The sequence below is a fragment of the Acromyrmex echinatior genome, chromosome 4 (genome assembly GCF_024713525.1).
Source record: "Acromyrmex echinatior isolate Ae372 chromosome 4, ASM2471352v2, whole genome shotgun sequence".
NCBI classification, from domain to species: domain Eukaryota; kingdom Metazoa; phylum Arthropoda; class Insecta; order Hymenoptera; family Formicidae; genus Acromyrmex; species Acromyrmex echinatior.
The window spans coordinates 6,864,633-7,875,969 of NC_141855.1; the positions used below are offsets into that span (position 1 = coordinate 6,864,633).

Below are 1,011,337 nucleotides of genomic sequence, written 5' to 3' on the forward strand. Positions count from 1 at the left end.
CCTATCTTCTCATCCTCGACCTATCTCGTTAACTCCGTAACAATTCGTCACTTTCTGTTCCTCGCTAAATGAAGCCGAACGGCCGTCATTGTTGGCCGCGGCGGCAAGCAGACTTCACGGTGGATCGCGTCAATCGCCATCGTCGGAACGTAGGACTTTGAAGATTCTTTGTTGGAGATCTCCAGAGCATGGTAACCCCGCGCGAAAATATATACGGTACGATACCTTCGTTCATGCATGTACGATGTATATGTTCCGCGAGAGTGGAACAAGGAACGCGAAGCCGAAGACGGGAAGATAATCTCGTGTTACGCTTGAAAGTCCCGTGTAAGATCCGAATCGGTTGATAAACGCGTATTCATCATCCGTCGCCTCGCGACACTATAAAAAAATATATCAAACCATATTCATATCCTTCATTATACTAATATGGCTATGCGTCGCTGGAATTTATTAAAGTGGACGAAGTAAACACAGTTACATCGTTTCTCTTTTCGATCGATATTGTTGAAGATAGTCTTAAAAACAAAGAAAATAATTTTTTTATTATTTCAGCTTTTGCCAAGAAGGACTTGTTTACAATTTCTATACACATTTATATCTTCTAATTAGTAACTGTCTAAGTATTGCTATTCTCTAAATTATACCTAAATTTATATTTATTTAGAGCCGATGATATCAGTATAAAATGTATGGAGCTTTCCGTATACACACCTACTTGTAATATCCAAGGTGTGGAACTTCACATCTTGTCAAACGTTAAAGTGTTACTTAGATTAAAATTTTTAGGAAAATTAAATTCACAGCCTCAATTAAATTCACAAAAATGTGATATTTAATTGAGGTTTTTTTTTGTTAACAAATGACACTGCATTGCTTCAAGGATATAATACTATTTTTATAAAACAATCCCAAGATCTCGTATCTAAGTACATAATTCGCGTTCTTTTACACGTTTGAATAGAACGATCTCTGTGTTGTCTTTGAATAAAAAAATCATTTTTTTAATCTAAAACCTAAGATGTTTAAAATGTTATTTTTGATCAACAATACTTTAAAAACGCTTAAATGTTCACCAAGACATTGTCGAGAATTTAAATACGAAAGAGTTCATTAATAATTTTATTTAAAAAATAATATTAGAGTAGCTATTTTTGCCATGTAGAAATTAAAAGAACATGATTCAAGGGATTGAGAAAAAGGTTGAGCAATTTAATTAGGTAATATATAAGGGTAACTTTAGTTGGTTTATTCTCTTGTCTATTTTACTCTATATATATTATATATTATGTAAAGGTTTGTGCTTCGCCCTTAATTTTGATAATCGTGAGTGATAATCGTAGAATCACTGTCCAGAGGATTAATTGCTAATTCTTCAATGTACAGGATTTTTATTTACAATATTAGATTAATTAGTATTCTGTTTTTCCCGTAATTCTATTCGAGGAATATTCTTATATCTATAATTAACTCTTAGTATACACAATTGGGTCATTCATGTTTTTCACATTTCTTTTCTTCGAAAAACTAAGAGCATCAAGTAATTAGTTATAATATATATTATATTTATATACAATTTTTTAAATACACAACCTTATAAATATTTTTTAAAGATGTATATGTAAATATATGTAAGAATTATTTAATAATTTTCTCATTTAATTTATATATGTTAAAGAGATGAAAATTAATCCGGAACACAAATGACTTATTGTATATTATAGTATAAAGGATAAGAAAATCGTGTGTATTAAGGATTAAAAATAAATAATTGTAGGGCAGAAGATATTTCGTGTTCGCAAACAGCACGATCGACAACATCGATATCTTATTCGTGTTCTTCAGCTGTACGCGGCTTGTACTTTAAATTACGACTAGGAAGATGGTCGCCGCATTCTCTTCGTCCGTTTTCTCTCTCCTCTATCTAAATCCTTTGTTTCAGATCCCGGCTCTCGTCCTTTCCTAGACGCGACACGTGCGTTTCTCCCTTCCTTCGCCAGACTGGAAATGAGAACATCGAAGGCGAGGCTTGTTTCGCCGTCTTTAGACGAATGGAAAACGTAAGGATCGAAGGAATTCGGTTGAGTAATTGAGGTAGGCCATTGCTTGCTTTTAAGAAAGAATAGAGGATACTCGAGCGAAAGAATCCAAACGCTAATGAACTCTTTTATATATCAAAAGTGATGATAAAAGAAATTAGGAAATGTCAAATCTCAAGTAAATAATTTTCTTTATCGTCTCATACGTATAAACCTAGATATATTTTGTCACATAATGTATTCATTATTTCCTATATTGAGAAAAAAATTGTTTTGTTTGACTAAATTAATTCAGTTTGTCTTTATTTTTTTTTTATGAAGAATGTATATATTTAAGTCAAACATATTATATGACTTTCATACAGTCTCTCCAACGAAAGAAATAGACACTAAATTAATTTAGTCGAATGAACAATTGTTTTTCTCAGTGTAAGTATGCTAATAATGTGCTGATAATTGCTAAGTATTGCTAAGAAACATTGACGTTAGCAATAGATCACGCCATGGCGATAACCCGCAAATTCTTTGGCACCTCTGAAGAAAAATACCAGTGAAAGCCTTAAAAGTATTATTAAGTATGCTTAACAATATGATTTTTTTTTACATATTATTTTAAAGCATAATTCTTTAAGCTGAGAGAATTTAATTAAAATTTTATCATCAAAGAATTTTCTTGTATTCAAGGACACTATCTAATAGTCTGATGTGTTAATTGCGTGCTAATGAGTAAGTTTAAAATATGCTGGAGTATTATTATATTATTTTTTTGAGAATATAAAAAAATTAATTGATAACAATTACGTATTGATGAATTTGAAAAATCTACTAAATTGATTAAACCAAGATATAAAAAATCTCAACGGTATTTCAATTATTATTCTAAAATGAAGTGATAAAATTAAAGAATGGCGCAATATTATGTATTTGAAATCACAATGAAAAAAATAGAATTTATTTTAGTCTTCCTAATCATATTCATCTTTACGTTTCTTTTTATCGAATTATTCTTGCTGACCCATCACAGGTCTCGTTCACAGTTCAATACGTGTTGAATATATTTAGCATTCCAAGCACTTGCTCTCGTCACACCTCGCATTTTGATTTCGAGAAAAAATAGGTGCTGTAACGAGTGCCGGTCTATGGCAGACTACGCAGTTTGCATAACGATTTGCCATGTGCGCTTTGTTTTCGAAACTGAAACTTTCTACCGATTTTGTATTTACGCGACGAATACGCGCGTTCGCCGGACCACCACGAAAAATTTCACTAGATCCGATAAGAAGAAAGAAGAGCACAAACGAAAGTGATCTTTCAACTTCCGTTGGCGATCCCTTATTCCTATTCCCATCGCGTTGCTCGACGAAAGCGATACTGTAAACACATTCTCCGTTTCTCGGCAAGCGGTCGCAGAATTTGCTTATTCACGAAGTAACAGTCATGCAACGGATGACCTTATCACTTTTCACTAAAAAAAACCCATGATGTAATCCACGGTGACATAGAAAGTGCCGAAAAGTATCTCAATTCTCTAAATTTTCTGAAGTGAAATCTCATACTAACGAGTGAACATTATTGAATCAATCTTGAAAAGGAGCGACTCAATGTTCAAACTTCAAGATTAATATTTCATTCTTCAGAGAGATTTACTCTAAAAGTTTAAGAGAAGACGCATGATTCCGTTTTACCGTCCTCGCGATCTTTGTGCATCTCGTGGAACATTCACTGCATCACGCAGAGGAGATCTGCAGCTGAGGTTTAAATTGCAAAAACAAGGTATTGTGCAGAGTAACGATCATGCATGGGCGTTTACGAGCACAATGCCGTAATAACGTCTCCCGTGTGCGCCCCTTCTCGCCTACTAATCCAAATCTCGAAACGCGACATTCTCGGATGAGTTCCACCTGCGTTGATGTATGCGCGCGATGGATTAGTCACGCGGCCTCCGAGAGTGCGAGTCGAAATAGAACGCTTAGTCAGACGTCACCAGGAACTGCATCGGGGGAGTCACCGGCCCACTGCGGCCGCAGCCGCCTAAGCCTTACTTTGTTACGCTTTATGTGCCCGATGCTATTCGGCATCTCGCAGTGATCTACAGCAGTGATCTGCACTGGGGAAAATGTCTGGTTGGATTAATTTTAATTCTGCTTGAAAATAGATGAATCAGAACTTTTTTATTAACTCTACTAGAATTCTGTTTGACTGAGGAATTTTAACTGCTGTTTTAAGATGCTTTCCAGCAAGAGACATAGATAACAGTATAACACTGTGAATCATTCCATCTTTATTGTTTGCCAATGTTAAATAAAGATGAAATGATCACTATATTACATTGTGTCTTTTGTTGGAAAATATCATTTATCTATTAGAATCTGGTTCGTCCATTTTCAATTAGATACTTTTCTCATTGTACTGATATGTTCGTGAGGTTGATTGTAGATTGAATAATCGTCAAAATGTTTTAATATTATGAAATATTTTTTTAATAAAAAATACTTTTTGATTATATCGCGTTGAGGAAAATGCTTATTCAATATTTTAACGATTTATAGTAATAGGCCTGTTCTTTTTAGCTGAACTTTTGTACCAGTTCATCTTTCTCCCTTTTTTCTTCAGGAGAAAAGAAGAAGAAGAAAAAAGATGTACTGATGCAAAAGTTCAGCCAAAAAGAACAGGCCTCATGATCTACTTATGAAATTGAGATTGCATAGAGTACAGTGGAAAAAATGTCTTGTAACATTGGAATTTTGGTAGAATTTAATTAGAAGAAAAATACAAATCAGACACTTAGAGTTAAATCTATCAAATCTAATCAAGATAACCACAAATTCAATTACGATAACCAGAATTCTGATTTATATAATTAGAATTCGTTTTGTAGTTTATGTGTTGTACAGAATATTTTTCTCAATGTATTAGGTGTTGGAATTAATTCGTAGCGTTTTTTAATGAAAGAATGTTATTTATTTCACATGAGCATTAAAAAATACATTAATGAAAGTACTTCCCATCACTTGTAAAACGCTACGAATTAATTCCAACACCTAATAGTTATCGGAAAAGTTTCAATTTTATATGAAGTGCTTTTATACTCTTTTTTTTTTTATAATTTATTTTTACAATTTATATCTGAGGGAACTGACATAATTCTTTCTTCTTTAAAATTATATATTAGCTGTTTCAAAATATTTTGAAACAGCAGGATGTTACAATAATAAAGAATATAAAAAGAATTAGAAAATTTTTGAAACATTAATTTACATTGAGGATATATTATAATATTATAGAAAACAACTTATATAAATTTTATATTTAATAAATATTTTTTAATTTATATTATAATATATTTATTAAGGCTTCCACTAAATTTAAAATTCTTTTATGGGATTGACTGTTACAATTCGTTATATATATTTTCTGTAATATTTGATGTGCGCATATTTAATTGCAATTCGATGTAATTTCTTCTGAAATGAATTTAATAATAGATTTTTTTTAAAGAAAATTGCTTTTCCACAAAAATTTTTAAAGGTATAGTACGTCATTTCACGGTGTTGTTGGTGTTAACGATGTGGCAGCAGCCGCATGCCACGATAGCTGGCGTGTATGTATAGGAGCTAGTTTCAGATCCCAGATCTTAAAAGGGAAGCGCACCTGGATCGCTCGAGATGTTTATTTGTACCCGTGAAGCGGCTCTGATCGCGCAGCGCCGATCTCGGCACTCAATGCACGCTTTAAGCTTCAACCGACTTTATAACAAGTTATTGCTATAGACACTTTCAATGCAAATCGCAGAATCTAAAGCCCAAAGACTTAAAGTATCAATTAGACGACGTGCGAAACTGACACAGCGATATAGATATCATAATTGTTAAATAATAGTAAAATTTACTAAAAGAAAATGGTTACAATTATTATAATTTAACTATAATTTATAATCGTTTTTTATGCAAATATTTTTTTGGTAGAACTATATATGCAAATGTAATTATTATTACTAACATTATAGAAATAATTACAAAAATAGAGCTCTTTTAATCATAATTATATAATTAAAGTCACAAAATATTAAATACTTTTTTCTCAGTAATAATGAATAATAATGATAATAAATGATATAAAGTAAATACGATAGATACGTACATATTATTTAGCTAGTTTCATTGTTATTCATCGAGTGTTCCTATCTAACATTTGAATCTACTTTTCGATTCAATATTCGAATCAGACGAAGTAATCGACGAGTCCTTGAATAACGCGTGGGTGGATAGATTATTGACGAAGGAAGTTCTTCGTACCAGCGGAGGAAACCTTCTCACTATGAACGCGTACGAACATACGTATACGTTCGTTCGTCTGCTGCTCGCATGTGTAAAAGTGCACCTTTACGAGCCACTGTCGCTCGTACGCATTCAATCGCGTTGATATTCCGCCTTAGAAAACTAGATGCGATGAGCGAGTGCCGTGAATTCACGCGCCTTGTAAGCCAGTCGCTATTGTTACGGTGATGATTGCACGCGTCCGCTCGCGTGATGCCGGCCATTCGCTTTCTCTCTATTTTACCTCTTTTCATTTCTATTTACGTATGATTTATGCGACATCAAGATGTTGCATGACAACACCGTGTCGTTCGCATACCAAAAAATAACTTTGTACTTCCACATATGCATATAAACGTATCGGTATCAACATCGCGCGCAATCAGATTTACTATAAATCGGACGATCCCGCGTAGAACACGTGAATAAAGTGTAGGAAAATGTCATCCAAGTCGATATCCAACCAAATTGATTTATCATTACTTAACCAGATTGCAACCGGTTAATCGATAATTAACGGGAGAAAGTATATTCAAGAAATTCGTTTACGTATAATCGAACGAAGTAAGCAGAAAATGCCAGTTACGTGAGCGCCCAACAGCCGGTTTTATCAACGTTGGTTAACTTTAATTGTAACTTGTGTTCTTCGTCTACCGCTAATTCTAGTTCTGGGAAGAAGCGAGGATTCAGTAAAAATTACGTTTACAGTTAACCAACATTGGTGTGTTTAAGAAAAGGAGAAGGACGAGGCACTGATCGGACTCTGCGGCGGGCACGACACCCACCGAATTTATGTCTGTGAACTCCAGTGAACTCCTGAACTCTCGTCGTCCTTCTCGGAGCGACAATGACGAAAGAATGGCATCTCCGGTCGTTTGCACTTCGATGTCGCGCACACGCGTGCATGTACACGTGGAACGATCGCTAACGGGGTTACGGGACTTTAGAACATAGCTATTGCACCGCTCCTCTTTAATTTTGAATTTCAAAGTCACAGCCGCAATATTATGCAACGTGAAATATTTACGTGTCAAACAAACATATCGCATCACCGCAAGAAAAGTGAGACTATACTAAATAGTATGAAATTGTTCAGGAGAGAGAAAAAAAATTGTGTATTTTTAAATTAATTATTGACGGCAATATTAAACATAATTAGTTAAATAGCTAATAATAATAATTGCTTGTTTTAAATCTAGAAGTAATATAAATATTAATTTTGTTATCATGTTTGATTCCTAAAAACTATCCATATTTTGATTTGTGTCATATGATTTATGTTTTTTGATTGTTTTCAATTCTTTTCAGTTTCTATTTAAATTCAACTTGTATCACTTTTCTTAATCGAAGGCTGATGTACTTAGAATACAATCTGCACATAATATGAAATTCGAAAAATTTCGACTCGTATCACTTTTCTTCTGGGAATGTAAACTCTGCAGTACATCAAAATAGTCTAGTTTGAAAAATCTTTAACATATAATAAATGTTAACTAAGATTTTCTCTATATTTTTTAAGTCTAATACGAATCATTTTACGTTATTTAGATTCTCAGATTAAAAATTTTTTTGTAAGCACTTTTAAAAAAAAAATTAGCAGAGCGTGGTTTCGATCCACGGACCTCTGGGTTATGGGCCCAGCACGCTTCCACTGCGCCACTCTGCTTCTTGAGTACGCTTCTGCAAAGGGTGAATAAGTTGAAGGGTAGTTTTAAACTGATAGGTGGGGTAGTGTAGGTATTGATTAACTACGTTGCAATTGGATGTAAACCATTCATAGAGGACGTTTGCCAGCAGGGACACAGTTGGTGTTTTCCAGCAAGAAGCACAGTGTAATACAGTGATCATTTTATCTTTGTTTAACAGTGATAAACAAAAATGTATTTATTGTTCAGGAGAGAGAAAAAAAATTGTGTATTTTAAAATTAATTATTGACGGCAATATTAAACATAATTAATTAAATAGCTAATAATAATAATTGCTTGTTTCAAATCTAGAAGTAATATAAATATTAATTTTGTTATCATGTTTGATTCCTAAAAACTATCCATATTTTGATTTGTGTCATATTTCATCTGTATCTCTTGCTGGAAAGCATCCACAACAGCAATCCAGTACAACATAGGGAATCATTTCATCCTTATTGTATGTCAACATTAAACAAGGATGAAATAATTGACTATTACACCAAAGAGAAACCTAAGAATGACCATTACGACCTTTTCATGTATTAAACTTAGTAGGGTAATATCTATGTTTTTTTAGTTCTCTTCCATGCTCTTACGTAGGTTGGACAAAGATGAATAATCAAAGTTGAAATAGCATAGAAGAGAATCCATAAAAACGATGTTACTCTACGAGATTTGGTATATGAAAAAAATCGGGATTGCTCGCAGGTTTATCTCTGGTTACACTATTTACGTTCTTGTTGGAAAATGTTATAGTCAATACTTGAAGTCACAACATTGGAAAACTCTAGGCATCGGGCGCTGTAAATGACTATATCCAATCATAATAGGATCCTTCCGAAGATAATCATAGGCATTCTAAGCATAATTTTCGTAAATATTTTATACCTTTGACAACAATGAAATTTTTTAATAACTCTTTGTATTTTTTAGTTCACTATTTGTCTTACTTATTATTCAATATTTTATATATGTCGTAATGAAAATTCTGATTTATGTTTTAAGGTATTATTTATTATTAGAATATTTATATATTAAAACATTTTTTTCTTGAGTTACGTTTTATAATAATTAATGATAATTGAAAATTAAAATGAAAAAATGTATTATTAAAAATCTTTTACTGAAAAAGAAAGATAAAAATATTGCCTAGAACTTTTAAAGTTTATTATTTTTATATTCCTCTGTCTCATAAGATATAACAAATATAAATTTATAATATAAATTTATAATATATATTAATAAAAGTATAACTATAAAAGAAAAATTTTTTGGAATATGTTCTGCACTCTACTTACTTGATTATTTTTAAAATTTTTGACTATTTATCTACTTAAAAGTTAATTATTAGCTGAATTATTTTATCGGAAAAAAATTAAATTTTTTTTTTTAAATAGTTGCAATATCTGATACAACAACGATATTCACAATTAATATTGAAAATAAATAACTTTTCTTATTTTTTAATAGATCCTTTATAAGTATATAAAGGAACTCTTGAGTGTATCTTTCAACACCATTCTACAGACAGCAGAGTGGCGCAGTGGAAGCGTGCTGGGCCCATAACCCAGAGGTCCGTGGATCGAAACCACGCTCTGCTATTTTTTTTTCTTTTTTATTAGATAAATGTTTGCAGAGAAACTTAATGCACTATTATAAAAAAAAAATCCATTATTAATTAAAATAATAATTTACCATTTTGTTTTTTTAATCTTATAATCATAATTCCACAGAGATTATTTATAATCTGAAGATCTATTTATGTTAACATCTTTATTATATTTATACTACCGAGGTTTCGTAACTTTACACTGTATGTTTATTCAATTAAAGTAATTTTTTATTCTAATCTAAAATCTCACTCGTGCTTCTTCGTTTATAAGGGCGCGTACGTATTAATGAAATTATGTACAGACATCGGAATTAAAGATTAGTTAGATCACTTTTGTGACATGTTATATAGGGACATTTTCTAATATTAGAGAAATATATGTACACAATTCGGCGACGATGTTGAGACTAACGTTACAGAATTATGCGTGCGGATTTGTGCTCTCGATTCCGCGACTTTGAAGTCGTTCGAATGACAAGACAACTGAGGATATCACGCTTCTTTATTGGCGGCATTTGAGATGAAACAAGTATCGTTTAGCGGGTAGTTGACTTTCATCCCATGATGTTAAGTTAAACTCTTACTTATTAATATACCGGCACATCGCTATCATCTTGAATGCCAAAAAAAATCGATAAACTATGTGTAGCTTTGACATTTAATGCTTTGGTGAAATGTATCAGTAATAATTCTGATGCCGAATTACACCGTGCTATCTACAAGAATTGTCAGAAACACTTATAATCTAAACATCGCGAAAAATTGACTGAAAGGCATTTGAAGGAATGTCTGAAGGACGTTCGAAAGAATGGAATTCTTTTCAGACGTTTACTTTGTGAAGTACGCTATTTCCATCATACTTTATTTGCACATGTTTTTTTTCTGTTCGGTAAGGTATTTTAAATTGCAGGTTTAAAAGCTTTCAGCTTCATCTTTTTTTTTAATTTTGAAAGTTGTTTTGTTAATTTTTTTAAATTAAAAATTAAACGCTTATATTTAAAATATTATTCTTCATTTTATAATAATATTGTTATAAAATATTATTATAAAAATTAATATAAATTTTATATTAACTTTTATAGTAATTGATAAAAAATTAAGTAAAATTAAATCTGTATGATTTATGTATTGATAAAAATACACAGAATTTTCATAATAACTAAATATTTATCTATTATAGAGTTTGCTATCTAGGAATTTATATTGTAGTTACAAAAATTGTTTTTTTATTTACAAATGCATAAGTTAAATTAAAATAACAATGTCATTTATTCTTATATCAAAGACATACATATCTTACATATAAAATGCTTTACGCAAATTAAGTTTTACGGATAAAAATAAACAGTGAATTTCTTATTTAATTTAAAATAGATTTTATTTTAATTTTATTTGAAAGTATTAATATATTTTGTATCTTGAAAATTAAAAGATTGTTAAAGAAGTAGCAGTTATTTGAACTTTCTCTACAAGTAGTGATTTTAAATTTCTTAAGGAATTTATAACAAAGTAGACATGTAACAAAGTAGAAAGTAGACGACTTTTGATGTGCACTGTGTTTTATACCGACAATCACCCACTATTTACTGGCGTCGTTTGCTGAAAGTTACACCCGCACGTGTTTTGCGGTTAGTAATGGCAACTTACAATACGTCCGGAATGTGTGGTCGAGGACATTGTATTACCAAGAAGGCTACTCACAGGCTTATTAACATTCCACGGGGTCGACATATCGGTAATTTTGTCATTGCACGATCTTTCCGGCACGTTTATCGTGCGATCAAGTTTTATCAATTGGCATCTTGTTGCGTAATTTTTTAGGAATTTTTTGGAAAAGATTGAAATCAAGATTACGTACCAAAATATATTTAAAATTTCGACAATAAATTGAACAAATTCTTTATAATATTATATATATATATATATATATATATAATTTATATTTTATATTTTATATTTTATATTTTGTTTTGTATTCCTGTGTTTAGCATAAAATATTACATCTGATTCTTAGTCTAAATAAATATGTAATCTTTAGGTAAGATAAATGATATTTTATTAGAATCTCATACAGTCATGTTTAAACGTGACGTACGAATTAGTATCTTTACAAGATCTTTATCTGATCTATTGTTCCATGAATGCTTATCAATGCGTAAAGTGCAAAATGCGATCTCTATATCTATAAGATAACAGCTGAGGTTGACGTAAGAGTTGAAAATCGAGTGTACCGAGCTGCGAGAGATTATCTTCGAGAAGGCAGTACGAACTAAAACTAATTTCCTGTCGCAGTATCGTGACGTGTCGCCAACTTGTGGCGACCGTTATATAAACTTTACTCAGAGTTACATAAGAACATAACGTTGCACATTTTTTTCAAGCTCAACGTATAACTTTGATCGATACAGTCAAATATACGGCATTTCGATCTAACCAAACAAGTATAGATGCGTGCTATAATCGTCTGCATGCATGATTACGTAAAGGTGGTAAGACGTTTTTCGGACGTGATATTTACCTTATGACTACTTGAAATTGCGTGCAAGAAAGTGGAATCCAGTTTTAGTCGCGTGATATGGTTATCAAATGTTCGATTTGATTTACTCATTAAATTATTGCTAAAACGACTAAAGCAACACTTCTTAAAGGTTGAAAGCGAAATGAGTAATAAGTAATAAGTATAACTAATAATAATTGATGTTTAACTTTCTGTTTAGTTGCATAGTTATTATTTTAAACGATAATTTAACGTTAATCTAGTAAATTATAATAGAGTATTAACTTAATCACTTGCATGTAAAGATTAATATACGATAAAAGAGACGAACAAATACAAGTTGATTATGGTAACTGAAGATGCACCGCAATCTCCGGGTTTCTGCGTCAAGGTTGCTTACTGTAAGTAATCAACACCGTTCGTCCGCGATGATCTATTTTCTACAGCTCATCGATCAGCATTTATTTTATCATACCCACGGAACAGCGGATCCTGATATCGAACCGTTATAGATACATTTTAATAGCGGTTAGCATATGTGGTTTCATATAAAATATTTCTTGTTGGATTATGCGAACTTCTGTTACTTACTACCTACTTATGCATTCCAATCAATCGTAAAATGAAAGACGTCATGCATACAAATGTGTACAACTATAGTAAAAAATATAATATATGAAATCCAGAATGTACAAAAAAAAATTGACGTTACTTCAGCTTTGGTCAGAAGTACAAAACATTCGCACAAATTAACGTAAACGTGTCTAAAAATAAATTAAAAATAATTTTAATAAAAAATTAATATTTGATTACTTTTCTTTTTATTTTTATTATCTCTTTTTCAGAAAGAAAATGCAATAATTGAAAGTGCTTTATTCCTACCAAGGTAATATATCACGTGATAAAAAAAAACGTTTTTTTTTTTTAAATAAGTGTTGATGACAACATTAGTAACAACATAATAACATTGAGTTCTTTGCGTTGTTGGGGCGGACACGCAAACTCGACGAATTAGTCGATAGAGTGGGTAGCGACGTAATGATCACCGGCACATAAATTTAGCAAAGAGACGAGGCGAGAGACGAAATGCCGGGCGAATAATCCAAATGTGATGAATGCTGGTCAGCTTTACTTTGGAACGGATCCACGCGAGCGCGAGCTCGGCGCTCCGACACCGAAGATTACGAGCCTCTCGGATCTCCGGAGGCTCGTAGTCGACACGCAACGTCAAGCTCGCGGACGAAATTCTCTAACGCTTTTCGACGTTTGACATATTCGCCCACACGCACCTGCTGACTCTCCCTCAAATCTCTGAACCGCACGCCTCGTTTCCGCTTCGTTGCGTGGCATCCGTCCCCGCCCGTTTTTAATTCCTCCTTAGGCTCTCGTTGATAAATGTACATTTGCCTTGCTTAAGATCGCCAGATAGCACATGGACTTCTAAATAACATTTAATATTTAATCGCTTAGTATCAGTACTCGACATTTAATAAACCACATCGTTTTGTCATTTTACGTTAGTTAATTTCATTTTGATACATGTACATTTTGATTAACGTATGCACGTACCTTAACTTATATGCACGCGCTATCATTTTTTTATATACTTATCGTGCAACATCCCTTCTCATCCGTTATCTTTACCGTTAGTATGAGACAGTTGTGTTAAACGACAGATACGTAAGAGATTTTCATCGCATTGACTGGCAATTGAACATTTTTAATACGTATGCGCCTTCAGGCGGACAGGTATATTTTACCTTCTTCTCGATGCCAGGCGTTTGACCAATAAAATTATAACTTCTCAGCGTAGGATCCGTAGAACAAAGGAGCTTTGAAGTCCATCAACCGATCGTTTGTGCGCAAATGCACCTTTAAGTATTTATAGCATGTGACGTGTGCATCTGACCGCGACGGAAGGATTTATCGCGCTGCCGAAAGCAGCGTCAACTATTTCGTTGAGATAAACAGACTCGTTGTTTCCCCCGATCTTTTCCAGTGAAAATACAAGCTAGGAGTTGAATAGGGAACGCCGCCGCGGCGGTGCGGGCCTGCCGGAATTATTAGCTTGTCAAGAAATTAATGTTACCCCCGAGAAATTGCCACGCACCGCTTTCACTTATGCGCACCATACAGCATGCCGGTTCTGGAATGCCGAGGATAAATAATTCCTGTGATTTTCTGCGTGTTCATTGTGATGCTAAAAGTAGGTGTTGCACCTGACAGTAGATCAGCCATTCTCCCATTTTCATGATACAAAACGAACTACGCGTTTCTCCACTTGAGCCAACGGTATTTATCAATTGCTAAATTGATACTGTAGGATATTCCATCGGGAATATAATTGGATCTTTCTCATCATCAATTCTTTCGCTGCCTCTGCTAAAGATAATTTTCGTATTCTAACTAAGTCTAGAGTACAGCCTATACGTTTTACTTGGATTTTAATTTTGAGGTAGAGAAAAAGTTAATTAGAGATAGCTTGGGTCAAGCGTAATTGAGTCGGGTTTTCAATCCTAATTGGATCTTCCTTAAATTTTAATCTCAAATGTATAATTTTCGTTGTCATTCTATATATCACTCTAATATTTATACATTTCAAAACATAAAGCAAAATGAAGGACAACGAAGATGGTTTATTTTAGATTACAAAGCGAAGAAGCAATTATTATTTTAATAGAAATTTTGGATAAAACTGAAGAAAATTAGAGCTGGATTATTCGATTTTTCTACTACTACTACTACTATTATCTTTAGATGGATTTTCATGTGCATGCATTTGATTATACAAATTGTTCGTTAATGTCCTATAATTCTGTGATTGCAAGGGATACATTCTCGGCCGACTTGTGCCGCCGCTTTTATGTTACTTTCTGCAATGCGCCGCATCAGTCTCCCATAATACATGAGAAAGAAATAGAATGCTTTCGTAAGCGTCGTTTCCATAAATATTAGTTAAGGCTAACGGATTTTAATCTACTCGTCGACTTTTTTTCGAGACAGAACTGGAAAGAGACGGGAGGTCGGTTAAGCTCCAGTTAACTTTAACAAATCTTTATGGGAATGGCCCTACGGGATGATTGCAGGAGGGATGATGGTTGGCACTAGAAACTAGCCCTGCGGAGATCGTGCAATAAATTCTTGCTCACAGGCATTGCGCGAGCATGCGAGAAAGGGGGAAAGAAAGAAAAAAGGAGAGAAAGAACCGGCACGCTTACTTACTTCGCAGCCCGCATTTTCCGAGACATCGGGTGGCGAACCGGATAGAAACGGTCATAAAATCTCCACCACTCTAACGATTAAGGCGCGTCTCAGTGACTCTCTGGGCATCCCAGAGATTATTAGCCTGTACCAGCACCGATCATGCCTGACGTGGTACAAACCGCCTTCATCGCTATATCGCGACTATATTTCTTTCTCTCAACGAGCGGTGCCGCGCGGATGCCCGCTATTTGGAGTCGCTATTTGGAGTCGCTATTCGGAGGCGCCCAATATGTCGTACCAGCACGAGAATTGGTCGCCATTCGGCCGGTTATTTGGGGACAGAGAGAGGTACTATCACGAATATAAACATCCAACGACCGCGATCCTTATGGTGGTACGGAGTTAGCAGGCAACTCCGCCCGGTTGCCAAGAATCTCACGTCCCTACAGCATCCGCCTTGCCGCAGTGCCAAGAGAACGTATTCTGTTTCTTCGTCTTGCTCCCTCCGTCTCTCTTTCTCTCTCTCTCTTTCTCTCCTTCTCTTTCTCTTTCTCTCTTTCTCCTTTTGCAGTCTTGCGTTTTGCTCTCCATCTCGCTCTCTTTCTCTTGGTAGAAGAGGTTCCATCTTGACCTGGACTAGAGCATGCTGGTAACCATTTTTCTTCGGACGCTTGCTTCGCTCGATCGGTGATCCCTAGGCCAGAAAACATGGAACGAGAGATTAGTACAGCACGCAGCTGATACACCTTCTCTGTCTATCTACCTCTCTGCCTCGCCGTTCGCTCTCGCGCAGAAAATACGTGCGGTAGGATAGGGAGAGAGGTGAGACGACCAGCGACAACGCCGTCGGTACGGCGTGTCCATTCTCAATGATAGAATGGCGTGATGTATCAACATGATATTCGAAATTGTCGCAATTCGTATCGCCTAATAGCGCTCACCTCTACTGGTTATTTTCGTCAGCGCTTGAGTGATGAATCGATGTCAACCGATATTGTGCTCCTCGAAATGTTTCTCTCGTTAGCTGTAGTCTAATGAAGTCCCTACACTCGTACATTAAGAAAAAATGTTTATGTAATAAAAATAATTAATGTAATTCTCAATTGAATGCGTGGCATGTAATTTTATATAAAAAATAACTTTGCGTTACTTCAAAGTTACTTATTAGAGTTATTCTCACCAAACATGTTTGATTTAAATTTATTTTAATATAAAAATAATCTATTTAAAGCGATTCTCTCAAATTAAGGCGTTAGTCAAATTCACGAAATCTGGTAAATTGTGTTTTCGATACTCTGATCTTCAGAACGGTGAAATAGAGATATGTTGCATCAAGAAAGGAAAATTATTTTTAAGTTTATTTTCCCAAGTTTCTTTGGCACAAAATGATTCCAATTAACAGCGTGGATTATTTGAATAATTGAAATATTTTGATAGAAATATTTTGATGCGGCACGATCGAATAGATTGGCAAACGTAATCGATTCGTCGTATTGTTCGAAAGCATTCCGTGTTCGCGCAATTTTGCCGCAAGGTCCGCGGTATCTCCTTGTAAATCTAGTTTAAGTATCTACTTTACATAATTAGAGTTGTTTGAATACCGCGCGATTTTCCTTTTACAATACACATGCGATTCCATCGCGGATATTATGAACGTTGATTGGAGCCACTTCGAACGATTTGGTTTACGTGAGGAAAAGACCGGCTATTAAATTTATTATTGGTCGTCACGAAGACATGTAGCGCGAAAAAGGTGTAATAAAGTCTACGTATGTTCGCAAAATGTCTAGGCACAGCCAACCAAATTAAAAATTCATAAGCTACAGCTACAAGTTTATAAATCTATTTTCACGCTTGTATAATTTATATTGCACCCATAACTAAATATATAACGGTAAACGCGCGTTAAAGAAAAAAAAAAACATTTATTTTAATGAAGTACTTTCTCTTCGCTTATGTATCTTCTTCTGTAATAAATTCTGGGCTAATTTTAGGAATTCCTCAAAGCGTAATGACTATTATGGCACGCAAATACAACGCAATCTTTATCACAGAACGTGACTCGTCAACATGATTAAATAATGCAGTTAAATAATATATAATACATTAAATAAATGTTTCAACAACACAATGGTACTTCCGCAGCTAGTTCCATACGGCACGCTTGCTTACATGCAAATTGCCCTTTAATTTGTTCGATAGAGCTATTATACTCATTTTTTTCTTTTCCTACAATAATTCGTATTTGATTAATAGTCAATAATTCACGGTATAGATGTGGTGATTCGCGCTGATTATGCATTCCTCGTAAGGGCATACGAGGCCACAAATGTGCGCTGTTGCAGCTAACGCAATCGCGTCGTAATTGAACCATTACGAGTGTCAGGGAAAATGTAAGACTCGGATCGTGCCGCCTCTACGAATCAGTGATCGATGCTTTACGATCCAATTGATCTACGATCGAATGCTCAGTCCTATTTTGGCTGGAAAATTGCGCGATAGTTTATGATCGATGATATACCCTTGTATTATAATACAATGTTGTGTGTATTATTATATAATACAAGGATGTATTATAATGCAGTTTTATTTATTCTTTTACAGAATATAATGGATAAAATCAATTGATGAAATCTATTTTTTTATACGATATATCAACGCACTTGTAAATATATTTTGCAAAAGCTATCAAAAAATCTAAAATTTCGTCTTATTTTTAAAATTCTGGAGATGAAAGTGTTAGAAATGTATATTTAACAAGTTTCGTATGTGTGTTCAGCTATCACATTAAATTTAAACGCTTTAAGAGTTGGTTGTTCAATTTTTGGACAAACTATGATAATTTATTTAATGAATAAACAAAAGAATAAAAAAGATAAGAGATGGAATAAGAAAATAAGAAGAAGAGAAAAAGAAGAGAGATCAGAAAGAGAGTAGGAAAGTAAGAGAACTACAGTTAAGAGAGCTACAGTTTATCGAAAAATGGAACGACTCAGCCTAACTGTTTATTTTTATATCGATATAAAAATTTAAACTTGATAAATTCGGCAAAGATTGGTAACTATAGAAACGGCGCAATACCATGAATATTTTACGGTTTGAACAGAAAGTTTCGTTCGAAATGAAACTTTATCGTTCGTTTTCTTTTTTTGGGGAAATTATCTTTCTGATTGAAGAAGACTATCAGCGTTTTTTGCACGCAATTTAACAGAACGAGACCGCGATACGACGCGTGAAGTAAAAGTATTTATAGGTTGAAGCTTCTTGAACGGAATCTGGAGCAGACTCGTTCGTCCGAGACGAACGATCGAACGCCCGATACTTATCATATTGTTTTATTCATTCAACGATTATCATCCTTCTCGTTTTACAAGCATCACGCAGCAAGCGCTGCGTAAAACTACGGGGAGAGAGAAAGGTCGGGGCGCGGTCGTCTCTGAATGAGGCAAATCGATCTGTATAAATTGGTGAAATATTACCAAACGGAATTTATTCATCGAATATGCAAATTTTATAAGTAAAAATATTGCAGAATATTTATTATTCTACAAAAAAAGTATTTAAAAAAAATTTTTTGGTTTACCGTCTTTTTAATTAATGTTTATAATTATAAACTTTTATTTTTTTTATCACACTTTTCACACAGTTTGCAATAGCATCTTGTATATTAAAAATTGTAACAAAACCGTCCTTCTCTTTTTTTGTATGTAATCAGATACAATTTTTGTGTGTTATCAGTTTATATTATATTGAGTTAGTAATGTGTTATAATCAACTTAAGAACATGATTTTAAGTATTAAGTATTAAGATATATTGGATAAATATTTGTATCGTAGATGTTTATTTGTAAAAATTCTTTATCTGAGCGATGCAAATTATTCATTGATCGGAAACTTTTGGCAACTATTGTACAGGTAACATTTTTTTGATGACACTTCTCAAAATGTAAATTATCGCGCTCCTATCGTACAATAAATTTCGCACTATATGATTAATATTTCATCCAACTGACAAACGACAGAGCTATTACCAGTGTGCCAACTAGATCTCATTTATAACGATGACTACTGTGTCCATTCGTTGTTTCGCAATCATTCTCTAATCATCGGCCGGTTCAGGTGTTTGGAATGTAGAATGGATTATTGCCAATATAGATACAGGCAAGAGTTCTTGTGGAAGACACGCAAATGGTACATTGTGTTCCATAGTGAAATCGTAGACATGTATACGAGTATTACAGTCCGTTACTATAACGTCCATGCCTAAGCCCGAAACGCTACTAAACAATCGCCGTCCTACGCCATTCCTCGAGATCCTCCATAGAGGCAGGAACTAGTTTTGCAAATCAGCCAAGGCCTCGATCACTGCTGTCGATGTCATGGCAATTCGTGTTTGTATATTATCAATGACATTCACATCGACATGAATGACCTCGGCTGTTAGTTTGAAGATTAATCTTGTACAAAATCCCTGTAATATTATATTTACATGAATAATAATAATAATAATATCTTACATGAATATTTTAACACTTGACAAAGTAAATGTATGATAATGAGACAAAGAGAAATGATTACACATTTTTTAATTTTATTTATTGCAAAGCTTGTAAAACATTATTTGCCAAAATTAGTAATATTTTTTATCAGTATCTGTCTTTTATCAGATTGAAAATAGAATGTTTGCTATATTTTATTAAGAAATTTATTCTTCGCGAGATTCTGGTCTCAAAATTCTTATCATAAAATGTCAAAGCCTCCTTCAGGATTAGTCGGAATCTTATAAAAATATATACTTTGCACACTTATTAATGGAGTTTGATTAGAAATTCAATTTTTTTTTATACGTTTTGTTTCTCTTCTAAGAGAATCTGATTAATATAATATCCACACGGTCGAATAGCGACCATTGATCCGTGCGCTTATATGATACGTTTTCGTAACGTTTAAGAACTTGAATCGAGTACCGGTTTATAGATATATATTTACTTAGCTGTAAAAGTGTCTACCAGATGGTTAAATATTTAAATTCTTGACGATTAATGATGGATGGAAAACTGGAGCATCGCTGGTTGCTTAGTTGTATCTGTAATTGCTGTATTAATGTTTATATCTTATCTTGTATTTATTACCTACTCATATTTCTGATCTTTGTTTATATCATATTTCCATGTTATACTTGCATGTAGCTTATCACATACAGTGAGTGCAAAAAATATTCGTACAGGAGAAAATTTCATAAAAAAAAGCCTTATAGAGAATAAATAAATTAATAATTTTATATAATGAGTACATTTTATCTTAATATAAACGATTCATGTTTATGCGATTTCTTAGAAATTAAATAGACTGTATGTATACTTTTTGCGCGCCTAAATTCTAGATAACAAAATAAAACTTTTCATTTATTTTTAAGAGATTTTCACTTATTTTTAAGATAATTAATATATTTTTTTAATTATTACACATTTTTTATGTACAATTATTTTGAGAAATAAGCAATTTATTTTATTTTTTATTAATAAATTGTTAATTAATGTTTACTTTTTAGAAGCAAAGTTTTTTTTAAAGATATCTCTCCTCTGAATGCTTTTTGCATTCACTGTTTGATAAATGATATATTTTATATAAATAATGTTAATAATAAATTGATAAGTTTAAATGTTATCAATAATTTTGATATATATATAAATATTAATGATTATTAACTTATATATCAAAGAATAGAATAGTAAATAGGACTTTTATAGTAACTGAAGTGAAAACGTCGGTTACAATTCCAGTACAAGTCAATATTTAATACATATTAGAATTATAGTGTTTTTTTTATAAATGTTAATTAGATTCAGCGTAAAGATTTCAGACTGATCAGTAAGAAGACTTGTAGTGAGCGAATATGATAATTTTACGATAAATCCATAAAATGTGACAACATAATATAATTCTGTTTAATCTCTTGCGATCTCAAAATTAATTCAGACAAGGAAATTTTTGCAGAAATTCATCTGTGCATCAAGATATTTGCAGTAAATTGTCTATACGAGATTAAGATAAATTTGATCCACACGTGGATAACCGTAGAATACACCTACGTTCAGTAAGCTAACAGCTATATCGAGCATATCGATGGTCTTGACTGGTTTGGTTGGTCACCTACTTTCTGTATCTTAATCTCCATTCGCGCGACACGGTACCGATTAGGTTTAACTGAGACCGAAGTGTTTTTACTCATTGCAATAAGATACTGATGAAGCCTATTTGACGGCTTTTTCTCTTTATTTTCTTTTAAGATAACGCCAACAATATCTTTGTGTCGTCTCTTTTCCGTTTTATCATTACGAGAAAATATACCGAAAAATATCATATTGAAAATATATAATATATTTCAGTAACTTTGGTAACTATGTAGAATGAGGAAATGCACTCGTCGCGGATCTATTACGCGACGATCATATCTCGACGATTTAACATCATTTATGTTCGGAATGTGTATATTACCGCGTGCGTTAATTTCATATAATACCGTAGTAAACAAGTTCTGTGGTTGTATTCATTTACTTCGTGATTTGATATTTTTATATAAATGAAGGGGAGATGTCATACTTATTGCACATTTTCGCGCGATTCTAATAGTCTTCAAAATATATGTAATCCTTAAACGTAAACGTTGTCTTGCATATTGGACATTTTATGTGCACGTTCCGGTAACATGTGTATAGGAATCGTCACTAAACATTTTCCTGAAAAGAAAAAATATTATATCTCAGCATTTCAAATTTCTATCATATTTCATATTTCTACCTTCTCCTTCGAGTTCCAACCTCGATTTGATTAAATAACGAAAAGAGACGTACCTATTTGCAAGAGAATATTGGAAACTTTCCATGCTGCAAGAGTTAAAGGAACAAAGATAGAACCAGGATGGAAGACGATGTCGTGTAGTACCATAACGTGTACTCATTTAGATAGATCATGGCTATCATGAGATATCCAAACGGCGGTCCGCGAAAAAGCGGCGCGCATCGCTCGCTGAGCAACATCGCTCGTAAATTTACGCGGACGAGCGAGACGGCGTTAACGCAAGGTTTACCGTCAACGGCGTGAAATATTCTCGGTAACTTGCGGCATAATTTACGCCGGTAATTGCGGGATAAGGCGAGGCGAGTTATGCCTGCATTGCGAGGGATACGTTGCGCCAGGTTTTTCCGTCCGGATGGAAACCAACACGTCGTTGCATTGCGGAAGTTTCCCCGCGAAGAAAAGCAGTTATGATAATACGCGGAAACTTAAACTTCTTTGTTGGGATTCGAGAGTGTTGATTGCGCGTTGATTTAAAATACTAGAGGAAACTTCTCTCTTAAGATCGCCATAAAATTTCTGGATTTTGTTAAGTAATAAAACTTACCTAATAATGAAACGTTATCTTGTGAGACATAATTTAAAATCTGATTTATAAAATCTGAAGTATCTAAAAATATAAAATATGTATTTTGTCTTATAATTAAAATAGTTCGTATTTAACATTTATCTAATCGCAAAATATATATATTTAATTATCCTTTTGGAATTCGCTAATATTCAGTAATTAACGTTATGAAAAACGTGCCTGTACATTTTAATTTTTCCGCTTGTCTTTCATTCAATGGTAGAACATACGTGTTACGTCAATTGGTGAAACAATGATTACATTAGCTTTCACTTCCTTCAAAGTAGTTAAATGAACAAGTAGATCACTAGTCTTTATAATGCTATAACCTTTCAAATTGGCGAATTCTTATACGAAATTATTCGCATCTTTCAGTTTTTAACGATAGTTTTTAACAATATATGTATAGAAAATAATATTCTTATTTTTTTTGAAAAATTTAATTTTGATAAATTATCTCATCAATATTTAATAGATATTATTATTAAATTAAGTATATAAAATTTTAATACTTTTACTTTAATATCAAAAATAATTATAAAAAAATTTTTTTTTAATAATACAATTTCTCTTTAAATTACTTTTTTATACATCATAAATATTTTTCGCATAATAAGGTATTGTTTGAAATGAAAGTGAACATTGCGCAGTCTATCTCGTTACCGTATCGCAATGACAATAATCGATCGGGCTGACAATGGGGAAAGTGCACGGATAAAGGAACCGAGTTCAGGCTAAGCATTGCTTACAATGAGAGAAACAGTTAATTCATTGGCTGTTTTTTTAAGACATTCTCAAAATTATGGTAAACTATTACAGTAATAGTCGGTTTCACTAACATCCGCTTTCGTCGGTTTATTATACTTTAACTCTAGTTCGAGTAACTCCTTATCTTGTTTAAGAACTAGAAATTTGACAATAAACTAACGGATTGCGACATGTTTTAATTGGTCTATTTCTTGGCAGATTTCTCTAACATATCATTTCTAATAATATTTCATTGGCTATTTGCCCTTGTTTTGTGCGTCAAAGAAGTTATCCGATAACGTAATTACTCTTAGCAACGTGCAACTTAATTAGAGAAAAGTTTAGCCACATTTTATGTCGCGATGACACTTACACTGTGATTTAAAAGTATCAACCGAGATTACGACTTATAATTTGAACTGAGAATAAAAATAAAACAGCGGTGAAATCTGAAGGGAATTAGACTTACTCGGCGATCGGTGGGAGGTCGTCGACCGTTCGCAATATCGCATGATCACATTCTAACTAGAAATGCAATATATAGATATATATCGCGTGCTTACACTGACAAGAGCTGTATAGAAATCATAAAATAGCTAGCATCACTCTATAATTACACGTGTATGCGAAAAATTGTACACGCAATTCTAACGCAATTCTAATGCAATTCTAACACAAGTGCACTTGATTGCGACAATTCGAAAATTAAAGTGTATATGGCTTAGAATGTATGCGTTATATAGTATTTACTCTTTTATATTATGATACATAGAAACGATGGAACATATGTATGCGTATAGATGTAAAATAGAAACTTTAAAAAAATAGAAAAAATAGCTCATTCTGTGTATCATTATAACTAAATTTATACATTACATTAAATCTATTTTCGATTTTGTAATAAATCTATATCTCACATATCTAATAACATTCTAAGTCATACATTTTAATTTTCAAATTGTCGCAATAAAATTTACACTTGCGTTAGAATCACGTTATAATTGAGTGAATAATGTTGTAATTTTGTATTCAACAATGTAAACATCAACAATGTAGTTACATCAACAATGTAACTATTATGTAACATCATTTTATATTACAACATACATTTTATATTGTTGAATGCGAAATTATAACATAGATATTACTTTTAATTGATGTCGACTGGAAGTTTTCATGTACAATATGTGAGATATGTTTAGATCTATTACAGGATCAAAAACAGATTCGATGTAATGTACAAATTTAGTTATAATTACATATGGGTACGTTGCATTGACTTTTTTATTTTTTTTTTTAAAGAAATCCTAACTTTACATCTGTACGCATTTTGTTTACCATAATGTAAAAAAGTAAATATAGATTAAAATTTTTAGATGAAGAGATGTAGAGAAAATCATATGAAACGATACTATTGTGTGTCTTTTGTATGATATACGCAAACGCGACTTCATGTTGATTCTCAAATTAAGAGAAAGTTAAGAAAGCTGATTGATATACATAAGGTTGATGTACATAAGTCTGTCGGCTGAAGGCATTTTACTTTCGTTAGAATTAAAACAACACATGCAACGTCTCGCGTCGCTTCTTCTCGCGGCTCGTATATTAACCATGACTATATCCGGCTACGATTACAAACGCGATGACCAAACGCAACAGTCATTGTTCGATAATAATGACGCGATGATTATTGCGTTACTTATTGATTTAATTCATCATTATTTGTGGCAGTTTACACTCTGATATAAGATATATAGCCTATTGCAAGATATTTGCGTCATGTATCATATAAAAGGATATATTTATAGAATGATTTATGAGACGTGTGTCTTAGTTCTTCCTGGATTGATAATATATAGAAGTTAAAGAACTTCCCGAGGGCACATTTGCATTCACGTTGGAGGAACGCGTCGCGTCATGTATTCGCGCCGGCGATAAATCGTGAATCCGTACGCATTGCAAATTTGTCACTCGCGTATTACATTAAAACGTCAACCGGAGCAAGGTGGGAGCTGGTTAGCCGCAAGATCGATTTTGGATAACGTCCTAACGTCCTGTGCGCGTAGCACGGTGCAACGCGCGAGACTCGATTCCCGGACGCCTGACATCCGGACGTTAATGGATTAACTTGGCAAAAGCGCGATTGCTCCACGATAGAATCACCGCGGGACATTACCAGCTGCATTCAATGTTACATCCATCGCCATTCTGTTAGTCCGACATGGGATGCATCGCGGATAGCCACGTGGATTGATAAATGCGTAACGCGCACGCATAAGATCACAAAGCGTCGATTTATGGTTCCGCGCCGTCGCCATTCGCCGTCGCGACGATTCTATTTATAATTGCGCGGAAACCGAAGGAACTCCCTCGGCTGGATGAGGGACGACGCTGCTAGATGGACTATCGTCTTTCGATTTCATAGAGGAGCCGCGAAACTCCTCGGCAGTCGAGCGTGTTTAGCAATGGCCAAAATCTCTGTCCATTAATTATACTTATTAATTATGTCAGAATCAAATCTATTAACATATTAAGATTATTTGTATATAAACAAAGGAGAGTGACTGCGATATTGTGATATTATAGAAATACAATTCAGTGATGAGAAACGTTGTAAAAATTATAAAAAGCTATATTTAATCTTAATTTGTATTATTAATCTAATATTAAGTCTCATGGCTAGATTAGCAAGGACTTAGCAAAAAACGATTAAAAATGAGAGCATGAAAAAACATTTCTGACATAAAAAGTATGTTACAAAAATTGAGTTTGCAACTAATTGTTATATTATTAAGAGCATGAAGGTTTTTTTTCTTAAAGTTTCTTTAGAGAACGGGATCCGTTTAAAAAATCCTATATAATCCCCTTCTTCTTGGGTACGATTTGTTATAATTATTCATTATTTTATTGTATTTCTTGCCTTAAAATATGATACTACTTCAACATCATTATAGTGACTTTTCATTATAAAGATTAAATGTTGATTGTAGAAGAAAATTAGTTATGCCAATCAATTCTGCGAGAAAAGTTACAAAAGAAACAGGTATATATTCTTCTCATATCGCTTTCCATTTACGCAAAACGATATTATTTGAATTATTAAAACTTGTTCTTGTTTATAGCTAAACTAATAAGATTAGCAAAAAAAATAACAATTACAAAAAGTTATACGTATTTCTTTTATAACTTTTCTCACAGAATGACGGCATGATAAGTTTTCCTCTGCTGTAAACATTTAATAATTTGTTTATAATAATTAGTTGATGTTTGTAATGTGTTTTTATGTTAGAAATCTTTTCTCGTGTTCCAGTCTTATTTCTAATTGTTATTTTTTTTTGTAACTCTGCTAATCTAGCCACGGACTTTCATAACATAAAAAGTTACGATATATCAATTAGTAGAAAATATTACAATCTTGCCTTGAAAAAAGCAGCTAGAATGTTTCAATTTTTTTTCTTTTTATCAATATAAAATATGTATATCGGTCGTTTTTATGTGTTTACATAACTGGAAGAGAGAATAGTAATGAAGTCGTTTTAATTTTCTATTTTATTGGCTCTTTTTTTCCGTATTAAAAATGGCATTTCGTATTTGAGTTCCAGTTTATCCTATAAACTGAAAGAAAAAAAAAGATATTAACTCAAAACATTTGAATCGTAAGTTTACTTTGTTTTCGTGATTTCTCTTGCGAAAGATATATTTTTGATATTGACAAATGGATGTAAAATTCAAATAAGCTACTGTAGAAAGAATAAACTGATGTTTTTTCTCAACGCGGATGAGTATTTTTGCGATTTATTGTCGAGGTTTTTATTCTAGTAGATAGAGATAATAGCGAAATCGTTAAATCCAACGTATTTTTAATGGCCACGAGCGGCATCAAGTATCGCAGTAAAATTTAGAAGCTGTGATGAATCGTAAATTTATAGAGGCATACCTTTCGGCTTTTCGCTCTCGAAAACCATTCGCAGCGGTCGACTGCGTTTCAACTACGGACGTTTTGTCAGAAGGAAAAGTCTGCAAACTTCTTCATTTTTTCGCATTTTTTCCCATCTAGTGGTTCTCGCGATTTCCTAATGCGGTTGATACAATTGATACAATGTGGCTGTAACGAGAAATACTGGGAACAGTGAGCAAGATAATGCATCGCAAAGTATCTGGGATTTTTCTATAAGAGGAACGTTCGTTTCTTCATACAGTATATTGCGTTGTTACTAATAGCTAATATAAAGTTATTAATAGCTAATTCGATTGAAGACACTGACTAGAGTGTACATTAAAGCAGTGGTAGACAAATCGATAATGCATGTTTAACATAAAAATACATGTTTAATATAAATATATATTAAACATGCGAAATATTTGCATTTTACTTTTATACTAAAATTAGATTAAGTCAAGTCGTTGTATACTGATCTAATCTAAATGTAAAAGTAAAATTATAATATGCAAATATTTCAAATGATAAAATGATCAATACATATTTCGTAAAATCAATAAAGTATTGAGGATTTTGCGATTTAATACATGGTGCATACACCCAGACAGCACACAATTTATAAAATATTTACAAAATTTTGTAACTATTTATAAAACTAATTTTAAATATTTTGTAAATATTTTTGTGGTCTTAGATTGCACAGATCATAAACATTTATTACAAATATTATAAAATATTTGTTGTAATTGTTACAGTAAATACTATGAAAATATTTAATGAGACATTATAATCCAGTAAAAAATACTTATTAGAAATATTTATTTATATCTATTATAAATACATAAAATATTTAATTTATATTTTAATAATAGATATTTCGAATGAAACTTTATATTAAATATTTATAACATCTCAAAAAATGATTAGTAATAAATATTTATCATATAAATATTCTGTGCTGTCTGGATAATATGCACCAGTGCGCATTACATCCAATTGAATTCATTATAAGAGAAGCATTTGGGATTGCTGAATTACTTTCTAAAAGACTTGCCCGGGTTTAGTACGCTTGGATTTCGCGTCTGATTTTTACGACGAATTATTATGCAAGAGCTTAATTAAAAGTGCGCGATTAAAATTAAAATCACGTGTATGCCACGCGTTTTATCAAATACGAAGCATCGTACGGCATATAAATTCTGCGAGGCGCGATCGTTACTTCAACAGGGCGCGGTCGAATAAACTCGTTTTGCTCGTATGCGTCGCTTTTGACTCCTCCACGTCGCGCCGCTTCTCGTATTTCTGTCTCATATGGTCACGTCTAAGTGCTGGAGTCCGCTGGTACTTTGTATCAATGATCGCGTTCAGGAAATATAATAGTGCAGTTGCGAACCCTGTCAGTCGCGGCGATTGAGTATGATTGGTTGTATCTATCAGTATGCATCAATCATCAAACTCAATTTGCTATCGTAGCTCCTTGCAACAGTTTAATTTCCCGAACGGAAAACACCAATTATGGAAATTACCGAATCCAATTTGCTTTCGGATTGCCCTTAGATGGCCGTCTAATAAGATTGATCCTCGTATTCCGCTTTCATCGGGAGAAAGGTAGGACAGTAAAAAGTGGATAAATTTCAGAAATAAGGATATTCAACTGTATGTTAAATATAATCAGTAATTCGATGTGGTGTTAATGGATTTCATTCTCTCGTGAGTCGTGTTAATGGAACGGGACGACAGTCATCCGCTAAAATGTGCTTTTTCCTTCGGTATTTTATTACCGAATTTTAATTACGGCGTGGTCCATTCTGAAATCTACTATATGAAAAGTACGAAATGAGAAAAAGTGGACGCTGTTATATATATAGAGTATAGTTGATCCAAAAACCAGTTTTTTGCGATCTTTTTGGAGCAACATTGCAGGATAAAATTCCGTTATATCTAGAGTAGCTGCTGGATATCACATTTCATTTCAAATACGCTCTCAGAGAATAATATATTAGATTTTCTTTTCTTCTAATCAATCAGGCAAAATTTTGCAACGCAGACCCAGAAATTCCAAAGATAATAATTGCTTCCACATTGCACGTGTAATCTTTCAATGTCTGCATATTACTTTGCGAAATATGATCGCGTTTCTCAAAGCGGCAACGTCACTTCCGGGACTATCGCGTGCGGGAGAGAAAGAGAGAGCCAACAATCAATCCTCCAATTCATCTCGACGTTATTTTTTTTTTTGTCGCGGCATCGTTAGAACCCTATGAAATTCAATTCGCGCCCCGTCATTCCCGTGTATCATTTCTGGATCCGCGTTACGCAAGTACCTTTCACTGGCACGCTAGCTGTCACCTTCTTCTGCGGCGAGCCACATTGTCCGCGTCTAGGCGACTCGGCGCGATGTGGTGCAGCGTCGCGACGCGACGCGACGCGTCACGTCGCGTCGTGCCATACGGCTGCACGGCATGCGGACCGATGGTATTCTCGATGCGATGCGCGGCCCCTCTATTTTCGTCTGGCACTGGAATCCGCGTCGAATTCTATCATCCGCGTCCCCAAACGTCCCCCGTGAGCGATCTCGGAGTTCGCGCGAATATGAATATGTACGCGCGATGTAGTTAAGATAGTCCCGAGTATTAAGTCTGTAGAACAATAGTATTTTTTATTTTCTCAGTCAGATAATCGTGCTTACGACTTTCGCGCGACTTACACTTTGCATAAGAAAGAAGTACTTTCAGTAATTTCTTCAATGAATCTTAACGCGAATCTTAATGCGTATATATACACGGTTTTGATTAAAAATATTAGATACCTAATTGATTATTGTTTAAAGTTTTAACTTAAAAATTAATTTATGGCGTTTGCTGTGAATTATCTTTTGTTTCAAGAAAACAATAAAACTTTAAACTTATAATGCCCATAACCAATTTAATTGTAAGTAAAAGGATTCCAGATAAATGAAAAAATATAGGTGTCTAATATTTTGACCAAGACTGTATATATTTTATATATATATATATATATATATATATATATTAGGTGTTGGAATTAATTCGTAGCGTTTTTTAATGAAAGAATGTTATTTATTTCACATGAGCATTAAAAAATACATTAATGAAAGTACTTTTAAAACTTATAAATACTTTGTAAAACGCTACGAATTAATTCCAATACCTAATATATATATATATATGTATGTATGTCTAAATATGCACATATAAAATATAATAATATATATATTTATATAACATAATAATAATGTAAATTATGTTTGTTTCAAGAATCTTTTAAACTATTAGGTGTTGGAATTAATTCGTAGCGTTTTTTAAATGAAAGAATGTTATTTATTTCACATGAGCATTAAAAAATACATTAATGAAAGTACTTTTAAAACTTATAAATACTTTGTAAAACGCTACGAATTAATTCCAACACCTAATATAATACTGGTAATTTCTAGGTCACTATGTAGATAAAAGAATTTTAGATAAATGGAAAAAATATAGGTGCCTAGAAATATTATATTTTCACCAAAAATGTATATATATATATATATATATTATATTTATAAAATATAATAATATAAATATCATTGTAAAAATTCAGTGTCTAATAAGAATGATTGACGAACGATTGGAAATAATATAATAAAATTCTCAATACGATTTACCTAAGCGTTACGATTTTTATTAAGTTTAATGAGTCCAATATTGAAAACTAGTAGTCAGATTCAAAATAGGAAACATTTCCGAACGTTAATTGAAAATATGAGACATTTCTAATATTTACATGGGTGTAGCAAAGATTTAACTATTCATGTAACTGCCCATAAGCAGTAAGTAGGTTATTGGATACAATTGCCTTACTCGAAAATAATTTAAACGACATTTTATGACAAGAAACATCTGTATAAAATAAGAAATGGTTAAATTCGATTTAAGATATATTTTTAAACTTAGCGAATTGAATTTGATATTAAGTAAGAATCGATAACTGTTAGATAACTGTATCTTACGAGATAACAAGGTACGATTGCTGGAACGAATATTACTAGAATAATTTATGTCTCGAGGAAAGTAGAAGCGAGCTTCTGTCACCTATCTCTTTCCCCTTTAATCCCTCCCACCGATGGTTCATATCCTTTCTCATCTTTATGCGCATATTGTGCTTCGTTACATCTTCACGAGAGTGTTCAACTACTTCGACGTTACGCATCTCCCGATTGCATAATGCACAGCGCACCGTTATTTCCCATAAACACAGCTGGTAGCCGCGGCCAATCTCTTATAATAAATCACTTTCCTTAACAACACGATTAGCTTCGGTCGGACGAAGAAAAATGGATATCTTAAGGGAGACAGAAAGAAAGTAAGTTCTACGCTTATTCTATGAAGAAATCTCGTTCTATGATTAGAAGTTCGGTTGTTTAACGTTAGTTTTTTGACGGTACCTCGTTAAGAGTCATTAATCATTAGATATAACAAGCTGCTAACGATTGCAGAGGAACGGAGTACGGAGTGCACGAATTAATTTCGAATTAGTAAGAATTAATCTTGGGAATCGAGATGATAATAAATTAAACGTTAGAATGGATTATCTCACTAGGGGCGAGATAAGTTATTAAGTGGTCCACGAGGATATGGATCATTTGTATTTTACGCACTATTTCGTTCCAAAGATTCTCTTCCTCAAACTTGCTCCATGTAAGGAGATACCTCGAGAAATAAAGCAGTAACGCGTTAACTGTTGGCGGTAGTGCGTTTACATTATTGGTATGACAAAGACTAATACATCCGAGAAATGAAATTAACAAAACTTGGGCCAATGTGTCACGGCCTTAATTCCCTTAGGGAATAACTTAGGCGTGTCGTATCTTTCGTGAACGTTGACAGGTGATTGTCGTGAATTCATCGGCGTGAAGCCCGAAGAAAGCCGCGTGGGCTTTCTTCTCGCAAAATTAACATCTCTATTAATATTATACGAGTCACGAAATTGGGCGTGACTTACCGACTCTGAAACTACAACACACGATAGGGTATGATTTAATAAACCAAATGAATTTTAGCCGCGTTGCTTGATTGAGGCCGTAAAAAATTGAATTTAAGGGCGAGACTATATGTAACTGTCGCGAATGACTAACAAATCGTTGTAACTGAGTCGTGTGGCGGATTAAACATGGCTATTATCGAATAATTTAAACACAGTAGTCGCAGAAACACACAGCATGCACTAAACATCTCGCAACGCGATGACATGTGCGCGAGCATCATTTATTGTTCTATTTTAATATGTTCCTCCCTTATTTCACCCAAAGCGAAGAAATTCTCTAAAGATGCTTGAACTTTGAAAATACATAGTAATTTAGATCGAATAATATATAATTGATAAAGTTTTGAGCTCAATTTCTTTTGCATATTTATATTCCTAAAAGAAACATATTGAGAATAAAAAATTGAATTTAATATATTGTATTTACAATAGTAACAAATATTATAATATATATTTGCTAGATGATTTTTAAGAAGAAATAGTTATAGAAAAATGCATTTTGAAAAATATATACGAATAATGATATGTAAGAGAATTCTTTGCAACTCATATAGAGATAAATAAATGAAGCAATTCATAATTTATCTACTAGAAACAAGAGATATTGGCGTGGTACACTCTAATGGTAATCTAGCATTCCAAACTTACTCATGCCAGATGGTGAAAGTACTGCGGCAACCTTTAGCCACTTTGCCCGTCAGCGTTTCTTCCGTTTACGTACTTGAGAGGAGACCTGGGAACAGTCATGGAGAAATGTGATTGACCCTTCTAGCCCCTGAACCTCCAAGGGTCTTAATGGAATTACTTTAGAACAATCTTTCTATCCTTCTGTAATTTTCTGTAAATTTTTGTTATTGTGTTGTCTGCATGTATTTTTCTGTTTAAGATACACATTTACATTTTAATTCAATTGACAATTAATATAATAATTTTGTCCAAGATTAAAATATTGTTGAAGTAACAATTAACAGAATCCATTTATGTGTCTTGTTACATTTTTTATATATATTATTATTTTCTCTTACGTCTCACATCCTATAATAACGGAAATTATTTTTATGAGATTAAATAGTGGTGAAACTGCTTTGCAAAAATTTTCATCATCTCTCTTGATGAATGTAAGGGCACTGTGACTAGAGATTTACTCGAAACGAGTTTGACTGCGAAAGCACTGCCGCTGGAACAATGCCATGATCTGTCCTTTAGGAGATACCGTTAAGTCACTAAGAAAGCCTCGTTCGCGTCTCGTTTGACTCTGTGTGAGACTAAAAGTGAGAAACTACAAGAGCATTACGAATTTAGATGCGTGAAGATCACGATATCTCAAAGTTTAACTGATAAGCGCATCTCAATGAAGGTTGAGCTTTTGCTAATTTGACGATACTGAATAAAGAAGAACAAAGTCAATAGCACCATAAATTATCTGCACGTGATTTAAGGTTTCTGTATAATTATCTAAATTTTTGAAATTTAAGATAAACTATGAGAACGTAATTAAGGAAGGCTCTAATTAATTAGCTTCCTCTCGCTAACTACAAGTCTATTAAATCAGATATGAAATGAACAATCTTGAACGAGTAGCGATTCGCGTTTCTTTCTTTGTAATCAATCAACATACTAAATAAGTTGAATTTATCTCTGACTTATAAAGTGTATATCAATTAATCCTAAATTTGACATGTCAATGATCGATCAATTTAGAATTATGAAATTCTACGAAATGATCTCTCCATTCTTTTTCTTACTAATCACGGATGAAGAAACTATGAATCTTCGTCGTGAACGTCTGCGTTTTCGTAGTTATTTCCCGGTAGTTTTTCTCGAGCCCGTCAAGAGAGGCCGACAGTACGTATATTTATAACGCCAGTCGCTGCTGGTCGGGAGATTAATTCACTGCGGGGCTTTTTTTTACAAGGATGCAATTTACGTGAGTTAAGTAAGTGGGTAAGTGAGAGCATAGAGAACGGAGCGGCCGGCCGGCTGGGGATGATTAGGGCGGCGGGCGCCATGAAAAGTACATGCGCGTTGCATCGCCGACCAACTGCATTTTCTGCGACGGCCACTGCAAGTGGCCGAGTACGCATGCCATCGGGACTTACGTCGTCGGATGCAAATAATACATAAGTGCGCGTAAGGCGGGGTGGGAGCGGGTAGGTGACTACGAGAGTATGAGCTAATGACCGAAAGAGTATGAGGCCGCGTCCTCGAGTTTCCACGACGTGAGAAAAGAGATCGTGCACGACTCACCGCGTTCCTTCGCAAACTTACGTCCACGTATCGGTTGAACTTTACGGTCCACCTGCGTTATTATTTCACCATTGCCATAAGCGGTATGCACGGATAAACATGCGAGGATTGTCCAATCCTTTTTCCTTCACGGATTCTGAGACTAGGAATCGATTTGTTTTCTCTTTGATCGAAGGTTCCCCTGATTCATAAGTCGAAATCAAGTTAATTGATTTTTCGGACTGTTTGATTTGATATCGACTATATTTTCTATTGATCTTCGAAGAAGATTAATAGAACATCTAGTAGATATCAAATCAAACGGTCCTAAAAATCAATCGATTTCAAATCGACTTATGAACTCGGGCCGTCTTTGTCGCAACTATTATCTTCAATGATGTCTTGATGATTAAATATTAAACTTCCTCCTACAAGAGAAAGTTCGATTAATATTCGAACAAGAATTATCTTCTTATATCATGAAGAGTTTATCATCACGATAACTTTCCAGTTTGAATGTTAAATAATTGCATAATCATCAATATTTTCCGATTGAAGATTTGAAAGCAAGAATGCTGCAAGTCGAGATTAAAATTTTATCGTACCATTTCTGTATTTATGTAATTTCTGTTGTAATTTATGAGGAAATTTATAAGGCTTAAATTCTCGATATCATCTTTTCTTTTGACTACGGCGGTGATCGTTTATTTAAACACTTCCGTTGGAAAAATGCAATTGAGACGCTACACTGTGCTGTTTTTTGCCTTTCAACTTTACGCGCCAGCATCGGCGCCCGACTAATTATCCGCAGTGGCAGATAGTTTCGCTGCATTTCGCACCGGCGCGCGTTAATTTCCATCCGCCTGGATGTTTATGCGAGTCTCCGCCTTCTGCTTTCGTGTCGGTGACCGCGACACGAATGCCGAAGCGCGACTCGAGCGTTGCTTTTAATTAATAGTCATAAGCTGTGTTGATAGGAGAACGTCGGTATCAAGGATACCGACCTGCTCATGCATTCCGTCCTGCAATGATTTGACACTGATTTCTTCACTTATCGAGTTTATGTCGCGTTCTTTTATATTTCGCAATTAAGATAAAAACTTATTTACGTAATAATTTATGTGGAATATATTTAAAGTGAAATTATGCTACACTGGACAAAAAGAATCTTGTATTAATTGGAATTTTGGTTGAAAGTGGACAAATTAGAATTTTCTGGTTAAATCTATTAGAATTCTGGTTGAGACAATCGGAATTCTAATAGATTTTCGAATAATATAATTAGAATCTTTTGGTTCGTTTATTTTAAATACGATTATCCGGGTATCTATATTGAATTTTCTTAGTTTTTTTTCAAAATTTTTGGATTAATTGGAATTCTAGTTTAAAATGAACGAATTAGAATTTTTTAATCTGTTAGAATTCTGATTGAGACAACCGGAATCCTGAATGATATAGTTAGAATCTTCTGGTTTGTTCATTTTTCTCAATGTTTATATTTTTATACGAATTTCGTTATGAGGTCTCAAAAATCCAACCCTTCGAACAAAAAAAAGTTTACACAGATTTATTTAGTTTTCATATTTTTATCAGAAATCTTGTGAAACATGATAATTAAAAAATTATGCACAGAAAAATTAAAATAGAAATACAATAAAAAATAATAAATTTGCTGATTAAAACATTTAAATTCCCTATTATTTTATGATCAGTTCACTTCATATTATTACATTTTTATTTTATACGTGATATGTCTAGCAAAAATTCAAATAAACACCCGTTTTTATATATCGCTGTTTAATCACGGACGTGTACACCACGAGATTTTTGTAGCACGCGAGTCGATGACCGTGATATGTTGCTCGGTCCAGGCAGCCGACCGCAGGAACGGTTTTGTAATTGACAGATATAGCAATGTGATATCGTGATGTGATGCCACACGATACACTCGACTCGGATGCATCCCTCGTGCAGAACATTCCAGCGGTTTGCGTCTTCGCTCTTCTTTAAGAGCGCTGGACCATCCAGGACTCGACCTGGTTTTATATCATTGTGCAACTTATCACGGTGTACAAAACGCAATGAGATAATTGTTAGACAAGACGTGTCAAAATTTCTACTGAAATTCAAGCTCGCGCTTTGCCTTTTATTTATCGATTTTTAACGCAAACACTATTAATTTTATTTTAATTATGAGAAACATTCCTCTTGATATTTTCAATATTACAGTTATCTACATAGTACATTCTATCCGAGAGACATTACATGGATGTCAAGATAATATACGACGTCGTATAGATATCGTGACATCTACGCGACGTTTTTCGGATGAGGTGTGGCTGAGTGTGGATTATGTTATATTGTAGAATTCAAAGAAAGAAAATTAAGACTTTGAAAAATATTGAAATTTCTCAGAACAGAAGAATCGTGCAGCAATTCACTGAACGATTCAGGGAGGTTGCATAAAGTTAATAATTTGCGAGCAACGAGATGAAAGAAGTGCCAGGCGTAGCGGTGCCGCGTATTCTGCAGCTGTTGTGTTATTTAATATGTCGGCGAGCGTGTCAAGCAATGCTTTTTGACACCCTTTCATTTCAGCTTCTCTTTTGTCTTCCTATTTCCAACGCCTTTCACTGTTCACTCATGTGCGTGCGTTCGCACGCGACACCAGAATAAATTTCGACCATTTTAATGGATTTCATTTCACAAAAACGATGTCGAGTGTTTGGAATTTTTAGCTTTCTTTTGTGTATTTTGCAATATCGTGTCTACTGAGTTAATTGTCCTTTTATTTCTTTGATGTTTTATTTATTTTTTATTCATTAATAAAAATTAACAAAATGTTTAATATTTGGTAAAATTTGCAAAACTTGGTATTTTCAGGGAATCCTTTTTACCTTAAAAATTAGGAATTTTATTGATACTCAAATTGGTACTGGAAATTTTTGGAATTTTACTTTTAAATTTAAATTTTATCTCTTTTTAAAAACATTATTTTTTTGAGTGATAGTTTCTTGATAATGCAAAATGTCAAGAATAAATATGTGAGCATCCGCGTACATTGTATGTCTCATGAATTTTTATAAAAAGTCAGAGACATTTGACAGCAGAAAATAATATACAGAAGAGAATAGCTTACTGTGATACTACATTGTATATGTATATTGTAGTGAGCCTTCTTTATTCTATGTTATTTCGCGGTAATTGTAGAAAAGAATATAGAATAGGTATAGTCTTGTAGAAAATCATTGTCTTCTATTTTGCAAGATAACTTGTTCGCATTACTTACATTCCAATATATTTTAAAATAGCATTAAAAACAACTTTTTAATTTTTTTCTAAAATTTTAAATAAAAATCTTCAAAGAGAAAAAAGTCTGAGAATTCGCAGGGAATTTTTCTACAAGATTTCAATAAACATTCTGGTTAAAATATGAGTTTTTCAATACGAGAAAATTGATATGCATAAATGTAATGAATAACAATATCAATGTAAAATTATTATAATATTATTGTTGTCCATAAATAATTTATGACCGTGTTCTTCTAGGGAATATTATCGCGACCTAATTATTTGCGACTTATTATATTATTATACATATATGATTATTACATATTGATGATCGGTAATAGTATTATCATCTATTTCCCGTCAATCTCACCTGCCATCATTCGCGTCGACTATCGCCAGGCGTAATGAACGTAATTTATGTAATAGAATGTAATAGGTGAACGCGTTGGTCTCATCACTATTGCTGTGATCTTGAACGATTCTTTGTACAATATCCAAGGATATGATCGACAGGAGTATCGTCGATCGACGATCACCACGAGAGTTCATTAGAGTACGCTTCCGGCACGTATTTATAAATCGACAGAATATTCTGTGAGAAATCGAGGGATATTACGAATGCATGTAGAGGAATAGATGAATGAATAAATTCGTAATCTATTATCTTAACGTTTCTTTCTTTTTATGCAGCATAAAATGCATCATATTGATAATAGAATTTCAAAGCTTTGAAATTTATTGATATAATTAAATGAGAAGGTGGAACTTAATAATATACAACGAATTATTGATCGAGTTATTGATAGTTTGTTTGATTTATGTGTTTTCTTGCAGTGTACTATATTTATATATTTCATTGCAATGTATTTCCAATGTATTTTAATGTTAAGTATTGTAAAATATTTATGATCATACGGTATTGGGCGTGCATGTAACATATTACGCAATGTAATCACGGTGAACTACGATGAAAGAAAGAATTCTACATTCGGCTTTCACTATTGCATAGCGTCATCGATGATCGCATTGGAGCGTAAATATTATAGTCGTGTTAACTGATCATTCTTTGATATCTTAAACGCAGCACTATCTTACATTTTCTTATCGCGGGAAGCTGTATATCCGAGATTCTCCACGTTGTAAAAATTCGAACCAGCGCCAATTACTGCCTCGCACGTAAATCTTCTTCTTCCCGTGGACCGAATGCAGCCTTTGCTCGCGTGACTGAAATCCGAAAGAATTTTTATACCCTATAATTGTGGGAAGGAAGATCCGTGGCGCGGGCGGCTCTTTCGCATCGATTTCGCGCCGGAGATCGTCTGATGGCCGTCTTTAACTCTTTGCGAATCGCGCCGGCCAATTTCGTAGATTGGCGAGCGATCTGTTCGAGACTTTATTAACGTTTTCAAGATCTTTCCATTGTTGGAGCCCATGAACAGACGTATGCCTTTGATCAACTTTTAAGAGTCCATCGATTCCACTTGGAAATTAATGAAGTTGTATAATTACTTAAGAAATATATTTATTTAATGTTTTTCTTGAATTATCATGTTCCCAGTATTTTGATTCTGTAATTCTTAATGACAATGGCATTGTTATATTGTCGTTGTGAAGGTCCTATTCAAATAGGACACACAATCATAATAAAATCAAGATGACATAAAGTCATTTTAGAAATAATAATTTTTGTGACGAGAGAGGGAGAGAGAGGGGGGGGGGAGAGAGAATTTTTCACATAATAATTTTTAAGTAGTTTTTTTAGTTCAAAGTAGTTTTTTTGTTTGAATTTGATATTGTCACGAATTTATCATAAAATTATGGTAAAAAATGTATCGAATTGTATCATTAAGATTTTTCTTAAAATGACTTTATCTTGATTATTTTGTGCTCTATCTGAATAGGACGTCTGTAGATGAAAGTTTGAAACAATTGTCAAAAACGTGTAGAAGATTAAAAAAGCTAAAATAAAATAAAACTTTCTTTATTATTTTTTAGGCTCTGATAATGTAAAGAAATAATATATATTTTATTTAAAAAGTAACTATGTATTTCCTTACATCAACTCACTTCTCTCTTTATTTTGTGTGTAAAAATGTATGATTATTAATAAATTAATAATTTACGAAATATTTTATATTCCATGTTAAATTATGTTAATTTCTGAATCATTACTGTAATATTTTGGATTGTTTTAAGATTATTTTAAAAAGACTATTCTTCAATACTTTTATGATACTGCAACAAATATAATATTTCATTTATAAATAAAAACATAAGATAATTTTAATATAACGTTATAAAATTCAGAAAATAAATTTTTTTTTGCTTTGTCAGATTCTATTTAAAAAATAATAAAGCAAGTGTATTTTTTTGTATCTCCTACGGTTTAACACTTAAGTCAAATGTGTGTCTCAAGATAAATATGAATTCAATCACCATGAATTTGATAAAAAAAAAATACGCAACGATAATATAACAATATTATCAACACTATCGTTAAAAGTGACAGAATAGGAGTTTACTTGACAAGAATTAAGATCTCATACGAATAAAATAAAAAATAGATGTATATCTCATTTGAGCTGCTTAGTTTCATTGAGCAAAAATCATTAGATTGATATTTATATCGTTGTACTTTTATCACTTCTAAATTATGATTGCACGGTGTTTTTCTGCATTCTATATTACTGACAGGTACTTACCTGGAGCAATTCTCGAGAAGGCCTTCGCGGAAGGTTACGATCTTGTTCGCTTTCGCTTTGTGAAGCGTGTGCGTGCATGCGTGCAAAATATTCTTTCCTATTGCCAAGAGCTATAACAATTCGTGCTATGTGACACTGTATGTATACATTGTACGTTCATTGGAAATTCCTTCACGTCCCCTACTTTCCGGTCGGTACCCCAGCGCTGTTATCGTGTCTTAGAAAATTCTCTTTGTCATGTATATTAAATAATATAATGTCGTTGTAATTAAAATACAAATGCGAGAACTAATTTAAAAAATATAAAAAAAAAATATAAGAAATATTAATATAAGAAATTTTTCAATTATTTCTGAAAATATATGATAACTTCATCAATATTATTAACAAAAGCCTTATTATATTAATTTTATTTGATCAAATAAAATTAATAATCAGTTATTATTAGAAACATTTAATATGAACTTTTGATTGTGTTTCTCTAAAGAAAAATATATCTACTTTATTTATTTTATATAATTTTTGTAAGAAACTTGTAATTTATAAAAAAAGTTTGAGAAGTAGAAATCTTTTGTCTTCTTTTTCACTCTTCAGGTAAGAAAGGCTCTTGAATATCTTCGATGAAACACCAGCTTTTGTTTAGAGCATGACTCAATAATTCAATAATATTTGCACCAATACGTCACACCGTTTGCCTACCAACCTACCCACATCATTGTAGCGAGATGTTGCCTCTCTTTTTTATTCCAAGATGATTTCGTGGACAATCGTATAACGCATATCCGCCCACGTGGCGTAATTGTATTGTAGCCGAAGAAATCTTAGCAGCTTAAGGCGGAAGAAAAGTCAGTCCTAAAAGGCGGTCTGTCTCGAGCGAAGTATCGAGGCCCCTTAACGGGACCTTACCATTGGCCATCCGCCATAAATTACACATTATATCGCGTAAGAGCCAACCCACGTGCCGGTAGATCGTAGAGTGCTCGCGAGATGCATTTTTCTTGGCCGTTCGCATGATTTACGGCCGACTGTAACCCTCCGAAAGTTGGAAGTCGGATATCGTTGCATCTCTTGCTGTTTATATCTCTACGCGTTTTAATGGATTATTGAAGAGGTCACTCGTAAACGAATAAGCCTGTTAATTATTCTATTTTATTTCTACTTTTCATATTTTTTAATTTTTTTTTCTTGAAAGTATTTTTTCAAATTACCTCGGCATGTCTTCCTGTTTAATAATATTATTCATTATAAGTCTTCTTTTTTTATAGAAAGAACATTACGATTATATCCTATAAATTTAATAAATAATAATAATAATACATTATACTGTATTATTTAAGAAAATTTCTTTTCTGTTTGATTGTTATAAATCATTATTTTGATTAGAAGACTGTTAATTTTATCAATTTGAAATTCTATACGAATTTTCTTATAACTATGATAATTTAATGTACGATAACGAAGATGACAAGAACAACACGCGTATTCTTACAAAGATGTGAATTAATTGTCAGTGATTCCTAGCTTTCTTCATGTTTGTCATTTATTATCGCTTCATAAGTCATCTCAAGGGATGGCCACGCCGACCGATGGTTTTACATCGACTAATCGAGTATATTTGAGTGATGTAGTATCCATTTTAGAACGTACAACGGTGGAGCCGTTAAAAAGTCACGCCCGTGTTCGAAGATAAATTTCTCATCTCGCAATAATAATACGGAACAAGTGGCGCTGACCCGGCATAACGGTGCCACATCGGCGGAACATGATTTGCTGGTACATCAGAATCGATGTCGTAAATTTTTCGGAGCACGTTTCGCGTTTCCGACTTCGTCGGAAAATAATTTATGTACATTTTCGAGCACGATCTCTCTACTCGTGGGTGGATACTCCGTCGGGGGCCATCAGAGTTTGTACAATTGAAATATCCGCATACCGGGATTTCACCCATGCGCGAAACAATACATTCAGAAATAAAGCGTATTCTGGCTACTTTTATTATGGAACTAATCTCTGAGAAAACGAGAATAAGAGCATAAGAGATATCTAAGTTAAACTTCTTGTCAAGTTGCTGCTAGTAAAATAGATTGGTAAAGCTGAAGAAATATGAGAGAGATACACATATATTTTTAAACAATGGCATTATTTTATAAGACGGATTTTCTAAAAAATGAATGAATATCTTTCGCGGCAATCAATAAAGCAGTAAATAATTATTCTCTGTAGTATGTTACAGAAACTTCCACGAGCGTGATGTAATTCATTGAGTTCAATTAAAATTACATAATATTAGGTGTTGGAATTAATTCGTAGCGTTTTACAAGTGATGGGAAGTACTTTCATTAATGTATTTTTTAATGCTCATGTGAAATAAATAACATTCTTTCATTAAAAAACGCTACGAATTAATTCCAACACCTAATAATTTTTCAATTCGTAAAGATTTCCTTCTTCAAAGATGATAAATAATAGAATTTTACTATCGTCAGGTCTAAGCTGATTGTCTATATTATCTATGTTAGATGAAGATAGATCATTTATATAATTATAACCTATTAGCTTTGCAATGCACGAATATTGGCGCTAGTAATTTATATAACATTTAATATAGAAGCGTAATATAATTAATTAAAAAAATGACTAACTTTCAGCCTTGTCTCTAATTAGATCAAGATTTTTCATCATCAAAGTCAAGCAGAGGCGGTGTCTTCCTTTTATCATCATCGTATTTGTTCCAGATAGGCTGTACTATGTTTCTATTAGTAACTGTTTTATTGATAGTAGCTGATGCCTGCAAATCTGTAACAAAAACAATAAACGTTTTATAAATATAGAGTTTAAATAGTTACTCGCATCAGAACACAAACCTTGTCTGGAATGTTTCCTCGACATGTAACTGTATACTTTTCCAAACCAACCCTCGTTGAGTCTTTCGCGAAATTTCGGTGTGGTAAAAGTATACAACAGCGGATTAACCGCACTATTCACTGGCAGAATAAAAATCACTATCCAAGCGTGCAAATCAGCTATAAATTTTATCCATTTATTAATATTTAATTTTTATTAAATGTCTGAATTTATATTAATATTTTTATCGTAGATTTTATATATACTATTTTAATATAAATATATTCATATATATGTATTCTGTTTTACACTACCCTAAGACTAATTTTACAATGTGCTCTTTGTTTCTTGTTTCTTGTTGTTTGTCTCTGTTTGTCTCTTGCCTTTTTGGTCAATAAGACAAGAAACAAACAGCAAGAAACAGAAAACAAAAAGCACATTGTAGAATTAGCCTTGAAAGTATTTGCCTATTTTGTTTTCCTTAATTACTTAGAAGAAGAATAAATTTTTCAATGTTCTTTCTATTCTTCTAGATGTTATACGTAATTCATACGTAATAATAATGTTTGATGATTCTAAATTTTGCATTCTATATATATATATATATATATATATATATATATATATATATATAAAATATAATATAATAGAATTATTGCGGAATTTAGGCAAATAAAAGAGATACATACAAAAATCGGGAGAGGCAAATACTTTTGAACGGTAGTGTATGTAACTTTAACAATTTTAATTCGAGATTAGACTGATGAGAATAAATTAAGAAAGAGAAATCCTATTTTCGGCCAAAGCAGATCTTAGTGTTTAAATAAGTACTAAAATCCGCTTAGTACTAAAATAGGACTTAATTTTCTTAATTTGATTTATTTTTACCGAAATATTCAAGCGCTTTAAGATCCGCTTTGATCAAAAGTAGGATATACGTCTCTTTGAAACATGATATTTTTTTTATTAGTTATTGGTTATTGCCTCTGTGGTTGAAATGAGAAGACGCCCACTTATAAAAATACAGGACTTGGAAATACAAGAGATCCGGGTTCGATAATTTCCCGGCTAAGATAATTTCCGTAATAAAATTATTTCCAGTAAGAATCTTTATTAATCAAATTATTAATATTTTTATAAAATGTTTATTAGTATAAAATATGATTATTTAACGTATCAATTTAATATGTGATACTATTATTCTAGATAATTAATATGTGACACACCATTAATCTAGTTCTGTCCATGATTGGTTTCAAAATTGTAAAAGATTTCGGCGCGCGGTTTGCAGAATTGGATATGTACATACGTATGTATATAAGTCACACCGAATATTGAAGCTAAGATTTGCTTTGACTAAAAATAGGATTTCTCTTTCTTAATTTAATGTAACAATTTTAATTGTTTAATTAATTTTTCACGAATGAAACAATAGAGAAAATATTTCATTCGTTTGTATTTCTTACGATAAATGTAAAGTTGTTGAAAGATGAAGCTTAAAGACTTGCGTGCATATTTATCGAGCAAAGATTGTAACGGAGATACTGTAATGGAGTCGATGGGAACGTGAAAACTCTCATTAGCGTTTCTGCTTACGTGGCACAGGATATTTCATCATGGCGAGGATTTTCAATGCTATAATCGGTACCCAACATGCCGCGTCTGTCAACACGATTAAGAAGAACCTGAGGGCAAACTCAGAATCGCCGACTGACAATGGCGTGGCACGGCGCGTTCTCCAGATGCTGGTGAACATTGCAATGTAAACGTAACCGATAATCATCAATCTGCAAATGAATGCAATGATAGCCTTGAAAGGCTTTCTTTCTTCCGAAGCAATATTATGGCAATCACGAAATGAGAATCGATCAAGCTCGTGGCATGTTGATTAAAATTTTTTTAACGAATGTTATACCGTTGATAATTGAACTTATTCGAAAATTCTGGTACTACAATAATTAGATACAATTACACATTGTAGACTTAATTCCAAAAATTAGCTATTTGAATACAATTTTTTAAAATAAATTTTAGAAATTTTGTTGTGATATATCAGAAAATCAAAGAGAAAGTCTCAATAAATTATAATACAGTCTTAAAAATGACAGCTGGTATTCCATATAGCATAATTTAATCTGTGATTTAATTACAAGTCTCTTATAATAATACATTGTTTACCCGATGAGATTAAGTCCCAGAAAGATAAAAGCCGAGTATTCCCAGCCTATTAGATATGGATCGTCTATATGTAGAGGAAAACACATTCCATTGACACCATAGAATCTTGTACTGCTTCTCCAATGGATAACTTTTGAGGAAACAATCAATTCATAGATAATGATTATGGAAAATTTTTATTATTTTCTGTTGAAAAAATCTTCAGATTTATTAAAATGATGTGTGTAATTATAATGACATATAAATATTTGAAATATGAAAAAAATTGAGATGTTTATATTTTGTGCTATGTTGTATAGAACTGTAGGATATAATTAGTGTATATATATATATATTAGGTGTTGGAATTAATTCGTAGCGTTTTTTAATGAAAGAATGTTATTTATTTCACATGAGCATTAAAAAATACATTAATGAAAGTACTTCCCATCACTTGTAAAACGCTACGAATTAATTCCAACATCTAATATATATATATATAAAATTTTATAATAAATAATAGATAAAATCAAAGAAAAATTAATTAAAAAGAAATTTAAAAAATGAAATAAAGTCATTCTTTCGCGTAAACGAACCTGGCGCAAGAGCAATAATAAGTCCAACGATCCAGATGACGATCATCGATGAGGCTGCAGCTTGAGATGTCATGGCGCGATGACACTTCAAAGGTGCTGCGATCAGAATAAATCGCTCCACGGACATAAATGACAGGATAAGCATGGAAACCTTACCGAACAATTTATAATCATCTATTTTAATTTTGATATTTTTAAAAATATTCTCTATACAATATCAATTTATGTCTAACTGTAATTTATATCTAACTATTAAAAAAATTAGAAATGTATGAAAAGGCAATTATATTTAAATCTATTGAATTTGTTTCAAGAAATATATAGTCTGCGTATCGATATGTATTTGAATGATGATTGCGATTTAAATCGCAAATGCTTACAGTTAATTACGTAAAATTAAATATATTATTATACATATTGCTAACATATGTCGACTTTGTCCAGATTTTGCTGAACGGTAGCATAAGCGGTCATTATAAATAGTACCGTTAAATAGCAATTGTACGTTGCGAATTGAAAATTATGGGATTCAGCAAGGTGTTAATGTGCATACCTCGGATGATGTCATCGCTAATGCTCCTAAGAGTATGCAGGGCCATGAGGACATCCATATACTTGCTACCTCTTTGTAGTTATCGCGAAACCTCGCATCTTCTATGGCGATTATGAAGAGGTATATTCCCATCAACATGTCGGACACTATAAAGGATTACGTGACTTTACCATCTTGTAATTTATAGTGAGCCTAACATTAATATGCTCGATCGATCATCATGTTGCGCTTTATTGTGAATCGCAAACTATGATAACTCGCGTGCACTTCGTGATTCGGTACATACCATGAATCATTTGAATATAGAGATTTATATTATCGTTATTTCGTGTCTGTCTATGTCTGACTATGCGAGACAACGGCAGCGAGCAGTTATTGAAAATTTCGAGTTTTTAAAAATTTTACTCTACATTTTTTTCATTTATTATCAAAAGAGTGATATTTAGGATAATAAAATTAGAAAATTATTTTTACCTTAGCCCCATTTTATATAATTATTGTATAATGCGATATTTAAAAACTATTTTGTTTTTTCCAATTTTCCGAATGTTTGAATTTGGTGATAATTTGTTATCAATTTACTTATTTTAGTAGTTTTTTTTTTAAGAATACAAGAAGAGTTCTTCACACAGAAATTGCATAAATATCTCGCTAGGAATACGTGCACAATTACCTGCGAGATTTCGGATAATGATACTCAAAACACGATTCTCATCTTTAGCGGTGAATCTTCCCCACAGAACGAGGCTATTACCGAGACAAGTGAGACAAGATATGGTCCAAACAGCAGCCCTCAATAGAGGCTTGTCCAGTAAATGAGACATCGATGACATACCTTCAGAAAAAAAAGAGAAAAAGAGGAAAAGAGAGAAAGCACTGAATCATCTTCCTTGACATATATCTTGTTGCGTTTGATTCAATATTGAATTAATGAGTCGTTATTGCAATTTAAGTAGTTTTTATCTAATCGCGATGTATGCCTTACCATCGCTAGTTGGTCTACATTTCTGCACCTTCGGCGCGTAAGTCATGCAGTAGTGAAATTTCTTGAAATATCTGAAAAATTTGATATCTTATGTTATTGATTATAATTAAATTATCAGACAGAAATCTTAAAGTAGTTTTAAAATTTAATGAATTTAGAAATTATAAATATATATATATATAATTTCTAAATTCATTAAAATATATATATATATATCTCTTTAATTTTATTTTCTATTTTTCAAGTCTAAAGTAGATTTTGAATCTAATTAATTAACAGAAAAATATATTGAAATATCAAAGATTTTGCAGAAATTACGTTATGATTGAAAGAAAGCAAAGATCACTGCTTCTTAGTTATCTTAAAAATAAAAAATCCTTTTGTTTATAAAAAAGAACGCTATTGTATGAGTTACATAATTACAAAAAAAAACATACATAAAATCAAGCCTTGGAAACACATCGAATGCGTTTTTATCCATATTATCCATGTTTATATCTTCGACACTTCTGAAATGTTTTATAATGAAAAAGTTAATTACTTATTCTATTAATTTGTACTGATATAAATTAATAAAGAACAGATTTATTCATAAAATGAATATAAAAAGTTTGTGCTACTATAGTATATTATTATTATTATTATTAAGTCGAAAAAATCGCGTGCGCGACGCGCTCGCATAGCTTGAAACTTACAGAGAGCGAAGATTATTCAAAGGATTAAAAAGCATCATTGATAACTCGACGACAGGATTGTAACCGATTAATCTGGAAGAAGATGAGATTATATCATGACTAGTACTGCTAGAGTAATGGATTTTATTTTCAAACAGATTCCAGTTTACACATACAAGCTTAAATTATAATTAAAACCGGTTACGCTCACGAGTACGTGACGTTTCCATAGTACTTTCGCGAACAGATCTTTAGCGTTAAGTATCAGCGAATAGAGCTCAAGCACGTATGTAGCTTAAACATTTAGTAGTAAGGCTGATTATCACGCTGGTTGATAATATAGCACGGATATTTATACTTACAGCTTCGACAGATTATTCACGGACTGGAACACGTTTGACGGTATCATGACTATCCTGTTGTATGCCAAGTTACTGAAACAAGGCTGTATTTTAATTGTGTTCGATCGTTGATATCTGATTTATAGTCAATCCATTAGATGCAGTAGAGTTTGCCATTAATAACGGTCGAGATAAAATGTAGTTTCCAACTTGTAACTGTATCTGCGTCATCGTCTGTTGTACGGTAATAAATCTTCAATACTTCAACTTTGAACAGATGCGAATTACAAATATATAAAGAAACAGACAATAAAAAATTAAACACTGCGTATAATTATATTTGTATTGCGATTAGAGTAAAAAAAAAACCCGGAAAGTTATTTTGAAAGATAATCGATTGCGCAACTTGACACGATAATATTGAATCGACGATTTGAATGACACGAGATTTTATTCTTCAGTTACAATAACGTTAGTACCGTTAACTTGAAACCGAGTCACATTAACATTTATGCACTTACAGCTCAACAAGTTGTTGCAAATTCCGAAACGCGTTCTCGTCGATGCTGCTTATGCTATTGTCCTCCATACTCCTGAATCATCGTTGAGCCGTTAGCTCGCATGAATCTTATTAACAATGACAGTAATCGCTTCCGTAATCTACTTCGTACGTACAGTGATTTTAAAGCGGGGCATCCGGCAAAGAGATCTTCCGTTATTGACTCGAAATGGTTTCCGTCCAATATTCTAAAACGCGATTTCGAAAAATTAAAAGTACATGTACACATTTTTTATTTTTATTTATTTTTATTTATTTTTATTTTTATTTTATATATATATATATATATATATATATATATATATATGAATAAAAATAGAAAAAATATATATACATATAAGCTCACATTTCTGTCAGCTCCGATAACCGTGGCAGCTTTAAAGCGGATGTTGTTAACATGTTCTTACTCAGGTTTCTATTTGTAAATAAAAAAGAGCAGGTCAACGTGTTATTAATGATAAACTTATCAATCAACATCATATGATTATGGACGATGCGATCCTACTAAGTTACATTGGTTAATTATACTAATTATTAATAGTGAATCTTACAACTAAAAAAACGTACTATGACATGTGGAAAATTAATTTTTTTTGAATGAAATGACGCTGATAAATTTCCACAATTAACTATATACTTTTGTTGCAATTTACCTCAATCTCTGGTTCCATTGCATGGAATTTGCATATTAGTCGTTTTCTATTCAAACTATCGCAAAATTATCGCACGCATCAAGGAAATAATCTACAAACAGATCTACATTTTCGTAACGATGCGCTCTAGACTGACGCACTGATTATATACAGTAAATAACAAGCGCGTTTATCATATATAGATTAGATTTCTCGGAAATTAGCAGCTGATTTCAAACTTTATTTTGTATGAATCACATACCTCTGAAAGTTATGAACAATACTAATAGTACAAATAGAGAAGGAGATTTAAAATAACAATGTTAAAGTATGCATAGCATACATTAAGTAAAAAGAAATGCGTTAAATATATAACCCAAGTATTTATTTTACAATATAGAAAGCAAGTATTTATTTCACAATAAATGATAGAAAGTTAAGGCTGAGATCGTCCATAATTTTTTATAATTTAACACAGTAGAGTTATATATAAAATGGTTTTATATAAATGATATATAAAACTGAGACAGTTTACATCAAATATGTAGTAGTGCTGTCTTCTAGGTCAGAAAAATCTGCCGTCACAATTTTATTTTGATCCAGTAGCAGAGTTTCTAATTTATCTAGTCCCGTTAGATGTCCCGGTAGTATTTCGCTGATGCTATTATTTGTGAGAATTCTGTACAGATAAACGAGTTTCATTTGTAGATACTTTTCAAAGTGTTATTAATCATTTGATTTGTACTCACAACCAAAACAACTTAGATTGATGAAGGAAGACTCCTTTGTCTAATTTGATTATATTATTATTATCGAGATATCTGAAATTACAGACTGTAAGATTTTATGCGGAGTTTTCTATATTCTTCATCTCAATGCAAAAACATTGTACAGCAAGTACAACTTACAACAAACGTATCTCTGGATATCTTGATAACGCATCGTGAGATAAGTGTGTGAGCAAGTTGTCAGTTAGAAAACTGCAGAAGTTGTACATCCATGTGAGTAATTAATAGTGTCATTCAGAGAATATATATTTAATTGATTTAATCCATCCATAACCATGTAAATCAATCACTTTGAATCGTTAATACTATTAGTTACCAAACGTGTAACAAGTTTTGCTGTATGAAAAGATTTGTCACAATAATAATATTTTCTGTGAAACGTACATTGCCGTTACATCCGATGACAAGTTTTTAGGGACATCGGTAAAATTCGTACAAGTTGCACGACACGCATCGTAGGTGCAATTAACTGGAGCGTCAAATGTATCTGCGACGAGAAGTAAAGAAATTGTTATACATAGCAAATATTGCGTATCTGTCGTGTATTTTATTATGATATTACCGCAATTGTTTGAGTTTCCCCAGTTTCTTTCTTTCATAAACCAGTCCCAGTTTCCGTGCATGTCAACTGCGCAGCAAATTTATAAATTAGCGCGAAATCTGTCTACAATTAGAAAATTAGGATAATCTTTTTGCTTCGTGCAAATGAAAGTTACGATAGATGAAAGTTATAGCGAATTCGATTGGACGCACTCAGTACGCACTGATGCGTATATACATTGATGTAAAGATATGTACTTAATATAATAAATATAATAACAGATTAAACCGTAAAATCCTTTACATATTTTATTGTACTGTTAAGTAAAAAACTATCTTTTATAATTCGATATATTTACATTTCATTTTACGTTCAGATTAATTAGTATATGATTTTAACATGCATCAGTGCGCACTAATGCATCTAATCAAATTCGCTATTAAAATGCTACTAAGATTTGTTTTCACAATATGTGGTTATCTCAAGATTAAAGAATTTATTAAAAAATTTATGAATGAATTTTATTGAAAAATTGTTTAGTAATCTCTTTAATCTTTAGGTAATTATATGTATATTGTAAAAACAAGTCAAAATATATGTTATTAAGATGTTTATGGAGTAACAAATAATCAAATCTTCATGAAATAATCAAATTTGTGTTACCATTTGAGTTGAAATTAAAATAGGTCTAACAAGAACTGTGGTTAAGTAATTAATGTAGATATGATTTGAAACATACAACAATTTTCTGTGGATTCATCGTCGCTATGTGGACAATCCGGGACGCCATTGCACCAGCTACGTTGCGGCATGCATGTGGTGCTGTTGAGACACTGAAAGGTACCGATGGGACATTTATCTGAAATATAAAATTTAGCGAAAATATGTCAGAGTTTTTGTGGTTAGATTCGTAATTACATTTTCGTAGTAAATTGTATCATAAAATTGCGAGAATCGTTCTTCTGCGAAAATGTTTATCACGTATGTAGACGATTATTTAACATGTTATTGTTTTTATTTGTGTTAACAATGTAATCTTCAGTCTCCTGCTGTATTTCGAGGATGTATTTTTATCTTATAAAAAAACGGCGAGTACGTGCTAAGGAATAGAAAATAGTTATTAAGTAGTTGAACGTTGATAATGTTTATTCACTTATGATCTGCTACACCATGAAAAAAAAAGATATTTAGGTAAATACAAATAATAAATAAAGATTTTATATGACAAAAGGTCATATAAATTTTTTTTTTACAATATTTACCGTATAAACAAATTTTTCCAAAATACGCAATGGATACTCTTTATAAATAGGAAAATAATAAATTTCTATTTTCAGGTGCTTTAATCAGAACTGTCAACAATATTTACAATTTATGAAATTTAATTATAATGTTATATAATAATATTATAATATATATATTTATTTTTCTCTTCAAAGCTATTAATCTTTGTTAAAATATCTTATAGAAGTAAATTTAAAGTATATAAAATCACATCTTGAAAAATTATTTGGATGAACAAAAGTTAATAATGAGATCTGTTTAAATAAATCCATTTGTACATTGTTAGAAATGTTTTCTTTACATATAAATGAAGCTCGTGAACGAAATTAAAAGTAATGAATGATTTAACTGAAAAACTAAGCTGCAGTAGTTACTTAAATATAATAAACGTGTATATATTAAATTTCATAAAGTTCCATGAATAATTAAATTTCATGTACATGTACACAAATATACTTTTCAGTTATAAATACATTAAATTTAATGTAATATCATAAAATTAAATTGAAATTGTATAATTTAAAAGTACATTAAATTTCATGAAATTTTTAACAGTGTAGGTCTAAACCATACCTTGATTTAAATAATACATAAGTCCAGAAAGCAAGCAGAGTATTGTAATCAGTGATGCACCGACGAGTACGATATGTTTGTATCTCATAATTTTTTAATATATTTGCTTCCTTTAGTTTTAGAAATTTAATTTAATTTTTTAAGATTAATTATATTTTTTTAATTTATTCGGGGATTAAGAAACACTGTCTAATACTATTTTGCAACACGAATGTTAATAATTATTTCTGACGTATTTTTACTGAACATAAATTCGTTAACAAAATTTGATTAACATGCCACAATTTTGAAAAAAATAGCATCAATGGAAAAAACGGTAATTTTGATGGTTTTTATAATATAGCATAATGTAGCACCGATACTAATTTTTTTTTATATTTTATTAATGCCATATGAAAAAATTAAATTTTAGCTTTGAAATGCATTTTGTTTGTAGCTGTATGATTTTTCATTTTTGAGATATATTAATTTAAAAATTTACATGTAATACATCTAGGTATCTATATATATGTTTATATATGTATATATTACAAATATAAAAAATTAAATGTCGATATTTTCGCGTGACATTAATGAAACTTAAAAAAAATTTGAAATAAAAATATTATAATATTATAAAAAACTGTCAAAAATGTCATTTCTTGCTTTTGCTATTTTTTTTTTAAATTGTAGTGTGATAGCCAAATTTTAAAAACGGATTCCTCTTCAACAAGTAAAAGTATATCGAAATTGACTGTTTATACTCGTGAAAAAAAAGTTAAATTTTGTTGGATAATAATTTTTGTACTTAGATCACTATATACTGGATTTTTTATGAGTGCCGTGTAACTGGTTGGCTTTCAGAACGCTAACTGCATGACGCTAGTTGCATCCGTCTGCTCGTGATGTAAGCTCCAACATATTGCACACGCGCTCTTCGTCGACCCTGAAAGAGCTTTTGCTTATGTATTTCTTCCAATCTTTCAAACAGTCATTTCCTTTACCCATAAGCATAGTAACGTGCGTTAATAAGACTTACCGCAGAGATTGCAAAATTCTTAATTTCTTGCAGTCTTATATCGCGAATGTCACATCCCATTATTAGGATAACATAATGTAAAATTTCGTAAAGAATTATGACTCAATCACTGTAGTGATAAATAAATAAATATACATTATTGTCGTAAAAACAGAAATATAATTTTTTTAATTATTTAAGAAAATGATTTTGTCTTACAATTAACGAATTGTAAGTTCTAAAGACAATATTTAATAGTTTAAATATTTTTAAAATAATCCTTTTAATATGTTTTTAAAAATAAAGTAAACAAAATAGAAATATTTTAATTGTATGCAATAATTAACGTTGAATTGATTAGTCTTAAGAAGGATGTATTTTTAGAAATAAAGCTATTAAAAAGAATCGCTATTTGCTGAAGAATTTGTCATTAAAATTGCTTGCATGTTCGATTCGCGAGTGAATTCTGTTAACATTTCATCGATATTTCACACGATCGAGAACCACCATGGAATTAGGGATTAGTAAAAAAGTAATATCAATTTTAGACTCATTACAATATATGAAGTTTCCCGCGAACGAGAAATTTAGCTATTTTCTAAGAAAATTATTCTTGTGCTTCGATATATTTAAATTTTTAATCATTATCGTTTCTCAGAAAAGTTTTGCGCATTTGTATGTGCAGTTTGGAATTATTCAAGCGAAAAGAATCATTAATGAAAATATAGACGCATTCAGCAATTTTTGTTAATCGTTTTTACGAAGTTGAGAAAAGAGGAAAACATTTGGTTTCACTAATCGACTCTCGGAACTTCTCGCAATTCCGATCATTTGAAACTTCAGGTTCGATGAAAGATTATGCAATAGAGTTATTTTATGACGAGCATATAACATAGAACAAGTTGTTACTTTCGATATCTGATTTGTGGAAAATAACAACGTCTAATTTTTTTTTACATCATGTAAATCACAAGCTGTATATTTTTGTTCACTATAAATTTAGTAAAAAATATATATAATATCAACAAGATGCTAAGATAATTTCTGTCTTACTGACAACATTAATCGTATGGAAAAAACGTAATGTTCTGATGGAAAAGAGATCAACTGTGGCTTTTGCAGGTAATGATGAGGAGAAACGTGAGGGAAGATAATAATTCTACAAGGAAAGTAAGATGATTTGATGCAATATAGCATCAATATTATTCGTTACGTCAGTAATATCAATGTTTCTTGTGCCTATACTTACTGTTTTAGAAACTACATTCTTCAACTGCATTATATTCAGTAAATATTATAAAAATTTTATTTCAACAATAATTTAGCTCTTTCAAGCAACCTTTATTTAATCGTGTTGAAGATTTTTTAGAAATATCAGATATAAAATTGCTGTTACTTAAACAAATAAAGTATAATACTTATTTGCTAACTAATTTCTACAATATCCTCGATGCCATGCATTAAAATTTCCAGTGACTTGAAATTATCCTGTAAATAACGGAGAATTCTATAACATTTTCGGCAGGTTCCGACAATTGTACTCTTCCGTACGAGCTACATATCAATTCACATGACATATCAGAGACATCATTTTACGCTCTATTAAATATTTTTTTGTTTTATAATTTTGGCGTTATTCATTCCAAAAGAAAAAAATTGATTTTTAGAAGAAAATAATTATTATAAAATAATAAAAATAGGGCTATGAACCGAGCAAGGACTGTGCTAAAATATTAAAAACAATAAATAAAGTTGATTAAAATATACAAAGTTTCGATTTCCAGAGTCATTCTCAATATTAAAAATTAACCAATTTAAATTTAAATGGTATATACTAATTGTCATCATTCTAAATAATTAACAATGTTAAAATAACGAACTTTATCTTATAAACTAATTGCAACTTAATTGCAGTTGTCAACGAATCTTATCGATTAGGCTTGGGTTAATGTATAGGACGAAGTTTTCGTAACAATAAAGTCTAAAAATTATGATATAAAATTAAATCTTGAGTCTTTGCAATTCATCATAACAATAGAAATCACAATGGAGCTATTCTATAATAAAGGAACTTAGAAACTCAGTCATGAAACGTTACGCTACTGAAAAAAAACGCGTCACAAAGTTAATAATGAAATCATGTAATTAAGACAAGTAAATTACATAACGAATTGTTCCAAATCAGTATGTATATTTTTTAAAATCACGTTATTTGAAAAATTATTTTATTTTACCGTATAAAATGACAATCGAGTCAGTACGTCTTCTAATGCTATGCATTGCTCGATTGTGAAAGCCGTTATACTTAATGGCCGGAAAGTTTTACATCTTTTCTCTGGAAAAGACGTTCGGCACGGTAATTCTGATAATCTCTTCGCGAATGTTTCCAACAGGATAATTATGGATATCTGAAGCGCGACCGCTTTGTGTTTCTGGTTCATTTAATTTATCTATAAATAAACTGCAAGGAGAATTAAACGGTATGATGCAGCTGTGCTCCATTGCAGATGGTAAAGGCGACTTCGAGAACCATCACATAGTTCAAAAATTTCAAACTGAGAATACATTATTAGTGATTCGAAAGGATGCACAAAATCCTTGTTTATTTTTTTTGCAAATAAATGCTTATTTAAAAATATTGATATTAATATAACTTTATTACGTATACGACGTGTTAATACTATCTTTAGCGCTTTATAGTTTATACATAATACATACATACCTGTTTCTGCAATTTATCACTTGTTGGTGATGATTATGTTATATAAATCTTGTAGAATTACAATATTTTTTAAAATTAATCTAATTATATCTTTAAAATGCTGTGCAGTAAATTATGCAGTACTTACGACAACTCGATTGATAATTATTGTATTGATGATTAATAACAAGGAAAACTGTAATTTGTCATTCAAACGGAAAATGAAACGTCAAAGGTTGTACCACAATTGACTGCACATAGACCACAATATTAAGAATAGTTATAATATCTGAGATGATGGATAGGGCCGTATTTATAAAATCTGTCAATCATGGCAAGACGGAACGACCACAGGTAATTTAAAACAATTTATCAATGTCGCTCAAATCGTTCCGCCTTAACACGATTGACATTTCGTTTTTTGGCTGAAGGAGTTGAAAGAAAAATTTATTTGTGTTTATTCAGGAGAGATACAGAGTGTACAATGTTCACAAGTTACAAATTATGGATGCCCTTGCTCAATTTTTCATTTGTGCTATTGCCGATTGGTTGCGCAACAGATCGATGATCATTATCGCGGACGTGCATACAGTATTCACGATCTATGCGCGGGTGATGCACACTCGGTCGACGCATTCGAATTTTCATGAGAATACTCGGAAAACAAAAATAGCATTTGCAAGAGAAAGAGAGATGGAAAAAGCGTTATCTCGCAGCTCTGTATCATAAAGTCGGTATATGCGATTGCTCACAGAAGTGCATCACGTACGAGCACGTACGGTCAATGTGCACGTAACAAATATAATTTATTTTACAGTAACTCATCGGTTTCTCGAGAATTGCGACTGTACACGTATAAATTCATGAAGGTTTCCGCGTACGGTGTTTCGTATGATTTCGGTAATCAAACGCATCACACCTTGTATTGAAAAAAAAAAAGAGCTTTAATCGCGACACAAGACGTGAGATCCTAAGAATGATTCGTACAACATCCGCGCGATAAAATCATATGCATCGATTCCGCATTTCCCGCGACATAAATCCTCGCGACTTCGTTCTTTTATCCTCCTTCAGCGTATTTCCTATTTCTGTCTCGTTTCCTCTCCCTTTTTTTTCTATACATAATAAAAGATACGACTGTGGATGAGAGAGACGTAGCATTTCCCTTCCTGTTACCCCCTTGCCGCACTATTGAAATTGCAAGATGCCCACGTCGGCCAACGGTGGTGGTTTTCAGGAGAGGGAGAGGCTACTAATGTGGGAATTGAGAATGTGCTACAGACATGTCTAGCTATCTCCGAGATAGAGAGAAAGAGAGAGAAAGAGAGAGAAAGAGGAGAAAAAGAGGTACGAATCGGGTGCGTGATAGCCGCGAATCGGTGAAGGAGATAAGATTTGGCATACAAGGATAACATTGATGTTCACTAGTCGCGATCCTCGGCCTCCATTCGCCGATAGGTACCTCATCTGTCCGCTAGCGATCGTGATAACGGTCCACATTCTTATCGTACGCCTAAATTCTCGTTCAAGCTCTGTGCAAAGTATAATACAATCCCTGAACCTAAAGAATTTAGGAGATAGGTGATAAATATCCGGAATATACGGACAATTACTCGATGAGTTTAATGTATTGAGACAATGAGTGCTGCAATGGATGATCGGGGATTAGTGCAATAAGATTCGATAGTACGGAAAATTAATGTGATAAAAGAGATTTATGCGACAGATTTAAATGCCATTTATGATTGAGAATTCTCTGATGATGCGTGCGCGTGCGCATTTCTTGAATTGCATACAATTTGTTTTGTGAAAAGAAACAATAATAATAGAAGCTTTACGTAGATAATATCAAATGATGATGATAATAACTTGAGTGCGACACGCAGCGACATAGGAGAAATATTAATAAATTAAACAAAAAAATTTATTTCGAAAGATACTCGAAAGAAAAACTGTATTATTCCAAACGGAGAATTTTTATAAATTTTAGTACGTTCATTCACATAAATCATCATGAGATTCTTAACTGTCCCGTTTATTCAGAACTACATACAATATAATAATTATGTTTTATGTGAGAAATAAGTATAGATTAAAAAAACTGGAAAATTTTGAAAATTATTCGATGAAGTGCCTATACAATACATTATTGATGAAAACGTTAGCATCTTTGTCATATTTTATTGCATGATGCCATTTGAGATGTGAATTCGCGAAGTTCTTCGATTAATCGATATTATTTTCTAACTAAAAAAAATGGCTCTGCATAAGAAAAAAAAACGTATTGCACCGTAATATTCTTTGCGGAACTTAATTGTTCCATGCTACATGGAAAACATAATTTTACAAGTATCTAAGAATTTAGATATAGATCTAAAAATAAATTGGATTATTAATATAATTATGCTGAGTATGATACTCAAATGATGTTGGAAAAAGTTTTGATATTCTAGTAATCAAATTTATTTCTATATAATTATTTTGATGAATTATTATGGATCAACTAAATTATTTTTAAATTTATATCTAATTAAATTTTTAGATACTTCAGCAAAATCATTTTTCCGTGTAAAAATACACATTACGTGTCTCCGCAAATTGAACTTTCGTTATAATTATATGCGTGCGCGTGTATATGTGCATGTGCGTATATTCACTAGAGTTGGCAAAAAATGTTTTTTTAAAAAGAATAAAATATTATGCTTTTATTATGTATTATATTTTTAAAAATATGCTTTTAATGCTTCGTATATATTTTCATTATTACAAATATTTTAAAAACATCGATTAATTTTCAACATTATTACAAATATTTTAAAAACATCGATTAAGCATATTTTGAACAATTTAAAATGATTTTTACCAACTCTGACATTCACACATCTACATATCGTTAAATGTTAATAAATTACATGACGAAATGAATGAATGTCCAATTTGTTGGAGACAATTGCTGGATTCACACTGGATCCGACGTACGTCGTACGACATTCTACAATCAATCAGAAAGCAGAATTTTATTTCGTGTCGATGATACGAAGTAAAATTCTGTTTTTTTATTGATTGCAGAGCGTCGTACGACGCATGTCGGATCCAGTGTGAATCCAGCAATTCATTGCGACACGTTCCTTTTGTCGCCAAATAGAGATCCTAAGTGTATCAACTGTATAGACTTAAAGAACTTTATATTTATACAAGAGAGAAAGACATTAATAACAAAAATAGAAATGTATGCATAAACAAAATGTTTTTTCCAATGGTGCGTAAAAATTCTATTTATTAAAATATTTGAGCTTCGCACAAAGCACATCTTGGATTTAGCAAAGTAAGATTAGGCAAGCAATTTAAGAAAATATAAGAGCTACAAATATTTTTGTTTAGAGAGAAGTATAAAATAAATTTGTTTGCAGAACAAAAGATGTTCGATATTTTAATGATATGTCGATGAATGAACAAGTCTCATAATATATTAAAATTTTTTCATACAACATAATCACAAAGAATTTTTAGAGATATTTACGGACAGACATAACAAATGAACTATTTAATCATTACTGTATTCAGTATCGCTGTACGTTATGCATATATTTATGTATCGATTAAAAAAATGAGTAAACTTGAGTGACTTTATGAGGAGATTCTGCAATTAATAAAGTTTGAAAAGCGATATTTTAAAGAAATAAAAATAAATGAAGCGATTATTTATTAATTTCAAAACAAATCTGTCCGACCTCATCTGTGCGTTATGAATCAAATAATTTCTAAATCATGAATGATTATTAAAAATAAAATCTAGGAAAAAATATAGCGAAAAAGATCCTCTCTTTTCGTGGAATCTATACAGGAGAGCAATTACGATGTTAAACTCATAAAATAAATCCATGACTATTCCACAGTACCGTATGATCATTAATAATGAATTTGATGGATACACTGATGTATCTAAACAAATTCGTTATAATTTCTTATATGCTAACTTCTTTAAAGAGAGGGTCATGTTTTTAATTATATATCACACACAATATGTGTGAAAAGCAAAAGGTTTATGATCAAACCAACTGGCCTAGTCTTCTTTGTACGGTACTGTAATATACCTCAATCCCAGATTCAAGTATAGAATTAGCGTGAATTCATGAAAAAGTGAAGAAATAAGATAGCTCTATTACTGTTTCTTAGTACACAGGAAAACGCGTATTCCGATCAATAAATAAAATGACTCGTCGAGACAAGCTTTGAAAGAGTGAAACCTCATCATCTCAGGCGCATCTACGAATATATGTACACAATAACGGAATGATTCCTAATCACTAAACATTGAATCATGACACTTGCAAAGCGTTATAATCAACATTTTCATGTTATACTTAAAATTTAATTAGTAATTACCGTTAAATTGTTTATATTGCATTAATAAAAATTCCAACGTAATAACTGAGTTGCCAGCGGTGTCGATTATGAAAGAGAAGTGATATTTCTTTTTATATTTCTCAATACTAATACGAATTGCGTCTGAAATCTTTTTAACTTGTCAAATATTACTCTGCAAGTATTTGATTTTTACGTATACTGCGGTATTCGCAAGTTTCGTTTACAAGTACCAAAGAATGAACATCAAATACCTTGTAGCATACGATTAGTGGACATGCCTTTAACACATGAATCGAGGACTGTAATAGGCGAGAAGATAATTGGAATCAGGATCAAGGATCAGAGTCGTAGACTGGGAGCGAAGGTAGTTGAACACCTGAAAAAACTCACCGATTGGTGACAGGTGGTTTCAATCATCCAAGTGTCAGCCCAATTCTAATTCGTTAAAGCTATAACTTTGTTTCTGAGCAAAAACTAAAAGGCGGCTCCATACGAAACTGTTTCACGCAATATAATCATCAATAAGATAGTCAATGGCCTATTTGGGATGTTTCATTTACAAGTTTCTATTCTTATCTTCCTAAAGTGACTATTATCTACTCTGTAAATGAAACATCCTCGGGTTTATGCCAGTGTCGGTGATTCTTGTAATGCAATTACATTATCGATTGCATTACAGTAGCGAAAAATAATGAAGAAAACTATCTTTAACCAGCGTCTTTCTTTACGTGCACAATGGTAAGCTTCGGGAGCAAATATTCTATACTGCAACTTGCATGGAATATCTAATTCTTATAAATAATAGCAACATTAAGTATCGCGTAAATAATAGTTCATACTTAGTACAGCGTATTAAAACGCTACAGTATAGTACTGTTTGCAAGTCCCTAAATAGGTAGATCACGGCACGTAACTTGCATACGAGTAATAAAGTATATCAGAGTTACTTACAACTAAATCATATGCATTTTTAAAGCATATTCCGCAGTGCATTACAAAAATGCACTTTATATAAGAATATATTTTATATTTTGTGTTTTTTTTCTAACATGCGGAAACACTCGCAAAAATACGGAAATTTCCATACATGTAATTTTCTCGATCAAACTATTTTTGCTCGTCATATAAATTATGTAAAATTATGTTACATCAAGTTATTATCAAATCTTAAGTTCTTTGTTCAAGTGTTTATCGATAAAAAAAAAGAGTAATGTAAATGATATGTACAAAAAGGAAATATAAAAAGTATGATTACTATTGTTTCCAAGCGAAATAGATTTAACCTTCATGGTAGCAAATTTCTTTCAACTATGCGTCTCAAAACTATTACTCCAGTGATATAGATGACATCACAGACACTGGCACAATCGCTTAAGCTTTCAGCGTAATTGTTCCCATTGACTGTCGATGTTTTTTTTATAATACTATTAATTATGGTGTCTCACATAAACACATAAATCGTCATCAATTGATTGATTCCACCTGGACAGCTTCCTCCATTGCGCTGTTTTGCTTTTACGAAACGAAGGACTTACAGTGGGCAGTGGATGGTTGCATGAGAAATGTTTACAGTCTAGATGACCCAGAGGAGCATCTGTAGATTGATGTGAGATAATAATTCCACGATGATCAAGTGCATACGAATCCTTCCTGCGCTACTGAAGTTGTACTAGTAGGTCCTTCCTAAACAACAAATATACATCAAGGAAGAATAAATTATATTATTAATTGTCGTGAATAAAAAATTAAGTTTATCTTAATACATTTCCATTTGATGAAATATAAATTTTGCGATTGAGTGCCTTCATGAAATAAAGAAGAAATTATTTAATTTGTTATAGCATATAAATTTTCCTATTTCTTAGCTTTAAGATATTTTTTAGAATCACGAAATATGTAGGTAAATATGTAGGTAAATATTATAGGTAAATTGTTATTGATGTTTACATTTCTAGCAGCACATCTAGAATTCTGTGTCAAGCAAAAGAAAATATATCAATAGATGAATATAATGTAAAAAAAGCAGATAATTAAATCTGTTACATGTTATCATGCGTCTATTCTTTTTTACTTCTTACCTAGCAATAAGATGGAGAGAACAAAATTTTGTAATAAATTAAAATTTTTCACTTACTATGTTTTATTTTTATGTTTAAATTAATCTTATCCTGTTATAAAGATTATTATTCATTATGTATATCTTACGTCCTTATTAGTTGATAGAGTCGGTTTATATTCATCCATACTGAAGCCAGAATTACTATCTTCTCCACAAGATTGAACGACTAACGTTGTGTTCTCCGCCTAGAATATAAACATTTATAAAAAGATTAGACGATTCAAGTGATGCATATAAATGTAAAGAATTACATTTAATGATTAATGTTGTATTCTCCATCTAGAATAAGATAAACGTCTATAAAAGGATTAAATCAATTCAATCAAAATGATGTGTACAAGATGTCCGATCATAATCGAATTACTTCCCATGAGTACATAGAGTAGATTAAGCTGTATCGAAATCCTATAAAATTTTGCAATTTTTGCAATAGTTAACGAGATATTAATTAGAAATTGAATGAGATCGCCAAATGAGTGTATACGCTCGGCCTATCGATAATATCTAATTAATTTTTGTTACTATTGCAAAAATTACAAAATAGTACATTTTTTTCATTTAATTTCGTCCGCTCTACTTACCCATGAAAGATGATCTGATTATTACTGAATATTCTGTATAAACGTAATATCCATTACATTTAATTCTATATCTAGATGAAATTAAAAATATTTTCTTTTTCCTTCAACTGTATTTTATAGCATATATGTTACCCACTTGTTCTTCCGCCTCATTGATTCGCCGCTTTTTTCCACACGCATCAAGCGTCTGATCTGATAATCTCTTCCTGCTACTTGTATCGCCTTGACTCCGCGGTGATACACTACCGCTGTTTCCATTTCCAGCAATGTTGCCGTTCCGATGCATACTGCTAGAAACCTGCAAAAATTGTATAGTATATAATTGGATATTTTAAATTTCAATTTCTAGTGAGTAAAATATAATTGAACTGCTTATAAAATATAGATCTATATTCTCTTGTATAATATGTACGCAAACATTCTGTAAACAACATAAAATTATTAATGTTAAAAAAATAAAATTCAAGTATTAAAATATATTTCCCAAACCTTCCTTTCCTTTTTCAGTAAACTTGGCGATACATAAGTGTGCAAGTCCTTTCTTTTTACATGTTTAGCTTCAATCCACATTCCTTCTTTGAACATATTTATTTGTTCTGCTTGCCTTTCAACTATAAGAAATAAATAAATAAATAAATAAATAAATAAATATATATATATATATATATATATAGAGTTGTATATTCCAAATGTGTATAATTCATAAGCTATCGATTAAGTGTACTTAAAACTCTCTTAGTGTCTTAGTGCCGAGACATTATCGTGTCTCCAGATAGTAAAAAAACTTACCTGTATCCACAAAGGATTTGATATCGTATGTGAGGTCAACGTTGATATTCTCGCCTTTTTCACTTTTTTCGCTCTTTTCGCACTTAGAAAAAGCCAGGCCGATGAACCACATAGAACAATGTTTTCCCGATTCAGGATTTAATGGTGGAAACGCCTCCGGATTAACGTGTGCCAAAGTAATATGAGGATTCCTTTCCAACATACCTGTGGGAATGATTATGATTTTGCCAATTTGGCACCCGCAAATTATTAGTATCGTAATATATGTATTTACACACACACACACACACACACGCACGCACGCACACGCACACACACACCATACACACACACGCGCACACACGCACACACGCACGCACGCACACACGCACGCACGCACACAATAAATATGTATAAATAATTTTACTATTACGAGACATAGATTAAAAACTAATAACTGTTTAGTTTTTCTGAAAAATTTTATATTTTATTTTAGTTGTTACATAATATATATTTTTGCTGATTTATATTCAATAGTGTTATCTATGATAACAAAATAAAACAAGATATAAGAATAAAAAAGCAATAAATATAGAATGTTAAATAATTAGAATCTCATTATTTCTTAAGGAATCAATTTAAATAAGTTTCAGACATCAATGTTATATTAATCTATTGTCTCATGTAGTGTATATTAAATTAACTACAGATTTATTTCGGTTTTCACAATAAGTTAATTTGTATTCCAAATGTTGAGTAAAAATTTCAAATGATAAGAAATAAATTTTATAGGAGAAACAATAATACACATTCCTTGTAAATGTATCATCATATTCGATCTGTTACCTATTAAATGTCGAATTTTTGACTCGACAAGGCCGCACCATTCAAGTTGATCTTCCGCGCTTAAACTTTTGGCTAACAATACAATATAATGTTTGTATTTGCCAAAAAAGTTTGGCGGCTCGAACAACTTGTCCCACGTTGCTTTACCCATGATAATTTCTTCTGTTATGGCCAGTCCGTTCTCAAACGCTTCTTGCATGATGGTTCTGGTCGATACAGACACGTTGAAAGTAGAATTTTGTTGAGGATATGCTGGTGTAATTATTGGCATTAGATGATATCTGTCTGCTACATTTACCTTAAAAAGTAAAAAAGTACAGTGTTTAAGACAAAAATAATACATTATACGCAAAAATTTCATTATAATGTTATCTTCTTGATATTATGCATTATTTAAAATATTTATTTACATATAAAATATAAAAACTATAATTCTTACTCTTGGATCCCAAACTGGATAACCCAAATTGACATTATCAGGTTGTTTTAAAAGTACTGGTTGTGGCCACTTCCATTGAGAGAATACGAGGAAAAATTTTTCTATTAAAGTTGCAGCCACGGCGTTGGGATAAAGTTGACACGTCCGAGCGACTAGCATTGCCCAAGATACACCACCAAGGTAACCTAAGACATTACTATATATGCCATGTCCTAAAAATAAAAAAATAACGAACATTATGTATTAGTTATTATAAAACAATATTAAATAAAGTGTTACATCTTACGTTTTGCCCATAATTTTATAGCTCTCAGAGCCAATCTGAAATTTTCTATATTAGGTACTAAACGTAGTATTTCATCCGTCACTCTGCAACCATTGAGACTTCTGACACACTTCTGATCAAGATTTTTTAATAACATATCATCCCTGAGATCCTATATTTATAAAAATTTATTGTAAGACATAACATTCATAGAATCCTTTTTTGTGTAAATATAAAATATTACTAACCATTGAATCTGGAATTTCCTTAAGAGTTAACTTCGCAAATAGCATGTCAATTTCTATGCCGTCAAAGTTCATTTTTATAACTGGTACAAAGGCTTCTTCTACCGCCTACAATATGATAAATATTACACAAATATTAAATCAGTATTAAATATATATTAAAAGATTATTGTATGCAAATATATTTTTTAATTTTCCAATCTTTTATATTAGGTGTTGGAATTAATTCGTAGCGTTTTTTAATGAAAGAATGTTATTTATTTCACATGAGCATTAAAAAATACATTAATGAAAGTACTTCCCATCACTTGTAAAACGCTACGAATTAATTCCAACACCTAATAAATAAACATACATATTTTCTTTTACCATACAAACGCATTTTTATAGAATATTAATATATTAATAATTCAAATATGTATGTAATAAGATAATATGATTTATAAAAGATTTAATTATATAAATTAAATAATACGATACCACACACATACAAGAGCTTCTTCTGAAGAAACAAATATATTTAATATAAGGTGTGCAGTAGTATTACATATATTATTTTTTTTTGCATTACATACCCTTAAATCTGTAACTTCTTCCTGCATTTTCAATAAGTCGAAAAAGGACGTAAAATAATCTTGTCTATATATATGACGCGGTACAACACATAATGCGTCAATGTCGGCGCCTTTGTGATGTACCCCTAACCTATATGAACCGAACGTGTATATTTTACCACCCACTTGTTCGGCCACATTAGGTGGCATATTTCTAGCTATACTCGTATCTCTTATCCACTGTTTAACCAATGCGTTCAGTTTACTACAAGAATAATAAAGTTTCAATAGTTGATAGTCATACTTTAATTATCAATAAAATATTAACTGTTATCAAAATATTATAACTATATATTATGTAAACAATTATAGAAAATTTGTTAGATATACCTTAAAATCTCCATCCTATGATTCAATTCTTCTTCAGATTCAAAAACATTATAGGGTTTCAGGGCCTCCTTCAATTCGTTAGTTCTGGAGATATCCATGGGTTTAGGTTCAGCTACGCTGATGGCTGATGTCATCCCCAGAGTACGTAAATTATTTTTTTCATTTGACGCAGAGTTCGGATTAGAATTATTATTACTTTGTGCTGACCACATTTTGATATCTTTTCAATTAAGTATGCACCTGTAAACAGATATCACATTGTAATAAAAATCTGTATCAATAGTATAATCTTTCATCATTTTTACATGCTTCTAGAACAAATAGCAGACATGTGAAAAATATAGCGAACATTATCTATAAAAAATATCAATAACAGAATCTTAAGATAAGAGCGATCTTTGTGTTTCAATGCGTATATAAGCCACGTGCTTGGTTTCAAGGCACTTAGGTCAGTGAATTCCTTGTGATGATAAAGATTCTATCTAAACAATGGATGGCGCGTCGCGTGTCGCTAAAGCCAAGCAAGAAACGAAAACGAGACAAAGAGTCGGACGACGCACGCACGTGACCGAGGACTTACCGCTTGATAATATTTCGTCAAAGATGCAACCGCATGATAAATGTGAGACGCACAGGATAAAGTAATCCGCTTGTGTTGTCAGGTTATAAAACACGGTACAAGTGCACGCGTTTAGCGTGGCATAACGTGGTGCGTCGAATTGCGCTGCGGTCGCTGACGAAGTGGCGACGACGACGACGTACGTCGCGTTCCTGAAAATCCGCGCGCCACGCGGATCACCGCGCGGCTTACGACGGCGCGGGCCTACCCGTAAACAACCTCCGCAGGAACGAGGGTTGCATCTGCGAGTCGTGAATGCGTCCAAGATCTCGCGGTCACCCTCGTTGCGTGCGCGGCTACAGCGATAGGATCACCGCGCGATGTTTCGCCGTTCACTGCACTCCTCGTCGCGCCAGATCAGCGACACGCGGATCGGTCCCTGTGCCCTGCACTGCGTCGCGACGCTACGTAAATAAACGGCCGAGCATTAAGGTACTGCACGCGAGAAAAAATAAGCGAGACAACACATATACCCGCACACCCCGCGCCACGCACACCACCTACAACGCTGACTGCAACACAAACATGGCGTACCCCGACCACTCGTCGTTGGCCGTAACAGTCGGGGAATAGATGAATTACAAAGAGTGCACTTTGTATGATGAACTCTATGATGAACTCGACGACAGTGACATCTGGCCTGGATGCGTCTAATTGCGCGATCGCGAACGAAGGATCTATAGATAATGCAGAATCTCGGACATATTTTTAATAATTTATTATTGATTTTTTTAGACCTGATTGAAACAATGCTTTATTAACGTGCTAGGCCAATGTTACATACATCATTTTTTATCGTACAACTAATTTCAAACCTGTTATAATTTTTCAAACCTGTTGATTGGTTATAGAATAAAGAGGTTTAAGATCCTCTCTGTCTTGCAGTCAATTAACGCTTGAAAAATTCGTCGTACGATAAAAAACGGATATATGTATTATAATATTGACCTTAGTCTTCTAATGCGCTAGAAAATTTGCAACTAAAAAAACAATTTTATAAATATAATTTTATAAGTTTTATGAATTATATTTTTTTAACTGCTAATTTTCTAATGAAAAATTTACAGAATTATATTTTTATTATTAATTTAATTATTAGTTTCTTCAGTTTGGCAGAAGACTAGCTAAGATGTTAATAATTAATAAAAAAACTGTGAATTAGAGTGATTTTGATCAATTTAATCGGATTAATTTTATTAAGTAATATGAAAAAAACTATTAAATTAATCAATTACGTTTAATATATCAAAAAAAATTGAACAATGAATTATATATTAAATATTTCTTTAAAAGATTCTTGTCTATCAATTTCTATCAATGTAGATATTAATTTTTATTAACTTTTTATCTTTAATTTTCTCTAATTCTAATAATTAGAAAAAGATAAAGAGTAAATTAAATCGAGATTAAAGTTTGCTAAAAACGGATTTCTCGAGTTAACAGTCAATTGAATTAACCGCCGATTAAATTAATCGAGTTTGGTTGAAATCGTCTTGAAGCTTTCGTACGTTACAATCCTATTGGACTTTTCATTTAGTGACACAAGTATCATTCTATCTTTTTTGACATTCAGAGAGTAATAAAGATAAGACGACGCTTGCGTCAATTTGTATCAACTTGTATCACCAAATAAAAAGCGTTGAGTGTTTTATGCATCTATGCAACGCCAAGTAAATTATCGGGTCAAACGCATATAATTCTGACGAATGTCTGGACAAAAATAAAAGAAGAAAAAATATCTGACTTGGAAATACATAAAGAAGTGAAGGATATTAATTAGTATTGGCAAATTTTTATATATTTCTAAAAATTGTGTGAAATCGACACGTACATACACATACAGACAACTTAATTTAATTAAAAAATTTAGATTCTATTTATTACAAATTTTCAATATCTGCAATTGCTTATTCTATAATTATTATAAATTTTCAATATTAATAAAGTTTAATTTTCTATAAAGTGTTAATTAAAATCGATATCACCTATACATTTATTTAATTAATTAATAGTTTTAAAATAAGCCTTTTTGTTAGAAACAATGGTCTCTCTCGATAACATTGACAATTTATTAAATCATTATTAAACTTTAAAAATTAAAAAATTATTGTTAGCTATGTACATTATCGAAAAGCTTGATGAAACTATTAAGCAGAAATTATTTTATAAAATCATAATATAAAATAAAATTTTGTTATTAAGATTCATTTTATATTATCTCTGAAAAATAAAATCTTGAATCCGTTCCTCCCCCTGTATACAAAACCCCGTATAAAAAATTAATAAAACTTTTGATAAATTTTTATATTATAATAAAAAATATTTTGCAAAGAGTATTCACTCATGGAGAAATTAATTTTCTAAGTTTGTTAAAAAACAGAATTCTTCTTATTTATTGATTAATCTTCTTTTTTTCTAAGCTGTTGCAACAGAAGCGCAGCTGGCACCATTGCGCGCCACGCCGGATCGTCGCGGAAGTGGCATAATTCTGTTGGAAATTTTGTTACGTTGGCTCCAACCATTTTTTTTTGTGTTTCCAAGGTGAGAAGGATGTTGACAGAAGGAGAGGTAGAAAACGTGCTAACTATGGAGCAGAGTTTCATTTGCGACTCTAGGCGCAACTTACCCGAGAGGACACTTTAGCCGGAGCATTTGCTACCTACCGCTAAATTAGCGCTGGAATTAATCTCCATCTACTCTCGCGCTTCGCGTGATCTCTGACGGACCGTACGACTTCGACAAATATCGTATCATTTACGCGCTATGGCGCAGCAATAATATATCCAACCAAGGGCTTTGTCACATAGTAATCGATAGTAGAAAAATTTGATATAATTAAGGCTATGGTCAAAGTCTCGTTACAAATGCTTTGAAGCATTTGATGGACCAATTAGAAGAAAAAATTTTACAAACTGACCAATTAAAAAACGTTTCAAAGCGTTTGCAGCATCGCGTTGACCTAAGCAGTTTTATTCGATGATTCGATCAGTTTTATACGATTATTTCTGATGTATATAAAAACGAGGATTTTTTTATTCATATTATAAATGTAAACACATTTATAAATGAGAAATTTTTATTCATTAAAAAAAAATGATTATTACTTTTTGAATCATTAAGGTTTTCTTTTAAGAATATTACTTATTACTTGTATAATTTCTGCAGTTTGAAATTTAAAATGTGTTAATATTTATATAAAAATGAATATTAACTATATAGATATGAAGCAATTGTGTGGATTTTTATAATTTACTTACATATTTGTTATAAACTTAAAAAATAATAACAAAATATTTATTTTTATTTATCTTATTTATCTTATAATTTTTGTATAAATATTTTAAATAATCAAAATTATTTATGTAAAGTTTCATTTCAATATAGAGATTGTTGTTTAAATAATCAAAATTATTTCTATAAAGTTTTATTTCAATATAGAGATTGTTGTTTTAAATAAATGAAATTTATTTGTTTGTTTATAAATTAATCTCAGTATCGCAATGAAACTTTGAATATAATTTCAGATTTTAGAATGTTATACGATATAAATAATAAATGTTTCCTTTATCATGAGGCTGTTAATTCACGAAATAGTTTGGGAATTTTATAATCGGATATTTTGGCAATTCTTTACATAACTTGGCGGTCGTGACATTACTATTGGATTTAGTTTCTCGGATGCAACGGCATGATTTTATCAAAGAAGCAACAAGGAATTTAAGTCAACGGTAAATGCATGACTCGCAGCATTATTTGTTCTTTGAACCTAAATTCTATGACAAAGATGCTATTTGTGTTTCCTCGTATTTGATTATATCTGGTTGATTGGCACTGATTTTCTGTGCAATTTTTCCGTTGTCAGAAAATCAGCATAACGGGAACGGGTAAAATTAAATGTCTTTGAGCACTCTGTACGTTTCAGGTTCGCGAAACACGATTGGATTTTGGCGTAACTGTTCATTCTAAATGATTTAATGAATCTCCACATTCTAGATCACATTTTACATTTTACATCAAAATCAAGACGCCGACTTGATAATGAACAAATCGATTTTGAGTGTAAAGATTTGTCGAGAATATTTCATAGGAATTCAGACCGTACCGTTGTTTATATATTGCTTAAATATAATTTAGTTTATTATAGATCATTTATTATTCGTGATAATGATTGACAAATGATATAAATTGTGTGATAATTAACTGTTTGATAGTAAAAGCAGATCGAAATAGATGCATATTTAGTGAAAAAAAAATTGAGTTTTTATGATTTAAAATCGTCGTTGAAAATTTGTCGTTGAAAAGTTGTTCCAAGGAATAGAGCTAATTATGAAATTATATGTATACATATATAGAAAAAGCAGGTTTTATAAAATATTTAAAAATTTAGCTAGAGAGAGATTTGAAAATAATTTTATTAAACCATTAAAATAATTATGTAAAAACAATTGAACGCTGATAACAATATTTTAAAAAGTTTAAATATTTTAACAGTTTAAGCTACTTAATTTGGTCTGAACAAAATTATTTTAAAATCTGTATCAAGTTAAATTTTTAGATACTTCAGCAAAACCGTTCTTTCCGTGCAGTTATACTGCATATAATTATAAAATTATTGAGCATATTTTTAACAAGTTTAATTTTGCTCTTATTTATGTTTTAAAATATATACTTTATAAGAGAATCTGTTTGATCTCGGCATAAAATCATGGATTTAATATTCACGTGATGCAGATGATTGCTTTTTGCGTCAACAAGAAATTATTAGCAAAGGCACTGTACTGGACTTTTTTCGACCTCTCTCCATTTCTGCGTGTGAATACTGCGCGCTTTGCGTGCTTCGTAAATAACCAGAATTTGATTGTGCACTACTGCGTAATTCAATAGCGTATCGAGCTGTGAATAAATATGCTTTTCACGATTGCAAAAAGCGCCAATGAAATGCGACAAGATTCAATAATTTCAAATTGGATATTATAGATTGCAACTTGCGCCTCGCATCCCATTCGGAAAAAAGCACCATATTCAGCATGAAAAATTCAATTTTGAAGATCAGATCAGCTTTGTTGTTAAATACATCTCTCACGCACAGAATATGTATTATTATCGTACTTTTCCTTAATCATTTGTTTATTTATGCCAACCATAACGCGCTTAATTGATCGCATTATCTTTACATATTAATCTCAATTAGTCCCAACGGTTTAAGTATAAAAAGGCATGGCGAAAAGCCTTTAAAAATAAAAACGAGGGAAATGTAAATAGAAGGTAAATAGAAGGTAAATAGAATAAAAATAAAGGTATATTATTCTCTCCTAAATTTCTTTTTCTTCGGATAATCTTTCTTTTAACTTTGCTTAATTTAGCTTCTTTATTATTTAAATAATCCGCTTAAAAATACGATGAAGTTGCGTAATATTTCTTGTATAATATATTGTGTGCTAAAAACTTCCGAAATTCTTCAGAGTAAGTTTCGTGTGTCAAAAACAGTTTTAAACATAGTCGTTTTAATATCGTTACAATACGTTTCCGCTCGGTTGTAGCAACCAGTGTGAGAAAAGATGGAACAGAGTCGAAATCGAATCGGAGTTTCCAACCAATTCGTGTCTTCGCCTTCGTTCTTCTCTCTCACCGCTCTGACCTCACCTCACAGATGGGGTAGTCAACTTTTTTCTTAACACGGTATATTGGGATGGGTAACAGATAGTTGGATTCAGTTAAGACTCTATTTTTCAATTTCCTTCTTCAGCGTTTTCTGGTACGACTCACCACCGGAATGAATCCTTCGATTACTGTGGGATTGTTAAATGATGGCATAAACCGTCGTCTCTTATAAATGTTTTCGCACGTATCTCGCACGACAGAATGCTACGTGTGATTTTTCAAACTCGGAGAAAAGTTTTCACAGTGCCAATTGCCATAAGCTTCTTATCACGGCTATGAGGATTATCCTTTCTGGTCAACTTTCAGGTAAAATATATCTTAAATAAAATTCTGTATAACTTTAATTCCAATTCAATGCCGTTTTAATACAATGTCATAAATTACGATTCTCTCCTTCCTAGCTACAGAGGATCAAAAGATTACAAACATGAATACATTTACGCATTGCAGTTATTTAGAAGAACCCAGTTATTTATGTTATAGTTGCGATGATGTGTTACATTTTGTTATAAAAATTTTTCTCCTTTGTAATTATTTCCATTTATTTCTCAAATACAGGCAAGGACTTTAGTAGACGTTCAGTATCTTTTATTTCCAACACAGTTAATTATTACATAAGAAAAAAGTTGTTTAATAAAATTAACAAATGTGATAGAAAAATATAGAGAGATAAAAAAACAGTGATAAAAATATATCAAAATTCATTGCTAACAAAATACATTTTTATGAAATGTAAAAATAATATTAACAAACTACGGACTTTTGTCAGAGAATTAAATTAAATTTGCTTACAGTTATGTTGCGCAATATTTTTATGATTATGTTACAAAACATTTCAACAAACTGATGCCGCTCATGTTTTAGACGAAATATTTGAAACAAATAATTGCGTCTGGACGCGACGCGAGCCATTTGCACCCATACAAATCACAGCGCGCGATATTTCTCGGGCTTTTATTGCGGAAAACACGTAGCAGGCCGCGTAGTGCCGTGAACACTCTCAAATCACGTTACATTTCGCCATTTACCTCCACCGAGCTCGCAGATAAGTACGTCGTACGCGCAAGCGGACGCGAGTTGGAAGCACGCGCTCGCTCATCCGTTAATCATATTTCGCACTTGGAACTTTTCCGCGCCCCCGCAATTTACCCGACGGCGAAATGAGTTTTCCTATTTTTCAGCCACCGCGCGATCTGGTCAACGCACGTATCATTTTCTGTATACTGGCCGTCATTCATCTTCGTTAGCCACTAGTGTTCGTTTCTTTCGTTGAGATACTCAGGGCGCTAAGAAACATTTTGTGAACAATATTTTTTATCGGTTAAATCACTTAATTGACGGTTTTTTGATAGGACAAGATAACGTGACAATAGTGATAGAAAGAAACAGCAATACAATTTAGTTTTTTAAATTTTTCGCAATGTTCAGCATAATAAAAATTGTTTTATATCTGCAGAACTATATTTAAATTACAGAATATTTGTGAAAGTAAATAATTACGAATGCAGGTAAATCTTCGATATCGCAATTCGGTACTGTTTGAGCAAGCGTGTTTTTCAGAGCGGATTCATTCAAGTCAAATGCTGAAAATATTGGAAGAGACTCTAATTGATATTTAAAAGATACACATATGATATATAATTTTTATACAATTTTCATATACTATTTTGTATGTACTTAACTTACTCTAAAAAAATTTAATAATATCAAGGAATTATATTTATGAATTATCTTCGCGTCTTGATCGTTACATGCCAATGTTTCGTGAATATTGCAGTTCACTTCAGCAAGAGGAGAAGCAACCTGATACTGAGTCGTCTCTCTGGAGAATTCTCTTTATATATGCTGTTCAAATATGGGAGAAAGAAACCAAGAAATGTTGAGACTATGGTAGATTATTTTTGACTGATCAATTTTCCAAAAATCGGAAAGATGGTTTTCCATATGTTACTTATATTGTATTGTTTTTGTTTAGATCATAGGAATATTTCTATATTTTTACAATTTCTCTGTATTTCCATGAAAATATGAAATAGTTCAGTATTTTGATGTTTTGTTAGCAAATGTTAGAAGCTACGCACAATCAAAGAATAGGAAAAGAGAATAAGAATTTCAACCTATCAGAAACTGTGTACTCTATATAGTGCATTTCTGATTGATTAAAACTTTTATTCTCTGTTTCTACTCTGTATTCTAATTCCTTCATTGTGCGCAGCCCCTTATATTCAAATAATGCTTATTATGCATGTTTTAATCTAAAAATCACATCAATGTTTTTTCAAACGTAGATTGACCATTCTCTCTATTTTCCCAATGTAGGGTAAGACCGCACGAGAGTACTCATCGCTCAAGAGTACAGTCATGGATAGAACGTTGCACTTTTTCTTTCAATGGGTTTTGAAATGCAATCTGCTCACCGAGCAATTGCTTCTTACTTATAGATCCATAATAAAAATAAAAACTGACAGGATGGTCTAAAAGTACACACTTGAAAATTTGATTCACACTGTGAACAATAGTGAGCCTGTAGATGACAATGATACAGTTTACATATTTTATAACGATCTGTATTTGAATTCTAAAGTGCCTATTCTGTAACTGTTAACAATTGTAACTGTAGCGTATATAGGTTTTGTAAAAAAGCTGCACAATATGATACTACAACGCTACAGTTACAATCGTTATAGAATAGACTTCTAAATCTGATGAAAATTGTATTCAGTATCAAAACTGTTAGATCTAGGCCCATATTGATTGCGCTGGGATTGATTGTTGGTTAAAAACTTACTTACATGAACTCTGCATGTAAAAGATATTTCAAGTATTTATAAAGATTTATATTCAATAAAAAATAAATGTTTTTTTATCTTAATCAACTTAGTTTTTATAATAAGCGATACTTTTTTATGCATATTCTTGAGAAGTCCAAAAGTATGCATTTTTATCTTTTTAATAAAATTTTTTCTGTAATAAAGAATGTTTGTATTAAATTGATACTTGACAAACTTTTAGTTCAAACTCTAAGAAATAGCTTAAACAGCATTTTACTGTTCAAACTTAAATTCTTGTACAAGTTATATAGCATGAAAGAAAAAATGGAATCCTTGGGCGATCTTACCCTACATTTTTCTGAACATTTTTAAAAGCATGTTTTGTACATTCCTGCTTAGAATATTTACACAAAACTTGTGTTTTTTTTGGAAGGCTTAAAGACAATTTGGATGTTGTATTTATTTAGTATTCTATACTGTTAGAAACGTTCTTAAATTTTATTAACTTTTAAGTTACACAATTTGAATTTAATTTCATGACATTACATTATAAATTTAATGTATTTATAACTAAAAAGTATATTTGTGTACATCTACATAAAATTTAATATATTTTTCATGAAAATTTATGAAATTTAATGTACACGTTCATTTCATTTAACTACTGTAACTTTTCAGTTAAATCATTCATTACTTTTAATTTCGTTTATAACCACGAGCTTCATTTACATGTAAAAGAAGCTTGTGTTTACATTTCTAATGGTGTATCAATACAGTCTGTTGTTCTTTTTACATTCCAGACAACACACAATATCTATAGAAGACATTTTTATGATGTCTTTTAAATATCTTTTAGACTTATATGTTCCAAAAGATGTCTTTATGATGTTGCTTTTGAAACTTCCATGAGTACTTTCTATATAGAAGCTATGCATTTTGCAGGTTATTTCCATGTCCATTATTACAACATCTTAGATGAAACGTCTTTATGACATCTTTTAAACATGTCTGTCTCTTTTATACATGTCTGAAATATGGGAGATAAATAAGATGCTCTGTCTCGTTGTGCGATTATTATATGTTAGAATTTGTTGCTTTGTTTATCTGTTTATTGATTATTTTATTTAAATTCTTTTGTCATATCCCCGTTTTGTTGTAAAACTTGTTTCAAGTAATTGAGTTTTATCTGTATGTGTTTTTTGTCTAACATGATAAATACTCTATCAGGAGACACGGTAGTATCTCGAATGTCAACTACACATTTTACATTTTTTTAAATGTTTTATTATGGATGACTCAAACCCGCACAAGTGGCAGTATCAGGTTGCTTTTCGTAATAAAATGAACTACAATGTTTATGAAACGTTGTTTACGAACGAATTTTTTAGTGATGTATCAAGACACAAAGATAACTCGTAACCCGCATAATTTCTTTAAAGAAAATACCTGTGGAAGCAAAACTATTAATTTAATAATAATATATAGTTTTTCCCATTTCAGTAAGGATAATATTAGCAGCGAGATCAAGAATATATTTTTTTGATAAATAAAGAATATTTAAGCAATAATATTTATTACAGTTAACAAAACATGGCTGAAGAAATTCTTATTTATGCATTAAATAAATATACGAATTAAGAACGGGGCGTTTAATTCTTGTTAGTTAAAATACTTGCGATTATATAGCAAATCAGGATAACAACAAGTATTTCTGTTTTATATGTTTCTTTTAGGAAGTGTGTGCACATTTTACTCTCCATTCTTCGTGCAACGTCTGTTCGGTACTGGCTTATCCATAAGTGTATGGGGTGAATACGTTTCGGAGTGAATGCGAAAGCTCAAGACTCGGATTTGCACTTAGGTCTCCGGCGCGTGTCGCTCGCCGACGTTATTTGCAAGTGCGATATTACGGATCTGCAAAATCTAACTTAATACCGAGCGCAACAGATGTCGTAGTGTTATTGTGCAATATCTGAGAGGCGTTAATCACAAGATGCCTTGCATGCTCCGAGCAGGATGTCCGTTTCCTAGTTTCTCCAATTCGGACCAGAAACTGGCTACATATTATACGTATCAAGAGAGTCGCGGAGAGAGAGAGAGAGAATTACTAAATCTCTCTTTCAACTATAAATTTCGTGATAAATTTTGCGTAGACTTTCATCGAATGCATTAATTCTCGATCTCAATGCGCGATTGTGTTATTGGACGTTGATCGAATAAATAAAAGAGGGTAAAGAGTTTGAGAGGCGAATATTATTATTTATGGCTATATGACGGAGTCGTGCGCACACACACCTTTGTGATCTTTGTGAGATGACCAGAACAATATTAAAATTCCCTCGACAATATTCTCGCGAATAGTATATTCACAATCATCCTCCGACAACTCTGCAAAATTCATGCCACGCCGTTTAATTATCTCTCACGGACGGAGCGTCAATGGATATCGCAATCTGAATTTCCTCAACGCTCCATCGAGTGTCACTATCGATATTCAGAAAGGCTGAATTTACCTTCAAAGGATCATTATTGCGGGGCTCGCGAGCTTTTGGGATAAAAGGCGGCGAATACGAGCGGCGGACGGTTACGATGAAGGTGCCATTCGGAAAAATTGAATATCGTCGAGCGCTATAACTTAGGAAATGACGACGAGCCGGGCAGTTCCGCGGCGTAGGATTTAAAAGTAAAATGCAATCTCAGCTATGCAAATCCCGCATAAATCGGTCGGAATATGCGAGTGGGCTGCCCACTCGTGTGCCAAGGATCAAGAATTTTCCTTGAGTTAGGAGTTCAAAAATAAATTCGATAAATTGCGCTAAGACCCTCTTTTCGCAAATAGTAATAATACAGAATAATCAATTTCAAGTGCATAGCACAGAATGTCTTCAAGGTTTGGCTCTGACTCCGAGTGCTTTGGAAACTTGCGAATGAAGAAGTTAAAGATTTTAGGATTCTTGGCTTCAAATTGAAAGCTATTTGAAATTAAATTTTGATAAGATTGAGATTTTGTAGAATTCAATATCAATTTTTCCAAGAAGAATACTATAAAATAATCTTAAAAAGCTTGTAATATAATATTATTAAACATAATATTATTAGAAAGATAATATTTCAAATATCATTTTCTTAGATATAAATTTTTTCGGTAATAATAAGAGCACAGTTAGTGGTGCGTAATTACATTCAGAAATCAATCGGGAAGTTCCGGTTCGCTTACGCTCCGATTTTTCTCGTTTAATTGCCAATCAAAAATTTCCTCTTAGTAGGATTGCTTAGGGAGTAATTACATGGAATCTCAAAAAATTTCCTCTTGGGAGTTTGCTTAAATGATAATTAGATAGAATCTGAAATTAGAGATTACATTATTTTTAAATGTTAAAAAAGTAGAAAATGTCGACGATAAATTATCATCGTTAGACCGATTTCTAAAAAAAAATAATATCACGCACCCCAATACTTTTATTTTTTTATTAGCCTATTATTACTATCAGATGATTATATATCGGAAAAGATCTTTTTTCTCTCATAAGTTTTATACTTTTTTTTACTTTTATACATATAGATAAAATGGTTTTTATAAAAAAAATACATTAATACATATTACAATTTCTTTTACAACAAGAAAGATTCATAACTTGAACAAATGATTCATAACTTTTATTTATTCTTTTTTTCCTCCCTCTTCTTTCTTCTTATCTAAATCCAGGGAAAATGATTCAAATAATTGTTTTTAAATCTTTATTTCCTTCTACTTAAAAGAATAACAGCCAACATAAATGTCGATTGATTACGCAGGATATCATCTGCACTCAATGAAACATCTACTCCGTTCTAATTATAGCTAATAAAAACATTTTGGACCTTCGCCAAACCATCGTGGCTGCGAATGGCATTCGAGTGGTGGTGTGAAAGGTCGGGACATGTGGAGAAAAAGCGCTGACACAAAGCGTTCTACCTCTGAAATACCTGATGTATACCGGATACTCACTCGATGCAGCACACCGAAACGCGCGGTATGTGCATGTTACTTCCCGATATACGATTAAATCCATTGTCGCGGCAATCGGGGTGAAATGTTTCCGATGCATTAATAACGCATAAATGTCAATCGGGGATAGTTTCTGGAGTTCGGCCAGTGCGTTTGCTCGCTCGCGCTTCGAGCTTCCTCTATTTAGGAAATCCATCATTCTCTCGGGTCAGCCGTCGTTCGAAGCTTCGGTTACTGGCCAGCAAAGTACGCGCCATCCCGCAGAGATGCGCGTTAACTTCGACCACGGCTGTTCCGGTGAACACGAGAAATCCGATTACGAGCCTGTGGACACGAAACGAGATTGCTTTCGTCGCAGCTCACGCGCGCCTCCCGACTCGTTTTCTCGGGACAATGAATCGAATTTCTTCAGTCTTCCGACGTAATAGCAACTCCGCTGTTATAACTCCGACGTTAATGGGTTGTGTGATATCCCGTTATCGGATAAATTTTCCCAGCGAAAATTTTCGCTGTTAAATCGTATACCGCTTCAGAAAGAATTAATATTGTAGCGTTGTGTGAGAGATTAATAATTTAAAAAAAAAAACAAAGAAATATAAAGATATTTAGAGAAAAATGGTATTCTCTAATTATCGAATTTGGATTAAAATCTATTTAAGCATGGATACGTTTAAAGTTATTACTTATCGTTATCAATATCATATATGTATATATTATGTTATTTATTATTCACATGGCAAGAAATGTAAGAATAAGAAAATTTTGTTTTACACATTATTAAATAGGCCTGCAAAATTATGATTAGGTATTTCCCGAGATTACATCCCAAGCCCGCTTAAGCGGATTTTGCTGAAATGTAAGCTTGTCATTATATATGATAGAGCGGTTTGGATAAAGTAGATATTACAAGTTGTTCTCTCGGAAACTATTATGATAGAGACAACTATTAGGCCAATGATAAAATTCTTCTTGCAATTTAAGAATTTATTGAAACACTCCATTAAAAGTATTCTTGTGAAAGATATTTTCCATTACATTTTCTGACTGTATTTCTCTTCGGACACGGTAAAATATTTCAGATAAGGATTATCTGCTTTTAAAAAAGCTATAAAGCATGGAAAAGTTCGTGCATCATTCTACAAAAAAATGAAAGTGTGCTCTTCTGCCTTTCTAAGGAGCCTGGCAATGGTAACTTATTTGCTTTACAAAGAGCTTTAACGGAGTTTAACTTCTTAAAAAAAGAAGTTGTCGTTAATAGTTTCTAAGAAAGTAGCTTGTAGTATTTTATATGGATCTATCTTATATTTCTCGGTAGAGTATACTCTGATGCAAACTGCTTAATTCTTGCAAATTAATTGCGCTTCGTAATGAGTTCCGATGCGAGACGGTCAATATCATTGATGTCCAAAGAACAAACTTTCTCGTGCTGTCTCCTCCTCAGACTCCTTTGACGAATTAACGATTCTGATACGCGGCAGTGCACTTGACGTCGTACTAATCGTCAATCGATCAGCGAACGATTATTATTCTCTCTGCTGCAGAGAAAATTCCACACCACAATTAATGTCGCAATATTTTTAATTTCGAATTTAACAACGATATTTTCATTTTCGGGTTCGACACGATGAATTATACGTCATCAGAGTTAAAAAAAATCATAGAGATTTTTTTTTAGAGATATGTCGAAATAAATGAATTTTTACGCACATTGCCACTCGTGCTTGTGAAATATGTTCTGATTGAAATATAATTCCTTTTACGGTTGCCTCTTCATTAATAAATAATTGTATGTTATTTTAAACGCACGTGTTGTGCGTTTTCGAAAAAAAAAAAATGAATTTTATAACGGCTAAATTTAACCCGAATATTTATTAAAATCCAAATCAATAAGTATCGCTTTACATTCGCAATTCTATTTTATCACTAAATCGCACGCGGAAATGAAACTCAATTTCAATCACGAGAAAGCATTACTCCTAAAGTGCGATGCATCATGAACGCTTTCAAGATTTTCGAATTTTCACTCTTAGCTAAGTGTATGCTATGTAATGTAGACACGTTCGTGCGGTTTGCAAGCTAAGACCTTTCCCGAATTTAATCGTATGCTTTGTGTTCGGTATTATACATAATAAGCGCGCTATTCGACGCTGTCGGGCGTCTGATTGCAACATCAACAGCCACTGCACAATTAACTGTGCTCTAGCGGTTGCGCGCAAAAAATTTTAATTAGACTCACCCGGGTGCACGACATTGACGTGTTTACTCGCGTTACCGGCGACTTTGCATCGCTTTAATGTTCGTAACATAGGTTAATACGTAAATATGCCGCTGTAAAAGTTTTCATTATTGGATTATTAAATATAGCAGTACCATTTAATTATTTCTGACGACCCGGCAGATTATTTCGTTTACGCATATTGCAAAATCTATTTAATGTTTTAGGAAGAAGAGATTTAATAACAATTGTATTAATATACAATGTTTTAATTAAATAATTGTATATAAAAGTATAAAGATATAACAAATTATTTTATCTTTACTATTATATTTTATAATTGTGTAATAATTTATGTTATATCTTTATAATTTTATATATTGAATAATAACATAATTAAAGCATTTTTAATGCAATTGTTATTAAATCTCTTTTTCCTACGTAAATATTAAACGGATTTTGTAATATACGCAAACAAAATAATCTGCTGAGCTGTCAGAAATAATTAAATGGTACTGCTGTATTTAATAATCCAATAATGAAAACTTTTACCGTGGCAAATTTACTATATATTCCGTTATTGCATATTATTATATTACACATAAAATATAGTAAAAATAAATAATTTATGCTACACCTGTACGTAAAACTACTAATTGTGACATTACCGAGGGTATTCACTGTATCGGACATTGTCTGTACGCATTTGGATTATACATAGGCGATCATTTACCGTATTCTCCCTCGGGTACAGCGATAAATAAATCTGTTTCATTCGTGGAAACTATTCTGGATAATGAAATGTCAATGTGGGGAGGCATATGCCTGCGCAACTAATTAACGACAATGTGCACAAATGCATAATTACGAGAATTCAAATCCCTCACTGCATGACCTATTTTGATGTAATTACTAATTTATGATCAGATAATCAGAGAATTCCTTGGAATAGATGCCTCCAAAAATCATGAAGCTGGAACAAAGTGAAGGATAGATTATAGGGTCTCTAAAACAAATGTGGATTAATATAAAATAAGACATAGTCCAATATCTTGCAAATTTCAATTATTAATGTGTAGCTTTAGATACTCATAGTCCTCGTATATTTTTCTTTCAGCAATATAAAAAAGAAATTTCAAAATGTGCGTAGTCGATAAAGCTGAACGCTATCTCAAGACTTCAGGAACAGTGTAATGCGAATTTAACGACAATTTAGTATCTATAAAAAATTCGATATAATTTACGAGCAACGAGCATTTCTTTAACAGAGTAAACGTATATAGCAATCGGTTACCATGGATATTCACGCAAATCTATTCAGCTCACGTCTATCCCCCCAGATTTATTCTATCTGCTGTTTTATCAGAATGTCTTCAACGCGGTGTTCTTTTTTTACTTGTTTTGTTACCGTATAAAGAGCTGAGAGTGATCTCGACATAAATAGTCGATCGTAAAGTTTCTTAGAAGCGAAGCACATCGGTCGCAAATGTGGAAGAACGAAATACACAGCGAGTACTTAGTCCAGTAATCCCAGCTGATAGGAGGCTTTCAAGTCAAAGCGGCAACAAACGCCGCGCAGGATAGGTAGATAAAGGTAAATGTGTTGACGAGCAAAGAGCGACGGCGGAGAAGCTGGAACTATTAAGAGAAGGCCTTCATGCCGAGATATAAAGCCACCGTTCCAATTTACTAGATCGCGTCAAACGCTATCATGAAGTTGAACGTGTTCTTTTACTAGGATAAATTTAATATGTGTCGCCTCAGAGAGAAATGTTGGCTTATTGTTCACGTACAAGTCTGTATATAAGAAAAATGATGGTATCGCTTAGGTATCAATTTTAGTATTTAATTATTTTTAGCGGACAAAATTTTAAATCTTTCTCCTTAACGGAACAATAATATAAGAAAAGACTTCTACAATATTCCGTCTTCTATTATTTATTTATGTACACTAATATGTAATATTTACATAAGAATTTTTACGTTTAAAAATCATGTTTGTAAAACGATTATTCAAAAGCATTTGCCCGTCCTAATTTTTATATGTATCTTTTTTTATACTTAAATTTCATTCTAATTCTACTATATTCTTTTTACATATTGCTTTCTTACATAAAAAAAATGATAAAACTAAAAAAAAGAAGATTTTGGATGAATTATCATGATTGAAATAAGTAAATATTACAATATAAATGATCAAAAATGAATTAACTTCATAAAAAAATAGGTAAAATTGTCATGCTTTAAAAACAATGATTTTTTTTTTAAAGAACTGTGAAATACGAAATGATAAAAATGATAAAAATGATTTTGATCGTAACACAAGTTTCAATTTCCCTTGAGATTTAATTCCCTACGGTTTTGTTTCCGCTTTTTTTTTAGTGAGATTATTTATAAGCGGCCACTAGATGTTGTTAGTCATCGTCAAGCGTAAATCTGAATATTTTAAAAATATTACATTTTAAAAATATCAATAATATTTTCATATTTTTAAACAAGTATTATAAAGAAAATTTTCCAATTATTTTTATTCATCATCGGTGCAAATTTAGCAATTGTTACTGTTCTCGTGTGAAGTTATACAGAGCAACGTAACCAGATAAGCGATGATTCGGATTAAAAAGGCATTACAGATAGTTATTTCCTCTCGATCGATTTCAACCACCGACCAGGGCGGTTTCATATACCACCGTTGTAAATTCATTGAAGTATAACTTTCCAGTTATTCCCCGACTGGTAACTTTCGGAACATCTGCATTACGGGCGTATCAACTATAATAAAGCCGGCGAAACGTATAGCTTATGCAAAATTATTGGCCGATTCTAACTTTCCCCAAATACATTTATCCTCGCACTACCGTTAATGTCTATCCACTCGCGGTTGCAACCATGTTAATGGCTTTGTCGTTCCGTAATGACGACGAGCCGAACTTCTGATTAACGTTGCATTGTTAGACCGTGCAGCAGTGCAATTATAGAATAATCACTGAAACAAATGTAGACATTGAGTTGTCAGTGACAGATTATCTTCAATAATAAAAGTCATTATCACATTTTATCGCTAATATATTTAGTATATTTATGTTTTATCGTTTTTTCTTATTTTTTTTCTTATTTTTTTAGACCGAAATTTTTGATTTGAATTTAAGAAAATTTAAAAAGTAACTAATACAGAATATATAAAGTATATCTTAATAATGTAGGAAAATGTTTAAAAAGTTAGTCAAAATATTTCTCAGGTAAGTAAATATATTCATATGTTAAAACATAAGAGTTTCCTTGAAATTCATGAAAGCATCATGTCACAGTAAACCATGTAATTATTATAAGCAGATAACTTGTGTATTATTTTGCACGATTTGACCAATGCCGTTTAAGCCTATGTGAATACATTTAACACGATACATGGCGTTTGCACTGTGCAGTACGAAGTTATTGGCTGAATAATGCATATTAGTCGATTCGCCAGAAACTAGTTCCAATTTCCCTCGAGATTCAATTCCCTATGGTATCGTTCCCATCTTTTTTTACGGGACTATTCATAAACGGCCGTTGGATACTGTTTGTCATCGTCAAGCATAAGTTTAAATATTTTTAGAATGTTATATTTAAAAAATATAAAAATATTTTTATATATGTAATATATATTGCATATTCATATATATATATAGTATTTAAACACACTAATAAAAATAAGCTAATAAATCTATTTTAATCTTGTATTCTTTATAACAGAAAAGCTTATATTATTTTGGACAAATACATTTGTGACAAGTTGCTTGTTGAAAATTGCTCGTTTAAATAATAAATCATTAACTGTGTAAAATCAAATTTTCTAGAGACTTGCGATCGTCTCTATTAAGATACTCAGTTTACATTTTTTCTACACTAAAAAAATAATTTCTTAAATATAAGTAATATTTTCTTGAAGAGTATTAAGTAAACATTTCTTTATTGCGTATAAATATTTATTTAAAAAAAGAAAGTAATACTCAAATAATACATGTTTACGTTTAGTAAATTATTTATTTGTAATCAAGATATGTACTTATTCAAGGAAATATTATTTAAATTTAGGAAAGTTTTTTTCAGTGTAATCCGGAATCAACATTCAATTTGTTATTCAATTTAATGGAGTGCTATTACGATCCGAGTCTCAGTTCCATATAGGTACATTTGCCATATACATTTGCTCAAACTACATGTAATAATTTTAACTAAAACTTCTGTCACGTAGAAAACACCTGTTCCATGTAGTTAGATGTTTCGAAATGTTGCGATTGCGAGATAACAGCATGACATTTAAAGCAAAATTGTACACGTCCGCATACGTTTCGTGGAACGTTATGCAAGGAACCTTGCTTACAAGAATCTGTTGGAATAAAAAACGCAGCTAGATATATAAAGTGTTTCGTGAAAATTTGCTGATGCTTTTGTATTGTACTTACATATTAAATTGACTGCATTACATAAATAATAAATATATGTTTTTATATGTATTATGTATATCAGTATAACTATAATTATAAGACATACTATAATGTACGTTGTTTAACTTTTATCTTGTGTCTCATTAACTAATATGTACTTAGAATCTTGTTTCCAGAAAGTCGTATTCTCTTACTTAAACAAAACGACACGGAAGTTGTAAAAATAATTTATTTAAAGTCGCGAGAGAATGAAGTTTCAGCGCTAGCAACAGCGCCTAGCTCAACCACGGAAATGTATGCAACGAATAAAATTTCGCTTCGCAATTACCATCTTCATTGCGATCACTTGGCGCTGCGAAACATCTTCTTGTTTCAATTGCGATAAATTATGCATCAGCTAGGCGGTATCTTCTTCTCTTTCTCTTTGTCGTTTTCGGTCTCTTTGTCTTCTTTACTCTTTACGTGAGTGCGTTTCATTCTTTCTAAGTTTGGTAAAAGTTTTTCGTTCCGAGCATCGAACAAGTAGATTACAAATTGTTACGAGACTTTTATAAATATTTAAGTTACATATCTAATTGTCTATGTGTTAATTACATAAGTAGTAATTAAGGAGGCTTGTTAATTAAAAGAGCTTGGAGCTACACAGAATCCATTACTTTTGTATAAAAATGCGTAAATATAATCATGAGATATGATTCTGGTACAAATTATTATAAGATGTAAATGTAAAAATATCGAAATATCGAAATTTTATGATAAAAATATTGCAATATTATATTATTCGATAGTAAGATATCTATCTATTATCAGTTTTATATTTATATATTTGTAAAATGCACATTAAAAGAATTTCTAAGCAATGCTTCCTTATATCAATTTATATAATATATATTTAATTTTAAAATTATGTGTAAAGATATAAAAAAATGCAAACTTCAAATTTTATTAAGAAATATTTCAGAAGAAAAAAATAAAGTAATACGATTAAATTAACAATTTTTTATTACATTAAAAAATTGAATTTTATTTCACATAAGTAACAAAGTAAACCGAATACGTAAATATCTTGTTTCAATTTTCATTATAGATTAAGATTTGCTTTGAGCGCTCACGCACTTTAAAAATCGCAATAAAAAATTAAAATAGAAAATTAATATTTAAAAAGAATGTCAGAATTTTATTTATCACAATTTACTTTAGCCTTTTGCTTCTTTATATCAATTTTTTTACTAATCCAGTAATAAATTAAAAATTAAATATTATAACATACTAAAAATTTTTGATAAATGATTGTTAGCGATATTATTAATATGTTATACTATATAATATTCTCAATTATGTATCCTAAAAATTTTAATTATTCTTAATGATGGATGATTTTGTTATGTTATTGAGAAATAACTTTAATAGCCATTGTGTTATCAAATTTGAGGACTAACGATTAATGGATTATACATTATTTTCATCAAATTAAAATTTTACAAAAAAATAATGTTTAAGGTTCTAATTAATTGTTTAATTAAGAACTATCTAATCATCTACAATTTAATTTGTCCGCTATTCCTGGATTCTTTAACGGGTAACTAAGTAACTGCAATTAGTAAATGTTTAGTGAATTTGTAATTGTCTGTGAATAAAATATATAGTTTTAGATGTTTTACATATTCAAATTATATATCAATCAGAGGCAATAACGTAAGCACACAAATAATTTTTGTATCTAATTAGACCATGGCATTCTTATATAATATTTTCATGTTCTAAAATCAACTGATGTTCAAATTGTTCCATCATTATAATTTTTTCACCGGAAAATACCAGCTTGGATATATTAACTTTATAAGCTTGCATATTATCGTTAAACTTACTTTCTCTCTTTTTTCTCAGCTCGCATATTAAAAATCCGACCCTAAAAATGACTCCAGCTCTAAAAATACTAAAAATCAAGCTATTCTCCGTCGATAAAAAAATTATGACGTGATAGAGATATTTAAATCTCGATTTCAGAGTGTTAAAACACATAAGAATACTATACTGTTATCTATAATATCAAATTTAATCTAATTTAAGTCCTCTCTACTCCTACTCAATATATATCATTATTTTATACTAAAACAATGGTTAAATTTGAAATTATATAGAGTCAAATTTAATCATTGTTTTAGTATAAAATAATGATATATTGAAGCAATGGTTAAATTTGAAATTATATAGAGTCAAATTTAATCATTGTTTTAGTATAAAATAACGATATATATAGTAGAAGCAGCGGCGACTTAAATTAGATTAAATTTGACACTATAGATCTAATCTCCGGATTAAACATTAAATTTCGTTTTGTATGCCTGTGATTATTAAGCGCTTAATGATTATTGTTTCTAATTAGTATATTCTTCTGAATCAAACCAGACTATCAAGTATTTATAAAAGAATACTTCAGTCGTAAACGATTATATTTCAACAGTTGCAAAATTACTTTTTTTTTGTTATGTTTCAAATTAATTAATGTTTCAAAACCAAATAATAATTATTTACAATAATTGTAATGTTAATCGTTTAAACCGACCGACAATTAGTTAAGTTATTTTTTAAGAGCATTATAGTAAATTACCAGCAACTGTTCATGTAATTGTTTAAATAACCGTTACTCTGAATTAACGCTTTTGTTATAACCGTTTAGTAAAAATAATACTTTAATCTACTAATTGTTTTTGATTGAATTTGTGTACACTTATCAACTAAAAGGTTGAGAATACTTTTTTTCAACAGATTTCGGAACTCAGCCTTGCTCTCAGAACGATTGGACGTAAATAGTTAGATCCATAAGAATAAAAACCAATCGTTCGATAAGTAGGCTATGTTCCAAATCTATGTAGGTTCCAAAATCTATCGAAAAAAAAGTGTTGTGACCTTTTAGCTGATGAGTGTACAAGGAATTGGGTTATATATCAATTTCAAGATTAATATCTTTAATAATCCTGGAGAAAGGGAGAGAATTCTTCATCCCTTTTAGATACATAGATCTCTATGAAATGTTCTATTTATCTATATTTTTACTTCTATGTTACATTGCAATTGTTATATATTGTATTTGTGACGGCGATCTCACAATCGGCAGCTGCGCAGCGTTTCGATTCCACGAATTGTCGATGTGAATAACTTTTCGGTAGTTGGAATGGTAACGGTAATTACTCAATAACAAAACAGAATGGTAGTTATGCACCAGGCAATTGTGCCACTTTAATAAGGGAACACTAATAAATTAAGACAAAACCAAAGTCAAGAAATATAACGGTAAATCTGGTAATTTAATTCACGGAATTGTTAGAAAAGACGGTTCGTCGTGTGTGTGTGTGTGTGTGTGTGTGTGTGTGATTGTGTGCAAGCTAAAATTGAAAGGCGAAAAAGAAATCAAAAATATTATAGGCTAATTTTAACAATTAAATACTATTAAATGTCAATATACTTCAATATTAGTGGCAGGTCGGTAGTCACGCAAAATCCTGCGGATGATGATAGTAAGATTTCTACGGTTTCAGTACGTGTATAAATAATACGAGTTCACATTTGACTATAACCTGAGACAAATGTGACTGAAGCATAGTCGATGGAAATGCAATACAGCAGAAATGTGAAGACATTGGATATAACCGATAGCGCAATAGGTAAATGATACGATATCTAGAACGTGAGAATGTTGCAAACGAAATAAACGAAACGAGAATACTATAAACAAAACGAGAATACAATAAACGAAACGAGAATACAATGTGATTATACTGTGGCGACAGTTGCGGAAGAGAAAATCGCACTCTAAACTTTTCGAATAGGATAGAGTTGCACGGTCGCTGATCTCGTTAAAATCTACAATTTCGGTAGTATGCGTTATGCTACGTTAATTAGTGATGTAAGTGGAATTGGCTTTATATGGAATCGTTTTACCAACTTTGCAGAGTGGATCTAACAACTTCGAATGTTCGTTTCTACGCCCTCATCAGTGAATTCAACAATCGTCTAGTTCAATGTTATTCGAGAATCCCATAGATCGTTGATTTCTATCAGGATCCCGCAAAAGACGCAGATTGCTCTTAATTATATTAATAGATATCGCTTTTACATTGATTAATGCTTTTCCTTTGAATAATATAAAATTGCATTCATACGTAATCGTGTTCTCACGCAGAAAATTCAAGTTCCTGAAAACGTTTTTCGTGACAAGTTGTGAGTTTTTTCTTAAATTTTTTCCATGCTTTGTACTACCGATTCCCTTCTTCCTCGAGAGCGTGCGGTATCCGTGCTCGAATCCAATACCGGATCTCGATCAAGGGTTTTCCTCGGGGTCTCCTATGTAATTCGTGCAGAGAATGGTGTTTTCTTCTTTGTTGCTCTTAACTCCTCGCTTGCTCTTCGTACACTGAGAGAAAAGTGTTTGGTATTTGTGATAATTGCATGATGAAATAATTATATCATTAGGAGCTCCATTTCTATAATTATTATACTGCCATAATGTTAGTAATAATCATAATAATTTATAGTTCTATAAAAAAAAATTTGTAGTTAACATCGAAATTATAAATTATAGTTAAATTATGATAATTGTAATCATTTTTTCTCTTAATGTATTTGGCAGCGTTTTCCCAGAAATATATATTTTAATAATATAATCACAAGATAATCCATAAAACGGTAGCTTAATAATGAATTAAAACCGAAAAATATTATGTATTGTACATAATTACTTATACATTATTATATAACAACTTCAAAATCTGTATCTGACTTTTATTTAATTGGTTAATTTACATTTATTTTGCATATATGACATACTGAAGATGGTTTGATCATGGCCGAAATGTTTATGAATGTTTTATAATATTAACATAAGAATTTCAGATACGCGACTTTTCGCTGAACATGCGTGTGGCTGTACATTCCTTTTATTTATTATTTATATTTTAATGTTAAATAATATTATATGTAATAATATTGTTGTGTGTAATTTTAAAATTCATTAAAATTAGTATCCATTAAAATAAATACAGTAATTGACTCGCATTGTAATTATTGTTGTCATTCATTGTATCACAAATTTTCTCCTCCTCTCAGATTCACTCATTGCTCTCGCAATATAACAATCATGAAAATCCGGTTAAAAATGTAAAAACATGATTGCACGTTCTAATTGCCGGACTAAAATAATCGTACGGCACTTTACATACATGGCACTCCTGACGTTAAGCGCACGCGATTATCGTGATGAGATCTCATCGAAACATGATGTTAAAAATAACACGAAAAAAATACAAAATAATTCTTCGAATCTTGCAAATTAGAATAATGAAAGTAAAGTGTTAAATAACAAAAGGTTTTAATAAATAATGATGTTATTCTAAATATTATGCCAATTGTTAAATACCAAAATAAGAACTTAATTACGATAGTATTAATTAATTGTAATGTTATACCGATATATAGAATAATTAATATGTAAATATTAATTAATTGCAATGCTACGTTATACTATACTCCGATATGTAATACAATAAATTCAATAAAGCACAATTAAAAAATTTTCAATATTTTTTGAATATGTAAATCAAACAAGATAAATTATTAAATAGTTAATTTATCATTTTCTATTACTTAAAAATAATTTGATTTAACAATTTATGTATTACTGCGCGTTTTCAAATCGAAAATAATAAATTCTTATGTACGTACATAGATCAGTGAAAAATTCAAAGCACGGAATACATTCGAATCCACAATCATTAAAGAAATTATATTTTGTATAAATATTATAATACAATAATTCCTGTTTGCTATCATTTTGATTACGTGGGATAAATAAATTGCATGAGATACTTATTAAATAATCGTATTTATTACCGTTTATCGCGAAAGTTAATTAATCGCACGCGCCAATTAATAACTAATTGTTTGTAGATATAATTATGTTTAATATATGAGGTAACACTTGATGAGTTTGCTTTTCAATATAATAAGGTGATACATGAAGTGCCACTACCTGCCGACTTAAGTTACATCGCGCGTGACATTTTGGTACGCAGGCTTGTACACCAAAATAAATATCTACCAAGATTGTATCATAAACCGCTCTCATTGATACAAATTATTCCTATGAATAACTGTACTGAAATAATGAGTAATTTTATTTAATTGGATGTTTTGAAAAGAAAATATTACCCTTTAAATATTAATTGACATAAGAATTTATTTCGATCAATTTGACATGTATAAATAAAAATATATTGCTAATCAATTGTTACATAAACTATTTAATTTTTAAAATATTATTAAAATTATTACTCGAAGATTGAAATTTATTTCTATTTTATTTAAAAAACAATTTTAATGCTTTTGAAACCTATTGAACTTTAAATAAGATTTATTATACAAGTAATTGTTCACTTTTTAAGTGACTGAAAAATTTTTTTATATTAATATGCATATATATATATATATATATATATATATATATATATGTGTGTGTGTGTATGAATTTCTATTAAAAATCGATTATTGAAGAAAAGAAACAATATTCACAGATTATATTTCACAACTTATCTGACAATCTAATCGAGGTTGCAAATATGATGTAGCATATTAAATAGAATATTAAATAGATTTTCAAAATCTATTATTAAATTTATCATATTTTAAGATTGATTCCAATAAAATCAATTTTTCTTTTTTAACCAATAAAACGGGACTACAAATATAAGACAAGAAATAAATATGGGACTATAAATCTCGTTTTATTGAAATATCATTTTGATGTTGCGATCTGTTTGACAATGAAAGACGAGCGATACATTGTTGAAATGGGAGTTTTTGAATAAATGTTTACGCCGTTTTTAAATTCATTAAATTTTAATAAATGTCATAAATGCGGAGCATTATTGTTCTCAAATATAAGTCTGGACTTCTTTATAAGAATTAATTTTATGCTTTTTTAATCCTTTTATTAGAATCGCTTTAGTTTTCGCCTTTAGGCAAAAGAACATAGTGGAACTGTGAAGTTTATATTGCACTAACTAGTGATGCAGTTGTGAGCGTTCTTTTGCAGTTTTTCATTATTTTCTAAATATTTTTTTATCGACATATACTTATTATTGTTCTATTTACTTTCCTATTATTGTTTACATTTTCTTTCATACGTGAATTAATTTAATCAGTAATGCTATAGATTTCGTGTAGCTCTGAATCATTCAACAGAAATTCAATAAGAAAAACAATGTGATCATTATTCTTACAATTAGTTGTAATAAATATTATATAACAATATATATATGTTTTAGATAAAATAATAATAACTGTTATTTAAAAATATTAATTATTAATCTGAGTATAAAATTATTAATATGAGTATTACTTAATTGAATGAAAATGAAATTTATAATCCTGTATTTATAATATCGCTTTTGTCGAAGAATAAAAAAATAACGCAAATTACTTCTTTTGAATAAAATAAATGAGTGCAGTACGTTCCATGGGAAGGGGGAGGGGTGTTGAGATAACTAGTTTCAAAAGTACAGAAGAGTATTTTTCGGGGCTTTGCGTCGAGTGGCTTGTCGTTCGGTGCGATGACGATCTAACGATCTGTAGATCCGAGTTTAATTCCATTTGCGTCACATATACGCGATTTTTCGCGTTTAAGGAGTCGAAAATGGCTTCATTTGATGATTAAGAGAAGATCTTTGATCACCAGCGCCATTCAAATCCGACGTTAAACTATAGCTTCCCTATATCAGTGGTAAATTCAACAAATATATGTACACATGCATGGCAAAAATGTGGTGTTTTAATGCTAAATTCTTTCGTTCCAAAGATCATGTATAATAGAAAAAGGTTGAAAGAGGCCGATATCCAATAATGGATGAAATCAGGCTGATGTAGTAGTAATATATTAGGTGTTGGAATTAATTCGTAGCGTTTTACAAGTGATGGGAAGTACTTTCATTAATGTATTTTTTAATGCTCATGTGAAATAAATAACATTCTTTCATTAAAAACGCTACGAATTAATTCCAACACCTAATATATTTAGTGTTAAAGGACCCCGCACAAATCATGGAAGTGCTTTTGATATCATTATCGACTCCTAAAGCTTTATTTCTATATATCTCTAGTATATATGAGTTAAATAGTTATAATGATAATAATTACAATATATGACATATATATATATATAATAATTATTATAATATATATAATGATAATTATAATAAATATATAATTAAAATTATAATTACGATCATAATTATAATTATATTAGATGTTGGAATTAATTCGTAGCGTTTTACAAGTGATGGGAAGTACTTTCATTAATGTATTTTTTAATGCTCATGTGAAATAAATAACATTCTTTCATTAAAAACGCTACGAATTAATTCCAACACCTAATATATTTTTTTAAAATCACGCTGTATTAATCTGAAAGCTCATAGTAATATGATTCGGGAAGGTAAGATGTGAAAATCATATATATTTTCCTCTCAGCATTACTCAGAATCAACAACTTACACATAGCAGGTTATCTGATCTTATACGTGTGTACGTGCGTGTGCACGTATGTGCACGTGACTAAAGTCGACAATACTTTTCAGTTTTTCCGCTTTTGTCAATCTCTCATAAGATCTTCAATCGATTAATTAAGATATGTTGAATGTATCAAAAATAATAAAAGAAGTGCTAGGTACACTGAAAGAAATGATTAGCTGCCGCAGCAAATTAGATAAAATATGGCATAACATTTTTAATTGGCTGCTGCAATCAATTAAAAATATTATGCCATATTCAGCCAATTTTTTTCTTTCAGTGTAATTTTTTAGGGAAACATTTTTGACCTATGTTTATAGGAAACTTTTTGTTCAGAATAAAATTTTCTATAAAAAATCTCAAAGTATGGCCACTGAACGTTCGGGGCTATCCTGTATATATTTTTATAATTATGTATCCTTCTACTTTAATTACTTATTTTTCGTTTTATAATGATAATTAATTTTTATTGTGTAATTAATTTAAATTAAAATGTTCGTTCCCTGCCAATTAAATATTAATATGCAGTTCATAAATGGATATCAAAACATTTTTGAATTTTTCCGGTCGTACGAAGCCAATCCTATAAACATATGTGTTATGCTGGCTCGTAAAGTCCAAAAATATCATGTTGCATTGAAATGTGATCGCGTTGAGTAAAGTATTGTCAAAAAATAAATTGAAGGCAGTTTGAAATTTTCTATGAAATGATATACAAAAAATTCTCTTGCATTCTCACAATTCTTATATATTCGATAAAAATAAAAACAAGAGAAATTTTCAGATTTTTTCTAGTTTCCGCAATTGTATAAATTTAAATAGAATGGATTGTAAATATTATGATCTAATATTTATTTACGTATCGATACTTTTTATACGTACATATCGATATGTACGAAAATATATTGAATGACGATTTTTTAATTTTCTAATCAAATATTTATAATACAATTTTCAGTTCTTCATATATAAAAAATTCAGTTCTTCATATAATGACTCTCTTGTAAGATTAGATCAATCATTTATAGCTTTTGAATTCTAATATTTTATTTGTTAATTTTATTTCAATGTGATATTTCTGTAAAGTAAAGAGAGACACGCAAAACTTCAGGCTTCTGCATTTGACGTTCTTTTTCCGCCAACATTTTCTTCAAGTTGGCATATCTGCTTTGAGAAACTCTCCCATTTCCGCCCTAGTTAGAAATGTAAAATCGTAATACAACGATTACAAAAGGAAGTAAGAGCGTACAGAATACCGGACATTCGTGAATAATTCCACCTTCACTTAAGTACTAGCCTTTAGAAACAAGAGACATATCGCAGATTATATACACGCAATATACATATATACATGTATTATCATGACAAACTGCAAGACTTTTCATTTTAAGATTAATTGTAGAATGAAAGATAATAAAGTATATGAGTATATATGTAAATAAAAAGAAATTAGCTTTTTCTGAAACAGATAATGGAGATATATTTAAATATCAACAAGCAATATGGCGAATATATAGGTACATAATATTTAAATTAAGTTGTCATTTTATAAAATTTCGCATAACCCTTTCCATTCGATTACAATAGGTTCTCGTCGCTTTCAGAGGATTCATCGGACACTTTCCAAGTTTTCATTCTTCCAACGAGAACCGGGAGAAAGAAGGATCCCTCGGAGGACATTAAGAATTAGACGCGAAGATTTTCCATTAAATGGAACATTGATTGATTGCTGTGGATAAAGTTCTACGAGGCGGCCGCGTGATAAATGGATATTTCGAAGTACTCCGGTAATTGTTTCCTTGTCGGTGTTCTATCACATTGAACGGTATTTTCCTTCTGCATGGAAAAGACTACACGAGAGTAATAATTTGTACAATATCATGAAAGAACAAGAATGACAGTCAATAATCGTATCGCTTTTAAATTTTACATCTGTTTCTTATTGAAATCATAATTACTTTCTCCATTTGCAAATTTTTATGTTGTAAATAAATAATATAATTAATAAAAGTAAGTAAGTAATGAAAGACATATTTTTTCTGAACATATTTCCATGAAATTTCCATGATATTTTTAATGCAATACTGATTGATTTCAACATGCGATTTCTAAAAATTATTCTGTCTAGAAAATTTTGCTATTTATAATGCGTATGCTGTTTCAATTTTTACAAGTTTGCTTCGTACAGTTACATGGTGTCTCTTGAAACAGGAAACTTTTCTCGTCTCCAACTTACCGGACCGTGATATTATTTCCCCCTAATAATGGCCTATTACTCGGCGAGTTACAAAGAGAAATGAACTACTGGAAAGAAGATAGGAAAGCGGAAACCAGTGAATACGAGTCTCGTTGCAAAGAAGTAGTAGACAATTTAAACTACAATTTTTGACAAGTTTTACATTTTTCTTATATTATGGTGAAAATAATGTTCATATTGATTAAACGAGCAACTCTTTTAATTACAATAATCTAAAAAGCATTTACATATCAACAAATTGTAAATTGAAAATGTTTTTAGTATTAAATTTCTAGTTTATACCCTTTTTTGAGATGACTATATTTAAATTCATAATTTATAAAATATAATTTGAAAGTTATACGAGTATTATACAATTAAATGAAATATTGAGAATGAATTTCTTTAATATAAAATTTATATCGCTTCTTTACTTTTTCAATAAAGAAAACTAAGTTTCTCAGAAAAAGGAAAGAAGTATTTTTCAACTTGGCAGAACATTATTGATTAATCAAATAATATCGGCAAAAGGAATTCTAAATTCTTAATACAATTAAATGTTACTTTTGTCATTTCATAACTTTTAAGAAATCATCCCCTTTAAGTAGTAACATTTTGACAATTTTTTATACAGTTAAATTAGTTTAGATTTTGTTTGATTAGTAGAGAAATGTTTAACTCATGCATCATAACAGATCAAAAATAATTTTTTTACATATATCATTTTTGATGTGAAGAAGTGATATAAGAAGAGCTACATTATACATTAAACAATTATAATTTGAACTATAAAACTATTGTATATTAAATATTTATTTTTAAAATATTAATATTCCAAATAAATAAAATATAAATACATACTCTAAAATAATTTGTATCAAAATTTTTATTTTGCCTATACGATATTTATTTCAGCAGATTAATAGGTAACATCAAAAATTTTAACTACTGTCATTTAATAGATCTTTTTCAGTGCGAAAAAGCTGTTATTCTTCTCCTTGTCCTGAATCGTTTTAGTAGATGGACAGCTCGTAATGAGATCGCAACGTTGAGAATGTATCTTTTTGTTGCTCTTCATTACATCTCACGTGCTCGAAATACATTTCCGACTTCTATCATATAATCCGGTCACGCCAAATTTTGCATTCGTAATAAAGCGCACTGCAGATATTAACGAAGCATTCTCATGCTTTTATATTTTCTGTGATTTTTTGTTCGGACGACAAAAATGGTAGTTAATGATATTACCATTAAATGTATTCGAATACGTAATTAATCATTACATAAATTAAAAATGTAAAATCTTTTTTCAAAATTGTGCGTTAGAGGTCAATTTAAATATTTAAATATTACATGAGCATTATTTTAGAACTTTAACAATTAAATCAATAATTAACAAGCATATGTTAGAAATTTATACATCTTTTTCTTTTATTAAAGTAAAGAGATTGACGAATCTCACACAATATTAAATAGACTGGACATATACAGAGAAAATAGAAAATAGTTTATATTGTAAAACGGACATTTATAAACTATTTGTTTAGAAATTAATTAATATTTTATATTTGACATTTTAATGTAATTGAAAGCGGTATATTTTATAGTTTATGCTAAAAATTATATCAGCGAGCAAAGAAATATTACATTAGAAAACAGGCAGGATCTGCAGGCTGTGCGGTATCTGTGCATGAAACCGCGCTTCTTTCGGCGTCTCTAATAAATCAGTGAGATAAAATTTATCGGGCTGGCATTCCGCAGAAATCGAGAATCGGCACATTATCCCCTTCTCGCGCTGTCGCGCGCAATCTCTAAGCGCGGAGAATATCGTCGATGCTGCCCCACGTCGCATCGCTTATTCAAGCATGAAATTGAGTCTTACAATACCCCACCTGCGGTGGTGGAGCAGTTTTTCCTTTTCGACGCTTCATCTCTTGCTGCAGTCTGCCTATCCCGATCATTTCTCAATTGCGTACTGAGCCTTGCGGAACCCCCAAATACCTCCTTTTGAAGGGTCAAAGGGTGGACGTGGAAATTCCCCTGTTAGTGCTTCACGTCGCTGCGTTTGATCGATCACAAACGCGTGCAAGATGTACACACGGTTGAATACATCCATCATGTTTATTGCTGCTGTCTTGTCATGATTGCGCAAATACTCCGTTTTTATCGATATGCAATTTTCAGTTTTGTTTGCAAATATTTTTACAATATGTCTATAAATTTTAACTTAATTTAATGGAAAATGTATTACATAAAATGGTTTCTTAAAAATATTAATAAATAAAAAGTTAATTTTGGAATACAATTTATCCATCAATTTAACAAAATAATTAAACACATAAAAGTTTTTTTTAGATATATTAAAGTTTATACATTATTCTCAGATGTCAGCTGCTTCTAAGATCCTATTTTTATCATGTAAAATTGAAGAAAATTAATTTTTCTTACAGTGCATCCTAGCAGGTGCAAAGCAGTTCAATTTGACAGTAAAGATCACTTTAAAAGATGGAATATATGTTGATCTTATAAATTTAAATTGCATTAATTTCCGTTCTCTTCATTTAAGAAGACGGAAAAATATTTTTCATAAAATATTCTCGAAAAGAATCACATTATAAAACAATTTCTTATTTGAAAATTTATGAATGTTGCAAAAATTACTTTAATTTAATAAACAAATGTTTCAAATTAAACAGATTATGATTATTTCATGTTTCTAATAATTAATTGAACTAATGTCGGTCGATCAATGTAACGTCGAAGTCACGCAATAAATTCGTTTTGATGACGACGCTCAAAGAAAGTTACGATGATACAGGCCAAGCTGCCACACCATCGTAAATCGTCTACTCCGGTCATGCGCTGGCCAGATTTATCGGTTCTTCCATGCGGGCAGATAAGGAGAAATTAATTTTCCGTAGACACCAATTTTTCACAAGTTCATGTCGACGGCTCTAATAGCGTTTCTAAACTTTTAACCTACCTCCCCAACAACGTGTGCGTTATCTTCGTCGATTGCCACCAATTTAGATAATGTGAATTTATTAAATAAGCTAAAATTAAATCTACATGTATTTTACGAAGGCGGGTTATATAATTATCGATTATAATAAATCAATATTAACGTAGATCTTGTCAGCGCTAATTTTAAATGATTTTAATGCCACGTACAGAAGACCTTTTGTCTTATACTTCATTGTAGAACAAGAAAAAATTTACGCATCTTTGTGAAATCAAAATATGAATTTGAGAAAATTTCTTTCACTGTAAGTTGTAATTATTTTTGCATTACATTATAATAGCGGCTTCTATAAAAATATTAATATTATAAATTTTGAGTATGTGTAGAGAGAATTCTGTCATTTTTTATATTATAAAGTATTGTTATTGCATTTTTATTATAAAAATAAACACGATATCAATAATTATTATTATGAACTTGTTAGAAATAAGATTAAAAATTTTTGTTATTATAAATATTTATCGTAGTTTTCTTTTTAGCAATAATTGAAATCCGATACTTTCATTTTCAAATCAATTCCGCAATTAGTCGCAGCACCGTTCTACAAAAGCTCATAAAATTCAGCGACTGTTAATGGAGGGGTCACGCTATAAACAGCCTTTAAAGTCTGTGTATTAATGTGCATGAGAGGGTGCATAGCACTTTTGATTGAACGTTCCTAAGGAAAATAAAATGGTCAACTATATCCATCAATTTTTTAATTTATTTATGGGCTACATATTTACTATTTTAGCATTAACGATCGCTGCTCGCAGCCATCATACAGAATATTATGGAATTTTAATTGTGTTAGTTTGTTAAGCTAAAATGTTACGGATCGTTGTAAATATTTAATCGAAACTAATATCGGAATATTTCATGTTATATGCTCTACGAAATTTCATGCAAAGTGCTAGATGTATAAAGTATTAAAGATCTTGATTTGCCAACCGTTTTAATATAAGCAGAACATTATTGCAATGTTTCATGAATGAGAAGCGATAAAAGGCACGCAAACGTTTATAACAAAATTGTAATAAGTGTTTACATGTAGCAAGAGAAGTCGCTCAACTGGGAAGAAAGATATGTACCTGATGCAATGATAAAACGTGGTATTAACGTGAACGTGCCATATCTTGAGAAGTCTTGATGTTAATTAGCGATATACTAGTTTTAACAGGTTCAGTTTAATCTGCACTGGTGTTTCTCAAGCAGCCTAAATTAATTTCTATTAATTCAAAAGAACGTCGAACGAAAAATTATTTTAGATAGAATAAATTACTCTCTGTTATAAAACGAGACAAAACATTAATTAAAAGTATAAAATACTTTTACATTTAGAGATTAAGTTAAATTCTAGATACTCAATTTTTTATATTATTTTCACTATGTTATTTTACGCTATTTTCTCGCAATTCATTGACTGAGATTAAAAGATTTTTCTCATTTACTGCTTGTATTATGTTACTGTAACTGAAATATGCAATATTCTCTCGACCTAAAAATACATCCATTTATAAATTAAATAATACGTTACTGCTTTAACACAAATGTTTTAATAGATTTTTGGAGGAAATTTATTTTCCTGTGTTATGCGTATTTATTTATAATATTGTGTAAAATATTGTATGTAGGAGAACATATATATAGCATTTTTATTATTCAATCATATTTATCATGATCTTCTTTTAAAAGTATAAAAGTTACTTTTTATAAATTTTGTTCATTAATTATTTATAAAATATATTAAAAAAATATATTTAAAAAATTTTTTTAATAATCAATTTAAGTAATGGTAGATTTGTGGAGAGATTTATTTACAAAAATAAAACTGTTGACAAAAATAAGATTAGTGGTAAATAGATGATAAAGTTAAAAATAAAATCAACTTGAAAATAAATAAGTATCTCTCTTTCAGGTCTTACATCGTTGTCTGTTTCGCTCAAGTAAGTTTCCATCGCGTGACACGGAAACTCGCGAGAGGAACACGTTTCTCAAATCCTCTACGGATTTCCTAGCGAAAGGACTTAACAAGGATTAGCCATTGCATCTACGTGACAAGTATTTGACGTGGATCCAACACTTGCCACGTGTTTCGACCAAGAAAGACTTCCTTCGCGATTTTGCGTCATACGAATGTATAAGATAAAATAACATCCGCGTAAGTTTTAATGCAACTGCTTATAAAGCACTGTCATGAATAAAACCGGAATTTCGCAGTGTATCGGACGGTATGTAACTAACAAAATAAATTTAGTTGCAATGCAAAGCTTCCGAGATGTCGCGGTTACATTGTCGAGACGCGTGCACCTCTATAATTCATTCGGCGACCGCAAATAATAACCGTTGAAGCGAGCAGCAGATGCAGCATTGCTCATATGTTCTTCTTCCTACAGATGCGATTCCAGCTCGTTAGTCTGGTTCCTAGATCTTCCAGTCAGAAAATGGCTCTTACAGTCAAGCACAAAATCGTGTCATAATGATTTTTAGACGACATGTGAAAAATATATTCCTAGATTTAATTTTTCTGTATGTTATACTATAACGAACGTATGGATTTAGCGTAAAACTGACTGCATCAATAAAGATATAAAAAAAATGGTTTTGTTGAAATATCTAAAAATTTAGCAAAATACATATTTGAAAAGAATTTTGTTTAGACTATCAAAATAAATTATGTAGAATATTCAAATTAGAATGTTAAATTTTTTTGCAGTATTGTCATCAACACTTGTCTCACATAATTATTTTGATAGTTCAATAAAATTATTTTCAATATCTAGTTAAATTTTCAGAAACTTCAGCGAAACGTTCTTTCCGTGTAAATTTGCATTAAAGAGGAGTATTTTATTTTTAGATCATCTGACATCGAGAGATTAAGAAGGAATATCAAACGAATATATCGTAGAGCAGCTAATAAATCGATCTTTCAAATATTAATATAATTACAATTAGTTACTATATATATTTGTACCATATCTGTTTGTTTAATTCGGTTTTAATTAATTCATCATAGTCATATATTGTTTAGTTATTGATTGCGTCGATCGTATGAGAACGAAATTAGAACTGACACTTTCTCTGATTGACTTATCTTGGCGTTTCATTATGTAAGTTTAATTTATCTATTATAATTTATTTATTATATTTAATTATTATATATATTTTATTATATATATTTATTATATATATCTGTTTAATTCGGTTTAATAATTTGATCTGGTTAACTTGGAAATTGTAATGAAAATACGCTTGGATCATAATTTTCGATTATAACATTAGACACGGCCACATGTTGTTTAATTCGATTTTTAATTTCAATTTTTAAGTATATGACCTATCAATTTTTTGTATTGTAATTGAATATTATTGTGATATTATTGAATATTATTGAGAAGGATCCGCAGTAGGATTAAAAAGTCTATTGTGTATTATATATTAATTGAATAAATTTTTTACACGCGGATATCCAGTGTTTGGATTTCATAGGCATTATCATTGTTTGATTAGTTACTATACGCTTTAAGATATTATTATGTCTATTTTATCTCGCGCATTCAATATATATGATATTAAAAAAAGATATAACATTTGGAATCGGTGAGTAATAGCGAAGTGGTCGGTAAAGTCAGTGGCGGGATATAATACTCAAAGCTTATCGTCGAGTGGATCGGGAATATGCAAAATGTCGCGGAAAGTACTTGCGGCGGTGTGCTACCGGCAAGCAAATAGACGTATATCCAACGGAAAAACGGAGATTTCCAGGCTGGAAGCCTCTCGCATACGAACATATACATATGCACGGCATACGAATCCTCGAAACATTCATGATTCTTCACTGAGAAAATGGTGCTTCACCCCCATCGAGTGTGCAATTGTAAAATGACGTAAGCGTCCGGATACATATTTAAAAGTGAAACGTAAGTATTGATATTTTTTTTATTTACGTTCTCACGAACAATTTGTATTCCAGCAATATTTTTTTCCTACAAAAGGATGTCGCTCTGATACCGTCCAACTATTCATTCGTCGAGCAAAACCGATGATCGCAAATTAAAAATTATCTTGGAAAAGTACTTGGTAAACGCGCAAATCATCGGTTACTTCAGTGGAAACGGATATTTTTCATGGTGTTGATTACTTTCTTTCGGAAGAAAAATTGCTCGAACTTAAATCTATTTCATCCTTGAGAAAAAGTTTTATCTACCCTTACAGTTCTACATTACCGTTCTACATAATATATTCTTTTGATGGTAATAAAATAATTTTTAAGAAGACGTTACTTACTTAAATATTTATTTACGCAAATGTTATAAATGTTAAAATATTTTTTTATTCGTATAAAATCATATAAAATCGTACTTTAAATTCGTATAAAATATCTCTTTTGAGAGATATTTTATCTAAGGCGTCGTCATTTCGTATTTGACAATCATAGAAAAGATAAATACGTAATAAGTATAATAAGAAAATAACATTTTATTTATTGTTTCCAGTATTTTTTTTCTTGTCCGAAAAATGAAATAATTGATTCTGTTTGTATTATAGATTCGGCTTGGCTTCTTTTATACATCGCTCGTAAAATCTCCCTCGTCTTATAGATTCGTGCTATTACCTGAAAGTGAGAAACGGACTTTGAGGAGGAAACTATTTCGAATTATCGCTGTATCCCGTATTCCTTGCTATCTTTCGTCGTACGCGAAATGTTTTCGCTATCTCTTTTTACGGACATCTATACCGTGCTTGCGATCAGCTGCTGTGCTTTAGACGGTTTATCCTACCACGTTTTTTCTCGGTTAACTGACAGTGATCAATAGCGATACGCGTCAATATATACAAAATGTATCACTTTAATCTGCACAGGAAAATATTACGAAAAAATAATCGAACATAGATCTTTCTTTATAATGGATTTTTTACAAAAAATTTTTTAATATATTATAAAAATAATATATTATAAAAAAGAAATAAATAAAATAAAAATGTAGTTCTAAATATCTGTAATAATAGATTTAATTTTGAATCTATCATGTCAGTGTTTTCCGTTATGTTCTGCTTATCATAAATGCAATGTTACAATGCATTAAAACTGTGATGCATTATCTAACACTTTAATTTTATCTTTCAAGGAGTTCCGGTATAAGATTACACTGTCGCAAATGTCGAGGACCGACGGAAGAGTGGACGTTCTCTTTTTCTCAGCTTTCCGGGATACCATCCTGGAAAGAAGATCCTCTTTGCTATAATTGATGCGAATCACGTTGAAATTTCAAACCGAGCTGCGTATTTTCAAATTATACGACCTATCCCTATGTTGTTTCTCTCTCATTTTCAATGACAGGAGAATATTGCATTACCTTTGAAAAATTTCGCATAAAATATTACCGTGGTATGGAAACGATAAAAACTAGAAAAATATGAAATATGATTATAATTCTTAAAGCCTTTGTGAAAGAGAGTCATCCAATTGAATGATTAAATTTATATTAATAAATGATTAAATTTATTAATGAAATATCCGATGACATAAAGTATTCCTAATTTTACAGTGAGGGATTGTTGAACTCGGTACACGTTTTCACCGTACTGATTTTGTGCAGAATCTAATTCGTTGAATTCGAAATAAATTTCGTCAGCTCGATACAAAATTTTTCTCGCGGTACCAATTCACTAGTTGTTTGTTACATTCCGGTACAATTCAATTTTGGGCGCAAATTCGTTCTGAGTCTGCCGGCTATTTTATGCTTCTAGCTAGAAGACGTTCGATGCAATTTTGCTTCAAAGTCGACACAACATATGATGCAGTTCTTTTTATTCAAATATCACATAAAACTGCTGTAAATTTTTATAAATTTTTGATAGCAAATTAATATTTTTTACTTTTATATTAATTTTGCGATATAATTCTTATAGCATGTAAATTACAATATAATACTGTTGTGTCAAATCTATTTAATGCCTAATATCGGTTTAATTTAAATTTTATCTTTTTCTAATTCTTAGAACTAAAAAAAAGATAAAAAGTTAAATCAAAATTAAAATTAATCTATATTAATAAAAATGGATATAACATGATAGTTTGATTAAGACAATTGTATAAAGAATTAAAACAATTGTATAAAAAATAATATAATAGATTATTTGTATAAAAAGCTTAATTTATAAATAGAATTGTATTTATCTTTGTGCAGCAATAGAAAAGTCATTAAACATCAACCTTGTATTTTAATTTGCATCAGATAAAAATTATTAAAACAATATTAAAGGGAAATTATTATAAATAATTTAATTATGTATTATATATTCAAACTGCCTACTCTCTCCCTCCCTCTCTCCCCCCCTCTCTCTCTCTCTCTCTCTGTTTTTCTCTCTCTTTCTCGCTCTTGTCTTTTTTAATTTATTATAAGTATATTAATTTAAAAAGGAACAGATAAAATAATTTAAATCAAAAATACTTTTAAATAATAATAAATAAAATTTTCCATGAAAATTTTACATGCGTAAATACGGTTTTAATAGAAAGCTTCGCTGAACAACAATAATAATATTAATAAATGGCTTTATTAATATGAATTTCCTGCTGTGCGATAAGCATATATTGCATCTAGTGGGAAAAATGATACAACATTATGATTAGGTAAACAAGAATATTTGAAGAAAGGCGATTGTGTAATTGATATTTCGAGAAGGTTAACGGGGTAACGCACACATTTCAAAATAACCAGCCTAGTTCTGCATACATATAATGGAAATTATTGAAGCACGATGCAACCAGCTTTTCCCAGAATCGATCGCGTCTATGGTATTACTTGAGCTCGATAGCAGATCCAATCGATGGTTGCTGGCGATTCAAGTGAATGGGTATTGCGGCTTGGAGGAGGAAATTTATTCATCCCTCCGCTTTTCCATCAGATTATACTAATAATAAGATATATAGCGCATAGTAGATATAATCAAGTAATTATTTTTTATTTTTGCTCGCAAAATCGTTGTTATAATATAATTGATGTTAATATCCTTGTAGATTAAAAAATAACATATTAATCGCATACACACGAGAGGTTATCTCTCTTTTTTTCTGTGATAAATTTCATCAATTAAATGAATAGTAGATAAATCTATGTATAATTAAATTATTCTTTTTAGTAATTCTCTTTCAATATCTTAAGCAAACTAAAGTGCTAACATTTATCGATAGTTATTGATTGTTTTATTGTTTTGTAGAAAGAAAGATAAGTATACTCTAGAAGTATACTCTAAAAAAGAACAATATTTTCATTTGTAGACTCAACTTTAAGTAAGCTATCATTTTTTAGCACTTTCAAGACTTTTATTTCTGATGGAAAAATGTAACAAATTTATTAATTATTAAACAACTTCAATAGAAAATTTCGACAGTTGCGTTTTATACATTCGATTCGCGATAGCATTTATATTATTATATTATTCAAAACAATTATTCAAAGTAATATAAATTCAAAGTAATAATCACGTTTGTAGAAACAAAATAATTATTTTTTTGTTATAAAACATGTTATTACATTTTATATCGTACTCTTTTCATTTTTTTTATTGAGGAATAAACGATACAGAGGTATGTGCACGCCCTCGAGAGCTTTAGCTTTTAATTATCTAGCTCTTTACAAACACAACCATTAGTCTTTTGCTATTATACATACTAAGGATGTAATACAAAAATCAAAATCTTAAATGCGATGTTTATTTAATTACCTTACCTACTACCTTTTTCTGATGTTTGAGATTAACGCGTATTCTTTCTTTATAATATGTAATGAAATAGCGCGCCATCATGTTGCCATGATGTTGCAGATGAAATAGCGATTAGGTCAAGGATCTAAATCCTTGTCGGTGCGAACGGTGAGCGAATTTAATCATGGCGTACGACAAGCCATACGGCATAGTATGGCATGCCGACACTATGCGAAGATAATTACGTCTCGCACACTAAGTACTTACGACGCTCTTGCTGTTTACATGAACATCTACACGAAAAGGAATGATTTTGCTAAAGTTTCTAAAAATTTAGATAAATTTGAAAATAATTTTGTTAGAGTATTAAAACAATTACGTGAAAAGTTCAAATATGTATGTGTGTGTGATCAACAATGCAAAAAGATTTGATGTTCTAGCCATTGGCTTGAACGCTCTACATAATTATTTTGACGATAACAAAATTTTCAAATCTATGTCTGGCTAAAGTTTTAGATATTTCAGCAAAACCGTTTTGTTCGTGTGTTACAGAATGTCATAGAAGAACCTTATAAGAGGTAAATAAAAGAAACCACGCGGTTTTTTTTTTAGAAAAATTCAGTTGGTCAATTTCTTTTTTTGTTTTTTCCATTACAACGTTATTGAAAAAAAATAATTATTTTAATATTTAAAGTAATCTAGCGCTAAAGACTAGCCACTTAAGAAGAATTTTTGTTTGTATGTACACGAAGATTGTGTTTGATGCTGATACCACACAAGTATCGAACAAACATATATACCGTTAAATGTGGAGCAAGAATATCGGTCATAGAGCCTTAGCCAAGTTCATTATTACCAAGTTTCAACGATGGAACGTGCCATTCTGTACTCTCATGTATCGTATCAGCACACCAGACACGTCCTCGCGCGCCAGTTAAATGCGGAGTAAATCCAATGATTTAGCGGAAAGTTTACGGGCAATGTAGAACAGCGATGGTAGTAAACATCTATTATATTTTTGTTGTAACAAAACGATTTATAACGACGGGTAACATGTCATCGATCATCGATTGGCGTTTCGATATGATTTAAAAGTTTTATACGTTGCATGAAATATGCGCTAACGAGTCTATAATAAATATAAACTTCTATTTCATAATGTGGATCCTATTACATAATGCAATGTCTTGAATAATATGTTTATTTTACTATGCCGTTTAATATTATTAAGTTGCAAACTCAATTTCGACTAATTAATTACAGAATCTCTAGTATCTCAGCACGCATCACGTATTCTGAAGTAAACAATGCTAAATTCAATTTTTGTGTAATATTTTTCTCTTTTAACTTTTTAAACAAAGAATATTTATAATTATTTATATTTGTCATTTATAATTATTTTATTTTATAATTATTTTTTGTAATTTAACAAGCTTACTTTAATGTTATATTAAAATTATGTTGCATTAAATGATCAAAGTTAACAAAACTGAAAACTGTAGTTCTTGTTTTCTACTTATATACAAAATGTAACAGAAAATTAATAGTAAAAAATGTAAGCATGCAATCGGTCATAGTATCATATTTACATTTTCATATTTTATGGAAATTAAAAGTGTAAATTTTAAAATATCTAGAATCACTGGTTTTTAATTATTATTTATAATATTTTGGTTTTGCATATACATATATATGTATATATATGTATATATATATAAAATAAACATAAAGAACTCGGATAGTAGCCGAGAAAGCTTTATAATAGCTTCTTTTATATGGATTCAAAACCATGTATTTTTGTAGCGTAATACTTGCTTGATTATATTATATAATTTTCATTTTATCCACGTTCCCGTCATTTGTGTAATAAAATTCAGTATGAAACGAAGAACAGTCGTTTTTATAGTAAATCGACCGCTTTTTACTGTCCTCATAAATCTGACTGGCGTCATCTCGCCGAAGGGACTTCGTCATGTCGGATCGTAAAAAAAGGTGCGATTTTTGTAAAATAAAAAACTTCTGCGGCCGATTGAAAATCGATATAGACGTCATCCACTCTCTTCCCGAGTGTAAATCGGTTTATAGTCATTAACGCTGCGTTCCTGATTTCTCTAATTCCGATTTTCCTTTTCACAAGCTTGCTGACTATACCGCTAAAGGCAGTGATTTAGCAGTCACCATACTTGATTAATTAAATGATACCATCATTACAAAGGTGCTCATCAGCTTCCCACATACGACAAAGCGGGTTTTGCTGCACTATCGTATATTATTCATTACATGACACGGGGTGTTCTGTCAACATTTTAATGAATTCACTCGACTGAGAAAGCCTTCCTTGAGTGGAAATGCTGTACGTAGTTCGTAAGTCATATATAATGTATCTTAAGTACAATGTGCTTCTCTATTAATTTTCTACGAACAAAAGTACGAATAGTCGAAAGTAAGAAATAATGAATTAAGGATTTAGAATGTAAAACAATATTTTTCTATAGAATATAATTTTATAAGAAAATAATAAATAATTTTAAAAGTTAAATAAAATAATATCATTATTTTTATTAGTTAATGCTTTTTGTTCATGTTTTTTGTTTTAAATTTCAGTAAAATTTATGTATTTCAGTAAAATAATATTTATAATTTAATATAATTATAAAGCTTAATATAATTATAAAGTAAATAATATTTATAAAGCTTTTATTTTTTTGTTTCAAAAATATTTGTAATTATGTATTATATTAACTTTTATATTGTCTATCTTCTACTTTCTCTTGTAATAAATTTATATTTTGAGGCTACTGTTACCGAAAAAATTTAGATCTAGGCAAAGAAAAGAGGAGAGAGAGAGAGAGAGAGAGAGAGAGGGGGGGGGAAAGAGAGAGAGAAATATAATAAAATACATGAGTATAAAATTGGCGATGGAAGACCATAGGTCAGCCTTTCGCAGCTACAAATATCTGCACTGATAGAAGGAGATTAGTCCTGTCATTCGCGACAAAAGAACAGCTTCCTCTAGTCTCTCTTTCGACACAATGGTCAGCTTGCTGACACGCACAAAGGCTTTCTAATCTCCTTCGACCGGGTTTGTCATTGTCAACCGTACATCCCAAGCTATTGATCGTCCCAAATCTATCGTTCGCCATCGATGAATTCATCGATCGATTTTATAGATTGATAAATGTCCGTCCTGAGCAGATGACTACCAGAAACGATATCAATCATTGAGATGGACAATCTTTTTGAAAAAGTAAAATAAATTATATGTAGATAATAATATGTATTATAAATTATTCAGTAATTACATAAAATAAAAGTATTTTTAAATGTACGCGTATTATACTAGCGTGTCAGTATTACGTTGTTGTGTTATTTTGAAACTCAATTGAGAGTTTGATGATGGATATCTATAATATCTTTCGATTTTAAAACGATGTGAAGTGAATGAATCAATAATACTTCGAATTTTAACATACAAATTTTATTATTAATAATATTAATATTTTTGAAAATTTTAAATTACTTTTTTAAATTACTTTTTCAATCTTTATTATAATTTTCTGTATAATTAAACGTGTACGTGCAGTTGCGAACTAAATAACTATGACCAACAACGTCCAAAATAATAATATACATTGCAAAATAAGTTTCGCGAGTAATGGACGTTTCGACTAAAAACGAACGCAGTCGTTGGACGATGTATAGAATAGTCGCGAGATTTACTGCAATCCTCCGAATTAATTAAAGCGATGGAAGCGGGTTCGGTGTTCCGAGGTGCTTTGTTCATGCGTCATGATTACAGACGATAGAATTTTGCTTGCTAACCACTAGTACTTGGCATATAATAAATGTAACATCGTAAGAGCGCCTACTGAGCTGGCTATTTGCGATATGCATTAATTTATTTACGTTGATGCACTGATCGCTGAGAGAGTTTCTAACGCACACTGAGAATGCAATGTGTATGTACATTGGATATTTTCACACTGGATTTCACAGAGCAAAATATGTTATCAACAATCTTTTTATATGTTTTACTAAAATTGTATGATACATATCTCTTCTCCCTCTTTTCATTTTTTAAATTTTTTATTTGTGTAATGTTTTAAAAATGCTCATTAATTGTCATTATTTTAATAAAACATATTAAATTAAATTATATTATATTATGACTCTAATGCTAATTAAAAGTTAATATATAAAATTAATATAAAGGCATGTATAAAGGAAAATTTTATAACGCTGATATATGATTTTTGTAATGCAAAATGTAATCGAATATCTGATCACGGGTGTCGAGAGTTACATACGCTAATTATGCGAAACCTAAACTATGCTAACGAATACTAATACGTACGTTATCGCATTATTGTATACCTATACATTTGTAATGCATTGTGATATACCAACGTTCGATGCAAATACAATGTAAACATTTTGTTGTTACGAACGCTAGCAATCAGTAATATTGCAACTTCTAATTAATGTGTGTGCATGTGTACATTTATATAAATAATAAATATTTACAGATTTATTTGTGAGCAATATCACTTTAGAAAACGTTTGAATAGCAGTTGACATATTAATTGGAAAAAATGTAGAAAAGATTCAAGCCGTTCAATACCGTTTATTGAAACGTTAATTAAAAAAGGTTTGCAAACAAAATAGTGAAAAACAGATGAAAAGATTTACTCCAACTTATGAGGGAATTCTGATCTAATTTTACAGAATTTTAAAAGATTTATTAGTTGTCAGAGCAATTCGGCATTATTACGGCAAAGTGTTCATAATTTAGGAAAATCTGGCTAACGCCACTTCATCCGCGGATATATTCTGAATAATGGTTTTTAATAATCCAAAGTGGAATCCATAATTCATGTGCTTCTAACGCTGATTCCATTCGCATTTTTGGCTCACTGATATTCGCTACGCATCACTGCTTTTATGTTTCTTCTCCTCAAAATGCTGGCTATACTGTTGTCGCCTAAGAAATTGGCTCGTAGTCTACGTTTTACGTGGGTAGGAAATAAAGCTGCGCGAAAGATTATGGTCGCTTCTGATTTATAGGTCGCGGCAATATTAAATTTCACAGCCGGAAAGAACGGTACAAAATGCAGAGATGCATGTGTGGTAATAAGTGTATTTGAATAGGACGATTATCCTTGAAGAATATTTCTTATGAGAAACGAGATTTATCTTTTCTTTAGCAAAATTTAGTCTCTCCTATAATTGTCTCTTCCATAATTTTTATTTTTAAAGTAATATTAAAAATTTTAACAATTCAATTAAACTTTTAATGTTAAATCTGCAAATTTTAATAAGTTAAAGTAATCAAAATGAAAAACAGAATTTTATTGTTATTCGCATATTTGAAGTTTAATTCGCGCAAAACGTATATAATTTTTTATTAGAGTAAAAAATGCTTTAATTCTAATTAATATATATTTTTAGAAATTTCAAATATAGCATAATAAGAATAATATTTGCTAAATAAATATTAGGAAATTGAGTTATTATCAAGGCGTGATTGTGCCGCATTGTTATTATTATGCCATGTAAAATTATCCTTTATCGTATTGATGTTACGATGCGGTTCTGAATAACCTTTGTGATTTCAAAGCTGTTTAGGTTCTACGAATATTGTCGTATTTTCCATTTGATAGAATATACCTTTGTGCAACCCATTGAGTAAATTAAATTTTCCAATGCGTGCTGTTAGCCGATGCGCGACAGGATTAAATCTAGTTTAGGTATTTAGTTTAATTAGCAATTTTAAAGAATGTGTGGTTTTATATTGTATTATTAGATAAGTCTTTCTATGTATTAATAAAAATCATAGAAGCAATCTGTTATTATTAAATTTATAAATAACGAAACTTTAGCCTTCGTATATTTATTTCCGAAAAGCGGATTAAAGTTATGTTTGAAGAAAAATATTATCAGGCGATTGTGTGTGCGTAAGATAACATTTTGTTCGAATATAGGCCGTATGTTTTGAATCAGTATTCTTCTAGAAAAGCACACCATATTTCGCAATATCTCCCGCTAGGGCAGGCCAGCAGAAAGTAAAGCTAGATTCGCAATATAAATCGAATATCTCGAGACCAACGAGAATGAAACGAAGCAAATCGGTTTCAGGCAATCCTGAAGAATCGAAATTGAAGTCATATATTTTCTTGAAAATATGATCATCCGGTATTGTTGGGAGAATACCAGAACACATGAGAGATGCGTACAAAACTGGCGCTAGAAAAATTCTGCCGAAACTACTTTGGGGTTTATAATAGATATTTGCACTGCGGGTAGACAGCTCGGACATTTCTCTGTATTTTTGCAGCATTTTCGCACAACAGTGTGTTTAACTATTTTTCTATCAGTTTGGTGTTTACTTAAACAAAAAATTTAATCTATAAACTAAAATTTAACTGCATTAAAAATTAAATAAACAAATTCGAAAAATTCAAATATTGATTTACAATAAATTAAAAAAATTTAAAGAGATCTTAGTTTTTTAAAATTAATTTTGGCAGATATTACTGAAAATAAATATTTCTGTAATAACGTATGTATTTATCTTCAAAAAATTTTATAAATTCATATATGTCACGAACAATTAATGGCTGCATGTAGCAGGAAAAGTAGCTTTTGTGCAACCATTGTAAGAATTTATATATTTAGATTCAGAAACTAAGGGCAAGAATCAATCATATTATAAAGAATCTTATAATAGTTGCAAGGCTGTTTTTTCTGCTAAACGCAGCCAATACACATGGTCAAATCAAAAAGCTTGTCACACAGTGGTTATAATAACCATAATACGCAATATAAATAGCTTTCCGTTTTTTTCTGATGCTGTAGCGTAGGAAGTGAGACACAGTTTCTTATGTTTTCCGTATTGATACGTGCCTTTTATGGCAGAATGAAAAACGCGAACGGAAGCGTATAGAGCGAGTTCGACTGTTCGGTGCTGAACAATGAGAAGAACCATACAATAATAGCCGTAGGCTCTGTATGTTGAATCATATCGCTGTCTGGGAGTCTTCTTTATGTATTTCTCTTCCCTGAACGATCCCTGTCGTGTGTATTGCGTTCGCCGTAATAATGGGGTTATCAGAATGTTTTGCTCCGCATTACAAGTCGGCAGATGCACGAAATATAAGCACGCACTTTTCATCCCTGAATACATACGATTTTACAGAGAGATATCGTGTGATGCTTTTCACTCCACAGTTTCAATCACTGTTGCTACTGTGGAAATCCTATTAGTGAAAATCGTATTTTAATGTAAGCCAGGAAACTCTGTTAATTGGAGACGAATTTTTGCGTTTCTATGTAATTCGTTTACAAAAATAATCCCCTTGACATTCTGTGTTATCTATGAAATTTCATTAGTTGTTTAATACTATGTTCAATATAATCATATTGAAGTAAGATTATATTCAAGTAAGATTTGTTGTTGATTTTTTTTTCAGCAAATATAATTATCTCTTTTCTTTGTATAATTTAATTTTAATTATCTGATATTTAATTCATTACAAAATTATTTAATTTACAACATTTAAAGATGTAGTTGTCATTTAATTGTGATGAATTCCTGATTTAATGAATCATGTAATTACATGTACTTTATATATCTGCAATTATAAAAGAATATTAAATATATGTGTCGTTACAAATAAAATTTAAGTTATAAAATAAATGTGCATAATATATTGATCAAATTTTTCTTAAAAGTACATTTTCTGTTAGTGAGAGCATGAATCAGCGCAATCACATCTTGCAATATACAATCCCAGGAATATATGCTTCCACCAAGTGATGTGCTTCATTCAACAATTCATCTTACTTAACAGTTTCCTTTGCCACGACATGCAAACTTTATTTGAGCCGTTGAGCGGAATAGTGATATAACTCAAATAATATTAAGAGATTCACATATTTTAAAGTTATTATACTTAATTACATCGGCTAGATATAAAATAAAAACTTTTCTCTTTTTATTTGTTTCTTTTAGTAAAAAATTAAGATAATTTAATTTTATATAAAGTAAAAATTGTCACGGATTCTTTTATTTTAAAAAATGAAGAGACATGGGGAAAATATCATTTATTCTTCTCAGCGACTCGTTTATACGTTTAATGTATTTATCTATTTTGATTTTCCAATTCAGAATTATACATAATGGCTATACTTTAACATGAGAAAATCTGAAGAGATTTAGACAGTCGATGCACTAACCGCAAAAAGATAAATTTTACTCGTGATTGTAAAGTTCTATCTTCTTATATTCTTTTCGCTCCTATGTGTTCCATGTAGAAGGTCTTAATGATGAACATTAACCCACTTCTAAAGCTCTTTTTTTTCTTTACGGGTAATTCAAGCTCGTGAAAACTTTAAATCGTTGGCGGTCGCTCGCTGACGGATCTAATCGTGAATGGTGCAAGATTTCATTTTGACTCTTTAACGATCAGGGTCAGCTAATTACTTACCCGACGCCATTTGTCATTGGGAACGTCGTTATTAACCGAGTTTTGCTAAAATGCTTTTGCTGTACCTAATCATCACAAATATGCATTTGAAATCTTCTATCTTTTTATAATTCAATGAACAGATTAATAACGTAAATCGCAAATAAAAAATTCCTTATTCGTTCTTGATCAAATATTAAAGAAAAGAATCGACAGAGCTTTTTGACAGAATCACTATTGTTGCTCAGAAGAATAAAGAATCAAGAAATGGCAGATATAAAAGAGATAGAAATGAAATAAATATATATAGCAGAGATATTAAAGTTCTTTAGAATTGCTGCAATTTTTTTCATGAATTTTTCATTACTAATCGATCAATCGAATAAATGCCTTAAACGGATTTTTTTAAATATATAAGTATTTATTATAATTTCGCAAAATGCTTACGATTATAAGGATCTCTTATATAAGTCAACAAAGTTTTAGTTAAGTCTGATCTTCGACGAACTAGAAAAGCTAGGAAGTGCTAGATCTATCCTTGTCTCAAGTTCGTTCACGAGTGCTTATATCCCAGGGGTACGTGTCTACACGATTTCTCGATGAGTTACCAAAGCTCAATCTGCGTAAGTTTTTGAACTTCATGCCTGTAAACTATGTTTCCAACAACTTCTGCAAGAGACGTTTGCAGATTGACGTATAGGCGCAGTGTTTAATTTGCTTTGTATAAGGTGCTGCATCTACTAGTATCAGTATTGTTTGCATTTATTATAATAAAAATAAATGTCTAAATCTTGTTTATGTAGAAATATATAATCTGTATCCCTTATTGAGCAATGGAAACTTCATAAACTATAATTTGTTTCACATTTCCGAAAATGGTGTATCGAGAAAAGCACCCTTAGAGCACCGGATATTCGCGTCATCGGAAAAAAGACTCTACCGTCTTCTGGCGGAGAATGTACTCGTCTGATGCGGAAGCGATGGGATGATGGAAAGTTTCGGCGAAACTGGAAGGGTCTTACTACATTTCATTCAACGAGCATCGCTAGCAATATCCTGCGTATCATCGCAAACTCGTTTCTCGCGTGGTTCCCTTCTTCCCTTCGCGCCGATGGACTGTCAAGACTGAAGACTCCAATCCCTTGCAAACTTTCGAAGTCGCGCTCGTAAACATGTTTCTTCACGTGACCGAAAGAGGGAGTCCGAGAAGGCCGACAAAATGAGTAGATGAAATTTCGTTAGGCAAGCATGCGCCGAGAAAATTCGCGATTTAAAAACGTTTTTTTTTTTCTTAGAAATTAAAATTAATATAATTTCGGTAAGTTCGAATTTAAAAATATGCAAAGAAAATCAATTAATAAAAATAATTCTATTTTCGTTCAGAGCGGATCTTAATGCTTAACAATACTAAATGCAAATTTTTTCCAAATATATTATTTCAGTTTTATAAATTGCGCGCCGATACGGTTTGTCGTACTTAAAATGCAACCTCAAACTGAAATTAATACTTTAAATTAAATTGATTGTGAATTTTATAGTGATGTTAATAAGCATCTAAAAATCTGTGAATAATTTATTGCAAAAAATATTGCCAGAATAAATGGACACTGAAAGAAAGGATTTTATTAATTTTTTATTAATTTATTAATAAAAAAAAAGTTTTTATTAATTTATTAACAAGCGATCAGTACCTTTAATAAGATATCTGTATGTGACAACAAATTGATTCGTTATAATGGCTGTTAGTCTGCTATACACACACACACACACACACACACACACACACACACACACACACACACCAATCAATTACACAGCCCCACAAAAAAGTACCCTACGCTGGAGACAGCTATTTTTATGTATTTTGAGTCGATGAATACAAATATGACATCAATATAAGATCATTCTGGATAAATTTTCATCTAGAACGAAAAAATGAACGACTCATTTTTCCCATTTTTGATCCATTTTTTCGCTCTAGATTGAAAATTTGCTCTTGGTTCTATTTTTATGTTAGATATGTATTTATGTATTTATTATGTATTACATATTTATATTTAGCGACTTAAAATATATAAGAATAGCTAGATTTCTACCCCAGCACAGGATATTTTTGTATAGGCTTGTGTTATTATAGTAATAGAAGCAAACTATATTGAATCTATAGTTCTGTCTTTTGGATAGACTTTAGGATCGTTTACATAGAAATTATAGATGAGTGGGTCTTAAGTAGGAAACTGATTGAACTGATTAAGTAGGAAACTGTGATAATCACAGTTAGATATAGGGAGAATATTTGATTAGAATTGGTCAATTTCTTATGATTTGAGATCCTACGATCGTCTACGATTTCTATATATATGCCTTTTATTTGTTAGCGATACTATTAATTATTTGTTATTATACATTAACAAATGAGAAATGATTAATTTGCGATAGTAACTATTGATCGTTTTCTTAACAAATATCACATTTGTTTCCCCTTGATTTGTTCCTATAACAAAATCATTTTTCTCAATGGACGGTCAATTATCTAAGATATTAATTTCAGCTTTAATCTGCGATTTCGTTTTAAATCTATATTCGAACTATATTGGCGCGCAGTTTAAAAACTGAAATAATAATTGCAAAAAATTTGCATTTAATATTATTATAAGCACTAAGACCCGCTTTGACCAAAAATAGAATTATTTTTATTAGTTGATTTATTCTCATTGGTCGAGAATAAATCATTTCGATTTATAATTATTTATACAGAGAAAAGTTTCTGTATTTTTCGTGACAAAAATAAAATGCGACAATTGGCCTATGAATGACAATTGTCTACAAGACAAATTAACTGTATATACAATACAATGTAAATTAAGTAAGATCCTTTCCTATTATTTTTTTGAATCTCGATAAAATGCGTTCTGATAATTTTCTGTTGAGCAAAATCATACGAAATTGTTGACAATACAATTAGCATTTTTTCTAGGTATGTCAAGATATTTGTCGACTTATCTCGCAATTGGACAGCTTCATCCTCTTGGGCATGACTCGACTTCCACTTAGGGAAGTAGTTTTAAATTGCTTTGCCGCGGCGTAAAAGTTTGCGCTAATTCTGCGGATCCACCAAACTTCTGCTCGCTATTTCGTAAAAATTCATGTCTGTCCACAATATAGTGCCATGGACACTGTCTTAAAATAATATTAATTATATAAATATCATATTTATTTATAAATAAATGTAGTTCGTCATTTTGTGGATAACGGATAAAGAAAAATTCTACATAATATAAACAATGTTCTTATCATTATATGCATATTAATATTTAAAAGAAAATTATTTTTGTGTTTATAATAATACACACTGTTAGATACTAAAGGAGCAATAGAATTAAATCCTTTAAATTAAATAACATATGTTTTGTTACTTTTAACTTCCAAGTTTATCAAAATGTAAATCAATCCATTTCTGTTAAATTGCTTAGTTTATAAACAACGTTATAAACAACGTCATATTAACGTGTACACTTAATATTATATATAATAAATTAAATTTGAGTAAAATTTACTATATATCTTAAGTTAAATTATTTAACTTTATTGCTTTAGTTATTATAAATTAAGTAGGAGACGTATATATTGAGTAGAAGCAGTGGCGACCTATTGAAATAATTAAAAATAATTCAAATTGGATTTTCGACATTATGAATAATGTAGCGTAAATAAATATAATTCGCAATTTCAAAATTAAACTTCAAAATTTTTATTTTCATGATAAATTTAAGACTCTAATTGTAAAAGCAAAATTTTTCAGTGTAATTCAATGGCATTTTTTGTCTAACAAAGTCGGATTAAAAATGCGGATATCCTAAGTATGGATTTAATATAATCTTGTAAGATATAATAAATGGAACAAATCGATCAATAAATTGTTGAAATGAAATTAATCCTACTTGTAAGCTTCGATAAAATGTCTATTGGGAGTTAAGATTAAAGCCGATGCTTCATCAATCGTTATATTTGTCGGGAAATGAGGATTTCGGTGATTTCCATCGCATTCGTTAATGAATAGAATGTATAATTGCAATATACTGAACAATGTTATTAATGATGGATTATAATAAAATAATTATGATACAGAATAATAAATATTATATATTCAAATATTATTTGTATTTGTCTAAAATAATTGTAAATTGTATTTATTGTGTATAATATAATAGTGGATGCTTCTTCAAATATCAACATTACTAAAATTTAACTAAAAAAATTTCTCTTTCGTATCTATATAAGAATTTTCAAGATTAAAGATTATAATAGATATATGAGTAAATTAAAAAATGTTGCTTCTTATTTTTTAATTCCAAGTATTGCGGATTTCATATTTATCGGAAGAAGTTGCAATATTAATTAGAAAATGCGTTTTTAACGTATAATAATATGTAATTTATATTTTTTTTAACGTATAATAATATATAATATCTAAAAATATAATATCTTAAAAACTAAGAGAGAGAGAAAGAGAGAGAGAGATTCGATACTCTTTTGTGTAGAATATGAATTAATTTTATAAACGATAACAAGATATAAATGCTTATTTCATAAATGCAGTATCATCCTAAACAAACGTGGAAGCGTTTAAACTTATTCTCTGCTGGTAAAGTGTATAATATAAGTGACTATAATGGATGGAAATTAATGCAACGAATTAGCATTTTAATTCGCTATCACCGGTGCAGCGAAGGGCATCGCTTTTTTTCTTCTTCAACGCGAGCAGCCGACGTGAATAGAATCACTGCAAACATCGCCTCTATATATATATATATATATGTGTGTGTGTTTGTGTGTGTGTGTGTTTGTGTGTGTTTGTGTGTGTGTATATATATATATATATATATATATATATATTCTTTTAGCGACGTAAATATTTTAACGGCCGAATCAAGTGGTGAAGTGCCTTTTCGTTTCTTTAGCAATTCACTGCAATATTTCAAACCTTAATACACGTTTTCAGAGAAGATACACTTTTAATCAAATACAATCAAATATTTGTTTATTATTCCATTTATGTTTGAATTGTAATTAGTCCTTTGAATTACGTACAAATTTTCTTTCCAATATTTAAGTCAATTTTGAAAAGATAGTACGTAATATTAAAATATATTTTTAAATACATAAAATAACGCTAAAACTATCAAAGTTTATACAATAAGACTCTAACATGAGATACATTTAACAGTCACATATTAAAATAATTGCATTTTTAATCAGAAAAAATTTAATAGTATTTAATTAGTTAATACTCTCCATCTAATAATTTGTGGATTGTACAAACAACAAATAAATTCAATTTTCTTTTTTTAATCGAATATTCCTCCATTTCTAAATTGACTGTCTATATACTGTATGGAATACAGATGGAATGTTAGAACAGTTTCAAATTATGCAATTTCGTTAATTAAAATAATAAGAAATTATATTGCTGCGCAAGACAAAATTTTATATACAGAAAGCTAAGACTCTTATTTTCTATCATATTTATGAAAAAATTAACGGATGCATTATTCTAGCATTATTATTCAGCAAAATTTTAAATTAGTAAAAAGAAGAGAATCCAATAATTTATGCTATCCTATAATGGTTTAAATTAGTGAATTAAATTGTTCATTGATAATAGAATTCTTTGATTCTTGCAAAAAATTCTTAATAATTAAAGAATCTCTAAAGTTAGAGAATATAAAGATTAAATAAAACAGTAAAAAATTACAGTTTTTCACATCTTATAAGTTTAAAAGAAAAATAATATATAAATTTAAATTAAAAATTTATTTTTACACGTCTGTATTTTATCTTAGATAATGACAAATTTTATTTAGATATGTTGCTAGATAGCAGAAAGCTTTCAAATATATTCCAACATCTTATCATGCCTTTTATGTTTGCTTTTATACAAATATATTTTGTAATAAATTATAAAATCAATTTCAACGTCTTGTTTGTCAGTTCAACATCGTCTTATTTTATTTCACCACGATACTAAAGCAATAAATCACGAAAATGTTTTAAACTTGGTGAACAATACGTAGTTTAATAGGTAGTGTATTTTTATGATTGCTTACTTTTCTACTTCACGAAATATCGCGACATCCAAGTATTCCAAAGTGATAAAATAAAATCTGTGAGATAAATCGTGTCACGCTGTCGCTTTTGCGATGCGAAGTCAGGAAATTACAATTCACGACAAGTACAGACGTACCGCGTGCACATGCACAGCTAAACTTGTAAAGAGTGCGAATTTCGCGTAGCCGAGAGTTGCCGAAGAGAGGCGAGAGAAAGGAGAAACAATGAGAATTCGATCGTGGAGCCGTCGAGACTGGAATAGAGCAAATACAAGAAGCAAGGGGCAACAGTCGCATTAATATTTATTCTACCTATGTCGTCGTTCGTATTTTCAACCCTGTAGATCTTGCCGCCTTGGCGGTAGCCCACACACTCTCAGCGATGAAAACTTTTGCCAAGGGAGAAGACCATACTTCTTCTCCGTGCTTTGAGTTCGCGTATTTTGTCATTTTTCTGTTTCATTATTCTTTTTGCAAAAATCTTTAAACAACAAACAGCATTCTGATATAAGCAAGCACATTTTTGTATTATATATGATGAACATGATTTTGCGTAGAGAAATGTATCTGAAGTTTACTTGTACTGAAAAAAGAATTATGTGCAATTATAATTGGTATTTATTAGGATTTATTATGTAATAATTTACGAAAATAATTATGTTCTTAAAAATGTAGATAAATACTGTATAATTAAATTCAAAATAGATTATTTTCAACGTTTACAAGAAAGTTAAAGAAAGAAATAATGTGACACAACTTTGTTCATGTACTCATATATGCATAGCTATCGTATATGGTAACTACGTTAAACTTTTGATAATACGATAGGTACTACAAATTAATTGAAAAGTAAATTTTACTACTTTTATCTCTTTGCTTAAATGTTAAGTATCTTAATTAATAAAGTTTCGATTCAATTTCTATTAAGAAAACATTCATTGTTAATTACGCTAAGCGCCGTTTTATTTTTTACTTTTAAACTTGATTGAACGACATGTAACTGTCTTCTGGAAATTTGTTTGAGAGATAAAATCTGTTTTGGATCTTTTAGATCTTTATTATGACATTGACATGCTAAGATAAAGATTGAATGAATGTTCAATGAGCCTGAAAGTTCTTGCTACGCACTTCCTGTTACGTTGAAGGACGCCATATCGTGTCTCTAATGTGATTAAATCCTCGTTATGGCCGCGGCTTGTTTGCTGTCGAAATTCGCCTCTAATAGCGTCACGATACGGCGTGTTTCGCGAGAGCGTTTGCTGCGCATGCAACGAAGAGCCGCTTACCTCACGAACACGAAAGCACATCAAGGAACTTCCTGGAGGGTTGCAGAGAGAGACCCATCTGTTCTGGAAACTTCGCTTCAGAGCGTTTAAATCCGTAAACTATAGGCAGGAGGATAACACCCGCGAACATAACGAGCGAAACCATGTATTGGCGTCATTGATGATGACAATATTGTATGCAATATGAAAGGTTAAACGTGTTTTACTTATTGTTAAAAATTTTCATTTATAAAAGAGATATCGTACATTTATTCCATTGCAATTTATAAGAATAAAATTAAATTGTATAAAAATTAAAAGATTCTCAATATGTAAATAATATTTTCGATTTTTAAAATTAAAAGTAGAATTTCCTAATTATAATTAATAGTTTTTTGTATTTTAAAAAAATTTAACAAAATAACTATTTAAAATATGTAATATGTGTATATAAATGTATGTGGACATATCTTTGAATTTTTTGAAATAAGATTTAAGCTTCATTTGCATTATTCAATAAGCCAGACAGATTAAGATCTAAATCGCAATTTTGCTTCGTTAGCATATGAAGCCTAACTACTCGAGCATGTACGTTATTAAGGTAACGTCGTTAATTGATTCCTCGTTTGAGATCTGCACTTATGCATCTAACCAACAGAGATCACGTACGTTAGCTCGCAGCTACTAGTAATGTATTAATGGTATTGAAACAGCTGGCTTTGTCTCTATCATATAATTAGGATAATCACATAAAGGAATTGTTAAACTTCGATTTTTAGTAATGTTAATTCTGAATTATCATAATCCCGTAGAATTAAAGCCAACGTAAAGTAATTTATTTTGTCGTGTTACACACTTCAGTTAGAAATATTAAAGTAGAATACAAAATATCTCATGAATTATGCAGACTCCATCTTGAGAAATTTTGCTCTCCAATATTGGCATTTTCTTGAAATTTTTCATGATTTACATTCTTTCTGGATTTTATTATAATACCATGTAATATTAAAAAAATGTGCTTCCTTTTTCCATTTATTAATAAGGAAAGTATACTAATCCAACAATCACAGTATTGGCTTTTCTGGTACGATTTTTTTATTCTAACTTATTTCTGTTCTCTTAATGTGTTAATTTGTGTATGTATTTGTATATATATTATATATATATATATATATATATATGTATGTATGTATTTAAATTGTTTCTTTAATTGTTAATATAAATGATAAAAAATACGACAATATAGTAAATATAGAATAATCATTTGAAATTCATGTAAATTTTATTTAAATCAACTTTGCTTTTAAATAATTTATCGTGCTGACTTCCTACAGCTTAATGTTGATTCTTGTTTTCTTATTTTATACATACACACAGAATATAAAAAATATCTATTTGTAATATTATATATGCTATATGTATACATTGAGTTGTGTTTCCCTTTTGGTTAATTAATGTTTTGCGAAATTATCTTCATATGTTCTTTGGCTTCTGTGGTTTTATTATTTGTATGTAGCACGAGTTAATTTTTTACGGGCATACAAATGAAGGGAATTTAATTTTATAAGTTCAACGATTCATAGTAAAAAGAATAATGCAGAGTGAGCGCGTATGCGAACGTACGTGTGCAAAAGTGTATTTGCCTGACGCACAGCTTTCCACGTGAAATTATTTATCTGAGAGCGTGCGCGTTCTCGAGTCCCATGAGAAATCTCCAGATTCGCGTTAGCTAGCTGGACGGTAATTTCTGGACGATAATAAAAACGTCTGCCCAGACCACGCCTTATCATGGCTTAACAATTCGTGCAATTACAATGAATGCATGAAGCATGTTTTTTTTAGGCACTTATAATCTCGAAGAGGAACAAACGCATAGAATATGCATGCAAAATAATTTTTACAAAACCCAATGTATATTTAATATTATATACATATATATAAGTACTATATACATATAAAACAAAAAGTAAATAAATAGTGTAAAATATGAAAATAATAATAAAGCATATGTAAAAGCTTTATAATTTGAAATGTATATGTGAATGATTTATATCTGAAATGTAATGATGTATAATGTGTAATATATCATTGTCCTCCAAGATAATCGAATTTATTCTAATAGAATAGTGCGATTTCAAAGTAATTTACGTCTAGGAAATTGCGAAACATTGATTTCTATTATTAATTATAAATAATAAATATTTCTAGCATTTAAAGTTTATACATGTTCAAGTACAATACTTAATGAAATTAACGCGTGAAACAGTACTCACTTTGTATCGATTACTAAAATTTTCTTGGAGTTTAATTTGAGATCACGTTGCATCGGGGACACGTCGATTTTCTTGGGGACGGCCATATGCTAGGCATGTGATGGTTGATCGAGCAGATGCAAATATAATGCAGACTGCATAATGCAATTCGAGCATGCGCCCGGAGAAACATGTCCTTCTATGTAACACGAAATCCAATCTCCAGTTTGGACATAGCCAATCCTTTCGATCGAATATTTTGTCAGGCGCGCATTATGGACAGACAAAATACGCGAAATAAAATGCATCAGTATTTGAAAACCGTATATTTATTTTGAGCAAGTATTTTTTACTGTAAGCACGTTCCACATTCTGATCATCATCATATAATGTAAATTTATCCAATTTTTTGAATGAAATTATCATTAATATTTTAAGTTTTTCATTATATTATTTATGTATTGCATATTGCAGATAATTGTTTGAGTCTTTAGTTAAACTCGACAGATAACTTTTACATTTCAACTTTTACATTTATTTTTTTACTATTGACGACACTATTATTTATATTTTAACTATTAAGCGACGTTTTAATTACACATTTTAATTTCACGAATGAATTTTTCAAACCTATATTGAAGATGAATAATAAGGGTCGAAACGTCTATAATTATATTTCGAATATATGGTATTTTTACACACCAACAATCTGTATTGGCTCAAATTGGCTTTCTATTTTTCTACGATTTATTTCTTATAATTTATTTTAGAATAACTATAATAAAAAACGGAATAAATACTTTATATCCTATAATTAAAAGAAATCATAATGCATCTTTTTTAAAAAATCCATAATAAAAGGAATGCTAAGATTACATCTAAACATTTCCGAAAAAACATTCAATAATGCTGTAATTGTGTAATTCAATATTTAATAAAGAGAATAAATTGTATAAAAGGAGAGTAAAATGTGTTAATAATCAAATAATTACTTCTTCCAAATACAAATAAAGAACATCTTTATCAATTTTTATTTATAGATTTGCATATTAGATAATATAGAAATTTTAGAAAAATCTGTTTTGGATATACGATTTTTTTACCCCCAAAGTATTTATAGATATTTCACTCTGTGACGCGCAAAGTCGGTGAAGTAGCTCCAATCCATTAGCGCATATAATTAATAGCGAGAACCAATGTTTCGCAATTTCCTAGACGCAAATTACTTCGAAACCGCATGTCCCTTAGGATAAAGTATTCGTCTGTCTTGGTATACATTGGTATACAACGGGCACAGCGGTTAAAGCGGGTTAAACACGACCAGTTTAATTTCTTGAACTAAGTAACCAAATCCAAGTGATGCTTAATCATCTAACCGTCTTCCTACTATCACGATTTACAGATTAATAATCTACGTATCAACAACTAGTAAATCATAGATATTACTAAATAAATTTTCATTTCCATGCAAGTAATAAACGATAGTAAAATAGATACCTGTTACAGTGCCGTAATGGCTTTTAGTACACAGTCGCAAATGTAATTTCATCTGTTCAGTATATCTTCATTTTTGTTGTTAAACAGCAAGGTGGTGTTTTGATATCTTCACACGTGAATGAGTTCAAGACTTAAAGATTGAGTACCAGCCTTCTATCTCCGTATATATTTTTTTGTAGAATACTACTATACAGTCGATTAACTATTGATAAAGATGGAAGATGTACAGCGGAACTGGCTGACGAGCAATATTGACGACCTAACTGATGTATCGACAAGCTATGTCATCGTTGTTCAGTTATCGGATTGTAACTTGCAGCAAAGGAAATAACATGTAATATATAGACTATATTATTGCAGACACAAATGAAGAAGCGTACAATTAAAGATATTCCATTATTATTTTTATACCTTCGATTTTAAACAAAATTTTAATAAAAAATTATGCTATCATGCTTGCTAAATTGATAATTAATTTTGCAATTGTGTACCCGTCTCTTTTTTTATTTTCACTTATCTATCGTTCATTTACTATCATGATGAAACGCGTCACGATACGTCTCAATCGGTGAGAAAATATATTCCCCGATTTTGCCTGATAAATCCGCTTGCGACCTCACCTCGCTTCATCATTCGCGGGTGGGTGCGCCATAGCGATCGATTTAATCTTTATTGTTGGAGGCGAATGATTAAGGTGGTCGTCTCAAACGTAACGAAAGTCGATTCGTCATCCATTTCTACAGCTGAATCAGCTCGTTGCGCACATCAATAATTTCGGCGGTACGTGAATCGATACCGATAGCACGTTCAACTACGTTCAACTACGTGCTGGTACAGGTGCAGTCTCCAGAATATCGAAAAAAGTAGTATCTAATGTAACATATTGCAATTTGTGAGTTTTCCGGAAGGAAGCTCGTATATTGACTTTCCAATTTAACCATCAAAACGAGAATTTTTATATAAAAAGAACTCTTTTAATAGTAAATAAATGATTCGTTTGACTTGGAATTTAATCTAAGAAAAGTAAAAAAGTATTTTATAAGTTAAAATGTATACACTATATATGTATATACTATTAAATTCATAATGTCCAATTATATCCAGTTTATGAGTTAGTTCTTATTTCTATAAGTCGTCAAAAAATGCTTCTATAATTCAATATCGTTAATTTAAATAGAGCAATAAAATTAAACAATTTAACTGAAGAAATATGTTAAATTTGACTTAAATTTAATTTATTATTTACTAAATGTATATGTCGATATTAATGTTGTTTATTTTGAAACCAAAATATTCAGCCACAGACTGATTTACATTTTAATATACATGAAAACTAAAAATAATAAAATATTATTTAATTCAAGAAATTTCTTTATATATAACCATTATTTTTTTCTTTGATATTTAACAATTCATATACATATGTAATGGACAATAGTTTCTTAACAACAAAGTTACTTGAATTTCAATTATTATGATATTATATAATACATAAAAGAAGAAACAAACTATAGCAGTGTGTTACTTTTATGAATATTATTCATATTAAAAAAAGAGAATAATATTTTAAAATTTCGCTGTTAATCCGCGTATAAAAATAAATATATTATACAATATTTAATGATACTTAAACTGTAACATATTATATAAGTTGTAAACACTACTAAGTAATAATAGTGCTGGTCGTTACTAAGTTGAATACTAAATACATATTCAACTTAGTAAAGAAAGAGTAAGTAAGAGAAAAATGCAAGATTATTCAAGGCTATAAAGAGTTTGTTCTTATAATAACAAAACCTAAGGCAAAAATATAAAGGCAACGGGTTGTTATACGGTACAGTTACAGCCGACATAATAAGCTCAAGTAATTCCACTCCATGGAGTCACTATCGTCTTTACCAGCTGCTCGATAACTGGAGCTGCTAGTCGCTGGACATAAGTAATGAAAGGAGGAAACCGAGTTTCCCGAATGCTTCTCTCGTCTGGCGGATATAGAAGGCAATGACTCTCGTGTAAAAATGGCGTAGGAGGTGAAAAGAAAAGGGACACACAAAATGCTGCTTGGAAGTGATCCAGCGTTTGTCCCCCGTTCGACGATGTGTTTTACATAAGTTATAATAATTCTATAAAACTTTATATAATCAGATATTTAATAAATGAGAGATCGATATAAAACGTTCTTATTATATTGCTTTAAAAAGTCGTTATATTGCTTTAAAAAATACTCGAATTAAAATAAATATGAGCGTTTTCGATTTAATTCTGATTTTGTGAAATGAGATATGTGATCTTTGAAACAAAGAATTAATTAAAGAAGTTTTATCTTCTACATCTCTAATTTTAATACATTAACTATAATTGAATATTGAATCTGAAATAAAAAAGAATATAATTTAATATATTTTAATACTGATTGTGAGTAAAGAATTTATTTCATAAAAAAAATTTGATTGTTCTCGCATAAATAAAAATGAACATTTAAAATTAAAAAATTATTAAAAAGATATTTAGAAGTGAAAAGATATTTAGAAGTAAAAAGATTATCAAAAGTGTTTTTGACAGTAAATTGGGAAGTCAGTTTTTTGCATATCAGAAATTAGAAATATATATTTATAAGAAAAATAATTTTTAAGCAAGATAATTTTTATATACTTTTTTAATTCATACATTTTTCTCAGAATTTTTTCTATTGCATTTATATTTTTATTATTACTCTCTTTTTATTAGCAACCATTAATAAAAACTTTTAAAAACATGCAATTATTTTCTAGAATTTATCTGCTTTTACTATACACAAATTAATAAAAAAAGGAATGGTGTTTTCGACTATTAAAAGATACACTTTTTTATTATCGGAGGCTGGTAAGTGTCTCGTAAATCCCGTTCGTAAAAGCCGAACTTTAAGTCTTTCATTATCTTTTCCTTAACGTGCTACAATGGCTATGGCTTTTATCTTGAATTTGAAACTTTCTTATGTCCATAATAATATCTGCACTTTTTATTATAAATTCAATTCTTTAAGAAGATATAACTCTTCGCGAGAAGGAGTAAAAGAAAACATTTTTTGACAATTCCAAAAGCTTGGATATTAAGAATTATTAATATTAAACTCTCGTCGCCAGTAAATAATTCACACGATACGAAAATGCATACGCGCACATAAGAATTACGATTATACTTCTTATCTCTTATTGCACCTTATATATATGCTCACGTAACTGTATTCCACGCGCGCGTTGCAGTAATGTTTGCGAATATAAATATTAAGATACAAATATTATGTTGCAATGCATGCATAATCTTTGTAAGGCGATCATAACTCTTGCATCTAATATATACATAACATTTGTATATTCGCATGGGATATCCTATTTTTACTACAATCATGGCCTTAAACAGACGCCGATTAACTCGGAAAAATCGGGAGATTTATTACGAGTAAAGTTACACTGATTCGTTGATTTTAAGGCGTCATACATGCTGAAAACCGTATGAAATCGTTAGGAATGTGTTAGGACGGCATTGTGAAACAGAGGCGTACGTTCAACGTAAATGTTTTATTCATGCCACGCGGGGGCGGACCACAGCCACGACGGGTATAGAGCACCGTGCCCTCGAAAAGGATAAGATCCCGTGAAATTGCCGCGGATGATAAATTTCAGTTTAAACGCGAGAGCGCACGGTTTAAGGCGTTGCACGTTGTTTCTGAGAATGAAGGCGACGTTGTCTAGCCGTAAGCGGCGAACATGGAATAGGATACATAAGAGCTCATAGTACATGAAATAACAAGTTGCTCCATTTTTTTAGATAAAAGTCCCGCAAAGGGATAGCTAAATCTGGGAGAATTAACATGTAAAACGAATTAATCTTTTTTTTTAAACAGAAATTAGTTTCATTACCTTCAGACAAAGTAGTAACATCTCGGAGTCGTCTGTTTTATCGACAAAAACACTATTTTGTTGAGATGTACTTAGTATTGCTTTCAGAGAATTAAAATTCCTTTCTCACGATTAAAATGTACACACTAATGTCTCTGGTCTAGTTCGTGTCAAAACCAGAAAAAAGATCTTTAAGACGTTTTCCTTATTGACTTTCAATATGATGAAACCAAAGTTGTTAATTCACCGAAATATTTACTTCATAAGAAGATTATGCAGATCATTTGTGTAAAATAAAAGCAAAGTTATATATAAAATGAATGCTAATAGTAGATTATTAGAATAAAATTTAGAAGTCTAATTTAAAAGATTACTTCTTTGATAAATATGTATTTGTATACGTATAATTAATGTAATAATATATAGTAATGTTTCGTGAATTGTATATGTATTTGTATTGTAAATCGTACGTACTTAACTCGCATTTAATTAGTAAAATAGCGATCCCATCAGAGTTCTTTATGTCAGCATCCCTCTAATGGTATCTTCAATATTTTATTGTTATTCCCCTCGTATAGATTATATTTTGTGGCTTACGAATATGAGCAAAATTGAGCGTGATTAATCATTACTTAGCTTTAATAATTCGTATATATTGTCGCGGCTTAATTTGAAAATTTTGCAACGTGCAGCAATTATCTCAGAATGACATATGTCCAAGATGGAGACTCGTATTAGGTTTCAGCTTGTAATCCGTCTTTCATCGAGCTGTAGTTTCACGCCGCAATATGTTCGCATAGAATATTGAAGCTTCGCAACGCTCAACGATTCTCGGATACCGTGCAACCGATTATCGTCTTGTCTATTACTTAACATGAATCGAATGTGACTTTGAGATATGGTAGTACATCGGCACTGACAGACGATAATTCGTGAAGTAAATATATATATCACGATTAACTGGATTCTCGGGATAGATACAACTGTCTCTGAATTTCTCTCTCTCTCTCTCTCTTTCTCTCTCTCTCTCTTTCTCAGCGTTGATTGCTAGTTATTTACTAGTATCGTGATAGTTCCTTCCTAAAGATTTATTATCGGTAACACAACGATCGTAGCTTTAATTTCCTAATGATGGATTTTTGTTTTTCAGAAAACTGTTTAAATGGAAAATAAATTTCTCATTCGACAATTTCAAAAATTACAATTGTATAAATAAGCTTTAATCTATTAAAGTTTATTGTATTTGTTGAAAATCTTTTTGTTGACATTTTTTCGATAATAATTATTAGAAAGAATAGGTATCTATAATAATATAAATAATCGAGAGCAATAAAAATACAATACAGCAATTAAAATTAATGATCCGAATATTGTGGAAAAAAGAATGTTATGGACGTTAAAAATGGATAGCGAATTTTCCAGAAAATTCCTAAAACTTTCCAGATGTGCATATGATCGAAAGCTAAGAGAGAATAAAGCTGAGATTAACTTAATCGATGAATACGACTGGACAAAGTATCTTTTGAATATAGTTTTGAAGTTACTATCATAAAAAATTTCAGTTTTCAACTTATTAAATGGAGCATAAGAATATGGTACTCTTATGGATATGATGTCACATTTGTCATATTTGTTATGCTATAACAATATGAAACGTGTTTCAAAATTAATTACTTATAAAATCACTCACAATTTAAAAATGCATGATTTACATATGCATATATAAAAAGTAGGGATGCACCGAATCGTAACATTACCAGATACCGGATATCCGGTATCACATTTTTTTCGGATATCCGATATCTGGTTAGATATCTGAAACAAAGCATAAAAAATACAAGAGAAAAATAGTGATAATAATGTTTTTTATCTTCCTAACGTGAAAAAAAAGAGAAAAGATGAACTGTGCAAGAAGTTCAACTAAAAAGAATAAAATTCTACATTAATGACGCAAACTTTCAATATAAAATTTCAATCGGATATATATATATATATATATACATACACATATACAGGGTGTCTAATAATTGTTCTGACAGAATTGTCATGTAGAGCACTAAATTGAGACAGAAAGTCCGCTATCAATTTTGCAATTTTCGCAATACTTCACAAGATATTAATTGTTAAAAATTGCCCAAAATTGGTCTTCATAATTTTTTACAGAAAAATTGCAAGAGACAAAAATTGTTTATTTTCTTCTCATAGAACTCTACAAATTTTTTCAGAATTTTTTATCAACTCTTAGTACTGCATTTTCTCATTTTTAATAATAAGAGAAAATACGATATTAAAAAATTCTGAAAAAATTCTAAAAAAATTCTAAAAAAATTCTAGAGCTCTATGAGAAGAAAATAAACAATTTTCGTCTCTTGCAGTTTTTCTGTAAAGTTGATAGTATTTGAATAAAAAATTATTGAAGACTAATTTTCAGTAATTTTTAGCACTTAATATCTTGTTAACTATTCCGAAAATTGCAAAATGGTAGAAGACTTTCCGTCTCAGTTTAGTCCGCTCTACATGTCCATGAACTCTGTCAGAACAATTATCAGACACCCTGTATACACACACACACACACACACACACACACACACAAAATATTACTGAATCCTAATGATATCCGGCTATCCAACCGGATAGTAAAAAAGTGTCAGGTAATACCGGATACTGGATATTTTCCAGATATCATGTCTAATGAAAAATATAATAAATGTAAGAAATTAAATGTACTCGTAACCTCTAACAGATACATATATTTTTTTTATATCAAAAGAACATTTGGATTCTTAGAATCCACTGAAGTTATTAGTTTTCTTCTTTCAAGTTTAAAATTGTGAAAAATAAGATTGCAAAAGATAAAATTTTTCTAAAACATTAATATTTAAAAATCAAAAAAAATTTGAAGATTATCAGGGTCTATAAGCATGTTTCAGTTATGGTTTCTTTTATTCTATTTGAATATTTGCAGAGTACCCTATATCTGTCGCTATAAGTGAGACATTTGACAGACCGCGACACGAAAATGGGAAAATACGCGTACCTTCAAAGTGAGATCTATCGTCGCTCGGTTTATCAATTTGTGCAGACGAAAACGGAGGCTCCGTTCGCTCTGCCGCACGAGAAAGAGCGCCTTCATCAATCACGTTACCGAGAATCTGGAAATTCCGCCCTCGGAACGCGCTAAACGCTTTCACGTGTCCCAATTTCCGATGGCAGTCGGCCGTGCACGTACGTCGCGTCGGCGCGCGGCGTGCCGCGAGTGTAGTCAATTTGTTGGAATATTTTCGTCGGTTCTCGGTCGCTGCACTACGCGCTGTGACTCGTTCTACGGATGCTCTAATTGTCGACTTGACCCAGAACATCTATTTTCTACGCCCTGTTTGCCACCCCTGATCTTTTCCTTCAGAAATCACAGCTTGCCTCGAGGAAGTGCAACCTCACGTTGTTGGTTATATATAGTTCGATATATGTGAGCTGCATATAGAGTATTTTTTTCTTTGCTACCGCGATGCAACGAGATGCAACAAAATCGTGCACCGTAAACAGATAATCGGTTTTAAAATTCTAAGAACAAACTTGAAATACAGAGATACGGCTGTTGTTTTTTAATGTAAAATATATAAATTAATAAATATTTCGTCGCATACTAAAATGTGTAGCAAAAAGTTTTATATATGTAAAAAAATAAATTTATTAGTTAATTATATATAAATTAATTTCTTAATAATTAATTGAAAAATTGGAGATATAAAAAAATTGGAGATTAAAAAAGACATTCCAGTCTTTTATCACTATAACTGTATCAATTCAAGAATAATGCATATTTTTGCAGCAGGGAAAATAATTGTAGCTTTTACTCAATAAAAACTGCCAGTACTGAAAATAAATTATAGCACTCTTAGACCGGGCGAGAAGATAGTTCAGTTTTAAAAATTCTATCGTGTAATGCAAAATATTATGCAAATTACTTTTACAACGACAAACCACACGGCTCATTTTGCATTTCTTAGTGCACAATCTCGGCAGAGCTGCAGAGATTATAACTGGATCTGCGTAGGGAAATAAATTTGATTTCAACGCGCGAAAAAGTTTTATACTCGGTAACGTTTTTTAATGCTGCGTTACTCTTCTATTTAGAAATGCTTCTGCTTTTTCCCACTTGTAGACTCTCGTCTTCCTCCAAATGATACATGAGAATGCAAAAGAACATTTGAGCGGCAGAAGGTTTCATAGAAGCACTGATTGCGGAAATATGAGATTTATATCCTTCCATGAAGTATAATTAATTCTGTGCCATATGCATTATTGACATAACCGCAAGGGAAATCATGATAAAAGTTCAAGTATTAATAATACTGAGAGATTATTTATAGTAATATAATTATAATATTACAATTGTATAAGAATGTCAAGTTTCTAATAGAAAGTATGAGAGAGAGAGAGAGAGAGAGAGAGAGAAAGAGAGAGAGGGGGGGAGGAGAGAAAATATACACAAAGGAAAAATTCATCTTTACTAAATGTATACTATAAAAAAAATATTCTTGTCTTGTTATAATTAATTAATTCATTCATTAGAAAAGCTCTCTTTGTTCTAAGTGTGCTCTTAATATATTTTGCTAGCATAATACGTTCAGAAAACTTGGTTATAAACCACAAGCTAACCGTAAAGAAATGATTAGATACGCGCGAAATATGCGTTGAATTATTTACTGTGACAGTGATAAAACCGAGGGCAATAATTACGTTTGCGCAGTTTAAATTGCATTCCATACTGTAATCCGCTCATCCGTGGTCCCAGCCGCGTTATTACCTTCTCTTATACATTTCAGCCATCCTTTTCGCCTTCACGGTACATCTTGGCGCTTTGTTCACGAAGGCGTGCATGAGAAAAAGTATCAGTGGCAGAATCTCTCGGTTTTATCAAATAGCGCACGTGCGCCATTCTTGCTTTCTGTAGAATGAATCGAAAGAATTCGCACGTTTGTATTCGAGATCCGCTTACAAAAGGGATGTAGCGAAAGATACACAAAGTAATGCAAACTATAAAAAATAATAAATGCATTCAGTTCATTTATTTATCCGTTTCAAAACGCAATAAATACGTATTGATTTTATCAAAAAATAAAATAAAATAAGGATTTTCATTTTTCTAAAAATCGTTGTAAACTGTTATCTTCGTAAAAAGTTATTTTGAGAATTTAGGAAGTAATAACAATGTCTGTGATAAGTTCAGTAAAAATGGATTAAGTATATTCGATATACTAGATGTATACTAAATATCTTTAGAAAATCGCTTTATTGTTTAAAAAAAATGACGTTTATACCTTATTATTGCAGGCAAATTAAATTATAAATCTCTTTTACGGAAAAAGTAATTTCACGCGTATTAAATTTAGGTTGGTGCATTTTCGCAAAAATAAAACGTTGCCCATGTTATATGTAATTTTTCGAGAAACTTTGATAAAATTAATTGGCTTCAATTTTGAAAAAATAAAGAAATTAATTTAATAGATTTTGTGTAAGTTATATTTTTAATTATTATATCCTGAATATGTGATTTTTTTTACTCATTTATATATTTTTTTAATTTCCGCAAAAAATATTTAAAAAAATTGATGAATTAAAAAAATCGCGATGTATTGAATTAATAATTCAAACTTTATTATATGAATTTTCGATAAATAGTATTTTGAAAACAAATAAAAATAGTAGTTAAATCGGAGTTGTGATGCTTTATGGTGCTGCAGAGTTATAGTTTGCAGAGAACAGTTTTATTAGGTTACTAGTTGACCATACTAAGACCTACCGCATTGTGAGGAAGATATATCGTCTTTTGTAAGACTAGACGCCGACTCTTGGCCTAACTATAATTAAGAAGAGCATTCTACTGGATCTACCTAACGATGGTTGATATTTTGGTCGACCAGCGAACGAAATATCATTCTTTTTGTTAATTATAATCGGTGAGTTTTATTTCTTGTACATATATAAAATTCAAATGAATTTTTTCCCTTCAAAGATAGAAATATATTATTGAAACAAATACAAAATAGAAGAACAATCTCAACCTCTTTTTAGAGAACCAATTAACACAGATCGACAGAACTATTGAAACTATATTGACAATTACATGATACGTACAACTCGTGCATGAATCAACTTGTGTATGAATCACTGAGGGATCTTACCACAGTTAACCGATAAACTAACGTACCGTTTGACGATGTACATCCACTCTCCGTTTCTGGATAACAGCGCGGAACATATCCGCACGTATACACTCGTGATGCACGTAACAATACCGGCTGTGCACATATGTATGCGTTCCCGTACGTGCTATGTACGTACAATGCGGTATGCGTACACATCCGCCTACGAGTTGGTATAACGGAAGTGTTTCGAATTCGTGGAGATAACGATACTAACCGTTGGGTTAAGAGCGTATCAATGACATTTTCGTTCGCGGATCGATGCGATAATCTCTTTGAATACGTGTTTGTAATTTGCGACAAATTTAAACATGGAAAACACATGCAGAAAGCATCTGGAATATTAACGCATCTATCATTTTATATAAATTCAAATATAATTTGTATTACGTAATATGTGTGTTCTTATGTTTAAATTTTGTCACGAATTCATGTGTATCTCGGACGAGAATTTCGTAGAACTCAGGAAATGGATTTGCAAGGTGCTTTACGAACCGTGCATCATACTGGCGAATTCGCTTCGATTCTCGGGTTTCAGAGTAGGCGCGAAACACACATTGACGAAATTCACAGTGATCCTGACCGGAAATGGAAACGTGAGACGTACGAGGTTAAGAGTCTCGGAAGATCGATGTCATGAACGGGTAAAATGGTACCTAAATCCTTAAAGAACAGGGTCAGTATACAGCTGTATCATGCTTTTAAAGTGCTTAATAAATTTCCTCGTAGCGACGTAATAGAGTTAGAAGTTATTCGAGTAGGGGCTAAATTTTATTCACGTTTATGCTATTCAAGCTTTAAAACTTCATTTGAAATAATGAAAAACGTATTCAAAATGATAATTCATTAAAAGAGTTTATAATTAACGTTGTATTAGTTAATCGAATAAGAGAATATGTAATTATGATATGTAAAAATAAGACTAACAAGCAAATTAAAATAATGTTTAATTTAAAAATATAAAAATCTTTATTAATGAAAATGGTAACATCTTATATGTTTTTATTGTGCAAAATCTTTATCAGGATTAAAACATTTGTAAAAAATTATACGAGTATATGTAAGTATTAAAATAAATTATTATAGCGGAATATGATACGCTGAAAAACGATGAAATATATCATATTTCGCTGTAATAATTTATTTTAATATCTATTTATGTAATTTTTTAATTATTATTTTAATGCTGATGAAGACTTAATGCAGTTAAAATTGTACAGAATCGTTAATAAAGATTATTATGTTTATAAATTAAACTTGCTTGTTGTTGATCTTGTTTTTAGATTGCTTTGCATATTCAAGCCATATTTAACCCTTCGTGAACCAGATGGGATGTGACAACACTCCAGCAAGATGAATTTCTATAACTTCTTAAAAAATATCAAGCGTATGTTGTCGGTTTCGTACAACTGGAGAATACGTTATTATCTATTATACTATATTATAGTATATTTATGATGAAATACAGCATGGAGTATGAGATATATTCATATATGATCCATATTGATTTTCCACCTAATTCGCGAAAGATTAATATCTACTTATTTCTTATGTAACTATATATTATAATATATACGCAAGCATTATAGCACAATATTATGGTAAAATTTTTCTTACAATGTTAATAAAATAATAAAGAAATAAAAATAACTAATAATAAGTGTGGCAGTAAATATATTGTCTTGTGCCAACTTTTATTAATATTATTCGAAAGTATTATAATTAGTCGGACGTAATAAAATATCGTATTTTTTATGAAAGTCAGTTTTGTGTTATATATTCTGCGGTTTATATTTAATACTCGCACTGATAATTTTAATTTTGATCATGTCTTTGGAAGTTTGTAAATACGACAGTCTGTTTATTACATATTGGGTGTTATTATTACAAATAACAGCTTTTTCATAATATTTCTCGTTTATAATATTTCATAATATTTTCATAATATTTCTTATATATAATATAACTGTATTTAAACAATTTATTTGTATTTAAATAAATTTAACTAACAAACTGAATATAAAATTAAAAATAAAAATCTTTCTTTGTAAATTTTCATAGCATTTTTTATTTACTCGAGACAAGATTAAAATTTTGGGAGTAATTTTCTTAAAAAAAGTAATTTTAAATACCTGAATAATTAACTAACTAATAATAAGCGAGTAGGTATTATAAAGTTAGAAAATTTTATTTCACATTTTTAAAACGGTAAGACAGATAGTTAAAATGATTAGATTAGAAGATTACAAGATACGTTATAAAGTCGTGATAAGGGATGCATTGTTGTAATATTGTGTAATAGCGGCCTATTCACGAACGCTGATACTTGCAACAGAACTAACGTTGTTCCTGAAAGGACATGGCGGCTAATAAACTCGTATGTGTCTTGGGCTAACGAGATTCTGAATTTTGCATGTACAAGGTTTAAAGAGAAATACTTTGCGACAATTGGAATCACGGAACAACTGAGACGTGCAAAAGGCTGTGTCACCTTTCAAATTTTCAGAAGAAAAAAAAATTTTCTGGAAAATTATCACTTTAAAAACTCTACAAAAAAAATACCATAATAACTAAAAGTATGAGCAATATCAATATCTAAAAATTTTTAATAAAGTAATCCTAATTTTTTAAAAACGTGTTAAGGTCGTTTAAAATTTTAAAACATTGTAAATAAAAACATAAGTCAAAACGTGTAAATTCAAAATAAAATAAGTAAAAATTAGATTCGGGTTTTTAATTACGTTTGCACAAGAATAATTGTGCTTGACTCGTACGCTGACTTCGCTACTTTCTTTCCATTTTTTAAAATTATGTCCCGAGTCTTATTTTAGTTTTATCAAATAAAAATCAGTCAGTTGCACAATGGATTTACAACATTTTGAGTTATATTATAATATTTTTTTCGTAACAACATTTTCCATATTAAATATTAGTAGGATAATGAGGTAAAATTTCGAACATGATATAATTCTAAACGAAATAAGATTTGAATCCCATTTTGGAGATTTAAGTTTAATTTTCTTTTGTTTGAAATTTAATACTCTTTACACGATGAGATCAAGGTTATCAAACTTGAATTCAAATCTTATTTTGTTCAGAATTGTACCATTTGAAATTCTACAGGCTTACTTTACTCTACATGATAAAACAGCGCTTATAACATTAAATTTTCCATTCATATACACTAAAACATATTTTTACAATTTTGATACAATATTTTGCTGCACATCTCAATTGTTACTATTAACATTGTTTACTGTTAACAAATTAGTTTAATTGATGACCATTTCCAGACAATCATTTTACTACTTAGATTCTTCGGTTATTTGTAAAAGTATTAATAATCCGATTTGTATGCTACTTGCAAAAACTTAAATGTATAAGACTTTAACTATGGAGAGATCGTCCTTTTCAGTATTGAGAGTGTAAGGACTGTTTCAGTTAGTATAAGAATCTTAAATAGATATAATAAATACTATTTTCTACATATAATGTTATATCTAATTCTGACAAATCGATGATGCAGTTTATATAAGAGGACATTATCAATATTAAATTCTACTTGGGAAATAGAATTTAAAATTAAAACATTTACGTGTATAATATTAGAATTCATATAAGTTTTCTTTTTGGAATAAATTTTAATAAATCTATTTTGTACAACAAGTTTTCTGACACGCAATCTGCATTTATCTGCAAATTTGCACATTTCGAAACGTCGAAAATTCAATTGACCGCACCCAATAATCTAAAAGTCTTCGGAGACTTTATACGTCCATTCCGTATATATCCCGATGGTATTGTCCGACAGCTCGTATATACATACGTTGTGTTCACATCTAAAACTGCACAACAGTCTTCGCAATCTTTTATACAGATGCGCCTTCGTACTTTGTTATACCATGGTCACTAGGAAAAAGGTAATTTACTTTACGTGCAATCACGTTGTATCGAATAATTCAACAAGACCCCGTTTTAAAGTGGCTCTTTCGTAGCCTCATTCGTGTACTCATTGCATGCGAGTCTAAGCGAATTAACGACTAATGTAGTCAGAATTTTTCTAGAATGTATATTTTTTTAATTTTAGAAGAAATTTTTAAAAATATGCGTGCGTACTACACAGCGTAGTAATAAAATGATAATTACGTGCGTCATATGTATACATGTAGGAGAAAAATAAAAGTTTCAGATTGTTAAATTTAATTATTTTACAACGAGTTTGTATATACAAATTGTTCATAATAATTAATATTTTTTCCACATTGTGTACGCTAGAATTTCAATTTAATGTGAAAATGTTTCGAGTTGCGAAGGGAAAAATTCATTTTGAAATAAAAGCTCTTTTTTAGCATTTTTCAAATATTTTTAACTTTTCAAACGCAGGTCACAATTAATTTATTGCTATACTACAATACTACTTTGTGTCAATAATGTTTAAGAAGAAAAATATGAATTTAGCGTATTATTATATATATGAAATAAAGCGGACGTCCAATATATCAGATGTATAATGTCATATTGGGGTCATTCAGAGCAGAAGCGTGAATGTGTGTGATCTGAATAATTAGACGGGTCGCTTAATTTATGGTACGCTTAATGTCGGACTTCGAATGTTGAAGTTATCTCCTATGAGTAGTGACAGCGAGGATGGTTAATTAAAGAGATGGGAAGTGGAGAGGTGAGTTCTTTCACGTCCTCTTCAAAAGAGACAGGTATGCTATCTCGTTTACAAGAAAAAAAAAAAAAAGAAATCCCTCGTCACTCGCGATGTGCGAGAGAGAAAAAAAATCTCTTTATTTTTCGCTCATGTAACTTTACATTCTACTTTCGCTTTTTCGTGTCTCCTTTATCGCAAAATCGTTTTCTTTACTTTGTCACCTGTATTCTGTTTGCAAGTACATTTTAGATGTATAATATCTTTTTAATAAGTGACAATGGATTTATATATTTTTCTCCAACATAAGTAATAATTGAGAGATAATTCTTTGTACCAACAAATATACTCCATAACAAATAGAAATATTTAGTAACACAATGTACTAGAAAATATTTATTTATTTAATTCTTAAATTCTCAAAACGTAATATCAATTTATGGAATCATTAACTGTAACATAAAAATATTCGTTATTTTTTTTCTATTTAAATCAATGATTTGTGCTTCTTAAATAATATTTTATAATTATATTCTATTTACATCATATAAATATACTTTTTTCAAATAATTTGTAATTTATGTCAAAAATGTTAAATGTTTTTCTAGAAATAATACTTAGTAAAATTGATTCTTTGATACATTATCATATCATGCTCTTAATATATGATTCTATGATCAATTTTGATATCGACTAAGTTAGGAAGTTAGAATCTTATGTTGATCTTAGAATTTCTGTATTGTTTCTTATGTTGATTTTAGAGTTTCTATTGTTACAAAGATATATATCTCAGTATCTAGATAACTTGATTTTATTATGTTATGTTTTATCACTTTTTTTGCCAAGATAATTTCGGCGTTGAAATTGAAAGATTTACTATACTAATTTAAAATTACTTTATTATGTGATTTCTTAATATTCTAATATATAATTTAAACAATGTTTCTTTAATGTTTTAAATACTTAGTAAATTTTCTTTCATTCTTAATTGAGTAAATAAAGTCATACCCATAAATAAATAGTAGTTTAACCAATAATAAATAATAATTTTATGCATCATCTATACATGAATAACATGGCATTCAAAATGTTAAACAAATGTAGAATACTAAGTTTCATGAATTCTCTAATACTTCAAGTCCGCGTTTTTTACTTTTTTTATAAATATTTTTCTTTGATATCTATAATAAATATTTAAATAAAAATTTCATGAAAATAACTAAAATAAGATATTTTTTTTAAATATGATAATATAACTTTACAACAAATTTTATGCAAATAAAAAATTTGATTTCTTGAAGTCTGAATAAATAATAATTACACTTAACTGTTTTCTTGTTAAGTGTCTTTTTTGCATGATAATTACTGTATTAAAACATAATATAAAGACTGCATATTATATAATAATAAACAACTCTAATCAATACATCTTACACTTATTATTATCCATTTTCAAATACATTAAAATAAGTTTATATGGATAAACATTTAATAAAATTAGAGATTACATTTGGCAAAAGATTAAATAGATATCTATATTGAGTAAGGTTTTCATCAATTTTACTTTTAATTTTAGAAACTTAAAAGCTTAATGCAATTATATCATTGCTTTATTTTTCATTGAAATATATATAAATCGCATTGCGCGTGAAAAGCACAACTAATAGCATATCAGTGTTGAATGTCGAAACGTGATCAGGACCGATTGCACCAGAGAAAAAGTGCGAAGAAAAGAGCCGCTTTGCAACAGTAAGGCGTAATCAAATTACCATTTCTTGCTTCAGCATCGCGTATATATTCATTCTGTTCTGTAGAGTCTCTCGGTCGTTGTCGCCGTCGTTGTCGCCGTCGTTGTCGTCGTTGTCGTCGTTGTTGTCGTTCGAACATTGCTTCAACCATCCATCCGCCGACATGCTGTTCGTCTTATCACGTTTTGTATTGGGCTACATCAGTGCCGCATCCGTGATGTACACGCGATGCGCATACAATTTCTCACTTTCCAGACATTGCGAAAGATCGTGGATTTATTTCTTAGGTAAAGATTTTTGCCAGATTACGATTTGTTTCTTTTTATTTCGATTTAAGCATATTAGGTTTCCATACAAGCGACCGTTTCTTATAAGAAATGATAGCATAGAAGAATAGCACAAAATTAATAACGAACCTATTCAGTCGACGATATAATTTTTCTAAAAGTCGATAACGACCTATTGTTTCTTTAACATTTTTAAATCGCTCGTGAAATTTTGTTACTATAGAAAACCATGAATAGCAATAATGAATATCCAATATCTTAGAATAATCCAAAAAATAAAAACCGTATTTTTATTGAACTTGATGGAAATGGTATAATTAATTATATATTTTTTAATAAAAGCTAAATCTCCGTAATATATAACTGTATAAAAATTTTAAGCAAATAAAGTTAATACCAATTTCACAATAGGCATGTTCTTAATATTTTTTTGCTTGAATTTAAACTTGAATTTTTAGAATAAATAAAATTATTAAGAATAATTCCTATGTAAATTGTTTTATTTAATCAATAAATGCACACATTGAGTGTTCAATATATTTAAAAGATTAATTCCCATTTCTCTTTTTCATAAAAGTTGTTACATTTGTTGTATAAATAAAAAATTTTCACATAAAGGATAGATATTTTTCATGGTTAACTGAAATTTTTTAAAATAAAATTATAGATCTTTTTCCCCTCTCTTTTTTCCTCTTTATTATTCACACTTTTTCCTATGTCATCTAAGGGCGTCTACACTTTATTGTTACATCACTGCTTATTCTATTATTCCGCAGCTCCTGCATAATATAAAGTCATGACTGCAGAACCAACGAATATCTCTGCATATCGGAGAGTTTTTTTCTCGTGGTTTTGTCCTCACGCCTATGCATTTTCCAAGTGCATTATCTCGTTATATCTCTTGGAAATATCTCATCGGCAGTTAGAGATTGTGACTGAATAACTCATCGTCTCTGCTTTGTATGTATAATAGCATGATACATCGAAGAACAGTTTGAAAGAGTTTTAAAGAGTTTTGATCATAAACATTGACGGAGAGCATTGTGCTTATCTTCACTTATTATATTAACCTATCTTGTCTTCTTACAACGGAATTTATAGCAAGAAGTTGATTTTTATTCAATACGACGATGCGACGTTCCGCTTTAATTAACGAATTCACTTCCGTTTTCCGTTTCTTCGGAGGGAAGCGATGTCTTTTCTAATTCAAACTACACCAGCTGGTCTAGCCTCAGGGGAAGCCGAGATTCGATCTGCCCTATTTTTATCCGGCCAAGTCACTCGGATGTGTGATTTGGGGTCCCATAGATAACTCCAGCGCATAGGCGAGATTTTCCGTTAACCGACAGATATATGATAAACATGGTATTTTTAAAAAAATTGAAATTAATGTTATCGACGTAAAACACTCATTACTTTTTAAATACTTATAAAAAGTTAACAACAATATGAATAAGAAATAATCCACAATTAAAACAAAATTTTCTCAAGCAAATTTTTTTTTAATAATAAGTAAATTCTGTATATAAATATTAAAAAATATTAGCTTCAGTATATTATTTTTTATATAAAAAAATTTAATTAATTAATCAACATTTAATTGTGTTACAATTAATGGTTAATTTAGTAAATATTCCGCGATAATATAACAAACTACTGTACTTAGGGTAATTCTGATATAGGTATATGTCGCAACTATCGAAAATTAATTTATCAAGTCGTTTACATGTCATGTTGTGAACATATTATACCAATCAAAAAACTTTACATGGTCTCCTACTATAAAATAATAGGCTATAAAGTTATTTAGGGTGGAATGTACGACTCTTGAAAAATTTGACAAATAATGCTTACAAATAAGATATGAAATAACACAATAACTTATAAAATATGTTTATCAAGGTTTTATCAAGGAATAAGAATGAAAAATATATGTATATACGCAGTAATAATTCTAATTTTTTGCATATATTACAAGTGTTGCGACGTGAGGTACATATGTCACGTAATGCATTTATTGCATTTAATGCACTGAATCCTACATACTTTGTGTGCTTTCAGTATAAATTCCGCGCTAAAAGTGCTGTATATTTCAAACAGAGATATACAAAACATTAAGCTGAACAAAGAATATAAGAACTAAGCACTTGTATTTTGCTATACCACATTCTTTATTATTCCTCTATCTGTATCACCAAACTTACGTATTATCAAATAACCATTAAGCCTTTTGTGCTTCCTATGGTAATCATTTTATGTTACGAGACACGGTTGCACTACTTATTATATTGATAAATTGATTCAGCTGATAATGATTTCATTAATATTAATAGTAAAAAATTAAAATCATAATACTAATATGACATAAAAGCATAATAGAGTAGTTGCATGCAAATTTATTATCAGCTCACACCTATTTTTTCTGATTTCGGCGACGTAAATTCTCGCGCGCAGTAAATATCGGAGTTATCCTATATACACACACACGCGTGCGCGCGCGCGTGTGTGTGTGAATTATTTATTAATTTTGATGTATGATCTCCGTAACACTCGTCAAATCAAGAGTATTAAATCAATCGATTAAGATGATATACACGAGTATTAATCGCAATAAAACAATCTTATTAAAACTGACTACTTGTATGTTGCACAGTTTATATACGTATCCATTATTCACATACCAATCGCTGGTATTAATCTATGTTTACACAGAAAGAGCAAAAATTGAAACAAATGTATACTTTCTGTAGCGGTTACGAACACGATCACGTCTATCGTTTGTTCCGCATCGAACATCGTTGCGCGTCGAATTCGACATAGTATTTTGATCTATTTTCTGGCACCTGTTTCAAAGCGCTTCCGATTTCGTAAATGTCGCATGCATCTTCGAGGGTTTGATCTGTCAATGCCGTGTAAACGGAGCATTGGGTGTAAACGTGAACCTGAGATACATGTGGCAGTTAAAGAAATAGATTTTCTGTAGTTAAAAGAAATAAATTTTCGGTTGAAAAAAACAGCTTCAGTGTAATATATATTAATTCTGTTTCATAATTTGTATATATATATATATATATATATATATATATATATATATATATATATATATATATATATACAAATATCGCGAAATATGACTAACTGAGTAATGTAATATTGAAACGTAGGTCAATATAATAAAAAACATGACTGGATAGAATAAAGTTTATCAAAGCAAAATTTAAAATAAATTATCCATATATTTTTTTCCTGTGACACATATTTTAAATGTTAACTATTATATCGATTACATTTGGATAAAAAAATTTCCCTGAAGCAACGTATATATGTGAGAAAGCTGGATCTTGCACAATGTTATTTTTTACTTTGCTTTTAATGAATTTTTAATGAAATTTTAATTTAAAATTTAGTTACAAAAATAAAATTTAGTTATAATAAAAGTATATCTGTGCGTTTATTTAAAAATGTTCTTTTTATAAAAAAATTGATTCATAAAATATTATTTTTAGATTATTATTTTTAAACAATTTACTTAGTAGTCAGATTAATTGATAAGTTTTTAAAACAATATTTTTAGATGTATGAAATGTTATTGCTTCTTTTTTACATGTTATTTTACAAAAAAGTATGATAGTAAAAGGTTATTTATAAAATACATTTGTTAAGTTCTTAGCCGATTTGAATATATAAAGGTTCTTTACGTAAGATATTTCAGAGGTGTCGGGCTTTCTTTTTGCATTTCAGTACTATGCCGACAAGTGGTGTCTTATGTCGACAAAGCGGTTGCTTTAAAAGTAAACGTTACATAAAGATGACAAGTTAACGAGCGAGTCTTTTCTCGCTTTTGTGATGAAGACATTAACGAACACAGATGCATAATTTCTTAGACTCTGTTTGGAATGCCAGCATATGCAAAAACATTACCATCGAGGTCACTTGCATCCTATTTCGTTGAGGAAATTGGTGCTATTTTAATTCGAGTTTATGAAGTTAGGATAATATCATTATGTTTATTGCAATCGATTTTTTAATCTCTTTATTGGTCGCATCCGTGTAAGAGATAGCTTCTGTATATGTGTGTTTTTATGCGACTTTGGAATATTTGTCATGACTATGACTAGATATCATAACTTCGCAGAAAATCGCGAAACGAATGAGTTTAGAAAAGTAAATTTTTCAGTGTGGCAAGTTACGAATGAGATTTTCTATAGAAATACTTTTGCAGGAAAGTTATTAACTTGTGTCGATCTCGTCTGTTTGTCTCTTTCAAGCGAGATACACACAACTCGAAAAATAATCTCACATGTCCCGTAACAGTGGTTTTCTATCATCTCGCCAACTTTTTAATACCGTTAATCGGACTAAAAAGCTCATTTCGAAAATGCTTTACACTAAATTTTGCACATGCATATACTTACACAGTCAACTATGTTTCTTTGTTGCGGATTTTAACACGCAAATATATCATTTTGAATAAAAGACAATAACGCGATATTATGAATGAACGATACAAAGAAAATGTACTCTCTCTTGTATCATAATTAAATATAAAATTTAATATTGCAGTAGAATTTATAATATATAATTGTAAAGAAAGTATGAGGCTTTTGAATAATTTCAGAAAATAACCGATATATGTTTTGCATTTCTTTTATCTCATACATATTATAATATTCTTTTTCTAAATTAATATATCAACGTAATATTTAATATAATATTAAATTATGCAAATTGTATATTTCAAAAAAAAGTCAAAATAGAAGTATTATTTTTATAAACGTTTCATACCAAATTAGATTAAAAATAATTTTTTATTACAATCTGTTTGTGTTACGAAGATCATTCTGTGATTTTTAATATGTGAAGAAAAGATAAATGAATTTATGTACGTATTTGTTACAAGTAAAACATTTGACAAATAGAATATCTTTTCTGCGATCTCGTAAGTTCATGCTGCGATGTTCTAAATTAAACCTTGATCACAATTGCGGTATCTATTCTGAAACAAACTCTCCAAACTTCGCCTCGTAAGGCGTAAGGCGTTTCAGGATTCGTCATTCACTGAGATGGCTATTTTCACTGTTTCGGAATTGCGAGCATCTTTCTTAGAGAGAGATTTTTTTGGGCGAGCAACTGCGACAATCATCTTACTGAACAACTAAGTCAATCGTACGACTAGATTTACGAAGTGCTCGTTTGAATGCTTGGTCATGTTTGTTTCGCGATTGCTGATCCGTTTCGGACGTACGATACGAACCTTTCACCAATTGATTTCGATTTCGAGCCACGCTGCCACCATTTCATTTCGAAAAGCGGACACGACTTGAGAAGTAACTAGGAACAGAGTTAACAAAGTCGATAGTTCGAAGTATAATCGATAGTTGTTCAAGTTTCGCTATTGAGTCAGTAGGAATATTTAGATTCTATGATTATTCCTGAAACTGTGCATGTGACAACGAATTGTAACTCGGTAGCTTGAATGATTTGTAGCATTAAATACCTTTCAATATCGTATTAATGTAGATATAGCCTCTTTATGAAACAATATAAATAATACGTATAAAATAAGTTAAATAAATAATAAGTATTTAATTTTGTTTTGGTAATCCTATTTGATAAATCTTTTTAATTTAATTTAATTTAAGTCGCTATTACTTCTACTAAATATATCGTTATTTTATATTAAAACGATAAATTTGATACTATATAGTGTCAAATTGACACTGTACTAGGTGGGGTGAAAAGTAACCTCCTTGGGAATGAAAAAAATTTTTTTCTTATGCAAAATCTCGCCCAAAATATGGCGTGTTCACTCAGTACTAATCTTTGTAGCATCTGCTAGCTCGCGCACCTTCACTTTCCGGTCAGCCAACACCATTTCATGTATTTTTTTGACATTTTCCTCGGTAACCGCATCGGAGGGCCTGCCGCTGCGGACTTCATCGGTAGTGGAGTTGCGGCCACCACGAAACTCTCGAAACCAATATTTGACGGTGTAATCTGACGGAGTATTAGCCACATAATATTTATCCAACTTTTCTTTTGTTTCCTTCGCCGTTTTGCCTCTCAAAAAATAATGTTTTATGAGAGAACGAAAATCGTTTTCGCAAACACGTCAACAACAATCAGCTCTCAAAACAAAACTAAGGGCAGTATCGCACTGCCACTTGGCATGTCTGCCTAAATATGAACGGACTACAAGGCACCATAAACTTTTTTGCAGTAGTGGCGCATTCTGGCGGTCAAGGAGGTTACTTTTCACCCCATCTAGTATAGTGTCAGATATAACTACTGTTTTAGTTTAAACTAACGAAAAAATTGAAAGTAGAAGCAGTGGTGACTTACATTAGGTTAAATTTGACACTATATAGATTTAACAATAGTGTATATATGTGTATATAATAAATAAAATAATAAATAAGATAATAAATGTGCACAAAAGGATCTAAAGTAAGAACGAAAAGTTATAAAATTGAATTGAAATAACAACGTGCAATGATTTATTCTTATAATAATATTATAAGTTTACGAGACTCTTCTCGGCGAATGAATGTTTAGCGCGGTGTATTGAATTGATTCCATAGAAATGACAAGCATCGATTAGAAGTCATTCATTGTGATGGTCCGTTATATAACTCCTCGATGAATTAATAAGCAATCGCGGGATGCGCGCGTGCGCACGAGACGTACATTAACACCGTGATTTTATTTATAGCTATAAAATATTTATAGCGCAGGGTCGTTATAAATCAATAACGTAGAAGCGTTAGTGCGTAACACAATAGTATGATAATACAACATGAATTATCAAAATATCTACGAAATATTTATTATGTAGATTACGTATTTATTATGTAATTCCGTATTTGCTCTTTTATGATATAATCACACTGTTAAATCTATAATGTCGAATTTAACTTAATATGAGTTGCCACTGCTTTTACTCAATCATATCGTTATTTTATATTAAAACAATGGTTACATTTGACACTATACAGTGTCAATTTGACACTATATAATATCAAAATGACACGATATAGTATCAAATCTAATTATCGTTTTAGTAAAAAAATAATGATATGATTGAGTAGGAGCAGTGGCGACTTACATTAAGTTAAATTTGACACTATAGATTTAACAGTGTAGAGAAAAAACGATTTAATTAATAAAAAATAATAAATGCGTATTATATGTATGCTGCTAATTTTAATTTATGCATTATATATAAGTTTAATAAATTGACAGTACACAATATGAATGTTTAAATGCATGAATGATTAACCCAGTTAATAATTTTTCTAAATTAATATATGTGTGTATATACACTGAGAGAAAGAATTCTGTTAATTTAACAAGCCACCAGTATCTTTAACAAGTGATCGGTAAATATGTGATAATAAATTTGGTTTGTTGTGATTGCTATTAATCTGCTATACCAACCAATTACTAATAGAAGCAAACTATATAGAATCTAATCTCTATCTTTTGGATAAACTTTAGGTTCGTTTACATAAAAATCGCAGATAATCGTGGAGTCTTAAGTCATAGGAAACTGATTAATTACAGTCAAATATAAGGAGAATATTTGACTAGAATCGGTCAATTTTTTACGATTTGAGACCCTGCAATCGTCTATGACTTTTATGTATATATGAGCCTCTTACTTACAAGCTATGGCTTGTAAATAACATGATAAATAACATAATACAAGTTATGACTTGGTCATACAAGCTATTTACAACTATTGTTTGTTACATTGACGAATAAGAAATAATTAATTTGCAATAGTAACTAATTAACCGTTTTTTAAAGAAATATCATTTGTTTTCCCTTGGTTTATTTCTATAACAAAATCATTTCTTTCAGTGTATGTAGTTTAAAATTGTGAAAGAAATCATATATGACAAACTTTTGTCGAACCTAATATATAAAATCGTAGAGGATTTTTCTTAACTTAACATTGGATAACTTTGTAAAATATCACCCAAATACAATTATAATACAATTATATAAAAAATTATTTCATAAATAAAATGCCACACGTCAAACAAAATAATGTAAAGTCTGTTTTTTATCGATAAACTTTCTGAACTGGTTTTGCTTTAATTTATTGTACACCAGTGCAATAAGTTAAAGTAAAACAAATATCATTTATTTTACTTCAACTTATTGCACCGTATATACTTGTTCAAAGAGTTCTTTGATAAAGAACAGACTTATAGAATAAAACATAAAATTGTTAGTTTAATAGCTGACAAGTTCAATGAGATCATTATAAATCATCAGATTATAAACAAGTAATCTGTTTTTTTAGCTATAGTGCATTCCACGTATTTTATAAAAACTTATATTTGTTATAAATGCAAATGTTATTATAAAACATAATTTCGAGAAATATAATATTATAAAAATTAAAGTATAAAAATACAAGTAATAAAATATATTTAATAAAATTTGTATATAAAAATACATGAGGTAATAAAAAAGATATTAAATATAAAGTAACTAAATTATTTTATTTCAAATGCAAATAATTAATATTAATTTTTTTCTTTTAGAGTACTACTTGATAATATAAAAAATAATGAGAATAATATTATATTAATAACAAGAAAATATATGAAAAGTGTAGCTAAAAGAGCAGATTTATTATAATTGAAATTTAATACTCATCGTTTCACGATGCCCTTCGACGTCCACCGATGCATCTTCTGTAATTACATTGTAGACATATCTCGAAGTGTTTCAATAGCTTTTTTGCGTTATCCCAAGTCAATTATGTTTCAATTCATTATATATACTGATGAAATTCATGAAGATTACAATTTTAATTTGATTTAATTTAATTCATAAATTTTATCAGTGGGTATTTATCGTAAAATAAAATGTACGAAATTATGCATTTCGCGGATTATCTCCGTGTTCAAATCCATTCTTAGAATGCCAACGTTTCGTGAACATTGTAGTTCATTTTATGATGAATAACAGGATGCTCCTCGTGAAACGCATAATTTCTGTATAGAAAGTGCCGTGGAAGCCTCAAGAGTATTATAAAATGTACGAATTTAATCTAAAAGTTTAACATATGTCTTGTGTAACTTTCTTTATATTACTTAGCTTTACGTGATGTTTGAGACATAATTTATCTTGTATATTTATTTAAGAAATATTTATAATAAATGTTTAGGGAGAAAACGAATTTTTGATTGTTTTCAATGACAATTCATCACAAAATATGTATAAATAAAATATTAAATATATTATGCAACAAGATTTGAGAATTTGTATACAAATTTAATTTGCGTTTATTATTTCATAATATTTTTGCGAAGATTATTTTGCTTCGCAATGCTTTTGTAAAAACTGTCGTTGCAATATAAAAATCGCTTTGTCTCGTAATGTGCTTGTCACTGTAAAGTGCAATTTTGTAACTTTTTTGCAAGCGTCATTTAATGTAAATTGTAATCTCGAGATATACATATAAAAAATTGTAGTATAAAATTGCGAAGTAATTTGCAAACAATAATCGATTTATACCGTTGTCCCGCTCGACTTTTTATGCAAAAGATCTGCATGTAATTTACACATAAATAAGTTGCACTAATTGCAGAAATACCGATTTCGGCAAAGAAAAATATCATCTATACCATAAATTCTACTTACCAACGACTCAAAACCATACCACCAACTCAAAATCAACCACATCCTGCATTTAGAACTGAAACAAAATATAATTATCAATCGGACTTGGGTCAAACAAATAAATATAAATTTTTTTCTTATAAAAATCAAAATATCATGTTAATATTTGCAAAAATTTATAAAATAAAGTTTGTATACTAAATTTCATTTAACCTTTTGAGAACTGAAGCTTTCTAACAAAGTCTTATAAAAGCTCTTGCTTTCTAAGGGTTTCTAAAATTCAAACTTCAAAAATAATCCGATTGACGTAAAACTCATTTCCTTTATCGATAATGATCTAAATTATTTTAAATACATTATCGCTTATTATTATTCAAACGACAGATATTTTATATTTTACTCTAATTTTAAAAGGTAAATAAATATTATAATAGCCCATACTGTTGTTAACACAGATAATACTTTGTTAGCATAATTGTTACTGTTTTATTATGTATATTGATTGTAATTATACGTATTCTAAATTTTAATTATTAAAGCAAAATCCCAATAATTAAATCGATTCGAGAATAGTTGGAGATAAATAAACGTCGTTCATTAATTAATATTTTAGAATATGTATAGTTACAATAAATATACTAACAAGAGCGACGTCAATTATTAATAAAGTATTATTTATGTTAACAATAGTATGCAACACTTACATTTTGAAAATCAAAATAATATAATTGAAAATATATAACATCGTCCGAATAATTATAAATAGCAGTATATATATATATATATATATATATATATTCATTATTGTCAGTTAATCATTATACTATATTTTGATTTTTATAATTATCTTTTTACAGAAATCTTTTTAATGAATGTAAAAACTGAATTCTAGAACAATTGTACAGCGTCAAAATGCTCCGAAAAAAAAAACACGTCCGAGTAAAAAACTTCCAGGGATCAAAGAAAAGATGCTTTCTATCGTTTATTATTCAAAGTTTTTAGTTTTTTTTTACCATTTCTACTTCGTATCTATTTTATAAATTGCATTTTATTAAAATATCAGTCAAGCATTATAATTATAATGTATATTGTAATGTATTACAATAGTATAATAATAAAATATTTACTATTTTATTCCGTTATAATTAAGTTATAATATATAAATTGAATAATTTAAGAATGTATCAGATGTATAATCTCTGCAAAAAGTAATTGGAAATTTAATAGATTTTCATATAAAAATGAATGTTATATATACATGTAAAACTGTCCGATAAGATTTATATTTATATTTAATAATACAATTTTACAATTTTAATGAAAACTTCCTCATTTTATCTTCATAATTTTTAAAAATCATGTCTATTTCTTATTAAAACAATTTTTGATAAATAGTTCTAAATAGTTTTAAATAGTACTAAAACCGTCTAATTTTCTATTTGATTTTCAAATACAATCAATAAAAAAATCTGTAATTTATTTGTAATTTTATCATTTTGATAAAAAATACGTTTAATACATTCTTAACCATATAATACTATTTCGATTAAGAAGTGGTATTATAAGAAATTGTTTTGTTGAGTATTTCGTTAAATGCACAAGCACGTTTTATTGCTGTTACATGTCCGCTTTTGACATTTAGCGTTACGATACGATGTATTCAACCTTGACGTGACTTTGACCAAATACGCACATGCAATGCTCTACAGTACCGAAGAGCGTTCTACATTTGGCCGAGTCGAAATGGATGGATGGTTATGATCTGCGCACTTCTTTTATACGAATCTTCCTCCTTACAAACTCGCGATAAAAAAATAGAAAACAAATGTACGTAATAAATTTGGAACCAATTTATTAATTTATTATAGGAAATACTAAATTTGTTTTATAGGAAAATTTATTAAATGTATACATAAATAGAAATTAAGTACAAAAAGTGCAAAAATTTATTGTTATAAAAATTTACTAAAAAGAGACGTGTTTACATATATACAAATAAATATAGCTTAACATAGAATTTACAAAAAGTGTAAAGATTTAAATATTTATAAATCATCATTGAATCGTTTCACGAATCAAATATATTTTAATAATTATATATAACTTTTGAAAAAGAGAGAAAATTATAAATAAAGATTGCAATCAGAAATATAGTTACATTTAAACTTAATAACGATCACGAATACCAGTCTCTTAGCCTAGTTCCACCGCTATAAGATTAACTTTAATCTCAGTTCAATTTACTTTTTATCTTTTTCTAATTTTAAGAATTAGAAAAAGATAAACAGTAAGTTAAACTGAGATTAAAGTTAATTTTAATTTTACAATATTGGAACCAGGCTTATTCTTGCTTTCATTAATGGTTATCGGGTACACGAGTTTCGAATATGCCTTTGTCTAACGGATTGTATGGCAATGTCCGTATCATGAGAGAGACAGTCGTACAGCGAATTGCTTGCAATAATGTCAGATACACTCGTCTAACTTCTCGATACGTCGAATTCTGCCAACCCTTGGGAGACGTTTGAGAACCCGATACGCTCAACCTATCTGCTCGATTAAAGAAATCGATTCCTTATCCCTTGGCGTTGCTGAAAAGACCATATGAGGATAGGAATGGCAAAGTCAGTTTCAAAGTTTTACTCTTTTCACGTATTTCAATCACTACCGTTTGTAAAAAGTTTAACGTGAAATGATAATGTTCAGAACTGTTCTTACATTAGAAAGTAGATGTAAAATAGATGTTAATAATAGATATTAATAATTACTGAATTTATTATAAAATTGATAATAAAATAGAGGTAATAAAATAGAATTATAATATAAAACATAAAAAAAATTTAAAAACTTTACCAAGATTTTTAATTAAAATATTAATATTATTTTTAAAGTATACATTTTTTATTATATAATATATTTCATTTTTTAATTGTATTGACAGATTAAACTAATTTAAAGTATAGTCTGTTTGCAAAAATAAAATAGGAATCAAAATACAGAGAAAGAGAGAATACTTATTTTTGTGATATTTATTAAGATTACATTTTGAAAAACCACTACTAAAATACGTTTGAATACTGATTATCGAGATATAGAAACGATGAGATATGTATCCAAATACATTGCTGTCTTTAAACTATCTCAGAATTCCGCGAGAGCAATCCGCGATGGCCGCTTGAAAATATCTGTTTTCCAATAATCTTCCAGTAACATAACCGCGTTTACCTTCTATCGCTTTTACGAGTGCCAGTTTTTCGTAGAGACTTCTCATGCTGTCACAGAAAAGAAATCGGCGCTTTTCGTGCTTATCGCGTGTGTGCACACACTTCAATGCACTACACGCAGAAAAGAAATCTGTACGATTCACGTATACTAGAAACAAGATATAATTGTTCCTTTTGTACTTGTTTTCTAAAAATTCGAACTTTGAAATTTTCCTTTCTTTCTCTATCTCTCTTTTCCTTTCTTTCAATATTTTTCATAGTTGAAAATTTCTAAAAATTAAATTAACTTCAATATTCCATCTTTGGATTTTATGTCATGATCAGTTATGGGTTAATAAGCGGACTTAATTAATAAATCTAATATGTAAATTCATACCTAGACTGATAATAACATCGTTTATATAACGATAATTTTATTTATAGATAACGATCTTCCAGCATATGATCCGTGAGCATTATTCATTGTCAACCGGTCAGTTATCTCGCGTATCATGTGCGAATTGATTAGTTGGATAATGTGCTCTTATCGTGTATCATCTTAACCTCTCAGGGTGTGGTATGTTTCTGTGCAGATGAAATTACGTGCAAACATTAATCATCTAGCAGCCGGACATTTCTGTGATAGTATTCTGAGGTCGGCACTTGTCACGAGCTCATTGTCATCACAGAAAACAGTCAATAATATCATTGATTTCCTATCTGTTAGTATTAAGACTAAAAATATATCATAAAGAATAACAATTTGTGAGACAGACTATTACTTTGATAGACACGTAGTCTGCTAAATGTGTTCCAATATAATTTGAAGTTTCTGTCTTCCGTTAATCTTCTCACACTTTAATCCTTTCAATGTCGACCCACTTTCCTTTTGCAACTCAGCTTCTTTTTGCATATCCAACTTCCTTTTACAACTCAACTTCTTTTTGCAGAGCTTATAGTTTTATAATATAAGTTATTTACAGATTTTATGGTTATTTAATTGTATTAATTTTCCGAGCTAATGTATTATAAATTTTATATTCACAACAATTATTCAATATTATATATATTATTACATTTATATGAAATAATACTTAATTACTTAATTATTTTTATTAATTGCAGATTTTCAAGATTATTACATATTAAGACAATATACGATACATAAAATTGTAAAAATAATTTAAAGTCATCAAAGCGTAAAGTTATATTGTGCGAAAAGTCTTTCGTAATTTTGACGTATTATCAAAAAAAGTTTATATAGAGTTTTTTAAGCGCCGAACTTTTGTCGTCGGTCTCTCTAAATCGTTAGCTTGCTTATGGGTTTCCTCCTCCCGGTCGCATTACTTTACTTGGTTAGCATAAATTTGCATTCTTGAACGAAGCAGGCACGGACTCGGGGCGGTCGAACGTCATTCATGTCAAGCCACGACGTAAATGTTGGAAAGTTTGGAGGAAAAGGTTAAATACACTTTTCCTATACACATACACACACACACACACACACACACACACACACACACACACACACACACACACACACACACACATATGCACTTGAGAGGAATCTAGAAAAAACTATACAAATGCACTCAAAATATTAACAGGATTAATCAGATTTAGTTAATCAAATTTAGAGCGTGTCCGAAATCTTAAATATGTGTTTAAAAGTCTCCTCTCTCTTTCTCTCTCTCTTTCTCTCTCTCCCTCCTTTCCTCCTTTTTTTCTATTTTCATGTATCCATCTAATCCATTAATAATAATCATTTAATAAACATTCTATACTAATTTTATTGAACATATTTATTGATCATATTTCATTAAATTATGTAAATTGATATGAAACAATGGTTATTTAAGATAAACATCCCAGTGACCGGATATGTTCGGACACGCACAGAATTTATTATTATTAATTTTAAATTTTATTATAATATTTTATTGTAATATTATAATTTATTATCTATAATTTTATATTAAATTTTATTATAATATTATAATTTAACTGTATTTAAAAAGATTACAATTAAATTATAATATTACATTTAAACAGTATTTGAGATTAATAATAACATAAACAAAAGTTTTTTTTGTGTAAATGTCCAAACATATAGGTACATGTTCGTTCACTCTCTCTCTCTCTCTCCCTCCCTCCCCCCTCTTTCTCTCTCTCTCTCTCTCTCTCTCTCTCTTTAGGATGTTATCTTATATCCTGTAATACACATATCACACACACGCACACGCACACGTGATAATTTTTTAGTTGTATTTAATATTCTATTAACGTAACACACGTCGTTTAGAATTTGTAGCTTATATAATTATCGGTATTGCTCGAATTATCTTCCAAACCATAACTAGAGACGAATGGAAACGTTTCAGAATACGCTAGAAGATTACATTGAAGAAGCAAACGTGTCTCGACGAACAAACTATCTTCCGTAAACCGTAAGTACTCACTTTGCGGCATCAACCCGTCCGCTCGGCCTGGTTGCAGCTCACACTGTGGTTCTAGCACTCAAAAGTAATAGAATCTCCAGTTTCCCTTTGCGCAGATACAAGGAGAAACGTTTCGTATTTGGTGTAGTAAACGGAAGGAATTTATTGCTGCAACGCGGAGGAAACACGTTTTAATGCTTTCGCGTTGCTAGTGTCAAGTAAAAAAATGATTTTAAGATTTCATGGATTGGAAATTCGTTAATAAAATAATCATTAAAATTATTTAAGTAGATACTATAGTTAATCAGACAGATTCTTTTTAAGTCCAGTATCATGATAGAAACAAATTCATTTTATAATTAAAGTTCAATATAATTAAATTATATTGTATATATCAAATTATTCATAATTATTTAAACTTTTTCATTGACTTCTGTTATAGCACTTATCTCTTATGTTTTTAATTAATTACATTTTTTTGAAATTTAACGAATTAAAAAGATATTAACCTCAGGCAGAATTATAATATTCTGTTCAAAACTATATGGAACATATATGTGTATATATATATATATATATATATATATATGTATGTATACGCGAATTTTAATATAAAGGCTTGTAACCTGATAATAATACATTATTATCTCACGAAAGCTACGCTATTGTGCGTTTATGTATATTCGTGTTGCTTTCACGAATCGAAAAGATAGGATGAGATGGAGCTCGAAAGGTAACAATAAGAATAAAAACAGCACAAGTTGCGCATTTTACATTTATTTCAAATGTATTCTCCCGAAGAACTTCGAGGAAGGAAGAAATCGCGATAGAAAAAAGTAATAAAAAATTAAGAAAAAGGACACAGTTTTAGTTTAATATAGTTTTGAAAAAACACATCATTCGTCTTACGAATAATATAATTTAAAGGCGTCTTCGAAATAAATCACATTTTGATAAATAATCGTACATGATTGCGGCAAGCTGTTTCACGCGACAAATTTAAATGCCATGCATTAACGGCGTTCTTCAGGGTAGTAGTAAAAATCGAGAGAATACGAAGTATGTTCGAAGTATCGACAGACGGTGGGGACATATGACCTTATGAATAGAGCTTTACCCTGGGCAAGGTGCGAACGCGTACAACGGAGTGCAGTGACGTGTCAAAAGTCGCACGTGAGATTGATGAGGGTTTCCCGCTGCGCGCTATGGTTTCTCGTCTAGAAAGTCGCACGTATTCGAGTCTTTACGATCGTTACGTGCATGGTACATGTCATCCAACGGGTGTTTGTTTCAAAATACGCGGTCGAGCGTGGACCGAAGTTCGACATTAGACACGAGTTTATCGAGACAGGAGAGGGTATATGCGCGTTTTACGCCTCGGGCTTCGTCGCGGTGACGATGTTGCTTCGTTAATTACAAACTCTCGGATAGGAGGTCACGCACACGAAGGAAGAGAATATTCTGTCGCTCGCATCGAAGTTTCCGTAGGCACGCCTGGCTGACCGGATTGGCGGGTTCAGCTGGGCGCGGACACTCTGTAAATTCTGCCCTAAAGCAGATTTCGTCGATTATCCAGGATGTGCTTCGAGAGGAAGTATGGGGTGCAACAAGTTTTACTACCCTGGCCGACAAGTGTTACCACGGCTTGACAAATTGAGCATAGTATTTCACATTTTATACCATATAAGAAGTGATATCGTAGAAATGAATGAGGTAATTTAACATTGTTATAGCGGGTAATACCGTAATCCTATGCCTTTAATTAAAGTTTAGAGGAGATGATAGGAATACGAGATGGGGGGGGATAACAGAACTTTCTGACCTCGAGATATGTAAATTTGATTTTTTTTTCAAAAAAATATAGATTTAAAGTACGCGAGTAATATATACAAACTATATTTGACTAGCATCAACTAAATAAAGTGAGCATAATGGATGGAATTCAATGATTCATAAAAGATGGACATAATGGATGAAATTTATAAAATTGTAAGTTTAAGTTTATAGGTCAAGAAAACAATGAGTATCTTATATTTTTATCCTCTTTTCTACGATCGTCTACAGTTTCTCTTTGTAACTAAAATATAAATGTGCAGAAGTCATGAATTATCCTTGTGTATCAACAGAATTTATTTCGTTCCGTGTTCTATTCGAATGAAAGAAAGGTACAAGCTATAATTTTTCCATCTTTATAAATAAAGATTTGCAGAAATACTTAACACAAAAATCGGTTACTTTGTCATAACATTTTTGTTATATATTTTCTCCGTATATTTGTAATTGTAAATAAACAATGTAAAAAAAAAACGTAAAATTTTGGCAAAAATATTCCTGATGTTTTCTAAAACATTATTATAGCTTCTGAAACGTTATTACCGATATAAACCGCTCTTCCGTTCGCATATTCTTGCCACAGCTTATTTCTAAATCTAAACACGCTTGCGAGTAAAGTGCTCTCCGTCGCAGTCAGGAGATAAGTCGATGGTAGCCAATATTCAAATCAGTTGGCAACCATTTCCCGATCTAATCCCAATGTCGAGGATGGTACAGTACGAGCGCGGGATCACGAAAACGCACCTGGCAATAACCAACCGGCCGTGCGGCAGGTTCGATTTATCGGTTTTGGATAACCTGGTGACATTTACCAACGCGAGTTGTAAATCATACCGTCGCGCGGCTTGACGTATTCGCCGATATACAGAAAAGGGAGGACGATACCGGCATCCTCGCGATGCCATTGAGCTAGTAGATTAAAGGGTTCGCCGATTTCGAATGGATTCGTCTTCTATCCTCTCCTTTGCGGAGAGTGCTTTAAGTCGTCGTAAAATATCGCACGATTTATTCGAAGCAAGCGTGCTTCTGACTGCCGCGGATGCGCGAAATACGCGATGTGAAATCGATGATTATTGACACTTCGCGGGGAAGAACGTTTCTTTATGAAAATGCGTTAAAAATATGGATTATCGATTTGCATGAATTTATTCCTAATGCATGTGATGAATATGCAAGTTTGAATTTTTTTTGTTAAAATATGGATGTACCTACATTAGCTTTTTCAAAAATGATTCCGATTTCGAAAGTAAAAGAAATTCTTTGATTGTGTGGAAAACAAAGAAATTGGTGGGGAAATTGTTACGTATATCTCTATATATATTTACATATAAAAAAAGGATTAATTACAATTTTTACAGTTATCAATATGACATCATTATAGGGTTGAGTAAGTTAATGTTTTCTTTAAACTATTGTAAATTAAGTTAAAGTTAATGGCTTATAAAATTAATAAAATTAAGTTGAAAGTTGAAGGAATAAAGCATTAACTTAATAAAAGTTAAGTTAAAAATTTTAAATTTACTTAAGTTTAAAAAAAAGTTAATTTTGAAAAAAATTATTTTTGAGATCAGAATATCCTAATTTTTCTTAAAATGAGATTACTTTAAATAACCTTTACAAATATAGATTATTAGGCAAATTTAATTTTATATCCACATGTAAGTTACTTATATATTGTATAATAAAAATCACACCATAAGGTGTTTTTGTCAAAATTTTCCAAGAGAGAAGGGTATATGTTTGCATTGTTTCTCTTTTTTAACCTTTAAAATCTAATTAACTTCTGAAATGATTGTTCACGACTTGCATGTTTATGGCTACATCAACTAGATATTTGTTGTACAAAAAATATACGTAAAAATTTAGAAAATGGGTGGATGTGCAACTGTATTCTACAACAATTCTTCATCTAAGACTCATTTCATATTTATATGCTGAAATATAATGTTTGTGATACCTAAAATTAGTGTGATTCAAATATAAGCGGGAATTGACAAAATCTAGCGACTCAATAAAAACTGGCTACTGTATGGTGTGACTTTTATTATAGAGTCTCTCATCATAAAATTATTGAACTTTTTCTAATTAATTCTCTAATGTTTAAGACTTTATAGAAAAAAAATATTACGAAAGATAGAAAAATTTTTAATTTAAAAAAGTTAATAAATTAAAGTTTAAAAGTAATTAAATTAAGTTACAAATTAATGCATTAAAATCAACTAAGTTAAAAGTTATTAACTTTTTAACTTTTTTTTTACTTTTAATGTTTCAATTAGTTACTAACCAACCCTGATTATATATATATATATTAGGTGCGCAACTAAGTTCTCGCTGTTATTTTAATGGCATTTTCATCAAAATAACAGCGAGAACTTAGTTGCGCACCTAATATCATGATGTATTTTGGTAGAATTATAATACAGCATTATTCAAATGTGAATAGATATTATGTAGTTTATGGATTATCTTCATTTGATACATCGTTAAATGCCAACGTTTCGTGAACATTACAGTTTACTTCATTAGGACGAGAAGCAACATGATACTGTGTTATCTGTATATGAGTATCTTTTGCTTGTATGTGAATCATGAGGTTGCTTCTTGCTATGATGAAGTAAATTTCAATATTCACTAAACGTTGGTATTTAACGATGTATCAAGAAATAGAGATAACTCGTAAACCGTGTAACTTTCTTGAAGAAAGTACTCTTGAAAGTCTCAGAAGTATTCGTGAATAAATATGTCTGCCACGTATCTTCTTAGTACAATTTCTTTTTAATATCGACCTACTTATGAGGCTTTTCGTATTCAAACACGTTCGCCTATTTGCAACTTATCTACAAAGTTACGAATTCTGAACCTTCTGCGTGAAGTTCTCGAAATTGCTAAGCTCAAATGCTTATCGATTGGCGGACATAGGTTGAAAATGGAAACCATAATAACGCGCAACAGCTTGAAACCCAAAAATAAAATTATACACATGTCCATTTCTGATACCAATAAAATCAATGACAAATTGCAATTTCTATTTTTGCATTGGGTCCTTAGCTTAATTTAATTTCGGTAAGATAATAATAATTATATTAAATAATTCTACTCGATCATTAATTATTTTCATGTAAAAAGTAAATTTAAGTCTAAAGGATTATATTTATTCTGAGAAAAAATATATACTCATACATTATCGATAAATGCACATATTTGCATCACTATTTTTCATTTTACAATTTATTTTTAGTAAAACATCTATTTTATTTGATCGTGTATGATGTAGGCGTAATGTAAAATGGAAACTGAACGATTCAAAGACGACGAATAGAATGCACAATCTTTTCTTAAGAACGCGCAGAGTTCCTTCTGCGTGACATGCATTTATGTCAGTCACCGCGCAAAAGATTTATTTTCAGCTTTCCACCGAGAGTCGTTCCGCTAACTTCACCGAAGAGTGGCTACCATTTTTCGAATATTTTGAAAGCGTTTGTTTTGGAACGCATGCATGTACGACATAATTCGTCATTGCAAATCAATCGTGCGTATTTTTACAGTTCGTTATTTCTAAATATTGCATGTTAAATATGAATTACACAAGCTGGAAATTTTTGATATTCCTATTTATATTTTTGTAAAATAATGTGTTAATGTTTTATTTTCAAGATTTCACATTAATATTTTTGGATATGCCGATTTTAATTGTACAAAGTTATATATATTTAGTGTGTACTATGCGTATAATATATTATATTGCATTATATATTATATTATTACATACAGTGACTGTATTAAAATTGTGTCTAAATTAAATGTTATTACTTCGCAATAAGTAAACTGAATAAAATAAATGAAATATCATTTTGTAAGGGAAATTTGTCAATTTCATTTGAGCCGTTGTACAAGTCAATTTATGAGTGCAGCATAAACGTATTAACCAACATCGAAGGAAAAGAATTAAAAAAAAATTATTTTGAAAGAAATTATTTTTAAAAAAGTATTATTAACGTGAATAAATAAAGAGAATTTTATTAGAAAACTTTTGTAATTGGTACTTTTATAATTGGCACTTTTTGAGGTTCCCTTAAGAGTGTATTTTTAGAAACTCTTTTTAGATGTATATATATATATATATATATATATATTATATATACTGCGACATACGTCTCTATATAATTTTTGCTTCTACTGTAGAAGCACTCAGTAAGAAATATCTTTCTTTCGATAGTTAATGCGTTGGCTGACATTTATAAACTAGCTTGTACAATGCTCAAATTAAATTGACAAGTTTCCCTTGCAAAATGACGTTTCATTTGTTTTGCTCAATTTTATGTTGCGAAGTCATAACTTTTAAGTTTAGACACAATCTTAACGGTCACTCTCTCTGTACATATAACTATATAATATAATGTAATATATTACGTAAAATAAAGAATACAACATAAAATTGTAATTTTTATAGTTTCCGAATTTCTTTTAAATATTTGCGCTTTTTATATTCTAAGAAATGTTAAAATTTACATGACAAAAATATGCACTTCATCGGTTATGGTTTCAATGTGCCGGTTTTGGGAGAGCCGGATGCTTTATACGATAGCGGTTTTACTGAATATGAGTTTAGTCGAGCTGACACTGTATCTCTGGACAATGTCAAAGGGCCTTGTAACATTTTTGAACGGCGCAGCCTATGTCGCGATTAAAAAAGCGTCTCTTGTTCGGGCGCGGCTCTGGTAACCGAGATAACCGAAGTCACTAACGAGAGCTGTTGCTTTTATGGAAATCTTAAGGGTTGCCGATCTTGTTAGTCTAAATTCTGACATCTCATATGACGCAGAAATCTCTCTCTCTTTCTCTCTCCGTTTTTTTTATATGATCCGCAAGATGATCCGCTGTTTTATGGGTTGACAAGATAAATTGATACGTCAGCCTGAATGTTTCTCTTCGAACACTTGTAACGTTCGCTGGTTGTTTTTAACGCTTGTCGCGCTTCAAAGCGAGACGAAACGCCGAAGATGAAGATTCTCTGTGTCTCATAAAGCGATCATTACAGCTGTTAGTGGACAGAATAAACATCAGACATTTCATTCGCGAGCTCCTTAGTTTAAGTACACTGGCCCTAGAAGCAGTGCGACGCGGAATTATTGATCGGAGGTATTTTGATCCTCGTTACCATGCAGGAATGCTCTCGCCTTCTCACCATCTCCTGTCTCTCCGCGTCAGAATACTTGTGAATAATTCGCAACGCTGGAAGAGAGAAAGAGAAAGCGAGAGAGGCAGAGAGAGAGAGAGAGAGAGAGAGAGAGAGAGAGAGAGAGAGAAGGGAGAAGCGACGTCTCCTCTGCAGTTGGTAACCGAGATTAAACCGCATCCGCGGTAACCGCGAAACGAATCCTCGCGAGAATCGCGGCCTTTCAAATTGGAATGCATGCTGTCGCGTTCGATGCAAACGTAATACTCGCTCGCATCACCGATGGTAACTAGAATACCCAATACATCGTCACTGCTGCTGTCACTGCCGTCGACTATCGTTAAAGTGACCTTGTTAAACTCAAATTAAATTCGTTAATTTTTTATTTCTTGTGCATTTCTCGCCCGGGATTACAGAGCGCCCGTTTAACTTATCATTTAACCGTATCTCGTATTCTGCAGCCCGCCTTCGTCCCATGAATACTTCGACTCAGAAATATCGATTCTATTGATTGTACGATTTATTATGTAATTAAATTGGCAACTATTTGATATCATTATTAGTTTCATATATTAGTTTCATGATAAGCAATTTGAATTGAATTATATTGATGAAATTATACGTGGTTTATATTTAATAACATACATCCAATTCCTGCAATCATTTTAACGTTGGATTATTCAAACAATCGATCTTGCTATTACATACGTATTTACATCGAAATAATTTGTATTACGAGTGAAGATCGATCACAAATGTATATAATTGCATATAAAATTTTGAAGTAGTGAATTTATTTTAAATATAATATAAAAGAAAATAAAATGTTATTAATGAAATTATTATTATAAAAAACAGAGAGACAGGAAAGAGAAATTTTTTATCACAAAAGAAATTCTCAAAATAAAAATACTTATTTATTTCTTTTTAACATTGCAATTTTTCTTAATTTGTAAAGTGTAAAAAAGGCAATTCATGTAAAAATAAAAACTCTATATGTGCAAAAACTAAAAATTCTAAAATAAATACAAATGACAATAGCTGTTACAATAGTTGTATTTATGGAGGAATATTTCTGTTCAATAGAATAAAGGAAACAAATATTCTTTCTATTTTTTCACAAATAAATAAATATAAAAAAAAACGTAACTTAGCCATGCTGTATAATTTTTTATTTTTGATATTTACGAGGATTTGTGCGAATTCTTTAAAAGTTTCGCAAGCCTTGGACAGTACGAAGCTGTTACCGCAGAATAATCTTTGTACGTCGAAGCAGCGAGATATATACGAATCTGCTACATATGTCGCGAGTAGCGCGCTTCAGTAAATACGGCTTACACTTCCCTCGAGACGCGGGCGTTTCCTACCGTTTCTTTTACTTTTCCTTCGCCACCCCGACTCGACGCAATCTGACAAACAAATATATTTCAAACCACCGTCCGCGCGAGGAAGCGGAATGGAGAATTCGATTATACGACGTAGAGGCTGGTGAGAGAGCTGAACAAAAATCGTGTATCGTTCAAGAAATATGTAGAAAACTTCTTCGGCGAAAAGAAAACTTTACGGAGCCGCGATACTAATTTATTTATAAATTCGTTTATGTACAAACCATAGTTTTGCAGCTGCAACTAATTATTTTCTCTCTTTTCCTGCCAGCCCATTTTATATGACGTTGAGATTAGCAACGTGAGATGTTTATTGATCGCTTAACTTTTAAATAGTATGTGCTCTCATTTTCTCGCTCAACCGGCATTACAAATTTTTAAATTCTGCTAGACCTTTTGGTTAATAAAAAAAAGAGGAACGTTTATTCTGTTAACAATTCTTGTAAGTTATTTAATATAAAATGTAATTATTTTATCTATAAAGTAAGAGATAAAATACAATTTGATCATTCATTCTGCAGATAAAACAATATGTAGGTGAGAGTGGGAACTAGATCCGATGCCACCGCATATAGTTAAGCGTTAATTTAATTTCTCGCATTTCTATGAGCGCCGTGCATTATGCATTCGATATAAATCTGGATTGAGAGGATTAACAGTTCCGAAAAGGATTGTTTTATAATTCTGCGGAGGCCACAACGGGCACATGTGTTTCCTATGTGTCGAACGGTTCTTACTGGTACACCCTTTCAGAAATCGATCCACACAAACGCGCACACAAGCCCAACAAACGTTCCCGCGCGGCAGTAATATATCACTCTTTAAGACCTCGCTTCGGGAGGAACCGTGAAATACGACGCACCAGCAACCGCGGCGAGTGTTGCAAGAGGCATTACACGTAGCGACGTCAGGAAAATCTTGACTGGGCTCCCGAGAGAAAATATTTTACTTAGAGCATCCAAGAGGTGCGCCGAGAGCACGCTGCGCGCGTGGAATTTATCGTTCATATTATTACGCATCGGCGCGTCGCGTTGGACATTCTATTCGTGAAAAATTGTATTTTGCTTCAATTTTCAAACTTGTTCGCACATCGATGAGCTGCGAGCCGAATAATAATTACTGTTTGTTTTAATTTTTTCCTGTTTGCGTAAAATTCACACGCACCCGAATAGTTGTGTAATTAAATGCAATTATCACGAATTCTTCATGTCACTGTCGACATGTCGATGAAAATTGTGTATTGCATTGTTTATAATGTTTGTATTCAGTTTACTAGTTCTATAAACAACGCAACAACTCTCCAAAATAATTGCCACTCTCATGGGTAACTCTCGTATTCGCGATTATCGATCGGATACTCACGCGAAAGTATTCAAGTATCAGCGGGTTCTCGAAATTCTCGCCAGTGGTTCACCGCACGGGTCGCAATTCGCACGAGCATTCTCGTTAAGGATGTCCTCTCGACACTTTATACACCGATACGTCCCTCAAAACCACCCACTTTCCTTCCGCTCTACTTTTCGCGAGAGTGCGCACGTGGATTCGCATCCCGCGGAAAACAGCCGTCGAGGCACCCGATGCATCGTAACTAGCAGCCGTCGTTGTAGCTAGACAAGAATAATTGGCACTTTATGCGCACGACTGCAATTTAATCGCGCATCTCTTGCATTTCGTACGAATTTACAGTGGTATCGTGTGTATCCGTTAATTTAAAAAATTTCAATGACGTTTCGAAAATCATATTTGTATGGAAATCGGAAACTCGGATCAAGTGAGTGATCAACAATTGTTTATTTGCCGATTCTTCGAACAATTCAAAAGAACCACCCCAAAAATACGTTTTTAACTTATATGTATTTTGAGACCCTTGAATTTTGGATCGAATTGTATGTTAAATAATGATATATGAGACTAAAAAAGAATTTAATTAAGTTAAACACAGAAATAGCTTTGCAGGGAAGTCAAAATGATTTAATTACTATTTCCAATATTGTTTAAACTCTACGTAGATACAAAAAGGAAGTTAATATTTCTTTAATAACAATGGGATTTTTTATTAGAATCAGTCAGAATGGTTTTTTAATATCTCCTGTTACTTAATTTTTTAAAGAGGTAAACAGTCTTCGCTGAATTTCGCGAAAATGAATGCAGATACGAAAAAATGTTTAGGATGTTGTTTGCCTTGAAATTTTATAAAAGAATTAGTAATTTGACCATTTTGAAATAAAAAAATATACTAATATGAAAAATATACATTGACTATTTTGATTCGTAAAATCATTGCTATGCTCAACTTAAATTTTTTCTAAAATTAATATTACATCATATAGCATTGTTTAGTTTACAGTTCGATTCGAAGACCGCAAAATAAATTTGCAATCACTCTTTGTATAAAACTTTTTACTGTTTAAATTACTAATTAATTTTGAAATGTTTTAATTATTTATCTAAGATTACAAATTTATTGATATAAAATAATGTTAGTAGATTTTTGCAACATAAAAACATTAAAGATTCAATTAATCCAATTTCAAATAATCAAATAAACAATTACTTGTTTGATTATACGAACAACTCAACTTTCAAAGCTATTTTGCTAATTAATCGGACAATAAGCGTAATATGATTAAAGTTTACATTGTTCAAATTGACAATGTTTCCAGGAAGAAAAGATTCATGCTTCAATAAAAAGTTATATTTAGATTAAAGACTAAAGAATAAGTAAAGAAAGAAAAAAAAGAAATTTCTATTAATACAGTTTGCGAACAAGACGCAATAATTGTTCCTTTCTAGCTTTCACGTTTTGTTTGCGAGAAAAACAGAAGATGTAAATATGATTTAAAGAGCGCAAATTTTTCTACCGGCACATCTTGTTTTTCTCATCTCTTTTTTTCCTTTCAATTCTGCAATTTTCCCATCTTTTGACTTTGCAGTCCATTCTCTTCGATGTCATGCCGTGTAAACTAACCGAGGCGCTGAAAGAACAGACGACGTAGAAGCGAGCGTTTTCCTTATTTATGGGCTTCTTGGAATTTTCCCGCGGACTTTAATGCCACCGTCACCTGTCTAATTTATGAAAAATTCTCAGGGCCGAATTTACGGAGCGTGAAAACGTAGATCTCCGTACGCGCGGTAAAGAGAACGACAAAGATGGACGCTTGGTCTCCTTTATTATGATTTAATTCTACTGTCGGTTTACTTATCGGTAGAAGTAAAATTGTATTTGTGTCGATAAAATCACTAATATATTCGCAAAATCAATTGCGTTATTCTATATCATCCTAAGTCGCGATTAAAAAATTCAACAGGTCTATATGTTAGCATATGCAATAATAAATTTTACTCGACTTAGAAATAAATTCTTTATCTATAAGTACACATCGTAATCTCATAACGATAATACGAAGAAATTTAGCCAATTCGGTAATATCGTCTTAACATCTTCGATTATATTTAAAGATGTATCGTATAAGACTAGCTACTATAAGGAAATTAAATATTTAAAAGAGGATGACATTCTAGATATTAATAATAATTATGAACTTTATATAGTTTAAATATTACAATTTTTCTCGGATTATATATAAATATTTATATGAAACAAAATATGGAAATTAGAAAATACTAAAAGATATGAAATCATATATTTATTTAATTTTTGTTTTTCTTAAAATATTTAGAGCGTGCTTAAATTTAGACACATAAATAATAAAAACACCGGAAAGTCACAAATATGCAAATTTCTCAAGAGATATTTTCAGTCTAATTTTATTTTGCTACATTTTCAATGTTTTTTTATAGTTTATTGTAATTGTTCTTATTTACGGACCGCTATATTTTTTTCTATTCATCTGACTTTGTTTATTCTTGATTTAAAAAGCTCAAAGAAATCTCTCTTTTGTTATAAGTATAACAAAAAAAAATGATTGAATAGTAATTAAACGCTTCAAAAATGTTACAAGAAATTTTTGCTATTAACAATAATGAATTTTGCAAATATGCTTTTTCGTATAAAAGTGATGTAAAGTGTTTCAACTTCAAAGCTCATCGATCTTCAGGTCACGAAGTTTTCATACATCGCGCGTTTTCTTGTTTTACATATGCAGCTTTGCCATACCATGTTGCCTTTGATGGGTCGACTTATTCAAAGGAAGAAAAGAGAGAGAGAGAGAGAGAGAGAGAGAGAGAGAGAGAGAGGGGGGGGAGCATCTTTATATGTACAAAACATAATCTTTCTATACAATACGATGTTCTTTTCTTCCATTAACATAATAATTGATGCTTAATGAATCGATTAAAAAAATAGAAGATAAATAAGTGATAGAAAATTATTTATAATGTAAACTTTGTGAGGACAAAAAATAATTCAATATTCTGATACAAGAAAAAATGTTTAATGACAGAAAGAAAGTGATGAAATTGTGTTCGCGAGTTTTTACCGCGTTATTTTGGGAAGAGAGTCTATCAGCCTTGTATTTCCTGCAATTCAACGGTTCGTGCATACCCTCGGGATCATAAAAAGCTTTCTTTCAAGCCGTTGGTGTATTTGGAAACGGTAGCCAATATTCGATGTGTGTCGGATTAACGTGTAATGCTAAAACGAATGGAGAGTATTTTTTTTCTCGCGTTTTTTATTCGTGAATGCGGCATCACGAGAGAGTTTAGTCGTAACGATGATTTACGTGTCTCGTTTGCTTTTCGTAATTGACATATTGAGTCAAATGGTTGCACTGTCGACGGTTTTGCAAACGAAGAGATTTTACGAATAATCAACGAAAATTCCACGGAGCACATTTTACAAAAATAATATGTTGGGATTATAACAAGCAAAACACGATAAGAGGAAAAATATTTATAACATTTTCTATCGATTTTTGTATCGCATTTAAATATAAATTAATTTAATTTCACGGATAGTAAGTTTCAAATATAATTTATTTAGTTGATAAGTCTCGTATGTCATCCATAAAAGACTCTTTTTTAAAAAATTGACAAACGTAAAACAGTGCATTTACAAAATAATTTAATCTGATATTTTGCATATGCAGTAAATAAATAATAAATATCTATAAAACCAATAAGAGACATAAAACTGTGCATGTATCAATATACAGCTTTGATTGCAGTAACTTTCAGCATATTGAATTGCCGTAAATAATTACTCATAATATCGTGATTTTAACGAAAATACATATAATAAAATTTATTTATTACTTTATTTCTCGTTTAAGTTATGTATGTTTAATCTTTTTTTTAATGTTTAAAAAAATTATTATATTTTTTATATTCACAAATTATGTTTTTTTTTATATTTTTGAATATGCTTTTAAATAATATATTTAATTTGAATTTCTCAGGTTAATATATTTATAATTAAATTATATTTTTTTATTATTTTCTACTTTCAAACGCTATAGGAATATTTAATTATTTATTCGTTTATAATAGTAATTTCGCAAAAGCTTTATGGATTGTGATTCATGAGTTTCAATCCAAATTCACACAAACACACACATTGATAGTTCAGCTTTGTAGTTCAATAGGATAGCATTACATTAAAGTGGCTGAACATTGATTCTCATAAGCCTTTGGAGGGAAGCAAACTCAATCAATGAACACGTTGTCTGTCGAGAGAGATACGTTTGTCGTCCTGTTCTGATAACAAGCTATGACTAAGTAGAATATCGTTTTGGGAGCACGGTAAATATTTCACGAGTTTATTTTCTCGTTCTTATTTAGAAGAAGAAACTTTGATATGCACGCTGAGGTTGCATCATTATCCAACTCACAATATTCTTCGAAGCTTCGATAAATTTTTGCAAACTCATGCGATATCGTTATTTAAAAAAAAAAACACGCAGAAAAATTATGCCTTGCATTTTGAAAACTGTAAATCAACCAAAAAAACGAGATCAATAGAAAACGATGTTTACCTTTACAATGCATAAAATGTATTTTTGTAGAAGAGATGATATTATGGTCAGTGTAGATATAATGGCTTCTCTTAATATATTTGCTATTAGATGGCAAATTCTAGTGATTATTTATGGAATTATTTGCTCAGTAACTCGCCATTACACCATGACGCTAATATGCCAATACACTAATGATCAGCATTTATTATAACGCATTTTCACTTGAAAGTATTTATTTAAAAATATTTTATAGTACATTTTAATATTTAATTACATATATCTCATACAGCACAGATGATGCAGCAACATTGCAACGTTCCAGAAATATTGCAGTAATATTAATGTGTAATGTTAATGTGTTGCAATATTAATGTAAGCTTCTGTGCTGTGTGGGATATTTGCTTATTCTTCTTAAACTTGAGCGTATTATCACATGAATATTTGAGTGTGTTATTTATTAGTTAATATTTTATTTGGCTGTATATATTTCGTGTAAAGTTAAATAATAATATAGCATTTTGCTAATATGATCTTCTAAGCTGATTGCTGACGGCTAATGTAAATGAAGTACTATAATTACCATTTCAAATTATGATTTCTTTAATAATATTGTACAGTTATTAATGTATGTGTGTGTATGAGAGAAAGAAAAAAAGAGAGGGAGAGAGAGAGAAGGGGGAGGGTGGGAGAGTAGAGAATGTGTGCGTGTGTGCGTGTGTATGTGTGTGTGTAATATAAGATAATAATTTAATATAATTTTTTATAAAATGTTGAATTTGGATAATATATACCTATTGACACCTATTATTGATTCAAATAAATATCTGTAAATTGTTATATAATTACGTAAAAACTATATAACAGTTTTCATTTATATGTAGTCATAAAATAATAAAATCAATTTTATAAAATAAATTTGCGGAACTCGTATAAAACTATAGATCTCTGTCTATCTTTGCGCTATATATTATTTTAGTAATTTAGATGTAACATTCCCGAAAGAACGGAGAAGTAATAAGCTAAAATATCGAACCAAGCTGGATAAAATAATAAATATAGAAAGTGCTCAGAGTGTTCAGAATACACTTTATGAGGTTGCTATAGTAATGTTTTTAGTAAAACTAATATAATATCGTGAATAACATTTTGAAGTTTTACGAATTAATAATGTTATCTTCGTTGTTCCACTTTGTAAGATATCGTTTTAAATCTTAAATATGTGTATTACATGCACGTTTTCATATATTTTGAATCCGCAAGATTATGGAAACAATATTCAAATTCAGAAAACATATACCAGAGATATTTTTTAATCTAAAGAATAACATTTGTACGTACTTGTGTGGGCGAAATTTTAAATTTTACAACGAGAGAATTTTAAAATTCATAATTTATCTCTATAAATAGTTAATGCTTGTGTTTGTCGTTATGCATTTATTAGAATTTTTAGGATTGATAAAAAAAGAAGTAAAAAGAAACAAATTATTTGGTTAACAAATGTACTATCTAAATCTTTTTTCAATAAAAAAAATTATAATCGAAACATGTTCGATAAAATTTCCTAAAGAAGTTGCAACGGTAAACTTATAAGAATGCATTTTTCACGTACGAAGTTAGTCTTGTGTTCTTCTATATTATCTACTTTGTCTTCATACTTTGTTATGTCTGCATCCTTCGAACGTTGCCAAACAATTTTCTCAAAAATGCTTGCTTACTACTTCTTGCTGTATGATTTCTAATACTGGCGACTTCTATTTCATGTCATTTACGGAATTGCACAGCTAATATTATGATGGCAATATTAGTTACAAACAGCAAAATTTATTAGTAATAGTGAAAATAACATTTGATTTATTGCGAAAGTAAAAAATTTTTACTATAATAAATATATATTCTTTCATAAATCATTAATCGGTAATTTATAGAAACTCTCACTAGAGAGAGGTATGAGTATTATTTTAGAAAACATATCTACAACTATCTAGTCTTATGTTCTCGTAATATTTATTTGTTATTTTCAACTTCAACAGATATATGCACGTGTCGATTACATGAAGTTTGAACAAGAAACAATATGGAACGAAGTAATTTACGCAATTACCTAACATGCATGGACGAATCTGTAAGTATAATTAACATAATATTTTAGGAATAAGTAGAATCTATCATTTCTATTCAGAATCGCGTTCTTGAATTTCTTTCTGTGACAGAATTTGAGAGTTTCTTTACAATATCTATTCTTTCTGATGTTGTGTCTTTAGATAGCTAGATGAATAAGATTAAACCCAACGCGCGTCGAGCAGACATTTCCTGCGTATACTTAGATTGTTCTTGCGCGTTGTACTTCGACGCACATGGCCCCTACACTTAAGCTACTAATGCTGTTTGTTATCTTTATCATGGCGCGATACATTCAGAAGAAAGTCTGTTCTTACATTTTCATTGCGTGTAATTGATCTCTACAGCACAAATATATATTTCATAAAACGCAGATTGAGTTTAATTGAATCCAAAATTGATTTTAGCGTTTTGTTTGAGATATTCAGATTCTCTCTTTTGATAAAAAATTATTTTGAAAGATGCCTTACAAAAAAAATATTTGAGAGATGCTTAAAAAAAAATTAGAATTAGTACATAAAGAGAATGATTTTACTGAATTATTTAAAAATTTAGCTGGATATAGATCTGAAATAATTTTGTTGAATCATTAAAATAATTATGTAGGAATTCAAAGCATGACGAGCAATGCTGCAAAAAAATGTTTTGATATTCTACAATCAATTTGGGTGTCCTACATAACACTGATCGATACCATTTTGGCCTTAAAGTAAACGAAGTTATTTTTTGTAGATTTTGATACGTTGATGTGATAAGAATTTTTGGGGCCACATTCGTAATCAGCGCATTCAAAAGATTTTTGACTTGTTACTAGAAATAGCTTCATGTACTTTAAGATCAAAAAGAGATTGAATTTTTGTCGACCAGTGATTATTTTGATGGTCAAACATAATTATTTTCAGATTTGTATTTAGCTAAATTTTTAGATACTTCAGCGAAATCGTCCGTTTCAATACAATAATAAAAACTAACAGCAATAATGTAGTAACAGCATATAATAACATAAGATTGTTTTTATTACTTTTTATAACAAGAAAGGTAATGAAATTACTCCATAACAGTGTTTTCGCAGTTTTAATCTCAAACGTAAATGATATCCGTTTCGTTATTCATCTCGTGTATTGCAACGTGAAAGTAATACAGAAGTTGATAAAGAGAATTATACGTTTAGATTAAAATCTACAACGAAGGAACACGTTAAACGAACTAAAGAAAAAAAAAGAACCTTAGAGAGTAACGATGGAAAAAGCTAATTTGTGCAGCTTATCTCTCAGCAGAACGACTGTTTGCGCGTTTCCATCGTCCGGAAGAAAGAGTAATGAAAGGTAGATTGCAAATCTATTTGCACCTTCTAAGTTGCAGGAGAGAATTACATATCGATAAAATCCGCAATGCGATCTAACATAGAGTAATGGAGCTGTGCGTCAGAATGTCATTTATCTGCCGCACGATCGTGTCAGCTGCAAATCGCCCTCGTACTTAACGTCTCAGTATGTGACCACAGGCTCCGAGATTCGGAATGCAGTATGTGAATCATATCCTGAAGCACGCATGTCTAATAACGGATGTAGGTAGATAGATAGGTAAGGTTTGGACCTTTAGGTCATGTTTTCGAAGAAGTCCATCACGTATTCCCTTCGCATGCAGTATATGCTGTCGACAGTATATGCTAGTTCTACTTCAAACTTTGCTCTCATATTGCATATTACATCAATTCCTCAAAATTTAGTATTTATTAAAACTTAAAAAAACCCCCCCAAAAAACCAATTGATGTTTTATTCAAAGATATTTGGAACTTAACTTGTAAATTTACATTCCTTCGATGAAAATATCGAGGCAATGGTTTTTAAATTATAAAACAATTGATAAGCGCTATTCTCATAAATCACAAGTTTCAGAAATACAGTTTCACTAAATAATCTTGTTAATTAATTTTAAACAACCTTTACTTTGTGAGAGTTTTAATTTAGAATTTTTGCTCACAAAAATATCAGATACGAAAAATAAACAGAACTTTTTTGCTAAAAAACTCATTTCAAATTGATTAAAGAATCTATAATTGAAATATTACTCAATAATTTTGAGATATGATCTATTAGTTAATAAACATAATGCTGTATTTATTGCAAATTTCGTTCAATAATATCGTTAAATATTTAAATTGGGATTGTTATTCAATGTAAAACATTATAATATGCATTACATGTACATATAATTATTATATATTATATTAAAACAATATATTGATATTAATTCATTATGATATATTTTATTAGGTAGAGATAGCAAGTAACGTGTTATTTATAACGGTGCTATCTTTACTTTTTTATAATAATGATTGGTAATGATATTACAACTTTCTATGACGATAATAATAACGTTTTGGAACAATCACTTTTGAAAATAATTCATTATTATTAAGCGTTCTTTTTAAAAATAATCCAATCCTAATATTATTATTATCTTCATAAAAAATTATAATGTCTTTATCAAATTATTATAAAAAAGTAACAGTAACGATAATGACATTACAAATAATAAACTCTTTGCCATCTCTGATATTATGTACTATAAATAAATTACATTATAATTATAGGTACATCCCAATTATTATTATTATTATTATTATTATTATTATATATTCCAATTATTCTGTTATAATTATGAAATATTTCACTTATGTAATTTTAAACAGTATTATGAGAGTTAAGAAATATTGGTTTCCGATGAATGCACATCGGAAAAGTGTATCGGATTACTCTGTTACAGTGTATCAGATTAGCTTGTGTTAAGCTTTTTTTTATAGAACACCATGTTTCAAATGTCGATTTCGTAGTTAAAATCGTAAAAATGTTGATATCGTTTTTTATTTCTATCTTTCCAATTTTTTAAATGTTATTAACTTTAAATATAAAGTTACATATAGAGAATGACATTTAGATAAATAATGAAAATTATGAGATTCCCCACAAGATTCATAACAATTATTTATAATAATTCATAACAATTATTCATAACAATTAATTATAATTCGTAAAAAATAAAATCTATAGAATAAGAAATATAATATTTGAAAAATTAATATTTTTTAATCATATGTATGTATTCTCAAAGAAAATTGCAATTATATTTATTATTTTTCTATTATATCTTTTTTTCTTTTTATTCGTACCATTAGCCTTTAAGTGAGTAAGTAGAATATACGAAAAAAAAAACGATTTTATCAAAGCATTTAAAAATTTAGTTATACATATATATTTGTAAAAAATTTGGTTAGATTATGAAAATAATTATTTAGAATACTCAAGCTGATTGTAAAAATTTTTTTAGCATTATGCTTGAGTTTTCTACATAAATATTCTAATTGTCCAATAATATTATTTTCAAATTTGTATCTAGTTAAATATTTAAGATATAATATTTTAGTATAATTATTTTTTCCATGTGGCTACAGTATCTGAGATATAATTTTCTTTAAAATCTTTTAGAAAAGGAAAGTATAAAGTGTTCAAAAAATTGATCGGAAATCTTAAAGTTCATTATTTTTACATTTTTCTCATAAAGATGTAATTAATGTAAATTTAACTGTAACATAATATACTAGTAAAAAATATAATTATAAAATTAAAATGTTTCAGGGAGCTCTGAACATCTATCAATTTGCAACAAATATTAAAATACCTATCAATTTGCAACAAATATTAAAATAACCTTAAATCGCCTATCTACATAAAGATTAATTACATTGAAAATTACCATCTCTACGATGCCGTTCGTCAAACGTAATCACGCGTATGACGTAGCATCAAGTTATTATTAACAAAATTAACGAATTAATACAGTAAATGGATTTACTTACCAAGCGATGTGAACGACACGTCGACATTGCCTCACTCTTAACCGTTTCAGACACTCACTCGCGTGGATGCAGATCGATTGAACAGGCGATTATAATCGTGACTCCGCGGTTTTAATTAACGCGTCATGGTAATCGTTCGTCGCGTCGTTACTCCCGACGACAGTGCGACATACATATCTGAAGCGTAAACAACACAACGGCACGGTGATCGTAGGGCGCGATGTCTCGCTCCATTACATTCGTTCGCGTCGCGTACTGCGTATACACTCAACGGAAAAATTCGAAATGCGCAGCAACTTCACACTGTTCCGCGCGAGCGGGCGGTACGGCGCGGGGCGGTGCGGCGCGGCGCGGCAGCCTCTCGCGAGACCGCAACAGTCGTGAATCAAGAGATGTTCTAATTGCTGTCGTGTATCCATTAATCCGAACGACGGGTCGTTTTTGATTCGGTACTCCCGGCAGACGTAAACGCAATGAAGGTGGAAAGCCGAGACGTGAACGCGAAGCGTACAGTGAAACGAGACGCCGTGAAATTGGTGTGAGGGAACCGCCACTAGTCAAATCAAAACAAGCGAGCGTTCACTGCGTCATATAACTGATGCCAATATCATAACAAACCACTGTTACATGTCGGAAATTACGAGGAAGTCGAGGAAGTATATACACATATGCTTTGTACGAGATAATTTGCTTAATTTGCTTCCATTCTCTGTACCAACAGAAAAGACAGCTTTTCACTTTGCGATCGTCGTAAAATTTTTTAATTTGATTAATTTTGCTCTTATCTAGTTGCTGGATCTAAATGTATAATCACATTAAACAAATTTTTTAAAATTTAGAATCTTTATTAAAGAATCTTACGACATACGCTAAGCTGCTTTTTCTGCTGAATGCAGTTATTGATTCTTGTTATACGGGATGTCTGATAGTTATTTACACAAATAGAATGGATTAAATTGCATAAACTAAATTGAAAAAATTGAATAAATCCTGTGTCATTTTATGATTCGCAATAGTTAACGAAAAATTAATTAATAAAAATCGAATCTGCTAATTAGTATGCGTCCATGCGATTCGGTGACAAAAGAGAGCTTAGTGTTCACGATTTCTATACAGAATGCTTTCCATTCGGTGATACAAATCGATACAAGTGTTATTTTGTTATTTATTAAAATATCAAGGAAGATATATAAAACGATGTTTGTGTTACTAAATGGAAAGCATTTACAATAAACGCGAGACTTGGTAGTGTAAAGAGGTGTACTATAAAAAAACAATCGTTATTGATGTACGATCGACACGTTGTTGTTTACAGAGAAAGCTCTTCTTACTGCCACGTCACGCATCTAGGAAACGTTGGATTATTTTTTGTCATTGAATCGTGCAGACGAACGTTAAATTCGAAAATTTTTGTCGTTTGCCGACAATGTTGAACTTTAAAGGCACAGTCGATTCGTTGATTGTGAAATGTAGAAGATAAATTTAAATCTATAAAAAAAAAATTTTAATCTATAAAAAATAAATAAAATATAATCTAATTTCTGTGATAGTAACAATTCGTTGTTAGCTTTTACAAATATGTAAAAATTCTTTCAGATTTTTATGCAGCTCGGAACAATATAAAAATCTGCACTAAAGTTTAAAAACTGAGGACAAAGCATGAAAATTTTGGACATTGTTAATGGAGAGTTAACTTTCCGTTAATTACTGCGAAAATCGTAAAGTGGTTCACAAGATTATTTCATTCGGTTTATTAGTCTATTCTATTTCCACGAGCGTTGGGTCAATAATTACATTAACTTGCGAATTTATACTTTTGAATCATCTGAATGAACTTCCTGTAATATTTTAAGTGCTAAACACGAATCCGTTTTCCAAATTTGATTATCACAATTTTGAGAAAATTTTGTACGCAACAATTATAAGACAAATGATCAAAAGCTGTGATTTTGAGAGTTTTCGTGATATTGTAACATCAGTAAATTTTCTTTCTGAATTTTGTTAATGCCAAAGTATTGTATTAACTTTTAGTTTTAACTTTCATAAGCCTACTGACTTTTCAATTTCAATTTTTATAAAATATAGATTTTAATATTTAAATTAAATAATTTTTTGACAATATAGCACAGAGAGCAGCGATGTTAAAAAATAATTTTGAATTTTTAAAAATTTTTTGAAAGCCTAGAACAATAAAAAAATTTACACTGAACAAAAAAGATCCTGAGTGCCTACGAAGTAAAAAAAAAATGTATGTCTATAAAAAGTTAAAATGCATTTTACTTCGTTTTAGTACAATTTTTCTTTTTCGAGATATAACAATTTGAAACAAATAAACCGACGTTATATGTACACTATCATCACTTTCTTTAAAAAAGAAGCTCCAAATTTACAGCGATTAGTCGGAGATTCTTTTCATGATTTCTCTGTCGGAGAATCGGAAATCAATTCAAAAAGTTTTCGTTTTCGAAAACCGGAGAGACATGTGAAAACAGCCGTGGTCATTACGTTCAATCGGAAGTTAAATCTCGTGTTCGTATCGTTTACCAAACCCGGCTATGCGTATGCGTACGTACGTATTTATGTTTTTAACAGGGATACAACACATCGCGCGCGAGGTCACACTCATCTCAGGCGTGTCGAAAATTCGGCTGATACGGCCCGCGGGGAAGGGAGCGGCCGTGAGCGAAGAGGGGCGAACAAGCGAACTGCGAAGCAGTTACGCGCATGCGCACGAGTCGTGTGACGTAGCGCGCCGCGCTACCCCACTTTCAAAAGTACCAACCTCCCGCTTCAGTCGCGCGCCGATCACCGAATAATGTGTATGTCTTTTCGTTAAGAGCTCTCGCGCGTGACAGTGTCATTCCGGCCCCTCGATCTTCGTATACGGGAGTGTCTCCTTCTTCAGAGTAAAATCTTGTATTTCCGATTCCGGAGATTCGGCAGCGAGCGGAACAAACGAGGAACGATGTGAAATTAGCCGATACCCCGTATACTCCGTGACGAAGTGCCGCATGAACGTTGCTTCGAATCACCGGGACGCCGAGGCGTTCGATGCCGGTTTGTCGGAACAGTTGCACATCACGGGATTAGTAGTCGAGTCGCGTCGTGTGGTCTTAGTGGTTTCAATAATTTCGCAGCATGGATGACATCTGCGCTCGAATTGTACCTCATGAGAAGGATCGAAGCGAGACGTTAGTTGCGTCGCACGATTTGACGATCTTAAGTGACGGTCAGTGAGATTCGGATTCGAGATTCGTGATCGTCCACGCAGACACGGTGCGCGAGTGTAAGAATCGAACGTCGCGGACTTTTTGAAAAAGAGAGAGAAAGAGATAGAGAACCATGATTCGTCGCGACGCAAATCGGTGCCGCTAAGCTTAATCGAAACGGACTGGCCGGAAATGATCGATTCGAGTTCGACGACTTCGCGGCGGGTAACTCCTCGTTGAACGCTCGCGGAGATATATCACGATCCGGTAGTGTTCGATGACCAAAGTGCGGGTGATGTGACATGTTGGTGACGTATGGTGTTGATATAAGAGACTGACTGATCAGTGCAACGATGATGTTAACCAGTGACGCAACCGGGAAAGTCATGATCTTGCTGGCGGTGTGTATGCTGCTTCTTCGGGCTCATCGGGTGGCGGGCACCGATCATTTGGGTGAGTCATTTTTCCGTACATGGCAGTTGAAGGTCGACTATACATGGAAAGTACGATTTTGCTGAAATCTTCACAAATTTAACTGGATACAGAGGATCTAAAAATAATTTTGTTGTACTATTAAAATTAATTTTAGTAAGAATCTCAAGCATGATGTATTGCGAAGAGATTTTATATTTTAGCAACCAGGTTGGGTGTCCTACATAATTATTTTGATGGTCTAACAAAATTATTACAGATTTGTATCTAGTTGAATTTTTTAATACAGCAAGACCGTCCTTTCTCTGTGCAATTTTGATAAAGAACTCCAAACTAAAACTCATTTAAAAAAGTGATTTTAGTTACATCGGTTCAAATTGGAAGTGATTTCAGTTAAACTGAAACTGTGATATTTTATTTTGTAGTCTATGAGATATTGATCAAAAGTTTTCATTTCGGTCTTCATAAACAGCCATCGAAAATAGAGGTTTTGCTGTAACACCATTTTGAAAATTACTATTTTGGGTCTGATCGAAATACTGATAAGCATCTTTATCTACAGGACACAGTTTGTTATTTAACTGAATAAGCATTTATACAGAACCATGGGTATTCATAGTATTATGTAACTTTACCTTTACCTTTACTTCTCGTCATTTTTTGTTTCTATGAGCTATGAGGTCATTCGCGTTTTTACGCTTGTATTAAAGGATTATATCGTAATTTTCCATCGTAATTTTACTTAGTTTCAACTTTCTGGTATATGATTAAAAAAGGGAAATGGCAATAATAATTGATGAAACTATCTAATTTTGGCACGTACTTTATCGGCGTACTCGACGAGTGAAATTTTGCTCCGATACAGATGACCTGATAAGATGAAATAAAGAGTAATAATGTCAGATATATTATAATGATATCAAAATAGCCATCGACATAAATGTTCACATATTAATACATGTATATATATATATATATATATATATATATATATATATATCTGTATATATATATACATGTATTCAACACGAATAGTTCACTGAGCAAAAGATGGCAAAAAAAAATTAATATATATTTTTTTAATTATAATATTTATAATGCAGAATTATCTCATAAACTTTAATATTATATTTTTTACTTACTGTTTATTATTTCTCTAAAGTTGTGTGGCGCTCAGTAAGCGATATGAACGATAATAAAATCATGCTCACATCGCTCTCTGAACGCTCACGTTCTCACGGCTTTAGAGAAATAATAAACAATAAATAAGAAATGTAATATTAAAGATTATCTATAATAGATAAGTTATTCTATTATGAATATTATAATAAATAAGCATATTAATCCCTTTTTTGTCAATTTTTACTCAATGAGCGCTCAGTAAGCGGTTTGTCTCAAACATACCCATTGCATTTAGAAACTTCATCCAGATGTGTTTACTCAGATATCATTTTATCCCTGTGGTTCACCATGTTAACGTTAAACAAGTATATGATCCCTGGCCGCACCCGGATGAAATTTCTGAACCAGTCATAAGTATACCATCCTTTCCTCCTTGCGCATACACATTCACACACACATACGCACGCACGCATACAGAGAGAGAAAGAGAGAGAGAGAGAGAGAGAGAAACAGAAAGCTACTTAATAATAAATATATGTATGTTTAAGGGACTGCTTACAATGAAAGAAATATTAGGAAAAGGAATATATTAATATTTTAATAGTATTAACATTTCAGCAAGCATTAAAATTTCAGAATCGATTACTCCGGATTTCTGATAGATTAAAATTCTAATATTTATATATTTCCTCTATTTCTAATATTTTATATATTCCTATTTCTAATAATTGTATAAATATTTAAACAGTTAAAATTTGAATATGATAGATCCAAAATTAGACTCAAAATAGCAGCTTTCAGATGGTGCTATAGTAAAATCTGTCCGATTTTAAATGTTTTGTGCCTGTAAAAACTTTTGATCAGCATAAGCTACAAAATATCACAGTTTCAATTAATTTTATTGAACTTTTTCCACATATGATTAGTGCCGAATCTTTTCAGTTTTTCAATGCCGATGAAATGTTTGATTTATGACCGAAGTTATAGCCTTGACTATAAGTACAAAGCATTCTTACAAATTGACGTGAATTTATATCTAATGGAAAATAATTATTTTAAAAAAATTTTATTGAAAAATAATACTTATTTTTTTTACAACAATTTTAATATTTTGTTTTTCCTTTGGTTTTTCTTACCTCCTTTCTCAAGAATATGTAATAAATGGAGGATGCTATGTACTTCTGGCAAAGACTATACGAATATTTTATATAATTTTAATAATTGTAAATTAATGCATACACAATTGCGTGAGTTTTTCGTTTTTGTAATTATAATTTATTCAGATGCATTTATTTTTATATGGATCATACATATTTAATTGAAAAAATATATTATCATGTCAAAAAATATATTTATATATTAGGTCATTTAAAAAGTATCCGCGGTTTTTTGTTCAATTTTTGAATGAAAAAACCGCGGATACTTTTTAAATGACCCAATAGTATATTATTATATAATCATACGATATGTATTTAAAATTGACATAAATATTTTTTTGAATTTATTGGAATGTATTTTGAACTTGTTAAAATATATTTCAAATTTATTAGAAAATATCAAAAATTATATCAGTTTTAATTTTTATTTTGCAAATTATCAAAGGATGATTATTAAATGATTCACAAACTTATATTGAATACCAAAAGATTTTATAAAAGCATTCATACATAATCTTAAACATGGAAACATGTAATTTTTAAAGATTTATAATCTTTATATATTCTGAAAAATAAAATAATTTAATTTTATGTTGATAAATATTTTATTTGGAGAGACATATTGAATTTTCTGTGATTTTGATTATTTGCTTTTCAATTCATACGCTAACGGAGAAGTGTACCATAAAATTATAATATTTAATATTACCTCCCTGAAGATTGAATGTGGAAAGTTAAAATTGGCCATGTTGGTGATTATGTCTTTGCTTATTTTGGATAGAGGCAGCTGCTATGTAGAGTAGCAACTTCATATGCATATAATTAAGAGATTAGAGAGCAAATTGAGGAAATTGCCGGGAGATGTTATATGTTGTTCACGTTTGGCCTCCCTATTTCGTGATGCCTAAGGCATTGCGCGTAGTCCTGCAATAATTAGCGTAATTAAACTTAACCACATTAAAGTCGATATCCCGTCTCGTGACAACTCGACGGGTCGGTATATTCGGTGTCTACGATCATTTTGATTCATGGAGTGAATTCCGGACTCGATGCATCATAAATCAAGGATCATTGTGACGCGTGAATTAGTTGCAACCTAGCCGTTCGTATAATTAATAATCTAGCACGTAAAATCGTTTACATATAGATAACAGTTGTCAGCCACGTTTTATGCCTGCGCGCGCGTGCGCTCTGGTTTACGATTGAACGAATATATCGTAGGATTTGTAAGAACCGTCCGGTTATACCGGTGTGATAATTTACGACGGTACGTACGTATCGCAATTGCCGATTTGTTGGGGATTTAGTGCACTCGTTAATAATTAATGGAAAGGCGAAAAACGAATCGACTTTCGTAAACGTATTATGTCTTAAAAAATTTTTGAATTGTTTTCCAAACCGACGTGAAATATAACGGGCTTAAGAGGCCGGTTGAATTTTACCGTTGGAATGTTAGAATTGAATCTAAATCTACCGTGGAATTTTAGTATACAAAGTCGAGAAATTACGGGTCGAGAGTTAAAATTATTAGCAGAAATTTCAGAACGCGAGTTAATGGATGTAACATTACTTAGGTTAACGTAATTCCGCAATGGATAATAATTAAAAGTTGATTAATCCAATTTAAATTTTCTGAAGCGAGAAAATTACTTGTAACGAATTGCGCATGAATATATTACAGAAAGAACTTGAAATTTTCACAAGAATTATTTAACAATGTATTTTCTTTTTATTTAATAATGTAATTCTTATTTACATTATAAGATTTAAGAACGACTGTATATATGAATACATCAAATACGATAAAGAAAGCCATGATCGATCAAAGTTAGTTGTTTTCGAATAATACATTATATATTCTTGTTATTAAAAATTAATTTATTTCAAATATGACTGCGCACCGATAACTTTCGGACTTTCAACACAGTCAGTCTGAAACGCTAATAACTCTCCCCTAAATTAGATTAGAAAGAAAGGTGCGCAGTCATATCTGAAATAAATTGATTGAATAAAAAGAATATATAGTATATTATTCTAAAATATCTATGACTTTCTTTATCGTATTTAATGTAATTCTTATTTTATTTAATAATGTATTTCTGTGAATATATACTCTGTATTATTATCATCAGTACTTAGATGCTACTAAAGTTAGTATACAAATTTTTGGTCCGCGGTACACCTCTCCATTATCATTTTCTGTGCTCCGCTAATGCACTTGGGTTGCATTTTGATCGTAATAGGAGTACGCTGAAGTAATAGGAGTGCTCGGTGGTTATGTATGTTCAAATACTAGATGACGTCGATAGATCAGTGGTGCGATCGTAAAGTTAGTGGGTGCTAACGTGTGCGAAAAGAAGGAGAGGAAAAAGAATAAGATGAATAAAGGTGGGAGAAGAGAATGGACAGTGCATTTGCGCGGAGTGGTGGAATAGCCGCAGGAAGAAAGCGCGTAATTACCCTCGTAAATCTATCGGATGTTTTCGAGAAGGAAGGAAAGAGATCGGACGTCTCCGGCGATGGCACTTTATCGATAGTCAGCGCGGTCGCTTAGTCTCGCTCGTAAATTCTTATTATAATTGGCGCGATTGCAGCAACGCGCGCTCGGAAATCGCGATCGGCGACAATCCGCCGTTGCAGCAGCCTTGATAGTTTGAAAAGTTGCCACCATCTCTATAAATTGCACGAAACGATGGACGCCCGCGGGCTTTACAGTTGAAGTTTTACACGATTCACGTAAGTTGCAAAAAAAAGCTCGGAGGAACCAGTATAGGAGGTAGAACTTTACTTTGTAATGAGAACGATTTTGCTTTAAACGGCTCGACGTTACGATCTGTAGAAAAAGTTGCCACAGTCGATAGATGTTCGGAAATGGTATATATAGGTCGTCTTTCAAGGATTATTTCGATTAGTTGCGCATCGCCACGAGGAATGTCATTGCGCCGGATTGAGGATAATCGTTCGCAGGAAACGATTCATCGTGTAACTGGCGCAAGATTTCCGCACGGGAATGTCTTATATAACATAATCTTGATTATCTTGCTCGGATATCTTTGCTGTCTTCTGCTATAAATTGTACAAAATCTGTGCGAAATGAGGTCACGGACTGCAGGAGGAAAATGCACACCTATCTGCATTTCGCCGGGAACAATTCTTCCGTGGCTATAATTCAGCGCTGCCACCGAAAAAAAGAACGGACAAGTCGTAATTTTCACTCTTTCGCGAAATAGATTCGAATATTTGAAAATTAATGCAAGATATTTTATATTCGCAACCGTCGCCACGCGATGAAATACGGGTCGACCGGCTTGTGCACTTCGTATCGAAAGCGGTGCGCGTGCAGTTTGCAAAATTTCTGCATGTTTTTTCATTTCGTTTCGATAATAATTCGATATCGTTATTCGTTGCGATATGCGCCATATTGTATATTGTGGTATAAATATTGCATGAATTATAGATAATTGATGCTTATATGTATATAAATAATATTTAGGATGCAAATAATTTTCATGACATTTAAATAATGCAGCAAATTGTCCTGAAATCGTTTGCAATCGATTATATTAATTTATGTATAGTTATGTAGTACTTATGTAACTATACGAAGTAAAACAATAATAGATCTTTCATACTCATAATTCACTTTCCTAGAACAACTTCGGAAATACAATTAAAGGCTTTTCTGTTTTAGCTTCCATTTTCGTCTTTATCGACATTTCGATTGTCCTCTGTCGTTCACTTTAACTCAATAGTTGCAGTCTTTTTAAAATAAATTGACAATTTTTAACGTTTTGTACATTCAAAATCATTGTTCAGAGAATTCAGCGATTTTTATTAAGACATTTTTTAACTCTCTATCTAGGTCTTTTTTGGCACAAACAAAATTTTACGCGAAATAAAAAAACAGAACAGAGAAAATAAAAGAACAGAGTCTGGTTTTCTTTCTCCCAAAATATTTTATTAAAAACTATGTAATAATGTAATAAAGACGTTGCAAAAAGCAACTCTGAATTTTTTTTCCACATTTTTTAAAAATCCAAAACAATAAAAAACGTAGGCTGGACAGAGGGAGTAAAAATATGATTGCAGACGGAGGATTAAAATATAAAATAACTACGTATTTTATATAATAAATTTTTAATTTTATTTATTGCGTTTCACAACTTTTTGTTTGACTTCCGTTAATAATATTTTGTCCGTATACATACCGCAGGGTGGTTTCATGATTGATACGATAAGCGTTCTTGTGTTATGAACACCTTCCCTATCGACACCCTCTCTTTCTCTCACATTCAATCTCGCACATTCTTTTCAGGATAAAAGTTTCGACGGGAGAGCACTTCGTTTTCAAGCTTTTCCCATTTCCGTTTCTACTCCGACCGCCTTACGGTCGCCGCCGCAACAGAAACGCCTATTTCTCGACTCCTGATTCACCAAGTCGCATAGAATAGGTAGCTGTTCAACTACGGTTTAGTAGCGGTCTACATTTCGTGGAAGTGCATTTACCTATTGTTCGGCTGGCTCGTCTTTCTTTTCCGAGTTGAAAGCTTGCCCAATCTACATATCTGGCTCTCCCGCGTGTGTAAATATCCGGAGTTGCACGCATGCTGCCGCTCGCCGTTTCTGCATCCGTTATTTGTAATGTTGAGGTTACTTTCGTAATATCGACAGTTGTGATTTCAACGCGTAGAGTCGCTGTGAGATTGTATCCGTATTTTTATTTAGAGGCGAGTCTTTCACGAGTAACGATTCGCGTTACTTTTGGAACGAGCTTGTAGAGTACGTACTGACATATATCGACTTGATCATTTCTCTTTTAGATAGGAGTGCACTCAAGTTATATAGGTAGCTACACACTAACACAACATTTTCTTTTCCATACTGATTTAAGTACGATCAGCTGTACATGCTGTTAGTTCTGATTTTGTTAAAAATTCTTCCTTTTTCTGTAATAAAAATTCTTGAAAACAATAGGTACAGCCAAAAGTTGGTTGCTTTGAAATTGTGATCTTGGCGAGATAAGCCGCATGTTTTAAACATTAGGTTGCAAGAGATTCAAAGTTCGGCTGTTGCAACGAGTGTTGTGTTTACGACAAAGTCGCCGTAACTAGATTCGTGATTTTGAGATGATCGAAATCCGCCTTGTTGTGCACAAAAACATGGCGGATTTTCCCTTTCGCTTTGCTTCGTTCGTATTTCGCAAAATACCATTGGATGAGAGAGACGCGAGATTTTCGGAGCATGCGAGAATTCGTTTGACCAGTCTGTCACGCTTGTATGTCACATAGGCAAATTAGCGTAATTTTGGTCGATCGGAATTTATGCCAAACTAACCAGATATAAACGATATTTGTTTACGTATTTAGCGGTGTGCAGTAACACCTACAATAGATAGATATAATCCGCGACGCGTGTAATTAATGTGAAATTATTCGAGCCACGACGATTCGATTTACGCGGTATTTCTCGTCGCGTTTATCCCTTACAATTGATGAGGTGGCGTTCGTAACATACGGATAACTTTGCGAATGGAGCATGTATCGGGGATGTGCCTGCGAGATAATTATTAGCCGCTAATTTGCAATCGTCGCCATCTGCTTAATGGCTATCGTATATGTATGCACGTAGCATACTTGATAATTTATTAACAATGCATGCATAAGTACGCGTGATACTCTCGTCAACAGAATTCGACGAATAAATTCTGTAAATTTTGTCTCGCAATTACGCAATTATTGGAAAATCATGATTTCTGCGAAATAATCTCGAGGTGCTTCCATTAATATCTGTATTTTATACATTGCTTCTCTCTTGTTTTTAACTATTTTTATATAATGATAAATAACAATTTAATGGTTTCGGTGTAATGTAGAGAAAGAAGGAGAAAATAAGAATTTATTATATGTACAATATAAATACCCATTTCATCTATTATATATTTAGTTAAATTTGATATTAATTAGATAAATGTTTAATTAATTAGACACAATATTTTAAATATGTATGATACGATGAAGAGTAATCTATGCATTTTAATATAATCTCTGGCTTACAACTTAGATCGCTGTTAATTGAAGAAGTTGACACCGACATGCGGTTTCTAGGGATCCAAATTCCGTAACTTTTGTTAAATAGCTCAGCTCAGTGACGCTGCAGCGAATTCCTCAATTAGGACTTCCAACTTAGAGATAGCTAAAAAGATTACGTGGTTTCTGATGTTTTAGCTGAAACTGTTTATCACTTTCAGCTGAAAAATTCAGTATTATGCCGAATTGCTTTATTTTAACATACTGCTGTTACATCTGCAATCATTTAAGTACAAGTAAAAGTGTAATGACAAATTTTGTTATTTTTGAAATAAAACATTTGTATTATTATACCACTAACTATTATATTTTATGTCATATTTTTTGTTATTTGCATTATATTTCAATGCATTATTTCGTAATTTCCAATAATGCGATTGTAACACGCTATGGAAGCTCACTGTATTGAATTCACGTGATACAGTTTTAAAAGCTGCATTATCACGTTTAATGCTCATTTGTTCCACGGCATTGGTAGAAATTGAAATCTGAAGCTGCTGGAATATCCTTTCGCAGGACAAATTAACCAACGCCAATCGTTTTATAAATTGAAGCGCACTAGATAACCGCGTATCGCCATTTCATGTCCATTTTACTGTAAGCTATATGCGAATTTATTGCCACTATAGATCTCGACAAGCTTTTCACGTAGACATACCACACATTTACTCCGCTGCTATTTATTGCCATATCGTATCTGTTTAATCAGTTTCATTCTAATGGCCAAAAGTATCCAACATCAATAATAATTATCTCAAAAATGCAGTTTACAGATAAAAAGCGTTTCACGCGTAACACAGATTTTTACTATGTGAGTTATATGGATCGGCTTTTTATCGGCTTTCGTCATCCGTCAATATGTTATATTGGAAACTTTTACGCTACGATTTTATAAAATATAATACTTATTATATATATTTTATACATTGCATTTTAATGCAAGATTTTCATATTTTCTTATTAATAGTTTGACGATGCATTAATAATGTGACAGCATCTAAAGAATAAATTATAAATATATTCTAAATAGCTTTATTATTGAGCATCGATAGAAATTATCAATGTGATAAAATTTTCAATTTAAATACTTGTTTAATGTCAGATTGTTACATATATATGAGTTACTTAGATATCGTCATTTTTATGAGGAAGATTTTGTACAAAGAATTAGGTGCAGCATGCGGGTGGGAATCGGGGCAGCAACTTTCCGAAAATCGAGAAGAGCAGGATGGCGCAATGTTGCCGCTGGTGCAACGCTGAATCACGGCTGCATCTGTCGTATATTAGTTTCCATTTCAGTTTCCAGCTATATGGAACTTCCGAATTTTCCTCTTTCGTCTCGTGCACCTCCACACTTTGCTTCATCGCGAAAGCGGCGATGAGGATATTTCGTGGCGTCATTACGTAACTACTTGCAAAAAATATCCTACGCTGCAACTGCTTAATTAGAGATACTAGTGGTCTAATTATGCTCAGAGAGGATCTGCAGAAAGTAGGTAATTTTGTGTACGCACAGAGAGAGAGAGAGAGAGAGAGAGAGAGAGGGGGGGGGAGGGGATGGAGTTCCGCAAAATTTCATCTGGTTTTTTCCGCTACTTACCAATAGCGACTAATTTTTGGGCGCAATTTTGCGGAAATATGGTATAATTTACGTTCCTCTATTATTATACGAACAAAATCGACTGTTACTTAGCGTGGACAGCAATAATTTCAACTGTGGAAAAAATTCGAGAAACTTTTGTTACAATAAAGAACACTTATTATAATAGGAAGAAATTAATCTATTTAAAAAATTTTTTTATCTACTTTTTCATCTACTTGTTATTTATTTACAATAAATATGCAGCAGATATATTAATAAAAGATCAGCTATTTATTAGATGCCAGGTATTTATTTTATATATAAATATTTTCAACAAAATTTTGTTGGAAAATAAAGTTGGAAGTTAAAGTCCTTTCTTTCTTGATCAATTTGAATTTTTTTCCCAAGACTTATCGAAAGTTTCTTTCTTTAGATGGAATTTTCGTGTTGATGGTTTCATGTATATTTTCCACATTTACACATATACACTGGCGTATGTATGTATATACTATCTGTCACCCGCCAACAATCCCATAAAAACTTTAGATATTACAATAGATAAGTACCTAAGGATTAATATTGTTGTTTCTGAATGCCTTTAATAGTTATCGTTGCGACATCTTCGTAACGAAAGGTTCACATGATGATATTTCTATGAAAGGGAAGTCAAGATAAAAAGCATTATAAAGGACTCTTGCAAGATAGCACGTGATAAGAAACAGAGATAAGTTCTTATTGTATGGAGTGGATATGAAATATGTTTAAGTTGAAAATATCTATGATACTAATTTTTAGAAAATTATTTAATTTTTACAATAAAGAACATGTACTGAGTTCAAGATAACTAAAACAAAATTATTTTATCAAAATTATAAGATTTGTTTAATGAGATGTTGAGAATGACATAATAGACGATATAAATTTCGCTGAATAGTTCCACGATCAAGCACGTTCTAGATTTTTCCTATCGAGAGACGTTTGAAATAAAATTACGTGTTCCACCTATGACTTCTCGACGTTCTCAGCAAAGAATAACGCGTATTTTATTTCGCAGCATCAGGTACGTTCAATGGCGTCATACATGTAGATTCAATGACAACGTACATTGCATGAATGTGAATGAGAAAAAGGTAGTAGAGGCACAGAATTTCTTTGAAGAGTACTTCCAAGTCCGATGAAAATGAAATTAAGAAACTAGGAGATTGGACTATCATATTACACTTTCTCATGAGAAAATGTACATTGTCTTAGAGTCTCGGTTTGCGCCTGCGAAGTATATTTTAATAACTGCATAAAAGAATGTTCTTACAGTTCGCGAATTTACATTACTGTATGTTGTAAGAATTTAAGGAATTAAAATTTATTTCACATATTAATCCTTATATTATTAACTTTAATAAGAAAATAAACGGGCAATTAAGAATCGTGCTGTAAGTATTGTATACTTAAATAATATGTGTATATTTAAATAATTGACAGACATTAATATCTAAAAAATCGTATATATTTACATATCACGAATATTTTGACTAAATTCTAGCCATCTTCAGCGCTGAAAGTTTATGTTTACAAGAGTTTAGCTGAAACATTCGTGACATATGTAAGTATAATTTTTTGGACATTGATGTGTATCAGTTATTTAAGCGTAATACTTACAGCGTCGATTCCTAATTACTCGTTTACTTTTTTATTTGATTTTCTATTGTTGACTTAAGGAATTTTTTTTAACTCTTTATTATTATAAATTTTTATTTTTTTTATCTCGACAGTAACTCTTTTTTTTCAAAATTAGATAAATTTTAAAAATTTACATGTAGTTTTAAGTGTTGATGTGTACAAACTTATGAATAAATAACCAGGTGGTTTACATGACACATTTTGCAAAAAAAGACAGTTTGTTTGTTCTTACCTAATATTTTTTGGCTTTTAGAACAAAACTATAAATAATTTTCATTGAGTTATATTGCTTTTGCATACACACGAGAATGTAAAAGAATATGGATAATAAAAATCAATAACCATGTTGAAATTGATACCAATTAAATTATAAATAAAATGGAATAGGAAAAAATAGTAAAACCTTTGCAGATTCAGTGGTTAGTTTGATTAATTAGTTCGCGTTATTTTTGTTATTTTTATTGAATAAAATTTTTGGAGCAAAGATATAATATTGCTGTTAGATATATAGGTGGCATTCAGCTCATTTGCCAATACTTCGATTTCACGCTTCACGAGATAAAAGAATGTACATTGTATGGTAGTGCTTGTATTCTGATTTTTATATTCTCTTCTTATCTATAAACAATGTCTTATAACAAATACATTTTCCAATCGATGTTACTCCTAATAAGACAATTATAACAATCTTAAACAGATTCTATATTTTCATAAAATGAAAATGAAAATTATTATAAATAGCTAATTTTGTTTTTTATATATTTTTTAATAAAATATGCATAAATATATTTTAATATTTTACATATTTGCAAATTGATAAATGCTTTTTGACAATATAACATTTAAATGTTTTAAAATTAATTTCGAAGTAATTTAATAATATATGATATACATTACATATGCCATACATGTTTTTTTCATTTGCTGTAATGATACATAATTACTGCTAATTATGGAAATGTTTGTAAGCGTGACACGAAACATTCAGGAATTATAGTAATTATGAATAAATGGTATGTGCCGATATATCTTCGTGAATACCACACAAATTATTTAGATGAAAAGCATCAGTGAAAATATCATGAACGTTTTGGTCCTTGTTAAGCATTATTTAATATTGTTAGTATCTCGGTTGGTATAATATACCAGATGTTTGTAATTTGGGAAATGTAAAAACATGAAACGTATTTGTTACATTCCATTGCTACGATATACAATTCTATAGCGTTTTACAGAACAGAATAAATTAAAGTTGACATAAATATATTTCGTTATAAAAGAAAAGGTTTCATTTTATTTAAATAAATTTACAATTGTTTTAGATGAATTAAATTTGAAGTAAAATTAATATAACTTCAATTTTTACTATTAGATGTTATATTAAAACAATAATTTTAATTACATTACATTTTCTGTATAACATAATATTTCAATTAATTGAAATAATTCTATTTTTGATCAAAGAGGATCTTATTGCTTTATTAATACTAAAAGTTTTATAAACTATCGCGCCGATAAAGTTTGTCGGACTTGAAATGCAATTGCAAACTGAAATTAATATCAAATTAGATTGATCGTCCATTTTAACAGCGAAGTTAATAAGTATTTTAAAACTTGTAAATAATTTATTGAGAAGAAAAATATAACCTCAGCTAGGATTTAAATCAGGAATAAACTCTCAACTTTCCATAAGGATAGGCGTACCAATTTGACTATCTAGGCATGTAGAAATATTTATCGCAGTAACTTAATATTTGTTATAACTATTTAATATTTGTTGCATAAGATCAGTAAATAATTTGTTTGAATTTTTTCTGTAATTTTACCTTATATTTATCTTTTGAAGTTTGTCGAAATAGTAAGAAATGATAGATTCTCGTTTTGGCTATGTGCCATGTGCGGACAAACGGCATGGGAAAAGTGGAAAGTCACTGAACAGACAGAGTATTTCGTTATATCTCTAAATTCTGAATTAGTGGAAATTCTTAACTGTACAACATATTGGAATTAGTGAAAATACATGATTGTAAAACATATTGAAACTTGTTTCAATCTTTTATCTTTTTTATTATTTCTCGATGGATTTTAACTTTATTTTTTTTGTTAACCTTTTACGAGATTGTTGTTTTTAGAGATTTTTCTCATTTCTTGAACGTCTATCAGTATTGTATATCAATTTACAAATCGTATAATATTGGTACTTTTAAAGATAATTTTTTAAAGATAAATGGCAACAGTGTTTTATCTTAGTTTTAAAAATACTTTAGTAATGATGACTATTACTTGAAACTAGAAAATTTAATAACGCGTGAGCTATTTTTATGATAAAAATAATATCAAATCGAATGGTATTACCTTTTTTTTATATTCCTCTGTCAGATTGTAATTGGAAGGTCTGCTGACTGATTAAACCGTTATATCAAATATTTTACGTGATAGGAAACTCAAAATGTGTGAGTCACTCCACCACATGTAAAGGGAAATTGGTCTGAATGCGGGTGGAAAAAGCGTGTCTGCGTTATAAATCAACCTTTTTCCTAATGGAGTGGTACTCAGCTAAAATTTGCCATCTGAATGCCCTTTCGATGCAAGATAGTTCGTTATCTTACTTTCATTTATGGTGGGAAATAAGATCTATGGGGTACACAGTGCGTCTCGAAAACATCAAAATATGAAGTCTCTTCAGCACTTCGAATTTTTTCTCGAGCAGAAATTATTTACCATAAATGTAACAGAAAATTTATAATCTTTGTTTTAAATATAATTTTTGTACATTGGGATAAATTACACCATAGGAAATAATTCTGATAATAAACGAAAGCAACTGAATTTATTAAGAATTTTATAGATTAGTTTAAAAAATCAGAAATGTGCTTATATCTTAATTAGCTTATATATCTATTTTCAATGTTTCTTAATATTTGCTATTCATTTATGCAAACAGAGGAAGAAGATTTGCGAAAATGGTATCAATTTCCTAAACATTTAGTTTAATTCCCTCTTTATTATTCCGCGTTTTAACTTTGGGAGAGTGTCCTGTTTTCTTTTAAATGTGGAATATCTTTAGGACGAGGCCTGAGATCATGAAATAGCGTAGCGTTTCAGCAGTTATCCGCGGGATAAGGATTTCTACGAGAGTAACTCGCGCGCGCTAGTGGCTCTAGCTTATTCGTAATCCGTGAATAATGAGCTCCGCACTCGGGATTCTTAATCCCATATTGTGCGTCTCCATGGGTCGCGTAAGATCATCTCATTTGAGTATCATACTGGATTATACTAGATATATGTACACATGATGATCCGCGTAAAAATACGGAAATACAAATGGTTTATTCGATATAAACGTACAATGTGAATATATACTTGCATATTTATATTTCTGTAAATTGCTATCTCATATAAAGATGAAAGTTTTCTAGAAAATAAATGTACCTCGATTTTTCTCTCTATGCTGTATAGATATTCTTTTCTTGAATTTAAAATTACTTTTGGGCTCTCTTTATGTTTGATCTTAGTTCGTATTACGCTGTAAATTATATCAGAGAATTTTGATAGTGTGGATCTGAGGGGAATATATACTTCACCTTTGAAACACATCGAAAGAACGTTTTTGCTCGCAAATCGGATTCGAGCGCTTTAATATCGCGTCCATACTTAATCCAAAAGTAGCAAACTCCATCTCGACGACGACGCTTCTTAATCCTTGCATTATCCTGCGTGTCTACGGGTCAGGCAGGCACGTCCTTTCAGCTCTTATCCCGGTACTCGCGGAGGGGGGGGGCGGAGCATTTCATAAATCCTGGCGCAAAAGATAAGTGGGCCTTGTCTCTCGTCCCACTTTCTTGGCAGCGGTTCATGACCCACCAGAATCTTCCTGACATTTTGGAACGATAAACGAAGCGAGAGCTGCGATCCCAAGTCGCTCCAATTTGAAATTAAAATCTCGATTAGCATCGAATTCTATCCAGCACGTATGATGCTCGATACCATTCGTTGCTGAAAATGTTGATTTGTATGATATTGTGTTAACTTCAATGGAATAAGTATTTTCTTAAAAGTTTGTATTTTATAATACTTTGTGTATTTAAATTTAGAGGTAGAGCTTTAACAACTTTATTTCAACTTGACATTAATTTGTTTTTGTTATAAATTACTGAAAACTAAATTTATGTGATAATCTTGTTTTAATGAAATATTCGAGACAATAATTTTCTACTGTTTACAATTTTACTTTACTGTAAGTGATGTACGAGACGATATCAATTTTTTAAAATAAATGGGTATATATTTAAAATTAGGTTGCGGTCCGATCCGCACTTACAACGCTCGTGAGCATTATTTGTTCTTTAACACTGATAAACAATAAGAATTAAATGATTCCAAGAGCATTGTAAGTGTAAATTAATTGGATCGCAGCTTTAAATTAGTTTTCGAGACGGAGTGAAACAGAAGAAAAAGTATTATAGAAAAGTGTAATCAATATAACTAACAGATTTAGTTTATAGATTTTCGTGATAAATATTAGGTTTATTAAATATTAAATTTAAGAGTGACAGGGCAGAAAATAGAGAATGACGTTCATAAGAAGAGTCGGATTGTCCATTGGTCAGTAGAATATCGGTTCATAATTGTCCACACGATATGAAGCCATAAAGGCGATAAAGAGCCGGATGTGCTTCAACCATACGGAGGCGAAACACGAAGCGTCGACGTAATCATAGGCATCGATCCAGTTTCTGGAGCACCGTAAAGTTACCGAGTATCTCTGATGTCCTGACACTCGCCACCCTCGAGGCTCCGTAAATGTTCAGCCTGCAATTTGCGAGACATTCGTCGTTATCTCGTTGAGCGCTTTGCATACAAACGATCATACCCGCATTGCCCGCCGGACGATTAACTGATCATCTATTTGTTTTGAAAATTTCAACATTGTTCTGAGAGATTTACGAGATTCTTGAAATTTGCAGTGTTCTACTTTTGAATTAAATTTGACGGATCAGCTCTGTTAAAAAAAACTTAACTGTCTATTGTCTCCTATGGTGTTTTAAAAATATTATTCGAGAATTGAAATAATTATTACGTTATTTTTTAAGTATTAGATAATATATTTTTATTAAAAATTCAGTAATACTTACGATTATAGTAATACTTTTGATTGAGAATAATATTCTCGGGTATGTCTATAGTTCAAAAATATCTCAATAATTCTTTCATAATAGCTGCTAATTCCGACTGATCTTTTATGTAAGCTTTAAATTAAACGATTTCTTATTAATCCTGGTAATATTTCAATTGCGAAATTTATCAAAAGCTTATACTCTTTAATATGCTTTGGTTAAAATCTTTAAAATTTCTTAAATAAATGCGACGATTAAATAAATATTTTTAATTATCAGGAAAAGTTTATCAGAATTTTTTTTTAATAATGTCGAAAGATATTATCAAATTAATTTTATTTATTATATTATAAAGTATTTATTATATCAGTAAGCCTTCTAGTTATAGTAATTACTTTTTTACTAAACCTACACTGAAAGAAAAGATTGGTTGCTGCAGCCATATAAAAATGCTATGCCATATTTTATTATGTAAATTGTTGCAGCAACTAATCTTTTTTTTTCAGTGTACAGGTCTATAAGCTATATAGATAGCAACGAGTTTCAGTAATTCATAATGTTTTTTTCTATTATTTTTTTCCATAAACAGAGACAATTAGAAAAAAATTATATGTATTTCTTTGTCATTTTTTTCTTAGAATTGATTGGTGCAATCAATCATTTCTCTTTCTACAGTTAATATTTAATTATTTGTTTATTAACAATTATTTTGAATATTTATTTTGATTATTTTTTATGTAAAAAATATTTTTCATGCTTCGGTTCTATTTTTAATTGTTGGTTTTTTTTTTTGCTAGTTTTGCTGGTTTCTTTAATTATGGGTTTAATAGGTTAAAAAAGATATTGAATAAAGAAATTTGTAATAATTTGTAATTAATTTTTAATATCATGATTTGTATCAGCTTTTATTTTTTTAATTTTTGACTTTTAACATGTATAATTGTACATATATGTATTGTTCCTTCTTGCGAACAAAAAAAAAGAAGTGAAAAAGCAAAATCTTTTCATAAAACATTATATTGCTAGATTTTTCTGTTTCCGTAGAATATGTGTCCACATCTTATTAAATGAAAGGAAAGAGTCTGATGGAAGAAAACGCGAGGGATTTGCAAGTACTCAGGATAGGATAATGTAGAAAACTTTGAGAATACCTAATACAGTTGATACAAGCACAACACAAATGAGAAGGACAAAGTTAGCGCGAAAGTTACAATCACGCTAAGACTTTGTTCCAAAAGTAATAGTTATATCGTCTTGCTCGTTGTTAAACAAATTCCAAGAGCCGGCGGCGTTCCATACGTTGGCGACGGTTACAACGATGTGCAACTTTAATTCTACTTACGCTTTACCACGCAACGATAGACACAAAGTGCAGTCGGTACAAAATTATACATAGCTTGGACTCTAATTATGTTATACGTGGTGTGTAATAGCGAGGCCACGTGACACAAGTGCATTTTATCTTGCTAAAACTCTATAATGCCGATGCGCATAGAATGAACTGTGGAATTTTCACTATGCGATCATAAATCCGTTTATTAACGTTTGCTGTGCTTACAGTGTTCGTTACTTTTATTTCAGCATTAAAACTCGCAATATTATTTATCATCCTTTTTTTTGTTTGCTTTTAAAATGACTTTTACGCATGGCTTTACTCCATACAGTAGTTACAGTTACTTTCTCTAACTTCTCAATTAATTCTCAACGTGTCCAGCAAATACTATTCCTATTTAGTTTTTAATTTATTCTCTTTTCATGTGGTATTAAGGTTGTTAAGACTTCATATCGTATCGTTATTAAATATTTATATTATGTAAAATACCTATATTAAAAATAATCATATATCTGTTAGGAAATATAATCATGAAAATTGTGGGGACTATTAAATTATATAAAATTAAGTTATAAATTAAATTGATAAAGAAAATATTGCATTAATATCGCGTGACATACCAATTAAGTTATATGACACAAAAATTATATGCATGCTATCATATAATTTTTGTGCTATCATATAATTTAATTGGTTTACATATAGTATAAGAGCAGAGTATGGATCTCATATCGTCATGCATTTATATGATTATTTTCGCACACGTAGCTTCATTTGCGTTATCAAATTTTCTGGACAAAGCGTATGTCGTAGTTTCACCAATGAAATCAACCAAGTGCAAGTTTGCTAATCTCGTTGTAAGCCGGAAAATCGCCTTGAGGCCCACAAACCTCGTAGGATTAACACGCACGGAGTAAGGAAATCCCGACAACGGGAGCTTCGCGAATTTACATCTACAAAAATTCAAGTGATCCTGTACTTGAAATTGAATAATACTTGTAAAAAATATAGATAGGAAGGTAAATGTACGTATAATGATATATACGCATGTAAATAAGATAAAGAATATAACTCTTCGTTGATAGCACACAAAGATATGATGTTTATTAGAATTTTCTGACATTATAGAGACATTATATTGACAGATATTACCGATCGAATAGACTTTTCAAATTAACAAATTACTTTAACTATTTATGTGTATGAGGATGGGCTTGGTCAGTGGTGTTGCAAGCATCCTTGTGGCTTGACCATCCTTGATGCGGTATGGGGTCGACGGCAATATCCGTTCAACGTTGTTAAGTTGGGTTGGAGACTGCCCCGATTGCAGGCATTAAAGTGCAGAGCGGCGAAGCGGTTTACGGCTTTACTAAATCAAATTTAAACTCATGATAAAGTATGGGACGCGAGGACGCGTTTAATGTATAAATCCTGCGCTTGATTTTGCTTATTCCAATTTTCAATTTCTCCATTATTGGTAATTGATTTATAATCAATAAAAAAATAATACTTTTTTCCAAATTCTTTTCCAAACAATAGTAAATTCCCGAAGATTTTTTCGCGCTAAACAATGCTATCGGTAGAATTGACGTAGCACATCAAAATTTTGAATAAATTGAGATGCAATGGACTAAAATTGACATTTCCTGATTATTTTCAACATTTTTATAACAAAACTAAAGCTTGTTTTTAAATAAAATTTACAGCATCTCAAAGTACAATTCAAAAACTTTTAAATATTAGGTGTTGGAATTAATTCGTAGCGTTTTACAAGTGATGGGAAGTACTTTCATTAATGTATTTTTTAATGCTCATGTGAAATAAATAACATTCTTTCATTAAAAAACGCTACGAATTAATTCCAACACCTAATAGATTTTAGTTTACGATCGTAAATTCAAATAATTTATTTTCATCAAGTTATGGTTATTTGAATTTTAAATTTTCTGCATAATCATACAGTTTATCTAAAAATCACTTTTTTTTTTCAAAGTGCCACAATACATATCCCAAAAATTTTTTGCGCTGAATACGATACCGTTGTCAGAAATTACATAACATTCAGAATATTTAGTAAATTGAGGTGTTTTTGGTCCATTTTATTCTATTTTATTAAAAATTGTGATATGCCACGTAAATTCTGACAACGTTATCGCGTTTAGCGCGAAAAAATCTTCATGGTATTTAAAAAAAAAGTGAAAATATATTATACAAAAAGTTCAAATAACATAACTTGATGATTTGATGAAAATAAAGCGTATAAAAAATAACATGTTAAAATTCATTTAAAAACTCTTGAATTGTACTTTTAGATGCTGCAGACTTTCTTTAGGAACAAGGTTTTGTTTTGCCATAAAAAATGCCATTGAAAGTAGCAAAAAAATGTCAATTTTGACCTATTCATCTCAATATATTCAAAATCTGTGACGTACTATGACAATTCTACATGATGTTCAATGCAAAACAATTTTCGAAAAATGTACTTTGGAAAGAAAAAAATACTTTTTTGTCAAATAATGTAATTGATGTAATTTCATGTTTTCTATTGTAGAAAGGACTTTGATATAACATTGTTCTTTTATATATATGTATATAATACAGCTTTAATACTAAGATTAGAAAAACAAGACTGCTTACATGAATATATTAATTAAGAGAAGTGCCAGTTACGATCAAAGTTAAATGTTAGAATAATACATTTATATGTATTTTAAATAAATTTATCTCAGATGTATAACTGTCGATTATTTTCAGACTTGTAACTTGTAACACAAACTAAAATAATAATTTTCCCCTCTTTAATTAAATTAAATCTTCAATTTGATGCTACTGACATTTTAAAACCTGTAAAAAGAACTTATTGGGAAAAATATAGTTCTAGTATTTTATTTATTATAAATATCTTGTAAATAAATTACAGCTTAGAGAAACATTTATATTTTTTCAAGTGATAGTATAACATCTCAGTTCTCTCTTTTTGTTATTTGCAAAGCTACTTGCGAACATAAATGAGGATTTGAAATTTAAGTATACTACAATGTAGTAAAAACACTCACGACTTTTAAAGACTAACAAATGAATGACAGACAAAAACTGGAGGGAACTGAGTTTTATTGCAGGATTTAGAAGCGCGCTCCTCATTTGTAGTATACACGTTCACGCAATTAAACTACTTCTCCACTTCTCCGGGCTGCCGCTTTGGAACAATATCAATCGTACCGTAGCAAAAAAGATCTCCGTGGCCGCGAGGCGAATGGAAAAGTTTATCGGTCGGCTGGATAGAGCCATCCGAGGGCAGATGGTGTGAGAAGAAGTCCACCATTAGTCTTCTCGACGTTTCCATCGTGAGCGACCAATCGTTTTCTGAAAGATGCTTCGACTCTTTTAAAACGATCGATTCGTGTACGATGATTATTATCGTTCATGGTATTGTCGTTATTACTACAATCATTATCGTCATAATAATTTTTTCTCACTTTTCTGAGTAATATAACGATTGCCACCAGCGTAGCGACACATTCACGAGAGTTGCCCGCTTTGTGAGATTTAAAGGGATGCTTAGCCCGAATCGAATGTTACTCGGACGTAAACTCGCCGAGGAAACTTTCGTAAGTGGGTAGTTTTCCTGAGAAATTACTTGCATCAGTCAGTCGTAATCACTATACTGCACGGCTCGCTAGAAATGTAAACGCATCTACTAACTCACCACCTGCAATATTTCCCGTAACACAATAGCTTACTGTTGTCCGACAATGTTCCGCAGTTACAAAGTTTTATATTTTTAAAGATTTGCAATGATTTCGCGAGAAGAATTTATGGTTGGCTCCGATATCTACGTTTCAAAGTTACAAAATAATATCGAAAATAAAATCTGTTGTTTTGTTTGCTTTACATTTTGTGTTTATACTCGTTTTATATTTATACGTTAAAAGAACTTGTTGAAATAGGAATGAATTCGTTTGCCATCGGAAAAAAATTGAACTGCATTGATCACATGTTGGATGTATGTTTCGAGCATTTTGATATTTTTCGATCATGGCCGTCTGAGTTTGCACTTACCGTTTAACATGTAAATAACAAGGGGATAAAAAAGCGATTCGAGAGCGAATCTAAGAGTACAAGCAGGATTTTGATAAAAAGGCACGAAGGGGTTAAACGTATAGAGACATGAGAGAGAAGATGGATTGGAGATAAAAATAAGAGCAGAATGAAAAAATTGTCGGGTAGAGAACAGCATCAGAGGGATGGAGGATGAGGGCAGGACGCAAAAGATATTATGCATAATGCATGCACGTGTATGTCGTACACATAAGTAATACGTTATCTGGCATTAGCGAGGTCATAATCGTAAGCCGCGATTACATTGGCGGGCATTGCATAACTCATACCATGCCGTAGCGTGCCAAAGATTCGATCCTGTGCGATCATTCCTGATCGGTATTCCTATTACGTGAAGCAAATATCCGGCGAGGAGCAATTTACTTCTGAAATATCCTATGCAAAATACGACGCGAATTGCCGGGGGGTAGATTATTATATTTTCAATATTAATAAACCGCCGCTTGTACGATGCTTTATTAATCGTAGTGACTTTTTTGCCATGTACGCATTCGCGATTGAAATTATATCTTGCATGCAATGTGTATCAGTTAAATGATGATACATTAAATTTAAATATATTTAGATTGATTATTATTACTTATTTTTCATCTTCAAATTTCCAGTATGACATTTAAAATGTAATTTAATCGGTTCATTAATTAAAACTCTACTTTTTGTAAAATATGTAATTAAAAAATATTAAATTGTGAATAAAATAATTTTGTTGTACAGTATATTTATTTTTCATAAAATAATTCGACAAATGGTGCTAGTATTTTTCTTGTTACGATTGCTAGTATTTGCATTTACAGAATCTTCAATATTTACTGATAATTCATTACGATAAAGATTAATTAAAATTCTGAATTAAACAAAAAGTCGATAAATATCAAGTATATTCTTCATAAATTGACTAAATAAATGGGCGAATCTTTGACGAATTGTAAATTAACTGAGAGAAAAATGTAAATGTCTCGATTTATCGAGAAACCTTTTGTATTCACTATGAGATATGTTAAGCTGTTTTCAATTGTGGGCTCGCTGGTTGGAAACCATGCGCACTTTCATTTAGTTGCTCATTCATTCGAGCAGCCAAGAGCGAAAGGTTACACAACGCGGAATGAGTTCAATGTAGCAGATCGGTGGTAGGATAAAGGGATTCGATCAGTTACCCCTGACATCCGCCCATTTTCCATTTACCTTCGTGCGACGGGAAACGTCATTACTTTCGGCAAACAAGTGGCCGAACTCGCGGCGGGAAACCTCGCGTCACTCTGAAATATTTATGGCGTAGTCTTTTACGTCAAGCGCATAAAAGAGCTTCACTACAAAAATTACTCTCGTCAACGTCGTCTGCCTTTACGGTTACTGTTACCGTTACTATCTTGCTCGGATTGGTTCTTAGGCCTTTCACGTGCGTGGAATATATTTTAGTATCACAATTATCTTGATTGACTCTGGGCACAAACTTCATCGTAAAATGGTCTAGGTATACCATTTAGTCCACATATCATTCCACACAATGGATAATTTATGGGATCAATGTGACATTATATTGTCGATAATATAATGTCAACATGTTGACAATGTAAATCAGCGGCAATCAGGTATTTCTCTTGCCGTCACAATTATGCAGTTGTATAATTATTACGCACGAAGTAATTTTGACATAGATGATCGATTGGCGGTAGTAGCGAAAGATCGATTCGTTGATCTGCCAATGAGAAGCGTATCGTAACACGCTCGGCGTAATAGGACCATAAATCGTACTGGATTAACCGGGATGCCAGAATTTAAATGTCGGCGCTTGGTGTCCCCGAGGGCTCAGAGAACATACGCGACAACTGACTGTGTATACACGTGGATGTTAGCCTTCTTTGATCGATGAGGCTGCAGAACAACAGCGTTAGGATAATTCCGAATGCTTTTGCTACACCATAGGTTCCATCAAGAGCAAAATTAGATTAGTTTATTTTCTATAGGAAAGAAAAGAAAATTTTTTGCAAATAGATAGAAAGAGAGAGAGAGAAGGAAAAAAGAAGCCAAATTTATATATATGTGTGTGTGTGTGTGTGTGTGTGTGTGTGTGTGTGTGTGTATGTATAAATTTTGAACAAACCTTAATATTAAAAATGAACTTTTATTTGTTTTATACATAACTACACACATTACTATATTGTCTGTAATCACGTATTATTATATAAATATCTGTTTCTTATAATGAGATTATAACTTAACTATATGTATAAATTTGAAATTAAAGTACACTTGTATCAGTGTTATAATTAATTTTGTTATATATCTGAAAAGATTCAATTATCTTGAAATATATTGGATAAAAATATTGTTAAATTTATAGACAAATAAAAGTTAATATTATTAAGATAGTGTTCGATTTCAGTAAAAATAAACGTTTGTTTATTGGAAATCGCGGTGTGACGAAAATCGTAATTTTTTATGGTAAATGAAAGCGTCATAGTAAAAATAGTGTATAAAGAATAGCAGCTCTTTTCTCTTGCGACGTGAAAGATGAGAATTCAAAAATAAAAAGAAATTAAATTCCTTAATTAGTGTTTGATTACATAAAAATAACATTCTTTCGCGTCAAATAGTGCGTATGAGTTACAATATTCTTTATTTGCCACGTATAATATTTTTATAATCAATTCACAGGTTCATAATATAATTTTTCTTATATTAAGGTACTTTGAACTACATGTTCTTGTTAGAACAATTTCCAACTATAATTTTCAACTACCGTTGCGTTTTTTTTTACCGGAGTAAATTACTTCAAACAAACAGGTTTTTATAGAGAAATTATGTCGCAATAAGAGACTGAGGGTATTTTCATTACAAAAGTAGTGTGGTGTAAGTGGATTCACAAATAATTGTCGTAGGATGATAAAAAGTAACGTGACTATTTAATGGATGATAAAAAAGTCATATAACTCATTATTTATCTACGGGACAGTAAAAGAGAGTGGCATGGAAGATTCTTTACGACATTTGAGGGATTTTAATATTAATTATGTTATGAATATTAATTAAAATAGTTTCTCTTTCAAATAACTGTCATTAATGTCTTATTAGTTATTAGTATTTATTAGTATTAATTATACTAAGTATACTAAGAGTTGAATGTACACATTTCTTTATGTATCTAAACTGTAATTATATTTATCTCTTCCTTCTTCGACGAGAGAACGAAAGTTATCTTCATTACATCAAAAGATTACGTGGCTTCCCTACTGTTATATAACTATGATTAATAGGTACTTATACTGGGTATATATGGGTATGCATGAAATGGGGAAATCTCAGAGTCCCGGTCGGCTTGAAAGGCGTGGTGTTTATAAGATCTACATCGTATGAAAAATGAAGCTCCCGCTTCCTTTTAAAATATAATATTAATGCCTATAATAACATTGTACAATAATAAGATGATGAAATCTATATGAAGTCTTGATTAGTCTAAATAATAAATAATGTAACTGATTTATATAATATATAATATATATATATATATATATACATATATGAAAAGAAATTTCCATACTTAGGATTACAAAATAATCTCGTCTGCCAGTTATACATCTTAGATTTCTTTCTCTTTTCTCTTAAATAACCATTATTAAATCATATCGTCGGCAGGCAGCATTGTGCTCCGGCATACGCATACTGCACACGTGACCTAATGCTCGCATGCGGCACAATAGCGGTCTATACACTATTTAACGGATGACTTTGTCATAGGAAACGGAACGAACGTTGCGAAAGTTCGGCGGATGGGCATTCACGGACCCAGGGGCGGACTTTTGTTTTAAGACTTTTGTCACGCCGCGGACGAGGTCGACAAGGGGTGCCCCGTCGGCGAACTTCTCGGCTTCCAGACGCTATTGTCTCTGCGAGCACGTATGGCGCGCATGCATGGTGCATTTTCACGCTCCCCGTGAGCTCGCATGTCCACGTGTGAGCCCTTGCGGAATTTACTTACTTGCGTCCGTGTGTAAAACTTTACGCCAAGATACTTTACTTTCGTAAAATTTATTTTATGAATGTGTGACTTGCGACACTTGTGTGTACACAATAATATTTGTATTTATCTCAATACTCTGTATAAACACAATTTAAATAAGCTGTAAAGAGATAAAGAGGAAAGTTTTTAGAAATATGTATAAAAGTTTTGAAAAGGTGATAATTATTTATTTAAATTGTGTTTATATTATTAAAATAAATACAAATATTATGTACATAAGTTACGCATTCATAAAATATATATATATGTATAATTTTTACGTATTTTATATTTTATCACATGTAAAAATAAGTTCTGGCAACCGTCATATGCATATTTATCTTTTACAAAATAATTTTCCGTATGTGAAAATAAAATTTTTCGGAAACAATATGATGAAACCTTGAGGATATACTTATGATGCTCATGTTTGTGCTATGTAATGTTCTATTCAAGAACACCTTTTATTTCACACTCATGAAATACTCATCGTGAAATAAAACGTCGACCAGAAAACAGAATATGAAAAAGGTACGATTGACCACGACGGAGTATTACAGTTTTATTTGTAAATCGATAATTTTTTATTTATGATATAGATAAAGTAATATTACGTTTTAGTCGAGTTTAATCCTCAACTACAATTTTTTCTTAAAAGGATTCTCTAAGCTTTGTATTATTGATTCAATAAGAATTACACACATACGATTTATGTATCATTGATGTATCACTACATACTACTACATCAATATTACACGCACATATATGTATAAATTTTCCAATTAATTAATCTTTTATATTAGATGTCTAAGCCTAATTTTAAGAACATAATATTGTTTGTTTATGTAATCTTTAGTTCAAACTAAGATCGTTTTATACATACAAAATATAAAACTTATAAATAAAGCAAATATTGTTGCATGTCAGTGTCACAAGCCGATAACAAAACTGTAATTTTCCTTTTTTTATTTTTGATATAAAGTCTATTGATTTGAATTATATTGTCGTTCAAAGTTTAATTGTGGAGAATGATTTTTAAATCTGTATAAGATTTAAAGACAGAAAAATACTTATTTAAAAAATAATTGATAAGATAGATGATTGTAGGGTCTTCTTAAAAGCATTTTTATTTTAGATATATTTTAGATGTTAAAAATTATATCTAAAGATGTAAGTAAGAATTTTATAGAAAAATGCGAAAATACTTTGTTCTAAAAGTCATATCTTTACGAGGAAAAACAAAGAACAAAAATAAATATCACTTTAGGAAGAAGTGAATTTTAAGAGAAAAAATACTTTAATTATTTCAGTAAAGAAAATTATGATATTTTTTGAGACACTGAAAAAGTATGGGGAAAAACGTTATAAATAGAATTAAAAAAAATGCGTTTTCTATAAATAAAATTTTTTATTAGAATATTTAATTTCGAATATTCGTGAAAAACTAAACTGAATCTACAACTTCCAGGTCCAAATGACCCAATTCAGATTTCAAAAGTGTCCTATTTACAGAATCAACTGACTAAAACTTTTTGGGTCCAAAAGATCCATTACTAGAGTCGAAGGTTAACCTTTAGAAGGTGGGTGGGTCTAGTTTTTAAAAGTTAGTTTTTTTCTTTAATAAGATATATTATAATTCATTGTGTTGTATTTCTTATCTCAAAACCTGACACTGTTTCATGCTATGGTGATTTCCCGTTCCGTTAAAACCGTTAATGCTAATATCGAAATATATATATAAAGAAAAATCTACTAAAGATTTATTTATTTTTAAATATTGGCATTATGTTAATACAGAGTTTTTAGGTTTACTGAATTAAAATTGGATACTGGAAATTTGAAATTTAAAATGGTGGCTTGACAATCGAGGAAATCGTGAAACTTAATTAGAATGTTTTTAACATTGAAAAGTAATAATTGAAAAGTATGTATAAAGGTTTGAGAACTTATGGAATAAAACAATGAATTGAATAAAACACTACAATACACACTATTAAATTCATAATATCAAATTACACTCAATTTGAGTTATTTCTAATCATTTCTATAGGTTATTGTTTTCCACTCAATATGTTGTTAATTTAACTAAAACAATGGAATTTAATAATGTAACTCAAGAAAATATATTAAACTCACTTATATTTGACTCACTCAAATTTATTACTTACTAAGTGTTAATATGAACGTTGTTTATTTTGAAACTAATTACAAAAACGAGTTGATTTACATTTTGATGTAGAATGTAGAAGTTAAAAATAACGAAATTACTTGACTCTCAAGGGATTGGGTCCTCCTTTAACGCAGAAATGCTGAAACGCGAATACGGCTTATCAGTATAAAGATGGAATAAAAGTTTTTATTTGCTTATATGCATGTAGTTACTGGTAACTATCTAACGGTTATTTTTAGTATTAGAAGTTTGTTAATTTTAACAGTATGAGCAAGCATAGAAATTACAACATGAAAACAATAGCGTCATTATAGTGGCGCTTCTATTCTCTAAAAAAAGTTAATAATCTTTGTTTGATTTAAAAAATTCTGTAATAAGTTTATTTTAACAAACCTCTGTCCGTCGGAACATGTTTTATAGTTTGATTATTTTTTCTCTTTTATCGTAAAAATGGAAAAATACGCGTTTTCACGAGAAATGCCTTATAGGAAAGAACATACTTGCGCGCCATTATATGCGATTTATGTATACGTGAGGAATAATATAAAACGGAAATCACCATTAAAGTAGAATGAATCTTTGAACGAACGTCTCATCCGGAAAAATTCTTATGTCTACTTCAATTAGGTCTTCCTATCGACTCAGTATTTGCCTTAAGGATATAAGCATGGTTACTAATCGTGGACGCGCACGTAATCATCGTGTTCGGTGAGTACGTCGTAAGGAATAATAAATTAATCGCTATAATCCCATCGTCATTATCTACCATGGGTCTTCTTCTTATTCATCTCTTCAATCTTCCCGTCTCGTACTTGAGATATCCTCATTAAACGTCTATAGCTACAGCGTTCAACGCCATTAAAAAAAATTTGCTGATCGTGATTTGCTGTACCTACCACTTTTTTAAAAGAATAATATTATTTCATAATTGCATATTTGATAAACAAAATTTTTTTTATTTTGCATTAATTGTGCAATGCATTGCTTGTAAAAGTAGATTTAATTATCTGTCCTAAATTATGTGGTATATTTTTAATTTGTGCTCTTGCATCATTTACGTGATTTTAAGACAAGTAAATTGATAGCCGTGAGTCTCTTCGGTTGAAAAACTGAAAGCGATGACTGTTTCCCGGTCATGATTTCCCGGAAGAGATTCAACGTGTAGGCAAGGAGGAATAGCTTGGCTAAGACAAACAACGCTGCAGTTGTAACACGTTAAAGGGATCTGGAATCTCATTGCTCCCTTCACAATTTTTTTTAACTTCTTCTGCAAATAGCTTATCTTAATGCTTCTCTTCTTAACGCCAAGAAAATATCTTTTTATCTTTATAATCCTATATTTGTATAATAATGATCTGAACTTTAATTCTAAAGTGCACAGAAAGAATCTTGAAATAACCTGTATTTAACATTTTTAATATAGTATTTTTAATATAGTATTTTTTATAAAGAACACGTGAAATGAATATATTTTCGATCAAATTTGTTCTCCTTTAATTTTAAACATGAAACTTTTAATTTATTAATAAGATTAATATAAGTCTCCATGAGATAAGTTGAATTTCAGAAATAGAAATTTACAGCAAAATTTTTATAACATTTCATCAAAAATAATGTATATCTTATTTCCATATGTTTTGCATTCTATATTGCATTACATTATGCAAATTTAAAAAAGTAATGTTAGTATATCGTATGTATGTATGTATATATTTATATATATATATTAGGTGTTGGAATTAATTCGTAGCGTTTTTAATGAAAGAATGTTATTTATTTCACATGAGCATTAAAAAATACATTAATGAAAGTACTTCCCATCACTTGTAAAACGCTACGAATTAATTCCAACACCTAATATATATATATATATAGAATATATTATAATGAAATTAACTATTATTCTCTTGCAGTTGAATTACTTTTTACAAAATATTTGAATTAAATTTCTCGAAACTGTTTTATCTACTGTAACTTCTGCTGATCTTTTTTGTAAAATTGAACGTACATACATCTAGGATTAACAAAAAATTATTTTATAAAAAAAAGGATATGAAAGAGAAAAAGGAAGTGATTTTTGTTCATCAATTTTTATATTCCGAAAAAAATATATCCGTGAAAAAAGTACGCTTTTGTCGACTATAAAGTATGTTCCTCATACATAAGTGTGTGGGGATGATATTCTTTGTCATCATTGCCGGCGGTCTTCGCAGTTAACACGTCGTTATCTTCGTAACGGTCTGCCGGCTCGTTATCGTCAAAGATCCCACGTGAATGGGAAATCGTTTATACTCGCCCTCTTTGCAGCTGAAGAAGCTCTTTCATGATTCTACCGATATCCTCATCGGTAATCAGTTATTCTTCCATTTGTTACCATCATCTTTTGACATTAAATGCCATCACATATCATTTTTAATATCTGTTGAATATTAAATGGAAGTCAAGACCAAATAATGAAGGAAATTAAGATCAAATTGATTTTATATAAAATATTTTAGAAATGATATATATAACTTAATTTTTTATTTTATATTACAACAATCGTTAATTGAGATAAATGAATGTTAGGAACATCGCACGTACTTATATCTAGAGAAAATGATTTTCAGACAGAGAGATGAAGACAGAGTTATGATAGGTAGTAGATACATATACATGAGTAACTTTAAACATTACGAAAACGGTCGCGCAGCCTATCCTGTTTTTGTCCGATTCGTATAGTTCGCGGAATCATGGGATTCCGAGAATAAACTGCCTGCCTGTCCCAAAGAACCCTGAAAAAAGCGATGGGGCCCGTTGTTCCGTGTGCGTTCTCATGATTCCGGGATACGTGCGGGAACGTATGTGGGTCCGCTCCTTCGAGCGGTTAAGGCGAGGAGATATAAACCTGTCTTCGCTTACCATCGAAAGGCATAACGGCCGGACAAGATTCCTACTGCAGTATAGTTGCGTTCCCTGGGGTCTTCTTGCGCTTCACCATGGAATGAAGAGGGGTTGTGAAAGGCGAGAGAGGTTACGGCCGAAAGGGACCGACAAATATAGAGTGCTCCGTAGCTGACTGCATTCGCTTGCGGCTGCATAATTCAGAGCTGTACCAGAGCTATACGAAGTTCATGATAATGCACTGGTGCAACCAGCATTCGTACGTTCGAGACCGCTGCCATCGGTCGAATGAACCGAAATCGCGTATGAGGCTACTTATCGATTAGATTATTGGAAGAAACCTGCGATCTAAGATCTTCATTCTCGAATGTAATCCCTTTGCATCATATTACTTGAGTGACTCAACGTAATCATTAAATAAAATAACGCTATCACCTTTTATCCTCTTTAGGATAAAGGAATTATAAGATGAATAATTCTGAAATGTTACAGAGTATTAATTAAACCCATCATATTTTAAGTATTTGTGAACAGTGCTTTGAATGATCTATAAAAGGAAGGTCAGCGTTTTTGGCCTTGGTGAAGAAACAAACCAACCTGGTTAAAAAATTTATGCTGACCGCATTTCGATACCGGGAAGATCCGGCTTGACCACATAGAAATGATATTACCAAATATGCGAGTGAACTTCTCCATGTGAGACGATAATAGCGCAGATATAAGAACGTAGAAAATTACGAAATAAGTTTATGAGTTTGCGCGATCAGAAATGTATATATTCTAATAAAATAATTTACACTTGAAAACGGGTATTAACTTCATATGTTAAATTTAATGTACGAAAGAATTATTAACATAACTTTCAAAATCAATAACTTAAGAACGATGTACATAAGAATGAGTGAAAACTCTTTATAATTTCATATAATAAATTAACAATACATTTAAACAAAGCAATTAGAAGTCAACACCGAAATTTAAGTTGCGCTATGTATTGTATTAAGTGTGTCACAATAATCTAATGTAACAAGAAATATTCTATTCTAATAATCTATGTCATAATTTTTTAAATGTTGAGATATGAGAGTAAAATTTACTAGACATATTTATTAGAAATTCGTAGATTTATATACTCATTTGCAAAAATATGAACCACTATATTGATTAGTCCATATTTTTTACAGGTGAGTGTATATAAATTTTGAGGCGATTATTATATACGGACTATTACAATTTAAGCGTACAAATTAGAAATTTTTTTATGTCTCTGCTTGATTTAGCAAAACTTATCTTTATAACAGAAATCATTTTTTTTTAAACAAAATATTTATTTTTTTCAAAAATTGGAACGAGAAATACTTTTATGATTTTATCTATTGCAAAGGAATTAATAATTTAATTCTAATCACTTTACTTCATTTTGTCACTATTCGATCGTTCTATAGACCCATTGAGAACGCGTAATTACCACGTTGAGACCGCGGCAATTATTTCTCCGAGCGGAAGTAGAGCGTCGATGGTTTCCACCATCGACGCCAAGGAAACCGATTGCGCGGCTAAGTCACGTGCCAAGGGAACAATTACGATACGCCGAGCGCACCTTTTATTCACCTCGCTATACTACGCCTTAATCTCGTCGCGGCGTCGCTCGTCGACTCACTCTTTATTCCTCAATGTCTGCGAAACGAGACTGAGCGTCGGACAAAAGGATGTGCCGACATTTTAAGTTTCCGTACGACAAGGACCGCTTTTAATTATCCGTGGGTGAAAGGACGTTGTGCCAAAGGAGACGCATCTTTCACCTCAGTTTTCTCTTTAGAATTTTGTTCCTAAATGAATTTGTTTCAGCGATTAATCAATTGTAATACTACAGTGCGATATGAATCGTCAGCGATTCAAATTTAATTAATTTTTGGGATTTTATAGTATGATAGAAGCAACAAAAAAAGGATCAAATTCTGTTTGAAAGAGCACAAGATATTTTTTCACTGTGAATATAATTTTCTAATAAGAAAAATTTATATTAAATAGTTAATCTAGTTAAATATTTATTTAACTTAATAACATTTATATTCAATATTTGGTTAAGATAATATTATTTAATATAACTATAAATTTATCTTAAATATTTGAAGTTAAATATTTATAAACACTTTGCTAACTGCCCAAATTACGTCTAAATTAAATGCCCAAAATTAGACACATTTTTCATGCGTCGTGTTTTTGTCTGCTTACATTAAATGCGTAATGTAGCGTGACCCAAAAAAGTAGATCTACCTGCTCGATTGTTCAACGATGCGTCACAAAACGGATAGATTTATCGGTCAGTTAGCAGTGAATTGAAATGGTACAGAAAATATAATATATGATGTAATAATAAAATAACATTTTTATTTATCATTTCTTTGTTATATATTAACAAAAGGATTAAATAATTGTGGATTAAATAAAATTATCATGTCAAATTAAATAAAATATACTATATTGCAAAATTTAAATGATGAATATCTGTATGTAGGAATTGAAAATGTCACGTTCGCCAACGACCTGATTTCTTGTACATTAGGGAATGTTCTCTTGATCACGTACTTGTTATTGTAACAAAAACTTTCCTCTGAAGAAGATGCAAGTCTTGTATCGTTTTCTTCTTCGAAATAACGACGTCATGGATTACGAAAAGTTTCGTGATAAAAGTTATGCAGTGTCATTTTGTAGTCCAAGTCGTTATTGGATAATTATTGTGATAATTAAATGTGATGCAATTTGATGTAATAACGTAAATGTTTTTTGCAACTTGATGATCTAGATACTTTATAGTTTAATATAATTAATGTTATGTTATTTATGTTAATTAAAAATTTAATCTTAAAATTGTATAAAAAGATGTTCTTAATATTTGTATCACGACTTATACCTAATATGATATTGGATAATCTATGCATTTAAAATATCTTGGATAGATAATGAATAATCGATTACTAATAAATTTTGATTATTAGATTTAGTTTGGAATCAATGATACTGAATAAGGATCATTTAAAGATGTCGAAAATAATTTTAATAAAATCAGAAATTTTGTTTTAATTGTATAAAAGCGGTAAAGCTGTTACACGCTTTCAAAATCATAAAAATTCAGATATTGCAAAGAAGTTTATTTTCATTATCACTTTTAGGTAAAAATGAAATAAAGATTTGTTAATTAGTAGTAATAATAATAACAACAATAATAACTTTATTGATGTATAACAAATAAAAATAAGGACATGCAACACAAAAACTTAATAAAATAGAAAACGCACGCAATCAATGGGCGAAGCATCAGCAAAATCTTACCCGAAAGCTTAGACCCAATACTAAGGGTGATAAAATTAAAAACTAAAATACAAATTTAATAACTGATAAATAAGCAGAGTAAGAAGAATAACATTAAGACATGAGCGATAGCTGAAATATGAGATATATAAAATATATAAGTATTTAGGGACCTTCAATTTTTATACTATAATACGATAGTTAAAATATAGATACAAATTCACCAATATATAATATTATAATGTAATATTAATAATAACTTATTATTAAATGTCATATTTGTAATAAAATACAATTATAGATATTAAATATGACAAATAACAAAATAATACATAATAGATGTATACGGATAATATCTCATCAATCTTTACATCGATTTACATATTCTCGTTATTTACTCAGTTTTTGTCAAGCCATTGTCTACTTGATATTGATATATAGATATTGATTATTCACGGAGTGACATTTTGTAATTTATCAAAGCAGGTTATCAATATACGCCAAAACGGAATATAATGCCATGTGACATTAAACGCGAATCTCGGTTAATTATGTTTACCGGCGATATGTATATCGCTTATTGTTATGTTGCTTATTTGTGAAAATTAATAACGTATGTTCTATTCAAATTGTATCATACAATATTATGTAATTTTCGTGATTCGATAGTTTCGAAAATGATTGTATTTTTACATTGTTCGGAACGTGAGCACGAGATCTTATCCTTATAAAATAACGCATGTCACTTTTTCCGAAACGTATTTCTCACGAGACAGGATCTAAAGTCGTGGATTTATATTTCATTATTCGAGTGTCAACGATCGTAAATCCAAGTGTGTCGTATATAAATTGTCATCCACAGTTGTGCCATCTTCATTCGACATTACAAGAAAACGTCAAAGAGGATTTTATATGTCAATCTTTTCCTTCGGGGGATTTTCCCTCTAGTTCGCATGATTCCTTAATTTGCCACCATTCTGATAGGAATAATAACCATTCGAACACAATTCATAATTTTATTTTTAATTTTCAACTATAAACAGTTTTTATGTATGCATTATCTTGCATTCAGTATAAACAAAAAATTATTAATGTTTTATTATCTAGAGATAATTGCGATGTAAATTAATACTATTTTGTTAATAATAATATTTTATACATGAATATCATGCGTTTAATAATGTAAATGATATTGTAATATATGTATATGAAATATTTATCAGCAAGGACGATCGCGCAAAACATTAAGCTCATAGCTTGTGGCGCTTACAGACAGTCGAGCAATTATCTTTATTACTTCCGAAAGTTCGAAGAATTAGTACTATAGAGTACTAATTCTTAAAGAAGAAACAACTAAACTTCAATCGCGGGAAGATGGAGGAATTTTACGAGCCGGCGAATAACACAGCAATAAAGCATGCAAAAGGGGTTTGATGACCGCGGTCGGTGCACTTTTTCACACCAACGCAATACTAACGATCGTCGTAACGAGTCGCAAGGGAATGAAAATCACGATATATCGATGTGGCACGCGAACTTGCACGTTGCTGGGATACTTTCCCTCCCATTAAGCAAATGACGACCAAGCCTTTTTATTGCGTTTTGTCATAGATTACATTGTGCATGTAAGGAAGACGTGATGGTACCGTGGAATAAATTGGCACATTATATAGTCAAAAATTTTATTCCGTTTTTCGCCTCTCCATAGAATTTTTCTTAGGAAAAATTCATAAGTATTCTAACAGAAATTCTTTAAGAATGTACTTGAATTTATCTCTCTCGAGAGATTTTCTTTATTTTAGAATAATGACTGTAAAATAATCTTTACCTTAATTTTACTTACGAAATAGTAAAATTTGAATTTAGATTTTCAGTTCAGTTTACTTCTCTAATCTCTTAAAGAGAGAGAGATATTGAGGATGCAATCTGTTTCTCTCGTGACAACTGCAGTACTAACGTTTCGTTTTCGACGAGATTCATGATTGCATTGTGTAGTTTCTTGTCTCTTTGTTTATCTCTCACGAGCTTTTAATTCGTTCTCGATCTTTTCTACCGTTGGAAAGTTCTGTTATTCAACCAGGGTAACGCACGTCTCATATATTTTGGTCAGAGCTAATATATTTTGAGTATGCCTGTGCAGGTGCATATGTACATGAACCTTCGAATTTATGCACGCTTATGAATACGAGGGCAATGTATAACGGACGCAGGTGGAGCGAGGGAAGGGATGAGTGGATGTATAACCGCGATGCCGTCAAGAATGAATCATCCGCCATCAACATTTTCTTTCAAGGATTTATGCAAACTACCGTTCCTTATATATCTAAGAGCTGCGAGATTTTTTTGCTTAAATTATCTTAGAAAGTATTTCACCAAAATGGACTTTTTTGCAAGAACTCCTTTTTGTTTTTTTAATTCATAATTTAAATATTTGCAAAATATGCAATAAAAAATTGTAAAATAGCGAGGACAGTAATATTACGTTTTTAATATTATTACTGTTCTTGCTATTTGTCTATTGTAACCAAGAACTATAAGTATTCGTAAAATTACCCGACTCATATTTGATAAAGTAATTATTTCTCTTTCATATGATAGCCATAACTAATTAGAACTAACAAGATCCGTTATACATTTATGCACACAGAATATATGGACGTTTAGTTTTTGAGAAAACAAGCAAATTCGCGAGAGTTAGCAGCGTATAAATTGTTATAGATAGTGTTGATTTATTTCTCAAGCTGATGCATGTCTTAATGTTTGGCATATTAGAATTTTCATTGCATACTAGAACACCTGTATTTGTCTTGCCTATATTTCCATGGAAATAATCATAAGCAAGAGATATTGACATTTCTCAGTTGCAGTGATATAGTTCCTTTTAGTTGTCTAGTGTTTAGCTGACTAGTCCTCGGAGTTTGAAAGTGCTTTGCACAAATTGCAAAGCGTTCATTCGCTAGAACAAAAGGGACAATCGTAGCCGTTACGTATTTCCCACCGTATAGCGGTCGTTAAATTTCTACAAACGATTTCGTGTCAACAGACGAACGACGGCGACTCGTATAGACACAGAATTCGGAAAAGGCGTGGAAATGCTCGAAACGCAGTGAATGATGGAATTATTCCGATCAACGAATCTCATGTGGTGAGGAACGACCAGCCTTTCGAAATTGACCCTTTTTTCACTTTTCTATACGCGTAATTTGATAGTAAAAGAATGTGAGTGTGTGCTCAAGTGCTTCGTCGATCGCTTTTCTTTGTTCGCGAAAATGCTGAGTGGTATAGTCAAAATGCATCGCTTGCCGTTTTCTAGTGGCTCGTTAGTTCTATCGTTTATTCAGATTTCTATCGTCAAATTATGCAGCTTGTTTTATGAAAATTTGGGTGGGAAGTAAGCAACAAATTAAAGTTGTTATTATTCAATTGCGCTGATTCGACAATAAACTATAAGTATTTGTATTTTGTATTAGTACGAAGGAGAAAATTGCTCCCCTTACGAAATAATATGTAATTAATAAAGAAACAGAAACAATGATTTAATTTGAATATTTTAGAAGTTAAAATGAAACTTTTCTTGTTTCAGGTATGTGTTGCAACAATTTCCACATCATTTCCATTCATTACTCTGTAATTCTTTTCCTCCTTCATTATACAAATAAGTGAGTACGTCAATAATTTTAAATGTTTATGAGCGACAAATTATTGTCTGAATATTACATTATCATGATGGAACATTTTTCTTTCACGATCAATCTTGCGATATTTTTTTTACGTATTTTAAAAACACTACAGCGTCCGAATAGCGTTTACTTTTTCAATTGTATATACAAACTCAATGACAACTTGAATATTTAACAAACGAAGAAAACTTAATTTATTAATAATAATTTAATTATAGCACTAAGCATTATAAATATTCTGAAAATACTATACTATATATTATATTATATATTATCCTATTTCTGATAATTCTTCAATTTATGATAATTTTTCAACGCGATTTAATTAAATTATTCATTTATTATTACATCTGAGAGCAATTTTTCACTGTTCTTGTAATTGTATCTTGGTGAAAATGAAACCCGCGAGCAATTCAAAGTTCACTGGCTAAATTGTACACGAATAAAAACGCGTGGTTAAACGACGAGATGAGGAAAAAGCGAAAAAGTTATATTACAAAGCGCGAATTGATATTCGCTCTCGAATTACTTGATTGCGGCAATACGTTTGAAACGGATGTTTTCATTAATCATTTCTCGATGCCGTTCAAGTTTCGTTCTAGACAGATTAATTTTTGACGCAAGTGCAATTTGCGCTTAATAGTTAGCAATTTTAATTAACATTTGCTTTTTCATAAATTTTATCAAAATTAGGTATACGTGTTAAAAACTTGTATCCAATCTTCATAGTTTTGAAAGAAAACTTATAATTGTAAGTAAATGAATTGTAGATTAATTATAGGGTTTGCAGAGACAATGCATTATAGTAAGTTATGTCGATGATTATACTTTTCAGATAAATATTAATAGTTATAGCTATAAAACATCTGCATCTCACGTGTTCTGTGATTTTATATTAAATATTAATTTATATTATGTTTTCTGCTTTTGCGAAGAGTATCTTCATTGACATTTTTTGTTTTAAAAATAGTTCTTTGTTTAAAGTTCTTACATTTGAGATGTTTACTTAAAATTAAAGCAGTTGTTACAATGTGAAAGTCCGCTGGATAACGATCGTTGCTATTTAATTTTCATTCATTTAACATTTTCATCTCGGATCCAACTTTAATTTGTTGAGGTAACCATTTCATATTCAGACTATACAGACGTCATCGTAGCCGACAAATTGACTTTGCAGTTTCCTGGCTGGATGTTAACGGAAAAATATAAAGTTGAAAAAAAGTTTATAAATGCCGCAAAAGCTCACCTGCTCGATGTGTGGAAAATTTTATTTCCTGTCGTCGTATCACCTGAAGCAGCTGGGACTTTCCAATTTACAAGTTTTAAATGCTACCGTTTCACGTGAGAACTCAATACTTTTCAAGGTAATTAATGTCACAAAGTGAAAATTACTCTTTATTCCTGGCTGTATTGTTGACGATTGAATCGGTCATATAAATTAACGGAATAAGGAATGAAACGAACGGATTGTTAATTCTAGAAAAGGTCATTTTACATTCAAAATTAAATGATAACAAGGAAATTTTTTTCATTTCTAAAAAGCCTTTCTTTTTATGACACACGTACACTTTCTGCAGTTTAACATGGTGGTCGTGTTTAATTTCCCGAAACTGGTTAAATTATCGAAACTCATCAAATCTCATTCAATGCGAGAATGGGTAACTTTAAAAGCGTCTGTGGTAATCCGCGATTTAGAATTGAAGCTCCACTGCTTGCCAAAACGCGGAAATGAAGCCGATATGTTTCTCGTTTCGCGCGGCCGTGGTTGAAGCCATCGTTCGTATAATCGCGTACTTATTTCCTTGAGAATGTGGCCAGCGCTTAATTATTCGCTACGTAGAACACGCAGTAGGTACATTTTCCGATTACATGTGCGTTTAATTTCGTGTCTGTATTCAGCAGCGTTTCAATTGCAGCGTATTACAGGCGGAGGAACGTGCAGAATCCGTTGATAACGTTCTTTCGGAAAAATATTGGAACGAGCCACGCTCAATCCTTTTTTTGTCAAACAATCAGGAAATAAAAATTGACCGTTTCCAATTTGCTCTCTCTTCCTTTTGCGAAAAAGTGACGGTGGATGGGTATTTGTGGGTACAAATATCCACAGAAATCGATCTCTCTCTCTGGTTTGTCCAAACAATGAAATTTGGTCGAGATATCGCTGATATGCGGTTAGATTTGTCGTATAATTTTTTTACAACGCATATTGCAACAAACGCAATATAAAAATGCACTTCAGTGAATAACCATTGCATGTACTTGATTTTGCTCGCAGTGTTCACGAACTTTGAATATTTGAGACTTTCATTTTTATACGGTGTGCGTTAATATTATACCAATTAATAATAGTCTGTGTTTTAATTTCTTATAATAACTTAATTTTTTAATATTATTGTAACTTTTTATTATTATTTTAATTGTTAAAAATGGCAGATTGCACAATCATCTAATTTGATAACGCAAAGATACTGAAAATTGTCCATGTCGCAAAACACAAGCGGTCGTTTGTCCATCGATATCAATTTGTGATATCATCGACGTGCTGATCGACATCGCGAATCTGACACTAGACGTTTGACCTGTCAACCAATTTGGCTGTTCGCGCGGAAAATTGACGAAAATCGTTTAATCCATTTTCGAATGTAGTATGAACACGTTATACCGCGTAACTACACGGAACTCCTGGGAAACGATTGTTAATACAATTTATTGTATTTACAGATTTGACGATTGTAGGTGATTTTACAAAAAAAAAATTAGATTTTATATTATCTAACAGTAACTTTTAACGTACGCTATAAAAAATTTTATTTGAAGTTCCTCGAAACGATCGTAAACAAAAAGATTGATGACAGTCTTGGAGCATTCTGTATACAGTTCTAATAGCGAAAGGATTAGCATCCTTACAGGTTTTGAATGCTAACAGCATAACGCGGCGATTAACTTCGTCGAACGTTTACGAACGACAAGAGAGCACGTATCGACACACGTGTGACTGAATCGATATCTTGAAACTCGGTCGAGTGTGCACTTCCGTCTCAGGAGAATAGGACAAAGTCGTCGGATATATCGACTGTAGTTCGCCCATAAAGTATAAGGGAGTTGCAAGGGGTGAAAGTGTGTATATAGAATGCGTAAACTTTTGAAACTCTAAAATTATTAGGTTCAAAATTATCTACTTTTTAAAAAAAAAAGTTGGATGATTAATATGTAACAAGCGAATCGTTCTAAGAAAGGATAAATTATGTGGCAACTGATTATTACTTTTACTGTTCCATCAATGTCTCTTTTTTATGCGCATGCATAAAATTATTATTATTTTTAAAGATTTATGCATAGAAATGTTGCTAATTATTGACGTTCAATTTCTGGATCTGATATATCACGTATACTGTTGTATACTCATATATATGCTCAAGTGAGTGCCAAGCAGCAGCAGCACGTTTGTGTACAGACCTAAACGAAGCCTGCACGTTCTAATCAAACTTTTGCCGCAGTCTCTCTTTCACGCGATAACGATTCAGTAAACAGTTACAATGTAGGTAGTCGCTATCTCAGTTCTTCCTTTAGTTTCTTCTTCAATTTCTTACGAGATTGAACATATCAGGAAAGGAGTTGGAACTTTTTCGCAGTTTATTAATACGCGAAATGACGTTTTATGTTTTTCTTGATAATTAAAAGTGGAATTCGATAGTATTTCATGGAACTAATAATTTGATCTACTTAAATTTGCACTTTTTTCAAAATAGATTAGAAATTGAAAAATTTAGATACAAATTTTGATAAATGAATACCGATTTCGCTTTTGATTACAAACGTAAGGGACAAAATCACATGATTTTGTTTTATTACAGATTATGAATATCTGAATAATATGTATTGCAGGGTTACATAATTAATTGTAAAATTCTATTTTTTTTAAAGATAAAAATTATTATTAGCTATAATTTAATTAACTGTTATAAGTTATTCGTTTTTCATTCGTTTAACTAATTTTTTTACGTTAAAATTCTTTATTTTTGTTTGCAGAAAACGAATGAAAATCATGTTTAAAGAAAGAAAGAAAATACATTCCGATTTTATCTTTTAAAGTTGACTTTAGTTATCCACTCAGTTTGAATTCCTATACGTATTTTTACGGGTTCCATTTCGAACTTTTTACGAGCTTTTACGTCGCGCGCGCGAATTACTAGGAGCCAGCTTTGATAGCGAAGTTTTTCTTGTTTCCTATCATGTGCACATAATAAAATGAAAGTAATGAAAAGAAGAAAACAAGATGGAGACGTGCATAATAGACTGGGGTGCATGTTATGACATGCATCGTAGTATTCGTAGTTTATACCAGCATTTCTAGAAACGTTAAATTGTTATTAAATGTGAAAGAATAAACAAGTAAATTTTTTTATTATCATTTATTATTCAGATTTGTGCGCACGTAAAATAAAATAAATTATATTTTGTAACAATAATAAGTTATCTTGTTTGAATAAGTTATTTTGTTTGATAGAGAAAAGTTATTAAGAGCCTCTTCTTTTTCTAAAATAATAATTATAAATTATTAAGATAAATTTATTGTTATGTTATAATAATAATAATCAAATTTGTATTATTATAATATTAATTATTATAATATAATAATTTACAACTAGCAATTTTTTAAAATAAGATCTTTCCATAATTGTGAGATATATAAAGCATGGAATTATTTATATCAAATTATTAATACAGTAATTGAAATAATAATAATTGATTTAATTAACTTAATTCATTATAGTTTAATATTTATTATAGTTTATGTTATCATATTTGTTATATATAATACAATATAATTGATATACATATATCAATTTTAACAAATATTATTGATATTCTTTCCACGATTTTAATATTTTATGATATTGCAAGAAAATGTTAAAAATGCAAAAATAATTTACCTACATTTATTAAATGTTATACTATTTGTTTATAGTTTTGTAATATGTCTATCTTTTTTTTAAATTCTTTAATACATTTTCATTCTACATTTATATTTATATACTTTATCTATTATTTTAAATATTTTGTATTTTTGTTAATTCTAATATGTTTTAGTATTATTGACCGCGACTATAATTATTCAATTTTACCTTTAATTATTCATCGTTGGAGGATATAGGAAACGGTGTTCTTCTCATGTGTCGATAACGATCTTGCAGAATGTACGTTGAACCGTAAATTACGGTCTTGCAATTGTTTAATGCGATCGCGGTGTGAGTTGCGGAGTTTGCGAGCGACACGAATAAGGGTGTGCCGCGGATTTATGGCAATTAGTTGATGGATTGGGTGTGGTAAGGTAGATGGGATTTTTTGTGTAGAAGTGTTGAACACAGTAGTAGCGTACTAATGGTTCGAAAAAAATGAAAGAGAAAAAAAGAGATAGGATAAGGCAATGAACCGCTGCTTTGTGTGTACCGTATAAGATTGCCACGAACAGATTCGGCGGTATACGCGATGTATACGCGATGATTACCAATCGTTTACTGTTGACGTGACTTCCGACGGATAGTGTAGAAAGAGTCAATCAATAGAAAGGTATATAAAATATTTTCTTTGTCAACATATTAGTATTTTACTCTGAAATAATATTTAATAAATAAATTAATATCTATAGGTATATCTATTTGTGTGTGTGTGTGTGTGTGTGTATACACACATTTGCGCTTATATATATATATATATACATACACATTTGCGCTTTTATATATATATATATATATATATATATATATATATATATATATATATGAGCTTAAATTTACGTCTGAATCTATATATATAGATTTAGAGAGTTATAAAAAAGTAAATAAGGCCAGATAATTTCGGAAATATTAATTAAAGAAAATTTAAGATGTACATATAGTATATGTATAATGATTGAGACATATTCTTATAATTTAGATAGATTTTAGTAGATAAGGATTAATTGTAGGCAGTATATAGGGTAAATTTGTGTGAGATCACCATCTTTAAAATGCAAAAAGTATACTTTAATTTTTGTTATTTTTAATAGTGTTATGTTGGTACAGTTTTTTGTATGATGGAAAAGCTATATAATATTAAAAATAATTTTTATGCATAGGATTTATATTACGGATTTCTTATTGATTGCGAATACTTGAGATGATATTAAAATATGAAGGTGTATAAAATTAATTTTATATAAAAGATTGTATACATGTATATATACATATATGCATATATACACATTTTTTTAACATAAAAATATTGAAATCTGACAAGAATAATATTTCAGAAGAGAGGAATTTAAATGAAGTGTGAGTGATTTGATATTCAATACTATCAGTATTATTAATGAGAGGCAGCATTGGAATATATTTGATAAGAAAGTTTATTTAATCGTGTTCCTGACGTCAATTAGTTGCCTTTCCGGATCGGAAAGTCACAAATTTGAACGTCGAGTGTCGGATAATTATTGGATGAATATTTAATCACTTTAACTGCGACGAATCCGCGAAACGTTCAAATATATTCTATATTTAAGACAAAAATTCTCTAAACTGATTCGCGTGTTAAGTTTCTATGACATTAATGAGATTTCCATTCCTATTTCAAGTGTGAAGATATCAAGATGACGAATACAATCGTATTCCAAGGTCTTTCACCTTTTAACCGAGAGGTGAATATTCTCTGGAAAATATTCTTTTTCGGGATTATCGAAGTAAAATGCTTGTTCAGGGTTTTATATCTAAAATTATATGACTATGAAATGTGAGATAGTAATATTTTAAAATATACGTATGTATATATATATATATATATATATATATATATATATATATATATATATATATATAACTTTCGAAAAATGATATGAATGGATTAAACAACTCAATATGAAATATATTTGAAATATAATGCACAACAAATGCAAATATTATAACGATGTTTAATAAATTACGAATGTAAATATCGAAGACATAATAATTTAAACGTGTGTCGTGTGTATGTGTGTGTGTGTGTGTGAACGAGATTTTGAGAATGTGGTTTGGAAATGTTTTTAAACGACCGCATGAATCGGAAATACGAAATTGATAGAAGGAAATCGATTTTCATATTCCCTCGCGTCGTCATTCGAATGCTGATATTTGCATGCTGAGTTGAATATGGCAGACTTGTTTTGGATATTCCTCATATGAAAATCTACTTCGCATACACAATGTCGTCGCATTCTTCCATTACATTTCTTCCCAGTTGCGCGTATATACATGTTTGTACTTCCGTAATACATACACTGAAAAAAAAAATTTGTTCAACGAACTAAACATATTTAGTCGTTTGCAGATTTGTTTAATGTAACAAATTTTATTCAATTGAATTTAACCGCAGTCTGCTCAACAAACTGTTTAATATTGATTAACGGAAATGATTCAATTATTTTATTTGGTTAACGAAACTATTATCATTTAGTAGTCTTAAAAATAAATTAATTACCAGCATCGTTATGTTTATTTGGATAGTCTTACGAAGTCAACTAATTATGTTTATATAAGACATATATATATTTTATTATATATTTTAAATGCGAGGATCTGTTTGAATGAAACTATATCTTTATTATATGAAACGTTTTTATAAATTATATATATTTATGATAATTAAATGTTTTGTTAAATAATATGTATATATTCTACATTGTATAGACGAATTTTTAAGTAAGACTAACCCAATCCATTATTAATTGAAGTATATGAGAGGCTCAAATATTTAGTTACTTTAACTGTGCATAAATTTTAAAGAAACATTTTTCACAAAATACAATTTAATTGTTTGTTGGAAAATAAGGCCGTTAATATGTTGGATCAACAGTTTTAGATTGATAATACATAAATAATATTAACAATGTCAAATTTTGTCACAATAAACATTTTAACTTTCCAAAACCGCTAAGTAATTTTGACTATAAATAGTGTTGATTGAACTCTAACTTATACTCAAAATAAAACTAACTCTGGCATGACGTACGATATTCAGTCATTTGAAAAAATATATATAGTCAGAATTACTTAGTGATTTTGGAAAGTTAAATAGTTTACTGTGATTAAATAAATTAATTTGACACATTGTTAATACGTTATTCACGCATTAATCCAAAATTGTTGACCCAACATATTAACAACCTTACTTTCCAATAAATGATTGTTGTTTTTTCTGAAAAATATTTCTTCCAAAATTTATGTACAGTTAAAGTAATTAAATATTTAAGCCTCTCATATACTTCAATTAATGGTGAATTAATGATGAATCAGTCTTACTTAATATATTTATATGTTTGATATATAAACGATTAATAATGGATTAGTCTTACTTAAGAATTCATCTACACCAATGTAGAACATATATTTATTTGACAAAATATTTGGTTGCCTTAAATATATATGATTTAAAATCGTTATTTCATATAATAAAGGTATAGTTTCATTTCAAACAAATCCTCGCATTTAAAACAATAAAAAAAAATATATATATATATATGTCTCATATAAACGCATTTAATTGATTCCGTGAGACTATCCAAATATATGATGCTGTTAACTGATTTTTCTTGAAAGATATTAGGTGTTGGAATTAATTCGTAGCGTTTTACAAGTGATGGGAAGTACTTTCATTAATGTATTTTTTAATGCTCATGTGAAATAAATAACATTCTTTCATTAAAAACGCTACGAATTAATTCCAACACCTAATAGTAAAATATGACATGGCATTTTTAATTGGTTGCTACAGCCATTAAAAATGCTATACCATATTTAACCATCTAATTTGTTGCAGCAACCAATCTTTTCTTTTAATGTATATAATAGTTGATATTGATTAAAAGTTGACAAGATCAAAAGACTTTTTATGTTACATTAACTATAATGACTTTCAAGTGAAACAAATATTTTGCCAAACTAAGGCGTCTTCACATTCAATATACTTGAACGAGAAAGATAGTTTATTCAATTAAATTGTTACGAGATAATCAAAAAATTTTACTTCAAAAAAAGAATATTGTGTCACATCAAATAAATACAAAATTTGATCTACTGTCTATTTGTCACAAGGACTATTATGTTTAGTCAAATAAAACAGTCAAAAACATACATTGAATTTTACGATAATATTGCGTATACAAATTTCAAAAGAAGTTGAACGTAAACAATATGTGATTATTTTAAACATAAATTTGGTTATTTTATTAAATATTTTGTTTGATACACACATCTTTTTGTTGTCTCAATTAATGCTATTTAATGATCAAAATGAATTCCTATTCAATTAAATATATTCTAAAATCAAATAAATATTTTGCCTGCAATAACTCAATTTAGTTGATCTAAATTTAAAATCATCATAGTAATTAAAAAATATTTTGTTCTTATTACATTGATATTTATTTGCACGTATTCGATCGCAGCATTTTGTTGAGTCAAATAATTTTTTTTTCGTTGAACAAATTTTTTTTTCAGTGTAATCATAAACGGTGCTCGTGTTCGACAAGGAGGGAAAAATATTTCTAATACCAGTTTTCCGAATCTCATGGGAATAGTCTGCAAGGTTGTAAGAAAGTTGATATTTTCTACTCGGTTTACTTCGAAGTAATATTGAACTACTTGTCCGCGGTAAATGTATTGCATCAAATTATGTATTAATTAATATTTACGTATAATGTTTATAGTACGTTTATGTGCAATACTTAAACGTCTTATAATTATAAAAATATAAGAGATTAAAAAACCATTATGAACAAGTTTAATTTCCGAGATATTAAGATATATTTTTTTAAAGATTGTATCTCGTGTATGTGTAAATAACGATATTTTTCAATTTTCTTTCTTTAACATTTCCTTTCTCCCAGATGGCGTCTCTCTTATTTGCAAACTGCGTAACAAAAAATACGATGGTTTGATTGCCCTGGTGGGATCGAAAACGAAATATAACATGACAAATTTCTCATACATTCAATTTACCTGACCGCCTTTATGGACTGGAACCCACGGGAAATATACGTTTAGAATTTCTTTTAGAACGGGAGATTTTTACGCTAGTTTTACGGCCGTTTATTTCTACCATCTCGAATATGGCTGTTCATCATTGTAATGATAAAAAGTTCGAGAAAAGAGCAGTTGCACGATGGCACGTTTGGGAAACTGCGATACGGAATTTGTCCCTCGCGTCACGTTCGAAATCATGTTTTAACGTAAGTCTTTTTTTGTATAGCTTTAACATATGTGAAATTAGTTTTGCTATTGTGAACATTAGTATAAAAGTTGAGATGTCAACTCATTCGATCTCGATTTTTTTCAAAGATAGTACAAAATTTTTGAATACATAAAACTATGGTTACTGGCATGTATGTTTTTTATTCCCAAATGATAAGAGTTACGTCGGTGAAACCTATTTGTTTAAAATAATGTCTTATTTTTGGTCTTTTTCAAATGTATGCAAAATATTTGCAAAATTTACATTTATTGCAACGATTATTGGAGAATCTTTTGACTGAAAAGCCGATGCAGTCTTTTTTTCCGAGAAACGAGCATCTCGCCTTACAATGCACAGATGTAATTGCGTTCAATTCGACGTCGCGTCGCCGTGTCGGGACGATTCAGGAATTTCCATGAATTTTGCTTTTCTCTCACCTCTGGATGGGATGTACTTACATTTTCCTAAATTTGAGCGAATTTTCGTCTCCTCTCTCTTATTAAAGGATTTTGTGCCTTATTTTACAGTCGTGTTACAAGAATGTTCCATAGAGCATATTTCATGATGCCAAAGTTTTACAGCTGCTCACGATTATGTGGGAGCAATTTGGAAAAGCATATATTTTTTCGTATAGCGTGAATTAATTATTGCAGTCTCGAATTGTAGGTATTGCTTGAAACATCCGCGTTACTAAGATGATAGTACTTGGATCTAATTGATGTTTCTAGATGAGAAATGATTTTTCTACAACATTTGTTTACCGAATGAAAGAGGATAAAGAAAAAAAAGTGGTTGTTCGAGTTTCATATAGTCCAATATCGCGCAATTTCAGGGCGCTTTTCTTCATGATGAAGATATCCGTGCCCGGCAATTCTTGGCAAATGGAACAGAAGTTGCCCGAATTTCGTTGCAGCTGCAAGTACCGAAATGTCGCATTAAACTCCCATTCCGGTATGAAGTTCTCGTCTTCTCGCGGTAGTTCGGCATCCTGTGAACGTCAATTTTCCTAGATTCGATTAAATTTCTCCAGCTTTCTCCGCAACTTATAAAGAACAAATTTTGCATCGAGTATAACTTCGACAACTCTGTGCATATTTTAAACCATGCTTCGTAAATATGTCTCGCTAAAACGATCCGACGCTTTTTAGTAATGTTTAAAATATTAACGAATTTATGTTGCTAACGAAAAAAATATATCTTGAAATTCATGAGAAATATCTTGATATAATTGAAAATCGATATACTTAATTACTTGCAATCGATACAGTTCAGTAAACTGAAATTTATGCAAATATTGCATAAAATGCAATATTTGTATAAATTTTAGTTTTGCTAAACTATCAGTATTATTTTAGAAGATAATAACCTAATATTGCGACATTAAGCTGATATAAATATTGACGCATCATTTTGAAAACATTATCTTAATATTTATCATAGTAATTTTTAATGAAGTTAAAATATTGATATTGTGTTAATATAAATTTAGATGTAAACATTCTCATCTTCAAAAGCAGCGTATATAGCAGTGATTTCTATTCGAAATTCGCTAGGTTGCATTGATAGCACTTCGATATCGATTCGATACTGTATCAATTCCTAATATAACACGGTTCTAGTTTTCGTATCTCCAGTATTGGTGCATTAGTACTAATACTATGGAACTTTAGCGTTATAATAATATTATGAAACAATATTAATTCGATATCTTGTTACGAATTATTGTTATTATTTTAGTTGGTTCATGATGGTTGTATTGATATCAATATAGAACATATATTCAAATATTGATTACGTTTGTAACTTAACATTACGTGATGATAATTGTTTTTTTATTTGAGAGAATATTTTTTTATTCTCTCAAGAAAGTACACACATTTTAATGTTCTCAGAAAAAACTCTATTATTAAAATGCAAAGTTCACAAGAAATCTTTCCTTTTTTGTTTCTGAAGTTAGCCAATTAGTTTAATCCGAGTACTTAAATTGGCGGAATATCAGCGAAATATAATAGCGTCATCGTATTTTTCCTACGAAGTACATTTGGTTGCATCTCGAGGAAACTGTCTCTTTCCAGAAGTTCACGAAAAAAACGAAATCTGCAACGTAGGGAAAATATTTGATTCTACTGTAAGTTTTAGTATAACGTAATTTTAACAAGATAAGAAAGTAATGAACGATTTTTATATTTGACTTAAAAAATCAATCTTATACTTTTTTCTCCCTTATACTTGTAGGGAATATTTTAATTTGCACTGAAAATGGGATATTCATTTTAATATGATCTGTGGTTTGTTTTGAAATAATTTTATTGTTTTCCTCTTTTCTCATATTTGATGATAGAAAAATTAAAAATAGCCAATGAATTATATGCAAAACCTGTCTTATTGCTATCAGGATTTTATATATTATCTCTGATATCGTCAATATCTGTCAGCCACGAAGAAACCGTCATATACAAAAAAAATTTGAGATCGATAAGGGAAAGAGGGAGTGAAGGATGGATAATGCATGAGAATTCGGAACGCACGTATTGGGAGGTAGCGGAGGATGACCGAATTACTACTCGACAGCCAGAAGTGTTGTTAACTGGAAAATCATTAAAATCACTTGAGTATCACGCTAAATTATTCCACTTGATCGTCGATAGGTTGTCATCATTCACTGACGTGCAAGTGAAGTGTCTTTTGATGATATATTTATCGTGATATAAATGCATACTACATATATTCCTACAGAATTTATAAAAGCATTTTATATATTTTTCCACCAATTTTCATGCACATTGAAGAACATTTATTTATTTGCCTACTAATCGGCATTTGCGTATTATTGTTGTATAAGTATTTATATCAATTTTTAGCGAAGTATTTTGTGTGTGTGTGTGTGTGTGTGTGTGTGTGTGTGTGTGTGAATCTTAATTAACGAGTCTATTCTGTAACTCTTAATGATAAAAAATGACTGTAATTGTAGCGTTATATTGTTGTTGCGCAGGTTTATATGGTAAAAAAGCTACGCAATGACACAGTAATACTACAGTTACAATCGTTAAGAATTACTAAATCTGTAATTTTTGTAATTTTTATGTTTATCTAATTCATCACGTACAATTTCCTCAATTTCCGCAATTTTTATAATATTTATTTGATTTGTCACATACAGTTTTACATGCAAAATAGATATTTTATAATAAGTATTTTATAATAGATAGTATTTTATAATAGAAATATTTTAATAATAGGTATTTTAATAATAGATAATTACTTATTTATTATAAGCCTACGTACTTATATTTGCAATAATGAAGAATCACATGATATTTAATTATTGATGATATTAATTGCATGATTTTAATTGCAGGTAAAATTAATTTTATGTAAATTTTAACGATGCAATAAAATATTTACAATCTTTGACAGTTTTTGGAAGATTTAAAACATTTTTTTATCTTTAAACATTTAAATGTTCAGTTTTATTAAATATATTAAAATTTAGATTCTAAAATAACAAGATTAAAATAATCAAATATCTTACATTCTTTTATCTTCTTGGGTTTTTAGATAATAAATGTAGATCTGCAACACACATTTTAAGGATCTTATAATTACTTGAAAAACTTAATTACGGACAAAACTTTTCTAATAACTTATTATGAAATCTTTCCAAGATTTAAAAATTCATTTTTTAATCCATTGAAATCCTCTTACATCGTAATAGCCATCATGCATACTGATATTCTCGTACTTTCTTTGTACTTAAGCATTCTGCTCGTGTGATTTCAATGGTGGTATATTTCTGATAGCAAAACTTTTATATAATATCGAATGTGTTTCATTGTAACAAGGATACACCAAAATTTTATGTAGTGGCCACAAAATTTCGTGTACAATGTCGGCAATTCACGATCGCGTGTACACGCGCAGAGGTTTAGTTCAATTTGTTGCAAGGAAGGAAGCCTCGCGCAACCTCGAGTTCCTTCCTGCTCGTTAAAGGAAGTTCCTGGCCAAGTCGAAGGAAAACTCGGCCTCGGAATGCAACTAACACATTTGCATGGTCGTTCCTGAAACTCCTAACCACTTTGCCCGCAACTTGGGCAAGATTCTGGCTGGGACATCGTAGGGGGCTCCAACTTGGTCTTGGAAGGATTAAGTCACTACCAGATATCGTAGTGCAATATATATATATATATATATATATGTATACCCGTGGATATTATCTAAATGCTAATTTTGTTGGCGTCAATATATAATGTTCATTGAAAGCTTCTATATTTGGAAGCACATCTGGTAACGATACTTTAGAATTTCAAAGAACGTCTTGTAGGCATGAAAATTACTATGTATCTGCATTTATTAGAAAGCGAAAAGTTTAAAAAGTTCTACCTGATTTTCTAAAGTAACTTTTTGTTACGCACTGTTACAGTAATCTTAGTTTTACTTTTATTATAGTTTATTTTTTGAGAGTACAAACAAATTTTTTTGTAAACTTGTTCTAATAAACATAAAGAGATATTTAAATTTTCACATACAAAAGTAATGGTAAACGTACATGTTTTTTTTTTAAAGTGCTTTATTGGAAAACAATGGATTATCGGTTTTATATTTAAATAAGTAAAAAATGAAACCGTTGAACTTAATCAGTTTTATATATAATACATTCGAGATAAAGACCATCAGTTTTTACTGTGCAGTTTAGTTAAAAAATTCAACGTAATCACTGTTGGTTTAGCATGCAATAGGGTTTGACACATAATCCGTATATAGGTTCGTAAATAGATCTGTAATCATAATAGCTCTTTCGTGATCATACTTGAGCTGATAAAAAATACAAAACTAACAGTGCACGTCCGCTTCCTATAATCATGCGATGCATTACGAGCCAAATAATGCATTGGCGTATGGTAGTAATGGCAGTAATGGCGCTAATGGTTAATGACATCGTTGATAAGTACTTGGTATGACCGTTTAAATATTCGCCGTTAATTTACAGGCTAAAATTCTCCAGTTGCGAAATATACGACGCATGTCGGGATTTAAAATCGTGTATTTCAATGATGTCGCATACGCCGTATGTAGTAACATTTTTCAACATTTTCGCTCATTAACGAGTACGCATTTTGTACGTGCGAATGGTTACAATTCTCAGAATCAGAAATATATATGCATGAAAAGCGAATAAAACACAACGGAGGTCGCGACTAGCTGCATTAAAATATATAAAATCTCGGAGGAAAAATACTGACAATTTCACCGAGTAAATAATCGTTCGATTTATATTCATTCTGCTGGTTACATCGTACGCTCGGCTACTCATAATTACACGACGAGGGAGTATTCTTGTTATGGTTGGGATAACATTCGCTGGGAATTGGAACCTGCAATATCAGCCCGCCGATGAATGCGAATAATGAGATTTACAATTGAAAAGAGTCTGCGTGCGCGAGATTGTAATTCAACACGCGCGTGCGTGTAAAGCGAAAACGGGAGATACGTTGAATAGTTACATCCAAATAGGTAATATGTATTGTAATTTGGTATGACGAGCCTTTGGTGTAAGTTCCATTTGCACCGCAAACATTTGGCGAGCGTTGCATTTATTTCGATGTACATACATATCTACGTTATTCCGAACTCTCAGCGAGATGCATTGACATACATGTCAACAAAGCTTTGACAATATAGATAGCCTTGTTGTGACATACAAGAAAAATGAATGAAGATTTTGTTGATATATTGCACGATAAAGCTGCACGTAAATCATCTCAACGATGTGGTGAATCTCACGTCGGTGTTTCCGCCTCGTCACTTCGGATTTATGTAAATTACATTGATTGACTCTCGTCGTTCATCCGTCGCAAAATCCGACGCCTTGCAATTCGTCGTCATAGTCGATGCGGCAACTTAGCTCTAATTTTTACAAGTGTTGGAACTGTTTTTCGTTGGAGACGATGTCTCCATCATTAAAAGGACTTTTCTGATAGGTTCCGAAAAAAGATTTGATAGAGACTTTGAGTTGAAAATAATGATTCACTAAAGTATTCTACATTCTAAAAGATATTAGCATTTTAACATATGCTTTAATGCAGTGTTTATATAATTCTCACATTAATATTAACAACTAACACGATGAGAATTATATGGATACCGCATGTTCTGTTAAATCCACATCAATATTTTTTAAAGTGGAATTTCATGTTCGTTTTTCTTGTTGGAATGTGTTATTCAATCACGTTGATCAGGAAGACCGAGAGGTTTATAAATAAATTTTCGGATGACTCCTTTTTTTAGCTTCGTGTGAGAGTGAGCTAAAGAAAATGTGTAAATATAAATCTGCTCCCTTCTTTTTTCTTCTCTTAAAATAATTTATCGATCGCGTTCTTTTTTTATATTTTATTTTGTATATCTAAAATGTTTTAAAATGCAAAAATTAAACAGCAGTTTAATTTTCTTACTGAAATTGCGGCTGCTCGAATATTTCTGAATAAACGGAATTTTGAAAACACATATTTGAAAAGCAAAAGTTTTTAAATAGACGAGGCAAACTTTGTGTGCAAAGATTCTTTCTTTCGTAAATTAAAAATAGCAGCTTGAAAGAGTCCCAGTTTTTTGTTTACATATTTAAAAAAATTTTCTTTATTATAATCAGCTCAGTCATTAAAATTCTTGGAAAAATACTTGCGCAATACATTACGGTGCAATTGTTCAATTGTTAAATTAGATGTTTATAATAAGAGAATTTCATATGATTCGGTTGTGGAAATATGAGCTATTACATTTCGTTTGTTCGTAATAAAATGATCCACTTATTGATTGAATTTGGCTCAAGTACCAGCAAATGATACCATCCGTTTCAGATACGCTTCATTATTGTTCATCATTAATCAGTACCGAAAAGGACTCTCTGACTGCGTCCATTAGCAATTATGAAGATCTAATTGTTCATTAATGCAATCTACTAATATGCTGAATCGAACGCCGAAATAATGTATAATGTTGAGGTCACACCGAGCACTATGTACATTATATTTGCTACGTTTTCAAAAAATAGTTTTCTTTACGTAACTGGCCACACTAAACTACGTACGCTATGTTCGCTACATTCGCTACGTTTGCTATGTTCGACATTCCGATGCGATCACGAAGTGTTTGATTCTTGTCTATTTTTATAAAACATCGCTATATATGGACATGCACGGTAGAATCGAAAAAATAAATGTTTTATACCGTCATGTTTAATTGCTGTATAGCAAATTATTAGATGAACTTCCGAAAACGCCCGATTTTCATGAAATTTGGTAGAAATACTTCAAATGACATGCTCAAATGAATGCTCTTAAATGGATTTTCACCGACAAAAAGGTTTAATGTCAAAAATGTTTAAGTAAAGTTATATACCACCTAAATGCATTACTGTTACATAGCTCGCTGTAATAGGGCCTAAAGGGGGAAAGAAAGGTGAGAGTCGAAGGTGATAGTCATGCACCCCTGAAGCAGGGGGGAGAGGGGGTGAGAGTCGAAGACGAGAGTCGTGCGTTCCTGAAGCAAGGGGAGAAGAGGGGGATGAGAGTCGAAGGTGAGAGTCGAAGGGGAGGAGGGGGGAGGGAAGTTGCTTCACGCCCTTACAGCGAACTATGTAACTGTAATGCATTTAGGTGATATATAGCTTTACTTAAACATTTTTGATATTAAATCTTTTTGTGAAAAAGGTGAAAATCCATTTAAGGACATTCATTTAACATTATTTGGAGTATTTCTACCAAATTTCATGATAATTAGGCGTTGGACGTTTTCGGAAATTTATCCAAATTATTAGTAAAATATCATATAAATAAAGAAAATCTTATTGAAGAAGTCAGAAAAAATAAATGTATTTGGCAGAAATCAATTGAAGAATATCGAAACCAGCAAATGAAAGTCAATACATTGGAGAAAATTAACAAAACTTTAAATAAATTAGGTAAATATATTTTTTAATTTACTTATTATAAAAACTGTGTACACATAAACTACAGAAAATTCTTTTTGTAACATGTCTTGTATGTAATATTTTGTAAGAATTACACTATTTTATGCATGTATTTCTTTTTATTTTGTAATTATACATATATATCAGGCAGAAATCTGTAAGTATTTATCAATAAAAACGTTTATTTAAAACATAGCTTTTGATGTGGCTACTCATTGTAGCAAACGTAGCGTACATATAGCGCACATAGCATACATAGCATAGGGCTCTGTGTGGTCTCAGCATAGTACTATATATATAGCATCGTTCCACAGTAGCACGATTAATCATAAAAATGTGAAGGAATCGAACCGTTAATTAATAATATGGATAAAGGCATTATTTTGATAAGTTTGACGTGTTCGATTGAATAGTTTCTGGTGGGTTCCTACACTGAAAGAGCAATTTTGCTGAAGAATCCAAAAATTTAGCTAGAGATCCAGATCGGATACAAATCTAGAAAATAATTTTGTTGGGCATCAAAACAATTAGGTAGGACGACAAAATTGATTGCTAGAATATCAAAACATTTTGCAGCATTGCTCAATTAAAATTATTTTAATGGTGTCCAATAAAATTATTTTTAGATCTGTATCTAACCAAATTAGATTTTTCAGCAAAATTGTTCTTCCACTATACTGTAATTTATGATTTTTTCAAAAGGTTCAATTTATTTGGCTTAGCTAGAAAGATAAGGGTGAATTTCTGAAAACGGCCTGATTATTATGAAATTTGATAAAAATACTCCAAATGACGTTAAATGAATGCCCTTAAATAGATTTTCATCGACAAAAAAATTTAATGTCAAAAATGTTTAAATAAAGTTATATACCACCTAAATGCATTACCGTTACATAGCTCGCTGTAATAGGGCGTGAAGCAACTTCTGTCCCCCCTTACCCCCTTCGATTCTCACTTTCGTCCCTCTTACCCTCTTTGACTCTCACCTTCCGTCCCCCCTGCAAAGGAGCGCACGACTCTCACCTCCAACTCCCCTGCAAAGGGACGCACGACTCTCATCCCCGATTCTCATCCTTCTTTTCCTCTGCTTCAGGCCCTATTACATCGAGCTATGTAACGCTAATACATTTAGGTGGTATATAACTTTATTTAAACACATTTTTGATATTAAACCTTTTTGTCGGTGAAAATCTATTTAAGGGCATTTATTTGACGTCATTTAGAGTATTTCTGCCAAATTTCATGATAATCGGACGTTGGACATTTTCGGAAGTTTATCCGAAAGTAATAATCGAACACATTCGATTATGATAAATAACATAAGTAAGAATCGAGAACAATCCGTTTATCATATTATCTTTATATAAGTACTTAGATAATTTTATTGCTAAAGATATTGTGTGTGCTATAAATTACATTTTATTATACTATTAAAGTCACCCTCCTCTTTTATTTATTTAATTTATAGTCTATCCTTAGTATATATGTACACACACACACACACACACGCACACACACACGCACACACACACACACATAGCAGTAAAGACAGATAAAGACAGATAAATTAAATAAATAAAAAGATTTTATTTGTTGGTATTAAAATTTTTTATTTTATTTTTGTATATTAAATTGATGACTAGATTTTATACTATTTGTTATATAATTCGTGTATGTGAATCTGATCTCTCATTCAGCTTCGCTTTTCACTCAGAGCACTAGTGATTTGATTACACGGTGGCATAGATCGAGCATACTGGTTGCAAGTTTGTCTCAAAGATCTGTAAGCTCATTCAATGTGATGACAACTTCGACCGTTCTCTTAATGACAATTTCAATCGCTTAATGAATGGTTCACTTGATCTTCCGAATCACAAAGACGCTGGCAAGTCGAATACACATGTCTACTCAAGGAAGACGAAGCTCGAGAAGCTTGCATTTGTCGTCCACGTCTGTTCCAAGTAGTTGTCAAGGAATAGTGGAGGGAGAAATAGGGAAAAGGAGAGATATCAGGCGGAAGAGAGGATATGCAGCCAAGAGGAAGGATGGGTGGGGGGAGAGGGAGAAAGAGAGAGAGAGAGAGAGAGGCGGGAGAGAGGAACTGAGACTGTGAGAGGACAGTTGTCGCCTCGTGATTAGAGCTTCAATAGTCCAGCGTCGTAATTACGGGGGGCCGTAGGTGTGCAAGGATGAATGTGGCAATTTGCATGAGAGTAAGGAAGAGGGAGAAAGGGAGAGAGAGTGAGCGAAACTGGAGACGGGGAGAAGTTTGATGCAATTTTGGTGCAACCGCAGGGTCACTAGCGCGTGTTGGACGATAGAAGTGGTTTCGATACTTGAGACGGCCGAACAGCGCTTAACGTCGATCTTGGGGATAACTCCTTCTGACGAGGTCGGCTATTATTCTCGGAGGAAACCTATCCATCTCGATACGGGCTCATTCCTTCCAGCTTCAAGCTCGTTGTTCTCTCTAGACAGCGCTCGCAGAGAACATACAAAAACGAATAGTGCTGAATATCGAAGTAGGGCAGTTGAGTCACATCCAAATTGAATAAATAGAAATCGTTCGTTTGAATGAAATACCATGAACTGAACAAGCACAGTATGTTATTTTTTTGTTCATTAGACTTTTGATTCGAAATTTAAATATAGTATGCATTAAAATATATTCAAATAATGGAAAATATAAGAGAAAAATATAGATATTAGCAATATATAAAGCGAAGTAATTAAAAAACGATCAAAGGTCCGATATAATAATATTTTGATGACGATAAAATATTTTGCAAGTATTTTTATTAATTATCAATTCTATATTTGACAAATACGTTATTTGTTTTTATTCATTTAATTCTCTGATTGATTTATTTGAATTGTTAAGTTTATTCTCGTATTATCTTGATTTATATATTTGATTCCGATTTGCTTTGTTTCTGATGTAGCTTAAGCAAAATAAGCTTTCAGTAAAATAAATAGAAGATTAAGATGAAGATCTTAAGATGATGGGTTTTTTAATTGATGGTAACACGAATCATTTATCGTAAAAGAGCGGATTTCCTCTGATTAAAAGATTCTTTTCTGCTTCGGAAAAAATTTTATTCTTTTTGAAAATTCGCATTTATGAAAATATTTAATTATTAACACTTATAATTCAAAAATTGTTAAAGCATCTTAAATAATAAAAATTTTCTTTATGATTGCATCAAATATCTGTGTTTCATGAGATGTGATCTATCTCTGTCTCTCCTTCCTTCCTTCCCTAGAGAGCTGTTAAGTTCTTTGAACCACAAACGAAGGGGAGTTAGTATCTTGCACTCTTTGGAGTTCACTGTAACTTAACGCTTGAGTCACGGAGCCATCTGTTACCGTTTGTTGGACTACGCTATGAAAGGTTATATTTATTTGTTGGCATAAGCAAATCTTATATTTTTATGATGAGATAATTAAAAATTTACATTGTATTAATAGTTCTTTGATTATTTCTAAAGTGTTTCTATAAAACATTTTTAATCTTTGTAAGTAAATTTACTATTTTACTTTATAAATACATTTACTATTTTATTATTATATTATTTAGGATTTTTTAAGGAATATACCTTGCATTTTGTTTTATTTATGGATTTTTTATCAACTGATAGATTCTTTAATAAAAATTTGTTTCAATCCATTTAAAAAATTTTTTATTATTTAATTTTCATAATAATTTTGTGTATTATTAATTCTTATTTATTACTTTCTACTGCGTATGCACGATATTCTATTTTAATTTATCTTACAAAACTTTTTCATTTTTGATTGTAGAAAAAATGTTTTGGATAAAAATATGGTTTGACGATTTACAAATAATGACAAAATTAATTTTTGAAAAAATTGAGTTTTTGTGATCGTATAAAAATTATTTTTGAAATTTTACTAATCTTATAAAGGTATTAAAGTAGAGATATTAAAAAATTAATAGTTCGTTTACTAAATACGTTTAAGAAAAAAAAAATTTATGAAAGATTTTATATTTTATGTCAAAAAGTGCCAAAATAAAGTATGAAATATCTCGTAAAATATTATCGAATTTTTGACAATTTTATCTTAATGCTTTCATATGCAGATAATTAGAGAAGTATATATATATATATATATATATATATATATATATATATATATATATATACACACACACACACATATATAAAATGTAATAAATATTTTGTAAGAAAAAGTCATATAATTCAATTTTTTTAAATGTTCATGACTTTTATATCACTAAAAATTAATTTTTACGAAAATTAAGTTTATCATTATTTATACCTTGTCAAACTCTACATAACTTTTCTAAAGCATTATTCTGCAATTGAAAATAAAAAATTTTTAACGGTAAATTAAGTGGGACACCCTGCATAAGTCTAGCAACATATCTGTCGATTTAAATATTTCGTTCTTATCAAAAATTGATAATCGCATATTATGGATATGATCAATTTTTACTCAAACTATTTTTTATTTACAATATCAATTAAAGACGTACAAATTATATATAAAAATATCGTTATTACTTCATAAAAATCATAAACGTTTTTTATTAGTTCTAATGTTTGATTTCTGCAAGTGACGCAACATAAACTTTTTTTATATTAAAAAGGTAATGAAAAAAATGCGCGACATAATTTAATTTTGCCTTTGTATAAATTTTACTTTATTGTTTTTCCTTTTTTAATTATTTTGTTAATAATATCGCTGATGGTTTACAATTATATGAAAAACTTCTCAATGATCTATTTTTATATGTTTTTATTTTGCGTTTTTATATTTTTTGGGATACATAAAAAACACATAAATTGTAATTTTCTATGTCATATTTTATTTAATAAATTTTTATACAATTTTTTATAAAAGAATTTTTACAGCTCCTACACATTGTTTAAAGCAGAAATAAATTTTCCATGTTTCTGAATTATTAAATTCTTCGTTGATTAACATTGATAGTTTTGTATTTATTATGTACTTATGCCAGGGTTGAATATAAGAATTAGCGTAAATTAAAATTAGATAAATAAGTAATTTATCATACTATTAAATCCAGTGCGAACAATTTTTTTGGTTAAAGTGGTCCTAACGAATATACCGAATAATATATTAGGTGTTGGAATTAATTCGTAGCGTTTTACAAGTGATGGGAAGTACTTTCATTAATGTATTTTTTAATGCTCATGTGAAATAAATAACATTCTTTCATTAAAAAACGCTACGAATTAATTCCAACACCTAATATTTCTTTGGAATAGTAAGACGATATTGCATCGGTTAAATATCTTTCGTAGCTGCAAAGGAATGAATTTTACATGATCCACCGTCTTCACAAAATGCTCACTCATGTTTGCAGTCGTACGTGGTTGGACTACGTTATACTTGCAATGCTAAAAACTAATCATGCGTAAAACGGCACGACTTGCAACCGCAAATGTGTTAGCTCGTTTACGTGCTTATATTATCATCAAGAATAATCTCAATTGTTTCGTATATTATTATGAAACATTGTATTTAATTTTGTTTTATACTAAAGAAAAAATTTTAGACATTATCTTATAATGAAGAAAACATTTAATAGTTATGAGACATGGGAATCTCGCGAAATGTTAAATTTTAATTTTAATAAAACTGTATATACATATAAGTTATGCATAAATAGATGAATTTAAAAAATGTCAGTTGCTACTCAAAAGCTGTTTTAAGAGGTAGAATCACTTCTCATGTGTAAAACGATGATTTTCAGTTTTTTTCGTTATATCTCAAAAACTAGTCAAGATTTAAAAAAATATTTTATACAAAACTTTTACAATGAAATTATCTCTTTATCCACGTCATTATTTTTAAAAAATAATTTCTTTTTAAATTTTCAAAAAATTTTTTAGTAATTATTTATCTGGAATGTCATTGACGTAGATGAATAGAGGTTATTGTAAAATTTTTATTGTAAATTTTTATTGTAAATTTTTATTATAAGAATTTTATTGTAAAACTTTTGTATAAAACATTTTTATTTTGAATCATTTTTTAGATATATCGGAAAAAGTCGAAATTCGTTTTACATACGAAGGATGATTTTAACCGTTTTTAGGTAGCAACTGTCATGTTTTTAAAATTCTGTTTATATAAGCTATATGTATACAAAGTTTCATTAAAATCAGAATTTGACGCAAAGTGAGTTTTTATAAACATATTTAAAATTAAAAATCATATTATAACTTTTTTGAAATCTTCTTTATATTAATTAGATTCTTTATATTAATCTAAAAGTTTTTACATGGAAAGAACAGTTTTACTGAAATATTTAAAAATTTATATACCTATGTATAAATGTGAAAATAATTTTTTGTTGGATTATCAAAATAATTATGTAGAACTCTGAAGTATAATGAATAGCTTGAACGTCTTATTTAATTATTGTGATGATTTAACGAAATTATTTTCAGATCTAGTTAAATTTTTTAATATTTTAACGAAACCTTCTTTCCGTGTATCTATTTTTGAATGAAGAAACTTCATGTCAGCATGATTATACAATGAAGCTTTGAGAGAATATGAAGCTTTACGCGTGTATTGATTATCCGATAGAGTTATGAACTACTTTTTCGAGAGACGCCCATCATAGAATATATGTATAGAAAAGTCAAGGTTTGAATCCTGATTGAGTTTTTTTGCAATAAATTTTTTACAATTTTTTTAAGACTACTGATGTTCATTAACATTAGTATTATTAAATTATTTGTCAATTTAACATTAGTATTATTAATAATTTGTGATAATACGCATTCTAACTTTAGCTTAAGACTGTGTTTCAAGACCGACAAATAATAATCGACATGCCGGGTGGTTGAACTGGAAAATGTAAAATTTACACAAAAATATTATTAGACCCTCTTTGACCGAATATAGTCTTCTTCGCTTATAATTGTGTTGAATTACTTTTTCATTAGTTCAGCAGGACATGCACAAATATTCGTTGCATACTTGAGGGAGTAGAGAGTACACAAAAATTAACGTGAAAAGGAGCTCTTTAGTCGATGGCTCGAAATCTCCTACTCTAAAGCACGAAATTCGATTAGAACTTGAGATTCGATTATACAGTAAGATCTTTGCCCTCCTCTCGCCGTTTCTCATATATATTTGTGCGTTGATCGATTTCACTTGCGCAGAAGTGTTAGAAACCATTCCGCTGCATTTCTCGAGTAAGATACGTGGTCTTGCGAAGAGACACGCGCACATGGCATGACACGTTAATGCGATTCCCGCTTGTTTCTGTCAGGTCATGTCACGTCACGGCTTTCGCGATCTTCGAATCGAGTGGTCCGCGAATGACGTATGTCCTACAAGCGACACGCATCGCATGGAGTGTAAAGGACGTGTCAGACGCGTGTTCGTTTCCATCGACGGCATGATTGTCCTTTTGACACGATTCCAATTTTTTTCGCGACCATTATCAACGATCCTTGTGAATTGAACGGACTTCCCGGTAAAGGGAAAAAAAGAAACAATAGAGACATCTCTTACTGTTGATAAAACATAACCGCTCGAATAAGCCCAAATGCTCGAATTCTCCAAGCGGTTTACCGCGATGTAATATTATCGTATTTGATTGATAAAAATTTTCTACATACAATTTTGACTAAAATTATTAAATACCTATATTTTTTGTATTTATTTGGAATTCTTTTACCTATATTGTTTTCTATTGATTATCGATATTACACATAAGTAAAGAGCTTCTAGTATCTACAGAAATGAAAGATAATTCAAAGCAAATATTATAAATCAATTTGAGCTATAAAACGTCGAATAATGGTTAATCTTCAGATAGATTTATTTTTCAAATCTTATAGCTTTTCCTTAAGCAAGATTTATTATAATTCATTGATTTCTTATTGCTTTAAAACTAATAATACTTCAGGCTAATTCTACAATGTGCTCTTTGTTTCCTGTTTCTTGCTGTTTGTCTTTGTTTGTCTCTTGTCTTTTTTGGTCAATAAGTAAGAAACAGAAAACAAAAAGCACATTGTAGAATTAGCCTAAGAGTCAGTGGTTTCCCATACGCTATAGTAATGCGTAATATTTAAAAATGAACATATCTACTAAAGATAATGAATTTTTGAGTTCGTTGAATTAAAATTTTTTATCTGAAGAAATGCGAAATTCAAAATGGAAGATTCATATAACGATTTGTCAATTGAAAAAAATCAATTTTTAGATTTGTCCGCGTTGCTTGCTCCAATATGATCTTACCACAGTTCCTACTCTAACATATTCATTGGAGTGAATAGGAGTTATGATAAGAGCATATTGGAGCATATTGGAGCATGTGATGTGAACAAATCTTTTGTGAAGCTATAAGGCGTCATTTTACGTCGAGAAGTAATAATCAAAAAGAATGTATAATGCTATGAGAAAATATGGAATAAAATAATAATTTGAATAAGATGTACGCTACAATATACGAATGAAGAAACGCGAGTAAGGTTTAATATATAAGGATGAGGCGAAAGATTTTATTTGCGAATATACAATGTAGTCATTGCTAATCATTTAACGATTAATTTTAACATTAGTGGTTCGACAGAACAAGTATTAACGATAAGAACAAGCATAAAAATTATAACATGAAAAATAATACAGCACTACTGTATAGTGATACTTCCATATTGCAAAGAGATATTCAAGTAAGATTAGTTAATCATTTAGGCAACTTTTGATTGGTCTGCCATTTTTAAGACGGTAGAATGAGATGCATTATAGATATCTCATTTTATCTTATGTATATCATTTTATTCTTATGCATTTTAATCTATTATACTGTATACTGCATTCTTAAGCATCGTCCTAAATATGGCGGATGATGGCCAATATCTTACTTGATGTTTAAACATTAATAAGGTGCTTCATACTTTTGATCAGGGCTGTATACTTTATATTATACTTCAGATTTCTTTAGTTTACATCGCATTTCTTTTTGCTGTAAGACGCAAATAATTTCGAACGTTTTCATAAATCAAATACATAAAAATGACTCAGCGGTTTAAGAACGCAAACTTGAAAATCGATTGTCTTTCTTCTCTTCGAAGGAACCGTGGTCTATATTTATCGACCAGCGCAAATATTTATGCGATTACTCGGGGACATGCTCTATTGGGAATCTTTATTATTTCAGAGGGTATCAAACTCTTCCCACATGGAATGACCTCCATTGTTTCTCTCTTCTTTCCTGTTCCATTTCCTTTGCCATTGATATCTCATCTTTCGGATCTTATAACGGTATGTTGACTAGCCAAACAGAGAATGCTGCTGGTAATTTACGATCGATACTGATGAAGTTTTGATTGAACTTCTAAACGCGTAGGATGCCTGTGTGCTACAGCAGACTGAAGCTAAGATTAGCGATGGTTGATTGACAGCTTGCTATCTAATATTATTGTTCTCGCTGATCAGGTCTCTTGTGAGTAATTCGCAATCTAGACGTGTCCTTACAATAAATTTACACTGAAAGAAAAGATTGGCTGAATATGGCATAACATTTTTAATTGGTTACAGCAGCCAATTTTTGATTGCGTTATCGAAATCCTATTCCTTGCTGACATGACGGATAGGTTAACGTAACCAAAAACTGGCTGCTACAATCAAAAATTGGCTGCTGCAGCCAATTAAAAATGCTATGCCATATTTTACCATTTAGTTTGCTGCAGCAGCCAATCTTTTCTTTCAGTGTTTGATAGGAAGGGATTGATAGGTATTGATCAATACCTCAATACGTCAAGATTCAAAATTTATATGACATTGATTTAATTTTGATATTTGTGTCTAGATGATGTTCAAAGATACGCACATAGTAATACAAATAATATATAGAATGGGGAAATATGATAACTCGTGCACATAATACGATATAGATATGTATTTGAATCTGCTGAAATGATCAGTTCTCTCACATTTGACATCTGCTAATTGTTATCATTAAAATTTGGAAAGTAATAAGTTGATTTGATATTATATTGTTAAAGACTTCACGTTTGATTGAAGAATTGGAACGTTAATTTACACACACATACATTTGGAATACATTTGTTAATACATTTGTTAATACGTAACTGCTAAGACTAATTACACGATGATTGTTTTTATTCCAATTCATTATATAGAAATTACGATGCATAAATTGACGGAAATTATTAATATACCAAAATAAAATGAAATGGAGACAAAAGGGTGGAATAATTTCGTGGCGAGAATTTATCGGACGAGCAAAAACAAGTCACAATGCGATATCCGAAAATGATCTGTCGTCGACGTTGATTTGTCGAAGAGGGGAAACGATTCGCGTTATCGATTATGTTCCACGAATATCTGACACGTCCATCTTCATTGCACGATGCGATGAATATCTAGGATTTCAAACGAAATAATAGGAACGTCGATACAAGGATCGCGTTTCATTTATGTCAATTCCTAGTATGTCGCGAATGGAACGTTCTATTAATGCTTACGCTAAAATAATGTCTTAGCTAGATATCGTTTCTTGTGATCTATATAAAGTGTATTTTTCAAATTGTTTTATGCTTTTTTTTTACGAAATTGAAGACACTAAATTACAGTATAATAATTTATTATGCCAATGAGATTACGCGGTTTGCGGATTATCTCTGTGTCTTGATATATCGTTAAATGTCAACGTTTCGTGAAATGTTTCGTGAATATTGCAGTTTAATGATGTATCAAGATACGGAGAGAACTCCTAAATTGCATAGGTTTTTTAAAGAAAATATTTCTGTTGAAGCTTCAGTTTTAAGCCTCAAAAGTTTTAATGCGTTATCCATTTAATTAATAAAGAGTAAGTAAAAAACAATTAAATACATTTATTATATATTATTTCTTTCATTTGTCTATATAAAAATATTAAATATTTTTGATATTTCGCTCTCGTATCAGAAATCATAATCGAAATTTAAGAGACAAATACATTTGGCCGCATACTTGACTGCGTAAACGTCACAATCAAATATCTCCGAAACGTAATTAAATTATGAAAGCGATGTGGGACGCAGAAATTTGCAAGGTAGCAGCAACATGTGACATTTAATTAATCATTGCACACATTGACACTGTGAAAATCCATCGTAGTCGCAAAGACGAATGAAATTACGAATATCGCACGTCTCTCGATAATTGTATTTTAACTGTGTACTGTGCGTTTTGGCAGAAAAAAAATTGAACGAAAAAAAATGACAACGCAAACTTGATTACATAGAAACGAAACTTTTGATCAGTGATACGAGGAAAAAACCAATCACACTGCGCGTGTTTCGCGTTGAAGAAAGACGAGTTATATCATAAATTGCATTTATCGCATAACGTAAAACAAAGCGTTGATCGCATGTCGCTATTTCTCTCCTTTCCCCCCTTCTCCTATTACGATATTCATCAAGGTGCATCGATGAATTACTATTTGTAATGCAGATCGCACTGTACGCGGTGCAATCTGGCGTAGAAACATTCCCGGCGTCTGCTTCGCATTAATGAGATGCTGCGGTTAAACTTTCCTTCTCTCTCTCTCTCTCTCTTTCTTCTCTCTCGATGCATGCACCTTGCTCCTCTTTTTGGCGAGACATTAATATCATGCGGTTGATCGTCCGCGGCTCTCCGAGCTGGAGCTTTGTCAGTGTTCTGGACTGCAGCTATTCCTCGCCTTTCGGCATTTCAACGCGCGTTGTCTATTTTCGCCCGCTGCTATTCTCGCAACACGTACCCCTTTCTCTCGGCGTATACATCGCGATGTAGTGTGCTACGCGTTTCTCGCTGTTACCATGCACCTGTACCCTCAGGCAGCATCAAAATTCTGTATGACTCACATCTCTCGTGAAAAAAATAGCTTCTCTGATGTTTGCCCGTGTTTGTCGAAATGGGCAAGCACGCTCGCGATCAATAAACTATTTTCATGCGTATCGAATGCAGATAGTGCAGTCGGATTTTATTTATCGGTGTCGAGCAAAGTTGATGGATTCCTACTATTTATATTCACCATAGTCATCCACGTGTTCGAGTAATCTAAAATTCTTGTTAAAAATCTAATTATTCGCATGTTCCGCCTATTTCTTTATTCACTTCTCCATTGTTGAATGAAATTAATAATTTACAGTTACTATCATTTATTTGACCTAATTAATAATTAATTTAAACATCAGCATTGAAATTATGCAGATTGTATAATACATTTAATTACCGTAATGTATTGTAATTACTATTACGCTTACATGAAATTCGTACATCTGCGTGCTCCATATAATTTTGGATCTCAATAGTCTCTGTCGAAATGTCGAAAATGTTCAAAGTTATTAAATCTCTCGAAGTAAATAATACCAGTCTTTCAAAAATTCCGGAAATGAAGTTTGATTCGGTCGTTGCTTTACACTGACATCGTGTACGCTCAATGTAGCTGAGAAGTAAAGATCAAGGTTGGAGTAAAGACAAGGAAGAAGAAAACGAAATCGAAAAATGCTTATAGAGGGATGAATACTGCACCCTGGCAATCATTTGAAATGACGGAAAAGGGCCTGTGTACCATCACGCTTGATTTCTTTGATATTTTATCCTTGCCAATTGTCGATTCGATGTTCTATAGGTTTCCGAATAACGTTCTGGTTTATTGAAAGGAGCATATATTTGGAAGACGAAAGAATCGTCAATGATTATATAAGTGATATTTGAAATTTTGCGGCATTCTTCTGGTGTACATTACCTACAATTGCTACATAGCGTACAAATATTTATACAGTGCTTCGTCGATTAAAAAAGAAGATTATTCTCGAGTGTTTCTCACGTCCGAAAGTCTGAACTTTTGTTGTTTAACATTTGATTGTATCAAAAGCATAGTTGCTCTATCCGTGAAATTGATTGACAAAAATAAAAAAGATAGGGCGTGAAAACAGTCTCTTATCTCTTTCAACCAATCACAATATATTTTAAAAAGAGAGGCTGTCATCACGCTATTTTTCTCTTCTTTTTTGTTGACCACATTTGATATACAGTATTTAGATACGGACGTATATTTTTTATCGTTAGTAATTTCAGCGAATCAACGAAATAACACATTGTGTGTCATGTTAACCGTACATTTGACGTACTGGTTAAATAAATTCTCAAATAGTAGATTGTTGTTCTCTATCTGCGGTTATTATTTAACTTTTTGTGCAATTTGAATTTTCTTTGGCATAAGCGAAATTTTACTTTCAAATTTTTTTTTTATTTTTGCTCAAATTTTAATTTAAAATGTTTGATATTTGAGTTAAAAACTTTTCGGTAATGTAACAAAGATATTGAAAAGTAATCTTGAATTTTTTCACATTTCTAGAAAATTTAGAAAAAAATTTGGATAATAAAAGATTCGGATTATAGATGGAGAATTGATAGTTTGGATAAGTGGTCGTTACGTTAACAGAATATATACCTAATTAAGTTAATTTATGTTGCTAATATCATACATTCATAATTTTATAGAACATTGTAAATTTATTTACATTTTATTTACGAATGTTTTGATCAATTTTGTTCTTTTTTTTTATTTATGAATATTTTAATCAATCTTGAGTTTTTTAATAAAAAAATTCTATTAGGGCATTTTATTGCTTAAATGACATTTTTCAATAATATTTTAATATTTAATATTAAATATTTTTTAAAATGAAGCCTAAAACCTTCCATTAAATTCCATATTAAATTAAATGCAAGAATATATGTGAATCTGTTTATCGATTTAATAAACCTTTTTTAATCACCTAACATAAAGAGTAGTTTGACAGAAAATTCAATACCATATTTATAAAAGATTCATATCTGAAAGGACGTAATATACAGGGCGTACTATAAATTTTTTTCACAGATTCAAATAACCAATAAATGCAAAGACATATTGGTTGAAATGTAGGTCGCGTGCAAATAAGCAAAAATATTCAGTAACTTGATATATTTGTGTCATGCGAAAAAACTTATAAATTGTGTAAAAATATATTTTTATTTCTCGAATTATTCTTATGGGTAGTTTAAATAATTAATTTATGTCAGAATACCATTATGAAGGGTTAAAGCGTAGAAAGTTAATAAATGGAACGGATCATCCATTTCTTCATATCCGTAACGCTCACAGCTTTATCCGGAAACAAGAAACATCTCTACCTCACTAAGTTCCCAAGAAGAAGCATTGCAAAATCTTCCTAAAAGCTAGATCGCTTCATAAGTTTCAAGAGTGAGACAAATCGTCGCATTTACGCTCGCGTCTATCTCCTCATCGTACACGTCGAGAACCAAAATGGCTCCCTTTGGCGTTCTCCTGCTGGAGCATAAAGAGAAGAGAGCGCGGAGCCGGCAGGAATCAAATGAGAACGCCAGATAATTAAGCGGATTTAGGCACTCAGACATGGCCACTCCTACCTTCCTCACGTTTCTCTCTTTCTACGTCAGTTAAACCGCAAGGCGTGAGAGCACATGGCGATTAATTACGAAAGATTACATCTCGTGATGAGCTCGTCCGTTTTGCCTCTACCTTTGCTTCGTCCCCAGTGAGTCTCTAACTTTTTTTGTCACCGTATTGTCCCCGGCGAATAATTAATCGATTTTCAAGAGTCCATTTTATGCCATTATGTTTGTCGAACATACGATGCATATATTCGAATGCATAACGAGAAGATCTTGTTTTATTATTTGAACTGTCCATTTTGAATAAAATGTTACTTTCGTAACTTGGGGTGCATCTGTCTATGTTACATAGATAAAGTGATATACGAAGTGTTATGTATATATGCGTTGAATAATATTTAACCGATCCAAACTTACTTTTGGCAAGATACCATTTGTTACAACTTTCCAAAATTCAATTTTATTATACTTATATCTTGTGCTAACTCTAAAATCTTAAATTAAAATTATGCTAAAATTTAATCCGCTTTATATTAAACGTCAAATGTTCTATTATTCATTTGCGTTTGTAAAACTCAATTTGCGAAATCTTTTCATTTTTAACCGATAAAATATTGCTTAATGAATTTGAAAGATTTTGATAATAATTTTCATAATAATTCTGAACATGCTCGGATATCTTTCTTTTTTTTTTGGATGAAGGTATTTGATGTCAAAATACTATAAAATAAATCTGTTGAATTATGCAAATTCGAATCATCGAGAGAGGAAGTTTTAGGGGTTTTCATGAAAACTTATAAAAGATCTACCTATAGTATTCTCGTGCACAATATCTCGCGAAAAGTTGCAGAAGCTCAAGCAGCCATTTTGGAATACGATCGCTTCGGAACCAATCCGACTATGCGCGGAATTCGATGGGAATTAAATTTACGCGCCGATACGGGATTCAAATCGAGTTTTATCATGCCGGACTTATGGCAGTGTAAAATTTCATTTCCGTGTAAGATTCGACAGCACCTCATTGGCATCTCATTGGCATCTCATTGCCTTGGAGAATTAAGAAATGGTCTCAGATAATTGCATACTTGGCAAAATTATTTTTAGGAAATCATTAATTTTTTTCAATAACATGTAGGATTAATTTACATATAAAAAATATAATATATAAAGTTGACATTTGATGACTACAATCAGATTTATTAACACATGAATTATTATTATAATTATTATAAATTACAATTGTACATACATACATATGCACGTTTATTTTTTTCTTTAACAAAAGGAGAAGAGATAGCAACATGAAATATTTATTACAATATATTTCTCAATCATAAATTGTACTAAATTTTATAAATGCTTTTAAGATTTAGTTGGCATGAGATATAAGAATATTATAATTTATATTTTAAATTTTTATATAGATTCTAATACAAACAACATGTATCATTAAAAATTAATAATTTTTAATTCTTTCTCAGAGAAAGGTAAATTTTAAAACATTTTGATGATTTAAATTTCCGTTTTTCCTTATTGTTAGGAATACTAGATAAACTCTCGAAATTTAATCAAACGAAATTCTGGACAATAATAGATCTTGCTAAATAATGCCTAATATCCCGTTTTCCTGAATAGCACGTATGGTATACATTGCACCGGTTGCTATTCCATTAGCATGATCTTGGGCAGTCTTGATAAGGCGCGTGACAATGTATTGATTCGGTACGCATTAATTAGCACATCGGGAAGGAATCCATCGGATTGAACGTCATACTAATTTCCTTAGTCTTCGGATCACTAATATCGTAACATACAAGGAACAATACGTGACTAGAATCACGGTCTGCGAATTATTTACAGTATTACTGTTGAGTTGTAACGCACAGCAGCCGTTTCTGATAAAGACATTTGTCATCACATAGCTTTCATGTTCGATTATCGATACGTCCGGGTCGATAGACGACACGCTGCTGATGGCCAATGGGTATTTATGGTCGATCGTTTCCTACTTCCGGTGGAATGGCTTGCGCACACGCATATCGTTATTTGATACAATCCAGAATTTAAATACTTTGAAAATCGAGCTTTGCGTAGGGATAATAAGAAGATTATGGGATTACTTTGATGCATCTAAAAACAATGAATTTTTGACGTTGTCAATGAATCTGTCTTTTTACTAATTTTCATGTAAAAGTGTAGAAAAGAGATGTATAATTCTGATAAAATTTCATATTGGAACATTCTATTAAATTTCAGAGGGAAATCCAATTTTTATTAAACCAGAGATAGAAAAAGAGAGCAAATTGTCTGGTTATCTTACATGAACATTCCTGTAAATCTTACGCAGTAATTAAAGTAGTTACATAATTCACGAGTCAGATAATATTTGACTTGATGGTGAAGGAGTACGAAAATTTAATGAGATAATATAATATCTAAATGAAAAGAAAGAATACTGATATTTATAATTCCATTAGGATATTAAGATATTAATATTAGAATTTTCGAGCAGAGTTTCGTGAAAATATAAAACGCTAAAACGTTTCAACAAATACTCCAACAACATTTCGAAAGATTGTTCAGTTTGCAACGACGTCACCAGTGTCTCCGCGGATTTGGCTTTTCCCATTATCCTTTGGTCAGAAGGGAAACATTCGTTTCTGAACGCCATTGTTTTCAACGCGTCGCATCATTCATGCAAGTATCTTTTCGGTATGCTACATACAAACATACGTTTTTGGCTTCCCCAATATATCGTCTGCGTTTTTCCTACAACTGTGACCGGCTTTTTTCTTTGTGGCACCAATTAAATTTGTATTGGTGTCACATGTCACTCGGATGACAATTCACAAATGTAACAAAAAGGTAGATTTGTATGTTGTTTTTATTCGTCTACTCGCAGGTGCAAGCACGTATGAATGCAAATAAAAGTATTGTCTCGTCGGAAATTTTTGTTTTGTAGGTTAAACGCTATTAAAAATGCATCGTCAAATTTACGAACAAGCGATTTTTTAACAATTTTAAACATCGTGGAAAGATTAACGAGGTGTCTTGTCGACAGTTTATAATTTCGTTCTTTATCTACACTTTCATTTTTTACATTTTATGTATATATATCTCAGTAAATTTGACGATGCATTTATATATATGTATATATATATATATATATATATATCATCAGTTTTAATTTCAATTTATACGATGTAACAAATACATACTGAAAAGTTTTAGGAGAAAGTTGAGAAAAAATTACACATCATTTGTTCGCTCATATTTTGATTTATAATTTTTGCAAAGTTTTAGAAATATTTTAACATCCAACCACAAAAACGTTCTACTTAGTTACAAAGATGTTCTGAATACTTATTATTCAAACTATGAATAAAGTTGCTCCTCCTTTTACATTCCTTCTTGTTATTCGCAAGTCATGAAAGCAGAGAAGCTATCGGTGATGAATTCATTGTGTTCAGAAGTAACTCTCACGAACGTACTTCGTCTATGGTATACGCTGGGATTACGTTTTCCATTTATCAAATTCTTCGTTCTTACTGGCTTTACTATATTACATGCTTACCACGATGTTTTTATTCCTGCCATTAGAGTCCTCCTGTAACGCCGACGTCAGCGAATGGATAAATAGTATTTGCTTACCGGCGCGTAAGATTTTAGTCTACACGTTGCGTATATTGAATTAAATTTTTTGAATTTATTTATGACAATATATTTTAATGTTGTATATGTATTAATTCTAATCGCTGCATTGAAAGTATAATTTTTTTTTCAATATATAAAAAAAAGTTAAGAGTTCAAATCCAAATTAAAACTTTGAGACTGTCATCTTTTACATCGTTAATATTAATTAATTAAAAGATTATATAATACAAGTTTTTCCATTGATTATAAAGTATTTAAATGATCATCTCTGTCGTTCTAGCGTTAAGTTGAGAACATCTGAGAACAATTTCTCTTAATTATCAATTTTGAATTTTGATTCTGTAAGAAAAAAATTATAATTAACGTATTTTGTATTAGGCCAATACATGTAAAACAGGTTATTAAAGCTAATATAGATATGTATATTTTATGATCTATTAAGAGCTTAATGCGGCCAACATGATATGTTAATTAAAATATTTTGTATCGTTATTGATTTATCCAGATTAACGCGTTTCATTGGAAAATGTGTAGGGAATTGTTGGATGTAATATAATTTTCATTTGTGTTGATACGATAGCAGTCATATGTAAATGCAACTATGACAAAAGTGTAACGATGACAAAATACCTTTGCGCCACAATTCATGTAAATGTCTAACGTGTTGACCAATATATATTATTACACTCGCAATACATGTCTCCATATGTCATTAATGAATAATGGAACGTGAAAAATAAGCTCGCGGATGCAACAGTCGTTTAGAAAGCTCTGCTTGACGTAGGCTAATAGATCGTGAAATTGTTGACAACCAAGATTAATGAACCATGGTTCAGTGCGGCGCGCGGCATCCATAATTTGCAAATGCGTGTCGTTGCAGTTTATTTGCTTCCTACCGATATCATCCGCGAAGCGGCATTATTCGTTGTGTAACCTATTTCGGTTGTTGGCGAAAAACTACATTCTGCAGTCGATATAAATCAGCGGATATCATCGTTGATGCACATCGATGACTTTCGTGGTGCAATAACTTTTGTACGAGTTCGATCACCGTACTTCCCACCCGCGAGCGTCGATAAATTCTGCGATAAATATATACGATATCATATTTCGTACTCAATATGTTGAATATCAAGTCATAGACTTCCTTTGTGTTTGTTATAATAATTACCTTATAATTTACCTTACTTGTATTATTAATTATATATTATTAATATGGCTGACTAAATAAAAAACAAACATAGCAAAAAATTTCACTGATTTGTGCATGTACAATTTGTTTAAACTGAATAGATATTTATTTATAAAATATTTTTTAGAATTTATACATATATGAATTTATTTTTAGCATTTGAATAACTAGTACAAAAGTTAATCTAAATAATTGGAATATCATAGAATATTTAAAAATTCAATAACTATTCGAAGTATATAATGTTCATTTAATTAATATATAACATGATTCAGCAAAAAATCACTTTTTTCTTCAAAGTGCCATATTACATACCCCGAAGATTTTTTCGCGTTGAACACGATGGTGGTAGAATTTACGTCAGGATTTTAAGTAAATTGAGATAAAAGAGACCAAAAAATGGCATTTTGGCCATTTTCAACATTTTTTATTAAAGTCTTTTTTCTAAATAATATCTATATTGAGAAAAAATGTATACTAAATTTTAATAAATAATTTCTTTGAATGATGCCAGTTGAATATTTACTAAATGAAAAAACATATATTTATTTGGCAAGAATTATTAATTTGATTTAACTATTATTTTTTATTATTTTTTAACAAATATTTCTTTTCCGTAAATAAATGTTTAGTACTATTCAAATAAATAAATTAAAAAGATATGTCAAGAACGAGCAGAAGATTGTAACATCAATTTATTATGACATAAGAATTATTGATACTTAAACAATATCAAATATAAGAAACGTATCGACTTGACTTAGTCTTCCTCAGCCATTCAAGAATCACAAATAGAAAATAATAAAAAGTAATTTAAAACAATAATTGGAAAGATATTCAAACTATTCACTATTCAAATAATTAAAATTTACATTTTTTTTCTCATCGTACGACATCTAAAAGTATTTATACAAAAATTTTTAAATAAAATTTAGTTCTTTATTATGCAACCTATTTTCCTCAAGTTATAGTTGTTCAAATTTAAGTATAATTTTGTATAATTATACAGTTCAGTAAAAAATCATGTTTTTCTCTTCGAAATACTATGGTACATATGAAGATTGTTTATTTTGTGTGCTGAATACGATGCTGTCGTAAAATTTGCTTGGTATACCAGAATTTTTAGTAAAGATGAGGTGATTTTTGATCGTTTTACCCACATATTATATTCAGATGCCGTAGATAAAATGCGCAGATAAAATGTGCCAAAAACCAAATCTTGCTACGCAAATTTTGACGTCATATTTCGCGCAAAAAAATCCTCAAGATTTTTATGGCACTTCGAAAAAAAATAATTTTTTAAATTAAACTGTGTGATTATATACTGAAAATACAAATAGCCATAAAACAACTTGATAAAGGTAAGTCGTACGATTATGAACTAAAATTTATTTGAAAGCTTTTGAATTATATTTTTAGATACTTTTTAGATTTTATTTAAAAACGAAATTTTTTTATACAAAAAATCCCGTACTTTTGCACTTTGGAGAGAATTTGAATGTTGAACAGTGTAATTATTAAAAAATAATTATATAGTAAATTGAATGATGATGATTTACCGTGACATTTATAATACAATTGCGTTTATATATATTTCAATTACTTTTGCGTCTTGTTTTTAATTAAATCTACAATTTTAGAACAATTCGCGTTTTAATGCGTATTGAGAATATTACTGCGGGTCATTGTCCGAAAACTGTCGCCCCACAGTCTCACTGGACCCGCCAATGGCGATTTATTTTATCGAATTTGGTCAAAAGAAACTTTCCTCGCGAAAGCCAAAGAAAAGGAAGCGAAAGATCTGGAGCGAATCGGGACGTTCAGAATATCCTGCACTGTAAGTCGCTGGTCGAAAAACTTCCGGCGGGATCGTATTAATCTTATCCTGCGGCTTTCTGTCGCAACTGACTCACGTGAGTTCATAGGTCATGCGACTACCAATCGATCTTCTAATACAAGTTACGATATCGGAAACATCTTTTTCAAGTGGTTTTATCCGAATGAATTTAAAATCGATTATACGGAACCGTATTGATATTGTCTAATGGCATCAGCTATGGAATTTTATTTATTTCAATTTTTTATGTATTTATCATGTTGCGTGCCTTTCTTTCTTCTTTACATTTTTTAAATGTAAATTTGATTGAACTTAAACTAAGCATATTATTCCTATAATTTGTATTTTCTATAATAAGGCATCGTTGAAACCAGCCAAATCCAATTAATTCAAATAAGGGAAGCCAAATGAATCTACCTAGTTACAAAATCAGTTTACTGATACCGACGAGAAACGATATAGAAAATCGATAAACTGCTTGTGTAATGAAAAACATTAAAAAGTTCACCTGAAAACTAAAGTGACATACAAGGTGACATAATTATAAATTATTACTTGAAATGAGAAAAGAGAATGGAGATATATAAGATATTAAACATCAAGATTTATCATGATAATATATATTTTTATTTTTCTCTGTGCAAGATCTTAAGAATTATCGGAATAAAATATTTGAAAATTTTTTTTTAAGTTGAAAAAAACGACAATGTCGTTTTATTTGGCATTTTTCAATTGATAAATTCATAAAAAATGTATAACACAAAAGACACAATGTAGAATTTTGAAATCATTTAATTTTCATTACGCATTTGCATGACCATATAAAAAGACTCGCACTTTTAAGGAAAGAAATGCCCCACGTATTATTATCATCTAGAAAGTTACATTACAGTGTCGCTGTAACTCTTTATTATTCTAAAAATTATTTGCCGCACGGCCGGCATCCCGAAAGCACTCCGGTAGTTTCATACAGTGTTCTCGCACGACCCGACATGATTAAGTTCTTTCTCTCAAGGAAGAAAAATACTTTTGCTCTGTGATCAGAAAACCCATATCATTGGATGGTGCCGGAAGTTATTATTAGAAGAAAGATTATTCGATGTGCGCTCCTATGTATGTTGAATACGAATTTATTTTTCAAAATTGTTCTCGCCAAAGTTTACTCAATAAATCAGTCTGAATCTCGCTCCAATATTTGTGAAAGAGAGCAAGAGTAACTAGAATATTTTATCATCATTTTATATAACTGGATATATCCAAGCTTTACAAAAAAGCTTTGTATATTTTTATTAATCTTGTGACAAATTATGATACTTATAATTTAAATATTTTAATCTAAATATTTTATAATTATTTTACATAATTTTTGTAAATCTTATATCTTATGTATAATTTTAAAAAATGACGCACAAAATTATTATGTTTATTTAAAAAAATATAAAATTTTTAGTTATATCAATATGTTGCCATTTGATATGGCAATGTGTATATTATTAAAATATTTAAATTATTCATTATTAAAATATTACTGTTGACATATAAATATTGACTTTTGAATACGTCACTTGAAAAAAAGCGATGATGATTTCTTTCTCTTTGCGCGCACTTTCTCTCTCTCTCTCTCTCTCTCTCTCTGTCTCTGTCTTTCTCATATTTAAAATGTTTTAAGCCTTTTTATATTACAATATTTCTTTTTTTTTTTAATTGCAGGTTTACACACGATAACATACAAACACGCTACGTTGCCTTCTTCTAATCAGGTCATATCCTACTTTCAATATATATATACAGTATTTATGAAGACAAGAATGACGTAAATTATGAGATTAATAAAATATGCATCGTAAGAATGTGCATATATCTGTCTCATCATAGTCATTAATTGATAATTAATCTACTATACAGAATATATGTTATATTATATGCATCTCGAAATCACATAACAAAACTTTTTCGATAGATAATCATTTTTATTAAATTTCTTTGAATCCATATGTCTTGTGTAAGCAATTAAGATCAAATACCTGTATTGTTAAGAAAATTAAAATTTTATTTATGATAATCACTACTTTATAGGATTGTTAAAGTTCTGATTTTTATATTTCTAAGATATAGGTTTTTCTTTGAATTTTTTATATGTTAATAAAACGTCTCTGAATTTATAAAATGATTAAAATATACACATTATGCTTCATGAAACGTAAATATTTAACAAACAATCCACGCAGCATTTTTATAAAATTAAATTATAAAAAGTACTTGTAGCTACAATACTCGCATTAAACGTGCCGTAAAGTTGAAGTATTTTAATAAAGCTAAAATATTTACTAGCTGAATTTAATGTGTCTCGTATATTATATTATGTAATAAGAGCGAAACTCTTATTTCAAACTTTGTGTTTTTTGTTATGGAAATTCTTAATTAGCTCATTATGACGAGCAAAAATAGAATTCACATTATATCGTGACGTGGAAAATATTTTAATAAAAAGTTTTAAATTTTTTATAACATTTTTTAAAAGTTAATTTTTAAATAACGGATACAGACATTTTACATTATTAACTTTTAATATATTATGCGAATTAAGTTATGTCGTTATTCTATAATCGTAATTCTCACGAGAGTTTACAATACTTATTGCACAGAGTTCAAAGCATGTACAGCTTCGTCAGCTATGTCAAGCTATCAATCGTTTTAATTTTATTTCAAAAAATTTATTTTTGTAAAAAATTTCAATCATGCCATCGTGCCATCGTGCCATCGTGCTGCTAGGTTAAGCCGTATTACGAGGAAAAGCTTAAAGAGTCAAAGGTGGAACCGAGCGCTGAGCATGGAAAATCTTCCCTACCTGCTTCTCTTCGTTCCACTCTAACTGGGAACGAGTAAAAATCAAAGAGAAGGAGGAAAAGGAGCAACGTACCACCTGGTACTTCGCATCTTCGACGTTCCAGCACAGCGTTGCACAGTGTTCTTTTCTGCATTCCCTCGTGCCATCTTTCGAGTCTGCTCTTTTACTACCTATCTTCTCTCTGTTACACTCTTCGAAGTCGTTTTTAGTCGTACAGAAATAATCTTCGGCGTACTGCAGTATCGTATTATAGCGACAGTAAGCGGACTATCTGAAGTCTTTACACTGTGAATTAAACTTCAAAGTAATTCCTGCTGAGTCTGATAATGTAGTAGCATTATGATACTGTTCGTGTGTATAAGTGTTGCTGATTTTCCGAAAACATCTCTCTCTCTTCTACAATTCTTATTATATCTATTTAACTTATTATATCTATTTAACTTATTACATCTATTTAACCGTTGACTTCGCCGCGCTGTGCTTGTACAGATAATGGTATTAATTGTTGTATACATAAATTGCAATTATTCTACTAGTAAATTATTCTAACTATTTTATGAAAGTATGATTTAACGTTATTTATTTTACGTTGGACTTGATTACGAATATCTCATATATTGTTTATAATATATAATTAAAAGATTGAAACATTTTCTCTCTTCAATTTAATGATTTCATTTTAATGACTTGAAATTTTTCTTTTTAAAAGAAACTTTCTCTTTAAATATTTAAAGATTTAATGAAATTTTCTTTTAAGAAGTTTCAAGTCATGTTTTTACTGAAGCAAAATACATAAAGATCTGCTTAAATACCACTCAAAAACAATTTTTGAACTGTGTTATTTTTATATGATTTTTTTTTAATATTCAAGACGAAAAAAATAGAACCAAAAAAATAGAAGAGAACCTAAAGAATCTTAATCCACTACTGAATGCACATGGTCGCGCGAAAACATCTTCGCTTTCTCTCATTCGTTAGTCGTGCGTGTCTTATTGTCTTTATGCTATTTTGGAGTAACTCTGTGCATACCTACGAAATTAAATTCTGTTGGTATATCTTGAATATTATTATCTCTTTGACATATATTTACTGTGAAATAGTATATATCATTTTATTAGGATTAAAAATTGTTTCATTTTATTTCTTCTCTCTCATCTGCAGATTTTCACTGCGTAGAGAAATATGACACGTATTGATTTGCGCGAAATAATTACTTTCCTGACGAGAATAAACTCTTGAGAGAATTTCCTGTATCCTTTTTTCCAAAATAATTTAACCTAGATTCTTCCCTTCTATAATAGGATTGTACCATCTTGAATCAAAGACTTTGGATTTAACGGAAATTCTTCAGTCTTAGAATTCTCAATAAATTTCTTCAAGTTGCCGATATATAGGTAGAAAGCGCACTTAACTGATAAACATAACATTAAACCTTAGAATGTAATTTATTTCTGTATTAACGGTATTGAAGTCGTGAAATATTAATATTAATTGAATTATTACATTTTCTTTTCTTTTTAATGTGCGAATTAAAAACTTGTAGTACTTGAAATTGTAAGATAATAATAAAATTAATTAAAATTTTAATAATAAGAATGCTGTTTTGTTACGGTTTTGATATTAAAAAGACGGATTTTTTACGAAATATGATAATAATTTTCATAAATTTAGAGATCGGAAGTTAAATGTTAATTTAACACGGTACATGCTGCCCAATCTAAAACCATGTATAGCATCTAGTAATATATTGTTTAGAGAATAATAATAAATTGTGCAGGCGTGTGTATTTATAGTTTAAAATCTTAAGAAGCATGCTGCAATTTATTGCTCATTTTATAGCTGACGGTAATTTGTGCAGTTTATTCTTTTTCCGGTATATAGTTAGCGCGCGCTCGAAAAATGGAAAGAATCCGCCGTCTACTGCATTTTTAGCGAAGCGAACGAGCGTAATCCGCTGCAATTTCCATTACGTGATACGCTTTATAGAATTTTCCGATCATGAATGTAAATGTTATCTATAACGAGAGTTTTATGAGCACGCGCGAAGTCAGCCGACTGCAATCGACGCAAATTTTTATCGAGCGTCGTTTCGATAACGGTACATCCATTGAGTAAACTCTGGCACGCGAAACTCTACCCCCGCACTATCTCGGACGGCATTCGGATTTCCGTTTCAATTTTTGGAGCTCGCGCAATGAAGTGTTACTAACTTCTCAATTGTGTATCGAACGAAAAATGATGGTGCTTCTGCTCGTAGTACCAACACCAATCGCTATTGTACCTGCGGTACACAAAATTTTTCACAGGAATAAATTCGTAATTGAAAAATACTTCTTGTTAATTTTAACGATTTTAATTTAGAGATGCTGCAAATAAGATACACATGAGTACCTACATGAGTAAAAACGAAATCAAATTTTCTGAGGATCAAATCGTTACAAAGATTTTTTGTTAGTTGCACTAACAATGGTGACACGACTGATCGATGAAACTTCTCTAGACTTTAAAATACAAGTCGTGAAATAATAATTGGGTCATAAAAATATAAAAAATATATTCTGCATAAAAAAGTAAACTCAACATTTTTTTTACGAGAAACATATTAAGGTTGTAACAACGTCACACTTTAAGATTTTTCTTATAGGTTTTATAAAACAGGGAATACAAATTCTTAATTATTGCATGGAAGCACGTTTAAGAATACAGTGATTATATCGCCTCGTTAAAAATGACGTAGTTGAGTTTAAAATAAATCTTTATTCTATTAGCGGGCGTATTCTACGATCAGAAACTTTCACTGAACCGGTCATCGTTTAAGATATTAATAAAATTGTTATATCTTTCGGGCTATTTATGAACGTGAGAAATTTTACATAATACTTTTATATGAAAAAGTACATACTTTGTCGAGATATAAACTGTAAGATACGGTTCCTGCGTTTATGAAACACAGATTATAGCAATACTATTATAAATTATATAGTCATAAGATTTTGTAAAGTTTGTTAGTAAATGTATATTATTAATATAAGCAGCAACTTTATCCCAAGTTATTTTCATCTTGAAGGAAATGGAAGCAACTTTTTGAGCATCTTCAGTGAGTATCTATCTTGCGAATGTACGTGAATGCCACTTCCTTCTCTAAAGTAGGGACAAAATTGTGTTTTCAGGACAATGCTCCAGAGGATTTTCATTTCTCGCCAGAAAATTACTCTCATATGTTATGTCCTTACTATTCATCAGTATTATGTCAAAAATTCATGTTATCATCTTTTGATGCTTTCGTTCTCAAGTTCGAAGGATGAAGATAGTAGACGCAATTCGTTTCACTCGTTTCACAAAACAAATTGACGATATTTAAGAGTTAATATTTCAACGGCGTATATGTGTGCTATGTACTGCGCATTTTGCAAAGAAATAATCATATATCCGCGAGTTCATAAAGCCGACACGATAAATTTGCTATAGCAATTCCTTGCCGACGGCGAGGCGGTAATTCGCGTCGGAGTGGGATCAGACGTGCGCCGTATGACACGGTGCTATGCATACAGCCGCATATTATACTTGGTGCAGCATGATACGAGAAATGTCCTGGTGGAGCCAGTCTCGTGGTGCTATAGAGAGAGGATAGCACGACGGGTTAGGGTGAAACGACGCAAGGGACGAGTGCGCGTGACTAGTGCACGTCTTTGGGAGTAGGAGCAATGGCACATATAGATCTCGCATGAACTTACACGTCGCTTGTTCCCCGAGTTTCTGGATAAACCATATGTCCTGGAACTGATAATAATTAGACAAGCGCAGTCTTGAATGAACAATATGACGACGTAGACCGCGATTAACCGTTTCCTTTGAGAGCGATGAGCCTTCGCTGCCGAGGATCTCTCGATGTCAGTCAACAGAGAACATTCAAACATTTAGCATCAAGAAGCTTGATATTATATCAAGTGTTTCGATCGTTTCACGAAACTTTCGACGAACAATGTCGCATTGAAACGGTTTTCTAGGGGGGAGTATTTGTGCAATTATTATACATATTTGTTTGTTTATTTTTTTGTTGTCAGCATTAGGATTATATAACTCTTAATGATAGTATTGTTATATTATCGTTGCAGGTATTATACGTATATGATAAGTATAACAATATCGTCATCAAGATTCGAGTGCAGAGCACGTATTATAAAACTGTTTGGAAAGGATTTTTTCGATTGAAATTATTCTATCTTCCCCAAGAGGTAAACCGTTCCTGATTTATAAACTAAAGCTGATATCGATTGATTTTTCGGATCGTTTGATTTGATATCGACTACATTTTCTGTTGATCTTTGAAGAAGCTTGATATTTTATTAACGCTGCGTTGATCCAATATCGATCTTCCTTTGATGATTAATAGAAAATCTAGTAGGTGTCAGATTAAACGATCTTAAAAATCAATCGACTTGTGACTAAAGTTGTATTGACTAAAGTTGTATATATCAATGTCCCAATAATGTCCAAGTAATGCTCAATTTTTATGCCCACTAATACCTTATAATGCCTGTTAATGTCCTAGTAATGCATTATCTCATGTTTTATTATAATACACAATTCTCTTAATACCCAGTAATACCCTAGCTGCAGTAATGCTCCAAATATACATTGTAATGCTCTCGGCGGTTTACCCCTTGGTTTTCCTTAAAAAAATACATTAAAAATCTAAGGAATAATTGAATAATTCTTATCGAAATTAATTCCAAACAGTTTCGTAATATGAATCCTGAGTACATCATACTTTTAGATAAACTGAAAAAAAAAACGCACGATAAGATGATAATTGTCAACGATAACTTTAATTTTAAATTACATTGTTAGCTTGTTTTATGAAATAAGGTAGAGAAGTCTTATTAATATTTATATACAAGTTTTTAATATTTTGCGTACGTATCTTAAAGATATACATCTGTAGACAATGGTTTATCTATTTTGTCAGAGCAGTGATTTTCCCGAGCTTGCGAAATGGAACAAAATTAATTCAGTTTTTCCCCAGATAAACTCCGAAGATAGGCGCTGATCTTGCGCCAGATATATTGGCTTCCATTGTCGTAGACTAAGCATCCCGACGTTCTGTAATGGGAACGCGAGGAGTGAGGAGTATACTGACTGACAGCGATGGCGCTACTACATCGGCGATCGCGATGGCCGGCGATCGCCGTGCACATAAATTCCCCGAGACGTGTGACACCGAGACACCTAATCTATTTAATCTCACGATGAAAAATCGTCCCTTCGCGACGCCCGTTTCGCTTATCGTATTATTATTCTCCTTACCGCTGGGGTGTATGTGTCCCTTTCCGCCCACCTGGAAAGGATCCAAAGTCTCATCGGTACGATGACTTATGATCATATTCTTGATCTTTTTACATCTATTCATTATTCCTTTTCCTCTGTTCGTTTGCAGATCAGCAACCGCGTGGAAAAGAGGAGTAAAATACTGGAATTTTTAACTAGTAGAGTTATTTCTGTTCCATGAACTCACTTTACAAAAGTAGCCGCGATTTGTTCTGGAGTAATGTCGTACGGTAACATGGAAAAACGATTAAAACTGGAAAATTTACTCTTTAGCATCCAATATAACGGATTGTTAGAAATCTTTAATCTACAGATAAACGCTTGATACAGTGGCTTAAAGAAGCTTTCTTCATCAAGTGGGAGCGTTCTTTATCAAGTCTATTATTGATCTATCAGAAATTTTTTTATTAAACGTTAATTTTATTATTATTGAACAGTATTCTTGTTGTAGAGTTTAACTTATAGTAAGTTTTAATACTTTTATACTTTATATCATAATCATTTCATACTTTATTTTTGTATGTCTCGAAAGCTTGATACATAAAGCGAATAAAAAATTTATGTTTTTGAATTTTATTAAAGATAATTCAAAAAAAGGGTTAAACTGTTTATCATTGTAATTTCTCGTATTTTTTTTATTGTAAATTCTCGTATCGAGCTTAAAAAAAAAGAACAATTTTAAGCTCGATACAAGAAATTACAATAGTAAACAGTTTAACCCTTTTTTGGGTTATCATTATTTGTATATATCAGCTTTATAAAGCTTAATAAATTCTTAACCTAATTGCAAATGTAATTATATGAAGAGTATACATATATATAATATACCTATATGTATGGTACCTAGAGTATATAAAATTGTCAGTGTATAAACGTCAAAGGGATGGCGTTTATCGAAGCGATTCGCGACAGGCGAAATTCTTGTACCACATTGTACAAGACGCGTCTCTAGTGACTTTTGACCTAGGCACGCAGCATTCATGAGAATGGGATTATCTTGCAAGAGTCGTTTAATCTCGTAAATGCGATCGTAGGTAGGTTAAGCACGCCTCTACTGCAGTAGACTTTGAAACACGTGTAAAACACGAAATTTCGCATTTTCAGATAGTGTTTAAAAATCACAATATTAAATGGGGAATTCTAATTAGATTGTTTAATGCCGAACTCAACGCGCGTTTAATCAATCAAATTACTATTATATTTTTTAACAAATAATCTATATTAATTAATTGCTCTTATTTTATACCAGCATTGTGTTGAAAAGTATGGAAAAGCATTTGTTAGAGATATTAAATAAATTCAATGAAATAATAACGTAATAATCGTATTTTCCCTTTTGACAGTGATTTATGAAAGCATAATGTAAACGTTACTTTAAACATTATATTATTATTACGTAATATATTAATTACCAAACCATTATAGTATATTTTATATAGGTATATACAAATGAAAAGAATAAATTGAAAAACGTATATTACTTAGCAATTCTTATGATTGATGAATTAATGAGTTATTACTAACATTTCAGTATAAATTTAAATATTTGATATTAAATAATTTTTCAATACAATAATTTGAATTTATGGAAGTCGTGTGTGTGTGTGTGTGTGTGTGTGTGTATGTGTGTGTGTGTGTGTGTATGTGTGTGTGTGTGTGTGAGGGCAAGTGATATTTTATTAAAAATTACTTATATTAAATTAAATTAAATTTTAATTGAAAGTTCGATGAAGAATTACATAACCTAGTTAAAATTGCATTGGGATTGGCAGTCACTTAGTAGGTGAGTCACGTAAAGTTCTCGGATAGGCACGTAATTAAGTGTCCCGGAAGGGTGCTGCGGCTTATCATTTACGATCGTATAAGAGCCAGCAGAGAGGATCATGAATCATTATATCCTTTCATGTTCTTAATAGCAGAGATCAGAGAACCGCGAGTTCCGGTGATCCCGGAGGTTAATTAATCAGTTCGAAAGATCATACGAAGGTTCGCTAAAACACGCCACCTTTGAAACAATTTAATTAAATCTCCGTAACGAGTACGCCTTTCGTTAAGTTTCCTTCCTGCTCCTGTCTCATTCTTTTTGTGCCTTTTCCAATGTCTCTTCCGAAGACAGGAATCCTAAAATAGATGTAATTCATGTCCACCCTTCACTGTAGCGACGCAAATGACTGCCTCGAAATTTATTTAACGTCCACCAACGTCTCCGAGATAGACGAGCGTCATCATTCTTCTCATATAAGTATGTATATAAGTTTCTTTTACAAGTAAGTAATTTAAATTACTTGTATAATGTTTTACATATAAAAGAAAATTAACCTCTAAACATTCAGTGAATTTCATCACGTTTAATGAAACGGATTCCAATTTTCAACTAGCGAACTTGTGAAAATTGAAAATAATAACATTACGAATTTTTGAATACATTTTATTTCTGTAATGATGCGATATGCTTTATTAATGCAGTTGCGGAAATAGTATATTGTTATATATATATATGGCAATGGAAAAGCTGCAACATTAAGTAATGCAACAATTTGTGAAGTATTAAATTGTGAAGTAATTCTCTTTCCCTTCTCCCTCTTCTCTCTCTCTCTCTCTCTCTCTCTTTCCCTTCTCCCTCTTCTCTCTCTCTCTCTCTCTCTCTCTCTCCCTCTTTCTCGCGGCATATCAAACACCTTGAACAGGTGCGGTAGAAATTAATTTCCTTCGCCTCATGGCGGTAGCAGCACGGGCGTTGGAATCTGTTTAATCAGTACCAGTAACCTCGCTTGATAAGGCATTAAGGGCTGTAGACCAAATTAAGCTATTATGTTTGTTAATTAAGGATACCGCTGTCTTAAGAGACTTCGGAAAATGTCGAGACTCCCAGATACTATCGGCTTCCATTACAGCTGGGAATTACTTCCATTTACAGCGTCAAATATTTTCAATAATTTCTATCTTCTTTATTCTTTAATGCAATTTTTTAATGCTATTTTTAATTCTTAAAGATCAATATATAATTAATAATAAATAACTAGTCGATTCAAACAGGAAAAAATCGTGATGGCTGAGATATGTAGGTGCGATAGGTTTTATCAAAAAATTCGACGGAATTTCAAATTTCAGCTTATAAGTAATGCGGAGTGACACTAAATTTATTATTCATGTATTTTTTTATTCAATGGACATGGTTGAATCGTGCAGATAAATTAAAATCGGACACTTTTCTGCCATCGAGATTAAATGAAGGCACGTGAGATTTATACGTATACACTTCACGTAACAGGGGATATTTTTTTGTATTATAACATGCCTTTCTTTCCGCTATATATCCAAAAGAATCTTTGGAATGAAACACGATCCGAGAAATATCTCTCATATAAAAATTCATTGTCTTGTAGTCGTCGTAGAAACGGTCTAAGTAACGAGGTCGGATCCTGAGTAACGTGTACAGTCGGTGATAGAAGTCGAAGGGTATAATTTCTTACCTTCGGAATTACCAACAAAAAGAGAAAAAGTATAGAACATGAATTTATGTATATACTCAGCTCGCAGCTCAAGAAAGAGTTTTCTCCATTCAGACACTACTTTTTGTTTGTTCTCGAACTTCTTCATTCGCTTTATTACACTTAGTAAATACTTGTTAAATATATGGCTTCAACTTTTGTCCGTGTAGCATTTCTTCCCTGTAAAGCAGATGAATAATAATTACATTAATAACTTAGCTTAGCACAATAATGTAACATTGTTTATCGGAAATATAAAATCATTCAAGATGTTTAAAACAGCAAATAAGAATAAATATTATCGAAGTAAAATTTGAAGAATTTTAATGTTATTATAAGAAAGTATAGGTACATAACATTACTTAAGTAAAGCAAATTTCATTTATCATTTTTGAATATTATTATTATGTGATACACATTTAAATAAAGTAAAAGAATTTGTTTTCCAGTTTTAAAACATGAAACAAAATGAATTTACAATAGAAATATGCGATATAGATTACACAATATTTTTATATATAAAATAAATTTACATATTTATTTTTATAAATTTATTTTTATTTATTTTTATTTTATATATAAAATTACAATAAAAAAGATTCTGTTAAAATTTATATAATTTGTAATATATTTATAAATATAAAGTATAAAATTTAAACATAAATATTTCAAGATAAAGACTGCTTCTTTCTCTGTTATTTTCCAAAATTCATAGTGATGTAGAATTTTTATGTTTGCATATTTATCACTTCACATTTTTCTTTCAATCATATTTGTTTTGACGTTTCTACGTTCTGTAAAACGCAACAGCCCTTTGTCATTGCATTGTACATTCAACTTAAATTTATCAGCAAAGGCAACCATCGAGACGTACTATCAACTATTCTGTCTGCTGTGTACGTTAATATCACCCCGTGCAATTTCTCATAATTTCGTTTTGGTACAACCCTTCACACTAGCACGCCTTACATCCATTTTAATGTAAAATACAATGAAGATAGACAATCTCTCGTTACTTAGTGCAAAGAGTTATTCTTTGTTGACGACCGCATCAAACGTCTGGAGTATAAACCTAGATACATATTTCGTTGGATATAATTTCGGCGTAACTTGGTCGATTACGACGACGTTAATATTGAAGAGATCTTGAGAAAGTTTAAATCGCGGTTACGTTTGCATGCGTGTGTATTAAATATTAACGATTCGTATTTCAACGACGCAAATTGTTTAGCTTCGTCGCAAATGATACTTCTCAGAGAACATAAACGTAACCGTTTCTTAAACAAAAGGCGGATAACTGTATGTTTTTCATTATGCTCCTTATTGAAGCAGAACAGTTATATTTGTTTATGACTTCGATTGTTTGCTATTTATATTCGGAGTGAAACATGTATATATGAATAAATAAGTGTATGAATAATGTCGATACAATTTTATATAAAATGCAATTATTTTAATTCTTAACATTATTGTAATATCATAATGAAACGTGACTGTTTATTTATATTTATTGTATATGGAAGATATATGTGATATGCTGTAATATCATCGTATAATCGATATTTACATCGTATGAGAAATCACCGGCGGAGCTCGCCAGATATTCGATTTCAGTTTTACTAGACTGCAGTAAAACATTCGTCGGCCTCTTCGTTCGCGAGTCGTTTCACGTTCTATGCACGATTTCGCGTTGAGGAGAAATCGTAAATTGTTCGTGCGCAATACAAAACGATCGATTTTTCCGCGCGATCGATCCAAATTCAAGAGCGCGCGATAATTCAGTTTCTATCGGCTGGAGATCGAGCACTTCGCCGATCTATTCCTACGTGTAAAAATGGAGAAGGCAAAAAGATCCAGCTTGAACGCGCTCAACCGAGGCGACCGTGCCGAAAACTCTGTAGCGTAATAATCGAACGCCGATAGCGATCTACGGATCGTTTCCGAGCTTCGCGAAAATTTCCGCGCATCGTTCCGGATGTGAGCGCTTCTGGGTTGGTTGGCTGCCATTAAGTCGAGCACATGCGGCTCCCGGCCCGGAAACTGACCCGGACAATGCGCCAGAAAGTCGACGACTGCAAATATTGTACGTTGTTCGTTCTCGATTCCTGCGTCACGTATTACGATCAAATCATTTGTTCGCCAATGACGTATATCCGACGGCAGTCGTTACCATCGTAACTTATACAATTCTTTTCTTTTCTTACCTGTCGATAAAACACAAGTAATAAGATACAAATTTATTTCAAAATAAATATTAATAATGGGAAAAAGGCAACTGAGAGCACAACGCAGTTGGTAATACCGTATATAAATTACAATAATATTTCAAAATATATTCACTTCATATCTCTTACAACTTTGCGTTACATTTCTTCTTCTTATTAAAATACGTTCGAACATCATTTCGATCTCATTTTATTTTATGATGTTTAGATCATCTTGTAAACAATTGTATTGTAACGAAGTTATTTATCTTATCGTTAATATCGCGTGTAAATATATAAAAAATCATAATCATCGATTAAGATATTCTGTTGCTTGAATTTGAAGCAAAATCTGCTTTTAGCAGATTTTATCGGTAATTTTCAAAGCGCATTTTAACAGTCTTTTGTGAATTCTTCTCAAAGATAAAGCTTCAAAAGGGATTTGCTAATTTCTAAAAGCTTTCTACGGTGCACGACGTAAGCCTGATCAAAGCTTTTACGATTTTGAGTTCTCCGACATTTTAGTGTCGTGGTTGCTCGATGCACCGTCGCATGAATATTTTAGGGCTCCCTTCGATCTACGGTAAACTAAAGTAAACTAAGTATATAGTAAACGTTCACGTTGCTGTGTTGGAAGTTTGATTAACGTGATCGTATAATATTGCTTAAGCCAGATTAATACCTACAATCATGATTTGAATGTGCGAAACACTTAACGATTTATCGAAAACTTCGTATCTTTGTAATTTTTAATTAATTTATTATTATTTATCACTTAATAATTTGATTTTGATTTTGATTATGAAATTTATAATATTGTTACAACTATTATCTTATAAGATACAGAATTAAATTATGTAAATCAATCAGTTATATACCTAACTAAATAGTTGAAAATAATGTTATCTGTTGTATTCCTAACTTAAAATGATATAATTATTTTTTTTATATGAAATAATTATTTTATAAAATTATATTATTATATAATTTTCAGTAATTTCTTACAGGTTCTTTAAAATAAAATTTATTAGTATATACATCAAATTACTGAAACACATACAATATATTTTTACTGCAAGATAACAATATTTATTGTATTAAGTAATTATTTTATTATGTAATTATTAACTATTTTTTTATACTTTGTATTAATTATTATTTTCATTTTAAAATTTCATCAAATTATGTCCTATCTAATAATTACATGAAAATTTAATATTAATACGCAAAGAAGTAATAGATCAATGTGTAAAATGCGCGAAAACGTAATGGTCGTATTTTCATGAAAGTAATCGCGCGTGCCGAGAAAAATAACCTTTTCCGTTTACCCTTCACGATCTGAGTTTGCAGTTTTTCAACATCCCCATTTCCGTTTTCCAGGCTTGGTTACGTTCCCACCGACCATGCAAACTATTACAGTTAGTTGGTCTGACAAAGAACCTGATGGATTGTGCGTAATTAGAATTACAGCAATTATTCAGAAAAGAGAAAATTAGATAGAAGGGCGTGATTAGTCCTTCTATCTAACTCGTAGTATTTTGAAAAATCATCTGCTTAAAGTTGACTAGTGCAGAATTTCGAATATTTTTTTTAGTTCTGTTTATTTTATCTCTTCTTTTCACATTTTTCCACTCTTTTTCATTTTTTGCTGTTTCATTTTGAATTTTAATGTTTAATATACTGAACAGATTATGAAGCATAAAAGAAACGGAAGCGATTGAAAAGTAAAAGGAATCTAATATTTAATTTAAATAATATTTCAATGTCCATAAGCAATTATTTGTAAACACAATGTATAAAAATGAACTCGAAAAAAAAAACGTTCAATTGAGAACACATTGATTATTATAACACATTGGTCTTTGCGTAAATTTTTCATCCTATCTGCTATGTAAATTTCCTCGAGTTTGTTATCGCGAGACGTCCGACTTTGCGTCCATTCCCTCGTCGGTTTTCCCCACTTTCCGTCACTTCGATTTCTCTTTTCTTTTCATTTTACAGAGTTTGAGCTTTTAATGTACCAGGCGACCCGAATAGATGGCATACGAAGCCACTTCGTCGTAAATACAGCGAGCGACGTAGTTTCCATGAGAACGACCGGCAGTGCTTCTCGCTTTAACAATCGTGGCAGCACTTTGTCTCAAGTGCCGCAGAAAACTACATACGGGTACACACGATTCGAAACAATTCGACTTTGACCTCCGTCGAATTGCAAGTTGCAAGCTTATCGAAAAGAATAAACTGCCAGTGAAGATGCGTTAAAGAATAGTCGCGATTAACGATAAAGTTAAAGCTGCAATAGTGTCAAAGGGCTAATTAAAGAGACCTTACCAAGTATTTTGTTTTTTACACTGCCTTGGAAAGAGTAAACCATTGAAGAATTTTAGCACACAAACTCGATATAGTGAGAATTAACGGGTGTTACTGGAACAGGATATTACGTAGTGTGATAACTCTCATTTAAGTATAATGTTTGTTAATCTTCTACTTAACGGTTTACCCATGAAACTTTGCAAACGCCTAGATTTAAGTGAAAATTTCTTTGATTAATTTACCTACGAATAATGTAACACGTTATCTAAAATTATTACGAATATTATTAATAATTTAATAATAATATATTAATGTTTGTGTTGAACTATGTGCATACGTATTTACATTCAAGTAACAATATATAGTTTTAGTTTATTGTATGCATAATAAATATAGATATTACATGTGTACGCAATATGCGTTCCACAGTTTGATTATTATTGATTATAAATGTTACGAAATTAATATAGAAATTTTTAATAAGTGATTTACGTCTTGGCTTTTTTGTCTCAGCCGGTTAAGAATTTGTTACAGTTTAACATTCATTCCAAAAATTGCATCTTATTGCTACGAATATAATTTATTTTGGATCGAGAATCCATACACTTGTGATAATATTATCTCAGGTTTCGTACTCCGAAATTATTATTAATGACTCCGTAGGCTTCGTGAGGCGTTTTTTACATACCACGAAGAGCGAAAATAGCGCAAGAGAGCAATATCCGTAGTATTTGTGTGTGCCATGCTCGTGCACATTTTAATGAGCTTATATGATAAAAAAAAGGCCACAATATATATATATATATATATATATATATATAATATATACATCGAATCATTGAGAAAAACTGAAGGTTCATTTTATTTTCAATTCTCTCGAGAAGCTCTAAAAGCCTTTTTGTTTCCGATGAATAATTGATCATACATTGATCGTCGTTAAGAGGGGTATTAGAAAAACGAATGCAAAGTGAATGAAAGACATGGAACAGCTTACACGAGTCCATTCAGAATGCGTCAAAAAGAATAAACCTTGTACCGACCAGAAAGTAAAGCGACGCTCTTATGTCGAAGCGTATTTCTCTTTGTAAGTGGACGGAAAGTGCCTTCTGCAGCGGACTCTCTTCGTGCGAATCGTTTCTTCTTGTCGCTGAGAAATACTGTGCATCGTAATACTCAGAAAGCCGCGTTCCATCGTGAGAATGTTATTTCAAATCGAAAATGTCAACGCCATATCGGTCGCGCCGATTCTTACGCTTCTTGTACCAGATAGAGTAGGAAGATTTCTGCAGAGTTCTTCTTAGTGTCACGGCTGTACATTTTTCCGCACAAAGAGATACACTTTTATCTACTGGAAGCATATATGTAAATAAGTCCACGTGTCTCCCATTTTATGCTTTTTCCCCACTATATCTTTGAGACATAAAATTGGACATTTTAGTAATGATGTTTATATTTATATATGCTTTGGATTTATACACACACACACACACACACACACACACACATTTCTTTAACAAAATATATATAATATAAAAATTGTATACACAAGAATTTTTATATATTCTTAATGAAATTAAGAATATTAATTTCTCAATATAAAAACATTATATATATATAATTTCTTAAATTTCTATTATATCTTACATCTCTGTATCTTTCCTTCTTATATTCATTGTTGAATACGTTTTCGTAATATAATTTTTTTATATTATATTCAAATAGTACAATTTTTTATTATTAAAAATTATAATAATTATTAAAAATACTACTTGAACACGTTCAAGTAATATAATTTTTTTTAATATTTACTAAACTTATTGGTATGAAAAAATCCAATCTCTATTATAAAGCACGCTCGATTTAAAAAATTGGATGCGATTATTCGAGATTTTTCCTGTTTACCATTTTATACAGATGTTCGTATATTATATTGTATATAAAGCATAGTATAAAGAAAATTACCATTTTATCTTCTTAATGTTCTGAAGTGTTATACAAGCTATAACAAATTCTCTTTGATATTTTTTTCTTTTAAAAAAGTGAAAAGATTTTGATAGAGCTGTAAGCATCTTTTTCCGTATACGTCTCCGCAAAACATATTTACCTTTTCCGATATGATGCTTTCAGCGAAATGCGTCTAATGTCAGTCGCAGACGCATTACTTGGGTAATATGTTGTTGAGATGAATCAGCGCGCGATTTTCAAATAAACTAAATAAAAAGATATTACATACTTCAGCTTTAGTTTAGAACTGTGTTTTAACCTACAAATAATCGACTCGCAGTTTGCTTGAACTGGAAATTGTAAAAGTCACACAAAAAATATTACACACCAAGACCGTTTTGACCAAATATGGCCTTTCGCTTTATTTTCAAATAAAATGAAATTAAATGGAAATTTTTATACCGTTGAATTCTGTGAAATATAACTTCTTTTTTTACTGAAGTATAAATATCTCAAGTATAATTTATCTATTAATAACTGTAATAGAATAAAAATGATATAATAGAATTTTTAAATATTTATTTTTACTGCTATGTTTTTGGAAAGGCCCTTCTATATAATAAATATTTACTTTTCTAAGTATTAGAGTAACTTTTATAACAATTTCCGTTATGTACAGGTGTTTCCTATCATCTCTGTGGAAGTCTTTTCTTTCATCAATTCTCATTCACTTTGAACTTTGCATATTTTCACAATTTTTTTCTTTCTTTTCAAAATTTTATTATATTTGTTATATTCGCAATCAAAAATGCATAAAGGAAAAAGAAATATATATAACAAGAATTAATCTTATAAATACGAGCGTGAATTCGTCTTTTAAGTTACTGAAAAATAGAAAGCATAATTTAGAAGATTTAACGATGCATTTTCATGTGACAGTGTTCCGCATTGTTGCGCATTGCGTTTTTTTGACATGTTTCGCGTTTCTGGACGCGATGAAACATGGTGCAATGCTCGTACCTCTGTTTAATCCATCCGGACGGCATGCTTTCTCTCGCGCGTAGGAAAATTGAGCCACGCGCGAGGGGAAATCATTGACGTGAACGTCGAGAGAAATTACTTCCGTGCCGCCAACGCGTGAAATGACGAAGGAAACGAGTTCGCTGATCGACGCTTCGCGTCGCGGTTGCCAATAAAAATAGAATGCTGCTTTTTGCTGCGTTTAAGCGCGATTAATAACGGTCACACACGCACTCAACGTATAGACCTGATTAAACCCGTTGGGAAAAATATCGTTAGCTGGCGGATAATAAGCGATAACAATTTGCACAGGTCGAGTCTATCAATTTTAAATGCGGTCTGCTGCTGACGAGAGAATGGCCGTGCCGACAATTGCGCAGCAATTAATTAATCTTCAGACAGATATGTGAATAATGGGTCATATCGAATGTATAATTCGCGATTAGAATCTGGTAAAATATATCGATAACTGGTTTTCCTGTAGATTAATTCAGTAAATTGATAATAGTTGATTTTACATATGTTGGTATACGTGATAGACCGCGTTTAGACAACATTTTGTTCTAGTATATATAGCATTACACATATGGAACGCTAGATATATATATATATATATATATATTAGGAAGCAACTTGTTTAAAGCAATAGTTGTATTGCAAATAAGCAAAAACAAAATTATTTACAATCTAATAGTCGCATTTTTATTAACAGAATTTCATTGAAATTTTGATTCTAACATTAAAATTATTTTAATTATTTATATACTAAGAAACAACATGAAATCCTGTAATAATTTATGAATTTAACTTGTTCTATGAGCTAAAAAAAAATACGTGATTGAATAAACGTATAATTTTTAAAAGAGTTTTCTAGTATTATATGAAATTCTATATTTATCTAAAATTACATTTATGAATTTAATATTTTGTAAACATGATGAATTTCTTTATGAGAAAAATGTGTCATTAATTTTTTATTATACATTAAATTAATATTTAAACTTGCAATGTTAGTTTCCTGCAGTAATATTATAATAAGAGAAATTAAATTAACGGCCTGATATCCGAGCGCACTCATATCCCTCGATGCGTTATTATGCTCGGCTGGAAAATATCTATTAACCCCGGCTATAGATAATGATCAATAACAATTTATACGCGCGTTGTCCCGACGTATCAGCTTAAAACTCACGCTGTCGATAAAGTGCGTTTATATATAGACGTCTATTTTCAATTAGTTCGCAAATTTACGCGCGCTCACGTCTCTCTTCCGTGCGATCGGCTTACTATTTTTCCGTTAGTGTCGCAGTCATTTAATGGAATATCGCGTTACAGATATGCGTTGCAACATAAATGCACTTGTCCATTGAAAATACAAAAGTACAGATTGGCGGGAATACATAAGTATCGTCGGGAATGTTATCAATGCTGGCTCGGTCGAACATTACGTTTTCATCGAGAATATTCATTAATTCCTGACAACGTATGGACGATAATCAGTAATCATATGCACGTATGTTCTCTCCGGCAATTTGAATTCAGTAATGCGTCATCTTGCATTTTAAGTACCTCGCATACAGACACGCGTAAAACGCTTCGGCAAAATCCATTAATACATTTTTTTTTACTTGATTATTACATGGGCAAAACGGAACGTCTAGTTGCCATGAATATTAATTATTCTCTAGTGATATCAGATTTCCAAGCAGAACATTGCAGTATAATACATACTTATTATTAATTGTGCAAGAATTATGATCCCAGACAACAAAAAGTGTCAAATCGGATCATAAAACATTTCTTGAGTCTAAAAGACGACTTAAAAGCGTCCTGTGTCGTAATTTTAGACTTTGTGTCTGAAATGTATGAGATATCTGAAAATAATTGAACTTGAATATAATTGAACAAAATTGTAGCAAACACTTAATATTTTTGTCCTGAACGTATAAAAAAGAACTATGCTTTTAGCGAAGTCAAAGAATTTTATTACGATAGTTTTCTAACGTAAATTTTCTTTTGGCTACGCAGAGAGAAAAGTTTAGTTTTATTAAACGTTATATTGTACAAATCTTAGTGGAACGAGTATTTACAAAATCGAGATTCGTCACCTTTTAAATTTAATGGGCAAAACAGTAGAGAACATCGGTAACAAGTCATACGTGTATTTTAGATGTACAATTACTTGACATAATAAACAATTATCCATTTTCCTGTTTGTGATTATGCAAAAAAATTGCCATGAATCTCAATTTTACACTAAATAAAACTGTTAAAACCGTTTTCTTTGTATCTTGGATTTCTCGAATGGTTGAAATTGCTTAATTATTTACACATGAAAAGACTATTAACTGCATAATTGTGCAGTTTGATCTCTTCAGGTATAAGCTTTTTTGAATCGCATTTCAAAATTCAATTCGTTTTCTATTCACGTCCTAGTAAAGCCACTCATGGCTGTTGTTTAATGCAAAAAGCACAAAAAGTTAAAAGTCTGAGTGGTCGCACTTATATAATAACAAAAAGAAATAGAAAGGGAAAGACAGGAAATGACTACAATGCTCTAGATGGTTGAGTTCTGAAAAGTTGGCATCATTTCCAGATTTTAGTTGTTCCACAGAAACGAACGGTTCTACAATACGAGGCGTTTTATACAAGTTACTTCGTAAGCAGTTCAGACTTCCGATTTTCGTAACGATGAAAGCATCGGAACGGACATCGAATCTAGCTACAAATCTCAACTAGCAATTGGCTCTCTTATAATCTTTATTTATCGGTACAGTTATTATTGACAGTTCAGTTTAAGTTTATTTATACGGAAGTATTAGGTGTTGGAATTAATTCGTAGCGTTTTTTAATGAAAGAATGTTATTTATTTCACATGAGCATTAAAAAATACATTAATGAAAGTACTTCCCATCACTTGTAAAACGCTACGAATTAATTCCAACACCTAATATTATTGTATAATTTTGTTAAATGAAATTATTTATGATGTATACATATATAGTATGTCAAGATGAATTTTACATTAATGTCGAAATTTTTTGGCTTGTAGTATGTATTTCATATACATTTTTTCGATGATTTACATAAAGAATTTACAAACAAAAAGTATAATGGAAATTATATTTTTTGAAGTTTTATGAAATATTATAATCAAAAGAGTTTATTATTTTGTAATTCGATAGTATAATTGAGGCGCAATTTATATATATGTAAACTGAAAGGTATTAAAAATTTATATATATATATATATATATTAGGTGTTGGAATTAATTCGTAGCGTTTTACAAGTGATGGGAAGTACTTTCATTAATGTATTTTTTAATGCTCATGTGAAATAAATAACATTCTTTCATTAAAAAACGCTACGAATTAATTCCAACACCTAATATATATGCACAATATATATACTGTTAGACACTAAGAGAGTTCGTCTAATCTTTTATATTAATTCTTCTTTATTTATTTAACTTATTTATTATTTTGTATTACGCTAAAAGCAAAATATATAATGCTAATAAATAGGAACTGTTCTATTTATTAATTTATTATATTTATTAACAAGTTTAAATATACAGTTGTATATTTGATATTTAGATTGTATAATTAACCTTTGCAGACGAGTATCTGCGATACATGTTTGCTGCAGTCCTTTGTTAATTTGATGTGAAATTAATCTTAAACGTCATGAATGTTGTATTTTATATGGTTTCGTAAACGCACATTAACGTACAATTAGATTCAAGAGAAGTTGTAGCGAGTGAGTAGCTGCAAAACGTAACCGTTGGCGTATGTCGTGCAAGTTATAATTTAATTAGTACAACAATCAAAATCGAAATGGATGTTATTGTAATAATGGTTACAACGGAACAGTAAAACGAGATATTCCTGGAAATACTATTTACAATTAATAATCATAAAGACGTTTCATGTTACGCTCTTCTCTTAAAACATTTCATAATTTTTAACGCTACAGCTTGGTAATCTTAATATATACTCTTATTACATTAATATTTATTCATATTTGTTTATTTAAATTATTTGCATATTATTATTTATTAATGTTTTCAAAAGATGTATAAGAAGAAAAATATAAAAAAGTTCTTCATTTTTTTTAGTGAAAATAAATTAGTTTTTAACATATTTCATTATCTTATATTTTAGCAAGACTTTAACCACAGTTTTTATAATGGTACGCGATTGTTGCGAAACTAGTACGTTCATTATTCTCAAACTTCCTTACTGGACTCCTATGTTTACATTGTATCCATAGTATCCGTTCGGATCAACGATACTTTAATCCTCTAGTAAGCTTCGTTTCAAGGAACCTTAAACCTTGGATTAACCGGACGAATTAAGTCGAAATATCTCTACGTGCACGTTCGATTTGGGTTAATCTTTCATTGCGAAATATTTTACAGTTGCAGTTAAAATAAGAACTTATCGCATCAAAACTTCTGTACTCTCTTTACAATGAGAGATGTAGCATCATTACATATTTAACTTTAATCTAGAGTTAAATATGTGATGATGCTACATCTCTCATTGTAAAGAGAGTACAGAAAATATCGTAAAAATTATGATCTTAAAATAAAAAATTCTTAAAAATCGACAGTTTACCGCACTCGAGTGCTCTTCCTCGCATAATATTAACATTAATATTGCACATAATGTTAACGTTTGGTTGTGTTCCTTAATTGTTTCAATTATTTTTTTAAACTGTTCTTTCAAAGTGTAATTGTTCCAAAGATTTGTCAATAAAAATATTATTTCTTTAAGTTACACAGGGGTTTTTTTAGTAATAAATTTTACGAAAGTTTCGTAATAACATAATTCACAATGATTATTGTAATCTAGAATTAATGTATCGAGTAAAACAAAATAGCTCTATTATTTTCATTATATTATATTTAAATTCAATTCGAAAATGTAGGCAATTTTGTAATTATACATTACTATTTATATTTACGTTACTTATTTATAGTAATGTACAATAATAAACAGTAATATAACATAATTTACATTTATAGTAACGTATAATAATAACATATATAATGTACTGATTAATTAGATATACATGTGAAACAATAATCACAAGATTGGAAAGGCAATAGGAATCATATGGTAAAACGACATGCCTAAAGTGAGAACGGACATGCCATTCATGTCAAACTGTATATTTACAAGCTGTTTTCCAGCTTTTGTTCTCTTGTCTTTTCGATTCGATACACGATATACGATCCACCCGATAAATGGACCTTTTAAATAATGTGTCCCCCGCGGAAGTCGCGCTCGTAAGGTAGCGACTGAATAAACATTCGAATTCACAGTCCTACTTCCGCTTTCATGTTCATCCGTTACCAGAACAACAATTTACTTCCGCAGCTGTGAGTTATTTTACAGCTTGTCGCCATAAAAGTGTGAGCACGATGTCCGTGTAAAGTGGAAGACAGGATAAGAGCGAAATTGAACGCTTTGAGAAAGAACATTCGATAAAAAGAAAGAATCGTCTTAAGCACAGCTGCTGTTTTTTTAAAGTGAATAAAAAAAGAAGTGTCTTTATTAAAAGTTTGCAATAATTGCAAAATAATTTTTTATTATCATATAAATCATATTATCTATTTTCATAAAGTCTTTTTTTAGGTGATATTTAAATAATTTTAATTATTCAAGATAGAAGAAATTAATAACACCTAATTATAATTAAATTTTTGAGTTGATGAGTAATTTGTTATTATTAAGATTTTATATATTATCTATTGAAATTGTCTATTAAAATGTAATAAATTCTATGATATACAGATATTGTTAGCAGACAATATTTTCATGCTTTATAATGAAGGTACAGATTATTAATTGCAAAATATTATGTATAAAGAGCACGTTTTGCTGAAGAAATCTAAAATTTTAGCTAGATGCAAATCTAAAAATAATTTTGTTTGAACAATCAAAATAATTATATAGGATACTCAAACTAATTATTAAAACTTTTAACAGCATTGTCATCAAAATTATAGCTACATAATTATTTTGATGATCTAAAATTATTTTTAGATTTATATTCAGCTAAATTTTTATATACTTAAGTAAAACTGTTTTTTCCAGAGATTGCACTTGGGATATGTGCATAGCAGGATACAATAAATTTGCATTTTGTGTATGTGTGTGTATGTGTGATACAACACAATATATATATATATTTTTGTTTTCAAATATTAATTCTATTTTATAATACGTAAGTTTTTTTTTATCAATGATCTGGCTATTTATAAAATATTATATGTAAAATATGTTAATTTGCAATATTTTTAATGTTGATGTGTTGACATGCGTGTTTATCGTATCATTCGTATCTAAAATGCAATAATAATACGCAAATGTCATTAAGCTTGATTAATCCGCGATATCCCGTGTTTAATTCTCTCGTACGAGCTCTCATAATTATTATAAAAGATACATCAGAATACGGTGTTGTTCGAGACTGTCGTTAACCTAGTTTTGGTAATAAGAGTATGTTTCGCGTAGAATTTTTATAAACCTCTTTTTTAGTCGTCTACCAGCATGTACATGCGCAGCAATGAATAGACGTTGATTGAGTGTAGAATAACGAGTGGCTGAGAAAATAGAGTATCCGAAAATAGTATGATATTCCCGGTTCTTGAAATAAAGAAGAATGACATGATAAAAGTGGAATAAAATCTTTCTTTATATTACATATAACTATCGCTATTTATATTGATAGTAATAATTCCAGATTTTAAACGAATAGAATAATATAAATAATTTATAAACGCAAAATATGTAAAATATATACTGAAAATATAGACTGTGCATTTTTAAAATCAGGAACATAAATACAACATATTTTTTGGATCTTTGTGACGTGAAAAATGTATTTTTTATAACGATTTAACGATTTGACGTGAAAAAATGTTTTTTATAACGATTTAAAGGCTAAATATAATAACTAAAAAGTGTGATGTAAACTATACAAATAAATACCATAAGAGAACTGTTGCAAAATTATTTCAAAATTTTGCAACTTTGCGTATTATTATCCAATATTTCTCAAAGTTATGTTCTTTTTGCAATGGCGACATGCACAGATGGCAACAAAGTGATTATTTCAATAGATACAGGAACGGAAGAGAGTATCGATATTCCTCATACATAAGAATGAGAAGAATAAAAGGGATAGAGAGAGATAGGGAAATAGAGAAAGAGATCACGCAGAGAAGTTACTCGATTAAATCTAATCGAATTGCGATACGCGAAATTTTACACATTCTTTACCAGTGAATTGTGTATACGCATTCTTCACCTTTAGAGATCAAGGGGCATATCGAATTGCTTGGTCATTCCAATCACGTAGTCGAGTTACAGCGGTTCCCCGAAGATCCCAAGTAGCTGCTAGTGCAGTTCAGCGCTTTACAGTTTGCATGCTCGCAGTCGTTGATTTACGAACGTGCGCGAGGAGGGCCATGGAATGTAATAGCGGACCTAGGTTTGTTATTGCCGCTGCAACAATCGTTTGTATGCATTACTCTTTGTGCTCGGCTTTATGCATATAATCTAGAACCTAGGACGAAGACGGTCGTTATCAAGACAATGTAGCGACCATGTCGAGAAGCACTCTGCTTCTCAACGTTGCTATGTCACGACATTATTGCGAATCTTGTCGATGGAAAAAGCAACGAATTAGTTCAGAATTACACAATGTCACAGGGTATATAGTATATTACTGGTGGACATAATTTAAATATATTTTATACGATTACAACAATGATTTAATAATCGTATATTTTATTTTTTCACAGCTTATGTATGCGTTATATTATAATAATGAACAGTTCAAGAAATATGTAGTATAATATTCAATTTTGTATGTAAGATAATTATTTTAATATTTTAGATAGTATTATAATATTAATTTTATTTTTTGATATTTTAAATTTAGTTTCTATAAAATTTATATTTAAAATATTTTCGAATAATTACATTTAATATACCATTTATATGCTTGAACAATTTAATCTTAAGAATAAGGAATAATTTTATTTTAAAATAAAACAAGGAATACCGTTTATGATGAGAAAGAATACAAGATAAAGTATACATAATGTAGCAATAAAATTCGCTGAATGTTATGAGAAAAACATCATTTAATGAATATATAATACAAATAACATCATTTAATGAATATATAATACAAATGACTTTCATTGTCCTTCAAAGTAATTCTTCCTTCGAGGCAATACACTTCCGACTGTTCGTACAGTTCATACAGTGCGGAAATTTTGTGAAAGGGCGTTTTTTAATATCGCCTTAAATCTTGTTATCACATTGTCCTGAATGTCCGAAATATTTGTAAGTTGAGTTTATTGCCTTCTCTAGGGAAGAAAAAGAAATCTGTTGGAACAAGATCGGGGGGAGTAGGGAGAATGCAAATAACTCAAAATGGTAATGCAACGCTGACTCAAAAATTGCTGTACACGCTTTGAACCAGAATCGATGAACGTGAATATAACAATAAGACTTAATTTCCGCAAGCTGATATGTGAGATAGTATTTACAGATAATGGTATATTGCCTCTAGAGGAGATTACTTTAAGGGATAATGATGATCATTGGTATAATATATTAATTAAATAGTGTAGTTTAATGATATTTTCTTACAACATTCACCGAACTTTATTGTCACATTATGTATATTTAAAAGATACCGTTGAAATATCGTGTCTTATGCAAAATCTTCAAGAGTATTTAATATTTGCGAAAGACAGCGCAACAGTACTCGTAATATAATTGCGGGCGTATTCGAATAATCAACATGATTTCGATCTTCTTTGGTTCTACAAATTTACTCAATAAAATTGGAAAGCGTATCTCCTATGCTTTACCGCCGCGCTACCACGAGCGCTTCGTCGCAGGAGAAACGACCAATATCGAGTCAGACAGATGTTCCTTCGTCGCCGCGTGAATTATCGACTTCGTTCCTTCGTGCGCAATTCCTTCTACCGGAGTTAGGAAATATTGAAAAATTTGCATATTCTGCATCTCGTACGTGACTGCTCACGACATAACTAACAAGCTTCTCATCTGTTTTATTTTTCATATTTCTCATCGGGACGATGCAACGACGGCCTGCACTCATCCATGTTGTGGATTGTTGGCTGTTTGGTGGCGGTGGTGACAACACTCTACTACGGTGATGGTGACATATTAACATATTGGTGATGGTGACACATACATTGACATATTTACTTAATTTATTTTGCGCTTGCTTGAAAATTTTGCATTTGTGCATTAAAAATATCGCATCTATATATTGAAAATGCTATATATGTCGTTTGTTGGCACTATATTATCTGTTATTATCTTATTATTTATTCACACATGTTCTAACGCTTGAATTAATAAATTTATAATGAAATGGATATTGCCACATTTCATCACGCATTATCTCACATTGTCTATTAACATATGTGTGTGCGTGCGTGCATGTGTGTGTGTGTGTGTGTGTGTGTGTGTGTGTGTGTGTGTGTGTGTGTGTGTGTGTGTGTGTGTGTGGGGTGTGATATCTATATATATATATATATATATATGTTGTTACATACAATCGCTTCACTATTTCCTCGAAAACTTCTACGATCGTACCGCCCTTTATTGGATGCCACTCGCGAAATTATCGCGCGAATCTGCATTTACACGCTGGTACCGTCTGCGGTTCCGTCCGCAAACTCCATCGTCACGAACGATCTCCACGTTAAATTCCGCAAATGTCGACTGCTTCCCGCTATGTTGAACCGCGTATCGTGTGTAAACGAAACGACGTCGCTTTCGCGGGCGAATTTGTGCCATTGATACATCCGTTCCCACTCCATCGAACCAATCCCGGCTGATCGACTCGTTAATTACTCTCAATCCCTTTAAATTGATCACTGTTGTGGTGGCGATGCCATTACGGCTCATCGATCGATCTTCAATATGCGACCGCTTACATTTCTTCTTTTGTTCTTCTATAATTTACGTGTGGCTTGAACCTCTTTTATCTACTTCTCATATTGCACCTTCCTATCTTTATTTCGTTTTTTATCCGTTTATATTGATTATTGTCGATTATAACATAAATATAATTTTATTTTATCTACTTGATTTTTATAACATTATCGATTGATTCGTTAATCTTATTTTATGTCGCTTACGTCGTGCGGTTTTTCTATTTTAACTGATAGCCCTGTTGTCAGGCACCCTGAAGACCTATCAACGTGCGGCTTGCGACGAGGAAACAATGACGTTAAAATGTCCACCTGGTACAACCATCCTTGTCGAACACGCTCAATATGGAAGAACGGGAATGCACGGTATCAGCAAATGCAACTCGTCCGTTCCTCTGATGATCACGGGGGACAAACCAACGAATCACACATGCATCTGGCCGCAATCAGTGCAGGTATGTGCCAATGAAATTTTCCTATTTTGAACAGGTAAATACCGATTGAGCTGAGCGGCAGCATATGTGGTTTTCAAGTTTATTGCAAATTGTTGTTGTGTGGATATATTGATCGATTTAATTGATTTAGAAACTAATTGATGTAAAAATCAAATACAACATTTTATGAATTAAAGTTTATTAGAAAGTTAAACATTTTTTGAAAATATTTTTTATTATTACTGCCAAACGATTAATTTTTCTTTCTCGTCAAAAATCTTTTTTTTGTTTCTTAAAAATAATTAAAATCTTTTGATGCTGATTGGTAATAGCACAGTATGGCACGCTAATAAGATATTATAGTTTTTTTTTAAATAATAATTAGAAATTTTATATATTAGTAGTAATATTGAATTTTATCATATATAAGTTGATATTGAATTATGCCAAGGATGAAGTGCGACGAACGCTTTTAATGCGATATTCTTTTTATCATAAGTTAAAAGGCTGATCACATAAGTATTTCTAGTGTAATGGCATAGCGCACGAACTTCACAAATTTGCTAAACTTAGTAAGACATGATTCCATTTTCTTGTGAAAGTTTAATATTTGGACGTACTTTAAATTCCGATTATCTTCCGATTCTGCTTCTTCAGCTCCTGACAGGAAGTTGGCGAGTACAAACTCCGTTCAATCTGAGCAGCCTAAATTCGTGAGTTCTGAATTCGAACGTCGATCAAATGTAGGATGTGTCATCTCCGATTCATAACATCTATGACATCACATTTCATAATATCACGATTGCTCGATCTAACCTGATACATACGAAAAGAATGATTTTCTGAAGTATTTAAATATTTAGTTAAATACAAATCTGAAAATAATTTTGTTAAAATCAGCAAAATAATTATGTAGGACTTTCAAACTGGTTATTTGGGTGTCAAAACTTTTTGCAACATTGCAAAAACTCATCATGCTTGAGTTTCCTAAAATCTACATTATTTTGATAGATAATAAAATTATTTTTATATCCTATTTAAATTTTTAGATACTTCCAAATTGTTCTTTTGTATATCTGTGTAATTGTGAGAGAGATTTTACGTCGTCATTCACACCTGCTCCATTTCTGACAACACTTTCATTTCTCTATCTCTCCACTTCGAAACTTTATTCAATGGTTTACATTTATTAGCTCTTCGCTCCTCAATTCTAATCTGAAACAGGACGTGGATGATATATTCATCCCACTTTCATCTTCTTCTAGTTCTATCCCGTATGAGTACCGAACTGGAAAGAATCGTAAAGTGAACCCCACCTCTTTTAGAGTTAACCTTCGTTCGCTTCAAGCATCGTAAACCTCGCTCAAATGCATGAACTCGTACCTGAATCAGAGTTCTTGTCTATTGGATGTATGTTACACATGCACGAAGTCGAGATTGTCACAATACTCACAATTCTTTTTATCATGATCATTTTTGTCATTTTTTTTCATTTACACGGAAAAAAAAAGAGTAAAGAATGTCTCTACATTAATATCAAATTATATGGAAAGAACAATTTTGTAAAATATCTAAAAATTTAACTAAATACAAATCTGGAAATAATTTTTTTGGATCATTAAAATAATTTTGAAATTATTTTTAAGCATAATGAGCCTTGTTATTATAGAAAAAGTTTTAATATTTTAGCAATCAATTTGAGTGCCCATCATAATTATTTTGATGGTACATAATAAATGATACTAACAAAATTATTTTTAGATCTGTATAGCTAACATTTTAGTTATTTCAGCAAAACTGTTCCTTCCGTGTGAATATTTAAAAACTATACCATTCCGAATTCTCGCCTTTGACATTATTTTTCGTTTCTTGTGATTTTTCGAAATTGTCGAGTGAGTTCGATTTAAACAAGCTAAAAGAAGAAGCTTCGTCAAAGGCGACGCAAACAGATGTACTCAGATGTAACTGTAAATATCATCAAAGGAGCTTTCGCAAAGTTTTCGCGAGAATGGTAATCGAGCAAGTCAAGAAGTTGAGAGAAAAGCATCAGTGTGTACGATTTATTCTCTCAACAGGAATGCAACAGCGGGAAGAAACTCCGCGAGAAAATTCCGCGGAGAATGCACCCGCACGAAAACTTGTTTTCTTTGAACTTAATTCACTGGCAATTATGGATCTCGCGCGGGAGCGGGTAAAGGGATACATCCTGCGTTGGTCTAAAATCTTAGTTGGCGAAATAATGGTAACTGACCTGAAAACGGCACCTCTGTGTTTCGTGAAGCATGCAACTGACAAATTCGTTTGAGGTCGCGCGAGCTAAAGAGAAGAGCAGAAAATGGCACGATGATGTAACGAGATTGTGACGAAATGATGACGAATATAAAGGTTTTCTTAAAATATACGTTTTTAGTCTCCTTTTTTCGATATTAAATTATTTATTTATGAAAGTTATGATTTAAATGTATAAAAACGGAAATCGAATACAAGATTAGTAACAATCTTTTACGTTATAAATTTTTTACGGTACTGTCTTATTCATTTTAACTGAAACTTGCTCTTTATAATGAAATTTGGTATTAAATATACATATACACGCGAAAAAAACTGCATTGCTGAACTAAAAATTTAACTAGATACATATTTGAAAATAATTTTATTGTGCCCTTAAAAAGTAGAACTAAGTAGAACTCTCAAGTATGATTAATGTTACAAAAAGTTTTGACATTCTAGCAGTCAGCTTGAGTTTTATATAATTACTTTGATAGTCAAACGAAATTATTTTTAGATCTGTATCTAGCTGAATTTTAAGTATTTTAACGAAATTGTTCTTTCCGTGTATAATCAAACAAGTTTTAGATTTATGTTAACGTCACTGAACAATGCGGTCTTCTGAAAGATCAAGTGTCTCTTGGTAATTCAGAATGGTCTCCGGTTCTATTCTCTCGAAAAAAGCGGTGTTATTCGCACGATATTGCAATATAATAACTTACCTTTGGTATACAATAAAAATCTTCGCTGGTATCCATCCGGTTTGTGGTTTTCGCGAGAGTCCGCGTATCGATTTCATATTTCATATTCTACCGACCGAGGAAGGAACCATTGTACGTATGATCCCACTAGAATGCGAAAATGGAGTAACTCTTTTATTTCGTCGACGATCTTATCCTCTTCTGCAGATCTTGCTTTTCACAAGATTTACGCTTTCTCTTGCACATTGCGCGATATTTTTTAGCCACTGGATATACGATTCGCTCGACGACGTTTACTTTCCTTAACATATAAATTTTATAAAATGCTAAAATTTGCCGTCTTCCTTATACGTACAAATGTACGTGTGATATATTATTACCGGAAGTGTGCTAAGAAATAAAATCTTTGTTAATTCTTTTACAAAAGATCGAACCATAAAACAGTGATTGGTATAGTTTTACGACGTACACGATAATCCGCCTTACCTCAATGACTATCCGTAATGTTTTCTACGGAATTTATAGCGCTTTTGGATCTTTTCTACAAGCAGATTGTAACATATACTACAGAGGAAACCAATGATGGTCGATAGTTCAACGGGCCAAACACCATGGAAGAATTTTCTTCCTGAACGATTTATTTGGTCTTTCAACAAAAGGTCGTCGACTCATAAAACAAGTCCATAGTGAAGTGTGCTTATAATCTATTTACTATGTTTTCATGTTGGATCAACTTACGATTAACTCTGGAACAATTTATGGAGTTTTAAAATACTTTCATTATTTATACTGCTTTTGATTCTAGAAAGTTGTAAAATTTAAATATATTCATAGAACATAAAATTTATTAAATAAAAATTCAAACGATTGCAAATTATGAAAACTATGTACGCATATATTTAAAATAAATACTAAAATAATACATCTATTGACACAAAATCTACTGATGTATTATTTCGTTAATAGAACGCTCCCCTTTAAATGTTATAAAGGGAAATCAATAGTGATAAAAAATTTTTCTATATAATAGAAGAAGTAATTGAAGTATATTTTCAAATTGTGACTTTTTGTTTGTATCGACTTTTCTATTTCATCTAAAATGTTGGATGTAAAAAAATGAGAATATTCCATAATATACTTTTAGTTCTTGTTAGTCTATATTCCGATATATACTTACCATAAAAGAATTGACAGTATGATTGGTTCGCGATCATTCACGAGAAAGCGATCGCTTGAGCTATTGGCTTCCAACACGCGAGAAATTTCTGGTCACCCTGATGACGCTTCTGTTTTCACGACAGAATCATTTCCGGTATGATTTCACGTGAACGAATCAGCGCGGAGCGGCGGTACTTTTCTCGGGTGCAAGTTGCATGGGAATTTTCGACTGGAAAGCCGTATTCCTGAATGAAGGCGTATTCCCTGTAGAACCATAAGGAGAGTTCGACTCGAAAGTGGCTCCGTGCCTCGCCAAGCGATTCGAATCTCGCGAAAGGGCTTTTCCGCGCGAGTGCTTACCCTCTGCGCAACTTCTCAGCGACATACGTCGCTGCTTCCATAAAGAGGTAGGAATTTAAAGTCGCGGCTTGCCGGAATAAAAGCGACGGGTGCGCTCGTGTGCATCCGTAGACGCGTTCTTCGCGTGGAACGTATGTAAATCACGAACTGAAAGGAAGATTGAGACTGAAGTGGATGTACAAATATCGATAACGAGGATTTGCGGAAATATTTACGCATAAACGAGCGGATATTATAAAATGAGTAAACTTAAACGAATTTAATTGAATAAAGGGAGATAGATCGAGATTGGTTGAGGGATTAAGGGAACTAGAACCAGTCGTTTTACAGCTTTGTTAGGAAGTCGAGCGTCTGTGTATCTACAAAAGATTGAGATCCGATATACTGATCCTTCAGTTTATAGCTCGATTTTATCGTCCAAGGATTTACGTTAGTTTCGTGGCACTTTGTATATTTAGTTCACTTTACTTTGAGCCGAAGCTCTTATTCTTGTCGCGCACCAACATATAAGTAATATCCAAGATGCGCGAATAACGAGCGAGAGTATCTCCTGAAATACATTGAGGGCTTCCTATATTGCTAATCATGTTGCTTTACGGCAAATTGAAGTAGCTCAACTAATATCAAAGCGATGGTCCTACTTGTGCTGAGAGTGGTTTGTTAGTTTACGATATCGGGTCCTGATACAACAGCAAGAGAAACGTAGTGGTTTAAGGGAATTACGCGTCCTGACTTTGGCCCCTGGGGCGAAGTCGCTCGATGGAACAGTAAACGTTTACTTATAGTGACGGACGACATGGAAACGGTCAGAATGTATCGACGCACGCGGAAAATCGATTTCTCCCACGGGAACCTTCGCCACATGCACGTGAAATGCAGGAGAATGGCCCAAGACGGAAACTCCGAGAGCCGATAATTAGATGGATATCGTATATACGCGAAAACACATACGTGATCGAGTCGCGTACGAGAATTTCAATGTGAATGTATTGGTAGCAGCTTGAAACCTGAGAATGTATTAGGTGTTGGAATTAATTCGTAGCGTTTTTTAATGAAAGAATGTTATTTATTTCACATGAGCATTAAAAAATACATTAATGAAAGTACTTCCCATCACTTGTAAAACGCTACGAATTAATTCCAACACCTAATAATTTCCACATTTCCCACGCTAGGTCTTCTGTTTTCCTTCACTTTCCCACGAGATATTATAACTATTACAATGAAGATCTTTTTCCACATTTTTATGAGTGAATTCATCGATTTTTAATTATTACATATGTGATACGAGATGCAGGGTGAATTTAATCAGGAATAAAAAATATATTGAAATGCAGTAGAAATATCTTTTATTAACATATCTTTTATTAAATTTGAAATTAAAAACGTGAAAAGAAATAATTAATCGATTTGACTAAGATTTCTTAAAATCTCCTCACTAAAATCTCCTCAAAGTCAATTTGCGATTTATATTCTTATTTTCGCCTTTTATTTGACATGAACTGTTATTGACATTACGCGTTGTTCCGACTAAAATTACTACTCAGTTCATTAAGATGCTTCTCATGTAACGCGATTAAATTGCATTTAACGTAATCAAGGCAATGTAACTCGAGCCTTTGCATGTAATTAGCCGATTGAAAATGGAATCCTTGGAATTCTCAGCGATGTGCGGATATCACCAGGCGTTATCGGATAACCAATGACTCCTCAGGAACGTGAAACTCGAAAGGATGATTTCCCGTGATGATGTTACTCGCTTTCGACAGCTAATGCTTTTATACTATTCAAGTGGAAATTTTCTTAATTAAAAAATCGTATATCTTTTTTCGCTTTACGCGCTCGCTCACCATTTTATCTCTTCCGATCTATCTTCCGCGGAATCCAATCGTTGCAGTTCTGGATAACGTTGAAAACGCATTTCCGTGAAAGTTGGAACATGGTTTTTACTTCACTTTTTGTCAAAAGGTTGTAACCGCTTATTACAACTTTAACTCTTACGTAACCTTCATTTTGATATTTTACGAATGTTTGCGATTTATCTTTTATAATATAATGTTTATGAAATGAATTAAAAATTTAATAATTAAAGATTCTTAATATTGTAAAAATTTAATCTTAAAAATTTAAACCATAATAAATGACATTAGAGCGATATATAAATAAGTAGAAATCTAAGTAGAATTATAGTAAATCATCTAAGTAAAATACCTTATTCGCTATGAGCTAGATTATTTAATAATATTTCGGTAGGAATTTATATCACTAATTTGGTAAATTGCATATCGATTTAATTTTTAATTTTGAAATGCATCTTAAACTGAAACTGAGATAGTAATATTAAATCAATATTAATAACTCATATTAAATCAACAGGCAATTTAAGAACATTGATGCTAATCAGCATTTTCTTAAATCATCATTATTCTTAAATTACTGTAAAGGATTTATTGCGAAAATATAAGCGAAAAATGTCATTTCAAAGTTTAAATCTGGATTTCTCATTCCATGATAAGCATTTTTATTACACTAATTCGATCACTGTGGCATATGGTAATATTTAAAAATGTAAACGTTTTTATTTATATCTTTATGAACAGCTCATTGTTCATCTTATTGATTTATTCTTGCAAATATTGGCACATGGCATACGATTTTGTTATGCAGGTCGACCTCAACGAGTTTTACTTTGTCCGACAGCTTTTCATGAAAAAAGCAAAAATAATCTCATTTCAAAGTCAAACTCGTCGGTGAAAACGTTTGGCTGCAAAATTATGTCTTTATTTCATGCAAAAGCTAACTGGTTTAGTTTGAAGTTGTCACAGTTTGTCTACCGTCTTTGATATGCTTTTTTTATCCAGATGAATACTTTTTATATTAATTGCAATAATCGCGGCAAAAGATTTCTCTGTAATTTTAGTCTTCAAAGCAGCATCGAACTAGATTGTTCTATTGTATTGCAGTTTGTTCATATTAATTTTTATCATATTAATTTTTATCGGATTTCCTCTTTTTTGCTTCAATGATCGATGCATAATTGCTTAATGATTTTGAGATATATTTGTATTATATATTTTTAAAAATTCTAAAAGATAACTTTTAATTAATAACTTTTGCTTTTTCCACATATTTTATTGATGATTTTAATAAATAATCCAACACAGAGTTTGATATGAAATGATATAATATTTGTTATGATATATTAGTGTCACCTTTGCGATTTATCTTTAAAAGATAATTTTCTTTATTTTATTGCCTGATATACATATTTTTTTGCCTGACAGTTAAATTAAAAAAATATACGTAGGATATTATTTTTGTAATGTATTATAATACATTAGAAGGTAAAATTGCAATATTTCTTAACAGCACGAATTGATGCTCGAAAGAAATGAGAAAAGATATAAAGGGATACCGTTTGTAATTCTTATCGATTCTGATCGCAAAGTGAACGGATCTTCTCATTGACGCGTTAGCACTCACTGTTGCAGATGGTGGTTGGAGTCTGTCAAAAAAAGCGGCAGTGCAAGTTCAACACTGATCCGAAGACTTTCCAAGGTGATCCCTGTCCTGGATTACGGAAGTACATCGAGGTCGCCTACAAATGCCGTCCCTGTAAGTACCCTCATCCATATACATGCAGATACACTCACACGTACGTCCGCACGGATGCATGCGCGAACGTGCGCGAGCGGAGTGAGATCGAGCTGCACCTTCGAGAGACAGAAAAGGAATCGTTTTTCTCCGAGACATCCGATTCCTTTTTATGCGAACATCGAGCGTTAGGTCGGTTCGCCGCTCGCATAAGAACCGGTGATATCGATGAAATTCCTTGCGCAACACGCACGACGGCGGGAGGCTTGCGGAGAAATTCCCAGGTGCGACGTGATCCGACAAATTCCGACCGATTCCGGTGGCTGCGGGAATATTTACTGCGGGTGAAAACGTAATTTTACGATTATTCTGAGACCAAAGATGAATTGAAATCGAAGTTTAGCTATAAATAATATAATTTGCTATTAGGATTTTATTTTGTTAACGAATGCCTTAATTTTATGCCGAATGGAAAGCTTTAAATAAGATCAACGATTAATTATTTATCAATTAATACAAGTCTTTATTTTAAAAAATATTCAATTATTTGACTTTAAACTACAATAATTAACATTCATATGTTATCAATATAAATTGTAATTAACAAAATAAATTATAGTTAAACAAAAAATAAAATCTTCTTGCTGTACGGAATTCGCTGCAATATGGGGTAACCCCACTAGAATTTGTCAGGTTAATCTTATATGTTATAAGGATCTGATTTGGTTGACATAAGGTAATCCTAAATAAAGTACACTTAACAAGATTCTCATCAGGTTTGAGTGATGATCTTTGTAAAGTTGTATGTTTATGACTTTATTTCATTATCAGGTGATATGCTGATAAGGATCTGATAAGGACTTTATCAGGTTCTGATAAGGACCTTATTAGGTCCTCATCAGGACCCGATGCGGCTATCCGGATGAGGATTCAACTACTCTGCTGCGTTACATGACTGATCAGGTCCCGATGAACTTACCTTATTAGGACTTGATAACGAAATAAAGTCAACCTGATTAGGACCTGCTAAATTCCTTGGATAAATTTCTAGTCGGGAATGTCGAATAGCTTTTATTTTTTATTTAAAAATGAAAATTATGATTTAGATTAATATATAAATGTTAATTATTGTAGTTTAAAGCCAATCTTCTTTGAATAAAGCTTCTATAATTAATAAATAATTATCGCTTTAATCGCTCAGGACTATAGTTTCTCGCTTAATAAATTACAATTATATGCACGAGGAAAAAAGATGCGGAATATTTGTAATTATGGTATTATTAAAAATTCTAATATAATGGCAAATACAGAGCCGAAATATTTGTTTGATGTTTAAATAATTTGTTGCGCGGCTTAAGATTTATGTCATTAAATTAAACAATTATTTTCATTGAATTTGCGCATTGATTTCTGCGCTGATTTCCATTGCCTCATTACTATTTATTATTTGTTCGGTTTTATTTAATTTTTCCCATATAGGTATTCACAATTCTCTCATTCTCTTTTACATCAAAATTATTGAAAACATATTAATGATATTTATTTTAAATAGCATATGCGATTTATGGTCACATGTTATAGTGTGACATTAAGCATATATCAATGGTTTGCGAGAAATGCGAGGTTATTACTATTACAATATACTGTAATATTGTTCGCATTTACTCTGTGTTCGCAATTCCGTCATTCTCCCCTACTCTTATTATTTTACATAATTAAATAGATAATTAAATAGATATTAAGAATATAAAGTATTAAAAAATAGGAATATTTAATTTTAAATGAATTAGCGATAATTTAAGTAAGTCAAAACAGAACTCTCAATATTAAAATAATATGAAATAATATAAAATTATGTGACATCAAAGTAAGTAGGAGTCTACGAGTAAGATTACTTAAACATAAAACTAAAAAGTGAGTATAATATAATAAAAAAAATATTAATTGTTAATAGACTAAGACAATATTTAATCAAATCGTATTACATTCGGCTACAAGTTCGAGTCCTCCTCAGATGTAAAGAATACAACAAAAAAATATACAATAAAAATATATACTGTGTGAGATGAAACGCTAATGAAAAACAGAAAATAATGTTATTGTATTCTTTACATCTGAAGAAGTCTCGAACTGTAGCCGAAACATGTAATGCGATTGGATTAAATATTGTCTTAGTCTCTTAATAGTTATTAATTTTTTATTATGTTACTCACTTTTTATAATGTTTGCGTAATCTTATTCGTGAACTTCTATTTGCCTTGATGTCACACAATTTTATTATTTTAGCAATAATTTATTTGTTTCTTTTGAAGAAAAAATTTTAATACTTTTGTTTAAACATCAAAGTTTATAAATTTTTCCTTTGTATTGCATGGAATTTTACTATGCTAAGCTTAGCATGAGTAACAAAACCATGCGTTTAAACAGTGATATCAGAGATCTATACATACGCATTCACGTAGAGCAATGAAGACAACCTGTTGCAGTAACAAGCTTCAAGTAATTTTTGCTACGGAGTATAGCAAATACTCCATCGCGGCGCGTTTTACATTCTGTAAGTCCGCACTGGTTCCTGTAGCTCGTGCTCAAGCCACAGTCATCTCATTGTTTACTGCGCACACGGTAAATCCAAGTGCTTTTTCGGGGCATTGCTGGCAGCGTTAAATCACTCTCTGGAACAAAGGTATGTCAGTTTCGCGCGTTGATAAAGGTTACCAGCAGAACATAAGCGCAAGAAACCTAGTTTTGTGACCAGTTTGTTTTAGTTCGATCATACGATATAGGAATGTTGAATAACAAAGGCATAAAATGCTTTTATTTCTTTCATTTTTTTCACAGTTTCAAATATAAGACATTTGACTATAATATATAGAAAATATTAATCATTATCTACAGCTGAAAATTACATCTATATTCTAAATTGTTCTGTTTGAAATACAAATGAATCTCCGCCTTATGGCGATCGGTATAGAAAGGAGTTTAGATTTTTTTTTCTTACAACTTAAAGTTTAAAGTTTTCTTTCTTACAATTTAGAATTTTATAATATCAATCATACTAGTCATCTAAAATTTTTGTTTTAAGTTTAAGTGACCTGTTATTGTAATTGAAAGTTAAACATATTGTAGGTATTATTGAAATTTATTTTTTTAACTGAATGGAAAGCAATATACAATTTTTACATACCAGTTCGATTATTTATATACAGTCTATAGATTTGTGCTTTAAATTGTGAATATATCACGTTGCATGCTACACTTTTAAAAATATTACGCATGCTTTTTTATGCCATTTGCACCAGAACACATCTGATAACATTGAAGTATTAAATGCATTATTTTCTATATTTTGTTTCTATGTAACCATATATGAATATTTTTAACAAGACATGATATAAAAGTTATTTCAAAAAATGTGATATTTTGCACGCCTTTTAAAATGAATATTTTTTATCTACAAGTATTGCTAAAAATCGTAAAATAAAATTTGTTATATTTTATACAAAAAACATGTGATAGTTGAATTTTTAAAGTAATTTGTGTGTAGCATTTTTCATGACTATCAACAAGCTTTTTAATTTACAATCAAGAAAAGAAAAAATAGATTAATATATATTTAAATGTGCAGTAAAAATAGTATTCAATAGATAAAATAAAAAATACTACACTTGATCCATTTAATTGTAGAGTAACTTACAAGACAATTTTTGCTTAACAAGCTTCGCAATCATCCTGCGAGATCGTCTTCAAAAGAACAGTAAGCATAGAACTTGAACAGATACGAAGAAAAGTTCGGGAAACGAGAGTACATATTATGGCGAGCTAGGCTGAGAAGTTTTCCTGGCGCATTTGCGCCGTGTAATATAGAAGACAATGGCTTTGAATACCATCTCGGAAGTTCTTGCCTCAAGATCTTCTAGAATAATCTTTAATGTCTATAAAAAGATTGTGATTCAATGCAAGAAGCACTTCAAAATTAATTTCTTTATTAGAAATGATCTATGCAAAAGGAAAAAGTCAAAATTAAGAACAAACAATGTATTTTAGACTAATTGAGATATAATATATACTTTAGTTAATTAAAAATTCTTAAAAAAAAACACATAAAAATACTTTAAATATTTAACATTACGTAAAATTATATTAATAATAAATTGTTTATATTAATAATAAATTGTTATATGTTATATATTAATTATATTAATGCATATTTTATATTTATTATTATGTAATATGGCACATAAATATAATATTTTGAGTAGCGCCGCAATAATAAAATTATTTGTAAAAGCAGACAAGTAGTATAGATCAATAATATATTTGGCATAATTTGTAGATACGCATATAGCCAGCCATATAGTAAATAGATGATTTTTTGAAAAAGGTATTTTAAAAACAGAGACTTCAAATAAATTTGTTTATTAAAGAAGCATTTTATTATTTAGTATATGTATTTAACAGTCGTGTAAAAATTCTCATATTAAGTTATTATTAATCTTGCAGCGTAATGATGTAAAATATTACTTACGTAATAAACGGTGTATAAAGAGTATATATAATAGTGTAAAGTATAATAATATAAACATCTGATTAATTTTTATTTCATGAAAAATATGAAAAAGGATGAATTTATAATGCTATTTTAATACATAAAACCTTGAAGACAGATTGTATAATGCAAGTTATTTCATGCATCGTTTTACATACTGATAATTCTGTTGAAAGTGCGGCTTAATGCATAATTTTCTGGACGCGAAATGACGAGTGTAGGAAACTATAAGCGAGAATCCGATGTGTCCAGTAAAATGTTATCATATTCATATCGTATTCATTTTATAAAACTTTTACTTTAATTTCCTTCTTTTTTTTTAGAATATATATAGTGTCGCATGTAACGATGAAATAAAAACTACAAGCAGTCATTTAGAAAGCATACGGTTGCACTTTGCAGTTCACTAACAGACACGTACGAAATATGACGATAATGGCGACGCTTTAGACAAAAGTTTATTCTTGCCGCAGTTTTTATTATCTGGAACAACATATGCGTGTTCACTCCAAACGCGGCGTACGCAACTTTGTTACCATAACGTACATAATACTTTTATTGTGTAAATTCGTTGTGTAACACATTGAATGCAAATTGCACAATTTCATATTTCTATAATTTTATTTTAATTATAATGACATTTTCAGACAAACTGTTTTCTCATTATTCTCTAACAATACGATGCATCCATAAATTAATAAATGTTATGTCAAATTAAATTTTTGAAATTCTGCTTATATCATATGTAGATGTAGATACATTTATACATTCGATGATTTTACTCTATATTTTTATCGAAATAGAGAGAAGAAGAGAAGAATCCATTATTCCTGAAAGTTCTATTCGCGTATCCATTAAAATGTATATTCGCGTTTCGCGTATTTACATCCGTCACTTCGTCCAAAAATGAAACGTGAATACAGGGATGACGCTTGTACGTGGCTAACGCGGTTGTCCTCTGTAATACATCAACGGGGCGATTACATATTACAGGTGTCGCGTTACGTGCCAAAGCCAGCCGACACCTCACGCGTCGCCCGCAAATCTATCCGGCGACAACACGTGCCACTTATTGCACTGATGTATGTACACGCACAATAAGCCGCTTATACAAACGTGTTTAATCTGTCTAATCAATTTTTGCTCTGTTTATGCAACCGATGATCAATGTAGTGAGGAATAAATGAGGTTGCTTCATGTTTTGCAACGCGTATAATGATCAGATTGGATATCTGGAGCGTGCCTGAACGCGATTAATGAATATAAGCATTTTAAGAACCTGATTTCTCGATCCGTGGATGCAATCTTACTTTGAAAATTAAAAACTTTGAAAGTGATTTTTTATTGCTTGAAATATATTATTGCATTAATTAGAATAATGAAATTGTTTATCGTACGTTTGACTTAATAATATTGATCGACAAAATTTTACTTTTTTTATGTTAATTTGATCTGATAAAGTATTTTTTATGGTATTTTTTGTATTGTTTTCAAGTCTGTTTGTTAAATGTGTGAGGACAGAATTTTTGAATAACATGCATTAAAAAATTATTCTATTTATCTCTTTTGATTCTTAATTTATTGTTTCTTAATTTTAATTAAGAAAATGATTCCATACAACGAGTTATTGTTAGCAAAATATAAATTTCTAGAAAGAATTACATTGATTATAAAAAATTGAAATCGTAGGATAAATTCTAATCTCATTTCCAAAATCTGCATAAAAGATACAATAAAAATCAAAATTATTCATTTAACAAAATCATTGTCAGCCAGTGTAATTCTCAGCGTGTAATTGTGCCAGTCCATTTGTTTTTATTACATTTCGTTTTTTTAAATCTATTTTTTAATTCCAATCTTTTTACAGAGGTAATTATTACACACAACGTGCGATTCACCCATCTCAGGATTTAATAGACCATCTTTATCAGCTCCTTGGCTTTGTCGATCACCCTCGACACGTATTCTTTCTCCGCGTCCACACCGCACCGAAGTAGAGTTCGAAAAAGGCCGGACGTACCTTGAAAAGAATTCCATTCGGCGTACATGGGCCGTTCCGGGTACCGACGTGCCCTGTCGGAAAGAGAAGGGCACGTATTCGTTCGCGTTTACCTCCTTTCTCACCCTCGCTCCATGCACACGTACATACGTGGAAACTAGAGATTCCATCGATGTCAGGAAAAGTAGGTCGATCGAAGCCCCGGCCTTTTGCTGAAAAAGCGAGGAGCCGGCTCCATTGTCGCTTCGAGTAGTCCGCCGTCGAGGGAATTACCTCTCTCTCCTTTCAACCCTCTTTCCACCACTCTTCTTCGCCATGGCGGTGCTTCCTCTTTTTTGCCAATTAAAACCCCAGACTGGACATTTCTCTCTCTTTCTCTTCCCTCTTCTCTCTCTCTCTCTCTCTCTCTCTCTCTCTCTCTCTCTCTCTCTCTCTCTCTCTCTCTCTCTCTCTCTCTCCTTTTCTCTTGTTCTATGGAGCTCTACGGAGTATCCCTCGGCAATAAGGCAGTTTCGCGATCTCTCTCGCGTATACCATGAATTCGCTCTTTCGGGTGAAATTTCACGGGCCATTGACGGTCCCGTTCTTTGATATGTCCGTTGGATAGCGCCGGCCACTTTTACGTGGATACGAAACCTCGAGAGAGTTCCGGCAGGTATGGCGCGGCGATTTTTAGTTTGCATGTAACGTGGTCGTAACAGCGCGGATGGTATCTTCCGTAAGAAAATCTTAGGAACGCGTGAACCGACATAATCTTATGCGCCGTGGATAATATGGAAGATTGTATGTATTAACAAGAGTAGACCATCTCCGCGTTTTAAAGTTGATCTTTATAGTATTATGGTATCACGATGGCATTATCTTTTATTTTACGGCCAGGAATATTTAATTCAGGTTAGTTTAACTTTCGTATGCTATAGATGTAGACTGAAGAATTAATAGGTACGTACTTTACGCTAATTTCGGGGGATTTCAAGTGTCATGACTGAAATATACAGAAAACAATACAAACTTTTATCATTACTGTTATAGAACAGAGAATTTTTTGCTTTAATAAAATAATAATAACATATCTGTTCATTAAAAAGTTTAGATTAAATGTACTTACTAGCCGTATATGGGACAGTGTAAATGGAAAATATATAGATTTAGGAAAAAATACAATTTATCAAGATTGGAATTAAAAATACCACAGTACAATGTTGAAAATATAAATGATATGAATAGAAAATATTAAAATATGATATTGAAAGTAGGCCAATTGAATTTTATATTGATAAAATTCTATAAAGAAGAAGAATATGCATATGTTGAAGGAAATAAACGAGAGTGATATTTATTTCATTATATTAAAATTAAATTTACAGAGTTTTAGAGCTACAATTTACAGTTTTAATTTTTCTGTCCTTTAATACAGAAATTGGTAATTCTGGCCATAACAAAACTGTATCAGCACAATGTACTGTCCTTGTTAGTTAAAGGTCGGTGCAGATTGTATACACGCTTAGAGAGAAAACGAAAAATATGTATGAATCCAGAAAAACGCGATATTTTTGTCAGAGGAGCGAAAATATGGGATAGAAAAAAATGAAACTAGATGTAGGTCAGCCAATGTTTATGGTAGTACGAAGTAAAGACAAAACTGGCTGATATAGCGGATTGGGAGGATTAGCTGATATCATTTATTGGTTTTGGCACGCTGATGAAGCTATCGCGTCAAACAATGTATGCATGGTCTCACGCTGCACGTAATTTCGCCTTAAATCGCGGTGGTAGCCATTGGCCTCGGTTCACCGGTGGAACAAGTTCGAAAGCTGGCGATGGCAACCGCCGTAAATTGCCAACTCAATAAAGCAGGGCATAACACTTTATCTCAAGCATAAGTGCACCCGCCGACTTCCGTGCGTGGCTAAGAAACATGAAAAGATGTTGCCCGGCGTGTGGGATCGCTGGGTTATGGTCAAACTTGTTCTTCCGCAACAAAACCGCGATACATCTACGAGTTACCACGATGTTTCGCTGCACTCGAATACGGGTGGATGCACCGGACAACATCCGGAATTTTTATTGCCTATTGCTGCGACAGGATCGCGTTTAATAATACGTTTAATTGTTAGTTTACGAGGGCAAGAGAGATAATAAAATAAAACTTTTTAAGTTTTCAAGAGAATGGGGCCGTTTTAAAAAAGAGAGCTAACATTATGATTTTTATCAGCGAAAAATATAAAATCTGTGGAAATTGATCCATCAAATATGAATATTTTGTCGATTTTTTTTAAATTGCATTTTCGGAAAGTTGACAATCTTGAAAATATGTTGCTAAAACCATTCATAGAAATATGTAGAATAACGAAATTATTCACGATTTATTAAAATGGTGCATAGGTAAAAATTAGGCGCGTTTGAGTTTCGATCCGCCATGCCATGCCGTACGGCTGTTATTTCTTTGAAACATTTCATGAAGTTTCATTAAGAGGATTAATCTTTTTATGGCCCCGAAATCGCTGAATAAAAAACTTATTGCAAGTATTAAAAAAACAGAAGTATTCTAATTCAAAAACTTTGAATGCACTTTTCTCGAAACGTGTTTTTTCAAATTTGCTGACATTGTAAAGAGAAAACGGCTCAACGCACTGATGTACGCTTTTTACACGTTACAACTATTTTCTCCATACGGTAAACCTGAAAAAAGTAATAAATTTTTCGAAACAATAATAGTTTTTTGACAATGGGAAAAATAATGGTCTTTATAAAAAAAGAACTTTTTTTTTATAAAGAAGAATTTTAACAAATCGCGATTTTTATAATTTTGTTAGGTTTACTGTACACATTTAACATCATTAATTACAAATCAGTTTGATTTTTTTGTTTTTAGATGACTAGTTGTGGTTAATAATGTCAGCAATTTGATAAAATCTTATTTGGATCACGTTTGCTGCCATTGTTACCTCTCAGACATTTTTAATATATTTTGTTTCATAAAAATTTATACATATTGTACAAAGTACAAATAAAATATAGGTCTAAACTTAAAATTGATAGTTGTAACCGGTTTTCTAAATAATTCACAAAAAATCGTTGATTTTTTGATTCTCCAAACCACTCGACTTCTTTCGCATTTTGTGATCGATTTTCATAAGATTAAGGGGACGCTAAGAGTGACCAAATTATCGATATTACAGTCATATAAAGTCTCCGAATTGAGTGAACAGAATAAAAAATTCTTTTATAGGATTAAAGTAGATGTAAAATTAAGAGGTGGTGTAGTGGACTTTATACCAAAATCTAATTTTGCGTCTACTTTAATCCTGTAATTCAGAGAATCAATTCAGAGAGTCATTTCAGAGAATTTTATACAACAGTAATATCGATAATTTGGATCATCTCCTTAACTTGCAAATAACTTATTCATAATTTTTTGTTAGTATTAATTGATGTACATATCACTCCCTTACTTCAAAAGCGACACAATTTAAAAACTTAAGTTTCACAAAAAAGGGAAAAAACTCTTTTTGAATTTGATAGACAATTATTGACTAATCAAATAATATTGGCATTTCTGTCATTTTCGTTATACAACTCTTAAAAATTACTCTTTTTGAATTGTGATGTTGTGACAATTTTTCATGAAGCTAATACTTTTGATGATTAATAGAATAATGTTTATTTAATTATCATTTATGGTAACAACTCGAAAATCATGTTTTTTTTAATTGTATTATTTTTCGGGGCATGTAAAATTAGCACTCCAATTTTCTCGAAAGTTCGGATTATAGAGTTTTATTAGCTTTTTTTTGAAGAATATAGGAGTAAGTAATAATTGTTTTTTAAAGAGTTCCGGCAACATTATTAATAGCATTTTTGAAATAAAGGAGCAACATTTGCGATGAAATTTTTGTTTAGCAAAAATATTTAAAATACGAGAATATTTAAGAATTGACAAAAATCGCGATTTACCTTGTATATCAAATATTCACGATTATATATCGACGCAAGATCAAGCGTCAGCAAGCTCGCAAAATGCGTCCATCGCAAGAAACTTCCCAACGCGACGCGATCTCTGCACCCCGCAGGGAGAGAAATGCAAAAACGTACTATCGGCAGCTGCAAGCCATTCCGGTTCATTGAAATTCGCGAATGCAACGTTACGGTCGTAACGAGACGAGTAGACAACGTTTGTCCTTTCACCCCAAGGGAACGCCCGTTCGTAAGAAAGCGATCGTGTTTCTTATGGAGGTTCATTCCCGGAACTCACGATTCGGCGCAATTTCCGACAAAATAGGAAGTTTTTCTCTACCTTTTTTTAACCCTTGTTGCGAAAACAATGAGATACAAACATTATGGTTGCTCGCTAATAAGGTATATTCATAAACCGGCGTCGCGTCGCGAACATAATTGCGTTTTGCACAGCGGCGACAACGGCGGCGATATGGTCGCTTTATTAAAAGCTGGTTTTGTGGTTTTAGATGAGTTCAGGAGTAAGGTGGCTTGCGAGAACGAAGTCGTCAATCTCGTTTGCCATCCCGGCCAGAGGGTGGCGATTTTCAGTGCTGCCTTTGGTAGAACGCAATACGAGTCCCTGCAGTGTCCGCAGCCACTGGGCGTACAAGAAGAAAGTAAGTACCGTCATTAATTAACAACACCTTGCGTCTCTCCATTAATTATAATTTACAATTTATTATAACTCGTTTTTTTAATTCTTTCTTTTTTATTATGTGACATTTGTGATATGCGTATTTAACGTTGTATTTATTATAACTTGTTATTAAAGCAATACATAATCGAACATAAAACTGTGAACTTTAACGTGTACTCTTCACGTTTCGATATCGTCTTGGTTTTATGTTGCATCGTTATGTACGTCATTTGCTTCGTAAGAAAAGTTAGTGACCACATTTTCCGAGATTACAACTGATGTTAAGTATTTATATCGTTACTTTAATAACACGCAGATAAATTCCACGTGTTATTGAAGTAATGATATCCGTTATACTTACATTGTGTACAAATACTAAAGTGAAATTTTGCACGACAAAACACGCGGAAAGAACGATTTTGCTACACACTGAGAAAAATTTCTGGTTGAAAATGGATAAACCAGAAGATTTTGATCAATTAGAATTCTGGTTATCTTAACCAAAATCAACCAAAAAGTTCTAACTATCTTCAGTGTGAAATCAGACTCTAGTTTGAAATATCTAAAGATTTAGATGTTTTGTTAAATCATGTAAATAGTTATGTACAAAATTCATGAGATTAATGTTGCAATCAAAGTGCTGTTGTTCTTGTTTTTTAAATAACACGCTTTCATATCAATATTGTTCTTATCGTATCATCAATCATTTTGTTAATTTTTCCATTTACGCTAAACAGAAAGATCTAGTAAAGATTATTTATATTAATATATAAAACTGTACGGAAAAACCGATTTTGCTAAAGTATCTAAAACTTCAATTAGATACACAGATCTGAGATTTTGTTGGACCATTAAAATAATTTTCTAAGAAACATGATGTATGTTACGAAAAGTTTTGACATTCTAGCGACCAGTCTGAGCGTCCTACATATTTATTTTGATAGTTCAACAAAATTTATTTTCAGATCTATATCTATAAATTAAATTTTTAGATACTTCAGCAAAACCGTTCCTTTTGTGTAGAATTTTTTCGAACGCTTAGTTTCTAGTGATATAACGAGGATCGATCAATAATCTTCTGTCGTTCATTTCTTCTATTTGTCGATGAGTTTTTCTGCAGAAAAGCCTTCGAGTCGATGTTTGTCCTAGTTTATTGTCATACTTGGCGACGAGATTGCGACTCTTTCTTCCATGGCTGCCGAAGTTTCGGATGAGGTTCGAGTGATGTGGGAAGAGAAAATTAAAGTGACTTTTCCCGCAGGGTATTCTTTAAAAAAAGAAATCGAGTATTTTCCAAATGGAGCGAGATAATTCAATGACCGACAGATGCATTTGGGCGCTAAATGTGACGTTCGATATCGGGAAAGCTTATTATTCACGTTCGCGCGTCGTGAGAGAGGCTTACGCCGCTTACTTTTAATTCAGGAAGAATGAAGGAGCTGCCTGCCTCTCATTCCCAAGACGTGGTTTTATTTAACTTTTCGAAGTAAATTCTTTTAACTCGCGAATGAATGCTCTGGTCGACCGCTTGCGTTCCCATGACGACTTTTTGTCCTGTCCAATCAATCGATTCCTAGCGCACGAAGAGAACACCGAACGAGAGAACATAAACGAGAACGGTGAAGACCACACTACTGATTTTTAATGATACCATTTACTTTTGAAACATTGAAATTGTTGTTCGCTTATACATTTAAGGATGTTCTTATTCATTTAATCGGTCTTTGCTATTCCTTTATTTTTAATTTTATGTCTTAATCTTTTGATAATAATTCCATTATTTTAATTATTAAGATAATAACATTAGTTTTAAAAAATATTTTTTTAAAATTATTTTAAACCAGAAAAAATGTTTTTTATATCTTTTTGAATGTTAAAAACGATACCGCAATAGTTAAAAAAGCCATTTTTGAAAATTAAATCTCAATTATTTTGGAATCTGACGTGCTGGAATTTTTTAGCTTGCGGCACTATTTTTAGTATTAAAAATCTATATGAAACATTTAGTCCGATTTAAAGTAATTTTTTGTTGTAAACTAGTGTAATCCGCGTATATACAACAATAGAATTATTCGTACGATCTCATTAATTATAGCTAACTAATTTTGGAGACAAAATTAGATAAAGAAAAAATTAGTTACTCTTAACTTTACAAGAAGAGACTTTATTTATTTGTTCCTTTTACTCTTCTTAAAGGAAAATATCATTTCCGTTCCTTTTGTAGGCAAAAGAAATTCTGGTTTTACAGTTGTATGAATAGCTCGGCTCTGTCCACGATGATCCAATAAATCTCTCTATCCTGCACAATTCCTTGGTCCACTTGTCCGGTCATCATCCGCCAACTCGTAGAGCTACCTTTTAACGCGAAGGGTTGAAAGGTTGCTTGCCGCTTGAGTGCAACAATAAGGAACAAAATCTATGAAATGGTGCCGCGTTATAATAGTGCTTTTTCGTGCTCTTTTGCCATGAATGGCTTGTGGTCGCCTTGATATGCCTTCACGAGATACGTTTCGTCGTCACGTCTTAGGTCGACGTGAGCGATACGTACATTTTCTTGCACAAAAGAGTATCGGAAACTCCGAAGACTTCCTGCTCTTCCTTGGATTCCGCCTTTTCTGTCATTCTACGTGAAGTAGTCGGATCGATAAATTCTTATTCCTTCTTTGACGTGGATGTGCATTTTGTCGACCGGCTTTTCTTATCAATCTTATTCAATAACGGAAACAATACCTTACATTTTAAATCATAAACGATGTAAGCAAAATCTCATATTTTATAAAATATATTTTATAAATGTATAATATTGTATAAATGTTTGAACGTAAGTTCGAAACAGCAAATCCTCCCTCTATCCTGTCTCAGATTAAAGACACATGGAAGTAGTATAATGTTTACGTTATATAATCTTTATGTGACTTTTACTCTAACTAAGCAAAGATGGATTTATACATGTGAAACTATCTTTAATTTTTGTAAATTTGTGTACATAGAATGAACCAATTAGCCCTCTCATTTTATCTTTATGGAGTCATATTATTGCGAAATATACAAACTTTGTTATTTCTTTCACAATTTCGTGTAAAGTGCTTTGTGAAGAAAAAGAAATATCAATAATACAAAATTTTTTTCAATTTTATTTCCTTATATAATGCATCTTTTGTTGTTGTTATTATTATTATACTGTTACTGTTACAGCTTGCATGATGGACTTTACAACGGAAACTGTAATGCAATTATGCCATGGTAAACGACGATGCACAGTAGTAGCTAATAGCACAACATTTGGCAGACCAGATCCTTGCAGCCCAGACAGCAAAACGTATCTTAAAGTCGTGTACACCTGCGGTGAGTAAATGAAATTCTTTTCAATTTTACTATCATGAAATGTGTCTTGTAATAGCTAATAATTTTTAAAGTTAAACTTTGTTTAAATGTAGTTAGCCCTTTATTGATTACGTGAAATTTTGCATCTTCCATCAACAATCTGGGTCTTTAAACTTCAGTGTAGATTTTTATATTGCTCCAAACTGTATGAAAATTTAAAAAATTATTGCATACTTGTGCTGAAAGCTTTAATAAGTTTTTACGATGATAGTAGTCGGATTATATTTTATTTATTTTTTGCAGATTTAAATTTATTTATCAAAATATTGATTTACAATCAAAATATTGATTGACTTTGTTTAAAATCTCACTTGACCGGTGAAGTCAATGGTATATTTATCTCTTATACGAACAGTATAAATGTCATTATAAATACATTACTGATTTTTTTTTTGTAAGAAATATAATAGCTTGGATTACAATTTTAAATATGATTATTCAGTTTAATTTAATTTTTTTGATTAAATATTAAGAGATACATTGCACATTCTGACGTTCCCGGCAAATAGAACAAGTTGATGGTTGAGTTACAATAATATAATATTATGAAAAAAGAGTGGTAAGGGTTATAGTATCTAGTCGTGCAGAGAGAAAAGTAATTACTTATTTAAATGGTAAAATTGTACGAGCATTTACCCGAGAAAGTGTAGCTGGCGGCGATTCACCGTTGCAATCCTTGAAAAGAATAGTGAGAAAAACTGATATTACGGACCGTGCAATAACGTGTTTGGTAGAAGATCTATCCGGAGCTTGCTGCACAATAGCGTGTAATGAGCGTAGAACGTTCTTCTCTGAGAAGAAGTTATTTTATTTTGCGAGGTTCGAAGTGACTCAGTAGCAACGAGTCAGCGACAGCTTTAAACAAAATGACGTCGTCGCAGGGTCTTTCCTTCTGCCCAGAACGGGATTCGTACTGAATTTCGTTCTCAACATTTTTAATGGGCACTCTCTTCGGGAACGGTGCGTCACGAAGAATAGCGAAAGAAACTGTTGTGAAAACTGTCGACGGCAACTAACGAGCGACATCACTGTAGCGTATTTCGAGCATGACGTCGCAGGACGTTTATCCTTCTGAGAATGAAAACTAGAATTCCCGGTCACCGCCGTGATACAAGACGTAATTTCATCCTGTATGTTTACCTGTTCGTTTACATTCGATGAAATGTAATAATAATTTTATGCGAGTGTCGATTACGCTGGTCCGCCACATTGTTGAAAAAGTAATCAAGAATTCGTTGCAATTTAAAAAAAAATAAAAAAAAACATTGTGTAGAACGAGTTGTGTAGAATGCAAATGTGTCTGGCCGCAATATTTGCACCGTCGTTGAATTTTTGAGCGTGAGTACACACGCTCGTGTACAAACTCTTTCCGCGAAAATCTTCGAATCTTTTCAGCGGTGCCGCAATGCCGCAATAATATTCTTTGCGAAAAGTTGCATGCGAATTGGGAGATGTTAACAGGCGAAGTTTTATATTATTTGCTACATGCTTATGCCGCTCTCGCGCAGATGAAAAAGTAACGCATGGTCGGTCATCGTGGTGTTACTCCATGCTCCAATCTTTTTTACTCCAGCGAAATTACACATACGTGTACATTTTGTTAGCAAATAGCGCTCTTATAACCGAGTATTACTTTGTTGCGGAATACCTCGTTTACATTAATCGTAACCATCTTTTACCTCCTTAACAAAGAAAGGAAAGTGTGGAAAAGAAGGTACCGTGTTATAAAAATACGATGTAATTTTTCTTGAAACGTGTATAATTTATTCCTACTGTGGAAACTGGCTTGTGAATTTTTTACTATAAAACTTACTTTAAGAATTGAAAAAAAAAAGAAATCGAACGAAAAGAAGAAGGAGGAGGAGGATTGAAAAATGGTTCAGATATCAAGATAGCATTACGCTTAATGAATAATATTATTTTCTAACTTAATATTCTTCTTTAAAGTATCTATACTTCTTTAAAGTATCTCTACTAAAATATTTCCTTTTGATCTTAACTTGAAATTTCATGTGATAATCATTATAAATTTCTGATACAGCAATTGTGAAATGCATCTTCTTCATATTTTATTGATATGATAAGGAAATGAAATTTTTTCGATTAAAAAGATTTTAGCTGAAATTCAGTCGCGATTAAAATGGTAAGTGCCTCTTGACAGTGAAAGGATAAGGGAGTCTTGCTGGCCCTTTCGTGGCGTGTCGCACGTCAAATTACCGGCCGTAAACGGCCGTGCGGGGATTATAATTCGCGCGACGTAGCCGAGAACGCATTTGCATGTGCCCGTGAGTGCCCGATGCGAGCTCATTAGTCAATGTCACTTCGGTTCCTGTAACCGACCGGCAACGTTTGTGAAAGAAAGAAAAAAAGAATCGTCGCTCGGTATTCTAATTTGGCGGTGAGTCATGCATAGTTCTTCGTGGCACGCGGCTGTCCTGGTAGCCGCGAGCAAAAATATGCGCATTCGTTGATACGTGAAAAAATTCGTGAAATAATAAACGTCCGTCGATCCGAGTCGGTCGCATCTCTTCGTGATTGAACGTTTTGAAATATCATAAAACCACATTGTACAACAACTTTTACTGTATTTTATAACAATACATGACTGTACAAACGTAATCTGTAGACACAATGTTAATAAATATAAATATTTTATGTTCGATTTATTGAGCTTTTTTTCTCTTAGAAGAACGATGCGTTACTTTTTTCAAATTGGGATTGTTTTTTGCGTATAATATAAAAAAAATTATACGCAATTTTAAATTTCTTGTAAATTCTTATTAAATATTATAAAATTTATTCGTTAAACTACGTTCAAAGTAATTCGAGGTATTCTAAGGAGAATCTAAGGTAATATCAAACCTTCCTTCTTATCCATGCATATATGCGCACACGCTGCCAAGAGAACATGCTCGAGGAATAATAAACTGGCATGATAAGAAAGTAAGGCTTGTTGTGAATCAAATTTTTTCTCGTAGATTGCTAGTTTAAAATAGCAAGTAGCATAAAATTCATGTCAAAATTATTTTATTCATTACAGTGCTTTTCATAAAGTTTATACTAAACGAAGAGATAAAAGCAAAATTTCATAAAGTTGATACTAAACGAATAGATAAAAGCAAAATTATTATTATTATAGCAATATTATTATTATATTCGTTATATTTTATAAATCTTATATTGGAATTTTATATGCATTTTGAACTTTAATTGAATATAAATTCAAATTCTACAGAATATTGCATATCAAAAATATTAATATTTGAATGTAAACAAAACAAAATTATATTATAATAGTTTTAATTTACATGTTATACAGAACATTTATAATTTTTTATTTATATTTTTAAAGATATAGTAAACTATGTAGGTATAAACATTTAATAAGATTTGCAATTAAAAGTTGACAAAACGGACGTTATAGATATCTTTTCGGTAAAATTAATACATAGCAAACGGCAATGTCGGAAACATTCTTTCCATTGAACTTGGATTTGATCGGGGATGACGATATTCCGAATGAAATCAATCGTACTTCCCAACTATTCATACTATTTCTGTAAAGCGTGCTTCCCATACTATTCATACTATTTCTGTAAAGCGTGCTCGCTGTCTTCTTTGTTAAGTTCTCCTAGGGTATTTACTTGGAACAATTACCGAGCGATTTCAAAGTGTAATTGGATCCGCATGAATTATCAGTGTACATCAAAGTCCCACCTCCTTCTCTTTGATCCAACATGAGCGTAGATCGTCAATCACGCTCGTAGAGCTGGAAGTAAAGCCCTGGAAATCCGTGTTTCATGAGATATCATCCTAATCAGTTATTAACATCGGAAATGTCCTAATTAGTTTCGATATGTTTAGAATATAGTTGTTATTATTATACAACAAAATTGTCAGACAAAAAAATTCATTATAGATATTATAATTCTGATTTGTCAAGTTAGATGTTTAGTATTTTACGTGCAAAATTTAATAATACGAACTTAAATTATCGCCACGTCTACGAAATATTTTATTTTTCAGCGAAAAATTTTTTCAATCTCCTATTCTATTCTATACGTTTCTGTTCTTTTTTATATTAAAAATAATATAAAAGCGCTCCCAGAGAATTACTCGGACATTATGAGAATATAAAGTTACGAATAAAATGTTCTTCTCGTGATATAGCATAAAATTTTTAATCGTCATAAATTAGTCTCCAGTCGTGTTAAACATACATTTTTCTACGAGGTAATATTCGCGAATAAAAATCTCTCTTTCAAGTAGAACTTATTTACAGTAAAAGCTATTAAAGAACGGTAGGGATGAGAGGAGGATAAACTTCAAGAAGGAAAATATTCAAAATATATTTTTTTCTGATGTATGCGAACTTTTATGAATTATAAGAGGCAGAACACGGTAGCATCTATGAAGATGTATAAAGCAATAATTCTGATTGCAACGATTTCTGATTGCATTTATCAACTCTATTTAAGCAGTACTTCGTGAATCACAAATTTATTTCATCACTGCCTTTTACACTTAGTTCAACGTTGCAACTATTTTAGCTTGTGTAATTAGTTTCCCATGGTTAAAATTTTCAGGATTTCCCCTGAAAGGAGATACTGAAAACAAAGTTTACTTTTTTAACTGATACTTATATAGAAATCAATTAAAAAATTCTTTAACTTAAATTATTTCTTGTTCTCAAAGTTACATAACAAATACTGCATTGTTTACTTTACAAACTAATAAAATTAATTTTTTATTTGTGTCGATTCTTTTCTTTATTTCAGTTGGGCGGTTTAATAACTCAGCAAAGTTCAGATACGAATCGTTAAATATTACATAGCTAAACTTTCTCAGATATATTGCTTGATTAATCATGATAATGATTTATTAGCTGACGTTACGTATGACAAGAATGAGCAACTTGAGAATTCTCTCCTCTATTATATTATGTCTGTTACATTAATTATCTCTCTAACGATAGAAGCAAAATTCGTTGAATTCACCATCCATTTCTCTGAAACAGTACAAACTGAATCACTCGTTGATTTCACACATGGGATCTCGTTGACAGAATGAACGTACATACGTATCCTATGTCCAAAGCCAAATCAGTCGACGCTTAACGACGTATGAATGCATTGCTTAATTTCACGATACGAATACGTCGGTTGATATCAATCAATCGAAAAAATTGATTAAACTCATGGTTTATTTTCGTCTCGTCGCGCATACGATCGCGGTTAATTATTGCTTGTTTTTCACAAAAGAATTACCAATTTTCACTGATAGCACTCCACTGATTTTGCCATATTATACACATACATCGTCTGTCAATATAAAATCATTTATGGAAATATATCTTTTAACTACATTCACAAGACTATTCAATTCAGTTTAATGCATTTAAATAATTTCCTAGGAGACGTTAATTGAGCAATTTTGTTGAAAGTCATCTTTAAAACTTTTATTGAATTCACTTTACATTTTTCAAAGCTTTTAAACATTTTTAAAAATTTTTAAGTTATCAAAACTTTTCTCATTATGATTTCATCCCTTTTTGCTTTTTGTAGACATATTTTCCTGATCTAAGATTTTTCGAAATACTTCAATGAAATAGTTAGAACTGTTGCTTCACCGCTTTTACATAATAGCTGTTTAATTTACAATAATAGGAATCATTGATATGTTCCATGTTGTTTAACGAATCGCCGATGCATCACGGCAATTCGTCTCAATTGAATTTTGACATGTAGCTGAAGAGCCTTGTCAATCAACGATAGAAAATCAAGCGTTCGCGAAGCCACGAAGCTAATTAGGGATCGAAGTGCCAACTCGATGGCGCGTATGACTATATAGCTACTTTACATTATAGCATTCATCGCGAGGTAATGACCCCTCGAATTTCAGCCATTAATCCGAGCTATGCTGCTAATGAAAAATATCCTTCATGCAACGAATAATCAATTTAATCTGTGCGGAACGGAGTCGTTTATTCGATATTGACTGATAATTTACATTTAAACGATGTTTCACGTACAGCTTTGTTACAGTTTACTAATTCTTTGTTAATTCTCTCTCTCTCTCTCTCTCTCTCAAGTTCCATTATTTTCATTATCAACGAAAACGCATTTGGTATTTATCGCATTATGTAACTGCAATATATTTTCATTAGAAATGCGGCGAGCTAATATATCATAATCTACGGTTACAGAGACGTATTTTAATTAATAAATAACGAATGTATGAAGTTATGTATATTAACGATGGATGATATTTCAAAAATATATGCGGTATTTCTAAACTGCTGTCACAAAATATTTGCAAGAGCAGAAAGATCTATGTTATTGATGATTTTTTGTCCAAAGAAAAAGCAAATGTTGACAAGTTGACAAGTGCCACTATAGGTATAGTCTGTCATACGTACACCAGAAAATCGAAGAGACAGAGGAAAAAACACTGATTTTTTTAACGTTTATTGTTCAATGTCAATAACGATACATTTTATGATATGAGATACAGGAGATGCCTTTCTCTCGACGATAACCAATACTTTTGATGAAAATAGCGCATGTAATTATAAAATTACACTTAAAAGATCAAGCAAATGTGAGTTTTGAATTTAAATGAAACTTTTTCTGCTATTTTTTGCCATATAAATATAGGTATTTGAATAAATAAAATTATAAATTGTAATTAATAAATCAAATTCTCTTGACACATTTCATTAATATTGTATTGTATATTGTTCTTATAATATGCAATATATATATATATATATATATATTGCATATATGTCATTAATACCAATTTTGCGTGCATTTTGACGTTCGTAATTATTAAATTAGGTTCGCCAAAAATTTGGAAATATAATTAATTAGTTATTGTTGATATTAATTAACGCTGATACTATAAATTTAAATAATTAAAAAAAATAAAAGCATCCATTTTATAAGTAAAAACTTTACTTCCTTTAAAATTTAAAGCGCTAAATGAGAATATCAAGTTGCGAGCAAAACTATCTTTTAGATATGCTAACAGACGTGTTGTCAAGATCTTTTACGAGGAATTTCTCTCGATTTCCATTTTAAAGAGTGAATTACAACATGGTGGTGCTTCATGGAAGATTAATGAACTAATCTTTCAGAGCTGACTCCCTCCCATTTCGATTTTCAACCTTGGATGTTTTCGAAAAAAAAAAAAAAAAAAAAAACTAGTCGCTACATGTACACACAGCCATTGGTACAGTTAATTGAAGAATTGTGAAACAAAAGCATCGCGTACGGGTGTGAGTGAATTTATTAAACGCCACGTTCCTCCCGGCGGCTTTCTTCATTTCCTTGTTTCGCTACAATTTCAATTCTCAACTTTGAGTGGCAGTTGCCGATTCTCTTTAGTTTCCACGACAGTTGTGTTCATAATAACAATTCTCGATTTGTCTGCAGAATAGTGTGTAGCCAGAAGCGCTTTTAACCATTACGCACGCGTTATGCGTGAGAATTGTATGCTGTTTCTAGATTCAGACGAGTATAATTCGTCTTTCTACGTCGATATGCGCTAATTTGCACATGGTACACCGTCGACGCTTGAATTATACGATTTATGTTTAACAATTCATGCCGACGCCGATCAATTGCAATCGTTTTCGACATTTAGTGACGATGTCGTACGATACATCCATATTAATAAATGCTTTAATATACGCATTTGATTATTCATGAGAAGCATATGTAAATGATGATATTGCAAAGATATCAGAGTCTGAGATATTTGTATTCTGTTATTTATAAACGTATAAAATAAATCGTTAAGTTCGAGGTAATAAAATCTTGATTGCATCCGAGATTGAAATCAATCTCTGATTTGCTTTAATGATAACTTATAAATTACAGTAACTAATAACAATTAATGAACTATACATTGTAATTATTAACGTAAACAGATAAACATATATTAATATATTCTTTAAATAATTGTTATTAATCAAGTTTGAGAGTAGTAATAATTAAAGACCTTCAAGTAACTGATCACTCTCAACTACTTCGTGACAGGGTAATCATGGAACATGGTGAAACATTACAACTAGGCATTTTTATATAAGATAAACTGATAAAAATTTTTTTGCCGTGTTTTACCGGACGAGATATTTTGATATTTTGAACTTGAACGGAAAATAGCTTGTAAATATTTTATAGTTGCACTCAATTTATTTACATTCGCAATAACGAAATATTACCGTTATATTTGTTTTGAATAATTAGATTCTTATTTGAGATCTCCAATAATATAATAAATTAGCATATTATTATATTTACAATAAATAATGTAAATGAAAAGGATGAACTTTTTAAGTTCTTATATTTATGAAAATTAGAAATAAAAAGTAGATTAATAGATGGGATAAATAAATGCACGAATAAATAGGCATATTGATTTCGAAGTTTAAGCATAATATTATTGTCCTGTGTTTTTAAATTATTCTATATTTTTCTGTATAATGATAAGATTTTAATTTTTCCTTTCCGATATTAATTTCAGTCTTTTGCTTTTTTTATTGCGGGCGAAATTACGCAAAATTTATTCTCTGCTATTGAAGGAGAGAACAAGCCGACCGTTGAATATTTTAGTATTGGGAAACGCATGGTGGGGTCGTGCAAGCAGCCTCGTTGATTGTGACTGCATATTTTAGATCGTAAACTCGTTAAAACTCACTAACCCTGCTGCCGGACAGAACATTTGCCGATGTCTTTCAGAATTGAAGACATCGAGAATTGTTCAAGACCCAAACGCTTTATTCTTATCGTTCCTCTTATTTAGTGTCCCCAGATTTGTTTGAGATCGTATACTATTCTATTGCAATTTCTCTCGTGTCTGGAATTTGTCGTCTTTGCAATCTTCAACAAGTGTCTGTGCTATCAGTTTTCTCCGTACAGTATCTACTGATTTTTAAAAAATTCTATCACATTTATAATAGAAGTTCGATACAATATAGATTTTTACTATGATTTCAATAAAATTCAATATTGCTTCAGAAAGAAGCTAAAGAGAAAATTTTCTATTTTTTTTTTTAAATATCTTTAGAAAGTAAAAGAAGCTTTAGCATTTTTGTGTATAATGTGCCGTTTGGATTTCTAATAAATACTCCTTAAAGACATAATGAAATAATATTCTTTGCTATATTGACATCTGACGCAAATTTTTAAATAAATGAATTGATATGAAGTTTTACTTTGAATACATTATTCAATCATTTTTCTCTTTTGATTTTACTAAATACCACCAGACGCAATATTGTAATTGCAACGGCATTTACAAATCATCGCGAGATCGTCAAGTTTTTAACAAGTGGTCGAGTCTTGATGAAATGTCTACTTCAGGTGCTAAATATTACGCGTAACGCCAAGCTGAATGTTTAGCAACCAACTGCCGGTTGCAGTCAGGTTTACGTTGATATACAACATGAATAATTAAATCCTCGAGCTATATATATAAATGCGACGTACTAATCTCTTGCACCAATCTTTTCTGTAAAATAGTTTGATCGACATTTATCTGTTTGACATATATTCGTTTTATAGCTTGAAAATTATTGAGCAGTATTTTGAAAACACATATTGAGCATTAAGACGGACGGATAACGATGCACATGTTACATTTCTACAATAGTTACTACGCATCGTTCGCACCAATTGTTTCAGTTACACCCGTTTTTATCAATATAGCCCTTACATGGCCTATCTAAATTTTTCGATTAAAAAAATTTTTTTTTGCTGAGCCAACATTGAAAACCGATGGTCCAATTCAAAAGAGGAACCATTTCTGAACATTAAAAAAAATATGTTTTCAAATTTTTACATAGACGTAGTGAAAATTTGGAGAAAAAATGATGTTTAGATCATATTGAGTACATGTTACATTTCTGCAATAGTTACTACGCATCGTTCGCACCAATTGTTTCAGTTACACTCGTTTTTATCAATATAGTCCTTACATGGCCTATCTAAATTTTTCGATTAAAAAAATTTTTTTTTGCTGAGCCATTTTCCTCTTTTTTATAAAAAAATATTAGAAAAATGAAAAATAAAGTAATTAAATGTTTTTACAAGATAATAAATTATATTGATATGTTTATTGACAAGAATACCCAAAGAACTATTTTCCAAATAATTGACTTATTTATTTATATGTATTCATCTTTACGATGTTTAACAAGTAAATTCGAATCCATGATTTGAAATAATAAAAGTAGCGAAAAAACATTACAGCGATATGTGCTCACTCAGTGTACCTAATAGATTAATCATACTGATTCTATCTTACAAAGTTTTTTTGTTATATAATAAACAAAACGTTGACAAAAATATAAACTAAATACAGTTGTACGGTTGTAAAGTATAAATACGAAGCACAATAAAATGAAAACTGGAAATTGATAACCATCTTGTAGTTGTTATAAAAGGCAATTACTTATCTGTGAAATATTACATCACAACCACGATGTTTCTATATTTTGCCTTACTGACAGTAACAGAATGAACAAACTGAGCAATAAACTAATGCAATCGAGTCAGACAGACAGCCTGCTGCAGACTTACTGTGCTATCTGTGTTGAATTCACGGTACAGTTCTACAAACAGCGAATAGGTCATATTGAGTATTAGAGTTACCTTATAAAGTTACTTTAGATTAACTTTAATTTAGATTAACTTTCGATTTAATTTACTTTCTAGTTTTTCTAAACATTTTCTAAAAATTAGAAAAAGATGAAGAGTAAATTGGACCGAGATTAAAATTAATCTACATTGATAAAAATGAACATTTATCTTTATTTAAACTACAGTGATTAAAAAAGGATTAATATAATACATAATTTATCTCGATATTTATACATGTTTCCTTTCTCGTACCAATATTTTTTTTTTCTTTTTGTCACGTTTTATCCATTAATTCATATAAAATCGCTGCTTTTTTTAAACCGACTGTAATGTAAATTATATTTGGAACAGTTTATATTTTACTGGATGTTGTAAAAAAGAGTTTATTACTTACAGAGATTCATTCTTTTATTTATCAAGCAATTATAAATGAACATACACACAATGATTAAATATGCAGATTTCCTTCTGGGACTTGTTATTTCAGAAAAAAGAGAAATAAGATGTATACTTGCACTAAAGAGAAACAGAAGAAAAGCATCTCGTTTATTCTAGTCTGCGAAAAAGCGATACTTAATTATCGAGAGTACGCTATTTATTAGAGAATAAGTATTTTTTTCTTTCATTGAAGTCCGAGGTGAGAAAGGAGATATACTACGCTAATTTGTTGCTTACGCAGGAAACAACTCGTTTAGTAAATTAAGAGTGTTTTCTTCAAACTGAAATATTTTTATATACGAATGGCAAACTTTCAAATATTTTTATATTACGCATTATAATATAATTTAATATTTTGTCAGGCTAGCATATAACATTAATTTTCATTGAAAAGATTAATTAGAATCTATTAGAATTTAGTTTTGATTATATAAATGAAATAGGTATTTCTCTGTAAAACTCTGCAATTGCGATAATATATTACTACCTCTTTTTCAGTACAGATAAACTGATCTCTATTTTCAAAGAGCAATCCCATACATTTTTCAACTTAGTTACTATCTTTTTTTAAAGTTTTTATTCTACGAAATCCACTGCTAGGTCAGTAAGCAATGATAAAGTAAAAACTAGCAAAAGCTCGCTTTTTGAAACGTTTTGTCTCTCTTGACATTAAAATTTTTTATGAAAATTAGTTTATTTTCTAACTTATTCTTTTTAAGCATCGAGAAATATACATATGGATCTCAACTCTGATGGAACAAGTTCTATCGCTTTTTCTCGACATTCTTCGCATGCGATTCTTAAGATGGTACTCGCTGAAAAATGACTTTCTCGCATCAAACGTTCAGTGGGAACAGGAAGCGTGTATATGCGAATAGATGCAACAAGGTGCAGTCTCGTAGCAACAAATTCACTAGTAACTCGAGGGGAAAGTTTTGTATTCGTACATTTCCTCTAAACCTCTCGCAGGTCCTCGCTTTATCCGTGCTACGATAAATTCGCTTCTGTTGACGTGGGAATTGAATTCCCTATAGCATAGCCGAGGGCTGCGAACACAGAACCATCGAACTTTTTCGTTCGCATACAGCCTTCGAGCTAACCATCGAGATCTTATGATCGAATAAGATGGGAACTGCCGTGATTATCGCGTTTACCGAGCGATCGAATTCGTGAAATTCGGTCATCGGTTAACTGGTTTTGAATTTTCTACAATAAGACCGCCCGTTACAATTATAATTGCGTTGCCAAGCTTGGAATGCTACCGCATTTGTGCCGATGCATCGCATTACCAATGCTACTTTGACCCGAGATAACGAGATACTCTAGCCGAGATAGATCGTCTCGTTTTAATATCGGATTTCAGGATTATGTACGAATTGTGGTGACGAACATGCACAATAGATGCTTCAATTTGATTCAAACCGTTGCTCTCTCTCTCGCGCTTCTAGAAATTGTATATATTATGTATATATATATATATATTTATATGTATATACATGTGTATGTTGTGTGTAGATATAGCGCGCGCGTGTGTGTGTGTGTGTGTGTGTGTGTATATACTATTTTTTAATCTTCTGGAAGCTCTTAAAGCGATAAAATTCAATGCAAATTCTTTCTCACGAATCATAGGATATTCCGCGAAAACGTAAAAAGTAAATCGTTGAAATGTCATTGAAACGTATAATTGAATAAGAAATAATGATATTATTGAGAGAGAGAGAGAGAGAGAGAGAGAGAGAGAGAGAGAGAGAGAAGGAGATAATGTATAAGTATTGAATATAGGAGATAACATATAAGTATTGAATGAGAGATATAAGAAATAAATTTTAATTAAATTTAAATTATTATTAATTAATTATTACATAAGTATACATTAAAAGTAGAATTAAATTATTATAAGTATACATTAATGCACCGAATTATTAATATTCAAATTATTTAACGTATGCAAATTCGACAATATAGTTTTGTAATTCAACGAATGTATGACGTGATGGCGCAATCAACTATTTTTCGGGTTGTGCTTATGAGCTTAATGAAAATTACAGCGTCGAATACAGTGTCGAACAAGTCGATGTGTATGTAGCGGCGTACCGGTAGTTGAACCATGCGGGCACGCAACCTAGGCAGCACTTTGATCAAGGGATGTGGATGTCTCGTACCGCGCCGCTGCATTGCTCAACCGTGCGCGTACAATGCACGCAGACACATCCTACGCGCGAATATTGAGACATATGCACGCTCGATTTACGCACTCCTCTCCGTGCACTCAATCACAGGCGACCGCCGATTGGGAAGTGCACCCGGGCGAAATTAATGAAGCCCCTTCGCAAATGAATTCATGGGCGGTTCCCCCGTTCGCTCGGCTATGGCTATGGTTACGGCTTCTAACATATACGCAGAGAGAGAGAGAGAGAGAGAGAGAGGGGGGGGGGGGAGAAAAAAATGAGAAAGAATAGTTATATTTCTATGATTTCAGCACAAATAAATATAAGTTTAGGATGAAGAACGACTATTTTTAAAAAACGTATAAAACAATAATTAACTCTAGCTATTTCTGAATTAATTAAGTAACATTGTTTCATTTGCTTTATGTGGATCTAACGCACTCTTTGAAGTTTTTGTAGATTTCTTGATGCACAAGAGAGGAACCTTTTTTTGTTGTAAAAGCAATTAATTTTTAAAAACTAACAGTATTTAAAATGAATTACAAAGAAGGATATTTAACAGGCGTAAGCGTACATTTTTATATGTATATTTTATATATACATTTTACACAGTGTTTTCTTTCTAATTTATTTTATTAACTAAAGCTCGCAAGTCAATTACATTGAAATTAATGAAAATGTCCAGACAATATAACAATGTCTGAAAATTTATTTTACATTTTTATCCCGTAAAATTTATCGTTCAAAGAGATACATTCAGAATGTAATTGATATATAATGGATACCTATGTATTATGTGCTGTTATTTACGAGAGCGATGAGTATATAGAGTCATGCATACTTTTAGCTAGGGTGAAAATTCCGTGGCTTATTAAAAATTCGAGTTTTCCCTCCCTTTGAGCGCTAAATGAATGCATCTAGTCCGACGATGGCGGCTGACGTGTGTGTATCGCTTGCCACCCTCACCAGCTACGTGAAGTGGGATGGAAAGGCTCATTGGTTCGTGTAGGACTTTACAGTGCGGAACCGTTAAGTAGTTGAAGTGAAGCGAAAAATTATTCGTTCGCATTCTCTGTCAGTTGCAACATCTTTAATGCATTTTTGCATACAGATATTATTGCATTGCATGTTCTCGATGAAAATTTGCATAATCCCTAATTTATGTGTCGCTAAATTATATACAAACATGAGTACTGTAATATTATGTAGGAATAAAAACTTATGAATTTAAGTAATTTGTAAGTATGGAATTGATGAATGATTGAAAATGATGTATGAAAATTTAATTTCATTCACGTCAATCCATTAGAAAGTATTCAAATAATTGTTTTATATTTTTTATATTTCTAGCATTTAAAAATAAAATAAAAAAAAAATTAAATTAAATTAAATCAAAAATTTTGAAATGCATACATTATAATGTAACTATCATTTTTCCACTAATTCAAATGTATCTAGAATAATATTGTTTTACGTGTACAGATATCATGGAACATTTCGAGTTTATGGACAATATTTTCAATTGAGTCACTACCTATGCATACACGCATCTGTACGCGTATGTACAGATATATATATATATATATATATATATATATATATATATATTGATATCTGATTTAATTCAGTGATTTGAAATATGAGACTTTATATCTATCTGAGGACATTTGAGAGATACATTCGTTCACGTATCGTTGTTTTGTTTTATACATTTTATACATTTTTTAAATACTGTTATATCTCTGCTTTTTGAAAACAATTATATAATTTACAGTTTCTCATAGCTAATCTTATAGCTTGTGTTTGGAAATATTATTTATATTTTAAATATATTAAAATTATTAATTGCTTATAAATGATTTTTACGAAATATTTTTATATAATTTATAAGATCATATATTATAAAGTTAAAATTTCTGTAAATAAAAATTGCATGAAGCATGTAATGTCGCAAATAAAAAATTGTGTCGTATAATGAGAGATTTATATGCTTTATGTGATGGAATTCGCGTAGATAACACGAATAATCGATGATAGCAGTACGTTTGAACAAGTAATCCTGGTTCACTTTGTGTCTTCGTGACGACAATTACAAAGTTATTGCACATAACGCATCCCGTGCAATAACTGCCTTCGACCAAGCAATTGCGTTCTACTTTCTCGTATATTCTCTCTATTGAATTTCGAGCGGATCGTGCAGGACGTAGCAATATATATGTGGCGGTAGTAATTGTACGATAAAGTGAACCTGAGGAATGAATATGCAAACAACAATATGCAAACATCAACGAACCGGATGTGAGGAGAAAATAGAAGGAATGTTTTTTAAAAAGAAAAGAAAAAGATAGAGAAATCAGCCAATATTTGGAAACATGCTGAGAACAGCAGCAGAGGAATAATCTTTATCTGTCTTTAAGTTAATTTTTATGAACATGAAATCTATTCTCAGGAAAGTACATTATTGCGTACAGTAGATATAGTAAAAAAATGAAAAATTGCAAGTTTGGCCAATTCTAAATGTTGATTAAAAAGTCATTCCTCGAAGTGTTCGAACAGTGTACGAAGTGTTGAACATCTAATACTATTGCACGCACGTAGACGAACGACTTTTTAATTAATGTTTAGGATTGGCCAAACTTTAAACATTTATACTAAAAAACTTTACTTTGCGGAAAGAATGGAATGCACTTTCATTACTTAATTTTTCACGAAGTTTTACGCTGTAATAATATTGTCCTCGAATTTCGGGACACCCTGTATATACGTTTATTATTATTCCGAAATAGAAACTTATATAATTATTGATCAATAAGAAATGAATTAAAATATATTAAATAATTCTATATTAATTATATATATTATAATTAATTATATATATTATTAATTATATATATTATATAATATATTAAATAACTAAATAACTAAAATGCTCTAATTTAGCAATGTATTTAACGATATATCAAGAAATAAATCGTAAATCGTAGTTTCTTTGAAGAAAATACTTATAGAAGCTTCAGAAGTATCAGCTCTAATTGATATTTCTTAATTTTTTTTAAAAGATTACTTAACATCAAATTTTAATATCGTCGTAATTTTATTTAGCTCAGTTTTTTATTTTCAATATATTATCAACACAATAGAGACAGTTAATGCAAGTAGTATACCTCCGTACCTTCTCGGACACAACCTAGCCTTGGCCTATGTATAGCCAGCCGCGAACATATTTGCATACTCGTTCAAACTACATATGTATGTAATACATTCTGCGACCGGATTCAACCTGCAACCTGGTTTTTACTCAATATTGTCGCTCGCACGTGGCCTTTGTGTAAAAATTGCAATTCAAGCTTTTGGTTATTTTACACTCTTTTCCACTGCCCCTCAGGGTATCTCTAAATCAATGCGCGCACCAGAATGTTTGTATTACTACTTCAAAAAACTAACAAATAAATACCAGAGCCGTTTCGAGCCATTTTTAATCTTTATAAATCCATCTTTAATCTATTTTTATAAATCCGAGAAACAATTACGGGTCTAATCTTCAATATATAGGAGAGTTTTTTTTTAATTCATCGTATTGATCAATCGCATTATGCACAAATACACCTTTTATGGAGCAAAGCTGCATTTACATATAATACGATTAATCAATTGATAAATTAAAAACTAGCCTTATTTTTCAAATATAAGATAAAACAAACGGACGTGCTTTATGAAAACATATTGATCGTATAATCCTGTTTGTGGAAATAGAAAAAGTATCTATAGAATTTTTATAAAGGAGAAAGAATTCTATTTCAGATATATGTATGCATAAAATAAGAAAAGCCGTGTATGATTGAAAATGGATTTTAAAGATTTTGTTTATTTTTTGTTTTGTGAAATGGTGGAAAAAATTTGTTGAATACAGCGACCGTTGTATAATTTTCTAAAGAGCTTTAAGGGAAAAAAAATAAGAAAGCGCTGACCATCAAACATTTAATAAATGTTTTTTAAGTCGTTAAAATAACTAAAGATAAATGAGAAGCATTCCGTATTTTTAAGATCTAGCATGATACCGGGCTTATATGCTGAAGCGAAACAAAAATACTTTTACCTCGTCGCAAAGGGTTTATTTCGTGCACCGAAAAGAAAAAAGTAAGGGAAACGACATATAATACTGAAAAAGAATAAAATATAAATGAAATGACAAATTATATACGCCAGTGTGAAATGCTTATGTATGAAAAGAGTTCATGTACGTGATCTTTTCTGTGTAGACATATTTCGCATCTAATCGATATACCTGTCTTACATAATTACACTATTGTTATGCGAAATAAATGAAGATAGATGATTAACTTGATTAATATAAGATAGGAACGGTCATTAGATTCTTAAAGGAATTCTGTAGGAATTTAATACCTCTTAAAGCAGATATGTGAAGAATTTGATAATGAATTATGATATGTATTCTTCCAAAGAGAAAGAGAGAGAAGGAGCGCGTTCTATTCGAATTCACTGGAAACTTTTATGATGATCCTGTGGGAGAGCTTTTGAAAAAAGGTGAACGTCGTGCTTTTAATCTCCGTCCATAATTTACATTAACTTTTCTTTATCCTTTCTCTGTTCATACTCAATCGATGCTTTATTCTTATCGCTTCACGCAAAGCGTGTAATTAATAACCGCGACTGGTACGCGTTCGTCCTTTGACGATCCGGGCCAGCGATCCATCGTTCATCATTAATCATCTTCACGCTTACACGGCTGGCAACCGTATCTGTGCTCTATATATCCTTCTCTCTCCCCTTCTGCCTCTTTCCCTCTTCCTCTTTTGTATTTCCGGGTAAATATCATTTGCGAGGGTGGATGGCAGCGAGGGTGAAAGATCGCTCGATAAAACGGCGGTCACCATTGTCAACTGGTTAGCACTTTTTCGCGTGACAAAACGATTTTGCATTTCCTGCAGTCAACGCTCCTATTTCGGCAACACGACTGGTCTGACAGAACAGAACGGGGGGGAACAACAAGAGCGAGGGGTTGTTTGGGATTAAAAAAACGACAAGCGTGAAATTTTCGATAGCGACGGATAAACGACCGCCGAGGCGCGTGTTCCCCGCGTAGCGTCGGGATTTACATACTACATTTTCGATTACGGCGTTTAACTTTTTCGTTTGTCAGTCTTGGGGGAGATTTATTGCACGCGCCCGCTCGCGATCGCTTCCGAAGGCGCGATTCCATTTTATCGGATATGTCATTCAGACTCTTCTCTCACATCACGAAGCGCCTCACCAGTCGTGAATTTCTATTCACGTTTTTGGATGCAATTAAAAAACACGACAGTCGAGCATTGTGCCAGTCTGATGGATTTTTAGCTGACAATCTAGGCCAACTGTGTGTTTAAATTTGCCACGAAAAATGAATTTGCAACGAGAAATGAAATTTAGTAAATCCATTATGAAAGTACGCTGCAACGTCAGTGATATCTTCTTGACAAGTATATATATATTTTTTTATCAATGTACACCGTTACATATCAAAGGAGCAATATCAATCCCTTGAGTTAAAAGGATTTTATTACTTTTAACTTTCATGTATTAAAATGTAAATTAATCTATTCCTAGTTAGTTTCAAAATAAACAAAATCATATTAACGCACTTAATAAATAATAAACTAAATTTGAGTCAAATTTAATATATTTTCGTGAGTTAAATTATTTAACTAAAACGTAGTTAAATTAATGACATATTGAGTAAAACAGTGGCTATAGAAATGATTGAAAACAATTCAAATTGGGTATAATTTGACGTTATGAATTTATTAGTTGTATGTATGTTATTTAAATCTATTTAATATTACTAGGAATATTATGAAATCTCGTCTTCGTCTCCATAAATAACACATTTTGCAGAGAAACTCTCAGTATATTTCCGTCACGCTGTAAATTGGAAGATACGTGTTTCCAGCAAAGTTTCAAATATTTATTAAAGTGATCGTTTTGTGTTTGCATCGTTGCTGACAGTGAAACGGATGATAAAGGTACGAAGTGTGCGAAGCGACGTGCCTATGCAATATCTGACTGGAAACTATAACATTGATGCAAGCGAAGCATCCTTTCCGTACATACGCTCCTAATTTCAGAGGCGTAGTGAGTTCAAACTCAGTCTGCTGCCCATTTGAAATCATCTACGTGCTTGACGTTACCAGGCGTCGCTCGTCTCTGATTCGATTTTGCTGAATATGTTTGGTATCCATAACAAATATGTACGCGAACAACGGAGAATACCTTGAGGGGCTTTGTTGCAATAATGAATGTGTGGCATTTACCGCTTATAAAAAAAAAAAAACCACAGAATACATTTGCAAAGCGATCATTATATGAATATCCGCGCAATTTCCTGTTCTAGAAAATGTGAACATTTTAAAATAGAAAAAAAATACAAAAAATGATGTGTTTTTATTTTGTTATTCATATAATTGTGCCGTAATACTTTAATGCATACATCATTTTAACGATAGTAGATTTTTTTAACTTTGGTGTTTTATTTTTCTGTTAAGGAAAATGTTATCATTGTCTTAATTAGCAAGTTATTTAAGTTTTAGTGGAAAGCAAGCTTAGCTTCCAATTATACTGTAGTGGATTTTAATTTGAGAAAATTTTAATTAAAACTGTAATTGGTGAGATATTTACTCTCAAGATTTTATAAAATATTTCAAGTACTTCGATGTGTGGTTTGGAATTCAAGTTCTATAAAAATCTGGCATAGATCTGGCTTAACAAGTCGTATATCATAACATATCACTTTCAGTTTGCGATAAAATTTTTTTCGATAGCAACGCCATTGTGCTTCATTCTAATATATCTATATTGAATGCATTGACTTTCATACGTAAAAATAGATTCAATAAAAACTAGAAATTCTAACAAAAATATTCAATATTTTAAAAAAAAAAGTCTTTCTTGCTGTGTTTCTATATTTATAAAAATTGGTTTTTCCGTTTAATTTTACTCTCTTGTTCGGCATTATTAGCGCAATCAAACGTCTTTGATATAATATAAGTGTACTCGATTTGTTGAGCGCTTAGTTTGTTCCATGATTAAATTTACTGTAGTTTCGGTAAAGTTTTCAACACTTTATTTGAAAAGAGGAATAGTTGGTGATCTCTCTTGTACAGTACTCAGCCATCGAAAATGAAAAGTCGTTCAGATGGAAGACATTTCCATGTAAATCCGCGTCTTACTGCCACTTGTACCACTTTTGGCTTCTGTGTCGACGAGTAGCTCGTAGCGGGACTTAAACTGATCTCAAAATTCCTTTCATCGTTCCGTCGACTTACATAAGCTCCTGCGTCAAGCAAGATTGAGAGAACTCCTCTTGCAATACAAAAGTCTTATTAGCGCGACGTAGAGACTCGTAAAATTTAGGATGTCTTCAGTTCACCAAGGTCTGCACGATATATCTCACTGATGGGACTTGGGAAACAATTATTGCTATCTTGGTCTTTTCTGCTGTTATTCTAGTCTTTTACACGATGAATTCATTGAAGACTTTCGCTGCGGCATTCGCTGCGACTTCTGACTTGAAAAGAACGTAATCTTTGATAAGGCGAAATGATACTCGGAAGCAATACACGTGTCAATACACTGATTACCGACAACTTTTTCCAAATCTTGTTTTTTGAATAACATATGGGCTGTAGATTTTTTTATTCAATAGTTTTTTGCAAAATTAAGATTAAGAATTAATCAAAACGTTACTATTTTCGGTTTCGCGATCAATTTCGAAATAATGTTAAGAAAAAAAAAATATATATATATACATATGTTCATTAACTTAAAGTTGCACAGTTTTTCATAAAAAATATTACGTTACTTGATGGAATTGTAATACAAGCAGCAGAATTGAGATACGGCGCGGAGTTTCACAAGCGTAATATTAAATACTCGCGGTTAATTTATATTTGCCCATGTACACGTTAACATTTTACTATGCGAGCGGTACAATCTATGTACACAAGTGTGACAATTCCAGGATAATAAATTAATGCTCCCTCAAGAGAGCAGCGAAGTGGTAAAAGCCTCGCGCGTCGCAAATTGCTGGTTCTCATTATTATTGCTGCTGACCATGGCTAACATCCTCTATCCTGTATCCCGAACGTGGCAGAGCGTTATTATGATGACCTGCGTTAAGCTAATGATAACTATACTATATGCGCTAACGAGCTTTAGTGTTCCCAAACCTAACTCGGCTATCAAGACGACTGATATCTGTTAATCACACTAATAAGTTTAATTTTCGTAGACACGACATAAACTTGTAAAACAACGCCAATAATTGTCGACACAAAATTAGACGATTACGATAAGTAATTATTGCATCAATTTGTGTATCCTTGCAATGGCGTATCTTCTTGGAGTATTTCCTTTGTTATATTATTCTCGCTTGTGTTGTGGTGTTCTAATATATCCACGCAGATTAAAGCTTCGGTGTACCGACTCAAAGTAAATTTAACCCGCATTTACGGCAAGCTGTACCGCGAAATTGGCGTTAAATTACTGTAATTAATTGCCACGAGTAAGCTACACCTTAGTCGTAATGCGTCATTACTGTTTCTATACCTAGAAAACTCCGTTTCTTTATAAATTAATGATGTAAGTAATAGTACTGAATTCGAGTTGGAATCAAGTTAAAATCGCGTGATACGATTAATTAATATTATTAGTTCTTGAACTTCCTTGCATGAGAAAATTGATTTATCTTAAAAAGTTTTGAACTCTTCCTGCGACAAACCAATAAAAGTCGTAAAATACAGTTTACGTAAATGTACATTATCGTCCTTCAATTCTCTAAAATTTTTATATTGATTAAACATTTGTAAAGAAATATTGGCTGCGTTTAATAGAGAAAGCAGCTATCCAACTCTTGTAAAATTTTTTAACATGATTGATTTATGCATTTAGATCCAATGAAAAATTAGGACAAGACCAATCATGTTAAAGAATTGTACAACAATGGCAAAGCTGCTTTTTCTACTGAATACAATACATATGCAGAATTAGAAACGTTAGTTCATAATATTAACAAGTTACTTTTTACAAAAAATAACGGTAATACGTTACCGTTATTTTTTTGTCATATTAAAGTATGATATTAAATTTAAAAATTACATTATTTAATAATCAATATTAATATATAGTGAAAATCACTATTAAAATGTAAAATTCTAAGTTAGTTTATATATAGCTTTTCTTTGTATTAAACTTTTATATCTAATAAATCTTCGATAATTCTTTATATTAATATTTTTATTTTTTAATATATGCTTATCTTTAATAAGAAACTTCGATAATTTACAAATGCAGATTTTATTAAAAATTTTATTAAACGTTATTTTTAAACATTAATATCGTTATTTAGAATAGTCCATTCTTATATTCACTGTCAATATAAAAATTTATAGTTTACATTATATATACACTACAGATTTTCAGTATTGGCAGTGACTACAGAATACAGCTTAAGATATAAAGTACAAAACGTTTTTTGATATTTAAATTTCTATTACAAAATATTTTCATTAAAGAGAGAGAGAGAGAGAGAGAGAGAGAGAGAGAGAGAGAGAGAGAGAGAGAGAGAGAGAGAGAGAGAGAGAGAGAGAGAGAGAGAGAGAGAGAGAGAGAGAGAGAGAGAGAGAGAGAGAGAGAGAGATCTATTGAATAATTATAAAGATAATAAGGGATTGAAGTAATAAAAGTAATGACTGAATTTGTTATCTTAATATGCAATGACGTTACTGTTACAGACAGAAAAAAGTGATGATCATTAAAAAGTAAAATGATAATAGATTACAGTTACGCATTTACTTCTTAATGTATGTATGAGCTGATATGTATAACAGAATAAATTCAGCAGCCATAAAAATTGATACTCATGTTACTAAATTTACTCATTTGTATTGTGGTAATTTTAAAATTACTTCCTATTTGAATGCCATTGTTAATGCCGAATGTAACATTTTAATACTTTTTGCGTTAGGGAAAATGATATTTTTCCGCAATACTTCGCGTTTAATGTCGCACCAGCGGCAATAGCGATAGAAGCTCACAACAGCATCTTCTCCGTCCCCCACATTTTCTCCGTTCCATTATACGTGGACGCGGGTCATAATGTATTCGCTTGGTTTAAAGCATCATGAGCGTTCCGTGCGCACGAACGCGCCGGTCGCCAGGCGCCAATGCCAAGACCGGGTATAACCCGTTGCAGCATGTATTGTACTGCCACAGAATTGGTGTTAAATTACAATTATTAATTGCAGTAAACAAGCTACATCGCAGCCCACCACTTCGCTCGCTTATATAGTCGCGTCATTTACCTTTAATTCGGTGAACGAGCCGGTGCTATGCGCGCTTCTAGATTATTATACGGAAATTTTCCGACGAAATGACGGAAATTATTTTAAAGTGGGGACTAGCAAGAGTTCACGAGATGTTCACCGTGTTTTCCTCGCGCAGAGTGTCTCAGTAAATATCCTACAGTTAATTTACTAACTGACGTTCTTAGAACAGTATTGATCAGCATGAAGAAATTTTTCTGGGATCTTAGAACTCTCTTAAGTCCTGGACTCTCTTAAAAGCTTTAGGCTTTTTTAAGAAAGAAAGTATAAAGATATACAAGACTGAGTAAAAATAAAAAATGCTGATGCTTTTAACTCTTTTTTCAAAAAAATTGAAAAATATTAGTTGAGTATGGTTAAACGTAATTTACATATCTCTCTCTCTTTCTCTCTATCTCTCTTTGCCGCTGAGGTATAATACCATATTTATAGAATTTTACAAGTTTATTATAAAAGCTTTTAAAGTTAAAAGTATAATAAATATTTCCTATTTTTAACATTTTATATTTTAAAATTATAAACACATTCATGGGAATTCAATATACTGTAATTATTAAGATTGTATCTAAACTAAATGGTTATTATTGTATTTTGCAACGGATAGGTTGAACAAAATAAATGAAACGTCATATTGTAGAGAAAATTTTATTTAAACCATTTACAAGTTAATTTATAAATGCACAAACCAGTTTATAAGTGTCAACATGTACACATTAATTATCGAAGGAAAAGGATTCAAAATTTAACAATTTACTTTTACAAAATTGCATTTTATTAATTTTGTTCGGCGTAAAATATAACCGTAACTTGCAAAATATAACCGTTTAATTTAGACGTAATCCTAATCTAGATCACTTTGCACATTTAGATTTTTGATTGGAAAAAAATATAATCAAAAACTATATATCGTGACTTTTAGGCATATAATAGACTTATAGACGATTGCACGATTTTATATGATTTACGATTGCCGCTCGTAAAATTGTCAATTGATTGATGTCACTTCTCAAAATATCATGTATATCTCCATTTTACCTCGAAACGTATTTCGTGCTCGCCCCGCGCAACGAAACTATTTTATGTCGCGAATTCACGAGTATACTCCTAGCAGTGCATGAGGTTTATTGCAAGCGCGGCGACGCACGTTCAATGAAAAATGGGCAGTACCGTGTAAGCACGATAACGATTACGTATCACTTACAACGATCGGTAGCATTTCATTCCGATTCGATACACAACGTGCGCAAATGCAATGTTATTACTGGTAGATATTAACCACTGCGCTCGCACACATCTTGAAGCGGATTTATTTGCCATCACACATAACGTTTATGTATACGTTTTGATCCGATCGACGCTTATCCATGCTCTTACGTACATTTAGAACGGGTGCTCTGGAAGCCATTGCATAAATTCGTACGAACTTAGCCTGAATGCAATGCGCGTAGAATGCACGGAATAGGATGCCACGAGAATTCTTGAAGGGTAAAATGCATCGAAGGATCGAATGATTTCGCATTTTCCGCATTTATGCATTCGTAAATGAGCCGTTGAATATATAATAAAATCTAGTCTGCTCGTTGCAGCATTTTTCCGTAATTTCATATAAAAGCATGCGAAACTTACTTATACTTGATATCATTAAATAATCATGCGAAACTTACGCTTGATATTATCAACTAATTATAAGTTGGACCTATAGTTGGATAAGTTCAGATTTTACTTTTTTTTTAATATAATTTTTTGCTCATGAAACATGCATGACTCTCCGTCTCAAATTTCAGTCAATCGCAGGCTTTTAACGGAAACCAATACCGACGTGGAAATGATTTTATCGCGACTCTCGTCGTCGAAGAATTCTTTCCTTATATCGGCAATCTTGTACAAAACGGCGTACTTCTATGTATATTTGATGTGTCGTTGATGGAGTCCATTACACAGCGAACAGACTTTGAAATCTCTTTTTCCGTTCCAGTTCCGAGGTCGGTGTTACGGGAGCAATTTGAGGGCGGTATCGAACCGGACGAGGCAGTGATGCAAGAGTTCGAGGAAGGATTCGACAGGGCGGACTTCAGGGCTGAATTCAGTCCCAGTCCAAATCTCGAAGGACCGCAGCCGCCACCACGCGACAACGTCTCTAGAAATTTTACAACCGTTAGCTCATCTCCACCTCGCGCACGGACCAACAACGACGGTGAGTTCTATCTAGCGCTTTGCTTCTTCGTTTTATTTAAGATAAGTGCATATGGTATTACATCAAATTCTACTGCATGTATTATATGTATGTATATATATATATATATATATATATATATATATATATGTATGTATATATATTTCTAACGCTTTATATTCCACGAGAGCAAGATAATAATAATAAGTCAGTGATACTAAATCATACATTTTAATACTTAAATAGGTTTTAAATATTTTTTTATATAATTTTATTGTTGTACATGGAGGAAAATTCTTTTTACAAATTTGTTTCTTTTTTCAAAATGGGAGAAATGTAATAATATATTTCTACATTAATATAGAGAATATATAGTTGTAGGGCCAATACAAAAAGTACTCCCACAAATTCACGTGAATGTTCTATTTTATCTAATAAAAAGTAAAAAGTAAATTAAAAACAGATTTATTGAAAAATAATATTTATTTTTATAATAATTTTTTATAATATTTCATGTTAGTCCTGTTTTTTTATTATCTCCTTTTTGAAAGAAAATGTAATAAATTCAGAGTGTTTTATATCTATGCTGTATATGTATATGTATATATACGTACATATGTCCTGTTACATTATTTTATTCCTGAAAATGTAGCAGAGTTATTTTTGCGCATGCAAAATTTTTTAACAAGCAAACTTGAAAATAATATCTATTTTCCATCTATTCCGCAATAAATATATTCTCTTTATTCCAAGATATTTTAATTTGTGAATAGCATACGAAATTTTTGTATATATTATATGCAAATATTATTATATCTCTGCATGTTCGTATTTTTGCATGCTTGTTTTTGCTCGTGATCGATCTGCCTTTGACTCATCAACTGACGTGCGTATATATTAGACATTATCAGACGGAAGTTGCATTCAGGTAATACGCGTGAGTGCTAACGGCGATTAGCTGGCTTCCGTGTCAGGATTATGAAAATTTATTTCGGCAAGTTCTCCGCTCCAGAGCTTTATCCGAGCAGTTGATTAATTCTGCTCATTTATAAATAACCGCGTAATTGTATAATTACAAGCGGGTGACGAGGTAAATTATTATTTCCATGACTAATTAATCCCGACGCGAGCGCCAGAACATCAACGTGAGGATCCATTTATACTTTACATTTCACTATGTCTACAACTGCGTTATCACGACGTATAACGCATTTTTACATAATAAAATTATCTTCTCATGAATGTGCGTGGAAAAGGAAATAATGGAAAGGTGAAGCGAAAAGCAAATGCTTATAACGCTCGGAACAATAGTACGAACAATAATATAATATTTAATATGTAATATAATAAATTATACTTAAATGACATTTTAACAATTGAACATTCAAATGGAAATTGTAGCTTGAATTTTTTTGTTTTTCTGAGCTGTGCATTAATTTTTTTTTTTATTGCGACGTTGATGAGCGGCACGATGAAGAGGCATATTAAAGTCCATTTTTACGCTTCCATTCTTTTCACAGCAGTCAAGAGACATTTCGACGCAAGAAACACTTTTCTGCTTTTTTTTTCTTCTACTCTCCTTGCATTGCGTGCTGCATAAAACGCGGAAGCAAAGCGTTCGTCTTAGAGTCACTCTCGCTACCGGAAGTATCCGGATGTACGTAACTTTATATCCTGTATAGTAATGCTCACAATGAAATTACTTACCAACCCGATGAAATGCACGTCCGGGCAGAACAGTAGTATTCAGCCACTTTATATTCACTTCGCCTACAAACGTTTTCTCTTCTGCTTTTATTTTTCACATGAATTTGCCAGGAATGTTATATATATATATGTATATATACAAGACTGGCGTTATTAGAATCACATGCAACGAATGCACTTTTATGATCACTTATTAACATTCCCCTCATTAATACTTTTAACTCCGCATAATTTTTTTGTTCGATATTTAAGCCGTGGCGTGTCGCGCCAGTGATGCAGCTCGATACTCGGCCCGCCACGCATCAGTGACGCGGCTCAGTATTTAGGCCAATGCACTCGAATGAGTCATCTCGATATTTATAGTCGGACGTATCTCGAGACGCATTTAAACATTTTCAATTTGCCATGACAGAATTTTTTCGCTTTTGTCGTTACACCTAACTCTGTGAAATACCAGAGTTTTGCAGTTATCCATTAGATATTGGATTTCATTGCTAAGACCAACTAATGAAATAAACGGGCCGTTTCATTGGTCGGAAGGGTGAAACCAACTCATTAAAGCTCGGCGAAATTAGGTAAGTCGATCGGTTCAGAAGTTCGGCTTCAAAGATCGCCTGACCGAGCACGGTCCTGTAATTGGATATGCATTCACTTGAACACTCCTTGCTGACACCTTTGCTTCGTGGTCCGTTGAATCATTCGTTATTGCCTTCGGCTATTCACTTCGATAGCTTTAGCAAAGTGAAAAGCAATACAGAAAGATATGCATTGGAATAGTATAAAGGAAAGGTGCAAAGATAAATAGAGTCTAAGAGAATTCATGAAACATCCGTTATTCTATTCTTTGAATGGAACATTCAGAATCTGACATTTAATTTTATTGGGTTGCATTTTCACTGACATAAATTATATATGTTAAAAATTTTTATACCTTACCGAGAGAAAGTCAAAATACCTACTTCGGTATCTCTAGAATCTTTACGTAATATTCTTATCTACGTATTTATAGACTAGCTAAAATAGAAATTCAGAAGCACTTCCGAAGATAAAAATACCGATAAAGCTAAATTAATTCGAAAACAGATTAAATGTACCTAATATATCGATAATCTATTGTATTAAATTCACGTGTAATATAGATATATGATGATAATAAAATATCTTAGCGTACATGATATATTGTATATACATATATAATACATTGTTATCACATTTTGGTAAATATGTGTTCGGGCAAACGAGAAATTCAATCTCAGGACACAATATTGCAGTTCGGATATTTATATCCTCGAACAATACAATTTGAGATGTTAAAATATTAATTAAAGGCGCTGAAGCTTGCGTGGAAATAATGAAAAAAATGCGTGTGAATGAAAAAATATAATAGGATAAAAATATTAAAAATAAAAAAACTTTTATAGATTAGATAGTTTTAAACATATGACAGAGAAAGGGGGGGAGGGGTAAGGCGACTCACTATATTAATAAAAAAAATGATATATCTGCTTTTTAAAAGAGTTACTGCATTATAGAGTCCACACGCGACCTTTTTCAGTTAATATCCTAGTAGCTATCAATAACTTTATAAATATCTTCCTTTCTCTAACGTGTTGTTGTTAACCCTTGAGAGCATTCTTTTAATTATAGAAAATGCTAGCACACGCGTATCCACATGTCACTTAACTACGTACTAGGTAATTATTCAGAAAAAAGAAAAATAAATAAATTTAGATTAAATAGATTTAATAATAAGCATTTGTCAAATATTGATTAATCTTTTGCTTGCAATCTGGATTTTTTTTGACATAAGCGAATTTCATTCTCAAATTTTTTCTTCATTTTTGCACAAATTCCAATTTTTATTAAGTAAAGGTTTTAACATTTGAGTTAAAAAACTATTTGGTAATGTAATGGAGATGTTGAAAAGTAACCCTGAATTTTTCCATATATTTTTAAATCCTAGAATAGTAAAAAATGGGTTGAATAAGAAAGATCCAAAAGGAAGGAATAAAAATATGATTGTAAATAGGTTTATATAATATTTTAAATTGGATTATTAAAATATAGTCTTAGTGATGAGAAAATTTAATGGGAGAAAGAAAAATTATTGACAAATTATTCATTATTAACAAATTATTCTTATAATTGTATTAATGACATAAAATGTGTTGCTAAATTGCACAGTTCACGATAATATAGATAGGTATACACTAACTGACTGCAAATTCTAAACGATATTCCTAAGCGAGAAAGAGAAGGCTCATCGTGCTTCCCCCTTGAGTTTTCGAAGGGTTATTCCAGGTTCCAGTTACGTGGCGCGGTCGGTGGTTTTAATGAGTTCGTCGACGAAGCGTGCATAATGCGATGCGCTAAAAGACCCTCATCTCTCATTGTCTTCACGCGGAGACGCCAACGTGTAATGACTGCGCCGCGTGCGTCGCTTTGATGCCCGCCATAGATTATTGAAATTGCATTATCGTCTAACGAAATGAACTTAGGTATGTGAACGACATAATTGATTTAACGAGGAAAATATAATGATTTGTATCATTAGTGCAGAATGTTAATTATTACGTTTTGACTTGATAGCACAGTTCCAGTTTGTTTCTGTATTTCTAAAAATGTGATAAACATCATAAACATTATAATCGTATATTATAATAAAATTTTTAATCCTCTGCGGATTATTCTAAACCATTTCACCATTTATGTCCGTTTCTATTAATATAGATTAATTTTAATCTCGATTTAATTTATTCTTCATTTTTTTCTAATTCTTAGAACCAGAAAAAGATGAAGAGTTAGTTAATTGAGATTAAAATTAAACTAATTAAATTACAATTAACTAAACTGTATTGACAGAACGGGCATTTCATTAAATCATCTAAGTTGCTAAGGAACGGTTGCATTTTTCAAAGAGTTTTTAGGCTTTAAAAAATCTGAAAGAATGCTGGTATACTCTTTTAATATTTTTAAGGAATATAATTATACAATTATATAATTCGGAATGTTTTTTTATATTTCTTTGTGCATGTCGAATTTTTGTAAAAGCGACAAAATATTCAAAGTAAAAAATTTGTATCTGGATCTTTTCAATTTTCCTTGTGGTCTGCAGAGGATTAAAACCGGTTGTTTGATCATTAGACAAACTAAGTGATTATATATTTAACAAAATAAAATGAACAAAGAAGAAGAAGAATAAAAGAGAGTGAAAGACGTAAACTGAGGTTTATCGAAAGATTTTAATATACATTTTAAATTACACAATTTGAATTTAATTTTATGACGTTACATTAAATTTAATGTATTTATAGCTGTAAAGTATATTTATGTAATGAAATTTAATGTACTTTTCATAAAATTTTATGAAATTTAATGTACACATTTATTACATTTAAGTAACTACTGTAACTTAATTTTTAATTAAATCATTCATTACTTTTAATTTTGTTCATAATGCTTCATTTATATGTAAACGAAGCATTTCTAACAGTGTATAGTTAATTAAAAGAAATATAGTTTGATTTAGAATTGTTGAAATGCAGCGAAAAATATTTAAAACTGTGATTTTATTTGTGATAACGAAGCGTAAACTATCAGTTTGCAAGATTAATTTCTCGTTAACGTTGATGGGACAGAAAACAAGAATGTAAAAATTCGAATAAAGGGAAATTGATAAAGTTAATTTAGTTTCTAGAGGAAGATAGGCTTAGGGTTATCTCATGGATTATCTCAAGAAGAAGATAAATTTGTTCGAAATATGGTATAAAAGACGAAGGGTCCTTACCAACCTCATCGTCCTTGATCAAGGTCCACACGTTCTTCGGTCTTCATCTCCTTCGTTCTCGAGGGAATCTTGGTCACGTATAAACGCAATCAGACAGCGAGAAGACGATGTTACATATATAAAACTTACATATATAAAACTTAATACTCAGTTCGTTCGTTTAGCGTTTTTATTGATCTGTATAAATTGGAGAGACAGCAAAGATGTCCTAAGGTAAAAAATGAGATCAGAACAGAGAGATGAATATACTGTATTGAAGTTTACTATGAAATTTATTATACGTTACGTGAAAGATTCGTGCAATCTGTTTATTAAATAAATATACGGACATATATTGAAAATTGCAAGTAGTAATACGATATCTGAACAATAAAGATGAAACGGTTCGTGAAATGGGTTAATTGATGTCACGCGAATTCTTTATACATTTTGTAAGTCGAATAACGTATATAATATAATATGCGAACGTAATTTACAACGCACAAATCATTTTCAGTTATCTCTTTTATTAATCCTTATATTACTACGCCAATTTTAACTCAGAAATTTTCCAATAATGGTTTTACTTGTTACTAAATATTCCGAAACTAGGTTACTTAATTTTCTAGCAAAATATTGATATGCTTCAATTATATTATTGAAGCATATCAATATTTTTCCCTGGTTAATATATTTTATTTTTATTCAAGTAGAATAGGTCAGCTAAAACCGCACACAATAGAAGTGTGAAATTTGCAACCTTCACTTACTCGAGGTATGAACATTCACCGAATTTTCGGCGTTACGAGATGACATTGGAACTGGCCGATTACACACGAGGTTCCCTACTACAAGACCTCTGAATAGAGTACGTGTCGCCATCAGTGCAATATAATTCAGACTTCTAATTAAAAGAGCGCTCGCACCTGCTCTTTGCTCTCGGCTCTAGTCCGAAATCGTATATAATTTCTCAGCCGTACACGTGAATGTGCGGCGTTCGTTATATTTGGATTCTGAATTGCAACTCCGTTCGAGTACAAAAGAAATCTCGCTTTTATAATGGTGACTTTGTGTGTTCAGTTCCTGAAAACTATCACTGGTGCAGAAAGCAATGTCGACATCGCTTGCCACCGAGAGGCAATAAGCCCACGCATTCCCGAACCTTATCCAATTCCGTAAGGTCGACAGTCTCGCTCGTCTCTCTTCTCGATTTTTCTTATATACTTTGTCTCCTAGAAAGTTTCGCCTTATACTTTCGAAATCAATGAATAACTAAACTTGATGTCTTCTCATATAAAAACTTTGATATATTTTATGTGTACCTAATATAACAAGTTGTAACCCAATATATCATTACATCTTTAACTTAATTTCGAAATACTATAACTCGACCTATGTTCTTCAAAGGTTACCGGTACTCATTCATGCGTGTCAATTTTTATCGACATTAATTGTCATTTTTAATATAAAAAATTTATTTTTTATTATTTTTCTTTATAATTCTATTAAATCGATATTCATAATGTTATGATTATTATTGTAACACTATTTATCTTATATTAGTCTTTGACTATTACTGAGTGATTATTTTAATTGTTTATATAAGGATTACTTTACTTTTACATTTGTAAATTGTCGATCTTGAATGGAAAGTATGTTCACTGTATTGATTATCGAACAATTTCTATTCCTGTGACTTCTTCTTATAAAAGGAATTTTCTGCTTCTTAGTCGACAGCACAATGGACATCTCTGTATATTTCATTTGTGATTATCCAAAGATGGCTTGAAAAGTAAGCCGTTATTATATTGAATTTTTATATTAAGGTAAATCATTGTATTAAATTATTGCGTTTCCACAATCATTCGGTCCATTTGTCTTTTTTTACACATTAATTGTTATTTATTTTTGAATAACAATATAAAGAATTTGTTTTATTGTCGTTATTTTTATATCTTAGTAACAATGTTTATAAAATTTAAACTTGAAAAGGTAAATATTTAAATAATGTTAAAATGGAACATTCCGTACATTTCGTTCACATTTATCGATACGATGTGTAAAAACGTGTCGCTGCATTTTGTGATGATCTGTATTGGCATTTAAAACTTCCGTCAGGATCAGTTTTTCCTTTGATCAAGATTTCGTCAGGGTCTTTCTACTCGCCATCTACGCAAAAAGGGTTGAAATGGTGATCGTCCATGGGGAAAAGGTTGCGCATCGCGCAGGCGGTGCGGAATATCGGACGCGCCGGATGTGCACCGACCGAGATTAAAGGTGAAAGGGGACGTCGAACTATCGGGGGAAAAAATCTCAGATAAAGTTAATGCCACCTGATAGGCTACGATATGTGAACGATGAAAAACCTGTGAACCTGACTTTGCGTCTGGCGAAGTAATATCTCTCTCTCTCTCTCTCTCTCTTTTTCTCATTAGGTCAATTTCAACATGGATCGCCGGCGACGACACGTTTTACTTCGACGGCTTTGCAAACTTTATCAAAGACAGCGTGAATTCTATCGTACCGTTAATTAAAGATAATGACCTCTCCTCCTAAGGTATAACTGTATCCTTTTACCGTTTGTATCTTTGTCAAATTAAAACAAAATTAAACTTTGAATAAATCATTGTATAAATCATTACTGCACTTACATCATATAGGATAAAGAGAGAAACATTATTTCTCTTGCAGGAATGATGGAAATACGGATGCGCTGAATGATGAAATAATCAATATCCTGTTTATACACTTACAAAAATAGAAACATCAATTGAGACTGAATATCGCAAGCACTTGCCCATATTACAAAAAACAAGCGTTTTAAAAATATTACAAAACTATATCGCGAATATCTGTCTGCAGACAGATGTACAGAATGTAATGAAAAGAATTTGAAGATGCATTGGGTGTGCATGGAACTATTGGTGAGAAGATTATATAAATCGTGGTCTGATGTCGAAAAGAAAAATCAATTCGAACTTTCTTGCGTCTTATTTTCTTCAGAATGCTGACTAAATTTGACACATTCGATTCCAACTTACCGATTCAGGTGGAACAAAATATTTGTAAAGTTCTTAAGCGCAGACGAAAGCACGTCTCGTAATCTCTCACGGTCGATTAGATCAATGGATTTAATAATTGAGCTTCCCCGTCTAGGCAGAGATAGTGATTAGTAATATCGCGCGAAGAACTGTTCGATATTAAAAATGGAGTTAAATTGACCCGCCGGTAATCGGTATAAGCGGATCGGATTCTTTGATGCACTTTCGCAACTAGAGTCGGAAAATGCAAATTGCATCTCAAATCCTATTAGATGGTAGAAAAGTCAATGCTTACGGAACCGTGTAAGCATTTTAATAGCCACAAAAGAAGATTTATACTTGAATTTTTTTATTGTAATTTTCAATTTTAATATATTTGTACCGACTAGTAATTTATTGTGATCAAAGTAGTCAAGGAAATATTTAAATATCATAAATCACTTTGTTTTATTGATGTGATAGAAACAAAACGGATAAACTTGATGTTTTTAACACAAACATTCTGGATTACGCGCGTAGTAGTTTGATAAAACACGTTGAAAATTTTATTTAATTTAACAGCAAATTAGAATAATAAATAGATTTAAATAACTTTCTCTAATTTTTTTGGGAAATTTAATTTCGCACAGAAACTGTTTTCACGTGTTTATATTAAATTTATACACGCGGATGTATATTTAAATTTGTGAATTTACACATAGTTTTCGTCGCACCTAATTCTATGTCTAATTACGCAATAATCCAACAATCAGGCTATTGTTAATTGCTCGAGAATGCTCACTTATATCAACATTGACTTTTTGCTAATGACTTTTTGCTCATTTAAATTTCACTGTTATACGTAACTGCGTAGCGTGATAAACGGATATTGTGTAAATGTGATGTTACATTTTAAGTGACAACAAAGAAACCGTCAGAATTGTGCTGCCGACGCAGACAAATGAGGATCGGCGCATATTTCGTCGTTAGTAAAGATAAGAAACGGCACGTTAGGGCAGCAGCTATTCCCGTACATTAACCAGCAAACAATGATAGAACTTAATGTTGAAATTGGATGGCTTTAATCGAGTGGAATGTCTGAGGACAATCTTAAGTTATCGTGTTTCGTCGTTGCCTTGACGTAACTAATTAAACTGAATCGTGTTAGCTCATCGTAGGATGGTGTACCCTTGTTTCTCAAGCGCATAATCTACAATTCTATACTCAATTCTTCATATTTTAACTGTAATACGGAAAATGTGAGAAGGGAGCACAAATAACGAGTCATGTCTTAAATTAGAAATGTAAAGTTACATTGTAATTTTTAGTATCATCAAGCGAAATATATCGAGTAGATTTTCAGAGAAATTAGAAAGGGGAAGCAGAAGAAAAAGGAGGAAGAAGAAAAGATAGAAAGAGATAGACATAGGAAACAAGTAAAACGATAATTCTTGCTAAAATCAATGAGACTGAAGAAAGTAGGTTACTGTGGCTCATTAAATATCGTTTGTAAGCTCGCATTGGCAAGCTGTACAGCATGAGTATAATACGGCGCCAGGTAGAACAAAATCGCTTAAGTAAAAGTTACACAGCTTGATGAGAGCTTTCAGGGCACGTAAAACTTTACTTTCCCTTCTATTTACATTTTTAACTTGCTAGCCGACTCAGCGGACTCTATGCCGTGGCCTTTTAACTCTGGCTCTCTAAGATAAAGATCCTCTCTTACCGTCAAAACGGAATAAAATTTGGTTTTATCCTCAGTTCTTTTCTCTTTGTCATTGCAAAATTTTTCCCACTAATTTTTGCCATTGTAAAATTTATTCTACGAAAGACTTATCTAGAATTATTTTTACAATAATGTAAAAGAGAAGATATTCAATTTTATAATGTGACTTTTCAATTTTAATTACAGTTGTATTGTAATTCGAATACATTTATATTGTATTTCGATAAGTTATATAACCTCGATAGTTTTAATTATGATAGACACAGTCAATAACAGGATATTTAAAAAATTAATAATTATGTAAAGAATGATTGCAATTTTTTTCAAAGATTTCTATCTCATCTTTTCGAAATTTTTTAAAAACACATTTTTTTCGAGAAGAAGAAACTTTTTCAGATGCTTTTATTCGTAAACATCATATATCCGATAATAACTAATTTTCTAGCCGTTAAACGAGTTTAACGGAGCAATCGTCAACAACGAAGTCAATGTCAATCAGTTATAATAAAGTCGTACATAGTATTTAGTAAGTTTGGTGACTGTTCTCTCTCACCTCCAAACTAGGTGGAAAGCTGTCGATGCAAAAGCAATTATCGAACAGCTGTCACGACATCAATACCTACCGCGTGAACTATTTTGAAGTGAAACTTTTAAGTTCGTAAAGGGAAATTGTTGATCCTCGTATCGAGTTCTTATCACAAACTTAGCAAACTAACTTAAGCGATGAAATTGATTAGAATCTTAACTACTTATGTCAACTACAATAATTTCTTCTTTCTTTGTATTAGGTGTTGGAATTAATTCGTAGCGTTTTTTAATGAAAGAATGTTATTTATTTCACATGAGCATTAAAAAATACATTAATGAAAGTACTTCCCATCACTTGTAAAACGCTACGAATTAATTCCAACACCTAATAATTGTGACGATTGTTGTACTTAATGTAATATTGTGCATCTATTAAAAAATTATTTGTTTATTGTTGTATATTATTGCCTTTCTAGCGATTAAAAAAATAAAAAAAAATGAATAAATGATTCAATTAAAAATTACACACAGTTATAAAATAATAGTAACTTTAGTTATTTTATTAATTGAAAAATCGGTCAACAGGAAATAACTTATGATAACTTTAAGACACAAATGGCAGATTTCCAGTTGAAATTTCGTTGTAGTAAAGTAAGATATTGAGTACGAGAGATACGAATAGACAAGAGTGATAAGAACATTTACAGACTTAGCCAATTTGAAGAGCGAAATATCTTGCAATTGATCTCTCGCGAACACGAAGTGTCCTTCTCTAGTCTCTACGCAAACTTTGAGGCACGATTAATAGCTGCTGTTAGTGATTGATGTTGACATTAGTATACCAGGGCTGAGAGCGATATGACTATTTCGTTAAGGGTCGCTCCGCCAATGATCGATTCACAGTCAATATACTAACACCAGGATGAGCCATCGAATGTCGATTAGGTGGCAGTTCCCTCGAATTTTAGTTAACTCGCAGTGTAACAGAGATCGAGCTCTCGCTTTACGAGCTTAACATCGTACGATGCTTTATTGCCTCTAAGCGTCGTTGTCCAGTGCGTTTTAGTAGTGGATTTACACCCAGGTTTTCTATCAACGCAGATTTATGAGGCGCTCGTTTGATTACTTAGTAATGAAATGCTAAATCTTTTTCCCGAAATTGCAATTAATCAAGAAAGCTACGTATGTGTATTGAATGTATGAATCTCATTAAACGGAATCTTGCAAATCTTGTAAAATAAATATTAATTCGCGAGTAATGATCTTTTATTTATTGTTAAATTGATGAAATAATTGTTATATAATCAAGACATCAATATTTTTTGTTTTTCTTTTAACAATTAAATTAAACAATTCTTTAATGACAGTTGAATATTTAATACTGATTTCTTAATCTTTTTTTAAATATCTAAATATATACATATACATTATTGAAACATTAGGACATTAGATACATAATGTTGTATTTTTATGCATTATAAAACGTATGTTAAGTTATTCAAACATTTTGCATAACAGTGTAAAAAAAAGATAAGAATTTTATTAATATTCTTTTAATTTTCTTTTTTAATTATTCTTTGAAAAATTGGAAAATATGTATGTATATTATATTTTTTATCTTCCCTTTAATACTGCTCAGAAAAATTGCGAGCGAAGTTTTCTGCTCTATTCGTCACGACTTTTTTTTACGAAGAAATGGTAGTGTAGAAATGACGGCAATAAGAATTTTTATGAATCTTATTGGCGGTGCACGCCAATCAAATGAAAAAATAGCAGTCGACTGAAGTTTTCTTCAGTTTTGAAAAGAAATATGCAACAGGCTTAAAAATTTCATTGCTTTTTAGAGAAAATAACAGACTATTGTGTCAAATATTTCCACCGTTTCTTCTTCCTTTTGAAAATCGACTTGTCTGAAAGTGGCTTTACGTGATCGTAAAGCTTTAACCTCGAGATTGTACATAATATATTAATACGTGTACATACATCACAGCTGTCGTAAAGTGTACATTTCTCGCATGTGAACAGGTGGCAGCTCTAGTCATATGATTCTTTCGATCACAGTGCACGTAGCTCGCGCGACTCGCGGACGTGCAATACAGAAATGTAGTTCGTGTGTGGCTCGCATTAACGACAGTGTATAACGTTTTTACAGCGAGACTGACGAGAAATTATTTTGCCATGGAATAAAAATATTTGTGCAATAAAAGCAACGGCATCCGTTCCTATTTTATCTGTGATAACTTTTCGGCTTTGTTCACGTCTCATTCGCCGATGCGCGAAAACACGCTCAGCCACGTCGCGGAATTTTATATAAAACGCTTTCCTCTTTTTTTCAAATGATAGACACATGCTTATCGTTTTGCGCTGCGAATATATGGAATATATAATTTTTCGTACAAAACGAAATTACGTATTGCCAATTCGAGGGATTATTTATAACGAGAATAATTGAATATTACTTTTATATCTTTTGGTACGTGATTTGCGCTTGCAAGTTTAATCTAATACACTTTCACAATTTGAGACACGTTGTTACAATAATTTTCAATCCTATTGCAATAAACAAATTAATTCCCGATAATACGTGTTTTTCCATGTATACAGATTACGTTTAACATCACAATGTCATTCTGTGATATCGATTAATATTAATGTATTGTCAAAAATAAATCAATTTTTAATCGCCATATTGCGCGCAACGAAGATTATTTTTGGTGATAAATCGTAAGTAGTTTATGTATATCTATTTAATTAAAAACGATAGCTCCATTTTTTTAATGTAATATGATGTTATATTAAAAACAGCCGAAAAAACGCCAAACTGCGAGTGTAGCTTTGCGTGCATTGCATACTTTATGAAGAATAAAATATGAAATGCGGGGTACTGCGATTAAACTTTCATAGACAATCGATTGCCATCTCGAGCGAAAGGCACGGATTTCGCGCGAATATTACTCGTAATTCTCAACAAAATGTTTAAAATTAGTCTGCTACCATATTCTCTTTTACTCGTATATTTTTTATCTCGTTTTACATTTATTGTCGCTATTTTGATGCTCGATATCCTTTATGAAATTCATTTAATTTCCTCATCACGGTTTTTAGAAAAATTATTACTTTAATATCAATTACATGTTATAATCAATCATCGTACAGTTTTATTAGATCGTTTAATGCGTAAAAGCAGTCACGATATTACTTTTTCAAAATTCGAAATAATTATATAGTGGAGAAACAGTTTCATTAAATTCAGTATGAATTATGAATCAAAGAGGCCGAATCACAGTCCGTTAGCTCAAATATATTCATAATGCTGAATATACTGTACTCGTAGTTAATTTCCTTTGGCGAAATAATTAACCGACTTAGACTGAAATTATATATCCGTGTTACTTACTATGAGACACAAATATAATTACATAACTCTGTGTATGTTTGAAGACTCACGTCAGACACAGCTATTATCTAGTCGACTAAGTAAATTCGTCTGAAGACATAGAAACATAATTTTCAGTGTAATAATTACGCTGTACTACGTACATATCTTCTGCAAAATACTTCTGATAAGATAAAAAATATCAGAAGATCAAGTTACATTCCTATTTTTGTTCTTATAATTTGACATAATTTAAAAGTCGTAATTTACGTCTTGTATAAATTATATACAGTCCATTACGTTTCATCTTTGCATTTCTTATCTTTGCTTATCATATTAAGAACGCTAATAAAAGTACCATCAACATTATTCCAGAAGATCAACACTATTCGAATTCAGTCATTAAGCAATTAAAAGTATAGTACGCCATTAAAAATATGCCTGTAAAAACAGCTTCTAAAACAAATCTTTATATTCTTCAAAGTAGAATTTCTATGTAATACGCGTCATGATCATATTATGCCAACATATGCACTGAAAAAGAGTCTGGTTTCATTAATTGGAATTCTGATTAAAAATGGACAAATTAGAATTTTCTGAATTATAATATTATTATTATATTTCTATTATAATTCTGGTTAAAATATAATCAGAATTCTGATTGATACGATTAGAATTTTTTGGTTCGTTCTCTTATTTTTATTTACGAGAAATCTTTATACGGAAAGAACTGTTTTGCTGAATTTTGATCTAAAAATTTAGTTAGATACAGATCTGAAAAAATAATTTGATTTATCAAAAAATTATGTAGAACGTTCAAATTATTAGAACGTCAAAATTTTACAACATTCATTATGCTTTCTACGTAATTATTTTAAAGAAATCCAATAAAATTAATCCATTTACTTAAATTTTTACTTCAATGAAATCATTCTTTCCGCATGTAATTATCATAAAAGTACTATAATTCTTTAAATCAAATTCGTTATGTAAATTTTATAACTAAATGCGATTTGAGACCTTAAATAGTGAAAACTCGCGAGACGGGATAGCAATGGCATTTCCGCGACGTCGTCAGCTAATTGTAAGCATTCCCAAGTCGCTAATTAGAAAACTAGAAACTGCGAACGTTATCTCGCAAGGGAGAGATAGTAAGCTTGGCGGAACAACGCGGCCGGAAGAACTAGAACCATATTGTTTGAATTATAATGTAAATAACTCAAAGCTAAGACATTACTGAGCCCTGCGGAAACTTTCCAATGAACATACTGATTCTGAGCTATTTCGTATACAGTGTTAACGACATAAATGTACTGAGAAAATATTCCATTAAATTATGTAATGGAATGTGAAAAATTTTATTAAATCTATATTTTTCGAATAAAGAACAATAAATCACGAAGCGTTAGGAGTCGGCTAGAATATAATAAATATATACAATAATATACATAAATTTAATCGATTCTGAACATTTTTATATTTTTCATTTCTTAAAATTCGAATTTTGAAAGAGAATTAATCGTACAATCTCAAAATATAATTGATCATGAGAAATGCATAACTTTGATAAGTGTGTCTCAACATTACGATGTGCTGATTCTTTCCTTGGTTTTATCACGTCAGCGAAACTGCTTCGCGAGACTCGTCGTGTCCGCGTAATTCGTTATCTTTAAGTCTGTTGGATCAGTTACTTCTATAACGAAGTATATCATGATGCTTGCTGTGTACAGAACAGAACGAAATAGTGTAGTAAGAAACTGCGAACGCGATTATCTCACTTGGAAGAAATAGTAAACTTATCTATATAATTAATTATACAATTTATTTTTCTTTAGAATTCGAATTTTATAAAGTAAAAATATAGATTGAATAAAATTATCTTTTACATTTCATTAAACTATGAAATATTTTCAGTATCTGAAATCAAAACTTCTTTTTTTAAATAACTTAAATAAAAGTTCTATAATTATTTATAAGCAGCACCAATGTTTAGCAGCTGTATAGTGCTTTCAAAGAATTCTGTTTTTGTTTGTTATAAAGTTTTAGAATTTGAGTCACACTGCAATATACGTATAATAAAAATTAAAATTTACAACGAATTGAAATAAGCGGCGTATTGCATAACGTACGATTCTTATTACATATAATATTCCGTCGGTGTACAATGACAAAGCGTGGACTATATATATTTATCTCTATTTTATATATTTTATTCCGCTCTTTCATTTCCATTGACGTTTGGAGATGCCATGTGGTTATTTCCTGAAAAATAACTCGGGCGAAAAGTGAGTCAGAAGACCGTGAAGCATTACAAAAGTACAATGTGTCATTTAAGTTTTACGATCCGTGGAAAGACACAGGATAGAACGACTTATTGTAGGAAATTCTCCATTTTATATCTCGAATTTTGTTCAGTAAGCACAAAAAAATTCGGATGATAATTGAATGACGAATAATTGAGTAATCTTGTTCTTTAAATTGTAATTGTTATGAAAATAATGGTATTCAGGGTGACGAGAGCTGCACCGAACAGCTCCCATGATTCATTCGGTAGGAGACTATTAGAGGTGTTATGATATAATCAATCATTCACGCTGTGGAAGTTTGCTGGAAAAACATATTTGCATTATGCACACATATGCAGATATACATATATCGGGTCGCGCAACGTACATTTACTAAAACTTAATGAAGCATTACGAAAAAGTTATTACATTCTTCATTACTAGTCTAAATTGCAAATTGATATTTGCATCATATTATTTATTCCGTAAACTTTAATTAATGACATGTTAATCTTATTTAAAACATGTAATAATAATATAATATTTGCAAATTAATAGACCTGTGCAAAGTATAATAATTTAGATGTTATTAGATTTGTAGAAAAATAAAATTTAAATTTTACTTTGAAGTTGTAAACGAAAAATTTTCATACACATCAGAGATCCATTTTGATTATAATCACAGAATATTATGCAATGTTTGTTTAATATATTATTTATAGTATTTTTGACATAAATAGACACAGCTGTACGTTGCTTCTATCTTGCATTAAATGCTGTGAAAAAACATCGCATTTGATGGAAAATATCGATCATATTTTTTGTTGCAAATAACACAGTGACTAATTATTATTTCATCGCTGATATTTTTTGTCTTGTACATTATAATTATGTAATTAACATATTTTAAATTATAGTACGAAAAATTGTGTGTTCTGTACTACGATAATCTATTTTTTTTTTGTACAAAATTTCCAAACACGCTCTGAAATTTCCTTAATACGAAAACACGTTTGAAATGTTACTAATATGCACAATATTCTATTTCTTGTGAAATATTTTCCTACGATCTATCGCCACTGTGAAATTGCTATATAATTTATGTAACGTCTAACGCTTTCTTTTTTTCGTTCAAATTCCAATCTTAAAATCAATATAATTTCGGTGAATTCTTGCTTTTATTGGAGACGCACGAAAACACTCTTACAAGGAACTTGTCACAACTTCAGAACATCGATTCGATTCTTCTTGAAATATGTTGTATTAATCACAAAAATCTAAGAGACACGTATTTTTTTATATTGATCTCTAATTTCAAATTTAAGGCTAAAATTCTTAAAATAAATGGAGATAGGGTTTTTTTTAATTTTAGATTTTTGAAAAATAATACAAAAAAATACGTGTCTTTGAAATTTTTGCGTGTTTAACATATTTCAACGAGAATTGAATCGCTTCCGGAGAGTTGTAAACGTCCCTTGTTAGTTTCTTTCTTTGTGAACAGTGATAATAATAATAACAATAATAATAATAATAGTAAACAGTAGTTTCTTCTATATCAGTACTTAGCATCGAAAATTAGATTCACCAAAATTATAACAGTCTCAAAACCCAAGCTTGGGCTCTTACGCAATTGGTGCAAACTGCCATTCCCTCACGTTTGTTTCTCGCGTGCACAGTGAACGCGCGGTTGAACATGTTAAAGTCGCTCAGTATCGGAGCGAAAGATTTACCCTTACCGCCTTTACCACCCACGGTTATCCAGGCGAGCTCAATGGCGAGCGACAACGGGATTGGTAATGCCATATCCACGAGTGCCAGCGCATCCGGAAATTGCACTACCGTCGTCTACGCGTTTCCGGAAGAGGATCACATAGTGGTGGGATATCTGAATGAATGGATCAATGCCTACTCCTTCATAACGAGTAAGTACACCATCGGTCGCTCGTTATTTTCAGCTGGTAAAACATCAGCTGGTAAAGAGCTGTTTCTATCGATCCTGACGACTCTTGCCAGGATTGGATACGATAGGGTAGTTTACCCCACGAGGGCAAACGTTGACGAAAGATATTTATTTATCCTTGTAGTTGCCTGAGCATCTTGTGATATATGCACGTAAAGAAATCTTAATTCTTGATGAATTAAGATTGAGTGGCTCAATTTTGGATATTGAAATATACTTTATTTTTTTATTATTGCATCTTAGTTATTACGTTGATCTTATTTATGACATCCAAAATCGGACTAATCGAAACTTATATTTCGAATGTCTCTCGACATTCGAAAACATTGAAATGATGGATCCGGAAAATGATACATGCAAATGATACATGCTAATTAATTGCAACTAGTAAATGTGAGCATTGTGTGTTTGACGTTGTATTGTTTCTAGTAGTAATAATTAGAACTGCATGTTGATTGGTTTTTCTTTTTGTTTCATAGTTTCTGAATGTTATTCGACTGTCATGTTGGATACGTATACACGGATAATTATTTACATAAATAATATAGATTTACAACTGTAGGACAAAAGCAGATTGTTAAACGAATAAAAACGAATTAAAAAAGAAATAATGTGCTTTTCTTTTATATATTATTAATAATGCTTGAATCTGCTGTTGTCGATATTTTACAGAGGAAAGAAAGAAAGTTTAAAGTGTTTATTTAACATGATTTCTGTAGACAACCAAGAAAAGTTCTACCTCTACATTATTGTATCGGTCAGTGCCGGTATTCTGCTCTTTCTGGGATTGGTTATTGGCCGCTTATTAATCAGCCGGCATCGCGCCAAGAGGGATGCAAAATTCCATGCGAATAATGAGGCTCTCCCTAATGGATTCACTGACGATATTTCCGAGATTGATGCCGACATCGATCTCACTACACCGGTTGCAGTGCCAATGCAAGACGCAAGGTAAATCTCTCTTTTTGACTTTCAATAAGAAAAATATTAACTCCCTTCTGTTATGTGAATTAATAAAATTGTTTTAATATAAGTTTTTTCTATCTTATTTAAATCTAAAGTAATTATTTTGGATATCGCTCATTTGTTACAATAACGATGTAATTTAAAAACAAAGTTTTTCAGAAAATGAGTTTATAGATGTTTCTAAGTTAAAATTTGGACATGCAATTTTAATGTAATAACTGATTGTAGAAGAATAAAAATATGCCTTTTCTTTTTTTCTTTGTTTCTTTGTTTCTGTTTTTTTTTAAATAATTGAAAAAATGATAATTAGAGACGACAATAAAAAGTGTTTACTCGAAATTTAAATATATTATAGAAGTAGAAATTTGTAAACAATTTTAATCTTAAATACTTTTTGTCCTTCTACTTTACTTTTCATAATAGAAGGGACTTGGAAATTTTACTATAATTTTATCTTTCTGCGGAATTATTAATTATGTATTCTAATTATATTCCTTATATTGTAGATTGCCCGAAACGCAGTTAGCCGAGAGACTTCATGGCGAACGTTATTATGCCGACACGAGGATACCTTTATCGCCGACAAGCATTCACGCCACGTCGGTATCTCACGCGACCAACACGGGGATGCGCGTTGATCTTGGGAACCACATGGTTGGCACAGATAATCTTCACACGATCCTCCGCACAGAAAATCCTCGAAACCTCAACAGCAAAAACTATTACTATGGCTGACAAGAGGAAGGGGTTGTCCCGCGCGAGGGACGACCCCCGTCCTTGAGCCCGGTACCGGAAGTTAGCACCCGAAAATATTGCTTTTAATTGACAAAACGGTACGGCAGAGACGGACACGCTGTGCCAAACCGCTGTAAATTACGTTGAAGATGTTGAACTAATTATTATTTGTTGCGCCGAATTGTGGTACATATTGTGACAATGCGATCTCAAATTTGTCAGTCGTTAGACGCCAATAATAAGCGTCTGTCGATGTTTGTTAAAATAGACTTGTATATCTGTAAACGTGTCGTCCATTCTGGGAATTTGAAAAATTCTCGAAATTAGAAGGATAATCCTAATCATCGACAAGATAGTATGGAAAGGAGCAAGCATAATATATGTATAGTTAACATTGCCTTGTTGCAATACTGCAACGAGAACAATATGGATTGATTTGTAAATGTGTATAAGAAGGCTCGAGTGGTTTATTTGAATAGGATTGGAATACCTTTATTTAAGGACCACCGCAAGCATTTACGTTGAACTGTACATTTAAGCGACAGTCAGAAAGAATAAAGTGCATGATGCAATCAGACGTGACAGTATTCATCGAATGTTGTCACATTTTCGAATACAAAATGGTATCGGAAAGTAGATATATGATGAGAATATTTTATTTCTTGGATTATTAAACTGTAAAATCGATGGATTGAGTTTTATTGTTTAATAGGTAGACATATCTTATGGAAACTGTGTTATCGACCTCGTCGACTCACGATTAACTCATTGTATACCTTATACTCACTGTATACTCAACTGTATACCCACGGAAGAAACTCACCAAGTGAGTTTCATGGAGCATATCGATAATCTGTCGGTAACATTTGCTGGTAACAAACTTCTGGGACTTATTCACAACTGGTTTGTAGCGATCTGTGCTATATCAGTGGAAGAAATCAACAGATCCAACATTCGTTTCGAGAACGTCGACATGTGTGAAAAACAACTTAAAACATTGAACTGTTTATGAGTAATATTTTGTATAATTTCCTTGGTATTGAAATTTAAGCAGGCCAATTTCCGTGAAATCTGCGAGGCAATTGTGTTAGAAAAAATCACCCGACGTGTTTTAATCGACGCTGCTTGTGCGCCAGTTGAAAATTATTGACCACCACTGAAGATGCAGCGGCCAAACACGATCACGCCCACACTCAAGAAAAATCTCTCAACGAACTTACAGCGGTTTTGTATATCGAAACTGTCATAATTGCTGCCATAGCCGAGACGATTTTTATAGAAATTGATATGTATGTACATCACACTGTAAATAGGGATATGTAATGTACAGATAAGTAAGCAAGAAAGAAAGAAGGGGAAGCGCGTAACGAGACTTAAATCGGAAATGGTCGGAGATTGTAGCTGGAGGGTTGTCCTTCGTGCCATAGAATCGATTTTGCAATTGTGCGGGAAAACGGGAGAGCGCGCGTCTGTCGAGCCAGCGAAAACTCTCCCTCGTGGGTGATCGCAAGGATTAGTACGTAATAAACAGAGCTCGGATTTTTCTTCCTTCTAAAGCGCATAAAACGAGTACGCTTTATCTCGCCGGTGATGCGCAATCTTGTTTATCACATGTGCTTTCTTAATTGGCTATTGATCGCAAAAATTATAACAAGAGCAATGATAGGGTCGCACCGCTGTTCAGAACAATCGGAACGTCACGAGAAAATTGGTATATCTGAAAGTAATCTGACGAAATAAAACTGATTGAAATGTCTAATTCCGAATTTAATTACATTTGGAATCCGGTGATTAAATGGGACTTAAATATATGGATGTATTTTCTTTTTTAGAAAGCTTTAATTTTTCTTTAGAGAAAGCTTAATTTTATTTTTCTAAAAAAATATAGAATTTTATTTTTTACATTTCTTACATAATTATATTTCTTACATAATTTTGTAATTTTTGTAATTATATTGCAATAAATATTACGTTTTAGAAAAACGCTCGCACGGAATACAGGAATATGCAGGTTTGAATACCGATTGAGATAATATTATTCGCAATGAAATGATTTATTGGTTATCAAATTTATTAGCATAAGATTATTAATATCCTTCTATATATCTATGAATATTAATATTATTTTTGTGTCAATTTATTTATGATATTATTCCAGTTCTATTAAAATTGCATTTTAAGACTGAAAATTAAATTCAGTAGATTGGATATAAATTCACATCGAATTATTTGGGTACTAAAAATCTAGCACGGTCTTAAAAATTATTTTATTTAATATTTTTTATTATTATACAATATTTTTCTTATGTATATAATTTTATGTTTCTTCAGAATATTTTCTGATTTTGAACACAATAATATATTTATCTACTTAGAGATAGAAAATGAATCAAGATTCCATTTGACATAATGAAAAATTACGATAGATTGCGTATCACGCATTAATGTAATTTCGCTCAACTGCTCACAGTGTATGATAAATCCGAGCTCCGTTTTCGTTGTTTGTTTGTACGTCGTTCGGTAAATCGTAATCCCTTGAACTCACACACAGTGTCGTTATGACGAATCGATCTCGCGAGCATCCGGCGACGCGAAGTCGCATTTTCGACACATCAGTGAGATCGTTAACGCAATAACGCCCGCACTGGTCGTTATCTTTAAGGACTAGACTATCAGTTAGGTAATACGTCGAAGTCGTCGGAACATCGTCAATGACATAATTTGATACGATCTCACGCGAGATCGCGATCATCAGGGACATATATCATTCTCGCGAATTGATTTTTCGTCGCTGTCCGCCGAGACGAAAAGTATATGCGAACCTTAATGTAACTCGTGCGAGAAGATACACGCTTATAGAAACACATACACACATACACATATTAAACATATTTTTTTATATAAACATTAATATTTCTTTCATGTACCTGTGTATATTTTCGCATGAGGATTATAATTGATACAGTCGATGTTTCATTTCCATATCTTTGAAAGAAAAATTAAAACCTTTTGGGAGAAGGAAATTTCGTTGGATCAGCGTACGTGTCTCTTTACCTCTGATATATATTTCTCATTAATAATTTCATGAGATATCTTTTTATTCAGCCATCCATCTTTTTTTTAATCTTCTCATTCTCTTGTACAAATGATTATGGCAAACGAATCGATTACTCTGGCGAGAGAATATCGGTCACTGAAAAGAATTATTTTTTCTTCTACTAATCTATTAATTCTACATTTCACAATTATTTGTTTATTTGTTCTATTAAAATCAAGCCTCGATTATTAAACTATGATAATGGTCTGAATTGGATGCAGATTAGTCAATTTATTTGAATAAGTTTAATAATTAATGTATGTTTTTAATTTATTACCTTTATACTTGTTTTTAGTACATCTCGCATAAAGAAATACTGAATTTAAAGACTCGAAATATCACCAGAACAATATCACGAAGAACATCGATAGAAGGGCAACTCGATTTCCGCGAATCGATGATTCGAATAGTAACTGTATAACCGAACGTGTAATCGAGTACCGATAGTAAATACAATTCCCAAAAGATATCATCACACGGCTACACTCAGCGAGATTCAAAAAACGGAAAACGAGTTCCTTCGCGGTCGAGATACAATTACGTAGCTTTGCGGGGGTGTACGGTTTTTTTTTTAATTGGTCCGCACGTTAATTAAGGTTTACATAACGCAAAGCTGTGGAGAGGCCACCATCCGGAAGAAAATCCTCTCATCACCGAGAATGATTCTTTTTTCATTATTATTCTTCCACTTCCTGCAACGAGGTGGCTGCCTCGTGAGCCCCTCGGTTTTCTTTTGTGCGGTAACCCCCGCGGAATTTCAGGCGACGGCGTCTTGTATTTATGCAAAATAATGTCATGTAACATTCATGCGCTCTCGAGGCGCTGGAAACTCGGAAACACTCGCCACTCTCACTTTTATTTTAATGTTTTCCTTATTCATACGCCGTTATTTTCATCCTTTTATTCTCGTTAAGAGAGACATACTAATAATTGATCCTTAATTTGTCCGAAGTTCTTCGTTTTGCCAGAGATGGTACCAAAATACACACATGCTCCATTAATAATATATCGCGTGTTATGCATAAAGATACCACCGATATATTTCAGCGGCAGAGCGATCGATGTCGCTTTAAAGTTTGTTCCGCTCTAGGGACGCGTTATAGTTGTATACCGCCGTGTGTTGCATTTAATATTTCGTTGAACGTGCTGCGAAACCAGAAAAATAATTTTACTCGAGGAATTATTCCGCGTTTCTTCTTAACATTGGCGGATCCAGAACTTTTTAAGGAGGGCCTAATTGGTTTGCCGCAAGCGAAATTTTTTTTAAGGTCAAATGTAGAAGGACAGAATATTAAATTATTATTTAAATTATTACATTGGAAAAGTACTATTTAAATGTATAATTCATAAAACGTTTGATTTAAAATGAATATGAAAGAAGAAATATAATGGAAAAGAAGAATATAATGGAATCTATAATTTTTTTCTATCTAGGAGTTTCTTAAATTAAAAAATATGTTTAAAATATTAAAATTAATCATTTTAGAGAAATATTAAAAATATATTACATTTTGTTATAAATTCTTTTAAAGAGTGAGACTCCAAAAAGAAAGGCATGACCCGTGAGTCTGCCAATGCTGCTTAATGGCAAGATGACGGTGGTCTGATAACATTCGCGCTTATCCATCAGTATTTACTTGACAAGATGCAAATCGCACAAGCATCGCCGTCGCTAAAATGCAAATTAGACTTGTGTAAATATGTTATAAGAAGTGCCGCTTATAGCAGTTTTTCACGCTTGCCTCGCGTCTGTCTATTTTCCGAACTGTACGATCGCGCGTGCCGATTTTCTTTCGCCTGCTGAATTCGTCGACGATCTATCTTTTTACGCGTAGAACGCCGCGCTACCGCAAACTTCCTCATTATCATATCGCGGTCGTAGCGACGCTCGCGTTTTATTTATCCTCGTACTCCATCGCGTTCGTCTAGCGGGATGAATGATTTATACCAAAGACGCTTCATTAAGGGCGATCGATCGATCAGTGGTTGAAAAGCCGACGAGTAAAGCGGCGGATATACACGGTCCTTTTCCATTGCGAATTGACTGGCATCTGTAGAAAGCAGGCAAGCAATATTTCGTTAGAGACAAGATTTATTCATGTATAAATGTGTGTTATATAAAATGTGCATAATACTGTGATGGTACATTACTGACAAAATGTTAAAATAGTGCGGATGGAACAAGTGTTTATCGTAAATATTCGTAACAAACATTTGTTCCATGCTATCGCTACTCTTTATTATTTTGTGTTATCTCTGTTAATGTCATTATGCATAAAAAAATTTTGCATGTACCGACAACGCAGTGTTTGCCAAGTAATAGACGAGATTGTATTTTAATTTTCGAAATGGAATGAAATTTCGAAGGACTTAGGTTTCTTGTTCTTTGGTTTTTCAAAGGTATTGCTTTTAATTGAGGAACGAAGTCATGAAAGCACTAGGAAATCCGCGAACTTCACTGAACGGTCTTGCAAAATTTTGTCGTGCGTTCTTATCGCGCCCCTTTACCTCGTTCGGTATTAATTAGTCTATTCTCGTTGAAGCAACTTGTTCGGAGTGCCTGATATTACGAGAAGCGTCCGTAAATACCGTACGTACTCGAAATCCTGTCGTTATGCTAACTCGCGTATTATACACAATCCTTCGCGACAGATTTGCGTGCAGAATTGTCGGTTTAATAGCGCACATGAGTTTAAATTAATTTGTGTGAATGTTGATTTAAATTTTTTTTAAATCAGATAATCCATGACAGTGTAAAGAAATTATCTCATCACGAGTAAAGAAATCGCTATGTAGAGTATATTATTTCAAAGATCTTCCGATTCGCCATTCGAAACGTTTTGCATTTCAAATTGCTACTTGATACACATTTATATACAATTGTATTTCACGCGCTCTTATTTTAGGCGACAAAGTGGCTCGTGTACGTACCGTAACGTTGCTTCGCGTTAAATAACGTAAAATGTTTTGTATGTATACGGATGGGAACGATATGGTGACAGTATGCGTGTAATTAAAACAGGAAGGGATAGAGAGAAAGAGACAGAGAGAATGTTGTCATATTAAAACGTTTTTATTGTAAGTATAATTTGTAAGCACACCTGTAAATATCACTGTACTATAAATAATCGTGTACCCGTCGGTTCGATTCTTTTCCGACTGCGAATCGCACGTTTTTACATTAATCGAGGAACACGCGTTGATTTGAGCGGCGACTTATTAAATTGTTACTATAAAAATGATAGACACGATGCGCACGCGCACATGTAAGTGTGAGTTAATATTTTGTTATAAAATACAAGCGAACGGAGCCTCCCGTTCGCGTATATGGATTGTCGCCGCAGAGGAAGTTTAGGCCACGCATCATCTGTTAACGTCTGGAGCGACTCCGGTTCTTGAAGGTACGATTAATGTTTTCAATTTGTGTAACTGTCCCTTGGATATAATTTACAATTATAATAAATAATTTATGGAAAACGCAGCCCGCAATATATTTATTAACTCGATTTGGTTATTTTATCTCCAGGAGGAATTTCCACATTTTTTAGTGAGTTTTATATTTCCGAGATAATGAAAGTTGAACGAAAAAGCGTGGCACGCAAGGGAGAACGATAAATGGGACTAAGAAATAAGTTTTATCGGTTTGGCCTTTATTATACATATATTTGCCTCGTATTTTGCGAGCTATCTTACCTAATGGAATCTTATTATGCTAAGAAAGTTACAAGAAAGGAGTTTCTTCAGTTCTATTTCAAAGAATTATAATTTTTTGGGTGAAAATTATATTGTTATTTGCTTTAAGTTTTACTATCTTTTTGAAAAAGAATTGAATAATTTGAATATTTATATGTCCTTTGAATATAAAATAATATTTTTTTAATGCACATTTGTAGTAAAATAATTACGTTTAAATGTAATTCATAAATTTTCTTTTATTCAATCATTTCTTTTACACAATCTGTCTAGATTTTCTATAAATATATATAATATATACAATAATTTAATATAATAAATCAAGAATTAAAAAATATATAGGCAAAATGGATAATTTTTTAAACAACTTTGTTTTAATTGATTTATCTTATTATTCTATTTATAAAAATATATCATACAGGTACCATTATAAAAAAAGTTAATAATTTACGAGACATTTAATATTTCATGTCAATATGTGCCAGAATAAAATATAAAAATATCTTGTAAACTATTCTTTAACATATTTTAATACTTTGTAGAATAATTAGAGGAATCATATTATATAAAAAGATCATGTGAAGAGCAGACTTCCAAAATGCGTTTTGTTCAAAATTTAATTTTTTTTTTTTTTTAGTTAGAAATGACGTAGCGTTTGTGTTGGAAGTCTCATATTATAAGCTACCCTGAGATATTCAGAAAGCATTTTTTCATTGTTAATTTATATGCTAAAAAAACATAGACATTTGAAAATATATTATGTTTTTTAACTAGAGACAAACAAAATTTGTTTAACATTTTTAACTATTGTTTAGCAATTTTGTCTAATATTTCACATTCTACTGATTGGCATATTGTTATTTTTGTAAAGTACGTAATTTTCTTGCGTAGTTTTTTTCTTTCTTGTTTTCTAAAAATTACAAATTTTGAACAAATGCACTTTGAAAGTCTGCTCCACATATAATTCCATTTAAAAAGTGGAGATGACTTTCATATCTTTTTGGCGCTTCCACCTAGAAAATAAACACGACCATAAAACGTCTCTCTCTCGAAACCGTGCCACTTTTGTCTGTGAAACGTTTTTCCATATCTTTCATATTTTTTAAATTAAATTAATTTGTCACACTTTATGTGGATCACTCGTACATCTTCTTTTACTTACAATTTGTAGTCTAGATTTTCTCGAAATAAGCGCGTTCCAAATTCTTGACTGATATATGTTTAAATGTAAAGTGATACAATATGCATAGCGATAACAACACATGGTGCAGCTTAATGCAGTTACGAGTAACATACAACCTCAGTTACATACAATTAAATTAGCATCTAAATAACCACGTGCGCGTACATATTATTGATTAAGGATTTAGCACATTTAATTACGGGCGATACGTCGTAGCGATCCGTGCTCTTTAATTGCCTCCGCGAAACATGGATTAGCAACCATAATCGTAATAACGTGCGAGGCGGGATGATAACGGGTGAACGCGTTGCACGTGGAGTTAGACTGCCCTTGCGGGAATACTGCCACATGATAATAAACTGGTAGCTTGAGCTTTGAACTTGTTTCGATATTACACATTAATTACATTAATTACTTACAAATTGTCAGATAATTACGTGTGAAAGTTACCATTGCGTTTCGTTAAAACATCTGCCATTAAAATTTCTGCAGGTTTGCGAGGCACGTTTTTTTTCTTCCTCGTTTCACGCTGCGTTAGATCGCGAGGTAGATTTAATTGCGTCGGAAAATTTAATTGATCGAGTATTTGTATGCTCCGTTTAATTCTTTGTTCCTTTAAAATTTCCCAATGAATCAATGTGAATTTTGTTACGCATATCTGTGTAAGGAATGTTTTATTTGAATTGTTTTATTTGATTTTTTTCGCCTAACGAATCTGAAAACGTTTGCTTTTATCGTTGTTTCTTGTTACTTTAGATAGCTCGATTGTATATTATTGCTGTGGCCAGTTTATTGGATTATTGAACTATAGTAATGATATTTTTATTGATTAGCGTAATAGATAGTGTGAAAAAAGCATTTATTTCTGTAGTTTCTGGTAATTAATATCCCAATTATATAATTAGTGGTGGTATTTTTTGCGGATTGATCGCATCAAATATTTGTTCCCTGTGTGACTGGTAATGAAGTTTCAACAATGAAACATTTGTATGAATTAATTAGCGACATGATAAGTTGGCCTGCCAACGCCAATTTTCATGCAGCTGAAAAGTTAATTAAAGGTTAACGCACATTTCTCTTTGATCAAAACGTACAATAATGTTTGTATTCAATGTGAGCCATTCAAAATTTGAAAATAATAATTAGAAAACAGATCACTTTTTAAATAGAAATATAATTTATATTACACTAAATATTAATTAAAATGTATAGAGATGCGTTCTCTATTTTTCTCAATTTTCTCATTGAAATTTGTTGACGTTGCGGTCAGAGCTTAATCGTTTTCCATTTATTTTGCAGCAAATACGTATCAATAAAAATTTAGGACACAAAAAACCGCAAGAGAGAAAAAATTCTTAACTGCAGTGCCATTTTTTTTTTTTAAACGTGACGTGAAATGTAATGTGATTGATGCCGTCACGCATGACAATGCTCTCTCGCGCACGAAGCCGTAAAACGTGGAATATAACGCAATTATGCTCTAGATAGTTGCTCTAGGTTGCAGATATAAAAAATGCACGTGTAGTCGCTATATTACGTTTACAGGTTCGTAAATGCATATCTGCACACGACACAACAATTGAGGGCTCAAAGCACATACAGTTTGACAAGTTGCACGTGATTCCGCATTATTTTTACGGAGAAAAAATACGTATTACGGTGCGTGTATATAATTTGAATTAAAAATTTTTTTTAATCCGATAAATATTTATATCGGTATTATATATAAATATAATACTAAAAAATAAATATATTTATTTTATTTTATACGTGTAATTTGTTTATCAAGTCTGAGATACAGAGATCGATTTAAACTCTGTGTTGATGCATATTTTATTGATAATCAAACATAGCGTGAATAAAGCTTTTATAAAAATAAATACGACAAAACAGAATATATATCTGATGTACTAGTAATTTTTTCTGGCGTCATATAGTCTGATGCAGACAAAACGATCATTATGTTATCTCGAAATCGAGCAACTTCCTCGACAGCCACGTGTCGCACATTCAATATCAGTTTATTATCACAACGATGAAGAAAAGTTGTAAATTTTTTTGTTTTTCTTCAAATTTTTAATTTAATATCACTGAGGTTTCGATATCTTTGCAAATATACGAAGTTTCGAGAGACAATTATAAAAGTATTTCTCTATATTTCTCAAAAATATTTTTTTATTTTAAAATAAAGATGAATTGAAAGGGAAAATGCATATATATGTTTGTAAAAATATTTTTAAATTATCTCTGGTAAAGTTATAAAATTTCAATATACGCAGAAAAGTAATGGGATTTATGGAGTATAGAAATGACAGATTACGGTGATGTCAAATAAAGTAATAGATGTACATAACAATTATAAATTAAATGACTCGGGATAGAGAACTTTTCAACATGATAAATCTTTTCTCGTGGGCGAATGATGGATCACGCTATACTCGATGAATTAATTTTAGAAACGTTATCAACGCGTCCATTTTGAATTAATTAAAAAGCTAGACTGCAATCGTGATCCCGTCGCGAGATCAAAGATGTAATTTCGATGAAAAGTGATACGAAATCGGCGAGCGTTCCATGATGAATGATTCAGGAGCGCCGGGGTGCGGCGCACAGCAGTTGCAGACTCTCAATGTACGACAATTTTTCTCTCTTCGTTTCCCGTTGATTGCTTTTCCGTTTATATAGGTAGCGACTGCCTCATTCCAGCTCTTCGTGTCAGTTGTAAGAAACGGCAAAACGTCGTGAAGCTCCTTTTCTCACGACAGGACTCGCCTGCCGTCGTTCGACTGCGATCTACGTGACGACGACAGCTTTCCTACGGTTGCAATAGAAATATCACCAGAGTGGCATTCAGCGACGGTGCAATAACGCGAGCCACGTAAGTATATATTTGCCGACGCGGGCACAATAAATAATTTAAAATCGTCGAATCAGTGACCTACATTTCACATGAGTTCTACAGTGCGATTAAATCGCGCGTATACGACCCGTATGACGTATAAAATGATATCGCGCTTGTCCTAACAATCGCATGTGTCGATAATGTGCGTTCATTCTCGCATAAATGATAAAGCTGAAAAGAATGATAAAACGTTCCATCGTGTAACCGATTAGGATAAGAAAAATAGAATAAATCAGAGAAATCGAAACTCGACATGCATTTTCGATCTAAAGCATCGCTTATATCCCGAATAATTCGATAGGGTGACTGGAGAGGAATTGCGATAACACGGTAAATGCGAGAACAGTACTATTGCAGTATATTAAAGTTATAATGATAACTTCTCATTTCTTGCATTTGGTGACAGTCTGATATACGCTTAGTATTGCATTATAACGTACGTGACTATAGAACGCACACGTCGTTTATGTAAAGTAAATATCATTACATGTTTTCGATGATTTTGATACACCTCGAAATAAATGATTTCTTTTTTGCTGAAGTATCTCAAAATTTAGCTGGATTCAGATATGAAAATAATTTTATTTGGACTATCAAAATAATTAGGACGCTTAAACTGGTTGCTAGAATGTTAAACTGTTTGCAGTAGTTATCAAACGTTTAAGCATTCTGCATAATTATTTTAATAGCTCAATAAAATTATTTTCAGATTTGTATTTAGATAAATTTGTAAATACTTTAGCAAATCTATTTTTCCGTGTAGGAGAGAATGAAGGTAATTGCGGATACTTATAAACAAAAATGTTAAATAAAGTCGATTATTTATCAATTATAGCAATTTTTATTCAGAAGATATTCTAAAATTTAAATTACAATAATTAACCTTTATATATTATTAATATAAATAATTTTAAATAAAAAATCAATTTTGCGGCGAATATTTCCAAACGGCAAGAGAGAGTTTTGTTTTTAATTTAAAATTATACTTTACATTGTTTCTATATTATATAATAATGGTATAATAAATGATATAAATGTTAATTAATGATATAATAAATGATATAAATGTTAATTATTGTAATTTAAAGCTAAATAACTGGAGTATCTCCACTGAATAAAGACTTCTATTAATCGCAATTTTCTCATTCTCTCCTAATTATTTGCATTTATGCTTGGAAATAATTATACAGGGGGATTATTTTGCAATGAGAAGAACTCAGTCTGTATTTTGCAATGAGGAGAACTTGGGCTATGAGAACGTTTCAAATATTATTCGTATCGGGCATTCAGGCAAGTGCAGAGTTAGCGTAATATTTTATGAAACACTTGACCTCCGTGCTCCATTCCGTTGCATCGTCTACATTCCATTTAATTCCACTTAAATTTCTGTTATATTATATTTAATAACTTTTTATTAAATATTCGTGTCAAATAGCTTAGAAAATTTTACTTAGATTTTATCAGCACATAAAAGCTATCTGCTGAGATATATGCAAAGATAAAATAATCTCATATGATAAAAAAATATATAACTTATGCGTCAAATTTTCTATTTTATTTACTATGACGTCAGTTTACTCTACGAGTAGCACTTTTTCACTAACTGACGATTTAAACCTCGCCGATCCAATTTTAAACGAAATTTCCGTTGGTCAAAGTTGCGAGGCGATAAAACTTCCAATGGCTCTCGAATGAAATTTCACTCGTTGCGTTAGATTGGTTAAACATTCAAAGATTTTATTTTATCTACGGACTCTCTGCAGGATCAAACAGGACGAAGTTCTTGAGTTAAACCGAAAGCTATGGTGCGCACCTGGCATGTCCCACTTGCAAAGTTTACATGGACTGAAAAGCAGATGTTTTCATAACTCAGCAAAAAGACGATGTGCAGCAATGAATAATGAAAACAGTATAAGACAAATTTGAAGAGTATACGAAGTGTTTTAATTAAAATCAAATTTAGTATATGAGAAAGTATATGAGAAACATATAGTATAGTAAAAATTGATGCATGAGAATATATATGAGAATATATATGAGAATATATATATATAATACCAGATACTTTACGCTTCGAGTAACCTAAGATACGATACGACAAATCGTCAAAATCGCACTATTCCGCTTGCTATATTTGCAAGAGGGTGGATAAGGGGACAAAGCAGAAAAGATATTGAGGAAGGCTGAAGATACCATTTGCATGAAATTACATTCAACTTGAGGTACGTCAAAAGTGTAAGTGGACCACCACCAATAGTATTCTCGGAAGTTTGCAATAGAAGAGAAACATATAAGAAAAGACGTCTATATTTGTGCACACACACACCCACATACATACGCGCGCGCGCGTGCACAGTCGACAGATTACATCGGATTACATATGCTATCGGTAGTGATGGGAGTGATACGCCCACAGCAATCGATAAAGAATTTAAGAATATAAGACTATTAGTATGAATTACGGATGGATACCACAGAACGAATATGTAGATAGCTTAGCAGTCACGTGTTAAGCATTATTTCATATATACACGAAAAAGATTTTACTGAAATATTTAAAAATTTACCTGCACTTCAAAAATGTACTAAATTTTAATAAATATTTATTTCAATATAGTATCAACTAATATTTATTAAATATTTATTAAATGTAAACATATATTTATTTAATACAAAAACAGTTATTGTAATTTAATTTAATTGTCGTTTTTCATTTTGTTTTGAGTAAATATTTATTAAGAAGTAAAAAATGTTTAATTAGCATTATTGAAAAAAATATGTATTAAGATTACTAACGATTTAGTGATTTTTTGTCACAATTAATGTAGATATAAATCTGAAAATAGTTTTGTTTGAACCGTCAAACTAATTATGTAGGACATTCAAGCTAGTTGTTAAAATGTCAAAACTTTTTGCTACATACTTATTAAACTTGAGTTCCCTATATAATTATTTTAATTTTTTGTCCAACAAAATTATTTTCAGATCTGCATCTAATTAAATTTTTAAATACTTCAACAAAATCTTTCTTTCCATTTACTTCTATTAGAAAGGGAATTTACATTTAGAAAATATTAAATTTATATTATCACACATTTTCTTCCCGCAATACATATTTTAATATAATCTCACCAGAGAGAGCGCACATGCCGCACGTAAATTTACGCGCGTTCTCTATAATTAATGCAATTATCCTTCTGTGGTTTTGCGCAACAGCCTCGTCTAAAATACACCGGTGACATTAAATTTGATGACCGACAGTTGAACGTTCATTGTTTGTTAGGAAGATTACAACTATCGACTCTTGCACCCGTTACTGCGCGTAGGTCGATACACCAAAGTCTACAAGATGCTTCTGTCAGCCCGTCACCTATTTATTCCCTTCATTCTCGATCACTTTCGCATCAACATTCACGTGTCCGGAGCTCATGCGTAAAGGATAGTAAACAGAGTGCGTAGGCGTGTTTCATGCTTGGCGCGTCAATATGCCAAGGCGTGTAAATACGCTGCCGCATCTGTCACGATGCGAAAAGGTGGATGTAATCAGATTTTCTCTCAGTCTCTTCGCTTTTTCCTCCATTTCCCGCTGCATCATGCCTACGGGATTACAATGTAAGAGCGTCACGTCCCACGGTGTCCTACGGTGTGCTATGAATATGCAATCGTACGGAGCGCATAAGAGTAATCCTCACGCCGTATGTAATTCTCCTGACACGTAACGTATAACATTAGCGATGCGCAATATTACGTGGGAAAGAGTATCATCGAGCGATTTAAAAGTCGCATGGAATGACGAGGTTGCAATTTGCTATCTTGTGATGCGCGATATCGATAAATTCTTCACGTCGGATGTGCCAACAGAATTCAGAAACTTTTTTTGTTCGTATTCTAAACTATAGTCTGCAAGCTATCGGAAAACTACGGAATAGGCTTCCTGTTTCTGTCACGAGCTTTTGAAAGTTTTGTCCGTGTTTTTTTGAAAGCGCGTTTCGACAATTAACGATCGTGGAAAGTGCAAATACAATGACACCGCCTTTTACAGGTTACACAGAGAATCTATATCAGGCTACACATACCACTCTTTTTTCTCGAAAACGGATAGTGTCCGAAGTTTCAAAAAAATTGTCATTACTAAATCCTATATATCTAAACTATCATCTCTGGCGGTGCCATTTCGGTTTTCGCAAAACTATCGGAAATAGAATAAATTTGGGTCAAGTTTGGAATTTTAAATAGGAACATAGATCGAATAGAATATCGTTGGATAGGTCTTTTAAAATCAACTTTTGTTTAAACTTTTTTTTTATATCACTTATGGCTTACGAAAGTGATTTAGAAAAATAAAGAAAATAAATGGTTTAGAAAAATTGTATAGAAAAATAAAGAAATATCATAAATTACGAGTCATCCATTTATCCAGACATTAAAAGTTTGCGGGTTTAAATTAAAATTTTTTAAATTTAATAGAATGAATCGAATGATATTTGTGTTTTTATGAATAAAGTGAGAAGTGGAGAAAACAAATCTTCAAATTTTTAATTGAAAATAGATGAGTCATATTTTTGGATAGGTTTATACATTGAAAAGAAATATTTATAAATTGAAAAGTTTTTAATATTTTTTATCACATAAGATTTGATTTTAAAAATGCTAATTTAAACCCAAACAACTTTTGAGAGATGTTTGGACAAATAGATAATTCATAATCTGCGACATTATTTTTCTCAAAAGTAATAAAAAAAAGAGTTTAAGCAAAAGTTGTTTGTCTCTAGAAGATCTATTCGACGATATTCTACTTGACTTATGTTTCTATTTAAAATTTCAGACTAAATTCATGTTTACCTTTTGATAGTTAATGGAAAATCAGAATGCCACCGTTAGATAGTTCAGATAGGCTTTTATAATGAAAATTTTTTGATTATATCCATTTTGAATATATCTAATTTTTTATCTATATCCATTTTGGAGGGAAAAGGATAATATGAATAATCTGATACACCCTGTATATGCGCGCACGTATTTGTATGTAACTATTGGGATCGTGAACAAAACGAAGCATCGTTACGGGCAGTTTAAAATGTCTCCCATTTTTAATAAAATGTGACCGTAGAGAAAGAGAGAGAAACGTAGCCAAAGCATAGTGAGAAAGCGGAAAGATAATCGCGCTGAATGTTACGCGGTGTTATTTCATTAAATACGGTGATTCTGTTGCCATGTCAGTTATATATGATGTTTCACCCAGGCCGTTATAATAGTTTCAAAATATCAACGAGCGGTGAATTTGAATTTCAGACATTAGGCAATCCTTAATTGTGTAGAATAAATGGAAGCATGATATTCTTCACTTAGGAAATGCTCACAAAAGGTGTTATAGGCATTATAGTTGCAGCAGACAGCGATATAAATCATACCTTTCTCTGTTGTGAAAAACAAAACGCTTTTTGTGAAGGTGCTTAATGTAAATCTTACTGCATTATTGCGGTACGTTTTGTCGGAGAATAAAACGTAAAACTTTTTATATTCTGTGAAGATAACGCAAAAGTTTTATATCTTTTCATCTGTCTTCACGAGTTATATCGTTATTTTATCGTCTGACGACTCAAATATATATTTTCAATTTCAGTACAATATATATATATATATTTTTAACCGCAATGACAATTATATGTATACTTAACTTGCACACCCTTTGTGAAAATAAATTATTGATCGCAAACCTTCTATCTATGCTAAATAAAATATTTTATTTATAACTGTAGATAAAAGCTTTTTATATTTTGCGATCCTATTAAATCTATTCAAGTAAGTCTTGATACTTTATAATTCTTCTAGCTTTTGTTTCAATCTCAGTCCCCTACTTCAAAAGTAACAACTTTAAAAAAAATGTGATTTTTTTAAATTTCCATCACGAATGTGAGTTAGGTAAGTATTACTCTATCAATATATAATTATTAAATGTAAACTTCTTCATAAAAATATCATTAAAATGTCTCAACTCAAAAAGGGCGATTTAAAGAACTCATCAAAATCGTCGTAACTTAAATAGAAAATATTTTTAAATAAAATATTAGTAAGAAAACAAATTATATGAGTTAAATAGATCCGAATAGATCAGCAGGATTATTTCATTGATTAATCAATCATTTTTTGCCAAGTTGAAAAATCGTTTTTCCATTTTCTGGGAAACTTAATTTTTTTTAATTGTGTCACTTTGAAGAAAGCGATATGATTTGTTTATATTGTTTGAAATTCTCAAAAATTGCTCCTAAATAATAAATACTTATATACAAGCTATTCGGATGTTGAAGATAAGAAAAGTGAAAATTCCAAGTGTAAAAAATGCAAGCAGGACGAACAGACCTTCCTTTTGTTTTTCTATTTTCGTTTGCCTTATGCAACCGACTATCATTCAATATTACGAAATATTACTGACAGTCATGCGACAACATTTAGAGCGGATATGCATTTTCCGCTTTCAGCCGTGGTGCTCCTGGCTTGCTTCGTCAGCACGAATACGGATTTCCGTCAACGTCGCACAAAGGAACGGTCGAGTATCCTCCAGCTACGGGGATAGCGAAGAGTTGTTCGATATGCGTCTTTGTCTCGCGCTTTCACTCCGTGACAAATTGTCTGGTCCGAGGACTTTTCCGTACCAGTTACGTTCGTAATGTGCATTACTACAGTTTCCGTGTCCGCGAGCGGATCCGAAACGAGATCCGCTAACTTCCGAGTACAGTACCTTCTGTGGATGCGTCCTTAAATTTTTCCAAGTACAAATACGCTTATATTCGTTCCGAGAGAAAAACTTTATGGAATAAATACAGAAAAGAACTTGTTCCTCTTAGTTTTCTGGATTACAAAGCTCATTATATCAAATCAGTCAGAGAATCTAATATGCATTTGCACGCTTTTTATGATATATTTATGATTTTAAAATATAAGAGCGATAGAAAGAAATGTAAGTACAGCATTTATGAGTACTGCATATAAATGATAACTTAATAATATTTCACATTTTGTAGCTGGTATATTAAATATTTTAAGATAAATCTCTGCAAAACAGGTAAAGTTTTTCTACTTTGTTATTAGACAATGAGAATGTTTGAGCTTTATCGAAAATACTTTTTATAATATTTTTCCGATAACGTGAATGATAATCGCGGCGTGCCGATCAGAAAAATCTCATGTTTCAATTTGTTTCATAGCGCAACAGACCAATGCATAGAGTTCTTCGTGTAATTTCCCGCTTTATGGAGGTATCCGATAAAAATCTCATCGTGTGATTCCGCGCGGTTCCCTCGTAAGCTCGCTCCGAGACTATCGATTTCTCATTTGCCGCCCTTGCACAGGTATTCTATGAAACTGTTTTTATTAGCTACGAAAAGTGCGCTGTCATAATCAAATTTTACAACTAGAACTCCCTTACTAGTGAATACCGATCTTAAACTCTGTCCTTTCAAGCACGAAATTGATTTAAAAAATGGAAATTTTAGAATGACATTGCTTCATGTTACAATAGATTACAATGCTAAGCGACATTATTATTCCGTAATATATTTTGCATCATGCAGTTAACGAAAGAAACATTTTACAATTACAACAATATTTTTAATTCAACTACATTACATATAATATCGTTACGTGATATCAGTCATCTAACAATTAGAGTATATTGATTATGTATATTTTTTGAAAGCGTGGCTATCATTATGATAAATAAATAGAATTAATTTTTTTTATGAAAAGAAAATATGCACATCTTTTTACAAAGAATCCCGTACAAATCTTATAGAAAATGGATGGTCAAATTGCTTTAAATTTTAATATTTTGCAGCTCATGTCAAGATTAAAGTTCTTCATGGATACAAACCTCCAAATATTATTTGTCTTATTGTTAGTTTTTGTTCTAGGAATGTCTTTATATTTTATAAAAAAACGGAAACTTGAAATAAATTTTTACTTATCCTTGTATCAATGGTATGTTTATGATTTTAGTTTTGCGCCCATTTTCAGAATTACTCGAAACGAATGATGTGAATATAATGAACGTCTCATTCTTTTGAGATGCTTGATTACATGAGTTCACTTGCTTCTCACAAACATTGGATTTTCGTGAGTCTTCTTGTCATTTTACAAATCCTAATATGCTTCTTAGAATTAAAAAATAAGATAAAGCTTTTTTCCAAGATGTTTTACTGTAATAATATTTTTTGAAATATTAAAAAAATATGATACTTTTTTTCTTGATATTATATCCGATATTTTTTTCCATGAGTAGACAATATATATTCATGATGTATTATACATAATTAATGTTGATAAAAAAATTTATTTGAACTATTTTTTCGTATAAGATGTAATGATCTTCCGAAAATCCTGCAACAAAAATTAAAGCATTTGAAGGTATCAGTGAAGATTTTTTTAATTTCAGTTTGATAAAATATTAAAATTTGAAACAATTTGACCAAAACTCATTTCCCAAAAGATTTGTGCGGGGTTTTTTAAATTGCAAGCATAAAAAACTGCGATGTAAATACGTACTCTTACCACTCTTAGATCAGTTATTGTTTTCCATAACAAAATTTAGCAGTATAGAATTAACGTACTTATATCAAACACTTCAATTTCGACTCACTCACGTCTATATGATCGATGGTTTTGCCGCTGTTCTGCAGCCAAAAGCTCTGAAGATCTTCTTTCCGTTCTCCGTTTAGAGACGATCACGAAAAATACATCCGATTGAACGGCATTCTAGGCGGGAATTGCAGTAAGAACAACAACATTGTTTACAGTACAGCTGCTGCAACAATACAGAAGTCACTGTCAGCAACTTGGCTATTATAAAAGAAAACTTATAAACAAGAGTTATACCTTTTAGTTTAGAGTTTACTTTAGAGTTTCAAACAAAATGACAAAATCTCTCGTTTAATTTGTTTGAAGAAACAATTTTATAAAATAGATGTAATGAGGAGATCATGTATAATTTATGATCATTTACGTTATAATTGTATTTATAAAAAATTTATACATATATAAAGTTATTTTATAAATGATACCGATAGAATGCAGAGCATACGTTCGCTGCCTTCGGGCAGTAAGTAAAATTTATCGAAGTAGATAGTATGGAATGCGATAAACGGCTCGATTTCCTGCAAATCGATTCACTTATCGTACGGATAGCGTACCTGAACCAAGCGGCACTGCATGCTTCAAAGGCCGGCTTCTTCGGCGGTCGTTATTACGCTGCATGATTTATGAATCAGACACGACAAATCCAGTTTATGCAAATATTATTGCAGCTGAATTGGTTTGGCAGCAAGCCCGATTGCGCGTATTGCTGAATCTTCCAATGTCCATTGGGGATGTCTTCAAACGTCGCCAGCGTCGCTGCATCGTTTTTCCCTTGGGAAGATCCATTCGAATTCTGATCTGTGTGGCTACTAGGTATTTCAGAAAATAATTAGGCCGAACACATTTGGCATACATCCACCAAAACAGTTTCGCTAATTGTGAAAAATTAAATATGGATTTAAGGCATGTTCGCAATTGAGTAAATGGCCACCGATGATTTACGGAGCTTTTACCTCTCATGTGAAAACATCGGCAAATACTGTATGCACTGCTAATAACATATGCGCAATCGTTAATTTCTTTTTTAATTAATTTTTGAAATTTTATAGAAGTATAAATAATTAATTAATTTTATTAATTTTTATGGAAAAATATAAAGAATATTCTATCATTCCTTTGAGATAGAAAGATAACGCAAAAAACTAATTTATTTAAACATATAGTTACCGCTGCCAGACGTATGGCCGTGAATTAACCGAAATGTTTCGAAAGAATAATTCAACAAGCTCATCTGAAAAAGTTTCAGAGCATAATCGTTTGCAGTAATACAATCGCCGTCACGTAACTTGATCAAAAGCGTATGGCGACATGGAAAAAGAATAATGAAAAGGTTGGAACGTGGAAAATCACTTTGCCTGGAGAGATTATCGGCTGACAATGTCGAGATAAAACGTTGAAGGTTCGCGAGATGTGGAGCAACCGCGCCGTTTTGTAAAAATTTATGACGTCGTTCTCGATTCGTGACGAATATTAAATTAGAGAATTCCATCCAATATTTCCAACGATATTTCGCTTTAGGAAAAAAATTTTTAAATTACACTTACTCGCGCGCAAAAGAGAGAGGGAGCCGTAATATTTGTAGTATCTCTAAATGACATATACATTTCGCAACTCCAATTGCGATTCTGAGCATGGGATACTTTTGACATTTCCTATTACAAAAATCAGCTAATGAGCCATTTTATCAATACGTATTAGCTTATATGCTGACATACTAATGATATTTAATTATGTGAGATTACCAACAAAAAATCACTGTTATGACACACGATGTAATATTAATTTAATTAATTTATAATTCATCATTTGATATATAATAAAATAAATTATAAAATAATTTCATAGAATTTAGAAAGATACGGAGCCAATTTTGTATACAAAGCAATTGCTAATTATGACCTTCTACTGCAATACTTCGAACCTAATTTACTTTATGCGCACGTAATGATATCGCGCTTTTCAGGTCAGTAAAGCATTAACTCAAAATCTGAACTAAATAGTCCACGTTTCATGTTATATTTTACAGTTACGTGCTATTTCAGAATTTAATTTCTAATCTATCATTAAATAATTACACTGTAAAAAATTACATGTAAAATTGCAACAATTATATAGTAAGTAATTTTCGAATGCACTATTAAAGGTGTATACTTACATACATAAAGTCACAACTTTCAAATAAAATTATTCTTCTTCATAATAACTACAATTTGAAAAAATAATTTATAATTGAAATTAAGTTTAGAAATATTTACATATTAATTCGTTAATAAATTATGTATAATTATTTTTCTTATGTTATATTATTAATATGTATGAACATAAAAATGTGAATAATATGTGTAATACATTATCTTACATAATATTATTACAAAAATTTGTAAATTTATATATAAACTATCAAATAATACTATTATTATTTTTCGTTTAACATACGATGTAAATATTTACATCACTAGAATTTTTTAAAATAATAATTTTTTTGTAAAAATACATAATTTTATATATTTCCATTATAAATTATGTAATTTTTGCATGTATTATTTATGTAATTTTACACACTTTTTTACAGTTAGGTGTAATGGGATAATAAAAGTACTGTTTTTTTTTTAGGTACGAAATACGATAATAATCCATAATTATGTCATTAGATAGTATACAAGATATCAAACGGGAGGATATTAATGAAATAATTATAATTGAAGTAAGATTTTAAGTCCGTTGCATATTCAAACACACCACATATTTTTTTTAATTTCCTAACGATCGATAATTCATGCATATCGATTGATGGTTCTGGATAGTCCTTTGAAAAAGTAGGGCGACATCGAAGTTACGCGACATGAAATCTAAAATCGATATTTGATGCCCCCGCACGTTCGGGCGAATGACAATCTTCGTGTCGATCTCGCATAAGCACCACTTCAGAGAGAAACAAAGAGTCCCGATACCAACGAAGCGCAGAGTTTGTATGATTTCCGCGACCGCAGGTTCCTTCCGTCGCGAATAATTTCCTTTGTTCCAATGCATACCGAATATTACCATTGTCAAACGTGAAAACAAGTGCCGTGTACAAATAATTTCTCAAATATCTTGATAGCTCAGAAGATAAAGAGGTAAAATAAAAATTTATAAGATACAATTTTTTTATCTTCCTCCTGGAAAATGTAAAAATATATATTGAAAATGCTCTCTCTATAGTGTTTATATAATTTGTGTTTACATCACTGAAAATTTTATAATTTAAAAAATATACCCAAGCAGAACAACAAGTCATTATGATATCAAAATAATGTCAAAATAATTCCAAAATGATCACTAAAAGTCATTTTTTCAATTATTTCAGATTCATTTTAATGTCATTTTGACGTTATCGTGACTTATTGTTCTGCTTGGGTATATTATGAAAACAGTTATGAGATTAAATATTTTTAGTTCAAAAAGATAATGAATATCTTATCTATATTACTGTAGAAAATACTGATATGAATCATGTTTTTATGCTAATAAAGAAAAGAAAAATCATACTATGCTCCTTGATATTAAACAAACTCTCGCGTTTTCACACGAACGCATCGGAACGGAATCGGCATGTTATACCTGATGATATGTAGGTCAACGGCTGTATAATTTGCGGTGCAGGTTGCATGATTAAGTGAATAGTAGATGTACACTAGCCTCGAGAAGAGAGAGAGAGAGAGAGAGAGAGAGAGAGAGAGCCCTGAGTCGGTCCGACGAAAAGGGACAGCTGGACGATATATACATTACCTTGACTTTAAAAACATGACCGACTTGTAGCATTACGTGATCGATTTATTTATACTGGGGACCAGCGTTCCATCAGCCATCCGCGAGGATTAATCCCACGCAATCTACGGATCTATATGGATTTATTGACGACGACGACAATGGGGGGAGGAGATCGCCGACGTGCATAACGCGTGCGGCTCTATCGCGGATTACGGGACGCGTTGATGCATATACGTAGGGTCGCGTCGGTGGTTGCGGGGTGCACGACATAGGGCGCAGACACTGCAGTGCAAACTGACGGCGTGCAAACTTACGATATGAAGGGGTTGAAGAGGGAGTGAGAGGGGTGTCAGCGGCTAGTAGTTATGCACAGTGAATGCCGGCGATCCAGGTCAAAGTTGTTCTCATCATGCCTGTAAACTATAAAGCTGATCGGCTAATGCGACTCCATCTCCTTTTGTCACCTTTTTATGCCACGAATGACCTGCTTAAAAATCCGATTGGTAAACAATGGCTTTCACGCTTTTGAATTCTTTATTATCCTTGATTTAAAGCAAAAAGATATGAATCGTTGAGTGAGACAGTGATGTAAGGCACTTTTCTTTTCTCATTAAAGAAAATAAGTTTGCGAAAGTGTCGTTGCCATAAACGTTATTTAAAATTAACTGAAGAGAGTTAAAGTGACTCTTGAATTAAACATCGTTTGACTTTAATAGGCTATGTAAGATAGTCATAACGTGCAATGTAACTTTTTTCTTATATATATATATATATATATATATATATATATATATATATATGTATATATATGTATATAATATATCTTTCCGTAATATCTTTTTAATAGTTCCATAAAGTGCAAACATTAAAGTTTTATTTCGCGTTGTGAATTAGTTATACCAATGAAATTAACACATTAAAATAACGTCTAGTCTAATGCATGTCAATCCCAGGAAATATTCCTATGATATAAACAAGAAAATCGAAGGGGAAGGAAATAATATGTGTTCTCATATTATGTAATGAAGCTGTTCTGTGTTTTTCTATTTTTTGTATGGAATTATTTTAATACGCTAACCTTAATGTATAAACCTACCGATCTGATCCAAACTACGGCGCGCGTATATCGAGGTAGGGGCTTCCGGTACTTTCGAACTATCGATTACTGAAAAGTATACGTACCGAGTAGCCGAGCCGCAATACGCCGCGAAGTTCGGGATATAATGAACTTGGCGAACTTTCGATATTCCGCAGCCTCGAAAGGTCGCAACTACTTATAGCTGTTGAACAGCTGCCTTTGAGAATCCATCGAATTCTCGAATATTTAGAGAAAAGGCCTCTCCCTCCCCCTCTCTCGTTCTCTCCCCTCCCCCCTCTCTTCTTCACTCTTTTATATTGTACCGCAAAAAGCCAGTAAATCCAGATAACTCTTAATGAGACCTGCGTGTCACCGTGGAGTATCATCGTGACTATGAGAAAAACCGACCTTCTATCTGAGAGAGAATGTTCTCCTTTGTTTTCCTTATGTGTCTGTCCCTCGACTCGTGACAGAAAGATTGGAGCGGTCGTCGTAATCTTCGTGAAAGGTGAAACCAGGTCGATTTTTTTTTCATGTTCTTTTTAAATCCCACCGATGAATTATTTCTTCAAGCTACTTACTCTTGCTTCGGTTTATTTTCCGAAGCTTTGAAGTTCTAATGTATCGAAGCTCTTGTAAGAATCCCATCCCTCGTCTTCTCGCAAGCGCAAAATCCATCTTCTGGATTATAATTTTCCTCTCTCGATATCATTTTTCTCGGATATTAAGAGACTCTTGCACGAATCCAGCTTATTAACTGTGCCATGCGCCTTAAATTTGAGTCAAAATGGATAATATCGCAAATATTCTTAATATTCTAAATATGAGAAACATCTTAATTGTGTGTGTGTGTGTTTTGTCAAACAGAAAATTAAATCGCGCGTTTATGTATAACTAAAAGATATAAAGATTCTACTACACTCTAAATTTCTTGCAGTGAAATCTCATTCCAAGAAAGTGAAAATACAACCACCCTTGAAAAAAAAGTGAAAATATTTCACTTCTTGACAATTTTCACTCTTTTTAGAGTAAATTTTTATTTTAAAAGAGTAAAATCTCATTCTAAAGAAAAGTGAGATTTTATTCTTTTTAGAAATCTCACTGAAAATTCACTTTAAAAATAGTGAAAATTGTCTTTTTTTTTCAAGGGTGGTTGTATTTTCACTTTCTTGAAGTAAGATTTTACTGTAAGAAATTTAGAGTGTAAGATTTGTGTCAAACTTCGACTAGAATTTTTTCGTCAAAACTCTCGGATATTGAAGGAAAGATTATATCTATGTTTTGTGCCGCAAAAAAATTCGTTTTCATTACTGAGTATAATCTGAACAGAAACGTATATGTATATATATATATATGCGGCAATCTCGTGCATGTTTAACAAACACTAATTTACATAAAGATCGCTACGCTGGAGGGCGAAGTTAAGGGTGTTCATTCAAGTTCTCACCGCGCCCAGAAACTCAATGGGCCGATGGAACGTACATCGGGTGCCACACCCTTGCAAATAGGCATCGTTCCTCAAGAATGACGCACGCCTCCTCGATTAGGTAGGATCAGGAACGGAAGAGGGTCGCGTGATAGGTGTCGATCGACGGATGGATGGAAGAAAAGGGTGGCACACAATCAATGACTGGGTGGAATAAAAACGCTCGATTATAGAAGATCGACTGGGTACCGTCACTACGCCACTAACATCCGGGATTTAAACTGGCGACGTGTATGCAATTTCAAATACGGTCGCTATTAACGGGACGTGAATGGAAGGCAGAACGTTCGCGATCGAAGAATTCCATTTTTAAGCAAGCCACCGTGCCAAATTTGCGTGTTACGATATAATTAAGATATGATATTTCAGTTTATAGCAATTTTCATTATTAATTAGGGTGGAACGGTAAGAAACATGTAAGTAAAATTTCTAATTTCGTGATTGACCCTAAAAGAGCACCAAGTTTAAAAGACTTGACTGGGGTATTAATTAACATTTATCACAAAAAAAAAACCGAAAAGACCGTCATTTCCGGACAATTGTAATCGATTCAAGAAATAATAGTCAGTAGAAAACTCAAATACTCGTTTTACGCTTTATAGAACCTCTGGGATTCGTCCTAAACTGTAGAACATTATGAGATTTACAATAGTGCTTCCGCAAAACCAACAGTCCTTCTCCGGAAAATTCGTGTGATACGTGTAGATTTACTGCTCGTAACATACATAATACTGGCCATGAAGACTGTAAGAAACACGGAAATACAAAGGAGATTGCATATGTGACTGTCATGAATAGAGATTAGGATTTTAGTAGCCCGTAAACAGGGCGATTTTATACATTAAATAAAATATTGCGACTCTGCGATATCAGCACATACCTAACTAAATACAAAATAAAATTAGAATGCATTGACTACTGTTTTTAACATTTGACATTTAAATAAAATTTAAAAAAATTTTTTTTAATTATTTATTTTTATTCAATTAAGGGCAAACTTTTGCTTTTTCTTAAATAAACCACTTGGAACATCCTTCTGAAATAAATCATTTAAATCTCTGCAGCATAGGTTTATAACCGAGCACTGAAGTGTTAAACGTGTGTTTTCTATTTTATATAACGTATCGCTTAAAAGCTTGATAAATATTTCTGAACAGCATTACTCATCTGGATCTTTTGACAGTTGAAGGCTTGTAGTTTACCCTTTTCTTTACCAGAAATACCAGAGATACCAGAGATTTTTATATCATTTAAAAATGGCATTTTCTTGCCGTACTTGTGAATCTCGATTTAATTTTTTTTTTATCTTATACATTTAAGTCCAAGAAAACCTGAGAGAAACAAAATTAAAAATTATTTACTTGGAATTGAAATTTTATAATCAAATATACAATTTTAGAATAATGAATTATTTCTTAGGAAAGAGAAATTAAATTTCGTCTTCATTCGTTTTCACATTGTATACAACAGTTTCGCATCTGTATACAATGAAAGAATGATTTTAAATCAAAATAAAATGAAATTCGAGCGAAAGGTCAGTTTAGGTACAGCACCCTGGAGCCGCATGCTGCCAAAGAATCCCCAAGACATTTTACTGCTTTTCCCGAGAAACTTCCGTAGTAGTTACAAACCTGCTGTGCGCGTCAGAAAATTTTCTAGTGGCTATGACGTAAAGAAGATGAAAGACGTGTGGTAGGTCAGGCATATATCGGGTAAGAAACAGTTGCTCTTCGGAAACGGGATAGCTTTTATAAAACCTCATATATATCACTTTTATTATTCTAGATGTAACATGTTTTGCTGCTTTTACAAAATCAGGACTTGTACATCGTATATAACATTCTCGTTGCGGCAATTAGCAATCCGTCGACGGGTTTTTTTCGAAGTTTCCTGTGAGGAAACGCGATTGACTATGCGGCAGTTTATATGCGGCAACGACGAATTATCACGTAATTGTATTTATTTTCATCGTGAAACAAAATCAAGGAGAGCACCTCTTTAATGGTGATAGAAATTTTTTGTAATTTGAAACACGATGTCCAGCAATTGAGAGAGAGAGAGAGAGAGCGATCACGAATTTAAAATTTGATATAAAAGAACTGGAACTAACAAAATCTAAAGTTTAATAAAAACTCCTTTTTTAAATAATATACTTTAACTAAAAAAAAATTATAAAACTTTTCTTAATATATTTCCTGTATTTATAAATATTCATATAAATTATACCCCTTTTCTATATCGTCTTTGAATTTTAAATAAAATGTTGATAGTACATCATGATCTGATATATAGAAAACAATTTTTCTTGGGACAACCGAGAAGTATACGTAAACCATAAAATTAAGTTAAAAATGAAAATAAAAACTTGATGAATTGACAAGTTCTGTCAATGAAAACGTACATTTCTGATGTAATCGAAGAGCAGGTGTCCTGATGATACGAGAAGATTTTTCGATGGCGCGAAATGTGTTGCTGACACCTGTCCAATCGCTATCTGTGGGCGAGATTTTCAGGAAAGTTTCAGTGAGAGGAAATGATATCTCGTCGAATGCGGATGATCGATGCGAGGCGGGTCACCAGAAGCATACATTGCTGGTTATTGAGCCATCTAACCGCGTTGTGCGCTATCGCCCAGGTAAACACATCGACACAAGCCGACAGGAAACAATATCGCGCTCTGGAAACATTAATACTGAATATTACATTTCGTTCGATTGCAAACGAGCGTAAAAAATTTTATGAGCGTTTTACAAATTATTTGAACGATTTAATCGAGTATATGTGATAATGTTAATTTGCAAATTTTCGTGCGATTAATTTTGCATTTATGTCGGCGATATTTTTGCATCCGATCTTTTTGCTGTGTTTTTGTTTTTTTATTATTTCTTCAAGACAGAGTTTGTTTTAAACATAAGCGAAGATAAAAATAAAGAAATAAACCAATTATATATTTCATTAATTAATAATTTGCTGCTACAAAAAAGAAATAATATCTGTAATATTATTGATTCTGGGATAATGACATTATCCTCCGTGACCAAACGTAATTACTTGAGCCATTATCATAGTGACACGATTTGCTGACAATTTCAAAAATTGGCAATTGCGATTATATCGGTTAATAATGATTTTGTTAAATGAATGATTTTTATTGATTCTTATGTATTTTTATGCTGATTCTGAAAAAGTTAAAATTTATTCTAATAACTCTAATTTTTTGTGACCGACGTATCTTTTTTTTTAAAAACTTACATATTTTGCTAACACTTGTTGTATAAGATCTTTTATTTAATTAAAATTTATTTTTTATTTGAAGGCTTTTATAACGAATACAAAATCATGTCAAATTTAGCTGTTTTTTTATAAATGATTTTTGTAGATCTCTAAGCAGAAAAGATAAATAGAGGAATTTTTAAACCTATGTTATATTACAAAATCCTGCCTTTATAAAATTGTCAAACAGATTTGAAATCAACGCAAAAGATACTGTAAACAACACATTATCAGATCAATTTAACATAAAAGAGGTAAAATTTTGTCGATTGATGAATTATCGAAAAACATCGATTTATAAGATTTTTGAATGCATGTCACTTACAAAAATTCTCTTTATGAATTTAGCAAACAAATTTAAAATCAGTTATGCAAAAATGCATAAAACACTCTCTATCAGATCAATTTAACAATTTAACAAAAAAAGTAAAATTTTGTCGACTAGTGTTATTGTAGGAAATTCCAAGTAGAGAGAGGCAGCAGTGGAATATTGAAAACTCGCAACAAGACCGGGTGATCCGCGAGGCTTAATGACAAAGCAGGAGAGCCTTATCTGAGATTGTTCATTCGTCGGAATTGCCTCCGACTTCTATAATCTAGGTTAGCCTACAATTAAGGTCAAACCGACAAGGAGAGATCCGCGACGAGAAAGGACGATAGAACAAATTGCATTCGCGAAGGGCATCATGCATTCAACTCTGATGGGACGATTTGCACCCTGAGTCGATCTCGAAACTCGGACGCGGAACTTGCCAGACATCTGCCATTAATATGCATGTGTTTCATTAAGGATAAGTAATTGCTTCTTAATTCATTTCCAGCACGGAGTTCAGATGGTAAACCAGAGGAGAGACGAATCTTTCTCAGATGAAATTATATCTCAGTAAATTATGCAAATTTTGACGCACTCTCCTTTTTCTTGAGATTTTTTTTTTAATTAGAGGAACGAAAGTTCTTGCTTTGATCTCCTTATACGTTCGTTATATATCCACGCATTAATGATTCTGAAACGTTATTACACATTCATTTCGCCGTTCGCCACGTGATAATCGCCAAATGGGATCGATCGGATTGCTATCGCGCACATACGTGAACACACACCTTACAAACGTCTCGGTAGAAATGTCGATTTTCAAATACGATTTCCCGACATTATAGCCTACGCATATGTATAATAATAAAGTATCTCACAATCGATTAAACTCAACAGTACTATGATTAGTAGAAACGAACCCTCTGCGATTTAGACCAGCTAAATGCCAACATCGGGCGGCTATTTAATGTCCTTAATTAAGTCACGAGTGATACCATGCCGCATCGTCCTTATCCGCGAGCTCCCATTCAACGAATTCGAGCCCTTTGATTAGCCTAAAGCTCGTCTAGTTTACATTGCGCACACTTATTCGTATGTATGCGACACGCGTGTGGGTAAATGTGTGTTTTACATGTGTGAATATGAGTCCGTGTGTCTGCGAGTATGTGTTAATCAATTTGTGTTAGTTCAAAACGCTACTAATTACAAGTATAATTTATTAGCTCTGTAAGTTTTTTTTCTCCTACCACGTGACATTCCGCCGCGGACTACGGAGGTCCATCGATCGTGCCAGACGAAAACGATTCATAATTGATCGTCGATGATTGCCTCGATCACGCGATATAACAGCATTGGCATTGGCTCGTCCTCCTAATTTCGTGCGGTGTCAAGACGCAAGCATCGCGTGTCGTGTACGAGGAAAGAAGTATTCTCTGTGATACACTCCGTCAGCGACCTTCACGACCATCCGGGTCGCTCGCGAAGTCAACGTACAAAATCCTTAACGACGTTTCGGCTCGTTTATTTCTTTAGACATATTTAGGACAACGGTCATTAATTCTTATTAGATGCCTTATTTCGCCTTCCCCGCTTCTTCCCCTTTTCCCGCTCGTCTCTTTATTATTATTAGTATTTTTATTTTTATTTTTATTTTTATTTTTTTTTGGTTCATTAAGCTCGTGACCTTATTAATGCGGTCTTCATCGTGGCTTGGTCAGAGCTCTCTCGCGGCATCAATATGCAGGCTGTCTCCGAAAAGTGCCGATCGAACATGCATTAACGATAAACGTGCTCTTGCAATCTGCGTAGGTCGGCTTGATTAAATGCAAGGCACAGGCTTGTCCTCGATCTGCATAAATTTGCAGAAACTGCTGGGCATTTTTCCGAGACAACCTGTATAATATAGGAAAATCGCCATGGTGCTCGATTTAAGATTCCGCTTAACGTGTACGTTTTATTCTTATCGAACGAACCGCGGCTCGATTTGATTAAGGGTCTTTGATTAGCCGTGCCGGTGTACTTTTTGATTAAACTTTTGCAAGTCTGGCAGTGCCCATATAATTAATTAAACGCATCATTTCGAGGAAGGCACGCGCCAAGATCGCCATCGCTTGATCCTTCCAAATGTTCGTTCTATCAGTTTCCGATCGGACATCAATTAAGTAGACGCGTGCCTCCATTGTCACTTTATCGAGTGACTCGAATCTATCTATATATTTTAAGCTAGTTTTCTCCTATAGAATACGCGAGTTGAGAGAAAAACAGCAAGTAACGACAATCGTTCATTGCTACATATTTTATATCTGTTCACATCGCGTCATCGTCTATAAGCGGCTTTTGAATTGTCACGAATTGTTTCACTGTAATGGTTTCACATTTTCGAATAATCGACGACCGAATTTTATAATCTTGAAAGAACAAAAAATTTCGTTTAATACAAGCATGAGCACAAAATACGGAACATAACGTAATAACATTGTTAAAGCTATTGTAGTAATTAGTTTGTGTAATTAGAAGTTAAATGAACTGATATTTTAATATGATATTTCCATGCATAACATTGATATTAGTGTTGATAATAGTACAAGTAATATAATTTTATTGCAACAACATGTAGGTCGCTATCCATTTAGTTCCACTTCACTTATACTAATCACATCATGATTAGTATAATGTATCCGTACATAACAAAAATAGATATAATTGTACAATAGAAAATTCAATCGAAATACCGCGAGAATATCAGCTGGAAATTACCAACCACGTGCGCGTGTTCGCAACGTACAATTTTTATAGTTTTATTTTTTATTTTTATTTTTATTGCTTGCATCGTATCGTGACTTTATACTGTTCCACGGTTGTATTGCGTTTTAAAAAGGTACACGGGTACAACGGTAGTAGTGAGCGAGATGCATTTGCATTAATGTATTGTCATGTCGACAAGTGCAACAGATGGGCACCGATTAAAAAACGAGCCATCGATTACTATTCTTTTTTTTCCTTTGTCACGCGGACGTTCGTACGTCGTGACGATTATTTCCGGGTACAGCTTTCTGCAACGTGGTCCTTAAGGAGCACCTTGGCATGTCATTATGCCGATACCAAACATTGTGACACAATGCCATGTGGAAGTGGAACGGGTTTGTAACGAAACGAATGCGACTTTACGATGTATGTTTACGTCCATGTAACGCTCCACCGCTGTCGTTAATTGATTTTTCTCTCTTTCTCTCTCTTTCTCTCTTTCTCTCTCTTTCTCCCTCACGCGACACAAACATCCGATTGCCCCAGATTCTCGTTCAAGATACGTGATTTGTGAAAACGAGCCATCTGGAGCGCTTGCTGCGCTGTCGGTGTCTACAATCAGATACCTTCGAAAGGGTTGCGACTGCAAAATAACGTTATCGAAGCGCGATGTACCGGAACAAAGCGGTATAGATCAAAGCGCAGCGCTGTCGCTTCGCGATTAATAAATAATTAAATGTAATAAATAAATAATTGAGTGTAATTAGTAAATAATTGAGTGTAATTAATAACGGAGCTGCTGAGCGGAGTGATATAAGTTATGAGAATAAAAACGAAATGAGAGTAAAAATGAAATATTCATTTTTGCACGCAACTATTTTAATAAATTTGTTCTTTTTAAAATTGCATGAAAAATAATACAATTAACAAAGTATTCGATTGTTGTATTTTAACGAACGTATACAAATTACACATATAATTATATATACTACTAAATTATATATTATACATATAAATGTTAAATTATTTTTTAAATAATAAGAATTAAAAGAATTGCTTTTTAAATAATGAAAATTTTGTGCGCACTGTTTATTCCGCTTAATGGCTTGACCGATCAGCAGCAAAAGGCGGAAGAAGAAAACGAATTGTCCCTTGCAATCCTTGAAAGTCTCAAACGATAGAAGCTCTTTTCGGTGGCTTCTTTCTGTACTTTCAAATTCGTATAAAGAGTAGAAGATTCATATCAATCGCGTGGAATATTTTGCAGCCGTGCATGCTGGAGTTTTTGGTATAGAAGATTTTCCGATTATAATTCTCACATGGATTTAATGATAAAATCTCTTATACGGTTTCTTTAGAATTATCAATTTATTGTTTAGCGTGAGTTGTGTGTGTTGTGAGCGAATAATTATTTTCGTGAATTCCGAAGGTCTAATAACTTCCGATCGAAAATTTCGTTACTTTACGTCAATCACTGCGGTATTTATATACTATATATCGTTAGTGTGCGACAACGTAATGCAGCGTTCGATCTTCCGGTTCCGCATAATTTCACCGTGCACGCTGCATGCCTGCCGACAACTTGTGTCATAAATTTTGCATTCCGCCGATAATTAAGCACAGACACTGCATGACTCAGCCAGAAATCTAAAATTCGCGAATCTGCCAACTGATATTATAGCGTGACGCGCATTACAAAGGAGTTAACAATATTTTCAGTTTAATATTAATTTTTTTTTAATTACTAAACTGTATCAAAATAAAATTGAATAATATTTTGTTGTGATGCCAATTGATTTTACAACGTGATATACGTTGCGTATAGAAATTCATATCGCGATTAACGGCATTACACTGGAAAGCCATCCAAACACGGAGCTTACACAAATTATTTTTTTACTTAAGAGATCATATCGTACACGTAGCCATGTGTATCCGTGCAAATTTCAAGTGAACTCGCAAGCGCAAATCGCGTTGCATGCCGCGGCAAATTTCAGACTCTAAAAACCGCTGCTTCGTAAGCAGAAAGAAGCACGCGAACGCCCATGAAACTTTATGTATAAATATCAGCAAGAATGGAAAAAGAATGAAAACCACAGTGTGGCACGAGCGCTTGATTATCGTATCGAAATACATCTGAGACTCTTTGCGTTTAACAACGCAAAGTAATTTTGTTATTTGCGCTTAAATCGATCTTAAATTGCCCTTAGTTTATACTTAGGTTTTCAATACGGAAAGTCTTCAAGGTTGAAAAAAAAAGTGAAATTATTTAGCGTACAGGACGTACATTCCATCGCGATTATTGTCGACGATTTCGTCGATTACCTTTAAGCGTTCATAAATTACTGCATAATTTAGTATTATTAGCATTCAATGAAAAGATTTAAAAAATTATATGGAATTAATTACGTCGTTACAAATAAAATTGCGAAATAAATCGGTTTCCCTGGAGTCATGAGAATGTAAAGCAATATTAACCGCGCGTAGACGTTCCGAAATAATTAAATTTGGTACAGGCAATTGTACCCACTCCCTACGGGCGGTAATTGATAATTTATTAGGAAATCGTTACACTCTCTTGATTTTGCATATTAATATCGCGTGAATCGACAAACAGATAATTACGGTCAAAAACCAGAAACGAATCCGATGATAATAAAATGCGACCTGCAGATCTTGGTTTTCGCTTCAAATCGGAACACCAGTATGGATATTTTACCGAGATGAATGCGTTTCTCGCGAGCGCGTACAATGTAATACTTAACTCGGCGCGAGATGCATCTGCTGCCTCTCGTACATTAATCACCGTCGACCCGCCATGGCACGGCGCGCTGCTTCCATTACGCGACTCTACGTACAAATGAACTGCCTCCGAGTGTGTAGTGTAGACGTTAGCTACCCGAGAAATTGATATCGTTTATCGAGTACCAATTCGACTGTAGGAAACGGAAGGCATATAAACCCCAATATTCGCGCGGAAGTCGCTCGGACGTTTAATTTTTTAAAAAACCGGAGAAAGGAGGGCTGCCATTAATATGAGAATGCAATTTGCATCGAAATCTGACAATGGCCGAAGCAAATTCATCGCCGTTAATATTCACGGACCACGGTTAATATCTACGCGTCCGTGTCCTTCGTGAATTGTCGCTCTCGCCGCACTTGTTTCATTAACGGTGCCTCGCGCATGAATTTACATGTAAATTAAGAACACGAAACCCCGGAAAGTTTCCGATCTCTCGTGAAAAATGTAGTTGTCGTGCAGTTTCTTTGCGTGAGGATCAATGCGAGACGCTTCTCCTGTTCGAGATCAAAATCTACCCGCGGTATAAAAACCGCGGACCGAGTGCCGCTGCTTTATCGATCTTTCCTGTAAGTTCCCAATGTTCAATGGGCTGACTTGAGTTTCCAAAGGAGAAAATAAAACGCACGCTAGAAAATATCTGCGGACTGTAGGTCGAATTACAGAAAATTTAATGGATTTCATAATTTGCTCGATAATGAAACGAGGTAATCGATGTCTTTGATAACTTTGATTTTTTTTTTATTTTTGCTTTAATTTTTGTCTTTTCTTGATACCGAGAAAACGAGGATACCTATTTCGTCTTCGCGAATACGATACTTCATTCCTCTTTCTCGCTTTCTCTCTTTCTGCTTTCTCATTTCAGCGTTTTCTAAAGAATAACGACTTTCTAGTGGCAGTAAAATAAATTGGCTATCGCGAAGCCTACAGTCGCGCCTGTCGATTTCGCAGATTGATTTTAGATAAGTTCATTTATTTTTCAGCAAACAAAGATTTTTCACGAGACTTGCTTCTTATGTGTGAGAAAAAAAGTTTGCGTGCATGATAGAGTTGCGGAAGATAAGAAAAGAAATGAAATATCTTTTTTTAGATAAAGAAAGCATATAGTTTATTACTTTATGATAAAAAAATTAATTATATAATAAATTAAAAGCATCATTTAATATAATTTAAAAAATTTTTTGTTATTACATACAGAGCCATATATTTAATTAATATTATATATGACATAAAGTAATAGAAATCAATAGAATTAAATAAAATGTATAAATTTGATTTAAATATATACATATAAAAAAATTTAAAAATAACATAAAATACATAAAGGAAAGATAATATTATTTGCGTAATATTATTTATTATATAGTTATTCTTTTATTTTATTAAAACGTAAGCACTTAGTTTTAGCATGCTTGATATTTTGGTGATTTAATCGCGATTATGGTACTGAAATTTGGAAGGGCTTGCACGTGATCCTCGTCTAATTTTGCAAACGTAGACTTTTCCGACCACGTACGGAACCAATTGGGACGCATTGACTTCTCCATACGTGGCAGGAAACTTTCAATAAACGTGTGAGTACGATTGGTTGTACAATCAGTACGTTGCATTTACGTTCATTCGGCATTTTCGAAAATTTCGTATATGTAACAGGAGCATAGTTTTGTTTGCGGCAACGCATGAATTCTTATTTACCAAAAACATTTGCGAGGCATTATACGCTTTAGCGTTTCATAAATTTCGTTGATGTTTGCACTTTGCGTCGTGCAGACTGGCAAATATTGATTGCTGAATTGAATTTCTGCATATAACGTCCAGAGAATTTAAAGCGTGCAGTATTGTCAAACGGAACTAATTAGTGTCCACATAGGCCAATAGTAATTATTTATAATATAAAGCTTAAAAGTCATAAAATATTTTATAATTTTAAGGGACCACGGTTTCTCCTTTCCTTTTGAGTTAATTGGACAGTTGGTTATCGTATTTTGTCTCATAGCACTGCTCGAGTTCCAATTGTTAACAAAGTATACCTTACTCTTGTCACACTCATTATACAAAAAGAAGAATAATTTCCAAGAAAGAAACTCGTACTCTTCTCTACTGCATGCTTAAGAAGGCATCTTTTATAACGTTGCGAAAAAATATGTTTAGAACATTATTAATAGTTACAAAACGTCACAAAACACATGATGCCATAATAATATATAACATCATAAATTTTGATGCTAAATTATTCTCATCCTGTACACCTGATAACCAATTTGTACGTACCTTTTTTTTAAATCGCACGTTACAATCATGCACGATATGTTTTCGTCGTGCATACTTTTTATAATCGCACAATTGCACCGCTCAATTACCATCAAGCTCGTGTAGTAGCCGGTAATTACTAGCTGCGAACCACCCTTGTACCAATTAACCACGCGGTAACCATGTGCTAACAGCGCAGTAACCGTTCAGCAGGGGCCTCTACTCTTTATAGTCGGCGGACGAGTCCTCGAGAGGATCGAAGGATCATTTTCTTGTTCCTGCACCTGTGTCCATATGTTTGTGTGTGCCTGCGTGTAAACGCGAATGCTTGTATGTACACGTGTGAGGGTGTCGAGTGAGGACGGTCGGAAGTGCAACCGGAAAACATACGGAATTCAACGAGGGAGAATTGTAGTCGAGGGATTGGAAGGACGGTCGAGGGTAGGAAGAGTGAATGAGACCTAGAAGTCGGATTGCGACGTGGCCAGGGCACTCTCGGCCGTCTCCTCGCGTCGTCATAAGGGCTTCGTCACTTCGCCACACTCGCAATGCATCGGATGTCCACGACGGTCCACGCGGTTGCTGATTGAGTGGTCGCTGCAACAAAAAGGATGAATGAAATTATTAACGCAAGAAGAAGAAAGACATCATCAGAAGAAAGACAGAGTAGATTCAATCGATTGTCATCAAGATCAAGAAAAGCTTCTTACATTGTCTTTATAAATAGAAAAATATGATAGATTGAAGACAAGAGTTCCTACCCGGTATAACCAATTAAAAGTAACATAATGTTATATTATAATTTTGCACTCAACAATGTAATTGTTGTGTAACATCATGTGTTACATTATATTTATATTGTTCGACAGAATTATAATACTAATGTTATGTTACTTTTAGTTGATATTGACTTAAACACCAACTAAAGACTTTAGTTGGTATTTAAGTTATAATGTAGTGTAGATATCACAAAATAATGTGATATTTCTTTTATAATATTAATCGAAGTTGGTGTTAGTAATTAGCTGTGCACAAGTGAAGAAAAGAGAGAAGTGGAGAGAGAAAGTTTCTCGAGTGGCAAGCGTCGAGCACAACATAAGACAGATATAATGCAAGTTATATAGATATCATTTCTTATAGAACCTTTCTGTTTGATTCTCTTAATAAAATAGAAGATATCGGAGGAAATTTTCCATTAAATTATGGAAAAACGGTTGCTGTTTCTTCCAACAAGAAGGACCGTAAGTTTAATAAACTCTATTAAAACAGTTTAATGTCCGTGGATTGCAAGTTGATGAAATTGCAAAATGCATTTAAATTATATTGAATTTATGGTATGCGCCAAGTGCATTTAATTTATTTTGCTGTTAACCCTTCCGGATGGAAAACTTCTATTGCATTACGGTTTTCTTATTAACACTTCATTAAATCAGTCAAGATGAGATTCTTAGAAATGCAATTTGTTAGAATGTGTAACTTTAGTGCTTCCTATTTCCTCTTTACCGTAATAAATTTATGTAGCGAAATATCTCTCATGATAACGATAAAAGCAAAAAGAATAATAAAAATTCTATTTCTTGCTTTTACATTTCAATAATATTTTTTTTTTGCTATCGTTTGAGTGTTTTCTTTATGAATAACAAATATATTAATTTAAAGCACAAAGGTATGGAGTAAGAAAAGACTTTTAATTTGAAGTTTCACTGTCAACATTTTTCTATATTTTCTCTTTAATAAATAATATAGTTTCAAAAATTGATGAAAGAAACGCGCGCGTAATGAAACGATTGAAAACAATAAAGTATACAACACAGCATGGAATGCTTGATTGCACAACGAGGAACTTGCTGTTAACGAGTGTATAATCGAGTCGTTCCGCCTCATCGTTTCTTCATATATATACAAATAGCGATAGAATGATTCGCAATATGAAAGATTTTTTCATTTGTTAAAGCAAAAATGCATTTCAGTAATTTTAGAAATATACGTTATCCCGATGAAATAATTAGAATGAAATAAAATTGAGAGATCATGAGAGCATTTCCAAGTTCTACTCTTCTTTCTCTCTTGAAATTTGTAAGCCGCTGCTGTTCATCCCTTATGTGACTCTGCGTGGGCTATACAATTATGATTAAATGTGCAACTCGTATGAATGTGTATGAATGAGATATGACGTCAATGAAGCGATATATGCCAACAATATTCGCACGATGGTTTTCAATGTTATGTAACAATTATACACTTTTTTTCTGTTAGAAGCATGTTGATGCCTTTTCCAATGTTTTTCTATCTCTTGCAGTGGCTTGTAATAATTAAAAAGAACTTTTATCACTTTTATTTTTACTTTAGAAATGTGAGATAAAACAGAATGGTTTAATATGTACATACACATATTAAATCATATTACGAAGCACCAAATTATCTGCATGTTCCTAGATAAGATTACTTTTTAACATTATGGCAAAATATTCTCGCTGAGAATTCCACTCCTTCTTTGCTTAAATATGCTATCATAAAACGCAATAACTCTTTTATGATGACAATATATATCACTGACACACACCTAGTAAAATGATTAAAATGCTACAACGAAGGGCCGAGAAATGAAAGCGCTGCGATGTATGGCCATGCCTTAATCTTTTACGACTTCATTGAATTTTTGCCACAATACAGCTTGCAACCTACATGAGAGTTGTTACATTTTGATTCGCTTTGACGTTTTCTCCTTTGGTATCCTATTGCTGCCGCTAGTTTCTACAGAAACCATTTCAACCCGAATTCCGCGGATTGCCTCTTCTGATTATGTGCCGCAAAGAATAGAGGATAGCCAAACCTTGGTTACAAAAGGTTCTATTGTTAAATTGAAGACTGCCGACATTCGCTCGTGCTTTAACAATCAGGCTAAAGCTTAAGAATATTGCATATTCATACGGGCTTTTCTCGCACAATAGAATGACACCGTCATCATAAAAAATATTATCGGACATCTTAGAATTAAGTAGATGGCTTATAATAAGCATTTATCAAGTAATTTAAAGCCTTAACATTGTCTTAAAAAATTAATTAAACACCAATGATTTTACAAATAAGTTCAAGTGCAGAAGAAATTAATCAAGCAAAATATTATTAAATTTTTAATATTAAGGATTAAGAAATTCCGTTGAAAAGAATAATTTATTGTTAGGAAAAAGTCGGTTTGAAAGTTTTTAAAATACGTTGTTATAATCGGATCAGCTTCAATATCTCGTAGCGTAAAAACGTTAATAAAAAGCAATAAAGCACAGGAAAAGTGTAAAATAATTTTTGTGAAAGATTAAAACTATCCACGGCAATGTAGACCTGACATAAAGGGTTTATAAGAGAAATAACGAAGATTAGCACGTCGAGTTAGCGGAAGAGCAGACCGAGATGACAGGGATGGGAGGAGGCGGGATAGCAAATCGCCGTGGGTGATGAGAAAAAAAAAAGAATTCTGAACGCGATATCACCATGACCTACATCGTTCCGCTGAAAAAGAGCGGTGAATACTGAGAATACTATTGTCAGGCGCAGTAGTACACCGATGGTATCGGACAACGTCGCTCACGTAGTGAGCTACGTTACTACTCAATAATGGCTCCGACAACGCTTAGGTCAGATCGCGTGCTGATCGCGATCCGGCAAGTAGTAAGCAAGAATTTTTTAATTATTTACCTCTTCTGTCACCTTTTCATGTTCAAACCTGTTTACGTCACTTGTCGATTCCCATAACGACATCATTTGCTTGGCGTGGAGCTTTCCATTTATATGAGCTTTACTTTGCGGTGTATTACGATAATAGCAATTCAAATGGAGTGTGTACAGATGAAGAAAAAAATAGAACGAGAAAAACCATATTGGGGTAAAATCGAAAAACTGAGTAACTGAGTAAGTTGTAACGATTTACTTGACATTTATATAATGAATTCTAGAGACTTTTGAATTAAACATTAAAAGGAGAAAAATAAGGAAACCGGATAAAAGTGATATCCAACTACGATAGTCTAAATCGTTCTATGACGTGACTGTCATACCAGAAGGAAATCGATAGCAGGTGAAGTACTTGTTACGTTTACGAGCGTGCAACAACGGGACTTCGATAAGATCGTCATAAAGTTCATCGCAGGCTTTAGCGCCTTATTAATTCAAACTTTCATTGTAACCAATAAAGTTACAAGTCCCTATGCGACCAGAAGTGATTTCTACATCATGCTCGAACATGGCGAGTTTAAAGTTTGAAGTTGTACAAATTGAGCGACACAATTCGATAACTGTTTATGAATTAATGTCCTGTTTTAATTTTTCAACATTTCGCAAAGTGTATAATCCTCAAATAAAAATTATATAGAGATAGAGTGATTCCAATAAAATTAATCGATAAAAATTATTTGAGTATGTATATGATTATTATTTTATATAAAATATATATATATGTATATTTCTCTTTTGATTGTATCCACAAAATTTTTGTTAAAAAATTTATTTAATTTTCACCTTTTCTCTTACAAATTTTTTAATTCGTTAATATAAAATATATTTATAACAAAACTCATATTCTCAAGTTCATTCTTCTTTATAGAAATATTTTACTTTGAAATTAATACTTTTGAAATTAATACACGAAATTAATTTGAAAAATTTTATAATAATGGCATATATAACTACAGAGTTAATGTATTAAAAAATTTTTTCACTTTTATTGGGCTGATTACTTGATGTAAAACGAATTTTAAAATACATAGAAACTTGAGTTGGGATAAGCGACATTCACTTTTCACTTTAGTGTTAAAAATTTCTTCGATAGGTAATGCCGCTCGGCCCGCAGGGCTGCATTTTAGATGCAGTTAACTCAATTCTCGCTCTCTCTCTCTTTCTCTCTTTCTCGTACCCGTCCATCAGCATATACAGCACCCAACCGTGCCCAACTAGTATGACCTTTTCAGAATGTCAACGAATGTTACAAGTACTTGCGTGACAGCAGAAGAGGTGGCGGATACGCGTCCTTATCCACGCTCGCACAACTCCCACGAGACGCAAAGTTATGATTACGAGAGCTCGCAATATACTCAAGGGACGTAAATTTTAGGGCCGCTTCGGCTGACATGCTCGATTGAAGTTCGAAATTGGAGTCGCCGACTGCACGGCGTTTAATAAGGACTTCGCCGTCAGCGATCAACAGGGGACTTAGAGCGGGTACCTGGAGCTGACAAGGTCGAGGACGACGTCTCTTCGGGATACGTCCGACGACATTGTACGTGCTTGCTTTTAGGCGAACTAATTCTTAACCGTCGTTATGGGAGAATGGGAGTTGAGATAATTGTACCGTGTTGGCTGGCACAATGGTATTACACAGTGAGTCATGCATATTATAAAGAGCACGTTGTCCAATCATTTACCTTGATCTTTACAGCTATAAAATAGTACTACAATATAACTGAACTTCTCTCTATTTCTTAAAATAAACATTTAAATATAACAACTAAATTGTTGCTACATTAGTTGCTTAATTGATCATTAATTGATTAAGATTTTTGTATCTTTGAATAATCTATTTTTGAAAAATTTTTATCTAAAGAGAAGATATATGATGAATATATTATTAAATGGAAATCTAAATAGGTACGTTCTTACACCACTTCGTTGTTATCATCACTAATCCCCGACCTGCAAGCTCGTAGGAACCGCCGCTTTAAGCTATAAATATGGATTCCATTAGATTAAACGACCGCTCTTTCAGAAGCTTTGCCAAAAATCCAATAGATTAAGATAAGCTGGATATATAGTTTTGATCGCCATAACTGCAGTATAGTTTATAATTTTGTCCAATACAGTTTAATCGATGAGTTAAATTGTACTATTCATAGCAGCGTTAAATTGCATTCAATGCAATAACAGATGTTGCAGTTACGGTTTGACATGCGCATATGATTTATACCATTATTTATTGTAATTTAATAATGCTTACGTATTATTTATTACAATTTAACAAACAATCGCAATTATATCAAATAGGAATGTATCGGCGACCTTCGTAAATGTAATCATGGCAATCGAGGCACGTATGTGATAATCAAGAGTGTTCGGTGTAAAGCTTTCAGCCCCGACGTAAATTCGTTAGTGTCACGCTAACCGGAGTACGCATGAACGCATGCATATACAGTGTTCAGAAACACACGAAATTCGTGAGAACAGGTACATTAAGTCATGTTGTTCTCATTGTATTATATTTATCGACAACGGAAAAATGCCACATATGAAGGAAACTTTTACGATAGCATACAAAGATTACTATTTTATTCTTATTATTGATTATATTTATAAATTTACTTTTATTTTTCTTTACAAATGCTCTGCTATCTTTTTATAGGAGCTTTATCCTAATTTCCATTCTTATCTTGAATTTTATTGCAGGTGACTTTTTTTATGTTAAAGTGAATATTCCTGTATCCTTTTAAATCTTGATTTGGTTTTATATTCGTTTAAATTATGTAAAAAAAATTACTTTTGTTACAAACACAGTAAAATACATGACCCTGTCATAAATTTGGATTAAGTTTGATCACATAATCGGCAAGAGAGCTCAAGATTTATAACGCATAATCAGAGCTAAAAATAATCCTAACGGCGTCGTGTGCCTTACTCATGTCTCGTTTCGATCCATCTTCGCACGTGACACCGTCCGTTGGCGTCAACTCCTTAGTCAAAGAATTATGAGACGGGGACTCGGGATCTCACGTTGCAATATAGCCAGCTGTTTTATTCCGCGTGCGTGGGACGTTGCTGATGGCGATCTTTAAGATGTGCTCCCAATTTTTTACACGAACTATTCGTAAATATTCAACGGGGCGCAAGTACGTACCGCTACCTACGCAAAGCTTTACCGCCTACTATCGCTGTTATGCGTTCCTTTTTACTACATGTAAAATTACGTTAATGCAATATCATAAAAGGCGCTCCCGGGCGATCTTCTTTTCCGTTAAAAAAGTAAAACTACGAGGAAAGTCAGCGCCAGAAATTCAATGCACCTAATTTTTAAATTCACAAAAGAAATGTTTCAAGCGTTTATACCTACAATTTGCTTTTTACAGTTATATATTATTTTTATAGTTATAGATATATATTTTTATATATATAATTATATATATTTTTATAATTATATAGTTATATATATATTTTAAATATATCTGAAAGAGTATTAAATCTGACCGAGGCGTCATTCACTGAAATGATAAGGACGCAATTCAAATGATAAAAACACGATAAATCTCACGCACAAAAAGAGAGACAATGCATGTTTTGCATTTCTACCTTTCAATTGTCAACTCAACCATGATATCGTATGTAGTAAAGCAACATTCGTTCCAGTGAATGCCAAAGTGGCTTTTGACATACTGGGTGTAGAAGAGCGATAACAAATGTACGAAGAACCGAATTCTTTGAGCACATTCGCCGAAATCACGTACAAAGTCGTCGTATCTATTCGCCATCGTTCGAAGGCGTGGCTTCAAATTTTCAAAGGAAGTAATCTCGAGTAAACTCGAACAGAATTTTTATGTTTGCTCGCAGACAGGAATAGACGGTAAGTCTTTTGACCTAAAAATAATCATTTGTGCAAACTTTTATAGCGTATGACTAAACCAAAAAATATTATAGACACTGTACAGAATCTGTTATATACATATATATATATAGAATCTATTATATACAATTAAAAGAATACTATGTAGTTTTAAAAAATTGATGTTTTTATAAAAAATTTATTTATCGAACACAAAATAATAGTACCAATATTAATTTAAAAAGAAAATTTAAAAAAGAAACATTGCTATGTGATGAATATATAGATTATCAATTATGAATTATTGCTAAGTAATTGCAATATTTTTATACATATTAAACATTAAATTTTAGAAAATAATTTTATATAAATTATGCACTTGTTCTCTATTTTACTAGAGAATAACAAGTACTGGAAAGAGTACTGAGTTATTCGTGAAGCCTCTTGTGACCAAAACGGAAAGTTTAAGCTTCATTAGTTTCCGTATAGATTTGTCGCTACCGCAGCATAAATAGGGTCAATTCTAAATCCGTTCAGGAAAGGTCCCCGAGCTTAATGTAATGTAATGTGCTGGAAAGATTGTGCGCGGTCAAAGATTGTCAGCTGCATTGTATGTGTTGGAAAATGGTTGAACATAGTGGAAGCACATGGTGGTCGGTGATACCGTGCTTATAACCTGAAAAAAAGTTGGAGATGAAAGTTCCCTTTTTCCTTTCTTTTTCGATATATTAATACCCTTTAAAGAAAAACTGGAACAGTCCTGACATAGCCCGGATATTTCTTTGACAGATTGTCCGCGGAGATTTCATAAAATTGATAACAAGCCCTCCGAAATGTCTTTCAACAACGGATTTAATTTAGATTTATATATGTTGCTTGTAATATTATGTACAGTCACATCTTATTCTGCTTCTTCTTTACTTTTAAAAGCACTTTGTCAACAAGATTATCTATTTTATTCTAAGCACGTATGTCGGTCTCTGTGAGCTCGCTTCTTTTTCGAAATTTATTTTTATTTACTGCTTTTATTCTACCGCCTTTGTTGAAATTCATAATACCGATTATTAGACCGTTACTGTATAATGATTTGTCAGATGTGACAATTCTATAGAAAGTAGGAACTTTAAGGAAAGCTATCGATCACTAATTGTTTTTCGCGAACACGAGGTCAAAAAATTAGTGGTGAATTAATCGACTGCCACAGGCATCAGCTGCCAGGTTATCAGTTTAACACACGATTAAAAAATTGCGAGCGACGTTGCACTAGTTGATGAAGTATTTTGCATAAAATGTCGTCCCAACGGCGTTCTAGAATAAATTTTATAAAGCAATATGAAATTATGTAAATACACAATTTCGCTCGTGTAAAGATTTGAATGTCTATTTCTTCGAGCGATTTTCAGAAAGACAATAATATTACAAGCAGCAACTAACAGGATGCAAATAAAAATTAGTGAAACTAGAAATACCAATGAAAAGAACTCTTAACAATATTTTATTATGCAGGAATAATTTTATCAAATAAAAAGAACTTTTAATAACTACATTTTTTAATTTATTTATATTTTAACATCTTTATTTAAACAGTAATAAAGTGAACGTTTATATTTATGTAAAATTCCGCTCGTGTAATTATCATTTTCAATTCTTAAATGTTGATTTCTACTATTCATGCTAAAAATGCGCGGTATCTTCCACAGCCTCATATTTTCACGAACACGTTAGCAGTAAAAAAAAAATGGTGCTACGTTGACATTTAATGTTGAGTGTAAACTTTAAGATTTGCACGTTAATTAACTTTAGTGCATCGTCACGAGGTTTTCGCAGCGGCCGCTGAGCTCTCTAATCACATTTCCAATTATTCGCGGTGAAAAAATTCTGCCGTTCCGTTCCTCAGGTACTCATAACCGAATCGTTTTGCTTCGTTCTGGATGGATGTTGGCCGTTACAAAATTCAGGTTAAACGCTGATATAGAACACCGTCGAAGCATTCACGTACAGAATCTCACGAATCCCTGACCTATATCCCTTAAAACATCGTATCGCCATTACGTGTGCCTCTCACTCGCGTCCTCCGTGCACACGAATATAACATACGTATAAATATACATATATGAGACCACATATGTAATATCGTTGTGCAGGACGTTCTCTTCGAGATAGGGAGTGACCGTGGAAATCATAGCATGTGCTCTTATTCGTAAAGGTACCCTGTTTCCTTTATGGATAAGCCACTTCCGCGACGGAAGCTTGTTTCTTCCAACAGCGCGACGTTGGAACCCGACAAAATTTCGGTCCGGGAAATTCGTCCGTTTCATCAGCACATGAAAAAGATCGCAAAGAAACGTAAACTTATTTTACGAGTGATGTTGCAAAGGTGTGCCATTAAAAGATTCTATCAGGAAAATATACGTTCATGATAGGGGAAAAATTTCGTCCGTGCTCTGTAAATACAATTACCAACTTCCTTACAGATAATATCATTCTCTTACAAAACTATTTCGCGAATATTATGGCGGATTTAACCTTGGTATATAACGCAAATTATAACAGAACTGGGGTACGCTTTTATCATCATCAAATAATATAGAATAATAAATGCTATAAAAATATTTCTTTATGATGTCACGACACTTTTCTCCGAATGCCAGGTTATTAATACAAGACTCTAAGTCGTTTAATTTAATTATATACACATTTTTAAATATGTTACAATCAATATAATAAATACATCAATAAATTATTTTCCTTGTGATTAATATACTTATTTATTTTTTATTTAATATTTTTTTAAAACGTCATTAATTTCTTCAATATTTTTTTCAAGACTTCTTCAAAGAAATATGGAATTCTTCTCATATGGAATTTAGAAATTAACTCGTTACATTGCGAAAACGAATTTTCTGGAAAGCTTTCGACAAAGAATTTTTCTGCTAGAATTCCGTGTCACAATTCTATTAAGTATGTACTCTATGTGGACCATCTTCAAGAATGACAGCAAGAACATACATCGGTGGCGTCTATATCGTGATTACGTAATGGAATAGAAGTTTCCCAAGGAAGTTCTAAGTCGCTTAGTTTCAGACTCAGTTTAGTTTACTACGAATGTAGAAGTGGTTACAAGACGAGCCTGTACTAGGAGCGCTGCGGGTGAAACTTTGGATCCGATTATAGGGTTTCAAGCTCGATTTTCGTATCGGTCGTATTTCGCGAATTTGCAGGGCAGTGTTGCGCAAGTTAATTACTTATAACGCATCCTCAGACATGAACGCCAATATGCAACAGCATGTATGAGCGCACATTAACTTAATACAAATACTGTACAAACATCATTACTCTCGGTTTATATCTATATAGTCATCAAAGGGTGATTTATAATGTAATTTTATATTTATGAAATAATTGCACAATTATAAAATCAATTGTTCTATTATTGACCAATCTCTTTTTAGAGATAAAATAATTCGAAACAATTTGCGGAATGATACATTAATAATAAAGCTACTAAAATCAGCAGCTGTTTTTTCAATTATTAAAATATCTTAATAGCTCATGCTAATTGTCTCAGAAAAGTTTAATCTGTTGCAATAAAAGTTTAATTAGCTGAAGCTCTGTAATCTTTCGTGTTACATAAATAATAAAATATCCGTTGGAGCTCGTTTTATGAAGTAGCTTGATGTGAATGAAGTACAAAATTACAAACAAAAGTGTTAAAAATCTCCCGCGAAATAAAATATTGAATAAAAAAAGCTACAAGAAAAAAGTTACAAGAAACGTATCTTTTGTAATCCTTTGTCAAACATAAGCTACGATTATAAAGCAAGATTCATTTTGACAAAGATTTAATTTCCAATTTAATCAGATTTTATTATAAAATTTAGATTTATTTTCACATAAAAAGAGGATATCGCAATCTCCATTTTATAAATCACCAAGGCAATCTACATTAGTCCCACTAATAGGGAAAAAAAGTAGAGGCAATCATTACTTCGTAAGAGTGGCTCATGACCGATTTCAGAAATATAGCAAGAAATTGGCGATCAAATGAGGCTGATTCCGAGTTGGAGTGCGTCCAGGAACTTTTAGCTAATAACAACCGATAGAGAGAGACGTTCAGTTGCTGATCCAAGTTTATTTCGCCGAGATCAATCTTCATCTCAGGATACACTCGACGTCCGTTAAATTCTCACCTTTTGTCAGACATCACCGTTAAGCGACGTGAAATCGTTGTTATCTCACGTTCGACGAGACAGATAATCGTTGATTGTTCATAGCTATTCTCACAGATCTATAGAACCGTGAGAATCTTGCAAGTCCGATTACAACTGATGGCGGTACGTAATTTGAAAATAGTCTATTAACGAAGAAGTTCCTTCTTGAAATTTCGTAGAGTAATTGCACACGTGCAAGTATCCTCAGCAAACTTTATCAATTTTTCCATAACTCTATTTACCATGTCAAACACACATTTAGCTTTCATCACTATAGTGATACATCATTGTACGGAAATCAATTCGTAGACTCGCACGCAGCGATACACCGTCAACTCTATTTGCGGTAAATTTTAAAGTGTGCTAGGTCCGATCCGACAGAAATAATTAAACACATCGGGAAAACTGACGATAGGGAGAATTAATTATAATTTAAAGCAGACCGCTTTCGACGAGCGCGTTCGTTTATGTGATGGGAATTTAATATTACTTATAAAAGCATCATATAAAAATTAATTATTGCACCGTGCAATATCGCGCATGTATAAGCGGGTCCGATAATTAAATTATGAATAAACAGAATGTTATATTAATTTGAAATAATGTAGGCTCTCGCCTTAATTCGACGAAATTATACAGAATACTTAATCAAGGCGGCAACCAATGGAAGCAGTGGCGAATATTTGCAATAGATTCCTCACAGACGAGACTACTTCGATCGCAATGTATGCAATTCACGTATTGAACAACTTATGGTTGCTCTATGATGGGACTATGCACAGTGCGGGCTATATTGACGTTCGCTTCGTTGCAACTTACAAACGCAGCTGTACAAACGTAAGCTGAAGTTCTTGCATTAACCAACAACCAGCGAAAAATCGAAGATGCGTAGTTCATTCTATGTCAATGGAAAGAAACAGTTGGAAAGTATTTCCGGAAAGCGACCTCCGCGTGAGTGAATCACTTTTGATCGAAGTTTATACGGATATAAATACACATTTGCAGTCTATATCGAACGAGTCGCTAACTTTTGCTTGCGTAAACGTTTTTCCGGGTCGGTGCTGCGAACAACATGCTCGTAAAAGTAATCTAATCATTTTCTGCAAAGAGTTCATCCAAATGAAAAGACGAATAGAAATTAGAAAATACACAAATCTTACAATTTTGTTTTACATCTTTTGAATGAAATTGAAAAGTTACATATATAAAAGATGATACTCTGTAAAAAAAAGTGCAGAATTAATGTATTATCACTAAATTCAGTGCTACACTTGTAACTGTAATATCGAATATTTACTCAGAAATAATACAGTTTCTCAGAAATAATATACACACTGATTTATTTTTAGAAGTTATGGTTTCTACAGATTGAATCTGCAGAAAATCATAATCTCTAAAAGTAATACAGTAGATTATAACTGAAAAACAGAAAACTTATAAATGAAAAAATTCACTGATAATTACATCAGTTATAAGTGTAGCACTGAAGTCAGTAATAATACACTGATTCACTTTTACAGAGTAAATAAATGATTTTAATCGATTATTGTGCATATTGGGCATACCGATGTTGAGGATCGTAATGCGGATCATGATGCCATGAGATTAATTTGCGATGGACGTTAATAAATGAGTCCCGCGATGGACGTTAATAAATGAGCCTTTAGATCGGGGCCAAATACCTGTCCTACCAAATCAGTGTCCTGTCAGTGTCGCGTATTCAACCGACTGGTGGCATTCAGAAGATATAGACTCGAGTTTCAGTTAGTAGCTTTTAAGCTCCAATTTGCTGCGTATGTCAACCCAAATTCTGCTGGAATACTTGCATATAATTTCACCGTTACGAAGATGAGAGACGATGCACATTAATATGTCCAGGAATTCAATATAAACGTATGGTGCAATTTGACTGAGTGGCATGTGAGCTTCGAGGAGCGACGCAATTCATAAAATGACACCAATAATAGGGTAATATGTTATAAAACACGGTACAAAAGAGTAATAAAATAAAATAAAATAATTGGTTTACACGCTGTGCAACTTTATAAATGAATACGTATTTGTTTATCGGGTAAAATAATGTATGTATATAACTAATTTAATATAGAAATATAAGAAACAAATTAATGTCGATGCTATTGTTTGTGCAATATTCTCTTTTGACATAATACTTTCAATAAAACCTACGGAACGAATTGCGATTATGTATCGATATAATGTCGCTTGCAGATTTGCAACAATTATTCCCAATTATCTGTATTTGTCGAGTGAAATGTTCGAGTGAAAAGCGACATGATGTTCCACGCCGGCGAGTGCGGCATACTGTCGGAAGCGTGATCAAAAATTGATAGCGCGAGGTGCAGTGCCAACGACGGTGAAATCATTGATGATCCGATGGAAACTAGTTTCCCGTTTAGCCTGAGGCAATTGCTGAATTTCTCATTTTCTTCAAGTTCTGAAACTGTTCTTCATTCTCTTTAAACGTACATCTACTTCAGATTAGAGAAATTTCGATAAATCAAATTAAAAATTAAATCAAATTAACATATTAAATGTTACAAAGTTCTATCTCCTTTTATATTTTAAAAAAACGTAAATTAATTAATTGTTCATATAATATAAGAAAAAAAAACACGGATAAAATATATCTTGAATCTTGAAATTATCTCATTGAGATTTATACTTAAAAAATAGAAAAATTTTGACGTCATTTATACAATGGCCTTTAAACTGGAATGCATGGAAGTTGGAATCTTTAGAAAAATGAATAGCAGACACAGTTAAAAGATTATTTATTTGAAATAGTCTCTCTTTGGTAAAATTTTCTTGCTTTTTTTAATATTAAAAAAAATTTATTTTGTCCATATAGACTTACACTTCCATATACTTTTATACACATTGAAATATCTGATCTAAAATGCATATATGAATTTTTCAGTATTTTCCCTAGAAAAAGGTCAAATACATTTTCCGAAAATTGATAGTGAGAGTACCAAGAGATTCTCTACCATACGTTTCTAGTTTTTTTCTTTTTTCCTCATAATTTAATACTATAAGCTGTTCCGCGCCCGAAATACAATATATATTGATAGCTAGGACAAAACCGGACAAAACCGAAATAGCGTATTCTAAAGTGCTTTCAGTTTTTTATTAAATGGAAACCACACTCTTCTTTAAATCCCGCTGCGTCAAATCGACGTAAAGCCATCGTTCCGCCTGGCACACATAACTCATACTATTACAATCGTAAAAACAAACCAAGAAATTTAATTTCACCGTGGCTTAAGCGGCAATTCTCTTGGAAAACATGATGAGTTTCGCTAGACCGCAGCATTGGTTTGCACCTTGGAGTCGGCAGCGGAGATATAATTGCGGAATTTTAGTTTAATTAACCGAATTCAAAGATATGAGATACTAAATATGACACTAAATGCGATACCACTTTCTTTTCATTAGTTGGCAACTGGAATCTCATTTTCTTCACCTCGCGAAAAAGGAATCTTTGAATTAAAGTGCTGGCACGTCACATTGTCCGTTTTTTGTTACATACCCAAGACAGCTTTTCCGAGAAGCACAACAAGTCGCTTGTGTCCAACAATCTGGACGCGCAAATTTTCCAGCAACAACTTGTGGCTGTCAAGCAAGTATATTTCTAACACTCCACGAAAGAGAAAAAAAAATAGCCGCGGCAATGGTGTGACTCGTTATAAGAAACTGTTTCCCGCTGTGAAAAGTGTGGAAATGTTGTGGTGAAGTGTCTCCGTAGAAAACAGATTTTGAGAAATTTTACAAAACGCTAAATGAATATTCATTAGTTTATGTAAACTTTATTTCAAAGATAGCTCAGCCTGTTAAGTAACAGATCTTTTATTTTCACGGACGCGACAAACGTACGAGTATCAGTAGAAAATCAATTTTTTTATATTTATTTTACCGTTTGTCTTTGTAGTCCATTCAGGAGAATTTTCAATAAAATAAAATAAACAACTGATTGATAATCCATTGCGGAATAAATATATAATAAAAATAAACGTGATAAGATGGCAAAACAGTGAGTATCGGCCAATGCCGAGAACGAATAGAGCGGAGTGCATTTTCTTCGCCCACGCCGTCCTTCGAACCGAAGAATGGCGACGAAAGAAATGCCGCAAGAAACTTACGATCTCTCTTTTTATTATACCACCACCAATGTCCTTGCCGAGCTGCATTCCTCTCGACCGACCACCTTGCATCGGTCACGGATTTTTCTCGCCCCGTTTGCAAGCCCTCGCAGTGTTTAACGGCTTTTTTTCTGTTGTCCTTCTCGCAGCGAAACGCAGCGGATCAATATAATTTTCTTAAGTGACCTATTACGACATGTATTATACATACAATATGTATTATACGTACAATACACCTATATTCACCTGAAGCAATTGTGAAAATTAAATATGATTTTATATTTCATTGGAAATATTGGCAATTTGCAGATGATAAAATAAATAAATATAAACCGCATAAATACAATAAACAGATAAATCAAACATTTCATATTAACAACTAGAGAAAGGAAATAAAGAATTGCATTCTAGAATAAAGAATTGCATTGAGTTTATATCATTGTAGTTATAGTTATAATCTACAATTTCAGACGAAGAATACTTTGCGTAAGTTCTTCCGTTGATCCATATCCGTATTTCCAGAGACACATAATTTCGAAGATTCAACAGAAATTCGCTTGTGAAGCCGAGCTAGAGTTCTCTGAAACGATTTCGCTGGAATTGCTTCATTCGATTTCCAGGGAGACCGACTCTACTTTGGTTCGTATATTTCATTCAAGTATATACTTGCATCAACTTCTTACTTGAGAAAATCTAATTTACCACACTTACGTGTTGCAAAATTTAAGACATAAGCTGTAAAAAGCCATATTTCCGAAATTACTCATCGAAAATACTCATCGAATTATTATATACTTTTATTATTAAAAGATAATTTTAAAATAAAGTTTATAATTCTTGCTACAAAGTGATAAGCTCTGAAAAGCAAACAAAATAAATAAATATAAAAAATGAATGAGGAAATCTTTATTCTTAAAAAGTTATCAATAGTTATCAATCTGTCTTGTATATTTTCCTTCGATACCGATTAAATTAAATTTAAATCTGAGATTATTCTCTTGAATTAAAAAAAGAATATTATATCGTAACCGTTTTTAGCATATTAATTGTTATATTCTCGATATTTCTATCCTTTTATTTTTATATATAACTTTTATATATAATACATCAATATTAAAATTCAACATGCATTCTAGTCACACATATTTCATGTATGATTCGTATATGAATTATATAATTTACATAACAATATCATCATTTTATTCGAAATGTACAATAGACATTAAAGCGTAAATTCTGCATGGAAAAACTAATTTTACTGAGATATCAAAAAATTTAGCTACATACAGTTCTAAAAATAGTTTTGTTGGATCATTAAAAACATTATGTAGAAAACTCAAATAAAACGAGCAATGCTGCAAAAACATAATGCTCCGTAGTGCTTGAAATTTTTGCGATGATCTTTTTCTGATTAAACTGTAAATATAAATTATTATATCGGTATTAATATATGTTTAGTTCGAATTAACATCATTAATCAGAATAATTGATTACGTATATGAATACTATATGTCATATACTTAAATAAATTAAATTTACAATGATAATCAATGTTCTGTTTCTCATTTATATGCTGAATACAATAAAAATCGCAACGTTTACTCCATATTTTATTAAAATGTAACACTATATAAGAACATTCACAATCATTTCAAATGAGAATAAAGTTTTTCTTAACATAACGTTGCTGAAATATTAAAAAATTTTAAAAATTAAGTAAATACAGTACTGAAGATAATTTTGTTGGATAAAATAATTATAAAGGAAATTCTCTCTCAAGCATGATTATACTGCAAATATAATATACTGCAAAAAATGCTAATATTCTAACAATCTGCCTAACGTTTATCATAATTATTTTGATAGTCCGATAAAATTATTTTTAGACTTATATTTAGCTAAATTTTTAGATACTTCAGCAAAACCGTTTTTCTGTGTGCGCTCTGCGAGCGCATAAAAAAAAAAATAAATTACCAAATCAAAATAGTTTGTGATATCGGCGAAGTGAAGAAAGTACGAACTTATCCAGATGAATGCATGAATCTCATATTTGAAATACTTTTCGCCGTATCGTGACTACCCTTCACTGGAAACTGGCAGCAAGACGACAAGGGACACGATCGATGAGTGGTGTTTCGCCATCTGTTCCCGCGCGGACCGCTTGGGAACTCGATTCAGCGCTCTACACCTCGTGCATAACTTATCCAAAGGGACGTGCTAAACGTATTAGGATCGTTTTTACACTCGACCAATGGGCAAAGATTTACCGACTCGCAGGCGAGCTCGATACCTATCTAACGTGCCATGAATAAGTATTGACCGTGTCAATCATCGCACGTCCCGTTGCAGATGCGGACCGACCAATTTAGGAATCGTTTTACCGCGATCCGATAGAGTTGTCATCGACTGATATAAATTGAACATTATCACAGCTACACGAGCGCGAGCGTTGCGTAATAATGCTACAATTTATAGGAACGCGTGGGACCTGAAGCCACAGGGTATCGACGGTGCTCGAATTGGAAAACTCAACGGTCCTCTAAAATTCCGTTTTCGGATTTTCGAACACGTTTCGAATGTTATTCATATATATACAACTCACGTTGTATATCTGCAAAATATAGAACAGAAGTTATCAATGTAAAAGGAATGTAATGGAATTGAAGCAGTTCGATTGAAATCAAAACTCTTTAGTATGGTAGCTCTTCATAGAAATGTCAATCGATGGTGATTAACGTCAACATCGTCGGTGAATAACTGCAGTTTAAATGGAGATAGCAGTATTCACAGAATACGCCGTCAATAATTGTTACATGTGTTACGCATGGTTTCGTTGCCTAGTTAAATTACTATGTATCGATTTCAGTTGCATTGACAGAAAATCGCACTATCGATTGCATTGTTGTTCTGTGCACCCTGTTGTGAACATAGTTCACGCTTTTTTAAATTTATTTTCATCTCGGACAAGCTTTGTATGATTATACCATAAATAATGGTCAAAGTACAGATAATTAAATCAAATTCTTTGCGTGAAAAGTTTAGTTTGTTCAATGAAGGTATACATGAAATGCACTCCAAGGAGGCGCGCCATGACCTGCATTTCAGTCTTCATATTGTTTCTAACATAGCGACTTTTCCTCATTGCGCGTCAGACGGCAGCAAACTTTCAGTGCGACATCGCGGAGCGGTAAACAACAACAACAACGTTGGCACCGTTTCGAATAATATGAAGGAAATTGATGCGGAAGTTTCAATAGATAATTTTTCAGAGCTGCTAAGTTATGAATTCCCAAAATTTCTTAAGAGGTATTATCAAGGAATAATCTAAGATCTCTCAACTTGTTCCTTAACTTTAGATCTTTGGTTACTGCGGTGTGCAATACGAAATTCCCACAAAATTTTTGATGATTCCTTCCTGAAGAAGAAATAACTTCTGTTCAAATAATAATTCTGTTCACATAAATGTTGCAATAAAATGCAATTTGTCTTTTACGTTAATTACCAAACTTTATGAAAGGGGATTGTCACGACGGTCATAAAAATATTTTTAACTTTGCTCATCAGTTTAAGACACTAATCTTACTTCAACTTTCATCTCCTCCTTTAACTCTTTTAATCATAATTAAAAGCGCAAAATCTCGTAAAAGCCTTTGATATTTCTTGTGATTCCGTTCGCGCTGGTGCCGTGGAGATTTGACTTTACTTTTATAAAAGGACTGGAGTGGCTTCACGGTCGGAACGTACGTCAAAAGCAATTAAACTACAATCGTGCCTAATGGCAAGCTAGATAACCACTTCTGCACCGATCGTACCGAGCAGTGGCGCCTGCCACTACATAGTAGATGTGTGCGATATCGTAAGATCGTGTGGCGTACACGCGTATGAGCATGTAAAAGATGTACTTGTATGTGTAACGCGCGACCTCGACGCGTTGAACTGATTTAGTTTGATCGAAACCATAATTCCGTGAGATGGGAATAAATGGACGTGTCGAGCACGAACATAAGATTGAATAAATAGTCAATAATGTAGGAATCCCGAATGGATCCATTGTGAGGACAGCGAATAGTGCATGAGATACTGTTGCAATATTCCTTGGAAGCATACAATTCCTTAGAAAGTTCTACCTGACGAAAAGGCTCTTGCGGGTAACTCGTTTGATTAACAAAATATTAGTACAGACAACAATGTGGAGGAAAGTAGAAATACAGAATACTCCATTATGTTGACCTTAACAAAACAAACGTGTGAAAATGGAAATCTATTTTATGTTATATTCTGGAGAAATTTGTACATATATATTAAGATATTTATATATTTTCTTCTTATAATGTAAAAGTCTTTTTTATATATGGTGATGTCTCAAGGGTTTGCTCCATTTAAGAATCTTGTTTTTTTCTTCTACCACTCCATTATGTTGATCCTAGTAGAACAAACTGGTGATACTCGAGGTATGAATTTTATATTACATTCCAATGATGTAAAAGCGATTTGTTTTTATAGACATTAAGGCCAATAGTTCATAATCGATTTTTATATTTGAGACTGTCTTAAGGACAGTTTTAAGATGTCATAAACCGATCAGAGAACTGCATTAGCGTCTTAAGACATTTAAGACAATTTTAAAATATGAATGGATTGTAAATATCACTTTAAGATATTTATGTTTTCTCTTTATATAGTTAAAGAATCTTTTTTATATATGATGACATATCAAATTTTTATTTCATTTTTATTTCATCAAGATTCTGTTTTTTCTTCAAATTCTCGAGAGGATGATCCCTTTAATCCCTTTAATCACATTTAATTTGTAATTAGAACGTAAATAAGAATACTATTCAATTCTTTGATATCTATTTTAAAGTGATAATTCTTAAAGAACACTATTCTAAAAGTTAACATTACGTTTATTTACGAATTCTAACGGCATCAGAAATGTCTCAGAATTAATATCCCTTTCAGTTTCCGTTATCTTTCTCCGTCAGGTAAACCCGTTGCACGCTAAGCTCCATAGAGTTAATCTTCCTTCGATGTATCGCCGTTACCGCAAACGCCTCCACGTTTTGGAGGCAGAGGCAGTTATATGCCGTGTGCACGAAGCAATTAAGCACTGGTATTGCAACTGTATTTTGCGTGTGCGTTGGTAAAGTCAGGCTCCCTTAAGCTCTGTCTGATCGTACACTGGCTGTAAAATCATGTGTACCATGCAATTTTACAGATGAATTACGCGCCGTACATGCGTTTATAACCGATTGCCCAAGAAATTATGTAGCGCACAAATAATTATGACAATGTAAAGCAGCAGAATACTGTTTTTATAAGAAGAAAACGATAAATGAAACTTGCACACAAGTATCGAAACAAAAAGATGCAATAATTGTGATATATCGAAATGCGGTTTGCAAAGAACACTTTATGTTTCTGATGAATGCACAAGATAAAAGTTCTCTGTCTTTTCACAATTTAAATTATTATAACCAGATTAAATCGTTCGCGTGGTTAATGTTATAAAAGAAAGATTATTTTCCACGAGTGTGTTTTTGCGCACAATAAAAATTATATTAAATTTATATTTTTCGATGTTATCATTATGAGTTATTCTTTAGACACGTCAACGCTCAAAGTTATCATGCGTACACGCGATGATCGTAAACAATTGTTACCAGCTATTCGAATTAAATAAATATTTAATTATAAAGCTAACGGCACGTGCCTTTCACGAAATGCAGAACGAATGCAATTGCAGGTAATTGCATTGCGTGAGACAGTGAACGATCTACCTCTACTCCATTTATTTATCGTCTCTCGATCACTGCCAATTTTTTTGCGACAGTTCGCTCAGTCGCTTTGCGAAGTAAATCAGCCGTAACTTCATGCGTCCGAAACATACCGAGCGGCATTGCTCAAACGTCAAATTAACCACCACGCGTCGGTAGAAGCCATGCAATTTGCCCATAATTGGAAATTCCAACGTTTATTCTTCCTATATCCTGAGTACGCTCTTATAGAATAATCAGAATAAGAATGAAGTTACGACTTTTCAAACTAATTGGCGCGAATGTTGATCCAATTATAAGTGTTACGGAATGAGGGAAATGTAAAACAATGTGCTTTAATTCATTATTTTGCTAAATGTATTATTTATATTTTACACGTAAAATGTTTGCAAAACATTATCACATGATCATATTAAGAATTTAAGCGCAAAATATAATTCAGAATAAATACATAAAAGTAATCGATTTGTATTTTTTTCTGAAACTTTCTTAGAAATTTTTATTCAATACATTTCTGACATCAATTATATCTTTCGTCATCACGTCAGAAACATTCCAGTTGAATAAATCATTCGTGCATAAAAATTGAATACTGAAAGGTAGTGATTAATTATTTATTTTAAATATTATAATAAAAGCATCGCTATTCAGTGTTTTTAATACACAAAATAAGTAATTTTTAATATTAAATTGGATTTCTGTAAGAAAAATATATTTAAAAATAAGAAATGACAATTTTAAACAGTTTCACGTAAAAGGTAAAAATACCTTTAGAATTTTTCAAACAGTTGGATGTAGTAGTTACTTATAAATTAACCCGTCAGCAAAAGTATATAAGTATATCCTTTTGTAAGTTTTTGGCCAAGATCCAACTGTGGGAGGAGGCCAGCCATAAATGTCATTGAGTAAAGAAAGATACAAATGACGTTAACTTTTGCGCGACATTCTTCTCGACTAACTATCCTCAGTATGTTCAAAGAGGCTACCTCCGATGTGCCAGTTTAAAATCTCATTCATTTTCGCGCTAATAGCCACGGAAACTTCAGCCGCGACGTAAAACGAATTTCCGGGACATTCTCTTATTCACGTGTTGACACGAAGCTACGGCTCTTTCGGAGCTCTGTTTCAATTAAAAGTTCGAGAGGTTTTTTTTTTATCTCTTCCATCCGCTTATGTACGATGTCATCTCGCCGTGGTCGCAAGTTAATGAGTACGCTTAAGCTATACCTACTACTCTTCCATTCTCTCCAGAAGCTCGATTCTCTGTGATTCTCAGCGATTCTCAGAAAAACAGATCGTCAAATATACCGATTATTTTACAAGATGTACTTTGCGTGACATAAATTTGAGAGAGCTAACTCTTCTTCTTCTTCTTCTTCTTCTTTCTCTTTTTTCGCGGAAGCAACTCCTTTTCACGGGAAATGGAAGTGTTCCTTATCGCGATTACGAGTCCATTTATCTCGCATAATATATATACGATGAAGCGAGAGCGAAAAGTTTGCTGTAATCGTTAACATGATAATAGCACTGCGCGAACTATATCTGAGTGAATTTTTCGCATTTAAGAAGAATTTCTCGTATTTCATAGTACGATCGGCTTATCCGTCTGTCTCGTGGAAATTCTGAGGAAGAAGGATACGATAACGGAATTTACCGTACTTCATCTTTACTCTCCTTTGATACGAAACGTGATCTCTAGTAACAGTAACACGACAGCGGTATCGTGTATCACGTCTTTTCTCTAGCGTGCACGACAAATTTCGAGGGTATCGTTGAACGGAGATCAAACAGCGTGACATGCAAAATCGTCGATTTAATAGATCGTTTCAGATCGGTCTTATAAATATCCCATGGAATGCAGGAATACCATACGACTTGAAAATTTTTCACAACATTTTATTTCGTACTTTTTTCTCTTTTCAATCTTTATAATCTTTATATAAATTCCATGATGATCTTATCTTTACTTGTACTACTTAACGAGAATCGACGGTGACAATTGCATTAAAAGTCGTTGTCAAAATACGAAAGTTTGAATGCATGAACTGCAGGGAAATGATACACGCCAGTTTTATTCAGATAGAATGCGATTACCGAGATAATCCTAAAATCCAGTGTTCGGGCAAACATAATTACATATTACGGATTACAACGATTTGTGCGACAACTCTCGTGGCTTGGCGAGATAAAAGCGAAAAATCCTGACAACGGAAATACCGTTTGCGGTAGAAATGCACACGATACGTTCGGTAGCACACAACTTTTGCGAAGAAAAGTGAAAAAGAAGAGATATAAAAAGAGGAGAAACGAAGAGAGAGAGAGAGAGAGAGAGAGAGAGAGAGAGAGAGAGAGAAAGGGAGAGAGAGAGAGAGAGAGAGAGAAATAGAAGAAAGAGAGAAATATAACACGGCCAGGGTCGCCGGTTATTCCAAATCTGATGTATGACAGCCGAGGCTGCCATTTGCTAGCTGTCATCCTTGCCACCCCCGATCCTCCTCTTCTAATACCATCGTCGTGGAAATGACAAACGGTCGAAAGTAGAAAGATAACAAGGTAGCTTTTGGAGAGGGAATGAGCTCTCGAGACGCGCGTCTCGTTGAATCGCGATGCTTTCACAGTAGAAATGATTTTTGGCTACAATCGCACATCAACTTCTTACATTTGCCGTTACTTGGATGTGGATTTAATATCTTACCCTCGTAGAGTCGTAGCGCAAAACTCGATAAGTCCATTTCCAACGATTCTTCGGTGTGTACAAAGTACGCATGAGAGATGACAATACATTTAGAAATAACAATACATATAATTTTTTCCGTTCTTGCTGCCGTACGGGCTGTTATTATAATACATTAGCTTCTTGATGACACGTGATTTTTTGGTTCAACAGTCTGGTCCCTTTTATTTCTCTTAACATAGCATTGATCTGTGCAAGGGGCATGCGATAGCGAAAATTCAGCAGTTGAGCGAAATAGTGATCGACAGATTCGATAAGTCAATAATTGTAAGTCGTATATTTTAGGCAGTATGACAGTCGATAATTCTGATGTGATTCTAAATTTTTAGTATTTTTATTTCAAGTTGTTTTATTGAGATATTCTATTCAAGTACTTTAGGCAGTCCTGTTCATCTAGAAAAATTGCTATAATACATTAACAGGATTTTACATGAGGCACTTTTACAAAACCTCTTACTTTAATGAGAAAAATGTAACTTACTTAATATATATGACTCGTTTCGCTCAACGACTTAATTGAGAAGAAAAATTAAGGGGAGAGGAGAAAAGACATTCGGAAGAATTGGCAGATTACGCGAGTTACACGAGTTACGCGCTGCTCAATACTTGTTCACGCAACATATCAATGTTCGTGAGAGAGAGAGAGAGCTGTCGATTATACTCCGAGTGCACGGAATTACTTACGGCATCCGATCGACAATTAGAGATCTCTTTTTACATGTTCATTGCGTTGCACGGAGAGCGCCGTCACGGCTTTTGGCAGCGCACTCGTTTAATGAGATGAATACGCCTTTTGGAGCTAATTAGCGGAGATTACAAGAGAGAGATGATGAATCGATATCCGATTTCCGTTTCTGCAATTCGCTCTTTTCTGTAATAATATGATAAATGTGTATTTCTATTCCTAAAGCAGCGCTCCGTGTTCCGTCGTGTATCAAAAAGCACTAGTATTTGCGGCAAAGCGTTTTACATGTAAATTATAGTGAGTCAGAAGAAACGTTGGTCTATATCATTTTACAGTGAAGTATTATGAATTGCATGCAGTAACAAGCTTTCTCGGAAAATGTCAGCAACGTAAGTCAATATAAATATCTAAATTAAATGACGATACTGCGAAAGCGAAGAAGCGTCAAAGCGGATTTAAAAATTTTCTCGATAAACAATTGTCCTAATTGTTATACAAAAATCGTAATCTCTACTTTGCTTTCGCGTTCCAACGACTCAACCGAATATTAATTTTTACAAAATGATTTCCAAAGAAAAACTCTTCTGTGTATTAATTGGAGTCTAATTTTGAATATTGCAAATTTTAATGAAACCGGTCTCGACAGTGAAGATGACTACGAGAACATTTTCATAAAATTTTTGATATTATGTAACGCAAATTTAAAAAAAGTTATTTTGCCATTTTCTTAAGTATATAAATAGAATGAAGAAAAGATTGTTTAGTCTGATAACACGATCATATAAATAAATATTTATGCACAACGGAACACGAAGATTGATAAGATTACACCAATCAATTCTTGAAAAATGATCTTTGAGATACCTTCTAAGGCAGTATTTGCAGCCAAAAGAGTTTAGCATCGTTTCACGACGACAGTAAGTACGGTGGTAGTAACATCATTGTTAAGTCATCTTTGTCTTATGTACAGTTTAGAAAGTTTATTTGCCTCGTCAAATACACCTTCTAAATCGGATGACTTCTGGCACACTTCTAACTCGTTATCGATTTTTTATACTCATGCAGCAGCTGTAATATTACAATAATAATTGCTGTATTAACACCAATTTACCAGCTTTGTGTGTGACTTGTCATTATTATGAATATTGTTAACTCCATATTGTTAACTCCATTAATATCAGTGCGCGCGGATTTTCGACGTGTTTGTTAGGGCGATTGAACAATTATTTACAATAACAAAACACTTTTATTCCATGTGACAACTCTACTCTACTCTACTCTATTCTATATACGTTCCATTCAACTAACAAGGGCAAAACTTTAAACTCATTCAGCACAAAACGTGTGTATTATGGATATATGATTAACTAATCTAATGACAATTCGTACGTCCGTCGAAAGAAAATTGTCCAGGTATACGAACGTGTGTGTTTTCTGGCTTTATACTTTGGTGGAAACTAATTACCTGAGGTCGTTGCCCCTGGATCTTCTCATGCCGCGCGGCGGATGTCGCGGTGGTGGCGTGCACCTGCAGTCACAGTGCATCACACACAGCGCGACGCTGGTCGCGAGAGTCACTACGAAAGGCGCCGCGAAGAAGTGCATGATGGTAGCGACCTGTGCCTCGCGATTATAGTTCGCCATCACTATGCTACCGTTCACCCGGCTATAATGGCAAGGAAACTTCGCGCCTTCGTAACCCAACTCGCGGGTGAAGTTCTTGCAATCGACTACCGGCGGATATCCGCAACCCTTGATGTTCACCAGCAGCACCGCCTCGATGTCCCCCGGAGAGGACACTGCTCGACAAAGAGATATTTTACAGCGAAGATTAGCGTCGGAGATGAATTTTTGTTTGAATTTTTGTGCTTGCCAAGCACGCATGCAATCCACAACGTTGATCTACCAAATCGAAATGTATTCCAATTTCACTTCGATTTCCCAGGCGATACATTCTATTTTATAGTCAAATAGCAATAGAGAAAGAAGTAGCGATATCCATTACCCCTTTTCCGAATTTTATACAATAGATTCCATCCGTTATGTCTCGAATTCTACGTTCAGGACGGTGACATAAATCGTATAGACTATCTCACGTTCAACAATGTTATGTTTCGAAACAAAAATCATAGTATGGTATTTCAGATTTTCTACCTCGTACTTTAATCTTCCTACCTCTTTCTCTACTACTTCAGCTCTTTTTTTTTGTCAATCCAATTTAACGTCCAATTTATTTCATCATCAATTATCATTCTCGCAATTATATTAGCTATACGAAAAGTATGAAAAAAATGGGAAAACTGCTAATGGGAACACTGCGACTTAGTGATCCTACCGGCAGTGACGGTGCCTGTGAGATCAGCCGTGGTGTTCGCGGTGATGTTCCTGCCGCCGGTGTCGTTCTTCATACTGGCGTTACTCCACGGCGTGTACGTGACGTATATGTGGGTGCAACTGTACACATCACTGGTGCATCCCTCGCGGCACGAGCTCCATGTGCAGTTGAAGAGACCAGCAAGGTCCTCGCGCCGCGAGGTTGTGCAGATCACCGGCTCCGGCGAGAAGTCCGCCGCTAGGGTGCTGATGGCTGGGTCGACGTAGAGCGGCACCAGGAAGAGGAGTGCCGCGCCGCCTGAGGTGGCGACGAAGGCCAGCGCCGATGTCGCGTAGAAATTAAACCGCTGACGGCAGGTACGCCGTGGCGGTCGGCGCCGCGACGCGCCGAACCCGAGCTCCAACAGCTTGCGACGACGTAGCTCCCGCTCGTGGAAGTCGTGCTCGCCGCCGCTGTCCCGACCTTGATGTCCCCGATCGTAATCGCTCTGGCACTGGCTGCAGCTCGCCTCCAGCAGGAGTTCGGAGCTGCTTCCGCGCATCACCCGGGACGGCTCTCTCGTAATCGAGACGACGCTACGCGGCTAAGCTCCTTCTACGACTTCTTCTTCTTCTTCTTCTTCTTCTTCTTCGGGTGGTGCTGGCTGCTGTTCGATGCTCGATTCTGCGACGATTCATCGAGCGCGCCGATCTACAGACCGATCATCGCTTCGTTAGACGTGACTTATAGGGGGAGGGAAGGGATTTTTGATCCTCCAGGATCAACTGTCGAGCAGACATGCATCGATCATCGGTTTCCGCGTGGACGATTTGTCCGGCAGGGTATCAGAGATCAAGTGAACTTGATTGCGATTCCGTCTTTCGCTAGGAAGCATTGAGCAAGGCCGTTTCCTAACTTGTTTGCGTTTCGAAATTCGATGTATAATCGTCAGGTAACTATGTAGACCGATGGGATTTCATCGAACGATATGAGTTGCTCGATACAAAAAATTAGGATATAATTTGCGCCGAAGGTGCAACTTGCGTTATTCTTACTCTCGATCGACGGATCCCGTGTTATTGTTTCACTGATTTACGCTCTGTCGTCGCGGATCTCCTTTCGAAATCACGTGGGGCATCGTGAAGATCTTGCAATCGATGCTGCGCGCTTCGCAAAGTTCCAAGCACGCTTTCTCGCGATGGCCTTGGCTCGACATTACGCGAACAGGATTCGAATGAATTTGATTACCGCCGCGTCAGCATCTTCTCAAGTTACTCGAGTGGGCACTTGTAAATCTCGGCATCGTGTGTAGATAGGCCACGTACTACGGTACCTCTCCTTGATTCACCCTCTTGACTTTTCAGCCGTGGAAAGTCCCTGCTTTATCACTATACATAACGACCTTGCACACTTTAAGGTTCCTTTGGGTTATCAAATTGAGTCGATCGATCACGACCTTTCAGCTGCTGCCGTTTTGCAGGAAATCGTGCATTTCGATAATGCGCGCGCGTAGCAGCCCCGCGCACATATATGAAAAATCGTCGAGAAGGCTGGTGATCCTCAAACGCGTTAGAAAAGTCGCGTGCTATTTTCGAAATTGTTAATCTGTTGATCCCAAGTTAGGCCTGTCGTTCGTTTTCGTTTATTATTATTTTTTTTTTTTTATATATCGGTAAGGCGCACGTTGTGATATTTGAACGACGGATATCGAGTCAAAGGAATTCGATATCGCGTATGTTAAACTTACATGACAAGCAGATCGACATGACACGATTGTTTCTATCCTCTACCTAATGATTCACCAGCTTTAAGACTGATCGCAAATAATGCTAAAGGAAGCCACAATTGTCAACATTTTCTTCGCTAAAGAAGGCGCTTTTCATCCGAGATGTTGGCCGTTGCGCAATTACTATCGTCAGGCATTCGCAATCAACAGCGGTCGAGACACTTGACGATTTGCCACGCGCTCTAGATCGATCCACCGAGGTGTCTGTACCTGTCTCTATCGGAAGAATAAAATACTTGGCGCACTCTTGGAGATTCAAAATCCGTGCGAGCCTCCGCCGATGAATCCTGATAGCGTCTTGACGCGATCTACCTGTCGTCCCACCTGGCTCCTGCGCCGAAGTATCATTCGCGGTAACACTAAACGGATCTGCCTTAACACCAACTCACATCCGCAACTGGTTGCCGAATTCTTGGCATCGACATCGGTTGTGCCGCGATCTCGAAATTCCCGTTGCACGCGCGACTCCTCGTCGTGGTATATCAATAATCGATCCGCCGCTGTCGATCCTTCCTGAATACATGGAACACACACACATACACACGCACACATACACCGGTCGCCACGACTGGATCACGATGATCCTGTTGATCCTACGATCTTAGAAGAAGAACGATGTCGCGATGAAGGCGCGACGGACCGGGGGACCAGGACAGATGTTTGCGGGGCCTCCTCCTCCTCCTCACGCGTACGAGCACCAGCGGCGTTCCTGGCGAATGCCGTCCGCCTCGCGGATCGCGGGTTAAAGCGTGACTATTCGACCACCTCGGCGAGGAGTCCTCGACAGGACAGGCCGTGGTCCGAAGCGACAGGGCGGGGTTCCAGGCGCGCATGAGCGACGGGTACAACCCCTCGCCCTCGTACCCCGTCGTGCCACCCCCGCGATGCATTCTCCTTGTTTACGCTTCTGCCTGTCCCGCCTTGCTTCTTCTACGGGATGTCCCGAACCCACCGTGTGATGTTTTAGCAGCGATCGAAACTCATTGACACACTGATGTCAATTTCTCGAGACGAGATATAATTTTGCGAGAACGACGTCCGCATTTTTATCAGAAAAATATATTGCAATATTTATATTGAAAAATATAAAATATAAAATATATATATTGAAAAATTTATTGCATTTACAGGAAGGAAAAATGCAAGAGAAGTTATCTGATTGTGTATGTTATCATTATATTCGTTTGAAACGTCGAATTTTAGGGATAAATTCGAAAAAAAATATCGAAACTTTATGTAAAAATTCTTAAAATATTTAAATATTTTAAAGAGAACAAATAGGAAAATATAACTGAGCTTAAAATTAAAAGTTGATTCAGAATTAAAAGCTTAAAACATTGAATTAGGAAATATTTTCTAAATTAAATTAAGCGGATTAAATTTCATTTAATTATGTTTAATTCATAAAAAATAAATTTATTCTCAAATGCTTGTAGCTCATTTTTAAAAAAATTGATTTATTTTGATAATTATTTTAAAAAGAGGTTTCTTCCCAAACAAATGGGAAGTCTTCAAAATATTACCCGATAGATCTGGGACACTACGTATATGTCGCGAGCAAGCAAAACTTTAACGCGCATTCTGTCTTTTCCCTCTTTTGCTGTTCTATATATTATTATCTTTTAATTACGTTCCGTAATGAAGCCAATTTTTTAATCGTGGAGTTTTAACATTTTCGCATCACAGCGCGTGGATAGATGTTTTAAGGTTCTTTACAAATTGTTTGACGGAAGTTTAATATGGTTGACAATCGAATTTGCATAAATTAAGAGGTAATCCATGATACAAAAACTATCAAAGTTATAATGAATTTTTTAAATATTTTTAACAAGATAATTTAACAAGAAAATATAATGACAATTCAGCATTATAAAATCAGTTCTTGAAGAATTTTGTGAGTCGTTGGGATGAATTAAAACACTCGCTTTCATCAATCATAATTTAAAATTAAAATGGAAACCCAAGCGGAGCAAAAAATCATCATGGCATCAAAATGGCGTCCGAATAATTCCAAAATGACTATTAAAAATCACTTTTCGATCAGTCACGATTCTTTTAACGTTATTTTTACGTTATTGTGACTTGTTGTTTTGCTTGGAAAAGAACCATTACACAGTCTTATTGTTGGTGGTCTATCGATCTCATCTGTCTCCACTTTTATTTACGGGCCTCCTGAAAGTAAACTCCTACGTGCAGAGTCTACATTTGCTCCAAAGTAGATTTTATTGCGCACTATATGATGTTATATACTGATAGTTTCCAAAATCATAGCGGTAAATGAGGGACGAGCGATCTACTTCTCTCTAGAAAGCCATCCTAATTGTTATGTGTATGTCATGGCAACAACATGATCCCCATAAGAGCATACCGGCCCTAACGATCAGCTGACGAGCGCGGCGTTGTTACCGATTGTCCTAGATCGTCCAAGCTACGACCCTACTAAAACTCGCCACTTGAATCGCGATACGCCACTTGAATACCCGACGATCACTCGAGAATTTATTATAACGCTTAGTCCGCGCGTGCTTCTCTGCACAGATTGGGAGATCGGATCGCGCTTCCGTTCACGGCCGAACCTCCGGTGATTTAGGTGACGGGTCGGAAACATTAGGTCACACCTATCGTCGACTGATAGCGACGATTCCAAGGAACGCGTGTCAGCATACTTATCGAAGTTCACGCTGGATACCCACGTCTTACGTTGATTGATGTGTATGCCGTAAGTTCTTAAAGTTGCGATATACTTGAGCTCAAGCTTCTTAAGCTATCAAAGTTTTCAGCAAATTAGTTTTTACACATAATCTTCCGCAGTACGGTATTACCAGCAGTAATTTTTTATTCTTCTATACTGAATTAGTTTCAAATATATAATTAGTAATGATTTTTATAATGGTGTATATATGTCAAAGTCAAAATGTTGACTGATTGTGAGTAACGTATATATACACTTACTATAGTTTGCTGTAATTAATGTATGCATTAATCAACAAACTTTACACTGTGCCATAATATGCTAAAAAAATTTACTAAATTTAAACAAATATTTATTAAAATTTAGTAAATTTTTTTTACAATAAATAAATACTTATCAATTAAAAAATAATACTTAAATCATCACAAATTAATAATTTTTGTATTAAATAAATCTTTATATTTAGTAAATATTTAGTTAATATTATTTAAATACACAAATATTCATTAAAACTTAATATATTTTTTTCAATATATCGTAGTAGATTTTAGGAAATGAAGATATCTTTTTTTATAAAATGTGCATATTATATTTTGAAAAATATGTTTTCTTAATTAGGTAAATTTTATTTGTATAAATTAACTACATTTAATTTTTATCCTATTATGTAGTACATACACATAACGGACATGAAAAAATATAATACTGTAAATAATATATGTATACACAGGATGTGTCCTAAATACGTTAATCAAAATCTTTTAAGAAATGAATCTTTCTTCTCACACATACAAATTCGGGATGAAAATTTTATATGAAGTTTGATCATATGTTGATATTAATGAAATGGCTTAGTTTTGAAGATATACGTCAAGTTGAAAAAAAAATTCGAAAATCATTTGGGTTATTTTGATGAAACTTTGTATGGTTTAAAAGACATGATGCCTCATCGTTTGAAACTATACAATTTTCTTTATTTAATCTAGGACGGATTCAAGGATAAGCGGATATACTTATTTACGAAAAAAACTGAAATTCCACTAAGTTTTCTTATGTTTGAAATTTTTTTTATAATAAATAGGATAAATCGGCAGAAAAAAGATTGATAGAATATGTCATTTCTGAGATCATTACCTTATAATCAAATAAAACAGTTTTGCAATGTATAACAAATTTAAATTTATTTTTTGTTAGAAATAACTCATTTTATTGAAAATATTAAAGAGACTTACAGAATTTTATCAAAATATATATATATCCCGAATGGTTTTCGAAATTTTTGGGAAAAACGTATTTTTTTAACTTTAAAATCATATATTCTTTAAAATTAAGTCGTTTTGGATTGGTCATATAAAGCTTTCGCCTTGAATTTGTGTAAGAAATCACTTATAAAATCTTTTAATATCTACTTCAGACACACCCTGTATATGCAGAATAAAGTATTTAAGAAAACATTTCAGAAAAAAATGTTTCAACGAAAGTTGTATCGTCTCAAGAAAGAATAATGATAATGAAATTATTGTAAAATTTTTGAAAAAAATTAATTTTTCAAGATTACAAAAAAATCTTCACTGGTTATTTTAATGGAATTATATAATTTTTTTAACATAATACGTTTCTCTAATTATTCTATATATAAAAGTATTGAAGTAGAGTTACCAAAAAATCGGAGATTGAGCAGAAAACTCTCGAATCTATACTATCCAAGGCAGAACATTGTAGACATTTCATCTACCTGATGAAGTGGATAATATCAAAGATATAAGCTGCATTTTTGAGATTAAACGAAGAATGGCCAAAGACGTCGATGACTATAGGCTTGAGAATATCTTTCAGATAGAGAGGGATCAGAGAGTCTGTGGCAGGACAGAAATCTTGTTCGAATCTTGATCTTTCCTATATTTTTCTGCGAAGTGGGGACTTAGACTATTCGAGCAAGAGAGAGAAAGGATCAACGCGTTTGAAATGTGGTGTTGGGCGAATGCTACGAATTCCATAGACCGTCAGGCGTACCGTATTCATCCTTTCAGAGCTTGGAATAAAAGATCGAATATCCACTGTATGCTACAAACGCATACTATATCCTCATTACAACCATATAACCAGACACGTAGATGACAGTCTTGAAAAATTGATAATCATTGGTAATATCAAAGAAAAAAGAGCACGAGATCCACCCTCAACTAAATGGACAGATCGACTAAAAGAAAATAACTTTTTCAGCACGATGAGGATAGCCACGGACAGAAACTGATGGAAACAATTCATATGCTTCTAAGTGGTTGCATAAAGAGATTTTAGTCATGAAGGACCGACGAGAGAGAGAGAGAGAGAGAGAGAGAGAGAGAGAGAGAGAGAGAGAGAGAGAGAGATAAAAAAATAAATATTTTACAAGATATTTTATATTTCATGTCAAAATGTGCCAGAATAAAGTATAAAATATAACTTAAACTGTATTGATTTTTTGATAATCATATATGGGAGCTTTCAAGCAGAGGCATAAATCAACACAAGAGTCATTGCGTCTTTGTTTTTTACTGATTATTGAACAAGAACAGAATAACTCTTGTGTCAATTTGTGTTTCTTGCTGGAATGTTTCCATTATGTACTATTATATCTGAATACTTTTATGCATAGAATAATGAGATAAATCAATTGGTTAAAGAAAACGCAGTTGCTTATAAAGAAATTATGTAATTTGTAATATACAATATATAGATCCTTTTTGAAAAACACTTACATGTCTTCTTTATATCAATTGATTCATTTCATATTATTTTATGCATAAAAATATTAAGGTATGTAATCATTAAAAAATTAATAGTGTTTACAAGAGATGTTTTACATTTCACATCAAAATGTGCACATCAAAATAAAACAGCTCCTGAACTTTTGAGTTTTCGATACTTTTATCTTAATATTTTTATATATAGAACAATTAGAAGAATATATTATTATATTAAAAGAATGATATAATTTCATTTAAAAAATAGAGATAACTTTTTGTAATCTTGAAAAAATTAATTTTTTTCAAATTCGTTTTACCATTATTTATCTCCCTTTATACGACACAATTTTCATCTGGAACATTTTTTTTTTAAATCTTTTTTTTTCAAGACTTTTAATAATGAATTTGATTGGACACACAAGTGCATATTAAAAAGTTGTTGTACTGATTTAATCTGTATAAAACTAAAGTACAAATATTCAAATTAAGTATAAAATATAGATTTTACTTAACAGCACAATGAAATGTATTGAGGATTTCATAGTTTAATTCATTTTTACATTTATATTAAATATATATTTTTATGTTAATTTGTGTAAGGCAGTTTTAATATGCATCTCCAATTGAATTCGCTATAAGTGTTATAGTACCAATTTAAGTACCTTAGTTACAATTTAAATACCTTACTCTGTTTATTAAGTATCCTATTTTAATTGCCTCATGTAAATATTTTAAAATACGTAAGATACGAAAAAATGTTTTTATATTTTTTTTTTAGATTAGGTAGAAAAAAGATATAAAGATCACTTCACTTTTTCAAATGCAATTATTCATACAATTGCATTTGATGATTTTTTTTTTATATAATATGATTTCTCTAATTATTCTGCATATATAAAAGTATTAACGTAAAGATATTAAAAAACCAATAATTAAGTAATTTAATTTAATTAATTTAATTTTGTACTTTATTCTGACATATATTGACATAAAATGTTAAATATTTGGTAAACTATTAATTTTTTTATAATTGTACTCCAATCCTTTAATGAACAAAATAATGAGATGAATCAATTAATATAAAGAAAATATACAGGTATTTTATAAAAATTAAATATCTTTTTTATAAAGTACCTATACATTTTTTTTATATTACTTGATTCATTTTATTATTCTGTTCATAAATATGAACAGATGGGCAAATAATTTTTTATAATATAAACAATACAGTATATTTTTTCTTTATATTAATTAATTCATCTCATTATTCTGTTTATAAGAGTATTAAGGTAGTATTATAAAAAAATTAATACAATAGTTTATGAGATATTCAATATATGCCAGGATAAAGTAGATATAAAATATCTTTATTATATCTCTAGTAGATATAAAATACCTCTATAATAAATTATTGGTCTTATATGATATCTCGCTACATTAATTATACTTTTATGTGCAAAATAACTAGAAGAATTAAATTATATTAAAAAATTATATAATTTTCATTTAAAAAAGTAGACGAGATGATTTTATGTCTTTTCAGCGCCTCCTAGAAAAACAACATGACTAAAATACGTCCCCTTTGAAACAATTCCACTTTCATTTAAAAGATTTGTTCATATTTTATGTATTTTTCGAGATATTGTCTCGAGCAATTAAAATGGGACACTGTATATATGGGTCATCTAAAAAGTATCCGCGGTTTTTTGTCACTAGATGTGTATTGATGGTCATATATCTAGTGACAAAGTACCGCGGATACTTTTTAGATGACTCATATAATCTTCCATTTTTTTATATCTTTTTTTGTTACAGCGTGAGGAAATGAAGAATATGAATGAGAAATCGGTCGCATGCAGCAGCCTCAACTGTTACGCTGCTATATGATCTAAAGGAATACACCAATAGCAGTGAGCACTCACGGAATCGCTCGGCAACAGTTAAGTCTGCCAGTCTGCTGAACGCGACTATTGCACAAAGCCCCTAGTCAGCAACATATACTATAGGAAAAGTTGGCAGGCCTGCTAGTTCGATCATCCCCACCAATCGCCACGCATCACAGTCGACGTCCAACCAATCCCGCCGTTGCATCTCCCACAATGCATTGCGTCGCAACCGGTGAAGGGGAAATTGCCATGTTTAATTTCCACGACTCCTCGCAACGGCTCTCTTCTCGTCGTGGGACGCCATAGTGCGCGGTTGTGCGTAGTCGACTCGAGCGAACGTCAGGGTACGTGTGGTGAAGCAGCTTCAATCGAGAGAGAAATAGGAAGTCTCGCCTGCGGTGTACGAGATACGGTGCTTCGATGGCCGGAACGGAGACTCCGAACGTGAAGTCCGAGGGAGGGAACGCGCCAGTTGAAAACAACAGCGAGAATATGCGTGATCGGAATCAAGCCGGTGGAGGCGGCGGAGGCGGCGGAGGCGGCGGCGGCGGTGGAGGCGGCAGCGGTGGCGGCGGCGGCGGCGGTGGCGGCGGTCGTGGCGGTGGAGGTCGTGGCCGAAAAGGCGGTACTCGTTTTTCGGGTGGCCGTGGAGGCAGCGGCGGCCCAGGTGGCGGCGGCGGCAGGAACGATGGGGTAATTTTTTTTTCCTTCTCTCTCAATTTTATGAAATTTTCCTACAAGCTGAGGGATCGCCTTTTACCCAGCAACGCCACGCCACGCCGCGTCGTGCCGGCGCCATTATGTCGGCAAGGCGCGGCGTAATTTACTTTCGATCACACGTATCTGCCCCGTCCCTCGATATATCTTTCGATCGTGGATTGCAAAATTTCAGGCGCGTTTCCGCAGGCGCATGGCGATTGTATAGATAGAATCTCGTGGCGCGTTTCCGACGTATTGAGAAGACCACGTTTCAAAATGTTCCCTACGCTATTCGCTTCTGAGTGGGATTAAAATAGCTTTCGGAAGAATTGCTTCGTTTTCAATGGAACGGCGCTGTTCTACCACGATGAAAGAGTACCATGCTCCAAATCCATTTTTCCTATTTGCTTCTCACAGAGTGAGATTAACGCGTTGTAAGTTTCATTCTGGCTGCGTTTGATTGAATGTTAACGTGCTGTAAATTTCAATCGTATCTATTTTCTGCATGTAAAGAGCAATAAAGACAGAATGAAACCTAAGGCCAGACCACAGACCTTTGCAAAATGCATAATATATAAGAAAATGAATCAATCAAAATTCTTAGTTATAATGTGTGTCTAAACTCTAAATTGAACGCAATCTTCAGGAAAATTGTTCCGTTTTTAATAGGAGCGTAACCGTTAAATTATAAACCGATGTGACCATTTATATGTACCTATGTCGCCTACAATATCGTATTAGTATTGAAACTAAAAACGGGTAGCCGGAAAGATATGAATCATACAATCTGTTCTTTTGTGACTGAACTAGTGTACACTTCTGGAACTTAAAGTGAATATATGTTTAATGTTAGGCGAGAAAGTTTTAGTACAATCTAGTGCAGGAATAAAATACAGACCTGTGAATTCACTTCTACGCCGGTTGAGTAAATACAAAATGGCGCCTTTGCATATAAAATGGCGGTAGGCATTCTTAAATTCTCGCGTGCACGTGACTCATAAAAAATTGTTAAGAGATTAAGATGTTTTTCGATTATTATATAAATGGAAAATCATTGAATGTATTAAAAAAATTTTTATAGCAATGATGCACATTTTGATAATTATGTTAGTTTGCATATTTAAGTTAAATAATGAATTAAATATGTGAGCGGTAAAATAAGACTTAAATTTATTTTAAAGAATTCATTATAGAGTATAAAATATACAAAATTGTAAGAGTATATTTGAGGATGTAAAAGTAGTCTGTACAAAGTGATTTAATCCTTAATACACATCTTTGGGTCATTCGTGTCCTGTGCATTTATTTTCTTTGAAATACTAAGAGCACTTGGTCAAATACCGATCTTTTTTCTATTCCTAAAAAAAGTTTGGCATTTGAAGAACAAGTTTTGTGCGAATCTTTTAACTGGCATAATTCTAAAGTTCACCTCTAGATCACAAATGATTCAATATGTGTACAGAGTGTACATGTTGTAACTAAAAAATTTTTTTTTTCTTGATTTTCAATTAATTTTTGATTGTATTGCGGGAATATTTCGCGAATTATTAAAAAAAGATTTTAACCCTAGAACATATTAGCCTTTAGTAAACACGATTTTTGAGTACACCCTTGTGCTAAATGTTAATAATATTATATATTATGTTGTCTGTAATGTTATAAAGAACATTTTCCTAATAAGTTATAAGTTTTTTTTAATACAATAGTAATAATAATATGCACTGTTTAAAATGTAAATACAATATATCTTTAATTTGTAGCTATTCATATTAAAAAAACATTTTCACGTTACTTAATTTTTTGGACAGCTCACACTTGAACTTTTTTTTATAATTTAGCATGTCAATTTTAAGATATTGAACCATATTTTTCTTTTAAACATTTTTATTTCAGAGTTTCACATTTTTACATGGAACATTTTTTCTCATTTTATTAAGTATATTTAGTTATAACAATTTATCTACAATTTGTTATGAATATACAATACAAATACTTTGTAAAGATATCAAAACATACGTAAAAATACGTTTAATAATTTTTATATACTTCTAAAAGCGACGAAAATTAATCTAGAACAGGAATGATCGAACGTGTGTAGTAAGGGTAGCCAAAATTAAGATGTCTTAACTACTAAGGGTTCGAAATCAAGTTTCTGTAATGAATAAAGAGATTTTAGATAACAATATGCCATCCACTCTCCATCCTCATCCTTACTCCCCCCCCCCCCCATCACTTCCCTCCAATCTCACAACGTACTCCAATCCTGAGCGCAATTTTTATACGAAAAAGATGCATAAAAATCGAAGTAAATCTTATTACGCTTTTGCGTGCATATGTTTATGATTTTAGTTTTTCTCAGAATTACCCGGAATGAACATCGTGGACGTGATAGGTTTCATTCCTTTGGGATTGATTTTTGTGAATCCCCTTACCTCTCACGTTTGGAATGCACAAAAAAATAAAGAGAAAAGGAAAAAGAATTTTCTAGCCTGCGTTGTTGATACTTCAGCAAGCACCCGATATAAAATTGCGCGCGCGGACGTATGCATATGGGGATGGAGATGGGGGATGAAGTAAGGAGGTTGGGAGGGGGTGAGGATGAGGGTGGTGAGAGTGGATAGCATATTGGTATCTAAAATCTCTATATTTATTACAGAAATTTGATTTTAACGCATTAATAAAATAAAACTTTAAACGGCTATAACAAAAAAAAAGATCATTTTCAAGCTTTGTACCTGTGGGCACTTTTGATCAGAGTCAAGAACTATGTAACATACTAAAGTTTTAAACAATTTCATCGAGAGCCAAAATTCTATAATTTTGTGCAGGGTTTTTTTATAAAAATGAATATTAGATATGTATCATACATGTGGATATAGTTCCAATAAGGTTAATATTATATTTAACAATACGATGTTATAGTTTAAATGGAAATATTCTCATATTATTTTCATTTTTAAAAGTATGGTTAGTTATTGAAATAATTTTTATCCAGATTCTAAATTGCTGCCTTTTTATGCTACTTTCTAATATAATATAAAAATATCTATAATTTTTTATTTTGTTAAAAAATATGTGTAATACATCCTTAACGACTTGTATAAAACAGTTATGATCTTTTTTACAGATGAAAATGAGTGATTCCATGGACGGAGGCTTGGATAATTCTGAAAGCATGGGTGGCGGAATGGGTGGTGGAATGGGTGGCGGGATGGGTGGCGGGATGGGTGGCGGGATGGGTGGTGGAATGGGTGGTGGCATGGGTGGCGGAATGGGAGGCGGCATGGGCATGGGTATGGGTATGGGTCGCGGTGGTGCAATGCGAGGAAGTGGAAGAGGAGGAGGTCGTGGCGGCGGTGACAGAAACATGGCCAATAGATCACAAGATGTAAGTTTGCATTTTATATTCCTTGTGTCTTTTTCATAGTAGCTATTGAAGTAGTACTGAACTTTATATCATTTTTAGGATCGATTGATGGAACGCGTCATGGCTGTTAGTGGACCTACACATGAGCTTCCACCACAGGATACTACGGAAAAGAAATTTAGTGGTAGAAACCGTTTGTATGTTGGAAATTTGACAAACGATGTGACCGAGGAAGAAATACAGACCATGTTTCAAAAATATGGAGAAATATCTGAGCTGTTTGTGAATAAAGAAAAAAGTTTTGCTTTTCTCAGATTGGTAATTATACGAACCATAGTTATTTAATAATCAAACAATATTGTTATATCCACATTTCTTTGTGACACTAAGATGATTATATTAATTACCGTTTGATATGAAATGATAAAAATTTCTGGCTGTATAATTTTGAAATGATTACACATTGCTATTGCTAAGCTATTTTCTAACTTGCAACTTCAAATTAGAAAATTATTGTTTTTATTTTCTATTTCAGGATTATAAAGCAAATGCTGATACGGCTAAGCGCGAACTAGATGGCTCAATGCGCAAAGGTCGTGCGCTGAAGGTACGCTTTGCTCCTCATTCATCGACGATCAAGGTAAAGAATCTAACACCTTGGACATCCAATGAACTCCTTGAAAGAGCCTTCAGTGTCTTTGGCGAAATCGAGCGTGCAATAGTTAAAGTTGACGACAGAGGTAAAACCACTGGCGAAGGAATAGTTGAGTTTTGCCGGAAACCATCTGCTCAGTTAGCCCTGAGAAAGTGCACAGAGGGTTGTTATTTCATTACGGCGTAAGTTATCAGAATTTTCAATAAATTTTTTAACAAATCCCCGACGCCACGCTTGTTTGATATGTTCTAATCTACAAGTGCCTAATAAGAATTGTAGGGGTAGAAAAAAATATAGTTTCACTTAGGAAACATGGTTGATTAGTTCCATTAATCTCTGTGTGCTGACACGTGAAACACAAGTTTATCATAAAAAGAAATATTTATATAAAAAGTGAAAGCATATACAAGGTGTAAGAAGTTTCTATTTCAGTTCCCTTCGACCAGTAGTTGTAGAGCCATTTGAACAACAAGATGATGTGGACGGTTATCCTGACAAGAGTTTACCACGCAAAAATCCGGAGTTCTTCAAAGCGCGTGAGATCGGACCACGCTTTGCACAATTAGGTAGTTTCGAACATGAATACGGTACAAGATGGAAGCAATTGCATGAATTATACAAGCAGAAAGAAGAAGCACTCAAACGAGAAATGGCAATGGAAGAAGAGAAATTGGAAGCTCAAATGGAATTCGCTCGATATGAACACGAGACGGAGCTTCTGAGAGAACGTGTGTATTCTAATATCAATATACAAAATACTGTCTCTTCCCTTTATATAAATTATTATAAAAATAAAAATAATCTAATTATTTAGACTTAAGAATTTTTTAAAATTGCCAACAGAGAAATCTACGAATTAAAACTAGATATTAATTGTTAATACTTAATCTATCTTTAATATCCAATCAATATAAACATATAATATACAAACATTTCAACCTTCATCTTCAGTTTAAAACATAAAAATAAAGATAAAAATAAAAGAGTCGTAATATCGATTACATAATTGTTAAGTATTAAAAAATTGAATATGTTGTTTTCAACAAATTTTAATAACAAATCCCCGACGCCACGCTTGTTTGATGTATTCTAATCTGCAAGTGCCTAATAAAAATTGTAGGGGTAGAAAAAAATATAGTTTTACTTAGGAAACATAGTTGATTAGTTCCATTAATCGCTGTGTGCTGACATGTGAAACACAAGTTTAACATAAAAAGAAATATTAAAAAAATGAAAGTATGAAGTTGAAGTAAATTATTATATCTTATTATATTATAGAACTGCGCATGCGCGAGGCGGATCGTGAAAGGCAGAAGAGAGAATGGGAAATGAAAGAGCGACAAGCAGAAGAGCAGAGGACTCGCGAAGAAGAATTAAGACGACGTCAACAAGAAGAAATGGCGATACGTATCAGAAGACAGGAAGAGGAACTGCATAGGCGTCAACAGGAAAACAATTTGTTTATGCAGGTCCGTTGAGTAATAAAATTGTTTAACTTTAAGACCGACTATTATATTTTTCTTGAAAGATTCGATATCTCAGTTATCTTGTATTTATACTCGTATCTTTTCATATTCTAGGAACAAGCAATTCGCAGTGGTGGTGGTGGTGGCGGCAAAAGTTATGATTCTGTCAGTAGCAATGATCGTGATGGATATGGTCAACCTGATGGTAAGTAATAATTTTTTATTTTTTTTTTAGATATAAAAAATGTATAGAATTAGAAAGAGCACAATGTAGCCGCAATCTGTATTATATATATTATAACCATATGCAAAAGCTATATTAAATATAATTATAGCTCTATGCACAAATTCTAAACTTGTCAAGCGTTGAACTATAGAACAATAATTTTTATCATTACTCATTTTTTCAGCATTGTCATAATTTACGTTCTGTATTTTAATGATATATTTTTATTATTTTTTGCAGGTGGAAGCGGCATGCCAGTGGTAATGTATCTCTTTCGTTTACTATTTTCTTTTATAAATAACATGTATTACAGCATTAAGTTTTTTTCTCAAACATTTGACTTTCTTTTCTATGAAAGTTTTCTTTTTTCTTGTTGGGCGGTACAATTTTGAAATATATTCTCATGCGCAAACCTTATTAAAATGAACGGAATACTGTGCCATGCATGACGAAATGCACTTTCTTATGGTGTACAACACTATAAAATTAAATTAGGAGAGTTGATAAACTCTGATGTTATTCCCAATTGAGCATGCTCTTCAATATCAAGCAGAGTTCTAATGTCTGCAAAATCGGGATAATATTTAGTATCTTGTTTTTATGAAAATATGTATATATTAATAAAAATTTATTTTGGATACTTATAACATGTGGAGGAATCAATGATGTGCATAATATTTAGAATTTAGATAATGAAAAATGACACTTCAATACTGCATGGAGTGTCAATGTTAACACTGATTTTAGTTAACAAATTTTAAATGATCTCCATTAACTAGCATTTTTGCAAAGAACAAAAACTAGCACCGTTTGCAAAGATCTGTAAACAATTATATAGCTATTTTTGCTATTTAACTCGATAAGTATATTTCTACTGATGAGATACGCTTTTGTTTTGCATCTAATCTTGATGCACGGATATATTTGAATTTATATGCTCTACTATTCTCTTTACGAAACGAAATCTCCCATCGGAAATACCAATGCCAATAATTACGTTCAGCAAAAAAAACTGATCAGTGAGCGCTCAATGATTCTTGAATATGATTTATTCTTTTCTTTAGTTCTTCGTTGGATCTAAGTGTAGGAATTAATAATATTAAGAAATCTCACACTGAGCACTTACTGATCAGTTGTCTACTGATCGCAGCATTGTCTTCATACTGAAAGTTTTGCTCAAAACTTCCAACTTCTGTTTTATACGTATATAAATATGAACCAGCATGCGAATAGCGCAATATTGAAATTTTATTGCAGCGTTGAAGCAAATTAATGAACTGATTTTCATAACAAGCATTCTACTTTCTGCTGCAAACATTGCAGCTAGAGATATCGGTTATAATAATCATCGTTAGTCGACTTTAACAAACAAATAAATTTTACTTAATAAGTTTTGCTATATACCGATTAAATTATGTATATATATATATATTAGTAATTATTTATAATTACTTATATATACACATATGTGTGTGTATATATATATATATATATATATGTATATACACACACACACACACACACATGTCACAGTCAACTGTTAACTTTAGTAAATATATACACTTACTAGTCAATGTGTACATTACACATATACATTTATATATAATAAATATATACATTGACACTACATCAGACTACAATAAGTGCATACATTATCGAATTAACACTTTGACTGTGACATATATATGTATTAGAAATTATAAATAGATAATTTATTATAATGTGATATTCTTGATTTTTCGAAATTGACTTGTACGATCATGTCACACTTAGCTATTGGATTGTAATATATTATTATTATTATTAAATATATATTACAAATCTAATTTTTATGCCTCCGAAAATAATTATTTACATCTACAAATGTAATTGCCATATTGGTCTCTCCACATGATTGCAGACAGGAGACTCTGACGTATTATTCTATTGTAGCTTTAAGAATAATTTCATTTACTATGGAATATTGATACAAGTACATTCAATTTGGTATCATGGCGCTTTAATAAAATATGAAAAAGAATCTAGCAAAAAGGCTTTACGAAATGATATGATTCCATAGTAATTCTACTGACCAAGAAGTGCCCAATTAGACTTTTTTTCTAAATAATATATTAAAGTATTAAACTATTATTTATAAGAATATTTTCAAAGAAATATTTCCAAAGACGTGCATATATTTTTGCAGAATTTCCAGTAACATTTGAATCTTATTTTTATTTAATCGAAACTTGTGAACTTGAACGATTATATCTCTTGATACTTGAAAGCACGTTGTTTGTGGATTGTTAATGCTAATATTGCTATATGCATATGTTTATATATGCTCATTGTAGGAATATTTTTGCATAGTACTGATTTATACATCTTTGAAACATTACGAGCACAATAGAGCTTGCTTCGAGACCTTGATCACGCCTCTTTGCTGCTTATGTTTGTGTTCGATGTTTCAAAATTGTGTGCTTAATATCAGTTCTTTATTATACTTAAGCAATGGTAATTATCTTCGACGTTTTCTTTCTAATGTGCAAAACTGATTTGTTATACGATAAAATGGTTTAACCGTTTTTATTCGGAAGTATTCGTTTTATATGTTATGTATCTATATGTTATTCTATATGTTATTCGTTGTGTATCTATACTAGGATCTTATCACTTTGGTTATTCACGAAGTAGACTCGCACTCGTAATTTCTAATTGTATGACTAATAATTCTCGAATATATAATTGTATGACTAATAATTATATATACATTCTATTAGGGTTGGGAAATTTAGAAAAAAATTCTATTTAGATCAACATATTATATAGAATATATATGCGTACGTGTTTGTACTGGGTTACATCTACAAATTGAAACATCAATAATTCCTGTTTATTTATTGTGTGATATACAAAATAAAATGAATTTTTCATTCTTACTTTCACATTATAATATATCCAATATATATATTTTTATATATATTTATACATTATATGAGGAGCAGACTTTCAAAATGCGTTTTGTTCAAAATTTATAATTTTCAGAAAACGAGAAAGAAACTGCATATAAGAAAATTACGTACTTTATAGAAAATAACAATATGCCAATCAATAGGATATGTAAATATTAAACAAAATTGCTAAACAATTGCTAAAAATATACAACAAATGCGTTTTGTTTATCTCTAGTTAAAAAACAATACATTTCGAAATATAAGTTTTTTTTTCAGTATATAAATTAATGATGAAAAAAATGCTTTCTGAACGTTTCAGAGTAGGTAGCTATGAGTTTTTCAACACTGAACACTATGTCATCTCTAACTAAGAAAATGAAATTTTGAACAAAATGCATTTTGGAATTCTGCTCTTCATATAATGTATATAAAATCTCACGTAACTGTGATCACGATTTTTTCAGCTTTTCCGATGATTTGAAAAAAATTATTTTGAATAAAAGTTAGTTTTCAATCGACTACAAATTGCAATATTAAAAATTTGCAAAATATTCTTTTTTAGGAAAAAAGTCAAGATCACCCTAATTTTTTTTTTAAATAGTACTATGAATGGAAATGTTTTTGTGAAAAATTATTTTATTACATGTCTGACTTTTAAGTCATTTTAAGATCATAATATAGCAGATCATAATATAGCATTCATTGAATTCATCTTGATATCAGTTACAATATTGTGAAGTAAAAAATACATTGTGCCATTTAAAAAAGTTAGAATGATCTTGACTTTTTTCCTAAAAAAGAATATTTTGTAAATTTTTAATAATTCAATATAGCTGATTGAAAACTGATTTTTATTTAAAATAATTGTCATATCATCGGAAGTACCGGAAAAATCGTGATCACAATTACGTGGGACATCCTGTATGTATATTATATATTGGTTTCATTATATGTGTCAAAATAGCAACGATTTCTATATGAATTTATCTTAATTGTACTTCAACTCTAATTTGGAGTTTAATTTCATGATATGGAGTATAATACTCTGCGATTATATTTAATATTATGTTTGAAATGTAATTTTCAAGCTTTTATTTTTGAGTTGAAGAATGATTAAGGGAGGTAATATGTGTGCGATACAATTATAAAATTTCGCGTAAACAACACACTGATGTGGGCTGTGTTTCAAATTTACTGCCAGCGCTATAAAATCTATAGTTTACATTATAGATTTTCAGTACTAATCAATTTTGGAATACAGCTATCACTCATATATAACAAAAATATTGTCTGTCTACATTGGGCATTTTCTTGGTCTGATTATTGTCACAGAACATATCCACTATAAAAAGGGATATATTAATAAGAACAGTATTTAATGTGCAGTTTGCACTACTATTGATACGCAAACAGCAATCTAACATTGTGTTTTCCCCTTTCTTTTCTATGTGATTTGACGAAAATTGACGATGACCTGTGCTGCTGTCAAACATGGATGGTCGCCCTGAATCGTACGGAATGTACTTATGGTACATCCGCAATTCACGCGCACACGCGTATCGTGCGTTCCTCTGATGTGAACGACATTCTCATCAATGATTAACAACAAACTCTCGACTTTCCTATACGATTCACATTCTCTATGCGTTTCTATAGGACCCAAAGTCATTTATGGACGCATACAATATGGATCGCGGTAGTCGAGGGGGTTATAATGATGATCGTGGGCAAATAATGGATTTAATGGATATGAGGGTTGACATGGGAAATATGGGTGGTGGTCGTGGAGGTAGCGGAGGTAGTGGACGTTGGCAAGGAAATGACCGAAATCGCCCGGATGATTATCCCACCAAACGTCGACGATATTAAATATACACAATATAAAGTCTTACTTTCTTGATTGACATAATCGTGCTATGTCCTTCGTTCATTCCTCACTTTTATATTATTTTACCCTTATAGGCCGTGGTAGAAGAACAGGTAAAACAACTTGATGGATATACAGTAGCCGATTTGATTATAGCTAATCAGAATTTATCCTAAGAATGCAAAAGGCAATAGGGCAAAATTAGATTGGACAGAAATGAATCTAGGACGGACCTTGATTTGCTGGCTATTTGCTCTGAATTGCCTTTATGCGCGGTTGTTTCATCTGTATTCTTTTACTATGCTTATATCTGCTAACGAGGAAATGGGGAAGGAATAGTGTTGAGAGAATATTTTCAAGTATGATGTTTGACATCGATGGCATTAACATGCTAATTTGAGATTCGACTTGCGAGTAGACAATGCGTGAGAATTTGGGCTTAAAGTTTAAACATAATGTTTTGTATACTTTGACGGATTCTGTGTCCTCCAGATGACTTTCTTCTCGAGCATGTATTCCAATTGAATATCAATAATGATATTGATGTTATTAAAGAAATGACCCTTATTAGTGTAGTGTGTGTCTTAGAAATCTTTAAATTGCTGTTTCTATATTTAGATTCATGCAAAATATCATTAATTGAAAAGGAATATTTAGCACACCCGATATTTGATTGGACACAATTTATTCCGCAGTTTTACTTCCGGCATGAATCATGGTTTAAAAACTATAAATTTGAGTCTTACTTTATAATTAACCCTTAAACGCCAACTACGGAAACGACACATATAGTGTACTCAACCCAATTGGATTGCTTATAACTTTCATAAAAATGAACGTACTTATTAAAAAATTTTTTTTCGTAACGTCGGACTTTAAGGAACATAACGTACCAAGTAAATGTATGTATCTATATTAATAAAAAAAGTTATAAGCAATGAAAAAAGCATTTGAAAAGCATTGAAAAAAGAAAACTAAGTATGTTACACCGAGAAGGGTTTTTAAGGGTTAATATGTGTATTCTATATCTAAGATATATAAATTTGAAGAATATGGTCATGTCCATAAGTATTAGATAAAATTATCAGTAATTTAGATTTTCATATTACATTTGTATCACAAATACGAGATGCATACATTTACTATGAAGTAAGATTTGAAGTTACAATTTATTTAAAGATCTTGGGAAATGTAAATAATATAAAGAGACATAACGGCATACTTTTTTGTTCCGTAATATATTTTTGCCTGATTATTATTGCTTTATTAAATTTATTCTAAATTTGTATTATTCAATTATTCTTTTGATAAAAACCTTACTATTACCATTATTTATCATTGAAAAGTTATAATTTAATTTTTTTATTAACTAAACTGCATTTTCCCTGTTTATTATCTTATACTCTTTACCTGAATTATAAAACTAATCAATGTATAAACGACAACAAAAATGTCATGACTGAAATTTCATTTTCAATTCAATCAAGATTTCTAATATTTGAATTATTTCAAAAATTAATATATTATAGTAGGTATGATGAGTATAATTATATTACAGAATTATGATATAATCACAATTCTGAATATTTTCAGTAATTAGCTTAGTATATAAGTTATTATACATCATATATACAATATATAATACATACGCAGTACTACTTACAACTAATATCCAATACTTTGTAAAGAATCTTAATTTATAGCAGCGTAAAAAAATAAAGGTATTTAATTACCAACTTATATATACTAACTTAATTTCTAATATTAATCAATATTTCTTTGTCTTCTATTAAATTAATTACATACATAATTCATCTTCTGTGAAATAAAATAAAATATTTGTTGATTTATTCTCGAAAAATATAAATCTAATACAAGTAAAATATCGTGAGCCGCAGTTGTTGGTGTATAAATTATATATTTATGACCTGTGAATTTACAGATTACGGCTTTTACTACTTGAAATATTACACAAAATTTGATGATCTTGATTTTGCTTTCAGTTCAACGATTTTCTATATCTTCTACACATAGGAAAGGTTTGATATATTGATCTTCTCAAACAAAATTTCTTTAAACATCTTCGGATGTTGTATGATTTATTCCTCTTTTAAAAAAAGTCTATTATCTGATATTGTACTTTATATAACTGGGAAAAATTACAGTTTATGATAATTATTATTATTAGACAAGACAAACAAATGCTTTACGAAAGTAAATACAAATTAAAACGTACTGTAGAAAATTATCGGTAAAATACTTCTTGTAACTGAAATTATTTAGTGTAAAAATTTCCTAATAGGTACTATATCTAGAACAGAGCTTTAAATTTTTTTTAATGTGTGAAAATCTGAATTTATGTAATTACTCAATTATTATAAATCATATCTGAAGTTTCTATTTTTTATAATAGATGTGAAGAAACAGAAAGACTTACGTTTTTCATAATGTAAAAACTGCAATATTATGTCCGTGATTCAAAGAGCCTGTATTTTTTAAATAATTATTTGTAATATTGGCAATTTTTTGTCTATTTGATTCTTTAAGAATCATTATGGATAATAAAAAAAAAGCCTTTTCCATCTTCAAGAATCTTCCACGTTCCAGTACTTAATAATATTTATTTAGAAACTGAATATAATTAATCAAGAGTCTTTTAACGGAGAGGAGACTACAATCACAAGATAGGCTTACTTACTCGAAACTGCTAATCAATGAACTACCCGTTAACCTAAGGTGAGTAGAATTTGTAAAAGTATTATGCGTAATCTTACTTTAATCTTCGGGTGGGACGTTAAACATTAAGCAAAAATTACAAAGTGATCATTTATCGACTCAATAAAAATTCTATTAATTATTTCTTACATTATTTTTATTAGGATTCTCTTCTTCAGAATATTCTACTCTGGAGAGAGAAAAAAAGAATTACTTTGTAACGTTTGCTGACATTAATATTGATTGGAATTTATTATAATATACAACTTATTATAATGTACAACTAATATTTAAATAGATGACTTTACAATTTGTAATAATTCATCTCCTACGCAAGAAAAAAAACATTAAACGTCCTGTTCTAAATAATTATATGATGAATTAAACACTTATCAGCCTAGAAAACACTTCTTTTCACCTATGACAACCACAATATCTGGATATTTTATGAAAGGGTTGTCTTGGTTTATCTATCGAAATCTAGGCTGTGACAGATAATCATTTAAGTAACAAGTATAACAAATTCTTACTTTGTACCACTTTGAGTGGCAAATACTCACGTTGAATCTTTTATATAAATAAACGGTTTTAATATATAGATATCGACGATCGATTTTCGTGAAATGAAAAATAGGTATTGACTGTATAAGTGAATGATAGGAAGGAAAGGTTTTTTAGTGTAAGAATATTATATTACTAATTAAAATACGAGACAACTTTAAGAATATTATGTGATAAAATGTACGTAGAAACCTGAGAAAGTTCTGAGATTTCAAAAAACGTACATGTTTTTAATACACATTATAGTTTTTCAAAATTATATCTTTAAAATAAATAAATATTAAGTAATTTGAAATTGTCAATAATGTAATAAACAAAGACTAATAAGAGTTATGTATTACTATTAAAAAAGAAATTGCCATAAAATAAAATTTTTACTATCTTGAATATCTTTCTGAGATTTTTACGTACTTCTATAATTATTGCTGTTATATGACAATGTTAGGAATTAAAAATTGCTTATAAATTAAAGTAGAAATTAGAAATTGCTTCGGCTAACATAATTTATAATTATCTTGGAGCACAAATTAGAAATTTGATTCGTTAAATATATTTCATATATATAATTTATTTCAAATATAATGAATTTTTAAAATTATTTTTAATCGACAATATAACTTATGATAACAGCATAATATATTTATAAATGTTCATGTAATTTCAATTTGTTATATTTGAATATATTTTGTGTGTGTATGTATATATATATATATATATATATATATATATATATATATATATAATAATTTATCATCTATAATTTTATTAGGTTTCTCATATTTCTTAATTTTCTAGATCAATATGAGATTTTGAAAATCGTATATATATATGCGTGTGCGTGCATGCGTGCGTGCGTGTGTGTGCGTGTATATGTATTATATGTGTATGTTTATACTTTTTTAAAACATTTATGTAGTACAAAAAACTTACATAATATATTTTTAATTATATGTTGCTGTTATATATAAAATTAAATTAATATATTTCAATCAAATTTTTGATATAAAACATAATGTAATGTTTAACAACTGTACTTATCAAAACAATACATACTTAATATTTTATTGATCGAAATTAATTTTATACGAAGATTTTTAAAAATTGGAATCATTTGAAAGTAATATTTTTAATAAACATGTATTTTTACAATATGTTATATGTTTTCAGATAAGTGCTGTACCACCAGGTTGATCATCAAGAAAATACAATATAGGTATATTTTTCATCAATCATAAATAGATTAATTCTTATGCTTAACTTTAATAACTTAAAATATATCAGTCTAAGTCTAAATATATAGAAAAGCATATTGGCAATCTCATTGATGTATTCAAAGTTGCTTGTGGTTATATTTTTTATTTTGCAATTCTTAAGTTTACTTTAATTCTCGTTGTGTATTGTCAAATTTTTTTACTGGTAAGGCGATGAATCTTTTTATTCTGAAGATATTTTGGATAGAAAACTAAATTAATCACAGCCGGAAAATTTTATTGATATTTATGAATATTTTTTGTGTGTATTTTATAATTTTGTTTCATATTTTTATAGTTTGATACCTTCACGCTCAGGCTTTTGACATCATTGGTGACATCAACTAACAACTTTATATATCTAAGGTTTGTATAATCTTCATTTTCTCTTTTTATATTTACTATTTACAATTATATCCTTGTTAATTCTTATTGATTTAATTGTGATGATAATTTTATAAATGATTCTAATGATTTTAATTATCCTAACGTGTACTGAACAACTAATGAAAATTTAATTTATATAATATTATCATTACATATATATTATTAACTTCGAATTTTTGTTTCTGTATTAAAGGAAAGTCCATAATGAAAAACTAATACAAATATTGGCACGATATATAGAACGCATCAATTATATTTTAAAGGTGAGATTATTTGAAATTTTTTAAGAAAATGCAAAATTATCTTGAATAATTAATACATCCTTTGTTTTTTTTTTGTATGAACATTTAAAATGCGCGCTCAAAACGTATAAACGTAAAATCCTTTTTGTCTGATATTTTAAAAATGAAAATATTATTTGAATTTTTTTGAAAAAGTACGTTTAAAAATATACATTTAGATCAAAAAGAATGTTTAATCAGGGTTCTCACAAAATTGGAAATCGGGTAATTGTCAGGAAAATCAAGGAAATCAGACAATTTTGCGAAATTTTCTGGAAAATAAACATTGTTGACTTTAAACAAGTTAATTTGGTAATTATTTACATTAAGAGACACGCTGATGATCTTATCTTGACATACGTTGTCATAATTCTAGAATTCTAGAATTTAGAGTCAGAACGCATCCTAAATAACTGTGCCTGACAACTGGCGCCCCTTGGTAAGAGGGGAAAGTAGGGTGGGAGTTGTCGCGTGGAAGTCATGCGCTCCTTGGCAAGGAAGGAGAGAGAGGGGGGGAGTCGCTTTGCTTGGAAAGTCGTAAAATATATTTTAAAGCAAAAAATTAATTCATATAGTAGAAAAGAGATATCATTTAAAAAATTTTTTTTTGTTAATAACTTTTTAATGAACTTTTTAATGACCGCCACCTAAAACTTGCTGGAGATCACTTAGGATTATGATCTTGACAATACGACTGTTCGTGGAGCGCGCTATCTATGCTATTTGTGTCATATCCTTGTTTCACGTTTAATAGACGATGAAGATGGAATGACACAAATAGTGCTAATAGCATTTCCCCGAATCCAGTCTATATGTCAAAGTCAAAGTCACTGGCGCGCTGCCCCTTAATGTAAACAATTACTGTTTATTTACATGTACATTACATCTACACAGTTTTGAAATATTATCAACTTAACAATTTAAAATGCAAAGTGTTAGCAATATTTATAATTTACATTTTCATTATTGATCACTCAACAAAATATTGGGTTAGGAAAGTCTTTTTATAACCGACAGATGGAGATCTGATTGTTTTTTTACGTATCACTATTGTGTGATGTATTAGGTTATATATCGTTGAAAAGGTGCTATTTCATATAACATTTCGAAATAAATTAATCATAGATTTGAATGATACTGACGCATCAAATTTGCAAATCAGGAACATTTCCGACACATTTTTCTTTTTTATTATAAGAAAAACGCTGCGCAAGCCACAGAAAAAATTTGTCATGTAAATGGAGAGAATGTTCTAACTGGACAAACAATAGCGAATTGGTTTCGCCGATTTTGAGATGAAAATTTCGATGTGAAAGGTGCATATCGTTCTGGTCGGCCTGTGAAAAATGTCGATGAAATCTTCTAAAATATTGAAGAAAATCGTCATGTGAGCAATTCATGCTAAGCAGCTAAACATTAATCGTTAAACATAAAACCGTTTTGGAGTTGGATACACAAAGAATTTTCTCGATGTTTGGATGCTATATGATTTGAAATAAAAAATTTGATGGATCGAATTTCCATTTGCGAATCGTTACTGAAATATACTGAAACGAAATTGAGCCTTTTCTGAAAACATTGTTAACAGGCGATGAAAAGGATAACACATAATAATAATAATGTTCGAAAAAAATCATGGTCGGAACGAAGTCAGGCACTATAAACAATCGCAAAGTCAGATTGACGCCAAAATAGGATGCTGTGTGTCTGATGGAACTGAAAAGGAGTCGTCCGTCATGAACTGCTGCCTCTAGGCAAAACGATTGATTCTGATCTCTACTGTCAACTAATGCGATTGGAGTAATCCATTTAAGAAAAGCGACTAGAATTCTAACTGATCAAGAAAAGGTGTTGTCTTCCATTATGACAATAACTTTTCTATTGATCAGTTCTAGCCGTCTAAGCCACACACATCTTTAATGACTTGAAAAATTGAGAGTTTGGTTAGGAAGTTTTGATACATCTATCGTATAGTCCTGATCTTGCACCGTCCGATTACCATTTGTTTCGGTTTTTGCAGAATTCCTTTAATAGAGTAAACTTGACTTCAAAAGAGATCTTCAAAGAGGCTGCGAAAATCATTATCTCTCTCTCTTTTTTTACCGAGAAATCGCAAAAGTTCTAAACCGATGGAATAATGGCTCCACCTGAAAAATGACAAAAGGTCATTGATCAAAATGACACATTTGGTTCAATAAATGGTTTGTAAACAATAAAAATATGTTTTAATTATGCTCCAACTTGTAAAAAGACTTTTCCCTAACTCAATATTTAACGGTTTTCAAATCAGGACGAAAACAAAAATTTTTTTAATGTTATTAAAGTCAGGGGAAATCATGAAATTTTGGAAACCAAGGAAAAGTTTTGGATTTTTAGAATAAGGAATTTGTGATAATCCTGTTAATGTTAAATATATCTACATCGATGTAACAAGTATTATCAAGACTGCACATGATGATATTCTTTCGGGACTGAAGCCTGATGTAAAAAAACTAATTCCAACGTGTACTTTATTTTTGACTGAAGCAAGTCTTGAATTATATTTTGTTCAAATAATTAATTGTTTATAATATTAAAAACAATTTATTTTTAATAAAAGAATGTGTAGAGAATTAAAAGGCGCACTCTTAAGAATACTTATGAATTTTTGTGTTAAAGGAAAGTCCATAATGAAGAAGTCACACAAATTGATCTGATAAATAGAGCATCAATTATATTTTAAAGGTGAGAATATCATTTGAAATTTTTTAATTAAATGGATTTAAAAAATGCACGTTAGCATACTACAAAAAATAATGTTATAAATATATCTGCGCTGATACAATATGTATTATCAAGACTGCAATGATGATATTCTTTCGGGGCTGAAACCTGATGTAAAAAATTTAACTCCAACGTGTACTTTATTTTTGACTGAAGCAAGTCTTGCATTATATTTTGCTTAGTTAGTTAATTAATTGTACTTGTTTTTAATAAAAATATTTTGTGTAGAGGATTAAAGGACACACTCCCTCTCAAGAGTACTTTTCAACAAGTAATTGAAGACTACTTTAGCCTTATTTAATAGAAAGGTAAATTACTTATCAAATTTATTAACTATTCTATATTAAACTTTTTATTTGTGTAAAAAATCAAAATATTACAACAAAAAATTTGTTTTATCTTATTAATAATGTGATTGACATTCCAATAAAAAGAATTTTTTATTAACGTATTTGCGAGAAGGATAAGTAAATATGGGACACAATTTTTTATAGTTTTTTATGCTGAGAGTAAACTGATGAATAACTGGCTAGAGTCCTGAATGAAAGATGAGAAATCACTTGTTCACATACTGATTTGTAAAACGTGTTAATTTTTACATGAATATTCATTTACGAAAATAATCAATTTCTATTTGTTACAGCATTCTATACAATATGGTCCAGCAGTTGGAATTTAATTATTTAAATATCTATATTGATTTTTTATATTTGAATATTTTTATATTTTATATTTGAAATATATTCTTTTATTAAAAATGTGTTAAATGTAATTTATTTTAGATATTTTTTTTGACTTATATTGTAAAGCATTGTTATTTAGCGGATATGAATTGAAATTAATAAATGAAGAATATCAAGATAAATGGGTATTGAGGGAGTACATTTAAGGGGGTATGCCTAAGTAAAGACCTTAAAAAAAAGACTTTCTTTGTCCATTTTTTTTAAACTATAAGTTTTAGAAAAAATATGAATTGATGTATCAATTGGGCACACTTTGAAGATATTTTAAGATTTTTATATGTCAAAATATAAATATATGACGATGTTACTCAATATTGTAGACTTCCGTGTTCAAAAAACATGGTCCATCGGCGGTATAGAGAACTCAAGTTGTAATTATCTGAAATAAAATTTCTTTGGAAATTTCAAATCTGTATGAGTGTAGTTTCAGTTAAGCATAGCGATTTTTGAAATAATTTTTTTTTACAAAATGGCAACAAAATTTTTTATTTCACTACATTTTGAATTTCTTAAATAACTTGCTTCTTGAAAACTAACAATTAAAAAAAAATCCCTACGCTTAACTGAAACTATACATTTTGTGAAGCTATTATTCAAAGCTGAGCCCAATCGGAAAATTGTTCGAGTTATAGACACCGCCAGTTGAAAAAAAATACTTTTGAGAAAAACACGTTTAAAATTTCAGTATTGATTTTTTAATAGAAATCTATCGAATTTGTCAGCTTATCATAGTGAATCTATTTTAAGACCATAAAATGAATCGTCTGTAGCAACGGCAGCATCATTTATTGCATTCATATCCTTCCTGAAATGCATTCTTTCTTCATGCGTTATCGTTCGCATTCGCATCTCAGCAACAGTAATTCGTCACCGATCCTCGTTTTCAACATAATTTGCCATTTCGAGTCTAATGCGTATTTCTAATAATTCCACAATTAGCAATAATGATAAATGGTCTGCATTAAAAATACATATGGCTAAACAAGCTATTTCGACAATGAAAACTTCACTATGCAATACTTTTGGTGCAATTTTCCATATCAGATTATTAAAACTTTCATTATTATTTTGCGTATATGCACCTAAGCATCTTGTCAGTAATTTTTTATCGGTCAAATCCTTAAAAATTGGCGTAATTGTTTCGATAACATTATGTGGAAGAGCCGGCTTATGCTTATATTCCTGCAATTTATCTTCAGCTTTCACTTTTTGTCAAATGCATCACGAATCAGCGCCTTCAGATAATTTTGATGTTGAGGATTTGTATCCGTGGAACTTTTATGTAAAAGTATAGCCCAAATAGCGTTATGCATATCATTCACGGAATCCTTGTTTCTGCGAATCGCAAGACTGTAATAAAGTGATATGTTATTAATAACTTTATCTGTTAGTTTTCCTTTGTCACCAAGACCTTTATTATTCTTTTTGCATTTCCGCAATTTGCTGCCCACACGCTTCGATATATGATTAACACATTCTTTTTTTACAATTTTGTTTTTTCATGTGGATCTGCATCGACGATATTTTTGTAGATCTTGCTATCACCATCGCCAATGTAATATTTATATTTCACATCATGTACATTTTCAGATCAATTGAACATTTCTACGATACTGTCAATTTCCATCTTCCCTGCTGTTCCATCATGATTAATTTGACAATTATTTTGATGAGATTCAAACCAAATGTATATGTCCAAATGTAATTGTATTCATTCGTTCCTTCGTATTTTTTCATATTACTATAGGCTTTGCAAAAGTTAGATTTCACAACGACGTCTACAACTTTATTGGAATAGTATCCTATTAAACTAAACATGACGAATAAAAAAGAAAAGCCTCTTTTTTTTCCAGTTGCCATTACCAGAAACTATTAAATTATAACGACTATTTGTCGTACTTGTAGCACTTCGGTTTGTTTCCTCAGTCTTTTCTAATTCTTCGTTGACATTACTATTTAAAATTTTTGTTACAAATAAGTTTTACAGCATCACAAATGTTTTTAACTATTATATCATAAGTTCAATGATAAATAGGATGCGGCAAATCCATAAAATATTTTTGCGCCTTTCAATCTTATACCGATAAGACACAGCAAAAATAAATCTGATATTTATTTCATATGCGTTGTCGATATTCGGATAAGAATTAATTAATTTTGGAGCATGTGATGGACATCACATTTTGTAATTTTAAATTGCAAGTCCTCGCTTACTTGATTCTTCAAACTCCACATTTCTTCCACAAGATTTGCATTTCACATGTTCAGCAAGCGCCAAAAAAACGGAGTAAAAATTTATGATTCTATAGCCGATGGCTGATTAACAAAAAAAATCAAATGTCTGAGATGATTTCTATTTTCTAGCAGAAGTGCTCACAAAATCTACTGGTTTCTCTAATTCATATCTATTTGGAGAACGTTCTTTTTCTACCATCTCGATTTCTTCTATGATTATCAGATTTTATACTTTTTCTATTCATCTTTTATTTCGCGTAGAAATAAATGTTGTCGCATATCGTGCCACGTGCTACGAACAACTAACGGCTGTCCAACGAATTTTCTAGTTTGAAACACACACAAACACACACACACACACACACATCTGTAAGACGAAAATTTTCAAAAAATCAAAAAAACAAATTTTTCGATTTTTTGAAAATTTTACTTAGACTTACCCCCTTAAGATATTTAGAAAAATATATATACATATCTCGTGAAAAAAGCTTTGACAAAACATTTTATTGTTAACCGCAGAAAAAGCCATATACACTTTCACACGAAATCGATCATAGTTCGATAATAATATTGAAAAATTTACAATAATTAAAATGTACATAAATATAAAGACGACGATGATGTTGCACGTTCCTTTCGCGTGTGCCAGAATTGTAGAAAAATTATCTCGAATATCTTTCGCAACACTCGTTGAACAACTTATTCGGTGATAATACAGGCGTGTTTACATAATTCCTTTCCTTCATTCAATAAGATGACAATGCTAATTGCGTTCTGAGGTGCGCTTTTTATAAATTCACAGAGCTTTGACTTCACACATGAGATGTGATATATTTAAAATCGAATACACGGCCGGAGCGGGTGGAAGGAACGATTTTTGGTGTTTTGCGCTTCTATAAATCTATCTAATCCTATATACTTTTAGCCGCGACGGTCAAGTGCCATATAATATATTTTATATATATATATTTTTTTTTATTGGTACTATCCGAACGCAGCACGCACCTTTTTTGCTTTTTTTTATATCGCAAGTTAGTACAGATTAACAGTAGCGATTTAAATGTTCACACGTTGCGTGCTCTATCGTATAAGTCTCTATTTGTTATAATTTATATAATATATACTTCTTTTTCTTCTAGAATTCCTTTGCGGTGATCTTAATTTTTTTATGCGATATTTTATTCCTCTTACTATCGTATTGCTCAACCAATTCCACGAGAAACCTGCGCTCAACTTGTACCAATAAAATCCGATCGCCTTTCGGTTATTTCTTTCTTCCATCGTTTAACATTATCGATATTATTTCAATTATATTTTTATCTGTTAATACTTATTAAATATTCTTTTAATTATTGTAGATCACAGACAACTTGTTCTTAATCCATAAAAACAATTCAATTATCTTTTTTTCCCCATAGATTACCGATGTGTGTACTGTGCCTTTTACAGTGATGTATCGTGTATGTATGTAGGTATTGCTCGATGTGTGTATGATTGCAGAAATAGCACGAATTCCAGAGACGTAACCGAGATGTCGAGTGATAATTACATATGGTTTTTTTTTCGCATCTCACCCAGTTTATTGCCGCGTGGAACACCAATATTTTCAAAGATGGAGGCTTCAGGTTGCAGATAATCAAATAATTCATATATTTTCAGTAAAGTCTTCTAAGTTTTTCGATACAAACGCTATAACTAAATGCTCATGGGCATTTCGAAGTATTACTTGGATACTTCCAGGATTAGAGTTTCCATGCGGCAAACGTTTGGTCGATATTGCAGGCGATGTTAACGCTAAAATCATAATGTAGCGTATAGCTAATTATGTTCACGGCCGACATTGAGACGATAATAAGACAAGCCGTCCTTTTTAAGCCTGAGAAGTAGCACGAACCTTATTACGACTGATATTTTTATCGAGATTACAATTTATTTTCAATTATTCATTGCGCTCCAAATACGTTTCACCCTTTGAGGGATGCCCGTTAAAACTTGTGTGTAGAACAATTCAATTTTAATATAACATTATCAAATATAACATTAAAATAAGCAAACTGTACACATTGTTGAAAAAGAAACAATTTGGTGACAATGAGTCTGCTCTTTTTAATTATGCTCTTAACACCTGTTTCCTCTCTTCTTAATTTCTTCCTGAAGGAATAGCGTATAATTTGCCTCGTTTGAATGCAGAAAGTGCACCTAAAAACAACAGGCCATATCTCGAGTTTTTTTCTCTCGAGAGAAGCTTTCTCTCCGTTATATACCGAACGTTTCTTCGCCTTGTGCACTTGTATCGATTTAAATGCGCATATGTAGCAATCGTAAGACTCGCGAAGGTACCTACGTTTCTTCGTACGTGTCGGTCAGGTACCTGAAAACCGTTAGAATTTGTGCGTGTGGAGATCATAGTACATGGACGAGACCGCAACGGGATGCGGGAGGGGGTGGACATTTGCGAATCGCGCGTTTTTTTATTTGCAAAAGCGTGTCGCCAGATAAAAGTGGAACGGACGTGATGTCGTCGGTGTGTTTGATAAAAGTGTCTAACGATGCACGCGAGTGGACGCATCATGATCACACAGCAAGCGAATTACCTGATAATACTCGTAACGTTTAACGGTATTTAGCTCATAGTTTTACTGATTAAGTTCTTTAAGTTCATAGCTATATAAACTCGTGACTTTAATATACAGATAGCGCGTGATGTCGCGAGTAGAACCTCGCCACGCATTTTTTTCCTCCTCTGCGTTCCCCAGATGGACGTCCGTTCGGTATCGTTGAGTGAACCAGAGGAAGCGTCGGTATGCGCTTCGTTGCAAGTTTGCATCAGTCGTTTTGAGAATGACACGAGTCCAGTAACTTTGAGATTCAATCAGTTAATGGGCATAGAGAGAGAGAGAGAGAGAGAAAACATTTATCGCTTACGTAAAAATAAGCTTCTTTAAAGTCCGCAATTTGGTGCCGCATAGATGAAGACGTACATTCCAAAAATTTACGGCTGGCACAGGCAGATTTATAATCCACCGTTGAAAATTTATCGCTTATTACATATATAAATTTGTAACTTAATCATTACACATTTTTTTATAATTTCAGAATAATGCAGACTTTAATTTCTTTTAAGACTTCCGCCATTTTCAAAGCGACTGATTTATTTTCTCTTTACGCAGAACGATCATCTACCATCGCGGATACATCGTGGAAAATCGTTTAAAAATATACGGTGTATCCCGAACGCTACGTATACGACAGTAAGGACAGATTCTTCGTGTTTACAAGGATGCGATATACAGGCACGAGATTCGCGAATTGATTTCGGATCGCGAATCGTACTTAGACAAGCTACGAAGAAGGCATCGTGCGAGGTAAATCAATTTTGGCGGGCGGTATAATGACTGCGCCGCCAAACGTTTAAACATTTGCAAGAAATGAAGAACTTTTCTGGCGCATACGAGCATCGCACTGAAGATACCGCGTTTGAGAGGGACTGCTGCCTCTCCGGTATGAGTTGCGACAGAGTTTATACGCACGACTTCGCAATTATTGAGCTATTATCGAGTAAGAAAAAGTACGCGAAATATCGTGACTGCAAGTATAGTCGGCGCTTGTAATGGGGACAGATTTTTACAATAGAGAAATGGCAGATTCGTCAAAGGTTTCCTTGAATCACCGTGTAATCGCGTATGATTCGAGTGTCTCGAGAAAGTACCGAGTTTGCCTCTGGTTCACTCCGTGAATCGCGAGGGTGGATTTTAGTCGATCCTGAGACAGAAAGATAACTTGCTCCTCTTCCTCATCCTTCCTCGATCAAGAAAGCTTCTTCGGCCAACGCCTTTGTTTCTATACGGACGGCGATAAATTATCGCCTAATGTGGTCTCCACGAGATATTATTCAGACCTTGAAAATGTCGCTTCAAACTGCTGCCGTCGGCCCAGGGGGAGTTGAGATACTCGTCGTCATCGTCTTGTTCAAGTTTCTGAAAGGTAAACACAAATGTGAAACTTTTCTTTTAATATTTTCTTAATAAGGAGTATCATCTCAGGTTTATTTATTTCGATTCGCTGCTTGAAGTTATAGAGATTATTTATCGACTTATTTACGAGCTAAATTTAAAAATTAGTTAAATTTAATTATTAATTAATTTAGTTGTATTACATTGAAGATTATATGTAACATGAACGTAATCATCTTCAAATTTTTAAGAAAATCTGCTTTTGTCATTTTTATATTTAAAAAATAATTCATACAATCTTTAACTGTGCATTTATAATTGCAACATTACAGTATATTATATAGAAATGTATGTCAAAATTAAAAATATCAGTTTAGCTTCATCGTGTACCTTAACTCAGTTCACCATCGACATTTCGCATATTCAATTCGTAAATTTGAAGTCTCATTGATATTCCAAACTTGCTTATCTATATGAATAGAGCGTGAACGACCCTAATACCTCGGTTTCTGCAAACTCGTGTACTATTCGCGAATAGACCACCGCGAGAATTTGACAAGGTAGAGAATTTGACGAGCTCGCGAGGGTTGTTGGAAGCTATAGGAGGGCTGAGAAAGCAAGGGGTGAGTTAGGCGGGGCTTGGATGGTTGTTGGGTCAGAATCGATGCTCGCGTCCTTGCTTGATCTCAGCGTGGCCTCTCTCACGCATTCCACATCAACGTCAAAACCGCAGATCCACATTTGCGTGGGAGGTTAACTCGCGATTGATTATAAGCACATGTGCGAACTCGTGCCGCACGGAAACGTGAATGCGTCGAGTCATATATATTCAGGAAAAGTAGGTGAATTAAACAAAGTAATTTGCTATGTTGGGTATTGGCTATGTGTAACACATTTCGAATGAAATCTCAATCATTCCCAAACAGCATAGAATTTGCAGCAATGTTGCTGCAACTTTTGTACAACTCTGTGCTGTAGGGGTTGAAATCAGTTCAGATATTATAAAAAAATCTTATTCACAAGGTTTAATATCTTTTCTCTAATAATGTCAAATTTAATTTTTTATAATAATGCATAATTTAATTTTTTATAATAATATATGCTAACTTAAAGATTTTTGTAATTATTGTAGACTTTTCAGAAGAGGGATGAAAAGATTATTTAATCTCGATTGTGAATACGAAATGATATATTGAAAGTAGAAAAGATTTGTGAATTTAATAGAAAGTTTTTGTTGAATAAGTTTTTTTCGGAAAGTAGGAGTTTCAAAGGTTATTTTCTTCATCTACTTTCCAATTCACGGAATAATTATAATTCTCTCTCGCTTTTTCACGCTGACAGATGACAGAATAAATTAGGACGAAGTAGTATAAGTAGCTTTGCGTGAAGAATACTTGCTACTACATCTTCTTGACAAATATAACGGGTCAAACATTGTCGCGCGTGTAGTCCTTTTCAAGAGTAAAATGGATTATTTACGGATGTAGAACACGCTCGTCCAGTGTTTACTTAAAAATGTTTGCCGATTTATTATCTCCACATCATATACATGTTGCAGAGATCGTTTATGACTTTTTCTTGAGAAATGTTAGAAAAGTACTAGTTTGTGTAGAAATATTACGAAAACAAATTCGCTGTCATCGTACAACGGTACTTGCGAAAGATCCGCTTGAAAGATGAGACATGAGGAAATAGGGATGTTTGATCGTTGCTTCTGTCGCAGCTAGCCTTTTGAACGGCATGGATGAAATCAGGGATACTTTAGATAGATTACTCTGTATATATGCTGCTGAATGATGGTGGGAGAAGTGGCGACTCGCAGTCTATCGCGCAGTCGTTCGACCTATATCGTTCTGCATCCCGAGTCGCTATTTATAGGTAGATGCGCCGGTAGTCTGGTCGAGAACACTTTCTGCGCCATCATTTTATTACGTCGATAGCGTTTTAAGAACAAATTGTTTTTATGGAGTTAATCGCGAATTAAAAAGAAAACGTTACTGCAAGAAGTCGAGAAGAGATTTCCACATGGCCCGTGTCGCGTATATTATTTCTGTAGCGATTCAGAAACATTCTGCTGAATTCGTGGATCAATTTATCTTCCGCAAATGTATCCTATGTCTGTTCTACGCCCATGAAAGCGATATTCGATCACACATATGTATTCTGTTCGAAAATCTGATCGTTATATAATTCGGAATTGTCTTCGATTATCTAATATTATTGGAAGATATATCCGTAATATGTATCGATGTATTTCTTTAATGATTCTGTAGATCGATCATTTAGAATCCGCAATTAATTATTATTATGATTAAAGATGTACTAGGTGTACAGGTTTCTGCAAAAAGTGAATGGAATTGAAAATTTATACTTTCCGTATAAAAATGTGTTATCTACTTGTATCGTTACAATTACTTTTTTCCAACAAAAATAATTATTTAACAAAAGTTATTCAATAAGAAATAGCATTTAAAAAAATTTTTTTAATATCTGTGCTCTAATAGAAATGTATGGAAATGTATTATAAAATAGTGACACAAATCTCAATTTTTTAATATACATTTATACAGGTTAAACCTTTTTCCTATAATAAAAAACTATGACATTTTCCTATAAAAAACTTATGACATTTTCTATTTATATTTACCACAAAAATTTATATATAAAATAATATTCTATTAATATCAAGAAAAAAGTAACGAAAATAATAATGACTCGTTAGTTTTTGAATAACGATAACGAGGTATTTTTTATAAATCAGGAACAGTAACGAGTTACTTTCATAAAGTAACTTTGCCAACTCTGGTTATATGCATATAAAACAGTTCAACAAGATCAATATTTTTATCTAATAATACAATTTTATAGTATTTTATAATTTTGAATAAAATTGTTTTCGTTTTATCTTAAATATCTCTTCGATATAGCTTACTTGGCTTTTCTTTTTCAATTCTTTTTTAGTATTTTGTTTATTATTGCTTATACCATTTTTATTAATAAAAACAATTGCATTTGCTTAATATTGTTATATTCTTTAACGTCTAGCATTTTGATTAAAAGAAATTATTTATAATATATTCATTTTTATAAAAGTTATAAGCAATATTGATTTGGGCTTGCTATACTTAAATAAGTATTCTTCCCGTAATAGTTAATTAATTATTTTTTAAAAACATGTCTCTCTACTTCTTATTGAAATTATTTTTATCTAAATCATTGCTAAACTTTTTTTATTATTTTCATAAATATGATATAGAAAAATTGGTAATTTTTTTTATAATTTTTCATTTTACTAAAAATGATGTGTAATACATCCTTAATCTCAATTAAAGTCGTACCGGAATAATACTTTGATTACGACTATCACGAGACTAAATTGTTATTAAGAATATACGTAATCTGATATATTTTTACGTACAATATATTTGACATTTTTTCGAGCCGTATTTATTAATATGAAACAATATATACATGGGAGTTGAAGTATTACTTCTACCATTCACGTGGCAAATAAAATGGTCATTTTATTGATTGCTTATTTATCACTTAAGAGGTGTACGTTCCAGCGAACGTCTTTACGTACAATGTCCTCAGAACGTCAATATTCGTAAAATTTGCCGACCTGTTATTGTTAAACGATGCATTTCCGTAATTGGATAGATATATGAATATTTCGAGTTGTTTGTGAACAACTTGTCACACCAATTCGATTGTTCACAACCAATCAATTTTATATAGAACAGAGGGACGCTTGTTCAGGTGGATTATCGAACACCTTCGGTACACCGCAAACCACGAAGGAAATTGACTGAATGGCTACTAGTATGGCAACGTTATACTTGAACGTGCGGACTGTGGAACGACATTTATATACTCAGTGCACTATCTCTATAGCGAGTCGTTCATTCAGACGACTTTATGTCTGGCGTAAAATTATTGCATCGGAGTTAAGCACTTAGACGAAGGAAGTTAGCTCTTACAATATAAATACCTATCTGTGATTACGAAGCAGAGATAGGTAAACGAGAAGAGAGTTCCGTTTTATTCTAAATTGTGCCTCTGAAAGCTTATTTATTTTTTACATTACTCATTTTATATATATTTTACAGATACATTTATGCGGAAAGAAAAACGCGCCGTGGTAGTTTTTTCGGAGCTCAAACAGTATTATTACTTTTAGAAAATAACTCTTAAGTCGTCGACGATTGTGATTAAAGCGATTATACCTATTGATGCTTACAATTAGAAAATCTTTTCGAAGCCTTACAGAAGACCTACGAAGATGTTTAAAAGTGAACGACAGTCAACAAGTAAGATAGTGAATCTGAACAGCCTCTTTATGTTGACCCGTTCCCAATTCAATCGATATCACGAGATTTTCGAAATAGTGCTTACCCCTGAATGGAGAGCGAGTTAGGAATTCCGTCAAGACTTTCCCTGCTGATGTCGTCGGCCATTGCGACCTTGAGTTGGTGCCCGAAGCTCGCCAAATCTTCCCTGAAGGCTTCACTTCCGGGCGTCAATGCACCACTAGTGGGTGGCAAGGGTGTATCGGCGCCTTCCCCTTCTTCCCCTTCCTCACCCTCTTCACCACCTACGAGGACACCTACCTCGTCTTCGTTGTAGATCTTGAAATAGGCGATGGTGAGGTATATCACCGAGATTATGAAAGATGGTATCGGAATCGCCATCGCGTACACAAGATTCATATACACCTGAGGAAGCGTTTCAAACATGTGACTAGAACTTGGCGGAATTAATGCACATCCACAGTTCTTTTATCCACACATCAATAAAATTTTGTGGAAAAAATCCCACGAACGAATTTCGACTAAAAGATTAACTTAATTACAAATATTTTGTAATCAATTACTCACTACAAGGTATATGAAAAAAATTAATTGATAAAAATTTCAGAAATATACTTCTGAAATATATTTCTGTAAATAAATATTACTTCTGAATAACGGGACAAATAATGGCAAGAATAGTGAGATTGTATATAATTTGGCAAATGATAGCAGTATAATCAGCTTCATAGAGATATTTGTATTCAAAAGTAATTAAACCATATTTTTCAATTAAACAATATTAAGTAAAAATCGACTGAGACATGTTCAATACAATTAAACGAAGAAAACCAAGGTGAATCTTGATACCTAATAATATTTTTTTATAAATTTTACAATTTCTAGTTTAAATAAGTTGCTTATTATTATTATTATTATTATTATTATTATTATTATCATCATCACCATCATTATTATTATCATTATTATTGTTATTGTTGCTGCTGCTGTTGTTGTTGTTATACTATTTTTTTTTAGTTGAATTAGTAAGACATCCGCACGGAATGAGAGAGAGGTTCAGGTTTGAATTTCGGCTCGAGATGAATTCTTCATTTTGAAGATACTTTCAAAAATGTTTTAAAGATGCTTAATATTAGTAATATTAAATTGCTTATCAATTTTATTTATAATATTACATAAATCAGTTTCAGTTTAGAGTTTTTTGTATTTTAAGTCGATAAATAATCAGCGCGCAGTTTGCTTAATCCGGCTTTTGTTTCACAAAATTTTCTGTAAAATTTATTTTACTGAATTTCAATATAGAATTTCATAGATTTTTAGGTCGCTGATTACAAATCTGAAGTAAAAAAAAAAAATAAATAATATAGCGAATTCAATATAGTCAAATTGAAAAAAAAAATTATTCTTCAAAATGTTATCGATTTAAAATAGTGATTTTATTACAACCTTCATAAAAATTTTTTTATATCTCTAATAAATCTTAAGATATAATTTAAAAAAAAAGAAAAATCGTTCTATTTATAAAGCAGCAAATATCACTCTTTAAAACTCTTTTTTTTGTTTCAATAATTTCTATATTCCTATCATGTATATACATAAATTTTCATTAAAATTACAGAATTCAACATTTTTCTTGATAACCATTTCTTGATTATCATATTGGATCTATCGTTTAAAATTTTACAATTATGAATGCAAATTTGAAATTAGTGACTTCAAAAACATTAATATAGAAATTTTTAAGATTATTATCATTTTCATTGCATTTTCTAACATGCATTTTTTTTAAATTGTCAAATTTAACTCATCTTTTGTTTATAATTTATTATTAATGCAAAATATATATTTATTTATGTGTACATATACAAGTTTTAAGGACATAATCATACCAAACTTACACAAGTCAATTATGAAATATGTATAAAAACAAAAATTTTGAAGAGATAAATATTTCATTATATACAACAAAGATTTAAAAATTGAAAATTGTAAAATTAAAAAATATTATTAGGTACACCCTCTCTCGCTCTCCCCTACACTTCGACTAAATATGGCCTTCTTCACTTAATTATATTTTCCATTCAATTTGTAAGAATAAATTGTAAAAACGTTACACGATGTCACTATGAAAATATCATTGCTAAGATAGATGATCTTGCAAAGTGACTTTTCTATAAATTCGGCGGAAGAATATCCCTGAGAGAGCCGTGTTATTCGCGCCACGTGATCCTATTTCTTCCTGTCATCCATTCGTTCGAAGGATTGGCACTCATGCAACATCGAGAGTACGGCGGCGAGAACGTTTTCCGGGAACGCCGATGTTATCGGCGGTTTATAATAGGACGCCGGCCACACACACTTGTGGAAATTGGATTTCTGCGCGCCGGGAGAAATTTTCTTTTCTTCCGAGCGGCGCATCGCACGCCGCGATGGCTTCCGTCTTTGTCATCGGCCGCCTATTCAACCGCTTGAAATGCATTGTCCGTTCCTTGTAAATGGTTGCATTTCCGTCACCGTTAACGCTATTTCGTCGTGCCCCACGCTCGAAAAATCTCTCTTCCGCTTTCTTATCTTCAATCTTTTGCATGTAATTTCATTGAATTAAATTTGAAAATATGAAAGATACGTGTAAATACTGAAAAATTTTTCTTATGCCGATTGTCTCAAAAAATATGGATGCATTTAAATTCAATGAAAATTAAATCGCTCTCAATACGGTAGATGAGAAATCAATAAAGACATAAATCCCGAATAGAAATAAACGAGACTGAGGCTGGTATTCATAATTAGATTTTATATTTAAGACTACTTAAGATCTTAAGTCTTAAGAAGTTACGAACCAATCAGAAGGCTTCTTAAGACATTACTTAAGACAGTCTTGAAATAAGAACGAACTATGAATATCGCTCTTAGCATAAAATTGTGATTAATCCGAAAATAGTCACCTGATGTATTTTTACGTAAACAATTATCTTGGGTTAATTTTTATATTCCCAATTGAAATCATTATTATTAATCCCTTAATCAGAACATATTATTATGATAATAAAACGATGTTAAAAATAATAAAAAAATGATCACTAAAAGTCACTTTTTAATCATTTACGATTTATCGTGACTTGTTCTATTTGGATTTAATCTGCGGATCTAGATATATATAGATTTTTTAGATATATGGATTTTTTCTTTAACTGCGTTGTGAAAAATAGCTTATAACAAATATTTTTCACAACTTTATATAATTTTAAGTAATACAATCTTATTGCTCGAATTTTTATCTTTAAAGTAAAGGAAAAATCAATTACGTTAACTTTAAGTAAAGAAACATTAATTTAAAGTACAACAGATTCGCGAACATCAGTTAAAGAAATTTTAGAGCGAATATCGATTATGATTAACAGCTGTTAATTATAATAGCCCATTGTATATTATCGATTATTTTTCGATTAGTATTTGAAAATCTTATAAATATGGATTTAATCATAATTTTTGAAAAAAGTAAGCAGAAATTAAACAGAATAAGTATTAGGTGTTGGAATTAATTCGTAGCGTTTTTTAATGAAAGAATGTTATTTATTTCACATGAGCATTAAAAAATACATTAATGAAAGTACTTCCCATCACTTGTAAAACGCTACGAATTAATTCCAACACCTAATATATTAAATAACTTATGACAGTATTTCTAAAAAATAAAAATTTTATTAATATAATGTATTTTTGTTGCAGTTTTTTAATGGAATTGCATATTTAAAGATTTGTAAAGAATAGTTATACAACAATTCACATTTTTTTCGCCATCGAGGTGTAAAAATACTTGGGTGATTATTCCTGAATTAAAGTGACAATCAAGAGAATAACTCTCTTGAGAGTAACGCCGTGTTTCAACCGATTCCGCAGGAATTCATTACCGTGATCCATTTAATTATTTCATACGAAACAGTTTCGGTCGTATATTACACTCTATACTCCCGATAGGCAGCCGCAGTATTGATTCTCAAGTGCGCGGTTCGTCCCAGTGTAAACTCGGGCAAAAGTCATACAGCACTTTTGCGTGATTCGCACATACCGATATACGGGGTAAATCGCTAACTATAACCCGGTCACCGGGTTATAATAGGAAAAACAAACGGAGGCTAAACCATTCTAGTCTAGACGAATGCCATCGCGTTGCGAAGGAATTTGTACATCCTGGATTTAGGGTTGAAAATAGACACAATAAGAAAGTATTGAGTGGACTTAAGATGTCCACACATGGAAAATATACAATAACGCCAGAGACCTGCCACATGTCGAGGTCGCTGATGACTATCCCGGGATCCACTTTCGAGTAGTAACAGCTAAAGTTCTGTCCTATGTTGGCGTACTGCCGGTAGAAAATACTGCAATTCAGCATTGGAGGGTATCCACAGCCTTTTACGTTGGGGAACAGCTTGGCCCCGGTGAAGTACCACACGGAGTCGTTGCCCATGAGACCTGCGAACTTCCCCTCGTTATTGTTCGGCGACGGGAATACTTTTCAGCAAGACAACCGGAAGAACAAACCGGACGGGGACAAAGAGCATGTATAATGACTTTTATATATACAGTACGCTTTCACATTCAGCGATGAATCGTTGAAGTTTTACCGGAGAAAACTTATTTCTTCCGCGAATCGGCGAATGTCACAACAGTTTTAGTTCTCTATTGACTTCATTAAGCCGTTTCTGGCCATTTTTACACGTAGTTAACCGGAATAATTTATCACAATAAAAATTTTTTAATTAATAATGATTATAAAATCGTAAAATGTGATAAAAATATTTATTAATAATGTAATTATGAAAAAGTAACGATTATCAGATGTTTTGAAATATCGCTTTTATTCCAACATTCCTATTATTTCTGTTGGCTCTTTAACTGGATAACGGAAAGGGATTTTATAATTTCATATTTCCCATGTCAAATTACAAACGTTTCTGGTGCACATGTGCAATATCAATTACACGAATAAATAACAAGCTCTTCCTTTTGCTTATAATAATTACGCTCTTTTAAAAAACAAATATGGATGGAACAGATTTAGATGATTGAGATAGGATTAAATGTAAATCCCTCAGTGATATTACTTTGTACCTGTAGGGAAAGATTTCGGCAGTCCATTCTCATCATCCATAGCAAAATTCTCGTCGAGGTCCTCGATGTATTCGCCTAAGGAACGCTCGTAACGAGGCATCCGCTTGTTCTCTTCGTCATCCTCGACACCTCCTACCGCTCTGCCTCCCCCGTCCGCCCCATCGGACGTGTTATCCGGTAGTTTATAATTGACGCGTATTTGCGTGCAATCGTACAGTTCCTTAGTACAACCCTCTCTACAGGATGTCCATGAGCAATTGCTCGTACCTGGACTCAACGATCATTTATGGAAATTTGCGCGACCGCGAAATATAATCCAAGCACAACATACAGAACATTCGCGCGTGAATAAATAACTGGAGGATGAAGGACATCCGAATATACATTTACATACATACAGCCGTACATACACTAAATCGTTAGAATGAATGAAAGCGTGAGACAGCAGATTAAAAGGATGATGATTACATGAAGACAGCGCAGCGATAATTCTTTATGAAAATTTACGAAGGCTGAAGCTTAAAGCTCGCAACTGTGATTCAACAAGCATTATTCTGAATTATACATAATTCATTGAAGAATTTATGAATCATTATTTATTTCAGTTTCTGAAAAATCATCATCCGCCGTCCGATGTGACATTTAAATGAAAAAATATCAGCTATTCAAATACACGGTCAACGCGACACAGAAATAGGTATACATAATGCGAAAGAATAAATCACCGTATGAAATAAATACAGGAAACGTGCATACACCAAAGGCGATTACGACGAAAGGAGAGACTGTTGGAGATTGAACCGTCAGAAAAAGTGTTATGCATGACGTAAGTTGCACGGAATTGTTGACACGAAGCCAGTGCTCAATCGTGAAGAACACCTGCACCTTATTGACGTTCGTGAAGAGAAGAAAATTCAAGTGACGAAGGAGAAACGAGGAGACTCGAATAAGTATAAGCCGGGGGGTACCAAAAGCACAAAGACACCAGTTGCGTCAATCTTATCACAACTCGGCCTCTCTTGTGACTAATCATGATCGAATCTTTTTCATACTTTTATCATATCTTTATATTTTTCATTTGTAAATCGATCACGCAAATATTATTTAACGATAATTAAAGTTCCTCTCTCTCTCTCTCTCTCTCTGATTTTATTTGAAAAAAAAAAACGAAGAATCAAGTTCCAATGAGCTACTAATATTGCGTGCATATGTATTACAATAGGTATTACGTATTCTATACGATTTGAAAGAAGTCATCTGAATTATGAAGAAACGTTATATTTCCTGTTTTTTGAATGTACCTATACATGACTTTGGTATTTCGGTATTCGTCTAATAGCAAATGAAAATTTATAGGATAGTATTAAACTTTTATGTTACATATTTACATATGTGAAATGGATGATTCGACATGAGTAAAGATAGATGCGTGTCATTGGGGAATAAAACATTCATAAATTTTTTGTTACAATCTCCGTAGAATTTATCGTGATCCAGAGCGAGTTAGGAAAGAGTTTGGAATTTCCCAGGTGGCAAAAGAAGACGAAGCAGCTGTGATGGAATGACATTCTTCGACGTTTGCTGTTACAATGAAAGCACAATTACTTTCATAATTGTTATCCATGTGCTAATTTTCTTTCTAATAAGAGGTGGATTGCTATTTTATGCCAACTAAATAAATCATGATATGATAAATATTAAATTAACCGCGAAAAATGTCAGCTGTCCTGTAACGGACGTTCTTCGTCACTTTTTGTTTGGTCTGGAAATAGTCTTTCCAATCATTCATAAAACTCGTATTTTGATGCTGACCTATTTTCGTAAATGATAATTTACGTCAGTTCTTGATGTTCGTTTATCATCGTCTGTCACTTTCGGTCACTTTTGTAAAATATAATAATATATGATTTCTAATTTTTTTTTTAAAAACTTTGCTTTTTCATGATACTGTAAACAATTGTTTTGTTTTACAATATTTATAATATGTCTCTTTTATAATGAAATTAATGCTCGTTTTCAATATATTAACTTGAATCTCGGTTCATATTACTCTTCATTTTATTTCTAATTCTTAGAAATTGTAAAAAGATAAAGAGTTAATTGAAGCGAGATTAAAGTTAAAGTACATTGGTGGAAACAAACATAAATATGATTTTTTAAACGCGATTCTTTCTGCAACTTTAAAAGATATCTTTCATCACATACATACAAGCGCAAAATGAAATATACGTTCATACCAACAAACATACATGCTTGGACATAGAAACAGAGAAACATAAAGGACTTAATTGCGCGCGAAGGAAGAACCTCAGAAGAGCGAAGAATAGAGAAATTCAGTACACAGCATGCAACGAGGAGCGACAATGAGAGCGAACAGATGAGATAAGGTGCCGATTTTTCACCTCTTCTGGATTCAACATCAATGGTGACACACTCGGCGGGTCGAGTTTCGAACTGCATGAAGATGGTGGTGAAGGCAGGGTCGATAACGAAGGGGACCAAGAAGAGGAAGGCGAAGAGGCTGAAGGTGCTGAGGAGGATGAAGAACGCGGTCGTGTAAAACAGCAGCTTCTGCAAGAACGTCTGCTTCTCCTTTTCGTCCGCCATCTCGGAGAACAAACGGCAGTGCTGGTTTCGTGCTGGATACTCCTAAGCGACGTCGTCACCGTCGTCGCCGTCGTCGTTGTCGTCGTCGTCGTCGTCGTCGTCGTCGTCGTCGTCGTCGTCGTCGTCGTCGTCGTCGTCGTCGTCGTCGTCGTCCTCGGCGTGCTTGCTGCTCGTCGTCAGACGTCGGACGTCGAAGAGACGGAACGATCTACAGACAATTTGTGGGTATTTGTCCTCTGTTCCGTTTAGAATCGCGAGTCGAATTTTCTTTGTGTGCGCGCTCCGAAAGACCGGAATCACGGAATCACTCTCTGAGAGATGATTTTATCTTTCATGGAGATTCCCGGAGATTACAGTAAGCGCTGAAATACTTCCGTTAAATATAAGGTTCTTTCGTACACATTTGTGTAACGAGCGCCATTTATCTTGATCATCCTGAAGCAACGTATCGATTAAACGACTTTTTTATCTTCTTTTGTGACGTACATTCGGTGATGATAAAAGAGTATAATTTTTTATATTATCTAGAAGTTGTATGATGTTGGTTCACAATCTATTTTATCCTTTGGCAAACTAGGGGCATGTGTATAGGGCCAGTAAATGGCAGTGGAGATAGGTAAAATCAATACAACTATCGGCGATGAATCTAATATTTTTTTATCGTATTCATAGTGCAATAATCTTTTTCTTCTTCATAAAAAATTAACAATATTTTATCTAGCTCTTAAATGCTCAAAAGTTCCATCTTGTTTAAAATAAAAATGATAAAACTAAGCATTATGGAGTTCATAATTTTAATTTCTCACAGTGTAATGATCTCATAAAATACTTTTAATTTCAACATAAATTGACATAGGTTATTGCAGGAAGCAAAGTGTCAGACAATTACGTGTTTCCAACTTAGTCTACGGCACTATCGGCTTTCGGCACAATGACGAGATCGTTCGATTCTCGTTATAGATAAATGAGACGGACAATACCTATTAACGTCGTATAACTCGGTTTTCATCGAATTCTTTGAGGAATTCTTGTTACAAAGAAGATATCTTGATTTTATAATAAATATTTTATATATTATGTTTTATTATTAAATTTTATTAATGTATTTTATACCCGATTATTATATTTATAAAATTTGCAACGAGAATTAAAAAGAGAAACACGGAAGCTATATTTATTACAATATTTGAAATTTTTGAGCACCAAGTTAAGTTGATTCTCAAGTTTTTCATCAAAAGGCAATTCATGGACTTTTTCGCCAAAAATTTCTGATGTTCCTAAACAGAAATGAAATGATCGTTCTCAGAATTGATTGAATTAATGTATTGCCCTATACGTTATTGGATTTTATATGGATTACACCGTCACGCATACACATTGCACGAGAGTCGATAAAGATAAAACTTATGCGGAGTTTTAAGGAGTTTATGTGAGTATACGTGGGGACTTAATCGCGAAGAGATTAAAGAGACTTTATATCGTGTCCTTCGTGCTTAAAAGTAATCATTTATCTATGTTCACACACCCTTTGTGTTAAAAAAATTAATTAACGTAAGTAAAAAATAAATTATTTATATATCCTACTAAAAAAGCGTTTTATACATCTCAATAAATTGATAAAAAAGATAAAATAAAATTTTTTATGTTACTGATAATAATTTGTTATTTGTTTATAAAAAGTAATACTTAATTTCTAGTGTTTATTGAATTTTTAATTTAATTGCCAATTTGCGATATGTAACTATAAGATCTAATAATTCCTTTACTCGAATATATAAATTTATATATGTATAAATATATGTATAAATATAAATATATATATATTTATTTTTTATGACATGCACAAAAATGCTAGTAATAATTTTTCCTAAATTTGCTTTTAACGCTTTTTACGTTGTAGGTTATATATCCTGTTGTATAGCGTGTTTCTATTGCGAGCCTATCTAACCTTCCCTTTGTCTAATATAATTTTTATAGCATAGGGGATAGATAATAAAAGTCACGGTTACTTTAAAGTTGTTAACAGTTTCTGAAAAAGATGGTGTGAAAGCAATATCATATTCTTGGATTTTGCTGCAATCACTAATTTAAAATAATTATAATCGTAAAATGTAAAAAAATAATATGACGTAATTTCTTTATAACAAAATATTCTACCATATATTTTATTAGTGACAATTAAATCTATTTACGTAATTCTTTATTACTTTTTTTCACGCTTTTCAAGATTTATGTCAAAAGTAACATTTACTGCCACAATTATAATTTACTCTTCTAAAGTAGAATGGAAGAAAAGAAATAATTTGCACCACGTTAAACAATAATTTTAAAACAGAATCATTTAAAATCTAAGAAAATAGTCAATGAAAAGTGGATATTCCAAGTATGAAACTTATAAATTTCTTAAATATAAACGTGTTTTTAAAAGTTTTTCTTCATAACGCAAACTTACACCCAAAAACAATGCGTTATTTTATATAATGGTCTTCGATTAATGGTTTATTCGCGAATAGGTTTTATCAGCTTGCAAAAATTTAAACCTCCCTCTTTACGAGATCTGCGACAATTAGCAATATTTTCGGCGTTATATTTCAAAGCGCCTCAAGCGTTATTGGATCTCAAGCGGTTTGAATCCGCAAAGAATCTCAATCGGAGTGAGTCACGCAAAGAAAACTCGATCAGTCTTCTTTCGTTATTGGGGTCGACGTAACGGTACCCCCTATGTAGAAGATGCGAATGCATCAGGGCTCGGCGCCCTCTTCCTGTGCCCCCTCATCATCGTCATCCACCTTCTGCTCCTCCTCTTCCCGCGTTCCTCTGCCCACCTGCCGATCTCTTCGTCTCCTACTTCCGCGCACTATGTCACACTGCTGTCCACCGTATACATTTGTCCCCGCGATATGCGAATCACAGCTTTCGTCACGACGCCCTGGCCGAAGGGATGATTAAATCGGGGGCGTGAATAAAGAGAAGAAGGACGTAAGGGATGAAAAGGGAAAAGGGGGGAGACGGGAAAGATAAAGAAACGATATACCGTTCCACGATTCGTAGATCACGACGAAGTCCGCATAGCGTGCGTTTTCAGCGAGCTTTCATCGGCAACGACTTCCTATGATAGAACGATGTTCGGGTGTGTATAAATCTTTCGTCCTGGCCGCGGCGCCGACGGATGCCGGGCTACTGCAGTCGGTGGAGCTTTCGGGCGAGCTTATTTTCTAGCGATACCAGCGCCAACGACGGTACCTCGTAGCATCGACCGCCACTACTATCGTCGACGACGACGAGGCCGACGACGGCGCGAAGCATCGCCGTCGTCCGGGGCTACCCCTGATCACCTTGCGTTCCCTCTTCTTCGAAGGCGCCCCTAGTGCTTTCTCCCATGATTACTCCCGCGGTACAATTTATTGTTGCTGCTGTCTTATCGCATGGCACGCTTTTTAACGATTTATATCTCTCTCACGAATACATGATATCAAAGCTTTCTTTCCCCATCGTCCTATTTTTTCTCTAATGAAATTTCATTTTTTTTTCTTTCGAAACTTTTTATAATATAATCTTTAATCACAAAGGAAAAGGTAGAATGTTAAAGTTGATGATCTGAAATATTATAAAGAGATTTGGAGCTTTTTTTCTAGAGAAGTATATAAATTTTTCAAATGTGTAATGTACTATATAATTTATATTTATCATTAAAAATAGCATGGCATTTAACAGAATGGAATTTTAAAAATTATATGTTCGTTTTTAAAGATTAAATTTTTTAATGGGAAAGACATGCAAGGAAAAAACATTTTATTAATACATTTTATTAATGCATTTTTGTTATTGTGTATAATTTTCCTAATACAAAAATATATTTACACAATTAAAGATAAAAGTACTAATTTTTGTAAAAACGCACAATTTCATATATTTCCATTATAAATTGTGTAATTTTTACACATATTATTTATGTAATTTTATATACTTTTTTTTTACAGTGTATAGCGTTAAAATTATCTGAATGATTTTTGTTTCTAATATTGCTGTTTCCTATACTTTTTACCCTATTTCTTATTATTTATTCAATGCAATACAGCACTCTCGAGAGACTGTTCTACCATCGATCCAAGGGATTGGTCGAGAAATAAGAATAATGCGTTGTAATTAAGTCGGAGCTGAACGCGGTGGAATTATGGATTTCGTCTTGTATGTAAAAAGAAATAACAGGGATTTTTATTACCCTTGTTCCAGCGTACGACCATTGTGTATTTTAATCTCGGATTCTTAGGTCCATATTTATAGCCGTCATTTAAAATCTCGTCTTAAGGGAATATCAAGTGGAATGCTTAGAATGGAGACATTTTGAGATGCGAATGGTTCGATATAGCGACCTTTCGATTAGAGAATAACTGTGACTACTCGGCTAAGAAGCTTATTCGATTATTCATTTAAGATTTAACTTGACATTCAGATATTGATTAAAGCAGACTTATGTGCTTTTTCTTTAAATCGATATCAAGATTTATTTATGAACTGATATTCTTACTGAGAAATAGATTTATATTAAAAAAATTTATATTAAAAAAAAGTTTTAGAGTTGAAGAAAATAAAAGACAAAGAAAGCAATATCTTATTTATATATCAGATAGTCAGATACATTTTTCTTTTATTTGATGACAAAGTGCTGATATCCTTTCCTTTAAGAAGGAAAACCAATAAGTGCTTCGGTCTAGTTTGGAACAGTGGCAAAGTCAACGAAACGAAGTTAAGTCCTTTGCTAAGGTTTGCTTCAGTTACAAGATGCAGAAATTTTAAGAGATTTGGTGCTTTCAATCTATTATCGATGCTTTCAGTGACACAAACTTATTTCAAGTACCTGTTAATAAATAATATATCTTCAATAAATAATATATCATCTCCTAGGTGCTATTTTCCCAGATGGTTCGGAGAATTATTATTATCACGAATGACGTAACGAACGATTTCAGACGATCAGTCTCAATATTAATTTCCGTCTGACGACGAAGAAAGCGTCAGTTACCGAGTACCGAGTAATGTAACTTCCGCATCAGTCGCATCGTTAAAATTGTGTAAATGCTTTTAAGAAGGATGTCAACTGATTCGCAGCGGTTTCCATTAAGACGGTGAATGCAGTTTATTGTACGCTCTTCGATACTTCGCGTCGCAAATGTCGCAATGGCTGCGAAATGTAGAGCACGGTTTGCATTTTGTGATTATCAAATTCACTCATATTCAAATTTAGTTAGAGAAATTAAAAGCATTTACACAATTTTGCTTTCAATTCGTAAAGAAAAGCGAGATGTCAGCGCAAAGAAAAGAAGATGTGATAACTTGAAGATGTTCTACAGAAAAATTGTCAAAAATCAATATCTATTTATTTTCAATTAAGTTTGTTAATTGTTCGAAAATATTAATTATAATATTAATGAATCCTATTTCGTGATATTAAATATGGAGTCGTTAACAATTCTACCTATTCTACAAATTTTAAATGCTATTTGAATAGATTCGAAGACTATTTTATAAACCTTTTGTATCTATTTAACACTTTTTTTCTTAGATAAACATCGAGAACATCGTCGACTATATTAAGATATATAATTGAAAAATGACAACAAAATGAAAGTAGAAATCATAAATTAATTAATTAAAAAGAGAATGTTACGTTTCCATGAATGCGTAATAACGTGAAAATGTTAGAATTTTTAATTGTTTTTAATAAAGTTTTAATAAACGCAGCATTTAAAAAAATTACTCTTTGTTTATGACTTTTTCTGTGAATTATCGTGTAGAAATAGTAGAGCCGCCATTGTACTATCCTCTTTATCGGCATGGTACTAGGTGCCACACTGGCATAGTGAGGCAGATTGACCTTAATGATGCAGCCGGGGATAGTTCCAGTCTGATTCGTCCCTCTCGTTGGCGGTCCTGCGGAAAATTTGGCCAACAGCCAGTAAACTGAAATGCAGGCCAACTCCCTCGATTGCTTGTTTTTGTGTCATATCGAATGTAAATGATGCTGCCAAGTCATTTGCTAATTGTCAGATTTGTACGAATCAATACTACTTAAATTTTTTGTTTTGGCAGAAACAAACTAAAGTAACCTTTATACCAATAAGTGTATATATTGGAGTCGACATTGAATAGACGAGATCATGATCGTAGAAGTGATTATAGAATAAGTTAATAAATTTGCTAATTGTCAGATTTGTACGAATCGATACTACTTAAATTTTTTGTTTTGGCAGAAACAAACTAAAGTAACCTTTATACCAATAAGTGTATATATTAGAGTCGACATTGAATAGACGAGGTCATGATCATAGAAGTGATTATAGAATAAAGTTAATAAATTTGTAATATAGTAAACAAATTAGATTAAAAAATTGATTGATTTCCGTTAGATTAAAAATTGTATATACGTGTATATTATTATATTATACATTTATAATTTGGTTTTTTAAACTAATGAGCGGAGCAACAAATATAATCATAATGTTTTATTATCAAATTTGATTTGTTTAGAGAGAAATCACGCTGGGCTAATATCTGATCTGATAACCAGGAATTACACGATAAACCCATTTTACAACAACAATATGACAAAACGATAAATCTCGTAAACCTTGCGTTAAAAGATTTTAATATCAGTATATATTATATAAATATCCACATTTTATCAAACAATCCTATTAAGATAGTAAACTGACATAATTTATCATATTAATACTAAAAATTGACGATAAATACCGTTACATTGCTATTTGATATGACACTCCTATAGTTGAATATTATCACAAACCGAAAGAATAAAAGAAATTTTTCAAGTTAATAATGAACAAACGAAAATGTTTGTCTGAGCATTCATGTACGAGCGTATATCTTCGCGCTATATTTTTTTTCATAGAATATATAGAGAGTTCGAAATACGGAAGAGCCAAAGGGATGGATTATTGGAGATATCGGACGCCGCGTTTCTATTTGTGATCATGAATGCGCGCACGAGTGGGTGCAAATATATCTCTCGGACGAGCCGGTGATGTATCTATGCGATATAACTTAACAACCTTTTCAATTCCGACTAAATTAACGCGCTCGAAATTAACTGCACGTGTCAATGATCCACGTGTCAATTGTCGTCATTTCAATCTGGAATATTGACACTCAAGAGAATTTCGAGGCAATTGAAGAAGACAGCTGATAATCTAAGATTGGGACAGTAATTGGGACATTCTCAGAATTCCTGCGTGCGTATATACGTGTATGTGTGTAATCAGTTCCTGCAAACCCTCTAATTCGATTAGCGAGTCAGTGATGTAAGTCAAGCGCTAAGAAATAGAATCGATCGATCTTCTAACTCTTTATGTCCCAAGTCGCTCTTCGTGACGTCAAAGGGAAGAGGAACGTCATTTCTTTCGCGAAGATTCGTCGTCGAAACGACTAGAAGTGATGTTGAGACAATACAGGAAAGCGCGCGAGTGGGCCGACCGAGGGAGTTCGGGTGTTCAGCGTGGGTTGATTCGCAATACAAATTTCACTAGGATATCAGATAATTTTCTGATTCTTATTCAAGGTAAATCCTTTTACTGCCACAATTGCCGTGATGAGACTCCCGCCGATCAACGCGTGGGTGGTTCACCGGCACAGAGAAGCGTGGATGTGCGTGCCCGCCGCGGTTCGCTCGCTGTGACAAAACGATAGTGTTGGTAGCAACCCGATGTATTGATTTTGTGGTACAATACGGTAACTGCGAGGTGGAGCCGTTGCAGCTCCAGTGCGACTGTCGTACCGCCATATTTGTTTCCCCTCAGCAGATCAGACGAGACTGCGGAAAGCGGATTTTCTGCGGTTTACACCGGAACGGCAATTCATCCCACCATTGCGTAAGTACAGATTGAAGATCTGGACGCAACCCCGCGTTGTTCCGCGCACGTTCTCCAATTGTTTTCACCCCGCGAGGAGCGCGGACTCTGAGCGCGTAGCATCCCCTCGGCGAGCAGGTGGCGAACGACGAAACCCGCGTAAACAACGCGTGGCAAGTGACTTGACAGGTGATTGTCTCACAGCGAAACTACTCCTGCAACTTCCTGCAAGGTGCGTCTAAACTTCACACGTACTTGCACGTGTCTTTTGCCATTTGATCGGCCATCGCGTATCGCGTGAATCCGTGACGCTATTACCGGCTGATCAATGAGGGAAGCAAAAAAGCAACGAACTTTCGTTTTATATCTTCAATAATTTTGGAAGATTGTTAATGATGATCTGAATCATTGTGGAGTTTTATGAGTCATTATAATCTCATCATAATAATTTCGATGAGGGTAGTTCGAAATACATGGATTTTCAGTGACGTATCTTTAGTGATTCACGCGTTCTGTCAAACAAGAAATGACGCAACGCGCGTGGGAAGAAGCTATTATTAAGTTTTCCCATAAATGTTTCTCTAAATGTATCTTTCCGCACAAGATTAAAATAGTATCAAATGATTATTGCAATTGCGAAGTAGACTGCTCCATTTAATCTGTTCGCGTAATTGTGTCTGTACTACAGCAAACGGAATCTTTTCTGTTTCCCATTAATTGAAATCTTCTTTCTTCTTATACGCCACAAGAAATTGTAAACTATAAATGAATGGAATTAAATAGAGAATGGTCAGGTTTAGCGTATTGTCAATCATAGCGCGATCGATCGTTCATTCTTGGTTACAACACGTGTCAATCACGCGTTCGTTTAAACATTTGATCAAACAAAAAATCAAATATGTACTTTTTTCTCAATATATCTACAATATTTTTTTAATGTATTTACAATTGTTATATTTATTTAAAAGAAGGAAGAAAACTTAAACAAACATACATGAGATCACTTTTCGATATTATCTTCAATATAAAATAATTTTATCGCAACGCGCGCGCGCGTTTATATATTTATATTATTGTCTTATTACTGCTTTATTTTATTGCGTGACAAAATACGTGCGATAAGTCATATATATTATGTTGCGGCATTAGCTGTGAGTATTATAGATCGGTATCTATAGCCTTTATAACTAGATGTAAAACATGTTCTGTAACATCGGTATAGATGGAATATTATCGAGTGATAAAAGTGACACGTTTATACTGGTCCACCGATAGATTGAGAATACATACGGAAATATATCCGCGTTGCGAAAGGTCTTTGCGCTGAATAATTTAAATTCAGGTGATCGATTCGCAGGTGAGCCGCAGAAACGCGACAAACTCTATTCCAGTCGACCTCATTTAATATTCGATCGAGCCGCACAATTATATCGCATAATATTGTCAATATTGACGCGTATTTTCTCTAATGTTACATATCTGGAATTATTTATTTATCAATTTGTAAGTTTCTATAAAAAGAAAGTTATAACAGAGAACTGCTATTTTATGAATGCAGTCTAATATTCTTTTATTTAAATACTTTCTTATTATTAGCTTTAATCTCTGAAAAATTTCAGCTGCCTCTGTTCTTCTTTATCAAGACATATATCTTCAATTTAATTATGATACAAGAATCATTTTGTAGATTCCATCTTGCTTTATGAAAAATATAAAAATATAAAAATATAAGGAAATTATCCTAGAAATCGCTCGTGTTTTCCCGTGCCAATCGATATAAAGAATTGATGTTGACACGATTCAAGTTGCGTGATTCTGTGTGAATGATACGAGAGACCAAAGCGTGTATATTATACATTAGTGGAAAACCGTATAAAACGGAGGCGCCACACCGTCTAAGCCTGGCGCTCGATAAAATACGAACACTGTAAGCTACGTTTTTGTTACACTCTTTCGTTCGCATTTTGTCAGCATTTTCTCTCTTCTCTCATTCTCGCCTTTTTCCATAGTTAAACTGTCACATGTTGCGAAGGTCGTTAACAAAACTGTGTCACAGTATCGGATCAGATCCATTTTATGTAACGAAAAGAAAAAAAGAATTGAGATTTTTACAATTAGAAAAGATTCTGTATAAAAATTCCGCTGACAAATTAATAGTAACATTACATCATTTTTTTACTCAACAATGTAACTGTTATGTACATGTATTATATTTACAATATTATATTGTTGATAAAATTATAATATTGATGTAATGTTACTATTTGTATTTATCGGGATAGTGTTTAAGAATTAAGATGATTGAAAGATTAAACGAGTCTTGCTTATGAAATTTTTGTAAAGTAAATTTTGTAGATTTAGAAAGGGAATTACATATTGTACATTTACGTTTACGGGAGATAAAATATTTTATGTATTTTTGGAGAAAACATATATGCTTCGATATTAGAAGGGACACATAAAACTTTACGACTGACATGCCAGTTATCTTTTAGAATGGTTACTGGAATTTGTCTTCAGCATTGATCTACAAGACGTAAAACATCAATATAAATAACGATCATGTATTAGTTTCTGTTTCTGTTTTTTCAATCGGAAAAGAGAACATAAAGTCAAAATTAAACCGCGCTATAGGTATTGTCGATCATTTTAATGGAAACATATGGTTGTCGACCTAGTTTTGTCGTTACACCTAGACCTCTTAGGAATTTCTTGCATAGGCCTATCATCCACAACCAGTAGCGTAATAAGAGGAGAGACGAAGAGGATAATCGGCTCTGAACGCCGTTTTGGCATGGACGCGAATTTATTAGTACACATATTATTTCCTCGTTACAAGCAGAAATGAAAGACTTATTTGTAACGGAATACAAAAAGCCATAAATATTATCTCAGTTGCTCGAGTGAAAGACAAAACAGGAGCAATTAAAGCGATGGAATTGTTAGCTTCTTTTGCTCCAGTACGGATAAATTTCTGTTTGTAACGCGAGAAATTTTGTTTTTGTAAAAGGAAAATATACATGGATGGATACTAAGTATTAAAAAAAATTTTAAGAGATTATTCCTCACACAAATTCAAGACAATTTTATTATACGACAATGTGCTCGAAACGATTTAATTTCAAAGATACAAGGTGTTAAAGTTGAAAGAAAAATTTTGTTTTTTTCCAAAAATTTTAAAAACCAATTTCGGGTTATTTTAATGGAACTTTTTGTATGTTTCAAAATAATCTGAAATTGGTTTCCACAATAAAAAAAATGAAATTTTTTCTTTAACTTAGATACTTTATATCTTTAAAATTAAGTTGGTTCGAACATATGACCATGTGAAGTTTTTGTCTGTTTTGAAATTTGTGTGAAGAATAACTTATTAACATTTTTTTAGAGTACTTAGTATTTATCCCGTATAATGCATTTTTAACATTCGTTGCTTAATCTATGGGATTAGACGATTTTTTTCATCTAATGCTGTAATAATTTTCGGCAAAGTAAAAAGACTGTTTTCTCTCCTTATTATTAATGTGGTCTTTCCTTTTTTGCGCGATTCAATTGTCAATTAAAAAATTGACTTATTTAAAATTTTTAATTTATTTAAAATTTAGAGTTTGCTGTCTATTTTTTATATATTAATATTGCAAGTATTTTTTATATGTCAATATTGCAAGTATGTTATATGTGAAAGAAAAAGGATAAAATGCAAACAAAGATACTGCTTAACAAATTGAAGCTATCTGTTAATTAGTCTATCAGTGATTGACGTTAATAGTGTAGTAAAGAAGTGAAAGGTATGGGCGTTGTTTTCTCTTACTACACCACTGTCTGCAACACATATATACATGTAATCCACATTAGATGAATGTAGTTGAAAATTATTCCGCTTCGTACTTGGGACACTTTGCTTTAACCTACTTTATTCTCAGCAGCGATTTTATTATGGCTCTTTATAGCATGCTTGAATATTTTTAAAGTTTTCTTAGAAAACCTTTATTTAACTCGCATCATTACCAGTTCATCAGGTTTTAACATTAAATAAAAAAAAAAAGTTTTCAAACGATGTAATAAAATTCTTAAGAACTCTTATACAAATCGTATTATATAAATCTTGAACCTTTTCAAAAATAGGAAAATATAAAAAAATGTCCTACTAAAAAAATTCTGACGTTCTCCAACGCGTATCGTCGTCTGGCGACTCGCGAAAAATTTCGAAAAATCACGACCAGCTGGTCCGAATTGATCGAAACCTGCCATCTCTGGAGATCACCCTGCATCATCCTCCCTTAGACGTCTTCGTAGTACGTGACGTCAATTGCGGTAACGCGGACGGTGCCGTTGCAGTCCGGCGATGCGCAGTCGCGCGGCACCGCGATCAATGTGCGTCTTCGCGCGAGGGTGCCGTCGGCGCATATTACACGAGGACCGGGACAGAACATGCGCGCGGGTAGACTCGTCCTGCGGTAAAAAGGAAAGAGACTTTCACGCGCGTGGAAACCTCTGACGTGGAATGCCGATGATACAAATGCGGTTATATTTCTGCGTGGGGCGGGATTCGACGAATTCGCGATTTTGCGAAAAGTAACGTAAAGCTCGAGATAAAGGCTGAATCATCAACGCCGCATCGTGTTTGTGATGTGATATCGAAATGTTGCGACGAACGATCCTCGCGACACGCCACGAGATGTAGAAAGCTAGTGCAACAACATTGACCGCTTAATTTTTGGTGGTTGAAACGCGCTCGAAAGTCTGTTTAATAAAACTGTCTTTGTTAAAATAATTATCGTTTTCCCATTCAGCAACGAGTGTTATGGGACTTATCGATAAGAGTGCAATTTTGACTTACATAATAGCCAGTAACAATAATGATATGCAATTTGAAGGTTTTCATTCGGCATATCTTATTAAGATGTTGGAGAACTCAAGAGTGATCTTTTTTCTTTACAAATGCTGATAAGATTGTTGAAGAAAAATACGAACAACCTTCGATTGATTTATGAACTCTAAATAGTTGTTAAATCACCGTCGAGTCTTCTCCAATCTATTTTGAACATAAATAACGTGTGTTTATCTAGCATACATCAGTTACACCTTCGTCCATATAAGATGAACAGGTGCACGTAGATAATCGATTGGTGAGCGATTAATCCAATCGGAACAGAATGCCGAAGCCAGTTCCGGTGGAGAACCTGGTGATACCACCGCAGGATGGCCGCATCTGCGGCACGATCTGCATCTGTCAGATGACGATGGTGCTGTCCTCGGTCGCGTTGGTGTATCTGACGGTCGCGATCTACATGCCCAGTGGACGGGCGTTCCAATCGGGCATCAGCGAAGTGCCCGTGATGTGCACAACAATTCGAGCGGTGAACGCTGACAATTGCGAGTGGGGTAGTTGTGGCGAATGGTGTTTGTCCAAGACCTCCGGGCCCTGCGTGCAGATCCATGTGAATCTCCGCAGGAACGGATCCACGATTTTGTTAGCGAACTGTACGAACACGACGAATAAGACTTGCTACGGTATCGATCAGGAGAACGCGAAGAAATCAAAGTGCATCGCGGACGAGTGTCGCAATCTGACCGGGACATTCAACTGTTCCGCGGGCACCTGCATCAACATCACCGACGCCTTCGAGTGCATGTTCCACGACACGGATCCGCCCCTTAAGTGTTCAGGTCGTCGTGGCAAGATCACTTGTATCGACATAGACGGCCTATTTAATTGTAATCGCGGTACCTGCGAGCGTATACGCACCCCCTACAATTGCGATCGCAGGTGCGTCGATATCCCAACCAGGAATAAGAATATGATCCTTCTCAGCGGCGACAAGGTGTACTTGAGCCAGTGCGAACGAGCTATCGACGTGGCAACTAATCGCGAGATATGGCACGAAGATCGTGGCGACGTCATGATGGCCTCCTGCTATGGGATCTTTAATTCCACGTTGGGTGTGGAAGCGGTGGACTGCATCAACGGTTCCGTGCTGGAGAAAGATCTGCTAAGCGATCTAACGAACTTCACTTACTTGTCCTACTTAAATATATTCGCCACGAAACCCCTGGACAACGATAAGTCAGTCGCACCGCCGGAGCAGAGCCTGATCATCGCCAACGAGAGTAAATTGTTGATCAACCTCGAGGGATGTGTGAACACGCTTCGGGATGAGTGCAAAGAATTCCTTCACGAATACGGGAAGGATGGGTCCGATCATAACGCGCGTGCTAGATTCCCGTGTTACTACGCCGAGGATAACACGGGCGTTGTCGTGTCACGATTCGATCTACACACAACCTATAGAGAGTTCTTGATCGCGTTATTGCTGCCGAGTATTTTGTTTGTCGTCAGCTGTCTGACTCTGATCTTCTGTCAGAGAACAGTCGTCGTCGGGGACGACGCTAAAATGAGGTTCAAGGGCACGCCCGGCACGCTGGTCTCGATAGAGAGAAGCGCGTCGGGCAACTTAGGGGATGCTGGCGGAGGAGACTCCGTCATGGCGCTCTGAGATCCGTCACGTAAGACTTGTTTTCGGCAGAAAATAGTTGCGTTCTAAGGCATGGTGTTATATAATTAGTTGTATCGCCCCTAAATCAGCTCTTTCACATTACAAAAGGTGTTTCATTCGATTCCTCTTGTCTTGTAGTTTACAATATTTATTTATAAATTAATTTTATGTAACTTTCATCCGCGACTTGACAATATAATTGTCTAAAATTATACGTTCTTCTCTTTTCTCTTCTTTTTTCTCTCATTCGATAGAAATTAATCATTTCGCGCGATCGTATAGTAATAATAATTTTTATAATTATTTAATAACTATTATAACTTTTATAATAATTCTTGTCATTGTGCAAATTTCTTAGTTTATAAATCTAAACCATTTAAATGGCATGGCATGAAGATACTGTAATTTTAATAAAATCAGACCTAAAGTAATATATGTGAATTGAATTATTTTTCCAACGCTCATTACTCACTTAAAATATTTTGTTATTATCTTTTCATCAAGAAAAGGTAATACGAGCTTTGGATATGTGTAGAGTATATCAGTGTAAGAAATACATATTTTCTGAATGTTAAAGGGATTAAAACGCATTTAACATTCAAGATATTTAATTTTATATGAATGTATCATCTATCATCTATCATAATAAAAATATATATTTTTTGAGTTTCAATTAAATTTTCATTTGTAATAAGTTAATAATCTTTAAAGAGAAACATCAGCGATTTGTGTTCAATGTATATTATCGTGATATAAGAACAAAATTTAATCCTTTAGCGATGGCATCATTTTATCATTTAAAAAAGTTTTTTTGATTAATTTTTCTCAAAAATCTTGTAAGTGAAAAGCCTATTGATATCTCGATTTATTGATTTATCGATGTACAGTTTTTTTGGCAATAAGAAATAAGCATTATATTTTCAATGTTCAATGCAGCACACACTTTTTTGCATCCTCAATTCTTAAATGCAATTAAACAACATAGATGCTGAATTTTCCGATACATTCATACATTTCTAGACGTAAATCTATGTTTGTGAATGTTGTAAATATGCTACACTCGCCGTTAAAGGATTGATCTTTTCAGGAATACACTGTCGCATTAAAAATGTATTTGTTTCAATGTGTTACTATAGAGATACAGGGTAATATTATTTCTTTATTTTGCGCAATCCGCAGATTAAAAACTCAGTGAACGTTTATTACGATTAATTGAGAATGCCAAATAAAAAACAATTGTTTTATTTGACCATTTTAGAAGAATATTTAAGTAACTTTAAACAAATATATCATTCAATTAAATCTGTATTAGAATAAATATGACTGTTATTTATTTTGAACTATTCTACGAAGTCCAAAGCTCATTAAATTCGAAAAGAGAAATCCGCGAGCTGTTTACTGATAGACAATCACTTTATTAATGTTGCAATATAGATTTTAATGTTGTGTTAACAGGCATTCCCCTCCTGGAGGAGAGTCCGGCTCGTCAGTCGATATTCTCCCTGCGCGGGCATTACTGAGGTGTGGGGAGGGGGGGAACGCGTGATAAAAAATTCTCATCTTGCAATTTAATAAAACAAAAAACGCAACACGTACACATTCCTGCAAAAGTACCAAGAAAACGAAGCGAAAAAGAGTGATCAGACAACAAAGAGATCAGGAAGAATTTATCTACTCGCACTGCCTGCACTAAATATTTGAAAGACCGCACGCATGCTTATGTGACACGAACAGATGTTGTCACGATATCGAACGTATAATTCCGCACGATTCTCTCGTTCAGAAAAGAAATAACGGTTCAAGAAAGAAGATTTACTCGATTTTGGCGTTTTTCACACGTGACATTCGTAGCTTTTAAGAGGTTCCCCTTTTCTGATTGATTTGCCGCGACCAATAGTTCAAGTTTAACAGTCAAGAGGCGCGCCTTGCTGATGGATGATCGACACGAGACGAGCTCTCGATAGCCTTGCTTATCTTAACTACAACTCATCATAATCACCACAAGTGCGAACGACAACGTGAGCAATCTAGCAATATCGACGAAAGTCGGCCTACTCAAGCTCGAAGATCTTTACCCCAAGAAGCTTCATATTCCAAAGTTTTTTATATTCATAAGTTCTATTTACATCTAAAAAGTTGAACAATTGTTATTTGCTTTATCATCTTATATCTTGTCCAATTTTACAAGTTTCTAGATTAATTCTTAAATAAATCAAATTATATTTTCATCAAGATTAATTAGTCTGCGTAATCTTTCACTCCTCATTCGAGGAAAATTATTTCCTCTCCCGCTGCAGCCATCGGATAAGAAGGAGTCACAGTGTGAATCGAGGTGTCGTAAGTGGACCACAAGCACGTCTATTCAAGGACGTGCTCTGAATCGGCCACGCAAATCGTGGCTGTACGCATCTTTCGAGAAACTTTTAAGTAAATTACGAGTAGGGTCACCGTGACCCACAAAAAGCCGCAATCATTGATTCCGACGAATCGACGGTGATAATGGGCGTCCAGGTGGAGGAGTCCAAGATCGGCGCCATGATCGACAAGGCCAAGTTTTATACTTCGGTCTGCCTAGGCACTACAGCGATTCTTGCGGTTTTCGCCTTCCTGTTTCTGATCCCGTTCGTCGTCGAGCCGGCGATAACCACCATTCTGGCGGATTTCTCGCCGCATGCTGTTGCTTGCGTCACGACGGAGCACGTGTACGCGGAGGGGTTGAAGAACTGTTCGTGGGCGAGCTGCAGAGAAGGTGAATCCTCGATCCCTTTCGTATTCGCGTTTAACAAATGTCCGAATGTAATTGATCATACAATTATTGTTGTCTAGGTTGTACGAGCGCTGCGCTTCGTTGTCATCAAATCAAAGTCAATTACACCAGACTCCCATACGAGGAATTTACGGCGAAGCCATTGGGTTCAGTACCATGGGACGTCACCGATACCAAATTCTTTGTGAACACAGAAGGATGCGGCTATCCGCCCACAGTCAACTGTACTATTTTTGCCAAGAAATATACCTATGAAAATATGGGAAAGATATTTCCCTGTTATTACAGTAGAACACATCCAGAGATAGTTGTCGCAAGGTATGATCAGTGAGATGATGTATGTATGAATTCAATCCTTAATGCAAAACATAGTGCGCTATCCTGTTTCTCTCGCATAAAAAGAGGTCCATTCACGATTAATCAAGTTGCTTGAAAAGTTATGCAACATATAATGACTGCGTTCCATAAAGCGCACTCTTTAAGCTCTTTGAAGTAAAATCTCACTCTAAAGAGTAAAAAATTGAACCAGTTTTGGAAAAGAATAACTCCATTTTCAATCTTTAAGAGTGGAATTTCACTCTTCAAAATGAGGTTCACTCTAAAAATTTTAGAAAGCTTGATGTACATGTGTATTATTTTATCTTTGTTTAATATTTAAGGAATGATAAGGATAATATGATACATCATGTGCATCATGCGCTTTACGAAACGTAAATACGCATTTATTAACGTATTTACAACTTTTTTGACAAAAACCCTTTTTAACATTTTCATTTATGCCATTACTCACGAAGTAAATAGGTCAAAAATATCAGGCAGATTTTCATTTTACATAATAGTAAATCGTCAATCAGCCTCATTCACAATCAATCACGTTGCACAACAGGCAATGTTGCTCAACATGATTGATCGTGAGTTCCTTTAAACATACAATCACGAAACTAATTATTGATGCACCATTATATCGATTTCTTCAAACTTACTAGGATATTAAAAATTATTATTTCATGCACTCGTTGCGATACTAGTAGTTACACAATTAATTGTGTAAATATAAATATAAACAATGTCGTAATGCCACAATTTTTAATCAGGATAAAAATTTGAAGAATTCATTGATATAATGGCACACTATCAGAATAATTATAGTTTTATGACCGTGTTTTTATTTAAAAAACCATACATCGGTTTGCACAATCGTCTATTTCTTAGTAAAGAGCATAGCCTCACTATGTTTGCAGATATTCATGGGATGAAAATCTGAGGCATTTGGTATTGGCCTTAATCGTGCCCATAGTACTGTTCGCTACGACGCTCGGTGTGCTGTGCTATTGGTATTGTCCGCCGATCAACAAGACTTGCGGCGGATCGAGTCGCAATCTCATGGACAAGTATGCTAGAAAGGAAGAGTAAGTGTATGTATGCAGTGCCCGGTATGGGCTAGCAGAAATTTTATTCTACGGAATTACTTTGAAGTCACCATACGATCGCTACGATTGTCAATGTCGAGAAAAATACTCGGCGATTGAGTATTGCTTAAATGAAAGATCAAATGATGAATTCGTAATTTTTTAAAAATTATGTCATCATATTTTTCTTTCATTTTTAGCTTTTAGATATTATATAATTTGCAGAATTTCAATTGTCAAAGTAATTCCTCCATTCATCTTGCAATTTTCTCTCTCTCTCTCTCTCATATTACTTATTCTCCTTTTCATGTCTGTAATTCAGTGACTTTTTTTATTCTTACAGCATCTTGGCAGAGGACGAATTCGAGGAAGACGAAGAGGAATACTGACTGCTACCAAGGGCTCACCCCCCGGCACGGGAGTGATCCCAGCGAAATCATCTTCGAAATGGTTCCAGCGTACTTTACTTTCTAAATTTAAGCGATCGAGCAATATCATTTAGGAAAAATTTGCAAAAAGCGGGGAAACGGATCTCGTTGTGATTGATTTTTATCGAGTTTACTCAGAAAAAGTCTTAGAGTAATGCTTAAACGCTACATCCGATTTTTTAATCCTCTTAATCTGATTCGTGCTTTCAATAAATGAAACATATTCCTAGGTTTATATCCCATAAAAATATTTCTCTTTTTCTCTCTTCTTCTCGATATTTCAATCGCACTGAGATTAATTATATACGCACATATTCGAAAGAAATGTAATATCAAATTTATTTGACGGATCAACGATTAGAAGAATTGTTTGTCCGAAGCATTAATTTATATTTTAAATTTACGACGTAAAGTGAGTCATGAATATGAGAACTCGGATTTTTCAATTATCTATCAGTATTCCATGCGAGTTTCGAGAAGATATGGTTCGAAACATGCGGCAATATCGGAAAATAATATTATGCATTAACGAAATCGCATTAATAATATAAATTAATTTAATTAATAATACATTGGATGCTATACATTGACACTCGCTAAATTGTTCATTAGTATAGTTGTGCATTTTAAAATCTTGTAGATATTAATTACGAAAATAATTTCAAATGAAGTAGTTACGAAATGATGACGATAAATTTCCGTGTGTTTCGAGCTCAATCGTGATAAAGGCGCGCCTTCCTACTTACGTGATAAAAGTTTAAGCAGTATAATAGTTTTTAAATGGCACAGATTAGGTTTTGCAGCGGGTTTAGACGAAGCTATGTAGTCGTGAATTTACGACTGAAGTCACATAAGCTGCCCTTGTGACGATAAGTCGATAGTCAAGTACCGATGAAAGCAGTACGAACCCATGGTTCGATGCTAAGCGCAATATATATCTTCATTCTTCGTCGAACAGAAGAAATAAATTTCAACGCGGACTCCTATCAGGCTAATCGCGTTACTCGCTACACTAAATTACGTGGTCTTTTGAAACTGTTAATGTTTTAATCATTTTTCATGCCTGATCCTATTGTGATTATTTTTTTAAATGTAGGTAGATCGAGTAATGGCTGCTTTTGTATATTTTTACATTCTTTCTGATACAGCGCTATATAAGAGGAGAAAAGATTGTTATCTTTTAAAGATAAAATAAGAGCAAAATAAAATAATTAATTTTAAAATTTTAATTAAAAATAATTTTAAAATTAAAAATAAGATTACGTATTTTTTAAAGAAATTTTATCGGAAAAGCGATCCATGAGTATTATTATTGCAGATATTGAAAAGAGTACAAAGGTGATGTATTGAGTGGAAAATGTGAAAGTGCTTTATGAAAAAAAAAGAAGTGAAGCAAGTGACGCGGTTTGCTTTTAAAATCCGCTTCCGCACCAAGTAACTTAGGTTAAGATTAGGCTGTAAGTTAAGCCTGTGAATATTACCGATAATCGTAATTCTATTCGAAATCGATATAAGAGTTGTTACGAATTTTGTACGCGAACGCAAGTCACGTCGCGGATTCTATAGACAAAGAGAAAATATATTATATAAATATACGAATATATTAAAACGCATAAAACGCACGTGAACGCTGGTACGCATTGTGCGCATAGTTTATAGGCATAGATATAATGATATACTTTTAAGTTGAATTTTTTGCAGGGACATGCGAACTATATTCCGTAAGCTACGAAACGACATAGTTTACTATTGAATGCTCGCTCAACCATAGTATTTGTTCCGTCAAACGTAATTGTTAAGTTTTGCAAATAAATTAATACAGATAATAATTTATTAGTTAACTTTAATCGAGGATATCACTAAAATAAAACAGAAAAAGTATAAAACGATTTTCCAAAATATATTAAATAATTTGAATATTTGGAACAAATTAAGATGAATGAAGAAATGTGTTATACGTAATTGCAACATATTAATTAGTTTATATTTTTCATTTTGTCAGCCGATGATTAAGTTTTCCATTGTAGTTACTTGAAAAAGAAATGTACAAAACAATTTTCGAATGTATATTAAATATAATTTAAATATTCGAAATGAATTACGGTAAATGAAGAAATTAGAAGTGCTATTATAATATTAATTAACATAATTATTTATATTACTTAAAATAATTTTTATTTATTGGTGACCGAGCTTTGCATTTTTTAATTACTTGAAGAACGTCACATTTGACAAAATTAGTTAAAATAACGTTTGTTTCGAAGCATATGGAAATCATATCGTAACTCTCTACATCTAGTATGGTTGTGAATCCTTACTCGGCCTTACTTTAGGTGTCCAAAATGGAAGAACTCTCATGAGGTAGCAACTTCTCATGGACCCTATGTTTCGGCTCTCATTCCCCACTTGAAGCTTGCTAGTATAGTTTCCGTTACGATTGATCGCTCGATCGTCTCCGAATCACGAATCTATCTCGAATTTATCTCGTGATTAACTACACGATTTCGTCCGACTCGATTCTCTCTCGCTGCTATTTTTATCAGATAAATCGGATAAATTTTAAATGGCAATGCTAAATTTTAGTTACAGTAATTTACAGTAATACGGTATTTAAGAATAATCAAAATTAGAAATCGGATAAGTAATTAATTTGAAACACCATTAGAGCATCGAATTATAAATGGAGAAGTTCCTAACTTCTCTTGCATTCTTTATCGCGAGAACATTTGCTCAAGATGCGCTCACATTCGATGAAACCACGGCGCAAACTGAAATTTGCGTACGCTTTCTTAAGCAAAAATTGCATCTAGTTCGTCATTAAGCCATCGCGAAATTTTCATCTTCGGTTAGAATTAAAACTCTTGTGTGATATTAAAAGCTTTCAAGCGTAACACCAAGAAAGCTCTACGCGGACAATCTAGGAGCGGTGTAACTCGCGTATAGGCACAATTTTCGCATCATGTATCGGTTCTAGTGCCAATTAAATTCTCTAGCTCGATTAGCCGGTCGTAATCGTCGTAGGCAGCATACTTAGAGCATCGATCGCGAGAGAAGATATTTATATATATTAGAGACTAGGGATCTCAAGCGGATGACTTTTGTTAAGTTGTAGGAAATGTGATTTTCAAATACGATGGAGAACGCCATCATCACGGTCAAAGTTAGATGTTTCGAATAATACAATATATATTCTCTATTAAATAAATTTATTTTAGTCATGGTGCGCTGATAACTTTTGGACTTTCAACACTATCAGTCTGAAACGCTACTACTCCCCCCCCTAAATTCCCCATAAATTAAATTAGAAAAACTGTAAAGAACTTATGATAAATCTGATATTGTATTGTAAATGAACTATAAAATCTTTAGGATTTACTTAATCTTCCAATAGTCATGGTTTATTCGATTATTATAGATGATTTTTCAATCTAATTTCGTTTTATACAAAAATTATAAGAATTAAATATTGATAATAATGTTTAGTATAATATGAAAGAAGAAATTATAACCATATAAAAGTATTTCGTAAAGAACATAATATATTTAATCTTCTTGGATAGTTAATTAGAAAGTGCATTACTCAAGAAAAAATACAAGATACAAATATTCACTTGAGATTCCTCTTTAGATAGGTGAACAAATTTTAGTATAAATTCAAATAATTTATACGCAAGGGTGATGTAGAGTAAATAACTTTAAGCAATTTTAACTGACAATGAGTAACCTAATGATACACGAATAAACGATGTAATGCGAATTCTATTTCCACACGATTTAGCTATCATGTTCGATCGAAAAATCGACAGTGCTATTTGTCTTTAACAAACGAACATTATTCGATAGTTATCTTCACATGTTGTATGCCCTCGTAATGTTACTTGGCTACTTAATAATATTCGCACTTACTATAGCCGGATATTTATCATGCTATATGATTTCTTTTTCTCTTTTTCTCGCCTCTTATATATATATATAAAAAAGTCTATAATATAAATGAGGAAACACTCTTCGAGACGCTTCCTTTCTCTCTACTCGAAAGTTTTCAACTCGTTTATCGCTTCTTACATAAATCATAAATTGTACATAATATATAAACGGTGTGTATATACAGTATACATATAAATTACATACTCACTCTGCGATATAAACGGACTATTGTATATAAGAGATTGTACGAGTTCGTTTAAAATATATAAAAAGACGTTTTCTGTTAATTCCCGATATATTATTTTTCCCAGTTTCATATTTCCGACACATTTCTTTAAATACCTTGAGTAAATTTTTATTTCAGATAAATGAATTAATAAAAATAATTTATGTAAAATAAATTCAATAAATTTAAAAAATAAGTTTTATATTTAACAATTCATAGCTGTTCCATCATTTTCTTGATATTTTTAGAAAACTGAAGCCTTAGAAAACGAAAATTTATGATCCATAATATTTTTTTATTTATCATTGATGGACAATAAAATTCAGGCGCGTTGCATCTATCGAACTTCAACTGCAGTATTACATAAAAAATCTATCTTCACATATATTATGCGAAGATTACATAGCATTAAACGAAGACGTTTGACCTTTTGCTTCGAAGGTCGTAGAAATGTTAATCCAGCGCAACTAACATTCCGCCCTTCTAATATCGAGGGGATGAATCTAAATCGATAAAATAGATGTCAACTGACTACGCGTTTCACGAAACATTTCTACTTATAATTTATAATGTATAATGAAAGAATAATTTTACATTTTGTAATACAAAATTACTTACATATTTTATTTGTTAAGTTTTTCATATAATTGCGATTATAAAGTAAAGATAACGAATTTTTTATTTAACGAACACTATAATCGACATTATTTTAATCTGTGCAAGTCAAATAAATATAAATAATTAAAATTATATGATAATTATTAATTCATCGGGTTAATAAAACAAAAATAAAAAATATAGATTATTTTTTCTGATTTTAAAATCAGCAACTTATATAACTTCCAAAAAATGCAAGTAAGTTATAAATGCCGAATGTTATTCACAAATCTGTGCATCTAAAAATACACTAAATTACTTTAAAAAGATAATTGTTGACAAAAATCAATTATTCTTCAATATTTAATAAACAGCAACAATTTATAAATCCGAAAAAGAGATTATCAATCTTTTTTTTTGTGACATAAATAGTATATATTTCGACATTTCAGAAATTTTACGATTCACCCTCGCAATCAAGGATAAGTTTATGAACTGAGGGTTGCTTCACTCTGGTATTTCATGGATAAAAGAAAACTCCACCCCCATAAAAACGTGATATACCACGGCGCAAGCTCCGTGCGAGAGAACTCGCGAGTCGCACGACTAGACTGGCAGACTTGTTTTCAAACAGTCGGAGTTAGTCGGTTGCATGGCTATCTCTCGCGTGTTCGCGAATGTTTGCGAATCTCTTCTTCGAGATGAAAAGATTGTGTCGATATAATGATAATTTTGCAAATTGCGGACGAAAATGATCGTGGGATCATTGTCCAACATTGATGATTTAACGAAGGACGCGTGTCGATCGCGTAGTGCGAAATTAATTCTCGTGATTAAATAACACGATTTTTTAAATGTAATTAAATGTCATTTGTGCAAATATAATTAATAATAAAGTGCAATTTTAAAGTGAAATATGAAACGGGAACAATAAAGACAATGAAAGTGATTGCATCGATAGTGAATCGCAAGAAAAATGTAAAGAAGTTGCGGCTCTTTCAATTATGTATATGATACGAAAAATTGATGTCAAAACGTTGAAATGCAAGAAAATTTTTAGAAAACTTTACGAAGACATGCTATTGTAACGAATACAATTGTTATATTATGAGGATTTCAGAATTCGCAAAATATACGTCGTCGAACTTCTGTAATTATTTTCTTCTTGAAGAAAGCACAGTTATTTACATTAGCTGTGCTTTAAATTCAGTGATTAAGCGAAAAAATTCACCTAAAAGAGTACTTGATGCTCATGAAAAGTTGAGACGCGCAATCGGCTTAAAAGTAAAGCGGCTTCGATTTTATCGGAGATTCGAACGAGTAGTAAATCTCACTTTAGTCAGACGACGAATATCGAGAATGTAAAAAATATTCTGTAGTTGTAATTTTTTTTTAAGAGAATTTAGATTGATGATCCGTAATCTATAATACGAAGAGTCTAATCATCTTCTCTCGCTGTGTTATGTATTAGTTTAGATAAAGAAAAGGGTAAAAAATTTATTACAAATTTTATAGAAAACGGAAATGAAACATAATAAAATTATGCATGCAATTAAAAGATGATCAACAGAAGCAGATAATACATTTATGGCACTAACGTTTCAAGGATGAGAATCCCAAAGGTATTATAGGCAAGATAATCGCTTATTTCAAGGTTACTTGCAAGTGGAACAACCATTAGAAATTTCATCATGAGTGTCTCTCAGAAAAAAGTCTTTCTAACATCAACATCGATTCTAAACTTATAAAAAACGCAAGAGCGTACTATTTCCTATTTTCTATTTCAGTAATAATATTGACATTGCCTTTTAAATATCCAATAATAGAAAATTTTCTGTGGAAGAAACTTTTGCGTGACAAAAAGTTTGATTTAAACTTTATCGATGTGTTATTGTAAAACGGCCTTTTAAATTATATGCCTGCAAAGTTACGAAGGACGACAGGAACAAATTTTAACAACGTCATTTCCAACGGTAATGGTGACACAGAAATCTGGATCAATAACGCATTTTTTGAACAGTCATTTAAATGTTCGCTTGGTAGTGTCGCGTAATGAAATTACTAGCGTCTAATTCTATACTGTTCTAGCATCCGTTCGCAACTACGCGGCTAATGAAGTTAACACGTGGTAATTGCCCTAAGTGCATCGGACAGGTTGAATGCTTCTAGCAAAAGAACGGTAGAGAAAGGATCGCGCAAACAGGAGGAGACTTCTTTGTTATTACACATTATGCGATTCGTCGAACGTCCGATCACACAGATTAAATTTTGATCAAGAAATGGGGCAACCTTCGACGATTCAGCGGAATCAATTGTGTCTCACATGCCTAATGAGTCACTCGCGTGAGACACGCTTGAAGCTTACCACGAATCTTCTTTATCTGTTGAATTGTTAATGTTAATCGAAACTAATTAACTTCCAAGAAGCAAGGAAGAAAAGGAAAGAAAGGAAGAAGAAATTAGTTACTCATAGGAATCGAAGTAAGCCGGGTAATTTTGATGAACACTTTTTCGTTCACCAATTTTCATCGTTCGAGAAAATAAAAAAGATTCGAGAGCCAGGATCATCCGTATTTTTTGACGAAATGACATGACGTGCGTCACGACGCGTGTCGTGCCCATAAGAGAATGGTAGCTATAGCGAAATCGTCTAATCGATGGAAGTCGTGACACACTCATCTACATACACGCATTTGTCGACCGACTTTGCAAACTTCTACTTTTCAAACGAAAATAGTATGACTGAAACAAACAAAGATAATTTGCAACGAAATATTTCATCTGCGCACGTGTGCATCTCAACGGATAATATCACAAAAGAGTGAAAATGGAGCTGTTGCGAACTATCTATTCTTAGCGCGAAGCGAGTCTCTTGATCTCTTGATTTGTTTTTTTTTCCATGTGAGTGGCGATTAAACTTTTACGGAACCGTTCGCTCTGATGGGAAATATCGACATAAAGTCGCTATTTTTTGTGTCATATATTCCGAGAGGAAGTAAATATAATATGCACTATTTGATGTGAAAATGAATTATCAAACTCATACAGTATTAATTTTCGAGCCGTAACATCGATAAGAGAATAAAGGTCAAAGCTTTAACGAATGAAATAATTTTTCAACAAGTTTGTGCTGGAATTTAGTATCCAGGATCAGGCGTTTGTCCATAAATATACATTACATTTATAATCGGCGTGGAATTAAAATACGTGGAATTAAAATACGTGAGATTTAAATTGGAAAATTCAACAGAAGATTTTTAAAAATATATAGGTGTTGCAAAAGATTGCAAAATATTACGCGATGGGCCGGAAACAGAAACGCCGCCTGATACCGGAACAAGACCGTAGAATTTGCGGTAGCATTTGCTTCTTCCAGTTCACCTTCGTCATCAGTTGCGTAGCTTTGGTTTATCTCGGCGTAGCGATCTACGCGCCGTCGTACAGGTAAAAAAACGAGTTATTAAATCTGGAATTAAAAACTAATTTCCGGCATATCACTTCCTTATTCTTCAAAAGTGACACACTTTCAAATTATCATCATAAATAAATTAAATAAACATTATCTAATATTGAGGAAAAAATATAGTCAATTTTAATAAATATTGAGTTTAATACTGTCAACTAACCATTTACTTACAGTAAATAAATGTATGTGCAATAAAAAAATTAAATTAATTAAATTAAATTAATGGTTCTCATATCAAATAAATATATATTTATATTTAATAAATATTTAGTGTTGGCAATATTCAACTAAATATTTATTAAAGAGACTATACTTTTTCTCAGTGTATCAATCATCAACAGTGAACTAAGGTTGCTTTCCATTTAGAAGACGTAGTCGATACAAGTTCTATCTTTATTATTTATTGAAAGGATAGAACAACGTTTGCGTCTTTTAACAGGAAAGTAGCCTAACTTCATAAAAAATCATCAAAACTGTCACAATTAAAAAGGCTGATTTAAAAAAAAAAGTCAAAATTTCTATTTCCACTTAAAAAGGATGAATTTTTTAAGAATTGTGAAACAAAAATGACAAAAATAACACTTAATCATGTTAAAAATATATTCTTTTTCGATATTATTTGATTTGTCGATAATTTTTCTATTAAATTAAAAAATATGTTTCCTTTCTCTGGAAAACTTAATTTTTTTAATTGTGTTACTTTTGAAGTAAGAGAACGTTATATTTAATTGTTAGATATAGATATTAGTTTCTCTCTATTCAAAGGATTTATTCCTCCTTAAAATCTTCTCGCAGAAGACTGTGTTATATAACGTGTAGCATCATTAAGGAGAAATTACTGACGCTATTCAAGTCAGAAATATTATTCGAGACAAAGTTGAAGGGAGATGTTCGCTGTTTATTTCTGGGAAGTAATCTGAGAAGTGCGTTAACGACGCCAACGTAATTTCAGAGCTTTCCACATTGGCATTGAGCCGGAACCGGTGATGTGCCAAACTGTTAATGCCTCGATGGTGAATAATTGCGGCTGGGCTAGTTGCGGCGAATGGTGTTTGACGAAGTCGAGCGGCTTTTGTCCCCAGTTTCACGCAACCGTGAGACGTAATGGCACTGACGTGATTTTCGAAAATTGCACCAAGTTCAATACAATCGCGTGCCCTCAGGTGCGTAGAACGTAACAATACTATGCTATTCAATAGTTTTGCTTTTTTGCATTGCGCTTGAAAATTTAATGTTGTTATAGTTTAAATGTTACTCAAACATGAACTATGAAAAGCTCTCGATAAATTATATTATATTGTTCACAGATGTGTAACAGTTGTAATAAGTACTATATATGAATTATGGATAAAATTATGAAATTTTTAAACTATTAATAATTTGACTTTAATCTTTAGAAAACGGATGGATGTATTTTTCAAATTTTATTCTTAGTAAAATTTATTATAATTTATTATATTTATATAATTTATTTATTTCTCGCCTAAAACTCATTGCTTCAGAACTATTATAATAGTTAATTCTTCTGAAGCTTTCAGTATTTTCTTCAAAGATAGAAGGTTTGCGAGTTATCGTCGTGTCTTAATCCGTTGCTAATGCCAATTTCGTGAACTTTGCTGTTCCTTTCATCAGGACGAGGAACGCGGACTGATACTAATATAGTGATTTCCGTTGGCATGATAATGTCAATATTATTAGGTGTTGGAATTAATTCGTAGTGTTTTACAAGTGATGGGAAGTACTTTCATTAATGTATTTTTTAATGCTCATGTGAAATAAATAACATTCTTTCATTAAAAAACGCTACGAATTAATTCCAACACCTAATAAAAAATAGACAAATCTAAAAATTTATTACTAGGAATTTTTGAGTTCGCTGAATTTAAATTTGATATCAGAAATTCAAATTCAAAATGGTAGATCTCATATGGTGGCTTAGTAATCGAAAAAATAAATTTTCGAAAAACTAATTGTAAGATTCAAACGAATGATAATCTTAATTCCCTGATATAAAAAATATAATTATAATAAGTTTGGCTCTTGGAAATTAGCGCTGTACTATGTGCGTGATAAATTTCAATATTATTAAATTGTATCTCTCATATTTAATTTGATTAGATTTGTATCTCTCGTATACATGTTTCGGCTAATTTTTTAGCCTTCTTCAGTACATACAGATGAATCCGTGGTAAGCAATAAGATATATAAAACTACAATAGCCATATATTTTCACCATTTAATATCCGCAATGTTTCCATGTGGTCAGTCACAATGCGTCTTCTCTCCAATAAATAGTTTATTGACTACCTCACATGGAAATATTGTGAATATTAAATGGAGAAACATGTAGTTTTATACATTTTATTGTTTATCACAGATTCATCTGTACTGAAGATGGCTAAAAAGTTAGCTGAAATACGTATACAAATTATTAATTAAATATGAGAGATACAATTTAATAATATTGAAATTTATCGTGCATATAATACAGCGCTAATTCCCAAGAGCCAAACTTATTATAATTATAATTGTAAGATGTTTTTAAAATTAAAAATAATTGAAAAGAACATATAAAGTTTCGAGAATGTACTCCTTAAATTCTTTGGAATGAAATTTCACTCTAAAGAGTGAAAATTCTACCAATCTTTTCCAAGAGTTCTTGAAAAAGAGTGGCAGAATTTCCAATCTTTAATAGTGGGATACCTTTAAAGTAAAATTCTATTTCAAAGAAATGAGAAAATATGAAATAAATTGAATAAGACGTATACAATATACAAGCAGTAAAACGCAAATATAGTTTATTAGCATTATAAAAATAAGGTGAAAATTTTTATTTGCGAGAATGTATAGATATCGGTAGCCATTAAGTGATTAATTTTAGTATTAAGAGTTCGAAAGAACAAGTATTAATGATAAGAACAAGCATAGAAATAGAAATGACAACATAAAAAAAATAGAACACTTTAGTGGTGCTCCCGTCTTGTAAAGAATAAATTACAGAAAATAATATTTTCATATTACGGAAAATAATATTTTTGTAGAATAATATTATGTTTCTAAAATACTTATATAAATTGTATTTAAAATATTGTAACAAAAACACATTATACAAGATCTTGCTTAATTTGTTCTTTTTGTGGAAGGAATTAATGAGAAATTGCGTGTAGAAAGAAAGAATTTTCCAATTTGTTTATTTAAATACTAATTTTAATTGTGATTAATTTAAATTAGTAATTTAGTCTCTCTCTCTCTCTCTCTCACTCTCTCTCTCTCTCTCTCTCTCTATCTCTCTTAAAGAGATATGAAACTTCATTTAAAATTCTAACAAAGAACTGAGAGAGAAACTATTAACAAGTTCAGCATAATCTCCACAAGTTGAGAATATTTACAGTATAAGATCTAATATTAAAATTTCATAGTTTCATTCAATGCTGTCTTGTTAGTAGAACAATTGCAATCTCGTATAATTATCCAATCAACTCAGAAATCTTCAGCAAAGCTTTCACAGGGAAGACAATAACAAGCTTTTTTCGTATGCTTCGTCGCTTACTTGTCATAATCTTTCCCCCAAAGCTTTTTCCACTTGACGTAGTATAAAAGTTCTTTTAGAATGATGGGGACGTACATTTACCCTTCGGATTTCGATCACTTTATTTCACGGTACATTCCCAACCAAGCGTGATCGTAAGTTCCCACACGATCAGCTGCTTTTCTGTGGACGTAGGCTTCTATCTCGTGGGAATATTACATTTTTACAGAAGCAGCGTAGACTCCAATTTCTTCTCCGTACCACCAAACGTCGATGCGATAAAGATGTTGCGGAAGATTCGTGTTTCATCCGAATAATAAAATGTAACAAGATACTTGTTGTGTTACTTGAAATTTTATTTTCATCATTAATAATAATTCCTTGAATTCATGGTTTTGGTATTCGAAGTTCGCTTTATAGGTTACTATTTAGAGATCAATTTTTTAGTCTCCTTCTTTAATTATCCTTGATAACGTTGATAATTTATCGTTAAAGTATAATGATGAAATTATACCGATCACCTTGGATCCAAAATTATTGGAGAAAAAAATAATATGTAGCAATTAATTAATATTTGTTGTTGAAAAAATACATAGCAATTAATAAACTTTGCAATCTTCATTGGACTCGAAATAAATGTTGCCTACAATATGTTAAAAATATTTACAAAATATGATCTAATTAAATAACATAATTTTATTCATAATTCATTTACTAAAAATTTTTTTATTTTTAGAAAATATGGTAATCGCACTTCGTTTCTGTCTCCAATTTCCATCTCATCTCACGTTCTTATTATCTCTTCTATATAACGATCCATCAACCAAGCGATATCGATTACAGTTGGGACGTTTTCAGTTCGTTGAGAGGGAAAACCTTTTACAATATTCGCGAAGAAAAAATACTATTAAAAAATCCATTGCGTGCGATATATACACGCAGCATTATAACATCGTCCATCAGAAAAATTTTTACAGAAAAACATTTTTCTGTCATAATTTGCGAGTAATATTAATTGCCTTCTTATCGTTATGATAATTATTTAGCGGATATATTACGGAAGTATATAATGCTAATAAAAATAAATATTATATAAGGGCGGAGATGCAAACGACATAAACTTTCACTATCATAATAATGGTACGTTGTTACAAACAACTCAGCCATTTAATCCATTTTATCAACAATGGTGGCGGATCAAAGAGCTTATTTGCGAATGGTTATTACATAATCTAACAGAAACCGACAAATTGTTACAATAAAATTGTTACAATGTCATATAAATACAAATTTCTTTTTCATGAATTGCGTTACGGTAATATTTTAATTAAATAGCTTTAATTTATTATGCGTGACATAATATATAAATTTGCCGAATAAATTATTATTCGAAACTTAAATGCAATTAAAATGCATATTATAATTTCTATCGTTTGATTAGAGAAAAGTTGATTCACAACAATCGAAAGATTTTAAATTATTAAAAGAGAGCTAAAAATACTCGGTATTCATAAACCTAATTTAAAGTAAAAGTCACGAGTTGAGAGAATACGGAATTATCCCTGAGGGAGTGCCCTATTAATATGAATATTTAGGCGCACGGCATCGTACGGTATGCCGACCGCTAATGCTTTGCCAGCAGGTTTGAAACTTTCTGAAAGTAATGGGATTTAATTAATGACGTTGATGTGAAAGCGCAATATAGAGTATAATTAAAGCATACATAATGTAGGCTTTTATAGCATTGACAATGATGCCAGACAGTTTCCATAAATCGTAAAGTAATTTTCCTAATGAATTAATTGTTCTAATTAAATAAAGGCATTTAAAAATTTTTTAAACATTCTATTAAAAGGGATAATAATTTTATAATAGAATTTACGAGTATAAATATTTTGAAATCAAGAATATTATTTAATTCTTCCACAGTAAGAAAAAAAAATCAAATTAAAAGGTGATAAGATAAAAAAAAATTTGTATAATTATTGCTTTAATTAAGTAAAAATTATATTTGAATACTTTCAGATAAATTTTAGCATAAAACAAATAAAACAAATAAAATTAAAATTTCATTGCAAAATTATCCAAAAGATTTTAGAAATCACAATTGATACGTATGATTCTAATTGATATTTATAATTGAAAAAATTACGAGAGATTAAAATTACAATTTCAGTGAATTCCACTAATTTTAGAATATTATTACATTCTATATAATTTTATACATTAATATGATTAATGTAATTAATAATGAGATGAAGAATTCAAAACAAAAAATGGTCGATAGGTAAACATGGAGAACATGAAAAGATATAATTGCAACAACGGCAGCGAGTGCAGTATGTTGACGGGGGTGTTCAACTGCAGCCTCGGACATTGTTCAAACATGAGCGATCTGATGCTTTGTCATCACAAGGCCGACGGCATTGTCATCGATAGCGAGAAGGATAACATGAAACTGAATGGCTTCTTCAGCTGTCAACACTCTAGATGCACGAAAATCAAGAACGCTTTCAATTGCGACCGATACTGTCCGAGCATTAATACTACTGACGTGAACGTGTATCTAATGCAAGACGACAGTGTGATATCAGCCAAGTGCTCCCGTGGGATGGCCTTGAACAGAGCGAACGGTAGCCTACCTGGTATCAGATTGAACGAGCCTGTTAAAATCTGGGACGAAAAAAACAGCAGTATCGTCGCAAGCTGTTTCGCCGTAACGAAGAATGGCAATGTCATCAGGTAATGACGAATATTAATCAAGATCTTACAACGACGAATTTTCCAAATCATACGCGGAAAGAATAATTTTGCTGACATATTTAAAAATTTAGCTAGATCTGAAAATAATTTTGTTGGATGGCAAAATAATTATGTTGGAGGTTCAAGCTAGTTACTAGAACGTCAAACTTTGCAGCGTTGCTCATCACGCTTCAACAAAATCGTCCTCTTCATTTATAAATTTATTCTATTAAAATTTGATTTCGTTAGTTACAAGACAAATAGAATAATTGGAATATCATTTAACAAATAAATAGAATGAGCATTAAAAAATATGAAAAAATATTTATTATGTTAATATTTATTGCAATTAATTATATATTTACTGTACAAAGAACGCAAATTTCATATAAATTGTTAAGATATTACGTATTTTATTTGAATGTTAATTTTTTTAAAAAGATTTTATGTCACTGTTAACGATAGAGTTAACTATTGAATTCGTTCACACTGCCACGTCTTTGATGAGTGCCTTAAATGCACAGAAAAAGAACTCAATAGAAGACGCAAGAAAATCTCGAGAATTGAATTACCGTCGATAGGTGGCACTGGAGCTTTGTTGAATGATTGAATAGAGAAAATACTTTTGTCCCATTCTTTTCCCACCAGCATCCATTCGAAAAGGATTCATAACATCGTCATATAAGTAATCAATCGATAATACAATAATACTATTAATTTTAACATAGTTTACTTTAATTCTAGTTACTTTAATTTTAACATACTGCCTAAGATAAAATTATTATATTAAACAATATTATATTATATTATTATACAATTATATTATCACATAAAATGTACTTGATTTATGACATTTATGTGATATCATTGGAATGTTATTGAAGCATAATTTCATTTATCATTATTAAGTTTTTCTAAGCTAAAAAAATCGAAATTTTATTGAATCAACTATTAAAAAGGAAATGCGCTAAATGACAAAAAGAGACTAAGATATTAGAGTATATATCAATGACAGAGAAAGAGACTAATATTGGGGTGTGCCCAGTCGCAGGATCAATGGTTGCTATGGAAATACCCTATACGAGTCTATAAGAAACCGAGTATAGAGAAACAACATAGGCTTTTACGATAGAAGTAATTGACCCCAATAAACTTATCTATAAATATTTAATTTTAATTCGTATCTTTACTTACAGATATGAATTGAACATAAAAAATTCAAATATATATATATATATATATGTGTGTGTAGTAAAACTTTTTCATTAAAAAGATTAACAGAAATTGCAATGCTTCATAATACGCGTGAAAAACAATTATCTTTTTAAATTTTATTCACAGTTTATGTTTCATTCTATTTCTATCATTCACATTTCAATCACTTTTTTTAATCAAAATTGCTATGTTGTGATCGTTATCATTTTTGTTGACATTCGCAGCACAGAGGATTGCGTGAATGGTACGTTGTTGGGTGAGATTCTGGTTCCCAAACCGTCCATTAATTTCACGAGTTTCCTGAAAATTTATGAGAAGAGCCTACGGTATCCGGCGGACCCCACGAACGCCTATGTTCCGGCGCAGCAATCTTTGACTATCTACAACAGCTCGCGATTATATATCAACCTCGAGCGTTGCGTCAACACCTTGAGAGGCGAGTGTAGACAATTTCAGCTCACTCACGGTCGTGATGGCGACAATCAGACCGCGCAGAGTCGATATCCCTGTTATTACAACAAGGTAAGGCATTTTCTGTCGAAAGAAATTTGACAAACACATATGAGGATTTCGTATCAGATGTATAATATCTATGTGACTGGAATTAACAATTAAAATAATTCAATAAAGCCAATATTTATATATATTTAACAATAATTTTATAGTTTAAATGAAAATTTTCTCATTTTATCTTTTAATTTAATTATTTTTTGAAAATATCCCTACTTTGAAATAATAATTTTTGATTCCTAAATTGCCGTTAAATCTTTTTGTATTATGTTCAAATACAATATATAATAGAAAAATCTGTAATTTTTTCATAATTTTTTATTAAAAAAAAATTGTTTTCGTGTAATATTCTTAAGCGGGTTTAATTCACTTTCCTGTAGTGGCAATTATGCTATGTAGAAAATTATATAATCTATTTCGTAACAAGTATGTTTCTTGACACACAAAATAATATTTTTTTGTTGAAAATCAAAATAATTTCTTTTTAAAGAAGATTTTACGATTTATGTTTCAAGAAATCATAAAAAAATTAAACTTGACAAATGAGGCAAAGTATAATACAATTAAATTAATAGAGAAAAAATTATTCTAATTTCCTCTCTCCTCTATGAAAAATATTTTAACTATTGTTGATTGTCATTTCCGGTATAATTGTAAAATATTAATAGATGGGCAATTCTTATTCATGTGGATGCACATATTACGCAGAACGACTCGTTATTCGTGGTTGCACGTTTCGATCTGAAGAAGACACGAATGGAGCTGTTGATCGCCGTTATCGTGCCGGCTGGACTCTTCATCATCAGTGTGATCACCCTGATTATCATTTCGCGATCGGTGCAGGTGGGAGACGACGCGAAGATGCGATGCAGATACTGCGTTGATAAGCAAGAGGTCGAGGGCGAAGACCAAGGCCTCGTAGAGGCAACGTCCTCCACGACTCAAAGTCAGGTCAATGAGAACGAGATTAGAAGTATGACTCTTTAGCAGTACAAGCCGCTCGGCATAGGCACTACGCTGGGTTATGAAAAGCTGCCATTGATCGACATGGACGAGGCTGAGGATTCCTTTTAGAAGAAAATGCGAGACCTAATTTTCAAAAGATCGTGATGCTGGAAAGATCCATCCAAGACAAAACTCTACAGATAAAATCCAAATGTGAGTAAAGTTAAATTCTCGAATGGACATTAACGTCGTCTTCCGGAATGAGGTGTAATCAATTTCTTTACTGTTACAATTATAATCATTGTAACGCGCAATGACATGGACGTTACAATGGTGTGACTGATCGTTGTGTTTGAAATGAAATTTAAATTCAAGTGATCTCTGCCAATGAAACTCATCGAAAGTAACCCTTTTGGGGTCCAAGTTAATATTATTGACTCTTCAATTATGTATTGATGGAATATATTTGTAGGTATGCTCACTGTTGCCTTCGATGTATCGTTATTATTTTGTTTGCGCGCAAGACAAACGAATTGACACTGAATCACACAGAATCATCGGGACGTAGTTTTAAGATTTTGCCTCCAAATATATTTAGGAAACTTTCATAAAAAATGTGTCATTCTCTTACTTCAAAAGTAACACAAGAATTCAAAAACACTAAGAATGTGATTTTACTGTTATCATCATGAATAAAATAAGTATTACCTTATCAATTATCAAAGGTGAACTAATTTAATTTCAATAAAAATTTTATTTTAGACCGTACGTGAGAACACAACTAATATAAATTATAAATTAAAAGCCTATAACTGTCGAAGCTAGACCTTTAATGCTTAAATAATTCAATGTGAATTATATACTATATATGTACATACATATATATCATATTTGTAGTTATTTAAACTGCGCGCCGGATTGATTTTCTGAATTTATAAACGCAATTAAACTACTGTACATAATTGTAATATTATTACAATAGTTTAATTGCGTTTATAAGTCCTCGGAAAACTAATTCGGTGCGCAGTTTGAATGACTACAAATATGGTGTATATGCCTAAATTATAAAATATATATATATATATATAATTATATATATATAATTATATATATAATTATATATATATATATAATTCACATTAAATTATTTAAGCATTAAAGATCTAGTTTCGTTATAGACATTTAATTTCTAATTTAATTTTATTATTATATTAAAAAATCGTAAAAATCGTCACAACTAAAAAAACGTGATTTTAAAAGAAGCTCAAATCTTTATTATCAAAATCTTCATTGTTAAAAGAGGATAATTTTTTTTAAGAATTATGAAACGAAAATAACATTTGATTATATTAAGAATATATTCTTTTTGTTGATTATTTGATTAGTCGATAATTTTCTGTCAAGTTAAATATAGTTTTTCTCCATTTTTGACAGGAACTTTGACTTAATTTTTTGAATATTACTTTTGAAGTAAGAAAGCAATATGTAATATACAATTGTTTAATGCCACTGTGTGGCAACATTTTTACGAATGCTTTTACGAACAATAATGGCGTTAAAACAATTGCATCTCCGTGCAATAAAATAAAAAACAAACAATTCATTAATCAACGAAGACAAAACAGAACAAGTGATGGAATGGATAAACGCTGAAGTATCCATTATAGTACTTCGCGAGACAACATTCTTTTTTTATAAGAATCGCGATTTCTGCGCAAAACATGAACAAGCTTATTTATGTACATCGTGTAAGATAATATGACGAGACTTATCGCTCGTTTAATATTCGGTTGACAACGAACGTGCATTTATATTTTTTCTACATCCACTTATTGTGTGCTACACTTGTAGTTAACTCCGTATTATTACCGTACTATAATTAGATATATGTACGTATCCTAATGCCGCTGGTGAAAACACTTAATATGATTCCCTATTTCTGATACGCGAACTCGAGTATTATGACTGCCTACGTGTAAATTATAATTGTATAGTAGATACATTGTATATTACATATACTTACGATACATAAATATCAGTACCTTGCGATGTAAATATATAAATATACATACATATATATATATATATATATATATATATATATATAAAACATGCTTTCAACGAGACATTTATATATTCGTGGTGATCAACGTTGCCTCAATTTTCGTGCCAGTTTCGTGTTAGCGTGTGTTTCAAGTCAATCAAAACAATATCTGTCATATAAATATTCGAAATATTTGATACAATTAACAAAATGTGTGTTAATTAGACATATGAAATTTTATGAGTAGAAATTATAGAGAAAATAACACAATATCATAAAATTATTTGTAGTTTTTAATTACTGAATTCATTTCATTTTTAATATTCTTCAATCATACTAAAATAAAGTAATAAATAATCTTTTCAAGAGAAATAATTAGCACAAAAAGTAGTAATTTAATATTTGACATAATTTGACTTTTATTTTTCATATGCTATTGATTATTTTATTTATTGAAAAGAAGAAAGTACATATTTTTTAACTTTTAACTGAAATTTAACTGAAATTTATGAAAGAATTGATAGAAAAATACACTCACATTCAGCAACGCTGAAATACAGGCTTTAAATAGAAAATAAGTTAATATAATCTCACGCAAGTAAATACACATGTGTACGCAAGAAGAGTAGCTAGGAGTTATCAGGCAAGAAAAAAAGACTTTTCTGATGTCACTATATTCTATGTGCCTTCTTCCGCTTTCGATGAAGCCAGTAAAATGTACCTATTAATGTTTGCAAATACTATAACACAAGGCTCGAAAGAAAACTCTTTCGCTCTCGGAAACAAACACAACAGTTACTCTGTTACTTCTGTTATTTCTATTCTGTTTTAAAAACAGAGGAGTATCGGTTTATAAATAAACATTTGATCTCGTGTGTACTTTTTTCTAAAAATTCATTAAATGGATCATGTAGTCATGAAAGCTATATGTGATCGACAAACGATATTTTGACCAGTTAAAAACATACAGAAAGGTATTAATGAACAAATAAGATAATTAGCGGGATGTTCCTCGAAACATTTTTTTTAAGAATGTAAAAAAGACTTTTTAAGAATATCGATTTTGAGGAAACAATGCAAGGTAATTTGTCGCTAGTAAAAAAATATGCGAATATGCAAATAATGAATAACTGCATATCTAATTATGTATCTGACTAAAGAAGAAGGGCTAATTTTCTTTGTATGTATAATTATTGCTAATAGCTTAGTACATAGATATATGTGTACATAAATAGAATAATTCTGTGGTATGCCTTTATGACAAATACGTTTGTGAAATATATGAATGTGCCGACTGTAAAATATAATTTCTTTTTTTTTTAATAAAGTTTCTTCACGTGTGCAAATTGCCACAATCTTATTCACATATTTATTCGCATCTTAATTTATCTTTCATTCGTATAAAGTATAATCAACTCAAAAATATACCTCTTAGTAAACAGTTTATAATAAATGTTGCGTGCCCACGCGATATATAAAATACGATACGGAAAAGGGGACAATCGGAGAAAAAGCTTCGTTAAATTTATTTGTATGTTCCCTGTAATAAAATAATGAGAACATAGAAAATTTTCTGCCCTTTAAGAACTCCTTCCATGATAAAAAAGCGATGCGCATATCATCGAACCATAATAAAATAATATCGCCACACTTTGCGTGTTACGAAGCACTTCGTGCCGAGGGCATCACTCGAAAGTTCTTGCTGCGCAAGAATAAAAATACTTCTCATATCTTCGTTTGTAATATGCCTATGCAAATTAATGTATCGCGGAGAACATTTTCTGACCTTGGCGAAACGCATACAGTTTTATTTCTCTATAATCTAGCACAAAATTGCAGAGCGATAGAAAAATTGTTTTTGAAGAGATTAGCTGTTTCTTGGAATCTCCTTATATAGCTCATATTTTTTTGCAGATATATATTAGGTGTTGGAATTAATTCGTAGCGTTTTTAATGAAAGAATGTTATTTATTTCACATGAGCATTAAAAAATACATTAATGAAAGTACTTCCCATCACTTGTAAAACGCTACGAATTAATTCCAACACCTAATAAATTATTTTCTTTGCATTTTGTTAGTATTGTAATTATAATATGGCATTATATTATAATATTATATATATATATATATATATATATATACACACACACACACACACACACACACACACACACACATATATGTATATACGATTAATAAACCGGAGTATAAAACATAATCTTTTGATACCTGCAAATGATTCATACTATCTAAACGTTTTTATCTAGACAAAAATAATTAATCATCGTCATTCGTTAATTAATTCTTATCTTTTCGAACTTCTCATCCTGTAAGTTCTATCGTTCCTCCAAAGTACTAAAATGCGATTGTATCGTTTCGATGAAAACAAACGGAAGACTGAATTGTCATTGACCTACATTCGCAATAACTGCAGATTAAAATCAAGTGCATCCTATCAATCACTATCAGCTTGTCGCTCAATATTTGAAGGATCCTTCATAATGCAGGCACCGTTACATGCTCATTATCGCGCATCGCAATTTATAGAGAGAGAAAGAGAGAGGAGGGAGAGAGAGAGAAGGGAGGGAGGGAGGGAAAGGGGAGGGAGAGAGAGAGAGAGAGAGAGAGAGAGAGAGAGAGAGAGAGAGCCATTAGATAGAATTTCTCATTTACGCATCGACGTGTCGCAAAAAGCTTGTAAAATGATTCGATGCTGATAGAAAGTCTTAGGTCAACATAAAAATGATGATCAAATAATGGAAGCTTTCAGACGTCAATTTCAGAGGACCGCATTACGTGATAGAACAACCAACCAGTGAATAATAGATACGACCGCAAGTGAATTGTGTCATAAAAAACAAAGAATAGTTATTTGGATTTATAAGCTTCCTCATGTCATAGATACAAATAGAAATTGCACCTATCACATCGTTAGTATATTGCTTAAAAATGACAGCTTAATATCGATATGCCATATCTATTATATTTAACAATAAATTTTTGAAGAATGCTAAATTAGTCTAAAGTTTTTTCCTTTACGTAATTCTGTGAAGTACGATATTCTATAAAAATAATAAACACGCGTAACGAGTGTATATATTCATCATGTTACATAACAATATGTATAGATATATGTTCTTTTGTAGATAAATCAACTAAAAGGAAACTAATTGTTTTGTAGTCGAGTAAATACCGATTATATATTATACAGAGCGAAATATATCGAATTAAGATGAAAATTTTATTGAGAATTCTAATATGGTATAAATTACGCTTTCGTTCTTTAGCAAGAAAAATTATTGGAACTTAGGAATGGCCATTGAACTGAACAAATTACGTTGCAACAAACACCGTGGCCTGTTTCTGTCATTTGTTTCTGTCGTTCTTTTAAGGAGAGCAAATCAAACGTCATGAAAATTCACGGATGCAATTTCCTGTGTGTGAGACATGTATCAATTAGAGACCAAATCGACCGATGATTCTTAAGGAGATTCTTAATGAGAATATTTTTTTAATTATTTATGTAAGTTTTCTTTAAGACGACGTAAAATACGAAATACATTAATGAAATAATTAATTTTATAAATTAACAGACTTAATCAATTAAACTTAATTTCCGCTATGCCTATTAATTAATATGAAATTTTGACGGAAAATAACAAATTATTAAGATGCTTAAAAAAATTAATAGTATTTTTTTCTCTATTAATAGTAGTAGCAAGATTAGTTTAAACTTTATAATAGAGACTGAAAAATTAATTTGTTAAGTGTTTTGAAATTAATGTTAATAAAAAAACAAGCTTAGATATCAATATTCCTGTTACATAATAATAACAATTCTATTAATATTATTGTTATGACCATTATCGTTTCAATATAATATGATTTATAAGGTTAATATATTTTATATTGTTATTTTTTTTTTTTTGAAAATTTGAAACAGTAACATTGCTAAATTACACATACATTCTGCTACATAATATATCCGATTTTAAATTTTAAGAGACAGATTTATTTATATATTCTGTATATTTTTTGTCGCAGTCTTTTTGCCGTAATACACATATTCCATACTCGATTAAAATTTGATTTCAAAGAAACAGCATGAAAAAAAGATAAATCTTTAAAGAACAATTTAGTTAATTAGTCTTTGACAAAATACTATGATCTATGATTATTCAAGTGAATAGTTTAGGACGATTAATATACCTGTTGCTACCTAAAGAAAGATGTTCACGTATTTTGTACATTTCAGAATAATAACAATAGGTTAAATAAAACACGAGGTACGTATAATAGATTATCTTGAAACAGTTAGTTTCTTTTAATTGATTATTGATGTATGCATAATAACTATACGTGGAAGTCGTACTAGATGCTATTTGCTGCGACTCCAGATCGATAATGGAAACGATAGAAATGGGACATTTGAGTTCATTATACCTACCCTTTATATCAATATTTATAGCTTTATATTTAAGATTGCCTTAAGTACAATCTTAAGTTGTCACAAGTTAATCATAAAGTATTAATATCTTAAGACATTATTTAAGATGGTCTTGAAATAAGAATAGAATACTGGCATAATCTCTGCAATTGCATTCATAACAACTAAATTATTTAAATAAACTATTTAAATCAATATATAAATCGCATTTATATATAATATTATGTTACTATTTTAAATTTAAATTATTAAAAACAAGTCAAAAATATTTTTACGTAAATAAAAAATAATTTATAAATATTTCTATGTATCTATGTACTAAACGATTACATCACAATTATTGCGTATAAAATAGGTTTTTAATAATAAATGTCATAATTTGAAGGATATCTTCATTTTAATATAAATGGAAATAATTAATGTATAGACAAACTGCGATATTATATGTATTATACTGCGATTTTATATCGTGAATACTTTAAATTCCGTAAATTAAAACAATATATTATTATTAAAGTATTGTTTAAATCAACGTAGCGTTACAAATTGTGTAGAATTCTAAAATTAAATTTATTTTTATTTAATGCTTCAGAAGTATTAGATGATTGGAAGAGAAAATTTGCAATTAGAGAAGGTACGTGTCAACATAAACGGCTCGAAAGATCACTATCAACTTAAACAAGCTTGCGAGTTGTTTCTGAAATAACCTACCCTACTTCGAATAGGGCGTGCAGAGGACACGCTCGTGATCGATAGACATGTACTATCTTTTCCTAAGCACGTGGATCAATGGAGGCGACTTAAAGGTACGTTCTCGCTCTGGAATATCTCATGAGTAGTAATCAAATCGATTCTATTTCGTAATTATTTAAAAATATACCGTAAATTTTGCAATATCAATTATTTTATTGATAAAAAATTGTGAAATTTTTAGAAAATTCTGCAATTATTTCTATTTCTTGTATGTGCTATTGATTTTTGAATGAGCATTTAGGGATAAAACAGAACGCGTCAAGTTCGACTACAGCTTGATCATCATTTGTTGTTAACGTCAATGTTACTTGATAATTTTTTCATTAAAATTTTTTGGAATCCAATTAAAACGAGTTGATGTACGTTCTTATGATTGCTATATTTTGTTTGTCAACAGTTATTAGAGAAATGTACATACCTTATCATAGATGATTCATCCGAGATATTCATATCATCGATGTATTGTATAAAAAGACACTTACCTTCAGCTGTTCTTGACGACGGTATGCGTGCAACATTAATTGTTTCCGTTCATCTTCTGACATTAATGGCTCCCTCGCTGGTTTTCCAGATCCTCTTTTTTGTAGTTTCACAATCACTTTAGTTTTCTCGTTATTACCCACAAAGTCCTTCATCTTCTTCCCAGGTAATAACTCCTTTCCGGAGAACCATAGTTGAGCCAGTTGCATATCGATTACCTGTAACAAGTGTATGTCTTTCCAAATGTTGATAAAGATGTCGCCTATTTCCAACATGCTGAATTTTTTCACAAGTACAAAAATTTAAAGAACGTTTTGACTTTTCCTTTTAGATGTCTGTATAATATTTTTAAATGACAAATTAAATTTGCTTGAATGTATATGAATGTATTTTTGCAGTCTGTTCTCTTAACGTGTATTTATAAAAAAAAATATGTCTCTTATTTTTATATTTATTTTAACATATCCAAAGTTTATTAAAATCGAAGGGGGATATGTTTACAATTTTTGAAGCATTTGTGTTGTTTTATATTGTCATATTAATTATAAATATTTAAAAACACAATACATACATACCTCGAGAGAAGCTTGAGTACCGGTGAGATCTTCGGTATTCTCAAATTCTTTACGTATCACATCGTGTAGTGGAAGTCCCATCGGATAAACAATCATGACGGCGCCTCTTAACAAATCCAGAGCTTCTTGAACTGTTTTTTGAGTAATCAGTTTCTCTTGTTGCACTAATTTCTGCGATTATATGAAATGATATTAAAGAATTTGTGAATCGAAAGTTTAGAAAGAGTAAAATGTAATAAATTAAATTGCATTTACTTTTGATGTCATGGTACGTGCATCTTCAATAGTTTTTTTCAGCACCTCCTGCATCTTTTCGTTGGGTTGTCTGCCATTTCTGCGACCTGTATTTATCTAAACTCAGTCTTAATTTATTATGTGAGATGTGCATGTGCAATTTTTTAAATACAATTTCGCGCAATTTTCAGTAACATTTTATATTACTTTGTAAATATTTGTAAAACTAAAATAAGAGATTCAATAACAAAATATTTCATGCATTTGTTTTATACAATAGTAAGATTATTTTTGTTATAAAATATCAAAATGTCAAGATAATTTTACGATAATTATTTTAAAGTTTTATTGACATTATTAAAAAATAGAGAAAAATAGGCAAAAAGAAAATATAATAATACAAATTAGAAGTATCAAAAAGAAGTTATCAAAAGTAAAAAAAAGAAAGAATATATATATGATAATTTTAGTAATATAGCTTGCATTTGTTATTAAAATATGAAATAAATAAAATATATATAATTAATATCATAAATTATAAGCTAATATATTTAAAAAATATATATATATATATACTTTGCTTTCTTTACTAGCTCTGCAGGCATTTATATTTTTTAACAGTTCTTATAAAAAAATCCATGATTCAAAAATTCATTATCGATTATAACAAGAGGCGTTAATTTTTATAGTAAAATCTATTATTATGTGAGGCCGGCGAAAAATGTTACGTACCGATCTTGTCTTTGTTGAAAGTCCAACCGCCCATGGGCACGCACTTGTCTGCCCATTCGTCCTTGAGCTTGAGCTCCTCGACCTGATCGTCCGTGAGGCCCATTATGTCAGGTGGTAACATCACGCCATGCTTAGCCAGCTCCTCGATCTCTGTTTTTCACAAAAGAGATACTTATGAGAAGGCAAACGCGCGAGAGGGAGAGTGAGCGACCGTATTCAAGTATATAAGTCCGTATAATTATCCCGCGTGACTAATATCACACGATGGCCAGGATAGATGGGTTCATAAACTCAAGCCTCGACTTCTTATTACATGCTGTTATTACTAGCCGCGGGTGTGCTCCGAAGAGATAATCACTAATGGATTTTTCGCGTTAATATTCTGACTGCAAGGCCAGGGCCTGCCACATAAGTTCACTTCGTCCCACAAAAGCTCGTTAAAAACAATTGATATTATCTTCATTGCAGCTTATTCGTTTCTTATAGACATACTGTTCAATATTTCTTATAACTTAAATTTTAAATTATATTTAAAAAACTTAATTTTGTATCATAAGAAGTATGGTATCGGATAAAACTAATAATGTAACATAAAAGAATTTTTCGTATTTGTCCTGTTAAATTTTATATAAAAGAGTAGAATAAAAAATTATTTCTTTATACTTACTTTTTAATCTTACAATATAATTATGATTCTTCAAAGTAATCAAAATAATACGAAATTTTTTAAACGTATGTTTAATTAATATTTTCTCAATATTTGGGAAACCTGCCACTGTAAAGAGTACATAATAAATTTACCATAACAAATTCTTGAAATCTTCAAACGACCATTGTAAATCACTACGATGTCAGATATGACATCGTCCACATTCGCCTCCACATTGGTATCATATAAAAATTGACTGTCGTCACCTTTCTTTATGTGCAATCTCACCATTTTTATCAAGTCAAAATTTTCAACTTTTAACTAAAATAGAATTTTCTGTACTATTAAAATAATTTGTAAACTTGAAGTTTTTGATTGAGATAATGGATGGTACTATACTAATTATAATTATTAATTTGACTTGAACGTCAAAATGAATTATGCTAAGTGCGTCAGCGAGTTGTCACGAAAAACCACGAGGAGAACTAAACATCCAACGATCCAACATATATTCACCCAACAAAAGCCTGAACAACGTCAGGATGATACATCATCCATAGTAACACAAGTCCATAGTAACACAGTTATCGATTAAACAACGTGAATACAGCTATCAATGTGAAAGAAATTGGAATAAAATGTTCGCACTTGATAAACAGCTGAAAAAGAATTAGACTGACCAAGCAATAGCGGTAATAAAACTAATGAAAGGAGAGCAGTGAAAATGGATCGATAAGAATAGGAAGATGTTTCGTAATGAGTATATAACTTTGTGTTGCTCATTATTATATAATATACATATTTACATTCTAGTGGAACACGGATTACAAGAATAAAGACGTTCATATATCATTACAAATATGAAGAAACGCCGACAATGCATCTCCATTTTGGTCGTTTCTACTGGCGTTTTTTTGACACAAAAATATGATATATTTGTATGATTGCTTAACGTCAATATATAATATAGCAGCAATTAATAATATTTTAAATATTTTCGGCGCAACGTTGCACAATAAAAATCTATGTCATAATCCATAATTCTCGGCTATAATATAAGTGACTAGTATTACGTTAAAATACACTTAGAGTTTCAATTCGATGAGGTGCATCTTACGCAGGTCATTTTCCTGTTTGAGGTTCAAACAAAATAATTCATGGACGTAACAAATGATCCATCAAATAAAATTTTGTTATGACTGTTACACATCACGTTATCATCAAGTGATGCGCATATTGGAAATTTCAATCTAGTTTTCTTTTCTTTTATTATTTTTATGTCTAATGTTCTATCCAGTTATTTGTTACGCCCACGTGATGGTCCCTATGATAATTGTTGCATACGGACATGTCAAACGATTAAACATCCTAAGCGTCCTAAATTCGCGAGCGCAATTAGTTGACTCGCGACGATTCCGAAATAGACATGGCAAAAATTATTATTTTTTCTTGTTCATTTTAATTCTTAACATCGACACGAGTAACAGTGATAATTGCTTACATCGAGTAGAGTCTTCATACCACTCGCGGAACATGATGGAACAACAAGATTTGGAAACTTACACTTTACTCAAAATCCTTTCGCATTGCTCGAACTGCCGCGGCCATTGTGACTTCGGCGATAAATCTATGATAACGAGCAGAGCTGCACAGTGCACTGCTTCGTTTATTCAAATCGCTATATATGAAAAATATTTTTAGTTTCACAAAAATAAAAAAGTTTAAAATATTTTATCAATTGTAAGTAAAAAGATAAAATAAAATTACATTTGGTGCTCTCTCTCTCTGTAAGAAAACAGAAACAATAGGTATAACTTTCTTGAAAATGTTGTGTATGTATGTGTATATATAACCACAAGTTATTTTTACTTAAATGTAACCTCACTATGTATTTTTTCACACAACAGCTTAAACGGCGCAGCAGTGCATCATGTAACTCCGACACTGAAACGGCGTAGTTCTTTCTTTTACATGTAACAAACACGTGCTTATAAGAACACATTTATAAATAGACACATGTGTACATGCGTACGCGATATATTACATATCGGTTCGTCTACGTGTGACAACACTTATGAGAGAGGAAGAAAATTCCTCTATCGAGACGTGAGTCGACTACTTTAATGTGATACTCTATGTGATAGAAAAATTGGCATTTGGTCCAAAAAAAATATATGAAATGCATGTGAAATCTGTATTCTCAAACAATACCCTATCTAGGCTTCGTCCCATTTTTAGGAGCCTGACGGAAACATTAATCGATCAACATCGTCATTATAAATGGTAACGAACGCTGTCAACTTAGATGTGGTTTCGTTTACAACTGTCACTGTAGCTGATTGGTGCACTCTACAAGCTTGAATGATTCTACGTAGCGACATTTTATTATGATTCGGTCCCACGGATTCATTTGTTCATCTTAAAAGTTTCATCAGGGCACATACTATAGTTGTGCTTAGTGATAGAAAAATATTTAACATGCAGTCCAGTAATAAAATTTTGCTGTAAAAATAAAATATTAAAAAATATAATTGTATCGTATTTATAATTTATATTATAATTTGTACAAGTCGAAATAATGGCTTTTTGTACCAAGAAATTTTATCGATTTTATAAGAGAAAAATAACGTTAATCTCAACTTTATTTGTTCATCTTAAAGTTTCATCAAAGCACACACATATTATGAATGTGCCTATTTGTAGAAAAATATTTGACATGTCTAGTAATAAAATTTTGCTGAAAAAATAAAGTATTGAAAAAATTAATTGTATTTAATTTATATTATATTTTGTACAAGTTAGAACAATGACTTTATATCAGGAAGTTTTATCGATTATGATATTGTGAGGAAAATATCATTAATATCAACTCTTGTTTTCTGATGTATCGTTCTATCTTATTTTTATCGAAGATATGAACTTGCTACGATATAGAATAAACCCATGGAGTCGCTATTTTCATATAAACACATACACATAGTCGTCGAAAACACCGAATGACGTTCATCTTCTATCTCGCAACCGGAAACGTTCATCGGCCGTTTTTTTAAATCTTTAGTATTAAAGTGCGATTAAATTAAAAAATTGCAGTAAGACGCAATTTCAGATATCGCGTAATGCAATCGAAACTTCGTAGAATTTATAAGTTCTCGAACAATAACAATGTCAGAATTGCAAACAAACGAGTCGTCCTTTATATTCCAAAATGGCCGATTTATCGCACGTGAGCCATCTTCATTAAAATTATTCAATAAGATTGTCCAGTCTCATTCTTTATATGCCATTCCTTACAACTTTCATGACAAACGGACGGCAAGATTTTTGTACAGTAAACGTCATACGGGGGATTCTATTACTATACTACTATACGATAAAATAGGTTGTTTATCTCAAGTTCAAAAACAGTTGCTGAACAAAGCTAACTACGACATCGGTGGGTTTTGGTTACTGATCGCGCTGATTGATCGAGATTATTCCTCATCGATAGTAGGCTGGACTTGTAGTACGTCCTTTAGGATCCTGTTGTCATATTGCTGCTCATCGGGTACTTGGAGAGTAGACATGGATGTGGAGGTGGAAGTGGAAGTAGACGTGGAGATGGACATGGAAGTAGAAGTGGAGGAGGAGGAGGAAAAGGACGAAGAGGAAGAAGGAAAAGAAGAACCGTGCAACAATAACTGTTGCACGGTACTCTGTTCTCAAACTTTGCTTTCAGGTCCGTCAGTGGTGTGCTTGAAAGAATTACGGATTTTGCTGAGATGAAGGGCAGCGATATGTCCATAGCTCTTATTGTACCATTCAGGTGTGCGTCCCCTGAAAACAAATTATTCCATTTGGATTTTCATCTAATCTCAAGTCTATATTTAATATAAATTTATTTCAAATAAATAATGAAAGAATTATTTTTTAACAAATAAAAATAATTAATTAATTTTAAATAAATGAAGATAAATAATTCGCGCTTCAAATAAATTTGTGTAAAACATTTCTAAATAAATGTCAAGAATCGAATAAGATAAAGTGGGTTATATAAAGAAAAAAATTTAATATCACTTACTTTGTATCGACTCTGGATAAATGCATAATGCGAGATTTGCCACTACCGCATGGTTCGATAAGATAACGTGAGGCCAAAACGATGCCGCGAGTTCCTCCAAGCATGACAGGGGCATCTGGATGTTGCACGGATGTTTCGACAATGACACAAGCACCTTTAGGAAGATCATTTCGCCAAGATCTGCAAAAATTAATTATACTAATTAGAAACTGTAAACATCTCTACTAATCGTTCACGAGAAATAAAATATTTGTTATTTATAAAAATACAATAATTTTCAAATATTTTCTTTTTATTTAAAATAAATAAAAAGAATACGAGATTTTTGATCATGACAATTGATGTAACTTTTTTAATTCACCTTAATACACAATAATCTCGGGCGGGAAGCGGACTCATGTTTCCGGTAGCGTATTGGAAGACCTCCACATTGGTGTCCAATTTGGTCACCAGTCTGTATTTTAAAAGTTGTGGATCCCAGATGTGTCTTTCTCTCAGCACACGATGTAATAGCTCGTTTGGAGGAGCCTCGACTTCAGTTGATACTCGCCAGAGACGAAGCGGATGTCCATCGCCAACCTTTTTATACGCCATTTCTACGCTGTTATCAGCAGGATTGTTTACTGTGACCCAACCGCGACTTCTGCTAGAACGAATTACAATATTCAATTCAACGCGTTATAAATCTTCTGTTAATCTATTTTATTATTCTAGTACTATTTATTTATGACTTGTTTGATCTTAACTTGATATACTGTATTCTTTTCAGTCTTTCTTTCATTTATATTTGTCTACATAAAGATATATATCTTTGATTTGAAAATTTTTAACTGTTTATATTACTTCTTTATTTTTTTCACAAATAAATTGAATCATAATAATGGCAAATACTCACTTTTCTCGCGCTTCTTTCAGCAACGCCGAGGTACAGGCGTACAGGTATCCCCTCCAATCCTGCTTCAATTCCGAACCGAGTTCCTCCAGAGCGACTGGAATGCTCTCTTCCATATAATTAAAGTGACACTGCGTTAACATGTCCGACGAGACCTGAAAGAACCGGAAGAGGCATGAGCCATGCCCTTCCCTCGTTCACGCTTGTGATCGAACCAAGCGCGCGAGCAATCGCAATCGATGAATAACGATGCTTTAGCACTCACCATGAATAATTCACGATGCATCTTGACCAGATACAGAAGACAGTCGTGAGCAGCTTTATTTTCCGACAATTCCCGCTGATCGGGAATGCCCACAGTCTTTCGCCTACGTGGCGACACGCTGCTCGACCTGTTAGTCACGTTTGTGTTACTGTGGTTGAAGTGAAACAGGCTCGGGGCTAGACACACAGCCAGATTCGAGGCTGTCATTTGGTTATAAGGCGAGTTGCTGGCGACATGATTGAGAAAATCGAGCAGAGTTTCCAGTGCCTCGCGATGTTCATCTGGGAGTAGTAATAGGACGCACTGCACAGCATCGGGTCGCAATTCTACTGGTACATCTGCGAAAACAACCGATCCATTATAAAATCATATTTCTCTCTCCTTATAATTAATTATAGTTGTTAATTTTTAAATGCTTTTTTGATATCATACTCGATTTTTTTTTCTAATACTTCTTCCGTTGCTTATAATTTTTTTTATTAATAAAAATACGTATTGCTTGATACCGTTATATTTCTTAATATCTAACATTTCGATTTAAAAAAATTGTTTACAATATGTTCATTTTTAAAAGTTATAAGCAACCGAATTGGGGGTTGGATATGTCATGCTCAAGTGTGTTATTCCCATAGTGTAGTGTTCAAGAATTTGGAGACACGGTAGTGTCTCGGCGCTAAGCCAAGTGCAGCGACACTGCCGTGGCTACTTTATGCGAGTCGGCGAATTGCGGAATGAATTATACTTTAAAAAACAAGGAATCGCACTTACGTTGAAAGATAGCGATGAACGTTTCCGAGAGCTTGTTCGTCAGCAGAGCCTCCGGCAGCTCTCTGAAATACTGTTTGACAAGATCGGCAACATCGAATGCCTGCTGTCCATCAAAATTGATATTGTCCCCTTGAGTTTCCGTCATGATCTTCAACTTTTGTATCCTCGACTTGACGCCGCTCTTTCTAAAAATTCCCACTTGATCCAAAGCGTTGGCTCTCAGCCATCTCAAAGCGATCTGGATACATTTAGGTAATGCTTGACCGGTCCTCTGTAGAGACAGCAGGAGTGGCACTCCGAAAACTGTCTTGTCTTTATAATCAGGCGTCTTAATTTTCCTGATGAATTTCGGAAGCTCCCAGTTCCAACCAGTACGATGAGTCGGACAATACCGTTCCATGCATGCTGTGAGTTTTAGCAGTGCCAGTTTCCTTAGAACTAAAAGTTGTCCGCATGACATGGAAGCCATCGCTCTAGGACACAATGGATCTAAGAGTTCGGGGTAGAGCGATCCTCTCTGGAAACTGTGCCACCTCACAACGGTGCCCTTGTGCCTAGGCAATTCTTCTTCCGGTTCGGAATCCCTACTAGCCACAGTGGAGCCACTCTCTTGACTACCGGCCAATTCAGAGCTCCTGGATCTAGATTTTTCTCGGTAGACTGTCACCTCTTTAGATAGCGACTTGCCTTCCCTATGCGATTCATCACGGCGCCGGAAACTCTTGCGCATCTTATCTTCCCGCTTCGAAGATACTGCCTTTTCATCCTTGTCTTGCGCGAGTTTGTCGCGATACCTCTGCGATTCCTTGCCGAGATTTAGGCTACCACCGCGGGTGTTGATCGGTGAATTCTTTCCCGGCGTGGAATTTTGGGAACGCTCCTTGGAACTTTGTGAACGTACATTCACGAACTCTAGCACCTTCGCGTGATTGCTATTAGCATCGCGAAAATATCGGTGTCGCCAGTTCATCGGCTGGCATTCGGAGTCGCTCAGCGCGCCCTGATCCTCCCTCCCGCGATGTAAAAATCGACGGGCGCGATTCATCTTTGTGCGAGTCGGCGTCGGCGTCGGTCCACCACCTTGCGAACCATCCGAGCAGTAGCTGGAGGAATCGTCGCCGAAGGGACTAGGCGTGTTCGCCATCGGAGACGGTGGTAGATGATAAGGAGAGGCCGGTAGAGTGACCGGCGAACCGGGAATTTGTACAGGCGAAGCTGATAGGAGTTCGTTGAAGGACACCGGCGCCGGCTCCGTGGGCGACACATCCACGCAGTTCAGTTCCTTCATCTTCTGCTGCATGGACATCACATCGAGCACTTGAGGACCGCTGATCACCACTCCGTCACGATTCTGGCGTTTCCTCCGTCGCGATTTTAGGGACTCCACGCGCCTCAGAAAAGCTTTTGCGCCATCCCGTAGCCTCTCCGAACCGGATCTGCGAAATCGCGTACCGTTTTCCCCATCAGGAAGAGTTCCTGGTGGTAAGCTGCCGTACCGTAGATTCTCCAGCATGGTATCTTCCGCCTCTTCAGCCTCCAGACGATCCTCGAGGGAATCGTCCTCGGACGCAGCATTTTGCCCGGCGATCGCTTGCAGCCTCTCGACGTTTGCCGTTGTGACGTCGCCTATGCGTGACCAGCGTCTTGTCCTCTTCTCGAAGGTCCATTTTTCGCTCAAGGCGCATTGCGTGTCCTCGTCGGATTCGTCACCACCAGCACTCTGTATCACAAATGATAACATATAATTTAAAATAAAGCGAATTTTAATGTACAACAACTAATTATAATACACAATATTTCCCTAAAATCGCATTAATGCAACATTTTATAATAAATAATAATAAACCGGAGAAAAGAAATGAAAAGATCATACGATAATAATTATTTGGATAATAGTTATGATTTTAATAAAACAATTTCTGTTACAGAGAAAACATATTAACCAGTTTTATGAAAACTTGGTTTATTAAAGCCATCGTTGAAGCATTAAATTTAATTGAATTACTGTGCAGATAACAACCATAATAATTAATTTTAACAAGAATATCATAGTTATTTTGATCGACCTAGATTTTCAAGCAAAAACGCGATGTAGTAAAATGTGATTCACCAAGCTGAATCACGATCCAGTTGAATCTGGATCCGGGAACTTCATTCAAATGTGAGAATTTCATTCGTGCGGCTTTCGCGAGCAGGGCCTCGAACCCATTTATTTCGCACGAGGATAATCCTGTCGCGTGCAAGGTGCGATTCGGGCAAGTACAAAGTAAGTAATAAACTAGCCGACCGGCGCGTATAATCTGTAAAAGCCTGGGCGTTTCTTCCGCGGGATTACAGCGGGCTAACAAAATGGCGAAAGAATGTGTGACTCATGTGTATCTGGCGTAACGTTCGTACGAGAGAGAAACGTAATGCTGGAAATAAACGATACTCATTGAACGTTTAATGAACGACAGTACTTTGCAATCAATTCGTAAAGACGAAATTAAGGACCGCCATTGAAAAACAGGCGAATCGCGCCCGTGCTCTGTAATTAATTGTAGAAAGTGTTCCGTGCACTGGCCACTTTTACCAGTTGTAATCGGCGATGGGGTCTTAAGGTCTCAAGTTAAGTATTTCCTGTGCCCTCGGTAATGAAAGAAAAAAGAAATTACTGGCTCCATAATCGCGAGGTCATCAGTTGGTGTAATAAGAATTTAGTGGTTTCCGAAGGACTGACAAATCGCGGAACTTGAGATTTTCGAGAACAAAATCGCGCTGTTATCACGTCAGGGTGATTTCGACTAAACTCCGATTAACTTATGCCCATTTCCATCAATGTGGATTAATTTTAATCTCAGTTTAACTTACTCTTCGTCTTTTTCTAATCTTTAGAGATTAAAGTTAAATTACATTAGTGGAAACGGGCATTAATCGGTTAACTCGAACGATAAATACCTGTTTCTATCAATGTAATTTAATTTTAATCTCCGTCCAATTAATTCTTTATCTTTTTCTAGTTCTAAAAATTAGATAAAAAAATAAGTTATTCTTAATCCTTCTTTTGATACATTAAACACAATTCTATTAATTAATAGAATTTTATTCGTTTAATATTTAATAAATATTTTATTATTTGATAAATATTATTAAATATAATAGTGTTGATTAAGTTAATCAAAGTCTGTTTGAAGTTGCTCTCAACAAAGTAAAAAGAATTATAGTATTTAGTGGAAATAGAACATTAGACAGCCAGTTGTCGGAGGAGATAAAAATTAAATAATCTTTTATTTGTGAATGATATACAATAATTTCTTATGTAATCCGTCAGTTTTATTTCAGATCACCATCAATTCAATAAGTGTTACAACAAGAAACATTTTAAATTTCCGTCACGTCAAAACAGTTTACGTCCTAATTATGTCCCCTAAATTAAATTTCATTGTACCTTTCGAAATTTATGGTAGACTATTACTGACTTACATCACTGCTCCGCTCATCCGGCCCGTCCGACGAGAACTGACACGGCCCCAAACCGCGTGTTCCTAATTCGTTTCAGGAAGCTTTGGACGTCCGGAAGAACGATTGTGCGCTTTTATCGCCACAATAAATCCCGTTTTATGTAGGAAATACGGCGTTTTCAGGGCAGGTTATGATACACGTTGTAAAAAATAATTTACTAGAACAATCTCGCGCAGCGCAACATGGGTGTTGAGTGGCTAATGCTCGAAATGGATTTACAGGTCTCCGTTATGAAGCCAAGTTTCGTTTTTTCGCGTCTTCCACATGGTTCTTGTTTTTTTTTTCTCGTTCGATTACGTGAGTGACCGAATAATAATGAGGTAGTGTTTCTCCTCGGGGATGTGGGCCACGGATAAAAATACGCGACATTGCACGCGCGGGAAATCGGCCTGGAAATAAGGCGTGGGCGACGCCGGCAGAAAATAGATTTTTGTGATTTCGAAGTGCATTTCGCGTTCTGTATTGGACTAATGCTAAAGGCGGGGCAGGCGAACGAGCTTTCGAAACTTTTCCGTCGAGACAGAAATAAAATCAGTCGGATGACGTCTGACAGCGACGTCGTCGACGGCATCGTCAACGAAGACGACGTCGACTTCGGTGACAAACGTCGAGTCTTTGACGAAGCCTGCGAGACAAGGTTCACTGGTGCAAGCCACGGTATAATTGCGAAACTATTTTTGCGCCGCTAATTATTCCTTCCGATGACCCCGTGCTTATAAATAAAACATCTCTTTTGCGCGCGGTAACACACAGAAATGGCACATTTCTTTTTTAATGGCGCCAGCTGACATCAATCATCCGAGAATTGGTACCAATGTCATTATAATACTTATATTCATCTAAAAATAAATCAAACGAGAAGTAAATGTAAAATGCATCATAGTTTCAACAACACAAAAATATTTACAACTTTTACAATATCATTTTTTATTTTATTATTGTATAATAAAAATATCCTTTCTTCTGTTTAACAAAGTTTATTTCTTCTATTGAATCCTCTTTACAGACATCCGTTTTAAAAAAAGTAAATAAAGTAAATAGTATAACATGAAAATGAATAAAATAAACATAATCAGAGAGCGTAAGTGCAAAAAACAGATTTTAGTGAAGTACGGTTGCTATATTACTATTATTTTTGGTTTTAATTTTTCTTAGACAGCTCATATTTCTTTAAGCGTGATATTGAGAATATTTTTGCATATAATGGCACACGTGTGGATTAACTAGTGTTCTTATAAGTGAGAATCTAACCAACTTTGTTCCATTTTTAATTAGCTTGATGAAAAATGGCAGAATCAGATAATTACTGAACACGTGAAAAAATTGAAAGACATGCTATGTTAGAGACACCTTATAGTTATGTAAGTGCATGTAGTGTACGCTATTTTTAATCAAACTAGTAGATTGGTCAGATTTCCTTCTAGGGACTCTAAGCATTAATCATCCCTATTTTATATAATGTAATTTTAACTAAATTATATAATTTAACTTTTATTTGAAAAATTTACTTAAAAAATTTCCAGTAAAATGTTTTTCAAATAAATATCTTCGGTTAAGTTGGATTCAAAATTCAGAATGTGCTACATACAGTTAATGCAAAATATTCTCATATATAATAAGTAAATGTGTACGTATTCAAATTCATACACGCGGCATCCTGAACTCACATAGATGTCACAATTGAATACACATACAGTCAAAATGTTAGAAGTCAGCGCTTTATAAAGAGTTGCATAATTTTCCTTCGTAGACTGTTGCATTTCTTGTAAATTGCGCATTCATAACTAAGATTCAAAACGTTATTCTCGCTTCTTAGGTGAGAAACGTGCGCGTGTGCGTGTTAAACGGTGCCACCGTACAAACTGTAAGAGACTTTTCTACGGTGAGAACGGATCTATTGTCATGTATTAGCGTGGATCACGTGAGGTCGCACACAGACATACAATTTGTGTGTGCTCAACGTAAAAATACAAAGGCGTCAAGTTTCGTAACGAGAAGCGATGTGTCGGTCCTATTGTTAGAAAGTCAACCGTCTTCGAGACGCACGAAAAGATGTCCATTTTCGGCTTAGTCACCTTTATAGGGATTTGACGAGATATCACGAGAAGTTGCATGGGTCACCATGTCGTTTCTCTTTTCTCGGTAACGGAGCAACTAGGGCAGCCTCTGATAGAACGAATTGATGGATAACAGCGGAACGAAAAGCTCTCGGATGCGTGAATGCCGATAATGACTTTCCGGATCAACAAAAACTGGAAGGCTAAATAGAATCTCTCGTTCGTGAATTGCGATAAGTACTTGGCATCATGTCGAAGAGGCTGACGAGAATATAAAGTATCCATTATTCTTTCAACGTATGAAATTAATGGTTTAATACTTTATTGACATAATTCAGAAGCATTTCAGTTTACAAACTTTGACAATTTATATTCTAAAGTTTTTTTTTCTTTGATTAAATTAAATGCAAATTAACACAGACCATCGTATATTCAACTACGAGAAGCAGACGAGAAAAACGAGACACTTCGGTGTTTCTAATTTTTATCCCATGTCGCGTATTTCGATTATTTTTACTTTCTCTCCGACATTTCGCCGTCATCATTAAATATTAAGCGTCACGCTTGACGAAGGGCAAGACGACTCTACGAGTCAACGACGAAGGCTATAGACATATATTTATGTTGCGGAGAATCGACGCGATAGATACTTTTCTTCATTCTCCTCCAAGGAGGATGCACCTTTAGTAATGCATCTAATGCGAGAGCGTTGGCATCAATTCTCTCTCTCTCTCTCTCTCTCTCTCTCTCTCTCTCTCTCTCTCTCTCTCTCTCTCTCTCTCTCTCTCCTTCATGCATAAGTTTCGCGGCTGATTATCATCCGTTCGGCACTTAGATCGTTCACTCGCTCGCATGCACGTATCTGCGTTTCCGTTCCGGCGTATTACTACGAAAGACGTGACGATACCCCCATACGTGAGTTATTTCCGCGCGGCACTTAACGAGCCGTGTCGCCCCGCCGTTTGTACGGTCGACGTCACTTCCGTCTAAGCAGGTTGAACAAACCTCCGTCCGTTGTTTTTCTGGGCCTGGACGATGGATGGTCCGACTTACACACGCGAATACGTGCGATCTCGGATATACGGAAGAATACTTGTTACACAAGAGAAAAAAATTCAGTTTGAATTCTGAGTATCCTATTAAATGCATATCTCATTAATTTATTCAATATTTCTGCGAAAGATGTGTAATATAATTTTGTTAATAAAATTATGTGAAGTCATAATCACATGCGTAATTCTTTATGTATTACATTAAAACTTCATTATCGTAAATACAGTTAAAAATATATATATAATATTGAAAATGCACATATTATCATCATTTTATGTCAAATAAAACATAATTATAAGGGATATAAAGTTTCAGACTTTGATCTAATGAATAGTCTATTCCTTTATTGTCTTGTAAGCAATTATAACAGAGTCGCATAAATTATAGCTAAATATTACAACCATTTATGAATGTTCATGTTGTCGGAATAATTGGTCGCGTTGGATTACCAATTAACCAACCGTCCTACAGGATGATAATTAATTTAATTTACGACGTCCAGATGAAAATGATCTATTGCGACAAGAAAATTTAGGAGCTGCTCCTTTCACAAAATAACACTGATTTTAGTATAACTATTTAGTTGCTCCTGTACGCTTTTTAAATGTAATCGACTATCACTAAAACTTCTGATTTAAGAGTGAAATTTGATACATGGTGATTACATTAATCTAAGTTTGACTAGAGATATAGTCAAAAGTAAAAATAATAAATAGTAATATATTAATAATATATAAAAAGAATGTTGGTCGAATCATAAAATGATATTATGACCATTACATATAACATTACATTTTGAATGTGATAAATTAATAAAGTCTAAAAAAGTATCTGAATAAAAAATGGATTAAATTTATCTACTATAGATATTAAACATATATAAACATTATTCACTCTTTAAATTCTGGGATGAATCTCACTCCAAGAGTGAAAATTCTATTCTTAATATATACGTTTTATATAGAAAATTCACAACTTTCTAAATTTTTTATAGTTAATCTTACTCTTAAAGAATGAAAATTCTACCGTTCTTTTCTTCGATTGAGATTTACTGCAAAAAATTTAGAGAGTTGTGAATTTTCTTCAATACAAAAAGGTCTGTATTATATATTGATACTTTTGTATAATAATTTCTGTAATTTGTATACGTGTTGATATTTATAAAAGAAGAATAAAATTTAGTGAATTGAAGAAATGAGCAATGCAATTGCCAATTGAACCAAGAAGAAAATCATGGTGCCTGGCAATGTTAAGCAAAAAGAGATCGCGGCTATAAATTCAATGACGACTGCTTGATACATCGCTAACAGGGGAGCTTATATTCGATGTTTCGCGTAAAGAAACGACTAACATGGCAAACCGTACGATTCTCGAGGACTTGTCACTGAATCACGGATTGTCAATGAAGAAATCCACTGCAGCCGCGACTGTAGCCGTTGCGATCCACGGAAATCCCTGGAATGTCGGTCTCCTCTACTTCTTTTACCATCGTCTCGTTCGCAAGTACGACGATAACATACTTTCGAATCGAGAATTTTAACTCACGGAATCGACAATACTCACAAGGAACGTGGCCAGTTTTTGCTCGCACAATTCGTTCGCGCTCGACTCTCGGCTAAGTTTCTCGAAATGCAACGGCCAAGGAAGAGCATAAAAAATATATTTAGAGCGTATTCTCGAAAAAAATGCACGTTAGCGACATTCTATTCTTGACAAAAATTCACAAAATCGATTGTTCAACTTTTAGTACCGGACCTTTATTACATATAATAGATCATTCATATCATGAATCAATTTTCATCATTTTTACAAGTAGATGTATAAAAATTATTAAATGATTCTTACATATACTTCAACATCTTAAGAAAGTATATATAAAGTTGTGTATTAAAAAAGAAGAAAGAATATAAAGAGATTTATATTTCTAGTTAAATATTTCTAATAAAGAAATTTCTTTAAAGAAAAAACATGCAAAAATAAAAGATTGACTCAATCATATGTTCCAAAAAAGTTAATAAAAGATATAATATCGTTTTCATTATAAATAAGTCCAGGAAAAACTGAGTTTCGTATCAAGTTTTCCTCAAGTCTATTTTGTGCTGACCGAAAAGCGAAATTCTAAGTTTAAAAACTTGTTGCATGCAACACGCGAAGAGAGAATTTTTATCGTGTACCACCCAGGGCGAACGAAAACATTCGAAAATCTAGGTCATCATTCTATGGTGGTTCTAAATTTGGGCCGTACGATCATCGTCGTATAGAAGCTTGCGATCTGTCGCGATCAGTGACACTCGATGTGCAGCAGCCTAACGAGTACGAATGGCCCGTCATTGTGTGGAACGTATATCACGAAATTCAATTAGCCTAACGTTAAAAAAACAGCCAGTTCAAACGGAGGCCACAGAAATATTTATGCGTCGTTTTCATTAACGAGACGGCTGTCCAATTTTAAGAGCCAAGGAAATATAAGAAATTAATGACACAGAAAGATAAAGTTATAGAAATAAAAATACAAACAGATATATTGAGCAGTATATTTATCTATTCATTTATCTATTTAGAGATGTATAGAAGTAATAAAATATTTATTAACATTTGACTTGAAACTGAATTTCCACTCTTTCCATAAATTATTATTTAATGAATTATCTTATTTCTTTTACTTTTTAATTTATTAATTTAGCTAACAAACTTAATCTAACTAATAAACTTAATTAATAAACAACTGACAATATAATATGAATTGCTGTCGTTTTAAAATTACATACAAATCTTGCTTTCTCAAAATTGGTACAATGATGATCAATGTCAATGAAAGAAATGATTTCCTACAAAGATTTTGCGCAAGAAAATATCGTACGATGACACTCCCGTCACACCTCATTAATCCCGATCACTTCCATCATCATCCTCATCATCCCTCACTTCCGGTACCATTAACTAACAACCATTCGCGAGGCGTCCTAACGGTGAGTAAATCCTCGTTTGCGAGAACCAGCTCGCCTAGTCGATCGATCGATCATTCCAATCGCAAGAATGTATTAGGACAGCGTCGGTTTCAGCGATAATTCTCGGTTGGAAAATCTCGTAGGAGTTTCTCCCGATGCGTACATTGAAAATGGCACGCGGCTGCATCCGGTGTACAGAGACATTTAAGTGGGAGGCAGATCATTATACACGTGATATGTTTTGATGCTGCATTGATAGAAAGAAGTGTTTATGACTATAATTGCATGGTAAAATAATTATGATTAGGAACTCCTTTTTTATGATGCTATAATAATAACCATACATATATGTAGTTCTCAAATATGAAAAAAATTATATCATAAATTATTAAATTATAATTTTAAACAATAATATGTAGTGCAAAAATTAAGATATAAATGGTAAGTAAAATAAATATTTTTATTTAGTAAATGCAATCGCAATTATACTGAATATTTTCTTAGATTTACTTACTAATTATTTAAGCTAATAGAAACAAAAAATATATTAAGAAAAAATTAAAGATTTTTAAGTAATGACACTGTTATTAAGCATAATTGATTTGTACATATAGTTGTTAAAAGAACTATAATTATATAGTTGTCCAAAAAAATAAATATAAATTATTTAAATATATTATAGTAATTGCAACCATTTTTTTCTCTGTATGGAAAATTTCGTTATTAAAAAAATAATTTTACAAGTTGTTTAGCTTTTTTGAAGTTTAATAGAGTTTATGATTTAAAACATTTAGAAATTGTTTGACAAACTGGCTAAACTCTGATTTGAATGCTCCTACGTTGCGTATACACGACTTCGTTGTCACGCCAGGGCTTCGCGCACAACGACGCCGCGCTGTCTGGCCGTCAGCCGTTTCTCCTGACGCTTCTCTCTCGACTCTCTCACAGGAGAGAAATCATCTCGTGGCATCCCGCTCTCGTCCCTTCGCTTGAGGCAGTGCGTGACACTTGTTTAATGCGCGTGACGTGTCCACATGTGTGTAGCTAAACGTTTCCGAAGAAAAACAGGGAAAACAGGCTGTGGTTTTTCTGTCATTATTTATTACTCGTACCATGGAAATGTCGTTTATTAGAGGCTCACTGGAATAAATCCGGAGAGTGCGCAAAACGTGGTATGAAGAAAATCACGATGTGCATACTGCATTTCAACGTGAAAGTAATCTTATTGCGTGCAAAACTCAGAATTAAAATAAAATCACGAAAAAAGACTCAGACTTTAAAATAGATAGCTAATTAATATTAACATTGATTATATTATCAAGCGTGAATTTAGCATGAATTAAAAATTGCCTAGCTTGCAAGATTTTATTCTTGCGTGAACGAGAGCTTGACATTAATCAATGTCTCTTTAGATCTTCATGTGTTCATAGACTGATTTCGATTTCTGTCTTCTTTGTGTTGCAAATCGCAGATAACCTGCAGCAGCGAGTCCGATTTAAGTCAAAATTTTGCAATGGACATCGGACATGGAACCATTGACTGCATTAAGTTGCGGCGCGTTGCAACGGTTCCGCGCGGTCATTGATTTAAACAACCGCGAACGGTATCGCGGTCTTCATCACGGTGTGACTTACTCTAATTGGTTTCTGAACGGTCCAATGGAAATTTATGGTAATATGTCGGCTCTCGGCCGCGAACGCTAACTGCTCACGGTTGCTCGCGCAGAACCGCGATAACTGCATCATCTGTAAATAAAGCGTTGCGATTTGACGGCGGCCACCATCGCCGCGAATAGATGCGTGCGGTTAAATCTAGAAAAGATCTTCTAATACGCCTAGAAAGTAGTGTTATTAGAATTACTATTCCTGATTTTTCATTCCTGATAAACTAACAAAGCATTTTATACTAGATTGAAAAAAAGGGTCTAGTAATAGCTACGAAATGTCGAATGAAGTAATTTTAATGTTTGGCGAACAAAAAATAATTTTATTTTTATATTACTTTAAATACGAAGCGCCACTACGGTCTGAATATTAAGATGTTGAATATATATATATACATATAAATGAATTAATCATTTCTGAAATTAAGTAGTGGCGCTTCGTATTTAAAGCAATGTATTTAACATAAACAGTTTTGTTTCCAATCTTATTGTTTATTTTTATAAATATTTAATAAGTAATACCAAACGGTTGATTACGTTATTAATATATTATAATATATAAATTATGTTTTTTAAATATTTAGAAAAAATTGTTTTTGATTATATTAACCGAGCATAAGATTAGAATTGTTTCATAACGTTTGGTAGCTATTATTAGATTCCTCTTTCAGTGTAGAGTTGATATTACTTTGAAAGCTTCGATTTCAAAAGTTCGAACTTTGAAGCTTCGAGTTTTAAAGCTTCGAAGCTTAAAATTTCTAAATTTCAATCTTCGAAACTTCAAAGAATCAAAATTATAAAATCATTAATTTAATACAGCTAATAATAATATATTTTTATAAAAAAATATACAAAAATATATTTTAATTTTTTTAATTTGAACTTCAAAAGTTCGAAGATTCGAATTATTTCAAAATGCCGAATGACTTTGAAGTTATCAAAAATAATATAGCCTTACTTTATACTGATACTTTTGTAGTTGTTAGAGATTGATTACATTGATATATTGATTTTAATAGATAATAACACACTTTACTGATTAATGGTACGTTATTATAATAGGCAATAATTTCTAGAAATAATGAAGTACTGTACGAGTATATTTAACGTTTCTAATTCTTGGAAAGATGCATTGCGGAGAACGATGCATTCCGTTTAGTGCTACACTCCAACCTGCAATTAAAAGTTGGGACAATTTTCTCGGTACTCCTCTTCCGGTGAATGTGAGAACGGTGATTATGTCGTGCAAGTGTAGCAGCGCAGCGCGATGGTTATTAAAAACTAGATCCGCGTCGGGCGTGCAAGATCGCGTTCAAATCATTATAACGGTGCGGCATAGAAATGCGCGAGCATATGCACGAGCGTGACAAGAGGACATTTATCCCGCGCTAATGACCGTTTCCTGTCATCCGATTTCTGCGGTATGCCACCTTAGAAACGCGCCTGTCTTTGCTCATGCTCGGCTTGATCGCTCGATAAGGAGCTTCTCGGGTCAGGGAGCTCTCGTGTTGCGGACCGACATCCCGCTCGGATAATCATCGCTGTCCTCATCGTCATCCGTGGATGTGTACTTTCTACGTAGAGACCGCATTCGCAGAAGAAATGACACGCTTTCGGTGCGGTTCCGACGAATTGGACGCGCTAATTATCGAGCGTGGGTACTTTCCTCTCACGCGGCACGTAGTATAATTACGGTAAGCTGAATTGTAACTGGATTAATTTGCGCGAGAGATAAGGATGTGAAGCTTGTTAACTTCTTGGTTAAAAGGAAGCCGTTACTCTGATGGAAAATTTATGTAACGAAATATGTATCAGGCTTCTTATAATAATACAATTTTTTAAATATAATTTTTATCGTTAATACGAAATAATAAATATGAGAAGAAAAAAGTATTACGCTTCCAAATGTTGTTTATTCGTATTTACATTGAATGTCGCAAGTTTCTCACGCTTCTGTTCATGTAGATATACTTAGACTGTAGATTAAAAGTACCTCTGCTTGTAATAAAAATATCACTCGTAATCTAATTTATGAAAAATTCAAAAATTTTAGAAACTTTTACAAAATAAATCTTGAAGGGGTAAAAAATAATGAAATCCTTTCTGAATATCTTGAAAAGATAACACTCTGAATATTTTTGCAATATATAAATACTATTTTATAAAAATATTCAGAGTCATAAAGAATTAATAAAAATAATTTCTGTACAAAAATTGTTAAGTAAAACTCGATTGTAGATTAATTATAAAGCAGTAGAGTAAGAGGAAGTGCAATAAAGTTAGAACACAAATGCCGTAAATGAATTTCTGCTTAATGAGACGCATTATACAGTTTGAGCTGCCTTTTTCCGAATAAATACATAAAATTTACAGTACACCGACCGTCGTACTATGGGAAAAAGCGCCGCTCGTCGATACGGGTATCGGAGGTAGAAACGGGGCAAGTCGCGTTCGTTCGCGCGAATTTATGGCAACCGGTTTGCGCGATCGACGGAGGAATGTCGGCTGTTTGCGCTTGTCAACTCGCGCGAGAGAAAGAGAGACGCATCGTTGTCGTCGCTTCGTTCCCTGTCGCGCCTTCCCGACAAACCGCGGTACTTTTCAAAGAGATTAGAGAGAGGTGCTTCGGAAAGACCACGGATAATGATCGATATTCCTTTGAATGCTGGAGGGAAAATACGATATCTCTGAGTCTCCGTGAATCAGCAATCTTTATTTAGTTGAACAATTTAAGTTCATCGTTAACTGTTCACCTATGATTCTCATTCGCGTTCAGATATGCAAGTATTATCATCGAAAGATAATAGAACGACGTCGATTGTATAATGAGGTTCGAAAGATCGGAATTTATTCAACCACGTCATTGAAATGTTTTAATCCAGGAATATATACGAGTACCTGATGACAAGACACGAACAATGTTATTCACTTATCCTTTTGCCTTTACGATTCCTAGTTATGATTTCAGAATGAAATTATAAAATTGAAATTACGAGAGTTTTTATCTCGGAGAAACGTGAGGAATCTAAGCGGAATGATTTCGATTAAATTATTTTAATAAAACGATACTGAATATGGGTCGAATATATTTTACAGTCACTATCAACCCTCTGTTAGGGGAATAATTTCCAAGTATTATTACTATGATATAACAATATAAAGTATTTCATTCCCAAGGATATGCAGTCGTCTTCAACATGGTGGCTGCTCTTTGATCAATCAAAAATTTAGGATAAGCCTTTAATTGGTTATTCCGATATAGGACAAATATTTGATTGGTTATCCTGATTTAGTCTGCCGGCCATTATGTGCAATGAAATACCTATTCTTGTTCTATGATTATTACCACCATGCCTTGCCAATGGTGATATGCAGGTGCGACGTGGAATCGTGCCGCGCAGTCTGCCAGCGCGGTTGCGTGTACCGAACCTGTTTCCAGGTTTTACGCACCGGCGAAGCCGACGCCGGCGACCCGGGTGCGTACATGTAATTACGCCTACCACTACTCTTTCCCCTGCTTGAAGGTGTTCTGAATGCGAGAGCGTTCGTAATGTTGGAAGGATAGAAAAAGCGTCGCGTAAGAAAAAAGGGAAACGGAAAAGGGGCGACCATATGCAAAAGGAGAAGAAGGTAGATCGGTAGAGAAGGCGGGACGCAATGGAAAGGAAGAAAAGGAAGAAGACGCAGAGGAAATGCAGACTTAAGGTATGGATAAAAGAAGACCAGGTGTGAAATGAGAGAATCATGTACAGGCGAAAACATTGATAAAGGAAAATCCGAGGAGTGGATTCTACATGAGGGAACATCTACTGATACGGAGGGGGATAAAATGAAGCAGAGAAGAATAGGAAGAAACTGAAACAGCGAAGCGTAAAGAAAGAGCAGCGTAAAAAGGTAGAAAGGCAATTGGATAGAGTATCTTTTGTAATAACTTTCTTGCCCGGTAATTAACTATTTGCCAATTAATGAGTTGACCGTGAAATCCCTCTACTCGGATTCTGTCTCCCTCTTTTCGTCCGGAATTATTCTCCCTTGCGCAAGCACATGCATGTAATCATGTAAGCACGTGTCCGTATCGTGGTAAAAGGCTGCATAAAACTGACTACCGCACCGGCAAATAATTACTCTCAGTTCGCTTGTTGTACTCCTGTATTCGCGACGATAGGACATCGATGATACTTCTACATGTCTCATCTCCTCTTTCCATTCCTGTCCAGCATTAGCGTGCGCTCGTTTAACGTGATAGTAATTTTCATGCTTCCCGTAAACGCGAGTTAACAAGCCAACGATCAATTTAATTTGCCGCGCTTTCTAAAAGTTTACAAGTTTTTCTGATATCTACTGTGTGTATTAATAATTAAAAGATAGTGATGCACGATATTAGAATTTGATTAAATAAAGAATATATACATTAAACCGATAGTATTATAATATGCCTTTATTAAATAAATTGTTGTACCACAACAATTTTGATATTAAATGTATTTTAGGAAGAGAATTTTTCTTCATAAATGTTGATCCATTATATTCTGCCTTGCCTATTTACGCTTATATGATGTATAACTATCTCAAATTTAATTAAAATAACATAATTGCAGTATAAAATAATATCGATTAAATGTGATTAATTCGGAAAATATAATACTGTCATAAAAAATGTCAGGTCATTTGTCAAATCTTTTTAACGCGATACCTTTACGATAAATAGCACAGACAGCTAAATGCACTTCCTCTAAATCAATTTATTGCCTTCGTCAGTACAGACGGCGCGGCTCCACCACTCAAACCGCTCTGGAGAGGCAGCAATTTTCGAGAACCAGATCGAAGTAGGGCACGAAAACGTGGTCGATATATCGAGCATGATAATACGACCGTTGTTAAAGCGACCCAATTGCCGCAAATTGCCACTGTCGTTGATTCGACAAACACAGGGATCGAGAGACGCGCGAGAGATCTCATTTTCGGTGGTCACAGGCGCAGAGAGTGAAAGCTTTTATTAATAACAATTATAGGGAGGATCTCGAACGAAAACGATCTCTGGCAAAAGAGGAAAAGGGACCCAATCGTCCGACAGCGAAAGTCCCGGATATCTCTACTCCTTTACACGATATACGCAGCCGCCGCTACGTCGTTTTACCAAATTAAGTTACGCGCGATGCTCGCGTATAAATTATCCCTATAAAACGCATCAGTCATTCCTCTACTTTCTCTTGTCTGCGTATATACGTTTGCGTTACGCGCGAGAAGATTCGGCTTCAAAAAAATTTTTTAATCTTGTGAAATTGATGTAGGCATAATCTAATATCATTTGAAAATTTAAAGTCATGCTACTACGGTAGGATTTTAAAATTAGTGTGTCGCAAAGGGTCTTTGAGTGTGCCGCGAAAATTGTAAAGAAGATAAAAAGAAGTGAACAAATTTAGAAATAAGTAAAAAAGCAAGTGAGTATAAAAAAAGTATAAAAAAATTTTTTTTTAAATTGTGAATATGATCGAAATTGTATTTACTCTTATTTTAATCAAAGATGTCATCATTGCGCAATAAAATCAATTTTAAAACAATAAAATAAAAAAATTGAAAAAGTACAACTTTACTTTTTATTTCTGAATGTCATGTTAGTGATATCTTAAAGATTTATGCTGAGCGCTTAATGATATACTTCACAAAATTTGATTTGTTATTTAATATAATGCAGCGCAAATTGAAAAAGGCTGAAAAAAACGTATTAAGATTTTTAAAAATTTTTAATCTTTCTCTCTGAAATTTTATGCTGAAGTTTTTCTATTGATCTCTTTCAAACTCTAGAATTCTAATAAAAGAGAATATTTTAAGAGACTGTCATACCCTGATCCATTGGAATAAAGGCAAAATGCAAAAATTGAACGGATCTATTTATGCAACCGTACTGTTGTGATAATTTTGCTGGATTACGTTATTGTAAAACGAGAATCTCACGACAATGTTCAGTCACGGACAATGTTACGTGTCGCTTCCTGATATCAATCAATCGCAAAGCACGTTCCTTCTTGTCTCGCAGAATCGTTTCACGAGAACATCAACGCCGGAGGGTCCACTCCGCCTTTTGCTTTCGTAAGGCCATCGATTCGGTAGAAGATCATTACACTTCACGTGTGCATGTCTCATCAACGACCAGCTTTCACCCGGTAAATGCATACGTCGGTTAGTGCTTTCCATTCGGAGTGCAAGGTCGACGTCAGCCAAAATTCCTTTTACAGCACCTTCTGGCCGAACAGTTCAATTTTGTTGATGTTGTTGAGATAAAGAGGAAAAATATGAGGAAGTAACAGGTATTCATCTTTATCTCATAATATTAAATAAATTTCACATGTTAAACCTGCTGTTTTATACATACACATGCGATTACAAATTATATGGGCTAAAGGAATATGCTCAAAATCTTCTCTTATAATTCTCTAAAAGAAATAAAAAAAAATATCTTTTAATGTTTTTAATGGACTTTAAAGATACACACAATTTTTTTTTATTGTTAATTCTCTGGTTAATAAATTTAAATATATAAAAAATAAATAAAATACAATCCAACTTTTATAATATTATATATAGTACAAACTCGTTAAAGCTTTTACAAGTATGTAAAAATTTTTTCAGATTTTTTTACAGTTTAGAATAATATAAAAATCTGTAATGAAGTTTAAAAACACAGATTGCGGATAAGAATGAAATTTTACATTGTGATGAAGGATTGATATTATCTTAAATATTATCTCTTAATTCTTTATATTTTTATCTTTTCATATTCCTACCGCAAAAAAGACATTACATTAATTGCTATACATCTTCATTATCACGAAATAATCGAGAGATTATTTTGGCTTGTCAACACGGCACGTCATACTCAGTTTTGGCATTTGTAAATTGATCTTACCTAATAGTAGGTAACCTTGTGTTACTATGTAAGTATAATACTGTCCGTATGAAGGTGACAGCAATTTAATAACCGAGGTCTAAGATAGACGAATAAAATGGCTTACGCGAGAATCAATGAACCTTGGGCGTAAACCAGGTCAATGCGATAACAAAATAGTAAAACGTAGGCAGAAAATAAACCGCTTTATGAACTTGGCACTTTCCGTCGCGACATTTTCTGGTACATTTTGATTAATCTCAATTCAGCGGTCAATTCACAGGTATTCCTTCAACGAGGTTTCATTAATCGCCAGAAAATCGCTTGATCTAATTAAAATTAAACGCGTCATAACTACTAATGTATTTACTTTTGCAGTTCAACAACTCTGGAACATTAAATCTTCTATAATCTTCTTAGAACTTTAATATTTGGAAATCTGACAATTCTTGCCGGATTCTCTACTTGAAAGTTTGCATATTCATTCATTTTCACATAAGAATTTTGAAGTGTGCTTGTCTCGTAATAAATGAGACTAAACTTTTATATTACATACTTTTATGTTATTACATTTTATATTCCGATATTTATTTTAAGAATTATATTTCTGTTACATAATATTATATTTATCAAGAATTAACATAAAAAATATTTGTAATTTTTTTCAATCAAAATCGTATGCAATGTTTCATTTCAAGCATGAAATCTTCCATCGATCATATTCGACGTATGCACAAAGTATTCGTAACGGATATTCTTTGTTCAGAAAGGCGACGATCTGACAGTCATCTAATCGGCTTCGCAATATCTTGCGAGTCACCGTGGCTACAAATTTGGCGAGACTTTCGCGCATCAGCAGACGCCTCGAATACGTATATTCATTCATACCGAACGCGTAAAACACGCTTTCTCCCCATCTAAGGACATTTGTTTGAAAAATCCTCACGCCAGTTTTTTCCACAGCTCGTTTCGCGCACGATCGCCAGATAAATTTTCTATTTATTAAACATACAACCGTGCGTAACGATCCGACTTCCGGTAAGAGCTTGCCACTTGTCGCAGCTGTTGCTGGCAAACACGCACGTACACGCATATGCGTGAGCCCTTTATGGACGTGAAAGTCGTCGATCACACTCAATACCGTAGTACTATCTATCGATCATTTCAAAGTTTTTTTTAAAATGTTAGTTGCGACAGATCCCAATAATAAAAAAATAATCCTTGCTTGGTAGGTTACATTACGTAGCAGAAAGGAAAGCGCGTTTTTACGTAAAATGCTCCAGCATACCGAAAAATATCATAGAAATAAAATGAACAATTTTAAAGATGAGTTTATTTTTTTTATTAAAAATAAAATTTTATATTAAATATCGTGCAAGAAAAAGAGTACAAAAAAAAATTCTTCGAAGTTATCGTTGGATATATCTGGGACAATGCGTTATGAATTGACCTCACCGGAGAGCAACTCTTCCGAAAGTTAATATCTTCCTACAGAAAAATATTGGCATACAGACGACCGGATAATAGCCTGCTTTCGGTTCGTCACGCGCGATAGAGCAAACTCCAAGGAGCTTATCGATGGATTGCAACCGCGGCCGATCGATCCATTATTCACTGCTTCTCAAAACCAAGATCGATACGCGATACGATACACAAATCAATGTCGAAACTCAGCGTCTACAAAGACACGATCGATTTGCCATGATATCATCTCTTTTGTGGCGTCGGTACATTCTACACGTGTATAAATCCGAACGATTCTCCTTTCGCGATCGCACAGATCGATCCACGCGATCTCGGTCGACCGAGCCGGATATAATTGATTTAGACTCCGTCGAAATGCTTTTAACTCTGATTTGCGATGCGTGCTCCTTCACCAGAGTTACGGTGAATACTTCCTCGAGAGAGCAACCCGGTAACTTCCACACTCCCACTTGATAATTCGCATAGATTGATCTTTATGATCATCGGCCGACTCGTAGATTCGCTGCGCTTATTTCGGCTTAGCTGTATTTAATCCACGTGATACGCGATGGGTGAAGTCGGAATGACATGATTGTAGGTCATCGTACTCCGACCGCTCGTATAATACAGCTGATTATCTCAGCGACGTGCGAAGTAAAGTTCGTGGAAATATGAGGAGATGCAGAAACACTTTTTTGAGTTATAATTTGCCTGAGATAGATTTGCCTTTAGATTTTTATCTAAAAACATTCAATTAATTGAAAGTAACATCAAGTTGTCTCTTAGTTGCAATCATGACATTTATCGTAATAAAAAAAAATGACAAATATTTTCGCAATAATATAATAAATAACATGACAAATTTTACAAGTTTCCAAATTACTACGTGTATTGCTATTCACGGCGTTACGATACATTCAATTGCGTACTCCAGCGCGCGCTTTCCAAAGTAATTAACTACTAGTTTATCCCCGTCACGTGACAATCGTTAATTGTTATTCCATTCGTTTATTCACTGTTCCACGGATAGTCGTAAGAATAACACGGATGCTTTCGTCCAGCGCATAGCAATGACCATATGTGCGAACGTGTCATAAAAGCTATAATAATGTGTGGTTCAAATATCGATATATCATTATCATACATCATAGATTATCAAGCAAGAATATCAATGAGATGGAGTTAAGTTGGTTTGTAAGCGTATATGTAAACTGACATATTTTATCTATTTTTCAATTTAAATTCTTTAAAATCTAGCAACTAAGAGCAATTATATTGCAATTATGTGCTATTTATTATTTGCATCTAATTATATATATTAACTTAGGTTGTTTTCCTTTAAAGCAATACAGTTGACGTTCTAGCCTTCTTGGCTAGAATCAGTAAAGATAAATAGAAACTGAACGACGTTTTTGTGTTTCCTGCGTGATTAAACTGATATTTAGATGACAATAGTGATAGACGATAATTGCTATATTTGTTAGAATTTCAAGTTTGAGTTAAAAAGTAGATAAAATATGTCGGCGGCTGTGTTTAAATAATATATGAAGTAGATAATATATAAAGCAACGATAAATATTAATAACATAGAAATCCACGTGTGATGTCAGTGAAAAAACTTTTTTTTTCTTTGTAATATGAGATTCGAATCGTTCCACTTGTGATCATGGAATTCTCAGAAATATTTAAATAGCTACCCTTGTCTTCTCCAATCGACCTCCAGCCTAATCTGACATTTCCGTCTTGAGATCGCCTCTAGATCTCACCGTCTATTGGGAAATTCTCAAGAGAGCGCTCGAAAGATGCGATGAGAATTTGAAAAGATAGAAATTGCGAAGGAAAGAAAAATAAATTTACCGAGAAATAGGGCAAAAAATAGCGTAAAAGCAACGAAATTGAAGTAATTCCTGCAAATCTCTTTAGAACGAAAATTACGTAAAATGCGAAAGTCGATAGTAATAAAATTGGGCTTAATTCCAATAAGATTAATTGAACTCTCATTGAAATGCTCCGTCGCATCTTTGCGTATCCGCGCGTTTGCATAACACTTCCCGTACGTGCTTCGTATCGAGTAATTCGACGTGTACTCACGCTTTTGCCATGGCTCGTGCTGTGGTGCGTGTGATGCGTGTCGAGTTTCATATTGGCGCAACGATTAAGGGCGTGCAGACGCCGGAAAAGGCTCTGCAGTGAGTCGGCCTCGAGGAAAGGGTGGTCCTTGGCTACGCCGGAAACGTCAATCGGAAACTGATAGTCTGAAACACGAAAATAGTGGATCGTCATTCCTCGATTCGCGCACTCGATTATCGCAAAAGATAGGATAAGGTATCGCGTTTATGCGCGTATTTGCGTTAACAAAAAAGTACGTCGCAGCGATATTTGATATCGTCAAAAACATTCGTATCAGCTGCGTTTGTTTGTTGCAACGCATTCAGAATCGTTCGATTATTATCAAATACGATAAACACGATACGCCATGAATGGAAACTCATCCACCAAACTCATATTCATTTAGTCCATGGGCATTAATCTCCTCGTGAATTCGAAAAGGGCTCATCATATTGATTGTACAGTTGTTGTGCCGCTTAATCTTCTTCTTGTATTTTTTTTTACACAACACGTTTGAATAAAGAAGTAAAAACGCATGTTTCATTTCTTATATCATATGGTCATTATTATGATCATCCCACTAAATTCTATATAATGTTTAAAACATATTTTTGATTGACATATTTTTGATACTTTGGAATACGCTAAATACGTACATGGAATACGCTGTGAATGAACCAAATCCATGTCTATTTAGTCCAAAGTCATTAATCTCCTTGTGAATTCAAAAAAGGCCCATCACATGTTGATATACCGTTGTCATGTCGCCTAATTCTTCTTGTATTTTTTTACACAAAACGTTTGAATTGGAAATAAAAAACTAGAAACATGTATTTCATTTCTATATGGTTATTTTTATAACAGCCTACTAAATTTTATAATGTCTAACTTATAATTAATTTCTTGTAAATTTACTTAAACTTCAATCAAATAATGCATTTACGTCGAATACACTAAATGCGTACAGATATATACGCTGTGAATAAACTAAAGCCATGTCAATTTAGTCCATGAACATTAATCTCCTTGTGAATTCGAAGATCCATTACATATTGATTGTGCTGTTGTTGCTCCGTTCAATTCTTCATTTTTTTACAAGTACAAAATGTTTGAATTCGAAATTAAAAAGTAGAAACGCGCGTTTTATTTCTACATAGATTCATTATTATGGTATACTATTAAATTTATATTTTATAATGTCTGAAACATTTCTCTACAATTAATTTCTTACATTATCTTATAAATTTAATTAAAGTGCAATCAAATAACGCATTTGTAATATTAAACAGAAACATTTCTTTTATCACGGAAAAAAAAATAAACAAAATTATTATATATAAAAATTGAAATATAAAAATATACGAAAACTTATAAATTCTGTAACTACATGGCTATCCTGTACGAAAATTGTTAAATATCATTGTAATATGACTTCGAAAAATAAATGCTATGCTATTATATTAACATGAACATCCATTGAAACCTTACAATAAATATTTTAATATAATAAAATTTGCGAACAAAAAAAGGTTATTTCAGATTTTTAAAAATCATGTTTTATATATATATATATATATATATATATATATATAATCTATTTATATATATATATATAAAATCTATTTTACATGTAATAAAATTGTCACAATAATAAATTTTTGCAAATAAAAAATATCAGTATTATTTCTTTTTTATTTTCTGCAGGAGCAATAATAGTAAAAAAAGATTCACTTCTATTGTTAGCAAAAATTAAAATTGTGATTTTCTCTATATTTTTACAATTTTTTCGTAAATATGTCACTGTGATCTTTCGTAAAAGTTCGAAAGATTCCTGTCACACATGATTTGCGCAACGTTGGCCTAGATCTTCTGAACCAGATCTTGGATCTATGATCTTTAACCGGGATCCCAGAATCGATTCGACTCTTAAAGTAGAACGGTTCTTTAATAAGCAACAGCAAACGTTTTCGTGGTACCGAAATTTTTTTGTGAAAGAGTTTATGTACGTTCGTTATATTAAAAATATTATTCCACCTTATTTATACCTTCGCACAAAATATCAAAGAGAGAGGGCGTTGCCATAATGTTCCATTAAGGAAATTAGAGTTTCTCGTAAACAAGCTTGGTAATTAAAACAAATTCCGTCTACTATGGGAACTATAAGCGCGCGTATTTCGCCCATGTATATTTTCACTTATTAAAGCATAAAGATGATTAATGACTTCGAGCAGTTCCTAATGTTACTTGATAGCAGATAAATTAACCGGTTATCTACCGACTTATTCGCTCCTTCTTCGAAACGCTTAAACGCGCATTTGTATTTTCCAACCGTTAACATTTCTTCACGCCGTGCAGTTAGAAGTTTTTGCAGTATTCGAATATGTACTTCGAATACGATAAACGTGTCCGTCTAACAACTATAAACCGCCGTAGCAATTTTCATCTCATTATCATTCACTGCAGACGTGATTTGATATACCGAATGCAAAACAGGCAAAAGTTCTCATTGGCAAATTTATTGAGCTTTTTGAAGTTATATAAAAGTGTAAAATATATCTTGAGACTATGATATGTTTGGCAAGCATCCCAATAAAGAGTGTCAACTGATGAGAATATAGAATGATGCTTGTGTCAATGTTATTCGATGAAGAATGATTTGATTCATTGCACATGTGCATATCTTTATATTTATATCTTTCGCCAGCTACGCATCACAAGTCGATAATATTTCCTAGCTACCAGATCGTTCGTTAAGGATTTTATGATACTATCGATAGATTTAAGTTAATGATCGGCGTTCGCTTCCTGGATATACTAGTTACGAACTAATCATGTTTTACCGGGAAACTCACAGACCATGTATACGTTGCTCGTCTGACGAATCAATTAACATGTGAACTTTCACTCGTCGGAATCATGATAATGACTAGCAGCAAATACCGATCTGTTTGTTTATCGCTGTAAAAAATTGCTATTGATGTATGTTAATTTTCTAATGACAAGGTGGATTTTCAGGCCGTATTGAGAGAGACAGGATAGGATCCGAATCCGATTTTTTTCATTTAATCAAACTTCTTTATCTACTTATTTTTAAAATTTTATTTACAGATGAAAAAATACAAAACTTTACTAATTAACTTCAATAATCTTTTTCATCTAATATTGAATAAAATATATATAATGAAACTTCTTGTTTATTTACAGATAAAAACACATTACTAATTGGCTTCAAATAATTGCAATAAGACAACAAATTCTTTGACCGATGAAGCCGTAAGTCACATCCCGACCATGCCATTAAGGGATCGAGTAAATTCTGCATATACTCGTCTGCCTTGTGGAAGATATTTCATGTTTCTCCTTTTTATATCGTCCTTTCCGATTCTCATTTTTCACACACATCTTCTTTACCAAGGTCAAAAAAAGGATCAATTTTATAATGGCAACTCGTTGTCGTTCGCGAGACACAAAAATTCACTCGGCGAGCGACTTGATAAATTTATCAGACGGCGTATTGGGCCAAGAATGGCGATGTGATCGATCGGATCACATCCTTAATTTATCACGCCGATCGTCAGACACGACACCCACATTCGGTCGCGTCGCTGGAATTCCACGAAGGATCGGCCGAGGAGATCCTCCGTGGACACGACCCGCGGTAATATCCTTGCAAGATCGCGCGTGTGCGCGTGTGTGCACGTGAGTCGCGTGATTCCCGTACGTGTTCGATGGGCGGTATCAGTATCGGTATTTATATCGTGCCTTGCGCCGACCGACTCGGGTTCAACTGGGTCAATTAGCTACTATTCATAGTGCGCTTCGATCGCGAGAACTCGTCTGAGTTATGATCAATCGTGCACTTTGTACGTGGTACCGTGCACGTATATACGTACGTTTGTGTCTAACACATACGCTCGTGCACGCGTAAGTTCGCACGCACGTATGCGTGCGTAAACTCTCGCGTTCGCCAGACCTGCCGACGTATTAGAGCTGTCAGTTTAGAGCTGATAGTTTCAAAGCTTTTACGATCACGTATTCGGTATACTCGAATATACGATCGAAAAGATATAATCTCTTTCAAACATAGATATTTACAAATTTTTTATAATAATGACTTTTTGATAGTTTAATAAAACTTTTCTAAAATTTAAGAATACAGTTAATAAAGACTTCTTCTTGTCATATTAGAAATAATCAAATAAGTAATAATTATATTATTTTATTGTAATATTATTGTAATATTTTTTAGATAGATAGAGAATAGAATTTATTAGATAGATAGAGAACTAATTTTTTTATTACTTAACAAATTTTAGTCTATTTCTAAATCACTCATCCTGATTGTTCCGCGTAAAATTCACGACGATCATGAGTGTGTTTATTTTCTGTATTAAAGATACGTTTATAAAAATAATTGCACAATCGCGTTGCTGCAGCGAACGGAACGTTTATATGATAGTTTAAGAGAATAAACCTTGTCGTTTACCAAGCTGTACCATTTCTTCTTCCCGCTTTTGGCATCTGGGTCGCTGTGGCGGTTACGTCGCTCGGAATTCGTTTGTAGGCTGCGGCAGTGGACCGAACCGCGCAGCACGCACAAATTAAATTAAAGTTTTATAAAGCCACTTGTCTCCCACGCGCATTGCAAAAAGTGAAAGTCCCACACCGTCTCGTAAGTCCCTCTCACGCCTAGTATCCTAATTGCTCACGCCAGTGTTATGTAATTATATTATCGATACCACTACGGCTGTTAGTATTAAGTAATTGAAGTGAACGTGTTGATATAATACGATAAATATCGATCGATCGTCCTTAACCCTTAATAAACGTGCCAGCATAAATACTTATAGCCACGCAATACGCCGCGCCTTTTCTCACGTGATTTTTTTTTTATTAAAGAAATTTCAAATAAGGTAAGTATGTGCCGAAGCTACAAGTTTTAAGCTTTCAAGTTGTATTAAAATATTACAATACAAAATTATATTTCGATATTAAAAATAATTAAAAAAATGATTTTACGACATTAAATGTATTGTAATATTTTTCCAATATTATAATACGTATCTAATTTAAAAATTGTTACGACCAGGCCAACACACCAACGAAGCTAATGGTTTGAATAGTAACCGTTGTTCGCCAGATGCTTTCGTATATATGAGAGGCATCAGCTGTTCACGTCGTGAATTCTTCGAGGGCGTAAATGCAACTTTGCAGTTGGAACGGCCCGTTGGCCGGTTTCGTGCCATTCCTCTTCCCGTTTTTGGCATGTGGGTCGCTGCATCGCGCGTCGCAATGTCTCCTGTCCGGCTGCATTGCGCCGTGACATGTTTATGGGAGCCTCGACTTGAGCAACGGTCAGCTCTACTGACTCACCGTGCGAAACCTAACATCGTTCGAGATTCACGTTTCTAACGAGTCAAATAGGCACACATACGCACACCTACATACATAAATCATATACACATTTGAACGACGATTCTGACCAACAAATCAAATGGGAAACGCGCAAACCGTGTTCATCGGTATTAATTTATCGACGATTAAACGCCTAAAAATTAAGGCTGTTTTTCGACCTCTTTAGCGAGAAACTCCGTGCTAGAATCGATGCGATTCTTGATTGAGCGTATAAAATTTTTCCGACCAATATCTTCTTTTTTATTTTCGAACCTAATTAAAGGCCTTACGGATTATTGATGAGCTACGGTTTGGACTTTACGAAGGAAAATTTGTCGGAGAGTTTGGCGAGAGCTAATGATTATCTCTCACATAATCAGTCGCGAAGCGACTTAACTTTGAACTCGGAAACATTTAAATTAGGATTATATATCGTAAATAAATCATGCAAAGATGAACAGTTGGATTTTGTTGATGTGGCTGCATAGAAGAGAGGTTGAAATTATTAATAAAAAAATTGATAAGTGTACAGCACATATTCAAACTTAATTTTCAATGTTAATTATTTTAGTTTAATATGAGAAACGTATTCTTTCCGGCTACGTAATATAACTAATGATTTTAAATGAATTTAATTAATACTGTAATATTTTAGAAAAGATCAATTCTAAATGAAGCGACTTTTTATTGCGAATACGTATTTTTACGCAAATATGAATGGAAGCAAATAAAGAATGGGTTAGATAAAAATAATCTGAGGTAGCTGCGCCGTGTTATCTGTGCAAACTCACAAATTCCTGGCGCTATGCGTCAGCGATGAAGGAATGCAACCCTTGACACTGTATCGTATCCGTCGCGTTCACGACATTTGCACTCCCGCCAGGGGTTGCGGTGATGCCAACGAAACGTTGTCTATCTCGTTTCGATTATTACGAAATCTATGATAAATCCGTCGCGAGTAAATACTCGAACGCGTGCAGACAAGTGCACGAAGAAACGTTTTAAACATACGCAATTGCAACGCTATGACTCGTTCGTATCAAAAATTATTGCGTTTCATGATCGCGATACACGAATATTATGCGATCATATTCGCGAATACGATTTGTTTACGACTAATCGTGTGAAATGACACCAACCGTGCTATTCTTTTGCGAAATTTGATTTCTCCGCCAGCACAGCATTTCTGACACAATGACGTAAATATGTTTATATATGTACTGCGCAGTGCATGCATTAAACTGCGCATAAACTGCGTCAAGTATCTTTCTGCGAACTGCAATGATATTCACTGTGAATGCAATAAATTTAGCAGTATTTTCAGTTAAATTGTAAAAATTCACTAGAATAACGCACGATGTCGAGAATTGTCAAATAACAAAATCTGTGGATAATTGATTATGTTTTGCTTTAATACGGCGGTTTAATTTTATTCCACTGTAAAGTTTATTAAAATAATTATGGATGAGTTATGGAGCGGTACTCTCGCGGAATTGCGAAGCTGTATTGAAAATTCATCAATTATATCGTAACACTATTATAAGGGTCGCATCTATCATTTACGAAGATATTAGATTTGTAAACGTCATTATGCACACGTTACAATTGTTATTATGTTACAATGCACATTGTATGTCAAATGCTATTGAATATCATACTGTTTATCGTGAAAACATCACTCTTACATAATAAAATGTCATTCTATTAATGTACGTTGTCAAATAATTTTCTACATTCAATTAAATTAAAACATAAAAAATTAAAGACTAGTGATGATCAAATAGATTTATCTACATAAAACAAATCAAATTTTCTTCTATTTATTATTAAAATATAATAAAAAATGCAAAAGTAAATTCAAGATCATATATATGTATGTAGATATATATATATATATATACACATTTTTTAATCATCTTAAATTCAAATAATAAAAAATTAATAATATTATCAAATGAGTGAAGAAGATCGAGAATAGATTTTAGTGTCTATATATTAATTTATATATAAATTTTAAATATATCTTTCAGTTATATAAATTGCACACCAATTACTGTCGAATTTTGAAACATAATCAAACTGTAACTGAAATGTTATCACAGATTAAATTGATCGCCAATTAATTTTATCATTGATAATTAATTATTAATTTCTAAGTTGTGGTTTCAGACATTCTAGTTAATCCTTAATTTTTGTAAAAATTATATTTTTATAGATTTGTTAAAATATTCTTTTTATTGAACACTTCTCTCTCTATTATTTTAAATATTTTATATTTTCTCTATAATTACACTTTTGTTTAATTTTCAATTTACACGATAATTCATGATAGGTTGAGTGATTGAGTGATAGGTTCAATCTCATCTCCGATAAAATATCTTTTCCCACGATCATGGCGATGTCACATTTAAAACTGGATTCGTGTAACAGCATCGAAGTATCCGTCGTGAATTTTGATACGCGTTTACGTAATAGTCGAGAGGAGACTCAAATCGCGGACATTATATATAGTATATCTTCGAATGAAGGAAGAATCTTCGTCGCAGGATAGTCGATGTCGATACTAAACGAAGGACGAGTGTTTTTATTTACAGCCGGACTATAATTACGCCTACGTACCGCAGCGGTATGACATGAGATTGTCCTTTTAGATACGGGTGACTTCACTCGCGATTATTACGCCGCTGGCAAACTAATTATCATGATTTTTGCGTGGCTTGCTGCAGCAGGATGATACGTATCGATGGGTGTTCACTCCTACGTGAAAATACGAGCGCACACGAACTATTTTCCGTGATTTTTCCAATATAATTTTTTTAATTAGATGCGCGTAACATTCGTGCGACATCATGTCGTTCTCACGATTTATAATGTTACATTGTTTCATTCAGTATATTTAGAATTATTTTTAATTAGTTTGTTTTTAATTAGTTTTAATTTTTAATAGAGTTGATATTATTTTTAATTATTTTGAAATTCAGAATTATTAATAAAATAATTATTATTACTATAATAATTATGGCATATCAGTCTGTATTATCACACGTTTTAATTCTACAATAAGTATCTTGATATCAAGTGATTTAGCACTAATTGTAAGTATATATTATATATTAATATGTACATATGCAATCTTGGAAACTTAAACAAGTAGCAAGTAAAAAAATAATATAGTTTTCAAATGAAGTTTAAATATATCAGCAATATTTAAACTAAATATAAAAAAGCAAGATGCAAATACAAATCCTGACAGAGAGAAAAATCTACAATTTGCATAGTAAAGTCGTTATAACGCGAATGAGTATATTCACGTTTGCACGAGTAGTTAACGGAACTTAACATTAGAACATTTCATTTCGTCAAGAGGGCTCGCTTGCGAAATTCATGGATTTTATCGTTTAAGCTGGAATTATTGCAAAATTTTCAATTCTTGGCCGGCCTGGCGCGGTGATCCCGGCCTGGAATGTTGCGACATTATTGCCCGATGGAGCGTGTAGCGCTCGACGCGGGAACAAAATGTCGAGTACACACCGAGAGCCGAGAGATAAGATAAAAGCTATAAACCGTGCTCGTAGACGATAAATAAATTACAAAGGCGTAAATCAGACGATTGTGAGACTGATTGTCGATTAACGCGCCAACGATGTTCTGTTTACCTTTCATGTCTCCGCTGAGGCAACGTCGGCACATCCGTGACCGCACCGCGCGCGGGCGACGAACTTCTCCTCTCCACGGAAACGGCGAAATGTCCCTCCTTGCTCTGTCACACGAACGTATGGAATCCGACGCGACTCATGGCTACCAGCCAACTCCTAATCTCTCACCCACACAGTCTCATGGTAGCACGATCGATCGATCGTACCGACTACTAGGCGCGCCTTACACGAGATCTATACCCAGAGATCCAGAGATCGATCTTAATCGCTCCGCTACCGAGGAGTCTCTCTCTCCGCAGTGAAAATCCCACAGTTTGCAGATGGCCCGCAAATCGCGTGAAATGCACGCAATTTCACGGAGAACCGAACTATTGACGCGCGTCAGGGTAATAAAGCGGAATGTTATCGATTCTCGGTGATCGAACGACAAATTGACAGATCGCACGTATCAATATTTTTGCGCCATGTCAAACTTTATCGATCGCGACTCCAGCTGGCGGTCCTCGGTCATCGACACCCGTCATGGCTCGCGATAGGAATAAGAGTATCGATACACATTTACGGTATTTACTTCAAATTTGTATCAGCCCATCCGAGTTATGTCTTAATCAATCATCGTTAAACAACTATTCAAAAATAATCCAGTCGCACTTGCCACTTATAATAAATCATCTCTTCGAATTGTCAGACACTCGCACGATTTTCCATAATTTTTCCACCACCGTCGCCGTTCCCACGATATTCAAAGCTCTTTTCAATCACTGCGAATGATTAGTGCTCTCGACGATGCTACTGCACTTGCGGGCATCGATCGGATCACTGGCCTTCCTCGACGCGGCACCGAGATGTTTATTTCAAAAAGTCTCGTCCTGTTCGCACCTTGGGTCACGAGTGGAAGCGCGTGCAATTTGAAGACGTGCGACTTGGCGCGCGTGAGACGCACGCAATTCGAAGTGCCATGCGATTCGGAGCAATGAGCGATGAATGACGAGCGCTTCGTACGCGAGCAATTGTAATTCCGAGCGAACGTAGTGACTCTTCCGCCGGTCGGCTCTCCACTAGCGGTCGTCGGCGCGTAGCAGCGATATAGAAGAGAGACTCGGCACACGAAGAACAACTCTACCAAACGTGCGACTGAGAGAGGGAAGAGGCCGATGGAGAAGCAAAGGAAGAGTGAGAGAGAGGGGGGGGAGAGAGGGAGAAAGAAAGAAGTCGTACCCGAGGGGCAGCTGGTCTCAGAAGAGGGGAAGAGTCGACATACAAATGCACGAAGAAGCGTATACACGGTGAGAGGCACCAGTGTTCGTATACGAGAAGGGGAACGAGAGGAACGGGAACGAGGAGAGATGCAACCGATGCATTTCACGGGTGCATGCCCTGCACTCGACTTCGCTCCGCGCGACCGAGTAGTACGAGAATAAGACGAATACCCCCGGATGTATGATATGTGCAGTGACCGATGTCGAGTTGTCACGATATTGCATCAGGTGATGCTTATTGTCGCTTTTATATGTTTCCTTTTAATTTATATTTTAATATGTTTATTCGATATATCTTAACGTCAAAATTTAACACTTCCTTCACTACAAAATTTATACATGAAAAGAATGGTTTTGTGCTAGAATATTTATAAATTTTGCTGGAGTCTACAAATACAAATCTAAAAATAATTTTATTAGACCAAAATAATTATGTCGAGCGTTCAAGCTGGTTGCTAAAATGTCAAAACTGTTATGCTTGAGCTCCTACATAATTATTTTTGTGGGCCAATAAAATTATTTTCAGATCTGGTTACATTTTTAGATATTTCAATAAAAAAAATCTTTTCATATATTAATAGCAGATGGAAAAGAGTTTTGTAAACTTTTTAAAACAACCATGATCTTTTGCGAAAAAAATATTGAATAAAAAAATTTCGCCGATTTAAATGAAAATAAAGGAAATATTTTTGAATATATATAAACTTTTAGTCTCACTATAGGAACAATACACTGATGTATGACGTATCCACAACCTAATTTAATTGCTTATAAACTTTAATAAAAATGAACATCTTGTAAAATTTTTTTCAATTGAAAAATCAGATATTAAGGAACATAAGGATATCAAACAAATATATGTATGCACTTTTATTTTATCAATAAAAGATTATAAACATTGAAAAAGCATTAAAAAGTCAGATATGCGGAAAAGTGTTTAAAAGTTAAAAATATTGTAATTTGTTGATAAAAGTTTATGAATCTCAGAATCCAATAAATTTGAAAAATAATTGACAATAGAATTGTTTAAAAAATGTTTTTTTTTGCTGCATTGATGCAATCAATATTTTAACAAATTTATTGCATACATTTTCATTATATTAAAATAATAATCTCATAATACCTAAGCATTAAATTGTAATCTTTGAAAGAGAAGTAAATGACGTATAAATAACGCAACATCTCCGAATACAAAGCAAATGCGGGAAAATCCCCTAACGTCGAAAGCTAAAAGGGGTGACAAGCCTGTATGCGCGTAGCTTACGATCGCCCGAAATACACATCTAATTTTCGCGTCGCAACGCAGCATCTTTCCGTCGCTAACGCGAACAGAAAACAAATGTAAAGAAAGGTTCTTGTACCAAGAAAACTCTCAGAGGCGATCGTTGTTTCTCTAAAGCGATTAGTGGGTCACGCGAGGTTCCGAAAAAAAGTTCTCCACCATCGCTAGCACGAGGTCTCTCGTAACAGATCCACGAAGACGCACGTCACAAGTATAAATTATATTGGATATATAGCTAATTCTGCGAATTACAAACTCTTGTGTAACACAGAAAAAAAAACTGATGCCAAGAACCATTTCAATAAAATAACGAACAGTTGTTACGAAACATCCGTAATATCATAAATGTCCATCTTGAAGAAAGAATTATGAACGAATTATTTTCTTCGCGATTATTGCGCGGGATTTACTTTTCCTTCAAACGTGTATTATAAGTAGTGCTTATTTGAATAATCGCTGGTGATGCCATTGTCCATTGTCACGATTAAACTCGGGCGACCTTAATGCGCGTGAAGGCATGCGTCGGCGTCGCCACGTAAATTCGCTAACATCGCAAGTGAAATGAAACGACGCCGAACGGCTTAACTGTACGCGACGGTACAGGTACAAGTAAGATGCATACAGCTTCTCCGATGTATTCCGCGTGCTTGTTACGTGGAAACGCATTGCTGATTCAATCGGTGTCCGAGGAAGCGGACGATCGCAGCATTAAAGCGGCGCTGATCGTGTCTGCGCGAATTTCTCGCTCCATCAGCCCGGGAGCGATCAGGAGCCGGCCGGAGCGCGAAGACAGATACTGCGTGGCGGAAAGTGCAACATTCACGCATCCCTTCTCATCTACCGAGGGATCCATTCTGAGACTATTTGCGGCCCACCAACGACGATGGAGGCTCCTTTCGTGGAAGCGACGTGGTCGGTGTTTTCGTGCCCGTAGAAACTGTGTCTTCGTGTCATCTGTCCGTTCTACGTTTCCACTCGCGAGAGCACAGAGTTTACATTTCATTTTCTTCTTCACGAGATGTACGCAGGAACGAACCTGGCGGGAGATGCCAACGAGAGAGAGAAAGAGAGAGAGATCTCGGAAGCGCGACTTAGCGAGAATTTCTATTCTATTACTGGAGAACGCCAGGGAATGGATGCGCCGGCGACGCGGATTATTTCCCGTGTCGTGAGTAGTTTAGTCGAGATTATTTATACAGGCTATGCCTGGCGTAATCAGAACTTGGCGAGTACGTATCCCTTTAAGTTCGTGTACGATCTTGAGTTTGATTTTGTGAATTCAAACTTAATTATAGATATGCGTTGGAAAACATTATTATACAAATTTCCTTTTTTTTTCTATGGAGTTTCAACATTCATTGCACTATACGAATTTAAAAAATCTATATTACGTATTGAGTAAGTATTGAAGAAACAAAAAATCAAGACTTATATCGCTTAAAGTAATAACAAGACAAGAACGATTTTGTTAAAATATTAAAAAATTTAACTACATACAGAAAATAATTTTATTGGACCTTTAAAATTATATAGAAAAATTAAGCATGATGAGCAATACTATAAAAACATTTAAAAATTTTGATTTTTTAACAAACTTGTATTTTACATAAATATTTTGATAGTTCAACAAAATTATTTTTCAGATCTAGCTAAATTTTTAAATACTTCAACAAAATCATTCTTTCCGTGCACTGACAAGTAAGATTTGAACTAACAACAGAATTCTATTAAAAAACTTAAATTTTACTAGTTTTTAGAATTATTTTAATTGCAAAGTATATAATGTTCGGTATTATGAGCAAGTTTAGATGTTATATGAATGTAATAAATATATTGTGCGTGATAGATATCTGATAATTTCATTTTTAGGGTGCCAGCAAAATTACACATTAAAATCAATAACGATCTTTCATTTCTGCATAATTTCTTCCAAAAAAATTTCATATGTTCAAATTACTTATAAGAATGCACATATTATTCTATCTTAGAAATTAATATGAGTATCGAATGGGTAATAGGATCCCATCATTTCAACATTTGCCTTTAAAATAATCAATTTTAATATCAAAATGCATAAAATTCTAATGAATCTCAAATAATAAGAACAAGATTTTTTTATGCTTCAGTATGCAAGAAATATCAAAATGTTTTCTTAAAATGCTTATAATACCCAATTCTAATATATATATATGTATGTGTGTGTGTATACCACTGTATTATAATTTAAAAATTATTGTATGATTCGACTAAAACAATTTCTTCAATACAAGTCGTTATAATTTCTCTTATTGTGATGCGTATCTGCGTATCTCTCTCTCAGCTACATTCATCGGCGTTTTGCGTCAGAGGTAGAATCAATTCCGCTTGTATTTCGCTGAGGTTAATCGCCCCGCATATTTTGTTAGCCGCTCAAAGACGCTGCAGTGTTTCTGTCGCGTGGAAAATCTATCCCCGCGAATCTCCTGGCCCACCTACGAAGATCTGAGTAACAAAGACAAAGAAATTCGTGGAAGTGTTGGCTACTGTGCGCACGCACTTAAGACTTTACTACCGATCGTTCCTTTGTGATTCTCTCCCTTCTGCCGACTATATTCATCGATTCCATTAAAACAGTGATTTCGCTCAGCAGGCGCCTCTCATCGTCACTGCTAATCTTTGTATTCAAGAGAGGAGGCGATGCGGGTTTATCCAGGTGCACGTTAGCCACACTTTCAAGTTGGCTCACCCCCAACAGATGTGTCAAAGACCCCTTTGCTTTCGGCAAAGAGATCTATGTGCGCACCCCGCGGACTATTCCTGGCGTATTGCCAAAGATTGCCTTAGATAGCCGATTCGCGGGATTCGCAGATCCATTAGAACTCGGACGTCGATTTGGGATCCTCCGGCGTACATGTTCTGTTTAAAATTCTTAGATTAGAACTAATGTACGAAAAGGAACACTTCGCTCTCGTAGATCTTGGTAGTCGTGCAAATTTATTCTACACGATTTCTCCGAATGAAGCTGCTTTAATCTCTAAATCTGAGTCAGTGCCAAATATGCCACTGTTAATTAATGAATGAAATGTATCTCTAATTTATAGGGAACCTTGCTTCAGTGTATACGTGTAGTGCATTCAACGTATATGGTATTGTAAGATTGGAATTATAATGTGCTAGAAAGTGCGAATATTTTAACTATATAATGTTCAAACTTCTTTTCTTTTTATAGTTGAATTTCATTGATTATCCAGTGGAGTATTAGAGTTAATTAAGTTTGTGCGATTCATTCATCGTCGATACAAGCGAATGCATTTAACATAAAGTGTCACATTACGATTATATATTTGATAACTCTATCTTTTTATGTTCATTCGTTTCAGTTTTACGAAACTGACGGAAATTATTTCGAATCTTCTATGTAACACACGATCTTATTTCACACGTCCCACGCGCTAATCAGTTAAGAGCACTGGAATCGCCATCGGAATTTATTTCGGGAAATCTGAGTAGGAAATGACATTATCAAAGATATGATCCAAGCAGACGTGCTTACGTAATTACGTTATCGGACGTCAGACAGGCTGACAGCCGTCTGTCGAAATCGGCTTCCTCGTCTCGAGAATACGGTAACACGCTTCAAATAGTCGTCAGAGTGCACATCTTCAACCCGCGACTTCCCGAAATACATGGGTAAATTATATCCTTCCCGGTAGAATCGGACAGCCTACCAACGCGTCGAGCTATCTCGTTCCACGACGGTCGCTCTCGTTGTCGTGAACTCGAAACACCGCAGTTCGGTGCATCGAGGGAAGATTCTGCTTCATGATGATCAGAGCTTTGGTATCCTACGAATTCCGGGCGTGGAAATATCTGCTCGATGCGACTTCCTAGCTTCGACCATCTACGGATTTGGCAGCACTCCAGGCTATTGCTCCCAGAAAAACAGGGGCCTGACTTTACGGAGAATCTCGTCAAACGTTCCATCGCGTCCGCGTGTCAGCTGGAGTCTTAGTGTCCATAAGATGAGTCGAGACGAATCAGAGTCGAGATGAGTCAGGCGAAATCTTTGATCAGGATGAGTTATTTCTCGGTTTAACCCCTTCCGCCTGAACCTCGCTGATAGAGTGCAAAGCCACTCGCGTTGTAATCCAGTCTAATTGCTAAAATTGCAGTCTCTCGCGGATGGCAGCAAATTATTCAGTTTTACTTCTGGGGTTAATAATCTGCATTCGTATCCCGCGGAATGTGACTGTCTATCTATGATTCCGAGTATTATCTGTTTTCTACGAAAATTGCGTACAACGCTATCTCGGGCTAAGTTAAATGTAGAAATATTGCAGCTAATGTCCGCGGAATTGGATTTACACTGATAAATTCATAACGTCAAATTATCCCCAATTTGAGTCATTTTTAATCTTATCTATAGGTTGCCACTGCTCGTAATATGTCATTAATTTAATCAAAACAAAGGAGTTTAACAATTTAATTTAAGAAAATGTATTAAATTTAACTAAAATTTAGTTTATTATTTATAAAGTGCATACGTTAATGTAAACAATTGAAACACAGAAGTGGATTAATTTACATTTTGAGATAGAAATTGAAAACAATAAAATGTTATTTATTCTCAAGAGATAGAATTGGGTTACCATTGTTCTTTTGATATTTAACAGGGTAAGCACGAGTGAAATTATAGCATAAGCGAGCAGAAATTCGCATGAATGCAACATGATTTACTACATATCCTACAATTATACAAAATCATAATAATATATCCTTCTAGAAATACAATTAGAAAATTGAAAGCATCTCTCGGTATTTATGGACGAGCAAACGAACAACCAGAAAGTCTTCGTTGTACATTTTAGAATTAATGACAGAAGCGGCAATGCGACACGGCAAGGAACACCAGATAATCTTCCCACACTGCTAATACTCTTTTGTCCGCAGGGGTCTTCGCACGGGCGAAGGTTTCGCGAAGGGTGGTTTACATTAATCCGGTTTGCACAGTAATTCGTTATGACGCGACGAATATAGAGGTGTGGCTGGTCGCGCGCGTCGCGGTGTCTCCCAAGTCTCGTATAGAGCCGTCCTTCTCAGTATATTTAAGCGCCATGAGCTTTTTCATTTTTCAACCGGTGCTCAATGTCACCGCTCGAAATAACCCCCTCGTTGCACGTACTTGGTGAACGTGTAATATGCGTGCGTCGCGTTTGCGTGAGTAGCAGCCCAGCCCTATGATGCATTTATTAACTTTCATTCAATCTAAAAATAGTGCATGATAATATATTTTAAGTAAAAACAATATTTAATGTTGCGATAATATCATATAATTATGTGTTGTATTGTTATTTCATATGTATGATCTTATTATTAGATTGTTTTTATGTTGTAACTTACCGTTTGCATAAAAGTTATATATTTGGATATTCGTGAAATGTTGAAGAGCTAATTAATTCGTTCACTATAATAAAAAGTAAAGTTAGTATCACACGCGACGTATTTTTTGCATCAAGAAAGATTAAACGGATATTGAATTGAGATATTTGGATAGAATAGGAATAATAAAATGACCGTAGGAGGTCCTGCATCTTAATCGCACGTGACGTCAGGCAAGACTCGAGCCGAGGCCAAGTATTTTCAAGACCAGAGTTCGTTTCCAAGTAGCCTTTAAGTCTCAATGTGTCTAGAGGTGTCACGTGACTCTTAAGAGTTTCAAGGGTGCGTTACTCACTTGCGGTCGCAAAGAACTGGTGCACCGACCGACCGAGCACGTTCGCATTTTTCTCTCGACATTAAAACGACAACGATAATGCGGTCGTCGCGTAAGAAAATAGATTCTGACGTCAGTTTGATGGATCATTAAATCAGAAGGCAGAGATAAAGAATATGAAATAAAATAAATCAGTGTTGTTCACGAAAGAGACACTGAGAGGAAAAGATTTCATTTTCTCTGGCAGAAAATTGTATTCTACCAGGTTTTTTATCTATATATATATATATTAGGTGTTGGAATTAATTCGTAGCGTTTTACAAGTGATGGGAAGTACTTTCATTAATGTATTTTTTAATGCTCATGTGAAATAAATAACATTCTTTCATTAAAAAACGCTACGAATTAATTCCAACACCTAATATATATATATATATATATATATATATATATATATATATATATATATATATATATCTTTATATAAAAATGTTAGAGCGATGATATTCTCAATGATTTTGTACAATAAATTTATGACATGTTCAAGTAATAAATTTTAAATTCACAACATTAAAAAAAATGTTGATACACAATCGTATCTGAGATAATTTGATTCATAGGAATGTCCGTTTCGGCGAACGTTTCGGCGCCTTATCATATATTAAAATTTAAATTAAGAATATATATTGTATTATTCGAATCTAACTTGGACGGCTTATTGGCGTCCATATGTATAAAATTAAAAGTTTTAGATGTGTAACAAATTTTATATTTACAATAAATATTATTTTTATCAATCGCGATCTATGCATAGAAATTCTAAAATAATAATTATTAGAGAAAAAAATCCATAGGAAACAGATATAGATATCACAGCATGTTTGAAATGAAAGTGTAAATAAAATAGTTTTTTTGTAGATTTTGATCTCCTAGATACAATAAAATTATTAAAAAATTCGAAAAATAGTTTGAAAATTGAGCACAAGTATGGTGTATTTATCCAAATTACAATATTCTTGCTTAATTTTCGAAGTATTTCCCAAATGAGATAAAAATCTACGAAAAATACTATTTCTTTTATCCACATTTTTCTACAGAAATCAGCTTCCTCTTTTTTTATTTGATATCATAAATTTTATTTAATTTCAATCTTTGTACCAAGATATATAAATTTATAGATGCCATCAACCAAATATAAAAGGCATTTATACAACTTTCTCTAACACTATTCGATTTCACAACCTAATAAGTTATCCTACAACTTAATTCTTTCAAGTGATATCGTACAGTTTGTGAAGCAAATGCTTTGTATCGCAACTAAGACTTTAATTCGTCATCGAACGTTCGCGGATTCTCTCGTACGTCTTTCCCGTCTGCGAGCGAACGTCGCGACAAGTAGAATTAGCGTTTGTGAGAGACGGCGCGTCTGCAGCGCGAATACCGCGAAATGCAGTCGCATAAATTAGCGAGCGCGTGCGTCGGGCGAAAAAGGGATTGGCTGGCACTTAAGTGCCAGCAAAGTATCCCGCTTGGTCGCGTATAAATCGCCGCCCTCGCCCACCGGGGCGAATTTACATTTTCGCCGGCCGTCGAATAATTTATCCCGGGCGAGATTACTTTGTCGCCGGCGCGAGAGCGGCGCGTGTGAGCAAAAAGGAGAACGCGGGACAGCGCGACGAGGTGAGAGGAGGATTGGGACAGGTTGGGGGCAATCTGAGGAAATTATTCGCGAACGATCAAGCCCGTTCTCCCGAGACGGCTTAATCGGCGATGCCCCGCACGTACCGTGGGAAGCAGCGATTAAACTGTACACAACGGCGAATTTCGCTGGCGCTTCGCCGACTAACTTCGTAGGCCGAGTAGCAAGGAATTTATGGAGCTTGAATGAAAGGAAAGTAAGATCCGCCCATGATGGCATGGCAGAATTCGCGTTGTTGCGATGTCTACACAGTACTTTCATACTACATTGACCTTCATGTCATCACTCACCTACTTGTCTCTTATATTAACTCGTTGACCTTTTATCATATAGGAAGCCTCATGCTATTGTAAAAACAAGAGAGCAACATGCACTGGCATTCTTACCAAAGTCCGGTAAGTTTCATCAGTTTTTTTTTCGCCTGTTGATTCGTGTCATCGTGGAAGAAGCTCATGGCTTAAAATTATGTTGCGCGGGCGATGACGGATCATTATACGGCTGTCAGGCGTATCTGATGCGCAATGCGCATAAATCCGTCTGAGTTTTGCACCCTCTCGAGATGAAACCAGGGACTCCTGATTTATACGGGCGACGGTCGACGACACGCCGAGAATTCGGGGCTTTGATGTTTGTCGAAGGAACGGCCATCGTAAAATAACGCGCTATTTCGCGGAATCGACGATGGGGAAGGAACGACGGCGTAACCCAGTTGCGTCCGAATTAAATCTACCAGGCGTAGCAGTTATGTTACGGCGGTCATATTTCCGGGTGCGTTCGACGACGAGAGGAAGAAGTCGCGGAACATTTATACGTATCTGCCGCACTGTCGGAGATACCGAAGAAACGAGGAGCAGATGCTCGCGCAAGCGATTACCGAAATAGATGTGGATGATATTCGCGCGTTTGATTCCAGAGAATTTGCCCTCGGCGCTCTTCTCTCGACGCCCGAGAATCTGCTCCGAGAGTTGCATAATTCTCGTTTGTACACTTTGAAGTGCCTGCGGTAGAGTAATCGGATGAAATCTAACATGGAACTTCGTTAAGAGGTATCGCGAGACTGACGTTGAATACTCACAATCAGTAATCTGAACTCAAGTTTACAATTAGTCTTCAAATTTAGGGCCGAACTTCATCACGATGAAATCCTGTGGCAATAAAAGCACCCCTAAATAGCATTAATTTCGAAAACTTTCATCAGTTAGTGCGGTCGTTATTTCGACGCAATTACGAGAATTCAAACGCGGAGAGTTTAACTTTCAAGTGGATAGATGGGATGGCCACAGCACTCCATGTATAGTTTCCTGTGAAATCTTCTGGAAAAGGAGAATAAAAAAATATTGCCCACATTGAAAGAAAAACCTGCTGCAACAAATTACACGATAAAATATGGCATAGTATTTTTAATTAGCTGCGATAGCCCATTTTTGATTGTGATAGCCAAAACTTGGCTGCTGCAAGCAATTAAAAATACTATGCCATATTTAGCCAATCTTTTCTTTCAGTGCAGATCCTAGAAGTTTGAAAGTTCATTATTTTTACATTCCTCTATTCCATAAGGATAAATATTTTAACTATAACATAATATACTAATAAAAAATATGTAAATATTTTTTAAAGGATGTTCTGACATTCTGAGACGTTCTCCATCTATCAATTCGTGTATTTTTAAAACATCTACTACTTAAAGGTTAAACAAAACCTGAAAATTAATGTCCCTCTTAAATTTTATCACCCTAACGAGTCCTTAACGAGTAATTGTCATTTCCTTTAACTTGGATAATCGCAGAGAGACGCGTGTCTACGAATAAACATTCAGAAACATAAAAATTCACAAATTTAATTCATCGAAAGCACGTGATAAACAATTATTCTAATATTACAGAGTACATGGGATTGAAGTAACGATGATCACTCGTGCGACCACGTATGTATATACGTCAGACGGCGCGTTGCAGTCGCGATAACCCCATACTTCAGTCATTGGAAACGGCTGGCCAGTACACGGTGCTAAATCACGGTCGAATTTATTTATGTCGAGAAATAACGGACGCGGCGTATCGGTTGCAGAGAAGAGGCTCCGTCATGGCCGACTAGCCACGATTCGTTCTCGTAATCGCTCCGCTCATTGAGGGGTCTCCCTTTTCACCCCTTCCTCTCACCATGGGTGCTTTTCAGTCCGGCAGCGATTCTTTATGCCTCGCGTAATCAGATAGACGTAACGACATCGTTTGTCATTACGAACCAGTTGTAACGACTGCCGAGCGATTGGTACATCGTTCCTAAGCTGCACATCCATACTTCGTAGCACTACGAATGTAGCTGCTATGATGGACGTTCCTATTGCCGGCGACGGATTATTAACTGCCTTTGCCTTATTAAATTAACCTTTGCTTTATTTATCGTGGACTGAACCGCGGTATGTTTCAAGATAGTAATTAATAGGTGATAATAGTCATTACATATTGTTAGAACTTCGCGCCCGCGGTTCTGTGTCTACGCCTCTATTTTTTTACACTAGTTTATGTAATAAAAGAATAAAGATTATGGCTCATACAAAAAACTTAAGCAGTATAACGTAAGTAGTAAATTAATATTTTGCTTTCTAAAATCTTTAGAGTGGAATTTAATTCTAAAGAGTGGCATTGAATCAGGATTGAAAAAGAGTCGCTCAATTATCAATTCTTAAAAGTTAGAGTTGACTTTTTAGAGTTAGATTCCACTTCAAAAGCAGAGAGTGGATTTGCTATCGCTTATATTACTGTCTTACGTCTCTACTTCAAGTGATCCTTTATTGCTTACGTATCTCAGTACTTTACGTTTCTTTATATGTCATAGCCTTAACTTTGACAAGGTTGTTTCGTCACAGAAATCTGGTTGAGTCATTGAAGGATCGCAGTTGTGCTATTGAGAGCTTTCCGAGCTCGTCACTGATGGAAGACTCACGCACCGATAAATTCGACCCGCGCATTCCAGTGTTACACAACAAAATACACTGATGTCATAACACGTGCAGGCATCGGACCGCTTATCGAGATATCATATCGCGAGCAAACAGTCGTATGACTAATTGACCATACACACTAGTATACTGTGTGCCACACGGCGCCAGGGGTGAACCTGTCTAATATCTCTTATTAACATCGTCTACGAACGATAAAAAGTCGGTGTGCTCGCGATTAGACGTGACAAGAGTGAGACACATCTAAAGGCAGGTATTGATTTATCGAGAAGACCAAACCAAAGACAAGGTATGATCAATCGCTTTATAGTTCACACGAGTCACGTAGACACTCGGCTGAAACGAGCAATGGTTTTCATGAAACCGAGATAGGAGCTTGTTTGTACTCTCTTCATTGAAAACGGTGAAGAAAAAGCAGAAAAAGCAATCGATTACGTTGAGATACGACGCGATACATGATATATGTCGCTTATTTTGATTATCACTTTAAATGTGAAGTTCACTTCGTTCAGTTCATCATTGAAAAAATTTCAGAACTTTTTATATTTAAACACAAATAAGAGAGAAGAAAACATTTTCGGGCAAAGCAGGTTTTCATGCTTACAATTAATAATATTTGTCGAATTAAAAAAATCTAATTATAAACGAAAATAATAATTTCACAATTAAACTAATTGATCAAGTTTTTAAGATGTTAACTAACATTATTATTAAACCGACGATCAATTAATTTAATTAAGAGATTATTATTTCAATTTATGATTGTGTTTTAAGTCAAATCGGAGCAGTCTATAGAATTAATAATTACATTTGTATATTCACATAATAAACATTACTAAAAGCACCAAGAATCATTTTAACCGAAAATGGTTTTCTTCTATCTTATTTGTATTTAAGCATTTCTTAGTCTATTTCACTTAATATTTTTTACATTTAATTTAAGGAAACTTTCACATTTTTTTAAACATATAATATACTTATCGTAGTTTTGACAGAATAGCGTTTCCTTTTAATTGTTTATTACATCAAATGTCAATCTTGTAATTCTGTGCTCCTTATATACGTGAGAATGACAGAGAAATAATTGACGAAAAGACCTTTCGAACGATTACAATTTTCGGTTCAATTAGTTACTTTTTAGTCATCGAATTTTTTTAAGATATTAATCATTTTTCATCAACAAAACGTATCTCATGTCTGGACAAAAGAAGTAGCACGTAATTTTCAAACTTCCAACATTAGCATCTAACAATAAGTTAAATGTATGAAATACTTCGTATACGTACATCGATATAATTTATTTTTATTTTAAAAATCAAGAGCCTGGAGAATTGTGTACGTTATGAAGAATTATAAATCGTCCTTTGACATTTTGGTGAATAATAAATGTTGCGGGATGCATTATATTTATCTGACGTAATTCTATTCCTCGTTATAAATACTTTTTCGTCGAGAGAACTTTCTCTACCGTTCGTCGAATATTTCCAAAAATACCGTATCGAGGATGCGACCTTCGTGGTAACTGTAACAGGAACGGAACGAAAGCGGAAGAGACGAAACTAGGCGTGAAAAGGTCATTTAAACAAAGCTGTTGTTACGGACGTAACTAGGCGCCCTAGTTCCTTCGATCTGCTCACGATTTTGCACTAAAGACGTATACACGGTAACTGGGTGAAGGTTTCACTGTGTCGGATCCTCTCGCGATGTATTTCCGCTTGCGCGATTATTATTGCAGTGTGGGTGTCCGACTGCGCTTTATTTCCGACAAAAGTACAAGTCCTTCGTCACCTATTAAACAACTAAGTCGGACAACCTGTCACCAGTGATAGTCGTTATCCACCCAAACGTTCAAATCATGATTAATCTAAATAGCTTAGATAATTTTATCAGAATAATAGCACAGTAATGTAAAATAAAATACTATATTCTGCGTAAAAAGGCCATGAATAAAATAATATTCTCCCGACAAAGTTAATTTCTCTAATATTCTGATTCACGTATATAAATAGAAGATACGATTTTTATTTTAAATACTTAGATGATATGTTATAGTTTAATATTATCATATAAAGCCTCCTTAAAATATATTATTATACTGTTAAATTATATTTAAATTATTTTTAATCATTTCAATATGTCGTCATTGTTCTTATTCGGCATATTGTTAATTTAATTAAAACAACGGAGTTAACTAATTTAGCTCGCAAAAGTGTATTAAATTTGTTATTATTTACACACGTTAATATGAACGTTATTTATTTTAACACTGTTTACTAACAATAAAGGTAGATAGATTTACGTTGACACACATAGAAGTTAAAAATAATAAAATGTTATTTAGGTTAAGAAATTTGGAGTTACCATTGTCTAACAATGTAGGAATATATTATTTATAATCTCTTTTTTCGTGTATTTTTTTCTAACTATTCCAACTAATAAATTCATCATTAAAATATTTTTTTGTCAAAATATTTGCCTGACCTACGTTATATGAATGTAATCTTTGATGAAATGCAAGACTGAAATACGCAGAAAATATCGAAAATGATTCCATTCGTGCTCAAAGCTATCACTATTTGTCGCTCCAGTTTCAACCGATATTCCCATGGCTAGCTGGAATCTCGTAAACAACCTCTTTCCTCCGGAGCGATATATTTCTAGCCGATGTCACGTTCTCCAAGGCCTTATGGGAACCATTTGCGCGACCTTCCAAGCGGGCTTGCACCCCGAGGAGAATCCGAGGAGCTGAGCCGGGCCGAAGATCAGCTGTGCATAGCAATCAGCCTTCGTGGTGTTTCGCAGATATATAAATGCTTCTCTCTTAGTACTAGCTCGAGGAGAGTTAATATTTCATGCTATCCTTAATTGGTAACGTGAACACGGGACACGCCGAAAAAATTCCTCAGCTAAGTGAATTACTATAAAACAAGACGCTGAACAAACTATTTATGGCTCGCGTCCTTCGAAATATTCCATCCTGACATCTACGATCATTAATTCACAACAATTCGAAAGATATTATCATTATTCATGTACGATATTAAATACTCATTAATTTTCATTGTGACGCGAATCCGATTTGGAATTACGAGCGGAGAATTATCTGAGAGATTATCCGATATCTCGGAAAGTCGGATCAAAGTTGGAATTTACTTAGGTAGTTATTTCCTCGATTTGATACACAATTAAGAGTTCGAAGACAAACAACGAAATGGATGGTTGATGATTCCTCGAAATGCTCTATTCGTGCCATTCGAATGATTAATTATGTCGCGATCATCTGAAGCGACCACTGTATCCGCAGCTGTGGTGGATTCTGAGTAAAAGACGAATAGTCTGTCTTGCCCAAAGCCTGGGACGATTATGTTCTTCCGTGCTAGACAGCGAAGAGGGAAAAAGGAAAACGACGAGATGAAGACAAAGAGGTAACAGGAGAAACGCCCCGAAGTTTGGCGTCGTGCCAAAAGCCAGCTCGGAAAGAAGGAAGGCAGAAAGAGCAGCACGTGCTTCCGACACCCCGCGATTTCGTGAATCGTGACTGTTGCCTCGCGATGACGCTCGTGCAATTTTAGTCTGCATTCGATTGAAATTATTTTAGTATATCGCGGAAGAGAGAAGAGAGGAGAGAGAAAACTCTCTCTCTCTCTCTCTCTCTCTCTCTCTTCCTTGCGCTATAAATTCGACCACAAGCGAAACAGACGACCACCTGATACCCGTAGCCGTTGGCGCATTGCCGCGTCGCAATGCCGGTGGTACGTTTCAAGGTACACCGGAGAATTTAACGGTAACGATCGATTTATGTCTCACCGCTGTCGCGGTTGACGCAATGCGTGATTCACGAGGACATACGAATCGACTTTTCGGGATGCCTCTCGTTAACCATCCACTGTCAGCCGCGTCGTTGTGCGTAACGCGAAATGCACATCGTTTTGTAAACCCTCCGTTCCCGGTTGTGGATAAATTTCTATAACCATATATAAATATAGAATTGTTCTATTTACGGAAGATATGGAAGAGATTGTAAAACTCGAAATCTTTCACACGTAAAGCCGAGTGAAACTCGAGAAGAATGATGAATGTAATGAATCTTCAATAAAACAGTGCTTTTATAAAAATACATAATAGTAATTGACTCAAAATAATGTAAAAGACTCGAACATTTTTCTACTGTAGTTCTAAGATATTTTTTACCAAAATGTTCTTATAATCTATTAATTATTAATTATATTTAAATGCAAAAGTATCGTGTAAAACAAAGAACGTGTGCTTCGTCTAGAAAAATCTGATAAAACTGAGAAATGTTTTATATCTGAAGTTTTCTTTGAGCTTTGTATTCCGCGAATCCAGGAGGAATTTGTAACTTTGTGTGTAAGTTGGCTTCTATAGAATAATAAATAAACAGCGTGTCTCTTTCTTCATAGCAGAAATATAAAAGCATGTCTCTCTCTCTCTCTTCATGACAGAAACATAAAATATATCGTTTCATCTTGAAACTTTTACGGCTAATTTATGTTATTTTAAATAACGTAAAATATAATCTCGCATACACATATAATAAATTTTTAAAAATGTTGAAACTGCAAATAGTTTTTCGAGCAAAATCTGCTACACACTAAAAAGATAAATCCAGAAACATTATTACTAAAATGACTTTTTGAATAAATACTTTTTTCATTTCTAATTATAATTCTATTAACAATTCAAGAAATATTAACGTTGTGTAATATTCGAATAATATAATATTTGATATTATCAATCAATTTGTACATAAAATTATACCAATTTATACATAAAATAAAAATAATTTTTTGCTCTAAAAATAAATTAACTGTAAGTAAAATGCATATATATGAGCTTCCACGGTTAGTGCATAAATAACATATTTATAAAGCGATATATATATATATATATATATATATATATACACACACATATATAATAATTCATAAATAATTAAAATACATTTCTATTTTTCTCTTACAAATTGTACATTTTATCATTTTATAAATATATTATTTATGCATTAATAAAGACAGAGACTCATATAGGCATTTTACTTAAATTTGTATGTGCATGCATTTATAATATATGCTTGCTATGTAAAATAAATTAGCGTTGATCGAGCTAATTATAAAAATACATATGTAGCGACAAAACTTATATATAATCGTAATTTTTTTTATTATTAAAAGAAATATGCAAAAATGAATTCCAGCTTTCGTTTTCATATTTTATTTATATTATATATTTTATTTATGTGCATGTATGAGTTTTGTTGTTATTATTATATCTCTCTTTTTTATTACTCTGAAATTATACTCTTATTTCCGTTTTACTTCAAATGCGTTATTATTTACAAATGCATATGTAATGTTTAAGTGTAATGAATATCCCGTCAATATATTGAATTCGAATCCATAGGTTTCCTAAGTTCAAATACTGTAAATCAATCATTTCTGCGGGAATAATCGAAAGTATTAAAATTTCTATTACAAGTTGCTAGAAAAAATTTATATTAAAATTTTTGTACACAAATAAGCCGTGTGTTTCGCGCGATTAATTTCTGAAAACTAGGCCTGTCAGAATACATGGACACCGACGATTGAACTGTAACGAAAAGCCAAAGCATTAACGCGACGTAATCTGGCATAAAATTTTCCGTCCAGATTTTACGTGACGTTGAACACGCCGTATTGCAGCGGCTTATAGCGGTGGCTTATGCAGTGACTGCATACAGTATGTCGGGTAAATCTGTTTAATCATGACCGTCGTGAAACAGAATGGTCCCAATCTCTCCCTGCTGCGATTCGTACAATAGAAATAGGAGTGCCATTGCTCGACACTCTTTACGTGATCGACGTTAATCCGCTTGTGCACGATTAATGTCGCATATTTCGTTACATAACGTATCTTTAAGATTATTTACACAACTTTTCACGGTAATATAAAATGTATAGTGTGCAGGATTAAACTGCAGGATTAAGAATGTATCAGATGTCTCTATAAAAAGTGACTGAAATAAGAAATTTATATCTTGCGTATAAAAAGAATATTATATGCATATAAAACAGTTTATAATAATTAATATTTAATATATTAATATAATAATAAAATATTTAACAATACAGTTTAAAAATTAAAACGATAATTTTTTCATTTTATTTTAATTATTTTTAAAAAATGCTACTTTGCTATTAAAATAATTTTTGATTCAAGTTCTAAATTGCGGCCAAACTTTTTGTATTACTTCTAAATACAATGTAGAAAAATTTGTAATTTTTTCATTTTACTAAAAATTTATGTAATACAGTCTCATGAGAAAAAATACAAAATTTCAGTTTTTTAAATTAACTTATTAGAATTTTGTTTTATCTCTTCGTTCCGCGATGAAGAGAAAAATCCTATGACATTTATAATTTTCTAAAAGAACGACAATACGAGATGAACTAATAACACATTTCTCTGGAGGTGATTAACACGGAAAATGAGAATTTCTTACGCTTTGTGCGATCGCGTCATGTTTATTTCAACTATTTCAAGAACACGAAAGGTATCCATCAAACCTGTCATTTGGATGCGACGCGACTTATAAGTTGGACTTCGCGATTCGCTGACATTCAACGGGAAATTTTATTTTCCGCTTCTTACGCATGCAAGGCGTGTTGCTACTCCGATTCTTTGCTGCTGTGAGAAAACACGCGCATATCTCGCTCGCCTGCGTACCGATGGCGTGACCGGAGGCACATAAATTTACAGTTATAATGGAGCTAACTTATTAAACTTGCAAATTACAGTTATATGTGACACCGAGTTATTAAACGAATTGAAAAATTCCGATCAATTGCATTTAAATAATAGATCACGATTACGTTAAATCTCTCGTCTTCCCCTGGATCACGTCACTCTATTTTTATTTACAGGTTTAAGTACAGCAAAAATATAAAAATCAGATAAAACAAAATTTCAAATAAATTTTATTTTCCAAATTCACCGAATATTTCTATCCAATTTAATTATCGATATCTCCCAATAAAATGTGCTATAGGAATAAGTTTCGAAATAAAATTTCCTGGTACAGAAACTATTTTCGCCGCGTTTCACGGGTTATCTCTAGATTCATTATTGGAATGTGTTTTGTAAATATTACAGTTCACTTTATCAGGGTGAAGAGCAATTTGATATGATAACATTTTCTAGCATTCTTTTTATAATTTTTTTACAGAATAAGTTGTTACAGAAATAAAATTGTCTTGATTACGAGGATGGTTGGTGTAAAATCTCGCAGATGCGTACTTCGTTGGCATGTATTTCTTCATAATGCATACGCTTCGTACGAGACGCAAACGGAGTCCGTCAAATCTGCCAGGAGAGCGTATCGCGCGCGTAGAAATATTAAGCCACGTGTACATAGGGAAAGGACTAATGCCTCGTGTTCAACAGTCATTAACGTCCTTGGCACGGCGAGTAATTCCAGGTCTTTCTTCAATTTCAAGAGCTAATGCGGGAATAATATTCACCCGGACGCCGTCGGACGAGTGATTAATGGCCTGCGTAATTTTTCACTTCGCTTAGCCGCACTGATTTACATCTACGCGGATCTTACCTCCTGGCTAAGCGTCACAATGTAAGACGAGATTTATGTCACCAGGATATCACCAGTGGAATGAAATCATTAAATCCCTGAGATATTTTATTCAACGCAACATAGAACACGTTGTAAATCATGATGGATGAAATATTTTTTTATCTTCTTTTTATTGATCGCGCCACACATTTTTATCAAGTTCTCGCGGCACAATAAATCATTGCAAGTGAAAGTGGAGCTTCTTTAGAAAACATAAAAATAAAAAGGGTGTTGTGTTTCAAACTTTCGAAAATTTTTTAAGGCTTCTAATGTCAAGATGACTGGGTGGTCCATGGGTCCCTAGGAGCAAAACAGGATGTATGTGTATATAACAATATACAGTGGTGCGTCTCGTTTTATCTAAGAAAATATTACTTGAGTCTGTCAGACTGAGAAGAAGGTCAGAAAATTGATCCGGAGAATAGTTATAAATCGAGCCTAACTGTCAGGCTTAAACTCTTCCGCGAGACCCTCCTTGGTTACAAACGTAAAACAATACCTCACTAATAGCATATGGCAAGAAGAAGGCATCGGCGGCGCAAATGCGGCGGCAACAATGCACCGGTACTGCAATAACGAACGCATTGTTGGTAGGCGCCGCGACAAAGGGCCCGCATTATGAGACGTATTAACATGTCCGGGCGCACATACGGCATCAAGCTCTGCCCCTTAATAATTTACTTTCTCGACTCTCGCGCGCGACGACCTGATCCTCCGCGTCTGCCCACGTGTCGCTCGTTACTGCTCCTCCTTCTGCTGTGTCTTGGCGCTACGTGACCACCGATGCGCTGAAGAACTTGCTTATCATATTGCTGTTGCTGTATGAATAATTACTTTGCAATATTTTAGTTGGACCAGTTGCAAAATAGCTACCAACAACTCTGCCTAAGATTCATTGATCTTTTTGGATGTTTTCAGCCTTCTATCAAAGAAACTTAAAGAAAACTTTGTTTTCTATGGGTATTGTTTTAGGTTTCGCTCAATTTGAATGTAACCCAGAAAGATCAAATTTCAAAAAGATATAATCTTGAATTTCAAAAAGGTATAACCAATGAAGGAAGATCTAGTATTACAAGACTTATCAGTATTTAAAGTCAGTTTGGAAATCAGATATATCTATCAACTATTTGCGTAGCACTGATGGACCAAATAAAGCGAAATTGAAAACTTGATACTAGGTCATAATTAAAATTCTCTAAAATCGAATTTTATAATATATATGTTTTAAAATTTTGTCCGCCATATATGTAGAGATCCATTATTTTTAATTTCTTAATTTTAACGATCGATTCAGATAAAAAATATTGTTAAATTACCTCACCCAAGTTAAAAATCGAGCGAATTTACAAAATGGAATGGGATAATCTCAAATGGAGTTGCCAGTCCACAAAGGATTAATTTATATTGAAGCAAGATTATTTGTCACGTCAGTAGTTTAGCCAATGGTTTTCAGAATTGCTTATTACTGTTACATTTAATACATTTTATTATTTTTTTTATAAATTACAAGATCCATGAGCACCACTGCCTATCAATCTTGCTGTACAATTTTCTAATTCTCCTGCTCCAACTGTTTCTCCTCGAAGAGGAGAATTGGATTCTTCTGAAAAATGACGCCGCTTTTTCCGATTCTATTTTTTTTCAAGAACAAGCAGAGCTACAGGCATTTCAACGATTGCCTTAAAAAAGCAAAGAGCTTACGTGAGATTAAACAAATGGTTCAGATAGTACTTAAAGAAATATCGTGAAAATTATGTCGATGATAATCTCATGCAATTAAGATAACGTTTGCTAGGATTTATGTACGACAACATCGTTGTAGCTGCGTCGTAGTTTCGAATGAGTTAGAATTTGTCGAAGGTTTAGGTAGTTTATCTTTCTCAAGGAAGTAGAGACTTGGGGGATAACAAAAGGTTATCCTTCTCCACTCCCATTTAAATTCCCATTATCTACTTCCAGGAACATTTGAATCCTTGGATGCCCCGAGTGATTTAGATTTCAACTGAAATTGCTTCCTTTCAGTTTGCGTTAGCCATTTAATGTACTCATTTAATTTCAGAGCAATTTCAAAGGATTTTGATTTAAATCAATAGACCTTAAGCTATAAAGTATTGTCTTTCTGACATTTATCAAGGTACTTACCTTCGTACATTTGAGCGTACTGTGGAAATCCGGCAGCTCTCAACCATTTGCAAGCTTCTTGCGCCTCAATTTCTGAAAGATTACAAGAATGATTAATTAATATTAATTAGAAAAAATTATGCAGTATTGTATAAATTCGCAATGTCACAAATTAATATAATTTAGTTAAGGTTAAAATAATATTTGTGTATAGAAATAAAAAAATATGTTAATATAAATATATTAATATATTAAAGTACAATATGTTAATATATAAAATCAAAATGTCTATACAAATTAATATTTACGAAATTGATTAATAAGAGAAAAGACATGTGGGAAATATGCGAAGTTGTTCACAGAAAAATTGCTGGAACGACTAAAGATATCTTGGAAAGTCTGTCACCCCTGCTGAGATTAAGACGACGAGAATTCATAATCGAGATCCGGACGATCGCGTATCCGCAGGGCGATAAAACATGGATAGCCATCAGTATCGATATCGCCGCAGCGGATTTATCGATTTCCTTAGCAGCGGGTAGCCTTCGCGAATAAGCGACCAATGTCTTTATTTTCCGCCTGCAAGCTGGAGTATTTCATCCGTGATAGCAGTTGAATCGTTTAGCTCATCGATTAATCTATGAACGCTATTAGTGCAAGACCATTATATCATATTTCACATATTCAATATGCATGTTTAGCGTAGTTTCATTTATGTTTTTCATAAATTATACGTAAATGTATATACTTATATAATATACCATTAAATATACATACACATATAATATCTTATATATATTAAACAAAAAATTACAGTATTTAATTCGAACATTGATAGTTCAAATATTTAAGCAAGTAAAGTTTTTAGATATTTTATGCTTGACTAATTACTAGACATTTACTAAAGATAATAAATTTGAAATTCTAATTACATAATCATTTCATGAGTGTGTGTGTACTTCGTAATAAAATTCAACGCGACGACATCATTGTGATGCAGACTCAATGGGGAAAAAAAGATAAAACTAAGTTACGGGAAGTCACGCGAGGTCGATGACACGAATTTACGTAAGTAGCCATACGTTCATGTATGTATTCATGTACGTATTCACGTATGCCACTTTATAGACATGCAAATGAACCGTCTCGTTCCTAAGTACCCACCAATTGCGTTCAGATCTCAAGTCGCATGAAAAGGATACTTAGGATATTTCTCTTTCTTTCTATCATGTTTCTCGAACACATAACATTAATTCTATTAATTGAGAAATTCATTCAACTACATCTATCTTATGTTAGATTTAAATTATTGATAAGAGGAAGAAGTAAATATTTATTACAGATAAATGATGTTCGTTATCCTTTGCAGGATATATATTTCAATACATTAAAAGAGTAATCGTGACGAGAACAAGTGGGTGTTAGAATAAGCGCGATACTCATATAGGGAAAAAATAATAAACAAGAAATATAGCAGAAATGTAATCCAAAGAGTGAATAAAAATTCGCCAGAGAGGAACGAATATGGAGAACAAGATGATGAGGAAGCGGATGAGGAAGAGAAGTTCGCCTTCACTGACGCAAAGATCGTTACAACAACTAACGCAGTCGTTCTGTGGACGCGTGGGCGAATTATAATGAGATAAAGTATCTGTATAAACGTTAAAAATATCCCTTCCGCGCACACGCTGAACGGGAATAATAATGTGCAGAATCGACGTCGTCCACAAGAATGAGGAAGGATATGTGCATTAGTACTTCGCGTTTACAAAAATTGACAGAGTATCAGGTATCAGAAAACTGTAATAGTATCTCGATGTTCATTTTTTACTGCGCACTTACTGATATAATATCAATAAAATTCAATATCTCTAAAAAGAGACACGATAGAATTTCTATTGTCAATTTTCACATTTTATTATCACGAATAATCAAATCCGGTTCATTTCTGCACGTCCACATTATCGAAATATGAACTCATTAAAGTTATATCGGTTTCAACAAGTTCCACGTATTGATCGAAATAGCGATAGAGCCAGAAATTCTGGAGGGAGCTGTGGTTTACCAAAGCGTACCAATTAATAGACTAATTATGGAGCTTTCAAATATAAGTGGTAATCTCAATGCAGAAGTTGGTTGGCCACATAACAATAACAATCGGAGTTAAAAGATACTCTGTTGATGGAGAGAAATGCGGACTGCTTTTATCTCACATTGCTGCCTCTTTTGTATAGAATATAACTGGAAGTTAAAAGCAGCGATCTAGCACAGTCGTATTATTCCGTAAATTTCTGTCACACAATCTCGCGAATGTATAAGTGGGATGGATGAGTGAAGAAAGTTTTATATTGAAAATTATTATCGCCGCAAGAATAAAAGGCACGAAGATATAAAGCTTACAATTAGTTCTATAGAATATTTTAACTTTTCGGAATTGACGAGTTTATATGCTGACCCATTTAAGTAATTATAAATTTCTTTGTCAAATTCAATTTTCTTTATTACATCTATAAATTTAGACTATTCTGTTAAAGTATTGTTTAGATTATTACAACACACTTAATATTTATTTTTTTTAATATGATATGTCATTTTGGTTCCTTGAAATTAGTGTTTGGTTCCTTTTAATTAGCCTTTTAATAAATTAAATAAGCCTTACAGACCTAGTATCAGTAATTGTATTATAGATTTATTGATGATTTAATTATGTTATAGATAGCCATCAGCTGGAGGGTTAAATATTTACTTCATATTTCTCTCCTTTATTTTGTATATTGAATCAAATGAGTATCATTATTCATTCGATTCGATGTACAAAACATAGGAGAGAAATATGAAATAAATATTTATTCATGTATTATATTATTCATGTCTCGATTTTCTCCATATATTTATAGAATTCCATTAGAAATGATTGGTTCAAATTCACGATCTTTCTTTATGAAAAAAAGATAAAAAATATCCCAGAGGCATGGATATAGAAACATTATTACAGAGATACCTATATTTAAGCATAAAAACGAGTTTAGACTTAGTTGGCGTTAATCTTGTGGTAATCAATAATTCCCTCATTCTGTGAATGTGGGTTCTCTTTGATCCCTGCGGAACATTAATTAAATGGTTTAGATCGCGGTTTGTTCGATAGCTGTGGTTTCGTTACCACATGCGGGGTCCATTTTTTCGGATTAAGAATATCCACACGCATCGTTGATTAATGCGAAACGGCACGTGTCAGGATGCTATCGTTCGATTTCAAAATATCGACAATACCGACTTTGAAACTCTCGATCGTGCCATTCGATCCAATTTGAGCGCTTACCGAACGGATTGAAAACGCGAAATATAAAATGTGAGCTTTCAATTAAATTTAATCCTCCTCAGTCCGATATCACTTTTATCTCCGGATGCAACTTGGTCTCACGTAGGTATTCCATACTGCACATCACGGAATATTCGAAATTCAAGCCCGGCATCAGTTTTGTTTCAATATATACGAGATTAAATACATAGAGAATCTCACAAATATATAGAGAAAATAAAAATATTGTTTACTATTAAAATTAAATTTAGGAGATATACCTAGAAGATAAAGAAATAAAATAAAAAATAGTAGAACACAAAATATACTTATATTAAGATCATCATATTTTATCGCGATATTTCTAAACGCTTTAATATTAAAATATATTTAAATTTCCAAACGCTAAAAATTTATACATTTAAATGAGATATAAATATCGATTGAATTCTAAATTAGGTTATTATTAGTTCACTCGAATGCAGCGGCACCCACAATAAGACTTCAAACGAAATTGATGCATTACATTTGACGTCAATATCAAAGCGGGTCGAGCATTAGAAAAAGCCTAAAGTGAACTCGGGAGTGTAAAAAAGTGCAAAAGCTTTATGCAAAGATCGAAGTTGAAGGACAGGGCATTTTAGCGAAACCGCGTCCGTGTTCCACAATCCGAAATGCACGATTGTTCGTGGATCCGGGTCAAATGTATGCATCCGAAATTTTTTCTCGTCCAAATTGTGCTTTTCATGTAAGCATGTTTTCGCCTGTAAAAATTTCTCGAAGAAAACATTCTGGCGTATTGTCCTGTAATGATTACGACGCAAGATCTTTTAGCACAACAGTGACAAATTCTTTTCTCTATTGCGAGAGAGAAAACTGAGTTAAATGGAGCGGAAATACAACTTCTTATTCTCTGGTTTATCTACGACTAACATCAGTTAGCGATAAAAAATTATTTGTAACAATTTTACATCTTTTTAAAGTATTTCTACCTGCTGAATAAAAATCAGCAATATTCTAATTGTTATATTTCTAATTGTTTAACTTGAAAATTAAAAACATTGAAACAAAACAAAATATATTTTAAAACTACAAGTTAATACTTTCGCATAGCATTAACAATTTAGAAAAAATTTGCTGTCAGTGTGATAACGTCATAAAAATTCTCAAAATATTTATTTTTATTTCTCTGACGTTATTTATCTCAAAATTGTGATGTGATGAAGAATTTAAACAGCATTTAGCACCTATAAAACAACAGGAAACGATCATGTTCGTTCAAGCAATCATCTTAAAGTGTAAATTCGCAGACTAATGTAATCAATGATAAAAATGTACGACATTGTGAGAGAAGAGAACACGAAAGATTTTAGTAGAGTAGCGTATAAATATCTATATGATATTATTCTTTTGTGAAAACGAGATACAATAAACGAGAAAAAATTCATAATTTCCGTCTGTTCGAAGATTCGATCTGTTTAATCAATAAGTAATCTTGAAAAACAAATAATTGCTTCTTGAACTTTTTGCAGTAAATAGCGTAGGTTGTAAGATCCATTACATATCCCATATGCATTCTTTAGGACGTATATTCTATTTAAACGGTTTATTATGACAAATCGAAATCTCTTAAGAGAGTTTATTGATTGTACAAGCAACATCGTCGTATATCCATCGTTAATCGAATGCGATAAATCGTGACATTGCATTGGAGTGGGTCATGGTCCAGCGGATATGTTATTGTTTTCATATATTGTACATCTAACGGCGGACTGGCGCCAAAGATAATTTCTATCCGGTGGGCGTATACAAACGTACGGACAAGAGTCATGCGTATTGTGGAAACTATGCTTCGAGCAAGGTTTATCTTCAATGTTACGCAAGCGTCGAAAACATGTATGAATCACGCGGTGTGATAATCACCGGGCGTCAAAGTTCAAGAGGAAAAGTTACGTGTTACAATCGGAACAGAAAATTTCATTTCCGTGCCGTTAGAACACCGTATTAGAATCATACAATGTAATAACATTATAACTACATTGTTAGAAATGTAAACACGAGCTTCCTTTACATGTAAATGAAGCTCGTGGTTATGAACGAAATTAAAAGTTATGAATGATTTGACTGAAAATTAAGTTACTTAAATGAAATAAATGTGTACATTAAATTTATGAAAAGTACATTAAATTTCATAAATTTTCATGAAAAAAATACATTAAATTTTATGTGCATGTACACAATATATATATATATATATATATATACTTTTTAATTATAAATACATTAAATTTAATGTAATGTCATGAAATTAAATTCAAATTGTGTAACTTAAAAGTTAATAAAATTAAAGAACATTTCTAACAGTGTACAGTAATGAAATAAATATAAAAATCGTATATCTACTCATAATGCATATTTGCTGCAAGTAGAAACTTAACTTCCCCTATAATTATTTTACGTTTATTAATGTTTTACGGTATTATATCACAAGCGCATGGTGCTTATTATTACTTTATGTTAAACTTTCTCGTTGAAGAAATGCTTTTATTCAACAACCTCAATATGCATACGTTATTCATAGAGAGGAAAGGATAACGTAAGGGTACTTGTCGTTCGCCATAGCTATTCCTTAATTATACATCGTATACGAATCACAACATTTCCTATTTCCTTTATTCTGTGCTCACCGAAATTACGATAATATTAACCGCATATTTTAATAATTTTCTACATAGCTGGTACCACTCCTATATTATGTAATAATCCGTCTATGTTGGCTGCTGAAAGATCTCTTGCAATTCGTCCCCGTTACTCGACAATTCAACCTTTGTTCAGTGATATACGGCAACGTTGTGCCTCGTTTACGACCTTCCATTGCATAAACATTTGTCTAATGAGTACTGCGCGAGTTAGCGATCATAAAGGCAATTGAACATTTTACGTACGCTCAGCCGTCTAGTCAGAAACGTGTTAATTCCTCTGAAAATACTGTGGGAATGCTCGGCACCTTGAAGAGGTAAATGTAAAAACTTCTAATATACAAAAGAACTTTTTGTCGAAGTAAAAATTTAGATATAGATCTGAAAATAGCTCTGTTGGAATATCAAAATAATTATGAATCTTGTTAATATTTTTACGTATAAATCAGCCTTTTTTTTAAACAAATATTAATATGCAGTGTAGTATAATGGATAAAAATAAATTCGAGTCCACTTGCTAGGTTTCTGAAACAAGATTATTAAGATAACTTATGGAAAAAAGTTATAACTTATAGCATTTTAATTTTTATAAATATATCTTTATTTTCGTAATTTGAAGTTGATAAATAAATACGGAAAGAGAACGAACTAAAATACTCAACCTGCAATTGTTAAAATGTCCAAACTTTTAGAAGCATTCCTTATCATGTTTGTTTTTTACATAATTATTTTAATGATTTCCAACAAAATTATTTTTTCAGATCTGCATTTATCTAAATTTTCAGATACTTCAACAAAATTCTTTCCATGTATTCATTTATCAATTTCAAGTTACGTAGCTAAAAATAAATATTTATACAAATAAAAGTACTGTAATTATATATAATTCAATTAAAGTTTTATGTTTGATGATTTCTCTCTCTCTCTCTCTCTCAAGTTGTCTCAGCAATTTTATTTTACGAATACAGTAAGTGGACTCAAATTTTTTATTTTACATTTATTATATTACATATTAATATAAAAAAAAGCTGATTTTTATATCTTTCTCTCTCGTTCTTATTTTTTCCCTTTCCCTTTATTATTACCGCGTTACATGTTACGTATTACATAATTCGTAACATGTGTCGTACCGACACGACGCGAAGCGAATTCTTTTTTGCGTTAAAGAAGCGGTAAAGGTGTCGTCCGAGGTGCGTCGTGGTTCAACAAATGCGGATCAGCGGGGTGTAAAACGCGACGCCGCATGCTGCGATGGCACAGCGCGTTGTCACATTGACAGAGTCGAGAGAAGGGTCGGCGAGGAGGACCCCGGATTCTTCCCCGCGTCGATTTGGGACTCACGGAACCGGTTAGTCGCTTTGCATAGGATCCTCCTCCATGATTTGCAAAGCGCGCTAGGACTCTTTCTAAGAAGACGAACATGGCTCGATAATCATCAAGCAATGCTCCGTCATTCGGAGAGTAGTAATTATAGAAGAAGTTATGGTTCATTATGCGAAACGTTAAGAGATTATTATCTTTACTTCTCCTCGCTGAAATAATAAAATAATAATTAGAATGTAATATTATATTATGTAATAATTATATTTATAATTATCAAATATAACAATTACTATCGTTGTTATTTATTAACATGTACGTTATATCCTAGCTTTTCAATAATTACTTTCACAACAGCTAATCGGGATGTTTCTGAAACTTCGTATCGCAAAACTCGCACTCTGATACTTTAATATTTCTTTCACTGACACGTGCAATGCACCCCGTTGACCCATCCGAAACTCACCGTCACATTTCGAGAGCAACTGCCAGAGTGAACCAGCGTGCTTCGCGGTCAAACACCGGTGAACTTTGGTATTTCGTTTGGCCACTAAGATAAATCTACACGGACAAGCGATGGGAGGTAAAGGTAGAAAAAAAAAAGAAAAAAAAAAGCGAGCCACGCCTTTGTCCTACGACGTTCACGGATCTTCCACTGGAAAAATAACGACAAAAATCAAATAAAATGAATGACTTCTGCGAAAACCCTCTGCGAATATCTTGCGTACAAAAAAGGAGACTTTCTTTAGCACAAGATAATATTTGATCTGCGCGATCGCGTTTCCATGAGTTCTTCGTTGCAGCGGTTACTCTCCACTTTTCTGCGGTTTTCTTCATTAACAACAAGTGGAGACACAATCATTACATCTCTTACATGATTTCATACCTTCGGCCTCATCCGTAAGTTCTTAAAGACCGACTCAACCCTGGCCGCTAACTATCGTGTACGAACCATATCATTTGCAAGAACGATGCCTTCTCGCAGGCGACGAAATCCATTATCGGAGCACGTGGGAGTGGTGAGTGATGATTTACGTTTCTCGCGAGGAGAGACGAATTAATGAGTGTTGCGTAGAAACGCCGTATGCGTGCAAACAATTTGAGCACCATTGTTGTGCTATACAATTTTCCTTGATCCTTTACCCTTTATTTTTATTTTCCTTCTTATGCCATGTCTGACATGAAATTCAGAGGGTTGGCGAGAACTCGAGTATCTCTTCTTTTTATTTCTTCCTTGAAAAGCGCTTGATACTTCACATTTCCGGCAATTAAAATTCAAGAATAGGAGAGAATATGATCCTCTGAATGAGGATCTTTAAAGGTTTTCCTTTAGTTGAAAAATTGTCTGAGATATGCTCATTGTGTTTCCTCATCATAAGTTGTGAACTATAAGGATTATCGCAATTAATAAATGCTTATTATCATCACGTTGATAAAAAGATATATAAATAAAAAATTAGCATTTGAGATAATGAAAGTAAAGTTATGCATATTCATTATTCTATAATTAAAATGTCCGTTCCAATTCAAAAACAATTTTAAAAATGCTCTACTGAAAAGTTGATAATTTTGAATTATATCATTTTTCTATCAATGCAGCGAAACTTTAATGATTATACAGATCAAACGTATATTATAAACACAATAATGTGTATTAACAATAAAAGTTTACATAATTAAAAATAATTTTGTCAATTCAATAATAGTATCAATAAAATAAATACATCATACACAATAAATATGTTATGTAATGTCATTATTAAATTAACAAGATTATTTTCAATTAAATTGATGCATCATTAATACACCATTTTTTCGCGAATATTTTTCTCATGTTAAACTTGTATTTGACTTTATATCAAAATAATATTTTTTGCACAAAAACATTTCAACTAGATACGATGTTAGAAATTGAAGGATTGCAAAAATCTAAAAATTCAATCTGCAAATCATTCCATTCCGGAATCACAGAGAGATTGCTTATAAAATCTCTCGATAAAGTTTCTACTGCGGTCCTTTGCGTGACCATCGCTGCAGTCGGATTAACTGTCACGCGCGTGTCTGCATCTGCACGGAGGGATCGGAATATCCGAAGAGAGAAGGCGTGATCACGCGACGATGGAGCGGACGAAGGGAAGGGAATCGAGAGGGACAGAGAACGTGGCGGCAGTCATTAACTGGTAATAGCTCGGGACACGGGACGACCTACCTCAACCTAAACCGGTAGAGAACAAACCCGTAGGTGGTGAGCGTGCCTGCCGAGATTATTTCGTTTTAACGAGATATCCGTGCGAGGTGTACTTACACCGGCGATCTGTCATGCGCTTGTTATCGCCAATTCGTTATCACCGCGCGCATTTTCCGGAACTCGCTCGATCAATTCGGCCAAAGGGACCGTCCTTGTCAACAAATTACTTGTCAAGCTACCACCTAATAATATACTTAGGTATACTTTCTTTGTATTACAAAGTATAAAAAAGGTACTTATTTATATACTTTTTTTTATAACGTCACAAAACTATAATACATCAATAAATGTGATAAAAATCTATATTAACAAATGTAATTAAAAGCTCACAACTAATTTCTGCATCTTTTTATCTTGAGTTTTATTGTTTTTAAAATATATTTATGTTACAAATTCTCTCTCTTCTAATATGAAGGATAAAGAATTAAATATACAAATGTTTAATTATACGAATTGTTATTAATATTTATCATCTCGTGATAATTGTTCATTTTTTCTGATGTACGAATTCATAAAATATTTCTTTAGCGAAAAAGGTCTATGTATAAATGCTTGGAATTCGAAAGACTTTACTTTACTTGAATGTTATGCATTCTTTTATAGGGATTATGAATGCGAATGATCTGAGAAAATTTATAGAGCGCGAAGAACGTTACATACTGCATCTTTTTACGTGGTAGCTGTTGAACTTTGACACTTTAAATGTTATTGCCCGTCGTAGACGAGCTCGTCGCTTTAACGATCTCAGGGCGAAAGCTTTATGGCGAGCTTATAACGTCAGCATATGACATGCTAGAACGAGAATAACGTGAGGTTGTTGCCACAATATGATCACATTCGTTAGTTAATTCACGTGATAAATTTTAAACCGATATGATCTCGCTTCTCTTGATGACTGAAAAAAAGATTGATGGAAGAATGGTAATAAATTACTGTCATCCTCAGTCCTGAAGGCTTTTACGAGACGAGAGTAATTGAGGAGCTCTTTGAAAGAACAACTTAATATCAGTTAGTCGTTTTTCACTTCTTTATAGTGTTTCTGATTTGCTTTAATTTTTATGATTACAGTCGTATAAAATAATATTTCACATGTTTACATGAAAAAAAAATTAAAATCAGGTTTTACATTCAGAAAGTAATAAAGCTTAAGATAAAAGGAAGTTAAAGTTGAGATTTTAATACAGATAATCACATTTATTTAAAATTACCTCAATCATACGTAATAGTTATATTTGATCGGTATTGGAATATTAATTGAAAATAATGAATTCCAATGAGATTAAATATAAGAGATGAAATATAGGAGCTAATAAATTCGAATCATAACGTCTCGTTTTTCATATGTATATCAGCTTAAAAGTCCAGTAAAAAAATTTACAGTATCAATGGCTTGTTAGCTGAGTTCGCGATAGAAGTGTACAGTAGAATTTCCGCGGGAAGTAGAAGATAAATAACTTTGGCGCAACAAGTAAAACGTCACAGTATCGAACGATTCTTAATTGCCGGCCAACGAGATACTCGAGTTGTCCTCGGATCGGCAGAAGGCCACGATTTATTATTCCAGTGTATCATATCGTGCTGTTTTTTGTCGTCCAGTAAAATGGGGTCGTTCAATTAAAGATCAACAATAAAATACGAGACCGTTCCTAATTGCCAGCCGATAAAATATATTTAATTCCGCATAATTTAGCGATACTTAGTATTTAGAAATGACTAATGAATGGAGCATGAGTATTTTTTCAGTTATTTTTTTAATAAGTATCACATATGTTTAATCTAAATAGATAGATAATTTAAAGATACGCAAGTTGATAGGTGGGCTGCTAATACTTAAAAAATTTTAATTTTAAAGTTACATTTTTTACTGGTATTTTGTAGTTAGTTATATCTTTATAAAAATTAGGAATATACATATAATGAAAGTATGACTTCTAGGCATCTGAGCAATATTTTTTTTATCTAAAACAAGATTAAAAAAGAATTTGACGTGGCCTATCCACTTAAGGTTAAGATATTTTTAAATATTCTATTTTATATAGATATACAAAAGTTCGAATTAAAAAATTCTAAAAATAAAAATAAAATCCATATTCTAAATAGAAAGATAAATAGAGTTTTGCCATCTATATCCGCCTTTAAAATTTATCTCGTAAAGTCATTCAAAGTGCAAAACTCGATAGCTTGTGACTCAAAAGTCATCATTATCGGCATTTTTGTCGGAAAAAAATCTATTTATGGGACACTTATATATTTCTACGTACATATATTAGATACTTGATATTACTGTGAGGTTAAATCGCGACCCGAAATACGATAGTTCCCAACGTCTGATTTATTCGAATCAAAAGCGCATCGTTAATTTAACGTGGAGCAGTGCTCGTGGTCTCGTTTCTTGCGCCTAGTTACACGCATATATCTCATTTGAATATGCGTACACGCAACTCGGCTGCTGTGCGATACACGTCCGATCCGGGTTTGCTAATGAACTGTATTATTTCCGATATATAGTCGCCGTGGATTTGCATTAACACGGCTTTTATTGCAACTAATTAAATCGGTTTTTAGGATCCAGCACGATCGTACTCGGCTCTTTTCTCCACTACAGCATTCGAGCAGCGGCTGATCTTACGATCGAGACATCGCCGCGGCGATCTTAAGCTTGACAAATGCGGGTGACTCGGATGTTCAAAGATCGCGAATAATTTTTATCAATCTCGCTCTGTGAAATATTACGTGAATATTATTCAACGCGTTGGAAGCTCGTGCGACTCGAATTTCACGTTCTGGCAGTCTGTAAATTGTACCTATCTTGCACCTTTCGCTGAAATTACAAACCTGTACCGTTTAATTATGACTAGGTAAATTCTAGTAGAGGTTTCCTGTCGTTTATATCATTCTTATCTGATAGCACAGCGCGTCTTAGGTTTATTACCCTTCTTTTTAGTAGGACACGTTGTGAGACAAACCTCAAGATGTATGACAAGACTAATAACCCTTGGCATTAAAAGCGCCGGCAAGTAAAAAAACGCTTACGAAATTAAGATTTAGTATTTAATTAACTGTGATATCCGACAATTTAAACTGTAAAAATAAACAATACCAGTGATAGATAAATCGAAGATCGCGAAAAATCCTCTTTATTCCCAATTTCGATTCGAAGTTGATAATATCGAGTTGATAAAAAATTGGCAATTACTAAAATTTGTTCGTTTTATCGATGGGACACGTCGTCGGCACTTTTCATCACACTTTATTACGTACAAATCGATTGTCGATGAGGCGCTAATGACTCACGCGCGTAACCGGTGCGAAAAAAAAAAACGAGCCGCACGAGCATGTCGCGCGCGCGCCCATGTAAGAGAGCACAGTTGATTTACGAGAAGCCAGACCGATAATTAGAGGCTAACGGTGCTTGTCGCTGGCGGACCTCTTTTTCGCTGTCGAGTCTCAAACGTGTCACGGTTATCGCGGCGCCTCTTGACACGAGAAAGAGAATAGCACATCGGTACCGCGATATAAATCGGTGTACATCGCAAATGACAGGCGCGCGGCGATGTATTTACGTCGAAGTGAAGTATCAGCGGTGACCTAAAGCGATCGAGCGATTATTTATTCTATTCTTCTTATACTATTTAAAAAATAGAATTTGTAATTTTTCATCGCTTTAGGTTTTTTTTTATTTTTATATATAGAGATATAATGAAGGGAGACTAACGAGCTCATTCAGCCTTTACAAAATTCTTATAGTTTATAGGTATACTTTAATAGAAGCAAATTAAGCTTGAACAATTTAGACACAAAATAAGTGAATTCACTTACTTTATGTCTGTTTAAGCTTGTGAACCAGATATACAAATTTTGTAAAGGTCGGATGGGTTTGTTCCCAATCTCCCTTCATTATATTTCTATTATAATAAAAAGACCTAAAGAAGTGAAAAACCACAAATCCTATTTTTTAAACAATCGTATCGCGTGAATTATCCATTCGATTCTAAGTAAAGGAATTATGGAAAAAAGTTGATAAAAATTCTATTGCGTAATTTAATTTCTCTCTAATTATTTAATCTCTTTCGAAAACGGTGGTATGATGGGGGAGAGGAGAAGGCGAGTTGAGATATACAAATCGCAGTGTTGTAAATCCTTTTATGCAGACAGCGCATATTGCACTTCCGGCAAATCGTATCGTTGCAAGCCTGCCGCGAATTTGTCGATCGTCGTCGATCGCGGCCCAACGCGATGGCGACGTCGCGTTTTCCCGCTGACAATGATTAATTTCTCGCCGATCTTCAGGTGCGATACGCGGCGACCGGGCGACTCCGTTACTCGGCCGCAAGGCAAGGGAGCGTGAAATCGTTCTCGGTTGCCGAACTCGCGTCAAACTTAATCGATCATCGAGAAGCGTTGCACTATGCACGCGGCGACCGGTCAGACTGCTGGGAGAAAGTCTCAGCGAATATGCTACAGCTGGACAAAATTCCTCTTACCGGCTTTAGAGCGGAAAAGAAAGAACGAAACATGGCCTCTCTCGGGTCACTTGATAGATTCCGGTATTCAAGATTGGATTATGGAAATTCGCAGATAAAAGCTCGTAAATCCAGTGTTAACGCGTTAACGCTCCGCTGAAATTACCCCCTTGTCGGATAGACTTCGTATCTTACATCCAGTTAAGTTCTCAAGACTGCAGTGATTTATGGCCGTTCGTAATAATATTTCAACTTTCGCCGTTTGGATGGAAAAAAACCGATATTTTTTTACCGATTCCCAATTCAAAATCGATCTTTTAGCAGGATTTAAAATCGCATCACGGCTGCATTAAATTTTCGTCTATGTTATCCATTTATCTCGAAGTCATGCTAAATTATTTAAAAATTTAGCTGGAGATACGAAAATCTGAAAATAATTCTGTTGGACCATCAAAATAATCATACAATGAAAAAGTCTAATTGTGTTAACTGGAATTTTAATTAAAAATAGACAAATCAGATATAATCAGAATTTTGATTAATATGATAAGAATTATCTGATGCATTTCTAACCATAAATTTTTCTTAGAAATCTCAAGCATGATACTTTCTTCTAACAACAAGTTCAAGTACCTTTTAATTATTTTAATGGTCCAATAAAATTATTTTCAAATTTATATGCCTAAATTTTTAAATACTTCAGCAAAACTTCCTTTCCGTTTAGATTATTCATCGAATTAAAAATGATCGCGACAACTATAATAGAAATTTGACGCGAAAGTAGATATGATACTCTCTAGGATTAACGAGCGCAATTGAAACAAGAAATTACTTTCGAAGAAACTTCCGTCTTCTTTGAAACTGGTCTTCATACAGTGAAGGGTTAAGAATTTCTCTCGGAAATTGTGTCGCCCCGCGTGGCATGGGGTTAAATTGTTTGTGAAACCGGTTCGCGCAACAATAATAATTAGCTTACGCGGACTCGCGCATAATCACCGTCTTTACGCCCATAATAATACTTTTGCCGCTTTTATTCGCGAAGGCCTAATTATTATCGCGACGGTAACAACCGAAACTCTCCGAACGCTCGGCCGAGGGCCGAGCTATAATTTTCCTTCGTTGGATTGTATTATGCATTATATATACATGTAAAGCGGTTCTTTTTTCGCAAGTTGAAAGAGAAAGAGAGATGGAGAGAGGGAGACACTTAGAACTGTCCTGCCGGCCGATAACGCGAGTATCGTCGAATAATGGAGTTTCTCCGGAACGATGTTGCGAGATAATGATACAGGGAAACTCAGCGGGCGCATCCGACAATATACGTTTATCCACGGTTATTGAATGTCAGCGCGAAAAAGTTAGCATCGAGTGAGAAGCATCGAATGTGAGAATTGTTCCAGACTTTATCGATGATTGCGCGATTAGTCGCAATGTTATTGTTGTACACGTGGTTCGTAATTATTAATTCTTTGTATATCTATGTGTTATGAGATAAGTACATAATAATTCATTAAACCTGAATAATTATTATATTATTATCATAAATATAAATCTTATATTATAATATATGCGTTAAATTCTTCAGAATATTTTACCGTTAAAAAGAAATAACTTTCTCGGTACAGACAAAAAAATATTATTACTATTGTTAAGAAAAGTGATTACTCGATTTATTTTCTTTATTTTAAATAATGGTTATCTTTAATAAAGAACATTTCTTGATAATAGTCTTAAAATATACTTTCAGATTTTAGGAAACTCATTATTATGTATTTAAAATAAGCATTTATTTTCTTTTGAAGAATATTATATTGATTGAAGTACAGCGACTTTATATAATAAATAAATCGAATTCGTTTTAATTTAATAATGTTGATTGAAGTATTAAACTTATTAGAATTCAAAATATATTTTGAATAAATTTAATGTTTGTGATGAATTTATAATATAAATTTGCGGATATGTAAACTTTTGAAATAATTAAAACGAATAATTATTATAACTTATGTACAGTATGTGTTTTTTATATTGTAAAATGAAAAATAAAAATAAAGTTTGTATAGATACATAAGACTGTGATGTAGGAATATATATCTAAGTAATGAAAGTGTATGAGTTGGATCTTAATGCTTCAATATTTCGGTATGAATTTTATGTGCATATTCAATTCTACAAAAATTAAAATCCTTTTTAAATCTCCGTTATCCTGTTTAGGGCTGTTGAAGTTTGGTGCGTGCTATCAACTGTGTTCAGTTACAAGAAGTATGTTATTTCACGAATGAAGTGCGTGTGTACAGGAGATTCACGTGCGTTCAACGCGTATACCAGCGTCTTACTTGCTTTTATGAATACCGTGGGAAGAGAAACATAATAACGAAGAATGGCTGCCACGTATACACGCTCACGTGCCATCACCCTTCCTCGCTGGTGTCCCGGTCATTTTGGGCTGGTCGTCCAAAGAAATTCGTGGCGCACGGGACCTTTCGTACCTTCTTTCTTCCTTCCTTCCATCGTCCAAGCGTTCCCACCCTTTATCCTCATCGCGTATATCGCAGACCTACACGGCTTTCGTGACTCGACTCCAGGATAATCCACTCGCGCGGCTCCGAAAGATCTTCGGGGGTGGTCCAGCCGGTTACATCATGAATTTATGAATAAAAAACAATGCCGCGACCTCAAAAAAGAATTCATAAAGTATCGAGGAAAACACGACTAACTCTATCTTAACGTTTCGACTCTTATCTTAATGTTTAATCTTCACTCAAAGAAAAAGTAAACGTTGTATCTGTGTAATATAATTGAATGTAATTTACTTTGTACTTTTCTGATATTCGATGTATTAAATATTAATATAAAATTATTAATATTAAAATAAACATTAACAATAAACAGTTAATATTCAATGTTGATCGATATAATGTTAATTAATGATGGCTAATATTATTATTGCTAAATTTAAATTGCGGCTTCGTAGCTTATTTTGAATTAAAATTGATTATCTCCCATTATAATTTACAAAATTTGTTCTCGGTAAATTTGCGCACAGATTTCCATCGTTAACGAACAACTGGGCGATTTAATGTAATTATCGATGGATTCGTCTATATACCTCGTGACGCTGGATGGGCAACGCCGTTATAATAATGGTTGTGAATTAAGTGATCGCGGGAAGAATTCATCAAATTGGCGCGCATCCGATAATGGCGATGAACAGCCCGGAAACGCTCGTCGGATTTTACAGTCTAAATCCCTCACGGTGGTACATAACCGTCGCCGAGAAAGTAATTCCCAGAATCGTTAGTTACGATTCAAAGCTCGTCGCGCGCCTCGGTGTCGAGTCTTGCGAAGCTCTTACGTCTTGCACTTCCGCCAGAACAGCCATTCTGGAACTCTGGAACTGGAGCACGCAAATCTCCCCTTTCTGCATTCCTCGCTGAATGCACTTCCTGGATTCCGTTACGTAGATGAACGATGAATCAGGAAGTTGCTTACATTCAATCTTGAGGTCTATCGATGTGAAAAGACGAATTGCAAACCAGAAATGTAAAATAACATAAATGTTATCGCGTTTTTAATAAACTAAAAATATTAAATAATCCCAGATAAGAAATACACAACATTATTACAAATGTAGAAATGAAAAAATGAAAATAGTGATGCTATTATCAAATGAAATGAATGATAAAATTCAATAACGTGTCAAAAAGTATAATAAACGATGATTTAATAAAAAGTATATAATAATATTGGTATTGATATTTTTATCCTTTTGCATTATCAATTAATCATTTCTAACGATTGTAATGTACATTATATGTACATAAAAAATATAATAAATAAATAAAATTTTGCCTCAAATTTCAAGCGGTACAACAGTTTTACTGTCGCAATAAATATTCCTTATATTTTGTGTGTATGTGTATATATGCATATGTGTGTGTGTGTATATATATATATATATATATATATATATATATAATATATTCTTACATTTTTACTTTTAATAATATTAAATTTATATAAAAAATATGAATAGCGATTTATATTAAGAATATGAGTAACGATTTTGCATTTTAAAATTGAAGGAAGAATTGTAAATATTAAAAAATCGTCTCGTAAAAGATCGTTCTTAAAACAGAAATTTGCTAACGTCGTCAAGTAAGATCGCACGATGAACTCTCCAGAGCGTACGCGACCGGCAAGCGTCACCACGAATAATTATTCAGGACAATGGAGAAAGCTTCGGCAGCTGCTTATAATCGCGACATCTCGCGACAAACACCCACGCGTTGTGCACGGACGATCTACGAGGCGGAAATCGCTGGGTTCCTCGACCGACACATTATTTTTCCTCTCTAATTCTTCGCAGAGAGAATTTCGTCATAAGTTGCTTAACTACTTCACATGAGCATTGAAATCAAACGAACTTGTTGAATTTTCAATGTCTTAAATTAAAATTTAACTCGAATAAAAGATTATCATTTTAACGGAAATAGAAAGTAGAAAAAAATTACAAAAAAATTATTAAAAATATAGTACTTTTGCATATATTAAAAAATTTAATTATGGTTGAATTTAATAGTTTAATTTATTTAATTTAATACAATATTTTTAATTGATTTAAGAAAAAAAAATTAATTTCTTATAGTCTGTCAAAAACAGACTAGATTTTTTTTTAAGAATCTCGATATAATTGCGTTAATTGTGTTAGGCTAATTCTAAAAAAAATCTTATGCTATTTAATTATCAGATAACTGTACAGATTTCTTTCCGTTTTTATTAAAACTTATTCAAAATTTGAATTTATACTTAAATTTTAAGATAAAGTTTTGAATTAAGTGATTAAAAATTTAGCAAAAAACTAAATAAGTATCAAACAATATAACGTTATTGTAAGATGATAAAATTGTGAAGAATTCTGTGATGTCCTTGCTTCAATTCATCTCACAGACAGAAAGAAGTCGATCCATCGCCTTTCCCGGATCGCGCAGACTGAACGGCGCCGAGAGTCGCGGGATCGCAGACACGATCGCAACCACGAGAAAGTCGCGCAGCTGCTCGCGTATACGAATGGAAAGGGAGGGCGATCTCGCGAGAGATTTGCGTATCGGAATTAATGCCCACGTGAAAATTGATACTCTGACGATATTCACGATCGTCCGGGGCATCGTTAAAAATTGATGTCGGCTGGCGCGGGCGCGTCATTCACCACCTACGAATTTCTAGAGGAAAGCGATACGACGCAGCCCACTTCGCGCCAGCCAAACAATGCTGGTCTTGTTCTCTCAGGAAATTCTCAGAGGTTTTTTTTATAAATTCTCTCTCCGAGATGAAGTTATGCTAGAACTCGGAAATTTATATTCTGCGATTTAACCACTAAACCCCAAGGGGTCAGCGATAAAACAAAGGCACGTATTCTAGTTGAAATTACGTACCAATGTTTCCATGCTATAACTTGGAGCAAGAACAAGCAAATCGATGAATGTTTTGAAAGTATTACAGAAAGATAAATGCTGAGCAGGCCATATGTTCCTCGTTATATGCGTTGTAGAATAATATTGGACATTCTTGTTCCCAAGTATTTATATTATTGAGGTACATTTTAACAGCCATGTTGTTTAAAAAAATATTTCAACTTGATTGGAGAGCGCTTGATTTTCAAGTATCTGCGATCGATGCTGAGATAATGTTTAATGGTTGTCGAGCGAGTTCCTTATTCGATTACTACGTGTCAGCAACCTTTGCAAGGTGCACACACGAGACAAATTAATGAGCATAAATAAGAGCACGACGGAAATTAATTGAATCTTAATCTGCGATGCAGATTTACCGCAATGCTGCCGGGAATTGATTAATTTCACGCAACTACACTTTGTATATTTAATGTGAACGTATACAGTTATACACGGTTTAATTACATAATGTTTCATGTATCTACCCAAGCATTATACAAGCATTATAATACGAGAATAAGCGTACTATGAATTAATTGATCGCTATTGAATCGGATGAAAATACATCTGAAATCTTTTCAAATTTCATGCGCAACAAACAGTTTTATCTATACATTATTCAATTTAAACAATAAATAATAGAGTACTTATATTTTTTTAAATTATAATATACAATGAGAGAAAAGTGTTTGATGTTTGCGTGTGTACAATCGCAAAGAGAGCAAAATAATTGTAATAATAATTAAAATGATTAGAATTTTATAGTTATTTTCGAGGACAATTATATATTTTTTTATATAGAACTATAAATATAATAATTATTATTAACATTATAATAGTAATAAATAACAAATTCATATTCTTAAGCCTCATAATTTATTTAATTAGTAATTAAAAAAAAATGGAGCTCCTCTAACACAATCTTATATATATATAGTCATAAATATCAAACACTTTCCTCTCAGTATCTTCGACTTAACTATAAAAAAATCTTAATTAAAGTTTTTATCTGTAAGTTTTATGAAGGATCAGGTACGAGATTGCACAAGGAACAAGAAGATTTTATTCTTCAAAGATCCAAGGCTATTTCTCGGAAATTTTTACGTAGTTTGAAATTAAATTCGTAAGAAATACTTCACGTGCCCATGCATAACAATAGTTACTCCACTTCTCACGTCTCACTTAGCAAACGCGACGTATCCTCGTTACGATATCGCGCCCCTTTCAACGTGCAGAGACGCCAGCAATCGTTAAGCTTGCCTTTCGATCGCGGCTCGATCGTGACACGTACATCGACGTGGTTGCATTCATGGTTGCACCCGATTGCAGCCGCGTTACGCGTCACCGCGCGCTTTGTCGTCCGGACGAGGTTTCCCTATCGTATTCGTTGTGAGTAAGCGAACAAGCGACTCGCACACGTTGTTTCGTTACAACGGAAAGCGCAACAAAATCCATCGCAAATGCACACGGAAATGTACCGTGTTGGCCGCCCGCACACGACGCAACAAACGATTATCGTGAGGCACTAATTAGCGTCAACGATCAACTCTTTTGTCCAACCATTTTCTTCACGCTTATACGACGCACTCTGTTGCACTTATACCCCCATACTCGATATTTATATTTGACAAACAAGTTACTAAACGGTGGTATGTTTAAAGGTATATTAAATGGAGATAATTAATCGGACAGAGTAAAATAATAGATATATTTACGAAAATAATTTTTATATTTGAATTTCATATAAAATTGTGATAATAAACGTGAAGAGTGTGACCGGATAATAAATTTTTATACTACATTGTACTCAGGTGTAGCAAAACTGTAGTCATTTTGACGTCGATAATTAGTCATTTTGAATTATTGACGTCTTGTGATCTATTTAAGATGTAAGAATGACGTTATCTTTTTCTAATTAATGACGTCATTTATTTATAACGTATTTACGTCATACTTGTTGACGTCAGATAAATGATTAAACGACGACATATTGGTATTATTAGTGACGTCAATTAATAACGTCATTCATTTATGCCGTTAATAATACGAAAATAATGACGTATTTTCGACATTGGTTAATATGACATTATGTGGCTATGACAAATCACATCACTTTTTTTTACGATGATAAAACGTCAGATTCGTTAAGAACGATCAATTAATTATTGTCAAATAGACGATACCTTGCTAATAAAATAGAACATAATGATTCAAATATGAAAAATAATAATTTGCGCGTATACTTGTGTTCAAACTGCAAATGTCTCACGTGTATGTATAAAATATATTCTCGAGAATACGAACCTGTACAAAAAAAAGAATGGACACGTTAGTTGAGTTATGAAGGCAAATAATATTGCGTGTAAAATTTCTAGAGCGTACGTGATATGATCATGAAATAATTAATTATTATGCGTCGAATTTCTATCATAAATTATAATTAAAAATCATTTCATTATCATAAACATGTCAACGAGATGTCAATAAAATATTAATAACATGCCTCTACGAGGGATTTTAATTAAATCATTAGTAATTAAAAATAAAAGTAGAATTAAAATTATATCTTCCAAGTATATGTATATACGGGTAAATAATGTGATATTTTCTCGTGTGATTTTCTCCAAATCGAAACTCGCAAATCGAAAAATCTGTGCTCTCTCCCGCGAGCGCACATTGCAAAGCCATTAAGAAGGCGGCGCACGCTTTTTAACGAGGATTGCACCATTGCATGAAAGGTGCGGCCCTCTGGATTATGCATAATGATTCCATGAGTCGAGAACGTTCGTGGGAAAACGCAATACGCGAAAAGAAGAAAAGCTCTTGCGCGCGGGCGGTTGGTGGTTGACCGTAATGCGCCAGCAATCGGTGCGAGATCTCTCGATTGTGCAGCGGCGGAAGTATCCGCGCATAGAACCGGGGCTCAGCATAACTCGACAACGCAAATGCTGGAAAATAAAAGCGGCTTAGTCGCGAAAATATTCGTAAAAATGTTTCAGTCCGCGATCATAATATTTTTCACTCCTCAACGTAATCCTCAACGGATTACGTCTCATCAGATTAAGTCTTCAATCATTTTCTCAATTAAAAAAAGAGAGCGACAGAGAAAATTATTGCTGAACTGCTGATGAAAAAATTCCGTAACGTTTGCATGTAAATATATATATATAGTAATACTTATATTAGAACGTATCAATACACATACCAGAAATAACGATGACTTAAACGTGGTTTCTTATTCTCTGATTAACTTATTTAGACTAACCTCATTTAACTTGATGTCAATATAAATATTATATTTTTCTAGCTATGAGATAAATGCCAGACTGATAATTTTGTGATAATTTTAAAAGTTACTCACTACAAAACCATCAGTGACTAATCACAGTGAGAAAAATACAATTTTTATTATTATCAGGTAAAGTCTAATCATAAGCTAACCAGAAAATAAAAAAATCGAACCTTATTGTTGGAGTGTGAGATTGTGAGAAATCGTAAGAGGAATCATGGATGTGTATCCGTCCATGCAATTGACGGACTCACAATCCTTAGCAGCCCACTTTCGATGATATGATTGCATCTCATTCGAGATGTGAAAAAGAAAAGGTACGCTGGCGTGCGCCGCGAGATGTGAATTACACACCGTTCTGACCTGGTGAAGGAACGTGTATTCGCGCGTTGTGTGTACGGAACATCGGAATAAACGATCCCAAATGGGCTCGTTCCAAGCAAGAGCCATTTGCACACGTGTGCACGACGGTGCTTATTGTCGGGATTGCACCGAATTACGCAACTTTTTGCAGCCCGACGAGGATGCATTCTCGTCATGGGTAATCATTGGACGCGTCCGTTGTACATCATACTGGACGAGGAAAAGAGACCTTCTCTTTTTCAATTACGTTCTATTACTGCTCGGTAGATGTTCGCACGGTTCATTTTCCAGTCATCACGAAATTGTTCGCCACTTTTATTTTCTTCTAGACTTATTATTAGAGAACGAAAGACAGAGAGCGAGAAAAAGAAAAAGATGAAGAAATGTGACTGAACCATTTTCAGGCACGTTCAATTGCGTCGACGGGTCGAGATAAACGATGGTGCGCGATCCCTTTCGTTCTCGAATGATTTTATCTGGCTGGCAGACCGACGTAATCTTTCTCGGAAGATTGCAAAGAACCTCCCCCGATTTCCTCAACGTTAAGGCGTAAGTTGCTTAAGCCCGTAACGGCGCATTCATTCATGCAGGATATTGTGCGCCGTTCACTCACCACCCACGTGGTCACACTGGAGAAACGAGCAATGTCACATATCTGGAAAAACGATTGCGCAGCATCTCATTTACGTCGCATGTTCTCATCGCTAGTAAAATCTTACATAATTTTTTATGTCTTTTCTTAAACAAAGGAAAATTACAGAAATTTCAAACACTACCGATATCATTTCAAAAGATTATTTTGTGAATATTTTTCTGAATATTTTGTAAGTTGAAATAATATTTATCAAAGATATATCCGGATTATTCAAGAAAGAGAAATCTTTACTGATTAAAAATCTTATCATGTTTCTCCCATTTTCTGTATTGACCTTTTTATGAAGACGCTCTCTTAGGATAAGATTTAAGGATCTTTTAAAGGTAAAGCACACACAATGAATTTTCTCAATCTTACGATAAGTTTATATTTTTCAATGCGATATATATGATACATTTTTGTTAATAATTATTAATTTTCTAAGAAAACTTTTCGTGTTATTAGATACAACAATGTAGCGCAATTTCCATGTAGCGCACATAGACCGTTAAAGAAATCTTAAATTAAAGTACAAGATAACCTTAAAGGATCCTTATAAACGTTATACTTTAGTTTAAGGCTTCTTTAACGATATGTGTGCTACATAGAAGTTACGCTACATTGTTGTATCAAATAACGAAATGTTTTCTTAGAAAGAAATTAATAATTATTAGCAAAACGTGTTATATGTATCGCATTGAAAAATACAAACTAAAATTGAACAAATCTGCCGGTTTGTATAATAAAGCTTGAAGAGAACAGGAAAAAATATTGCATCTTGCGGCTATGCAGAGTGTCGCTACTTTTACTGTCCCTCCTTATATGTTTACCAGTCACCTTTAAAGAGCACGATGCAAGTAATTTGTAGGATATTCACGTAGGAGTCACGCATGCAGGTGTTTTACTACATGTAAGGGAATTTCTAACAAATGCGAATTCATTGAAAAAGGCGATACAGGGAACAATATTACCTGGCACGGTTCAATAAACGTCCAGCCCATTGCATTAAAATATCGACTCGCTTCCCCTTTTTTTCTTCCCTTCTCATTATTTCTTGCTGTTTGTGATTTCTATAAATAGTCTTTTTCATATTTTCCTCTTTCCAGTCCATTTAGGCCTGTAATGGCTTAATGTGCCATAATTTCGCATAGCGTCGTTGGAAAGAAAGCGTCTTCGCGGATGGGATTGGATAATAAAAAATCGCTTATCTCACGGTCTCGAGAATCCGCGCAAAGAAGTTTACAGTTATTGACGAATGCTCTCAGGTGATCGCAATAGCGGACACCACATCATCTGACGATAATAATTTAACGATGGATCGTTTCAACGGATTGTAAAGTCGTGCATGAGTTGCGCTTTGTACCAATGCCACTCTCAGATATCGCGGAATTCGTTTGCTATCGCTTGTTAATTTTTTATTGCATAACACGTATAAAAAGTCACAGCAAGCTTACAGTAAAAGTAATTGCAGCAAGAGGTCCATAGAGTTCGTTGCTCTTATTCCTCATACAGTAATACGCCATTCTTATGTGTTAAAGCACTGATGACGGAGAAAATTAAAATTAAAAAAAATGTTCAATACCTATCCAATCTTTTTTTTTCTGATTTACAAATTTCATATTTAATGATAGTAAAATTAAAAATTAAAAATTGTCTATCAATAATGTTTACGAAAGTTTTTTATAATTTTAACCACGTCACAAGTTATATATTCAACTAAATTCGACTTGCTCCGAAAACTGACCGCCGAGACGGACGTGACTGAAAGTGTGTTCGAACACTGTTGCTGACGTTGTATACCGGTGTATAATCCGCTTACTGTTTATACAACACTTTGAACTCAACAACAATGAGTCATTCTCGGGCTACGACTTTTTTACGACCGTCGGAATTAATTCGTTAACACTTACCGTATGGCTCGCGTAAGAATGCCAAGAGTATAACGTAAACTTTTGCTGAGATTCTTCATGTTTGTGATATTTGTATTTTTTGTAAAATGTATAATTTCAGTTTAAAATGTTGTGATAACAACAATTATTAATAATATAATATATGTAACAAATAACAAGTTTAATAATTAAACTTGAAAAAATTAACTTACTAACTTAATGAGATTAATAATAAAAAAGAACACTGAACTTTATTGGACATCTTTAGCAACAACGGGATTTCAAATATACATCGGAAAGAACAATTTTGTTAAAAATATTAAAATATTAAAATGTTTAATAAAATTGACTAGCAGATCTGAAAATAATTTTGTTTGAACCTTCAGGGTTGACATAAAAATGAATTTTTAAATTCCCTGACTTCCAGGTTTTCCAGATAAAAATGGAAAGTTTTCCATGACTAATATAAAATATGTAAATTTTAACATTTAGAGAATCCTCAAGGAATGTAGGAAAATTAGTCTATATTATTAAAAATAACGTAAAAAAAAGTTTAGTAGTATAGCAAAATTTTGAATGTAAATTCAAGCCAGCAAAAAATAAATTAGTTTTAGAAAGGATGCAATTATGACGAAAAAGAGGGATCAAATAAAAATACTGAATAAAATATAAATTTTAATTATTTTATTAAAATTATATAAAGTGCGTAAGTTTTGAACGTATTTGATTATAAATATCAGATATAATATTTAAAAAATTATAACAATTATTTGGAATAGAAACCATTTAAGAAAATTGTGAGCAAATTTCGGAATTCCAGACTTTTTTACATTTTCCCCTGATTTTTCCTGGTTTTCCCGTTTATCCAAGTCTGTGGCAACCCTGTTCAAAATAAATATATAAAATGCTTAAATTGGTTATTAGAATATTAAACTTTTTGCAGTATTTTCATCAACGATTATATGTATAAAAATATTATATATAAGCAAGCGTTCTATACAAATTATTTTGACATCTTATTAACAAACTTATTTTTCGTTCTGTATTTAGCTAAATTTTTAGATACTTCAGTAAAACGTTCTTTCCACTAATATCTGATTAAGTTACGTGCAATAAATTGAAGATGGAAATTTCTAACTGATAACTATTGAACTATTTCTAACCAAATATGGAACTTTAACATTTTCTGCATTTAAAGCATGATATTTGCAAAAATTTCGTAATCATTTGCCGACTTAACGTAATATCAACAACGTAATGCTAGCCGGCGCCACGAGACAGGTGGATCGAGTTATCCATGTGCGTGCAAACGCACATCCGTGGCAATGATCCATATAGATACGCCATATCAGTTTGCACATGAGTTTTCCCATACCCGAGCCGGCGATACGCTTGAGACGTAATCCTGTCCATTAGAAAATTACGCGTGACGCAAATACCGTTGCGTGTGCCCGTAACGAGTCCTGCATCGGTGCGCATCGCGCGTTAAATTCACCGACATCACGAAACACGCGAGCGAAATCTATGATCGAATTATGCTAATATCGTGTATTGAGCGGCCCCGAGTATCGCTCCCGCAGGCAAAGTCAATAAACTTTATTGATTTACTTTAGCTACTTGGTGGTTGCCGGCGCTAGCGGATGCTGGATTTTGCATTGCGCTGCGCTACTTTCTTACAGACGTTCATTAGAAACATTGATAACATGTGTCGCGCGATGCTGATAGTGATATTTATATGCGCATGTATATAATGCTAAAATATACATGCGCATATAAAAAACGCTAATGAAAACCGCACGTTGCGATTAAATCTTTCTCTTCTTAATGAAAAGATCAGGTCATCGATAAATTATGCGTCGTTATCTATAGATAATTAAAAATAAAATAAATGGCTACACAATATTTTTATCTTTTCATTAATTTTATGTATACAGATTCCGTTTTGAAATAATTTTTATCGCGAATTTTTATCGAGATACAGTAAAAAAATATACAGTTTGTTGTGTTAATAATTTAGCGTTGCATTCATATGTATTATAATTAAAAGTAAATTAATGTAAATAAAATATAATTATATTTCATTCAATTTCTTCCTAAAGTGCAATTTAAAATTCACCATGTAATATATAAATTTATTATTCATTTACTGTATTTCATTTACAGTCACAATGTATTTAAATAAACAGCGATTTAATATACACTTGGCATGTTTTTTTACAGTTGTAAAAATTGGGATGCAATTCTCTTAAATTTCATGATTCTAAATGGGAATGTAGAGATGCAATTTTTATTAGCAAAAATGCGTTTTATCGACCGAAGCTTTCCAACCTTACGTTCGTTATAAACGTTATCCTTGTTTCGCACCAGACTGAAAATTACTTTCAACTTGCGCCAAAGAAAATCCATTAAACGGAGACTTATAAAATCATTTTTGTATCCATTTGAATATCGTGCTAAGGCGCGAAGAACAAATATTTTTCACTAAAACGTGCCGACCGGCAGCGAGCGACTGCCTATGTGTACGTGTTTCTTCACCCTCAAAGTAAATTTAATACTATGTAATCACACCCCAGCAACTACCCGTAAAATCACTTTTCTCGAGAGACTCCTCGTATTTCGCGAGATTTTATTTTATGACTGCGCGACTTAGTCAATGGACCGGCTTAAGACATCGTCAGTTTGCTAATCAACGGATTGGCTTCAAAGCTAAGCGAAGAAACAAAAAACATTTATTAATAATCTTAGAATAATATCCATAATCATCATTTAATATTGTAACACGGAATAAAAATATTTAAAAAAATAACAGAATTGAGTAACAAATTACAATTTTATAAATAATATTAAAATGTGTACGTGATTAAACTTGTAGATATTATTATTAAAATCTAATATTGTTCATTAAAATTAAAATACATTGCAGCGTAAATAACAAAAATGCTAGTAATTTGCTTTAATACACTTATTTCAATTTACTTTTAATGTTTCTTTCAGCTTCTCTTCTTGCTTTCATCTCGTTTCTGCTTTCAGAAACATTCGTGTCATCGTTACACAAAACTTTTATGCTCGCGATGAACGTGACGTACATTCATACTAAACGTTCTCCCTAAACTAATATTATACACGTTTCCAGAAAAGGAATTCAGTCATGATATACGACTTGTTTTTGGCGAATTTGGTCTTCTACGATCATCACTCAGAATCGCATATGACATCATTGCTCACTGCAGAGACAAAATCTAGTTACCTGCGTGACATACCTACTAATGTTTACTGAATTTTTGAAAACAAATTATAACATCATTACTCCCTCTCTCTCCTCTTCCATCTTTACATAAGTTTATAAACAATCTTATATATTCTACAGTAATTATTTATAATGTGTATCATTTATAATGTAGGAATTATTACATTAAATTATAATCGAAAGCAGTGAAACTATAACAGTTATTTTAATATTTATGTGAATTATTTTTTATCAAAACATTTCTTTTCATTAATACAAATATGTAATAATTCTTTTTATTAATTCGAGCTTTTAAATTGCTTTTAAATTTAGACTAATAAATACCTATAATTTATGATTTTATTTCATCTAGAATTAGAATTTTAATTTCTTAACAATAGTGTAATGTTATAAGTTGAATATAAATAAAAGAAAATTTAAAATATTAATATAATAGGCACACACTAACTAATTTTTATCAGAACTATAACAAAATATCGACATATATCAATCTTCTCGTTTAAAATAAATTCTGTAAACGGGATTACTATGCCATTGACAAGCGAAATTGACGTGTGTATGTGGAGCACACCTGATCGATGAGATCCGCGAGAACTTGCAGGAGTGCATCGAGTAATTCCAACGAAAACTACGCGTATGATAAGCGCACGTACGCATGCACGCACGCACGCGTGTACACCCACGGTGACCCGAAGTTTGTTTGCCCGCGAATATTTATTCATCCATCAGAGCGGAGTTCTCGCCGGTGTTTCTCTCATGCATATGTATCGCGGTCGCATGTGGTTAGTCCTTTGGCCGCGCCAGCGTGTAACAATCTCAATTCGCACGTGTAAATTCCACGCGGCAAGGCGTACCTACGCGAGTAGGAGAGAGCGGATCGCGCGAGTTTCGCGGAAGAACTCCGTGTGCTGGAGTCAGGCACTCGACCGATCTCGAGGGTTCGCAAACATCTTGATCCCGCGAGCAGTAAGTCCGTGTAAGTCAGAAGCAAAATGCTTCGAGGATCGCATAATGGCACGGCGAAAGCGGTCAAAATGCGCGTCGACTTTTACAACACTTGTCATATTGCAACAGTGTCAAAGTAATCAAGTCAAATATACTTTGTATCAGGATATCGTGTTAAGCATTGTGTCCATAATGATAGAAATTGTATAGAGATCTTGGATGGAGAAAGAATTGACCAAATTGTAATCGCATTGACTGGATTGTTCAAAAATGTAATTTGTTAATTCTTTCTCCTATTCGAGATCTCGGAACAATGTCTATATATTGAAAGAAAAATAATAATTTTAAAATATATTTGTTTGAATAGTACTAGCTGAATATTTAAGATAAACTTTTAAATTAAAGGTAAAGATATTAAAGGTGAATTTATTTAGTATAAGAACATTAATTTGTGATTTATTTTTTTAATTGGCAAATGTTGATTTACCGTGATGTTGATTTAAATAAATGTTAAATTAAACTATTCAGATATTTATTAAAATTTAGTACATTTTTTTCTCAGTGTAGCATTATGAATACAAGGCTTTACTCGCAGTTGAAATGTTAAATATAAATAAAACAAAATAATAAAAAAATAGAAAACAAATCAGATATCTGATGAAAAATTCTTCATAAATAAATTTCGCGATGATATTTTGGTGATCATAAAGACAAATGAGAACAAAGCGAGATTTTTGTAAATAAAATGAAAGTAAGAATTGCATTGAGAAAAATTTTTGATTAAAAATGAACGAGCCACGCAGAAGATTCTGATATATAAATCAACATTCTGATTATTTTATAACTAGAATTATTATAATAGATTTAACCATAAAATTATGTCTATTTTTAAGTAGAATTCCAATTAATGCAGATATTTTTTTCAGTGTAAATAAAAAATAATTAAGCAGAAATAGTTATTAGATAGAGAAATTTCTTTAAAACAAATTAGATAAGCTAAAATAGCTGATAAACGTAAATTGTCGAGTCACCGCGTTAAATATCTCGGCTTCGTGAAAACGAAGTCGCTTCTTCAGCTTCGCAGCATCACGAGGAGGACGCGAAGGCACCGTAACGCTTCCTGATACATCAATTATTCCGGCAGAGAATGAATTTACGGGACGTTGGAGAGCTTTCGAACGAGCCGAAATAGTCCGACACGCGTTAAACAGAAGAGCGAACGACGTTTACAAATGGCCGGATTTGATGCATTGTTGGGAAAATATACGGGCAATTCGAGAGGAAAAAAATGTTCCCGGCTGCTGGTTACTCGCAGATGACGTCATGAACCCGCGAAGGATCCGTGGTGGCAATAGACGGCTGTTTGTTTAGGCTGCCCGTCTATTCGCAGGGTACCATCTCTCGTACCCATAGCTGATTATTTTATTGCCGGCGCCTGGGGCCGAACAGTGAAGGCGACGAGCGACCATCAAGGCTAGCTCTATATATAATCGACAAACTTCTCAAAATACAATGAGTACGAAAGGGTAATAGAAAGTCGCTAACAGCTGAGTTAGCCTTAATTAAGTAAAAAATTATTTCTATAGGGACTTTTTTCTCACTGAAAGAAAAGATTGGCTGCTGCAGCAAATTAGATGGTAAAATATGGCATAGCATTTTTAATTGGCCACTGTAACTGGCAGCAATTAAAAATGCCATATTCAGCCAATGTTTTCTCTCAGGGTAGAACTGTTAACAGCGAATTCAATTGGTCGTACTTAATACGTACCGATGCATAATTAAAGTTGTCGTACACAAATCAAAAAAAAGATATTCTGATAGAAATGTTCTCAGCTAGCGTCACGATACTTTGCCAATATTTTACCATGTCATAACCATTTAAAAAAAATCTGGCATGACTTATAAGAGAGTCTTGTGCCTCATGTGAACTTGATATGGAAATGGTTTGGCATTCACAATAAAATTTATTAAAAAATCTGACGTGGCCCACGATAGACCTGCTCGCGATTCACATGAAAATCTTGTAGAAGGTATTACGATCTCTTCGAAAACCTTAAGACCGACATAAATATTTGGCGGACAAACTGTGGAATTGAGTTAATTTACTTTTGATAATTGATGGATTGATTTTTTACTTAACTCATTCATAATAAAAAATAACTGGAAAATCATATTTTTTAAGTTGTGTCATTTTTGAGATGAAGTAAGGGAACATGATTTGTGTATAGTAAATTTAAATAACAGAAATAGGTATTTATATTATTTTAATCGTTAGTAGTTTTAGTGTTAATAATGATTTTTGCAGATAATTGATAATATTTCTTGAGCAAATTCCTTTGCGTTATTCTCAGTCTATCTATATCGTTTGTAAAGGAAGTGGATAGCCAGCTACGTTTACGGAGGATTGTATTTGCGATCTATCCCTGTGGATCTCCATTGTGTTTGCCATGCTTTTCGATCCTCGAAGTGGCATTTCTGTAAATAGAACCGAGCGCATTTAGGCTGTGAAAGTGACCAGTAGAGTAAATAAGGATCAGTAAACGTCATTATCTCAGATTGATACAAGAACCGGATTATCCTCGGCTATGATGATCTCATTCGAGTCGATTGATTTTGCACTTTTATCTAATAACAAGTCCATTAAGAGTGGGTTTAAAGGGAAGATTACACTGACGTTCACGCAAACCATGTTATCAAGCCAGTGCTCAAGTTTTCAATTAACAGCGTGAGGCGCAAATAGCCATTCAATCGGTTTATAGTCGTACAGCTTTTCTGACTATCGATTTTCAGTCGCGGATAAACGCTGATTCAGCCGGCATTGTCGTCTCCTTTGACGACGTTATACTTCTTTCTCGTCGATTCGCCCTCATTCTGGAGCATTTATTCCGACTGTACAGGGAACGAGAACAACTGCGTTCTCTGTTCGGCCCAACGTTACGCAGCGAGCTTAGCATCCTTAACGAGAGTTACGAGGGATTCATTGTGCGAAAACGCATGCGACCCGCTTTCGAGATAGCCTTCAAAATTTCAACTAATGAGCACGCTAGTTATAAACTGGAAATATAAGCATATAAAAATCTTAATTAGAGCAAACGACTTTCCGATAAAATATTTTTCGATGAAATATTCTCGTAATCTTTATTTGTAGATTCACAGATATTAATTGCGTAGTAATGAGAATTAAATAAAATCCAAGCAATACATACACAGTTTCCCAGCCGACATCAATTGAAAGTAACATGACATTAATATTAATGTCGTGCAATTTTGCACTCAACAATGTAACACTATGTATTTATATTTTTGAGTGCGAAATTATAACACTGATGTTATGTTACTTTTACTTTGTGTCGTCTGGATTAAAAGCACAAAATTAAAATATACATTTTAATAAAAGAGATATGCGTTATACATTTCAATTTAAAAATAATCCTTAAACGTATTAAAATATAATTGTAGACTAGATAATGATAAGTTAATAAATTAAAGTCTAAACTAATTATCATTGCCAAGTAACTAATTACTTGACAATGATAAGATTCAGACTGATTTCATTACAAAAATTTCTTTTTTGATTGATATATAGGTACATATATTTGTGTCTTTCTCACAATCCTGCTACTAATTTTCAAGGAGTATGGCTTGTATACCACGTAAATATTCCCACGTACAAACGGCGACGAGGCTAACATGGGAAAGTCGACAATACACAACATCGGCAACGCGCTCCAAAGCTAACCCGTGATCTTTTATGCAAAGCAGGACACTGAATTATGTAGTTCGGCGGTCGTAGGCAATTGTTACTCCACACTAATTCGCACTCGTACGCAACTGCGTAACGTGGTCACACGTGCGCACGTGGATACGCATCACCGAGGGGTCGCGACTGGTCGATAAGTTCACGGCTTTTATCCGAAGGCGTCTCGGTCGATTTTTTAGGTCAAGGTTCTCGCACTCTCGCGGTAACCAACGACAAGAGTCGTTCTATTGAAGTCACCCGTTCAGGTAAATTTCGACTGGCCAGTAATATTTTACAGAACGGAATGTAAAGCGGTATGCGACTTTGGACGACTCCGGCATTCTTTCAAGGCTGTCCTTTTCTTTGGGCATGAATTCTTTTACGTCTCCTCGCGTCTCCAGCTCAGCTTTGTTCAATACACATATTAACCCTGTTTGTACTGCCTCTCATAACGATTCCGAAAAAGTACCTTCTTTATATATATTTTACAAATTTTGAACTTTTAAATATAATATTTAGCAATAAATTAAAATCGTCTAATTGCTATCTTGTATTTTTTTAAATCATGCTTTTTTATGAAAAGTTAAGATAAAAATAACTCATAAATGAAATGCGCAAAACGTATTTTAGTTTGTGATTCGGAATGAAATAACGAGATATAGATTTTTCCCAATCGCAACTCTAGCTAATTGAGTTCAATTAAATGAAACCATTCCTTTGTATCAGCGCCAGATAAATAGCTGCGATGACACATGACCGTCATTTATTTTCAAGTGTTTTATTCGCAACGGGATCCTCTCGTACTGCCGAAGCAAGGGTTCGGTGTTTACAGGGGAATGAAGTGCGATCATCCGTGTTACGATAGGAAAAGACACGGCTTTGTCGAAGGTCCGAAGCATTGATTTTCAATAGGTCAGTTGCAAGCCGACCGTCAATATAATGGGATCTTACGGATAGGCTGCCTACACATTTAGCTTTTGTCATCAAATTTTGGTCTGATACATCGTATGCTCCGGTAACTCCAAGAGAAGTTACTCGACAAACTTTCATCGTTATCACATAAGCGAAAATAGAGTGGATACTGCTCACAGTTCGCACGAAGAGCGAGATTTAACTCCTAGCGTGAAATATATTTAATTGCAATATTACTGAGATTTTGTTAGCCTTCAATTTTAGATTCTTAATTAAAAATTGGTAGAATTGTTCTTTGAAGACAAATATTTAAAGCACAGTGAATATGTAATAATTTCTTTTGATAAATTTTAATAGAAATAATTAAACAAATTGTTGAATGGATTACTTAGGAAGAAATAATTGTCTTATTATGAAATATTATAAAATAATAAAATATTCGGAAGAATTTTGCAGAAGAGATATTTGGAAAAAATTTTATATAAGATATCTATATTTTTTTCATATAATCATTCAAATGTGCGTGTATTATGGGTAAATAATTTTTTAATGTTATAGAATCTTTCTTCAAAGTATCTACGCTTAAGTTTCGTATCATAAGTTCCAATTCACAGTCTGAGTTGTCAAAGATTTACAAATTTAAAATTAACAAAAAAATAAGGATTCATTATTCTTATTAATTTGCTCGAGAAAAAAAATATCAGTATTATTAAGATAAAATACGCAGTCTTTGAGTTTATATGTAACCTTTATTTCATAACGTAACTTCTGGCTTGCAATTGTTTGAAATCAAAGTTCGTTTTTACAATAAACCGTTTCCTGCGCGGATTTATTTTACGGTAAATTATACAAACTTTTCATCGTGGCTTGTGCTAGGTAACATTTCGCAGCACAAAAAGAATGAAATGAAAAAAGGGCGAATCAGTAAAACCATTCATTCTATCTCGTCTTTGTATTGTGGTCCACCTGCAATTTCTGTTGCAAAATGTGATAGTAACTTCGGTCTTTTTTCATTTTTATTTGTAAAAATATTAATTATTTTGCCTCTTTCTCCCTCTCTTACATAATCCATCACATTTACGCGCAGCCATTCCAAATGACAATCGATCGGACTCGTCAAAGCTTTTCCCGACGTCCGTGCATAATGGCGAACGTCGCAGTTGCACCCACGCCTGCACGCGGATGCATCGTAAAACGACGACCCTTAAACTTTACGTATTTCCAACTGTGCGGGCAAACGTCGGAAGTATTCCATGTCTCTACGTGTCCGACACGCACGTACGTGTGCGTGTGCGTCGATTTTCCCGAGGCATTGTTCGCCACGATTGCAGCCGCGACAAGCGCGATTGCAGTTGCATCGCGGCAACGCGGACGCGAGATGGTCGCCGCCGCCCGTGAAGCGACCGTAAAGAATACATCGTTTCTCTCGCCATTGAGTACCGCGCACTCCCGTTACCGCATATACGCCATGTAAATTGAGCCGTAATACGCCACGGCTCCGTAAAACGTCCGTAAAGATCGTATCGCATAGACCGGTGGCTCGCGTCGATCAAAATGCGTTTGTCTCTGTCACCGAGATCGGTTAATCTCAATGATATTAACGTCATGTATAATCGGAGCAACCGGGTGCATTATTTATTGAGATGTTCTTTTTTGTACGTTCTCCGATATCTTTTCACTGATGTATTTTTGCATATTTGTAAAACTTTTTTTTTTACTCAAATATAGTTTTATATAGTTTTATTCGCAATTTTCTTTCTTATCGTGGTTAAAATTACATATTATAAAAATAGAACAGTCAATACTTTTTAGGTTGTCAATCAATTTTGCTTCTCTCGGTGAATCTTTACGATATGAATATTAGATTGTGATGCATAAAATTTATGATTCTTGCCGATTTTTTAATAGTAACAGATCGGTTCTTTCATATTATATATCTAAAACTTAGAAAGAAAAGAAATATATCTAAAGCTTAAGACACAATTGAAGCAAAAGTATACTAGAATATATGGTTTCTGATAGGAAATCTTTTATTTTCTGTCCTTCATTATCTGCATTTTTTTAATTGTGTCTCTTTTAAATTTAATGCACAATTGAAAAGCACAAGCAATAGGAATATTCAATTTATCAAAAATGTTTTTCTATGTATATCAGAATACGCGGTTTCTGATAAACTGATTATTCCCATGGATTAAAGCTTGAGACATGATTAAAAAACGTAGACAATAGAAATAGGAAAAGAAAAATTTCAATCTATCATAAATCATGTATCTATACACCAGAATACACGGTTCCTGAAAGATTGAAATCTGTTATTCCTTGTTCCTATTACTTTACAATTGTATCTCAGGCTTTATATTCGTGGCTTTCATCGGCGTCAAACGTACGTATAGAGGTCATTTTCATGGATCCCATTACCTTTGCTAAATTTGACTCCTAATCGATGCCGCGTTGCTCCCGATAGATGAACCGCCTTTTATCGCACGTAAAACGATATCTACCGCTTCTCAACGCGACATGGTCATAAAAAAGCACCGTCGACTTTCGGCGAGAGAGCGGCTTCTCTGATGCGGCCAGGCGATATCTTGAACACCCACAACGACGGTGATCGAGTTTCTGCTACAATGGGATTTCGCGTGGTTTAATAATAAAGAAAACAAAAGTTATTTCATTAATCCAAGGTCTCATGATGCTGAGGATGATAGCACAAGTTATTCTAATATATATACTATAGTTGAAAATTATATTTGTGGTATTATGCATACATTTTGACATCTATATATTTTATAATTGTGTTTAAGAAAGAAGTTATCTAGTTGATAGGTTAGTTATTAAAAATTAAATTAACTTTCCAGAGCTGACAGTCGGTCTATCCAAACTTGTAAGGGCAACAAGAAGAAGGGCAAAGAAAACTGAATTATTCGACATTTTCGACAAAAGATTATTATAAATCTTTGTCAAGAATGTTAATTAAATTGTTCTTTATGTAATATCTAAAAAATTTGGATAATTATTCTTAATAAAATATGCTTAGTTTTGGTTCCTTAAAATTAATTACTATTTTTTAAATTAATCTCAGCAATAGTAACTGTGTTACATATTTTGGTTCATCAGTTCCGGAGATTTAATAATTCGTGACGTATAAAGCAGATGAATCACATGATTAATTTATCTCACAGTGTAGAAAAGCGAGTATCGACTTCTTAAAATGAGATCTTGGATAGTTCGGATCAATTCCGGACACTATGACAAGCCTAGTTAAAAGGCTAGTTAAAAGATGATGCGGCACGCACGGGAAATCATCGATTAGCTCGAATTGAGGGATTCCACGCGCATCCTTCATCGCTGCCGATTTCTTTCCGTTGGTGATTAAGGCCGTTCCGCGCTGCAACTCGCTCGTGCGAGTAAGTGCCGCGGTTTATAGGCGCTCGTTGAAAATAACGTCAGATGCGCCTTGGGTTCGTCGACCGAGGCTGCGAAGCATTGACGTCGCTCTGACGCAGGATGCGCCTCTACTACTTCGGCCCGGTCTCTGTTCACGCGAGAAAAGCTGATTCCTGGCCTTAAGAGTAATCGACGATTCTATTTTAGTGATTTTTATGTAATCCGAGGAGTCCAGAGCCTCTATTCTGTAACTCTTAACAACACAGTATCGTTATACGGTGTCGTTGCGCAGATATTACGTTTAGGGTAAAACAACTGTGCGATGACAATATAACGATACTAATAATTAAGTTACAAAATCTAGCTGTGAGAAAATCGTGGCATTAATAATTGTGTTACAAGCAAAGAGAACAGTTATGCGCTAATCATTCATCAGCAGAAATAGAAATGTATAATTCTCTCTTTTTATACGAAGAAAAGATAGGTGTATCTTTGTATCGATTAAATCTCTTTTTGCACGATGTAAAGAACTGTTAAAGAGAGACCGATGAAATGATAACGTTTAAAACTTCGTAATAAATAATCGAATGATAAGATTAGAATATATCGAACGATAACAATCTCATTTTATCACTACAAGTTGGATTATATCACACATTTAATTGTGCACGTAAAATGTTCCAATGTAACTCTCGCATCTATAATCGTAACATAAAATTCGTGAGCAAGAATCTGTACGAAATAAAAATGCAAACAAATGTCGTGCGAGTTAAAAGTGAGTATAAGCGAAAGTTACGTGGAATCATTTCCGATTAAATTTAGCCAGTAGACTGCAAGCGCATTTAGACACTCTCCGATTTCCATTGCGGAGAACAAGGCCGTCACGAGCCATTGCCTGTTGATACGAAGAAAAAAAGCGAAGTTCAATCAAGCGTACAAGTTTCACAGCGCCGAGTCTCGGCGAGACTGTGTTAATTTAAGAAAATTTACAAATCAGAGACTACAAATTCCTTACGGTGCCCATTTGATCGATCAATTAATATATCGTTTATCAGCTTGGCTTATCTATCTTTTCGCTCTCTCAGCCATGCGGAAACACGCGCATGGTAAGGATCAAGTCGAGACGACTGTCAATACGGGGAGAAGCGCGGTCTGAAAACAGAAGAGGTGAAGTTCTCGGTGTCGTGTCTTATCTCGGCGACCTTTACGATGAAGGATCTACGAATCGCACGATCGAGCTGCGCGATACCGGCGAAAATGACCCCGCAATGAAGAGTAGGCACGCCCACGCGATGTACGAGAGATTTGATCAAATCTCGCTCGTTATCTATACGACTGACGTCAACGAGTAGTGTGGCATTTCGGGGCGAGTTTGATAAACGTTTCCAAGTTGTTTTAGCTTCGACTGATATAAAATTTAACGGGAAACATCACATGTCGTACGACGATCCCCGCAAAGAATACGAGAATCCTCCAGTGAAAGTCACAGGCTTAAGTGGATTTCCTTGGAAGATCAAGATTGAAAGATCGGACCGCGCAGATAATGTTTCGTCTAAGTCCTACACCGAAGATACCGTCCGTCAGTGATTCTCATTCTTGCGCTATCTTACTTTTTGCGCAAAGGATCAAAGTTGACATAAATAAATTTAAAAGATTCATTGGTGAATTTTCTTGAAATTAAAACAATTATTATATTAAAAACATTTATTAAGATAACTGTTATTCAAAACATAATTAAGATTTATTTGTTCGTTTGCTATGCAAAAAAATATAATATTTCTCTTGAGCTTTACATCTTAATTATTCATAGTTTAAATCATATAAAATTTAACGTATACGATTCACAAAGATAAAATACTAAAATAAAAAAAATCTGGAAATGTTTGTTTATTTTAGTATTTTATCTTTGTGAATCGTATACGTTAAATTTGAAATTGATAAGAAATTAAATTACGCATCAATGTATATTTTTTAGGTATTAACAAATCATTTATCTCTTTTAAACACGAACTAAAAGCTTGGCGATGACATAAAAAAATCCTGCACATTCACGACACGTGTATCGATCCTATCTAACGTGGAAGGAGTCGTATTCTTCCATATGCATCACGCGATGGGAGGTGCGTAACGATTATTAAACGGAACATCGTGAAAACCACCGTCGGGCCCTTTGAAACATTCCCCAAGGAATCAACAGGATTCTCACACTGACTCCTTGAATTCTTATACATATACGTGACAATGATGGCGACCTTGCGTGACACGCAGGCAGAATAATCTCTCACACGGCATTCGAATTCTATCCCGGATATTTATCCAGCGAGTTCGACGATCCGTGAAATTTGTGGTTCTCTGGGTACCCGAACATCGGCCAAATTTCTGCGTTTACACCGCCCAATTTCACGCCTGAGAAGCCAGTGGTATCCCGCGAGTGACGGCACGAAATAACCATTTGTGCCTGGCACTTCATCTGACATCTTTTTAGATGTGAGAATCTCACATATTGATTTTCTAATGGATCTTTCCTATCTGTATAATTTAATTTAATTGAAAGAAGTAAAAGGGAGATATATAAATTTTATTGAAAGAAGTTAAATTAATATTAATTTAATTTTTTGAATTTACGTGATTACGTGCAAGAAGTAAAAAATGTAATATTTGAATTTCAGAGAAATCAAATATTTTGTTAAGAAGATAAAAAAGGAAATATATAAGTATGCAGATAATGAACAATTGAAAATAAAGAAAATAAATGTTACGAGAAGATGCAGACATTTAAAGTAGCAAATCAATAAATATATTTCGTACGTTTTTTAAAATATCTCACGAAAAACAATGCGGTTTTAAATTATTAAAAACTACAGCAGCAATTGATAATTCATCCGCTGTGAGGATCAGTCGCGTGGCCATATATCGAGGGTTCTTAAAATAGTCAAGAAAAATATGCAACTCGAGCATCTGGCTGTTCCCGTTTATCAATCATCACGCAATAAAAATCTTGGATCGTCTCTCTGGCTCTTGGATCTAGAACGGATTAAAGAGCTGATGGATGTAACCTTAATCGACCGAAAGTCCCCGCGGGCCGCTCGGTAAACTAATATTCCACACTCTGTTCAGCTCTCACGATGAATCGCTATCATTCGATATATGGGTCGCGTTCACGTCGTCTCGATCGATCCTCCTGGTTTCCGTGTTTGTTGATGAAGAACGGAAGACTCGGTCTTCCTTTGACACGAAATTCGATACTCGCGCACCGATTTCTAAATTGCGCCTCTTTCCTCACAATGTAACTTTGTCCTCATTTTTTACATCATAGTTTTTCATAATAATGAGGAAATAATGAATAAGAACTATGTTATAAATCTAACAAATATAGTGAGAAAATTATAATATATTTTTTCTTATAAATAGCTTTCTTACGTAAACGTCGCACTATTTATTACGTTAATAATTATTTATATATTCGGTATTTATATTCGTCACGTAATTCCAACATGCAATTTCTTCGCTGCGAATGCATGAATGCAATGAAATGAGAATTTGCGTATCTTATGAATCGCGGCAATCTCGTCACAACTGTGAGTATAGATTTACGCGCGGTTCATTCTTTTTTCTCTCACGTATATTGCTGTTTTCTTTTTATAAGTTGCGAGTCTCTTTTCCGCAGTTCTGTCTACACGAAATCCTGTTAGACGAGGTGCGAGACGTTGGGCGAAAGAAACGCGTGCAAGAGTCTTAAATAATCCCAGCGATAAAGAAAGAAAAAGAGAGAGAGAGGGGGGGAGCATAGCAACCACCTAAATTTCTAGTAAAAATCTATTAAAAGAACACGATATATGCCATAAGCACAAATTATTCATAATACACGCCGTGACGCAGAACTTGAATTATCGCCGAGATTGCTGATTGAACGAGCGAAAATAACATATCGACTATGTAAATTGCAGCGATGTACTTTTTATGGAAGTTTTTTATAGAAAAGTGTTTTGTTTTATATCAAAACGCTTTTTGTTCGTGCAATATACATTTCATAACAATTTGCCTGGATAATTAATAAAAAATAAACAATTAGCGAGTCTTAAAATAAAAATGAGAAAAATGTTGAACATATAATTTTATGTATTAAGGACACTGATAATAGTCCCTCCCTTTAACTCACAATATATTCGTGCGAAAAATATCATATGCGTACTATAGATCGATGTAAAAATTATGTAACATAAACACCGCGAAAGGGCATGTAGATAAAAGGTCAACTACCTATTACCCGTAATAGTTGAGCTAGCGTATACCTCGCTAGAGTTTCCACTGAAAATCCGAGAAATGACAAGTGGTCACCGTACAGGGCCCGTTAAGTCCCTCGTGTTGCCATGTAAATAAATGTAAAAGAACGCGCGTAACTCACGTGACGCGGCAAGAACTCAGTGAGAAGTGTCTTCCGGAGGATGCACGCGCTCGACTATGGCGTTTATATTCTATTCTGAAAATTCCGCGGTGCGTACTTTTCATAGAACAAAAAACATCGTACAATGTAATGAAATTCATGGAGAAACGAGTACTACAATGTATTTCACACGTGCAACTTCTCATGCAACAATTACGCCGTAATGCGATGTAAATTATGAACACCCTCGAGATAAACATATCGCGAAATTTTAACGATGAATAAACAAAGAGAATAAGTCATCATTAAGAAACAGTGAACAGACACTTCCTTGCACGGGTATTTTGAAATTCGCCAGTACAGTGGCTCACAAAAAGAAATATTGTGAGTAAAGGACATCGTTACAGCATATAAAGATTTTTTATAATCAACTGCCAAGCGTATTTAAAATCGGCAATTTATGACCTCAAAATGTTTGGAGTTACAAAAGAGCACAAGTAGAATGGAAAGTTAAAACTTTAAATATATGTAAGTTAAAACCTACTTAAGTATCTCTTATAATCATATAAAAATTAACAGAAACTAAAATAACATGAAAATAATCTCGGAATATTTAATAGATATAGTTGTTGCGTGTAAAATAAACATTTTAATATTATATTAAAATTACTTTAAAAATAGCAGAACAATATCTGAGCAAAATAAAGTTTCTCAATAAAAATTCTAAAAACGAACTTTTATATCTCTCAAAAACACTTCTATTCCTCTCTATTTTATTCAACGTTCCATCATTTCACGATATGCGAAACTGCATACATCCTCGTTATCTACGCTAGATAGGTATTAACTAAAAGTTCAAAAGTTATAACTTTTCCTGTATAAACGTAGTAATTTAATTACGTAATCCAATTTCAAGGGTAGCTGACGGACTCGTAAAATATCTCGATGTTTTACACGTGATAATATCGCTCGTACGTTTTGCGCAATTTGCACGTAACAAAACGATCATAAATCGTAACGAGCTTCGTGCGAGTAAAATTTTCATAAAGGCAGATAAGCCTCGTTCGCAAACGGCAGTTCTTGTGGAAAGTTGTTTCAACAGTTTATTACTGCAATTTTTTTTCTGCGAGCAAATACAAAAGCGGATTTGCCATAAACGGATATTTATCATGAATAATAATTTGTAAATATAAATTAAGATATTAAAAAATTCTAGTAAATTCATACGGTTGAAATATAATTCTGTTTGAAGTTTATTCGACTATGGAGTTATCATTATTATTTATACGATCATTATTATTAATCTTCAGTTACCTACTGCTCTTTATTCAGTTTGATGGCACAATTTTAGCGACGGAACATTTCATTACTCGTGATCGATTTCCACGGACATTCAACGGGCGCGCATTTATTTCTTGTCCCTATTATAAGAGCTTTATGGTATTTACTTTTTGACATGTACAGATCCCAGGATATTAATTATCCACATTGTACGCGATAACGATAGGTAGTAGCGTAACTCAGAATCTGTTACAACGACGGTGGACGTGTATTCATAACGTGTAAAGACCGGATTGCATTCGCTCACGGTAATCACCATGCCGTAGTTAGCTGATCCACGTACTCGGATTACGTCGCTCTAACGAACGTAGGGTCTCGTTAGTCTCGGATTAGCTACCGAAAGCGGTCTTCGTGGAAACGTAAACTTCGAAGTCCTCCCGCGCATACGTTTCTCGAGAGTAGATAATTGATTTGATCGCTAAAGTTACGCTAACGCTATCGATAGCCTTCATTGTCTAAGGATCGTTTGCGCCTCGTCTTGAAGGAACTTCGAAAGACGAGGCGCAAACAAGTCGAATAAACGAGTCACATAACGAGTATTTTCTTGATTTCATAATTATTGCATCGAAAAAGCTTATTGTTACGTTAACACGTAACTCGTTAAATGAATTTGACATTTCTTTATACAAACAGGAGCGAAGAGTCTGATCATTGATCTTTTGTTCGAAGTAAATTCTTTATGCAGAAAGAATGAGTGTCGTTAAAAAAATATATATATATTTCAATATGTTGAATGATTGCAACATGATCAAACGATTGTCGATAGGCGAGGGCGTATCCGATGACTGCCTCGTTGGAATACAATTTCATTCAATGTGGGTTATTCGTCACGCCGACGGTCGTTGATCGAAATGCCAAACCCACTTGTGTGCCTGCTAAACAAATCACATTGATACTCAATTATCACGATTGCTTGAAATTGATGTTACTTAAGACTTTAGAAAAAATGATCCTATTTTCGCGTGCAAAAAATAAAAATAAAATGAAAATGTCCCGAAGCAAATCATTTAATTTCAAAAAATTCGTCCTTTATATTGTAATCGACTAACAGACATTTAATAATAGATAATGTTATTGTCACATTTCTGTTAAAAATTTCATGCATTTTTTTAACAGTTACAATAATATTAATTCTGTTTAGTGAATGAGAAGTATAACTACTTAAAATTCCACTCTAGATGTAACACGCTTTGCCTGTAATTGCTGCGTATAAAAGACGTGCAAAATCTGAATCCATTTATTAAAATTTACAAAATAATAAATTTAGAACAATAAATAACGCAGTATCTTAACTAATAATAATTTTTTTCATATTGTAGACAACAATTAGGCAGGTATCTACGCAAATTGCATATATTTTTCTCTGTTTCAGTTATTGAATAAAACTCTATCAAGTTCTCGTCTATTTTCCATGCAATATTGTTACAATTAATAAGAATATATACAATAATACTATTAGATAGTAACTATAAATGTGTCTAAAAAAACTGCATATATTTCTTAGAAATATGTTATATTGTTGATACATTAATAGCAGAAATTACCTGAACATAAATGTTCGTCTAACGATTTATTTATTCTCTCTCTTTAAAACATTTCCAAAAATTATTTATCAAATTTCTTTTTACAATTACTTAATTTAATCCTATTAATATTATCTTGTAAATGATCGGAACGCGAGTGATGTTTGCCACGAATATTCGGTCACATCGATAGCAAAACCGAAATAGAATCAGAAATAACACGGGATTAATGTCAGACACGAGTATTACGTAGCTTGTCGTGGCTGTACACGGATCAGAAATAGCGGAAATTCAATTACACAGTACCGGTAGGTCGAGACACTCCATGCGGACCTCTAATGACCATCTCGTGGTACGCGTTCCCGATTCTCCATTGATTACCCGACGGATCCTTATATAAACGTGAAGGTGCGACGGTGGAGGTTCGCACACAAACGTTTGGTCTCGAAAGCTTTAAAGCTGCAAACACGCCGCAATATCCACCTCAATCCTTCGGCAATCCTTGTTACATGCGGTTTATTGATGATATCAAATTCGATATATAATAATAATAATTTCTTTATTTATAGGGTCCCTTGTCACAAATACGTTCACAGTATAATCAATAAAATTGATTATTTCGATTGTTAAAAAATTAAATTTACAGAAAAGTTTTTTCTTAAGAACTACATGAAAATTCCCAATTTTTTAAATATATGTATTAGATCTTCCAGCAGAATGAATTTCCTAATATTTCGCATTTTATTAAACACAAACATTTATTTTTATGATGCATGTAATTTTCACAGGAAGGTAGATTCGATTGATAGCTTTACTGTTTTTTATTATTTATACATACGTTATATGTTGTTTTTTTTTTTGCAATTTCAATTGAGGAGCATCGTGCTAACCTTGAGTTACCATGCGTGAAGACATTCTTGACACGGCACGATCACCGCGATCAAGATATTATATTACGTAGGTGTATGAGTAATATTTATGTATGAGAACGTATATGCACAATGGCGAATCTCATGATGCATAGAATATTACTATTTATTACAGTGGCCCACCGTCATCGATGATCGGGACGAGATGCCGTTAGCCGACATAGACACCAGTGACATACATTTTCGTTACAACTACAACGCTGCACCTATCAAATTTATGCATACGTGACGATATGTGACGGCGGAAGACATTTATTACCTAGCAGAATTTCAACTGCGCACACATAGTCGATTTTATGACATAACGGAACAAAAAGAAGGTAAAGAGACAAAAAAATTTATTTAGACATTAAACATAATTCTAACTAATTCATATAAATTCAAGTAGTTTTTAAATTAGCCTCTCTCTTGACAGGAAAGCGCTAAGAGTCTCGTCCCGGATTGAACCTCTTAAGGGAGAATACGAAATATTCAACAATTTTGCAAAAGGTCGCCTCGATGGCTTTATAAGAAGCATCCTACATTATTCATATATGTATGCGTATGAATATCGAGAGACCTTACGTCCGGTGCGCATAGCAAGACGACTTTCGAACTGGTTCACGTCGCGTCGAATGATATACGATTTCCGTTGATTTATCGTTTTGAAAGGGTATCCGTGGGTATATCTCGTACCCACGCGTGATCGTCGAACAATTTTATCCTTGGGATCTCTCTTTCTCTCCATCGCAAAGCGAGAAGCTACTTCAAGGACTACCTCAGTCTTTGGAATCAAGAAAGTAAAGCATGATATCCGGTAATGTCTCGGACCCTTGGATACTTAAACCTTCACGAGAAAATTTTTAGATTTATAAATAGTATTTTTTTTTGCTTAATTTTAGTAGATTATAGATTTTTTTATTGTATATTAAAATCTTATTTGTATGTACAACCACATTATTAAATATTAAAGGATTAAATTTAAATCCATTAAGTTAAATAACATTTAACTTTCACATGCGTTAAAATTATTATTTTAATACAAAACATGTGATTAAAAAAATAATCACACACATCTGATGAACTCACTTCAGTAATTGAATTGCTTATAGCAAATTTCAGTTGAACGCATTAGTGCGCATTGGTGCACATTGAAGTTTTTCTGATTTAATCTGGGTATAAAAATGAAATACGAACATTTCGAATTATAAAATACATATTTTACTTAACAATATAATAAAGAGTATTGAAGATTTTGCGGTTTAATCCGCATTTATATTAAACACACTTTTTAAGTCAATCTGTGTATGACGGATTTAACACGTACCACTGAGTGCACACTGAGTGCATTCAATTGAATTCGCTATTAATTTCAAATAGCGTAAATAGCATCCATATTTCGTATGCACTTAATGATAATAAACTAAATGTAAATCAAATTTAATTCATTTCTTGAGTTAAATTATTCAATTTCATTGTTTTAATTAAATTTATGTTGAGCAGGAACATTAACAACCTATAATAATTAAAAATGAACTCAAATTTAAAAAATTTAGCAATATATATATATATATAACGTAATATTAGCTTATTATTATTAAATTATATTTTTAAGTATCAATATAGTGATTTTTTACTGTATATAATGTATATAATGTTTACTTTATATAATGTAAATTCATTTGTAGGATTTGTATTGAAGATTCAATCGAATTAAATTATCAAACTATATTGAAAAAGTGTAATAATATATTTGCAATTTTAATTCATAAAAAGATACGAGATTAATGATTTATCGCGGAACTGTACATCTAATTATATTGTAATGCGCGCACCATTCGGATGTGGACTTTATAATCTCGATGCTATTTTGCAAGATTCATGTCACGAGATGCATCGAAACGCAACACTGAAAAGGAGGACCTAATTATCATGCCGACGATCGATGGATGTCGCTGCCCATGTTCCGCGGTATATCTGTGTCAAAGGAAAAGAAATATTCTCGATACACGAGATGTAAAACATTTTCGACGAATGTACATCCGTGGACACACATTCGCGAACATTTAAAATGCAATATACACGTACATTTTGCACACGGAGCGTCCTATTTATCTTCACGGCGACTTATCATAATTACAGCAACGCTGTGGAATTTCTGTTCGCACTAGTTACTCTTAATGCGATTATTACGTATACCGGTAATTGCACAATTTTATTTGAATAATTTGCACGGGGCAATATCGGCGCGGCCGGAATGCAGCAGTGGTTACCAGCGGGCAGCAATGTTATCCTACGTCTGCCTGTCTACGCACGCATCAAAGCCACGCTTGTCCATGCGTCAGCAATGGCTTCGATCCGCATTATAATTCTTATTAAAGTTATGAGTCACATAAGTCATGATAAGTGTCAAGCGAGTATAAATTCAGGTCACATTACGCGAACTGCGTGTTCCTAGAATATCGATTCAGTGTTATTGTAATCCTAAAATCATTGGAATTATATTTAATGTAGTCGTTATACTCCTGGAGATATATTATACAGTTTTTTTTAGACATTATTGTCGTGTATTATTATATTATCATTGGTTGTAACAATACTGTTTACAAATAGACAAGAATTTGATGAGTATTTTATTCAGTGGCTGAAGGCAGTTTTCCTGGTAAAAACATGTGTAACTTACGCAAACACTTGCCCAATTTATCGTCTAATATTAATAGATTATTATTAATTAAAATACATAGTCCATTTGTTATCATTATATTTTTATTCAATAAATAGAATCAGATTTTGCACGTCTTTTGTGCGCAGTAATTGCAGATAAAACGTTACACCTTGATTAAAATGTTAAATAGTTTTACTTTTTAGTTACTATAAACAAAGTTAATGTAACTGAAAAAAATGCATGAAATTTCTACCAAGGATGTACAATCCTTATAGTATCTTCTTGCATCTGAATAAGAGATCTTATTTATTAAGTTGTTAGCTTTCGAGTTCATCGATAATCATCAGAATCGAGCAGAGTGAAGACCATACGAAAAAATGTGATGCAAGTGAGGTAAGAATTCTATCGTTAAAATTTTAATATCAAAACTCTTTACAAAGTAGAGAATCCTACATGTTGTCACGTGTTGCTTGAATCCATCGCTAAGTGCACACGTGCGTGCGTGCACGCAATGTCAGCCACTTGCATCATATATCCTCCCGGTACAGTCTTCGCATTGTGCTCGATGATTATCGACCAGCCCGTAGCTTGGAAGCTAATAGTGTAGTCCTAACTCAGAATTCCTAAGAGCACGAATTATTTACACAGTAAACGGAACGAAGTGTAAGAATCGATGTAGACCGGAATTATGTCGACGAGAGAGATCTCTGGTGTAAATAGAAGTCCAACGTAGTTTCCTCTCTTTTTTTCACGTAATTCCGATTGCATTCATAAAATATTTTTCATGAAACACTGTTCCATTATGGATCCATTATTACGGATCCTTTCGTCTTTAAAATCATACGAAGCAATTAATAAATGCGGGGTAATATTTTATCTCGTTCCCTAGATCGGACAGGTGGATTACAAAAGCTATTCTGCAAGCTAAACACACAAATCTACATCTCCTTCGCGCCACTTGGTCTACAGGCCTAATTAACAAAGATTTATCAGGCGCAGCCTCCCTAGTGCGTTGAGTAAACATAGTGAGATAACATTCCGATGACGGCTTTTTCTGGTCGATGCAGTTCCGATGAAATTAATGCGAGAGGCGCGGTCAATTGCGGGCGGTTGGATTCACCCGTGTGTACGTGTGCGTGTGCGCGTATGTAGGAACATGTAATTAGCTTAAGCATATAATCCGCGTGATTATGGTAATCGGCGGTCGAGAAGGGACCGATCGAAAGGACGCCTCGCGGAAGGTGAGATCGGTCGAGATTTCAAGAAGGTTCTCGCGCGCACAAGAGATGCTTCCATGCAGTTAATAGGAGTCGCAAAGAAGTTACGGTGCGCACCTGTTGAACGAGCCTTGGGTCTCGGGGATCGTCGATTGAAAACTACTCACAACGAGATGGATAATTAACGGGAGACCCAATTACGAAATTACGTTGTCGTGTTGGATGATTCTAATGATTGGTGAAGGCGGGCGGGACACCATGGTTCACCTTTCCGCTAATCGTGTCCATCGTTTTGCGCTCTACACTCTATAGTATACCTGGGAGAAATTTTAAATCGTATTAATGCGGAGACACGTGCGTTATACTATAAGTGGAACGTTGCAGCTGTGCCGGAAGTTGTTATTGAGCAGCGAGTGGAAAATTAATCGCCAGGGAGCGGCTATCGTCTCGCAAAATCCCAGAATAAAATTCATAATTAATTACAAGCCGTTCCTGTAGACATTAGTTGAAATTAGTTAAGATTTTTCCATGTCCCTTTCTAACTCTCTAGAGAAGTAGAATTCTTCGTTCTTTCGAGTTCCGTCTTTAAACAGAGACAAAGCATCGGCTTCGATCAACTTAAACGAATGTTCATGTTTAGAAACAATTGCATTTTATATATTAACCTACCTAACTAATTAACCTTCCTGTCAATGTGTAATTTTTCACCGGGTTTCTCAAGGTTCCCGCTAAAAATGTAAAAGTGAAAACAAGATGAAATTGTGCAAAACTATTTTTTTTGTTCAAAAGTTGCGAGTGTGAAACGTCATAATTCGTATAAAAATTTAAAGCAATTGTAAGTAGAAATTAAACCGATAAATCAAATAAAAGAAAGAATCTTATTTTTAGTTAAAGCGGATCTCTTGGTACTCCATAAATATTTATACACAAATTTTTACAAATACAATATATTTTTCAGTTCTGTAAACTGTGCTTCGATTTAGTTTCTCGGACTTGAAATGCAATCATAAACTAAAATACATAAATATTGATATATATTTCAAAATAGAGTGATCGTTAATTTAATAATAATGCTAATAAGTATCTTAAAAATCTGCAAAGAATTTATTACGAAAAATGTCTCACCTCAGTCAAATTTGACCTAAGTTTAAACCTGGAACTTCCACATAAAAATTTTTATAGTTTAAAATTCGATATGTGTACCCATTGTATGTATTATCAAAAGGACGGAGTTTACGATAAATTCAGGAAAATTCATCATACAATAGAAGCCTCACAAACATTGATAAATCTCTTATTTGACTTGAATATATTCTTAACTAATACTATGACGGAAAAAAAATATTTTCTATGTTCGTTTATCAGGGCGGAAATAAGCAGCTTGTCAAAAGTGTTCGGATTGCTCGTGTTCGGAATTCATTTTCACAGCATTTCTATGCCACGTGGAGTAGACCGAGCGATTCGACAGACTGAAAGCTTCAAGACGTGTTAACGACGGGCGTGTTATTACGAGCGAACAGAAAACTCGTTATCCAAAGTAGATTTCCTTGAGGGGAAGCTGGAATTAATTTGCTTTTTAATTAGCTCGCGATAAAGCACCGCATCAAGCGTCGATCACCGAAACGTCGTGACTTGGCGATTTGATTGTCCATACTGCATCAACGCGAAAGTATCCTTTCATGCTTCCGGCGCTTCCGATTGGATGAGCAAAATTGTTTTTCTCTACTTGCAGCGATTTGCAAAAGTAGTTCTCACGGTTATTAATAGTCGTGTAATCTTTCAAATCTGCAGCAAAATGCATTTGATTTTCTTGAAGCTACGAGTTGAAGCGAGCATATTTTAAACCGCCTATATTTTTGTAATCATTGAAGATATTTTTTACTCAAGACAGTAGATAGTATTCGAAAGTATTTAAATATATACTTAACATATCTCATTTAAACTGATAATCATATTACAGTCTTGAATTTCTAGCATGATGATTGACCAATTAAGTGCTCATTTGTAAGACCGCTGAGAGGCGTTAATAATATTCATGGTAATCCGACGTTACGTGCAAACTTGACGGTACTATATATAATTATATTTTATGACAAGAATACAACGTCGTGCTGGGGACCCGTGAGAAACCTATCATAAAATACGAACTTTATTAATATTATCATCGTAAAAATAAAAATTTCTGACTTTCCTCTCGTCATATGTATTGCTAAAACTTTTAATTATAAATTCATTCAAAAAACTTACAAAAATTTGTATAAAAAATGAGATATGTAAAGCAGAGAGATGTTTACAAAATCATTAAATTATTTTTATTCCAAGTGTCCATTATATAATTATTATCATACTATTAATAAACATGCATTGCATTTTATTTTTTTTAAATCATTTAAATTTAAACATAAATTTCATTTACTACTGAGAATGTTTTATAATCCATTTCATATCATTTTTAAGATTCACAAGAATATTTTGCGAAAATATTAAAGCTCTGATTATCTCATGATTGTAATTGTGTTTTGCGAAAAAACGAACAGTATTAAGGCCTCTATTCTGCAATTCTTAACATCAGTATCAATATCATTATATTATTGTAGCGCAGTTTTTCTATGTATAAAATCTAAACTCTATTCTCTAAATTCTTTGGAATGGAATTTCACTTTAAAAGGTGAAATTGAGCTAGTCAAAAAGAATGTTTCAATTTTCAGTCTTTAAGAATGGGATTTTACTCTTCAGGATAAGATTCACTCTAAAAAGAATAGAATCTCTAGAGGCAGAGTCTTGGCTATACATACAAAATGGTACATATAAATGTAAAATATGTGTGTGTTTTTGATATAAATGTATGTGTGTTCACGTTACACTTTGATTAGTGAGCCTCATTGTGAGTGCATGCCAATCAAAAAGGGTCTAAGCGATAACCCAGACTCTGATTCTAGGGACTCTGAGTGCAACAAGAATGTAACGATATCGGAACTGTCGTTAAGAGTTGAATAGAAGCCTAAGAATCCTGTAATTCTGTAATTCTTAACGATCGTTACAGTCGTTAAAAATTACGAAAGAGCGTCTTAAATTATTATAAGAGGAATACGCGAAACTTGATATATATATCAAACTTACTTTGATCGGCTTACTGTTTTATTAAACGTACGTCGTTAGTTAGCGCATAATAATGAACAAAAAAAAAAACGAAAGTTCCACAGTTATCCTAGCTGGACAGTATCCTCGCGGCCACGACAATCCGTCGTAAACTAATATCCGCAATTAAAGCGCTGTCGCGGCTGGTCGGCGAGTGGCGCAGCTGCCAAAGTGTTAAATTATCAATGCCGAAGTGTAAAGCGTCGTTCGCGGTGCATCGTTTATTTTGCATTCGGTAATATATGATCGTGCATTATCCCGTGCGTTCGCGCGCGTCGCATCCGGAGATACCGTAATCCCATTTACACGCAGCCTCCGCCAATCCATACAGGCCGCGATAATGGCGCCATTTAGACACAACCGTAGGTCTCGTTCTGCGCTGCGTATTCCGACCTTATTCATCCGCGTTTTCCAAGAACGTTTCAATCGAGAGAGAAAAAGAAAGAGGGAAAGGAAGAAAGAAAACGGCTCGCACACCCGCGCAATAATGCTTCACGGAGACGCAGCCGCGAATATGCACTCGCGCAGTATAACGCACGGCGTGCGATGAGCTCGGGCACGCGTGTGAACGTGGAAATATTTGTTCGACCTCTTTCTTAAAAAATACTACCCTCATGAATTACACCTCGATTACATGATCCTTCCGTTCCGCTTCTTCAGACCTGCCTGCGCCTACGCGTTTGCTGCTTCGTTGATCGCTACTGCATCCGCATCTGTGCGTGCACGCATGGGAATTGCATTTGAGATGCAACTGGCACTTTTAACAAACTTCTTACAGCTTATATATTAATCTTGGAATGACTATACTCTCTAAAATTTTTAGAATGAATCTCACTCCGAAGAGTGAAATCTCACTCTTGAAGATTCTTTTTCAAGACAGGCTCAATTTTTATTCTTTATAATGAAATTCCATTCCAAAGAATTTAAAGAATTTAGAGAGAATGTTCAAACTTAAAAATTATGAAATTTCTTAATCCATGATATTTTTTCTAGCCAGTATGCCCTTTTATGTAGTATATTTCTTAATATTTTTGTTAGAGCACAGTATGACGTAACCGAAAACAAAAAGATTGAAAGACGAAACGTAATATTTTTTTTCGTGAAACAATGTGAAACGTAAGTCGTTCACAACCTGACTAATGTCTAAATTCTAAGCAGGTTTAGTAAGATTCGTAACATGTTCTCGTAAGATTTGTAAAAACTTACAAGTGCTTATACTTAATATTTTTACAGACAGCTTCTTGCTAGCTGTAAGATTTACGAAAAATCGTATTTATAAATAATCGTACATCTTACAATACATACGCATAAAATTAAAACGTCAGTCATAAGTTCTTACAAGTCTTACAAGAAGTTACGATTCTACTTAGAATTGACCTATAAATGTCCCTAATTAAACGGATAAGATCTTAGTAGGTATAAGGATACTTCATTTGAATGCTATTTTGAATACGGGTGTACTTGGGCGATAACCATGCACGCCATTTCTCTTTCGATGCTTTCGACCTTCGGATCTCGTTCGAGCCCTTTTCTTCGTCTCATATGGTCGAGGCAGTGAACGCAGAAGCCAGGCGCATGTAACGTATCTCGGCAGTCGCTGATCCGTGCAGCGCAACCTGACTCTCCGGCTGGAGCACGTGCACGTGCGTGTGCATACGCATACATACGCATATGTGTTGCGTGCTCTTCGACGAGGACGATTGTGTGCGGATGTACCATCATACAAACACTCGTACGTGCACCAGTGACGGGCTTGATCTGCTACGCGATTAAGAATGTTTCTAACCGTGAATGAAATATGAGTAAATCGCTCAGTTTAAAAGTTATATAAGTTTGAAGATTTAAATAGCTAGTGTTAAAGATTCAAATTGGCAGTCTGTGCGATGGAAATTTATGTAGCATATGTAACATGATTCACTAAATGAGAGATTAGAATGATTACGACCAGCTTTCTACCCTTGGAAAATTTACTTTAAAAAAACTTAAAAAATTTATTTTAGAATACTCAAAATTTACTGTAGAGAAAATCTAAGAAATAAAGGTAAATTTGAACTTTAAACTTTTTTTTTAAAGTAACTTTAAAATACTTTACTTAAGAACAACTGAAAGAAACTAACACGCTGTGCCGATTATATTTAAGTTATCCTTGAAAAATTAAAAAATTTTAGATTATTTTGGCCTAACCTTTTACACATTTTAAATTACTTCAAAATTTTTTAAGTCAACTCTTAATTACTTTTAAAAACTTTCAAAAACGTCATTAAAAGTAAATTAAAAGCAAAAGGGTAAAATACAATATATGAATAAAATAGAAGTGAAATATTTACATGAAAAGAACAGTCAAAAAATTTTTTTGATGAAGCTGGATACAGATCTGGAAATAATTTTGTTCGACTATCAAAATAATTATGTAGGATGCTCAAACTGATTGTCAGAATGTCAAAATTCTGCAGCTTGTTTATCATGCTTGAATGTCCTACATAATTATTTTGACGTGGTGCAACATAATTATTTTCAAATCCGTACTTCTAAATTTTTTAGATACTTTTTTAGATACTTCAGCAAACTCGTCCTCTCCGTGTACGCATGTAACCTTTTCTTAAGCGAAATCAAATGCATTCATTCGATGCAATTAATATTTTTATACACAATTACAGCGGTCAAGTTGTAACAAGGAATATTTTGTTTGACTCAAAGCCATCGCTCTGTAAGTGCGCGTGTGCGAGTCATCCGTGAATACGAATATATGTACCGGTTCGTGCTTCCTCTTCTCTCTTTATATATCGGCCATAATGTGCGTACGGCGCGTACCGACGATGGTATCGTTAATCGGTCGCTGCTAGAGCTTTAAGTATAGTCGAATGCAATTATCTATGTACGAGGGTACAATTAATATCGAGTAACGTGTGTACGACGCCAAACTGAATCTCGTGTACGTTGCGGCGAGTACGGGTAATGCGTGCGTCGGCGTGTGCGCGCGTGCGTGCACGTGGAATGCGGTGAACAACGCGTTTATTGTGCGCGCCTCTCGTCCGGCTCAGCTGGGAAGCCGAGATTTCTTTAGCGACGACGACGACGACGTGGAGGGCAGAGTGCAGCGATTCGGAATGTCGACTTTTTACGTAGATTCTACTCTCATGAATTCTCTTTGGTGTATCCGCGGATATGAAGGAACGTGAAATAAAACGCGTCGTGCACAACATGATGCCGCTTTGAAGTGAAATATCAGCGAACTTTATTTACGTACTTTACTTACGTTTTAAAATAAAAGACATTTGTCAAAGTGGGGTGATATAAGAACATCGATCAAGCTAAACATCAATTTTTAAATAAAAGTTAAGTTTTACATTTATTACTAATCTGTTACGTATATTTTAAGTAAAAATTTACTTTATTACTTCAAACATTATTTTCAAATATCAAAATACGTTATTTTCTTTAGTAATTATTTAAAAATTGTGCTTTCTAATTTTTCGAAAGTTAAATTTTGTATTTATTATTAATCTATATAAAAAGTAAAAATTTGTTGTACTTTATTATTTCAAAACTTATATTCAAATATTAACACAATGATTTTCAATTATTCAATTATTCTCTTCAATCACTATTCAAAAATTCTATAAAATATATAAATAAAATTATCTTTGATGAAACAAATGTAACGAAAGTGAAGTAGATCGTAAACACATTGATCGTAAATATCATTTGGTCGCATAATAAATACCATAATGCCGGTTATCACTATCAGTAATTAGCTGTAATTAATTGAGAGAAGCAGATGGGATAACGAGAGGTGTTTCTCTATTGGCTGCGATTTTACTCGCGCCGTAAAGATAGATATTATCCTCTTTTTAATCCAATATCAAAGACTGAAATTATCTCACGCGAATTTATCGAATCGTGGTCAGCAATTAAAATTTGATTAAGAAACTTGCGCGCATTATCTACACGAGATTCGCATAAGTCTCTCATGCATGAACTCGACTCTACTAGACATACCGACGCGCCAAGTTTTCCGCGAGTACCGTTTTAGACTCGCTAGAAAATTCTACGAAGAAATTGTTCCCAGTAAGATATAATTGTTCTCATGCGCGTATCTACAGCGATAAATAAGAGAATAATTCGAACTCGATCCGGAAATCATTGATTAGCCATGCAACAAGAGACCGTAATTTTATTTCTCTGAAACTTTACGTTCACCGAGTGGGCATGAAGTTTCTCACGAGGATAACTTATGCAGATATTTAGAGAGAGTTTAAATGACATTTCTTCTTATTTGTTATCTACGCGAGTTGTTAACTTATATATTGTATATAATAAGGCTCTTCAATTGCGCACGAAAAACATTTTATCCCATCTGCTTCTCTCAATTAATTACAGCTAATTACTGATAGTGATAACCGGCATTATGGTATTTATTATGCGACCAAATGATATTTACGATATGATCTCTGACAAATAGAGAAGAACGAGTTTCTCTCGTTATCGTTCACGAAGAGAGATCATTTAATTTAATTGTAAAGTATCCGCAAAAAAAAAACGGAATCATACAAGTATGAAATTCTCTTCTATTATTCCTTTTGTCCGTATCTTCTATTGTAATAGTCTACGAGCATTTATAGACTATTTCGAAAATCTAATTAAAAATACAATAGAAAATATGGACAAAGGGAATAATAAAGTGGAAAAGAAAAGAGAAATAATATGCTTTCATATGGACGCGTTACAACATAAGGCGTAATCAGTGAAATTGCTCGAAGCGGATCTCTCTTCAAGAACCTCTTACACGCTTTCATTTACACGCGTGCGCATGCGGCCGTCTTCATTTGGGTTCGCTAGATACTTTCGTGACAAACGAAATTTAATGACAGTGCAAAATAAAGTTACACCATATATATGTAATAGTACCAAATTAAAATATCAATTTAAATTACGAACGCAATGTCGAAGCTAATATTCACGGACTATAATTGGAGTTGCGATTAAAGCTGTGTACACAAATAAATATATACAAATATACGCGACTTTTAATTACATTTTCCTGTGAGTAAACGGATAATTTTGGATTGTGTAATAAATAATTTCGTCTAAAAGACGTGTAGAAAAATAATGGCACTTTACTTTCGCTTTAATAATTGCAAAATAAGAGTCATTACGAGGAAAATAATAAGTTATAGTCTGTAAGTTGTTTAGCGAGATGCCGGAAACCGAGACGCTCCGTAATCTTACAAACATAATGATGAAGATAACTTCAAATTTATGTTGGAAACTTCTTATTGCATAAGCGAGAATGTCAATAACTGACAAGAACGGCACAGTTGTATTAACATAACAACATGGTTTAATATTGGAAATATCACGCATGTCGCATATCAGTGAAACACTGTATAAATGCATAGTGACGTTTATTTTCGATATAGCAACAAGACGGATTGCTGTTACAGAAAATTTAACATGAAACTAAAAACAAAATAATATTCTAACTAGTCGTTTCTCTCCACATAAAATGACTCTTCCTCTCCTTCCTTTTTCTTCCTCTCTTATTAAATTTCTGTTTAAAAAAGAAATAAAACATACATGCGTATATAAATGTACATAGCATTACCTTTGCTTTAAGATTTAATTGCAGTTACTTAATGAAAATCTAGTCTGAGATTCGACGTCAAAGATAAAAACTTATACAGACTGCATAAGTAGAGTAACCTATTTTTCCTACGTAAGAGTCTTTCCTACCTAGTCCTTCTTCCTAAGTCTCTTAGGAACGTATTCTTTCTTTAAAAAGCGAGCTCTATGACGCGCTTGGAATCTCGCCACCGGAAGACAACCCTACGCAAGTCGGAGCAGCACCATAAAGCTCGTGGACAGGCACTAATGGCGCGGTATAACGCGGTTGCGCGCGTGCGGAGCGTTCTCCTTCTCGTCCTCCTTCGTCCTTCACGTCATCCTGGATGCGCCTCCATCGGTGAACACACACCGGCGAGCAGGCTGAAGAAATAAAGGGAGGAATTCCCCTTTGGAGAACGCACGTCTGCGGGCGCTCTTGCAGCTCGACCTGCGCGAGTGGAAATACAACCGCGCGTCCGTTTACGGTTTATTGCCACCATAATAATGATTTTATGTGCAGTGGTTGCGTGCACGCATCGTGCACGGCAATGTTGGTGCTTTAAGTGCTCAACGAATGGCAAACATTTCGACAACGCGTGTTCCCTGGCGATCGGCCGATCGATCGATCGATCGATTGATTGATTTGATCAACCGAGCTCCATCCCGTGAGCTCGAAAGTCATCAAGGATTAACTTTTTACGTATTACAATTTAATGTATTTTTTATTAAAACGTCACCCGTCACCAGTACTTTCAAATATGATTTCTGTCATGTTTTAAATTACAAATCGTGTTTTACATTTTATTTTAAAAATCTGATTTGCCAAATCGACAGTCGTTAATGTATCGATTTCGCGTACGTATAGAAAAACAACTATAATTAGATATATAATACTTTTGTAGACTAATAAAATGATTAAAAATCTAAATATACGTTGTGCAATTTACTTTTTTCCTGCAATACTATAGAGAGTATTTGATTTACGTAGGTAAAAAGGCAAAATTCTAATTGCTCTGAAATTGAACTTTCTAATATTTTGAAATAACAAAAACCACGTTTTGTGTGCGTGTGTGTGTGTGTGTGTGTGTGTGTGTTTTGTGTGCTTTCATTATTTAATTTATTAAGACGCGATGGTTCGAGATAAAAGCGAAATCAACGGTTCTTGCTGCTAATTAAGAACTTTAATTTCTATCATTAAAAGAACAGCGTTACAATCCTTATACTACGATCGCTTTGAAAATTGATTTTAACACGGTTTTACTATTCATTATCAAAATTGAATTATCAATTTCATTTTCTATTTCGAGTTCTATAAGCCATGACGTTTCAGTCCATTCGATAAGATTCGATTCGCGAACGTTTCTAATTGACTCTGACGGAATACTTCATGCAGCCATGCAATGATGTAGGATCCACCAGCCAGTTATCCTTGGCAGTTAACCCTCGCCATACAAGCCCTGATAAAACGAACCAATAAAACAAGCCCATATATGTATGTGTGTGTGTGTGTATATGACTCACTAATAACATCACTAATTATGATTACATATCCTTTCTGTAAGCCCCGAGACGGTGATCTCGCATACGAAGTATGTATATAAAAAGCAAGAGAAGAAAACACGATGAAGACGAATTAGGAGAGAGTCGGAGCGCAAGAAACGCTGGTTGAATAATTGTACAAATGTGTGCGCATTATTATAGATAAAGATAACTCTTCACCGAGTAAGAAGTATACTCTGCCGCAATTACTTTGTCGGGCATGTTAATAAAATAATAATAGTAATAGCTCGTAATATAGATTTCTCTTCATGACGTATCATGAATATTCCTTTCAGTACAATCGTAACTCTTCTATCCCTGCGAGAAATAATAAAGTATACATGATCGACTAATTGCATTATCTAATAAATTATATTCTACACAATAAATATGCGTCTAACAAATATTCGTCTTGGATATGAATTTTGCTTTTAATTTAATTAAATATTATTCGATTCGCACGACGTGAAAAACGCAGATTTGAAACAGTCTGTACGGCTTGTATACTTTCGCCCGTGTACTTTGTAAGCATCGCACGAGACGCCGCGATTTCCAGCCATAAAGTCGGCGTTGATAGCAGCCCATCAATTCCGTAGGATGATCCGTACGGCTGCTACGAAATGCACCACCGACGGCAAGCTCTGAGAGATATCTTTATCTGTAATCTTAAGTATGCTAGTACAATTATTCATCTCGTGCCCGACGCACTCTCGCGCCTAGCCGCCTCAATTGGCGGGGTTCGTGCCCGGTTTCAACGCGCTATAACTCGTCTCGTACTGCACAATTAGGATGCTTTTTCGTACTTGCCGAGACGTAATTTTAAGGATTAATGGATCATTGTAATAGTAGGTTTTCTATTTCTGCGCGATTCTGTATAGATAAACAAGACTCTCCAAATTAAACATGTATCCTCTAAGTTGCAACTGATGTATATTTAACTAGATATTTCGTAAAGATTATGTTTCTTCATTGAACAAAAAAATTATATTTGAATTTTTTTTACTAATTCTATTCTATTAATTGAAGCAGTTGCTCTAAAATTAAGGCTACGCAAGTATTTATTTTTCATAAAAAAGTAAAAAATAGTATCTTGTTAGTTAATTATACTTCTTTAGCTAACTAACGGACAGCGTAAAATAACCAAACAGAAACACAATTTTTTTAGATTAGATGTAACTTCAATTAGGAGAGGACAGTGGTATCTTTTCTGTTTTATTAATGAAGGCCTGTCATAATAAAAAAATCTATAAATGTGCGTGGCCTTGTTATCCTCGCATATACCTGCAGACAATTTCGCGTTCAGAGAGAAGCGGATCTATAAAAAGCTTTATCGGAACGGTTGCATCTTCGCGGCAGGCGTTAGTCGATCGTCCAAGCTGTTTAATTGAAAGAGAATGACGCTTTACCAGCCAAAGGGGCCGAACGATTGCGAGTCCGACGCGCAATTTTGCGAACGCAACTTCGTAAGATAACGTAAGAATACACTTTTTATTGTACACTTTACTTGCGTAAGGTCACTTTACTGTGCGTATGGCGACATGAATGCATTTAGCTCCTTGCGATCATTACCTCCGGTGTTATCGGAGCGAAAACTTAACGAGATCACGCAATCCGATAAAACACCTATTTTATCTTCAAACAGTACATAAAATTTTAGATTTTATTCCCGCGATACGTAAAATTAGATACATCAATCGTGCTATTTTCCACAAATCTACTTTTTTCTAACACACTCTATATTTATGTTTTATATTTTATGTTTATGTTTATGTTTTATATTTATGTTTTATATTTTAATCAGATAAGAAAAAGAATTAAACGTTAACCTTCCAGGAGGGAAAATATGTAGTTATTTATTCTACGTAGTTATTTCCGTTTGCGTCGCCAAGATGGTATCACCGTGAATCATTTGGGTTTGCCTGTTATTTGAAACGTGCGGTATAACTCACAACTTCGCGCGGAAGCCCGTAGTAGTAGACGCTGGCGATGCAGCATTAATCACGTTGGATTAAGTGCAATTATTAATTTCTTCCTCGTAACGGGCGCGCGAGGTACGCACGGTACATTCTTGCGCCGCTATCATCGTATCTCGGGATTGATCGACTAAGTCTTCGGCGACCCCACGTGCACGTGATTATTGAACGTGACGTAAAACACGGCTGTGCAGTAACGTATACAATATTACAATTGTATTAATTGATATTATAATTATTTTAATCAAATCATCCATTTGTTCTCGTTGCTATCATTTTATCTGCTTAATCACTATGCATTACATGGAAACAACGGTTTTGTTAAAGTATTAAAAAAATTAAATACATACAGAAGATAATCTTGTTGGATTATCAAAATAATTATATACGACGCTTAAGCGTTGATGACAATGCTGTAAAAAGTTCCAACACTCTAGCAGTAACCGGTTTAAGCGTCCTATATAATTATTCTGATGGTACAAATAAAATTATTTTTAGTATCTAGCTAAATTTTTTAAACTGTTTTTCCTGTGTTGGTATTTTATCTTTTTCGTTCTGAAATAATAAAACTTTACTTTTCGCGACAACAGTATATATGTATATTTTATTCGCGATGCTTACACAATACTTTAATAGTGAATTCCAGAAATGAATTATGACGGAGTCAATATTACCCGATTTTTGTTGCTTCACTTCCAATAACAGTACAAGAATAAATTCGGTCAATTAAAATTTTAATGATACCATCCTGTTCGCGATATATTTTCGCAACTGTCCTATTAATTGGATTAATCGATCATCGTTGCGGTTTAATCGTCTCTTGAAATCGAGCGCGACGACTTTTGCGCGCACTTAAATGTTAATTAACCGACGCGTGATTGATGGCAGATTAGAAGAGACACGTTCATAGCGGGACTAAAAATAACTCCCGCGATTTCATATTCGAATTCCTCGATCCCGATCGCAGAATTTGCTCGTGCAGTGAGCTTCTAATTAATTTCCGCGCTATAAAGGACATGCGGTCAAATAAATGCGCGTCTTGCGAACGACACCCATTTCACTATTCGCTCGTTCGCTCGCGCTGCACCTGCACACAACCGACTGACATTTTTCGTGATCTTCATCACGGGGAGACTCGAAATGCAGTCCACCTTGAAGGTGGACTAACCGTAGAGGTACGTCGCGCCATGAAAATGCAAATTGTACATCCCCCCCCCCTCAAACAACTCGCGCCCTTGGACACTATTTTATGGTGATTGGATGAGTCTTAAAATGCGGCGCGTACTTACGGGGCGGATTTAGTGTTTTACTTGCCACCGCCTTAACCCCTGGCTCCTCTTTATATCCCTCTTATAATCGACCTGCGCTTACCTGAAACATAAAGAAATACGACGATATTAGGCATAGCCGAGCGATATCCATGGAAAGGTTATTCCACGAGAAATATCGAGATAATGGACTTTATGGAGAAATGGCCGCTTTGCCAAATCGCCTGTAAAATGCCCGAGTTACGGCTGGAAAGGCCACGAAAATCGGGCAGTGATGGAGAAACCGATCCACATCGCTGGCATATCTTTCCGCCAGAAGTGGTAACAATGATAAGCCGCGAATAGTTTAGCGGGATATTCTTGAGATACGTGTTAACCACCTCGAGCCGCAGCAGCTCGTGTTACATTCCGCGATGCATTACAAAAGCAAGTAAAGTGACAGTACACCGACGCGACGTGGCGATGGCGCAATTTGCGTAACAGTGTTCGTGTATTGTATATATATTGTATTTATTAAAAGAATACTGTTAAAAATAAAATGTCTATTTTAATTTAAAGATGTATAGTGGACTTTCTGAGACATGCAAAAATGTTAAAATTAACACTTTATTTTTTATCTTAACATATCAATTAACATATAAACTTATTTACTCTCTGACGTTTGAGCTTGCGATGTAGTATCACGAAGACAATTTCTTCTTTGTATTATTCGTGTAATAAATTTAGCGCGATGAGTTGCGTATGTTGTAACGTATCGAATTATAAAAATAAATGTATAAGATGTATTGTTTTGTTTTCGTTAAGATTTCCATCTGCAATGATGCAGAGATTTATTACATTTATTTTCTGTAAGATAATCTCATAGCTGTACAGTATTTTTGTCTGAATCAATGGATTCAATCTGTGTAACTAAATGCATTTGTTCGAAAAATAAGCTACGATATTTAAAATATTCTTTAAATATTAACATGATGGATTGTTAAATAATAAATCATTCACAATATGATATACTCATGTAATGAAAATATTAAATAATTTTCCACCATGAGATACATTTTCATAACAGAACTAATGGCTGCGTTTGGCAGAAAAAGCAGTTTTGCAATTGTCAAATTCTTTAATACAACATAATCGGTCTTTAGTTTCTCTCTCTTACTGGATATAAATATATAAATCATATTAAAGAATTTTACAACAGTTGCAAGGCTGCTTTTTTTTACTGAATGCAATCAATGCGTCTTTTATGGTGATGAGGAGTGAATCTTAGCGCTATCGATGCTCATTGATGAACAACACCGAAGTGCCTTGTAATTAACGCCGTTGGACACGAGCGTATGTCAATAAAATTTGATAAATATCAACACGCAACCAAGGTACGCGATGTTTTACGAGCGAGACGCCATCGGTGGGCCTCACGTCGGTGGCTTTTACGCGTCTCATAAACCGGTACATCTGCATCGCGCCAATATGCGAGTTTGTAATCATTTCAATCTTGCGGGTCGCCAAACAGAGCAACCAAGCATTAAAAAATTCAAACATTTTCGATTCGATTCGAATCACGCGTCTTATAAGATATGTATAAATAAGGCAGATATCACAGACATTACTAACCAAATTGTTAATTGAGAAGATCACTCTGACTTATTGAAGATAACCCAAAATTGTGAGTTGAAACGTTTTATTGTCTTTTATACATAACACATATCTAATAAAATTTATATAAAATCTATAAACACACAATGATCCAAGTTCTTACATTGCTGTAATTTATACTCCTTAGAGCATAATATTATATTTTTTTGCAAACCAAGTATGCGAATATGAATTTTAATCATCCAAGAGATTCCATTTTTTAAGAGAAAGTTATAGGTATAATATCCATAATTTTTCTCATTTCGATATTCGAGAAGAACAACGACGAGAAAACTGTCGTGCCGGAATTATTTACTCTGTACTGTTCGCTTCCTTGTAGTACAGCACATGCCAATTAATTATCCATCTTATTGTTATCCGTTCGTGGCCTCTTCCTCGATGCGTATCATTTGCATAAATAGTAAGCTAAACTATTTTCGCACTGTGCATCTGCCGGCTTCCTTCCCTTGTTAATTCCGCCTTAGCTCGCATTCTTCTTCTCGCTGTGTATATAAATTACTCTACACGGCTCATCTACGTGCCGTTATTTCGACGTTTCGTAAATTTCGCGAATTTGTCGGCTTGGATGTTGCTGAGCTGTTCGTTTCCTTATTACCAACCATAGGTGCAGTCATTCTCCGTTAGGATCACAAGAAAACGTGCAGGAAAACAAAAAGAGGAGGACAAGAATGTACGTAACAGCGGATAAAGTAAATGATACAGCTCAATCGATTCTCTGAAATAATGAGCGGTCTCGACTTGTTAAAGCCGCGTATACACCTAGCGAACAAACACCGAACGTGAATGTTCGAACATTCGTATTTGTGTTTATAAGTTTATTCTTTTTCTTGATTGCACCGAATACTAGCATTCAATCAGATTGGATTGTTGCACATAGCAATTAAATTTGTATGACTTATATGTAACAAATATACAAACTTTTGTTCGGTATTCGTTTGCTAAGTGTATACACGGCTTAATATAAAATGAAAATGAGATCGATACACTGAGAAAAAAATGCTATTGATTCGATTAAAGTCTCTGTCACTAACATAAGTAATTAATTCATGTATATTTTTATTGACATAAAGGCTTAATTATTGAAATAATATTTATGAAAATTTTAACTTTTAGAGGGCGGATGTCTATTTTTAAAATCATACAGCTTTTCCTTGATCAAGATTTGTTATAAATCATTATTTTTCATTGTATTCCTTGTCTAAAAATACGATATATTTCAGCGTACGTCTTGTAAAGGTTAATGTGGAAAAAAGAATAAACAAAAAATAAACTTTGACGTCAGTTAATATATAAGGAAGAAAAAAATATAGACAAATCATCGTTTGTGTTATTGCGACTAATATCGTTATATTAAGATCACTTTGTAATATCAAGTTAATATTAGATTTCAACTGAATGATTTACAGAAAAGAAATAAAGGCTAAAGAGACGTTTATTGCTCTGTAAGAATATTTTTCAAGTATCCAATCCGATTTCGAGAACGATTTCCGTTCGAACGAACTTTACGAGTAAAATGAGGAAAAATCGCTTAGAAATATTGGAACGTACTTCGTTTCATTTTCACGATGATTCAACTTTCACAAGAGAGAAGAGAGCTTTCATCGTTTCTTTAACAGTTTATTAAACGCGAAACATTCCGAGCAGAGAATTCGCCGGTCGACGTATCGTGAGGGAGCGCGAAAAGTTGTCTCTCGGCAGACAAAATCTATACAGACACGCGAGATCGTCGGCACACTTTCGTGGCAAATAACGCGCTCGCACATCCCGCGATTTAGTTGCTAAACCGGTCGAAGGTGCAGCGCAGAAGCCGCAAATTAACGTTATTCACGCGGTGCAACGCGATGCACCGACCGGGCCGCGTAAAGTTGCACCGTCACGAGACTCGATGAATTTTATTAGGCTCGTTCGTCCCACAGCGACTTTATCGTAAAGGCTCGTTTCAAGGCTGTGCGTGGACAAAACGGCTTTCCTCGGCCTGCTCGATTAATCGGTTTACATGGCGCTTCTTTTTCATTTGTTTGCCACAGAGCCTAGCCGACGGGGGGTTCCGCCGACGTAAATACGACTTAGGCAAGAATTGTGGAATTATAAAGATAGAAATGCTATAAATAACGCGGAAATAGAAATAAGCGAGAGACCGCGAAGCGCAGCGATCCGGTCGATTAATAAAGATGCTCGTTTAATTAGCTCGTTGTGCGGCCCTGCCGTGCGATGATTTATGAAGTCGGCGTAATCCGCGACGCGGTAAAAAGCGATCGCGGATGAGAACGGAGATCGGCGTTTAAATATCAAATTTATTCATAAACCTTTTGATATATCAAATTTATTCATAAATGTTTGGTACAGAATATAGAAAGTATTTTAATTGGAGCGGTATAACTGCGTTTCCTTTTACTCTCTCTTATGCCGTTATTTATACGTCTATACTTTATATATCAATACCTAGGTGACAAGATAAAATAGAATCCAGTCGGGAAATCGAGGAACGGCCAACTCAGCGGTGCATTCTTGTGAGACGAAAGGCGGACTCCGATGTAAATGCGGATTCAACGCGTGTGCCGCTTCGTTGTTACACCAGTAGGTGGCAATCTAATACGGTGCAGCGGTGCATTCGCATGCACCAGATGAAACGAGTATGCCAGGAGGCAATTTGTGCTGCCTGTTCCCAGGGGTGCGAGAGCTTTTTCGATTGCGATTTATTCGCGCACGTGGACGTCCCATTCGTTATATTTCGCGTGACACGTGGATGGATCGAAACTCGAGAGCATAAAATATAATTTGTCAGCAAAGGACGCAAAGGGTCTTTCCAATTAAAAAATTTATTTACTCGTGAGGCATAATCTATAGAATAACTGGCAAAATTAAAATTTTATATGACTTGCACAGAGACTTATTTTTTTTTACATCTAATAAGATATAGAAATCTACTTGAGAATCGTTGAAAATATTTCTACATAAATTTATCTCTTAAGTTGGCAAACTCTCCTATAAAAAGTTAAAAAAATCATAAAAACAATAAGTCTGTCATTATTCTAAGTTTTGTAGAAAGATTACGTAAGATTTTCTCAACTATCGCTGTTCACTTTATTATTAGGTGTTGGAATTAATTCGTAGCGTTTTTTAATGAAAGAATGTTATTTATTTCACATGAGCATTAAAAAATACATTAATGAAAGTACTTCCCATCACTTGTAAAACGCTACGAATTAATTCCAACACCTAATATTTTATTCATAAAATATCAAGTTTTAATAAAAAATTGTATCTAGGTAATATGCATCAAACAATGGGATTAAATTTAACTTAAAACAATTTAAACTCGACTCACGCACAAATTTAGTTCATTATTTACTAAATGTACACGTTAATATCGACATTGTTTATCTTGAAACTAACCACAGAAACGGATTGATTTAGATTTTAACTTGGAAGTTAAAAATAATAAATGTTAAATCAAAAAATTTCACTTGAATTACTGCTCTTTTGATATCTAACAATGTAACGGTATTGTAACGAACAAAGCACTCGCAAAAAATCAAAAGTTATTGAAGTTTGTTACTGCTTTTATTGCTATTGTAGTTGGGAGCAGAACTCCTTTCCGTTAGCTAATAAAATTGACTGCGTCCCAAGTGACGTGTAGCATACTTTTTTTTCGGTCTCGTAACAAACTTTGGTTCAATGAACAGACGGATACCTACGTATTGTGTACATTCCCTTTATATCGGGAATTGTTCTCAACGGAATTTCTAACGGAGAAAACATGTGCTTAAGTTACCCTATATGTTTTATATTTTCGCAAAAAGAAATGAGTCTCATAGGATAACGATTTATCGTTGATTACGGGTAACAAAATAACTAATAACAGCCTACAACAAATCAGACTGGAGCAATATTTACTTCAATTTTCAATAGTTCTGCAGTAAGCATATTTTGCAAAAAGTATTTTGTTTTTAATATAAATTTTTTAATTTTTTAAGAGATATTATGTCATTTAAAAAGTATCCGCAGTTTTTTGTTCAATTTTTGAATGAAAAAACCGCGGATACTTTTTAAGTATGTGTTGTAATAGCGAGTTATAAGAAAGATCAAAGTGTGAGATATTACGCGTTACAGGAAGCAAAGTCGATCAAGATAACTGATTTGAGATAAACCTGATGCTAGAACATTTTGTAATGATAAGTCTGATAATCGTTGTAACATCGTTATAAGCAGTAATATTCTCTAATAATCTTATTCAATATGCACTTTAAAATCTTTAAGACGAAATAATTATCAATTATATCATTCGGAGACATTTCCGTGTTACAATCACTGTCATTGATTAAGATCCGTTATAAATATCTTATCATAGACATCATAGACATTTTGTTGGAATTTATGTATTTTCAATTTTGTAGAAAACACACAACTATACGTTGTGAAAAAAATCACGGAATATTCTTTGAATGTCTATGTACATTATTAAATCTACAGTGTCAAATTTAACCTAATTTAAATTACCACTGCTTCTACTCAATATACCTATTATACTAAAACATTAAATAAATTTGACATTATATATTATCAAATTCATTCTTTTAATATCGTACGATTTTTTATAAGAGCAACGGCGACTTAAATTAGATTAAATTCGATACTATAAATTTACCAGTACGGACTACAGGTGCGTTCAGGGAGACTATTATTTGTGTCATTTTATCTTTGTTTTTACGTCTAATAAACAACGAAGATAGAATCATAAGAAGTAGCGTCTTCTCGAACGCACCATATATGTGTTACCATAATCAAAAAAATGAAAGTATCTTTAGTACTTAATTACGCTTTGAAGTATGGCTGTTATCTTGCCATTGTCTTACAGAGGCTCAGCTTCACCGAAGCCTTCGGTGCATCTATTCTCGAGCAGATTACCGTGCATTATCTCGCCATTACTCCATGTTATGCCGGAATATTAATAAGTCAATATGTATCGTCTTATCCCGATATCTTCGATCACGATGCCGTGATGATTCTTGAAAGACACGTGGCTTGTTGATACCGTCATGACAATGGCGTGAAATTCAAAAGTCGACGGAGGCGAAGAGAAAAAGAAGAAGAAAGAAGACGAATATTGAGGAAATCCACATGGATGGCGACGCAATCAACGGGGTGTATCCGCCCGCGAAACTCGGACTCTCATATGCATACTCGTCTCACGCCATAATAAATCCGACAATTTGCATGAATGCACGCGCACAACATGACGGTGTAGAAAGCGAGCGTCGGGCGATTTTCAGGGGAATTATAATCCCGTCCGCAAGAATTACGAGGGCGCGAGATAGGCATCTCGAAAGGTAAGCTTCAGATCCCGGTTCTCTGTCTGTAATCCTCACTTTTTCCTATGTTATTCGTCTTTGAGTCAATTTGCTCAAGGAAAAGTATCATTTATAAGCGCGTGATATGTTTATATACCTATTTTTATATTTATTTAATATAAAATAAAATTTTATAAAATAAATGAAAAAAGTTTTATAAAATATAAAAAAAGGTTTTAAATAATCACATTATTAAAATAAATCAATTTCTATAGGGATATTACAGAAAATCAATTTTCCAATTTATTTCTGAATCACTTGAATATCATTGATTGTTACGAGAACAAAAACAAGAATAGACTATCTAATTAAAGCAATTATATTTCTAATTGAGATTTCCAGTTGAGAGACTACTAATTATCCAGATGGATACTAAGTATCCATTGTTAAGATATATTAAAAATACATAAAAAATACTAAGAATAATTAATGTCACAGTGGCATAAAATTAATACGCTGAAAAGTTTTTATAATAAAGGTACATCTTATTTACATTTAATTTTAGCAATATGATAAAAAGTAAATTGAAATTCCAAGAAAAATATAATTGTATTACTGTCATGCTATATCAGCGTAAGTAAATTAATTCACGTTATTGTATTAAAAGCGAAATACTTTTTATATCATACTAAAAAGTAACTGGATAACACGTCTGTAACGAATAAATTTGCAATAATACATGTCGGCAACACCCCCCAGTAAATTACGACACCACTAAGTACAACGTTATCTTCGATCGAGAATTAATCTTTCATCTTACTTTCTCTCCGCATCAGAATACATGGATTATTCATCGTGAAATACATGATGTGTCTGTTAATTGTCTCTATATCGCGCCACTGTTTTCCTCATTGCGTAATAATGCTAAGAAAATAAAGTACGGCTAATTGCTGTGCCAAATAAATTGAAACAAGTATTACGATAGATAGTGCAGATGCTGTGTGCTTAAATGCTAGAGATTAATAAAAAAAAATATCAAATCTCATTATAAAATTTTTGACTGTTTATGTTAAAATTTGTGAGAATTTCATTATCACTTTATTATGATTTTAATAAACAAATTAGATAAAATTGAAGAGTTTCTCCTATAATCAAATCTCAGGTACACACGCGCAATTTTCTCTCTCTTTTTTTTTTTAACAAAAAACGATCCTTAACAGAATTCCATGCGAAACGATATATTAACAAAAAATTCGATTAAAGTTTGCATTTAATAGTAAAATAAATAAAATCGTATTGATTTTTGAAAATGATTTTTTGCGCGATGTAACTGCATTCTCACACGAACGCAATCAAAATATCCTGTTTCGCCCATTGTCTTGGCCTTTAGAAAAGTCTGCATCTCTGCAAGGCAGATATAAAATGCACCTCATTCTCATTATGAAGAATACGCATTCGAACTTTCTAAATTATAATTTATTTCGATCGTATCTGACCTCGTGCGGCCGTTCTTTTGTTATTGACTTTACGGCTTAGGAAATTAAAGGGATGCTGCACAATAATTACTGATGGTGAAATCGAGAAAGCTTCATGTGGTGCATATAATTAAATATTCAACGCGGCATTTATGTATTCTTTTAAAGAATAAATAAAAAAAAAGAAAAAAACTTTTATACGATTTAATGTCGAATAAGATAACATTATATCAAAATATTCAATTAAATAAACTTTTAATAATTACATGTCTATGTACAAGCAATTAATGTCAAAACATAATATAATATTAAAATTACTCTTCGATATTAAACAGAATTTAAGATCTTTTTTTATAAATTAACTACAATAATTAGTAAGGTATTTTTCAATAAAAAATTATAAACTAATTATTACAAAATTAGTATTCCATATTAATACATTCATTATTTAATAATATTTGAAACTATATATTGCGAGAGAATACATAAATTTCTTTTAATTTCCTCGAAAAGTTAGACAGTTTAATTTATTTAATAGCCTTATTAAATAAATTAAACTGTCTAACTTTTATATTAAGTATTGTAGGAATATATAATTGTAGTTTCCATAATCAGTTCTTAAGAACGATCGATCCAAAATTACAAGTAATGATCCCAAACAAGTCCATTATTAGTACCACCGACAGCGTTATGATGTTTCTCATCTACTCACAAGGCAACCGTCAAAAATAAATTTTACATAGAGGGTGAGGGCGGCAGCTTATAATCAAGGGCTACTTAGCGGTGACCAGAGGCACGTTTTCCGTAAGATAAACAAGCAGACTTCGCGGGACCAAGCGATCACCGTGCAGCGTTTATATTGTGATCTATTATAAGACCTACGAGTTTCCACAAATAAATTTTGACGCGCACATTACACCAACCGTATGCGTTTTATGCCAAATCCGCGAATTACGTAGTCGGGCGAGACTGTTGGTCTACGTCGGTCGGGTTGAATGACTGCTCGTTACAACTTCATCATGAAAAAACAAACTATGCATGTGCTAAATTCGTTGTAATATTTAATTACTTTTATTATTAATTTAATTAAATATTATTGACTTCAATCAAATTTCAGTTTTATTTAATTTAGCTTTCTTAAGAATTTCTTTAGTTGTATACGTATTAGTAAAAATAATAGTAAACTATTTATTAAATTCTATAATATTCACTAATATTTGCATTTTTTTTTCCGTTTTGATAAACGATATATAAATCGCGGTCAATGTTCAACAATAAAAGGTCGCTTCAAATAAAAGGTTACTCGCGCAATGAAACGTTTGTTTCATTGCAGCATTTATATTAATCTTAATACTCGTCTAAATGTTCGTACTTTCAATCAGAATAAAAATATACAGACATAGGAAAATGTCATGCAAGCGTAATAAATAGAGTTGTATAATGTGATATCGAGAAATAAATTGAATCTAATTGAAACATCATATAGTGCTCTAACAAAATAATTATTACAATAATGATCGCAGTTATATTGAAACTAAATAATTACGCCAACGTTGTTTACAAGTAGGAAAGCGAATGCAGTCTGCATCAAAAATAGAGCCAAAGCACTATTTCGTGAAACATTAATAACTTTTGCGTAAAGCAGATCGCTCGTATCGGAAATTATCGTGCAAATTTCGCATAAATTCGATGAACCGAGAAACAATTAAAAAAGTGGCATATTAAACAAAAACGTTACATGCATATTCCTATAAATACTAATATTGAGATCCGGGATGTTGTACATGAAACGAAAAAGAAAGAAAAAAATAAAAGCGTTTGCAAGAATTAATTTGGAAACCTGTTTTGCTTAATTCCAACGATTACTATCTTCTTTTTTACTAAAAATGGCAAATGAAATTAAAGAGAAACCTTCCTTGAGGCTATTTTAGCAACAAATTGTACCTTATTCATAATGGGGGATAAAAGTTCTTTTGAACTAAGCAAATGAAGGCTAGGGAGATTAGTATGAAAAAAAATTTTTTAGCTCTTGTGCGTTTCTGCAGTATTTCGCGTGTAAAAATATAGCCGAGACACATTCTCTCTTTCTCTCTCTTTCTATCATGTCTCCAGATATATATATATATATATATATATATATATATATATATATATATAAGGGTTGACAAAGACTAATGTTTTTTTAAAGAATAAAACATTGTGTTTCGTTTTAAACATGTTTTTAATGTTTCCAACATGTTTTAAACAGTATTGTAAAAAACATGATTTTTTACCAACTCTGATATATATATAAAGAGGAAAGATCCCTATTATAAGATACCGAATAATTTTAGATAAATGTTAGAAGCCTATGGACAAAATTAAAAAAAATAATAAGTCATTTTGAAGGGAATTTAATAAGTTTTAAAATAATGTTATGTAAAAAATTTAATTCAAATTCTATTTTTTTTAAGTTAAAGAAATATAAAAAGTCAGCAAATCGCAAAGTCAAAAAATTGTGCTCCTAATTTGAGATCAAAGGATATATATACATATATATATATATATATATATATATATATATATATCCTTTGATTTTCCAAGAACTGACCATTATGGCAATTAAAAAGGATTTCATCGAAAGATGATTTCAATTAGCTCGATGTGTTCTTAGCAAACAAAGATTCTATCTTTCGTTCTTGTAGGATATTTTAGAACGTCGAAAGAAGATTACAAAAACTGTTTCGGACTTTAGAACATCAAACTTTAGTTGAGAATAAAATCGTTATATGTTATGTAAATCCATGATAAATATTTATATATTTATGGATTTACATAACATATGACACATTAGAATAACAAGAACACACATATAAAGTTAATAAAATACAACAATTTAAAAGTAAATGTTAAAACAAAAATTCTAAAGAATATGTACATAAAAGTATAATCAATACATATTTAAATAATATGTATTCATTAATTTCTTGCAAATCCATTAATACGTATTTCGAATTATTTAAAATCGTCACGTGTTTAGAAGTGAGTAAAAAAATATAAACTGGATTATATAAAAATTAATATTTTGTTTTACTCTACGTCAGTAATAAAAAAATATTACGTTTTCACTAGAATATTTATCTACCAACCCACTCAATAACAGCAAGGCTACAGATGCAAAAATTTTGCATAAAGTTTTCAATATTTTTTTGCTATTTGCAATATTTTAATAACAATATTTTTTTATGCAACAACAGTATTAACTAATGCAATATTTAAATAAACTATTATTCAATATATGCTATAATATTGCGTTTGTTAAAAATCAGTACTTTTCCGAGATATTTAAATAAATTGTTTTGCTGTATATTTATATTTTTAAGGTATTTATTGCGATTGTTTTGCTCATTATTTATAAATGTCAGTTTATACACTGTCATCTTACTTTTTACTAAATTCCAAGAAATAATGTTTTAATAAAGATAAAAAAATTATATTCCGTAGCTTTGGTGGTCTTCTCAATTCAAATCGCACAGCGTTATGTTTGTATTACGAAAGAGTCCTATTGTTTTATAGGGGCACATATTTCATCGCGACAACCTGTAATTATCGCAACCCCGCGAGATACTTTCTGGGTCGATTGAAATCCACGATTTATCGTGCGCGATAATTGCGCATAAAATACTTTGCCTTTCACTGTTCGCCGCAACGAAATCTCATTGGCGATCGAATAAGTCAATAAAGAAGTATTTAATACGTCATTTGTTTAACTAGAATAATAAGCCCTAGTAATCATCCTCTCATCGATTACACATATCGTTCGAAATTTTAAAGCAATAAATGATCATGAAACTGTCATGAAATATGCGATCCTTTCCTCATTTACTAATTTGATTGATATGAGAACATGCCATACGCGGTCAGTCGATAGTTTCCAATTAAACGAGAGGCAATCGATGCTTTTGTTGAAATACACCTTCTATCGCGGAAATCAGTGAAGCATTGAACATTGTCAAAGAATAATTAAATCTGGTATGTTGCGCAATCCCAATCGACCGCTACGCCGAAATGTTCGACTTAAACTGACCCAATTATTCTCACAGAAAAAGGCCAAGTTATTTCACAATAAGTTAAGAATGTTTCGAAAAACCGATTAATTTCCAGTATGTTTTTTTCTTAGTCCGTATGTTTTTAATCATTACATAGATCTTATATTAGGAAACATATTAGATGAAATTTAAAATAAAGTTTGATATTTTGAGAGATATTTATATAGTTCAATTTCCACATTTGGATTAAAAGTCAACAAAGAGAGGGTATTAAGTTAAGTGTAAATAAACAAAAGGTTTACTCCCTGATGTTAAAATATTGTATAGAACTATATAGAACATGTGCAGAACTGATTCCGCGATGTCATGTATGCGATGAATTAGTAGATTTTCATATTATTATATGTAAAACAATGAAATCATTACATGAGTTAAAACAATGGATATTAAATCAAATATCCTTTATTTGAGATAATACAAAATTAAATTGTTAATAAATAAAAATGGATAAGTTATAGAAAATTAAAATAAAATTAACTTATTTGAAAAGAATACAAAACTAGATTAATTATCTATTAGAGTGCTTTTTCAGTAAACAAGTTATTTAATATATAAGATTAATATATAGGTTCCGGATACATCCAGGAATGATGATTTTACATGGAAAAAAAGTCAAAAACATAAAATAACATTTTCATATACAAGATTTTATTTTCGAATTGATAAAATAATAAAATTTAAATATGCGTGCGTAAATATCTTGTTTTATTATGTATTGTTGATTACCCAATACAAATATAAACATGACCAAAGGTAGTTCTACATAGTGAAATCTGTTAAGTCGAGACATAATTAAGTGCTAGTCAAAATCGATTTTCCTGACAATAAAATTACGTATTTAAAAAATGGTATTTTACGTCGTTTATTGATTTATTTTTTCATGTAAAATCATTCTTTTCTCAGATGTACCAAAATCACAGAATATAACTTTAATTATTATAATAATAAATTATTATAAACGCAAATTCTTTGTCTTTTAAAGACAATTTGAGTTTTTTAAAAATTGATTTTTTAATGAAAATATATAGAGATTTAATCTTATTATTTTCTTTAACTCATTATGCACACAAGTTAATTATTCTTACAACGAATTTGTACCGCGAGAAATAGAACTCAAGACACCATCTTTATCTAGCTTTTTTAATTAAATTGCGATTGTAAATATAATGTAACGAATATTAAATTAATTTTCAAGATATATCTGTTAAATCATGTTTGAAGATCGATTTTAACTAAATTCTTTAGCAGAAATGTGACTATAAATATAGACTACATTTTTTCAAAGCAGTGTGAGAAAATAATTTTATAATAATTAAATTAATAATTTCTTAGAATTTTTTATGTATTTAATATATTATATTAAATAGAAGTATATTTAATATGCCAAAAAATGATTTTGAAATTATTATCATATATTATAATAATTGTATACTTCGATATTAACTTTATTATTATGATTATTATTTATAATTTTACTATCATTGCAATCGTGTAATAAATAAGATGTAAAAATAGATAATATAGAGTTAAATCGTTTTTTAATCTCAAAATTTTTTATAAAAAAACAGGGAAAGATTAAGCCTATAATATATTGAGAGAGACAGAAAGAGAGAGAGAGAGAGAGAGAGAGAGAGAGAGAGAGAGAGAGAGAGAGAGAGTTCTATTTACTATATAAGTCCGCTTATATATCATATATCTTGTGATGCCTTTCGTGACATGCGTCATGCCGTTTAACGTTAGTTTTACGACGCGTAAAGACATCTCTTCGCGTACGAGCATGTTCCAGCCGGTCACTCCGAGATGTTGCTTTTCACCAGCTGTTGTTTCAGCGGTAAACGAAATTTTCACAAGATCGTTCTCGGAAATCGAAAAGAAAACATGAGCTGTCTTTATGACTTGCCGGAACGATACTCAACTGCTTTGAAGCAGGTGGCATCTGAGACCGCGTGCAAAATGTTTTTGACGAATGCAAAATTATCATGAAGAGATAACGGCTAATCGATACGTCAACTTGCGGACAATTCAATAAATAATATACATTTCACGTTTATTGCATGAAAACCTCAGCGGTAAATTTAGTTAAAAATACATATCATTGATTGTAAATAACGTGAATATTGGAAGCGGAAATGAAATGTTCATGTGACATTTTTGCCTCTAGAAAATATCCAGCGAACCGAAACTCTGAAAATAGAAACGAATTTATACAAATGTGTGATATCGCAAATAAATAAATGATTAAAATGAAACCGATTCGGCAACTAATACCCAGAATTATATCATTATTATCTGATGAATATGAATTTTATTGAGACTGCTTTATGTCACTTTAAAGTGATACACGTTTATCTATTACAACTGATAATTAGATTACTTGAAAATTATCACGTTCGACCAGACTGCAACAGAATTGCTTGTTCCTTACATCAGGATAAATTATACATCGACAAATAGTTTATACATATACAGAATTAAAAAGAATTATTTGAGAACATATATATTGCTCCCAAGAAATATAATATAAGAATACATACAATAATTTGCTAATATCATAAGAAGTATTCTAGTACGGGGAAATATAAAATTGCAAATTATATAATAATTGGAAATGATGAAACTATTATCCTTACCGGTTATATTACTATTATCCTTATTTTACATCCAAATAAATTTGTTCTTTTATTTCCATAATAATCTGTATCTTCAAAATGTTTTAACTTTAGGAAGTGCCTTTTACTAACAACGAAACTCTTACCTGCGATTTTCCGCTCACGCATTCGTCGCCATAGCGTTTCCGCCTTGCGCATCGGCCAGTTCTCGACTTTCGCGCTGAAACTGCGGAAGAACTTGTACTCCTTAAAGTGTGACATTCTTCTACCGCTGGTATTTCTCGTCTGATCGATGTTACCGGAACTCGTTGTACAGCTGGATCGGCAATCCTCACTCGACATGCCTAGCATTTAAAAACTAAATCCCGTTTCCGTTTCACGCATATGTAGCGTTAAATCGCAACTCAACGAACAATTCATCTCGATTAAAACTGTGTGACATGTTTTTTCTTCTCGCAAGAGGTACCATGTTATTATTGAAATCCCGTTTAATATTTCTTCTTTGTGTAAAAAATATTCTCTTTCAATCAAAATACTTTAATATTTAGGTATATAATTTTATTTCATTTAATATCTTGATTTACTGAAGTAAATAGTATCAAAATATCATATTTTATATCTTAATCCTCAACTATATGAGTTGCTCATTTGATCCCGGATGAAAATTTTAGTCTGCCGCTATTTTACGGTTAATGTTGCAGAGTTGAAGTGAGAGGATAAAAAACTTGGAACCTTTCTCTGTCGATTGTGATGCAATTGTTTCGTTACTGTCTTGACACTAATTGTGATGAAATAAAAGTTTGGCTTGGGTGACTTGGACCCGTCAAATGTAGATTCGATAGATTTTTTCTAAAAGTGAAAATTCATTTTAGTAAATGCCTATTTATTAGTGTTGTATTCAAGTATGTGTTGTCTTCTAATTAAAACATATATTCAAAAAAAGCATTTATGCTTGAAACGTCTTGGTGAAATGATCACTCTATTTTCTCGGAATTAGAAAATCGTGAGTAAATAATGACGAAATCATTATATATTTAATACAAAATATTTTTTTTTTTAAAAGAAAATACTCAACATATCCGATATCATTTTTCCGAGAATATATAAAAATGCACTTCAGTTATGCAAATAATTATACTTTTTGAAATGAATCAATGTAACGTTCTTTTTTCTTGAAGTTCACGTTTTTCAAAACACTACTTTTATCTATATCTTTTTTTATTATAAAGATATAATTTAAAAAAAAAACTGATTATTGTTTTTTTGAAAACTGATTCTTTTCATTCTTTTTACAAATTGTTCTTTAATTTTTTGGCATAACTTTTTCAGTTATTATCACAACCTTTTTGTTTTGATATCTCGATTCTATACATTCTGACATTTCATTAAAAACAAAATTTTTTTCTATTGAGATTTGTGATAATTATAGAGTAAAAAATGTCGTGGGAGACGTGGATTCAGACATGTAAATTAAGACTCTAAAACGAGACATATAGTTGAAGGTTAAGATACTTTGATTTAAAATAATATATCTTTTCAAAGATCACAAACTTTAGAACGAAAGACTGTATATTTTTACGCAATAAAAGGAAAAATCGAGATCTAGTTACTTTACCACTTGTTGCCATCAACTGCATATGTTCGGAAAACGACTATTTGTCATATCGTTCGCATCGCGTCGATATGAATCCCTTTCGGAAGTTAACAAGATGATAAGTGAATTTAACTAATCAAGCATTCGTAGCACAAAACTTTTTTTGTTATGATTCTTTCTTTTGTAATCTAATGAGAGCATCCTTCTTTGATTCTCGCCAGAAAAAAATATTTTTCAATATGAATAAATTTGTTTTACTTAAATCATCAATTTAATTGTAGCCATTACTTTAAAATCTTTTCAATCGCTATCGATATTTCTGATATACCTTTCCATTTAATATTATTTCCATTTCACGAGATAGATTCTGGGATTCAGAATACTGGGAAATATTCCTGTTCTCTCCGCGAAAAAATACTTTTATTCGTGACAACCACTCATTTAGAGAAATAAAGATATAAAGTTTGTACGGTTAATGCGAAACGATTCTGAGAACTTACGTCGACCGAACGATTAAATGATCCGGTACATTTCTCGATCTCGAAGAAATTCCATCGCATGTCCAGCGGACGATTCTATATTTTGTTGAGAAAGATAGAGACCAGCTAAGCTCGATAGCTGCCGGCCGTCGATTGATCTCTGCCATTTAATTAAATTCTCTTCTACCAGTATAATCTTCACGCTATTCTTGATGAACATTGAAGCTTCGTACGAAGATGTTCACACTTCAAACATATTATATTCTCCGTTGCATCGAAACTGCAAGATTATCGATACAAATACTTCTTTTTATACCAAGGCACTAAGAATTAAAATGGATTAAAATACTTCTTCATCCGAAATGTCATATTTTGCTTTAATAATCCCGTATTCTGTTTTCAGAATGATATTTCTTCTTTCTAAATAATATTTAAAATATATTTAAATTTTAAATTATATTTAAAATTGAAGAAGCGATCGTAGGAGAAAAGTTTGAAGGATTTTGAATTAATTTTTTAAAAATTCACATAGCCATTAATCGTATTAAATAATTGCGTTTAACACTCCTTAATATTCAAAACTAAATATGAAAATTGTTTAACAATAATATTTATTATATCATAATTAAAAGATAACGGAGCAAATACTTTTTATCGCACAGTACTATATGTTAAAAAGATCGAATGACAAAATTGTCATAAAAGAACATGTAGCAGACATTCATTATAAAAGACTCGCAAACGAAGCAGTTGAAGAATCCGATAGAATATTGAGAGTTGAAGCTTAAAATATCTTTTTCTCCTTGACACATGAATTGATAAGGGAAGATGAATATGGACAAGTATTGCCAGACATTAACTTCCGACGTGTATTGATCTTATCTTATTTGTCGACAGAATATGTAGGAGTAAAATTCTGATATATAATACAGGAAGGTGATAAAGATAAAAGATTTAGAAAGTAATAAAGTTCAATCAAAGTGTGTGTTAGAAAATATAAATTTAAAATTATTTAGAAGCCTAATTAAAAGAAAAGGAAACATGACTAAAAATCAATCACAAACTAGAGAGCCTAGGAGAAAGCCCAATTAATAACATGCCCCTGAATAAAAATTACTCTTGCCAATCACAGAATAGCTGGTCATGTGATCAATTAAATGACGATTTTTTCAGGATCTTCGTCGAAAACGTAATTATTAAACTTCAAATCAAATTCTAGATTCAAATAAATATAAAAACGTATAATTTCTGCTGATAATTTTAGTACCGATAAAAATATGACTACTGAACAATAATGATCGCATTGCTTCCAATGCGATCATTATCGATGATATAGACATGTAATTAAAACGATATAGACATATAATTAAAACGAGGTATTGGCATCCTAAGAGACACGCGAAAGCACATTCGCTTCAAACAAGAATCGGCCATTTCGATGAATAAAAACAAGTTATGTCGCGTGCAGTAAAAGGTTCTTTTTCACAAGCGTCTAATGATCGATAATTTTTAGTACATTATAAAAGCTAAGAAAGCGATACAACAAGTCTTTGTTAAGGAGAAACGTATGTATTACCATAAAATAAGAACGCTATTTCCATCCGAATTTTCGTAATCGTCATTGTCAACATAAATCTTAATTTTCGAAATTCTAACTTTGCGACAATTAGGACACTCGGACTTTAATTAAAGAGAAATCTGCGTCATGCGACAACTGACGCGATAACTGCCATGTTCATTACATTTTACATGTGCATCTTTAATCTTAATTTGACGTACCGAGGCAATCTATGGAAACTGGTGAAACTTAAGCTTCAAGCAAGATAAGATTGTTCAAGGGTATTTAGAAGTTTTTCAAACTTTCCTTTTACCTCCTTGTTTAGTAATATTCCTGAAAGACCTAAAAGTCATTAATTCCAAACTTTCCATTAATCCCCGGCAAAAGATATTATCCGTGCCTGCTAAAGCTTCACACTTCACCAGCCTCTCTTTATAATGCAAACCTGATTCAAATTTCCAACTCGCGCGATCTATCGCCTTTCCTTCTGTCAATTATTTAAAATTATGTATTTATCACTCGATTCTTTGCTGCAATCTTCCGTTTGCACCTTTAATTTTTTTTTCATTTTCAAACATTTGCACGAGATAGAGAAAAATAGATCGAGTTATCTGCGCGTAAAATCAAATTCCAAGTTTCGCTAACGAGCTTTCCCGTGTTGCTTTCCTGCGACAACTACGCGATCGATATGTTTCTCTAAAGTCATCGTAGCGTACGCAAATTAATCAGCACCCCGCTTACAAGACCGGCCATCAGTATCTTCCGCGTTTGCAAAAAAAAAAAAAAGGAAACGGTTAACAGGTCCCGGTTGCAGAGAAAGCCGCGAAACCGTGAATAGGTGAAAATGCAACTACGCGTGCGAGCATATGCTCGCACAAAGGCGCCTCTCTTCAAGGTTACTCAGCACCTCTCAGGCGTACGATGGAGAGATTTATTGCGCAAGCCTCACGGTGGTGTGTACATTGTCGAAGGAAAGCGGTAATCATGATGCTTAACGAGCGATTTGTGGCACTTTACAGTGACGACACCTCACAGTAACAGGTTGCGACGGCCTCGCGAACATCTTCCGATCACGTCGGACGGTCTCATCCGCGTCGGATTTCGTGAGATGCGTCGGACGCATCCGAGAACTATCCGTCATCTGGTGCACTCCAGATCACCGCATATCTTCTACTGAATCATATGATTACGTCAACATGTTGTTATGCGAATTATTTACAGTTACGTCGCTGAATCATCGAACGTACTACATTTCACATTCGGAGAAAACAAAGGTAATTTTATATTTTGTAGGATTCTCAAGAGAAATTTTCCTAGATAATAAAAATAGTTAGAAAACACAGAATAAACTTTTAAAAAACATTATATCGTCCAGTGGTTTTGGAATTTTCGCATTGTACAAATAGCTTTATCGCGTTATTGGAATACTATTATTCTTATCCGTAATTTATAAGCATCTCGAGAGTATATTTAAAAATAAATGGAAAACTTGTAGCATGACCTTTCGCGGTTCGCGGTATTATCTGGCTAGAGTTGCAAGAACTGAGATTATTAAACCACAAGAAACTACCAAGCAAAATACCATAATTATCATATTATAATGTAAGACAATGTATCATTTTACGAATTTAAAAAAATTTAAGACAACAATTTAGAGACAGAAATTATTATTTAATAAATTAACTTTCTCTCTTTGTAAACTTCGATACTCACAATTTATTTCTAAAAAATTACTTTATTATTAATTATTAATTAATTATAAATATCTATTTAAAATAATTCTAAATAATAGAACTATTTAATTAATTAATTCTAAATATTCTTTACTTCGAGATTTCGAAAAGATTTTATAAAAAGTGGATAATGCATAAAGTATAACCGCAGTTTTCTTAAAATCAGTCGTTTACCAAGCGATGCTAAAGTCTATAATTAGCGACATCAGATCTAAATAAAAAATTATAGCAGGATATTTCGCGCTCGTATGAGTTTAGCTGTTCCGGCTAGTTGTCAACTAACCTGCGATCGTGATCGCTGTAAAATTTGCACGCGTCAAGTCATTTATCCCGTCGATCGCTAAATAAACTGCTATTAGATAAGCTGAAGTCTTTTCTCTCGACGGTTTGTCAACGAGGGTCAACAATGGCCAACGACATGGTAGGAAAACCGATGCCTTTCTCCAGTCGTTGTTTGAGCGGACCAGGCTCGCTTAATGGCAAGATTAAATACTTTGCGGGCGAACAATAAGGAAGCTATCTCCTTGTACGATCAGGCATCGATCTTAATTCGGTATTGTTACGAAACATCATTTAACCATTGACTAACTTGAAATGGCCTGTCGTTTTGAATAACTTCAATCTACCAGAGATCAATGAGATAAAATTGATCGAAAGCTTTTACGCATGGGACATTTATGTTTATTTGCCATGTTAAAGCGATGAAAGTGACTTAGACAGGTGCCATCTAATGACTAATCAAGACAGACATTATAGTCATTATTAATGTGCATTTATCGACCCTTTTATGGCGCGGCCAATAATAAAATCGATAGATCGGGCAATTTATACACGACTAACGCGAGTTACATAAAGGGAAAGTAAATTTTTTGCGAGGGCTTAAATATCTATGCAGATAGAAGAGATTATAATTGATGACACGACAAAAGATAAAAAAAAAATTAATGCTCTACGTTTAAATCTCGATTAACGTAAAACTTCTTTATCCTCTTTTGCCGCATCATCTAACGCATCATCTTCCATCTGTGCAGATATTTAATCTCTCAGAAAATTTATTACGCGTTAAAATACATTTAAATGAAAAATGATATAGCTGATTGCATTCTCGTCGCCTTATTGCAATCATGTCTCGTTTCGCAAAATTGTGAAAATTTTATTGAAACGCGTGACGGAAAGCGACGGTGGTTGTTGCCGCGAATAATTGCGACAAAATGGCGAATGCGCGCAAATGGAGCGTGACCGTTATACGAGCAACGACAGCAGTGAATTTCGCGGATTCCGCTTGTCAATAATATTGCTGTCACGCTTCGATAGACATTTCACGGTGAGGACCGCCGCGGGCTTCATATATTTTTAGCGCCGGAAACTTTCATCGGGTGAAAATAGTATGAACACATAAATTTACGACGGCTATGTACTGTCTCGTGAGCCAACTTACTTTTCAGAGCGTTCAATGAAACCCGAGGGAGACCTGCTACACCGAATCTCACGTTTCTGTAATTAAACGGCGCAGAAGTGCTACCAGATGTGTAAGTCTTGACAGGAATGTAGACGATACAGAAAATTGATCGCGCAGCCGGAATATTAGAAGAAAGCTTTCTGGCTGTTCTCAACAGTTATCGATTAAATATTTGACAGTAACAGATGATTCGATTGCAAGCTTATCGATCTGTGTCTTATCAAATTCTTCAATTTTAAAGAAAATTTTTTATTTATTTTTTTTCGTATTTTTTTCAATCTGGAATTTAAAAGCGCAAAATCATATAATGTTCCTTTATAAAATAAAGTACATTTAAAACACAAACACAAACAAAATAAATTTAATAAAAATTTTATTATTTATTTCCTAGAGATTTATTTCAATAGGAATTGATTTTTTAATTATATTTCAATAAAAGTTTATTCATCATTATTAATTAAATGTAATGAAATTATATTCTCCATTTTAAAAGTTTATCCAAATAAAAGTTTTCCAATAAAAATTTATTTTAATTTTTTGTAATTATATTTGCTTTGTCAAAAATATCGATTTATTACTTTTAATTATTATTTGAAAAAATAATAATTAAATTATATTGATTTGAAAAATAAAATTTCAATAATTCATCAGAATTTCCTCATGTTTCCTTAATTCTTTTGACTTAAAGTTCTACTTTTAAAAAATGATTCAATAATTAAATTTATCTTTGACAAATAAAAGCCATAATCATATTAACTATAATCATATCTAATATGTAAAATAGAACCATTATAAAAACTATTATTTTGTTGTTACAAAAATATTATGCCACTGATTAAAGACAAAGAAAACTTGGACGCTGACAATTGTAAATGTTTTTAAACATCTCTGTGGGTTACTAATGTGTTACGTCAACGAGCTGATGGATGACGGATACCAAATGCCGCACGAAAGCGCGCGTGCGTGCGAGTTTGACGGGCCGGTGTCCGAAAATTATAAAACACTTTTCCAAGAAACAGCAACTGCTGCAAAATATCGTTCTGTTCTCCTAATCCTTCTCTCACTTTTTTCTTTTGTTGAATAGATGGAATCTATATTAAGAGCCTAAAGATTTCTGATAATGATGTATGAAGAAATTAAAGATTGTCATCTCACGAGATAATATTAGCGAGATAATACGATCTAACACTTCGCGTGTAATTATTTTTCACACACTTCATCATCTTTTATAATATAAAATCTTCAAGAAATTCATAAAAAAGAGAACGTACATACATTTCAATAAATAAAATTAATCAACGATTGGCTTAGTCCTGCTGCATGTTCCGATAAGCCGAATAACCCTCAAAATTCTCCTATAATCGCTCAGATTATTCAAAAGGATCCTAGAGACGCGATCGGCCACACGGAATTATTCCTAAGTTTCTCGGACTTCGATGGTCAATTAATGAAGCGTATGCGCAATGACATGGCTCGAAATGAGTCGTGTGACAGCGCGAGAGATGCGCGCGCGAGTCGCGTGGAAGGCCGCCTCGTAAAGTGCGACCCAACGTCGCGGTGCCCGTGATAGCGACGACTGGCGATGACTTCCACCAGGGAACGGAACGAAAGCCACCGGTGACGACGACGACGGCGGCGGCGGCGCCGCGGCGCAAGCGTCCCGCACGACCTGCTCTTTTCCGCGCTTTTCTCCGCGATCAGATCGAATCACCTGCGTTACAATGTGATTTGCGCGTAATGCCTCTACCGTCGACGAACAGTCAATCTGATTAATCCACAAACCGCAGGATCAATTGTCGAAAATTACGTGTGCTCTCGGTGCACTTCAGCTGAATTCAGATTATTGAGAGAAGATCCGCTTGGAGATCCGCAATATATCGGGCTACCGCACGTAACCAATATTTATTTTCCCGCAATTCACTCCGCAGGTATAGTTCTGTGTATCAAGTACGGGAATGTATATAAAGTTTATTTATATATTATTTATAAAAAAAAAAGAAGAAATGTTCGGAAAGCTATATAACAGTTTGCGATATCAAGAAAATTTCGTTAAATCATATTTTTGTGTCGACAAGAAGTTTTTTTTTGTAACATTTCGAATATTGATTCATTCTTGATGGCATTCGAAGGTTGTAGGATGCTGCTCCAGTTTGCTTGGCAAGGATTAATCTGACATTGTTGTAATGAGCTTTTCGAACTGTCATTTGTTTCCATTCTACCTATTCACGTATCACGTATCGCGCTAGTAACTTTCTATAGACAATGTAAAGCAAACCAAAGGCTATTATGATAAAATTAGAATAAAATCCAGTAGATATTAATTAATGCTTTAAAACCCTGCCGTTTTAAAACTCATGATAATAGAAGTGTATGCAGAAGTTTTAAACTTTTTCCTCAACGTTTTAGTATCAATTATTTTAAATTTAAATAATTTATTGCCTTTTTATATATTTGTAAGATTAATATCGAATTATCTGAAACACCATATTTTACAATATAATTTAATAATGCACATAATCTTACAAGATAACACAAATGAGCGACGATAGCTTTTATATTCGACGTTACATTTTATATTCGGTATGAGTTCCAGCAAGGAAAAACCGCTACTAAAAAGCAAAAAGTGAATCGAGTATTCTTGGCGAGAGTATTGTATCTCATAATATGTACAAATACTGATTTCATCGTTTTTAAAACAATTTTAATGTAATGGTCCTTTTGTGCATCTATTTGATGAAAGCTATTTTTAATAAAAGGTATTTCATTAAATCGAGTGAAATTGCCAAACGCATTTTTGTCATCAATTAAATAATTTAGTTGAAAAAATAAAAGGAAGGTACTTATATTATATGTAAGTAAAAAAATTTTTTAAATATCTGTACATATCTAATATATTGATAGTATAGTTTCAAAAAAGTAGTTTTTTTTTCAAGTTGCAGAAAAAAATTAAAATTATTTTCTTTTCAAAAAGAAGCAAATATGGCAGATTTTACGGACACATATAAATTTTTCCAATGAATTTTTCTATTCTTGGGAAAGGAACAGAGAAAATCAATGGAAAAATAAAAAAAAACGGTTTTTCTTCGAAAACTATAATTGATGGTATGATGTATATACCTAATATATTGATGATTGTTAAATTTATAGTGTCAATTTTAATTTAATTTAATTGTCATTGCTCAATATATCGTTATTTTATATTAAACAATGGATAAAATTATGACATAAAATTAGATTTTTGACATAAAAGTAGATTTTTAATAGTGATTTCGAGTATAACTAAATATGGAATTGTAAAAATGCCTTAAATGTGAGAAAAGTATCACAATTTCACAAATTTGTTAAACATATTTAAACATTCATCAACGTCATTTCAATATTATTAAATTCCTGCAAACAGCAATGTATAATTGTGTATATATATATGTAATATTTAAAATTATAGATTTAATTTTCTCATATTATAAAATTCCTTTTCATGTAACTAGATTTATAAAATATGAAAAAATATAAGTATTTTATGGAAATATCAGGAAATGTAATTTCTCTATCTAAATGTGCGAAACAGGATTTTTGCATTAACGGGAAATTCGATCGTTAACCCCAATCATGAATCGTCGTGGTGTCATCGGCTATAAATTTCTAACAAGATGAAGAAGAAGAAATAATTTATTGCTTCTAATTATTTTGTGCCAATCACTTTCTGTCGTGTAAACTAAGTACGGTTCTTTCCAGTTTGTTCAACACACCGCCTTGTGAAAAAATAGCGAGAATGTAAGCGCAAACACGCGCAAGCGGATATTAATTCGAATCGTCGATAGAAAAGCAATAAACGTATCTCTTTTCATCGTCATCTGCTCGTAGAATTGTTCTATTTATTTTTACATTTCCATCGCCAAATCCGCGTGGCACTAATGCATTCGTGCGAGAGTAGTTCCTGAATGATTAATTTTAGCACAGCGCAGCCGTCGGAATTCCTTAAGAATATCATTCCTTGACGCGAATAAATTATTCTCGTTTTAAATTATGGCAATATTAAAATAATAGAGCGCGAAAAATCTACATTAAAAGCTAAAGATTGAAAGAAGAAGCTATTACAAAATTTCAAAGTCTCATGATTGAAAAATTGATTAAGAATAGAAAAGCCCTAATATATTCATATAAACAATATTACCGGTCTTCATTCGTTTATTCGTTTATAAACATAAAAAAAATAAATTAGAAAAATCTTGATGCACACGCGCGCGCACGCGCTTGACCTTTGACGGTTTTATAATAAAATTCCGAATTATTGTATGTATAAGTACCTGATTAAGAAAAATCGATAGCTCCTCAGTGACCGTCGGGGAAAATATGATGTGAAGTTTTATTTTTAAATCAGATAATAAATAGATTCCCTTTACGACGCCATACAAGTAATTTTCTAGTTCAAGGCGGCAGAGGTATTACTGATTTTCCACTCCGTAGCGAACCATCACGAAGTCGCTTCTTTTCATCTAGTATATTTCTATCGTAAGATTTATTCGATTAGCACGTTGCCGATTAGATCGCCGCGAGCAAGAAGGAAAGTGCATCGCCGGCGCATCCAGAGATGCATTCTATTTGTGGGCGTGCCTATACCGGAAGTCATAATCACATCGCGCCATGAGATCGCGCCGCGAGAAAGCAATTAGTTCACGTCGATAATTAATTAAACTTTCGCGATCGATTCCGCGACACAATGCAACAGCATGCGCTTCAGATAGGAAACGATCGAGGAACTTTCATGTAGAGCGCGACAGAAGATAAGGTGCATCTCTCGATATCTATCATTATTTTTATATTGCTATGAAGAAGTTAATTAAACTTCCTTCTTCCCTTTTTTTACAACACATGTGTATATATCTCACCTATCTTGTAGTTATAATTTCTGTATATGCATATTTAATATACGTAAAGAACAATTTTGCTACACTGAGAAAAAGATATATTTAAAAATTTATTTGTGATTTATGTTTACTTTACTAAAATAAATCCTTATTTAAATAAGATAAAATACAATTTTATTTCTAGGAAAGTATACATCCACTTTATTTTTTACATTTAATTATATATATTTCACAAAATATACGAGTATGTATATATTACTATCCAATCAAATGTTTTTATAATGATAAGTATTAGTAATAAGTAATTTTAAAGAAAACAGTCGAGTTACATAAATCCAATTGGAGATACCGCATGTCCCGTAATATTTTCTCGTAAATATTTCAATTTTTTTTTCAGTGTAAAATATTTAAAAATTTAGCTCGTACAAATATGAAAATAATTTTATTAATCATCAAAATAATTATGCAGGACTCAAGTTGGTTGCCAGAATATTCAAACTTTTCGCAGCATAGCCCATTATTTAAGTGTTCTACATAATTACTTTGATAATCCAACAAAATCATTTTCAGATCTGTGTATCTACCAAAATTTTTAATTCAAAATCATATAAATATGTTAAAATATAAATCTGATCATAAAAAGAATTTTTATTACTGACATATATTTTATTTAACGAGATAAATCAATTAAAAGAATTGCAGTATCGTTTGTATCAATCCTACAGAGCATCCATAATTTCCACCCACAAATAGCGTAACCAGATAAATCTCGGAATGGTTCGAACATTACGTGAAAATTAGTCGGGTCACGACATCCCCGAGTGTCTTCAATTAATTGCAAGCTATGTAATAGTATGCGCGATATTACACGCGTTAAGTACAACTGGAGAGACCACGTATCGTAATGAACCTTCAGACACCGCATTACTGTATCACCGCAATTGGAGGGCGAAAATTCCGCCGTTTCCACCGTGCCACCGCAAATTACATTCGATCGCGTTGCACCCCCCGTGAAATTAATTACGCATTAAATTCGTTATCGGACGCCCGACTATTGTTCGAGAAGATCGGTATCGATCGCGATCGTTGCGTTCGCGCGATCAAAGATGTCAATATTCATTATAACCCGTGTCGGGCTCGTTTGCATCCCACGCGAGGAACGCAAATTAATGGCAGATTGGCGTCGTGAGCTGTCAACCACCGTTCAAATGTAATCAGACGCAAACCGGAGAGATGCCAGTCCCGCCACGATCCCGTGTGATTTATGTATGTGCGGTATCCGAATATCTACAATGTCAGGATAACCGTCCATTCGCTTTAAACGGTAGAGTTTTTCACAAATTTAATATACATAAATTCAGTAAAGCGTATAATAAATTAAGTCTTTAATTTCTAACTTGAAAATTTTGTTAGAAAAATTCCGTTTAGAATTCACAATCAGCTATTTTAAATAAGTCTTATTTGTATTTGTAAAACAAAACCTAAAACAATTTTTAATATTTTGAAAAATCAACTTGCTCTCATTTCATGCACAGTTATCTTTATTCAATCCTCAAGCATAAGTGTCATCACGTTGCAGCTCATATTTTAGTTGTGCAGTATCGCAGTATACGAGAAATTATATTATACGAATTGAAGACTCTTCTCTCGTTTTGCGAGAGAGGAGTCATACAATCCTTTTACCAATTGCACATGTAATCGAGTAAACGTGGATTTCGTAGATGTCAATATCGTCTGAAATTGAATCACCGTTTTTCCCGGAAAAGCCAATCAGCATGAGAGTATTTACAGGAAGGGAAGTTAGATCTCTTCCTTTCGAATTTCATAATTAAAAGTTATAATTGTTGAACAAAACCTAATATTAATTCCATTCAAAATAAAAAATAAGAAGGAGACATTTTAAGTCCTAAAATATATAAAAAAGCAATTCAAAAAATTAACGCAAAAAATTGCTGTACATATAATAATAGAATTGATAATTTCCCCTCTGAAAAAAATCTTGGATATACCCATGTCAACGAGTGACCACTAAAATTGAAATATTTGTTACTAGGAACACACGGTTTATATGATTTCAAGTTCATTGACTTGTTTGATTAAGTAAAATAGTTACTCTTTTTAATGGGAAACATACCTGATAGTTGTCGTTCCGACTGCGAGCGCGGCTGCTGCTGCAAGCTCTGAAAGCAACAGAGAATGTATCATTAGTATAAGAAACAGCGACTTACTGCAATTAGGTGCATTGCAGCGACAGCATATCTCAAATTGTTGCGGTAAAAACATCGTTTAAAATGAATTAGTTCTTCCGCTTAACGATCAGTTAGCAGATTAGTCCTCAATGTGAAACAAGCGCACATAGTATGTATGTTTATTTGAAATATTTCAAGTTTTCAAATGAATTACAAATCCACAGATTGCAGCGTTTAATTTAGCGTAATTACATAATATAATTCTTATTGTAATAATAAGAAAAACCGTTTTAACTTTGTCAAATCTTGCGCAGAGTTAATACTTTGATATTAGTTGGTGACACAGAAGACGAGATCCTTCATTGTCATGGGATCCTAACTTCGTCTTATTTCCATAACAACAAGAGATAACTAATAACCGATGCGACATTGAATCGTGACCCACTTGCAGTTATTAAGCCGGTCGACCTCGAAAATAATGGACGAACAACCGTGACCTTATCTACACCGTGCTTTACTGAGTGGATGCGCCATCGATCGATAAATATCGACCTTCCAATATTTACGAAAAAAATAAGAAGTAATTAACCTTGGAATACACACGCGATGCTTCACGTTTTCGTCTCAAAAAGAGCATCGTAAGATTAATCATTTCTCTCAACACATAGAATTACCAAGTGTAAAATTAAAATATCAAAGAAACTAATTAACGTAATAGTCAAACAGTAAATTGAGTTACATTACATTAATTCCCGCAGAATACAAATTAATAGTAACATTAAACAATATTACTATTTCCGACTCAACAATGTAACTGTTATATACAACATTATATTACATTTATATCATTATATTACATTTATTTATAGTTGAGTGCGAAATTATAATATTGATGATGAGTTTGCGATCTATGGGTTTATCGACATTGATGCTTCTGAAAGATGTTAATCATTCTATCATTATTCTTCAAAACTTAATTATTAAAACTGTCATTAAAATAATATAGTTCATAATGGAAATAATACAAAGCGCAATCAAAAAATAGACTGTCACAACATGAGTCGACTTTAAAAAAGGGGTCTCGCCCTGTGTTATGCGATCATAAAATCATGACTGTCTCCAGACGTTTATCAATGCTATCTTTAACAATCGTAGACCAGTCGTTAAATATTTTTCAAGCAAAACTGAATAGACGTGCAAGCTATTCTTTTTACGACTTATTGGACTTCAAAGCGGATGCCACGAAATTCTCACAAAGTTATATTGCTTCTCGGGATCCCGACTTTGTCGAATTATTTCGTCTATCGGCTACGAAATACGAGACAAAATAATACAACACAGAACAAGATGCAATATTTTTGTAAAAAATTTCACCGGAATTCTCAAACGAATGTATCTTTTTTAAACCACTGCATTCCGAGAAGCATACTTTACAAAAAAAAAAAACGCGCACAAAGCAGTTGAATCACTGCAGCTTGGTAATTTCAAAAATATTTTTAATCTCTATTTCATTCTGCAATGTTTCTGCATATGCTATCGCAAAAAAAGTACGATTATTTTCCAAAGATCTTTCACGGAAGAAAAATTAAATTATTGTTCAGTATTCGTACGAAAGTAGACATTAAAATTTTCTAAATTAAAAATAATGATGTCAGTTTTTGTATCTATAGGAATAAATGCACAGCATCAAAATGCATTTCAGATATTACGTACTATAAATATATTGTACGTTGCATATATTCAGCGCTATTCTCCTGACAGAGATAGATTTCTAATTCGTTTACGAAATTACAATTTTCACTACGTCGTGTCACTCGTTAGATTTCTTGCACGACATTCAATTCGTTATGGATTGATTTGAAAAAGAATAATAGGTATGTCATTTGCGACTTCCGAGACAAAAAGAGAGAGAGCGGTGCGTTTAAAACAGCTGACCTGACGAAAGCCACGAGTTTTCCATCATGGCCTTCGTACACGCGTACGTGATAGACCACACGGTGTGGCTATATTCGAGGTCCAAAGGATACCAACCGATTAATACGCCACCACGGCTGGTTGCCCCATTAGCTTTGATCGCTCAACGTAGGCAATCCGGTACTGGAAGTTCACGCGCGACTTCCGCGCGCGTTCTCGTGCAATGGGTGTTTACCAAGGCAACATGCTCACTCGAGCGCGAATCTCCCCGTGTACTGACACTTCATTGATAATTTGCATACGCGGTCACCATCCTACGAAAACTGCGGAGATAAACGCGGGCATCGCGGCGGCGCACTTTCGGGTACGTCAAAGGTCAAAGTTATGACCGCGCTCGCACACGGAATGCAAAATGCAGCGGAACTTGAGCAATCAAAGCATCGTCGTTGGGTGCATCGAAAATATATAAAGTAAATAAAGTATCGACTCCCTAGGCTCCAAGTGCATCCATGCGGAGCTTCGCTTTTACTATCAAAGACTGACCTTGCATGATTTTCGTGCACGAAACGAACGGCGATCTCTATACGTTTGCGGGATATTTCGTGTATACGTAGCGACGTGATACTAAAGAAGATGATATTAATAAAGATGATGTTGAAGAAGAATGTTGGAGAATACTGTTCGAGAAAACAATAAATGCGACCTATTTAGCTACTCGATCGTTTAGTATGGCTCTTAAATTTAATTGCAAGTAACAGTTAATTGCTGCGCTCTTTTAACAGGGCAAACAGCACTGAAACTAATTCTCTTAATATCATTGACGTAAAATATTCATAAAACTTTTACAAAAGGTGTAGTAAAATAATTAAGCGTTAAATTAAATTCAAAATTCCTTCTTATAAAATATAAATGGGGTCATTGAAAAAATTGATTTATCTAATCAGGATTACCACAGAAATTGAATTTTAAAATTTCTTGATTTTTTCAGGTTTTCCAGAAAAAGTGAGAAATTTCCGTGACTAATATATGTAAAAATTTAACATAATAAAATATGTAAAAAGGTTTAACATTTAGAATCAAGGATCATAAGAAAGCTAGTTTATATTATTAAAAACGCAAAAGAAGTTTAGTAGCATGATACAATTTTTAGGGCAAATTCAAGTCAACAAAAAATAAATTAATATTGGAAAAAAGAATGCAGTTATGACGAAAAAGAACGATCAAATAAAATTACTGAATAAAATATAAATTTTAATTATTTTTTAAAATTGTTTAAAGTGCATGAGTTTTGAACATAATTTGACTATAAATGTCAGATATAATTTAAAAAATTATAAAAATTATTTGGAATATAAGAGCAGTTAAGAGAATTGTGAGCAAAGTTCAAAATTCCAATCTCTTTTATTTTCTCCTGATTTTTCCCGATTTTCCATGACCATTTCAATTTTCCTTATTTTTCCCAGTTTTCCCGGTTTTCCAGGTCTGATAATCCTGATCTTGTAATATCAGATTCGAAGTTATTTAAATATTGTATTATATATGCTTCGGCATTAAAATTTTCAAAGATCGACTCCATTAAAGAAAGATATGCTATTAAATTATCAATAGTCGAGCTGTAGCAGTCTAACATATTCATGTACAAATAATTTCTTTTAATCTGAAAATTTAAGTATATCAAATATCCATCAGATAAACATTAAGTTCATAAGATTAGATTAAAATTAAACTCTTTAAAAATAATAATTAAAAACATTATTATATTCAAGTAATCCTCGTTATGTTCGTGCAATTCGCATAATCATCCAGCAACCCGTGTTTCGGTCTCCCACATTAGAACTTGTCAATAATCCTTTGATCGTAATTATCTATACAAATCGCGAAGATTAATTATTTCTTAGAGCAATTAATCATGAAAGATCGATGGTGCATACGTCTAAAGGTGCATCCGCAGCAGAGTGACTCGAGCAGTTCCCACGGTAGAGCGATTCTTGTTGGTTTGTATGGAATTCCCTTCTAACACGAAACAGGTAAGTATTCCCATCAGCGAAAGGCTCCCATCCGAGGCTCGCCGCCGACGTCACCGCAACGAAGTGTCATTCTTACCATGGCCGACACTTATCGTGGCCCGCACGAACCGCAGGCAAGGAATACAAGAGACGCGGTAAGCTGGCTAACGTGTCGAACGATGTACGCGAACCACGTGGGCAGAGACTAATAACTATCCGTGAACAGCAGATCGTCGAACGCAACCGCGAAGACGAGGGAGCGTATATCTGTGATACTGCGTCGGGTAATCTCGATACCGATAGCGCTGTACACGCTTCGCTGCCGCGCGATTAATGCCCGCCGTCGTCGTCTAGGACGATACCCGATGTAAGCGTCCGGTCTCTTGCTCCACGCGTCATGCTCGAGTTAGCTATCGATATGAAGGGCGATTCAAACCGGAGATTTGACGTCAACCGACGTTCGCTTACGTAAGTTCACGCGTATTTGTTATTAAGTAATAATAAGTATATATAATAATAGGAAGTATATAATATAGGAGTATATTGAGTTGGAACAAAAGTTCGTTACGATACTTTATTTGTATCATGTCTACATATTTAAAAAAAAAAAACTTTAACAATTATATCTGTTGATAAAGTAATGTTTCACCTTTAAGAATCTATTTTTTAAATTGTGGTACGATGATTTTTAACGGAGTTATAAGTAATCGAAGTCAACGCTCTTTTTATTTAATCAACTCGATAACTTAGTAATGACAAATCTTAAGATTTGTCATTTTTAAAACATGATTTTGTAAGGGAAACCTTAAGCTTCCACGTTAGAAAATCGAAAATTTTCGCAAGTTTTTCTTAAGCATGTGAGTTTTTTTAAGCATAGAGAAGAAATTTGTCCATCTTATCCAATTCGTAGTTCTCAACATGTAAAAATTACCACACTCATAGAAACTCAAAAGACATAGTGACCTTTCAAAAGTATAGAAATGTTAATCTTTAAAATCCTTTTATAAATTTAAATTGTATTCATTTTTAACGATGTTACACCTACTTGAATTTTAAAGTTCGTAGCGTTATGGACTTTTGTTCCAACCTATACACTATTAAACCGAATTTTATTAGCTTCTGTCAGATAATTAGAATTATCTATGAAACTTACTAACTTTTATAGAATTTTCTATGACTAACTTTTCTCTTATTAATGCTCTTGATTCAAGAAAATTTCTTAAATTATCGGATATTATCAGATGTATACCAAAAGAGAAAAAATCGTGTAAATATGAAGTCTTGATAAGATAAAGTATTGATAAGATACAAGAATTTCCCGATAAATGTGAAAAATATTTAATATCTACACGTATTACATATTTCGATTTTTCTTCTTTAGAAGAAGCACGTAATATTTCAACCAACTTTCTACCATATTATTTACTCAAAATTAAACACAAAGAGGAGCTCACCGGCACTTTCCTGTTGGCGTTCTTGGCGTTATTGTTCTCTAACAACGGCGCGCTGCTGCTCTTCCCGCCCATTTCTACAGTCAGAGGTTCCGGCTTCAGTTGAAGACTTGCCGCGGACGGAGAGGACGGCGCTCGAGGCGGCGTTTCGAGCAGCTCGCCCGAGCTTAAGGAACTGCTCGCAGTGGTGGACAAGCCTGTCGCAGAAGAATAGTCGGACAGCTAGATTAGAATTTATAACATGTAGAAATAAATTATCGCGGAATATATCGTCCAACTAGTAAAATCTTTGAAACTGGTCTCATAAAGCAAGTTTTCTAAATAAATGATTCGTATTTATTACGCTTATGCGCATTATTGCACCGCATGTTCTTAATAAGAAGACATAAAAACGACAGCTTGACGTTACGTGTGGGAGGAACACTCGGAGATATGCCGACATGACTCACATAGCGGTAAATTCGTAGGCCTGGACGTCCTGATCCTCGGCAACGAGTCATCGAGACCGCTACTGCTGTCCACCGCGTCCTGCGAGTACTGATCGTCGATCTGTTTCGTTTGCGTGTGCACGCTCTCGCGTTTGACCCACACGTCTTGCGAATTTTTATCGTTTCGTGAGTTCAGCTTCGACGGCCGTCGTCGAATTCGCTCCCATGTCTCTTTACGATGACATTTATTCGGTGTTGACGCTACGTAAGAAATGATGGATGCATCAAGATTTTAGCAAATATATATATCAGTTTTCATAGTTTAACAATGTAATTTCAAATTATTATATGATAAAAGAGTCTTTTAAAAATAAAATGTGCCATCATCTTAGATATGTGCGATTATAAAATTCAAATAATTTGATTGATAAAAAAAAAATGTATTATCCCATGAATTTTATTTCCGAAAATAAAGGAAAATAAAAGTGATAATTTAATGCTGATAATAATCAGATTTAGATATTTATGAAAATGCAATGAAATTATTTTAACTTACGTTTAATCAATCGACGGTCCGTGCTCCTAGGTGGACTCGCTGTTCCAATTCCGCTTTCAAGAGGAGATGCTCTGTCGATGGTATCCGGTGATAAACTTCCGGAAGAAATTTCATCCATGCTGTGTAAGAGGTCCTGGGACGATGACGAGGATCTATTGTCGTCATCTACAGTGTCTTGGGGAGAAACTGGGTCTAAGGTGCTCTCATCTTGCAATGATTGCGAATCTAATTGGGACTCGGCTATGATAAAAAAAAATACATAATTTAAAAAACTAAACATTGTATATTTAAAATGAATAAAGTAAGCTATAACCATTTATTAACATATACATATATATGTATATATATATATATATATATATATATATATATATATATACACACACACACATTAAACCATGACAATTACAATATAATTGTTTTATGGGATAATTAAATCCATAAATATTAAGTATTAATATTTCTTAAAAAATTTCATTGACAATTAAATTGTAAAACTTTTATAAGAATAAAATTATTTTAAATATATTTATAAATTATAACTTTAATTAATTTTCTACTAATTTTCTATCGTACAAAAATGTTTTCTTTGTCAGGAGAAATAAAAAACAAATTAGTATAAAACAGCTGCGTTCAGCAGAAAAGGCAGCTTTCTAACTGTTATAAAATTCTTGAATATGATTAATTTAAATCCAGTGAGGAACTAAGGATAAGACCAATCATATTTAAGAATTTGATAATAATTGTAAAGCTGTTTTTTTTTTGTTGAACGCAAGTAATCACAATATACTATCTAAAAAAAGAAATGATAATACTCAAAAATTCTATCTTCCTCATCGATTTTGATGAAATTAGGCTTATTCGACGCGTTTTTTTTTTCATAAAATTAACAACTCTGGCAGAAAAAAATGTCGCTCTGCCCCGAGAACTCCTCCGAGATAATCATTAAAGTAGACGATTATTCAAATTAGGAAATCTGTCATATTGATGACATAGGAAGATGTAAGAATATGTAAGTGAGGCTAGAATAAATATTTTCTGCTTTAATTACGTATTCTTTGTAGACACAAATTCTTTAACAATAAATTCGCTGCTTTAAAAACACAAATTTTCTGTTTATAAATAAATTACAAATCGATGAGAAAGCTAGAATTCTTGAATATTATTAGAGAAACATTACTCAAAATAAATGTAATTTTAACTGACTCAAAAGGTCAACAGGAAATTTACACGTAATAATCGATAAACGAATTCTTGTAATAGGCATTTACTGGATTACGGAGAACCAAGACGGAAATAAACTTTCCGGGTGTTAACTAATCTCATGAATATATATTAAGCAAGTCATATAAGCAACGTGGGATGATGAAAATTACCTTGAGGAGAGTCGCAATCGCTAACCCAAGTGAAACTAGAGCTTCTCGAAATCGCCGGTGAAGTTTGAGTTGCCATATCGGAACAAGTGAGAGTATCCATCGGCGGACTATTTGGGCAACAGGAACTCGAGCCATTTCGTATTCTTGACAATAAAGACTGCAGGGAAATAGGCAGCTAAAATAAATATTAAACAACAAAAAATAAATTAATCTCTGATAGAAATTTAGATAAGTATCAAACTAATATATATAGCCACAGTATAGGTTCATTTATGACTCAGCTAAAAATCACCTTAAAAATTAGGCTTATTCAATGTATTTTTGCATAAAACGAAAAAAATTGCAAAAAAAGTGTCATTTTGTCCCATGAACCTGAGATATTAATCATTCAGATTTACGACTATTCTGGTTATAAAATTTATCATGAAATACTGCGATGCAAACATGCACTGCGGTCAAATTTTCATGTAAAGCGCGAGCGTGGATCTGCTGTGGGTCCCACATCAGATTTTTAAATAAATTTTATTGTGAATGCCAAGCTATTTTCCATATCAGGTCTATGTCAGGCGTGAGACTGGATCTTTTGTGAGCCATGTCAGATTTTCGAGTGATTATGGCGTGGCAAAGTATCATGGCACTACATTTTTATTAAGGTCAAATCACGCTTTTTTCTATGCTGCGTGAAATATTTTTGTTGTGAATGCAAAAATAAAACAACTTCATACTTTAATGCTATCGTCAAATAATTTTGTTTAAATAATTGCAAATTTATAAGTGCTGTATAGACAATACTAATAATTATATTTAAATATTTAATTTTTGTTAAATAATTATTTAAGTATTTAATTATTAAAAATTTTTAATATTTAACTTATAATTAAATATTTATATATTAATAATTATATATATTAAAATCTTTTAATTATAATTCTCTGAATTTACAAGCTTGTCGAAATAGACGTACATATTATAATACGAATAAGCTAATGCATAATTAATTCTCAATAACTCCTCTTAGTGAAATATAATTAGCGGTAAAAATCAATATGAAACTTACGGATCCCGTTCTTGCGTTTTGCTCCTCTATAATTCTTTTCACGTCAGCGTGCTCCAGCTTGCCGATGGTTCCGTTCTCAATCCCGCAATTTCCATTAACGTCATTGTTCTCAGACAAGTCGCAATTCACTGCAACATCGTTGCCCCACGTTCGCGTCAACGAGAATTTCTTCAAGTCCACTGGGCTAATCTGCCTGATGTCTCTGTCCGATTCCGACAGCCTTTTCGCGGTAACATCAGAACGTAGAGTTAGCGGCGATATCGCTCTCTTTTTTCGAGACAACGTTTCTTTCGAGTTCGTCTTGCTATTTTTCGTCTCATGAAGCCTGTCATTTCTCAGACGCAACATATCTTGATCCGGCAACGAAGACACGCTGACCAGAATGACGTCGTCGGAACTCTCATGGAACACCGGAGTATGTCGTTTTCTCAACAATTTCGAGAACGGTGGCTTCTTCTCTTCCGTAGGTGTGACAGGCGCCGATTTCGGAACATGATTGTCCAACGATCTAGATCTGCCCGTTTCCTCGTTCGGAAATACGTCGTCGTATTCGGGATCCATGGTCTCTTGATCATGCGAGCCTCGTCGGAGTCTTTGCAGTCGCATTGCCTTTCTACGTTTTTGATTCGTCAAATTGATAGGAAGGCTCGTTTTTCTCTCGGTTCGTTGTCGTGGCGGCAATTTCGCGTTCGCTTCTTCGGGATCTTCCTCGGCGCTTCTGAACGATCTCGCTTGGAGCGCGTCTTCATTGGTCTTCGAACTTAATCCTATTCTCTTTGGTGCATGGCAAGGGTTCGATTGTGTGTCTTTTGAGTCGCACTCGCGTTCCAATTTTGACGGTAGACTAGAAGTAATCCGATCAATCTGGTTCTTGATCGAGTTTATCGGCAGACAGTTGCTGGGTTCGTCGTAGTCGGAGCTTAGAGTTTCTGTGGTATGAAATCGATCATGTTTTCCGATGATGATCTGCAGATTCTCCGGCAGGCTGCCGCTTTTCCTTCCCTCAGGGATCACTCGATCGTGAGGCTCGTCGTAATCCGAGTTCAGCAGGCAGCGACGATCATCGTCAACGAACAATTTTCCATTCCTGCGATCTCGAAGACTCTTCTTGTCTCGAAAAAAACCATGTTCACCGTTGAACTCTCGATCGGAGCACTCGCTATCGGATATTCCAAATTCGTTCAGCAACTCTTTGTATTGTACTCTGACGTCATCATTGCTGCGCGTGACTTCTCTCCTCGTCTTCTCTTTGGTAAGCTCGTTGATCTCGTTGGCGATTATGCTGTTGAATTCCGCGAGGATGCTGTTCGACCATTCACCGATATCCTCGCCACCTCTCGTCAACGAATTTTGTCTTCTTACGAAACCATGCGATTTCGTAGTAGGTAAGTATTTCGAGATAAACGAATCATTCGCATAGCTCGATAATTTTTCAGGTTGAGTTGGATGCTTTGTCTCTTCTACGATGCGGAGTGGAGTCGTTGGAGCTGAGTCGAATATCTCGCCGATTTCCTCCTGCAACCAATCAGAAATTCAAAGCGTTTAAAACATTGCATTGCCAAAGAATAGTCTTTTCACTAAGAAGTACTTTCTTTGTTGCTAAGCGTAATATAGCTCGTGAATAGAATATAATACCATATGTGCTACGTAATTTAACGAGTCAGCTAAGGAAGGAGTTTCATTAGAAGTCGTCATCGTGTTTAAACGTAGAGGCTGTCCCTCGATCGATGAGGCTAAAGAGAAACTTGCAAAATCCTATCAACGTATAAATAGATAGGTTACTACCTTTGCACGGATATCTTGTGCGTACAGTTAGCCAGCGGAACGCATTTATAAAGTGGCGCATAATGAAGCGGTTACGAGAGAAGCTGACAGAACCAACGCGGTCCTCGATGCTCGTCATGCGAAATAAAACGAAGGAATCGACCAGCTGCTGCGACTTAAGATGAGCCGATTTCAAGACGCATTCTCTCTTTCTCTTCTCCATGCTTCCTGTTCTATTTATCTATCACAATCACGTGCTTTCTTCTTCAAAGTATTCTCCCACATTGTGAGATATGTATGCACTCTAAGCAGGGTAAAACATGATTGATATTCTAACAATAAGAAAAATTAAAGTATGTAAGATTTACACAACAAATAAAGGGAATAAAGGCCTTAAACGCTCAATCAAGCTGGATCTTTAATGCTTAACTTTAACACTAGAATCGCGGGTTTAAATTAACCCAATCGCGATTCAAGGTAAATTAGCTTTTGACGAGAATCACCGTAGAAGTAAAATTATTTATTGTAATTAATTATGATTATTTATGGAAAGTCACAAAAATCTAAAGCTTCACGTGCAAATCCAAATTAACTAGAAAAAAATCATGGATCAAAAATGGCGTACAATCGTAATTCTAGTATTAAGTAATTCCCTGCGAATTTATATTATACTACATATCCAATCCTGCAAACTGCGCGCCGAATTTAATTTTCAGTCTGGAAACGCAATATTAATAGAACTAGAGCAAATAATATAAACAGTAATATCGCAAATTAAATTGACAAACAATTTAATAATATTGATGCTCATCTTAGAAAATTTTAATATACCATATAACTTGCATTCAAAGTACTCAAATTAAAAACTTGCGTTAAAGTCATTCAAATTAAAATATTTAACGTATTATATTCAATAACAATGTCACATACAGATGTTCCATAAAAAATTACAATTTGTAACAGAGATTGCTCTTCAGTTCTAAATGATAATATATTAAAATTCGCGAAGTCTTCAAGCCGACCCTGATTGGCCCTCCTCCACAGGCGAGCTAAATTGAATTTGCATAAGTCTCTCGATGCAGCTCACTCCACGACCCACGCGATCTCGATCTACGCACGAGACAGACGCGGTCAGACGCTTCGGTCTCGTCGATCAATGTATCAAATTATATCGGATGGAAAGAACAAGCTTGATTAAATCGAGGAAATTAAGACGATTTACAATCCAATAGAAAATTCGGACTTCATTCCTGGAAAATATCAAAGACTAAACTTAAAAACGTAAAAATTGAATTCAAAACGTAAAAATTCAACGCGAAAGAAAAAATCTGTATCCAAAGTCATATTGCCTATTTTCTACAAAAATGGCACATAATTAAAAAAGTGCGATTTTTTTTAGTTGCTTGCAATAAATAAAAATAAAGAAAAAAACATACTTTATACTTTAATACTAAATACGTTATACTTTTACTTCTTTAAAATCAATTGTTGCATCAAAATTTCTAAATTAATCCTTTGTAGACACATATATTTTTTATTTCGTATTTTAACATCTCTGTGTTACATTGCCAAATATTTCAATTATTTGACACTTAAATGTTAACCTTTATTTAATAAAAATTGAAAACGCCAAGAAATTTGAGAATAAAATTTTGCCTAAAAAAACACCCAATGTGTCTAAGAAGGGTTAAAATTATAAAATTTTAATGATTCGAAATATTTAATTCATTTTCTGAAAAATTAAGTTTTTTATTTACGCCGTTGTAACAAATGAACGATATAAACTAGAAAACAATTATTCAGACGCAGAGTGCGTAAGAGAAGAAACGTGAGTCTTAAACCGCAACAACGTAAAACGCATTATATCTACGCGTAAACAAAATTTATAGGCTGCTGTTGCGTATTCGGTATGCAAATTAACAACGCGAATAGTTAGCCTAACCAGCAGACTTAGAAACTCATCAAGACGGTGGCATGGCTCAGCGCAATGTTGGCGCGTAAGACGAAGAGCTAAGATAAGACGGAGGAGAAGGAAGAGGAGAAGAAGCTCTCGAGGGGATCCAGCCGGTACGATTGCATCCAGCTGGGTGATCAATCATCGTGCACGAGCTTCCTATTGTTCCTACGCGGGTGTTACATTGTGCGCCGCGGGCTAATGGCGTATATACCAGGATATAATTGTCTCGGACGTGTCAACCCGTTTACTATCGGCGACTAATCTCAAGGCTTTGATATACCTTGATCTATCTTCTATTCTATCCCAACAGGTTAATCCTGACGTCGGTGGATATGCTTATAATACAATTGCAAACTCGCGACTAATTCGGCCTTGACCGTTAACAATAACTACGTTCAAAAGCCTGACCTTTATTCGTTGTATAAATTTATATGGCTCTATTAGAGAATGAGCCATACATTATATATTATAAAGACTTGTATTTAAAGCGAGAAAAAAATTAATACAAGTAAAATTTTGTATACAAAATTGTTTGCAGCTACTTGAAATGATATATTTGAAATATATCACCAAATTAATTCAGACATTATTACTCATAATTTAACAATACATTAATTGCAATATATTACGTTGAAATATATTGAATAATACATGTATCAATTAAATATTATGCAACTGGGACATTTTTTATCTCCGATTTTTTTTATTCAATATTCCTTCCCTTAGTATTTTACAGTACTAAGAGAAAAAAATAAGGAAAAACGGATAATGTATATATTAGAATTTTTCATTTTACTATTATCACTATAACGCTATTATTACATTGTCTTCGTTTCGTTATATATTACAAGTTATTTCTGGAAGCATCAGAACGGACGGGTGCGTTAACAAAGCGACGAGTTTCTCGTACAAACCGATTGTTCACGCAAATTTTAATCGCTATAATTGTTGATGGATCGAGTGCAACGTTTACGTCGAAGGACGCGGAAGCGCGCTTGTGAATCGTCTTGATTGGGATCACGTTTAATCTCCGCTCTCTCGCTACGCCTACAATGGCGTACGGCCATCGCGGCGATCGCCATGTGCCATTCTAATATTCTCCATCCATAACGCCCCGACCGGTACATTTATCAAGCCAATATTTATGTGAAAGCACGCACGTCGCGCTTTTAGCGGCGCACTTTCTTCCTACTCGAGATAGCTCTCGTAGCGGAATGATTAGACGAGCACGTCTGGAAAATTTTCTCTCGCCTTCGCGTGGGCTGACCGCTCATGATAACGACAATCAGTGAGATTGACGTTGCTAGAAAACAATAAATTAACACTCGCCGACTGCCGTAATATTGATAGCGAAAATCGTTCAACAAAAACATTATTTATGACGCGAACAGAGACTTTAAATAATGCATGAGATAATGGATTATTTATTTAATAAATATATAACATAAAGATAAATTTAACACATGTACTTTTCAGCTCTTTTTATTATTTAATAAATAAAAAATATAATTTTCACGTCAAGATGAAATAATAATATTGTCATCTTGACCTCATATAATAAATAAGACTCTTTATATATACGATAAATGAAGAGAGAAAAAAGATGGAAGATTTCCTCAATTAATAATAATTATTCACAATAATTATAGAACTTCAAATTAATCATTTACTTGTCAAACTGTTAATTTATAGCTAAAGGAATTAATTAGTGAAATGACGCGGAAGTGACCTTTCAAACTGCAAACACGCAATTTCACCACGCGCAATGCATGTCGCTCCTAACATCTTCCTGAAAGCGAGAAAAGTCGACAACCCGTTCAAGTAGCAAAAAATTTCGATAAAATATCGACGTCGTTCATTAAGTGAAGAAGCTTATCGTGCTTCTAAGTCGTCGATGCATCTGCCAAGTGGCCAGCATGCATGCCGCCAGTTCTCGCGTGCGTTATTATTGACGTTAATATTTAAACTGTGTTAAAGATGGTAAATCCCTTGACATTTTTATTAAAACAGTAAACAAGTTCTAATATATACTTATCAGGTTATTCATCCTACAGCTTATCTATATTTTTTTAGACTTTTCTATTCTTTCTTTTGTTCTCTTATATTTATGCACACCATTGTTTAAAATTATTTGTCTTCCAAGACGTTGCATCACAACAGAAAAGGAAGAATCTAAAATTATACTTAATGTTCGAGATAATATTATATGTAGTTCATAAATTTTATGCAAGAAATTTAATTATTAATTTTCTTAAATTAATTTCTTTAGTCAAAATTTGAAAATAATGTTTTTAATTTTAATTTTTTAATTTTTAATTTTAACAAATTGTTCTTCTAAGTTTAAAATACTTTCCTAACAGAATATTCTATATTTTAAATATTCAAACTGTAATTAATTCTATAAAATCAGCCTCTTTATATGAAAGAGGCACATGTTCTACGAGAAAATTCTATAAAATTACGAATATATATATTCATATATATAAAGCGCATTAATTAATGCAGGTTGTGTGACAGAGCGCATTGCTTCGGCATACGATATAGTTTCGTTCATCGTGCGGGCTTAATTGACTCGAAACTTAATTAAGCGCTGGTCGAGGAAGCTCGAGAGTCTCCCACCGAGCATAAAGAATGATCAGATCGAATTGAAGCAATGTTTTAATCGTCTTGTAAACTGCATCTCATGGCTGAGCGTATTTCGCTTCGGGAAATTGATCCCATGAATCTTAACGTATCAACCATTTTCCGTCACGCCTCCGTGTGCTACTTAATCCACTTGTAGTAGCCAAGTTGATTAATTAATTGCGATAATTGCTAATTAACGTCGCCACATAAATCATGTAAAATTCTGCGGTAAACAGTTCCAAAATCGAATTTATCCAATTACATAATGATCGGCGCAATTTATAATATTTATGACTCTTACGTTTTTGATCGGAAAACTTATTTTGCATTCTCGCCTTTTTTTTCTGACATGTACCTATATAAAATTATGATGTTAATTAATTAGCTTCTCAATCGCATTTACGTTAAATGAGACGCTAATATGAGGAGTATTAGCAGGCAAATATGTGAAGGCTTAATATCAGTACGCTAAAATATGACCTATCGATCGGACAGAAATTACTGTTTACATGTTGATCAACTCGTTCCGCTGATCCTATCTGATCTTCTCACATATTTGTCAAATAGCTCGACAATTCTTCTAATCGACTCTTCATTAATGTTCCGCGACGATAATATTTTATGTCGTCAGGTTATCAACTATGAATTTCTCACTTCGTTTCGCTTCAACTATCGCGTTCTCTCTTTCCGATTATATATATATATATATATATATATAAAATTTAATAATTGATATATTATAACATTAATCTAATAACTAATAGAAACACCAAATATTTCTCCAATTATTTTTTAAGACATAAATTTCCATAAAGGACTTTGTTAAGAATATACAATATTATTACGACCAATGTAGATATAAAATAGTTATTGTATCTGATACATTATGTTTAATATCTATGCATGGTTTTGTTCGTCGTTTCTCTTTATTTCAGGACGTCAGTAAATATTTTCGTATATTTGCTCATAAACGCGACATTTTCCACGTTTTGTTCAATCGATTGTATTCGAACGGCGACGCGCAAGACTACATGATCGGAATCCAACATATTTTCATTCGCGTGTAAAACACGCATGTCGAGATGCCAAGGATCTCAGGTGTTTTATACATACGTGTCCACGGTAGACGAGGTCTTATTTGTCTGTGCGAAGGATCGCCTTGCGGATTTCTCGGTGATCACGAAATGACGAATTCCCGCTGGTAACAGGTTTCAGCATTTATTATATGTGCGATATAACAACTATAATTTTATCCATTTATGTAGTTATATAGGATTTAGAACTACCAGATGCTTTTTCCAATAATAGATAGAGAGAAGATTAAGAAAATAATAAGATTAAGCAACCTAACAGCTAAGCATTAATATTTACATGAATAAGTTAAATGACAAACTTCACGATATTTTTGTTAATGAAAAGTTATATTAAAAAAAATACTATATTTAAAAATACTATATGTTAATAAATATTTGTTAAATAATTCAAAGTAAGTATTTACTAAATGTAAACATATTTATTTGATACAAAAATCATTAATTTGATTTAACTATCATTTTTTATTGAGCAGATATTTTCTTACTATAAATAAATGTTATCTACTGTAAGAATTATTTATTATCAGTACTATTCAATGAAATATGCATCAAGATTTAGTAATTTTTTTTTCAATATACCTTTTTACGTCACTGTAAAATTTACGAACGGAGAAAGATGGCGTTTCAAAAATGTCATAAAATTAACTGTAAGTATGGTTTAGTAATATGAATGATATATGTACATACATCTCGTAAATTCAACCTGACCGTTTTAGAACTGAAGAAGTTAAAAGAGTTAAAAGATCATCGGATAGAGTCAAGTTTAACTCCGTTTTTTACATATACTCAAAGGAAAAAGAGAATGAGAGAGAGAGAGAGAGAGAGAGAGAGAGAGAGAGAGAGAGAGAGAAAGAGAGTTTAATAATTAGAAAATCATTTCGAGATCATTAGATGCATCTGTCTATTTCGTCGAACGTATCTTCAAACATACATCATTTAAGGTCAATACTTGATCGCCCGTTGGCATTAAAATCACGAGTAATTAATTGCAAAAATGATTTTTCCACGTATCAACCATAATTCAATAATTATTTACAAGACATTTCGCGGACATCTTCGATTACTAAAGGGACCTGATCAAGAAATTAATTGCACTCGCAAACGTGCTTCTTTACTAATAACGTTAAACTCAAAAAGCTGATATCGGAACGTGGTGCGTAACGACATGAAGTCTCATAATTCTCATTCATATATATATATCATACATTGCGAGTTTGGTTTGCGCGCGCACACGCTATAAATGTAAAACTAGATTTACGTTAATGCATATATCTCGTTATTTATTTCGCGCTTACGTGAGATCCCGCGCGAGATCTGGTCTGTTACTTTCCACTTTATATCAGTATGCTTCTTTCTACTTCGCGATACGTAACCGGCTTTTTATCGCAAACCTTCCAGTATATGTAATTGCATTATAAATCCGTCTTCTGTTAGATTGACGCATAAGTAATGCTCGTTTCTAAACATGTTTCAAATACGCTGGATAAATACGTTTCATAATACTCTCAAACATGGTTTTGTGCAGCCGTAAATCTGCCAAGGAATATGACGGCAAATGAGCAGAAAATTTAATCTAATTTGCTGCAAACTATATTAAAAGTGGATAAGACTTCCTGATAATACCTCTCAATAACACATAATTAAAATATTTCAAGCAATGTAAATTACACGTGATAACAGGAATATATATTTACACACAAATGCCATTAAGTATAACAATATGTATGTCGTCAAAAGTATTGTTATTTTATATTTATTATTTAGATATGCTCGTTAAATATATTAATAAGTAACTACATTAAATAATCACATAATGATGTATTTATAATTACCGATTAATTTATATACTATAACTAATGATAAATATAAAATCTATTTAATTATTTATTTATTCGAACTGCAATCTTGTAAATAATTATATTCATGTTACCTATGTGTTATCTCATTTTCTAATTTGCAGTATAGCTACGTAATTTATTTCTCCTCGAAGACGAAAGTTTCTCGTGACACGACTAGATTCAATCATAAGAAAACAATCGAATAGGACACGTAGAAGCCATGCAAGTCATAAAAGTACCGTAATGGAAATAAAAAAAAAATCGGGATTTGTTCGCATGCTTTCTACGAGACGATGCGACCAGTGTCAACTCGTGCAGTTTTATTACAGTTGACCTAGCAATAAAATATCGCTATTTCTTGTTATGAGTACCAGCGGAAATTTATCGATGCTTTTTTCATCCCGCAGGCTCATCCGATTGAAAGCATACTTGTAAAAAAAAAAAAAAAACGAAAAAAAAAGGGAAAAACAGGGAAGAGACAAGTCGACGCGCGTGCACAGGTCAGAGAGATCGCGATTTCATCAACTACATTCGAGAAAATTGCTCCGAGGCTTTTCTGGCCAATCCCGCGTATATCCTGGTCGTATTTACCTCGTTCGGAAAAGTGCTCGTACACTTGATTAGTGTTACGTAAAGCGCGCAATAATTATTACATCCAGTTCCATAATAGATGCATGTTCGTCATTTTGCATGCAAGTCATAGGAGTGATTAATTGTTCCTGCGTACCGAAATATTAATATATGTACGTATAATATATACTTTAACACGACGGCTCTTCGTTTAGTCGACTACAGCGTTGATCGCGCTATCCCCGGTTAAAACGGGATATTAATGAACGATGAGATGTACGCTGGTCGTCGATAGCAACGGGAATCAAGATACATCGCAAGATGCACTCAGCGCGACGTGCACCAACCCCCCAAACACTTTCTCGTCATCGAGAATCAAGAACGATGGATCGTGCGGCGTGTCGGTCCGGTCATTACACAGGTAGTGAAGGGTCGATCGCAAAGGCTCTTTCAGCTTTCTATCGGCCATCGGCGGAAATTACACGTTGTATTCCCTTGCGTTACGAGGCACGCCGGGTATAATCGCGTTACGCTTCTGCTCCGCCATCAGGAAGACCATTACGCGCAACCGTGTTCCGAAAAGGATCCGCCGGCCGCGATCCATTGAAACGAACGCTCATCGCGTGTCGATCGATCGTTTCACTCAAGACGCGTGATATATTTCTTCGCGTGTTAGCAGTTACTTCGATCTGCGGAATGTGAGAGTGTCATCGTCCATCATTCAACCGTCTCCGGATTTAAGTAAACACAGATTTCTTCCGAGCTCCAAAAACGTTAACAGCTCGACAGGGAAAAGAATGCGTCACGCAATCCCCAAGCGTGATAAAAGTTACGTCAAAGAAAGAGGATAAATAACGTACATAGATATACGATAATACGGTATTCGTTTGAAATTTTAATTCGCTGAGTATCTCGAGAATCCACCAGCAGCGCGCAGGATCTCAGAATTTCTCATATAATTTAAATCCAACGTTATAAACAAGACTGAAACAGGACGCGGGAAATTTATATTGACGAGAAAACAATAAAAACAAGTACGACGGGCGAGAGAAACATCCCGACGATGCAGAGATGCATCCGCGAGAGCGGCGGCAGTCAAGACAGCGCGTCTGGAAGCAATCGCTTTCGCGTATGCAAATCGTGGACACAAACTTTATTGCGGTGATCGAATAACGATTCCTCTTTCTCTTTCTTTCTTCTTCTCTCGCCCAGCGATTTATACGGCGTTTCTTACGGCGTTTCTTACGGCGATAGGGTTAAATGCAAAGACGATATTCTCTCCGTTTAACACTCGCGCGCGGATTTCCTTTTATCGTGCTCCGCTCGCCGTGAAAGCGTGCACTCGACACACGCCGTGCACGGGACACGTCGCCACCGCGTATTAACGGGTCACGCGTCGTGCGATCCGTGCGTGAGAAACGGTATCTTGCCTCGCGGCTGCGGACGTCGCGACGCATACTTTCTCGGACGCGCGTCTTCGACGATGCGTCTCGCGTATACAATCGGGACGATAATGCATCTTCGTTAAAAACTCTCGCGCGATTTCTTGCGTCACGCAACGTCCAGGCCGATGCGTGAGTCGCAAAAAATTATGACCGCAGATGCATGAGTGAAATGCATGAGTTTCATCGTTGACTGCAGTTGCCAACGAATATTATTTTCGTATTTTTTTATCGTGCGTTGCCAACTTTTATGTCATTGGAATGTATTGAACAAACGATCCTATGCAGGGTGAGACTATGAACTCTCATACTTTGAGAAATTTGTATTATGCATTGTATTAAAGATTGTTAAATATAAAAGTATGAAATAAAGGAAATATCTGTGCCGCAACGCACAATTAAAATCACACCCTTCTTCTATGTTTAATAAGCTTTGTAATTATTTAATAATAATCTCTAGATTTAGTAGATACTATTAATTTTATTTAAAACAAAGGATCGATTATTCGATCGATAAGTTAGATTATCTCAATTGATTGTATGATAATTAAAGAACTAAATTGTTAACGTTAAAAATAACTTAATTTCAAACACATTCCATGATTTCACATTCCATGATTTTGCATTCTTTAGAATGGAGAAATTAATTATACACGCAGCGGGAAATTAAAGGCAGCGATTAAACTCGATATGTCGGAGTTCTCGAACTGCAATATCCGTTTGTCATTTCATAAAATCTAAATTAATGTCGCAAATAAGTTTAAAACGATCTTTCGAAGAAAGATTACAGTTAAAAATTTAATTTCACAATTTTTCTGCGCAATTCACAATTCAAAATTAAAAACAAAAGAGTTACTTTGCGATTATTTTACCCATGTTTCATATCTTATCAAAGCGATATTGCCTTGATGTATGAATAATCCCGTCGAGGATCTTTAAATCGTAAATATTCAGTAAAAAGTCGAAACCTCTCATCAGCAAATCTTTTTATGAGGAGATCAAGGATCACGCGACTTATCTTCGAGTTCGGCTATCGCCGAATCAAGGTCGAGAGCGTTTCATCACCAGGTTGTAAAGCCTCTTAAGGCTCGTCATGGTGTTCTCGATGGTGAAGATAAAACTGCCAAAACAGAGCAATAAGTATCGATGCACCAGCGAACACGGTCGATGGAAGAAGAAAAGTAGCTCGACCCAAACGTCAAACTCTCCGCCTGCCGTCCGGAAATTTCTTCCCTTCCGCGACATTACAGTTATTAACAACTTTCTCCGATAATTCAACCGAGAATCCGTCTAAGAAAATTGATAGTGACACGTGAAAACCTGTCTACGCTTAAGCAGAAATAGAGAATCAATTACGCTAATAGAATATTATAATATTAATAATACCTTAGAGCAGTATCAATTTATGTCCCGTACTACCCAAGTGATCGCGATCCATCGTGAAAATCTGCTCGTATTTCATAGAAATAGAAAATTACATTCTTATAATTATACATTATATATATATAATAATAATGTAATCTTAATGAAAAAGTAAGAGCATGGAAATATTCGAGCTTGATAGAAATAGAAAATTAATTACGTTAATAGAAAATAATAATTGTACCAATTTACAATCCACGTTGGATCCAGAGCGTGCGCAGAGAACGATAAAGAATCACAAGAGTGTTTTTCAAGCGGTTTCTAAACGCAAATCGAGATCTCGCTCTGTCGTTTTCTACGTCCACATGCGAAGTGACAGCCCTCGGAATGGAAACCGACTGGGGAAAAAGTAGAGAATGCGGAGCTCTGAATTCGTGACGTCAACCAGCAAGAACTTGGTCGTTTTAATTGGCTTAATGAGTTACAATGTCGGTCAAGCGGTGATCTCCTAATATTTTGAACTATTCCAAGCACGATATTAGAACCACGGCGATTTCTGTCGCTGACGTTATTCCCGCTCAAATCCGGAACTTCGTCGACACCTACGAAATCGTCCCACATGCGTCCAACTTCCATGGCGACAAATCGCTGTGAAATTTCCGTACATTGAACGGCAGGCAAAAACCGGTCGATGACTCGACGAATATTTGCGGAGGATAATATCGAGGCGTCGATTGTTTTGATCAATGATAAATTGATTACACCGTCGTAAAATGAAATTAATATCTTTCTTCTGTCGACCGCTGGTTTTCATCCGCTTGTGTTTCCATTCTCCTCTACCCTCCCCCATTCCTCCCCCAACGAGATTACACGATACGTTACGGATTGACATGAGCGCGGTTTCGACGCCGATCATGCATGCACGCCACATACACGCGTGCAATTTTAAGGTCCACCTGATGCCTCGAATCTGTAGTACACGCAAGGCATTCATACATTATTCGGATAAAATATGCATCATTTTCTCGTGCCGTTTACCTGCCGACAAGTTGCAAAATTACCATCGATCAAGCACCTGCTGGCTATACGTCGCTTCGCGATAAACACCGGAGTTTCTTTAATCGTAACGTATTTCGTAAGGTATCACGTTTAAATACTACGCAAATTTTGATTAAAATGGTGGATATAAATCTACAAATGTAATACAATCAAATATTTTTTTAAATGTCAATAAAATATTAGATTCAATCAATTTCATTTAATATTAATACATATCCATATTTTGACACTTTATTATCCACAATGAGAGAAATATTTCGTATGCACAACCATAATTTGCAGATTGATATGAGAATTACAAAAACTTTCTTATTTTTTTTTTAATTTAAGAATTGTGTTATCCTCATCAAAATTTGATTGGAACAAATTTTATTAAAATGATGTATTTTTTACATTAAAAATAAAAAAGTTTTAATTAAAAATAGGCAATTCTTAATTTAAAATAAGAAAATTTTTGTACAATAATTTACTTATCAAATTATGATTATTGACACAAAATATTTTTTTCAGTGTAATATAAAATAGAAATAACAAAAATGATTTGAATATTTCCAAATTAATAGGAATTTATGTACTAATGTTATCTCAAGGAGAAGAAGATAGATCGATGGATAGCTAAATCGGTTACTATGGATCGCGATCGCCTCTCACTCCTTTCGAGAAATTGAAACCACGAAGGACAAGATTTACGCTCGCCTCCGCAACAACTGCCTCTGAATCCAACTGAATCGCAGTTAAATCGATGCTCACCTTTAATTGGCGATAGTACGAGTGGGTTATGTACGACATATCGGAGATCTCTTTCGTGAAATCGCACCAATTTTATCCAGAGTCAATATTTTCAACAGAAAGAAAAACATTCGTAAAGAAAAATATTCTACAAATATAAATCTACGGAAACAACGATAATTATCTGATAATTCTTTCGACTTATCTTTATCCTCGATATTATCTAATAAAGTAAGCAAATATAAAATGTTACAATTTAATCGTAAAGTACTATATAATATAAAGTGTTATTAGACATATGATATCGCACAATATAAGGAAAAATAACAACAAAAATTAATAATTCTAAAATAAAAAGAGATTATCGCAAAATTATTCTTCACATAAAAGCTTTGCTAGTTCAATATCTTCCTTTAACCATTCAATATATTCCGTTCAACTTAAAATAAGCATCTCGTGTTTTCTACATTTGCATTGAATAAGATTTCTCTCATTAATACGTGTAACAGAAAGCATTTTCTCGGATGCTCTCGCTTCGCGACAGTGTAGTCATATAATTAAAACGTTATAAAGCCGATAGCTACACATTGGAACGCTACATAACCGTTCGTATTATTCCGTAATTATGGGGAAAGCCGATTTAATCTCGCGAGGTGTGCGCATCGCTAATAAATTTGTTTCGAGCACTCCGGGCGAAAAGAAGCAGCGAGATTCGCGAGCGATAGCGTGATCTTGAAGCTACGCAGTGAAACGTAACCAGGTGCGAGCTGCGAAACTATTAAACGGCTCTCCATTAAGCAAAGAACGCGCGTAATACGCGTATTTAGAGAAGCAATCCGCATGCGGTAATTTAAACGCTAAATAGATAGATAGCTGAACGAAACGTGCGGTCACCGTATGATCGTTAATATCTTTTATGTCTCCATCGGAATTATCCGTGTGGACCTTTCGATATACACTCACTCGAAGCCATTACTTTGAAGATTACCAATGACATGCAAAACCAAATGCTTCAGGAAACATGAAAAATAATTGTCATATTTCCTCTCTCAAATCTAAGTATATAAATAAATATTCTATTATCGTGAAGCATTAAATATAGCTATGACATAAAAGATGTTGCGAAGACACCTGACCATATAACTATAAAATAGCGAATAATTGAAATGTGTAAAGTATATGTTTATAGAACCTTTATAATGTGTGAAAAAAAAATTATAAAATATTGGAAATTGTTCTTATATATCGGGCGATACTAATGATATTAATGAAATAAAAATTTAAGCAAAAATCTTCAGTTTCAAGAAATTGAATGTATTTTGTTTACTTATCGTATCTTAGATATTTTTTGCATTTTTTTTTACTCGAAAGTAATATCTTCTGATAATTTATATTATTATTTATTACACGCTATTCTTATTTGGCATATGCATAGATTTATAAATTATACATTAATTTTATTATTAAATATTTCACATTGAGTTCAAATTAAGTTCATGTAAAATTTCTTCTACAGTTCAGTATATAGGTAAGCATCTACTTTAATCACACATTATAATAATGAATATAATTTGTTATAACAGAAATATAGTTCGCTTTGACGTAATTTCATAATTTTTTTTTACGCGCGCGCGTAGTCGAGATAAGAAGATTAACATCGTATATTTAAATATGTCTTTCTTGATGATAACATCACAAACGCACGCACACGTATCAATATCCCATAATATCGTATAAATAAAAAACTTATTCATACTATAAATAACTCGATCAGTAAACGCGCGTCATTCTAAACGACAGACTATGCATCAACGACATAAAAATACATCGTTGGCACTGCTTGGCAAGAAATTAACTTTGCACTTTCGCACGTAAGGCACGGTGCTCGCATCCAACGCAGAATGCACCTATTCGCTATCTACAGTACTCACTTATACGAGTGCGTTATCACGAACTGTCGAACGTGACTAACATATGGATGAGCGTCGTTAGTTGATCCGTATGTCGTTAGACGAAAAACACGATTCCGATATCCAGCCGACGTTGCACCATCAATACAGTTACTGTGAACAATACCAACACCGTTCGACCGTACAAACAGCAGTATAAAACAGCAGCGTGATCTTCGGCGATCGAGACGCGAGTGCGTGCCGCGATCGAGCGTGTACGCACGATCACTATTCAAGGATCACCAGGTGACACCGATCAGCCCAATGCTGCGCGCTCCTGATTCTATTTTCATCGTGTGAATATCGTTCTGTACTACAATTTTTTCATTCCAACAAGTGAAATTTTTTCTCGTCAGATTTTTTATTAAAAATCTGTTAAAAACTCTAATATTTTTTTAATAGTTTCATGGATGTGTTTTTTTTTCCTAGATTTGACAGTGACAAAAATTTTATTTTTCATTCATCGAAACGAATACATCACTTTTTTCAAGATTAGTTTTTTTGGTAAAAGCTAATCTTGAAAACAAGAAGATAACACATGTACAAATTTGATTAAAAAACAAAATTGATTTTTTAAATAACTTTCGATTGCATAGCATAATAAATTGTAAAATTCTAAAAATATCACGTAATATATTATATCAATCAACTATCGAGTTTCGAGGACTCTTTTTTCGCGAATATCAGACTGCAATCGAATTCAAAGATTCAAGGCCCAGTCGATATCTCCAGTTTACACTGACCTGACGGTATATGGGAATATCACGGCGTATCGATCGCGCCACGATTCGCGGACACACGACTAATGTTTATACATGATATTGCAAAGTGGATAATGAAGTATGATTACACACGTCAAAGATCACCGCACAGCCTTGAATACGCGAGATCTCTGCGAGCAATAACGATGTACACGAACATTTATACACACCTGACACGTTAAACACTGGAATGTGCATAAAATCACGCGGATCGGCTCAAATCATCGTCGTTGTCGTCGTCATCATTATCGAAGCGCGTCATTAATTTTTCTGAACGCCGAAACCCAATCGCCGCGGCCGTAAATCACTGTTTAACGATCGTGCTCCGGGAACGTCAATTCGCCCCGATCCGAGGCCGTTCACCGCGCCCGTTTCACCATCGATTCTCAATTACGCACGAAGAGAATCTGCGATTATTACTGCCTTTGTGACGTCCAAGCGAAATGTTTCACCGTGAAAAATATTCTCTCGCCGTAAAGCTGCACCACGATACGATCAAATCTACTACACGCTGCACCTCTTCGTAGTACGGAGTACGGACACGCGTGCACGTGCACGCGTGCGATACAGGTCTGGACTGTCTGCGCCGCCTCGTTATTGAGTGGCTGACAGCTGGGTTGTAACGCGCGAGCAGAGAAACCGAGGAGAGAAATGCGCGGGGCGCGGAACAATTCGCTTCGTTTCACCCTTCGGTGTTAATGCGTATCACTAACGCAGTTCGCCAGAGCACATGGCTATACCACAATGTTACCTACCATTCCGTTTAATTGGACAATATCGGGAGGCTGGCCTTGCCAGGTAAACCAATTGCATCGCTTTAGCTTAACAGGCATTTAATTTGAGGTTTACATACCGTGCTGTTCGACAGATAAATAGATCGACAAGTTCTATAAGAGCCATTAACAAGAAATTCTAGAAATGTGAAAATCCATGTGAGAGAAACGGTAGCAACACGACACTGTTACCGTTTCTCTTGCATTTACCATTTCTCCACACTTGTAGTCATTTCTTTAATATACAATCCTAGAACTTCTTGTAAAAATTAAATTTAAATTCTAAAGTTTGGCAAAATTAATTGTCCAAATAAGATATTATAGATACAACGTATAACAGAATTTGATGAAATAAGTGAAAAAAATACATTGAAAAATGTACTAAATTTTAATGAATATTTATTTGAAAAATACTAACTAAATATTTACTAAATGTAGTATATTTATTTGGTACAAGCTCCATTAATTTTATTGGTTTTTATTGGGTGAATTTATTTATTATGAGTAAATATTTAGTTAATACTATTGAAAAAGTACGTGCTTTAAGATTTAATAAATTTTTTCTCGCTATAAAAAAATGACTGTAATTCTATTACAATAATCATTGTGTTATAGTAGCAAAGAAATGTTATAACTTATAACAATAAATGTTAAACATTTACCGACTAACATTTACCAACTAAACCGTGAAAAATTATAAAAGTCGAACAATATAATAAGGATAAAAGTGCCGGAATAATCATTCGCGTTTCATTTTTGACGCCGACTACTATAGCCATTAAACGAGAAACCCATAATTTTCAGATGAGTTCCGTGCCATCAATTGCACAAGATAAAGGTGGAGCGGCGACCGACGCAGCCGCGTAACATCATACGCCAATGTACACACGCAACATAGGCCAATTCTCTTAATTTCCTCTTGCGTGAAGATACTCACTAAGCCACTGTTTGAAAACAGAGGTTGTGTTGTTCCGGTATGAACGGTCCGTGGTATTCCGTCAAACGCGCCCTTGAAAACTCGCTACCTGCATCTCGCTAATGAATACTGCATGCGCCAATCTCTTTTAATTGGATCGTCGTACAATACGCAAAATAAATTTGGATCGCTGAGCAACGCTCTTGTATCATTTATATAAATACGAATAATTAATGAATCAAAGTAACACGGCAGCGTTATTATTTTATTTAAATAGGCTTAAATTTGACAGTCCCCCGCTTGCTTCTGAATTATTCAACTTTTAAGTAAGACGTTAATAAACGCGTGCTATATAAATTACAGCTTCTCACACAGAATTAATTATCGACTCGCCTCTTTCATATTTTCGAATTAAATAAACTAACAGACATATCCTTCGCTGCGATTCGTGGCGGAAGTGAAGTGAAGAGAACCCATTCGAAATGGCAGGCCATTAAGCGCGAAGCGTTTGAATCGGACAGCCCACACGAGAAAATCCTTGTTGCTCTCTTCAAGCTTCATAATTATAATGTCTGTCGGCCTCGAACTACATCGCGCTTTGCTTATCGTTCCCCCTTTAATTAACTCAGCACAGCATCTGTCTTCGGACAAATCAATAAACGTTTATAGTAAATAACGCGTTCTCGTGGATCTCATCGATCACGTGACTCCGCAAGCATAAGTGAACGTCGAGAATTCCGTCTCGAATCGCTAGCGAGAAAAGAATCGTTTTTTCCACGTAGTCATCTCCTTTTTGAAAATGATAGCTACCGCCGGATCCGGTACACGGTTCTGAAAATTAATTCCCCGAAAAATATCCCGTAATCGATCGAGTATTTAATGGCTGGCCACACCATGAAATCAATTATCAGCCACTGGAAATTCTCCTTGCTGGACAGTGAAAGTATTCGTTGCTCAAAACGGCATCACAATACTGCTATTGAAATCTCGAATCGTATGCCAACTTACTTATGTTTATAATTACCGGGTATTTACGCAAAAGCACGTTTCATGCAACTTATTGCATACAGCTTCCGTTGTACCGCAATTCATTTAATTGCGAAATGCAATTCCTTCCTTCGTATGACGATATTTCTTGTAATGTATGTACATATGATTTTAAAGTTTAACATTAAACGTGAGATTATCTAATTTAATATAAGGAATATTTATGATTAGCTAATTTTAATCTCCATATTATAATATATGGCACATAATCACATGCCGCTTGTCCCTGATGCAATCTTTGTTGTTGACTCGCATGCAATAAATTCCATCCTTTGAGAGGCCGATCATATCTTTCTGGGATTAGCAAATTACGATTTCTCACAATAGCGCGAAAGCTGGATTTTTTTCGTTTAATTGCCACCTTGATGAGGATATATTAGGACGAGTTCGTTTATACCAGTTTCACGACCACTGATTGAACTCAAGAAAGGAACGGTAAAGAGTGGGCAGATGCGCGAATGATTTGTCCTTATCGTGGCCGTTAGTTAGATCATATTTTACGAGATATCGAAGACTCCGATCGCGTTATTGACGTAAGTAGCAAGGACTTATTTCTCGGGAAAATAAAATTTCACGACAGACGCCGATAAGACCGCGCCAGAATGACATTTGGATTTATTCGCGAGCTTCGACTCACAAACGCCGTGCCTACGCATAAACGGATTCAAGATCGTCAATTCATTCTCTCGCGGGTGTTATTAGTGGCGAAGAGTTAATTACGATGTTTAACTAGCACTTTCACCCAGTCTACAGGAGACTGTAAGACGTCCACATCGATATAGATGCAGTTGTTAATCATCAATCACGCTAATTCCACTAGAGATTTGTCACCTTATGAAAAATTACGCACTCTTTAATAACATTGACAACACAATCGATAATAAATTTATTCATAATTTAAATATCATATATCATTATAAGTAAAATTTAAAAGAAATAAATTCAAATAAAAATTTAAAAGATAATTTGTTGACAAACCGAGATGAAAATTTATTTCTAAAATAATTTTTCTGACTTTATGATAAATACTCTTGTAAAAAATAGCATTCTTTTAAAATGTATTTTATATTCAAATCATCCTGATAGAAATGTATGTAGTTATTTTAGACATTCATCCAGCTATTATCTAGTATCACTATATTCTCATTACAACAATAGAAGTGGATAAGAACTCGATAAGAGTGTTTATTTAGTGGCTGAAACAGTTTTCCTCCTAAAAAAAATATGTGTATATTTATTATCTTGTTTTTGTTCAGTAAATAGCTTCAGATTTTAAACACCTTTTGTGCGCAGAAACTGCAAGCAAAGCGTTACATCTTGATTGAAATCCTAAGTAATTTTACTTCTCAATTACTAAACAGAATTAATATAACACACTGCCCATCAACTGCTAAAAAAAAAATACATGAATTTCTACTAAGGCACATCACTTTTAAGGAAAAAAAATATAGGTGACGGAAAAGATAAAAATTTTAATCGCTTGTAACTAGCCTACCTTAAGATCAGTTCAGTTTTCGCGGAAAGGATAATTCTTCTTCGATAAAGTTATCACCATTTTACTTGGGGCAAGTCTAAGTATGACGCAGCAGGAGCAATCGACTATAACTACGTCGTTACGATCTATCCTAGATGATAGAGATTTTTGCGTCGGCTGGAATCGATAAAGCATCGCGGTGACAGCAGGTTATCAATGATTTGCAAATGTCCCTGTTTATCGGAACCCGCGTGTTATCACACCATGGTACACCGTTAGACCGATTAACCACCGGTGCTGGGCTCGTACGAAAGTATTAATCACGTCGAGCCGATCGTCGACCGAGAATAACCGCGCGATTATTTACGATGCGCGTAGGAACCAGTTTACTTCACGGTTATGTGAATGATAAACGCGCTCCAGATCGGCCGGCCTTTTGGAATCCCACTTTCGTTTGCGCTCCACGAAGGGCTCGGCCTCCTTCCTCATCCTTTAACATCTCACGGGGCCCATTGTGTTTCATCTTACGTTCCCTCGAGACCGCACTGTATCTTTCCATGCTATTTTATTGGATTCGAGCCTGTTGACAGCTTCCAGAAGGAGAAAAAGAGAGAGAGAGAGAGAAAGATTGAACGCTCAAATATTTATCTTTTTTAAAAGCGTAGAATATTTTTCTCATAATGGAATAAAAAAGAAAAAAGTGACAAAAAGAAAAGGTCGACATACAAAATAAATCGTTTCCTATTGATAAAGTAGCGATAAGGTAACTATACAGAGCAGGACGGTACAGTTATTAAATGCGATTGGCGCAATTCTTTGCAATCTGGTTGTTTCATCGGAGAAACCGCAATACTCGCGTCGACGACGAAAAGTAACAAAGCGTGCGATCGAGGTACAATACAATAGCTAGGAACGATCTACGTAATCAACCGCCTGTCTCTCCTCTTACTATTACTTCGAAATATCTTCGTGCCTCTCCTTGGCACGAGTAAATTGCTATGACAAAAAGGTGGTAAAAATTTATAACAGAAGGAGAATAATAAGAAAAAGGAATTTATAAGAAAAAGAAAAAATTTACTAAAAAAGATATTACTGCATATTCAAATTGTAAAAACAATCAAGCTTTGCAGTGATAATTAATCGTTTGTATTATAGAATTTTTGTCAATTAAAAATTATTATTGTAATCATCAAATTCAAAAATAAAATTTGTTCCATTTGCGAAGAGGTTAGTAAGAGATTTCAAAGAACAATCGTGCCGTTTTTCATTTAGGAATATCCAAAGGAAGACATCATTCGCGAAACAACTGCCGCGGCGATTTTTCTCATATAAACGCAAAGGTATACGCTGCTCTTTGCGACCTGGCGACTGGCATCAGACAACGATCGAGGGTCGTATGATCTCTCTTCTACAAGAGCTACGGCACGTTTCTTGTCAGGAGCCAAGAAACGACAAGTTGCCGTATTAGGACAGGCAACGGCGCTACCGTCGTCAATAGAATTCTCAATGAGCTTATTGAGTCTCTTTTTTCATCACGATTGCTTATTATGAAACCATCTTCGCCTGTTGCTATCGTTTCTGCTCTCTGTAGCAGTGAAAAAAATGCTGATTTTCGTAGGAAAATATTAGAGCTTGTAACAGATATTTGATGGTAAAAGCGAGTGTTATTTTTTTATTTGGCACGCTAATCCTGATAGTTCTGTTTTGCTTTTCAAAGTTATTTTCGTCCTATGGTTACTTATATTACATAATTACATAACAAAAAATTATGAATTGTCATAATTATTTATATAAAAAGTCATTTTTTTCAATATTCTCAGCAAGTAAAATATATTGAATCAAAATACAGCTTTCATAATAATTTATTAAAAAAGTGACATTTTTATTTCAACTTGTACGTGATTTAATTCTGTTTTCTATAAAGTATTTTGTAAGTAAAGGAAAAAGAAAAGGATTCCTACAGGGTCACGTACATCCGTATACGTGACAGAAGGATTCGAGACTACAAGAATGTCCCTATAGAAAGGTCATGCGGTCCACGTAATTCGTCTATATTTTTTCGCAGCCACGAAAGACATAGGCTATCTTTCTGTACTGTTTGTATTATCGATATTGCTTGCGGTTCTGTAATATTATTTATATTATCGATATTACTCATGATTGTGCCCATATTTGATATCCTTAATAATTACCAATGCCGTCAACTCGCGAAACATGTTACGTGAATTTATGTGAACGAATCGCAAAAATCTTACAGCATTTAAACTCGCTGTAAAACTATAGGCATTATAAAATGTAACTTTACAGCACGAGTAAAGGATTATTTAACTTACGAAGTATGCAAAAGCAGTCGTAATATTTTATCCGCTTTGGGCGTTACCGTGGGGGCGACTTTAAAACCAGGGAGTGTGTTCTGATTCTTTTTTAATTCTTGAATTACGATCCTACAATTCTCCTTCGTATTTTATTCTTGTTAATCAAAGTTGCGAAGGAGGTGGAAAGTTTGGAAGTTACGATGCGGAGTCGCAAACTAAGCGACCGAATAACGTGTCCATTTCGTGTCGTCCTATGAAAGACGACGTAGGGGATGTACTACGTCCTGGAATTTTTGGTACCGGAATCAGGCTTCGCCCAGGGGGACCACGAGCAGAACATAAAAGCAGCAATAAAGTTCGGTTTCTCAGGGCTTGTCTCTGCGCTGATAATATCGCGACTCCGAATCATTTCCTCGTGAGATTTACCATCACCGCCAGAAAGAGGAAAAGAAAGAATTGCGAGGAGTAAAAGATAAAAGCGCAAAAAAAGTTTACTGATAATTGATTTAAGTTCTTATCATTTTACAATAAAATATCTGAGTGACGTTATATATTATATTTAAGTATTGGATCATAAATTATATATAATAATATATAAGAATTAAATGTAATTTATCGAAAGATATAAACTTATCAAAATAAAATTAACGAAATGAAATTAGCTCAAAATAAATCTCGATAAATTAACTTAAGCTGTTAACCTGAGGATGGAATTAGCGAATGAGTTCACATATCGAATTTGATTAGCGCAAGATTATATTAGCGAAGTTCGGTCCGAATTTTGAAGAGGTTAGTCCAAAATAAGCAGAAAGAAAGAATATAAATTCAAAGGAAGAAAGGAGAGGTTTACGAAACGAAAAAGTATCGGACCAGGCAAAAAGAACGAATGAAGATAAAGACAGAGAAAGAACTAAAAAGAAAAGAGAGGACAAACGGAGGGAGTCACAAAATAAAAAGGCGGGAGTCGCATTGAGGGCCACGGAGTATCGCCATTATTCGCCTTTCCTCTCGTTGTCCCCACTATTGCTTTACATTATTTATCGGCCCTTGGTGTATTGTTTCGTGCAAGAGCTCCGATACAATTCGGCCTTCGCAAACTCAAAGTTATACAGGAGGAAATGGACTGGTCAGATCCGCATCGAGGTTGTGTTCGCGGTAATCGTATTCACCTCCCAATTTCCTGCATATTATAATACATTTTACATACATCGTTATGTTTATTTCATTTTTGTAAATAAAAAGAAAAATCGAAATAACTTATTTCTGATTCAAAAAACGAATCTGACGCATCATAACTGTCGCTCTTTTGACAATAACAATTATTAATGAAACTAATAATCATTAATCAAGCGAATTAATCAAAATTAATAAAATAGACTTATGCAAATTTCGATTTCCATTTTTTTTTAATCATGAAAAGCAGCAATAATAAATTATTTATGTTTAGCATTAATTATTTATGTTTAGCATCATTCACATCATAACTTTGCTTTTATTCCTCAAAGTAAAAAAAATCATTTTTATCATTGCTTTTTATCATTGCTTATTATCGCTACTGCTCCTACTTGATATATCATTAATTTAACTGAAACAATAGAGTTAAATATTTAATTTAAAAATGTATTAAATCTGATTATCATATTTACGATTTACCAACTGTATACTTAATATGGACGTCGTTCAATTTGACATGAACTACAGAAATGGATTGATTTACATTTCGACACACATGGGAGTTAACAATAATAAAATATTATTTAACTCAAGGGATTGAGTTACCATTGTTTTAACAGTATATAATTTCGAATATGTACTGCATTATTTATCCAATGGTATCGGAAATGCGCAATCGTTCGAGATACGTATCTGTGTATCACTTTATTAATTACTCTCGTAGATTTTTTTTAGATATTTATCTGTCGACGGCATCCTGATTAGCACGATTCAGATTTGCATCCTGCATCTCAAGGCGCGTCCTTACTTATGCGCTTGCGAAAGTTTGCAGGCCAATGAGTAGTGAACCGCGAAAGAAAGAGAATTGGAAATATTCGCGCCAGACTAAGAGGCTTTTGAAAATGTCGAAACATTCACGATCCCGACATCAATGCGGCCGCCTCATAAATAAACATTACCAGCCACGAGCCATCCATCGTCGAAAACTCGAATTTACGAATCACAGGATGGGACGCATCGCGATAAACTGCCGATATTTCACGCGTGCTCATCGATGTCTGCCGCATTCGTAAACACGAAGAATCATGCGTGAGATGTGTTGCAACGAATTTGAATTGTTTATAGTGAAAAATATCACTTGCAATTGATAGGAGTGCAACTAATATATCGTCAAATATAAAACCTTTCCTCTGTGGTAAGATAATAATCTACAATCACCTATAATCAATTCCTCTCAATAATTGAGTGCATGATCTCTGCAGTTCAATTATCTAATCAGCGATTTCGCGACCATCGATTAACTTTAACTATAGTTCGAATGATATTCTTACTAGAGATATTATTAGATGCGGACGCAGAATAAAAAGGTAATTAACATTGCGCTGAAACTGCTTATAAGCGTTCAAATATGGATATACTATTAATCAAATAAGATTTTATAGTAGCTTGAGAGAAAACTAAGTATCAACAAATAATGACGTTAACTTCTTTACATAAATCATGCATGTCAGAATAATAAATGTATGTGAGTAATAGTCTCATTTATTAAAGAAATGTATAAGTCGATTCAATGCGTAAAAATAGTTAAATATCATTATTTACAAATTTATGACAAATTAATATAAGAAAATTAATAAATATTTAAGATAATAAATATTTAATATAATTAAGGTTCCAGGACATTATATATTTACACATAATTAAATAAATATATAATAATTTAAATATATAATTTTTTCTATTATTTTAATTATCCATTTTAATGATATCTCAGTAATAATTATAAAAATTATTCCTAAAGAATCTCAACTTCGTTTTATAAAAGAAAGTTAATAAACACACTAGAAATATCTGTATGAGTTATTTACATCAAAGTTCTGAAAAAGATGCCCGCATGTTCGAGAAAAATATTTTTCTTTAAATAAAAAATGAGCTTTAACTTTTCATTACCTTGTTCTGTCTATATTAAACAAGTATTTTATTGTTATTTTTAATGTTCTTATTCTTCTTATTGTTTTTAAATACCGTAAAGATCGTATTCTGTTTCCACTTTCCCTGAAATATTTATAAAATTATCAATTATAAAAACATGTGTTTTTATAAATGTGTGACATGATTATGTCAATATATTTGGCAGTCCGCGATATTGACAAGTTCGCGAAAATCTCAAATGTGCAAATCAATTATCCCAGTAAAGATCGAGAGAAATCGTAATTCATCGTGGTCGTCGCGCCATCTCTTCTGGAATAAACGAACATGAAGCTAAGCTATCTCCATCGCTCCATGGACAAGGAGAATGCCTGCCCATCCTCGATAATAAACCCTTATGAATGGTTTGTGTCTCGGATTTACGCGCAGGCGTCGTTCAAATATACAGAAATTCAAAAGAATGAATAAAGTATTCTTCGTAGAGATATAAATATTTCTCAAAATACAACTTAGTAACTTCTTTCTACAATATTAATCTTGATGCATTAATGTTGATGCATTAATCTTTTATTGATGATTTTTGAATATTGTTTCGAAAATGCTCATTTTTAATAAATGGATTATTCACACTTTTTTTAGTACACACAATCTGAAATTTTTTGAAGAATTGAAAGAAGATTGCAATTAGATAAAAACTACATGTTGCTGAATTATTTGTTACAAAATTATGGTTATACTTATAAAATGCATTTCGATGGTCACATGTCATATATTATTATTATTATTATTATTTATTACAAACGAATTACGGATTTTAATATCAATTAATATTTAAAAGTTTTAGAGAACATAAAATCTACACATCTCAGAGATATAATAAATTCAAGATACTAAAATTATATAAGTGAATAAACATGTAAAATGTAAATGGCCATATATTAAGATTAAGTATAATTTTTAATAATATATGAAAAAAATTCAATGAAGCGTATACAATAAAGGCATAATTCATGTTAAGTTATCTTATTAAATCGAAATATATAATACAATTTAGCAGTGTATACAGCCAATACAGCATGGCACAGAATATTTTGCCAATTAATCATATAATAAAATTTCAGAAAGTTTAGCTTTTTGAATAGAATCTTCTAAAAAATTTTGTTTCAGATGCAAAATTTAAATGCAAAAATGTTTTGAAGTATATTGTATATATTCGAGAACATGTATTCAAAAATATATTTGTAAAATTAAAGAGAACACACTTTATCCACGTATTTTTTGGGAATAAAATTGCAGCTTATATACAGTGTTATATTTTTGAAAGCAAATCGTACACTTGAAAGAAGTTAATTATGCGTTATATTAGACGAGGCGGTATAAGGTAAAGGTAAATGAGGAAGAGAACGAGCAGGAAAAAAAGCAAGGAGAGTGATCTCCGCACGAGGATCTTCCCACACGGGATCACGACAAGATTGCATTGCAGGATCCTCCACGAAAGGATCATATTGCCTTTGTACGCTAGCACCCGTGCCATATGACCCTTCGCGAACTCTCGGCCCTCGCTTTATAAAATCTATAGTGTAAAATGGATCATAGTCGGAAGTCGAAGTATGCTTCATGCGCGTTCATTGACAAGTAAAAAGAAATAATTTAGTAAAAAATCAAAAAAATATTTTGATAATTGCAATCATAAGAATAATTTTTATTACGTATTTGATTTTTGTTCATTCATTCATTTTTAAATACTGTATATAAATAAATTTATTTACACAATCGCTGTAAGCATAATTTGTATTGATATGTAATGTATTGATATGATTCTATCGCAACTATAAAACAAAAGTTTTTGTAAACAAAAGTTGTTTTGTAAACAAAAGTGATTAAAATCTATAGCAAAAATAATTTCAATGAATACTAAAATATATGGATTTAATTTGAACTGATGTCTAATCAGTTCATTACTGTTCATTATTACATAAAATGCATGAGACAGCGTATTTTTGAGGTACCAATCAAGTCAGTAAAAGGGTTAAATCACCGACGTAAACGCATACGGTGCACTTAGCTTTTTTCATCGCGCATTTACCGCCATACTTAAGTGGTAATCGTTGATGATTCGATTGGCCGCATCTCGTTTCTGGGTGCGATGTATGAACGCGCATTCTGAGCAACGATTCCTTACAATCAGTTGAGAGGGTCAACGGCCGACTAAACCGAGTGTGCGACGCGTTTACGAAGCGGTCTGCCTGAACCTCGTCTGCCACCGATTTCTTATTTAAATCACGACCGAGTTCACAAATTATCGCTATCGCATCCCATTAGATAGTCCGGAATCTAATAAAACTCCTTCCTTCATCACCCCATGCCTCCTTATTGTATGCATGATTATTTCGATCATGATTGCGCGCACAACTTTCTCACTAACTCGCGTATGATACCAAATATTTTTGGACAGCTAAAGTCAAGTGTTATTTCAGCAACTACTCTTTATCGCGTTCAATGACTGTTGCTTAATTACGCCAACTGGAAAATTTCCTACTGTAAATTCACAAAAATTACACCGTTTCAGATCATTCATTAATTTCCTATCTTTATAAACTCAACAAATAATTTTGCCACATTTAGTGTATATTCTGAGGTGTATATCATAACACAATAAAAATATGCGACAATAACTATACTTCTTGATATGCTGCATTATACGCTAGATGCGGTAATTGCGAGAAAAATAATTTCGATGACATCAACGTGCTACTGGCGGCGCAACAATGTTGACATTAATACTGTTTACTCAACGGGAGTAACAGATTGCCGTATTAATTATCGATGATAATCTTGCCATTAAACGTCTATCCAACCTTCATAATTTAAAGATCAGACCACGTCGTCCGAGAGATTGAAATTCAAATTTTGCACTTTGCACTTTGGAGGAAAAAAACATCGAGTTAAAAGCAGACAAATATCTATATTTTTCTACAAATTATTCTTTTAGAAAAAAAATAAAGAAATAACTATATTTAAAAAAAAGACAGTAAAAAGTCATATCTAAAAGTCTCTCACAATCTTTCAAGTAAAAAACATATAAATATTTAGTATATATCTAAATAGAATAATTAATTTTTAATATACAGATGGTAGACTTAAAGAAAACTATACAGATTTTTTAACACTAATCATAATTTATAGTCACTTAGACGGTTTTGTCTTTCATAAAATTATGAAATGTAAACGAAGGACATAATTAGGAAATGCAGATTACGATTAACGTCCAACAAATGATAAATGTGCGCTCAAACAGTAAAACAAGAAATCATTTAAAAATCTCTTATAATTTTTGACAATATTTATGTTCAAGAACAAGAAGTTTTACCAACAACTGGGAGTATATAAAATATTTAAATTACGCCGATGCTCTCAGCTAAAATTCTTTTGTTTAATTAATATCGCGGAATAACTTTGTATCAGCTGCTCGAATCGAAATTTCTCATTAACACCAACATTGCTCAATGCAATGACTGACGCTCAGACGTGTGACCAATTACATTGAAAAGCACCGCTTATTAAGCACGGATTATAAGTCGCCGAGCAACGGTCGGAGCCGGGAGAAAAAAAAGGTCGAGGCGAAGCAAGACATCAGGCGAGGCCAGGAATTCTTTCCTTACATCGACAGAAGTACTTCGTGTCAATTACTGATTCCGCGTTTCCTCAATTACCACAACCAACAACCGCGCAATTGCTCAAGTCCACCGTAAAAGCGTGAATAATCATTGTTGTGAAGGTGTTGCTCAGAGCTAATATTTTAAGCTGATCGCAGATATTGTTTCTCTTGAGGAGAAAATGTAGTATAAAAACACATGCAAACAATTATCAATTTAATAAAAAAAAATGTATTACGTACTCAGTTTTGAACAGCAATATCAATAATTTAATATATTAAATGTATTATAATCTTGACATGCAATATTTAAAAATAGATTCTATTGTAACTGTAATGCAAATCATGGATTCGTACATCCACAGACACTTAATAAGAGTCAATTGTCAACTTTCTATCATATTTTCACTATCAAATACATTTGTTAAAAGAAACAGAATTATTTGTGGCAGGTAGTATTTAAAAAAAGGCACTATATTTAATTCTCAGTTCACTAAGACTAGAATATATTATTTAAATGTATAAAGATTATATATTATTATGCATTATATATTATGTATAAAATTATGTATTATTATATTAAAATAATTTCTCATTTTATTTATTCTCTTATATAATTCGTTTATTAGTTGCAGATTTATGTAGAGCTTCTATCAAGAAAAGCGGGACAGTTATTAAACAGTCTTTACCGCTATCCCGTTAACGTTGTAAAATTACATTATGTTGTACGTGTCGCATACAAGTTTCGTAATTAAATTAATAATTAAGTTACAATGTACTCGCAAACGTGTCGCGCGTACATATATATTCACACGTGTACATGAATATTCACACAGATACTTTTCACGTGCGATATTCAGGCAAAATATCTAAGTGTGCGTTGCAATATACGTACAAACGCCAACATGCACATGTACATACATACAACGCGTAACGCACGTAACAGGGTTGGATTAATAACTGTGTCTGACAGGTATGCGAAACGGTCCAGAAAAAAGATTAAAGTTCACAAAGTCTTTGAAACAATGTTCAATTTAAATATGGAAACGAGAAATGAATTTCGTAATAGTAGAGAAGGAAAATTAATTGGTACTCTCTGAAGGCAATAAATATTTATGCATAAAGAAACTTTGATCTCACAGATATCTTTTAACCAAGTAAAAAAATAAACTGAAGAATTATTAGAAAAAATATTATTAACATGCATCATATAACATGGTTCAATAATACAAATTAAAAATAAAAGTTTAGAAAGGCTATGAACCAAATAACAAAGTAAATGTATAAGAAACAAATATAATTATCATGATTTAATACAAATAACAAATAACAAACGTCATTTCGAGCCTGATCGGATCATCTTCAATGTTAAAAATATTATTAATGTTATTAGGTGTTGGAATTAATTCGTAGCGTTTTACAAGTGATGGGAAGTACTTTCATTAATGTATTTTTTAATGCTCATGTGAAATAAATAACATTCTTTCATTAAAAAACGCTACGAATTAATTCCAACACCTAATAATATAAAAAAAGAATTCGCACACACGCACGCGCGCGCGCGCGCGCACACACACACACACACACACACACACACACACGTCAAAGAAACTACATAGTATTTTAAAAATGACAGAAAATAAAATTCTTTATAAATGAATGAAACATATAAAACGGACTTTTCTAACGGACTCTTCTTTAACATACGAAATTTGTTTATCTCATATTCCAAAGCGCCTCATAGAATCATAGATTCACCAGGATGCGGCCCTGTACGATAGGTACACGGGAGATCTTGTCGGATGCTCGTAAACCGGGGCTTTACTGCGTTTTGTATGCAGTATTTAACCCTGAATTTATATCCCGTCAGGGCTCATTTATACTGGGCGTCGTCACGGCCGCCTTTAACGGCCGCGGCCCGTTGTTGTTGTATTCAGTAATGCGCGCAATTAGATAGTAATTAGCCGTGCCGCGGCTGGGCCCCACGCGGACCCCGCGGGCCCGATGCGCTCGCGACGTGCAAGCGTTTTCCGAGCGAGCGCGTGACTGCCCGCCGCGCTCGCTCGGGCCGCCCGCTTCGACCCTCAGGACGTTTTGAGAAACATTTCTCTTTACAGCCGCTTTTTTTCCGCAAGCGTCCTTTCGGCCCGTGGAATAAATCACGTTGCGAATAATGCTTTCTGTTCTGTGGGAAACGTTTCACGAGAAACAGCAGTCTATCCTTATGCAACGAGGCAACAGCGTGAGGTAATATGCTCCGATGAGATAAAAATTCGTAAGTATTAATCGATAGTATTAATCGAGAGTAAGATTATACGCATCCTACAATCGGCTAATGACTCAAGAAACTGAAATTGAATTAAGATAACGTACGAAGATAAGAGAGATAATGATATTAAAGAAAAAAAAGATAATTATGGGTCTACTTTAGGCTTTTTATAACTTAATAATAATTAATATAATTAATTGCATATAATTTTTTAATTGAAATTTAATTAAAATCTTATAAATGATAATTGCAACTTAATTGTAATAATAAAAATCAGATAACACAGCACACCTGTTAAATAGCATTATGAATACAAGATATGTGACAAGATGAACGATGAATGAACTTGAAACAATTTCCTTTCTTTTTTTTTCTTCTTAATGACTAGTGCATCTTAGTTTATCCTCGTTACAGTCTATTATAATAACAGAATGCAGTCAGTGCCGTAAATGAATTCCTTTCTTGATACAAATGCACCTATAATTACCACTCAAAGTGAGTATTAATCGTTACCTCGCTATAGCTTTCTACACCTGCAAAGCATAGACGTAGAATGTTGTAGAAAAAAGATGAATATGACCAAAACAATCAGCATTACGCTAATAGACAAAATTACCAGCTTTACAGATCAAGTCTAATGACTATCCATCTTATACGTGCAAAGCACGTCTTTGCTCGAAATTGCCGCGTAGCAGGCGATGAATAGCCATGCGCGAGGATCAATGAATCATGTCATGAATATTGTCAAAATTGAAAAATTCCACTTCCACAAGAAAAAAATTATCGTTCCAAAAAATCGGTTTAAAATTTTGTATTTCTTTTCTAATATAAATTTAGATTTCTTTTAAATAAATTCAGATACATTCGCGATTAGAGTATTTTCGTTTTCTAAAATTATTTAAAAAATTCTATTTTTATAATAGGAGGATTGTTTAAGAAAATCTATGTGTTTCTATTGAAACTAAACTCAAATATATTGCTGCTTCCTTATTCATTCTACGCATACCAACCAAGATGTTGTATGCAACTTAGGTCGTGACATACGTCGTGACTTCACGTACCTTTCATTTTCAAATTGCTCCGGTTGTGCATTGTCATAGGCATTGTTCAGCCGACATACGCAAATGCATGATGTAAGAAGACAAGGTATATCATTCCCGAGGATGCGCAGTAGAAGAATGAATTTTGAGCCAAAATTTGATTGGCTATTCTAATATGCCAGCACAATTATACGAAAGTATACAGAGGGCAAAATTTGATTGGTTGTTTTGCTATCCAGTATTGCTACCACCATTATGTGCAATAATACACTTGTATTCTTACATGCACAAATGTTTTCAAGATGCACCGTTATCTGCAATAATTATCGGGCGTAAAAAGTAATGGAATTGCGCGCCAATGTTGTAGACGTGTAATTCATGAATAGTGGCGTACTCGTTTATCTGCATAATTGCACATTTAGTTATGTAACACGTCCCCTTGAAAATCCTATCTTTTTTTCTAAGACGTTTTCCTTGCGACGCACGCGATAAGCGCAGGCATGTCTGTACACACGAACATTTTATGCATTTTACGCATCAGCTTCTCTAAAGCTGCTTTGTCGCTAATCCGATTATGAACGCTTCTATCGATGTAAGTAGCTATTTCCCACGAATCTTTGTCGGCGAGAAGACATCGGACTTTCGAGGAATTAAGAGATCAATAAATCCCGGAAAATATTACGCAATCGTAACTACACATGTAACAACGATTCTATCAAGAGCTTTATACTCTAAATTATTTGAATTATTTATTTATACAGTAAAATAATCTCAATAACATTGTTTAATAGTCATATTCTCTCAAAAGTGTCATAGTACACAAAAATATGCACTGCAAATCCAAGTGTATAAAAAGTAACTTCAATATACGTGTGTGATTAGTTTTCTATGTGTAAAAATAATACTATACGTTTCAATGTAATAAATCCATATTTGTATGATGTGTTATTTTTACAGGGAAAATTGATTGCACAATATATAAAGTGACTTTTTACAGACTTAAATTTGCAGTGCATATTCTTAAGATTTTTTCGCGCTGAATATGACATCGTTAGCGAAATTTACGTAGCATAGATTTTAAGTAAATGGGATAAAATGGATCAAAAACTTTAATTTATTATTGCACTCCAATTCACTAAAAATCTTGATATGCTATGCAAATTCTAACAACGGCATTGTGCTCAACGCAAAAAAATTTTTAAAGAACGTTTCATAACACTTTAAAGAAAGAAAAAATGTAATTCTTTGTCGGACATTATAAAGACATTTTAAAAGCAATATTCTTTATCTTTTTTAATATAATATAGGATTTAAAAATAAAAGATTTCTATAATGAAGGGCATGCTGATAAAAAAAACATTAATAAAATTAGCATCATCAATCGTAAGTTTCACACTTTAAATTTGTTTATTTTAATTTTATTTAACTCATCTAAATCAATCTTCACAAGAGTGCACATTGCATAAAATTATAGCACGCGCGACTGGAGAAATAATGGCATCCGCAAAACCGCGAGTACCAATTTACCGGAAGCATTAGCGCATCCTGTAATTTGCGTGTTTACCACGAATTTTTTCGCCGACGATCATGTGAGTGGCAACTTTATCGGGTAGACCAAGTTATCTAAGTGAAACGAGCGGTCGAGAAGTTAATTTGCCGTCGTACTTCACGGCCGAGTTGCTTCCAATGAAAACGGAATGAGCTCGTGAATCAGCATTGCTTAGCGTGAATCAGTGGATATCGTGCGAATCCACGTAGTTTCCTCGGGCGACGCGACTTCTCCCGTCGCGATTGCAACCGCAATCGTGGACTCGCAGGTGGTGCTCGCGGGAACCGTTTGCACGATGTGTGCAACGAAGAGTATCGATACTTATCGATAATTCTAATGGCCATGCTACGTCCGTGATTACGGGGATCGACGACGAGTTACTGCCGCGAGCAAATCGAGCGAGAGCAACGATCTTCCTCTCGCTCGCCCTGACGCAATGACTACCCTAAGTGTCTCCTCCCCTATCCCTCTCCATGGTTTCGTAACACGGTAACGTGCGAATCGTGCCACAAATTGATCGATTGGAACTCGGCTAGCCGGTATAATGGCTACTCATTGCCGATCGGTTGGTTGTGATTGATCAGAGCACGAGCGCATGTAAACGCGTAATAGTCGCGAATTGATCTTTGTGAATTGATCTTACGTGTTTCACCCCCGCTGGATTGCGTTCGTATCGACAGCGATTAATGCGCATATCAATGCGAAATGTACTTTTGAAACTAGTCGCGTCGTCCACTTCGATGTATGCTGCCTAATCGACAGGAGTGATTCGGGAATCTTCTCTTGCATTCAGATAGAATTGTAATGGCGAGCATTGGGCTCCGAGGAGGGAACGATTTCATTAAACGAAGACTGATCTGCGGTAGGCGAATCAGCTACGTCGGTTCCTTATGCTTGATTGAACATCATTGAGCCGACAATGTTCAGATGTCTCGTTACGATTAAAAAAAAATGCTAAGAGATAAAATCAACTCATTCATTTGTATATAAATTGAAGCATCCTTCCCCTTATCTATGAAATATATATATAAGGGGAAATATATATTACCGTTCTAAATTCTCCAATTAAAGAAAAGCGTAAAATAAAAGATGATATTTTTAAAATTGAACTCTCTAGAGATTAGAGGGAGTGTCTCCAATTTCAAGCTACTCCGCAGCGCAGTTAGAGCTTTAAAATGAAGAATGTACTATAAATTTAACGTAATAGGCAATAAAGGAACTATTAAAAGAGCAATATTATCTTCGCACAAGCTATTACGCATTGCATGCACGTTGCGTGACGATATAATTTTATTAGACGTCATAAGGCTACATCGTGGGAAACATAGTTAATATTTTATACTAACACAGAATTATCGCAAAATTCCTCATTCTAAAATTCCATAACTTTTCCAGATGAAAAAATATTTTAAACTTCTTCCTGATGCTTTCAATGATATTTGGAAATTTTTTTGTATTTCGTTCTGACTTAAAAAAAAAATTATCATATTTTGTTAAGAGAACAATTTCACATATCAATATAAATTAATGTTGCTGACACTGCTTGCATTTAATTGTTAAGTTAGTAATATTCCAAAACTGCGTAATATAGGCAAGAATTTTAATTTTCCAGAAAATTTTTCAAAATTCCCTGAGTTTTCCCTGACTTTCCTGATCGTTTTCAATTTCTCTGATTTCCTTGATATTTCTCTGATTTTCAATTGTGCGACAAACCTGCAACAATACTGTCATATTGTAGAACTTGAGATATACAACTTGAGATATACGTTATTTTCTAAATAGAGGGGTCGATCGGGTTTTCCTTTTTTAGCATTGAAGGGCTGCTATTCGTTAACCCGAAGTATCCTTTACTTCTTGATCTCTGATATCGTGGCCAATTCCTGATCGCTCTCATCTTTTCCCGTTTATCGAACCGAGATTTAACGGTAATCGTTAATTATGAATCTTCGATCGCTATTGACATGGATGCTGTGTTAATCTGAAAGCCTCGTTCGATCCGAATGCAATCGGCATATCTAATTAGATACGACGATCCCTATAACAAGGCAGAAACGATGTCAGCTGACAATCGAGTCTTAGATGTAATAATCAAGATTCCATTAGTCAAAATTTAATCAAAATTATTTTAGATATCAATATTATATTAATATAAATGAAAGAAATTGTAAAAACGAGTGACGACATTTTGTTTGGCCAATTAATAGTAAGTAATTAACTGTTCTGCGATTAGGTACTTGATCCGTATCAACAGGGAATAAACTGGTCGTATATCGCGATTTCGATAAAATAGGAAGAGAAATAATAATAATCTATCACGCTTAATGGACTACCAATTAGAAATCGCTCATGCGCGTGTAGCTAATTGCTATCCTAGCAATAACGATGCCCGGGCTTGCGAGTAATTACCGTCAGTAGAAATACCGCTCGTTCGCTGATAACTTGTTGAATGCTGATGTATTGCGACACTTTATAGCAGCATAACGTACCGGTGACTCAACGTTCGCCGCATCAAAGATTCTCGACGAATTTCTCTGGCGAAAGTACGTTCATATGTAAGATTCAGCTTGGAAGTTCGCGATATCATTCGATCACAACGTGAGGGGCGTTTAAAAAATAGATATTTTCTCCGAAGGATGTCTGAAGTTTGTGTTTATAATCGTTACATGAATCTCATATCAAGAAACGTATCAGGTGAGATACTCGATCAGAATAAAATTTCATATCTTGAGACACAGACGGATCAATAGTAATATTTTGATTAGAAATCAACTGACGAATTTCTCTGGTGAAAGTACGTTTATATGTAAGATTTAGCTTGAAGGTTTGCGATATCATTCGATCATAACGTGAGGAGCGTATAAAAAAATAGATAATTATAGATAAAAAATAAATAATAGATATTTTCTCCAAAGGTTGAAGCTCGGATTTATAATCGTAACAATCTCATATCGAAACTTTGGTGGTGAGGTATTTAGCGTAAAGTTTCATATCTTGAGACACAGACAAATCAATAGTACATTTAATCTATTTTTATTGTAAATTTATATTTTATTAGAGATTAGAAATCAACTGTACACTATAAAATTTATGACAAATTATATATTCAATTTAAATTATTGTTTCTATATATACCGCATTATTCCTACTTAATCGTTAATTTGTTTAAAATCACAGAGTTAAACAATTTAACTCAAGAAATGTATTAAATTTGACTCAAATTTAGTTTATTATTATTTATTAAATGTATGCGTTAATATGGACGACGTTTAAAACTAACCACAAAAATGGATTAATTTATTATTTTAACACACATGACAGTTAAAAACAACAAAATATTATTTAACTTAACCATTGCTCTTTTAACATCTAATGTGCGCTCAATAAATTATAAGAAATGGACTAGGTATATCCGTGAAACGTGACAGCAATAAATTATTATTATAGAATATTCTGCAATATAATGCAATATAATGCAATATATTGCAGTATAACATACGTGATGAGATAGAGAAAATCTTACGTTATTAAATTTAATCTCACGCTATTAAATGTCTAATCAAAATCTTAAAATAAAAATATCGCGTATATGTTTTATAGAAAATCTATATAAGTCTAACCCTAGTGTACGGGGAAAGTCGACGCGATAATATATATCTTGAAAAGTGCGTGAATCGCTACTATATTTTTCCTTCACGTAAGTATGATTCGACTAAAGAATTTAGCGCTATATGCATAGGTGAGGATTTGTCTCTCTCGATGACACTGCAAAGAATGAGCCCGCAGGAATGAGAACGAGAGAGCACTTTGCTTATATAATCTCAAGAGTGACCCGTATAATTATTTGCAAATGCCGTACCGATACCAGTGTGGTGCCAGCATAAATTTTCGCCGAGCATTAAGCGTGTCCGCGAGCTATATAATCCGATCACATCGCCTTACCTGGTTATCCCATGAGACAAGTGATATGTGTGTATATGTATTTCGGTTTCTTCCTATTTCTTTTCTTCTCTACTTTCATTTGTAACTTTTAGTTCCGCTTTGCCTGTAAAGGCATGATAAAATTATGCAATACATCCTTAATATTTTGCTATTCCTTTCTACTTATTTTTGTTGCCATTGATTTAATTTTTCTACTTTAATTTATTGTTTTGACAAAATAATAGAATACCTAATAAACTTTATTTGTCATTTCTTATTCTTTTTACTGCTTTTTATATTTTGTAATAATTAAATTAAATCTTAGTTTTGTTTTTTTGAATAATTTTATAATTGACTTTCCTTTTATGCACACAGAAAGAACGATTTTACTAAAATATTTAAAAATTTAGCTAAATGTAGGTTTAAAAATATTTTTGTTATCATCAAAATAATCATTAAATTATGTAGGACGCTCGAACATAATAAGCAATGCTACAAAATATGTTTTGACAATCTAGCAACTAGACTTGAATAAATATAAGTTTTTTAAATTTTTATTGCATATTTTTGAATATATTTATGTATTTGTCATATCTTTTTTAAGTTTGTAAGATCTTTTTATATTTCACTTCTTATAAATTGGAAAATATTACTTTCTTTTTTTGGTTTTGTTAAACTTTTATTACACATGTTTTCGAAGATATAATTATTTTAATAGCGAAAAAAAACGGGATACAGAAATTATTTAGAAATTTGAAACTTTATGACAACAAATAATTATTTTTAAATAATCGATAAATATCACTCATAACCACACAATTACTTTCGATTTAGCAAAATTTTTAAATACTTTAATAACCGTTTTTTTCCGTGCATTTACATCTTGAACTACTTACTTGTATACTTTTTTCTTTTTAGAGTATTTAGTGACAAAGTTTAGGTGAGATCTACGATCGTCTAAAGTTTGTCCCTAATTGTAAGATACTAAAACACTATATATTTCATAGCCTAGCATTCCTTTACCACTTGGATCCCAATATCTTATCTATTTTCAGAGTCATTCTTTTACTTCTCAACAATGTACATCCTTTCAAACTTTTGTAACCTCCTGTTTCGTTTTCAGTATTGAGCCATATTCTCAGATACATAGCGGAGGTACGATTAAAATGAGGAATTATTTACCGCGGTAGAAGGAAGGAAAGTTACAGACAACTTATGAGTTACGAAGATGCCCGCAGACATTCTCGAATACATTCTCGATTTTAATAAGAAAAGTCCACATACAATCCATGCAATAAGTCAGTTTGTAAGGCTATTTGATTCATTGTAACTGGAAAACGCGGCACGTGTCTTTCCTATACAACTATTTTTCGACTTATCGTTACGTGAATATCGGCTACGTGCTAATTAATGTAAATATTTAATAACTCAAACGCAAAATGAGTCACTATGATAGATACATAAGTATTATTGGAATAAAACCGCTAACCTTGAGCTCATTTGCAATTGCGTCACATATTTGATAATAACATATATTGACAATAATTTCCTATATCAAAATATGAAAATCCTATACAAAGTATGAGTACAAAAGAAAATGAAATACAGACACTATTTAAAAATTTGAAACTCTACAACAAAGAATTATATATAAAATTGTTCATATCATTCATAATCACAAAGGTTTTGTTTAAAATGATTAAATGACAATTTGTTATTATTTGATCATCAATTTATAAGAAAATGTAATATATTTTTTTCAAAAATTGCACAATAAATGTGCAATTTCAACACAATTCAATCCTTGGCGCTTTTCAATGCGACGCATTTGCCACTTTCGAAAGTTTATCGATTCTTGCATCTAATTATTTTCCACCTCGTAAGTATAAATCGACCTTATCTTACCGTGACGCTGAGAAACGTGTCGAACACGAGAGTATGCGAGGCATCGTCTTATCGAATTGCTCTAAAGTTCTCGCGCGTTTATATACGCTTTTATCGAGAAAGAGAAAGAAAGAGAAAGAAAGAAAAAATAGTTTTCGCTTCTTAAACTATAAATGTATTAATCTCCAATCGTTAATTGTAAATACATTCTGCAGATCACGTTATTAATTACAAATCGTAGACGTGATAGGCAATTCTTATCTTTTCGCGTTGATTCACAAGTCCGTAAATAATTTCGTCGTGAAATAATTAGCAGATGGTTTGACTTTATCTCTTGAGATGTGAGGCGCCAGAAATCCTTTATAAATAATAAGTGTGATACGCTGGAGAACTGAGTGTCTGGGCGGATGTGCATTTTAATGAAACGAAAATACGGTGCCGTGCAAGGACCTCGGCGACTCCACTTTTTCGCCCATTAACCTGACATGCGAGAGTACTGACCGCGTGATCAGGCGGATGAAGGTTGGTTACATCACTCGTTAAGTGTTACGGCTCCATTAAGGGGATGCTGGAGTTACAGACGGAACGCGCATTTTGTATTTTTCTATTCATTTAATTTTCTTTATACAGAAAAAATCCTTTGCCGGAATAAAAAAAAACGCAAATAGGTCTGGAAAAAACACAAACCTGTATGAAAAACTAAAAAGAATTGAAGTTACCATGTAGATTATTTTTACATAGAAATAAATCCGAATATATATCCAAAAGTAGTATCCCATATATGAATAATATGAGACTTTCAAATTATGATTTTAAAGCTTACAAGAGAAGTGAATGGAAAAATACGATCCGAGTTTACATAACCTAGCATTTATGCGATATAAGAAAAAGTAGAGCAAGATGTATACGTAATGTTTTACTTAATGGTTTACTTAATGTATGTAAAATTTTACTTAATGTATGTAACGTTTTTTTAATGTACGTAATGTTTTATTTGGAATTAAGAATTTGTTTTACAGACATCGCTCAAGCTCGGTTATCCCTTTAACATCATAACAAAAATACTGAAAAATACTCTGCGACTCGCACTGAGTAGTTGAGTAACAATATTAAAGCATGATTTTAAATCTGACATGGACTACGTCTGTCTAAATAAAACTTTTAGCACCGAGACACTACAGACGCGTCTCCTGATACATAAATCCTCGAGATCTTCAGACGAATCCGCGAAAGTTACACGCGATCGGCTGTATTGCGCAATCCGAGATGAAAGTAACATCTAATATTAACTGCATACTTAAAACGCTAAACACATAACATTGAATACAACAATATAAAACATTTAACTTTAAGATTGATACAATTCGTAAAAATATTTCAACTCAAGATATTCTCTTAAAAAATATTATTTTTGAGTTATTATTAAGAACAAGCTAGGTAAGAATATTTGATAATGTTTCTATAAATATAACATTCTTTTTACCGATATTATTTCATTAACAAATAATTTTCTATTAAATTGAAAAATACATAGTTTTCATCTTTTCTAAAAAATTTAATTTTTTTGTTGCATCACTTTTGAAGTAACAATATATCTCTCGTTTTTTATCAAATTTTTTCTTACGTGAGCAGTAAAAAGTAATTTTAATGAGCAATAAAGTAATATTTAGTAAAATAAATTTAAGTTAAGAGCTGATTAAAAATGCAGTATTATCAAAAATAATCATTGCGTGTGCAGACAAATATATCGCTTCTTCTTTTATGTAACATTTGTTTGATTCGCCATAAATTGCAAAGCACGCGGTCGTCATTATTTACCCGCTGAACTAAGCGATAAAAGCTGGTCGGTGATAGTGCAACCGTGCAGTCGCAATGTGCGATTACGACTGCACTGCAAACGCGTATTGCACATCGGCGAAGAGCATATATCGACTACGCACGCACGCACGCATGCAGTATATACGATGCGTCGAAGTAGACTAGTGAGGTTTCGATAGGTAAACAGGTGGGCAGCACGGGATTCTTGCCTCTGCGTTATCAAAGAAAAATCACGGCCACGATAATCAAGAGCAGCACGACTTGCTTTAGTGCTGCACCGACTCTTGTTCTTAAACGTAATATTTGCATATTGACGTAAATATACTGATTACTGCACGTAAAATATTTTGCTATCATAACGCCAGTTCTGTTAATATTGATTTCTTTACGAAGCTTCGATAAATGTTTTTCTTCAGGAAAATGTCATCAGAGCATAACAAAAATTAAAGACAGATTCACCGAAATAATGCGCGAACAAACGGCCGACACTTGCCAAGGTTTGTAACGGTAGTAGATGACAGAATCTTGGCAAGTGATACCATTTAGCAAGCAAACACGATCAGCTAAATCACGTAAATGGATACACCTCGATTATCGTTGGATCGTTGGAAACTCGATACACATGACGCGAAAAGCAAATGTACACCACTGCAGTTTCCTTCTCTAAATTCGGATTTATCGACTTGATGTTGATTGCTCAAAACAATATTAAATACTTGGAATTGATGTATTTTAGTAACACATCCTTATAAATAAATACATCGTGTCTCGGCAAAGAATTATTTAAACGTAATATTATTTTACGCCACAAATTTACAGAAAAAAATCACTAAATTAAAAAAAATTATCTTTCGTCTGCAATCTGAGTCTTTTTGGACACAATTATACACTATAAAATTTTTTCCGAAATAAAAGAGAATGAAGTTCTCCCTTCTAAATCTAAAATATCTTATATTACAAAACTATTTGATAATACTATATGATAAAGATGTTAAAAAGTATTCTTAAATTTTTCCGCATTTTTTTTTGAAAGTTTAAAAAATAGACTGCAGATAAAATTGCAGAGACTAAAAATTTAATGACAAAAGCAGGATTAAATGTCTAAGAAATTTATAGCAAAATCGCATCTATTATATTGAATAACAGCTGTGATTTAAAATTATAAAAAAATACGAGATTTTTTAATCATTTTCTGCGTAAACACAATTGTGTATTGACGTAATTTTTATCTTCGATAAGAATTATCTTCGATTTACATATGTTGTTAACTGAATATAAGATACAAAAATATTTTATATCAAGCGCGCATTTATTGTAAGTGTGTGTGCTAATCTGGCGTGTCATTTCGTAGAAACTTATTAATTATTTATTTAATTAAGAGAACCCTGTATTTTTCAATAGTTTCTTTTGTTCTAAGTTAAACAAATAGTTCTGAAACTATTTAAAGTAAAAAAACAAAGCCAAAGTGCAAACTGAAATGCCAGGTTCACGCAACAGCTCATTGGCCAAAGTTTCAAGTTTTTTTTTCAGCCAGATTATTGAAAGATGTACAAATTTTAAAAGATATACATAATTCTAAAATAGTTCTAGAAAAAATTCTAATAAATATTGTTATTTTAACAATTTTTAAACAATTTTTTCCCCAAAAATTCGCTTTTATGGAAACAAAAATGAGACGCTAACCAATTTCTCCAGTTCTGTAAATTCTATGATATTCTTGTGTAGTTCCAAATGTATTTAAACACTTACCAAAGAGTTTTGATCATATAAACAATTTGTTAATTATTTAAATAATTGTTATTACCTGAAAAGGCGCTTTTACAAGGTATGTGGGCGAAACGTTAACCGATTTTCGACAGTTAGTTCTGCGATAATTCTTGTGTAGTATTTATTTTCGTTCTATTTAATCAGATGAAAACATCCGTGTCGCATCATTTAGAGAAGATTAAATAATCTCCGGTCCTACGTCATAAGAACCGCAAATCCAAGAACTCATACGATGTTTATTAACCGCGCCCGATATTTTCTTCTCGTAGAGGCGGGTGCTGTGAGAGTAGCCTATGCGATGTAGGCGATTATAAGGTGGTGATGCCGACGATGTTATGTCATCGCTATAGTCACGTTAGCCCCTTTCATACCGTTACGTTACGTTTCCTCGGTACAGAGCTGATCTGTGTTACTCGCCCAGCCTGTTGTGTACACCGCTTCTTATTCTCCTTCCTACTATAATAGCAAGGTCTATCTTTCTACACGGCGTTATTCTCGCGTGCCAATTCACGGTTGTACATTCGCAAAAAGTGTAGAAGTGACTCTACAGTTTCCAGATGTCTGCTCGTAAATGTAGAAAATATTCCGAGTAAAGTACTAAAATTTTCGAGAAATTTGAAAGTAGAGAGGAAAGAGGATCTTCAGCTTATGGCTAACTTCCATATACCTTTTATTTCTCTTTTATAAAAATGTTTCCAAGAAGTAATTTTCTACGTTAAAGTTCCGAGAATAATTATTCGTGAAAATTATTATCAAGAATATTTTCATTGCAAGAAGATCAATATCGGAATGACGAATAAAATTATAGGAAAAAGGACAATTACTTCTTTTATCGATACATAAATATCCGGACACTCGCATTGAATTTTAAATAGTACAAAATTTTTACATTTTCATGCAAATTTCATTATGAAAATCCCATTCTTCAACAACAAAGAACAGATGTTTTACACAGATGTTTTCACTTTTACATTTTTTTAACAGGAACCTTGTGAAACATGGTGGTGAAAAGGTGAATGACAGAACGGTTATCTAATATGTTTTGGAATTTGTAACTGTACATACGGCACTGTATATACAAAATTCTTTATGTCAGAAAGTATTGGTATGCAGACATGGGAGCTCGTTATCAGTTACCACCCACTGCTCGCATGCTCGTCTCCTCGCGGTGACAAGTGCGACGCAAATTAACCAACGGAACCGGCGACGCGTCCGGCCGGCAACAAATTGGCGGTACAAAGCGGCCACAAAATGCGAGGATGCCGCTAAATGGATGTAATTCCGAGTTAACCACACGTTGGCTCGCATCTGCTTGCTGCCGCAGTTGTGATCGGCTCGCGTCACAGCTGGCTAGAAAAAGAGAAGACGAGGGTTGCACGCGGCCGGCAAAGAGGGGCAAATTAATTTCGACGGCGCTGCCTCACGAGGTCGTTCACACCGATAAAAAGCGACAACGATATCTGGAATATCCCGCACGAGAGGTTAGTAAAGGAGGATCGGCATGCCAGTTCTACGAAACTGTGTACTTATTGTTAGTTTCGCGAATCTATTTAGCAGAGTATAAAAATGTTTATAGCAAAGAATACCGATAGAACTTTTTATTACATACACGTTAATTCTTAGTACATACGATGATTTTTCAGTCCTATACACACGATGGATCGTTCGTGTCTCAGATTAATTTTTATTACTTTTACAAATATAAAAATGTAAAAAATGTAGAAACTATTAAGTGATTCTTACACATATACTGTAACATTCTTATAGAAAGTATTTGTAAAATTATTAAAAGTATTAAAAAAGATTGTAATAAATATTATAACTAATTATGTGGTATTTTTTTCTAATATTTCAAAAAAAAAAGAAATGAGCAGGACACGAAAGATTTAATCGTGTGTAATAAAACTTAACAATTTTATTTCTAAATCTGCAGCTAGACGCGACATTTCAAATTCAATCTACTCGTTCATATAATTTTGTAAGTATGTTGTAATCGATTAGGCACAAGAGGCTTTTAAAAATTGAAAGCGAGTGAAACGGAAGAGTAAAATACTGACTACAATGATCTCAATTGTCGCTTTGCACGGAAATTCTTTTCCAAACGAAGCAAAATTAGATCCAGAAGGAAACAGCTGTCATACACATGGTTCCTCAAGCGTAACAGTCATTATCTATAATTCGTACATTCACTCCTTGTTTTGTATGCATTCATTCATTGAAATTCCTCATGCTTATTTATTTATTGTTATCAGATCTATTCTTGCATCACCTATTTTAATAAAATACACATTAGCAAAAATTCTTTTTGTTATGTAAACTTATAAAGGAACAAAGTATTATTTCACAAAATATTGTTTATGTAAAAAGTGCTAAATCACATTGAAATGTAAAAATATTTGCAATCGGTCAGTCATTCGTCAATGGAGATCGAATCGCTTTCATCGCGACGAAGCTGATTACGTCGCAACTCGACTTACAAATCCGCTCGAGCATTTCCATCTTATCAGCATTGCAAATTGATAATGCGCGAGGAGCGACGCGAGTCTCGCCGGCGGAAGAAAAAATATTTATGCGACCCGATGACCCTGTCTGGTTATTAACCCTTTCAGTGCTGTTTCTTTCGAACAAACGAAGCCGTTACTGAATCCACTAAACGGAACAGAAGTAGATATTTCTTCTCGGTTACGAAATCTTTTAAAATGATTATGAATGCTTTCGTAAAAGAATTTATTGTAAAACATACTTTCTAAATCTGAATCAGTGGATAATCGCTGGCATACTTGACACTGAGTAATCAGTAAAATTCAATTAAAAAAGAAAGAAAGTTTGGATATTATATAAATAAAATATCGATATCTGCATGTTAGTTCTAATCTTCAAATATCATATACTAAACATACAATAAATTTATATACTAAAACAAGATTAGCTTATAAGCTAGAAATTCCATGTTTCATTCATCGATTATCAGTGACTACTTAGAACTGATATTAGTGATTATCCGCTGATTGTATCTACCTCAATATTTATATTTGTGACGTTTTGTAACAACATTAATAAATTCGAGCAAATAAATTTTTAATAGCACTTTTACGATAATGTTCAATTAAGTGACGGATGATGATGTTCAATTAAGTGAAGGATGTTGGACACTTTCAATGGATCACCTAACGAACTACATTTAGTGCTAACGGAAGATGCGTTCTATAGTCCTGCGGCAGGAACTGCATCCGATTCGCGTTAACGAGGTACGAATGCAACTATTTTCGAGTGCCCATCCGACACGCCCAACCGGATGTACGACAGTCCTACACTTCCACCCACACACTCGCATATCTTGTCCCCCACGTGCGTGCACCATGCGTGCAATGTGCAAGCGAGCGATCAAGCGAAGGAACACGACTTTGCGTGTGTGCATTTTGCGCGGAATGACAGTACCTGGTCACATGGCCGAGAGATGAAAAGTGAAAGTATTCAAGGCTGGTACAAAGAAGTCATTGAGGAATTCAAAGGAACGATTGCCATGTGTGTACGACCGACATGCACGCAAGAATTTCACATTTCTAACAAATTAAGGGTAGAAATTTGGATCGACAATGATAATTACAATTTTGGAGCAGCGAAACGCGCACGCGATAATATCGCAAACTTTCTTTTCAAACATTTCGAAATTACATCTTTAAATACCTACATATTTCTAATTAACTATATATATATATATATATATATACATATACCGTTTATTTCTTAATATATTTAGTAAAATTTGTAAACAATGCTTTTGCTGCTATACTTATACAAGTAATTTGTTGTTAATTCTTTGAAACATAATCATTGACATGTAAGTATCTTTAAATTTCAACAATTTATTAGCCGCTAATAATATAAATAAGAGATAATTTAATTTTTTGTTCTATTTTTCTTCCTCTATCTATCTTTTTCATGCTGTAGAAGATATCGAATGTTTATATTATTAATCAATTGCTAATACTATCTTAATGAATCAAGCTGCGATGCGTCAAAATGCGGATTAATCATACATACAGTGAAGTCAACATTTATAGAAAGTAATATGGACAAAGATATTTTTAACTTTCTTCTCATATTGTACCTGATAAAAATTCGTATATTGCAAATATTGAGGGTTAATCGCGTGTGACCAACGCATACATGCGAGTTTGTTCACAATGTTCCCACGAAGTTATCAAGCGGCTACTTTTCCCAGACACACGCGAGCGCGCAAGATCGTATTTACTTTCGAGCAACGAAATCTGATTTGGCCGAACCGCGTAAGCTACGTCGAACCGTTTTAACGGTGGTATGATAATTAGTAATCACGCACCAGGACCGGGCGCCTACTAAAGAGCTAATTTTTGGTCACGAGTCCGGTAAGTTTACCAATCCTCGACGGTTCGTTATCCTAATTGGAAGATTCTTTTCGGATAAAGACTTTTTTTTTTAAATTCCAAGCGATTTAACTGTCTTGTTGCTGCAGGCATGCAGCGTATTAATGTGTATTATCCGCTTGGCCCAGGCCGATCTTTCCTATGGAACGACGGTCGTGACCAAATTAAGGAAAGTTGAGAATCACAACATCTAAATTTTCTTTAACATTTGAGTTACATTACACAAGTTTTTTCGTTCAAAAATATCTGCTAATTTCAGAAGTAAATTAATTACCATTAAAATTTACGATCGACTTTGCATAAAAAAGTATTTACAATAATATTGAGCGTTAATTTCACTTAGCGCTTTTATAAGAATCTGTTAAATTTTTAAACCGTTCAATATAAATCAATCTGCAGCAAATGTTTACGCTCCAATTTAATTAAATAATTCAATTTGTATTAAAATAATTAGTGTATAGGTATCAAATACTGAATCATATGAATATGTAAAGTTATTTTATCTTTTTATCTTTGTGTTTTTTATAAATCACTAGATTAAAACAGATGCCATCATGTATTTTTTATTTTTGTAAATATCGTTTTAATCTTTGTAATTTAATTCCCACTTCCTCGATTAGTAGCACGTGACATCATCCACGCAGCAGGTGATGTGTGCATCATTCTTGCAATGCTGGCAATTAATCGAATACACATCAACGATTCAAGTTCATCGAGTGAGTCAGCTAGATTTTATTCCTAAGAGAAAAATACTTCGCTCATGATTCGAGTCGAGTCATTCGCGAGCCGAGAGAGCTTTTCACGTGTCGGTTTACGATCGACGCAGCGCGTGCACGGAGATTGCAATCTTCAAGAGAAAGGATGGGCAGCCTTGAGATTCCAACATAACATTCAAGTTCGTATGCAAATAATGTCAAACTATCAAAACTCTGTCAGACACAGGTGCAGTTAAGGTCAACCTTAATTTGCTATATTATCAAAAGTTTATCTAACAAAAATCAATTTGATGAATTTATTTAAGATATATTTTAAGTTTTTCTTAATATGCAATAAAACATAATAAAATTAAGAATCCTTATAATGGCAATAATTTCACGGAAAGAATTTTGATGAAATATCTAAAAATTTAATTTGACCTATCTGATAATAATTTTGTTACTATCAAAATAATGCAAAATGTTCAAGCTAATTGCTAGAATATTAAAATCTTCTGTAGTACGAAACATTACTTGAGTTTCTTACGTAATTATTTTAACGGTCCAACAAAATTATTTTCAAATCTATAGCTAACTTATTATACAGATATTTCATTAAAAAAAATTTTTCTATACTCATATAATCGTAAAATAATTAATAAAATATAAAATAGACAATTAATCCAAATAACAAATACAAATAAACAAATAGAAAAAAATAGAGTAATAAAGATACTGGAAAAAAATCTTGTTTTGTAATTCAGATTCAACCAGAAAAATACAAGCCAAACACATTTCTAATTAAATCTATCATACTATCTGCTTTAGTCGAGCTAAAAATTCAATTATAATAAGAAATCTGAGAATTTTGACTTTTATTTTCCAAAATTCTGATTCGTATAATCAGAATTAATTTTATTTGTACTTCTTGTTGACACAACCAAAACATTTTTCAGTGACAACTTTCAATTCTAAAAAGAGGAAAGATCCAAGCCCCGAGTTATCAGAAAAAATTTCAAGTTCCTGACGATATCGGGAAGTCCCGAGATACTATAGCCGGATGCTATTCCGTATTCAACGTTTCCTGCCCACTTCGTTTCCCTGTCGTCGCAGATAGACGCGGCATTCTGAGTTTACCCATTTTGCATCCGAAGATTTTATCGTGATTCACTCTGGCGTACGATTTATGTGGCGATGCATCGATACGCAGCGCATCAAGTGTAGAAGGATTCGCGCGATTGGCCGTGGGAAGCACCGTCTTTTATCCGCGACTCCACCAGAACTTCCTCGAAAATTTATATGGATCTACCATTGATCTCTCGTAAACGCGTAAAGGTGAGAACAGTCTTCGCCGAAGCACCCGTCGAGGTGAAATAAACCGGCTTCGTGCCGTTTACGTAAAATCTGTGATTGGAACTTTTCCAAGAGTGCAGACTACCTCTAACACATTCCAGAAATGATTTATTGTTTTTATTTCAATTTATCGTGATAGAAATTCACGAAGTCGCCTTTAACCTGTCGATTAACTTGTTAAACGAGCAATCAATACATAGAAAGAACAATTTTGCTGAAGTATCTAAAAATTTAACTACAAACAGATTGGAAAATGATTTTGTTGAATCGTTAAAATAATTACGTAGACCTCTTAAACGTTGATGATAATGTTACAATAATTTTTAACATTTTAACAACTGTAAGTTTAAACGTTTTACATAATTATGTTGACTGTCTAACTTAATTAATTTTCAAATTTGTATTTAACTAAACTTTTATCAGCGAAATCATTCTTTTTACGTATAAAGTAGAAAACACAATCGTAAATTTATGTAAAAACATAAAGATAAAATTATACCATGTGAGAAATATTAAATTAATGTAAATTAAATGTAAATTAAAAAGAAATATCAAACTAAGGCATGACATCCAGGTTAACGGAAATATGCAAAAGAAATTCGTAGCGTACAAATTAATTATAACGTTAATGTTTGTTATGAGAATTTATGTAACTGTCTCGAATATCGATACAATACCGATAAACATATATTTTTGCGCGTGAGTTTCCAGTATATACATGCACGTGTTTGCTAGTAATTTAATACGAATAAATTTTTCGCGCCTACGATGCAACAGTTTGTCATCGTAAATACGCAATTTCGTATGCAAGGCACAACCTATTATTTGTGAATTTATTGCAGCACCTCCAACACCAGAATGTTCGAAAAGAATTTTTTTAAACGATAGTAAAAAAGATCCATACGTATGGATTCTTACATATACAGACAAATTTTGGTGTTCAAAGTACTTTAAAGAAATTTTTATTGCTGTTCGCACAAAACTCGTCATCTGTCGCAAATTGATATTAGGAAATGCCTAAGAATTTTTTTATTATGTATTTTCAAAACAGTCATAACTACCATCATTTTTATATGCGCGTTGATTTAAAGATATTACATTATAAAATTTCAAAGTATCAATAACAACATTGTGCACATAGAATATTTAACTCTTCGTTGCCACAATGGAAATAACATATTTAGATACGACATATCCAATTCAATTCGACTGTTTATAATTTTTATAAAAATAAAAGTACTGTAAAAATTTTTTTCAATTAGCAGACATTAAAATTAGAAACATACAACAAGTATATCTTTATTAATAAAAAAGTTTCAGTAATCAATGAAAAAAGTTTTGAAAAAGAACTAAAAAAAAGAAATCTGGATCATATCCAAAGTGGCAATAAAAGTAGATGAATAAATAATAAGATAATATACATATTCGAGGTAATTTTTAACAATATTAAATACAAAAAAATCCTAATACCATTTTGGAACTTCAATCAATCTCGCAAACGTCCGTCGCAGCCACGAATTTATTCCGCATTCGGACGCATCGTCTCACGAATCCGTATACGTGTTACGTTTGAGATCGGGAGATAGTTATGCAGATAGAAACGCTGCCGCGCGCGCCTGGTCGAGACGCTTGTATTTACGCTTGAGGTCGCTACATTCCGTTCTGATTATTATCCGCAACCTCAGGCAAGCTGTGGCGTGGCATCGGTGTACCAAACGCGCTCCCTCGCACATGTGCGAAACGTGTTTGCATTAAACTGCCGTTTTAAACGCGTTATGACCGCCCTCGAACGAACATCGACCGTGATACTTCTTAGAGTTGTTATAGACGCGAGCGATTCTTCACGATTTCAAGAAATATATATATATATATATATATATATATATATATATATGAGCGTTTGATGTGTAGTTTCTACAAAATAAAATTTTGCGAAAGTTCCTTTAAAATAATTCCAAAATAATAATGTAACAGTGAGAACTAATTATACGTTCTTAGAAGATACCTAAATGAAGACGCAATTCACGAGAACAGTGGCTTCTATTTCTATGTTACGGAAAGTTCGCCGTGCCACAATGATTACTTAGACCTCGATCTATGGGCTTGTGCGATTATTACTTAATGACTACATGAACGTGAAGAAATATGTATGTGTTACTGTTGACACTCGACGGCAAGATGGTCTTACAAATATTTTTCGTTGTCAGTAGGTTGTAGAAAGTAATCTCACAATCTACCAGTTCTCGATCAGAAACACAATTTCACACTCTGAAAATGCGCGTGGGTGTCGATACACGAAATATACATTTGATTTCTATACCGATCAACTCAAACACCAAGTATGACTAGTATGTCTACTTTAGATACGCGTCATCGCAAGAATGATATCATCGAAAGAATGCATTTGTTCACTTCGAAGATCTAGATAAATGAGGACAGAGGAAAAAATAGGTTCATATCTTACTTTGTTAGACCTAAGATCCTGCGTGATTTTATATGACACTCATATCTCACGTCACTATGGTAAAAATGAAGATCTACGGACTAATAGAAATATGTATATGCAATCAAAGTTCAGAAGTTAGTAGGATATGAAAAAAATGATTGTAATAAATATAAATTAAAATATTCAGCTTTGATCTTATTGCTTTTTGTACAGATAAAAAAAGTTCTCCAATTCATTCTGATAGTAACAGCATAGAAAGAAATGCCTGTTTTATTATATGTATAACAAAGATAAAATAAAGATTACTTCTATCACAGAATACACCATATATTTTATAATATTATTGTTCCAGTAATTATAAATAAATAAAGTAATTATAAATAAATTATAAATAAATAAAGATATTTCATGATTTTGGAAATTTCAACCTGCGTACAAAAAAACCCGAGGAAAACCGAATGGAAAAACATGCTGAATCAGGAATCTTTCAAATTGCTAAACACGGTGATGACTTGGTCGAACCACGTCTCTAAATTTGGCGAACATTTACGGACTTGAGATGCAAAACAAGTTTCCTCGTCGCTGATGTACTCCGATTGGATAAATAGTTCCGATTTCTCATTAACGTCAAAAAGTAAAACAGATTCCGCTTAATTTAAACCTTGAAAAGCTTGACTTACTAAACAATAAACTATCAATGACTAACAAATGGTTTGAACTCGTTCAGTTCATCTAATTCCTGAATTTTCTATAAATCTTCTATAAATCTTAATATTAGAGTCAATGAGCGGAAATTTAATTATTTTTAACTATGATTTATATCTTAATTATCAATGTAATATATAATTTTACAGCGAAACCAAAAATATAATCGCTAACAATCATTGTTTATTACGAGATTTATTACTGTACTGTTTAATAACTGAAATGGAATCTCACTTTAAAAAGTAAAAATTGAATCAGTCTTGAAAAAAGGTGACTTAATTATTAAAAGTAAAACTTTCAATACTTTAACTTTTATTTATAAAAGTTAAAGAGTAAAATAATTAAATTAAAAAAATCTTATTATTGGTTAAAGCGGATCTTAATGCTTATGCATTTCAGTGTAAATTTATGTGTATACAATTCTGTAAATCACCAAAATCAGTTTTGAAATACAATCATAAACAGAACTAAAGTAGTAATATCACATACTAAACTGACAAGTAATTTAATAATATTGATGCTAATAAACATCTTATAAAAGTATTAATAATTTGATGTTAATGAGAAATTTTTCGTAATAAATTATTCGCAGTTTTTAAAATTTCTTATTAACACACTAAATTATTAATATTCTTATAAAATTGGAAAAGAATTCGGCGGTTTGCAAAATTGGATGTATAAAGTCATACCAAAAGATAGAACCACTAACATAAGATCCGCTTTGACCGATAATAAAATTTCTCTTAATTAAATTTATTTTCATCGATTCAATGTAGAATTATAATGGTTTTAGAAAATTTATTATATTGATAACAGAGTAATTATTACTTGTAAAGAATTTGATATTTGTTACAACGATAGAGATTGCTAATATTGACTTGACTTCAAAACATTCGCTATACAATCGTATGCGATTCAATTATTACTTAAGTGATTCTTCTAAATTTAACTTTCAATAGGATCATGGTCTATATTCTTTTGTAATGTCCGAGCACATTAAGGCGATCCAGGCTCCTCCATAGAGTAAAAGCAGACGCACACCCATCACAAAGGTCAAGGATCGCAGACGCAATCGAACGATTACAAGTGTGAGATGTGTGGTTCCTTCTATCTGTCTAGTTAATAAACGCCCACCAGTTCACACGGTCAGAGAAAAACAACAAAAAAGTATGCGCACAGAAAGGGCACGCAAAAAAACGAATGGCTCGAGGAGAATCCGTTTGTGTCATCTGCTTTTCGGCTTGGGAGAATATCAAGCATTATGCTCCCTCGCTCGACATTGCAAGAAAAACGCGAAACGTCACACTTAACATGCATTACAAAATGTATGTATTAATTGCGCCATCAACTCTCACACGAGATCATATGAGAGCAAAAAGTTCCAGCAATAAATAATTAAAAATAACATATAACCATTTTGCGAAAGGGAAGAACTGTAGAACTGTTAGTTACGCAAGATACAATCAATATCACGTTCGCGCGCAGCATAAAGACTTGTAGTATAATAGAAATTAATCAAAGTTAGGAAATCGCACAAGACGAATCTAATATCAAGCGCGAGTAAATGAATTGATCAGTGACATGTTATAGACATCGCTACTATCAATCATTTATAAAGAGAAACGATAATACGCAAATGGATCTACGAGATCTTTGAAGCTCAGATCACTCATTAGCCGATAAATGGTCAATCATTCATCTGGAAACGATATTGGGTCCCGATTATATCGCGGCGATAAGTTTCTTGTAAAGACTACGTTGAGGTACATCGTGCGTACCGGTAGCAGCACTCGCAGGCATTATCTGAGAAATAGTAGGAGGCTGAGAGACGACTTCCGCACCAACTAGTTTTAACGATGAGCCATCGGCCGCCACCTTCCTTATCCCTCTCGCGATACGACGGGACTCTTCTTGTTTGCGCTGCGTCGACATGCACCGATGCACTCACGATGCATCGGTACGTGCCAAAGGACGACACGGAACCGACGCACGCACGCACGCACGCATGCTCGCATGCTCGCATGCTCGATCGAAATCAGCGAACGAAAAACGTAATCTATAGCAGCAGATAATCGAAATCGTGATATATAAACGAAAATGCAAAAGTATCCATCGCATTTCATAAGTTCTCTAATATTACGACTTTAGATAAACTAAGATTTAGTCGATCTATTAGATTAATGTATCAATTTGATCCATGAATAATCAGAATTATTTTTAGAACAATAACACATTGAGGAAAAAATTATACTGACGGAGAAAACTCGCTAATGGTCAATGACTTTTATGATCAATATTATTTACATATCTAATGCCAAATATGCGTTGTTATGTAATAAAAATATTATACTATTAGGCATTACTTATGTAAAATTGATATATCATTAGAATGTTGACGATATAAATTCTCGTCTAAGCTCTATGTAGATTTTCCAAGTGTATCCACTGCAGAGCTAATGAATATTTAAATCAGTCACATGGGAATGTAATGGACACCTGTAACCAAATGCGCCTTACGCGAATTCGCAAACAAGAACCGGTTTACTCTCGGGTACCATTGGAGTCGTTTAGTTAGATAAAGTTCTCTAAAACAGATGTATAAACATCGGAACAGGAAGGGAATACGGAAAAACAACCAACAGAATAAAGAACGACTCAGGACTTGTTTCGGAAATTCGTGATCGTCGACATCGCAGCTAATTTGTCACGACATGCTTCGCCATTGGCGATCAATGAAGGCGATCGATAAGGCCGATGATCGATTTTATTGTGCTAAGTGAGCAATGTTATGGCATGCTAAATGATCAATCGAGAAGGATGTATCGAACTGCAAAACTGCAAGACGACCTTCCACGTGTACATCAAACAAGGCACGCGTGATTTAGAAAGAGATCGCATCAAAATAACTTTAATTAAGAAAGACGAGAAATTTATCAGGACAGAATCATCCGTTCATCGTGCTTGGTCCGATCAGCCGTGCCGAGAGAAATCATTTGCTCTTACGATGATCCGTTCGATAATGAAAAATGGGCGAAGCTCACGGCGCCGATTCCTTTCACCGCTCCAATCTTCCGTTTCGGGCCTAAGAAGTCGAGGAATCGAGTCACTTCCATGGAATCAGAATCGATTATCGTAAGAGAAAGTGGGCGTCGATTCACTCGACCTTTTTATATCAGTGCTGATCTTCGTCTTCTTCATTCTAAGATCCGGTCATATAAACGCGATTACGTGAAACGTTGGAACCTATCACGATTCGTATAAACATGCTTTTAATAGCGAAATTGCAAAACAGCGCGTCTAATCGCACGGGTTAAAGATAGAACGAGTGGGACTTTTGAATACGAATGATATGTATACGATGTATTAATCATACCCGCAGGCAATGCGCGAGATTTCAAATACGATTAATTTCTTAACGTTTACGTCAGATTTTAGATACGATGTAATATATCAGAAAATTTAATTATGAAACAAAGGTATCAGATTAGAAGATCTCATAACGAAACGCCGGAAAAAATATAAAAAGATTCTTATATTATATTATAATTATCCATTGAAATGAAATGTGTTCATTCTAATATAATTTCCAACTAATATTAATGTTGTAGATAATTCAATATAATCATCAGCTCTTTAGCAGTAATTTAATTTACTAATTAAAGCATTTAATCTATCAGGCTTTATGTGGTTTCTTATAGCTCATTATATGTGATTTCTTTTATAGTTCACTAATTATAAAATTCTTCAATTTCTTAAGATTAGTTTGGCATTTTTTTACAATTAAAATGCTGTAAAAGTATAAATTCAACGTTGACTTACCTTGACTTTGGCGAGATAGAGCTCCAGTTCCCTGTACGGATCCATCTCCGCTGTCTTTTCACTTGTCACCTTGTCATTTTCGTCACTTAGCACGAGCTTCAACCGATTCGGCATCTTCGCGGACGAACCATTTTGCAGACGACCATCACCTTCCTCCATAGTCTCCATGCTCTCACAGTCACCTCGACGATCTTACACGCATTGTTTCGTACATCTGCAACATCATACAAACAATAAACAATAAATTTATTATGATAAAAGACAAAATGCACACAAACTTATTCATTATATGAAGTAATAATATATGAAGTAATCGTGATAAAAATGTAAATATCAACTTAATAATTCAACTAAGTAAAACTAAAAGAAAAAAACAATTTATCAGGGATTGAAGTTCAAAAGAAACTTTAGGATTTTTAATTTCATCCGGAAAAAGAAGTCAAAAAGGATAAATATATTATCTGTTGTAAAAATGTTAATCACACTGAAAGAGCAATTTTGCTGAAAAAATTTAGCTAGATACAGATCTGATTAAATAATTTTGTTGAATAATCAAAATAATTAGGTAGGACGACAAAATTTCCTTAGAACTTTTATTATCCTAGAATAGAATATCAAAACATTTTACAGCATTACTCATTATGCTTAAAATTCTGCAAAATTATTTTAATGATCCAACAAAATTATTTTTCCGTATCTAGCTAAATTTTTAGATTCTTTAGAAAAAATTCTCTTTCAGTGCACGCATGAATTTACGAATAAGTGATTAAAATTAATGGAGAAATTATAACGCATATGGTACTCATAATTGAGAACGAGAAAAGAGCTGAAAGGCCAAAAAGGATCTTTGAGTATATTCTGGCAAAGGCATTTTATATATATATATATATATATATATATATATATATATAATTAGCCTCGCTGTGACTCACTACGGCCGCTGCTTTGCGCGGTCCGTATAATCTGGACTTGTCAAATACTTGAAAAGGGTAAAATGACCACCTGCGCTATTATGATTACATTTGGCTAAATTTAGCGGCCTCTCTAGCATTAGTCACTAAAGTTAATTATATTCCGCGCAGATTAGCCGTGCCGTCCGCACGTGTAGCTAATCTGAATTCACTTTGTATCCATTTCCCTACTCCTCGAAATTGTGTCGCATTATATCGTTCTCAACAAGTCAACAAATCTGCGCGTTCTCTTCAGAACGAAAAACATATTCTTTCAAATGGAAAACATTGAGAAGCCTGGCGAATAATTTATTAAGTTTTATGCTTCGTATTCGTCATATTTTTACATATATTATAATTTTTAATATCATTAATTAGTGTATATATAGAGTGTTCCGGAAATTGTGATATGACCGAAAAGGAAGCAATTGATTATAGAAAAATTAATTAAAAAATGTATAAAATGTTTCCTTTTATTTTCTGCAATTCTTACATTTTTAACAATTTATAAAATAATAAAATTCATCATGAGTGAATATTTTGTTTTATTGTATATTCTCGACTACTCAATACAATAAACATGAGCAAAGATAGTCTACAGCGAGATCTGTTACTTACAAGTCAAGACATAGGGCGCAACGAATATTTGAAGTCATTTTTTCCGAAAACAAAACTAAAAAATTAACTAAATTAATTGTATAAAATTTATGTATGAAAATATTTTATTCTTCGACTTATTTTTTCATGTAGACTCATTCTTTTCCATGATTTCCGAAACACTCTATACATAAAAAAATTTCTAATAAGTCGTAATAAAAACAATCTGTGTAACACATAAATGTTACAAACCATAATTCGATACAACGAAAAAATTATATAACGCATGTACAGTACTGACAAATGAACTATTTTGCATGTTTTGATAACTTTCTATAAATATTCATATTAGTAGTGCAAAAATTCTGCATTACGAAACAGACGAGCTGGTTCTTTCGATAAGGCGATATATAGGGAGCGTACAAGTATGATGTACTGCAAAATGCAATCTGATAAAATAATTTCTCTCATTTCATTCAGCTGTGGCAGAGACATGGCGACGATGGATTGATATTTCTGTATATGGAGTTATGTTAATGGCACCGAGACAAGTGCGATAGAGAAAATAAAATATGAGCATGGCTTTACGCTCCGGCGAGCTAGCTAATAATAATTAATATTACATTTTGTACTCGCTTTCGACTACTGTATATAACTTTATCATAACAAGTACCGCCTGCAAAAAAATATTGAATCATTGGTAGCATAGGATCACGCGGCGATCGTATTTAGTAACTTAATATAACTCAATACAATCAAGTTTTATAATTATTGCAAAATGATTTTTATAATTTGTTACGTAGAGTTTTTGCAATTATTAAAAAGATTCTGATAATTCATTATATTGTAGCTAAAATTCTACAATTTATTAAAATCTCTACTGATATAATCTTACTCTTCTTACTGATATAATTCTTACTAAAAATAAAATTTCTATAAACTTTCACAATTGCAAAACTAATTCCAATTGTATACATTTCTGGATGGAATATTTATTATTATAGGCATATTTCCATTTTATTAGCATGTATATAGGATGTTATATACGTTATTAATATCGTATGCTGGAAAAGGAACGTTCGAGAAATTTCCTGTGCGAATATGTCACGCCATCCTGAAATCTCCCGAAAAAATTCCATCCTGGTAATCTCTAAGGGTGACTTCGACCAACTCCGATTCACTTTAATCAATGGTTAATCCATTGGAATTGATCAATCGCGTCTGTTGTTGACAAATGCGATTGATCAATTTCAACGGACTGTTTAATTAAAATTAATCAGACTTGGTCGAAGTGGCCCTAAGAGAGTCGTCACAGAGTTGTTATCAGAGAATGTCCTGACGCACTCAATTGTATTATGTAACTAAATAAACTTATTAAACTGTGCACGCAAAAAAGGACTTAATAATATCAACTAAATATCAGTTGCTGATTCAAACTTTATTTTTATTGTTAAAAATTAGTTATTAAAGATAAAATACATTTGCTGCCGACGTCCAACCTTATTAGTTAAAATTAAAAACATACTTAACATGAGTAGCTAAGTAAGTAGCAGCTATTCCTCTATCTTAATCAAACATTCCATTCGCAATTATTTTTGGAACGCTACTGATTACCATTTTACCCTAGCAGAGAATATTTTTCGCTACAGTACCTAAATTTTAGCAGTTAATAAATTGATGGCAGCAACGACATTAGCTATCCCTATTATAAGGATACATTTTAACTGACACTGCAGCTATATTTTAGCTGCGTTGGCTAATCTTTTCTCTGCGTATGTAAAGAGATATCGTCGTATATAATATATATATATATATATATATATATATATATGTATCTCCTTCATTATAATTATAAAAATATTATTCAGAGTTATCAATTATTCTTTTTATGTGCTATGGAATATGTATGTTAATAGGAAGAAAATAAAAAACTTGACGCTCCTAACAGAAGTTATGCAACGTATTAATCCTAGAATGATAAATACAAATGAGTGAGATCATTTAATGCTAAGATATGCTTTAAATGGATCATTAGAAGATTCAATCTATTAAAATTTAAAGCAAATTTGGAGACAAGGAATTAAAAACTCTATTCGTTATTATATAACAATCTGGCCCCTAGTGATTAATAATATAACAGAGTGTAATTAAAAAGTGATTAAACAATTAACTGTTAAGCAATTTGAGTTATTATATCTATATTTAGAGTTTTATGAAGTAACATACGCACACAATCGGACTACATACTCCATAAACGGACTTCACATCGTTTCAAGATTTAACTTGACAGTGTGCTTATTCTGTTTTTCTTTTTAAGTTAATAATGAGGCTATTTATAAAGATCTAAATTATAAATATTTCGTCATTAAAGTGTAAAATGTATGAAAGACTTGTGTTAAATGACTTAAGAGCGGCCTATTTTCCTATACATACAATTTACGTATCAATAGTAAGATTGTATCATTCAATATGATAGTGTTCTGAGGTTAAATGAATCATATCGGTATAATTACAACCGATCGTACTTTACTCGATATATTTGGAATTCGCCGTGTATCTTAATAGATCTACGAGCACGCGATCGCGAGATTACGAATCGATTACATCGCGACCTGTTGGAAGAATACAATACGATCGCCGTTACAATCATTGAGCTCGCCAACAATGAAGTCATGCATGAAAACACGAATCGCCTGCTCGCACACGTAATATTAGAAAATCACCGGATGTCTAATCGTGGTTGGCTGCTAGCAGCCAATACGTCAGGTGATTTCACAGGTGAACGACGGGGCTCCGTCGTATCTTATGTAAGTAGGTACACACCGGATGACGGTCACGCTTAGCTTACACATGAAAATGCAATTCCATAAGATCGAAATTTTTCCTCAAGAAAAGCAAAATATATTAAAGAATCTTTCTTTCTAAAAAGTATAGGTACTTACTTTAATAGTAAAAATATATTTTTGTTTTAAAAAATTATTCCATAAATACTTATAGCTTTACTTTCCTCTTAATCTATTTTTACTTTGCAGTTTTAAAGATCAGAATTAAAAAACATGAAATCTAAATCTCTCAAATCTCTCTCTCTCTCTTTCTCTCTCTGAATAAAATAAGATTTTATATTAAAATATATGAATGCGATAAAATAAATGATCGAATCGAGAATATATTAAAAATTTTTGTTTCGATAAATGCGAAGAATTCTTTTCTCGATTCTCAATTATCGCGTTTATTACCCGGAAATCGTAGTTAAAATTCCGATTCATCTGCCTTAAAGTCTGCGTAGGACGTGGGAATTTGTGGCTCTCGATAGGTAGGTGAGGGCTGTCGGAATGCCTCGTAAATAACTGCGATATCGATGCCTCCCGGTATCAATACCTCACCCTAATCGTATACCATTCTGCAAGAGACGGACACGGCCGGCTGGTTAAACTGAATTAAACGGCCCGTTAACCACAAAAGAGAAAGAGAGAGAAAGAGTAACGCGCGCCGTTCTTATCAGTTGGAAATTATTACCGGTAATTTACCCCGCAATCCTTTTGCTCCTGGGCGCATTCACACCTGGGTGGCTTGCAGGAATACAGACGGAACAGAGATCAGAGATCGACTTCGCAGTATGTATTAACTACCGACGCCTACTACGTAAATATCGACACGTCGAGATTTTATCTGGACGATATGAATTTGATATTTCGATGGTTTTTCTTTGTAAATCATATATTATGTTAAATTTTATAGCTTTTACACGTAAAATTATATATTATTTAATGCACACGTAGCAAACAGCACTTTCTTTCTATAAAATTTGATCTCTTTCTTAAAATAAAAAAAAACAACACACTGGTGTATGGCACATCCAATCAATTCAATTGTTTAGAAGTTTCGTAAAAATAAAGATATTGTAAAAAAATTTTTTAATTGAAACATTAGATATTAAAAAACATAACGATAACAAATGTGTGTATATTTATTAATCAAAAAATTATAAGAAATGGAAAAAGCATTGTAAAAGGAAAGTTCGGTATGTCATGTCATCCGGAAAGGTGTGAAAGATTAAAATATATTAAAATATGAAATGTTATGATTAATTAATTATAAGTTATACCCATAAAGATACACAAAAATAATATTACCATATTACTTCTTATTAGTATTAATCTTATGTAATTATGTTAAAATCAAAAGATCATCTTTCAAAGAAAAATAAGGATTTGTGTGAACTTGCGCGTCAATGTATTGACATATCACTTAGATACTAGCGATATCCAAACATTTCCATATGTGTGAGCGGCAGTAACTCAATTCGCGAGATTTTTACCCTTCCGGAGTCTTACTCTTCCCAAGGTGCGATACGTCGACGATAATTGTTTTTAGTGTCTTCTCACCACCAGGAAGGCAGACACGACGACTTCGTGCTAATCGAAATCGTAAATCCGACTGATAAGAGCGCTGAGTGTTCCACGTACGACATATTTGTTACGCGGAACGAAGCTTTAAAGTTGTTTTCGCTTCTTTTTACAGCGCGTTATTATCGCACTCTCGGACGTTGTTACGTACCGCAAGATCTTTGCTCCCGTCGCGTTACAATAAGACGTGATCTCGTACTCGTAGGCGGAAATGATAGCCGATCATTTTACATCGTGTGTAATAATGAATGAGAATATGAACAGTAAGAATAGTTATCTGTGTTGCAAAAACGTTATGGTAATTTTAGAAAATTTTTATCTACCAAATGTATCGACGCAAATAAAACGAAAGTTAAAATTTGTCTTAAAACCATTTAGCTTCTAGTTATTTAAATGGAACATCAAAAGATGCAAAATAGGAGTCAAGAAATAAACATAGTTACTGCTATGTATCGACGTATTATATGCAGTTATTATATGCTCTGAGGCCGCGGATAGTTAGAGGACCACCAAGGAAGGCCGAGTTACGTAAGGTTAATTGCGGTCATTCGAACTGCCATGCAGTGCTCGATACTCGTGCAGATTGCGTTAGTGCGTGTTCTGTGCATGTACATCGACCATAATCATAGGGACCTTGCTCCCGGAGCCCCCCTCCGATACTTTATGTAACGCATTTGTGGGGCCGGTTAGAGGACTACATCCGTAAGCTCACATTATTTGCCGTTCCAAATTTGAAATGCGACTATTAAATTCATTTTATTAGCTTGTCCATCTGTCAGACTAATCCGCAATTAATCGCTATCGCAACCGTTATCTCGCTTGTAATTTATGTTAAATTATTCTGTCTGGCTCCCGTGTTCCAATAAAGCTGCCGCAAACATTAATTCTATTAACTACTTTGACACAGTAAAGTTGATATGTCGAAAAATAACGTTCGAAAAATGTTTGCACGTTCCGAGGAAAATTGCCAACGAAAGAAGATAACTACTGGAAAGTTTGTTAAATGTAGGTTTCGACTAACTATGTGAATCACACAATCACCAGCCTATTAACCTTCGCAGCCGTTCGCTACGTACAATTGCGGACACTAACTCGTATTTTTCTTGTCTAGACTCATTGACATCGTTCTTCGAAAAGCAGCGGGAGGTGCTATCGCAACAAAAGAAGGAAAGGCGAACGCACGCGTTCGAAGTTAAACTTATATATTCTACTTAGAGATCTTTCAAGTAGATCCATTTCAACAATCTTTTTCACAACTTCCTTTTCAAAAAAAAAAAAAAAATTAGCAAAAAATTAAATACTCTTCTTTCTACACAATTTTATAGAAAGTTACATGCAAAAAAAGTATTGAGTGTGCTGAAATTTATATAATGTACTCGTATTTATATTAAATTATAAATATAATAAATAATATAATAACAGGATTTTATCGTAACAAGCCATTCAGATATACTTTATAAAAATTCTTAATGTCAGAAAAAAATATTGAGATCATATTTGACTCTATAGCATTATAGAGTTAATAAAAACAAAATTATAATAAAATATTAAGCGATTAATACGTAGGAATTAAGATAATGTGGAATTTATTCACTAATATTATAATTTAGATAGTGGGACATTCAGATGCAAAACATATAGATTACTCTCCTTACAATTCAAAGATTCAGCAGTCTGAGAGACACGCAGCATATTAGTCTTATCCAGCATATTCGTGAATTGCAAGCTAACGCTTAATGTCATGCTAATTCTTTGCAAGATGATACGCTCGAATCATCACATGAATAGAAATGGACTCTAATTTATTCTAGTTGATTTGAGTGAGGAAAAAATATTATTCATCAACTGCACTAATAATGTTTGAAAACGTTTAGATTGTCAAAATATTTTGTGCAGTTTTTTATTTTTTTATAATACATCTAATTCAAGAAATCTCAAGAATTAAATATAAATAGATATGCAATTAGTTCTCAAACTAATTTTATTTTAAAAAATAAAAATAATCGACGACAAACGATAATATAAAATTAGAATACAGTAAAATATAAAAATAAAATAAAGAATCAAAAATATAATATGCATAATGTACAAAAAATAAAATAATAATTAAGTATAATAATTAATTAAAAAATATAAGTTTCACGAGAGAGAAGAGTAAACAATAAAAAAGTTAAAATAGTGTGCATTTGGCCATGGGAATATCGTTTTTTCTCATGTAACAAAATCTCTGCTTCAGATGCTTACCCTGCCTCGAGAAAGTAACGGCATATCGAACGAAGAAGCGGAGGCGTCAAGCTCGGTAATGTCAGCAACACCTTTATGGGTTTAACACTCGTTAAATGTTTGTGTACATTTAGTTGAGTAATACAAGGTACAAACAGGCAGGTGTACGCATTCTTTCCACCTCAGGCAATCTGACACAAATTTTTCAATGAATAATAATGACTATTATAAATACATAACAATATGTAAATATTATTCGTTGTGTTTATTATTAACTTCTTTTTATTGCTTGATATATTAATGAGCCAAAAACAATCGAATGCATATAAAAATATTATTTATAATAAATACATATTTAAATGTATTCCAACGAATTATTAAATTTTATTAAGTTCACCATGAGTAACGTTATTATATTCTCTTTAAAATAGATCTGTGAAGTTAACACGACATTCTATTAATATAAAAAATATTTACAATTTAATAGCACTCTCTTCATAGTTCTACAGTTCCATATAAAAATAAAAAAAGATCCACATTTTTTATTAAAAAATCAAATATAAAAGTATGACTTCACAAATCTAGCACTACACTTTTTCCTCTAAAAAACAAAAAAACAAATAAATATTATCACTTTTGTGATAACAGTTCCCATTTACTAGAATTCTAATAATATAATATATATACTTTAAAAACAAAATTCCAACAATTATCAATTTTTATATATTTTAAATATAGAAGACAGAACGACATTTGAAAAAAGTGTTGTGCTGGTTGCTTATAACAATTCTAGCGACAATTCTTTTTACTTCTAGCATAGTACGCTCTACAATTTTAAACAAAGTTCCGATCGCTATATATTTTTAATTTTTTAATATCAGGAACACAATATTTGGAAAAGCTTGTGTCAAATTTTATAAGTTTCCCGGAATGACCTCTCTGACTTCTGCTTATTTTTTCCAAATTTTGAAAATGGAGGAGAGATTCAGAAACAGAAAGCTCAACTGTCAATTTTTAAGAAATTTCATTCTTTAGAATTAGATTCCATTCTACAGATTTTAAAGAGTATGTTTCTTTCGTTCTATTTTTATAACAAATCTATTAAAAAATACTCGTATTCGTATTTGATTAACGAAATTTGTTCGCATCAATGCGTTATCATCAACATGTAAAATCGTGTATAATTATGCGTGCACATGTCGAAGTTCACTCGGACTTCAAAGTCCACTGGAGCACAATCAGAACTCGAATGATCAAGCGGCAAAAGAAAGACGGATGAGATATCAAGAAGAGGAAGAGCCTTTACATGGAAATGGAGGTATCGTGTATACCTAATTACTGTCGCTATCGCGGTATTAGTCATTCAGCTGTTTATAAATGCAGCCGCGACGAGCAGGAGAAACTGCATTTAATTCCAATTAGCCGACTCGACTTAAAACCAGTTCTGAAACGCGGAGAATTTTGTCAAAAAGAACTTTGTTGCTTCTTCTCCTCTTACCATTACTTTCTCAATACGTCAAGAGATATTGTCAGTAATAACAAATTAATTCCAGCTAAGATTTTTTAATCAATCAAAGCAGAAAATAAAAGTATATTAAATAAACCATATAAAATCGTTTAAACGTAACAATTTAAAGGTTTTATTTTATCACTGATGTTCCTATTAATAAAAATTTAATCAAAATACACCAATGTGGTCCAATTGTCAATGTATAAAATTATAAAGATAAAAATTAAACAGAAAACCTAAAAAAGTAATTTAATTTTAAAATTAGATTTTAAATTTAGATATTTAAAAATTATAATACAACCTATAAAACATAAGTCATTCTATAGACAAATACACTGGAATCGTAAGTTTATAGGAACATAGAATATTTTATCATTGTTGTGTACAGTCATTCGGTTAATATAGCTACATTCTCCATGCTTTTTCTTCCATACTACTATTATCAGTTCCGTTGCTGGTATGGTTATCGGCACGTTTCCTAATATAAATAATTTATGGCGTCGATACAAATGGAACTGCTGATACATGCTGACCTCGAGACACAGAAAACGAAGTTTCGGACGAGTATCGCTGGTGTGATAATGTCATCGGTAAACGGACAGTAAAACGATTTCACGATGCTACAACAATGTATTAGCAGTGTACGCGACAACAAATTCGAAGGAACGAATGCATGTATACGTTAATGTCGAAAGACTTTGGCTAACTGGAATATCAAACATCTAGCATTCAAGCCGATGCATTAGAACGTCACGTCCCTTGCAATATAACGGCATGCACTCGTGACTCGAATCGCTGCCGGCGAAAATTCAATTCGCCGTGCTGATAATTCCGCAGGAAGGGCCCCGTCAGGCGGCGTTAATCGGGGCCCAGTGAACTACCTGGCCTCGCGATGCCACTCGCGCTTCGGGGTGTTTCGCGCGACCACGCACCGTAGCGAGCACTCTCGATTTGCTCCTGTCTGGTGCACCGTAATCATCGCGTCAAGTCGAGTAGCACGATAATGACGGCCGGTAATTACAAAGTGTTACGCTCGCGACGCGACCGCGTTGCCCTGTTACAGTCAGAATTAACGTGCCAACGTGCACGTTCGGTATGCCGACTCTCCAAGATGAACAGAGAAAACGATTTTGTCATGCGGAAATCGCGCACCCACGATTCTGCTCGTAACTTCCGTGAATATTTAATGTCAAGAGGAAATTACCATGGAAGTCTGTCCAATTATCCAATCTAACTGAAATCACCAGTGAATTTGACTGAATAATTTAAGATGTTGGATAAGATGAAAGATTAAGATATCGAATATTATTACAAACTTAATATTTATCCTTTCCTTATTACTTGTGCAATACATGAAAATCGAAATTTGAATTAATATTGATAATATATAATAATTGTGTACATGTGTTAATAATAACTTCAAATTATTATTAATTTAAATTAAAAATAATATCAAAAGTAATATAAATTACAAAATATATTTTTGTCTATTAATTTTTATTTCTCCCATTCCTTATTTTATATAATATATGTATTAAAGTACCTTATTCTTAAATTGCCTAAAACCTAAAAGAATTGTGAATATCAAATGTACATAGGTAGACTCGAAAGTAGTTCGTAGACCTCGCTAAGAGATAGGTAACCTTGCAAGGCCTCCATACAACCTCTCTCCGTTTCTCTCCCTTCGAAGAACCCGCTACGAGGTATTCAATGGATGGAAACTTGAACTGAAAGGAGCTGGTCGCTCAAGAGGCTACCCGCGGCGTTTAGCGACTGCTAAATGACTCTAAACATTCGTCGCGGAATAGCTGGTTCCGGTTTTACATTAAAAAAAAGATCTTTATGGTTAGAAATCTCTTTCGGCAAATAGCTATCAATGTGTGATGAAAGTCTTTTTACCAGATATGTTAATACTATGTATAAACACAGGCTGTAAATATGAATTTTTGATTAAAAAAACACTTTTTTACTTATAAAAAGAGAAAGAGCGAAAAAGAGACATATAATTAAGCTAATATAATTATTAAATTAATCTTGATTATGTTAAATATTTTCTATGATGTATTTATATTTATACAAATCATTTAAGTCAATCATTTTTTCAACTATAGTAGTTTAAAAAATTATACGAGTACATCAATCAATTCAGTAAAATTTTTATAACATAAAAAACGGACAAGAATAAATTTTATTACAATAAAAAATCAGAAGAATGTACGAACGTAATCTTCGAGAGAATTTAAGAAATGTTAATGAGAATTGTAAGAATGCCGGAAATTGTCGTTTCAACAATTTATTCTCGAATTATCTGCAACATCTGTTGCGGTAAATTGAGTTCTTTGCGGGAGTACGCCTGTAGGAATGTGCGCAATAAAATGTTTATTGAATCCTTAGATATAATTAACTGGGAAATTTATAACAAGCGTAGCTCTCGCCTTAAAGATTCTTCTCAATTGGCTCCCAAGTTAACTTGGAGGAATTCAGATCGTTAAGAATCCCTTCTTTAGTGCATTCTTCGTCACGCTTAAGGATCAAACGTATCATCCGCGTATGTGTGGTCCCTTTGTTACTTTTACGACTTCATACGTTCTTACGGTTCGCACATACTCAGTCTCTTGTGGCATTCATCCTGGCACGACACATTCTGTTTTAACCATTTCTCTCGAATTACAAATAGCATTAATTAAATCTTCAAAAATATCCTTATTTTCTGCCGCAAGCTAAATAAAATTTAAAAATATATAATAAAAAAATATTCCGTTAAACAATAAAATTTTATATTGATCCTCCGTCTGCAATCTATGCTTTTTTGGTACAAGCAAAATTTCACTGTATTTCTCTAAATTAAACGAAATTCAGTTCTTTACATCATAAAATATCTTGTCAAAAAACTATTGATAATATAATAGAGATGTTGAGAAATAATCTTGAATTTTTCTATACTTATTGAAAGTCTACAACAGTAAAAAAAAATTACAAACAGAGAGAGAGTAAAAATATTTTTACTTTTTGATTGCAGATTAATTTCATTTCATTTATAAACTACTTCACATTTATTTAATAGATTTGAAAGAATTGAAATTCTAATATTCTGAAAACTTCCCTCTTATGTTCATGTTGCAACATCGTGGCACTTATTTTTCCTCAAGAGAAGCTGAGCAATAATAAGAAATAAAGGTTAAAGATTATTAAATGTGATTATGCATCTTCTTCTTGAATTACGGCAATCTATTTTCATTTTCACGTTCTCCATGCCATTTAGCGAGACTTGACTTTGTTAGTAGGCGTATGCTGCACGAGCGTAATAGGGAAACGATGAGATAGAAAGCATGAAAAACGGGCATAGTGCAACGTCTTGATTTATCGCGTTTGTAAAATGTACACGGAGTCGTGCGGGAATATCGACATAACGTGATCGTGAAGATTGCGTGACGAGAGTTATTATCACACGATTTACAGTTTATCGCGTGTTTCATACGATTCACCTCGTGACTTGAATACGCGAAAACTTAATAACAAGCTCGAAAATAATCGTTATTAAGTAACAAACTTCCCCCTGAGTAAATAATGTATCGGCGTTTAACCGCTTTATAACATATACAAATAAATAAGCATAATTTATATACATATATGTATATAAATTTATACATTATATATAATATATATTATTTATGTCGAGAAGCAGCGTATCATTTTTATACCTGTGTGTAATTTATTTCGTTTAATTTCATTTCGCTCATAATTTAAATTCAATCTGCTGGATTTATCACGTGAGTTATGTCTCGTGCACATTTTCAGAGCTCAGTTAACGTAAATTTCTCTGCACCCTATGAGATAGTCAGAAAACATTTAGGTCATAGCTTGAGCTATTGCAGTAATACAAATAAACAGTCCATCGCTGCAACGTCTACAAGAGAATAAGAAAACGATGTGTCTCGAATCGGATCCGACACGATGTTTGTTTAAGCGATGTAAGGAAGAGAGCTGCCTCAATCCGTTCAGTATCCAGAATTAGAATCAGTCGCACTTATTATTCGAAACTCTCGAAACTTGCGAATAATTTAAAATAAAGAATAAACAAATAAATAAAAAGAATTATTTATCTAATTCAATAAAAATTTCGGTCCGTCTATTTTGTTTATTTTTTTTCTGAGTTTCTCTCTCGTTATTCCAGATTCCTTTAATATATGATCTCGCGCATGATCTCGTTTTTCTTCTTAATCACCAATGAGGATAAAACATTTCCCAAAGTATCATAGAACGACCGGGCTTTTCCCATCATGAGGTTAATACGATCGCTCGGTGGTCGTGCTTCTTCAGCAATGATTGCATCGTGGCATTCGAACGGCGGCGAATAACTCGCGCGGTGGTCGTGCTTCCACTGCGATAGCTCGTTGCATTTTGAACGGCGAGTATCTTGTACTTCTACTTCACTGACGGCCGTGTCGGTTATCCGTGGAGATCCGACTCGCTCCTACGGGCTTCGGATCGCGTCAGAGAAGAGGCTGCTTTACATTGTGCGAGCCCTTATCTACCGTCTCAATCCTGCGCGAAAGGATCTCGAAAGTGCAACGCCGATATACTTGTACGGGTCGTAGAACTTAGAATTATGATATCTTGTCGCGACGCGCGCGGCAAACGTTCGCGTTGAATCCCGCAATATAAACGCCATATAACTGTGAATTACGTTAAAATCACGATGTACGCAAAATTAAATCGAATATAGTTTCCAGTCGGTTCACCGTGTTTCGTTATTTTTGCAGTAGGCTGAACTGATCAAATTTATTAAAGCAATCTATCTGCATTTGCTTCTATCACGAGACATGCACGACTTTAACCTGTACGAATAAATTTTCTCGTATTACATGTTTTCAAAATTAAGAAATTTTCCTCAAGTCATAATTGTATAAGCGTCAATTAAATATATATGTATTTCTAATCAAAAGTTAAATTAAGTTTATATTTACGTTAAAAAGCAAAAATTTTGTCTACTTACTTAAGCATAATGTCATTAAACATATCACAAAATAAAAGTAAATAAATTAAAAACTAATATATATCAATAAAAATATAATTTTAAAATGTTTTTTTTCGTATTTTCCATGATAAAGTCGTTTAGTATTTGAAGGGGCAAACATTATTAGAAATCGCATACAGCAGATACAGCAGATACTAAATGCACGATTCAACGATGAGGATGACGATAAAGAATAGAATAAGAAAAAACTAATGAAGCGTGATCAGCATGATCCATTTTGCTCTGGAATAGTCGCGAGTTCGCGAGCTAAGATACTCTATCCTCTCGCGCCATCCCCAAGTCGCAGAACTGGTTTTACACACGGTCGATTCTGATACATAAAGGACGAACAGGGATAAGAGGAGACCGCGAATGGTTAAAAAGAGAGATGTATCGATGATCCTTACAGGGAATCCTCCCTTCTTGTGGTCCTAGCGATTCATCGCTCATCGTCTGATGAAAACGATGGATCTTTCTTGTGACATCCAAGTCTGTGTCACAGATAAACGGGTAACCTTTTATGTCTAAACAAAAAGTCAATCTAGCAGATCCTTATATCACGTATATCTCCTTGCGTTTTCTTTTTTATCATCTTTTTCATTTCCTTTCTCTTTTCTTTTTATTTCCTTGTTTTTTTTATTCTCATCCATAAATCCAGTCATTAAATAAATGTAGTAAAGTTTATTCCAATATTAAAGTAAATTCATCAATTATGATAATTCAGAATTACTGCGTCTCTTAATAATTTTATATCCATTAAATAAGTAGAAAGTTAATCATTTACATAAATTGTATAATTTAAAAAATTGTAAATCATCCAAATTAATCTTATATATTTATTATATATTTATAGAAATATAAATATAAAATAATAAGTTTTATAAGCGTTCCTGCAGCATGACGCAAGGTGGTCATTTCGTGCATTCTAAATGTCATTTTTGATATGCGTCTTACGAAATCAGCTTTTTACGAATCGATTAAAAGAAAATAATATTCGAATAAATTACATTGAGACACTAATACATGCTAGAACATTCTCTTTTGTCTATAAACCCATCAGTAACGAGAAATTTATAATCTATTTATATTACACCTTATATTACACTCGTAAAGTAAATTATGTGTCATAAAAATGCTTACAAATTCCACACAAACGATGTTTGTGAGATAAATATTAAATGATGAAATATGCCAAATATGCATACTGAATGTTAATAAGGAATAAGATATGTTGCAATAATAATAAGTATTAGCAGTAGAAAATGCCAAAAATGTTGTATAAATGTTACGAGGATAATATATTATTTTAAACTACGATTTTATGATAATATTTGATATTTTTGTAAAAATATTAAATGCTCATATTAATAAGCTAATGTGGTAACAGCGTGTTTCATATTCACTTAAAGACAAAGCTTATCAATATTTTAACAATATTAGCTCATAAATGCCATAGTAAAAATTACTAATAAGACTTAAATAACAATAAGTGAATAAATATAATGTTTTAAAACGATAATATTTTCGAGCATCAGAAATTCTAAAGTACTGTCACATATAGTAACAATAAACGAATGGAGCAAGATCAATTTTGTAACATTAACAGAAACATTAACATTTGACATTTTCTTCGAACTTCAGCAAGCCACAAATATGTATGACTAACTACAAGCAAATATCAGAGTAAGCAAGCAGGAAGGGACATGATATGATTCATGCGTTAGGTCTTTACAAACAACCTCAGAGAACTTAATCCTTATGCGAGACGAGAAGCTCTCCAGAGGCGTTGATACCGGTACTATCAATGACTTCTCGGCGCGACTCTTCATCGTCGGACAAAGTAGGTCTGCATTTATTTACGCCGTAACTTTTTCAAAACATACATTCTAACTTTTAATATACAGATTGCCTTTACCTTTTTCGACATTAAATTTGTATGTAGAAGAAATTCTAAAAAATATGTAATAATAATTAATCTAACAATAATTAATTGTGCTATATGATCATTTAAAAAACTTTGCGTTTGCTGAATTCTGTCAAGTTTTATTGACGCATTAACGTAGATTCGTGTATTGAGTAGTACAGTAATTAGTTCAGCCTGCAATATATCAAAATAATGTTCACATGATTTCATATTTGACTCGATGTTTACTTGACTGCACGCTGTTTCGAATGCATCAAAGAATCGATTCTTCGTCGTGTTTCAGGATCACTTCTTGATCTCGTGCTGGCAACAAGTATTTCTACGACATTGAGGTCGGTTTTATCGCGCTCTATCGGCTGCTCTATCGACGGAAGACCACCCACATAGTCAGTTTCCGGCATTAAATAGAGAAATATTTTCGTAACCAGCACGCATTGCCGTGCTCGTCGCGTGTCGATTTTTCTCTCTTCACTCCATTTCACGCACGAGTGAAGTGAAACGCTCTTATGCACCGAATAGTGACAATAGCTTACTATTTAATTGACTGTAATTGCTTTCGATTTCCTCGATTGTCAATTGTGCTCCTCGCAACACAAGGAGTGTAGTTCAACGTATCAATGTACGCGTGTATGTAATCAATCAGAGTGATTGACTAGATCGACGGCGCCTATTTGCATATTTGAATCACGATCTGATCAATAAACGCTTCTCCTTTATGTTCCTGTTGATGTTATCTTTACTGATAGACTATGATAACTCGATAGCTCCTCACTGTTTTATCGTATCAATACTAAGACATTATTTATTTCTGAATTGACGATTACTTTATCGATAAAAAAATACTTTATCGATAAAAAAATGTTCTTATATTAAAATAAAATGAAGTAACATCTTTTTTGAATATTAAAGCAACGCAATAAATTCCGAAGATAGTTAATTAGACATTTATTTTTATTCAACGAGATCTTGTTATTTTTTTAAGGATATTCTAACAACCATTGACATTAGTTTTTTATTTCAATTTATACCAAAGCTTTCACACATATAATTTTAATATAATATAATTTGTGCGTGAATCATCTTAAAATTTTAACTTTCTACTATTTTTAGAGAATCTGGATTAAAATAAATTTCTTTAAATTCTATAAAGAATTATAAGATTATTACACCTCCATATTCTATCGACGGTAATCCTGGTTAACGGAGGTCGTCTTTAGGGCCGTCCTTCGTTGGAGGGACAGTCGATAGGCTGCGGGCTCGATTTCAAAGAAGCGCGCTACAGCATAACCATAATTCCTCGAGAAATATGACCCAATGACACAATAAGTACCGGTCATTACCGCGCGCGTAACCGGCCCCGGCAGGCGGTAAGAAAATTAAATTCCCACGCGCAATTGCCTTCGCGCCGTTAACGTTTTCCGTTTGCGTTAGAAGGTCGCTTGAATGAATTTGCAGCTACGTTTTAGCCACGCTACTTTTCTGCGCAGATACTGAAAGATAAAACAAGAAAATTTCCGTCAACGCTGTTATTTCAACTTTTTAAATAGACCTTGAAACATCGTGGAACGCATTTTTTTTTTTTTAAGTGCTTGCGACGCGCAAAGGCTCCCGCTTTCCTACTTCCCTCACAACGATACAAACGTATTACCGCTGCTCCTTGCGGCACTCGTATTCCGAGGAATAAAGCCCGGATCGCGCATAAATATTTCACACATCACCCATCGAGATATACAGTCGTTTAGAGGCGCGCGAAGAGAAGAGCGCTCCCGGCACTTGGGGTTGGCTCGCGAAAAGTTTCGCGCGATTTTACGTTGCGTCATAAATGCGGGATGTAAATCATGCAGGGGACACGAGTGACTCCGCGGCGGTACGTAAAAGTTGAAGGATCAAGAAGGAAGCGAAGAGGAGTCAGAGGATCATCGACAACGTAATTAATCCTGTACATCGGAAACGTCTAACAATTATTTCTTTTCCTATTTTTTTCTTTTTTTTTTCTACACGTAAAATATTGCATAAAATCAAAGATCTCCTATGAAAGTTGTGAAAGTTTATAATATTTATAGAATCTATAAAGTATGATAGAAGAATGACGCCATCAAAGATCATTACATTTAATTTATCATATTATATGCCCGTGAAATTTAATACTTAAATTTTATCAACAATTAAATATATTTTAAAAATTAAGAATTTTAAATAATTTTACTTCTCTTTAACTAATAAATTATGATATTTTATATTATAATTTTTCAGAATAAAATAAAGATAACTTTGATAAACTTGGTTGATGATAGTTACATCCGTTTTTTCTATTATTAATGTCTTATACTTTGTAAAAGGTAGTAGCTTGAACAAAGAACGTACTTCCGTTGAATGATTGGAGTATATCACATAAAATATATGAAGCTTTTCGGAAGAGCAGCCACACGTGCTGACCACGTGTTTCGTTGGAAGCCTAGCAGTAAAGTAGTCATAGCTCGCTCATCATCACGAACAAAGGAAGACGCGTCGTCACTTCTCCATAATAAATTTCATGAAACGATCACTTTCGTGTCGATAATTAACAATCTAAACAACAGTTGTTTTTAATGGGTGATCGATAATAACCATTACATTCCTTGTATTAGTCACTGAAAATCGAAAAATCTCTGCTACGTGTCTTGTTAACGATAAACCAACAAACATCGATTAGTTTCCAAAAATCATAGACGAAATCTTATCAGAGCTGATAGGCTGCGTTTTAAACACGTGTATATACATACATACTACATATCGCGAAGAACAAAAATATCCGTGTGATTCGTCATTCTTGGAAGGAGAAGCAGCGATATTTAATTGAACGTGATAAACGTCATTCACGACGCAGCAGGGTATCTCATCTCTCTGCGTTCTGACTGATACAATAAGGTAGCGTTTATTTACAGTCTCATGGTCGATCAATAATATGACCCTCGAATCGTGATAAAAAAAAACGCAGTTTCCACGCAAGTTTTTCAAACCTCTAATAGGTCTATTCGCGTTGTTTGAAATATCTTAAAACATTTTTGAACTTAAAAGAAAATAAATATGCATTCAGACGTTGAAGAGAGAGAAAGAGAAGATTCTGAGTGTATATGAAAAGTATAAGCAAAGCGAAAAGACTTAATATGTTGTTTATAAAAAATAATAAAAAGTAAAACGGAGGTAGAAACTCGAAACAGAGGTTCTTTTTAACGTGTATCTTACATAGAGAATTTATCCTTTTTAATAATAACTGTGAATCTGTGTTGTTAGTGTCCATGTAAAATAAAAGCTGCAAACAGAAAGCTACTTCTCTGCTGCGATCCGTCTGGCAGAAATAACTCGCCCTCCCGCTTTGAATTAAGAAATCGAGCGTTGCCATTGTCGACGTAATGCAGAGAGCTTTGAGTTTCGCAATCGCATTATGTCTATTTACGAGCGACGCGATAACTGCTCGCTTTATGTAAATTGCCGCGTTGCAATTTCTGCAAGAAATGCGAACATAGCAACGGGTGTACACAAGAATTGTTCACTATTATCGCTTAGATTTTCATCAAGCATCATAAATAATATAAAGTGCAGTTCTTTTTACAAGTAGATCACTGTAGAAAACATATAATTAATTTTAATTAATTAACGTACAATATTATTTTTTATCTTTAAACGTATAATAATATTCTTAACCTTTACGTTGCGTTTTTTTTAATCAAAAATTGTATCTTATAAATTGGTTCGCAAAGTGTAAACATCTTTTCATAATCGATTCTTCGATACAAGCAACGTAATTCTTTTATTATTTATTTGTAGCTTATTGTTATTATGTATTACAATTTATATAATTAAAATAATAATTTCTGAAAATATTTATTTTAATTGCTTAATTTTATTATTAAATATCGTATTATTTTAATTATGTCAAATTAACAGCATATAACAATATCAGCCGTCTTATTCATTATCAATCATCACACGCACTGTAAAATAAATAATAACTAAGATGTAAAATATTTGTGTTATTATTCCAAGAAACGCACATCAATGATTGCGTTCAGCAGAAAAAATAGTTTTGCAATTGTTAAGATTTTTTAATATGATTAGTTCTTACTATTAATAGTTCACTGAATCTAAATATATGTAATGTTTAATATAATAAATTATATTAAAGAATCTTACAACAATTGCAAAAAGCTCCTTTTTCTGCTAAACGCAACTACTATACTGCATTAATCACGTACGAAATAACAGCATACGATGATCGCTTCTTTTCGTTCACGCTTAATTTATGAAGTAAGCGTAAATAAACACGCTTCTTTTAATATGCGTTTGAGGCATTCATAATTTTCAGCTGTATATTGCAATATTCATTCAGAATCATATCACAAGCGTTGAATGAAAAGACTTCAATTACAAAGTATCATCATCTGGTTTCATTAACATGATTTCTTCGCTTTCTACGAGATCGTAAAGCAAATAAATCCACATCTCAATCATATTCCAAACAAATTAATCGTCGAACAAGATCGAAATTTTAATGCAATTTCGTCCTGCAAAACACAGAGATAATAAAAAATATTAAATTGTTCAAACATTACTCACAGCAAAGTTAAACAATTAGAATCATAAGTTCGAATATTCTAAACATGTTACATCACTCTACTCTGCAAACGAACGAACGAGAAAACGTGAGAAAATAAGAGGAAAAAATTATCTTCTCGAAGCAGGTAGCACGGTACTAGACACGCGGAGATTTAATCGAGGCGGGACATTCCACGAGGATGATGATTTCACGGTGATGTCACCGCGGCATCGAGCGGAATCGTAATCAGGATTTCGCCTTCAAGGATGGACGCGCACCGGCCGAGCGAGTTGCCACGCCGGCGTGGCAGATACCGATCGTCACAACGATAAATCGAACGAATCATCGCCCCGTACTCGCGTCGCGACGCTACGCTGTAATATGCTCGCGCTTCGATCCGAGATGTAGAAATACGCGTACACACTACCGGCTAGGCAGCTCCTGTAAACAACGAGCCTCACTTTCGTTACGCAGCTGTTAATTCGCTGCGCAGATTCACGTCGATCGGATATCGTGTTTGATTGGATGATCGGAGCTGTGCTAGATTTAACGATCTCACTTCGTTTTAGATACCGAACTCGATGACAAGGATATAACGGCAAAACGAGGAAAACTCTTATCGGTTGCGTGATTTACAATTTTGCGTCTAGTCCGTCTAATAGCGAACTCAATTGGATACAATCAGTATACTCTGGTGTACATTAAAGTTGTATATAAATTAATGTAAAAATATATGTTTATTATTATAAATAATATTAATGTTATAGAAATCGATTAAACTGTGAAAATACACTTTATTGTGCTGTTAGGTAAAATACAATGAGTGCCAAAAATATTTACGCGCGTGTACGGGGAAGATATCTTAAAAGAAACCTTATTTTTTGAAAATAATTATTAAATAGTAATTCATTAATAAAGAATAAGATAGACTGTATATTTCTCAAAATTATTTTACCTAAAGAACATGTGTGTAATAATTAAAATGTATTATTTAAAAAAAAAGCAAAAACAAAAAATGGGTATAGAAGTATTTGTCGAGAAATTTAGTTCTTCTAAGATCAAGAAACGCAAAAATCTTTTGATTTATATTAAGATATATACTGATTGTATAAAATTGTATGTAGTTTATCATTCAAAATATTTCACTTTTACACTCAGATTAAATCATGTATAATGGCTTTAATATGCACCAATGCGCATTGGTGTGTCCAATCGAATTAACTATAAGTTTCGCATTCATAATAAATAACCGAAAACACTCTTATCAACTGCATAATTTACGAGTAATTTTATGACTAGTTCCCCCCTGATCTAAGTTTCGTGTTTCTTTCTCACAATAAATAATACCAAAATTATACGTTCAATAATCGGTTTCTAAATTCTTTTCGGCCGATTCTCTTCCACCGGTCGTTACGTGTAATAAATCGACTTTTCGATTGACGTCACAATGCGCATTGCCCGCGTGTTGAGCGAAGGAGAAGGAAAAAAACAGAGTGTCGAGTTATGTATTTTATTGTCAGATCGCAACGTCAACCAGTTGTCATAATCCTATGCGATGTATGCGATTATTCGAATTCATATTTAAAATGTAAATAGCTGCTCTAAGAAAATGCAATTTGTACCTATCGACATTGGAGCGCATTAGAAATTCCTCTGTGATAAAAATGTCTTATTACTTGTCAACAATTATGGTACAAATGTCAATTAATCAAAGTTTAATGATATGTGAGAACAAAATGTAAAGTGACATTCAAGATTTTTCTTAGTGTGTACTTTGAAAATAAATCAAATAAATTTTAGCACAGTGCCTATTATTTTTCTTCGTGTGATTATCGTATACGGTTAAATTTTATTATATTAAATTTTATATTAAAAAATTTGAAAATGCTGATCAAAAAATCAAATAAAAAGGAGAAAACTTTTAAAGTCCAATTCGAACAATTTTCAATATTTTAAATAATTTTCGAACACTGTTCAACACTAGGTTGTCAACAGTTTTGAATCATCTTTTAAAGAACAATTATTGATCATTGTAATTATTTTTATGAATAAATCTGTATGTAAAAAAAAACCGTTTTTTAAAAGATGATTTAGAGCTTTCTTGACAGTTTAATATTTCAAAAATGCCTGTTTAAGACTCCGATTCAGTCACCACTACTACTTCAGATTGTGAAATAAGAAAGTATACAATAAAAATTTTTGCAAATATATTTTAATAAAATAACACAATAGATAGAACCAACTATAAAATACATCGAAAACTTTCCACTTGTTTCATTAATTAATATGTAACTATACATCTCTGAAAATGAGTTATACAAAAACAAAATGACCTATATTCACGTGACAGCTTTGACAAATTGTCAAATGAATAATATATCCAGAAATAAATATATGATTTAATTTGTTCCTTAGACAAGAAGATAGTTTTCAGTATATTTTATAAATCTATTCTTCTTTTATATTGCAAATGTTGTTTTATTGAGAAATATTTCTATTAAAATATATTTTGCATTCAAAAATATTTTTGGAATATTAAAGTTGTAATTAAGTATTTCAGAAATATTAAAAATATTTAAAAAAAACTCTAAGGGAGGATAACCTTCCTTCCCCCTCTCCCCTATGAATCCACTACTGGTTAACGTCACAAATGAGAACTATTATCTTTTTTAATGAAAAGCAACTTGTGCATGGTAAAAAAAGCTACGCAATGACATAATAATATTAGCTATCGTTAAGAATTACAGAATCATCATGCAGGAACGACATTTAACGAAAGGAATGATTGATGTTAAAAGTTATTTTGACGCTATTTGTTGCTGTAGCTCATGAGAACATCCGCAAAACGTGTAAAAAAGTGACCCCAAAAATCACTTATTTTTTGAGCTCTCCACTGAACTGTGCGCCAAACTTTACCTTATATTGAAACATTAATTACGGAGAAGTTTGAAGTTGAGATAACAATTATTATCAGAGCTGAGAATGTAAAAGAAAACGTATTTTCTCATAGACGTAGTGATCCCCTCCCTTCCCCTCCTCAGCTATGATAATTGTCAATTGCTTCAACCTGAAACTTCTTTGTAATTAATATCTCATTGTAAGGTATCATTTGACATAGTTCAGTCCAAAAATTGAGGGACCAAAGAACGAGCAAAAAAACCCCTTTTTAGGGTTACTCTTTTTCTCCGTAATTTTCCAAGAATTGGAATTTCCGTCATTAGCAATCATTAAGTACAATCATAATAAGTAAGAATACAAGATATTTCGCTCCTGCGATGCGCAGTCGATGACCAATCACAAAATTAGCACAAAATGTTATGAGCTAATATAAAGTCGCTATTAGAAATTTATCACTAATAAGAAATTAGTTCCAAAATTATATTCGATCACCATTGCAATGAACCTTGTATTTTTACACGATAGGTCTGTTTTTTTTTATTTCTGCACTAGAATCCTCTTTCCCGTTTTTGACAGATATCAAACATATATCTCATTTTAAGTTCCAAAAATGTATCAAAAGTCTAGTTTAGTCACAGAAAACAGACTACACGGGTACAATATAACTTTCAAAAATGAAGTACTTACTGAACTGAGGATCCCAACGGACATTCAGGTGCGCGTCGATGACGATGTGACGGCGTGCATCCACGTGTTCCAGGCAGCGTAGTTTAAATTTACTCGTACAAACGTCGGCGCGACACAGCGAACACTAACGAACACAAGAAACCACTGGCCACCGCAGCCGCGCGGCGTCTCTTTCACGATCCCGCGATTATATCACTGCGCGGTCACACCGCCTTCTTCTCTCGGAGCCGGATTGCGTTTCCGGCGCTTCACTTTTCCGCGAAACGTCGAGCGGCTTCACTTCCGCGAAATTCCGAACGACCACGATTTTGTCGCGCGAGTTAACGCGATAACGTCGCGTCTCCTCGGCTTCGTCGGCTCGGATTCGTCGTTTTACTCCGTGGAACGTGTCGTGCAAACTGTCGTTCGATTTCGCTGTCGGCGAAGGTCTGAAATTGCAGCGCTTCCGATCACAGCGAACTTCGCAGCGAACGCGAACGGTTCAATTTGTACATAATTCAATTCGGTCGTAGAGATCGGATTTTCATCCCGTCACGAGTTCTACATATCTCGACGATTCTCCGTATCTCGATGTTTCTCTACTTCACGTGGCACAAACTTGAAAAGAGAGAGCAATCGAATCCTGTGGCGTTATATACCTTGTCACGTGGTCGCAACTGTTACCCGCCGCACTTGTTGATTGTCGTCGCCATGGACACGAGTGCCTCGTCGATAGGGAACGTTCCCGCGAAATTCCGATACACGGATCCACCTACGCGAGGTCAATATACGTAAGTCCAATAATCTCGTTCACATAACGAAGGACGCCCGGCACGTCGGATCACACAAACGACACTCTCACTTCCGTTTGAAACGCGCCGGAACTGCCACGCACGAGAGACGAATCTCGCGGGAGAGCAACCGCCGCGCCGGTTTGTTGGCGCTTCCTCTCGTCGAATTTACGTGGCGATCTTGCTGTCACGACGGAAAAGCGAAGGACGCGAAGTATCGCACAAACACTAGATTGAGGAAAACTCATTCGGAGCAATGGCTCGACGCGACACGACGACGCGATGCACCGCCTACGCGCGCGCGAGCGATGCGTTCAAATCGAATTAGCGCCACGAAATGCGGCAACCGACTCCCGCGACCGCCACGGCGAGACTGAGCGACAGTGGCGTGCGCATGCTCGGCAGTCTCGGCACGCTTACTGCTCCGAATCGAGCCAGTCACGAAGTCGTCCCCTCTCAGTCGCTCCCGCGACTGCAGAGTCCCGCGTCCCGCGACGCGCGGCGTCGCGCACCGTGCCTCTCTCACTTCCGACCTGTCTCCCTCGCACGTCGCACGTCGCACGTCACCCGACTCCGCTCAGCCGCTGTTCTCCCGTCACCCCGCTCTCGCTATCCCCGCGTGCTTCATTGAGAATCCTTATCTCCGATTCTTCCTAACGTCGATTGCTTACATCAGAGATTCCCAAACGTCTCGTCACAATCACGTCGTCTTTTGTTTACTTACGAAAACGCGTATTTAAGTCCACAGGTAATTTAAGAGTAAATTCTAGAAGTCTAGAGTTTAGACTTGAGATTTGAGAATATGCAGAGAAAATCGAATGTGTACCCCACATCCCACGTTGTGTCTTAATAAAATGTTTTGGGTGAATGTGCATTTGAAAATGTGATATCAATTCTTTTTATTTAAAAAAATAAACATTATTTTTTTGCACATTTTGTATTATACAAATGAGTTTTAGACATGTTCAGAAAAAGAAAGAAATTTATTTAGTGTAATTATAATATATAGTGCTTTTTTGCGATTTGAATAATTAGAAGCGGATAACAATAACTGAATAAATTCGATTTGTTAGCATTATTTATTTTTAATTACAATATAAAGAAAAAAGTTGTAAACAAAAAATAATTATTGCAAGGGATGTGAGATTGTATCATAATCGAAACCTTCAAAATATTCTTCTGTAAAATATATGTATATTTTTTTATTTATTAGGTGTTGGAATTAATTCGTAGCGTTTTTTAATGAAAGAATGTTATTTATTTCACATGAGCATTAAAAAATACATTAATGAAAGTACTTTTAAAACTTATAAATACTTTGTAAAACGCTACGAATTAATTCCAACACCTAATAATTGTTCAATAAAAAATACATAATTTTATTAAACGTTTTGAAAAATAAAAGTTACGAAAAATAATTTTTTGAAATTATAATTAAAGCTTAGAAAAAAATTATTTAGAAAAGAATATTATATATTAATCGAAATGTAATTATAAAAAAAAATTTGTTAAAACTATTCGAATATGTCAATCCAATATTGAGAAAAAAAAATCTTTCTGTTTAAACAGGCGTTTTTTACGAGAAGAGATGAATCTTTCATAAGTCATCGTAATTTTTATTAAATTATCTGGTCAGATAAAATCTGGTCAATTTGATACAATATTCTCTTTATTTCTATCTTTTTTGTTTAAGAATTGCATTTCTTTTCACGTCATATCTTTTTCTGTGAATGCTCTCTATGTAAGGTTAGATATACAATGTTATCTTTCTCTCTCTTTTACGCCTAACTCGGGTATGATTAACCCGCTGTCTCGTCAACGTGTGTGCACCTCGTTCTCTCAGCTGTTCCACGTGGAGGCACGCACGTGCGTGTGCACGCGTGGGCGTCCGTCGCGCCGCAGGCGCCGGTCCTCAGTTTTCACGGAATGATCAGCAGAGATGTAGGAGTCTAATTACGCGTGCGTGCCTACCGATTGTTCGCCTCACAGTCAGAAATTTTTCTTATTACGATACAATATCGGCTAACTGCGTCATGAATAATTCATTCGAGAATTATTATTATTACACCCTTAACTCTGTTTTGTAACTTTCATCTACGTACTAAATATTTTTGCCGATGGACCGTTTCGATAATTCTCTCTCACAGGGTAATAACATCTTAAAATATTTTTCTTCTTTGGAAAGAAACGCTATATAGGATCCATCTATCTTTTTTTTTCTCCCTAGATACTATTCTTTTTTTTTGAAGGGGTCATGGAATGTCGGGAGGGATTTTCCGAAGATATTTGGAATAATTGTGTGCGTCCAGAGTTTCAAAGAACCTTCTAAACATTTTACTTTGATTCCTCTTGTGCTACTTTGTATTAGTTTTGTTGTATTAGTCTACATTAGGTATAGTAAATCTTAAGCTGTAAGAAATTGATCAATCGCAGTCAAATGTGAGAAAAATAATCTCCTATGATTTGTTAATTTTTTTTTATAAAATTAATATTAAATCTGTAAAATTATTTGCAGATTTTAATATATTATTCAGCATCATTAAAATCTTTCTAAAATGCCTATGAGCATTATTAGTTTGGGATTGCATTTTAAGACCGAAAAATCATTTTAGCGCGCAATTTAAAGGACTGCATACACACACACACACACACACACACACACACATATATATATATATACATATAAATTCATACAGAATTATCTTGACACTTAAGATCCAGTTTGACCGTTCAAAACGTTTATTCCTTGTTAGTTATGTATTCACATATACTAAGACATTCCATTAATATTGTAAATTAGTATTATTAATGAACAATTAGAAGTAACTATTCATTCAATGTTCTGATCAATTTTATTAACTTATACGCGTTTTAATATTAATAATACCGATAAATATTAAGAATACCGAGATTGCAAGCAAAATATTCGAGATTTTTTGACTTGAAAGTTCTAGTTTTGCAAATTTTGATATGGCAACCCAAGTTGTATACAATTTTGTAATTACGAATCAATTGTGATTAAAAATATTAATATCTTTTTTACTTAAATGTTACTATTAATGTAAAATATTATATAAAATAATACGAAATCACGTATAGATATATAATCAATTAAATTAATTATCAAATAAGTAAGGAAAGTGCCAATACGATCAAGGCTAGCTCTTAGAGATGATTGTCTAATAATATTTTTAAATGTAAATTCTAAAAATTTGTCATACACATAAATTGTGCACCGATTATGTCGTATCGAAATTGAAATGCAATTATATAAACTAAAGCTGAAATAATATCACAATTAAATAATATCAATAATATCACAATTAAATTGTCGATTGTAATATTATTAATACTATTTGTGCAAAAAATATTCCAATCAGAATTTTACTACTGGTATATTGACCCTTGCCTTATAGTTATTTAATCTATTCATATAACAGTCTATATTATCTTATTATTAAATTAATTACGAAATATTGATACATTTGAAATATTGATACATTTTTTACCATGTTCTTTTTCTTTGTTGTTAATTAAATCATTATTATTAGATCTATAATAGCTTTCGTTACTTCAAGAATAAAGATTCTTAATTAATCGCGATTCAAAAATTATGGCGTTTGTCTTGACAAAACCAATTTTTGCGCGATATCCTCGAGCGGACCTCGAGGTGGCAGACCAAAATTTATCGCTACAGGACTGATCGATGGAATGCAACGAAGCACCTCCGCACAGAATGTCCGCTTCAACCACGGGTCCGGTGTGAATGCGGCGCGTCCTTGAAACCAAGGATCCCGAGCCATTAATTCCGCGGAGGATGTTCCGCGGGAGAAAACATTCGTCCTCGCGAGACTCAGCTGTTTCTTATGGAACGTGCGAGTATGTTGGAGAGCATGTGTGGATACACGTTCCCGACTATCTTGAGTGAATAGTGCCAGCCACTACGTCGCCTCATAGTTTGTTACTCTGAAAGATCTCTCCCATCGTCGTAAAATCTACGAGGAAAGCCGCGACGTCCGTCCGTTAGATCTGAAATTTACGCGCGACTCGGCACAAAGAATGTTTATTAAACTCTATTTTATATGCTGAAACAAAAAATACAAACTAAGAGAGGAAACAGTTTTTCTTCGAAATATTTAAATTTGTAGAATGCAATCAATCTTAAAATTCTAGATTAATCCTCAATTTCAAAATTCTCCAATACAATAAAAAAAAACTCTTTAATATATTAAATATTAAAATTTTTCAAAAGAACACAAAAATTACTTAAAATTAAGTGCAGTGATAAAATTTCTCTTTATATAAATATTTTTTAATTTATTGTTTCAAGCACTAATTTTTTTTTATTATATATTTATATTAATTTTGTGAAATTATATGAAAATTATTATGTATTAAAACATGTATTTCGTAACACCGTGTCATTGTCCTCTATGACGAGTCATAATGCACGGGACTCGCAAAATCGATAATCGACGAGCAGGAAGAAGCTCGTGCATACATCGCAGCCATACGGTATGCTCGCCGCATGCCAACGAGATTACCCTATTATTACTTCATCTAGTCCAAGATGGTGCTAGCCCGTGGCTTTCCGTGCTTTGGGTACATTAAGATAATCAGCTATTTACCGCGCAGGTTGTTCAACCCTTCTGCTAAGAACAGAGCATGGTTCTTTACGCCTACTCTATAGCGATTGTAAATATTCACTTAAACGAAAACCCATGATAGTTGAGTGTTAATCTCAATAATTCTTTAGAGCTATCAGGAAACTTCTTTTTGCCCTTTCACTTAAATCATTCTATATATAAGAATGCTAAGTCAATAACATATTTTTTTGGAAAATTTTTTAGGAAAAAGATTTAAAGTAACAAGCTAACGAATAAATTCTTGATTCATTGTATAAACGAGACGTTCAGATAATAATTGGAATATCTCGGTCGAACGATAATAATTGGCATTGTACAACTCTTTTTTTCTGGAAGTCGGCGGCGTTGCGTGTCACAAGAGAATCCGGCGGTGTCTTTGCGGCACATCGCGCGTTTCAACTTTAATTCGAAATACCACGAGCGCCCGCATGCCTTTCCATTAATCTCAATTACGGCGCAATTAAAAGCAGTTAACGAAAGTGAGGTCATGAACCGGCGACGTGCCCACCTTCGTAACCGGGTTCTTTCGTTCTTGCTTTCATAAATGCCTTACGCGCGTTATTTATAATTAAGAATATATTTCAAAGAAGTTTATAAAAAATGAAATTTATTCGTATTATTTTAATGTTAGTTCAGACATTTCAGTATGCATATATATTATGTGTGTAAAATTGCAAAGAACAATTATAACATATTTTTTAAGAATAATTTTATAAGTATACGATAAGAAATAATTTAAATGATAATTGTACTAATAATTTTATGATTATAAGATAAAAAAATTAATGTAATGTGTTATTACTTTTGTTCCTAATTATTGAACAAAAATGATAATACATTATATTTATTTCTTATCTTATAATTATAAAATTATCCTTAAAAAATACGTTATAATTATTCTCTTTGTAATTTTATACGCATGATATACAGTGAGAACAAACAATATTCGTACAAAGGAATTTGTTACAAAAAAAGTCTTATTTGTAGAAAATAAACATTAATTAGCAATTTTATACAATGAATACGTTCTATTCTAACACAAACGAGTTTTGTATTTCTGATTTTAGAAGCTAAATTTCTCGTCTGTATGAATTTTTTGAGTTCAAACAACACAATTTTTAATTTTTGCTTATTTTTCAAATGGTATATTTTGTATAATTACATCTTTTTGGTACATGTAATTTTAAGAAACATACAGTCTATTTTATTCTTTATGAATAAATTGTTAATAATCCAACACAAGAAATGATCGTCAATTAAACATCGTCATCGTATTTATGTTGTTTTGATATCAATTCAATGGCTCATTTCTCGCTAGATAATATTTACTTTTTAAAAATAAAGTTTTAAATAAGTATTAAAAAAATATTTTCTCTTTACGAATACTTTTTGCACTCACTGTATATGCTTACTAAAATGTTTTAACTGAACTAGTTATGGAAATGTTTACTATTCATTCTAATAATAAAGAATAGAGCTTACAATTCATGGAATTAGGGATTGATGTTTCGAAACGCCGTGTAGATCATGGACAATACTTTCTGAGTCGCGAGTTATGATATATGTGTTTTCGTGTTCGAATTCATCAAGGCGCATTAAAGGGACCCGGAATATCTCATCGTCGATTTCATTTGCATTCCTTTTCTCACCAAGGCCGCATCGAGCCCATGGGACCCATAGCTCCGGGGGTTCCCGCTCGGTTGTTCACCGCGCGCGTCTCTCGTCTATGGCTTTCGTTCTCGCGCGAGGCGGTGCGTATTAAAGGTCCACCTCGATAATAATGACAAACGTTCGTCCTCGCGGAGAGAATTATTTGTTTCGCGATCGTCCCGTCGAGGGCCTCCACGGAAATGCGGGTGTTAAATCAACGACTGGCAGGAACTTAACTTACCTCGTTATCGCCCTTACGTTCTACGCACTGTGCGACACGCGAGATTTACTTAACAATGATGACGATGTGTCTCCGAAAGGCAAGTGCGAGGATCGTTATTCACCAAAAATAATCAGTGTTCCATACAGACTCGTTACAATCTTTAATCAAGCTTTAAATTAAGACAAATTATGCATTAGAATTAAAAATCAACATTAGTATAAAATAAAAGTTTAAAAAATATATTATATATGACAATATAGAAATTTTTCATATAAAATTTTTTTATAGAAAATATAATACAAAGAATTTTTTAAATTTTAGGGAGTTTTTAATTTAGAATTCTTTATAAATTTCATTCTAAGTAATTAGATATTAATTAAATACAATAATTAACGTTTTAATAATTAATAAATTGAAGGAAAATTAATCCTCTTCTTTTATGAATACGCTAATTCTTGTTAGTTTATACTGTTGCTCGACAAAGGTCAGGTTTTTCTTGCAGTGACAAATGCAAGCCAGGTTCCTACTTGATTTGCATCATTTAGTTCTTTTTAATTCCTATCAAAAAGAATTATTTAGAAACGATCTTTTAGTAAAAGGAAATAAAACCCATGTGGTATTCCCAAATGGACGTTTTTAAAGGTTTTTTTGTGACCTGTTTCGGTTCGTATGAAAAATTCAACGGTTTTCTTGCGCACTAGAATTTCTCTGAAGAGATAGAAGTGGAAGCGATCCGATATTCTTAAACCTTGCGGCGCTTTCAATAACAATAATACTTATAAAATATTCACATATATTATGAAAAGAAAATAATGTTTTCATTTCTAAACTACGGAAAATGGATTTAATGAAACATAAATATTCTTACAAAATCTATTATTAAATATATCTATTATTAAATATAAAATGAATGATTACAGCTAATTTTATTTAATAAAATATGTAGCGGATTTTTTTAACGCGCTTCCAAGTTGTATTCTTAGTAATAACACATCGCGATTTGTTCTCTATCATACTCTGCGTGGCGTCAGATTTCGATACCACAGACAAATAATGAAATTCAAGATGTTTCAGCCCAATGCGCGTTGCATCGGAAATCCCTCATTGTTACTGTGACGCGTATGTTCGATGGTTGTGTGTATCCTTTCGCCCTTTCGTTTAGAAGATCGGATATCCAACCGGTTCGCACGTAAAATGATTCCTTTTATTTCGATTTTTCATCTTGTCGTTCTCGCTCTTCTTATGCTAATACTGAAGAGTAAATGCTGATAAACTGTCATGACAAATGACATAAAATTCTAATTAACATTAACTAACGTTTGTCATTTTTACCTAGGTAGACAGATATTTTTTAAGCGTAACATTTCTAATTTATTCACGAAAAAATTTATCTTTAATCAACCAATTGTTTGTAAGGAATCTAATTAGCTTTACCATTAAACTATTTCTTGATTCATTGACAGCTACTCTAATTACGTCGATGAGTCAAGTGTGATACGCGTTATGAGATATTTTACTGCGAACGCCGCAACACATTGCATCTTATCAATGGTTTATCAGCATAAACAAAAGCTGTATGTATTACAATACCGACGCGCGGCGCTTCAGCTCATTTCAAGATGATAATTGATAACACGTAAGTAGTACCGTGGGACAGCTTGCGGCTGCAGCTTCAAACGCGGTTTAAAAATCACGACTGTTTTTTACATTACAAAGAACCACGTAATCTTGCGATGTTATTACCTTTCTTATTATTTATTATTTTTTTTAAATAATACTTTACCTCGTTACTTTAATGTTACTTTAATTGAATGTTACTTCACACATAGAAAATACATACGCAAGTAGTAAATACTTTCAAGTATTTCAACAGTTCATATATCCGCAAATCTACCGTTCATTACAAGCATAAAATTTATTCAAAATATATTCTGAATCCTAGTAAGTTTAATACTTTAATCAGGATTACTGAATTAAAACAAATTTAATTTACTTATTATATAAAGTTATTTCTTTAATTAATTTTGTTATATTCTTTAAAAAAAATAGATTCTTGTGAGTACACAATAACAAATTTTTCTAAAAAATTTTTTAAGTATATTTTAAGGTTATTAAGAAAATATTCTTTATTAGAAATAATCGTTATTTAAAAGAAAGAAAATTAATTGAATAATCACTCTATTTATTGTTAGCAATAAAAAGATATTCTTGTGTATGTATTTTTCATTACTGTAAAAATTCGAATTATTTTAAAATAATTGTTGACGTCATCGATATGAAAGAATTATCTTGAAAATATCCTAAACATATCAGACGTTCTTTCAATAATCTTAGATTTTCTGATTTGAATAGATTCTTTGGAGACTTTGGGAATTAACGGGACAAAAATCTGATCCCTTTTAAAAGTTTGGAAACCGTCTTTTAAGAATCGGATTTTTGTATCGTTAATCAAAATTAATCTTCAAAGAATCGACTTCAAATTAGAAAATCTAAAAGAACATCCGATATTTTTGGGATAATCTATATAAAGCGCAACGGAACGGAGCGAACGAATAGCGATTTCCTGAGAAAAGGCTCAGCGAAAAGACATCGAACCGGTCCGCAAATATTTTCCACGTGGTAGTTAACGTCTCCTCTTTGCGGACATAAACTCGTTGGCTTGTACATACGTCCGCATGCGTAGTGCAGCATCTATACGGGCGCGTGCAGTTCGTCTGGGTATGTTAGAGAAACTAGGTAGCCTTGAAGGGGACCTCCGTTTTCTGCCCGCGAATTCTAACCATCTGCGTGTCTCATCGCTTTTATTTAAGAGGCGATGGGCGACGTCATTAATTTGCATAGCCGGCGCGCCTATCGCGGTGACCTTGTTTGCTGTGTCATCGTTTTCGTGTCGGACTTCGAGATGTATGGGGTGGTACACAAGTTTTAAGGGCTTTCGACAAAAATTACAAACTATTTCTCGATAATATCTTCCAATTATTTCTATAGAAGCGTTCATAGCATTTTTACATCTTTAATAAAAATTAATAATTGCTAAGTACATTGTTATTTAAATGGAACTCCTCTATGAAGAATGATTATTAATTCGAAGAACATTAATTTCGAATAACATGAATTACTGGGACAAAGAAATAAGAATAGAAATACGGAATGCGGGTTAATAAGAAATTAGTAATTTATAGTTCACTTAAGTTGTTATAATTAAAAGCACGTCGTAAGTGCCGTGTGCTCGAAATACGTGACTCGCATAAATTTATTAAGTTGTAAAAATAACATTCTCTTTACTATATACATATAAGGAGTGACTTTTATAAACGTAAGCAACACTGTTTAGATTTAAAAAGAGTTAATTTTGGTTGCTTATTCTTGTTTAAAGTAACATCTTGTTTGTTACTATATTGCTTTAAAATTTTTGTGAAACTTTTCAAAATCGCCATGGATCGTTCGTTCAATCATATCACATTAATTTTTATTTATTATGGATATTACTTTGAGAATTTAATGGACATTCTTGTTGAGGATAACGATTATTATGGCGCGTTTCTCGCCACATATAACCACGAATAGTTTTACGCAGAAAAAGATAGAGATTAGGATGGAAAGACGTCGTAAAAAGAGCCTGAGTAGTTGCGAGATACGATTCCATCATGCTTTTATCTGCCACACATTCCACGGCCGAAATATTGTATATTTTCAGCATAAAAGATTTTTCACGAAAAGTTTTCCTTATCTTTAGTACAACTTTTTAAATAATTATCACTGCATTTTCTTGTTTAATTATTGAATTATTAAATATTGTAATTATATAATTTTTAATTCTAATAAAAAAATTTTCAATTTTCACAATTTTTTGTGAATATTTTAATTGATGTATAATCATTTGTAAGTCAGGTAAATAATCTCATATAGAGTATCTTAATATATTACATCTTTAATTATTCTAACATAACATTTTGTTTAATATTTATATTAATAATCATTTATCTTCTCTAAAGCATAAAAGAAAAAAGTCCAAGCAGCTTGCATTATCTGGAATTAATATTAAATTGTTCAGATTTTATAATAGATGCTTTCATAAAGTTATTTGTTTCTTAACTTATTAAAAAATCAAGCAAATAATAACAGGTAATAAATAAACTTTTTTTTAGATTCTTGTTGTAATTCATCGTAAAATAATTGAATAGCAGCGAGAGTAACAGGGAGCAAAGATGTAAATATAATACTTTATCACCTCGTTACGAGAAATGACTCTCATAGGGTTGGAGTGTTTCGGCAACGGAAAGTGTTTTCCAGACTTCGTGTTCTTCTTTCGTTCGAAATCACGAGATTTCTATTTCTGGAAATATAGTAAACCGCGATGGGCGGAGATCGAGATTAGGTTAACAAACGGTCGAGGGAGAAATTACATGACCCTTGCTGTATATTCTATTTTAGCTCGCCTTTAATCTATCCAATCCTTTTTATCAAGTGTAGTCTTTCGTTATGTAAATTGGTTTACGCCGAATTTTCACCATTAATCAACTGAATACCTCGTTTTGCAAATCGGACCTACTACTTGCTTTTCTATTCACATATTTACTCGCCGGCACAGCCGAATCACACGAAGTCGCATGAGTCACAGGCGTCGCGGCGTCGCAACCTTTACGAGAAGCGACGGTTCTGGCATGAAATTATTTATTGACGCCCCGTCCAATAAATTATTTCCGGCAGGATGCGCGTCGAGAAACAGCGACGGCAGCGTCGTCCTGCCTTACAAACACGAGGACAATTTCTGTGAGACAAAGTGTCGTGCGGAGCTGTTACCTCGACGTGGCATTGTTCGGTCGATTGTGTCAGTTGCAACAAGGCGCTTTCACGGTCGTTACTACCGCTGCGTCAAAAATTTGTCCCATAGAAATAAAAGGTATTCCCTCGAAGGATTTCCTCGAAGAATACGCTAACTCACCGCTTCGGCTCTTCGCACGGCAAAAACAGTGGGTCGCACTCGAGGTTCTTATTTTGCGTATACTTGACCTTCGGGAAAACGTTAAGCTCCTGCGGTGTGATACATCATCGACAGACATTTTTGGAGTCTTTAGAAGATCCTGCATCTACCAATCCCTATCTGCGCGTTCTGTTGACAGCTGATGATATTTAAGTGGGAAACCCTGCGACACTTTTACGATATTATTTGGGAGGAGTAAGCAGAGAAAGTGTAAGGATATCGTATATCGGAAATATCGCGTTAAACACACTTAGATTTTCTGGCATGTCATCGGATTTTTATATTACGAAATATTTAAGTTTTCGATGATTAAACAAAAAATTGTATTGAACTATAAAAATTGTATTGAATACTAAAATGATTGATTTGGTTATTTTACTTATTATATTTTAATTTTCAAACTTTTTAATATATTCAAATCGTATTATTCCTCTCGTAATATTTACGGTGACTGTTAAATAAGATAATTTTTTCTAAAGCAAACAGAAACTTATATAATATAATTTTTTAATTATAAAATGAGACAATTTAATAATAATGGCTATGTTTATTTTTACAATTATGTTGTAATTAACAACATAATTTACCGTAATATATAAAATCTCTTGTATAACTACTCCCTTATAATTTTTGATACAATATAATTCCACATAAAAATTTTATTGTTCAAGAGCACACAAATGGGATTGCACGAAGTTTCTTTTCAAGTGCCGGATGCAAAAAAAGAGCTTTTCTTTCCTTTCAGAAAAATCGCTGTAATATGATGGAAACAACGACCAGCTCGTAATTACCAGCTCGTAAATATTGCATCGCATAGCTGTAAAACGTCTCGCGAATCGAATATATAGGATCCTTCCGCCATCGCAAGGATTGCGCCTTATATCGTTTGCACGGTGCACATTCACGACAGTGTATAAAGCGGCATTTGTCTCGCGGGAACGTATCGCTACTCATCGATTCGACGTGGGCCGACGGAAGGCGAATTTACAACTTCCTTCCTCAATGCGATTCCAACATCGACAACGAGCATGTGATCTATGATCGAATGAACAGCGAGAAGAAGGCGTGAAGCTCTCAACGCTTCAATAAAACACAATATTAAAACGTAAAGTGTGTGCTCTTATGTTTGTGTGTCATTTTAATTCAAATGTGTTCAATAGAATTACATCGACAATTGTAATGATATAAAACACCAAATAGTCGTAAAAATGCGTTTTATAATAATATTATTTAATCAATTTTGATAATTTAAATGGAAAATTAGATAATTTGAATATCTAAATACTTTAATATAACGTATCGAATTAGAATATTTTAGTGAATATTTATTTCTGTATATATCTCATACCTTGTTTACTTATCAAAAAAAAAATATATATATAAATTAAAAAATTTGTATTTCATTTTTGCCATAAAAATAAGAAAATACATTAATCGAGAATATCAGTACAAAAATTGCATTCTTTGTGAAAGTTCAAATTTTATCTGATTCTCGGACCGTTTACTTCAGTCGCGAGACACGCAAACGCGGCGAGAAGTTGCAGAATGCCTGTGCATTAGCTACGTGGCGATAAATCGCGTGGGAATAAGATTCGCGACACTCAAGTACCATCGTTTTCTATTGGCGGTCTTCTGCGAAAGGGTTTCTAACTACGCACCTTCGTGGAAAAGTCTCGCGGTGAAAACGATATATTTCTGTTTGAGAGATCGTGCTAACGTTAAGAGTCGATAGATCTTTGCAGTATGAGGTCGAACAAAATCGCACTTCGAGTATGAACCCATATTTGCAAAAGTAGAGATTCTTCTCATTGATATCGCAGCGATTCGTCTCAGTGGTGTAATTAAATCAGACAGCATATTTACCATTGCAAAGATGCAAATTTAACTTGAAATGTGATTTGTAATATTTATTTAAATGCGTGTATAGTTTACTTTGACTTTACATTTTTTATGAATTTTTATTTACTTTTTAATAATTTTTAATTAAATTGGATTATTCGTTAAAGGCTTTTGTTAATGTTAAAGTTTTCAAACCTTATTTTTAACTTTCTTCTTTCTGACATTTTTTTGTATACTCGAAAATAAGTATTAGAAATTTAATTACATTATTGAATTGAAAAGAGTAAAAAAACAGGGATTAAAAACAACACTACAACTACAATACACATATTGGAATAAACTACTTTTGCAGTATACGCTTTGGAAAATTCTGCTGCGAGCATATCTCTCACCCCGTGATCGTATCGACAAATAAATCACGACCGTCACACAGAAGGGGTAATAAATCCGATGGGACTTTTTCTAATTATACGGCCTGCTCTGTGCTTGCGAACGACATTGAAGGCGCCTGCTCAGCGTCGTCCGTTAACAACCGTTCGAATGGCGTATAAAACAAGTCGCCGCGACGTTTTCATTGCGAGCAAAGCGAGGGGGGACGAAAGAGTGTATAGCATACCGGAGGGATGTAAGAGAGAGGAAAGTCACCCTCTACGTGAAGCCTTTAGCCAAATGTATACGGTCGTTACGTTAATCGAGTGTGTTGACGGGTCTTCAGCTTTCCTTGCGCCGCTCTCTTCTTCTTCTTCTCAATTTCGATTTAAACAAGCCTGAGACGTGGCCGGCTTGGCCGTATTTTTAGTACCGCGAGATCGTTTGGATCTCCTGCTTGTCGACAACGGCATGCGCATGTTCCCACTGGTACGATGAGTTAAAGAAATCTGTTGTAACACATGTGATCCTACTGCCTTACAGCTTTCTTATATCTTTTTCTAACGTGACGTGATAATTTTTTAATTAAAATTTACTCGGTATAGAAATGAGAATATTTAAGATAATTTTTTCTAATAAACTTTATTTTTAAATAAGTAATTTTAACTTTTCGTCTGTAATCATATTTTTAATCCAGTCTAAGTTTTTTTTACTGTTCTTTTAAAAAGTGTGGAAAAATTCAGTTACTTTTCAACATATATATCTGTTATTATTAATTTTTTAACAAATAAGTTTTAGACAAGATATCTTTGGAGGGGGAATCGGACTCTTTTCTCTTTATTTCGGAGCGAAATTTTGCTTACGCCAATAAAAACCTAGATTGTAGAAGGTTAATTGTCGACTTATGTACTACGTAAAAGAATAGAATAGAATAGAATAGTTTATTACTTCAGTTCATATTATCAAGAAGAGACTTGGTTTACAATACAAGTATATCCTTTTGTATCTTATAAATTAATGACTAACTGCTAAAAAAACTAGCGACTATAGTAAATCTACTTTATCTCACATACACCGATTTTTCTTATTCTATAATCTATTGTATACATGAAATATAATAATATAACAAAGTAAATTCTTTATTTATCATAATTTTTTAACTCATGATTTTTACACGCTACGACATTATTACTATATTTTATTATTAAATATTAGATAAACTTCCTTTTGAGCTATCAATCAGAACACTCGTAAGGGCTGATGAAAAATATGTTACTTCCGTCCAATACGTATTTATTCGCTTTCAAAAAAGCTGATTATCATTAACATGTGGATTTAATGTAAGTAGGTCGTCCTTACTTAAAAGCTACGACTCCTCCTCTGTAGAAAAACTTTCTTTATCGTCTCGTTAGTACGTCGTCGTTCGAGATGAGAGGCGATTATTCGGTGCCTCAAGAGCTCAGAGTGCGTGTCGAATCGATCGGCACGGTTGAGTCAAGATCGGAATGACTCGTGAGCCATGATCAACTATTGATGCACTATCGCATAAACGTTCTCATATTATTCCGCTCTTCCTCTAATGACTGTTTTTCCCTCACGACATTATGACAGAGCATATGATTAATAACATGAACGCCGTTGAGTAAGGCCGATGAGATTTCTTTTATGCAATCAGCTGCGCGATAATGGCAATAAAATCCATAGTAAAAATTTTTCTCAAAGTTTTTATACAAATTAAAACATATTTCAAAAATATTAAAAAAAGTTTAAATCTTTTCTTAGAATCTTTTGTATATGTCAATTTTTAAATGTTTTAAAATCTCTTATTTTATAATTTCTGAAAGAATACTTTAAAAATACTCTTCCAGATTTTATAAGATTTTACCAAAAATTTATTGAATAAGAAATCTTGGAAATCTTACAATAGAATTTTTCACAATTCATGTGAAAAATTTTAGAAAAGATGTAAATTTTTCCGACACTTTTGAAAAGTATTCCAAATTTGTATAAAAAAATGAAAAATTTTCAAAAAGTTATAAAATTTATTATAAACACCGAAACATTCTAAAATTTACATAAAAATTCTGAATAATTATATGAAAAGTTCTGAAATAAAAATTTTCATTGAAGATACCAATGAAGTTAAATTACGAATTTTCGATCATTCATAATAAAAGGCAATGGAATAACTATTCAATATTTTAACAAAATATAGTTTATACTTCTATTATATTTACAAGTTGAAAATAAAAAGACTTTTACATTGTAAATATTGAAGTATATACTTTATATTTTTCTAACAAATATAAATTTTGCTCTTTAATTTAATAATTAGTTTAATTATCAATTAGTCTTGATAGTCTCACGATTGACGTGTAACAAAGAAGGATGATGATTGAAAACCCTAAGAAAATATTTATTACGTTCAGCCGACATTATAAACCTTTGTTTCCAGTGAAATTTGATTCTCTCACGGATATAAGTGTATCCGTGATACGGATGAATGCGAAAAAACAATTTCTCACAGTCGCAATCAGCACATGCGTGCCAGTCCACAGCTTGTAATTTCGCAATGAATTCTATTAACAGTTACCACCATTACAACTAATTAACTCTCTCACGATAGAAATTTAAAAAAAATTGCGGAAGCGATTGCCCGAATATTCCACAGTCCTTTGTTTAAATAAGAAATAAAATGAGATTGAAACTAAAAGTTGTTGCAAGTAATAGATTTGTGAAAAAATTTTAATGATCTGTATCTATACATACAGTGAGATCAAAAAGTATTCGTACGAAGAAATTTATTATAAGAAAAGCCTTATTTATAGAAAATAAACATTAATTAACAATTTTATATAATGAATACATTCTGTTTTAATATAAAAAAAATACAAACGAGTTTCGCATGTATTCCTGATTTTAGAAGCTAAATTTCTGTACGAATTCTTTTTGAGCATTCAAATATAATTTTTTATTTTCGCTTATTTTTCGGATATATTTTATATAATTAATACATATCATTTTGGTATATATAATTTTAAGAAACGTACAGTCTATTTTATTCTTCATGAATAAATTGTAAATTATCCAACAATGAAATGATCGTTAATTAAACGTCAAATCGACGTCAAATTGGTGTTAAAATCATCGAATTTATATCGATTCGATTCGGCATCAATTTGATGACTCATATCTCGCTGGATAATATTTACTTTTTGAAAAAATGAAGTTTTTTTAAAAAATATTTTCTCTGTACGAATACTTTTTGTACTCATTGTATATAATTTATTTAGCTAAATATTTGTTTGGCATTATATTTTCTCTCTCTCTCTAAATTAAAAATGAAAGATTAAATATACATTTATAATATAATTAAGTACAACATAGGATACATAAAATATGAATCTCGAGAGAACGTACAGTTTACCATTAGGTAAATTTTATGTAATTTTATTACTTAATTATTGAAATATATATACAATTCCATTCCTATATTTAAATCTGAAAAAACGCGAACACAGTTAGAGGATTGAACGAAGTAAAAACGATAACGAAATCAGCATCGATGCGGTATTGTTCTCACCATTAAGGCTTATTGTTGGTGTAAGCCTTATTTCCAAGTGACCCAGAGCCATGCGGTGTGAGAAAAGGAACTTCTTGTGAGCCAGGAAATTTTTTCTCGTTCAACCGAGCGCATATCCTGATGTGTTTCGCGATGCAGTCTCTCGCATTGTCCCTCCCGATGACGTGACATCCGTGACTCGCTTAGCATAAAACAGCGTTGTTCGATCGTACTTGTTAGCATATGCAGTGCGGTAGCCTTGCTCGCTCGGAAACGACTCGTAAAACGCGCTCGTAGCGTTTCCTACTGTTGACATCACAATAACGATATTAATTATGCTATGTAAACGCGCAGAGACGCGGTGGCCGGACTCGAGTTAATGCTTTACTTCCTCGCCATCCGTTATTCGCCGTCGAATGCACTTGTCGTCGTTGCAGTTTGATGAATTGGCTATTCGCCAGTCGCCAGCTTCCGATTCTGCATCGTTTCTCTAATGGAACTGCCTGTTGTCAGTTTGCAAAGCGAAATGTTTATTGTCAATACAAGATATCCAGAAATAAGATATTTTTTATTTAACTACACGGTTTCACATTTATTTCGAGAACTGAAGAGATGTTTTTGTTTAAATATAAGATTATTTAAAAATTTTAATTGTTAACTGTTTTCTAATTGTTAACTATTTGAGTTAATAAATGATAAAAATGTGAGAAGTTATTAGGTGTTGGAATTAATTCGTAGCGTTTTACAAGTGATGGGAAGTACTTTCATTAATGTATTTTTTAATGCTCATGTGAAATAAATAACATTCTTTCATTAAAAAACGCTACGAATTAATTCCAACACCTAATATTTACATTAAATAATAAGAAAAAAATTGTATACGGGTTATTATTTAACAGAAATTAATATACAAATTAATATAATTATTGAGACTATATACTTACATATCTTTTTTATTTTTACGAACATATACACAAAAAGATGTTAATAGTAAAGTTTCCCTCCTTGTCGCTTCTTGTCGACGGCCGTGACATTCTTGAACTGAACAAGTTACAAAAGTTTCATGTGCACGTTGAAGATCTTCGCAGAACATTTTTGCTGTTCATACATTCGCTTCCTCCTCGCTGGCATCGTCGAAGCATGAAAATTGCAACGTGACGTGAAAATGTTCCCTTTCAACCGGAAAGCCGCCGGTCGCGTCCGTTCGTATGATAACTTGCAGAATGGCTTCCTAACGAAGACACAATATCGGCCAATTATGTACCACAAGATGCAAATTTGCATCGCTAATGGTGTGCACAAAGACCAACGGATTTCTTGCGATGGTCGAGCTACCGGCAACTTCTTCGGAATCTTCTTTCTATGCTTTCAATCGCATGCATTTGTGGCAACTCGGTTATTGAATGAAACATTGTTATTAATCATACAATTATAAAAACGTAACGGAATTATGACCAAATATTTAATAAATCATTTGTAATACCGCACGCATTTAATTATTGTAATTTTATAAATTATTTTTGCTGTATGTGTATTTTATGGAGTTTCTCTCACTATTATTAGTATTATATTAAAGAATTAATTTAATTATATTGTATATATAAATTAATTTAATAAAAGTCATAGCTTGTACTAAAAACTTAAATAATAATAATCCAAAATATAAAGCTTTTTTTTTTTACATAAAAATAAATTTCAAATTTTATAAATAAATAAATCTGCATTTCTTTTTCTATATATTAATACGGTATATAAAGCTGATTCTTTATAACAACATCTTATACTTTCAAGACGTGATTGAGTCAGTTTTCGATGAAAATATTAGAAATTATAAATTTTCTGTTGCAAAATATAATCGAATAATATTGTCATTCATCTCACACATTTGATTACTGCATACATCGATATTAAACTCGCTTATGTATTAAGGTACAACAGTCAAAGGTATCGCAAAAAGTATACATTGATAGCCCATTGATAAGCGGGTTTACCCAGATGTATGGTAGCTGAGTAGTACCATCGCGACACGCTGCTTGTGCCTCGTAACCGACAGCACCTGCAAAAATAAATATGATAAATAGCGTGATAAATGGTTTTTATCAAGTAACTTCCTGCGACGGCTTGGATATGTGTCGGTGAAATTTTACTATCACGTGCTTGATATCCTACATGTAAAAACTAGGATAGCGTGTTTTATTATTAATATATAACTTATTATCATTCTTAATTATTCTTAGTATGGTACTACATGATAGGATCGTTCGTGAATTGCACATTTTTTTTCTTTAAAAAAATTAGCATATACATCATGTAGTTAATTATAATATTTATATATACAATTTTTTAAAATACACAATCTTATTTAAATATGGATTGTTTTTTTGGATATTGTTTTAATTTTAACGTTATATTTGTGTATTATAGTCTCATTATGATCAACGTAGCTGATAATTCCGCTGTTGCGTTAGTCGGTGAGTGACCAAACATTGTTTTATTGAATCAACTTTTTTTAAGATGTTAAATCTATGACAATTACATCAAATATGCACACATATAGGGGAAGCGCAGGCAAAATGGACATCCTGGGTAAAGCAAATATCTTTTATTTTCGCTTATCTATCTGAGATTGCGCTATGAGTCTCTAGCAGTTGAAGGAATGACCAATCAGCGACGCTATAAAAGTACGAAACGACATATGATTGCGTTTGTTTGTGTTTAATAGAGACATATAGAAAATTGAGTATTTTCTTGCGGTTTTTCCTTAGGTACGTAGCTTAATTATTATCTATAATTATTCCTTAACCAGTGTGAATGATTTTTTATAAGAATTCTGTGTTTTTTTAAACGTGTTAATTCGAAATTAAAATTTTTCATTTGGTGCTTCAACTTATTCTAATCTTTCCAAAATCGCGCCATGTTAGATTCTTTGAGCAAAGCGGATGATCCATCCTCTTTACTCGGTATATGATTACAATAAAAATACTGGGAATACGGAGGGACAGACAACTTTTCGAGTGTACGAAAGGCACGTGTTTGTTTACATCTCATTTTTGTTTATTTGTTGCCACAACGCAGTATGATGATTTGTTTATGACTGATCAGTGCAGTCATTGCACCAAATGGGCCCATGAAAGCTGCATTATATCTAGAGGATGTGGTAATTACTTTTATGACGAAGACTGATTCTAATTTTTTAAATTTCATTTGCATTGCTCGAGTGATCCATTCGCTTTGCCCAAGGGGGTCAGGCATAGCGGATGGTTTGTCTTCTTTATGTTTTAAAATGACATGTTTTCTAATTTTTAATGTTCATGTTTTCTAATTTTTTTTTATTTTATTTCAAAGTTAAATCCTTTTCCTTCTATTTTATTTCAAAGTTAAATCCTTTAAGAGATTTATAAGAATAAAATGCTTTCTAAGCTCAATTTTAATTGTCATTTTTTCTTCTCAACCTTAACATGTCCCTTTCCCTACACATAAATGTAGTGTGTACGCACACGTGTTGCATTACAATAATAAATTATTGTACTTGAAGATTACATTTCACAGATCCATTACAAAAAATTATAGCTTATTTGTACAATTAATAAATTAGTTTTACGTGTAAAACAAATAATGACGTGCAATTTAAAATATTTTCGTTATGTTTTATTTTCATTATACAATACAAAAAGATGCACTTTTATATATATTTTATATTATATATTATATAATTTTCTAGCTTTACAGTAAGTTTATGTTAATCATTTGTAGCTCATTCATCGTATTTATTGATAAGTCAGTCAAAGAAAAAGAAAATTTTGACACGACGATTGGTATGCTATGTATTCCGAATAAATAAAGCAAACGTGATTTATGTACTCGCGATGTTTCCGGTGTATTATCTAACGTGCCGATTGCGCCAGTGAGCACGTAAAGTTGCTGTTCAGTCTCGACGGTGCACTTAATTAATTCCGTATAAAATAATTCTTAACGTAACGAGGAAATACTAAAAGTAACTAGTTAGAAGGTAGCGGTCAATTATGGGCTATATGTCTTGAGGTTACCGAGGGCCCAATGCTGTAACTATCGCATTACTTGCATCAGGCAACGACGTGGTGCGTAACGATGCAATATATGTTATATATAGAATAAATAAATTTTATACGTTTAGATAAGCATAAAAGCATTTTAATATTATATTTCTTTTGACTACGAACATTCACAAATCGCGAATTCTCATAGATTTAATTGTTTAATGCTTTTTCAGTAAATATTTTATTTAAAAAAAAATAAAATGCATTTCTGTATAACTTTTACAAAAAACATTAAATTTATAATTCCTAATTTTATAATAATAAAAGTTCTATTTTAACACACAGCACAAACTTTTTGTTCCAAATAACAATTTTTATTTTCTAAATTATAATATTAACATATTAATATAATTCTTATAAATTATATAGTTATAACATTTTAATTTATATTTTAAGACAAAAATAAATTTATTATAGAAACTATCTTAAGCTTAAATTATTTAAAAATTAATTGATGATTATAATTTTGTGTTAGAGAGATTCAGAAACATTTAGCAAGTTTTATGATCCTATCATCGCGTGCTACGAGTCAAAATTAATTAGGACGTGAAATAATTCTTAGAGCAATGAGGAAGCAGTAAAAAGCAACCACTAGTATCGACGTAGTCATGCAAACGTAGTAATGTCGATGACGTAACGAGTGCAGTTGACCTGAGTTATCAATAAATGTGAAATGATAGTGTGTAGTTAATTTATATAATAAAAGAAAGGAAAGGAAGGTTTTATGAATAGCTTTGTCTTATTAACGGATGCGCCGGGTCGGTATATCACCATTGTGATTATGATTCTAAAATACTATAATTTCACGCTAAGATGCGCACCCACGCGATTTTCAGTACATTCACATGACAATCGCAATTTTTATGTTTCATTCATTAGCTGGCTAGATATATTGATACGTCGGTTAATGAGCGGCAATTACCGAATATGCAACGTCGATTATCGCGATCGTCGGGCAAGGTCAGCAATTAGCTGTACTGCAGAAGTCTACAGTATTCACGTTATTATCAGATTCTCAGTATATTACTCATATAATAATTGGAAAAGTATATTAATATATGAATATAATAAGCTTTTATAACTGTAAAAAAATTGTAATTTCTTTAACAAGCTTAATAAAATTACAAATATAGTCGAGATAATAAAATTCAAATACATTAATTATGAAAAAGTCGATACACTTTTTATAATATTATATTATATCTAATCTGAGTTAATTTTAATCATTTCTATAGGTCGTCACTGTTCCTATTTAATATATATTAATAATAATTTAATTAAAACAATGAAATTAAACAGTTTAACTTAAGAAAATGTATTAAATTTAATTCAAATTTTTATTTATTATTTACTAAGTGCGTACGTTAATATGGACGTTATTTGTTTTGAAACTAACCACAGAAATAGATTAATTTAAGAAATTGAAAATAATTAAGAAATCAGGTTTTTTGATATCTAACAGTGTAATGACGTTAAGACAACATAATGTGTGTTTTTCCCGTTATATATTTATGCGAAGAAATCCTCCAACGACTCAATCCGCGCGTGTCAATCAAAAGTTAGCTACAATGTACAGTCCAAGTACAGCGTTAGCGTCAATGTACAAGTAAAGATGGTCTCGACCTGGGTCTCGGTTTAACGTACGGTTTCCTGATTTTCGTGGCAATTTACCGCAATTTGTCGCCCACGCGCGCACCAAATGCAAAGCGCACGTAGGTCGTATAATGCAGGAGCGCGCCTCTTTATAACGCATCGTCCGGCTGGAGTTCGTTTAAGCTACAAATCAGACAGATTCGCGCTTCGCTCGTGGGCGATGATCGGAGCGGTCTCGATATGGATCGCGGCTCCGCTTTCCTGCTAATGAGTCGCTCGTATATAAGGTGAATCACGAGGCGGCCGCAATACTTCGGGAGCCGGTCGTAAAAGTCATCTTTAGCAAAAAGATTGCCACAAACACGCACGTCCGGTTCTTGATATGCATGAAAAGTATTATTTTTTGGCTGACAAAGTGTAAAAAGTTACGAACATAAAATCGCGTAGAAAAATAGAATAGTAGATAAAATTTATTAAATTTTATTTGATAATGTATATTATAAGTATTTTATTTTTTACAATTATATTAGGTGTTGGAATTAATTCGTAGCGTTTTTTAATGAAAGAATGTTATTTATTTCACATAAGCATTAAAAAATACATTAATGAAAGTACTTCCCATCACTTGTAAAACGCTACGAATTAATTCCAACACCTAATATATAAGATTGTTCTTAAATAATCTTATAATTACATTTTTTAAAGTAAGTATCTTATATATTTTAACTGTTAATAAATGCAATACTTTTCCAGTTTTTTACTGCATACGGTGGGTCATTCATGTTAATTTTCATCATCTTAACAAATATACAAAAATTATTAAGTGACTTTTACATATATCTTAACATCTTTAGAACGTATTCATAAGATTTAAAAAAAAATTGTATATAAATGTTATAAATAATTATTTGGTACTCCTAGTTTTTCGAAGAAAAGAAATGTGCAAGTCACGAATGACTCAATTGTGTATGCTAATAATTTAAATAAGTATGCAATACTTATTGACGCACAAAAAATGTATATTTTATAGTTTAAATATTAACAGTGTTCGAATTTTATAATTTTGCTGACTCTCTGATAAAAATTGATCGATTAACTAATTCGATAATCGGATCCGCGACTTTCCAGAAAAGGTATGTAGACCTTCTATGGAAGGTTGCGCCTGAATGCGGCATGCAAGATATCTTCTGGTAGAACACGACTTGTATTCCTATTATCCAAGTTGCCTTGAACTTGATTCGGTCGTCGGCACATGCCGACGACATTCTAAAGACGATGGACAAATTCAGCGAGAGCAACCGATTCATCGATTGATTCGAGGAAGGTTTTGCCGATCGCAAAAAGTTGTCTTAAAGGAAACTGAATGAACTATCTATCACGACTAAAGCACGCATTAATAATTGCCGTAACAATGGTCAAAGTAAAAATTAAAAAATAAAAAAAATCTTTTCAACCGGCGAAATTTGATAGAAAGCTATAGAATTAACTCTTCGTTTATTACTTTATTTGGTAAAACTTTACACAACTAGCTCCAAATGACTTACGAGTGATCTTGACCCTTAAAGAGGACCTTTTCCGTCGCTTATTATTTATTAAAAAGTTATTAATGAAAATGTTTTTATGAATAATACGACTTCCACGCATAGCGAAATTTATTGACATAAACAAGATTAGTTTATTGTAATTTAATATACAGAGAAAAAAGATTATTTTGTTTCAAGAAATGCTGCCGGTTAATCGAATTGAATGTAGCGCTTCTTTGTTCATATTTGAATTTTCGGAAATTTTGCGCCGCCAATTTTAAACCATTGAACGCATTTAGTAAACTCATTAGTTGAAGCGCTCGCTGCTATTGGTATATTCTTCCAGAACTAAAAGTCTGATTGAATGTCTAGAATGATACACCAACAGGTGTTATTAGGGGCTGCGCACAATCAAAGAAATAGAAACCAGAGAATTTCAACATATCAGGAACCACGGACTGTGGAAATTGTGGAATACGCATGATGTTGGGTTGAATTCGAAACAGCCAATTTAAGCAAAAATCAAATCAAATGTGACCGCGCGACACAATAGCATCGTGGCAACATTTAACTTAATCTGTCGCAGATCATAGGAGGCACCATATTAAGTTTGTCATGTCGCATGTTTTAACATCCATCACGCTTCTATCATAGCTTTTATTTATTCATTAAACCGTAAAGCTATAATCGCATTATTGAGGTTACCGGTTGAGGAGTCTATTTTAGCCAATTACGAAGGAGGCCCATACTCGTTGATTCGGTATCCATCGTGATGATTCGGTAATGTTGAACCGTCAATCGACAACCCTAATTGGCAATCAGTGACATAAGTTGATTTGATCGGCGGATCACAGCGGACAGCGAGTGTAAGCGAGTGTAGACCTTCGTGTTGATCCGACTTTGCAATTCGTCAGATTCGTTCTCCGATGTTCCGATTGCTCCGATATTCGTCATGCGCGTTAAAATTCCGTGTGCCGCTCGTGTCCAAACAATCTCGCCTGCTCTTCAGATACCTATGTTTCTTCGCAAAAGCGAGTGCGCTTGTCACTCGTCATCGTCCTACATATACTTGACAAGAACATCGGTCCTGTTTATATCGTGATCAGCCGCGTCATCATATCGAATGTTTACATCAGTCATTAAATCGAAGTGGTTTGATACAATTGGCAATTTTGCAGCTCCCTTGGTGGACGATTTTATGACAATATTGGGAGACTGTCAGGAGTTCCTGATCAAATTTCATTGACGTGTCGACGTACTTATCCTCAACACGACGCCAAGTGACTTTATCACCTTTTTCTTTCTTTTACGAGGTATATAATACAAGATTTTTTTGAGATAATATTGCGCTGTTTTCTCATTATAAGAAGCATCGTGCGAGAGAGAGAGAGAGAGAGAGAGAGAGAGAGAGAGAGAGAGAGAGAGAGTGTTTCCACGTATATAACGTATCTGCTTCTCGAAGCTATCATATAAAATTATATATAATTTATGCAATTATATATGAGTAGTTCTTTTACATTTCTTCAAACTTGTTTTTTTCTAAAAGAAATAATGGGAAAATTGCCCTTGTAATTATTTTTTATGTTTTCTCATTATTTTTATTATATTGTGGCGAATTTATCGCCCCTACTCCAGTTGCAATTTAAATATAAACGACAATTTTTTCTTTTATGTAAAAGAATAGCACATACAAATCCCTCCCCCCCCCCTCCCCGCGCGAAGACTGTTCAGTTGTTCGAGGCAGAAAAAAAAGGACAACACAGAGAGACAAAAGTCACACAGTTATACCGACTAGCGTAAACAGCGGCAGCGAAAGCGAGAATAATCAACGCATTATAAACCGCATTTATTTATCAGAGCATGTGCCTAATAATCTGATCGAGCGCAAGATCATACATGCTGTAATCCGATAGGGAAATAAGATGCAACCGCTACTTTTCGCGAAAAAAAAACTGCTAAACTGCTAGATCGCGTATAATTTTAAACGAAGAATTCAAAACATTCTAGAACAGTCGAGAAACAAATTGTTTTCTCTGGGTATGAGGTCGAATAAGAAAATTGAGAGAGGTGAGTGACACTTCTCCTCTGGAGCTCGGAAATAAAGAAAATAAAGACTTTAATTTTTGAGTAACTGGAGTCGATCAATGGCACTGGCCACATTATAACTATAGTCCAAATTCCATAATATTACCAAAATATTAAACAGTAATTTCACAAAAAAAAACAGAATGTATGGATATATTTTATATTATGTATATGTTCTGAATGTTCATACTACATGTTTATGTATGTTTACATACATATTCGAGCATAAAAAATTTTTTAACGCAATACAATTTTTGTATTTTATTATTTAAATTTGCTACGTACATATAAATATATCGATAATATTAAATAAAGAAAAGTATTACAACCATCAATTAAAATTATTTTCTAATAATATGTTGTTATCAGTTAATTTTTTTTTAATCAATCGGCTTTTTTTTTTATCAATTATCTAAAGCTAAGTTTTCCTTTGTTTCAACTTTGTGTTATTTTCCTACTTGTACGTTTGTCATTTAAACATGATGGAATGAGGAAATAAGAGACAAAGCATACTAGATGTTTTTATTTTGTGCAGTTAGAATATAAATGGAAATTGAAGGAAAACTTGACTTGAAATAAAGAAATTTGAAATAGACAAAACCTAGCTTGAGACTAGAGAAAATATTTTGTCTTAATAATAATAAACTGTGGAAACTTAATTTCATAATCCATGTAAGAGTTTATATACTATTTTGTTACTTATTGTTATTTATATATAGAGCACAGCGGAACTATATTTCGTCCGTTTCTCATGATATTGTTTATGTTTCTGAGCAGCGTATACTGAACATTTAAAAATCATACTTGTGTTCTTAAGAAGTCATGATTATATGAGGTAGTTATAAGTACTACTGCAAAAAGATATTGTTTGTTGCCGTTAATTTTCTATTACAAAACATTAAGAGGTCGAAAATAACGGAATAGCTCCGCTCTAGTTAGAATATTTTTCAGCGTCATTGATGCATAGCGATATAATAGATTAACAAATTCATGCATTCTTGAAATTTTTATTTGCATTTTCTTCATGTTTAGAAATCAAATTTCTGAATTTATTGCTCCGGTGACCAATATGTCGACTGAACGTGTGGAAAAGCGATGTGATGATATAATAAAATCACAAAATGATGATCGATTATATAGAGGTTTAGTACTTACTAATAAAATGAAAGTTATTTTAATAAGTGATCCAACAACTGATAAAAGTGCTGCTGCAATGGACATTAATGTTGGTAATTATATTATTTTGCTATTTTGTATATTTCTAGCAATTTTCATAAGAACATTTTTACAAAATCATTTGCACATATTATAAATTATAACAAATACAGGCTGCGGTCGATTTGGACGCTCACGCGCTTTAAGTGCTTGTAATCATCATTCTGTCTTTAGATGTTTTGTCTTTACTCGTTCGTTAGACATAAAATAAAAATAGAAGTATTGAAAAGCGCTGAAAGCCAAATCGATCGCAGCCACATTGAGAAAACCGAACCTCTGCATTCCGTACGATTGTCCTAAGCCTTTAGGCGAGTCAATATTCTGACTTTTTTTTGTCGTCTATGTATATTTTTCTCAACCACTTTATATTGTTAACATTTTTTACTGAATTTAGTTGTATTTTATAATGTAATGGAACTAACATTTACTATTTTTATTAATAATTGTCAAATTATTAGTTTCAAAGTTTAGAGATAAAATATATGTTACAGGCTCTATGTGTGATCCAGATGATCTACCTGGATTAGCGCATTTTTGTGAACATATGTTGTTCCTAGGAACGAAAAAATACCCTCAACAGAATGATTACAATAAATTTCTGTCACAGAATGGTGGTATGAGTAAGGCAATAACACATTTAGATCACACCATCTATTATTTCGATGTAAGTTTCGAGAAATTAAAAGGCGCTTTAGATCGTTTTGCTCAATTTTTCTTGACGCCTCTCTTTACGGAGAATTTGATTGAGCTAGAACTAAATGCCATAAATTCAGAACACGAGAAAAATTTAGCGGATGATTCGCAGCGAGTTAATCATTTAATAAAGTCATCTGCGAACTCACATCATCCGTTTTCAAAATTCTCCACAGGAAATAGAGAATCATTAGACACAATACCGAAACAAAAGGGTATTAATGTTCGAAATAAACTATTAGAGTTTTATGAAAAATATTATTCTGCAAACATTATGTCACTGTCTGTTCTTGGCAAAGGTACGACGATAATTTATTGAATCTATTTATGTTTACAACATCTGAAAACATTTACTATATATTATATTAACAAATAAATTTTCTATTTAGAGAGTTTAGATGAACTCGAAAATATGGTAGTGGATCTATTTTGTGAGGTACGAAATAAGGAAATTCAAGTTCCAACATGGCCTGAACATCCATTTAAGGATGAACATTTTCGCACTATGTGGTACATTGTTCCGAAAACGTATATAAGAAGTTTAAACATTGAGTTTCCTTTACCAGACATGCATCGACAGTCTTCGGTAATATAATAAATTTTTCTTTTAACTTTGATACTTTAAATGAATATTATATCTTATTGTTAGTTCTTTTTTAAGTATTATTACAAAAAAAAACACTAAAACGAGATTAGTTATTTTCCATAATTTTTTGGTTGAATACGAATCCGCTTTTTAAATTGTTCTCATTATAATTTTAAGAAATTGACAGTTAAAGTAGCAAAAAAGAACTATTTTTAGATATTTTGTTATATTATAACTACGATATGTGATGTGCTAGTATAATTTCAAAATCGGATTCGTGTTTAGTTCTAACGGGAATGAGCTGCTTCGTTTCACGCGTGCATGCGTGCGTGATGTGTGTGCGTGCGTGTTGTATACGTATGTATTTTTTTTACATTTATTGTTAATTTGTTAATATAGCCTGAACATTACGTTTCTTATTTGCTTCAACATGAAAGAAAAGGTTCATTATTATCAGTTTTGAGAGCTAAGAAATGGGGTAACTACCTAAAATCCACACAACGTGCACAATCCGCCAGAGGTTTCAGTATTTTCAATATTTTTATCGATTTAACCAAAAAAGGTATTAAGCATATCGAAGATATTATTCTACTAGTGTTTCAGTATATCAATATGCTTAAGTTGGAAGAACCAAGCAAATGGATTTACGATGTAATTGACAAAATAAATTATAATTTTATGTAGAATGTTCGAAAATTATGCTATCGTAATTTACCAGACATTTTACTTCAATATCGTATATTAAATATGAAATAATAAGTATTTTGTACATTTGCAGGAATATAGAGATATTGACAATATAAAGTTTTATTTTAAAGAAAAGTCTTCGCCTCGTACTCATGTTAAATTTACGGTTCGAGCATTGCAAGAATTTCCCATGAATGAAATTTTGTGCGCGTGTGTTAATCCTGAATGGCGGCCGGACTTAATAAAAAAAATAATAGGATATTTGACCCCACAAAATGTTAGGATTTACATAACTGCAAAAGAATATGAAAATATAGCTGATGAAATTGAAAGTTGGTATGGCACTAAGTATAAGAAAGTGAAGGTATCCAAGAAAATAATGGACATGTGGAACTCCCCTGGTTTTAACGACGACCTGAAATTGCCTCCCAAGAATGAATTTATAGCAACTATATTTGATATCAAGCCACAAATTAACGTAATTAAAAATATTATTTTTCGTAATATTAATTCTTGATCACATTGTGAATCTCCATGAAGCGTAAACTATAATCGTGAAATTTGATATGAAATAGAATTTAATTAATGTTAGAGTAACTTAAAATAAATTCTAAAATAAATTTTTTTTTGTATAGTTTTGATGTAATAATCATGTGTGAAGTGTGTTTGAATATATATTTCTGTACTGATTTTACAGAAGTATATGCTGATATTCAGTTTACACAACAGAAGATTAGTTTACACAATAGAAAGCTAAGAGATCGTGATATAAATAAAATAAGATGCAATAATTTTGGCTTTGACTTGTTTTTGTACATGAAATGGTCCTTTGATCTATTTTATGCTATCTCATTATGTATATATTTGCATATCATTGCATATACTAACAAGTGAAATTTTACAGGTTGTAAAGTTTCCCATTATTTTGAAGGATACATCATTTGTAAAACTTTGGTATAAAAAGGACGATGAATTTCTTGTGCCTAAAGCAAAAATGATCTTCGATTTTTTTATGTATGTATCAAATGATTGTGAAAGATATGTTGCTGCTCTAATCGAATGTATAATACTGAAATATTTTTAAATGTAATTTTGAAATATTCTGGCAACTTAAATGATTTTTACTATTAATTCACAATATGATGATATTAGTAGATATTAATGTGCATCCCAAATAATATTAATAAGTTGGTTATTACTGAAACTATTTAAAAAAAATAAACTTAATTTTGCAATTATTCTTAAAATATTGTTATTTAAAGATGAGAATGAAATATAATATAATCTCTTATAACAAAAAAATATTTTCTATAATTATGCACAATGTTTGTTTTGTCTTTAATTTATAGCCCATTTGCCCATGTGGATCCCCTTAGTTGCAATTTCACTTATATGTTTATTAATCTGTTTCGTGAATCTCTTAACGAATATACATATGCTGCTAATTTAGCTGGTTTACAATGGGAACTTAACAGTTTTAAATATGGAATAACAGTGAGTACATATATAATAATAATAAAATATAATAATATAATATGTATATTATTTAAATAAATTTGAATATTTATTCGAATAAATTATTGTTCAATTTGTTATTAACATAATAATGTTAAAACAAATGCTATTTCACATATATACATAAATTGCTTATTCATAAATCGTTTATTTCTAATCTGTTATTCGTAAAATGTGCTCAATTCTATTCCTATGTAATAATGTTTATCAACTGTTTTATAAAAATATATTCATAATTTAAAAGAAATATCAATTCTTTTTATAGCTCTCTATAGATGGTTATGATGACAAACAACATGTGCTGTTAGAAAAAATCATGGATCGAATGATAAATTTTGAAGTTGATCCGAAGAGATTTGAAATCCTAAAGAAAAAAGTACGTACAATAAATATAATCAATATTTTTAATTTAATTAAGTAACATATTTATGTAAAATTATTACAGTATATCTGGAAATTGACATCTGAAGGTTTAACTTTTAAACTGCTTCATGAACATGCTATCAATTATCTTGTAAACCTATTAGAAGGGCAACAATGGCTCCGGGAAGAATTACTGGAAGCTACTACCTGTAAGCATATAAGAGAACTTGTGCTTTTTGTAAAAAAATTTTTTTTCTCGCTCTTTTCTACATTTCTTTTAGTTCTTAGCATAATTATGTATTAATGACATAATTAATATTTCTAATTTATTTATGATTATATTATTTATTCTATGATAGATTTAGATGTCAGGGGATTCAAGCGACATATATTACAGCTATTCAATAAGATGCACATCCAGTGCTTAATATATGGTAATGTGACTGAAATGGAAGCTATAGATATACTTGAACTAATTGAGTTTAAGTTGATGACTGGAGTGCCCAACATAATACCCTTGTTAGAACAGAAATTAGAATTGTCCCGTGAAATTAAACTAGAAAATGGTAAAAACATATAACATGATCAAATTTCATTTATGATAATTTCAAAAAATTAATATGCTTATGCCGATTGCACTAACGTTACTTCAATTTTTTCGCGGAATAAAAAGGAGATCGAACTCAAAAATTTAAAGTGACCTTAAAATACGGCTTCGAAAAATGTACATCGAGAATATTAAAGGAAAAGTTGAAAATATTGTCTAAACTACATGATAATATGCACGGATTACACATATACATATATTTTATTTTTGTTCCGGAAATTCAAATTTATATAAAATGTTATTCTATTTGATTAAAATGTGAATAGATCAATAAGCTCAATATTTCAAATACCTGATACACGAACTGCTGATAAAATCTTCTAGTTCACAATTTTCTAGTTCTAGTTTTCTCCGACAGATTTACTCGGATCTGTTCTTCCATAAAATGATTTGAAGCTTGAATCGACCAACTTTTTCACGACCGATTGCTTGAATTTGGTCTCCTTTCTACTCCATGGATTTTTTTAAAGCCGAGAGAGAAGTAGAGAGGAACAGAGTTTTAAGTTCCTTATTTAGAGTTAAAGTAACATTAGTACAATTGGCCGTTAAAGAATTTCAACATAAAAAATTTTATTATTTCTATTTTCTAATAGTTTCATCAAATGCTAGGTTATTGTAGAAAAAATTTAAAAATATGAAAATGAACAACCTAATCTATTTTAACATAAAAAAGAAATATGTGAAAGTAACAGAAAATTATTTGTTATTGAAGTCATTTTTTTATCTATAATAAAATTTTTATCTTAGAAATTAGATAATATCTTAAGTTAATATTGTTTATGATGTAGTATGCAACAATTTGTAACAATATGTAATATGTGTTTACAGGTTGCCACTTTCTGTTTGAAGTAAAAAATGATTTATATAAAAGTTCTTGTACAATAGTATATTATCCAACTGGTTTACAATCAATAGAATCGAATATGCTCTTAGAGCTCTTAGCACAAATTATTGCGGAACCTTGCTTTAATACTTTAAAAACTAAGGAACAATTAGATTATATAGTATTAAGTGATATACATAGATCGAATAAAGCACAAGGCTTGCGAATCATTGTACAAAGTGATAAACACCCGCAATATGTCGAAAAACGAATCAATTTATTTTTACACTCCATGTTGGTAAGTATAATAATATCTTATATGATAAAAGATAGTATGTTGGAATCCACTTATGTTCTTGTTAACCGTTTATGTTGAATTTTTTAACATATTCGAGTGTTAATTTAACATAATGATTATGTTATTTAAAAAATTTGTGTTAAATTGATATTCAATGTTTTTTAGTACCAAAATAATTTATGAGATAATTTATGAATAAGTGAAAAAGCAATATAAAAACAAACATGTGTTTTAAAACGTAAATCCCAAGATTGAAATACTTGTTAATTTAATATATTATAAATGTCAATTATATTTAAAAAAATATGCTTTTGTTTACAAATTGTGTCAGTATTAAGTTTATAAGTAAATTTTTTGTGATCGTTTTTTAATGGATAATATCCGTGTTATTTTCTAACATATTCATCTTATGTTAAATAGTCATAAAGATTCTGAGTGACTGTTTGGGACATATAACAAGTATTATATTTGATAATCTATTTGATTCATAAATTTCCCAACAGTGCAAAATAATAGTAAAAGTACATATTAATGCATTGATTAATGGAACTACATTTTCTTTTCTTAAATTTATCACATAATATCTTAATAATATTATAATCAATTATATTACTTTTTTTTTATGTGATAATACAAGGCTGTATTTTTATTAAAGTTAATATTACTAATTACATTCCAGAATCACATATCTACTATGACAGAAGAGCAATTTGAAGAAAATAAGAAAGCTTTAGCTGTACGTTTGGGAAAACCAAACAGGTTGTCTGCAAGGTGTATTTTATACTGGAATGAGATTATAAACCAACAATGTAACTTCGATCGAGTCAATATTGAAGCGGCTTACTTAAAGACGATATCACAGCAGCAATTACTTAATTTCTTTAAAGTAATCAATTTATTCTTATATACAAAATATGTTATTTAATGTTATTCCGAAAGGAAAATGTTTTATCGTAAAAATAGAAAATATAAAATATTTTTTTTATGAGATATAATTTTTGAGAGAAGAGTAACTTTAGTAGTTGAAAAATTATAATAATATAATACATCTATCATATAAAATCTAGGAAAATGTACATAGTAAGGATCGATGTAAATTGTCGGTACATCTGATATCCACGGTGTCATCGAAAAAGAGCTCACCTGAGAACACAATTGAAAAAACTGTCGATTTATCAACTGATGAAGAAGTTAAGAAAATTGACAATATTTTATCATTTAGAAATAGTCAATTTTTGTGTCCTCTAATTAATCCGTTTGAAGACTATTTTCTCAGGAAACGTTCTAAGTTATAAAAAACGTGACAAGGTAATAGTGAATTATGCGAATGAATTTACTTACATATAATTTTAGAAAAAATTTGACGCATTATTTTAGAAAAATTAATAAATCATTTGCCGTATTTAAGATGATTCTTAAATAAACTTACACAGCACCGAGTTTTCAGAAATATCTCAGAAATAATTTTCTACAATGGAAATTCAACAAAAAAAAAAAAGAATTCAAAATCAGAGCAATTGAGAGTTGGAGTGGTAATTAGTACGCAAAATTAATTCTTGAACTCTTCCCAAATAATCTTTGAACATTTCGATTCTCTTTAGAGTCTTCTTCAGAAATACAAGCATAAAAAACCGCAATAATCACTCGGTAACATCCGGAACAATTGGTCGAATTAATTGGTATGGTAAATTTTATTTCTTCCCCTTACGGTTACACAAACAGAACATGAAATTAAAGAACTTTATTGGCATAAAGTTTATCCAAGGTAATATTAAATCTGGTTATATAAGCATTTCTAGTAGATTCCTAAATAAAAATGTATATATATGGTTGGATTCCTAGATAAAAATGTTGTCTTTTTACATCCGTAATTCCAAATACGTTAGGTATTGCAAGAAAATTACAACACATAAAGTTTGCTGATTTTTATCAGGAAATAACATAATCCGGTTTATGTAAATATTTTTGTGTTTAAATTAGTGACAACTTCTTATGGATTTCCCATTAAAAGACGGATCTGTAATTGCATGAAAATTTATACTCAATTGAAAACAGAAAATAAACGGATTTATCCTGAATTATCTGGAATTTTAAATATGCATCGGACAAAATAGGATTTACAGACAAGAGTTGACATGACACTTATCTGGAACTCCAAATGTATTTTAGATATAATAGGATTTCCAATGGAAGAAATTACATTTAACCAGATGTCTAAATTCATATACGACATGCTTAGAATTTTTAGCAGGGAAATGATTGATACAATTTAAATAATAAGTATGACATGTCAATCATTGAAGTAAATATTAAAAGAAGGAGCAAACGTCGATATATAAATTGTTACAAGGAATTACATGAATCAACTAAATAAAATAAAATATTTTATGTTTTTCTGTAATTAAGTGTGATGTAAACCTTCAGTGTCTCTCTGAATGCAAATTGAGACTGTTTTCTTGCATAAAGATATGAAGACATTCTGATATAAGTCGCTTATTAAGAAAACGTTCTTCATTGACTACGACATTTTCCCAATCGAAGTCATTTTCAAAATTAATTTCATGTTCTGTAATCCTAAGGGGAAGAAATAAAATTTACTATATTAAGTAATTCGATGTTCTGGATGATTATTAGTAAATATTGCGGTTTTTTATGCTTGTATTTCTGAAGGGGACTCTAAAGAGATTCGAAACATTCAAAGATTATTGGAATAAAGATTCAAGAATTAATTACCACGCCGACTCTCAATCGCTCTAATTTTGGATTCTTTTTTTGATCTATGAAGTATTTCATATTTTACAATTTTTATGAAAAGTAAAACATTTCATAAAATATTTTTACATTACTAAAACAGCTCTGAAATAACAAAATGTCGGTGATTCTTGCATATGAAATCTTGTTGGAAAGTTGTTGAACAATTACAGAAAGAATCTGCAATTTTTTGAAATATTATCAAAAAGATTTTTCTAGTATTTAGCTATTTCTAGTACTTAAAAAAATGATATTTAAATATATGTATATTTAATTGTGTTTATCTAAATAATATTTAAATTTACTATGTTGGCATAATAAATTTAAGTATTGTTAAGTAACAATTAAACATTTATGAAATTGAGCACATGCATTGAATTTATATATCATAAACACATCCCAAATTACACAATTAAAGAATTCTGAGCTCTTTTTTAAATGCAACAAGAATTCTTTTCAGAAAGACAATTTTTGATAGTAAATTCATTGCATGAATACACATTTATTTAAATAAATGTTTAAAAGAAGAAATATATAAAAACTGTGTATACATATAAATATATATACATTATTTACACGTGCACATGCGCGCATGCGCGTATAGTCTTTATATTTCTAGTTTTAAAAATAATTAATTTAGTGTATTCTAAAATAAAAAATTAATTAATTAGATAAAAATAACTAGATGTTCAACAAAATTTCAACATCAAAGAGTTTACCATTTATTATTGAAAATTATTTTTAGATAATAAAATTTAGAAAATTCGCTGCTATAACATATAAATGATTTATACATAAACTGTGTATAATTTAATGTAAAATTACTTATATTGAAATTTTTATAAATTAAATATAGCACATATTTCTTGAATCATATTATTTTCCATTTCCTTTTATATTTTTTGTGTAATATATAATCTACAAACATATACATTTTTTTATCTCTTGCATGGAATATAAGATCTCTAATGAAGTTTCTGTAACAATGGATTTTTTCCGGAATTAAATTGTTAGCTTAATGTTCAATTTCCAAGCTGGGGGATCCATGTACAGGGTGGGGCAATAACTCTGTCCAATATTTCAGAATATTTCCGCTATTTTTAGAAATACAAAATAATATAATTATTGAAGTTATATAGCATTTCTTTTTCAAAATCGTCTCTCTCTTCGACTTTATTCGTTTCACTACTCCCATTAGTATCATACTCTTAGTCATGTCACTGCTCTCATTTCGTTATTTTTGCATATAAGCTTATGTTTTGCTCTGATAAACTAATTTTCGATGATTTTTTGGATCTCTGCTTTTGATTACTCAGCATTTTTTTATCCTAACTTCTATAAAATAAATTTATTTTTTAAACATGTTAGTATACTAATGTACATATGTGTACGTACGTAATATTTTTTTATACTTTCCAAATATTAATATTATTGGTGCTAAATATTTATTTTAAGTGACACCTCCCCGATTTCCATGTTCTTTAGATATGTTGTGAGGGAGAGTGTTCTGAGTGATTCCCCGCAAGAATTAAATTGGGGTCGGCATTGGATTAGGAGATATAATAAATTAAAATTCTATAATATGTAGAGTAACATTGATGTAACATTGATATAAGAGGTATATTACGAATAGTAAAATTTGTATATGCCGTACTAATCTCTTAACCTTCCGAGGACCGGCATGTTTTTGATCGACTTTTTAATTTTAGGGAGAACTTTTTTGTTAATGTCATGGGGTTGAGTGACAAAAACGATATATCACAAAAAACGATATATCAGAAGGGAATAGTTGCATAGTCCTTTTCTTAGCAAGATTTAAACATGACTGTGTTGGTCTTCTTCTTTAATTGATTTTTATACACACACACACACACATATATATATATATATATATGTGTATATGTATATGTATATGTATACATATATTTATCTACATATACACATACATATGTAAATCTATCAATTAAGAAAATATATGTGTATATGTGTATGTTCGCGCACACATTCATGAATTCTTTTTTTAAGCAGCATACAGATTCATTTATTTATATAAATAAATAATATTAATAGTTATGCAAGGGAATACAATAATAAGTAAATAAATCTTTTATATTTGAATCTTGTTTCTTTTTATCTTTTTTACAAACTTATATATTCATTATATACAAACTATAAACTACATATATCGTTTTCAGTTTCTTTTTTTTAACATTAAATTTAACATTTAATTTAAAAGAATAATAATTGTTCCTTTTTCATAGCATATTAAGTTTTAGGGTGAAAGAATTATATTTGCAATTATATCAGATCAATGAAGATTTACATACCTTTTTCCTTTTTTGTTAATTATTATTCTTTATTTAAGAAAACAACTATAAAAAATTAACTTTTGATTAATTGATGACTTTTGATAGTTGCATGATTTGTGATTAAATTATTTTGAATAGGAAAATATTAAACATATAAAACCTCTACACAGAATATCCCAAAATTCGTGACTCAAAATAATATAGTAAGATAGTTCTCGAAAAATTAAATAAAAATATTATTTGTTTTTTTTATTTAAAGCAGTATTTTTTGAGATGATAAAGGTTTATAAATATGACCATTACAGATTAAGACTACGATCTATTTGATGCTACAAATGCTTCGAAGTATTTGATTCCAATCAAAAAATGCTTCCAAGCATTTGTAGTATTAAATGAATCCACTCTATGTATTTTAGATGGCCGCATGTCTATGTCTCGCATGTGCGGTATTATTAGTGGTGAGCGCGTCCTTCAGCGTGTTCACTTATACCCATCGCCTAAATTATATAATTGGCCATATTTAAATATCTTAAAAAATATTGCTTAAAATAAAAATTTACGAATAACTATTTTTTACTTATTATATAATTTTTCGAAAAATTTTTTCTATAGTATTTCGAGTCGCGAATTTTGAGACATCCTATATAATGATATTTATAAATTATTATCACTTAATATTTTGTGTGATAATTAATAATAATTTATACCTGAATTTTTTTCTCGTTTGCGCTTCTTATTGGAGATTTTCAACGATTTTGGATTTCTCTCTGAATCTGTTTATTGATTTTTATTCAATGCTTTTGGCATGGAAGAAACAGTATTATTAGAATTCAATACATCTGATTTTCTCGAATCTTGTAACAATTTTTCTCATACGGTAATAGTATTGATATTTTTAATATTTACTACAAAATAAAATATAACGATTTATAGAAAATTTCTCACATTTATAATGAAAGATATTATATCAAATAAAAAATAAAATATGGTGTGCTCTTAAAATAATAATTTTTTTATATTTTGTATGTTACAATATCTTATTTTTACACATGTATATTATTTCTATTAAGGGGAATTTAATTAGAGAGGATTTTTTTGTTTTTTCTTCTCCAGAAGATGCTTTCTCTTCTTTGTTAATTTTTTCTGTTAAAATGTCATTAAATCATGGATCCTTTACAATCTTCCATCCGAGTGATCTTGATCTTAAGAAGATCAAGGTCATTGACTTTCTCTGTCGCTCGTTATTCATTAAAAAGTTATTAATGAAAAGTTTTTATGAATAATATGACTTCCACGCGAAGCGACTCTCACCCCACCTCCTCCCCTGTTTGGGGATGCACTTCCACACGACCCATTAAATGATGTATTGTAATGAATAAAATGTAATACATTCTTCATGTTGAAATGTATATTATATTGAAAAAATGTCCCATTCATAAAGACATTTTCGGAAAAGATTGATGATCTTGACTTCCTTAAGAGTCAAGATCACGGTCAAGATCACTCGGAAATCATTTGAGACTGGTTGGTAAAGGAGAAGTTTTACCATTTTTTTCTCTCCTATCTGCAATCTAGGTTTTTTGTCCAACCCAAGATTTTTTATTATTTCAGACTTAAAAAAAAATTCAGCGTTACTTTCCAATATCTCTATTAAATTATTAAACAATTCAAAAATTATTAAATTTTTGAACTTAAATGTGAAAATTTTTTATTTAAAGGAAATTAATATTTGAACAAAAATGAGGATAAAATTTGAGAGAAAATTATACATTTGTGCAAAAAAAATTCAAATTGCAGTAAAGTTTTATCAGAGGTGCGATACATTAGTTTAAATGATCTTTTATTAAAAAACACGAACATTAAAATTTTACGATCTTTAAACATTAAATCAGGTTGTATATATACTGTGGTTACGCGAAAGCCGATAGTATGTCATTTTCAAAACGCTTTTAAGGTTTAAGAGGGCGTCTTAGTCGGACTTTCGAGATTTAACGCGAATAAAGGCGCTCTAGGCACGCACTTAAAATTATCTCGGACGTTAAAATTATAACAAATTAGTCGTCGGCGCGGCTGTACGACGTCGTTACACCGGCCTGCCTGCCTGTCATTATTCTCCCTTTCATCGTTTAGTCGCCGCTTAAGTTTTGTGCTCGCCACTAAGGACGGACGCGCTTTCCTCTTGTCAGTGGCCGACCTGCATCCAAATGATTTTCAGAGTGCATTGCAAGCGTGTACAGTCGCCTTGAGCCGCGGAAAGATCGGTGCCGACTGTAAAATCAGACTATGTCATTTAACTCTTAACTACTTTGTGCTGAAATAATGTTACATATTTGTGTGATCTTATGGATCGGGATTTCGCTGAATCCGTTAAGATTTAATGTGCCTACGAATAAACAGCGAGACTTTTTTGCGGGCGTTGCAGACGTTGATTCGTTATACTTCATTGAAGGTAAAATCGTGAAATATGTTAAGGATATTATGTGTTTTATAAGTTTAAACGTCATAAAATTTGCATTAATAAATGAGTTGCACTTTTGGCAATTAGTTAACCTTTTTGATAACTTTACATAGAAGTAATGCAAAATTCTGTTGTAAATGTCTTTCTTAATATAACACAGATCTATACAATATTTTCTTTAACTGACGATTTATGCAGTATATAAGTTTTATTTTTGCTAAGCCGAGAGAAGTTGGAACACGCGATTGTATATCATGAATTGCACAATGGTGACATACTTTAATTCCTTTTTGTAATAGACTGATTACGAAAATATATTTTTCGTTATAATAAAAAAATTTAATAATATATTAAAGTTTTTAGATTTTATTCTTATATTTTGATAAATAGTAAGTATCTTAAAATATCTTATCTCTCCACTATTATTATTTGTTTATAATAGATTTGATCTAAATTTACGAAGCAACAATCATCGTGTTATTGCAGGATATGGCGAAACTAGTTGTATCAGTGTGGTCTCTTGTTACCGCAACAGAGATCGTTAGAACGAAACGACTAAATTGGCCAGCTACCGTTTGGAGATTTCCTCAATCATCTCATCAACCGTCATCATCAAGCTTGCTCGTACTCTCATGGACCAGATCAATTCTACGCGATCTCATCGAGTTGCCGCGTTAAGGACTAAATTACGTTGTGAAGTGCAATTTTTAATATACAATTGTTTGTTCTAACTTTTCTAAGTCTAACAAAAAAAGTACTGTGCAGAACATCAAAAATGTAAAAAATTTTTAGAGTACCAAACACATGTACAAAAATATATTTAATTGATAAAATAACTGCATATCTTTTTAAATACTTTAATTATTTTTATTAAATTACTAATTAAATGTTATCTTATTCTATAAACAGATATTCTATAATAGATATAAATTTAATTAACATTTGACTGTATTATTCATATTTATAAAGATTTTATTATTCTTAAATTGTTATTTGTTTGTGTAAAAATTGCAATTTTGTTTATTCAATTAAGAATAATTTTACTAAGTATTTAAGACATTAAAGAAACAATATAAATTATATTATTTAAAAAAACGATAAAATGTTAAAATAAGAAATTATTAGGCTCAATGTCAAAATATTTGAAACCAGCTGGGGTAGTCTTCTTTCAGTTTCTTTCTTAAGCTACATTATAATTTTTTATATTAGAATATTGTCACTCGTTCAATTTTTTTATGTGACAAATACGGTAAATCAGACATCAGATTTACTTTATGAAACTTTCGTAAATTCCAAACGATTTCGAAATATCATCGCCGAACGTTCGACTTTTATGAATAGCAAGATGATTTCGTGTTTGAAACGGGCAGCTCTCGCTCATTAATCTAATCGATAAAATCGCAAAGTAATCGATAGCCGCTCACAGTCACGCCGCAATCGCGGACTCTAATACACACAAACTTTAAGCGTAAGTAACTGTTACTTATGGTGTCGCTTACAACCAGTGGCGTAGAGGATGTGGTCTTGATTGCGTCTTTTCCATATATAGAATGATTCGAAAGGCAAGATCAACTAGCAAGGTTATTAACAACGTGCATAAAATCATGTATTGACTTTTCGATGGTGTGTTCTAATTTCACTAACAATATACACTAATCAAAGAATTTGAGAGAAATTATTACTTACTGTCTCTTATAAATAAAATAATTTAAATGCACGTAAATTATATTTTTTATCCAAGGACGAAGAACATCTTTTATTGCCTTGTAGAATTTTTTTTCCAAGATGATCGCGTAATTTACGCAAGACTACGTTATGATATCGCAATAACCAGCCATCTGGTCGATTACATTATCATTCCCACGACAATATTCAATCTGAGTCAACGAAGCTTCGTGATGTTTCGCAAAAGAAAACACTTCGCCTTTGACACTTTGCGAAATCACAGCGTGATTGTAGAAACGAAGCTTAGAGTCGAGTATTAACACCCTCGATACTCTCGACAAGAATTCCAAGTCTTCGATTTAGCGCGTGCTGATTGATCTTTCGATTGGTTTAATAGTCTGCATTGCGAAATCAGTCGTGATTTCTATCACTTCGCTTGGATATTTACAAATCGTAATTTTATAGTGCGAAAAATGATGTATAATAGTATCAGAAATTGCAATATCCTATCTCCCTTTACGGTTATTTTTAAGGCATATTTTTGTTTAATGCATAAAATTCGTAAATATATTTTTAATTAATCTTTAAACATCTTTTCGGTGTGACATATCCATTTTTTTTTCAAAATTGATAATTTTATTATTTTGAAAGGCTAATCTATCCGACAGATTTGTACACTTAAGGATACGCTTTCTTTTGGCGTAAAGAATAACGTTAATGAGCGAATAATCTTTAAATAATAACGATAAAAAGACCTGAGTACGCCATATATCCAAGAGTTTGAAATATATTTTTTTAACTGTGTTATATTTTTTGCTTTAATCCTCTTAATCCAAAATTTCTAGTTTTTGGAATATTATATAAAAAATTTTTTACTTTAATTTTATTAACAAATGCAAATTAAAAAAAATAATTTTCAAAAATTTTTGTTTTCTATTTTATTGTGACTTTTTTTAATCAATGAAGATATATTTGTTTGTTACCGTCATATTCCTTAATATTTAGCGTTTCGATTAAAAAACAAAGTGTTGTAATTCATTTTTGTGACGATTATATGCAATCAAAGTTGTGTCGAGTACGTCGTACTGAGTACGTTGTCTCCATGAGAAATTAAATAGCGTTTAAGAGTTAATATAAGACTCCGCAAGTACACGATTGCTATAAAAGCAGAATCCCGTTTATTACCGCCACATACAGCATTGCGTGTCACTTTTTTATTTAAAAATATTCGAGATTAGAATCTACTCGATCATCGCGGGAAATCGCTTATGGCGGAAATCGATATGAAGCAAAATGTAAGATTTTCCTGGAAAAGAGAGTATAACGTCTAATTCTGTTGTATCATGTCCGCGACGAACTGATCCGTGCGCCTTTCGATGATTACGTTGTAGCGATGATTAACGAGTGGCTTTCGGTCCGCGTGTATCTCATTAATCGTCCAACATGCACGGAAGTTAAGAACTTACCGGTCATTATCGGAGGACATAGTAACCAAGTGGCTAATGCGGAATCCTTGAGGTGATTAATGTCGCGGTCGTGCTATTATCCGCTACGATGATGGAGATGCACTCTTGCATGTGCAATGTGGACCTCCGCGCACGATGGCACACTTTCTTGTTATGAGACTGCATTAGCCACCTCGTTGCTTTATTCCTTTGCCATTATTTGCATAGTTAGAAGGAGGTTGAGGATGATACAAGCGCTTGCGAAAATACTAATATCAAGAAATAAATCTTTACGAATAAAAAATTATAAGCCGTTATGTATTATGTATACGCGAATTAAAGATTTATTTGTCAGCGTCGGTGCGAATACTTAAATAATTTTTGAACCACAATACTGTTTTTACAGACAGCAAAGAAAAATCAGAGTTTCGCGTAAATTACTGATTCGTAAAAATGTGAATCCGCCGTACGGAATAATAATACAGTAGGACGATTCTGATCGAATCGTGATCGAAGGACGAATGTTTTACTCCTCAATCCACGTCGGACAAGCGGCATTACTTTTGTTCGACTGTTGGCGATCATGGCAACGGAAGTTGAAGAAGCGGCAGCAAGTTTTTGTAGAATTGTTCGACGCATAATAAATGGAAAGTATTCCTCGAAGCTCGGCCGAAGCTCGATCATTGAATGATTTTGCTCGCGAATGTCACAGCGCCGTTGTTTTGTTGGTCGTGTAGAGAGATCGCATGCAATAAATTTCCGTCGGTGCGAAAATTCCGCTATCCTAGAAGCTCGACAGACTATCCACGTGGGCACACGTGATCCCATCGGAAGTCCATTAAGTCTTGTCGGCGTGTGGGCACGCGTGTGCTCACCCACGCACGTGCATTCGCCCGAGCGAGGTGTTCGTGTGTGATCTTCGTCGATTTCGCGATGCTATACAATAATAGTAAAAGATAGAAATTAAAGTTAGAGATTTCACACATTTTTATATTCTTGATAATGCTGCCAAAGGTCAAACTTTCTCTCCAATTACATTTATTTCAGATAAATAATAAAGTCTTGATATAAACAATCCTATACTGGGAAAAGAATCTGGTTGGATTAACTGAAATTCTGGTTGAAAATTGATAAATGAGCTTTCTGATTAAATTATTATAATTTACTTGATATTATAGTTTTTAGTTTTAATGGACACGTGCAAAACTTTGCAGACAGTTGAAAGTAAAAATAATATTTATAATATTGTTATATTAAATACTTACATAAACTACTGTAAATACCTATTATCTTTGAAAATGCAAAACTGCATTATTTATCAATTATTGAAAAAATTACAACCTATGATCATCTTTTCCATATTGCCATAATTATCCTACATATTGTATCATTTCGTGAGAATGGCTTCATGTGAGTTTCATAATATCGAAACATATATACTCACATGACTCCGTACACTATATCATAATTTTAACATAAACCACATGCTATCTCATCTTGGTTATTCATCGTTCGATTACTACGGGATTTCATGCTTATCGCATCGCAAAGCAAATGCATTTGTTCTAACTGATGCTTTCAATTCTCTCCTCCGCCACTGCGTACTTTGATTAAATGTCAGTTGTATCGTCTATCAGTTTCCGCACTTTGCTCCTCGATAAGACCGCTTTGCACTATTTCGCGCGGCTACTCGCCACCAATGACAACGAACATCGAGCACTGCTCGGCTCAAGGCTTAACGCACTGCTAGATATTAATCGTAGACAGTGAATTATTGACGAATGATCATAACGTATCGCGGGCAACGCGTGGATGAAAGGCCAGATTGTTGATGCCCGTTGTTGTGACTGTTTTCTAGGTTCCGACGAAGTCACGTGTCAAATGTGTGCAGTTTCATTGGAATGCGGACGAATTAATGATGACAGATTCTTCGGCGATGAGTACACATGCTTGTCCCAATTTTGTACAAACTAGAGAATTTCTAGCTCCGAAAAGTCTTGGAATACTTGTCGCGTTACGATTTCGCTATTTGCCGGATTAATCTGTTTTTTTTTTCTCCGACGTTAAACGACATCACCCAGTTTCATCGCGTGTTGCGAAAAAATTAAAATCATTGCGTGACTAAATGGATGGCACAGTTTATACAGTAAGAAATAGGTCATAACGATTCTGTAGATTACACGAAAATCTTCGAATTTCCTGACTTGGTAATGTTATGTTTAGTTATTACCCTCAATGAGCGACATTCAGTCGCCTTCGGACAGGTTCCTTACAACTCATAAAGAGTTCGCTGGCCCCTCGGCTTGAGTGTCGTTCAAGCGGTGCATCAGGATGAATCACCCAGGATCGGATTAAGATATTTTGGAGTCTTCGATAGGACAATCACGATAAAATAAAACTATATGTTTAGGTACTTTCGAAAATCAATCTTAAATTTTAAAGATCAATAAATCTGTTCATCGTTGATTTCATAATTGTATGTAAAAAATTTTTGTAAGGAAAATTTGATAAGATAAGCATAGAATTGCATTGTGAAATTTGTCCTAGTAGGCGACTAGTGGGCGAGATAGAATAAAGAGAGGACTTACACCAGTATCGCCTCTTTATTCCATCTCTCCTTTATTCTATCACTCCTGTAGAGATGACTGATCCGCACAGTCATTTAGGCTTAGTGAACCCACGAATCCGAGCTCAATAGACTGCCAACATTCACATCCACTTATACGTCATTTATATACTTACATGAATACGTTTTTTATAAGTGACAGTAAACAGTTGAGGAGAATCGAAAGTAAAATACAATCTAATTAAAGAAGAATAAGAAGAATGGGAACACGACGTTATATAGATGGAACAAGATGAATAGCGAAAGCTGAAATGTTTTTCATTCATATTCTTTAATTTAAAAAAATTATTCTATTGAATGCTACATGTAAAGTGACGAGGAGAAAGAAAATTATTATGTTAAGTACAATACATATAATTAACCTAAATTGAGCAAGACAGAGAAAGCTGAAGTATTTTTCATTTATTTTTTAACTTAAAAAAATAATTCTGTTGATTATTGTACAGTAAGGTGATGAGTAAAGTGAGAATTATATTTTATATATATATATATATAAATCCGACCCTGGAATCACCTGGGCGAAGGCTATTTTATTATGCAAATACGCGGTGGTTTCGCGCGAGCCACGCCACGAGGATACTAAATGCACTTGGTAGATGCACACGTTGCGTTTGTATCGTCAAAGAATCGATCGAGAGATTTAAAGCTATATACATCTTGAACGCAATTTTTAATAAATTGTAAATAATTATACTAAATTTATATAATTATTAGCTATTGCTAATAATTATATATTAAAAGCTTAGTTGGAAGGATTTTCAAACTAATAATTTGTATTCATTTGCATTAACTGCAATATAATGTATTGAGAAATTATAAAAATATTTGAGCAGTAAATACAAAATTGCTAAGAATCATTTACTAATAAGATACTGTTTGTATTACGTATAGTTTTATTATAACTATCAGATTAATTTCAAAATTTTATATATTCTTAAATTTTATTTTTTTATTTTATAATTATAATTAAAATGAACTTTAAAGAAAAAATTGTAATGCAAAATATAATACAAAATAAATACCTTAAGAGTATCGACGTGAATACTGAATAAATAAAATATCTATTATCTTCTCGCATTTATATTCCGCAATTGAATATCGAAAAAAAGGTATGCATATCAATAAACTTAGCGAAAAAAGTATCACTAACATGCAGTGTTGCATTTAATTATTTTATCATCATAGCGGATTAGACGGTACATCTTGCGAATGCGTCAAGTACAATTCTGAATTATGTACACGTATTTGAGTATCGACACGTCGTGGTCGTCTACGAGTAACCATAGCCAATAGATATGTGGCATCGCACGTTTTATGGGCATGCCATGAATAATATTAAATATGAATTCTTAATGTCGATGGCGTAAACCGTCATCCCGTGTCGATCCCATGGATACTTCGCTTTCACAGATGGAACGCCTTTGATCGATGTATAATAAGGGCTGACGTTCTTCGACGAATTTCTATGTACTGAGAACTCGAGGAATGCGAGATAATTGATAAGTGGCAGAATGTTAAATATAGATAATATTGTAAATATATTTTATTACATTCGACAGATATTTGCATGATGCCATATAGTAGTATTTTTTGTCTTCTCTTAGTTGACTTTGATTGAAGATTTAAATTTCTAGTGTAGTTCAGGAAAACGAATTGTATCAATACTACTTATCGACATTAAAGGACACGTACGATTTGATGCCATAATATTTTATAATTTTGTGTATCACACAAAAATATTATTATATTAGAATAAGATCTATTGTTTGTCAAAATGTTTTCTTAATTTTAATAATAACGTAAGAAATTGCAATTTAATAAATAGAAAGAATCGAATAAATATTTTTATAAATTCCAATGGAAAAAACTTTATTCGTTGATGTGTTCTTCTCAATTGAGCCAAGTAAATTATTTGATATATAATGAAAACTTCATTGACACTCCATTCAAAAAGCGTCATCAACCTAACGATGTCGAAATTTGCCCTTCGGGGACAGGTTTAAGTGCTAATGCAGCGGTGCTGCCAATTGCATTCGTGCAACAAGTGTACAGCGGCTCTCTCATCGCGGATATCATCGTTGCGAATGTCACTATTGGTATACTCGTATTCGAATATTGACACATCGTCGATTGGCAGGCGAGACCCATCGAAAGGCAATTTCCGCACTCTTCGAGGCATTGTTGAGTCCCCAGATGACAATGGCGCGTGTGGGCGTCGATGACGAAGTAGTGTTCCTCGAATGTGTTTAGAAATCGAAGGGGGGCGAGCAGCACTGTACGGGAACCATTGTTTCACCCGTTGCATTGGTGACGAAGCAACTGCGGCAATTCCCGCTTCGATCTGTTGCACAACTCCCGACGAAAAACTTAGAGCAGTAAAAAGACGCGCAGTTGAGATTCACTGCAGTTCCTTAATGCGAAGGAAGCCACTTTTCGCATCATCGGCACTCGTAACGATAAAACCGCGTTTTTTACGAGGACGTACGAAAAAGTCTGGGTGATCTTCGCGCTTGTTCCACGAAGCCGACTAAGTAATCGCGATAAATTTCATCACAAAATCACGAGCCGACGTCTACCTGCATAAGTTTCGCTGATCATGCTGAGCAAAGTTTGGACACCACACACACACACACACACACATTTTTACGGGATTAAGTGAATTCAAACAACTGCGATTTAATTCCATTTTTTTCTGATATCTTTTCTCTTAATCTTCTTATTCTGCCTGAACTTCAAATGCTCATTTCGGATAAAATAGAGAAGAGAATTGAATAAAACCAAGTAACAAAAATTTAAAAATTGTTTTGTAATTTTGAATAATTTTATTGAAAAAATATATCTTTTATTTTTAAGACATCTCTCTCCCTCTTTTTCTCTCTGATATAAACAAACTATCTACTTAATAAATTTTTACGTCGGATACAGTAAAACTATATTTTATAAAATTCTCTGAAATATCTAAATATCTCATTCTAAAGAGTGAAAATTGAATCAGTTTTAAAATAGAGATTTAATGTTCAATCTTTAAGAATGAGATTTCACTCTTTAAAATGAGATTTACTCTAAAAGTTTTTAAAGAATATAAGATTTAAAGGAAGAACTTTAGTGATAAAATTGATAAGCAACAAAGAACTTTTCTCTCTCCCTCTCTCTTTCTCTTATCAAATAAAATTTTATTTTGTTGCAAATTTGCTTGGTCTCTTTGGCTCGAATCGACCTACCTCGTAGAATTTCTAGATGGGAAATAGTCGATACGCAACGTCCAGCGAGACACTTTATCGCGAGTGACGCGGCTGCAGCCGGCGAGGCTGCCTATCGAGAGAGTCCATCGAGGAGAGAATTAAACGGCGGCAAACCGCGACGATAGTCTATCAATATAGATCAGCATATAGTCGTGATTGCATATTATATCCGCAGCTATCGCCCCTTAACGATCGCGGAATCATTCCGTAGCTCATTGACGAGCACCATTGTCGAGCTCGTTGAACGATTCCGCTCTCGTTCCGCCGCGAGGTTTTCCTCAGTGCGACTTGAAAGCGGACTGGTTTTTGTGGCGCAGCCGCGTGCGCGGATCTCGTTAAATTCCATCTCGTTCTATCGGCGATCGGCGAGCGAGATCTCCGCGGATTCCTGCACCGCTCTGCGCGCAACGCCGACGAGTGATACCTGTATACCTTCTCACCGTTCGTATATACCCTTGTGTAGGTATATCGCAGGTGTGGCTTGCGACAGGATGTGTCAACGCTTGTGGAAGCCGGTCACGTAGGTGCGTGCGCCGCGATTGTGGCCAGTGCATTAACCCTGCGAGGATGTAATGAACAAGACGACCTGTCGAAACCTCTTTCTTTCCGCCGGCGATACCTCGGCCTTTCGGGTCCCCGCGAAAGGAGTTACATACGATAAATCTGTCAGGCGATACCGGAATGTTCTTTAACCAACAGAAAGCGATATATCGCGATCAGTCTAACGCCAGAAATTTAATGAACAACATTTTGTTTTGCAAGCTGATTTCGTAATTTGCTTTCTGTTGTATTAATCTTTACAGAATGGAAATCTATTTTTAACATCTTGCAGCTTTTTTTTTAAATAAAATTTGTTATAGGTAATTTATTTTATTGTATTTCTTGCTTCAAAATACGACAATATTTCAGTACAATATTGACTTTTCCGTTCCATTTAAAGATTAGATATATCTCTTTAGAATTGTGCACGATTATTAAAATAATTCTGCATATATATATATTGAAATAATAAAAAAGTAGCTAATGTTTTTTAGGTCTTTACAGGTTATTATCTTCAAAGACACCAAAAGGGTTTACGGGTTATTACCGTGTTTTCATCCATTGCTATTGCTAACGTTTCGTGAACCTTGCCCTTCATTTCATCAGGACAAGAAGCGTACTGATATTGCACTGATATTTTTTTACAAAAAATTATAATTACAAAAAATTACAATTAAATATTAAAATAATAATATAGTAATTAATATACAATTTTATTTGTCACGTATATAATTTATAATTTAGATCATCACAATGGTAACTATGATGAATATAAGTTCGTAGGAAGTCTCTGGTGCGAAGTTCTTGCGCTGCGTTTTAATGAGAACAAAGCTATATATCTTGGTGGTTTTTGCACGCCCCCAATTTTTTCATCCGTTAATTTTATAACTTCCCACGTTACTTTCTGTCTGAGCAAGGAGCAAATTTACAAATCGACGACGAGACTGTTTCGACGACAGTAGCTTATGAATGAAGCCGATCTGTTTATGGGCGCAGACGAGGCGGACCGCACACTGTCGATCAGGGTTAGGCTAAAGGAGGCTTTAAATGCCTCCGAGCAAGCAGTTGTAAGATCTACGGTGAGTTTAAGCGACTCGAAGGTGTGAAGGTGCGAAGATTTAAATTACAAGCTCGCAGAGAGAGAGAGAAAGAGAGAGAGGGGAGAGGGAGGAGAGAGAGAGAGAGAGAGAGAAATGACGGCAGCCGCAATGATCGAGGGCTTTATTATACGCTTCATTTGTCGTCCGTGAAAACTGATCGGCTGAAGTTTGTCCACGGCACTATATCAGCAGAGAGCTATTAAGGCGGAGCGATTAATTAATCTAGCTTCTCCCGAGTACGAATTTTAATAGGTATAAAGCGCGTGCACGAGCTCAAGGCCGACAATTAATTGCGGATTTAAATACGGCACGCCCGAAGCGTTAAAACGAGACGAGAAATTACGAAATGAATTTAAGGGGGGTAGTGGAGGAAGTGGCGCAGTCTACCCGAGGGGTTTACAGACGAGACGAGATTCGAGCTCTGAGACCAATTTCGTCGCGAACACTTTGTGTAATTCGTCACGGCGCTACGACGACGGAACGTTAACCTTCCCACGACTAGAGCGCGAGCTTTTCTTAATGGCTACCCTTTCTAAGAAGCCGATCTAATTTGGTTCTCTGTGTTACAATAATAGAACTGACGCCACGTCTGTAATATACATTGCACTTGCATTTGTACTATAATTATTATTACTGCCACAAATTTGGAAATTCAATCAACAGGTTAATTAATTCTGAGATTAGAATTAATATATTAATTTTAGTTATATAAATCATATTGAATAGATATATACATATAGATTATATTTATATACATATTTTATTCTAGTTATATTAACTTATATTTTATCAATTTAATTGATTATAATTCACTTATAAATCTGTGAGTAAATTGTGTTGCAATTTTTCAAGAGATATCAGATGTGTTTGAATTCTGGGATATCAATTGATATTTCCACCAGTATTAGCTTTCATTGACTAACATGAAAAGTATTGCTTCATTACTTTTTAGGAAAAAAAGTTGTGCTTTTTTAATGCTTTTGCGGGTATGCAATACAAAAAAAGCTTTTAAAAGTTAATATACATATTAATATTTAAAAATTAAATATAAGCTTTTAATATAATTTGATAATACTTTGCACTGTCTAATTTTGACAACTGATAAATGTTAGACATTATTATGAAAATTTAATCTTCTTATCTCCTGTAAACAGAACAAACAATGTTTACTATTACATTCGTGAATATATATATAGCCACTTATGTGGAGTGCCGTAAAACGCATGTAATGGAATATAAAGTAAATGAAATCGGATAACCATATAAAAGTTTACATAACGATAAAGTTAAATACGATGGATGTGAACATCTTTGCATGGACATCTAAACAGTTTTAAATCCCTTGATGTATGTTTCTATTCGATGTGAGGAAACTGGTGTAGTATTTTCCACAGATCTACTGATACGCTTTTACATGTAACTTGATATACTTTATTACGGATGTCCAATATATATAATGCCGATCGGAAATAGATACATTTATTTTCGCAACGAATCGAGACCACCTCTCTAGCCAGCCTGGACTTTAACTCTCAAGCGACATTGGTATTGTATCATAAAGAGCATGATTTCATTCCGACCGACCGCATTAATTCACCGCGAGTGACAAACCATTTCGCGTCCACTCAAGCGAGAATGTTTTGATGAACGATAGCACGACGCAATTATTTCATCCGCGAGTTCTGATTACCTACAAACATGATTCACTATACGTGTACAGAAATCCGCGTTAAAGCGAGAAATAATTTCATAGCAAGCGTATTAAAAAAAGTATATTGAAATTCGGGGTATACTCTCGTATATAAAAAAAAAAAATTCCAGCGAAATTTAACTGGAATTTGATAAAGATGTAAAAAACTTTTAACATATATTTTTTTATTTGAGTGTCTCATAATATATAATCTTACTACAGTTTATAATATCTCTTTCAATCATTCATAGCGTCTTATATAAGAGCGCTTAATTTATATGAGGTTTGAGAAATTTCCCATTAAGTCCAAAAAATTGACTTTAATATACGCGTAAGCTGTAATTATATACTTTGCAATTATACGCAGTAGTCTTGCTTTAACGTCGAATCGACTTAATTGCGAACGCGCCGATGCGTACCCTGAGATTCTCATTTTTTCACGATCACGCGAGAGACTATAGGGGTATTTGTCGGCCAAGTAAATTGGTCAGCATGTGAAGAAGCTCAGAACCGACGCTGGTTGTCGGGAATACCAGCGCCCATTCAACAATGGACCATACTTTGTTGAGAAAAATCGCCACACACGAAGTTGTGTATTTCTCGATGGAGATGAGAGAAGAAGAAAGAAGAGGTTGAAGAAACATTAACAAACAATGGTTCTGTTGGTTTGAGTATGTATAAGGAGTAACATTCCCTGTGACAAGCGTTGGGGACGATGAGATTTTTATATATAGGTAGGAGGATTAAAAAAAAAGAGATGAGGATTAACAAATAAAACTGGAAGACGCGAAAACTGGAATCCCTCTGAGATGGATTTACGATTTGCTTTTTTTACAATTAGTTATTTTATGATTAACGTTATTTTGTAGAATTTACAAGATTAAGGATTATATAACAATAATTTTTGTATCATATAAAATTATTAATTTCAAGACTAGTAAATTATGAAAATTAGATTAATATACTGAAACACATAAAATCTAAAATTATAAAATAATTAAATTAAAATTATTACAGAAAATTGTACATAAAATTAAAACACCTTCATAAAATGTAACATAAAATTCTAATGACATACATAAAAAAATATATCATTTGGATCGTATATTGATTGTATAAGAAGCTCTTGATTTTCAATTTTCTTTAAATCTGATTTAAATTTATATACTTCTTTAAAAACGGAACTATTGTGATAACAGAATATACATCAGATGTTAAGACATTCGGAGATATTCGTTACAGATATAAAAAAAATCCGCCATATCGCGTATGTATAATGTCTAACCGTGTGGAAGAAGCACTTAATCATTCTATGGTACGCAATTATTCTAATGAAGGGACCAGACGCGGCTCACATACGAAGAAGAATCTTCGTTGACCGACGGAGAGCCAGAGGCGGCGTTGGACCCCCCGTGTTTTTTAATGCGACGCTTTACTTTGGGCGTTCTTCTCATACTTGTCACAAAAATAATGGCAAACTGTATAAAATAATATAAGCAACAGATCTCGGGTTGACTCTCTCTCTCTCTCTCTGTTTCTATTTTTTTCTTAAAATACTTTTTAAAATCCTGAATGTGCATTTTTTTTAATTATGATATTTTTATAAGCAGAAATGATTTTTCAAATTAATGTTTTACAAATACTTAATTTATTTCAAGCATTGAAAATATAATTTTTTTATATTCACTTTAAAAAGGAATGTTGTGACGACTGCAATTACTTGGTTGACGCAGAAGCATTCTCTCCCATTAATTTTAGTAATACAAAGACGCATGCATCCTCTTTGCTTCTGCTGCCCTCCTTCTTCTTGTACTCTTTTTCTCATTTTTCTCTTCCACGGCTATTTACGCGGTATTTGTCACATTGTTGACTGTCGTTTCGTTTCCGCGATAATTGCGACAACGAAGAGACCACTTGACTCGTGCCACCGAGCTCTTAAACCGTGGCCTCACTCCAATGCCCTTCCGCTTTAATGGTTCTGCGTGCGTAACGATTGTGGGAAATGTTACTATTCTCTTATAAATAAGAGAATTATGAGAACAAAAAGAACAAAAAAATTAAAATGAGAAGTGAGAAGAGAGAAGAGAAAAAGAGAGAGGAACAGAGACGTACAATAAAAGTCAAGTTCAGAAAACGCTGACTGTTTATTTCTATATTCTGCATATAATTATATATATAATATGATTTGAAAATTATGATAAAGTGACAACGTAAAATTTTATTTTTAATATTACGAAGTATCATAAATCTGCGAAATCTAATTTTATTTTTGGGTATTCAGTTTTCGTTCTTTTTCATTTAATATAAAAAGGAAGGGTTAAACAGCGAAAAACGCTCTCAGATATCGTCAAGATAAAGAAGGAGAGGGTGACAGAGTGGGCGGACAAGGGTAAACAGGGAAAAAAGAACGAAATGGAAAGAGAAATGTGTTGTGAGCAGCGGAGGAGAAAGATACGCAACGAGGATACCGCTCACATCAAACGGCACCGCTGCACGGTAGGAGACTACATTTTGGACTCGAATGATAATGCGGAGGAACGAGTTTTCGTCCATGTCGACATAATCGCGTTTTCTTCCGCTGCTATGGAGAATCAGACATGAGATAGGTGAATTCATTTCTCTTAGATTACTAATACAGAGAATGCTCTTGTAGATTGAACATTGAAATTTTATCTGAAATGTAAATAACTCACAAAATATTAATTGTGAATATTATACGTTGTTTATTTATGAGTATTATTATTTTAGTAACTTCAACATAATACACTCAATTCTTTGAGAAGAAAAAGTCTTGAGAAAGAAAAAGAAACAAAGAAAAATTATTGTAACAAAGGGAGAATAAAGTAGTATTTCATCTAATTTTAAATATGTTTTAGTACTTATCTTGCACTAATTCATAAGCAAATGGCATAACATAGTTTTTAAATATTCGTGAGAAATTTCGGAATTTTTTAATTGTATTGTGAACCGATATTATTGTATAGTTGCAATATTTGTTGCAATAGTTGCAGATATTAAAATATTCGTTAAAATAATGTTATAATTGTAAAATAATTTTTTTATTATATGAGTTGAATTATTGGCTATGTTTAGCAGAAAAAGCAGCTGATGATATGATTTGTTTATACATTTAAATCCAGTAAGATCGATTATATTAAAGAATTTTACAACAGTTGCGAAGTAACTTTCTCTACTGAATACAACCAAACATATAAATGTATAGTCTGTAAACATTTTCCTACAATAAAATTTACATGTTTTAAGAAATAAAGAAAAGACGCACGAGAAACTTTTGATGCAAATTTCTCGCGAATACTTGAATATTACGTTGTGCTATTTGCTCATAAATTAGTAGAAGATAAGTACTAAAACATATTTAAAGTTGAGCGAAATCCATGTATTGAAAAAATCCACTATTTGATTTTTCTCTTGTAAATAAGAAAATATTCGTTCCAAGCTAAGTTTCTTATTTAATATTTCAGTATGAATTTTCATCATATCCAGTTCTATAAATTGTGGGCCAATTTTATTTTCGGTTTTTAAACGCAATCTTAAACTGAAAAATAGGGATAGTAAAAAATATCTAAAAATTAAATTAACAAACATTGATGAAAATTAACGCTACATTACGAAAATAACATACACTCTTGAGTAAGATATACTTAAATAATTCGATCGCTTACTTTTCGTAAAAATAAACATACCGTAAACAATTTTCTTTTCAATTGAAACATAACGGTACAAAGCAAATATATGTATCCTTATTAAATATAAAAAAATTGTGATGCAAAAATTATATATAAAAAAAGCAATAGAAGAAGTATTAGAAAAATTTTGAAAAAAGTTGAATAAACTATACCGAAAAGGTACAAGAGTTAAGCATTTTAAAGTATTGAAAAAAAATGTATTCTATAAGAGAGAAAGAAAAAGAAAATTGATGTGATATTACTTAATTTATATCTTAAATTTATCATCTCACTTTCTAATTACAATTTACCATCACATTTTCTTGCGTTTATCGAGCGTCCCAATAAAGGAATTTTTAGACAAACGAATCGAAGATTTCTGTGTTTTCATAAGTATTCATAGCGTTACAGCACGCTTCGTGGCGACGTAATCTCGTGTCGCGGCTTATCAGTTTCCCGTCGCTGCTCGTCCGCTAGTTTCTCTGTGTCTCGCTTTGTGCGGCTGTTTGCGCCGCAAGGAGGGACCGCAAACGGGGTGTCAGTGTCCCATTGCGTGAGATAATGCATTGGCTTGCGCCATTGCACTCTTACGCACAATGGTCTCGCCAGCCTTTCGTGCCTTTGTACGGTTCCCCACCATCTCGCGGCCTCCTTCGTCCCGATGCAAACGCTGCATAACAATGTCATTCGGCGTGACCGGCCGCTGAATCATGGGGTCGGCACGGACGACGGACGTGTTTCCATGATCGAGCTGGTCGTCGACTCCGCCGACGCGTAACAGCACGCCGACAACGACGGGTTCGCGCCGTCGACGCTCGTTAATCGGGATGTTGCAACGCATCATTATGCGCATCCTGCTTGTACATTAACGTAATCAGACGCTGAGGGAGTACATCATTTCCACGAGTACTGCTCTTTTCCGCGACCTAACTATTATAGGTGACGTTTCATCTTGCTTTACATTTCAGATCATCAGGGCACTAATCGTGTAACTTTTTTACTTACTCTGATGCCGGATGTATGATTTTTTTTTTTCACGAATTACAGAGCGATTATATGTCAGATAAAGAGTTACATGATCGCGAGAAACGTTAAGTTTGCATGAAACTTTTTATTTTTTACATTTCCACTCTTAAAAAAGAATTACACGATCTCCCTGTCCAGTATATACATACTGACTCTTACTAATTTTTTTTACGCTTACGACTATCTAGGAAGCTATCAGAACTATTGCGTTATTCAATCTTTATTAGACATAAAACAAGGACAGAATGATACAATAAAAGTTTAATTCTTATTCACGCGGTTCTCTATTTAAGCCTGAATTTATTAAATTAAATTGTATCTTCGATGTTTAAGAATCAGAATGATAGTTTTAGTCATTTTAGTCATATTTATTTCATCATTAGAAAAATATTAAATAGCATTAAAAAAATATCTTTATAATAAAATTAAGTACTTCATATTAATAAAAAGCATAATACAGAGTATAAAATAGTCTCAAAATAGTCTCGATATTACATTTTATCGCAAACTAGTTATTTTCTACTTTAATCGAAAATACTTGTGCTTTAACGCTCGTAGTCTCTAGCAATTCTCTCCGAGAAAATAATAATATATATATATCCCATATATTTTCTTGCCCGGAGGCCTGCGTTAGTAATTTATAATAAACGCGCGGTAGCTAGCGTATTATTATTCAGATGCGTACCGCGTTGCACTCTGTCCCGCGTGATTAGTCTGGCGAAGATGATTAAACGAGGAGAAACTTCCTGTCGGGGAGAAAAAAAAGCATGCCATAAATATTACGTCATGGGTGCGGGTTAAATTCTACTCGGAGATCTCGTAGATGTAAACGCGCGAGTTACATAAACTTATATATCCCGCGGCCGGGAATCGTCGACGTCAGTCAATCCCGGCTCGCACCTCGTTGCGAGCAGTTAATTACAATGCATTTCCGTATGACGCGTAGGATTAAATGAACTGTCTAACGGTGTTTCGTCGTTCATTCGACGATCCTGCGTATCCTGCGCGACGCAGATTTCGTAAGCGGCGAGCAGCGGGATTGATGTTTCGGTGATTGCCAGATTACACGTGATCGAGAAAAGCAACTCGTTCGTTAATCCATGTCTACGTTAGAAGTCTATATATCATAGTTCATACGTAAAATATTTAGACTTTCACTTGGTGTGTGTAATTTAGATAAACAGACAGTAAATCTTGAAATATATTAATCACAGCATTTTTCTAACTGTTAAGTCTACAAAAAAAAATTAAGAAATGTGCGCACGGGATATTATATTGTTTACTGCACTCAAATATGCATTAATTTACGTTAAACTTGCCGCAAATCTTTATTGAGTTTTTTTGTACAAAAATGTAAAATATCTTTAATAAATTGTAATCAAGTATTTACTAATAGAGGGAATGTTTATTACATTTTGATTATTTATTTATGAATAATTAATTTTTTATTACAATATTACGTTGTTAAATTAATATATTGTACGATATGACAAATAATTTTGCCTTAGAGTTATCAATTATAAATAACTTCCTTTCCCTCTCTTAAGTTTCGTAATATTATATGTTCGCTTTGATGCATTCGCTTTATCAATTTTTCTCTCGCAACTTTTCTCTCTTTCAATTATGTCAATAATTTCTGAGGGGAAAACTCTAACTGTTTTTTAATAAAGATCTTTGTCATCGTTGTGTCCAAAGTAAAGTCGATTTGCTGAAGTCGCCCGGCGTCATCACGGTGTATCCACTGCTAATCGTCTCACCATTGTCCGCGCGACAGGCGTGAATAAGTCGAAGGAGCGGCGAGCATTTTCAAAATATTTCTTTGTGCTTGTGTCCACAGAGATAGCGCGTCCATGAGACGGCCGCTGCTTAAAGGGTGTCACAATGGGAATCGGAGTCGGTTACGGAGTGTAACTTAAGCGAGAGGCCACGGAGGAGACAGTTGTCGGCCATTACGAGGCACTCGAGAATCTCGTCTGCATCATAAAGAACCGGTGTTATATAAACTTCGGAGCTCACTGTGTCGATTCGCCGACGTCAATCTGCCTTCATTTCTCGTCCCGGAGTAGTTAATTACGGTGCATTATGCGTTATCCATTAGGTCGCTTGACTCTCAATCTGAGAGTCTCAGACATGTACAGTATTAAGTCCGTTAAAAGCGCGTTGTACCATTTCATTATGAAGGTCAGATAATATCCTGGCGATATATATCATTATTCAATCTGACGCGGTTTGCACGATACAAAAACGAAAGAGCACTTCAGACAATTTTTCAATTCTTGAATGGAATTTTTTACGTTCCTATGAATTAAAAACTTCTTTTTTTTTTAAATTCTGAATAGTGCATGAAGAATTCCATGACAATGTCATTTAAATCTATTGAGATAAAAAGATTGACTACTTTTAAATACTAATTTTAAATAATTTTATTTTTTAATACGAATATTATAATTTTTAATATTACCATTGTAAAATATTATTGTATTTTACATTTTGTATCTTTTACATTTTAAATTAATTAAAAATTTCAAAACTATTATAATAAAGTTCTGAAAACTGGGTGTTAACTGTAGAGAATTTTGAAAGAGGCTCCATACACTTTTTTTCGCAACGTAAAGTAATTACGGACGGTATGCCGATCGGCAAGGAAATCGCCAATGCGTATGCACGGTCGTTAACTGCAGGTGCACCTCGTAAGTCCGATCGAATCGAGGCACCCGGTTCACTTTCGACGATCGGCATTCCGCAGATACCGATGACGATCGTCAGATCGGCCGAGCCCGTCGGATTATAAATCATATGAGAGTTTCCGAATTAAATGCGCTTGGAATACCATAATTCGATTCCAGAGGCTGATCTCTGGACGCTGCGAGGCTCGATGAATATCGTTCTCAGTACCGGACTCTTGTGCGGATTAAGATCACAACGATGGGAAAGCTTTATATTTTTATGGATTTAATTCGATAGAAGTTTCACAATAAGCTTTAGGGATTCTGGTACCAACAAACAATTTTTGAATCCCATGTATTTTATTCAACATCGTTTGACTCTTTTATTTTTATATATGGATTGCATATAAGCGTATAATAGTTATAAAAAATAGATGAGATAAAGATATATGTGTCACATTTCAAAGTATAAAAAAAATAAAGATTTAACATAGATTGTTCTATTATTATGTCTGTATTATCTTCCCTTATTATGTTTAAACTTTTTTAAACAAACGTAATGATACCTCTGATTAATTTAAAATATAACAGTATAACAGATTTAATACTTTAATATTGTATTTTAATATACAATATAAAAGACTTTATATTTTAAACAAATAATACCAAAATATTTGGCATATGAAATATTAAATTTAGTACAATACGTCTAAGTGTCTGTGTAAAATTTGAATATAATTCCTTTAGTGATTTAAAAGTTATTTAATTTTTTGTTTACCTTGATTTTTATATAAAATTGCTGTTTTGTATTTTTTGCAAATTTGATAAAATCGTAGCATTACATATTAAATCAGTTGATATTCAGTTGATTTTTTGATAGTTACATTTAATTAATGTTATATAACTAAAATATTCTTAATATAATATTTAAGCATTTCTGTTCTGTAATATTAGATATTTAATTTTTGAAATTAATCTTTAAATTTTTTACAAGGAACATCGCAGTTTAGTATACCGAGTTTTTGATTATATATACCGAGATCTCAGTTAAGAGGATACAGTTACACATAATGTGTTTCTTGACATATTTCAGATCAGATGTTAACAATATTTCAGCGCATTGAAAATTTTGTTTCATTCAAGTGTGTACATTGTATGTATTTCTGATTTGTAGATTCCATTGAATCCAAAGCTCAGGCCAATGAAGGTTAAACTTCGTATCTGATTGGCGTAAATGTAATATTAATCCTTTAAAATATCTCGATCGGCTTTCGCCCATCGCTCGAATTAACATAAGCCTTTATTTATTGACAAATTCGGGGCGACGCAACGAGCTCTTCCGTGATAATCTCTGTGGCAGCGGTACACCTGCACCGGACAATTTGTAACACATTAATTGTGAGACGGGGTTCGGCAAATTGTTGTGAGCGCCATTCGATATCGCACTACAAGAAATAAGAATTAAATTTGGAAAATGAATCTAGAATCTAAATAAATAAGGATTTTTCTGTCTAATGTGTCAATCGATTCTAATAATTTTTTAATTTATTATTCGCAATTGTTTAAAAAATTATTATATACAAATGATATAATAATCTAAATAATCATTAGATAAATAGAAATTTAAAAAGTATAATAAATATTAAAAAATATGAGTTATGGGAAATGCAGACAAGAAATAAACTAAAAATAATATTTATTTATATAAATTTGACTGTAAATTTTTTTTATCAGTAGATATATAAAATATATCGCAATATCTAAAGAGAATCGTTATACATTCCTGGAAGGGCTACTATTTTAACTGCAATTACGAAGTAATCTATACTTGGTACGTTTCAGTAATCAAATATTCAAAATGCAAACATCCTCGTCGATTTAACGCTGTCCCACTAATCTCATCTGAGCTATCCGTTCCCTTCTCTCCGTCGACGCTCGAGGGCTCTTTCTCTCGTCCTTTTGGGAGATTTCTGGTTTGGGCGGTCGTAGGAAGTATCACGGCTGGGTGGTCCTCCGGTGGCTGCATTGAGACGTCAGCGCCGAAGTAGCCTGTGCCAAAACCTGCGTGTGTTCCTCGAGTGCGGACCCTTGAGCCTCGCGCTGTTCCGAGCTGATATTTCGTTTGGCGAATAAACAGCCAAAATGCAGTTTTGAGCAGCTCGTGGTCTTAAATAAGTCTTAGACCATTCGTGGAGATGCGACTGAAATTCTTCCATTTCAACTCGAGCGATAACATCTGGGCTGTGTTTCTGATAAGGTGACGGCAACAAAAGAAGGGAAGGAACGCGATGATAGAGGAATGTGGAACAGAACGGCGGAGAGATATGTCTCAATGGAATGCGTGCTCGTGATAATAGTAGGTATACTTAGTCGTGAAAGTAACAACCGTAAAGTTCTTTTGCATCGTACATACGTGTGTGAATAAATATCTTAGCTCGAGCTTATTCATTTATATTGCGAACGTATTACGTCCCGTGTTATCTTTGGAATATTAATGCTCTAAAAATTCAGCGACTTTCTATCTTTAGCATTCCTTTCGACTTTCTTAAGATCTATGTGTACTTAGGTCGTATCGAATACCCTTGTGCAGTTATGCAAATCGTACCATTACGGAAATGTACGAATTTCCATGGAACGTCCAACTCTATGATCGTCGGCGATTATTCGCCGGATGGCGCGACTTTCCCATTTAGCATACATTTGCAAACAAATTGTCGGCTGTGTTTGCTCGACGATATTATCACGGGACGCCGCCTTAACGGGCTTACGTTTATGCAAAACGAAAAATTACGCGGGCGCGCATGTGGACTGTTACTTTCTTACGTCATGCTATTAAGCCCGTGTATAAAGTGGCTGCGCGTAGCCTCTCCGTAGGGAACGTATTATGCGATTTGACACGAATGCCTAATCGCAATGATGGGGCACCCGACGTTAACAATTCGTAATAGCCGGGAATTACGTCGGCGATGGGCGGAGAAAACTGCGGCCACGCTCGAATAGTCAATAGTACTTGAAGCGCTTAATTTTAGCGCGCGACGCCGAGCTATGCAGGTGAGAGCCTGTACAGCACAGAAGTTCGTGGCAATATTGCTGCAACGTTGTAGCATTGCATATTGCAATGCAATGTTTCACTCTAAAAAATATTCGCGTGAATTCAACATCTCTGGTATGGATTTATTACTCATGCGATGTGTATGTATAAGTTTCATTGTGTTGGTATTAATATTAACATTAATATGATGTGGATTTCACACCTCTGGTATTAATCCTCATGATGTGAATTTAAAACCCCATATTAAATCCACATCATACTGATGTAATATAATTAATATTAACACCAACACAGTGAGATACATATTGTATAGACACTGCTATCTTTTTAGAGTGTTTAAAAACATTGTTAAAATATTTCTTTAAAAAAGAACAAATACTTTACCATTGCTGCCATGTAACAGCATTTTGTAGTGTTTTTGCAATGTGCAAAAAAAAATTTCTGCAACATTGCTGCAACCTTTCTGTGGTACATGGGAGTGCATAATCACCGGCATGGTGGTTATGCACGCAACAATCGGCCGCAACGATCCCTCGAGGAAGTAGCACTTAGCAGGAGTGGTGGGTCTTCGGTATTGCATCTTAGGGTTGCAACGAGAGTTGCGTTTTGAGCGAAGTGCCAATTGCGGCTCGAGGTAACGTACGTTTCTTTTATTTCTGCTGCCATAAATCTGTTGCGGCATAGCGTATATTATCATATAACATTTCACGATAACGAGTTATGAAATTTTCTCGAAATGTCTACCGAGAATTTAAAAGTTATTAATTTATATCAGTTTTGCAAGTAATAATGAGATCGCATCTGTATCCGCTAACGGAAGTGTCACAAAGCTAAATATTTTTTTTTTTTCAAGAATGAGGAAATTGTAATAACGCGTAAATTGATCTTCGTGCTAAAATGAACGTTATGGAGCCCGCGGCTGTCACGACGGGTTATCCTAGGCAGTATATATGTAGCAATTTATTCGTCATTACGGCGAGTGTAAGAAATCGGTAATACTTTGGCTCGCTTCATGTTATACTCATAATATTATACGTTACAGCTTCCCCTTTGCCACGCTATATTAATCTCTTTCATAATATTTTCTTCTTTAAATTTAAATATTTACATCCTTGTTATGAATTCAATTTTTATTATAAATTTCATGCTTTTTTTCTGCTCTACTTTGTAGTACTTCTGATAGTCTTTAGAATTTTTTTTTAGAGAATAAATATACTTATCTAATAATTTATCACTTAGACAATGCATTTCTGCATTTTCACGATTAAATAAGGTAATTGTATCTATATGACTTACCTATACGTTGCGATTTTTGCTAAGTCCATCATAGAAAACTAGTGGTCAGATTAAAAATAGTAAACATTTTCAATATTAATTAATAATATAGACATTTTTAATGTTTACTTATAGATGCAATAAATTTAACTAATATTACTATTAAAATTTAAGTTAATTTGTAATTTGTAATTTTTCAAATGTAACCGTCTAAGTTGTTTATTCAACATTGAAAATATGACCTGATAATTGGTCGAAATGTATATTATAATGTTCTAATAGATTATTAAATATCAGCAAGTAAGGTCTAGCGTTTTGCTTGTAGTCCTTTTTATCTACTATTTAAAATTTAACTATTTGTGCAATTACTTAAAACAACGAGTAGATCGGATGCTAAGCCATATTGGATGCAGTTACTCTACATAATTACGATAAACAATTAATATCTTCCAACATTTTATATTCCACATATATAGCACAAGAAACTTTCTTTTCATCCCATTTGTAAATATAAATGCGACAGAGGCGATTCTTCTATATTTAGAGCATACTCCCTTTTGCCTCAACTGGAACACTCCTTGAATTTTATTTCCTCCTGTGTTTCGCGAATAAGCGCCGTCGCCATGTATGCTATTTTCGCGACGAACCGCATGAAGCGCGTTCTCCACGCGCGTCGGAAGTTCCATGGACTTTGACAAATGTACGCGCGCCATGTTCGTCCCGGCAGCGGCTTGCCCTCTCGGAGACGAAGAACGGCTCGTAGGATTAACCCAATTTCATCTTCCCACGAGCAGCGGCGTGCTCCTCTTCTCGAGAATGCCGCGCCGAAATGCTCGAGGCAGCTCTCGGTGCAGAAGCTATAGTCGCCTTGCACGTGATACTCACGTTACCTTCTCGTCCTTGTTTCGTCTTCTGCTAGGAATAATAAGCGGGTACACCCGCCTCTTATCGGATAAGGAGGCTTCCGACAGTCATCTTCCTCTGCGATCCATAGCGCGTGATAAGATAATGCACGCTGTCCATGATTATGTGTGCGTTCAATTTTGTTTAATCGCACCGACTACGCGTTTGATCGCATCGACTATGCTTAAAACGCACGCGGGCGAGAGTACCTCGGTTAGATATTAGATAATTCGCCTAAATGATGTACTAATGTTAATGCGCTAGTAATTTGACACGATACTTAAATTATCTGACGCCAGTTTTTAATGTAGAGACTTGACATTTATCAATGATCGTTCTTAAAACTTATATATTACTTCAGAACTCTGATAAATTGTATTATCAGTTCCGAGATATTACAATACACATTATAATTAAAGTAATAATTTATAAGGGTTACAGGCTCATAAATCTATTACAGTTACTAGTAATACAAAAAGAAAAACAAAATCAATAAAATTTAACGTACGAAGAAAAAACGGTTTTACTAAAATATCTAATAATTTAATTAGATACAAATTTGAAAATAATTTTTTGTTGTACAATAAAAAATATATAAAAATAATTATGTAGGACATTCAAGCTGGTTGCTAAAATCTCATGTTTTTGCATCATGCTTGAGTTGTTTATTAATAATTATTATTCCTAAATAATAATAATAATTATTATTATTTATTGTAATTATAATTATTATACTAAATTATCTTTTTGGCTCAACAAAATTATTTCTAAAACTATACAATACTTAAATTCTTAGATATACTTCAGCAAAATTGTTCTCTTCGGATATAAACTGAATAAAATCAATAACAACTATTCGAAAGCATCTATTTATAGTCTTGAAAAGCGGGCAATTTCAAAGTTATACACGTTTATATACTTCTCACGTTCGGTTTCGTTCCTCTACCCGCAGTTCGTCTCTGTCAACATCGTAAACTATTATATTACCGATTCCCAGCGTATCCCTGTATTTGCTGAACGTCCGTCGTATGAGTTCTCCAGAGCTAAGCTCAGTCTGTCCAATGACGGATCGTCGAACCACGATCGGGATTAATTTCTACGAGGGACTGGCTCATGTATCGGTATCGACGTGCATACATATAGTGTGCTAGCTGCAGCGCCTTGCGCATCGATCTCGCAATATGGATCGACGGATTATACCGAGGTGGTTGGTCGGGGCCGCTCCTATAAGGCCCCGATACACGACACGAGGCGCTCGTGACATTGCACTGTCTATGATAATACGACACGTAAACTCCATAATCCGCTCTACCAGCGTCGCTCCGTGCGATCTCTCCCGCGAGATCCATCCGCGTGGGAGATCCACGACTTTTACGGGCTTTCGCCGACATTTCCGTCTGGAATTTTGCGATTTACGCGGGAATCGCGATGAACGATCGCACGGAAAAGTTTTCTTCTTGTGTGTGTGTGTGAAAGAGAGAGAGAGAGAGAGAGAGAGAGATATTTTCTGTGAAAGTAACGCGTAAATACTCAAATTTTAATTTGACTTACATGATAGAATAAGTAATTAAATAAAGTGATCTGTAAATGTGATTACACCTTAATTAAATTGTTTCTTTCGCAGAAATTGAAAATATGAAATTTAATATAAAAATATTAAATTAATCTTAATATAAAAATGTTCTCTGTAATGGGAAAAACAAATTTTCCAATGAACTTATACATAAATTATAAGTTATTTATTTATTGGGTGTGAAATTGATCCAACCATAACATTTTGTACAATTAAATAGCAATTAAACTGTCAGTATTAAATTTAATAACGATTTACATCGATCTTCTTTATCTTCGTGTGGACCACCGAGCACGCTACAATAATTCTTCATTCACATACACACCCGGTATATAATAGCACCTCTGCAACAAGCATAGTAGCTTTAATATACCGTGACACCCTCAGGGTCCGAATGATTTCAATAATAATAGGGATTTCGGTATTAATACAGCGGCGCGTTCCTCATATCCTTTGATCCCTTGAGCATCCGGGTTCTCTCAAGAGCACTTCGGAACCTCCGAATCTCTTTCGCGAGAGAACGGGAGGAAAAGCTGTCTTGCGATCGTGGGAAAGCGTGTCTCGCACGAGTAATAAATGCATCATGACGACACGACCGTGCGAGCATTTCTCCAATTAATCGCGCTGCTCTCAGAATTAAAGACCAGGCGCAATTAATTTTTTTGTCTTTTATTCAATTGGGAGGGGAGAGGGAGGGGAGTGAGAGACAAATAAACTGCAACCGATATAATCCACTGTAACTTCGCGTATCGATCAATCATTGCGCAACCAACAGTGATCGTTGTTCAGGTTACGGTAACCCGCAGAATCATTATTGATTACATTTGCGCTTACCGCAATTTGCAGTTTATGAGCGACAGCCATATGTCTACGTGTTCTTCGTTTATTTACTGCGACCATGACACGTATTAATTGCGAGAGTGGTAATTTAGATTCGTCCTTGCGAACGCTTGGATTACAATGTACAGGTGTAGATGGAGAACTGAACGGACGTGCTCGGTTTCAGTTTTGCGTAATGCGAAATTGGACACTGTCGGCCTATTTGCGGGTTCCGGTGAAAAGCGCGTGGCAGGAACTGCGTTCATTGCTGCTGTATAGTTCGCGTCAAAGTGATTGTTACATACCATGGTCATCGCTTGAGTGATTCACACATTTACAAATTAAATCTAAAACTCGTCGTTCAGGATATGTATTATGGAACTGTTTGAAATAGGTTCCGATTGGAATTATTCCATTTTTTTTTAGAAAATACAATAAAAATCTAGGGAATAGTTGAACAATTCCGGACCGGAATGCATTCCGAATAATTTTATAATGCATACTCTAATGCTTGCGTGACAATATTTAAGTTACAAAAAGATATAAAGTATATTGAAAAATATATAATAGTTTTATAAAACAGAAACTTGTTTGTGCAAAAATTAATTTGTGTTAATATAAAAAAAAATTTTTTTAATGCAATTTAACTTGTGATTATATACTCTAGGTGATTATATACTTTAGTTTAGAAATGCATTTCAAGACCAATAAATATATAATTAGCGCGCAATTATTTAAACTGAAAATTATTAAAAAATCACATAAAAATATTACTAGGCACGCATTAAGACTTACCTTGCGTAGGGCTCTCTTCACTTAATTGTATTCAATATTTCTCGGTCCATTTTCACTTAATACTGTTTAAAAAAAATGATTTATTTCGATTGTACATATTACAGTTGATTTGAAATGTATTCTTCTCTGGAGAACTTTAGAAGTCTGTCTCGCAGTGTCTTCTTTAATACGAAAGTCATCCATTTCTACAGCTGTCAGCGTTCAATTTAATATTCGTTAAATTGATTTAGTAGAGTGATACAGTTAGATGAAACGTAATAAATGTATATGAAAGGATCAGCGACAGATGTAACAGCGAAAAAAGCGATCGCGAGAAAATGACAATTCATCCCAATTGAAGTTGACTAGTTAGTCGCAATTATCGCGGGCGATACGCGACACCCTGACGTTACTTGATAGCGCAATTAACGTCGTTCAGTCGAGACCCCGCGTGTGAAACACGCCGGTAAAGCGAACGGACGATCGCATTAATCGTTAACTATCTCGTATGGCGCGGTGCAACGACGCTTTAAGCCGCCTGTAAAGGCCACATAATGGTGACAGCCGTAAAGTTGCATAGCCGCGTCCAATTAATTTCCCTCTACGGCCGAGAAACGATCGTGTTCGTGGCGCGAGCCTGTCTCATTCGCCCCGCGGAAATCCATGAAAATTAATTCGACGCCATGAAAGCAACGCGGATCTGCGACACGCGACCGGACGCGAGAGAAACCTCGTCCGAGAGATCTACAAGGTATTTAAGTCTCACTGTTCTGCGGTGGTAGAATCTCGTAGGAGTATCAGTTGCAAAGAAATACAGAACGTGCATCTCTAGCAAGAGATTTAAATTTTTATAAAATTCTAAGAATCGTTCCATAAACATTGATTCAAATTATTTGAGGCTTACCTGACTTATATCAATCCTTTTTATAAACAAAATTAAAAAAAGACAGAGTTAAATCTCATTTAATTTTTTTTTTATGAGAAAATACAGTTGTGGAAATCTTTTTTTGAAATATCAAAGTCATAGAAAAATAACCAGTTCTTTCAATATTTGGCACATATTAAAAAGTTTTAAATTATTATATATTTAGAAATCATAATATTTAAGAAAAAAAGTTTTAAATCTTCGTAAAATAATATACAGATATTAGAGTTTTAAATAATCGTCTTAAATAATTCAGACAATTTACGAATTTAATTCTTAGAAGCAGAATTTATCCATGTCAGTTAAAAATGTAATTCATGGAAGATGTACTAATTGGGCATTAGCGTAACTATACATACATTTCCTGGCCATCAGACAAGTTAATGAAGTAATTCACATGCGATTTATTAATCGAGGTTTTAATTTAGCATCCAAATTATTTCTTGATTTATTTCTGATGTTGCTGCGTGTTATAATTGAGATATAAAGAACTTGAAAACTCGTATCGCGAGGCTTGTTATAGAAACCGTGGGATTCGCGATGCAGTGAGGAAATGCAGTTTAAGTCGGTCGAGGTCCACGACGCTTCCTCATCGCCTGAGAGCAGCTCGCAAGTATAACGGGTGTGATACAAAGTATGCGCGTGGCCATGACGTGACAGGAGGTTCAACGAGGACACAATATTCCTCGCGACGTCCAATAACTCAGGCACTCGTTACAATGCGCTCCTAACAATTATAAATAACCTACGGCGCGGAGGTTTGCACGAGACATGATCTACGATCGCGGATCGTTTATAAGGATCTTCTCTATTAGAATGCTTCGTCGAGTTTTTCGAGCTATCCTTGAACGATTGAACGGATTATTAGCATCTTATAAATGTGCGATGAAATATATAAAAAATACAGAATATAAAAGTATTCCACTTGATGTCTAAGAAAATAATAATTTTAGTTATTAAATTAGCAAGCTAGATAATATAAAAAAAAAGAGAAGAATTGTATCATTTGAGCAATGACAGCATAGAGGGAATACAATCCGCAAGAGGGAATACAATTGTACGAATGCATGAGTGCATTACCGTGCAAATATCATGTGTATTGTTACAATCAATGAAGTATACACGAAAAAAATGAATAGTGCACGCTGCTAATATGGAGGTTGCAGCCGACTATTGCGGTTTGTGCAATGCAGGATGCACTAATATGGTCCCATGAGCTCCGATAGAAAGCGAGATACATACATTATGAGACTGTATGTCGGTCCCTTTGCATATACGCACTGCTGCTCCAAAAATCTGCATCAGTTCCTCGAAAAAATTTCTTTTTTTTTATACGTCATGTGAGACGCAGTTTTTTCATCAGGGTTCGCCGAAATGTAATCAAAATGCATTACTTTCTTCATTCTCATTGTATAAAAAAAATTAAATCTGAAAGGTTAAATTGTAAATATTTATAAATTTAAAAACAGTTTATTTTTAATACACTTTATGCATAAAAATTTTTTTAATTTAAATTATTTTTTACTTAAATTATTTTTTAATAGGCTACAATAAAATTAATAAAATTAAATGCTTAAAGATATCGATTATTTAAATCATAATTTTGAATTGAAAAGCACATTTATATTAAATGTTAATATAACTTGTTCATTTAATTTTTATGTAAAACTGAAATTTTTTTTATAATTTTTAAATTTTGCATTTGTATTGAATGATTGATTGTAAACTGTTCTGATGAAAATGCTAGTATTTTGTCAGTATAATCTGTTTGTTTAATTACGATTTAGAATAAATACAAATAATATAAAGAATGAATTAATAAGAAAAAATGAATTCTATCGATATCAGAAAAGAAGGTAAAGTAGTTTTCCTGCGTGCAAGTATTTTCATTAACAATAAAAGATAAGAATAAAAAAAATGCACACGAATAGATCAAACTTATTTTGGTTTGACAAGTAGGAAGTCATTCAAAAAGATTTATTCAACTATATCTGTCCGAATGGTTATCGCTCGACCTTAGGGCGCCTCAAAACCTGAAGCAGGCTATGACTTAAGTGTTTTCTTAAAACGTATCCATCTCTTTTTCAACGTACTTCGATATTCAGAAGATGAAATTGGAGCCACTGACTGAGGGTATTATTTTTTCCTGGGGAAGATCGAAGGATAAACATTCCGTCCAACAACTCCGTCCAGACTTCAATTTCACACATTGAATAAAAACTTTTTTTTCGGGTAAATCATGTGTGAATAAATTGATATCGATTTTCTTCATGTTTATGCTACGGCAATAAGATTAATTTAAAAGTAAACACAAATATATCTATCATTTAAACATTAAACGTAATAATTTTTTTTTAAAGTTTATTGCTTTAATTTTAAAGAATGTAAATAAATATATAAGTATCCAATTTATTAGACGTGAGTTTCTAACATTATAATAAAATTAATTGAAGATTGAGTGTCTAATCGCGATCCGCAATCAAGAAACAACGAAAATAAGGTAAATACTTACATTGAGAAAAAATTGTTCATTTGACTAAATTAATTATTTTGTTTTTATTTCCTTCGTTCGATAGAATGTATGTATTCAAATTAAATATAATAAGTTTGATTTACATTTTTCATCAAAAGAAATAAAGACGACCTAAATTAATTTAGTCAATTGAACAATTTTGTTTTTCTTCAAATGTATATATCACAATCTTTAAAATAGCTTCTTGTCATCGATATCTGATAACTTGATGGCTTATCTGAATGCTTATCGTTGCTTCATTCATGAAAACGATAAAATACGAATTAACAAGAAGTCAGAGCAAAATTCGCCGCATATTAAAGTGTAAGTGGCAAAAGATTAATCTCCATTTTACAGGAGAATGAGTCGAATAAATTTGATGGGACTTTCATGTATTTACGTGTCATGATCTTTTATGAAACTATAATGCTCGCTCAGATCCAGCACGAGATATTTACAATTATTACGAGTGATTCCTTTTAACTCATCCTTCTCTCGTTTTCTCTTAAAGAGCCACAATATCTCCTCCGGCTTTTCCATCTCCTTCTCAATTAATTCGCATTTCGCTCAGCGGAATCGTAAATCGTGAAACTGGCTTAACGAACAGTGGACAACAACTCGTGAAATGCTCGGAGACGTTAAGACTCATCCAAACGCGGCGATTGTAATTGGCAGACAGAGGGAAGGGAAAGTCGAAAGTTCGTAGTGTCCTTAAATGGCATTCGCGGGCGTAATTATTGTTAATCACGAAAGTACTGATATATATGATTAACCACGTTAAATTTAAGTATCTTTAAATGTTGTATTTACGCGAAAGCACATATGAGGAATTATGCTAATAAATTTATGTTATGGTAACATTTATCATAATTATTATAATAATTGCAACAATTGTTGTGTTATACCTGTTATAGCAATAAATTCGCAAAATTCGACGAAAGTATCACTTCTGGAATTATTTTATAAGATAAATTATTTGATTTCAAGTTAAATCTTATATTAAACAAGCACAAATAATTGATATATTAGGAATATTATTGATGCTTTTGTAAAGAAATACACAGCATGTATTTTCTACTTCTTTATTTTCTATAGTCATTAATATTAGTCTTATCAGAAGTAATTATTATGATATTATCCAACTTATATATATATATATAATATATATATATATATATATATATATATGTATAATGTATATTGCTTATTATTACATGTTGTATGAATTATCGTAAAATTTAAGATCCCAATGTCGACAAGTCCGTTTCTCGCTATTACAACGCGTTACATTCTATTGCGGCACGTTGGAGACCTGCAAAGATCATCGACGTCCCGGAGATTTACGGCGTGTCACGTGAGAGGTCGTCAGCCAAATTGTTTCACATTGATTTTCAGGTCGAATGGCCGGTACACGCACCGCTCGACCGCTGCCCACACGCGACGTCTCCGCAAACGCATTGTGGTTTCCAGGCGCTTATTTATGCACGGCCCGCCGTTTCCGCCCTTTCCGCTTGACGTTTAGGGCCGTTGACTCGCTTGACTTCGTCGTCATATGGCGAAGTCGCTCTGTCGATGCTCCACCGCTGTCACTTTCTTAGTCCGCAGACTTTTATCGCAAACAAATCTTACGGATATTCTGCAGTTTTACGATCCTTACGATTATACAAATTTTATTAATTTCAGATGTAGCGTGACTAAACAATTATATATGAAAACATGATGGATTTTATTTTATTATAAGAAATGCAGATACACACATTTATTAATGTAAAAAGTTACATAAGAAGATTTTAATTAATTACAAAAGAAGAATTTAAATTAATATCATAAATACATTAAAAAAAGAAGGAGAGAGATAAATAGATAAATATCGTTATTTATTAAGTGCCCTAAAACTGCATTCTCTCAAGCGCTGAAAATGATAATTAACAAACTAAAAATATATATAATAAAATAAAGTAATGAAAAATAAAATAATAACAACTAAGAAAATAATAAAAATAAAAGCAGAAATGTAAGAAGTAAGAGCAAAGCAAAAATGTATAAAATACTTTTAGTAGGGTACTTTTAAACTATATATGTACTTTGGATGAGCCTATACAGGAACGTTTTCCTCTCGACGCTATCAGTATAAGAAGAATGTGCCATTCATACTTTTATACATCGTTTATGGACGCGTTATGCGCCATATCAGTCTTATCAGCACTTCTAAGCCGCCTACAATTTATGCACGTGTATGTGCGACTAGAGCTATCGGTATAAGAAAGGAAAGATTGCTGCCGCAGAAAACGCTACTTGCATTATCACAACCATGAACATTAAAAATTCAACAAAATTTCTATAAACTGTAACAAAAATTAAAATATTATATGTATATGCTCGAATTTAGTAAAATAATCTTTTTAATTATATACAATTTTTAACATAATAAACGTATACATAAATATGAAAATTTTTAAAAATAGTTTTTAATTATACACGTTTAGCAGTTAAGATTAGAAAGTAATAAATTCGATTAAACTTCTTTATATTTATTTTGTATATTATTTAGTATGTTCCCATAAGAATGAACGAGACGAATTCATTCAATGATACGTTCAAAGCGAAGACAAACATTAACGGTTATCATCGCGAAATATCAGCTTAACTTATATGTTTCAAATACTGCCAGAGGCGACGATATAGACACGCGCGTCGTTAATCCGCGAACATGAGCCGTTATTTCGCGAGAATTTGTCAAGTCTTCCGCGCTCTCTCTCCGTACTCACGACAAACCGCGTCACTAATTGGATGCAAGATACGAAGCTACGTTTCACTAGGACGAATCCATTAATATCGTCTTCGACAGATGGGCTCGCGCGCAAACCCGGTGGTCCGATGAGGGAGGATTTCTCGCGTCGTCATTAATCACTGAAACAGGAACCACGGTACTCAGGTCGCGCTTAGAAAGCGCCTGGTTTCTCGCAGATATCGGCACATCATCGAACTCGCGGATTTCATTCCGTCATTTGTAAGTCAAACGGTATAAACAGTGACAATTCGGATATTATCCGGAGGAATGATTCGTACAATCATTTGGGCTTGTTCATGAATCTATGGACCTGAGCTCAATATACTGAACATTCACATACGTCTATACATTTATATACGTGCATATGAATATGTAGGTGCTAATAAATAAATTTATTTATTGGCGATACATTGGTTAAATTTAATGTTAGGAATATAATGGGCTAATATTGAGCCAATATTTGGTTACTGTTGTGCTACTTATAGGATGTATTCGCTCTTTTGATAAGAGATAATACAATAAACAGTTGAGAAGAAGAAATAGAAATATATAAAGGTAAATTGAAAATCATATGTGATAAAGATCTATTATAGATCTATTATGTGTTCAAAAAATTCATTAAGTTGAAAATTCATTAGACTAAAAATTAGAAAAGATCATAATTTACAATAAATTCTATATATTTAGTATGTGAACTGTTGTTCGAACACAAATAAGAGAAGAAGAACTAAATATAATATATAATTTATATTTGATCAAAGCGGGTCTTGATGCTTAATAATATTTTTATATGAATTTTACAATTATTAGTTGTAAAATAAACTACACATTGATTATTTATAGATCTTAAAACACAATTCTAAATTGAAACTGTACATATGTTATACGATTTTTCAAGCTGTTGTTAAAAATGCATGAGACTCAGTATATTCTTTTTTTAAATTTTTTTAAGAATTTTACTCCAAAAGAACGAAATCTTACAATTTAGAGAGTACATGCACGTTGAAGTCTCTTATGATATCCCGATTTATAATTATAATCATAGACACACTGCTAGTGAATTTCAACAACTTCTACATTAAATTTTTACAATTGAGTAATATAAATAATACGTTAATGTTAAATAAGCTAAGAACTCTTTGTTTTTCTGTAGAACATAGAAATATTAAATAATAATAAATTATCATGAGAAAAGAGAGATAGGTAATGTAAAAATGTCATATATTATATCAATTATTATTATATCAATTATTATTACAAAAACTTATGAAATTATAAGAATTTTTCTGCTATAAATTTATCTTTTTATAAGATATATTTTATATTTGAATGAGAGAATACCATTTGTAGATAAATTTCCTTTACCCGAATAAAGTGAATCGTCATGCCATCTACTGTATAGTTGATATAGCATAAGGAATATAAGAGTACAAACATTGTTAGTTATTCTCTTTTTATAAATTTCTGCCAAGAAAATATATATTTGCAATTAAAGATTTTTCAAGCATTATTTTATATCATACAAATACGGCAATTTGTGTATCAGGAAAGGAAAATAGAAAAATGTAAATAGTTACACATATTTGTAATGGAAGATAATAATAATAATAATAGAATATTTATTTAATCTTAATATAAATTGCTTATATAATATAAATAGACGCTCTTACATCGAATAAGGATTTATAAGTATATTATTAGACTAATTATGTAGAAAAAATAATTTATAGAAAAATTGTATAATCTATATAAAATACTCAGAATAAGTGGCCATGTAAAAGGCCTAACGAATTTTTAATTAACGTGATGATATTATTATATTATTATTATTTTGATTTGCTTATTCAATGAGATTCTAAGCTTTTTATGCATATGCGGTGATTTGGACGGATGTGTTAAAAGGCCTCTCTCAGTCTTCCGTTATGAAATAAACAATCTCATCGACTAACAAATTGTACACTATTCAAACTTAAGTAGAAAAGCTCCATGATATGATCAATGTTAATTGAATATTATATGAACGTAACAAATATAAAAAATATAATTAGATTTGTCACAGTCTATTTTAAAATTTCTAAAAATATTATTAAAGATAAATACTATCAAAAACATATTGCATTAAAAATATATATAAAAATTTTTAAGACTAATTGTAAAAATTAAAATATGATAAAAAGATGAAAAGATGAATTTTGCTTTCTTAGACTGTTGAAATTTTTCGAGTGTGTGTTAAAACAACTGGAGAACTTTGTGTGATTCTTAACAGTTCATACGTTCTTTTACGTAAAGTTACGTTTTACAAGTAAATGGAAATAGAGATTCTTCCTTACTTTGGTCGCAATAGGTACATATTGTTTTCGTACATTGTGCTTTCTTTTAAGGCCACAAAAGTTCTATGTTTGGAGATTGCAGCTTTGCAAAAATTCTGTACATCGACAAAACAACCAGCCAGCAGTATATCTGCAAAAAACATAAAAGATATAATACTGAAAATAACTCATATAATACTAAAAAATAAAATACACTTACATTGTAAGACATCCAAAGCCAATTGCATAATGTCGCAAATACAGAATCCAACTGAAATAAAAATATAAAGAAATGATATGATTGTGAGCATTAAAACAATCATCTTCGAAATAAAGAAAAGGAGCTCACATAAATATAATAACCGCCTAAAAGCCACAGTCCAAAGGCTAACTGGAACAAACAAACGATGAACCATCCAACGAGCCATGGCAATAACCATCCACGTACGCCTTCTTTTACGCCGTAAACCATTAACAAGGCGCATATGATTAACAGAAGCAGATAGAAGATGAGGAAGCCTCCGACAACTTGCATAGCTAAAAATTGCAGGCGTCTCTTATTGTTTTTAATAGAATGTTAAGTATGCTGTAAAAGTTAAAAGTTCATAAACTAAAATTAAGCAATAAGTTTATAAATATTAATACTCTCACAGAAATTTAACACTGAGAGACAGTAATTAACCCTGCAATAGCACATATATTTTTAACACTTTAAAGCGACACGCATAGATCATTTTGGAAAAATTCTGTAAAAATTCACATATGTTCTTTAAGATCCCTACTAAATTATTCTGCTATTCTAAATTTAAAAAAAAGTTTAAAAAGTTATAAAAATTATGCAAGTATAAGAGATGACTTGGACACGAACGATCCATACTGTTGAACGGTTAATTACTTATTTTAAGTATGAAAAGCATTATTATTTAGTACTTTTAATACTCCAAATAAGTAACTATAATAATTAATTCGTACCAGTAATAAATTGGCCAATATTAAGTTATAATTAGTATTAGATTTCTGTAATAGTAAAGCTATAATTAAGATTAGAAGTATAAATAATTTTTACTTGAGTATACTATATATATCTTTAAAAAAGTGGATAAAAAGGAAAATTTGATTAATTTAATTATATACCTATTGCAACAAAAATTAGGAAAAATGCACCGTTATAAATTTAAATAATTTTTTATAAAAGATTACAAACCACTTATGTTAACAGCTTTAGTAATTTTAGTTAATACGATAATTACATGGTACAGATTATTCTTCAAAATATTGCTTATTATATTATAATATTAGGAATATTGGAAATAAAATTATATTATAATACTTATGATTAAATAATGCAGAAGATTTTTGGCTTCGTTAAAACAAACAGTTGTTCAATTGCTTTTACTATTAGGTCTTGGAATTAATTCGTAGCGTTTTTAATGAAAGAATGTTATTTATTTCACATGAGCATTAAAAAATACATTAATGAAAGTACTTCCCATCACTTGTAAAACGCTACGAATTAATTCCAACACCTAATATTTGCATCCAAGAATTAGCTTCACATTAAACAGAAAGGAAATTTGAATTTCATTAATCTAAGTACGTCAATAAATAGCCGCATATATTTGTCAGTAGATTTTTTAAAAACTTTTAATCATATTATTTACTTAATTTTGCAAATATTAGATATCATTTTTAATTTCAAATTGTACTTGCAATTATCTCGTATTTGTATTATTGCTTAAAAAAAGTATGAATTAATATCTATCGTACTTTAATGTAATTAATTAAATTAATTAAACTAATGTAACTACTTAAATTAATTAAATTAATTAAACTAATAACTAGTAATTAAATATTTTTTACGTGAGTCATTTATAATAAGACAAATATTAGTTTTAATAATTCTCGTACAAATAACCCGGGAAATAATACATTAGCTCAGCTTTCTAAAATTTATATCATTTCTGCAGCATTATTATACATGATCAATATCACTACTTACATCCTCTTACATCAGCTTCGAACAACGGATTATACAGCTGCGTGGAATCGCCACCAGCCAGTTGATAGGATATTAACGTTATAAGCACTATACTAATCGCCTGCAAGGAAGTAATTATTGATTATACTTATACAGTAAATTTCAAGATGTTAAAATAATATTGTTAGATGTACTTTAACATTGTTATACTATATTGTGATTTTATAGAATTTCTTAGTCGATTAAAAGACACTCACCACTGTGTAAAACGCTATAGCTTTGCAGCCGGTCTTCACACTATTTGACCAAACGCATGGCGTCCAATAAGATTCCACGATCGCCATTGTTTACACTGAAATAAAAATTCGAATATGAGAAAACGTAAAGCGCGCTTTAATTACACTGATCACGATGACGTTATTGAGCGACAGTCGCAAAACTTGGGCGTCGACGCGCATCAGAGTTACCAACGTAAACACATACTAAGGGAATTACAAGTAAAAGCTTTATCGAGATTAAAACGAAATTGTGCCGATACGTAAAATTAATACTACACATCCGAAAAATCGCGTCAATATTCATTTACAACACTTTCTCAAACGCCAATATCAAAGATGCGTCAAAAGTGCGTGGATAATTAATAGCTTTGCAGGCTCATGTTACAAGAAGTGATTCAAGCACGTACATTGGATTTTATTTATGTAAAATTGTCAAGCACGTACAGGAAACTTAATACAGTCACAATTTTTAAATGAGACACAGCACTTGTCGTTTGGCGCGATATTGATGTATTGAATACCAATCGCGCGTTCTCCATTGCCATGGCACACGATGCGACGATGCATTAAATTCATGTCGAACATCAGCACCAAATCGTTTTCAAACATCGTGCTTCTTTCGCTCGTACTTACGATTTCTTGGAGGTACAGGTAAGAAAAGTAATTTCAGTCAAATTTTTTCCGCAAACGTCGACTTCCGCCACGGTCACCAAGATTCGAATGTTCGAATCGCCTCGGAATAACAGCAGAACTGACGAACAGTGCCATACACGCGTCGATGGACGTACAGTTAATGGCGTCGTGATCATCATTGGAGACCCCCTCTACTTTACGAACAGGTCACGATGCCGGCTGTGTCCTTTTCGCAAAGCCTGTGTAACGTGTTGATTCTACCTGTGCTTCGAATAATTGGCTAAGATTGTCATGTAGTTTAATATTATATGAATAAATCAATGATTACAAATATTTGTATAACTAGTTATTTATTAAGAAGATTTGCAAAGTATTAATATATTTTTGAATATTTTTCTTGATAAAATTCTAAATTTTCATTTATTATTTTACAAAAACTAAAAATGTTAATATATTTTGTATTTTGTAATTAATTTTTAAATAGAAGTAGAAGAGTTTTTACTCTGCGGAATCATATCTATTGCTTTTTTTCTCTTTTTTTTATAAATTCTACATTTATTTTATTATACAAAATCTCAATATATCAAAATAGGAATATTATGTTTTTATATATTTTTTAGTAAAGTATATAAAAACGATTTGAACAATCTTATGTTTTATAAATGGTGAGCACATTTATCTTTTTTTTATCAATTCTTCAATTTAATATAAGTTCATATCGATATGATAATAAATTGAATCAATCTGTCAGTTAGTGACACAGTGCGACTAATGAATGAAACGTAACTAGAAATCGTTGTACTATAGTGTTTGTGGCGCCAGTTTTAAAGCGTGTGTCAACGTCACAGTCTTATTTCTTGATATGATCGTATTTATATATCATATTTATATATATTATATTTATATATATTATATTTAATATATATTATATTTATATATAATATTATTATCTACATATATAAATCTATACAAGTTTTAAAAAATTAGGAAATTTATTAAATAAACATTTAAGAATACAGTTAACGCCTCTATTTATGTAAAAATTAATTTTCCTTTATAGATTTGAGGATGAATAAAAAGATATACAATGCCTGCTTTATGTAACACAATTAAATTCTTAGATAACGATTAATACTGAAATTTATCAATTTATCTATCAAACAAATGTGACAAACTCGATGTAGCAACGCTATCGCAATCAATACTTATACAGCGATTTACTATCTATTAATATCTCAGTGCAAGGTCAGTCTGAGTAGAAATAGAAATAACTATACACTTATATCTCTTATTAAGACGTGCATTTGAAGAGTAGCGCGACGTTACTTTGTAATTCATACTTTAAAAATTGCAATCCTAGTGAACAGGCAATAATTTCCATGATTCGTATATTGTGCGTTTTATTTTAATAATTTCTTTTACCAATAAAAGACCAACCCCAAATAGAACACAGAATAATAATAAAATAAAGATGATATCAAGTAAAAGTCATTTTAGGAAAAGTCATCATTTGATTTGACAATGATTTTGTGATAAATCTTTAATACGATAACTTTAATATTAACTGATTTAAAAAAGAAATTTTAATTTAAAACTTTTAAAAGATCAAAATTTTTTTCATATTCTTAATAAAACATCTAAGAAATATGTTCCTAAGATATTTCAAAATTCGAAAATTTGACAAAGCGATTTAGTAGCCGTCTGACCGTTCGATACGTTCAGGTAAGAAAATTTTTATTCGCATAACACCCGAATTGATTTATGTTAGAAAAAGCATCAAAAGGAAACAGAATCTTTTAGATACATATATAATAAAGAAGTTCTGTTTTATGGAATGGCAGATTAACTAAAAATTAACTGTAAGTATATATACTAAAATTGAACATTTATTAGTACTCAAAACTTTAAAAACGTTTTTCTCGAAATCGTATTTTTCAAGTTCGTTATAACTCAAAAACTAATAAATGGATCGGTTTTATCTTATGAGTAATTCGAAATAATTGTTAAATTTTCTCTAATTGTAAACCTATAAGCAATAAAATGTTAATAATAAATCTTCTCTTTTTTGTTTAAAAAAGTGTTGAAAAAATTACGAAAAAAAAATTCAATCTTTTTTCAAACAAGATTTATTTTAAAAAATTTTGTAATTTTTCACCCAGAGCGAGAGTCACACAGAAGAAGTACTAATAACAAATGATAATATATATTTCTCTTTTGTTTTAGATTATTTGGATAGGTTCTACATTATTAATGGCAAATTATGATCACACGAAACATTTTGTGCGATATAACATATAACTCTGACAAATATTAACAAATTAAAAAAAAAATTATTATTAAATATGTATAAAATGTATATATATGCTTCTAAAATTTATCGAAGTTACAATTTAAAAAAGAAATCCTAAATTGTCCTCTTATTTCTGAGTTCTCTAAATCAGAATCCCTGATTAATTTGATGTCATTTTGATTTTAATATGATTTTGTGTTCTATCTAGATCTGGGATAAATATTTATAAAAATTGAATAGATGGAAAAAAAATTGATTTCTTTTTACTACGAGGATTTGTAAATGTATACTTAACACTATCCTCCCTGAATGAATTTTAGCATTTATAATAAACTTGCTGTTGTGTTGTCACATTTATTATCGAGTCGTCTGCGTCATCGGTGATTAACCCGCGGAAAATGTAGTGCAACGGTTTCGTATTACCTGACCGCGGTTTCCATAGCGAATCGCCATTCGTTGGTACCGCAGAGGAAAACAGAAACCGGGTAGATTGAGATCAATCGATGCTAATTTGTTTATCGAGAAAAAATGGAGTTCATACGATGTAGGAAGTGTATTTTATCAGACACGTTTCACGCTTTCACGAAAGACGATGTAACTTAATCGAAATAAAATAAGCGAATAGTGACGTGAAGAAAAAGAATTAAGGGTCACGAAGATCAGTAAAAATTCTGGACAGACATGTTCGAACGTTTCCTTTTGTAATCGACATACGCAGAGATCAGAATGGTTTGTTGATTGGCCATCATTGTCGACCGGCTATGAGGAATTTCACGGGGCTCTATGAAATGATAAAATCCATTCACTCCGGGGAGGACAGTGCCTACATGCGTCTATAAATCCTCACAGTCATTCGGCGCAACAACGAACAGCGTAATGGATCCAGACAGTCGTCGAGATAGCGGTGCTCTAAGACGCCGTAGATCATCGACAAGCAGGATTAACGTCATTGGGATTAGCAATAGTATAAGGTGCAAAGGTATATCCAGTCGGAAACGATGCGACGGAACGAATAACACGAAATTGAGAAGCTGATCGTATCGGATAGTAATAATGACGAAATTATCATTGAATCATTAAACTGTTATTATTAATACCATGCAACCATTTCCAGATAATAAACATAGAAAACAGTTTTTAGAATTTCAAATGTGTTATTTATTGGGTTCCAAAGCCCATTCTACTTCAGACATCTGGAGTTCTAAGTAGACCATTGCCCTCTCAAGTAAGTTCTTTTAAATGAAACCGGGCGCGCCATTCATCAATACTCGTCCACTGATAGACAAGTAATTTCAAACTTCCCATTAACCCCGCCATCGGAATATCATCGACGTCCAAACACGGAACAAGAACCGCGTTCCGTAGTCATCTCCCGACGCCTGCTAGTCGAGAAGCTATAAATACATGTGCATGTGTTATGTGCGCTAGATACAGATTCCTCCGTTCTCCATTCTTCTGTACCATTTTCTGCGATTGCCCGCTATCTTATCGGTGCTCTCGCGACAGCTTCTTTAGCATCCGGTGGACCACTGTAACTGCCTCTCGATTTAGGCGTCGGACTCGGACTACCATGCCGCTCGTGCGGCACTGTCAACGTTGCCATCTTGTCGAGATGTACTTCAACGGTGTCAATGGTTAGAATGAAGACAACTGTAAACTGGCAACGCCGCAAAATCTTCAACCAACACCCAGCACGTGGCTCTTCTCATGCCCCGGTCAAATTGAGCAAATCGGAATAATCAGTAAACGCAGCAGCCATCCCGTCGCGCCGCTTCTGCCGATGAATGTAGACTTCGATGTATGCGTGCATGTGCATATAGTCTGTGCGATTGTTTATCTGACTTGTTTATCAAAGACTATTAGCAGCTTTTGACTGGTGTTCCTTCAGATCATTTTGTATTAAACGATTAAACAATAAAATCGCGTCTAGCATAAACGATGCAAGAATATACGAAAGAACATTAAGAGACATACAGTATTTTACTAAATAAAATTTTAAAAGATAGATGATTAATTTAAAATTGCGAATAAAATCGGCATATAAATGCAGTTATTGCAGGTTGAATTTAAATGTTGCAACAGGTTTATATCGTTAAGTGCGTTCAGACTTGAAAATTATTATCTTTGTGATAAAACTTATCGCGTGGATCGTCTTGGTTGTTTAATTTTGCAATCAGCTGAGTTTATGGAACGGAAAGTATTTTGGCGACGAATTATATTATCTGACGCAGGAATGTGCTACTTGTTTGATTACCAATTTGATGTAATTCTTCTTCGGCGCTCGTAACTGCTCAAGTGAACTTGACGTACTCGGAGTCCTAGAGTCACTCAAGTTGAACGAAGTATCAGCATCAAAAAGAGAGAGAAAGAAAGAAGAGAGAGAGAGAGAGAGAGAGAGAGAGAACAGAGAGATTGAGATATACTACGTTCGTGTTAACTCCAATAATTTAACAACAAATTATATTGAATAGTTTCGATTTAAAATCATAAAAGGAATCAAATGTATTAAAGATATGTTAACACAAATGTTAATTTGTATGTAAGATAATATGCGAAGAAAAAGGATTCTTTTACTTCCAAAAATATTCTTGTACGCAAACTCTCTTGTGAATTATCTGCGAATGGAAACACGACTCTTCGCACGTTCAGCCAACGACTGTATATGACGCCAGATACGCGGTCTGACAATGAGTCGGAGAATTGATAAGAGAATAAGATTCATATCTGGAGACTACAATCTTGTTTACAAGAGCTAAATTTATTTCTTAAAGTTAGCTTTTTTTGAGATAAATATAATATATGCAAAATATTGCAAAGTTTTCAAGGTAACCGATATTGAAAGATATTATAGCATTATTAATTTGTTATAATTTATTTTGTTTATATTATTATAATAAATTTCTATTTTAATTTTTTGTAATCGATTCTTTATATTTGTTTTTTTATAATATATGTTTCGAGTAAAAAAATGGTTGAAAAATGAGACTTAATAGATACTGGAAAGTCTATAATTATCTTAGTGAATCAACGGTTATTATTGAATAAAAGTGTAGGTGTTAGTATCAAGACTGAAATATCACATGTTCTGGATACCGATCACGTGCTCCAAGATCGCGTGGAAATCACTTTGCTTCGAAAGCTAATAGTGGTGGAGGTCCACCGAGTTACGTGACTAATATCTTAATATATTCCGCGAAATATTTAGCCAGCGTGGCGCGGGAGCAGCCACGCGATGCGATGTTTGAATCCGAGATCTCTCCCGCCCAAGCGAAATAAGAACCTCAACTAAGAAATCTATAGATGTACGGTCGTAATATATTTCTTGGTAATAGCAAGACTTTAAAATAAAATCTAAAAGAAATTACCGCAAAATAAATTATTAAAAGGAAAGATATAAAGAAAGAAAGTCACGACTTTCTATGTTATTAAAATTTAATAGGCTTAATAAATGTATTTATACCAATTACACTTAAACAGAGTGGAGCAGGTAACTTGATACAAATGATATCTATATGCGAAGCTACCTGTACAAATTATGGAAAGTTCTTTAATATAACAAAACTGTTATTAAGTATAACTAAAGTTAAGTATGAATGCAACGACAGCAAAAATGTTAAATTAATATCCCCTATTTTAATCCATTAAAATCTAAAATTGATACAAATAGCGAAACAAGTTTTTATTCTATTTGATCTTTTTCAGCCGCAATAATATCAATAAAAAAATAATTGAATACCAAAAAAATAACTAAAATAAATAAAACCATAGTTAAAAATTCAGAACAATAAACATAAAAAAATAAATGTAAATAGAATAAAAATAAAATCGGTATATAAATTAATATTATTGTAAAACTATTATTGTTAATGTTAAAGGCATGGTCGGCAAGGAAAATCTCGGCCGCAGTTCGGCGGCCACCTTTCGCCAAGAGAGAGTTAGCACGAAGGAAGCATAGGAGTCCCTCCGGTCAGATTAGGCCCCGTCGGGCCCCTCTCGCTCACGCTCCGCGCCGTCGAAGCCGTTCCTTCGTGCCGGTTTGTGCTGTCGGATCCGCCTTGCCTCGTGCATACACGCCATGGTCTCTCGCGTCGAGTCGGGCCAGCTTCGTCGTGGTACCCAGCTAGATCTGGACAGCCATTCGTCGGTCCCGTCGTCGGCACTTGCGAATCGAAGCAGAGTCGAAGCGGTGCCTCGGCGCGGCGCGTTCTCGCGCGTCGTGTCATCGTCGTCGTCGTCGTTGTCGTCGTCGTCATCGTGAACAACCAACCGAACCAAGCCGAGCGTGGACTCTTCGTGTATTCTCTGATGTAACCCCCTTCTCCCTGCATCCGTGAAACCGCATCGCGGCCGTCTTATATCGCTGCGATTACGCACACACGCTCGAGAGTCGCGCCGAGCGGTCCCAACATCCACGATCCCGTAGATCGCCCGCGATCGCCTGCGACGCGTCCTCGCGCGCGCGTCGCGAGTCTGCCACCGGGACCGATCCACGCTGATCGAGACCGGAATCGATTTCGAGAGTGTGCCTTTTGTGCGCGGCCCTCATCTTCTTCCGAGGAGAGAAGGACGTGGGAATCTGTGAAACCTGTGAGTTTTATGGATATGTGGATTCAAATACAGACAGCGAGTGTTTTCGATAAATTGCACGAAAATCAGAGTGTTATTGCACTAATTAGGACTCGAATTTTGTTGTAAATTTTACGTATGTCGATTTTTCTCTTCTTTGTTGAAAGTTGACTATTATGTTAAATTTTTAAGTGGAGAAATTTCTTAAAATTAAATTTTTTACACATTGAAAGCAGGTAATAAACGAGTGAGACAAATGCTGATCGATTGAAAATTTTTCAGTTCACTGACTTTGCGTGTTAAACGATTCCTCTTTTAGATGATTGCAAGAGAAAGACGTATGAGAGTCTATCGACGGGAATGAAGTGAAGTGGGAAAGTATCTGCGATTTGTATCGTACGAAACCGTTCTCAGTATCGCAGAACGAAAAGAGATTACTCCGATATATGAATCATAGTCGCAGTTCGTAATTCACGCGGAGCATCGTTTCTTTCTGACTTGGAGGCACACGCAAAGTCCTCGCAAATCAAACTTCCAATACAGTTCAGATTGGGTTGCTCTGCATATTTTATTATTATAACATTTTATTAAATTGCATCCATGAAGTAAAAAAATTATCGCATTTATCGCGAACGTAATTCACCGATTCTTTCTCGGTAGGTGTTGGACTCGTGGCAGCGCGATCAGATGTTAAACCGGAAAGAAGCGGTCCAAGGCGAGCAAGAAAGTTAAAATAATGTTAATTTAACGTCATATTAACCGAATTTGTATTATTTTTTTGTCATGATTCGGTCAATGTGACATTATTTTAACTTTCTCGTTCTCCTTGGGGGTCCAAAGACGGAATCGGGAAGAAATGAAGTATCTAGATTTGTAGAACGGTTGCGTTGTGTTGATGTGTGCCACGGATATACGTTGTGCCAGTGTTGCGCAGTTGAGTAAGATCGACGCGGTGATTTGACTGGATCTCTCCTTCGTGATCGGGATCGAGATCACTGATTTTCCTGAGCGACCAACGCAAACGTCGCGGTGAGTGCGCGTGCACGCAGTGAACGCCGGAGCATCAACGAAAATCCGCGAGTCTCCAAGTGCTCGGTTGCTGGCGATACATTTCATCGGTGGATTTCTGATCATGGATGTGCACGCTGTCACTCAACGATTGCTGATTTTCTCAGGTGGAATCGTGCACAGAGCATTGGCGAAAGTATTTTTGATCGTCTGCAGAAGTAAGTCTATTGTTAATCTACACCAAAAGAAAAAATTGGCTGTTGCACCAAATTAGATGGTAAAATATAGCCGCATAACATTTTTTAATTGGTTGCAGCAACCAATTTTTGGTTGCGTTAGCCTATCCGCAATGAGTATAGGATTTCGATAGGCTAACCAAAATTGGTTCTTGCAACCAATTAAATATGTTATGACATATTCAGCCAATCTTTCCTTTCAGTGTACAACTAGTAAAACCTTGCGTTGTATTGCCGGAATGTGTGAATGTCGGACACGAGATACAGTTCAAAGATCACGGAATATGATAATCCTATAATTTTATGGATGTTACATGAGTTAGACTCTGAGAATTCGGAAAATAGCCGAGACCCTTAGGATGAAACGTGAGAGGTTTAAAGGATGATGTGATCTTTGTATTTGACTATTCTAATAAAATGTAGATTTTTATAAATTCTGAGATACCAGTAGAATTAAAATGTAAAAATCAAAGAATTCATCAACATGGAGAGAAATGTAAAGTAATATGCACTAGTAGAATTCTAGTAAATTTTATGAAAATGGCATGTAGAAGGATAGACGCTCACTTATGTAAAATTTACTTTACTTTTCAAATAAATAAGCAATTGTCATATTCTAAAGTACATTTACTTTTTACATTTTATAAAGTAAATTTTGAGAATTGTCCGTGCTTGAAAATAATATAACTTACTTTACTAAAGTAATAATCTTGAATGGATTTATAAATGTAATGTATTCTCTCTTTTTACTTTACATTTCTTTTATTCGATATTTTTTACTTTGAGGTAAGTAAAGTTTGTCATAAATTCAGCAAAAATAGCCAGAATATTTTTATTAAATTTATAAGATTATTCATTTTTCTTCGTAAAATAAAATTTTTACATTGATATACATATTATGTTAATATATATGATCTGAATTTTTTCTTATATATATTTTTCAAAATCAAATTTAATGTAAAAATCAAATGTAAATGGGTATAATTCTGATCTTATATTCATATTAAATGCAACTTTTATCTTAAACAAATTTTAGAATCTTTTCTTTTCTAGAATACATTTAGCATGAAATTTTCAAACACGGGTTTCAAAGATAAAATATTCTTTAAGTTTTTGCTTTATAGCTATTTATACGTTTAGACTAAAAATAATTCGAAGTGTGAAGTGAGCGAAAAAATAATCATTAAACAATGTTGAAATTAAGTGAAAATTGGTAATTATTAAAATTTATTACTACAAACAATCAGTAAAAATTCTTCCTGTCGACGAGTCCCTTGCTTTTGCACTGCAATGCGCGCTTTCTTGGCCCTGAAATCGAGCGCGACGGGGCGCGACGCGACGTTCGCCGGTGCGTCCTTGATTTTCGCTCGATTAGTATCCGCGCGCGGCGGATCGCCCGTTATTGAAGAAGGAAAAAGTATCGGACGTCGTTCCGGTTGGTCGTTTCGGTTCAACGGCCCTTGCTGAAACGGCTTGAACCAGAGGCGACTGCACGCGTTCGTCCGAGCTCGAGCGCGTGCGATGCACAACAATACCGATTCTTTCCACGTTGCGACGAGTGGAGCAGCGCGGCTTCCGGGATTGCCTGGGATCACCGGTGAACTTTCACCGATCGACAAAAAATCGCGATGTTTTCCGCTCAAACAACGTTACGAGACGAGCGAATGTTATATTCATAAATGCCGATGCAACCCTCTCCCATTGTCTTCATATCCGCGATCTATGATATTTTTTTTTCTCTTCCTCTGATTCCAGGAACGAATTTTTATTTATTATCAACTAATTACACTTACTAAAGGTTATTACTATTTCCGCATCGATATTTTTTTCGTATTTTCATTTGCTTCAATTGTTCTTAATAAGATTCCATATAAATTAATGATATATTTTGAGTATTTAATTATATTTAATTTCACACATACACATACATACACATACACAATCGCTGTATACATAGAATACCAACTTAATTCAGAAATACGGAATTTTTGCGGAAATTTTTAGTACTTAAAAAAGAGCAAATATTTAGTGAACATTTGCTCTTTTTTTATTAATTATCAAAGTCTATAATGCTATGAAGTGTGAAGTGTGAATCGTTTCAAGAAACGAGAGAGCAAACAAGAAGAAATTCCATTGCCTAGTTCACTTCTTACAGTTGATTATACAAATGGCGCAAGTTTTATTTTTTTACTAAGTTTATTGTATCCGTAGTTACGTAAGTGTCTAAGGTATTTCGCGCATAAACGCAGTAATCAGGTTCAACACCTGATATCCACACTTGTATTAAAACAGCTGCAAACGTGTACAACTCAGATTTCCTTCATTGCAATCTTCTCGTCTTTCTAATCAGAAACAATCGTAAATCTTATGTTTTATTACAGCAATTATACAACAAACTTTTATTATTAATACCGGCAACTAAATGTCAAAATAAATTACTTTAAATTTTAAATTAACTAGAAAGTTTAATAGTTATTCTATGTAATATATATATATATATATATATATATATATAAAAGATTCTGTAATTAAATATAAAATAAAAATTAGTTTAAATTTTATATGAAACAATATTGAAACATTAAAATTTTTTTATTTCAAAACAGTTATGAAAATCTAAGTATTTTTATAAGCTTTAAGTTAATATTTTACTTCAATCGCATTCAAATTTTATTTTAACAAAATATTCTAAAAACGGTTGTTAATCACAATTATTGTATATTAAAACTTGATTGTTAAAAAGGTTATAAAAACAAACGATATTCATAAAGTCTCTGATAAAATAAGAGATAAATTTCTTAATGGTACCATTGTTGATGGAAAATGCAATAAAAGTTTATCATACATAATATTAAAGATACACCCGTGCATAATTACTTATTGAAAGTTACAACTACGTTGTTATAAACGATGAAATAAATCCAAAGACGAAAACTCAGATTAGATCTCGCAGTAATCTCTACCACCCAAGAAATGCACAACGATGTATTCAAAGAGTAAAGGTCCTCGGTTTTGCCGGCGCAGCTGATTAACCCGTGTTTCTCTTTCTCTCTTTCTTTACTTCTTTCTGTCTCTCAGATCTTCTTGCCGATGAGGCTGTTAATTCCTGTTGCGGCGCGCCCCGTGAATTCCAATCGATGGTCGAAGAAAATCAATGGCATCCGGTGCGTTTTATTCGCGGACACGAAGAGGGATGTTCCTGGTCACTGGCTCTCCAAAGGCACGACATATAAATACCGACTCGTTGTGGGTCCTCTTCTCCTCCTAAGCCGCCGTCTTGTCTCCTTTTCTGCTCTTTCCCTCTTTGGCCCACAGAGTCTATTTAGATAATCTTCCGCTTGGCGGGAGCGGCACTCGGTGCGGCAAGGAAGCTTCTTCTTCTTCGCGGTGGCTTTCACTAAGGTGGCATCGTGTTCCTCGTCCGTGCATTACCAATCTTTTGCCTCCCTGCTTCGCCTTCACCTCTTGCTTCTCTCGTGGTCACTTCGATTCCCGGTGAAACTTTTTGGCATCCGCTGTGCTCGTGCGCGAACGTCTGTCTTGTAATTCGTGCAACGGCCTTGAAGAGAACTCCGAGGAAAACCACGAACGGAACGTTTTGAAGAGCGTCAAAGAAGGTTTGAAGCAGGAAATCCTGAGAGAGTTTCAAGAAGAATCTCGAGGACACTTTTAAAAGGATTGTTAAGGAGAACTTTAAACACATCATCTTTAGGACAGGCATATAAAATATTTTAAAAATTTCTCAGAAGATACATACATACTTCCGCATTGTCTTGGGGTGAAAATACTGAAGACAAAAAAGTTAAGAGAATAATAAAAAAAGTTTGAACGATACAGTATAATTTGTGAAAATAATTATAAAATATAATCGCCGGATGCAATTTTAAAATTAGCAGAAGAATCTAGATACTCAAAAGAATCTTCAAGCAAAATTTTAATATATGATAATCGAGTTTTATACGGCACCGAAAGTTTAGGACCGATGTACAATATGATAAATAACAAAGCACCTATGTGAATGAAAAGAGATTAGACATTTGAAAAAATAAAAGAGAGATAGGACGATGGGACTCACTGATGATAGTGAATTTATTCTTGGAGGGTATGTATACCTGGTGTGTCGATTCTGAACTGATTCACGGGTTGTTTGTTTAGTTATAAGACCGATAAGAATATTTAATATCATGGCGAGATAAACGTAACAGTGGTTTCAGTTACTTCTCATAAACTATAGCTCAAATCTTAAGCTTGCCTGAGGTTCACTCAAATTTGTTCGCACACGTGATAGAACAGTATTTGTGTGTATTACATTTATTTTCAATTTTTAAATAATTTATAAATTATTCATTGCCAAATCAAAAATTTTTTATCATAAATTTTATTATATTTTTTGTTCATATATCCCGTAAAAAATACATTTTTTTAATACTTTTTAGTTAATAAATATATTTTTAAATATTTTTAAAATATTGTTTTAAAAATTTGCATCATTTCATTTTAATAAAAATAATATAATTTTTTTAGCAATACACTGCATTTTGAAAATAATAACAGATGCCATCTTTTTCGTTGCATCATCATCGCGATCTCGATCAATGCCAGTAATCTTTATCCTCTTTGGCATGTTTCCGAGAGAAAAGAAGAAATTGTTCGAAGTGCCAACATTCCATCATAAAATTGTTATCTGACAAACATTTGATGAATTGAAACTCTCAATTGCAAGATGTCTTGTTTGCATGATAATGAAGTCATCATTATCGAGTTTGATGACGATGATTTGTCATTATATTAGATGATTTATGATAGACTGCTTGTTCATGCCATTTCTATCACAGTAATCTATAATTTTCTTTCTTGTATAGTTAACGCAGAGTGATACACTCCGTTAAATTATCGTGTTTTACTTATGATGTGCAATTTTACATTATAACGAGATGTGAAAAAGAACATTATCGTTTAAAACATGTTCAAGATCACTCATTCCATAACATGTTTTCTCAAAGCTACTCCGCGGGAATTACTTAAATGCAATTACTCTTAAATAAGTGTTTCATCTGCGTTACTTCCGCCGTGCAAAATTGGCGAACGCATCACGAGAAATGTCCTGGCACGCGTCATCGTGCCGCCGGCAAGTAAGGTATAAATATCGCATTCTCTCTCTCTCTCTCTCTCTCTCTCTTTCTCTCTCTCTTTCCTTCTATAATTTTCTTAGGAATGAAACACAGTTACTCACCGTAGCAAAAATATCACGTCGTATCTTGCACGTTAATAACGATTAATTAATGACGCAATCCAACCCATCGAAAATGGCATGGGAGAAAATAAGTTTCGCCGGCTTTTCAATGCAACAGCATGCTGCAGAAAGAGGATTACAGGAGCAGACAGGTATCCTTCGGCCGCCGGCCAGTTTTGTGCGGCGATTTATAACGAACGATTTGCAGTGACTTATGGAGCAACTCTCGATCGATATGCAAATGAGGGGACCGCGCAGCTTACGCGATCGTTTAGGCTTAGATCACGAATTAATTTATTTGAAAGCGGCGAATGATCACCGGGACACTGTACCATTAGATCGACTTAAATCGTGCTCGCTTAATTAAGCAAAAAGTCAGAAATACACTATTATTGGGTTAATTATTGGGCTACTGCGTTTGAATTTATAGATGATCTCTTAATTTTTATTTCATATTTCCAGAATATTTGTTATCTTATTTGGATCATTCTTATTTAATTGAGTAAAAAATACATAATGTTATCAGAAATATATATATTTTAAATTACGTTTTTAATCTACATTTACAATTATTATTACAATTATTATACTCTTTATAAACAATCTCTACATTTATATATGTAAATTATAAATATTTTATTTATTTTTATATACTTATATGTTATCTTGAAATTGCTCTAAATTATAAAAATATTGCATTTTGCTTTATCGTATTCTGTCATATAACACGAAAGACGGTTCGCGTGAGCAGATGTTCGCGACAATTAAAAGTGATTGACGCAAATCTGTCTGACATGCGAATTGCAGTTTAACCCGAAGTAAAATCGAAGTACGGACCTCAGCGGTCGAGATGTTCTTGTAAAAGGTTAATATGCGTCTTTCTATATTTAGAAACATTTCTCTGAGAGAAAAATTTTGAAACTCTCCCGGTGAGCTGGATTCCTTTGCGTTCTCCATGGAATAAAGGAAGTATTACGTTGGCGGATCATTTGACATACAGGCGGTTAGCAGTTACGAGAGTCTATTAGCCTGCCTCCGGCATAAGAGTCTTCTGATACTTTAACAGATATTTTAGTATGAAAACCTATTTAGATAATAAAGCTTACGCGTCGTTTTAAAACACAAAAACTTGTTGTGACAAATGAATAATTTAAATTGCAAGAAATTGCAGGCGTATTCTCTGTGTCGCATCTACTCTATATTTTCTTGTTTTCAGATACTCTATTTTAAAGTTATGACATTTTATAAATAATGACAATTGTGTGTCGTGTGTCTTTATGTTACGTAATACATATTACTTATCAAATAAAATATTTCAATTTATAAAAAATATATTATTTAATATTTAAAATTTTTCAAATCATTAAACCGTATATAAAATAAAAAGTGCATAATCTTCTATCATTTTTTTTACAACATGCATCGCTATTAATTTAAATAATTTAAATTTTAAATATTTTAAATAATTTAATATATCCCAGAAGAGTAGAAATTTTTATCAATAATTTTCGATTATTCGAGATTGAAACTTTGTCTCTGTTTCTATGAAAGGAATTCCATTGTTTCCTACAGAAAATTATTCATGAAATTTACAAAAAAGTAATTTACACGATTTTGCATCTAAGGGTGGGTTCAAATATTGAGAAAAGTAGAAAACAAAAAAGTGACAGCCAATCAAAACTCGTTGCTGGTTTCTGTACTGCTTATTACCAGCGCAAATTTTGATTGGCTGCTGTTCTTCTGCTTTCTGCTTTTCTGTAAAGGTTTGAATCCAGTATTGCGTTCCAAATTTAATTATCTAACGTCCGAGATACTACAGTTTGAGATACTACATACTTTACAATAGTAAGAAAACTTTACACAGTAGTATCCTGGCCGTGATAATTAAATTTGAAACGCAATATTAGCAATAGATCTCATAGAGTTTTCTTTGAGAGTGCGTCCAAAAATCTAAGTTATAAAAATAGCAATTCTTTTTATTAAATATCAAATTGTATTAAACAATCTTTCTTTTTGGAAATAGAATTTAGATTATTATTCCATTTTTATAACATAAAAGTTTATATTGATATCTTTTTAAATTAATAGATAGAAATAACCTTTTTTTTTTAAGTATAAAATATTAAATTGCTTAAAAAAAATGTTAACTAGTTAGAGTTTATATATTTAGATTTCGAACTCTCAATTCAAAATTTTTATTGTTTATAGCTCGAAATTATTAATATTATATCAGTAATATCTTCATTTCTCTGGCGACGTAAAGTCGCGAGTCCGGCGCAAAAACCGTCGAAATACGACGAGAATGCACTTTTGACGCGGGTGCTTATCGTTTCGCAAATAAACCTCACGACGCGGTGCATTGCGCTGCGATGACAAAGCATCGCGAATGTTTATCGGTTATTTGTACTGGGACGAGTTGCCCCTTCATGTGCAAATAACGTCCTGCGAAATGGAATGCGGCTGCTTCCTTTTATTTGACGTTTTTCTTTCTTGGGACTGGTATCGAGCCATCACCAATAATAACTAAAATTTTGCCTTATTCCTATAAAACATATGTTTCATGAATATACGTTTCTTTCATCGTAAAAATAAATTAAGAAATATATAGATAGCGAAAAAGGAAACGAATCTATGAATTATTTAACGGAGTATCAGTAAAAATTATGTTGTATTTGTGTTAAAATTTATTAATTTAGTATTTATTAATTTTATGTTAATTTTTAACATATACTCAAATAGTAATATAACTTATATAATGTAATTTAAATATTTTGTATTAAATTGATATTGAACATTTTTTAATGTTCAAACAAAATTTATAAGTAAATGAAGAAATAACAAAAATAATTTTTAAATATAAATTCCAGAAAGAATAATAAAATTGTACTTATGTATTAATTTAATATATATTATAAATGTGAGTTTTACTGAAATTTTAAAGAAGTATGCTTCTACGATTTATTTGCAAATTATATCAAAAGTTATATTTTTTTATAAAAGTTTATAAAAGTTTAATTTTTTTTATAATATTTGTATTTTTTTCTATTATATTTATCTTTTATTAAATTAACACAAAAATTTGCATGAATTTTTTAAAACACATGTATGTATTTAACACATAAATGTGTTAAATTTATTTATCAACAATGCAGCATTTGTAAATTATTATACGTAATAAACTACGAATGTTGTATTTTATGCTCTCTCTCTCTCTCTCTCTCTCTCTCTCTCTCTCTCTCTCTCTCTCGTGATATAATAACAAAAACTATTGATAAAAAACAAGAAAATGATTGCTATAAAAAATTTGCTACAAAAAATAAGCATTGTTATTCGATCGAATACAAATCTCGTTAACTCGCTTTTTTTAGCCGAGTGATTGATTCAATTGGAAGACGAGATCAAGCAGAATGGATTGCGACGTACGCGTTTATAATAGAAGCGGTCCAGCTGGAGTCTGCGGGAGAGTCGCGCTCTTTCGTTTCGGTTTTCTTACGTGCTCCGCATGTCGGACGAGACGTGATCTTCCTTTTCTCTGCAATCTTGATCTTACACCGGGGCAAGAACCCCTTCGATCAAATAGCAACGCGCGAAGATGCATTGCTCGCGCGTGTTGCATGCGATTTTGTTTTTCATCCTGGTAATTCTTTGCTCGCTTCGTACTTTTATATTTAATCGTTTTATGCACGTTTTGAGTTAATCATTGCATAGAAGAAAGTTCGATATTAACAACTTAACAATTTAATAAGATATAACTTTATAATAACATAATCATTATGACAAGTATATAATTTCTTATAATATTTATTTTCTTATTAATACAATATTAACTTTTGATGTCACTTTTAGTATGGCATACTTGAGGCTTCTTTTACTTTGCTATGTTATTTTGATATGTTTTTTTTTTTATTAATAAAGATATATACATTTGCTTGTTATATTCCTTAACATCTGGTATTTTAATTTTAAAAAAATTATTATATGTTTCATTTTATGAGATATTACATAATCTTTACGTAGCATAGATACAATGAAATATACAAAATATATATAAAATATTACAGAGTGGCACCAAATAATTGAATATTATATTAAGTTTAATATCATTTTACAAATATCATATGTAGAAGAGGAATTTTTAAATAGTAGAAAAATTCATGGTACGATTAGAAATTGTAAAATACGTATTGCAAAAATTAATTACATATGACACAGCGGTTAATATAAATCGGAATATATGCGATGCAATAAATTTGGAATACAAGTATATCGTATCGGAAATTGTTATATGGATAAACATCCTGCTGGATGATATTAACTTGGCCTTGATGTAGCTTCAATTATTTGTAGAAGCATGTTTATCAATTGGACGTCATGCAGAAACAGTCAAATTGCATTCTCATCTTCCAACTCCCACTCAGTTTTACTCTAATAAATCATATTCGATGCGATCGTATACATGTATTTTTAACTATTTTATTCTTACATTCATTAATAAAAATAAGTTTTTTAAATTATATAAATAATTATTAAAACTTCTCTTTCGGAGTTATTGATTACTTATGGGTTTTTTATCTTACGAAACTTGTGTATAAGTTTTTACGAGATTGATCAAAAACTGTCAAGTTACATAAAATAATAGCCCTCGATCAAAATATGTCAGGAAATAACTTAAAAATTATTATAAAATATAACTTTATTATTTTATAATACTGTATTACTTTTAATGTATTTTTTGTTCTGTATTTTTTGCAAAAAAAATCTACTCGAATATGTAAAAGTATAAGGCAAAGGTACCAGGAATAATTTTTATCAGTCGCAGCATGTTCATTGTGCACTGAAGGCAAACAACATTCTTGTCGATCCCGCGACCGATTTTCATCGACAAAAATACGTTTTCTGTCACATTAGAAAAATTCAAATGGCGGAACGGATAAGCGCCAAACGGCACAACGTCGCCAATAAACACATTTTTCAAGTCGTCGAGGAAGAAACTTCTTTTTTTCTCTCTTTTCGTCGCGATGAATTCACCGGCTGCGTTCAACGACTTGCGATGTTCGTCATCGATTACAGATAAAGTGACGCAATGAATATCTAACAAGGCTGGTACTCGCCGACTTTACGGTAGCGACTCTTATGAATAGTAAAAGGTGTGCTTTTATATGGACGATAGTCAATAGTGACGCATAACTGTTCTCGAAGAATAAAGTCATGTACATTTGTTTAAGAATTATTCACACATCTATGATAAAATGCCGTTTAAAATCAAGATTTAATTTTTTCTCTTTTTCTCAAACATTCTTTTTGATCCTGCTTGTATAATTTTAATCTTTTACTTGTCATATAAAATTTTCGGCCACAGTTTACAACCTGGGACCTCTTTGAGGTCCATAGCAGATTTTTTTATTGTTTCAGACTATATAAAAATCTGAAAAAATTTTTGTATACTTGTGAAATTTTTAACAATAACAATAACAACATTAACAACTTTTTACTACAATAGAGAATTGTATTTTTATTTTTTTTTTTACCAATTTAAATGTAAGAATTTTGAAAAAATCAGTAAAAATTTATAATTTTTATATAAGTAAATAAAAAAATCCTTTTAGATTCCGCAATGCTAAAAATCTATAAGAAAAATCTTGTCTTGTTTAAAATATTTTTTTTATGTAAACTAAAATGTTATCAATCATTCTATTAAATTACATATATATATATATATATATACTTATTTAGTTTGGATATATGATACTTTATAAATAGTAGAGCAGTTCCGGTAAATTTTATAATCGCAACGTGCCAGGAAGTTAACTTTGTACCGGAAGTTTATTCGGACTAAAAGAAGCTCTTCCGGATTGAAAGGACGATTATACCGAATACATCGGTCCTTCGGGTATTAGTGTAATAATACATGACGCGCGACGATGACTTCCGGCATGGCAAAGCGTCCTGTTTGCATTAACGGTGATAATAAATTCGGAGCGGGATTTCATGCAAGACCTTGCATGTGAATTCCAACGAATTTTCATCCATTATACCTGTCAGCCGCGGTCACGCTTATCTACTTAAATGGACATCCATTAAATGTGATTTCTTTCAACTTCTTGGATATAAATCGCAATTAAATCTGCATTCTTATATTTTTGTTGAACTCACGATAAACTTTGTTATTTATATAAGAGAGAGTAGTTGTCAGTTAATATCTTCTTAATACCAAATAAGAGCAGAATAATTCCGTAATAAATTCTCGAAAGTCAAGTTGTAAATCAGATGCTTTTTTAATTTTTAAATTTATAACATAGTTTAAAAAGTAAAGGCAAATTATAAAATAAATCTAACAAGGAAAAATTATAATCTTTGATAATTATTTTTTGAATAAAACATTACAGTAAAAAGTGATTTAAATTATATGACTTCATTATTTTGATTAAATTAATGATATATTGAATAGGAGTAGTGGCTTATAGAAATAATTAAAAATAATTCAAATTGAATATTGTACAATTTGACATTATGAATTATATTAAGTATAATTCTACTTTGCTGTTTCATCAAATCGTTATTTTATAACGATTTGATGAAACGGAAGCGTGGGAGACATATGTAGGTGGCAGATCGAGATTTATGTAGCATAATCACAGTTTTGTTTTAATCACTTGCTTATTTATTCGTGCGTGATAAGCGTCCAGCGGACGATCTGTGAAACTCATTGATTCAGAAAACACTGCGACAATCGCAGGCTTTAACAATCAACTGATCTGGTGATTAGCAAGCACATCTCCCATTGATCTATGAGTAGAAAACGTGCAATTGGCTCATGTCAATACGAGGTTTTAGAAATGCGTATAAAACGGCATTAAAATAAAATAGGACAAGTTCATAATTAAATAAAAGAAAATATTTTTTTAAATATCTATATAAACCACTTTTATTTATGTATAAATTATTAAAAATTATTAATATGAAAAATTATGATCTGCTACTTGCATTTGTCATATACTAACTAAATCTATGTTTAAACACTTTAATTTTAAATCTGAATTTGTTATATTATTATTGACATAATTCTCACTCGTGTTTTCTTTTTTATATAAAATTTTTTGATTAAAACACATAATTAGAAAAGAATAATTATGTGAATAATTGTGATGTGTGTAATGTGTTTCTCACTATGTATATTGTAAAATTTTTTTTTTTATACTTATTATTACAATTATTCATGTTCTATTTTATATTATATATTATATATGTTTCACATTATACTTATTATTATAATTTTTAAGAGAAAGTTTGAAGTTTTAAATGTTGAAAAAAAAAAAAAATAAAAATCTTACAGCATACGGTTTATGTGAAGGCGGAGATTTATGTAGGGAAAGCCTGTCGGATAGAATTTATATTCTATAATTTAGTTTTGATTTTACATAGAAAGAGTTATGGTACACTGGTACAATGACTTCCGGTTATTTTTTTTTAAATACGCGTTTTACCGTAAATAATTGTATAGATGTTTTCACGATGCGCTTTTACGATTCAATAACGGTATCAATAGCAATGTTCACTGAAACACGATATAATGTATAGCATAACACGATATAAAAGCCAAAATGTTTTGCCATCTAACTTTTACAGGATGAACATGTATAAAAAAATTAGAGAAGAAAACTGTTAAAATTTTAAAATCTTCTCGATACAAACAAGATTATTTCACTTCACGATGTGGACATCACGCAACAAAACTATAAAAATAAGTATATCTTATTTTATCTTATAAAAATAGATGCAATTCCTCAAATTACAAAAATAGCAATGTTGCAGAATACGTATACATTATGTTATTTTAAATTCATTTATTTTAAAATCATATTAGAGAATTTGAAAAATAATTATTTGTTGTGAATAGATGTCACATTTATCGAATCTATTTGCAGAATTGTAGAATCAAATTTTCGCAAAGTTTTTTTTAACGACCCGCAGATTTGCGATCGGAAGATCTCCCTCGGACGTCAGCAGACTTGTTCCCAGATCTGACGAGAGCCAAGAAAGAATTTCGCGGCCGACATTGGTCTTGCAACAGCATGTCGGTGGCCTCGTCGCTTCCGGTATAGCGGTAGCGGCGGCGACTGTCTGCGATTTCTTTTAATGACAATGACTCGCAAATTCCCGCGAGCTTCATTCATCGGCGATGGCGTACGATAAATAAATAAGATCGTGACCGACAGTTATTGGGGAATGCGCGAACGTTCGCAGTAATTTACACAGCGGCCCGCATTTTGCGTGCGTAAGTGCGTGATGCGTCCGTCGCGTGAGCCGCTCACTCGTAACTCAACCGAGATCGTTAATATCCCGTAGGATGAATCTAGCTCGTTAGTCCTCTCACAAGGCAACCAAGGACAATCCACGTGAACCGTAATCTCTTTCGTGCGAGGCAAGATTCGTCCTTCTTTTCATTTTATTTTTGCAAGTATCATCCTTCGCTTGATCGTCTTTTTAGTTTGTAGCATAATTTGAATTACAGGGTGAAGGAAGGATGAAGAATGCCCCGCGCTGGCGGAGGAGATGGGGGTAGTGGGCCCCAGAGAACGGGAGGGGGTGGCTTTGGAGGATGGCTGGGTGGCGCTGCAAGGGCTATGACGGGTGGAGGAGTCGGTGGTGGATATGTTGTTCTGGGTGGCACCAGATACGGTCTGCGGATCTCTCAGGTATTGCACTTTATCTATTATTTTACGATTCTAAAACGTCTTCCTAGAAATATCAGATTACAAGTAATGTAAAGAAATTAGAAATTCAAAAATCTTTTTGATATTCAAGAAATACATTACCATTGGACATTTATATTCTATATGAAAAAAGTCATATTTTTCTATTTTATTTTAATTATTTGCAGTCATGATCATTTTCTGATTTAAGATAAAATTAAATATAATTCAGAATAATTTTAATAAAAGTATATAAAATGTTTTTGTCTTATTTAAAAATTAAAATTAAAAAAAAAGCATTAAAAATTAGACTCCTAGAGAGCAGAATATTTTTATATTATTCTGCAAAGAAAATTTGCAACATTTTCTTTTTAAATCGGCTATTCCCTTTGAACCTCGTTTGGTAACGACCTTTGATCGCCTTGCTACAAGAGCGATGTGCGACAACAAAATTAAGACGTCGAAGGACCTAAATTTAGAAAGCAATCATACAAATAGAATTCGCCAGTCACTGACTTAAGCCGATTTTGAAGTGACTCTTCAACTTTCGTCTCTGCCATTCTTTCTGACTTTTCGTCTTCCTTTTCACGGTTTGTCCGCGGAATAATAAGCACCATTGACGTCATAACAGCACGTATAGTTGACGTGAATCTCATGTGACACATTCGCCCGCCGTTATCTGCCAAATTCTATCCGAGACTTGTATAAATTGCCGTTATTTATCCATGTGGATGGATGATATTATCAATTCCGGTGACTTTTGAAAATATTATCTTGGACTTGGTGATATAAAAAAGACTTGCTAGAATTATTTAGAAGTGACGCGGTAAGATTTAAGAAATGCGAAATGTGTCCTCAGAAAAAGTACGCTTGCTTGTACGTCATTTTCTTGTAAGTTTAAAAATACGAGATACATTTGAGACAGCGCGGAGGACAGAATGTCCCTAAGTTAAGGGACATGAGAGAAATGGAAGGAAACGAAAGCGACGCATTGGTGCAGACGGAGAAATAAAGTAGATATGAAGAGTGTCTGTGAAATACAAAGACATAACGAATAAGTAACAAAGATATATAAGGTGTCTTAAAGAGAAAAGTCAGTAGCATAATTTTATCTTCAAAAGAATTTAGCAACAATTTTTCTTCGGTATTTAATTTGAATCTTTTACCTCAACACTTTTAGTTTCCAAATTGAAACGTCTAAATAAGATTTTTTTTAATAAATGAAGCATACGATGCTTAGCATTTTATGAAACACTTTGAAAAAATGAAATGGCGAATGTTGAAGCATACACATCTTCTGAAATATTTCATTTATCTGACATTTTTTTTAAATGACTATTAAAAGTTTCTTTTATTATAAGAATATTCTATAGTTACAAAAGAAAATATAAATAATTTTTTTTTCTAAAAAGAAAAATCAGATAAAAATTTAAGATTAAAAAATAATTAAAATAAATCAAGCAAATTTTTGTTAAATTATAAAATTATATTGTTAAATATAAACATCAACTTTATTAAACCGTTTTATACGTATAACATTCATTTTTATACGAAAATAAGTTTCCAATTTCAAATACTTTTTACAGAGACCTAACACATTCTTAATTTTTTCGTCCCTCAATATATATATTTATATATAATTTTTTCAATCAAAGATAATACACAGGTCTGCTGTTTCAATATCGAATCGATAATTCAGTGAAAGAAATAATGAAATTAGTTAGTGGAAGTGGAGGAGGAGGGAAATAGTAGTACAAACATGTACTGTTAGAAATAAACACGATATATATCGTACGGCTTGGAACGAAAGGGTTAAGCGACGATGAGAATTGCTTTACAAAGAATTGAAAAGTATTTGTATCTGTTTCAGGAAAACCTACCACCGGTCAATTCCAGAGAAGAATCGCAGGAGCGCCGGCGAAAGCGGAATTCGCGCGAGAGCGACTCGCGAGAGCGGCTGACCGAGAGACCGGTGACGGAAAAACCGCCAATCGATCTAGCAGCCAGCATCGCCGATTGTTGTTGTATCGGTCCGCGATCGCGTCTTCCGCTGCCTCGGATATCACCAGCGATCATGTCCTCGATGGCGACAGCAGCATCGTCGTCATCGTCGGCGTCGTCGACATCGTGCCCTTCGATCGTCACCGGTGATTATCCGTCCAGGGAAATCGCTAGCGACTACTCGTCGTCTCTTCCTGCTTCTACCACGAGCGTCGCGGAGACGACGCCGACGCTCGCTAATAATAGTCGCGGCGCGATGCAAACATCGGTGGGGAACATCGGCAGCACCAGCCAGCAGCAGCAGCAGCAGCAACAGCAGTCACACTACCACTATTACCAGCAGCATTATCCACAAGCAGCCGTGGCGGCGGTAACATCGTCGTATTCGCCACCGACGACGACGCCGTGCTCACCCTCGACGTCGCTCGGCTACTCGTCCGGCGTCCCGACGACGACGCAGACCGTCTCCGTACCGCGGCAGCTCGCGCAGTGGACGAAGCATCAAACGCTCAAGCTGCAGGTACTTGCTTCAATCGATCGCGTGTCAAAATCGATCGTTTGTTAGTTCAGTTAGTCACTTGGTTCTTCGTTGTTTCGTTGCCCGCGAGTGGATTATCATTTTGAGATGGGTATTCAATCGCGTTTTTTCATAATTTCCGCGAGATTCGAGTTTCGCGCGTAGACTCAGTAAGGTGGAAAAGGTGGTTACAAGAAATACAAAGTGGAGTGGCTTAGGTCTGGAAGACTTTGTGTCAGCAGCCCCGAGGTAGGTCTCAAGGTCACCGCTAGGAACTTAATCTCTTCAAGGACACGATAAATTTTATCGACAGCAGGCTTGAGAAATTATTTTAATCTTTGAGGCACATTTTATCAGAAATAGTTATTGTTTTTAAGAAAATTTTAATTTTCTTTTTTTTTATGATCAAAGAAATCAATAATTCTTACTTGAAAGAAAAATGATATTTTTATTAAGTACATCTTTTAATAAATGTTATGTTTTCTCTTCAAACAGAACAAACTCTTTAACAAAATCTTTTGTGTCAAAAAGAATTTTCGAATTTTTTGTTATAGTACGACAAAAAATATTTAATACCTGTTAATTATAACTTTATTTATACTTGAAGAAACTTTACAACCAAATTAAGTGCTTTTTCCCATGGACGAATTTTTTGTTTTGAATTTTACGAAACTGTCAACGCATCTTCTTCACCTCGAAACACTCGCGGTTTCATCGCTCGAAGAAAATTCATTCGCTTGCAGAGAGGCGTGCCAAAATTCACGCTTGATCTTTCTGCACATACGAACAACTTTTCTTCATTTGCTTTTTAAAATCGTGCACTCGCGTGATCGCTTGATTTTTGGCTCACCTCATGCCTTAGCGTCGCGCCACGCCGAAAGGGAAAAGATAAAGACGAACGACGAAAATAGAATATCGCTTCTTCTTTGACTAGACACTTATGTACGCGTACGTATGAGCTTTCGATGTGCTATTAGGCTTATTATTTTACACATTTGCCCACATGATATACTCCGCGTTATTACCATACATCCGTTCTTACACAAGAATAATGTACATTTTTCCTGTGTTGATGAAAAATGCTTGCGAAGAAAAATGCAACTATTCGTTTACTTGATTTCTTATGTTTTGCATGTATAACATATATGTAGTTTTCTGAAAATTAAGAAAAAAGTCTTATCTATTATAATTAAAAACCATATTATCTTTAATACTAGTTTACTTTTAAATACAATAGATATTTCAGATGACTAGTCAGTTATGATTAGAGTCATCTAAGAACGACTTTCTATTACGGACTAGAATAATTCTCAATGTATGTCATATATATAACTGTCAATATATGATTTATCAATATTTTGATACTAATTGGCGAAAGATTAATAATTTGATTTTATCAAGCCTTGCCTTGATATTAATTTAAATATTGAAAATAAATAATCGGATAAATAATAGAAAATAAATATAGGATTATTTGTTCTACTGTCTTTGGCTTCACTCGTATCTCGATTTCGCATTGAAACTATTACAAGCCGTGAGATTTATTTATTCTCCCCTCTGACTGTAGGAACCAGCAGTGATAGCGGTGGACCGATTGCACAGGTTTCGATGGAGCGGGGGCGGAGGAGGAAGTGGCAAGAAATCCTCTTCCGGCCCCCGCAGCGAGAAGGCTGAGCGCCTTCGCGAGCTCACCGAGAAGCTCAAGGGACCAGCACCGGTTCCGCCACCCAGAAGACCGTCACGAGTACAGGCATCCTCCCCTCCTTCTAGCGGATACCAGCCGTCGTCTCAAAATTATCCACAGGTGAGGAATTCCAACGTCATGGTGACGAGAGCTTGACGTCTATTGCTACGCATGAACGAACGATATTTTACACAACTGAACTTTTTTTATACTTTTGAACGTTCACTATTGCCAAGAAAAAGAATAACTATTTATTTTTAATATTTGAACATTATTGCAAAATTAGACGTATGAAAAAATTAATGATCTGTGATACTGTACAATTTTTTAAAAAATCATCTCAATAAGTAAAAAAAATTAAAAGAAATATAATGTGATTTTTCAATATTACAAACATATAAAGGAGATACTTTTTTATTATATTTCTAATTATAGAAAATATCTTTGAGTTGTTTGTTCAAAATAATAATATTATATTGTAATGGAATATTTATTTGTTATTAAATTTTTGTAGATATGCATACAAATTAAAAGAATTTTTATCTTTCTTCAGTTTGTAACATTTAAAAGCATTAAAAGAAAAATATGAATTAATATCGAATATTTGAAATATTTAATTTTTATTTTGAAAGAAATAGAAAAGAGTTGCAAATATATCGGGACAGACTTTATAGAATATAGCCGAAGCATTGACTTCTCATTAATGAATCTCAATGCCTATTTTATCTCTCATTCTGAGAAGAGTTTCGCTGAACTTCGCGATTCACGAGACTTCTTTGTCACTATTTCGCTGAATTCAGTGCATGCCAAGGCGTATATAAATGATCGTTATCTCGTAAACTGCAGAGTTTCACGATTGTCATTCTGGTCCTTATAATTTTCATACATTAAATTTCTATTATTTACTATTTTCAATAAAATTGCTATAATGTCAATAATAACATTATTACTTGCAACAAGAATTATTATACATGATATCAATCTACATTGAGTTACGCAAATTTCAATATTTAATCTACGATGATACTTTAATCGTGCATAAATATTCTCTGATTTATCGTTTACATTAAATATTTAATTGAAATTTGCCACAAATATAATGGGTGTATATGCAATTCGAACGAGGAATTTTTGGCAGATTTAATCTCTTTAGACCTTGTGTACATTATAATGTACCTAATATGCATCAAATTTGAAGACATCCATTAAAATTATTTAATTCTATCGATATCATCTGAGATTAAATGTATATATAATAATGTACGTGTTGGGAAGATAGTCAAAATTTTTTAAAAATTATTTTTTAGTATGAATTACTTATATTAATATAATGCTTTTCAATTGAATTAAAAAACTTTTTTTTTAACATAATTCCATTTAAAATTAGATCTGAAGAAGTTAATTTGACGCAATATAAAGCCAAATTAATTTTTTGTTTGTTTTTCTCAGACGAGCTCGAATCCAAGTTGTGGCCGTTTCGAAGGTCGCTCATCTCACCGCAGTTATACGTACAACGAGGATAACCATCATGGTAATAACAATCAGCAATCTCAGCAGCATCAGCAACAGCAGCAAGAAAATCCAAAGACGATGGTCCGCAGTGAGAGTGTCAGTGAAGAGTGTCTCAGTGATCGCTCGGGAAACAGTGTATACCGGAAGCCATGCCACGACTCGAGGAAGACCTCGAGATCAGGCAGACCAGAGAGAAACAGTGATGACGTCAGTGACCTCAGGAGCAAACCGAATGCCAGTGCGGAGGCGGCGAAACACTTGAGACAGTACAGTGATTCCGTGGTGGACAGTGCTACGAGTGTAGACGATTTGTGCGATAACCTGAACGCTGCTTCCGTTAGCGGCAACGAAGGGGAGGCCCGGGATGCCATCACTAGGCTGGAGCCGCGTGGGCTGCTTGCCTTTCACAGATCCGGCGCGCCCTATAGGAGTGCCTCCTTCGGCCAGGTGGACTTTAATCAAGGTAAGCTTCCGTGTACTGCGCAGACTTGCAGGCTGAGCTCATTAGAGGCGTCTTGCGAGCTAGGCTTAATTAAACCAATTACAGCAAGACTGATATGCAGATTACGTTTACTGTAAGATTTACTCTATCGTTATCATGCTAAGCAGAAGGAAAATCGAAGATGTCCTCACGCGCGATTAAGTAGAATTCTTTAGTTTGGTCAAATATTTAAAAAATAAATGTTATTTTTGAATATTTGACTATAATGCGGACAATGCTATTTTCATCCTCGGAGTCCTTCTCTTAATTCACGATTTACACGTGTCTTCGTAAGATACTTTTGGAAACGCGGAACTAAACGCCACAGTGACAGTCTTGTATTAGGTTTCAACCCTGAACTACATACCGCAGTAGTTTCGATTGCATAATGGAAGACTAGAAATAAGATAAGCACTGAGTGCGGCTGTCAACAAGGTTCGAAATTCTAATGACAGTAATATAGCATTTAGCATCCTTGACCTGTATATGTGTACTGTCTGCTTTGATTACCACAAGGTTTCAATCGCTTCGCATATTTATATCTTTAAAAAGAATTTTTTACACGCCCTCAATATAAGACTAAATTCGAGACTAAATCTTATTGATAAACGAGATAAATGAAAAAAGAAAAGATAGTTTTTACACAAATTTATCAGTATAATAATTTGATTGTATTTTTTTGTAAAGAAGATATTAAAAACGATTGTTACTAATAAATATTAAATTAATTTAAAATTAATTTAAATTAATTTAAATTTATTACAAATATATTATTTAAAAAATTATAAAAATAATAACAGTTCATACAATTCAAATAACAATATATAAAAGTGAGTAAAATATTATGACGATACTAAAAGCGTGAAAAAGCGATGCCTCGTGACTAAAAGCGTGAAAAGGTAAGCCGGAAACACTTCACACTTCCGCGGCAACAAATCTTTTCAGACACCTTTTACGCATGAAAGACGAGCTGCGAGGATAAATAATCAGTTTTGGAATATCGTTGCCAAAACTTTTCTGCTTGCCCAAATCTCTTTACACGAGCGGACGTAGAAGTCAAATCTACTTATCTGACTTTCCTGTTATGTTGTATACAGAGCTTGAATAAATAAATTATGATATGTGTTCAGATATCTGCATTTTTTGTAATTATTACTTTAACTTGAAATTTCTAATTATCTTGAATATTGCAATTGTAATTAACTACCCAATAAAATGTACTCAAATTTATATACGATTTAATTATTAAAAAATCAACGAAAATATGGAAAAATATCCATTTATGACGATTTGGTTTTTTAATATTGAATTTATATTTTTCATAATTCTCTATCTTTTAAAATTAACAATAAATAATGATATCTATCTTATAAATAGTAAATCAACAGTAAATAAACGTCATAATTAGCATACAAACATTGTTCCTAATTTAGAATATTGAAAGTAAAATTTGGCAAAATCGCATTGATCTATTTCTGCAGTTTAATTGTACAGAATAAAATTTTCTAGCGTATATGTCTTAATCGGTTAAGCACGTTCCGTGAAACTCCGCCAACGAAGTGCGCGCTTCTTCTCGAGTCTTCGTGATCTCTCATCTCGCACAGTCTGTTTGTTATTATTGGAATGGTCCTCCACCTCCTCGGCCTAAGAGCACTGCCAAACTTACGTGACACTCGAGGAGGTAATTAGAATTTCCTCTCTGCGTCTCTCGTCTTCTCTCATGACCGAGAGGCGGCCTCACTGTTGCTCGGTACAAGAGTACTCGAGTTATTATTGAAAACGTAATATGTATCTCTGGAATACATCAGTCGAAAGATATAGAGGCCCACTTGAATTTGTTCTGAAAGTTTTCTTTTAATGCAGTTAATAGTATAATGTACACAAATAGCAGCAGTATGTTCAACGTATTTTGGATATCTAAAATCTAAATCTGTCTTATATCTTTTCTATTATTTACTTCTCCATTTTTTTACTTCAAAAAAAAAGTTTTGTCATAATTTATTTGTATTATTACTATTCGAAAAAAATATTTTGTTAAATTTAGTAATAATATATTATATTTTTTTTTTACTTTTTGAAGCTTTATAGAAATTAAAAATTTTCTCTATATAAGATAATATGATTCTAGAAATTATTTCATTGCAATGGACGTAATAACTTTTATTCTGTATTATCTAGAAGATTTTCCATTTATATAATTACATTAATCTTACAATATTAATATTGGTTCTCATAAATATAATTCGTATAATATTTTTTTGTTAAATACTGTAACTAAAATACTTTGAAATAGAACTTTGAAATATAAGAATAAACTTTCTAACCATTCGTAATTTTCTGCAAGATGCAGATTTTACTTTCAGCGCAAACTCGAACTTTCCTCGTCCAGCGAATCGACAGAAAACTCAACCGATCGTAACTTCTAATCGCTCCGAAACCAAAGACATTCGAGCGAGCACGTTACCTCGTCGTCGGGGTGATGTCACTCCAGGTACCACGACACCTCAAAACAGTCCCAATCGACAAAGTCCAAGGACATCAACGCCCAGCGTTGACAGCGCCGTTGGCTCTGCCGAAGGTCTGGGTGTTTCTCAGCAAGGAAATCACGAGGAGATCCGACCCAGAAGCGATGGTTCAGACAGTCTGGCAACTTCCAGTGCACTCACTAGTCCAGAACCACTAGTTCCGGAGACGAACCAAATTGAGCCCAGGGTTGAAACGGACGCGCCTACCGTTGAACTCGTTGGTCACGAGACTGTGTACCCTATCGTCGAAGGAAACATCGTGGAGGAAACCATTCAAAAAGGTGAGATTTTGGGAATAAAAATATTTATCAATATGCATTATTATTTGCTCATATAGATTTTAATATCACAAAATTATAACTGCCTTTAGTTTAAAAAAAAGAGAATGAGAAAAAATATATTTTCATAATTGTTAGAAGTATACTTTATTTATATTCTATTTTATTTTATTATTTAGAGGAAGAAATTATAATACTTTCTACAATCGATGTTCGTTTTTCAACAATTATTTTATTATTTTATTATTTTTTTATCATTAAATCATTATATTTTATTTTATATTTTATTTAGTTTTATTTATTATATTAATTTCTAATTTCCATATTATTTTAATAAAAAGAATTGCGTGTGCCTTTCTCGGTAGGTACATCTTAGCGTAATTTCGAAGAAAAGAAAAGCAAAGTTTCCCTTCACGATAGTAGCTCGATTGTATGCGTGAGAGAGATATCTCAGTAGGATATAAAACGGAAATACACTCGCGTGGGAGTCCGCGAGTGCGCGAGCGAAATCTGCTCACCCGAATTTCTCGCGCGGCGTTGCTCATCGCGAGGAAACAACGGCAGGAAGCGAACGATGAACAAGGCGATGAAACGATAGTCGCGGCGACTTCCTCGTGATACTGTCGTCATCAGTTGAGAAATTCGCGTCGGTTTATCATTTATTGTGAATAGAGCGTAGTTCTAGCCATATGAAGGCGGCCGTATGTGAAGTCATCAATGAAGATGGCTATAACTCAATGACGCTCAAACGTCTATTTCCAACTCTGGCACCCACCGTTCTGAAAATAGTGTCGGCGCAAAATAACATGAAACTTGCGTGCACCTTTGTACCCGTGCTCCTGTCGATGCACCCAAAATAGTCCTCGTTCTCTCCGACGTTTCCCGAGCCCCGCATTACGCTTTGTCCATCGTCTCTGACATCGCGATATATATAATATGAACGCCCGCTTGATTTGATCCCATGTTAATAAACTCTGTTCTTCTGTACGCAACAATAAATTCTAATGCTATTTTTTAATTCAATTTGGAGAAAAATTTAAATGACTTTGGAATTAAACTCAATGTTGTTAAATTTAATCATTAGTGATCTTTTAATCTAAAGCTTAAGAAAAATTAAGACATATGTTTAAAATTATTTTATAAGTGATAAAATAATTGATACATACACGAACAAATTAATTTTTAAAAAATTAATTAATTAATTATAAAAAATTAATTAATTAATTATTTAAAAAATTTGCTTTTTACAAATTAAATAAAGATCACAATTTTATATAGTATTAGAAGCGGATAAGAACTTAAGAAGGATTATAGGATTAAAGTTAATAAATTTTCGACTTCTTAGCAGAAGTATAATCAAGCTAAAAGATATGCGCCTAAGAGAACGCCTAAGAGTTTACTTCTATTCTTATATTCTAGTCTTAAAATATATATCTTAAAATAATCTTTAATTATACAAATGTTTCGAATCAAATTCACCGTACAATTTTAAACAAAATATTATATATTTGCTTTATTGTGAAAATTTGAAGCTTGGAGCTTAAGTTTCGTTAATTTCAATTCCTATCTAATTGTATTACTGATTGCTAGAAATATATCAATATTAATTAATTTTAGGTTAAGAATGACAGAACTCGTAAAAATGATTTTTTAGAAACCAGGATAGAACCGCACGAGGTGATCATTACACCACCTCCGGAGGAGCCGCGACTGAGTCAAGCGAGCGAAGGCAGCGAGGCGCCGAGCGAGACGCCCTCGGAGGCGTCCTCGCCATCCGGCAAAGCGAGACGATACCGGGGAGACACTAGCAAGAGGAGGAAGGGCGTGTACATAACTCAATGGCCAGAGCCTTTGGACGCGGACAGGAACAAGCTGTCGGCTCAGAGCAGCGAGGAGAGAGACGAGCCACCTGCGACGCCCAGCGACCTGTCCGACTGCGAGGGCCACACGCCTCGAAGGTAATCGGAGAACCTACCAGACCCATCGAAATAGAACGGAAGTGCGCCTGACATGGACACGCGACGATTTAACATATTCTTTTTACCATTCTTGCGTTAATAATAACTTTAGCAAGGCAATCGAAGTCTTGCATGTAAAGCAAGGATAATCTTTACGTTTCAATTGCCGATTTGGTTTCTTTTCGTAAGAAAGAATTCTTTTATGGAATTCATTTTAATATTTTTGAACTTTAATATTTTTGAACTTTAAAAAATTTGAAAAGATTTGTTATCGACCACACGCACAAATGTAACATTTAGAAAATTCTCACTTATTTTTTGAAAATGTAAACTTATACGTTTCTTCATATTTATATAGTTCAAAAATTTTGATTTCACCGAAAGCTAAAACTTTTGTTCAAATCCTTAATGTACATATCACTTATAGATATCCGTAAATATTAATATTTTTTTCTTTTTACATCAAGGTACAGCAAGAGGCCCCTTCGCGGACCTTACGGGCAGATGCTGGAGGCCGAGATGGCGAAACCGCGCACTACCGATATCGCGCTCGAGGAAGGTCTTCGTCCTCGCAGAAAGATCTCCGCAAATCTCTCGTACAACGCGAGCAGCAATAACAACAGCGGTTCCGAGCCGCCCACGCCTTGCCACCATCGGACGACCTCCAGTCCGACCAAACTCGAGGGACTTCCGGGACCAAGTCCTGAGTTGCTCGCGGAGCTGCTGAGAGGGTCCTCGGAGAGGGTGGCTCGCGCACCGGCGCATCGAAACGTGAGTCAGAGATTATCTTGCTTCGATATAAATTGCCGGTTACAGTGCCCCGGCTACATTTCGCCCATTTTTCGCGATACGACCGAGATAAGAGCGAGGGAGGGCCGTAAAGTATCCGCACGATTCGTGCAGCGCATTTGTTATCGAGACATTTGATGCACAATGCACGCTCCTTTTGATTAATGAACGAGCGATTTCGTCGGAAAATTTTTTCTTGCACATTACACGATATTATTACATCAAGGTTTATATAAAATAAATGCGGTTATTTGTTTTAAATTATTTTTATGAGATATCCTAAAACTATCAAATTTATTGAATCGTTTGTTTAAAAAGTTAATTTTTTGAACAATACATAAAAAAATAATTAATTGTGTCATTCATTCATTTAATATTCTTGTAATAGATAATTTCTCTCTTCTCTGTAGGAGAAGTAATTTATTTATATCCTACTTTAAACCATGAATATGACTGACTGGTTCTCGTCGACAAATACTTCATGTTAAACGTATAAATCTCGAGATGAGACGGTCACATTTCGCTCTAAATGCGTGGCATGAATACGAGCCAAAGAATTCTGACTCTGCTTCTTCCTCGAATTTCGCTTCTTTTCTAAATATCGTACAAAGACGCTGATCGTAGGCTTATCTCCCTGTATCGCTGACTCGTGCAGCGTTGTAACATCTGGCTGAGAGGCCACGCAAAGGTAAGCGCCGGTAAACCGAAATCTACAGTCCAAGCGAAACGAATGGTCGTGCTGGCGTTCGCGAGCTTGTTCGACTGCATCGCCGAAAACATAATCTAATAATAATATACGGCCATATTTCTCGGATGAGTCCGTGCCTTGGCCAGTGCACTCGACGTTAGTATAGAGTCCCTATACGATTCTGGCACGGCGGGGGCGTGTACATAGATATTCCTGGCGGGTTAGGCGTACCTGGGGACCGACCGGTCCTCAACATCAATGCGATGATTCGCCACGATCGTCTTGGCGCAATCTCCGCGACCTTGTGCGGTATATATTCTTATCATCCTACATTGGAACATTGGTTTTTTTCTGTAGATCTTTTCAATAAATCTGTTTTATTTATCAGCAAAACCCAATTATATTTTTGCATACATTTAAAAAAAATTAAATTAATATAATACATATATTTTTTTTAAAACAATATATTCTGAAAATATTTATAATGATAAGTTCAGTGAATTAATGAAGAAATGATTAGAAATGATTTAAATTAAAATAGAGAATTATATTATTGGTCATTTTTAAAATTATTTTTTAAATTAAAAATATTGTAGCGATAACATTATTTAAGAAAACAAGGCCGCGTTGGAATGTTCTCTGCTATTGAATTCTATGTCACGAGACTCTATTTACTAATTCTATTTGCAAATTATGTCAGATTAAATTAGATTTAAGCGACATCGAAGGATAATATCAAAGGATTTTTCGAAATTATGTCTAAACATTTTTGATGATTTTATAAGTTTGCATAGTTCTCTCGTATATTTCGTGGTAGAACTTTACACAATTCTAATGTGCTTATGCAATGCACGCGTCCTCTATCTACGTTTACCGTTTAGAAAGAACAACTAAGAACCGCGGGAACGATAGGCCCGTTTTATCCATAAGTCCTTGGTGGCCGCAAATATATCACTTAAAGATGTCGCCATAACTTAGTCACGTTCTCCATGCCGATTAGAAGTCAAACGAATCCTCACGACGCAATCAATTTGTTCGTGATCGTAGGTCGTAGGGTATTGAGCGTGAAATGTTAAAACGTTTGTAGCTATCATTAATAAAGTTCAATTGATCTTAGTGTTTCAATATTATTTGCTAAACATAGCACGTGAGAACTTCTAAATTTAAGAAAATTGAAATTGAAATGTATGTTTCGTAAATTTTACTGAGATTACGCTGAAAAGTTAGAGCCGCGAAATATTCGTATTTTTTATTAAATTATGTTTTATTTATTACATTAAATTAGACACCGATTTCAGTAGTTTCCGCGTCGACTCGCAGAAAGCCCTTATATTAATATTATATTTAATTTTGTTATTAAAAAATGTATGACAATCTGAAATAGAAATAATGCAATTTAAATGTAATTTCATCTAAAATGAATCGTAAGTAAAAAGGTCACGTAAAAAAAATTACAGGAGGTCTCGTTGAAAAGATTATTTCTATTCGCGTGCCATATTAAAAATAGGTTCGCAGATATGCAGTCAATTTAACAACGAGGAATGCATTTCTCCTTAGCGGAAGAGATATTCCATGAATTTCTTTGCTAAGATTTAAAGCACGACTGAATTTTAATACGAATGGCGCGGACGAAGATTAATGAGGATTTTCGAAGAATTTATATCGTATTGCGACGATACACACACGGCGGAAATTAGTCACGGTGAAAGAAAGCAAAGTTGTGTCTGCTGAGAGAAAGCAGAATTGTTTATGACGCGAAGTAGAATGCATTTACCCCGATGTCTCTGTGTGCGCCAATTATAGTCATCGCGACGAGCGGGATATTCGCGAATATCCTCGCGGAGACGTTTTTATATCTGCGACGCGAGACGGAAACATGCGCCGATATCCACAGGTATCAATTGTGCATTTATACGCAGTCGCGTTTTCATCGGAGAGAGAGCAGTGAACTATTTCTTCCGCGAAGAGACCTTCCGTCGACGTCATGTTTACCGTTGACGTCACTACGCCCAGGCATCGTGAATTTTGCGTTCCATTCATGAAATCCCCGAGAGCGGAGAATGACGTAATACTAAACACCTACCGTCGTGTAAAGCTCACGAAAGCTCGTTGTTGAGTACTTCATAAGAACCTTTTCAATGTTTTACTATTATACCAGTCTTATTTTTGTAATACATCGACTGTACATTTCGCATTTTTACCAGATAATTATTACGAAAAAATATATTGAAATTTAAAATAAAATACCCATTCAACTTAAAACAAAAATATTTTAATAAATTGAATAATAAATGTTTTAATAAATTTAATAATAAATTTATGAGTTATTTTTTATTTTAAAAATATAAATTTTATAAACAATTTTATTGAAAAGTGTGACTTTAGCAAGACGTTTAGTTATGAAAAAAACGTATAATTATGAAAAAATGTAATTTGATTCCGTAAAAATAATTTTATGTATAAATTTATACACTCATAAATTGATACAGCTTTTATTTCATATTTTCCTTTTTATTTTATTCTTCTGCTAAAGGAAAAAAGTATTTTATACACATTTTGTACATGATTTATTATAATATTTATTCATTCAATCAATATTCGGTGCTTTAATATTAAAATAGCGCAGTAGCGTACGTCCAAGCATTCCAGCGATGTATTCTTGAGGTAGCAAGTTTCCCCAGACGTGATGGAGTAGTATGCATGGTACCGGGAGTACAAATTCGTTACTTTATCGACAGCATTATCGGTAGAAGTTTAGAGAAACTGCGGCCCCAATGGCAGAAATTCGACGCGCGAGAAAGCGCGTCGGCGCGCGAGAGATACACGACAGAGTATAATGAAAGGCTCGTCGGCCGGCCATAAACTTTCGAACAATAGCGTAATCGTGGTTCCATTGACTGTTAAGAGGTGCGGACACGACTAGGTACGTGGGTGGTATCGGTAGGTACCGACTTTTATTACTCGCCGATTGTATATCAGTCTCTCCGGAGTAGACCGTAAAGGAATCTCGTGCACGCGCGATATTAAATGTATTTACGTTCGATATCGTTGCAGCAATTTTCAAGACTTAGACAAACTCCTTAACAGAATCTTCTTTAATATCAAAACGATATAAAAATATTGCAAGTTGTGTTTGACATCTCGATTGACTTTCAGATTTAATACAGCTTTGTTTTCTGTAAAATTTCTCTATTTTATTTCTCAATAATTTTTTAAATAGTGATAAAACGAACGCAATTAAACTGTCTTATTTCTAAATAGTATTATTTTTTCTGATGCTAGATAATTTTATTATTAAATATTTTATAAATTTTCTTGGATCATAATTGACAAGAGTGCTTTCAATTTAAAAAAATTTGAATTGATTGTTCTCTCTCGATGCGCGCAAATAGGAACGTCCATCATAAATCAGTAACGCGTTGCTTTCGCAATACCCCGCGACATTTCGATCGGATCGAAGAATGATCGTGAAACTGCAACGTGATGCATTTATATGCGGGGCCTCGTGGCAGGCCAGGATGTTGCCGGATAATCTATGAATAAACCGACTAGTGCAACGCGCGTGCACTAAGTAGTTGCACCATTCGCTGCGGGGCACGTTACCGGGAAATATTTAAATATTTAACTTACACGATGGTATAAACCACTTGGCCGGCTGATGTCTGTAGTTTCGCAAGCGCGGGCACTCGCCGTTGCGCGATATTTAATTCGATCGAATCGACCTTAAGATCGTGCACAAGGCACTTCTGCCTGTTGTGAATAAACAGAAATGCATTTTCGAGTCGTTCGAGCCTCTGCTCAACCCATAAATGTGCGTAACTTTATTATCGTGCTGTGAGCACAAACTTACGTGTTTGCTCGCATGTTTGTGTAAAATTTTTATATTAGTTACGCTTTTGTGTGTATTATGCGAAATCAAATGCTTTAATATCGGCTGTTAAATGTAATACATAGGCTTTTTCCTTTTATTTAAAAAAAATTTTTTTTTTTTTTTGGAATATTATAATTTATACCATTTAATACTTGTTCTTCCTTTTCTCTTTATCGAGAATTTTGTCCTGTATTTCGATGTTAAGGAAAGATGTTCTTTAAGCAATATATTTTTATAGTACATGCAATGTGATACTATTTGGAATAATTATTAATTAAATTCTTGATAAAGAACGAAATGCTTCTCAAATTCTCGGCAATTCACAAATGAATAATATAATATATTTCTGAATATAAATTGCGAAACATATTTAATTAATATTTTCTTTTATGTTAAAATGTTAATTTGACTATTTGCGTAGGTAATAAAAAAATATCTATGTGAATTGATGAGTCAGAGAGAATAATTCGCGTACATAATTTACACACGGTGAGAACAATACAACGTAATACGTTGCATTCTGCAGCAGCACGATAAACTCGCTGATGCGCCTCCAAAAAGTACGAAGCGGCGTTTCGATATTCGCCACAAGCCTGGGCGCAGACTAAACAAGCATCGTCGAAATAAATATAGGCCGCAGGATGTTGCAAAAATGTGATAGAATAATCCAGCGAGTGTGCGTGCCAAGCCTCAATCACAAGCGCATTCCGCTTCAAGAAAAATCGTCGGCGTTTCGCCCATCTTGATGACACTCACGTACGACCTTTATTGTAAATCACGTCATCGTTACTATTTTTTCATTTTAATTTTTTCGTATTTTAAATGTCAAAATGTTCTTTATAATGTCTTTCCTGAGAAGCTGAATTAAGTTTTTAATTAAATACTGCATTGTTTATTGTACAGTTATGCCATATTATGTTTTAGTATTTTTTTTATTTATTAAATTATTTCTTAATTATTAAATTATTTTTATTATAATTATATTCATTATATAATAATATGCTAGTAGTCGAATTGAAAGGACGCCTGTATGGAATACAGGAGATCCGAGTTCGAATTCTGGCCGTAATATTCTCCGCAATAAATTATTTACAGTTTCTAAGGTGCTTATTAACTAAGGTTATTAATAAATCATTAATAGCTTTCTAAGATGTTAATTATTTGCAACAATAATGTTAAATTGCTTGTCAATTTAATTTGTGATATTACTATTCCAGCTTCGGTTTAGAACTGTGTGTTTCAAGTCCGACAAATAATCGACGCACAGTTAGTTTCAATTGAAAATTGTATACACTCACAAAACATTTATTATTAGGCACGGAAAATAGTCTTCACGAATATGACGTTTTTCATTCATGTCAAATTGTTTTTGATACAGTTTATACATTTATATTAATATGTATGCGAATGCAATATCTATGAGTCTTTACAACACAGTTTAAGTAATTCTGTTATAAAGTTATAAAAGATAAAAAATAAAAATTTCTCTCAATAAAAATCTGTAATAATCTATTAATAACATAAAACACTGAGATTAGATTAAATGAAATTTACGTAACGTTTAATAAAAAGTGCGAGAGGTTTACAGATGATCGAGTTTATTCAGAGCTCTGATCTTTACTATGTTAATTAATCAGAATTATCATTTTATTTAACAGAATTATATATTCTGTAGCTGTTTGGATTTAAAAATAAAAAAATTGTGCATTGAAAAGGTCTCCTTTCTTTCCGCTTTATACTTAATGATTCCCATTGGAATGCATTTCTAGCAGCAATGGTTGTGCCGCTTCCGATGAACGAGCGCGGGTGGTGAAAATTGATCTCGTTGTCGAATAAAAAAGAAGCGTCACCTTAATATCTATTTATTACGGAATGTATTCAAATTTGAACCTTCAAGAGCTTATCAATTCCTTTCGCTCGTCCGTTGCTGGTTAAAACACAAAAATCGCGCGTCTCCGTGAAACGACGTAGCCAGCCGGTCATTGTTCTCGCACGCTCGGCTTGCATAAATCGTACGTTCAACTTCTTTAACGGAATCTTCACGTGGACGAGTTTATTCGGGCGTGAGTCCAGCGCGGGGACGCGCTCGCGGTCGCGAGCGTGTGAGCGAGCGCACCTTGGAGCGAGTTTACGGGCCAGAATGCCGCTCGGCTATGAATTAGATCTGTTATTTGAAAGAACAAAATGTACGGTTACGCGCGAACGACTTGAGAGCCGTAGTCCCGGTCGAACATCGTCGTAAAATCGAACCGCGTCTGCCGGCAAACGTGCGACTTAAATTTAAATGCGACCGACGATCATTCAGGTTAAGCGGTAAGCTTTAATTTCAAGCATGGCATAAACTGTGAACATTCTCGAAATTTTTGCAATATTTAATTTTAATTAAATATACGGTAATTCTGTTAATAATTTACAATTTTTTAAAAGAGAAATAGTGCCTTTTTCTTTTAATTTTAATCGCGGTTCTACTAACTTCTCATCTTTTTCTAGTTTAAGAATTAGAAAAAGACGAAGAGTAAGTTGAACCAGTTAAAGTTAACCCAGGTAGCATTTATTGATTCATATACGTTTTATATACGTCTTCTAAATGTATCTAATGTTTAAGAAATGTATATGTACCATGTACTACCGGAGAATTTACATTGATAGAAATAGTCATAAGTCGCGAAAAATAAATTAAGCAAATCACGAATTTTATTGATATCTCCAATGGTATACAGAAAGAGAAGTCTCTAAAGAGAAGTTTCACGATGCAAGGTGATATCTTCTCATCTTTTACAGTTTTTACAGCACGAAACATATATCGTAAAGTGTAATCTCTCTATCCTGATCCCAAGAAAAAAATATTGGTGTAAATATTATCTGTAAATAAATAATAAATATAGATATTACAGATAGTTATAGCGGTATAATGCGATGGTAACAGATCACATCAGGCCGTATTGCGTCTTGATTACTTCGACGTATTCCTGCATAATTGAGATCGAATATATTACTCGACTAAGAATATAGGGGAGGCCTATTAATTTAACCTATTTAATCTCTCCGTGTTACACGTAACAATAAAAAATTAATTTTGGAAATAAATTAATTTTTAACTATTTTAACTCTCACGATGGATATACAATTTTTATTATTTATCTATTTATTGTTCTATTTATTATTATTATGTGTTTGTCCAACCTGGATTGGCTTTATAGCCGAAATTGGTTTTTAAATTTATTAATTTATTAAGTATAATTTAAGATGGTCTTAAAATAAAAACAAACTATGAATAAATATCGGCCTATATTTTGTTTCATTGATCTTATAAATGGAGAGAGATGTGTTCGTTGATCCATTATATTACATTTTTTTTTCAAATGTGTCATATCAGTTTATTATTCTTTTCTTCAATAGCGCATTTATATTATTGATTTTCATTGTAATTTTTTCGATATTGTTGATGAAGAGTTCTTTGTAACACAAAACATTCAGTTTAATTAAATGTGAATTTTTATACTTTTAAATAAACATTACGTTTGATACTTTAAATTGCTTGCTTTATTTTGATTTTGTTTTGTTTTATTATGGTTAGATATATAAATACTAACACGAGCTTGATGCACGATACAATCACATTGGTCTCTCTCCACTTGTGAGACCAATAAAACAAGACAAAGAGCTTACATTCAGGTTAAACAAACACGTAGTAGTAATAAATAAAACAATAGATAAATAATAAAAATTATAAATCCATCCATAAGTTAAAACGATTAAAAATTAATATATTAATGTTTAAAATTAATTTTTAGTAACATTAATTTTGGAACAATAACGATCAGTAACGATTTCCGCCGAAATCCGGCATTAAGGACCTGTTGCACAGTAACGAAAGGCTTAACCTGGCGCTTCAATGCAAGGTCGCGTCTCATTTTCTCGTAGGACAAGGTCGTAGGAGGGGAAGGATGGTGGCGGTGATGCAGGATACGGCGACGGAGCGCGTGTAATCCACGTGAAAAGTACGCGCCGGCGTCCTGTGACGCCCGGCTTCCGTCCTCTCCACCGCCGCTATTCTCTTGGACATCGATCAGCTTCCTGGTAGCTGTGCGACGGGTCGCCAGTTTCAGGCGTAACGCCGCGTCTAACTGTTGCTCCTCGCGGAAAAGCTGCGGTAGGACAGCACGCGGAAATCGCTATTTCGCACCGCGATCACTCTCGATCCCAATATCGTGCTCGATAAATCGGACGTGCGTATAAGAAAATATTATTCTTGCAGAACGGTTTCTAGACCTTTTTTTTTGTCCCTCGAGCTATAAAAAAATCTCGATAAATCGATAATAATAATCTGCACGATGTGATGCTACGACAGGTAGCTAGCAGATAACACGGGACCGATTATCGCGAGTGTTTCGGTCTACGCGATTCCGTCGGCACGTCGCGCGAAAGGTTCGATGTATGCTTTATACGTCGAGAAGCAATCTCTCGATGTTAATCTCAAATCATCCAAGCTCGTGAGTAATTGAGATTAGATGTGTTATTCGATTGTATGGAAAGAGAATTCAGAATTATTTGTTACAAAAAAGCTTTAGTTTAATAATAAATGTCTCACGGGAAATGTTTTAGCGACCTTTATTTCGCGCGCCATTTATTCTGTGCAACATGATGAGATTAGAAAGGTGAATTGCATTGCCATCGAATTAAATGTTTCAAAGTTACAGAAATAAACGATTTGGCTTACAAAAAAATTAATAGATACCGTACATTTCTTTTTGATGATAAAATAACACTTCTGTCAGATACAGCTTGCTATAATATTACGCAATAAAGCTTTAAGCACAAATTGTGTGAAGTTAAATAATACACTTCTCGCATTAAATAAACAATCCTTTCGCAAATAAGAGTATACTCTGAAAATATCGGTGAATCGCAAAGTTATCAGCATTTTATATTTATATGCGATGGAAAATTCGGCGGGAAGAGGAAATAAAACAAGTCTGGCGCGTTTGTTAGGAATCGACAATACATCCATTGTTACTCGAGAACAGAAGCGACGATTACCTCGTTCGAATCGAATCCTTGATCAATGTAATCGTTTTGCGTTATATCATCCCTCGATTTGCTTGTGCGGCGTTATATCATCTTGTGCCATCCGTTTGTTTCGTTAGGTTAAAATAACCATAGCCAGAATTGTGCATACATGAGACATGGCTGTCAAACATAGTTCAGGTATCGCTCCGCTTCGATTTACGATTCTTTTTTATTTTCTCTTTCTCTCTCTTTCACTTTCTTTCTCTTTTTGACGAGAATTGAAGTAACGCGGGCGACCGGGTGCAATTACAGGCGCGTCGCGACGCCTCCGTCATGCGTAACAGGTTGTAATTTCATTCGAGCCTCGTGCAAACTTACGTTGAAAGTGTTTACTTGCGATCGCGTGGCACTCTAAAGCGACATGAAGGCGTACGGATAAGTACCTGTAAGTAAGTGAACGTTTTTCAACTCGTTTAAACACGGTTGCACGCGCGCGGCCAAGCTCTTAATGATCAGACGTTTAATATACTTCGTTATATTGAGCGATCGATTGCCATACAATTTTTTTCTTTCAAATTTCTGTGACTTCCAATAAGTTCTCTTCTTACGATACAACTAATGTAAAAAATTAATATTTTATTATATTGAAGTCTATTTATAAAAACAGAATAAGGCTTGCATTTTTTCATCGCTAAAATTTAATTCGTAAAACTTTCTGAATTTTTAATAGTTTATAACGTAATTATACGTGTTACTTAATTTCATTCTAAAATTTTTAATACTCTTTTCTATCTAAATTACCTAATACTTTCTTTAGGAAATGATTGTACTTTTATTATATTTGCTATTATATTTAGTGCTATAAAAAGAATAATAGATAATTGTAGTCTATTATATTATATATTATATACTATAGGAAATATTATTAAAATATGAAAGGATAAAATGTAATATAATGATTTTTTTCTACAGTTGTTGAGTGTTTTTGTGGAAATTTCTTAATTATTCCGTGCACGTATCTAAGAGTTAATCAAATAATGTCGATCACTTTATGTCACTGGAAAGCTACGCTCGAATTAGCTGTGGTCCCTTTGTCAGACGAGCTTTATTCAATTTTTCGTGCATTTCAAGATCTCTTATATTTTTATATTTTGTGTTTACATCAAGATTTCTTGTTTCTTGCGCTATTCTAATTATGATATATATTTCTTTGAAACCAACTTAGAACTTGTCATGCAAATCGATCGAAGAATTGTCAAAACATTGCGTCCGAATGTCGGGGTCGTGATTTTTCTTCTTCGACACGTTTCAGTTTCAGGAAATGTGCGTTTCCTTTTCTCTATATCATGACTACATCGCGAGAACATTTATCTCTGACCTTATCTCGTTGAATCATTTCGAAATTCCACAAATGAATTGCAACGAAATCTCTTTACATGAATCTATTTCTTAAATTTATTTAAAGTAACATGTTGTTTATTAAAGCCGATCGATGTTTTACATAATAATGAAACAAATAGATATTCCGCAATTTATTCTTTCATGCAGTGAAAAAAATTAAATAAATTTTAATATGTATTTCTTTGAATACTGTAAGTAAACAATTATAGTAAATAAATGTTTATTCAATAAAAAAATGATAGTTTCAAAAATGATAGTAATTAAATTAATGATTTTTGTATCAAATAAATATATGTTTATATTTAGTAAATATTCATTTGAACAAATATTTATTAAAATTTAGTATTCTTTTCAGTGCGATTATCAACGACATTGAGTGTATAATTTATTCTAATTAAAAAGCAAAACATTGGTCTATCAGATTTCAAGCGCTTAATTACCACAAAAAAACGTTGATTAACAATTAAACTGTTTCGTCTGGCGGTATCTATTACGTGTACGCATAGTGGCATAAAACTAAATGCTTGCATAATAGAACATCGCCTTATATAATAGAATTACAGTCACGTAATAAAATCAATTGCAACTGTCTATTAGCAATGTGCTATTAGATAATTTATTTTTCTTTTACGGGAAATGATGGAATACAAACGCGTTAAAATGTCTTTATTTTTTATTTTAATAAATAATATAAATTGTACACAGAAAAGAAGGAGCATTTATTTCGTTAGACAATTTGTCACGCGTAAAGCTTTTCTGTTGAAAAATCTTACATTACGCACTTTCTGAAAGATGAAAGCTCAGATGTAGGGATAAACGCCGAGTGTTTGTGATCTAACTGTACGACTAATTAGCAAAGGGAAACTCACGTAATTAAGCGATCGCGCAACGGATGATTATGCTCGTGCGGGATCAAGGGGTCATTATTGATTCTGTAAGTGAGTCCAACCCGATAGAACGAAGAAAGATCGGAACGTGAAAAAGAGAGAGGGAGAGAAAGAGCAGCGCGGATGAGCTTGCAAGCTCAGGGGATGAAGCGGGGGGTCTTTAGTCACGATGCTAAATATAACGAACGGCCGGTCGGCTCATACATGACGCGTTCGACGCGCGATCGTCCGGAGGCGCGAAAGCTCCGCGTGCAAATTCCCACGAGCTTTTAAAGAGACCCTGTCCGAGCGTATCGAGAGTAGGCGTACAGACACGCCGAGAGACACACAGCTTTTTTTTTCTCTCTCTGACACGCGCACCGGTTTCAGATACGACGCACGTTTCAGATACGAGTGCCGATGGACAGCCAAGCTCTTTTATCTCGAGCTGAAACTTGCGCAACTTTCGTTATACCGATCGTTCGCGGTGATTAATGTTCAGGTTCAAAGTGTATTTTGTTCTCTCTTTTAATGTGGGTTTTCTCTGAAAACTGACATTGTTGGAAATTTCGCGAAAATGTATTTTCATATATTTTCGCAATTAAAAAATAAAGAAATGATACATGATAAAAAGATTCTCGAAGAATATCGTGATAGTCGATACAGATTGAGAATATAAGCATTTTTGTTTTCATTATGTATTTTATTTTTTGCATTGGTTTCTTGGAAATGCTTTTCATCGTAAAAATTTCCCGGAATTTACTATTAATTTTCTCAGGAATCTTATGTTAAATATGAATAGAGATAGAAATATATATATAGAGAAATGGACGGGATGGAAACATGTGGCTTTGCAATGTTAGTCACAAGGATCGATAGTCATTTGGAATATCAAACTTCTTTTTACGATAACTTTCTGGGAAGAGTTACATCATTAATTATTTCAATTGAAGATGAGAAATACGTAGTAAAGGCTTTATTTTATTTTGCTTATATTATTTACGAGATTTATAAAACTTGAGAGCAAAGATAAATAAATTATAGATATTAATTGTTGCTTTATCGATACAGTTTACCGAGTCGAGAAGTGTTCGAACACGATCGACTTGAAGTTCGTAGGAAGAGTCCAAGAATAAAACGTTTGAGTGCAGCTTTTACGTGCGGAAGCTTAAGAGCGCTACTTTGGTTTCGCCCCGGCGTTTCCGCCAAGCGGAATAGATTAAAGTGAGAGACCGGAAACGCACGAAACGCGAGTGTATATTCTACAACTGGACGCGCTTCGCGGTGTATTGCTTTCGGAAGATTGCGAAACTACGCACTTTCCGCGCGGTCGCTCGGATTACTATGCAAGTGGAGGGTGTCAATGCTTACGAAATCTCAGTACAGGTGGCCTACGTGGATGACAATGGACGCTGATCACAAGCTCGTCAGTCAGCCATCGGTGGATAGCGAGAATAACGAACGCGTCACCTCCGAGCGCGTGGGTAGTTCTTGTTTTTGATGTTTATAGACTAGGCACAGCTAATTCTGAATGAAAAGGCATTCCGAGCACTTTGAGAAAATGTTAAAACTTTTTGACGTACTATACTGCAAAAGTACTTTTAATCTTAACTGTCTCATTTAAAAGTCAGATACGTCAGATCTCTTCTTTTTTATAATTATATTTTTTTTCTTATTTTTAATTGTAATTATAAAATATATTCTTGTAAAAAATATATGTATATAAAGAGAAATATTTATCTCTTTCTATATTAAGTATGTTAAATATAATATTTATATCTTTATTTATAAATTAAAGAACGTGTGGGATTTAGAAACACGGGAAAAAAATAAATATAAAAAATACAGCTAAAAAGGAAAGGTATAACGATTAGAGATAAAAATGCTTTTGAGAAGGGTTTTGAGGTGAATTGAAAGCGCTTTATTATGTCATATATATTAGTCATTCAGGGTTAAAGTACATCGTCTTTCGATGTCTTGTCGACATGCATCCCAATGCCGACACAAGCCTCAATACCTTGCGGCTTGATGTCAATGTTACATAACGATTATAATCAAACGCATCTCACATACGCACGTGAAGCGCGCACGTGTACATCTTTCAAAAGCGCACGTGCGATCTTCATCACGAGACGATGCAATAATCGAGCTATGACAGCTGTGCTCGGTCGCCTCCCTCTCTTTCTCCATCTCGGTCAAACGTTTCCTTCTCTCGTAATGTCACTCAATGAGTACTCATCTTTTCTGATTGTCTTCTGTGCGTTGCAGGACACGAGGACTCACGTGGTTGTGGAACTTTACGATACAGAACGATCCTACGTGGAGGCGCTACAAATACTAGTCAATGTAAGTATTTATTGATTGAATTGAATTTGATGAGAGATCGATTTTTTGTAAAATGCAGTACTTTAGTAAACAAAAAAATCAAAATCCTAAAAAAATATGTTTTGTTTAATTAAAATTCTAATTATTTCTCTAACTTGTATAACAATGATCTGCTGCTCATTTCTCCTTAGAATTTAACTTAGTTTTTAGAATGTAGTACCTTTACATTTTTTAATATTTTTTTTTTTCAATCTTTGATGTTAGTAATCGTATAATTTTTCTCAACTTCCGAGACTTTACTTGTAAGAAGGAAAAGATTAAATATAGGCAAATTAACTTTTTTTAAAAGAAATTAGAATGGTCAAGAGAGTCGATCGATCTCTCAAGTCGCTACGTTGAAAGAAACGGAGCTACACCGTCGTATGTCGGAACTGCGATTCGTCCTTGCGTCTTGTAAACAAACACACCCCCGCTCGTTTATTCGCTTTGATTGAACAACATCTTCGCTTCAGCGAGCTGTTGCTCGTTCGATCTAAGTACGTCGTTGTTGTACGTTAGGCATGTTGTTTTCATTAAATTTCCACTCCCGACTTCATAATCGCTTTTCGTTAAACACCGGAAATAGGTTTGAATACCGGACGAAATTTGCGACGAATAGTTACGGGAAACAGTCGGTTTATGCGCTTGCATAATATTACAAAAGACGCGATTAAAAACGTATCGTCGTCCCTATTTTCAAGATTGAGAAATTGTTATATAAAAAACAATGTGCTACTAATAAATTCTATATTTCGATTTTTTGATAATGTGATTTTGATAATAAAAGTCATTATTTAAGTCAATGTTTCTCAAACTATTTTATGGTAAAAGATTTATAATGTATTAAGAAAATTACGGAAAATTTATGTATATATAAAGATATGAGTTTATTTGGTCAACATTATTAATTAATATAAAGGTATGATATAATTAAAATAAATTAATATAATAAAATTTGAAATTATAACATTTATACGATGAAAATTTTATGATCATATCGCTTTTACAATAAATTCTGGAAGACGGGTCTAATTGATTTAATGTGATACAATCGCAAATTAATAATTTGCATAAAACTGATATAGATAATAAAACGTGGTAAGTGGGTGTACATTTTTATGTTTGAAATATGAAAAATTCGCAAAAGAGAATCAGCAGTGAACGACGCATTAAATGCAACAGGCGTCAGGCCCACCCTATGCAAGGTTGCGTTGTACATATAATCTGATTTTCAACATGCGCTTGCGTCCTTGGTCGAATATTTTGTTTAATGGCACAATACATCTAATATCCGCTGAAGGGCGAATCACGAAACTGATTATTCAATGAATTGCACAAGGCGACTCTGTATGTCAAGGTACCGCTTCGCTATCGCGGAATGATAATGATATTCTTTTATCTCATTTAAATCCGATTTCCCACATGGATATTCCACATACAAACAATTTCAGTTTGCATTCAGTTTGCTTGTCACTTCTTTTACTTCTTGATTTCAACTTCATTAAAATTAAAAGCTGAAAATGTTTTTTACTTTTTATTGTTATAGTCTCATGGATTTCATGATTTTTTAAAAATTGATTGCAATTTGCATTCAGACATTTGGAAATATTAATATTTACAAAAAGAATAGAATTTTGTTACATAAATGTGTAATTTTTAATATACAAACTTTGACGTAAATATTTGTAAATATTTCTCCGTTTATCTGGTATATACTAACAAACAAAAATATATATATATTATACCTTTTTTCACTCAATAATATAAATATAATATGATACATATTGTACAAGTTGTAACAGTTACATTGTTGAGCAGGACATTATAACGTTGATGTGATTTTATGTCACTGTTACGTTATTGTATTATCATGCTTAGCGCCGAGACACTATCGTGTCTTTAGATTATATCATCATTGATGTTTACTGAATACATTATGTAATACAGCGTTACAATTAAAAATTTTAATCGTATCTGAATTGTACAGTATTTTTTTTTTGTTTTACCATTGAGGATGGCTTTATGCATGCTGAAACTTATATAGAGAATTAACTTAAATTTATTAAATATTCTAATAAAAAAATTTGTACAATTTTGTAATCTGTAGAGTGATCGAATTTGTTAAAAAATATATTAAACACAAGAACAACCGACGTGGTTCATTGTTCTTTCTTATTACATAACATAAATTTTAACTAGCTTATTAATACGTATATATCTAATTTTTAAGATTTTAATAATAAAAAGTAATTTAATAGTAAAAAATATTTTTCATTTTTTGTTGCTTTTTATTGAATTGATCGAAATTTATGGAACTTTTTCGAGCACATGTATGAGTCGCTCGTGACCGGAAATACGTCGGAACACGTGTGAGACGCAAGTCACATTACGTGCAACGTGCGCCTGTACAATTGCACAGATTGCTGTCGGCGCTTTAATAAAAGCTATCTAGACAAACATTGATTGCAGAAATGATAAGACCGATTTTTGTTTTAACTAATTACGTTATTTGTATGTTCGCAATGCGATATAATTATTGAATTAAAGTTGATATGTACATATATATTATCTAAAAGTTATTACTAGATATTTTATCAGGTTACTATAATAGGTACTTTATGATAAGAGGATGCCTATCATTATTACGGATATCAATTTGTCTATTATCAATAATCATTTTATAATAATAATTATGGATTCATATATATAAGTCTTCAAAATTTCATTTTTCATCCTGAATGAAAAACATCTTTTGTAATACTTTTATATACAAAATATAGATAAATATATATATATATATGTGTAAATATATATATATATATATATATATATGTTAATATTTATATATGTTATATATAAAGATTACTTTTCAAATTTTGTTGATACATTCTTATATTTATATTTTAATTTACATTACAATTTATTAATCTGATAGTAATAACAATATAATATAATAATATAATTTTTTTAATTAAAGAAATAAAGTTTTTAAAATTTCTCTTTTTAAAATAAAAAGGATTATATATGAAAAAATTACAATGCATGTTGAACAAATTGTTTCTCCTCTAAGGGATTCAAATTTAATAAAGTTAGACTATAGGAACATTCATTCTTTATCAAAATGGACAAATTATATTATAATAATAACAATTTTAAATCGCTATCGATAATAGTCAGTTATCTGGTCACATTTAATAGGATTAAAGTAAGAACTTGTTCTCTCTGTCTACTATTTACGCTTCCAAAATAGGGCGTGCTGGTTTCTTCAAAAGTCATCCTAGGCGATTTTTATCCAGCGTTACGCCGAAATTTAAGCGTCACCGTAACGGTGTGTACGACCGGTTTGATTGTCATATTTTATAAACAACGCGGCTACCGCACAACGGGAACCGTTGTCGGCACGTTTGCTGATTATTTAACAGTGGCCTTGGGGGCTCCGCATTTTTTACGTCATCGAAGCGACCTAGAAAAATAATAGGAAAGGAGCTATCAGCGTACAAATAAACCGCGGGAAATATTTTTTGCCGCGGTGGATTACGGTATCAACGCGTTGGCGTTAATTGAATTGAATTCATTTCTCGCGGCATTGAAATTCTAGCATCTAAAGCTTACAGAATCTCCTTCGGCTTGAAGGACACGAAATTGAGCCCGAAGGTCTGCTGAGAATACGCGTGCAAACACTTTTTGATATAATGTAGACCCTCTTAAGCTTAAGTAATAGCAAAGCTAAAAAAATAAAAATTATTGAGAGTTAAGTAATCCTGTTCCGTTTGCGAATAACTGCAGACAATTTAATATATAAATTTCTTTGTTTACTTAAAAGTAACAATACTGTTAATTAAAAAAAACAGAGGATTCTTTTTTAAATATATTAACAATATTTTTAACTTAATTATAATATATTTTCACCTTAATAGATGAAGAGATTATTGTCACACATTTGAGAAAAGTATCATAAACACAATATTTTTAATATGTTTCAGAAATATTTACAGCCCCTAAAAAGCCCCGAAAATGCCGGTCTGGTGGATGCCGCAACAGTCGATGAGATATTTTATCAGGTAAATGTGATATAAGATATAAGTGAGACTATTTTCGTATTTTCGTCGTTAAAAGTATGTACGTCGCACTTATTCCGTGTGCATAAATCCATGCCTCGTCGACGGGTTATAATTCAACATCCGGAAAGTTCCGCGGAACCAAGGAACTCCTCTCTCTTCGCAGGGTTATGTTTTAAATGCTGCGTCGAGTTGTATATAGACGGAAGGAGGGCTTTACGATCTCTCGACTGACCAAAGATTTAAGACTAAAATCTAACCATGAAGTTGATCGATCTCGCGCGAATAGTGAACACCATTGACTGCTCAATTTTTTAAAATTCATTTAAAATTAATTAATCAATGATTAATTAACAAATTGTTATATGTACAAATTGTTAATTATTAATGAATTGTTTCAAAAAGTAGTAGAGATCATTATAATAATTCATTGTTATAGACATTTATTGGAGAAGAGCTTAAATTTCTTGCACATAAAATATTGATATTTGTATATTTGTATATAATACTGGAATATATGTAGGCATTATTATTAGATAATATAATTAGGATATGCGAGTGCAGTTTATTATATTATATGATATATCATACGTCTTTTATTTTTTAATGTAAACAATAATAAATAAAATTGATAGAAATAAACGAAAAGAACAATAGACGGTCAAAGAGAATTTTTGTTTGTAATAATACTTTGTGTGAATTTTTATAATTTTCAATTTATACATTTTTTATATAAATTATACTTTATTGAAGATAAAAAATGTTATTAACAGGATATTATAAAATGTAAAAGCAGCATAAAAATTGAGCTAAAATTATATTACTTCTCTTGTTATCTGTCTTTTACTTTTTAATATAAACAATAACAAGTAAAAATTGATAAAAGAAAACGAAGATAGATATAGATTGCCAAAGAAAATCTTAGTCCTAATAATATTTTTGTATAAATTTTTACAATTTCCAGTTCATGCATTTACAATATAAATTATATATACGTTTATAGTGAAAATATTATAATAATAAATTCAGACATAATAGTCAGTTCTCTACTGTTAGATTCACGTTTTAATCGATTCTTACATTTCTGGCCTGATCTCGTGTGAAGTGTTATTTGATTGCATCTCTATTAATCAAAAATAAAGTTGTCCAAGGGAAATACTTGCGCATTTTAGATCCCTGCGCTTCTCAGTCATCACGAGATATTCTTGGAGGAGTTACGTAGGCGACTGGACACCTGGGAACTCAGGCAGACGATCGGCGATGTCTTCCTCGATGTGGTAAGTTCACATTGTTACTAGGTGCACAAATATCTTTAGCCGGACACGTAATAAATTACACGCGCAACAGTGTTCGTTTTCCTTTGCCGTTAAGATTCCCAGGACGCCAGCAGAATCGACAGACACCGTACAGTTAATTCGCGGCGCGTTCTTCTATTCGATCCACGTTAATAAATCGACCAACGTCGCGGCCATACCACCCCTTACATAAACACGGAATATTTTTATCTTTGAAAACATATTTATTTGCGTTCCGCATTTTTTCCGTGCACCATGTATAAATTTACAGCGATTGTTCCGCGATGCTGTGATATTTCAGGATTTTCTCTAAAAAGTAAAATACAACGTGAGACGCAAGTCGTTTCTGTTTCGAGCATGGTCATCGTGAATTAATTCTAGCGTATTGGAATTTGGCGCGCAATTAATAAGTATTATAGACAGAAAAAATTTTGACAGAATCAATTTTGCGTAACTTCGAATTTATTTTATTATTATTTAATAGAGAGGATAAAGTTAAGTTCAACAAATTCTTATCTCCGAATTTTGCGCACCCTGCATTTGTACAACATGTTGTATCATGGATTTAAGCTTTTTATTGATTATTTAAAAATAAACAAGAAATGTGCCGTACTTACATTTTTGAGGTAAATCTTTTAGCAAAATATATATATTGCAAAATAATCTGAATCTCAAATATTTTAGATGAAATAATGAGAGAGAAATATATTTAATTAAAAATCGAACATTGAGTACACGAATCTATTTAAATAATATTTATTTTATGTAAACTTTTATTCAAATATAATTTCCATAATACATCCTTAACTTGACGAAAGATTAAGCAATAGTTGAATATTTTTATTTTAAATAACACTTTTTTTTTAAGAATTGCGTTTCGTGCATGATATACATTTTCACCGGTAATGCAAAGATATATAAAGAGTTCGTGTCGCTTTGTAGTTCACGAAGCCGGTGGTGCTGGAGACATACACTCTGTTTCTGGACAATTGGAAGTCTGCGAGGAAGGCGATAAAAACAACGTGCCAAGCGAAGCCGGCCTTCGCACGATTTCTCGAGGTACGCTGCACATTCTATCCGTTGTGACTCTTTATATACATATACACACATATATATATATATATATATATCTTTCTCTCTTCATAACGCGACAGTTATTATTAAATACGAAACTTTTTCATTCCACGTCGCTTCTTAAAGCGTCGCGATCAAACCTGACCTTTCATAATTTTATCGATATAATTAACTTGTTACTTGACTGCCGGTGTCACCGTCGTCTACTTACCGCTTAGATTCCCATGAGGCTGGATGTATCTTCGACTTGGCAACTTGCGTCTCGGGGCTTACGAAGTATCGACCGTTTTAAACACTAAACGTGCTTAAACTGTCAAGCTCGAAATTATCATTGTACTTAATCATTGTTGATCTTGTAATAGAATTTAAATAGAACACTGAAATCACAATAATATTATAAGAATATCATGCTGACCTTATTTGACACTTATACGTTCATTTTTAAATATCAAATGAGTCATGACATTTTATAACTTAATACGACTTTGTTCTATCCAAGAGCACATAAAAATTAGTGATTTCGCTAATTGTAAGTTATTTTTGTTATTCATGACATAGAGAGCTTATAAGTCTGATATACGCATGTAATATATAATATATTTCTTCAAAATGCTTTTTCTTCAAAAGCGACATTACATTTTATTTAAAAAAATTAAATTCTTTATATCGTTATGTAAGATTTCGATTGGATCATTATGAGATTATTGTGACTATATACAGAATCTAATAACTATTATTGCTTAGTTTAACTCATTTTAAATTTACTCGAAGTAAATTACAAAAAGTTCCCAGAAGGTAGATTACATTTTGTTATGATTAGACAATGAAAGATAAATCACACTTTGTTATGATTAGACAATGGAACGCGAGCACAAGGGTAAGCTGGGACTGGACCAGCTGCTGATCAAACCAGTACAGAAAATCCCGCGGTACGAACTGTTGATCCAGAGATTGCTAAAACACACGGATCCGACACATCCTGATTACGAGTTGCTGCAGGCTGCGCAGAAAGAAGTACACGAGCTAGTTGTAAAGATCAACTGCACGGAAAGGGAATCGCTCGAATGGGAACAGCAGCAGACGACGTTGAGGGAGGTCCAGGCCCTTGTCGAAGGTCTCGCCGGTATCGTAACGAACGACAGGTAATAATAATCAGCAAACTGATATTAGTTTGTAATTTTTACACTAATCGCGGAATGCGGATGGTAGTTCAGTTCTGAAGACAACTGGTCTCGGATTTACAATCGACATGTGGCATTGATTTATGATTATTTTGCAACGTAATACCTTTAATTTATGTACAACGATCGTATAATGCGATTTATTACGACGGGAAGATAATTTCCAATCGTTTTCTCATTTTTTCGTTGACGGAGAATGTTGAAACTCAATTTCGTTAAAGCGTACCGGAAAACAAAAGAATGGAAATGAGTCTACAAATTATAAAATCAATCACTCAATTTACAAACTGGATTGGAGTATACTTTAAAGTCATACTTTATCATTCATATTTTCTTTGTTTTTAGATATTAAGTATAAGCGACATAATTTTTTGTTAAGTCAAGCTATAATAATAATTGCAGTTACTAGGTATTTGTGCTATCACAATATCATTAATTCATGATATTGATATTATAATATTTGAATAAATGTAAAAATTATTATATGTTATTGTAACAAAAATCTTATAGAATAGTCATTTGAATTGATTACTAGGAATGTAAATAATTAAAAAGATGCGTATTGCTTCTATAGAGCATTTTGAATAACGTTTTCCAATAAATTATCGACTATTGCTGTGACAGAAACGTCGTCCTACTTCGCGTGCTTTTCAATCTGTGCCAATCGTCTCATACGCGTTACATAGTTTTTCCACTGGACTTATTTAGCCATCAGAATCGGAGTATTGATTACCGATAATGATGCGTGCTGTAGCGGAAACTGGCCACGACGCGACAAAAAGATTCATCGAATTCATCGTGTGACACGTTGTCCGCTTTCTTTGCCGTAGAGCTTTCGTCCGACACGATCTGGTCACCATAGCATCGAATCAGGGCACACGGAAGGAACGGGCTTTATTTTTATTCTCCGATCTTCTCGTCATCACCAGCATCAAGCGCAGAAGCGGCACAATAAGAAAACCGTCAACGTAAGCAAATTTAATCTAAAATATATTTTAATAACAAAGACAGTGCAATTGTTATAATATTCTACTTAACAGTGTGACAAAATAAATATTTTTGAGAATTTATTTATTTAAATTGAGCTTATTTCATCTAGCATTTTAATAAAAAAAAGTTTAATACATAAAGTGTAAAGATATTTTGTTAGATTACCAAACATTTATTTAAAGCTCTCTTAAACTAATTTGTAAATGATCTACGTATTATATGATTTTTTACAAGATAAATAGTTTTTAATTTTTATGCATGAATATAAGGTAAATAGAAAATTTGTATGTCAATAAAAATACAAGAAAGATAAAAATTCACAGAAGCACGTGTCCGAACAGTCTGGTCGGTCTGCTTGACGCAAATAAGTATAAAATGTTGATGCGAATCTCACTGGATGATCTCGAAGTAATGAAAGGTATCGTAGAGACACAAATTTAGTATCTTACTCATCGTTCGAACTTGAGACTACCCTAATATCATTTCCAGCCAAAGACGAAAATTTAAGGCGAATGGCGCGCGAAGTGGACTATCTCCGAGAAGACTGTACAAAGTTGACTCAGCTGCAGGAACTCGCCATAACTTTGCATGGTGCCAAGCAACAGTTGGAAGACCTTATCAAGGATATGCTAAGTCAGGCCCAGCGGCAATTGGCAGAAAGAAACGCGGCGCATTCGCAGTTGGCTTGCTTGGAACTTACACTCAATACTCAGTAAGTGTGAATGTATGTTTCTTGGAAATTAAGCAAGACAAAGAAATATATAATGAGAAACTTAGAGAAACAATGATATAATTAGTTCTAAAGTAGTGCTTGCGACTATGCTCGAATCCTTAATTGCTGCATATGCCAAGATAAAGTAAAAGTACAGTCTTTGCAACATAGAGTAAAAATTCTTGCTACAGAAAATATACAAGTTTATAATGTTTACATTTTTATTATTTTACAATTTATGTGTAATAGTCATTGAAGGAAATTGATGACGATAAATGAATTTGACGATAAATAAGTTTGACGAGGTATTAATGGAAAAGCGTTTCATTACAAGTTAATATTACAAGATTAACATCGTGAGATCCTTTGATCATTTTCAGAAAATTGTTTTCGATCACGTTTCTATTACGCGTGCTCAAAATGGAATTCCTAAATTATAATGATTCGATCGCGGTAGCAATGTGACTCACTTTTATGATTACACTTATATACTTCGTTTGTAGAGCTGGGATCGAGAATATATCCGTCATGTTCGCGAAACCTGACAAGCGTGCGAGTTGGGAGGAGAGCTTTAATGAAGCCAAACAGAAGCTCGGTGAGTAGTTTTACCTTTTCACGTCGAACATTCCATGTTAAAAAAGCCATCTCTGATAAAATGATTTATTAGTATTAATATATATTCTAAATATAATATCTTTTATTATATCGTTCGATGAAGCAATATAACCAACATAAATTTTTAGATACATCGAATATTTTACAAATAGATAAATGATTTAATCATGCAATTACGTATCTTATGAATTTTTATTCAAAAGTAATATTTTAAAAATAAAATATTAAACGAAAGGTTAAATGAATGAAGAGGTATATGTAAAAGTTAAATAATGATTCAAAAATAAATATGACGTTTTGTTTAATAAAATATTGATTATCGATTCTAACAATACACAACCGAATTACAAAATATTTTGTAATTTATGATAGTTCAAAATTGAAGTACAAACATGCGTACTTTCTAAAACTTTTAGAATGAAACTCTCTGAAGAGTGGAATCTCACTCTTAAAGATCGAAAATTGAACTACTCTTGATTGATTCAATTTTCATTCTTTAGAGTAAGATTCCACTCCAAAGAATTTAGAGAGTATAAACTATATTCTTACAAATTAATTTTCAAATCTGTATCTTTTATTTTATTAATTAAATAAAAATAAACTTTACAAGATAATTTCAAGTGCTTTCTCATTTTGTGTACAGCGTTATCAGCTGACAGGAGACCGTGTCCTGAATTCGTAGGGCCTTTGCCCATCAGGAAAACGCGAGCGGGCCTTCAGTTTACTTGCGCGGCGCCGACGTTAGCGAACGGACAGGGATCGAAGGATGTCTGGGTATGTAACAGCGACGGTTACGTCGGTCAGGTGTGCGTGCTGAGTTTGAGCCCGGAACCACCGCAAGTAACATCGTGCAACGGAGTCTGTAACGCCAGGATACTCTGCGTCGCTGGAATACCCGCGTGCACGCCTGGGTAAGATCGATGTGATAAGACAGGAATTTGATATTATGAATTAACGACAAGATATGTAATTAAACAACGGATGGAGAGAGATACGAGAACATGAATTTAAAATGTTTTTTTTTTTTCAGTTCAAACTTGTGCATGTCGAACAACAGTCCGTTCGTTAACAGCAAGAATAGTATAAGCATATCGGTGCAAGACGTAGATGCTAGCGGCGGTAACATACAGTTAGACAGGTAATATTTCTCCCGCGGCAATCGCGACTGACACGTAAATAATGATATTTGAGATTTGGCAATATTAAGCGGTTTATAATCAGCTATTATGATTTATTGAGAATGGCAAATATTATTAATAATGATCATATTATTCTTCTTTCACTATGTTAAACATAAATATTCGGAACACTGATTCAGTTAATACACCTCATGTCTTATAGTTAACTCAAAATTTAATTAAATAAAATTCGTTGAATTAACCAAATCTGCAAACAACTAAATGTGTTTAGTTTGTTGAACAAATTTTTTTTTCTCAGTGTATACTTATAACTCAATATATTAATTAATATTTAAAGTAATTTTAAAATTAATTAATTATATTAAAGTTTATTTTAATTGTTGGTCATAAATTATCCTCAGAGTAATCGTAGTTTGAATAGAAGACTGCGAATATAAGAATGAATCGTTTACTTTAACGTTGCTTCTGTTTAATTTTTATCTTTGCTCGCGCATTTTGCAGTAGCTCGAGCTCTGATGATTCGGACTCGGACGACATTCCAAGCGCAGACACAGGTAGTGTGACGCTGAGCGGCGATGTATCGAGTATTGATAATACTATCACGGAAGAGGATGCGAATCAGCCCACAATGTGGCTAGGAACTGAGGACGGCTGCATTCATGTGTATAATTGCAACGATAACATTCGGATTAAGAAAAACAAAGTGAAGATACAGCACGGCAGCAGCGTACATTGCATCATGTAAGTTGTTCCGGTCTATTTTATTATTATATCAGATAGATAGAAATACTATTTCTATTTCTATATGTCTATTTCTATTTCTTTTCCACGATTACAGTCTAAACTCTCGCGGTTGCTTCGTGATTTCAGATATTTGGATAACAAGGTGTTCGTTTCTCTTGCCAACGGAGACATCACCGTTTACGTTCGGGACCATAGTATGTGCTAACTTTTGATAATTTTTTTCGTAATTAGCAATAAAATAATCTTGAGAGTGATCAAATTTTATTCTTCTTTGTTTTATTTGATTCTTCTTTTTTTTTGCTTCTAGTCGGTGGATGGAACACTCCGGATCCAACGACGGTGTCCGTCGGGACAGTAGCATCACCGGTGACCAAAATGCTATCAGTCTCCGGGAAACTTTGGTGCGGGTGTCACAACAGTGTTAAAGTTTTGAATACCCATACCCTGGATATCGAACACACGTTCACTGTAAGCAGCGATACGAGTCGTGCTGTTTCTTGTATGGCAAACTCTGGAGGTTTAGGCGTTTGGATTTCCTTACACAATAGCGCTGTGCTGAGGCTTTTCCATTCCGGTACATACGAATGCCTAACCGATATCAACATCGCGCCAGCTGTTACCAAAATGCTTGCCAGTAAGTCTCAAATCTTGAATAATCGAATATCCAATTAAATTAATAGATAAATTTAAAGAAACAATTTTAAAAAGGACAATTGTAATAAGTTAATAATCCAGTTACTGTGTGAATAAATCAAATAAATAAAGAGAGGGGGTCAATTAAAAAGAATAAATTAAAATAACAAAATTTTATACAGCTTAATGGTATATTTAGGATTTCGTAAACTTCTTATTAATTTAAAATTGTCTTTTCTCGTTAAATTAGAATTTAATTTTTATGTAAATAATAAATATTTAATTAATTTAAAATATCAATTATTTAACATTAATTATTCAACATCAAGATATTAAAATAAATGAAGGTATGACATATTTGTCTCTCAAATATATTGAAATGAATAATATATGAACCTAATTAACTGATTAGTAGAAACCTTAAAAACGAGTTCCAAGAGATAAAGTTCGACATTTATTTTAACGGAAGCATTAAACTTGTTGCAGGTTGTGATGACATAATTCGGCAACACAAGGCAGCCTGTCTCAGGGTCACCGCACTATTGGCTTGCAACGAGTTACTTTGGATCGGCACGAGTGCTGGCGTGCTGCTCACCGTGCCAATTCCCCATATAAAGCCATCCACTCAGAGGATGTCGCAGCCACCGATCGTGACTGGTGCGTATTGACGTCATATTCTATCGCCTGTGTCGTCGTTATTATTGCTCCGCGATATAATTAGAAAGCTGGCTGACACCCCAAATCGCGCGCGATCTCCATCCACGTGGAAGGATACAGGAGCAATCGATCAATGTCATGTTTTTTTCATCGTATTAAAATACATACGCGTACATCCAAACATACATCATTGCGTGAATATACATATTATGTACATATACATGTATATATATATATTATATTTATATTTATATATATATATATATATATATATATATCTGGGCGTATCTAAGGGGGGGTTTAACAAGTTTTTTATTTACTATTTTAATTTTAATTATTAAAAAATACAACTTATTTTTAACTTTGAGCAATTATCTGTCACAATATTTTTTCTCCCTATTATGACCATGCAATTTCTGTCATTTCTATTAATCATACTTTTGATAAAATATTTGATACAAGGAAAATAAATTTTCGCAAGATTTTTGAGAAAAAGAAAATATGTAAGAAGTATTCTATTCACAACTGCACATGTTATTTTTAATAACTTTTAATAAATAAGTATTTTGTATATACTTTCTTCAAAAAAAAAAATAAAAGATATGATTTATAAAATATTTTTCCCATTCATAATTAGAAATGAGAAGAAGACATTCTAAGTTCTAGAGTAGAAAAAAACCTAGAGTAGAAATTTATTAAATCCGAAAAATTACTATTTAAGTAATCGAATTGATACTCCTTCTTTACTTGAAAACAAATCTTATTTAAAATATTAATTATTCTCAGATTTGTTATATATAACTGATACATATGTGTATCAAAATTTCGTCATAAATAGGAAACTAATCGGTATATTATAAAGATTTTGAGAACAAATTGCACGAGATATTATTTTTAACAATTAATTTATTGAAATTGCGACTAAAAATTTGAAAGATTGAAACTTATATGCTTTACATTCACTAAATCGTAAGATTTCGGAAATTTTTGCTAAATCAAATGATAAAATTGTAATGTTTTGCACAGGAATTCCTCACGGACACACAGGACACGTGCGTTTTCTCACCTGTGTAGAAACACCGAATCCCTCGAAACCGGACCCTCGTCCAAAGGTGAATCGTTATTCATTGAAATCGAATAAAACGCAGCAGAACAACATCAATCGTGGTAAACTCCTGGTGATATCCGGCGGCGACGGTTATGAGGACTTCCGCGGACCTCAAGCTTCGGCCGAGTTGCAGGCTGGTCGCGAGGACTCCACGAACCATCTACTGCTGTGGAAAGTGTGATACAATGTAGCACGACCCCAGGTAAAACATCCAAAAAAATGCCAGATAAAAGATACAAATGTTCTGCCATGAAATTTAAAATAGATAATCGTGTAAATCAATCATTAAATAACATATATGACACACTGTAATTATACTGCATATTTTTTTATGCCTGTTATGTGTACAAAAGAAAGAAGATTGAATAAATTTGTATTATAGAGAAATTTGTTCTTTTTTATAGAAAATTTATTATTTATTTGAAAAAAATATATTTGAAGTATAGTTTTTTTCCATCAAGACAGTTTTATATTTTTCTTTTTCGGCTTAATTTTGTTAATTGGCTACTGCATTAGAAGTTGTTTTATTGATATTATACACTAAAGAAAATTTTTTATCATGCTGAACAAAGTTCAGGATGATACAGTAACCACTTTACTTCTAGTAAGTATGCATTATTTTATCAAAATTTTAAACATGAAATCTATTTCTATTCCAGTAGGATTTAAACGTTTACAATTTGTTTGTAATACTTATATACTTATATATTTATTTGTATTTCTGTAACAGTGATTTTATCTTATTATAATTTTATTACGTCATAAAACTTTATTTATCTTTTTTTTTCTTTTATATGTTCTTGTTTCTGAAAATCTAAAATAATTTTATTTCTTGACATAACAAGATTCTTTTATTTATTGAAATTCATGTATACATATATGTCATTTTCAAAGACACGCTTAAATAAAAATGTGCTTCCAAAATAGCATGACGAGATATTGAAATAAAAATATAATTTTATTCTGTCGCAAAAAATAAATTGAAATAAGTCTAATATAATCGTATTGAAATTTTTCATAATATCTAAGTGATTACCACGATTATTATAAGACATTTGGTAATTTATTAATTTTATAATTTTGTTAAAAGCATAAAAAGCAGATATTTTAAAAGATATAAAAAAAAGGATATCATGACATTTATCAATGTCATAATAAATTCAGTAATTATCAATAATTTTAAACACTACTATAATTTACAATTATACGTACGCTAGAATGAATTTTGATAGATTGTTAGTAGGTTAGATGCTATATCCTAGAAAGACTTTATTAGTTGAGCATGTTCAATCTTGATGGATCTTTGTATTTATAGACATTGTAAATAAATCATAGGAGAGGATAATCTATCGAAGTTAATCTATATTGCAGACAAGGGTCGCGGTAAACGAAAACCGGCATGACACGCCGTGGGAATCGTTGTATGTGCAGCACGTAGGCGGACGCCGTCGTCGTCGCCTGATCATGGCCGATCAGGGCGCATCGGCGCACCGGGTTTTCAGGGAACGCGGGAAGGTTCTCTGGTTGATATTAGCCGAGTGGATCAAGAGCAAGATGCGAGAACTGCATTACTCTCAAGACATAAGGAAGTATCGGTTCGTACAGGAGTCCGACCGATCGAGAACGATCACGAATTTGTCTTTATCATCGTTGTGCAATTTATGAGCGAATCTGCTATTTCTGACCATGATCAGTCACGTCGGTCTGACGCAAGATCATTTACCAACGATGAGTGCTCGATGGCCGTGGGTTTTTTTTCGTTTTCTTAAATATCACATATCCGAAATTATTTGGACATTAATGTATAAAAAATGTTACATGATGTTTAGATTTGAACGTTTGAAACATTTTTCCTTTACATTGTTAAATTATTAGCAATTTGTTTTTGTATGCATTAAAAATAATAATTGAAAAAAATATAGATATTTATCTTGATTTATATTTGCGATATCTGTATATAGTCTAAACCAGAACTGGGATTAGTTGCACATTTCAGCCGATTTTGAGCTTGATTCCTATCCCTCACTAACTCGCGCGGGTTGGTGAAGTGAGGGGCAGAAGCCAAGCTGAAAATCGGCCGAAATATGCAACTAAATCCCAGCTCTGATCTAAACATGATTGATTTCTCTACAGCTTGAGCACGTACCTTTGGTAAATTATTAATTAACCGAACGAATTTTGTGGGATCGAATCTTATGTTGGAAATGATAAAATCCGATCCTTGATGTAATTTTTGATGTCAATGTATGTTTGCTATACACATGAAGACATAGTCTCGAAAATGGTACATATGTTAAAATAACACATTTCAAAACAATATAAAGATCCGAAGAACGTCTATAAGAACGTTTATTAAAAAATGTTCATGAGATTGATAAGGATGGAATCTCTTTTAAGTCTTTATGATGCTTTTTAGGTGTTTATATCGTTCGGGTTAGTTTGATTCGTGCGCGTGTTTTTTTTTAGCTACACTTTCTAATATCTTACACGTTCAAAATGGAACAAAAAATATAATCAAACTGTAAAAGAAAAAAATTATCAAAAAATCAAGAAAGTGTTACTAAGGTTGTATTCTAAAATTTATTGCCAGTATCTATATAAAAATCTGTAGTTTATGTTACGTATAGATTTTAGTATTGGCAGTCAATTTTGGAAACACAGCCTAAATAAAACAGATCTTCCATTTTGGACTGAATTATGATCAGGTAAAAACTATCGACGTTAAAAAATCGATGGAATACTGTACCTGGACGTTGAATCGAGCTTATATGTGTATATGTATTAAGTCTGGCCTACATTAATTAGATATAGATATAGAGATCTATATTTCTTACAAATGAAGTGCCAAAAAGAAAAAAAAGAGAAAAATGAGAATAAATTTCGCTCCTCATTTGTCGATTGATTGCGAAAGTATCGACGTACTTTATTATTTCCAGTACGTGATATAATATGGTGTAACTCGATGTGTTCGTGTTAATTGTTTAAGAGTTTATCGAGTTCGTATACATCAAGTGCATTGAAGTCTAAAATAGATAGATTTAAAGGAGATGAGGAATAAAAAAATCTGAAGCTTTCGCATATTAGAAGTGACTGTTTATATTCTCTCTGCGCGCGCGCGCGCGCGTAAAAAGTGCAGTTTGTGTGCGTGCGTGTTTGTGAACTTCATTATCTTCTAATTAAAACTACAAGTCAGTAAAAACAAATTTACGATCGCAAGCCAATAGAAGTGCCGATAATTCTGTCACAAAGTTCATCATATATGTCTTCTTCTTTTTTCTATGAGCTTTATAAAATAATCATTATTACAATATATGAAAATCTGTTGTAAATTTATAAACTTAACTGTGACGAATGTTTAAAGACGATTATATTTTCAAACGTTGGTTTTTTTCAATATTTGATTAAACAAAATTATTTTAAGTAAGGAATCATTGATAAAACAATCTTTGATTTATTCTTTGAATATATTTATTTGTCTATTTAATAATTCGTCCGGATATAACTATTTGGCTATTTATTTTGAATTTATTTTTAAGTAGTTTAATAATTATTACATAATTTATAATGAGAAAAATATATAATGAAATATATAATTCTATTGGAACAAAGAGAAATAAATAATTCCAAAAGAATTGTTCATTACTGTTTTATGATGATTTGATCGTCTATATCCTCTATAAAATTTCATAATTAATGTTTTGTTGAATAATAATTTAAAATTACATTTATAATTCAAGATGAATTTGAACCTGACAGAAATGTGCAACAAAGTCTACCCAAGCAGAACAACAAATCATGATAACGTCAAAATGACATTAAAATAAATCGAAAATGATTGAAAAATAACTTTTAATGATCATTTTGGAGCCATTTTGACATCATTTTGATATCATAATGACTTATTGTTCTGTTTGAGTATATAACCGCAAGTAATTTAAATAATTAACTTTTTAATAAACATACAACATACCTGTGACAATAATTAAATGATAATGAATCTCGAAATAACTGTATACGAGACCATGTATGTAATTATTAATGTTTTGACAGCCTTTGTTATCATGCGATTATTGCAACGGCCAAACAGTTACTTCGATTCCGTGTGAACGCAGTGACTTACTTGGCGTTGTAGATTTAATCGATATTTAATTTGTTGCAATATAAAAATGAGTTGATTTGCGTGAAAAGCAAATAACAAATTTATAAATTGAATAATTATGTTAAGAATTAATTTGTTATTTATATTACACAATTTTTTTTATACCTTATTATTATTTTGTTGTATTTAAAACAAACAGATCTTTTTAGGATCTTTTAAATAAATTATGATATTTATCGTTTTTTGCAATTTCACGATCTTTCCATTCTACTATTCGCCAATTCTTTATTGTACATATATCAGTTGTAATGTTAAAACTAGAATGCACTTGTTTATTGCATAAAAACGATTATTTTGTCAGAAAAAGATTGTCAAATTATATAAATTTTCTGTCAAATTAATACAAACAAAAATATATGTGTATGTACGTTTATGAATGATATATAATCGAGTGTAATTTCGAGCTCCGAGGAACCGAGCTCCAAGCTCCAAAATATGCAGGGTTTAATAAAACGTCGCGAAGAAGGAGAACAAGTGTAATATATAATTACGAAAGATGCAATGGTAATTTTTAACTATAATTGAAATTGATTATTATCAAATCAGAAGCAAGTCATATATATAAGACGTTATTCTTCCTGATTTAATATACACATTGATAATATTAAATGTAACAAAAAAATTTTCTTTATTAAAAGCAATCAATATCTGTCTATAAATCATAATTTTAACGTAGATAATGTTATGTTGTAGTTTATTGTTAGCATATATATCTATGCAAATATTTATTTATTTCTTACAAATTCATTATACAACATTAGTATAAACGATCATAATAAATCACAATCTTCTCTACAAGCGACTACAATGTTACATCCTGCATACGCGGACATATATATATACAAATTTTAGTTAAACTTGCATTTGAGATGTGTATATTTCTTACGAGCGACTCGACTTTTCGACGGTAACTTATTTTCGACATTATCGGTGGCTAACAGCGAGTTACCTGCCGACATAATTGTATACTTGTATTATATACTTCAATTTCATTCGATCCTTGATTTATCTCGCGCTGCGCTTTGCTACATTTTGATCATTATTGGCGCGACGTGACGATATTTTAGATGCTGCACAGAGAGTGCGAAGTGTATGTTTGCGTTCTATTCTTTTTTGTACACGAAAATATTCGTGGATGTATGTCTGTTATAGAAAACGGAAGGTGAGTCGTGATCTAGATAATTTCGGATTAACGTTTATTTGAAAGTTGTTAAACGCGCAAGTGCTACGTGACGTTGTGCGACATACATAAAGTACATTAACATATGTATGTATGATATTATGTACAAATAACGATATTCGTTTAAAATAAAGTCGTTTACAAATATACGATATTTCTACTTTCTAAATTGCACACACAACATGGAATATAGTATAGAAATACATATAATAGACTTCTCCCTCACGGTATATTGCGTTCAAAACTGAATAATAATTTCAAACATGTGACTTTGATGAAAATTTTTTAAATTATTATTTTTATTTTTTATAAGAGCGTGTATATGAACTTTATATTTCGTATACTACATTAAAAAAGATGTATCTTCCAAAATATTGTCATTTTTATCCTCATCCTATTGAATTTTTAGTAAGATATTTTTTATTAAGTCACGTTACATTACTTTGGTAATTTGCGCGATTAATTGTATTCCGTCATTCATTCTCGCACTTTCGTTGTTGACTAGAAACTTGCACAAATAAACGTATTTAAGTATACCAATTACTTAAAAATTTTTTTTTTTATTTAATTTTTAAGTCAAATGATATTGCGTACAGAAAATCAACATCACTTTCATTTGCTTTATGCAAATGAATGGAGTTAATTAAAAGTTGTGCAAATGTCTTCCAGTTGAAGCGATTCGAAGCTTTACGCGTGGATTACACGTGATTTTTCAATCGCTTTAGGAAGATCATTCGCATAGGCCGATCTCAGAGAGATGCTGTAGCCAGATCGTGCTCTTCGCTAACTGGAGTTGATGGAGCAGTATTTGGTGTGGGTGGACCATTAGTGCTACATTGGTGATCGATCGTACCTGTTGCATAAAATCATTTTTGTGACAGTTGCTGCAGTAAATTTTAATTTTTACTAATTTTAATTTTATTTTTTCTCTTATCAACACTATAATCCTATTTTTTTCTACTTTATTATATTCATTATATTTAATTATTTTATTTTTTACTACGATGATCTTATGAAGTAACTCTTAATAACGTAAATTGATATTTGCATTATATAATTTGATTTACATACTTTTTTTGTTAATACATCAACTGTAATATATGACTAAAGATATATAATTTTCAAACTTTAATTAATGTTCATGTATTGTCTTACCTGTAAAGGAGTTGGAGCGGCTTTTAAAGGATGAATCAGGCCAGCAGATCCTACAGAGGGGCTTCAACAATCGAAATCTCGGTCGGGGCATTCGTAAAAGAACATAAATATATGGATCCAGGGTGAAGTGAATGCATAAAAGAATATCGGCTATGATGTGGAAAATTCGAATGCATTTTACAGTGACCGCCGTTTTAGGTAAATGCATCGCGAATTGAGCCAATGGAATGGAAATCTAGAGAAGACAATAAACAGAATTTAATAATTTAAATTTTAATAATTTAATCTAAATAATAAAAAAATTAATTTAATCATTGTAGGTAGAACGTTATTCTTACAAAGAAAGACAGGGAAAGATATTCTCAATTGTGGTATTAAACCTATTCTTATAAAATTTTTATTTATAAAATGTGATATATATATATATATACAATAATCGTCTTTAATTCGTATAAAAAATGTTTAATTATGTCTCTCTTTTGTCATATGTATCTATTTTGCTAATTAATTTACTCCGCGCGTGTAAAATTTTCTATCACCTGACAAAACCGTCATCAACAGGATGAAATCAATTCAGAGACGATCAGAATATTGGCTCGCGGATGTCTCGATGGCTCGTACGTGAAACTATTCTCAAATATTGATCATTTATCTTTGTCGACCTTCGCTTTTAGCGGAAGCGCGCGATATTTCTGTACTGGTTAGATGTAATAAATAATAATGATCATCGTTTCCGGCAAGAAGATACTTGCTGTAAGTCAATCAATTTATTTAGAAAAATCTCAATTCATTTATTTTGTATGAGAATTTTTATTTAGTATTGTCATATTCTTAATATTATTTATTATCATATTGTTATTATTTGCTATTATTACTTCTTTTTCTTTTTCTTCTTATTGTTATCTGTTTACAATGCAAAAATTATACCAATAATTTATTTTGTAATTTTTTAATTATTTCATCTTTAAATATTTTTCTGATAAAAACATTTTATATGAAAAATATCTTGTTATAAAATAGTTTTTTAAAAATTCAATATATCATCAAGATATTTTTCACACCGCGTATAGCAATCTCAAGAATCATTTCGTTATAAAAATTATTTATTTCCTCTTAATACTATTAAAAAATGAAAATGGAGAAACATCGTAAATATAACAGAAAACATCGGCTTAAAATAGTATTCAGTAAGCAAATCACGCGATCCCCTCGTAGAATTGCCGAAAGTAGAGTTTATTCCCGACAAAATTTGGTCATATTATATTTGTAGCGACAAATAATAAAAAAGAATATAACTGGAAGAGGCAGGAATTTATATTTCAAAGACTCCCCTTTAACTACAAGAGAACTATTGTGTGTAGAGACCTATCAGCACTATTGTTCATTATTATGTAAAACAAGAATAGAATGATTCAATAACGCTGATAGTGCGCTCCGCGAATACAGCCATATATTCATGACTTATTTAAATATAAAAAATAATAAAAAACAGAAAGATATATACGCCGCAGAAACAAAAGATATTAATATTAATTTATTTATTATATTAATTTATTTTACCAGTAAAATTTGTTTTCCGTTATTTATTATTTTACTGTATTTTTAATTATTATTTTATTTTTTATGTTTATCTATTATTAGTATTAATTATTGTTTTTACACAATTTTGTCATAAGTTTACACTATATAATCATAAATTAATTAAGGCGATAAACTTACCATGTATGGCATCCAGCATATAACGAATGATATTGATAATACAGCCATAAGTCTTGCGAATGCTCTTTCTTCAGTTGTAACTGTTTCTAATCGATGTGGTGTATGTACTCCGGCTATAGTCAGTAAAGGTTTTGCCCTTGATGAGGCTCTGGAAATTCTCCCAAGAGCAACTGTACGATGACTTAATTTACTCAAAGCCCTAGAAACTGCCAAGTTGCACCAGACAATTGACAAACATAAAAGAGTACCTATAATTTAAAAAGAATTAGAATATATTCAGTAACTTGAAAATAATTTTTTTATAATTGGATCCTTTTCGTTAAAATTGGAAACGTATTTATATAAATGTTGAGAGATATGTTTATATTAAAATTAATAAAATAGTATAATCAACTAATTGTGAATAAATATACTTTATAATTATATTATACTTTATAATTATATTACTTTTTTAATAATCAGTTAATTTCTTCTTTTTATTATATGCTCATTTACTCACCAAAAATAAACCATACATAAGCATAAGCTATATCGCTCGGCTCCGTGGCCTCTCTATAACGTACGCATTGTTTGTCTTTATAATACAATCCGAAGCCCATAACCGGAAGACTGGTTATCGTTAATGCAATCAACCAAAGCGCTAACATGCAACGAACAATTACCGGATACGTCACCTGCTGAAAGATACATGCGTGTTATCCATTAAGACATCGAGACATACCGATGCAGATATCGACTCTTTGTTGCAATTTTTGTTTTGTAATAACTACAGATTGAAGAAAAATTAATTTATACTGCCATAAATTAACAAAAAAGAACACTAAATAATAAGAAATAAATAGAACTAATAAACAGAAATTAATAGTCTTTACTTATAAATTTACTTGTAAACTTTCATTAATTTCTGTTTCTGTTTAATTGTAAACAAATAATTTTATAATTTTTTATAAGAAAATATTTTATAAGAAGATTACATGTCATTGTTCATGAATGAAATAATGCTTTTGCTGATTTATTGTAAAAGCTTTAAATTCAATTCTCTAATATTAATTTTTAAATATTCATCTAGTTTGGATTACGAATTTTCCATATATTCATACAAACATAAATTATAGAATATAATTAATTATATAATTAATTATATAATTAGAGTTTTAATATTAACAAAAATTAAATTTGTCTCTCAAAGAAACACAACAAAGTCTCTTTTCGAGTTTGATGAGTTTTTAATAGGTATGTTGCAATTAACATTAAAATAAGGGATATGTATTGTTTTATGCATACATTTTTAAAAACTCAAACATCTTTTGAAAAAAAAATTGGTTAATTACTTGTTGAAACTAATTGTTGAAACTATAAGAAAAATTATAAAAATATTTTTTTAGATTTAAAATTTCTATCCCAGATCTTATACTATTTTCATGTCTAATAACTATTCGTTTTTGCTTCTTTTTTTATTATTAGGTGTTGGAATTAATTCGTAGCGTTTTTAATGAAAGAATGTTATTTATTTCACATGAGCATTAAAAAATACATTAATGAAAGTACTTCCCATCACTTGTAAAACGCTACGAATTAATTCCAACACCTAATATATATAATTTAGATGTATGCATTTGCTAATTCTCTGTTCTGCAGAAACCTTTTGAAAAAAAAAATAAAAAAGAAAAAAGATAATCTAATTATCAATTCGAAAGAACAATTCGTCCAAGTTTTATTATCTTATAATGTCTTACATATGATTTTCATAACACATGACAATCAGGATAAGGTAAGTTAATAATGTAACTGATAATTGAAGTTTTGTTAAGTAAACCAACTTTAATATAAATATGAGAGAAATAACATATGTTCGCATTGAATAAGAAATAACATATGTTCGCATTGACGCCTTATTTTAACAAACTGCGTCATACGGAGAATTTTGAGAACATCATTCTGCGCAAAATCTTTATGTAATTTTCAAGGTCAATCGTCTGCTCTCAAAATCGATGAAACGGTACTTATTTCGCGGATTAAATTACGTCTAAGATTGACCAGATATCAGATCAGTGTCTGATAAATTTATGAATTTTTCGCTTGCAATTTTGTATTATAGTTTCATGTATCTACGCGTAAAGCGATATCGTTAAAATTAATATTAAAAGTACTATATTGCAATTGAAAATATGATCTGTTTTATTAATCTTTTAAGACCAGTTTTTTAGTTATATATTTAAAAATATAAATTTAGGAACTCGTTAATCTATCACCTGTCGCGTTTTGATGAAAGAATGTATAAATAACGTGGGTTGCACATTATTACTTTAATATCATTCCGGAGAATAACTTGAATTAGGTGGAGTTTTCTTGGGAAAAACAATATTTAACCTAACAATATTTGTCCTAAGTGCGACCTAACAGTAGCAGTAATCAACTCCAATTACTTACAATCTTAGATACTGCGTCTAAAGATGATCGCGCTGTGTAAATTGACGTCAGTTTCTATCGTATTGCGATCGATACCTCCTTAATTAGCCGCGAAATTATTCGAATTTATTAATAAAAATTTGTCGGAATAGCATTTCAGGAAAGTATTTAGTATTCCTCAATATATAGTAATAACTCACAAAAATCAGTTTTAACTTGCTCAATGTTTTTTCTTCTTTTATTCCATCTTTATCATAAAATACGATCGTTCTATAAGCGTCGTAAAATGGCTTTGGAATGGCGCACGTGTACAAATTTCTCACACGCATTAATTCGTTCGCAGTAAGTAAGACTATGTCATGAATCATAACAAGCGATTTACTTTGGCAACATGCTTTGTGCGTTGACTTTCGGTCTGTCATTAAAAATAAAAGAGAAAGAAAATTTATTTTTCCAATAAATTACATAAAGTAAAATAACTTCTTTATTTTTTTTATTTAGATTATATAAAAGAACAAATTCCCTTTCTGTATAAACAATATGCAATTCGTAAGTGATTACGATATTATTTTTCAACATATTAACATCTTTAAAATATGATGCTTGATTGTAGCATCAAATTATCAAAAATTGCTTGTCAATTTAATTCGCGATTACTAGAGTAGTTTTAATTGAGTTTATAGTCCGGAAAAACAATTCGGTGCGCAATTCGAAAAGACTACAATATGGTATATATGCATAATGCAAGTACATATCTAGTATATATTAGTAATTCAAAATTGAATTATTTAAAAGTAATGAAGATCCAACTTCGTAGGCGTTTTTAATTTCTAGTATTGATTGTGTACTCACATATGCGGTTTAAAAATAAAAATTCTTGATATTATTTTAAACTTAGGCTTACCTTTTGGTAAACAAAGGGTCTAGTTAAAGCTAACCATCTCTCCGCTGCCATAACGATGGCGACGCAGCCGCTGAAGAGGCCAAAAAGTCGCCAAACAACTCGAAGAGAGCAAAATATTCTTGTAGATGTCACATCACCCGCATAAATTGTAACATACATCTGAACTAACATCCCCAATAACGCTACGAGATCGTTGGTTGCCAAACAACGTAACATCAGTAAATGCTTGCGGTTTCTTCTCTGAAATGAAATAAGTTGATATATAACATCACTCTACAATTTTTTATTAGAAAAATAACAAAAGTTTTCACTAAAACGATTTAAATTGATAAAAATATATTTTTATTATTATACATAATAGAAATATATTTTTTATATTAAATTATTGATATATTTTATTTAAATAAATATTAGACCATTTATTATTTGCTTGTTTAAAATATATTTAGTATAATTTTATACTTATTATTTTTCTACAAAAAAAAGATTCCAAAACACTCTAAAAAAAGATTTAACTTTTTATCAATTTTTTGAACTTAATTGTCCGACTTATCATATCAATATCAAATGTCTTACGGTTATTTACTTCATATTTTTATAATTAACTATAAGAAAGTATTTCAGTTATATTTTCCGCGTTTTTTTTCTACTAAACTTTTAAACATTTCTGGAATTTAATTAAATCATGTTATTCTTAAAGACATTTCATTTAATACAATATACATATATTTTTCAGATTTAATTTTTATAGATTATTATTTTTATCTTTAACTAAGAAGATAATAAAATTATGCTAAAGATAAATATATTTTTAAGGAAAACTTAATTAACCTAATAAGTAATTCTTTAATAGATATACTTTATGTTATTAATTGAGAGGAAGAAGAATTTTTTTATTTGAGAAAAATAAAATCATAATGTATGTAATATATAATTTCTGATTTGTTAATAATAATTTTATTAATAATAATAGTTATTACAATGTATTATTATAATTCAAAAAATTATATTAATTAATATGAACTATGATATATGATATATGATGTCATTTTCGTTAATTACCTTGTCTCGATGAAAAAGTATGACCAGCGCAGATACATTACCGATGACGCCAGTTGTATAGACAAGAGTCAATACAAGTTGAGGCACGAAACTTACATGTTTTCTTCGTGTAACACTTGTCACTACGTCGGTCATCATTGTCTTATTAAACGCAAAAGTTGACAAGGTATCGTTATCCGCCAACATGATTGCAGTATGTATGAATTTAAGAATTTAATTTCACCTATCGTTTATTTCCTCAACTTTGCTGAAAAACTTATCTTAATATGACGTAAAGAACTAATCTAATAAAGTATCCAGACTTGTTTGACCTTGCCGATTGACTTACATTAATTATAATTCAATGTAAAAGTAATTTCTCTTTAAAACATGCCAGTTTCAATTTTCATCTTCCTCGCAAGCAACTGCGAGTTTCTATTTAGTAATAGTATTAACATCAATCATATTTTGATCATTTGGTATACACTTTTTCTCTTTCAGAATTTTAGAATCATCTCTTTCAGATCATTAGAACAGAAGATGCATGGAAGTTTCTCCTGTCATAAATGCAAGTGCATTACATTATGCAATTTGAATTGATTGCGTTTTTGCGTTTTCTAAAAATGTACAATTTCTTGTTGTTATTTGCATCAATAATTCTTGCATATGTATACAATATTTTTTTGCAGTATTTTTCCAAGGAGGATCACTGAAATAAAATTAATAAGATACTTTACATTTCTGTGCATAATTTGTAATAGTGACTTAATGCAGAAAATGGGAAAATCGGAATTTGAAAGTAAATAATAATAAAAATAATTAATTGTGATCAGAAGATTAAAATTGAAAGTGCTCTGAATTATGGATATAAAAATTTTTCAGTAACAAAGGATTGTAAAACGCAGAGAGAAAGAGAGAGAGAGAGAGAGAGAGAGAGAGAGAGAGAGAGAAAGAGAGAAAGATTTTAAAATTTATTAATCTCATAAAATTGATAAAGCAATCTGGAGATAATAAAGATTATAAAAATTTAATATACATATTTGAGAATATTATTTCTAATAGCTTAATTTTACAACAGTGAAATTTTATGATAAGCATAAAAAGTTTAAGCATTGCGTAAAAATTCCGAGCAACTGTATGAAACAGCGAAGAAAGCCTATTTTATGAAACATTGTATATTATAAAAATTGTAAAATATATATTTACGATTCTTAATAATTTTATTTAAGTTCTATAATTTTACTCTATAATTTTTTTTAATTTCAATTAAATTTTCTGTACCTAATATAAATTGAAATCCGGAAACCGTGAGTTTAAGAAATCACAACAATCACCGTTTCTCCATATATATATATATTCAATTTTCAAAGCTTTTCCAATTTCTTCTTCGCCGTTTTATGCCCTCTAAGAAATTCTTCAAGATGATAACTCTGCACAATTTTGAAACGTCTATTACGCAAAATTTTAATTTGATTTTCGTATTATAATAAGCAACGCCGATCACTCGTCACGCTCTTCTCGTCGTAGGAAATCCTGGAGAGTCAACGATCGACGACGCGAACCTGCAAGCCTTTCGATCGAAAATAAATATGAGGGTTTTATAAGAGTGCCAGGAGATTCTTTCGACGAGTGGAGTTACCGCTTGACTGATCGAAACCACACGCAGGATTCAGTTTTGTTTACTCCCAAAGACCGGCTTGATAGCAATGGCGCCTGCGCGCAGAAATTGTCATTCATCATTTATTTATTACTAAAATTTATCAAAAACATGGCTGATGCAAATGTTAGATAAGAGAATGATTCAATTAAATTATTTTAGGAAATAAATGAATTTTGCGTATATACATAGTTTTGATTTTGACAATCTTAGAATACATAAATATTTTATTAAAAATTGATCGTAATTCAAAATTTTAATATTTTATATTTTTTATTGTTTATTTTTTATTTGTTAGAAATTAATAAGAAAGTAATATATATTAAAGTTACTTATATGACTGTAAACGGTTTGCCTTTCAATGTCTTGCAAACGGATTCGCGCAAACTTCAATTCGTTGGCATGCGAATAATTATGAATAATGCATGTTACACATTCTTTTTTGTATACAAGACAGCATACTGGTCAGGAATGATCTGCGTTAAATAAATGCCTTGCCCTTTCAAAGATGCAGGACACAATGAAAGATGACTATCAAGGAATGGCAATGAATTTTAGATTTGTCAAGATTTGAATGCAATCCAATGATGGTGGCAACAATAGAAATCTATCTAGTTTTGATTATTAATTAAAAATTAATTATATTAACTATAGATAGCAGAATTCTTTCGCAAAATATATGTTAAATAGTCCAACAAATATAAACACATAAAAATCGCAAGTTAACTGAATATAATTATAGATCTGTTTTTTATTGCTGCACTTTCTGAATTAGTACACACAGTGCAATAAGTTGAAATAAAATAAGTATACAAGTATAAGTTTGTTTCACTTTAACTTATTGCACCAATTCAGAGTACAGCAATAAAAAATAGACCTTATGTTTTTTTTCTTTTAGTAAATCTCTAAATTTTCTTTTCCTTGATTTTTTAATACTTTTTTTCAGTTACATTCGACAAATAAATATATTTTTTGATTTGTACTTTTAAAACGCTATATGGAAAAATATTTAGAAAATTGATCCAATTCTTATTTATAAGTTTAAAGTTCTCTCTCTCTCTCTCTCTCTCCCTCTCTCTCTCTCTCCCTCTCTCTCTCTCTCTCTCTCTCTGTCTCTTTCTCTTTCTCTTTGTCTTTCTCCTTTGTCTCTGCTTTTGTCATTTAGCTCTTTTTTCTATACCAAAAAAGTCCAAAAAATTCTACCTGCGTGATTACTTATACTCTATTCTTAGAATATGTGTTGCCTTTTTACTATTGTATAATTTGGTTAATCTTGCGAACTTTAATAAAGTTTAAAAATATATTTTACAAATATAAACAATTTATTAAATTTTAGAAGACTTTATCTCTTTAAAATAGGCAAACTCTTTACGCGCGCGCGCGTAGAGAATAGAACAATTATTAATAGCTATTAAAGCGATAATTTTCATCTTGATTTACTAATAAATTTTAATTAATTTAAATCACAACTGTACTTATAAGAGTTATGAATATTGATTTGAATATTCTTGAATGATAATTACACAGATAAAATTAAACCAATGCAAATTCAATAATTATATAATCCAAAGACAAAACAAAGAGAATTTTATTACTTTAAAGAGTACACATCGATTTCTATTTATAAAATAAGTATTTTATAAATAGAAATCGATGTATTTTACTTATAAGCATCTAAAAATTTCTAAAAATTATTAAACTTTTTATAATATATAAAAGTGCAATGTAAATTGTTTTTTATTATATATATTTTACAACTTTTTATTTATTTATTTGTTTTTACACAAAAAGTATTATTTTTCTTAATCACACCAGTCTGTTTAATTTTATAAGTTTTGTAATTTTTCATTATTATATTATTTATTATTATATTACTTAAATTTACGAGATTATTAAGAATATATTGATTTTCATATATTTTCGAGACATAGGTCATTATGCTATCTCTATACTATTCACAGAGTAATTACAGACTAAAAATAGGTATGCACATTACACAAGATTTTACAGCTTATACATGTAAAATAACATGCAGTATAAATAATATTACTTATATAAAATTTTTGTTGATCAGTTTGTCGATGCTGTCATAAAGATTTTAAGCCTTCTTCAGCTATAATAAATAATTTTTTTATATAAGGATGATTTTTCTTATTATATCACAATTTCTCAATATAATAAAAGAGACAGAAAATAAGACATACTACGAGATTAGAATAAACCTAAATAAAAAGTTCTGAAGTAAGATTTTTATTAAAAATTGTGCAGTAAATACAATTATTAAATTTTACAGAAAGTAATAAGGTAATAAAAGAAATTAATATAAAATCATAAAAATAATATAAAAAAATATAAACATTGTTAAATGTAAAAATATTCTTATAAACTGTAATTTTTTTATTGCAATGCAACTCTTTTCTTATACAATTGTTAACAATTTGTTGACGCACGTGTCGATAGTGTGAACAAATCATCTGTATTCTCGTGAATTAAGATGTGCTGCTTAAAACGAAGGTTTATCTTTACATGGTAAGCTATAAACATACAATAGTCGATATCGAAGCTAACAAGGAAATTAATTTAAATAATGTAGTTGCAATCAACGCCGTTCTTGCATAACAATTACTTAAATTGTAATGCACAAGACAACTTTATGATCCGGCAAAGTCATTTTTGTTTTCTCATTGTAATGTAGCAGATCCAAAATTAAATGTTATTGTCGTTATTGAATTAATTATTAATGCAAAAAGAGAATTCTACTAATTTATATTTCTTATATAAAGCAAAATTATAATATTAAAATTACAATTATATAAAATAATATACAATAAATTTTTTGTAATAAATTTATGTGTACTCTATATATTTTGACGATTATTGAAGGATCTCTTAAAGAGTTAAAAAAATTGATTTTTTGTATTTTTAAAAGTATGTAATATCTGGAAAAAAATGTTATTCTAAGATTAAAAACTTTGCAAAAATAACAGAATTATATAAAATATAAAATAAAACTAACTACTAATAGATCTAAAAATAAAGCTGCCTAGAGTTGGTTTAGATGTAAATGAATATTTCCATTATTTTTCTGATAAGAAAGGAACAAAACAATAGAAAGGTACAGGCATGTTGTACAAGCACACATAAACACACATTATTGTAAATACTCCTTTGTTTTTATAAAAATTTGAAAGTGAAATTTAATAGTTAATTTAATAGTCAAAGATTTGTGTTTAAATGGTTTTCTAATCGTGAACTAAAATATGTGAAAATCGTAATACTGAATATAATTATTTAAAAAAAAAGCAAAGGCACTTCTAATATTTCTTAACAATGTGAATAAATCGAGACAAAAAAAACTTGAAAAGCATTTAATTAATACATTAAAGAAGAGAATTTTTTTATTAGTTAATGGAGATATAAAGGAATTTGGATATATAAAGGAATTTGATGATTTTTTCTTAATGCCAGAATGTAGAAAGATTACATATAAAATCGATTACATAATCATAACAATTGTATGAATTAATGTAAAACAAAAAATAATGTTTAAAATATAAAATATCATTTAATTTAATTATAAAAATAAAAAATTAATTAATTTGTTAAAAGAATAAGTGTCTATATAATATTTATAACATTATAATATATTTAATATCATTTGTTACCTCTACAATAATGTTAAATAAATATTATTATAATAAAGTATAATGCGCTTAGAGCATAATTATAAATTTGCTACAAGCCTTATAAACGTATATCGTGTATATTTATGCCAGATGCATACATATTTAATTAAAAAAACGTGTATATATATATATATATAAGTCCAATTCAATTATTCATCATTACTAATTATCAAAACGAACTTAAAGTATATTTTTAGCATTTAGAATGTGAATATTATAATATAGTAAAATAAATAACAAGAATTTGCAGCTATATATATCATATAATGATTGTAACGTAAAAGATTTAATAATAATCATCGCGCAAATTTAAATAAGGATTGCTCTTAATAACAATATTAATATAGTCATTGTGTTGTCGTTACAATGTGTGCACTTTCGACAATGCGTTAAACAAGTTTTTCATATAGGTATGCGCGATCCAGTGTGTGTTAGGGAATAGAGTAATTTATATACAAAGACTGATTGTGAGTTCGATTTAAACCCTTATATATTCTGTCTTCATTATTCATTGGACATAAAACAAAGATAAAATCTAAATCGAACGCGGCCAAAATGTATTATAAACGTCGAAATTTGGAAAAAATTATGTGGACAGACAAAACAAATACTCTAAATGAGTAAAAAAGATTAATATAAATTACAAAATTTGTGCAATCTCAAAAATTATAAATTTTTAATAACTATATAGAATCTTAAATTGAGGATTTTTTTTTTCTTAAAACTTCTTTGATGTTTTCTTAATATTTTCTTCAATATATATCCGTGAGATTGCTATGGAACAATAGAACGTGGCATATAAAAGAAAGATAGCGCTCATTTTTTTAGAATTCATTGGTTACGGGTAGAAGAAATCATGTGAAAGGTAAAATTTTACTTACTTGTTATGAATCTCGTAAAAATCTTAATACTAATTAGCTGAATTACAACAGTTTCTAATAGAACTTTTCTATTAATAATGAATTGATTTAAATAATTAATAAACGATTAAATAATGAATAAAAAAATTGAATAATAAATGAAATAATATAATTAAATAATAAATACGTAATGAATAAAATATTTTTTATTAATAATACATTTGCTTTGATTTTTATGATATAGAAGTCTATTTTTACAATAATTGAAAAAAATTTATATATACAATATATCGAAATAATGTCGTACTATTCTTTTTTACCCACAAATGGATTATTATCATCTATAGACAGTGTTGAAAAGATCGATATTTATATGATAGATAGCATCAAAAATTAAAAAATGATTTTGAAAATTTTCAAGACATTATAGCACCGGCAACTAATTTTCTTGCTTAATTTCGTTAATGCCACATGAAAGTATCGTCACACGAGTTTGAATAATCATTTAATGTATTTTTACCTATTACGCACGAATTCGTTGATAAATGCTGGCTATCAGATCACAATTTTAAGAAAAATGTCAAAGAAAAATATGACATATAGAAGTTACAACATAAAACAAAAATTTAGCATACTTTCAAATGAAAAGTATATAGTTAGAAAATTTCTGTTAAAGGAATGCATGTTTCTTATGGATTTTGGTTTTCGGTCAAATCTCATATTTTAGGACATATTTTTGGTTTTCGGTCAAATCTCATATTTTAGCAACACAGATGTTATGTAAAAAGTTAGCACAAAAAATATAACACTGGAATAATTTAGAAGCAAATTATCGAAACACATATTTCTTTAATTAACATTTATAACATATTAAATTAACATATACATTTTATTCATTTATTCGAGAATTACGTTTGAAAATATATTATTTCTATGTTACTTGTTTACTCACTTATAAATTATATTATTTTAACAATAAGAATAAATATTAATTTAACATAAAATATTTTAATATAACACAAAATCACATTTTTAAATCAATCTTTGGATATATTTAAAATCAACATGAAAATTTTAACAAGAATCGATTTTAACACATACAAAATGTTTTAATTGCGTAAGCAAATGTGATTTGAGTACGCAAAGATTTTGTTTAATATCTGAGCTTTTTTATTTTAAGTTTATTTTATACTGTAATTTTTTAAAAGCGTTTTTAAAAATTAAATTTGTCAATAATACTTGATTAATTAGATTATATCTATTTTTAAATTATTAATTTTTTATTTAATGTTGTGCGCATTTTTGGATGCGTTTTATATATTAGGTGTTGGAATTAATTCGTAGCGTTTTTTAATGAAAGAATGTTATTTATTTCACATGAGCATTAAAAAATACATTAATGAAAGTACTTCCCATCACTTGTAAAACGCTACGAATTAATTCCAACACCTAATATTTTCTGACATACATTTTTATTTTTGTAAGGTCTTTTTAATGAAATACCATTATCTATAAATGTTAATTTTAATTGAGTGTAATGTTTTACTTATAATTGGATTCAAATACAAATTATAATTGGATTCTATATTTCTGTAACATACAATTAAAGAAAAGTGTAATTAATTTAAAAATAATACAATACAAATAATTTTTGACTGAACTGGTTTTCAATTTTAACTCTGATCGCATTTACTTCTTGTGAATTAATTTGGCTCATTGTTTCAACTACTGATTTATATTCTTGTTAACATTCACATTTGAGAATGTGTGCTGATACATTTTTATTGAATGATTCAACATGTTTAAATAATTTTATCATTATGGACTAATTGCTGATATAATGGAAGAATGTAACTGAGAATATTACAAGACTGAAAGCATTATATGATTGCGACAGAAGATAGATATACTATGTGTGCATGTACTGTATTTATAATAGAAAGAAATATCAAAATTAAGAGTCTTCACTTGGTTCTCTAAGTCCTGCATTACAATATCGGCTAATATTGGAGATATTGGGGAACTCATAGATGTACCGAATTTCTGTTTGTAAATCTGATTATCAAAGATAAGAAGAACATTAAATTAAAAACAAAATCTATTGCTTTGAAGAATTCGTTCTTTGGTATGTTACATTTTTTAGAGATAAAGTCCCATCTACTTTTAATACTTCTCAAAGTTAAATCTATGAGAATGTTCGTAAACAGAGAAACAATATCTATGATATTAAAATAATATCTTCATTTAACTTTTTATTAATAAGCTTGTTCACAATGTCAAAGCTATTTTTAACATAGTTTGGAGGAGTAGGGATTTTTGTCAATTATTTTATGTAGAAACGTAATTTACGTATTAAAGTATTAAAGTAACTATACACTGAAATGTCGACATATAATACACTGCTAATGAAACTGCTAATGAATGCTTATTATATAATTCGGATCCAAGCTGTCGATTGAGATTATATTCAGAATTCGATCGGTCCTGTCTTTATTAAAAAACCGATAATTTCGGATGCTCGTAATTCGCTGATTCGCATAAGAGACACGGGGTGGTCTCGCGCTGCACGCCCACTTGACACGAACCTCTTGATATTTCAAGTTTTTTTCATCTGATTTCTTTTACATTTTTTCCAACTGTCAATGAATTCTCGATATTCTATGATTTATTCAAAAATACATCATCTTCCAAATAATCCAAATATTCGATTGAACACTTGGAATTTGAAAAGCTTTTGCTTGAAGAATTCTGATTTCGTTTTCGGCAAAAGTAACATTTGATAATGGATTTTTTGTTGTAAAATCTTCCTTTTTAAACTCTTGTATTGATGAGCTTATAAAATTTAGTTCATAAAATGTTGGAAGAAGTTATTTAAATTCTTCCGACTTGATTTTCTTTATATTTTCTCCAACTTTCGTGAAATTCTCGGTAATCTGTAATTTATTTAATACATAATTCTTTAAGTTTTTGTTTAAAAAACTACCTTTGTAATTATTATTTGATAACATCTGTTTAATAAAAAATAATTTTTTTCATAAAAACAAGTCAACTGTTTCCTGTAATTTATTGGGCATAATCTTGCTCATTAAATACAGTAAGTTAAGTAAGAGCGTGGTCGACCAGCGTGATGTTGCACCATTTCATGTTATTAGCCTTGAGATAAGTTCGAATAGTTCGAATAGTTTCGTACGATATATCTAAACCTTTCTGCTTCAATTTTGCTTGTCCTTGACGCAGTGTAAGTCAGGAAAGTCATTTCATGAAAACAGATTCACTATTTTTTTATCGTCTTTTTTATCCACTTTGCATATCAAGCCACGTTCCGGTAAATCATCGACATTTTTTGCCACATTATATCGCTGCACCCACTTCTGTACGAATGATTTCGACTTTTTTATATATTTAGCAATCGCTAATTGTGACATTTTTGGATGAGTGCAGAGGAACACAGCTTCATAGCGTGATGCGTATTTGGTACTCATGGCTCTTAATGTGATTCTCTTAAGAAAGTTCAATGACAACTGAATCTTCCTTGATAGTGCATCAAGGACAAAGGTGTCTTCTATGGATTCATGATAGATTTAGGGCGATATCTTTTATTAGCTTTGAGTAAGGCCGACCACGAACTTGACTTACTATAGCTACATCACGTGACGATTTGGAAAATATATATTTTTAGCAGTAAGAAATTGATTAATTTCAGTTGAAGGAGGATAATTGACTACGATTTATCCATTTCTTACTTCAGGCTTAGAAATCTATTGTAGATTCGGGCGAAAAGTCATGGTCATAGAAAAAACTTAAGACGTAAGACTTAAGCAATAAGCGAATCGACTAATCACAGTAGAGACCATAAGATAGTGAGCAATAACGATTCCAACATGTTGATTTCTTTGCTGCTTAAGTGTTACGTTATTAAATTAAATAAAATTTTTTTATGTGTGAAGATCTTTATATATTATTTTAACTATATATTTTATTTTAACTTTAATAAGAGATACGAAATGTAAAAAAAGATATTTGATAAGTGTCAACAGAAATCCGAAAATTTAAATGTCTATTGTCTCTTGTGTGGAAACTAACCCAATCGTGTGTATAAGTATTGTTGTATATATGCGTGTAAAGTATGTATGAGAGTCCATGTGCGTGTTTTCTTCTATAGCATCTTTTAATCTAAAGTGTCGTGATGATGTAATAATTGTTACGACACTTTAAATTTAAAGATGCGACAGTAAAACTTTTGTATAAAAATTGTGTACATACGCTTTTTTATTATATATGAAATATTTTTATTACATATTTTTAACATAATATTTATAATGGAGAATGATATTACTTGTATAGTGAGAATCATTAAAATAATTCAAATTTCGCAATATGATGCTCTATAAAATAACAAAGCATAGTTAAACCTTGACCCACTCTCGGTCTTTGCATGGTCAAGTGCGCTAGCTTTTAGAATCGAAACGATCGGATGAAAGTGCACGCTGTTTCTAACGAAACATACCTCTCTCTCGTTCTGAACGCAATCGTTGATTTGTAATTCACACCGGCCACAAACGATGTATTCAATTTTTTCATCAAGCTTCTTTTCTATTTCTTCTCCACTGAATGTATAGTGCAAATAGGAATATCAACGCAACAAAAAGATACTCTATACGAACTGTATGCAAGATCAGATAAATTTCGATAAAAGATTTGCTGGAAGATTTTAGAGTAAGATCCAATGTATGTTTTGATTTAATTTTTTTAACATTATTATTTTATAATTATTTTGTTTAATTATTGTCTCTTGAGTCAGCACATTTAAATCCTAGGCACTTCTTTGAAATGTAATAATTTTTATGTCATGTTACGAAAATAATATTATAAAATTGTATATATATAATTTAAACTATGTAAACATGAACTATATATACAGAATTCTTATTTGAAAATGTCTAAATATACTTAAGATTTAAAGAAATATTCTCGACACTTTTACAGTATAATAAATTCAGAATTATTGAATAAATTCTCTCTCTGTCTTTCTTTCTTTCTCTCTCTCGTTTAAATACTTAATTTAAATATTTTTTATCTTCTTCTAATTATAAAAATTCAGAAAAAATAAAAAGTTAAAAATAAACTGAAATTGATGTTAATCTATGTTGGTAGAAATAGACATCAGATGCAATTTACTTTTCAAAATAATAATTTTTTAAAATGTTTTTAAATTTTTTAATAAATACCCGGACAGTATAATCGATTTGGTCGTCTTTGTATGAACGCATGTCGGTCCCGTTATCGTTTCGTTCGAGTGGGTCACCGGCACCTTGCCAAGATTAACTCGCAACCGTGCATCGGACTTGTTCCGTGAGCGGACCGTTCTCAGTGAAAACATGGTGGGGCAGGCAGGGCCGGCTTGTTTTTGCAGTAAATTTTCTTTGATATTTAAAATTTGATCATTTAAATTGTCATTTTATTTTATTAAATTTTATAATTTTATGCATAATAATAATTAATTTAAAGAATTGATATTTTAAAATTAAATATAACATTTTTAAATATACTGAGATATTGTACTTTAAAAAAAAAGATATAATTAAATAATAAGTAAAATAAAAAATTAGAAAAAGCAAGCATAAAGTGAATTCCCGGGAAAAAATGTTTTATATATAATTATGTATAACTATATAAAATTATATAAAATTATATATATAATATATATATATATATATAATTGATATATTTTATATACAATTATATATAATTATGATATAACAAAATATATATGTAACATTTTTTTCCGTTTAAGAAAAATTTATTCTTTTATTTGTCAATATCTTATGTCATAAAGAGAATAGTTACATTTAAATACTAAATAGTTTCTCATAAAGTGCTATTCAATTCTTTTAAACATTGCAAAATATTTCTCTCTGAACGACGTTTTATATATCATAATAAAAAAATTCTTGAAAGCCAATTTAAATTAAAAATAAATTATATATATTGTTTCCTAAAATATTAAATTTACAAATGTAATATGTGACTTCAAAATAAAATAAAATTTTAATCTGAAGTCAAAATATTAAATGTAATTTAAAAAACTCGTAAAATAAGTAACAAGCAAAAAATAAATATTAGAGTGAAAAATTAATTTTTAGAGTAAGTTATATATATTAGAGTTAGTTATATATATGCTTTATTACTATAAACTTAAATAAATCTTCTTTAAATAAACTAATCTTAACTAATCTTCATGTTTAAGAAATGTATATATTAATAATACGGAATTTCGGTCTTAAAATATTGTATTGGATGGGATGTCCTCCTTGTATGGAAGGGGATCAGAGAATGTAAAGTCTTGGTCGTCCCTGGATGTCAGATGAAGTTTGAAAGTGCCCCGCGTGCTCGCCTTTGTCGAACATGTCCATATACTATTAGTATCCGCGAGATCGAGTAGCTTGTCGCACGTTTTTCATCGGTGACTGTCGATCATTTGCAGTAAGATTTCGATCAGCCTGCAAGCAAGTTTTCTCCGCGAAATCTTTGCGCTTTCTCGCGCTTGTTTTTATCTCTCAATCCTGACGATCCTCAGGATCGTCTCGTGAGAGTCGACGATTCTTTGAGATTCTTAGAATAGTGATAATTAAAACTGGATCGGCGAAAATGAAGATCGCTACTACATTATTCCTCTTCGTGGTCGTCGGTAAGTATTGGAACAAAAATTTGTAGTGTTACGCACTTTAAAACTCAAGCAACAGTAATTTTGTTAAAAATAAACAAAATTTAAGACAACTGTTAAAGTTCAAAATCTCTACTTTGAGATATTACTATATTTTTTAAGTTTCCAGAAATTTAGTAATTGTTATATATAGAAAATTACGAGCGGGACAAAATTACTTTTTCTTGCAAAAATTTTCAATTTTCTAATGTGAAAATTTAAAGTTTCTCCTACAAAATTGTTTTTAAAAATGTTTTCTAAGATTTTTTATTACTGAGTCAATCGCGGATTAATAAAAGGAGAATTTTAATTTTGCACAACTTTGTTAAAAATTGCCACAAAACATATTTTTCAAAAAAACATATTTTTTAAGCTAAAAGTTTACTCTATCAAATGATATAATTGTCCAATTTTTTTACAAATATTTTTTAAAAACGTGTGCAAGCATGATACAAGTTAGCGCTACGAGCTTTTGTTCCAACCCAAAGTTTGTTTCTTCTTTGAAATAACGGAAATAACGTGGCTAATGATTTAATTTTTTTTTTGTTTGTTTCGTAAAAAATATATACTTCACTTTTATGGAAAATAAATCTAAGAAAGTAATGTTTATAAACCTTTATCAAATTACTAGTGCATTTTAAGAATCGATTTTTAGCGATGCACAAATTTATTTACTCGTTCTTACATTGAAATAGTTAAATTAATATATTATTATTTAACTAAATTTTTTAATTAATTTAATATTTAAATACTTATTAAAATAAATCAAAAAATCATTCAGCCACGCTACTTCTTTTGTATAAGATGTTTAAATGCAGAACTGACAGTAACTGTCAATGTACAAGTACATCCAGTTACTTTATTATTCTTGCTACATTGATATCTTCAATTAATATGTTATTTCTATTACAGTTTTGGGAAATATTTGTATTTATCGAGCAATTGTGCATTAATAAAATTAATATAAACAATTTATATTGTTATATCAAATAAATCCAGAGTTTGAGATATACATCTATACCATCAATATTGCAACATAAGATTTGGTTCTAAAGTCATAATAGAATAATTAAATGCATTAATCGTTCGATGCATACAAATATAAATCTTCATTAAATATTTTATTTATTTTGTAAACATCGGTTTTCAAATTTTCCTATACACAATCGTGTCTTAATAATAAATTTCTATACTAAATAATTAATTATATTAATTCTTTGTTAATCAGGAAGTCTTTAATCAAACTTTATATAATTTAAATTTATAATTTTTGATAATTTATTTTATAATTTAAAAAAAAAATCAAAGAATGTACTAAATTATTAAAAATAAATCAATATTATATACTAAAATAATTGTCATTGATTATTTATTGTTTATTGATATTATTAGAGCTGAATTTTAATATTTATTTAACGCAATATTCAAACTTGTTATGAAATTTAAATCAACGATTTGCAGTAGAGTCGAATTTGAAAGCCGATCGCAAAAACTGTCAGCGTTTTTACGTGGGCGATTTCATTAGTTGGGCCTCTCTCTTATTTTTATTGCGCCTTGTATGAATTGCATAATTTTATTCTGTGCTATCGACTTCAACGTCTGTAAATTATTCTTAACTTGTCTCACGCTGTAAATCGATCAATTAATCAGCGTACTTCTTCCTTATTATACTAATAGTCTTGTTTTCCTCTAGCGAAGAAATTCCTCCCTAAAGTGCATCTGACTGTATATATGGGTATTTGTGTGATATTACATTTTAAGTAGACATTATATGTTCCGCGGAAAATTCACAGCATATTACTTATATACGTGAATTGTGCAAAAATATAATTTTCCGTAATTTCACGCTACTATTTGTAATGATCTGAGCGTGACTGCGATGATTACGCATTGTGAAAAGCAGCCTTCTTGCGGGTCGATGCAGTAGTACGTTGCACTCGACACATCATTATGTGTCATGATGCGTCAGAATCGGTGGAAATCTGTTAAAGATTTTACCCTAAGATTTTTACATAAAAATTTTTAATATTCTTGTAAAAATATTTTGTAATCAAAATTATCTTTCTAAAGATAAATAAATAAAAATCTTTTATATATGTATAAAAAATATATAAATATCTAATATCTTTCTTATGATAAATAGTCCTAGTACATTTGTACTTCAATATCTTTACAACAAATAAACATATATAAAATAAGCATGTAAAATAGTTCAGTATGTAAAAAGTGTATTTTTTTATATATATATATGTATCAAAGACAATATTCTTTTTGTTAATGTTACACGCAAACATTGCAAATTATTCATCCATCTTTGCTGTATAACAGAAAGGAAGTTATTGAAACTAGTCGGTGTACATATCGTATATCTAATATATGTGTACATAATGTGTAAATAAAAATTATGAAATGGTATTAGCCATGACTTTCGCTAAGTTAACTAATTTATTGTTTTATATATACTCAAATAGACTGAATAACACTTTGAAAAAATAAAGTCTGTTTTGCAGCTTATTATTTTATTGAAATAAACATATACGTTGTAATTTAAAAACTTTTAATAAAAAAGTGTTTATTATTAATGATAATATTTAGAATAAGATATATGTATATAAATAAGAAAACAAAATTTGATCTAAAAGATTACGAAATTTATTAATTTGTTTCTGTTACTTTTTGTTTCCGATTGTTATATGGACACACATGATTTTTTTTTTTTTTATTAAAATGTGTCAAAAAATTAAAATAATCTTATCATTAATAAATTTTTTTTCAATAATTAAGGAAGCATTTAAATATTACATTATTTAATTTCCCGATGATATTATCGTAAAATTAAAAGTGTTTTCGAAATAGATTCATATAACAAAACATTTCTTACGCGATACGTTGCGCGCACTAGTAGTATACATAACGCGTAGGCGATCAAAAATTACCGCATTGAGAAAAGTACTGCCATTGATTTGTTCAGTGATGCAGGATAGAAAGTGCAAAAAGATTGGTATACGCACCGTGAAATGTAGAGTAGAAAAATAGAGCAGGATGTCGACGAAAGTACGTAATTTCGATCACTAGATCATTGAAAGTGATCTAGGAGAAAGGGATTGTAGTCAACTTCTTCAACTATAATTATGTATTATTTTTACATAAGTGAAGAAGAAGAGAATGAGTATTTGTCGAAATTTTTTGTGAAAACTTCAGGCAGATCTTTTTTTATACATGCTATAAACTTAATATGTCAATGGAAATAACACGTAATTAAAGATGCATGATAACTTTCTCCGCGAAAAAATAACTTTCGTACTTATGCTTGTAATATTATGAATTGAAGTGTAACTGCAAGTTTTCTAGGCTTATAGAATTTGGCGTTAAAGTGAAGTGTGTTTTTTCGGTGGTTAAGTTAAATTGAGGTCAATTACTCCTGCATTGACTAACTTCTTAACTGACCGCTGGGCCGTTTAGATATACTGCTAGTACTGAAAGTCTATAGTATACGTAATATGAATCATTTTTCAATACTTGCGGTGTATAGGCATATCAGAACACGGCCTGTTATATTGCAAATACACTGACAGAAATATGATTAAATTTATTTAATCTATTTAATTTTTATTTACTAAAACTATCATACATATTTTGTACTTCAAAAGTACAAAACGTTATTTATCTTAAAATATCGAGACTATTATAACTATAAGTATTCTTTATATGTGGATAATATTTATTTATTACATGTATGATATGTATTTCTTCAAACTCAATAAAGCGATACGTGACATGAAAACAGGAGAATGTACCGTTTTGAATGACTTTAAAATGACGACGTGCCTGCGATCAAAAATTAGGTTGCTCTGAAGAATGACCGGTTGCTTCTGCCAATAATCCTTTTACCGAGATACGCGGGATGCGTATTTGGGGAATCAGGCCAACCTGTTTACGTAAATGTCATCTGTGCGCATACTTTCTATTTAGTTACGTCCAACAATACTACTTTTATTAAGCTAACGTCAATCATTTATTAAATATTCATAATTGACAGACAACATTTTTCTTCAGTTATTATCTTATTATTTCAAATTGGATTACTTTATATAACTTTATACTTTATATAAAATATTTTGTACCTGATAATCTATAATAACAATATTTACATTTTATTTTAGATTACAAATTATTTTGTATCTTTATAACAATAACACCATAAGATATGAAAAATACATTACGGAGAGTAAAATGTGATCTACTTTCCTTCATTGAACGATTTTACCTTGATTGATGATCATGATTAATGATTTATGTAAAATTTAATAGATCATTAAATGTTTATTTTATCGTCAACAATTGTTAACTGCGAGAGGAGAGATTAGCGTAAATTTCTAAATACTATGTCGATATTTTTTTCTTTTTTTCTAGAATCGAAATTTGATTATAATGCAAAGTAAGATAATGAAATAATATTATCAAAGTGGCCAGCCGTCAAGGTGAAGGCCAATAGAAAAGTATTACATAATTTCGTCCGTATACCATTGTTATCGTTCGACGATGAGAATCCCGGTTAAGTGAAGAAAAGTGAATTTCACCATCGTTCGCAGAACCCTATATAACTCTTGAGAATCATATCATGACTCGGTTACATCAGGTATCTCTCAAAAGCGAAAAAGTGAAAGTATATATGTGCAAGATTTGTATCTAAATATCATATCCTCATTTTGGCAATTTACTACAAATAATTAATTATATTAAGAAATGGGTTTCTTTGATACAATCAATTTTGCTGAATTATTAATTATTTATTTTTATTGCAAGATAAATAATGTTGAATATTTTTTTATCAAATCTAGTTGTTATGTTACAATTGAATTGTACAATAGCATGTATATAACAATATTTTTTATTTTTTGTATTATTATATATCGGTGGACATAAATACAAATTAATAAACCTATATGTGCATTCAACTGCGAATGTCATTTCGAATATAACTAATGATTGGGGAGTATAGCATCTAATTTATCACAAATCATGGTGAAATTTCGCAGCTGTGATTTCTTTTTGCTTTTCACTATCATGAATGACACACACGCAATGTGTCATTACAAGTAGTGTTCTAAAAAATGGATTTACATCCATTTATCGAACTGGAACGTAAAATTTCTTTTCAAAGATAATTTCTCACATTACGAAACGTCTCGTTTCGACGACTTTCGTGCGTCACAGTACAGTACGCGATTGTATAATAAATTCGAAGTAAGACCACAGTACCAAACACAGTTCCGGTATCGCTTACAGCTGTATTTATATTTAATAAGGATGTTGATAAACAGATTACGAAATTATTAATCTGCCACGTTAATTATTAATTTAAGTTGTATACATTATAACAATTTATAAACTCTTCAATATTTATTTCAATAATTTCTTTCATAAAGTTTTGTTATTTCCCATTTGGTTGCTTCTAATTAAGAAAAAAAAATGTTGACTGTCGATTTTTTCCAGTCTGCGAATAATATTTCTTAAAAAAGAGAGTGACGATTATTATTTTTACAACGTTCTTTCTCTCACAATTAAATATTTGATGACGAAAATTTTTTCGTTCTATTTATTTGACAAAAAAATTTATTTAGATCACTCTTAATACTTCATCTAATTATTAAAATAAGTATTATATTCAATGATTGACTATTGTGTATGTATATATGTGCATCAATTCGGTGTCAATATGCTTTCTCTTTCTTGTTTCTTTTTAGAAATAATTTCACATATATCTTTGATATTCTCATTTTTATTATAGCTTCATTTCATAAGAATTACTTGTTTTTTTTTTACCAGTAATTATCTTAATTGGGATAAAGCTAAGGAACCTCTTTAAGATGTTGGATGGTTGGCACCATAGTTGATGCACTACTTGTATGGAATTATATTAATTCCGTTGTGAATGATTTGAAGTAAGTCGAAACGTGTAAGGACTTTATACGGACATTTTATACTTTTATATTAAAAATGGATTTTTAAACATTTCCATTATATACTTCCATTGTATACTTGCGCACCAAGTACCGCGCTGAATCCTACTTCCCCTTATATTCTAGTCTTGTTGAAAATTTTTTTGCTTGCGTTAAATGAACGTAATATTAACTTTCATTGAAATCGGAAATGATTTATAAATAATCGCAATATTAATATTTATATCCAAACATAGTAATGGTAAAAGTATTAGTCGAAAATTAGAAATTTGAGGAAAATTCTTACAATTTTGGTATTAAAAAGAGTAGTTTTGTACATTGAAACTATGCAACACATGGTGCCTGATCAATGCCAGTGTGTTTAGTCAGGTTTCAAGTGGGTCACTAGGCTGTGGCCCAATGGCACGGCTTCGACTTGGTAAATATTCCTTAAACAAATTCCAGAAATACCTTTCACGAAGTTTGAACTGATCATCCCGCAAACATTGCAATTCTTATAAAACCTACTTATTTGATATGAGAGATTATTTTAATATGTATAAATGAACGGTAATATATAATCGATGCATTATTGTACAGTCATTCTATATAATCATCATTACAATAAGCTTATATAGACAAGAAATATAGATTTGAATGAGAAGTTAATTATGTTCGAAGTTTGTAGTGATATCATCATTACATTCTATTAATAAAAAGGAATATATGTTCATATCATTAAAAATAGAAAACTGCTGCTATAAAATAAAGGTCGTTTTGATGAATAATTTAATGATATTTTGTCTATTGTCCCCAATGTCTAAGCAAAGAGAAAATACGTAGACATAAATCACTATTATTTTTTTTTTGTCGTAATAGTTATGGTTAGCGACAAGACTATTTCTCTTTAAAATAATCTTCGAGAAAGGAGGTAAAGAAAGTAAATATTTTCAGAATTACTTTCATTCATACAGCAAAGAATTAATATTTTTATCACTAAATATAAATAGTTAATGAATATAAATAATTATTTGAACAATTAAAAAATATTTTTAGGAATTGGCAGTTTCTAATACATTAAAGTATATTAAATATTATTTTATTATTCGCATATATAGCATTAATTTATTAATTTATTATAAATTTATTATTAAAAAATTATCTAATGAAGATAGCTGATTAAAGTTTCTTATTGAATACATTTTTTTAAGGATTACTATTAATATTAAGTATTAATTAATAATCTCTTTTTAATTCATTTATTATTTGATTGCCAAATTCTTTTTACTCAAAAATATGTCTTTTAAAAACATGACGTTAACAGACGATGAAGAATCAATAGCACAGAATACGCAAATTATTTACAAATATATGCCCTTATTTAGCATTTGTTTTTAACCAATATTTAAAATATTATTTTTTCTTATTATTTAATATATAAAAAATACATTTATATATTATTTAAATGTAATATCATTATATATATATATATATATATATATATATATATATATATATATATATTATTATTTTACTCGCGTACGCGCGCGCGCAGTACTCATAATTTATTTTATATCAATAAATGTAAATTCTTCTTTTATCTTTTGCTTAATTTAAATAATTAACAAAAGTTACATATTAAAATAAAAATTCGATAACTAAAAGTATGTAAATGCATGTAAAAGCTTGATAGGCATCATTAATATAACATGCAGCTTGAGACAATTGATACTTCAAGACTCATGAACTGTTCATTTTGGAGATAATGAACCATGCAGATCGTCATTTCGGATTCGATACATGGATCAGAAAAATGATCCATGGCTTTGTTTCTTCCGGTTTTGCTTGCAGGATGTACGTGGCGAGAGGCACTAGGCACATGTGTGTTTCAATCGGACTTCGGTTTTGTTCTAAACTGCGCTTTCAAAAAGTCCGGTCTCTTCCGGGTCAGAAATCTCGGAGGAGTAAAGGGTTACGTCGGCCTGGGTGAGTTAAATATGGGAGTGATCACGATCGTCAATTCAATTCAATACAATTCAATAATCATGTTTAGTGATAGATCAGTCTTCGATCTAGTTCGGTCGACTAATTTTATGTTGGAGATTGTAAAGAAACCAAACGACCTTGAGAAGATATAATTATCGCATTTATAACCGATTTAATCGAACAAATCTCGTTTAATCCGAATCTTAAATTTGTTTTAATAAAGTTGACAAAGCTCTTTAAATAAAATTATTTTCAAAGAATTTAACCTGTTAAGAAAAAATTAAATTTTATTATAAATACTGTTTTTTAATTATAAAATCTCTCTCTATTGTGTTACAGAGATAAATTATAAATATAGTAAATTATTTTATAAGTTTTAATTAAAATTATTATGTTTTAAATAAATTAATTTTAGCTTAAAGCATTAGTCCGTTTCTACAAAGTGTAAGTTTAATTATCATCTCAGAGAGTTTAACTAATTCTTCATCTTTTTCTAGTTACAGAATTAGAGAAGTGTGAAGAATGAATTGAACTGAGATTAAAATTAATGTACAATTGGTAGAAACGAGCATAAGTAATTTAATACATACATGTGTAATTAAATCCTATATGATTTAATTTAACTTAACGTGTAATTTAATATTAATGTATTTAATATTATCGTATCGCTAAATAATTAAAATGCTTTTGTTTTGACACATTTTTTTTGATTAAATAAATGATTTAAATAAAAAAACAAATTGCATTCAATCTTTTGATATATTGCGTAAATTGTTTAGTCAATTCATTTAACAACTGTTGCGAATTGTCAATATGATCGTTTTGTTGTTGAACAGAAATTACGATAAAAATTTCTCAAGAATGAATTAAGATTCATATCACTTGATAATGAGTTAAATAAACGTTTGTATGTAAAACAAACTTTGCTCAGAAATACGCATCTTTTACAGCTTGTAAAACATTCTTTGTGCGTAGTAAATGCAAATGTATCCAGTAATTTCTAATTATATGTGCTTTAACCATTTCTTTTTGTTAGTTTAAGAACTATGTTTCTACAGATTTATGTTTATATTAGATATTTATTGCGTATACATTCTCTTTAAACAAATGAGAAATAAGGCGACTTGAGTATTACAAAATTTTAGCCTACGCTTTATTTGCATATGTATTGATAGACGCGACAGTGACATTTGCGGTGTCACTGCCGGATAATGCATCCAATCGCGTGCGATTATTACATAAAGTTCCTTTTGGAGAGGATATGACATTTAAGTAATATAAAAATTGTGATGTCATAATTTGATAGCAAGTCAAAGCAATTATTAAATCGAATATCTACAATCTTATTTATAATTTTCTACTTTCTATATTTATTACTTTTTGTATTATTTGACATAGTAAAATATTCAGTTTTACTTCATTGTTTTTTGTATTAATTTGTATCATTAATTATCGAAGACACCTTACGATTTAATTCCTTACCATGTAATTAATTTAAATTAATTTAATCTTAATAAGTTATTCGCAAAGAATACTGACATATAAATTAATACTGCTTTAATATCGCAAATTGCAACAGCGTTATTTTTAACAGGATATTATTATTATGAAATAAGTATGATTTACATATGTAGATATAATACGTAATAGCTTAACCTGAATGCAACTCGTCACATTGGATGCTGCCCTTCGACCGATGTCGTGATTTCGCGTTTCTAAAGACGCACTTATATATCGATGATTTATTCATCGCCTTAACCTGGTCAGTTATGAACTGAATATTCATCATACATCTTCGTAAAAGAAGACCTTTTCATGACAAAGACATAATTTTTATTTAATTTATGCAACTGAGGATCAAATGTCGACAATAAAAAATGAGCGGTTATAAATGTTAAAATGACGCAACTTCTTTTTGCACAATATCTACCGAGTTCAGAAGCCGTCAACTTACTAACATTTCATTTCAGTAATTATACACATGCTAGTATTGGTTGACATAGATTGTATTGTGGTGTAAATGAAGATACAAAAGTAGAGAGATTTCGAAAAAGAACCTATAGTGTATAATATACAAATTTCAATATAATAAAAATAAATACGTTGTAGAAAAAATGTATAAAACTTTGCCAAATTAGACATAATTATACGTAAATATAACCATAAAAATAAAATAATAGAAAGGGAAATTGGTGCATTAGAAATAGTTTTGAAAAATCTGCGATTTCTATACATATACTGACTGACTACTTGTATATCTATGCTTTATTATACGCGTCTCTATTTTCTTAACACATTTAGCAAGCTTTCTACAATGCTGTCTTCTCCCCTTTGTAAATAAAATAAATCGCCGTCTACTGCTCTTCCTTCTCACAATATTATTTTAAAAGATTTAAGTTTTTCAATTTCCACATGCTTCTAATTAATAAAATTAATTCAATTTTTCTTGTTTATAGGATTTTCCGTTGGAGACGAACTAGGCTTTAGCCAATCACTCTCCAATTTGGAAAGTGGAAAAAGAAGGAGCGTTCAAGCGAATAAAATTAATGGAGTTGCATTTACTCCTTTGAATGTAGTAAGTAAAAATTTCCAAAGGAATTCAATCCATTCAGTCCATGCTCGTTTAATTATGTAAGATATTCAGAACATCAATATACCAATTATACATAATCATAATGTATGTTATATAATAAGTATACATACATATGTGCATATATATAGATATCTATATGTATATATTACTTGTATATATGTACAGTATCTATACAACAAAAATATGTGATCGTTCAAGTGAATTGAAACGGGATGATTTTACTTTCGCTTATCATTTATTTCGCATTTATTTGTTGTATTTTCTACTTTCCTTTCTGCCCCGAAGCTCTTTGTACCAACACTAACCATAACACGATCGCTTACGTTATACTTTCGGACTGAACATCCTGTATGCCTATATGGTGATAAATGCATCAGAATATAAACGGTAACCACTCCAATCAACTCATGGAAAGTCCAATGCAGACGAGGATCAGCGTGAAAGCGTTCACTCGATCGTTATTCATGCTGGCGATATCCCCTTTGGAAATCCGCTTTGACCATTCTACAGTGTGCAATCTAATTGCATCTGCTCAGGATGCAGCCTCTTGATCTAGCCTTGCGGGATGTACGTAACGATCAATGATAATCATAAGATTACCCAGATAACGTTCAAGTACCCTAATAGTAGTATATTCTATAATATCATTACTAACTTTTCATTTCGCAGCCACTTTGCCAAAGAAGAGCTTATCTAGTACATCCGCCATTACTTCACAGCTGATATTTCGCTCAGAGAAATTTTAATCTTTATCGCAAAATTTTCGTTATATGGATGCAATCTAATTAAAAATTTTATAATCAAATACAATAATTACAATTTTTACATTAACTTTGTGATTGTATGCGAAATATAATATTTGTTGGCCAAATCCACTTTTACTGATTGTGTTTAACGTAAAGAGGATTATTGAAGTGACTATGATATATTGATGCTTTATTCACCTCAAAAGAAATATGTAGGTCGGAGATCGAACAAGATGAATCAATTTTTCTGTATCGCTACAAGAAAATCTAAATTACATGAACTGTATCGGCCTTGCCGCAACTGGTGCGTGAATGTCGCTCCGACGGCATTCACATCACATATACCATGAATTTATGTGAAGTATAAGTCTAGACTACGATTTTACTAACATTTCTTTAGGCAACGCACGAATGAATGTGCAACTTTCCACAAAGTAGTTTATATTTCAAAATACGCTTTAAATTAATAGAGTTAGCGTTTATAAAAATTAGGTTTAAGAGATGATATTAAAAAATTATTTCTTACTTCACATTAAACACATATTATTTTTATAGGCAAGTAATCGGGATGATATCCGTACAGGATCGGTAAATAATCGCCAAGTAGTACCACCCTTCAAGCCGTTGCCTATCGGAACAATCAGACCGATGTCCCAGCAACCTGAACGTCAAAAACTTGTAGTGAACGCAACAGCTCTTAAAACAGCACCCATGACACCAGCGATGCAGCAAGAAATACTACGCCAGCATCACCAACGAATTCACCAAGAAAATAAGATGAAGCAGCAGCAGAGAATACAACAGGAGGCATTGGCGATACAGATGTTAAAACAACAACGTCTGCAACAACAGGAAGCTATGCGACAACAACAAATACAGCAACAAAAGATGCAGCAACAGCAGAAACAACAGCAACAGCAAATGCTCGCACAACGACAGCAGATTATGGCGGTAGAAAACAAAAAGGATCAACTGGTTATGGTGATCAATTTTAATTTAATCTCAATGTATTTAATATTATTCTAATGTCAATTCAATTAATATTATTTTTAAAACTTTGAGCAATAATCCAAGTAGAAAAATATCTGGAAAAATCGACTAGCTAGTTTATATTTTTTTTTTAGTTTACTGGACAGTAATTATTTTAGTAATTGTAAAAAAATTGAGTAATTGGCCAAGAAATCTTGGTTAGGTAAAAAACTAGTCAGCTGCTAACTAAAAACTAGTCAGATCGAAAGTAATTCGTAAATAGATTTGTTCTCATTGCTTGCATTTTTTTATTCTTTGCTTTCTCTCTTTTCAACACTCTTTTCAACTAGAATTTATATTTATCTCGTTTCAAGTGCAAAATTTTTTATAGATTTTAAACAACAGTAAACTTAATAATTATATATGTATATAATAGCTAATTTTTACTTAATAAAACTTAAAATATCTTGATTATCATTTTTTGTTTACAAAAAAAAAGTGAATTAGATTAGACGGAACGTTTAAAATTATGGAATTCAAAAAATATTTAATATTATTTTTTAAAAATAAATAGGAATAAGAAAAGCTTAAATAATTGGAAAAATCAAAACATAATTTATTTATCTTTCATCATTTATAATATTACTATTTTCGAACATCTGATGAATACGTTAGTGGATAATATATGATAATCTGACATTGTTATAAAATATTGTTATTAATAAGATTTAAGACTTTAATATTATTATAAAAATAATTTAAGAATAAGTTTTATTTTTTGTTTTACGCGATAAATTTTGTTTTTAGTCCAACAAATTAGAAATTTGCTAGAAACTGCTGGTTAATACTGCTAAATTTACTATCTAGTTATTATTCAAACAAGCATACTGATAACATTATTACACCAACTTGCTAATAATAATCAAAATTTCTAGTCAATTACCTACTAATTTTTTATTTGTTTTCTTAGGATCCGTTATTATATTAAATATATGTATATATTTTTAGCTATATAAGTTTGATTATTCTAATAAAAAAACTCTTTGAGAATTAATACTTGATTAAATCTTGATAATAATAATACGTAGCACTTTGTATTTGTTCGTCTCTGTAATTTAAATAATTTTTTGGTTATCTATAGCCACAAATAATAGCGATGGCGGGAGCGATGCCACCAAAATTACCTATTATCGCCGCAATTCCATCAGTTAGTATGGTCGAAGCTGAGGCTCTTCCATCATCAAAAGTAACGGCTAATTCAATATCGTCAAACGCTGGCTTGCCACCTTTCATCGCGATGCCACAATCATCAGCAAAACTGTCAAACAGAATTAGTGGTAGCGGCACTCTGCTACAGGATTCGGATAACGAAGTATCAAAAGATGATTTCACACAGGTATAACTATATTCAATAACAATAACTTTATTAAAACTCTACATTATAAATATATACCATATTATTTAATATTTTTATCTTGTTTATTATTATAGTTATTGCAGCAGTTATTGAAATAAACTATGCGACAATTTTAAATTATGTATATCTTGTCGAAAACTTTGATCCTTATAAGTAAATAAAATGTTATATAATATATTTTAAGTCATATGTACAGGGTTGGCCATATTCGACGGAAAGACCTTGAACCCTATTAAATGATTTTTAAAATGAACAGCAAAAAATGTGTTTTTTTCCCATGATTGAAAAAAAACATCTTTCCGTCGAATATGGCCAACCCTGTATATCTGTAGACATACTTGAAGATTATGAGTTTAAATATTATTACTATTTTTATATAGCTACCTTTGCCGAGCGACGAGATGGCTGCTTCAGTGAACGAAATGACACTGCTCTCATTGCACCCTCTTTCTGCAACTGATACTAACCTTCAACAAAACGAGAAACGACAATCTGTACAACTACCCAGTTTACCTTCCTTGGCCCCCATCCAAGGAATGGAAACTTCATTAAAGGCTCTCGCAGAAGCAAGTAATATTACTTTAGAAGCTTTGGAAGCAGCAATTCTTCTGAGACAGCAACAACTTCTTAAAAAACAACAGGGACTCACTAGTACTACCAGTACCACCACCACAACATCCACACTTCCACCTCTTAAAAGGTAAATTATTTGTAATTAATACTTTCAATTTTCTTATTTAAGAAATCCTATAAACAAAAATGTAATTAATTTGAAAAAAATACAGGTTTTTATTTTATAAAAAATGAAATGTGTTTTGCGTATAAAGTATACAAAATGAACGATTTTGCTGGAAGAACAAAAGTTCTCTGGACACAGATCTGAAAATAATTTTGTTGGACCATCAAAATAACTTTATTGAACATTCGCTGGTTGTTAGAATATTAAAATTTTGTGCAGCATGATCGATATTTTTTAAATTTATTTATTTTAAATATAATTATTTTGACGGTCCAAAATTATTTTCAAATCTGTTCAATAAAATTTTAGATCTTTCAGCAGAATCATTTTTCCGTGTAAAAGACAATTGTATGGTCATTGAGAAGAAAACTTGAACTTTTCTATTTACAGTAAATATAATTCCGGAGTTACTAAAGTAATGAATGCACCGCGGGAATATTATCCTGTTGGTTACGACAAAAATTTTGACGATAATTTCGCAAGTCGCGTCGATCTGCCAGATACGAGTTTTTATTGTGGCGATCAAAAGCATTTCCCGGGTCTTTATGCCGACGAAGACTTGGGATGTATGGTGAGGCTTTTAAAAACTACATTATATTAAAAAAAGAACTTAATTAATTCTATTTAATACTTATTTCTGCTGTTTCGAAAATTCTTGAAATCAATTTGTGTGTGATTAGGTTTTCCACGTTTGCGCACTAACAGATGATGGTCTAATTATGAAGAGTTTCTTATGTCCAGAATCAACGTTATTCGATCAAACGATTTTAAAATGTAACTGGTGGTTCTATGTAGACTGTAAATCTTCAAAGAACTTGTACGACAGTAATATACCCATCAGCAAGAGCTATCAGCTGATGAAAGCCTTGGCATTCTTCTCAGCGTACAAAAATCACGATAACAGTACAAACAACGCAGAAGAAAGCGAAGATAATTCTTGAATCAGCAGCAAATTAATCAAAAATTTATAGAATTAATCAAAGATTTATAAGCTCAATATTCAATATCTGGAAATCGTCTTGTTTCCATGATACAACGTCTCATCTAGTTTACCTTTTTTATTTGTATATACATATAATTTATTTTGTTAATAGAAAATGTAGTAAATAGGTTTATATTTTAGAGAGAATGTAAATAGTACACGTTCCTCATTTATTGTTGAATAATAATATACAGTATGTTTTTGCATAAAATTTCTTCTAAATCAAAGTGTTGAAATAAAAAAGAAACACAGAAATAGAAGGTAAGTGAACAACAAGAAATTGAAAAAGCGTGATATTTATTAATGCTTAATATATATATTTATGATTATGCGAGAACAGTACACGGATTTAATTGCTGCGTCAGATCATTACAACAAACCGGCAATTGCACAATAACCGCAATATGCGATCTCAGTCTCTTCTGTTTTTTTATCAAATATCTTGCTTATATAAAGTTATTGACGAAATCATGAGTTTCATATTAAATTGCTCTGCAGCATGCATATCTACATCTCTATACATAAAAAACGTAAAAAAATTTCATCTATTAATTATTAAAAATTATTTGTACCAATAGGCGACAAAAATAGAGTTTTAATTGGCGATATATACTAACAGGAAACTAAAGGCAGTTTTTTTATTAAAAAGTCATAATGAGCATGATTGTCGGGAGGATTTCTATTCAAAATCCTGCTTGCCTCGAGAACACGATAGACAGCAAGACTCTTTATAAAATTGATAAGAGCATAGTCGTGCTTGCGTGACTAAATTGCAGTTAGCCATTTTGTCTTTGCAAACTGGATTATCTTCGACACCTAAAATAAATAAAATGTTAATATGACATAAAAATATTTTATATAATTTTTTATATAAAAGATTACTTTGTATAAGAAGAGAATACGTTTTGGCTTTTGGTAGAAGAATCTTTAAAAATTTAGATTGATATATAGATCTGAAAACAATTTTCGGACCATCGAAATAATTATGTGCAAAACTCAAGCATGATGAACAATGCTGCGAAAGTTTTGACATTCTAACAACTAGTTTAAGCACCTTATATAATTATTTTGATAATACAACAAAGTTATCTTTAGATCTGCAATTATATATATATATATATATATATATATATATATATATATATATATATATAATTGCAGATCTAAATATATATGTATATAGTACTAAATTTTTTGATATTCAATAAAACGTTCCGTGTAGACTACAGAAATTGTAAAATATTAATATTATAAATAAGTTTAACGACGTTAATATTTTCTATACTTTAAACTTCAAAATTCGCTTAACCATTCGTTATCTCGGGATCGTCTTGAACTTGAAGAATCTTGTGAGAATTTTCAGGCGCGTGTAAATCGTCTCTGCAAGGATAATCATTGCATGTCCTTCGAGATACTGGTCGATCCTCCTCTCGGCAGTGAAGCTGATACGATTCAGGTAATTGACCATCTGAATTCAGACAACGGGTTTCGCGTTTCTGAATACCTTTACCACAAGATCGCGAACACTGCAAATCGATTTTTGGAAGTAAGTACTATTTGTTAAGTTCTATTTAGTCTTTGAAATTTAATTTTAAAATTTTAATATAATAAAATAAATATTTATATACCGGCGTCCAATCTGATGTAAACCAATCAGAGGTGCAGGTACGCTCTCTGCATGATTTTCTACTCTCCGGTTTGTTTGCAGGACAATTCATGTCTAAGACAACACGTAGAGAGCCTCGAAGAGTTGTAACACATACAACATCTCTTATTTGTTCACCTATATCGCAACTTGAAGAACACTATAAAGATATAAAATTATTTTTCGATACATATTAATAATTAAAATAAAAATATTATTATATTGAGATAATTATATACATAGTAGAACAAATATGATTATAAATATCTTTTCAAAGTCTCGTAATAATACATAATATATGTAATGTATACATACAACATACATATCAACACATAAACTTATAATCTTTGTGATACTACTTATACTACTTTTTATTTTAATATTTAAAATTTTTATAAATGTTTATATAGATAATTATATTTAAGCTTGACCTCCGTCCACGGTCCTGTGAACCACTGACCGCTGCAAGTTCTATTACTCAAACAATCTCTGGAAGTCTCAGGTCGACTCGATTCATCGCAATGTTCTTCGTTAGAGCTTGTTTCGCAAAGAATTCTCCTGGTTTGAACACCAGTTCCACATTCTGCCGAACACTACAGTCGATAATTATAAATTGTTGATAAAATCAATATGAAATATTTTTTAATTTTCATAATTTTAAATGTAGTATTTTAGATAATATAATAACTTGAAAATTATAATTATTATATTTTTTGTCAGTGCCCTCCTTCATTAATAAATTATTATTATCAAAAATAAAAATTAATTATATGATTGTTTTTTATTAGAATGATTTTTTTTATTGAGTGCAAGTGGTAAAGAGAGGTTCACCTGTTCAGACCACTCAGTGAATAACCACTGCGGGCTCTGAAGCTTCGCAGAAACAACGTTTAATGGCGTTAATTTCACCGGACATGATCCTGAGTCGCACGTTTCATTTGCTTCAGGTTTTTCTGAGAGATCACATGGAGTATCTTCAGTAGCACAAGTTACAACCCTCGTTCTTTTTCCTAAGCCACAGGACACGGAACACTTTATAACAAATAAAATAAAAAATTACAATCGTTTAAATAATTATTAAAAATTGCAGTCATTGAAATATTTATACATTAATAATTGCTAACAGAAGAATTAAAAAAATTTTTTTTAGAACCTATTTTTTATCAGCGGAAATCCATTTAAAGACATTCAATTGATACCATTTGAAACATTTTCGGTCAAAATTTATGACAATTAGGAGTAGGCTGTTTTATTCAACATAATATCGCTCTGTTAATGAAATTTACTAAATATCAAATTTCACATCGTTTTATTTCTTTACCTCTTTTATATAACAAATCAATTAAATTGATTAATTTTAAGTATCTGTGTCTGCGTGAACAAAATTACCTGAGACCAAACACCCACGGTCCATCGTGGAGTCAATGATTGAGGAGACGTCTGCGTCGATATTTGCCTAATCTCCTCGCACGATGGCATTTCGCACACTTCACTTATCGGAAGATTTCTCGGTTCTGTGCAGGCACCATCAGCAATTCTCATCGTTAACGCCGTTTTTACTTCCTGTACACACTCGAGTTCCCGTGTACGAACCCCAGTACCGCAAGAAGTAGAACAGTCACTCCATGGTCCGCCTCGCCACCTTTGAAAATACAGTTTTTAATGTTTCTATTTTTAAAAGATATAGAAAAAAATATAAAAATATTTTAAAATAATCAGATTTGTGCAACATTAGAAAACATGTTTATTTATTTATTAATAGCAATAACATTTTAATATACATGTAATATAAACGTAGGTAACTATACATTTGATATGAGAATTATTCTTTCGTACGGAATAAAAATTAAAATCAAGTTTACCTGGGAGGACATGGTATGGTATTACATCTGAGATGAATTTCGTGTAACTTTTCTATCCCATGGCATCTCTTTTCCGGTACTGGCTGCTGCGTATGCTCTTTGATACACACGTGTTTGAGTACCTGTACACCTTATGTAACATACAGAAACTCTTTGTACTCGCAGATCTCCACAATAGTGGAGGATTTATTATGAAACAAATTAATTATCAGTTAATTCTCATTTACCTCCACCACATGATTTGCTACATTCCCCGTGACCAATTGCTTTCCAGATAAATTTTCTTTTCCTATAACGTCGTGGTGAATACGATGGCGATGTTACATTACTTATCGCTGATCCATTCTCGAATCTAAAATCAGATTTTTTGTGATTATTTAACTGCTACAGATATGAAATTGTAAACATAGTGCTTATCATCAAAAGATAGATTATACCTGCACGGTAAAAAAAAATCATTGTGTATTTGTATTGAAAACGGTCGGCTTAAATTTTTATTAATCGTTTGTATTGAACTTTTTAACATGCTCGAGTGTTAATTTAACATAATATGATTATGTTATTTAAAGACTTTGTATTAAGTTGATATTCACAATTAGTTGTTAAAATAGCATAATTTAAGTAAGTATGGGTAAGTAAAAATAAATAATAAAAACAAATAATATGAAAATAATGTGTTTTAAAACATAAATTCTAAGATAAATAAACGAAATTCGTGTTACACTTTAACATATTATAAATATTAATTATATTAAAAAATATGTACTTTTACAATTGGTTTACAAACTTTGTCATTATCCTTTTGGAATTATTTTTTTTACTCAATATTTGCTGTTTTCTAAGTAGATCATTTGGTACATGTGTTATATTCGATACAAACTATCCAACAATATATAGAGAAGAAAGTGGTATTATGGCTAGTATAGATATTATGGTCCCTTTTAATATCTCCGCAATTAAGTAGCGAATTCTAGCGATTACTAGAGTAATGTAGATTACCAGTAATCTAGGGATTACTTATGGAATTATTTGTTCAGTAGCTCGCCGTTACACTATGACACTAATATATCAATAATCAATAGTCAGCACTTATTATAACACATTTTTACTTTCAAGTATTTCGAAACGTTTCTGAGATATATTTTAACATTTAATTACATCTACTTCCTCATTTTTCTTAAACTTGAGCATATTATTACATGAATATATGTATTTTTAAGTGTATTGTTTGCTACTTAACATTTTATTTATATATTTTGGATTATGCAAAATTTAAACAATAGTATACCATTTTGCTAATGTGGCCCTTTATGGATATTGATTACTCACCTTTTTTTGAGGTTTTTAAAATAATTATTTGATAATCGATTGTAGTTCGATTGTTAATCTATATTTTATATTATGTATACTCTTTTTGATACTGAGCAGCTATATGCAGTTGTGTGAATGTATATACATTTATTTGTATACATTTTAAAATGTTTTACTGTTTTATTAATTTTGTAAGCAAATAAATTTTCTAAACAAAACTAATTTTGAAGGCCATTTTTATGGAAGGTCACATTATCACCCGTATTTTTCTTCGAGTCATTATGCAATGTTGTCACATTTTTATTAATAGTGTCCTAAGTAATAAATATTTCATAATTTTGAATCCAGAATCGATTCAATAACATTTTAAATATAATTGTCAAATTTTATACTTAAATATTGATTATTAACAAAGTTATTTTAAAATGTAAAATGTAACTGCCATAATAACCTTTTCTTCCATTTTATTTTCAGATAAATTAAATATATGTTAATTTATCAAAAAAATTTCCTACCTTCTATTTTGTAAACTATGCTCAACGCCTTTATTGGAAACTATAATCAAACAATTTTTAATTTTTAATAATTTGTTATATATATTTAATAAAATGCAATATTTATCATTTTAAATAAGTAACTTTATCAATTTTTATCTATTTATCAAATTGTCTTTTTAAGTAAAGTGAGTCTAAAAATTATATAAATAAAATAGTAAACAATAATTCTTCATCTGCTACAAGAAATATTTAAAAATCAGCAAACTTGATATTTTAAATTATTATAATTTTTCGAATATATGCTGCTATAATGAAATAATACCTGCGATATGCGGAAAATGGTTGCTTCTCGGCAAATTTGTATTTCCAGGAATCCGATATCGGTAAACAATACCAGGATTTGGTTCCTGGTATAAAACCTATGAAACAATAAAAATTAGATTATATTATTCTACATAAATCTTAATTATTTTTAATTAAAATCTATTTTAAAATAATTTCTTAATTATTAAATTATTATTAAATGCTTTAATTATTAAATGCTGTAATTATTGAATTTTAATATTATAATTGAAAGTGAAAGAGTACGCAATTTAACATCATTAAACATAAAACTTATACTACTTATGACAATTGTAGCGGGAAATCAGCAGTGAAAGGGTTAAATGGAACTCGGTTGAACTCATTAACGCCCACGATTGCTAGCATGCAACAATTGCTATTCTAAGCCCCCATTGTTACTGTTGCGTTATAACAATACCCATAATTTGGTTGAAGGATACAAAATATTTCATAAGATATGGAACATAGTACATAATAGTTGGGTATTTTTGTTGTATAAGCACTTTTATAAACTTCATTGTATGCAAATAATTGTCATATACATATATAAAAATATGCATTTGCAATTAATTATATATATTTGTGTATATGTTTATTATAATATATTGTGAAATTACAATTTGTAATAAATGTTGGTTTCCTTTGTATAAACAACACAATTAAAATTATATTATTTAGATTAACATTTATCATATTACTTTACCATAATATCTATGGGTTCCTGTAATGGACCTGCGGCAGAAAAGCTTTCCAAATTCTGAGGACTTTGACGACGGTAAACGAATGTAGTTCCGGCTCCTTTGTATTCGCCAGACCAATTGATAAAATTGTTCCCGTTTAATAAATAACTGCCATTTTGCAATCTAATTGCTGCAAATTTATTATTATATTCTATTATATATTTCTTACAATTATAGTAAAATTATTATTTAAATTTGTTTAAAAAAATAGTCACCGTTACTAATTATCTTTGTAAAGTAAGTATGTATCTAGCGAGAATATATTGTAGTCACACACTATATATATTTAAACTATATATATTTATTACAAATATATCTATGTATATCAGAAATATATTGGTCTAATTAAAAATAAAAGAAAATTATGATGATCGCATTTATTTGCGAGTGAACTACTTATTATTATACATAAAGCGACGATGCTCTTCGACACGTCGATTGACACGGATCACGCTAAAGCTGGCAATTATGATCGTTTAAACGAGACATGGGCGCACAATAGCAGTCGTTTATGAGCTAGTTTACAGTTGCGCGCGATTTATGTAATCCACATGGCACGGGCCGGTGCATCTAATTTAGTGGGCGATCCTCGTTCCATTTACAGCCTTGCGAAAGATTAGATTACATTACGTTACATATTTCGCAAGAAACAAATGCATTAAAGCTGACAGAAATGCATTCTGCAGTGGTGAGGAATTTACCTTCTAATTTTTAAATTATTCTAACTAATAACTTACATCGTTTTAGACGCGCTGGCTCTCATTAGCTCTATTTTATTTTTGTTTGTATTTTAAAGTTTGAAAGAGTGTGTCCATTTTAATTATTATTGCTTTCTAAATTAATTTAAATGCAATTCCCTTATAAATATTCCCTTAATATTCCCTTAATTGCTATCATTCCCTTATAAAAATTCTAATTTATTAGAAACATTATATACATATAATAATATATAATATATGAGACGTGCCTGCTAAAACATTGTAAGAACCAAAATGTGAAAATGCATTCTTATTGTATCAAGGTTGTAAGTGCTGTTCTGTCACATACTAATATTTGATGCGAAAAGTGCTAGTATAAATAAAGAAAAAAATGAATAGGTAGTGTAACTTAAAAAATTGTAATTGTCTATTGTGCAATTTGTATTTTTACTTCGATTTGCAACGTTTTGAAATGTTAACACAATATTTTTAAAAATTAAAATTACTTAATTATACATTTTTACAAAGATTGATTGCTCATCTTTCGTTATTATGATCATTTTTTGTAGAGAATTTTTAAAGTAACAGTTTTTAAGAAAATAAGTTTTTTCTTTCTCCTGAAAAAAAATGTAACTTTCATTATCGACATGATCGTGCCTTCCATTATTCTCACTTAATCTGTGAAAATGAATGGTTCGAAAAAAATCAATAAAAACTTACTTCTCATGAAATGAAATCTATCTAATCTTTAAGAATTCAGAGAATATAAAAATATACATAAACATAAAATTGTAAAGGTCAATTAATATACATATATAAGTATAAAATAACAGTTTTTAAGAAAATAAATTTTTTCTTTCTCCTGAAAAAAACGCATCTATAATGCTTTAAAATGTCTCATATGATATAATAATATACGTGTGTGTATATATATATATATATATATATGTATATATATATATATATATATATATATATATATATAAAGCATTATAGATGCATTTTTTTTCAAGAGAAAGAAAAAACTTGTTTTCTTAAAAACTGTTATTTTATATGTATATATGTATACTAACTGACCTTTATAATTTTATGTTTATGTATGTTTTTATATTCTCTGAATTATTTTTATATTTTCTTAAAGATTAGATGGATTTCATTTCATGAGAAGTAAGTTCTTATTGATTTTTTTCGAACCATTCATCTTCACAGATTAAGTGAGGATAATGGGAGGCATGATCATGTCGGCGATAATGAAAATTCCGACAGTATTGTTAATGATCGCAACTAATCACACTGCTAGCGACTCATTTGCTTATCGATGACGCCATCGTTGCATAGGTACACTGATTACGATCTGTTATTCGCATCCTGTGAAAGGTAATCATTACATCGCTTCTGGCGAGCGATGAATGAATTCGAAAGGCATCGCAGGCGACACAATGATGATTACCTTTACATATAATTGAAATTCAATTTCTAATCAAATTTCAAATAGTATATCACCACTAAATTTATTAAAAATAACGTTACATTCTAAACATTACTTTAAATATTGTTTTAAAATTATTTGATATTGTAAACATTTTGAAAATTTTATTATATATTCAATTATATTTTTTTGTTTCTATTGTTACTATTAATCTTTTAATGGTTTTTATTTTTTATTTCTAATTTAATATTATTTACTATCAGTTTTATTTAATAATTATAATTTTTTAAATCTTTTGATTTAAAAATATATCTATCTGCTAAAATATATCTTCTAAATTAGTTAATAAATAGAATAGCTTACAATTATTAGGTGTTGGAATTAATTCGTAGCGTTTTACAAGTGATGGGAAGTACTTTCATTAATGTATTTTTTAATGCTCATGTGAAATAAATAACATTCTTTCATTAAAAACGCTACGAATTAATTCCAACACCTAATAATTATGTGCCATTGCAAATATTTTGCAGTTTTCAATATCATAATTTAATGTTTTTTAAAAGCAATCTCCAAAAATTAACAATATAAGTTTTATGTAATAAATTTTATATATATATATATATATATATATATATATAATGCAAATTCAAAATAACGCTTGTTAAATTGTACAGCAATACAAATTACATAAGACATTCTTTAATGCAATAATCTTTAAAGGACGCGGTATTCTCCAAAGAAAAAAAATCAATTGATTTTCATAAAGTCATAAATCATAACTATTAATTATAAAATTTTTAATATTTTGTTTTATAATAAAAAATTACTATCTTAGACCCGTTTTTCATTATCTGATTAACTTGTAGTTAGATTTAACCTGATGTTTTATCCAATAAATTTCATCTATGATGATGTCATGAATAAAGCTCATTGAGCGAAACATCAGGTTAAGCTTAACCACATGTTAATCAGATAATGAAAAACCGGACCTTAATAAATTAAAAAAAACTGTGATGCACATAACTGTACTCAGATAATTAAACGGACGTCGCTGTTTTAATAATTGAAATTGTTGCAATAAATCTTAAATCTTTTTGATTTTTTTTTTAACTTGTCATTTGATATAAATGTTATACAAGCCTTAATAAAATAATATCATAGTTTTATTGAAATAAATAACATTTTTATTCTCTTAAATCATGTCATTTTTTATCTCGCAAAAATTAAATTACGGCAATGCCTGCCGTAATTTAATTTTTGCAATGTAATAATTTGCGAGATGACGATGATCTTAATCGTCAGGTACGGTCGCTATTTAATGACCACGCTGTATAACGAGTTACCGTAAACTGTGCATAAACAGTGAGAAATCATGGTAGGTGGAAATGCATTCCTTGCAACCGGTTGCTTGCGATTTCCACGAAATCCAAAGTAATACCGCTGAATTATTCCTGGCGCCAATCGTGCAATTAATGTTAGCATTGATAGTATCTAAACGCCAGTAAAAAGAATCGTTAGTCATGTCCTGATCATGTAATGTTCAATTTACATTGCAAAATACACAAAGTTGCATATATGCATCGACATCAATTATATTTATATTTTGTAATAAAGTAATTATTGTCAGCTTCCGTTGTATATTTTTTGTATAATAAAAATTTTATACCTTTTACAATGTTACGGCTTTAAAAAATAGAAGTATTAGAATACATTAAATAACCATAATCATTAAAAAATATAATGCTAAACTCCACAAAACACAAATACATACATTACTGTATACTTATACTCCTATTTACATAAATGCGAATCTTACGCGCTTAACTTGCACTTGTACTGTGCAAGGTTTAACTAGTAATAAAAGTTCAGAAATAGTTCAGCTATCTTAATTTATCTTCATCAATAGTCATAAATTCTCATTTCTCTTACCAAGATAATTTTGTGTGCGACGGAGTTCGGTCACGTTCAGTGCCAAGGCGCCACGTGGGACCACTGCCACCAAATTATAACCCGGTTCCAAAGTCGGTTCCGTGAAAATTCCATCTATCAGATGACCGTTGCCAAATCTTACGCCACCACACTAAAACAGTATAACATCTGCTATTCTAGTCAAGAAATTTATACGAGAGATGATAAATCATGCGACTTCATTCAAGTTTCAGTGTTTTAGATCAATGATCCGAGCGGTCCGTTAAACAGATTGTAGATGATAAATGATTTCCACGTGTATTTCTATTTTCCTAGGTATCAGAATGGAATCAGAATAAAAATTACTGATACTGATCATAAAATGAATTAATAGGAAGCGACACATCCGCTTTGGCTGATGCAGGTGGACAATTTACGCTTGTATGCATAATAAAAATTCTCAATTTCCGGGCGCGTCAGTTGCAATATGCTGTCGAAAGTTGCAAGGTATGCAAAAACTTTGCAAATGATACGTAAAAAGAGAACTTACAAGATATATTTTTTAGACAACAAAATTCTTATCTCTTATATTTCAATTTACAATGCGGGGTTATGTTTCTTTTTACTTTCAATGGAATTATTATCGCGACTTTGGCTAAACGAGGTGATATAGAGTGCAAACAAAATGGTGGCAAATTGTCATCTAAATTTATGCCATGATAGCTATAATTTCGAGTCACTCTTTTCGTTCTCTGGACGAGCATTTTACATTTGCACAGTTATCACACTTACTGTTTTGCTGATGCACAGAAATAAACATCGAGCATGAATCGTTGGTACTGGAAATTAGCATAAATACGTAAGAACACGGTGTAGACGCATGATTCTCATATAAATATATTTTTACACGAAAAATATAACATACATATACAGAAAATTAAGAATACTAATACGTCACATTCAGAATGATACAGAAAAATTAAACTAAAAGAAAGTAGATTACATTCTGTGATTAATTTGATATAAATTATAATATTCACATGATAATACATATTTTTCTAGAACATTTTACATAAAAACACCAAAATAGCTTAAACAAAATTTACTATATTGAGATAATAGTATTTCTGCTTCCTCGCCAGATCTCTACGTAAGATCAAGGTTAATTAAATGATCAAACGGTAGCTTGAAGATGTAAGATGCACGATTCGACATGAATCGCGATCAAAATATTATCTCGCTGTACGTGCCACGTGGCCCAGTTACGGCACATGTATATGAGAGAAAAAGAAAAAGAAGTCTAGTTTAATCTATGCTGTGAGCTTCTTCCATCCGTTTACTGATATCTGCAGCAATAAATTATTTCTCTTGCTCCTACGAATCACTCCCGCACTACTTTGCTATCACTAAGTAACCTCATTAATTTTTTGAAAATATTATCTACATTTCCCGAATTTTCTTCGTATTTTAATAAAAGTTTAATAAATATACATAAAAACGCGCGTCAAATAGCACTGAGAGAAATGATTTTGTTATAGGAACAAATCAAAGGAAAGCAAATGTGATATCTTTAAAAAAACGATCAATTTGTTACGATTGCAAATTAATTCGTCAATGTAACAGATAATCAATAGTATCACTATTATCGCTCGAGCAAATAAGAGGCTCATATATGTATATAAAAGTCGTAGACGATTGCAAGGTCTCAAATCGTAAAAAATTGACCAATTCTAGTCAAATATTCTTCTTATATTTGATTGCGCTTAATCGGTTTCCTACGACTTAAGGTTCTACGATCATCTACGAATTCTATGTAAACGAGCCTAAAGTTTATCCAAAAGATAGATTAGACTCTATATAATTTGCTTCTGTTACTAATAATTGATTGGTACAACAGACTAGCAGCAATCATAACAACAAAATTTATTATTACATATTTATCGATCACCGGTTAAAGGTACTAGTGATTTATTAAATTAACAAAATCCTTCCTCTCAGTGAGATTGCGATAAGTTAATCAGAATTTCTTAAATTAAAAAATAATACTTTTTAAAATGAGAATTAAATATAAGCATTTTGACAAAATATTTAATAAATTAAATAATATAATATTTAATAAATAAAATGTTTAATAAATTTACTGCACAATTTTTATTTTGATTAGATTAAATTGAAGTCTTCATATATTCTCTTATATAATTCCTAAGATGATAACACTTACGGTCTTACAGTCAACGTACTTTAATCAAGTTACGATCTATTTCAATCTTTTGTACAAATTAATAAGTTTCAAAACAAAATAATTAAAAAAGGACTACAAGCCAGGATAAATAAATTTTATTTTATTAATAAATTAAAAGTAATTAATCAAAATTCTTAAGAAAATCAGTTTAATTCACTCGAGTTTCTTTAACATTCTATATCTCTGATATAGTATCTCTTTGATACATGAAATACAACATAATTTGTCATTTTACACGTCGGGGATCATTCTGAAAGAGTGACAGTGCTCGATTGAGGCTGACCGTTCATTTTCAACCAGGTTTAATCGGTGAACTGCACATCAAGCCGCGCCCAAACTGACACTCCTCTCTCCAATTGGATTAACTCGGGATGAATGTCAACTTGCTTGTCGTTTGTATACGCGAGATCGCACGATGTTAATTGTATGAATATCGCATGAGTGAATTTATAAATCGGCGACGAACAATGAATGCACAGTGGCGTAGAAAGTTCAATGTTCAGAATGTAACAGCAGACGATTTATTCCCCACTAAAAGAACAATATAAAAAAATGAAATATAAATATCCTATTAATTTCAAATTTGAATACGACTGTACATAAAAAATACAAAGATAAAATAATTTTTTAAATCAAGAGGAGAGATTTTAATAGCTCTTTTTACCATCAATATATTAAGTTTTTATTTTTACAATTATTATAAACAAAATATAATCTAATTATAAGTGTTATTGATAATTTTTAATTTTGTTCTTTTTTGAAACAATATTCCTTTAGCAAAAGTACATTAAACTTTTGAATATAATCATTTCTAAAGGAGAAATCTTATAATCATTTCACAAATAATCCAAATGTGCAATATTTAGCAATATTATTTAGCAATATTAGATTTAATTTTAACATTATTAGATCTAATTAAATCCAATTTTTTAAGTTAAGCAAATAAATGCAATCTATAATTAAAAATTTATTAAACTAAGATTAATTATTATTTTCGAACGTTTTCGCTGATTATAAAAATATCCATTTAATATAACAAAGATGATTGCGCAAAAGTATTGCATTTAAATAAAACAATTTTAACTAACAACTTATGTAATATCACAAATTATTGAAACATACCATACATCATAAATAATAACAAACAGACCATAATTCTGTCGAGCCTACATATGTATAGCTCCTCGTGTAGCACCTCGGCCACATTACGTGTTTATGTAGCGATAAAATATGAGCGTGTGTACACTTTGCATATCACTTAGTAACGCATGAACGCACGATTAAGAGAGAACCATTTTCTTTGTGAACTAAATAATTTCTCCGGTTCTTCGAAATTACGTCGCGAAATTACATAGCAAAATTACGTCGCGCACACGTCGTCCCAGCCACCTAATTAACCGTCTCGTGTTATATAATTCTCGTGTTTGATCAACTCAACGTTTTATTAATTGAGACAGTACACTGAGAAAAAGAGTCTGGTTAAATTAAATAGTAATTCTGGTGGAAAAAAAATGAATCAGAATTTTCTGATTAAATCGACTAGAATTCTAGGATTCTGATTAATATAATTGTTCTAATAAAAATAAGAATTCTAGTAAATATATTTTACCAGAAATATTGTTCAATCAGAATTCCAATTATCTCAATTAGAATTCCAATAAAATTAACCAGAAAATTCTGATTCGTCCATTTTCAATCAGAAATTTTTTTCAGTGTAAATAAAAACTCAATTAATATAATTCTATGTTTTTCATTATTTATCAAAATATAAAAATAATGTATACTTGTATTCACACTGGTGAATATATACAAGAACAACTTTATTGACATACTTAAATATTGTTAGATCTGAAAATAATTTTGTTGAATTATCAAAATAATTACATAGAAATTTTAAGCATGATGAATAATGTCCCTGATAAGCGTTTATGCTTCTTTTACGTTTCGTTGTTTCAATTTTCGCTTCCTAGAAATTTTATTTACGTTTCTGTTACTGTTCCATTCGACTTACGCTCCTAGCAATCAGTTTAAACGTTCTACATAATTATTTTGATGGCTCAAAAAATTATTTTCAGATCTGTACCTAGCTAAATTTTTAAATATTTAAAATCGTCCTTTTTGTATAGAAATATGAATTAGAAGATCATCTGCATTTTGTCAGATTTCTAAGTTGTGATACATTAAAATAAGACAAGACAAGAAAACAATACCGAGATTTAGACAAAAACAAATGATCAATAAATTTTCTCATCTCGATGGGCCGATATTCTCGCTTCTCAACGTTCTTGAATTTTATTTCGAGTCGTTTGAGATTATCGATTACTTATCTTGTTTCATTTATTTGAAACATTTATGTATATAATGAGGCAGAGTACTTTAATTGTAACTAGCATGGATTTATCCGATTTTTTCGAGACAAAACGAGATGAGACGAAAAAAAAAATCAAATAACATATAATAATTTTGGAAATATTTTAAATGAGACAAAAAATTCTTAGAAGACGATATTCCGAAATCCTTGTATCAAAGTGCATCACTATTTCTAAGGCCCAGGTTTCTTTAACTGCATTATGCGTAATATCACTGGCGAAAGTGAAGTTGAATAAATCTGAGATTTCGTCGCGGCGCGTCTTTCTTTTTACAATAATCCAGATCGGCGTCGAGTCGATCGTCTCGCGATGATACCTAGCATCGAATCTCTGCTTAGCGCTTATTTTCGGTGTGTTATTTTCGTGGCCACTCAAGCCGTTAAAATCCTCATCGCCCTAAATGCGACTCATAATGACAAACTTGCTGCGCGATGCACGTCGACAATCTTTTTATAGGCTTGCCATTCGATCAAACATCAAAATTCTTTTAACAAAATGCTTTTTTATATTCCTCTATTTGTTAGTTTGTACAGATTGCTGATGTAATAATAAAACAAATGAAAAAATTATGATACTTCGGTATTTAAGTAAAACACAATGTATTACAATATAAACCTTACAGTTAAATTTAGATATCACATTTTAATCTCAACATTATTATTTTAGTAACTATTTTTGAGACATATATAATACAAATCTTTTGTGTAATATATTTAATGCCGTTATACCATTTCAAATCAAAATAAATAATTCTCTGTTATTTTCGCATTGTACTTTCGCTACATATTCTTTCGCGAATGTCATCAAGATTTCAACAAAATGCTTTGAATAATGGAGCTTTCTATTTAGTTTCTTCCCATACAATTAATGAAGATTATAAATTACAAACATTTATGTCTAATATAAAATCTTATAACAAGAACATACACAACACATAAAGACGATAACCAAGAGATTCGTCGACCGAATGTTTGCTTTCTTGGTACCAGTCAAGTAAATTCGGTTCCACTCTAGATCCGAGAAATCTTATGAGCCATTAAACAAAACGAATAGATAAAGTCGTCGCGATTTAGGAACAAACACGTTACAAGTTGGGATCAGTGTAAACCTTTGGCGTCGCGGTGCTCCCACAATAATGAAGATGAATAGCAGCCACATAAACATGTCAAATACGTCCAAGTAAATAAAAACTGCAATACGACTGGACATAAAAAATAAAATAGTTTTTCATAAGAATTTCTGCTACACCCTATAAATCTCACTTACTTTTTATTTTGATATTTTTAGGCATTCATTTTCTATTTTTATTTTGCAGTCGTTTAGAACAGCGACACAAAGAAACTATTGATGTCAAAAATTAATGTCAAAGTTGGAAAATAAAAAATTATTATTATTCTTTAACATTTAACATAAAACTTTTCACATTAAAAAGAGAAGGAGCTTACAACTTAAAAGAATTTTTTAATACATATATGTGAAAAGAGACAAGAGTTTTTGCGTAAAGAATAAAAACATTAATCATTGCTTTTGAGAGAAGAGTATTTATAGAAGTTACAAAATTTATGGCCGTTCAAAAAAAGAATTTGCAGTAACTGAGATTCGCTATTCAATTTCGGATCATGTGGCAGGAAGTTGCACATTCTCCTCTGATTATATTATTCTGCCATTCTAAAAATATGCATTGTCGGCAACACTTAGCCGCAGGAATGCGTTAAACATGCGTTAAGCGAGACTTCCTAGTCAATATTTACTCGTACTAGTTACTCAAGCATAATTTACGAATATCGAAATCCGATTATGCGAATATTGTATCATCTGGAAATTCAGTTAACACATCTCCGCGTGTCGCCAATCATTTACGCAAAAAAAAAAAAAAAAAAAAAAACCATCCTCGCACAGTCCTAAATTGTCTATAATTAGGCGCCAGTAGCGCTTCAATTATATTAATAGAAGATCGTTTTATGCATAAGCCGGTTGATCCGGTTGGAATGATATTATGATGACGTTAGTGTACAAGGTTGATCGTTTGTTCCAATTAACATCTTGCGATACTTCCGTCTTTTTGCAAAACGAAATAATACTTTTTTCTTTCTCATAAAGTTGCTTCACGCTTGAATGTATTTTTTATTGACGCAACTATAGTTAATTAACATGTAGCACAACTAGTTTTAATTTGAATCTGACAACTAAAAATTTATAAAAAAACAATATGCAATAATAAAAATTTTTTCTTATTGCACATTTTTTAAAATACTTGTTATAATTCTGCAGAAAATATGAATTATAAAGTTCTGTATATAAAATATAAATTATAAAACAGTTAAAGAATATTTGCATTGAATTAAAAGTAAAAGAGGAGATAATTTGAAAATTTTTTGAAATTTGTAGTTTATGTAGTATTTTATACAATATTATTATTAGAATTCTAATCGTATAATCTAAAAGTTTGTTCTTATTTTATGTTTCATTTAATATTCAATTTTACTTGTTTTATATTATATATAAGTCAGCTTTGTAAATTTATATTCTAATCTCCGAAATTTATATTCTAATTAGCATATCCAATGACATTAACTATGTACCGGTGCATTAACCTTCGCCTAAAATATACGCATGTATTTTAGGAGAATTTTCATTGCATATGTAGATAAAGCTACGCTCTTTTATAAGAAATTCTTATCATCGTGAGACGAAGATCTGTTGCCGTGTACCACTTTTTTTATTACCTCGTAGAGACCCGAGCCATTGCTGACGGAAGTCTCTCATCATCGACTGAAAAAGCATCGTGAATTAAAGAAGAACAGATATTGAAACAGTTTTTTTTATTTAATTTGTCTCAGAAATTAATAAATATACAAAATAATTTGGAAAAAAGGCTTTTTTCTGTAAACTCAACTATGTGAATTTTTATAGATAATAAATATTGCATATTGTTTCTAATAAAATATTTTAATAAATGTCAAAACTGACTATTAATAAAAGAAATTTGAAAACAAATCCTTTTATATTTATAGGTATGTGCTTTTATATTTATAGATTCGTTCCATAAATGATATATTATAATTGGGAATGATTTCTCATGTAAAAGTGAGTCAATTACAAGTAAGTAAAAAATGCAGAATAAAATTTTTTCATATGATGCTTTATTTTCGGGAAAATCGACTTTAAATATTCGGCGAGTACGTGTATTTCAACGGATCTCGCTGCAAGATACTATCTCATCTCGTGTTTGAATTGGGTAATCATACTTGATAATCGAGACACAATAAAACAGGATATTCAAGCTCAAATTTTATTATTCTACTAATTGTTGAAAATATTGCTCAAAAACAAAGCATCATGCAAAAAAAATTTATTTTCGGTTATACTTCTACATAAAGAATCACCTCCTTTCCAATTGTATTACGGTTTATAAAACACCATTATAAATAAATATTTAGTATCAGAAACATATGTAAGAATAAAATTTGTTAAAGTCTCGGTAACATAATAATGAGTAAACTTTTTCATATTTTTTATCTTTTCACTTGTATGCGAATCTCATCTATTAGAATTTCATCATATTTCGCATACCAACAGAAGTCTTGACTTTTGTTGTGTGTACAGATTTTCATCCATTATATTTCCGTTTCTAAGAAGAAATTATGCGATCGGCCTCAGGGATCAGGACTGGCGACGCGATGTGACACATGCCGGAACATATTTACGAACAATTTCGCCCACGTTTGATATACGAGTTTGACATTGAAGCTGCAGCCGGACGGCCGCCTTAATGGTGCGGTAAATCACACGTCAATATATATTAGTTGCGTTGCGCTTATGCCTTACCGTTAAAGATAGCAGCAAAAAGGGAAGGACGAGTGATTGCATCTTGACGGATTTTCGTTCTTGTGGCTTCACTGTCAATGCATCTCGTTGCAGCTTCCGGTAGGACGGTATACACTTTTCTTTCCGCACTCTGCACGTTTAATCTTACGTTATTTTTCACTATTTTAAATGATACTCGATGCAATTATTAAATTTTTACTGGGAATATTCAGCGAGAGTTGTTAGATTGTGTAAACAAATATTGTTTCTTTATTACTTAATACTGTATTAATGTTAAATCTTTTTAATATTATGTGAATATTTAGAATAATATCACAAATTGTGAAGTTTTAATATTATTCTTTTATAATTTATAAAAATTAACTTTTTAAATTAGGCTTCTTAATTTTTCATTTCAATGTCAGACAATACAGTTTATGAAACTGCGATATCATAATAGAAGGTTTGTATAAAAATAATATTACTTTAGAATAAAATAATAAAAAATATAAATGGAATAATAAAAAATATACTTTGAATTTCTTTAAGTAAATAAATCAACGTGATTAACATTTTGTGCCTTGCTTATGTAATTATGTCGCAGAATTCGCGATACAATTTAAATTATTCTTTTACATTAAAAAAAATTTACTAAATTTTAATATATATTTTTTGAAGAGTACTAAATGTGTGAACATTTACTTACAGTAAATGAATATTTATTCAATATAAAATATAGTTAAATTAAATTAATGGTAATCAGTTTTTGTACAAAATAAATATATTTGATAAATTTTACTTACATTAGAACTATTCACAATCAAATATTTATTAAAATTTATTTTTTTTTTTCAGTGTGATATTTCGCGAATAACGATAAGAGAATATTATCATTGTAACATTCCAGAGATAAAACCTTATGAACATCGGTACCAATCGCGTGGAATGCAATTACATCATCGTCTCTATAAAGTTCCGACGATTCACAATTTTATGAGAACTTGATTGAACTCTAGCAAATTCATAGTTGCGTTAAATGATATTGCTCGATAAAATGTCAAATAAAAAACGAGTTTATTATATGTATGTTGAATTTGTTCATAGTTGTTTTTTATTTGTTTTTTCGTCTTTTTTATAAAAATAAAGACTTCCAAACACTAAAACAATTGAAAAAATACGCTAAAATAATTTTAGTGATAAATTAAAAACAAGATGTGTGTGTGTGTGTGTGTGTGTGTGTGTGTGTGTATATAGTTATTTTTTATTTTAAATAAAGATACTTAATATTATAAATTTAAACAATTAGAAACTTATTTTATTTTAATATTATAACTTATTTTAATATAAATTTTAAACTGTGTAAATATTTTAGTAAAATGATATATATGAAGAGCGCGATAGATTATATTTTATAATAAAACCATAAATTATTACAAATTTTATAATAATACGATTTGCTGTTTATTAAATTAATAACCAGCGACTTAATTATCATTGCGACTTTGTATTAAAATGACGTTTGACATTCAAACCAAATGTTATTGCGTGACGCTGGAGAAGCTAGTTGAGACGAAGGAAATTGGATATTAGAGAAGTCATCGGCTGGCGTTCATGTGAGTGCATGCACGTATAATGTTTTCATGCTCCAGTTGTTAGTGAGTGTTAGACAAGAACCTATATTACTCGTACGTCGACCTGTCGAAGGTGGAGTAGCCCGAAGCTAGAATTATCCGCAGATTACACGTAACAGAGAGATTTAATATATTTCATTGCATATTTTGATACATTAAAATTGAGGTTAAGATTATCTTCTTCAAATTTTTTTTCAAATAGTTATTTCTTCAGTCAGTATCAAAACAAATGTCGATTCACGTGATGTTCTGTCATCGAAATCAATCAATGAACCACAAGAATTTCAGACACACGAACTACAGATTACAAACGAATCATAAATTTCGATTGCTTACAAGAAAGCCTGCCTCCGTGCAAATCTATACACGCGCGTTGCGAGATAAATCGCCGACAAAGGCCGTGCGAAGTCGCGTCGCCAATTATACGAGTGCGCTTGCATAATCGAGTACGATAAATTCGCCGTAGTCGAGCGCGCCGGTTTGAAGTACCGAAGATTTTTTACACAGAAACAGAACTCGCGAACGGTGAGCACCGTCCTGCTGCATATTCTGAAACGCGATAGTTCCTCGCGATAATGTCATTGCACCGGTGAGCTGTCGCGTAAGCTCGACATATGTTATTCAGTGATGGATATATTCCATGATGTAAAAGATTGTCGACATTATTGATAGTCGAACCGAGATTGCGGCGTGCGTTATTTAAGATACAAATACGCGATCGATGCAAATTAGCCCGCGTGATATATGGTCATTAAATTGCATACGAATTGCTCATTAAACTTGCAATTATTGCTGGTTTGAATGTACCTCAATTGCATCGTGCACGCCTGCGTGACGAATAAACTGTGTGTACATGATAATTTTATTAACTTTTTAAGCAGAACATGTGGTTTCTGTCTTTTAAATTGAAACTAGTTATCATCTAGATAAAATTGATAATTTTATTAAAATGTTACATAGTCCGTTAACAACTGCAGTCCATTAGCATTATATTAGTTGTTTTATTGAGAGTATCATTACCTTTATAATATATGTGACAAACAGTGTAAAGATGATAATTATTTATTGATATTTTGTACGTGATTAATTTATCGGAATTATTTAAAGAATTTTACTTTTATATTAATAAAAGCTTGATCTTTATAATTATGTGCAATATAAAATTTATACAATAAACAAATTATGCTGTTACAAAAATTTTTATGCGTGTTGAAAATATCAAGCGTTATTATTCATTGTAAGAGCCCTTGTTACGGATTGGAAAATTATATTTGCGTGCGTTTCCGTGTGTTTTCTATCAAAGTACTGTTTATTGGGAATCTTACTTTATTGCAGAGAAAATACATCGCATCGCAGTGAGATAGAGCGTTTGAGGAAATCTTACGCAAGTACCGTTTATTTTTATGATTATCGAATCCTATTGGCACTACCGCACTATTAATACACGTTTGCAAAAGGCGAACTTGTGAACAAGCCTGTGAACAAGGAGTCATTTTCGACCGAGTAGAACGTAACTAATCACAGGTTTGCGTACTACATATTTCCGATCGCGAGTTTATTATCCCGATTGCGTTTGCAATTATATTGGCTACGATAATTACAAGAACGGAACTTGGTACATGCTGTAATTAAATTGGATGATAATATTTATTTGATTGGTTGTTACAACAACGTTTAAGATGTAAACGCATGTAAAGTTCTATGTATTAATGTAACATTTATATATTATTTTGTCGTTACGTAATTTATTAATAAAACAAGCATTTTTATTTAGTGATTTAATTAAATTATAAAAAACTATATATTAATTACTATTTACTAGAATACTTTATTTCAACATTTTATATTATTACAACTTTATGTAAAAAATTATATATATCTTTTATATGTCATTTTAAATCTTAAGGACATTATTGTTAATTTTATTTTTAAGCTTTTATTTAATTCAAAACGGAAATTACATTAAATCATAATTATTGGGACTACTTGACTGACCTGTTGTACCGAGTTCGGACTGTACGTGAAACTGTTGACAGAGTATAAACACACTAACTAGATACGGCAGCTAATAATTCACATATTGATCACAGAATATATATCTCATTTGTAAATTTGCAGAGCAAATTATTATCACATTGAAGAGATTCATCTTGATTGATCGCACTGTAATTACACAATTATTTCGAATGCGTAGTGTCCAATATTCGTAAGCTAATAGATTTATCGTCAATTAGTTCATCAGTTGGTTGGTTTACCAACACCAATCGACAAATAAATCAGCGTTCATCAATGTTATAATCGCAATATCTCTGTGGGATGGCTGCATGGGAATTTATATATCGTAGTGCTTTCCGATAATTTTGTTTTTTCGATATTGTTTTGCGTGTAAATTTAAACGTGTGTACAGTACAGTAAGAGGTACATGTTGCAGACTAGTGAACAGATCCGAGAGCCGAGTATCTCTGTCAGAGGTGTTGTTTCGTACTGACGGCTCCCGTCGGTGGAGGACCGATTTTATATGCCCGCGTGAAGTCGCGGAACCGAGCTTTGGGCGCCTCCGCCACGACGCGTCACCTGGCAACGAAGTATAAAGATGTCATTTCAAAAGATGCAAATGCATTTTTCTTCTTTTGCGACGCGAATCTTTAAATAATACATAAAAAGAATTTAATGGAAACTAATGGAAACTAATTAAAATACCTGTCACGTTTATTGGTCCAGTTGGAGAATGGCCAAAGAATTTCGCTAATTCAGAAGTCTCAAAAGAATTAATATTCTATGTCAATATTTTGAGGGTATCAAGCTTTTTTCGTTTATTGTATATAAATTTTTTAGCTAAATTAATTAAATTTTTTTAAAAGGGATTTTATGTAAATCACATTTTTCTAATGTATCCAATAAAAATATATTTTAATATTAAAATCTTTTTTAAATTCTATAAAGTAAAGTAGGAAATAGAATTCTCTGTTAAAGATAAATTTTTATAAATTTTATTTTATCAAAATTAATTAATTTGATGAAAAACGGGTCGAAGTATTCTTTTGTATTATTTAAAAAACAAAAACAAATTAATTTTAAAACATCCGATTTTAAAACAAAATCGAGCTTTTGATTAGATTTAATTTAAAAATGAGATAGATCAGAGATATAATAAGGTACATGGTTTATAACATTACATGATATTATAATGAGCAAAAGTACTTAATTTAGATCAGTATTTCTGGAATCTTATTTTTCTTGGAAACGATGATGAGATGTCGAACATATATGTATATGACGAAAGTGGGACCTGACTGACGTCTCTGCACCAAAAGAAAATATAAACGAACAACGTTCCCAGTGCATCGTATAACCGGTCATTCATCAAATCTTGCTATTGCGAAACATCAATATGATTTATAATTAGTTGTTTACTATTAGAATTTTATATAAAAATTAAATCTTTATATTATTTTATTTTTCTAGAATATATTTACGAATATAAGTATTTACGAATATAAGTACCGACTAAATATATTCATAAAAATGTACTTTAAAAAATTGGGAAATACTGATCTACATTAAATCTAAATAAATCTGCGTAAATGATTTTTAAATTCAGATGTTTGGAAAATCGCAATTAATTTATTTTACTTTTAACACGATTTTGAAAGGAAGTGATGACAGGAATTGACATTGATAACCAATGGGCGACTTTCGCCGTAGTTTAACATTTGATATCATGTTTGTAGCTAGTTGCGTTTCACATACAAGGCAGCTTATAATTAGTGGTTGCTCCGGTAGCGATCTAATACATTTCCACGAGTAAATTATCGAGTGGCTAGATAGAATTAGCCACGTCGGTCTGTCGGCTGATATCGTTAAATTACTGCGTTCCTAGAGTAAGGAGTGCATCTTACTCCTTGTATCATCGTCGTTCATCATCTTCCGCTCCATTCGAGATATAAATAAATGTACTCATATTCTCTCGATTGTACCGTCAAAGTATAAGAAATAATTTTGTGTAATACCAGAATATTCTTCCGCGAGGAGGCGGCCATTGTCTTACGAGAACCTGTAAGCGCAGTGTAAATAGATACAGAGAAGATATTTGAAGTTACAATAAAATTAAAGTTTAATGTTTTAATTGTAATGAACTCTTTAAACTGTGATTTAAAAATAAGACAATGTTAAAAATAAGACTAACAATGTTATACGGAAAGAACAATTTTGCTGAAATATCTAAAAATTTAGGTAGATATAGAGATAAAAATAATTTTGTTTACCTATCAAAATAATTATGTAGAAAATTCAAACATGATGAGCAACGCTACAGAAAGTTTTTAACAGCTAATACATACAGCCTATACAATTATTTTGATAATTCAACAAAACTATTTTCAGATCTAGCTAAATTTTTAGATATTTCAGGAAAGCTGTTTTTTTGTGTAACAACATATCTTATTGTAATTTAATATATACATATGTTTTATATTATTTACATTAAACTAAAACCGTGTCCAAAGATATTTAAAATTTAGTGCAACTAATAACATATTTATAAAAAATAATATATTTATACAGAAAAATATGTATACATATAATACACAGAAATGTTTAAATATTTCAATAAAAAAAATAATAAGAGAAAGGAACAGCGTGTATAGCATTTTGTTACAAGTAAAAACGATTATGATAAAATATCTATTTAAACTACATGATTATAGTTATTCTAGCATAATGACGCTAATTAACAAGATTTAAATATTTATCAGATCCTCTCTCGACACATTCAAATGCCACGCAATGATTCCATGTAATACGATGATTATAGCATAGCAAGTGGAGCTAATTGCACGACTCGTATAGCTACCTGCTTTTTTGTCTGCTCGCAGTGTCATTGACTCGATGACACCATTCATTGGGATCATTAACGTTGCGTCATAATTGGTCGATTCAGGCGATAACGATCGATGTGTGTACTTTTAGCATCAAACAACGTGTCTGCAAATACTTTGATGCTTTGCGAGCACGAGCTTTCGTCGACTTAATGTGATACAACAGTTCGCCCCCGATCAACTGCTTTAATCCAACAAAAATCATTATTTTAAGCAGCAATCACGTATTTCATACCTAAAATTGTACTTTCTACTCCATTATTATAGCTAATTACCGTAAAACATTAAGATCACCGTCTTGTCTACCCCAGACAATAAAATCTCTTCGATCTCGTATTATGGAATTAGTTGGAGAAATATATGAAGACCGCCACGTGATTGCTCTAATTTTTGCAAGACACCCGAGGAAACTGTTATTTATTAACGCGCGGAAATAAACGCGCAATTCATTCACGCTAATGGCATCTAGTACATTCATAACTTATCGGCAAAATCCGCTTCACACCGCCGCGCAATGAGCAACGGTTTAATATTAGGCGCTGAGCTGCATGTCCGTGCATTCTGTTACGTAATTGGTGAGAAGAGCGAAATTTTTACGCGAATTATTATGGTCGGCTTAACTGCGCAAAAATTTCGCAATTACGCAATTACAATCAATAGATCGTGTTAAATTGCTTTTTAAATACCATAAGATGGAAATGAACACTTCACGACTCTGATATTGCTCGAATTTATTTCTCTGTAAAATCAACGTAGTATAATGATGTCATAAATCAACGGTGAGAAATCTTAATCAAGTTTTTCTTAAAATTTTATTTGCTATTAGCACAAAGTTCTCAATCTTCGCTCCTAGCTGCACCTATATTTACAGTTAAAAAGTTCATACATTAGATGGTGTTGTAATACAGACATTGCTAAAGGCTATGATATGAATAATCCAGCTGCATGATAACTTTAGTGTAAAAATATTTTACTAATGTACTGATATAAATTACAGAAAGCATACAATATATAAGTTTAGCTACAATTAACATTTCTTATCTAAACTATAAATACGGATTTTTACTTTCGTGCCAATAAGTATTTTTGATTCACTAAACTTACGGCACTTGTGAGCTAACATTAAATATCTTGCAAGCGCGTGCGTTATTAGGGCAGATACGTATATTATAAAATTATGCATAACTAACATTCAATAAATATTACATAACGAGAAAAGCGCGTAATTGAGATCTCAATCATATTTATACGTACATATATATTCGTACAAAGCCTCGACTCGCGCGATGGTGATACATCTTCATTTCGATCATTGATCGTGGCAGAATAAGGTCTCGGTAATGCAAGTCTCTATCGCGTGAAAATGTCATAAACATCGTGGACATTTCTAATGGCACTCTTCGATTACACATTGCAAATATAATGTTATATTTGCTATGGCACTTTACAGAATATCGCGAAAGAATTCTTTTCACAATCCAATCACACAAAAATAATTTTTTTTCATGACAAGAATCCAGAGCAGCGGATTCTTGTCGTGAAAAACCTTTCAATAAAGCCAGCGAGTATTTCTTGAGGCCCTGCGATTCATGGGAATTATGCCTCGTGGTAATTTCACGTTATCGCTAATGTGACGGTACACTGTGGTTAACGTGTTATCGCTATAGTCCGTCCCCTTCTAGCTTTTTAAATACCGCTACCGGACCTGTTCTCCTATCATCATTCATGGGGGATACACTTATGATTCCATCAATGAAACGAGAAATCCTCTTTCATTCTAATCTTAATCAGACAATTTAGAAAACGTAAATTTGCTGACATTTTTATCCTTTTTCAGGAATTTCAAATAACTATTACTTTCAATTAAGATAAATCGCTCGTTTTATAATTAAAATAAAAAGATTATCTATAAAATTAACGTAACTAAGCGTCGTATGTGTTATAGTACCTAATACAAAACTGCTTACAGCTCTTCCTGGAAAAATTAATCTTGCATTAGATATATTTTGCATTATTATTAAAAAGAATTCTACGATCGCCCAAAAAATCTAAAATAAGTAAGCATTAATGTAAATTAACATTCCAAAATATAAGTTTAAAATACGTTTTTCTATTATTATTCACAATTCTTGCAGAAAATAAATAAATCTATTAAAAGAAAGCCTTTAAATAAATCAAAAAATAAACAACAATTAATGAAATTAAATCATTATTCGAATAATACAAAAAGATAATTTAAGAATTATTACAATTGAACGCTAATAGGCGCGAGTAAAGTAAAATAAATCAATTGATATTAGAATAATACTAAAGTAAAACGCGCGATCGTGAATTGCATAAATTAATCCCTTACTTTACCCCATCTTTTCCTTACCCTACTGCTTCTTGCCACACGCATCTATTATTAATTCGCGAGTCCCTCATAAAGATTCGGGTTCAGGAACTTACTACGACTTGCCCGGTGAATTATGTAGTCGGGTGCCACCAGCGCCGATATTTAAAGGTGGCTATCACGGACAGATTTACGTATAATTCCAGCGTGCATAATTCCGCGCTTTTAACGAGGTAACGGTCGGACCGTGCGTCGCTCTTAATCCGCCGTGGTAAACGCTTTTAATCGTGATTTTATGTCGCGATCTAGCTCGCGTTGAAACGACACTAATCTCTCTAACAAGCATTTTTGGGCTCGCTTATCATGCGTAGCTACTTTCCGTGGTTGTCCTAAATTTACGCGCTTTGATATTATCGTGATCGCTAATTAATGAAAGGCATGCTCCTTGAAACTGTACTTCTTTCATATTAAATAGATTCGAAATATTTTCCTTTCTAAGAAGAATATTATCTTGCATCTTATCAAAATGAAATTACTGATAGAAGTTGCAGTAGCACGCAGAACAACTATAACATTTTAATATACATATGTAAATCAGTAATAGCTTCTAAGAGGAACTAATATATTTTTTTCTTAATTTAATGCTGTAAGCGCTATAAGCTTTCACTTCTACATTTATACTTTATTTTATTCTACCAAGCATTGCTCCAGGTGACAAATAAATTACGCCATTGCGTCATTGGTATACGAGAAAATTGACTAAACCTTTTGCGGGTGGCGGAATGCACAATTTTCATTTCAAAAGATAATATCAGCCCTTCCGAATCACATGACTAATGCATTAGATCACGAAGGATTAATAGATCGCAAGACCTGTATTATTTGGAAAATTACTCGCATTGATTTTGTCCAAGATCCGGTCTGTATTTTACAATAACGGTATATTGTTACGACGTAAAATACGGAAGCCTTCCGGCAAAAGTACTTACAACTTGTCATCACAATAGTACAATACATGCATTTGATTTTTATTCCAATTGCGATTAGCGGACAATTATCCCGTTAGTTGCATGCCTAGCAATTTCCCGCGAGGTATGCAACTAAAGATAATTGCCATATTTATAACGGAGGAACATTCTAAATATTTAATTATAAGATTGTGAGATAGTAAACTTAAAGAAATTTCATAAATATCTAATATATGTATCTAAAATCTAATATATAAGAATATTTTTATGTATGTAAGAATGTTTTTTATTTATTTGTAAAATAATTTTGTCTTACGTAAACCATTTTTCTCCTAACATTTCGAATAAATTAAATTGAAATTTTAAATTAAAGGAATGTCTTGTTTTAGAGAATAAAGAAATCATAGTATTTTCTGCATGACCACCCATAGATAGAAACGTAAGGTTTTTTCGATTCTTGTCCAATAGTCAGAAACGTTTAGCTCTCATCTGGTCGATCTGACAAATGTCGAAGAGCCTTTCAGGTCGATAAATCTTACGTTTCTTTAAGACTCTGCATGAGACTGGCATCGCACTAACAAGTCCACCAAAGGGTTCATTACTAAACCTATCAGAGCATCAGGACATCTGCCTGCGGCAAATGTTGATCATGTTTTTGCATATTGCAACATTTTAATAGTATTTTATATCATTTAATAATATAAATATGTGGATGAAGCTGTCATAAAAGATTACATCATCTGAAATTATAGACTTAATATCTTTTTTACTTTTAAAATTATGATTTTTTGTATGAGCAATTCCTATAAACATAGACTAAATTTTAAAAAGTTAAATTAAAATAAAGAAATAAACGAAATAACCAAATATATCTGAACTAATATACTCCATCTTATTGTGGTAATTAAAAGAGATCTTACTACGCTAGATTGCAAATGTTTATAATTAGTTTATTCTTGCTAATTCAGTTCGAATCTTTAAGGTTCAGATAAGAAAATGCTACATTCTCTAAAAATTTTTACTGTATTCTTGTAAATATTGAAAATATCCTTTATCTTTTTTAATATTCAGAAATACTTTTTCTTTGAAATTTAAATCAATTTCCAATGTTGAACTTAGCAAAAAATTAAAAAAAAAATTTTAAAACTATGTAGTTCCAATTAGTTTAACAGTATAAGAATTATAAATTATATTTTTTATTCTCCAAATTATATTAATTGTTTTTCTCCAAATTATTATAATTTAGTCTTTATTAACTTCTACGATATTTATAATAAAATTTATAGATGAAATTATCGTAAATAAATTGCGCGTTTTAAAATTATTTATTACAATATCGACAAAACGATTAGTAAATTGTTTTTTCTTATCATTATTGATATCATTCTCTTAATTAGTTTTCCATGTACAAAATTATATTTTTTTAATGAAAATTCAACGTAATTCAAAGAGATTTGTTTATATTAAATTTCAAATAAAGAACTAAATATAATTTTTACAAATGATTAAGAGATCAAGCTCTTTGTCATACGTCAACATCATGATTGTAAGTAACAGCCAAAGAGTTTTATGCGACGCATTGTTCATTAAAAAGTTATTATTTTAAATAAAATAAATCATGCAGATGTACGTTCTAATGTTCTAAATAAACTTTATTAAGTATAAATACTTAATATAACTTTATACATGTGCATTTATTCATTAATTAGAAAAGTGTCATGTACTTTTTATAAATAAATGTTCATACTTTAAAAATAAAGTTTAATAATTTAAAGTTAAATATTTTACAAGTTTAGCACATATACGGGTAACAATATGTGTTTCTCATTATATTGTGATGTTTCATATTGAAATGAAATATAATAAAATTAAATACTATTACTGATATATTTTTATAGACGATATCTACTTAAATAATAAAAAATAATATATAAAAAACACATCTCGTATTATCATTCTGCTACAACACAATGTTTTCGTGCATCGTCAGGTTTTTTCCATCCAATATTATTTTGTGTACCTACAATTTAAAAAATCTATTAGGTGTTGGAATTAATTCGTAGCGTTTTACAAGTGATGGGAAGTACTTTCATTAATGTATTTTTTAATGCTCATGTGAAATAAATAACATTCTTTCATTAAAAACGCTACGAATTAATTCCAACACCTAATATTATTTTTTAACAATAATCTAAAAAAAATATTTAATTTTAATAAATTAGACTAGTGAATTTCTTGCCTGGTATTTCATGTTTTAAGTATATAAGGTAAAATAAAAGATACACTAGCGAACAAAATGCTGCAAATATTGAAAATATTTGTAGAGTTAATGCACCACCAAATTTTTTCAATAATATACTCCCAACCAAACTACCAATAGAGCGACCTAAAAATATTGTAACATTATTATAATCTTTTTGAATCAATAATAAGCTTTAATTAAGAGTAAATCCATTTATATTATTTATGTTATTAATATTATTTATATTTATTCATTATAATTCAATTTTCAATGTAAAATTAGATAAAGAAATTTACCGAAACCATCTTTCATTCCTGATATAATTCCTTGAATAGAAACAGATACATTAGATGACGATATTACATTTGCGTACGCTACTGATGTTACGTGGCAAAGTATATATGATGGTCCTATTGTTAAAGATTCTATTGGAATTATCCACCATGGTGTTGGTGCTATAGATATTAATCCCAGCCGTAGAGAATAAAATACGAGAAAAAGAGTAAAAGTATAACCATATCCTAATTTTTCCAATATTTTACCTAAAAAGAAGAAATGGTAATTATATGGATTAAGAGACATCATGTCAATAATTTTGACCTCGACATATATTATCAAGATCATCACCTTTAGTGCTTTTTAAAAGATGGAGAGCATTGATCGTTAAAAAGTTTAAAAAACTATTAACATAAAAAGTTTAAAAAATAACGTTTCATTTATGCTACATAAAATAATAAATACAATTTCTTCCCTGCTTACTGGGGAGTGGACCTCGCTTCTTATAGAAAGTCGTACGCATCTAAGCAAGGGGGAAGTGTGGGGTGGACTACGCTTTGCATGAAAAATCAAATCTTTTTAGAGATATGGTATACTCCACCTCCCCAGGCAAGAGAGCGTGAAACTCTGAATGTTACTCAAGTCATGATCATGACAACATATCAAGGTCGAGATCATCGAAGTCTATTTCGTAAAAAAAAGATGAAGATTTATTATTATAATGACATTTTAACTTTAAATATCATAGAACTACCTAGTTATTGAGGCAAAATTACTAGGATCATGACTTAGACAACATATCAAGGTCACAGTCATCGGCGCGACTGTCTCTTAATTCGAGTATTGCCGAAAAATTTAAATTTTTAACTATTTAATCGCCCCATTTATAATAAATCATAATAAAGTAGTATTTAATACAGTACCGGATAAATGCATGAATATCGCACAACTGAAAGCTTCTGTGGCTATTGTTATACCTTCTATTAATTTAATTTTGTCCATGTAACCGGTTTTTATAGCAAGATCTTCTTCATACCTAAGAAAATTTAATAATTAAACATCATAAAACTTAAAATATACTATAGTACACAAAAAAAATGTAAAACAATAAGACAGTAAGATGTAAGCTATGAACGAATCAATTATTCAAAACAGAAAACATAAGACAATAATGTAACACCATAATGTAACAAATTCAAAATATTTTTTGCTTATTACTTACATCTTATTGCTTAAGTTTTTTGTGTCCAAATTTTAAATAACAATTTCAAAAACAAAAATATCCCGATAATGGCATAAATTTACCAAAACATAAAGGAAAGCATGTAACCATCAAAGGCGCCGCAAATGATATCAAAAAACAAAAATATAATAGTAGATTTGAATTTTAAAAGCGTATATACATCTGTAAATATATTTGACGATCTTGATACAAGTGGCAACTGTAATAAAAATATATAAAAGTATAAAAATTAAACTACTATTTCTAACCCTAATTTTCTCTTTTATTCATTTTTCTTAATGCATCATAAAATCACCTTCAGTTTTTTGCAGCAAATCAAATCTATACAAGTAAATACAAACACAAGGAGAAACGCTGATGTATAAGTTTTGTAAATCTTTCCTTGAGACCATACATCGATTGTATATCCAGTTAAAAATCCTGCCAAACCGAGACCGATGTCACCCCATACATGCTGTCTACCATATTTCATTTCCTCACCTTTACCTTTAAAAAAAAAATAAACAAATTTATTGTAGAACAATCTACACACACGCGCGCGTGCACATATACACACACGCACACGTACGCACATACACGCACATAGTGCATGCACACGCACATAGTGCATGCACACGCATATATAAGTATGCGCACACTTATCGCATTTTTTTTCTATACGATTTGTTAGTTATGTAAAAAAAAATATATAAAAACATATTTACAGCAGGAATTTAATTTATCCGTTTTATATTTATATTAATAGATAGATGTAAAAAGAGATAATAACTATAAAAAATTATTTACCTAATATCTCGAAACAGATTGCGCTGGTCAAAGTGAAAGAAACAGAAGTACCTATACTCCCAAGAGACATTAAAAGGACGAATCCCCAGAATGTAATGGATGTATACAAACAATGATTATTTTCAAAATTATCACAGATAACATTGCAATTATAATTATCTTTGAATTCTTTTTGACACAATAATGTATCATTAATATTTATTAAACAACTAGTGTTTGGTGAAATAATTACTTCCTTTCCAGCTGCATACTGAAAAGATAATGGTACGGAAAGATTTGCATCCTTGCATATCCAGTGACATGTAATGTTTCTCGTACCTTCACATAATGTTGTTGAGAAATTCTTAAACAAATATAATAAATAAGATCTCTTTTATATAAACAGATAAAAAGATGCTTATTACAATTAGTGATATAATTACTAATAATTATTACATATTATTATAATTATTGTATATTAATTATTAAAAAATTAATATTCAAAATTAATAAACTATTAAAGAAAAATATATTTTTAAAATACATTATATGTAAACATAAAATTATAGAAAACTGTAGAAAAAAAATAAAATATATTGTAATCTTGAAATACATACATTATCAAGATTACTATCTCATAAAAAAAGTTTGTAAAGTAAATATGTGGATAACTTAGCACAGGTTAAAGTTATTTGTAAAGTAAGTATGTAGATTGAATAATATAGCACAGATTATAGAAATTTTATTGCTTATAATTTATCAAAGAAATAGGCAATAATAAGAAAATAAAGACTTACAGAATCTATGTCACAAAATGGTAAGTATGCACATGAAACGTTTTGAAACTGATCTAATACAATTAGTCCCGGTGATGAGGGTAAAAAATATATTAAAATATAACAACTGCTTGAAACGGTGAGCAAAGCCATAAAGATCAATTTTTTCTGGGTTTGAAAATAATCCATGATAAAGCCAAAAATTGGTTTAGCAATCATAAATAAAATAGGTAAAATAGCACCGATGCTACCCATTATTAATGGTGAAATACCGAGTTGTTTACCATATACAGATAGAAATGGAAAAATAGCGCCCGTAGCTGAAACAAGAACAAATTAAATTATTATTACACTTATGTATGCAATAACATAATTTATGAAATTGGAAATAATTTATTTTTAATATTTTTTATTTATCACAATGTATATTAATCTTATTAAATATGATTTATGTATATTTTACATATGCCAAAAGTTTATAATATTATGTAATTCTTTTATAAAATAAATTGTAATAAAGGTTAAAATATTTTTCAAAAACTGCGTAATAATGACGCGATCTGATTTTAATAATCTTGACTCTCTCTATGTTATCAAAATCGTCGCGCTGAATAACAATCAAAAGGTTTTAGCTGTCGCTCATTGTTTCTTAAAAATTATTAACAGAAAATGTTGACAATATAAAAATGTGTTTAACTTAATAATTTAAAGATAAACCTTTCCCTTTACACAGTCAATCCCAAATAGGGTCCGAGTGACCTTGATCTTGAGCAATGGAAAAGGTCAATGACCTTAAGACTTATAAATCTTATATTCTTAAGACTCAAGGTCGAGGTCAAGGTCATTCGAAAGTCATTTAGATTAATTGTGTAAAAAGAAAAATTTATCGTTTTGGTCCCTTTTCCGCTAAACCCAATTTTCGTTTCATATCAGAAATCGCAACGTAATCAGTTGGAACGTAGTTAATATCAACGTAGTCAATTGGGAAAATTGAGTTTATAAGTTAAATATTATAAATAAGTTTTATATTATATCTTTATACTACCTTTCTTTATACTATTTTTATATTATTTTTCGGATACAACTCTTTATAGAAAGGGCGAAACTTTATACCCACATATGCAGGATAAGAGCAAGTAATAGCCACTCTTTTTTAAATTTATATTGCTCCTATATAAATGTATATTAATACATTTAATTTATATAAAACTTTTAACTCAACTTGTTACAATAATCTAATGAAAGTCTTCAAATTTACATTCTACTTCAATATGAACAAAAAAGTAAAAAGTAAAAATAAAGAGATTTCAAAAATAGAATGTGTTATGGAATATTGGTAAAATTTGAGAAATAGTAATATATAATGTAATAAATAAATACAAATCTGTTTATTTATGATAATTAATTAAAATGTAATTAAACAGGTCCATATATTTTTACTGTCTAATGGCATGAAAAATAAAATACATACAATAAGTAAATATAAAGTAAAATTATTCCATATGAACAAAAAAACAAAGTTAAATCTTAAATTATAATGTTGAAAGACAAAAATGTATACAAACACAATATAATTACTATTCGATATATTTAAAAGTTATTAATTTTAATTGTTAATAATCTTTTACTAAATAATGAAGAATGTTAAAATATTTTATACTTAGGAGAATAGTTGTAAGAACGTAAGTCATGGTCACTGAAATGATCGATGAGATCTTCATTATATGCAGTTTTACTGTATCTTTTTATGTAATTATGTGTTATATGTTTTATTATATCAAGACATAAGTTTTAAAAGAGAAATATATTTACATAATAAAATGCGATATAAAATATTTGTATTACATTTTATTATACAGTCTATATGTAATATATTCTTGACTAAAATACATAAAATAAATATTTTAATTTAAATATTTTATATAATATAATATATTTCATAATTTGCTTACCTCCCCAGAAAAAGAAATAATGTGCTTTTAACGGTAGTAACGTGTAATTGATTTTCATGATTTATATTTTATGTAACAAATAATATACTCCAATTTTTTTGTGCTTTTTTCCAAAATAATATTAGGCACGTTTAGACAGTTTAAGAGACACACCGAAAGCGCTATTCAGTGCTATTATTACAGCTATTACTTTTATCGTTCATGAAAAAAAAAATAGAATAACACAAGCGCTGATAGCTCCTTGTGCGTCGGCCTATTATAATAATTATTAATAATTATTAATAATCGTATGTAAGATTAAAAGTGTATAAACATAATAATATGCATAAGTATTATGTAAAACTTTTATAAGTATAATATTTTATAAATGCTGGAAATTTTTTAAAATAAAATAACATTGTTCCTTTACAAAAGTGACATAACACAAAAATGTGATTTTTTAAATTATTACCATGAATAAATTAGGTAAAAATTATTTTATTAATCATCAAAGTAAACTGATTTAATTTCACAATTCATCCGGCAAATAGCGCTTATATCTATTTTAAAATTTTTAAAAATCATAGTATTTTCTACAAGAGTGACAAATTTTGAGTCGTATCGTTTACGTAAATAAAAAATCTTATAAGTAAAAGAGAACATTTAAAAAAAAAGAGAACATTTTACAGAGAACATTTAGAATTAAGATAGTTTTGATGATAGAAGTTTGAAGAAAAAATTGTTTTATTTTAACTTTAATTATTTTAACAGATCAAGGTAAATATAAATATATACTAGTAGTATGATAATTCAAGTTATTTCACTTTTAAAGAAATATTTCGAATTTGTTATTTTTGTGGGATATCAAAATTGTCACAACCCAAAAAGGATAATTTTCTTATAAGTTTTTAAGCGGACAAATATGATATTCGATTATACCTACAGGAGTATATTAGTTTTGAAAAATTATTTTATAAGCTAATAATTTTCTAATAAATTTAAAAAATTGTTTTTTTGTTTTTTTGTAAAACTTGATGTTTGAGATTTAATATTAATTTTTTAAGTTGTATGTCACTTTTGAACTTTTAAAGACAACGTTATATCTGCGGTATACAAAGAGATATAAAAAGAATAATAAGTATAAGTATAATTAAATAAATAAATAAATGTTTTGCGATTAAAAGCATTAATTCATTATAAATATTTTAATATTTACATGAAAACTTTTGAATTTATGTATCTATACACTGATGCTATATAATGTAACTATGTCGACCAATATAGCAGAACAACACAACTGAGACAATTGTTGACGATAAACCCTGCATGAAATAGTTTCTAAAAGTACTCTTCCAGTTCTATTATCAATCGCAATTACAACCGTTTCATAAAACGTTTACCATAAACGTTATCTAAAGTGATATACATTTGAGTAAAAACATTATACAACAATAATATATGCTACACGCAGTGGCAGTTCTGATAGTTTCATAAGTCTGCATCGTCTACAAATTAAACCTTCCATCGACAATGTAAACTATTCGATCGCAGTTTGCAACTTGAGCCGAGGATCACAGTATTTTATATTTTTTCCGGACTATATAAAAATTGGGGAAAGCATTCAATTAATTGTTTTAATTTAGAACAACTAATTGCTGCCGTTATAATGCGCAATGAAATTCTGTATTCTTATATCATAGTAGTATTTACTTTCAAAATTTTTAAAATATATATTTGCGCGTTTTTCAAGTATATCTTCAAGTCAATTATTATTTAAAAAATAATATTCTTGGAACTGATATTTGATTTTCTTCAAGTTAAATTCAGAGCATATTCACATATAAAATTGTCAAGTGCGAGTGTTATAAAAATGAGAAATAATAGCAAATAAGAGAAATAAATTATAAAATTATGTTGTTAAACATAAATTATAACTATTAATACATTTCCAATACCAGTGTTCTGTACTATACTTTCGAATTTATACTGTTAAAACTTTTAAAATTACTGAAAATATATTATTAAATAATGACATTTTAATGACATTTATTAAAAAATATACGAAATGTTAATAAAATTTATATAGAATCAATATTTCCAAATGCTGATTTAATGCTTTTGGCTAAAAAAATATTCATTAAATATATTGTATAATAAAAAATATCCTATGATATCATTCTGCTACAACACACTGTTTTCGTGCATCATCAGGCTTTTTCCACTCAACATTATTTCGTGTTCCTACATTAAAAATAAAATGTGTTATTTTTTTAATATAATAATATCTAGAAAAAGATTAATTGATTTTATTAGATTAAATCATTCGAGTTCTTGCCTGGTAACTTATGCTTCAAATACGTAATATAAAGTACAAAATATACTAGCGCACAAAATGCTGCAAATATCGAAAATATTTGCAGAGTTAATGCACCACCAAATTTTTTTAGCAGCATACTTCCCACCAAATTACCGATAGCAAAACCTAAAAATATGTTAGATTTTATACTTTATATTAATAAGAAATTTATAATAAGAGATGAAAGAATACGTATATACGTTTATATTGTTCATTTTTTTTGTAATAATTCAATTGTAAATGTAAAATATTTGAAGAAGTTTACCAAAACCCTCTTTCAATCCTGACATAATGCCTTGAACAGAAACAGATACACTGGATGATGATATTACATCTGCGAAAGCTATTGTTGTTACGTAGGAAAGTGTATATGATAATCCTAGTAATAAAAATTCTATTAGAACAATCCACCATGGTGTTGGTGCTATAGATATTAATCCCAGCCGTAAAACGTAAAACACAAGAGAGAGATTAAAGGTGTAACCATATCCAATTTTATTTAATATTCTACCTGAAAAGAAAATAAGACAATGATTTTTAATTTATTGAATCGTCTCATTTATAAAATACCATAATGAAATATAATTTAATGATACCAGATAAAGGTAAAAATATTACACAACCGAAAGCTTCTGCAGCTACAGTTAAACCTTCTATTAATTTAATTTTGTCCATGTAACCAGTTTTTATAGCTAAATCTTCTTCGTACCTAGTAAAATATAAAACTTAACTAAACATTATAAAAATTAAATGTTATAAAAATTAAGTTTGCTTTACGTTTTAATTTTTATATTCTGATTTCATATATAACACAAAAAAATAAATACCTTAAAAAAAGTATAAACTCACCACAACAAAAAAAAGATTATGTAACCATCAATGGCTCCGACAATGACAGCAAAACAGAAAAATATAATAATAGATTTGTATTTTGAAAGCGCATAGATATCTGCACATATATTCGTCGCTCTTGATATACGTGGCAGCTACGTAATAAAAATATAAAGTGTATGGATATTAGTTTATTTTTCTTTTTTACTTGTTATTTTTAATTTATTATACAATTACTTTCAAGTTTTTACAGCATATTAAATCAATACTGATAAATATAAATGCAAGAAGAAATGCTGGTGTATAAGTTTTATAAATTTTATTTTGGGACCACATATCTATAATATATCCAACTAAAAATCCTACTAAACCATAACTGATTTCACCCCATATACGCTGTTTACCGTATTTCATTTGTTCACCTTTACCTGAAAAGATTAATTAATTAAATAATAAAACATAATCCCATACGCACTCGCGCGCATTTCTTTTTTATATAACACGGTATTTGTGTACAAAAAAATATTAAAAATTTTTATATATATTACAGATTTATTGTAAAACATAAGTATATCGACACACATTTCTTTAATGCAACATATTATTTATAATATCAAATTAACTTAGGCTACTATATAAATAAATTAAATAAATAAGGAAAAGACCAATCAAACGAATCTAAAGGATCAAACGATCGAATCTAGATATTGGTGCCTAATCATATTTTTATATGTAAATTCTAAGTACATCTATCAATTATATACAATTATCGAAAACATATAATCATGAATTGAAATGATAATATCACAATTGATTGTCTATTACTTAAACCGGAATAAAATATAAAATATAAAATATCTCGTAAATTATTGGTTTTTTGACTATCTTAATATCTTTATACAGAATAATTAAAGAAATTATATTGTGTAAAAAAATTATACAATTCCTTTTAAAATTATAAAGGTGACCTTCATATTTTTTTGATACCACAATCTAAAAGAAAGAAAACATGATCAAAATGTGGCTCTTTCTAACCATACAACTTTTGTCTGAAATATTTTTCTATATCTTCCATATTTTTTGAGATATTTGCCTAGGAAAATTCAAATGGGACATCCCATATACTGATTGTTACGACAAAAAATATCATGTGTCTCGATAATCAAATTGAAAATAAGATACCCGAATAGTTGAAAGGTTTCCACTTTGAATTCTGGAGCTGAGATAATATTTTTGACACTGCTTTTTTACAGTGTTTTAAGATGTTAGAATCATTATCAAATCACATTGATCCATTAAGTATGATTTTATTTCAATCATAATTTATGATTGCGTTTCTCATCTGATAAGTAATCGGCGCGCAGTTTACATAACTAAAGCTTGGTTGTTCCATCTTTTGATAAACTCAGCTAACTGTCTTATTCTCTTATGTTTTTACTCTTTTATTCTTTTGTTTATCCAATAAGTAAATTACAACATAATTTATCTAAAGATGGAACTACTGGCCCTAAAAGATATATTTAGAATTTACATATAAAAATATATTATAAAATGATAATATTATAAAATGATGCTCTCAATTGAGTAAAACAATTACAACTAAAATGTAATGGGCTACGAGCAAAAAGCTAAATCTTGTTTGCTAATATTTAATAATCTATTTAAACATTCCAACAGACGTTTCGATCACTTATGTTTTATCAAGTTATTTTCAATGTTGAATAATAAAAAAAAACGGTTACATTTCAAATAAATATTAACCTTAATGAAACATGATTCTGTTGACTCAAATTATATTGCACGTTTTTATATATTCAGTCTTACAATATACATTCTTCCAACGCATATCTTGATGTGAATCCTATTACTTCTCTATTTTTAAGTATCCATCAATTTAAATTACATTGTTAAGTATCGGTCCAAATATTAAAATAACTGATATGTATATATTCTAATAAAATTAGAACATATTAGTTCTAATAAAATTAAAAAAAGTAATCAGACTATTCATTATTCTCGTCCGAGTGAATTAATAAAATGATAATATATGATACTCAATATAATAAAACAATTACAACTAAAATGTTGTTGTTTTAATTTAATAAAACAATTACAACTAAAGAGCTACGAACAAAAGCTCGATACTTAAGAGTGTAATTTAAACGATGAATACTTAAGAATTGAGAAATAATAGGATTCACATCAAGATATGTGTTGGAAAAATATATATTCTAAATACATATGTAAATATATGCAATATTACTGGAGTCAACAGAAGCATGCTTCATTAAGGTTAACTTGCGTTTGAAATGTAATTGTTTTTTGTATAATTTGTAATTTTGTATAATTTGTTTATTCAACATTGAAAATAATCTGATAAGTAATCAAAAAGTCTGTTGGAATAAATTATGTTTAAATAAATTATTAAATATTAGCAAACAAGATCTAACTTTTTGCTTGTAATACTTTACAAATACCTATTGGACATCAAATCTAACCTGAATTGTATTGACTGTTTCCTTATTATCTGCATATGCATATTATAAACTGGGATTTTTTAATTAATCATAAAAGACTAAATTATCAATAATTATTAGATATAGAAAAAAATGACAATTAATTCTATAACGTTATATCATCGATAAAGGTTATGCTTAAAGCATATGATTAATATTACTTTTACACTATTAAATCTTCAATAAATATAACATACTATCAAAATATGCGATGATAATCGTTTGCAAAATAAAAACCATGGCACAGAAAAATAATAAAGAAATCAACACAAAGGCTTTGCCAGGTTTTGCTATATTACTTACGTTATGATCTTATAATTGATCTGTAATTGGCTAATTATTGCATTTTATGTTGCTTATATTTTACTATTTAAATTTTTTTATATGCCATAGCTATAAGCCTAGCGACAGCACCAATCATCACGGAAAATTAATATAATACTTCATTAATTTAACATATCTTTCATAAAAATAAATAAAAAAATAGATATTAGAATAATTATTACAGATATTTAATTCAGATAATTTTTTAATACATATTTCAATAAATACAGTTAAAGAAAATATGTAATAATTGTATAAATATTTACCTAATATTTCAAAACAAATTGCATTGTTTATATTAAAGGAAGTAACAATACCAACAGTGCCAAGAGACATTAAAAAGACGAATCCCCAGAAAGTAGTAGATATATACAAGCAGTAATTATTTTCAAAATTATCACAGGTAACATTACAATTTTCTGTTTTTGTTCTTTGACATAATGCCATTTCGTTAAAATTTAATAAACATGTAGTATTTGGGGAAATAACTGCTTCGTTCTCAAGAGAAGTAGCATAGAAAGATAATCGAACGGAAAATTTTGTGTCTCTGCATGTCCAATGACATTTAGTGTTCTTTGTATCATCACATAATAATGCTGTTGAGTTCTTAAATAGAAACAAATAAAAACTTTTAAATATATTTTTAAACGTATAGTTTCAAATAATTATTAAGGTCATTATCTAATAATCAAATATTATTCAAGGCTTATTACTTAGAAACTAATGAAATATTTTAAAACATTAGTTTTTGAAATATTTTAAATAATATCTACAAAATCATTTTCTAACTATGGGAAGAACGAATTTAATCTTAAAATATATATGTTATCAAAATTATAATTTTATAAAAAAGTAATTTATGAAATAAATACGCAGAGGAGATTACATATTGCAGAAATATTATTGTTATTCATCGAAAAAAATATGCAATTGTAATAAAATAAAGGCTTACAAGGTTTATATCACAAAATGGTAAAATCGCGCAGGAAACATTTTGAAACAGATGGTTTGATATCATTGGTCCCGGTAATGGTGGTAAAAAGTATATCAGAATGTAAGAACCGTATGAAACTCCGAGTATAAACATAAAGATTAACTTTTTTTGTGTTTGAAAATAATCCATAATAAAACCAATTGTTGGTTTAGTAATCATATACACAATGGGTAAAATGGCAGTGATGCTACCCATTATTAATGGAGAAATACCGAGTTGTTTACCGTAAACAGGTAAGAATGGAAAAATAGCAGCCATAGCTGGAATAAGAATAATTAGATTATACATTACACTTATATTTATATAGTAGATTAATGGGACTAAAACTAATTTTGAATATTTTTAAATTTATCGTAATGTGTATTTCTTTAACGTGATCTACATATATAGAATCAGTTATAAATGATATGAAATCTTTTATAATGTAAAATTTATAGCATTGTTATAGTATTTTAAATACTTTAAATATTTTTAATTAATGTAATAATTATACGTTTTATATATATATATATATATATATATATATTACTTAAAAAAATACTTATGAATTTATTTAAATTACTTATAATTATTGGAATATGTGATATAATTCGTTTCATGATCGATTTACTTACCTGCATGAAAAAAAAAATAATGTGCTTTTAGAGGCAGTAGCACGTAATTGATTTTCATAATTGTAGTTGATATAACAAATATCTGCTCTAATTTTTATGCTTTTCTCTAAAAACTTGCTAAATTATTATTATGTTAGAGTACTAATATTTATACGTAAGATTGAAAATGTATAAAAATAATAATAAACATTATGTAAAAATTTCTACATACGTATTATGCAATAATAATATAATGATAAAAAAATATTAATAATATATCATAAATATTTAATATTTTTAAGACAAATATAATATTATCTCTGTGAAATAGGAAAGGACTCTGTTTTCCTATAAATTAAATGCCAACAGTATTGTTTGCCGATTACATTCCATTTACTGACAATTCGTTTGCGCATAAAAATTATCGCTTATAAAGAATCTATTACTTATAAGTACTATAATGCTTGTAAACAACAGCTATTACGTACAAGCTATGTTACATACATAATTTATTACAGATGGATTACCTACAAATTTTATCGCGCAAAAGTAAAAAATTCAGAGATAATGTCGTATTTGCACACATGACACTGTTGCGCACAAAGTTACATAATATACACATAATATACATATATGAGGTGCATATTGATATGTAGAGACAATGGGTGCATCTAGAAGCGACGATTTAAAAGGAGCGATTTAAAATTATACTCCACCACTCACTGAGCGCTACATTACAATCTTACAGCCTAAACATGGCATTAGAGAAATAATAAACAGTAATAAATAAGTAAGAAAGATGATATTAAAGATTATTTATAGTAGACAAAGTTATTCTACGTTATGAATTATAATAAATAAACATATTAATAATAAATAAATTCCTTTTTTGCTCAGTAAGCGCTCAGTGAGCGGTCATCGATTCTGAATGCATCCATTGTCTCTACATATCGATAACTACAAGCTATATTGTGCACAAATAAAAAATTAATAGACAAAGGCACGTTTACAGTAATTATTATAACGTAATTATTATTGCCATTATTATTACACACGTAATTATTATTTACACGTAATTATTATAACGTAATAATTATTATTGCCTATAGATCAATCGAATGCAAGATCTATTGTACACATTAATCCTTTGTTAGTTATGTAAAATTTTGTACCTCTTCCGTTAGGAATTTCTAGGTCTTTAAACACTTGAGATAAATTTTTATACTGTTTTGGACTATGTAAAGATTAAAAAATTTTTTGTAAAGCTTTAACAATGAACTATTACTGTCATAAAAGTCAGTCAGTAGTTTATTTATTTTTTTAAAGATTTAAGTTTGTCTGTCAGAACTCAGAATAAAAAATCAACTTGCCTTCCTGCAAGTTGATTTTTTATTCTGAGTTCTGAGTTCAAACCAGCAGAAGGTTAAGGCCGCTTGATTCTTTTCCACAGAAATATCCTGAATATATCATACATCGGATATCTTATAGATATTGCGATATCTTTAGGTTGTCTCTACGATATAACTGGAAATTTCTGTATGGGTTATCGTACAGCATACGAGTTATGACGTCAGATGTAAACTATTTAATCTTTTTCTTGCAAAGTACATTAGAATATAACATTTGTTTTATATGTTATCATTCACATCAACTAATACAGAATATTATGCAATAGAATTTAAAAAAAAAAGCAATATTGGAACATAATTACGTAATTTATATCAAAAGTTCATACAATATTCTGAATCAAATAATTATGATTTCAGAAAATTAAGAAAATAGAAAAATTCAGGAAATAAACATTTAATCGTAATGGACTGCTTTCAAATGAAGCACTCTTTCAATTAATAAAATTATTTTGTTTGTAATACTTAGATACGTGTATCTGTAATATTTTCATAACTTTTTCATTTAAAAAAATGTGTATTACATCCTTAACTTATAACAAACTTTTCCTTTTAAATAATTTGAATATTCATTATATACAATTTTTTGTACCAATGGATTTACACTCACTAATGCAATCTATTGAAACTTTCAATCACGTCAATGGATGTAACAGGACAAACGCCACAACTGTGGCAACTATTGACTGCGATATACTATGTATGAAACATGCCTTTTAACACTTCCTTACATTAGTACTTTTACATTATTAAACGAAATAATTGTTCCATAAAACATTGTCTATCGTTATCTACATAAATAATGTATATTTGAACTTAGTAATGCGTTGTACATATATGAACGATACATGCTAAACAAAGTTTATCGCAAAATTTCACAAGTTCTACATTATTGATATAATCGCGCGCGCGTAACTAGATTATTTAAATATTATTAAATTAACGTTAAGAAGTGTAATAACAATACAATGTAACAGTGTCAGAATATAATAAAAATTATATTTTTGCTCAGTAAATTACTAAGTTGTACGATATTTATAATAAAATTTGTATAGATATCTTATTATTATATTGTATTATATAGATGTCTTATTATGTAATGATCGATCGTACGTATTCTTATTTAATTATTCCTCATGGTGGAAAAAATATTTTTACGACAAGATACAGAAAAATTACATAGATTGAGACAAGATCTTAGAAATTCTTAATTTTTCGTAGATGTTCATAGTGAGACATAAAATGAGGTTTGTCTGTCTTAAAAATTCTTAGTTTTTCGTAAATTTAGTTATTCGTAATGGGACATAGAGTGACGTTATTTGAACGCGAAGGTTCTTATAGATTTTTCAAAAATAAAACAACGCCATTCTACATTTCACTGAATATCTATGAAAAATTAATAATTTCTAAAATCATGTCTCAATTTTAATAGATTTTCGTAAAAGTTTTTCTGCCAGAGCCATAAAATTATAAAGTTATTTTTCTCAAGTTATTTTTCTTTTAAAAACAAAAATTAGACAAATAAAAGTACGAAAAGCTATAGTGCGCAAGCAATCAAAATATTAAAATATTAATAGTAAAACAATCAATTTTTATTTTATTAAAGAAAATTAATGCCTGTAACAGCCAAACACAAAATAAACAAATGTAATAAATTTATTCGAGTAATACAATAGGCGTTTCGATCCTGTATTGTGGATTCTTTCCAATATTAACAAAACTTTGAGAACAAAAAATAGAATCATACATATAGAACGCACGTTTGAAATTATATTTGTGCTCATGAGCTCGTACGATCGAACGGTTGCGTTGATTAAGAAACTCGTCCATGATCGATTATCATTTAACTTAGAAATTAGATGAAATAGATATGTTTAGTTAGAGATATAAACAACGATAAAATTCTAGAATTTTAGGGTAAAAAACGTGAGAAATAATTTTTTTCTTTTAGTTTTAATAGTTTTTTACTCGGATATTTTTTTTTTAGCATTTCACGATTTCAATACTGTACCATTATTCCAAAATTTAATTTTTGCACTTATCCGTAACTTCTCTGTAAAAATAGTTACAAAAGTTATAATATATCGTAATATAATGATTAATATCGGATAATGCCGGTTGACTATAAATATACCTTATCTTTCACTATTATTTAAATAATATTTTATACTGTACTTCAATTTTAAAAATTAAATTAGTTCTGTTATTAATAAAAATAATCTATACTGTTATTAATACAAATACTTTACTATATTAATTGATTGTTTTTGTCGGATACCATAATTGTAATTATACATTCGAAATTTAAATTAGTGAAAAACAATATTTATTGAATCTCTAATTACTCTTGAATTAATATTATTATATATTAGAATATTGTTTCAAAATAATTAAAATATAGAATACAAAACAATTAAAACATAGAGTACAATTAATAATAACCAATATGAAACAAAACAGTGTCTATATACTTATAAAGTATTATCTGTATTAATAACATCACTTATTTAGCTTTTAAATATAAAATATTTGTCGTTCAAATAATTATATTAAAATAACTATGTTTTTATGAATTTTATGTAATTTAATAAAAAATGCTGTTATTTATAGTAAAAACTAATTTTTTACTTGATATTTTGCTCCAAAGTACAATAAAAAATACCGTTCTTTTACATCTCTACGTTTGATTAGATGAAATAGTTACATAACACTAGTTGCATACGATAATTTTACACGACATCGCTTCATGTTTCATATTTATGTTCCTGCAAATGTGCGTTCTATATGTATGATTATATTTTTTGTTCTCAAAATTTTGAATAGAATCCACAATACACACATATAGGATCGAAACGTCTATTTTATTACTCAAATAAATTTATCACACGCGTTCATCTTGTGTTTGATTCTTATAGGCATTAATTTTCTTTGATTTTCTTTGATAGAGCCTATTATTTCATTTAATTTGTTTTCATTTTAGCCACAATTTTTCCATTTCTACCTGTTTATAGTAAACGACTTGACATTTCTTCATTAATAATGGCATGATTGCCATTTTATCTATTCTATGATTGCTAAGCCATTTGGATTTATTATGGATTATTTTTAAATTTCCAAAAAATTGCTCACTGGTATTGGATCATCAGTTTCAAAACATTTCCTGTACGCCTCTACTATTTTGTAGCATAAACTCTGTAAGTCTTTATTCTCTTAAAATCGTATTTTCTTCTAATAAAATTTAATAAATTTCTGTAATTTCTATAAATGTAGTTTCTATAATTTCGGTAATTACATCTCGTTTCTATTTATAAATTAATTATTAATAATATTATTTGTCGACAGTTTGTGCACAAAAATAATTGTCCATAAAGCATTTGCTTACAAACACTATTACGCACAAATATAATTACGAAACGAAAGTACATTTGCACGCACAAAACTATTGTGCGTAATATTATTGCAGATTGACTGCCTACAACTTTTATTGTGCACATTAAGGTCCATCATCAAATTAGAATTCTATCGAATGGGTTTTGTGAAAAATTCGTTAATCCGATAAATGCAACGTCACTTCCGAAGCAGACGCGTGAACTACTATGAACCGACTGCGATTCATTCACTTTCAATTAAATCGGCGAGGGTATGTTAGCTTCCCCGATTTTTACATAAAGAGGATGATTTTACTCAAGTATCTAAAAATTTATCTAAATATATCATTCAGGAGAATCAGCAAATGCGAAAATTTTTAGATAGGGCAGACTGAGGACAGTTGTACCAATTTTTAGAAATATATATATATTTCTTTATTTATAATATATATATTTATTTCTTTTAATGTACATGACGCAACAACTGTTTAGATTTATGGTACTATTTGCAAAAAAGTATAATTTTAGACTGTTTATGTTTAAAATATCAAAATCCGAATTAGTCTTGCTCCGATTTGGGGCAAAATAAAATACAACTAAAGAAAGTTGCAACATGTTCAAAAATTAAATTATCTGTTCTAAAAACAGAAATTTACTGCTTTAAAAACAAATTATCTGTTCTAAAACACAAATTCACTGCTTTAAAAACACAAATTGAGCGCTTTAAAAATAAATTATCTGTTCTAAAATTATCTCCTTATGTTATTTTTGTTTTTAAAACAATGAATTTGCTATTGAAAGCAGTGAATTTGTGTTTTAGAACAAATTTATTTCAAAGTAGTGAATTTGTGTTTTTAAACCAAAAATTTGTGTTTAAGAACAGATAATTTATTTTTAAACAATAAAATTGTGTTTGAAAAACAGTGAATTCTATTAACAATAAGGAATATTTGCAATGCATTTGCACATAGAATACGAAAATATAACCTCAGCACGTCACAATTCATAATTAATATAGTTTATGTAATATTAATTAATTCATTGTTTTCATGCATCTTTCATGATATGATATGTATAAAAAAATTGAGCGTAACTTTGGAACTTATTTGTTGTAATAAAAAAAACATTTCTCTTTTTCATTAATCTCTAGTTTATTTCATTGACTCTAATCATATCTTACTCATACATTAGAGATTCAATCCTTTTATTTGCTCTAATTTAAATTTATTTTGCAATGGTGGTGAATTGATATGTTTTTTGATATTCACTTATAAAAGTTAACCGATAATTGCACAGTAATACAGATAATAAGTATATTACATTTTTTAGATGATATCTTCTCTCTCACGGGTACAATCTTAATGTAATAGGAGGGCTCAGTATTTGGGGAAACACGAAAAGAAGAATGATTTTTCTTAAACATCTAAAAATTTTTAGATTTATCTGAATAATATATCTAGATAAATTTATAGATATTTGAATAAAATCATTCTCTTCGTGTAAAAACGAAGCTAACGTACTTTCGTCGATTTAATTGAATATGAATGAACAGTCAGTTCGCTGCGTCGCATGTGCATCTGGAGTGCCGTTGAAATTATCGGACGAAATTATTAGACTTTTCACAAAACACATTCGATAGATTCTAATTCGACATGAAACTTTTTTAAATAGTTAGTCCACGCGCGATTATAATGTATTATTCGCGAGTGTCCTGCGAGAGGATGTCAACCTAATTCTGAGAGGAAGTCTGGGAGAAGCCCAACAGAAGAGCAATTTTGTGATAAATATCAATTTTTTTTTATGTAAAATCAGTAAGATAGATATTCTAGTGCATCGGCTGGGAATTGGACAAAAATAAATTTTTTTATCTATTCTCAAATCAGTTTTATTGTTGTCTTTTCCTTACTTCTTCAGATAATTTTTACATCGACGTAGAACCAGTATTATATACCCCTTCTTTATTTATTTTTAATTTGTTATTGTGCTATTTATTCAAATGTTTTGTATTTACATTTTAAAGATCATCATCTAATCTAATCTATCAAATTAATAGAGATTCCTCTCAAATTTCTCTCTGCCTATATTCATAGTCAGATCTTTTATTTAAGATAGTCTTAAGTACAATCTTAGGAGGTCATGAACCGAGCAGAAAGCCGTATCAGCATCTTAGGACAATATTTAAGATGGTCTTAAAATAAGAACCGAAATTACAAGATTATGAATATCGGCCCTAATGCCTATTGCACTTTGGATATGCTGAGAGATCAGCGACGAGCGATATTCAACAAGAACTCTGCTTTGTATTATCTTTTTCATCGTCACGTATAAAAAAGCAGAGCTTTCATGATTCAAACCTCGATTCATATCTACTGTGGAAACAAAAGTTATTGAATTTTTAAAAACTTGAAATTAAATATTTAAACAAGTTAATTTAGCGAATTTCGTCTTATAATATGTGCCTACATAGAAATGGAATTACGCGAAATTATGTTTTTTTAATGCAGATTTTCAGCCCGTTTTTATCAGACATAATTACTAATATGTAAGTATATTCCAAAGTTTCTATAATTACAAAAAATTATAGAGACTTTGAATATACGTCAAACTTTTCCAATTATATCGGTAATTAACGGTTTAATTTAGCAAAAACGAATTAGAAGCCCTCCATCACCCCCGCCGATTTTATCCTCTTTTCTTTGTAAATATACTCAACCGTAAAAAACGGCTATTAATAAATTTAGTAGCCCGGGTAAGTATATTTTAAATTTATTTTTGCGGGTAAGTATATTTTAAATTTATTTTTTTATGTCTAATTATTTTATTGTATTTTTCACTAATTACATTGCATCACGGTCCCTCCGCCTTATGATAAGGTTAATATCCAATACAAAAAAGAAACAATCTTCATAGAAAAGCGAACTTGATGTATTCTGATTCTACGTCAAATTCACAAAATCCATTCGCAAAGAAAAGTTAAGCAATCGATCAAACACCAGCGATCTTGTTATAGGAAGATGTGAATTCAGAATCTTTCAGACTACTTACGATAGTAATTTTGGTAGCATGTCAATTACATTTTTATTGCATTTTTAATGTAATATTAAAATTCGCGAGGAAATTATATGTTCTGTCACACATTACAAATCATCACTTATTAAAAATAAAAAGATAAAATGATTTCCTTCCTGAAAATGGTGGTTACGAAGGAATATATTTAATAATAATAAAATACATGCATTATTGTAATTTTTTATATGTATGGGTACAAAAGTTTCTCGGGTACCAACTGTTCGAGATAAATCGAACCTGATAATAATAAAATTTTAGACAACTATGCTTTTATACTGAAAAATTTATTGTATAAAATAATTCTTATTTAATAATTCTTATTTTTCTGTATTTTTTCAAAATTTTAATTATTAATACCCCGCTAATATGAGGATACCCATTCAACTTATCTCGAATTTTTTGTACCCATTTTTAATTTAATTCATGTAATCACAATAACATTAATAGAAGAACATATTTTGGTAAAAATTATCTAAATCGATAAAATTTGTTAAATATAATCTCGCAATATATCTGCATGTATTTTATCATAGAAAAGTATATACACATATAAATTAATAATTAATAATATTCTAGAATAGCAGGATGTCCAATACCTAAAAATTTTAAAATAATAGTTAGAAATTAAATATACACATTCGTAACCATATTTTTATTAGATCATCAGATAGAATCATCAAAAAATAAGCAAATTACTTGTATAAAATTTAAATTTATTTATTTAATAATTGAATTTAAACAAATAATTATTATAAACAAATAATTTATTAATTATATAATAAATTTCTATTGTTATTAAAGTAGTACTATTACTAACATTATTATTACTAGTGGGAGAACATTTAATAAATCAAAGAAAGCGACGAAAATTGTATGCTAAAGTATATCACTGAATTTCGCAACTTGATTTTAAAATATATAGCAATAATTGTCATTGACTCATTGACAAAATTATTCCAGTAATTGCAGACGAGAAAATTCGGGATTAATCCCCGATCCTGTATAAGAATTTCCAACGGAATGCTAAACTAGACTTTCCGAATGGACTTTACAGAAATTGACGAGGAATAAGTCTCCTAATGATAAAAATAATTTCGAGTTTTCATCGGTACAAACCGACATTCATTATAGCATCAATCTGACGTGAGGGACAGCAATTTAAATTAATTTAAAATTTTATTAAACTTTTAATCTCTTCTTTCCAATTATCAAGTATGTACATATGATGTCTATGTATCCCTACTTATATATTATATAATTTACTGATTAGATTTATTATGTGTGATATTTTTAGTTTATATTTGTTTTTTATTTTTAAAATAAAATTTTGATAATTACACGATCGCGAAATTTATTTAAGTGTCATTTTATTTGTAACAATTTAATTTTTGAATTTAAAATGATTGTGTTTATCCCTACCTATCTATATTTGTCCTACCCATATTTTCATTTATTCGTGTGTATCCTATCTCCATCCATATATTCCTGCATTACTTCATTAATGAGTAATAATACTGCGAATATAATACATTAATGGCTGCATTCAGCAGAGAAAGCTGCGTTGTAAAATTCTTCAAAATGATTGATTTGTACATTTAAATTCATAAGGAACCAAAAGCAAGAACCAATCATATTAAAGAATAATGCCTAACCATGTCCTATCTCGTATTAATAAATTGACCGGAATAATCTAATCGCGATCATATTAAATAAATAAGCAATAAATCATAATCATTAAAACAAATTTTTCATCTTTAAAATACAAAAATATAACAAAAATAATAAGACTAATGAAAGTCAACATGGATAACCAAGCGCAAGTTTTGTAGATTAAAAAAATCTGCAAAACTTATGCCAGATTAGCCGCACTGGCTCTCATTAGCTCTCTTGTTGATTATTTTTATACTTTAAATAAGAAATAATTTAAAAAAATGTAAGCACTCACAATTGCGAGCAAGTTACCCTTCCGAATATTCTGTTTATCCTTATACATATATCTTTTAAAAATTTAGATTGGTGTTACACACCAACCCACCTTTGTATAAATTCTCTTCTTTCTTCTGACCATATTGAATTCACTTTTCATTACTCCCGGACAATATTCTGGCTTCGTATGCCAGAAATCGACAACAAGGAAAAATACTATAATACTTTTTGCTGTCGATTGCTGCCGATTAATATCGCCGACAATAAACGTATGACTTTACGCGCTTTTATATGATGCGCGAAACACGAACGCGTCGCGAAGATATCATCATATTAATAAAATTGACTAAATATTAATATAAACAATTATCATTAATAATAGAATAATAATAATAATAATTCTATTAATATACGAATAAATTTAAAGTTTATTTTCTATTCGCATTTATTCAAAATTAAAAATATAATAATCTAATAGTAATAAATCAAAAATATAATTCAAGATTCAAAATAAACCTAAATTTAAAAAATCTTCATGTCAACGTTTTTATTTCAAGAGTCTCGAATATTACAAAACTAAATTAAATTTCTTAATATAAATTTTATAATGTAATTAAAAAAACTTATTAGGTGTTGGAATTAATTCGTAGCGTTTTACAAGTGATGGGAAGTACTTTCATTAATGTATTTTTTAATGCTCATGTGAAATAAATAACATTCTTTCATTAAAAAACGCTACGAATTAATTCCAACACCTAATAATTTAAAAATAAATGTCTAAAAATTACTAAATCGATTATGATCTGATAAAATTCAAGGCCCATATACATATTTTTATCTATTCGAACGATTCGTTGCTGAATTTCATCTCAAAACATACGGAGATGAGAAATTCAGATGAATGATGTAAGATCCGAAAGGGATAATTTTCCCTCACGTCAATAAATATATCCGTATCGTATTTTGTATATTATTAGAATCATTTTTTGAATAATTTATTATTTCAAAATTAAGTATTTTAAATCATGCAAAACTCTGAATGTAATTTTAAAATAATTATAAGATAAAATTCTTATATTTCTTGACACAAAATGTATATTGGATCTTACATCATGTTATTATTTTAACTGGTTTAAAATTCAGTTATTACATATAGATAAGTTATAAAAGATTAGGCTGAAATAAGTACATTGAGATAAATAATAATAATAATTAATAAACGTAAATGTCTTTTATAAAAAAGTGAGATTGATAAATTATATGCTCTACTCTAAAATTTTTATTATCATTTCATTAGTAAGATATACACAAATAAGTATAAAACAACAGAAGGAATTTCTTAGAAAACAGTTCCTATATACGTATGTATATGTGTATATAGGTATTGTTTTTCTGCACCAACTTGTATAAAACTTAATCCTGAATGAATATTTGAGGATAGGATAGACAAGGAAAATAATAAAATAATATTTATTAAACTATGTAATAAACACTTTTCTATATAATGGTATTCATAGAAAATAATTTCATATTTTCTCTATTTACTCTAATTATTATTTTATATAATTTTTATATTTTTTAATTTCCCGTATTTCATATATTTCAAAAATACGAATATTTTATTCTTTTCGTTTTAACTTCCAAGATGTATTATTTTAATAACTAAATTAAATAAATAAATTTAATAATAAAAAACGATCATCGAAATAATCTATTTTTTATTATACTTTTGAGAAATTACTTAATAACAAAGAGTTCACATTAACATGTATGAATTTATAATTAGTATACAAAATTTAGTTAGAATTAAATTTAATAAAATTAGAAATAATTTAAAGTGCATCCAGTAAAAAATTTTTAATGCATGAATATGTATAAATATGTATAAACATACATAAATATTCATAAACATATATAATCATATATGAAATACGTCCATACATGTTTATACATATTTATACATATTCATGCATTAAAAATTCATCCCTTTTTCTTTTGTAAAATTACTGTTTAGTATAATAGAAATAATAATAATAATGTGAAAATATTAAAAATAATTAAAGAGATAATTTTCGCATTGTTTGTTTCAGAAAAAAAAACAAGTTTGGAAAAATGTAAAAAAATTGCTCATACACAATTATGCATAATTTTATATATATTTATATATAAGTAATTTTTCTAACTTAATTTTTCCTAAAACAACTAGTATAAAAATTACCCTTTTAATTATTTTCACATTACTATTATTTCTATCACACTAAAAAATAATTTTACAAAAGAAAGAAGAATGTATGAACATGTATGGACATATTTCATATATGATTATACATGTTTATGGATATTTATGTATATTTATACATATTTATACATATTAATGCATGAAAAATTTTTTAATGAGTGGGTGTAACATGACATTATAAATTTCACAGTGCATGCACAATAAATTCCATATAATAAAGAGATATCCAGGATTAAGTTTATCCCAATCTGTATTATTATTTATCCATTTTAAGGTAACAGATGTATGGAATACTATACATACAATTATCGGTATATTTTTAATATATTAATGCATCTATAGATATACATATAGTATAATTAATAAAATTACCACACATCCGTTACTCCAATAAAAGCATTAATTTATCACTCACCAATCCGATGCGCAACAGCGGAGTTATATCAGCAATGTTGCTACGATGATTTCTGCAACAAAAAGAATATGAAATTAAAACCCCAAATTAAAACAGAGTAAAAAATCAATCGATATTTAAAAAAATATTTTACTAAATGCAAAACTCTCTTGAAAATAATATCAATATAATATTCAAAATATATAATTTTTGTAAGCATTAAATTTTTTAATTTACCATTCAATTATATTTGTAAAAATATAAATACATTTTTTTTAAATACATATTTATAAAATTTTTAAATAATTTTAAAATAACTCTTTTTTCTAGTTATCATTTTTAAATCATAATAAAATAAAATGACTAAAGAATGAACAGAAGAAAAATATTGATTTTATATAAGTAAAAAATGAGATATTTACCGCAAGGTTGCTCCGCCGGTGCCCGATGTCTCTCCCAGACCTCCTCCTCCTCTCAGAATTGGGTTGACATCTCGCACAGGACACTCGCGTAAAACACTCGCGAATAATGCCCTATAATCGCGCGCGGACAATAACTTGAGTCCGATTACTTGAACGACACTCCCGAACAAACGCGCGACGCGACGAACCGGCTGCGGTTCGTTCATTTTCAAATAAAGCGGCGACGAGGGTACGTTAGCTTCCCCGTTGGATTTGTATACGAAGAGAACGATTTTATTCAATATCTAAAAATTTATCTAGATATATCATTCAGATCCGAAAATTTTTAGATTTGAGAAAAACTTCTTCTCTTCGTATAAATATCCTCTGGGTACTGAGCCCTCCCACCACGTCAAGGTGTACCCGTGAGAGGGAAGATAATCTGAAAAATGTAATAGCTATTATCTATATTACTATGTAACCGGTTAACTTTTACAAACGAATATCAAACACACGTCTGCAATTCGTTATAATTGCGAAATAAATTTAGAGCAGCTAAAAGAATTGAATCTTTTATTTATAGATAATGTCTGTAAGATATGATTAAAGTCAATGAAATGGACTATTTAATAAAAAAGAGAAACGTTTCTTTTATTATATTGCCAATAATAGTTTCAAAGAATTATGTTTAATTTTTAAACGGTTCGCATAACGGAAGGTGCACAAAAACAAAAAAATAATTAAATTATTAATCTATATTAATTCTGAAAGCAGGAATTGCGTTATTTGCATGACAGTATTATTCATATTAACGTTGCTTTTTTTATGACTCGTGTGATACCGTTCGTACAGACAAATGCGGCCGTGTCGCGTGCCGCTCTTCTTCACATTTCTTTTTGAAACATATAATAATCGCAAAAAATGCTAGATATATAATAAGAAATGTTGTATTTTATAAATATTCACGTAATTCGATTACTAGAATGATTAATTATTCATAAAGTACAACGTTTCGTATTATATTTAGCATTCTTCGCGATAAGATTTCAAAAAGTAATGTGAAAAGACGCCGCGACACAGCTACGTTGTTTGTACGAGCTTCGGTAAGGGAATAATAACTGCGCGATAACTAAAAAATAATGTGAAAGAACCGCACGCGACACGATTACCTATTTCTAAGAATCTCAGTAAGGGACCGCGCAGTAACTACGCGTAAACGTAAACATGACGCGCCGCTCCGTGCCACCCCGTACCATCCTCAACACAAGGTCGCGCCAACCGTCGTCTAACTGCCGAAATAAAACGAATATTACGAATAAGTAAAATAATATATTCTTTCCATTTTTAATGTTCTTCGATTAATAAAACGATTATTTCTAGTTTTAGTGGCGCGAGTCGTTTAATGCGATATCATAATTATATTGCGATATACCGAGGAACATATTTGATAATTTTTATAATTTTATTTTATAATTTTAAATATTAATTTTTCGTATCAATTACAATGTGCTGACAAAAGAAGTAAAAAGAGATTCTTATTAGCGTGATTTTCCTTACATAATTGTTCACGTGAAATGATGACATCCCAATATTATATCTCAATTTTGATTACTCTTTTTTGTGATGTACAATTAAATAAAGATTAATAATATGTCATCCTTTTTATAAACGAAGATAAATACAAAAATTTATTTTGAATTATAAAACAATTTTGACTAAATAGAATAATAGCATGCATCTAACAATAAGAATCTCATTTATATTGTTAGTTACATCCGCGATCGCACGAAATATTTAAAATATTCATGAGCTGCGTATGCGAGTAATGAATCTCAGAAATAAAGGGAAAAAGTGCAATACAACCTATAATCCTTTTCAATCCTTAATATACTCCTTAGTTTTAGGCAATCTTATGTAATTCGCGTTCGTAGATATTACTGTTAATTAATGCGACACGCGGAGCGACTCGGAAACACGTCCGTCTCCCACCGAGATCGCTTAGCGAATGCCGAAGTGACGATCGACCACCGCACCTTGCCCCCCTACGCCTTCGCTCCGCGTCCCACCGCTTTTCGTCGCCAGTGACCCCCTTCCCCTACCGAGCTTTTCGCCAGATGTTTTTAGATTTCACCCAACTATCGCGTATGAAAAATATTCAATGATTTATTCAATTATATTTTTCATATTTTACATGATTTTGACAAACGGATATCGCCGTACATTTCGCGTTTTGCTTTGTGGCATCTCGGGCACAATCCTATATTATTTGCATGTTTTTCTTAAACGAATTAGTAATTATTCGCGTGAGATATTTTTAATATTTTCAATAATTCTCAATTTTCATAATTCTTTTTAATGATCCATACTTCAATAAAGATTGATAAAATATTCTATATATGTTCTTTATATAAAGATAAACGCAAAAAATTTTAATAAAATGAAACAATTTGTGTTAAATACAGGTTTGGTTAAAAGTACTAAATATCTTGTTAATCGTTATTTAATTTTTCAGTTAATAAATTCAATTAATTAAATTAATATTTAAACAGAAAATATGTATAGGATTGTCAGGTAGTAATTAGTTAAAACGTTAAAAGTTAAAAAAAAGTTAAATAGTTAATAACTTTTAATTTAATTAATTTTAAACGCATTAATTTTTAACTTCATTTAGTTACTTTTAAACTTTAATTTATTAACTTCTTTTAAATTAAAAATTTGTAAGCCATTAACTGTAACTTAATTTAGTTTAAAAAAAACATTAAATAAAGAAAAATTAAATAACGATTAACAAGATATTTAGTACTTTTAACCAAACCTGTATTTAACACAAATTGTTTCATTTTATTAAAATTTTTTGCGTTTATCTTTATATAAAGAACATATATAGAATATTTTATCAATCTTTATTGAAGTATGGATCATTAAAAAGAATTATGAAAATTGAGAATTATTGAAAATATTAAAAATATCTCACGCGAATAATTACTAATTCGTTTAAGAGAAACATGCAAATAATATAGGATTGTGCCCGAGATGCCACAAAGCAAAACGCGAAATGTACGGCGATATCCGTTTGTCAAAATCATGTAAAATATGAAAAATATAATTGAATAAATCGTTGAATATTTTTCGTCGTTTGAATACGCGATAGTTGAGTGTAATCTAAAAACATCTGGCGAAAAGCTCGGTAGGGGAAGGGGGTCACTGGCGACGAAAAGCGGTGGGACGCGGAGCGAAGGCGTAGGGGGGCAAGGTGCGGTGGTCGATCGTCACTTCGGCATTCGCTAAGCGATCTCGGTGGGAGACGGACGTGTTTCCGAGTCGCTCCGCGTGTCGCATTAATTAACAGTAATATCTACGAACGCGAATTACATAAGATTGCCTAAAACTAAGGAATATATTAAGGATTGGAAAGGATTATAGGTTGTATGCACTTTTTCCCTTTATTTCTGAGATTCATTACTCACATACGCAGCTCATGAATATTTTAAATATTTCGTACGTTCGCGGATGTACGGTAACTAACAATAAAAATGAGATTCTTATTGTTAGATGCATGCTATTATTCTATTTAGTCAAAATTGTTTTATAATTCAAAATAAATTTTTGTATTTATCTTCGTTTAAAAAAAGGATGACATATTATTAATCTTTATTTAATTGTACATCACAGAAAAGAGTAATCAAAATTGAGATATAATATTGGGATGTCAAAATCATTTCACGTGAACAATTATGTAAGGAAAATCACACTAATAAGAATCTCTTTTTACTTCTTTAGTCAGTACATTGTAATTGATATTTAAAATTGATATTTAAAATTATAAAATAAAATTATAAAAATTATCAAATATGTTCCTCGGTATATCGCAATATAATTATGATATCGCATTAAACGACTCGCGCCACTAAAACTAGAAATAATCGTTTTATTAATCGAAGAACATTAAAAATGGAAAGAATATATTATTTTACTTATTCGTAATATTCGTTTTATTTCGGCAGTTAGACGACGGTTGGCGCGACCTTGTGTTGAGGATGGTACGGGGTGGCACGGAGCGGCGCGTCATGTTTACGTTTACGCGTAGTTACTGCGCGGTCCCTTACTGAGATTCTTAGAAATAGGTAATCGTGTCGCGTGCGGTTCTTTCACATTATTTTTTAGTTATCGCGCAGTTATTATTCCCTTACCGAAGCTCGTACAAACAACGTAGCTGTCGCGGCGTCTTTTCACATTACTTTTTGAAATCTTATCGCGAAGAATGCTAAATATAATACGAAACGTTGTACTTTATGAATAATTAATCATTCTAGTAATCGAATTACGTGAATATTTATAAAATACAACATTTCTTATTATATATCTAGCATTTTTTGCGATTATTATATGTTTCAAAAAGAAATGTGAAGAAGAGCGGCACGCGACACGGCCGCATTTGTCTGTACGAACGGTATCACACGAGTCATAAAAAAAGCAACGTTAATATGAATAATACTCTCATGCAAATAACGCAATTCCTGCTTTCAGAATTAATATAGATTAATAATTTAATTATTTTTTTGTTTTTGTGCACCTTCCGTTATACGAACCGTTTAAAAATTAAACATAATTCTTTGAAACTATTATTGGCAATATAATAAAAGAAACGTTTCTCTTTTTTATTAATAGCCTATTGACTCTAATCATATCTTACAAACATCATCTATAAATAAAAGATTCAAATCTTTCTGCTCTGAATTTATTTCGTAATGATAACGAATTGTAGATGTGTGTTTGATATTCGTTCGTGATGGGAGGGCTTAGTACCCAGAGGATATTTATACGAAAAGAATTTTTTTCAAGTATTTAAAAATTGTCGGATCTATCTGAATGATATTTCTGGATAAATTTTTAGATACTTGAGTAAAATTGTTCTCTTCGTATAAAAATCCAATGGAGAAGCTAACATATCCATATCGCCGATTTACTTGGAAATAAACGAACCGCAGCCGGTTCATCGCGTCGCGCGTTTGTTTCGGGAATGTCGTTCAAGTTATCGGACTCAAGTTATAGTCCGCGCGCGCTTATAATGCATTATTCGCGAGTGTTTTACGCGAGTGTCCTGTGCGAGAGGATGTCAACCTTCTGAGAGGAGGAGGAGGTCTGGGAGAGGCATCGAGCATCGTGGAGCAACCTTACGGTAAATATTATTTTTTACTTGTGTAAAATTAATTAATCTTTTTTTATTTTTAAATAATTTTATTTGATAATGATTTTAAAATGTTTATTTTTAAATCATTGTTAAATAAAATGATTTAAATAATTTTATATTTTATAAAATAGATAAAATAATTATATATATATATATATATATATATATATTCTTTAATTATATATATTGTCTAAAATAATTATATACAGTGTGGGGCATGGGAACCAAGTGTTATTGGAATAATTATAAAATCGTTAGTTTTTGCTGTAAAAATAATGTATTGGTAGAACAATATTTGTAAGAACATAGCATTTTATAATAATCATGTACGGAAAATTAAATTTCGCATATGATGTCCGTTTTCATTGACGAAGGCATTCAGGAAATTGGCCTCTACTCTTTTCAGCAGATCTCTGTTAATTTAATTGATTTGTTGACGAATCGCTTCCTTCAATTCTTCTAATATACGAGGTTAGACCTCCGACTTCAGCCACCCCCATAGAAATCTGCGGCGAAACTTATGTTGACTGCTGGACCGCAGTCACTGACTTACCACTCCGAACAAAACAATCATACGCGAACATGCTTTATTGTCCATGGCTCCACGAAGGCAACTGATAGTGAAATGCTATGAGCCAAGAAATGGAATGCTTGCCGCATCCTCCTCCTTTCCTTAATGGTCGAATATTACATTTCAAAAATGCTTGGTTCCCGTGCCCCATCCTGTATTTTTTAAAGATCTTAGCAAAAATAAATTTTATAAAATTGTATAAAATTTTAAAATAATTTTTAAGTAACTCTCCTTTTAATTTAAATAAAAGAAGAGTTACTTAAAATTTAGATAAAATAATTATATGTATTCTCTAAAATAATACTTATATATATTCTCTAAGAAGATCTTAGCAAAAATTAATTTGTATGAAATTTTAAAGTAATTTAAATAATACTTTACAATTTTATACAAATTTTATTTTTGCTAATGTCCGTTTCTACCAATGTGGATTAACTTTAAAAATTTCGGTTCAATTTACTCTTCACCTTTTTCTTATAACTAGAAAAAGATGAAGAGTTAATTGATACGAGATTAAAGTTAAACTGCATTGGTAGAAAAGAGCATAAGATCTAGAGAATATATATAGAGAAAAGTCGCCGATATACTGACATAGATCTCCTAAAGCGACATCCTCTTATTTTTCAGAAACTAACTGTTACACTTTATTAATAAAATCATGATTTGTTTAGTTAATAATTAAAGAGGTACAAACTCATAATTCGTATATTTGTGACTTATTTCTTCGCTGTGATGATCTATAGCAAATCAATTAGAAACGAATTCTACGATGAAAATAAAATTCTTATGATTTTCTTTTGTAAATTGCGTAGTTTAAATAACAGTGATTATATTATTAATAATATTACGTTATTCTAAATGCTTGTGGTTTTCTAAATCAGTTTTATTTATATTATTTTTTCTCTTAATTTTTTCATAACATGATTTTAAATATAAAATTTTGTGATTAAAGCGCCACATCTGTCTGTAAAACAGATCATGAGCTAACTTCATCTTTATAATGTTACTTTATATGTTAAATAGCTCTATTGGAGCTGAAAACAATCATCCATATATAGAATAACTCTTAAAAAACTATCGCGTTACATATTTCGCAGAATAGCATAAAGTAAATATGCATATAATTCAATAAAAATATATTATAACAAAGTAAAAAGATTCTAGAATATCTTATATATATTCACTTGTAGGTACTCTATGTACATAATTCCTGTAAAAGAAAAAAAATACATAGCATTACTGCCTACAGTTGTCAGTTTTGGAGCCCATTTTGTCAGACGTTTATTTTTGCTTATGAAAAATATGTAGCAATAATTAATTGCTACATTGTAAACAATATTATAAAAACTGCTTATATTATCTGATGGAAGACACTTTTTAATTTGTACTTATGTTTTTAAAGTTTTATTTTTACCTTTTGTTAGAGAATATTGTCTAAGGACAAAATAATATGTCGGTATCTATGATTTTCCCTTAATTATTTTAGAAAAAATATATAATTATTTTAGAGAATATATAATTGTTTTATATATATTTAATTAAATAATAAATACAAAAATTCGATGCTTACAAAAATTATATTTTCAAAATTGCATGATTATTTTTCAGCAAATTATATGCGTTCATATAGCAATTATTTTTTAAAGTAATAATTATTTCTCTATTTTAATTTAAATTTTAATTTATTTGTTTACAGAATCATCATAGCGTTGCAGATGTAACTCCACTGTTGCGCATCGGATCGGTGAGTGATGAATCAACATTTTTATTGGGATAACGGATGTATGATAATCTTATTAGTATATTATATACATACTATGCGTACTGAATACATGCATACATACGCATGGATTTAGTAACAATATAGAGACAAATTTATGTATAGCATTGCATACATCCGTTTCCTTAAAATGAACAAGTTAAAACTGATTAGGATAAAATTATAGTTATGTATGCCTGATTCTCTGGCGAATTTTATAGATCTATCGAATTTCTAAAAATAGGCGTTAGAAAATAGAGAAATTTTAGAAAACTAAATTTGAAGGGAAAATTAAGCGGGATAATATGACAAAGTGTGAACTTATAACAAGAGCATTCATTTCTTTATTCTTTTTAAAACTTGCACAGCATGTTACTTACAGCCTACGTATTATAAACTTAAATGATTGATACAACGTATATACAAAATTATACAAAACAGTTAATCCTCAGAGAAAAAAATCTCGTCGTGTAATCCTTTCCACGCATCTCTCCTTCTCTCTTTTTCATGAATTATTTACATGAATTAGCAGGCAGTTATATAAATAATGATAAATTCTTCGGTATTTTGTGTACATATCTCGAAAACGGAAGTGCGCGAAAGATCGGCAGTTTTCTGCATGCAATTCTCGATATCGATAAAGATAAAGCCGTGACGATGGAATTACGAGCTATCGCACCCCGTTGATAATGATTCCGTTTTTATTGGAAATTAGTTCGGCCTCGTAATGTCCGGATCTGCTGTACATTCTTCTTGAATGGCCGCCATATCTGTTACAAATACATACTAATTTATATAACATGATATCAATCCTATTTATTTAATAATTAGAAAATAAATTTCGCGCACAGAAAAAAATGTTACGGTTGCCACAATCGGAAGTAATGATAATTTTCGCCCATCAATACTGATTGTGATAATTGTAAGATAGATATATTCTTCTTTATAGCCATAACCGTTAAAATATGCCAATCTTACAGTTATCACAATCATATTACAATTCTTATAACCAAAAAATATATTGATAGGCAACTTTTGGTCGTGGCAATCGTAACCATTTTTTTTTCCGTGTGTATACATTATACCTTAATAAATTTTCAATACATTATCCATAGTATATTTTAAAATAGTTTTAAATAATTAACTCTTTGTTTACCGACGACTCCATGGAGTCACTCTTTTGTTTCATAAATTGCTTGCTGAATTTTTATGAAGTTTGGCCTATAGGATAATTTGATAAAGCTTTATTCGAATTGAGATAAAAATTAAAAAATTCAAAATAGTAGATTTAGTATAACGAATGGAATTTCAAAAAAGTAATTTAATTATCATAAAACTCGGTTTTAGAAAGTTTTAAATTGCGAAGTAACATTTCCAATTTCCAATTTCCAATTTCCCTTTGAATAGGTACTAATTTCCAAATTTTTAAACTCTAATTTTCAACATTGTGACATTAGAGTCTCGTGGAGATTACTGTCTTTTTAAAAATTCGATATTTTTAGGCTATATTCAAACTCAGAAATATTAAGAATCTTCTAAAATCAAGTTGCATAAGTTGTAATCAGATTATTTTTTTGAAATTTAAATTTTAGAATTTAAGACCAGAATCGAATTCAGTGTTCTCTTTAGAAAGCAAAGTCTTCATTAAGTTATTTTATTAGAGAGCTCCGATCCTCAAAAGATTAAAATTAGTTTATTTCATAAAGTTGTTATTTAATATAACAGATTCGATGAATGGGATGATTGTATTTTACACTGCACTGTAAAAAAATTACATGTAAAATTGCAACAATTATAATAGATTTTAGGATCCATTATTAAATGTGTATCTTTATATAGATACACCTAAAGTCACAACTAATAAATAACATTTTTTTTTATAGTAATTAAACAATTGCAGCAAATTTGAAAGCAAATTTACAATTACATTTAAATTTATAGAAATCTTTACATCTTAATTAGCTGAATTTCATAAAATTTTTCTTAGTTATTTTATTAATATGTAT

The 1,011,337-nt window shown here is 32.1% G+C and overlaps 20 protein-coding genes, 3 long non-coding RNA genes and 2 other non-coding genes across 56 annotated transcripts; 11 read left to right on the top strand and 14 right to left on the bottom strand.

Moving 5' to 3' along the window:
• Positions 1 to 7,949: 7,949 nt before the first annotated feature.
• TRNAM-CAU (transfer RNA methionine (anticodon CAU)) lies at positions 7,950 to 8,021 on the bottom strand. The gene has a single exon. It is a non-coding gene; the product is annotated as a tRNA-Met (tRNA).
• Positions 8,022 to 9,573: 1,552 nt separating this feature from the next.
• On the top strand, positions 9,574 to 9,645 carry TRNAM-CAU (transfer RNA methionine (anticodon CAU)). Its single transcript has one exon. It is a non-coding gene; the product is annotated as a tRNA-Met (tRNA).
• Positions 9,646 to 11,639: 1,994 nt separating this feature from the next.
• Positions 11,640 to 29,975, bottom strand: LOC105152488 (uncharacterized). 2 transcript variants are annotated; one of them, XR_846954.2, is made up of 3 exons: positions 29,795 to 29,975; positions 16,299 to 16,400; positions 11,640 to 16,051 (listed from the first exon to the last, which is right to left on the bottom strand). It is a non-coding gene; the product is annotated as an uncharacterized LOC105152488 (long non-coding RNA). The 2 variants fall into 2 exon arrangements; XR_015544867.1 differs by lacking the exon at positions 29,795 to 29,975 and adding an exon at positions 19,389 to 20,774.
• Positions 29,976 to 43,157: 13,182 nt separating this feature from the next.
• Lgr3 (Leucine-rich repeat-containing G protein-coupled receptor 3) lies at positions 43,158 to 57,262 on the bottom strand. Of its 4 annotated transcripts, none has more exons than XM_087405356.1 (22): positions 54,066 to 57,262; positions 53,263 to 53,372; positions 52,145 to 52,264; positions 51,427 to 51,492; positions 51,249 to 51,351; positions 50,985 to 51,056; positions 50,826 to 50,897; positions 50,612 to 50,755; positions 49,791 to 49,859; positions 49,561 to 49,632; positions 49,407 to 49,478; positions 48,907 to 48,978; positions 48,566 to 48,637; positions 48,308 to 48,379; positions 47,871 to 47,941; positions 47,559 to 47,720; positions 46,886 to 47,031; positions 46,333 to 46,483; positions 45,758 to 45,887; positions 45,176 to 45,366; positions 43,600 to 43,758; positions 43,158 to 43,531 (listed from the first exon to the last, which is right to left on the bottom strand). In XM_087405356.1, the coding sequence occupies exons 2-22, from the start codon at positions 53,348 to 53,350 to the stop codon at positions 43,401 to 43,403; spliced, it is 2,235 nt and encodes a 744-aa protein (XP_087261482.1). In that variant the 5' UTR covers positions 53,351 to 53,372; positions 54,066 to 57,262; the 3' UTR covers positions 43,158 to 43,400. The 4 variants fall into 4 exon arrangements, with proteins under 4 accessions (XP_087261482.1, XP_087261481.1, XP_087261480.1 ...); XM_087405355.1 differs by having other exon boundaries at positions 54,050 to 57,262; XM_087405354.1 differs by having other exon boundaries at positions 53,263 to 53,503; positions 54,050 to 57,262.
• A 110-nt stretch (positions 57,263 to 57,372) lies between these two features.
• hrg (poly(A) polymerase hiiragi) lies at positions 57,373 to 180,918 on the bottom strand. Of its 2 annotated transcripts, XM_011066822.2 has the most exons (13): positions 180,656 to 180,918; positions 154,749 to 154,803; positions 67,536 to 67,775; positions 67,167 to 67,410; positions 66,595 to 66,699; positions 66,368 to 66,518; positions 66,082 to 66,293; positions 65,643 to 65,940; positions 64,818 to 65,021; positions 64,518 to 64,639; positions 64,165 to 64,326; positions 63,534 to 63,632; positions 57,373 to 63,011 (listed from the first exon to the last, which is right to left on the bottom strand). In XM_011066822.2, the coding sequence occupies exons 3-13, from the start codon at positions 67,745 to 67,747 to the stop codon at positions 62,958 to 62,960; spliced, it is 1,863 nt and encodes a 620-aa protein (XP_011065124.1). In that variant the 5' UTR covers positions 67,748 to 67,775; positions 154,749 to 154,803; positions 180,656 to 180,918; the 3' UTR covers positions 57,373 to 62,957. The 2 variants fall into 2 exon arrangements, with proteins under 2 accessions (XP_011065124.1, XP_011065123.1); XM_011066821.2 differs by lacking the exons at positions 154,749 to 154,803; positions 180,656 to 180,918 and adding an exon at positions 68,116 to 69,088.
• A 94-nt stretch (positions 180,919 to 181,012) lies between these two features.
• Positions 181,013 to 366,538, top strand: LOC105152483 (uncharacterized). Of its 5 annotated transcripts, none has more exons than XM_087405359.1 (10): positions 181,013 to 181,330; positions 183,248 to 184,317; positions 291,248 to 291,465; positions 299,423 to 299,546; positions 310,537 to 310,686; positions 313,902 to 314,051; positions 339,694 to 339,912; positions 357,976 to 358,221; positions 358,979 to 359,210; positions 359,732 to 366,538. In XM_087405359.1, the coding sequence occupies exons 2-10, from the start codon at positions 184,218 to 184,220 to the stop codon at positions 359,958 to 359,960; spliced, it is 1,668 nt and encodes a 555-aa protein (XP_087261485.1). In that variant the 5' UTR covers positions 181,013 to 181,330; positions 183,248 to 184,217; the 3' UTR covers positions 359,961 to 366,538. The 5 variants fall into 5 exon arrangements, with proteins under 5 accessions (XP_087261485.1, XP_011065117.1, XP_011065116.1 ...); XM_011066815.2 differs by having other exon boundaries at positions 291,260 to 291,465; positions 299,408 to 299,546; XM_011066814.2 differs by having other exon boundaries at positions 181,016 to 181,330; positions 299,408 to 299,546.
• On the top strand, positions 358,228 to 358,945 carry LOC147909904 (uncharacterized). Its single transcript, XR_015544791.1, has 2 exons — positions 358,228 to 358,652; positions 358,739 to 358,945. It is a non-coding gene; the product is annotated as an uncharacterized LOC147909904 (long non-coding RNA).
• Positions 366,539 to 368,741: 2,203 nt separating the features above from the next.
• Teh1 (tipE homolog 1 phospholipid transfer protein) lies at positions 368,742 to 427,217 on the bottom strand. 3 transcript variants are annotated; one of them, XR_015544789.1, is made up of 6 exons: positions 424,640 to 427,217; positions 423,770 to 424,103; positions 397,183 to 397,758; positions 388,182 to 388,457; positions 380,021 to 380,275; positions 368,742 to 379,635 (listed from the first exon to the last, which is right to left on the bottom strand). XR_015544789.1 is itself a non-coding variant. In XM_011066820.2 (3 exons), the coding sequence occupies exons 1-3, from the start codon at positions 425,178 to 425,180 to the stop codon at positions 397,677 to 397,679; spliced, it is 957 nt and encodes a 318-aa protein (XP_011065122.1). In that variant the 5' UTR covers positions 425,181 to 427,217; the 3' UTR covers positions 387,523 to 397,676. The 3 variants fall into 3 exon arrangements, 1 of the variants encoding a protein (XP_011065122.1); XR_015544790.1 differs by lacking the exons at positions 368,742 to 379,635; positions 380,021 to 380,275; positions 388,182 to 388,457 and adding exons at positions 422,304 to 422,490; positions 423,169 to 423,372 and having other exon boundaries at positions 389,079 to 397,758; XM_011066820.2 differs by lacking the exons at positions 368,742 to 379,635; positions 380,021 to 380,275 and having other exon boundaries at positions 387,523 to 397,758.
• A 6,763-nt stretch (positions 427,218 to 433,980) lies between these two features.
• LOC105152481 (uncharacterized) lies at positions 433,981 to 454,033 on the top strand. 4 transcript variants are annotated; one of them, XR_015544711.1, is made up of 14 exons: positions 433,981 to 434,404; positions 437,538 to 437,798; positions 437,877 to 438,095; positions 438,313 to 438,614; positions 438,853 to 439,160; positions 439,711 to 439,901; positions 440,013 to 440,103; positions 440,365 to 440,384; positions 449,368 to 449,413; positions 449,749 to 449,816; positions 450,031 to 450,100; positions 452,777 to 452,842; positions 453,110 to 453,189; positions 453,525 to 454,033. XR_015544711.1 is itself a non-coding variant. In XM_087405034.1 (9 exons), the coding sequence occupies exons 1-9, from the start codon at positions 434,132 to 434,134 to the stop codon at positions 444,924 to 444,926; spliced, it is 1,878 nt and encodes a 625-aa protein (XP_087261160.1). In that variant the 5' UTR covers positions 433,981 to 434,131; the 3' UTR covers positions 444,927 to 446,821. The 4 variants fall into 4 exon arrangements, 2 of the variants coding, with proteins under 2 accessions (XP_087261160.1, XP_087261161.1); XR_015544712.1 differs by lacking the exon at positions 450,031 to 450,100; XM_087405034.1 differs by lacking the exons at positions 449,368 to 449,413; positions 449,749 to 449,816; positions 450,031 to 450,100; ... (1 more) ...; positions 453,110 to 453,189; positions 453,525 to 454,033 and adding an exon at positions 444,714 to 446,821.
• Positions 454,034 to 456,335: 2,302 nt separating this feature from the next.
• Positions 456,336 to 475,064, bottom strand: LOC105152480 (temperature-induced paralytic E). Of its 3 annotated transcripts, XM_087405040.1 has the most exons (7): positions 474,879 to 475,064; positions 474,561 to 474,773; positions 471,640 to 472,052; positions 469,238 to 469,504; positions 468,405 to 468,598; positions 464,208 to 464,527; positions 456,336 to 459,836 (listed from the first exon to the last, which is right to left on the bottom strand). In XM_087405040.1, exons 3-7 carry the CDS (start codon positions 471,842 to 471,844, stop codon positions 459,773 to 459,775), a joined length of 1,050 nt encoding a protein of 349 aa, XP_087261166.1. In that variant the 5' UTR covers positions 471,845 to 472,052; positions 474,561 to 474,773; positions 474,879 to 475,064; the 3' UTR covers positions 456,336 to 459,772. The 3 variants fall into 3 exon arrangements, with proteins under 3 accessions (XP_087261166.1, XP_087261164.1, XP_087261165.1); XM_087405038.1 differs by having other exon boundaries at positions 474,561 to 475,064; XM_087405039.1 differs by having other exon boundaries at positions 474,556 to 475,064.
• Positions 475,065 to 475,360: 296 nt separating this feature from the next.
• Positions 475,361 to 518,506, bottom strand: LOC105152479 (cilia- and flagella-associated protein 298). The gene is made up of 6 exons (XM_011066810.2): positions 518,033 to 518,506; positions 517,232 to 517,381; positions 516,521 to 516,606; positions 516,266 to 516,436; positions 515,693 to 515,908; positions 475,361 to 477,775 (listed from the first exon to the last, which is right to left on the bottom strand). Exons 1-6 carry the CDS (start codon positions 518,169 to 518,171, stop codon positions 477,671 to 477,673), a joined length of 867 nt encoding a protein of 288 aa, XP_011065112.2. The 5' UTR covers positions 518,172 to 518,506; the 3' UTR covers positions 475,361 to 477,670.
• Positions 484,113 to 488,437, top strand: Teh3 (tipE homolog 3 phospholipid transfer protein). The gene is made up of 2 exons (XM_011066804.2): positions 484,113 to 486,213; positions 487,659 to 488,437. The coding sequence occupies exon 1, from the start codon at positions 484,863 to 484,865 to the stop codon at positions 486,201 to 486,203; it is 1,341 nt and encodes a 446-aa protein (XP_011065106.1). The 5' UTR covers positions 484,113 to 484,862; the 3' UTR covers positions 486,204 to 486,213; positions 487,659 to 488,437.
• Teh2 (tipE homolog 2 phospholipid transfer protein) lies at positions 488,590 to 495,021 on the top strand. 2 transcript variants are annotated; one of them, XM_087405041.1, is made up of 4 exons: positions 488,590 to 488,952; positions 489,030 to 489,288; positions 490,212 to 490,385; positions 490,723 to 495,021. In XM_087405041.1, exons 1-3 carry the CDS (start codon positions 488,703 to 488,705, stop codon positions 490,381 to 490,383), a joined length of 681 nt encoding a protein of 226 aa, XP_087261167.1. In that variant the 5' UTR covers positions 488,590 to 488,702; the 3' UTR covers positions 490,384 to 490,385; positions 490,723 to 495,021. The 2 variants fall into 2 exon arrangements, with proteins under 2 accessions (XP_087261167.1, XP_011065108.1); XM_011066806.2 differs by having other exon boundaries at positions 490,212 to 490,379.
• On the top strand, positions 495,842 to 508,176 carry Teh4 (tipE homolog 4 phospholipid transfer protein). Of its 3 annotated transcripts, XM_011066808.2 has the most exons (6): positions 495,842 to 497,530; positions 497,646 to 499,001; positions 499,976 to 500,186; positions 504,840 to 505,294; positions 506,734 to 507,031; positions 507,728 to 508,176. In XM_011066808.2, exons 2-6 carry the CDS (start codon positions 498,859 to 498,861, stop codon positions 508,004 to 508,006), a joined length of 1,386 nt encoding a protein of 461 aa, XP_011065110.1. In that variant the 5' UTR covers positions 495,842 to 497,530; positions 497,646 to 498,858; the 3' UTR covers positions 508,007 to 508,176. The 3 variants fall into 3 exon arrangements, with proteins under 3 accessions (XP_011065110.1, XP_011065111.1, XP_087261162.1); XM_011066809.2 differs by having other exon boundaries at positions 495,845 to 499,001; positions 507,688 to 508,176; XM_087405036.1 differs by lacking the exon at positions 495,842 to 497,530 and having other exon boundaries at positions 498,910 to 499,001; positions 499,819 to 500,186.
• Positions 518,507 to 518,649: 143 nt separating the features above from the next.
• cv-c (RhoGTPase activating protein) lies at positions 518,650 to 762,545 on the bottom strand. Of its 4 annotated transcripts, none has more exons than XM_087405032.1 (17): positions 761,346 to 762,545; positions 736,558 to 736,771; positions 678,457 to 679,971; positions 677,400 to 677,574; positions 676,024 to 676,263; positions 675,489 to 675,728; positions 675,043 to 675,236; positions 669,614 to 669,659; positions 655,935 to 656,132; positions 577,251 to 577,322; positions 545,526 to 545,689; positions 523,863 to 525,582; positions 523,095 to 523,432; positions 522,833 to 522,984; positions 522,299 to 522,580; positions 521,938 to 522,117; positions 518,650 to 521,693 (listed from the first exon to the last, which is right to left on the bottom strand). In XM_087405032.1, the coding sequence occupies exons 2-17, from the start codon at positions 736,723 to 736,725 to the stop codon at positions 521,579 to 521,581; spliced, it is 5,799 nt and encodes a 1,932-aa protein (XP_087261158.1). In that variant the 5' UTR covers positions 736,726 to 736,771; positions 761,346 to 762,545; the 3' UTR covers positions 518,650 to 521,578. The 4 variants fall into 4 exon arrangements, with proteins under 4 accessions (XP_087261158.1, XP_087261157.1, XP_011065105.2 ...); XM_087405031.1 differs by having other exon boundaries at positions 522,299 to 522,583; XM_011066803.2 differs by lacking the exon at positions 655,935 to 656,132 and having other exon boundaries at positions 761,346 to 762,544.
• Positions 762,546 to 787,653: 25,108 nt separating this feature from the next.
• On the top strand, positions 787,654 to 799,037 carry LOC105152472 (insulin-degrading enzyme). The gene is made up of 14 exons (XM_011066802.2): positions 787,654 to 787,893; positions 789,698 to 789,894; positions 790,372 to 790,872; positions 790,963 to 791,159; positions 791,559 to 791,810; positions 791,938 to 792,324; positions 792,751 to 792,860; positions 793,196 to 793,340; positions 793,627 to 793,737; positions 793,807 to 793,933; positions 794,084 to 794,290; positions 795,160 to 795,452; positions 796,132 to 796,338; positions 796,520 to 799,037. The coding sequence occupies exons 2-14, from the start codon at positions 789,735 to 789,737 to the stop codon at positions 796,745 to 796,747; spliced, it is 2,925 nt and encodes a 974-aa protein (XP_011065104.1). The 5' UTR covers positions 787,654 to 787,893; positions 789,698 to 789,734; the 3' UTR covers positions 796,748 to 799,037.
• A 3,546-nt stretch (positions 799,038 to 802,583) lies between these two features.
• LOC147909905 (uncharacterized) lies at positions 802,584 to 803,806 on the top strand. The gene is made up of 2 exons (XR_015544977.1): positions 802,584 to 802,961; positions 803,457 to 803,806. It is a non-coding gene; the product is annotated as an uncharacterized LOC147909905 (long non-coding RNA).
• A 35,056-nt stretch (positions 803,807 to 838,862) lies between these two features.
• Positions 838,863 to 842,762, bottom strand: pasi1 (septate junction component pasiflora 1). Its single transcript, XM_011066801.2, has 6 exons — positions 842,479 to 842,762; positions 841,825 to 841,919; positions 841,589 to 841,688; positions 839,939 to 840,126; positions 839,810 to 839,860; positions 838,863 to 839,740 (listed from the first exon to the last, which is right to left on the bottom strand). The coding sequence occupies exons 2-6, from the start codon at positions 841,909 to 841,911 to the stop codon at positions 839,657 to 839,659; spliced, it is 510 nt and encodes a 169-aa protein (XP_011065103.1). The 5' UTR covers positions 841,912 to 841,919; positions 842,479 to 842,762; the 3' UTR covers positions 838,863 to 839,656.
• A 743-nt stretch (positions 842,763 to 843,505) lies between these two features.
• LOC105152469 (uncharacterized) lies at positions 843,506 to 849,097 on the bottom strand. Of its 3 annotated transcripts, XM_087405001.1 has the most exons (3): positions 847,343 to 849,097; positions 847,023 to 847,086; positions 843,506 to 846,542 (listed from the first exon to the last, which is right to left on the bottom strand). In XM_087405001.1, exon 1 carries the CDS (start codon positions 849,094 to 849,096, stop codon positions 848,704 to 848,706), a length of 393 nt encoding a protein of 130 aa, XP_087261127.1. In that variant the 5' UTR covers position 849,097; the 3' UTR covers positions 843,506 to 846,542; positions 847,023 to 847,086; positions 847,343 to 848,703. The 3 variants fall into 3 exon arrangements, with proteins under 3 accessions (XP_087261127.1, XP_087261125.1, XP_087261126.1); XM_087404999.1 differs by having other exon boundaries at positions 843,506 to 847,086; XM_087405000.1 differs by having other exon boundaries at positions 847,023 to 849,097.
• A 1,122-nt stretch (positions 849,098 to 850,219) lies between these two features.
• LOC105152470 (rho guanine nucleotide exchange factor 17) lies at positions 850,220 to 910,141 on the top strand. Of its 3 annotated transcripts, none has more exons than XM_011066800.2 (25): positions 850,220 to 850,560; positions 864,324 to 864,507; positions 866,375 to 867,025; positions 868,590 to 868,826; positions 870,156 to 870,681; positions 873,050 to 873,505; positions 875,157 to 875,460; positions 875,928 to 876,231; positions 890,354 to 890,431; positions 894,433 to 894,510; positions 895,680 to 895,784; positions 896,745 to 896,861; positions 897,732 to 898,018; positions 898,888 to 899,025; positions 899,371 to 899,465; positions 899,537 to 899,759; positions 900,263 to 900,354; positions 901,018 to 901,285; positions 901,405 to 901,512; positions 902,015 to 902,254; positions 902,384 to 902,451; positions 902,565 to 902,891; positions 903,374 to 903,547; positions 904,574 to 904,857; positions 906,027 to 910,141. In XM_011066800.2, exons 2-24 carry the CDS (start codon positions 864,343 to 864,345, stop codon positions 904,834 to 904,836), a joined length of 5,304 nt encoding a protein of 1,767 aa, XP_011065102.2. In that variant the 5' UTR covers positions 850,220 to 850,560; positions 864,324 to 864,342; the 3' UTR covers positions 904,837 to 904,857; positions 906,027 to 910,141. The 3 variants fall into 3 exon arrangements, with proteins under 3 accessions (XP_011065102.2, XP_011065101.2, XP_011065099.2); XM_011066799.2 differs by having other exon boundaries at positions 850,221 to 850,560; positions 873,044 to 873,505; positions 903,377 to 903,547; XM_011066797.2 differs by lacking the exon at positions 850,220 to 850,560 and adding an exon at positions 853,948 to 854,680 and having other exon boundaries at positions 873,044 to 873,505.
• Positions 909,525 to 918,868, bottom strand: LOC105152468 (prostaglandin E2 receptor EP3 subtype). Of its 3 annotated transcripts, none has more exons than XM_087404997.1 (7): positions 918,557 to 918,868; positions 917,244 to 917,931; positions 916,182 to 916,421; positions 913,368 to 913,545; positions 912,869 to 913,116; positions 911,150 to 911,384; positions 909,525 to 910,847 (listed from the first exon to the last, which is right to left on the bottom strand). In XM_087404997.1, the coding sequence occupies exons 2-7, from the start codon at positions 917,427 to 917,429 to the stop codon at positions 910,744 to 910,746; spliced, it is 1,191 nt and encodes a 396-aa protein (XP_087261123.1). In that variant the 5' UTR covers positions 917,430 to 917,931; positions 918,557 to 918,868; the 3' UTR covers positions 909,525 to 910,743. The 3 variants fall into 3 exon arrangements, with proteins under 3 accessions (XP_087261123.1, XP_011065096.1, XP_011065095.1); XM_011066794.2 differs by having other exon boundaries at positions 913,368 to 913,542; positions 918,504 to 918,868; XM_011066793.2 differs by having other exon boundaries at positions 918,504 to 918,868.
• Positions 918,869 to 929,852: 10,984 nt separating this feature from the next.
• mtg (mind the gap) lies at positions 929,853 to 945,713 on the top strand. 2 transcript variants are annotated; one of them, XM_011066791.2, is made up of 8 exons: positions 929,853 to 930,113; positions 937,922 to 938,056; positions 940,513 to 940,631; positions 941,951 to 942,376; positions 943,506 to 943,760; positions 944,162 to 944,481; positions 944,911 to 945,091; positions 945,201 to 945,713. In XM_011066791.2, exons 1-8 carry the CDS (start codon positions 930,074 to 930,076, stop codon positions 945,459 to 945,461), a joined length of 1,737 nt encoding a protein of 578 aa, XP_011065093.1. In that variant the 5' UTR covers positions 929,853 to 930,073; the 3' UTR covers positions 945,462 to 945,713. The 2 variants fall into 2 exon arrangements, with proteins under 2 accessions (XP_011065093.1, XP_011065094.1); XM_011066792.2 differs by lacking the exon at positions 937,922 to 938,056.
• A 69-nt stretch (positions 945,714 to 945,782) lies between these two features.
• On the bottom strand, positions 945,783 to 1,002,355 carry LOC105152463 (thrombospondin type-1 domain-containing protein 4). 3 transcript variants are annotated; one of them, XM_011066787.2, is made up of 14 exons: positions 1,001,832 to 1,002,281; positions 1,001,431 to 1,001,482; positions 955,956 to 956,106; positions 951,863 to 952,029; positions 951,140 to 951,236; positions 950,836 to 950,875; positions 949,237 to 949,361; positions 949,010 to 949,139; positions 948,537 to 948,789; positions 947,979 to 948,179; positions 947,579 to 947,740; positions 947,131 to 947,307; positions 946,812 to 947,028; positions 945,783 to 946,318 (listed from the first exon to the last, which is right to left on the bottom strand). In XM_011066787.2, the coding sequence occupies exons 1-14, from the start codon at positions 1,002,035 to 1,002,037 to the stop codon at positions 946,182 to 946,184; spliced, it is 2,115 nt and encodes a 704-aa protein (XP_011065089.1). In that variant the 5' UTR covers positions 1,002,038 to 1,002,281; the 3' UTR covers positions 945,783 to 946,181. The 3 variants fall into 3 exon arrangements, with proteins under 3 accessions (XP_011065089.1, XP_011065091.1, XP_011065090.1); XM_011066789.2 differs by lacking the exons at positions 1,001,431 to 1,001,482; positions 1,001,832 to 1,002,281 and adding exons at positions 964,374 to 964,503; positions 967,979 to 968,468; XM_011066788.2 differs by having other exon boundaries at positions 946,179 to 946,318; positions 946,812 to 946,970; positions 1,001,832 to 1,002,355.
• On the bottom strand, positions 965,190 to 981,850 carry LOC105152464 (major facilitator superfamily domain-containing protein 6). Its single transcript, XM_087405108.1, has 9 exons — positions 981,415 to 981,850; positions 979,484 to 979,782; positions 978,708 to 979,050; positions 978,217 to 978,407; positions 977,984 to 978,120; positions 977,602 to 977,714; positions 976,699 to 976,944; positions 976,400 to 976,546; positions 965,190 to 976,180 (listed from the first exon to the last, which is right to left on the bottom strand). The coding sequence occupies exons 1-9, from the start codon at positions 981,470 to 981,472 to the stop codon at positions 976,113 to 976,115; spliced, it is 1,602 nt and encodes a 533-aa protein (XP_087261234.1). The 5' UTR covers positions 981,473 to 981,850; the 3' UTR covers positions 965,190 to 976,112.
• LOC147909906 (major facilitator superfamily domain-containing protein 6-like) lies at positions 982,563 to 990,286 on the bottom strand. Its single transcript, XM_087405133.1, has 9 exons — positions 989,029 to 990,286; positions 988,373 to 988,674; positions 987,565 to 988,026; positions 984,818 to 985,012; positions 984,599 to 984,735; positions 984,346 to 984,458; positions 984,015 to 984,260; positions 983,729 to 983,875; positions 982,563 to 983,634 (listed from the first exon to the last, which is right to left on the bottom strand). Exons 1-9 carry the CDS (start codon positions 989,084 to 989,086, stop codon positions 983,567 to 983,569), a joined length of 1,728 nt encoding a protein of 575 aa, XP_087261259.1. The 5' UTR covers positions 989,087 to 990,286; the 3' UTR covers positions 982,563 to 983,566.
• Positions 1,002,356 to 1,011,337: the final 8,982 nt, after the last annotated feature.

Excerpts from the sequence above, each read along its gene's own strand:
- LOC105152481 (XM_087405034.1), top strand. The coding sequence starts at position 434,132 with ATGGCCGGAACGGAGACTCCGAACGTGAAGTCCGAGGGAGGGAACGCG. Across the intron at positions 438,096-438,312 it reads GTTTTGCTTTTCTCAGATTG|GATTATAAAGCAAATGCTGA; the intron begins GTAATTATACGA and ends TTTCTATTTCAG. Across the intron at positions 438,615-438,852 it reads GGTTGTTATTTCATTACGGC|TTTCTATTTCAGTTCCCTTC; the intron begins GTAAGTTATCAG and ends AGGTGTAAGAAG.
- LOC105152464 (XM_087405108.1), bottom strand. The coding sequence starts at position 981,472 with ATGAAAATCAATTACACGTTACTACCGTTAAAAGCACATTATTTCTTT. Across the intron at positions 979,051-979,483 it reads CATTTTGTGACATAGATTCT|AATTTCTCAACAACATTATG; the intron begins GTAAGTCTTTAT and ends TATTTGTTTAAG. Across the intron at positions 978,408-978,707 it reads AATCTGTTTCGAGATATTAG|GTAAAGGTGAGGAAATGAAA; the intron begins GTAAATAATTTT and ends TTTTTTTTAAAG.
- cv-c (XM_087405031.1), bottom strand. The coding sequence starts at position 736,725 with ATGGAGACTATGGAGGAAGGTGATGGTCGTCTGCAAAATGGTTCGTCC. Across the intron at positions 669,660-675,042 it reads ACGCCAACAGGAAAGTGCCG|AGCTTGCAGCAGCAGCCGCG; the intron begins GTGAGCTCCTCT and ends TGTTGCTTTCAG. Across the intron at positions 522,584-522,832 it reads CTGAAAGAAGCGCGAGAAAA|CAGAAGTCGCGGTTGGGTCA; the intron begins GTGAGTATTTGC and ends AATTCGTTCTAG.
- LOC105152479 (XM_011066810.2), bottom strand. The coding sequence starts at position 518,171 with ATGGTGAGATTGCACATAAAGAAAGGTGACGACAGTCAATTTTTATAT. Across the intron at positions 516,607-517,231 it reads TTTCAACAAAGACAAGATCG|GTCGCAGAAATGGCAGACAA; the intron begins GTACGTAACATT and ends AGATAAATACAG. Across the intron at positions 515,909-516,265 it reads GTACTCAAGCTTCTCTCGAG|GTAATCGATATGCAACTGGC; the intron begins GTATGTATGTAT and ends CACTTGTTACAG.
- pasi1 (XM_011066801.2), bottom strand. The coding sequence starts at position 841,911 with ATGGCGATCGTGGAATCTTATTGGACGCCATGCGTTTGGTCAAATAGT. Across the intron at positions 841,689-841,824 it reads CTATAGCGTTTTACACAGTG|GCGATTAGTATAGTGCTTAT; the intron begins GTGAGTGTCTTT and ends ACTTCCTTGCAG. Across the intron at positions 839,741-839,809 it reads GGCTTTGGATGTCTTACAAT|ATATACTGCTGGCTGGTTGT; the intron begins GTAAGTGTATTT and ends TGTTTTTTGCAG.
- LOC105152470 (XM_011066797.2), top strand. The coding sequence starts at position 864,343 with ATGCCCCGCGCTGGCGGAGGAGATGGGGGTAGTGGGCCCCAGAGAACG. Across the intron at positions 896,862-897,731 it reads CCTTCGCACGATTTCTCGAG|ACAATGGAACGCGAGCACAA; the intron begins GTACGCTGCACA and ends TGTTATGATTAG. Across the intron at positions 898,019-898,887 it reads GGTATCGTAACGAACGACAG|AGCTTTCGTCCGACACGATC; the intron begins GTAATAATAATC and ends TCTTTGCCGTAG.
- Lgr3 (XM_087405356.1), bottom strand. The coding sequence starts at position 53,350 with ATGAGATACAAACATATCGTACTCGTCGGTGCATCACTGATTACAATA. Across the intron at positions 46,484-46,885 it reads TAGCGATGACATCATCCGAG|GTTTCCATGCTTATCCTGTC; the intron begins GTATGCACATTA and ends TTGTTCGGTAAG. Across the intron at positions 45,888-46,332 it reads TATTATTGCTCTTGCGCCAG|TTATCCATTGGAGAAGCAGT; the intron begins GTTCGTTTACGC and ends TTTCCTCAAAAG.
- LOC105152463 (XM_011066787.2), bottom strand. The coding sequence starts at position 1,002,037 with ATGAACGAACCGCAGCCGGTTCGTCGCGTCGCGCGTTTGTTCGGGAGT. Across the intron at positions 951,237-951,862 it reads AGGAACCCATAGATATTATG|GTTTTATACCAGGAACCAAA; the intron begins GTAAAGTAATAT and ends ATTGTTTCATAG. Across the intron at positions 948,790-949,009 it reads ACCATACCATGTCCTCCCAG|GTGGCGAGGCGGACCATGGA; the intron begins GTAAACTTGATT and ends GTATTTTCAAAG.
- LOC105152472 (XM_011066802.2), top strand. The coding sequence starts at position 789,735 with ATGTCGACTGAACGTGTGGAAAAGCGATGTGATGATATAATAAAATCA. Across the intron at positions 790,873-790,962 it reads ACTGTCTGTTCTTGGCAAAG|AGAGTTTAGATGAACTCGAA; the intron begins GTACGACGATAA and ends TTTTCTATTTAG. Across the intron at positions 794,291-795,159 it reads TGAAATTAAACTAGAAAATG|GTTGCCACTTTCTGTTTGAA; the intron begins GTAAAAACATAT and ends ATGTGTTTACAG.
- Teh4 (XM_011066808.2), top strand. The coding sequence starts at position 498,859 with ATGGGCCGGAAACAGAAACGCCGCCTGATACCGGAACAAGACCGTAGA. Across the intron at positions 500,187-504,839 it reads ATACAATCGCGTGCCCTCAG|GTAAACATGGAGAACATGAA; the intron begins GTGCGTAGAACG and ends AATGGTCGATAG. Across the intron at positions 505,295-506,733 it reads AAGAATGGCAATGTCATCAG|CACAGAGGATTGCGTGAATG; the intron begins GTAATGACGAAT and ends TGACATTCGCAG.
- LOC105152480 (XM_087405040.1), bottom strand. The coding sequence starts at position 471,844 with ATGGCGGACGAAAAGGAGAAGCAGACGTTCTTGCAGAAGCTGCTGTTT. Across the intron at positions 469,505-471,639 it reads TGATGTTGAATCCAGAAGAG|GTACGAGCAATTGCTCATGG; the intron begins GTGAAAAATCGG and ends CGTTGAGTCCAG. Across the intron at positions 464,528-468,404 it reads GCGACCTCGACATGTGGCAG|GTGTATATGAATCTTGTGTA; the intron begins GTCTCTGGCGTT and ends ACGCTTCCTCAG.
- LOC105152483 (XM_011066814.2), top strand. The coding sequence starts at position 184,218 with ATGATGTTAACCAGTGACGCAACCGGGAAAGTCATGATCTTGCTGGCG. Across the intron at positions 184,318-291,247 it reads GGCGGGCACCGATCATTTGG|CCCTGTTGTCAGGCACCCTG; the intron begins GTGAGTCATTTT and ends TTTAACTGATAG. Across the intron at positions 299,547-310,536 it reads CGCCTACAAATGCCGTCCCT|ATGAGTTCAGGAGTAAGGTG; the intron begins GTAAGTACCCTC and ends TTGTGGTTTTAG.
- mtg (XM_011066791.2), top strand. The coding sequence starts at position 930,074 with ATGAAGATCGCTACTACATTATTCCTCTTCGTGGTCGTCG. Across the intron at positions 938,057-940,512 it reads AAAGGGTTACGTCGGCCTGG|GATTTTCCGTTGGAGACGAA; the intron begins GTGAGTTAAATA and ends TCTTGTTTATAG. Across the intron at positions 943,761-944,161 it reads CAAAAGATGATTTCACACAG|CTACCTTTGCCGAGCGACGA; the intron begins GTATAACTATAT and ends ATTTTTATATAG.
- Teh1 (XM_011066820.2), bottom strand. The coding sequence starts at position 425,180 with ATGCGCGGAAGCAGCTCCGAACTCCTGCTGGAGGCGAGCTGCAGCCAG. Across the intron at positions 424,104-424,639 it reads CACAGGCACCGTCACTGCCG|TGTCCTCTCCGGGGGACATC; the intron begins GTAGGATCACTA and ends TTTGTCGAGCAG. Across the intron at positions 397,759-423,769 it reads TCCAGGGGCAACGACCTCAG|CGACCACTCAATCAGCAACC; the intron begins GTAATTAGTTTC and ends TTTTTGTTGCAG.
- LOC147909906 (XM_087405133.1), bottom strand. The coding sequence starts at position 989,086 with ATGAAAATCAATTACGTGCTACTGCCTCTAAAAGCACATTATTTTTTT. Across the intron at positions 988,675-989,028 it reads TTATTTTTTTTTTCATGCAG|CTATGGCTGCTATTTTTCCA; the intron begins GTAAGTAAATCG and ends TTCTTATTCCAG. Across the intron at positions 984,736-984,817 it reads TATGCTGTAAAAACTTGAAA|CTGCCACGTATATCAAGAGC; the intron begins GTAATTGTATAA and ends TTTATTACGTAG.
- LOC105152468 (XM_087404997.1), bottom strand. The coding sequence starts at position 917,429 with ATGTTGGCGGATAACGATACCTTGTCAACTTTTGCGTTTAATAAGACA. Across the intron at positions 913,546-916,181 it reads GACCCTTTGTTTACCAAAAG|CAGGTGACGTATCCGGTAAT; the intron begins GTAAGCCTAAGT and ends TGTATCTTTCAG. Across the intron at positions 911,385-912,868 it reads TATGCTGGATGCCATACATG|ATTTCCATTCCATTGGCTCA; the intron begins GTAAGTTTATCG and ends TGTCTTCTCTAG.
- Teh3 (XM_011066804.2), top strand. The coding sequence starts at position 484,863 with ATGCCGAAGCCAGTTCCGGTGGAGAACCTGGTGATACCACCGCAGGAT.
- Teh2 (XM_011066806.2), top strand. The coding sequence starts at position 488,703 with ATGGGCGTCCAGGTGGAGGAGTCCAAGATCGGCGCCATGATCGACAAG. Across the intron at positions 489,289-490,211 it reads CCAGAGATAGTTGTCGCAAG|ATATTCATGGGATGAAAATC; the intron begins GTATGATCAGTG and ends CTATGTTTGCAG. Across the intron at positions 490,380-490,722 it reads AAGTATGCTAGAAAGGAAGA|CATCTTGGCAGAGGACGAAT; the intron begins GTAAGTGTATGT and ends TTATTCTTACAG.
- LOC105152469 (XM_087405001.1), bottom strand. The coding sequence starts at position 849,096 with ATGCAGGGAGAAGGGGGTTACATCAGAGAATACACGAAGAGTCCACGC.
- hrg (XM_011066822.2), bottom strand. The coding sequence starts at position 67,747 with ATGTGGTCAGCACAAAGTAATAATAATTCTAATCCGAACTCTGCGTCA. Across the intron at positions 66,700-67,166 it reads AAGAAGTTACAGATTTAAGG|GCGGTAGAAGAAGCCTTTGT; the intron begins GTATGTAATGCA and ends ATCATATTGTAG. Across the intron at positions 65,022-65,642 it reads AAAAATTCGACATTTAATAG|GTATGTTGGAAAGGAATCCT; the intron begins GTAACAGATCGA and ends TCATTCCCACAG.